Genomic DNA, 1,153,433 nt, shown 5'->3' on the forward strand with positions numbered 1-1,153,433 from the left:
AATGTAGGCCTCAAAAACAGCGTCGGCATTATGAAAGGAATTCACCTATCATAACAAAATAATAGATCAAAATCATCAAATCCAGTACGATTTTTTGCAAACGTGTAATTTAAGAAAAAATCTTCGAAAAAGAAACAAAAATGGCCCATTTTAAGTCGTAATTCTTATTTATTATTTATTCCTGCGAGTACTGGACCCTGAGTAATCTCAGTTCTGAACTCTAAGCGTGCACAAAAAGCAAGATCCAGGCTGTAGAATTGGGCTAATTAGGTAAAGCTGAAGGTAAAGGTACAGGATTTAGTTAACTATACGATACAGTTTAGCCTCGACATTAAGTGAGTAAAAGTATTTAGTAGAAATAGCAAAGGCTTAGGCGGTTCACGGATTTAACGCCAATGGAAAACACACTAATCTGGCAAAAAGGAGCTTCTGAGGTGGACGGAAAGAGAAGTACTCAGAGTTTGGGAGCAAGAAGTCTTTCTGCGAGGAATGAAGTAGAGGAAGAGAGCTGGTTCAGGACAGGAGGGTCAAGGCGCCTTACACAGCCAAGGCGGCATTTCATAATGATATTGCACCTTCTGAGGTGGCAGATATTTTCAGCAAGTTGTCTGCAGATTTTATTGTTTCTTAAAATTTCTCATACATAACTTTTCAGCTCCTGTGAAGCCTGCTGCAGGAACATTTCTGTGCAGCACCATAATTCCATTAACTTCATCATCGTTTTATTATTATATTAAATCTATTTTTGACAATTAATGACAAGAAATTGAGAAACATTTTTACAACCGTCTGTAACATTAATGGAAATTGACAGCTGATTGTCTTTGGCCAATTACTTGAATATAACCACAATACGACACTCACTCTATTACATTGATTAATCTCCCTACTCTCCTATCCTTCTGGTTGAAAAACAAACTACAAGAGAAAGTGGCGAATAAATTATACGACTACGGAAATTTGAATAATCTCCGTTTGTTTTAATGAATGAATGAATGAATGAGAAGCCAAGGTTTAATGGAAGGTAGGATGTACGGTTAGTCAATTGGTGACGTAATTTGTTCTATTACTCATCTTCTGGTAGTAGTAAAAATTGTGTTTTCTTTGAGTAATGTTTATATTCAGCGTGACTTGTTATAAGGCAATCTAATACCAGGACGAGTAGGCGATATGTCTGCCTACCTTCAACAGCCTGTCACCTACCAACAATAGGCGGCTTTAATTTAAATAAGAAAGAGGCTTTCATATTAAGGAGGCTTATTAAGCTAAACTGAGTAGCCGTTACATCGCTGACTGTATAATGAAATTTTATTCAACGAAATATAACTTATGTTATTAAATAATAATGTTTAATTTCACTTTTTTCTCATTTTCAGCTCCTATATTCTCGAAAGCCTCCTGCAGGAACATTTCTGTACAGCGTAGAGTTGTTCAGTTGAGGTTCGAGCTGAAGGCTCAACCTTTAGGGCTCGAGCCTTATAGCCCTCGAAGCTCTAGCCGTGAAGTTCAAGTTGGAGGCTCATAAACCTGGAATTGAAGGCTCATAAAGTGCAAGCCTTTTTAAATTCTTAAGGAATGACGAGTAATCAATGAGCAACAAACATTTTAAAAATTATTATACTCGTATTCATTTATACAAAAATATGTTGAAAAATTCATTAGCTACTTGCTATAAGTTGATTTTATTTTAAGAAATGAATTTTTTAATAGTACAAAGAAAATGCATCATATAAAAAAACAAAAAAACAAAAAGCTCGAGCCTTTTGAGCCGAGCTCTCTGTGCTTCAGCTCGAGCTCTGACTCGAGCCACCCACTGAACCCTGAGAGCTCGAGTGCTCAAGGCTCGAACCTTATAACCTTATAGCTCAGCTCTTGAACAACACTAGTACAGCGCCATATTAACTTCAACATCGTTTTATCAGTAAGTTATTAGGATTGAGCACATTTCGGACCATGAGCTTTCACCAGAAATTCCACTTATGGGATACCATGAATCCCAAAATTTGGTTGCATTTGAGAGTGACAATATCTTCATTCTAAACTAACCCTAAAACGATGAGAGAGCTTATATCAGCATGATGAATAAATTGGGTGAAATATATCCATTATCGACCACAAAAAATTGATTCAAATATCTAAAAGAAAAATAAAGTAATGCCTATTTTTTAAGACTGCCTTTACGTCCAACTACCAAATTAGGTATTGTGGACGAAGGTGACTAGCAAACATACTTCGCTGTAAATTCTGTATTAACCGTATTAACCACTAAATATAATCCAAGGCCTAACCCGGGAATCGAAACCAGTACAACATTATATCTTATCCTCGCTCGGCTACCGTAAATTCTAATTTAAGGCACGTCAACCACTGAGGCCATTGGAGCTTTTTTCAGTGCACTTGCAGGCTCTGACAATAAACTTTCGGGTAAGATCAACCAACCAAAATTACCACATTCTACTTTCGATTTTGGAGATTTAATGGAAAATGACTTCAAAGATTTTCTTTGACTTTCGAAAGCTCATTGTACAATTAATAGATCTAGAAACCTTTATTTGAAACATTTCTCTAGGAAATTTCTTTTTAAGGACGTACTTAAGAAATGGCGTCACAACTGGACACTTTAGAAGGATTCATTTCCCTTAGAATCACCTAAAAAAAAAAACCATGTTTCACTAAACATGATGTGTTTCTATTTCTTTACTTGATTAACAAAATTCAGAGCAAAATTTTGGAGGCAGGTACGTGAAAATTGCGAAAAACTGCAACAACCAAAGAATGAATTCCTAATGATGGATTTCAGCCTAAGCCTTAGGTCCGGAAGCGACGACAGTAACTAAGGAGAGTACCAATCCTGCGATTATTCTTCTTCTTCTCTTTCAAATGGTGAAATATATATCTGTGATCACATCTTTATGTTCATTGGGCAGAAATAAAGATTAACAGATGAACATGGTAGAACTGGTTTGAAATATGGCTTTACCTTGATTATTTTGAAGATACGGTAAGCCGGACAGTTTGTTCCATTTCAGTATAATATCACTTGCTCAGGGTGATACTGAATTAGGCAAACCAGCACATTAATAAGTGGAACAAAATTGAACGTTGACTCCATATGAATTCCAATTATTTTTTGTTTGTTTATCTCCAAAACGTAATAGCTTTTTTTTTTTTTTAATAAATTTAATAATGAGAAACGATATAATTGTGATACTCAGCTAATCTCTGATCAATATAAAATGATCTAGTTAAGTGACTTCGTAACCATATATATCTAAATAACTATACAACCTTATATATCTAAATTTAAAAAAATTCCTCGCACATACTATTAATCAATTATCACATACGAATGTCTGCCGTATTATTAGTTTTGCAACATTCCAAATAAAACATCCAAACTTGTTATTATCGAACTGTAGTATAGCCCACGCAGCACCTTATAGATAACTTTTTATATTGCATCAAAAATATAAATATATATTATATTGAATAAACATATTCCAATTTTCTTATCTAAAAGGGCATTAGTTTAATTATTTGATCTTTATTTAAGATTTAGTTTTGTATTTCGGTTTGATTACTTAGAATTCACATCATGAAAATATGTATGTCAAATTTAAGTTGTTTTTAATCGTACGTTTCTAACTATGAACGATATTTTATTGGAATCTGCGAGTTAACATTGACAGTTGTAGTTTTTGAGATCGTTTAATTGGATAAAGTTAAATAAAATTTGATCAAGGAACAAAATAAATAATTAAATTTACCTTCAACATATTTTTTGTATTATTATTGCATAATATAGAGATGCTAAGAGAAGCACTTAATTTTACCATGAACTTTATTTGTTTAAAAGATAACTGAGACATTAAAAGAAAGTACGAAGTTAATTAGTAGAACTTGCAGAAAGGCAGACCTAGCTCATCAAAAAAAAGTAGCCTTGCACTTACACAAACTGTACACTAGTACACTTTCTAACGCTAGTAACCTGTGATCTCATACTGATATTTCAGCACAATAGATCTTTTAATATCATAATTTTGGATTTACCATTTAAAAAAAAATCAATAAAATCTAATCAAAGAATTTATTGACATAAGATCACAAAAGGTAGTAGCGAAAAATCTTGAGATGGTGCACAGACGAGGAGATTTATTCAGAAAATTAAATATACGACTCACGTGGAACCCACACACTAGACTTAAAAGACAAGCAATGACAAAACGTGCGAAACTACTTTACAGACTACTTGGACTACACTCCAAATTACCCACTGAACTCAAACGAATAATATAATTCTCAAGCCTATGTGGACTTCAGCTGTGGGGTTCAGCCAAACGTACAAACATTTCAGTCAAAACTCCTCCGACAGATAGCTGACGCTCCTTTCTACGTGACTAACCTCACTCTTCGCAACGACCTCAACATTCCCTTCATAGACCAACTCGCCAAGACTAAATATCAAAAATTCCATACTGCCCTCTCTACTTGCTCAAATCCTCTTGTATAGTCTCTCGCCTCCTCTGACATCCCTAATACTCCTCGACGACTGAATCGCCAGTGGCCCCGCGACTTCCTTGCAGTCTGAAAACTAAATCTCTCCTCTCTCCCACTCATATTCTCCTCTTCACATTCCCCTATCTCATATAGAGAGTGCTACCACTGGGTAGCTTCTCTCCTCCTGTTCTTTCCGCACCAGTTCATCTCATTCACCTCCTAATATTACTCATTGTATATATATATATATATTTATACAGATTGTAAATTACAAACAAAATTATATATATATATAGTTTCAAAAGTGTATGTATTGGGGGAATCCACTTGGCAATGCACCCGCTTTGTGCAATGCAGATTAAGGGGCTTTGGAATGGAGGTAATTAATTGGACAAGAGTCTCTGATAGACTTGAAAGATTTAGTAACAAGAGTGGCAGATCAGAATGCAAACAGTGCGATGATTGAATGAAAGTACTGGATAAATTTTAGGGTAGTTCTCTATCAGGGTTAGGGGAGCGCAACGAACCGAATTACTGCCACTAAGACTTGGCAATCAACCAAGGAGTAGAGTATTCTTATCTTGTTATCAAAGATTGTTTGTTTAATTGTATAAACCAATCAATTTTTTTTTATCTAAAGATTGGATTAAAAAGAGACGATCTCAATTGAAAAATTCAATTATCATTGAACAGACAGAGGACTGAAATAGAGGATGATTTAACACTCTTCCATACTTAGGGGAGAGAACTATTTGAATTGATCAGATATAGAAGGACCATCCAGAATGTTGTGAGTACAGAACTTAATGGATGTATGATTTATGTTCTTGTGTTGGGAGGGAGACTTGATATAAACAAAAAGAAACATTGGTGTGTCTTGTTAAGAGGATGGAGGTAACAACAGACTGCCCTACAACCTGAGGCTGGTACTCACAATACTAGAAGAATGGTGTGGATGATGATGCTGTGACTGCGCGGGTGGGTAGAATCAGGACCGGTGGGCTAAAAATGAAAGTATTATAAAGCAGGTGTGTATAGTTTTACTCTCCCTTTCTAGAAGGGTCATTACGTGGGCGTTAAGGTAAGGTGTGCGCACCAGTGGTTAGTGTAATGTTGTTGTTGCAACTACCATACAAACACAAAACCTATAGTCTGGCCGAAGTGCTATCGTAAAAATCATCGTACCTTAAAACCTTCAATCACTGTTTAAACCTAATTCACACCTAGGCTACGTTAGTAATGGTTTGCCAAGGGCAGTAAACGACGTAAGTGCCGCACTAATGCAGACTATATACCAACTCCAAATATCTTTTGTTGTGCTCTAAAACTAATGCTTTACACATGTCCATATTTATATTGTTTTCTAGTAGTAACTAGTGGCTGTAGAAGGCTCAAGGCTGAGCATGCTCAAAAAAACCTGCTTTTTCTTTTACTTTTTCCACAAATAAGTTTAGCGTTTATTAGATAAATCGCTTTAAATTATGTACTCTAAGAATAAAATGAAGCCCAAATCATTACGAATACCACCAAGCTATCGTTTTCTGTTTTGTTTTTTTTAACAGTCTCTTGCGCAATGCGCTGTTCTCGAATCCTTTGCAATAATTTCAAGAGAGTTTTGAGAACACGAAGGAACACAATTGCTTGCTTTTCTTTACTTTTAGGAAAATTCGCCTGTCAATTACGAACAAGCGTATCTTTGTTTTCCTGATGTTTTAGCGTTTAAATTTAAAATTTACAGTGTCGTATGACAATAAAATTAGTCCTTATTGAGGTAATCCGGGAATGATAGTTTTATTGAAAACAAAGCAGTAATTTCACTTAATACCTGGGTTGAAGTCTGCAAAATAATACACAACACATACTAATTATACATGCGACATTCATTGCATTACCTACATTGAATACCGTAAGCTAGGTAGGAACTACGCTGGAGTAGCGTCTAACTTGGAACGAACTCTTACAGAACAAACGACTGGATTTGAAACTTCGATCTGGAAGGCTGAAAACATTCTTAAGACGGTGACCAGTACTTTTCCTTACTAAAAAAACAATTCGATTCGGAAGTAAGACATCGAGTTGTGGAGAGCTGCTAAACAATCAAGTAATACTCGACTTCTGGCGATCCATGCTAAGACATACGACTGATGCACCATTCTATGTATCAAACTTGACTTTATGTTTCAGACTTATGAATACAGTGTTTACAGTCAAATAACAGTCTGTCATCAGCGCTTCCATAACCATTTATTAGAACGGCAAAACACTCATCGGCACGCCCAATGTAACAACACTGACACAAGCAACAACTGTAGAACAACAAATAGCAATAATCCAGTTCGCATGCTGAGTAGGAACTGGTGCAACAAATCGAACACAAATGAATTCTCATATACAAATAGCAAGTAATTTACTGTAGTATAAATTCACAGTAGAACAAATAAATTACTAGAAACGAAAACTGAAATCATACTTTTTTTTATATTACTTCACAACTTCAGATCCAGTTGATCAAGTGGCTCTCCCAAGTGAGTCAATTATTGATCTCAAACACGAGTAAATCGCGTAGCCGACACACTCGACGCTGGGATTGGTAAAAGATTAGAGCTAGTAACTGAAAAGGTTAAGAAGACCTATCATTTGGTATAGTTTCAGCAAGAGATCCAGCATGAAGCTTAAAGATTGGTTGAACCGAGTGGAATTTTTGAGAATAGTGTTTGAAGACGGTAGATCTAGAAATTCTTGGCTGAACTCCCAAGTTTGAATCCTTTTATCTAAAAATCAGTTTCAGTAGAGCGTTTTTGTTTAAGCAAAGTTTTGGCTTTCAAGGAGCCTGGGAGCAACTTATGTTTTTCTTGAGATTATTAAGGTCGTTTCAGTCAAGTATGTGGGTACCATATTAAATAAAACCACATACTACAACAGCGTTTCCTTCTTCTTTCATTCACTTAGCTAAAATCTAAAAAAAGATGTTCACTAATAATTTTATGGAAGGATGCTTTAAAAAAAAATAAATCGTTAGATTTGTCCCCTAAATTAAAATTTTACAAAAGTATTTCGTCAGAGCGACATCACTCAACGCTTTCTTGATATTTATTTTATGAATAATGCATCATAAAAAAAGAAGCATTCTTTCTATTTGCTTGTTAATATCTGAATTAATTTAAAATATCAGAAGACTCACGACTTTTTCTTAAGACAGTAAAACGTTATTAATTTTCTTGAAACATTTACTTTGTAATAAAAAATAGATAACTAAAATATCATACATAAGTACGTACATGTACGCATTCTTCAAAGGTACCATTAAAAATATTAAAAACTGCTAGAAGACGGAAACAAGGGAAGGAACTAGTTGGCTTAGCTGGGATCCTCTATATCAGCCTGTGGTCCAGACCAACAGATGCCCAAAGGATACACTCTGAGAACGAGAAATCATAAAATAAGGAATCAAAGAATTGAAAAAGTCTGGAAAGTCCAAGAAGGATGTCTCCCGACTAAAAAGGCTAAATAATTTACATTACTTCGGCGGAGGAAGACGCCCAAGCAATGTCCTAAAACCTGAAAATAGAATAACAATCCAAATATCTGTAGATTTTATTTTAGATAAGAAAATATAAACCTATGTCTATCCACTAGTAAGGAAATATTTTCATCTTCCATTATCGTCTACATTAACAAAAAAATCAAAGTGGTATAGACAAAAGTAAAAATAGTCTACGAAGATATTCCAGACTTTGAGGCGTCAATGGAAATGAGAAACACCCAACCCAATGTTTTTGTAGAATCAAGGACAGACTTGGGAATTACCAGGCCTAAAAACAATGGGAGACACGGATTTTAGAATGAGCCACCGTAGTACACGTCCAATCGGATTTAAATTTTATATTAATATTGTATATGTATTATTATAACTCCCCCGTTTGTACGAGCTCTAAGGTGGTCTGAATTATTATACAACTCGATCAAATTACTATTCCTTTAAATAATATACACATATAAATACAATATTTCAAATTTATATATTAAAAATAGTTTTTTTTTTTTGTTTATTTTAAACAATGGCCAGACTTATAATTTAGGGAACCTTCACGCAGTTGGTAAAAGCAATCTTGGTAGGGCGTTTTTATGAATAGAGGGCCTGCAGCACCATAAACAGAAATACGAATTTAGAATTCTGTGAGTTTTGGATAAACCAAATTCCAATAGGTGATTGCTGGATAAAAGATTTCTTTATTTCTCTACCACTCTAATAAGGTTAAAACACTTAATTATTCATCTATTTTATTTTACGGATATAGAAGAATCTAATATTATGAAATTGAGTGTATTAATAAAGACAATCACGAGACGGAGTCTATCGTGCTACAAGACACCACTATCCGAAGGCCGGCAGTGAATATCGAATTATACCCGTCGCCGGTTATCACAGATTAAATAATTAGAGAAAACATTCACATTAAGACTGTTGAACTAACCCGTCGTAAATACGCATATTTTTCCAATTACCACCCACTTTCAGATTTTCATCTATTTATCAGTAACTAAAGTAGGGAGTTTAACCCTTACTTATTAAGCTGCATCTATTTCTGATGATGGCTGAAAATCCGAAGAAAATAAAGTCGGATTGGCAATGAGAAGACTCGGGACACAAATGTCCCCGCGGTAAATAAAGGTTGTTAGTTCTCCAATACGGTTTCATAGCAATTTAATAATTAATTCCTCTTTAACGGCAACGTTTCCTTCTTCAACAGCAACATCCCATTCCATTCCGTAATGTAAGATGGAACATCGCGGGGCCTCCATAAGGAAGTATGGTATGCTCTTAAGCTGTATATGGACTCACTGGGCCCGTCAGAAAATGGTTTACTTCAGGCCTTGTATTGGATCCAGATCAAAAACCAGGATAATGTGCAACGGAGTTTATTCTCTTATAACTCATAACTCGTTTCTACAAACAATAAATATTGATGCACATGTGAAACTAAATCTTACAAAATTAACAATTAATATGGCATTTACCACAGTTTGTCTCTCTCTCCGGATCCAAAACCCAAAACCAGATACCAAATTAACCACAAAACTTAACATACAATTCAGAATACAAATAATGTTCTTAACACACAAACCACATGATAGTTATTCCAATACTATGAAATAGGAACACATATGTTCTGCTCTAACGGGCCTCACCATCCAAAACGCCAGAGTAAATGCGAGCGAAGACATTTCCCAAGGAAACGGAAAAGGATTTCGTTCCCCTTGTCACATTTCCTAGACTGGAACTAGACCCAGCCTGTGTAGAAGCTTCCTAAAAAGGCAAAAGGTAACTAGACTAGCCTAACCCCTCACTAACCCAATGTTATCAAGTTTTCCTGTTGCTCTCCATAAATTGGCGAAAGACTTCATTGTTCCCATAAATGAATACACGATTTTTTTCTTTACAATGCCAGAATTGCTTACATCATCTCTTTACTGAATAAATTAGCATTTAAATAAATCAGTCGCCAATGGAAAATCTACGACAAGTTCTATTTGGATGTTCTTCAAGTACGAGTATTATTAAAGATGAATTAAGAGACGTGTATTTCAAACCGATTTATGAGATGTTGATGGCTGCAAGAGACAAATGTCATACGGATTTTTAATACCTAGTCATATATTTTGAATAAGTTGTGTATTTATTATGTTGTATTTTATATATGTGACATTTATAATTACATACAATTACTGCTTAAATAAAATCACACCCATATATTTCTTTTACGAACATTTAAAGTGACAAGGTCAACCTGGAAGCCATTTTGTATATTTAATTAATATTTGATTCATATGGAAATAAAAAAAAGAAATTCCCCGATGTATTCACCCACACAATTTAAAATCCGTTGAATTTCTATCCATTTTTAAGACGAGTTTTGGTACAGTTAATATGTAAATAATTGAAATCAATAATTCTTAGGAAGGTGAACTAAATTATTAAATTTGTTTAACTTTATCACTTAATGTTAGCTACATGAATGATTGTTTAACTCATTATTCATAATTCTTTTTGTAATCCTTTAGAACCTGTCCTCTCCTGAAATTGGTTTTAAAATAACGTCTAATTAGAGAAATATTTGGGGTATGTATTGGTCACAGGGTACAACCTAACAGCAGTCCTCTGTGTATCTACTAGCCTACTGGGCAAAACCTCCATTTCGAGAGAGTTTGGTCCTTCAGCTATGACATACAGCTTGGATAGAAGACCACTGTACGAACACTGCTTTCTATTTTCTACATGTACTCTCAGTTACTGGAGAACAACCTCTTACTTTACAAGATGGTATCCCATGCTGCTATATGAATGTACCAAATTGTTTTTCCGCATGGTCACTGATTTTCACGGCATTTCCGATATATCCTTGTAAAGTAGGGTAAAATGTTTTTTAAATAATTTTTGAGAGAAATTATCCCAAATAAAATTATTTGAAATAATTGCTTTCAATTTGGTTATTTTATAAATCATTATTGAAATAATTGCATCCTTCATCTTCAACTTTGGACCGCTCTCCCAAAACTCTTTTAACATTACACAGTTCCATTCCACCATCTTGGAACCCCACTCTAACTTTCTTGGCCCTCCAAAATTCAACATAACATTTAATAGTCCGGTACTGTCTAAAATCCAAGTAAAAGTGGAGCAAATCATTTTTAAAATCAGAACCCTAGGCCAGGGGTCGGCAACCTATTTCAAGTAGAGAGCCATTTCTCCTTAAATAATTTTAGTAAATCTTACCAAGAGCCGCAAGGATGATAGTGTAAACAACTCTATAGATCATTTGTATTCAAAAATTATAATTTGATATATTCAATTGTTTGATGATATTCAATAACATTTAAATGTTTTATGTATTTATTTTCACATATTGCAAAGTAAATAAACAAATAAATAATAACTAAACCTGTATTTGAATGAAAATGGCGGCAGTCCTATATATTACGTACTGTATTTTAATGTAATTCTATTCAATTTCAAACCTATCGCATTTAAAATCCTTTTTGAAAAAATATCTTTACTTTAATAAATGAAATATACAATTTATTTTGGACAGGCAGAAGAGCCACAAAATTTGGATAAAGGAGCCGCATGCGGCTCGCGAGCCGCTGGTTGCCGACCCCTGCCCTAGGCCGTACGTCTGGTAGAAAAAATCTGCCCTTCTAAAAACTACACTAATTTTGTCCTAGGCCACTGATTGCGAACCTTTTGAGATCGGCATGTCAATGTTTTGAAAAACCCTAACTTAACTATGGTGACGTGGCACATTAAGAAATATTCACTAGTTTTTTATATTTGCTACCATCGTAAGAAAATAGACTTATTAAATGGACCACACCATCTCAATAAACACCATAATTTCTTCAAAGCGCTTCACAAATCGCCCAAGTATTATTTAAAATTATTTAAGAATTTTTTTGTCTTTGTCGAAGAGTGACACCCAAAATGAGTTCGCGTTTCATAGGTTCGCCATCACGGTCCTACAGAATAGAAAGCACTTTGAACGTTGAATCCAGAAGATAAACCCCATTATAATTTTTAAAATTAAATTCATCTCCTTTCTAAAAACAGAGAACATAACCACGGCCGTCTTTCTAGTCTATCCAGCCCAGACTTTTTGCACCTTTTCTCACTCCAGATATGAAGCATTAAACTGTAAAAATTGTTTTGCAGTTTATCACTCAATATTTTAACACTTTGCCATCTCCGACTTTACATCCCAAATTTATAATACTTTTTTATGTTTAAAGTTTAAGCTGCAGTTATCTAGAAAGTCTGATTACGAGATACATGAACAATTTGTGTGTGTGGTGTGTTTTACTCTCACTTTTTAAAGAAGATTGAATAAAAAATATATATATAGATTTTACCCTGAGGAAATTGATCGGAAGCAATGTGAGGATGAAAGAACTGAAGGGAAGCGCCAATAAGGGTGGGCTATTATGGAAATAACAGGTTAGATGGCAGGATGTGCCGACCAAACGAGGTGTGAAGGTGTTGTTTTGACAGTGACGCTGCTAAAGACGGAGACGGTCATGTATCAAACCAAACTGATGACGAAGTGTCCAACTACCCCTTCATTACTATCACGGGGGCCACACACGGCCACCATCCCTCAGATTTACCTGCTTTCTAATAGATAAATCAGTCTACTAACTAGAATAAAAACAATCAACCCCTTTTTTTAGAATATGCGTAAAAAAAATATGTAACACATTATAGATAGACAAGGCACGAGCAGGGAATTATGCTAATTCGTTGAGATTAGGCATGTTTATTGTGACCGGTACATTACGTAGCTGCAACAATGGAACAGATGGTTCCAGTAATAGGTGCTGCCCTTGCAGCAGGCCGATATTCAGGGCTGAAGAATCTCCAGAAAACTAGTAACTGCAACTGAATCCCAATTTCATTCAATTAAAACCGTTATTTGATTAACTTAAAAAAATAAAGAAATAAATTTGTCTGTAACGGAACAAATAATATGGACATTAAGTTCTAAAAGATCATATTATTCAAGACTGCATTAAGTTAAATTCAATCTAAACTTCTATTTTTACAATTGTCGAAAGTATATTTACATAGGATTTATTTTCTTTAATTTCATTTACATATGGAAGTTCACTTATTGAAAAAATCCGACAAATATTGAAGGTGTAGCTAGAAATCCCACGCTAAGACTATCTGAACTAGCCTAATATCAGTAGTGTTGCAGTAAACTAGAGATTTGGTACCTCACAGAGCGATGGCGCCTGTATATATTAATATTAAACAAGTTCTTGGGCTAAATCCTAACTATATTCTATTCCTCATATTATACTTATATAATAAAAGATAGCTCTTATAATGGTAAATAGTATATTATTTAAATACAATACTTAAAATATTACTATGTTCTACCTGAGTAGAACTGTTTAGATTTTTTTTATGTTTATTTACATCGTATAGGAAGGTTCACCTGTCTTAAGTTTTTGACAACATAAAACCTTGACAAATTCATATATTCTATGTCTATCCATTTTTGTAGACATTGATTGAATACTCTCATATCGTCCATAATATCAATTTATTTAACAATAATTTCTGTATATTTATGATAATAAGATATATTGGTATTTGTTCTGAGAGATGTAATTTTTCGTTGTGACAATGAAACTGTCAAAACAAAACAAAAAATGCATTCATTCTAACTAAAATTTTAGGAATCCTTGGCCTGTATTGTTAATAAGGTTGAATATGAAACTTTTTATTATATTTAGCTGGCCGTGCTGAAATGCTGAACAACTCTGAAGCTATTCTAAAAAAATTTAGATAGAAAAGTCCACTGAAAACATACTTGCATGTTCACTTTTAGGACAAACGATGGGAGAAAAATGATGTTAAATCTATTTACAATCATGTCCAAAAATTATGATTATTTTAGTATGCAAATTCCCATTCATTACAGGTATGTACACTGTTTAATTTGAATTCAAAATAGCTTTCTTGGTGGTTAGCATTATGGCTACGAAAAAAGAAATAATCTAATAAAATAAAATATACTATCTTACCATTAATTTTTAACTTATAGTATTTTTTTATTTAAACTCTTTCTTTTTTATTTATCTTCAGACTTGGATACTTATGTTTGTTTAAAGAATTTGATTACCACTTACACAGTTACTGAGAAGAAATAAAACTGAAAGTTACCAATTTTATTGATTAACTCGAGGAATTTGATCCATAGTTGCAAAATTTTATATTGTGACCAAATTCAAAGACAAGTTGCAAAAAAGAGATTTTTCTAAATATGTATTCAGTTTTAGTAAATGAAGAGCCAACTTTTCATGAAAGTAATTTTAACTGTCACGCTAAGTTCATAATAATAATTCTTCGTAAGAACTCATATTTTAAAACAATTGACAAGCATTAATTATTTTGTTTAAAAAAAAAAGAAAAGATAAATCACCTCTGAATAAACAAGTGAAAATAATAATTCATTTTATCTTGGTCACAAATGACATAAAAAAATAAAGGAAAGAATGAAGATGAAGAATAATAAAGGAGATAAATAATGTTAATTTTTTACGCGTAACATTATAGTCAGAGTAAGAGGGGTATGTAGACTGGGTAATGTGGGCGAGTTGATGAATGTTAAAAAGAAAAAAAGGGCAACTTTGATGTTTAATTCATAGTGAACTTGAAGCTGCATCTGAAAATATTTCATCCAATAGGACTGTGGTAAAGTCACTGTAATTTAGGTGAAAAAAAAATTCACAAAATTAGGCAGATTGTAGTACGAGAAAAGAGTTTAGAATTATCTATATTTCCTCCGTTACACAGCTGTTTCTGTCGTTGGAACTATTTGTTGGTGTTGGTATAATAATGTGGCTTTGACCGTGTCATGTATCTTGTACAATTTCAGTGTAAATATAGCGCTCTGCGAAGAGAGTGCACAGATAAAGAGCAAAGAAACTCTATTTTACCGGTCAGAAAAAGTGTTGTAGACTCTCCGGAGACTTTCAACATAATAAAGGTAGAACTCTACAAGTGTTAAGAGTGGATCGATAGGTTTAAAAGCATGCCCTGCATCGTCAACAAAGTAGAGGTTCTTAACTTTCTATTAGAAAAATTATGGTTATTTTTTTTCTACTAATTAATTAATTGTTATTTAATTTTTAGGCTAATGAAAAATATCTTAAAACGAGTAATGCGAGCTATATAATATGCAAAGATTTGTTAACCTCTAAAGCCAGTTGAAACAATTGTTGAAGAAAGAGTTGCATGTCAAAATCACACTCTTGACTGCCCAAACCGGTGAGGATTAAAGGATTTCGAGATGCTAAAAGATTCTACCTATAAGCCAAGATTATCATCTCTTTGGAGTACTAAAAGATTCTGTATTAAGCCGTCATCAATAAGTGCGGGCGTTCCCAACTGAAAACCTTCTGCTCGGAGGGAATGCGTAAACTTGTGGACAGTGATTAAGAAAAGAAGATACTATGTAAAGAAATGGGATACTTTTTAAGCCAATATATATTGTTGGCAGTAAATTGGTAAAACAAGAGAGCAGATAATTTTTCACCTTCTCTTGTTATATTTGCCAAAGTGATAGTCAGTTCTACAAAACGCATAGAATGAAGGCAAAGTGTGTAACGAATAAGTGAATGGAATGCTGAGTTAAGAGTTTGTCTAAGGGTTCGCTAATCCACACATGATTACATACTATTCTTGGCAAAACCTTGGTGCATTGCGTAAGATTTAGAGTTGTAAGTATTGAGTTGTTTGAGAGTAGCCTAGTCTGGGGTAAGCCACATGGACACCAAATTCCATAAAGAAGTGGAGATCCACTTCCATCACTGGATCCTCAGGGGACTTAAACAGAAAATGAAATAAATAAGAAGTATATTCTTGTAAGTGTTGACCTTCTAAAACAGTACTAAATTTTTTTTGTAAGCCAATTACGTTACGAGATGTAAACAAAAAAAAAAATACAACGGCCAGGACCAGACGAAATTTGATTCCGTTGATCAACAAAATCTCGATTATTAATGGCCCGTCAATTTTAGATGATATTTAATGAATAAAACTGATCAACAAATTAAAAATCAAAGAGTGGTTATCATCACAAATCTGATATAAATTTTGTCTATACCATATACTATTGACCAATGGACTGTTTAATTAGGCAATGTTATTTTTTTACCCAATCATGACCTGTGGACCCGATTTCATTATAGATAGTGGACAGGCAGGTGAGTTGACTTAAGGAGAAGATTAAATTCAATTTCCCCCACTGAATCTAACTACAGTGGAGTATTTAAGAGGGCAAGGGTGCTGACAGCCTCACCACTCCGATTGACCACTAATAATTACGAAAACATACTTAGGTCTTTGTATAAACGCCAAGCCATGTTTCAATAAATGTTACGCTCAATTTATTTACACTTTGTCTCTCATATTTATTCTGTTGTGATTAGATTGCTTTCAGTTCAGTGCACATTAAACGAAATATTTTTAAATGTTTACTACATCCTATCTGAGAGTTTATCTTCAAAAATTCCACCTTCCATAATCTCAACTTATTTTTTTTTGTTAAAATCTTTACGTTTTGGTGACAGCCAGCCAAAATAAGAAAATTCATATCCAAGCAGAGAAACAATCTCCATTTAATATAAAATAATTGATAGTGTTCGAAAATGTGAATTTAGCTGATACAAAAAACTAGAAGTAAATTAGCAACGTTTTGGTAGACATGAGACCTTTAGCCTCTTACTGTAAACTCCTGCTACTCACAGGTACAATCTACTAGCTCTAAATCTAGCGATAATGTGAGAAAGCAAACCCATAGCCATCACAATAACTTCAAGTTGAAACCAAAAAGCGTAACTAAGGCTTGACGAACATCACAATTTCACACAATATAATGCACATGCAAACAAAAAGTACAATCTCACACTTAAATCATCATTAGCATTTAATGACAAACCCGAAGATACCGTTTCCTAAAAGGATGAGGGAGAGAATTAATCCGTCGGCTCTTGTCCGATTTCTTGAGATTCATAGGGATTTCACAAGAGCCTCTTGTCCATCGCTTGCAGAGCAGAATTATATAACACCATTCAGTGTCCCAATCCTTTAATAAATAACACTTTTAGATTTGTACAGATTTTTCGAGTAAACAATTGTTTAACGAAGAATCTCTCGCGATTAGGCATATTCATTTAATGAGTCCCGAGATTGTAAACCGATATTCAGCGCAGCACTGCTATTTTTATTTGATCGGGGACCGATTAATCAATCTAACGAATGTATGCTAATTAATGTTACAGTTTGTCCAGTATGTTAATTAAACAACTTTTTGAACATCACCATTTCGTCTTGATGAGTGAGAAGGTTTAAGGTTTGGCACTGCGGAATAATAGAAAACATCGTCGTTCCAAGTATTTTAGATTGTAAACACTAAGATTAGGTCTGTGACAGCAGTTTGTGTAATCAATGTTACGCGTCTAATGTTTAAAGTCAATACTTTGCAACTTGTTCTATTTAAAACTATAGTTTACAATTCCAAACCGACAACCTTTATTGGAACTCCAGCCGAAGATTAGGTTTTTAACAAAGATTTTATGAAAACCTGTAGCAATGGCCTCTCTTACTGTGATAATTTAGAGTGGCAACTCAGGTCAAAAAAGTTCAACTAATTAATTTTCATTTTTTAGAGACACAATAAAAGAAAATTCCAGATCAGTTTCAACTTAATTTATCAATTTAATTAACTAATCAAGTTTAGTAAGGCTAAGTAAGTTTAATCTAGATGGAACTAGAATGTAACAATGTAACAACGCTGACAGATACCAGTTACTAAGTCAACCTGCAAACTGCTCATCCTCAATGTAAGCCATGAACATTATTCATCCGACAGATTGTCAGACGGCCTTCTTTGTTTTAAAATTTTTCCTCTCAATCAGGTGAAATAAAAGTTATTTCAAGAAGAATAACTAACAGTAACTAACTGTCTGTTTGACAGTAATTGATACAATTCAGTTCTAATGGTTGGCGAGTATTAAAAAAATAACGAAGTTTCTGAAAAATATTAGACTCAATTCATTCATACGTAGTTTTGAACACTTTGGAAAAGAAAAGAACTAAAAGTGTATCGGTTAAAAATACAGTTTTTAAAAATTTGTTTTGTATTCGCCAACCAAGTTCAGTACGCTTGCTGAAGGATATTTAATTTTAAAAAAAAATATATTCAATTTATATTTTATAAATATTCAATATTCATATTAATATTCTATTCAACCTCATTCTCTTAAAAAACGAATAGTTTTATCAATGTACTTTTGAAATCTAATAAAAAAACTATTAATTTGAAAACAATATATTCTAGAAACATACTGGTTCATTCAAGTTTTTTAAGGAGTCAGTAGAAATAAATAATCTATGAATTACAATTAAGAAAACAAATCAATACAACATAAACGTCCTTAGATCAACCGCACAGACGCCTGAAAACAGATTTCTTAGTCCAATCGTTCGTGTATAAGTATTTCGTATTTCACGATGATCTAAGACTATTATTTTTCTTTTCTGAAATAGCGATGTATGTATCTTTTAGAAGGATTTTATACTGTGAAACATCAGGCACCACGGTTGCCGAGCTGTTAGAGGCGAGACCTGTAAAGCTAATATATACCACGGTACTGGGTTTGATTCCCTGTCTAGGTCTTGGATTTTATTGAATGATTAATATGAGGACTTTGTTGGAAAATAGGTTTGCTAATCGCCTCTGTCCACGTTACCTAATTGGTAATTGGAAGTAAAGCACGCCTTGAAAATAGGCATTACTTTTACTACTCTGAAAAATCTTCCACCTCACACTAGATTACTGATCATGGGGAGAAAGTAAATCCACTTGAAATAAATAAATAAATAAAATTAACAAAATAATAAAGATTTACTGTATGGAAATTAAGAAAGAATTATAAAGACAGATATTTTATAATGTGATGTGTAATCATCTAAAAGCCATAAACTCTGAATACAAAATAGATAAACAACACATTAAATATAAAAGAATATTTACAAGATTACTGTAGAAGATTACAAAAAATAATTAATCTCACAACAAAAGAAAATTAACATTTTTTTCAAAATTTGTACAAAGTATGGCACTGATTAATATGATTTTTTTTTTCACAAATTATTTATTATACCACAGTTACATTTTTTTACTTTCAGCATATACTAAATATATTCTATTTAGTAAATGGTAACAAACCTAGAGTACTAGAAATATACATATGTAACAGAGTACCAGTGAATGTGTAATAGGTAAATTTTATTTCAAATTAAGTCTTCCTACCCGCTAACGTGCAAACATTATCACAGTCAACATGTTAAGTTTGAGATATTTTCTTAGATATAAGTATGCCTAATATTTTAGGGAATGTAAATATTTAATAATTCAACTAAAACGATAAATTATTGGATATTTACAATTATCTGTTTGTTATTTTTATTTTCTTGACGTAAATAAACAAATCCATGAGGCACTATACAAAAATATCACAATTTTAAAATTAGAATTATTGACCCAAAACATCATTGCCTCTACTAAGAAAGTAATTGGTCGTTTCTGAACTGTACTGAGTGTGGGTAAATTTCTTTAAATAATGAACAATTTTTAAACACATAACAACAACTTTTGTCCGAATTTATAACAATTTGAGAGAATAGATGTCAAGTTTTTACGATTCTAAGTAAAAACACTAGTTCCTTCTAATAAGCCATTCAGGCGAAACCAAACAATGTTAATCGATAAGCAACGCAACAACTTCTATATACACTAATTCTCTAAAAAGATCCCCAAAAAGTACTGCCGTTTACAATAAGTTTTTGCGCCGATTTGAGGCTCTTTGTCGTCCGTTTTAACTAAACACCGGACTCACTTTTGTGGCTTTGGTAAGAAGACATCACAAGCTCTACTATTCGCGAACGCAATGGTGACAAACAAAAGATCGAACTTTATTGATGCTCTTGCTGCAATATTATGAACACATAAAATTTTACTGTATAATTTTTGTATCCCAGGTTGTTAATTGTACATTAATATGTAAATGAGAAGTAAAATTACTTCTTTGCTCATTTTAAAATAACTAAAATAGATTTTTAATAAATTAAACTTAACCAACTTAAATTGTTTGATGCCCCTTTAAGTGACAATATATAGATTTAAAAGGCAAAAGAGTGACTAAAGAACACTAACTACCCATTCCTTCCCAAGTGAGTTTGATTTAACAAAAAAAAGAATGGTTCAGACTGCAGCATAGTTTTCTAATAAAGCTTCACCAAAATGTGTGATAACATAATCATGGTAATACATCATAATACAGAGAGGCTGACCTAATATTAATGAAGCCCAAACTATAATATTACCCCAACGACTTCCATACCTTGCCTCAACCCATTTGCACATCATTGACAGCGGTATCTGGAAAATGCATTAATTAACACTTTAATCAATAAGAATGAAGAATTTAAAAAAATATAATATATTTAATTCTACAAAAATGTATAACATAATTTTTACCTGTCCCATCATACCCATGAAAGCCCAAATTTTAAACGTCCTAAGTGGCACACTGACAAGATATTCATGGAAGAAAGCACTAATGAAGAACACAGTAATACTTGCGAAATTCTTACTGAACCCCTGTTCAACCATAGGGATATACAGATGCCTGCACATAAGAAAGAAAAATAAAAAAACTGGATTAAAATTTCCACAAGATTCCAATTATCCAATTCAAATAAACATATTTTCTTCGAACTCTCCGTTTTGACTAAATCAGATCAGCGGTGGCCAAACCTCTTTGAAGAATTTTATGGCCAGCCAGATTCATCCTAATTTTACAAAATTTGTTTATTATCTCCAAGTGGAACTGATTGATTAAAAATATAATGATGAACTAAAACACATTTTAGAAACATCAGAATCAAAAATAGAGTTTTATAACATTTATGTCACAAAAAAAAAATCCAATTTGAGAAATCTGGCACAAAAAAGTTGTGATCACATTTGAATCAACTTACACCTGTTTTTTCGAAAATGAAATTTAATGCAAACTTTCTGAAAATATTACATTTATAGAACTCATCTGCCTCTTCAGTTGTGCATAATAGCAGCTTTCTAGCAGTATTTATGAAGGAGATAATGTTTGGGTGTTTTAAATTTCCTTCATATTTCGAATTGCTGTACTTTCATGTAATTCCTGCTTAAATATGTACATCACAGTACTTGTTTTCCTCTACAATTGTGTAGAATTGCAGTATTTCTTGATGTATTTATGAAGGAGATATAAGGTGATAATTTTGGGAGCTTTACATTTCCTTCATATTTCTAATTGCTGTATCTCCTATCCTATAGGTGTAATCTTTGCAAAAATATGGATAATAATAATACACATTTACTACTACAATTGTGCACAATTGTAGCATTCCAGCTCAATTTTTGAAGAAGATATAAGGTGATTAATTTTGAGAGCTTTACATTTTCTTCATATTTCGAATTACAGTATCTCCTTTCTTATTAGTGTAATCTCTGAGAAAATATGGAAAAATTGTAGTACTTATTTCCTACTTCAATTGTGCAGGATTCCCAATTGTGGATATTGGTCTGGTGGACATGAGCGTGGCTTTGTAATTGGGTTTTCCCCAGTATGAATCCCGCTTTGGATCCTTTTAATTTGTTAGAAAAATTCTTTATAATAAAGTATGAGCTTCCGCCCCCCGTTCGCGACATCTAATTGGTATTTGGATGTTAAGCCACGCCTGAAAAAAATTGGCGATTACTTTACTTTAATTACGTTTAAATTGTCCTATCAACAATCATTTCTAATTCTCTTCGAAAAAAAAGTAACAAATCTGAAATTGTTAAAATCTTTAAAAAAAAAACATGCCTAAAACAAATTGAACAGCAATTTAGGTTTTTAGTATTATCTGACAGGTTACAAGGAAACCATATTTCAGCGATATGATGTTATATAGCGATTTACTTGTCTCAAATGCTTTATAAGAAAATAAAGAACCTTATTATAGCTGTTATAATAAAAACGGAATTATTTTTCATCAATTACTATGTTTATTTTATTAAAATTTCTCACCTGACAGCCCATCGATGAACTGGTAAATTCCAAGAACGCCAAAATGTATCTATATTATTGGAATTCCACCAATCCGAATAGAAGTTACGATCAGCAAAATGCATTATTTCACCCAATAAATTAAAAAATGAATGAAAAAGTAAATAGAAAAACGTTAACCAGACTAAATGATTCGGTATCTAAAACAAGAGAGAAAGGAAATTTCTTAAATATTTATAAAAAAATGAAATATTACTTCAAATATAATTATGAAATTATACAAAACATCTACACTAATAAACAGAAATGTTTTCATTGATAAGAAACTACTGAAGCTAGAAATTCAGATGAAATTCCTGCGTCAGGTTTTTCCATAACGCAGATTCTAAAGATTTTGTGAAATTAGATCCATACAGAGCAAAAAGGGAGGGATCAACGTCTTAAAGAAAAAAGATAATTAATCTGAAACAAAAATTAATCGGAAAAAATAATTAAACCGATTGTGAAATTCATGAACCACTTAAGAAAGAGTAAGGGAGGTAAATGTTTGAAAACAAGAATTATAAGCATTAAAAGAGAGTTCAAACATTGGAAAAACAGTTCACAGATCTAACAAGAGGCTAAAAATGTACTTAAACAAAGGAGATTCATAAATTAAATGGGAATCAGAAAAGGATTAATTTTATACTGAACAGTCTTATGTCCAAGACCTGGAAACAAACTCTCACAGTTAATAAGTGGCAACGTTTGTCTGCTAGATGAACTCTTTGGCATATTGAGACCATCCCAAGATTATATCATCATGAACGAATGAGAAAGATTCTGTGGTCCAGCCGGCTTGAGCTGGATATTGACAAAAAAATAAATAAAATAACATCTAGTGAGACGGAGTTTCCCTCTAAATTTTGTGATCAAAGAAATGACACGATTGGAAGTACGAATTTCCTATAGGATATATATTTAATGTAACGCAATTTTTACTTTCTGCTAAGTAATGTTTTTTACTCTACTAAGTAGAGGTTTTAAATCGATTTTTTATTTTGGTTCTAGCCAAAATAGGTCGACCGGAAATATCACTTTATTGAACAGATTTTTCATTTTTTTTAGGAAGTTTTGGAAAACCTTATCGTGCTAATTAAACAAGCCTAGATCATAAATTTTATTTAAAACTTCTGGGAGGCGGAGGGTGGGCAGGATAAATAGTAACGAGAATTTAGCAAGTTGTAAAATTTTAGAGCTTGAGAAAGTTAATAATCTATTTGTGATTTTATTTATTATTTTTTCTTATTTATTTATAATTATATTATAAGTTTTTATTTGATATTCTATTCATGAAAATTGATTTTAAGAGGAATTCTGGGCAGTATCGTTTCATTATAATGAACACATGTAATGAAGCTAACTAACAATTATAAAAAATATACAATTGTACAATATAAATTATAATCTTGTCAATCGACAGACCAAGTATATATTATTACCCAAACATTTTTACTTAAAGGGACTTTGGAACTTAAGACTCCGGCGAGAACTCCATCTGAAAAATTATTCCCACTAATATCAATCATATTTCATTTAGCGCAACTGTATTTTTAAAAAAGTTTTTTAATAATCACACAGTTAACGGACACTTAAAATAGTAAGTTGATTATAGTAAGTAGTTTCCAATGAAACTTTCACATGTCATGAAAAAAGTGGCAAACCCTTATATGTTTCTTTAGGAGAATCCCTAAATATTTTCAGGAAGGTTTCCAAACCACCAGCTACGCCATTTCCTAAAACTACTACCAGAATATAGGTAATAGGAAAGCATAGACTGATCAGGCATTTCAGTCAGACTGCAAGATGGGATAAGAGAATTCATTCCTTTTTAAAAATACCTTAAATCTGGCGCCTCTTGGGACACATCTGGACTAAACTTCACAACAAAAATGTTGCGCTAAATTAAGGAGACTATGTTTACAGCAAGGCTTCAACATGAAGCCCTTAAGGGTACTGTCGGGGTTCTGATGTTCTCTAAGCACTTACGAATGGTATTCTGACTGAATGGAGCTAAAATTTCGAACGTTAAACTTAAAGAAGAAGAAGAAAAAAATCTGCTTAAGTTAAAGATCAACGAGGAGAGAATTGATTTCATGAAACATCCACCATCAAGTACATATTTCATATTTGTGCAAGCTATTCGTACAGTCCAGAGATCCGCAAAGTGTGAGCCATTTCTTAGTGAAAGGGGTTCGTGTTTTTTTGAAATAAAACATTTATTGATCAGAAAAATATAAATGAAATGATAAAAACACAACTTACCGATAGTTTTAATAAACGCTCGGTTGCTTTCACAACATCCATTTTCTACGAAAAAAAAAAAGGAAGACAATGCAGGTTAACTAGTTACTTAATGAATGTAACGGAGATAAATATTTCAAACAGATAAAATATGGAGTTACATCATAATTTTTCTTACCGAAAATGGAATAAGTGAGTTCTTAACAGACGGTATGATCCATTGTTGGAAAAGACACATTACTAGTTGCATCAAAATTACAACTTCCAACAGACGTTTTAATAAGAATCTAAAATAAATACCTTGTATTTATATGTTAAATTATATGTTAATAAAAATTAAAATAGAGTTTTTAATCAGGTAATTTTTTCGAAAATCTTATTCAATTACAATAATAATAATAACAATAATAATAATAATAATAAAAATAATAATAATAATAAAAATAATAATAATAATAATCAGCTATTTGCCGTTCAGCTAGGTCTCAAGGGCCCAAAATTATATTTCCAATCCAAATATTTGATAATATACTTTCCCAGCCAGCAGGGAGTCTGTCTAAAAGGTCAGCAAACGACCTGATAGGGCACACAACCAACCAACGTTTATGAAGCTTACACAGGCTGCGGCTATGGCAAAGGCGAGGGAAGTCTGAAGCACTTAATCCCAGTAACCTGCCAAGGACAGTCTGAGTGGCTGCTTTTCGACATTAATTGCCTTCAAGCTCACTTGAAACCCATTCGGATGTATGTCCTCGGTAAAATGACGACAGAATTGATGATGGTCTCTTCTGTATATGCAAAGTGCTTGCTGCTATGAGAGCAGCAAGACGAGAACAATAAATCATAAAATAAATCTAAGCTAGGACTCGCGGCGCCAAAACGCCAACATTCCAAGGGCAGACGTTGAATAATAAACTTTAAAAGGCTACGTGTTCTTTTAGGAAAACATTCTAACAGGTTTAACATGACCTTCTAACAAGAAGGATTAAGAAGATGGAACCTCTCTTCCAGGAAGCCAGCATTCTAGCTCTTTTATTTTACTAGAAGTCCTCTTAAATTTGTTCTTACCATTTACAAGTCCTCCTTTCAAATCCAAAATTATATTTTTTCATACATTAACTTACATAAAAAGAGCCAAAAGAGTTTAATAATAATACAATTATATTTTGGGCTTAATTGATCTTTGAGTGCGGAGGATTTGACTTAAAACATGCGTACCTTTTTCTAATCCGATCAGTTCGAGGAAAGTTCAATTCATAACACAGAGTTGGGGCAAATATAAAGAATAGCATGTCTTTAACGTTCAAATTATCTGGATAGCTTATTAAATTATTTTCATCTCCGTTAGCATTATTATTTACGGCTTTCCCATTATCTGAAAATAATAATCAAATACAAAAATCAGAGCGCTAAAAATGTATTGAGGGAGAAAAGGGATAATGGACTGGATGTTTAGTATTTAAAATATATATCCGATTATTTTGCTATGAATTATTATTATCGTCCTGAGACGAAAATTCCGTACATAAAATGTTAATAACAGCAGGCTATTTCATCCAAAAACTCTCAGAAAGGAATAGATTAGATTTAGTGTAGATGCTTAGAATCGCCAATCCTTTGACAGCTAATAAAGTCTTTTTTTCGGTCTATTTCCAAGTACTTCATCAGCTTAAGCAGCCATAAAATTGTTTCACTTTGAAACTGCTGATTTCTCCATTCATGAAGATTTATTTCCCGCAAGGGGTGATTGTCGCATGCAATCATCTTGGGTGCAGCGACCCCACGTACCTGAGCTCTGTACACCATGCGAATTCACCAGAACAGTAAGCATTACATTAACACTACATTCGCAGTGTATCAACATAAAGACATCACAGTGCACACCTTAGAGTTTCGGTCCCTAAGTTTAAACCCTTTTTTGGCAGCAGGTGAAAACTTCCAAAGTAGCGGGGGTTAGACGGAGGGTTAACGCCTCAAAACTTATAAAACAAATAAAATGTTAAGAAATCAAACAGTAAAAAGCAAACTGTCGAAACGGAACGATTTAGGCAAGGACATGAACATGATTTGTGGCTAGCTACATGGAATATGCAATGATTGGGGAAAACCTGGTGCATTGAAGAATTTAGCAGAACAATTAGGGAAACATCAGTTAAGTATTGCGGGATTCAGGAGATTAAATGGAAAAGTGGAGGTGATTTTCGGTCAGGAAGCCATAAAGTTTTTCACGGAGCAAGCACAAATGGAATTTTGGGTGCAGCTTTATCATAAATAATAAAATGGAATCCATGATTCATTTTTTCATTTCTGATAATCTTGTCACCAGAATCACACCGATTGCAATACAGACATCAAGGATTTCAAGTACATAGCTTCTCTTAGACCATAATCCATTCTTTTACTTTTCACACATTGTAACAGGACAAATAAAATAAAGTAAACATTCAAATTACCAAGATTACTCATAGATACACTTTGCCTCCTTAAATGTGGCTTTGTGTAGGAATTTCTAGCATTTCTACACCAAAGATTCACTTGTACATACGACCACATCTTCAGGAACAGTACTGAATAAATACAGCAAACTGATGAAGCTCCAACTGAAATTTTTTAAAAATAATTAATAGCAATAAAGAGAGTAATGAATATTATATACATAAATATATAAACCTAAATGAAAAATCAAAGCAAAGGAATAAAACCTCAAAATGTGTATTTTTTTGTCGCTTTAACATAAACATTACATAATGTTAAATATCTAACATCTTGACATTTTCCAAACAGTTTGTGGTTCAAATTTAAACACGCTCTTTATTTATCAGAGCTAAATTAATTTCCGTTTTGGTTTTTGTATTATTTTTTTAAGATGCGTTGACTATGACGCCATTGTAGTTTTTTTCAGTGCACTGACGGCCTCCGGACAGTGTTATCCCTTTACAGACGTTCAACATTGGCATCTGTGAAATTTCCCAAAGAAATAGGAAATATATGGGCCTGGCAACTAGACACGAACCCAGGATTTCCTCCAGGCTAATCACAGATAATTACCTAACTGTTTTTCCTTTTAAAATAACAAATAACATAACTTTGTATGAGGAAATCAAACTTAAGGTACTTAAACTTTTTCTCAAAATGGCATGTATTCAATCCCTTCAAAGTTTCTTTTTTCAAAAGGGCACATGTCTGAAGGAACGATGAGAAAACTTTCTCAATTAATATCAATTTCCTCTCAATAACCGTAAAAGTAATAACACTAATGAAGTTCGCTGAATGTCACTCTTTTATCTAAGTAAATATAGGACAGAGTTTTATTTTGTAATCCTGAAATTGGAACTCAAATTGGGAAAAATGCCAACTGCGGTGAAACTTTATATATACATATATATGAAGAGTATATCTTTTAACAAAGAGAATTTACCAGAAACCTTTCGGAATCAGTAAATATAAGGTGCACCTATGGTTTTGGTTCGAGAGGAACCTTACCCTAATTTACATGGATATTCCTCGAACGATAGATAGTCACTTTAACATTGTAAAATCGCTGAGAATATTCAGATAAATGAAGAATCATGACAATCATTTTTTTCTCATCATCAAGGCACTGATCTGTTTGTGTTGGCTCACATTCCATGATTAATGATTATAATCTGTGATGACTTGCTTTATATGAGATGCGTTTCTATCTAAGTACTCATTTTTAAACGTGTCACACATGTCTTTTAGATTGATCAGAAAGATGTGCACCTAGCAATTCATAATAGACTAAGCAGCCAAGTGGTTTGGTAACTACTAAGGCGTTAACATCAAAAAAGCGCAAGGAGATTTCCAACAATGTTCTTTCTTTAATTATTTGAAAATTAGCGATACTTATCAGCGTTTATGAAAAACTTTTAGATCGGAGAAGTATAAATGAATGTTTTCACTAATTTAAAGCAGTTCATTAACAAAAGCCGTAACCGTGTTATTATTTATAGACATTATTTTGACTGGTAATTTATTTATGAATTATTCGCAATCAGATCAAGTCCTGACAGTAATTATTAGTATTTTTTCCATTAAAAATACATTTCATTTGCAATACTTTTTAATGAATTTAAAAGAATTGCTGGCGTGTCAAATTAAAAATTAAAAACAAATATAATATAAATATATCACAGATTTAATTTTTTTATGAAGGCCTGTTTCATTTTTTGGATACTAAAAGATAATGGAATGAACTCCCTTGACATTATGTCTTTATATATAAATTTTGGTAATAGATGTACAATAAGAAGATGTAATGTACACTAAACAAATATAGACGAATTCTCACATTCACTTGATAATTCTTGTAGACATAAAGTAATTTAAATTGTAATACAACTGATTATGTTTTTGACCGCAGTTATTTATTTAAAATGTAAAAAAACAAATTAATAAATTACTTACTTAAACTAAATGCAGTTGATTTTACATAAATAATAATCATTGGTAACATGACCAATATACAGATATTGGCTATATGGGCGAACATTCCTAAGTGTGCTTCTATTATTTCCTAAAATACAAAAAAATATAATTAATAATTTATAATTTCAAAATTATATTTCAATAGAAATCATAAACCAACCTCTGCAAGTCCCTTTTCAATTAAGAGAGTTATTGCTACAGGTACAACCGAATCTGCAAGTAAACAAAATGGAACTTATATTTCAATAAGATAAATTATTTTAAGGAAATACTAGAAACCTTTAAGACAAAAAAAAAAAAGTAAAATTAATCTTAATTACTAATCATTTCTCTGCGCGCTATCTAGTTCATTATCTTAGTAACTAAAAGGGATTGCATTATTACTGATAGATGAAGGCCCTAATTTATTTTCATCTAATTAATAGTTAAAGAAGACTGAACATTATCATTTATATAATTGACCCGACGCTGACAATAAACTAATCTAAACCAACACTCTATTTCCTGTAGCCTCTGCAGCTAGGCCCTAAATAGCCAAGTTGGGTCTTGCGGTCAAGGTTACATTATTTTTAAATAATTTATGGCACATTGCCATCAAAGGTCATTGGCGTCCCGGGTAATTCCAGTACACTGTCGCTACCTCTTCTGCAATGTCTGCTCCTTCAATGTAGTAGAATGAAGCAATGACAAGTGAATACTATTAGCAATTTTTTTAATATCAAAAAATAATAAACTTCCTCTAAAGTGTCATTTCGGGAAAATGTACAGTTTTTAAACTAGATAATCTTAGGAAGACTTAATATGTTCTAAAATTTGGAGTTTGAGTAAAATGAATTTTGAAAAATGAAAAAAATTGAGTGAGTATTTGTACCAGTTTTGATTAATAATTATTCTAAAATAAGATTTATTATGTTATGCATGAAGAGTAAATAATGGTCAATTTATCAATCAAAAATAGTTTCACATTTCTATCTTTAGTTTAATGAATATAACCGAGTGGTTATAACGAATATAATCTAGCCTTCATCACTTTCATCAGTTCGCCCTTGAACTTCAGATGGCGGTGAATATCATTCTATGTTTTATACCATTTTCAATTAAATTATTAATATTAATATTATTTAAAGGAAGCAAAAAAATAATATATTAATAAATTATTCTCACATAACACAAGAACGAGAGAAGGATGTTCGGTGCCACCTTCCTGAGAGCCAGTCAACACTATCAGCCACTGTTCTGGGTCAACCAGAATACCATATCTGGAAAATGAATTCAAAAAAATTAGTAAATATGTTAATTTTTCTTATTATTTTTTATTTTCATGTTTTTTTTTTTAATTTAAGGCGTGTAAACAACATCTGAGATTATTTGCGCCCGGGCAACATTGTCTTTTTCTTCACAAGACAACACAGGACCTGTTTACTGGAAGAGCTCCTGAAAGAGAACATCTAAGGACCATTCGGAATCTCAGAGAGAAAATTCAGTACGCTAAGCACTTAGCAAATCTTTTCCTTTAATATTATTATTAATTTAGAGCCCGTCAAGATCTGAGACCATTCTAAGAAGCTCATAGAAATAGAAATGGGCTGGCAGCTGGATCCTAAGCCGGGATCTTTAAGTGTGAATTCAGTATGCTAACCACTGAACTAATCCCTTTCCTAATGTTTATGAAACCAAAATATGATTTGAAAGTGCCGAATTTGAAATAAGTAACCCCACTAAATAGTTTAAATATGTTTTGATACACACTTAGAATGATTCTTCCTTCACTGGGGTCACCTACATAAGATCTTTTTGAGCAGCTCTATTTCTCGTGCAAAAAGCATTACGAAGAAGACGAGGTCTCATTCTTCCATCGGTACTAAAGCTAGTTATTCATCCAAACATCTTGTCAGTCGTTCACAATATGGTTAAACATACCGCACATCGTACTTTTCTACTTTTTAAACTGGCAATGATCGGTTATTCGTTCTTGTTTTTGGCATTCTAAATGAGGTAAGCCTTGCAACAAATCAGATTCAAACTGCAATCTTTGTCCCGAATGAATCTCATAAGAGACCGCGCAGTGCGCGATTGAAGTTGAGTTGTATGAACATTCATTTATCTATTACAAATAATACAAGGTTTCAAGAAGGTAAATACAAGAAAAGATCGACCAAGAATTATTTAAAATAGTAAAAACCTGTGAGTTGGGCTCTTTTGCTGATAATTATTGAGGTCTGAAATAGAAACTCCCCAAAATGTGCAATGGCTCCAGAAATTTTTTGCAAGGTTTCACAAACTGTGACAAACTGCATGAGGGGGTTAAATTTCCTAATCAAAGTTTTAGACCGGAAGCTAAAATGGAACCATAACCTTAACAACTTTCCCATAAGGCCAGAGCCCTTCTTGGTAAACCAGAGCTTTGACTAAAAGGACTAGCTCCTGCCCACCTAACCAGGCACAGCAGTGCATAACAAACGCTGTGCGAATAGTTGGAGGCGAACTCGACATCTATTTCCTGACAGGACAGTTACTGGGTAAAGCATCGGCAACGTTTTGAAGTTCTTATTCCAGGCAGAAAGATATGGAATATAATAATACCAGTGTCCATGATTGGTATTGCATCCAGCGTGGTACACCGGCCGCTCCAATACAGAAGAAGGAGCTTGGTTGTACGCGTTGGACAGATCGATTAGTCGAAGTTGATTGGCTGCTTTTTGGCCAAACTAATCACTATAGTATATTGTGCTGCCAAAAGTATAAGGTAATGAATAATTACTAACATATTTTGGAAAAGTCATTAATTCCAATGAAGTCTATTCAAAGAACTTTTTAAGTATACTGAAATACTGAGTAAAATCTTTAGTCACCAGAATAAAACTTTTCTGTTCTAGGTGCCCATGCAATCGAGTTACAGGAGCGATAAGGCGGCGGATCGCTCAGCGAGCGGAGAAACCTAAGCAGTTCACATGAGACTTGAACCCTTATAAGAAATCGCAAAATGCTTTGTCTGTGCCGCCGTCTGAGTATGGCTCTTCTTCTTGAAGTGAAGAGGGACTTCCTTTTAAACTAAAGTGTCTTGATAACAAAATAAAATTGCAGAGTTACTTATATTGGCAGTGGCTTCCATTAAATTTGGCGCCCTAGTCCACTTCTTAAGTTATCCCTGTACTTATAATAGGGAAGATAATTTTATTTTCCAGATACTTTATCCTGATCAGAAAGTAGAAAGAAGCTGATAGACAACAGTGAAACAGCAGATGTTGAATTGATAGAAATAGTCATTTCAAACACTCTGCCGGTCTCATCGAATCATTAGGCAATCTACTGAAAAGAATAGCCCATTACAACGTGTAAGAAAATATTTTGAAAATGTGGTTCAGTCCTGGACACTTTGATTATATCCGTCGTCGCACGCACGTGTATTGAATCTCTGGCCGGTAACTGACTTTCGCCTATGTGAGTTTATCAGTTAACTGTAGCGATTTCGACTTCACTTTGTTTCAAACTGAACAGAAAAATATTTATAGAAAATATTTAGCGGGAGTGGCTGTACTAAATAGAATTGTGAGAATTATAGTAAAATCAATAAATTAAAGTAGCCATTTATTTCATTTAATTTTAGAATTGGAACGTAAGCAATCACTATCACAGATAACTGCATTATCACACATTACTAGAAGTTACTTCAGACAAAATTGTAATACTCAGTAAATACGTTGAGTCAGAAATTCTTCTACTCGACACCAAGCATTCAAGGCCATTATACTATTTTTGCTCTCTTTCTTCAAAAATCGTTCAATTACACAATGCTAAATTTTAACCTTCTACAATAACAATTTTTTTAATTTATTTTTTTAAAATAGTAATGAAACAGTAATTGACCTTTTTGCATAAAGGATTTTTTCCATAAACATTAGCTTAGAGAATTCAATAGTTTTGTTTTACACATAAACACTCACTTGATCAGATTCTCTAGTAGAAGTCTGACACCGCCCATTGTCAGCAATAAGAATGCCCAGTTGATAAGCCCAGTAAAGTTAGTGAATCCAGAAGACCAAGTAAACAATGAATCTCTCGGTCGATGGCAACTGTTTAATAAAAGAAAAAAATCAAAAGTTTTATTTTTGAAAGTAGAAAGTAGTTTTAGATTGTAATTTTGAAATAGAAACTGTCAATGGTAATTAAGGATAAATTTAGTTCATAGTTTTGAAATATGGAGAAATTAAATTAAATTTTGTTTTATAATGTCTAATTTTGTGATGTTGTTCTTAAGTGACCTTTATAAAAGGTGACATATACTAGATCCATAATTAACTTTATTGTTTGTTTAATATAAGTGGGGCAAAATTACAGTTGCAACTGGCAATAAATCAAATTATTGAAACATGGAATCAATTTAAAAAGAAGTGGAATTGATTTCAGTTAGTTATTTATATAGAAAATAAATCTTACGGTTTATCCGGTTGTGATTTTCTTATTTTTGCTTCTTGTTTTGTAATTTCTTCCGCTCTGGTAACACTTTTGGTCCTTCTTAATCTGATATTTTCAGCTTCATTGGTCATTTTTTATTGTTTCGGTTACTTTAGAAGTAGAAATTAATCCACAGAGCCTTGTTTTATTTTTTGATTATAATCTCACTAGCGCATGAACGTATAACGAACACAATATAACGAACATTTGATTATTAAATTAAGTAAACCGAATTTCGTAACGAAACCACTTTAAAAGATTTGGGTGCGGAGATGAGATAAAATATGATTGGAGGCATGGTGACTAAAGTCCACATTTGTCCCCATGTGCGTGGACCAGGGAGTGAGGGAAATTAAACCGATATTATCAAACTGTAATGTTTACAGCCACTGTAAGTCAGTGTCATAAGAATACAGAAATAAACTGTATTTAACTATAATATTCTCCACAGCACACTGACTTCCTCTCATCCAGTTCTATCTAGTCGTACACTGGCCTAAGTGGGGGAAGGGTCACATTATATGTGCTCCCACCATTCCACTGGCATCTTCTGATATGTGCTGCACTTTCTTATTTTCCTTATATTTAACGAAGTACTGTCTAGTCGATCATAAAACATAAATAGAGCGATGGAAAAAGCAAATTTCACTTTATTAGCTTTAATTTGAGTTTATGCTTACAAATATTAGTTCGATTAAAACGTTGTGAGTCACCTACCCATTAATACGGCCAGCATTTCCGGTCCTGGCTTGTCTAATTTAATTTCATTTGTTCATTTCTCAGCAGAATACACTAAGCTCAATCACTGTCATTTATTTAGTAATTATATATTTTTATTTTTTGAAATAAAACACTAAAATATTATACACATTTCAAGAAATGAAGTATTGAAATTCAAAAGAGATGTGCCAAAAAACCTATTCGAGTTTATGGTCAACAAACCATTACTAGACATTTACAAAACCATTTTGGTGTCACTTTTAATTTTATTAATTTTCAAAAATTACAAAATAATGTTTTAATTTCAAGAACACATGTTGCTTCCAAGATTTTAAAAGCCACTTTTATGCATCTTGACCTATGTTCCTGATTACCGCGATTCTGTTTTGAATATTCCCTATTTTATGTGTCTGTTATGTTTATTTTAAGTTTTCATTATGACAAATTTGAAGTTGGATTAAGAACTAAAAAAAAATCTATGAATTCGAAGGATGTTCTATCGAAGTATGTTTTATCGAAGGATGGTCTATTGAAGGAGGTTCTATTTAAGGACGTTCAATCGAAGGAGGTTCTATCAAAGGATGTTCTATTGAAAGGTGCCCCGTACATAGTATAACCTCAATCAGGTGTTCACAAGGCCATCAACACTTCAGCTTTTTATTTGAAACATTTTTTAAATTGTTATTTTTATAAATAGTTATTGTAAGATAAGAATAATACACCGAGAAACATCTGAGGCAAAGAGGATCGACGCTTTCAAGTGTTGGAGTGTGACCTTGATGGCAACAACTGCAATGTTTTGATAATGACCCACTATTTATTCATGAAATAAAACAATTATTGTACCAACCAATCTTATTCTTATTTGTGGGAGAGCTGAAGTTAGGAGTAAAATTGTCGGCGCTTCTATAATTGACTTAAAAAAACACTTCTGTACTTCTTGTCCTCTATTTTAATATTATCACAAATACTTGATAATTAAAGTTCACAAGATGAGAAGGAGCTGCCAGTCGAGAGATTTTCAACACAAAACACACTGGTTAAACAGAACCAAAATTAACCTTTAATAACTATGCACAAATAAAGCAATGTAAATGCAGCCTCCTTTATATTCTTTATTTATACTCTTTACTGCCAATACATGAATTTAAATCGGCTACAAGTCAAACCATTCTTCTTCACTTGTTTTTTGAGTAATGAACAAAAAATAAAATAACAAGTAATCTGGCAATTGAAAATTGACTTGTGACTTTCGCGGAAATATCCATCAAATTTCATTTTATTTTTCTTTTAATTCATTATAAGAAAAATGTTCTTTGAACAGAAATAAATAATTTGTATTTCTTCCAATTGTCTTTCTTCCAAATTTCTTCCGAATGTATTTAAATGTTTTGAGCTTTTTTTTTTTTTTAAAAAAAAAAAGTAACAACTAAAGTTATATCCAAAATGAAATTCTATATAACATATAATGAAAGAAGATTGATGATTATTTAGATTTTGCAAGGTCCTGGACAGTAAATATATTCCATTATTTTAGTTATTTTGTATACAATTGCATTTGCACATCTGTGAGAAGTTCTATATAGTGAGAAATTATCGTTCGAATCATTTTTAATTGTTACTTATTAAGTATTACAAGGTCAATCAATCAATAATAAGTAGTTGGGACTTGAGGCAATTAGTAGCACTGAATTCGAACAAGATGCCTATATCCTTGGAGTTTAAACTCTTATTGAAAGACTGGCCCTAATTGATAAATAGAAATAATAGGAGGAAGAAATATCGTTCGTTGTAAACGTAAGATTGCTGTTGCAAGTAAAGCTCTGAGCTGAGTTTTTTATTTTGAAGAACCGAATTTTGAGTTCATTACGAGCAGTAAGTCCAGTTGCTGAAGCTAAAATCTACAACGAACTTTCAAGAAGTTGTAACTGAAATATTTAACCCACACTTTTTCGAACAACTTCAATGTGTATCCCGGTTAGAAGTTAAGTGGTCATCTATAGGCGAGATTCTCTTAATAATTTTGCAAGACAAAAATATGAAAATTGAGTGTGTATCCTTGGGACACCAATATCAATTACCCAAAAAACTGGTTAACATTCTTAAGAAATACAAAATCTAAATTGAATTGTTCAGTTTTCTCACATATTGCGCCATCAAAACATTTTAAGGATCATGGAAAGCAAGTAATATTTGCAAATGGTGAAGGATTTCAAAGCATGAACAAGCACATACTGGAGGACCTACATGCACCGTGTATGCATGAAAAAGCAGATAGTCGCATGAATTTGCATGCACGCCGTGCAATGCAACATGTACTTAAAACATTCTTATTAGAACTGTTGTCACAGTGGTTGTGGTAGGATGTATATCATATCCTCAAGTATTGCCTGAAGGGAATGAGCTATGGTTGGCTTTTGGAACAGGTAAACGTTCGTTAAGTTGTTACTAAACAGTTTTGGCCCCTATTAAGTCAGTAAACAGTAAAAGTGAATTAAAAGAATAGGTGTAGAATGCAATTGCATTTTAAAATTTGTAAAGAGGTAAAGTAATTATATTTAATTGATAAAAGATGGCTGGATTTCAGGCAATGTATGTATTGACACACCTTTAGTAGACCTTGGGCTGATTGCAATTTGCCATTAAATCGTATTCATTTTATTTTAAATCGTTTTAAATATAATTCAGTCATGATCTGGTATCTATTATCTGTAATCAGTAAAAATTATTATTATTATTTTTTTGTTATAATACAAAGAGACTAGATCATCTCCAGGGCCTTTCGTATTTTTCTTCCACGTTCTTTTCTTCTGTTTTCTGCATGTTAGGGGCATTGTGCATCTTTTTTGATGTCTGATTCATTAATCCAAGGGGAAGATTGATTATTGCCAGTTTCACTCATGATTTTTTATTTGTTCCAAAGAACAAATTACGACTTTGCCTGGGAGTTTTTTTGCTTCGCTTATGAATGAATCTATTGCAACTAGTTTTGCTTAAAGGCTGTTGTTAGTTTTGATAGGTTTACTGAGATAAACTCGGATAAGCACTTCCTATCATACCTTCATTTTGGACACCTTCTTGGAGTGTAAATTACTTATAGTAATTACTTAATTATTAAGTCAATTATATTATAAGTAATGTTTATTGTATGTTTTTTATATTTTTATTTTAAATTGTAATTTTATTTTAAAGTTTAAAGAGATTACTTTTCTAAAATATTTGCTAAAAATATTCTTAGAATCAATCAATTGCTTTTCACACAATTTTGGAACATACTATTATTATTCTACTCCATATTATCTGTTGTAACTCTGTTACAACTCAGCATCAATTCTTACTTCTTATCTTACTTTGTAATAATCCTCATTAATGGTCAAATCATTTATTTTATTTTTTGAAATGCCAATCTTTTAAAGTTTTTTCTACAAAACAACTTTATCCAATGATTATAACTATAAGTCACAGTGAACGGCTCAATTACGCCTCTCTCATTTGTTTGCATTATTAGATATGGTTCGTCCGCGTAATAAATACCATTCCAGAATTTTTTAAAGAATTGTCAACCACCATCTGCTGCAAAAACGATATTATTGTCTATTCATTAAGTCACTCATGTGTGTATATGTAAATTTTTAATTAATATCTGTTGTTTTCTAATATTTCAACACCTGCGCTTGCACATATAAATGGACAGTAATTAAGTTGACAAACACTTAGTGTTTTTCCTACATTGAGGTGAGTATTGTGCAAGTTTATTAATTGAATAAATCAATCAACCCTTCATTCTGTATATACATATAATGGCAATTGCACGTGAGTATATCAGAACCATTAATTTATTGTGATGAAAACAGTAAAAAAGAAGTGTTTCATAACATTTCTTGTGTATTAGGAGTAAGGGAAAGGAAGAAATACTATCTTGTGAAACAAATATTTTGTCAAAGAAATAAATTTGCATTTAAAGTCCATTTAATACGTAGTAATTTTAGTTTGCCAGACATTTTAGTGAGGTCCTGAAATTTTTAAGCCAAATTTAGGCTGTTGTGCAGCTCAATGTTACAAATATGCTGATTTCAGTCATTCCAGAAAATAATTTCTATTTCCCGATTGGCATTAAGAGCATTTTCGTTCTCTTTATGATCAAGCAAAGCGAGCTATTTGTATGATGTGCTCCAAAGTTTCGTTTTATGTCGCCTATTCCATTTTAAGAGGAAATATTTTTTTAAAACATTATAATATAATACATATTATGTTTTACATTGATTTTGTTTGTTTTCTGATTTCAGGAATTTAACATTTATTTTCTATTAATCAACATAAAGTAAAACAAAATATATAGCTGATAATGAGAACAATATATAGCATAGCAATCGCTTTATTGCTTGGAAAAATTTGGGTAAATCCTCAAAGTTATGTTAACATAAAATCTGAAGAAATAGATTTAACTCAACAAGAACAAAAATATGGAGAAAAAGTAACAAATTGTTCTTGTGGCTGGACTAACAAGGTGCATTTAATTTATATGTACAAAAATAAACATGAAATAGTCTTCTAAAAAATCTTATATTATTCCCAACCAGAGTAGAACAATTTTCATTTTACTTATTTCCGTAATGTTTCTCTTTAATTTTGTTTAATACTATGTATATCTCTTTGGAAAAATGTCCAAGCATTTTTTATGGGATATGTTTGCGAAAAGATCACTAAGTACTTCCCATTCTTGGGGCCGTTTTATGATGAATAAAAACTACATATCAGATGGACACGTTTTAAAGATGGTTAGACTTTTGGTTTGGGGCATTTTTGCCATTTAAAAGAACAGAAAGAAGGAGAGGTAGTGAGAAATACTGACCAGTCTCTAAAAGAATATCGAAAAAAGGTTATGTTCAAATAACAAAGCAAGCGAATACTGTAATTTGAATATTTCTTTCAGTTGCTTTATTTATTCTTCCCTGGTAAAGGTAATTCACACAGTTTATGCTAACAGGCTAGAATTGTTGGTGGACGTGAAACCTTGAAAAATGAATTTCCATTAATGGCCGGAATTATAGATATGGAAAAGAAATTTTTATTCTGTGGTGCAACAATAGTAACCCAAAATCACGCAATAACAGCATCCCATTGTACCACACCAAATAAAAAAAAGAAATTAGGCCTAGTAGTTGGTGCTCATGATGTTACTAAACGTAAGTTACATTGATTCAGTTAAGCCCAATTTTGGGGGAAAAGATACTAGATAGAGACATTATTTTTAGAATTTAATCATTTTTATAATTACAGCTGATGAAAAGGCAGACGTTGTTGAAATTAAAGAAACAGTAGAACATGAAAATTATAGTTCTAAATCTTATCATAACGATGTTGCCTTGTTGGTTCTTTCAAGATCAATCAAGTTCACCCAAGAAGTTGGTCCAGCTTGTCTGCCTACTGGCAAAGCTGATTTGGTTAATGAATACATCAAAGTACTTGGTAAGAATGAAGACATTACGATATTTTCAAAATAGATGTGTTTATATTAATGAATTTCTTTGGAAGATACTCGTCAGTAATATTGAGTTCCATACAATACCAATCCAATTTTATTGATGGCAGAGCTGCTTCTAAGAATGAAATTTCTAGATTTTGCAGTAGTATTTACGTTTATTTAACTTAAACCGAATTTCAAATAGTATTTAGCTACACTTAATTTCCTAAAATGTTCACCTAGACTATCACAAGTGTGAGTTTACTAATTGGGAGTTAGATTTTTCAAAGTCTGATTTTGTAAATGCCTGACAGCTACTGAGGCTGTCTTTGACTTGGCAAGTATTTTCCACGCTATCTTTACTCAATAATGTTTTTACACTTTGGTCCAAGCACCGTAGTGGTTAGGTTTATGCAGCGTTTTTCTGGTTAAAAAAATAAAAGATAATAACATAAAGGTGGAAAAACAACTAAATTATTGAAATGCCAATTATAATCAAAATTTTAATTTGTTTTAATTGAACTGACTGAAAGTAAAACAAATATGCCTAGAATCTTTATCAAATACATGTCAAGAAATCGTGAATACATCACGCTGATCGACATCATGTTATGTTAACAAAACAAAATCCGTTCATTAATTTTATGGGTCTCATTATCTTTTATTTATTTACATACATCTTTTTAATATGAACGTTTCAGCATTCTCAGCGTCATCACTAGCTAATTTAAATGTAAAATAATTCTTAACTTCGTAAGTATCTATGCAACAAAGCACCATAAGACCTATTAGTTTCTTTTTTGCATTTTTAACATATGCCTTGTTGGCTAAACTTTACAGCTAGTAAATAACAAAAAAATAAAAAAAGAGACTAAAAATAAACAATACAATTAATTATTAAGGATTTTTTAAAAATAAGTTCTGATGTCCATAAACAAAAAATATGAAAAATTGGTCTATTTGACAAAAATTATTACAAGAACTTTATAATCTTTACAATGTTTATGTGCTTAAAACTAAATCTGATGTACAATCACAGTGAGCTTTAGCAGGCAAATAATATTAAGCTGAATAATTATTTATTTTTTTGATATCTTCAGGTTGGGGAAGATTGAAAACTAAAGGAAAAACATCTTCAGTTCTGATGAAAGTTAATTTAAGGGTAATTTCAATTAAAGAGTGTGCTAAAAATTATTTAAAGAAAATACCAACTGATTCTCCAAACCAACTTTGTACTTATGGACATGAAAAGGATTCTTGTCAGGTCAGTATAATAGTTTTCTAATATCTGTCATCTATTACAAAAATGGTTACGTTTCCTGTTAATTGTGCAGGTTTAATAACAATAAAAAAGTTAGGAAGTCTTTGAATTATTATAGTTAGCGGTCAACTCAAAAGATGAATATGGTCCGTCCGTTTCTTTTAACTAAATGATTTCTTTGGTCTATCTTTACTGAAAACGATTCTCGCAGGTACATAGTGCTTGTAGGTTTTATAAAAGAGTTTTGAAATATGATAAGATAATTTTAATGCTTTTCTTATCAAACTGACGTAGAATAAAGTCTCCGTTCTCTTGAAACCGAATCCTCGAGAATCTTATCATCTTCTATGTATGCCGAGCTGTTTGTTGGTTATTGTTTATTGCCCATTTGTTGACTAACAATAGAGCGTGAAATTTCCTTCAGCCGTTTTGAAGATCACTTACTACTTTGTTAATGAGCGCAATCAAAACACATTAAAACATTTAATGATGTGAACAAATTTTGTTGAAAAATGTTTCAGATAAATATTGCAGAATCTATGAGTTCATTGAGTTGATATCTAGTTTATTCAACTTCTATATTTCATAATCTTTTAATTTAGGACCAATTCTGGAAGATGGAAGACAGTTTTGCATGAAAAGTTGCAACTCAAAGGAGATTATACCTGCTTGTAGCCTATTCAGTTTCTAGAATTTCCCTTGGAGAGTTCTGGTTCCTTTTTAGATCTCTTGTAGCCCTTCTGAACATTGGAGGACGTTGACGACATGTCATGATGGCCATTGATGTTTGTGTTACTTTACCTTTTTATTGTATACAATCATGGAAACCAATTGATTCATTCATATAATTATGTTTTCTAAATAATAAACCTAGTATTTACTGTTTCAAAGGGAGACTCAGGGGGTCCATTGATCTGGCTAGATCCAGAAATAAATAGGTACACACTAGTTGGAGTAGTCTCGTATGGTAAAGTTTGCGGGAGCAAAACACCTGCTGTTAATTCGGATGTCTCATTTTTTCTAAGATGGATTCAAGAAAAGATTGGTTGTGAGTACATTTCTTTCTTTTTCTGTAGTTTATTTTCATGCTAATAACATTCAAAAGACTATAATTTTTAAAGTTTTCACTAAATATTGATATTTCTATTTGCAGCTTCTGGATTACCGGGACAGACCTGCGCTAAAATTGATTGAGTTATAATTAATTATACTTAAGTATAAACATATAGGTAAAATTTATTTTCATTTAGGTGAAGTTTAAGCTTATTTTGTTTGCTTTTGATCCCATAGTTTTTTATTATTTTCTGATCTAATGATGTAAAAATCACTCATCATGAAATAGTCGTACACCCATTTAAAGAAACTTTTTGATGAGTTTTGTTCTTTTAAGTGAATTTTATAAGTACACATTTGGGCAGACTTAAATAGTTGGTTTTGTTGGGTTGTTTGAGAATTCCTTATTTTTCTGTTGACGCCGGCCCTACTTTCCGTAGAGGAATGGAACCCTGCATTGATTATATCTCAAGGAAGAAGGCTTTGGACTAGTGCCTTGATTACGGAAAAAGGCCTTTTTTTTTGGAATGGAAAGACATTGCACCTAGCAAACGTGATTGGAATGCTACTTTGCTCAAGGGGTTCACTTTCTCATAAGCACAACATGTTTATAAAAAAATTTTGATAAGCGCAGAAGACCAAGATAAGAATAATTAAGTAATTCTTCTGATGAGTGAAGTGCTTTCTGAAGCCACTTTGAGTGAAGCAAACGTGGAGAAGCTGAGCCAGAATTTTCATTTTGTACTTTAGATACCCAGAAGTTGTGGTAGAATAGTGTCGAAGATGTATGGAGTGGTTAGCAATTAAAGGATCAAAACGTAGAAACCTAGGTGCTAAGAGGTATTTGAATGGTTTTCAAGAGGCCTTACGAGTGAATAGCACTGGTACTCTAACTTTTTCTAATCCAAAATAGGCAATCGCTTTATTGTTGCGGATAGAGGCGTATGCCTTAAAAATCGAGTCGCACCGACAGTATCCGAATCATTAATGGACAAACAACATGTTCAGCCGTTTCTATGGAGTTGCACACTGATTATAACAATGATAATTATCACTCATTGTTTAAACATTTAAGCATTCTCGCTCTTGTTAATTGGATTACTAATAAAGTAGAGTAAATAGTTGAGCATAGATGACAATACAAATAATATTCAATATGACTTAGTAAAAACATCAACAAAATATTATGTAGTGCAGCTGTTGGTCGTGCGATACCAGCACCTACTTACTAAGTCGAATAGTTAGTTCGAAAAAGCGCCATTAGGTTCCTGGGTTAATTCTAGTGTCAAGCCCTAATCAAACTCTCCATACTATGAATTTTATTAATTTGACAACAAATTTTTATTTATTCCAATATGGTTCGGATTTTGTATTAACTACAACAGCATTATAAAAGAAAATATCCCTTCCTGCATTGTTAATTATGTATTATATCTAATCATCAGTTTGTTTTTTAAAATGCATGTTGCACTAGATAGCAATTGTTTTATCAATAAACGAAAAATCATCTTATTTTGAACAGAAATAAAATTTCAAAACTTATTATTTATTTCGTTCAGATGTGTACGTAAATAGTTTAAAGAATAATATGAAGAAATTTAATGAAGAAAAAGAACTTTGTAAAATACCATTAGGAACTGCTCTGTTTTTGGGCAGCTCTGTTTTTTGCTCCTCTATTTCATTTAAGAATTACTCACATTACCTAATCAAAGAAATGGCAAACGCTCATTTACTAGAGCACTGAATATGAGCTCTGAGGCACTAAGAGCTCTAATGAATTAAACAAAATATAATAAATTGTAAAATTAATTTGTATTACATAAATAATTAAAATTAACAAGTGTCAAATGTTGGAGCAATAGAAAATCATTTGTGCAATTCCTCTGTTTAAAATACATCTGTGTTATTATATATGTTTTATTAGTTATATTTTACAACTGCAACAAAAGTTGTAACAAATGAGTGAATGTGAACATTATAACTTTTTTTAAAAACAATTATATAACACTTTAGAGTAATCACTTAGTTGTGAAGTTTATTTACAGTGAATTTTATAGGAGTGCGTAGCTGGTATTCTAAGGATTATTGGTGGAAACTGTTAGAAGAACCACAGGTTCCTAAAAAAAATATATCGTTCCAGATGGAAAGAAATGCTGAATAAGGGTATCTGACTTGGGATATGCAAAAATAGTACATAAAGTTATAGACTCTTTTGAGGGACAAAATTATTCTTCTCAGAATAGTTTAAACATTTGCTAGTTTTTCAGCAGGTGATATGAGAGTAACTAAGAAAAAGAAGGTAAATTGCAGGGTTCAACGAAATTAAAATCCAGTAAAAATGAAAATAGTACATTTATATCACACTATTGGAACAATAATTATACGGAAGCAAATAACGTTTCAAAAAATTTATTTTCTTTTTCAAAAATTCTCCAATTTTTGTTGTTTTCTTTTTTTGCTGCTTTCCCCTTGAACAGGTTCTTTATTTTCCATTGATCGATCTCTGAAAAAATTATTTCTTTCTTCAAAATATAATTTTTCCAGATCCTTCTCAAAGTGTGTGTTTTCTTTGGATTCCATAAAATTTTTATCTAAAGATAGAAGAAGGCTTTCAGCTATAAGTTTTGGGTCAATAAATAATTGTCTATAACTTCTTATATCATTCAATACCATTTCCACCTCGAGATCTTCTTCCTAAAACCAATCAGGATTAATGGAATAAATTATATTTATTCAACAATGTTTTCCTAAGCAGGAAATCTTACAATCAGCAATGGCGTCATCCATTTTCAACATTTTTTTTAATTACATAAAAAAATATTAGCTGTTTGATTCAAAAGTATCAGAAATATGTAACAATAATTTATTAAAATATTCAATTAAATAATAATTAAACGAGTGTAACGATCTCAAGAACCCTACAAAGCCAGTTCATTAGGAACAAGCAGATTTTCGGTTGGTAATTTGATTTTGTATTGAAGTTAAAGTTAGTTGTGCAACATATGGCTATTTTATGAATTTAGATATTGTAGATAGGATTTTAGATGTCCAGGAAGCTTTTGGGGTCGTACGCTTGATATTTGACCGATATTTTTCGATGTACATTCATATGGTGTGATGAAGGGGATAATGAATGAAATCAGTTCCCAATTAATGCAACGTTCTTCGGAAAATAAGTGCAATTTAGTCATAACGCATATATAAAATCAATGTTTAAGATTGGGAAGCGAACTTACCGTTGATCTTGTCAATGCAAGACTATTAATGGTTAAAATATTTTAATTATTAGTCATTACAAAAAAAAAAAGAAGCAGTAGGCAAAATTAATTTAGTAAATATTAGGTAAGCTATTAATTAAGTAAAAGCAGTTTGATTGTACAAGATAAAATGGTCAATTAGGAAGCATTGTTTGAGTAAGGCTCAAAAAATTGGAAGTGTCCTGAAATAATATAAATAATATTTTGCACATTATTAAGGCGCGCTTTATCTAACTACTAATCAGGTATCGTGGACTAAAGTATTTAAATTTCTTCCTTTTAATAATCCATTAAACTAAATCCTAGGAAATCGAAACCAGTTCCTCATTGCATTATACCTTTGCGGGCCTCTATCCCCTCGACTATCGTGACGCCTAAGTGAATAACCAAGATAAATTCAGCTAACACGATAATACATGAATATTTTAGGAGAAAAAAGTTTGATTTCGCGGTTCTTAGTCTAAAAAAAATGACTATAAAAACTCAGTAAAATGGGTTATAAATAAATTATTCACAAATAAAACTTGTACAATGAAAATTTATTTTACAACTGTAAATCAATTTTAGGCCTACTCTTAATGACACAAAAATTTACACCTTAGTTTCACTTTGTTGACTTCTTCATTTCTTAGCAGGACTCGAAGAAATATATTAGAACAAAATGAGTTTTTAATTTATTTTTATTGAAACGCTTCTACTCAATTTATATTAACAAATTTTACAGTGAAAGTTTAAGTGAGCACACTTTAATCTTTATTTTCTCATTTAAAAAAATATTTATAATTATTGTTAGATTGTTTTTTTAGGAAGTAACATCTATAGAAAACAGTACGAAGTTTTTTTTAATAAATGAGAAAATAAAATGGCCAAAAATAAAAAACATGAGTAGGAGGAAACGTTGTTTATTCAGGCAAAACTGATGTGGAAACAGGACAGGGATTAAATATCAATAAACCCCCTTAGATTTTTTCACGTCGGAACCTGATTATAAAAATACTGATGTTTAATTATTTTATTATTATTTTTTTTTAGTTTTTATATTGAGTTGTCTCTTATAAAGAGGTCCACCATTAATTTATTAATATTAAAAACCCTCTTGATATAATCCACTATTTATGGCACTATATTTTATACAATATTTTATATATATATTTATAATATTTATAATTTCTATATAAACACTTGCCCAACTTAGACATTTATTACGAAAATCAAAAAGGCGATAACAATCAGAATGTAGACTCAATTGACGTTATAGACGAACAAGAACTTTTAACACTGACTTTTATTCTTCCTGAAGAAAAGAGAAATAATCTGTTACCTCTTTATTAGGACTTTTTAAGTATATTTATTATATGCTTTTTTTTGATAAAAATAATTTACATTAGGTGGGGTGGGGTAGTGACTGCCAAAAATGAATACATTTGTTGAGCAAGTTGTGGCAACGTTTCGCTTTTGTTTTCTAATTTTTTTTTTTAAAACAAAACATTAAATACTGATGGATTTTTATAAATAAGTACTTTAGAATTAGAATTCAGTGCTGCCCAGCTTTGTTTATTGCGAACAACCATTTCATACAATTTTAATTTTTTTTTATATTTTAGCAATATTTCTATTTCTTGTTAGTTCAGGAAATAAAGTTGTGTTCCACAACGAAAAAACTAAATACATTTCACAGAATTAATTAGTTCTTTTAGATACTATATATAATTCCCATAATGAAATTCAGCTAAAATATCCAAAGTTAGCAAAAAGTGACTGGTAATTAATATAATATCTTGTAGCAAACAATTATATTATTTTAAAATGGCTTTCTATCAAAAGAAGTTAATATCTGAAAGATCAAATTAGTAAAAGAATATGATCACATGTCTACTTTAATAATTTTAATTGTTTAGAATTAAATTAGTATTTATTTTACTAAACAATTTCTACATAACCAGAGCAAATTGCAACCGCTGAGCAATATTCTCTCAATTTAACTCTAGTACTATCTAATAGAATCTGAAAGTGCTAAGATTAACTTGATGAGTTAAGCTCATTAACTGAACAGGAATTAACAGGAATGAGTAAGATGTTTCCTCTCAAAATTACATCAGCGTTTTAGAAATTTTACGTTCATGAGTTGAATTTAACTAAAAAAACTTGCACATTTATTATAGAAATTCTGTAAGAGAGAATTTTAGAGTCTATTTGACCAAGGGGCGATTCAAGGGCAAACAACGACTGCCAAAAATGAAATATTTTTAACCAGAATATTTTATCAATAAATAATTATTTTGTATTAACTTTACGATCTGCAGTAATTAAATTTATTTTGAAAAATCCGTAGGTTTGAATGTTTTGACTGGACTTTACTTCTGCAATTTACAATTACTCATTGTTATTGGCGATTTCACGTACAAATGCTGACTCTGCTCTCTTACGCAAAAAACAGTTTAAACTTAATTCCCTATGTAAACATCTAGCATTAACTATGATGTTTCTAACAAGTCTAACCTGCTAGAACATTTCATTATTTGTGCTAAACCCTACTAAAGCTCAGTTTATTTTATTGCTATAAACCTTTTTTTTATTTATTTTTATGTTTTAGTTTGCCCATTAATCTACGAGAGATCTGAAAACAAATGTATTAATTGATATCCTTCAGATTTTTGGTAGCAAGATAGTATTAAATACATAAATAATAAATAAATAATTTAACTTTCTTTAATATTTTATGAGAGTAAACTATAAGAGAAAACAGGGAGGACCTACTTCTTAGAGATTAACTCAAGCAATTGGATTAACCCTGGCAATGAGATAGATAACTGGATGACGGAAGCTACCTATTTACCATCACTCTAGCTGCTATCTGAAAGCCAACGTAATTCAGCAAATAAGGATGTACATGACATTTGAAATATTTGAACCAATACGTATAAGAAACAGCTACGTATGCAACTGTTTAGCGAGTTTAGCTGCAACTAATTTAAAATTGGATTGCTGTAACTGTTTTCTAGATGTACTGAACGATTACAACATAAGACTGTAAGTAATCTACATGAAAAGTAATGCCTATTTTTTTTTTTTCAGGCGGCCTTTAACGTCCCACTAACGATTAGGTATCATGGACGGAGGCGATTAGCAAACATACTTAACTATAAAGTTCTCATATTCAACATAAAATAAAAATTCCAAGGCCTAAACCGGGAATCGAATCCAGTACCACTATACCTACCAGCTTTGCAGATCTCGCCTCTAACTCCTTGGCTACCGTGGCGCCTAAATGACAATAGTTGATGTCATGCTAAAAATACTGTTCCAATGACATGCTCTAACAATTTGTAGGAATTGCTTAAAGCTATTGAAGGAAGAGGAAATAAGCTGAAGAAAACTAAGAAGAGGTTATTCAAACTAGAGGGTGGTGTTGAATGGAGGATCGCAGTTTAAAATATTAGAAATCTTGTATTTTAGTGAGAATTTCATAATGTGATGGGAGATTTAATTAATATGTAACTGCAAAAAATTTTTTTAAATTGAGTGATGTAAAAGTACAGGAGTAGAAATATTATTACACTGGCACTTTGGATCAAAGTTATTCGATGTTACTTGCTCTCTACTCTTAAAAAGGAATGAGGTCCCTAGGACCCTCGACTTCCATTCTCAATTGAGACGTTTGAAATTGGACATGCTAAGGTTATAACAGTTGTTATGAATGAAGAGAGTGAAAATCTATGAAAGGAATCGAGACTCCTTCATCATAATGATGTACACAAGTGTAGAAAAGAAAATTTCATTATTTCAGTACGCTGCCAACTATTCCTTGTTACAGAACAAGCTGCAAAGGGAATCGAAGGAATTACACAGTAAAAATGAGCGACAAAAAACGCGCCTTAGAGAAAAACCTGCATAAATTACTCACAGAGATATTACGTCGAAACTTAAAAAAGGCTACAAAACGCTAGATGCGAGTAGGACCAATAAATTAAAATAAAACACTCAACAGAAAATAAGATTAACACAAACAACGTTGTTACCAAAAAACAAAATTGCTGATGCAACATTTGAACAGAATTTTTTATTCAATTTCATTTTTACCAAAATATTGTCAAAGAAATTAAATGTTAAAAAATAAATTTTTGAATGAACACCTATTGGAAAAAATAGCTAGGTTAAAATAAAAATTAACTCGAACCATAACTTGCCACAAATAATTTAAAATGTTACGCACTTTTTTATAAAGTTTCATCTAATCAAGAATGTAATAAATATCAAATTATTCAAACAAACAAAACAAGGCTGAGCAGCATTGACACGAACCAAAACATGAAAATAAAACATTCATTGGTTTGGAGTAATTAGGCCTGACATTGATTTATTCATTAATTATTATTATTTTTTAAAAAAATACATTGAAAAATCTACTTGAAATTTCGACGTCAAAATTAAGTAAATACAATTATTCATACATTACTATATGACCATGGAAGGTGATAAATTTAAATCTGCTAATAAGAATATACACAAAGAATAGCAAATTATTATATTTGATCTTTTTTTTTTTTTTTTTGTTTAATTTATTCATTTTATGATACACTATAAACAATTTTTTTAAACTTATTTATTACATAACTTTTTTTTTCGTTTTTTAAATATTTTCAACTAATTCTTTATTTTCTTAAAATAAGAAATTATTTTTTTGAAATAACAGTTAAAATCACAGTTCCATATTAAGGAAGTATTTGAGGCAGGAATTTTATCATTGAATAGAAGCTAACAATCTCAATATTTTACTCATATGCCAGCAAGTTTTTTTTTTGTATATATATTACATTTTATAAATCCTGACTCCGAACTTAAAAAATAAACAAAAAACAAAAAGTCCATTTATAAATATTTACAATAACTTACAATATTTACACTAGTTACATTTTTTTTCTTTTTGTTTTTCTTATTATTCAACTTAATAAATAATTTTTGAAAGTGAATTGTATTTTATTTTTTACAAAAGCTTTTTCGAATACTGAAGATGATATAATTTGGACAGAAAAACACTTCTTTTTTTTATTCAAGTTATTAGAGGAATCTGTAGCTAAATTTTTACTTGATATGTTAAGAAAAAAGCCTAAAAAAAAAAAGAAGCCCTTTATTGATAATACAGTCTACTGTAACTGATTTTTAAACTTTTTATAAAATTGTACAAAACCAATAATCGAGTCCTATTTATTAATATAAGTAGATTCTTCTTACTTGGAAACTTGGAAAGAATTAAGTAAGATGTTTTATGGAGAATTATATTTTAGAACCACCCAGAACAAGTTCTTATACGTTTTCAAAATATGTACCAATTTTCAGAAGGTTAATACAAGAAATTAGAATACTAAATTTCCAAGAGAAAAAGTGAAGAAGCGATTCCTTTAGCTAGGGGAATTATTAAATATAAAATTATTCTAACTTTTCATAAGACTTTAGAACAAATATATGGTGAGGCAATCAAAGAAGTTACCAACTAAAACAGATATTCAGGAAACCTTGAAATTATTTTCCAATTATTACTGAGTTAAAACATTAAATAATCTTTATGAAACATAAAATGTGACTGAATAAGGTTTAAGTATCGGGGGAAAAATTTGAATCTTGTGGTTAAACAATTTTAACAATAATCATACAAAAGTTGAAAATATGATGGGAACCCTTAGTTTAAAAAGGCCAGACTCATAAATACTAATTTGGCAATTACTAGCTTCTACTTTTAAAAAAGCTTTTACATTAAAATGGACATTGGGTAGATATTTAATCCAACTTTGGATTACAAGGCAATATCACCATGTTTTTTTGTTTTTTTTAAGGAAAACAGATGAATTCTAAATATTTTTTTGGGGGCAAAATATTGATACAAAAAATGAGAATAGGTTAAAGAAATGTGATAATAATCCCTGGGATTCTCACATATTTTTTTACAGTAAACTGTATCATTTAAAAGAGTAGAATACATTTTAATGACTATTTTAAGGTTCGCTTTATTTTTTGTTTTAATTTTTTATTAAAGATCAAGTAAGTAGTAATTCATTTTTTTTTTTATTTTTATCTTTGGCTTGATCTAAGAGATCTTACAAACGTTTTCTCTTTTTATACAAAAATACACCTGTAATAATACATACAACTTAATTACATACATTTCTCTTTCTCATTTTTAATTTTTCAAGTTTATTCCCTTCCTATTTTTGTTTGCATTTTTTAAAATATATATATATATATCTTGTTTTTACTTTTAATTGAAAACATGTTTGTGCTTCAGCTTTCTTTATTTATTAAAAGATCTTAAAGAAAATGATCTTTTCTCTAAAGAAAATGCTATAAAAAAAGAAAACAAAACATAATAATCAAAATGCAAAGTTATTATCATTTAATATAGAAAATAATAAAAACTTCTAAATTAATTAATTCTGCAATGTATAACTTACAATACAAAACGAAACAAATCTACAAAACAAACCTAAGTTTTTCTTTTATATTTATAAACTTACAGTTTTCCTTTTACAAGGCTTTTTGTTTTAAGCTTAATGTTTACACTATTATTTAAAGTCCCATTCTATAAGAACTTTTTTTCTTTCAGTATTGATTCTTCCTTCTACTATTCATTATCAGTCTCATAATTTTAAACAAAATAAAATAGATAAACAAATAATGAATTAACACTTCTCTTTTTTGTCACTTTATTATAAATTAATTTTTCTGCGATGTGCATTCGGCGTTTTATGTGTTTTTATCTAAAAGGTATTTTAATGGAAAACAAAAGTAAAGTAAAAATATTCAATATCTCCTGAAATGTATTATAATTTTTTTAAAATAAATTGTCCCATTTTTTAAAGGCTAGAAAAAGTCACTGAGCATTGTTTTTCTTAGAAAAAAAAAATTGTCCTTATAAATTTGGCCGTAAAAACAATTTTCATTTAAATTTTAGGCAGAAAACAATTTTTTTTAATATTTTTTTTTTTTAATTATCTTTACAGCCTTTTATATCGCAATTCTGTTCATTAAATTCAAGTAATATTTCTTGTTAATAGTTACACATAGATAAACGAACTCACACACAACTATTGTGCGAACTATTTGAGTATTATACATGAGTTGCCAGGGATGCACGTTTTACTGTTGCCTGCTGGCTGGTGATGTAATGCGTTGTATTTGGTATGACACCGTTACGCGCTGAGTACGGGGGCGGGGCCGGGGCTAACGGCGGGGGTGGTGGAAGATTAGGTCCACTGCCACCCCTTAGATATGGATTACCATAAACAGCTGAGTATCTTGGATCGACTCCGACTCCGCCGCCTCCGCCCCCGCCGCCGCCACCACAGTTATTATTGGGGGCGGAGGTTACTGGTGGGGGCGGAGGATTGTAGTCACGAGAGTAGTCTACATAAGGCACGTAGCCGTTGTTGTTCTGCCCATCCTGGAAAAAGTATAGTTCCCACTTATTGTAATCACATACTTCCTAAACAATCTTTTTAACATGAACCCTCTTGATTCAATTTTATTTTATTTTTCAATTAATATATTACCAGTAAATGTCTTATTTCATTCAAACTTGTGAAAATAGATTTGTGAGCTAAACAATGCTGAAAGACTTATGATTCCTGAGCTCTTCTAGACACGTAACTATTTATCTTGCGACTAAAATGACTTTTTTTAAAGAACATGTTTAAGTAATTACATATTGCTGCTTCTATTAATCAAAATTGACGATCACAAACGGACGAAGCTAAAAATATTAAAGCAATATTAAAAATAAATGAATTAATATAAAATTTTGCAATTTTTCTTTACCGCATTGAGGCCTAGATGGATAACTTAGATAGACACCTTTACTCCTACATTCATTAGACAGTGTTAAACAGTAACAAACGGCATTTAATCATTACGAATTTAATGAAACGACGTTAAGTTACGTTTTTTGTTTTATTCGATGTAGTTTAAATAACTTTTAAATAAATTAAAACGGAGAAAAAATATGTAATAAAAGTGGGTGTACGTATTCACATAACAATCTTTGGGTTTGAAGCATTCCGATGGCTGCAATAACCTATGATTTTCGAAACGAATGGTTCAACCCGTCAAATTTATTGGCTTTGATAGTTTATTTATTCCAATCTGACCTAATCCTATGTCCGAAAATTTATGGGCGGTTTAAGGCTTCAAAATATGAATTACAGTGGAGTCTCGGTTATCCGTCACCCTTTTATCCGTCTATTCCAATTAACCGTCACTCTCCTCAGTATTTAAAAAAAACATTATACATGGCTAAGTTTGAATATTATCTTTTGAGATTTTTTCCTTTGTCTTTTAGGTACATAATCGTGTCCATCTTTCGACAGTTTGTGGGTTTTTTCCAAAAAAGATCAACCACAAACAAAACCGCCCACAAAACCGATTAGATGTCGCAGACATTGTATTCATTAATTTTAATACACAATAGAATGAATTGAATAATGAAAGGTAACTGACCTTTAAGGCTTAAGCGTATAAACGTATAAAATATGTATACCAGTTAATACAAAGTTTTATACAAGTTAAACAAAAGAATCTGTAAATTTTCCTGTTTTTTTCCATTATCCGTCTATTCGACTATCCGTCACGTGTCCGGTTCCGGTCATGACGGATAACCGAGACTCCACTGTTTTTATTTGATTCATCAAGTAAATAAGTCCACCACAGCATTGTTACACAAAATTTTATTTTCATTAATTGATTTTAATTATTTCATTTTAAAAAAATAATTATTGGAGTATATTTAATTGATACTGGCAATATAAAAAATAAAGGGTAAACAAAATTTGAATAAAACACTATAGCCCTGTGTGCCGCCATCACGTGACGCCATGCAGCAACCAGCCCTCTTCCGTGCAAGTTAAAAAAATTTGTTAAACGCCACACCATGCTCATATTAAATCAATTCAGAATTTAAAAGTTGAAGGGGATTATTGTCGGTGGTTGGGTGTTATGAGATTGTAAAAGGTTATTATTTTTTTTTTTATATATCTAGAATAATTTTAAAACAAGTTCAACAAAAAATTGGTTAAATCAGAAAACATCCAAAACATTTTGTGAGTGTAAATATTGTGAATTGTTATTGAGAAAGACTATCTATGTTTTTGGTGCTAGATGCCATGGAATTTTTGTGCAAGGTTACTTGGGTTACAAGGTAGAATAGTGTGTATCCTTAATAAATGAAATTAAAATAAAGTACGGAGTAGGATGCTAATAAATACATTTCTAGTTTGACAGTAATTTTGTCAATAAAAAAAATTAAAAAAGAATTCTATCCATGCTCCAAAGAAAACATTAAGTATGTAAATAAAGAAAGCGTGTTCATAGAAGCACAAAACATGCATTATAATGAAAATATTTTTCTCAGTGACGAATATTTTTCAAGTAATTTTGCTTACAATTGATTAACTTTGACATTAAAAGAATATAAATATTATAAATTATATAAATACAGTTAGCTCGTGCCAGGAAGCACAATGTTCTTTAAGAATATGGTTTGACATTTTGGACATCCACCACTAGTTTCCAGGAACATCAAAAAATATTTTTAAATTGAAAATAATTTCAATTTTAATTAACTAGAATTAATGAGTTCAATCAAATTTCAACTTCAATTTAACTTCCATCGAATCCCATAAAAAGTAAACTTGAAAAAAAAAATAAATAAATAGGTGCAGAAATGACTGTCACCAATAATCATATATTCTAGCAATGAAGGCAGATCCAGTGGTACACCAGGCAACAAAGACAAATTTTTGGCAAGGATTCTAATCAGGAATCAAGAGTTGCAAAATACCCAAAAGAGTGTAAGCAAGGGTCGGCCGCACGATAGAAGTCCTAGGTCCAAAGACCAGATATTTAAGGAACAAAATTCTTTAAGTATAAGTGGATAGACTCCACAGGAGTCGAAACGTCTTACCAATAATAATCTTCCTTAAAGAAAATTGAGATTTTCTTGACACCAGCTAACTATAATAACGTTCATTGTTACAGTAACCAAATAACCATTTAATTCATTACAATTTAAATCAGTTTTCAAATTATAGAGGGACCTGTAAAGATATTTTAATGGAGTTATCATATTTTGGAGGAAAGAAAGTTTGTAAACAGATAACCTTCAAAGTAAAGGCTACAAAAAATTGAAGTTCGCAGCTGGACGATAAACTCGATTGAAAACTATTAATTAATAGCTTACTTAAACTTTGTTTTATCGCTTAACTCTTGAATAAAAGATTTTTTTAAAAAAAATTAGTACTGCAAGTTGTTTCGACACGGCTAAGTGCGTTTTTTTTTAGTGGCTACATTGAGGTGAGGTGTTTTCAGCTCAAGGCTCTCATCCTTGCCGAAAAGTTTTATTACATGTACATAAAAATTATTCAAACACACGACTACAAAATAAATAGCTATTAAAATAAACAGAAAACAGAAAAAAGAAACGATAACTGTTAGCAATCTAAGTGGTCCTTTGTTTAAAAAATATTTTAGCCACTAAATAGAAAGGCAAATGAATCCTAATCGTAACAACGGCTTATAATTTATGTGAAAACCAAACAAAAGTTTAGCAGGCGATTTTTGATAATTGTTTTAAAAAGTTATGTCGATATCACATTAATGCTAATTTAAAAAAATAAATAAAAATAAGAAAATAAAACTTTTGCTTAATTTGACTTCATTTTAATTGACTAAAAACGTGGCAATTAAAAGAGAGTATATTTTAAAATCAAAGACAGAAAATAATTCGTTGCTTAATTGAGGAAAGCTAAAAAGAATTGAACTTCTCTAAAAAAAAAACTTAATCTAACACTTCAAGGGTAAAATTAAAGATGTATGTTTTCTCTCTCCAATTAAATTACAATACTGTTTTAATTAGTAAACTTGAAATCTATTCGTCACAACTCTCCACCAGTTATTCAAGACAATTTTTACTTGGGTTTTTTAGTTACTTTAAATTTTTCTTATAAAAATATTTTATTTATTTTTTAAAATCAATTTTGTATAAACAATCTCTATATAATGTCAACATTTCAGACTCAAAAATATTAATATCCTTATTGTGATCGACTTTGATTTGATCAAAGTGAATTATAATATTAATTTATAACAATTATACTAGATAAGCTTGGTAACTCACATTTTTTGGTGGGAAGACTGGATCAGGATATTCTCCAGATGAGAATCTATTATTTGAATACCGATGGTCCAATGGAACCGGTCCGGCCAGCGGTACACCGATCCGGGTAACTACACTTTCACTTCCAGTTTCTGAGCCGCCTCCACCGCCTCCGCTCCCTCCATAATCTAGTTCACAATGCACATTGCTCACTGAAGAACCTGTCCTTAATTCCAATTTAATATCGGATATATTGGACGATCTATCCGATTCTTTACACTGTTTTTCTACATCAGTTTGATCATTTGGCGCGAATCCTAAACAATATAATAACATGTATTAATTAAATATAACTTAGATCACAGAGATAAAGAATAATAATCAATTTGCACTATTTATAAATAAATTTCGCTATTTTTCTGCTGTACTACTCTTTCTTTATGAGCAAAAAACAATTTAACTCTTATCAATGCATTATAGTTAGATAGATAATTGACAATCTTTACTTTTAGACGATACAGAACAAGAAAGGCGAGCTGAATATCCAACTCAAAACCAGAACATAGACAGATATAATCACACTTCATTAAAACTTCTCTGATTATTTAAAATAAATTAAGCCACGATCGGGAAATCAGCACCTCAATATCTCTTACTTTCTGGTTTTTAAGTAAATCTCTAGCTAGAGGCTATGCAAAGCTGACATTGACATTTGAGGAAGGTTCGACATAGCTAAGGTTTACTTTTTCTAATTTTCATAACATAAATAAATCTAATATGGTAATATTTAATTCAATTCTGGGACACACTACATTAATAGGAAGCTTCTTTCCTTCCTAAAGTAGTGTGGGGTTTACGAGGGCTCTTCAAGCAAATACCATGAAATAAATAAATCACATCTTTTTTAAAACCCATCGATGAAAGGTTGGTAGAGGATAAAGCCTAAGCTACGACAGAAACCATGATAAAAGCCCAAAGTAGACTTTAAAAGAAGCAAGACATCCGAGAGGGTAAGTTTAACTGTCGTCAAGAAAGGAAGATTAACGCTTTACTTCCACATTCGGACGTCAAACAGCGACAATCGCTAAACGTAAAAATTACATGGAAGATGTAATTATTTCTGCTACGTTAATTAAATCTCTTTCATTTGTAAATTATTCAAATACAGTCACCGCTACTAAGTATAAGTAAAAATGTACAGAATCTGTAACCTATCCATCGTTAGATTGTTTTAAAGTTGTACTAAATTAATGAGCTTTTCTATTTTTATTTCGCCCTCTGTAAAAGTAATGTTAAGGACTTTTTTTAAAAACGTTCTCTTTTTCGTTTTAAATTTATTTACTTTAGCCTTATTAATTTTTCTTAACCGCATTGAACTCAAGTAGATGGTTGTTGACATGCCTAATATACTAATGTACTTATTAGTTTATATTCTACTTTTTTCCATGTATTTTTTAAAATAAATTATTTTTATTATTATTATTAACAATATTAATATACATAAATACTTTAGACAAGCTTAGAGACCAACCGAGAACCTGGAATTGTCTTTGATCACCTTAAAACGGAACAATATGTAAACAAAAATGGAAACATTAAGAGACGAAGCCGCTAATGTAAAAGGTATTTTGTTTCACGTTCTTTTGCCTTATCCAACCTTTTAACTTGTTGCTTTTGGTACAGAAGAAAGTGGTCTATTGGAAACCATTATAGGCTATTGAGTTCAAATATCTATATGCTTTTGCTTTAAAACGTACCTAAATACAGACTCAGGTGGTTCTGTACTTGTGAACAACTTGCATTGCGTTTTAAAGTCCTCTTAAAACGTTAAACTATCTTGATACTTCAAAGGAAAAAAATGAAATAAAACAAATGTAAGTAAAAGTAAATTTATATAGAAACTTTACCTGGGGGTTTCTTTACTTTTCTTTGACAAAGAATGATGAACATGGTGATCGCTATGATGACAACAATGCCGCCAAGGACACCCGTTAGAATCAGCAACAGAGGAAAATTTTCTGGAGAGAAAAAAAAAATTGGATGGTTAATGATGAATAATTACCATTAAAAAAAAAAACATTTTCTATGGCAAATACAAGTGCCTTTTCAAAAGTAAAACTGATTTAATAAACAACTAGGTAAAAAGTAGCATTTTTACTATCAATAGAAGTGAAAGTATAACGTAAGTTAGCCATTTGTCCTTTAAAACGATTGTAACCTTTAAGAAGGCAACAAATTGTTGCAACGCTATAATGTGTAAACATAAGAAGTTAGTTTCATCTGTTTCGGCAAATCATCACGAATCGATAAACTACATACACTGGGCCAAAAAAGTCTGTGAACACTAACCTAAATTTTATTACTTTTATTATTATCTTATTAGAAACTTCTTTTATTTTCAAATGAAATATACTATTCGATAGACAGAAACCAGAGTTTTTCATTTTATATTCAATCTTTTATTTTTGTTCAGCAGGAATATCACAATTAAATGTTTAACAAAACAACACCCCAAACGAATGCAAAAAAAGTCTGTGAACAGCTGTATAAATATGTAAAAACATTAAGATAACAAACAGAAAAACGATTGAATAAAGTTTCAAAGTTCTCTATTGTATTTTAGAAACCACTACAGTCAGTTTTGTGAATAAATAATCTAATTAGTACATATTTAACCACTAATATGGAAGTTCCCAGACCAATTCGAGAACTTATTGTGACGTTGCGAAATGAAAGAAAAAGTATTCGAGAAATAGGGAAGATAGTTCAAAAAAACCCTTGAACGGTGCATAATATAATTAAAAAGTACGGAAATGTGATTAGTAGGCCACGCAGTGGACGGCCACCAAAACTTAATTCCTTTCATAAACTGCAAATTCTGAAATCTGTTCGAGAAGAACCCAGGACAAGCGCTCAAAAATCAGTCAAGAATTATCAAGTGGTTATGTGTAAGCGTAACACCACAGACAATTAGAAATAAATTACATGAATACGATTATTGCGGTCGAGTCCCGAGGAAAAAACCTTTAATCAATAAAATAAATAGTAACCGCCGATTGGATTTCGCGAAAGAATATGTTTCTAAGCTTTCTAGTTTCTGGGAAACCGTAATCTTTTCAGATGAGTCGAAATTCAATGTATGTGGGTCTGATTGACGACAAAAAGTGTGGCGAAAAAGAAATGAAGCTATGAAAATGAAAAATATGAAGCCTACTTTTAAGCATGGGGGAGGCAACATTCTGGTGTGGGGTGCATGAGTGCTAAAGGAGTGGGCAAGTTAGATCTAATTAATGGTATGATGGACCAATATGTGTATGTGGATATATTAAGACGCAATTTAAAAGAAAATTCAAAAAAATTAGGGTTGGAGGGAACGTTTGTCTTCCAACAAGACAATGACCCGAAACATACCGCACTAAAAACTCGGGAATGGCTTTTAAATAATACACTCTGGCGCCTAAACACCCCTCCACAATTGCCAGACCTTAACCCAATAGAACATTTGTGGGATGAAATCAGCCGCGAAATAAATAAACGAGGAATAAGAAACCGTGAACAACTAAAAAACGCTATTTTAGAAGAGTGGGATAAAATTCCAACATTGACGACCACAAAATTATTAGGATCGATGAAAGCTCGCTTGTTGGAAGTGATTAGGAACATAGGAGGTCCTACAAGTTTTTAAAATTTATAATTCACGTAAAATGTGTAAGAATGATTTATTTCTGCAAAGTGTTCACAGACTTTTTTTGCATTCGTTTGGGGTGTTGTTTTGTTAAACATTTAATTGTGATATTCCTGTTGAACAAAAATAAAAGATTGAATATAAAATGAAAAATTCTGGTTTCTCTCTATCGAATAGTATATTTCATTTGAAAATAAAAGAAGTTTCTAATAAGATAATAATAAAAGTAATAAAATTTAGGTTAGTGTTCACAGACTTTTTTGGCCCAGTGTAGATGAAACTTAACAAAAAATGAATGATTAATGAAAGAAAAATACATTACTTACTTTGAGGTTTTACCGTTATCTCTAGTACATCTGACCCGTATGAATTTACTACAGTACAATTATAAACGCCAAAATGATCTTGTCTCGATTCGCGAATAATTAAAGTACTTTTTATCCCTTCGCTCAGCGGATCTTCGAGAACCTGTAAAAAAAAAAAAAGAAGATACTAATTTCTATATATGTAAGTTAAAAGACCAAACAATCTTTGTAACAATTAAATAAAAACATTTATTAAGAAGAAATGTTACAAAATTTCTGCGAGAACAAAATTGGACATTACCACAAACAACGTTTATTAACTAAATATTCGTTACGAAAGAGAAGATAAAGATGATAAACAGTTTTACCCTCATTTAAGGGTAAGAGATAAATTTAAAAACAAAAATGTCCATCAACACTTTATGAATAAGGTAAATAACTGTTTCAATGCTCTTATACATGCGACAAACTATTAAAAATGGTTCAAATCTATAATTATAATTAAGATTACTTATTGCAATATTGTTTAAGACTTTTAGACTGCAATTTCTTTAAAGTATTTTCTACTATTCAGCAGTGTCCTAACATTTTAAACAGAAACATTGTAAAATAACTGAAATATTATTATTATTTTTGAGATTCAGTTTCAAAACTTCTAAAAAATACATTGAACTGATACAACATTTCTAGATTATACACCTTAATTGCTAGGCAGTACTTCTTTAACCCCCGAAAAAGGTGGACGAATGTCTTGACTGAATTAGTAAAGGTTAGCGGGCCAATTTCGTCAAAACTTTCAGCAAAACCTGAAATCTGTGTGATTCAAATCTCCTTATTGTTTTTCTCCCGGTCGGAGCTATTCAACGTAGCAAATTAGTAAAACACGAGCTTACGGTACCTAGAATATACCATTTTTCAAAAGTTTTCTTTTCTAAGAAGTAAAAACTTTCAAGAAATAGGGAGCCAACAATAATAATTATAATTATAAATGTATTATTATTCGTAACGAGTGCTCTAAGGCATAAATGTATTTACAGCCAGTTTCTAATCTCACCAAGTAACCTGGGGCGGTTTTTATCTTCAACTACACTGATCAAAGATGGGTAAGGCTCATGTAGAAGCACCAGAAAGTAAATTACTCAATAGATATAGCTTCTCTGAGTCTAAAAGTTTACTCCCACACATCATTTTACTTTCAGTACATAAGTCAAACATGGCCTAAATAGAAAATTGCTTCCGAGCACAGACTTCTGGTAAAAACCTTAATTAAAACCCAGACCTACCAGTAGATATTGGATATGACAATTATCTCGTCTTTTTTAGCAACCACAGTATTATTACCCGTTAGTTTACGCAATTTCTTAGGCCTACTATTGTAATTTGCATTTTTCATAGTTGTTGTGTTTTTTTGGGTTAATATTCAGTAGTATGGAGAATAATACCATTCATAACCATTTAGAATAATTTTTATACGTACAAAAGAAATCTCAGAACTTTAAAACTTCAAAATTTGGAAATTTGGCGAAGTTGATAATTTAAAGAATTTCATGATTACTTGCCCTGTTATTTCCTCATTCAGACAAAAATACGAGGGGGTACCCAAAAATAACCGGAATAGCGTTGCCGCGCATAGAGCTTATGTAGTACGCATTTCTGCCGCTAGACGTGTATAGCGCAATTCCTTGCCAGTTCAGTCCTGCCTGTGTTATCTGCCTGGCTTGTTCTGTTCATCTGCGGTGATTGTTTTTACCAGCGCTGTTTTGTTCTTTTTTCGTTTTTTATGATAGCAAGTTTAAGTGAACAACGTGCAGCTCTGAAATTTTGTTTTCTACTCGGCAAAAATGCTGCTGAAAGTGTTTTAATGTTGAAAACAGCTTACAAAGATGACGCTATGGGAAAAACTCAAGTATACGAGTGGTTTACTCGGTTTAAAAATGGCGACATGTCGATTGATGACAAACCTCGTTCTGGACGTCCATCAACTGCCAGAATCGACGAAAATGTTGAAAAAATTCGAGAGCTGGTGTTCACAGACCGTCGACAGACAATTGATCAACTGTCAGAGAGTAGTGGGTTATCTTGGAGCTCGGTTCAGCGAATTTTAGCGGAAGATTTGGGGATGAAAAGGGTTGCTGCCAAGTTTGTTCCTCGAGTTCTGACTGACAATCAAAAAGAACATCGAGTTGAAACATGTCGTGCTTTGAAACAACAGCTTGAAACTGATCCAGACTTTCTGTCAAAGGTCATTACTGGTGATGAGTCATGGTGCTATGGTTATGACCCAGAAACAAAGCAACAGTCGAGCCAATGGAAGACGTCATCTTCACCCCGACCAAAAAAATGTCGTCAAGTCAAGTCAAACATCAAAACAATGCTGATTTGCTTTTTTGATGCCAAAGGCGTAGTCCATTCAGAGTTTGTCCCCCCAGGTCAGACCGTCAATCAAACCTTGTATTTGGAAGTTTTGAAAAGATTGCGCAATAGTGTTCGCCAAAAAAGACCCGATTTGTGGCAAACAGGAGACTGGTTCTTCCACCACGACAATGCACCTGCACACACAGCCATCTCTGTTACACAGTTTTTGGCTAAAAATGGCATGGTTCCGCTGCCCCACGCACCTTACTCGCCTGACCTGGCTCCGTGCGACTTTTTCTTATTTCCACGCATGAAAAAGGGCATGAAAGGTCACCGCTTTGACAACATTGAAGAGGTCAAGAAAAAAACGAAGAAGGAGCTGTCAGCCATTTCTAAAGATGACTACAAAAAATGTTTCGAACAGTGGAAGCACCGGTGGGACAAATGTATTAGTTGTAATGGAGAGTATTTTGAAGAGGATAAGGTTGTTCTGTAAAAAATTTGTAAATAAATAGCTTTTAAAAAATAATTCCGGTTTTTTTTTTGGGTACCCCCTCGTATATCGCTACATACTCGTACCTCACTCAAATATTTATTTTTGAAGGGAATATTTATATTTTTTTGATTAATTGTCCAAATTAGAGAAATTCTTAATCGAATAGGATTTGTTATTCAATTATTTTGGTAATTACAATACTTCTCAACTGTGCACAATAATTATGTACAACATAAGAACAAAATGATGATTTGCGAAGTTTATAAATTTAAAAAACTTTTTCAATTCTCCACAAAAGATTCTTTTATTTTTGTTTGATAAGAACTTTGTTAAATTTTATATTTTTTTGGACTGACTAAATTATGTGACATGCAATATTGCTTTGTCAAACTCTATAAGAGCTATACTACATTTATTGCCATAAGCAGTAAATACAATAAAATACACTTAAAAAAACACATAGCTTTGCTACACTATATTAATAATATAATCGGTACAAATAATTTTTTATCCAATTCTCATAGTTGACTATCATGTTATTTTCTCCTTCAGAAATGCCAGGCTGACATTAATTTTACCTAATATATTCAGAATAGTTACTTTTTAATGTATTTCCATCAAAATGACTTTTTTTATCAAAATATGTTTAGTCCAGTTTGAAGAAGGAGCAATCGCCTTTATGCCCCTTCTGAACAATGCGCTTTTAATACGAGGGGCACTATTTATATTTTGAGCCTAATAATAAAAAAACAGTAATTTGTCATTGAAAATGACTTTATTTTTTTTTTAAATATTCTCCTTTATGATTTATACACTTCAGCATGCGTTCGAACCACTTGTCAAAGCATGCCATTCCGCTTGAGACTCCTCCAAAACATGGTTTTTGAATGCATCAACGGCTTCTTCTGCCGACGAAAATCGTTGTCAACGTAATTTATTCTTGACGTTCGGTAAGTCTCAAAATACGAGTATAAGTAGTGCCCCTCGTAACTACTTGGAAGTTGCAACATGGAGAATAATGAGCAAATAGTAATTTATTAACTAGTAAATAGATTTCCAAACTTACAGAATAATCTGGATTAGTATTTGTGGTTATATCTTCCCCTTGGAAACTCCAAAGAACTTTGATGGCCGGTGGGACAGCGTACGCAGTGCATTCCACCCTAACATTATCACCAGGTATTCCAAATTGTGTCCTATGTGAAATAATGGATGGCGGTCCTTTCATATAAACTGTGGCTTCGGCGCCAATTTCAGGGAAGCCCATAACACTGGCCTTGCAATAATATCTACCAGATGTTTCTTGATTCACAACTAAACTTAGATTTGCAGAAGCACCAACAACCTAGACAAATAAATAATACAATTATTATCGGCTTCACTAGGGAAGTTGGTTAAACTTTGTTATCATTTAATTTTATAGACTAATATTAATTCTTTATTTTTTATTTTTGAAACCACATCACAATCCACTTGTACAACATCTATCTTCAAGTACATTTACGGACAACAGTTCTAGGCGTCTTAAAAGACAGTGGCCTCGTGATCTCCTCTCTGATGAAGAGAGTCAGTAGAATTTAGAATGTTTTTGGAGTGTTACCGCTGGGTAACTTCTCCATTCTGATATGTGTATGTTATTTATTGTTATCATTCTCCACTCTGATATGTGTGAATGTTATTTATTGTTATCATTGTTGCTTATAACGCAAAATGCGTTGATTGTAACTAAATAAATGATTAAACAATTTTTTTTGGAATCTCAAGAGTTAACAATCTTAATTAATATAATTTTAATAACCGATATTGTAAGTATAAAGAGAACTACTTAGCCAGTTTTAAGATATTCGCAATCGCTTAAAAGTAATCCATTTAGCTATCGCAAATTACTCTTGGCATTCGCAAAGAATGTTCTGGTCAGAACCTCCGAAGTGTAATAATTCATTGTTGTATCATTTATTCACACCAGCAAGACTACTTTTCTTAGTATTTACATAATTTCTTAATGTGTATAAATTTCTGCGTGGACTCAAATTTCAAAATTTGATCATAACAAGTTTCTCTTACAGATTTTGGTAAAGGAAATTATTGTTGCAAAAAAGTTGGCGTACTTGGAGTGTTATCTGTCCATTGCGGGGTGTTCATTATGGCTGCAAAAACCTTATTTGAATTCTGTATTATTTTTCAATTTCCAGAGTTCTTTAACCGATTGCCTAAAGCATTTGCACTTTTTTAATTATATTTACTGTTATTTTTCGAGTTTTTTTGTGTGTGATGATTATGGTTATAGAAAACGAAAAATGTAATAAATATTTTATTAGATTTTAAGTTAATGAACCTTCTCGATAACGCAAATGATCGAGTGCTTAAATGTCAATTAAATAAACTCCTCCATTTGATTCCGTTACTGAGACGGTTATATTCTTAAATGTACTTAATTATTTGTTAAAATAACATTGGTTTGCATTAATAATATCATTATTATTTTTAATCACTGTAATTTAAATAAATTAGAAACTTCTGCTTTTGAGGGCTTTTAAATTTTGTTTCTGTTTATCATTTAGAAAGTCAACTCGCCTACAACCTATCCTCCCGAAAAAGAAAAATTCCAATATAAGCAAGAAGGTCCTTAGAACTTTGCACAAGAAGGAATATTATAGGCCCTTGAATGATACCAGTGTAAATTCAAGAGAATTAAATAATGCAAATTATTTCCCATAATTCGCTTGGTAGTAAAATAACATTGAAAGAAGCTAACCCTGTCCGTAGCTTCATGAAGCCAAGCGATATCTGGTTGTGGATTGCCATCAACATCACAAGTTAGTGTGACAGTAGATCCTTGATCTGCTGGAATGCTTTCAGGTTTTTTCCTAAACCTTGGCCCATCTGAAATCGTTTTAAGTAATTAAAGCACAAATGATTAAAGATTTTTTTAAAAAAATTAATGTTAATTTCTGTCATTGTTAGAACAAAGCCTGCATAAGTCCAAGAAAGAAAAATATGTTCCCTTTGGTATACATTTATTAACTAGGAGATCAACTGGAAATTAAGAAAAATATTTTTCAGACGAAACCAAAGTCGGATAACTGAAATTAGTACGCCTTTTCTTGTAATAAGTTACCAAAAAACGGTAACAAATTTAATTTACTTTGAAATAACATTATTAAAAAGTTGAATTAACATTTCTTGTTATTGATTATAAACTGTAGCTGGTATAAAGTTTAACAATAAAGTATAATACTAACAACTAATGTCTAGGGTTTCAGACTCTTCACTTTTACCAACAGCATTTTGAACTTCGCACTTAACGATGGAATCATGTTGTGCTCTGGTAACGTTTACAAGATGCAGTTCTGTTGTAGCATCTGTATCAACTAGTTTATCATTTATGTACCATCTGTAAGTTACATTAGGAGGGTTTGCATCGGCTGTACACTGAAGTCTTACATCTACTCCTTCCATCAAGCGCGTACTTCCGCCCACTACACTAACGGTTACCTGCAAATTCAAGCGAATTACATCATTAGAAAAACTATTTGTAAATTGAAGAAGACATGTCAAAAGTGGTGAACCTTTTTTTTTAGTTACGAGGCATTAAGGAATCTAGGTTAATGATAACGTAGACGAGTTGGCTAAGATGGGCTCCTCTCAAATCTTTCGAAGGCCCAGAAACTATGTTGTCTTCAGGAAACTACTGGATACTGTAATGAGATTGTTAGGTTCCAGATAAACCAGTGAGCGGATTGAATGAGAGAGCAAATTTTGGAATTAAGGTTTTCTATAAGATATGTTAGGTGCCAATTCGTGGCCTAGGTCTTAGCACACCCACCTCGAACAATAATAACTTTTAAATTCTTTCGTAATAGAATAATTACACTGCCAAACTAGTACTACTTATTGGTATTATAAGTAGTAAATACTTATACTTCATACAAAGCAAGAATTTTCTTTTAAGAGTTCTTTTTTCCGCATAACTATTCGTATAAACAAACTTTGTTATCGTTTATTAAATTACTTACATTATTTGAAGGCAGATTAAAGACTTATAGTCCTTATTTTGATGAAGAATGACCCTATTATAGCTAAAAATTTATAGAAATATAACTTCATCGATGAAAATGTTAAAAGTAATGTCACCTATTGAGAAATTATGATCTCTCCTGAAGCATGTTATCCCATGAGGATTTTGAATTTGAGTAGGGAATAAAACATTGAAATATAACTGTTTTTATTTATTTTAAAAGTTAAAATAAATTTAATGTCTAGATATTTTAATGGAACACTGAAGTTTTAGTAATTTTTCAAAAATTTAAAATTTAACTAAATCCATGGAGGTGGTAACTTTTAACCTTTACGAGATTAACAAACTCATTTTAAATAAAAAGGTGACAGATTTTAGTTGAACAATTCACTCATTATCACCACGTTCTATCATTTTTATCATTGTCCCGGAGACTCTTATATATTATTTACTCATTTTCGTTTTCTTTTATTTTTTAATTAATTTCTTTATTTCTATTTAGCCCCTATGATTACATATTCATTTAGCAAGAACTTTGAATTCGTAAACTAACATGGCAGATTTTCTTTTTTGTCCTATTTTATTGTTTTTCTATTCACTTCTCTTTTTTAAAGGACTGCCTTATTTTCCTAGCCAGCGCTCTTCTTAATTCACAAGATACAACCGGATGTTTAGAGATCCAAAAATTTCCCTGAACTAGCGATCAGCTGGTTCTTATACGTTTACCATAAACAGTAAAATGTTTATAACCGTATAATAACTGATTACTGTTGAAATGTATTCATGTTTGTAGCCCTGAACATGGATGAATAAACAATCGCAACTCGGCAAAGTAAAAAAAGAGAGGACATTTTAGACATTCCTGATCAATTGCCCCATGGGAAAAATTTCCAGTTGGCCAAAAACAAAACTTCAAATAAAGAATTCATTTAATTAAAACAAAAAATTATTAAGGTTAGCACTTAAGGTAAATTACTTAATTTTTGTTTCGATTTCTTTTCTTCATTAATTTGCAATAAGTCTTCAAATGAACCTACATTGCTGACCGTATTCTCTACTTGTCAAGAAATTTGTAGTCATAAATAAAATTTGTTTTATAATAATGATAAATGTAAAAACAAATTACCTTGGGTGCATATTTGACTTCCAGCGTCAACTTCGCCGATCTATACGTTCTTTCTGCTTGATTCTGCGCTTGACATGTAAATGTAGTATTATGGTGTTCCTTTTTCGGTGTTAATTTTAAAATTGATCTCGCATTGAATCGTCGACCATCTGGTAATGATTCGGCCAGATATTCTATATTGTCGTTGATTACATTGCCAAAACCATCGATCCATGTGATTTCGGCAGCTGGTTTTCCAGCCAATGATACACATTCGAGTTCGATTTCTCGATCTTCGGTCGTTAGTAGTCGTTCTCCTTGTACAATCCGCGGTGGTTCTGGCGGTGTATAAACGGTTAATTGAGCAAACCTTGATCTAGCCGCTGGTTCGCCAGCCGGTCCTGGACCTACTTGGCATTGATATTGAGCATCATCTTCTAGGATTACTGGATATATTTCCAAGGAATAGTCGCCTGTAATAAAGCAGGATTTTAATTTACTGTTAAGCGTTGTTTGTTTGATTAGACTAAGTTCCCGAAGTTGAATTTCAGAAAATGAGTGAGCAGTTTTAACATTCAGCAGGTACAATTTTTTTTTTTTTCATTCTTTTCTTTTAATTTAAGGTGCATCAACATCTTTTACTGTTTATCATATATACTACTCTGACTGCTGCCTAGTGGATGCAGGAGAATTACAAGGAAATGAACTAGGTCCACTTCTACTCGTAAACGCTTTGTACACAGTCATTTCCCCATACCTCAGCACAGACACAGCAAACTTATCATCACAAACTGGCGCACACAAAGCTCACACAAACCATAACACCTAATATCACTAAACACCTGAGTTACGTACATTCTGAAAAGAAACAACGCTAACCAATCAGCACATTAGACACGTTACAAACTAAATTCATGTCCTAATGTGTACTTCAACAATCAACCATCACCTACATTAAATTTCTGATCGCTATGGACTGACGCTGGACCTAAGTCTAACGTGAAAAGAACATATCGTCGTTATGAAACCAATATCTGCTATGTGCAAAAAGTATAAATTTGAGATATTGAATAAAAACGTTTTCCTGTAAAATTTTATATGAAGCAGATTTTTGAAAACTAATTTAAATTAAAGTTTTATGTGTTATACGTTATTTTATTCGATTTTTAGGTATTCAAAAGTAATAATTTACTTATTATTACCAAATTAGAGTAATTTGTGCACATAGCAGATTATAAATGGTCAAATAGCAGGTATTAGTGAATAAACATGTCTAATTTACATTAGTATTTTATTATTGTTGAAAGAAAAAACAAAATAAATACTGGCATTAATCAGACTTATACTTTAACCAATCATAAAATGGATGGCTAGTCAGGGTCAATAAACGGTTTAAGTTCCTATAACTGATTGAACTTATCGAGTTATCTCCAATGGGACATCATACAATGTTGAAGGTTCAGGTTACTCTCGAGGAAGACTCCTTCGCTGAGTAAGTATTATATAATCATGTGGATGGGGAAGTTTGAAGCTCAATTCACTATTAGACCTGTATAACAATCCTCTGTTACCATTTACAGTGGGATCACCCTTTTTTTACCAGGTCTGATAGACTGAAAATTGGTGGTTAGATGCTCGTAATCTTATTTGATTACGTTAGTTTTCTTAGTTTTTATTTGACAATATTTTGGCTGGTGCACAGGGCATATTTAGCGAGATCTCAGTTCACCGCATAATGCTTAGGAGTCACATAGCAGTCTTTTTATACGAAAATTTGGTTAGTAAACTAGTCATAATAGTCAAAATGTCGAAATATCCAAAAAGTCACATAACAGATATTGGTTTGACAACGACGATATGCAGAATAGGAATTGAAACTTCAATTTGGAAGACTGAAAACTCTGACGAGACTTTGATCAATAATTACCGTCCCTAGAAACTAACAATCGTCAAGTCAATAATAGGACATATGAAATAAGCAACATCTAAGTACATGCAGACTGTTTAAGGTGAAAATAACAGTCCGTTTCGACACTCCCATAACCGCTTACTGAGTACGACGACTCACAAACCTTCTATCTATACGAGTCAAACTGCCAAGCAATCCACTTCGCAGACTGCTTATGCACTAATGGTAAATAATTGTAGCTGCAGTCTTATCAACCAAAACTAGCGTGAACTTTGAAAAGATCTCAAGTAATAAAAAGTAAGCAAAACAAATTAAGTAACGCTTCCTTTTTGAGGAGGGCTTAAAGTGCAATTGTGAAAGCAAGTTGTGGAAGGCGCGGATGCACTTGATTATAATTTTTTGGTAAGGTAGAGGGCACAAATTTGGGTACTTCTATTGTAAGTACCACGCACCTAACCATTCACCATACCTGACCCTACCCCTTAACAATTGTCTGCGGGTCTTTAAGATTGAATTTGAAGCAATAACCTTGAATTCTATGCAATTCTAGTTCACTTTGGGAAATATCTGTGGCTTATTGAAGCGATTGAATGAATTCAGGATTTCAAGCCAGCATATTAATTAGTAATGGTTATGATATGGCGACCAGAGTTTACAATAATCTACGATAAAATTGTACATAAAAAAGAGAGATATTTGTTTTTAATCTTGTTAGATTATTAGTAAATCTGCGACTTGAATTGGTGATAAACCCAAGAGACCATAAAGCAAGTGTGAAAGGTATCGACTAATCACCCAAAAATCAGTAACAATTATGAATCAATCAGATATACATTAATTAAAATCAATAACTTAAGTTAAATTCTGTATTGTTAAATTGTTTCAAAACGCAAAAGATAAAATAAACCTATAATAGATATAAAATGAAAATTGAAGTATATGAAGGATTAATTTTCTAGAAAGAAAAAAAATTAAATTTTATTACAAGAATTTACAACTTAAACTCTTAACTGAAGAAACAACTTAAACAATGCATTTCCTTTTGATCTGATTTCAAGGAAATTAATAAAGAAAGCTTAAAGAAAGGATGAATTACCTTCATCATCACTGCCAATCATCCTGTAACGATCATAACCTTGCAACTGTCTGTGCTCTCCAAGGCCGAAATCATCTTTAGTCCATTGCAATCTACCAACCTTGCCAACCACTCTACATGGCAAAGTTACTCGACTACCAACTATCGCCGTTTGATCCTGCGGTTCTATTGCAAACTTTTGCTCACAAAAGCTAAATCTTGTCAGCATTAAGAGGAATAAAACCAGCGGCCGTATTTCCATCCCACCTAAACAAACAATAAAACTTAAATTGATTAATTTGTCTAAGAATAATTCAATTTTTATTAAGACAAAATGAAAATTATTATTTTAGAATCATTTTAAATCGAAATATTGCCCATTTTTTCAGGTGGGCTTTTAAGCCCAACTACCTAATTATGTATCGTGTAAGGAGACAAAAAATACTTTACTATTAATTTCTCATGCTAATATTTTATGATTTAGGCGCCACGATAGCCGAGCGGTTAAGAGGCGAGACTTTTAAAGCTAATATGTATCACAATACCACAGTTCTGGGTTTTCTTAGGCCTTCGATTTTATTTAATGGTAAATAAAAGAAATTTACAGTAAAGTATGTTTGCTAGTCGCCTCCGTCCACGACACCTAATTGGTAGTTGGACGTAAAGCCCGTCTGACAAAATAGGCATTACTGTACCTTATTTTATTTCTCTAACGTTGTATTCTAAATACATTTTGTTTTCATTTACTACAAATCAAGTTAAAATCTATGTTCCTAAATTGAAAGGAACCCTGTCGAATGGTTGACTCTTAAGTTGTCCCACCTAGGTATAAATTGCTTGGACTAGATACTAAGCAGTGTAAAGTAATTAAGGAGTAAAGGCCAGTTATATGCTTATAAGTGGGATTTGAATTTTTAAAAACAATTCTTTATTCACAACTTACAAGTATATTTTATAAAGAGATTAAAACGTTACACAACACTTAGACTCAATTAAAAAACTGGGTTTCAGTAATAATCGTATAAGAGACAATGTCTAGGTAGCAACTAACTAACTAAGGTTCATCGTTTTTGGCCAGTGATTCATTAATCGAAAAGGAAGAAAGAATATTGGTGACATTTCTTTATGACTGAAATTGTCAATATTAATTTAACCACTTATTTAATTGTGCTAATAAATTACCGCTTAAAACTGAGAGATTTGCTTAAACAGAGTAGAATGTGCAGCAACTCGTCAGATATTTTAGGCTGGCGAAGATTAGCTAAAAAAAACTAGTTTTGAAGCGATTAGAAGTCCTGGGCTAACTACTCTTGTAAAAGAAAATGGTTCAAAGGAATGTACCGAAAGTTAATTCTTTAGGTTAGGTGTTAAGCAAACTTGTAATTTGCCAAACACGTTTAATTAAATAGTTGAAAAACTCACTGAAATTGCCCTTTAGAGGGGCACCCCCCCCACCTATGCAAGCGATCGCCTTTAGAATCACTTTTAGCCTAAAAGTTTTCCAAATAAAGTGAAGCACACAACTATTTGAGGTAGTTTATTCTGAAAGATAGCGCCAGTGCATTATGGGGTGATTAAATATTCAGTTTAAGTTCCGGTTTTTGGAAAGAAAAGTAATTTTCAAACAAAAGAATCCCAATAAGAAACAGTTTTCCGCGAACTTAAGGTTCTAATTATTATTTTCAATTTATTTTTTTTTGAATTTCATATTTTTCCTCACAAGCCAAAAATGGCAATTCTTTAATAATTATAATTAAACATTGCAAGAATTTTATTTATTGACTTATTGAAGAAATACCAAAACATTCTTGGCTGTTTCAATACTTTGGTTGCAGTATTGTTATTTGTTTAAATAACAGTAAGTTTTACTTCTTCATTGAAGTTTAGTAATAAATTTTTCCCATTGTCATGCAAAATATAGGTTTTTACCACATGATTACGTGTTTAAATAGTACTTCTTTGCTCATAAAGTTATTTTCCGCAATGATATCAATAAGCGTGCAGTCGTTACGAAGTTTTTTCTTAGTTGTGAGTTACAAAACTCTCCTTCGATTCCAGTCGCAATACACCAACACACAACGAAACTATCTCTTTCCGCAATAGTTACACAAATAACTATTAAAGAATTAATGGAAGGTTTTATACATAGAATTAAAACAATAATAATTATTATTATTTCCGTAATGATTGACTATTTTCAACTCTTTGTAGAAGAGGAAGATAATAAGGCTCCCGCGCGAGTAAGAAAATTCGCCTTAAATGATACGCCGCTCCAAATAATATTTGCTAATTCTAACTAGAAGATGTCCACAAATACGAGGGTCGTTTGAAAAGTCCGTGCAAAGTCAGAGAGATAGCACTACTGGCGCGTATTGAGGTTATGTTTAGTTAGTAGCATCTCTTGGAAGAACACACACCAAGTTTCAGCCAGATCGGTCTATTTCTTTGTGTTTGGCATTCGTTTGAATCGAGAAAGTCGAGTGATTTTCAAAAAATGGACGAAAAAGAATTTCGTGTGTTGATTAAACACTACTTTATGAAAGGCAAAACGCCTCAGGAGACTAAAGAGAAGCTTGATAAACATTATGGTGACTCTGCACCTTCGATTAGAACAGTTTATAAGTGGTTTCAAAATTTTCGGAGTGGCCATATGGGCACAAGTGACGCTGAACGTTCTGGACGCCCTGTTGAGGTTACTATTCCAGAAATCATTGATAAAATCCATGATATGGTGATGGATGACAGAAGAGTGAAGGTGCGTGAGATTGCTAGTGCTGTGGGCATCTCGAATGAACGGGTACATAATATTTTGCATCAACATTTGGACATGACAAAGCTATCCGCAAGATGGGTGCCGCGATTGCTCACGCTTGACCAAAAACGAAATCGTGTGAAGTGTTGCAAGGACGGTTTGCAGCTGTTCCAGAAGAATCCGCAGGACTTTAAGCGTCGTTTCGTCACTGTGGATGAAACATGGATACATCACTACACTTCTGAGACCAAAGAACAATCTAAACAATGGGTTACCAAGGGGGAATCTGCGCCAAAAAAGGCGAAGACCGTTCCTTCGGCCGGTAAGATTATGGCGACTGTCTTTTGGGATTTGCAAGGAATAATCCTCATCGACAATCTGGAAAAGGGTAAAACTATTACAGGTGCATATTATTCATCGTTATTGGACCGTTTGAAAACCGAGCTGCAAGAAAAACGCCCACGATTGGCCCACAAAAAAGTCCTTTTCCATCACGACAACGCACCAGCTCACACCTCAGCAGTTGTGGTCGCAAAATTAAGGGAAATAGGGTTCCAACTCGTTTCACATCCCCCCCTATTCTCCAGACTTGGCTCCCTCGGACTACTATTTGTTCCCCAATATGAAGAAATGGCTGGCGGGAAAAAGATTTTATTCAAACGAGGAGGTGATTGCAGAAACGAATGGCTATTTTTCAGTCTTGGACAAATCCTATTATTCGGAAGGGATCAACAAACTAGAGCAGCGTTGGACGAATTGTATAAGCCTAAAAGGAGACTATGTTGAAAAATAAAAAAGGTTTACCCCAAAAAATTAAGTAGTTTTTATTTTTGCACGGACTTTTCAAACGACCCTCGTATATTACTGAAATCCACAGAGTATGCTCGAAAGAAATCATCCAACACTAAGAACTGCAAAGAAAAAATTGCGCCCGTAGCAAAGACTAATTTTGGTGCCCCTCATAAAAGGTTTTTCTTTTCCTATTAATAAGAATTTATAATTAATGTAAAATAAATATTCACTTTGTGCGCTTTAAGTATAGAGAAATCATTAATAATTTCACTTAAAAACTTTTCAGCAAATGATTTTAGTACTCTCTGAAATTTGGCGCCGGTTGGCTTTGCACATCTTTCTTTAAAATTAATTACTGAAAAAATAGTAAGCCGCTTCGCTTCAATTCTCCAACCAGGCCTTGGAAATTACCCGCTTAGTATTTTATTAAAAAATTGGATAACAATGTAATTTTTTTAACTTACTTGATATCTAAGTTTCGAAAATTGAATGACGATCAAATTATGGACCAATTTCTAGTTTTTCACCTTAAACATGGAACAAACCCTACTAATCGAAATTCAAACACAAGCAATTTACAGAATTTTAAAAAAGAACAAAACCTGAAGAGAAGAAACTGCTGGACACACACAATTTCACCAGAAAACACGAACTACGAATGTTTAAAAATGCACAGTAGCAGACTCTTCCTTGACAACTAAGAGGGTATAGAGGGTGGTGTTTAGTGCGGTAGAGGCTCAGCAAGTAGAAGGGCGATAGTGGCCACGTCATATGTTCCAGGGTTACACGCACATAAAAAAACCCTTTGACTTGTCCAGTCTAAACAATGTTGTCAAGATATACAACCAACAAAACTAGAAAGAAAGAACAACGAAAATTATTGCATCCCTTAGGGGGTCATAGCCTCTGGTTTCATTTATCATCCAACAAGAATTTGACATTTTGTTCGGACATAATTAAAACAAAAAATCCGGAACAATAAATCGGTAATTTTATTTATTTCCAAAAGATTTACTGAAAAACCGTCATAAACTTTCAAAATAACCACCAAGTAAATAACGTTCACTTAATTTTATTGGTACTTCAAAATAGTCTGTTTAAGAAAAGATATAAATTTAAGCAATTTAAACTCTCGAAGTATCCTTACAAGAATGGCAGAAAAGGCTACAATAACGGCAACAAGAGTACATTTTTTTAAGTCCACGACGCCTTAACAATCAAGATTCAAAGGTCAGGCTTATGTGCAAATAAATACGAGTAGATTAAGAATCATTACATAATAAGTGGCTCCTATCTCTACAGAATCTATAAGAGATCTTCATTGCTTCACCGCTAATGTGCAGAGTGCAATGCAGAAGAAGATGTCCATCCAACACATAATAATGGTTTGGCCAAACTACACAAGTGAAAGAAAGGAAATGATCGTTGCTCTCTTCAAGGACTTAGAGGCACGCTTTCAGTTCGAGAGCATTATCTTCCCTAACAATGGTAAGCAACTGTAATCAGTGGTTTTACCAATAATTAAAGAGTGTAATAATGTTGGAGCAAAAGGAAGGAATATTTCATGAACCAGATGTCATAAGTGTTTGCTCCTATACTGGTCAAGTGCTAGTAAAAAGACAAGTAATCGCTTATTTTTTCAGGCTGGTCTTAACGTCCAACTACCAATTAGGTGCCGTGGTCGGGAAGCACTCGTACTTCTCAAGTTTAGGATGAGTAGATGTACGTAGTAGGCACTTAGATGCAAGTAGATTTGACAGAATTGAGATGAGAATTGAGTTCATATTAGTGAGTTCACATTCTACTTTTTCGGCTGAATTTAGCAAACTTTGTACACATACAATTCCATCAAGCACAGCAATTCATGAAATAATACTTTGAGATTGTAAATTCGTAAGCGAACATTTGATATGATAGCCCAATTCTTCTCATACCATATTGAAAAATGAATGAGAAAATGAGTTACTGCACAATCCACAATTTCCTAAACAATTTACAAAATAATTTGAATGAATAAAAAGTTTAACGCTTTTAACCCAAAGTAAATTCTATAGGAATTCACTAAAACTTGATTTAAGCCAAACGTTTTAATTTGATCATCCATTTTGTTTGTCAAACTAATGAACTGTAAATAAATGTTTTCAGTAAAGTTTTGCAAGTTATTTTAAATTTTATTTGGTTTTAATCCTCACAATACATTTAATAATTTAATAAATGAAAATAAAAGTTTTAGATTTATTTGCTGAGTTGAAATTTTATTTATTTAATTAATTTTAATTTTTGTTTTTTTAGCGATTTCTATGGATTGCCGTTCAAACCTTCTCTCCAAAACTCCAGAACCTGCATGTCTTCTGTCCATGCAGGTCCGTCCATCCTCTCGACATTTCCAGCGAGGAGCACCTTCCGAAGATGTTCCACCACTTCAACTTCCTCTTCCCAATACTCTATTCCATTGCTTCTGTTACTCCCATTTTCTGCTTGACATCTACACTCTTCATTCTATCCTTTCACGTTTTTTAAACGCATCTCCTCCAAGTCTTATCCTCACTTATCCTTACAACGTACCTATTTTAAAAAAACTGAAGCAACATTCAGACTGCCTTCAGACTTCTTTTCTTATTTGTCTTTTTTTTTTTTATTACCAAAATCTTAGGAATCTTTAGTTCCTCTGAAGATAATTTATCATATTTTGTTACGTTTTAAAAATATTAACTATGACATAATTACATTCAGTCATACAATGGATCTAAACAATTTTAATGGCAGGAACATTTAATTTATTCAAACAAATGTTGACGAGATCCGGTCCGAAATGTCTAGACTGCAGACTAATTGAGTTCTCTAAATAGATCCTTTACAGCTCACATACCTATTATATTGACGCGATGTTTTTTATTTATATGGTTTAGAGTGGTATTTTTAAATTTGTTATAACGTGTACATAATGATCAGTATAGTTAGAAAAATCAGGGATTTTTTTTGTTCAAAATTCTGTCCGTAACAAAATTATTATAATTGAACTTACGTATACGTTTCAAAGTCCTCTTTAAGTCTTTTATTCAGTTTGGGATGTTCATATTTCGGTCAACATTGAAAAGATCAAGCAAATTAAAAGTAATGTTACTGCAAGGGTGTTTACGGGAACACTTTTTGGGTAGAAAATAGATATTATGTAAAGCTATTGTTCGTCCGCTCCGGTGGTGCGTCTTTCCAAGCTGCTCTGACCATGAAGAATAGGAAAATAAGTAAGAAATATAAAATTACAATTAGGAATTATCGATTTTATTAGTCTATGGAGAGGGACCAATCCCTTTTAGTCTTTTCAGTTACTCCACGGTAAATGCTTGTCCATAGAAAGCAGTCCTCTCTAAGATATGTATTGAGGGGTAGGATTGTTTGACACTTGAAGATGTATGTTCGCTGTCAAAAGTTACTTTAAATTTAAACTTTCCAGGGAGAATTATTACGTACGCGGATCTAGACGAGTAAAAGTTGTTTTAAGCTGGAATTCATGAATTAAGACCAAGATTCTTGAAGGATACACTTACTATTAAAGCGATATAATTATACTGAATGAAATAATTGAATTGCGAAGTTGAAACATAATAATCGGTAGAACTTCACTTTGCTGAATGACTTATAATATTGTAAGGTTTTCTCAAGAACGATTCCCTGATTATAATTGTTAAGTATTTTCTTTTTTTTTAAGCACTACGTTACATTTGTAGGAACCTCTGCAATTGTAAAAAAAACTGAGCACAGGATTCTAGGAGGAGCTCTACATTAGAAGTACATCACAACTGATTATTGGGATACTTATTTGCGTTCCTACCTCTCTCAAGTTACGCATGTTAACACGAATTTATTAACATTCATTCCAATATTACAAAATATCACTTGTTTAAAAAAGTAAACCAAAATTTGTGAAAACTTCCATGGCTGTATAAATAATAGCTCAGTGCTATAACCGGAAGAAGGTGATGAGAGAGCTGGTGGCACTCTGTGGGACTCCAAAATAAATCAATCAATAAATAAATTACAAAAGAAATTTACGAACTTGTCAGAATGTCAGGAGCACCTGTTAGTATTGTAAAGTTCTGGGATGGAGGACAGAGTGACAAAAAAAATATTTTGGGTGGCCAGTAGATGGTCCTCACATTTGGACATGTGCTGTTTTGAAGGAAGTACCTCCATTACTGTTTCCCAGCAAGGAGTAGATCGTATATTCTCAAACTATTGTCAGCTCTAGATACTTTACTAACCAAGCGCTACCATATGTTTAACCAGATCTAATGAAATAGGATGCAAATGTCTGAATACAGTTCGACGCTGTCCAGGTTAGCGGATGTTATCTGCTTCGTAGAATATTATATAACAAGTTATGTCCTTTGTCTTTTCATTAATAAGTGAGAAAATTAGTGCTATGGTTTGAAATCAAGTTCTTCACTATAAATAATCATTTTGAGGGCTCCTGAAACAGTGAAAGTGGTTTTCATTGCGATCAAGATAGCTCAAAAACTTAGAACCTCAGGAGTCCAAACGCTAAATTTCATTTAGGTACGGGCACGGAGTAAGGTTCTCTCAAGAATGCTCTTTGATTGTTTAATATGCCCTATCTATCCATTCAAATAAAGAAGCCTAGTAATAAATGTATTATTCCCCTTGGGAATAGGACAGCAGACATAGTTCGTCAAGACGTTTCTATCCACAGTACACATTGAGCTCTTTAAGAAGGTCTGTGTTCCATCAACTAACTAAGAGGGTAAAAATGGTTTTGAAATAGATTGAGCTTTAGCCCTTTCCAAAGACTAATAAAAACAATTGTAATAATACATTTCTTAGTCCCTGTAGATGGGGATTTAGAATAAATCTTCAGTACTCTCTTCTTGTCGTAAGAGGGGACTAAAAGGGTACACCTACACCTGAACACAACACATTTACAGACCACATTTACATGACACCCTTACATAAACCATTAAGGCGTTCTCAGTATACATTCTAGGGCTACCTTCCCCAGGAAATAGCCCCTGATGGGGGAGTAAGTCTGCAGTTTCCTAGGAGGAGCAGCTCCCTCCACCAGATTCGGGCGCTGAAGGCTAATTACCCGCACACCTTAAATTTTTATGATTACGAGTTTTGGAAGGAAAAAAACCCGCAAGATTTAGAATCTTGACTATTATTCTAAGATCGTGTGGGTCTCCAAAACAGATTTATTCTTTTGATTTTAAGGTGTGTATTGGGGCGAATGTTGGTGTAATTGCCATAAAGGGTGGCTTTGTAAGTGGAAGATCTCCAGTTCGAATCCATAGTTTTTATTTGTTATAAAAGATAGTAGTAAAGTATGTGTTTCCGCCTTCGTCCGCGACCCTTAATTGGTAGTTGGATGTTAAGTCCTGTCCGAAAGAATTAGCGATTACTTTACTTTACTTATTAATTGTACTCATCTGTGGGCCATTGGCGCTTGAAGCTTCTAATAATTCTTGCTATTTTATTAAAGTTTAGGTAATTACCAATAAATGCAGTTCAGTTGATTATCTACTATTTATTTTTTAAAGTTATTATTAGAGGGAATAAGAACAGTCAACAGTTAAATAATTATAATGATGTTAATTAAAGATAATTAGTTTTTATTTATAAAAAGCAACTCGAATTTCTTTGTTGAACTCAAAGTTAAAAACGAATAACAAGCTTTCCTTTTTATTTTATTTTATTTTTTATTTTCAACTCTGTTATGTTTTACCTAATTTATAATTGGAACATAATTTTTTTTATTTATTTTTAGCATTATTATTTATAGCTAAAACAAAATGGACTAAGTTTCATTAATTGTTCGATTTAATTTTATGTACAGAGGCACGTTAAGCTCAAATTGTTTGAATTTCATTAAAACTATTAGAAAAAGTTAACATAAAACCATTTGATTCTTGCAATGACTGATCTGAAAAAACAGAAGATTTATTAGTTCAGACTCTTAATATTGTAACGAAGTTGACCTGAGCCAGAGAAGAAAGGCCTAGATTGTTTTGGGAGTTGGGTGACCGAAGTCTATAACGGTCCACCACAGTGTAAAAAAAAGGCCAGACTTAACCTGAGCCGGAGAAGTAAGGGCTAGATTGTTCTAGGAGTTTAGTGACCGAAGCCTATAACGGTCCACCACTGTGTAAAAGCTAAGGGAGCGGCCCCAGTGGGAGTGGGGGTAAGACAGTAGCAGGTGGGAGTTAGTGACAGTTGGAGAGACATTTCGAAAGGGACAGTTTGAGAGAGTCAGTGTTGCGGAGTGCTTCAGAGTTAGCCAGTTAGTGAGTAGAGCTTTGTTAGTGCAGCTGAGACTAGTGCAATTTAAGTGCAGTGCGGACCAGTAGTCAGTCGTGGAACAGTTTTTGTGGTGTTACTTAGTGAGTAAGTAACAGTAAACTGTTGTGACTGTTGTAAATGGTAAATGTAAGGAATAGCGTTAGTTGCTAGTAAATGTTAATGTTAGTAATGTTAATGTGTTAATAAAACAGGTTACTACTTATAAGTTTAGCGAGTTTTATTATTTATCGAACCCACACTTATTAAATTAACTAGTGGAAGTCACTAGTTGTAGTTAAGGTTTTTAGTAAAAGGACAAAAACTTTACAATATCTTAGTATTTCTTGGACAGCTAGTTGGCCCGATCATACCGTTATTTGGAAAAAATATTATACCCATTTTATTTTAAAAAAACAGCTTGGAAATTAGATAAATTCAAAATTAAAAAATGGTTATTTCAAATAAAATATTGGAAATAAACATACATTGCACCTTCATGCTATCTACTACTTGACAATAAGGAAGAGATTTTTCATTACGTAATTTGTGGTAACCAATCTCTCCCGCACCGGGAAAAAGAATCAAATTAAATTAAAAAATATAAATATATGAAAAAGAACGATGTCAATGTTCATTATTTGTGCGAAACCCGAGTAATCCAAGATCGCTTTCAAGAAACTTCCTTGGCGTAACTTGTGATCTTCTTTAAGAAATACCAGTCTATTTTTAAAGAAATCTGAAGAAAGTTGTTAAACAGTTTTAACTGCAGATTTCCTTCCCTACCATGGGGAATAATAAGTATTTTAGAATTCTCCAGGAAACGAATAACTGTCGGAGCTAGCGGGAGAGAAAGAGAATTATGAAACTTGGGCGGGCAAGTGTTCAAATGAAATAATAAGAGAATTTAAAATATTTTGCGTTCTGCTAGAAATTCATTTTACTATTGCGTTTATAAATGATACGAGATATTTCTGGAATGTTCTAAATATAAATACTCAACGATTTTATAGTCAAAAATATTTCTCTGCTAAATCCATATTTCAATTAGACTTTACACAACTTTACACGGGAAAGGTTTTAATTTAAAATAATCAAATTTCAAAATGCAATACTTGGTTCATTGGATTGAATTTATTTCGACAGAATGTACTAATTAAACTGAAATCAAATAAATACCATCAAAAAGGTTTAGGTATTTGGCTGTTTGATTAAAAACAATTCAATCAACTTGTAAAAATAAAAATTAAGCTAAAATTATAATTATCACATCAAAGCAAACGAAAATATAGAAATATGTCATCCGGAAAATATGGGTGTATTTACGAGTATAAGCAATTTGTGTTAATGCAAATATTTCTAAAAAAAACGGTTTATTTGGCCGATAAGGGAACTTTTGTACCGGCTATTGATTCTGCGGTAATTGGTTAAAAATTCTATTTTATTCGCTATGATGTATCCTGTGATGTTATCAAAAGATCTTCATCGAATGAGATTGTCCTTCAAAAATTTAAAAAGCTTGCCTTGAAGGTTAGATTTTTTTTTAGGATTACGTTCGCCACAGTGAAAAACTTTGATAATTCGGCAATTAAAAACTCCTGAATTTTCTCTTCCCTTGCTATATTAGATAAGATGAAGTAATAGGTTAGTGCCGAATTTACTAAGAAATCGACCAACAGTATCTGCCAACAAACTGAATCGATTCCAGTTGTTTCTTTTGTTTTTAATTTTTCAAAACAGGTTACTGGAGGATTTTTTAAAAGTAAGTCCACTGATTGGCAAGGGGGTTGTTGAATTTTTCTCTTAAGTCCCATTTCAGGGTAATTTACAGATTTACCACCTATTAAATATTAATAAGGAAAACGCATGTAACAAAAATTTCAAATTTTAAGAAATTTAAGATATTCTTGACAGTGCTATTTCACTGAAAAAGTTTGTAGCTTTAGCGTTTTTTATTTCGAAAATCATACCTTAATGGAACACAAATACTTTTTAGTAAAAATTATATACTCGTACATTACAAGAAAATTTAATAATACGAATTGAGGTATAATTATATAGTGTGAATGAAAAATACGAGTTTTTTTTTTTGGTGAAAGAGTCTTGAAATGATTGTAACTCTCATTTAAGGCAGGCCTAATATTTTTGAAGACCTGGAGAGATCAGTAATTTATTAGATTCTTGCCTTCATTAAACATTCTAGCTGTTGTTTTAAAGTTTAAAACCAAAAGCTTGCCCAAAGGCTTTGATTAAGGCTGGTAGACTAGAGTAGAACAATTTAACTTTATTTTTGAGGCACACAAATTCTCACAGACACTCATTTTACAATAATTCAATGTTTTAACTTAGTTTTCCAAACTGTTCACCGTGAACTGTACTAAAACTAAGTCTTCAAAAATAGATTAAAGTAAAAAAAAAAAATGTGTATTTAATGAATACAGGAGTTTACTCAAAATCTAAAGAGCCAAAATAGCAAAAAGTGGAAAAACTATTAAACCAAAACGGCTCTTAAGGGCGAATCTAATTATTCCTTCACAAGAAGTATCCGTAATTCACTTTTCCGGAAAAAAATTTCCAAATAAAAGATAGATTTCTATTTTCTTTTTAGAAAATGACAAATTATCATAAAATCTACCCCAAAGAATGGAAAATCCGTACATACGATTTTATTTAAATTTGGAAATTCAGTTCAAATTAAGTCCTTTTAAGGGGAAACAAGTCAGTAAATTAGTACTTTTGGTTGATCGCTTTCAACCGAAACCTTATTTTGCAGTGATACCAAAGCGAAATGTTAAACTTTTGTTGTTAACGATGGATACATGCCCACATCACAGCCAGACCAATGTGTAAAGAAAAAAGAAAAAAACATTTTTTCGAAATCTGGGGGCTCTCAAAAAAAGATATTTAGTTGGCAGTATGATTGCAACAATTTCTCTTAGTTAGTAAGAGTGAGAAAAAGCAAAAAATGAAAAAGATTATGCGAATGTACGTAGAAGCAGATTAAATAAAAGTCAAGAGCTGGTGTATCCACTTTAGGCGGAGACATCCCCTAAATACCTTTTTCTTTTTTTTGTAATTATTTTTAGAAGAGTTTATTTTAAGGTTGTCAGGGAGAGGGGGGTGTACAAGTGAATGTGCGCTCACTTATGTTTGTTCCAAGTATAGTAGACCTAACAAAAGGGCTTGGTTGGTAATTTTAGACTGCGGTAGACTTACTTATAAATAACGTTACATTACAAAGCGAAAGTTCTGGCGGGAGAGAAATGAGGAGCTACTCTCTTTTATGATTACAATTCTCTGACTACTGACAAGAGCGTCTATAAAGAGTCTACAAAAAAATTTGGATTTGGCTCTTTTTCTTTGACAGAATATTTTTATGATCTCCTAAGTCCTATGGAATGGTTTTCAGAAGTGGGCTTTCGCCTTTCTGTGAGTGTGGGCTGTATGTACTTTGTAGCTGTCCAGTGTCCAATGTGGGCGTAATGGACTTACCCTCATTTCCACCCTTCATTTTATCCATCGCGGACAAAATATTAACGCTAACAACCCTGACCACTGCACGCTTCTAGGAAGATTAACGATTTATTTTGCTTTTGCCTTTGGAGTTACTTTAAATAGAACTCTTTACACTACTCTATAGCTATGCTAAAGTGCAGAAATAATCGCGAAACTGTTAACCTATCCCCACTTCCTTTACATGGCTTCGAAATTTCATTTTAAACTTTCCCACATCGAACTGTATTTATTATTTTCGTATTAGTAGTTTGCTTAAAGCACCAGAAACGATTTCTGTTTATTCAAACTATGAGTTATCAGTTGAACTAGCACTGTCAGCTGAACTGTCTCTTACATGGAAGTTGGGCGGACAGACATCACTTGATTAGTTAATCTATTCTTGCTCATGATTGCTCTGATCACGCACTTCCGCGGACGTCTAGAAAAATGGAACAATTTAAAAAGGATAAGTTTTACAGAAGTGCTAAAAGAAAAATTGATACCTTTTTTGCTTTATAATATTTATCGTCCTGATTCAATAACAATCCAGAAAACTGTGATTAAATTATTAAGGAAAAATTACTCCTAATTTTTCTTAAATTTGTTTCCTTAAAGCTAAAAGTACTTTTTGTTTAAGCATTGCAATTTATCCAGCGGGGTTTATTTTAAATATTTAGGGGAGAGGAACCTTTGAACAGTTTCAATTTCTCGCCAAATATTTAAAACATTTATGATTGATAATTTTCTCCATATTTTGTGGTAGACCTGTTGTACAATGGACAGAGTTTCCCTTCGTTTTCATTGTTCGTAAAGTCAGAATTGAGGAATGTTATATTTTGTATGGTGGAAGTAAAATTTTTGGTGCAGCTTTGGAAGTGTATTGTGAAGATTGTAGTGGACAAGGTGTAAGTATTGATAGTCCCTATTAACATTTGGAATACGTATTTTTGAAACCTCGTATTTACAAAAGTCTATTTGCTTGCAAAAGGTGTTGGATATTATATTTTCTCTTATAGAAGGAGAGGGGATACATTTCAACATCACAGTTAAAATGTGCCCTACCGACCTGCAAGTTTGTGACTTTTTTTTTGTTTAATCGCAGAGAAGGGGAAAGTGGTCCGAACCTACATTAAGAAGCGCAACAAACCGAATATTTTGTTCAAACTTCCTAAACCCATCACACTTCGGGTACAACATCCCGAACTGAGTCATTCTTGATTTTTGAACTAGATTTCAGTGGTTAAAGGAGAAAGTAATGTAGTAGTGAGAGAAATAACTGATAGAAGGTAGATTCAGAGTAAAGTAATATCATTTCTTTCTAGATTATATTGTGTCCAAAGCTACCACACCAGTGGGGCAGATATTAACATTTGACACAAAATTTTTAAATTAAAAGAATATAGATATGTAGTATGTAAAGTACCAACTGTTTATTGATATAGATCTGTTCAGAATACTTGAAAGTTGTAGAAAACAAAATAAAAAGGTTCAATAATACGATTCTGTGCACTCTGTAACAGAAAATGTAAATTCTGTCAAAATGTGCCCCCCTCTCCACTACTTGAAATTATTATGACATAACGCAGAGCCAATTTGCTAAGATTAGCAGCAAAAATTTCCGTAGATACTTCATTGACAAATGATTACTTAAACTGAAATCTTTGTGGTTCATCTAATCCGTAACATGATGATTATTGGGGCATTGATTACGTTCTTAAGATAATACCACAAATATTATTAGAGCATATTAACTAGAAAGGATGAACTTTAAATCCTGGCTACTCAGTTGGCCCATACAAAATAACTAAGCTACGATACTGGTTATACCCTTTGTGGCGCTAATTATGCAAGGATGACCCTCTATAATGCATTTCATAGCGAAGCCAGTGTATTCAGCTGATGTAATATAAATGTTTACATAAATTGATAGACAACTTGAGAATATAATAAATATATAAGATTGCGTGGAAAGATCCAACTTTTAGCGACCGGGGTGCGTGTTAACGATAAAAAGTTTATTTTAAGTGTTAACGTCTTTCACGCCGTCTTCATTGTAAATAAACCTACGTCTATAGACTATTTATAAAAGTTACTTTATGGTAAGGGTTAAAGGGAAGACTTCTATTCCCTAGATGGTACAATGCCTCGATGCCAAGTACACAGAACAAGAACTTCAAACAAACTTTTAGTTTTTAAATTAACCTCAAACAAAAAATAATAATAATACAGAAATAAGAGCATTTCTTACATCCGTTTTTCTTTTAGTATTTTTTTTTACAGTGATAACGTTTGTTATAAATAAACTGAAACCGAAAAGAATTCCACATTCATTTCTGTTGAGGAGAAAGTTACTTTAATATTAATGAGAGGGAAGTGATTAGTTATGCGTTTAGTGATTAGATTGCTACGCGGTGATCCCGGGTTCGAATCAGCTACTGGCCACTTATATTTTCTCTTTCTTAGAGCTTCTCACAGCTCACTGTCCGGTGATGGGCAGTGTTAATCTATAACGAGAGAACGGTGTTTAAACTAGCAAATGCTTAAATATTCTGATAGTTTTTCATCTTACAAGTATCGGTGACAATTTCTATTTTTTTGGAAATGAGTTTTTGAAGGTAACTCAAATTTTAGGAATTTAGAGAAAATTTATGATTTACAATTTTGAGAATGAATCGTTTAGATTGAGTCGTGCCAGTGTTCTTACCAGCTTTTTTTTTTTTTTTTTTGCGATACGCTATTCTCATTACATTTCAGCCATAAAATTTATTAGATCACGTCCATTAATACGTCACGAAAATTAGATTTATTAACAATTTCACTAATTGTAATTAAACTGTTATTTTTACTCCTGCGTTAGCAACAAATTTTTGCATTGTAATTTTTCAAAACAAAAGAAGTGAATGGTTAAAATATTAATTACAGACGTGACATTTAAACTCAACTAGATGAGTGTAATCCTGAATACAGAATTTTACTGGTTTTGTAAGCAAGCATCTTGAATTAATTTATAAATAAGTATATGTGTAAATGCATAATGAGGTGTGCAAATGACGTGAGAAGTCAGTTTAAGTGTGGTGGCTGTCACTGACAAAGTGCGGCACACGATTATTTATAGAAATGTCAGGTTAAAACAAAATTTATCTTCATTCATTTATGTAAATAATATATATCATTAAATTAAAATTGTGTACATGAATTTCTTTATTTTTAAAATATAATTTTCGGTAAAATAAAATGACAATGAAAACAATATTAAGTCAATAATTATTATAATCGTACACAATAAGTCAAAATTATGACAAATATAATTTGTACACATAAATTTACTTACCACAAATATAATTTGTAACCTTGATTTGTGACATCTCATGACAGAATTTCCATTAAAATCTACCCAAATTAAACTAAACTCACAATACTATTTCTTGCTTTAGTTTCGTTTCTTTAAAGAAGTTCAAAATTTTATTATGAATAAAAAAACAATGAAATAATTTCTTAAAATTGATTCTATAAATTTAGAAGCTCATCAAATATTTCGTATCTAGGGATACTTTAGTTCTGTTTGATTTTTACCAGAAGTTAGTTGGCATTTACTTCCCTTGGTTACCAAATATCTTGATTTCCTTTATTGTTTTTGACTTTATTTACTTTCACAAGTATAATTTCTACAATAAATGAAGCTGATGCAACATGATACATAGTACACATAGTAGATACATGAGTAGCATGAAGGAAGAATTCATCCGTAGGTGAAACTCCCAAAGAAAAACAGTTCACTATCGTGCACTGGCTCTTCCTTCATTAAGAAGATTAAAAAGATCGCGTGGTCACCAGCTCTACAATCGACTTGGTGGATTTTCCTGGTAAGCTGAGAAACTAGAGGGTTTTGGATGTAAAAAAAAATTGAAACGTGGAAATTAACATAACGGGATCTTGCGGTAATTCCTTTTTCTACACTCAGTTTTTAAGGTTCACAAAACAAATGAAATTACCAAGGCAACCAAAAAGTAAATCTAGTAAGAATTATCACCAAATGAAAACTTACAGCTATTTTTTCCATAAACGTTATTTAAAGTTTCTTTTAGTGGCCTTACTGAGACCCAGACCCAGTCCCCAGCCAACTCAACCAGGTTATTAAAATTCTCTAAAAGTGATTTCAAAACTGGGAAAAGGTAATAGATTTATTCGTTCTGAAGAGGGACCAGGTTGTGAGGGAATCTAAGACAGGGAATTTACAAGAAATGGACAAGAAGGCACCAGCTTATCTCTTGCGCCCAATCGAAGATCTTTATATATGCAAAAAAATATAAAGAGTAAGGATTCTTTATAGCTGATCAAATGGAGCAACAAAGATCTCCAAGAATATTGTAGCGCTGATTATTGGAAATGCGCCAACAGTCGGCTACTGGATACAAAGTCGCTGGCGCACTACCTGTGGAAATGTCTACACTTTGCAAAATACAGATTGGAGTATTTGGAGTGGAGGTAATACAGAGGGACAAGTTTATTAACCTGACTCTGAAGGATTTAAGAAGGTAACTGTTAGGTTCAAGTTAAACTAATGTGAGGATTGAATGTGGTAGTTAGGGTTTTATATTTTATATATTTTTATACTTAATACTTATATGGGGTTTAATGTTGATAAAAGTTAATATTTATTTATCCGAATTTTAGGCACATCAATATTTTAAGGCGCCCGAAGCCTTCTGCCAGCTTCTGGACAGTAACAAGAGAATAAAAGTATTCGCTAGAAGTATCCACGCCTTGAATTAAAATTAATTAAGGATAATTTTAGCATTTTATCATAAAATAAAATATGATAAAAAGCGCTGGATTCGCCTCACTTCGTAGTAAAATTGAAATGCGCAAAATTTGTTCATCATATCTGCAATGAACTAAAAAGAAAGAAAATATCTTTATTGATTACAGTTTTAAATTTTAAAAACAACTTGGTAAGAAAACTTGTGTTCAAAGTTAATAGAGAGAAGAAATGTGAATTCAAATCAAATAACCGAGATAAAATAGAGCAGAATATTAAAGGAAACATTAAATAAATTGATTGTTTTTTTGCTTCTTGGGCGGAATACAATGATTTCTTTGTTAGGCCTATATAGGTTTATACAGCGTGAAAACCCAATTGAAACTGCATTATTCTGGAAGCTCAGCACCAGCTAAATTACATTGCTATCAATATAAATCTACTCTAAAAATAAGAATGGACCATCCCAAGGCAGGGGTTCTGAAGGATTGTTGGACAGTGTGTTAGGTTTAGAAGGAATAAGGAAGTCTAGCAACGAGGGGAGTGTGGTACAAATGGAGGAATCTTGCGTCTCGCGCCGTGATAACAGGTCGGCGATAAATTATTGCAAGTTTCATTTTCAGCCCATCCTCCTGGCTGGCAGGATAGGATCTCCTTTACTTGCTCCTTCTGCTGCAGTATAGAGCTACCACCAGCTTTGGAGAGCAGACATACTCCACCTCCAATCACAAACCACTACTAGCCCCGTCGAACAGCGGGCGAGCTCCAAAGAGTTTGTCTGGACGACGGATATGAATCAATAACCATTCAATGATGGGGGCCTATTGCTCCCTCTGCTGTTCCTCTACTTCGTCTTCTTCCAAAAACTCAACCCCACATATCCTACCCTCTTCCTCTTCACCAGCTATTTCCACTCCCTTTATATCCTGTTATCGCATGATTTACCATCTCCAATATATTCTCTCGGCATTTTTTAATTCCCCATCCTTCCTTATTTTACCTCCTTGTACCCAAAGCTTTGGCCTCTTTTTTTTTTTGCCCCTTCCACAGCTGATGGAACTCAAACAAAAACTTGATATTGGAAGAAATATTGTGAAAATGGCATTGGAAAGAATACACAAAAATCTCTTTTATGTTCAAATAGTTGACTGTGTATTGTACCTTTCAGGCAAAATACTGAAACTCAACTAACCAAGAAAAATTTAAGGACTTCCTCTGAGTTAGTCTGTTGCTGATCTTTTCTTTCTCCTCTTAAATATCACTATTGTTGTGTACGTTTTGGCAAGTTCGTGAACAGTTCACATAGATGACGTTCTGAAAGTCCGCAAATCTGTTCACAATCAATAGCTGTGAATCTGTGATGTGAACCAGGAAAATAGGCTTTTAGACTACTTAACTTGTTGATGATGATTGGATTTAATTATTTCTTGAAGGCTTGGTTCTATCAACAAAAAACATGAACGTCATCACATTATCACAAGATGATCCTCACCGCACAAAAACTCCGGATTAAACAATTCTCTGTCTTTATCCTATCCTCTTTTTTGGGATTTCTTCAACTACTGCATTTTTTTCCTTTCCTTATTTTCCGTAAATTTGTTTCAGTTTATCGTAAATTCAGTAAGTAACTTACCATAAACACTTCAACTCTCCTTTGCAGGTATGTATATCTGTTCAATTATTGTTCATTCATAATTTAGTTACATTTTTATAAACTTTATTTGCAAATCCTAAAAGTTGTACACCTTAAGGCGTTCCAAAACAGTTTTCTCTTTGAAGAAAACTGTGTTTTCCTTATTTTATTAATTGCTTTACCCCCCCAGACATCTTGTTACCGCAACGAATATGACAGCACCGCGCATCAACATTCAAATTAATTCATTAATAACCAAAAAATAAAAGAGGGGAATCATATGACGTATTAGTGTGACTCAATGGATGACTCAATAAAAAATGAATAATAAAAAAGCACGCAATATTACCTACAATATAAATGTGTATTCATGTACCAGTTTATCACCTACATAGGGTAAAATTTATCAATCAATCATTGATAGTGAGTAATCAGAAAATTGGGAATTTTTAGCGTGATGTTTACTCATATTGTTCCAGAAAATAAAACTACCTTATTAAAAATTATTTCGTTATATTTTAAGACTATTGAGCCTAAGATATAGATAGAATTTTGTATGTAGGGCTGTAGGGTGATTCTTAGATGTTGCGATGCCTTCAGCTAGAATAGGGTATGCAATGTCAGGCTCTGGTTAGCGAGGCCTCAAATGGATATAGCTATGATGTAACTATAAGGCGACCTCTTCTTGAATTTAGTCTCGCCGGATTCTATTTAGTTATGAATAGTGCTTTACTGTAATCTCCAGGTTTAAAGAGAAGTAGAGAAGCGAAAAACACTTATTTCTGAAACTATGTAGTCTCTCTCACCTTTATAAATGAATTGATTTCTGAATCTATGAACACTTCGACTAACAAAATGTATTGTTGAAGAGAATAAATTAAATTTTTATAAATATATATATATATATATTTATAAAGATCAAAATGAACAAAGTGCCAACTGAAAAGGAATGTCATAATGTCAAGTAAAAGGAATAAATAATGGGGAGAATATTCAAAGGGTGACACTGTCAATAATGTCATGACAACAGATGGTTCTAAAAGGAAATTCTGTCTTTAAATATAATAATATAGTACAAGGGGCTACTTTAACTGGTTTATCTACCGAAGGCGGATACAAGAATAGTTGGTTTTTAGTCCGAAGAGAAAAGATTTACCCTGAATAGACCTGCTGAATACCCTAACACGAATTTTTCTTACTTTTAAATCTCAAATCGTAGACATTTGATTAAATATTAGATGTCCTCAATGTTATGCAAGTAAAGTAATTGCAATCTTTTTCAGGAGTTGCAGAGTCTAAGTCCGTGCTGTACTATTAACTCTTTGTCCAACAAATAAAATTAGCTACCCACTGGGCTCGAACTGGGGATCTCTAACTAACAATCATTACACCATACTGGCCCCACTTCTCATTGTTACGTACCTTCAATTTAATGCATTTTTTTTAAGGGTTCTCTGATATTCCAGTTCCTCCAAAAACCTCTAAATACTCATATTTACTGGCTAGTGTTGAGATTTGAAAACGTAAATTTTGTTGGTGAATAGTATATCCTCGTACCGGAGCAATATTGGCTATTAATTCCTTCCTGTCCTCTTCATACTGTAGACGGGGGGGTATCAAACTGGCAGCCCCCGAGGTAATTTCTTGTGGCCCACGATGTACTAGAATAAAAAGAAAATAGAAAAAGTTTTCATGAAGGAAATAGCGCTTAGGGGAGATCCAGGCAATATCGTACTCACAAATCCCAGTTTCCGTTAACTACTGAATTGTATAAACGGGCTGACTTAGTTCCAGAGACGTTTGGAAGCCATATATGTCGGCCACTCTCAGTGGAATTCCAGAGTGATCTGGTTTTAAAAGACAAGGTAGGAATTCCCAAGATATATTCTTATTTTGGTGAGAAATATCCAAAAATGTTTGCTGTACAAATTTTATATTATTTTTGGAGTACGTCCTTGTGTGAGCAACTATTTTCGACTATGAAATTAAATAAAACGGCTCACAGATCAAGATTGACTGATAAACATCTCTCTACCTTAATGAAGATTGTCTGTTCTCAGTCTCTGTATCCAGCAATTAGAAAACTAGAACAAATTTGTAAATATGTTGTGGCCCGCGTGAATCTTTCCTTTTGCACCAAGTGGCCCGTGGTTTAATCAAGTTTGACACCCTTGCAATCATCATGATATGCTAGAAATCTTTCTCTTCATTACAGTATGTACAAAGAGCTGAAAAACTCTTTTTGATTCCAAGTAAATATGCTCTCCAACTTCGTGATCAGCATCCACAACCTACTTCTAGCTTTGACAAAGGTTTTGCTGGTAGAGATGCCCTCGTACCACATTCTCTTTGGTAATTCCTGTATTACTGTACAGTAAAAGTTACCTTCACCTAGTTTTGTAGGCAATACTACCAGTCTCTTCTGCACTGCAGTTTCCCTTTAAATCAGAATGATTCCAATTCTCGTATTATCAGTGTCCTTCTAGGCAAAAGCATTTCCATCCTAACTTTAACCTTACCTCTAACCCAGAGACTCTGTACCGAGAATCCTTGCTCTTTTAGCTCTGCTACCATTTTTAAGATTATTGTAGTAGTATGATTTATGTACGTAGGACGACAAATATATGTATGTATTTCTGCTATCGTACAATATCTAAAATAATAATGTATTTGTTTTTCTGCAATGTAGCTGAATGCAATATCTAAACCTAGCTATAACGCCCATAATTACGAACAGAGTACACTACAGTCACTACTTTATTAATTTTCAATCCGTCCGTGCACCTGAGTAATGGAAGGAAGTGCACTCCTCAAATATAGAATTCCTTAAATTTTCAGTGAGTTTAAAGAATGTTAAAATTTCAAGTTATGTAACAGTGGCACAATTATTTGAATTTTTTTTTTTTTTTTTTTTTTTTTTTTTTTTTTAATAAAGAAACTATTGAATAATTAAAAATGAAATGGCAAGAAGAATCAATTGATTCATCAATATTATAGCGCGCTATTTCGCCATTAAATTTAAATACAGAGCATAGAAGCGGATGTCTTGAACAAGTAGCAGTTATTTATGGTGCAGTTATGCTATTATAGCTCAATATATCATGGCTATAACTTGTACTGTCTATTCAAGGAATAAAATTTACTCTCTTACGGCTTAATATTCAATTTATTGAATTTATATTCCAAAATAGAGTACATTTTTTGCGTAGTCTTAAAAAAAAGAAGAAAGAATTGCATTTAATAAATGATGTTAATTTAATAAAGTATTTAATACAATGGTTAAAAAAAAACATATATATATAATATATACTTAAATGCTTTTCAGTTCTTTGTGTAGCAATCTCGAGGACTAGAATTCGATAATTAATACGAGCTTAAAATAATCCCTTGGTAACGCACTGGTCTCGGGTGGAAACCGAGTCTCCGCCCATTGTTCAGAACTTAGTGCTGACAAGGATGAACAATGGTCTGAAGAGCGATCACTTCCTGAAGAATGAACGTGCATTACAAAATGTTATGTCTTCAAATTGTTGACAGAAATGTTAACTAGAAGATGAAAAAGAAAGAACTATCTTAGTAAATAGTTGCATTTAAAAATGAGTACAAGTAAAATAAGGACTTAGTTGTCGAAAAGCAAAAAGAGTGTTAGTTTCAGTTTCTTTCGAAAATTAGTTAATTAAGAACAGTTTTAAAATGAACTGAGGAACACTCTTACATAGTCTGTCACATTTAAAACATGGTTGATTCTGCAATGGTGGATAATATCATTGGATTTACCTCTGATGATGGTTTTATGTCTAAAACCTGTCAATTACAGGACAAACATGCGTGCTTCACGGTTAAAATAAACAATATCTTTATTTATATTCAAAATGTGTTTAGTGCTAAATGATATTGTTCATTCTATTCGTCGTTAAGGTGCACATTTATTTTAGACCTGATTGCTTTCTAATTTTCTCGAATAAAACGACGTAAATTGATAAAATCTGAAAGTGAAAGAGAAGCGGCATGAAATAAAGAAACTAATAATAACAAAATCTGAATTATTTGTTTAAACTAATCGCTGAATAAGCCGCTCTTATCTCATATTAATATTTATAAGTTTGTGAGATAATTAGAATGCTCGATTGAGAGAATCAAACTTTCATTTAACTGGAGATAAAGTTTCTAATTTGAATCACTGTGAGATTTTATTTATAAATTGTTTATATAAGTTTGAAAAGAACCATTAAAATTTAAACAAGAAGATGGTTTACTTAAAATTTCTTTTATGGTTAATTACTTTGCCATAGAGCGCATTGATACAAAAAGTAAGCTTTATGTTACTGACATGTGTTTTTAAATCCGAAGATAAAAGAAATAATAATATTACTTAGTTGATAAAAAAAGGAAGAAGAATAAACCCTCTGCCCCCATGCTGTGCTTTCTCTTCCGCTGTCTATCGGCTTTGTAAGAACTGTGGTCTCGACAAGAATATGCCCTCCAAACGAGAGATCCAAAGCTATTGTTTCATTCCAACTGTTTCCCTCCTCGTCTAGCCATTACATTTATTCTTAACTTCTTACTCGTTCCATTAACCGGATATAGTCTCTTCATTGCTTCTTAGTTTCCCATTTCCGGAACTTATTTCAAGCCATGATCACTATAATCGTTTCTCATAACTTCTAAACGGATTCCTTCTGTTTTATCGAGTGTTCAGATTCTGATTTTTAACGTTTAACTTGGCGCCCTCCTTGTCCAGGAAATAGTTCCTAAATATTTTAATAATCACGACTGGAATGCATGGTGTAATGACTTAGTTAAAGAGTTTGTATATTAGGTACAAGAAATGGAAGGCTTCAGATGAATTATGGCCGATCAAGCCAGAACGGTACGCAGTTTCATCAACAATTGTACTTACAGAATCTATTTAAGAAGGTTTGGGGTGCAATTCTTTGGTTATAATAGTAAAATTGGACTTTACTTCTTGAAAAAATAGCAATAAATGTTTGAATAACCTTGGAACTTGTAACCATCTGATAGGTCGTGATATTTTCAGCTTTTTTCCAAAAGTGATGTAAACAGGTCACATTGATTTTTTTTTTTTTTTTTTTTTTTTTTTTTTTTTTTTTTTTTTTTTTTGGCGCATTAACAGCTGAGGTCATTAGCGCCCGGAGCTTTTTCCAGTGCACTGCCGGCCTCCGGACAGTGTTCTCTCGTTACAGACAACACTGTCCATCACCGAACAGTGAGCTGTAAGAAGCTCCTAGGAAGAGAAAATCTAAGGGTCAGCTGCTGGATTCGAACCCGGGACCTCCGCGTGACATTGATTTAAAAAGATTTACATTATTTACAAGAAAAAGCATATGAAAACATGTTTATTGTAAACTCCAAAATTGCGAAATAATTAGAGAACTTATTCTGGCTGTTTTGATCAGAAAAATTTCAGGTAGTACGTGAATAATTTGCACAGTTACTATCCAAATCATTGTAATAACTTCATTTTTTGTCAACTCAACAACAAATCAATGGCAGCTCTTCAGGAAAACCAGTTCTGTGCGAATTCCTTCGCGGATAAATCTGGGTTATAGATTTTTCTGGCCAATACGTCCTGAAAGAAGGTCTACTTTCGGAATAAACCCACTCCTGGACTCTTGGGTTATTTTTGACAGTTCATGAAACTTCTTCTTTTCCAGTACCGTAAAATATTGCTAGAACTGTTTAGTTCTGTAAAAATGGATTTCTTTTCGGATCTATCACGGGAAAAAGCTGTGGGAGCCAATGAACTTCGATGTTGAGATGCCTTAAATTTGAAATTAATAAATAAAACAATAATCTATTGTGTTGAAAACTAGGGTAATATTGAGGGCCATTTAGAGAGATCAAGTATCAAACAGACCAGCTTGAAAACTGAGAAATTACAAGTACATCAAATACGGATGGTGCAACCGCAGCATGGTGGCTACTCCAAGCGGAATCCCATAACCACTTTGCGGTTAGTTGCAACAGATAAAAGTTTCTTATTGGACAGTGCTACTGGCAGAATGTAGCTGGTACAAGTTTCAAGCTAAAAATATTCAAGTAATGGTAATTTTCAATAGTCACCATTTTTTTGTTTTATAATGCCACACTGTGCGGGGTATACAAGTGAAAAACTCCTAGGGGTTTGGAAAAGCGAAGTTTAATAGAGGAAATCAGACTAAAGTGAGTGGATGGTGATTGGAAGATAAGAAAAAACTAAGAATTGATACAGTCATTTGAAAAACCAGATATAATCGCCAAATAAAGAAAAAGGAAGATTGAGGTGATTGGATCACGTGGAAAGGATGGTAAGAGAACGTCCACCAGGGAAGCTCCAAAATGGAGACTCAGAATGGGCAAGAATTCAAAGATGCCCGCGACTTGGATGGCAGGATGTCGTAGAGGAGAACATCCGTCGATTGGTGAGAGATGGCCAAAGATCGTGCAGGATGTGGTACACTTCTTGAGGAGGTCCAAGCCCTACTTTAGAGAGAGTTCCGCAAACGGTTTGCCACAGCACTCTGCTGGAAAGTGTTTATTTACGTATTATTATTATTATTTACACACATTGCCTAATTTTTATTAAAATGTATAGTCTTGGTCATAGACCGTCAGGCGAGTTACCAAAGCTCAATTGATCTATTTTGGCTGTAGAGAAGTACACCTCGATATTTCAAAAACAAAGCGAAAGATCCTTGATAGAGCGAATTACGAAGCAAAGATGCCAAACTCTACTTTACTGAAATTTAATATTACTGAAAACTATGAAAACCATGGTTTAAGGGAACTGTCACTAATAAATGGGTTGTTACGACAATAAGCAGGCTGAGAGCAAACCACGCGGTGTGCGGACCGTATCTACACAGGATCAACAAAAGGTCCTCTCCTCTTTGCGTAGATTGCAAAGATCCTCCACAAGGAGGATTTCAAACATGTAATAATGATATGTCTACGTTATGTGGTAGAAAGGAAACGAATGTTTGACGACATATACACAGGTATTTAGATGTACCATTTCGCTACGAAGACATAATATTTTCCAACAGCATATATGTGCTTAAATCTATAGCAGAGCTAGCAATGAAATATGAATGTATTTAAAAGTTGTAGAATGAATGCAAGAAAATGATTAGAGAAGGATTACGTGATTTTAATTTCGGTAAAGCTATAAGGATGGCAGGAATATAGAGTACTGATCCATCCATTAGCTGTAGTTTATGTAAATAGTTGTATATAGCAGAGGGATGAATGTGTGAAGCAAATGTATTTATAAGTAAGAATGGAGAGTGAGTGATATTCTAGTGATAAGCACCTAGACGATGCTGGCTGTAGCTGAAGCGCGAAAGCCAATGCCAAAAAAAAAAAAAGCTGCAGTCGAGAAAATATCAGTTTATTTTTATTCTCATATTTCCGGATTTACTGATATCGAGATCAAAAGTTAAAATTCCATGGAAATCACAAAGCTGGATTTTCTAAAGTTTTCTGTAGATGCCTAGATGTGATGAAAGCCATTGCAGCAAAAATTTATATTCTAAAGATGATTAGTACTTAAAATGTAAGTAAAAAAATTATTCAATATTTTTCCAAGATTCGACCTCCTTTTTCGCTCATTTCCAAAACTGTAGTTTATTTGAAATTCGACAAGGTAAGATAATTTTGTTTTTTATGCGCCTTCTTGATGGCCAAACAGGAAGCGGATAGATGAGAAAGTTGTTCAGGTCTGTTTACTTCCAACTTTGTTTCCAGGGCCTAGAAGAGAAAAGAAAGAAAAAAAAGAATTAGGGCTACGAAGAAGAATAGCCCAGGATATTTTCCGCCTTCTTTTAGCATCACGAGGAACAACAGGGCGAACTGCCTACTACCACCCTTCACCAGTCCACAGCCGACAAAACTTGTATAAAGTATATAAATATAACATTCTATCGTCGCGTGTATATTCTTCACCCTCGCCTTGAATCTCGACCGTGTTCGCTCTTACTAACGCTACTACATTTCCTTCATATCCAGTCAAATTCTCGCGTGTAAGCCAACAGAAGTTAGATATATAAAATGTTTTAACGAGATCTTCTTTTTAAAAAACTTATTCGTAGACGCTTTTGTTTATTTTAATATTTACACCTTCCACCATTTCTCCTTCCAAGGAAAATTAAGTTAAACAACTTTTAGACGTAGTATTACTTTTCTAAGTTTTTTAATTGGGATGTTCAGGATTTACATTAGCATCTCATTATTTGGATTTCCTTTTCTTAAAAGTTCAAATTAATTGTCTCTAAAAACTGGTCAATTAATTAATTTATAAACTGGATTTTTGGGGCTACAGAAAAACCAATATTCAAAATGATAATATCAAAAATTACTGTAGCCATCTTTTCAGATACCCTCGCACTTTCGTGTACGAGGTGTGGTTACTAATTAACGAGACTATTGCTGTAAAACATTTTATTTTAAATTTATACATATTTAGTTATTATCACCTTCAATATACACCCCTCACCTATCCCTACAACACTTCATGCGAATTTACCAAATTCGAAACAGTGCTGGAAGTCTTTTTCTGTGAACTCCTGTATGACGCGTGCCGCTTTTGCTTTCACAGCTTCAACGGACTGAAATCGTGTTCCTTTTAATGCAGATTTGACTTTGGGGAACAGATAAAAGTCACATGAGGCCAGGTCAGGCGAATAAGGCGGTTTTGGCCTAAAACTGGGATGTTGTACTTGGCTAGAAACGTCTTGACAGACAATGCAGTGTAAGCCGGCGCGTTGTCTTGCTGGAGAACCCATGACTTATTCTTCCACAAATCGGGTCGTTTTTTCTTTATTCTTTCACGGAGTTGAGCTAGCACCTCATGGTAGTAATGTTGATTAATTATAATCGATATTTTCATCCGTTTTGGACTTGGAAGGGCGACCCGGGCGGTCATCATCTCCGACGTCTTCTCGGCCATCTTGGAAACGCTTGAACCACTCAAAAACTCGCGCACGTGATTAACATTTATCACCATAAACTTCTTTTAATAAAAGATAAGTTTCAGTAGCGGTTTTATCAAGTTTTGATGTGAAATTTCACGACAATTCGTTGCTCTACTACATGTGCAGTATCATGTTTTCGGCAAAACGAAACTAACACCTCTTACTCAAACGACGGTTCCAGGCAGACAGATTTCTCTACAAGCATGTGAGACGCTGCAATCGAAAGAGAAGGCTTTGCGCTGCACAGCTGTCGGTCATTAAGATTTGGCGCATGCGAAGTTCTTCTGTAGCAGCATCAGTCTCGTTATTTAGTAGCCACACCTCGTATAGTGCTACATTGTCACCATTCTCGTACAATATAATATAGCGAAGCAGGAGTAATGAAGTAATTAAAACTGTCCATTAGACCAGATGTATAAGAGTTGATCGTCAAAAAAGTGTACAAAAAAGAGTAACGTTGATTCAAACTGTTCTTTTTGTCGTACTAATCAACCCTCATACCTACAAATGTAACACTTAAAAATAAGACTGTAAGTTTTCGTTAAGGATATATCCTCTTTTCTTGAATTTTACCTTTATTTGAAATTGAAAACAGTAGAAATAAGTGAATGACAAAATAGAAATCGACCATTCGAAAACGACTGGACGAAATCGACTGATGAAAATTAACTGGCCGAAATCGACCGATTGAAATAGACTACTTATTTATAGACTTCTTACTTTTTTCTGCTGTTTTTACTTGTCAGTACACACGCTCACATTATTACCGATTAGTCTGTTTCGACCAGTTTATTTTCTCCAGTCGATTTCGATCAGTGATTTAAACGGCTGAAAGGAAATACTTTCCTTCTCTCCATATGCTTGTGAATTTATAAATATATTTATTCGTTTCAAAATACTGGAACTCTTTTGTTTAAAGAATTGCTCTAATGAGTCACCGAGGATTATTTACTTTTATTTTACCTAGACATTGTTCAAATATTTCAATAAATTACTGCTGATTTGGAAGTAGGAATTATTATAGCGTAACAGTATCAGCTGATGAGACGAAGTTGTATGACGCGATAATTAAGTATGGTGCTCTATTAGAGCTGCAAATTTCTTGATTAGCTGAAATTGAAATGGTGGATGTTGGTGGTATGAGTGCAATTGTCGTTGTTATTTGTGTCTCGCTAGAGAAGAATCACTTACTGAAACAATTGCAATGGTGGACCGAAAAGGATGTTAAAAAAAAAGAAGGGCAAAGTGAGAACAAAGAATAGCGGGTCAATTGGATGACGAGAAGATGTGGAATCCAGACTCACACTTTCGAGTCTGTAAAGGAGAGTCTCCTCATTTATGGCCAGCTAGTAACAATAACTGAAGCAGTAGAGAGTCTAGAACATCTTTAATTAAAGGAGTGTCACAGAATCGTCCAGTCCTTCATCTTCAGATTTCTGTTCTTCCCCCAACCAACTCCCACAAGCACTTCCTTTATTAATGTAATTATTTCATTTGCTTCCTTCTTCAGCAGGATGAAATAAAAACTAAGCAGAAAGGCAAGATGGGAATTGTAGTCAAAAAAAAAAAAATGATGGGTACATTGCTGGGAAAGTCATTATTGATGAAAATCTAAAATTCAAATCTCTTGTTATAGGATAATTAGATGGTCTATATTTTCATCAATTTATTAAAGAGTGGTTTATTTTCTACTTTGAAGCGATTTCAGATTATACTTCGTTCGGCTCCTAACCGATATTCTAATTGTAGTTAGATAAAGGGTTAATAATGTTAATAAGTGGAGACTGGAGACGAGTAATGGGATTATGAAATGGGGTGGAAATGGAAATAAAACTCGGGTAGATTCTCGTGGTTTTAATTTGTTTTTTTTAAAAAAAGGAGTTAAACGAGAAGGAAAGTAAATAAAGGCAAATAAGAAGTGGGAGAGAGATGGAAGAATCAAACTAACTTTTCAGTTTAGGCCTAATTATCGAGTTGGTGGTTGTGGTTTTAATATTGTGCGGCGGCCGCGCCCCAAACCACTCTCAAATTGAGCTGCTCTGTATTATGCATGCGGCTCTTCGGCCGGGGGTCCCTTGTTTTCAACACAAGTCTTTAGCCAAAGAGGGGCCGTTTACTTCTTCCCTCTACCGTTAGCCTTACGTCCTCAGCCTTTTAGTTAATAACAAAACTAATATAAAGACGATGTTCCCAGCTGGTTTTGGCCAGTTAGTATGTAAAGCTTTATTGGACTAAAGGCAAACCCTCTGCAATATTTGCAACAGCCAACTTCATATCCTTTCCTTGAATTAAATTTAAAAATTATTTTTGAATTATACATAAAGTTTTATTCAATTAAAACATATTGCACTTTAATTTAATCTTTTCACGCAGTTTGTAAAGAAGAAATTTTGCTGCCTTTTAGCATGGAACTTTTCTCGTTAAATCATTTTAAAGTCTGGCCAATTAATTTAGGATTTGTTAAATTAATCATTTCGAAAGAATAACTAAATGAAGTATTAACTTTGTACCATGACATATATCTCAAAGAGTAATAACTAGAAATGCAAAATAATTAAATTATTATTGTAGAATTAATAGACACAAACATGAAGTAAAAAGGCAAACTATAGTTACAGTTACCCACATAAATATGGGAGAAATGAAGCAAATGAATTACGACATAGCAACTGGTGTTGGAAATAGTGATGAAAAAGGCGAGAAGAATCTGTTAACGACTTCTACAGGAAAGTGGCATGACTTTTCAGTGGTGCAGAATCTATAAGGATATAAGTCTGATGAGAGTGAATATGGTGGACAAGTCAAGATGGTTTACACTGGAGGAGTTAAAGTGGAGAGTTAGATTTTTTTGAATTTATTAGTGCGCATTAGGAGGAACCCAAGAAAACATTAGCGACGAAATCCAGACAACAAAGTGTTACTGAGCACTAGCACCGACCATTCTACACAATGATACTGAAACCTGTCTGGACTTACGGAATGGAACTTTGGGACTCAGCCAAAGCTTCAAATATCTACAGGATCCAATTCTTCCAGTCAAAGACACTCCATCGAATAGCTAATGTTCCTTACTTTGTATCTAACTCAACCTCACCGAGATCTCCTCGTTCCAAAATTTTTAAAGCTGCCAGATCCTGTTAGGTTAAATTCCACGCTTCAATTTCATCATAACCTAATACTCTAGTTTCCCAGCTTACTGCATAACCAGGAAATCATCCAAGACGGTAGAAGCGCCGGTGGCCAATTGAACTTCTGAATGATGTAAGTCCAATGCACACTAGTGAAACGTTCTTCTTTTGGAGTTTCACCATTGGGTGAATTTTCCCTTCATGCTACTCACGAATTTTAATGCAGAAACTAATTGCAGTTGTGAAACAAATGAAGTTAAACTAATTAATAAGTAATTTATTTCCTCATTCAATAAATCAAACTCGAAACAAAAAGTTACTTATCCTGATCCATCGCTCAAAACATTTATTTGCGATAAAAGCAAAATTTGGAGAAGTTGGCTTTAAAAAAAATAAAATAAGTGAGCAATTAACAGCTATTTTTAAAGAAAGTCAGGAAGTTAGTACATTATCAGAAAAACAAGCTACAAAATTAATGGAAAATTGCAGCAATAATCTGCCCAAAAGAACTCTGTCATAAGCCAAGTCCTAATAATCCCCAACTCTGGAGTCAACAGCTCCTTCCTAGATTGATTTAATCCTTCTTCACTTCACTCTCCTTCTTATCTTTCAGTTCAGTGTAGACTGAGACACTTGGGATATGACGGCTCCCACACAATCCCCAGCTAGAGCGCGCCCATACGCGCACACAGAATGTAGAACCATATTTATTTGCAGGAGAATCTCCGACATTTACTTGTAAACCATCCCCTGCCTCTGATGGCACCCTAGTCTCTCACCTCTCCATCCTGACTAGTTGCTACAGTACTTCTACTATATTGGACATTCCTTTCAGAAGTTTGGCCCGTGTTCCCTTGGCCCTATAACAAACACAGTACTATCGCCCTATACAACCTTCCAAATAAAGGCTTTCCCTTAACTCACTCACTTCTTCCCTCACTCCTTTTTAACTCTTCTCCCTTCTTTTATTTTCCTTCCCAAATTCTTCTCTTTAGTAAACATTGTTTTTAGAACTCATTCATTTTTTTAGTAACGAATTAATTTAATTGAAATCGTCAGACTTTGTACAGCTTAAATAATGCAATTCTAACTTTGTAGGTATTTGTTTAATCGGGATCAAATAATGATTAGATATAAGGCGCCACGGTAGCCGAGCGGTTAGAGGCGAGACCTGCGGCGCTAATATGTATAGTGGAACTGGGTTCGATTCCCGGTCTTAGGCCTTGGATTTTATTTAATGGTTAATATGAGAAATTATAGTAAAGTATGTTTGCTAGTAGCCTCCTTTCACGACACCTAATTTGGTAGTTGGACGTAAAGCCCGCCTGAAAAAATAGGCATTACTTAACTTACTTTTTTTATGATTAGATATAACTCAAAGAAGGGTTAATTTGGTACAGTTTATTTTCGTAACCCAGTTTTTAAGAACGAAGTCCTGGAAGGTACGATTAACCTAAAAAGAACCGAAAGAAAGATTAAATACGTCTATATAGAAAAAAACAAAATAGATAAACTTATCACTAATAAAAATCTAGGTTAGTGGATTAATCTACCGAAGCGGAGACCACAGGTTCGAATCCAGCTGCCAACCCTTAAATTTTCTCTTTGCAGGAGCTTCATACAGGTTACTAAAGGTAATGGACAGTGTTATCTAGAGCAAGAAAATACTAACTGGAGGCCGCAATTTGCTGGAAAAGGCATTGGGCAACCATGACTTCAATTGTTGGCGCGTCTTAAATAAAAAAAATAAATAAATAAGTAAAGTAATACCTCTTAGTTGATTTACCATTTTATTTACTCAGTACCCCGGAGGTACACAACACTAAGTCCATTTTTTCAAAATTTCTTTTTTTAATCTTTACAATATTTCTTTTTGATTACCCAACCATCACTTATGGTGTATCTATGTTACCTATTATCGACCAAAGATTTAAGCAAAGTAACTCCCGTGGGCTTAGTATAAGTAAGAAAAAACTCTCATTTTCTCTCTTGTAAAAAATTTTAAATTGGACATAGTGTCGTGTACCTCCAGGGTACTGATACTATATTATGAAGTTGTTTATTAACAACAATTGTGTTTATGAATTAGGTGAGAAAATGATGTACTAAATAAATTAATTACACATATTTGAGGAATGCAGCGTTGTTGTTTACTTGAAGTGGTAAGCAATGAGGTGGTTGCTTTAGGAGCTGGCGCCTAACCGAAATGCGAAGAGTTTGTGATGGTAACTATCTAATGAGTATAACAAGATTTGAATGATCTTTATTATATTACCAGTTATATTATAATTATCAGTCAGTGGAGCTTCTGATCTTAAGTTGGTACCTCTTACTTCTCTAAGTTCCACTGCATTGAATGTTTCTTCTGGTAGAAAAAAGTCTAGCTTAAATAATGTTTGTCATTATTGTATAGAATTCAAATGTATTTCAAAATAATTTTTACCGAATCTTGAATTTCACTTTAGTTTTAGAAAACCAAACAAATTTTTCCAAAAATTAAATGCGTTTTGTTAAAACAAACAAAACCATGAACTTTCATTAAACATAAATTTTTTTCTCATTGATGTGCAATTTGTATTTAAATTCATGAATGTTGTTTAGAGCTTTTATAAATTATGTTTACATTGATAAGTAAATCTTGGATATTGTAACGAAGTTGACCTGGGCGGAGAAGAAAGGCCTAGATTGTTCTAGAGGTTGAACGACCAAAGTCAGTAACAGGCCGCCACTGCATAAACAAAAGGGGCGGTATCTACTTGTGGCAGAAAAGAAAGGCCTAGATTGTTCTAGGGGTTAAGCGACTAAAGCCGGTAACAGGCCACCACTGTGTAGACAAAAGGGCCGGTCTTTATTGAACTAGAAAGGAAAGGGCTAGATTGTTCAAGGAGTTAGTGACCTGTGTAAAAGCCAGCTAAGAGAAAGGCCTCAGTTGGGGTGGTGGCATATGTGTTTCCCAGCCTGTGATTGACAGGTGAGAGGGAGACAGACGGAGTTGGAGAGAGACGGAGAATGGGAGGAGGCGGCTCACAGCTGAGGTGGTGGCAGTATGTTTTCTCCAGCCAATGAACATCAGGAGGGCGTGGAAACTTATGCTCAGAGAGTTGGAGGAGGGCAGTCCCAGTTGGAGGGAGGCACGCAGTTAAAAGGAGGCAGACACAGCTGGAGTTTTCAGTTTTCAATTAAGTTTCAATTGAGTCAGTGTTAATCAAGTTTCAAGCAAGTTTTAAGGAGTTATTAGAGTTTATAGTTATTAGTCAAGTTTATGAGTTAGTCTTGGAGAGTCAGTGCTGCGGAGTGCTTCAGTGGTAGCTAGTTGGGCAATTAGTCAGTTGATGAGTAGAGCTGTGTTAGTGTAGCTGAGACTAGTGCAATTCGGTGCAGTGCGGACCAGTGGTCAGTCGGGGAACAGTTTTGTGGCGTTACGAAGTGAATAAGTAACAGTAAACTGTTGTGACTGTTGTAAATGGTGACTGTAATGAATAGCGTTAGTTGCTAGTAAATGTTAATGTTAGTTAATGTTAATGTGTGAATAAATCAGGTTATTACTTACAACTTTAGCGAGTTTTATTAGTTAATCAAACCCACATATTAAAATAACTAGTGGCAGGCACTAGTTGTGTAAGTAAAGTTATTTTTTTTGGGGGAAAAACTTTACAATATATTATTTTTTATCAGGACCAGTAGCGTGAAAAACAATTCTCGGATTGTTTTAGACAGTTTTAACTTCTCTTGGCTGAAATAAAAGGGCAGAGGATGCTTTCTCCTGGGACAAGGATAGACATACAAACAGAGCGAGATGGTGAACTATATGGACAACACTGGGGAAAACAAGCTCCTTGGCTGGTAGCTTCAGTCTGCCACATCCCAAGCATCGTGTATAATTCCAAAGCTAACGCCCCTAACAACAGTAGTAAAGGCAGGTTCGAGGATCGTTCCTACCCTGTACTGCCTGCAATAGAACGCTCTAGTAGTAGTAGATTGGGTCACCCAATAAACACGAAGCCCCTGGTAGTCCACCCTTGAAATATTAAACGCTACCACTACACCCTTCGTCGTATACATGGCACCAAAACCGCCTGAATATCTGTTGGAACTCCACATGCCATGTACAAGGCATTGTCGCAATTGCCGCCTTCCATTTTCCACATACAGTATGTGAATTCATTTTCTAGTCTCTAGTACCATACAACAACTGTAGATATCCGCATTGGCCATTCAATAAAATTCTAAAGAGTGTTTTTATAGATCAAAGTGTAACAATACATAATTCATTTGACATTTGTTCGGCATAGATTTTCCCTCTTTCTTTTTCGACCCTGTGATTTTTAGTTTGTAATTCTCCACTTTGCCATCTCATCCAAACCAGTTTCAAAACCATGTTTGAGCAAAACTCTGTTTCTAATAAATGAATAAACAAGAAAACTAATTATCTGAAAACGCTAATGGAAATATTAAGACCATAACGATGTAGGTGCAATCCGTTTTAAACGATGATATACTTTAGTTTCACGTTTGTTTAATATTGTCTGACTTATGCACATAAATCCTACAGTATGTTTAACACATGATTATGTCCATATTTTGGTAATTTCATATTATGAAATGAAATTCCATCTAGCTCCACTTTGATTATACTAATTTCAAAAGGTTTTACTTCTCACCTTTAGGGTACATGCTTTGTATCGATTAGTCGATGCGTTAAATTTTACTCTCTAAAGTTGCTTTTGCTTACCAGAATTGGGATGCTAAATTCTTGTAATTTTTTTTTTAGCAATTGCACATCACGATCCAAGCTATGCGATAGCATATTGAGCCTATAATCTCAAGGCTAAAGCCTGTTTCAACCTGTTTTTAGCCTACTGAAAATCTAGTTACTTTCTTTCAACCTCTGTTGTTTGCTTGCAGAGAGATTATGGATTATTAATGTAGCCTTTTGATAAGAATTTTTCTCAAACATAGTTCCATCATCTTCTAGAGCTGGGATCCCCAACCTTTTTTTCGCCTCGTACCTCTAAAGAAATACCTCTAAAGACTCGAACGTCACACCCTCTGGAATTTATATTTTGCTCAAGGATAAATATAACAAAAAAAAAATACAAATGGAGTATATAATTCAAGTTAGAAAGTGAATCGTAGTTTTTTTCATCACTGCAAATTTTTCAGTTTTTCTTTTAGTCGATCATACTCCGTGAGAAAACCCACAAGTTAGCGGAATTTATCATTATTCAGACCTGTGGCACACCTCAGATCACATCCTAAACAGATCTTCGCCTGTCTCAGACAAAGATTTTACCTCTTCAAATCTTTTCCTCCCACATTAAATTCCTCACGAAGAAAGCTGCAATAGTAGGCAATCTGTCCCAGAGTTCAGGCCCCATAAATGGGATTTTGGCACCTTGCCATACAGTTTAAATCTATTCCATGCCGACATATCTCGGGTACATCTCACTCAATTCTTCCTGCTCTTTTTACTTGATCATTGATATAGAAGATTGGAAAACGTAAAAGAGCCAAGGCAACAGCCTCTATAATAATAAAGGTTAACAAGCAGCTAGTTAAATCCTTTCCTGAACATGTCATGTTCGCAATAATAAGGAACCTTGAATAAATTTGAGAAAAAAGAGCTGTAGAAATATCTGTTGGCAAAGATTTTCAGTTGCGTTCCAAGCTGAACTTCTAAACTGAAGAAATACTACAGTTATGGGTACAATATTGTAACATCATTATTATAGCTAACGGATTCGAGAGCAATGGATAAGATCCAAAGTAAGTAACGTGGTGACGGGCTGTAATCCGACTGAAAGCATTCTCATATTAAGTAATACTCACCGGCCACACTCACCACATTATAAGATATGGCGACAATTTTCTTTTTCTTCTCTTGAGAGAGTTTTATTGCTTCTTATCTAATATTAAATTACGAAGGTAAGGCGCAAATAAAGTTTACCCGTTAATCACATACCATTAGACCGAGTTTGCTCCCTGTCCTCAACTAAATTTATTATATTATAGTTTCAGAGTAATGAATGTTTCTTTTTCACGATTATAATGAAGAAGCAAGTTTCCAATCATGGTTGACGCAAAAAATAAATAAATTACTATAAATAAAATATGTTGTTAGTGATACCGTTTAGGTATGAATGTCAATTTATTTGCTTATTGACCATTTAATTTATTTTAATGAAATTAAATTAAATTTAATTATTTTAATGTTTTAAATTAAAACAAAAAAAGTGTTAGAACAGTCCATGACTTGCTCTTACATCTGTTCTCAAAGTACCCATGACTTGTCCTACATCTGTCCTCAAAGTACCCATGCCTTGCTCAACATTTGTTCTCAAAGTCCCCTTGACTTGCTCTTACATCTGTTCTCAAAGCAACTATGACTTACACTTACATCTGTTCTCAAAGTACCCATGACTTGTCCTACATCTGTCCTCAAAGTACCCATGACTTGCTCTTACATCTGTTCTCAAAGCAACCATGACTTGTCTTACATCTGTTCTCAAAGTACCCATGACTTGTCTTACATCTGTCCTCAAAGTACCTATTTCTTGCTCAGCATCTGTTATCAAAGCAACCATGACTTGCTCTTACATCTGTTCTCAAATTACTACCTCACAAATTGAAACATTTGAGACATTTTTTTTTATATATTTTTAACACGCGTCAACATCTAAGGTTAGTGGCTCCCGGAACTTTTTGCAATGTACTGCAGAAAGTGTTCTCTCGTTACAGACAACACTGGTCCATCACCGTAAGCTGAAAGTAGCTAACAGGAAGAGAAAATCTAAGAGCCAGCAGCTAGATAAGAACCCGTGATCTACATTTGAGACATATTAAATTCTTACCAAAATTATGCTAATTTGTGAAAAGATTCCCCCAATTCCAGAGATTTAGCTCTCTTATATCTTCACGACACTATCCAGCCAATTCACATTCGGCATACGAACTTTTTTGCTCCCTTCTGGGCCACATAACAGCACTTCCCTTCACAAAATCTTTTAATCACTAAAAATCTAACTTACTAGGATAGTCTATCCAAATTCCTCTCCAAAACTGGTATTAAATCAATTTAAAAAAAACATATAATATAAATGAATATGTATGTGAAGTACACACTAAGTTTTCAGAAATCCTAGAGGCTCAAAACGTTTCAATTGAAAGAAGAAGATTTACCAAAAGATTCTAGATTATTTGAGTCGAATTTAGAATCACAGACATTGCTAACATCAGTTAAAGTTCCCTTTAATGAGACAGGCTAGATTTGGGAGAAAACCTCGTCAGGTGGAATGATGGTTGTCTCGGACTGCGAATGTCAAGTTAGTGCCTCTCCATTAGAGTTTTTTTTACGTTTTGTTCTCTAATATCACTTATTTTATTATTTTCTAAGATTACTCTCATTTTTCCTCTCTAACAAGCCAAGTTGTCATTGTCATTACTAAACTAGAGAGTGCAATTCGCCTTTGGAGATTGTTACGTTATTTCTATCTTCAGCATTATTTCAGAAGGTTTATCTTATTTAATTTTATTTTTTATGTGTTTACTCCGAAACTAGATATTTTCTTACTGATCCATGTGCCTAACGTTACCCTGGAAACGTTACCCAGAGCTACTTAGCACATTCTGCACGAAATATAGAATAATACTTGTCATGATGTTCCAAAAATCATACAAATACGATAAAAAATATCTACTAGAAAAAGAATTGTAGATTAATATTCTGACACAATCTTTAAAGAGCTAATATTTTTTTTCAAAAATAAGACACAAAGTGTAATCAAATTCATGAAAAAACTGCAAATATTATAGCAATTATGGCGGCATACATAAATGTTTCTTATCTAAAGATAAAGAAACTGATGCAAGTCTAGTTATAAATCTCAAGGATGAATCAATAAACAAATGAAAGGAATACAAATAAATTAAAAAACTGTGTCAAATAACAGAGAGCTGAATATAACTGAAAAACATATTTTATAAAAGAACCGAAGAAATAATTTAAAAAACTAAATAAATAAAACGTAAATACGTCCCACTGATTTACAAGCCTATTTAAAACTTATTATAAATAGAAAGTGGCAAGTTCAGTGGGACAACATTAATGAAAAACTAAAAGAGATAAGGCCACGTGTGCTAAATGCTAGAGTCGAGAATTACCCGCGGCATGAATCAGTGATTTTAACAAGGCTAAGGATTGGTCATACACGTCTGACACATGGGTACCTCCTCATTGCCGAAAGAAGGCCGAGATGCCCGCGATGCCGAGAAAGGCTGACAGTGTCACACGTGTAGGAAGGGTGTCAGGCACTGCGAACACAGAGAGAAACAGCAGGCCTGCCACATGACAAGCGCGTTATCCTTCAAGAGGGTTCTCCTTACATCAGGAGGCTATTTACGTATCTAAAACTTATCAATTTATATTATAAAATTTAGGTTAGCAATTAGGTTAATTTATAGGTTAGTCCTTTTAAAGGGGAAAGGAATATCGAGTACTTTCCCCTAGTGTGAATGCTTTGGATGAGTGTATTGTATATAGGTGAGAATGTATTTATTAGTATGAATGTATTTATTGGTACGAATGTATTTATTGGCGTGAATGTATTTAGTGGCATGAATGTATTTATTGGCGAGAAGGTCGTATGTCTGTTTAGGTTAGGTTTTTTATCTCGGGGTTGAAAGAAATTTTATACGAGTATTTCAACCCCATTAGGTTAATTATATTTAGCTCTAGTTTATTTTAGGATGTGCAGGAATATTAGTTCAAAGTACTGCACATCCAACTGCTAGTAGAGTAAATAGCCTCCTCGGATTTAGTATTCAGTAAAGCCCAAGCAAATAGTAAACCTAGAAACTATAATACTTTTGGTTTTGCCTACAATAAATATAATAGAAAACATTTAAAATTATTAATTCAGATTTAGATATGTAGTATAAACGTTAGTTTAATTAAGGGATGTCACAATTATATTCCACACTCCCCATCGTCGACAAGGTCGATGAAATAAGAGGGGATGTGTGGAGACAATTTTGCAGACCCAGGCTCCAACCTACCTTGTTAAGCAAGGTGTAGTGATTGGAAGCTAAGGGTCTGCACATGTGTCATCCCAACTCGTGTAGTATAAGGAAATAAGAAGAACTATGATAGTGGGCGCTAATGACCAAGATGTCGATGCGCCGAAAAAAAAAAAAAAATAAAACGTAAAACCAATAATTACAGAACCCTAATTAGTTTTCATCCCATTTTAAAATAATTTGTGCACAAGAACAAATGGTTTAATTCAACCAGGAAATTTTTTAGATTAATTAATGAATAATTATTAGTGAAGTAGTCCAAAACATCTGAAGCAAAATTAGAATTTTAACTTCAGTCGAGTCCTAAACGTTCAAAAGCAGTCATCAGTTTACTTCGAAGTTACAAAAATTGATATTATTCAACTCTAAGAAGCCCAATGACTAGAACAATAAGGAAACAATTCCAGATCCTGCACAACTAGTGACAGGATTTTTCAAAGCAAGGAATGAATTTAAAACGGAAAAAAAAGAAAAGGATTTTTTGACTGTACTTACAAAAAGTACAAGATTTTCGAACGAACAAAGTTACTTATTTGTTAACTACACAGTTAAAAGTTCTTAAAAGATTTAAATACAAAGTAAAAAATGAACAACCAAAACAAAATAATACTGAACTTTATACATACTTGACATTCTTTTCACATCACTTTAAAATAATTTTTGATTTCACAATCAGAGATAAACATATTTTCTTAGAAGTTAACTAATTACTCTTTAAATTACGTATACAAAGTCAACTATAAACGAAATGTTAATGTAATAAAATGAAAAGTAAATAATATCTTAAGTAATGTAAAATTGCAAATTAAAAGCAACTAAAGAAGGACTTAATAAACTTCTCTCTCTCTGTAAAGGCAAGAACTACTAAATCAAATAAATTAACAATTTTCTTCTAAAAATAAATATTTATTATATTTGGTAAGTAATTTAGTTTATAACTGGTTATAAATGTTTATATTTAAATAAAATTTTAAGTAGACAAACATAATAACTGAATAAATGTAAATTTGCAGGTGGTTCAGTGTGTCTGAGTAGTTTGTGAGGATGTGTGTGAGTGGTGTAAATGTTACATTCAAGTATTTAGTTTTAAAGGACGTAAGTCACAATTACAATAAGTAGCTACATTAAATACTTTAAAACTTTTCCAGTTTCTGTAAAACTTCTGATTCCAGGTGTTCATAATTTTCTAACTTCTAAAAGTTAAGTTCTTGCCTAACGAAATATGTGTTCACTGTGCATTCAGCTCCATGAAGTCGCGGATAAAACAAGTTATAGTTATTATTATTGAAAGATAGTAATAAAGAAATCGTATCATGAAAGAGTAAGCATTATGATAGGCGAAAACGAATGTTAATACGACAGGAAATTAGTATTATTGAAGGTCGATAATTACTAAAATGCAAATAGGTAATATGACATCCATTTCTATCTAAAAGTGGAGAAAAATACAAACTTTTGTATCAGAGGGACATAATGTAATAGGCGCTCGCCACATGCGCTTAGTGAATAGGTATTTTCATATTAGAAGAAACAGTGAGCCAATCAGAAGTAGTAGATCAGGCCTATATTTTGCCCAGTACGATTACTGTATCCCATTGGCTGAGTTGAAATTGGATAAAATGGAGATCAGTTTTTCAATACATGATTGGCTAGAACATATCACATAACCTTCCCATGGAGATTACACGACAAGCTCCTTACCACCATGTTCTACTGATACTAAAAGTGAATTTTACTAAAATTTTAGATTGGAATTTTGACAAATTACGCAATTTCTCTGGGGTTTTCCGCTTAATTAATGCCTAAATCTTTCAATTAGACCAAATCTAAATCAAATCTGAGTTATTATTTATTTCTAAAGTTATATTCAATAAAAATAATTAATTATACGTTGAATACGAGTAAAATATGCGAATATTTTACTTCCCAAACATTTTCACGCACTGTAGAACTAATGAACTGAATATGTTTATAATTTTTATGAGTTTCTTAAACTATATTTTGATAACAATCTATTGATTTGTTAAATAAAAACACTAATCCGTATCGAATGACACCTCATTCACGAAAATAGGTTAGCGCGTTTAGGTGCTTCATTGTTCAACCTTTACCCAACTGTACTAACGGACAGTTTTAGTTTTTATAAATACGTGTAAATTACTTTGGAGGTAATAAAATCTATGAATTTAGGGCAAACTAAACTTCCATCCATAAAAATTAGTCACTCCCTCTCTTCGTTCTGCTACACAGGCCTTACCCACTCATGGTACCTCTTCTCTAATAATTTTACTCTTACAGATTTCGTTGATATTATCCAACTTAATTGTTTTATTTGAAATATTATATAAAACTTTTTTAATTTTTGTTTTTCTTGTTATTATCTGTAATAAAAATGATTATTAATAATGCAATATCAAATTTATTACTAAAAATAAAATAATAACAGAAGGTACTAATCATTACGGCAGAATGTTTCTTCGCAAAACAGACGCCTAGTTTTAAAACTTTGAAAAAAAATGTAAAAAGAAAAGAGTTAACTTTATTTCTGGTGTAAAATTTATTGCTTGTTCTTATTGACGCGAAGGTTGTAAAAGTTTATTGTTATTAATTCTATTAACATTACTGGAACGTGTGAAGTTACAGGTTCATTACCAGATTTACTGTCAAACATTATTTAAGGTAACGCATTTAGCGTAATCAAAGGTTTAGAAATTAGAGACAAGCTTTTATTGTGGGAGTAATACAGGATTTTATTCAACATTTACTTGTACTTGTTACAAGTTACTTTGATCAATGTTCTACTTTAGGCGATCAAATTTCAGGTAACTCTAAGAAAACTTAATTTAAATTCTTATAAATTAATAAACTCATTTTTTTATTTTTTACTCTCTCTACTAGTTAGAGAAGGTAGTACAGTACTGTAATCGTGCAGTGTTTCAATTTCGAGTTTTCACAGTTTTGAGGCACTCTGAGTTCAAAAAAGTGGTTTTTACAAATTAACTGTGTCCGGTGTTTGGGTTTTGAGCAGCCCAGCTCAACTTGAACAAATTTAGATGGATAAACTTGCAACTAAACTTTTTTCTGGAGCTCTAGCTGGCTCACACAGGATTCATCTAGCAGGAATAAGTTTTTTTTACACTTTTCTAGCTTTATTATTTGTTAGGAGTTCCTTGTACTTATTGGAAGCCTTAATTGAGTAGCACAACTTAAATTTCCACTACAGAGCCAAAAACACATTATGTAAAAACAAGTAAATGATTGGAAGTACAAAAAAAGCTGCAGACTATTATCTGCCAAGTATTAAATAACAAGATAAATAAATGCCATTGTAAATCATTTTTTTAAACTAATCTTCATTCTGAAATTATGGTTGAATTGCTTTTAATTAACTGAGGCAATTTATAAGAGTTACAGAAGAATTATTAAAGTTATGCCAAATGAGAACCTTTAATTGAGGTTCTTTGTTTTATGAAATGGTACTAAGATTATCCTATCGTTTTGTTTTATGGTTAATAAAAGGAATCTTCATCTTGAAAATTCTGCTGGCATAATCTTATAATGCTCATTATATTTTATCCAAATTCATTTTTTTTTTAATTAAAAAGGAAATTATGTATATTTTAAAATGAATGGAAAATTAAGTGGCAATTATTTTTAGGGAAGTTAGTGGTTTTTTTTTGGTTACAGCCAATCATACAAAAGATCTGTATGTGCTTGTATGTATGGTAGGGTTACGACTGGATTTGGGACCTCTATGACCTAGGTAAGTGCACTGTTCTAAACCCAATAATACATGAATTTCAATACTGTGAATATAAATACATAAGGGAGCTATAGATTCAAATCTGTTTCATGAACTTGCCAAGCTTAAGGTTATCTTTTCTTTGGTTATCAAGACTGGTTAGAACATCTTTTTTTTTTTTAATAACTTTTTAATGAACACTAAGTTCGAAGGCAGACAGACTTTTAGAAGGGATTATGAAGAAGTTGAATCGCTAATAACTAATGAACTCGAAACTGTATAAAACTAAAATATTGCAAAAATAGGAGTTAGGATTCTCACTCGTGACCTTTTACTTTAGTAATACATTAATAAAATACCTTATATTAATATTATTTTATATTATAATTAAAACTGTCCGGTAGGACAGTTGTATAAGGGTTGACCATCAAAAACTGCACGAAAAAGCGTAACGTTGAAAAACACCCAACTTTGACAATTTTTTTCTCTTTTTCTATAAAAGATAAAATCCCCAAATTTTCTTTAAAATAAAGGGCAAACCCTCCTTTATACCTGTAATTTTTTTGCAACAACCCAGATTAAGTAGATTTTGAGAAAAAAGTTGCCGAAAATGACCAAAAACGGCTTTTTCAGAAAATGTTCTTGTTGTTGTTGTTGTTGTTGTTGTTGTTGTTGTTACCTTTTTTGAAAACAACGTAGCGCCTAAACGCGCCGACCGATTTTTGAGAATGAGGAGTCATACGATTCGGAATTTTATGTAGATGTGCCTTTTGGGGGTCTCGACGCTGTACATCGAATGGGGTAGGAGTTAGCCCCATATATGTGAGGCCCTTTCTCAAAATTATTATTACTAATAATCAAAATGGCTTCTGAAATAAATTATTTAATATTTAATGGCCAAAATTGTTTTTTGCTGCTTAATGGTGTTAATCTTTATTATTTGGGAATCTTTATTATTTATAATAATAAATATAAAAAACTATGACTGAACCAAGTGCTTTGACACTTTAAGATAATTCTTAATAAAGTTGATCGATTTGTGCAGTAAACGGCTCAATTATTACAGAATAAAATATATAGAAATAAGTAAAGTACATTGCATTATAAAATTTGAAATAGTTATTTGTATTGTGACAAGGGAAGCTAAATCGTTAAATAATGAACCCATTTTTATACTGTATTTAGCGAAAGAAGTTCAAATTTCCAACATAATAATGCAAAATTATGAACTTAATAAATTATTAAATTTAGTATTAATAAGAACATGGTAGCTACAGCTTTTATATAAAATTGAAAACACCTTTCTTCTGTAACCTAAAGGAAAGTTCATTGACTAAACATTACTAACGGTGTTGGGATAATTTCACGCGACAAAGATCAATAATTTTATCTGAAATATCCCTAAATCAAATGCAGAAAACTAACAGATAACTTATTTAAAATCTACCAGTATAATAGTAGCTACTAATCAAAAGCAAGCTTGCCAAAATATTATGGAAACAATTGTAAGCTCATATACATCAATATAAAAAAGTAACTTGTAAATAATTAATTTTGTTTCTTAATATTTGAGCTTTTAAAGCTCAAGTTAATCCAATATTATGTATCTCCTTAACAAAAACTTACAGTTTAAAATGTTAAGTATAAGGGTTGATTAAACGCCAAAAGCTACACAAATCAGCAAGTACCCAACATTTCATTCATGCTTAGTTGATATAATTTAAGTAATTTTGCTGCATTAACTTTTCCTTCACATTTTTTAGAATTTATTAGATGTCACAGACCCTTATGCTGGCCATTTTCATCTACAAAATATTTGTTCACGTAGCACTGTAGATTGACTTTAATCTATAATAATCAAACTATTAATTTCAGGTTAAAAAGAAAACGTTATTAAAAATAAAAAAAATTATGAGGCTAAAAAAATTCACTTTTTTAAAAAATGCTTACACCAACATACATCAATGATTTTGTTTATTTTATTTATTTATTTTATTTTTAAATAAAAATCGTCGGTTTAAGTTCATTCTTCGATTAAAGTAATTGTTATTTTATGAAGTAGTCAAACGTTTATAATAATAGGTAATAATTATCTGGCTTTATCGCAAATAATATAGTTTTCTTCAATTACATTCTCAATGTAGATGTTCTTCCCACAATGTATGTATGTAATATAAAATAAATAAGATATGCATATTTTTAGGACAGTAATTATTCCAGTATTTTACTATAAGTAAAATTAGGGGGACTAAATTAAATTACAATTGAGAAATGAATAATTGTTGTTGAATAATCTACTTGTTATTAATCCAATATTATGTATTCTATAACCTCTCTAATCTTCAGCTGATTGCCTTTACGTATAATTTTCGGGGTTATGTTCTAAATTATTGGAACGATTGTGGAAAAACAACATTATCTGCTTGAAAAAAGTATTTTCATTTCCTTCATCAATATACTTGAACTCAGCGAGGAAAACTAAACTTTCCATACAATAAATAGCTTATTTCGAGTCCTAAAATGAAACATCTTTAATTGTTTCTTTCCCTTACTATTCGTATGTATTTAAAAATTGCGTCCCACCGGAAGTCATGACTAGGCGTGCATGGTATGCGGAAATATCTAATTAATTTGTGTGCAATGAAACATCTTAAAACCGTTAATTTGTTATTCCAATTGAACCCTACTAGTAAATTCTTCACTCCCAATCTATGTATGTGTATGATTGGTTTGGCTTTGGATATTGGTACACCGCACTGGGAAATGATGTCTATACAGAGTGTATGTTTTGTAGCAGGTGCCTATGACAACGTCGATAAACCCCATAATTTAGCTCTTTGTACCAAAATGAAGAAGTTCTTAACGCTATAGACCTAACCGTGAATTCTCTTACGAAACACCTATCCAAATATTATTGATATATCGTTCACATTTATTGAATGAAAATTGGAGTATATATTAATTTTATGAAGAAAAGCAAGTTCAACATTCTCATGTTATCATTCAGCGCCTGCTACTGAATTTGAGTTGAATTATTGCAACGATTTACGTTAGAGCACGGAGTTAATCAAAATGGCTTCTAAAATAAATTATTTATTACTCAATAGCCCAAAATTGTTTTTTGCTGTTTGCAAAGAAAAAGTAAGTATAGCCAACGATAGATTTTCTATTTTCAGTTTACCACAGAAATAAAAGTTTTAAAAGAATGGTCAGAAATAGTTTTTTGACAAATTAGATGGTGTTTGTCGTCAGCATGTTTCAAAAAAATCGAAATTAGATGGTGTTTGTCGTCAGCATGTTTAAAAAAAAATCGAAATTAGATGGTGTTTGTCGTCAGCATGTTTCAAAAAAAATCGAAATTAGATGGTGTTTGTCGTCAGCATGTTTCAAAAAAAATCGAAATTAGATGGTGTTTGTCGTCAGCATGTTTAAAAAAAAATCGAAATTAGATGGTGTTTGTCGTCAGCATGTTTCAAAAAAAATCGAAATTAGATGGTGTTTGTCGTCAGCATGTTTAAAAAAAAATCGAAATTAGATGGTGTTTGTCGTCAGCATGTTTAAAAAAAAATCGAAATTAGATGGTGTTTGTCGTCAGCATGTTTAAAAAAAAATCGAAATTAGATGGTGTTTGTCGTCAGCATGTTTCAAAAAAATCGAAATTAGATGGTGTTTGTCGTCAGCATGTTTAAAAAAAAATCGAAATTAGATGGTGTTTGTCGTCAGCATGTTTAAAAAAAAATCGAAATTAGATGGTGTTTGTCGTCAGCATGTTTAAAAAAAAATCGAAATTAGATGGTGTTTGTCGTCAGCATGTTTAAAAAAAAATCGAAATTAGATGGTGTTTGTCGTCAGCATGTTTAAAAAAAAATCGAAATTAGATGGTGTTTGTCGTCAGCATGTTTCAAAAAAAATCGCGTAAAATCGAATTTGTAATTTAGTGAAGGTCTTACATTTGTAATTTAGGGGGAAATCACTCATTTTCGGTCAATCTAAGGCAAAATTTCGACTTGTTCCACTGTTTTTTGAACTTACATTATGAAGTAAGGTCCACACATTCTGTATAATCCAGCCCTACTCTAGAAAAATGGTTAGTTTAATTTAAAAATCACTTTTTTTAGACAATCTAGGCCGGAATTAGGACTTGATACACTGTTTTTTGAACTTATATTGTGTAATATGGACGAGTATGTATTAAACAACCAGCACTGCCTTGACAAGTAAGCAATAGGTCAAAATCGATCATACCGTAGTTTCATTTCTCTGACGTCGATTTTTCAGTGTTTTGAGTTAGTCTCTAAAATTGCGAGGGCGATTTTTTTTTTTTAAATAAATACAATATTTACATGGAACTCCATCAATTTTCTTAGCTATTTATTATTTATGAATGCTCTATGAAAGTTTATGCTATTTTTCGAACATTTTAGCTCCTTATTTCTAAAGAAATCGCTAATTTTACAGTTGGACTTATTAATAACTAAACTCCACTAACTAAATTAGGTATTACCTAGTGATAAGAGGAAAGTATATGCTTCACAAATAAAATTTTGCTCTTAAATATATAAGAAATGACCAGAAATTTCATTTTATTTGGCTTTTTACCTTGGTTATTGTAAAACACAAATGATTTTTTTCTTTTTTTTAATACTTTCTTAACAAGATTTTCAAGGAGCACTTTTTCATTTATTATTATCATTATTTTCACCCAGGGAGCATTAACTTTTTGACCATTAGGCGGCTTGAGAGGCTTTGAAAAATTATCTTTAAAAGGGGTTCCTTGCGAAAGATCTTGAGAACTGAAGTAAGCGAGGTCGCCAAACTTGGTTCTTTTTTTTACCTCTTTAATATTGGAGTTCTCAAATATATGTTTTAGCGTATGGTAACTATTTGTATTGGTAAGTGTCTTTGAGCCGAATATCTCAAAATAAAAAGTCACAGATTACTAAAAATTCAGTATACCATTTTAGACTTTAGCCGGAACCCGTCAAGCGGAAGTGTATCTTTACAGAAGCTTTTTATTTATTTTATAGTAACCCAAAGCTCTTCCCAGTAAAAGAGCTCTGTTTCCTTTAGTTGGGACTGACTTTAGTCAGTCATTCATCCATATATGACCATTCGAAATTTTTTTGTTTTTTACAGGTGCCTTCAGAGTAATCATTTCGGATGGCAGAACACAATTTTGATATTAATATTACAAACTCTTAAAAAAAAAAGTATAAAGACCGTACTAGAATCTAATCTTGGAAATCTGATCACGCCATGAATCGATATCAACAAGCGTAAACATAATTTATCTTCTCATAAATCCACTATGGGAAGAGCGAGTTCAGAGAAAGAGAAAAAAAAAGAGAGTTACCTTGGTAATTGCAATAAGATTGATACACGTGTCTTCTTTTATCGAGCGGTATCACCCTCTGAACACTGAACTGTCTCTCATTGCATTAAAAAAAAGGTAATTTTGTGAATAAAATATTAATAATAAAATAAAATCTATTGCTTTACTTAATATTTCTTATTAATTCTTCTCATTAAACTTTAATGAATACTCTCATGACTTTCTCTTACTATTATTCTCAAGGTCAGAACTTGTAACTCCTCATAAAATGTACATTGTACTTAGATGTAAACTAACAACTAAGCCTAAACCCAATGTTTTTTGCAGAGTATACAGAAAAGCTTGGAAGCCATTTTGAAGGAAGTGAACAATCTAGGAGAAGACGTACAACCCATTGAGATATTTTCCTCAAACTCGATTATATACCCACCCATTCATCGCAAGACAAAAGAGAGTACAATGTATTAGAGGAAAATTGCGCTTCAAGAGGAATCTCTTTCCCTTAAAAGTACTCTTCAATAGTTTAGAGAATTTTAGGAATCGTATTAGCAGCATTTATTAGGAAAAGTTTCTGTAATGTTGCACAAGAAATACCTCAAGACCGTAGTTTATAGATGGGTAAAAAGAATTTGATTGCTACACAGAGAATTAAGTGGGTAAGTGTTCTTGAATCAAATAAAAAGTATGTGGGATACAGTAAGAAAAAAGAAATAATATTAAAAATTACTGACAATCAGACAACCCTTACGCTCGCCACCATTTTAACAATTAGACATTCTTAACCAAGAACGAATGATAAATTTTCTTATACATTACAAATGAATTCAACAAATAATTTTTTAAAAAAATCTCAACAATAATTAGGTGTTAAAGAATCTTGCAGTTGATGACAGAAGAGTGAAGGTGCGTGAGATTGCTAGTGCTGTGGGCATCTCGAATGAACGGGTACATAATATTTTGCATCAACATTTGGACATGACAAAGCTATCCGCAAGATGGGTGCCGCGATTGCTCACGCTTGACCAAAAACGAAATCGTGTGAAGTGTTGCAAGGACGGTTTGCAGCTGTTCCAGAAGAATCCGCAGGACTTTAAGCGTCGTTTCGTCACTGTGGATGAAACATGGATACATCACTACACTCCTGAGACCAAAGAACAATCTAAACAATGGGGTTACCAAGGGGGAATCTGCGCCAAAAAAGGCGAAGACCGTTCCTTCGGCCGGAAAGATTATGGCGACTGTCTTTTGGGATTCGCAAGGAATAATCCTCATCGACTATCTGGAAAAGGGTAAAATTATTACAGGTGCATATTATTCATCGTTATTGGACCGTTTGAAAACCGAGCTGCAAGAAAAACGCCCACGATTGGCCCACAAAAAAGTCCTTTTCCATCACGACAACGCACCAGCTCACACCTCAGCAGTTGTGGTCGCAAAATTAATGGAAATAGGGCTCCAACTCGTTTCACATCCCCCCCTATTCTCCAGACTTGGCTCCCTCGGACTACTATTTGTTCCCCAATATGAAGAAATGGCTGGCGGGAAAAAGATTTTATTCAAACGAGGAGGTGATTGCAGAAACGAATGGCTATTTTTCAGACTTGGACAAATCCTATTATTCGGAAGGGATCAACAAACTAGAGCAGCGTTGGACGAAGTGTATAAGCCTAAAAGGAGACTATGTTGAAAAATAAAAAAGGTTTATCCCAAAAAATTAAGTAGTTTTTATTTTTGCACGGACTTTTCAAACTACCCTCGTATAGTAAAAAAGTTGATGGTCAAAGATTTGTTTAAAAATGATTGTAAAACATTACTTTAATTTGTTTTCTGCTTTTTTTTCTATAATTATTGTTTATTTGTCGGTGTGTAAGCGAAATACGTTAAACGCAGCTCTTGTTTGCCAGAGAACAACTCTTTATCGTTCACAATAGAAAAAAAAAGTAATCGCCTCCTTTTTTAGGCGGGGCTTAACGTCCAACTACCAATTAGGTGTCGTGGACGGAGGCGCCTAGCAAACATACTTTACTGTAAATTTCTTTTATTACACATTAAATAAAATCCAAGGCCTGAGACCGGGAATCGAACCCAGTACCGCAATACATATTAGCTTCGCAGGTCTCGCCTCTAACCGCTCGGCTACCGTGGCGCCCTCGTTCGTAATAATTACATATTTCAATTCTTTTCAAAAATTCTGATCGAGATTATTAATTAATCAAATTAGATTAGAAAGCAACAATTCTTGGATAGCGTTCTTGAAAGCAATAGTAAAGTAAAGTAAAGTAAAGTAATCGCCTACTTTTCAGGCGGGGCTTAACGTCCAACTACCATTTACTAGGTGTCGTGGACGGAGGCGAATAGCAAACGTACTTTACTATTTCACATTTAATCATTAAATAAAATCCAAGGCCAAGACCAGGAATCGAACCCAGTACCACAATGCATATTAGCTTTGCAGGTCTCGCCTCTTAACCCGCTCGGCTACCGTGGCGCCTACTTGAAAGCAATAGTTTCCGTTTGAAGATGTTTAAATGAAAATAGATTGTAAGGAGGAATTCTACAATAAGATAATTCCGTACTTCTATAAGAAGCGCTTATTGTATTGAAATTATAGTGAGGCCAAATAACTCTTATTATAGAGACAATTAATTATTAATCTGAAGATGGAAGAATATCTTTTTGGATTGCAATAAGAGGAAGTCTGTGAGCCTGCAGCAGATTTTACTTTATTTTACAAAAAAATAACGGTTACATTAATAAGAGAAAACACGTAATGCAAATAACAGACAAAGAATCGAAAGATAAATGTTTGTTTATACAGCACAAAGTGAAAAAATGAAATTAAAAAAAAAAAAATGAGATGCCTAACAGTTATACATCGCCGTATACTTATATTTTTTTTTCTTTGTCATAAAACACCTACGAAAACGACTAGAAGCGACCAGAAAGAAGTAAGAGATGAAATTTTCATCTTTATGCTGGCTATAAATTGGGTGAAGCCACAAGTTGTAGGAGTCATTAAGGGGTAGCCGCACGGGACCAGTTGCATTGCTATCCTCCTGCCCCCTTCGCTGAATAATATCCTAGGATGGGACTATCCTGTTTGCAACATTCATTCAATACCTTCCGCAAAGTTAGTTCTTCTAACCCTGACGTCACGTACTCTTTTATATGTTTATTCTTTACACCATCTGCACCCAATATTCTGTCCAAATTTAATCATAATGAAGTTACAGGAAAACATGTTTGACCTAAATAATTTCTTGTTTAAAAAAATACGAATTCTAATGATCTCATTTAGATCGTTAGTCCATTTAATTTATTTTACCAATCGATCGCAACAAAACGCATTTAGAAGACATTTTTGTCATTTTAAACTTAAGGCCGTTTTGTAAGGTAAGGTGATTGCCTTAAAAAATAGACATTACTCTATCTTTAGTCGTCGAGAATTTTTGTGAGTTTCCATGGGAACTTATTTTCAAAAGTAGACTACCTTCTCACTACAAATTGTTAGTTTACCGCTTTCTATTTAAGAAGGAAGACAGAATATTGCCAATTTCAATCATTATTTTTTAATTTTTGCCAATCTTTCTACTTTGGGACTATGTCAGCTGCAGGGTTTATTGACAATTCAATATTTATGCATTGTTATTCTAAAGTGATGTGTCTTCTGTCCTGTCTGCTTAAGAACTCTAAATTACTTAAATTTAATACTTCCACAATAAATACATTTTTCTTTCAACATAATAAATATTTATTTTACTTTTTTTAAAGTTCGGTTTATTTGTTTACAGCTCACTGTCTTGATATGGACAAGGAACGCTGGAACGCTTTCCAGAGGCCGGCAGTGCCCTTAAAAAAGCTCCGGGCGCCTCACGGTTGCTTACTTCTAGGTTTTAATACAGTGAAAATCACAGTGATAATCGAAAACTAGTGGTACAAGAATAATTTGGAACGTGGTAAATAGGAAATTGTAGACGGAAAATGAAAAACCAAAAAAAAAAAAATCTTGTAACAAACAGAAAATCATTTGACAGAAACTTTCAAACTATGCGTCAAACACGTACGGAACAAGAGCGCATGTACACGCAGACAGTTTGTACCGTATTAGATTAACGGAATCCTGGATCGATGTACTTCTAAGAAAGGCGATCAATTGTGTACTACATTGCTCTTTCATTAATATTTAGCTCTCATTTCCAAAAACTAGTAATCGAAGTCTATGTAATGAGAGCTGTGGGACATCAGTGGAAATACATTTCCAAGGAGTCGATTGTAAAAAGTGATAACTATCAATGTGATTTCTAACAATACTAATAATAACTAAATAACTTCTTTGTAATTCACAAATTTTTTTTATCAATTAATATTTTAGTTAACTTTAATCGAAACCATTTTAGCAACATCTAACAAATCAGCAAACTGTATTTAGCGATTCCATTAATATTGAAAAGTTAATACGATAAACAATCTAGGGTGAAAAGCAAACATTACTTCAAGTATTCTGTTTAAATATTTATAATTGACACTTTTTTTTATGATAAAGAATTAAACTGATACGAAATTACACCTAATTATAGATAGCGGTAGAAATGTAACTAAATATGCATCAGCCAAGAAAGGGATCATATTACCGACTAATAACGCAAATACCATAAATAAGATGTACGAGGGTAGTTTGAAAAGTCCGTGCAAAAATAAAAACTACTTAATTTTTTGGGATAAACCTTTTTTATTTTTCAACATAGTCTCCTTTTAGGCTTATACACTTCGTCCAACGCTGCTCTAGTTTGTTGATCCCTTCCGAATAATAGGATTTGTCCAAGTCTGAAAAATAGCCATTCGTTTCTGCAATCACCTCCTCGTTTGAATAAAATCTTTTTCCCGCCAGCCATTTCTTCATATTGGGGAACAAATAGTAGTCCGAGGGAGCCAAGTCTGGAGAATAGGGGGGGATGTGAAACGAGTTGGAGCCCTATTTCCATTAATTTTGCGACCACAACTGCTGAGGTGTGAGCTGGTGCGTTGTCGTGATGGAAAAGGACTTTTTTGTGGGCCAATCGTGGGCGTTTTTCTTGCAGCTCGGTTTTCAAACGGTCCAATAACGATGAATAATATGCACCTGTAATAATTTTACCCTTTTCCAGATAGTCGATGAGGATTATTCCTTGCGAATCCCAAAAGACAGTCGCCATAATCTTTCCGGCCGAAGGAACGGTCTTCGCCTTTTTTGGCGCAGATTCCCCCTTGGTAACCCATTGTTTAGATTGTTCTTTGGTCTCAGGAGTGTAGTGATGTATCCATGTTTCATCCACAGTGACGAAACGACGCTTAAAGTCCTGCGGATTCTTCTGGAACAGCTGCAAACCGTCCTTGCAACACTTCACACGATTTCGTTTTTGTTCAAGCGTGAGCAATCACGGCACCCATCTTGCGGATAGCTTTGTCATGTCCAAATGTTGATGCAAAATATTATGTACCCGTTCATTCGAGATGCCCACAGCACTAGCAATCTCACGCACCTTCACTCTTCTGTCATCCATCACCATATCATGGATTTTATCAATGATTTCTGGAGTAGTAACCTCAACAGGGCGTCCAGAACGTTCAGCGTCACTTGTGCCCATATGGCCACTCCGAAAATTTTGAAACCACTTATAAACTGTTCTAATCGAAGGTGCGGAGTCACCATAATGTTTATCAAGCTTCTCTTTAGTCTCCTGAGGCGTTTTGCCTTTCATAAAGTAGTGTTTAATCAACACACGAAATTCTTTTTCGTCCATTTTTTGAAAATCACTCAACTTCCTCGATTCAAACGAATGCCAAACACAAAGAAATAGACCGATCTGGCTGAAACTTGGTGTATGTTCTTCCAAGAGATGCTACTAACTAAACATAAACTCGATACGCGCCAGTGGTGCTATCTCTCTGACTTTGCACGGACTTTTCAAACGACCCTCGTATATTTGATTCCAAGCAGAGATCCCTGGTTCGAATCCACCGGCTAGTTCCTTAAATTTTCCCTTACTACGGGCTTCTTACGACACTGTCCGGTAATAGACTGTTGTTTGTAACGAGAGAACACTGTTCGGTGGCCAGCAGGAGCTCCGAGCGCCAATGATCTTAGATGTTGACGCACCTTAAATTTAGAAAAAACAAATATGTAATTATCCTTTCGATGGCTATTTATTATAATAATTGTAGAGCTAAATAAATGACATTTTACCAATTCTATCTCATATCGAATTATTAAAAATTTTAATAATTTTTGAACTTAGTGAATTTATTTAAATATAAGAAAGATAAACTTACTTTTAGAAATAAAATTTGTTGCGTTTAGAATTGTTTGGATCTGTTTAATATAAGAAAATTAACTTGTTTTAATAATGGTTTGGTCACTCAATGAAGTGGTTGTAATAGCTTTAAACACTACCCACGTGATGCTATTAAATGGAGCTTCGTCATCTAATTGTTCATTTGACACTGTGAGTATCGATTTTTATTAGATTATGGCCGCTAAATTCAGTCACCGATAAGTGTGTCTAGTTTTTGGCAATGGACGAACAAATTCTCAAAGGGGATGATTGTATTAACCAGTAGACTGAATAGGTGAAACAAACTAAGCTACATTGTAGTAGCCCGGAGTATTTGGAAAATTAGCAACAGTTACAAACATGACATGCCTAGAAATGTAATGTTGCATATATAACATCATTTGATCAATGTAATGCGCACAAATGGTAAAACTTTTGTTTTAAGCAGTTAGCCATTACAGACTGCATGTAAAATAAATATATACAAATCGAATATAATAATAGCGCAAAACAGCGTTTGTGAAGGCTGCAGCTTGTTACAGATGCAATTATGCATGCATGCTACAAACTACGTGTGTATTAGCTGTAACGTAGGAATAGTAAGTCAGCTCGTTCTGTCACTGTTATAACCCCTACATGGTGGGTGTATATAAGTGTGTATTTATGCATACAAACCTTTGTGTAGCTATTTAGTACATTATAGACGTGTTTTGAATATGCATTTACCTGTAAACGATATCTGATTGATATTTTAAGTATTATTGCAATGTGTTGCAGCAATTCATTGTTAAATGGCGGAAATTTATTGAAACATACCAATAAGCATTACCAAATGCTTTAATTTTGCAATCCAAATTGGTGATTTTTTTTGATAAAGTAGGGAGTATAGAGAGAGAGAGAGAGATAAGAAGGCGCCAAGGTAGCCGAGCGGTTAGAGGCGAGACCTGCAAAGCTAATATGTATTGTGGTACTGGGTTCGATTCCCGGTCTTAGGATTTGGATTTTGTTTAATGGTTAATAAAAGAAATTTACAGTAAAGTATATTTGCTAGTCGCCTATTTTTCAGGCGGGCTTTACGACCAACTACCAATTAGGTGTCGTGGATGGAGGCGACTAGTAAACATACTTTAAATTTCTTTTATTTACCATTAAGTAAAATTCAAGGCCTAAGACCAGGAATCGAACCCAGTACCACAATACATATTAACATAGCTTTACAGGTCTCGTCTCTAACCGCTCGGCTACCGTGGCGTCTTGTAAGATAATATATTTATAAATATTTAATAGAAAACCGCGTTAAACTAATCTGTGGCTTGTTTATTGGTATTCCAAATTTTACAAAATTGATGAAAGAATTATTTTTACCCATTTTCCAGGGCCAAACTTTGTAGCTAAAAAACTTTTTCATCGCAGCTTAGGAGATTTAAATTTAAGTGAAAAGAAAAAAAAAAATTACAAATTTTTTGCTAGCAAAAAATTTGTTTTTCTAATAAAAATTTACAAACTTCAGCCGTATAACTTCAGCATCAAAATTATCTTCCTAGGTGTACATTTGATGAAACCTAATCGAGTCAAATTCTGTGGCAGGCGTAGATAAAAACCTTCGCAAGATTCATTTGAATTTTACGTACTTTGGCAACGTAATAGGAAATATTTCATGCTACTTCTCCTATCCTCTACAATATTCTGCATTCAACGATAGTAAAAGACATGGAATACTTAATAAAATAAATAGTTAAAGAGAGCAAAATTTAACATTTCAGTACGACAACTTAAATGATAAACTATTCAATGTAGGACAGCAAAAATATTTTATTTTGAACTGTACATTTGTGATTTACAATGAACTGATGTTTAAATCAGTCGTTGAAAACTGCTAAAAAAATTCAATCCTTGCTAATAAACAAAAATACAAAACAAGACTTCAGCATTGAAAATCCTAAAAATGAAGATCTAATTTAGAAAGTGTGTTAATTGTTACAACAGTCAGAGAAATTACTAACTATTGTACAAAAATTTCGTTTGATGTATAAGTTACATAAAAATGTTTGAAGAAAGATCACACAAATTTAATGAAATTATTACGTAGAACATGTAGTACCATCTTTGGAGTGCATTCCAACATATAAGAGCCATTTTAAAACAGAGCATAAAAGTAATTCTTTGAAGTAGAGGCACTGTGTGTATATTACATACTACCCCAGCGGAGACACCATTACAGAAATGGAACCCTTGAATTTATTACAGCATATACCTACTGCTTCTAGTTGTGTAACTACGGTAATGTAATATGTTTTCAATGTTGTCCTCCACAAAATAAAAGTAAAATAATACATACATATATAAATGTATATATATATATATACAAAATATATATATATATATACTAAGCGGTAAAGAGGGGAGCCCCTTTAGCTAGCACGTCACCTTTAGTAAAGTTGTAAAACGTTTCGGTGGCTTCATGTATCAAACTAGAGCTCCATGTACGTTTATCACCCGTTATCAATGAGTAACTGCTTGCGATGGCAAGTGTTTCAGCGAGGCTGCACACGCAAGCCCATGTTGAATGAATCAATTCTCGTGAATCATAAAGAGAGGAAATGGCGTGCACGTGTCGGACGGTCGTTCACCGTGTTTATACAACGTGTATATAGAGACTGACCTCCTACTGTTGTACTACTAGCCATCCACCGGCCAACTTGTTTTATAGCATGAACAGGTCCTAAGGTCACTAAGTCAGGCCACTTGCAAATGAAATAATGATGAGTATAATATATAAATATATAACATCTCTTGAGGAAACGAAATAATCGCCATTAATGATTTATGGCTCCATTTTTTTCTCACTCTTTTTACTGTGAATATGATACATTATTTACATCACTTTTTGTTTATTCTAAATTTATTAATAAATCTTTAACGCTGAGCACGAAAAATGTTTTAAAGATTAGATGGAGCTTGCTCGTAGAGTATTCTTGCTTTAGTGGATGGAGAAGAGAAACAAAACAGGGTTACCAACACAACAGTAAGAGCGTATTTTCGAAAAAGAAAAAAATCTCAAAATTAACGAACACCACAAATTAAAACATTCTTATATTGAGAAAGTCCTAGCAAGGACTTTTATATTTGTTTTCCACGATGTATATCACACGCAATATATGATATACACATAATGCAAGCACAAACTATTTGAATAGTTACATGAAATGAAAAGATCCACAATTCAAAAAATTAAACAGAATTTAAGGTATAATTTAAATCAAATTTACTAAAACTAAAAAATCAATCGATAATAGAGTTCATGAAAAAAAGTAGTAAAGTAATTGCCTATTTTTTCAGGCGAGGCTTTACGTCCAACTACCAAAATTAGGTGTCGCGGACGGAGGCAACTAGCTAACAATACTTTACTGTAAATTTCTTTTATTAACCATTAAATAAAATCCAAGGCCTAAGACCGGGAATCGAATCTAGTACCACAATACATCTTAGCTTCGCAGGTCTCGCCTCTAACCGCTCGGCTATCGGGGCGCCAAATAGAGTTTATGAATTTTCCCAATTATTAATATTAAAAACAAAGGGTAAAATTAACCTCTGATGATGACTGGGAATCCAAAACAGGACAGAACCGTTCTCAGTCAGAAGTGAAAGGAAAAAACATACCTACATCAGCGACATTCCTTTCATCTTTAAATTGTCAGGTTAAATATATTTTCTAGTAAAATTCAAAAGTCTAGATTTTCTATTTTGAGTTATCACTCTAACAAGACGCCTTAAGAGACAGTGGCCTCGTGATCTCCTCTTTAGTGAAGATAGTGACTAACAGTCTAATGTTTTGGAGTGAACTACAGGGTAACTTCTCCACTAGTTTGCTTCATTTGTTACTCTGTTATCACTGTTACTTATAGCGCCAACGCGCTGATTGTAGCACAAATAAACGCAAAAAAAGAGAGTTATCACCGAAAATCGCAGGAACTTCTAATTTTGATCTTTCAAATCGGTGTCTGCCAATGGGTCTAACCCAATAGTTGCATACAGTAACTAACTACGCAGCCTACACGATATTGTGCGACGTCTGGGGAGCAGGATAAATATTATTCTTTTATTTTGTAGGCTGGGATACCGACAGATTTGCCAAGATCACTGAAGAATGTGGGTAACTCACTTCCCTCAATTTGAACGAGCCAGGTGCAGAGGTGCAATGAATTACGTACTGCACTAATTAAAATCTTCTAATAAAACGTGCATGTTTTAACTACTTCTGCAATGAAAAATTGTTTATCTTTCTATTTGGATTGGGATTCGCTTAGGTGTTTGTGCTTTTGCACCACCAAGTTTTGAAGCGAACTATAAAATTTAAAAAAAAAATACGAATAAAGTTTAGCGAAATCAAATTAACAAATAGAAAAATTAAATTGACGTAAATTGATTTTGTAAATTTAAACACCAACATTTATTGACCCTAAGTGAAAATCGTGGTTTAAACTTCACAGTGTTTGTTAGCAAACAATGTGGCAACAAGGTCGGGAAGGGAATGGATTGGTCAATATGTCCAGCACCAGGTAGACAGTGTCAGGACGTTCTATTCGGGCGCGAAAGGACAAGCCAATGCATAAATGAAAGATTAAATATTGACCCCAGGATGAGGAGTGCCACCAAACAATGGTCGCGCTTTGTAAGTTAGGCTAACACAGCTACATGCTACATACCCTTAAAATATTCACAATTTGGGTACTCTGATTAGTGTGCAAGGACAATGTGTGGGGGTGTAAGAGAGAGAGGTGACTGAGAAAACATGGTGATGGTCAATATTTTGATAGACTACTAAACTTTCTAAATCATTCTTTTAAAATAAATAACTTCACAGCGCATAAATTTAATATAAAATATTAAATACATAAACGCATGAGCGTAAATTACATGCAGCAGTTATCTATTTTAAATATGTTGACTCAGGCACCGGAAAGTAGAGACTGAGCTGTTTCATCTACTTATTATGACTAAGTTTTTCTATATAAACGATATTTTTTTGTTTAATGACTGAATTATACATCCTCTTTCCCACTCTAAATTTCAATTACTGTAATTGCTAGAATTACAGATGTACTTACATGAACTTCCAATTTTATTTTAAATCATCTTACTATACGACTAATAGAAGTTATTTTAATGGTACAGATTTTTGGTGTTGAGATTTGACCGTTTTGTGGTCTCCTGAAAGCGAAAAAGTGATTTATACAGATCGCTGTGGTATGTATTCATATATAAGTAACCACCAGAACTCAAAAAGAAATGTTCACAAAAAGTTGAAATTCAATATTTCGTTTTGAGTACCATTATTAAGGTTTTGGTGAAAATCGGCTAGAAGGATAAAATTTAGGGTTAGTATGCTTAAAATTTCTATTTTAAATTTTTAAAAGTCCAACAATGTCATCGTGTTGTGGATGTAATCTCAACCTCTCTTGAGAATGGACAGTATTGTCCGGGAGTTTTTCTCGACGTTGCTCAAGCTTTCGATCGCGTCTGGCACCGGGGATTGCTTGCCAAACTCAAGAGCATCCTACCAACTACATATTTTCTCATCCTTCAATCTTACCTTACTGGACGCTTATTTAGTGTCGTCTGTGGAAATTCCTACTCTCCTTGTTACCCAGTTCGAGCAGGTGTTCCCCAGGGAAGTGTCCTTGGGCCTGTACTCTACACCATATACACTGCTGATATTCCTACCAATCCTCGTACCTTCCTTTTTACTTATGCCGATGATACGGCCATCCTCTCTCCTCATAAAGACCCGGTCCTTGCCTACCGCTTCCTCCAATCCCATATAGAATCTCTTGAGCCTTGGCTAAAGAAATGGAGAATTAAAATTAATGAAAATAAATGTAATTACATTACATTCTCCCTAAGGCGAACTATCCTTCCACCCGTTTACCTAAACCTCACTCCTCTTCCCACAACAGATTGTGTTAAGTATCTAGGACTCTTCATGGACAAACGCCTAACCTGGAATCCACATACTAGACTCAAACGGAAAGAACTGAACAGACGATACAAACTTCTCTCTAGACTTCTTGACAAGCGATCTAAACTCTCTCTACAGAATAAACGACTTATCTATACTATGATACTAAAACCTGCCTGGACTTACGGAATGGAACTTTGGGGCTCAGCCAAAGCTTCCAATATCTACAGAATCCAATCCTTCCAGTCAAAAACTCTCCGTAGAATCGCTAATGCTCCTTACTTTGTTTCCAATCATACCTTGCACCGAGATTTCCTTGTTCCCTATGTTTCTGAAGCTGTAAGATCCCGATACTTTAAATTCCACACATCAATCACCTCACATCCCAATCCTCTAGTAGCTCAACTTACCACTCTACCAGGAAATCCTCCCAGGCGGTTGAAGCGCAGGTGGCCACGCGATCTTCTAAATGAAGTAAGAGCCAATGTACAATAGTGAAGTGTACCACTTTGGGAGTTTCACCAATGGGTGAATTCTCCCCTCATGTATTCATGTATGTATTCTATGTATCATGTTGTATCAGCTTCACTTGATGCAGAATTATTCTGCAGTTGTGAAAATAAATAAATTAAAAAAAAAAAAAAAAAAAAAATTTTTTTAAAAGAAACCCAAAAAGCTATTCTTTCTTTCCAAAAACCCTATCTTCAAGCAGATCCAATTGAAGGTTATCTGCACTTCCCTGCTCTTGCAAACTGCTGACCATTGCTCTCGCAGCAATCGTATTCCATTAACTGGATCCAGTTATTCCCATTCCATTCCTACAATTCCCATTTTCATAGCCTTAAACTCTTGCTTTCACAAATGGAAAAATAAAGATCTACTGAGTAAATCGCTTAATACGAAACATTCCTCTCAATTCGCTAGTACTTCCACCACTGAATCACTATCATATTGTAAAAGTTCGATATTTCGGATTACATATCAACAAACGCCTGAACTAATTTTCAAATATAGTTTCTCCAAAGAAATAATAAAGAAAAAATATTGTTTATGAGAACAATATGTTTTTAGTATCTGTAGGTAACCTTGGTGCCCTTCATTAGGCGCTTCTCTAGCTCTAAGGAAATGTGCACGTTAACAAAGGGGGTTTGAATTGTGTACGTTGTCACATCTACCACCTTTAAAGAAGCTCCTGAAGAATTTTACCTGTGGTAACCAAAACGTAGCGATATAATAAAGAAGTTTTCCAAAGAGAACATTACTTGACCATTATCTATAGAAACCTTATCATTTTCAACGTTGTTTCCATCGTGTATCGCTCATTTTATGATGAAGCTGTGAAAAGAAATCCTTTAAATAGAAAATAGAAAAATTAGGAAAATAGTTATCCTTCTTCTCGTTCTCTATCATTGAGTTTTCATACAATGAATTCTCAAAACCAGATTGTATTTTACCAGATATTTGATAGATATTTTCAAATCCAAAACCATTTACAGCCTAAAAAAAAATTTCAACTCTAAAGTGCTATTTCAAAAGTATTTTATAGTTGTATCATTCGCAAAAATCAACTAATATTGAATGATATTAAAAAGATGAAAAGAATTCAACGCAGCAGGAAGTTAGATTTTAATCGATAAGATTTTTCTATTTTTTGGAAGTTACTAACAAACATCATTTATATACAAAGATGGAATGCTAATTGCTGGGGAATAAATACTCATCACGTTTATTCGCAACTTTGTTAAAGAAAGATGATTTCAAGTAGTTTCTGGATCCGCAAGATAGATCTATGGCTCTGATTTGAAGTTAGTGAGACCGCTCTAATCCAGTATGTTCCTTTTATTGCTTTACTTCTTAGCAAGGCCTCTTTTACGCTCGATACAGAGAAGATATTGGGAAGTACGAGTACCTAAATAATTTATAGACGTGAAACTAAACGTTAGAAGAAATCAAGTTATTATAAGCCACTTGAATAATTTGCGGCAAATTAATAGGTTCTGAGCCTGTCAGTGCGCGGATGTTGTTAAGGACACGCCCCAGCTGGTTTCCTTCCCCATCAGAACTGAGATCTAAACCTAGGATTCCCTAATAACTGAAGCTCTCTACTTATGTTTTTAAATTCCATCGCACCAGGTCCAACAAGATACAAAGCATGTTAAGAGTTTCATTTTACTATTTTACTTTTCAAAAAATATTAATAACAAAGTTATGAAAATATTTACAACAAAGTAAAGTTTAGTAGATATCATTTGATTAGAATTCCTCTGATAAATTCCTTTCTTTTTTACCCTGATTAAGGATTAGAATTCAGGATTTTTTGACGGTGATTCTTTGACATTTTAAATATTGCTTCCTGGATTCTTTCTTTCTTAAGGGTCTCACATTCCAAAGATCAAAAATTCTGTTTTCTTCAATGATCCTTGTTAAAAATTAAGGTCTAATCCAAACTGAAACCTTCTCTTATCAGTTTGATGTGTTAATATCGCGATAAATGGATAGATTATTAAAAATTCCTTAGCCCTCCAACAAAAAAGAAAAAGTAAAATATTTAAATATCAATTATAATTACCAAAAAAAAAAAAGAGAAAAGTTTTCTCATAGTATAATTGGGAAAAGAGAAAGTGCGTCAGAAAAAGAACTGGGATAAAACCCTAATTCGCAAATCCCCCGAGACCAGCCTTGGCTAATGAGTTCTCCAAAGTAGAAGTGGGAACTTTTTTTTCCCGCCTTTTTTTTTGTTTTTCAGTCTCTTTTTCCCAACCGCCATCTAGCATCGTCTGCAAGTGCTGCTGAGCCAGAAGTACCCTGGCAGATATGCACATATTCACAAGTAGGCGAGTAAAAATAATGGCCACTCACCTAATGGCATACAGATGAGACTCACTCTTGACAGAATCTCCTAGCTCCCTTGCGGCAGATGTTCGAATTAAATGAGAATTATAGATTTCTAAATGTGTTCTATGTTGTATGTTTCTTTTTATTCATTTCTTTTTTAAATTCCAAGTTAATAATCTAAAGTAGAAATCCATTAACTTATTTTTTGTATTAATTTTGAGAGAAACATTTAAGAGAGTTTAGCAGAAAAGGCTCCAATTCCATGTAATTAGAGTTGTAATTGTTGAACAGAATCGGGAATAGATTTACAATGATTTACAGTACCTTTAATTTATTTTTGTTTTTTTATTTCTTTAATCCCAACGGGTTTCAAACCTTCAACCATCTTAAATTCCGTAATTAAGTTTGTTTATAAGATTTTCAATATAAACTTTTACCACCTAACTGGTATTTTTTCGGAAAAAAGTGTAAGTAAATATAAAACTTCAGAAATAAGTATCTATTCTATTCAACCAAATAAGTACCACACTGATTGGAAAGCAGGAGTGAAGTCTTGATGCTAAATTGGTGCTATATAAAACGGTATTTCTGCCTGTACTCCTCTATAGCTCTGAAAGCTGGACGGTGCTGGATAGGCTTGCCAGAGAGATGTCGGCTGCTGAAATGCGATTCCTGAGGCGCATCCTGGGTAAAACTAGGAGAGATTGCATCAGATATGCACGTATTAAAGAAGATTTAAAAGTACAGCCAACGCGGCAAATTTTGGAGGCCTGACAGTTGGGATGGTTTGGCCATGTTTTGAAGAATGGAGGATGGACAGAAGGCCAAGCAAATGCTGGATGCCAGACCTATTGGCTAGATAGCAAGAGGCAGACCTCGTACTATGTACGAGGAGTACATTGAGAATCTCGGCCGAGCTAGAGGAGAATCTCTTGCGGGGATGTGAAGGATGGCACGGGATAAGGATTGGGGCTGCTTCTTCACGTCTCACGGCACAAAGGAGATAGGTAAAGAAGAAGAAGAATAAATAAGTATCGAAATAAAGAAATTTCAATCTTTTTTTATCCAAAATTTGTAGACCATGAATGCCTGATTAATAATTTTATTATTTGCAACCATTAAAAGTATAAAATACTTCGAGTTACTCGTACTTTTATTTCAAAATGTCTTCGTCGATTCACAGTCCTTTCAATAGCCCTTTACATTTAGAAAAGTTTTTCTGTATAAAAGAAAAAAAAATCTGGTATAACCCTCTAAAAGACTTTTGCCCATTATCTCTCAAAATTACAATATACCAAGTTTTTTAAAACTAAGAATTTTTTCCAAATAATGTTACGAATTCAATGAGAAAGTTACTTGGTACGAGAGGGCGCTTAGCAAGCTAATTTTCTTTAACACTAAACCTACCACGACCGGTCAATAGACCGTTTTTTAAATTTGGTTTAAATTTTCTAATTACTGCGTTATCGTACCGCCATTAAACTTCACGAATTTTGCTAAAATATGAATACAATTGTTTTTTTAATATTCACTTCTTTTCCTAATATTTGATTTTTGAGAAAAATTTGTAGTCCGTCTTAACTAACGCGACCGGTCAAACCGGCTGAATATTTCCATTTTATTTACTTATTTTAATATTTTATTTTATTGTTATTATTATTATTTTTTTTTTTTACAGAATTCTCTCGAAAACTCAATTTGATAATGCATTTATCGGATTATTGTTTGCATGTGGTGCATATGAGGCGAAAAATGTACGATATTGCCCTCTTCACTGGAACATAAATAGGGACAAGCATTCTCTCTCAAACATGTGAGCAGGAATGTACAGACAGAAATTTTGAGGTTTATTCGAGTGGATCAAAGAAATAATCGTTTACAAACCGATAAATTTGCTTTGATTTCTAAATTTTGGAACAAATTATTCGTAGAGAACAGTCAAAACTGTTCTAACCAATGAGCATATATCTCTTCCAAGCACATTTGTTCCCAACAAAGTCAAGATGCAGATTTACTCAGAACATGCCAAATAAACCGGACAAATTTGGTATCAAATCTTGGCTAGCGTTTGATGCAATAAAAGGCTTTCACATTTTTGGAAAAACGTGAAAGCAGAGAACTTATAGTTCCGTTTGGGGAGTTGGTCATTCTGAAATTAGCAGAAATGTGTACAGCTCGTGGAAGAAATATAACCATTGAAAATCTCGGAGATGGCCTCAACAAATAGTTTTCAATATCATAGACTTAGCATGGATAAATGCATGGATTTTTTTTATCAAAAACTACTAGAAGTGAAATTTCAAGGCAAAATTTGTGTTACCATTGCAAAAGCATGACAAATACTAGTACAAGAACAAATGGTCGGAAAATAGCCAAATAAGATACTGCAAAGGCAATAAGACTAAAAAATGATGTCTAAACTGTAAAAAATATGTATGCGGGAAATTTGCGATTGAGAAGCCTATAATTATAAAAAATGATGCAAAAAAGAGTAAAATCTACGAGAATTATATTTAAACAAAAGAAACTTTGCTTTTTCATTGTTAAATAATTATTATCTTCATTCTAAAATAAGAAATTTAAGTGATTTTAAAGTGCAGTCATTTGACCGGTCATGGTAGGAATAGTTATGCATAAATGTCGGCAGGTTTAGTGTTAAATGAGACTCGGTACAAAAAAAAAAAGAAGCTCTACTGTGGCTGTGTCATGGACACGGCCGTGTGTTGTACGTGAATACGTTTACGTAACGGGTTATATTTTTTAAATAAAATATTTTTATTTATGTATTTAGGATGAAATCAAGGAAACAAATAATTACTGTGTTACAATATAACTTTATTAATTATAGGTCTGTGATACGAAAAGTACGACACAAATGGCATACAAGATATATCGAGATTTCTGGTAAACGTTAAATCAATATAGGTAATACCTAACGTTGTTGGAGAAGTTTCAATATAAGACAAATTGAACTCGCTGAGCATGAAGTCGGGCAATGAGCGGTTTTGTGAGACATCAACATTAAAGTCTCCAACTATCATAATTGGTGTAGTAAGATCAGGCTCGTAATCGGGTGTAATTTTAGCGATGTTTTTGGAATATTTTAACAACGATCGTAACATAAAGAGTTTAATTTCTGCTAACGCTGTGCCCGGATGGATATACACACACCCGAGTTCGAATTTGAAGATGCCATTGGCCTTTACGTTTACTAGACAGACATCACCAGCTTTTGCGTCTTTCATTTCCAAATAAATTTCCGAAATTTCAATGTTAACTCTATTACAATCAGTGAAGCTATTGATGTTGCGATATATGGCGACTCCACCGGCTTTGCGACTTTTACCATTCGATTGTTCTTGAGAAGCCCTTTCCAACCGGATACGATCACTGTATTTGGTTTTGGCTTTTCGACGCGTAAAGGCCGACATTATATATTTTTGATAATATTTTTTTATTCTAACACCTTTATTTTATTCACTGTCACTATTTTACACTAATGTTTTATATACAATCGATAGATTGTGACGACAACTGACGATTAAAACTTAAACAAACATCGTAGCTTTTCCGAGTCAAAAGTTATACTAATTGCAAATCTCGATACGCAGCAAAATTATCCCAAAATGGCGGCGCTTCCCCCTCCACCGCGCGCGATGTGTCACAGTCCTCGCTTATCGTAATGAATTCTTTGATCCTTTAACCAACCAGTGGTCTAATTTAATTTTGGATGTAGACGATAGATTCGAAACTATAATGCCAAACTGTATCCCCCGATTTTGTTATCATTAGATTTTTGGATTGCCTTCATATGATTCAAATTTAAAGACGTATTCACGTCAAAAATTATCAAAATCTCTTTTTCTTCTAAGGAAAGTAAAGAAAATATATTGAAATATTTTTGAATTCTGCCCGATAATGTTGTGTTTAATTGGTAAATATAAATCATTAAACTGTGTACAAAGTGTTTCACAAAATTTCCAGTATTATTTAGGTTGTGTTGGATTTCAGTAGGAAACAAAAGGGATAATGGATTGCCCATTAGGGAACTTTTCCCTGACATGGGTACAACGAGGCTGGAAGCAGAAAGAATGCTTTGGGTTATTTAGCCAGCACCACCCTCTAACCCATACAATTTGGATGTACGTTGGCCATTGCCAGCGTAATTGCAAACATACGTATAATGCTTATTTCTTCCCCACTGTAGCCCTTTATTTCAGGTAGAAATACGGAATTGTGTTCCCAAAATAAAAATAAAAAGACAAGGGTTTGAGGCAATCAAGTGAAATTTGCTGTTTCATTGTCATAAACAAAACAACTGCTATTATTTGATTTTAATAATTAATTGAATCTTTTCAATAGATATTTTATTAAAAATTAAATGTGGATAATGTATAAAAAACATCATCGAATTTGTTTGGAAACGATATTAATGATGGTATAAAGCAGTACATGAAGCTACCAGGAGGATTTGCCACAAACAAACCCCATAGACCACAAATGTTGGTCGGGCCAGCCAATTGTTGACTTACCTATGCAAATAAATCTCTCCTGTTCTGAATAAAAGTTACAAGAGACTTGTATCCTCCTTTCACTGCTGAAGACCATTTTTTTTTCGCAGTGGAAAATAAATAACAATGAACATCTACGACCTTTTTTCTTGTTGCTTATTTAACCCAAATAAATTTTAAGAGCTCCAACTTGCAATTTACAAATTATTTTTCTAGTTAGCCCGTTGAAGGGATTTTTTTTTTTACGAATCCTTGAATATAGAACTTAAAAGAATTTTTACAGAAAACGTGACATTAAATTTGGAATTTATATCACTTTTTATCCCGGGATCGGTGTTCCTATGAGCACTTCCGACACACATATTTAAATTTGCTTGTAATTCTATTATGTGTTATTTTTCTTTGAAGTTTTGTCTACCTGAACTTGCGACAGGTTGAGACTTGTTTTTTCATGTTCGGACCAGCCTCACGTAATTATTCTTGATTTAGTCAGTAACACAGCCAGGAATTCCTCGCAGCAACACTCTTTAAGTACCACATTTTTTTTGCTGCATATTCCTCACAGGGTCATCCACTTTGTTTCGATTATCTTTAAATGAGATCAATTGTATTCAGTTGGTATTCACAGAGGGAGAAAAGGAATCCCAGAGTCATTTTTTGAATGTGAACCAACAGTTTGGAGATCTATGTTTGGCTTTTCAAAAGATACACAAGAAATCCTTTCTTTCTTACAAAGCCAATAGGAACAAAAACGTTTTGTCACTATCAATATTCCACAATCACAACAAAATGTACGAGGAAATTGAAATGCCGGAAATGGGATATTTCGCATCAAATGTACGAGGAAGTGATGTTATTTCTTATTATATATTTATTTATTTAAATAAAATTTTGTAAGTTTTGAATTTGAATTAAAATAAGTATTTTTAATAAAAAATGAAACACTAAGATTAAAATATGAATCCTAAAAAGTAAAAATGAAGAGAAATCAGCAAGAGAGAGAATGTTCACGAGGCAAGATTTAAGGTACAAAATGTACGCAACATTTCTCCTTGGATTAAAGTAAAACCTTGCTCTTAAGTTTAAAAAAATAATCTCACAAACAATGTACAATTCACCAGTCATCTTTGGTTGTAAAAAAGTAAGATATAAAAAGTAGAGTCCTAAAGGTATAAAGCGAATAATTAAAATATTTCGCCTAAGTAATAAGCAATACTTTGAACGAGGGAAATAGTTAGAATTTTCTATTGATATAATTGCTATAATTAGAATGAATTTTATATTTTGCAGCTTTAAAGAGAGTGCGATTTTATCATTTTTATGCAAATCTGGACACGTATTGAGATAACACACTAAAAAATTTGATAAACTTTAAAAATATTATATTTAAGGCACCTACAATCATACGGACAGTACAAACATTTCAGTCAAAACTCCTCCGACAGATAGCTGGCGCTCCTTTCTACGTGACTAACTTCACTCTTCACTACGACCTGAACATCCCCTTCGTACACCAATTAGCCAAGACTAAATATCAAAAATGCCATACTGCTCTCTCTACTTGCTCAAATCCTCTTGTACAGTCTCTCGCCTCCTCTGGCATCCCTAATACTCCTCGACGACTGAATCGCCAGTGGCCCCGCGACTTCCTTACAGTCTGAAGAACTAAATCTCTCCTCCTCACATTCTCCTCTCTTCTACAGAGTGCTACCGCTGAGTAGCCTCTCTCCTCCTGCTCTCCTCCCGCACCAGTTCATCTCATTCACCTCCTATTTACTTATTGTACGAGGGTCGTTTGAAAAGTCCGTGCAAAGTCAGAGAGATAGCACTACTGGCGCGTATCGAGGTTATGTTTAGTTAGTAGCATCTCTTGGAAGAACACACACCAAGTTTCAGCCAGATCGGTCTATTTCTTTGTGTTTGACATTCGTTTGAATCGAGGAAGTCGAGTGATTTTCAAAAAATGGACGAAAAAGAATTTCGGGTGTTGATTAAACACTACTTTATGAAAGGCAAAACGCCTCAGGAGACGACTAAAGAGAAGCTTGATAAACATTATGGTGACTCTGCACCTTCGATTAGAACAGTTTATAAGTGGTTTCAAAATTTTCGGACTGGCCATATGGGCACAAGTGACGCTGAACGTTCTAGACGCCCTGTTGAGGTTACTACTCCAGAAATCATAGATAAAATCCATGATATGGTGATGGATGACAGAAGAGTGGAGGTGCGTGAGATTGCTAGAGCTGTGGGCATCTCGAATGAACGGGTACATAATATTTTGCATCAACATTTGGACATGACAAAGCTATCCGCAAGATGGGTGCCGCGATTGCTCACGCTTGACCAAAAACGAAATCGTGTGTTGCAAGGACGGTTTGCAGCTGTTCCAGAAGAATCCGCAGGCCTTTAAGCGTCGTTTCGTCACTGTGTATGAAACATGGATACATCACTACACTCCTGAGACCAAAGAACAATCTAAACAATGGGTTACCAAGGGGGAATCTGCGCCAAAAAAGGCGAAGACCGTTCCTTCGGCCGGAAAGATTATGGCGACTGTCTTTTGGGATTCGCAAGGAATAATCCTCATCGATTATCTGGAAAAGGGTAAAACTATTACAGGTACATATTATTCATCGTTATTGGACCGTTTGAAAACCGAGCTGCAAGAAAAACGCCCACGATTGGCCCACAAAAAAGTCCTTTTCCATCACGACAACGCACCAGCTCACACCTCAGCAGTTGTGGTCGCAAAATTAATGGAAATAGGGTTCCAACTCGTTTCACATCCCCCCTATTCTCCAGACTTGGCTCCCTCGGACTACTATTTGTTCCCCAATATGAAGAAATGGCTGGCGGGAAAAAGATTTTATTCAAACGAGGAGGTGATTGTAAAAACGAATGGTTATTTTTCAGACTTGGACAAATCCTATTATTCGGAAGGGATCAACAAACTAGAGCAGCGTTGGACGAAGTGATAAGCCTAAAAGGAGACTATGTTGAAAAATAAAAAAGGTTTACCCCAAAAAATTAAGTAGTTTTTATTTTTGCATGGACTTTTCAAACTACCCTCGTAAATAAAAAAAAAAAAATATTTAAAGCAGAGTGAAAGTATAATATAAAATATAAAGTAATGTTTTTTTTTTAAAAGAAATAATGTTGTAGCGAGTTGAGACAATACTACAATTACTAAGTAGCTGTTACTAAAGTCACAAGCTGGCTTAATGCGAGCTTTCTTTTTTAAAGTAAAAATAACAACAAAAATTATAAAAAACAAAAAAGAGGATAGTTAGCAGAGAGTTAGGGGAGGAAAAGTGTGATGGAGTCATTAAAACCCATAGCAATTAGCCTCTGGCTAGGCGAAATAATGTTTCAGGTTCAATGGATGGCGTGAGAAACAAAACTGTGCACAGCTAAAAGATATTCCATTAATTAGAAAGTTTGGAAAACTTCCTTAGCGCTGGGAAATTTATTTAATTAATTTTCATAATTATTATTTCCATTTCCAAAGTGATTATCCCTCAACACTTCACTGAAAACAAAAATATTAGAAAAAAAGAGGGGGATGCAAAAGTGATTCTTCGCAGTTCAAATGAATCGTCCAATTGTGAGAGTGTGAACGAAAGGAGTAAGAGACAGCGTTCAACTAAAACCTAAAAACTGGAGACGTAAAAAGAGACGATTTAATAATGCTACAGAAAATTAATATTAAATTTTCAGAAGAATAATTTCATTTATTGTACAAGTGTGGGAAGGTGAGTTTTCCACTCACTCCTGAGTCCAGAAGTTGCCCGCTACGAGCGTAACTGGACGAGGAAGTCCTTTAAGTATGAAATATTAAATTTTTTTTCCAGCAATCGATTCAATAATTTAGAAAATTAATAAAGTTAAGCGAAAAGGCTAACCACTGAAGGGAGATTATTGTGTTTAGTACTACGCAGTTTACAAAAAAAGTAACAAGAACAATTTTTGGAAATGTCGTTTTTGCACATTTTTGGCATCGTTTTTCTCGAAAACTAATTTATGTTATTAAGAAAAAAATTAAAGTTATAAACGAGGATTTGCCTTACATTATACAGAAAATTTGGGAATTTTATCTTCTATAGAAAAAAAGGAGAAAAAAATTGTCAAAGTTGGGTGTTTTTGAACGTTACGCTTTTTCGTGCACTTTTTGACGATCAACCCTTATACAACTGTCCTACCGGGGGTATTTTAATTTTGATCAAAATGAGCTTTAGAAGTGTAAAAATCATGTAACAAAAACTGCAAAGATATTCTTTAATATTTTACTAATTATTTTTTTAAGTTTTACTCGTTGCATTTATTTCTGTGAATTTTAAAAAGCTCAGTAAAGGTTAAAAAAGGAGCCAAAAAAATATACTTTTTTGTTACTTTATTTACGATTCCTAAACTGGCAGTAGTACGTAATCTTACTGTTCATTAATTACTAGTTAGTTTAATTAAATTATCTACAGATTTTCCGCAATTGATGTAATTTAGAAGGATATTTGGAAAAAATGTTCGTTATTATAACTAAAAATATGTCAGCCCATTTAAAAGTTAGACGATTATGTAAGAAAGTTTCTTTTAGGTTATTGAACTAGGGTAATTTTTCAGCTAATTTCATGTTTTATTCAAAAGGTAACTTTTAAATTTGCATTAATTAAAGTAGAAATTTATATTATTACATTTATTTTGTTGGTATGATTATTGTAAAATTCGAAATTTACTAACTAAGCAATGCACTAAACAATTATTGAAACTGTTTTTATCACTAGCGTTTAAAAAAAAAGTTCAGATACTACATTTAATCGATATTAATTGAAATTTGAATTAGGTTTTTGAAGTGAAGCTGGGGTGGACTTTCTTGTAGGTTTACTTTTTAGAGTAGTGTACAGATTTCTAAACTATAATATAGTGAAATTTTGATATTTTGAAGGAAATTCGTAAGTTATAATTTTGAAAATAGAGTAAGTGGAAGTCTTATGTGTGACCACCAAATCGGATTCTGTATCTCGTTTAGATGCTGGAAAGATACAATCAAATTGACTGAATCTTACAAAGAATTCTCTAACAGGATTTCCCTTCAGATGGACCAGAATAATCTGAATTCATCCATTCAGAACGAGGAAGGTTTCCGGTTCTTCAACAATCTTATTTTTCCATCTTATCAGTCTAATATTTCCAAATTTTAGTTCTTTTTTGCTTAGCAAAATCGGGATTAAGTAGGTTATTTGTGTTATCGCAAAGTAGATGATTGCCAGATTTTACAGAATTTTATATTTATCTTAAGATACATAAATAAAACCAAATGGAATAATAAATTTTACACTAAATCTACCAGATTAAAGCGATAAGACATCAAACATTGTTAACTAAACAGCTTGTTAAATGTCAGTCTTCAATGCAAAAAGCAACTGGTTTGTCTAGTTCAGGTCGCGGATATAATATTAAACTATGCGAAGAGTTAGTAGTTTGTCGACATGGTGGCTACATCGTTTATCCAACGCCCACATCCCCTTTTATATAACTTTATAGGATTCTATTATATCTATATATCGTCCATGATGGTAAAAGTAGGAGCGACAGTGAAAGCAAGAGCGAGAGAGAGAGAGAGAGAGAAGGCGATATTGGTTCAGTCGAGGGTGAATATCTGCGGAACAGGAAGAAGCCTAGGACGGAAGCTGGGTTGGTAGGATCTTTGATCCGACATGGTTGTAGCTTTCAAGTTACGATAGCTGCAGGGACCAGGGTTGTAAGGTTGCCTAGCTATAATGGTGGGATGAGGAAAGATTACTAGAGAACCGCTTACTAGAGCTTTGGTCGGCTATTGTTGTAGGCTAGGGTAGAGTAGGCAACATCAAAGTTATCATCCAACGGCCTCCACTCCGTCCTTGGCTAGCTGCTGAACGCCGTTTTCTTAGATATTCAACCTCTTTTGTCAACCTTCACAATAGATTTCTTGCACTTTCAATTGAATTATTATATTCATATTAATTTTTATCTTTTATATTACAGTTTGGTTTTGTTTAAAGGTGTATGAAATTTTATAGATTCATATTTTTTGAATTAGATAAATTAATTTAATTATTTATTGCATTCTGTCTAAAATATATCTCTAGCACTTCCAATGAACAGACTAATTGTAATTTTACTGAGTCGTGATGAGAAACGCTAGCCGTTGGTAGAACACTCCAGAATTAGGACTGGAATGATGACATTAGGAGATCACGCGGCCATCGCCGTTATAAGCGGGGTAGAAGGTAGTCAGGGTGTAAAATAGTAGAGACGGCTTTAGGCACAGAATCAGGTTGAAGGGTTAGTGGAAAGCAAGTTAAGGCAAGGCGGATTAGTTCGGAAATAGAAGATATGTTGAGGACTTTACAGATGAGTACGTATGATAGAGCATTGAAAGACAGACTTTAGATTAGGTTAACAGTGGAGTTCAGTCCAAAAAGTTGTCTCAGTTGATTGTACCTCAAGTTCAGTTCTTGTCTTTTTGTTCGGTATGAGAAATTCTCAAAATAGTCCATAATCGGAGGTGGAATCCTAGGTGGCAGACTTTGTTAGATACCTAACAAATGATGATGATGTCTTTGTTAACTAAAAAAAAAACAAAAAAATTTGTAGGAGGAATCAGATCATCATAATCATCATAAAAACCTACAGCTAGTTTACTACCGGCCGAAAAATGAACGAAATCTAATTCTACTTTCTAAATCATCCTCATTAATATTCGTTCCCTTAATTTCTGGAAATTAAGAGTTTTGCGCACGATGACTAACAACACGAACCACGAAAACATGATATAGCCTTTCAGGTAAGATATTTTGTAATTTTCAGAACAATCATCAAAGTAAAGCATCTAACTTTACGTACTAATTTTCAAAATGAGAAAAATAAAACAACATTAAATTTAGCCTTGCAAGCAAAGAAATCCTACAATCAATTAGATTCTGGGTTAATAAATCGTAAAATCAATTTGCTAGCAACAAATTCTATTTACTGGATGAGCAGTAAGTTGTTGTTTATTGTTGATGTAGTTAATTGCACACATTCCAAAAATTGAGTCTCTATCTTACATGTCCATCTCATCAAACTGGTGATTTCTTGAGTTTTGCTTTTCGTGTTGCACTAATATTTAAAAAAGCCTCAAGGCAAAATTAAATATAGAAATATGATAAAACTATAAATTCTTCCTTTTTTTTTAGATTAGTTAACGTTTTAATTCCTCACCATCAATTTGGCTTTCGTAGTTACCACTCTACCATCCTCCAGGCTCACAGAGTTGTTGACACCGTCGCAACCTCCCTTGAGCGGAGACAGTATTGCCCGGGAGCCTTCCTAGACATTTCTCAAGCATTTGATCGGATATGGCATCCGGGTCTTCTGTGGAAACTTAAGGGCATCCTTCCTTCAACTTACTACCTCATCTTAAAATCATACCTTGCTGATCGATATTTCATGGTTGTACAAGGCACTTCTTTTTCTCCTATATATCCTATTCTTGCCGGTGTCCCACAAGGGAGTATTCTCGCACCCCTCCTCTATACAATTTACACTGCTGACCTTCCACTGCATCCAAATACGGATGCACCCATCTTGCGGATAGCTTTGTCATGTCCAAATGTTGATGCAAAATATTATGTACCCGTTCATTCGAGATGCCCACAGCACTAGCAATCTCACGCACCTTCACTCTTCTGTCATCCATCACCATATCATGGATTTTATCAATGATTTCTGGAGTAGTAACCTTAACAGGGCGTCCAGAACGTTCAGCGTCACTTGTGCCCATATGGCTACTACGAAAATTTTGAAACCACTTATAAACTGTTCTAATCGAAGGTGCAGAGTCACCATAATGTTTATCAAGCTTCTCTTTAGTCTCCTGAGGTGTTTTGCCTTTCATAAAGTAGTGTTTAATCAACCCACGAAATTCTTTTTCGTCCATTTTTTGAAAATCACACGACTTCCTCGATTCAAACGAATGCCAAACACAAAGAAATAGACCGATCTGGCTGAAACTTGGTGTGTGTTCTTCCAAGAGATGCTACTAACTAAACATAACCTCGATACGCGCCAGTAGTGCTATCTCTCTGACTTTGCACGGACTTTTCAAACGACCCTCGTACTGCTACCTTTACCTTCGCTGACGACACGGCCATTTTATCGTCTGACAATGATCTTATCATGGCAACTCGCCATCTTCAATCCCATATTAATATCCTAGAACCCTGGCTACGAAAGTGGAGAATTAAGGTAAAGCAACAAAAATCCAAACATATAGTTTTCACACTAAGCCGGAAATCCCTCCCTTCTATATACTTCAACCATATTGCTCTTCCTACCGTTACCAAAGTACGTTACCTTGGACTTCACCTCGACAAGCGACTAACCTGGAATACTCATACTCGACTAAAACGAACTGAGTTAAATAACAGATATAAACTATTAAAAAAATTACTAGACAAACGTTCAAAACTGACGCTACGTAACCAAAGACAGCTGTACTACACATTACTAGCCCCTATATGGACATACGGAATAGAACTGTACGGGACAGTCAAACACTCGAACCTTCATCGTATCCAATCCCTTCAATCCAAAATCCTTCGTACTCTAGTCAATGCTCCTTTCTACGTCTCTAACCATACCATCCACAATGACCTTAAAATTCCCTTCGTCTCTGTCCTCGCCAAATCCCGTTACATAAAATTCCATTCCCAACTATCCTCTCACATGAATCCTTTAGTCCAAGCCCTCTCAACCTCCACCCTCCCAACTAATCCTCCACGACGGTTGAGGCGTCGGTGGCCTCGCGACCATCTGCGAATGTAGCGTCGGCTATCTAGTGAGACAGTCGTGATCCTCCTGCTATTATGGCATATTACGACTGCTATCGCTGGATGGCCGTCGTTCATGTCAGACATGTCAATGTGTGCTTGTTGGCCTGGCCTATCAGCACACTCTATTATCGACCATCTGTTTTGCTTGTTGCATTGATTTCTGTGCAGTTGTAAAAATCTAAATAAAGGTTAAAAAAAATAAAAAAGTTAACGTTTGTTCTCTTACAAAACTAACATTTTTGTCGAACAGAATTATTGGGAGAAAAAAAAATGCTTTGAACTCAGATCCCTAGATATCAACCTATGTAAAATTAAAATCCAATTTTTAAATTTCAACCATTTTTTTCCCCCCTACGTTGACAGAATGCAGGTCAGTGGTTAAAGTCGGTCGGATGTTTGTTCACGTCCTGCGCTGGAGAGTGCACTAGGATCGCTCTATATTACTTTTTAATTAAATCCCACTGATGTAGAAACGAAAAAAATCAAATAAAGTGCGATTCTATAGAGAGATTGGTTTTATCAATTTTTCTTATCGATTAAAAAGTATTACAAAAAATCAAATAAATTTAACAGAATTTATTAAATTCGATTTCTCATACTTATATTTGATCGCTTTTATTTTCAACATTTAATACAACTTATGGACACGAAGCACATCGTTATACGTACGTATTGTAATCAATGTATCGCTTAAAGTAATTAAGTATTACTTACTCGTCATGGCGTTCCAGTGGCAGTCAAACATACTTCATCTGAAACAACAAAATAATAAGTTAATTTGCTGGCCGGAAATCATTTTATTATTATTATTTCTTTAATTTAATTGGCGTCAACATCTGAGGTTATTTCAAGCTTTTTTTCCAGAGCACTTCCGGCTACCGAACCGTGTTCTGTCGTTACAGACTACACTGTTCATCGCCGGACAGAGAGTTACAAAAAAGTTCTAGAAAGAGTAAATCTAAGGGCCAAATGCTGCACTCTCTCCACGTGAGAATCCAGTACGCTAACTATTGAGCTATATTCTTCCCTGTTTTGAATTACTATTGTTTATTATTATTGACGGGGCGAAAAAATTGTTTTTTATGTTAATCAAACTTTAATATTTCTTCTAGAAATGAGGGAAACATTTGGCCGAAGCTTTAAACTGAGAGTATATGAAGCTATCTGTGAAAATTGAGCACAACTTGGGTAAATCATTATTACCGTATTTGGTTTCTAGGTCACTACATTTTCACTGTTTCCCACGTGAAAACATTTTACAGAAAGTAGTCTCACTTGTTATGTAAAGGCAAAGTGAACGTAGCAGAATTTTATGGGTTAGTTTGGAAATACCAAAGGTTTTTGCGCGATATTAGAGGCAGAATGTAGGTGAGTGTGATGTAATCAAGAGAAGAACGCCTGGAAAGAACTACATAGGGCATTACTTCTGGCAGTTGCAAAAACAATTTCAAGCCTTAGTGAACGGAGATTTCCCGAGAGAGACAGTCTGGCCGTCTCTAACTATATTTCTTGCCCACCCTGGCTGACTGTTGTTAGAAGTAAAGGAGGGAAGGGGTTGCTAGGTGGACTGGTAGGCAGTTGGAAGGTATAGTCGTAATTAGCGGAATGTCAGAGTTAAGGGGGTGTTGTAGTTTGCCTAGTGTTTAAGGAGTAGGGGAGGTTAGGCAAGGGTTATATAGTAAACGGCAAGGTGAGTTGAAAAGAGGCACAATGCTCTCTAGGGACCAGGAGATAACACCCCTAGGACACTGGCCCAACATCGAGCCCTACACCTCCAGCCCCTAGGATAACGTCCTCCCTCTTTAAACACCTGGCCATTATTTAAATACCACCTCCAGTTTACTAACACTCACCGTCCGCTGAGCTAGAAGTCGCCCGGAGACCCGCCTGCTACCGCAAGCAATAATGAAACTGCATGCTAACCAACTCATTTGATATCAAAATAGGCCTTGGTAAGTAGTTATAACAGTAACGTAAATTTTGCCCAATTTAATGGATTCCTGCAGAAGGCATACAACTACTTCTTGGGTTTTTTTAAATTTACTCAAATATTTTTATAAGGCAATACGAATTGGTGTTATGTGGTTAAATTGAACAATTTTTAATATTGAAGTCAATTACTTTTTAAAGCAATCCACTGTTAGCAATACTCTTATGGATTTACGCCGTTGGCGCTTCAGAAGTATTGGAGGCTGTCAAAGGAGGCGCGGGTCTGTGGTTTTATGAGTTGGTTAATTTTTGCTGCAGAATTTTCGAGTGGCGGAAGTTATTACTAATTGTGGGATTTATCGTTTAGGAAGAAACTCCCTTCAAAATGTTTGTTATTTCTTGCTTATTGTATATTACATATTTAAAGATGTGCCAATTTGATAAATCGATTTCCCATTTAAAAGTGTTTTTCTCGAAAAAAGTTGCTATGATTTCCTTAACATTTGGTATTCTTTTAGATAAAATTTTTTTTTTTTAAATACAATTAATGTCCTACATCCCTGTTCTTCTTTCTTGTCATTACTAACCATTAAAGGCTCTAACCTCCTTAATTTTCCAATTTAGGTTTCGAGAAGTATTTAAGGTTTTGCAGAGTAGGGTTCTTGGCTCTAGGCTCAGCCCTCAAAAACAATGAAGGGACCTTGGATTCAAAGGGGGTTTACTCCCTTTGCCAGTAGCTATCTCCAACGAAAGATGGCCCTTGGGCGTGTAGGGAATGTAGTGCAAGAGTATTGGGTCACTGTGACTATTGAGAGTACATGGAGTACTGTGCTAGGAACCCATGGGATTGCAACACCCAGGAAGCCGCATGCACCAGCGACCCCCTGCGGGACCTATATCGCTGGGCTAGATTAGATTCTTGTAGGGCTGCGTTAAAGCCTACGCCAACGCGACCCATATGTATCTATTATGGCTATATTGCTCTTATAAAAATGTTCATTTTGAAAATGGAAAATAGTTTTCGTCCCTTAATGAGTATAATTTACTTTTACAAGGATCTACAGCATTTATTCTCTTTTTCTATAAACAAGTAAAGAATTACCATTTCCATTGCACGAATACGAAATACAGTCATTGCTTCAGTTCATTTTGTGCTCAAGTACTTTCTCAAGGATTGTGAACCGCACAAGGTTAAATACATAGATACAGCCTTCGGAGAAGTTGTGTGGTTAGAGTATATTCAGGCTTTATTTTTACTCCTAGAGTGAAAGCGATTTAAATAACCAAAGCACTATGTTGAAAAATTGTTATAAGAAGAAAATAATAATAATAATAATAATAATAATAATAATAATAAGCAATGTTTTCTGTTTCGAATTTTTTTTTGGAGTAGTCTCGACCATGGAGCCTATGTGGAAGCTGCGCTTCTGCAGTAAATAAAGAATTATGCCGTACACTACAAATCAAAAATATTCTTTACAAAAAAAATTTACCAAATAAAAATATCCCAATTTACCAGTCGATAATTAATGGTAGATACTTCAGTGTGATAATACAAACCTATTATTTAAATAAGTAGTAAGATATTTAGATGATAATTAATAAATGTCTGCTGAATCAACAATTTTAAATTGGTGTAGATAATTTATTAGAAGTGGTGGAACATTAAAAGAAAGAAATTTGCCAATTCTGCAATTTCTTAATATTATTTCAAAGGCACCATTGACACCGACAGATATAAACATGCTGATTAAACTATTTAAATTGATACGAATGGCACTTTTTTTAAAAAATATATATATTTTATAATTTAGGCCTTGAATTTCCGCAATTATTTTATGTTTCGTAGCAACAGTATTTTTTGGTGATGGTCGGAGGGCTGGCCTGACTCCCTACCGGGAGGACCAGGATTTTCTGTTTAGGGTTTAGTCCCTAAGAAAGATTACCTTCACCTCTGCTATGAGACCCATCTTCCCAGAACGTAGCTTTTATCATTGCTCGGAATAAATATCAAGAATAAAGATTATGATTGGGATAAATATCTCAAGGCTTGAAAGTGTAAGAAACGAAGAAATAAGAAAGAAAATGAAATGAAAAAGATGTGCTGCAGAAGGTAGAGTAAAGAAAATAAGATGGTAAAGGCTATATCAAAAGAATGGCTAAAGGGAAACTAGACTGGGAAACCGAAGGAAGAAGAAGCGTTAGACCCAAGGAAAAGTGGATAAATGGCGTCCGTGAAAGCCTCCACGGTTGCGGACTGTAAGAAGGATAGATCCAGTTGGAAGCTGAAATTATAAGAAATATTTGGTTGAGGGAAACCTCAGCATTGAGGAACTTGAATATATCGAAACGTTGGCGTTTTACACATTTTATTACTTGCCGAATCTCAAAAATTATTTTATACTACCTAAAATTAGTGATGTAACCAATAATTTTAAATTTATTTCACGCTACCTTGGGCTCTACATAGACAAAAGACTCACGTGGAACCCTCACACTAGACTTAAAAGACAAGCAATGACGAAACGTGCGAAACTGCTTTACAGATTACTTGGACGACGCTCTAAATTGAACTCAAACGGTTACTATACAATACTATCCTCAAACCTATGTGGACTTACGGACTAGAGCTGTGGGGTTCAGCCAAAGCTACAAACCTACGGACGGTGCAGACATTTCAGTCAAAACTCCTCCGACAGATAGCTGACGCTCCTTTCTACAGTAGTCTAACCTCACTCTTCACACCGACCTCAACATTCCCTTCATAGACCAACTCGCCAAGCCTAAATATCAAAAATTCCATACTGCTCTCTCTACTTGCTCAAATCCTCTTGTACTGTCTCTCGCCTTCTCTGACATCCCTAACAATACTCCTCGACGACTGAATCGCCAGTGGCCCCGCGACTTCCTTACAGTCTGAAGAACTAAATCTCTCCTCTCTCCTCCTCATATTCTCCTCTTCACATTCCCCTATCTCATATAGAGAGTGCTACCGCTGGGTAGCTTCTCTCCTCCTGCTCTCCTCCCGCACCAGTTCATCATACTCTTCATATTTACTTATTGTATATACCTATACAGATTGTAAATTACAAAATAAATTTAAAAAAAATTATTTCAAAATTAAGCACGAAATATATACTGTTTAGTTACAATATTCGATTATTGTTATAAACATTGCACATATGAAAAATAATAAATGGCACCATTACAGTATTAGGCATCCTAATGGACCAAGAAACATCTGGCAACCAACTTAGTAGGCAACTGCTGTCTCACATGTTTTTATATTGTAGAGGGGTAAAAAACTAGAGGGATAAGGTTGTATAGGGACATGGCAAGACAGAAACACTAGATGCGATCTAACTCCGCTCAGCAGGGATTGGTACAGGTGGCTAGCGTACTACTGTCACTGTGTGAGTATCTGGAGGAGGAGGAGTGAAGCTGAAAAGATTGACTGCGCCTCCATCACTCTGTAAATAATATTATATATGCGGTATTAGATATACGTATATATATGAAGCCACAAAATATCTTTATCCACAACGTACATATCATTGTCACACTAAACACACGATTAAAATCAAAGTTCACTTTATGTATAAATCAAATTATTATTTATACTTTGTTAACGTTTTCAACATAATGAGATAGAAAGCACCAACCATGCTTTATGCTGACATCTGTAAAATGTGAACCAAAAAATAATATGTTCTACGAGTATTTATTCTGTAAACAGTGTTATTTTTGTTTACAAACCCGGCAGAATGTTTACTAAAATATCACTAGATTAGTTCCTATAATTTTGATAAAAAGAAAAAAAAAACGGTCCTCTCCATTTTATTGAAGTAGCATTAAAATACAACTAAATTTTAAAAGCATTAAACACTTAATGTATGTGGGAACTGTTGATAAAGAGTTTTTGGTTACTAAGTCTAAATGAATTTTTAAACTGAGCTCTTCATATGTACCAATGAAAATATAGAATTTTTGTTTACTTGGCGTTCTGTAGAGGGGTTTGTCCAGAATTTTTTCGAGGCGGGAGAAAGGTTGGGTTTAAGTTTACACCAATAGGGCAGAAACTACAACAGTTCGAAATATGAAGGAAATGTAAAGCTCTCAATTATTTGAAAGCTAGAAATCTGCACAATTGTAGCAGTAAGGTAGTACTATAATTTTCTATATTTTTGCAAATATTTCACTAATAGGACAGGAGGAGATACAGCTGTTCGAAATATGAAGGAAAGGTAAAGTTCCCAAAATTTTATCACCTTATTTCTCCTACAAAAATACAGGTAAAAGCTGCAATTGTGACCAATTGTAAAAGTAAACGAGTACTATGTTTGTACTTACTGTTGCAGAAATTGCTCAGCTCCAATATGATAGGAGTTACAGCAATTAGATATATGATTAAATCTATGGCTCCCAAACTTTATCACCTTCATAAATACAGCTAGAAAGTGGGTACTGTGCACGATTGAAGAGGTAAATGAGTACTACAATTGTACAAAATTTTCGCTGCCATAACACCAATAGGACAGGAGATATAGCAATTCGAAATATGAAGGAAATGTAAAGCTTCTAAACTTTATCAACTTACAACTCCTTCAAAAATACAGCTGGAAAGCTGGAATTTTCTGTGTAATTGAAGAGATAGATGAGTACAATAATTGCTCACATTCTTGCAGAAAATTCAAAGAGGCATAATCTTTTTTTATATTTGTTTTTAGTTAGAAGTAAAATAATTAACGTGAAATGTTAAACAACTACGGCAGCACAATTTTGAAAATATGTTTGGAATTCAAAAGAGGAGTTCACGTAATCTTGTTGAGTGCTGCTTTTGTGTTAAAATTACAACTATTATAGCTTCACTTTTAAAACTCTTCCTTTTCCTTCTTTAAAAATTAGATCTCCCGAAAAATTTGACGCAGGTTTCAACGTGGGCGATAAACGGCCATCCCACTCACTGAGCGTCGTGCGCGCGCGCGCGCGTGAACAAAGTACCTCGAAACCAAACTTCTCAGGCAGTTCAAACTTGTTTTAAATTATTTTTTATTTTATTGTATAATTTTTTAATTATTAAAAAAGACAATCTTATATTGTAACATGATATTAAGTAAATATCTATTAAAAAAAAAGACGAAGAAGATAAATCTACAATGAAACCCTTTACATAATAGATTGGTTAGTTGTTAATGCATCATAAACAGGTTTGAACACGATCTAAAAAACGGCAGCTGGCCACCACAGCTATTTGCTATAGAATACCTTGTGAGGATAACATTTCTACAAGTAGAATTTTTTGAAGATTATTTGGACTTTTTCAAAGAAATCAATATTTTTACTAAAATTTTCATTTGATTGCATTAATACGAGAGATGGGTTAAAATAGATTTTATTATTTTTTTTAACAGAAGACAATGTTAGCAGAAAAAATCAACAATTATTGTTTATGAAACACTACAAAAATTTGTTTTAAATATGATTAAAAGACATTCAATGAATTTAGACCACATTTTAATTAAAAAAAAAAAAAACAAAAAAACACTAGGAACAAAGTAACAGTGTATCAACAATATCAACAAAAGAGAATGAAATTGTTGATACACTTGCAAAGGAAGCCACCAATAGTGGGGAAATGGCTAATTATAAATTACCACACACCGATATCAAGGGTACAATTGCAAAAGCAGCACTACAAAAATGGCAGACAGATTACAATAATGGTGATAAAGGTAGATTCTATAAAACTATGGCAGATCAGTTACCTAGAAAACCATGGTTTAAGGGATCTGTCACTAATAAATGGGTTGTTACGACAATAAGCAGGCTGAGAGCGAACCACGCGGTGTGCGGATCGTATCTACACAGGATCAACAAAAGGTCCTCTCCTCTTTGCGTAGATTGCAATGAGGAGGAGGATTTCAAACATGTAATAATGATATGTCCACGTTATGTGGTAGAAAGGAAACGAATGTTTGACGATATATACAGGTATTTAGATGCACCATTTCGCTACGAAGACATTATATTCTCCACCAACATTTATGTGCTTAAGTCGATAGCAGAGCTAGCAATGAAATATGAATGTATTTAAAAGCTATAGCCGAATTAGAATGAATGGAAGAAAATGCTTAGAGAAGGATTACGTGATTTTAATTTTGGTTAAGTATAAGGATGGCAGGAGCACAGAGTGCTGCTCCATCCATTAGCAGTAGTTTATGTAAATAGCAGTATATAGTACGAGGGTCGTTTGAAAAGTCCGTGCAAAAATAAAAACTACTTAATTTTTTGGGGTAAACCTTTTTTATTTTTCAACATAGTCTCCTTTTAGGCTTATACACTTCGTCCAACGCTGCTCTAGTTTGTTGATCCCTTCCGAATAATAGGATTTGTCTAAGTCTGAAAAATAGCCATTCGTTTCGGCAATCACCTCCTCGTTTGAATAAAATCTTTTTCCCGCCAGCCATTTCTTCCTATTGGGAAACAAATAGTAGTCCGAGGGAGCCAAGTCTGGGGAATAGGGGGGATGTGTAAAACGAGTTGGAATCCTATTTCCATTAATTTTGCGACCACAACTGCTGAGGTGTGAGCTGGTGCGTTGTCGTGATGGAAAAGGACTTTTTTGTGGGCCAATCGTGGGCGTTTTTCTTGCAGCTCGGTTTTCAAACGGTCCAATAACGATGAATAATATGCACCTGTAATAGTTTTACCCTTTTCCAGATAGTAGATGAGGATTATTCCTTGCGAATCCCAAAAGACAGTCGCCATAATCTTTCCGGCCGAAGGAACGGTCTTCGCCATTTTTGGCGCAGATTCCCCCTTGGTAACCCATTGTGTAGATTGTTCTTTGGTCTCAGGAGTGTAGTGATGTATCCATGTTTCATCCACAGTGACGAAACGACGCTCAAAGTCCTGCGGATTCTTCTTGAACAGCTGCAAACCGTCCTTGCAACACTTCACACGATTTCGTTTTTGGTCAAGCGTGAGCAATCGCGGCACCCATCTTGCGGATAGCTTTGTCATGTCCAAATGTTGATGCAAAATATTATGTACCCGTTCATTCGAGATGCCCACAGCACTAGCAATCTCACGCACCTTCACTCTTCTGTCATCCACCACCATATCATGGATTTTATCAATGATTTCTGGAGTAGTAACCTCAACAGGGCGTCCAGAACGTTCAGCGTCACTTGTGCCCATATGGCCACTTCGAAAATTTTGAAACCACTTATAAACTGTTCTAATCGAAGGTGCAGAGTCACCATAATGTTTATCAAGCTTCTCTTTAGTCTCCTGAGGCGTTTTGCCTTTCATAAAGTAGTGTTTAATCAACACACGAAATTCTTTTTCGTCCATTTTTTGAAATTCACTCGACTTCTTCGATTCAAACGAATGCCAAACACAAAGAAATAGACCGATCTGGCTGAAACTTGGTGTGTGTTCTTCCAAGAGATGCTACTAACTAAACATAACCTCGATACGCGCCAGTAGTGCTATCTCTCTGACTTTGCACGGACTTTTCAAACGACCCTCGTAGAATGATGAATGTGTGAAGCGAATGTATTTGTAGGAAACATTAACAGCTGTTTATTGTAAAAGTGAGGGAGCCAAGTACAAGTAAAGTCCATCTTGAACTCGGATGGTGAAGCCACTGCCTCCAAGTACGCAATATTAACCTTTTTTCTTTAATCCTTTAAAATTCAGTTGAAAATGTCTACCGCTTTAAGATGAAAAAGGCTACTTATTGAAGGTTAGGTAGTTTATATCATTAACTTGAACTTAAGTAATGCGAAAATTAAAGAAAAAATTAAAATTGTTAAGATTTATTTTAATTTAAGGTTACAATCATTATTTTTGATTTTGATGTTAATATAATTAAAGCACATTGTTTCCAAGACTGGCTTGGAAGGAAATCTTGCTGTTGATTAGTTGCTACTATGCTATTAGTATACTCGTATAATGGCAATATAATGTAAATAACATCAATCCATTTTGGGAATGATGTGATTATAGCTCTCAAGTGAACTCAAAACTACAGCTATCTGCGTTTTCCTATTATTTCTTCTCGGTGATGGAAGTCACGGATGTTTTGATCATCTTGGTAGACATGGAGATGTCATTCCAGAACGACTTCAGTTATTCACTTCTTTTCCGCAATCACTACCAGATTTCTGAGTTAAACTGCAACGTTTCATTTTATGGTTAATTAAATAAGGCGCGTCAACACTCTAAGATTATTGGCGCCCGGAGCTTTTTTCAGTGCACTGCCGGCCTCCGGACAGTGTTCTCTCGTTACAGACAACATTGTCCATCACCGGACAGTGAACTGTAAGAAGCTCCTAGGAAGAGAAAATCTAAGGGTCAGCAGCTGGATTCGAACCCGGGACCTCCGCGTGAGAGTCCAGTATGTTAACCTCATAGCTAATCCCTTCCCTAAATTACTTTGATTTTTTTAATGTAACTGGAGCACTTAATAATAGTAAGCAGTTTGCAGCAATCTGATGAAAACATTTTACCAATGGAGGTTATAGTAATAAATAATATGATTTACTTAAAGACATAACACATATTTCTTACAATATGTAAATTACATTGTTATATTTTGTTATTTCCCAAGTTTATTACAAAAAGCTTTAGGCTTTGAATTAGTTGTACTTTGTCTGTGTCAAGCATTAGTATTATGTAAGGATAGAGAGATATTATCGGCTAGCCTACTCTGTTCGAGGCACAAATTACATTCTCGTTTCTCTTAAAACCGTCCACCGGATGTAGCTCGCACAAGATTGTACTCATTTAGTACGGGGATGTTTTTCCAGTTTCTTACGCAGCCAAGATAATGTATCAGATTATGTATTTAAACAGTAAGCCTTAAAAACTAACAATTACAGTTTGCTATCAGTTGTATTTATCGGAATACTGTTCTTCGTTGCATCAACAACAATTTGTCGAGATTTTGCTTTAGGAAGGTTACAATTTGCCGGATGTTTACAAAATGAACGCTTAAAGTTTTAAGTCCAGATATGCAAGAAATTGTTTTGGGAAGAAAACGTAATCCTTATAAGTATATATTACACCTGTACACCTATTCAGAAAAAATTACTGCCAGTTTCAGTCATTATAAACTTTATTATGCCGAGCTTTCGACCTAGGGACTAGGTCCTCTTCAGGGCTAATTTACAATATACTGTTTTACATCATTAGAGGGTTGGTGTGCCTTCTGTCTTGTCTGTTCATAGACTAATCATTTAAATTTACCGAAGTCCTACTTCTTAAAATTCCAAATATAATTGAAAGAAGAGCTTAGTAATACCCACAGAAAACTCTTCGTGGACAGCCATCTTGACAGTTGGTTTACTTAATCAATTAATTAACCTAATGTATGGGTTATAAGATTGTTGAAGAAATTATAAACGGCCATCTTCCGTTCTGCGTTATGTACAAAACGAATAATGATATTGCATTGTTCGAAGTGAATTTGCCAGCCAAGGGTAATCGTATGATCAACTGGTGATAGCGACTTTCAAATTGTAGCTGTCGAATCGTATTAGTTCACTTTAATGTTCTAGTATGTGCTATTCTTGTTGTTCTTAGACATTGTACCAGGACACTGTGGCCACTCTTTGATATTCTTCTTCATTGCCCTGATGTGAATGTTAAACTATTCCCTTAATTTGGCATTTATTTCCATTTTCGAAACAATTTACATTATATTATTTACTGCCAGCATGTGTAAAGCTCTAAATAAGCTGGACTGGACTGGATTTATTTGGAGTGTGCGTTTAGGAGTGGTGAACGAGAAATATCCACCCTCTAAATTTTCTTTTAAACAAGTAGATAACTGTCGATAAATATTTAAGAAGTTCTAGATGGAAGGGCTTTTCTACTTAGAGAAACGAGAAGATTTTTTAAAAAAAAATCGTTCTACTTCCAGTTTTAAAAAAATTATTCACCAAATGAATTTACTTTCAGCAGTTTTCTCTATGATGAGATCGAAAATCAAGAAAAGGGATCATCCAATCTGTACCTCCTCGTGGAGGCTCCAGGACAACTGCTCCCAAGAGTAGGCCAAATTAGACGCTATTTTTGGGTGTTATGTAGCCAAGATTAAGGTAATATCTAACCACATGTCTCTATCTTGCTGATAGTGGTAGATGACTAAGTCTTCCTCAAAACATCTCGTTAGGATTTTCGAGGGGGAAGAGAGCCTTAGAAATCCACGATGTCCCATACTTCCGCTTTCTTCCCAAGCTCACTCTAAGGCGTCGCACTGAGATCCGCACCGAAAGATGGATGGCGCAGCGGTGACTGTATCGAAAATGGAGCCTCCAACATTGCTGGCTTCAGAAACCTTTTAAGGAGATGATGGAGGTGTTAATATCCTCTTTTAGGTGGTAAGATTTTTTTAGGGAAGAGGGCATTCCATACAGCTGCCCCTTCCCCGATTCTGTGGATTTCCCTAAAAAGGCTGGAGTTTAGAAATGAAAGAGTATAGAGTATTTCAAATTTGAAAAGGGTTTTGCTGAGTGGGTTGCCTGAGAGATTATATATCTGGAGCCACGCAGTGAGCTTGGTTCTCTTTAAATATGAAGAATCTATCTGTAGAATATCTAGGGAGCATTGGAGCGTATCGTGGTTGGAGAGCCATCACTCATCCTGGAGATCTTGCGTAATTATAAGGTGCTAGAGGGGGAATGTTCATCCTACCTAGAATCCTTCTGAAGAGCTTCCTTTAGAATATTCAAGAAGGATCATGAAGATATTTAGCTGTGGGAAATGGTCATTCCTTGCTGACGCCTAACGTCTTTTCCTTCTCAAACTTCCATAGTGTTCTTATTTTAGTTGAGTTTCTTGACCGTGCATACTGTGGGGATCTGAACTAGCAATAGTGAGAGCACAATGGACACAATTAAATATAATAATTCTTTATTCAAAATAAATGAATAAAATTTTTAAAAAATCGTTAAAACCAAAACCTTTTCACAGATTGACTTCAGCAACAATATGCTGTGACTTCTGAATCCTTCCACTGGAGTGCCTCTAAAAAGGGTTCAAACCTTACGGTGCATCGCCAAGAACTTTATTGCCCCTACAGTAGAACTAGGTCTCCGCTCCAGAGTAAAACTAATAAATGGACAAAGAAGAAGTAATAAATACAAGGAAGGAGAGTTTAATTGAAAAAAACTCATTATTAAAAGCCTTTAATTAGAAGGTAAAGGAACGCATCGTCATAAACCAGTATTGATCGAATCTAATGCATTCTCTAGACATAAAACAGAATTAAGTGATAGAATTGTGAAGTAATACTTCAGCAGCTAGCTTTTAAGAGTGACTATTACTGGTATGTAATCAAATCATTTTCTAAAAATAACTTTTTCTGGCCTCAGAGGGAGGGAACCTCAATCTTTACACTTATATGGGCGTAAAAAAGTCAAATTTTACAATAAATTTATCAAACAGGCAAAATTAAAATTTCAGTTCATCAATAATACAGTTTTAAGTCGCCACAAATCTTTTTAACTTTGACTCCTAGAAGTTCGGAAAAAGTAGAAATCAATAAATAGCAAAGCTGATAAGGTTGTTTTTATTTGAAGTCCATATGGGTGGATTGGTTATACAGTTTTCGTTTTAAAGCAGAGAAATGATCTCTCTTTATATCGATACTTCTGCTCCAAGGTTTTAATTATTTATTTAAAAAAAAATATCAGCGTTGCCCTCAGGCAAGTACGTAAACCATATAAACTAAAAAAATAAAAAAAATATAAATATGAAAAAGACAGTTATTAGAAATATAAAGATCAAAGTATTCAATTTTTGAGAGAATATTTATTTTACCCTTGCATTGAGTTCAGTAAAAATTTTCTCTCTCTGTAAAAAGTTATTTTCTTTCTCTTTTGAGTAATATTATTTTTTATTGTCTGTGTTAATTGATTAATTATATTATTTTCATCTCTAATGGGCCCCCTTAATTTGTTTCATTTACATATAAATCGTTTATTTATCTCCACAATTAATTACTATAGTAATTTTAATGTGTTTTTCGTATTAAATTTGAACATTAATTAAACAGAGGTAGGGCATAATTTAATTCCTTTATTATCCCTTCTTATTTGCTCATTTCAATGAAATAACAATTGCAATTCTCATTGTGTGCCCACAAATTGCAAAAATAAAGACAGTGTTTTATTTTTTAATGGAATTTTTTTTTTTCATTTGAAAATAAACAAATGAATATTTACAAATGGAATTATTATAGTCCAGCTTATTTAGAGCTTTACACATGCTGGCAGTAAATAATATAATGTAAATTGTTTTGAAAATGGAAAATAAATGCCGAATCAAGGAATAAGTTTAACATTCACATCAGGGCAATGAAGTATATGAAAGAGTGGCCACAGTGTCCTGGTACAACGTCTAAGATCTACAAGAATAGCACATACTAGAACAGGGGACCCCCAAACTACGGCCCGCGGGCCACATGCGGCCCCCTGAGGCCATTTATCCGGCCCCTCTTTCACTGGTGGTCAGTGAGAGGAGCACATCTGCATTCCGCATCCTGGAGTACTGGGGTACAGTACTACTTCCGGTGACGTGGGACGCACGCGTCACAGCTCCAGAAGCAGTGTAAAATAACAGCAGAAGTAGGAAGAAAGACAAACTATAACTAAACCGGATAATGACCATCTCATTAGCCAAAAGCAGATCCATAATTTCTATTGCTTGTCAGTTTGTTATTTAAATTGACGCGTTCTTTATTTTAAAAATTGCATTTGTTTCCGTTTCGTTTTTTACTTTAAAATAAGATATGTGCAGTGTGCATAGGAAATAGTTCATTGTTTATTTTATAGTCTGGCCCTCCAACGGTCTGAGGGACAGAGAACTGTAAAAAGTTCTCTGTACTAGAATATTAAAGTGAACTAATACGATTTGACAGCTACAATTTGAAAGTCGCTATCAACAGTTGATCATACGATTATCCTTGGCTGGCAAATTCACTTCGAACAATGCAATATCATTATTCGTTTTGTACATAACGCAGAATGGAAGATGCGCGTTTATAATTTCTTCAACAATCTTATAACCCATACATTAGGTTGGTTAATTGATTAAGCAAACAAACTGACAAGATGGCTGTCCACGAAGAGTTTCCTGTGGGTATTAGCTCTTCTTTCAATTACATTTGGAGTTTTAAGAAGTAGTACTTCGGTAAATTTAAATGATTAGTCTATGAACAGACAAGACAGAAGGCACACCAACCCTCTAATGATGTAAAACAGTATATTGTAAATAGCCCTGAAGATGACCTAGTCCCTAGGTCGAAAGCTCGGCATAATAAAGTTTATAATGACTGAAACTGGCAGTAATTTTTTCTGAATAGGTGTGCAGGTGTAATATATATACAGCAAAAGCTCCTTATTCGCGCTTCCTTCATTCGCGTTTTCATTATTCGCGGATTAAAAAAATGCGACCCAATTCCTATATTCGCGGATATTCGCGGAAGTACACTATGATAATAAAAGGATTCCAATAGGTATCCAACCTAATATCCTTTGTAAATGTCGTCAAATGGACTAATAAAAAAAGTAAAATAGATCTTATTACAACTTTGCCTAAAGTATGTTGTTAAATGATATCGCCGAGGACTTTGACATAAGCCGCCTTCGCCGCGATCGGTGTTTTTGAGAATGTAAACGCACAGAATGAAAGCAACCTTATTACTCAATGAACAAAGTATATTTTTAAATGTTGCTCTTCCGTTCTATGGTAAAAGCCGCTTTGCGTGTTCTATTGTTTCGTCTTTCACATCCGTTACAAAAATTGTGATCGAGTAACACGTCTCTACCGCTCTTTTTCTAATTTATGTCAACTAAAAAAAATGAGAAACGAGTGTCGACACGAAAAAAATCTGTGTTACCGCTTAAAGTGAAAATAGAAATGCTTGATCGTTTACACCTTGGAGAGTCATTTGCGTCCATATCACGCTCATTCAATGTCAACGAATCAACTGTACGATCGATAAAAAGAATCCGAAGATAAAATAAGATCGTCTGTAGCTTCAACTTCACTGTCAGCGAAAATTGTTTGTGATCCAGCAATAGAAAAAATGGAAGTGGCGTTGTCCCATTAAAGAAGAGGCTTCAACAAGCACTAGAAACGTGACATTTAATTTGAAAAATCTTAGTGAAGGTTTAAGAATGGCAAGTGAGCTTTGCGATTTCTTTATGAACATTGATCCGTCTATGGAACGAAGTCTTATTTTTAAATGGCAAATTGCTAATGCGACTGCTGCGTATCAGTCTGAATTGAAGGAGCTTTTAAAAACTGCCAAGCAAGAGAAAATTACAAAATTCTTCAAACCATTGCCTAAGCCTTAAGATAATTAATCAAAATGTTCAAAAACTTCAATTAAATTGATTTTTTTATATACCTATTAGTTTTTTTTTATTTTGTCACCTAGGAACGTATCCCCTATAATCCCATATAAATTACCATTCCGTATTCACGGTTTCTGTAGTCGCGGCATATTTATGGAACATATACCCCGCGAATAAAGAGCTTTTACTGTATATATATATATATATACTTATGTAATAGGACAACTGCTCCCAAGAGTAGGCCAAATTAGACGCTATTTTTGGGTGTTATGTAGCCAAGATTAAGGTAATACCTAACCACATGTCTCTATCTTGCTGATAGTGGTAGATGACTAAGTCTTCCTCAAAACATCTGGAGTTTTAAGAAGTAGTACTTCGGTAAATTTAAATGAGGCATGAATTATTAAATTAGATAAATTGTTTTAGATATTTCTAAAATTAGTAATTAAAAATGATTTCTAACTATATGAAGGACATAAAAAAGAAATAAGAAGATCCATATTTACCTCAGAAAACCATGACCTTACGAAAAAAGTAAAATTGAAAGAAAACATCAATTTTTTTGAGGAAGTTAATGCTTTTATAAACAAGGATTGTGCTAGTTAGACTAGGGTTATGGGACGGTAGGGTCTTATTTCAACCATTATTTAGATTTTAGTCATTCTTTCAGAGAAAATCTAGCAACCAAATTTATTAATATTGCAAAATAATCGGATCTCTCGTTTGAAAACAGTGAAAAAATCTCCAACTAACAACGTTGTATTACAAATAAAGATTTTGCGACATATTTTTTGGTTTCCACATATTATGATTGCAAGTGGTGTTTCATTTTTCTAAAAAAAAAGTAACCTTGAAATTATTTGACGATGAAATGTACTGGACCTCTACGATTTTCATAAATAACAGTTTTTCTTTGTACTGAAATGGTTATTAGTAAGATTTGCTTTTCTCCCTTCAATCTTAAACATAAGGCTTGAAATCTCTGGCACAATTACTTCTAAAACCTCGCAAAAACCGCTTCACGGTAAACAAGACGCGGTAAAAGGCGAGCAACGTAAAAGCTAAGATGTATTGTGTTTTGCTTCCCAGTTTGGACCTAGGATTTTTTTTTTGTTTTTTTATGGAAGTTGAAGAGGAATTCCTGGCTTAAAACAATAGGCAATGGTTAACTATTATCTTGCTCATTGGTTACAACAATAAGAGTAAGGATAAGCCAAAGTATCCTTTTCCCCTCACCACGTCAGAGGTACTAGAACTGGCTGAAGAAATAATGGATACAAACTACTTCACCAAGCAAAGGGTGCGTCAGGGGAAGCGAGCAAGGTCTTACCCGTAGCTAGTAAAACAAATTTCAATTTGATCAATAAAGGTAATTGTAAACAAAGGCTTATTGGAAACACTGATTGAGAACTTACCAATATAGTTACGCCATTTCTGAGCTCGGAAACTGTAAGGACCAGTTTATGCCATCACCGACACAGCATTTAGCAGTAATTAATTGCAGCCCTTTAGTCATTTTATTAAAGTTTAGAAACAGACATCGTTTCAATTAACTCACAATACATAGAAAATCTTTTTGTATGGCGCCCTAGTTGTCTTTTTTTTTTCATTAATACTGCACAAATTAGCTAATTATCAGTAATTCTATAGATTTTATTTGTAATTAACAATAACCGAGTATTGGTGAGGCCAGGGGCGTTTGTAAACACCATCTATTTGTAAACAGGCGTATCCATTTACTCTTTGTAGGGAGGAAATTGTAAACACTGTTCAAGGCGATCACAAAAACAACAGTTTTTTTAAAATTATATTCTGCATATGGACGTTCTCTAGTTGAATTCGCATTGATTTTATCAATAATTTTTGACGTTTTTAGTGGAGATACCAAGATATAGTAAATAAAGAAAGGTGACTCTTCAAACTAGAACTTTAAGCGTTCATTTAGTTTTGACTATGTTGCTAGCAACTCAATAATAATTCATAATTTTTATCTAGCGTTGTTTAAATGTTTTTGAAAACAAATTGTTTTACTCAGTATAGACAAATGTTTACGATCTTCAAGATTCTGCACTCCTTCAAAATAGCCCTGGGTGTTTTTACTGAAATTCAAAAGCGCTATTAATCTTAAAACTTTTACATTAATTTAGTTCATAACATTATAAAGAGCGGCTCTACTTAGAAGTATTTTCAAATGCCCCAAATAACTGAAGGGGGCTATTGTGAACAGGCAATTCTTATACAGGGTACGGCCTGTATATCCTTCCTACAATAAATAACCTCCCTATTTTAAAATGTAAATAAAACACATGTGTCTAAAAATAACAAATTCAATTTTGGGTACGTAATAAATGACTCAAGAAGTTTTTACTACTTAGATTTAAAAAGGATATCAGACAAGTGGTGTGCGTGATTGTCAATGCATTGCTGCATGCAAACGCACTGTGATGCTCTCATAACTCTCAGCAATAGGGAAGGTTATTTTGCTGAACCCGTAAATAAATAATTTTTTTTTTTAATGCCCTTTTATTGAAATTTACACCTGTACAGGGTACAATAAGTAAATGTGATGAATGTATATATAGATAACGTGGCAGACTTGAATGACGGTCATCCAGTGATGGCCGCCATTAGTCACCCAATTGGTCACGGGGCCAACGGCGCCTCAGCCGTCTTCGAGAATTGGAGGGCAGCGTAGTTGAAGACAAGTTTGCAGCTAAAGGTTGGAATGAAATGAGAGTTTTTGATGAAAATTTTTATATCGAATTTTGGCAAGGTCGGAGATGAGTGGAATTTGGAGATCTGTATGTATTGTGTGGTTGCTAACATAGAATGGAGCGTCTACTATGCGACGGAGTATTTTGGATTGGAGTATATTGATGTTGGATGTTTTAGCTGTTCCGTAAAGTTCGAGTCCGTAAGTCCATATTGGTGTGAGAAGAGCTGTATAGAGTCGTCGTTTGTTCTGTAGTGAGAGATTGAATAATTAGTAGTCACAAAACGCGCTAGTATGGTCTAAATCACAATCTAAAGTAATTAAGGGATTTTAAAAACGAAACTTATTTTGGGGTATCAGTCAACACATACACAAAAAAGAAACAATGAACAATAGCGCTTACTAAAGAAAAGTGTTTACAATTAACAGATTGATCTTATGGCAGCCAAATTTCTTAAATTCTGATCATTAGACTTAAAAAAGAAGTTTCGACTCAAAGAGAATCATTTTGCAGGATTAATGTCCTCTTATCATTTATTGAAAATATAAAAACTTGTGTAAGTGTTCATTGTAATGGTTGGATGGGGCCAAGAAACATAATGAGAGGAAGCAAGAGGTCAGGAAGCGAACTGTTGGTCAACAGGATATACTCGTATCCTGTACTAAGGAGAAGCAGGTAGTACGCTCGGGATGGAGAGACTAGAGGTCGCTGGGCGGCAAGATTCATTAGGGAGGAGAGGCCGTACGTAGAGAGAGACAATCCGGTGAAGGAAGACTACTATCTGACCCAATTTCTTAGTGGACATGGGGGTATTTTAGATCGTACCTTCATTGGAAAAGTCAGAGTTGACGCATTGTCCACATTGCCCCCCGGACAACGGGCAAATGTAGGGAACAAGCTTCAGGGGCATTGAAATAATGTGACAAACAGTTCCAGGCCAGAGTCTTCCTGAAGATAAGAGGGTGTTTTGGTGGTTAGTCCCATTCGGGGATTCCTGCCCTGTAAAGCTTACAGACTTTTTTTTGTTAGTTTTTGTATTTAAGGCACGTCAACATCAAAGGGAATTCATCAGTGCTGATAGTGTTCTCTTGTCCATCAGCGGATAGTGAGCTGTGATAGCTCCTAGGAAGAGAAAATGTAAGGGCCAGCAGCTGGATTCGAACCCGTTATCTTCGCGTTGAAATACAGAACTCACTGATATTTCAGCTAAACCCTTCCCTATTTATTACTATTTTTTTGTTTAATTATTATTACTGTTATTATAATTATACGTAATTATTTATAGTAAAGTATGTTTGCTAGTCGCCTCTGACCACGACACCTAATTGGTAGTTGGACGTAAAGCCCGCCTGAAAAAATAGGCAATTACTTTACTTGCTTATTGTTCATTCTTTTTGGTGACTGATTCGTAGTTTCAATAGGATGAAAAAATAATTGCCATTTCAGTCGTGATAAATTTATTCTGCCGAGCTTTCGACCTAGGGTTTCTTGTCTATCCCTGAACAGACAAGACAGAAGACACACCAACCCTGTAATGTAAAAATATTACTTTGTAAACTAGCCCTGAAGATGACCTAGTCCCTAGGTCGAAAGCTCGGCAGAATAAATTTGTCACGACTGAAATGGCACTATTTACCTACTTACTTTACTAATTATACGAAATTATAACAATATTAATCCACTTTAAAATCAATCTCAACAATACATACTTAGTTTTATTCGCTAAAGATTTCGAAAGATCCCGTACTGAAGAAAAATCAACTAAAATTCCCTTTCAGCTGTTATAATTCAAAAGTCTACGTTTTTATCCACATTTATGCAATATTAAAATATATTTTTAATCAATATTTAGAAATTCAGCCCATTAACATGCATCCAAGTCAATATATTCAATAAGCATGCACGTTATCCCATGTTTTCCTTTGGTAATACATGAGAGAATATTTCTTTTTGAATAAACCATTTGAAAGAACTTTTCCGATTGTGCGGTAGAGTTTAGTAGCTGATACAAATATACAGCAGGAGTAACGTAGATCCAGAGAAATGTTGTAGCTAGATTCTCTCTTCCTGATACACAATACCTCGGCTGTTTCTTGTGTCCTCTCTGCTGGTATTCCATTTCTTGTGTTTAATAATGTATGGCATATTGTAAGTTCAGTCTCAAAGCTTGTGGGCCACCTCATACTTTCTCCCTAAGGACACAAATACCTTGCTAGGCCACCGCTGTAACATACTCTAGACTTGTTTACGTTTACCAAGATTTTTTTTTTCTTACTTTCTTCCTTAAATAACTAGAAAAAGTTTTTATTTTACAGCAGTTAATCAAAGGTTTAAAGTTTATTGGCTCGAAATAGGAGTTTACCTAAATGTGGCTTGTTAATGAAATAGGAAACACATTGTTTTGCAGTGATGGTTTTGGTTTATTTCGACCGTTGCTGATGGATGATTTTTGGAGAATATCGAGGTGCGGAGAAACAAAACATAAACTGTTGTTATGTTATGTTCAACAGTTATGATGATATGGCTCTACATTAAACTTCTCAAACTTTTTTATTATACCCTGAAGAAGGTAGTAAAAATTACCGAAACGTTCGTATAAAGCAAAAAAAAGTTGTATTTATTGATGACCGCACCTCGATATTCACCAAAAATTGTTTTGCAGGTTTCTATGACCGAAATATTTTAATCCAATTTTTAAAAGTTCAAAAAGAGTCTGCTTGGGCAAATTTTTTTTCTGCTACATTTACTTACGTGGACAAAGTAATAAATTGACATATTTTACTTTTTCTTTACCAAATTTAGTTTGAATTAGATGTTTCTTGTTGTGATTGCTAATTAGATATTAATACTCTCTGACGTATCTTTCCGCAGGATGAAAGATAATGTACTGTCTGGCTCTCCCCTCAAGTCGCTGTCATTTTTAACTAATTATGCAAGATTTTTATAAAGTTTACAATTTATAATGCTCAATAGAAACTCCATGCCAGCTATGTTTAAAAATAATTTACTTCTCAAGACAAAATAAATTTGCCCTTTGAATGAACATGAATGATTAAATTATATTTGAACTTTGTTATTGGATAACTGGTTGCCTGGGAGCGAAGAAGACGCCTAACTTTCATGGGAATCCGGGGTAAAATTGCAGTACGCTCCGATTCTATAAGCTCCTTACTATCGTTGTAACATATTTATTCCAAACGCCCAATAATCCAAGTTGTACACACATTACTTTTTAACTTGAGAGTGGAAGAGATAAAATGTGTGTTTTATATGGATTCCTGTACATTCAGGGAGACAAGGCAATGTTTACGCGGATTTAACTGCAAAAGAGGCCGCTAGCATGACAGTAAACACAGAAAGAAGCATACCAGTCAGCATATAAGTCTTGTAGCAAAAGAGCATATAAAGCGTAGCTGGCAGCGCGAGAGTACGTCAGTAACGGACAACAAATTAAGAGCAATTCAGGAACCTGTGCACGCCTGGTGCTCAGCATACTCAGTTCCATTAGAAGAGAGGAGGTAGTAGTGGCTCGGCTGCGAATTGGCCATACCAGGCTAACGCATGGCTACCTGATGTGTGGTGACCCTACCCCGTTGTGCAACGCCTGTAACAGCTGTCTGTCCGTACAGCATAGCATTGCTGAATGTTCGTCCTATGAACAGACTCGAAGGAATAACAGAATTCAAAACAACATTGCGGAGGCACTTGGAAATTATTCAGCCCAAATAAACAAGGTGATCAAGTTTTTTGAAGCAAATTAACCTATTTGATCAAATATAAGTTGGAAAGTGGATCTACACCCAGAATAGTCAGTGAAGTGATGAAGAGTGGAAGAGCATAATAATCGAAAGGTTCATTGCTCAAAAAATAAAAAAAATAATATAAATTTTTTTATAAATACAGTAACAGCTCCTTATTCGCGCTTCCTTCATTCGCGTTTTCACTATTCGCGGATTAAAAAAATGCGACCCAATTCCTATATTCGCGGAAGTACACTATGATAATAAAAGGATTCCAATAGGTATCCAACCCAATATCCTTTGTAAATGTCGTCAAATGGACTAATAAAAAAAGTAAAATAGATCTTAGTATTACAACTTTGCCTAAAGTATGTTGTTAAATGATATCGCCGAGGACTTTGACATAAGCCGCCTTCGCCGCGATCGGTGTTTTTGAGAATGTAAACGCCCAGAATGAAAGCAATTGTTCGTGATCCAGCAATAGAAAAAAATGGAAGTGGCGTTGTCATTATGGATCGAAGACCGCATCCAAAAAAAGGGTGCCCCTGAGTGGTCCAATGGTCCGGGAGAAGGCAAAGTATCTTTACGCTCATTTTAAAGAACCTGATGGTAGTTGTAGTGGCAAGTTCAAACTTTGACTGCAAACAAAAGCTTTTAAAAACTGCCAAGCAAGAGAAAATTACAAAATTCTTCAAACCATTGCCTAATCCTTAAGATAATTAATCAAAATGTTCAAAAACTTCAATTAAATTGATTTTTTTATATATTAGTTTTTTTTTATTTTGTCACCTAGGAACGTATCCCCTATAATCCCATATAAATTACCGTATTCACGGTTTCTGTATTCGCGGCATATTTATGGAACATATACCCCGCGAATAAAGAGCTTTTACTATAATAATATAATATATATTTAATATATATAATATAAATTCTGGGGCACAGTTTGTATTTAATTTTGAACTATTTCTATTTCAATTTATTTTAATTTTAAAGCCAACATCTTAGGAAAATTTATTCGAATTAAATTATTGCCAAACTGGTCGCTTTGTTTTGGAATTTCTAGAAAAAGATCTCTTAGATTATCAATAATTCAGTCAGGTGGTTAGAAAGAACGGTTTCTTTGGGACAGTAATATGACAACTGACGGTGACCTTCTAACAGACTTAAAGTGATTTCTTTTTTCTTTTTTTGTATTTATTAGATTAGAACTTTATTTTTATATAATCAATTTTCTTTTTTTGTAGAATAGTCCATTGCTGTAATAAATAAATATTTTCTACTTACATGCATTTTTAGACGTTTTAGAAATAGTTTTAGATTTAGCTGATCATGATTAAAGTCTTTATCCACAGACTTTCACAATCAACTTTTTTTTTATAACATAAATAGTTGATCTGTTATTTTAATATAAAATATTTTATCCATCATAGATTGGTATATCAATTTTGAATGAAATTCCACTTGTATTAAGTCCACCGCAAACTTTTAAGGATTGAACATCAAGTAACAGTTATGGCTTCTAAAAATCCGAAGCTATTTCATTGATGAGAAATCAAAACTCTCAGCCGCTGAGATTTTATTTATAAATAAGATGACTTAAGAACCAGGTAATCGTGGATTTTTCAATAATAAAACTACCCTAAGAGATCTATTATTTAGTCATGATTTCCCAAGTGCAGTTAGCAATTTTCCCTTAGAATTTTGATATTTTGTTAATGTTCATCAGAAAAATGATCTTTTCGAAGACAGAGCCTCGGCTGAACAAGAAAATACTTAGGTAATAATTTAAGATTGCTCATCCGCAAAAAAATGAAGATTTATTGATTTGCTATGATCATAAACTTAATATCAAGTGTTAAATTCTGTTTTCTATCAGCTTTTTTTCAGTAATTTGATTCAGGGGCGTAATTACGGTTTATTTATTTTGTAATAATAATAAAAATAATTATTATTATTTTACTATCACTTTTTTTTGTTAATTACTTTAGTAAATTTATTATTTAATAACTTATTACCAATATGAGCATCAACCAATGAGTGCCAGGGGCAGATTATACGACGACTAGACGGTACAAGTACGCTAAAAGTACAGTTCAGCACGATCGAAATGACATTCTGTTGCAATATAAGAACCCGGAGACGTTAATGACGGTCGGAATTGCTGTTCCGAGCACTTATTAGAGCTCTTCTTCATCTCTCAGGAGAGAAAAACTCTCAGGAAGTAGGGTACGAAATAAAGGGTCAATGGGGGAGTAGAGAATGTCCAGAGCTAGTGCCTATAGTTCTTTAGACCGAAGTATTTACATCCAAATATAAGAACGTGTACCGTATTGTCCACGAATTTTTAGGTGATCATTATCAAAGTATTTGGCTATAACACGTACCAGGATTTCTGAGGTTTGAAAAGAAATCGTATTAAAAAAATAAACATTAAAATAAAGTATTTCAATTATGTTCAAATTTGGAAACTAAAGGTTTACTTTTATATCAAGAATATATGTTACACAGTATGCTGTAGAGAGAAGATCTGGGACTAGTTCTACAAGAATGAGTGCAGCAATAGAACCAGTTTTGGGGGAACCTCTAAACGCTGTAGCTTAATGAAGAAAAAAACAGGAATTTCTTAGCAAGATGCCCGTGGACAGCATTTTGTTGAATATTTTCGAACAGGGCAGGTAAAAACAATGTGCAATTAGTAGCAAAACATGGCCATGGCAATAAAAAGTCGCATACAAAATAATTAGGTACATTTCTTTGAATTCTTTTTTTAAATCTAATTTTGAAGCAAATTTTGTATACTTACATTTTTTTTAATTCTGTTTGCAGCAAACTTTGATAAACTTTAATGTTTTTGCAGTTCTGAAATAGAATACTTTATTGGGCATCCCAAAACATATTCTTGGACAAATCTAATTATAATATAGCAAAAGTTGTGGAGATACCTAAAAGTACCTAAATTTAAATACAGCTCTTAATTATGGAAGATAATATGACAAAACTGATGAATTAATTAGATTTTAGGCCATTGTTAAAATACTTTAATAAAATAGTTGGTAGGGGCCAAGTAAAATGAAAAGCACAAATTTTCTTCGACTAATTTTCGACGTTTCGGACTGGTTACTTTTACAACGTGAATTTTAAAAAACAAAAAATTGATAAAATGATTTTTCAGCTTACTAAAAACTATTTCCAACAATGCTACGCAACAAAAAAAAAAAATAATTAAAGTTAATACAGTCAGAAATCTGTCCTAGAAAATAACATGCACTTCTAGATAATAATAGGAAATGCTAGAATTATGTTTGACTCCTCTCAAAATTAAACGAATCTATTGTAAAAACGCCACAATTCTCAAGCTGCAAGGGGCAAGTCTGAATTTTGAATTTTCCTTAAACTGTAGATGGTCGAGTCCTACTACAACTCTCAAGAAATAACACTTTAAGAGAGCATCAATTCTCCTGAAACTCTTTTAACCCAATTTTCCTGCAAAAAAAGAAAAAAGAAGTTTCAAGCAAACTTAAACTCCTTCTCATGAAAAGCAGTTTTACATGTTTTGAGAAATCCGTAATGGAAAAATAGTTTTCGAGAACATTGTGGAAATATTTAATAAATAGTTCAGGGATTTGTTGGCAAATCTGTTACACGTCATTTTCTTCAAATCATTTTTCCTATTTTATGTATTTTGTTGTGAATAATATAATACAGAATGAAAATCTGCAATTTTTTGCGCATAATATTAAGCTAATTATTGCAATTGGATGCAACATATTTAGTTCGTACTAAAATTGAGAAATAACACTTTTAAATGAACAATTAATAAAATAAGATTTCTACTTACAGCTAAAAACAAATAATAAACTGTTCATCGACTTCTTTTTAGCTGAATATTCAACAACAAAAAAGAAAATAAATAGAATAAAAAAGATGAAGATTATATAAATCAGATGGAGCGCGAATAGAAGTACTCTTATATCGCTGCTAGGCCACTTATCTTGGATGGGAATTATTATACAAATAAAATGCAACATTTACAACAAACGTTATGAAGTGGCAAAGTTGAAGTACCCGAGTATTTACAGAATGTTCAGTAGTCTGAATTACTGAGGAAGGGTTAAATTAAGTTAAAAAGTCACTTGAATGGTTAGAAAAAAAAAATTGAAATGAAATACAGGAAAACTTTTAAATTCTGTAATTCTTCAATTTTAATAGATTGATTCCTTTCAGTATAGAATTTATTATTAAATGACTGCACTTCACTTTTCGTAATCATTTTAAAGGTGCATTTCATAATAAGTACGGTTGAGTCTAATTAATGAACTGATATTCTGACGAAAAATCAATATTCTTCTGAAAATGTTTTCAAATAAAAGAAGAAGCAAACATTTTACGTTAGCAAGGAGCTAAATTTGTGAAGATTGCAAAAGACTGGAAACAATAATCATTTAACTCGACCATGTTAATGATCAAATTTTGTTAGTAATACTGAATATATTGGTGACCGTAAATTGTTAAACTTAGGATGTAAGATTTGCGAGGAATCGGTCAAATAAAACAACTCGTCTCTTGCTAACGTTTCGACAAATATATTTTTATTCGACAAATTTTCAATAATTATAAAAAAATTTATTGTATTTTACTGTTTATTTATTGTATTACTGATTTTTACTGTTTTTTCAATGTTACTGACTCTGTAAATTGTTCTGTATTTGTAATATCCAGACCCTAAAGAGGACAATATATTTGTCGAAACGTTGGCAAAAAGAGTTGTTTTATTTGACCGATTCCTCGCAAATCATCCATCCTAAGTTAGTAATACTGTCAGACAACATTTTATTCTATACGCACGCAGTTTACTAAAAAAACTACGTAATTATAATAACATGTAATCTTGTGTCCACATGACAATGTGTCCATGAGAACTCCATGCAGAAAACATGTCTCTTCGCGTACAACAGAAGAAAACAAAATTAAAAAAAAAATGATTATCAACCGAAATAATAATACTTTAAATAATAAAAAATAAGAGCTGTACTTCTCCACAGAAAATTTAAAAGATTGAAATAACCGGTTTTAAGAAAAATGTTTTTTCTTAGATTTAAATTAATTTATAAAATATAATTTCTAATGAGCTAAGAGATCTTTCCTTCGGGTTAGAAAAACCTGGTTATAAACTAATTTAAGCAACACTTAAACTCCACATAACAGATCACAAAGAATATACCTTATAGATAGAAAAAGTGCAATTAAAAGGGAACCTATCTCCGTCTTCCCAGGAAACTAAACATGATTTCTTCGAAAAAATCTCAAAATAATGAAAAATTTATTCAACCCATTATCTATGATCACACTGAGTGTTAAGTGATTGTAAATAATGGATTCACTGAGACTAAAAACATCAATATCAGGTGTAAATCAAACACTTAGCTTCTGGCCCTACATGAGTTTTGTGAATGTTGAGAGTGTAGATACAGTTAAGTGCTGATTTATCTGGAGGACTTAGAGAATCTTAAAGAGAATCTAGATCTTTGAAGAACGTTAAACAACTTCTTATAAAAGGAAGAAAATAGAAGTTAAAAACAAACTTACAAAATTAGCTTTAAGATTTAAAGTTAGGTTTATAAATTTATTGTTTTCTAAGATTTGTTAATCATAAGTAGATTGAATAGATGGTATTATTCAATTTCTTATTTTTTTTTTTGCAATTTCCAAAAATCTATCAATATAATTCCTAATATCTGCTGGCTACAATGCTATAAAAACAGAAACCATAAAACTAAAATGGTCTTCTATTAAAATTAAAATAAGACGAAAACCGAAGGAAGATGAACGATTGATTTTGATAAATTTTAATCTTAAAAAGTGCTCTGTGGAAGAAATGATTCATGGGTGGAAGTAGAGACAAAATAAAACTCTGCAAAGATATCGATATTTGTTCAACGGTATGGTAGATTAGTTAGAGAAAACAAAACAGACTCAGGCTGCAAAAACCTCCTTACAAATAAACTTGATGAACAGCCTCTCGAATAACTAAAAATTTCAATAAAAAAATATATATATATTTTTTTTATTGTAACCGTTTCCATCCATCTAGAAAAGCAAGAGTTATAAAATAATTGCAGAAAAGCGATAAAACAATGTTTATATTGTCTAGGATGCGAGGGCATGAAAATTATGTTATGTTTGAAGTAAACAATTGTATACCGGTTTATAGTTTAGAATAAAACATAGCTACAGGTATAACATAAAATTCAAGAAAATGTAACCGTTGTCTTTTACATATCAACCATACAAACATAAAAGTGGTGTTAGTACTGTAATACGAGTAGTAATACTCGAAATGGCGCTGGATGCTACGGTAGTAATCTTTATTATTTCTTATTAAATATGTAATAAATCAATATGTTAAAGATATAAAAACAGTAAACGTAAATGTGCAAGTATAGTGCCTCATTAAACTTAAATTGAGATAATATTCAAGGCTTTAATTAAAAATAGTCATCTGCAAATAGATAATGTCGCCAAAACTGATGCACAAGACTTCTTTAAGATAATTAACAATTTATAACAAGACTTGTCTTTAAAATCAGTAAATACTTAAAATCTAATCTCAGAGAGAGAGAGAGATGATGTTAACTGGATAGCTAATTAGAGTCACTTCACAGAAAGCCTAAACGCGTAAATGTTTTCAGTTCATGCTTAAATTATCTCGGGGGACAACAAATTATATATTAAATAAGCCTAAGTTAAAAAAAAAAGAGGCTTAATTTGGAGAAAATGAGAAACAAGAAAAATCCTTAAAATTTATTTAAATGATGTTGAACAACTTTTAGCTTTGACATTACCTGGTTTAAAAGCTACGACTTGTCAGACAACAAAAACAGTGTTTACAATAAATATTTTCTGTTACGTTTATCACACTAATTTCTTTATTCATTGTTTGATTCCTTCAATGACAAACTATTGAATCAAGCCTGTATGGAAGATACCATAAGAAGGGGGGTATACCGCAATAATCAGTCATTCAGTGCAGAAAATGGATGCTGAAAGAAGTTGAACCTCTCATTTAAGATTACTCCATACACTCTCTTCTTTAAATAATTCCTTTAAATAATCAAATAATTCCTCTTAGAACAGAGTCTTTTAATTCCTATTGAAATGATTCTTGTTTCCCACTTCCACAAATACGAAAAACTTCTAAACAATTATGGATTACGTCTGGAGTTTATGCGATCTCTGCCATTAGTCAGATGTTTTTTAAATTATTTTGAGAAAATAGAAAATGTGAACCACACATACACATATAAATGCAAAAAAGCATCAGGATAGAGATGGTTTATGAATGGCTAACGATACAGTTCTAAACGAAAGGTAGAAAGAAAAAAATCGCAGAAGTTTTATGAACTCAGTCTTTCACAGACCAATTCGGTGAAAAATGATTTCTCCTAGATTTAAACATTCTATCTAATTCCTGAATTCATACCATAAGAATTTTCTATTCATTCACATTTTCTATTTTCTCAAAATAATTTAAAAAACGTCTGACTAATGGCAGAGATCGCATAAACTCCAGACGTAATCCATAGTTGTTTAGAAGTTTTTCGTGTTTGTGGAAGTGGGAAACAAGAATTATTCCAATAGGAATGAAAAGACTCTGTTTTAAGAGGAATTAATTCCGATTCCATAAGACGTAAGATTTACTGATTACAAGCTTCATAACACTTTGATATGTTTTGTTTGCGTTTTGAGGAAGCCTCGATCATTTTACCTGTTGAGAAGCAAAAATATGTAGTAAGCAGTTCGCCGCAGGAAAAGAAAACACGATTATTTTATCCCTTACAGCAAAAATAATGCCCGAACTGGCCCTAAAATATTTTCTTTCCTCTAATCTCCAATTAAGAACATTTTTTTTAGTGAAAAAAATCTTAAAAAAGGTTATATTAGCAAGGTTAAGGTTACATTACTAAAATGAAATAATTATTTAAGTTTACATTGTGCTTGTTTCGAAAAAGGAAAATTAATTTAAAAAAAAAAAAAGATGAAAAAATAGAAATTAAACTCTCCACAGCTTCAGTTAATATTTGTTTAATAAGAACGACCTAATTTACGAGCAGTCAAATATTTACTTAGTCCAAAAGTGAATAATAAAAACAAAATTGTACTCTACAAATTTCTGTTTTGCTAGTTTCTTGAAAAAATATTTGAAGTGATATTAATTTTTTATTAATATTTGGAACAAAGTGGAAATTAATGGTGGCTTTTTTTTAAAAAAAGCTTTATTGTCAATATTTTATTTTATATTTAATGAAAAAAAAACATCTTTTAATTAAAATTCCTACCTTGGAAGATATCCAACAGTAACATAATCATGAGAAGCACTTCTGTAACAGTCACACGCGATTTTAAAAAAATGAAGAATAGAAATTATGTATAACACATGGATAAACTGCTCTGCCAACTAGATAGACCAAATCTACTTATACGACAAAAACAGAAATAACGCCGAGTATATACAAATTTACGTGAAGTATAAAACTGGTACGACATACTAGGGTGGTGGAAGGCGCGCACGGTAGTCGAAGCCTGTTTGACGGGCGCACTGCTGGGCGGTCGCCACTTCACTGAGCCTTTAAAGTATTTTTTGTAGCCCAGGTCACGCTCTAGGTCTGTGGCAGGAGACGCGCGATAGGCCCGCAGTATCTTACCAGACGTTTCTTTTTATAACGCATCCTGCCTCGTCTTCATCTAGTTCTTTCCTTTTCTTTCTCTGTCTTGTCGTCACTCCTCCTTCGATCTACTTACAAGTCGGCCAATCCCCGCTTAACCATTCTCTCCTTTATTTCCCCCCTACTTTTTATTTCTTCTCCAAAACTTCCACCGTGTGTACCAGTCGTCTATAATAGTATAGGATGGTAACCCTGGCTGAGGTAAAATAGACCGACAGCACTGTAGTTCCTTCCTCTAATGTCTACACGAGTGCTCCCCTTTTTTATTATTATATATTTTTTTTCAATTCAATGCCACGTCGGCCCCCTTCTATTACTTCGTGCCGCCTCCGTCCATGGTGCCGAACACTTCCAACTCAAGCACGTCCACCTAGATCAATATCATTGTTTCGTATCTCCGATATTTAATATTGTTTTTATCATACACCTGACAGATATCTGTTGGATTTGATTAAAGATTTATTTTTTATTAAATGCTCCAACTCAGGACAGAAAATATATCATACATTTTATCATTTTTGAATACCATATTTTAATTATAACTTTTTCAATTAAAAACACAAATAACGCAAATAAATTCGAAATTCTCTACTGCGTTAATTAGGTGCGCTAATCAATTTTATACTGACAATATATTTTGAGATCATGATATTTACAATGTTTTCAATAGTAAAAATTGCTCCGAACAAAAATGTTAGAAATAATTAGTTTTAAAGAGAATCAACGAAGCCGTTTTGGGGAAAATATCGAAAAACAGAAAAGTACATTCAGTAAAATGGTCCTTTATATTGGCTGATTTTGTCCAATATATCATTATCAGGCCCAAATTTGCACCTAATCAACATATCATATTGCCTGCGATTTCTCGTGTTTGAGTCATGCTTAAATATATTTATTATTAGATGTCACAGACCCTTATGCTGGCCACTTCATTTATAATATTTTTTTGTTATAATTATGATAAATCACATATTCATACATGCATGTTAAAGTAGAAAAAGACAAAGTTAGAGTCGGCTACTGTCTTGAATTCGTCTTACCGAAATATTCGTGAGCACAAATAACACACAGTTATAACAAATAGATTATTCAACAACAATTATGATTTCTCGATTGTAATTTAATTTAGACCCCCTAATTTTACTTATAGTAAAATACTAGAATAATCAGCTGTCCTAAAAATATGCATATCTTATTCATTTTATATTACATGTATACAACATTGAATACCTAGATTGAGAATGTAATTGAAGAAAACTATATTATTTGCGATAAAGCCAGATAATTATTACCTATTATTATAAACGTTTGACTACTACATAAAATAACAATTACTTTAATCGAAGAATGAACTTAAACCGACGATTTTTATTTAAAAATAAAAATAGATAAATAAAATAAACAAAATCATTGATGTTATGTTGGTGTAAGCATTTTTTAAAAAAGGTTTTGAATTTTTTAGCCTCATAATTTTTTTTATTTTTTATAACGTTTTTCTTTTTAACCTGTAATTAACAATTTGATTATTATAAATAACTAGATATTACAGTCAATCTACAGTGCTACTTGAAAATATATTTTGTAGACGAAAATGGCCAGCATAAGGGTCTGTGACATCTAATAAATTCTAAAAAATATTAATGAATATTAATGCAGTAAAATTACTTAAATATTAATGAAGAATTAATGAAATGTTGGGTATCCTGATTTGTGTACCTTTTGGCGTTTAATCAACCCTTATACTTAACATTTTAAACTGTAAGTTTTTGTTAAGGAGTATATTTATTTGAGTCTCGACACCTTGTACAGGGTGAACCAGTAAGTAATGTCCATAGGCCTACTCTGAAATATTTGGGAAACTGTTAGGAAATATTTTAAACAAGTAACTTAAACAAAAATTCTTATAGTTTGTATTTACTCCAAATTACACTTTCACACACAGCTACAATGTTGAACAAGATAAGAATGTGAATAAGCAAAATTTTCAAAAAAGTTTATTGTACCCTATTTGAAACTAAGCAAAATTAACCTTCGATTATAAAAATAGTACTTGTTTAAAATATTTATACTAACATTTACTCAAAAATTCAAGATAGATCAGAAGTAAATGTTTAAAGTGCAATTTGTAACCTTCGATTTCCTTATTTTAAGAAAGCCTACTTTAAAATTGACTACTGGTCCATCTAAAGGAGTTTTCAATGAATTAAACAAACTAACACTGTTGTGTGCTCGTGAACACGTTTTCTTGTAAAACAAACGTAAATTTCTCATACGAAGATAAAAGGAATCCTGGAAAATGATATACCGTTAGAAAGCCCATTAAACAAGGAAACTCTTATAAAAAGTGCCAGCACCTAGGTCTGATAATGATCACATAAGGGCCTAATGAGTTTTCTTAAAAAAATCGATTACTTTTATTTTTCCAGTATCCAGCAGGAAGATTGAGGCTGTTTGGAGAATAATGCTTCGAAATGGTATCAATTTTTAGAAAATTTATCTGTCTTTCTAATCGTGTCATCAGAATCGAATTCTGACTAAAACTTTTTGAGTAATAACATTTTTATTGCAAAAAAAAATTAATGTTTTTAGAAAAAAAAATAAGTGACGTCACTCAAGAAAAGTAGATGAAGATGGTAAAAACATCATTGAACTCCACTATAGATGTACTACACATATTAGGCCTATGGACATTACTTACTGGTTCACCCTGTATACAGTATAGATCAATTAGTGAAAATCACTTTGTAACAACCCAATGGTAAAAAGTGACAAGGAAAATCTGACACAACGTAATACTTACTTTTACGTAGTATAGTAAGAGAAGGTACCAACAAGAGCATTTTGAGAAGGAAGATCTCAGTTATTATGACTTTAACAAATTATACGAGGGTCATTCAATAAGTAACGAGACAAATTATTATTGCTCAAAAACGGTTTATTGAATCAGTACAAAACTTTGGTTACTTTTCAACATAGTCCCCATCTTTCTGCTAATTTGTAAATGCCCTTGGCATAAAATTCTTTGGGTTGATCTCGAAGCCACTTTTGCACCTGATTTTTTACCTCTTCATTGGATCAAAAATGTATCCCTCGTAGACCATCTTTAAGGGGTCCAAACAGATGGAAGTCTGATGGGGCGAGGTCTGAGCTGTAGGGGGGATGTGGAAGGATCTCCCATCCCAGTTTCTGAAGTTTTTCTTTCGTTAGCTGTGCCGTATGTGGACGGGCGTTGTCATGAAGCAAAATCATGCATTCAGTCAAGAGCCCACGGGCGTTTCGTTCGAATTGCAGGCCTTATCTTGTTTTCCAGCTTGTCACTGTAGTACTGGCTGTTGATTGTTCTTTGGCCTTCAAGAAAATCACAATAAATTGGCCCCTGAAAATCCCAGAATACTGTAAGCATGACTTTACCGGCTGATGGCTGGGTCCATGCTCCCACTCAAGGCTCTGTCGTTTTGACTCTGGCTCAATAGTGGTGGATCCATGTTTCATCACACGTTACAATTCTTTTGAAAAAACCTTCTCCATCAGTCGAATATCGATTTTTCAACTGTTGACTGATTTGAAGCCGGGTTTCTTTGTGAGCGTCCGTGAGTTGTCTGGGCACCCATCTCGCACAGGTTTTCTTGTACTGCAGCTTGTTGTGAATAATGTTATGGACAGTTCCAACACTCGCGTTTACTTTTTCACTTATCAGTTCAACGGTGATACGCCTATTGTCCCGAATCAATCCGAGATTCGAGAGAGGAAGTCCCAACTTCGATCGGTCGTCCACTGCGTTGCTCGTCAGAAACTTTTGTACGGCCACTTTGAAACTGTTCTACCCATTTGTAAACGTTCGAACGATTCAAACAATTGCCTCCGTACACTTTTAACATTCTTTTGTGGATTTTACTACCGGTGCAATTCTCGAGCGGACTCGCCATCGTTAACTGAGTAAATTTGAGGTTATGTTTACAAAATATAATTGAACAGCTGATCAGATGTCATCGCAAGGTTGCCAACTTTATGTCCTGGAAGTTTCATGCGGATCAATTTAGCTGTTTTTGAGAAGTAATAATTTGTCTCGTTACTTATTGAATGACCCTCGTAATAGCAATAGTAATTTATTATTTGGATATTTTTGCTAAGTTCAGCAGTAATATCGTAGGAATTGCATTTACAGATTTCCTGTTTCAGATTACGAAAATATTATTTAAATCACTATCCGGTCATCATTTATTATTTGGGTCAAATATTGTTATAAATAAAAAAAAAATTCAGTGAAATTTTATTTATAAAATTTATATGAAATGATAATAAAATTGAAATGAATCAATTAAAGAAGATGTTAAAAAATCCCATTCTTATTATTGTAAATTCACTTTCACGAACAAAAACTTCCCAGTTTAAAGCGAATGAAAACAGAATTTAAATATTTAAGTAATAAACTTGCTTTTACTCAAGTTTTTAATTTTGTTTTTATAAAAAAAAAAAAAAAAAACCCAGTCACTATTTTAAGAGCATTAATCAAATAAAATGAATAAATAACGGGGAGTGAATATGAATATTGATTAGCTAAATTTGACCTACATTTAGTTTGGGTAACAATTCAATATTTAAATTTTCAGTTAAATTTGATTTCAAATATAGAAAGATATAAAATTGTATTCTGTAAAAAAGTTCTGCATAACTGCTGAACAAATTAATTATCCATGAATATATTGTGTTTGTATGTGAATGTGAAGGAAGTAGGTACACGGTTTCGTCTGTGCATGTGTGTTTTGCCAATTCTAATCGATTCAACTCAGTTTTATGACAGAGAAGAGGAAGCAGAAGTGATGTGTACATCATCGCCAATTTCGACAAAATTTATATAATTCCGATTAGAAAATATTCATCTTTTTTTTTTTTTTTTTATTATCCTTTTAATGAAATTTACACCTGTACCTACAGGTACAATAGGTAAATGCGATGAAAGTATGTCAATAGCGTGGCATACGTGAATGACGGTCATCCATTGATGGCCGCCGTTAGTCACCCAGTTGGTCACGGGGCCAACGGCGCCTCAGCCGTCTTCGAGGATTGGAGGGTAGCGTAGTTGTAGACAGGTTTGCAGCTAAAGGGTTGGGATGCAGTGAGAGTTTTTGGTGAAAATTTTTGTATCGAATTTTGGCAAGTTCGGAGATAAGTGGAATTTGGAGATCTGTATGTATAGTGTGGTTGCTTACATAGAATGGAGCGTCTAGTATGCGGCGGAGAATTTTGGATTGCAGTGTTTGTAGTCTATTGAGGTTGGATTTTTTAGCTGTACCGTAAAGTTCGAGTCCGTAAGTCCATATTGGTGTGAGAAGGGCTGTATAGAGTCGTCGTTTGTTCTGTAGTGAGAGTTTTGAGCGTTTGTCGAGTAGCCTGGCTAGAAGTTTGTAGACTTACCTGGAACCCCCATACGAGACTTAAACGTACCGAACTAAACAAACGATATTCATCTTAAAATGGAAACATATACGACGAGAAAATGGTCCAGATTTTACCCAATTTAAAATTGCCGGCTTTCAAAATTATCCTAGTACGACACATACACACTCATGACTTTCTCAATTTGAGGTAGTAAAATTTTCTTAAAACTATTTTGTGCGGAGAAAATAGGTGAAAAGCACCAAATGTAACAACTATTATACAGGGTGATCCATAAAACAAAATTTATCCCTGATTCTCTCACAAACCATTATATTACCCTACATGTTTTAAAATCTTCAATTATTATTATTTTTGTTCTTTGCGTCACCAAAAACATTTTTTTGCAGTCAGAGGACCTCCCAAAACGTGTATTTCTGGTGGAAAATTAATATTGAAAACCGTTCAGGAATAGATAAAATTGTAACTTTGATCTTAAATATCTCAACTAATATTAGGGTTATCGAAACGGGGTTAACGTCATTTTTTCACAGTTTTGTATGTACTTTTCATAATGATTGTCAAAACCAGTGGTCTTTATGAAAACCTAATCAGGTTTTTTGGCCGTAACTCCGCCAAAAATGAAGATACATCATCGCGGGTGAAAAATTTGAAAACTAGACAAAAAAACAACATATGGTTTACTTCGTGGGTTTTTCCGAAATTCCGCTTTCCTAAAAACTTATTAGCGATTGGTGCGTTCTAAATGGATCACCCTGTAGATTGCAAGAATGTTTCATTTGGACATAATGCAGTCGCGAGAGAGAAGATTTAATTGAATAAAATCATTGAACGGAGAAAATTATTGATAATAATTTTTTTTTTTTTTCACATAGAAGAAAAATAGAAATATTGAAAAAGAACAAAAGAAAAATTACCTGAAATGGCCGAGTATTATTGTATCAATTTTGTTATTAATCTTGCAGCCACAGAATTTTCTATTTCCAATTTCCAATTCCACTTAAAGGTTATTAAATATCAACAAACGAACACAATCTCTCGCAGCACAATTTAAATTTTTGGCAGGCGTTTTTTTCTTGAAATGTAAAAAAAAAATATGTACTTCCCGGTTTGAAACGCGGCGAAGAATATCGGTGACAAAAAATAAACAAAACTTAGAACTCTCAGCGCACTAGTGAAAGAAGTGTCTCTAATCAGGCAAGCAAGTTACACTGGTTAGGTCCGTAGAACGTTAATTCATTAAGAACAAAGTCAGAAATTTCTTCAAACAGTTTGTTTACTTAATGTATACAAGCCTTTTTGTTTACGCTAGCATTTCCTTGGGCTCCATCAATCCCCCCACTTAACACTTTATAACCTGATCGTATTATAATAAACCTTCTTTAAACTTCTAAACTAAAAGTAAAAAAAAAAAAAAACGATCAGAACTGCAACCAAATTCAGTATGATACTGAACTATTACCTTTTTCTAAAATAACTATAAAGTGTGCTTGTTATACTTAACAGTGGCCTTAATAGTATACATAGAATTGTATTGATAAAAAGTTTCGCGGAACCTAGTAGACAAAAGGTCTGGGTACCGTCAATACAATTATTTCTGCCTTTCTAGAAGTCAATTAATATTAATGTTTTCTGAAAAATTGGATCGATTTTCTTTAACTGAACTACTGGGAAGTGAGAAATATTGATACTATAACCTAGAAAAAAGCAAAAAACAAAAAAAAAATTAAAAACATATAATCGCCTATTGCTAATAAAATTTTAAAGCTATTTTGGGAACGAGTATTTACTTGGAAAATATCACTTATCGATTCAAATCCGTTTCGCATGAATACGCCACATGTTCCAACATTATGGATACACTGAATATCACATTGTAATATTATTATTATTTTTTAATGACAAATTTATGCATTTATTTACCAAACACAACCTTTAATCCATTACTCTTTATAACCTTTACACTTATCTTACTTTTGAAAATGCAGTTAAAACTTACCACCATAATTTTTCAAAATTACTTGTAAAATAAAACAGCGAATGGATTTACACAAAATTAACACTCGAACAGATAACTGTAGAATATACGAGGGTCGTTTGAAAAGTCCGTGCAAAAATAAAAACTACTTAATTTTTTGGGGTAAACCTTTTTTATTTTTCAACATAGTCTCCTTTTAGGCTTATACACTTCGTCCAACGCTGCTCTAGTTTGTTGATCCCTTCCGAATAATAGGATTTGTCCAAGTCTGAAAAATAGCCATTCGTTTCTGCAATCACCTCCTCGTTTGAATAAAATCTTTTTCCCGCCAGCCATTTCTTCATATTGGGGAACAAATAGTAGTCCGAGGGAGCCAAGTCTGGAGAATAGGGGGGATGTGAAACGAGTTGGAACCCTATTTCCATTAATTTTGCGACCACAACTGCTAGGTGTGAGCTGGTGCGTTGTCGTGATGGAAAAGGACTTTTTTGTGGGCCAATCGCGGGCGTTTTTCTTGCAACTCGGTTTTCAAACGGTCCAATAACGATGAATAATATGCATCTGTAATAGTTTTACCCTTTTCCAGATAGTCGATGAGGATTATTCCTTGCGAATCCCAAAAGACAGTCGCCATAATCTTTCCGGCCGAAGGAACGGTCTTCGCCTTTTTTGGCGCAGATTCCCCCTTGGTAACCCATTGTTTAGATTGCTCTTTAGTCTCAGGAGTGTAGTGATGTATCCATGTTTCATCCACAGTGACGAAACGACGCTTAAAGTCCTGCGGATTCTTCTGGAACAGCTGCAAACCGTCCTTGCAACACTTCACACGATTTCGTTTTTGGTCAAGCGTGTGAAATCGCGGCACCCATCTTGCGGATAGCTTTGTCATGTCCAAATGTTGATGCAAAATATTATGTATCCGTTCATTCGAGATGCCCACAGCACTAGCAGTCTCACGCACCTTCACTCTTCTGTCATCCATCACCATATCATGGATTTTATCAATGATTTCTGGAGTAGTAACCTCAACAGGGAGTCCAGAACGTTCAGCGTCACTTGTGCCCATATGGCCACTCCGAAAATTTTGAAACCACTTATAAACTGTTCTAATCGAAGGTGCAGAGTCACCATAATGTTTATCAAGCTTCTCTTTAGTCTCCTGAGGCGTTTTGCCTTTCATAAAGTAGTGTTTAATCAACACACGAAATTCTTTTTCTTCCATTTTTTGAAAATCACTCGACTTCCTCGATTCAAACGAATGCCAAACACAAAGAAATAGACCGATGTGGCTGAAACTTGGTGTGTGTTCTTCCAAGAGATGCTACTAACTAAACATAACCTCGATACGCGCCAGTAGTGCTATCTCTCTGACTTTGCACGGACTTTTCAAACGACCCTCGTAAATTACTAACTTTAAACAGAAGTTGTTGGTGTTATGGAATCAATCTAAATGTTTCAATGATCAGAAATTTCTCACAATAACTGTTTATTGTTGCAGCCTTCTGAAATATGCTTCAAATGATTATCACTCTCTAAATATAGTAAAGCCCAGGTATGTTCACTTGAATTCCTATTTTTAACTCTTTTTTGTGTGCAGAACTCTGTGGTACCTTTCTAGCCTCTCTAATTTGACAGTTGAAATAGCATATTGTTATTATTTATTAAAAAAAAAAATAGTAATCCGACCCTCTTATCGCTACACGAACTCTTCAAACGCATATCAACCACTTACAGGACTGGCTTATCAAATGGCGAATCAAAACTAACGTTACGAAATCAAAATATATAGTATTTACTCTTAGACGGAAGATCCTACCTCCCATCATCTTGGACCAAACTCCTGTACCAACTGTGGACAAAGTAATCGTACACTACCTTGGACTGCACCTAGACAAACGGTTGACATGGAATCCCCATACTAGACTAAAAAGACAAGAAACTAACCAACGCTACAAACTTCTCGCCAGACTACTAAACTCAACCTACAAAACAAAAGACTCTTATACCTGTTGTTACTGCGACCTATTTGGACAAACGGCATCGAAGTATGGGGATCGACTAAACGTTCCAATTCTTTACGCATCCAGACTTTACAATCAAAAATACTACGAAAACTACTTAACGCTCTATCCTACATTTCTAACCGTTACCATTCATAATGACCTCAAAATCCCTTTCATTAACGACCCTACTAAAACTCGTTTCTTAAAATTTCATTCCTTTACAGCAGCTCATCCTAATAATTTAATTGAACACCTAACTTCTTCCACATTACCAGGTAATCCTCCAAGGAGATTGAAGAGAAGATGGCCCCGCGATCTACTCTCCTCATAACAGCATAGCGATCTGTTCATTTTAATGGAGTATCGCCTTCTCCAATCTACAATTCAAGACATTACATAACCATCACATTTGCTTGTTGCAACAACCGTTGCAGTCGCAGATTTATTAAAAATTAAAACAAAGAATAATAATAAAATGATGAGCTAAAGTTAGCTTGATGGTACACTAAATCCAAGGGTTTGCATGTACCAATGGCAATATAGCGCCAAAGTAATGTGCGCTTGTTGAAGGGTCAGCAATAGAAGCTGTTTCATTTTAGGGCTAAGAGGTACCTGAAGAAGTGGCTAGTGTACTTTCCGCTATAGGAAATCAAAACTAAGAAATTTGTAAATAAATATAAGGTATAGGTACCTAGTTCAAAGAATTTGGTTTGTTGGATTTTATTGCGAGTTACCATCTACGTACTTGGTATGAATTCTCTTTGAATTTTAGCGGGGATATTACGTACGTTTTGAAGGAGCATTTTGTATGTTTTTGTTTTGTTTTTTGGAAACTTCACTTACGGGCACCAAAGGAAAACCAATTTCCTAGATTCCAATAGATTTTGAGAAAAAAGAAAAATTTGCCGCCAGATTTATACATAATGAAAATACCTTTAACAGTACAGGAAAACATCTTGTTCAGCAATCCAGACTGATTCTCTCTTACGTACCACATAGTACGTAATTAATTAAGTTTTTGAAATTTTCAACTTGCACTAAAAGTTAACTACGCTACAGCCTGATCTCTAAGCCATCTCTGGACCGTAATAAAAAGTAAACAATATTGCTGAGCTACTCGCCACCTAGATATAATTATTTGCAACGCAACAACTTTTATAGTTTTTAATCAGAACATTATTAGACTAGTTTCACCTAAGTTGTTATTAAATAAAGTTCGATATTCATAATAAAATTGGCAACATAATCACGAACTAGCCCTCTGAAATGACCGTATATTATAAAAAAAACTTCACATTAAGCCGTATAAAGATTGAAAATAATCTCGGTCTCTGCAATTTTATGAAGGAATATTTTATTTTAAGAGTTAATAAGAAAGAGAATTTAAAGAAACAAGTTGACCCTGGGATATGTACAGGCAGGTGGTTTATATAATGAGTTAGAAAAAAGGGATAACGGACAGAGATTGTAGAAGCTTCCTCCATCTTGTAGTAATGTCAGGTGGCACACCTGCTAGGCGGTGATTGTTTTTCTCAGGAACAGCGCCTGGCTCCGGCTAGATCCTTTTCTACCTGGACCAGAAATTATTGCTTATATGGGTCATGATTGGGGGTCCCTTTTTCTAACCAATTTTTTTTTTTCTCTCTTTCTCTAATTCCATCCTCTTCCACACACGCTTCATCATCAAGATATTAGTGAAGTTGCCAAGACAACCAGATGTTGACCATGTAACTAAACAATTATTTATTTCCACGATTTATTCATTTATTTTTTTGCTTTGTAAACTTTATAATTTGGAGTAACAAGAAACTATCACCTGTTTACCTGAGGTTTTTGCAGATTTTTTTTCAAACACGCTAGTTTGTTCTATATTACCAAAAATATTTATCGACTATCTTTTATTATAAAGGTGTAAATTTTAGTTCAGAATTGAGGCAAGGATTTTAATTTGGCGGTAAACTGTATTAAGAATAGAAACGATTGCTTTCTACCATGGCGAACTTATGGGTGCAGAGTAGGTCTCAGGAGTGGTGGTCTGCCACCACTGGGCAGAGACAGGCGAAGGAGTTTATTAAAGGCTATTCGCCGAGGCTGACTGCAGAATTAATCCGCCAAGGCCGTGGGGCTATTAGGATGATTGTAGGTCTATTAACTGGCCACTGCAGACTCAGAAAACACATGCATCGCATGGGCCTGGCAGATGATAGCCTCTGTAGGTTCTGTCAGGAAGAGGAGGAAACAGCACTGCACGTATTGTGCCAGTGTGAGGGGCTTGTTTGGCTAAGGATGTTACTTCTCGGGGAGGAAAAACCAAGGCCTGTGAGCTTTACCCAAGAGTCGCTCTCCAGCATTAAGAGTCTAATTAAAAGGACAGGTCTGGAGGGTGAGCTTTAAAGTTAGGGGGGCCACAATAGACCCAAAGGGGTCGCAGTGGCGTAGGCCCTGAGGCCGCCCTAGTCCAATCTAATCTAATCTACCATGGCGAAGTGAATTCAGAAAGTGTACAAGCGGAAGGGACCATCTTCAATTCCAAGAGATTTTGGGGAAAAAAGAAAAACGCCGCCATATTTATACATATTGAAAACATCTTTAACAGAACAGGGAAATATCTTGTTCAGCAATCCACACTAATAATACTGATATTATTAGCATTAACCTGTATCTAAATTTATTTATTTTTAATTTTATGGAAATTAACTGTGAAAATCCACACGGACTGTACAGATAAACCAATCAAAACTACTGCCGACAGATATTTGACGCTCCTTTCTACGTGACTAACCTCACTCTTCACAACGACCTCAACATCCCATACATACAACAACTCGCCAAGGCGAAATATTTCAAGTTCTATACTGCTCTCTTTACTAGCTCTAATCCTTTCGTACAGTCTCTTGTTTCTCCTCTATCATTCCGGACAATCCACCACGCCGACAGAATCACCAGTGACCCCAGGACTTCTTTGAGTACTGAAGATCATCTTCATCATCGATATACTATAAAGAGTACTACCACTGATTCTTCTCCTTCTCTTAAAGCAACGTCTTTATCTTTACTATATATTTATTTATTGTACATATTTATATAAAATTACGAGGCTTGCAAAGCTAATATATGTATTATGGTACAGGGTTCGATTCCCGGTCTTAGGCCTTGGATTTTATTTAATGTTTAATATGAAAAATGTATAGTAAAGTATGTTAGCTAGTCGCCTCTATTCACGACACCTAATTTGGTAGTTGGATGTAAAACCCGCCTGAAATAATAATAGGCATTACTTTACTTTTTTACTTTTTATATATACTATACAATTATTTACATATTTTATTACAAATTATATACAAATTATTTTTGTAAATTACCAAAAAATACAACAAATAATTTAGAATAAAATAAATAAAGTAAGAAAAATACCGAACTAGACGAACTAGGATCATTCAGTACAGAAATGTTTAGTTTTGTCAGTGAGTCGTCATTTCTTGCATGATGTCCTAAAATTGGGCAGACATATTTCGAGCGAGATCAGAGAAGTGTTTTACAAATATATTTTCAGTAAAGCACATCAATTATTATTATTGTTTTCTCAAAATAGCCTCTTTTAATTTGACAGACCTATTTCTTTTTTTACACTCACTACAATGATTGTAGTGTAATGCAGTGAGAGATTTAAGTAGTTTTCTTTAGATAGAGATCTAAAGAGTTGATTTTGTTATAAAATAAAAATAAAGATATAAAACAGAAATTATAAAGAGGCTAGCACCAAATTGACAAATCAGAAATTCAGGCTTCAATCAAAGGCGTCCATTAAAAGTCGAAAAAACATATCCAGGAATTTAATCATCGCAGACGAAAGTGAATCATCAAAACCGTCGCATGTTGTCTACAATTAAATAAGAAAATTAAACCCAGTAATATTCTGTCTTGTTCTACACCAATATTAATACTATTTTACATATATTTTCTCCGAACGTAATTTACCTCAATCGGTTGTTTCAGTATTTAATTATTTATGATATAAAAAAAAGAAAAAGTAATAAAATGAGAGCAAAACGGGGACGTTTCTAATATCCAAACTATATAATTCCTGTAGCAATTTAAATACCAATCTCCCTCCATAATACAGTTTCCCGCCATTAAAACAAAGTCCTGCCAACTGTAATCATAGGAAATGCGAAGCAACAACAACACCTGGGGAGAAAAAAAACTCGTTAAGCCTACTCCGGAAGCCGCATTCACTCATGCAGGATGGCAGGTCTACCAACTCTATTTAAATTGTCATCCCAGGATTTGAACCATTTTATTGCGTAATTTTTTTTATTTTTTTTGTAGTCCTGCCGCCATTTCTAGTCTTCTACTGCTACTGCTGCAGACTAACCAGCTAAAAAATTTATTAGCTCGTTCTACAAACTTATTCCAATATTTCATTTTGATTAAAATAAATGAACATAGAAATAATTCAGTTTAGTTCCGCCATTTTTAAAAATATTTTTTATTTTTAGGTACCAAACTGAGAAATTTATGGTTATCTTTGTACTCACTTCATTGAGAACTTGGGGTAATATCTTGTTCAGTATAAAGTGGTCTAAAAAGAAATTACAATGTTTGTAAAATTCTTTGCTAGTTGTACAACCACATTAAGTTTCCTTGGTTCTCTCATTCATTTACTTTTACAGCTTCCTCAGCTATCCTTCCCAAGGCAACTGAGGTAACAATCTCTAGAGCAATGGTTTCGTAGACGGAGGGTAAAATACAATCTTCACACTGAGGCGTGTCTTCTACCCTCCAGGTTTTTATGATCTACCAAGCTTCAATAAAGTAAAGTATCTGGGACTGTACTTAGACAAATGCTGACCTGGTACCCACAAAAAAAGAACGAAACGAAGTGAAACAAACGCTAACTACCTCCTCATAACTGGTAGGCCAACGAAACTAACTCTAAACAAATAACAAAGTGCTACCTTTTCAATCTAATCTTAAAAACAATTTATACTTCCAGGTTCGAGTAATGTGGTCCATTTAAGAGATCCAACATCACCCAAAACTTCAATCAAACATACACTGTTCCATAACCATGGCTCTTTTTATGTATACAGCATGGCAGTCCATCCAATTCAACAATGATCTAATCTAAAGGCATTGACGCAAATCCCAATCCCTTTTAGCAAATCATTATAATCCTCTAGTCCATCCACTTAGCTAAATACCCATTCAAGATAATCCTTCTTGTCGCTGAGATGCGGGCCCTACGACCTCCACAGCATTTACACTGAAATATAAAGGTCAATCTGCTTCTAATCCTCTTCCATAGAAAAAATATATTTACTCTTTACAGTTTAAAGCCATGGATTGGAATTAAAAAGTAGGTAGTCTGTAGAACCAAGGACTAGGCATAAACTTAGTAACCTAGTAGCATAACCTAGAGAATGAATGGGAAAACTTTTCGCAGATCTAGGCTCCGCCCTGATTACTGGGCAAGAAGAGATACAGAGTGTGGAAGAAGGTTGCATGCGGTTACATCGCTAGTAAAAATCGCGAGTAGCCGCAGCAAGAAAAATGAAAAAAATGCTTTTGTTCTGAACCACCGATCCGCTGTTTAAAGAAAAAAAAAGAATTAAAATTTTGTAAAAAAAAGCAAAAATCTATTGGGCAATGTGGTATATTCGGTCGGACGACTTTATCTATTCAATAGAACCATATTGTATAAACTGCAAAGAAAATACCGGAGAAAACTAAATATAAATCTAATCAGAAAGGTAAAAGTTCCGACCAGGCGATTTCCCCCATTCTGGTTATTCTAAAAAAAAAATCTTATTAATAATGCTTAATGACAAATCTTGACATTGTAATGAGAATAGAGCAGGGATCACCTGATTTTGCAATTAAATTCCTTTACTAATATCGGCTATGTAGCCAACAAAGTCAGTTTTTTGTTTTAAATAGATGATTGGGAGCTAGAGGCCCAATAAGCAACAGAAAACTTAATTACAGCTCCTACCAGCAAACTGTACAATTTGCTACAACGGAATAAAACCTTTGCCGCCTTAAGAAAGAGATTACAGCATTGATTATATGTAATGTAGGGACATAAAAGTTGTTACATTAAATCAAGTTTTAATCCTAAAAGTAAATCGTTGTCTACTATTTTGCTGTACCCTTACATATATGTATATATATATATATATACATGATGGTAGACGAAGAAGTAGTAGAGGGATGTAAGTAACTGGGAGGAACAGCAGCCAAAGGAATAGTGTAAGTGACCGTGTAAATCAGAGTTGTGTTCAGTACGAGGCCATAGGGAATTGAGGGGGCAATTTAGTGAAGAAAGTTTAACGCGGGCAGCAAACGCACTAAGGGTGCGCGCCAGGCGTTGTGCGCAGTAATTAGAAAGACGAAGGACGCTGGGAGGCTACAAATCTGGTCAGGTCTGCTACAAATGTTCCCATTGCTCCGTTACTATCCTTTGATAACTATTATCCTTAGTTCTTCTAATACTGACGGTATTATAGATGGTTATTCTAAAGTATCATATATTTCACGATAAGATGGAAATTCCTCTTAACTATTTAGTAAAAAGTGACTTTTCTTTTAGATATAGGTTACAATGTATATTCTTTAAACCAAGAAAAGATAATCTGGAATATCTGAATGGATGGGAAACGCAAGTGCAATGGTTTTCCATTTGGGGACCATTAGAATCTTTATTCAACTGTCAACAACTCAGATTTGATCCATTTTTGTAGATTGTATTAGAAGGGCGGTTCCATCAGAAAGGGGAAGGAACGCAAGCAATCCATAATGCCCATTGTTCCCCGTCCACCTCTCATCTCATACCAGGAATTCAAGGTCAATAAATCCGTCAAAGAGTTTCCGGACAGCAGAACAATAAACTAATAAAGTAGTGACAGGACACTAGGGAGCATGGCGACTCAATTGCCCAGTGCACTGAATAAACCTAGAGAGTTCTGGTAAAGATTACCGGATGCTACAATCTCCGGTAGGGAGACATTTAACCTGCCGAAGACGAGAAATCTAGTTTTACTTTCCATTATTTCAACAGAGTGTGAAGATAATGTGTTCCAAATGTCTTTAGACGGCTTAAGGCCCAGCATCCATTCCGTATCAGGGTTCAAATACACTTTCAATAAATCTTTCTTATTAGATTAGATTAGAAAAGGGACCCAAGGCACTGCAGCAACAAGAGACTTATTTTGCCAGCCCCTTTTTTGGATCTAGTAGACGAAACCTCCCCTACTAAAGAGGTTGAGGACTTACCCTATTACTTCCTTTTTGCGCTGCTATCTCCTTGGGTCTCAAAGAGCCAAAGTTTTCATAGCGAACTCGGATTTTTACATTTTACATTTTTACTTTCGATTACTGCTAGAAAAAGGAGTAAAAAAGTGTTGCTTATGTCTTTAGACGGATTTAAGTCCAACATCCATTCGTACGAGGGTACAAATACACTTTCAATAAATCTCTTTTATAATCTCAATAAATAAGATCCAAGGCAAAGACTAGAAATCGAAACAAATACCAAAGTATATTTTTGCTTTGTGTTCCTACTTCTATGACCGCTCGGTCATCGCAGGCGCCTGTAAAAGAAAACCTGAGAGAGGTTTTCTCAATTTTGAAGTTTTCAGGTCAGAAAATTTACATAAATTGGTGACGTAATGTGGAGTTGACAAAATTATTTTTATTTACATTAAACACTTGCAGATACTGCAACGTGATAGCTACCTAAAAAAATTGTGAGTTAACCTCAACTATCGATCGCCTAAATGACAGTTTGGGCATTGAGTGATAAGCTTTAAATACCTTCAGAGGTCACGTCAGTATTCTAACATATGCTAACGTACTACAGAATCATCTTTGACAGGTGGCAATGCCGGCATGACTGAAACAAAAATATTTTAACCACAACTCCAAACAGTCACAATTTAAAAAAAAACACCAACAGTTAATATTTAAAGTTATCACACGTACTCTTCTACTAGCCAACTTGTTAAAAAAAATCTGCAATTACCTAATACTAAGTATTAGATGAAAAATAATTTTTTAAACTGTATTGTGAGCCACCAAACTTGTTTCAAAGCCCTAAAAGTGGCCTAGAACGGCCTCAACGAAAGTGTGGCAGATATATATACAGAAAAGACAAAATAGGATTGAAACTAACCATTTCTTTTCAATCTTTTTTTTTTATTATGATTTAAGGCGCGTCAACATCTGTGGTTACTGGCGCCCGGAGCTTCTTTTCAGTGCACTGCCAGCCTCCGGACAGCAGTTTTCTCTCGTTACAGACAACTCTGTCCCATCACCGGACAATGAGCTGTAAGAAGCTCCGAGGAAGAGAAAATCTAAGGGGCCAACAGCTGGATTCGAACCCGGAATCTCCGCCGCGTGGGATTCCAATACGCTAACCGCATAGCTAATCCCTTCCCTCTTTTCCATCTTGGAAAATAATTATGGTAACAATAAGCGTAAAATTATTACAATAAAAACAAAAAAAACAAAATCTGTCCAGCGTAATATAGTTGGTATTATTAAATATAGTCTTTTACTTTGTTTTTAGATAATTTAATAGGCGTTGGCAAGAGGAGAAAAAAAGCTGTAGCCGAATGCTGACAAGCCGTCTAGGGTAAGGAAGTCCTGCTATTCCCCTTACGCTCTTAAAGGAAACAGAGAAAAGCTGGTTGTTTTCTCTTATCATACAGAAGCGCCCGTCTTCCAAATATTTGTTTTATCCTGGTCCCAACTCATAGCTACCAACGTCACTTTCTTTCCTAAATTCGATTACGTTCAGGTCACCTCGTCTACGATATCTTCGCCTTGCACAACACTCACTTCAAATAAAAATAGAAAGGTAATTCTCTTTCTCTGTCTCACCTAGAAATCTAAAGAGTTCGGACTATCCACTATTTTTGTTTCCACTAAGACATAAATAACAGTTCTATAGTTTCAGCTAAGTACATCAAACAAAAATATTATTTCTAGAAGGTTAACTTTTAATCAAATAAATGTTTTCAACTTGTGTTAGCTTTTAGATTAAAAGCACAAAACTAATACTGGAAAAAAATCATAAAGAAAAACATGGTAAAAACTTGTTTGTTGATGTTAAGACCTTTCAATCCCCAACCAGTTAATCAATAAAATACGTCAATAAGCAGAAATTGTAAGAGTGAGAACTAAATAACTGCAGAAAAATGCATTTTAACCCTATAGTGCATCATGTTGCATATAAGATTTATGTCGATTCTAGAAGATAAATGAGCTGTTATGAAGCCTGAAAGGAAACAAAGTCAACACGACCGCAGACTGTTGTAAGACCGCAAAGAAATTACAGTTATTGTGCCTATTTTATTGAAAATTAACATTTTTAAAAATTTTACTGTGCTTGGGATGGTTAGTATTTATCTATTATTACTTTATAAATTTGATAACAATATTTGCTTAGACCAAAATTTTTTTTTTTTGCGTTTATTTTTGCTACAATCAGCGCGTTGGCGCTATAAGTAACAGTGATAACAGTAACAACAAATAACAGAAGAATACGAGTGGAGAAGTTACCCAGCGATAACACTCCAAAATAGGCTATTAAGGGGAGGGATTAGCTATGTGGTTAGCGTACTCGATTCCCACGCGGAGGTCCCGGGTTCGAATCCAGCTGCTAACCCTTAGATTTTCTCTTTCTAGGAGCTTCTTACAGCTCACAGTCCGGTGATGGACAGTGTTGTCTGTAACGAGAGTACACTGTCCGGAGGCCGGCAGTGCACTGAAAATATGTCGCTCTCTTCACTTGAGAGGAGATCACGAGGCCACTGTCTCTTAAGGCGTCTTGTCGGGTTGTCAGGAAGAGTTATAGAAGAAAGATTTTTGTGCTAGAGGATTTATATGAGATTGCAGGTTGAAGTGGAGTTTTCTGTATCTTGTTTTAGCAACTTGTGTGACAAAAGGAATGTTAAGGTCAGTGTGTATAGTCAAGTTGGAGACATAAAAAGGAGCGTGTACAATAGTTCGAAGAATTTTAGATTGTAGATATTGAATCTTTTGAAGATTGGAGCGTTTGGTTGAACCCCAAAGAGACCAAAAATTGAAAATAATTTGTGTTGCACATGAGATAATATGTCTTCTAACTTTATACACAGATGTCTGATGATATCAATTCAGTAATTTTTCTTGAAGTTAGTACTAAATTACTACATCTTCTGTCCAGTTTATGGCATATAACCGAAAGATAAAATGAGACGATTTGACAGGCAAAGCAAGGAAGTTGATTGCCCGAAAATTGTTAAAGCCTACAATAAACATATGGGAGGGGTGGATCTGGATAGCGCCAAATTGGCAGATATAAAATAAAAATGAATACTAGGAGACGGTGGTACATGCGTCTATTTTACCTCTTGTTAGATGTAACCATATTAAATAGCTGGATAATATATTGCACAGTTCAGCAATTGAACGGAACACAATGTATGTCGCAAAAAAGAGCACAAAAAGGAACTGGGTGAGATCTTTTGTAAAATAGACAGATCCATGGCGCCTAAAAGAGGAAGACCATCTCCTTCACAGGACGATACTTTGAGGAGAAAAAAATCTGCATCAGCGAGACCACCAGCTAGCGTCAGAAAAGATGTGGATTAGATCATTGGCACTTATGGGATGTGAAACGAAATACGATATATGTAAATTAATTGGTTGCACGGTTTATTCTTAAGTAAAGTGCAAGAAATACAATTTAAATTTTTGTTTCAACAATGACAAAAACTGTTTTTATAATTATCACAACCAATTAAGTTTTTGTTCCATAAATTGTACATTTGATAATTCCATCCTCATTTTACAACAAAATCAATTCTTTAACATGATGTTGCATAACATAAATTTCACTTTCCTGAAAATTACAAGCGACTAATATTTTTTCGTTGATTCGTATCAAAATAGAATATTAAAAAAAAATTGAAAGAAATAAAAAAATCATGCATTAGAGGGTTAAGACAGTTCTCAAGTAAGAGAAGTAAGAGATCACGTCAAAAAGGGTTGAGGTTATAAAACTCCGAGAAGAACAGCTGCTAGAGACACGGTCACTTACACTTCGATATTTTGTTTTTTATTTTAAAACTGTTTTATTCTAAAATTTTAATATTCTATTCTTTGAATATAATAATAAAAACTAACCAAATTTAGTCAAATAGCTCTAAATGTTCTAAATGGGAAAAATCATCGTCAATTCCGTATTGACGTAGGGGAGAGGGGGCACCTTTGAACAGTTTTAATTTCTCGCCAAATATTTGAAACATTTATGATTGATAATTTTTTCCATATTTTGTGGTAGACCTGTTGTATAATTGACAGAGTTTCCCTTCGTTTTCATTGTTTGCAAAATCAGAATTGAGGAATGTTATATTTTGTAAGGTGGAAGTAAAATTTTTGTTGCAGCTTTGGAAGTGTATTGTGCAGATTGTAGTGGACAAGGTGTAAGTATTGTTAGTCCATATTAACATTTGGAATTCGTATTTTTAAATCTAGTATTTACAAGAGTCTATTTACTTGCAAAAAGTGTTGGATATTATATTTTCTTTTATGGAAGGAGAGGGGCACATTTAAATATCACAGTTAAAATGTGCCCTACCGACCTCCCAGATTGTGACTTTTTTTGTTGAATCGCAGAGAAAGGGAAAGTGGTCCGAACCTACATTAAGAAGCGCAACAAACCGAATATTTTGTTCAAACTTCCTAAACCCACCACACTTCGGGTACAACATCCCCAACTGAGTCATTCTTGATTTCTGAACTAGATTTCAATGGTTTAAAAGAGAAAGTAATGTAGTAGTGAGAGAAATAACTGATAGAAGGTAGATTCAGAGTGAAGTAATATCATTTCTTTCTATTTTATATTGTGTTCAAAGCTACCCCACCAGTGGGGTACAAAATTTTTAAATTAAAAAAATGTATGTAGATATGTATGTAAAGTACCACAACTGTTTATTGATATAGATCTGTTCAGAAGACTTGAAAGTGGTAGAAAACAAAATAAAAAGGTTCAATAATACGATTCTGAGCACTCTGCAACAGAAAATGTAAATTCTGTTCAAATGTGCCCCCGTCTCCGCTTCACTGGTATTTTATTTTATACTTAGTAATTAAAGTTGTACAGATTTCGTGTTTGTATCTAATTTTCTTTCGCAGCATAATTAACAAACTGTTCGTACTATATACTTGTTGCATTGTTAATTTCTCTGATGCAGAAACTTGCAGCTAAAACTAATCTTAAACTGTATAACTCCACCGACGGTCTATGATCATGGTTGCTGTCTTTAGAGATGATTATTTTATTTTGATTTTTCTTTTTCTTTTTTTTTTTTTTGAGTGTGTGTAAAAATAAGCTGTATAGTGGAGAAAGAAAGTAAGTGAACTAAAGTCCCAAAAAGACCCACATGGCAAACTGGCAAATCAATTCGTTTAATACAAAAGCTAAAAATAGAACATCGTAGAATGAACTCCTGCTTTAACAGCTGGTTATGTTTGAACATTAAAACTTTATTTACAGGGACAAAAATCATTGTCATACTTAATTAAAAATAACCCTAATTAGCAGTTGAACATTCCCGGAATAACTTAAATAATTAACTCGAACTACAATGTTGAACATAAACTTTATTAATTATTAGAAAATAAAGAATTTTTTTTAGATCTAGAACGAATAAATAACATAATACTTTGTTCGCCATGTTTTAATAGGTAAAAATATTCAAAGCAAATATTATGGTGGCCTCGTTAGTAGTTTGAGTCAAATTAAGTTGCCAAGTATTACATTTATTTAAAGCTCACTTCTTTCCCTTAATAGATAAGGAAAGAAATGCGATCATGACACGTAATCGATTTCGAAGATCCACTGGAAATTTTAATGTTCCTCTCAGTTTGAAAAAATGGTTCTTAAAGGAATGGTATGGTGTGTGTTTCTTTGTGAACAAAATTAGTCCACAAAGAAACTCGAAGGAAACTGAACCATAATGTTCCGAAAGTGTCCACGAAGAGTACGCATTCTATGGTCTTGAACAACTCAAAGGAAGGTCGCTAAAATGTTGAAGATAATTTCTACAACCAACAACAAAGAAAAAGGAACTTCTAAAACCAAGATGTCCATTTCACTAAATGCAATTTTCCTTTTTCTTTTTTGAGATTTTCTTTTCAGTGATGTTTTAAAGCCTGTGTACGCACTCTTCTCCCAAACTCCTGATTTAGGGTGTTTTTTATGCCAGCAACCTAATAATATCTTCCCTATTATTTTAAACATATGCAAAATTTAGGCAAAGTAATAGAATAACAGCCTATAAGGGCCTTAGAAATACACATAATTGACTTTTATATAACTACTACGAGGTGTAGTTATTAAATACGTAATGAGACTGATGCTGCTACAGAAGAACTATGCATGCGCCAAATCCTAACGACCGACAGCTGTGCAGCGTAAAGCCTTCTCTTTCGATTGCAGCGTCTAACGTGCTTGTAGAGAAATCTGTCTGACCGGAACCGTCGTTTGTCTAAGAGATGTTAGTTTCATTTTGCCGAAAACATGATACTACACATGTAGGAGAGCAACGAATTATCGTAAAATTGCACATGAAACTGGATAAAACTGCTACTGAAACTTATCTTTTATTAAAAGAAGTTTATGGCGATGAATGTTAATCATGTGCGCGAGTTTTTGAGTAGTTCAAGCGTTTCCAAGATGGCCGAGAAGACGTCGGAGATGTTGACCGCCCAGTTCGCCCTTCCACGTCCAAAACCGATGAAAATATCGATTATAATTAATCAACATTACTACCGTGAGGTGCTAGCTCAACTCCGTGAAAGAGAAAAGGAAAAGACGACCCGATTTGTGGAAGAACAAGTCATGGGTTCTCCATCAAGACAACGCGCCGCCGGCTCACACTGCATTGTCTGTCAAGACGTTTCTAGCCAAGTACAACATCCCAGTTTTAGGCCATCCGCCTCATGCCCCTGACCTGGCCCCATGTGACTTTTATCAGTTCCCCAAAGTCAAATCTGTATTAAAAGGAACAGGATTCCAGTCCGTTGAAGCTGTGAAAGAAAAAGCGGCTCGCGTCATGCAGGAGCTCACAGAAAAAGACTTCCAGCACTGTTTCGAACAATGGTAAATTCGCATGGAGCGTTGTAGGGTTAGGGGAGGGGTGTATATTGAAGTTGATAATAACTAAATATGTATAAATTTACAATAAAATGTTTTACAGCAATAGTCTCGTTATTTAATAGCCACACCTCGTATAGTTTACGTAACTGTCCATTTGCATACGTGAAATAATAAGTTAATTTAGATTTAAGGTCGGATAACTTAACATGATAAGTTAACACCACAGAGATCAGACAATACTAATGCAAAGCTTAATGTTAAGAAACTTAATTTCATATTTACGGCAGTAATCCAGTTATAAAGGCAAGACTAACCATGGTTAAAGTTAGCGTCCAGATGACCTAGTAACAGTTTGGTAAACTGGTATAAAAGCGAGAAATCCTCAGAACATTGCCATCAGCCTATAACTTCACCTATAGCAACAAGGAAATGTGAGAGAGTTGTGCTAACCATAGCAACAGGTAGGTTAGAAGCATAATTCTAATGTTGGATTAACTGAGTATGACGTTAAGCCACTTAGAACATCCAAAATTAGATCGCAAAGCAAGTAACAGCATATATTACAAGTATTGCGAATAATTAATGTTGGTTATAGTTAATGATTTATGATAAGGATACAAGCAAGCAGAGTTTGAGGAACATATTAAACGAGACAGTTTTCAAATATGGGTTAAACAAAAGAGGTAAGCATTGTATATTATTGAATAAAAGTGGAAATGAAGGGAATAACGAAATTATTAAATCGAAAAATTCATCTTTTTAGAAGTCTTTCCTAATCTTAACAATTCTGTGTGGTTATCGACCAAACTGCAGTAGCTAATACACACCTGTCTCCTTTGTCGGTTGGATACTCGCCTAATGTTTATATCAAAACTAAAACTTGTTATAAAACTTGGGAATATAACATATTTTTATAAACAACACGCTACAACGTTAAATTATATTAATTCTCTCTTACATTCGCCTTAAGATAAAATATAATTTGGAACGTTCTAACTTAATATAGTTTTGCATTATATATATATTTTAACAACTTTAATCTAAGTTCAGTGCAGCAGGTATGTCAATTTTTGTACTTTTCTAACTTTACATTTTATATGTTAACTAATAAAAAGTTCAATTTAAACTCCATTTAATTAAACATGGAGTTTCCGTGTTCCACAGATATAATTCTTGTAAAAGATAAAAAGTTATATCCAGAGAAATTTAAATTAAAATTTATTCCGTAAAAAGCCATCATCATAGAACATAAAGCACCGAAAAATTCTCTAATTTTTAATTAGATAGTAAAAATTTTGATGAAAAAGTTACAGGATTTTCTCTTAGTACAGTTCTCTTTATACCTTCTCTTTTTAACTATTGTACAAATTTTGAAACATATTTCATTCTATCCCGATTGTAATAACTGTACATTTCATTGAAATGATACTTTTAAGAAAACCTCAAAAGTTATTGATATTATTAAAACAGAAATTTGATGAAAAAAGAAATCTCAGAGAGATGAAACAAAAATTGGGAAATCATCTTCAATCTATGTTCAGTTTTACGAGGGTCGTTTGAAAAGTCCGTGCAAAGTCAGAGAGATAGCACTACTGGCGCGTATCGAGGTTATGTTTAGTTAGTAGCATCTCTTGGAAGAACACACACCAAGTTTCAGCCAGATCGGTCTGTTTCTTTGTGTTTGGCATTCGTTTGAATCGAGGAAGTCGAGTGATTTTCAAAAAATGGACGAAAAAGAATTTCTTGTGTTGATTAAACACTACTTTATGAAAGGCAAAACGCCTCAGGAGACTAAAGAGAAGCTTGATAAACATTATGGTGACTCTGCACCTTCGATTAGAACAGTTTATAAGTGGTTTCAAAATTTTCGGAGTGGCCATATGGGCACAAGTGACGCTGAACGTTCTGGACGCCCTGTTGAGGTTACTACTCCAGAAATCATTGATAAAATCCATGATATGGTGATGGATGACAGAAGAGTGAAGGTGCGTGAGATTGCTAGTGCTGTGGGCATCTCGAATGAACGGGTACATAATATTTTGCATCAACATTTGGACATGACAAAGCTATCCGCAAGATGGGTGCCGCGATTGCTCACGCTTGACCAAAAACGAAATCGTGTGAAGTGTTGCAAGGACGGTTTGCAGCTGTTCCAGAAGAATCCGCAGGACTTTAAGCGTCGTTTCGTCACTGTGGATGAAACATGGATACATCACTACACTCCTGAGACCAAAGAACAATCTAAACAATGGGTTACCAAGGGGGAATCTGCGCCAAAAAAGTCGAAGACCGTTCCTTCGGCCGGAAAGATTATGGCGACTGTCTTTTGGGATTCGCAAGGAATAATCCTCATCGACTATCTGGAAAAGGGTAAAACTATTACAGGTGCATATTATTCATCGTTATTGGACCGTTTGAAAACCGAGCTGCAAGAAAAACGCCCACGATTGGCCCGCAAAAAAGTCCTTTTCCATCACGATAACGCACCAGCTCACACCTCAGCAGTTGTGGTCGCAAAATTAATGGAAATAGGGTTCCAACTCGTTTCACATCCCCCCTATTCTCCAGACTTGGCTCCCTCGGACTACTATTTGTTCCCCAATATGAAGAAATGGCTGGCGGCAAAAAGATTTTATTCAAACGAGGAGGTGATTGCAGAAACGAATGGCTATTTTTCAGACTTACTTTCAGACTCTCGGAAGGGATCAACAAACTAGAGCAGCGTTGGACGAAGTGTATAAGCCTAAAAGGAGACTATGTTGAAAAATAAAAAAGGTTTACCCCAAAAAATTAAGTAGTTTTTATTTTTGCACGGACTTTTCAAACGACCCTCATAGTACACATTTATCACACTAATATTGAAATGGCGCTGAGTACGGTCATAACATAACAATTTAAACATTACAGTCTCATAAATTGTATATTTAAATTATTTTAACATGCGAACGTTTAGAACTAACTACGACAACTTCATCATCAGTCACGAATGATTATGTAAAAAAAAAATAATAATAAAATAAATATAAGAAAAAATGAAATAAAAGGAATTTTACTTAACATTAGGTTGCCTTTAACAAATCATTCTCTTCAACAGGTAGAACCCGTCTAGCTAACGTTGACCGTAGATTATGATTTATTAGGTAAAACTTGTCCAGTAGCAATAGCGACAGAATAATAGAATAAATAACTAAATTTAAAAGATCTTTTATAATCAATCACAAGATAGAACCAGCTAAAGCTACCGTGGCCAAGTGACTGGGTGTTATCGGATAGACTTGCTGGAGTATATTACAATTTTTCGGTTTATGAGATATGATTAAATAGGCAGATAATCCCATGAGATCGGAGACAATGGCTTACAAGCATAGCAACACAAGCCCTACACGGAGTCCTAAGATACTGCATTAACATCAGCAGTCTACAAACTAACACCATTGACATGGTAATCTGAAGGTACTCATTCCACTTCCCAGATATGCCCTTAATCCAATTAACCTCGAAGAATGTTTTAAGTAAACGATGAAGACTGCAAAGAGACAAATGTATTCAGAGTTTATCAAAAAACGTTTTTCGATTAAATCTTAAAAAAGAAAAGTTGGAAATCCATTCTGTCAAGTGGTTTTTCCGGCTGAAAGACTTAGATTAAAGACTTGGATTAAAGACTTAGATAGAAAGATTGATAAAATCTTTGACTTTAAGAAGGTTCCTAAATTGCACACTTTTTTTTTTAAGAAGTTCTTTCAAGTGGACCTTACTAAGCCAACCTGCATTATGTACATATACGAATTTTGAAGTGGCTCTTGAGACCTGCAACAAGAAGGAGTCATTTGAGTTCCATTTTGTTTAGATCAGGATGAAGTTTATGTATTTAAGTTAAAAAAAAAACTAGAGTTAGGAGAAATAGCCATCTCAATATGCATGTATTATATATATAATATTATATAATAATATTTTTCAAGATATATATATACGAGTAGATAGATTTAAAATTTCTAAACATATATACAATGAACGAATGAAAATAAATTTATAATCCTGGAACTATTGTCCCCTTAGAATAAATAGATGTAAAATTGGAGGCCCTATTGGTTTGGCCTGTATTTTAGATATTTATAAACAAAAAAATAGGCAGGTATTTACAAAAATAAGGTTTAAAATTAAGGAAATAAATAAATTCAATTAATATTTCGGAGGAAACTGGGTAGAAAGGAGATAATAGAACAGAAGGGATTTAAAGATGGAAATGGTAGGAGCATGGACGACACATGAAGATAAGGAGTTCCACAAGAGGTAGCGCGAATTAAGAAAGATTTGTCAAAGGATGAAGTACGGTGTGAGGGGATATAGAGATCAGAGGAACGAGATCTAGTATAACGAGAATGGATCAAGGATTTAAAACTTGAAGAGTTGGAAAATATAAGATGGTCTTTGAGATTGGATAACTTGGAAAAAGAATGAAGCCAAAAAATACTGGCGGCGATAGACAGGAAAAAGCCACTTCAACTCATCGTAGTAGTGCGAAATGCGAGGAGTCTCTGGGAATGCTGAAAATAAATCTTATGAAGCAGTTCATGAGGTGCTTGAGCTTGGCTTCAATATCACCAGAAAGACCGGCCATACACTAAGCAACCATAGTCGAAATGGGGGAATATAAGAGAGGAAACTAGGAGTTGCCGGGTCTTAATTGGCGACGAGAACTTTTAAACTGCTTCAGGATGTGGATGGAACGGCGGGAGATTTAGGAAACATGGTTTTTCCAGGATAGGTTTTGGTCAAAAAGTGATAAAGAGGTTCTTAACAGAGGAAAAATATTTATATACAGGGTGTTCATTTTAAGACGGCTGAAATGCATTTCATGCTTAAACAGTTTATCTGAGCAAAAAATGGTAGAGGTAAAATTTGTTGCCCGTCACCTCTAGTTTCAGAATATGTGACTTGATTTTAAATTCCTGCCCGCATACGTGGCTGACGCGCGACCAAAAGTGAGGGTTCGCAGTTGACCCCCATTTTCATATACACACTTTTAAAGAGTATAAAAAGTTATGAAAGATACCGGAAACCACAATTCGATATCTTCAAAATTAAAGGTGCTAGGCCATTACAAAATCTGATGTTTTCAATCACATTTCAATTTTTTAACTTGTTATCAAGGAGAAAGAAGAGCACGCGATAGGTCATTTTTATGTATTTTTTCATCCCCTTTCTTCTGAAAATATTGCCAAGGCAGTAAGGTTAGTATTTTTCTTAATATCGGGAAATAAGTCATTTTCCGAGTGATTTTTCTAAGAAAAATCAAATGTTAAGAGCTTTAGATGTTCTCAAGCATGCACAATATGGCTAAAATTAATTTTACATATGTTACAAACAAGAAGATTTAATAATTATTTGGTAATTTTGGGAGAGTTGCGTTTAATTACCAAAAAAAATTGGAAAATTGGTCACATATTTAAGTGATCAATATCTTTCATGTAAAGGATCAAACTTATTCCTTAATTTATCATATAATGCACTTTACTCAACTTGTGAAGCATGTATTGTGCCTCCAAAGATGCCTCCTCAGATTCAGAGAGCAGCTGATAACCTCCTGGCTAACCTAGCTTGCGAGCCAGAGGAGTAAAATGTACACCCCGTATATATAGAATATCTGTAAATTACTTCAAAAATAATTAAGTACCAATGCACTTACATAACTACTTTCATAACATATTTTAGGGAAAGCTTAGGATAGGACAAGAACATCATTTGCATGATAAAAGAAGTGAAAAACCTTCAGCTAGATGAGAAAAGAGGGGGAAATTTTTAATTTGTTTGTGTCAGTAGGGGATGGCAGGATTGTAGGTGGCAATAAATGAAAATTAAAAAAATGGCAAGTGGTCCAAGAGGAAATAATCGAAAAAATATACACATTCACGAATTTCCAAGATCAATTAAATTGAGGATTCAATTTGTAGAATAAGTAAATTAGATGATGTATTTGTGAGAGGTACGCAAATGCGCCAGTGTTTTTATGGAAAATATAGGACCATTACAATTGCAGATAACTGTTATAATTATAAAATTTGACTACATTTATACTATACGAGTACTAAAAATTATATGAGTGCTGTTTCATATATTTCACGGTTTCTGGACACATAACTGATTCACTGAATTTAACCAAAAATGGAATTCCACCGTTTTTTTCTAATTATAAAGTGGGTGACTCAATAACGGGTCAAATCTCTAATAGTTTTTATAAAAAAAATTATCAGCCCAGTTTTGCTTGTTTTATTCAGCGTCTTTTCTTGTTAAGAGTTTGCAGTTTAGTTTAATAGTTTTGGGTTGCGAAAATTATTTATTTTTAAAGATTTAAGACAATTTGAGTAATAAATGTTGGGAGGCCGAGCACAAACCTAATGGAGTAAGTTTTTTTCTAGTTACTGAGTAAGGAGTCCCCAAATTTTTATAAAATCGTACGCACAATATTGTAGTAGTAATTGTTTAATATGACTTTTTCTTTTATATTATTAGTACAACTTCTGTACTATTACAATTGTTTAGTAGTTCGCGTGATTTAACTGTTGTATTGAGTATACAAAATCAGCAAAGGTCAGATCAGCTGGTTGCGTGGCAGTCATGTCAACTCCTCCTACAGCAGATACATTACACAGTACACTACTCGTAAATCGAATCCAGCCCTTTCTCCTAACAAAAAGAACAAAAGTGAGCTGTATTATGTTGCCTCTAACTCGACGATGAACTACTCCATTTGATAAAAACCTAAATGGCCTCCCTTTACATCAACTTTAGCCTCTGCCAGTTGTCTAAGCCTGGTGAATCATGCATGAGCCTGCCTCTCCCCGTTTAAAGTAAAGTTATATCACTAACACGTTTGCTTAGTAATTTTTGTAAAATTTTACTTAAAACCACTCGAGTTAATGAATGTGTCATCTAATATTACGATTACTCATATAGTATTCTATTCTCGTAGTTAATAAAGGTTGTGGGCTTACACAGTTGACATTAATCGAGATCAAAGAGAGCTGTGGAAGAAGCATTGCTCGCTCTAAAATCCAAACGGGAAGATTAAGCCTTAGGATTAATGCGGGTAAAGTTAATAACATAGTGTTAATCCATACGTAGTTCTATTGTAAATGTGTTAGTAGTTCGAAACCGAATAATAATTCTTTTATCTTGGCTTTCAAGTCATATAATGACTTATCTGCCAGAAGATTTTCGGCTGAATGCGAAGCGATTTCACAACTTGGCTCCTACTTGAACAGACGCCTCGTTCATAGATCAACTAAGACCCTGCTATATAAAGCATTGATCCAAACAGTCAAGATTTATATGTACGAGGCCTGGGGTCGTCTTGAAAGAAGGTGATTTTGAAAGTGAAATGTTACGACAAATAAACAGGCCAATTCGGGTTGGACAAGAGTGACAAAGAAGGTCTAACCAACAGATCTGAACAAATAGCCGAAAGGTGATCACAATTGTTAAACTAGAGAGGCTGAGCATAAGGCTAGAATGGTGTTTTGGAACAAGGCGAGTTGGACGTTAAAGATGGTTAGATAGTTTGATGGAAGAATAAATGTCCGTAATGGGATTGTTTGTTGCAGCTAGCAGCACTAAAGATAAGCGGATGTTGATGAACAAGGCCAGCACCCCGAGATGGATCCACTGTAGTGGCGTTAATATCGTATTAAGAAAAGATGTTTTATTTAAAAAATTCCAAAATTTGTTATTAACCCTCGAGTTATTATCAAATTTTTTGCTACCTAAAAACCACGGCAACACCTCATTGTTTTGCTCATCAATTGCGGCGGTCATTAGCGCCTCTATTTTATTGTATAGCGTTTTTCTTCTCTCTTCTATTTCATCTACGTTTCATCAGATTTTTTTTTCTTCAACTATCTTTGATAATATTCTTGTTTTCCTTTTTCCCATAATGTGCGCCAGAGTAGCTCAATGCCGTTCAAGCAGGGTCAAACGAAAGTTGCGGTTGGTTTGAGGAATTGGATCATTTTGCTTCCCAACAGTCTGAATCCCAACGCTAACCTTTTATTTTTATTTAAAACAAACAATGCAGAAAATAAGTCGGGGAAAAATATGTAATAATAATTTAGTTGGCGCTAATGATCATTGACGTTGATGCGTCTGAAAAAAATGATAATAATTTAGCAAGCCCTCAAAAGACTGAATTTAGATCATATTCAGTGATTCAGATCCAATTCTAAACCAATCTAAAGACTTTTTCAGATCTCCCGCTATGTTGGTACCAGTGATGATGATATCATCCCTTAACCACTCCACTCATCGACCATTACCCAGTGTTTTCCAAAACTTTTGACAGTACAGGATCCTCCTTGGAGAATCATGGCCCCGGTAAGATCATGGTATCGCTTTCTTTCGTTTAGTGTAGTACATAATTCCCATTATCATCCTCCGCTTGTTTGCTTTAGTTCCATCAAGTAAATATATCAACACATCAAGGAAAAACATCACATAATAAATTTTTGTAATACGATTAACTCTTAACTATATAAAATTGTATTATTCACACACTTACAGATACTAAATATTCGTTAATAAAGTTCCAAACAGAATAAACCTAGTTAATCTAGTTGGTGATAGTTGAGGCGGTCGTCGGATGTCATCAACCGACAAATAAAGTCTGAATTTGACCGCTGTTGCGCTGCAATTTTGTCCAGCATTTAATATAGTTAATCTTCAGTTCTTTGCTTCATATTTTCTAAGTTGCTAGTAAGTTTTATTTATTCTAGCCATTAAATTGATTATTTTACAGAGTTCTTGAATCCTAAATTAAAAAGGCATTGAATTTTTTTTAAAATAAATTAACCACTCAAGCCCAAGTATCTGTTCTAAACTACATTTATTCATACTGAGAACAATACACATTCCAGCAACACCTATAGAACACTTAAACTGTAGTTTCAATTAGTTGTAGCCTAAAAGAAAGACAATAATTAAAAATCAAATAATTTGAACATTATTATTATTTAATTTATTTGTTGGAGAAGCCAAAAAACATGTTTACTAATCAATAACAGCTCATCACAGTACATTTGTAGCCACATTTCGTAGTGAGGATAAAAATGGATATCTCGTCAAAAACAATATCTTTGGTTTCTTTATGGTTATTCTTTTCTTTTCTTGTTCTGTTCCATAACAAAACAAAACATACGTATATTTTCTTCTCTTCTCAACGCGCCCCGATGTTTATTCACAGAGTCATTTCACTGTAATTTATTAAATGAAAGGGCCCACTGACAACATATATTGGAAAGGATGGCCCAATTACGTGTAGAGCAAGAGGGATAAGAGGGTTGGCAGAGAGAGGAGGCTTGCGTGATATTCTATTGGATAGCACTGACTACTTTGTTATCAAAAAAAACGGCCCCAACACGAATCTCAGCTCTCAAAGGGAGAGAAAAAGATTGTTCTATAAATGTATTTTATCTTATTGAAGAACCATTTTTACACATTTTACGTTTTATTGAATTTTTTTTGCTGAAGTTACTGTGACTACGTAGGGGTTGTGTAACACTTATAGCCTCATTTCTTGGTTGTTCACTTGTTGGTCATCAAATTGATTATTTTTACACTGCTTGCTGGTTGCTGTTTACAGTAAAAGCTCTTTATTCGCGGGGTATATGTTCCATAAATATGCCGCGAATACAGAAACCGTGAATACGGAATGGTAATTTATATGGGATTATAGGGGATACGTTCCTAGGTGACAAAATAAAAAAAAACTAATATATAAAAAAATCAATTTAATTGAAGTTTTTGAACATTTTGATTAATTATCTTAAGGCTTAGGCAATGGTTTGAAGAATTTTGTAATTTCCTCTTGCTTGGCAGTTTTTAAAAGCTTTTGTTTGCAGTCAAAGTTTGAACTTGCCACTACAACTACCATCAGGTTCTTTAAAATGAGCGTAAAGATACTTTGCCTTCTCCCGGACCATTGGACCACTCAGGGGCACCCTTTTTTGATTGCGGTCTTCGATCTATAATGGCAACGCCACTTCCATTTTTTTCTATTGCTGGATCACGAACAATTGCTTTCATTCTCAAAAACACCGATCGCGGCGAAGGCGGCTTATGTCAAAGTCCTCGGCGATATCATTTAACAACATACTTTAGGCAAAGTTTGTAATAAGATCTATTTTACTTTTTTTATTAGTCCATTTGACGGCATTTACAAAGGATATTGGGTTGGATACCTATTGGAATCATTTTATTATCATAGTGTACTTCCGCGAATATAGGAATTGGGTCGCATTTTTTTAATCCGCGAATAGTGAAAACGCGAATGAAGGAAGCGCGAATAAGGAGCTTTTACTGTATATTAATAAAATTTTAAATTTTGACCACCGTTTAAAAGCAGGGATCTTGGACATCATCAGAGATCTTGACGAACCTTGAGTGACGTACCACTCTTGCACCAGCATCCCAAAGAACTCGCGTAATACAAAAAAAAGGTTTGGCGAGAACACTCACACGACTATTTTAAGACCTTAATTTACAAATTTTCTTCAAATTACAAACTTTTGAGTCTTAATAATTTTTTTTTTTCGCCGGCGCATCGACGTCTATGGCCATTAGCGCCCACCACACATTTTCTCTTTTCTTATTCAATGGCCACTAGAGCTGGGATGGTACCTATTGGCCTATCGGGTTACCACATACATATCTTGCATAGCAAGGCAAGGTGGAGCCTAGGCTATGGGATATCGGACCGCGCTCCCCTCTTACATCATCGAACTGGTCGACGAGGGGGAATGCGGTTTCGCCGATGGTACCATCCCTTTATTCTTAAACTCACATTTGGTCAAGAATCAATCAATTAAAGTAAATTATTTGGGTTTAGCTTCAACTAAACATATATACTATATAATCACGATGCCTTATCCGCTTCAAGTATATAGTCTATCGTAAGGAGGCTATTTCCGTAGAATCTAACTCGAGTGTGCAGTACTCTTAATAAATTGTTGAAAATATTCTATTTATATATTTATCCTATTTTTTATACTTAAACAATGATTAATAAAATAAAAAGATAGTATTCATTATTTTCGGTGACTGAATCATAGTTTCAATAGGATGAAAAATAACTGCCAGTTTCAGTCATTATAAACTTTATTATGCCGAGCTTTCGACCTAGGGACTAGGGTCATCTTCAGGGCTGTGGAACATATTTACAGTCTGTCAACAATTATATTACCAATTAATTATATTACAATGAATATGTATAATGTAACGGAATTTACAAAAATATTTACCTAATTTACCAATATACTGTTTTACATCATTAGAGAGATGGTGTGTCTTCTGTCTTGTCTGTTCATGGACTGAATGTGATCGGTCTGTGTGTGATTGTATTTGGTTGTGAGGAAGTCAGTGTTACCTATTGTCAAGTATTTTGCAGTAAGTTGGCGTATATGTTGTTTAAATTGTTGGTGTCAGTTTTCAAATTTAGACTGTTTTCTGTCTTAGATATGTATATCATTTCTAACACAATATGTTCCACAGCCCTGAAGATGACCTAGTCCCTAGGTCGAAAGCTCGGCATAATAAAAATATATCATGACTGAAACTGGCAGTAATTTTTTCAACCTATTAAAAAAAAAAAAAGATTATAAATGATTCTTTTCATTTGTCCGACTGTTACTGATCCACACTCAAAATCTTTAAAATGGCTAAATTAACAAAAACGTTTCTTACATCTATACACAACTTATTAATCAAAACCCATAGTAGTTTTCAAAGAATGAGTTTAAAATATATATAAGACTTAATGTACAATTATCTTGTCCAATTATGTTGAAACCATTCAGAAGTAGGTAATTTAGAAGTTTAAATTAAGTTCTAGGTGCATTATTTTCTGTAAAACTAACAAAATGTTAGAGAATGAGGTCAAAGAAATTAAATTAATTTTATAGTTATTTTATTTTCCATAGCATGATTCTATTTGCCCTAATTGTACTGCATCAGAAACATTCTATCCAATTTCAGAGGTTAGTCCACTAATTACGTTTAGTGAATTTGACTTCCGCTTTTAAAGCTAAATGCCACATTCACTAAACCGAGTCTTAGGTTTAATATAATTTTATTGGTTTTCCTAATTGGGTAAAGCAAGTATTGTGATCATGCTAAAAAAAATCCAAATTCAGCTTAATAATTGAGGTATTTCTATAAAATGCACGGTAATAAATGCGTCTTGCAATTTAATAAATATAGAAAATAACCTCGAGATTTAGGCCTTAAAAACTGACCAGAAAATAAAAATTAGGACTAAAAAAAAGTATTATATCCTTATTGAAAAATATTTGGTCCAAAGTCCAATAATAATAATAATATTTATTTACAAACTGTACATATGTACACAAATTTGAAATAATACAGAAATTGAGGTTTCAAGCTCAGCGCCTATATACACTCATCAATTTATATAACATATTTACATATTAAGGAAAAAAAATTAAAAAAAACCTTAGCTTGATATACAGGTGGGTGTTACAAAATATGCTTTAAGCGTTTATATTTATATTTTTTTATAACCAAGAGAGTTTATATTGTAATTAACAATGGCTACTATGTGTGGGTACGGATTATTGTAACAAGTGGAGACGAATTTTTCTAAGAGACAGTAAACAGTAGTGGAGATGCTAGGAACGTCAATTACTGCGTGCATGTAGTCTATGGGCGTCCATCTGGGAAATGAACCAATCAATCTCAGGCATTTATTTTGTACTCTTTGTATTTTTTTGTGATTGGTAATGCAAGTTTGAGACCAGAGAGGGGCTGCATACAGGAGTATAGGTCGAATATAGAGGTAGTATATTAATTTTTTATTTTGGAGTCCCAGGATGAGTGTCTATTAAGCAAGGAGAACAGACTGCACATAACGCCTAGCGCCTTATTACATACATTATTCACATGCTTTCTGTACGTTAGTTTTGAGTCTAAAGTTAATAATAAGTATTTAACTTCTTTTCGCCACGGTAGAGAGAGACTCCATTAACTGTAACAGTATGGTTGACGAGAGAATAGAATCAGCTCTGTTTTATTGTGGTTAGGTTTGATTCTCCACTTTTTAATGTATTTGAAACTTTTAGCAAGAGCTATTGATAAATGATTGGTTATAGTGTCAATTCTGAAGTAGGATATGAAAAAGGAAGTGTCATTGGCAAACAGCGCCTTTACTGGCTTTAAATATTCGTTAAATCGTTAAATAAAAATGTTAAAGAGAGTTGGTCGAAGAACCGAACCTTGTGGCACACCAATTTGGTCCAAATTAGAAGAAATAAAGTCAAATTTTTCGAAACAAATGAGAATAAAACAAGGCAGGAGCCCTAAAATAACTGCTGCAAACTTACATAACTTCTTCTAGATAACTAATAATAGATCTAGCAAATTCATAAGGAAGTTTTTAAATGGAAGAATTATTCATGCATCCATCATTGATATAGAGAAAATAACAGGTAAAGCATAAAATTTTCAAATACCTTAGACTAACAATAATTTAGTTTATACGAAAATGTTAACTAGTTCGGATAAACTGGTTATTCATGAAGTTCAATTTAGTTGGAAAGGTTATAGAGTTCCTAGAGGATGAACTTATTGCTTATTTATAAGGCCCTAGACACTTCGTATAAATTCCCATTCTAAATCTAAATATTCATACACAAACAGGTATAACTGAAATTACAAACACTTGATTTAAAATATGAATCAATAGAATTTTATAAAATTTGAACACAGGGGGGTCTTAGAATGAAGTTGAAGCTACGGCAGAAACCATTGTGTAGATGTTTTTATTGAAAGTAAAACAAAAAAAATAGATATACTTTCGAATCATAAATTGAAACTGCCCCGTAGGATAGTTGTATAAGGGTTGATCCTCAAAAATGCACGAAAAAGCGTACCTTAGAAAAACACCAAACTTTGACAATGTTTTTCACTTTTTCTATAAAAGATAAGATTCCCAAATTTTCTTTATAATTTTTTTTTAATATTTGTTTATTTATTTTGCAACTATATTAGATACAACAAGCAAAAGAGATGAGAGTAAGGAAATGGCGCAAATACACGGGCACGCACATATATGCACTTACGTACACGTGCGCGCACATGCATGTGCGTCAAGAGGCGTGAGAGGAGTGAACGACGACCAACCAGTGATGGAAGCCGTTAGTTCGTCAGATTGGCAAGCTTACACAGTAACCATCCTAGGAGGTCGGCGTTGTGTTGAGATGGTCGCGTGGCCACCGCCGCTTTAGTCTACGCTGTGGATTTAAAGGAAGTGTTGTTGTAAACATGTTGTGGATCAGAGGGTAGTAATGACTGTGTAGATTTGAGTGGAGTTTTGTGTACCGAGATTGTGCTATTTCAGAAACGAGAAGAATATTGAGATCAGTGTGTATTGTATGATTGGAGACGTAGAAGGGAGCGTTAACTATAGTTCTCAGGATTTTTGATTGTAAGGTCTGAAGTCGGTTGATGTTCGATTTTTTGGCACTTCCGTAGAGTTGTATTCTGTACGTCCATATTGGGGCAAGTATAGCGGTATATAGTGATCGTTTGTTCGTCAGGGTCAGTTTTGATCGTTTGTCGAGTAGCCTTTTCAACATTTTATATCGGAGATTGAGGTCAATTCGTTTGAGTCTCATGTGGGGGTTCCAAGTTAGTCGTTTGTCAAGATGAAGTCCGAGATATCGTACTTGGTATAGAAGTATTGTAGAAGGAGAGAGGAGGGAGAGTTTTCTTGTTTAGAGTGAATACTATGTATTTAGATTTTAATTCATTCACTTTGATTCTCCACTATTGCAGCCAGGGCTCGAGAAGATTTAGGTGACTTTGGAGTGCACGGGTTCTTTATAATAATGGTCACAACCTGATTTATAACTTTAATTTTTTGCAGCAACGCGTAACAAATAGATTTCGAGAAAAAAGTTGCCAAAAATTGGAAAAAATGGCATTTCCACAATTGAACACTTATTCCCTTGATACAATTTTTAAAAAAGGGCATCGCAAGGAACCGACTCATTAGAGGGGAGCCTATTCCCATTCCCTTCCTAGAACTGCCCTATAATGAATCCTCTAAAGGAAATTATCCAAAGGAAAGTTATAGATCGATAGAAAAGTAAAGTCTACTTTTCCAGGTGGGCTGTAACGTTCTACTTACCCAATTAGATGTCGTGGACGAAGGCTGCTAGCAGACATACTTTACTGTCAAGTTCTCATATAGTTAACCATTAATTAAAATCCAAGGCTTTGACCGGGATTCGAACCCTTACCACAATACATATTAGCTTTGTTTGTTTTCATTCGTGCATCAACAATGGTTCCCTAAACGAACAAAATCAGTTACTAAAGGCAATATAAAGTTAAAATCTTCTTTTTTTTTTAACGAAAAAATAAAAAAACACGCTTCATATATCACAGTTTAAAGTTAATCATAATATATGGTTGTTATACCTAATTTCAGTAACTACGCAGATTCTATGTCATCACACCACCTGGTTTTGGTAATCCAGTCGACAAAGTTTATATTGCATATTATATTCTCAGCATTAATTACTGGTGCTTTCTTGTTTCGCGTTCACTTCATTATAGAACTTGTTTGCACAGTATTAAGTTAAATTTATTTAGGAATAAACGAGACAAATCTGATTATATCTAATGACATGATGAAGAGAGAAAAATAAATAAAAAAAAATAAAAAAAACACCTCTGAAGTTTTACAATTTATCATCTAACTCTAACTGAATATTGTTTCTACTGTACAACAATTCATTCAACAGAATTTTTAAATTCTCTTAGTACAGGCAAAGAAAATGCACTGCGACTAATTTTGAAATTGAATTTTCAGTTTTGTTTCTGAGGACATTTCAGTTTAAAGTAAAGTAAATCTATATCTGGAAGTACAATTTTACAGAATGGATAACTGTTCAAGTAAGGAGGTAAAATATCCATGCCTTGTGTCAGGATATAATCAACCTGACAGGACTGGAATGAGCCTCGAACTCCACCTACCACGGCTCTGGACGGACAATCGCCGCATAGAACGTTTGGCGACCACTCTTAGCTCAACTTTCCTGATCTTCTCCCTCAGCTCCCAGGGTCTTTTTCCGCTTCTGGAATCGATTAGTACCACTCCAGCCACCTCAAACACAGCGAATCTCTCGAATCTGTTCTATTTGGGTGCCTGTTCATTGTATCGTAGCACTACTATTTGCAGTACTTTCACTTCTTTTTTTTCAGCTTAACAGCCTCGGTTATGGATGAAGGAATCCGACGCCTGCTAGCCCAGGGTAAGTAAAATATTATTTCCATTTGATACGCAATTTTATGTTCTACATAGGGTGCGTTCCTCTAAGCGCTCACGACGATCAAAATGTACCTTCAGCCGTTCCACTTGAAGACCGCAGTCGTTGTGGTCTTGGCGAAAACGTCACTAATGACGTCATTATCTTCGCTCACGCGAAGCTCACAACGCCTTAAGAGCTGGGTCGAAGTGGGCGTTCAGAATTTTCAAAAGCAATGATAGCGACCAGAAAAATTATATCAGGTAAATGAAAGTATTATTTCATGTAAATAATTGAATGTGTTTCTCGAAAATCTAAAAAAAATAATAAAATGAAAAATTACTTATCCCTTTACATACTAAATCACTGAGTAACGATCAATTACACTTTGATAGTAAATAACTCGTGGCCTAAGTTTTCGCTTTTCACTATTGCGATTTTGTAAAATTGCATTCCACTTTTCATCGGAACTAGATGAAGAACTTTCTAAAGCATTATTACGTTGCATTAATAAATATCATAATGTTGCCACAAAACACATTTTAATTTTATTTAAACGTAAATTTTATAAATATTCCTCGAAAATGTAATACGAGTATAAAAATTGAATTATTTATTTATATATCCCGCGGGGCTCCTGTCCACCTGTCCTCTTCAACAGCAATCCTCTTCCTTGTACTGATCTGTTGCGCTAGCTTGGGCTCTACATAGACAAACGACTCACGTGGAACCCACACACTAGACTTAAAAGACAAGCAATGACGAAACGTGCGAAACTGCTCTACAGATTACTTGGACGACGCTCCAAATTACCCATTGAACTCAAACGATTACTGTACAATACTATACCTATGTGGACTTACGGACTAGAGCTGTAGGGTCCAGCCAAACCAACAAACCTACGGAAAATACAAACATTTCAGTCAAAACTCCTCCGACAGATTGCTGACGCACCTTTCTAGGTGACTAACCTCAGTCTTCAAAACGACCTCAACATTCCCTTCATAGATCAACACTCTAAGACAAAATATCAAAAATTCCATACTACTCTCTCGACTAGCTCTAATCCTCTTGTACAGCCTCCTCTGACATCCCTAACAATACTCCTCGACGACTGAATCGCCAGTGGCCCCGCGACTTCCTTACTGTCTGAACGTCATTATTCTCCTATCTCTCCTCTCTCCCACTCATATCCTCCTCTTCACATTCCCCTATCTCACATAGAGAGTGCCACTGGGTAGCTTCTCTCCTCCTGCTCTTCCCGCTCCAGTTCAGCTCATCTTTTTTTTACTTCCTATTTACTTAATGTATATATTTATGCAGTTAGTAAATTACAAAATAAATTAAAAAAAAATAATATATATATTTATATATTTTTAATATAAGTCAACTTTACCAATAATTAATAAAGTTTATTATAACTGCTTATAAACGGGGTTAAAATTAGTAAAAAAAAAAAAAAAAAAAAAAAAAAAAAAAAAAAAAAAAAAAAAAAAACTTTAAGCTTCTGACTTATTTTCGAGGTCGCCATTTGTAATGTTTACATGAACGGTCAAAACGCCCAATAGTCCATTCCACTTGGGTTTTCGATTGTAAAGCTCGAAGCAAGTGGAACAGGCCAAACCGCGGTCGTGAGCGTGATCGTTGTGAGCGCTTAAAGGAACGCATCCATAACGTTATTAATAATTAGATATGTTTTAGAATTTAGAATTTTAAAAATGTATTAATTTCACCTGGACAATTGTGAGAGGAAGTCTCGAGAGTCTTCACATCACTTTTCAAATGTTTTTATCCATAAATTTTTTACTAAAAAATAAGGTTCGATTTATATTTTCTCTCCTTTTTTTGTACGAATAGAACCTATAAATAACACTAGACATTCATTTCCTGTTCGCGTAACTCATTCGCATCATAAATATTTATTTATTATTTATTTATTTATTTTTCGTTTTGTTTCTTAAAACGCTACAAATGATGTACAGCCAATTCTTTTTCAATGTTATAAATTAAAACTAGCACGTTTTAAAACAGAAAATAATAATTCAGATAAATACGAAAAGAATTAAAATCCGAAATCCATTTATCCAAATATGATGTATTCAAAAGGGTTGAACGAGGGGGTAAGGAGGGGATACAGAAACGAACAGTGGGACCGTTTTTGTATCAGAATATTAGATCTGTTCATTTCCTCTAGACCACAGTAGCTGGCTCGGATATTATGGAGTTCGCTATCAAGAGCGGGAGTTATATGCTCTTCCCTCAATTTATGAATTTATGGCGACATCCCTTAGTATTCATTTGCGCGCGTAAAAAAACAAAAAAAAAAAAAGCTGTACAATTTATTAAATATGGGATTGAAAATATTGGAAAAAAACAATCTTATCTGTTTATCTAGATTAAATAATTACTTAGTATTTGAACTTTTTATACGATTTAACCAAATGTTAATTATTAATTAAAAAACCACTTAGCAATTATCATATTTACTGCAAAAATAAGACAGTTTGTTTGACAGGAACAGGCTTCAAAGAATCATCATTTCCCTTCAACTCCACCAAATGGATAAAGTTTGGGTCACTACTCTTAGTGAAGTAAAACTGATTTAAAACAAACGTCAGAACATTATTATGAAAAAGGAATTTTGTAGTGACGCATTAGGGTATTTTATAACCAGACAGAAAGTGAATTAAAGCTGTGGTTGCCCAGCTGATCTAACCAAGGGCCGAGTAGATGGTGTTCTGTCTCATCATATGGCACCAAGAGAACGTCTTATTCAACTAGAAGATAGATTCTATGAGGGTTGTCCAGGATGTCTACGCCACTGCCATCCAGATGGTCTACTGTGCACCACTAATTATAGCCACTCCTCCAGTCGTGTCTGATTGACTAGACTTAAGGAGTCAGCTGGGAGGTTCCTCGGTAAAGTATGTGGCCGTAGATTTGTATTTAACTTGTATGAAGGTATTGTATTCCAGCAGATCTATCTATTTTGAGTTTTTAAAATAATCAACTAGTCAAAAACAAGCAAATGCTCCTTACTCAGTATCTAATGCTACCTTGCACCGATATTTCCCCTTGTTTCCTATGTTTTTGAAGCTGCAAGATGCCCGTTAAGTTAAATTCCAAGCTTCAATTTCCTCACATCCTAATCCACATAGTTTTCCAATTATGGGAATCAGGGAAATCCTTCGAGATGGTTGAAGCGCAACTGGGCACGCGATCTTCTGAAGTAAGTGCCAGTACAAGATAGTGAAACGTCCTTCTTTGGAAGTTTCACCAATGGGTGAATTTCTCCCCTCACACTGTATCACATGTTGTATCAGCTTCACTTATTGCAGAAATGTTACTGCAGTTGTGAAAATAAATAAATTAAAAAACAAAAAGAAAAAAAAGAATTAAATTGTTCTGTACGGTGGGTATAAACCATAGCAGAGAAGAGAACAATCGCCCAAAAAGTTCCACTTTGATATTTCGGTTAGTTTACCAACAGAGAGGATGTGCCCCAAAAAAGTTTCAGTCAAAATAGAACCACCGAAAGCAACTCTTTACTGAATCAGTTTTACAGTTCATGTGAGATTTTCTAAAAAGATATGATTCTCCCATGATTCTCTGCAAACTTGGTCTACTAGTTGCATTTCTCCGGATCCATAACTTTTATTTGAAAACATTCTAAGAAAATTCGATTTCGAGCATAAAAAAAGAGGATTGGTAAAAGTACCTTGTAACAGTTTACATCAACTGTTGATTGTTTTGCCACTAGGGTAAAATTTTTTAAGAATCAAATGTGGAACTGAAATTATAAATTTGAAGCAAAGATCCATTATTAGCTCATAGAAACCGTCAGTCTCACCTCACCTCCTTAGAAAAATGGTTCAAAAAATGGGCTATCAAACTGAACGAAACAAAATCTCAAAACATTACTTTCACTCTTCGACGCATCACTCTTCCTCCTGCCTTTTACAATTTAATTCCTTTACGTAGTCCGCTACCTTGGGCTTTACCTTGACAGAAGACTTACATGGAATCCGACAACTGAAAAGACTATTCGACAACAGATCAAAACTCACTCTGGACAACAAAAGACTTATATATGTAAGTATATTAAAGCCAGTCTGGGCTTATGGCATCGAACTGTGGGGTTCAACAAAACGCTCAAATCTGCAAAGGATCCAGTCCTTGCAATCTAAAATTCTTCGCTCTATAGTAAACGCACCTTTCTACGTCACCAATCAAACCATTCACACAGACTTGAACATTCCTTTCGTCACACAAGTTGCTGAAAACACGATACAGAAAATTCCATCTTAACATTTAAACACAACACAATCGACTTGTAAAACATCTATCTTCAAGAACATTTCCAGACAACAGTTCTAGGCGTCTTAAAAGACAGTGGCCTCGTGATCTCCTCTCTGATGAAGAGAGTCAGTAGAATTTAGAATGTTTTTGGAGTGTTACCGCTGGGTAACTTCTCCACTCTGATATGTGTGAATGTTATTTATTGTTATCATTCTCCACTCTGATATGTGTGAATGTTATTTATTGTTATCATTGTTGCTTATAACGCAAAATGTGTTGATTGTAACTAAATACTCGTAAATGTTGAAAAAAAATTGAAGGGAACCGCTGACTGAATGTGCAGCATACTGAACCAAGCTTTATCCGTTGTTTCAGATCTCCTACAAATTTATTAGTGAATAATCCACTCCCCAGATGGGGTAAGGGGTTAAGGCCGGAATTTTTCGTTTTCTATTATTTCTGCATACATTTATGATATTGTCAATTCTAACTCCATCCATACTGGAAATGAGAAAAGCTAGAAGAACATTTAAATAAAGATTTATTTTAAAGTAATGGTTAAACATAAAGATTATTTATATAAAAATATAATTTACAACATTGTATTAACGTTTCTTTTATTTTTATTATTACTTTTTAAGCTTCTATTCACGTTAGAAAGGATATTAAAACAGTAGAAAAATGTATTGAGGAAATTGAAAAAAATTTATAAAGAAGAGGAGAGAATAAACTATAGGCGGGTGAGATTATGATAGACTGCAGCCGGGTTGCCTTTAGGGGGTAAGTCTCAGCCAGGACAATTCCTTCACGGAGCCCAGCTTGAATTTAGTATGAAGTAGCCTTCGAAGCTCTAGGTACCTTATTTACACTTACTACCCTTTTATCGTGTACGGTCAAGTCGTATCCGGTAATCAGTGAACTGTTCTAAGACCCTGTTTGGTACTAACACTGCAGTCATTCCTCTCTTTTACACACTGTCAGCCGAGCACACCTTGCTTTCTTCTTTATATGCTCCTCCACATGACTTATGAACGTTTACAAGAGAAACAATCACTCATTCACTGTCTTCTCCTTTTAGCCATTTCATATCACAAAGAGAACCTTCCCCAAAGCTTCAAGACGTAACACTTACATTTTACTTCTAAATATATGGGCCTCTTCTATACATAAATTTATTTTACAATACTTACAAATTTATGAAAACAATAGATCAAATTTATGAAAATGTTATTAGCCCTCTTACCTCTTACCGTAAGAGATTAAAAAAGAAGAATATATTCAAACTTCAGATACATTAAAACCAAGCCAAACCAAAAACAATCTAAGACATTTTAAAAGATTAACCAAACATTTATTTGCAAAAAAAAACTTGTTCTAATGTTTTAATTTTATGTCTTTATTTTGAATGAAAAGCCCAAAGGATTTAAGTAGAATTAGGGCTTTAGCATAAAGTTTTTTTTTTTTTTATTCCTGCTACCCTTTTTTCCCTTAAATATTGAATAGGATTTTAAGAGATACAGTTTCCCATTCTGGTTTGCTTATTTGGGATTTATACAAAAGGTAGTGGTGAAGTTTAACTAACAATCCTGTACAGGAAATAGACGAGAATTAGTATTTCTATTTCTAATTCAGTATTTGGAAAGTTGTTTTCGGTTCAGATGAAGGTAATCTTTCAAAATCCTGTATTAAAGTTAGGAAATGTAGCTTGAAACATTGGTAATGTTATCATACAACTTACATATATTTTGGGCCGAACACTAATTAATGCAAAAATCCGACTTAAATGAGAACTAGTGCTTAATGAAAGTCTAATTATCTTAGAAGATGGGACACTCATGATTATCTTTATTTTGACTTTGGAATTTGGAATAATTTAAGTACAGTACTCTTTCAACTAATGTGCAGTATAGTAGGCTGCAATTTTGTGATAGTGAATACCACTTATCACTGGGGTAGTCACTGCCGACGGCAGAAAATGATCTGTCTACGAGGTCTGAAAATTAAGTAATGAGACTGATTTTTTTAAATTTTTTTATTCAAAAAGAATTTCAATTCTATATTGTTACCTTCAAAATAATTTCCTTCTGCAGCCACACAGCGCTGGAGACGTTTCTTCCACTCCTCATAGCAGTGCTCGAACTCCGATACTGGAATAGCCTTCAGCTGGTCGGTTATAGCCGTTTGAATGAGTTCCCTTGAGGTGATTTTTGGATTCAATTGAAAATGACCCCTATTTTCTGGAACGTGTCATTACTGGTGACGAGTCTTGGGTGTTTGAGTACGACCCAGAAACCAAGCGCCAGAGCATGTAGTGGCATACTTCAACCTCTCCAAGGCCCAAAAAAGCAAGGATGGCGAAGTCGAAGATCAAATGCATGCTGATTTGTTTTTTCGATATCCATGGAATCGTCCAAAAAGAGTTTTTACCTCAAGGTCAAACGATCAACACTTTTACCGAGAGGTTCTTGAAAAACTTCGAAAAAGGGTCATTCGTGTGAGACCAAACATCAAGAACAAGTGGGTGTTGCATCACGATAATGCTCCTTGTCACACAGCAATTTCAATAAACCAGAGTTTTTGGCCAGTAAAAACATTCCTGTGGCTCCTCAGCCTCCTTATTCACCTGACTTGAGTCCTTGTGGCTTTTTTCTCTTTCCGAAGTTGAATAATCACCTCAAGGGGACTCATTTTGGGACAGTCGAAAACATTCAAACGGCTGTAACCAACCAGCTGAAGGCTATTCCAGTATCGGAGTTCGAACACTGCTATGAGGAGTGGAAGAAACGTCTTCAGCGCTGTGTGGCTTCAGTAGGAAGTTATTTTGAAGGTGACAATATAGAATTGTAATTCTTTTTGAATAAAAAAAAATTAAAAAAATCAGTCTCATTACTTAATTTACAGACCTCGTACTAGAACCTTAAATGTATGTGACCAAATTTTAGCTAATAATAAATATTAAATATAATTTTTTTTTATCTCACCACTGCGTACAGCTAAACCACTTTGAGCTCTGTACGTAGCACTTTCACTCCCCTTCTTGAGAGATGAGAGGATAGAATGCAAATCGGCTACTTCTTCATTTTGACATTCTTCCAAATGATTTTGAAGAGCAGCGCCAATTTTAAGGTAATTGAAAGCAAAGTAATATTTTTACCGTTCACTGCCAACTCGATTAACTCCATAAAACAAAAAGTAGAGAAATGCGATGAAGTACGTTGTTTTTTAAAATTCCGTTTATAATATAAATTCAAATAAATTTACCGTTATCATTCAGCGGCTGCTACATGAATTTGAGGTGAATTATTGCAACGATTTACATTATAGCACGGAGGTTAATCAAAATGGCTTCTGAAATAAATTATTTATTATTCAATAGCCAAAAAATTGTCATTTATCGTTAAATGGTGTTAATCTTTATTATTTGGGAAATTTATTATAAATATAAAAAGCTATGACTGAACCTAGTGCTTTGACACTTAAATTTAAGCTATTTCAAAAAATGGAATTAATCGATTTATGCAGTGAACGGCTCATTTATTAGCTTGCTACACAATACAAGATTCAAAATAATCAATCAATAACAAATTTTGAATCAATCGCATCAATTTTAATAATTAGATTTTAATGAATTAATTATTCGTACGCTACTATAAAAAAATTAAAGAGTAAAGTAATCGCCTATTTTTTCAGGCGGGGTTTAACGTCCAACTACCAATTAGGTGTCGTGGACGGAGGCGACTAGCAAACATACTTGACTGTAAATTCCTTTTATTAAGCATTAAATAAAATCCAAGACCTAAGACCGGGAATCGAACCCAGTACCACAATACATATAAGCTTTACTGGTCTCGCCTCTAACCGCTCGGCTACCGTGGCGCCTTTCATACGCTACTATGATACTATAAAGAAAGATAAGAACGATTAGGTAGATTATCATAAAGTTGAAATAGAATATTTTTTTGAATTATAACATCTTTATCCTTATCTATTTTTTAAAATCTAATATCCTCAATATCTGAGGCCATTAACGTCCGGGTATTTTTATTGTATTGCCAGCCTGCCTCCAAACAGTACTCTCTCGTTACAGACAATCTGTCTATCATCGGACAGTGAGCAGTCAAATCGATACAAGCGTCAAGGGAGAAAACATCTAAGAGCAAGCTGCTGGATTCAAACCCGATATCTTCCCATAGGAACCCTTTCTCATTTTTTGATCTTAATATTTATTTTTGAAACATAAAATTCTTTTTTTACTGAAGTAAGAACTTAGTTGTGCATTTAAGAAATTAAGAGAGAATATGATGAGGGTATTAAGTAGGAATCAATTATAAAATTAGTTTCTACCTAGCAGTGATTGTGGTCGGGGCCACAGTTAACTTGATCGAGCCCTGAGATAAATATATATAATATGAACACCATGAGATAAGACCGATATCTATTGTCATTAAATAGATGACTGTCTTCCAGGAGATGGCGCTAATTTGATGGCAGTCTTCACCACCGGTAAGGCCCACTACTAAGACAAATATACAAGCTGACTTTACCAACACAAAGTGCAACTATATATATACATTATATATACAAATAGTAATAGGGCCAAGCTTATCTCATTTTCGTTACACACAGACAAAACCACTTTTCAAACCAACACACCGCTGACTATATCTGGTAGCCCAAAATAGGATACAGGATGCACACACAGAAATAATTTCATGGAAAGGGAGGGAAAGAAAATTTAATTAAGGAAAGTGCATGAATCTTCTTTACTAATCTTGGAAAATCCAGGGCATCGCTTTCCCGCCACTCTTTATAATAATTTTTGTTTGTTTTTCCTCTTTACACACTCTAGGTTTTAAAATCTTTATTTTACTATATTCATTTTTGTTTTTTGTTGTTTAAAACCTTATTTTTTATTTTATTTTTTTGTTTATTTATTGATGCATCGAAAGCTAAGGTCATCAGCAATCAAAATCATATCTTTACTACGATTAAATGCGGTGCCTTACATCCACCGCACTTTTCTTAGCACAGTTCTCAAAGAACTGCCTTACCGTTTACTTCATCTTAAAAATTTACAAAATAGTATTTAGCTTCGTGAGATCCGCTAAACAAGAGAGGTGGGGGGAAAGCGTGTAAGCCAAATCTTGACGATTTAAAGGGTCTACTGAGACGGCCCCAACTGACAGTCTATAATTCAATTGAGTTTGGTGAATAAGAGTATTATTTAAGCATGAAGTAAGTGGTGTATGATAAGCTAAAGTGTGTTTTTGAGTGAACTAATTTTTTTTTTTTTATTAAATTTAAGACATGTCAACTTCTGGGGGTCACTGGAACCTGGAGCTTTTTTCAGCGCAGGGTTCTCTTGTTAAAGACAATACTGTCCAGCATCGCAAAGTGAGCAAAAAGGACCTGCTAGAAAGATTTGGCGTGATTTTCTCAAAAATTACGCAAATGAATCTCGAATTATCTCAAAAAATACTAACTGATCACAAAATTATAATTTTATTATTTCAATTTTATTTAAGAATTTCTTTGAACGGAATTCTTCGAGTTCATAACTTGAGCTAAAACTGTGAACTGTAACTACAAGTTTTGCTGGAAAGTTATTGCATTATTTAATGGTCTAATTTATCATATCTACTATATTTTAGTAGACCGCCTAAAGTCAAAAGATGTTTAGTAATAAATTTTACGTTTGAAAAATACCAAAATAATAGAAATCGTTCATGATTAAAGAATTAAAATTAAAAAAAGCAACAAGAAATAACTTTGTTAGCATTATATATTTATTTTGATATAATTATTTTATTTGATTTTTTGGCAATCTCGGGTTTAGATCAGTTTATGTAAAGTTTGAAATATCGTACGAGGGTCGTTTGAAAAGTCCGTGCAAAGTCAGAGAGATAGCACCACTGGCGCGTATCGAGGTTATGTTTAGTTAGTAGCATCTCTTGGAAGAACACACACCAAGTTTCAGCCAGATCGGTCCATTTCTTTGTGTTTGGCATTCGTTTGAATCGAGGAAGCCGAGTGATTTTCAAAAAATGGACGAAAAAGAATTTCGTGTGTTGATTAAACACTACTCTATGGAAGGCAAAACGCCTCAGGAGACTAAAGAGAAACTTGATAAACATTATGGTGACTCTGCACCTTCGATTAGAACAGTTTATAAGTGGTTTCAAAATTTTCGGAGTGGCCATATGGGCACAAGTGACGCTGAACGTTCTGGACGCCCTGTTGAAGTTACTACTCCAGAAATCATTGATAAAATCCATGATATGGTGATGGATGACAGAAGAGTGAAGGTGCGTGAGATTGTTAGTGCTGTGGGCATCTCGAATAAACGGGTACATAATATATTGCATCAACATTTGGACATGACAAAGCTATCTGCAAGATGGGTGCCGCGATTGCTCACGCTTGACCAAAAACGAAATCGTGTGAAGTGTTGCAAGGACGGTTTGCAGCTGTTCCAGAAGAATCCGCAGGACTTTAAGCGTCGTTTCGTCACTGTGGATGAAACATGGATACATCACTACACTCCTGAGACCAAAGAACAATCTAAACAATGGGTTACCAAGGGGGAATCTGCGCCAAAAAAAGGCGAAGACCGTTCCTTCGGCCGGAAAGATTATGGCGACTGTCTTTTGGGATTCGCAAGGAATAATCCTCATCGACTATCTGGTAAAGGGTAAAACTATTACAGGTGCATATTATTCATCGTTATTGGACCGTTTGAAAACCGAGCTGCAAGAAAAACGCCCACGATTGGCCCACAAAAAAGTCCTTTTCCATCAGGACAACGCACCAGCTCACACCTCAGCAGTGGTGGTCGCAAAATTAATGGAAATAGGGTTCCAACTCGTTTCACATCCCCCCCTATTCTCCAGACTTGGCTCCCTCGGACTACTATTTGTTCCCCAATATGAAGAAATGGCTGGCGTGAAAAAGATTTTATTCGAACGAGGAGGTGAATGCAGAAACGAATGGTTATTTTTCAGACTTGGACAAATCCTATTATTCGGAAGGGATCAATAAACTAGAGCAGCGTTGGACGAAGTGTATAAGCCTAAAAGGAGACTATGTTGAAAAATAAAAAAGGTTTACCCCAAAAAATTAAGTAGTTTTTATTTTTGCACGGACTTTTCAAACGACCCTCGTATCTCTAGAAGTAGCAATTTTGGCGATTTCTAAACAGATTTTGAGGAATCCATTTAATTCTAAAGTTTAAGTGTGAGTGTACTTACAGACATCAGTGAGCTGCAACTTACCTGTAAACAGAAATAAATATTATTTAATTATAATTTGATCTACTTCTTCGTATTTACGAGTGATGTTCTGAACTTTAAAGAAAACAGCAATCAATTGGGAAACGGTTAAAATTAGCTGCCTATGTCTTTACAAAGATGTGAATTAATAAGTCGAGATAAGGAAAGAAGGTAAATGAGGCTGATACTACGAGTATAAAGCGTCTCTTCAGAACTATGAGTCAATGCTACCTCCTACTTAATAATAAGGGTCTATTTAAGAACAACATTTGAACTATTCTTCCTCAACCAAAATAGTTGGATTTATTATGCATGCAACACATCGAGTTTGGTGGAAAAGACAATGCAATAATTTTGCACCAAAAGATGAAGTCTATTTTAAGAGATTTATTGGCCATCAGATTTATTCATCAATTTTTATCCCACCCAAATTTGAAGTAATTTTAATTTCATGATCTCATCCCTGTTCTCATCACAGTTTCATCATTGCCTACGTCAGAGGAAGACGTACCGTTATTTTAGTAAATTAAAACCAAATCGGTGATTTTATGAATTATAATTTATGTAAATGGAACTGCATAGATGAATCACATCTAATGGCATTGAACTCTGATGAGCTTAGAAGTTTTATTTTTTCCATGTTTTTATGAGAAAATAAATGTGTAAAATTTTTTCCGTCAATTTAGAATTTAGAATTATTGAGAGAGTAGTTTTCGCTTCATTGACAAATAAATTTAGTTATTTCGTCAATGGCCAGTCATTTCCTTCTAATTGACACTAAGGTGATACAGTTTTTTTGAATGGGCAATACTTATACAGGGAGTCCCAAGCTATATGGATAACGACTTTTTCTCGGAAACTAAGATAGCTAGAAAAAAACTAAAAAATACGTGTTCCCTTAGTTTTTTGATAGAAATCCAAATTTACTTTGTAAATTTTTTTAGTGTTTCCAGAAGCGAGATACAGGCACCAACTTCATTTTTTCAAATGGGAAGGTGCGGTTTTTATTTCAGAAATAGATTCCTCTATTTTTTTAAAGAAAAATTTACTGGAACGGTTTTTTTCTGTGAGTGATATTTTAGAAGTTATGAATGAAAACATGATTCTTATAAGAAATGTCAAAATGATAATATTATAACGGTTTTTTGATAGAATAAGAAGAAAATTACTATTTTATTATAAATTTTACTCCTCATTAATATTACAAATCATGCTCGAAATGGCCTCCACCATTAGAGATGCATAGACATGCTCTTTCCTGCCAATTGCCCCTTACTGCCAAAGAAATAGATTCGGCTTTAACCGACTTACAGGTATCTATTATTCTCTGCTTTAGTTCATCTACAGATGCCATCCCGACTTGATTCTGATACACCTAGATTTAGAAATGCTTTTAGATAAGCAGAAATAAGGAAAGAAAGAAAAAAGTTATGAATAATCACCTTGTTTTTCAGGTATCCCTAAAGGAAATAGTCCCGGTAAGAGAGGTGGCTACTGAATCGCCATATAACACGCCCATCAAATTGCCTATCGAGATATCTCTTTACATGCCTGATGGTGTTATATCGACACGCGGGGCGATTCAGTGGCCACCTCGTTCACCGGATTGAAAAAATGAAGTTGGTGCCTGTATCTAGCTTCTGGAAGCACCGAAAAAATTTACAAAGTAAATTTGGATTTCTATCAAAAAACTAAGGGAACACGTATTTTTTAGTTTTTTTCTAGCTATCTTAGTTTCCGAGAAAAAGTCGTTATCCATATAGCTTGGGACACCCTGTATATTGCAGTATTATCTGAGTCTCCATTTCGGCTACATCCTCAAAGCTGGAAAGTCAGCTTCCCCGTCCAGGGTGGTCTCCTAGGAAAGGTAACCCTAGGGTATGTATTGTGCCTTAGTTTATGCGTGTAATGGTGTGATTGTGATATTTACTATTCTAGTGAGAGTGCATGGTGTACTGCGGCTGTGGTAACCCGTGGGGTCGCTACTCCCCAAGTGCCTGCTTACAACAGACACCCCTTGCGGGGAATTTTGAAGTGATTGTCTAAAATTTCAATGGTTTGGAAGTTTTCCCCTTTTTATAAGCTCTACTTATAGAGTATATGTGTATTTATGGTTTCACCAAGACCTGATGAAAAAGTTAGCCTATTTCTTCATTTTAATTATTATTATTATTTTTTTTTTTTTTTTTTTTTTTTTTTTTTTTTTTTTTTTTGGCGCATCAACAGCTGAGGTCATTAGCGCCCGGAGCTTTTTCCAGTGCACTGCCGGCCTCCGGACAGTGTTCTCTCGTTACAGACAACACTGTCCATCACCGGACAGTGAGCTGTAAGAAGCTCCTAGGAAGAGAAAATCTAAGGGTCAGCTGCTGGATTCGAACCCGGGACCTCCGCGTGGGAGTCCAGTATGCTAACCTCATAGCTAATCCCTTCCCTAAAAAATTACCTTTCATAACGTGGAGATAAAAAATTTCATAAATTTCATATTATTATTATTATTATTATTATTATTATTATTATTATTATTATTATTATTTGGAGTCTAATGACTGTTCAATGTTCAAAAATGAGCACAGCTATTTAGCCCACTTTATGGTCTAGCCTACTGCACATGATATGTCTTTCCCTCACAAACGCCACTAAAAACACATTTATCAGCAACTGCATTTAATGAACAAACAGTTACTGTAGAATGCCAAAATAGATCTTTTAACTCGCAGCTTTATATCTACTCCCTGTGAGTACATTTAATGTAGAATCGTCGATACTTGAAGCCTACTCAGCCTCCGTACAGTGTTCTCTCGTTACATACTCACCAACACACAGAAGAGAGGCTCCTAGCACGAGAAAATCTAAGGGGAGCCAGTCACGAAATCAAGTACCATGTAACAATTGTGTGCTGATTATAACAAACTAAATGTATTTTGAAAACTACATTTCCTAAATTTGAACTATTGCGATATTATCCCTTATATACTTCCATAAACGAAAAAAAAAGAAAAAAACAATACAACTTTTTACTTAATGTTTCCCCATTTTTATAATTAGAGTAGAAAGCTTTTGGCAAGGTTGTTTTGCCTTGAACAGCTTCTCTACTTTTGTAATTTTTAGTTGTTTGTTCACTGTAGGATTGTTACATGGTACTTTTTAGATTATAATGAAGCGCAAAGCAGAAACAAAAACCATATTACATAATGAGTTTTCCTCTGTTTTTCTTTTTAATTTTAATTTAAGAAAACTTTTATTTTAATAAATATATTTGTTAGGTTAGTGTTAAGCTTAGAATTACCTATTTTAGCGCGATATTAGATATTAAACTCATTTGTATTAAAAAGCAAAGTTTATATTTTCCATAGAAAGTCAGTTTGCCTCTCACAATTTCTACTTTTAGGTCAGTTTTTAAAAATTAATTTTTTAACAGGGAATAATAATAATTTAAAATTTCTATTGAGTATTTAGCTATTAAATATGTGAACTCACGCAGTACAAAGAAGAGATTTTGAGTCTACTAATCACCAAAATTAATTTTTGCAATTAATGTTTCGAATAAAAGAGCAGGCCTATGAATTTCTGGTTAAAGTTATAGATAAACACCTACATAGAAAACCCCAAGTGATGGATAAAAAAAACATTGAATAGAGCGATAGCAGTCAGGAAATTTCGTGTTGATTGTTAAGGATGATGTTAATACACAGCCAGATCGCCCAGCGATTGTTCATTTTCAAGTAAGGATGGCAATATTGACATTGGAGTCACTAGTTTCTAAAAACTGGCCGAGGGGTAGTTGAAAATTGTTTCTGCATGTTCTTGGATGTTAGAAATTCTAGCAACATGGTCGGACAAAGGCCTTTTTGTGGAAAGGCACAAAGAACTGCTCAACATGGAGCTTATAGCTGATCATAAGATCAACGAGTGTAAGGGATAAAAATCAGGAGTGGTCTAAACTCATTGCTGATCCTAATACTAACCTGTTCACATTAACATTTTAAAACCTTCCTTATTCAGGACCTAAACAGTCAGGAAAGAAGACACTCCGTCCTTTCATGTTGAAAATGTAAACATCAAGCATATTGTAAATAATTTTGGTTCTTTGTGTTTTATAACACCAAATTAATGTACATTATAAATTTGTTAATGCAAAATATGTTCCACAGCCCTGAAGGTGATCTAGTCCAAAAGTTAAAAGCTCAGCAGCAAATAATTAAAAAACTATTAATGAAATTGGCAATAATCTTTCTTTTAAATTAATAATTGAACCACCAGAAATTATGAACAATATTCTACGATTAAAGGAACATTTTTCTATTTTAGGGTACCTCAAAACACCTTCCGATAAAACCTTAATTTCCAAAATTTAATACAATATTAATAAATTCAACTATTCCGAGTAATCCGTTAATTTGTGCATGAATAGAAGAAAAAATAAATAAAATAAAATAAAAAAGAGAAATAATGGTTTTAATATTAAAAAGGAATTGAAAGCATACAATAGAGAAGCATCAAAGCACTTCACAATCCATATAAAGGAGCTTTCCTAAGTACCGGAAGTATGATTCTGGACCGGCCGGTAGTTCTTTCTATTGGCGATGCATTACGTATCCTACACAGCGCTCAGGACAGGGACAATGCTGAGTATTTTCAACACATGTATTGCATTAGAATTAAAATAAAAATTAAATTCCGACCATTCTATTATTATTATTTATTGAAATATAGGGCGCAAATACATCTGAAGTCATTAGCGCCTTTATTTACTATTATTATAACTTTTGGCGTATCAACTGCTTTAGTTTTTTGGCCATATAATGTAATATCAGTACTATTAAAGTACTATGCATCTTATCAAGATAATTCATCATAAATTTGAAACAAATAAACTAATATTTAACTTCTACCCTACTTCTCTTCCATTATTTCCCTGAAAGTGATGTTATAGACAAACCGCAGAAAACTAAACTTACGGTGAAATAACCCATCGAAACAAAATGTCATAAAGCTGCTTTGTAGAATTAGTAACAATTTTAAATGAAATCTGCAATCAGGAATTATTTTCAGTAAGTATTAAGCCCATATTATACATACAGGGTGTTCAGCATAAGACTACGGTAACTTCGGGAGGCGATTCTGGGCATCATTTGCAACGAAAAATTCCATATAAACTATGGCTCAATTCGGCTCCGTTTTATAGATATTTTTAATTTTATGTTTTTTCAAGGTGTTACTACTTTTTAGCAGAAAGTTGTCTATATTTCTCAAACTATTAAAGCTACAGCTATTTTAATAAGCTCATTAGAAAGAAGGTTAAATTTCCTTTTAAATATGCTAATTTATATTTCAAAATTTAATAATATTAAGTATTTCCCTTTGTGGCCCAAACATAAGAAATAGCAAGTTTCTAATATTTTCCAAAAACATTTTATATGAAAAAACCGTGCACAATTCAGGAAAAACATCTACATACGATCACCTTTCGAACGGTATGCAATAATTGGAGTTATGTTAAAGATTGGTGCAGAAATCTATGATTAATTGCAAAAAAGTAGGCCTCAAAACAACGTCGGCATTATGAAAGGAATTCACCTACCATAAGAATATAACTGATCAGAATCATCAAATCCAGTACGATTTTTTGCAAACGTGTAATTCAATAATTAATTAATTTAAGAACTATATTCAAAAATATAAAATTTTCATTACAAATAATAAAATAAAATAAAAAGAAGAAAAATGAATATGATGTTAAATGAGTGTTAGGTACCAATTTCAAAAGAAAGGATTTTCGTTTAACGAGTTTAGAACTGTTTAGAATTAACTATTCTTTAGTTAATTAAAGAAATATGCCTAATAATGTGAATAAATCATTTTGAACTACTCAATAAACTTTTGGAATTAACAGGTTGTAAAGAGCTAATGAATAAGCAGAGAACTTACTTCTCGCTCTAATCTCCAAGTTAAAAACTGTTTTAACCTAATTCGGCTTATAAAAACAAATAAATACATTATGAAGTATTTTAAAAATTTAAATAATTTATTCACATTATTTAATCAGTTATATTCTTATGGTGAATTCCTTTCTTAATGCCGACGCTGTTTTGAGGCCTACTTTTTTGCTATTAATCACAGATTTCTGCATCAATTTTTAACATAACCCCAATTATTGTTTACCGTTCGAAAGGTGATCGTATGTAGATGTTTTTCCTGAATAGTGCACGGTTTTTTCATATAAAATGTTTTTGAGAAAAATGAAGTCAAAGTTTTTGGAAAAAATTAGAAACTTGCTATTTCTTATGTTTGGGCCACAAAGTAAAATACTTAATATTATTATTTTGGAATGCAAATTAGCTTATTTAAAAGGAAATTTAACCTTCTTTCTAATGAGCTTATTAAAATAGCTGTAGCTTTAATAGTTTGAGAAATATAGACAACGTTTTGCTAAAAAGTAGAAACACCTTGAAAAAACATAAAATTAAAAATATCTATAAAACGGAGCCGAATCGAGCCATAGTTTATATGGAATTTTTTGTTGCAAATGTTGCCCAGAATCGCCTCCCGAAGTTACCGTAGTCTTATGCTGAACACCCTGCATAAACTAATGTTGATTAATATATTGATTTTAATTTCTGTAGGTTTTAAGTTTTAAGCTGATGGCACATTAAAGTGCTAAACGATACTGTCGCTAAAAATCCGTCGCACAATGCATGTTTCTTTGTATCTGAGACCAGTTTACTGGCTTTCAATCATTCTATCAGAAGTTAATTAATCATTTTGTTGATTTTTTAATGGATTATAGTACGAAACCGGTCAGAGATAAATAATAATAATAATCAGGGAAGGGATTAGCTATGCGGTTAGCGTACTGGACTCCCACGCGGAGGTCCCGGGTTCGAATCCAGCTGCTGACCCTTAGATTTTCTCTTCCTAGGAGCTTCTTACAGCTCATACTGTCCATCACCGGACAGTGTTGTCTGTAACGAGAAAATACTGTCCGGAGGCCGGCAGTGTACTGAAAAAAGCACCGGGCGCCAATAACCTTAGATGTTGACGCGCCTTAAATCATTAAAAATAAATAAAATAATAATAATAATACCTAACTACATTTTCCAAATTCAACAAAATTAGTCCTACGATTCTAATTTACAAACTAGTCTTTTTCTAGGATGAAATTTTGTAAAATATTGTTCTGAAACTGAATAATCCTATTCGATGTAATGTCCTGAATCAATCTCTCTTTCTTTCTCAATCCAAATTTTTATTTTAATATTTTTTGTTTGTATAAATAATTTCTTAAAAATGAAATAACCAAAAATAAGAAGGAATAATGTGAATTTAATGTATTTTATAAATTCAAATTTCGCCCAGACAGAATGGAAACTTCTAAATAGCAAACAAAGAGGGACAAGTGGTTGTAAGTGGCCGCATTTAACAAGCCCACAAAAGGTACAAACCCATGCGGATGGAATCTCCCTACTTTGAATTGAACAGATTTACAACTCATGTTTACTGGAATATATAGTCCAATTAGATATTGTACATAGACATTTTAAGCTGGTAACAATATTAGTGTTTAATTACTGCCAACACTGTAAAACGTGATATTGTGGTAGTAGTTAAAAATGAGATAGCTTTAGGTTTACACCAATAGGACAGGATATACATCAATTAGAAATATGAAGGAAATGTAAAGCTCCCAAACTTTAACACCTTGAATCTCCTTTAAATGTACAGCTAGAAACCAGGAATTGTGTACAATTGAAGAGGTAGATGAGTACTGTAATTGTCCATATTTTCACAGAGATTACACCAGTAGGACAGGAGATAAAGCAATTAGAAATATGAAGGAAGGAATTTTACAAGTTTTGTAAAGTTAGGGTGAATATCGTGGGACGCAGGTTGGCACCCCTGATCTAGACTTAATATCAAATAATTAATTAATATTTAAATTTTTCAATTTAAAATAGGAACAATCTGTTTTGGTACGTGCAAAAGAAAAACTAAACGTAAAATGTAATACAAGTATTAGGATCGCACTTGGCCAATTGGGACAATGAAATAACTTTTTACAATTTTCCAATCAAAAATGTATGGGAAACAGGTTTTTTTAAAGAAAGGATAGAAAATTTCCATCAACTTTTCTCTGAGAAAGATTATCTATTATCAGATAAATTAGCAAAATTGGAGCAAAGCACTCCAGCGAACAGAAAATATTCCCTCTAAATCGAGCTGCTACCTTTAAGATGGGCGAATGAAAACCAGAATAGAAGCTACAGGGAATAGAAGACACCAAACAGTTTGATCCTAAAAGAAGGAATGACTTTTTAATGGCACCATTTCGGCATCACATGTAATGTGGAAAAAGTACATTGATCCCTAACTTTAGGAAAGATGCTCTGCGATGTAGGATGTCAAGAGTAAATACACCTTTCGATAAACTGGGCTGCAAATGCTCGAATGTCCGAATTTACCATGAATGAGGCATAATTAACGTCATAAATTAAGAACACTGCAAAAATAAGAACAGAATTAGCGAATCAATCTCCATTCTTAAATAAATTAATAAAAAATATTTAGAATTTGTCTAGATAACCAACAATAAAAGCTATTAGGTAGTTTCACGGAGCTCAGAGCCAACAGTGCTTAGGGAAGATTATTCAAAACTTTGCTGACAACAATGGATAAAGAGGCTTAATAATTGTCTCTTGTAGGCGGAACCTACTCAGCATCAATAATGATCTTCTCAGGCAATAAATCACTTAGCAAGGACTATTAGCTGAACAGAATATGTTCTCTACTCAGACAGAACATCTAATACACCCACTCCGGAATGGCAAATTAAACTAGTAGCAGTCTTTTTCAGATTTTTAAGCTGATTGAATCTGCCTGATAAAATATAATATTATTAGATTGAATTAATAGTATGAATGCTCGCGGTTTCTATCCGTTATCTTTTATTTTCTAAGACAAATTTCATCTCTAAATCGAAAATGAATTTATTTACTTAGAATTCTGTCACTCTTCACATTCACCATTAATTACAAATTGTGAATACATAAATTTATAATTCCAGAGATATTTATTATGATATGTAAAACAGAGGTAATATTTCAAAAGAATAGCTAACTTTAAAACTGTGTTATATCATAATTCAGATCGTCACTTCAATTAAAATGCATTGTAACCACAAATTTCTGTAGATGTGAGAATAGATTTGAGCGAAACGTGGTGATTTAATGTTACAACTATTCGTTCTTTAAATCGTTCAGCGAAGAGAAATAAAATTTAAAAATTAAAAATAAAAATTGAGAGCAACTTTGTGGCGGAGCATTCCTGACAAATTTTTGTTTAAATCTTAAAAGCCATAATCTCTTTTTTCACTCTATTTTTCGTAATATTTTTGTTTAATCTTTCAAATAGCTTTCCATTGATGTAGGAAAAATAAACTAGATAACTTGGTACTCGTTAAACTCAGGTAAATTCCAGTTACCACATGGTCACATCAGTTCATCAGAGTACTAATGTACTGCAATACAAAAAAGTTGTTTATATGAAAGTGCCTTGATAAATGGATCTGGGAAATACTGTAAGAGAGCTAACATTATAGCATCCATAAACAGTAATAATACAACAGCGTCCATTAATTAAGAAACAGATTGGTTAAAAACATCATTCTTTCCTAAAAATACTAGAAGTTATTTAGAATCCTATAACACAACTTATCACATTCAATAGTTTCTAGATTAACTGTCTTGGCTATCCGGAATTGGTAATATTTGATTGAAAAAAATACAAAAATTCTAGTTTTGCCATGGTCACATTGGGTCTAAATGGGTTCAAAAAAACTGTGGCTGTGTCATGGTCGTGAATACGTTTACGTAACGAGTGATATGAAATATTTTTATTTATGTATTTAGGATGAAATGAAGGAAACAAATCGACGATCGAACACAATCTATGCCTATACAGTCCGTTGTCGATGTAGAAGCGATTTCATCATCCACTTGCATAATTTCAACCGCCCCATCTGCAGATGTACTGACACAGTCGTTGATTCGCTCGGACGTATTCATTCTTTTACGTTCCCGGCACAGCTTGACTCGGTCATATGGTGTTTTTCGATTGTTCTTGAGAAGCCCTTTCCAACCGTGTACGATCTCTGTATTTGGTTTTGGCTTTTCGACGCGTATAGGCCGACATTATATAATTTTGATTATATTTTGTTATTCTAACACCCTTATTATATTCACTGTCACAATTTTACACTAATGTTTTATATGCAATCGATAGATTGTGACGACAGCTGTCGATTAAAACTTAAACGAACATCATAGCTTCTCCGAGTCAAAAGTTATACTAATTGCAAATCTCGATACGCAGCAAAATGATCTCAAAATGGCGGCGCTTCCCCCTCCACCGCGCGCGATGCGTCACAGTCCTCGCTTATCGTAATGAATTCTTTGATCCTTTAGCTATCCAGTGGTCTAATTTAATTTTGGATGTAGACGATAGATTCGAAACTATAATGCCAAACTGTATCCCCCGATTTTGTTATCATTAGTTTTTTTGGATTGCCTCCATATGATAGCAAATTGAAAGACGTATTCACGTCAAAAGTTTAATAAAAAAAATATAAGTTGCAAACTATACACAACTGCTATAATCGATAATTTTGATCATGGAATTCAAAAAATCTCTTCACTATACCAGTGAATAATACCTTAATTTGCCAGTATACTGCATGAATTCTTCCTTTGATGACTGTAAATAAAGAGTAGGCCGTCCAATGAATCTTTATTTCAAGACGGAAAAGTGTAGACGGCTTACCATAAAGCATCATTCCAATCTAGAACTATGTATTGGGTAGAGAGTTAATAATTTGATAAATTCACAGACTCAATTTGCTTTTTTTTAGTGTTTCTACAAATCTTAAAGGTTATAATCAAGAAGGTTATTTTCACGAATTTGAGAAACTAGGAATCTTCATAAAAACTTAATAGACCTACTTAGAAAGCTTTTCCGCAGAAATTACTGAAGTTTTTAAACTATTATTATGAGTAGAGTTGTTGCTACGGAACTGACTAATGTTTGATAATAATCTAAAGAAGTACTTAAAACGTTAATGTGAATAAACGAGGAAAAGCAGAATGAAATTTTGCAGTTGGAAATGGGGCGGAGGTTATTCAACATTGCAACTAGTTCTTGGCGACCATGTTGACATTAGAGTTGTTTGCCGACCCACTCGCAACTAACTTCCGCCCGAACACGCAAACCTTCCCATTCTAATGAACTGGACCATTCTCTGGGGAATATTCCTGGGACAGCAACCCCAGAAAGCCGATTCACTTGATCCGCATTAAACCGTCCGGCCACTATGTCCTCTGGTCCGCTAATATCCCCTCTCTCCAGCATTTCAATCCATTTCCCTCCCGACCTCTACTTCCTTATTTACAATAATCTCTTCTATACCACAGCAAAACCGAATTCCTTTATCCTCTAAAATGATGCTTAACATTCTCATAGATTTGTTAAAGTAGTTGCACACAATAGCGTAGTCTTAAATCATTTCAAAATCTTCATAACCAACAACACCATCTGATACTTAAAGAAAATGACCATTTTTGAATTAGAATCTACAGGGTGATCTATTTAAAACGCACCAATCGCTAATAACTTTTTAGGAAAGCGGAATTTCGAAAAAAACCCACGAAGTAAACTATATGTTTTTTTTTTGGTCTAGTTTCCAAATTTTTTACCCCTGATGCTGTATCTTCATTTTTGGCGGAGTTACGGCTAAAAACCTGATTGGGGTTTCATTGGGACCACTGGTTTTGACAGTGATTATGAAAACTACATAAAAATGTAGTTACTGTGAAAAATGATGTTAATCCCGTTTCGATATCCCTAATATTGGTCGAGATATTTAAGATCAAAGTTACAATTTTATCTATTCGTGAACGGTTTAGATATTACTTTTCCACCAGAAACACGTTTTGAGAGGTCCTCTGACTGCAAAAAATGTTATTTGAGACTCAAGAACAAAAATAATAATAATTTAAGATTTTAAAAATGTAGTGTAATGTAATGGTTATGGGTGAGTCAGAATAAATTTGTTTTATCATTAAATGAAAACAACCATAACATCATGTTAATGTATCCCGAATGCAAGACTTCTTGTCCTATGATTATGGTGAGAATATCTTGCCAGGGAGGGGCGAGTGGTTGGTCTAGTGATCAAGAGCGTGGCTTTGTAAGTGGAAGGTCCCCAGTTCGAATCCCGCGTATGACTACACTTTATTGAAAAAAAATTATTATAATTTTTTAAGTAATAAGAATGACTGGATTCGAACTGGGGATCTCCCACTTACAAAGCCATGCTCATGACCACTAGACCAACACTCAAGCAAGATATTCTTACCGCAATCATAGGTCAAGAAGTCTTGCATACGGGGTACATGATGTGATGATTGCTTTTATTTGATGATAAAACAAATGTATCCCGATTCACCCACAACCATTACATTACACTACATGTTTTAAAATCTTAAATTATTATTATTATTTTTTCACTTTGCAGGAAACATTTTTTGCAGTCAGAGGACCTCCCAAAAGGTGTATTTCTGGTGGAAAATTAATATTGAAAACCGTTCACGAATAGATAAAATAGTAACTTTGATCTTAAATATCTCAACTAATATTAGGGATATCGAAACGGGGTCAACCTCATTTTTCACAGTTTTTTTTATGTAGCTTTCATAATCATTGTCAAATCCAGTGGTCCTTATGAAACCCCAATCGGTTTTTTTGGCCGTAACTCCGCCAAAAATAAAGATACAGCATCGGGGGTAAAAAATTTGTAAACTAGACCCAAAAAAACATTCCGCTGTCCTAAAAAGTTATTAGCGATTGGTGCGTTTTAAATGGATCACCCTGTATATTACATTATCCAATAAACAAAAGTTTGATATGTGGCTTCTTTTTAACCCCAGTCAACCACTGAAGTTTTTATTGTAGAAATGGCCAAATTATATGAGTTATACGTCAAAAGTTTATCGCCTTTTTACCATCAAAATAAAGCAGATTACAGTTGTTAAGTATCTATCTTCACCATTCCACCACAACTGAAATAATTAAAGAGGACCTGGAACGCCATAATTTCAAAGTTAGAAACGTAACCAATGTCAAGACATCCAAAATCAAAATTACCGCTTCCATTATTTTTCGTTGATCTTGAGCCCCAACTAAATAATAAAGATATTTTCAAATTAAAAACGATTGTACATACAAGAATTAACATCGAAGAACCCCACAAAACAATAGAAATTCTACAATGTTAAAGATGCCAACAATATGGCCATACAAGGTCATAATCCTAGATGCGTAAGATATGCATCCATCTTCAGAATGTAAAAAACCAATAGAAACTCCTCCAACATGTGCACTTTGTCTTGAAGCTCACTCAGCCAATTACAAAGGTTGCACTGTTCACAAAGAACTTCAGCGCCTCAGGAGAAGAAATATATATGCCAAAAATGGAATCTGGCCAGATCAACATCAAAATGGTTCATCACAGCAAACTGCTCTTCCTCCAAAAAGCTCCGAATTTCCTGTGCTTCCTGCTAAAGAATCTACTCGTGAACAACCTCTACCAACCACCCCAGCAACAGAGCTACATATGCAGAAGTTGCGGGGCCTTCAGCGATTCGTCCAGCTCTTATTCAATCATCCCCTATCTCTCACGATCTCACCTCTCTCCTTAACACATTCTTCTCCGAATTTAAATCTAAATGCTAAATCGAAAATTTTGTTTTGTAAGGAAAAACAAAAGGAAAGAAAAATTTTAAAGCCTCACTTTCCAGGAAGAAGGAATCTTTTCTTCTAGAAGAAAATAGTTCGAATTTACTTTTACTAACCACGATCGTTATATTAAATAAAAATTCAATTCATTCATTCAACGAAGATTCAAAAATTTATCAGTAACTTATATATTTATTTATGCAGTTTAAATCCGGTCTAAAATTCTACTAAAAACAAGTACCCTGTCGTACGAATTAAGTATTTTTAACCACATTTTTTCCAATTAAAATTTTCACCGTAATATTTATATTTGCGAAACATGATGCTACTACCTAGATATGCACAGTTATCAGTAAATATGTACATTTGTAGCTAGAATAACATAAACTCACGTTTCTCCAAATGCTTCGCGAAAACATACATCGGCGATGTTATTGACTCAATAAACTTACCATTTCCAGACAAGTAGGTAAAAGTATACTCTTACCAAGCAAATGTGAACTTCTCTGAATTTTGCACGTTTATTGTATTAATATATGCGCGTACACAAAGCATATTCTCTAATTATCAATTTTTTTAAGATTTGAAAAATAAATTTCAAAGACTAGTAAAATAAAATTATGAAGAGATTCTTCAGAAAATTTACATTATTTCCCTAATTTCTGTGAAATTTAAACCAAAACTTAATAAAACTGAAAATAAATTTACATTATTTCCCTAATTTCTGTGAAATTTAAACCAAAACTTAATAAAACTGAAAATAAATTTACATTATTTCCCTAATTTCTGTGAAATTTAAACCAAAACTTAATAAAACTGAAAATAAATTTACATTATTTCCCTAATTTCTGTGAAATTTAAACCAAAACTTAATAAAACTGAAAATAAATTTACATTATTTCCCTAATTTCTGTGAAATTTAAACCAAAACTTAATAAAACTGAAAATAAATTTACATTAAATAATTTTTTTTTTACTTTTTTACAAATAAAATACAAAAATATTACAGCATATAAAATATATAAGGCTGAAACCAGAGAACATACAATTCAATAAAGTTGAATGGAGTACGAGCTCCCAGATTAAAGGGGAAATGAATACAATTTTTTTCATTTCGTGTGACAAATCTGCAGATTACCTCATTCGTTCATGTAATATATGGGGGTTGTACCGCTAACTCATAACAAAACTGTGAGAACATTTCCCTTTAAGGTTTTTTTTTTTTTATTTTTAGGCAGAAATGTAGAGAACAAATTACATAGAACGATATTATTAAGGGTGTACAATTTTTCAATGCCTTATTATTGTAAAGGCCTTGTAGTTTGGTTTATGGGGACTGGTGTTCGGTCGATTCTGAGGTTATTAACATTTTATATAGTTTGCATGAATTTTAATTAAGTTAAAAATGGTTATTTATTGTACAAATGAAGGCATTGGTCACACAAGCATCTAGGCTAGGTATGACTTGAAGTGTTCATTTTTTTTTTTTTCTGAAGTCGTTTAAATAATTCTGAAAAGATTGCTCTAATCTTAGACAATGAAGCTGCCAGCTAAACGTTAGATTAGATCATAGAATTTTGGACTAACTCTCGAAGATCAGAAAATTGTATACATAAATAAATTGCGAAGATATATACTCGTATAAGATACATCACGGTTCGCCTAGAACGGTTTTAACTGAAAAGTTCACCAACATGAAAAATTTTCCTTTCTCCTTATTATTTGGGTCAAAACTAACCAAAATCCACTGAAAACCAAATCGGTTTACGTTGCGGATTTGTTTTTTTTTAATTTTTCAGGTCAAAAAACGGGAAAAACGGCTTTTTTTTTTGCATTGTTAAGCCTAATGAATGGAAAAACAAAACAGTTTTTTTGCAAAAACCAATGAACGCATTTTTTATCGCATTGCAGGGCTTAGTAATCCAAAAAGTTTCATTAAATGAATTTGACTTGGAAAATTTCCCTTTTCCCAGTGTATAAATATTGTATTTTGCAGGAATTTTTCTCATTTTTGAAAAGTCCCATTCCCTTCCACAAAAAAACGATGATTTATTTGTTAAGTAAGCTTTGAAATGCGAGAAACCCTTGTTTTTGCCTTATTTTGCTCCAAAATATCTTTTTTATTGATTTTGAATGTCAAAATTTCATTTTTATCATTTATAAAATAAATCAATCTGTCGGAAATTCCCTAAGCTTCAAAATGCATGCATTGGTTTTGCAAAAAAACTGTATTGTTTTTCCATTTATTAGGCTTAACAATGCAAAAAAAGCCGTTTTTCCTGTTTTTTTACCTGAAAAATTAAAAAAAAAATCCGCAACGTAAACCGATTTGGTTTTCAGTGGATTTTGGTTAGTTTTGACCCAAATAATAAGGAGAAAGAAAAATTTTTCATGTTGGTGAACTTTTCAATTAAAATCGTTCTAGGCGAACCGTGATATACGTATAAGATACATATTTTAAACCCTATATGTTTCCATAAACGGCAAAAGATTCGTCTTCTATCTGTTTAATGGTTTCCAACTATGACGTAGTAAGATTTAAGGGGCATATCTATATAATTTCAGGAAGAGTATTAGGTATACAAAAATATATTCATTACTGCCACGTAGATACAATCACTATATCGTAAAGTTAGATCTGAACATAAAAAGATCGTTGATTTTATCCATTGATTTGGAATCCCCAACCGGTTTCATACTTCTATCCAACATCAGATTAATCAGTTCGCTTCTACGATTAAAGATGGGCGCCACGACAGATAAAATCAGTGATATTATCCAGAGCACAGCTGGACCCTAACCACATTTTCAATATAAAGGTTTAACCATAGGCGAGCCGTAAAATTCTAGTAATATATTTTTAATTTTTTTTTATTTAACAATCTATACGATATATTCATACTACCTCTTTTTCTATAACGAAATAAGGTTATGGTGTCAATTTTGGCAGACCGGAAATTACTCAGACCCTAGAAAAGTTTTAACACTAATACAAGGTATTAGCCCGCCTTCGTAATTTCCTAACATTTCTGAAAATAAATGGAAATACACAAATGAGAGAAAAATCAGATGAACTAAAAAAAGAAAAGTAAAATTCTTAAAGCATTTTTCCCTCTCTCATCTTCCCTTCTTTCATTATCTTTCACTTTCAAAAGGAAGGCAGCTTTTAATTCTTTTCAATATTTCTTCATCATTTATTTAATGGAATCAAAAATGAGGTTACTTTATTAATCGACTTGATTGAATAGAATTTTTTTTTTATATTATTTATTAAATTTTCCTCTTCTTTTCTCTAACATAACAAAAGACCTTGTTCATTACTTTCTACATCTTCTCCTTATTATTATTTTTAATTATTCCGAGTTCATAATTATGTTTCATTGTTAAAATTTACCATAATGGAAAGTGTATTGTCGCGTGCAATAGTATTTAAAATTTTAGAGAGAGAATATTAAATAATAATAAAATTCAACCTTACTTCAATATGCTATCTTTTTAATATTATTTTAAACACAATGCAAATGGTATGTCACTAAAGAACGGTAACTACATGTGGTTCATCTGAATGTATCTGAAACAAGATAACAAATGCGTTTGACATATAACTAATCGCTTTTTGATACTCCATTAGGAATTAATCCGTTCGACTAGTTTGGCAAACATCGCTATGTCTCCATCTTGAATGCAAATAGCTTTTTAATTTCTTCCTTCCAAAAATCGATCTTTTCTAAAAAAAAAAAAATAAAATCAATGCAGGAATCCAAGAAGGGTTATTTAGAATATTTTGCAATTGATTGGCAGCGATCGTGTTCTGATTTCGAGGTACCAATGTATGATTAAAATCAAAATTTGTTGTAAAGACTCGCATGACTTTCCGTTAATACTCTACTTAACGTTGAATCTCATATTTATTTATTTTTTAATACTTTTTATATAAAAATGATATAAGAAAATATTATAAATTTTTCTCTCATTTGTCAAACGTGAACAGCGGTGGTAAATTTTTGAAATAGAGTATTCCTTCAAATAAATTGTTCAGATAGGCCTAAATGTGCGAACAAAGTATTGGACAGACGTTTCACAAAGCGAATTTGTGCGTATATTTGTTTTTAAAAGATAAAAATATCCCAAAAATGGAAACGATGAACAAAAAGTTGAAATCTGAAGCAAAATATTCGATGGCCGTTTTTCTATCAAGAGCAACCTGTATAATGTTCTTCAGCGTTTGTTCTCCACAAACTATAAACATTCATTTTTTATTTACTTATTTAATTATTTTAGCAGAAACATATTTTTACCTTCGTCGGTACGAAAATGCTCTTTATTCTATTTCCAACTTCAATAATGCTTGAAACAGGCGCCACGGTAGCCGAGCGGTTAGAGGCGAGACCTGTAAAGCTAATATGTATTGTGGTACTGGGTTCGATTTCCTGGTTTTAGGCCTTGGATTTTATTTAATGATTAATAAAAGAAATTTATAGTAAAGTATGTTTGCTAGTCGCCTCCGTCCACGACACCTAATTGGTAGTTGGACGTTAAGCCCCGCCTGAAAAAAATTGGCGATTACTTTACTTTACTAATGCTTGAACCAAGTTTATTTTATTAAGGAAGTCAAAACAAAAAAGAAGCTTACGGGCATGTTTTTAAGGAAGCAAATCAATCTGGACAGCTGATAAAAACCTTCTCCTGCACTTTGGAAGGACACATAGGACTGCTGAAACAGGAAAGACTTCGTCTACAGGAGGACAGACTGATCAAAGTGGCGGTTACGCACAGGTTCAACCGTCAAAAAAGTATTTTTCAGCAAAAACCTTTTTTTCCAATCCTCTTTTGACATATCCTAAACGGCTACTTTATTGAAGAACTTGCTATTAGCCTAACTAAATAAAGAGGACCCACCTTGCCACTTGCTACCATCATATCATACTTATAGCTTTAACACTCTGCTATTAAACGTATCTATTGGTTCGCAAAAAAATGTAAATTCAATGGAATATTCTAGGTGATTGGAACCTTACAACTGCTTATTACTTTATAATCGTAAGTTTTAAAGTTTGTGATAAAACTTCAATTATCTTGGGAACCCTGGTTTTCCTTGTTATATAAATTACAATTTACTTTAAATATATAAATTATGTTATTAAAAATATTCATTATTTACATGTACTAGGTATATTGCATAATTTAAGTGATACATTAGTTTACAACAAAGTATTTTATTAATTGAACTTCTTCTACAGTTTAATTTCTCATTGTAGCGCCAATTTGCATATTCTATCATTTTCAGTCCTTTGTAATGTCATTTATGCGGAGAATAAAGTTAGCTAAACACAAAGTTTTGTTCATTTGTTTGTTCGTTTTGTTTGTTTTTGTTTTAGTAGCTCACAAAAAATTCTACTGATGACTTTTTGATGGCACACTTTTTTTCCCCCATAACTGAGAGGTTGTACGAAGGGACAGCATGGGAATTGGTTGGGAGAAGTTGGGTTCGATGGAATGATGAAGTTGCAAGGGGGACGCTGAAGGAACGAACAGTTGGAAATCCTAATTAACAATAGTAAAGAAGCAGACAGACCACGCTCCGAATAAATATTGAGTTTAAAGGAACTATAAGCAATGATAAAAACATTTAATTATAATATTCATAATAAATTTATGAAATTTTTTATCCCCACGTTATGAAAGGTAATTTTTTAGGGAAGGGATTAGCTATGAGGTTAGCATACTGGACTCCCACGCGGAGGTCCCGGGTTCGAATCCAGCTGCTGACCCTTAGATTTTCTCTTCCTAGGAGCTTCTTACAGCTCACTGTCCGGTGATGGACAGTGTTGTCTGTAACGAGAGAACACTCCAGGCGCCAATAACCTCAGATGTTGTCGCTCCTTAAATCATAACAAAAAAAAGAAGGGTAATTTTTTCTAAAAGCTATAATTTATAAAAAATATAAGCTCAGATTTGAAAGTACAAATATAGAGAAGGAGAAAAGAGCCGGGTAAAAAGATTAAATGTGGAAGAATCCAAAATTCAAGTGTTTTAAACGGAAACATAAACTTTATTGAAGTACTTCATCAGCATCAACATCTTTTAGGAAGTAAGTCCGTCTTAGAGGTCTTATCAATAAGGCGTCAATAAATTATCTAGTTTTAAAAGTTAATTACGAAAAAAATCTAAAATTGGCATCACTATCTTGCCCTAGACCGGCCTATTTACCTTTGGTTGGGTACTGCACTTCAATAAATCCTTTCGAAATCTTTATTCTACGTTATTGTGGCCACTTCTTCTGGAACTCGCTTATCTTTTACGAAAACCTACTCAAATTCTAATTAATATCTGCATTTCCGCAGCAGAAAGTGGGTTATTCCACTATTTCATGAATCTTCGCGTTCCTTCGGGTACTTCAGTCAAACAACGCCAAGTCACAATAGTTGCCACTTCGATATTCAACATCTGCTCACAGTAATTCTGTTAAATTCTTGTGTTTAGCGTACCCACAGTCAAACTTCTAGCCATCATCCAAACACATTTATTTACACTCACACAGTGTATATCTTATAAACGCCCTATGTTTTATGTAAATTTCACTTCCACTTAAGGGGAGCCAAAATAGATGTTAATGATTACACAGGGATGATCTATTTTTGAGCCACTGTCTCGTCATACTACAATTTTCACCGTGCCTGCAGTCTAGGAGCGCTTAATATAGCTTCGAGCTTCCGAAGTAAGCATAAAAATGTCAGAAATTTAAGAGTGCCATAACTTTTATGAAATATAATTTTTTACTGTAATAATTAAGAAATTTCTCTTACAAATTTCTAATTATTCGAAAATTACAAACGGCTATAAAGACAAATTTTATAATATAAAAGGGAAAATAAGCATAGAAGGCTTTTTGTAAATATTCAAGGCTCCGGGAATGGGTAATTATTACTTCTCCGTTAGACGAACTTTGACCAAAGTATAATAAGTACTTCAAAAAGGAGCTTAGACAAACATTGAGACCAGCAGAGTGGATTAGTTTCAGTTGAAATGAGTGAGAAGCTTTTGAAATGAATGCATGACGATGACAGACGAAGTGGTCAGGTGAGGACAGTACGAGCCCGGTACCGATGAAAAGACCAGCCGCTTATTAACACCTGTATAACTGATAACCCCTCTCTTACATGCTTGAGAGAATTGGAGACACCAAAGAGAGAGATATCAGCACTCTCCATCCCCTTGCTACTCCGGGGCTTTGATCAGAGAACTCAATTCTCTCTCGTCCTCGAAGAGAAGCTTCCCAGTCCAGCTTTCACTACTGCCAAAGTAACCACCAAGCCTAATTCTGCGCAAATTTCCTTTATAGTTCCACAATATTAGTTTAATTATAATTCACAAAATCCTTCCTTAGTAGTTTCCTCTGCTATACTAAGATATAATCACTATGATATCAAGCTTTTCTTTGTTAATAGAACTTTGGTAGACGTACATTTGTTCCTATTTTTAGCTCGGCTATCAACAGCAGGGAGCAAGGTAAGTTATACTTGGAATTTCTAAAAGTTTAATTACCACCTCAATAAACTGATTGATTTTAATATTATCAGAATATAATCAATGAATATTGTTTATTTTATTTTATTAAAACTGTTCGGCAGGAAAGTTGAATACGAGCTGATCGTCAAAAACTGTACGAAAAAGCGTAACGTTCAAAAACACGCAACTTTGACAATTTTTTTCTCTTTTTCTGTAAAAGATAAAATTCCCAAATTTTCTTTATAATATAGGTCAAATTCTCCTAAATAATTGTAATTTTTTTGCAACTTTATTGTTCCGATTTTAATGAATTCTTTACTGAATTGAAGAGAATAGTCTTCGCTATGTCTGGTATAAATAGCAATGTTTTAGTGATATTAGATAATAGATATAGAAGGTTAAATTTGGAGGTTTTGCAAATCATTCAAATTTCAAACCGCTATATCTCTCTTGTTAATAATCAGATTTTAATGAATTCTTTACCGAATTGTAGAGAAACGTCTCCGCTATAACTGGTATGAATAGCAATGTTTCAACTTAATACTATATCAGGATATAATGAAAATATTCCTCATTCCAATCGTGTAGAAATTCTGTTAAGCAGATAGAATAGAACTTAGAATAGAAAAAAAAAAGAAGGAAAATCTATCCTAGAAGTACAAAAAATCTCTTTATTTAACAAAAATGTACAGTTTAATAAGTTAGGTATAATGGTTGATTAAACGTTGAAAGGTACCCACCATTTCATTAATACTTCATTGATATCATTATACCAAACATTCAATCCAAAATCCTACGTATATCCCACAAAATCAATGATTTCTTTTTCATTTCAATCCTCACGATCTATACTGACTTAAAAAGTCCATTTTGTTTCCACCAAAGCCAAACTCCGTCATCGAAATTTTTATTCCAAACTGTCCCCACGCTAAAAAAAAAATCCACCTCCAAGCTCTCTCAGCCTCAAATCTTCCCCCAAACCTTCCTAGACGTTTGAGGCACCGCTGGTTTCGCGATTATCTGAATGCCTAACACGTCAGCTATCCAGAGAGTAATAATCTCAAACGCCTTAAGAGAATATTACGGCTGTCAACAGTGTCATGGCTGCCGTTAAGTGTGTAAATTTCCCGTCAAGTATTCTTTAGATTCTGAGTAAATTTTTTAAGTTATATACATATATTTATTTATTTAGAGAGAGAGAGAGAAAAACACTTCTGACCACAAGTTGAATTAGAATTATTATTTGAAATATTTTGCAAAAAAATCTAATTCTAGGGAAATTTCGAAATTTGTTTAATTAATGCAAGAAATTTTGTGAAATATTTTCCAGGACGTAGAATAGAATTCATGTCTTTTTCTATTGCATATTTTATGATAATGAATATTTCAGTAATTATGAATAAAATTGTTTGGATGGTTTATAGTCACTTTTATTTTTATCCATTGTAAAGGAATATTCTCTATTATATTTATTATTATAGTTTACAGAACAGGATATCCGCCGAACTGGCATTCCTAACTGAATAGCACCCGCACTACTAGGATGTCACCGTGTAAATGCTCCCGTAGTTGAAACACACAATCCCCTTTCTATCTTTAATATCATACCTAACTTTTCTTTTTAAAGAAAGATATTTGATTGCACAAAATTCCTGTACAATGATTTCCAAAGAAAGACCATGACAATAACATTCCCCCAGATTTATAACATTTCTTTAATAATTCTTTTTACAAATAAAAAAATAAAGCGCTTATCATACCAGAAAGATGTACGTATGTAGATAGAAAAATTATGGAAAATAGATTGTATAAATGGAAAGACATGCCTTAAAGATTGATATCAAGATATAATTCCGTTTGGTTTAAAGCCAATAACTGGGAAAGCCGTTGCCTTTGGTGAGAGTTATGGGTCAATAAATTATAAGGTAGGACCGTTATCGCGTACGACAAAGAAGGAAAAAACCCAGGAGTGTTGATGGGTGAGGGGTATTAGTGACTAAGATGGAAGTGGAGGGGTAATTTACTTTAATGCTACAGCTGCTGGATTTCATCTCAAGTTTCAGCAGGAGAAGTTTGGTTTTAACAAAGCTAGCAACTTTGATTTAAGGAAATTACTGAAAACTGAGGAAAAAAAGTTTTTTCCCATCTTGGGGCAAAAATAATCCTTTTTTTTTTTCTTTTTAGTTTAGTTTTATGCCGCAGGAGGACGTAAGGCAATCATTTCATTATTTATACTATATTGATATTCAACGAACCTATTATTTAAGTTCTACTTAAAGGAACTGTCGTCAGTGTACCGGCATTTTTATGGGGCAAAATAATTCCAAAAAATAAGAATATGCATATACATAAGTTCCTGATTAAAAATCAAAGACCCCTCTATCTTTAGATTAAGATCTTTATATTTTAATGGATGATGTTTTGATGTGATAAAGGCTTGTTAATTTATATCTCATTTAGAAGAAGACTTTCTTTCATAAGCTGTGTTATCGCATCTATCTTGATTGATAATCTTGATAGGTAATCTTGAAAGACCTTTTTTGGGGGGCGAAAAATCCATTAAAAACGCTTAAACCAAGAGGAATTTCCCCGACAAATCAAAAACTTAGGTAACTAGTTCTTCTTTATATCTCCAATATCCTTCTAATCAAAAAACTCTTCGTCTAAAACATAAGTTGCAGTTAACTGTTCCTGGAAGTTTCGGTCAAATAAGTTGAATAAATTTACTTTTTTGTTTTTGAATTTTCTGCATTGACCTCCATGGTTATTGTCACCATTTATTTATTGGTGGGAAGAATTTAAACAGGAAACGTAACGATACTCGTTTATGTCATCTACCTGATATCGTTTTACACACAGTCATTTAAGTTTCATTCGATTTGATTATACATGTTATTTCTGTTATATACCTTTTGAATAAGCAATAATAATTCAAGATTTTCCATTCTACCTTTGAGCTAGCCTACTCAATAGAGAGGGAAGCGCTGGGAGTGTACAAGTTCAAGGGGCAATATAAGAAGGCTCCTCTTATCCAAATTTTAAGAGCCTTTTCCTGATTATAATCCTTTCTTGTTGAACAATAAGTTGATTTATTAATATGATAAAAGAATTTTGGTCATTCAATTCCAAAACACATTTTAACTCTATGGACAATCCAATGTTGCGCCTTATTTCGTTTTAATTAATTTCTTTGAAATGGATAACTGAATCTGTTAAGGTATGAGTTGGAAACTCCAACTTGGAATGCGTTGCTTCTACTAAAGTGAAAAGCCAAAAGAAAAATTAATGTATTTTAAGGATAAAATATCTCCAAGTTAAGCTAATCTTTTGTAAAGCTGTATAAAAGACACAAAGTCTGACATGTTCCACGTTGTTGAATGTAATGTCAATTGAAACAAAAGCGTTGGAACAAAAAGCCCAAAGGTTTCGAAATTCATTTTTGGGGAAACGTTTCATAAAACATTCTGCAGAATTAAATCCATTACCGTATATAAAGCCTTGTGAAAAATTAAAAATATCTCCATATCCCTGGATAGAACCTTTTGCTCAGTGTTTGCGTTATACAAACGGCTACGTTATGCAAGCTCTGATGCGCGTGTACGAGTAGATTGTAATCCTGAAGTATTCAGTTTGACCCTTGCCCGCTAGGCACCCTTAAAGGTTATATGCGATTTAATTTTTATTTTTTAATCCAATACGTTTCATTTTTACGTCCCACCAACGTAGTACATAATATGAAAAAGCTGGAGCCATTAAAATAAAATAAAAATGGAAAATTTGAAATTAATATTTCAATTGGGTCCTTACTCAATCTAAGTGAAAGAATAAAAGGTTTGATTCTCGAGAGGGTGTTACCAACAGCATGAGAAAGGTAGGAAGCTGCAGATGGTAGTGGACTAGACAGGATCCATAACGGTCTCAACTGAGGTGAGCTGATCAAATAAAACTGCAAATGATGCAGGAGCTTGCCCTTAAAGGAGTTGCTGCGCCAAGGGTGTACTTTTTGATGTCCTGGCAATTTAATGAATTTTTTCTTTGATTAGAAAGGAACAATAACAAGTTACTGAGAACGCCGGCAGGTAATTCTCAAGAACAAAGAGCGAGGAGTTGCTATACCTACCCTACAACGCTCGCCAGACGAGAACCTGGTGGAGGTAGTTATTTTCACTTTAAGCCTAACATAAGGTAGACCTGTAGAGCTATACCCAATGAAAACCTAAAAATGGATTTCGAAAGACTAAAATCTTCAGATGACCTTTGCGGTTTTATAAACCTGTCGAGTCCACTACTTTCAAGAGGTACAGAATGTTATATCATTAATCTGTAACAGTTGCGTTACATAATCACGGAAATTTTATCAAGTTGCCATACAAAATTGACATTACTGAATAAATTAATAAGATGATTTTAAGGAAAAGTTACAAAAGTAAGGAAAAGTTACAAAAGTAAGAGAAGATTACAGAAAGATAACCGTATTCTTATGCCTAATACGAGGCATAAGAACTCGTATTAATTATTCTTTAACTTCATATTCTCAGTCTCAGTTGATTTGTTTTAGCGGAAGATTTAGGGCCAAATATTTATAATTAATGATCAAAAAGGCATTTTTTTCCTGAAAAAAGAGAGTAATTAGGTAAATTGTAATTTGCATAGTTAATAGAATTGTATAAACAATTAATCTGTACATTACACAATATTTAAATTACACGCCAGCCATTTGTAATTTCACTTTCATAAAATAGCGAGCAGAAATATTTAAGAAGTATAATATCTTTTTTCTTTTTCTTCTCCTTTACAAAACAGGCTGTAAAGTTCATATTTTCTTAATAGAATTTGTCAGAAGCCAGGACAAAGTTATTCATTATGAAATGCCTTGTGTAATATAACTTCATCTTGTTCTAAGTTATTTGATTCTTGTACTTTCATGACAATCTTTACAAAGAGATATATACTCAAGCACTTAAATAAATTTTGACAAAATAATATCAGAGAAAATTTAATAAAACGCCATTTCATTAAAAATTAAAAATATTTTTTATACAAATATGTATATTTTTTTTTAGCTCTTTGACTTTGAAAGTTTGAATAATATAGAATTTTCAAGTAATGTAGCAGACTTTGCAAGATAAAATGTAAGCAAATGAGCATAATTCTTTCTCAGGAGTATGATATATCGCATATTGCCTCTGTTTCAGATTTGATACAGTATCATCGAAATGTATGCAGTTATAGGAGCTAATCTTTCACTGCGAAAACTAGTTTTTTTTTAAGAAAAAGTTATTAATGTTTGAAAGCAATAACTTAAACAAGATAAAATGTTTCTGTAACAGTTTGTAAGTACCAACAGATGGCTATTAGACACCTATACCTATTATTGTGCACCACTTAATACTGACTATTTATTTGTAATTACAGTATTACAGTAGAGTTACATGTACAAGATCTTCCTTCCTTTCGAGGCCACATTGAATGGGCAAAACAAAAGAAATCATAGCAATTTAATAATAATAATAATGGTGATAATAATAGCAGGTGCTAATGATACGAACATGTAGGAAAATAACTATAACAATAAAAGTTCTCATGTTTATTTAAGACAAAAAAATGTTAAAAAATATTAATGTGTTGCGACTCTGGCAAGTTGCGAGACTGGTATGAATTTTGTCTTAATTAGGACGTTTTTAGTACTTCTACAAACTGATGCAGATGACCGACATTTAGGACTATATTATCTATTAGTCTGATAAATCATACATTCACACAACTTTATGTGTCATTTGCACAAAAAATAATTATCTATAAAGTAGAAAATAAATACTTAAAGCAATTATAATTATAATATCGATTCCGCAAATGTCCTAGAAACTCGGTATCCACTTTGTGGGCAATTGGTGTATAGTAAGTATATTGATGTATCATTTTTTTTGGATAAGAATTGTTCCACCGCTAACCTGAATAAAAAATAGGTGCTTTTCGAAACACCGTCTTTTGCGCATGTACCTCCAAGATTCAGACATCATTATTTACTGAATTCTTTGACGCTGTCATATCTTTTTTTTAATTTTTTACTAAGTAAAAGTACTTACTAAGTGCTTAAAGTACTAAGTAAAAGTAACTACATACTGCTGGGAGAAAAGAAGATTGTTCTGGCAGTGACATGGACCAGAATAGTTGCTAATCTTCTTGGAGGTGGAATAATCAATCACCCATTCATTCTCTCTACAAATTACATAGCATCTTTTTGAATATGACGCGAAATTCGTATGAAGCAATACTTTAATTAAACTGTACTTTAAGCGATGTAAATTTCTACAGTTCCTAATACAGATTTACTGCAATACTTTAGCAAGATTTAACTGCAATAGATAACACTTTTGATGGAAATACTAAATTGTTTGGCAGTTTTGCAAAATGCTAGTGGCACAAAAATATTGTTCGAGTTATGAGCGCAGTAGAGTTATTTCTAGGCAAATTTACAGTGAAGTCTTGAAATATGCGAGCTAAGAAGGATGCACAAGTATTTGCATGAATTTCTTTGTTTCTAATTTTAGGCGCATTAACATCTGAGGTCATTGGAGCTTGTGGCTTTTTTCAGCGCTCTGATGTCTTTCGGACAGTGTTCTGTCCTTACAGAAAACATTGACCATCACCGGATAATGGGCTACCAGAAGCTCCTAAGAAAAGAAAATCTAAAGGCTAGCAGTTGGATTCGAACCCAGGATTTTGAGTGGGATCCCAGTACCCTAAGCTCTTTCCTTCTGCATATTGTTATTTCCACTTTTGAATCGAAAGGGTTCTGCTAGAAATAAACTGGGTGTTACATTCTTATTTAGGGATTGAAAAAATAATATTCCATCACAACAATTGTCGGGAATAAAATTTTAATGAGTTTATTTAGTAGTAAAAGGTTAACTGTACAGTATAAATATCTTTATTTGGGATTCGAGTAATTTATTGTCGTTTTAGAGATCTTAAATGCAAAACTAGGATCGTGTTTACATCACATGTGCTACCACAGCAAAATAACCGCAAGGTTTTAGACAAAGGAATATGGATGTATGTTTTGAACAAGATAATTTTATCGGTTAGAATCCTTGAACAGTTAAAAATCCTTTGGTGATCGCCACATCCTGAATATTCAGTTCGTCCAACAAGAAATAAAATTCATGTTTTATATGTTCCTGTAGCTGAATTATGAAACCATAAAACGTAGGAGCTTGATAATGTTAGTAAAAGTGATTGTAATAAAGGAGGTGCCATAATATCTGTCATGAAAATGAGGTAAAATTATTGTTGTTTTAATATGTAAAAGGAAAAAGGAGCAGGATAGTGGACTTCAGGCTGACTCTCTTTGTTTATCTTTTCCTTTGTCTGCAATTCTTCTTATCTGGGAAGAGAGTTAAGTATGAAGAGCTGTTCTTAGTTTCTTGTAATTAAGTGTCTTTTATAACACAGCTCTCCTATTCTCCATTTTTTTTTGTTTCTTCTTTTTTATGCTTTTTATACTCAAAAATTTTTTTCCTCTTGTTTCTTATTTCAATTTTTTCTTCCTCTCCTGGAGATCTTCCCAAAACGTAATCTTCATTCATTTCTTTTGCGCTTCAATTAAACGAATTACCCTTGGAGATTCTTATCAACAGGATACAAATTTAGTAACCTTTTACTGGCTGACTAAAACCTGAAAGATAAGATTATAATTTTGCAGCTGAAAATTTTATCAGTTTATGAAAGGCTCACTAAGCTGCTCTGTGAATTCATTTCGAGAATTTGGTGTGAACAGTCTCAGACTTTTTTTAATCACCATTTACCTAAGTAATGATTATTTTTTTATGATTGAAGGCGCATAAACATCTAAGGTTATTGGCACCCGGAGCTTTTTTAAGTGCACTGCCGGACAGTGCTCTCTTGTTACAGACAACACCGTCCATCAACGGACAGTGAACTGTAAGAAGCTCCTCGGAAATTCCTAGGAGAAAATCTAATGGGCATCAGCTGGATTCGAACCCGGGACCTCAGCGTCCTGCTAACCACATAGCTAATCCCTTCCTTATTCACGTAATTACTGTTGATGTATTTATTTCATTAAAATTGGAAATTTAATAAGATAATCGAGATTATAAGTTTTAATGTAAATAAAAAGGGGATTATTAAATAATAATTTATTACTTAATGAATAAAACAATAAAACTGAGAAGTGATAGAACATGAACATAAATTTTGAATTCCCAATCGGCTTTACGAATGGTTAAAATATTGAAACGCATATACTGTACTTACTTAAACTGTTTAGACGCATTTGCTAAAACATACCTGCAACAAAAATAAATAAAAAAAAACTTTAGTCGCTAGCAATTTTATAGAATCGTGAAAAATTAATCTTAAAACATGCTAAATCGCCATGATGTAAATTATTAATATATTTAATTGTCTGTATATACGTAAGATTGGAACAAACAGTTCAGCTGAATTATCTACTTTTATGCACATTACTGTCGGGTAAGCAAGAAGTGTACTTGTATCAGTTTTTTGAAGAAAAAAAAAAAAATTAATAATAATGAAACTGTTCGTTATTTAGTCATTCGTTTCATTCGTTCGTCATTCGTTTTGTAACAAAATTTGGTACACGGTGACATAACAGGAACGATCGGCCATTTGGCAGTCACACTTCTGCTTTGCATATCATTCTATTTTTCCTTACATGGTTATCGATTTGGGTTTTAATTTTCGTGGTATTCGTTATCAGTTTTATTTTAACTGTTTTTTTATATGTATTGATAGTAGACGCCGAAGAAAACTATAGACTGATTGAAATTTTGAAAAAGAATAGGAAATACTGTGGAATTCAAAATTGTCAGAAAATGTATTAGCTATATTATAAGATCGTTCACCTCTAGTGTAAAATTTTGACCTTTTTCTGTTTGTGTTTTAAGGGTATAATTAATTCCAATATAGAAGAATGCAGATGGCAAAACAGTGATACAATATGCTAATTTGCTATTAAGTTATACGTGGCCTAAATCACTTTGGCCATCTCAAGTAGAATGTACTAGCCATCTCTGAATTGAATTAAATAATGCAAAATTGATAAACAATGTTTATTTTATCTATGAAAATATGTTTAAGAAGTTTACAGTGTAACTTTTATATAACAGAGGATCATAAAGATTGCAATCAGAAAACTTTAAATTATTGGATGGAGAAAATGGTTTGTTCAAAGCAAATCGACTGTGGGAGGGAGAGATTGCTGTTGAGGGGGAAAAGTTTATCAGATGGTTACCTGTCCAAATATTCAATCGGTTACCAAATATATAGCCTTTATTTTATGTCGCCAGATAAAGTACTACCAACTACTGCGTAAAAACAAAAAATCAAAACAGGAGAAATTTATTGGTTTCACATAAATATGTTTTCTCCTTTTTTAATTTTTTTTTTTTTTTTTTTATAATTCTAACTACATTTTCTCTCCAGACACTGTAAGAAGGGAACACATTTAGAGCTGCAGCATGAGCTGATTCCTTATTTTGAGATTTTCTCGCAAACCATTATTTTATTAAAACTTTTAATATTGTACAGAAACATTAATTGAAACATTTTTTTCTCATAAAATTCGATTGAGAGAGGAAGGATAGATTTCTCGTGAGATTCTCGTAAGAATTAAATTTGTTTCAAACGTTTGGAATTTGAAGAAAATTTGGTCATAGGAATTTTGAGGTTTATTCAGCCAGGTCATCTGATGGAAAATGGAGTTGCGAACCAACCAAGATTGGCGGTAGACGCAGGGGCTGAAGATCTAATTGGAAGCCTTCTAACAGGTACATTGACCAAGAGGAATGGCAAAGGATAGCGGAAAGAGGCCTTAGTCCTTTTTTAGGATTTCCGCTAATAGAAGTATCAAATTGAAACTAATTTTCAGAAAAGAAGGTAGAATAGAATAGAATAAACTTTATTTAACAATTGAAGGTATATACATATGTACATAAGGAGTGCCAGTATAAATACTATAACCTCCAGCTAATTACATAAATTGTTATTATAGTATAAAAGTAAGTATGAGGGGAAAAACAGTGAAAAACCCTCAGCCTCCAAGGAAGGTTTTACTTCAGGGAGTCCTTAACTCTACTGTGCCTGTGCACCGTGTCCAAACTCTAGTCCCCCTAATAGTCTGCATAGGTGGTTGTGACTTGATTCACACTAAGGGTACGTTCACAACGGAGCTGTGAGCATAGATGATAGCGGAGATGATAGCAGTGATGCATCAGCGCTTATAGAATAACCTAGTACATTCTTATGTGAGCGTGCACAACGAAGCTTCGACTAGTGACTCATACTCGCTGCTATAAACGAGCATAGATGATAGAATTGAATTTTTCATTTTTCTGCTAGCTGAACTCCAGTATCGGAGCTTCAAAATGGACGTCGAAAAATTATTTAGTGCTGTCTTTACTCATTATTTTTGGTTAGTATTTTATTATTTACTTTTAAACAATATTTTGTTTTTTAAATCGTGCTTACATTTATTTTTATGTGTATTTATTTGTTTTTTCTCAATAAAATCATTACTTACCTAAGAGTAATCACTAGTTTTTCTCCTATGGTTTTTCTATAGGATTTCCATTACAATTTTTCCAAAGTTTTCTTAATTTTGACCTTATTTTTTCTAAAATATAGTCGAATGTGGGTGGACCCATCCTCACATATTCAAAAAAACGATCCGGATAATTTCTAAGTTCCTTATATAAATAGTGAAATTCACCCAAAGTACTTCGTTTTTTTATTTGTGGGATGTACATGATATTTTCTAAAGCGTTTTTTCTTTAAAATATACCTTTTTGTTGCTGCTGAACATAAAAACTCTTCTTCACTTCTCGGACATGTTGCATGTATCACAGCTCTGTTGTGCACACTAATCAGCGATTATATCTTACTCTATCAGTTATCATCTCTGCTATCATCTATACTCACAGCTCCGTTGTAAACGTACCCTTACTGAAGAAACTAGCAGCGAGATACTTGATGTAGTGTACTACATAGTCCATATAAGTGTTGGGTTGTTAGTCTGTAATACGGGTATAGCAGGGGGAAGTTGTGACAAGTTTGAGGAATTTATTCTGCATGTTCTGCGTCGAGGCGATATTGGTTCGACATGTCAAACTCCAGGAGGGACAAGCATAAAGCAGTATAGGCCTAACCACAACCTTGTACAAGGAGGAGTTTATTCTCTGGGGACAGTTTAGAGTCCCTGCAGAAAGAAAATAAGGTATAAATCTGTAGAATTTATAAATAAATGGTAATTACAAAAAAGGTTAATTTAAAAAAAAAGGCAGAATTGACCATATAGCGTTCTCTCTTCAATGTGTATAAAAGAAATCGACTAGGTTGCTCAAGGCATTCGAGTTCAAGAATTCTATTCGAGCAGTTAATCCGTTAACCGACAGTTATTTCATATCGCGTCAAGATGGTGCAAATATTTTGGGCATAACTCTTGTAGAATCTAATTTACAAGTAGTTTTCGTATTTACCGTTTACCCCGTATTTTAATACATTAATATTTTAAACAAAGTTTATAAAGATTTAAACTTAGGATGGATGATTTGCGAGGAATCGGTCAAATAAAACAACTCGTCTCTTTGCCAACGTTTCGACAAATATATTGTCCTCTTCAGGGCGTGGCTATGCGGATTAGTTGAGTTACAGAAAACAACAAACCAGTCTTTTTACATTATTCTTGCAACAATTAACGCAAAATTGTCTCCGTGCAACAAGCTGCATAACTACCAGTGAAGGACAACAATATCTTCTTCTTGAGGATCAAATGCTTAAGTGTGTAAAGCAATCCTTTAAAGAACGTTTTACTGAATTCATAATAATTTACTTAAAGTTGTAATAAAAATATTGAAACGTTAACAATGATGCTGGTCGTTGATGGAATATTACCCGAAGAAGCGCATAAAGTGAGAAGAATCAAGAAGATAAAGAGCCACTTTTGCAGCCAGCAAATAACCCCTTTTCCATTCTGCCATACACAAAAAAAAACCCTTCTGAAGTACTGGAGGGGTGGGGGTGTTTTAAAACCCATACATAATTCAACAGTTTACCCGATCAATTATGTTAAGGTACTTCCCTACTAAAGTTGAGCCCTTCGGCCTTATTTTTAATACTTGCGGAATATTATACAATATAAATAGCGGAGAGTTTTCTAGCTGGAGAAAAGGGCTGAAGGCAACTATGAAGATATTATGAAGAAAGAAGAGAAGCGGTAGGGAGGATATGGTTGCTTACAGGACAGGCATTCTTTTAAGGACGCTATGGGAAGAGTAGAAGTGGTTTACTCTTAAATCTTATATTTATTCTGATCCTAAAAAGTATCTGCCAAGAAAACCACTGATTCATAATTCACTAGCTTGGCTTTCTCTCATCTTACACGATTAAATTCCTTTATTCAAATAAGAAACGATTTCTTTAGAATTTACACCCTTTGATACAGAAACTGGTCCATCTTTTCAATATTATTCCCTCTATCTTATACACTTTGTAATACTTGTGGTAATAGTATTTATTTATTTTGTTCTTTTTGTTTAAAATCCAATATCCACCTTTGGCAAGTTAGATATTGGGCGCCGCAAGTCCTTGTAAAGGATAGCTGCTTTAGATTATCGTAGTCGTAGTGTTCTCTGCAGCCACCGATTACATGGGTAGAGCTAGTGAGCATCCATTGGGACGACGTGACACAGGGGGCAGATGCCTGGGTTAGCACCCTAGTTCAGCCTGTAGGCAGAATGGCCAGTTATTGAACGGAAAGAAGTAATTTCGACAGATCTGAGAAGATTTCCATGAATGGAGAACATCAGATAATCTCCCCAATGCATTTCCCCAATCAACAGGCCTAAATGAGCGCCTTAAGAGAGTATTCTTAAGCAAGCTATGCGCTGAGTTCAGGATGGAGTTACTACTGGCTGCAGGAATAACACAAACCAGCCTTTTTCTGCCAAACTGCTTTAAAATAACCTGAAATTCCGATATGGTTTAGAACCTATTGGAAAAGGGATTTCGTTGGGCTTGGGATTACTGCAAGCTGCTATTATAGCAGCATCCAGTCAACAAGAAAAACAACCCTCCGAGGATGAAGTACTGACAATCGTCCTCACACGTCAAAACTGCTGAATATTTCCTCAGTAATTTGAGGATATGAGCGCCCACGTGGAGCCAGTATTTCATAAATGAACTGGGAGGCTGCCATGTTCTCAGTTGAACATCCTAGCAAGATAATTTCTTCACCTGAAATCTCAGGGGTTCTAATGAGTAGCTCCGAAGGTTATTGAAGACCTTGGAGTTCTACGGCAAGAAGTATTTAAACGAAAGTTCAGTTCTTGGAAGCAGAAGATCTGCAGCACTTTGAACGAAATTAAGTTTCCACAAATAATTTTCTCTTGCATATGGAAAACCTCATTTCCAAACTTCATATTAAAGAGTAAAATATTATGTAAATTAAATTCTGTATTAAATAATTATTTCTATCTCCTTAACAAAAACTTACAGTTTAAAATGTTAAGTATAAGGGTTGATTAAACGCCAAAAGGTACACAAATCAGAAGTACCCAACATTTCATTAATACTTCATTGATATTATTTAAGTAATTTTACTGCATTAATTTTCATTAACATTTTTTAGAATTATTAGATGTCACAGACCCTTATGCTGGCCATTTTCATCTACAATATACATATTTGTTCAAGTAGCACACCATTTAACTTAAATTGATTGACTGTAATATCTTTTTATCTATATATATGCATTTTAATAAAATTTGCATACTTTTTAGGACAGCTAATTATTCCAGCATTTTACTATAAGTAAAATTAGGGGGACTAAATTAAAATTACAATTGAGAAATGAATAATTATTGTTGAATAATCTACTTGTTAGTAACTGTGTGTTATCTGTGCTCACGAATATTTCGGTGAGACGAATTCAAGACTGAAATATTGTTTTAGATCCTCCGTGATTCAAATTTTTTAAACAGTAGCCGACTCTAACTTTGTCTTTTTCTACTTTAACAAGCATGAATATGTGTCAGAATAAAGGGCACATTAAAGAGAAATCATAAGAATAATTTGGAATAGAGTTAAAATAAAGTACCTATTTAATAACGAAGATATAATATACATTTTATAACAATTATAACAAAAAAATATTATAAATGAAGTGGCCAGCATAAGGGTCTGTGACATCTAATAATTCTAAAAAATGTTAATGAAAATTAATGCAGTAAAATTACTTAAATAATATCAATGAAGTATTAATGAAATGTTGGGTACTTCTGATTTGTGTACCTTTTGGCGTTTAATCAACCCTTATACTTAACATTTTAAACTGTAAGTTTTTGTTAAGGAGATTTTTGTACTTTTTGGATAGATTTTCCTTTTTGTCTATTTTACAAAGTTACATATCTGCTTTACAGATTTTTTTAAAATTTGGAATAAGCAATACTATCATTATAACCTGATAAGGTGTTAAGTCGGAACCGTAACTACCACTGAAGAGATCTTTTTAAAGAATGATTATAGTTGCGGTCCACAAACCATCCTCAATAACAATTTTTTTGAAAAAGCGTTTTGAATAAAATAGGAAGGTATTTGTACGTAAATAGAAAAATTAAACTGCGATTTCAGTACTTCCTTTTAAGAGGAGTAAGAAAAATAAACTGCGAATACAGACAAAGATTTTGAATCGAACGGCAATTCATTGATGTAAATCGGTTCACTCATTGATTATTTTAACGATTGCAGTACTTCCTCTTGGTAGGAGTAAGAGCATGATGGCACTTCACAGCCACGTAGAGGAGCTTTAACCGCTTCTTCGTGCTAAATTTTATCAAAATCGGACTAAGGGTTATAGAAATATTGGTAATAGTTTTAGAAAGGGCCTTATTTGGGTGAGGCAAACTCCTCTCCTTATAAGGCACAGCATCGAGACTTTCAAAGTGCAAATCTGTACAAAATTTCGATTCGAATGACACTTCATTCATGAAAATCGGTTCACGTGTCGATAATTTGAAATGATTGCTATACTTCCCCTTAATAAGTGTAAGAGCAGATCGCCGCTTTAATATTACGTAGGGGAGCCCTAACCCTATCATCCTACCAAATTTTATCAAAATCGGGCCGAGATTTACAGAGTAATTAGTAATAATAATTTTGGAGGGGGCCTTACATAAAGGGGGCTAACTCCGCGCCCATTCGATGTACAGCGTCGAGACCCCCAAAAGGCACATCTACATAAAATTCCGAATCGAATGACACCTCATTCATGAAAATTGGTTCACGCGTTTAGGCGCTACGTTGTTTACAAAAAAGGTAACAACAAGAAGAACAACAACAAGAAGAACAAGAACAAGAACATTTTCTGAAAATGCCGTTTTTGCTCATTTTTGGCAACTTTTTTCTCGATACCTATTAGATGTGGGTTGTTGCAAAAAAATTACAGCTATAAAGGAGGGTTTGCCCCATATTTTAAAGAAAATTTGGGAATTTTATCTTTTGTAGAAAAAGAGAAAAAAATTGTCAAAGTTGGGTGTTTTTCAACGTTACGCTTTTTCGTGCAGTTTTTGACGATCAACCCTTATACAACTGTCCTACCGGACAGTTTTAATCTGTTATGTATCAGATTTCATTTAAACAATACTTCCGTTAACTTCCACATTTCAATGAAATCAAGGGTATAGTAACTGAAGGCGTAAGTAAGTAAGCTCAGAAATCAGTAAAGGTTGTAAACTTTTGAAGGAATGTAAGCAAATTAAGAAAGCAACCTCAAGGAGGCAGTGTTCTATCAATTCCACAGAGCATTCGACTACTTACGGGAATACCAGCTAACTAGTAACACTTACACTGTCTAATTTGTTTTATTTTTTCTATATCATTGTAAAATTAGCATAATAATTTCAAATCTAATATCAATTTCATTAATTAATTGTGGAGATAAAAAAATATTTTGAGGTCCAACAAAAATTGTGAAGTGGCTATAAGTAGGAATCTTTCCTGCTCGTTATTCTGTTCTATATTCTACCAAATGTTCGTTCCTTAATGATAAAGAGGAATCGATACAAAGTATTTCCAATTTATGATTAATTACAAATTTTGTTTATAAAGTTGATTATTTACTTGATACTCTACTTCAGGTTTCTTGCTTACCCTATCAGCAACTCTAAGTAATCTCTACTACAAACAACCTTCTCAAATAACGATGTTTTTAAGAGTGGTGAAGAAGCCCTTTCATTAAAAATATTACCGTACTGTAATTTAATAAATATCTAAAAATATTTTAGTGAAAACAGCATGATTTTATGCAAATGATTTAAGAGCTTGAATAACTGAGACATTAAAAATATTTTTATTACTTTATCTACGTGATTTTCAAAGTAATTTTCTCATTTAATTATGGCATTCCTAACAAACATCCTACCAGAAGAAATACTCTTGTCTAAACAATTCAAAAATACCGTTATCGTCACCATCCCGAAAGAGTGAGCGATGGGAGGGGAGAACAAGAGAGATGGTACGCCTAAACATTTTTGGGAGAATAACTCAGGTCACCGGGGACAACTGAACAGAATGCAAGGCGGATTCTGTTTAATTAATCTCGTAACTTTTCTACACAGTGATGGGCTAGGAGGAATTACTTAATTAAGCAGTCACCGGATTAACGTCGCAGATTAAAACGGGCCAATTAATTTTCAAATATACCGCTTGCCGCATATCAGGCACTGTATTAAAATTATACCTGTTTTATATTTTAAGAAGATGTGAAATATTTGCAGTACTAAATATCTTAAACAAACATTTCGATTTAAATTATTATATTTATAGGCCGCGGAATTTCCTATAAATAGGAAATTGGATGTTACCAGTGGGCACTACGTGGAAGCGATCTGATATCACCACCTAAATAATACCCTGAATAAAGTACAAAACAAGGCACTCAGGGTTATCACAGGTGCTACTAACATGACTGCAATATAAATTCATGTTGGGATCGAGCCACTAGCTATAAGAACTGAATTTAATGCTATAAAATTTGTAGTAAAGCTGAAGAGACTACCGACTTCCGTCATTGGGAAAGCTACCGATAAGCCGCACAAAGACTGAGCTCCCAAGAACAACCATTCTGCAGAATGCTGCGCTACTAAGAGACAAGAACGAGTTTGATTGGACGAAGAGCGAAAAGTTTCTTAAGTGCAGAATAACTGATTTACATTTATGTCGACCAAATAATTCCCTCCAAATAGGCTTGGAAAAACGAGCAAAGCATAAATTCCTGCGCACCAGCTGCAGAGTTGCAACGAACAAAGAATCAGAAGACAGGTGGAAGACAAATGGAACAAAGTGTATACGGATGGTTCAGCTAACAGGGTAAAAGGTACAGCAGATGCTGGGTACAAATGCCCGGATCATCTCGAAGACAATGTCTCAGTAAGCCGTGACTCCGAGATTAAGATTAGAGATTAGAGTAGAAGCATTAAAAAAGGTTGTTGATCATTGACATCATCATTAAATAAAATTGTTTTCTTTATTGATTCGCTAGTGGCTCTAGGTTCATCAAATACGGTTCCAACTAAGCAGCAAGTAGATGAGTTACTTAGGACAGGCTGGGAGATTGTGTACCAGTGGATACCCGACCTCTTTGGGATAGCTGGGAATGAATTGGTGGACAGACTGGCAAAGGCTATCACTACCAATGATCCAATAACTTACCAGCGTGGGTTTTAGCGAAAGTGCCAGGAAGTAGTTTTTCAAAGAGGAACGAGAGAAGCAGAGAGGAGAGAAAAATGGAAATCCCAACTAACTACGCGAGTTCCACCAGACGCCGCGAAAAGAGTTAATGGCAAATTTGCCTCTTTGTGAGAATGAAGATATAATGGACGGTGGACACCTTGAAGTATGTCCACAGCTTAACAAATAAGTTGACGCCACTTTCTCTAAGTGGAAAAGAAGCTCTACTTTTTATTGGACTGCCAGATAGGAAACGGCTAGTGTGTCTTCGCCGGCGTAAGCTTAAAATAAATAAATAAATTATGAATTGATAAAAAAGAATTTTGGTAGATTTTTAAAATTTGGTTAAGCCAAATTAATAGCCAAATTTTGATTGAAATCTTAAAAGTATTTTTCTATTTCTATGTTATATACTATACATATTTCTAAATGTTTCAATAATGACATAGGCATCTTAGCCTGCACAAGACGCAGACTAAATACTTTATGGTTAGATCAAAAAGTTAGATTAGATAAATTTTAGATCAGTAAAAATTACAAAAAAAAAAAAAAAATGCAGATTGTAGATATTGCGTATTTCTGAGCCTTCATTGTGCAACCCTTTCCCACACACAGCAAACCAAAGTAAAATACACCCAAATGTTTCAGGTTACGCGTTTTCAATAATTTATACTCACATTTCTGCACCCTGATGCAGCATTAGAGTAGGATTCCTACTCTCTTTTACTAATGCAGAGTTGTTGCATCCGTACAACGGAAATATACTCCATCAAAATTGTATTGTCTTCGTTTATTAACGGGTTTCATGTCCTACGACCAAAAATAGATCTATTGAGTTCTACTTTCATCAGGACACTTATGATCAGGCCCAGGTGATAAACCATTAACCCAGACTCTCCACGTAAATTCGATGCCGGCAGTTAAAAAAGTCATCATTCAATGGTTAAATCGATAAATTAAATATTCTGTGCGATAGGATCCTCTAAATTTTGCATAGCAACTCAGTACTGTAGACGTAGTAAATTATGTGGAATTAGTGTATCCACAGCTCTTTATCGCATAAATTGTAAAAGTGAATGAAATTTCGAAACATTTTAGATTGAAAAAGATAAAATCAACAATTTAACCCATCATTGTGTAACCAACCAACTCCAGTCATAAATAAAAAAGGTCTAATGTTTCAAGTTTAGGCGTTTACAACAAAAACGTAATGGTTAGAACCATTGTTTATACTTCTGTAGAGATCTAATCTAACTTTCTAATTGTAACGATAAAGCCCCCAAGTCTGATATAATGTTTAGTTGACCTACATCAATCAAACTTTATAATCCAAATGAACGGATGGATGGAGAAGTTTCAATAATATACAAACTATTGGTAATTGATTTATACTTGGCTTAGTTTAGTTTATGGGTGGGATCTATAAATGATTTCAAATAAACAGAGAACTGTTAGCGTTAGTTAAAATCTCAGAAAGTAGATGGTCTAATTATAGAAAGTGAGCCAGTTTCAATGGAAGCCGCAAAACTTAGGTACTAAATCGGTCAAAGAAATTCGGAAAGATTCAAAAATATAACCACATCACTTCATTAACTAATTTTAATATATTTTTTAATTTACAATCTGTATAAATGTATAAATAAGTAAATAGGAGGTGAATGAGATTAACTGATGCGGGAAGAGCAGGAGGAGAGAAGCTACCCAACGACAGCACTCTCTATATAGAGAGGGGAATGTGAAGAGGAGAATATGAGTAGGAGAGAGGAGAGATCGGAGAATAATTACGTTTAGTTCTTCAGACAGTAAGAAAGTCGCGGGGCCACTGGCGATTCAGTCGTCAAGGAGAATTGTTAGGGATGTCAGAGGAAGCGAGAGACTGTACAAGAGGATTTGAGCAAGTAGAGAGAGCAGTATGGAATTTTCGATATTTAGTCTTGGCGAGTTGGTCTATGAAGGGAATGTTGAAGTCGGTGTGAAGGGTGAGGTTAGTCACCGTAGAAAGGTGCGTCAGCTATCTGTCGGAGGAGTTTTGATTGAAATGTTTGTATTGTCCGTATGTTTGTAGGTTTGGCTGAACCCTACAGCTCTTGCCGTAAGTCCACATAGGTTTGAGGATAGTATTGTATAGTAATCGTTTGAGTTCTATGGGCAATTTAGAGCGTCGTCCAAATAGTCTGTAAAGCAGTTTCGCACGTTTCGTTATTGCTTGTCTTTTAAGTCTAGTGTGTTGGTTCCACGTGAGTCTGCTGTCTATGTAGAGCCCAAGGTAGCGCACCAGATCAGTACAAGGAAAAAATTCATATATAATTTTTAAATTAGGGCTAAGGCCTTGATCTCCTAATGTATTTCAAAAATTTCGCCAAGGCGACGAAACGTTTTAATGTAATGAAGTGGACGTCCAAAGAAGCACTTAAAATTGCAGTTCAACCCCAATTTTTTTTTTTTTTTTTTTTTAATTAAAACAAGAAAAGTTATGTTTTTCAGCCAGTGAACCCACAAAGGTTAAAGAAATTCATTTTGCTACCAACCACGAGAAATAAGAAGAAAACTGATGTATTAACATGTCACTTCCAGTTGATGCATTATCTCCCAAAGAGATGCTAATGGTGTTTGGGCAAAAACAGAAAAACCACTCATCTAAACAAGAGAAAGTTAGAGGCCCATGAACTCTGTTATATTATCAACAAAAAACGGCTAACGAAGAAAAGAGAACAACTTCATGGAGGATTCACCAACCAATTCTCTCTAAATTTGGAGTTGCTATTGTAACTAGTTCCGGATAAAATGTTAGTTTAACTGACTTTGTCGAAAGTGTAAGCTTTAAAATTCAAATGACATCTCTTTTTAAGTTGTGTCGTTCTAGCAGACATATCCTTGATTATCAGTTCAAGAAGTCGTTCATTCACAACTAACTCCACCATAAATCATAGTATGTACTTGGTTCCTCATCATTCTACTATCCCAATAATTTCAGTAAATCATGAGCTCAATTTATGCCTAATTATAAATACTTGACTGTAAAGTACGAGGGTATAATCGGGAACGTTTTTAAATGAACGTCGATGAATGTTATCAAGGACTGTCGACAGGAACTACTCAGTGGGTAGACTACTCACTACAACTGGGAGGTTACTCACCCAGGTTTGCTACAGAAGTGTATGAAAGAGTGGTTTCGGCCAGCACTTATCGATAACTATTTATTGATTCCAATTCAAGCTTCGCTTCCAATGCCTTTCTTGCACAGAGGATTCACAGAGGATCCTCTTTAACACCTGGTAACTATCCTAAGCTCTTCAGCAAAACTTCAGGTAAAGCTTGGAGTCGGTAATCAGGGATTATCACTTCCAGTTACAACTAACGGTGCCCCTAAAATGTTGTAAGGATAGCATTCCTAAGGGGACCAGCCACTCCAATGAAGTTCTAGGAAGTGTGAGGGGCTGCAGATTGGTGGTAATATCTCCTGGTTCCAACAGACATCTTTTCATAACTCTAGCCCCAGATATTTCTAAATGAAGAAATTGGGAAGATACTTGGATGGTTGTACTCGCTTCCCTACTGTGATAACCACTTGGCTCCCTAGGCGAGCATGGAGTTAGCCGTTCCCTGGTGATAAACCCTCTTGCACTTTAACTCTGGGTGTGAGTATAACCATCCAGCCATAAACCTAGTAAAAGTAAAGCTTTAGGAAGAGATCAAAGCCGGCAGATAACGTTTTTCTCATGCCTAAACACCCCTTTCATTCCAAAGCAGGGTATAGTTACGCAAGGTTCGCCGAAGCAGGTCACTCAGCCATCCCAAACAGAATATATCTAGACTAGAAGGTATTACTATCTACCTACTATATCCATTGGCACAAGTCGCAATACAACTTGAATACAGCTGGGTGTGGGCTTGTTTGAGGTTTCCCAAAACCCACATGGTTATACATTGACTAACTTGACAGGACCTACGCAGATCATCTGAGTTGATTGATCCCTGTGGATGTGGCGAATACAGCCTCTCCCTAGTAACAATTTTGTATATAAGCTCTTATAAGCTTACTAGTAAAAACAAAATCCGCTTTGAACACAATGGTTCAATAGCCTTTGTTTAAAACGAAAGCTCACTACAAAAATTAATTGTGAAGAAAAAGATTGTAAATTAGGTAAAACTGATGCGTACAAAAGATGTGATAATCTGCTAGATTACACTTTTGATGATAATATTAAATAAAATAGAAAGAAAGGTGTTTACAGGTGTTTATCTTCGTAGAGCACAAAGCAAATTTAATAAAAATAAACAAAAACAATACTATAATATTCATAATGTTTTACATGGCGTAGAATACAGTCAATGTTTGCTGATTCAAATCTAAAACGTGAGTTATCGTAAACTAACCCAATTATTTTTTGGCAGCACGCATGAAAGTTGCCAATGAATTTGTTTTCATTCATATAACGGTTCATAAGATGGAAACTACCCTTGTGAATCGATTCGTATTTAACTCAGCTCAGAGATAACTTTTTGAAAGCTTATACAAATTAATAAGAAAGATTTTTTAGTAACTGTTGGCGTTAAGTTTCATGATTCACTAAGCGCAAGCGCAGGACGTTCGCAGCAATTTAAAAAAAAAGGAATCTTCAACATTCAGCTGGCCACGACAAGAAGCAATTCATCAACTTATCGGTAAAGTGCTGTTAAGAGGGGGTTGACCGTTTTTCGCTATTTGGTTTACTAATACCTGGTTACTTAATGGTTAAAATGGTAACCAGGTTATTGCCGTCAGCGAACTTTTTATAAATATATATCTTAGCAGAACAATTACTCCATGGATGTACAAGTTGACACAAAAGGGAAAAGGGGACACAAGAACATCGTTGGAGCCCCCACTTTATAACTGGAGAAATAAGAAACAATTTTTACTTTTTTTTTACAGGGTGTTTCAGAGTTAAGTGTCCTAACTGAGAGTACGAATTTAGGACCTCAAAACAAGAAAAAATCTTCCTCTAAAGGTATGCCCGTTAACGCTTTGTTTATGAGATATTCACGTCTAAAGATTTTAGAACGAATGACAAATTGATTGTATAACTGCTAAAATCACCTTGTGTCTCTAACTGCACATACCAATATTGACATTTTACGGAATAATACCATCTGGAATTTGCACTGCGGACTTTCTAAATAATAACACTTTCTCAATAACATTTATCAGTTTCGACGCTTTTACAAAGTTCGCATCATTTATGTATCGCATTTATTGTAACAGTGAATATGCCGATGTGGTGTTTGTGTATGGTTTTTGCAATGCTGTCCGTCATGAATATTCCGTGCGATTTCCGAATAAAAGATTACCATAAAAGACTATCTTTAGGTCCACATTTTAACGTTAAGACGTTACTCTAAGGAGTAACTGGCATATTTGCTTTAATGTCACGTGCTGATGGAGCTCTTGCCCCTTAATGAAATGAAAGGAGTGCGACAATTATTACAATATTTTGATGATAATCCGTCCGCCAGTGTACGAAGACCTGCAGCAGCATTACGTATTACGGAGAACTCTCTTTGCAGATGGACGTCACCCATTGCATTATCAACGGTACGAGATTTATTACCTCAAGAATTTTGTCAAAGAAATTTTTCCGATTGGTATTTAAATCAAGCTGACCTAAAGCCACAATTTCGCGTCATATTTTTTGGATGGATGAAGCTACACTCACAAGAAATGTTCAACCAAAAAAATTATCAACTCAGGATGCTCGAAAATCTTCATGCAATTCGCCAGCATTTTCAGCGTGAGTTTCAGTGCAATGTTTGGTTAGCGATATTAGACAATATTTTAAGAGATCCGCATTTCTTACCACCTAGACTCAATGTGGGTACATTTTTGCAGTTTCTTAATAATGATTTTGATTGAAGTTGTGCCGCTGCAACTGAGAAGGAACTCATGGTTTCAATTAGATGGTTGTACAGCACATTGCGGCAGAGGTCCACGACAGTGGCTAAATCAACATTATCCCAATCGATGTATGGTCGTCCCAATGTGGCCGTCCATACTGGGGCAAGTAGAGCGGTATATAGTGAACGTTTGTTCGTCAGGGTCAGTTTTGATCGTTTGTCGAGTAGTCTTTTCAACATTTTATACCTCAGATTGAGGTCAATTCGTTTGAGTCTCGAGTGGGTGTTCCATGTTAGTCGATCGTCAAGATGTAGTCCGAAATATCGTACTTGGTTAGTGATTGGTATAGAAGTATTGTGGAAGGAGAGAGAAGGGAGAATTTTCTTGTTTAGAGTGAATACTATGTATTTAGATTTCAATTCATTCACTTTGATTCTCCACTTTTGCAGCCAAGGCTCGAGAAGATTTAGGTGTGATTGGAGTGCACGGCGTGCTATAACAGGATCTAGATGAGGAGAAAGGATTGCAGTGTCGGTGGCGAATCCAACATATATCTAAAAAGATTTCTGCGAAAGTTAGTTCCAATTCTGTACTACTCTCTTGAAATCTTGTTTTTCTCTCTCTCCCCACTATTTGCAAAATACACTGCCTTACAAATAAATAATGTGGAATTAAAAAGTTTCACCCGACTATCTGACTATAAAGGATAACTTCAGCTAGTTGTTTTTCTCTCTCTGCAGAATTCGATAGCAAAAACAAAGTAATTTTTATGAGTTATAGCCATTACTTTGTTGTGGTTAGGTAGTTTGTAATGTTTTGGATACAAACAACCTAAGTTATTTTATTTTAAGTCTTGTCTGGGTTTTTTATTAAATTTTTCTTCTTTGTCTTTAAAAAAAAAAAAAATTGTGTACTTATTATTGTTACTTTTATTTAAATACTTTGTAAAGTAATTGAAAGTAGATAATTAATGAACATCGCAAAGTTTCATGAACATGTTGCGTATTCAAAACAGTACATTTCATTTGTTGGTAACTCAAACTATGGTAACACGATCAACCGGGAATTAGCTAAAAACATTTTTTTGTTTAATTCACTTTTTGCACTAGTCACATAAATAACTATTCCAACAAAATTTGTTAGTTAATTTCAAAAGGTTACACTGTAAGGCGTCATTATCAGTTGAGTCAGGATAATATGTACTTTTAACATCAGTTTATGATTAGGAAAAGATCTTTTTTAAGGAAAGTATAATGTCTAGAACGCGAATAATGATGAAAACAGATTACCGACTCTAAAAAGTACATTGTTTCATTAAAGACTTTTCTTTGAGGTTAGAATAAAGTTCTCTAGTTCACAATTTAATTAATCTCCAAATAAACTTTATAGTTATAATAAAAACGTATTAAAAACTATTTTACTAGAAACTGTCTAGTAGTGGAGTAATGTTGTAGGTAACAGTAGGGTTATCAAGAGAGTGGAATGTAATGTAAGGTAGTCGTCTAGAAGAGGACGGCATCTTGAATTATGTGCAAACCAAGGAAAAGGGCAGAGTAGGACATTATGCAAGCACACGGCTCTTCACGACCTGTAATTACCCAATTAAGATCCCCTAAGGGTTTTCATTTGCCTTCCTGCCAACAATATGCTGTGTAGCTAGGAGCTACATATATTTTCTAACCTAGCTGCTTGTACATTAGATCTCTCTCTCTAGTTTTGGCCAGTGTGCGCAGGTTAAACAAGATGTTAGTGTACATAATATGTATAGTGTAACTACTCAGGATCAAAATTAATTTAGATTATACCTTTCTAATTTGTAACCACATCTCATTCTAACTTCCATCAACTAATTTAATCTTTATTTTATAATAACAATATTTCAGTCAAATACAAAATAATGTTTTGTTCCTTTGTTTTTAATTTTAATTTTATATTTCTAGAAAAAAGAATTAATACAACAGAAAACTATCGGAATCGAATTCTCAACGTAAATATGTTTTCAGGGCACCTTAGTCTAAAAAATAGTTTAAAACATTCTCATTTGGATTTGTGAGTGCACAAAGTAGGGGTGAAGGGGCACATTTGAACAGGGGGCCCCTTTGAACAGTTTTAATTTCTCGCCAAATATTTAAAACATTTATGATTGGTAATTTTCTCCATATAGTTGTGGTAGACCTGTTGTATAATTGGCAGAGTTTCCCTTCGTTTTCATTGTTTGTACAGTCAGAATTGGGAAATGTTATATTTTGTAAGGTGGAAGTAAAATTTTTGTTGCAGCTTTGGAAGTGTATTGTGAAGATTGTAGTGGACAAGGTGTAAGTATTGTTAGTCCATATTAACATTTGGAATTCGTATTTTTAATTCTAGTATTTACAAAAGTCTAAAAGCAGAGAAGGGGAAAGTGGTCCGAACCTACATTAAGAAGCGCAACAAACCGACTATTTTGTTCAAACTTCCTAAACCCATTACACTTCGGGTACAACATCCCGAACTGAGTCATTCTTGATTTTTGGTCTAGATTTCAGTGGTTTAAAAGAGAAAGTAATGTAGTAGTGAGAGAAATAACTGATAGAAGGTAGATTCAGAGTAAAGTAATATCATTTCTTTCTATTTTATATTGTGTTCAAAGCTACCCCACCAGTGGGGCAGATATTAACATTTGACACAAAATTTTTAAATTAAAAGAATATAGATATGTAGTATGTAAAGTACCAACTGTTTATTGATATAGATCTGTTAAGAAGACTTGAAAGTTGTAGAAAACAAAATAAAAAGGTTCAATAATACGAGTCTGTGCACTCGGTAACAGAAAATGTAAATTCTGTTCAAATGTGCCCCCTCTCCAATACCTCAAAATGACCTAACAAACATCGCGGGTAGTTCAAAACTTAATATTTCGACTTGATTTCGCAGTAACACTCGACCGCCCGTAGCTTAGGTGCGGTTGAAGTGTTTCAACCACAATCAGCTGTTCATATATATTAATATAAGATACAATCATTTATATAATATTATATAGGATTAAAATAAATAGCTAAATTACAGATTTTGTAGTTAATAATTTGGCCAAAAGATCGCATATTTTTTTTAATTTTTATTTAACCACGATTTGATTCCATATTTTGATTACTCTAAAATGAGGATATCGGATGAATAGAATATATTCCTTTCATTTTTCCATCACGTTATTTAAGTAAAGAGATGTTAGTACGGGCTCGAAATAAATGAGAAAAGCATGGATTTAAAGAACAATAATGAACTTAAATTTTAAGGCTTTAACTAGCTTATTGCTCATCAAGGAACAAAGATAGAGTGGCATTGAGTTATTTCAAATTTTGAAAATTAAAACATGGTTTTTAAGTTGTTAAATTTTCAACTATTAAATGAAACTCTTTCTAGTAATAATAAAATTTAACTTTCTTTTAATTTAACTTAATATACAAAAGCTCCCATTTGTTACCAATAATAAGAAATATGATGATGAAGCGTTAGAAGATTTACAAAATGTCCGCTTTTCCGAAATCGGTTTGAAAATCAAACCACGATATGTACTTTTACTTTTTCTTTTTTTTGTCGTTGGTGCGCTGCAGAAAGTGAGCGCATGTTTTTAGATGATCACCTCGTTAACATTCTGAACACTCCCAAGAATTAATTCTCTTCCAATTTAGGTCTTAAACCGTCCGACAAGACATAGCTCCCAGCTCAACTGTTTAATAAATCATGTTAATGCTAAATGGACGCAACATTAATTTTTTAACATTAAAAAGAAATGCTACGATAATCAGTCATAATTTCGCACGTTTTCGCCAGAAGTCACTAAAATCAAGTGAAAAAGAAGCTTAAGCTGAGATAAAAATAATAGGATTAAATGTAATCAAAACAAATGAAGCAGAAATGATTTCTATTTTTGTTACAAAATGCACTTGAATTCCTCCACATAATCATATTATTGGAATTAGAATGACATTACATTAATAAAATTGAATTAGGTACAATTTAGGTACGTTATACAATTAATTGTACCTAATGTCTGTTTTGTGCCCACAACTTCACAAATGGTAAACTGTAAACTCTGATGAAAGAGGCAGCGAAGCGTATTAACAATAAAGAGATACTAATGAGGGCTTAAACAATTCGGCAATGATGCTAAGTAGCGCACGAGTGTTCAGCACCATTTTCAAAGGCTGCACAGAAACTGGTGCATAATACCTTTTATTTTAGCCTAAATAATTGCTGAATATCGAATAATGAAATGCATTAAGTTTCCTGGTATTAAACCAAATTGGAATGCGACTGATGGTTCAAGGGTGGATTAATAAATCCCTTTGGATAAAATGTTAAATTTCCTGAGTGCAGTGGTGGCTGTGTGATTGCTGGTAGCATTGCTTAGAACTGCCATGTGTAGACTAGGCAAAAAGAAACTTAGATGAGGGTACAGACTTAAAGAAAACTGAAATGACTAATTCGGAGGAGGTGAAATCGTTGCCAATTTCAGTTTCAACACTTCCTCTTACTTATAGTTCGTAAGGATGTATTGTGTCGATAGATTTATCGATATTGATTTATTCATCGAAAATAACCGCTTTGTAATATCCAGGAGTGTAAAAAATGGATTCGACAGAATGGTATGGAAGTGTTATATAATTTAACCACCTGTCGATATAAGTCGTATGGTAAAACAATATGTAAAGTGTAGCTGGCAGCGCGAGTGGAGATCCATAAAAAACAACAAGCTCAGAGCTATTAAAGAAACCATAAATCTGGGACTCATCCAACAGATCTAAAGGGAAGGGATTAGCTATGCAGTTAGCGTACTGGATTTCCACGAGTTGCAGTGGAGGTCCCGGGTTTGAATATAGCTGCTTACCCTTAGATTTTCTCTTCCTAGCAGCTTCCTACAGCTCACTGCCCAGTGATGGACAGTGTTGTCTATAACGAGAGAACATTGCCCGGAGGTCCCTGTCGCCAATACCCTTAGATGTTGTCGCGCCTTAAATGATAATAATAATAATAATAATAATAATAAATAACAGATCTGTAAGGTGAGAGGAGTTAGTAATGGCTAGGCTACGAATTGGACATACTCGGCTAACACATGGATACCTGAAGTGTGGCGAACCCATTCCGTTGAGCAATATCAGCAACCACTGTCTGTCCGTGCCGCATGACATTACTAAATATCCCTCCGATGAACAAAGCCGACAGAACGAAAAAATTTCCAACAAAGTTGCAGAAGCCTTTAAAAATGATTGCACCAAATGAACCGCGGGTGATTCAGTTTTTAAAAGAAATAAATACGAGTATATTCGTATATTTGAGAGCATCTAAAACTTTAAAATAAATAATGATATAGTATTTCATTATATAGTTTTAAAAATTTTTGGAGACATTGGTCGAAATATGTGAGGTTGAATGGGATTGATACCTCGGCACTTAAATGAAAGTAATGAATTCAGAATATAGATAAAGCAAAATTAAGAGCAGAATTACCGAAAAGTAACTTTTTTATACACTTGGTTTTAAAAAACTGTAAAAAATAAAGAAAAGTAAAGTAATGCCTTTATTTTCAGGAGAACTTTAAGATCAACTAACAAATTTGGTATCGTGGACGGAGGCGACTAGCAAATATGCCTTACAATTAAATTATTATATGAACAATTAGATAAAATCCAAGGCCTATGTGGGGAATTGAACCCAGTACCGCAAAACACCACAGCTTTGCAGGCCTCCCAGCTAACTGGCCGGCTATCGTAGCGCCTGAGAACTATCAAAGGTTTGATTACAATCAAAGGTTAACAATCGATCGCTTTTACGACTTTAAACTGAAGCGGGAGTGGCATATTGATAGTTGAATCAAGAGCGTACTAAAATATCAATTCTGACTCCGTTATGTGTCGGTTTTCATGAGTAAAATGTATGAATGTTTAGAGTTTAGTTTTGTAAAAAATGGCCGATCTATTTCTCTGTACGGGTTGATCTTGGCTCTTCCAACTGGATAATGTCCGACCAATTATGACTAATTATTTGTTCAGGACGTGCATTGGAAGAGCCTGTTTTTTAATAATATGACAACAGTTTTCTATATCTATAGTAAAATCTATAGTATTAATTTTATTGCAATGATACAAGCAGATGATAGCTAATAATTCAGATAGAAAAATCAAATAACTACATTAGTTTAGTGGAATTTTGGACATTTTCCATGTAAAATAAGAGTATTTAGCGTGCAATTATTTTATGTGTTAACAAATTCCGAAACAAATAGCTAACTACCTTCAAGCATACTAGTTATAGTTATGCATTATAGTTATACTCATCAATATTTATGAATGTAAGTGAGTGTATGAAAGTCAGTAATGTGCTCGTGTGACTGAGAGTAGAGATCATTAGCGAAACTGTTCCGAGTGGTAGGGGCGAGGTGAGTAGCTAATGTATGTTGGCTACAATTAGTACATAGTACAGTGGCTAATGGGCACCACCGCACCACTCTGTCACATTCTGAGTCTGCGTCGGCTACCACACAATATCTGTACTAGTACATCCTACTTGGTTTCGCCAATATGTCTCTTAACATATCTACACTACATTATATTCATGAAACATTTGAAGAGATTAGATTCTGTCCATGTTTTTAGAAGTGTATGTTCATTTTGTTTATTGAAGTAATTACAATATTTATTGTTGATGAAACTAAGTAGATGATTTGGTCAAAATAATTATTGCCGAAAATCTACGCAACGGGAGCAATTTCACCTCGGTTTGCCCTAAGGTTATCAGCTGTATAAAAGTCAGTTTATTTTTTTGTGTTGATTGCAGATGAGATTGATACTGAAGACTTTAACCACGAAAACGAGATTTAAGTAGTTATTAATTTGGAGGCACGAGCGGAATATCAGTGATTTGATTAGGGTGACTGAAGGGCAAAATATAATTAAACATAATATTACTGACTAAGAGATTAATGACTAACATTAGCACTAACATAGGGAACGAGCGTAAATTACTGGAACCTAAATAATGTTAAACTAAACATAAACTATTGAAGCTAAAAGAAGTGGCTCAAGAATAGAGAACGTCGTGAAGAGGGTGTAAAAGAATGACTCCTTAGAGTGAGGTGAATGCAATGCCAGGATGCGATTGAGTGTCCTGAGCGGTGGTCTGACGTCCTTATATACTCTTGACGCTTGGGCAGCTTCTATTGTTCAAAGTTTTAACCTTTTAAACCTTTTTCACCCACTTTTTCCATATTTTGGAATTTCCTAATTTTGAGACTCCAGAGTCACTTTATGTTCAAAGGATTATGTCTAAAGAGTGTCTTTTGTTAACCCTTTTCTTGATAATGTATCTGTGGAGATACATCAGAATTTAAAAAATTGTTAGCTTAATGTATTTATTAATGCTCTTGGCAATGTATCCCACAAGATACATGAGATTTTTTTTCTAGACATCCTCGGGTCATAAGGGTTAAGTGGTATAAATATTATTTTGATATTCAAAAAAATAAAATTCTGCCAAGTTAAGGGTTAAGGAATTTAATATTCATCATCTATATACTCTTTTGGATAGCGTGCCTAGACAACCAGAAGAGAAATAACCTGCACTGCTTTCTTTAACTGTCCGAGTACGCACATATATATTCGTACATTGTGACGATGGGAACAAAGTCAGGTCTTGAAGGAAACTAAAGACTTGCGCTCTGGAGAATATGTTGAAAGATGTCTTATTAGACTTTTTCCAGCAGAACATGCAAATATTGTAACAAACAAACAAATCGTTATATTATAATTCCTCCAAACCAACTAACTGACTAAGGCAAGTATTGCTATAAAATGGATTAAATTTTTATTATTTAAAATATCCTTTTTGAGAAACTCTGATCTTAAAAGAATGGTCTTTGTCTGCGTTTACATAAAACATTGGACTATGTCCTACACTAGTAGAACCAACCAACTCAATCAAGGTTCTAACTTGAGTCAGTCTCCTCAAACTTGGACCTGGCAAACATTCTTAATGGTTTGACATAAAAAGTTTTTAGAGCTGGAAAACACTTTCAATTGAAGCATCTCTTCTCCTCAGAACTATTTGAAAATTAATTTTCTCAAAACTATTCAAATAAAGCAATTGACCCTAAGTGACATTCATGGAATGTATGATTTTTGTAGATAATTCTAGGAACCAGTGGATTGATTCGCAGTTAGCACTATTGTACCCAGTTATCGTGTTCAAGATAATCTTTTTAACTTTCATTATAAATGGGCTATCAAACTGAACGAAACTAAATCTCAAAATATTACCTTCACTCTTCGACGCATCACTCTTCCTCCTGTCTTTTACAATCTTATTTCTTTACCAGCCGTCAACGTAGTCCGCTTCACAACGACCTCAACATTCCCTTCATAGACCAACTCGCTAAGACTAAATATCAAAAATTCCATACTGCTCTCTCTACTCGCTCAAATCCTCTTGTACTGTCTCTCGCCTACTCTGACATCCCTAACAATCCTCCTCGCCGACTGAATCGCCAGGGGCCCCGCGACTTCCTTACAGTCTGAAGAACTAAATCTCTCCTCTCTCCTCCTCATACTCTCTTCTTCACATTCCCTTATCTCATATAGAGAGTGCTACCGCTGGGTAGCTTCTCTCCTCCTGATTTTTTTTTTTTTGGTGACTGATTCATTGTTTTGATAGGATGAAAAATTAATGCCAGTTTCAGTCATGATAAACTTTATTATGCCGAGCTTTCGACCTAGAGACTAGGTCATCTTCAGGGCTAATTTACAATACACTGTTTTACATCATTAGAGGGTTGGTGTGCCTTCTGTCTTGTCTGCTCATGTACTCAAATAGCCCTGAAGATGACCTAGAGACTAGGCTCAGCGTATAAAAAAAATATCATGACTGAAAATAGCAATTATTTTTTCATCCTATATGATTATTAGTAGGTACATTTATTTTATTTATTATTATTTCGCGTTGCACAACTTCCGTTGTTATTTCATAAAGTGTCCCTTTTATCATTTAGTCTTTCTTCAGCAGAGTTACTGCGAAACTACCAGGTGTTGTTGAAGGCTTGACTCGTACATAAGTCACAAACAATGCAACCCCAAGAAATTCACAGTTTTAGTGATCACTTCATCCTTGCAAAAATAACTTTAGTAACTTTAGAGCAGGGCCCCCATGATGTTTGGCGACACTTTGCATTAAACATTGAATCAAATCCAAGGCCTATACCGACAATAAAACCCTTGTGCCATAATATTTCTTAACTTTGCGGACCTCGCCTATAACCGCTTGGCTGCCATTGTGCCTTATGAGTTCCGAGTGGCCCTTGGGCGCTTGTCTAAGTACACTACACGGTTCATCACATTATGGTACATGCTGATTATTACGATAAAAAACATTTTGCGATGTTCATGATTATAAACTTATTGTGCCAATTTTTACTTTTATTCTATCAATTCTTTGATTAGCTAAATAATTTCAAGAAAATACATTAAAACTCAAAGCTCAGACAACTTGGCGTAAAATTAAATGTGCTTGATTAATAAATTCTTCGGCCAAAGTGATGTGAAGTGTGAATAATAGACATAAAGTTGATTGATTATGTTACAGTTAGTTGGCTAACAAAAAATGTTTTTGTTGATTCCAACTTCCTGAATTTTCAAAGTGAAACAAATTAAAACTTCTCCGATGATTCTCACACTTTAGTAGTTTGGTAGATTAGTAGTTTAGGTAATGCCCGCATTACACAAGTTACAACAGACAAATAAAATCAATTCAAGTATTATAACTCAGCATAGGTGTGGCCAACTCATCCATATTAACGTCTTTTGGTTTCCTGCACTAATATCTTGTTAAAACTCACCCTCCACTACCAGATATTTGAAAATATATTTAATAAAAAACTGCAAAATTAATATCTCTTTGACTTATTAATTTGTTACAGAGAACTAATCGTTTGTGAAATTAGATTATATCGCTTGGTTTATTCTACAAAATTTATTAAATATTAAAGTATTTCTAAAAGTAATAGTGATTTTTGAAATATACTGATGGACAAAATTAGCGCACCACTCAGTTTTTGTTTAGTTAAAATTAAATAAATTATTTTCCGCTTTTGTTTTGGACGTACATCACTTGTCTAAAGCGATTTATGGAGACAAGCGATCATTCAAGAAGAGATGTGCAGCAGCGAGAGACGATAGGTACATCCGGCACCTGGCTTTACGAAACAGGAGCATAACGAGAAATGAGATAAAAAGTCTCATAAGGCAAGTCCGAAATGTTTCTATCTCCAGCAGGACTGTTAGAAGAAGACTTAATGAAAGTAACCTTAGAGCCAGACCTCCTGCTCGTGGCCCTCTCCTTACCACAGTTCACAAAATGACCAGACTTCAGTTTGCACGTGAACATGTGAATTGGACTTTAGACAACTGGAAGAGAGTTCTCTTTTCAGATGAGGTGAGAATAGGCCTAAATTCTTCTGAAGGCCATAGTTACAAATGGCTAATTTTTTCAGCCAACAATATTTTGAAAGTCCAAATTTTGCACAAATTGGAAATCATAAAAAAAAATAAGGGTGGTGCGTTAATTTTGTCCATCAGTGTACGAGGTGTGTTCAAAAAGTAACGGGAATTTTCGTTTTTTGAAAAAAATATTTATTTATTCATCTACATTAATATTGTCGCCTTCAAAGTAGTCCCCTTCGCATACAATACACTTGTGCCAGCGCTTTTTCCAATCCTCGAAACACTTCTGAAACTCGATCTTTGTGATAGCTTTCAGCTCTTTCAGCGATTCGCTTTTAATGTCATCTATGCTTGTAAAACGACGGCCTTTTAATGTTCTCTTTATGTTTGGAAATAGAAAAAAGTCACATGGAGCCATGTCTGGCGAATATGGAGGCTGGGGCATCGTTAAAGTTTTGTTTTTGGCCAAAAATTCACGAACAAGCAATGAAGTGTGAGCAGGTGCATTATCGTGGTGCAAAATCCATGAATTGTTTTGCCACAAATCCGGGCGTTTTTTTTCGGATTGCTTCACGCAAACGGCGTTGAACTTGTAGGTAGTACTCCTTATTGATTGTTTGACCTTGTGGCAAGAATTCATGATGCACTATGCCATTAAAATCGAAGAACACAGTGAGCATAACCTTCACATTCGACCGCACTTGTCGAGCCTTTTTCGGTCTTGGCGATCCAGAATGCCTCCACTGGGACGATTGAGCCTTAGTTTCAACATCATATCCGTAAACCCATGTTTCGTCACCTGTTATAACACGTTTCAGTAGATCCGCATCGTTGTCGATTTCATTGAGTGACTCTTGAGCAACTTCCATTCTCCGCTGTTTTTGTTCGAAATTCAACAATTTTGGAACAAATTTTGCTGCCACACGTTTCATACCCAAAACATCCGAAAAAATTTCATGGCATGAGCCAATTGATATGGCAACATCATCAGCGACTTCTCTGATTGTGATTCGGCGATCGTTCATAACCATTTCTTTCACTTTTTTCACGTTTTCATCGGTTGTTGATGTGCTTGGACGTCCAGGTCGTTCGTCATCTTCAACGTTTTCGCGGCCATCTTGGAAACGCTTATACCACTCGTAAATCCTTGTTTTACTCATAGCAGACTCACCATATGCCTTTATTAACATTTCACACACTTTATTACACTTTATTTCATTTTTTATGCAAAATTTAATACAAATTCTTTGACCCATTTTTTTTAACAAACAAAAATCGCCAAGCTCGAAAAACACGTCTAACCTTAACGGCTGCCACTTAAGAAGTAAACAATGAATATTACTGAAAATTTTATCGTACTTCAGGGGCATGTGTACCAACATAATAAAAAAAAAAAATTTACAATCAGACTCTCCAAACCCGCGAAATTTAAAAATTCCCGTTACTTTTTGAACACACCTCGTATATTTATTCAAAAAAAAATGTTTTTTATTTTTATTTTAATTTTAACAATAAAGACAATAATTTATTACATATAAAATTTACAAAAAAGTCGTATCGGTACCAATATTTATCGTATCCACCACAACTTTGTCAACCAAGTAAACTAAACTTCTCTCTTAGAAACAGTTCCTTCCCACTTCACTTAATTGATTTAACCTCATTATGACATAACCGGCTGAATTCCTAGCAACTTTAATAATATTAAAGTTTCTCTAAAAATAAAACTTTATAAAAAGTTTCCTCATGGTATCTTCAGAATGCTGTCAAGTTCCATTCTGCTTCTAATTACTTTCTGCATTTGTATTTTTTTCTTGTTCATTTTTTCCTTTGCTAATTTTCTAGGTTTCAGCATAGAAATTCATTAAAGGAACCATAGTTTACTATTTTTCTACCTTTCATGTTGGTTTTCTTACTTTAATTACAAGTGATTGAAGTTATTGGCACCAAGTACTATCTTTGTGTAACTCCGACCTCCGGACAGTGTTCTCTCGCGACAAAACACCAAGCACAGTTGGTTGGTCATACAAAACAATACGGCGTACTTTTCGGTAAATAGTATAATTCCTTGCAAAATAGGGTTTACACAGTTTCTACCTGATCTAGATGTACAAAACTTCATTTTTTTCAATAATGAAAGTTTTTTTTTAAATCATTTATTTAGTTACAATCAACGCATTTTGCGTTATAAGCAACAATGATAACAATAAATAACATTCACACATATCAGAGTGGAGAATGATAACAATAAATAACATTCACACATATCAGAGTGGAGAAGTTACCCAGCGGTAACACTCCAAAAACATTTTACTTTCTACTGACTCTCTTCAACAGAGAGGAGATCGCGAGGTCACTGTCTTTTAAGACGTCTGGAAGTGTTGTCTGGAAATGTTCTTGAAGATAGATGTTGTACCAGTGGATTGTGATGTGTTTGAATGTTAAGATGGAAATTTCTGAATCGTGTTTTTGCAACTTGTGTGACGAAAGGAATGTTCAAGTCTGTGTGAATGGTTTGATTGGTGACGTAGAAAGGAGCGTTTACTATAGAGCGAAGAATTTTAGATTGTAAGGACTGGATCCTTTGCAGATTTGAGCGTTTCGTTGAACCCCACAGTTCTATGCCATAAGCCCAGACTGGCTTTTGTATACTTACATATATAAGTCTTTTGTTGTCCAGAGTGAGTTTTGATCTGTTGTCGAGTAGTCTTTTCAGTTGTCGGAAGCGTCTGTTGAGTTCTGTTCTCTTAAGTCGAGAATGAGGGTTCCATGTGAGTCTTCTGTCAAGGATAGGAGCGCGCCGGAGAGTAAACGTGGCATGCTGGCATTTCTGTGGGTTCCTTTTTAATCCGCCACTTCTTTGCCCAGGATTCTATATTATGTAAGTGTGTCTGTAACTTGTATGAAGCTGATGTAGGATGTGTACTTGTGGCTAATATGGCTGTGTCGTCTGCAGATGTACAGAGTAGTGTAAAGGGTTGTACAGGTATGTCTGATGTGTATACTGTGTAGAGAACAGGGCCAATTATACTCCCCTGCGGCACTCCCGCCCCAACTGTTGATCACCAAAAATAATTAATAGTAACTAATAATCATTTATAGTAATTCATGAAAAAAATTCCTGTTGCGATAACTGTGCTAGCCAACTTTCCCTTAACAAGTGCTACGTAGAAAGCATAGAAGTATAGTACTACAGTAGAATAGATGTGGATTTACTAGCGAAATACTAAGACAAATGACCGACGAATGGCTTGCGGTCAAACCTATTTCCAGCTGGGTCAAGAGGTCAAAGGAAGCTGTTGTGCGTTTCAAGCAATAATTCATTCAGTAAGTCTAAATTCGTCCTCGAAGGACTTCACATCTTTACAGTTAACAACTTAGATGCATCATATTCAAAACTGGTCACTCTATCCAGTTATAAGGGAGCGGTCATTCGTAATCCGTTTCATAAAAGCAAAATGTTTTGCCAGATATCCTTCAATCAAATAAATAAATAACTTAATGGTATTTACTGCCAGTCTTTGAGCTGATATTAGACTAATTTCTGTTTCGGTCCCTGATTCGCTTCCATTGATGCAGATAGTATGTAGAAGCCGTTTATTTCGGAAAGTTCTATTCTTTCTTCCAGATTTAAAGATTTCTCGTTTTTACTTTCATGCGGATTTAAATGATTTAAATTTAAAATATTGATGTTGAAGTGGTTACTACACTGAACTGGTACGTGGAAATTCCGAATTCGAGATTAGGATGCACTTCTTTCTGATTTTCTCTCCACGTACTTCAAAAGACTAGACGGTAATGACCAGGGTCTTTCTGACTTTGAACACTCTGACTAGGGCCAATCACTGAAATGTGAAAAATCACCCAGTAACTACCAACTTTATATGGAACTTTCTGAGATCTCAAAATATTAATGAAAAACATTAACCTCTTCATTTATATTATATAGCCAACACAGCCATAAATTATATTGATGTGTTTTTTTCTCTCCAATAAACTCTCAAATAAAAATGTCTTTAAAAGATTTGAAAACAATATTTTCTGGAATGCAGTATCTATTTTGAGAAATAAACGTTACTTATAATTAACTGAATATTTATTACTTATGGATGGGTGTGCACTAATCAAATGCGAGAGAACCAAACTCAGGCAATCTGAACGATCACAATACTTCCACTTGCTACAAAAAGAGAAAATGAGAATGATTAAACCAAGAAGTTCTGCGCTACTCGCCTCCATTTAAAAGACAAATCTCTTTAGAAATTAAAATGTTCTTAAATTTATTAAAAAAGCTAGTCATGTCTGTATAACGGATGTTTTAGAAAGGGGTCCGCTCTGTAAGGGAAATGAGATAATGTTTTTCAAACTAAAAGATGTTTATGTCAAAAAATGGGTTTTAGCTAGAAGTTTTGGACACATCCATAGTCCCTACTAAGTAGCTTGAAGTTATGGGACTTCCTTAAAAAATGCTGATAAAAATGCTAATAACTTTGTCCTTGTTTTTAGAGACTTAAACTATGTTAATTTATTCTTTAAATGATTTTTATAAGAATAACTTAAATAAAGAAAAAGATAAAAAAAAAGAAGAACTGCTTGAAAATTAGCGGATCTTAAAAAGTTGACTAAATCTAGAAATATTTTGAAATGTTGACGAAAAATTGACAAAAAATTAAGTTTTGCAGGATATATCCTGTTTTTTGAGGACTAGGTTTGGAGCAACTCCAAAGAAGTTGCTTACACTAAATTGGTGGTGTACTTTATGTCTGTCAGAGAAATAAATGGTCAGTTTACCTCCAAAACAAAAACAAAAATGCCAAAAGTTGGAATTTTATATCAGAACGTACATTTACACTTCAATCAAGCGTACAACACACACCGTCCTGGGTAAGACGTAAAAGTGTATTCTGGGGGAGAGGGGGCAGTCAGTCCGGGAAAAGGAAACTCCAAAATGCGGCAAGAGAATAAGAGTGACCAACCTAATTATTTTGTTTTTCCAATTAATTTGTTCGTATTTCTCATTCAGTATTTTGTATTTTTCATTCAAATTTACTTGTGAGCCTTGCTCATATGGTGAGGTGTTAATATGACCAAGAACCAATAATTGGTTCTCTCGTACCTAAAAAAGATCAAGACTGTAAATGTGTTACAGATCCAGAAGTCAGCATCTGGATTTATACTAATATATATTGTTTAAAAAGATTATTTTTTCTTATCCTTGTTTTTAAATACAGTAAAAGAAAATAATTAAGAAGTGAACCTTTCATTGGACTAAATGACAGTAGACAAGAAGAAGATACAAAAAATGGCAGATCCAGCAATGAAGTGAACAAGAGTTAATTAAATAACCATTGATTATGCTCAAACTAAATGAATGCCACTATATTCACTGGCGCTTTTGATTGCAGCGAAGGGCAGCCTGCAAATGATTTAGTATTAGGAAATGATTGGAACTGTCTAACTTCATACTTCATTAATTACATTTAATGCAACGTATTAGAATTTTTTCTCTGTGGGAAAAATTGGGATGAGATTTTAATTTTTAACTAACGCGATGCTTGTTTAGCTACTTAATATACCCGAATATAAGAACTTCAGATAATTGCGTTGGGTATTAACAAGTCTAAAATAAATATCGTAAAGGAGGAAAAACAAAACACGCATTTTTTTTTAAATACATTTTTACTTTCTCTTAATTCATTAATTAAGAGAAAAGTAAGAGCGTTTTATCAGATTGTGGATTTTGAGTTGTCACAAGAACCTTTAGACGTCTTCTGTGTCAGAAAAATTATTTTTTAGAAATTGGTTTGTGGATAAGGAGAGAATACCTCAAGAAATAGAATGATAAAAGAAGTTTAAATTTTCGATTTGGTCAAAATCAGCTAAGATTTATTATTATTTTTTACTGAAAAGCATTTTTAACGCTCTTTCTTTGCCCACTTGCGGTTAGAGGCAAGTGCCTCGAAACTAATATGTATCGTGGTACCTAGGTTCGATTCCCGGTCTATAGGCCTTGCATTTTATTTAATGGTTAATAAAAGAAATTTGATCGTAAAGTAAGTTTGCTAGTAGCCTCCATCCACGATACCTAAAATTTGGTAGTTGTTCGTGAAGCCTGGATGAAAAATAGCCATTACATTACTTCACAGGGGTGTCAAGCTGGCGGACCCCCGAGTTAATTTCTTGTGGTCCTCGATGTACTGAAATAAAAAAGAAAATAGAAAAAGGTTTTATGAAGGAAACAGCGCTTAGGGGAGATCCAGGCAATATCGTACTCACAATTCCCAGTTTCCGTTAACTACTGAATTGTATAAACGCACTGACTTAGTTGCAGAGATGATTGGAAGCCATATATGTCGGCCACTCTCAATGGAATTCCAGAGTGATCTGGTTTTAAAGACGAAGTAGGAATCCCCAAAATATATTCTCTTATTTAGGTGAGAAATATCCAAAAATGTTTGTTGTACAAATTTTGTGTTATTTTTGAAGTACGTCCTTGTTTGAGCAACTATTTCCATCAGTGAAATTAAAATAAAACGGCTCACATATCAAGATTGAGTGATACAACATCTATCTGCCTTAATGAAGATTGTCTGTTCTCAGGCTCTAAATCCAGATATTGGAAAACTAGGAAAAATTTATAAATACTCGTATGTTGTGACCCGCGTGAATCTTGACTGTTACACCAAGTGGCCCGTGGTTTAATTGAGTTTCACACCCCTGCGTTACTTAAATAACTTTTTTCTAAATTCCTGTTCAAGTGTACTGTACGAACTCATTATCTTTAAAATTCGAACCAAAATTTGATCCGTAAAAGTAAAATTAAATTCGCATTTTTGAAGAAAATCGGTTGAATGAAAGATACCATTTTACTAAATGCTTTTTTATGATTTTTAACAATTTCCCCCCATCAAATAGTTATTAAACTTATCTAGACAATGTAAAATAGTTCAGTTTTTCAGCTAATGTTAACTTTTTCAAACAGGGCCGCCAAAATAATTAACAATCAAAATGGGGCCATGGAGAGGAGAATGTTAAAAAACGACTTCTCCCTTAAACGAAGTTTAGCGTATTTTATTATGTAAATAAAATAATTACTGCTATTTTACACAGTTCACTAGAGAACTTATTTATTGCAGACGCGCATCTTTCCTGGACCTTTAAAGTGAAGAGAGAGAGGGGGGGGGGGTTAGAGGGAGAGGGATAGAGAGGGGAAAAAAGGGAAGAAAAGAAATGAAGTTCATTCAATTAACTTGTAAGGTAGTAAGTGGGCGAAGAGCTGGAGCTACTGGCGCATTATGGAAATCAACTGCTCCTCGTGACTTACATCCCGAAGTAGTTGATCCTATCCTGTTTCTTCTCCTTTTTCAGTAACCAGTATAAAGGCTGAAGCTTTCGATCCTTAAAGAAAAAAAAAAAAACCTTCTCTCTTCCTTCACCCTTATCCCTTCTACTTCGATGAAAATACTCTTCTACATCAGAAAGGGATGAAGAATAAGAAGAAGAAGAAGTAAAGAAAAGGTTAGAAAATTGTCTAGGTTAGCCAAAAAATCACCTTCTCTGCTCCAATTCCTTAAAATCCTTTTACACTGATCCTCTTTATTTAAAGATCTAAGTTTTTTAGAAGGAAAACGGCTCAGGATTGCTGCGTGCTAGTGCGCCTTGCCAGGAATATGGGCAGAACGCTTCAGGAATACAATCTTAGTTATGTACCTAACTGTGCATATGTATAAAGTACACGTTTTTTAAAAACTTTGAAGCGAATACTCATCACATGTTCTTTTATTCTACAGTAAAGTAAACATTACTTAATTTTTTCAGTTTGGGCTTAACATCCGTTTATCAAATAACTTATAAACAAAAAGTATACGCGATACTCAAAATGGTAAAAAGTATAAAACTTATTCTTCTGTCCATCTAATATTTGCTCAAATTTGGAATTTCGCTTACATTTTGAATCCCAATACTATAATAAAGATAATGACTTCGTCAAATAACACTTTTAATGAACATTGCCTTTGCCTTTATAGAAACATCTTCCTGGTAAAATGTTTTTAATATACGATTTAAATCCATTTATGAGCAATGAGATAGTGTTTAAGTAGAATCTTTGGATTCGTATTCGAAAAAATACTCAAAAATTAAATAAAAAAAAAAAAAAAATACTCAAAAATAGAGGGGCGGGTATCGGTTTAATGGTCAAGAACGTGGCTTTGTAAGTCGGAGATTCGAATCCCGCGTATGACTGTTCTTTTATTTGTTAGAAAAAGTAATTCATAGTGTAGTATAGCTTCCGTCCCCGTCCGTGACACCTAATTGGTGGTTGGACCCAAGTCCAATTAAGTTTTTTCAAGCTCCGCCTGAAAAAATCAGCCGATCACTTTACCTTTCCTCTGTACTCAAAAATCGATTCAGTAAAGTGAAAATTGCGCTGATCCGATTTTGTGTACAAAAATTAAACACTGTAACCTTAGTAAACTTAATGAAGTTTCTGTAATTTAGTTTTTCTTTGTTTCTTTCTTAGTAATATTTATCTCAGATAAATTAGCTGAAAACCACAATTTCAGTCAAAGGGGTTGTTTGATTTGTAGAGCCCGAGATAGAACCAGGATGCAACAATCTTAAGAAGTAATCAATCACTAAGAGAAGTTATTATTTTAAGTTGTATTCACTTCATGATTGTATGCACTTCTTCTATTGGACTTATCTCTTCTTAAAGTGCAAAGCGGAAGTGCACAATCTTGTCTCTCTTCAATTACAATTAAAATAACAGATTGAATTATTTAGTATTGAGAATTACTGGCGCGATTACTTAATTGACCATCGGGAATACATTTAGAAAGTTTAATGTAGAGGCAGTGCATTCCTAACTTTGAAATTACGGAGAGAGAGGATGAAATGTCAAATCCGCTGAAATTTACAAGAACCAGTAGCTTAATGGACTTCTTCGCTGTTGGTGTTTATAAAATACATTATTTGTAGACGCAAATCGCAATTATTGCTGCGACTATCAGCTTGGATGGTTGTCTAATTTGATGTCAATACTGAAGAAAAATCAACTTGAACATCTACTTTTCCTTGTTTCACTAGGGCAAGTGTCATGACATTTCGATTTGTTCAGTGTACAGAATGATAACGCTTCTGACCTAAAGGTAAATGTATGGCGATGGTTGTTGAAGATAACGGCTGAATAACTCTCTTCGAATTGTAATCCCTTTTTTTTTAGGCAGGTGAGGATGAGCTGTGAGCTCTCTCTGTAATGGGAGAGAGAGAGAGAGAGAGGGAGAACATTCTTCACTTCATGGTCTAATGCTCCGCCATGCCGTCTGAGATATGTCAAAGATATTTTAGATCTTTGGCGATTGAAAGACGTTGTTGTTTCAGTATCTTGGGGACAGTAAGTCGCTTTCGTTAGTGTAAATTATGCGCATCATGCATGGTTATAATTAAAAGAACTTTTCAATTTTTTTAAACAGTTATATTTTGTAAAATGTAATATAACTCTTGTATCACTATCGACTTTAGACAAATGGGTTTTTCATATTGTAAATGCCTTGTTTTATTGTTTATGTGCGTTTGTATTGCACTTAAAACCTGTGTTGTTACGAAAAAAAACAGTTATAAACGAGGATTTGTCCTATAATTTAAAGAAAGGTTGAGAATTTTATCTTTTACAGAAAAAGAGAAAAAAATTGTCAAAGTTGGGTGTTTTTCAGCGTTAATCTTTTTCGTGCACTTTCAGACGATCAACCCTTATACAACTGTCCTACCGGACAGTTTTAATAAAGTAATAAATTATTATAAATAATGTGTAGACGTCTATAAGTGCTTATTGTAAAATTGTGCAAGATGACTGGCGATTAGCTATGTTTTGCTTGTAGGGGATTCATATAATAAATAATTTAATAGGAGCCTAAAAGAGTGTGAAGGAGTAGTGTTAGTTATGGTAGATGACAGACTAATTCAGAGGACTAGGTAGGGATAACGATAGATTGATTATTATATGGTTTAATGGCAAGCATTACCCTAAATTAAAACAAGTGATTATTACTATTTATAAACTAGAAAACTGATACTAATTTTTAGGTTTAATAGAATATGGCTGAACTAGTGCACTGGACTTGTTATTGATGTTTGGTGCTCGGATTCAAAGAGTTCGTACTAAGTATGCTAGAGTAGAATGTCATGTCGAGAAACCCTTCTTTTAGAGTCATTAAAGAGTCATAACGTCTCCCATCATTATCGGTTCTTTTCCAAGCCTTGCCCATCTGATTTATGAATTCTACGAACTTATCGCCGCTTTTCTTGAAACAATAAGAGCTTAAAACTACAATCAAAGCTGTTCAAGAGTCTAAGTAGATAAGTCTCTTCAACGTAGGCTGCAAACTTAAATCAAGAATCTTAAACATGTTAACAAAAGATGTCGAGTAGTGAATATGAACTACTAAGTACTAATAAGATATGACAACTGTCTCTTGCGATTTCTCCACAAGTTTCAAAGTTGTTTCAGCCAAAGGCTCGCAATGGCTTCCTTAAATTATTAACTTCTTTTGCTAAATAAACATCAATACCCACAGTATATAGCAGGCGGAGTAATCAAGTTTCTTTTACCTAAAACCCACCTTCACTTCATTATTGTTACTAAATGTTTCTTAACGCCCACCATATTAATTAATTAGTAAGTTAATTTAGCTCAACTGCAAAGTGTTGGTTATTTTTGAGAGGAAGTTAGTAAAAATATGTTAAATTTATCTAATGATTTCTACTAAGTGTTTGTTAATAATAAAAAGAAATACGTAGGATTGAAGTAGCAAAGATTCGGTCAAAATAAAAATTGTTATTATTCTATTGTATCTGCCTCATCACTTACAAGTACTTGCTAGTCAATACAGAAATTCCCCGTGCACGAGGGTCGTTTGAAAAGTCCGTGCAAAGTCAGAGAGATAGCACCACTGGCGCGTATCGAGGTTATGTTTAGTTAGTAGCATCTCTTGGAAGAACACACACCAAGTTTCAGCCAGATCGGTCTATTTCTTTGTGTTTGGCATTCGTTTGAATCGAGGAAGTCGAGTGATTTTCAAAAAATGGACGAAAAAGAATTTCGTGTGTTGATTAAACACTACTTTATGAAAGGCAAAACGCCTCAGGAGACTAAAGAGAAGCTTGATAAACATTATGGTGACTCTGCACCTTCGATTAGAACAGTTTATAAGTGGTTTCAAAATTTTCGGAGTGGCCATATGGGCACAAGTGACGCTGAACTTTCTGGACGCCCTGTTGAGATTACTACTCCAGAAATCATTGATAAAATCCATGATATGGTGATGGATGACAGAAGAGTGAAGGTGCGTGAGATAGTTAGTGCTGTGGGCATCTCGAATGAACGGGTACATAATATTTTGCATCAACATTTGGACATGACAAAGCTATCCGCAAGATGGGTGCCGCGATTGCTCACGCTTGACCAAAAACGAAATCGTGTGAAGTGTTGCAAGGACGGTTTGCAGCTGTTCCAGAAGAATCCGCAGGACTTTAAGCGTCGTTTCGTCACTGTGGATGAAACATGGATACATCACTACACTCCTGAGACCAAAGAACAATCTAAACAATGGGTTACCAAGGGGGAATCTGCGCCAAAAAAGGCGAAGACCGTTCCTTCGGCCGGAAAGATTATGGCGACTGTCTTTTGGGATTCGCAAGGAATAATCCTCATCGACTACCGGGAAAAGGGTAAAATTATTACAGGTGCATATTATTCATCGTTATTGGACCGTTTGAAAACCGAGCTGCAAGAAAAACGCCCACGATTGGCCCACAAAAAAGTCCTTTTCCATCACGACAACGCACCAGCTCACACCTCAGCAGTTGTGGTCGCAAAATTAATGGAAATAGGGTTCCAACTCGTTTCACATCCCCCCTATTCTCCAGACTTGGCTCCCTCGGACTACTATTTCTTCCCCAATATGAAGAAATGGCTGGCGGGAAAAAGATTTTATTCAATCGAGGAGGTGATTGCAGAAACGAATGGCTATTTTTCAGACTTGGACAAATCCTATTATTCGGAAGGGATCAACAAACTAGAGCAGCGTTGGACGAAGTGTATAAGCCTAAAAGGAGACTATGTTGAAAAATAAAAAAGGTTTACCCCCAAAAATTAAGTAGTTTTTATTTTTGCACGGACTTTTCAAACGACCCTCGTAAGTCCCGTTATATTTGGACATATACCTCTGTTCTCCGTTCTATAGTTCTCAGTTTTTACTATAACTCAACCAACTCAGATTACCAGGTAAGTTCTTACGATTGTAATTGACACAATTTATTATAGTTTTTTAAGATATATTTTTATTCCTGTATTTCAATAGTCTAAGTAGTGTGCTTTGAAATTGTAATATCCAGGCCCTGAGGAAGACAATAAATTTGTCGAAACGATGGCGAAAAAAGAGTAGTTATAGTTTTTTTTATTTTGGCCGAATCCTCGTTAGTTTAATCCTAAATTTTAATAGTTTACGGTCATTAACCTGTTGAGCGTGGAATCTAGTTTTAAAAAAAACCCACAGTGTGCGGAATTAAAATCAGAAAATGACGTGTATACACGTCGAATGCAGGGTAAAAAACCAAAAGTTTGCAACGTCGTAATAGTCACTGCAAGCGACTTTTTCTGCAATTTCTAGGGCCTGAGATTACCAGAGCATTCTGTGCTCATTCAAAATCTTGCAACGCTTCACGTATGCATTGCCTAGCTTTTACAAGGAGGAAGAAAAGAGCTTTGAATTCTGTGCAAAATGAAATCATGCACGTACTGAGATCTGAACCTCTATCTAAGGTAAAAACAGGCATTGCACAAGGGTTGAGAGCTTCTATTTGTGTGCGTAATTCCCAATCTCTAATGCGGAGACCAAACATGTACCAACCACTTATAATTTGGCTGACTCCCACCTCAGTATAAAATACTTAGCAGTTCTATTGGTAAGATAAAGGAAACATCCCACCAAATACAGTGGAACCTCGCATAACGAGCACCTCGCTTAACGAGTAATTCGCATAACGAGTAAAACAAATTCTTATAGCGAGCGATGTTTCGCATAACGATAGTTTTCTAATGACATTTCGCTGACTGCGCAGTTTTCGCTGACTCATCGAAAACTGCGCATTCTTCGATTAGTCATTCCTGTTTACGCATATGCGTTTCATATTCTCCACGTATCTAATGCACTGATACAGTCGAAACCGAACTTCACCGAATGAGTGGTGTATAGGGAAAGTCCATATAGTGACATTTGTGTTTAAATATTGTAACGAAGTTGACCTGGGCAGAGAAGAAAGGCTTAGATTGCTTGTACTGGACAATGCTCCCGCTCATCCTCCAAGTCTACAAAATGATCTTGACGAATTTCAATTTATCAAAATTCAATATCTGCCTCCTAATACTACACCGTTACTTCAGCCTATGGATCAACAAGTAATTTCCAACTTTAAGAAACTGTACACTAAAGGTCTCTTCGAACATTGTTTTGAGGTGACTGAAGAGACAAACCTTACTTTGCGAGAATTTTGGAAATACCACTTCCATATTGTTACATCCCTCAAGATAATCGACAAGGCGTGGGACGGGGTTACCAAAAAAACTCTAATTTCTGCATGGAAGAAGCTCTGGCCTGAAATCCTCGTCAAATCTGGTTTTGAGGCGATTGAATCCGAACCTGTGGAATCTCTAGATAATGAAATTGTGTCTTTGGCCACGGATATGGGATTGACAGTTGATAAAGATGATATTGATGAGCTTGTAGCAGATCATAGTCAAGAGCTATCCACAGAGGAACTTGTTGAGTTGCAACACATTTCACAACAAGAATTGGTGGAAGAGAATTCATTAGACAAAGAGGAGAAAATATCAGAGGAACAACAATCTTCCAGCGCAATAAGAGAAATGTTGAAAGCATGGGAAACTGTTGCAACACACGTAGAAAACTATCACCCGAATAAGGCTGTGGCTATGCGATCTATAAATTTATTTAATGATAATGCTGTGTCACATTTTGAAGACATTTTGAAGCGACGGCAGAAACAAGGAACATTGGACAAATTTATAATTAAAAAAGATTAATTATGAATGTACATATTTATCTCAATTAATATATGTAATTTATATTATATTACATCATATGTACATATGTATATAATTTTTTCGAAATAAATGTTATAAAAAAAAATTTTATCAATATTTTTTTTTGCATGGAACCAATTATCCCCTTTTATTTTAATTTAAATGAAAAAAATTGTTTCGCTTAACGAGTATTTCGCTTAACGAGTAAGGTTCTGGAACGAATTATGCTCGTTAAGCGAGGTTCGACTGTAATATTCTAACTGTATTTTATTAAAATTTCGAGTTTTTATAGTTAATGGCAATTTTATATTTTTCACAACGTGTATACACGTCAAACACACTTAACAGGTTAAACGGTATTTCTGGGGAAAACTAAAAATAAAATTTAATTTTATACTGGATTTCTCATGAAAACAATTAAGAAAATTTGTTTTAATCCCTCTTCTTAGAAAGCAAATGCTTTTCTAAAATAGAACAAATTTATGGCCTTAAAAGATATAAAGTAGGCCGTATTTAGTTTTGTTGGCAGAACATTGTGTCTGGCTGACTTACAGTGAGTAATGGATTTCAGGTAAGAGTCCTGGAAATTGGGTCATAACTCCTAAAACAATGTCAGTAGAGGAAACCAAAACAGTGGTTGAGGAAATAGAATTCTACACTCTATCAACCTTTTCTCTAAGTCGGCCATGTCATGTTTAAATAATATAAACTCAATAGAAATTTGAAGTAGCGTTTACTTTAAAAAAACTAGGATTGACTAGGTTAGGCTGTGTAGTAAAGTGTCTATTCTACAGTATAGTTTAGGTGCAAAGGACCCTTGTTGTTGCGCACCTTACAAAACCCCAAACTAAACTTTAAAAAAAAAAAAAAAAAAAAAAAAAAAATAGAGGGAAATCCGGTATTAAGAAGATGAAATAAAGTAGAACTTAAAAGTTAGTTCAAACTTAGTGATGAAATAGTGGCAACTAATTAACCGCAGATTTACCTAACACTGATAGTTATTGGCACAATTGTAAGAACAGTATTCATTTATAAAGAGAAATAGAAATAATAATGTCTAAAAATTATTTAAGCAATTTTAAATTGGTACTTAGCTTTTAACCTCAATTTAGTCGAATATTCTGAACTCAATAACCTATCTGTCAGTGGATAGATAGCCTTTTCGTCTAAGATTGCAGTTTGCCTTCTGAAACGACCAAAATTAATAATATTGTAACGAAATTGACCTGGGCGGAGAAGAAAGGCCTAGATTGTTCTAGAGGTTGAACGACCAAAGTCAGTAACAGGCCGCCACTGCATAAACAAAAGGGGCGGTATCTACCTGTGGCAGAGAAGAAAGGCCTAGATTGTTCTAGGGGTTAAGCGACCAAAGTCGGTATCAGGCCACCACTGTGTAGACAAAAGGGCCGGCCTCTACCTGAACTAGAAAGGAAAGGGCTAGATTGTCTAAGGAGTTAGTGACCTGTGTAAAAGCCAGCTAAGAGAAAGGCCTCAGTTGGGGGTGGTGGCATATGTGTTTTCCCAGCCAGTGATTGACAGGTAGGAGCGAGACAGAGAGTAGGAGGAAGGCGGCCCCAGCTGAGGTGGTGGCAGTATGTTTTCTCCAGCCAATGAACGTAAGGAGGGCGTGGAAACTTATGCTCAGAGAGTTGGAGGAGGGCAGTCCCAGTTGGAGGAAGGCACGCAGTTAAAAGGAGGCCGACACAGCTGGAGAAGTCAGTTTTTAAGCAGTTTTAAGGAGTTCTTAACGAGTTGTCAATCAGTGTTTAATCGAGTTTTCAGTCTTGCAGTTTTAATCAGTTAGTTTTGAGTGAGTCTGGGAGAGACGTTGGTTTTGGAGAGACACTTTGGAAGTGATAGTTTTTTGAGAGAGTCAGTGTTGTGGAGTGCTTCAGTGGTAGCTAGTTGGGCAATTAGTCGTTAGTGAGTAGAGCTTTGTTTGTGTAGCAGAGACTAGTGCAATTCGGTGCAGTGCGGACCAGTGGTCAGTCGGGGAACAGTTTTGTGGCGTTACGTAGTGAGTAAGTAACAGTAAACTGTTGTGACTGTTGTAAATGGTGACTGTAATGAATAGCGTTAGTTGCTAGTAAATGTTAATGTTAGTTAATGTTAATGTGTTAATAAATCAGGTTATTACTTACAAATTTAGCGAGTTTTATTATTTATCAAACCCACATATTATTTAATAACTAGTGGCAGGCATTAGTTGTGTAAGTAAAGTTTTTTCTTAGTAAAAGGACAAGGAAAACTTTACAATATTAATAATGCTTTATTAAAGGAACTATTTGTTTCCAGATTTTGCCTTTCACTAAACTATTCTTACTTTCAGTTCTTATGTCTAAAATGTCAGAATTGGAACGACTACTTTATAAAGCGAAGATATTTACTTGATTGTGAGTCACTGTAAAAGTAGGGTAATAAAAAATATCTGGCTACACTTTTACGCGTCAATTACTATTTTAGTTCAAAAGTTTCCTTAATACGCTATAATATCACGTACTATAAAAGATATAAGTAAATGAAGAAAATTCCGTAGACATTAGGAGTAATTTGGTAGATATTTGCAGGTAACTTCTTGCAACCAATTAGATCCTGGGAAATATAAGGACATGGAACGGTTGTCTCTTTCTCAGTCAAATTTAAGGCGAAACCTTTAAGGACTTCCATCGAAGCAAGCTCAAGTGCCTACTAAGTCTACAATGCCTGGGCAACATTTCAACCAAGTCTTTTAAGAGCCCTCAGTCAAGACTTAGCAGATCTACCATCAACTTTAGCGACAATCCTCTCAAGTCCTTTTTTTGCCTGTTTCTAATCCGAAAAAAGATAATGCAAATCCACTGTGTGGTTTTGATACCACAAGAAGATCCGACCAAAAGGGGTTGATAAAAATTAGAAAAGCGGAAGAGCCACGTAACAAACAATTCTTCTTCTTCTTCTGCTTATTCTTCATTTAGTGTTTTTCTCAAAAACAAGTTTATTTAAAACTTTTGCCAGTAAAATTATTTTAGAAGGAGTTTTCATGTCACGTTACTCGGAAGTTAAATTTTATTGGATTAGAATTGAATAAGATACGGTCATGTGAGAAATCAACACCCGACATTTCTACTAAATAAACAGAATTTATCTTTTAATTTTATCCGTCACAGCACGCATATTTCTTGAATCCCTGGCCGGTTTCGGACATACATCTATCCAACTCAAGTGTCAGCAAGGAGTAGTGCGAAAGTGTAACGTAAGTGAAGTTGAAATCTATACGCCAAACTGATTAATCCATATTTGAGGATGAATTGAAGGTGAAACTGGTCAGAAATGCCAGAAATATGCGTGCTGCGACGGAGAGAATCAAAGATATTACTTTGTATTGCGGATCTAACTAAATTTTCATAGAGCTTACTTTAGTTTTTTTTTTTTTTTGGAACGCGAACTTACCTTAAAAAATGTTTCACTTAAATTAAAAACATAATTTTCTAGTAAATATTTAGAGGGTGTTTTGCTGTAAGTAATAAATAATTAATATGGAGTGCTTTGAAATGTACATATTATAGTACATATGTGATGACAAGAGCAATATATCTTCTTCATAGTTATTATAGAGTGTATGATAAACTATTTGAAGGAAGTGAGTGGCAAAAGGAACTGGTGATGTTGCTCGCAAAGACATTTCCGATTGTCACATTAATACTCTCTTCTCTAACATGCTGAATCCTCATTAAGAGTGTTGACGGATGATTAGTGAGTGAGAAGAGATGGCCTGACGAAGAAGCGTACAGAGAAATGTGTTGGTTTTACGAGTATATATACTCCATAGTTGGCGCACACCACTGTAGACGGGTGTACTGACTGACAGAGGAGTTACTATGCAGGGAGAAGAGAGCTTTTTGGGAGAGAGACGGGAACTTCCCCACACCCTCCTTTCAGTTTATGAATATAAGAGAAGAGAAGATATGGGAATATGAGAAACGCAAAAGAGAGTATTCATCGTGCCACAGATGACAAATGAAAACCGCTATGACTGTGATACATTAGTGCTGTGCTAGGAAAGCATGCAGAAACTGCTATGAGCATAAAAGCTAATGGGACTGGGTTGCGGTTGGACTGGCCCGCCCGTTCCTCTTTGTTTCTAGTTGTGAGTGCACGCCTAGGGATGCATTAGTGTAAACCGAGCTTTTCCAAGTATTCAAGCGTACTGATTTTATCGCACTGCTAATCTGGACAAAACACATTCCTCTTTTATATATGAATTATAATATTTTATGATTTATAATATAACGTTGGGAAACAGATTCAAACTTTGATCTACTTGAGTAACTATTTAATACAATTTAGCTTTACAACTATGCCACAAGAAATGGTATATACTCTAAGCTTGGAATCACTACGGGTATAACCAGGAACATTATACTGGCATTACACTCAGGGCTTTCAAGATACTTAATAAATGCACTCCAGAACATTCTCGCTTTTCGCACTGCAATTCTCTAAGGCTGGAAACATAATGGAGCGGCGACCAAAGCGAAGAGCAAAGCGGCGAAAACAAACACAAGTTAAGATATGGGACCGCGCATAGTGGGGAATAAAGCGAAGATAGAGCAACGCTACCAAGAGAGAGTAGAGCAACGCGTTGTGTAATGTTTGAGTTCTTCGCTCTCATCGCGCTCAGATGACAAGGTTAAGATGGATATTACTGCATTTATTGGTGTAATTTTTTTAAAGAAACCTCTGTGGGACCAAAAGGATCTTCTACATCACAACCAATTTGTGTTGGATAAGAAATGGGACAGCATTAATGGGGTTAACATTGAAATTCGTCCTATTCTTGATTAACATTGCTTCAACACTGGTTAGTGTGTAATTAAATGTTGAAATAGACATTCGAAAATACGAATGAAACTTGCCAGGATGCTCCCGAAGTTGTTGGTACAAGTGATGGAATTCACCATGTTCATGTTTAGTCATGTTTATATCATGAACACTATAGCTCCTGCTTCTAATCTGCTGTAAATACCTAATTTTCAAGGAAGAATTTTCATATAAAAATAATTCCTACATCATGTCTCCTACTTGCGACTCTTGGTCTCTCTGATTTGAAGCAACTATCATCGCCGCTTTGCTCGCCGCTCCACTATGTTTCCAGCCTTAGTTCACTAATGACACATGCAAATTTATAAGGTCTTCCTGGTTTGGGTACCTGGGCACTCGGGTTACAGAGGCAATGAGGCGGCGGACCGCCTGGCCCGGGAGGGTTCAATGAGAGCGCTTATCGGGCCGGAGCCGTTCTGCGGTGTCTCAAGATGCCTCAGGAGTGCATCCATTAAGCTATGGATGCAGGACCGATCAAGGGAATGGTGGGTCAAAACTCCAGGCCAGAGACAGGCGAAAAAGTTTATCCATAGCTACTCGCCCAAGCTAACTGCAGAATTACTCCAACTAGGCCGGGTGGCCATAAGGATAGCAGTTGGCATTCTCACTGGCCATTGTAGATTAAATAAGCACATGCATCGCATGGGCCTGGCAACGGATAGCCTGTGTAGGTTTTGTCAGGAAGAAGAGGAGACGGCACTGCATGTGGTATGTCAGTGCGAGGGGCTGGTCTGGCTAAGGTACCGCCTCTTTGGCAAAGAGAAGCTGGTGCCAACAAGCCTCAGCCAGGGCCCTCTCTCGGACCTATTAAGGCTTTTAAGGCAAGCAGGACTCGAGAGGGTGCTCTGATGGCAGGTGCTCTGATTGACCACCTGGGAGCCCCCCCCCAATTCCACAGTTCGGTTAAGGACAGGATAGGGGGAGGGTCTCCAACTAGGGGGGTGCCACAATAGATCCTTGGGGTGTCGCGGTGGCGTAGGCTGAATAGCCAATTGCCCCGGTAGAATCTATCTATCTAAATACCTAATTTTCAAGGAAGAATTTTCATATAAAAATAATTCCTACATCATGTCTCCTACTTGCGACTCTTGGTCTCTCTGATTTGAAGCAACTATCATCGCCGCTTTGCTCGCCGCTCTACTATGTTTCCAGCCTTAGTTCACTAATGACACATGCAAATAGAAGGTTATTTTTTAAAAAAGAGCTTGGTGCGCTAATCTCCACAGAATCTCACAGAATTGGGAAAAGTCTCAGATAACTTGATAATAGTTTGTATACAAAGAGAATGGTGTTGGTGTTTATAACATGAAAAGTTGAAGAAAAACAAATTCTGTTGAGAATACCATCTAAATGCCTATTCTACAACTATTATTCACAAGGTTCTAAATCTTCAAACACATTCTTCAAACACGGCATTTCAAAAAAATATGTAGTTGCTATTAAAACTAGACTAAAGTAGGTCTGATCTGTAATAAAACTCTAAAAATTAACTAACAAAGAAACAGAGCGACTAACAAATTAAGGAAATGGCGCAGTCCAACTAACCATCATCCCCTAGAAGTGCTCTAATTCGAGTTTCAAGGGAAATGTTCCAAACAGAGGTTTTAAAACAACATGAATGCAATTAAAAAGTCCAATCAGTAAAATGTTACTCCCTTAATTAGTACAAAGTAATTAGAACCTTACTTAACACTCAAGAGGGCACATTTAAAATAAAAAAAACCTTAGCCAATCCCTGTCCATGAAACGAATGTTTTCTTTAAAAAAATTTCAAATAAATTTGTTGAGTCTTCAAAGTGGACAGTTCTTTTAAAAGAAATCGTTTTTCCTATTTTTGAAAAAAAAAAACATTTAAAAGTTAAAAAAATAATCCCCTATTTAAAGTGCTACTTAGTTCAAGAGATCCTGGCCGCTAAATTACGGTCGGCTCACATTGTCGTTACATTAAATCATCTACAAATTACATTAAAAAAAAAAAGTTAAAATTTTTGTGGCCTCGATATTGAAATATCAATATCGCAATACTTCCCTTATCTACTTAAAGAAAGTAAAATTCAGTAATTTAACACTCTCATCAATCCGAGAATCTACAATGACACTCGTGAAAAACACAAAAATACTAATATTCAGTTAATTTAATAAAACAAAAATTTCTTACTGCCGAAAATGACATACTTAATCATATTAAATTTTAACATTTCTTCCTAGCTCTCATTACATGGACACTAGATTGGTTATCTGTAATAACTTGAATTTTATGGTATAAATTTGGTGCAAAAGATATAAATTTGAAAATTGACTCGACTTAAGACAGGACAAGGAGCGACAAACAGGACTGTGTACTTATTTAAGACGGTACAGACTAAATACTGCGAGTCACGTTAAAGGATACTTAGAACTTGCAATTATGCACAAAGACAAAAGCCATGAAATACCTCATATTTACGGAATACAGAACATTGACTGACATTTTGAAAACAAATGATAAGAACGTGAAGCTGTGCTGCCAATTTTTTAGCAGATACAGACTTCTAAATGTAAAAGAAATTTTTGATTATTTGTTATTTTTAGATTTCTATTTATTTATTTAACATTGTGTTGTGCATTTATTGTACTGCCTTATAATTTCAGTCATACGGCCAGTGGTAAGCTTACGAAACCTGGACGCTAAGTGAGAGCGATAATAAACAGCTCCGAATTTAGAAAAGGGGGTGTGTTGCGGTAGATTTTTGGCCCTAACTGGATAAATGGTACATGGAGGGTAAAAAGCAACGCGTAGCTTAAAAAGTTTTTGCAAATTGCCGAATTTGATCGCTGAAGTTAGAAGCAAGAAGGGTGGATTTGGCTAGGAAATGCCGAGAGAATGGAGAGCAGTTGAGGAGTCAAAAAGTTGTACAAGGAGCGACCGGACGGTAGATGGAAGTAGAAAGGCCTAGAATGAGGTTGACTGAGATACTGGAGGAGGATCTCAGAGAGCTGGGTATCAGGCAGTGGAGAAAATCAACTCAGGACTGAGAGCTTCGGAGAACAATTACTGCTAATTGATTAATTTTATATTTCAATGTCTTATAATTTTGTGATATTAATTTATTATAGGTTAAATCGTTTATATCAGTTAACCAGATTGTCCCCAGCTATTATGGGAATTTTAATATTTTACACCCGAGCCAAAAAAAAATCTTGATCGAATCAAGGTGCGTAAAAAGTACGTTCGCAGGATTCAATATGATATATTTTTAGTAACATTGCGTCTTCAGTCCAATCAGGTCATACACTGAAACCTCACACGACAAAAAACATGCAAAGATTTGAAAAATAAACAAATGATCATGCATAAAACAAGAGATTAAACCAATCTTACACTTGTTATGCACTCATTCAAACAAACATAACTTGGCATACATAAATATTGATAACTGATTTTAATAATAATATTTATTTATCAAGAAATGGTGGCCCGCATTGGCAGAGGAAAAACAGGAATGAAAAAAAAAGAGGGAGAAGTAAACTACAATAAATCAAAGAGTGAATGTAACATATGGTGAGGAGAATGTCAACCGAATGATTAACGGGATCAGAATTCACTGAAATAGCTCCAGAGGAAATGGTTTATGCTGAAAAACATTATTTTCGAATAAGTAAAAAATGAAGAGATTTCTATAAGCTCTCGCAACTGTTCTGCTAGTTAACTCGCACACTATATTTTATCTATGGAGAAATTGTTACGTCCATGAAAATAATGTACGTAAATAGGAAATGGGCAGACCAAGAACACGATGGCAGGATTGTGTGGCAAGGATGCTTTGGCAATGCTTGGGGTTCCGAAACTGGAGGGCGGTTGCGCAGGAAAGAGACGCCTGGCGGGCATGTCTTGAGGAGGCCAAGACTCTTCATGAGTTGTAGCGCCATTTAAGAAGAAGAAGAAGAAGAAGAAATAAGAAATGAAAAGGCGAGGAAATATTTAAGTTTGGAATTATTCTAAAATGCCAAAATTGTAAGTCAGGGCGCCATTACAGCTGAGACGCGAACCAAAAAGATACGATGTACTGCGATGCTAAGTTCGATACCCTTGAACTTTTTGGCTTTCATTTAATGGTTAAAAAAAGAAATTTATAGCAAAGTGTGTTAGCTATTCGCCTCTGTCCGCGATACCTGATCGGTATTAAAAGCTCAACTCATAATACAAGGCATTACTTTATTTACTTTTGAAATTCAAGTTCATTGAATGTGTTAAGAGGTCTTCAGGTCAAGACCCACATCAATATATCATCAAAGTGCCATCTCCTAACAACCCTATTTAGAGCGCTTAGATGCAAAAAAAAAAAAGCCTTCAACAATATGACCTGTATTTCTTCAGATTTCTTATATTCTAATTCAGTGTATTATTAGTAGGGAACGGATTCGTATGTATTTACATATTTTTTTCTAGGCAATTTACAGACATTTTTCAACTAGAAGTATTCATACTGACACTTTTTAAGCCGTTTGAGTCTACTTTTATTTCACATATTTCCACATATTTGGATGTTATCGCATATTTATACATATTTGATTAAAATAAATAAATATTTCTACATATTTAATCAAAATATGTACATATTTTTTCATATTTTTCATTTTGGGCATATTTTCATAATTGGGAGGTGGTTGACAGGAACTGTGAACCACAGACTGCAGGGCTGTGAATCACAGTGGGTACAATGATTATTTTAATTTTACACAGAATGCTGCTAAACAGTGACGGGCACTTGTTAGTTCTTTGAAGTTGTCTGACGTTGTCTGTTCTTTCAGCTCGTTCGTTGAAGTGTCCAATTCATTTCGTTCGGTCACTTAGTGTATTCTTTTTTGGGTGAAATGCCACGAACATCGGCCTCAAACAAACAACTGGTTGCTCAGCATTACAGTATTAACAGTAAACAGCTCAGTATTACTATGAAAACTACAATAAAATCAAAAATGTCCTTTCACATCTCGAAGACGAAGCAGTAGCGATAAATACAGCCAAGTCTTTATTCGAGAAACCTAATTTAAGGAACGACCTTCCATTCATTTCTGACAATTGCGTATTTCTTGCACAAGCCATTACCCAACTTGAGTCCCAAAATGTTCGACTGACAGAAAACGTGTCCAACGTTAAAAATGTCATCGAAAAGGTGGAAGGAATGTCCATTTTACTTAAATATTCCAGAAAATATTTTAAGAAAATCACATATTTTCCACATAATTGACGAAAATAAATGCATATTTTAATTAAATATTTGGCATTTTTAAATACATAAAAATCCGTTCCTTAATTATTAGTAACATACCGTAAGCTAGTTCACATTTTCACTGAGTTATATTTCTGACCCAGACTAATGTAGTTAATAATTTAATTAATTTAGACATAACCTTGTTTGAACTTTGAAGTTCAACATCATAAAAGTTTAATGAATCTTTGTCTAACAGACTCTTTCACCTGTACACTTGATAGTGCAAGTCTATTCACCTGCACATTTTATCTCTAGTTTTCACTCAGAGCCAAGATATTTTAACCCCTTGTGGCAATAATTGAAACCTTTTGTTACACCTGTAACAATATCCTGCCTGTTTAGTGACTGAGGTGATGTTGAGGATTGAGTAATTAACATGTTTATATACGCTATAATGCATTATAAATATTTTTATAGTTAGATATTTATAAAAGTAGAGTATTCAGAGGACCTTTTGAATACAAATCCTTCGCAATGTATATTGGATCAATAAAATCAAAATGCGTTTAATACTACCAGAAAAGGGAGTTCAGGGATGGTGTGCCTTGTAAAAGTGAAAGGTATGGATAAGACTACAAACTCGGCGTATTTATTTAACATTAATTTGGACCCAGCAGTCGCACATGATTTTACTTTAGCCACCCTTCCACTTCTCGCCGTTGTCACTTTAATTGAGTCAACTCATAATTAGGTACGTGTTGAGATAGTGGCAGTGGTGGAGAGCGTGCCTCTCATCCAGATGCGTGTGACAGTCTTGCAATACGTGAAGAAGAGATTGGGGGTCTCACACAGATGGGGCAGAGAGTTGGTAGGCCGGGACTTACACTGCAAGGAGAACTGTACCATAGTTTGCACCGTGACCGATGGATACGGTGGTGGAGGGAGGGCTATGCATAGAGAGTACAGGGTGTAGTGATGAAGAAGAGAGTGCTGCTGCTGGTAAATTGGATGTCCTTCCAGTCCAGTCACGCTCGGCCCGGTCATCACACCGACGGCGTTAGTCTCAGGTAAGTAAGGGCGGTAGGAAGTGGTGTTGGACATTGGAAGAGCATGCGCCACTTATTGTATTATGGAGATCTCTCATTCGCTGGCCCTTCCGGGCAACTCTTTGACGAGAAAGGGCTTTCTGTCTACGGTCATACTTCGTAGGGCGTAACTCGCACATGCCACCCTTCACCTGATTATCTTTTCCTACATCCTCCTTTCTACTGAGTTAGCAGTACGTGATGAATACTCACAGATAGCATTATCTTTCTGTGTACATAGCGTGTTTATCTAGATAAACATCGATGAGTAAGAACATTGCAATAGGAGTACAAATACCCGTCTTAAGAAATTGAAACATAACGATACATTTAACCATTGTCAGCTTTCACAGTTCCAAACATCATAAGTATGCCCTATATTTTACTTAATAGCTCCCAATTGAATTGGTTATTGAATGTGTCCAATTTGTTGAGTAAGCGCAGGCAATCTTCCTAGGAACAGTGCGGATTGATCTCCTACCCTTCTGAGAGGTATTTTCTGCCAACGAAGGAAAAGCCAAACCGTGTTCCACAAATTCTTAGAAAGATATTTGGACAAACTCTTTTGAATCTAGATTTGACAAATTTAGAGAAAAGAGTTATTTAGCAATCAAATAGATTGTTTGCAATTACCTATCACACAATTTCCTTCAAATTTGAAATTATACTATTAATTGGATTCCTATTAATATTTTAAAGATAGTATTAAGGTAAGTTATCCTTAAATGACAAAATGGAGGTTAATGCCACCTCTCTTCTTGGAAAACTTTCAAATAAAGTTATGGATCTACAAGTGTGCAATAAGTAAACGAAGTTGAAATAAAATTTTTGGAACTTTTTTAAGGGAGATATTATAATTTGAAATATTTTCAATAAAATAAACACACTAATAGATTAATTATACAGAATTGCAGCGACATAAATTTTAAAAGTAATTTTAATCAATGAAAGGTAAAGATGGAAGCAAAATAAGAGAACTTTTTGAATTTATGGTCATGTTTAACCCAGAATTGGACACAAAATAGAAGTTGGTACTTTGAGCAAGGAAGATGTGTAAAACCACTACATTACACCAAAACGCCGTCTTACACTTATATTGGTAAAAGATGTAGGTCTGTTGAAGCCTTTCTAACTGAATTAGGCATTAAATAAGCTGCGTCCTATTTTTCTACTCACTCTTCGCTTCAAAAAGCCTTCTAGATTAGATGTTATTTCTTTGTTACAAGGTTTAATCTTTGAATATCCCTAACGTTTGTAAAAATGTTATTTTTCTCTTCCCAACTCGGTATTTTTTTTTTAACAAAGTTGAAAGCTGAGATGTAAAAAAAGCGTGATTATATCGAGCCCAGTAAATGAAAGGGAAAAGAAAGAAAAACAGTACTTACAAAGTAAAACCCCATCAACACGCCCTTTTTGAAAGGGAAAATACAATCTGTCGTACAAACTGTCACAATTTCACTTAAAATCGTTGCAACAGTTGTAAGTGAATGTTTGGATTCGGTAAAACTTAGAAATTCTAGTCTACTTTCGTTTGTGAAACATTTACAACCATAGAAACAATCAACCAGTTTACCTTTTGAAGTAAACACTGTTGTTTCATTGGCTAATATAACCATGCACAAAATGAATATATGGTGCAATTTTAGCTAGTCAATGTGCAACGTCAATTAGTCCGCAAAAAAATAAATAAATTAGATGTTTTGCGTGAAACACTCAAGTGTTTAATCTCTTAGTGATTAATGTGTCATGAAATTTTCTTGAATTTTTCTTTGTTTGTGGAAAAATCATAAAAAATCACTGAATTTATAAAAAGTAAAGTGGTTATAAAGTTCGGTATACTGATTATGTTTAAAGTAATTAAATATATTAAAACGGTCATGAGCCTACTTTATTACAGTTAATTGACGGTATAATCACAGTTTTATACCTAATTTTCACTTCTCTATCTTTATTAATGGTCACCTTATACTCCTCTGATAGTCCTACCAATCCTCATACTTTTCTTTTTCACTTATGCTGATGATATGGCAATTCTCTCTCCTCAGACAGACCCGGTTCTTTAGCGTATCGCCCCCTTCAATCCCATATTAGAATCTCTTGAGACTTGGATAAAGAAATAGAGAATTAAAATAAATGAAAAAATAATTAATTACATTAAATTTTCCCTAATTCTCCTACAAGATTACCTAAACCACACTAATCTATCCACCTATGATTGGGTTAGGCACATAGGACTTCAAACATCTACTTGAAATCCATAAACTGGATTTAAACGGACGATTCAAATTTCTCTCTAGACTTCTCGACAAACGATCGATACTTTCATTAAACAACAAACGACTTATCTACAAAATGATACTCAAACCTGTCTGGACTTGAGGAATGTAACTTTGGGGTTCAGCCAAAGCTTCCAATGACTACAGAATCCAATACTATCAATCAAAAACAAACTGCAGTGTAATGCTCTCCTTTGGAAGATTCGCCAGTGGGTTAATTCTCCACTTATTGGCGCCCAGAGTTTTTTTTTTAGTGCACAACCGGCCTCCGGACACTGTTCTAGAAAGCTTCTAGAAAGAGAAAATCTAAAGGTCAGCAGATGGATTCGAACCCGGGATCTCCGCGTTGGAATTCAATACGCTAACCGCATAGCTTAATCTCTTCTCTCATGAGCTATTCATGTATTTATACTACGAGGGTCATTTGAAAAGTCCGTGCAAAAATAAAAACTACTTAATTTTTGGGGGTAAACCTTTTTTATTTTTCAACATAGTCTCCTTTTAGGCTTATACACTTCGTCCAACGCTGCTCTAGTTTGTTGATCCCTTCCGAATAATAGGATTTGTCCAAGTCTGAAAAATAGCCATTCGTTTCTGCAATCACCACCTCGTTAGAATAAAATCTTTTTCCCGCCAGCCATTTCTTCATATTGGGGAACAAATAGTAGTCCGAGGGAGCCAAGTCTGGAGAATAGGGGGGATGTGAAACGAGTTGGAACCCTATTTCCATTAATTTTGCGACCACAACTGCTGAGGTGTGAGCTGGTGCGTTGTCGTGATGGAAAAGGACTTTTTTGTGGGCCAATCGTGGGCGTTTTTCTTGCAGCTCGGTTTTCAAACGGTCCTATAACGATGAATAATATGCACCTGTAATAGTTTTACCCTTTTACAGATAGTCGATGAGGATTATTCCTTGCGAATCCCAAAAGACAGTCGCCATAATCTTTCCGGCCGAAGGAACGGTCTTCGCCTTTTTTGGCGCAGATTCCCCCTTGGTAACCCATTGTTTAGATTGTTCTTTGGTCTCAGGAGTGTAGTGATGTATCTATGTTTCATCCACAGTGACGAAACGACGCTTAAAGTCCTGCGGATTCTTCTGGAACAGCTGCAAACCGTCCTTGCAACACTTCACACGATTTCGTTTTTGGTCAAGCGTGAGCAATCGCGGCACCCATCTTGCGGATAGCTTTGTCATGTCCAAATGTTGATGCAAAATATTATGTACCCGTTCATTCGAGATGACCACAGCACTAGCAATCTCATGCACCTTCACTCTTCTGTCATCCATCACCATATCATGGATTTTATCATGGAGTAGTAACCTCAACAGGGCGTCCAGAACGTTCAGCGTCACTTGTGCCCATATGGCCACTCTGAAAATTTTGAAACCACTTATAAACTGTTCTAATCGAAGGTGCAGAGTCACCATAATGTTTATCAAGCTTCTCTTTAGTCTCCTGAGGCGTTTTGCCTTTCATAAAGTAGTGTTTAATCAACACACGAAATTCTTTTTCGTCCATTTTTTGAAAATCACTCGACTTCTTCGATTCAAACGAATGCCAAACACAAAGAAATAGACCGATCTGGCTGAAACTTGGTGTGTGTTCTTCCAAGAGATGCTACAACTAAACATAACCTCGATAAGCGCCAGTGGTGCTATCTCTCTGACTTTGCACGGACTTTTCAAACGACCCTCGTATGTATCATGTTGTATCAGCTTCACTTGTCGCAGAAATGTACAGCAGTTGTGAAGAAAAATAAATAAAATAATTAATGCTCAAACGATACCATATTTTGCACAGAAAATTCAATTTAAAGCTGCATTTCCTTTGATATAGCGCCTATTATTTGCTTACTTTTAAAAATAGAAAATGTAAAACAAAAATTACAGAATCTATAGTAAGTAATTTTAATAACTAAATGGTGAGAATATTGAGACTGATGCTGCAAAATGAAATATTTGACAACTAGTTCAAGTTTTCTTAAAGGAAAGACAAAGTTCTCCACTTTCGGAAATATTCTGACGATTTCTCTGTTTGATGAAAATATAATTGACAATAGTGAGGCCCCGATTCTAAAAGATACGAAATAAGAAATGTTTGCGATAAATTGAGTATCATTTTCCCTTATATTTGGATATATCGAAGGCGTTTTCTTCGGTCATAGGTTTTCATATTCACCACTGTCAATTTTTGGACAAAGCCCAGACCGCCCACTATAACATCTTGAACTGGTTGCTACTAGTGGGCGTTAGGAACCCATCTTCAGAGGGTCGATTCAGCACATCTGTCTTCTAGAAACTCTTTCTTCAGATCCACCAAACAAAATACCAAAATTGTATTCTCCAACTCCAGTAAACAAGAAATAAAAATAAAAAGGATAATATTCTGTCAACAAATACATCGGTGAAGTCATGCAAACTACCTATGTTACCTACACTTACATTAAATTTTAACCGAACTAACCTAATTTGTTCCTTGATTTCCAGTATAAGAAAATTATAGAAGGCTGCAGCTTTTTCAGAGGAACAGTTAATTTTTAGATCCAAATTAGGCGAGAAACTGCAATACCATTTTTTTCTGAAACCGTTTCTGAGAATGTGTGCGGAGAAGACCAAGGCGGAAAGATGAGTATGATTCAGCATCCACTGTAATGATGATTAACAGATGAATATTGAGAGTTTGATAAGCCACGTCTCAATTATCTCTTTTTATTCTGACTGGCGCCACAACTCAAATAATTCCAGCTTCAATTAATTTCATTACAATCCTTTAAAGTTGCTAGAATATTATCAAGCGTCTCATCAATCCCCATGTGACATCGATTCCAAGTAATCACTGAATATACCCTTATAATTCCCATCCTTTCATTTAAAATTTCATGGTTTTTGCAGTAAAAAAATAATTCTTATGACAGGGTCAGTATTCCTGCAATTTCCTGATATTGTTTTTAAAAGGCCATGGCCATTACTCTATAGTTATTAACCAACAAGAGCCGTGAAGGGAACTTTTTTTTCATCCTAAGAACTTTAAATTCTGGCGATAAGAACCATCACCGACCACACATTAAGTGATACTCCGCCTTTTCCGGGTTTTCTATTGTTAAACAATGACTTCAAGCAATCTGTGAAAAACCGTGTTTAGCTATACTCCGTAATGACACTATACTTTCTCACACAAAGGAGGTAACGTTTCTCAAGACAATGAAGTTCTCACATATCATACAGGACCCAATTTTATGACGTAATCAAGTTTTTAAAATTATAATCATTTTATTTTTTTTTTAACAAATTCTTTTAATTTAACATACTACCGGAAGTCACTGTAAAGCGAATTTAGAGAAAGGGCTAACGAATTTAGCGAATCTAGCGGAAAGAATAGCACAAAAATAATTTAGCTCTAAAAACGTTAATAAATAAAGACTATATTGAAAACAGTAATTTGTCGGTATAATTTCCTCTAAACGGTAGCCAGTATATTATAACTACACTAATATGTATGGATAATAAAGTCATTTAGCAAGACAATTCTAAAAAACCGTAGGTAATAATAACAATTTTAATAGTTTAATTGCTTTCAGGTCATTAATAACTTCTTTTTTTGACTGAAAACATACAGTCATTTCTTCTTCTAAACTGCAAAGCGGATACCAAGGGCTCTCAACCACCACAATACGGCGGAGATGGTACTGCACAGGTAATCATGACAAGTCTCGAGCCGTAAACAGATCACTGTCCTAGTTCTGGGCCAATCCAGGGTAGCTGGCGTTTAAGGGCCCAGAAACATTGTCCAGATTATCGCCTGGCTCAAGACCACCGTATGCTACAAACTTGTTCTTTTATTAGCGCAAATTAGAAGGCTATACTCTGTCATAGGTCGATGAGTGGCTTACTACAGCAATGGCGGCTTTAAAGGACTATCTTGTTTTTTCTGTTTCTTTTTTTTGGCAGCAACGTGGACTAGGTGATCCAATGCTAAGACTTTAGGCAGCTATTTCCACGTCATAATTGCAGGCCAGCTCGTCTCTACTTTACAGCCTGAAATAGGATGGTGTACACCTCTGAACTGCCAACCTTCTTTGCTTCAGTGACCGATCTATCGATGAATATCCAGGTGCATGGTTCAGGACTGGCAACTCAAAGGCATTCTGGGTTTGTTGACTGGTGAAATCAGTTCCTACTCTAATCTGGGGAGCTTAGGATTCTTAACAAAAAAAGATTAGAAAAGCCCCTAAACCTTGACGGATCTACTGGATGACAAAAATAAGCACTGTACCATACAGCTGTACAACGCTTCTTTGGAAGACAAGCAGAGAAAATTTAGATGTCAGTTCGCCCGTTCACAATGGAAGTAGTTAAAGAACTTAAAATTTACAATGCAACGAATACATCATCCCAGCTGAATGCCTGAGACATTCAAGTGTTCTTACTCCTTTTCACGAAACAGGAACGGAGTGGCAAGGCGTGGCCTCTAACCAGGTAGATACAAAGTATTTCCATCATTGCTAACCAGTTTGTTTGGCTCTGACTTGTTTAACAAGCACAAAATACAAAGTTCAAGCAAGTTTAGCGTTTCTTTTCAATATACTAACAAACATTATGCAATTCAGAAATCTAGCAAATTATAACTTAAAATGTAATCTTGATTTTCTATATATTTAAAGTGATATGAATTTGATAATGCACCTACAACACTTTACAAGGGTATTATTTTATATTATTATTATTATTATTTTTTTATTTAAGTTATTAAAATCATCAACCGCTTTTTTTAATTAAATGAAATGATATAGTCTCTCGTAAAACTAAAACTAATTTTCAAAATAGTTTAAACTTCGTTGAACGGAGCAAAATTATTATAATTTTTTTTATTTTATTATTATTATTAATTTATTTATTTGCAACTGTACAAAGTATACATCTAGCAAAAGTGTAGTACAAAGAAACATTTGATTGTGCCACAGAGCTGGCTCAGTGCCATAACCAGGGTGACGGGATGAGAGAAACCAGCCAGCGCTGGAACTCTCTTCAACTTATTGGGGTTTAGGAAGCAATGAGGTCACGTGGCCAACGCCGCTTTAGACGACGTGGAGGATTGTCAGGATGGGACGATTTGGATAGTGATTGAGCCAGAGGATTTGGGTGATCAGAGAGTTTGCTGTGAAAAATATAGAAATCGGGTGTGGATTAACTCATTTACGTAGGGAATATTGAGATCATGATGGAGGGTGCGGTTGGAGACATACAGAATGGTGCGTTTACGATTCGACGGAGGACTTTAGACTGGAAAGATTGGATTAGTTGGATGTTAGATGGTTTGGCGGAGCCCCACAATTCTGCTCCATAAGTCGTAATACGAGTGTTTTGTTAAGTTTTGTACGTTCATGGAAAATTTCGGTCCAAGGAGTCTCCTTAGTAGTCCGTAACGTCTGTTCAGTTCTTGTCTTTTAAGTCTTGTGTGAGGGTTCCAGGTTAGACGGCTGTCTAGGTAGAGCCCTAGATAACGAACCTGTGTGGAAGTTTACTATAGAAATAGAAATATTTATGGGACATATAATTGATAGAGATTCTATCATTTTAAACTAATCCGTGGATACAAAAAAATAAATAAATATACGACCATAAAACTATTTCAGATATTTAGGTTGTGTGCATTCAGATTCAATGAAATGAAACGAATCAACGTAAACATGGTAAAAAAATATTAAATATTCAATTCTAAGCCCACCTTTTAAGAAATATTTCTGAGAAACCTTTTAAGCGTAAGCTTAATGCGTCCGCTGCAGGTTTAGTAAAAGCTTCCGCTCTATTATTTAGAGATATGACTTTATTCTTTAAGTCTTGGATCCGGATGATGGTGCAAGTGTGGAATTACTGGTCTGTATTTGTGGGTAGGGACGTATTTCTCTACGAGTAAGCGAAGCACTTCAATAGAGTGCGTACATCAAATATTAAACTTTGGATTCATGTTTTTTTACACTTGTATGAAAGCATGGGCCTTTATGCTACAGCAATAATATTCACATGCTAAGGACAATATGTACCAGAATATCGATTAAAGAGCCAAGAAGTAGAAAATACTGCAATCGTATTTATAGATTTGCTTCAGACTGAAAGAAGTAACAAGTGGATTCGAGTTGACAAAATACGATAGACTTTTAGAAAAAACACTGTTTTACAAATAATTAAGCGAAAAGATTCACAATAGTTCTAACAGTTGGCTAATTTTCAATAAGAACTTTACATTATATTCGTGACCAGACTGAAACAATTGGGGATTTATTCAGGTTAATTTAGGGGTGGATAGTCCTTAAAATATGTAGGATAAGCAGGCTAGAAAAACAAATTAAATTTTTGCAATGTTATTTCTATCATCGAGGCAATATCATTAAAGTCGGGCTTCAAAGCTTAAATTTGACAACGCACCCTTGATTGAATTTTTTTTTAATATGACATCTCTTTGTTTAAAAAGCCTTGCTAAATCCTGGAAGTCCTTAACATTCAGTACAAATACAATTTGTAATCCAAATTTAATGCAGTATGAAGCCTGTTCAATAAACATGACTTTTTATTAATTAAAAATATCATTATTAGCTTTCAATGTAAAACAAAATTTATTTAAAAATATCATTGGTAAGTCAATCGCTTGCCCAATTTAACCCAAAGGCAACACCAAAAGAAATAACAGATTTTTAGAAATAAATGGAATAATTATCATCATTATCCACTTAATTAATGTATATCAAATCCAAATTTGAAATACATTCCCCGTCAGGTTAACAATTAAAAAAAAAAATGCAATACTTTCTTTAACTTGTAAGAGAAAGTAATAATTCTGACACAAGAGCATGAAACGCTTTTTTACTCAGGAAGTAATTTAGCAAAATTTCACGAAATCTAACGGAGTTTCTCGATGTGGCGATCACTAACTCTTCTAGCGCCACTTGCATTACCAAAGTATACCAAGAACTTGTTAGAAATAAAACTGGCATTTCAAAAATAGCTTCTTTTTTTTTTTTAGAATTTTAAGATGGCATCTCTTTCTGTAAAAAGCATTGCCAAAGCCTTTGACAATGGAATTCCTTAACATACAGTACAAATCCAATTTGTAATCCAAATTTAATGCAGTATAAAGCCTGTTCAATGAATATATTATGACATCTTATTACGATCGTAATATAAATATCATTATTAGCTTTCAATGTAAAACAAAATTTATTTAAAAATATCACTGGGAAGTCAATTTTTTTAGAATTGTCCTGAGAAAAGTGATAACAGCCAGAGAATTTTCAGTTATTACCTTCAGTGTGTAAATTAATGTTTCGTAGTTTCATATATGTATGTTTCTATTTCAGTAATTCCAGAACTAACGTTTAAGTAGTATTTTTCTTTTAACTAAAACAAACATCTCATGGCACAGACAGAAGTGGCAATTTTATACCAACAAACTACCACAGTTGGCTTCAGTTGGGATGAAAATGTTGTAGACAAATGGAATACATTCAAACAGCAGTATCAGATATAAGTAACTGCTAATGTGAAAGCAGCAATACATAAAAACCGAGGCAAATGTTTATGTGCGTTATTACTGCTTACATGAGGACCGCAGATTACCAATTTTTAATTCTATCAAATTGTGTTTAACAAAAGAAAACGTTTTAAAGAGAAGTAACAGATTTATAGATGAGAGAGATGTCAATAATTAAATGAGAAAAGTAATCATTAAATTGCATTTTTCAGTTTTTAAGATTATTTCTGATATTTATAGTATTCATTTAATACTGTATAATTAATAAGAAGAAAGCTGAGATCAGTGACAGCGTTCAGTTGCGCAAACTCATGTTTAGCTTATATCAATCATCAGAGTTTAATAAGTCAATTTGGAGGAGATTTGGTTTCAACTGAGTTTCTAAATTGGTGACTTAGATGTAGTGTAAAACCATGTTAGAGTGACCTAGATGAAAAATGCGAGACCCACTGAATATCTTTTACTGAAGCGAAAATTCTTAAAGCCAGTATGCACGCCCTGGTTCTATTAATCTTCTAAATTTCTTGTCTATTTACAATAAGTATAGGGTACAGTCAGGAGACAGGTACAATCTTTCTGATATACTGTACTTCATACCCGCAAAGCTCTTTCCAATTACACTACAAAAGTGGCCCCCTAATTAAAAAGGCTAGAGGTGTTTCAAGAAGGGTTTACTATTGACAATGGTAACTCCCCTAGGCTTTCTAAGAATATCCCAGGAATCAGGAAGCCGGCAGATTGGGGTTACACTTCCCTGGCACCAGACCACACACCACTTTTCCTAAAAAAGGACATACCCTGCTCCATGTCTAATAGCTAATTGTATCATTTTTTTGAACCGTGAAAAGTAAATTTTTGTCTAAATGTTCAATTAGTAATAATTAGTTTTTTTTTTTTGCGCCACAATAAACGATCGGTTAAAGGTGAGACCTGCAAAGCTACGATGTATTGTGGTACTGGAAGGCGCCACGGTAGCCGAGCGGTTAGAGGCGAGACCTGCGAAACTAATATGTATTGCGGTACTGGGTTCGATTCCCGATCTTAGGCCTTGGATTTTATTTAATGGTTAATAAAAGAAATTTACAGTAAAGTACGTTTGCTAGTCGCCTCCGTCCACGACTCCTAATTGGTAGTTGGACGTAAAGCTCGCCTGAAAAAATAGGCAATTACTGTACTGGATTCGACTTCCGGTAGATCTTGTAGGTCTTGGGTTTTATTTAATGCTTAATACGAGATATTCATAGTACGTATATTTGATAGCCGCCTGCGTCTACGATACCTAATTTGGTCATTGGATGTGGAAACAAAAATAGGCATTACACTTTTCACTTTACTTACGAGTATTAATTTTTCAATTTAAAGCACGACAACATCTGAGGTTATCGGCGTCCGGGGTTTTTTTTCAGTGCCTTCCGAACAGGGACCTGCAAAGAAGCTCCCTAAAAGAGAAAATCTAAGGGCTAGCAGCTGGATTCGAACCCATGATCTCCGCGTTGGAATCCAGAATTCGCTAACCTCTCCCTCTTTACTTATTATTTTTTTGGTTTGAATATTTTTATTCGACCAAACCTTAACAATAAATAGATAAATAAATAAATAAACCAATATCTTTATAATAAAAGCTTTGATATTTAAATAAATTTGCAAGGTCTAGATTTGGAATGCCCTTTAACAAATATAGTTTCTCTTTTAAAGTTTAAAGTACAAACTGTAAAGTTGATTAAATTTGCCCAAGAGAAATTAATATCACCTGCATATAGCCCCCTAACTCAGAACAGTGGACGCTAAAATTAAATAATGGACTCCACCAGCAACTATAAGAAGGGGTTTGAGGGCGTTTTATATATCTATCTATATACCAGCAATAAGGGTGGATGTACTTTATTAAATGACGTAAAGTGTTTGACCCGGGGGCGAAGGGGACGCGCCTCTTACGCTGGGCCACATTGAGCCCTGTCTGAAATCTCGAAGGGAACATTGATTGGTCAGTTAGAAGGATCCACCTAATTGGCTATCGCCTTGTTTTAGCCACCCCTTCTTTTCATCTCAGTTGGTCCGCTAACTCACGCACGCTTTATTTCTCTTCCTTCCAATTCCAATCCAACCCGAACTACAACCTATTCAACCTCAATCTAATTAAATTAGTGTAGGTTAATTCAATTCTACCAACTAGTGATTTCATTAGTCTACAATGTAATGAGTTATTATTATTGGCTATTAGTTTTTCTTATTGGCTACAATAATAATAAACTTTGTCAAATTTAATATCTCCGAGTATTTCGGGACAAATCAGAGTCATGGACAACCACAAAGCGATCTATTGTATTAGATATTAATAAATGTTATAGAATAAAAAGGGTGATTGTTCGTTCTCACTTGTCAGATGATCAACAAAATTCCATCAATATTGGAATGTATTTCATCTTCTACAAATGTAATTCAGCGTAAAGTAAGAATGATGAGGAATTCAGCAAAAATACTAATCAGGCGAAAGGCAATACAATGAGGAAAATTTGGGCTGTATAGATTTAATTAAATTGTGGTTTGCTTAACGCTCTCATCCAACCAGACTTATTGATTCTGTTTAAGCAACTGCTTCTTTGGAGATGCCTTACAATAATTCTGATTTGATAAGGGAAACTGAATAGTAAAGTAAAAAGTAAAGTAAAGTAATTGCCTATTTTTTCAGGCGGGGCTTAACGTCCAACTACCAATTAGGTGTAGTGGACGGAGGCGACTAGCAAACATACTTTACTGTAAATTTCTTTTATTAACCATTAAATAAAATCCGTGGCCTAGTACAGGGAATCGAACCTACTAAACCTGCAATACATCTTAGCTTTGCGGGTCTAGCTTCTAACCGCTCGGCTACCGTGGCGCCTACGTAACTGAATAGTTACTGCTTCACGATTTTTGTATCGTTTCTATTTTACCTTGAGTACAAGATTAGCAATATTTAGCACTTGTTTGGTTCATTCAGATTGTTCCTTTTCGAAAACTATCGATTCACTTCTGCCATGCACATTATGTTGCCATAAACCTAACATTGCTAAGATTATATCCTTAAATCGATTACATGTACGTATATTTCACGCTGACTAGCTATACTAACATTGAGCAGTGCATCATTGCTAAATCATTGCTAATTTATAATACTCCGACAGCTACTAATAACTTACTCCACGTTTTAATACGAATATTTAGGTATACCAAAAATTATCCCTTCTACAGTACAATCTTCTCTTGCAGTCCTGGAACAAAATAGAGCAAGCTGACCAAGCCGAATTTCGTTGCTATGTTTCGGAAGCCCGGCCACTTGAAGCCTTCCAATTCTTGTTACAGAGACCTCAACTTTAAGAAACTTATAACGGATTTGATAGCAAATGAAACGCTAAAAAAAAGACCGGAAAGTAGGAAAAATTCGCTCATGCAAAACAGCGTGGATGTTCAAAAAGCATCAAACATTCACCAGATGAGGCCTTTTTAGGGATTATGATGCCTTGAAATGATGCTCTTATTGACAGCAAAGAATTGACACCTGTTTTATGGTAAAAAAATGTATTCAAAAGCTGTTCCAGAATATGTGTTTAATTTAAAAAAATAAATAAATGCAAAATTTATTTTTGTAACTAATAGATTTTTCATTAACAAATTATATGCTGGCATTTGCAAGTCAGTAGATGAATTTAAATTCTATTCATCATTTATTGGTAATAGTCTACCTATCAATTATTTACATTAGACAATGGGTGTTGGTTACATATTTAATAATGGCCAGGCAAAACCACGTCTACGGCCAGCTGAGCGCCACAATCCGATTAATGTGTGGGTCTGAGCGCTTCTCTAACTCTCTCTCAGAATTAATTATAAGCATGATTAGGAAGTGATGAGATCAGCTGTTAGTGTCCGTTGTTTAAACAATGATGGGAGGGTATCTGATGGCAAAATTTCGCTTTTCACAAAAGAGTATTTCAGGAAAGAGAGAGGAGGATTGGCACATTGATAAAAGCAGATATTTATGATAAGTCCAGTTTGGGATAGAAGTTTACAGCGCACTGTCTGATTGGTACCGAGATTACAGTTTTGGTTAATTGTAATTTGTTTTGTAATTTTACAAATTATGCATGTTCGATACTAGTCCACCAGAAAATCACCACAAAAAAAAAAAACAAAGTAATCAGCTTGTCTGCTAGATAAAACTTTGTGAGTTTAAATCTGCTCAAATGCAGGAAACAAAAATAGAAATCAATACGCACTGCGGATGAAATGGTTCAAATATTTGAATTAGTTGATCCGTAAATTTTTTTTTTATCGATTTCTTTTGGACACTCCTATTTATTTTCACATTACTTTCAGCACGTTTCGGCTTTCTAACCAACTTCAGCTCAAAAAACGGAAAAATATATTTATTAAAGTGGTTCTTCCACAATTGACTGATTTTTTTGAGAAATTTTCTAGCAAAAAAACTGAGAACTTCCATGGAAATGCCGTTAGATTCTCTCTCTTACTCTCCAAATACTTGGACATTAGGGTGTTCCAAAAAATGTTGACTTTTAAATTTTAAAGAGCACCGGGCGGAAAGTCAAAGTTCATTTAAAAACAAAAAGTTTCGTCCGAAATAGAGCGAAATCGATTAATATTTAGAGAGGTCGCTACTATCGATCAAATAATTTTTGTTTTGCTTTTTTTTTTTTTATAAAAAATCCTTATTAAATGTTTTGTATCTTTTCAAATTATTAGCAAAACATGTAATCGTACAAAGTTTATTTAAACATAATTTGCTATAAAGACAATGCAGTTGGAATCATTTTGATGGCCTTTTTATGTATTTTCAAAGTTATGAATAATTAAAGAAGCTGTATTTAAAAAAAAAAAAAAATATTAAGAAAAATATACATTTTTGAAAAATTTCGATTAATTAACGTTAAAATCACTTCAATTTTTATGTGTTTCGTACAGAATTTAAAAAAACAAATAATTTTGGTTACTGAAACATGTAAGTTAGAGAATATTTGGCATTTATTGTTATAATTTGAAAGTGATTGATAGTAAATTAATTTTAAATTATAACAATAAATGCCAAATATTCTCTAACTTACATGTTTCAGTAACCAAAATTATTTGTTTTTTTAAATTCTGTACGAAACACATAAAAAATGTAGTGATTTTAACGTTAATTAATCAAAATTTTTCAAAAATGTATATTTTTCTTAATATTTTTTTTTTTTTTTTTAAATACAGCTTCTTTAATTATTCATAACTTTGAAAATACATAAAAAGGCCATCAAAATGATTCCAACTGCATTGTCTTTATAGCAAATTATATTTAAATAAACTTTGTACAATTACATGTTTTGCTAATAATTTGAAAAGATACAAAACATTTAATTAAGATTTTTTTATATATAAAAAAAAAGCAAAACAAAAATTATTTGATCAATGGTAGCGACCTCTAAATATTAATCGATTTCGCTGTAATACGGACGAAACTTTTTCTTTTTAAATGAAATTTGATTTTCCGCCCGGCGCTCTTTAAAATTTAAAAGTCCTCATTTTTTGAAACACCCTATTGGACATAATACACCTGTTCTCCACTCTTTGGTTCTCAGTTTTTCGGTAACTCACAACCAACTCACATAACCAGGTAAGTTCTAAAGATACCATTTCTAATCGTTTTTTCTATTAAGCCTTGTGTTTCAATAGTCTATGTTGTTTGCTATGAACTTGAAATATCCAGGCCCTGTGGAAGAAAATAAATTTATCGAAACTTTGGCGTAAAGACGGAGTTGCTTATTTTGACCGAATCCTCGCTATTTTAATCCTAAATATTAATAGTTTACGTCCACTAAAAGATAATACGAATTTATCCTTTACGAATTGAACTTGAATAATGTTTCTAATTAGTGAGTAAAACTTAACAGCCCAAAATCAGAGACTTTAAATCAGATCCTGAGAAATTTTGACTACTTTAATATATTAAGACCATTTAGTATGAAATACTTCATTTATATTAGTAAAATTCATTTTGGACTCTACAGAAGAGTTGCCGGAAATGTAACGAACGTATTTTAACAAATAACTGGTACCACAATCATTTTTAGCGAGTGTTTGTATAAATTTTCAAGTTCTTTGCTGTATAAAATGGTCTTTCTAGTTAATCCCTCGACATAATCCTTAAGCTCCGTTCAGGATTTAATAAAGTGGCAATTAAGTATTTAATAAGGAGAATAAACATCAATGAGAGAGAAGGAAGATTGGTTTGTTGGTGGGAGGAATTAGGATGGTGAGTTTGCTGGTAGGGTAGAACACCCCATTCCTCCAACATAATACTCTTAGACTCTTACCCTTCATTCCCTTCATCCAGTTTGGTTAAGGGGCTTTAGTTAGGATAGCACGGATTGGCGAGAGGCATGTCTGGCTGAGGCGAAATGGAGGAGTGATGTGTAGAGGGAAGGACACAGGAGACTCTCCAGCTAAAGTGGGGTTTAGTGGGGTAAAGTAGGGACTGGAAGGAACTTTTAGAGGTGAGCATGTTGGAATTGGTGGACAAGTGGAGGCGGCAGGGCTAGCATTGGTACAGGAGAGAGGATACTTCGCAGCACACGGCCACGTCACTTACAAAGACAACTTATTGTAACTGTACTTTGTAGTTGTTGGAGTGTCGCAGGGCGCTAAAGTCTTTTACAAGAACCTTCTGTCTTTATTCCTTCTTGTAGTAGCGGTACTTCAACTTCTTGCAAGCTAGACTCCCTGCTTGCAATACTAAAATCCTATATCATCCACTTCTACACCTAGTACGCGATTATTATTATTTATACGTTATTCTTTTCACTTATTCATTTGCAATCTATTCCAATACACAAATTATTCATTTCATACTTCAAAATAATAAAATAAATTGTTGCTTTATGGTATTTTAATTTTAGGCATTGAGTAAATGGCAAATGCCACTTATCTCCTCTGACTGAATACTTACAATTGCATAAGGGTTACAGAAACAAAAAGGTGGCCAAATTCCACTGACAAGAGCAACAAAATAGAATTCCAATAATTAGCCTTGGTGAGAGACGAAGGAACTAGCTCATTGGAATAAAGAAGGCAGTGCTCTAGTTACAGTGAGGAGGCTGAGGAGTAGAATCTAACATTAAATGAGATATGAAAATTTATTAGAAATAAAATATGTTTTGTCCCACTGGAACATATTTTTAATTTAGCCATATATACTTGTGAATATTATAATATACATATATACATATTGCCCTACCCTTTCTACAGGATAATTGTACATCGTAGTAAAAAGGATAATAACGTAAATGCGACAAACGGACTAGCTCAGCGGTACTTTACTGACGCAATTTTACTGGCACTAGGTAATGCCGGATGGGTGGGCATATATGGTAGAAGTGACTTTCAGTCGGGCATATCGCGTAGATTAGATAGTCGCAACGCTACCACTTGGGCCGCATATAACTGCAGTGGATTCATATAGGTCCCACTCCTGCCCCTATCTGTAGCTAGATTAAACCATTCCATAGAGCTTATTTAAAATATGCTTATGTTTAGAAATAGACTGTTTATATAAAAGAGGCTTATCGCGGACTTTTTTCATGGTTTGTATATTTTTTCTCTCTCACTTTTTCCTTCTTATTGCTGTAGCAGAAATTTTGCTTAAAAATGAAACACCATAAATTAAACAATTATCCAATTAAAGAAAATAATAATTCGAGCATTAAAATAAATTGTATTATTAAAATCGATGTGGACTTATGGAGCACTATTGTGGCGATTTAATCGAAACTTCTAGAAAATACAACCCGATCTTCTCAGTGAAAGTCAGACCATCTAATTTATGTATCTAAAACGTAGATACATAAATTGAAACATTCCATAAATACAAACAAAATGTGAATGGAGAAAATTCCATAACTTTATTCTATCTCCTTAACAAAAACTTACAGTTTAAAATGTTAAGTATAAGGGTTGATTAAACGCCAAAAGGTACACAAATCAGCAAGCACCCAACATTTTATTAATTCTTCATTAATATTTAAGTAATTTTACTGCATTAATTTTCATTAATATTTTTTAGAATTTATTAGATGTCACAGACCCTTATGCTGGCCATTTTCGTCTACAAAATATATGTTCAAGTAGCACTGTAGATTGATGTAATATCTAGTTATTTATAATAATCAAACTGTTAATTACAGGTTAAAAAGAAAAACGTTATAAAAAAAAAAAAAAATTACGAGGCTAAAAAATTCAAAACCTTTTTTTAAAAAATGCTTACACCAACATACATCAATGATTTTGTTTATTTTATTTATTTATTTTTAAATAAAAATCGTCGGTATAAGTTCATTCTTCGGTTAAAGTAATTGTTATTTTATGTAGTAGTCAAACGTTTATAATAATAGGTAATAATTATCTGGCTTTATTGCAAATAATATAGTTTTCTTCAATTACATTCTCAATCTAGGTATTCATCCTACAATGTTGTATATATGTAATATAAAATAAATAAGATATACATATTTTTAGGACAGTTAATTATTCTAGTATTTTACTATAAGTAAAATTAGGGGGATTGAATTAAATCCCAATTGAGAAATCAATAATTGTTGAATAATCTACTTGTTATAACTGTTTGTTATTTGTGCTCACGAATATTTCGGTAAGACGAATTCAAGACAGTAGCCGACTCTAACTTTGTCTTTTTCTATTTTAACTGCATGTACGTATATGTGATTTATCATAATTATAACAAAAAAATATTATAAATGAAGTGGCCAGCATAAGGGTCTGTGACATCTAATAAATTCTAAAAAATATTAATGAAAATTAATGCAGTAAAATTACTTAAATATTAATGAAGAATTAATAAAATGTTGGGTGCTTGCTGATTTGTGTACCTTTTGGCATTTAATCAACCCTTATACTTAACATTTTAAACTGTAAGTTTTTGTTAAGGAGATTTTTGTACTTTTTGGATAGATTTTCCTTTTTGCAAAGTAACATATCTGCTTTACAGATTTTTTTAAATTTAGAATAAGCAATTCTATCATTATAACCTGTTAAGGTGTTAAGTCGGAACCGTAACTACCACTGGAGAGATCTTTTTAAAGAATGATTATAGTTGCGGTCCCCCAAACCATACTTAATAACAATTTTTTTGAAAAAGCGTTTTGAATAACATAGGAAGGTATTTGTGCGTAAATAGCAAAATTAAACTGCGATTTCAGTACTTCCATTTAAGAGGAGTAAGAAAAATAAATGCAATTGCAGTACTTCTAGGCAAAGATTTTTTAATCGAACGACAATTCATTGATTTAAATCGGTTCACTCATTGATAATTTAAACGATTGCAGTACTTCCTCTTAGTAGATGCAAGAGCTTGATGGCACTTCACAGCCACGTAGAGGAGCTTTAACCACTTATTAGAGCTGAATTTTATCAAAATCGGACTAAGCGTTATGGAAATATTGGTAATAATAGTTTTAGATAGGGCCTTACTTGGATGGGGCAAACTCCTCTCCTTATGAGGCACAGCGTCGAGACTTTAAAAGAGCAAAACTGCACAAAATTTCGATTCGATTGACACTTCATTGATGAAAATCGGTTCACGTGTCGATAATTTGAAACGATTGCTACACTTCCCCTTAACAAGTGTAAGATCTGATCGCCGCTTTAATGTTACGTAGAGGAGCCCTAACCCTATCATCCTACCAAATTTTATCAAAATCGGGCCAAGACTTACAGAGTAATTAGTAATAATAATTTTGGAGGGGGCCTTACATAAAGGGGGCTAACTCCTCTCCCATTCGATGTACAGCGTCGGGACCCCCAAAAGGCACATCTACATAAAATATTGAATCGAATGACACCTCATTCATGAAAATCGGTTCACGCGTTTAGGCGCTACGTTGTTTACAAAAAAGGTAACAACAAGAACAAAAACAACAAGACCAAGAACATTTTTTGAAAAAGCCGTTTTTGCTCATTTTCGGCAACTTTGTTCTCGAAACCTATTAGATCTGGGTGGTTGCAAAAAAATTACAGTTATAAAGGAGGATTTGGAGTAAGATTTAAAGAAAATTTGGGAATTTTATCTTTTATAGAAAAATAGAAAAAAATTGTCAAAGTTGGGTGTTTTTCAACGTTACACTTTTTCGTGCAGTTTTTGATGGTCAACCCTTATACAACTGTCCTACCGGACAGTTTTAATTGGATTTCACTCGAGTTCTTTTAATTCAAAATCTCCCCTGTACTATTATTACAAAACTAAAAATTAATTTTAGTAGCAACTTTTTTTTGGACTTTAAAAATTTCACAGAATATATTTTCTATGAAATCTAAGTTTCCAAAATTCAAAAAGATTGCGGTACTTCCGTTTCACAATAAGGAATTTTTTTTTTTATTTAAGGCGCGTCAACATCTATGGTTATTGGCGCCCGGAGCTTTTTTCAGTGCACAGCTGGCCTGCGGACAGTGTTCTCTCGTTACAGACAATACTGTCCATCAACGGACAGTGAGCTGTAAGAAGCTCCTAGGAAGAGAAAATCTAAGGGTCCGCAGCTGGAGACACAATAGGGAAACTTTTTATTTTAACAAATAAGTGAATGTAGGACCATTTTTTTGTAAAGACTGTTCATGATCTCTAAAAAAAAAAACTCTATCTTCGATTGAAATAATTTTTTTGTTTTTTTAACTATATCATAAAAAAAGATTTCCCTAAAACATTGATTGCTTAGCCTTAGGATAGCCTTACTATTTCCACTTTTCTTCAGGAAGAAAGGAAATATAGGGGGGGTTGTAGATAAAGGGAAAATGTTGATGGAACGCTTTCCTTTTGCTAAGGATAAATAGGAGGTGCTTATATGGTGGAGTAATAAGGTGCGAGCGAAGGCGGAAGCTGGTGAATGGTTTAGAGCCAGTCTTGTACACTTTCACCTACTTCCGGTCTTCTCTTGTTATATATAAAAAGGAAAAGAAACTAGAGTTACCTAGGCACAAGGATATTTTAGTTATTTACCATATTTACCCTTTATTTACCATATAGCTAAATTATATTTTTAGATAGGAGTATGTTTACACCATAACTTAAACACATTCACATACAGATTGCTCTAGCCCCTGTTGCTCTAACATTGTATCTAGTTTTTTGCCTCACTATCCTAGCAAAATATTCTTCAATATAAGATAAAATATCCTATTTCTATGCAGGTCACATTCTATACCTAAAATAACATACTCTAGAGGAAAAAGTGCTAAAAAAGTAATTCAAGATTATTTCACTTCACGGAAAAAAAAATAATAAAACATAAAATTGATAACTCTATTAATTCTCTTTGTAAAAAACTTTCACCATTTACTTTTTCAAAAGCCTTCAATCTTCGAAATGAGAATGACTCTTTCTGCGCAGCTTTTCGACAATAAGTTTCACCAGATATCAACGAAAAAGGAATTTCAGAACTTAAAAAAAAAAGCGGGTTTTCGCACTGTGCGTAGTTCTGGTTTGCTAGTTACAGTTCTACAGTTCTACATCATAGTCATTTTGAAAGTCAGAACGATTCTCAAGTCCCTTTTGACTTACATCTTAGAACTAAAGCCTATTTTAAGATCAATACTCCTAATTTTTATCTTGGTACGAAGAAAAGAATTAATGTCCAATTCAGTCATAATTTTTTTATGTTCTTTTATTTTGCTGAGCGTTCAGCATCCACAAGGCTGCTGTCATATAGTTAATCATATAGTTTACAAAAATTATTTACCTTATGTACAACATAATATTTTTACATTAATATAAGGTTAGTATATCTACTGTCCTGTCTACTTATGAACAAAGTGTGATCGGTTTTATGTGTTCAGTTGTGAAGAGGTCAGAGTTGCCAACTGTCAAAGGATGTTTTTAAGTATTTTGTAGTAAGTTGGCATAAATGTTGTTTAGATTGTTCGAGTCAGTTTTGAAATTTAGACTGTTTTCAGTCTTTGATATGTATATTATTTCCAGTACTTTTCTTTTTTGAGTGTTGGTTTCTGATTTTAGGAAAGTGCTGTGGTGTTGTTCTCTAGTTTTGTCCACAGCCCTGAAGATGTCATAGTCCCTAGGCCGAAAGCTCAGCAAAATTAGAAATCATGACTGAAATTAGCATTATTCTGCTGGATTAATGAATCAGTTACCAATCCTTATCTTAGTTAAACACAATTTATGTTTTAGTATCTCGGTTTAAACCCGAAAAATCTTGAACTAGTATAATTTAAAATATTTAATCCAACAGCGTTGATATTAAATCGACCTTAACTGGATGTTATAAAAAAAAAGAGAAGAAAAACAAACGTTTGGACATTTACAAATATTAAACAAATTTGATGGAAAGCAGAACAAAGACAAATTGTAATTTAACTAAAGCGGATAAAGCAGAAAAGGATTGTATAAATTTTACACAGGCGCAAAGCTTTGTAATTCAGTATAAAATTATAGCGTAGATGAGACGGTAATTATTAAGTTTTGGCTAGGGATGATAGTCGCTAGGGTCTGATTTAAATTCAGTTAGACTGTAAGGTTGTAAGTTAAACAGTTTCATCGTAAAGGATATTAAGGGCTAATGACATCCCTTCTCACACTCAGAAGGTTTGTCCGCTCGTCCACATTCTAAAGGCACAAAACTTTATAATACTATTCTATAAGACGGGAAATCCTATCTCTAAAAGTCACTATAACTTATGTGCTACGAACTTAATTTTATGTTTAGTACATTGTCGACTAAATTTTCAAACTTATTTATTATTTAAGACTTGAGGAGTTCCATAAAATTATTTAATGAGCGAACAAAGCTGTACGAAGATCTATGAAATTATGAAAAATAAAATTACGGCAGCGCATCAGTTTTTACGTTGTAAATTTGAGCTTTTTTTTTGCTAAATGCGATTATATCACAACATAAAATTTATTTAGAAATCTAAAGGGCATTTCTTTCTTTTTATTTTAAACTTAATATTTTCAACGACCAATTTTCTTGAATATTCTCTCAAATACCAATAAATTTTGATGAGGGAAGGGATTAGCTATGAGGTTAGCATACTGGACTTCCACGCGGAGGTCCCGGGTTCGAATCCAGCAGCTGACCCTTAGATTTTCTCTTCCTAGGAGCTTCTTACAGCTCACTGTCCGGTGATGGACAGTGTTGGCTGTAACGAGAGAACACTGTCCGGAGGCCGGCAGTGCACTGGAAAAAGCTCCGGGCGCTAATGACCTCAGCTGTTGATGCGCCAAAAAAAAAAAAAAAAAATTGATGAAAACTTAAAGCTATGTTCAAATTAAAAATGCTCAATTTATATTTTCCAGGTGGTTTAGTTACAAATACCGATTGAGTCTAATCATGTTTAGTAACATATGATTTAGTTTCATTTTATGTGTTCCAACATCTAGCAACACTATAATGAAAATTTTAGGCTCATGTACTGATTTTCCACTAGCTATGTCACTAATTGAACTAGTCACAATGGTTTAGGAGCACCATTATTTATTTTCGCCTCTCAGCTCATCTCAACCTTCTTGATAACTATTCCAGACTGTCCTAACCGTTGCTAAGATGGCCACGAGATTTACTGGCGATGGAGATCGATCGATAGTAGTTTCATTAGCAAAACACCTTTTGCTGGTGACTCCTCTAATTTACGTATCATTCATTCGATTTACTTGTTGCAGGAGCAATTTCGCCTGCAGTTAAAGTTATTACAAAAATAATAATAAACTGTAATTAATTTTTTTAGTTCCTCTTCTATTCCATCTGCAAAGCTCATCATTTCATTTCATTCAAAGAAGTTAAAATTATATAACATACTCTCGTAGAAAACCTTATTAGCAGAAACTTGTCGAAGTGCTCTCCAAGATCCTATTAGGATGGATCAGCTGAACCTCTGGACTGTTGCTAAGTCAGTCTCTTTATGCATGTAAGAGTTTGTTGTGTTTGAAGTTGATTGTTGATCATAATGTCCGATAAGTGCATGATATTTTAAAACCTGATTGTTTTAGGTGTGAGTTTACTCACAAGAAATGCTTAATTCTAGTTTAAGATTTTGTTTGTTTAAACTGCAGCATTCATTCGCTCAGCAAGAAATATGTCTAGTAAGAAATCAATGATACATTTCGAAACATGAACTTGTTAATAGACGTTAATAGTCAAGACAAGGGGTACGGCCAGCCGATTAAAACTATACCTTTAGGCGAGTTAAAATATATTCATATATATAAACAAACTATATAAATAAGTTGCGGAAAGAAAATATCTATTTCTTACCTGTTAGGCTGGAAATGTTTTTGCCGAGGCCCAAAGGCCTATACTGTATAGAAGCCAGCAACCCTGTAACAAGATACCATTTTTGTAGTCAAGTATATTATACAAGTTCACCCATCACCATTAAAATTTGTCAGCTACATCAATACTAATATTAGTTTACTCATGGGTTTCCATTATATTCAAATATCTTTTAGGTGTACTAAGTTTTTTTTTGGGTTTAATAAATATGGATGAACTTTATAGTACCTTTATATGAATATGTACCTTCAAGTGAAAGGGAGAGACCAAATGAGCATCCATATGATCTGACACAATTTACGTAAAACAAATTTTTTGAATAATTTTATGGGAAAGAAAAAAAGAAAAACACTAAAAGCTACAGAATGTATTCAACAAAGTGCCACTTTGTTGAACAAAAATTTATTTTAAATAAAAACGGGCCGAATAAAGGCTTGTGTAACCTAATAAATTCTAAAAAATATTAATGAAAATTTAATGCATAGTACCTACTTAAATAAAATCAAAAAAATTTCCCAAAGTACAGCGGATTTTTAAGAATTCTTAAAACATTGTTCAATGGCTAAAGCTGAAGCAATTATTCTCAATAATAGTACCTACGAGGGTCGTTTGAAAAGTACGTGCAATGTCAGAGAGATAGCACTACTGGCGCGTATCGAGGTTATATTTAGTTAGTAGCATCTCTTGGAAGAATACACACCAAGTTTCAGCCAGATCGGTCTATTTCTTTGTGTTTGGCATTCGTTTGAATCGAGGAAGTCGAGTGATTTTCAAAAAATGGACGAAAAAGAATTTCGTGTGTTGATTAAACACTACTTTATGAAAGGCAAAACGCCTCAGGAGACTAAAGAGAAGCTTGATAAACATTATGGTGACTCTGCACCTTCGATTAGAACAGTTTATAAGTGGTTTCAAAATTTTCGGAGTGGCCATATGGGCACAAGTGACGCTGAACGTTCTGGACGCCCTGTTGAGGTTACTACTCCAGAAATCATTGATAAAATCCATGATATGGTGATGGATGACAGAAGAGTGAAGGTGCGTGAGATTGCTAGTGCTGTGGGCATCTCGAATGAACGGGTACATAATATTTTGCGTCAACATTTGGACATGACAAAGCTATCCGCAAGATAAGTGCCGCGATTGCTCACGCTTGACCAAAAACGAAATCGTGTGAAGTGTTGCAAGGACGGTTTGCAGCTGTTCCAGAAGAATCCGCAGGACTTTAAGCGTCGTTTCGTCACAGTGGATGAAACATGGATACATCACTACACTCCTGAGACCAAAGAACAATCTAAACAATGGGTTACCAAGGGGGAATCTGCGCCAAAAAAGGCGAAGACCGTTCCTTCGGCCGGAAAGATTATGGCCACTGTCTTTTGGGATTCGCAAGGAATAATCCTCATCGACTATCTGGAAAAGGGTAAAACTATTACAGGTGCATATTATTCATCGTTATTGGACCGTTTGAAAACCGAGCTGCAAGAAAAACGCCCACGATTGGCCCACAAAAAAGTCCTTTTCCATCACGACAACGCACCAGCTCACACCTCAGCAGTTGTGGTCGCAAAATTAATGGAAATAGGGTTCCAACTCGTTTCACATCCCCCCTATTCTCCAGACTTGGCTCCCTCGGACTACTATTTCTTCCCCAATATGAAGAAATGGCTGGCGGGAAAAAGATTTTATTCAAACGAGGAGGTGATTGCAGAAACGAATGGCTATTTTTCAGACTTGGACAAATCCTATTATTCGGAAGGGATCAACAAACTAGAGCAGCGTTGGACGAAGTGTATAAGCCTAAAAGGAGACTATGTTGAAAAATAAAAAAGGTTTACTCCAAAAAATTAAGTAGTTTTTATTTTTGCACGGACTTTTTAAACGACCCTCGTAAAAGAAATCAGTTCAGAGCGATGGACAAAAATTAGAGAAAAAAAATTAAATAAAATGCATAAACTTTTTTCGAAAGTTTCTATCTGAATGAAATTCCATAATAAATAATTAAAATGTGAGGTACTACCAGATTTGGGTACCTGTTGGCGTTTAATCAATTCTAATACTTAACTTTTGAAACTGATAATTTTTGGTTAAACATTCATTAATAATAATTTCAGAGTGTGCTAAATAAATATGGGGGCTCAGGTGCAGCACGTTGGATGCATGTAGTCTAAATTTTTACAAGCTTTTGCTTGGATTACCGCGTTGTACGCCCAACTTTGCCGTGCGTTTGGAATTTGGTGTGGTACACATTAGTTATCTTCTTCTCAAGTTTGCTGGTAACTAGATTTATAAATTAAAAGCTATATCGCCCGACAGATACCCGTTGCTGTGTTTTCTAAAGCTGTTGGAATTAAGTCGTAATGCAGTAAATACCAAGTATAATTGGATTTCACAATTAAATTTCTTGTTTCCTTCTTTAAAACTATCAGATATTTTATTCAATGACAATATTTCCTGTTTGAAGAAGTCTTTAGTTAGCTATAAAAAGTCGCTTAAAGAATCTGACCTTTGCAAATTGCCCAGCTCCAATTTCAGTTTAATCTATTCTGCGTTGGTTTTTAATGATCAGGAGCCACAGAATTATTTGAATTTTCCTATTTCTTTTAAATTTATACGATTGCTCTCTCAGTTGCGTTTGTCCTCTAAATATATATTGAAGATTAGTATTGGTAAAATTACATATACATTAAATCCAAATGAAAAGTGTACTTTGTGTAACACCGCCCAATTTGAAGATTTGTCCCATATTTTGTTAAATTGCCCAATATATTTACAATTTCGTTTAAAATATTTAGGTTTTTTACAAGAAGTTGATCAATTTAATTTTCCAATATTATTTCATAATATCAGCGCTGAAAATATAAAAAAATTATACTATTATGTGGAAAATGTGTTAAAACTGAGGGCATTTATTCTAAATGAATAATACAGTGTTTAACTACTAATATGAATTATTGATTTATATGAATAATAACTCATTTAATGTATATTTATATACATTATATATTCAGGGTGAACCAGTAAGTATTGTCAATAGGCCTACTGCGTGTAGTACATCTAAAGTGGAGTTCAATGACGTATTGGCCAAGTTCATATTTTCCTCTGTTCTTGAGTGACGTCACTTTTAAGTTTTTTTATCTAAAATCATTACTTTTTTCCAATAAAAATGTTATTACTCAGAAAGTTTTAGTCCGAATTCGATTCTGATGACACGATTAGAAAGACAGATAAATTTCCTAAAAATTGACACCATTTTGAAGCATAAATTATTCTCCAAACTGCCTTAATCTTCCACCGGAACCTAGGAAAATAAAAGTAATCGAAATTTTTAAGAAAACTCATTAGGCTCTTATGTGATCATTTTCAGACCTAGGTGCTGGTACTTTTTACAAAAGTTTCCTTGTCTAATGGGCTTTCAAACGGTATATCATTTTCCAGGATTCCTTTTATCTTCGTATGAGAAATTGCGTTTGTTTTGCAAGAAAACGTGTTCATGAGCATACATCAGTGATATTGTATTGTGTTGTTTAATTCATTAAACTCTTGGGGATGGAGCTGTAGTCAATTTTTAAAGTAGATTGTCTTCAAATAAGGTAGTCTAAGGTTACTTATTGCACATAAAAAAAAAAAAGAAAAAAAAAAACCTAAACTGAAATATTTGACAAAATGTTAGATTTTGAAACTAAGTAAATTAGCCTTCGATTATAAAAATAGCACTTGTTTAAAATATTTTCTGAAAATGATCACATAAGAGCCTAATGAGTTTTCTTAAAAATTTCGATTACTTTTATTTTCCTAGGTTCCGGTGGAAGATTAAGGCAGTTTGGAGAATAATTTATGCTTCAAAATGGTGTCAATTTTTAGGAAATTTATCTGTCTTTCTAACCATGTCATCAGAATCGAATTCGGACTAAAACTTTCTGAGTAATAACATTTTTATTGGAAATGTAGGGAAATTGGAATGTGAGTGGCCGCCCGGTTGAGGGTATCTGAGAAGGGATGACCGCTAGGGGTGGCAATAAAGTTGCAGGTAGCAAGGGACATTCCTTTTTCCATTCCATTACTGTGTGTGATGGCGTTAGAATCTTATGTCTTATGTGAATAAACTATACTTATGATAGAGTGGTGTTTATTTCTACCCTTAGATATTTAAAGTATTAATTTGTGTTTTGTTTTCTTTTGTTTTCCTTTAACTCCTTTTATATTCTACAGAAAAAAGTAATGATTTTTGAAAAAAACTTTAAAGTGATGTCACTCAAGAACAGAGGAAAATATGAAGTTGGCCAATACGTCATTGAACTCCACTTTAGATGCACTACACGCAGTAGGCCTATTGACAATACTTACTGGTTCACCCTGTATATTTAATGTAACTTAATGTATATGTACTGTTTTTTGTTTTTTGTAGCAACTCCTTTGTATAGGGCTATGTCCATGTAACAAATAAATAATAATAATAATAAATATAGGCCTAACTTTACTTCTAATGTGTGTACAGTGTCAAGATCACAAAAGGCATATTTACACAAAACATCGAATCGAATGACACTTTATTCATAAAAAATTAATTGACAAATTTAGACGCTAAATTATTTTTAAACACAAAAAGAATAAGAAAGCCAACGAAACCTTTTTGCCTTTTTTTTTTAAGCAAATTGGTTCCAAATCTTTTGTTTTGGAATTTGTGATAAATTACTTTTAAAAACCGGAATTTGCTATTTAAAGAAATTTTATATTTTATAGAAAAAGAGGTAAAACTTTTCAAAGTTAGATGTTTTTCAGAAATGTGATTTTTTGTCTGAGCTAAATTAATTGTCGGAGAAATACTTGATGTTTAAAAAAAGTAACGATTTATTCAACAATACCAATTTAACAAAGTAATTACCTTATTCTAATTATTTTAGTTTTAGCGAAACTATCCATTTAAATACCATTGCGGCAATAATTATTCTTTGGTAATTTTGAGTAGATTATTAACTTCTTGCCTTCATACGAGGGTCGTTTGAAAAGTCCGTGCAAAGTCAGAGAGATAGCACCACTGGCGCGTATCGAGGTTATGTTTAGTTAGTAGCATCTCTTGGAAGAACACACACCAAGTTTCAGCCAGATCGGTCTATTTCTTTGTGTTTGGCATTCGTTTGAATCGAGGAAGTCGAGTGATTTTCAAAAAATGGACGAAAAAGAATTTCGTGTGTTGATTAAACACTACTTTATGAAAGGCAAAACGCCTCAGGAGACTAAAGAGAAGCTTGATAAACATTATGGTGACTCTGCACCTTCGATTAGAACAGTTTATAAGTGGTTTCAAAATTTTCGGAGTGGCCATATGGGCACAAGTGACGCTGAACGTTCTGGACGCCCTGTTCGAGGTTACTACTCCAGAAATCATTGATAAAATCCATGATATGGTGATGGATGACAGAAGAGTGAAGGTACGTGAGATTGCTAGTGCTGTGGGCATCTCGAATGAACGGGTACATAATATTTTGCATCAACATTTGGACATGACAAAGCTATCCGCAAGATGGGTGCCGCGATTGCTCACGCTTGACCAAAAACGAAATCGTGTGAAGTGTTGCAAGGACGGTTTGCAGCTGTTCTAGAAGAATCCGCAGGACTTTAAGCGTTGTTTCGTCACTGTGGATGAAACATGGATACAATTAGACAATTAGACAATTGCCCTCGTACAATTATGGAAACAAGGTAGTCGTCTAATCAACTCAAAATTACCGATATTATTATCAGCGATCCACTGAAATTAGTCCTTAGTTTTAAAAGATGCGGAATACATTCAATTAGTTATGAGAAAGATATGAATATTAATAAAGTTCATTAATAATATAAGACAAAAACCAAAATAGTGACAAAGAAAGAAGTAAAAAAAAAAGTGGATAATTTCTGAGGCTGCTCCTGCCCCAGCTGACAAAATCAAAAACAATTAATCCATCCTAAAATGGTGACACACAAACCATGAATACAATAAACACAACTTACAGAGATTAATTAATTTTTTTCATTCTTGAGGATGGCACCTCACGTTACCTGGTATAATCTTTTTTACTTCTCATTTATTATCAACCATCATACATAATTTATCAGGGAACTTGTTTTTTTAAACTACTGTATTATTCAATTTTTAGTTTCCTTTTGTTCTACTAAGTTAAGTTTTACCAGTTTGAGGTAACCCGAGCTTCCGAAAATTTGGTTTTTGCACATTGGTTTCCTTCCCTGTGTCTGTGTGCATCTACCGTAACTTTTAGAAACTTTGTTCGTCCTAAATTTTTAGGTAATCCTAACAACTGCTAACAAAAAGCGAGGATAATAAGTTATAATGTTAAGTAAGCTAAATTATGGTAACCCTTAATAAACAGGGCCGTACACTATTTGTAAAGGATTTCTAGCTCTCCTCAACTCTGGGGAGGTACTTAACATCTTCCGGCAGCCGGTTTACTACAATTAGTTAGTCACAAACCACATTCGAATTCACTGATTACAGCGAAGTCGACAAAATGACTAAAAATCCATTAAGTAAAGCATTAAATTTGTAAGAACCTGCTAAGGAATCCAACGGATTTAGTTTGAGAGATAACTCCTTAACTTAATTGCTTCAACACTCTTGAGTTTGAATTCATCAAAAGGAGCGGAAACAGTCAATCTAGGTCCTTCATTTTTTGCATTTTAAAGAATCATTAGCCAAAATATACATCGCACTTACTCACCATTATGAAAACCCTTCATTCATTTTATTTTTCTTGAAGTAATTCTTATGTAAGTATAATTAAAATCATATTGATGACATTCTCAAGCCATGTGCAAATTTAGCAAAATAATTTTAATGGATCTCAACTTCCAAATCAGTGTAGAAGAGAAAGATTATCAACCGCAATACTACAAGTGCTGATAATTTTACTGGCAATTTTGAGTAGATAAAACGAGTGCCCGGTTTCTATTAAAAATGTGCTAGTATGATTGTCTATTGGAAACGAAGGCCAGAGTTGATAATATCTGTTCAAAAATATCATAGAAATATTATGGTATTTAATTGAATAATTTTACGAACACTGGAATAATAGGAGTAGAGTAATTATGTTATAAAATTCTGAATATTTTATAAATCGTTACTGTTTCAAATCATTAAGTATTTATTTTATGTATTACAATTAATTTTTTAAGTAATTAAATTATTTACAATTATGTTCAATTTGTACAATTGATGGTAGGTCTGAAATCGTAATACTAGCTGGTAAGGTCTGGACGATACCGAGCTATCGCGATAACACAGTGTTATGTGAGACGAAAAATGGATATGAAATAGTGCGCACTGATTGGAAGCTGTGCTTTGATTTGAAAGAAATTAACAATTAAAGTAATAACGTAGAAAATATTTTAGATTTTTTAACGAGGCAAACTGTCTGGGAACCTTATTTCAATTAAACCCAGAAAGAATTCAGTTAACTTCTATTTTATTCGACTTTTTTCAGCTTGAAAATAAGTAAAAAAATGTTCAAAATCTTCATCATTAAAGTGCAATAAAGAACTTATTAATGTTATTAATATTTAAAGTCTTACAGAAGATTTATTTAAAATGTACAGCATAAAACGAAAAAGTAGAATGGTATAGTTATAGTCGGAGAAGATGGAAGCTCCCATGGGAAGGTGTATCCTTGTTACTACTTCCATTTCGAAGACATTTGCCTAGAAGGTGATTTGTACAAGTCAGACAGCATGACTAAAAGCATAGTACCATCCCCTCTAAGTTAGCCAAACATATACCATGACTAGTAACAAACCTAGTGGTCCTCTCCTCACTTCTACAGCCGCTACAAGAACTAAGCTTCTACACTTCTTTCTAACATCTATAACAATTTATGCTGCAGAGATTTACATTTTCAACGGAGAGCAGAATGAATTGTTATGGCTGGACAGAACGTCTACAAAAAAAAATCTACTAAAAAGCTGATGGATGTGCTGAAGTGATTCAAGTGCTAAAAAGTAAAGGAAAACGTTTTTTGCTGTTTTGCAGAAATAAATTGAAACATTTACAAACTACAAAGATGACCGATTTTCGTAAGTTTAATTAATACAAAATTATGTTTCCTTTCATTTTCCGAGAGTCTGACAAATGTACGAGCTAGCAAGCTCACGCAGTCTTACATATTGCACACTATTTGTTCCCCAGTCTTTTCTAACTGACCATTTATTCTACATCCGTTGCGGCCCTTCCAGATTCTCATTATCATACAGTACTAAATTCTTCCTAGGCTCTTGATGAAAGCCGAAACTCTCAATTAAAAACAAAATGCATCTTTGGACATACGGATACGAGGTTTGGAGTTCAACCAAAGCATTCCAACTGCTACGGCAGTAATCATTACAATCAATAACAACTAAAAACCATTAACATTGCCCAGTTTCAAGTACCCAACTTAACCCTTTGTAATTTCTTTTGTAAATCTTATTCTACGCCTAACCTCCCACCTGCTCAGATCGCAGCCTTTCCTTCACACCCATTCCCAAACGATCCTCCCAGTAGACTAAATCGCCTGTTGCCTCGCGACCATCTTAGAATCACTTATAATACTTTTTGTATATTTAAACATTTGTAACTATTGTTACTAAATATATACGAGGGTCGTTTGAATAGTCCTTAATTTTTTGGAGTAAACCTTTTTTATTTTTCAACATAGTCTCCTTTTAGGCTTATACACTTCGTCCAACGCTGCTCTAGTTTGTTGATCCCTTCCGAATAATAGGATTTGTCCAAGTCTGAAAAATAGCCATTCGTTTCTGCAATCACGTCCTCGTTTGAATAAAATCTTTTTCCCGCCAGCCATTTCTTCATATTGGGGAACAAGTAGTAGTCCGAGGGAGCCAAGTCTGGAGAATAGGGGGTATGTGAAACGAGTTGGAACCCTATTTCCATTAATTTTGCGACCACAACTGCTGAGGTGTGAGCTGGTGCGTTGTCGTGATGGAAAAAGACTTTTTTGTGGGCCAATCGTGGGCGTTTTTCTTGCAGCTCGGTTTTCAAACGGTCCAATAACGATGAATAATATGCACCTGTAATAGTTTTACCCTTTTCCAGATAGTCGATGAGGATTATTCCTTGCGAATCCCAAAAGACAGTGGCCATAATCTTTCCGGCCGAAGTCTTCGCCTTTTTTGGCGCAGATTCCCCCTTGGTAACACATTGTTTAGATTGTTCTTTGGTCTCAGGAGTGTAGTGATGTATCCATTTTTCATCCACAGTGACGAAACGACGCTTAAAGTCCTGCGGATTCTTCTAGAACAGCACTTCACACGATTTCGTTTTTGGTCAAGCGTGAGCAATCGCGGCACCCATCTTGCGAATAGCTTTGTCATGTCCAAATGTTGATGCAAAATATTATGTACCCGTTCATTCGAGATGCCCACAGCACTAGCAATCTCACGCACCTTCACTCTTCTGTCATCCATCACCATATCATGGATTTTATCAATGATTTCTGGAGTAGTAACCTCAACAGGGCGTCCAGAACATTCAGCGTCACTTGTGCCCATATGGCCACTCCGAAAATTTTGAAACCACTTATAAACTGTTCTAATCGAAGGTGCAGAGTCACCATAATGTTTATCAAGCTTCTCTTTAGTCTCCTGAGGCGCTTTGCCTTTCATAAAGTAGTGTTTAATCAACACACGAAATTCTTTTTCGTCCATTTTTTGAAAATCACTCGACTTCCTCGATTCAAACGAATGCCAAACACAAAGAAATAGACCGATCTGGCTGATACTTGGTGTGTGTTCTTCCAAGAGATGCTACTAACTAAACATAACCTCGATACGCGCCAGTAGTGCTATCTCTCTGACTTTGCACGGACTTTTCAAACGACCCTCGTATATGAGAGATGAATAGACCTCTGCCATCTCCCATTGCATATAAATAAAAAGATCGGCGTTCATGTCCTAACAAAAGTCCACTTACAGAATATATACGAGTAATTCAATATTATAATAATACTTACTAGTTAGGGTAAATCTTAATATTTACAAATTTATTAGTTTTAGTTGAAACGTGAATTTAGGCGGATCTGAGTTAGTTAAGAATTTGAAATGGTTCACAAAAGAAAGGAAATTTCTGTGTCAGAACGCAAATTAATAGTTAAATTAAATAATAAAGGATTTTCATATCGGAGCACAGCAAACATTATTCAAAGGAGCCACGCGAGATATCCTTTCCGACCGAGATAAAAGACAAATTTTCAGGGTGTATGCAGACTTTTGTTCGGCACTGTAAATAAATGAATAAAAAATTCCCAGACCGAATCATTTAAAAGAATGTTAAAATTGAAAGACATTAGTGATTATCGATTTATAAAAATTATCCTACCAATAGGCCAACACAGAGCAATCCACAGATTGTTCAAGTATTCTGTGCTAGCTACGGTGTTTGGCCTGCTATAATTAGACTGCAAGTTTTATGACATTCTGGCAATCGTAAAGGGTGCATGTGAATGGGCTGTTTTACTAACTTTTTTTTGCTACTTTTTAAAAAGTTTAAAGTGCTAGTTATTGAAACAGTGAGTGAAATCGTTAAATTTATTTATAGAATATAGATCAGGGGTTCCCAACCTGGGGTGTTAGCACTCCTAGGGGGGTGCAAGACGATATTCCGGGGGGTGCGAGAAAAGTCCAGGTAAATAATAGGATATTATTATTATTGTTCAAATATTTTTCATATTTTTATTTCTTTAACATTGAGCTAGTTAGAAAACATCTCATTTGTGATGAGAGTGAAAGAAGGCAATTTTTCAAATTTTTCATCACTTGAAGAAATAGTTGATGATGATGAATCGTCAAGTTTGAATCCCAGTGTTTGCGAAGGAATTTAGAAGTGTTGTCGAAGTCATTTGATCGATTTTTCGACGTAGGGAAACTGGAAAAGTCTGATGAATGGTTTATGAATCCATACTTTTTCGATTTAGCTAAAATACCGGATGAGAAAGAGCTGAAAGAAGTTCTAAAGAACTGCGTTTTAATCGTACTCTAAAAAGCAATTTAAGACAAACACTTTTGAAGAGTATTGGGTGCTCGGTTTTAGACATTTTTCCTAGACTCTGCAAAACTGTTTTGGCTGTAATAATTCTATTTGCAACAAAATACTTATGTGAGTCAGGATTCCCAGCGAACTCTCTTGTCAATTAAGAATAAAATCTAGAAATCGCTTGATTGTCCAGGGAGTTTTGTGTGTTGCTATAAGTAAGGTGGACAAAAAAATTTAAGAAAAAAGTACGTACAACGTAAATAAGTTAAACATTTTATTAATTCAATAATTTACAAGGGAAGGGATTAGCTATGAGGTTAGCATACTGGACTCCCACGCGGAGGTCCCGGGTTCGAATCCAGCAGCTGACCCTTAGATTTTCTCTTCCTAGGAGCTTCTTACAGCTCACTGTCCGGTGATGGACAGTGTTGTCTGTAACGAGAGACCGGTAGTGCACTGGAAAAAGCTCCGGGCGCTAATGACCTCAGCTGTTGATGCGCCAAAAAAAAAAAAAAAAAATTTACAAATTATGCTTACCATAATTATTTAATTAAACGAGTATTTTTCCATTGAATGGATATTTTTTGTCAATATATCATTTTTTAACAGTATATTGGAAATTTACTTTACAGTAAGTGCTGCAGCTAGAGTATCAACATTCAATCTTGATCTCTCACTTAGCCAAAAATCATTACCCAATGAAAAAACTCTTTCAAAAGCTGCATTTGTTCCAGGGCAGCACAACGTAAATTCAACAGGAATTACTAAATTTTCATAGGGAATGTGTTCATTTTTGAAATGGTTAAATATTTCCACCCATCTTTTATCAATTTCAACATGTCGATTTTCCCATTGTTCTAATTTATCAGAATTTAAATATATATTCAGTCTTCTAATTTCTTCAAACAGACAATTGTCATCGATTTTAATATCAGGCATTTCTTTCGATAAAAACTCAACACAATTTCTGAATACAGAGATTAACATATCAAAAAGGAGGACAGGTAGGAGGACATTTTTCGAAGGAGGACAGAACCTACAAAAGGAGGTTGGTCACCTTACTATAAGTGACTTTGTTCCACGTTTTGAAAAACCGCGATTGACAGGAACAAAAAAGTCATTTAGTTGAAAGTTATTAGCAATCTTTTGGAAGTATGAATCTCGATATTATCATCTTGCACATATTTCAAGGAAATTATTATATTTATAAATGATTTCCAGCTTTAGTAAAGGAGAAGGAAGAATTTATCCTTTAAAATCTTTGGGGCAGAAATCATAAAGGCTGTTAGTGGTATTAATTGATTATTCATCGATTCAATACACAATTTCTTGCTGACGATCAATGAGAAACTAGGATCTTTACAATTAACATCGAGACAAATTTAAAAATAACCCAAATAAAACTAATCTTAACGCTACAGATCAAATCAGTATTTGTTCAGCTTTATTTCAAGTTAAATTGCACTATACGCATTTTAGAGAAGAAGAATGGGCAAAAAAAATTGCAGAATAATCCCTAAGATTTGGCTGCTATATCTGGACAATGGGAAATTTGCCAGAAATGTATAATTGATGAGTATTCTGCAGTGAAAATCCTTGAAATTGTAAACCTCCAGACTGCATTGGACCAGAGTTATGTAAACTGCAATTGCTGGTTTACGCAGAGAGTTAGGTTGAATTGAGAATGATAATAGATTCAGAATAAACTGAATGTTCAACCAAATTCTAGAATGTTTCCACACTATATCTGTCTAGAAATGTTCTTTACTGCCAAGGCAATAGTAGTTTGCAGAAATTTACGGAGATTCGTATTTATTTGTTTAATAGTTGGTACTCATTCTTCTGTGTTTAGTGGCTGGCGTTAATATTGTCAGCAAAATTCAAGAAATCACAACATGAAGTATTAGTTAAAAGCCTAGATATTTACATCTTATTGTTTCTTAAAAACTATTGTATCATTTACGTTATTGTTTCTTAACTACTGGTTGGATTTCCTATGTTTTTAGGCTTCAGCTTAAATGGAGATAAGAAAAGTTTAGGCTATTTTCCCAGACAGTAATATTACTGTGAGTACGCTATTGTATTGAATACCACTCGACTTTCTAGTCTAGAAAGATTTGTTCTTCTGCTTGCATTCTCCTAGAGCAAGTTCCTCACTAAAGTTAGATCACTTACACTTAAATCCATTTTTTTAATTTAGTGAAATAATTAATTTTTTACAGTACTTCTCGCGGAGGGATTGGGATGGTTTCCGCTTTAAGCAGACTTTTCAGAGTAATTCAGTTTAACAATTTAAATAATGAAAGTTGAAAGGAAATGAGATGGGAGTAACTGAAAATCGAGTGAGTTACCCACACCAAATTTTGTTTCTGCATCTTGTAAACATTGAAATCACAGTTGGCGACAGTTCCTGGGGATCACCAAGGATGCAGTTCGTGAGGCTCGCAGAGATTGGGTCTGGAGAGAACATGAAATGAACTGGGTGATGCTTCCTGGAGTAAAAAGCTACGGCAAGAGTGTCATGCCCCCTTGCTGTGTAAACAAAGAACCAAAGAGACTCTGGGCTTAGGCAGAAATCAGATTACTCTGGTTAAAGGCCTATTCACAGGGCACGGCAGGTTCAGAAAGCACCGTTGTGCAGACTGTGTCAGGAACAGGAGGTGACGGCCTCTCACCTGAAGTTTGATTGTGTAGCAATCGAGCGGCTGCGCTACGATATATTTGGAACTTTGAGGCCAAAGGAGATTATAGCGCAGAAAGAACTGGTAGAAAAAGTCCTCAACCTTTTTAGAAGGGGAGGTTTCATCTACTAGATTTAAAGGGAAAGGCACAATAAGCCTCTTGTGGCTGCGGTGCCGTGGGGCATGGGTCCCGTCCCGCTTTTTAAAATCTAAAATCTAGTGACAGTTAAAATGATAGATAATGATTGGAGCTGATCCTAATCGCCTAGCAATCAGAAGCCGTAGATTTTTAACACCAATAATTAAACACAGCGATTTCTTCTAGAAGTAAGCAACAATGTGCTCCCAAGAAGAACAATACCCTTACTATTTAGTTCAACACTATAACGAACTTCTCTTCTGAAACTATTAATAACTGTTTATAGTTCTTTCTCACCTAACAAATGAGCTGAGTACTATACTGGAACGAAAGACTTTCCACCATTTCTATAGTTACCAACAGTTTTCACAGCATTTCCGTTTTCCACCTTACACAGTGCATATATTCGCGCTTATGTATGTTTAGCATAGTTTCTTGACTGACATGTTCAAGTTGCAAGATATATATACATACAAACTCCCTTCCATGTCGTAAGTTTGTTTTCCTACTCATTTACCCACTCTTGGTGAAACCACAACCTCTAAGAGGTTTTAAAGTTCTCTACAAACTCCGGTATTTACTTTTGCCCCTCTATCCTTTATTATTCCTGTTCAACACCAGCTTTCTTAAGTAATTGTGTTAAATGTTGCTCTTATGACGGATTTGTAGTAAGATTTAAGTGCTACTTCCATTACATATAATTATATTTTCCTTTTACTAGACAATATTTGTCTGTTATTTCCGCTGTACATTAATATACACATTAATTTGACGATATATAAAAAAAAATAGTTAAATACATTGTGATTTGTTTTACATTGTAGGAGCTAACATTAAAGATTAGTATGTCTTCTGTACTGACAGCTTAGGGTTTCAAAATGTTTCAAAGTCAGAGCTAAATCAGTCAAAACGATGTCGTATTACGTGTTTTGCACTAAGTTTTATAAGTAAAATAATGCCTATTTTTTTTCAGCCGGGCTTTACATCCAACTACTACCAATTAGGTGTCGCGGACGGAGGCGACTAGTAAACATACTTTACCGTAAATTTCTTTTATTAACCATTAAATAAAATTCAAGGCTTAAGACCGGGAATCGAACCCAGTACCACAATACATTTCAGCTTTGCAGGTCTCGCGCCTCTAACCGCTCGGCTAACGTGGCGCCTCAGTAAGTTGATATGTTTGATTTGGAAGTGTGAAGATTTTCTACATCTACGCAATGAAATTGTTGCGGTATTCTTTTTTAAACACTGGAATGTTTCTTCTTTATATTTTATTGAGTATAAATATGTTTCATATCCCAGAAGATGACGTAGTACCAAGCTTGAAAACTTGGTATTAAAACCAATACAAAAAATTATGTCTTAAATTGGCAATAATCTTTCTACCTCTGGATCAGTGAACCATCACGAAAAGAGACGAACGTACTCTACAATATAGCGTGATAATATTTGCAATCGACAAACTATTTCGGCCAATGAGAATTATTATTGTCTTGCTTTTTTTATATATGTATATATACATTTATTTATTTATACAATTTTGAACAGTTCAATTTATAGCAAATAGTAATTAAGTTCTCAATATGTGTGAATCTAAATCAGTTGGCCTTTGTGGTAGGCGTAACCTCAGTTAATTTATAGCAAACATTACGTTTGAAAGTAGGCAGCTTGGAGTGTGTAAACTTCGTTTTGGTAAAATGTAGCCGCTGTGGAATTAGAGGAGCTCTATTCCTAATAATTTATGCAGTTCGCAAAACCAATCACGCTTTTGGTAACAAATGGAGGAAAAAGACTTCCTTTTAAGGAGTTTGTTTTTTTATTTATTTATTTTATTTATTCTTCTAAAAAGAAGGTCATTAGTGTAGATTAATAAGAAGCTAGTTTTTCTCTATTACGTAAACTAATTTGCCCCAAAACATTCCGAAAGGATTCCATGAAGCTACCAATTATTATAAAACTGGTTTCCATGTTGCTGTAATTATTAAAGAAAGATGGTTAGCCGTTTATTCTACGTTCTTGCTTGATTTCTCAACTGAGACTTCCAACATGTAGAATTATTCCTAATTCATTTTTTGATTTGTTCTTATAATCTAATATTATTATCAAAGGCCTAAATATTATTTTTTTGCCTGAGTAAAATAAAAGTTGTAAATGCCATTAAAAACTTTAAAATGTTTTTATATGACCTTGATTTGTCGAAATGGATATCCTGGTTTAAATCGAAATCCCACACAGTTTTCTTCTTTTTACAACTTTTGCAATTCTTTAACGTTACAAAAAAAAAAGTACAGGCCACAACAAAAAAATGTCTTTGTAAAGATAAGGGAGAGGCTAGAGGTGATGTCATTCGAGGAATGGTTCCAATCAAGCATCTAAAAAGAAACATAGAAAAATGATTTGAAAAGTAAGACTGTAAGGAAGGTGGTTAATGAGGAACAGCGTTGCCCCTCAGGACCGCATGTCTTCTTTCCATGATGTTCAAAACCGGTAGTACCAAGATCTGGCAGAGGAGTTGCGCAATGTGTGGAACATTCGAGGACTACAAGTTGAAAACAAGTGTGATCAAATCATTTAAGACAAGTTTGGTCATCAGGGTTTCTATATATTTAGTCCTCTCGGTCATTATCAGAGTTAGGTCATTTATAAGAAGATTAGTTTTTTTCGATAACTACAAGTTCGATAATCAGTTTTACTATAAGTTTTAGCAAGCTTCACAACTATCTCATGCAACCTGAGCTTGTCACTTCCGCGGAGTATACTCCCGCTTAGAGGTAAGTTGTTGAAGACGGCTTAGACGAAGTTTCCTTGATTTGTAAATGATCATCAGCATGAAACGACGACTCTTTTATGGCTAGTCAGACAATCGTTTCTTGTATAGCCAAGATGGCACCTGTTTTTCACCTCACAGTGGTTAAAAAAGTCTGTGATGATGGTAATACATAAACTGTTAATGCATAACACAAAATTAACTATTTTGGTTAGATAACCAAATATTTTATGGAAAGGGATTAACTTAGTGATTAGTTCTTTGCGATCCTATCCCCAGACACCGGATTCGAAACCAACTGCTGCACTTATACTTTCCTTTTCTATTGAAAATGGACAGTGTCTTTAACGAGCGTCTTCGCTATCCGCCGACTGAAAAAGCACTGAAAAAGCTCTGAGCGTCAATCACAACAGAAATTCACTCGTCTTAAATTATGGAAGAAACATACACAGTAATTTGTAGAAAACATGAAGAATAATTTGTATAGCATTGATTTTTACAAATAATTTACAATTAAATTTAGAATAAATTATAATCGGGACTAACGATGAGTAGAGATCCACGTCAAAGTGTAATTTTAAAAAAAGTTAATAAGCGGATCCCATCGAATAGTAGATTTATAGTTGAAGGCAAAAGGAATTCTCATTCGTAGCCACATTTTATGTAGGTCGTTTTACGGCCGAAGAACATGATATATTGAATGAAAAGTGACAACCAACTCTAAAAAGCGACAAGAAAATAGAAAGCTGTAAGCGAATTGGTAGGAAATGTGTTTAAAGAGGTACTCTTATTCTTAAGAAAGTTACTGGCGGGGGGTATTTCCCTGAAGAAATACCTTCGATATACAAATTCTCTCCCAACTTCCTTATGAGAGAAGTTTAGCGAGAGAGCGGAAGTATGCAAGTGAGGTGGAAAGTGTTAAGTTTGGGAGAGTAGGTAGAGTAAACTGGTAGAACCTCCTGAGGTGAAGTTCAGCTGAAGCTTGGCGGGTGACAAACGAGCACGCCTTCTCAAGTAAACAAAGATGGCGTTCATGATGGATTGAGTAAAAGCGACTGTAACCTCACCATTTAGGATAGGAACTAACCTAATGAAAATTGACGTTTTAGCAAAGTAGCAAGGACTGGTGTGATGTATTGATGGCGAAATGTATTGAAGGTTGAGCAGGTGCGCGGGGAACATGGCTTTGAGTTGTGGGTTTCTACAAGGAAGAGGGGGAAGAAGGTTATAGGAGAAGTCCAACTGTGAAATGCCGCTGATTGGTGGCAGGCCACTATATAGTGGTCCAATCAACAAGTGGCTTCCAACGCTGGACTTAAGCCCAAATCTATTGGTAACTAGAAAATTACAAAATCTAAAATGATGCTTGAAAAAAACGGAACTCTCGTTTCTTTTAATTTACACACCAATTATGCGATGCCAATCACTTAAGTGACTTCACTTCTGTTCACACCTTCAGCATTCCACAATGAGAGCCAGGCTAGAAAATAGATACAGTCGAGCCTCCCATAAAGGACACTCGCACTGACGACTACCTCTATTTAAGGACAGTTTTTGGATTTCCCCGTTTTACCCCTATATACACTTTCTATATAAAAGAACCTCCATCTAACGGACACTCTACATAGCGACCGCGGACAGTGATTTTGGGGAACGGATTAAATGTTTCACCTCCCACTAACGACCACTTTTTTATTAAAAGTTCGTTTGACGTGGTGATAAAAAGAATTATCCCCTCTCAAGTTTTTCTTTTTTCTGGTTTTTCCTAAAGTTTCCTACATAAGCTCATACATCTTGCACCATTTTAATCATGTTTTAATATAACTTTGGACGAACAATATAATTTTTTCCGATATGTCTCTCAAACGAAAGTGGTTAACTCTAGAAGAGAAAATAAATGTGTTGGAAGATTTTGCAAAAACCAAATCGAGCCATCGTCTACTTGCCGAAAGGTTTATTCTATTTTTCTAATAATAGATGATAGTGTGATGGTAATTTTACCACAAAATTATTATTGTCATGAATAAATGTGATGATTATTATAAAAATTATTAATTAAGTCAATAATTTGTAGTTTTTTGATAAATTTTTTGTATAATTAAGAAAAACGATGCATATCATATAGCTAAATAATTATGCAATTATGTACGTTTTTAAATCTATTAATAATCTAAACAATTTTTAAATAGATGTTTGGAAAAAAAAACCCACATTTTTTCATTATGAAACTTGTCTACCTCCTTCTAACGACCACCTCCAAACAGCGGCCACTTTGCTTTCCCCCGCCAGTGACCGTTCTTGAGAGGTTAGACTGTACCTCATCACCAAGAGTTCCTGACTACATCATATGACGTGTCCAAAACGTCAAACCAACTTCCTTAAAGAAACTTAAAAGAGGTAGCTAACCACTAAAACGAGTGCACTTGTAATTATTTTTTTATTTGTAGAATTAGGAGAACACATTGATTTTGAGAAATTTGGAAACGGGTAGTTCGTATAACAGTCTTATTCTCTCAAAATAAAGATCTGACAAAAATTTTTGAAATTAAAAATTCTATAAATTTACATGATTTGAAGACATAACCAGTTTAACAAAAAACTTCAAAAAATGGACTGGGGTGGAAGTAATCCCTTCTGTTAGGAACTTAGTCATAACAAGTATATTTTTAATAGCATTCCCATTCCAACAATGAATAACTATACGAGGGTCGTTTGAAAAGTCCGTGCAAAGTCAGAGAGAGATAGCACTACTGGCCCGTATCGAGGTTATGTTTAGTTAGTAGCATCTCTTGGAAGAACACACACCAAGTTTCAGCCAGATCGGTCTATTTATTTGTGTTTGGCATTCGTTTGAATCGAGGAAGTCGAGTGATTTTCAAAAAATGGACGAAAAAGAATTTCGTGTGTTGATTAAACACTACTTTATGAAAGGCAAAACGCCTCAGGAGACTAAAGAGAAGCTTGATAAACATTATGGTGTCTCTGCACCTTCGATTAGAACAGTATATAAGTGGTTTCAAAATTTTCGGAGTGGCCATATGGGCACAAGTGACGCTGAACGTTCTGGACGCCCTGTTGAGGTTACTACTCCAGAAATCATTGATAAAATCCATGATATGGTGATGGATGACAGAAGAGTGAAGGTGCCTGAGATTGCTAGTGCTGTGGGCATCTCGAATGAACGGGTACATAATATTTTGCATCAACATTTGGACATGACAAAGCTATCCGCAAGATGGGTGCCGCGATTGCTCACGCTTGACCAAAAACGAAATCGTGTGAAGTGTTGCAAGGACGGTTTGCAGCTGTTCCAGAAGAATCCGCAGGACTTTAAGCGTCGTTTCGTCACTGTGGATGAAACATGGTTACATCACTACACTCCTGAGACCAACGAACAATCTAAACAATGGGTTACCAAGGGAGAATCTGCGCCAAAAAAGGAGTAGACCGTTCCTTCGGCCGGAAAGATTATGGCGACTGTCTTTTGGGATTCGCAAGGAATAATTCTCATCGACTATCTGGAAAATGGTAAAACTATTACAGGTTCATATTATTCATCGTTATTGGACCGTTTGAAAACCGAGCTGCAAGAAAAACGCCCACTATTGGCCCACAAAAAAGTCCTTTTCCATCACGACAACGCACCAGCTCACACCTCAGCAGTTGTGGTCGCAAAATTAATGGAAATAGGGTTCCAACTCGTTTCACATTCTTCAGACTTGGCTCCCTCGGACTACTATTTGTTCCCCAATATGAAGAAATGGCCGGCGGGAAAAAGATTTTTTTCAAACGAGGAGGTGATTGCAGAAACGAATGGCTATTTTTCAGACTTAGACAAATCCTATTATTCGGAAGGGATCAACAAACTAGAGCAGCGCTAGACGAAGTGTATAAGCCTAAAAGGAGAATATGTTGAAAAATAAAAAAGGTTTACCCCAAAAAATTAAGTAGTTTTTATTTTTGCACGGACTTTTCAAACGACCCTCGTATTTATAAAAAAAGGTATCCAAGTAACAAAATTAAAAATATTACTAGGTATAATCTTCTAGATAGAGCAGATAAAATGCAAGCAGCATGGCGTACATGATAGGAAAGTAAGAAGTTGTGTGCTTTAAAGTATGCTATCAAGTTATAAACGAAGCGCGAAAGCCTACCAGGTGAAAAATGATGCGTAAACTTTTATCGTCTGTGATGCGATTATCGCTTCTTTCACTTCCTTATAGATCCTTCCGTTACCAGAGACAACGTCATCCACCAGCACCTTCTCAGACTGCTTCTCTCCTTACAGACTTGTATTCTGTTTAAGTTCATGTAATTTACCATTATATCAATTTTTTTTTTTTTTTTTTTTTTTTAATTTTATGTGACAATATGGGCGCCATTAGGGGCAGGTTGCCCTGGAAAACTTAATAATTCAAAAAAAAAAAAAAAAAAAATAGAAAACATGGAGAAATTATGAAAGGAAAATCTGGGATGAACACTAACACACTTTCACTTACAACAAAACTCTTAATCTCCCCTTTATAATACTAAACACGTAGAGTCGTACATTTTACTGAAAAAAACTTAAGAGTCTACTCATAACTTCACAACTATGATTATTTTACTCAAAAAGGAGGGCGCCACGATAGCCGAGCGGTTAGAGGCGAGACCTGCGAAGCTAATATGTATTGTGGTAATGGGTTCATTTACAGTAAAGTATGTTTGCTAGTCGCCTTCGTCCACGACACCTAATTTGGTAGTTGGACGTTAAGCCCCGCCTGAAAAAATAGGCGATTACTTTACTTTTTACTTTTTTACTCAAAAAGGAGATTGACTATTTGCTGAAAACCTAGGAACTTTTTTTTCTTTTAAATAACAACAATTATTTCCTTATCCACTCAAATATTTTACATTTGTTCTAACTGTTTCTCTTTAAGTTCTATAAAAGTTTAAGTTGCACGAATTCGGAAGCTGCATAAGATCAATTATAATAATATAAGCATACAACTTGAGGCTATTCTCAAAATGAACCATATCCAAACGACCAAAATTTGGAAAATAAAATAATTACTTTGTGTTTAATCTTTTCTTCTAAGATTTAAGATCACTTATTTAACATCTCATGAATATTTTAAAAAAAGTTTCAATTCTAAAATGGTAATCATTGTTTAAATTTAATGAAATAACAAGAAAATTCAGCTTTTTTACTTGGATATGGACCTTTTGGACTGCTTGACATGGAGATGGATTGTTCTGGAAAAGCACAGAGTTTTCTAGGATCAATAAGTTTGCGAAAGAGGATTTTTTTTTTTTTGTGACATCCAGAAAATGGATTTTCACAAATAAATAAGAGTTAGGATGTAGCTGGTGGTAGCAGTGACACGGCTCACAGAGATCAACGGTATTCTTAAAAAAGAACCGTATTATTGCACTTTTACTCAAAATTATGGCCAAAAATGTTACATTTATTTTCAATACTCGGTCAATCAAAATAATTTAGGTCTTGGGCATACAGAAAGCGATCTGTCGCGGCGGGCAGCGATCCAGTGGTCGTCGCAGCGGTCTGCGATATGGGGACGTCACACAGGACGCGATATCCTTGTTTGAACGGACTAGTTTGGTCGTTTTCTTATTGAGAAGTAGTAGTGCGTTTTCTTATTATTTGTTTTAATTTTTATATATTGAGTATGAGCTCGGACGAAGAGCAACTCCTTCTGCTATTAGCTTTGCAAAGTAAAAAGAAGAAAAGACGAAGTTGGGTGCATGAAATTAATAAGAAGAGAGAACAATTAGGGGAATACCACCGCTTATGTATTGAACTGGAGTCACATGAAGATAGTTTCTTCTAGTATTTTCGTATTTCGCGAAAATGGAATAAAAAATGAGTAATAAAGTTTCTTAACATTGGAATCTTTATTTCGTATTTACTAGGTGGCAAGGCGGTCACGTTGAAGTCTGTAATTTTGTACTAGCAGATCACTTGTCGTCGCGTCAAAGACTAGACCGCGGCGGTAGACCGCGTTCTGTTTGACAGAGATGATGCAACATTGTGTAATACCACTAGACCGCCAGACCGCCTCGATCGGAGATCGTTGCCCACCGCGACAGACCGCTTTCTGTGTGTCCAAAGCCTTAGATTAATTGAATATAAAAAAAATCACCCACTAATTTTAAATGCTTATGTAATTTTCTTTTTTTAAAAAAACAGTTCGTTCTTAATATTGTAACGATTCAAAAACTAAATCCAAGAAATGGTTATCCTGCTTAATTGATCTCAATCGATCAATTAAAGTAAAGAATTGCCTATTTTTTCAGGCTGGCTTAACGTTAAACTACCAATTAGGTGTGTGGTGGACGGGGGCGGAAGCTCATACTTTACTATAAACAATTTATTTCTAACAAATAAACGGTAGTCATACGCGGGATTCGAACTGCGGATCTCCTTCTTACAAAGCCACGCTCTTTACCACTAGACTAACACCCGCTTCCCAATCAACCAATTATTAATAAGGAGATTTCAGTCGCGGGTTGACTTCGACCTTTCTATTTTACCCTAATTGATCCAATGTTTTTTTTTTAAATTATTAATTAAAATTCATGAGATTACCGTGCACAATTGATATAAAGTTATTCCAAGTCCATCTGATATTGTGTAAATAATTCTGTGTGCTTGTTACCTGTATTAAATCCTAAGGTAGAAGACACCAACACCTCATCACCACATTGAGATGAAACGACTTTTCTAGGAGTAGCATACTGTCTTGATTATATGGGTTCATGTGTTCCTTTATATACGTTTGTGGGAAATGTTGTCCTGTTTGGGTCAATCCCTTAGAGAATGGGTTACTACTGGGCTTATACAGCCTTTCCCTTTAGATGGGTTAGTAGAAGTAGGAAAGAAAAAGGGCAAACTTTTTAACTTGTCCTCAGTTTCTTCTGATGCTCTTTACACCACCATCTCCGTCACTCAGTCCAACACCCAACACAATTCTAAGAACACCTAGGACGCTCTTCTTCTTCTTCTTTCAGCTTTTCTTCACCCAAACCCTCTCAATCCATTTACTCTTCATAACCCTTCCTCCTACTGTTTGAAAGCCCCCAAGGGCGATTTCGTCACAAACACGAAAGGCATCTTTGACATCTCTTTCACACCAACAAACCACCAAATTTACTTTGTTTCTTCATTTTCCATGTTGACGTTCTTTTGTTTTTACCACTTCTTTAAATTACATAATATTCTTTTGTAAATTCTGTTTATGTCATTTATTTTAGAAAATAACATTTGTACATTTCTGTTGTTATATAACTGAAGTTAAATTAAATAAAATGATAAAGAATATTTTGCTTTTATTTTCTTTTTAGGCGAAGACAGCTGCAATTGTTATTTTTTCTTTTTCATATTTTTTACAGTAAGTGAAATTATTTAATATTTAACAGCGTCCTTGCTAAATTTATAATATCAAAATTTTTGCAAGTATAGATTGAAAAAATACTAAAAATTGCAGCGGATAAAATGTAAGAGTGTTGGTTCAAGTGACTGTGTCCGGTGGCTAAAAACGTAGAAGTTAACAATAGGGTGAAAAAATAATTGCCATTTCAGTCGTAATACATTTATTCTGCCGAGCTTTCGACCTAGGGACTAGTTCATCTTCAGGGCTAGTTAGTTTACTAGTCCTTAGGTCGAAAGCTCGGCAGAATAAATGTATTACGACTGAAATGGCAACTATTTTTTCATCCTATTGAAAGTATGAACCAGTCACCAAAAAGAATGAACAACAAGTAGAAGTTAACCTTAAGCTAACTACAAAAATACCAATCAATTGTGGGCTATGTAATGCTCTGCTTAGAAGTATGCAAAGCAAATTTTATTTCGAATGACCTATAATGCTACCACTAGATTGAGGGATTAGGATAAATTAATAAGGCCAGGGGGATTAATAAGTAAAAAAAAAGGTGAAATCGTCTGAAGCGATTAAAAAAGCGATTTTAATTGGCTTTATTGCTTAAATTAGTAATCTTTCTTAAACTACCTAATTCGAATAAAAAAAAAAATATTATTTTGCTAGAATTGGAAAGTTACTGTATGCTTGTAGTACGAGGGTCGTTTGAAAAGTCCGTGCAAAGTCAGAGAGAAAGCACTACTGGCGCGTATCGAGGTTATGTTTAGTTAGTAGCATCTCTTGGAAGAACACACACCAAGTTTCAGCCAGATCGGTCTATTTCTTTGTGTTTGGCAATCGTTTGAATCGAGGAAGTCGAGTGATTTTCAAAAAATGGACGAAAAAGAATTTCGTGTGTTGATTAAACACTACTTTATGAAAGGCAAAGCGCCTCAGGAGACTAAAGAGAAGCTTGATAAACATTATGGTGACTCTGCACCTTCGATTAGAACAGTTTATAAGTGGTTTCAAAATTTTCGGAGTGGCCATATGGGCACAAGTGACGCTGAACGTTCTGGACGACCTGTTGAGGTTACTACTCCAGAAATCATTGATAAAATCCATGATATGGTGATGGATGACAGAAGAGTGAAGGTGCGTGAGATTGCTAGTGCTGTGGGCATCTCGAATGAACGGGTACATAATATTTTGCATCAACATTTGGACATGACAAAGCTATTCGCAAGATGGGTGCCGCGATTGCTCACGCTTGACCAAAAACGAAATCGTGTGAAGTGTTGCAAGGACGGTTTGCAGCTGTTCCAGAAGAATCCGCAGGACTTTAAGCGTCGTTTCGTCACTGTGGATGAAACATAGATACATCACTACACTCCTGAGACCAAAGAACAATCTAAACAATGGGTTACCAAGGGGGAATCTGCGCCAAAAAAGGCGAAGACCGTTCCTTCGGCCGGAAAGATTATGGCGACTGTCTTTTGGGATTCGCAAGGAATAATTCTCATCGACTATCTGGAAAAGGGTAAAACTATTACAGGTGCATATTATTCATCGTTATTGGACCGTTTGAAAACCGAGCTGCAAGAAAAACGCCCACGATTGGCCCACAAAAAAGTCCTTTTCCATCACGACAACGCACCAGCTCACACCTCAGCAGTTGTGGTCGCAAAATTAATGGAAATAGGGTTCCAACACGTTTCACATCCCCCCTATTCTCCAGACTTGGTTCCCTCGGACTACTATTTGTTCCCCAATATGAAGAAATGGCTGGCGGGAAAAAGATTTTATTCAAACGAGGAGGTGATTGCAGAAACGAATGGCTATTTTTCAGACTTGGACAAATCCTATTATTCGGAAGGGATCAACAAACTAGAGCAGCGTTGGACGAAGTGTATAAGCCTAAAAGGAGACTATGTTGAAAAATAAAAAAGGTTTACCCCCAAAAATTAAGTAGTTTTTATTTTTGCACGGACTTTTCAAACGACCCTCGACCCTCGTATAATTAGACTTAAATTAATTTAAGTCCGCAGATTATGGTTACTCAAGAACATTTTTTATTTTTATGGAAAATTTTAAGCTTTTAAATCGCCGAACAAAAGTGATATTATTAATGTTTACAAATTATTAGTGACGAGCAAGGTTACGTTCTGAACCATTGCTAGGTATAATTAATCCATTTAAATGTGCTGCAGACCACAATATTCTGCCAGGCTTTAGTTGTCTAATAATGTCAATTACTGGCAGTACACCATTCTAATCACCACCATTTACTAATTACAATCTTGCAAAACGAGACAGGAATAATTTTGAATATTTAGACTAGTTAGGAGATACTATTTTTCCATTTTCTCTTACTCCACTCAGTAAGAGAAGAAATTGTAACTGATTGTGAATTTTCACAAGAAGTATCCTTCTTTAGGGCTCTCTGAGTCAATAAAATGACTCAATTTAAAAAAAAAAAACATGAATATAACCAGCTTGTAGCATTTTCTCTACTATTAAAAGTATTCTCTTTAAAATTTTATTTCTTTACGCATTATTTGTTAAACGATTAGAATCACATATTCATCAATATTTAATTTAACAATTATTTTCCAATTGAAATGAGGTATGATTCAGTTTTTCCTGCCTACGTTCTCATAACTTCCATTTTGCAGTTCTAAAACATTGCCTACGCTAAAAAACTGCATATCCCTTAAATACGTATCAGGATTCTTTAATTTTATTTCAGCATTTGTTCAAAAAAAGACGTTCAGTAGAAGGATATGTACCAACTACTTCGCTCTTGTTCACATGAAATTTCCGTCATGAAATTATTTACTTCCGGCATATCGAAAATTTGCTCTATTGTATACTTCCGCGTAGAAAGAGTGAGACAAAGTAAAAAAAAAGAAAACTTGAAGACGTTAGAGTAATGTAACTAGTGTTGTTTTGTTCAGTTGAGGTTCGAGCTGAAGGCTCAACCGAGTTAAGCTTCGACTCGAGCCTTTACGGCTTGAGCCTTCAGAGCTCGAGCCGTGAAGCTCAAGTTGGAGGCTCACATACCTGGAGTTGAAGGCTCACAAAGTGCAAGCCTTTTTAAATTCTTAAGGAATGACGAATTATCAATGAGCAACGAACTTTTTAAAAATTATTGTATTCATTTATACAAAAATATGTTGAAAAATTCATTAGCTGCTTGATTTTATATTGATATTGATTGATTGTTGCTTGATTTTATATTGATATTGATTGATTGCTACTTGATTTTATATTGATATTGATTGATTGCTACTTGATTTTATATTGATATTGATTGATTGCTGCTTGATTTTATATTGATATTGATTGATTGCTACTTGATTTTATATTGATATTGATTGATTGCTGCTTGATTTTATATTGATATTGATTGATTGCTGCTTGATTTTATATTGATATTGATTGATTGCTACTTGATTTTATTTTAAGAAATGAATTTATTAATAGTACAAATAAAATGCTTCATATAAAAAAAAAGCTCAAGCCTTTTGAGCCGAGCCTTGGAGGCTCACCAAGCTCTCTGTGAGGCTTCAGCTCGAGCTCTGACTCGAGCCACCCACTGAGCACTGAGAACTCGAGCGCTCAAGGCTCGAACCTTATAGCTCACCTCCTCAACAGCACTAAATGTAACCGACACAAAGTGCTTCTTACGACAATCAATTGTAGCTCAAGCATTGGATATTTATGTAGCGAACAACTATTACATAACTTGACTGACTCACATAAAATACCATCTCACCATTTTGGGATCATGCCAAAATGCATGCATGATCCCAAAATAAAAGCATTTATCAATCTCCTTAACAAAAACTTACAGTTTAAAATGTTAAGTATAAGGGTTGATTAAACGCCAAAAGGTACACAAATCAGCGAGTACCCAACATTTCATTAATACTTCATTAATATTTAAGTAATTCTACTGCATTAATTTTCATTAATAAGTTATTTTTTAGAATTTATTAGATATCACAGACCCTTATGCTGGCCATTTTCGTCTACAAAATATATGTTCAAGTAGCACTGTAGATTGACTGTAATATCTAGTTATTTATAATAATCAAACTATTAATTACAGGTTAAAAAGAAAAACGTTATAAAAAATAAAATAAAAATATGAGGCTAAAAAATTCAAAACCTTGTTTAAAAAATGCTTACACCAACTTACATCAATGATTTTGTTTATTTTATTTATTTATTTTTATTTCTTAAATAAAAATCGCCGGTTTAAGTTCATTCTTCGATTAAAGTAATTGTTATTTTATGTAGATATCAAACGTTTATAATAATAAGTAATAATTATCTGGCTTTATCGCAAATAATATAGTTTTCTTCAATTACATTCTCCATCTAGGTGTTCTTCCCACAATGTTGTATATATGTAATATAAAGTAAATAAGATATGCATATATTTAGGACAGTTAATTATTCCAGTATTTTACTATAAGTAAAATTAGGGGGACTAAATTAAATTACAATAGAGAAATGAATAATTAAAACTGTCCGGTAGGACAGTTGTATAAGGGTTGACCATCAAAAACTGCACGAAAAAGCGTAACGTTGAAAAACACCCAACTTTGACAATTTTTTTCTCTTTTTCTATAAAAGATAAAATTCCCAAATTTTCTTTAAATTTTACTCCAAACCCTCCTTTATAACTGTAATTTTTTTGCAACCACCCAGATCTAATAGGTTTCGAGAAAAAAGTTGCCGAAAATGAGCAAAAACGGCTTTTTCAAAAAATGTTCTTGTTCTTGTTCTTGTTGTTACCTTTTTTGTAAACAACGTAGCGCCTAAACGCGTGAACCGATTTTCATGAATGAGGTGTCATTCGATTCAATATTTTATGTAGATGTGCCTTTTGGGGGTCCCGACGCTGTACATCGAATGGGAGAGGAGTTAGCCCCCTTTATGTAAGGCCCCCTCCAAAATTATTATCCTTAACAAAAACTTACAGTTTAAAAAGTTAAGTATAAGGGTTGATTAAACGCCAAAAGGTACACAAATCAGCAAGTACCCAACTTCATTATAACTATAAGTAAAATTAGGGGAACTAAATTAAATTACAATTGAGAAATGAATAAATAATTTTGAATAATCTACTTGTTATTAACTGTGTGTAATTGTGCTCACGAATATTTCGGTAAGACGAATTCAAGACTGAAATATTGTTTTAAATCCTCCGTGATTCAAATTTAAACAGTAGCCGACTCTAAATTTGTCTTTTTCTAATTTAACATGCATGTATATGTGACAACTTCAGAATAAAGGGCACATTAAAGAGAAATCAGAAGAATAATTTGGAATAGAGTTAAAATAAAGTACCTATTTATACGAAGATATAATATACATTTTATCACAATTATAACTATTATGAATGAACTGGCCAGCATAAGGGTATGTGACATCTAATAAATTCTTAAAAAATATTAATGAAAATTAATGCGGTAAAATTACTTAAATAATATCAATGAAGTTGGGTACTTGCTGATTTGTGTACCTTTTGGCGTTTAATCAACCCTTATACTTAACTTTTTAAACTGTAAGTTTTTGTTAAGGATAATAATTTTGGAGGGGGCCTTACATAAAGGGGGCTAACTCCTCTCCCATTCGATGTACAGCGTCGGGACCCCCAAAAGGCACATCTACATAAAATATTGAATCGAATGACACCTCATTCATGAAAATCGGTTCACGCGTTTAGGCGCTACGTTGTTTACAAAAAAGGTAACAACAAGAACAAGAACAAGAACATTTTTTGAAAAAGCCGTTTTTGCTCATTTTCGGCAACTTTTTTCTCGAAACCTATTAGATCTGGGTGGTTGCAAAAAAATTACATTTATAAAGGAGGGTTTGTCCTATAATTTAAAGAAAATTTGGGAATTTTATCTTTTATAGAAAAAGAGAAAAAAATTGTCAAAGTTGGGTGTTTTTCAACGTTACGCTTTTTCGTGCAGTTTTTGATGGTCAACCCTTATACAACTGTCCTACCGGACAGTTTTAATAACATCACCCAAGTTAAGAGAGTAACTGAACATATCGTGCACAAAGTAGAAAACGGAAAGTACACTGCAGCTGTATTTCTTGATTTAGCTGATGTATTTAACACTGGACTACTTTACGAAATTAGGTAGAAATTATTCTTATCATTAGATCCTTTTTTACGACACCTAACTTTCAAGGTAAGATTCAATAAGATCAATAAGTATTACATTCTTTAACTTCTACTCTAAGGGCGAAGCTAAACCTAGCTAACATCGTTACGACAAAATGTAATAAACAAAAGACGAGTACTCAGACGTTAAGAAAACCATCACCGACTTATAGACTTAAATCCCTACAAAGAATCAAGAAATCTCTTACCATCAGAAAGATGAAGGAGTGCGTTAGATCGACGTATGTTAACTCTGGACGTCCACACAATCATAACCCAACTGAGACAGTTATAGCCACTTATTAACATGAAAACCCTATCAATAACTTACAAGAATTGACTAAAACCTATTCTCTCATAACTAAGGAAGGGATTTTTATGTATTTAAAAATGCCAAATATTTAATTAAAATATGCATTTATTTTCGTCAATTATGTGGAAAATATGTGATTTTCTTAAAATATTTTCTGGAATATTTAAGTAAAATGGACATTTTTTTTAATGAAAATCGTGAAATGGTGGAATGATTGCATTTTTCGAGAACCTCACAGTTCAAAAGGAATGGCTTTGAATCCACATCAGCATCACTATCAAGTTTTCCAATAACTGCATTGGCAATATACCTGCCCTCAACGTCAGTGGTTTCATCAATTGACACCCAAATCGGTCCATCTTTGATAAGTTCTTGAATTTTGGTTAGTGTATCTTTATAGACATCTTCCAGGTAGTTTTTCCTCAGAGCGCTCTCGTCAGGCATTTTTTTCCCCAATATAGGTCTCTAAGAATCCTTTGAAATGAGGATTTTTTAAGTTTGTGGAAAGGGATATCTGCTCTAACCAAAGCCCGACACAGATCTGTACTCAGAATAGACTTACTTGATGGAGATGCAAGGAAGGCTTGATAGGACGTCCTCTCTTTCTTTCTGTTTTTATTCTCTATGTGCGATCCGGTGGCAATATGTTGGGTGACTTGGGAACGTTGAGAGCAAGAAACGCGCTTGTCACAAGCTATGCAGTACAAAATGTCTCCATCACTTCGAAAAAGTTCTGCTGGAAACTCGCGAAGATATTTAGCAACCAGTTGTTTGTTTGAGGCCGATGTTCGTGGCATTTCACCCAAAAAAGAATACACTAAGTGACCGAACGAAATGAATTGGACACTTCAACGAACGAGCTGAAAGAACAGACAACGTCAGACAACTTCAAAGAACTAACAAGTGCCCGTCACTGTTTAGCAGCATTCTGTATAAATTACAATAACCATTGTACCCACTGTGATTCACAGCCCTACAGTCTGTGGTTCACAGTTCCTGTCAACCACCTCCCAATTATGAAAATATGCCCAAAATGAAAAATATGTACATATTTTGATTAAATATGTGGAAATATGTGAAATAAAAGTAGACTCAAACGGCTTAAAAAGTGTCAGTATGAATACTTCTAGTTGAAAAACGTCTGTAAATTGCTTAGAAAAAAATATGTAAATACATACGAATCCGTAGTCATAACCCTGTATAACTTGGGTAAACGACTGACCAAACAACTTGAGACATTACGAAATAATAATCCACTGAACGTATCTTCGTTCACCAGAAACACACAATTCATGCTAACGATAATTTTCAACTTATAGCCGATTAAAAATTAAAGATTGAAGTATAAATTAAAAAAAAAAAAAAATTAAAAACATTATTATAAAAGATAACAAATCCTTTCTAAAAAACAATATGGAGGAAAAAATATACATATTACATTAAAAAATTCAGAAAATACTTTTGGGAAAGAAATTAATGCTTATTAATGCGATTAAAGAACACATTAAAAAGATTTAGATATCAATTCTAAAAAAAAAATAAGCATGAATACTATTTTTAAACTTATAGTATACTACAAAGAAAAGATGATTATGGAACACATCACAAAAGTTTATAAATTATTTCCAAAACTCAATTGTGGAGAGCAATGAATGCTAGTTTTGAACTTATAGTCGATTAGAAAGGAAATACTAAAGAATATATTAAAAAGAAATAGCAATTCATTAAAAAAAAAAAAAAAACCTTTGAAGAAACCGCTGGAAGCCAAATTTTGATTTTTCGGTCGATTAAAAAGGAAGGATTAAAGAAAAAATAAAAAAAGAATATAAATCCATTCCAGAAAAAAATTTGAAGAAACAAATACGAATTATTACCTCGTAAAGGTAATAATATTGAACTTTTGGTTGGCTAGAAAGAGATTATTAAAGAATACATCAAGACGGATTAGAAATCCATTCTGAAAAACCCATTTGAGGGATATCATGAATGCTAGTTTTGAACTTCTTCTTCTTCTTAACTGGCGCTACAACTCATGCAGAATCTTGTCCTCCTCAAGACGTGCCCGCCAGGCGTCTCTTTGCTGCGCAGCCGTCCTCCAGTTTCAAAATCCTAACATACGTGCAGCATCCTTTGCCATACTATCCTCCCAGCGCAGCTTTGGTCTGCCTACCCTCCTGGATCCTTGCATGTTTCCTTCCAGCATTTTTTTTTAGGAATCTCATCTTCACTCATTCTAGCTATGTGTCCTGCCCATCGCAGTCTACCAAGCTTTATTAATTTTACTATATCAGGATCCGTGAAGTTTTGAACTTATTGTCAATTAAAAAGAAAATATCAAAGAACACATTAAAAAAAAAAAAAAAAAAATAGAAATCCATTTCAAAAAAAGTATTTGCAGAAATATTTTTTTTATTTATTTACATTTACCTCTGTTCTAGTCAACAAGACATACAGAGGGGGTTGGCCTATTAATTAAACAATTCATAGAACAAAAAAAGACAAAACAAAAAATAAATCAATCAAAAAACAAACAAAAATGCAAATTCAATGCAGAAAAGATAAAAGAATGCTAACTAAATTTGAAATGTACAGAAAAGAACAAAGAGTCTATAACTAAGAATATTTACAAAATAACAAACTAAAAATACTTCCTGCAAATGAAAAAATATTGATGAATGAAAACTTCTTAATAATAGTAATAAAAATATTTATAGAAATAATAGTTAATTAACAAGAAAATAAATAAAATAGACTACTTGGAATATTCAAATTATAATGAACAATTGAACAATTACCGCTAAATAAACAATTTCCTTATTTTAAAAAGATAAACAAAAAATAGGAAAATATCAGTATTTGCAGAAATAAAGAAAGTAGCTTTGAACATTTAGTCCACTAAAAAGAAAATAAAGAATACAATAAATAGGAATAAGAACCATTCCAAAAAAACAATTTAGACAAACAAAGAAAGGTAATAATTTTGAACTTTTAGTTGATTAAGAAGGAAAGTTTACTGAATGCATTATTAGAAAGAATTGAAAATCTATTACAAATAACTATTTAGGGTAACAATGAATGCTAATTTCGATACTGTAAACGATTAAAAAGAAATGTTTAAGAAGTTTTTTTTTTGTCTTGTAGTAATCAAAATTAATGAATAACCAACATTGTGCATAGTCTAGACGTAGCACTAATTACAATTTGTAAGCAATAATTAAATGACAACATGCTATTTTTCATGCAATAATAAAAATATAAAATAAGTAATTGATAATAAAGTCTTACCTTGTTTAAAGAATATAAAAATTCATCAGCACAACAATAGAACACCAGTCCACTTGACACTAGTTAAAATAATTAACAACACTATTCGCACTAAAACTGTATATCACGCACTAAGTAAAACTTAACTTAAACACAATTTATAAAACCGAACTTCACTTTAACATTCACTAGTATCCACTTAACAAATAAGGTTTATAGAGAGACACCACTAACGAGTTAAAGATGGACGCCGGTAACTGGCCAAGCATATCAGCTGGTAAAGGAAGGTTATCTAAGCAGAGTGACCAACCTTTTTTTGGTTTATAAATGAAAGAAAACCCCTAATTCGCTAAATATATGTTCATAAATTACATTTTATTTTGATAGATTATGAAAGGAAATAAATGAAAAAAAGTAATAAAAATAAGAATAATCAATAATAAAATAATAATCATTAACATTTTTTTCTGAAAAATAATTAGTAATTTTACGAGGTTATACTTTGTACAGTGAATAATAAATATACCTATCTAAATCTAAAACTTCTACTTGAAATTATTTTTTTCGAAAAATTCAATTAACCCTCTAATGCATGATTTTTTTATTTCTTTCAAATTTATTTTTTTAATACTCTATTTTGATATAAAACAAAGAAAAAATATTAGTCAATTAGGTTTTGTGGTAAAATGAGAATGGGATTATCAAAAAATGTAAAATTTACGGGGAAAAAACTTAATTGGTTATGATAATTATAAAAACAGTTTTTGTCTTTGTTGAAACAAAGATTTTAATTGAACTTCTTGCACTTTACATAAGAATAACCCGTGCAACCAATTAATTTACATATATTTCGTTTCATATCCCATAAGGGCCAATGGTCTAATCCATCTTTTCTGACGCTAGCTGGTTGTCTCGCTGATCCAGATTTTTTTTTTTTCTCCTCAAAGTATCGTCCTGTGAAGGAGATGGCCTTCCTCTTTTAGGCGCCATGGATCTGCCTATTTTACACAAGGTCTCACCCAGTTCTTTTCTGTACTCTTCTCGCGACTTACATTGGCGTTCACGTTCAATTGCTGAACTCTGCAATATATTATCCAGCTGTCAATTATGGTTACATCTAACAAGTGGTAAAATAAACGCGTGTACCACCTTCTCCTAGTATTCCATTTTTATTTTATATCTGCCAATTTGGCGCTATCCAGATCCATCCCTCCCATATGTTTATTGTAGGCTTTCACAATTTTCGGACAATCAACTTCATTGCTTTGCCCGTCAAATCGTCAAATTTTATCTTACGGTTCTATGCTATAAATTGTGGACAGAAGATGTACTAATATAGTACTAACTTCAAGAAAAATTACGGAATTGATATCATCAGACATCTGTGTACAAAGTTAGAAGACATATTATCTCATAACATGATGTTGCATATGAGCAACACAAATTATTTTCAATTTTTGGTCTAAGCAAATATTGTTATCGAATTTAAAAAGTAATAATAGATAAATACCAACTCTCCCAAGCACAGTAAAATTTTTAAAAATGTTAATTTTAAATAAAATAGGCCCAAGAACGGTAATTTCTGCGCGGTCTTTACCACAATCTACGGTCGTGTTGACTTTTTTTTCACTTTCAGGCTTTATAACAGCTTATTACCTTCTAGAACCGACATAAACCTTATATAAACTGACACTAGACATGTTGTGGCCTATATTCATCATATTTTAATTCAAATGAAATCCAAGAGTGTTCTCCGGCACAAAGCTAAAGATTATGTAGCAGATATGCAACACGATGCACTATAGGGTTAAGGTACTTTTGGGATTTGGATGTGCTTTCAAAATTCTGAATCCAAATCGTAAATCTCAGAACCAGAGGTATCTCTTTGCTTAATGGATTGTTAAATTTTGAGATTTTTACATGGCTCTTATTTAAACTTTGTACATAGAAAATACAGATATGTTTTTGTAGTTAATTCATTTGTTTTAGGGCACTTTTGGGGAAGCTTCCCAGTGCTTTTGGACAATTCTATAATTATAGTAAAAATATGACAATATTTTGATGTTTTAAGAACATATTAGTTAGAACTTTAAGAATTGTAATAAGAAAAAAATCATGTAAGGGATCACATAAGGTTTTTCTCTGTAACTGTATAATCAATATTTCTTATTTATTGTTGTTCATTCTTTTTGGTGACTGATTCATAGTTTCAATGGACTGTTCAGTCCATGAACAGACAAGACAGAAGACACACCAACCCTGAAATGTAATAGTAATACTTTCTAAACTAGCCCTGAAGATGACCTAGTCCCTAGGTCGAAAGCTCGGCAAAATAAACCTTACTAGACTAAAATAGCAGTTATTTTTTCAATCCCATTTCTTATTTATTTATTTTTAAAGCATTAATTAAAATATCTTCTTTTCTTTTTTTTGGAATTTCTCTATTGAAACTTGTAAATTAAAGAGAAATGTACTACAGCAGAGGTACATGCACTTCCTTCCGTAACAGTTTTCGCACTGAGGAGTATTCACAAACAAAGCAGGAAGGGGTTATCAGGCTTTGGGGGCCGGTGGTCACGCCACTGTTTTCACACCATTACTTCTGCCCATTTCGTGTCTACTATTGCGTTTGCCCACACTTATTGCCTACCTGTTCGCTGTAGATACAAATTGGATGAAAACCTAGCCCTTGTACTCTTATATTGAAATTCAATTACCCCTCAACTCACTACTTTGGCCTTTTCTTCCTCCGATACAAAGGTAGGTTTTTAGGTTAAATAATAGAAAGAGGAGCAGCAGGAGAGAGAAAGAAATTAAAGAATAATTTACTGGCCACCATCAGAGCGGAAGTGTGTATTCGTGTTTCTCTTTTTTCTTTTTATTTTTGAAGAACTTAAAAAAGGGAACTTAAATTCAATCATATTACAACTAATATCTGAGGTAGCTTATAGTTTATGTAGTACCTCTGGAATGGGAGTAAAAATCCTGTTGGCTAAAGCCATTTGGATTTCCAAAATAAACATGCGCACTGCACAAACAGCCTATTTTAACTAATAGGTTCATTCAGCTGTAAGTGGTTTAAAATAGATAAACTGGTAGTAATTTAAGCTTTTTTTAAAAAAAGAAAATCTGAATGTTTGATGTATTATTAGTTATTACTCTTTCACATCATGTATTTGTGGTTATAATTTACTAAATGCCTTTTTCAGTTTTTTAAATTCTGTTAATTTTATTTAACAAGATAGTTTGTTAGTGACTGGCTGGTTCATCAGATCTAATCCTCTTATAATGACTACAGACTGTGGGATATCTGCTGCGGATAGGGCAGACGATATTAACAGCCAGTTAGAATTAGAATAAGGGTAGCTAGGTATTTAATAGGTACAAGAGAATAATTTATATTTGATTAGGGACGGCTAAAGGGCTAATTACAATAAAAGTTAGAATTACTGTTTAAGAGTTCAATGGCTATTAGTAACATGAATTTAACAAACGAGAGCTTTAATATAAAATAAAGTTAAAACTAGAATAAACTAAATTTCTAATAAGTATTTGAATCGGCTTAAATGTTAGCCATACGACAAACGTTCGTCTTGTCGTAATGAACTGATGTCCGGCAATAGAGGTCTGGTCATCATTGTCTTTTAGTCCTGACTTTTGCCTTATTAACACTCCTTGCACACTGATCTTAGACATTCTGCTCGAATTTCATATCTTTTCTGACACTATAACTGTGCGCAACTTTTCGATTACCTTCATAAATAGCTTTCTAGCTGACATTTCGCCTCAAATCCTACGTAGCAGAGACGATTAAAAGTTAAGCTATGTTCCCATTGAGGGGATGGTTTTCACTAATTTATTATGTGCGTACTTAGGACCATCACTTTTATTTGAATCAATCACCATAATTTATTTTGCAGTATATCGAGTTCTTATAAAATTGTTGGTTGTTTAGAAAAGAAATTATTTATCATTTTAAAATCTATCCAAATTTGTCTGATGATTAAATACAAATACCGCATTAATCTACAGATCCTTAGGAAATTTTCTGCACATATCAAGAGTCTCTTCAAATAATCAGGTCAACATGGCGCGACTTTATTTTACAATTAGAAATCTGTACCCGCAAGAAGAAGAGCTGGTAAAATCTAAAGATAAGATACTCTTGATCAGCGTACTTTGTTGTTAATTTACATTTAAAAAAAAAGTTAAAATGGTGAAGTGATTTTGGAAAGTGAGGCAATTGATTGTGAGGAAAGTTGTGAAGCCAAATTAAGTACTAAGGTTCCGCACAACTGGCAGTATCTAAAGATACAGTAGGCACCTGCAAACTTACTGGCTTCCCTAAAAGGTTAAATTACAGAATAATGTATGGTATTTGTGAAATAAGCCGAGTAAATGTCCACACTATATTCATCTCTATAATCTCCATTAACAGGAATCATTATTTAAATTTAAAGCTCTTTAATTTTGGAATTTACCAAAGTGGCAGATTTGAAACAAATATAAGTATTATTAAAGTTATGAGTATTATTTATTAAAGTAATGATGTACTGTGAAAAGTTAATGTTATAGCTAATTAAATTAGGGAATGTATAAAATGTGGCCGTAAGGATTTAAAGGAAAGATGGCTGTAGGCAAGGATTTTAGTGGTGAAGTCCAAGTAGCGCTGTGACACTAAGAATAGAATAGCGAAAATGTGCGACGGTCTAATATAAATGAGACGTAGGGTATGACGCCTTGCGGCGCTTCTAGACGACATTAAGCCACACTAACAGATACAATTGGCTTTTCTACCTTTTACCAGCTGGCCAATTAGCTAGGAAGGACTTGCTCCAAAATATAACTTAACTCTTGGAAGAACCCACGCTATCCCCATGATATATTATCATCTCTTACACATGTGCTTAAACTCGCTATCTTACCCTTTTTTTTTTGTGGTTCGTTTGTTTGGAGGTACAACAGCCATCCTCATTATCTTTGGGTTGGATCCAGAACTTGTCTGTAGAGTAGCTCACATTGGGGAATACTCTAATATTTATGCCGAAATAGAAGAATTTGTGCTGGCCATACCAGGGATCAGATTATAGGGACAAGAGCCAATAAATAAGCAGTGTGAATGAATCAGAAGTGGCAGACAACTGTCGCTTATGCAAGAAGATTATAAGTCTAGCCAGCACATCATGTTGGGCTACGATTTACCAACTGGTTCAGACTACCTGAATCGTCACAATGATGGGACCAAAATACTCCAATACCATTTAGGCATATGAATGGAGCTGCAGTCAGGTCATGTGCCTCCGATATATACTCGTATATTACTTATCAAGTGAAAATATATACCAATATAAACATTGGTGTGCCAGTAAAATAAATACTTTAACCTCCATAAATTTCAGAAATTGTACAAACAAATGAAAGTATATAATAAGGGGAGAAAACAAATGAAAAAACCCTCAGCTAATAAGAATAATTTCAATTCAGGGAGTCCTTAACACTCCTGTGCCTGGGCACCATGTCCATGCTATAGTCCCCTATTTGTCTGCATAGGTGGTTGTGACTTGATTCACATTTACTGAAGAAACCAGCAGCGAAATACTTGATGTAGTGTTCTACATAGTCCATATAAGTGTTGGTTTGTAAGTCTGTAATACGGGTATAGCAGGGGGAAGTTGTGAAAAGTCTGAGGAATTTATTTTGCATGATCTGCAGCGAGGCGATATTGGATCGACATGTCTAACTCCAGGAGGGACAAACATAAAGCAGCATAGGCCTAACCACTACCTTGTACAGCAGGAGTTTATTCTCTGGGGATAGTTTTAGAGTCCCTGCAGGACAGCGGGAATAACACCCGAATGGCTGCCTTGCCTTTAGTGACTCTATCCTCTATGTGAGGGGTTAAAAGTCAGCCCACGATCCAGTAATACCCCCATGATACCTGATAGTGGCAGCCCACGGCACAATCCGTCCCCCGAAGTGGACATGTCGATACAAGATCGGCCTGAGCTTAGTGAAAAGGATAGCCTCTGTCTTTAAGGGGTTAATTTTCCACTTGGTGAAAAATCTGTTCATACATGGCATGGCCTTAGTAAGCACTAAGATTACCATGTCTTAAATGATCTAACTATCGTGTCCCTATGCTTCCGTATTGTTGCTATTCATCCTAGAAATTACTTTAGAAGTGGACTATTAAAATATATTGGGACTAACCAATAATTGTGGATCACTAAATATTGCTACATCGGTTGGTTATTGCTATAATTGTTCGGCAGAGTTGGTCGATTACCAAGAAACGACCGAATAGTTCAGAAAATAATTAATAAGTCAAATATCTTTGACTTTTGTTCGGATAAGCCATTCGAATTAAATCAGCACCGACTGCCGACATTGCGATAGAGAGAAGATTATTATATAAACGGAAAAGATTAGCTATAAGGAGGCCGCAAGTGTATTATTATAATTATTGCTATTATGTAAAAACAGTTACTAGCAAATTTATCACCATTTTCAGAAGCATATCTTTTATACTTCCCTGTGAATACAATATACATCCAAAAAGTCTAGGCATTTACATACAATAATTAAGGCGCACAAAAACAGAAGAGTTGAACTGACGAAGAGCTGGAATGGGTAGATGCGTCAGTTTGGGGTTCCCAGAGTTTTTGTGCGCTGCGAGTTGCAGCACATCTGTACGAGTGCCATCCGGTATTAATGAAGGCATTAGAGACAGCCACATATGGTTCATTCATTTATTTTCTATATAGTATGTGTTTGATGTGGGTAAGTGGGCCCTCCATATTTTTAAAACATTTTTTTAGAACATCAACTTTTTACCAATAAAATTGAACAAAACACGTATTTTTATATTTTAACCATTTTATTTAGTTACAACACTTTTTTTTGGCTTACTCCCACAGCATTGACCGCTAGAGTCAAATTCATGTTTTCGATTTTGTACCGTAAATATTCTTCCCGAGGCCACCCCTGAGTTCGCAAAAGTAGTTTTTAGAAAAAAATCGTCCATTTGTGAGTGTGTGTGTGTGTATTCCGAGATCACTTTGGCTTGAAAATACAATTCGTATAAGAAGTGCATCTCGAGATACAGGGGTTTAAAAAAATGGGTCAGTAACTGAAAATAAACTAGACTAAAAATGATAAAATACGTGTTTTTTATTTTTTCGAAATTTCCCGCCGTTTTAAAAAAAAGTGGGTGGAGCATATAACTCTGGTCACCCTGTATATTTATAAATACACCGCCAATTGAGTCGAGCGGTCAGAGGCGAGACCTGCAAAGCTAAAATTTATTGTGGTACTTAGTTTGATTTTCGGTCTAGATCTTGGATTTTATTTAATGGTTAATAAAAGAATTAATCGTAAGAGTACGATTGCTAGTCGTCTACGACCTCTAGCCGACCGCGTCACCTAATTTGGTAGCTGGACGTAAAGCCTGCCTGAAAAAACAGGCATTACTTTACTTTTAATTCTTTACACCATCTAAAAGTGTTAAGGATATTCTAAGGACATCATGCTTCCTACAAAATTTATATTTGTTCTTTCAAAAATTTTATTTGATGACATCTTTCCAATATTAGGAAATCAAATTGGATAATATTAAACCAGTTAAATTGATTTAAAAAGTTTTAATGAGAATTTTTAATGTAGGTCGTCATCGAATTGCGACCAAAGAGAAATCAACTGCAATAGTTACAGAGACTTTTAGCAAATTATGGGATTAGTTATTGTCACGGCCATTTGTATCAAGTATTCTGTAGACAGATATCTAGTGGTCTGTAAAAGTGTAGGTGGATGTAGGTATTCTACTACCAAAGTTTGGAACTCGATTTAAAAAAAGAGTTACTTTTTTGTACGATTCAAAATGGATACATTTGATGTAAACTCCAAATAGAAAATGTAAACAACTCCGCGGAGTAAGAAAAATAGTTATTTATTTAACAAGTGTGGAAAGTAGTACTTTTCCTCACGCGAGGCAGGGTTTGCACGCACGAGCGAGCGAAGCGAGGCGAGTGCAAGTGCAAATTGCCGAGTGTGAGGAAAATACTTTACACTCGAGTTAAATATTATATTTTTTCTGCAGGCATTAGATTTATTAACTAAAAAAAATTAAAAATTTCATTTTTACAGTCTACAAAAAGTAATTTATTTATTATAAACATTTATTGTTATATTACAATTATTTACATTACTCACGTATTTACATTACTTATTACATTTTCTGCTGTTTCTTTTATTGATGGAGAAGTGTTTTCTAAACAGGAATCAACTTCCCACACTAGTGGGGGGAAATTCCCATTAGTGTTACTTTTCGCACAAGTGAGTGGAAAAACTTTATTGTGCTTCCTTGATATAAGAAGTTTTGTTATTAACATAAATATTTTCTGTAATACTTTAATAAGCTTACTTAAATTTATTTTATTTAAATAATTAAAAAACGAATATTAAAATAAAAATTGAAAGGAATATAGAAATAAAAATAATACTTTCATAAATAATTAGATATTTTTAATTATAACAGTTAAAAAGGTTATAGTGTTACCTTATAGAAATTTAAAATGGATTCTAGTGATGCCTGTTTAGAAAACACTCCTCCATCAATAAAAGAAACAGCAGAAAAGTAATGTAAATACGTAAGTAATGTAAATAATTGTAATATAACAATAAATGTTTATAATAAATAAATTACTTTTTGTAGACTGTAAAAATGAAATTTTTAATTTTATTAGTTAATAAATGGTTGCAGAAAAAATATAATATTTAACTCTAGTGTAAAGTATTTTTCTCACACTCGGCAATTTGCACTTGCACTCGCATCGCTTCGCTCGCTCGTGCGTGCAAACCCTGCCTCGCGTGAGGAAAAGTACTACTTTCCACACTTGTTAAATAAATAACTATTTTTAATTATTTGTTAAATAAATAACGAATTAAATAATAAATATTATCAAAATCAGGGCATCGTAAAATAGGTGTTTCTACTGAATACTGTTCGAATAAATTTGATATCGCACTAAGCTGGAAAAAGTAGATTACATTATACGTATAAATTTGACTATGCATAACAATTATTTATTTATATAATTCTATGTTGAACTAGCCGAAACTTTTTTAAAAATTAAACCTAGAAGAAAAATGAAAAGAAAAGTAATTCAAATAACTTTGCGTAAAGAAAGATTTTAAAGAAAGAGTTCATTTGCTCTCAGGTCAATAGAATTACAAATTAAAAATAATAATAGTTGAAAACTAGTATGATCAAGTTTTAGCGGAAATTACTTATACTTAAAGTCCGCTGGAGTGGAGGATGGACAGGAGATAGAGATCAACTTCAGCCATTGACCCGGGCTGGTGCTGCCATTTAAAATGAAATGATCATTCTTCTAGCATTTTTTTGTAAAAATAGTTTCTAAATTAGAATTTGTTTTTTCACATAATTAAGTTAAGGATAAATTTTGACCGAGAATTTTGTCTCCTATTATCTTTTATTAATTTCTAATATTGAGAAGCATTAATTGGGTAGAGATTATCTATGTGTTTAGTGTAATGGACACTCAAACGTCGATCCCGGCATTAAGTCCTGCCCTCTCTTAGAGTTCTAACTTTCTCTTCACTGAGTAAGAGAATCTATTATGGAGACCTAGTTGCCTAGCAACAAATACTCACAATAGCTTTTGAGTTAAAACTTCAACATATACACAACCTTTTGTACGAGTACGTTAAACATAAAGAAATGATGATTTATGGTCAAAGACATTCGATTTTCTCCGATAGTTGAAATGATCGACGAACAGTGTCGCTTCAAGAGTGTAATGAAGAGTGTACTTCAAGTGTGTTGTGGTTTCCCTAGTCCGAAAAAGTTACAATTTGTTCTGTGTCCGTTGTATGTAAACATAGTAAAAATCGAAAAAAGTTTTAATCTAAAATTTCGTTTAGGTGCCAACAGAGGATGCCCTAATAAGATTTTGGTCAGTTCAACCGTAAGCACCACTTTAACCAGTTAAGCGCGTTTGACGTGTATACACATCAAACCAAATCTCTGTTATGGGGCGTTCAACGTGTATACTCGTGAAAAATATAAAATTGCCACTAACTATAAAAACTCGAAATTTTAATAAAATACAATAAGAATATTATTTGGTGGAATGTTTCCTTTATCTTACTAATAGAACTGCCAAGTATTTTATACGGAGGGGTGTGGTGGGAGTCAGCCAGATGATAAGTGGTTGGTACATGTTTGGTCTCCGCATTAGAGATTGGGAATTAGGCACACAATTAAAAGCACTCAACCCTTGTGCAATGCCGTTTTTACCTTAGATAGAGGTTCAGACCTCAGTACGAGCATGATTTAATTTTGCACAGAATTCAAACTTCTACGTTGTAAAAGCTCTTGCGTCTCTAGGCAATGCATACGTGAAGCGGTGCAAGATTTTGAAAGAGCACAGAATGCTTTGTAATCTCAGGCCCCCAGAGATTGCAGAAAAAGTGCTAGTAGTGACTATTATGATGTAGTAAACTTTTGTTGTTTTGCCCTGCGTTCGACGTGTATACGACGTCATTGTCTGATTTTAATTCCGCATACTTGTTTTTTTTTTTTTAAAAACTAAATTCCACGCTTAACTGGTAAAATATACCAATTTCTAAGTTTTATAGGTTTTAAATTTATTGAGTATGAAGAAAAGACGAAGTAGTTTCTTCTTCTTCTTATTCGGCGCGACGGTCCTTCTAGCGAACCTTGGCCTCCGTCAAATGCTTCCGCCAGTTTTCCCTATTTTGGGCAGCCACTTTCCAGTTACGTACGCCCAACAACGCCAGGGCATCCTCCTTCACTCCGTCCAGCCAACGTAACTTTGGCCTGCCTCTCTTCCTACCGCCGTGTAGCACCATTTCCATAAGCCTCCTCGGCACGTCATCATCACCCATTCTAGCCACGTGTCCTGCCCATCTTAGTCTGCCTATCCTTATCATTTTACTTATGTTCGGTTCTTTGTAGAGTGAGTAGATTTTCGAATTAGTGCGTTTTCGCCAAGTCGGGCCATCCCGTATTGGTCCAAATATTCTTCTTAAAATCTTCCTCTCGAAAATCAGGAGGTCTTTTTCATCTGTTTTAGAAAAAGCCCACGTTTCCCAACCATAAGTTAAAACTGGGCGAATTAGTGACTTGTAGAGGATGATCTTAGTCTCCCTAGATATCAGCTTGCTTTTCATCTGCTTGGCGAGTCCAAAGTAGCATCGGTTCGCGCTTATTGTTCTACTTTGGACCTCTGCTGATATTTCATTACCTTGGGTAACTACGGATCCGAGGTACTTAATGTGGTCAACCCTCTCGAATTTATAGGTACCCACCGCTATATCGGTGCCACCACCGCCTGTACCATCTCCACCAGTACGCATATACTTGGTCTTGGCTTCGTTGACAACTAGGCCTAATTTCTTCGCAGCTTCATCTAAACACAGAAATACTTCTTTCGCCCTCTCGAGAGATCTCCCGATTATGTCAACGTCATCGGCGTATGCCAAGATCTGAATGGTTTTATCGAAGATCGTTCCTTTCAATTGGGTTCCAGAATCTCGTAGGGCCTTTTCTAGCGCCATATTGAACAGTAAGCACGACAGTCTTAATCCTCTCCCACATTCAAAGTCTCTGGAGAGGGTACCTTTTATTCGAACAGCACAGTTAGAGCCATCCATAGTCATCCGAATCAGTCGAACAAGTTTTGGGGGTACAGACATCTCTAATAAAGCCTCATAAAGCTCCTTCCGCAGAACGCTATCATAGGCCGACTTGTAATCGACAAAGATGTGGTGGGTGGTGATATTAAATTCCCTACTTTTTTCCAAGATCATACGCAAGGAGAATAGCTGATCTGACGTTGATTTGTTACTCCTGAAACCACACTGATAATTTCCTATCTCCCTTTCGACATGCGGGAGCAGTCTTTTATAAATAATATTCGATAGAACAGAAGTAGTTTACATGCATTTAACATTTTTCAAGAAAAGTTCGTTTTAAGGCAGAACCTGTGGATAGGCTGGAGTAGGCTTCCTGTAAGGTTACATTTCAGTATAATGTACGGTTTTACAAATTATACCATGTTGGTGATGATTAAGTGTACAACTCAAATACTTGGAATGCGAAGATAATGTTTAAGTTAAAATCTTGAAGACTAGAAGTTAGCGAATGTCGCGTCAGAGATCACACCTGTTTTTTCTTAAAAATATTACAGCCGAAATAATGACCATTGTAAATAACAGTCTGCTGGGGGTAACTAGTGCAGTGAAAAAGGCTTCAGGCGCCAATAAAACGCCATAAATTAAATAAAAAAATAGTTTAAATAAACAATACGTACGTAAATCGGAAACTAAATGCAAACTAATGGCAAGCGTAGGCAAATATTTTGTTTATTTCCCATTACGATACCACTTCTAAAGATGTCTTATATAATCTAGCCAGGAGAGATGCGGCCGCCACACTTTCTTGTGCGGTCCATTACGAGTTCCATAAAAAATTATGGTAAAATAAAAAAAATTAGTAAAATTACAGTAATTTGTAACTTTTTAACATATCTATCCATACTTTAACATATATCACCAAATATAGACGAATTAGTTGCTAAAAATCAATGCCAAACATCTCATTGAAAATATAATAACGTAATCTTTTTCTACATAAAAATAATTTTTATCTAAAAATCTAAAGAATAAATTTTGTCTAAAATTGAATTGAATTTCTGCAATGTCTCCCTTTATCAGTCAATGTTATTACTGTGTATTATATTTTATTCTGTTCTCACCAAATTGTGAAACATTTTTAAATTTGTATCTGGCCCGTTGTAAAAAAAAAAGTTGCCTGAGCTAGGGTGTAGACAGTGTATCATTCCCAGTGCATATAATGTGTACATCCACTTGAACTACACATAATCAGGGATTAACTCGAGTTACTTTGGTAGTAGAACACCTACATCCACCTACACTTTTACAGACCACTAGATATCTGTCTACAGAATACGTGATATAAATGGGCGTGGCAATAACTAATCCCATAATTTGCTAAAAGTCTCTTTAACTATTGCAACTTCTCTGCAGTTGACTTCTCTTTGGTCGCAATTCGATGACAACCTTCATTGAAAATGCTGATTAAAACTTTTTAAATAAATTTAACTGGTTTAATATTATCCAATTTTATTACCTAATATTGAAATGATGTCATCAAATAAAATTCTTGTAAGAACAAATCTAAATTTTGTAGGAAGCATGATGTGCTTAGAACACCCTAAAAAACCAAGTTCAGTTGAAAGGGGAAGAGCCTAACAGCATCTGCCTCTCGCAACCTCGTCTTGGAGTCGTTGGAAAAACTGCATAATCTTAAATTAATAAAATTATAATAACTAAAAAAGGGAAGCATACTGCCTTAAGGAGTAAGATATCCTGGACTGCGGCCCACTTTTCTTCAAAACAATTCTCATGCCAAATGCAAAGTGCAAAAGTGGATGGAAAGGTGACTTTGTAGGTAAAGGACCCTATCCTCGGGAAAAGTAGCCTTTCGTGATTGAGCGGGCTAGAGAGAGGTCCGCTTAAGATTTCGTAATGGCGATAGGTGGAAGAAGATATAACCACTGTTGGAAGAAGGCATTAGAGAGTGGCCATCCCCCAAAGAGGCTGGATGATCACCATTTGTTTTGGCGGGATAAGTCCTCCCTGGGCGCATTAAGGCAAGTGTCTGGCGCTTAGGAAATAGTTATCCCAATCGGACTGCTTTCTTCCCAGAGAGCCTGGAAGATTGCCAGGGATGCTGGGGTGTACAATATACTCTCCTTGGGTTACTTTTAATTTTAGACCGGTTCTGAAATATGTGAGGATTTGTGAGAAACGATGACATAGGGTCGAAAGGGGAGCATATTCTGTCCCAAGGCCTGGTGACTCTGACTGTAGCTCTCCTATTCCTAGGACTTCTCAGAAGAGCATGGTTTTCTTTTTTCTCATGCTTCTTGGAGAGCCTGGGTAGTTAGAAAATACATCCTGCCTATAATCATCTGAGGGGAGCTTTCTTCAGAGCATTTAAGGTCGGCAATAGAGAGAGGGTTAAGTTGGCTTCAGGAAGTAGTAGTCCCTTGTTGCGGCTCCCACTTCTGCTCCTCGAATTTCTCTGGATTGCCTAGGAGAGTTACTTCATTGCTGAGTACTATAAAGTCTCAGTTCAGGAAACCCCTCAAAAGAAAATATTCTTAACCAGAAATCCGCTTAGTTGTTGAATTACCTATAAAATCAAAGCTTCCTACGGAATACGTTCCTTCCTAAGAATACGTTCTTAAAACTTTTTAGCTAAAAGGCTTAGTAGTGAAAACTAAGATCTGAACTTGGCTTCATTTGACAGAATAGGCCTCTTTTGATGGCAGTGCCTCAGCGTTAAAATAACTGACCTAGCAATCTTGATTACGCTGCTCTAAGGATAGATTGAGCTGTCGACAGCTAGTCCAAGAAATCATTTTACCGTTTCTACCCAGTTTGATAAATCTAGCTAGTAATATAATGTTTTGACATAGGTCGTAGCAACTACAATTAACTTCAAGCACATCTCTTTACTGCCTACTTACTACTAACCAGTTACTAACAAATTGTTTTCCTATTTTTATAATAAATGAAATAAAACATAGTAAAGTACGGACACAATTGAAAATCAAGCCACTGCTACATAAGAGCTAACTAACTAATAACAAAGTTTCTGAAATATTGGCGAACATCCTTAAACAGAAGCCTATGAAAAGTAACAAATAAATTCCCTCAGGTGCTTTTCATATGTAAATTTAAATAAGGTACAAAGAGAAAGACAGCAGCCCGTTTTGTATGAGGGTGGGGTAAACTCGAAGGTATGAATTTGTAACGAGAACAACATTCAGTTGGGAACAAACGTTATTCAGCAAGGGGGTTGAGAGATTTTAAACGAAAGGAACGAGAGATGCCAAAAAGCCAGTTACTCAGTTATAAGTTCTGTTTAATTTCAATTTGCATTACAGAGGCTCGCGAGCTTAACTGGAACGATGGCTACCATACAGACTTTCCATATTTTCTGCCAGTGTTTTCCATTCATTTTAATTAATTTCACATTCATACGTCTGATTTAAGCTTAGATACATATTTTCCTTTTCTATAAAACATTTATGTATAGAATAAAACAGTTCATGAAAATAACTACGCCATAACTCGCTTTTTAAAGAACATAACATGGAGGGTAAAATTGTGAAATACGTAATTGTAATATGCATTTCTGAAAGGTTAAAAAAAACACAACATTTTGTTCATTAGCGTCAAATCGTTAACATTATGACAAATACAAATATTCATAAAGTGCCCATACAATTTAGTAAAATGAAATTAGTGAATATACCAAATTAGAATACAATTTCCCCCACGATACAGTGCGCTCATACGTCATGAATTACAGTCAAAATTTTTGCCAAATGGCTCAGATTTTAACATCATCTCTTCAATTTAGTACCTAAAAATCTTACAGCTAATTAAAACTGAAAAGATTTTAGAAATGAATTTGTAATAATATATAGCAGAATACTAATATAGATCCTAACCATGATGATGTAGATCGTAACAACGGAAGAATAAACCAAATATTAAGAGGAAATACTAAATAGAAGGCAAATTAGAAGATATTAGAACTTAAAAATGATCTTATCAATAAATATAAGGTAATATCACAGATGTTAAATCCATCGACTATAAACATCGCCAATACGGAACAAAATGAAACAGATATCTTCATGTGAGCATTCAAGGGTTTCCCTAAACCTTGATTGCATATTTTAATTTTCTTTAAAATTAGAAAAGTAGTTACAATTTGAGCAGCCCAGAATTTGATTGCAAAAATAGCAGTCTCCAATACTATCCCACCTTCGCAATACTTAAATGATACTGTTTTAGGATGCGCAATGTAACGTTTCTCCGAGAGAGTCATTGAAGTTTCTGTTCTCTGAAAGAAAGTTAAAATCAAAGTGATTGTTCATATTACCCAACATTAATTGTAATTAAAATAGAATATATTCAAAAGCTCGAAATATAGAAAAGGCAAATCAAATCTTTTTATGTTCCAGGATTAGACAATTATAGAAATTTGAACAGCCTTCTGGGACTACAATCATATTTCCGGAGGAGTTGCATTCTTCCAGCACGGATTTTCGCCAGTACATACAATTGAATATTGTACAGGCGATGGAATATCGTTATAAACGGAAAAAAGCACTAAAAGTGGTAGATGTACATCGACCTAATGTTGGATAAAAAGTTTGAACAAAATATTGGAACTATATTCGAAAGAAATTGCATAAAAAACATAATAATAACAAAAATAAGAAGAAATGAGCTATCTATTCTGAAGTGGCGCTTCATCGGCCAATTTTTAAAAATTTAAGCATTTTAGATACATATTTTTCTTATTTAAATGCATTGAAAGAAATGTCCTTAATTTTCAATTCGTACATTAAAGGGAATTTAAACAATTGATACTTCTTTTAAGCAATTGAAAAGTAAGCCCAATTCATTATAAACTTTAATAACATAAAGGACACCAGACCAATTATACTGAAATGGTACATTAGAGTAAAGACTACATTCCTTCCTTCCCCTAGAGGTACCTTTAATCCAATTTTTCCCGGTAAACGATTACTTAGACTTTCATGAGCAGTCGTTGCAATAAAAAGCAAGGATTGTTAGGTTGCAGGAGGAGAAGGGATATTCCAAAAGAGGTTCCTCATACTTCGCACTTGTTAGACTAGGTTCTATATTAAGAAGAAGATAAATAATCTGCGGCCATTTTCTGAATTATCAAATTAAAGACACAAAGCTCAGGTTTTAATGGCTTCTCACTTTCAGGGTAGTGTATATCCAACTATTCATGTCAAATTGCTGTAAGGAAACTTCTAAATTCGACCTGGAGATGCTGAAAAAACTGTCCAGGTTCGCTTAAGAAAGTATAATATATAATTTAAATAAAATAGAAATAAAGGGTTTTATGAAGGAAAGATAAAAACTTTATTGATGCGTAAGAATGTTCTTCATAGAAGAAATAATTTATGAAATACCTAAGCGAGTAAAACATTTTCCAAACATTTGGTCTGACCTCTGTTTTAGTGAAGCAAAACGGAAGAGAGAGGCGCTGGACCTAAAGCTTTAACCTTATTTAGAGGCAAAGGCTATTAAATTAGGTCTGGCCATGCTATAGGAAGGCGCTAGGGAGAGTTAACCTAATAAAGTGTCGCTTGACTTACACTACCCAACGGAGGATGTGCACACTAACTAGTTGATGCTGAGTAAAGGAACGAGATGGTGAAGTGGGCAGCAGTGTTTACAAACAGACTAGCTTGGTTCTGTTAGTAAGATAAGGTTGTACACTGAAGAATGTAAAGGGAGCGAAGAGGTAGTACGAGTGATAAGGGACCAAATAAGAGTAATAGAGAGGAGGAAGGGAAGGATAGAGGATAAAGGAGAAGATTTTCTCGCTGGTGGCAGAAAGGGATCACAGAGCCTCCTCTGATAAAGCAATACACCCTGCCGCGTCCACTCTTCACAGCAGCAAATAACAACCTAGCAAGCAGTGGGAGTAGCTTCGTGTAACACAGACCTACTGCCGCCTCCAAGCTCTCCACATATTGGCTGAGTGCGACCTGGCCGGCAACATTTACAGCCAACGGGCACTTTTTATGTGCTGCCAAGAAAGTAAAGCTAAAAATAGAAAATTAGAAAAAGCGAGAAATAGACAACTAAAAGTTTTTTTTTTTTACAATCAAAATGAGGCTTCCAATATTGAAGGATTTGTTCTTGTTTATGCTTACTTTGAAGATCTTTCACATTTACAAATATTACAGCAAAAATAGGAATAAATAAATGTAATTCAATAACACCTGTATACAAATTGTTCTCTTAGGGTCGTGTCGTAAGGTAGTTTTCTCAATGTTCTTAACTTAATTTCTGCACTGATATTAAAATCCAAGCGGAAAGTAGACAAAGTTTTTGCACACACATAGCTTGGAGTGCTACATTATATTTCACACAAATCTAGTCACTTCTATTCGTTTCATTTATTTCTTTACAAACACAAACAAAAATCGAGTTTTTATTAATATTAACAAAGAAATAAACTCTAAAGAAACCTAACCTGTAATATAGTGTAAATTAAGAACACTATATATAATTCAATGAATTTTTAAATGTTAATATAATATATATATATATATATTTAAATCTTTTATTGGAATTTACAACTGCAAAGACGTTGCAACAAGCAAATGTGGTACCTAATAAAAAAAAATACGTGAAAATCACGAGTGGAGAAGGCACCCAGTGGTGTCACTCCAGTAACGTGCTTGCTTTGCTATACTGCTCTCACGATAAGAGTAGATCACGAGGCCATCTTCTCTTCAATCTCCTTAGAGGATTACCTGGTAATGTGGAGGAAGATAGGTGTTCTATGAGAGGGTTAGGATGAGCTGCTGTAGAAGTATGAAATTTGAGAAAACGAGTGTTAGCAAGATCTGGTAATGAAAGAGATTTTGAGGTCATTATGAATAGTGAGGTTAGATACATAGAACGGAGCGTTAAGAAGTTTTCGAAGTACATATTTTTGACTGTATAATGTCTGAAGGCGTAGTGAGCTGGAACGCTTAGTTGATCCCCATACTTCGATGCAGTATGAACAAATAGATCGCAGTAACATTGCTAATATTTAGTAGTTTATTTACTTTATTTGAGACACTTCAATTTGAATTAATAAAAATTTAGCTACGTACCTTACTTACATATTTTAAATGAGGAACTAGTGCAATATTGTAAGTTTTTTTTTGAAAAAAAAAGTTCCGGTATTTTAACAAACATTTTCGTTCAGATGGCTTGGAAATATTTAATCTAGATATCAAGTAACAGAAGAAATCGAGGGGTCAGGGAGTATTGACTGAGTGAGAAGAGAGAAGGAAGTAAGTCTTTCTAGTGGTTCTTGTTAGAGCAGAACTGGCCAGAAATGTGGGCAAATAAATTGAATTTCCCGGACTGAAGCGTGGGTAAAACGAGCAATCAATTTTTAAAAAGATTATTAATCTGTAATGAGTAAGAAGTATGGTGAAATGGATGAAGAGATGTTTTAGTCATCGAAACTCAGAAAAATGGATGAAAATGGAATTAGATCCCAAGATAAATTCGCAGAATGGATATCTCAGACTAAGTTAAAGTTTGTTATTTCGTTATGGTTTATTTGAAAAGATTCGTACCGTCAGTATGGTCAAAAAACAGTCAGCTATAGTTACTGAACTGCCTTTTTAGTCTGCAATTAGTTGCGTAGAATTACTTTTTAGTTGAACACTCGTCAGATATAAAGATCTAAAAGTTTTACTTGAAACTATTCTCCAGAAACTTGAATTCATGGACGTTTTATTATTGGAAGAGCTTTCCGGCTTTATTATTGACGCTCGGGGACAGAAAGGCTTATAATACTGATCCTTAGATGGCCTACTAATAGATGAATATCCTCCTCCTTACAAGGACCAGGATTTCATTGCAAAATGATCCTTATCTGGCCGCAAAGAGCGCACAAATCAAGCAGGATATGAGAAGCCCCTTCTATCCTTCATCAGGTAAAGTCTACAGAACAGAGACATTCCGGGTTAAATAAAACCTAATCCTCTGAAGAGGTTTCCTGAACCTACCTGTTCTGGAATAATCTGTTCCTATGCTAACTTCAGGATCTCCATTTTCACATAGTTTGGGCATAAGCTTTTCACTGCTTTCCAGGACTTGAGCTCATATGAACTGAACTTAGCAATCATAGAGATTATTTCATAATTCAATGTTGCAAATTTAATTCCAATAAGTAAATGATTATTTGGAATTCTAAATGCTTTTAAGTTGAAATAAGAAATATATATACGTATATATTTTAAATACCTCTGTGCACAGTGTGTGATATTTATTAAGTAACGACGGGTTTTGAATACTCGTAATTTGGACCATAAAGTGAGAGATTTCCAGTTCGAGTCCAGCGTAGAACTACTTTTTACTTAATTAGTAGTGTTAATAGTGCAATTATCACTTCTGTGGGCAGCATTATAGTGACACTTCTATTGCACTTTTATAATCTCAAACATTGATGGTTTTGGTTTTCGACTGTTGTTGATTAATGATTTTGGGGAATATCGAGGTGCGGTCATAAATTAAAAAACAAATTTTGTTACATCATACCAACGTTTCGGTAAATATATTACCTTCTTCAGGGTATTGTAAAAAATTGGTGGAGTTAAATGTTTAGCTACATCACCATAACTGTTGAATGCATATCTAGCTAAACATTTAACTCCACCAATTTTTTACAATACCCTGAAGAAGGTAATATATTTACCGAAACGTTGGTATGATGTAACAAAATTTGTTTTTTAATTTATGACCGCACCTCGATATTCCCCAAAATCATTCCCAAACATTTTTAACATTCTATGAAAATTGGTAATTGAACTGTCCAATTTTAGCAAAAGTATTTCAGCTGAGCAAAACCAGAAAAATATCATTGCCGGTGTCAATAAAGCTGTATAACCTTTCTATTTATAACTCGCTAAAATCAATTGGGTTATAATAACAAAGTTTTGGGTTCAAGCCTCAAATCAAAACTTTAAAGTTTCATTGTTCGAAAACAATTAAAACCAAATAACTCATTGTAATGTTACAATCAATATGTTTGAAAAGCCATCATTATTATTTTTTTTTCTTTTAAAACAAGATATCTTTTTCAAGATATTATTATAAAATTTGTTAAAAAATTGAATAGAGTACAAGATATAGATGGCAAGGGAATAAAGTGGGGAAGCAACGTTCATTAGACGAGGAAATCTTTTTCTTTTTTCTCAGCGGAAGAAGTCTTAAGAGTTGGGGAAGGATAACAGACTTGATTAATCAAAGGAAATCAAATCACTAACTCTGGATTCATTGTCGGTAATCAGGAGTGGAACAGAAGCACTTGTGAGCAAGCAAGGGAAAGGGTAAATGAGAAAGGGAGGTGACAGGGACGGCTCAAGGTCCCTTTCTTAGGACAAAGGACAATCCTATTCATTTAGCGTGCCAGAGAGTACTCAATCAGAAACAAAGACAGATGTGAATGATTAACTCAGGAATTACTATTGCTCAATATTGCCACGTTTGTAACAATAACATTAACTCAGCTCAATTAATTAAATTTATATCTACATAATATTTAAATTAAGTCGTGGGTTGTTAAAAAATAATAATTCTAATGATAATATTAATAAATTAATAAAATAAAATTTAGAAATAAATAAATAAATATAAGTGGGTTAGTTCAAGTGTACCGGATTCCAAATCGGAGATCTCTGGATTCGTATCCAGCTGCTAGCCCTGAGATTTTCTCTTAGGAGCTTCTTACAGCTCATTGTCCGGTGATGGACAGTTGTCTGTAACAAAAGAACACTGTCCAGAGATAGGCAGTGCACTGAAAAAAGCTCCTGGTACTACTAACCTCAGATGTTGACTCGTCTTAAGTACAAAAAAAAAAGAAAAAGTAAATAATAATAATTCTCTTTAAGTTCGCAGTGAATAATTTGATTCATTTGTCTTCGAGGATGGAAGTAAAATTTAGTAGATTGAATGTTCTAATTTATAATGACACTTTGAAAGTGAATTACACAGTTTTAGTAGAGTCAACAATTTGAAACAACACACAGTAACAATTTGAAACACATACAATTCGTTGGATAGAAGTAGTAAGTTGTAAACGCGCCGTTACCGTTCGGAAATATTTATAGCGTTAAACAAAGTGTTCTGTAAGTTCCGTAAGTTAGTTTAAAGTTTGTTGAACGGCTGGCAATCACGAGGAGATACTGCCAGCACTGAAAATGGCGCCGTATAACTAAAAGTCCTTATCTTGGAGTAACATCGCAATGTTAATTCCAGATAATCAGCTGGTAAAACTTTTTAGAAACTTCACAAAAAAAAAAAACTAAAATGTTAAAAATAAGTAAACTTAGAGCTCACACGAAATGCCAATGGAAACTACGAACATGGTATTACTACCAAATTCACTTTACTTCACTGAATAAATAATTATTTTGTGAATATATCGAGAATGTGGAATTTATGTGAAGAAGTTAATTAAAAAATTCAAAATCCAATTCATTTTCAGGGATCGGATGGTCTATCGATGGAATTTGGAACTAGTTAGTAATAGAAATCACATGGCTCCTCGGATAGATAAAAATCAAAGATGTTAATCAGTTAGGTTGATAATAGATAACCAAGTTTGTTGTGGCGCTTTAAGTTTTTGTGTATTATCATGCAGTTTTACCAAGCGCGGCCGCTGCAGTCACCAAGATTATATAGAAGCCAGCCATTTTAATTTGGCTCGTTAGGCCTTTAAAGCTGTTCCTGTATTAATGGCTAACAAAATTATATTAATGGCTAACAAAATTAATTATTATATAAAAAATTTAATTAACTTATTAGACTTTACAGATAACAAGTTCATTATAAAATTTTTTGCAAAGCAACTCTAGATAAATACTAGTCAATGATTATTTTGATTTTTTTATATTTTTATAACAGACTGCCAATTTGTAAATTTGTTTGGATAAAATAAATTACACTTTGATACTGCATATTATATTTGCATCGTTTTGACTATTTTGAAGTATTATCAGGAATCCACTACTTGTAAAAGATGATCTCAACTGGTAACCTCAAATATAAATTTTAACCTACGTCAAAGGTAGTTTAAGGATAAGAAAATATATTTCCTAATCTTGCTAAACAGTTTATAAAGCGTAATGAATAAATTTTGAAGATATAGGAGCCATTGAAATAATTAATATTTAAGCGTATTACGAAAAAGGATAAGATTGATTGTAAGAGAGAAATGGTGAGTTGAATAGCACTCTTTGTTAATGAAACACTTTACCGATTATGTTAGTACTTAGAACAACTAAGACTGTTGCAGTAGACTCGAAGAGACTGTTTAAGGCAATCTCTAAACTATCTCCAGCTGCTTTGCCTGAAAGTTGACTTTGTCAAGAGCAATAGATTCTTTTGCGAGCAACCAACCTCGCCTATCCACTTCCTTCAATAGTGAAGCCAAGCTGGTGGAAGAAAATTTGATAAAAGAACACTTCCGGGAAGGAAAGGAAAAAAATATTCCAAGCATTGTGGAAAACGCAAAACGTAGTTTACAAATTCAAATGTTACCTGAGTACATGACTGAATATCCCCATTTGGAACGATATTTTCAAATTAGAAAAAAATCAGCAGTGAAAATTCGCTGAATAGATTTATTTTAATATTCTGAGGTTTACCCTGTGGACTGAACCAAGCAGATGCTTTGGTCTGCCTGTTGTTTAATATTGCTCTAGAGAAAATGATCCCTGATTCTAAATTACAAACGCAGTCATATACAGGGTGACCAAAGTTATATGCTCCACCCACTTATTTTTTAACGGCGGGAAATTTCGAAAAAATAAAAAAACACATATTTAATCATTTTTAGTCTAGTTTATTTTCAGTGATTGATCCATTTTTTTAAGCCCCTGTATCTCGAGATACAGCATCCAACTTTTGTTTTTCAAATGGAACGTTATATTTTTTGTTGCATATTTTTATAGTATTTGAGCTTCTAAAAAAAACAAAAAAACATTTTTTGAAATCGGTTAGGTTATTCAAAAGTTATGGTAATTGAAAATATGAAAAACAAATTTCAGTTTATTGTCAAAATTACTTATTTTTTTTAAAAAAAAAATCCGTTCAAAATGGGCACAATCAACGGATAGGCAAGCCAAAACTCTGGACTCCCACGCTTTGCTTGTAGCAGCAGTTATGGTGGCGAAGTCAAGATCTATGCAGGCTAGAGTTATTCGACGTTTCAGATCATCGATTGAAGCCACGGGATTAAGGATACTTTACACATTATTTTTTAGGTATCCTCACAAAAAATAGTCCATTTGGGTTAAGTCCAGAGATCGATGTAGCCATTGGATGGGACAATGAGTCCCTAAGCACTTTTCATGGAAATTTCGGTCCCAGTAACCTCGAACCACTCTCGCATTATGTGCCGGGCAACCATCTTGGTGAAAATACATATCTAGCCGACGTTGTAGATGAACATCTTCAAGCAGAACTGGCAAAATGTCTCTTAAAAAAAAAGTTGGATACCTTGCACCCGTTAAGTTCTCTCTGTAGAAGTATGGGCCAATTGGTTGATTTCCTAAAACTCCACACCAAACGTTTGTAGAAAAAACAACCAGAACGTCGAATAACTCTAGCCTTCCTAGATCTTGACTTCGCCACCATAAGTGTTGCTACAAGCAAAACGTGGGAGTCCAGAGTTTTGGCTTGCCTATCCGTTGATTGTGCCCAGTTTGAACAGATTCTTTAAACAAAATAACGTAATTTTGACAGTAAACTAAAATTAGTTTTTCATATTTTAAATTACCATAACTTTTGAAAAACCTAACCGATTTCAAAAATTTTGTTTTTGTTTTTTTTTTAGGAGCTCAAATACTATAAAAATGTGCAACAAAAAATATAACGTTCCATTTGAAAAACCAAAGTTGGATGCTGTATCTCGAGATACAGGGGTTTAAAAAAATGAGTCAATCACTGAAAATAAACTAAACTAAAAATTATTAAATACGTGTTTTTTATTTTTTCGAAATTTCCCGCCATTAAAAAAAAAAGTGGGTGGAGCATATAACTTTGGTTACCCTGTATTTAATACAGAGGAATAGCTTTTAGCTTATGCAGGCGATGTCGATATTTTTAGTAGATCAGAAGCAGGACTTAAGCACGCTTTACTCACTAAAGAACAATGGAAAATATGAAATTGGCCAATACTTCATTGAACTCCACTTTAGATGCACTACACACAGTAGGCCTGTTGACATTACTTACTGGTTCATCCAGTATAATGTAGTATTAAAACGTTTCAATCCAGTCAATTTTGATCAGATGAAAATTAACATCAATTGACTGCACATTCTTCCAGAACTATCACATATAATGCAATATTAGAATACTGCAATAGAACAGCTGCAAATGCAACTCATTAAATCTAATATATCATAACTAAATAACAAAATTAAACAAAACAGATCTGATTCACTCAGCAACTTGATTACATTGCTAACAGACTTTTATTTATTAGGAAAATAAAACTTCGTTTTCGGGTAATTATATTAAAAGTTTAATTAAATTTATAATTAACTTCAAAAAAAACAGCTAAATGCCTACGAATTTATAAAAGAAAACATGTTACATGTAAATACGTTTTTCTTTCGATAAAATTGTAAAATGCAGCTGTGATATTTCTATGCAGTTGTCTGTTATTTAGGATTCCACCTAAACAAACGGGTACCATTGAATCCTCATACTAGATTATAACGAACTGAATTGAATCACAGATACAGAATGCTAAAGAAACTACTAGACAAAAGCTCCAAACTCACAACAAACCACGACTATATAACACTCTACTAGCTCCAATATGGACTTACGGACTTGAAATATTATGGGACTGCCAAACGCACAAACCTCAATCGCATTCAATCCTTACAGTCCAAAATCCTACGTACCAAAGTGTCCATTCTACGTCACTACCTTCACCATCTGTATCGACTTAAAAATTCCCTTTCAATTCCGCCAAAGCCAAACTGCGTTACCAAACTAACTTTTCCCTTCTAACCCTTCAAATTCATTTATCCAAGCTCTTTCAACCTTAAACTCATCCCAAAAACCCTGCTAGACGTTTGAAGCGCCGTTGGCCGCACGACCATCTGAATGGCTGACGTCGGCTGCCCAGTAAATTACCTAATGTCTTAAGGAAACACAAAATCGAGCCAGTGTATTGTACGTATATTTCATCTACCTTACTGATCCTCGCTGCGTAGTTTTAAAAAAGCTGAAATAAAAAGAGAGAATAATAAAAAATAAACCAAATCAGGAGGTCACAATTGTGGTTACGTAGTAGAGAGGATTTGGGGGTTCTGGCGCACCTAAAATACAAAATGGCGGCCATCCCCTCCCCTCCCACCCCCCTACCCCCCCCTCCCCTTTTTGACCAATCATCGAACTCGACGACCACTTAGGCCACGCCCCCTACCCCCACCCCTCCCCTTTTTGACCAATCATCGAACTCGACGAGGGCTTTTGACCACGCCCCCTACCCCCACCCCTTCCCTTTTTGACCAATCATCGAGTTCGACGACACCACCTTTACCCCCACTCCTTCCCCCACCCTTATTAATTGACCAATCAGCGAATTCGACGACACCTCATTACCCCCACCCTAGCCCTACTCCTATCACATGACACCTACCTTTACCCCCACCTCTAGGTCGTCGTATTCGTTGGCCTCTTAAGCTCCTCCTACAAGATGGCGGCTCTCCTAACAGCTGTAGTACACAAGATGGCCGACCTCGTACCAGCTGATGACCACAAGATGGCGGACCTCATACCTCCACCCCCTCGCCCATTGATAGACGGGAGGGGGATTTTTTTTTTTTAATTATTTTTACTTACCTGGGATTCGATCCTACAACCTTCGTACTGGTAGACACGTCATCTGCACCAGTCGGCTACAGTGGTAGTCTCGCTTACTCTAGTTTTGAATGTTCTCTTATGTTTTAACTTGGAATTATTTTTTAAAAAATCTAACCCCCCTCACCAAGAATTTAAATTACCCCCACTATCACAAAAATATTCAACTTAAATAAAAATGGATAACCTCACTTTAGGTAATAGAAAAAACTATTTACTTACCCCCTCCACCTGGACTGCTTCCGCTGCTGATGACGCGACCTACACTCACTGAAAACTAAACCCGAACTGACACTTGGACTGCGATACTAGCATTAACCCCCCACCACAATTACGTCACACTCTAACTAGCCAATAGAATTGCATCTTTTTTTCCAACTGATTGCCTCTCTGGACAGGTCTCTACATGCTCCAACAAGTCTGGACATGTAGCCAGCTGCCTCTTTCGCTTTAACCGTTTTATTATTTCCGTTTACCAACTATACAAACCTGTATGAACATATCGTTATAGTCTCAATAGGATGACACGTATGATTACCTGAACATGCTCCAACAAGTCTGGACATGTAGCCAGCTGCCTCTTTCGCTTTAACCGTTTTTTAGTTAGCCAATAGAATTGCGTGCTTGTCTTCCCTCTCTCTCTCTTGCAAGTGTCTTTCTCTCTATAAGGTGAATCATACCTCCCACCTTTGATGCAGGACTCAACCTGTCCGTTAACTTCATATATGTTTCTTAGAAAAAACAATATTTTTAAAACTGAACTTTGCCCTTATTAGCTTTTATTGCTTTATAAATAATAAAACTTTGAATGTTTTGGAGACTTAAAAACTTACTTTTTAAAAAATGTTAACACGCTTGCACAACATGTTTGAACAGGCACTTAATAACTTACTTTTTAAAAAAATGTTAACACGCTTGCACAACATGTTTGAACAGGCAAGTAAAAATAATGATGACTCATACCATTGTCATATCCTCAACGAGCACAACCATGCTCCAACAAGTCTGGACATGTAGCCAGCTGCCTCTTTCGCTTTAACCGTTTTTTTTGTTATTATGAAGTTAAAAGTAAATTGAACTTTGAACTTATTAATAAAATATAAATAAGTTTTAATTTACTTTTCTTTATTTATAAGTGTATAAAGTAAAAATAAGAATGAACAAACATTAATTAAAACATTATAACCGAACTGAAACCGACGTGTTCTGGCAGGCACGTAATAAAACATTTGATGACGTCACTCCACTGCTAAACTTAATTCTATTATACTGAGCATGTTAAAGCCTGTCTATTTCATATTCTCGCCCAAACTTGGAAATATACTAGATTTGTACGTATTGCGTCATACCGTGCAACATGACATGTCTCAACATGTTCATTTTAATTTTTTTCTTACTCTTGCTAAAATATCGAAAAAATACTTGATTTGTACAAACGTGCAACAGGAAATGTCTCAACATATTCATTTTTATTTATTTCTTACTCTTGCTAAAACATCGAAAAAAATAAAATACTAGATTTGTACGTATTGCGTCATACCGGGCAACATGACATGTCTCAACATGTTCATTTGTATTTATTTCTTACTCTTGCTAAAACATCGAAAAAATACTCGATTTGTACAAACGTGCAACAGGAAATGTCTCAACATATTCATTTATTAAAGTGGACTTTAAATTTGTCCAGTATATATATATAACATTTGCCCATTCTACCGTGCGCAACAAAAAAAAAAAAATATATTTCACCGTATTGATTTATTAAACTGGACTTTGAGCTCGCCTAGTACGAATAACATTTTGCAAGTTCTACCGTGCGCGTTTCACTTAACACACAGGGTAGGGGACGTCATTCTCATCAGCCAATAGAATTGCGAGAAAGTGATGTCACCATACTCAACAGCCAATAGGATTGAAGCTTGAGCTTTTTCCGAGGGTATATAAGGCGAGTGCGAGTTCCAGCAGAATCATTCAGTTAAGTAAGTGCTTTAGTGTTAACATCAATAAGAACTTCTAAACTGTAAGTAATATTATTTTAAATCTGCTTTTTCTTTTGTGGTATACTAAATATATATATATATTTTCATTTCTTTAATTTTTTCGTTCTTTAATATTTTTTTCGTGTAATTATTTCATTAAGTTTTCATTTCGTGTATATATAATATTGTAAATAATTTTTTCTTAGGTTTAGTAATTAGTTTTTCTTAGGTAATTAGTTTTAATTTTTTTCGTGTAATTATTTCATTAAGTTTTCATTTCATGTATATATAATATTGTAAATAATTTTTTAGGTTTTTCTTAGGTAATTAGCTTTATTTCTATACATATATATATATATTTGTATACATTTAATTTCTGTGTTTGTGTGTGTGTGTGTGTGAATATGATGGAGTGCGAAATTTGCGGTAAAGTTTTCGACACGGTATATCTCAAGAATCGACATGAGCAAGCTTGCACAGTTCGCAATCAGCGTCATCTTTGTCAAAAGTGTGGAGAAGGTTATTCTTCCAAGAAGACGTTGATTGCGCACATGCGGCGCTGTGAAACATCGGTCATCATGAGGAAAAGAGCCCGAATTGATGTAGCACAAGGGCAACTTTATCAGATTGAAACAGCACACGGAGGAACCCTCAAAACGTTTTTTCTTCCTTGCACTGAGGCATCCGATGCAGTAGAATTTCTATGTTCACAGACGGAGACTCTGCATCGGTTGCTAAGAGAATGCTTGGAAGAAACTGATGCTCCCCTCAAGTATAATTTGGTCTTGGAGGCTACGTTCGAGAATCCTAAAGGTGAAACCTGTGATCGAGCCTTCAAGACCAAAAATAAAGTACTATATGAAGACTCCTCCATCTTGGATTGTTTAAGTGAAAGCTATACCAAGATAGCTACCGAGATGGAGGAGTCAGCTTTAAAGGGGAGCGGTTGGTCCGTTAAAAATCTTGATGGGGTTCTCCTTCGTGTCAACCGCTTTCAACCGCTAGGGGGTTGCAGCTTCATACCGTTGCCCCCACATATAGCAAACAAAAAAGCTGTCATCAATGTGCAGAACACTGACGACCGGTGCTTCAAGTATGCCATTCTCTCCCGCCTCGTTGAAAAGGACCCACAACGCGTTTCCAAATACAAGAACTTGGAACACAGTTATAACTTTGACTGTATTTCGTTCCCCACTCCTCTCCATGAAGTGAAGAAGTTTGAGAAATATAATAATATTTCGGTCAACGTCTTCGCCCTTGGAGAGAAAGGTAACGTGTACCCTTTAAAAGTGGTTAAACAAGAGAAGGAAGACCACAGGGACCTCCTTCTCCTAACACTTGAAAATGGAAGGAGCCACTACACTTATATAAGTGATTTTGATAGGTTAGTGGCCCGTCAGATCAACAGCCACAAGGGCGGGGTACACGTTTGCAAGCGATGCTTTCAGCATTTTAATTTGAATCGAGAAGGCATCGCTGAGCGGGTGAAGGAACACATGGAGTACTGCGGAATGAATAGACCTAGCCGGATTGTATTGCCAGAATGCAATGACGATGGGACCCCACCAACTGTATCTTTTACGAAGATACAGAATCAGTTGAGGATTCCCATCGTCATTTATGCTGATTTTGAAAGCATATTAAAGAAAATTAATAATAACAATCCGGGTACTTCGCAAACAACACCCTACCAGAGCCACCTGCCTATGAGCTTCTGCACCTATGTCAAGGTTGCAGAAGACATACCTCGTCACTGCATACCCGCTGACTTCCCTGCGGAGCCATACATCTATACAGGTGAGGACGCCGCTGAGAAGTTTATGGCATACATAAAGACAGTGGCGGAAAAGGTAGCCGAGGTGTTCTCCATGAAACGGCCTATGCTACCCCTGACACCATCCCAGCTGGAAGCCTTCCTGAAATCCCAGCAATGTTACCTCTGTTCCAAACCTTTCCTTTCCTCCAATAGAAAAGTGGCAGACCATGACCACATCACTGGTGTGTATCGTGGTCCTGCCCATTCCCAATGTAATATCCTTTATCGCACTCCTCGATTCCTTCCCGTTTTCCTCCACAATCTGAGCGGCTACGACGCCCACTTTATAGTTCGCGAGTTGGGGTATGACAATAGTCGTATTGACGTCATCCCCAACAGTGAAGAGAAATATATCTCTTTTAGTAAGCAAGTGGGCGCCCTAACCGTCAGATTTGTGGACACCTTCAGATTCATGGCTTCCAGCTTGGACAGGTTGTCGAAGAATTTGCCCCGCAATAAGTTCATCGATACAGGTAAATTTTTCCCCGCCGACAAGATGGACCTGGTCACACGGAAAGGAGTGTACCCCTATGATTACACGGACTCGTTTGAGAAACTTAGGGAGACGGTTCTACCCCCTAAGGAGGCATTCTATAGCATCCTCAATGAATGCCACATCTCAGACGAGGACTATCAGCATGCCCAGTCAGTATGGGAGGCGTTTGGAATTAGAACCCTGGGCGGGTACAGTGAACTCTACCTCAAGGTAGACGTAATGCTCCTGTGTGACATCTTTGAAAATTTCAGGGATGTTTGCATAGGAGCATATTCACTGGATCCCGCCTGGTATTTCACGGCTCCCGGGCTGGCATGGGATGCCATGTTGAAGTGTACAGGGGTACAATTAGATCTACTCACCGACTATGACCAGCTCCTAATGGTTGAGCGCGGGATAAGGGGTGGCATACGCCAATGCAGTCACCGTTATAGCAAAGCCGATAATGCTTATCTGTACCCAGATCGAGATCCCCATAAGGAATCTAGCTACATTGCCTACTTAGATGCAAATAATTTGTACGGGTGGGCAATGTCAAATCCGCTTCCTTACGGGGCTTTCGAATGGGTATCAGATCCGGATACTCTAGACTGGGGCAATATGCAGGAAGATGGTCCCTTCGGGTATATTGTCGAAGCCGATATTGAGTATCCGGCCGAGTTGCACGAACTGCACAACGATTTCCCCCTTCTCCCGGAGAATAGGGTGCCTCCGGGACAGGCTAATAAGAAATTGTTGGCTCCATTGACCAACAGGGAGAAATACGTTGTTCACTTCGTCAACTTGAGGCAGGCTATGGGTTTAGGTCTGCGGTTGGTACGCGTACATAGAGCGCTGCGATTCAGGCAGTCCCGTTGGCTAAGTTCTTACATCGACCTCAACACTCAAATGAGACAACAAGCGACGAACGATTTCGACAAAGACTTCTACAAACTTATGAACAATGCCGTCTTTGGAAAGTTCATGGAAGATGTCCGGAAAAGAATGAAGATAGAACTGGTTACCGACGAACGGAGATTACGGAAACTAATTGCCAAACCGACTTTCAAGGACAGGACGATTTATACTGAGACACTGGTTGCCGTACATCTGGACTATGAACAGATCACAATGAATAAACCTATTTATGTAGGAATGGCCATTTTAGATCTGTCAAAAGTCCGGATGTACGACTTCCATTACAACACAATGCTAGACAGATACGGACCTGACAAACTAAAACTTTTATACACAGACACTGACAGCCTCATGTACTTAGTAAAGACGAAAGACTTTTACGAGGACATAACTACAATGATGGACGAATTTGACACCAGCGACTACCCAGACGGACATCCATGTAAGAGCAACAGAAATAAGAAGGTGTTGGGGAAGTTCAAGGATGAAGCCAGTGGAGAGCCTGTCTCTGAATTCGTGGGCCTCCGCGCAAAGATGTACGCAGTACGCATCCGCGGCCTAGAGAAGAAGCGGGCGAAAGGGATAAAGAAGGCAGCCGTAGATAAAAAAATCACCTTTGATGATTATATGGCTGCCCTGTTCGAGGGAAAAGAGTTTACAACAACGTTTAGAACAATAATTTCTAAAGAACATAAACTCTTTTCCGTCGAACAGAGAAAAGTATCCCTTTCGCCCCACGACGACAAACGCCATCTAGTCGATCGTGTACATACTCTCGCCCATGGCCACTTTGCTATAGCGGACGTACCCACGTAATGGCGTTCTGGGTTTGTATATAAATATGTACATAGCTTTATTATAATAGGATTTCTTTAGGTGCTAAGTTAAGGTTTTCTGTAGGTTAGATATTGCACATAGTCTGCAAAAAAAAACTATATAAGGAGAGGTGAGAGAGCGATTCTTGTTAGATTCCATCATGCGCTTGGTGAAGCAACATACCACGCTCCGTAATCAAAACCTAGACGGTGGCGCCCCGATTAAGAAAGAATCAAGACACGGCCCACTTTTACCTGACTCAATTAGATGTCTAATATGTGGGCCTTCCAACTGCGGAAAAACTAATCTTATGTTAAGTCTAATTTATGATTCAAACGGGCTAAGATTTGAAAATATATATTTGTTTGCAAAATCCTTAAATCAGCCCAAGTACCGGAAGTTAGCTCAAATTTTAGAACCTTTAAAAGATATTGGGTACTTTGAATTTGAAGACAATTCTCAAGTTCCCCCACCTAAAGAGGCCCTGCCAAATTCAATAATTATTTTCGATGATATAGCATGTGACAAGCAAGATAATGTAAGAGCCTATTTTTGTATGGGGCGCCACAATGGAGTTGATATATTTTATCTAAGTCAAAGTTATACTAGAGTTCCTAAGCACTTAGTAAGAGAAAATGCAAATTTCCTAATACTCTTTCGGCAAGATGAATTAAATTTGAGAAGAATTTACGATGACCATATCAATTCCGACATGGAATTCAAAACTTTTAGAAAAATTTGCCACTGGTGTTGGAAAGAAAATAGATATGGTTTTCTAGTGTTGGACAAAGATAGACAGATTACTGAGGGAAGGTATCGAAAAGGTTTCGAAGCCTATATAATACCTTAACTATGTACTTGAAGATCATTGTTCATTGAGCCATGGAGGGGTCAACTAGTGACGTTGTTATGCGTGAAATAATCGAAACCAGAAAGGCGATTCAAGAAAAGTGTAATTTATTGAAGAGAAACAGAGAAGAGACCGATGAATATTTGAAAATGAAATATCAACCTTTATTGAGTCCATTGAAAGCATTGGTGGAAAAGCAGGAAAAGCCACCACTTGAATTAAAACAATCTCCTAAACCGGAAGTAGCTACTTGTGAAACACCCCTTCCACCTCCAAAGAGACTAAAATTTCTGAGGCTGGAATCGGCTACAACACCGCCGTCAAGATTTACAAAAACATGGCATGAAGAACTTACAACCCCAAAGCGACCGGAAGTTCTAAAGTTATCTTCTTCTGCTTCTGCTGAAGCAACCAGCCCGCTTCAAGAGGTACGAGAACAAGCACAAACGCCTGAAGGGAAGGAAATTTCAGCAAAATATTTGAAGGAAGTTGGAGAAATGTCCTCAAAATATATCAAAAAATTTATTAAAAATGAGACCAAGGACTTGGATATGATATATGGTGTAGTTTATGACGGCCGGAGATTTAGTATTGGTGACTCAGTGGTCTCCATCAGCAAAGATATTCTATCCGTTGGTGATAATACCTATTTCGGCACGCCAGGTCTTTTCGAGTTATTATTCTTGACAAATCCAAACTTGTCTATGGTGAAAAAGACGGATTATATCAATTATAAGAGCATACTGCAACAGACGAACGCTCATAGAGAAGGGCACAGCCCTTCCGGACCAATTAAAGTTCTGAACACAAACATGAAATACAAGAATGTGATTTCAAAATTGTTTTCAACAAAAAGAGGTGCCGGATATGTAGATCCTAACATGCTTGTAGATCGATTAAGAAGGTTACTTGGCACCAACAATGCCAGCGCGGAAATAAAAAGTATTGAAGCCCAGCTGAGAGATGGAGGTATAATAGCGTAGTGTGGTCATGAGCAAGCTTCATTTCATCATGGCCTCTGTTAAGGAACAGATTGTAAACGAGTTGCATAGACCAGCAAGAAGAGTGTTCAAGAGAAGAGCAGTTCTTCTAAAGGGCTTAGATGACCTATGGCAAGCCGACCTGGTGGAACTAATACCCTACGCTAGATTCAATAAAGGTCATAAATATCTGTTGACCGTGATTGATTGTTTCTCCAAATATGCATGGGCGATCCCTCTGAAGAATAAGTCAGCCCTGGAAGTGAGTCAAGCATTCGAGAAAGTATTAGCCGATCGGAAGCCAAACAATTTGCAAACGGATAATGGAAAAGAGTTTTACAACAAGATATTTGGCAAGCTGATGAACGTGAACGGTATAAATCACTACTCTACCTATAGTAACTTAAAAGCTTCAATAGTGGAGAGATTCAATCGTACTCTGAAAGCGGCAATGTGGAAAAAATTTAGTCTCCAAGGATCGTACGAATGGCTAACCGGCATTAAATCGCTAGTGAACAAATATAATAACACTAAACACAGAACTATCAAAATGACGCCGGCTTCAGTACGGGGAAAAGAAATAGAAGAACAGCTGTTACGTGAAGTATATGCGAAGAAAACTTTGAAAAATGCCAGCATTCCCAAGTTCAAAGCTGGTGATCATGTACGCATATCCAAATATAAAGCTCAATTTGCTAAAGGCTACTGCCCTTCATGGTCTACAGAAATATTTAAAGTTGCTGAAGTGAAAAATACCATACCGATCACCTATCATCTGAAAGATTATAAGGGGCAAATGATTGCTGGAGGTTTCTATCAAGAGGAACTGCAGCTGGCCAAACATCCCGACAGTTACCTAGTGGAGAAGGTTATTAAACGGAAAGGTGATAGAATTTTGGTGAAATGGTTGGGCTTAGATAATTCACACAACAGTTGGGAGAATGTTAAAAATGTTCATATATAAAGCCAGAAACAACTAACAACGTTTTAGTTTATCATGAGACGTGCTAAAGATAAGAAGAAAAAGAAGAGAATCATCCCCACTCCTAGACGAATGGGTGGCAAATCTTCAAAACTGAGTGGAAAAGCTAAACGAATGCTGGATACGCTACCTCGCCTGCGGTTAAGTAATTTTGATCTAATTAAGTTGGCGAAATCAAATAAAATTCCTCATTTCAGAGGAGTATTCATGATTGATGAATTTCCAAAGAAACCTTGGAAAAATGAACGAGCCATTTTTAATTTGGATAGCAGTGTTGGCAGTGGTACTCACTGGGTTTGTTACAAGAAGAGAGGAGAATATGTTCAATTCTTCGATAGCAGTGGTGCCAATCCCCCTGCTGAATTTGTCCGATATGTAAAGGGAAGTCGAATTTCATGGAACAGGAAGCAGTATCAGAAAGTTGGCACTAACAACTGCGGCCAGCTTTGTCTACTCTTCCTGCTGGATGTCTTATAAAAGAGAGGCTCACAACTGAAGTTGGCCATTTGATCACTAGACGGAGATGGGGTTAGACTTTAGAAGAGGCGATAAAAGGACAGTTGCGGAGAAAAAGAGCATCATTCCAGTGAGAACAGTTGCCGAGCGAACATCGCTGACCAACAGTAGTATTCGATTTCTTCAGTCTGCAGGTTACTACGTTCTATCGTCATCATGGAAGTCTTAGATTTGGAAGAGAAATGTCAGTTTGACAATTCAATCGAGTGCATAGAATTGCATTCCCATCACCCATATGCTTCTTCAAAACTACTGCCAGGCGATGAAATACGCATTAGTGTACAACATCAAGATCTATATACGCTACCCAGTCAAAGTTTGCTCTACTTGGAAGGCAAGTTTTTAAAGGAAGACGGCTCTGCAGTTCCTGTTTCATCCAAATTGACCAATAATGCTTTTGCATTTCTATTTGATGAAATAAGATACGAACTAAGTGGAGTTGAAATAGATCGAGTAAAAAACCCAGGAATAGCTTGTACACTTAAAGGGTTGGCTTCGCTTAAGGCAGGCTGTCAGTATATTACAAACTGGGGCTGGTGCTATCCTCAAAGCGATGCTCTCAACATCACTTCAGCAGAAGGATGTTTTAATTTATGCATTCCGCTATCATCGCTGCTGGGATTTTGTGAAGATTACCAGAAAATTGTGATTAATGTTAAACAAGAATTGATACTTGTTAGAAGCAGACAAGATGGAAATGCCTATAAATTCAACAGATTGAATGAAGAACAAGCGGTGGAGAGGTGTAAAATTGAAATGGTGAAGCTTTGCTGGATGCTGCCCTATGTAACAGTCAACGAACATCAGAGATTGGCTCTTATGCGTCATCTTAAATCTGCTAAGGTATTTGCTCTAAGTTTTAGAAGTTGGGAACTCTATGATTACCCTTTGTTGCCGGCCACTCAGAGGCAAATCTGGTCAGTAAAGACTTCTAGTCAAATGGAAAAGCCCCGATATATCATTCTAGCTTTTCAGACCGGACGTGCTAATAATGTGGAAAGCAACGCTAGTCACTTTGACCACTGTTCTATTTCAAATGTAAAACTTTATCTTAATTGTAAAGCTTTCCCATACGGCGATTTGAATGTAGATTTTTCCTCTAACCGTTTTGCCATTCTATATCATATGTATGCTTCCTTTCAAATGTCATATTATGGAGAACAAATGTATCCTCTAAGTTCTTTACAAAATTTTAAAGAGAAAACACCCTTAATTGTAATAGATTGTTCTAAACAGTGTGAATCTATCAAATGTGGCCCGGTAGATGTTAGATTGGAATTTGAATCAAAAGAAATGTTCCCGCCCAACACCACTGCTTATTGCCTTATTATTCACGACAGGGTGGTAGAATATAATCCTCTAACAGGTATTGTACGTCGTATGGTATAAGAAGGCTTGAAGAGCTAGTTCAGTGTTCAGTATGGCTCAGACAGGCGTGCTGATAGCTGACTTCCAGTGCTTTGTAGACAGTGTAGGAGGTTATATTGTTAAAGAGCTTTCTCTATTAGACTATAATTTTCAATCAGTCAGACACTGGATATTCAAGCCACCTGTCCAACATAAACAATGTGAAAAAAGTAGAAGAACCAATTATTGGTTAGAAAATTATTATCATAAAATTAAGTGGAATGACGGGGATATTGAATATGAAATGATTAGAGATATTTTCAAGTTTATTGATTGTAATTATAAATTTGTGTTTGTTAAGGGTTATGAAAAGAAAAGATTTCTTTTACAAAATCTGTACAGTTGTTGTGTAATTAATTTAGAAGATTATGACTGTCCAAAACTTGATTCATTAGAAACAGCAGGAAATCAGTGTATTATACACAATACTTGTAAAGAGAAATGTACGCAATATCGAATTAAAGCCATCAATTGCTGGCTCAACAGTAAATTTGGTTGGAATGAGACGGAAATATTTTTGCCTTGAAGAACGAATGTGGTCACTGGCGAATGCATTGAGTTGCACACAAACCTGAATGTTGGTCACTGGCGGGGTGTAAAATCCCCGTAAACCATGAATGGATTTGTGCAGATTCTGTACAATGTATGAATGCGATTGATGCAAGGCAGCTAAAATTCCAACAACCATTAAAATAAACTGATTCGATAGCAAAACATTTCTTATTTATTTCACTTTAATGTACTAATTAGAAATTAAATATTTTATTTGTATTTGAAGTTGATTTTTAAGTTTTTATATATTTTTCTGAGGTATATGTATCTTTTAAAGTTTTATTTGAATAAATGTATTAAATTAAATTATTGCTTTATTTTTCAAGTATTCCTTTTATTATTATAAAATTATTTAAAAAAAATAAAAAAAGTAAAAAAAAATAAAAACTTCCTCGATGACCTCCACCTTGACGTGGTGAGGAAGCTTAAGGCGGAAGCCGAACTAAGAGGGGCGCATATACAAAATTTATTTAGTTAAAAAAAAAGAAGAAAAAACTAAGCTGCAGCTTTTGCACGTTGAGGATATGACAATGGTATGAGTCATCATTATTTTTTACTTGGCTGTACAAACATGTTGTGCAAGCGTGTTTACATTTTTTAAAAAGTAAGTTTTTAAGTCTACAAACATTCAAAGTTTTATTATTTATAAAGCAATAAAAGCTAATAAGGGCAAAGTTCAGTTTCAAAAATATTGTTTTTTCTAAGAAACATATATGAAGTTAACGGACAGGTTGAGTCCTGCATCAAAGGTGGGAGGTATGATTCACCTTATAGAGAGAGAGACACTTGCAAGAGAGAGAGAGGGAAGACAAGCGCGCAATTCTATTGGCTAACTATAAGTGACGTCATAGAGTGGGGGGGGGACATCCGTAACGGTAGAGTAGTGAAGCTTGTAAGGTAATTCGTCATTCGTTGCCCACAGCTCGAGAGGTTAACTTCATACTTCAAAGGTAAGTAATAATACTTTTTTTGATTGAAACAATATATTGATAATGATGTGATACTTTCATATAATATTCTTCTTTTAGATGTCTAAGTTGGCAAGCTTTTTAAATGATGTGAATACAAGGTCTGTGGGCATTGGCAAATAATCAGATCTAAGAACCGGATACTCATACGAAGTGAAGCAATTCGAAAGAATCAACACTAAATTTGGAGATGCCATCGTTGCCCATTTACATTATATTGGCCCGACAATGGACTACCCAACGAGGATCTTCCTTCCACGCAGATTTGCGGCAGTGATAACTGATGAAATGGTGGAAGATTACCAACAATCAAAGAAAAAACTGTTAATAATGTACAAAGGCTTTAATAATGGAAGATATGACATAGAATTTAAATAAAATTTATACTGTGAAATAAATGTTATTATTTTACTTGTATACTTCCTTTAAATAAAAATAAAATGTTTTAATTAATGTTTGTTCATTCTTATTTTTACTTTATACACTTATAAATAAAGAAAAGTAAATTAAAACTTATTTATATTTTATTAATAAGTTCAAAGTTCAATTTACTTTTAACTTCATAATAACAAAAAACGGTTAAAGCGAATGAGGCAGCTGGCTACATGTCCAGACTTGTTGGAGCATGTTCAGGTAATCACACATATTGAGACTACACCGATGATATGTTCATACAGGTTTGTATAGTTGGTAAACGGAAATAATAAAACGGTTAAAGCGAATGAGGCAGCTGGCTACATGTCCGGACTTGTTGGAGCATGTTCAGGTAATCACACATATTGAGACTACACCGATGATATGTTCATACAGGTTTGTATAGTTGGTAAACGGAAATAATAATAAGATATATGAAAGTTCAAAGTTCATAATAAAACGGTTAAAGCGAATGAGGCAGCTGGCTACATGTCCGGACTTGTTGGAGCATGTTCAGGTAATCACACATATTGAGACTACACCGATGATATGTTCATACAGGTTTGTATAGTTGGTAAACTGAAATAAATTTATACTGTGAAATAAATGTTATTATTTTACTTGTATACTTCCGTTAAATAAAAATAATGTTTTAATTAATGTTTGCTCATTCGTATTTTTCCTTTTTACACTTAAAATTACAGGAAAGTTTTATGGGGTTAAGGTGCAAGTTGAGCAATATTAAGCCATATACAAATTATGTGATAAATAAAAAAAAAAGGAAATTAAAACTTATTTATATTTTATTAATAAGTTCAAAGTTCAATTTACTTTTAACTTCATAATAACAAAAAAAAAAAAAAAAAAAAAAAACGGTTAAAGCGAAAGAGGCAGCTAGCTACATGTCCAGACTTGTTGGAGCATGTTCAGGTAATCACACATAACAAAAAAAAAAACGGTTAAAGCGAATGAGGCAGCTGGCTACATGTCCGGACTTGTTGGAGCATGTTCAGGTAATCACACATATTGAGACTACACCGATGATATGTTCATACAGGTTTGTATAGTTGGTAAACGGAAATAATAATAAGATATATGAAAGTTCAAAGTTCAATTTACTTTTAACTTCATAATAACAAAAAAAAAAAAACGGTTAAAGCGAAAGAGGCAGCTGGCTACATGTCCAGACTTGTTGGAGCATGTTTGTGCTCGTTGAGGATATGACAATGGTATGTGTCATCATTATTTTTACTTGCCTGTTTAAACAGCTGGCTACATGTCCAGACTTGTTGGAGCATGTTCAGCTATGTTGGCATATATATAAATTAACAGGTATGATAAAAGATGTGGAAGGGAAAGGGGGGGGGGCTTGCTACAGAGACCTGTCCAGAGAGGTAATCATTTGGAAAAAAAAGATGCAATTCTATTGGCTAGTTAGAGTGTGACGTAATTGTGGTGGGGGGTTAATGCTAGTATCGCAGTCCAAGTGTCAGTTCGGGTTTAGTTTTCAGTGAGTGTAGGTCGCGTCATCAGCAGCGGAAGCAGTCCAGGTGGAGGGGGTAAGTAAATAGTTTTTTCTATTACCTAAAGTGAGGTTATCCATTTTAATTTTTCAATATTTTTGTGATAGTGGGGGTAATTTAAATAAAAAAAAAAATTCTTGGTGAGGGGGGTTAGATTTTTTAAAAAATAATTCCAAGTTAAAACATAAGAGAACATTCAAAACTAGAGTAAGCGAGACTACCACTGTGGCCGACTGGTGCAGATGACGTGTCTACCAGTACGAAGGTTGTAGGATCGAATCCCAGGTAAGTAAAAATAATTAAAAAAAAAAAATCCCCTCCTGTCTATCAATGGGCGAGGGGGGTGGAGGTATGAGGTCCACCATCTTGTGGTCATCAGATGGTACGAGGTCCGCCATCTTGTGTACTACAGCTGTTAGAAGAGACGCCATCTTGTAGGAGGAGCTTAGGAGGCCAACGAATACGACGACCTAGGGGTGGTGGGAGTGGAGGGGGTAAAGGTAGGTGTCATGTGATAGGAGTAGGGCTAGGGTGGGGGTAATGAGGTGTCGTCGAATTCGCTGATTGGTCAATTAATAAGGGTGGGGGAAGGAGTGGGGGTAAAAGGGGTGTCATCGAATTCGCTGATTGGTCGATTAAAATGGTGGAGTGGGGGAAGGGGCGTGGCCTAAAGCCCTCGTCGAGTTCGATGATTGGTCAATAAGGTGGGGTGGGGGTAGGGGGCGTGGCTTAAACCCTCGTCGAAATCGATGATTGGTAGGGTTAGGGGAGGGGGTGGGAGGGGAGGGGATGGCCGCCATTTTGTATTTTAGGTGCGCCAGAACCCCCAAATCCTCTCTACTGTTTTTCAATCCAAAATTCATCGTACAATAATTAAAGTTAATCCATTTTATGAAGGCAAATTCTCTAATTCTTCTCTTAACACTGCATTGCCAATCCGGAGTCAATTTGTCTCCAAAAAAAAAATAGGAATGGTCTCTGTTTCCCCAGATCTCATAGCTATCCCAAAATGCTCTTAGATATGCTATCCACACTCTTTCACCATTTGTTAGTCACGAGCTGAAGACTGTGGAATTCTTAGTTTCTTTTTTGCAGATTAGTTTACTTGAATCATAAGAGTTGTTTTGACTCCAGATTGGCGTTACACGTAAATATATCGGAATCCTTCGACTCCTGATTGGTAATAAAAGTAAATTATCTGTCTTAACTCCAGATGATTGCCTAAATGCTTATTTGATAAATTTACATAATTTTCATAGAAAGTATCAAGGAACAGAACAAAAAGCCTCTTTCTAGAATTGATTTTCTGTCCGAATTGCAGCAAAAACTTGTAGCAAATTGGGCAATTTCCGATCCGTGTCAACAGCGCACAGTAATTGAGAGAATAGTGAATGTAATTAAAAAAATGAAAAAGTCCCTGATCAGAAGGCAGCCAATCAGGGTTCTAGAAAATACTGAAATTACTGCGATCTTAAGTTGAAGTTAATACCTTCTACGTGAAATGTTAAAGCCGATTTGTGGACAAAATTCGTTTTTTCGTTCTTAATTCCTATTCTTTCTAATCCTTTAAAGCAAATTATCAAAATTGAAGTCAATATAAAAAAATATGACTCCACATTGGCAATAACTGAGTTATAAGTTCGAGCAATGGCAATGCAGTGTTAAGTAAGATCATAAAATTGCATGTATAACTCGAAACAGCACTAACTAAATATCAAAGATTTGTCTACTCCCTTCCTTTGATTTCTCTAATGCAAAATCTTGCGTTCGATTGAACCAAGCGCTCCAATTCCACAATAATCCAGTCTCAAGTCTAAAATTTCCCCCCCAAAAATTGCCCAAGCACTCTGGAATTTAGTAAATTTAACCCAGCACGCTGACCTGATTATTCCCTACATCAATGACCCAGTCGTTTCCGGTCACAAACATTTCAATTAATCATTATTATCCTATACAAATCCTCTTATCGTGCAGCTAAACTCCCCCTCACATCCCTCGAAATGGCCAGTTGAAACGCCATTGGCCTGCAGACAGGCCATCTTAACTGACAGTCCCAAACTTTACAAAACAAACGGAAACTATAGAAAACCCTACTAGCTCCAATATGGACTTTTGGACTTAAGTAAAGTGAAGCAGTATTATCAAATTTACTACTGCTTTATACAGTTAAATTTCGAAAAAAGAAATAAAAAAAATGGAAAAGAGAGACAAAAATATAGGGATAAAAGATGTTAAGAAAATATATTTTTAATAAACAAGATCTGAAGAGTAAATCGATAGGTCCTTGGTCCCGGATACGGTGCATGAATTGAATACAGATTACTGATCACTGGCAACACTCCAGCGTCAAAACTTCAGATTAGATTTGCTAAAAAGAAAAAAAAATATTCTAAAGATCAAATAGTTCACATAATTATCGCAATTAATACAAATTTAGTTAAGCTGTTAGTTGTCAAATTGTGTCCAGAATATTATGGAATTGCTACAGATTTTGGGTGTTATTTAATGTTAACAAGAAAATAAACGCCATAGTTATCTTCATAACTTCCCACACTCTAATTGCTAAATAACTGTTCAACAAAACTTTATACAGAAAATAATCTACTAATAACTTTTCTAGCTTCAAATTTTATTAAAGTTTATAAATAAATTAAATTTCTAATTTAAATATGAATACAGAATTCTAGATTGTTTTTATATTAAATGCAAATTTTATCACATTGATCTTTAAGCACAATCTCTGACTTTGAAAATCTATACTTTGGTTACACCGCTCATTATAATTAATGATGTATGTTATTAAAAAGTTAATAATTTTTAAGACTACTAATTTTTACTACTAATTACTGATAGTCTTAAAACTGAAAACAGTCACAATAACAATGTTTAACTATAGAGTTGAACTAAGAATGATGTCTCGTTAGGCAGGGAGTTACTTCTTATATAGTCACCAGAGAAACAGTGCTAATGGTGATATCAGTCCTCTTCTAAGCCTCACTGATACCACTATTTCAATTTATTAATTTTACGAAATCATCTTCTTTTCCTGACAGTATACTTCGTTCAATGTACCACGAATTCTGCACTGTTAGCGGAGAAAGAGAAACGTTCTTGTACTATTTTGAACCAAATACTACATAAAAACAATTTATTATAATTCATAATTTCATTAATATAAAGATTCATGTAAACTTCATATAGTGGCTGTCTTCCTTTGTTGCCCAAAAATAAGTCTGCTTATGAAATCTGGACACTTTCGTATCGGCACCTTTAACGAGAAGAATGGGAAAATAGATATCCAGATCTGTCTGTTAATTGTGTAAAGGTACATAATGGTTTGCGGTAATTTATTGTATCTAGTATGTTTGTGATTAGAATGGATTTACTTTAAGGAATTTAGGTTTAACCGGCTTTATTTGCTTTATTCTTTTGAGGTGTCAAAGTTTCCACTTTGGAGCATTACGTGGAACAATAATTTTATAATCAAATCATAGATAAATATTTTTAGATCCACTTAAGACGGTTTGGTAGTTCTAATCAAGAGCTAGGAATTATAAAACTCAACCACAAAAAGGTTGGAGAAGTCTCATCACTTAAATAACCTCAAAAAATTTTATTATTGTGTAAGGTTAGCCTATAGGCAGGAATGAACTCAGGCTTCGCAACTGTCCTTAAAAGACTTAAAACAAACTAGGAAAAATTGTAAGCCTTAGAAATTATTTATTTTTAAAACAAAGATTTTTTAATTATAGTAGATGGAGGCCAAAGTTTAGTTTGGCAAAGTCAGAGAATGTGCTTTTAAGATTAATTCGGTAAAACTTCTGTTTATACAGAAGATTTAGAGAATGTTTAGCAAACACATCTTGTTACTTTTTAAAATTTACAGCATTTTTTTTAGCAGTAAAAATTAAAAAATATTTTTGTTGTTTTGCAGTTACAAAATTATTACAAATAGAATAATGTATGTACGCAGATGAGATGAAATTAATTTAGACTGACGAAATTTAGTACAAGCTTATTGGACGCAGTTTTCGTTTATTAGGGTTGTAATGAAAAGCAACCAACATATCTGTTTGTAGTTCGGTAATGAGGATAACCGTTCGTTCCAATGAATTCCCCTTCATCGGCCACAATACTCCTCCCCGTTGCTGGGGTTGGTTATATGGCTGAATGCCACAACCAAACTGGTGAAGCTACCACAGTTGAACAGACTGGACGATTGGTGGCGAGAGAAACGCCTGATTTACAATAGTCTCCAGGACATTGACCGTGCGTACGAGGACACTGGGTTTGAATGAGATGGTGAACATTTCCCTCTCTTGCTCCATTCCTCAACATTATCCTCCATCCCTTTGCCCCTATCTACACATACCTGATTTGATTTGTTGTCTGTGTAACAGAAGGGAATTGTGGGTATAACGCAGACAATCTTTGCTAAAAGCTGTTACCAACCCAAACCCATTCTCTAAAGCGCCATCCCTACGCACAAAACTTAGTCCGTTAGGATATAACACCCTCCACTAACACGGCTAAAGCTTCTCTACTAGCCCTGTTCCCTCTGATTCAATGAAATATATGGCATGCCGGAATTCCACATAACTCTGGGGAAATGCAGCTCATTTCCAGATTCTCTTTAGAGGGTGCGTTGTGGAAACCATGATATAACTGAACGCTAAAACCATGTTATAACATACTCACAGCTTGACAAACATTCCCAGTGTAGAAAATAAATTCTAAAGAACTAAAAGAATTTAAAAATAATGGCAAATTATTTTAATTTAGAATCAAGCAAATTTCGTTGCTCTCTAACAAAAGAAAATTTTAAAGCATTCAAATCCGCACAAATAAAATAAATAAATAAATAATTCTTGAACCAGGGTGTTCCTAGTGTCTGGATAACTAGAAAGAGGATTCTTGAAATGAATCAATTAAAGATATTAAAGTTTTCAACATTAAAGAAATACTTACGGCGTAAGTATTAAAATATTCCCTTTTTGTGGTAAAAATAACTTCAAAATGAGTCTAATATTTAAAAAAAAATGAAGCCATCCTTCTCAGAAAGTTCACTATTCATGAAATCAGATAAGTAAGGTTGCATGCGCATGGGTTGCCGGCTAACGATACCATGTATTGTATGTAATTGGTACGTAGTTGATAAAAATAATTATATATTTCAAATAAAAAATATACTCTTTTTTACGTTAAAAGTGTTCCTGGTAAAAAGTTGTAAAAATAGCTGATTATTATTGTACTACATATGAAAATAATGAATATTAAACGCTCTCAAAATGGATTGTGATTAAAAACTTTAATAAATTTTTATCAATTGTCTCTCTAATTTAGGCTATCAGCTGATGACCTAAAATAAAGGCAATGTCTTCTAATTAACTGCCAATCGTCGGTGAACTAGTGAATGAAAGAAAAATAGTTGTGTAAGAGGATTTTCAAAAATCTAGGGCTCCACATTGATGCAGTGCACTATGAGATTTTAAATCAAAAATAGGTTTAACATGAGTCATTAACTGAAATCAAGAAGGTTTCGTGTGCGCTTAGGATCAGTTTTGTCTAGTCCTTATAGTTTAGAAAACGGGATTCCCCAGGGATCAGTCTTAAGTGTCACTTTGTTCCTAATTGCAATTAATTGTTTAGCAGAAATTGTTGAAGCACCCTTGCAAGTCTCTCTATATGTTGATGACCTTGTTATCTATCTATCTGGTGAGAACTTAGAAGACGTTGGGGCTACGCTCCAGCAAGCCATAAACAGCCTAGCCATAGAAGCGTCCAGAAACGGTTTTAAGTTCTCGAGACAAAAAACGGTATGTCTTCATTTCTGTCGTCTAAGGCATGAACACAGAATACCAACCTTATACCTGAACAGCATGCCGATAAATTACAAAGAAAGTGTTCGTTATTTGGGCGTCGTATTCGATTCCAAATTAAACTGGCAAGAACATCTCGAGTCTACCTATATCAAAGCCAAAAAAACGCTAGAAATTCTGAAATTTCTAGGAAACTATAAATGGGGAACTGAACGGGAAATTTTAAAGCGCTTGTTTGTTTGCCTCACCCGCTCCAAATTAGATTATGGGTCCCAAATTTATAGCTCCGCTCGCAAATCACGGCTTAAGATAGTGGACAAAGTTTACAACGAAGGCATTAGATTGTACACTGGTGCCTACCGAACTAGCCCCCTTCAAAGCCTTTAAGTAGAGGCGGGAGTTCTCCCACCTCAAATTAGGAGAGAGCAGCTGACATTGACGTATTATGCTGGAATATGGGGGAAACCAACCCATCCGTTGCATCCGACTTTATTTGAGAGCCCTTACGACCACCAATTTCAACAGCAGAGAACGCGGACGCGTCCTCTGGGCGTCAGAGCTAAAAGTGTACTAGAAGCGGAGAGGCTAGAAATTGGTCCAGTGGAGTCTTGGAGATATAGTTCTTTTCCTCCTTGGTTAATGAACTCTCCACGAATTAGGTTGGATCTGACAGCACATAAGAAAGAAGAAACTCCTCCCGTACTTTATAGGCAGAAACTCTTAGAAATTTTAAATTTCTATATGGATTACCGACCCATTTACACTGATGGCTCGAAGATATGCAACGGTGTAGGATGTGCCATCTACACTCAAGGAGTTACCGCCACGTGGACACTTCCCTCGCATGCTACAGTGTACACAGCCGAAATGTATGCCATCTGGCAAGCATTAAAAACGATATCTGAAAGAAATTACTCTAAAGTCCTGGTGCTGACAGACTCTCTCAGCGCAATAAAGGCCCTTCAGGATAGATTCTCAGACGACCCATTTATTATCCGTATCCATGAGACATTGCATAATCTGAATACATGTGATAAAAAGGTAATCTTTGTATGGGTACCAGGTCATATAGGGGTGGCTGGAAACGAGAGAGCTGATGCAGCGGCCAAACAGGCTGCCTGCTCAAATGCGGATCTAGCCATCCCTGTCAGACCGGACGACGTAAAAACATTTGCAAAGTACTCCATGTTTAAAAAGTGGCAGTCCGAATGGGATCTCTTAAATGAGAAGTTGAAGCAAATTAAGCCACAAGTGCTTAATCAAATAGTAGAGAATTTCCCGCGTAGAGAGTCGGTAGTGCTCACCAGACTCAGAATTGGGCATACAAGAGTCACCCACGGATACCTGCTAGTGAACGGAAGAAAGCCGAAATGCCCACTATGTAGAGAGAGTCTGACCGTGATCCACATGTTAGAAGAGTGTCAGGCCCTTAAAGGAAAGAGACAAAGAACAGGGCTACCATGTAACTTGCGGGCAATTTTAAAAGAGGGTTCCCCTTATATAGGAAAACTGTTTGACTTTTTGAAGAGTAGTAACTTGTATAGTAAAATTTAGATCAGTTAGGTTAGGCTAGGTTAGGATATCTTAAGCGAGGAGTGGAATATCGAGTACACTCCTCCAGAGTGAATGTAGAAAGCGTGTATGTAATTAGTAAGAATGTATTTATTGGTATGAATGTACTTGCTGGTATAAATGTATTTATTAGTAAGAATGTATTTATTGATATGAGTGTATTTTCTAGTATGAATGTATCTTCTGGTATGAATGTATTTATTTAGTTAGTGCTTAGGTAGTGATTTCGTTAGCAATCCCCTGATACTAGTTAGAGAATGGCGCGAAACGTTGGGCTGACTTCTCCCCGTCGTCGGATGCGATGGTAAAGAGAGTAAGTCAAGACCATAATACCATACTTCCTTAGCTCCCTCCGCCTTTGACCATTCAAAGGCGTTGTTTCGGATGCTGGGTATTTTGGGCAAGCGCCATTCTAGCTCGAGTGGAAAATGAAAGAGTGTGAGGCGCTAATAACCTCGCAGTTGATGCGCCGGACAAAAAAAAAAAAAAAAAAAAAAAAAAAAAAAAAAAAAAAAAAAAAAAAACATGAGTCATTAAAGATCGAGCGGAAACATGATGAAAAAACAAACGATGTGGGTCTTTAATGAGCACCACAAAAATGGCAAAATGTTTTTAAATGTTAAAAGAAAAAACGCTGACAACATTCAACAGAAAAACTATTATTATTAATACAAAAAAACTTGGACGTAGATTCCATATTTTAAAGCTGCATTGGGGATCCCACAATTAAGATTGAATCAGAGACTCCTTTAGCAATTTTATAATTTCCACTTTAAGCGTACTTTTCTCTGCAAGCGAAACTGATAAGTTTGGCGTAGGAGGAAGTGTAATTACCAGGAAACGTTCTTGGTATACTTTGTTTTATACCAGGGCTTAGACTATCCTGCTGAGATTTAAGAGATGTTCTGTAAAAATGTCTCACCTAATCCTCAATTTAAGAATTCAGAATAGAGTTAGCTGCGACTTTAGAGAAGAACATGTTTTTAAAAGTGGATATCAGTGCAGTTGACTATAAAGCCTAGAAATTTGGAAAAGGTTATCAATTCTAGTTGTACCCTCATGTCATAAACTGCTCATGGATACCTGAATCTAAGATGAAACTAATTGATGAATGTTTAGGCGAAAGTGTACATACTGTTCAGCATGTCTTTGGTTATTTATGTATTTACATGTGTATTACATTTATATGCGCAAGATGGAAAGGTTTCAATTAAAAAAATTTTGTTTTTGTTTTATTTACAAAACTTATCCAATAAAGACTTTTACTTGGTTTAAGAGAAATTATTTTCATTGTGGCCTCAAAGTGAGGAATTGGAATGATGGAAAACCAAGAATTTATGTACAGTAAAGCAGCTAACAATTTAAAGTACATTATCTTCATTTCTTGCTTTTGTTTCTTTCCTGGTAAGGTCAGCGCTTCGCATGATCGTCCTATTACTATTATCTATCAGTATCTTAAACAAATTTGTTATGAATACCCTCAATACTTTCAACTTAAACCATTCCTGAGCTTTTAAGTTACGATTTCGTTTAATATTCAAATTTTAAAACCAAATTCATTCTTACTGACATTATCCCGATTAAAGAATGCTCAATATTTCAAAATGAATGATTAACCTAAAGACCTTAAGTTGGGTATCCAACTTATTCCAAAAGCCATTCTCAAAAGGTCCCAAAGAAAAACTCATTCATTGCCGACTTAGAGAGACTTCAAAATGGGACTTTCAAAAAAATTAAAAATTGGTAAAGAAAATGATAGCTTAGTTGGTAGCATGGTAGATTAGCGAGCCGGAGATCATGGGTTCAATTCCAGGCTAACTAAATAGATGCTTATTTAGCTCCTGTTGTCCAAAGCGAGAAATCTCTGTCCGGTGGACAGAGCTACCTGAGCCAACGTCCAGCAGTAGATGTTTACATGCTTTTATAAAACGAAAAAACGAAGAGACCATTTTGCCGCCTTCTGACCGACATTACGCATAAAAAATTATATAACTACACTCACTGGTTGGTGGTACTAAGTATAAGAGTAAAGGAATATCCACTTTGCATTTATATGTAGACAATTGGGCAATAACACCAGCTGTTTATATTTGTTTTATTATAATAGATTCTTGTGTCTGCGTGACAACATCCGCAATAGAGCGTACGAAGTGTATTAAAAGTGCGATGAGCTGTTACTTCTTTAAAGGGATAGAATGGCAGGAAATAGAGGTGCTTGCATATACATAAAACAGAGTTGGGACCTCTTTCATTGGAGGTGGTTGATGGAAGGAGAGGTCCTTTTCTAAACCTTCAAAGGGCAAACGTCGGCCTTTGCCTGCCACCCGTACTACCGCCCCACGACACAGAAGGGTGCCTCGCCATCCCCTATCAACTAAACCCACCCCCAAGCACACTGGCACACAATAACGGCTAGGGTAATAAAAGCCGTACGCAGCCCCTCCTTTCACATAAGAAATAACCAACCAGCCAAACCTCTACGTCCTGAAGACCTCCTTCAAACCAGTACACCAATACCCTGTCTGGTCCTCTAGACCCTACAACAAGTCTAAACAATAACAACCTTGCTAACAATACGCTGATTATATATAATTTAAATTATTAAATACTGGCAGCATATTTCCTTTCATTATTTACCATGTTTTAGGACAAACTCCCCTCCCTCTCTTACCCTACTTATATAAGCATATAACCTCTATACTTACTAGTTTATACCGTCATTTTAAATTATATTACGTGGTAACAACGATGGGCGAGGATTGTAGACAAAGCGGTGCGCAGCAGCAGATATGTACTTTAAACATGCAATATCGTTGTTTCCATAATTAGCCGGGAGAACAAAATGATTCTAACATTTAAAGATAATATATTACTGAAATAAAACAAGAACTACGTTAAAACGAACCATCTCTCTGTCTCTCTCTTTTTTTTCTTTTTTTTTTTTGTACAAAGTGACAATGCTATTACACAAAATTAAATAGTTTCCTTCTACTATTAATTAAATTTAGCTCATTTTGTTCTAAACATTTTGCATAGAAAATAATAGCTTAAATTTAAATTAACGAGTAAGCTATTGCATCATAGCTCATTGCATTTATATCTCTTACAATCTCACGCCATTATCCAAGTAGAAATTTCTTAATGTTCAAGTACTGCAACTACTAAGTAAAATCACAAATATTTTTGTTTAAAGGATACCCGCTATTCCTGGATGACATGCAACTCTTAAGGCATATATAACGGTCGTCATCAGAACTAATGTACCTTCCCCTACTGAGATCCAAGGCCACATTGACGCTAATTTAGTGGTAAAAGAGACCACTACCATGTCAGCGACGATAGAAAGAACCGTGCCAGGCGATATAAGGTCGTGTGGTAAAAGAACATGTAAAGTGTAGCTGGCAGCGCGAATGGAGATCCACAAAAACCAACAAACTCAGAGCTATTAAAGAAACTGAACATACTTGAGTAGGCATCAGCAACAGTAGGTTGTAGTGGCTAGGCTACGAATTGGTTTCTGAAATATGATATCTGAAATATGAGGAACCCTTTCCGTTGTGCAATATCAGTCTGTCCGAAAAGCACATCATTTCTGAATGTCCTTCTTATGAACAAAGTCGACAGAACGACCAAATTTCCAACGTAGCAGAAGCAGTTAAAAATGATACAACAGAAATAAACCGGGTGTTTCAGATTTCAAAAGAAATAAATGTATTTGAACACATATAAGACTAAAAATAGTAAATTGTTCTACGTATCCTTGATTCTACAAGACTTGATATTTGTCGAAAATTTAGTCTGGGCTGGGATTGACACTCCGACACTTACGAGTAAATGAGGAAATGGTGAAAGAACGAAGAAAAAGAAAGATCAAGACCATAATAACCGAAACTTTTTCCTTGCTCAAATAATAATAATAATAATAATAATAATAATAATAATAATAATAATAATAATAATAATAATAATAGGCGCTAATGACCTCAGCAGTCAATGCGCCAAAAAAAAAAAAAAAAAAATAATAATAATTTTTTTTTTTTTTTGAAAGGAGGTGAAATGCTTTTACGCAGAGTGCCGGGCTCCCAACCAAATGGCCTACCGGCTAAAACACCCCCTTTCATCCCTGGACCTAGCCTGGATTCACTTATGCAGCATTACATCAGGCTAGGCCCCCCATCCTGACCCTAATTAGGGATTCGCTTCCTCCTCATCCAACTCCCTTTTTTTATTTATTAAAATCTCTCTTGCAAAAGTTGCGACCGCTCTCCAATTCGCTCTGCTTGTGAGCATTGCACTTTGGAATCGGTCAGGAGTCCACCGGCCGACGCTCCCCTCCAAATCCCTTCTGAGACGACCCCACCTTTCACACTCAAAAAAGGTGTGATGGGCATCGTCCCTCATCCCTATACAATGGGGGCAGTCCCCTCCCGGCCGCTTGCCCATTCTCCGCAGATAGTAATCTACCTCACCGAACGACCTCCCGGTCCAATTGTTCACGTCCGAGACTAACTTCGCAGTCCACCTTCCTCTGGTCTCCTCCAGCCATGCAGCCTGCCATTCCCACATAGTACGCAGCCGCTCCTCTCGGGTGACTGCTATCTTATCCACTTCCCTCCTTCTCCCGAAGATTCTCTTTCGTTCGGAGGCGAGAAATGAAATAGGAATGACACCCGCAATCACCATCACAGCCGGCTCCGAGACAGTCCGGTATGCAGAGGCTATCCGGAGAGCACCGAGCCTCTGAACCCGCGCCAATCGCTTTCTATACGTCTCTTTGCTGAGGGCGTCCGCCCAAACTTCAGCTCCATACAGCAGTACTGAGTGTGCAACACTCATCAGAACCTTACGGGTGCGGGCCCTAGGTCCCCCGACGTTGCTCATCAGCCTGCTTAACCTTCCCACAGTTGTAGAAATAATAATAATAAATTAATAAATAAATAACATAATTGTAATAAAATAAGGTGATTTTCTAGACCAATATTCACCGTCTTAAGAAGAAAATTTGCTTTATTCTGTGAGGACCAGAGCACTTACTGTAACACTTTTGGTGTTAGCTTATAACCGAAACCGAACCCACTCTTCAGTTGGAACAACTGCAAACCTGACGGTGACAATCAAATGTGAAGAAACAGTTTTCTGTCTACTCTCTATTTTTGTATCACTCTTCAAGTTCCAGAAACCTTGATTTTGCAATTTAATTGTGGAGTATTTCCTCCTCCGGGATAGATATTCCAATCTCTCTACTAGGTCTTTTGAATGGATAACCACACTCACAAACTGTCTCGGTTAGAATGAAGAACATTATTCCCAAACTACTTTAATTTATCTTAGTAAATGTTGCGGAATGTTCTGGTTATTAAAAGCGCATGCAGTTAGTAGTTTTGCCTGAGATCATTGCAGAGTTCTACCAATTTCTGCAACTTCTCTGACACAATACTTCAGACAGATTAACATTAGGGGTAATTGGCGGCCGGAGTTTTTTTTTTTTTTTTTTGTGTAAAATAAGATTCTAATAGGGCGGCCCTTAAGGCCTACGACATTGCGACCCCTTTTGATCTATTGTGGATCCCCTCACTCTAAAGCTCACCCTCCTGACCCTTCCTTTTGATCAGACTCTTAATTCTGGAGAGCGATTCTTGGGTAAAGCTCACAGGCCTTGGTTTTTCCTTCCCGAGAAGTAACATCAGAGCCCTTCACACTCATACAACACGTGCAGTGCCGTTTCCTCCTCTTCCTGACAGATCCTACAAAGGCTATCCATGCCCATGCGATGCATGTGTTTTCTGAGTCTGCAGTGGCCAGTAAATAGGCCTACATTTTTTTTTTTCAGTGTAAACACCATATCTGTCTCTGATCGGGTCAGGTTTAGTGGTTATGGGTGCTGACTAGTAAGTAAGAGACTCTTAGTTCATGTCCCACGCTTTATTTGTTTACTCAACTGGTAGAAGAGGCTTCAAGGAAGAGAAAATCTAAGAGCTGGATTAGAACTAGGGTTCCCGTTTCCAGAGTTAATACCTAAGCTTCATTTCGCCTCTAATAATTGTTAGGAATGTTTCTAGTCACAATATTATAGGAACTATCTAAAGAACAAATATTCGCTACTGTAAAAATCTCTTTTGTAATATGTCTGCTACTTGACACACGTGACGTATTCCATACATACGGGCGAATCATAGAACTAAAGGCCTAATGTCTGTAGATAGCAATAGCTCTCATAAATACGTGATACTATAATACACTTCCTGACAGTATATAATGAGAAGCCCTGACTACGGAGATTATTAAGAGCTTAGAAAAGGGGGAGCAATTAAAAGTTTGAAACGTTCACGTTGACAAAGCTATTCTTCCTTCTTGATGGAAAATGTGGTACTGCTATAATTTACACATTTATTTCATTATAAATAACATAATTTTGTTTAATTAAAACTTTATCTTTAAAAAAGAAGATTTAAAGTATTACATTTGTTTACTAAAGTTCTTTATTAATTAATAAATGAGAATTATTATTTCAAAAATAATAAAATGTCAATATTTTGTCTAGATTTTTATGAATTAAGCTGAACTTTCATTAATAATATTGTAAAGTTTTTCCCCCCAAAAAAAACTTTACTTACACAACTAATGCCTGCCACTAGTTATTAAATATGTGGGTTTGATTAAATAATAAAACTCGCTAAAGTTGTAAGTAATAACCTGATTTATTAACACGTTAACATTACTCACATTAACATTTACAAGCAACTAACGCTATTCATTACAGTCACCATTTACAACAGTCACAACAGTTTACTGTTACTTACTCACTTCGTAACGCCACAAAACTGTTCCCCGACTGACCACTGGTCCGCACTGCACCGAATTGCACTAGTCTCAGCTACACTAACACAGCTCTACTCATCAACTGACTAATTGCCCAACTAGCTACCACTGAAGCACTCCGCAACACTGACTCTCCAAGACTAACTCATAAACTTGACTAATAACTATAAACTCTAATAACTCCTTAAAACTTGCTTGAAACTCGATTAACACTGACTTCTCCAGCTGTGTCGGCCTCCTTTTAACTGCGTGCCTCCCTCCAACTGGAACTGCCCTCCTCCAACTCTCTGAGCATAAGTTTCCACGCCCTCCTGATGTTCATTGGCTGGAGAAAACATACTGCCACCACCTCAGCTGTGAGCCGCCTCCTCCCATTCTCCGTCTCTCTCCAACTCCGTCTGTCTCCCTCTCACCTGTCAATCACAGGCTGGGAAACACATATGCCACCACCCCAACTGAGGCCTTTCTCTTAGCTGGCTTTTACACAGGTCACTAACTCCTTGAACAATCTAGCCCCTTTCCTTTCTAGTTCATGTATAGACCGGCCCTTTTGTCTACACAGTGGTGGCCTGTTACCGGCTTTAGTCGCTTAACCCCTAGAACAATCTAGGCCTTTCTTTTCTGCCACAAGTAGATACCGCCCCTTTTGTTTATGCAGTGGCGGCCTGTTACTGACTTTGGTCGTTCAACCTCTAGAACAATCTAGGCCTTTCTTCTCCGCCCAGGTCAACTTCGTTACAATATGAAGTCCCGCTTTATAAATGGGCATTAATAAATTCTTAACAATCTCTTGAGGAATGCAAGGAGGTTGATTCTTAGATGATATACTAGTGAACGATGCATTATTATGTTCTTTGCACATAAACTCGCGATAGTAAGTTTTAGAATATTAAAATTTAATTATAATTTTAAAGCGTACAAGTAAATAAACAATGACAAGGAGTTTTTGGTAAGGAATAAGCAAAAACAAAAACGGTTGATACTTATTTCTTTTAGTGTATTCAACTTATTATCCTTCAAATATTCTACCAACAGAAATTGAAACATAGATGAGCAGTAGCATTAAACAGGTAAGATTATTTAAAAAAAAAATTGTTTGAGATTTGTTGCTAGTCTTAAGAATTTGATACTGGATTTGTGACAAAGATCTCAATTAATGTTCTCACAATGTTTGAAGCCAGTCAGAAATAAAGCAAGCTGTCCCGACCAAACTATTCTATGGAAACAATCAAGTCAGTGGTTATTCTTTAAACTTAAGGAGTAAATGTACGAAACCAATTTCCAAGCCTTGAAGTTGGTTACCCCCTCTTGATCGATAATAGATCGGATTCTATCAAAATAATTATTTTATTCGAAATCGGCACGGACCACGGACATTTTCCAAAAGATTCATTATTACAGCTTCCTGCATCTTTTAAAATATCTGCTTTTTTTTAGGATACTAATTAAATTTTATTGATTTATTTTATTTTTCATTTATTGCCTAATCCTACGCCTTGTGGAGTACCAGCCTCGAATAATAATTGGTAACAATACATACATAACTTTATTCAGTCAGAGCTTGGCTTTCGTGGCGTTGCTACCCTTTTGTTACAAAACAACTTATTAACAACCAAGTTGTAATTATAACAAAAGAGAAAACTAAGTTGGAAGCAGGATAATTAGGAAACATAGACAAAGAGAAGTGCTTAAACTCAGCTATGAAGGGAAATTTTCATTTTAAATTGAGATTCTTCGGTGATTTTGGCGAGAGAAAGTGAACAAAAAATAAAGTCTGAATAACTGCAAAGTTAGAACTTCGTTAATTTTTTTTTTTGTTTATTTTTACTTTTTGCGAAACAATCAACAGTAATTTGAGATATTATATTTATTGTAAATCGAATGACACCTCATTCATGAAAATCGGTTCATGCGCTTAGGCGCTACGTTGTTTACAAAAAAAAAGGTAACAACAAGAACAACAACAACAACAAGAACATTTTCTGAAAATGCCGTTTTTGCTCATTTTCAGCAACTTTTTTCTCGAAATCTATTTAATCTACGTTGTTGCAATAAATAATAATAAATCTTTATTTATAATTACATAAATTTGACAAAAATTACTTGTTGTGTTGCAATAAAATTACAGTTATAAAGAAGGATTTTCCCGATATTTTAAAGAAAATTTGGGAATTTTATCTTCTATAGAAAAAAAAGAGAAAAAAATTGTCAAAGTTGGGTGTTTTTCAACGTTACGCTTTTTCGTGCAGTTTTTGATGGTCAACCCTTATACAACTGTCCTACCGGGCAGTTTTAATCAACATACTCAGAAATCTTAGTTTTAGACATTTATCGCATCTTCGAGAGTTGGGCGGAAATAACAGTTTACGCACTGTTAACCTCAAAGTACAAATTGGTGTTTTAAAACCCACACGTGTAAATAAATATAAGCAAAAACATATACCTTGAATTATACTTTTAATTTACTCAAACGCTTTTTTTAATAATTCTTTTTTATCCCACTTTGGTTGAATTTAAAAATATAAGCAATGCAAATAAAAAATTCCTACAGTCTGAAAACGAGCACATATAACGCAGGGGGTGTTTACAATGTCGAACAATGGATTCCGCTAAAGTCCATTTTGTAATTAGAGTTGTATTGACAGTAGAAAAAAAGAAGAGAGAATGTAAATTGACAGAAAAAAAATACAGCAATGGAGAATGAGATTCGGTGTACAGAAATGGGAAATTTAAAGGCGGCAAAACGGGTAGAGTTAAGCGAAACATCGGAAGCAGAAAAAAAAGCAGTTAACTGCCGGATTAGAGAAAAAAAAAAAAAAAATTAAAAAAATAAAGTTCTCTACCAGGAGTAATTCCTGCCGAGCCGGATGGCCCCGTTAACACCTCGTGAAGTATGAAACGGTGGTAAACCGGTGAGGAAGTGATGAGACTGGAAACGGCCGGATAGAATAGGTCACAGAGGTATATACTAGGGAGCACTAGGGAGCTTTGAGAAGTGTGAGGAGCAATGAATACTGGATCAGGGGTAATCGTCGCCAGGTCATTTGCTATTTGAATTACCAATGTGCCTAGCTGAAAAGGTTTACTGCAATACTAGCAGGTCAGTGTGAATATTGGCTAGCCTGTATATTTGTATCTAAATAGAATGGTGTGTATACAAACGTGAGTGTATTTGTGTGCAAAACATATGCATAAGGAGAAATTCGTGAACCCCTTTCTATGCGCCATGCTTATAAAATGCACTATTTGGATACTAATAATGCTAAATTTGGAACAACATTAACGTAAACCGTCAAGCTTTTTATGCATGCAAATATGCAAATCACTCGTAAATTAATGGAAACAGGTGTACGCTATCTATTTATCTAATAATCACACCAGAAGTTAGAAATGATTTGTTAATTCCAAATACATTTTCTACCAAATTAATGTATCTGAGAGAAACTGGATAAAAATCATTAAAGATTTAATTTAGAGTTCCTGACTACAATGGCTACTAGACTTGATTAAGCATATATTTGATTTTGGCTGAAAAAGCCAAATTTGCGTTAAATGCGGTCAGCAAACTATTACTGAATAAAAATATCCCCTTCTCTTCCAAGATTCAAGTCTTTAACGCACTGTCTAGGTCAATGGTAACATACGGAGCACAAATTTGGGGCTACCAATTGCATTCTAACATTGAAATAATCTTTAGATATTTTGTTAAAAAGTGTTTCAGTCTGCCCAATAATACCCCAGATTTCATCATTTATTTAGAAAGCAATCTATCGCCGACTTTTGTATACACTCTGAAACATCACTTGAAGCATATAAAAAAGTGTATTAACATGCCCGCTTCTAGGTATCCCTTTGTACTGTCAAAAAGAATTATAGAGAATAAACTTTTTTGGTATAAGGAAGGGGGTAAATTGAACACTGAATACGAAATTAATCTATATGGCAAAACTAAACTAAATGTAATTCTCAATAAGGTGAAAACAAGCATTATTAACATTAAAATCGTTAACTAGTCAGCACCATACCATCTATAAACACTTAAATACTAATATCAATATTTTTTGGCAGTGATCTTGATGCGCGGTCTATAGGGTGGATAGTGAAGGCCAGAGGCGAGCTTATGTATTTAAATGGATATTCTTTTACTAAAGAAATAAAATTGTACTCTCTCTGCAATCTGAGAGACAAAGGAACTGTGTTCCACTTTATAGCAATCTGCCCTATTCTGATTGAGTTCCGCCTAAAATTTATTGAATATTTGGATGGGAAGGATTGGCTAAGTCTGATCAAATTTTGCAAAGAAGCTTGGCAATATAGATTCCTCCTAATATAGGAGTTTAACTATTAATTAATTTCTAAATTTGCAATAATTATTATTATATTTAAAATATTTAGTGTCGATTAAGTACAAACTTCATGGTTTTATATGTTTTTCATTTATCTACTATAGTTTAAGGGTGTCTTCTTATAAGTTTTTTTTTTATTTATTTATTTATGTTTATTTCTCACCTCTTTGTTATTATTGTTCTTCACATTATTGCATATGGAGTACATGCTTCATTGTAACTCTTTCTTTTGTGATCCTTTTGTAGTTTTTTTCTCCTTAGCAAGAAGTACGATGTTTTATTTATTTATATAAAGTGTTTCTTGAAGCCTGAGTTGCTAATTATACATTATTATTATTTTTTTTTGTGTTTGACGACTCTTCAGACGGTCTAAGGACCATGAATATGTCTGTCTATGCTTTTGTAATTGTATTTCAAAGTTTATAATTATCTAAAACCTTTTAATAAAGACATTATTATTATTATTATTATTATTATTATTATTATTATTATTATTATTATTATTATTATTATTATTATTTGATTTTAACCGTCGCAACATGCTTGTTTATTACATGCCGGACCAGATTTTGGACTTCAAAAGTAAATTAATCAGTTTTGTGTAGAAATTTCAACTTCACTCTTATGTTTTCGTTTCGCACTGCACTTGTTGACTAACCAAATTTCCAAATATCAACTTACAGGAAATAAAAGTTCATAATGATGGGTATCATTACAATAATTTTTTATATCTATGTTTAAAATGGACAAATTTTGACAGGGCAATAGGGTAAAGTAGGGTGAGATGGCCACCATTTTATTTGGAGGGTGACTGCAAATTTTTGGTAAGGGCCAGGCTTACTTTATTATTATTTTTGGAAACCTTATTATACGAGTAATTTCTGGTCTTGTTGTAGCTTTCCCCATATCCTATACATTCAGTTTCATCGATTTCTAAAATGGCATCACTTTCCTCTTCAAATTCGATTCCTGTTTCGTCCTCTTCATCGGAACTTGGGGAAGGTGAGCGTTTTCTTTTTCGGACAATCCTATCTTTCAGAATTGTCTCTTGGGGGATGGTATTTCTTGTTGGTTTGGATTTCTTTGCAACTCTGTTTTTCACAACAGCAAAGTGCTCGAGAGAAGTTAATAAAGTGACAACAGACTTGGCTCGTTCTATTACAGAGAAGACAGTTGGGGTGTGGGGTTAATACGATCTCAAATTTTCTTCAGGATAACATAATTTCCGCGGTTAGTGTTCTGTCTTTTATGCTGAGTTTGCATTTTTCTGCAGTGAATTGGAAACTGAGCCAAACTATAACAGAAAAAAAGTAAAATAGTTGGCCATCTATCCCTACTGTTTGATGGCCATTTGCCCCGAATGCTAGGAAGAGATGGCCATCATGATAATCATAACTCAACGCGTACTTTTTGACAGTTTTAGAAGTTAGGATTCATTAATATATACTGTACTTTCCTAATATGTAAAAAACCACACTAAAATTTCGACACATACATTCGCTGCATCACGCAATATGCAACTATCATAAAATTTTTTGTTGAGGCGATAATGTTTTTATTCTCTGAGTTAATTAATAACGCTTTGACGCAGACCAAAATGAACTCACTGTAGTCAGACATGAAGGTTCATCACTGGAGAGGTCACGCAGCACCGTCGGACGACATTTCGGTTAAATTTCGGCTGAGGGCCATCTCTCCTGATTGACCATCTCACCCGACATTACCCTATCGGAATACGGAAATGTAGGGATATACGAAGCTACTAAAAAATTCTGCAAAGAAAAGCGAAAAACTTTGATACACTTGGATTACACGACGGCTGTGGTTATCCTGACCTATCTATCCAGAATTTACTGCAATTTTAACTGCCATTATAGTCTGATCAGTAAGATATCCTGATGTATCATAATCCATGATGGAATGCTACTTCTACTTATTTTCTTTACCCAGTGATTTCACTCAACTTCTGTGATGCAACCAACCAACTTTTGCAGACAAGTTCTGCTTGAGCAGTAAACTATGATCTTCAAATTTTAATAGTTTCAGAGGCAAACCAAACTCCTCGGATTCTCTCATTCAGCATATATTAACCAATTAGAATTAGAAATTGGCACATTTGTTGCGAAAAAAGAAGCTAAAACTCTCATATCTACGAAATAAGCAAAACAATCACTTTCGTTTGTTATGACTCTCCAATTAAGTGTCGTGGACTGGGACGGAACCCAACAATATTATTTTTAACAAATAAAAACAAGCTACATTTAGGATGCTAACTTAAGATTACCCATTTACAAATCCACTCATTATAACCACTTGACCAATGCCCATAAGGTCAGCTACTGATATACGTAAATCAATTATAATCAATTTTTCCAAACCTTAGACATAATATATTTTCCTTGAGGACTTTCCTTAAGTCCCTACTTTAACTCAAATAGCTTCTTTAACACATTTTAATCAAAAGCTAATTATATCAGTACGTGGATTTCATTTTAGAAATCAATGCTGCTGCGATTAAATTGCTCTGTACTAATTTTCTTTGGGTAACAAGTCTTGTGAAGGTTCATGCAAGAAGTAACAAAATGGCTAACCCAGAACAAATAAAAAAGAAAAAAATATGTACAGAAAAGTGTCTATTCTTTTTTAAACCACTTTTGAGTTCAATTGAATTTTCCACTTTAATTAATTATGTATTAAGCAGGGTATCATTAAGAGGATTGTTGCTCAAAATAGACTTACATAAAAGTCTAGAAAAGTAAGCTAAATGTATTTGATTTCTTGCTTTAAACGTAATTACTCTTTGACGCAAACTTGTACCATCAGTAATCAAAGATTTCTGATTCTTTGCTAAAGACAAACTAAGAGAATCACAGCTTTTAATGCTCACTGAATAGAATATACTTATTTGCTGTTAGCGTTCTCTTACAAATTGAAGTATACTGCAAATTGAAAGGAGATGGTTGAGTATATAAGGTTTTGTTGACATCACACAACTTTTCAAATGGAAGTTGAGATATGCTTAAGAGAACCTCCAAGATTTAGTTCAGAATTTAAGTAAAACTGGACAATTTATTTTTTAAAAAGCAAAGCCTAAAACTGCTATTTGCTGTGGAAATTCGAAGTCAAACAAGATTACAAATGTCCTCTCTTACCAGTAAGGGTAAGTTAAAATTATTAAACCAGCATGTTTACGTAACCAGACTTACTTGTTTACGGACAACTCCAATGCGATGTATTCTCACCTGCAACAATAACAATATTGAATAATATTATTTAAAACATCATGGTAAAAGTGTATTTGAAGTTGCATTCATAAATAGTGAAGCAAGAAGTCCCAATATTATTGGTTGGTTAAAGTAGGATTAATCAATAACCTTATAACTGGGAAGGGTTCTATTCCATGTTGAAATATAATAAAAGCCCTTCCAGAAGTTGTTCTTTGGACTTTTTGTCTGAGTGTGCGTTTCCAGCTTGAGGAAAATCAGATAAAATTCAAGCTTTAATTGGTCTCTTGTTAGAATTTTATCTTAACTCTTAGCAAACTTTCTAAATAAGCTTATGTCGAGTTATTAAGTTTACATTCTGTAAAAAAAATATCTTAAATTCAGATTTATAAAAGCAATTTTTTACTAATTGCCTTGTAAAAACATAACGAATAATTATTGTATAAATGTAATGACAATGCTGCCATTTACATTTGAAAATGTGTACCACCTTAACAGGTTCATTTGGAAATTATGAATAATTAAATGAACAAAAATACGCCAGTAAAATAAACATCTACTTCTTATTATTATCTTAATTACAGCCCGGCGAAAAGTGAATACGCGGTTCAAACCATTCCACTGTGCAAAAAGATAAGCGTAGGTGCTGCTCACTGAACAAGCGCAAAAGTTAGGTTATGTTTGTATGGAAAACAGAGTATTTGATTTCGCATGGTCAAAGTATGAATAACCTGCTTTGTAACTTTTTTTTTTAATTTTAATTTATTTGTTAAGTTTCACCAGCGCTAGATACACTATTAGTAACAATACTGTTTAGCGAGTACCAACAATTTGACTTACAAACGCAATTTCTAAGTCTGTGTAAATGGTTACATTCGAAACGTAAAAATAAAGCGTTAACGATACTGCGGAGAATTTTAGACTGAAAAGATTGGAACGTTTTGTTGAACCCCACAGTTTAATGCCGTCCAGTTGGGTTTTAATATAGAATTGTAAATCAGTCGTTTGTTATTAAGTGAAAGATGTGATCGTTGGTCTGGTAGTCTTTTAAAAAGTCGATAACGCCTGTTAACTTCAGTTCGTTTAAGTCGTGTGTGCGGGTTCCAAGTCAGTCTTTTGTCCAAATAAAGCCCAAGATAATGGACAACATTGGCAGCAGGAATTGGAATCGAGTCATAGAAGATCTGATTTCTTTTTTTACCTTTTAACTTTAATATTCATATAAACCATTTTTGAAAATATACACTACTATTGTAAGTTTACAGCATATTTATGAGATAAAAACTTATCTCATTGGAATAGAATGACCTTGAGAAGCCAAATCATTTGGCAACTACTATAATAATTCTAATCGGTACTTTGCCAGCTTTGATTTTCTTCATTGGTAATTGTCTCACTTTGATAAAATTTGTAAATGGAGTAAAAACCAAATTCCAACTACGACCAAAAATCTGTTAATAGTTTCGGTTAGTTGTCACCGTCTAACATAGAATGTCATCATGTGAATAGTTAATATGAGGAGTAAGTGTGTGAAATGGTTGGCGTAGAGTTAGCCTAAACTAAACCCTAATAGTTTTCACCTCAATTTCACTCTGCAGACCTTCGTTACATTATGAATGTGTGTTTACAGAGTCAGGCCAAGATCTGTGCCCAAGTTGGCTTCTCTAAAACCTATAAGATTAGCTGTCCTGGTGAAAAACTTTATTACTGTTGGTGGAGGCAAACTGTAAATTATTCTTGTGTGTTTATACATATTTCAATAAGAGTATTCTATAAAAAAAAGTCTAAATCACATCTAAACATTCTAGCTAGAGATCAAAGTGATCAACTTTTATAACTTATTAAAACCAGGCGCCTAATCAACAGAGTGAAAGTTTTAGCGAACACTCCGAAAATAAAAACTTATTTCAAGTAAATTGATTGTTGTCGAAGACAAATTTTTCTAGAATGCCATTTCGCAGTTATGGATGAAACTTAAATTTCTGCTCAGTATTCTTATCCTCGTTTCACTTCTCTTGGTGAAAAAGACTTCGTCTTCACAATAATCCAGCTTCTTCCACCAGCCAAGACTTAGAAGGTTTGGTTCAACCCTACCTTAGCATCCGCGTCGAGCTGTGGCGGGAATACCTGACAAGAAGCCTGGAGACTGAAGATTTCGGATTAGATCTCTGGCTCCAAGCCACTACTAAAACCTTTCCTCTGACCTCCACTACAATCCTACGTTGCCATCTGTTATTTCAATCATATTTTTTTTTCCTCGTTACCGACAACACTATCTAACACCGGAAACATGAAGTGAAAGGAGCTGGTAAAGAGAGAAAAAATCACAAGTTGGATTCGAACCCGGGATGTTCGTGTTGGAATCCAACTCTGTGCTAATCCCTTCCATTCTTCGCTTGATAGCTCGCTATTGTTACTTATATTATAAATGTAAGTCAAGTGTTTTATGTATATTAGTTTCTTTAAGAATTTTAACATGGCTTTTACTTCTATTTACTGATTTCTCTAACTGTTCTGCCTTCTAGAATTTCATTGAATTAACTGTACAGCATTTCCTTATATTTCATAAAGCCATGTACTCTAATTGAGCATAATTATCTAACTACAGATACATTGAACATTGTCTAATTGCAGTGTAATAATATTACATTTACTCTATTGATACAGTGATTAGTGCTTTGGTATCATGTGGCTATTATCAAATAGCTCTATGAACTAATTTACTGTTTCTCACCACAAATATAGATATCTCTGCCATAACAGATCAAAAAATATCTAAATTAAAATATTGATCTTGCTACAGGCATCCCTTTTATTTGAAACATTGTAAGACAAAAATTATAATTTTTAGGCAGCTGACACGTTTGATTATAGAATGGTTACAGGCTAATAAAACTAAATACTGGGTGATTTTAAAAAAAAAGTCTATTGTGAATCCCCAATTCATTATTTTAATTTTGGAAGTTTGCGTGGTAAACATGTTTAGATGGGACTAAATGTTGCTGACAGTGAGCTGGATTTACCAAAACGTTTTATTCAAACGAATAAATACTTCTAGACAAAAATTTTTGCAACAATGACTCTATATTTTCAGATTAATTTATATCCTGGTATTGTTTCTTTTGATGCAATTCGGTTAAAAATGTAAACTTTTACTATACTCTCAAGCGTGTTTTCTTAGTGAAACATTTGAGGCCCTACCGTTTAACTGCTTTCCAAAGCTGATTTAAATAAAGAATATTATGCCTCCTATTTTAAAAGTTTCATAACAATACCTTTTCCTATTAATTAATAAATATCAGCAATAAAATATATTTAACGAAATAGGCAGACATTCAGACTGTGAGTTTATAAACGACGGACACAGTTAACGTTAGTTGACTACTCAACAATTTCATTAGAGGTAGATCAATAGAGGAATAGAGGATATTATTTTAGAAGACTAGAACAAGATAGTCCACATGCACAACAGCAGCAGTAGATGAAAGATACATAGACTGAAGGCTCTAAGAGGAAACAGCTAAAATTTGATTTCAGGATATCAAAATTTATGTATGTCCTCCCACAGGACAAAGATTACAGGTTGAAGAATATCACAGATTATTTGTTTTCAAGGAGAACTGCAATATGACTGCTGCTGTCTACAGTCAAAGCAGACTAATGTCAAAGACAGTACATAAAACTGGACTAGAAACGAATTATTTTCACAAATGAGTTAATTAAACTCATCAGAATCACGTAAAAGAAAACGCTGAAGAGTATGGAGAGAGGTAGACTCAAGGGAATATTGTAGAAGTAACGCCATTTGGAGTGGAATCATTAATGCTGCGGTAAGGTATTTGCTGGAAAGCTCGTAGGAACTTGGTAGAGTTGCAAGAAAACGCATTGAATGGGCCGTGTTATGTATCAAAAAGGGCATTTGAAGACCAGCTGAAGCCCTTTGCCACCTTCATTGGCCTAGATTGCTTGGCGGGGGGCATATTTAGTATAAATTCAACTATTAAGGAGATTGGTCAATCCAGTTGAACTAACTGGGAAAAATCTTAAGATTTCTACGGTTTTTAAAAATTTGTTGCCCCAAATTGGCCACGAATCCGTGTGTTTGGATTAATAATTATCTTGTACTCTTAATTACAACGTCACTGAAATCAACAATAGCCTTATTGCATTTAGGTAATTATTACTTCTTAGCAAACAACAGTTTAGTGGGTTGGTTTTGTAAGCAGAAACATGTTTGTTAACCGAACAAGTGGACAGACGATAAATTATAGCATGAATCAATCTATTATGTGCATTGGAGAAAACTTAATCACCTTAGCCAATCCGTACCAAGCTGGAACCTATTGTACCGTTTTACATAAACTTGTACTCCAGTATAGAAAGAGTATAATATAAATTACAGAAAGAGGTTAGAGAGAGAAAAAAAAATAATCTAGGCTTGGTAATAGATGAATCAATCTCATTATAATTAACTTTTCACTGGTGGATGTAATTCAATGAATAACGTACAAGTCACACACACAAAACATATTTGATGATTGAATAGTAGTTAGTAATAGTGGTAAAAACAGAGGTAATAATGGTGTGCGAATAAACAATGGCATTTAAAGGATTCTGGCAAAGTCAAATTGTACAATCATTATTTCCACCTGAGTCCCATCACAATGGACTTCTACATCTTTCTAATCAGATTAACTCAAGAAGCCCTGAGCCAACCTCCGTTGCATACAACCACTAGAAAATTTGGCAAAATATATTTTCTCCTTGATTTAAATAAGGTAAATTATAAAAATCTCACTTTTTTTTCATTTTCCCAAGAATATGACAACCCTGGAATTGATTATTTCTATTCTTACGGTACAGGCAGCACACAGCGTCTAGGTCCATCTAAAAGCCTACCTAGGCAACCGAAATATCAACCTCGGTTTAGCCTTTGCTAATTCTTAGAAGAATAGAATTGACCTAATAAAAGCTGAAACCACTGATGTCGCCGCCAATAAGTAAGTAAATAAGGGTTATTAACAACTAACATTATTAGAACTGTCCGGGTAGAGCAGCATGATTCAATTGACGAACCCAGGGGTCACCATTGCGCTAACATTCATTATATTTTTTGAGAAATTACAGTACCTGGCAACTCCTAGTTTCCTCTCTTATTTTCCCCCATTTCGACTATGGTTGCTTAGTGTATGGCCGGTCTTTCTGGTAATATTGAAGCTAAGCTCAAGCGCCTCATGAACTGCTTCATAAGATTCATTTTCAGCATTTCCAGAGACTCCTCGCATTTCGCACTACTACGATGAGTTGAAGTGGCTTTTTCCTGTATATCGCCGCCAATATCTTTTGGCTTCTTTCCTTTTTCAAGTCATCCAGTCTCAAAGGCCTTCCTATATTTTTCAACTCCTTAAGTTTAAATCCTTGCTCATCCGATCTCTATATTCCCTCTCACCGTACCTCATCTTTTGACAAATCCTTCCTTATACGTGCTACCTCTCTCTGGAACTCCTTGCCATCATCTGTCCGCCATGCTCCTACCATTTCTATCTTTAAATCCCGTCTATTCAGTTATCTCCTTTCTATTCAGCTTTCCTCCGAAATTTTAATTCTTTTAATTTATTTCCTTAATTTTTATAGTTATTTTGATTTTCACTTTTTGTAAATACTTATTTATTTATTTATTTTCTTTTAAACACAGGCCAAACTATTAAGGCCTCTATTTGTACCTGTGTTTATTCTTAGGAGACAATTGTCCCAGAATAATAAATTTCTTTTCTATTCTATTCTGTTCTACCTGATACCTGCAACGATCTCCACGATAATAACCCCAGGAAATTTATATAATCATTGTGATTGTGAAAAGGGTTGAAATTTTAATAAGGCGGAACATCTGGACGAAGTATACGCGGTAGTAAAGATCTTGAGCTAAGTGGTCAAATGTGTCAGCGAGAGTATTCTGTTATCCAGTAGTTCGGCTCGACATTTGACTTGTGTTAGAGGGGCTCAAAAGAATCAAGCAAGCTAACAAGGCTTCCTCCATTCAAGCTATCAGGAAACTTATATTGTTTTTGAGAAGATATTGACATATGAGGCTGAAACATCTGAATTATAAAGTGTAGAAATGCTTTTTCTGAGCTTATTTAAAATGCTTCATTTTTTGAACAGTAATTTTTACCATGAGGGTCAATTACAACTATTGTTAGCACCAAGAGCATCAATGAATTGTAGCAATGAAGAATTTTACAACCGACCAAATGGAATAAAATAAAAAGAAAGTTAAAAAGTAGGTAAATACAGGGCTCATAATTAAAAGAAAAATTTACAATTTGCCGCAGATGATGGTTCAACAAATGAAACTTATCTAAATATAAACTTTTTCTCTTATTTTTAATTTTCAGCGCAAACGATTTTCTTATTTAAAACTCGAGGCTCATTTAATCTCCATTTTTAAACCAATAATTTCACTTCCGTCCGATATATATAACATTAGATCATCTATTGAACTGTTGCGTCATTAGCACGAAATAGATACATGAGGTTTAATATTCAGCTGATTAATCTAAATGGAACATATCGCACCACAAGTCATTACGAACAGGAAATTATCACTGGATTTGATAATACAGACAAGCCTACTCTCAGAAATGCAACGTTTGGCTTCAGTAGAAATTTCTGTTTAATCCATATTTAATTTGTTTTTCGAATTTCTACTGTTTTAAAATAAATTTTATTGGAAACTGAACCTTCTCAGGAAAAAAAATTTAATTGGAGGTTGTAGAATTGAACTGTACAACAAAATTTATAGAAAATTGTAAGAGATGTTTTTGAGAGAATATTTCAAAAACTGAGGAACCCACTTAATGAAATGATTGTTACATAATTTGAACATAACCAGTGGAAATAGTCCGGTAGGACAGTTGTAAAAGGTTTGATAGTCAAAAACTGTACCAAAAGAAGTAATGTTGAAAAACACACAACTTTGACTATTTTTTAGTTTTTTATTCTATAATTAATTTTCTATAAATTGCTAATTATCCACAAATCCACTTTTATTCTAATCGTTTTACCAAGAATTTTTTTTTTCGGAGTTCTCTGGGGGCAGCAACTCTGAGCATCACTTTAAACTATCTCTCTAGTAGTAGATAAAGTTCAAAATTAATGAAAATTTAATGCAGTAAAATTACTTAAATGATATTATAGTTATGAAATTTGAATAAGCCTTATGGCACGTTTCTAAATGGATGAAATTACGAGCTGAAATACGAATGAAATGTTGGGTACTTGCTGATTTGTGTACCTTTTATCGTTTAATTAATCCTTATACTTAAATTTTTAAACTGTAACTTCTTGTTAAGGAGATAATGTTTAGACCTATCGCCAAAACGCGTTACCAATATTCCAATTTATTTAGTAAACTTCAATGGGAATGGATGTTTCACTGAAAAGACTGCATTTTTGCGATATATAGGGTGTCCCAAGGTATATGGATAACGACTTTTTCACGGGAACTAAGATAGCTAGAAAAAAACTAAAAAATACGTATACCTTTACTTTTTTGTTAGGAACCCAAATTTAATTTGTAAATTTTTTTCGGTGCTTCCAGAAGCGAGATACAGGCACCAACATCACTTTTTCAAACGGGAAGGCGTAGTTTTTATTTCAGAAATAGATAACTCTATTTTTTTTAAGAAAAATTTACTTGAACGGTTTTTTTCTGTGAGCGATATTTTACAACTTATGAATGAAGATATGATTCTTATAAGAAATTTCAAAATGATATAACGGTTTTCTGATTGAATAAGGAGAAAAGTACTACTTTATTATAAATTTTACTCCTCATTAATATTACAGATCATGCTCGAAATGGCCTCCACCATTAGAGATGCATAGACATGCTCTTTCCAGCCTAGGGGAAAAAATTGGTAAAAAAAAAATTAAATAGTATTTTTTCAAGAAATAAATAATATTTAATAAATAATTAATATTCCTATAAATAATTGCCAAAAACGATTGGCTAATCTCATTAGCGAACGGGATGTGTGAAGTAGGCGGGCTGTAGCTGATGACGTATAGCACGGTAAGCCACTCCCTCACCAATAAAAGAACAGTTATCTAGTACATAAAATGGTGCTTTTCCACTTTTATTCGATGATCTAGATTTTACTTTCATTTACTTTAGGAAAATATTTCATTAACTTTTTTGATTCTGCATTACATTAGAAGTGTGAAACCGGAAATATAATGTTCAAAACATTTTTATTTTGGATATTTTTACGATATCAATTTTTATTGCATTATTCGATAACTTATCAAATACCTATGGAGGAAAAATAAGAAAAAAAAAATTAAATAGTATTTTTCCTAGAAATTATTGCCAAAAACGATTGGCTAATCTCATTGGCGAACGGGATGTGTGAAGTAGGCGGGCTGTAGCTGATGACGTATAGCACGGTAAGCCACTCCCTCACCAATAAAAGAACAGTTATCTAGTACATAAAATGGTGCTTTTCCACTTTTATTCGATGATCTAGATTTTACTTTCATTTACTTTAGGAAAATATTTCATTAACTTTTTTGATTCTGCATTACATTAGAAGTGTGAAACCGGAAATATAATGTTCAAAACATTTTTATTTTGGATATTTTTACGATATCAATTTTTATTGCATTATTCGATAACTTATCAAATACCTATGGAGGAAAAATAAGAAAAAAAAAATTAAATAGTATTTTTCCTAGAAATTATTGCCAAAAACGATTGGCTAATCTCATTGGCGAACGGGATGTGTGAAGTAGGCGGGCTGTAGCTGATGACGTATAGCACGGTAAGCCACTCCCTCACCAATAAAAGAACAGTTATCTAGTACATAAAATGGTGCTTTTCCACTTTCATTCGATGGTCTAGATTTTACTTTCATTTACTTTAGGAAAATATTTCATTAACTTTTTTGATTCTGCATTACATTAGAAGTGTGAAACCAGAAATATAATGTTCAAAACATTTTTATTTTGGATATTTTTACGATATTAATTTTTATTGCATTATTCGATAACTTATCAAATACCTATGGAGGAAAAATAAGAAAAAAAAAAATTAAATAGTATTTTTCCTAGAAATTATTGCCAAAAACGATTGGCTAATCTCATTGGCGAACGGGATGTGTGAAGTAGGCGGGCTGTAGCTGATGACGTATAGCACGGTAAGCCACTTCCTCACCAATAAAAGAACAGTTATCTAGTACATAAAATGGTACTTTTCAACTTTCATTCGATGGTCTAGATTTTACTTTCATTTACTTTAGGAAAATATTTCATTAACTTTTTTGATTCTGCATTACATTAGAAGTGTGAAACCGGAAATATAATGTTCAAAACATTTTTATTTTGGATATTTTTACGATATCAATTTTTATTGCATTATTCGATAACTTATCAAATACCTATGGAGGAAAAATAAGAAAAAAAAAATTAAATAGTATTTTTCCTAGAAATTATTGCCAAAAACGATTGGCTAATCTCATTGGCGAACGGGATGTGTGAAGTAGGCGGGCTGTAGCTGATGACGTATAGCACGGTAAGCCACTCCCTCACCAATAAAAGAACAGTTATCTAGTACATAAAATGGTGCTTTTCCACTTTCATTCGATGGTCTAGATTTTACTTTCATTTACTTTAGGAAAATATTTCATTAACTTTTTTGATTCTGCATTACATTAGAAGTGTGAAACCAGAAATATAATGTTCAAAACATTTTTATTTTGGATATTTTTACGATATTAATTTTTATTGCATTATTCGATAACTTATCAAATACCTATGGAGGAAAAATAAGAAAAAAAAAAATTAAATAGTATTTTTCCTAGAAATTATTGCCAAAAACGATTGGCTAATCTCATTGGCGAACGGGATGTGTGAAGTAGGCGGGCTGTAGCTGATGACGTATAGCACGGTAAGCCACTTCCTCACCAATAAAAGAACAGTTATCTAGTACATAAAATGGTACTTTTCAACTTTCATTCGATGGTCTAGATTTTACTTTCATTTACTTTAGGAAAATATTTCATTAACTTTTTTGATTCTGCATTACATTAGAAGTGTGAAACCGGAAATATAATGTTCAAAACATTTTTATTTTGGATATTTTTACGATATCAATTTTTATTGCATTATTCGATAACTTATCAAATACCTATGGAGGAAAAATAAGAAAAAAAAAAATTAAATAGTATTTTTCCTAGAAATTATTGCCAAAAACGATTGGCTAATCTCATTGGCGAACGAGATGTGTGAAGTAGGCGGGCTGTAGCTGATGACGTATAGCACGGTAAGCCACTCCCTCACCAATAAAAGAACAGTTATCCAGTACATAAAATGGTGCTTTTCCACTTTCATTCGATGATCTAGATTTTACTTTCATTTACTTTAGGAAAATATTTCATTAACTTTTTTGATTCTGCATTACATTAGAAGTGTGAAACCGGAAATATAATTTTCAAAACATGTTTATTTTGGATATTTTTACGATATGAATTTTTTTTGCATTATTCGATCTTTTATCAAATACCTAGGGGGGGGGGGGAAATTAGTAAAAAAATAATTAAATAATATTTTTTAGTATTGCAGAATCACCTCCCCATTTGAAAAAATGAAGTTGGTGCCTGTATCTCGCTTCTGGTAGCATCGAAAAAAATTACAAATTAAATTTGAATTTCTAACAAAAAACTAAGGGAACATTTAATTTTTTTCTAGCTATCTCAGTTTCTGAGTAAAAGTCGTTATCCATATAGCTTGGGACACCCTGTATATTGTGTAGATTTAAGACGCGTCAATATCTATGAGCTGAAAAAAGTTTCTGTAAGAGAAAATATAAGAGTAAACAGGTGGTTTCCAATCCAGAATCACCGACTGGGAAACCAGAACACTGAAACTGGACTAATCTCATATCTTATAAAATTATTTTGATAATGAAACTTTTAAAATTAACAAGTGCAATTTAAGTCTGCTTCTTTTCAATAAAAAACTGTAAATTTAAGAATAAACTACACGAGCTCTACAAACACACATCAACCACTTACAGGACTGGCTTTTCAAATGGCGAATCAAAACTAATGTTACGAAATCAAAATTTGTTGTATTTACTCTTAGACAGAAAATCCTACCTCCCATCTTCATGAACCAAACTCCTATACCAACTGTGGACAAAGTACGCTACCTTGGACTGTACCTAGACAAACGGTTGACATGGAATCCCCATAACAGACTGAAAAGACAAGAACGCTACCAACGCTACAAACTTCTCGCCAGACTTCTTAACAAACGTTCGAAACTTAACCTACATAACAAAAGACTCTTAAATCTACTGTTACTGCGACCTATTTGGTCATACGGCTTCGAAGTATGGGAATCGACTAAGCGTTCCAACTCACTTCGCCTCCAGACATTACAGTCAAAAATACTTCGAAAACTTCTAAACGCTCCGTTCTATGTATCTAACCTCACAATCAAATCTCAAAATCCCCTTCATTGCAGATCTTGCTAACACTCGTTTTCTCAAATTTCATTCCTCTACAGTAGCTCATCCTAACCCTCTCATAGAACACCTATCTTCCTCCACATTACCAGGTATTCCACTAAGGAGATTGAAGAGAAGATGGCCTCTTGATCTTCTCTTATCGTGAGAGCAGTATAGCAAGAGCACGTTACTGGAGTGACACCACTGGGTGTCTTCGCCACTCATGATTTTCTTTCATTTTTTTTTATCAGATACCACAGTTGCTTGTTGCAACAACCGTTGCAGTTGTAAATTTCAATAAAAGATTAAATAAAATAAATAAATAAATACTTTTTGCATTACAAATACAGTACTTATTATAATATGTATTATAAAGAAATTCTCATCAGTTTACTAGTTTACAAATAAAAGTTTGGAAAAATATGGAAAAAGTTCCGAAACAAAAAAAAAATGTTCAGCAGTTTCATGATGAATGAAAAAGGAATGGATAGAATAGAGAGGAAAAACTGAGTTTTAGAATTATGGGCATCAGACATGGAAGGGTATGTCATGCCCCTCCACCGTGAATGCCTAAAGTTCAACCATTCGCTTTTCCGTACGCTTGTTTACCTGACCAAAAGTAGCGTGATCTTTTATTTGATTAAACATCTTCCACCCGCACCTTCATGTACCTACTGCAGCCCTATTGCTTTTCTTCTAAATCGATTTGTTACAATTATAACATTTTTTTTTTTTGGTCTATTTGTCGGTAATAAGTAATTAAATTGTTGAAATTTCAATATTTTTGAGAGGGGAAAAAATTATTATCAAAGTCCGCTGGTGAGGTTACCTGCGATGTTTAGATATTGAGATATTTCGTTCATACACAGAGCGTGCATGATCGTAATATTCCTTACGTAGAAAGAGAAATTAAAAATTAATGTTACATTAATATTTTAGCAAAATTATCCCAATGCAACATCCACTGGCTGGGCTGGTATTAACTGAGATAGTTATTTCTATTTCCATCGTAAATGTAATGGCTGTTTGGGTCTGCAGTTTTTTTCAGTTCAATATCATTTATTTTATCCGTAATACTTGCATGTTTTTGTTATTTTTGAACTATTTCATTAGAAGCTGATCAATAAGTTTGATATTTTCTAAACTGGTTTTATGAGACTGTAATTTTTAACTAAAATTTAAAACTGTAGTATCTGCCAAAAAACATCAGAAATGGAAGTCAAATCCTCTACATAAAACAGATGATTCAATTTTGAAGTTGATGAAAATCCTGAAGCGATCTGCGCTATTGCGGATGGAATTAACAATATTTATTCCTATCTTACGACCCCGGGTTCCTCAAATTTCATTTTTTTTTTTTTTTAATTTTTTACTTCTATCCTAACTTACAATCTCAACACAATCCTGTAGTGTAGTACATCACCTTCCTTCCAGGACACTTCCAAATAACACTAACAGACGCCTTAAAAGACCGAGGCCTCTCGATTCCCACTTTGACGACGAGAGTCCATAGTTGTTGGACTGTAACCATTGGGTAACTTCTTTACGTCGAATGTGTTACGGATTTTGTATTTTATCATTGTTCCTTATTACTTAATGTTGCGTCAATTGTAACAAAATGTACGATATAATAAAAAAAAAAGTACTAAAATATTTTTTATTTATTAATTTTTTGAGATCTCGAAAATAACTCATATTATTTTTTTTAAACATCATAGATATTATATACCTACTCTTTTAGTGATATAATTGTTTCAATATTGATTCGTTATTGGCATTCTGAATAAGAAGTGAAGTGACATTTTAGTGAGATGTATGAATTTGTAAACTGAACAATGTTAAGCAGAATTCAGTATGGTGAATGAATGAATGAATGAATGAATGATGTATATTTACAAAATATATGAAAATACATAAACAGAAAAGTATATACTTATTACAAAATGATAACTACAAATAAATTAAATTATAAACAATTCAAATAAAATAAAATTTCACATCATAGACAATGGCTCGTAGGCCGTCTGTCGAGTAGTTCCATTTAATTTTAAAAATACAATATAAGTTTGATAGTGAATGATAAATGTAATCTAAAAAAACAATAATGTGCACACAAGCGATGAGGGGCTAAAAAATGTAATAATTGTGTTATAATTGCCTAGTATTAATTTATTTTTATTTTTATTTATATATTAGTTATTATAATTAAATTCAGAGCATAACATTTTTCTGTAACTATATGCATCGCGGACATATTTATATAAATTATATAAGCTATTGACATCATTATTTCCATTTAATATATCAATATATACCTGCCACTCCAATCTCTTTTTCCCAAAAAACCGTAACCGGAACTCCTTAAGTACAGGGCATACTGATACAAAATGGTAGGTGTCCTCGTTCACATGAATTCAGTATGGTTAAGAGTTTAAACCTTGCAAATTGTACTAAGAGGGTGATCGTCATTTTATTCCTTCTTTTAAAGATCAGAGCACCAAGCAATGAAATAAATTAAAATTTATTGGGCTAAAATTGTATTTTTATTAACGGTAGAAGCACACTTATTCTTTTATATATATATTTTTTTATTTTAGTATCCTTTTGAATCCATTAAAATATTGAAAGCACCGGAGGCAATGAGTAAATGAAGGTAGGCATTCGAATACAGAAGCTTAGTCGGTTACCATGGCAGCCTAATACCTTGCCGTGGTTTACTAAGAGAGCAGCGAATATAAAGTGGATCATTACAGATCACCTTTGACCTAGGTACGACCCCGTTCAGGTAACCTCTCTTTGCTACAGCCTCTGCTGCTGTTGCTGCTACTAAGTCCCATTTTAGATCCTATTCATGCGCACTTTACCCATTCAATGTATTAAGGGATGCCGAGCGTAATGTTTTCTAGAAAACATCTATGTTCTAAATTTATGCTAAGTTTTTTTTTTTTTATATATATATAATTTAAGGCGCGTCAATATCTGAGGTTATTGGCACCTGGAGCTTTTTCTTTCGGTGCACTGTCCATCACTAGGGCAGTGAGCTGTAAGAAGCTCCTAGAAAGAGAAAATCTAAGGGCCTGCAGCTGGATTAGAACCCCGGGACCTCCGCGTGGGAGTCCAATACGCTAACCATACAGCTAATCCTTTCCATTTTATGCTAATGTTTAAACATTTGGTAATAATAAAAATTTAAGAATTCGTAGGAGCTGAAAAAAATCGTACATGATTGTCTTCTTTTAGAGGAGATTGCTTGTTTTCTCTTCAACTATCGATAAACAAAATTGAATTCCTATTTTTAAAAAATGATTTTCTTATAAAAAACAGAGGAACAGTAAACGGTAATGAATATATCCATTGCTTCAGCCCTTCCGTACACATGGGTCTAAAAACCAATATAGGACCGTTTATTTTGAAAGTGGTGTAAGTCCATTTTTGGAAAAAATGAGATATCACGTAATTCATGCTTAATTTTATGTTTTATTTTTTATGTATAACTAGTCCGTGTTTAATTTCTTAAAAAATTCCCATGTTTTGTAGAATTTACAATTGGTCGGGAAATGAAATTGCATAATCATCGATTATGAAAGTGGTGTAAGTCCAATTGTCAGAGGTAGGCGGCTTAGCAGATGGTTGCCGATCAGTAGCCTGTTATTTTACATTTGTTTTATATTAAATACTAGCAATATCTTGTAATTTTAACAATGTAATTAGCGTCTAAAATTAAAAATATTACTTCTATTTTATGTCGTGTCATTATTATTTGTGAACAAAATTGGATTAATATGAAGTATATTATTATTTATTAACATGAAATATTATTATATATTAGTATATTATTATTTGATTTTTCAAAATTGAAATTAAACGATTTTTACAGTTGTCTAATTTTGAAAGTGGTGTAAGTCCATTTGCAGCCCGTAAGTATACATCAGTTTAGTAAAACACGCCTAAAACAAATTTATATAACCAAATTACATATTGATAAAACAGTAGAAACATTGCCAGACTTCATATAATTTGTCTAAATTTTATAATTAACAGATATGTTAACCTTTAATTTTCTCGAAATAACAGAAAATGGACTTACACCACTTTCAAAATAAACGGTCCAATATAAGTATATAAAACGTCGGTTCCATTGAAATTACTTCCTTACGCATCTCAGAACCCTTCGAAGAATGGTTCGAAGGCTGCCACTTTGTGCCTCATGAAAGCGAGAGAAAATTAGAATGAAAATTACAATAATAATAACACAAATAGTACTACTTTGTCAAATAAATAAATAAAATAAACGTAACAAAGAACATTATTAAGATTTTACGATTCAATAAGGAATTAAGAAATTTAGAATTTCTTGTGCAAGCTAATTCAAAATAAGTTCGCAAAAGTTATTAAGAAGAAGCGAACAATCAATTCTTTTAGGCACTCACAAGTTTTGAAGTTTAGAAATAACAATGAGGTTATTTAGAGATGATTCCATACATGAATTCCACTAAATATACCTGAAAAGGATGGAATAACCAACAATTTAGTAAGCTCAAAGAACTTGTTTTCCGATGCTATTTCTATTTAGATCCTTTCAAACCATATTCCTCTTCCATTAAGATATTTAATATGAATATTTAAAATGTTTAAAATATCATAAATATTAAGTGACGATATTGCGCAGTTGGTTATTAGTTACGTACAAAAAAGAACTATTAAAAATTTTGGTGAAAAATTACCGTCGCATGTTCCAAGTTAACAATTTATGTATTTTATGGTAATTCATGGTAAAACCCTGTCCTAGATGGTTGTAACTCGCTAATTAGATAATGAAGAAGTGTTTGATCAGCGCAAGATCAGAGAACCAAAACACGGTAAATTCCTATGGGTATTAAGGGTGGGGGGCGAGTGAGTATGAGGAAGGAAATTAGAGGGAAATCCGAAGCTGGAACAACCCGGTCAGGATCAACAATACGCTTCTATAACATTAAATATTAGCAACATCTAGGCAATAGTTAGGCAAGCAGTAAGAGCTCCAAGTCTACTATGTGCATGTAGACTAGACATCCCCAGATATTACAGTACTGTTCCAACCACTGGCAGGAAGGACCAACTTCTAGTATACACACATCGGTCCTAAGGCAAGGTTTATGCTTTGAATTAATAAGTATTGAACAGCATAAACTTCATTTTCTCTAAATGAAGTTTACCATTCGATAATTTTATTTGCTCCTATAAAGTAGATGTAAAATGAAAGCTCCAAATTTGTGTAAGATTTTTCTAAATTAGCTTTCATCGAATATATTTTTCGAGCTCTTGTCAGGAAGTCAAAAGCTTTTTGGAAAACAGACAGTGTGTGGAATCTGTAACAATATGATTCTAAAACAGAATTCTATTGTATTGTATTAAATCCATTAATTTTAAGTAAACATTTTTGCCTTCTCTCTTATAAGAGAGAATTGCTATCTTTCCGAAGTTCCAATTGCGAAAGTTCTCAATTAAAATAGAATTTAGAAATTTATTGAAATTGTAAAATGAATAACCATCTTGCGTTTGGCAAGTTGTACCTTGCCGTTGTGATCGATTAAAGATCTACTGGGTCTCACAAGTAATAGACAGCTGTAGATTAAGTGGTACTGTGTTCCATCTGTACTATTGTCACAAGAGCAGCTGTTACAATATCATCAATTATGTGAAACCAATGTAAGTAGTGCCCAGTTCTTTTGTGTCCTGTCTGTCAATATCTACGTCGGTTTGTTGTTACTTTTAAAAAGCTCCAATATTTTTTCTGCTTTGTACTGTCGCTATGAACTTTAAAGTATCTCTGCCCGTTTTGAATTAGTCTAGTCAACTTCTCGATTCTTGATACCTTGCGTTTTTTTAGTCATCTTTTCGAAAATTTGGTGTTCGGAGTAGTAGGTCTGCAGTCTTTGTTGTGTTGTTGTAGCTAGTATTCCTAGAGTAACGATGAGCGATTTAGTCCAAAGTATTATTTTCTGAATATAAGCATTTTTATTATTATTATTAAACAAAGTATGTTTGCTAGTCGCCTCCGTCCACGATACCTAATTGGTATTTGGACGTAAAGCCCGACTGAAAAAATAGGCAATTACTTTACTTTATTATTATTATTATTATTATTATTATTATTATTATTATTATTCACAATCCAGGAGAATTTTGAAATCAGGAAAATACAGTGCTTAAATCAAAAGAGAATTGTATCTTTTACATTGGGATAGAAATATTTGGAGGAGGCTAGATCGATTATATTTCATCGATTTTGTTTCAGAGAAAAATAATAATAGCACTCTTCTAAAAATTGTAACTTTTGAGAGGTAACGAAATTCAAGAATAATGAATAATTTGGTCCATTAAATGCAAACAATAGACTATGCATTCTATCAATGCGCAACGTATATTTAGAAAAAAGGAGAACACAAAAAAAAAAAAAAGTTGCCCTAATAAAGACATTTCTGGTTGAACATGGTTTTATGAATGAGTGGCAAGAATCATGAAGGCAATTGTCACGTTATCACCTCGGTGTCTTCCTTCAGCAGGCTAATAACTTCCGCTAGCATCCTCTCTCTCTCTCTAGAGTACCTCGCCCACCGCACTCTGGCTCCCATCAAGCCATCTACTACTTCCGACAATATTCTACCCTCGCTGCTCCCAGTAGCTCCCGTTCTGCCAGTCTCCTTCCTTTTATTGCAAACACTTTCCCTGATTTATAAATGAAAACACAGTTATTTTCATGTTTCTCCTTTCTGCATCAAAATCTCTTCCGTGTCGTAATTTTATGGATATCTATATATATTTAAATAACCTAATAGAGCTTTTTTAATGACAAAAAATGACCCAATTGCAATAATTCCTCTTGCGTCGAGTAATAAGAAGTAAAACTTACGAACAAATGAATAGAGCGAATCGAATGAATAATGTTTAGTAAAATCAAAATGCATCAGAAAGCATTATTTAGGTGATACAATTTTTGTTAGAATGAATCTTTAAATTTTCCCTTGTAAAGACGAAAACAGCATTAACTGAGAAGGGCAAGCCTTTGATCAAGTCGAAAGTGTATTAAGTTCGAGAAATCAAATACGAGAAGTTTTGAAAATTAAAACATACGTCAAAAATCTAATTACATCGTCGCAAATTTATTACAAAACTCGTGATAACAGGTTAATGTTAAGTATTAATACTGACTTCACTATAACAGAAAGACTACTGTTACACGAAATAAACTGTAATGCAAATATTTGTAATTTTTTTCATTTTTATTTAGGTATTATTATTTTTTTTTACTTTATTTATTTTCACAACTGCAGTATATTTCTACAATAAGTGAAGCTGATACAACATGATACATAGAATAAATACATGAATAGCATAAGGGGAGAATCCACCCATTGGTGAAACTCCCAAAGTGGTACAGTTTACTATTGTGCACTGGCTCTTACTTCATTCAGAAGATCACGTGGCCACCTGCGCTTCAACCGCCTGGGAGGATTTCCTGATAGAGTAGTAAGTTGAGGATTAGGATGTGAGGTGATTGAAGTATGGAATTTTACGTAACGGAATCTTACAGCTTCAATAATTAGAAACAAAGTAAGGAGCATTAGCGATTGGATAAGGTGTTTTTGACTGGAAGGATTGGATTTTGTAGATATTGGTAGCTTTGGCTGAGCCCCAAAGTTCCATTCCGTAGTCCAGGCAGGTTTCAGTATCATTATGTATATAAGTCGGTTATTCTGTAGTGGTAGTTTAGATCGCTTGACGAGAAGTCTAGAGAGAAGTTTGAATCGTCTGGTTAGTTCTTTCCGTTTAAGTCTAGTAAGTGGATTCCAGGTTAGGCAAATATATGGGAAAAAAATAATATGCAGTGTGATATATAAACAAATATTGATGGTTCTTTCATGCCCTGAAAATAAGCAAAAAAGTTTCTTCAAAAATAGTATAAAATTAAATCGAACCTCTAAAATGAATTATCTATAAATCTTTATTGTTTTTATAACACTATCAATAATAACGTCAAGATATTAACAGCTATGATTTTTGTTATGATTAATAGACGCTAATTTCATCGAAGCGAATATCTGACAATGAAAGTGAATACGACAGGGATGCTTATGCACCCTGGAACTACAGAAAGGTAGGTGGTATCGGCAATCACGAGGCGGCCATAGTGTGTGACGTTGAAAAACGATAGGTGTTGGTGTCCAGATCACATGACAGCGATAATTCAAACCTCCATAAACTTAACGTCCATGCTTGGAGCGTAGTGCGATTATTAGTGTGAACAGGTTACAGAGAGAGAGAGACAGAGGCGGCACTGCTCAGAGTGGCGAGCTTGTGAACCTGACACACCCCTAACAGCTCCGACTCAGTATAATAATTTGGGCTTTGCCGCCTACAGCGACAAACTACATATCAAATCATTGACAAATAGCTAGCTGCACCATTGTAAACCTTCCCCAACCTTTTTCCGTTCTAACTTGCATTGATTTCCAACTTTTCTCGTTAAAGTAAACAAATAGAAAACCCAGTAAGAGAAGGTTATACTTACAAAGATTTATTTTTTTACGGATTTTACGAAATAATTACTTTCAAGTTAAAGGCTCCTACATTCTATGAATAAACCAATGATATTTTAGATATCATCAATAGATCTTTTAGGGCGCCATAAATACGGATTTGTACTCAAATCTAAATACAATCCTAACTTCCTATTTTTTATGGGCGTTAATAAAGGATTCCATTAGATATAAAAACAGACAACTTTAAAACATTAGATGTTAAAAAACGCCATATATGTATGGATGGATTTACTTGACGAATCAACGTAACCGTTGTAAAAAACAAGATAAATAAACCAAACTGCTTTAAAAATTCTTCGCTTTAGGATGGTATTTAAAAAAAAAATAACTATTTCAGTCTGTCTCCACAATCTCTTTGCCTTCCAGACAGAATTATTTGATAGAAATGTAACATGTGCAACCCATAAAATTTAAAGAAAAAAAACCTAACCGTAACTAGCTGACAGCTGTAGTGCATAGATCCAGTTACAAATGCATTCAACATTACTACCTAATTTACTGAATATTATGACGTTAAGATAAGCTGTAAAATACATTCTGATTTATCAATAAGTTGAATATTACACTCCATTTATAGCTGTCCTGTTTCGAGGGTCCTTTTTCTCGTCAGTATTGCAAAATGCTTTTTGTCCCGGTTATTTGATAAAATTGAACAGTTCCAAATATGTGTATGCTAAATTCTATAAACATTTGATAAAACATGCATTATAGAATATGTATTTTCAATCTGCATTCGTTGAAAGGTTATTTTCATTATTTTTGAATAAAATATAGTTGGGAGAATAAAAGGTATATTTGGTCGAAACAACAGTAGAAGCTTTAATGCGCTGCAAACTCAAATAAAACTAAATCTATACTGAAAATAACGATTACAGTAAAACCAAGTTAAAACTTTTAATACAATAACGCGACAGATATGAGTAACTTTTTTTTATAACAGAAGAAAAATACTTTTAATTTTCCAGGCCTAAGAAAAACAATAAAATGCAAACACAATTTGTACATTACAATTATATATTTCCAGCAATTGTTAGTCTCTTTAACGACCTAGTCGCCTAGCATTAGTATAGTAGGTAGGTTTACTAGAAATATTTGAATTTTCCTTTGATAAAATTTATAATGCAGGATAATTCCGGACCCAGTGAACGAATGTGCTCCTAAGGCGATATGCAACACTTTATATTGGAAAAATTGCATCTTATTCATGGCAGTTCTCCATGCATATGGCGCAAGCGTAATTCAGTAATGTCAGCAATGAATTGAGCTTAAATGTATTAAAGACGTCTAGAGTAATGAGGTGTCTGTCAGTTAATTAGAAGACAGAACTGTCTGAAAGTTCGATAGGTTTATCTTAAGTTTAACTAAAATTTACAACAAAAAAATTGCAGTTTTATGATTAACTTAACCAAGGCCTTTTCAATTATAGTTACGTACCGCAGGAGTCGGTACCTTCTGTTTGAACAAACCGTCATATTTGCTCCGGTTTGAGATAAAAATATTATGTTAAATCTATCTGTAGCATTATTCAATTTTCTTAATAATTCTACAGGTGAATGCAGTTTCAATTTTGTTTTATTATTATCATCTCTTTTTACTTCGCCAAGTAACCAGTAAAAGGATGCAACCATAAATCGCGGCTCTTAAATGCAGGATTCATTGCATTTCATGTATTGCCCATGGTGACCCGAATTATACTGAATGATGCAGGATCACAGCTGCCTGCACATCAGCGTGAGCGCTTCCTAGATCCCGACTTTGTTCAGCTCTACACTCAGTAATACCGGTATCAATCCTATGCAGAATCGCCCAATCAGGACAATTTACATATTTATTTACGCAGGGGCTGTCTCAACGGCCAGAGGTTTGTACTTCGCCAAATTCTCACTGACAATGTTAGTGACATCTGGGACTGTAATGTAGACAGAGAAAAATACTATATATTTTATTGTTAAAGAAAAATCTTGAACAATTTTTGAGTCTGGTACAAAAAAACAAGAACACAAAAGAACAAAATCCAAAATTCACATAAAAAACACAATATCCGAGACTGTAATGTAAATGACATAAACCCAGTCACGACCCTTACTGAACCATACTTTACCTGGCCTGGTAACTGGGTAGTTCTTGAGGACAACTCTGTCCCAGTATACGAGATAATGAGATGTCGCTTGTTGCGGAGGCAATGGATATGGAAGTTAGTCGTATGGATTAGTAATAAGAATCCGCAATCATCTCTAATCCTAACTTCTACGCAAGATTTCTGGGGAATATTTTCACCATACTGTTATGGCGCTGGAGGTACTCTGCATCAGAACCGAGCAGGCCGATAAGACATGGTGCACCGCCTTGTGGGCACCCTCAGCAGAGCCTGCATTTAATCTCTTTTGTCTCCGGCTCTTTCAGTTTGTAGTATTTTTATTAACTCGTGGCGATGTCTTGGTCCAGAATCGCGTGACCACCGGCACCTTTGTATCCATTGATTCACTATCAAACGGATGTTGGGTAATGATTTAAAAAATTTTAGGCCAAACTGCTAAAAAAGATAAGAATGGAGGAAAAAGTTGGGTGAAGAGCTGTGTTCACCTGTAGTATACGTTCTTCTCTAAGAGATCTAAATATGTAGACGAAACTTTTCTACCATTATGTCCTTGTGTCATATTCTGTAACATTGCCAGCTGGCAGAGTGTATAAGTTTCTGGTGTGATATAAGCAGAGAATGACATCATAGTGCTGGAATTAAATTTGTCTGGAAATTAATCTGGAAGCTAACAAGTACTACAAGCAAACTTTTCGTTAAGTTTAATAAGAATTTTTAAGTACACACAGAAGCAAATAGAAGATGTGATTTACAAACTTGTTAGTCAATGAAATATACTCGTACATATATTCAAAAAGTTCATGGAATCAGAAATGCTTTCATTATTTTGAAAAAGTACTTACTTTTCACCTTAAAAAAAAAATAAAATGGATCAAAATTTTAAGTTGAAATTGAAAAATAATTGAGAATACACTGTGGATATTTAATTAAACCACTGCAAATGTTCAACACAAACGTAATGAACGTCAGCAAAGAAGTTTTCTATTTTTTTAAATATTTTGAACCGCATGAAAAATGTTTATGTTTTAAAGACAAAATAGGGGACCTTCTTTAAAGGTATTGCCTCAAAGGATATATTTTCTAGTTTTGAAGCAACTCGAATTCATTAATGAAATATTCCTGGCAATACTGTGTAATGAGAAAACTGGTCATCTTCTGAACAACCTATCAGTTATAATTACGCTTCTACGCTCTCTATGATAATCATTATCTTATGTTTCTTCTTCTTCTCCTTGGTCGATCGCCTCATCGACCCTACTATTAGAGGCTTTCCAAAAGAACCTCTGGCCACTTTTAATCTTCTAATTTTCGGGTAGTGAAGGATTGACCCACAGTCTCCTAGTGCCTCTACACCTCTCTTTAAGGCTCTTCTAGAAGGATCGCTTCCTATGTTATGTCTTTATTTGTACCTTTGAATTGTTTCCTGTGTGTTGTTTATGCGCATGTACCATTCAGGTGAGTGTACATGGTGCACTGGAGCTGAGATAACCTGTGGGGTCGCTACTCCTCAAGTGCCTGCATGCAACAGACACCCCTTGCAGGGACTACGTTCGTAACAAATATTCAAGAATTATAATAAAAATTGTTCGCAATACAATTTGCTCATTCAGATTATTTAGAGAACATCAAACATGAATTTCATTTTATTATTGTTTTTGGAAATTTGAAAATTTTTATCCGTTCACCAAACACTTACTCAAACGCAATAGATGAGTGAAATCTGGCTAATTTACTAGAAAAGAACATGTAACATTTTTACAAGAGAAAAACGCAATTGTAATGAAAGGACAGAAAAATACAAAAATTGTTGCCAGTCTCTGGATTTTTCATTAAGAGAGTAATTGGATGCCAATTCTTAGTATTTACAATCATTTTTTTTCCTCTTGTTTTTCCAGACCATAATTGTCATTTCATTTCAGCTTTTCAATTTCGTTTTTGTTTTCCTTTACTGAATTTAATTTTCATTTTATCTCGTGTTTCTTAAAAAAATAAAATAAAATCACACTTTTGATCCTAAATGCTAGAAAGAAGTACAATTGAAAAAATGCCTGCAATAACTTGTAACAGTATTTGATTACTATTTTTTTTTATTCAACTCAATGAAATTTAAAACTGCAGGAAATGAAAACATCTGCATCAAGTAAAATTGCAACTAAATGTAGCTCTGTGATGATTTGTGATTATATATATAAAATAGACGATTACTTTACTTTTATTTGTTATTTGGCAGATTTCCTAGGAGATCAATAAATTATTTTATTTCTTATGAGATTACAGAATGAGAATAACAGATGAGGATTCGAATCAAGGAAGTTGAAAAATGGAAAAACAATTCCTAATAAATGTATCCAATGGAATTAGAGGACGTTCTGCTTTATCTTTTTTCGAGCAATTCTCAGTGATAATTTTGATTCTGAAGTTTGCAAAAACTGAAAATTCGATAATAATAAGCAACATACCCAGGGAAACCAGTTATGTTTACCAGGACTGTGGGTTTCAGCCTCATGATGACTATAACTAAGTTTCCCTGCTGAATACGCTGTTCAAAAATTACACACAATGGGTTGGCCACCTCTGGCGGCATTTAAGGTCTTTCGTTACTCCTTGAGAACGTAACTCATTCACAGAGGTTCCAAAGCTGAAGATATTGATCGTATGATCCATGCTTTCTTGTTGCGACATTAATCTTCTATATACGAGGTGTGGCTATTATTAAATAACGAGACTATTGCTGTAAAACGTTTTATTTAAATTTATACATATTTAGTTATTATCACCTTCAATATACACCACTCCCCTATCCCTACAACGCTCCATGCGAATTTACCATTGTTCGGAACAGTGCTGGAAGTCTTTTTCTGTGAGCTCCTGCATGACGCGTGCCGCTTTTTCTTTCACAGCTTCAACGAACTGGAATCGTGTTCCTCTTAATGCAGATTTGACTTTGGGGAACATGTTGATTAATTGTAATCGATAGTTTCATCTGTTTTAGACGTGGAAGGGCGACCCGGGCGGTCATCATCTCCGACGTCTTCTCGGCCATCTTGGAAACGCTTGAACCACTCAAAAACTCGCGCACGTGATTAACATTCTTCACCATAAACTTCTTTTAATAAAAGATAAGTTTAAGTAGTGGTTTTATCAAGTTTTGATGTGAAATTTCACGACAATTCGTTGCTCTACTACACATGTGTAGTATCATGTTTTCGGCAATACGAAACTAACGACGGTTCCGGTCAGACTGATTTCTCTACAAACACGTGAGACGCTACAATAGAAAGAGAAGGCTTTACGCTGCACAGCTGTCGGTCGTTAAGATTTGGCGCATGCATAGTTTTTCTGTAGCAGCATCAGTCTCGTTATTTAATAGCTACACCTCGTAATTTCCGGTCTGCCAACCTTATATTATTTCCATTCTTCCCCATTTTTAGGAAATAGACTTTTGGGTTGAGGAGACTTGGACCAGAGTTACAACAACTAAAGAGCCCTTAGGATAGTAATTTCAGTGGATCTTTAGAAGTAAAATATTTGAGAATAATTTTACGCCACATCGATCAGAAACAGGAATTCAATGGAAGGAATGGAAAAAATATTGTAGAGGAGATTGAAGCCGCTGTATTTCCGAACACATTAGACTGTCTATATTAGCCTCATGTTTTATACTTCGTATTTCATAAGAATAAAAAAAAAAAAAAAAAATATACATTTATCAGAATATACCAGAAGCTATAATTCCTGCCGACAAAAAAACAAAAAATAAATAAAAAAAGGAAAAAGTGAAATGGGTTGGACCATGTTTGGTCGCGATATTTCCAGAGCAGTAGAAGTTCCCGTGGGTAACGTCTCAGTAAATAACATCCAGAGGCATGTTATATCGTTCTGCATCCCTCTTGAAAACAACTATCTACCCTTGCACATCTACGCGCAAATACACCATTCGCACGCACACATAGGTATTCGGTTTAGAGAGTTGGTACACACAGACTCGTTCCTTTTTCCTACTCTCTGGACCCTTTCCAATCGGTAAATTTATAACCCACAGTTATAGTTTTGTGGACACAACTAATAGCTGGAACGTTAGCGGCGCAGCTCTTGTAAATGTATTGATCTCGTTCGCCATACATTCTCTCCTTTTCATAAGTTTAAATTCCACACTTAACAAATTTATTGAATATTGATAAAAATAATATTAATAAAATAAATAAGGAATGAGTTACACCAAACGCTAAAAATATATGGTATTCTTAACATTCATCTCAGGTTTACGTGGAATAACTTGGGTTTTCTCACAATAAAAATGTTATTCTGAAATTTTTTGTTATCAGTTAAGTATGTATTGTTATCAGAGTTCAAGTGTTAGTAAATGTCACGCAACTGTAACTGATCAATGGGATATTGGGTAATGAAATTATGTCGTCCTTGTGCCCTTTCCTCACCAATCCGATAACTGCTTTTTATTTACTACTCATTATTTATATACTTATTTTATACTTTAATACTTAATACCTTAAGTTTGTTGTAATTTCGTCAAAGCTAACACAAAGAATACAATTGTAAGTTCAACATATAAAAACTGACAGCGCATGAATTGAGCTGGCTTACGCTGCAATTACATTCACTCCTGATCAGAATTAATTGGTTTTTAAACTGATGTGTATTATACTTACACTGTAAAACCCACGATTAATGTATTTATCACACGTACAATTAAATATTATCTAATCAAAATAAATAAATAAAAAAGTTACTAGCCCAAATAGAACTGTCAAGTAAATATCAGGCAGAATTACCTTTACCGATTATACTACCTAAACCTAGCAAAATGTACACGATATGCAAATTTAAATCAACAAAGGATTTGTAGCATAATTTTGTGAAATGCTTAAGCATTTACATTGGATAGATTGGGCTAATGCCCAATCAGAAATCCCTTATAAATAAACGATATTAAAAACATTGATGACATTCAATAGAAAAACTTATCTATTATATTATAATATTACTTAATCTTACGAGTAATAAGAATTTTTAAGCCCTATGAATGCAAGTTGGGATCGATTTCTTAGTTTATTCCAATAATAGCAATCACCTCCTTTTTTGCAGAACCATAATCAACACAATTTACTAGAGTATGTATGCTAAAAGGGAAAATATAGATCACAGTTTATATCAACCGTATTAACTGGCCACTGCAGGCTCAGAAAACACATGCAATCGCATGGGCCTGGCAGATAATAGCCTTTGTAGGTTTTGCCAGGAAGAAGAGGAAACTGCACCGCACGTGTTGTGTCAGTGTGAGGGGCTCGTATGGCTAAGGATGTTATTTCTCGTGGAGGAAAAACCAAGGCCTGTAAGTTTTACGCAAGAGTCACTCTCCAGCATTAAGAGTCTGATTAAACGGACGGGTCTGGAGGGGCGAGCTCTAAAGTGAGGGGAGCCACAATAGATCCAAAGGGGTCGCAGTGGCGTAGGCTTTGAGGCCGCCCAAATTTAATCTAATCTAATCTTATATCAGCCGAGGCTACGCTACTTTTTTTTTGGAACGTCTGCTAAAAATGTTTATCTACATTAACCTATACATTCGGGATTGGACTGTTAAACATTCCTAACCGTAATTTCCGCGTGGGAATTCGATGCGCTGACCACTGAGCTAATCCATTCTCTCAGTGGACAATATTAATACTTTTCAATTAGTTGGTAGACATTCTTTCTTAATTCTTTTTTCATGATTGCCAAATGTCTTTTTAGATGAAATTTCAGAACAGCATATGCTAAAAAGTCTTCTACCCTTTCAATACAGTAGATTCCATTCAAGAATTATTCAACAAAGAAATACACACGAACGTTGCTAAAAAATTCTAACAATGCTGTAACCGATGGTTCAGTAATTAGTACTTCCATATAAAACAACCATTTCTCCCAAATTTTCAAAGTTTCTCTTTTGCCAAAGCTTATGTATTTACTTGGCCGCCATACACTCATATAGAAATCATACAAAGGGCCCTTCATAATCAGACTTACGAAGTACAAAACGAATGGCAAGGCAAGTAGTTTTCAATGTTAGACTGGGTAGAACAGAAAGTGTATACATACTGGTAGTTTTAGAATGCGAATACGAGTTGTTCAGTTTAAGATCTCTACTTAATGTTTAGGTGCGCCAGGATCGTTGTTAATTACTCTAGGCTTATAATAGAGAAGCTGGGTTTGGTGAGCACAGAGACAAACACTTCACAAACTCTTGTATAAAATACATGTACAAACTTGCAGATACCAACAAACTACCTTCACCCATTCGTACGTAATCCCAACCTTTTGGTCGTGTGACATCAAAGGAGTTGATTACATATATGATTTCGTGTGTTTTTTGTGTATGTTTGCATGTGGGTGTTACACATTTTGTAATGAACAAGTCTCAGTCTTTTACCCCCTTATAAATACACCTCATCTATTTCAGGTAGCGGTAAAATAACATTCCTTCTTTCTTCATTTTATTTTCTAAATAAAGAAATCAAAACGAAGTTTCCCATTAAAAGGCAACTAAACTTTTAGTACGGTGAATGTCTTTAATTTAGTTCACAAACATAACTGACTTTCAACTTAATAATGAGAAAATATTAAAGTTAAACACAAAACTTTGTAAATAGATCAAGTAAATTTAAACAAAAGTTTTAGATTTTCTTGAGGGAGAAATATAAATTAGGACATTAATATTTACAATTTGTTACAGCTGTAGGGAAACAAGAATGTGTGAGTTTTAATTTACACAATTTTCACTCTGCACCAACGTCATGAGAATCTCTTTGTTCTCGTCTTTTGTGACACGAAGTTTAAGACGGATTGATGGTCGGTCACATTAGATCTCTCTACAGCTCTTAAGAAATAGTTATAACTGTGAGGGACGTTCACAATCTAAAAATGGAGGAGAAGTATTGTAGTGGTGGAACAGAAGCTCTTACCACTGTTAGGAAATAGTTTACGGACAATAAGCGACACAAACTTGAGTGAAGTGAAGTCGTAGTAAAACATAAGCTGAATCAGTTAAGACTGTGAGCGAAAAGTTTACAGTCTAAAGCGAGAAAAGTAGAGGGCACATCATTTGCAGATGGAAGAACTCTATTACCAATTCAACGAAACAACCATCACTTCACCAGCATCTGTAGAATCCGCTTAAACAATTCAGCGGCCACGTCTAACGCTTCATCATTAACTCATATTGGATAATGCACTCATAATTAATTAAACTAGGTAATTTGTATTTATATATTAGAAAATTGTTTGGAGATTCAAATTTGTAAGGTTGTATGATTTAAACTAATATATTCATCAATAAATCTCATTTCTCGTAACATTACCGCTAACTATAATTCCCAAGCCACAATTATTAACATATCCTAAATAAGAACCCTGAGTGTTCGTAACAAAGAATATATTAACATTCATTTTAATTTTTTTTTTTTTTCAATTACCTTGTGAATTTTATGGCGGTAATAAAGTCTAAACAACTAATTAGTTATTCTTTCGAAAGCTTTAAACGAGACAAAAAGAGATTTAATCTAAAATCAGTTTATAAAAAGTATACCATAGATCCAGATAACACATTTACAATGTTAAGCTAATGTCCGAGGTTTATTCAATAAAATTTACTGCATATATTATAATTTGTTATTTTCTGTCAGACCCAAAAAATCAAATGAGAAAAAAATTGCAATTTTGCATATACAGAAACGTACGTATGCGCTACAGCCCTGATTGAACTTTAATAGTGGAGAAAAAAAGGTTGAAGAAATAATGGTCCCGATTTTTTGTTAGTCCTATAATATCCCAAGTGGTCACCCCCGTGGGATCCATTATGTAGAAGACACGCGAGAATGCGATAAGACAGCTTACTCCCTGAGGAAGGCGTCGGACCTTCGACTAAACCTTAATGTTTAATGTAAGTGGCTTTCTTGTATCGAATTTACTACATTGAGACCAACTTCTGATATTGTTATTTTAAAATCTATTCACTTCGTATGCGAATTATTACTGCATTGAGGAAGAACAAAAAAGAAAATTGCTCTAGTACAGCATCTGGGTAAAAACAACTGTTTTTGTTTGTTCACTTTGTTACTATAAATAAAAAACTAAAGGGACTGCCTATTTTTCGGGAGAGCTCTACGTCCAACGATTTAATTAGGTATCGTGAACGGAGGCGACTATACTTTACTATTTATTAAATAAAACCCAATTTCTAGACTGGGAATCGAATCCAGTTCCATAATATTTCTTAACTTTGCAGGCCTCGCCTCTAACCGCTCGGCTTTTGAGGTGCTTGAGATGTTTTAAAATATTTTAGTAATTATTATTATTTGTTTCATTATTGTTTTGCCCCTAGAGGGAACAGTGAGATCCGATCTCTACCTCTTCCTCACGGTGTCCCTCCCACCAGGCCAAAAGAGAGAGAGATGAGGGCATGTCCCTCAGTCCAAACTCATACATCTACACTTTGCTAAGTGGTGGGAAATCATCCTTATCTCATCTGGCCCTTCAAAAATGTTTTACAGCAATAGTCTCGTTATTTAATAGCCATACCTCGTAAAAGTCATCTTTATAAAGTAAAAGGTAACGTGGAAACTGCATATCAGGCAAGAAGGTGAACGGATTTATTTTTTAGAATAAGTTCTTAATTGTGGTTTGAAAGACTGTAGAACAAAGGATTCAAATTGAAATACCTCTGAGAAACACCATGCTTTCTTTACCTACACACTAATATTAGCAATTCCTTTCTTAACATTTTAGCTTTCACTTAAACTTCGAATGAAACCAACATTATACAATCTAACCTAATCTTCAAACAGTTAGCCTTTATGTATAAAAGCTCGTCTAGGAAACCCAAACTCAAGATTGAAATCTGAACTTCCATCAATCCTACAATAAATACTATATTTTTCCAGAAAGCTTTTAGTAATTACTTACTACCTTCAGTATTCAACAAAGGACCTTTGGCTTAGCTTTAAACAATGAACAAGGGAAGTTGTAAAAGGATTACAATCTCGGGATGAATAAATGTATAAAGTAATCCTGAACAAAACTGGCAAAATTCAGATTAACCAAGACAAGATTTGCTAAGAATAATCCATTGCTTTTCCTAATTTGGCAAGAATTTCACAAAATGGCGAACAAAATTCTAGAAAACTCATTAACCAATGAAAACTATATTATTCGTACAAGAATACGTAAATTACACGCAACTTGTCAATAACTTTTTATTACTAATGATTAAAAAAAGAGCTAGAACCGGAGACCATTGTGGATATTTAATATTAAAAGTTAAACTAGAGTAATGCGTGCTTTTAAACCATTTCCAGAACTTCATTAAACAATTCCATAATGGTTCATTATCCGTACATAATTTTCTAAAATGCCATCATTCGTGCAACACGCTTTTTCTATAAATCAAAAACTTATTATATTTTAATTTTTTCCATATTCTTTTTTCATCTTTTCCTGGCGGAAAATCTTTTATGATACACGATAATTGGATAATGCGACGAAATGAAAATTAATGATAGCTTGCACTTTTTTTTATTCTGCAGACGCACAACAAATGACCTTTTTCTATGTTTTTTTCCCAGACATTTTCTGAAATGTCTCAGTCAACACTTTGGCTTTATTTAAACTGAAAACTCAGTTCATTTATTTTCATGTGTAAATTTCAGCTAAAGTTGTTTTAATTTTGGTATAATAAGTCTGAATTTTAGCCCAATTTACTAGTTAAAACCTAATCCTAAGTAAAGTTAAATATGAACTCTTCAAAAACCAAACTCACCAATTTAGACTATCTTTATGGTTTTAAATATAAGTATATATATATATGCAAAATATGGCAGCAATTTGACGACTGTTAAAAGATAAAATTGATTAAAAAAGATCAACTTTAATACCCGTTTTTGACAGGTAAGATAGCAATATTGGAACAATAGCAATTTTATAAATATATTCGTTAACATGAAAAAAAACAAACTTGTAATATACTTTTAAAATTAACTGCCATGTTTTTTATAATCATAAATAGCCAGATATAGATCAGCTTTATTTGACAGAAAAAGTTCGTAGAAAACTATAGTGCCTTAATTTCAATTTAGAATGTGTAGGCTATAGGTAGATACTTCTTCTTTAACTGTTTTCATAATTTGAAAAATCAATGCAATATAAGCATCAACGTTATAAGATTTAGACACAATAATAATAATAATAATAATTAGGGAAGGGATTAGTTATGCGGTTAGCTTATTGGATTCCCTCGTGGAGATTACGGGTTCGAATCCAGTCGCTGGCCCTTAGATTTTCTCTTCCTAGGAGCTTCTTACAGCTCACTGTTCGATGATGGACAGTGTTGCCTGTAACGAGAGATATTGGCGCGCCTTAAATCATTTAAAAAGATAATCATAAATAAATAAAATAATAATTATACGAGTAATAATGTAATAAATAATAAAATATTCTAAAAATAACTTGTTTACTTACTCACAAGACATCTTTTTCTCCGAAAACAGAATATTATTAAATTCAACACAATCAATTAGTTGAACACAATGTGGGCTAAAGGCCAAAATTTTATTATGGGGTAACGGCCAGTCTATTAAAACAAACAAGAAAATTCCTCAAATATTTCCTTATTTTATAAAATAAATATATATATACAGTAAATTTGATGAAACTGGTTAAGTTTTCATGAATGTCATGTAAGAGCAACCACCCATTGATGGAACTCTTTCTCAGTGGATATTACACTCACATCAGTAGGTCCCTAGGCCACTTCCGCTTCAAGGTACGAGGAGGATTGTCTGGTAGGTGAGGAGAGTAGAGTTGTTGTACAAGAGGATTAGGATGGTGAGCTAGGAGGCTGTGAAAGTTGCGGTAGCGAATAAAAATATAAAAAATGTATGCTCTAACTCTAGATACCCAGGGACAGAATTGGATATGCTTTTTACATGATTATACAGTTTAAAATGTTAAGTATAAGGGTTGATTAAACGCCAAAAGGTACACAAATCAGCAAGCACCCAACATTTCATTAATTCTTCATTAATATTTAAGTAATTTTACTGCATTAATTTTCATTAATATTTTTTAGAATTTATTAGATGTCACAGACCCTTATGCTGGCCATTTTCGTCTACAAAATATTTGTTCAAGTAGCACTGTAGATTGACTGTAATATCTAGTTATTTATAATAATCAAACTATTAAATACAGGTTAAAAAGAAAAACGTTATAAAAAATAAAAAAAAATTATGAGGCTAAAAAATTCAAAACTTTTTTTTATAAAAAAAAATGTAATATGTAATATAAAGTAAATAAGATATGTATATTTTTAGGACAGCTAATTATTCCAGTATTTTACTATAAGTAAAATTAGGGGGACTAAATTAAATTACAATTGAGAAATCAATAATTGTTGTTGAATAATCTACTTGTTATTAACTGTGTGTTATTTGTGCTCACGAATATTTCGGTAAGACGAATTCAAGACAGTAGCCTACTCTAACTTTGTCTTTTTCTACTTTAACATGCATGTACATATGTGTGATTTATCATAATTATAACAAAAAAATATAAATGAAGTGGCCAGCATAAGGGTCTGTGACATCTAATAAATTCTAAAAAATATTAATGAAAATTAATGCAGTAAAATTACTTAAATATTAATGAAGAATTAATGAAATGTTGGGTGCTTGCTGATTTGTGTACCTTTTGGCGTTTAATCAACCCTTATACTTAACATTTTAAACTGTAAGTTTTTGTTAAAGAGATTTTTGTACCTTTTGGATAGATTTTCCTTTTTGTCTATTTTACAAAGTTACATATCTGCTTTACAGAATTTTTTAAATTTGGAATAAGCAATTCTATCATTATAACCTGATAAGATGGTAAGTCGGAACCGTAACTACCACTAGAGAGATCTTTTTAAAGAATGATTATCGTTAAGGTCCCCCAAACCATCCTCAGTAACAACTTTTTTTGAAAAAGCGTTTTGAATAAAATAGGAAGGTATTTGTGCGTAAATAGCAAAATTAAACTGCGATTTCATTACTTCCTTTTAAGAGGAGTAAGAAAAATAAACTGCGATTGCAGTACTTCTAGGCAAAGAGGCAAAGATTTTTTAATCGAACGACAATTCATTGATTTAAATCGGTTCACTCATTGATAATTTAAACGATTGCAGTACTTCCTCTTAGTAGGTGCAAGAGCATCAGCAATGTAGAGGAGCTTTAACCACTTATTCGAGCTGAATTTTATCAAAATCGGACTAAGCGTTATAGAAATATTGGTAATAATAGTTTTAGAAAGGGCCTTATTTGGGTGGGGCAAACTCCCCTCCTTATGAGGCACGGCGTCGAGACCTTTATAGTGCAAATCTGTACAAAATTTCGATTCGAATGACATTTCATTCATGAAAATCGGTTCACGTGTCGATAATTTGAAACGATTCCTATACTTCCCCTTAACAAGTGTAAGAGCTGATTGCCGCTTTAATGTTACGTAGGGGAGCCCTAACCCTATCATCCTACCAAATTTTATCAAAATCGGGCTAAGATTTACAGAGTAATTAGTAATAATAATTTTGGAGGGGGCCTTACATAAAGGGGGCTAACTCCTCTCCCATTCGATGTACAGGATCGAGACCCTCAAAAGGCACATCTACATAAAATTCCGAATCGAATGACACCTCATTCATGAAAATCGGTTCACGCGTTTAGGCGCTACGTTGTTTACAAAAAAGGTAACAAGAAGAAGAAGAACAACAACAACAACAACAACAAGAACAAGAACAAGAACATTTTTTGAAAAAGCCGTTTTTGCTCATTTTCAGCAACTTTTTTCTCGAAACCTATTAGATCTGGGTGGTTGCAAAAAAATTACAGCTATAAAGGAGGGTTTGCCCTATATTTTAAAGAAAATTTGGGAATTTTATCTTTTATAGAAAAAGAGAAAAAAATTGTCAAAGTTGGGTGTTTTTCAACGTTACGCTTTTTCGTGCAGTTTTTGACGATCAACCCTTATACAACTGTCCTACCGGACAGTTTTAATAAAACAAAATTAGCAACTCGAATTAGATGTTTGAACATAGTAATTAAGAAGTGCCCTACAACAACGGTAAAGTGCTGGGAAAAAGGAAAATGTGACGGCCAAGAGAGGAGCACAAAGGGTCTCGGAGATTCACAAGTAGAAATAGTAGTCATGAAGGCACACGGCCAAATCTGTGCCACTCACTTGGCACTGTGCACACTTTTACAAGAGAAACACAGAGAGATTGGCAAAAAGAAAGAGAGGGAAATATATTTGCTAGGATTACCCCAGTTTTTCATTTAAAGGAAATCAAATTAAATAACAGAACACAATTATTATACATTTAATTTGTATCCTGACTGAATTACAAAATAAATTATGGGCAACTTTTTATCCAAAAATAATTACTTTACACAGTAGCAAACTATTTAATTGGCACAACCTTTGTAATTTAGTTGAACACAATGTGGGCTAAAGGCCAAAATTTTATTATGGGGTAACGACCAGTTTAGTAGTACAAACAAGGAAATTCCTCAAATATGTATTTCCTCATTTTAGAAAATAGAAATATTAAAATAAACAAAAACATGTACGCTTTAAAATTGAAAAAAATAACAACTTCTTAAATACCAAAAATTAGAAGAACATGTAAATTTTACTTTCCTTTGACAATTTTAGAATGAATCAAACACCAAAAAAGGTGAACAGTTCTCTAATTTAGGTGCTTCTAGGCTTTCTTAGACACTGATCCTTTCTCATTACTTTGGGCACTCAATGTTTGTCTACACTGAGAAAGTACAGCAACCATACTTCTTTTTCTTCAACGGCTCAACGGTCCAATAAAGGACCAATGCCTTTACAGTTATTCTTTTCCAGGCCATCACTCTCCACCGATGTCGGAGCTTCCTTGAAGATCAGTCCGCCTTTGGTAGTTTTTTTTTTTTTAACAATAACGGTGTGGTTGTTAAACCCTACGTCCAACCACCTTGAAGGACATGTGATTTTAAGGGTTTATCACCCAAAAACTGGAGGACAGAAACCCTAGTTTAAGTACTGTAAGTGACCTTGTCTGTAGAGAATATGGTTTAAAGGTATGTTTTACTGTTCAGGCTAAGTGGGCAAGGCGTATTGAGATGTGGTGACCCGTAGGGTTGCTACTCCCAAAGCGACAGCAAAGCAACAGTCACCCTTTGCGGGAAACTATGACCAGTAAAGCAGCAAAATATTCATTAAGAACTCTATTTCATCAAAAACTATTTTAGATGAAAGAAATAAGAAGACTTTTCTATTAGTTTAGGAGAAATACTCTGTGCTTAGTTAATGTTAACATTAAACAAATTCCAAGTATAGAAGTCTAATAAAACAGTGTAGCAATGGCCACCAAAATTATTGGTTTCAAATATTGTTACACTTCTAGAAAATAACTTGAACCATTTAGGAATAAGAATTTTAATTGTAGCCAGCTAACACGATAGAATCAAGTAGCCAGAATTACCGCAGTCGACATAATCAATTCCCAAGAAGCTCACAAATACCTAATTAAATACAAATACATTACAATAGCAATCCATTAATTTATCCATATATTACCAACAAGAAATCTAATCATAGGACACAGGCAATAAATAATTCAAGTTAAATCTATTAAATACAGGCTAAAAAAAAATTAAACAACCACTTCTGCTTTTTTATTTTTAGAGAAAACATTATTTTTAACATCCGTTTTATTTAAAAGAACAAAGGTTTATTTCCTTTTTAACGATAAATTAGAATTAGTCAGCTAACCTTGAAAATAAGGTTCATTAACGTGGTGGTGCTGTAGATATGTAGCAATTATTATAAATGACACATCTGTGCTATTCACCGTATTAAAAAAAAAAAAATACGTCACTATAAAAATGTGTTTGAAAAAAATTCAGCGCAGACTGTGATAGCCCTTAAAATAGCTCAGTGTTGCCCATGAGTGTACAGAACTTGTGACGAAAATAGCATTTTCTTTTTCTTTTAAGTTATTTATTTTTTTTTTTATATATATATATTAAGCTATATTGCAAAGAATGTTTTGATCTTATTCTTTGCCCGTTTGAAAAATTAAATTATTTACTCTTTTGAGCAACTTATAATCGTTGTTGCTGTACATCGTAACTGTGACGTAATTTTCTTGAAAACGGCTCAAATATAACCATCGTAAGCATAATGCACACATGTTGATCTAAAACTTTTGATTTATAAACCGTTTCCACCAGCAAAATGCTTCTTTAGGCAGTTTTTGAGGGAGAGGTGAATTAAACATTACTCTAAAGTGTAATTTAAGAACAATGAACGGTCGCATCACCTATGTAGTGTCAACGGGAATACTATAGTTACGGAAAAAAATTAAATTTAAATTGCTACTTTTCTGAAATGGTATCATCTATTTGTTTGATTTAGCTTATGCTTTGATTTAAGCAATTGCTTAAATTTTGTTCGTATACAAAGCCGAGGTTGCGTTAACTTAACTAGTGTTGATTGCATTTCTACTACTGCATTTAAACTTAAAATAAATTTTCTTCATGAAATCAATTAGAATCTACAGTAATTGCTGTACAATCTTATTGCGCTAGTCTTGATTTTACAATGGCACAGAATAATTACAAATAATTCAACCGAAAATACAGTGAACAATGAACTACAGAAATGATGTTGAACAATTTTCTAGCTTTGCAAGAACAATTGGCTAGTTATTACTTTACAAGACAGAACTGAGATGTACAGGAAAGTTGCCTATTCAAACTAAGCTAGTGTTTTGCATCATTGCCACTAGTTGATGACAAATCAGCCTTACAGAGGGCTTTTCCCTTAACGAGCCAAGGCCTGCCTGCCAAGTTTCATGCCGAGCTCAGCAGTCTAACCCTCTTCTTGTAGGATCAGAGTTTCACTTGATTTCCATGTCACAGAGGTTTCCCTATGTCAAAATTACTGACGCAAGGATTACTGACGTTTTATTCTTGCTATAGAAATGAATGTTATAAAAGTTACATAAAATGTACCCAATTTTTTGCTAACCGTATATTTTATGAACATTGGTCGGATTATTAAATACTAAGCTTAGTAATTAATGTACTTAAATATTTTTAAGGTGGGTTTTACGCCTTTCTGGACTTACACTTGTTGCGAGATCGAAGGTATTTAGCTACCATATTTGTTCAATTAAAACTACACAAATACTTCTTACTGGAATAGCACTAAGCATTAAAATATTATCTCTTAAGATAAAAATACTATCGCGAAATAATTTGACCATTATAACACAAAATTTGGTGAAGAAAATTCAATTTTCAATCACTAGTGTTGCACATACGATGAGTTACTTGAAACTTAATAAAATATTAGTGGCAATTAATCAACAGCAAGATGGCCAAAATTCACTGGTATTTATGAAACTTATTGGTAAAAATTTGACATTTCTACAATAAACCCAAATTTAACGAAATAAGTAAAAAATAAAACAAATTAAAGCAATTAATTAGTAATTTTAAGATTCATAATTTTTACAGTTTCGAGGCTCAAGTAAAACATATATTTTTAAACACTGTAACCTAATTTAACCTTTAGTGGGTAGCATTTTCGTCTAAATTTAGAGTTTATCTTTAGAATTATTGAAATGATTGGAGAGAAAAATTAATATTGAACACTAAACTCGTCGAAGATTCCTGACCATCGAAGTGGGAAACGAGAGTGAAAAGTACACTTCCCAAATATAAGAAACTTTATCATTGGTCATAGGCGCCCGGTACTGGACTGCACTAGGGTCTCAACTTATCTTCTTTCGCACAACAGACAACACAGTTTACCGTTGTGACCGGAACCGTCGTTTGAGTAAGAGCAGTTAGTTTCGTTTTGCCGAAAACATGATACAGTAGAGCAACAAATTGTCGTGAAATTTCACATGAAACTTGGTAAAACCGCTACTGAAACTTATCTTTTATTTAAAGAAGTTTATGGCGATGAATGTTAATCACGTGCGCAAGTTTTTGAGTGGTTCAAGCGTTTCCAAAATGGCCGATAAGACGGCGGAGATGATGACCGCCCGGGTCGCCCTTCCACATCCAAAACGGATGAAAATATCGATTGTAATTAATCAATATTACTACCGTACATCATTAAAATATTATCTTTTAAGAAAATATATCTTATCTATAAATATAAATCTTCTCTCGCACAACAGACATCACAGTTCATCGTCGGGCATTGAGAGGTAGAGTCTCCAGCTATAGAAAATCTAAGGGTAACATACCTGGATTTGAACCCGAGACCTTCGACTCACTTATCCACCGCCCTACAACTAAGGTAATCCGTTCTCAAAGTAAGTGCAATTCTAGCCATTGTTTTCCATTGCTAAGAAGGATGAAATAATTGTATAGCACTGCGGATCCAACCATATATTAAAACTTCTAACGTTACTGTCGCTTCCTGTACATCATATTTATCAGTCGTGTAAGCATTGTTCCCTAGTTGGTTCCTTAAACACAACAATATCAAGAGTTCATCCATTCTAAAGAAGAATTCTGTTTTCTAAAAGGTTATGTGGACACCCGAACTTCGTGTGTGACTGCGAGTTAAAGGACTTATTATTCAAAAGTTCATTGTTGTGGAAACGTTAAGTTAGCAAAATGAAATTGCCAAATATAGTAATTACGTTGTGAAATAATAAGAATAAATCAATTAGATTCTTAAATTTAGCCAAACTATAAAGAAAATTTAAATAAAAAAAATATTTCAGAAGTTTTTCTACGATATAAAACTTTATCAATAGAAATAATTTGATGTGATTTCATGTGTACAGACCGGAAAACAGAAAAGACGTAACACTGTAAAGGAAGAAATAGAAGTAGCAGAAATGATGTAAGTCAAGATTTACGATTTGGACAAAAAGGATGGGCACGGTAGATTCGTGTGGGAATTAAGACAGGCCCAAATAAGAGAAAACTATATAGATAGAAAGAAATAGTTGAAAATATGGGGTGAACAGATGGAAGAGGAATCGTGCAACTTGATTGGTGTTCCACTAACTAATCCTTGCCGTCTACTGCGCTGTCCCCTCATCGCTGGCTGTACAACAGACCCTAATGACGCACATAAGTCACCCCGCCGGTAGTGGCTGAACTGCAACAAGGAAACTGTTTTCAAGGAATTCTCACCATTCCCTAGCCAACCTACCCTACACTACCATTAATCTAAAAATTTCCTACTTTATCTATGGAACGAAAATTAAAGTTATAATGAAAACTTTTTCTAGCCAAGAAAATTATCAAATTATCGGCTATTTGGAATAAGGAACATACAGAGATACATAGCTTATATTAGACTTAAATGTTAAATTGCTTACAGTATATTTATGAGTATAATTATACCATTTCGTGCAGTTTTTAGGCATTATGTGCCAATTTTACATCATTTTCTTGGCTACCAATATTTACTATTTTAATTCTTATTTCAAAAGCTTTTTGTTCGTTTAAATTGTTGACTTGAAATATCTTATTTTATGTTCTCATTGTTTCATTATTAATATTTCAATCTGTACTTTAGATTATTTTCTGGCTTCATTTATCTTATTAAATTTTTTACTACACTAATGTTAAGTGTATCACATTGCAAAGTAATTCGCAATAAATACATTATTAGTAAGATAAATTTATTAAATTGATTATTTCCCATCGCTTTTCTACATTAAAAAGGCAGCATATAGTAATGGAGAACATTTAAAATGCACCAATATTAATTATATTTACCTACCAATGTTCGAAAAGCAGAAAAAGATATATTATAACATATTAATTAATTTTTTAATTATCAAAACTCTCTCTGTACAACAAAAGACTGATTTATACTTCTATTTTGAAACCCGTCAGGGCGTATGGAATAGAGGTGTGGGGTTCAACCAAACGCACAAATCTCCGAAGGATTCAGTCCATTCAATCTAAAATACTTCGAATTATTGTAAACGTTCCATTTTATGTCTCCAACCTGACTATACACACTGACCTTAACATTACTTTTGTCACCGAAGTTGCTAAAACACGATACAGAAAAACTCCACTACAGCCTGCAATCTCATATAAATCCTCTAGCACAAAAATCTTTCTTCTATAACTCTTCCTGACAACCCGGACAAGACGTCTTAAAAGGCAGTGGCCTCGTGATCTCCTCTCAAGTGAAGAGAGTGGCTAACCATCTAATGTTTGAGAGTGTTACCACTGGGAAACTTCTCCACTCGTTACCTTATCATTTGTTACTCGGTTATCACTGTTACTTATAGCGTTAACGCGCTGATTGTAGCATAAATAAACGCAAAAAAACAAACAAATTTAATTGCAGATCTAATGAATATATTTTATCAATACTTCGTAAATATGGCTGATAACTATATTTAAAAAAAAGAAAGAGAAAAAGTAGATCAAACCAATAAAAAAAATCCGGTGCAATTTAATTCGTGATAGAATAATTTCTACATAAAAGTCTTGGTAAACGATAAGCAAGGCTGAAGAAATTTATACTTGTGAGAAGTACTTAATTTTTATACCTGCGAAGTGCACGGATTTCACAGCGAATAAACCTAATGTGGGTTCTGTCAGGAAGAAGAGGAAACGGCATTATCAGTGCGAAAGACTGATATATTCCAGGTTCTGCTATTTGGAGAAGAAAAATCCATGCCTTAAACCCCTTAGTCAAACAGACAGAACTGGAGGTGGTGCTCTAATTAAGCCAACCTTCCTGAAATCTAATTTAAGGCTAATCTCCTTAAGGATGGTTAAATTACAAGAGGCTAAGAAAATGGTGAAATTATGATATAGATATTGTTGAGCAAGTTTAAAAGGAATGACTATAGAACATGGAGCTCACTGATTCTTTCAACACATAAAGTAGAATATGCCTATTTTTGCAGGCAACCTTTACGTCTAACTGTATCGTGGGCGAAGGCGACTAGAAATATACTTTACAGTTAAAGTTCTCATATTATACATTAAATAAAATCCAAGGCCTAGACCGGGAATCGAACCCATTACTAACAATACATTTTAGCTTTGCAGGTCTCGCCTCAAACCGCTCAGCTACCGTGGCGCCTACTGTGCCTTTTAACTATCAATGATATGAACTAAAAACCGAATTGCAATGATTTTCGGAGAAGTCGGCCGCTTATTCCATGTTTAAGAAACTACCCCTCCTCTTCCAACAATTCTCTCTGATGGACTCACTATTTTTTTTTTTTTTTTGAGACAATTAAATGCTAATTTTCAGTAGCGACTTTGGTGTGAGCTATAAAATATGCTAGGCATACCCAAAAATAAACAGAACAAGAAAAAAAAAAAAAAAAAAAGATAATAATATGCAAATATATATGTAAAAGTATGCAGAATAATTTGTCTTGGATTTAATTTTAAAAGATGCATACTAATAAAACACCTACGTTACCTGATATTTACGGCTGTGTTTACCAAATTAACACCAAAACGCCTGCAATTATGTAAATAGATGATTGACAATAATTAAATGATACGCTAGTTAACACATTGTCTCAGTGGGTTTATTATCAAATGCAGTTACACCATGGGGGCTTAAGTAGACGCTGGTGAATGCAGTAAATACTCTGGAGTACAGGCTATTATTATACAAGGGACGTGCATCAACTGGTTGTCCAATTTCAGCAGACTTGTGGGGTAATGATGGATTCATTGCTATAACATGTGAGGAAATGGAATCTTCTGTTTTAATCATAGCCTTGGGAGTTTGGTCCCGGTGATCAGTGGATGTTACATAACAATAACAAGTGATACAATAAATACATTCGACAATAATTCCTTATAAGCTGTTAGTTATGTAATAAAATGATTCAAATGATTAAAATGATTCAATCAGTAGATTAGATGTTTGACAAACTATTTGGCACCACACTGAATTCGGCCTTCTTAAGCAGATGGGAATGATTGTACAACTCAACCATATTGCGAATATAACATTACCTAATTACTGAGAGAAACGCAATCTCTTTAGGAAGAAAACAGTCCCCAATTAAAAAAATAAAATTAAATAACACACTGAAAAGTAACATAGCACTAGATAATTTAAGTATAGGCAAAAAAATGGCCGCAGCATCCCAAAAATAAACAACTGAATCAAGTATTTTTTTTTTTTTAATTTTTAAATCTTAAAACACAGTTTATATGAATAATTAATCGAAAGACTGGTTGCGAGATCATCGTAACAATAATAATAATAATAAGGGAAGGGATTAGCTATGCGGTTAGCGTACAGGACTCCCACGCGGAGGTCCCGGGTTCGAATCCAGCTGCTGACCCTTAGATTTTCTCTTCCAAGGAGCTTCTAACAGTTCACTGTCCGGTGATGGATAGTGTTATCTCGTTTAAACCGCTGTTTGCCACGCAAACTCCTAAACTCCTAGCTAACTATTTATATCCAAAGAGTTGATTTTACTCCGCAAAGAAAACAATAATTTTTTAAATATAAATATCTGTACAATACTTTGATAGATATATTTCTAAGATATTATTCATTTATAAGAAATAAAATCGCCATTCAACGTTTTAGCAGTTATCGTCGTTGAACACCTCTGAGGATAAAAACGTTTGCTAGTAAGAATTGATTAATTTAACAGAAGAAGAAACATTTAATGAAGTAAGTGAATTAAAGAGAAGAAGCAAAACACTTCACAAACATGGCTCTTTAAAGGAGAGGAGTTCCAAAACAATAGTAACCCCACCACAGGGTCAAAGGAGAGTCCAGAATGTTTGCCGTGGAGAGCAATCAGAGATACTGAGAAGAGGCTGCATACCAGACAGCATCAGGTGCAGTCTATACACACACGCTATTTCGAAGGTAGCCGCGCTAAGCATAGACTATCAAACATTTCTAACCACTTCAAAAGGATGTCTGCATTTCATCTAACCATCAATCACGCAACTAAGTCTACGCATAAGTCATCAATCTATCATTACATATTATTGATAGAAAATCTTAGACTAGACGGACAAGGCAAAGAATTTTTGAAATCAGGGAGGAGAAAAGTAGAGGGGAAAAAGGAAGATGCACAGCACATATATTTAAAGAAAAAAGAAAGTGGAATTAAAGATGATAAAATTAGAGAAAGGCTGCTAGAACTAGTAGATGATAAAGACCTAGATGAATCTGTAAAGTAGCTCAGGCCATAGAGAAATATAAATAGCAATTAGAGACAACAGTAGGAAATGTTAAAAATTATAAAAACAGTAAAGTAAAAATGACCTAAGTACATATAGTAAGGCGGGGGTAACCCTTACAGTTAACAGTTCTTTTTTACTTCTCCCAACTTAATTCACTTTAACCTAAAAGAAATTCGCTCCTTTTAAAAATAGCCTAATCTCGCTACATAAAACTTGACTCAAATCTAACACTGAATCCTCTGATTCGCAAAATGACCACCAGAATAATTCCTTCCAATCCTTAACGCATGCTAAAGCGGTGATGGCCATACGACCTTTTCAACGCACCATTTCCTAGGTGGAAGCCTGAACTAGCTTACCATTATGGCGACCCAACGGGTGCTCATATGTGTTTGTATACTGGTACCCTTCATCTCTACTGCTTATTATACATTATGTATTTGTAAAATAAATAAGAAAAGAAAAACAAAAATGTTTTTTTGAGAACCACAAGATATAAAAATAATGAAAAAAAGAGAGAAAGTGTATTTAAAGTGAATGTTGTACACCTTCTAATAAAAAAGTTACAACAGGGAAAACTGGTGATTAAATTTTTGGTTAAGTAAAATAGTTAAAAAAGAGAAAAAAAAGGTAATGAAACCAGGGTAGTTAAAATTTTATTAGATTAGTGGCAGCTAGGTAGCAAACCGCAAAAAAGAACAGGAGGAGATGAAAGTCAGGGCTGATGAAGATAAAAAGGGTAAAGAAATCTGAAGGAAGAGAAAGTCCTTTTTACCTTCTATTTTCTCTCGCAGTTTGCATTACTTGTCAACAAAATGTAATTAATATAACGGTTTAGGTAATTAGCAAGGTCTTCTCATTCAAGATTCTTTTTTTATTTTTTTTAATTAGAAGAAGAAATATTGTTTAGCAAATACAATTGTGGTAATATTGAATGTTTAGAAGGAATCAGACATGCGCACAGTGGCTCCCTGCATGAAGTGCGTTGATCAAAATTAAACGCTAAATCAAACCTACAGAGCGACTCCAGCTTAAACTGAGGCAACCTGAGTGTGAACCTTTTCTTGTATTGACCAACCTTTCAACATTAAATTGATTATTTAGGAATCGGCCTTAATTCCAAATTCTGTTAATACGTAAGTGAGATTAGGTGCTACAGGCTAGTGCATGTATTAGTTCGTTTGATTTTATAAAATCAGTAGAAAAATCTTTATTTTGCCGGTTGTGAACGCTGCTCAATTAGATAAAATGGTGCCGAAAGACCGGCGGTATTTATACGTCAGTCTCCGGCGTGTGCCTTATGGTTCTGCGAGGTATAGATAATTAGGCGAGAGTGTCTAAATGTTTGGTAGCCCATAGATTGTAACAGTTATATTTTTCTTTTTTATTTTTTAATTTAAGGCAGGCGAATATTGACCATATTTGAGTTCAACAGCGCCCTTAATAGATGAACATTTTCCCATGCCCTGAACATAAAAATATGTTGTTTTTACAAAATTGGTCCAAGTATAATATATACCGTGTAAGTAGTATCAAGCGAGATTCTAAACTGAAAAATTGCGGAAAGATGAAAATTAATATTTCCAGGAAGGATCCATCGAAGTCTTTAGGTAAAGTAAAGTAAAGTAATCGCCTATTTTTTCAGCCGGGGCTTAACGTCCAACTACCAATTAGGTGTCGTGGACGGAGGCGACTAGCAAACATACTTTACTGTAAATTTCTTTTATTAACCATTAAATAAAATCCGAAGCCTAAGACCGGGAATCGAACCCAGTACCACAATACATTATAGCTTCGCCTGTCTCGCCTCTAACCGCTCGGTTACCGTGGCGCCTCAAAGACTTTAGCTCTTTTTAATTTTACTTTTGCTTTTCAAAGATTTTTCATGAAAATGGCTCCAATGATATTCTTTTAACCTGCTGTAAAAATTTATATAATTAAAACCATAATTATTTGAAAAAAACATTTATCCGGAAAGATTCGATTAGAGATTCCACTAAAGGGCAATTTGGGCATAATGTACTGTCTTACCAGCTGTATTATAAAAAATAAAATCAATTTTGGAAGTAAATTTGAAAGGAAATCGGCATATTAGAAGTCACGCCCTTCATGAACAGATTTTTCAACATTTTGTGATTCTTGAAAGTGACTCAAAATTTTTCTTAAACCTGGCGAAATAATTTAAAATTTAGAAGTTGGACGAGGAATTTTACGGTGATTTTCTCAGACAGCCAGGCGGCTCTGCGAGCTATTGGTTCTCACCAGGTAAATTCAAGGCTGGTATGGGACTGTCTGGGTGCCTTGAAGGAAATTACGTAGTGACCAAAATAAGTTCTTTCTAGTGTGGGTGCCTGGTCATTCAGGATATAAGGTAAACGAAGTGGTAGATTTATTGGCCAGGGAAGGCTCTGCGGGACCCTTCGTTGGCCCGGAGCCCTATTTTGGGGTCTACAAGTGCCTAAAGACTGTGGCTATTAAACTATAGGTGCAGGTTAGGCTTGACACCACAGGGCAGAGACAGGCGAAGGAGTTCATAACGGGCTATTCGCCAAGGCTGACTGCAGAATTAATCTGTCAAGTCCGTGGGGCTATAAGGATAATTGTAAGCCTATTGACCGGCCACTGCTGGCTCAGAAAACACATGCATGCTACAGGCCTTTGTAGGTTCTGTCAGGAAGAGGAGGAGGAAACGGCACTGCAAGTGTTGTGTCAGTGTGAGGGGCTTTTGTATGGCTAAGGATGTTACTGCTCGGAGAAGAAAAACCAAGGCCTGTGAGCTTTACCCAAGAGTCGCTCTCCAGCATTAAGAGTCTGATTAAACGGACGGGTCTAAAGTTGGGGAGCCACAATAGATCCAAAGGGGTCGCATTGGCGTAGCCCTTAACGGCCACCCTATTAGAATCTTATCTTGATATTTATCACTTTTATCTGGAAAATTCAAAAAAGAGTAATTTTTTGAAAGGATAAATTTACTCTACGGTTCCATTTTCTCTATAATGTCCAGTAGTCATTAGAAAATTATCGTGTGTGATCAAACATAATTATATTTTGAGAGCAAGAGCTATCCAAAGTAAACAATTTTTTAGAAGTTATTAATCATTCAAAAAGATACTGCGATAATTCGCGCAAACAATCACTGAACTTTAGTAGACCAACTCATAAATTTCATTTACAAACTAGATATCAACAAGGGAAATCTATAGATAGAGTCTCCAGAGAACGACATCTGATATCGAACCACCACTTTTTGCTACCCTTTTTGTTTTTTAAGGAAACAAAAAATAAATGACGTGATGTATATTATGTTGGATTTAAATCTGGATTGATTAATGGCAGTAAGCGTGGCTGCAATCCCTCAATGTGTACACACACTCCTGTACACTGTCACAAATTACAACACACACTAAGCCACTCTATGGAGATGTTTCAAAAGTTGGCTGATAAATAAGAACCAGTCTCAGATAATTAAAACAAAAAATCTCTGAGATGTTATCAACACTTTACAAAGAACCTTCCTACTTTAGAGTGCGCCAAAAAAATGAAATAAAAATGGCTACAAGGTACAAAACTCAAACCGTTTGTCGTAGATACATATATTTTATATCGCAGCAATGCTCATTTTATTTGTAATTTAAGTCTAGTGCCATTTGTTGGATCTCTGGTTAATTATCATGTCAATTCAGAAAATGATTATTATTTAAAAAGATTTGTTCTAATGAATAGCCCTAGTTGTCATGTAGTTAGTTAATACTTCAGTAGATTCTACTAATTGTAAGTCATAAATTTTTTTTAACTTCCCGTAATTTCACTTTTTGACGCATCAATCTTCCTCCTGTCTTTTACAGATTCATTTACCAGAAGTACAACGCTACCCTGGGCCATTACATCGACAGAAGTCTTATTTGGAATCCCTTTACACGACTTAAAAGAACAAAACCACATACGATTCTAACAACTTAAATGAATACTAGACAATAGATCAAAACTCTCTTTGGACAATAACAAAAAAATTATTTATGTAAATGACGGTTCAAAAAAACGAGCAAACATCCTGAGGAACAGTACCTTACAGTCTTCTTCAAGTTTTACGCTCCCTTCAATGTTACCAACCAAACCATTAACACAGACTTAAACATTCCTTTTCATTGTACCATTTGCTCAAAAATCTTAACCGAAAATTCCATCTTAGAATCTCATCAAAATCCATTGCTGCAAGACCTTTCTTCCAAATAACAGGAAAAACGTCTTAAACAGTAGTGACCTCTCTGACAACGATAGTTAATCGAAGTAGAGTATTGTGCCAATACTAAGTTCCAAGAAACTTTTATGGTTTAAATTGTGGTCGGATGATTTTTCGAATTTTTACTTTGTGCCAATCAACATATTAAAAAAATTTTGGTCACAAAGCTTACAAAGGCATGCAAAGATGGGCTTTGAAAATAATTATGTCTTGGTTGTACTCTAAATTTTGTCACCATTTCAAGGGCAGGTCTGGTAGTATCTTAGTATTTAGTAGTGGGACATCCGAGCACATTTGCTTTAATTCGCTTTACTCCTGATTCTAAGCATTAACTTCATCGGGTTGCATCCGTTCTTTCCATGAATGTCTCCCAATACCAATTGTAAGTAGCCAAATACAATACGAGTAGAATACAGACTCCCAGCCTGTCTTAATTAACTTATCAAACTTATAACTTTCCTTATGTGCCCAATACTTCGAATTAAATCACGTGAACAGGCAGTTAGGAACGCTGCTTGAGAAACAATTTTTCTCTGATGATTATAGCAACCTTCTAAGACAATAATTTGAAGAAGATTGCACGATTCAGTATTTAAAATGTTAGATACCCCAACATTCACGACTTTACAATCGCCCAAAGAAGATAGTAAAGAATATACCAAAAAAATAACCTCAACTCAAAAATCTAGTATACTCACTCACGTGACCAGTTTTCTTTAAATTATACTTTTTACTGAAAAAAAAAAAAGATAGTTGACGCAAATATTACGAGGGTCGTTTGAAAAGTCCGTGCAAAAATAAAAACTAGTTAATTTTTTGGGGTAAACCTTTTTTATTTTTCAACATGGTCTCCTTTTAGGCTTATACACTTCGTCCAACGCTGCTCTAGTTTGTTGATCCCTTCCGAATAATAGGATTTGTCCAAGTCTGAAAAATAGCCATTCGTTTCTGCAATCACCTCCTCGTTTGAATAAAATCTTTTTCCCGCCAGCCATTTCTTCTTATTGGGGAACAAATAGTAGTCCGAGGGAGCCAAATCTGGAGAGTAGGGGGGATGTGAAACGAGTTGGAACCCTATTTCCATTAATTTTGCGACCACAACTGCTGAGTTGTGAGCTGGTGCGTTGTCGTGATGGAAAAGGACTTTTTTGTGGGCCAATCGTGGGCGTTTTTCTTGCAGCTCAGTTTTCAAACGGTCCAATAACGATGAATAATATGCACCTGTAATAGTTTTACCCTTTTCCAGATAGTCGATGAGGATTATTCCTTGCGAATCCCAAAAGACAGTCGTCATAATCTTTCCGGCCGAAGGAACGTTCTTCGCCTTTTTTGGCGCAGATTCCCCCTTGGTAACCCATTGTTTAGATTGTTCTTTGGTCTCAGGAGTGTAGTGATGTATCCATGTTTCATGCACAGTGACGAAACGACGCTTAAAGTCCTGCGGATTCTTCTGGTACAGCTGCAAACCGTCCTTGCAACACTTCACACGATTTCGTTTTTGGTCAAGGGTGAGCAATCGCGGCACGCATCTTGCGGATAGCTTTGTCATGTCCAAATGTTGATGCAAAATATTATGTACCCGTTCATTCGAGATGCCCACAGCACTAGCTATCTCACGCACCTTCACTCTTCTGTCATCCATCACCATATCATGGATTTTATCAATGATTTCTGGAGTAGTAACCTCAACAGGGCGTCCAGAACGTTCAGCGTTCCTTGTCACTTGTGCCCATATGGCCACTCCGAAAATTTTGAAACCACTTATAAACTGCTCTAATCGAAGGTGCAGAGTCACCATAATGTTTATCAAGCTTCTCTTTAGTCTCCTGAGGCGTTTTGCCTTTTATAAAGTAGTGTTTAATCAACACACGAAATTCTTTGAAAATCACTCGACTTCCTCGATTCAAACACAAAGAAATAGACCGATCTGACTGAAACTTGGTGTGTGTTCTTCCAAGAGATGCTACTAACTAAACATAACCTCGATACGCGCCAGTGGTGCTATCTCTCTGACTTTGCACGGACTTGTCAAACGACCCTCGTATAGATTCAGTACGATAAAGTGATAACACTGAAGGAAGCATAGCGTCACAGATCCCTTAGAATCATTACAATAAAACAATATTTCTCTAAGAGAAAATTTTTTTTAAACTACTGTGACAGAGCGACCTATTCATAGAAGTTAGTTCACCTTCAAATGACACCCATGGAGATAGCCTACAATATAACAGAAAACTCATCAAATCTATACAATTCTACTAACTGTAAAAATTATAATATTAATTATTACTAATTAATATTATAAAAAAAGGCAAAGACATAGTGATAAGATCGTCTGTTCTTTCATTCAGTGAATTATTTCCTGGATCCATATTAGAGAATTGCTTAGCAAAAGAACAACTATTTCTAAGTGAATTTCTATATTTAATTGATATCTCCTTAACAAAAACTTACAGTTTTAAAAGTTAAGTATAAGGGTTGATTAAACGCCAAAAGGTACACAAATCAGCAGTTCCCAACATTTCATTAATACTTCATTGATATAATTTAAGTAATTTTACTGCATTAACTTTTCCTTCACATTTTTTAGAATTTATTAGATGTCACAGACCCTTATGCTGGCCATTTTCGTCTACAAAATATTTACTCAAGTAGCACACCATTTAACTTAGATTGACTGTAATATCTATTTATCTATAATAATCAAACTATTAATCACAGGTGAAAAAGAAAACGTTATAAAAAATATAAAAAAAATAAGAGGCTAAAAAATTCATAAACTTTTTTTACATCAATAATTTTATGCATTTATTTTTATTTTTAAATAAAAATCATTGGTTTAAGTTCATTCTTCGATTAAAGTAATTGTTATTTTATGTTGTAGTCAAACGTTTGTAATAATAAGTAATAAATAATCTGGCTTTATCGCAAATAATATAGTTTTCTTCAATTACATTCTCAATCTAGGTGTTCTTCCCACAATGTTATATATATGTAATATAAAATAAAGAAAATAAAGATATGCATATTTTTAGGACAGCTAATTATTCCAGTATTTTACCATAAGTAAAATTAGGGGGACTAAATTAAATTACAATTGAGAAATGAGTAAATATTGTTGAATAATCTACTTGTTATTAAATGTATGTTATTTGTGCTCACGAATATTTCGGTAAGACGAATTTAAGACTGAAATATTGTTTTGAATCCTCCGTGATTGAAATTTAAAAAGTGGCCGACTCTAACTTTGTTTTTTTCTACTTTAACATGCATGTATATGTGACTACTCAGAATAATTCATCACTCATTTTATCATAATTATAATAAAAAAATATTATGAATGAACTGGCCAGCATAAGGGTCTGTGACATCTAATAAATTCTAAAAAATGTGAAGGAAAAGTTAATGCAGTAAAATTACTTAAATTATATCAATGAAGTATTAATGAAATGTTGGGAACTGCTGATTTGTGTACCTTTTGGCGTTTAATCAACCCTTATACTTAACTTTTAAAACTGTAAGTTTTTGTTAAGGAGATTTTTGTACCTTTTGGATAGATTTTCCTTTTTGTCTATTTGCAAAGTTACGTCTGCTTTACAGATTTTTTAAAATTTGGAATAAGGTATTCTATCATTATAACCTGATAAGGTGTTAAATCGGAACCGTAACTACCACTGGAGAGATCTTTTTAAAGAATGATTATAGTTACGGTCCCCAAACCATCCTCAATAACCATTTTTTTGAGAAAGCGTTTTGAATAAAATAGGAAGGTATTTGTACGTAAATAGCAAAATTAAACTGCGATTTCAGTACTTCCTTTTAAGAGGAGCAAGAAAAATAAACTGCGATTACAGTACTTCTCCCTAAAAGGCAAAGATTTTGAATCGAACGACAATTCATTGATGTAAATCGGTTCACTCATTGATAATTTTAACGATTGCAGTACTTCCTCTTAGTAGGTGTAAGAGCATGATGGCACTTCACAGCCACATAGAGGAGCTTTAATCACTTCTTCGTGCTAAATTTTATCAAAATCGGACTAAGCTTTGTAGAAATATTGGTAATAATAGTTTCAGAAAGGGCCTTATTTGGGTGGGGCGAACTCCCCTCCTTATGAGGCATAGCGTCGAGACTTTTAAAGTACAAATCTGTACAAAATTTCGATTCGAATGACACTTCATTCATGAAAATCGGTTCACGTGTCGATAATTTGAAACGATTGCTATACTTCCCCTTAACAAGTGTAAGAGCAGATCGTCGCTTTATTGTTAGGTAGGGGAGCCCTAACCCTATCATCCTACCAAATTTTATCAAAATCGGGCCAAGATTTACAGAGTAATTAGTAATAATAATTTTGGAGGGGGCCTTACATAAAGGGGGCTAACTCCTCTCCCATTCAATGTACAGGGCCGAGACCCCCAAAAGGCACATCTACATAAAATTCCGAATCGAATGACACCTCATTCATGAAAATCGGTTCACGCGTTTAGGCGCTACGTTGTTTACAAAAAAGGTAACAACAACAAGAAGAAGAAGAAGAACAACAAGAACAAGAACAACAACAATTTTTGAAAAAGCCGTTTTTGCTCATTTTCAGCAACTTTTTTCTCAAAACCTATTAGATCTGGGTTGTTGCAAAAAATTACAGTCATAAAGGAGGATTTGCCCTTTATTTTAAAGAAAATTTGGGAATTTTATCTTTTATAGAAAAAGAGAAAAAAATTGTCAAAGTTGGGTGTTTTTCAACGTTACGCTTTTTCGTGCAGTTTTTGACCATCAACCCTTATACAACTGTCCTACCGGACAGTTTTAATTTTGTTTTATCTGTCAACACTAAACTGGTAACCAATCCTAAACAGGATTCAAAGAAAGAAGGAATTCATTTTTATCGTATTTCTTTTGCGACAAGTCTCCATTAATGGCTGAGAAAATAGATTAAGAGTTTCAATTTTGTTAACTCGCACGATCCTATATGGAACTAATAGTTTTACACAGAGAAATCAAAATAGTCATTAAGCCTCACATGTAATCACTTTTTTAAAATATTAAATCTTTTAAAACAGACAATAAAAGACATTAGAATGTAACCTGGTAAATGTATATTGACTTTTTGTTGGTTAGTGACTTGGATTGACAGTTGTGGTTCTTTTTTGTTTGCTTCCTATTCAGTATTTCCTACCTCAAAGTACAATGGAGGGGGGAATCAGGGTGATTTATACGATTCTGTGTGCAACTACATACTTCCAAGCGACTCCTCTACATCCAATCACCATCCAATTCGTATAAAAACAAATGGGTAGATTGTGTTTGACACTAACACTTTCACTCACTGTTTCTATTTTAACACAACAATATTCAACGACTAAAGAAAAAAATTAAATAAAATAGACTGGATTAAATTTAAAAAGATACAAACAAAAATGGAAAAAAAGTTAACATTGACGCAATGTATTCGTAGAAAAATTGCTGCATCACTTTATTTTGGTAGTACTCACTTTAGTTCCCAAAGCGATGCGACTGATACGACTGCTGTGCACCGACTGGGGCTAAATTTACTTGCGACAGCTCTACGTTCGGCTTGCTGTATTCCCCCTAGGAGGATATTACGTCAGGCATCCCTGAAAACAAATTAAATGTAAAAGTTAAAAAACATTTAAAAAATAATTTATTAGATTTTGTAAAATTATTATAAATAATAAATTACTTAATTGAAACTACTTTTTTTTTTTTGTTTTTTGCGTTTATTTATGTTACAAATCAGCACGTTAACGCTATAAGTAACAGTGATAACCGAGTAACAAATGATAAGGTAACGAGTGGAGAACACTCCCAAATATTAGATGGTTAGTCACTCTCTTCACTGGAGAGGAGATCACGAGGCCACTGTCTTTTAAGACGTCTTGTCGGGTTGTCAGGAAGATTTATAGAAGAAAGTTTTGAGCAAGAGGATTTAGATGGCAGGCTGAAGTGGAGTTTTCTGTATCGTGTTTTAGCAATTTCGGTTAAAACAATTTAGATTTAAAAGCTGAACAAAAAATACAAAAAAAATGAGCTCCTTTCGATGTTACGATTTGAATCCAGGTAATAAAATCGCGTAAAAATAAATTCAAAGGAAAAATGTTTCAAGAATTAAGAATCAAGACGACTTTTAACTCTATATCAGCGTCCTTAAATCTTTATCACTCGAAATATTTTTTTTTTCGATTTTGCAGATTGCACTCTTCTCTTTGGGAGCTTTAATTCTCTTTCTTGGTTAAACATTACTTGGGAGAAGTCATTTATTAAAACTAGATTTTACTTGTCAAAGATGTTTATCTCTTCCTTTTGGAACAAGACAATAACAGGCTTCCTGGATAAAACCTTTCTTTCTCTAATTTTTTGTGCTTGCAGCCTATATATATAGACAGCGTTCTCTCCTCCAGACATCATTGTGGAGAAGAAAGAAGAACACTGTTGAGAAGTGCAATGTGAATGAGCCGTAAAAAGCTGATAGGAAAAATAAATCTAAGGACTGGCAGCTGGATTCGTCCTTAGGATCGCCGCCTGGGAATCATTTATCTATAGAATCACCGGACTTCTTCGTAAGCATTTAGACAAATGTTTCTTCATCTGGCCAACCAACATCACCAACTTTCTGTACCTTATCGTCTTTTCTGAGCTTGGAAATGGAAAACGGAGGGTAACGTACTTTTAAATACATCTTTCACCTGGCTTAGTTAGTGGGAATTATAAGGGCCCGATTTCACAGCAAAACCATGACCCAAAAAAATTTCAACTCTCAATATCTTCTCAACTTATGGATCTGTACTCAAGAAAACTATAGCATACTACTCAGTAAAACAGAGTTTGTAAGAGCACAAAAGTTCATACGAATAATCTGTTGTTTACTGTGGGAGCTATAAGGGCCCCATTTCACAGCAAAACCATGACCCAAAAAAATTTCAACTCTCAATATCTTTTTGATTTGATGAACTAAATAATTTAGTTCTTATTAGCAGCTGAGTTGGCTGTCAATCTTTATATAATTTCCGGTCTGAATTTCCTATTGCCAATTTCCTTTTGTTCACAATCTGATCAGATAGAGGTGCCATAACAATTTAACTTCTCTCACTCTACGCAACTAAAAGAAGGTTCTGTTATTATGCCGATTTTCCATTTTTGGTTTTCACCGGCAATTAATCGATTATGAGGTTCCCTTAGTGATTATCTGTCTGTGCGAATCCACCGTAACTCTAACACGAAAACGCGCAAAAACTTGAAAATGATTTCTGCAAAATGGAGGAAAAGGGAAAGAGAATCTGTTTATGCAAACTTGAACTATTTGTTTTCAGCAAGGCTTTTCTTTAAAATCAGCCATCAGTAGCGACACTTCATTATATCTATGAAATATATACATTTTTTATTTTATTTGTTGATTTTTCTTTTTTACTGTAATCACTAACTTTTCTTTTTAGAGCAGGGTTGGTACTACTTCTTCAAAATGCTATTTAACCCACGTAAATTGCTTAGAGCAACGCTGCTGCTCTATTCTCTACAAAAGATATGCTAAACATCTAAGACTTCCAAAAACTTTAATATTACGTAAAAGCCAATACAATATAACAATGAATACAATGCACCATCTAGAAATGCAACAGTTTTCATCGTCGGATCGGTTACGAGTATGTGCAACAGAGAAATATAAGATGAAAAGCGGATTTAGTCTTTTAAAGAATTGTAGTCTCAGATGTTTTAACTAATAATGGTTGCTAGGACAATCTTACCTCATACTTATGTTGGTAATTATAGAGAACTGTCCAAATAGAACATAATCTATTCTGAAGTTGCAAATTAATTAATACATTTAATTTTAGAAAACCTTTAACCTGAAAAGTGTCCAGGAACTGTTAAGCTCGTCCAATTTCTTTTTTTTTATTAAATCTTTACGTTCCAAGCGAGTTTTTAGTCAAGTCTAAGATATTCCAAGATATGGTTTATTTGGTGGAACAGTCCTACATTGCAAGAATACGGTTGCAAGTGTTTGTAATTTCAGGGTAAATATAATATATTTAGATTGGTCAATGTTAATTTTTATGCTCCATATTTATTATTATTATTAATTGAATAATTATAATTATAATCAACAACCTTACTTAACAAAATTTTTCTCAATTATCACAAAGCCAATGATTGCAATAATTGACAGAAACATCAGTCGTACAGTTTGTTCGGAATATGTTCAGCATAGTAATAATATTGACGTAGAAGTGCGAAGGGTGTCCGACTATAATGTGAGGCGTCACATATGTGTTGTTTGAAGAGTCTCCATTGCTGAAGGCGTGTCTTAACTTAAAAATAACTTTGGCCCCCAGCAGAGAGAGAGAGAAAAAAAAATCAAGAGATGTTTGTTGGCGTAGGAAGAGGGTGCGTTGAACGTTTACATTTACTTCAACAAAATGTTGTTCCAAGTTAATATTTCTTTTTTAGATGTTCTAAAAACAATAGAATATTGGGTCCATTTTGTAATAATCATGTAAGTGCAGTTACCATCTGCTATAATTATTCTATCTGGAAACATTATATTTAATTTTAACATAATGCTTTGTACACTTCTATTTATATTTGTTTCGGGAACATAAATTGCTCTGAATTTATGGGGATAGAATATTTTTAATGAAGAACTGAAATATCACAATCTGCGTTTGATGTTCTACAGTGCAGTGCCATGTATCAAACTGGAACAATTCACCATTTCTGTAGAACATTCTTCAAGAGGGTTTCACATAACTATTTAAAAAAATGCACATATTTGAAGAATTCATTGAATACATTACTTAATTTTTGATTAATGCTGTAATTTTTCAGGTTGCGATTCGACTAGATTGTGTTCTGATCTGCAAGAGTTGCTGCTTTAGAACATTGACTTCAAGATAAATCTAGAAGTTGAAAAACCAAAATATGTTTTGAGTAAAACACTTTTATTTAATGTAGAGTAAAGCAAATGTTATCAAATATTATTTTCGAATTTGGCTATCTAAACATAACTTTTCATGATTATAGTCATCATAACTATAGTTTCATTCAGAGGGTTTATGCCCTAACTATCCAGAGTGTCACCATTCAGTTTTGTTTTGTACTTCATCAAAAACTGCACTTGGACGCCTATCCTAATTGAATCCTAATGTGATTCGCTCTGTTCAGATATTCATTCAACCGAAGCTGAACCAAGCCATGTTTTCTTCTTTTGAAGGCCTTGCACTTCTGATCAATGTAAGCTTTACTTACTAATAGTAATAGCTACTTACTGCCACTTTCGACACCGTTCCTTCATTACAACGCTGACAGAAGTCTTCTTTAAAATGTTTTTGCTTGAATTAATTTTAAAAAAAATATAAAATATTTATTTTTTACACCACCCCTCGTTCAAAAAGGAGTTAATTAACTAATTCAACAAACATTCATATTTCATCTGGAAATACGAATCACAAAGAAAAAAATGTTCATGCTTTGTGGTACACCAATTATTAAATTTTTTAAAATTTTTCATTAGAATTTTAGAAAATTTACTCACTTAAAATAATAGTGAATAAATAGAAAACTAAGAAATAAATAAAATAAAAATACCAAAAAGACGACTGATCACTCAACATGTAAGGAAATGGCTGACGACGCCCTAAAGTCTGAGTTGGTTCTGGAGTCTAGACGCTATCATCTGATATATTTATTTTTAGAAGTAAGATGCATTTAAAGCTACTTCCCCTCGCTTCTTTAGAAACAACATTTATTTTCTGTTTCGTGTGATGCTTAAATTTATAGTTTTATTGAGAAAATAAAAAAAATAAATAAAATTTTTATTGTATTTTCATTTTTTCCTCCCACAGGATGAGTAAAGCCGTATAAGATATTAAACGGGATCAAAGTGAAAACAATTTTTTGAATAAGTCAGAGCCACCAGCTGGAAAGTCCACGAGCTCGTCGGCCAATCCTAAACAAAACAAGGTGGCGGCATCATCTCTGGGTGGGCTACAAAGAGGGCCTCTTTTCGAGAAATGAACCTGGGCTTGCAGAAAGTCAAGGATCTGAAGCAGCTGTGTAGTTAGCCACCTCTTTCTTCGGATCCTATTGTCTTACCAGCCGTCGGCGTCGGCTCAATAAGAACTGATACTATCGAATACTTGTTTCTCTAAACAACTCTACAATAATACTTGAAAAATAAAAATAAATTCAAATCAAAAGTTTTGGAACTGACTTTATCTGACTGACAAATTTAAACATAAAACGACCAGCTGCTATCCTTTTTTACCGAAAATATAACGTCCAAGACTTGTTTTCTACAACTTCAAAGAGCTCAATAAACGGCATAAGTTGGAATGCAATTTTTCTTGTTAGAACAGTGCTCTAGACCTATAAAACAAGTTCAGCGAATTAGCAAAAACTTACGAAAGTGCTCTGACTTGTATTATCTCGAACAACATTTAAGTAAAAAGTTCATACTTCATTATTACAGATTCTCTCTTCAGAAGGAATGGGCTTCTTAGAGAATATTTATTTCAAGAACTCACTTTCAGCCATTAAGCAAAAAAAAACAAAAAACCTTTGATTCAAAAGCGAAATATTAATTAGTAAGCTCTCATAACAAATGGGGAAATAAAGCTGCTTTCTCAATCATTAAGGAATTTCAAAAGATAGCCCACATAAAGGAAATGTAAGATTTGTATATCTTAAGCAGCAGCATCTCAATCTGATGTTTTACCAACATTTCTTTAAATGAATCCTTTTTGATCCTCTTTTAAGGATCTATGTAGTTATGATGTGGGCGAAGTTACAGTAAAGTCGAATAGTTGATTAAAATTGAAGGATCTTAAATTCTTCTTAATTTGTTTTTCTGTTCCCAAAGGTCTTAGTGTTGCTATTGAAATTAGGATTGAAATCTTAGAAAATAGGCCTGAATGTAATTCTGATTATTCTTGCGGAAGTAAGTCAGTTCTTTAGTTTCGGTTTCTTTAACCAGATTTACAACCTGATTATTTGTCTAAATAAAATCCTTTTACTTCTCTTGCTCGAATTGAATTATAAATTTTTATTTCTTCTACAATATTTGTTTGGGCGTTTTAGCATCTCTGGCCATCTTCAGCATAAAAGATTATATATGTATATAAATATGAAAGAAGACGAAGGATTGGCGGAAGTCTTATTTTTCAGGAACTAGTGACCAGGTTAAATCAGGCTAGTTTTGGATGAGTGCGTGAATCGTTCCATGAAATTCGAGCGTTTCGTCCTTATCAGGACATCCTCAGTCGGGACAGTCAGATCTAAGGTGGTTATTTAAGAGGTTAACTGATGTATCAAAACTATGTACACGGATAGATAATGCTAGTCATAAAGAACATTGTGCCGTGGGCAATCTAATTAGTAGACAAGGCTTTTTATCATTTCCTGTCTCTGAGCTAGCTGAATATTTGCACAAGGATATCAGACATTACAGACTTAGCCTCACTAAAGAACTGATTGATTTGCGAATTATTACCATTTCATTTTCTTAAATTTCCTCTTTTTTAAAATTTAACTTCCTTTTTAATGTTATTTTAACAAAAGTTATTTAAGTTATGTTTCCACTACGTATTTTATTTTCATAAAATTTAAAAGAGATTTTTTATAATCTTTTGTTTCAATTACTTAACCAAACTCCGGCAAAAAAGCGTTTTGTGTAATACTCATAAGCCTTTTATAATAGAAAAAAGTATTTTGTAGGTTAAGTTTAATATGAACGCGTTATTATTGTACATGAAAGAAGTCTAAATTACATAGAAGGTCTGCACATAGAATATAAAATATGGAATAGAGTTTTCGTAAAACAATTTATACATAGAGTATGATAACAGCTCACCTAATTATTTTAATTTTTTATTCAAAGGATACCTTTCGGTCTTGATTTTAACAGCTGTTTTTGTTTTCTTAGATTATAACCTATGTATATAGATATACTAATACACAATTGAAGTAAAAGGAACGTTTGTTTTCCAAGAATACAACGACCCGAAACATACCGCACTAAAAACGCCTTCATAATCGCATTTTTGGAATGAAATCAGTCCAACACGAACAGAAACAAACGCAACATATTAGAAATGATACACATCAAAAAACAACAAAAATCTATCAACTTTAGGACAGACACGAACAATCTTTCAAATTTTTACAATAACATTTTTCAAACAGTAACTTAACAATTACTCACCACATTCCTTAGGTTTTTCCAGCCCTATTGTTTTCACCCCTCCCTTACCTCTATATAAACCCGCTTTTCCGTGGATTCCTCAACAGTTATGATGATATACTCTACATTGAACTTCACAAACGTTTTTTTTTATAATGAAAGTCTTTCCAAATTATTTTTATCTATCTTTTTAATTTTATGTTTCAGAAATAATTATTATTTATTTATTTTTTCAATTTTATCTATATTAGTGTAATATTCCTTTTGTACAGACCCTGAAGAAGGTAGTAAAAATTACCGAAACGTTGGTATAAAGCAAAAAAAGTTGTTTTTATTTAAGACCGCACCTCGATATTCACCAAAAATCATCCATCAACCACGGTCGAAAAAAACCATAACCATCACTTATAATACATTTACAATGTGTAAGAATAATTTGTTCATAGTGTTCACAAACTTTTTTTTGCAATATTGTGAAGTGTTGTTTAACATTTCACTACGGTATTCCTGTTAAAATTAAATATTTTTATATAAAATAAACAACTTCGGTTTCTCTCTATCAAATAGAAAAAAAAAAAATAAATAAATATAGTTATTTATTTAACAAGTGTGGAAAATACTTTACATTAGAGTTAAATATTATATTTTTTCTGCAACCATTTATTAACTAATAAAATTAAAAATTTCATTTTTACAGTCTACAAAAAGTAATTTATTTATTATAAACATTTATTGTTATATTACAATTATTTACATTACTTACGTATTTACATTACTTACGTATTTACATTACTTATTACATTTTCTGCTGTTTCTTTTATTGATGGAGGAGTGTTTTCTAAACAGGCATCACTAGAATCCATTTTAAATTTCTATAAGGTAACACTATAACCTTTTTAACTGTTATAATTAAAAATATTTAATTATTTATTAAAGTATTATTTTTATTTCTATATTCCTTTCAATTTTTATTTTATTTTTTAATATTCGTTTTTTAATTATTTAGTTACGTTAAATAAGCTTATTAAAGTTTTACAGAAAATATTTATGTTAATAACAAAACTTCTTGTATCAAGGAAGCACAATAAAGTTTTTCCACTCACTTGTGCGGAAAGTGACACTAATGGGAATTTCCCCCCACTAGTGTGGGAAGTTGGGCATTACACAGCTGATTTTAATTGAGTAATGAGAACTTCCCTACATGGTTGCAGAAAAAAAATAATTGTACTAAGATATTCACTGACTTTTTTGGCCCAGTGTATATTATCTAGGACTTCAATGGTTTTTCACTTGTTTACGACATTCAACATCAAATACATAATAATCAAGTAAAGACAATATTTAGCGCCAAGCTAAGTTCCTCGTCTTGAAACTGAAGAAATCTTCGAGGAAGATAATAATTACTGGAGAAGAATGAAGTAAAAGAATAGATTTTAAAGCAATTTGGCTGATACAATTATTAACCATTTTTGATAATTTCATTCGCCAACTCAAAACCCAATCAATTAGCTCCATTTTAATGATTTCAACCAATCAGCAAGCGTATTACAGCAATAATAAAAGTTTGTCTTAGTAATTGCATTAATCAGCTGATACTAATTGTAGCTGATTCCTGCTAATCCGGCTGATTTATGATGTAATTTACTGAATATTAAATAATAAATATTTTACTTATTAAAAAAAATAATATTAATAAAAATAATTTAATTTAATGGGTATTTTCCCTTACTCCAATCATTTTTGAGTTTTCGTGATATATCAACCATAACACTACATATCCCATTTTCTTCTGTAATTTTAAGGAGATTATTAACTCTTTCCTTGTCCTATTATAAATCGCCCTCTGCAATTATCATAGATTCAAGGTTGTTTTTAATCTACTCAAAATTACTGGAAAGATGATAAGTATTTGTGGTTTACTGTTAAAAAACCCCTGCAATAGTTAGTACCGATACAATTAAGCGGATGAAGCAATAGTGTTTAGTCTTTTTGCAATCTAAATAGTTGATAAAGGCACGCAAAGATAATACAAAAAACGAGAACGTTCTCCGGGATGCTGTAAAGAAATTTCGCAATTACAGAAAAAAAAAAAACGCGAGGAAACGTACTCGTAAGAGAGCTGTCTCTTGCAGAATAATGATGTTCTTAATATAATGATAATCTCAAATTCTTTAGTGCAAGAAACAGGATCAAATTAGAATAACTTGCAGTTCAATTTTATGAGGTTTGTGTGTGTAAGATTTCCTTTTAGAATTAAATATAAATTAAGCATGCATGAGCTTTATCTGGGCGTTAAATTGGATAAAGTGGGACATCAGGTTAAATGATGGAAATTAAGGGTCGGTACAAGGGTTTATTTAGTGGCCAGCTTAATGGATGACGGTCTAAAGGATGTGGGTGTGACCCATCAGCGGGAGACAACACCAAACAGTAGACAGAATGTACCAAATGAACAGGTGAGATGAGGTGTGCACGGTAGGAACTACATTTGAATAACAGCTCCATTTGTGATTAGACAGTTCAGCAGTAAGAAAACCATTGAGTTATGCAGTGGATTACATTTAAAGAGTGTCTATGTTTACATAGATTGATTATAACTTATCTACCTTGATGGAATATGTATGCACGTGGCCAATACAGCAAGTGGCACGTGGTATTTGTTTATATACAATTTAAATTGGAACCCCATCAAAAAGTTTAAACAAGAAGAAAACTAAAAACTAATATAAAATAATTATTATTTTTAATAACAAAACTTATCAAAATATAAGGCACGTTCAACAGTAAATTGCGCATGTTGCTACAGGATGATAGAAAGCATAAAAAGTATGAGGAATTGTCAAATATTAGCATACAAGAACATAAGGAATATAAGAGGAATGGAAGGTATCTTCCACGGAAAAGGTTTTCTAAACGCATCATTTCTTGTTAGGGATGGAGTTTTTGAGGTAATTGTGTAAATGGAAGTTAAGGAATTTTGGGTGAAATGATAAGGAACGTGGAAGTTAAGAAGACCAGGACAGCCAACTCAGTTTGTTCGTCGAGGAAACAATTTGGCGGAAACAGGTTAGAACGTCTGAAAAAGTGACGTAGGAATCAAATAACTCAGAGGCCGCCTTGGCTAAAAACACACTGGAGTTTCAGGGGTCAAGAAATTTTTCAGTTTTTGTTTTATGTAGAACGCAATTTTCAAAATGTTATAGCCTAAATGCCGATGTACCTTTCTTATTCAATGGACTATAAAACACCAGTAAATCATTTTTACAATAAACATCTTGTGCATAGTTTTTAAACCTCAACTGGTATCGTCGGGTCAAATTTGACCCGCGCGTTTTTCTTTTGCGTGGCATTTTGTAGGAATTAACTATAAACATCTCCCCTTCTCTGTATTCTCCTCTTTCATCCTCACTAACAATCGACCGAAACAAATCAGTCGTTCTTGAGCAGTGCAAGTAAATAAAATATAGGTTTTGGGTCAAATTGGACACGACAATACCACTTACGTTATAACTTTTTTCTTAATATTTTTTATTTTTATGTTTTGGAGTTTGTTTTCTGTTCTATTTTTTAATATTATTCTATAATATTAAATATTATATAGTAAATATTACATAATATTTAATATTATTGCTGATAACTGGTTCTGTTCAGTTAAGCTGGTCCATGAACTAGGAAAGCTAAATTTGTCGTACTCGGGGACATTACGAAAAAAATAAAAAGAAAACCCCTCTTATATAATTCCAAATAAAGAAAAACTACCGTCGGAACTTCATTGTTTGTTTTTACTGGCAACAAAACGGTGGTTTTTTGTACCAAAACAAAACAAGTATGTTATACTCGCATCATGATGATTCAGTACTTGCAGAATTATGGGGAAAAAAAATTGTTTTTTCTTTAGGCTTTTCTTTTATTGGATGAACCTCTATCATTAAGAAAAATAACGTTTTCCAGTAAATATTATTTTTTGTTCTTCTTTTTTTGTAACTTCAAAAAAACAAAAAGGTGAAAAATGCAACTGTTACTTTTTGTTTTTCTCACTCTTATGAAACAAATTTAACAAAATATTAATCATTTTCCTTTGCTAAATAAATTTTCTAAGAAAAACTAAATTGACTTTAATTATATCAATGACGCTTTAAAAGTAATGTGAATTTAAAGTTTCGGGTCGACCATACCAGTAGAAATTGAGATTTTGAGGCTACCAGTTAAGGTTTCATACAGGCAAAAAGGAATGTAAATATTTTGATAAAATTAAAACTTTTAAAGAAAAAATAAAATGAAAAATGTGAAAAATAAATGCAAACACAAATAATGTAGAAATATTTCTTAAACTTGTCGAAGGATGTCTAATAATATAGTTTTGCAAAATCAAATCATTTGATATCGTCAGAATTAAACATTAACGATTCTTTTCCAGTTATATTACTGATTTGTACGACTGGATTCGATATACACTTATTTGTGGATTAAATCTTACAAAGAATGAATTGGTAAAATTAACGTCATATATTTTGCTTAAATTCAAAGAAAATTTCTTAAGCTAAAACACAAATATGAACAAATGGATGTTTTAAAGACCACTGCATATTTATGCTAAAAATCTCAGATCTTGTTGCTTTTAAAGTAATTTACACATTCGAACAATAGAACGAATTGAAACAAAAATTTATATCTTCATCTATTATCTAGGATTTTTGAAGAAAACAATATGGTTGGGAAGAGAACAAAGGAGTTCATAGTGCAAGAAGTTTAATGGAATATAAGTAAGATGATTTGAATAGATGTGGATTTTCACTTAAGCATCTTGCTGACTTGGTACAGTGTTGGGAGCTGCTGGTACTCGCCCTACGACGTACTCGCCTTAAAGTGGAAGGAATAACTAGGAGAAGCAGGATGAACAGCGGTGGGCAAAAACAAGGCCATTTGTAACTGGGATGCCGTTTTAATGGAACCGAGAATATGGTAATAGTGGGGAGTTGGGGGGCTACCAAGGATCCCTTGTTAATAAAATATACAATTCCTACCCTCTATAGTCGTCTCTCTTGCACTCATATATAAGCGCATCTATCTGTCTCTCTCTATCCAAACACACACTAACAGCGCTGGTTGCCCTTGCATCACAAGATACCCTTCTTAACGGCCGCATGCAGCACTGTAACCGCCCTGTACCAACCATTTCACAAATGTATTCCACCTAAATTACAATCCTTTTTTTCTCTTTCCTTTCCTCCCCATCCTTATATCCTGCTTACTTTTTTCCTTTATCCATCCTTTAACGTTTCCTTCATCTAATACCACTTTCTATCTTTCCTTTCTCTTTCCAGTATCCCAGTACTATAAAACGTAACTTTGATGTTGCCTTGCCGCTGGTTAGGAGTACCTCCATAGAATACGTTTATCTAAGTAATTTCCTGATATTTCAGTTTTACAGTTTATTTCTTTTTTTGTTTTTGTTTTTGCTTTTTAATCTGTAACGAGAGCACCAGAGTTAGCTCTAGTAAAAAAAGGCATCCTTTTAATTTATCCGGAGAAATAAAAATAGAGTGAGCATTAGAAACTTAACTCATGAAAAGCAGAATAGTCAATTCAAATGAAGTAACGTGAACTTAGAAACAGTCTGGCATTGACAGGGTATCTTTAAGTTCACTAAATATGCTGGTGCATATTTTTAAATTGAATAATCAATTTTTGTTTCGTTTTGGACAGCCAGTGTTTAGATGCTCCGAAATGTAGGTTTCCTTAAAGTTGACGCTATTTCTAGAGGTCCCTTATCCGTATTGAACTGTGGGGTTCTACGAAACGCTCCAATCTTCAACGAATTCAATCGCTTCAGTCTAAAATTCTCCGCACTATCGTTAACGCTCCATTTTACGTTTCAAATCTAACCATCCACAAAGACCTGGAAATTCCGTTTGTAAGTCCAGGTTGCACGAACTCGTTATAAAATTTTTCATCAGAACTTGCACTCTCATTCCAATCCTCTTGTTCGCCATTTATCATCTCATCACCATCCAGATCATCCTCCCAGGTGATTAAAACGCCAGTGGTCTCGCGATTTCCTCTCTTCTGAGGAGAGTAGCTAATCCTGGAGACGACTTAGGGAGTGTTACTACTGGGTAACTTCTCCCCTCAATTAGTGAGTTTGTAGTGGTATCAGTTATTGTCATTGTTACTTATGGCGTATCTAGCGCTGGTGTAATCTAACAAATAAATTTAAAAAAATAATAACAATAGTCAATAATACATACAAAATAGTGTAGAAACAGCTGATAATCATTAAATTTTACATTTTTATACAATTGATTGCCATTAAATACCATTAAATTAGTAAACTATTTTTTATTTTCTATTACTAAAATTAGCAAGAGAAGACATTGCGATTGCTTTGATTCTCAATTTTGTGTTTTACCCGGGAATATCTGTGTTTAAGATCTCCCCGAGTAAGAAAAAGTGATTTTTACAAATCGGTCAGTTGCGTGTGTATCTATGTTTAAGCAATGAAATCCAAGACAGAAAAATTGCGGTCAGTTATAACCTGATATCCCAAATCAGTGCCACAGAGACTTGGTAAAAAGTGATGAACTTTTGGACAAATTAAGCCCATTATTTCACTGAATCGATTTCTGTACTTCATATGCTCTGAAAGGTTTCTTCTAGCTAGAGTAACTTTTCAAGGGTAATACATGGTCTTAATCCTTGAAAATAATATTAATAAGAATTAAATTTGTCTGTAAAATTGCAAATTTGATGAAACTCAGTTAAGCGGAGGTGCAACTTTACTGAATAAATTTGGCACTTAATTTTAGCATTGTTGAAAATTGCGAGAAAATTTTATCACTAAGATAAGAAAAATCGTTTTAACGCTCACACCAGACTCTTTTTGAGGGGGAGAACTTGAAGATAGCTTTTAACGTAAAGTTTTCATCAATCTGAATCAATCGCTGGAATCGATGTTTTGGTAAGGAATTTTGGTAATCACTCCTTTTCGAAACAGTTATCTTTAAGTTTATGAGTGACATAAACACTTGCAGATTATTTCATCTATTCCTCTTCAGCTTGCACTTAATTACATTTTTCTAGAAGTGCTAATTTTGTTGCTAGGAAAAATGACAAAAAACCCTAGCTCTAGTTTTATCAAATTACATTTTTGTATAGATTAAATGTTCAGTTCGTTTAAATTTTTGATGTTCATTAGTGCTATAATTAGCCATATTATTTATTAGCAGATTTATGTTCAGTGTTGCATTTTGAAAAAAAATTAGGACAAATTTTCTTCAGTAAATCTATACATATTGCACGCCTGTAATTTTCTGGATGTTAACATCTTGATGCATCAATGGCAAACCTTTAGAACTTGTTTTGCACTTTTTGTAATTTCATTAAGTTAGTTTCGTATGTTATGCACTCACATGCAACACTAGCTGACTGCACATTTAATCTGTCATGGCCGTGCGGCTATCAGGATAATTGTAAGCCTATTGACCGGCCACTGCAGGCTCAGAAAACACAAGCATTGCATGGGCCTGGCGGATGATAGCCTTTGTAGGTTCTGTCAGGAAGAGAAGGAGGAAACGGCACTGCACGTGTTGTGTCAGTGTTTGGGGCTTGTCCGGCTAAGGATGTTACTCCTCAGGGAGGAAAAACCAAGGCCTGTGAGCTTTACCCAGCAGTCGCTCTCCAGAATTAAGAGTCTGATTAAATGATTAAGCTCTAGAGAGGAGGAGCCACAATAGATCCAAAGGGAGTCGCTGTGGCGTAGGTCTTTAAGGCCGCCCTGATAGAATCTATCTACGATATCTCTCTACACTCAGCAACATGGAGCTACATAAGTTAATAAAAGTCTAACCAGGACCTTATATAACAATATTTTATTGGCAACAGTCAGTGAGGAGCAGTGCCTGAAAGACCTTTTGGCAAATCCTTACAATTAAAAAAAAAAAAATGGTTAGGACAGTTTTTGGAAAACACGAAAAACTTTTTTGCAAGACTAATTTAGGCCAGAGTACTTGAAATTAGGTCAAACAGAATGGAGCTTTTCCTTATTAGATTCCTGGTTTGTACATACGAAGTAGTAATGCAGCTAGCTTGCAATGTAAAATAACTTACTGCATCAGCAGTTAATAGATAATTTACATGACGATTAACGTTTCTAGACCAAAGTATGGTGGTTGAGCAGCATAGCTCAGCAGGAGTGGCCTTAGCAACCATGTGCGTCTTAGCGCAAGTAAATAAATTCAATATTACAGCCTCGACCGAATGAATGCTCAATGCCTTGAAGATAGAGACTTGAGGAAATAGCCAAGGCTACAAAAACTATAGTTTTCTGGGTATACGTAACTCCACTTCTTAATGCTCGACCTCAAATTGATAATAACAGCCAATTGCAAGCAGTGGAAATGCTGCTTTTTCTGAAGGATTGCGAGATAGAGTGACACTGCCTTCACTAGATTGAACTCAAATTCAACATGTCGTGCAGATCAACACTGCTATAAGGGGAAAATGCAGCCATTCGAACTGACCGCAGGCAGGATTGGCTGGAAAGCACGTTTGAAACCAACTCTAGACCAATAGTGTATGCGAGTAGATATTGTCGTTGACCTAGTTCATGAAGTGACACCTTCACTGACACTCTACCATCATCAAATAACGTTTAGCCATTTTTTCATTCGGTTTTGTAATAATTATTTTCCACTCTTTGACATTTAAATGGAAAACGTATTTTTCTTTGTATTATACTATCTTTATGTATTATAAAAGAAAATATTACAACTAGTACCCTTGTTTAGCATTGTAATTATCTCTTTCTGTAGTTAAGTTAGCGTTAATGCTAGCCATTAAACGCTTAAACTGTAATTCTATCTTTTATTGTATTTAGCCGTTTAGCCTTCTAAATTAAATCTAAATTATCCATGCGTGCCTATTAAATACTTAGCTACCTTTATTCTATTGCTAAGTGGTTGTTGTCAACATCTACTACATGCATACACAGCATATATCACAAATGGTATAAGTGGGAAGGATTAAGTAAGCAATTAAATAAATTTAGACTTTAGTCATGGTATCAAAACGGAATAACACATGTTTGGACCTTCTGTAATTGTTACGATTTTGAGATACTCCGCTCCAATATGGAAATCCGTATTTGCTGGCCAATTACAGCAACCTGAAATAAATTAATAAAAATCTAACACGATCGCAGTACATTCTTTTAATAAGAGTAAGAAAAAGTAATACTAAGCAAACAATTCGCTTTGAAGGGAGACCACAGTTTTTTTGGGGGGAAGGGATTAGCTATGCGGTTAGCGTATTTTCCCTCGCGGAGGTCCAGGGTTCGAATCCAGCTGCTGATTTTTTCTTTCTAGGAGCTCCTTACACTCCGGTGTCGGATAGTGTTGCCTGTAACTAGAGAACACTGTTTGGAGGCCGGCTGTGCTCTGTAAAAAGCTCCGGGTGCCAATAACCTCAGATGTTGAGGCGCCTTAAATCATAAAAAAAAAAAAAAAAAAAAAAAAAATACAAACAATTGTCTGTCTATTCTTTAACCAGCACTTAATATAAATAATACTAACTCAATAAATTATGCAAGAAATATTTTATTAGATTTTTGAGGATTGTAAAGAACAATGTAAACAGTTTATTGAACTGAAGAGGTGAAAAAGCATATATCTGAAATGTAAATAGTTGTTTAAAGAGAGACGGTGAGCTTTGAATACACAAGTACGGAGAAAGCAAAATAGAGAGAAAAAAAGAGGTTGATATTTGAAAGGGCTGATGCGAGCAGGTCGTCAGCCATGTGTAGGCAGTGAGGAACCGAAGTGGCTTCAGTGTGGACTATATGAGAGAGAGGGAGCCAGTGAATCGAGGCGTAAAGTGTAAGTCACCAGGGTGTCATCAGGAGCTTCTTCCTGGAGGCGGCACTCCTCTCAAAGAAGGCAGAGAGCATGGTCTATTTACTGGACTGGAGAGGCAGCGAGCAGCACTAGATGAACAGAGAGGATGGACTGGTATATCACTTTGCTCACTCCAAGCGCCAACCAATCAAACCCTTCAATCAGCTCAATACTCTCCCCACCGTTGCTCTTTCTAAAGCCTTCCTTTTCCCCACCTCCGTGCCCAACTGCTCCTCAATTGAATGTGTATTTTCTTCTTATTTCTCTTTCTTTTGGCAGCTTATCTTCCATCAGTGTCCGCCTCTTTCTCAACATTTCGCCAAGTCTATCATAAGCATTAACAACAAAATCTAATCAAATCACATTGCAAAAAGCAAAGAAAGCGGAAAATCTGAGAGAAGAAGACTTTCAGATAATCATGGATGTGAATACTCTCACAGATTGTGTTCAAGCTAAATCAATATTTCATTCAAAAGATTTATCAAACTGATGTAAAAGTAAATCGAAGCCCAAATTATAAAAAAAAAAAACAGAATCGGGCTTGAACAATTTTGGTATAAGTAACTCCATTTTAAAAACAGAGATGGAAAATAGAGTACTGGATTCCAAGTTGGAAAGCCCAGGGTTGATATCCAACTGCTTGCGCTTAGATTTTCTCTTCCTAGGAGCCTCTTACAGCTCAACGGGTTGCCAATGCCAACAAATTTAGGATTTGACAGAAAACTGAGTGAAAGACAGCTCTATTTGAGAACTGATGAATTAACCGCTGATAGAAGATGAACATCTGAAACTGGTTAATGATATTTTTCGGCACTGCGAGCCAAACCACATTTCAAAAACTATATTTCATTTATCGCACTTCCAGCATTACCCCTAACTGCAACTGCAGCCAAATAGGCGAATCAAAGCAACACCTTCGTAAGAGACCCTGATGTTAGCTAAACAGACAGTGATGCCCTTATAAGACTCGCCATCGTCTTCGACCCTTTCTGACGACTTCCAGAACCCTTCTGATCTATATATCTAACTCCACTACTTGAAACTCCTCCTTTGATAATCTGTCCATACCCATATCCACCCTATCGCCATTAATTTAAAAAAGACAAGGACATCATATCTTCATACAACAATATTTTACATTTACATGTAAAAACTCACGCTTTTATTAGCATTACTCCTTAATTTTTTCTAATTGTCAATTATATTTATATATTTTTATGTATAAAATAAAATGTTTAAACATAAACCACTGTCTATACCGTTACGTTCAACAATCTACCTCTGCACCAAGCGTATATTTGTTGTAGTGTGTACATATGTTAAATACAGAGTTAATCATTTTTTTATTTTGTAAATTACAAACAAAAAATCAGATAATGTTAATTAAATTTTTGTTAATAAATATTTAGTGTTTTTGAAGGTTGAACGAATAAAGAAACCGTTAGGTGGTGGTCAAATTCCCTAGTCTCTCGTCAGAGAAAAACAGTAAGTAACTCGTCTGTACTTAGGATATACAAAGGCTAATTTTCTCTCCAAAGAAGTGTAGCACGAGACCTCTTTGTAACCACATAAGAGACAACTACCCCTAAAATATTTCACTACACGTTATTTTTTATGATTTAAGGCGAGTCAAACATGTCAGGTTATTGTCGCCCGGAATTTTTTTTTCAGTGCACGACGGCCTCCGGAGAGTGTTCTCTCGTTACAGACAATACTGGACAGTGTGGTGTAAGAAGCTCCTAGGAAGGAGAAAATCTAAGGGCCAGCAGCTGGATTCAAAATCGAGATCCCCGCGAACCCATCATTTAACCACATAGCTAATCTCTTCCCTACAGGTTATTGTTAATTATTTTATTCGTGACGTAAATCGTTTTTTGAAAACTTTTTTTGCAATAATGAAAGGGCACCATAAGTCTCAGAGAAACGTCGAACCAATAAAGTTTTCTTTGATTTAAAACAGATTCCTTGCCTTTTTCGTTTTCTGATTATCTTTTCTTTTTTATTCGAATTTGTGAAAAATGCGATTGAAAATCTTCAGCAATGCAGTAAGAATATTTGTATTTGATTTTAAATATGTAGCAAGATGGCAATATTGTCTTATTCTGCGTCACGCAAAATTAAAAAGAAACAATGTGATATATATTCTGAATAATATTTATATATCGGAGATGAAACCGTAAGAATTTATATTAACTCCCGCCGGAGGGAGATAGCCGTGGTTGCTTGGAAACTGCCAAGTATGGAATTTAAAGCAGCAGGCTCCATCAGAAGAAAATAAAGCTACAATCTCTCTCATTCGCTCTCTACTTCTCTCTAACAGAAGAGAAAGAAGAAGACACGATCAAAGACAAGATTATTTTCTAGTCTTGAAAAAGATAAGGCAATATAATCTGAAAGGTCTATCTGCTGTGCACCTGCTGGCTGCTCACAGAACTTCTAAAGTAGAAAATATTTTACATATTTAAACTTAACTTCAACCTCAAGACATTGCAAAGAAGTGGTGATGTTATATTTAATTTCCTAGACTGTTTTAACCGAAATTATTACATATTTTAATGCAGATTTCCTAATTTTATTTTTCACCAGAATTACGTGTCTTGGAGGTCAACAGAACATAAAGGAGGTTCTTTACAGATTGGTGTGGTTTTACCTCAGAAATTCAGAAGCTACAATTACTAAATACGGGGTGTCAGTTTGAAGATCATTTTTATGTACTTTTTCATTCCCTTTGAAGGCTAAGTACATGCTACACAATCTGCGTAAAGTGCATTATTATTTAATTATTGTCTTAATTTGATAAATTAAGGAATAAGTTTGATCCTTTACATGAAATATATTGATCAGTTAAATATTGTGTTTTGTCTCTGTTACTGTGCACATCGTGTGCTGTTTTAGTTGATTTCTAAGTGGTTTCTAGGCTGATTTAATTCACGATTTTTGGCAGACGTATTTATTAAAGGATATTCTGTGCACTTGTGAAATTTAGTGAAATTCTGACGAACAGTTTTCAAGATATTAATTAAAATTAATTTTTATATTAATAAAATTATCAGTGGACTGTAGGAACTTGGTGGTGGGGAGACAGTGGCAGTGTTTATTTGAGAAGAAGTTCTCTTTGTCTGTCTCGCTCTATTCTAAAGTTCAAGTTAGTATCATCTTTTTAGACTCGCAACCACTTACGCACTGAAGGTATTTATAACATATATATTCACACATTATATTATCTCTTCTACTAAAATGGGCACCAACGATAGTAATGATAAATTTGAAATACTTCTTGGAGAAATTGGCCAGATAAATCAAATTTTAAATACCATTCAGCAAAGGTTTTCTGAGTTAAAAATAGAAAATCAAGGTCTCTCAACCAGTATTAGTAGCTTAAAGACTGAGATCAAATCTGATTTTAGTAGTCTGAAAAATGATTTGAAAATTTTAAATGTTAAAAGTGATAAATTAAGGAAAGAAAATGTGATGTTTGAAAAAAAATTAATCTATTTTAACTCTTTAATGGTTGATTATGAACAGTTTCGTTATGGTAATAGAGTCAGATTGACCAACATTCCTTACTCTGAAAATGAAAATCTCCTCTGTATTATTAAAGCTATTGGTGAATTTATTGGTTGCTCTATTGATGGAAATGATTCGGACTTTTTCTATCGTTTAAAAAGGAAGAGTTTTACGCCAAATCCGCCTATTATTTTAAAATTTGTAAGAAGAGATATGAAAAATAATTTTTTTAAATTATTTTGGGTGAAAAAAGAATTAATTAATATTGAAATTTTGTCTGGTATTAGTGAGGCGACTTTGAAGCGAATATATATTTCTGACGATATGGGTCCGGAAACTTACAGATTATTCAGTAAAGCAAAGGAGCTGCAGAAATCTGGTAAAGTAAAATACTGTTGGTCCAGAAATGGTAAAATATTGATTCGAAAAGAAGAAGGTCTAAAAGTTGTGTTAATCAAGAGCGAAAGTGATCTGATGAAATTTGGGTATGAAGTTCCTGTTGACTTAGAAGATGGATCTTCTTTAGCAACTGGAGAAGATACAGAAACTGAAGATGTTTTGACTTCTCAAGGGATCGACAGATCGGCAAAGAAAAGAAAACTCAATAAATCGCAATCTGGTCGAATTTTGGGGTTTCTGAAACCAAGGGTGCCTCCTTTAACGGCTACCAGTTGCGCTCAAGATTTATCTACTCCTCCTCCAAAAAAGTAGATTCTGTTAGTAAAAAATTGTCAAAAATTAATGTAATATTTTGGAACGTGCATGGTTTTGGAACTTTGTTTAATTTGTGCCCAAAAGATATTGATCAGTTACTAAATCATGAAATTATATGTTTCAGCGAAACTTGGATTCATAATACTACTAGCTTTAATATTCCATTTTTTCTGAATGATTATTACTGTCACTACAAGGAAGCCACTAAAGTACATAAACTGGGAAGAGCAAGTGGTGGTCTCGCTGTTTTTATTAAGAAAGGTCTCACATCTCAATGCAAAGTGTTAGTCTCAAATAGCTGGTTCATCTGTCTCCTGCTCGATGTTCAACATACTCAGCTAATTGTTGGTTTGGTGTACTGGCAACCAGGTAGTGATAACGATGTAATATGTGAGTGGTTTTATAATGAGTTATATAACGTGACTTCTATGTATAATGGTATTGATATAATGGTGGGTGGCGATTTTAATGCCAGAATTGCTAATTTGAATCAATTTGATAATTGTATTACTTTAGGTCAGGATCTATGGGGTCACAGAGTGTCTTTGGATCAAGTAGTTAACGGCAGAGGAGAAAAGTTAGTGGAAGTAATGGAGTCTCTGGGAATGTTTGTATGTAATGGCCGTTCTGACCTAGACTTTCCTGGAAGTTTTACATATATAGGTAATCAAGGATGTAGCACTGTTGACCTGGTCTGGCTAAGTTTTGGTTTCTCTTTTCCTGTAAGTAGTTTTCAAATTAAAAATATTTCTGATCTCTCAGATCATCTATCATGTTCTATTTCCATTTTGCTGGAGGATGAAGATGACAATGCTTCACAATTATCACATTCACAGCAAACTAACTCTCGGTGGATTTTCAATAGAAATGCTTTTAAAGCATTTTCATTTTGTAACCATATCAATTCAGTAGAAAACATTTACTTTTCAAGTGATTTTTCTACAGCTCTTAATGATAATCTCATTTCGGCAATTCAAGGTAGCTTATTTAACTTAAACTTATTAAAGCAACAAAATTTGGGTGTGAAGAAAAAAGTTCATAAACCTTGGTTCTCCAAGGATTGCATCACTGCTAAGAAGGAAGTACGCGCTTTATATAATCAATGTAAAAAAAATAATTTTGAGCAAGGTTTGTTAGCTACATATATAAATAAAAAGAAAGCATATAAATATTTAATTAAATTGAATAAAGAGGTTTATTATAACAATATAAAAGATTCTATAAGTAACATTAAAAATCCGACGCAGTTTTGGGAGTGTATAAGACGAATTCAATTTAAAAATCAGTATAAATGTCCTATTTCAATTGATGAATGGGAGAATTTTTATCGTAGCATTCTTCCACCCGCGTTAAATAATGACTTTGTTTTTATAAGTAATTTTGTTTATGAGCTAGATGGGGACATAACTCTCGAGGAGGTGTTGGCCAGTATAAATAATGCTAAGACAAAAAAAGCTTCAGGTCTGGATGCAATTCCTAACGAGTGTTACAAAGCCTTACCCCCGAATTGGACTGCTTATTTATTAAATTTGTTTAATAATATTTGGGCAACCGAAAATATCCCACTATCCTGGTGTAAAATAAAATTGCAATTACTTTTTAAAAAAGGGGATCGTTTAGACCCAAATAATTATCGTGGAATTGCCATATTTAATGCAATTACTAAGTTATTCACTTATATCATGTACAGTAGGCTTGTTAATTGGGCAGAATCTAGAGATCTCATACCAGAAGAGCAAATGGGGTTTCGTAAGGGCAGAGGTTGTGCAGACGCGGTCTTTAGTTTAATTTCGGCCGTTAATGTACAACTGAGACTGAAGAAGAGGAAGGTTTTTGGGATATTTATTGATTTAAAGAGGGCCTTTGATTCTGTTGACCATTCAAAATTGTGGTTTAAATTGGCTCAAATTGGTGTTAGCGCAAAAGTTATTAGGTTTCTCAGTAAGATGTATTCCATGGCTTCCTTTGTTATCTCTGGGGAGTCCTCCGTCTCTGATGAAGTTTTGGTTACTAGGGGCGTGTTGCAGGGGGAAATTTTAAGTCCTCTTTTATTTTCATTGTTCATTTCGGATATAGTTGAATACTTCACAGCCAAAGGGGCCAGAGGAATCAATATTAATAAAGATAAAGACCTAATTATGACTCTCTACGCGGATGATATGGCAATTTTAGCATCAACCTGGCATGAAGCTCAATCATATCTGCGTATTTTGGAAGAATATTGTGCTTTGAAATCACTGGTTGTCAATCCTAGAAAAACTGTTATACTTCCATTCCATAAAGGAGGCAGAATTTCTAAATTTCCAAATTTTATTTATAAAAGTGAGAGGATAGAAATAGTTAGTTCTGTTAATTATTTGGGGATTCCTCTGTTTGCGTCAGGAAGATTTAAACAGTCTGGTAAATACTTCTTAGCCAGAAGCGTCGCTGCAAATCGCACCGTATTTAGGTTGTTGGCTTCTTGCAGATCTGATGAATGGGCTACAAAGAGTTATCTTTATGATACATTGTCGGAAAGTGTTCTTTTGTATTTATCGGAGTTATGGGGCATTCAATGTCTGGAGGTATTGGAAAAAAGTCAAATTGGTTTTTTTAAATCTCTGTTAAAGCTTCCAATTACCACCCCAAGCGCATACGTTAGATTAGAAGTGGGGCGGGTTCAGCTTAAGTATAAAATATTTAAAAAAATGCTGAATTGGTGGGCCAAACTATTGTCAATGTCGATGGATAGGATCCCCAAGTTATGTTATTTGCGTTTATTAGATTTTGTAAATGACTGTAATATACCCTTTAACTGGGTTTCCGAGCTTAGAAACTGCTTTTATTTGTTGGGTGCTGACAATGTTTGGTCGGAACAGAATCCTGCTCTTTTTAAGAAATATAAAAGCGACATTTTGTCTAGAATGAGAAACCATTTGGTCAGTACAGACATTGAATTTGTGTTGAACTCCTCTTATAATCCATGGTACAGGAATCTTTCTTCCTTTGGTTTACCTGAGAGTTATTTGGCATTAAAATGTCACATAAATAAAATCAGACTAATTAGCCAGATCAGGTTAGCGTATAAGAGGCACTCTCGAGTTATTTGTGGTGAAATGTGGTACACATTTTCTGAAGAGAAACCTTGCGAACTCTGCCAGGCCGATCAGCCAGATACCTTACTCCACTTTCTTTTCCACTGTACGGGTCTATCTGCGCTCAGATCAAAATATATTTCTAAGAATATATTACATGTAACTGAGGCAGAAAATTTAGAAAATCTGATATCCTCTGTCACTCTGAATGAAATGAATAATATATATCTTTTTGTTATGAGCAGCCTGAAATGTAAATTATATAATAGTGTATGATTTTTATTTTTTGAAGTTTTGAAATGTATCTGTAAAATATTACTTACTTTATTATTAATATAAATCCATATTTATGTATATAACTTTCACTTAATTATTATTATTATTTTTTCTTTCTTTTGACGCGAATTTATAATTAGATAATTTTTTAGTTCTGTATGCTTTGTATTTTTGTTTTGTATTTTTTTTGTATTTTTTTTTGTTGTTTTGTATTTTATTTATTATTATTATTTTTCTGTGCGAACTGAAACACAACTCCTTGCTTATGAGTTGACTTGTAAAAGCAATAAAGATTATTAATATTAATTATTTAATTATTGTCTTAATTTGATAAATTAAGGAATAAGTTTGATCCTTTACATGAAATATATTGATCAGTTAAATATGTGGCAGGAGGTTTCCAATTATTTTTGGTAATTAAACGCAAATCTCCTAAAATTATCAAATAATTATTAAACCTTCTTGTTTGTAACAGATGTAAAATTAATTTTTAGCCATTTTGTGTATCCTTGAGGACATCTAAAGCTCTTAACATTTGTTTTTTCTTAGAAAATCACTCGGAAAACTACTTATTTCCCGATATTAAGAAAAATACTAGCTTTACTGCTTTGGCAATATTTTCAGAATAAAGGGGATGAAAAAATACATAAAAATGACCAATCGCGTGCTCTTCTTTCTCTTTGATAACAAGTTAAAAAATTGAAATATGATTAATAAATATCAGATTTTGAAATGGCCTAGCACCTTTAATTTTAAAATTATCGAATTGCGGTTTCCGGTTTCTTTCATAACTTTTTATACTCTTTAAAACCGTGTATACGAAAATGGGGGTCAACTGCGAACCCTTACTTTTGGACGCGCGTCTGCCGCGTACGTGATCAGGAATCTAAAATCAACTCACATATTCTGAAACTAGAGGTGGCGGACAACAAATTTTTCCTCTACCATTTTTTTGATCAGATCAAAAGTTTAAGCATGAAATGCATTTGAGCCTTCTTAAAATGAACACCCTGTATAATAAGCACAACAAAATCCTAGTTTATAATTCCAAAACGATACAAGCTCAAGAACGTAAAACACAATGAAAGAGGACATTACTAATTGTGACTTAAAACAATCAAGAAGAGTTACCGTGCTCTTAAAAGTCAATTTAAATCCTCCTCTCCCAATCCCACGTATGCTCTAAACATCTAATCTAAACGACAGGTTTAGACATTAGCGTTTCGATTTGCTCTTATCGCAACTCGCGTAATTAGGGTTACCGTATGTCCCGGTTTGGCCGGGAATGTCCCAATTTTAAGCACTTAAACTGGGGAACTGTCCCAGCAGGTTGCTATATATGTACCGGTTTTTAAAGGTTAAAAAAAAAAAATTAAATATTTGTTAAATATAAAGAAATCGTTTGCTTGAGTGTAACGTTGGTGACTTATTATTTTGTAAAACTAATCTAAATTAGAAATGTAGTAAATTTTATGACTTAATAGAAATGACGAAAACTTTCTAAAAAAAAAGTACAATCTTCTGAGAAATACTTTTGTACAAGTAAATACGAGGGTCGTTTGAAAAGTCCGTGCAAAGTAAGAGAGATAGCACCACTGGCGCGTATCGAGGTTATGTTTAGTTAGTAGCATCTCTTGGAAGAACACTCACCACCAAGTTTCAGCCAGATCGGTCTATTTCTTTGTGTTTGGCATTCGTTTGAATCGAGGAAGTCGAGTGATTTTCAAAAAATGGACGAAAAATAATTTGTGTGTTGATTAAACACTACTTTATGAAAGGCAAAACGCCTCAGGAGACTAAAGAGAAGCTTGATAAACATTATGGTGACTCTGCACCTTCGATTAGAACAGTTTATAAGTGGTTTCAAAATTTTCGGAGTGGCCATATGGGCACAAGTGACGCTGAACGTTCTGGACGCCCTGTTGAGGTTACTACTCCAGAAATCATTGATAAAATCCATGATATGGTGATGGATGACAGAAGAGTGAAGGTGCGTGAGATTGCTAGTGCTGTGGGCATCTCGAACGAACGGGTACATAATATTTTGCATCAACATTTGGACATGACAAAGCTATCCGCAAGATGGGTGCCGCGATTGCTCACGCTTGACCAAAAACGAAATCGTGTGAAGTGTTGCAAGGACGGTTAGCAGCTGTTCCAGAAGAATCCGCAGGACTTTAAGCGTCGTTTCGTCACTGTGGATGAAACATGGATACATCACTACACTCCTGAGACCAAAGAACAATCTAAACAATGGGTTACCAAGGGGAAATCCGCCAAAAAAGGCGAAGACCGTTCCTTCGGCCGGAAAGATTATGGCGACTGTCTTTTGGGATTCGCAAGGAATAATCCTCATCGACTATCTGGAATAGGGTAAAACTACTACAGATGCATATTATTCATCGTTATTGGACCGTTTGAAAACCGAGCTGCAAGAAAAACGCCCACGATTGGCCCACAAAAAAGTCCTTTGCCATCACGACAACGCAGCAGCTCACACCTCAGCAGTTGTGGTCGCAAAATTAATGGAAATAGGGTTCCAACTCGTTTCGCATCCCCCCTATTCTCCAGATTTGGCTCCCTCGGACTACTATTTCTTCCCCAATATGAAGAAATGGCTGGCGGGAAAAAGATTTTATTCAAACGAGGAGGTGATTGCAGAAACGAACGGCTATTTTTCAGACTTGGACAAATCTTATTATTCGGAAGGGATCAACAAACTAGAGCAGCGTTGGACGAAGTGTATAATCCTAAAAGGAGACTATGTTGAAAAATAAAAAAGGTTTACCCCAAAAAATTAAGTAGTTTTTATTTTTGCACGGACTTTTCAAACGACCCTCGTAATATACATATATGACTACTACTATTAATATGCAAGTGCATTTTATTATATTTTTATATTTAATACCTACATTTTTTGTGATTTTTTACGATATACGTTTAGTTTTGTGACACTCAATAATATTAATAATTTGTAATAGCAAAATATTCATAAAAGTGTAAGTTATACTTTATTAACAATAAAGAAAATCTAACAAATTACACTATTTATTTATTTCTACCTGACTGTCCCGGTTTGGCGTAAAAAATATATGGTAACCCTACGCAAAATTAAATCTCCATAAAAAATTGAAATTTGCTCAAATTTGACTTCAATGTTATTTAAATGAAATAATGAGGCCGTAAATTAAATTAAAGTGTCCCTTTACAGAGAAACCTTTCTCATCTCATCAAAAAGTAAATTTTCAAGGAAATTGTTTCACAGAGCTAAATGTGCGCAATTAGTACAGCGAAACAAATACTCGTAGCTTTATTTTTATTTTTAATTAATTTATTTTTTAAAAAAAGCTTTTTAAGTAACATGACCTCCCTCCCTGTTCATATAGTTAGCTCCAACTTAAACGAACAATGAAGCTTTCATAAGGGTAAAAACTTAATAATGTTTTATACGGTGGTGGGTGTAGATGCTCATTAGCAGAGCATGAAAGCTATTGTTTGTTTTACAGCATCACGCGGCATCTATCTCTTCGGGCAAGATTACTGACTGCCCTGATGAAAGAGATTTCCCTTTTTTTTTTCCTTCTCTCTTGTATAAACGAGCCAAGCATACAACTTTCCCTGTAAAAGAGGGCAAACAAAAAGAATAAACCCTGAACCATGTCAGTTTGGTTGTATACAAGAGTAAAGGATTCCATACGCGTATCTAAAGAGTGTGACATACTGCAGCAATGGTCGGCTTGCTTTCCCAGACTAGCGAACAGTAGCGTGACAAAAACATTCATCAACTCACCACTAACCCTAGCCTATTGCCCTATCATTAACAATGATGCCCTTCTACCTAAGGATCCTCTTATACCATAACAATTGTTGATGAACTGCAGTTCTTTCTTTTTATTTTAAATAAATAAGATGGACCATACCAACAATTATAATATACTTACCAGTGTAGTAAAATTACATCGTAATTTTGGATGCAATTTCTGTCAATTCTACTGTTACTATTACATATTTTCTTTTAATTGAATACATCTGATGAGTACACACCCACCTCTCATACTTAATTCTTGAAGTTCTAACCCGTAAATATTCTTCAAATTCGGAATATTTGAACTAATATTTAATTCTTGGCAATATCACAGTTAATAAAACCATACATTACACTGCAAATATAACCTTCCAATTTAATGTAACCTTAAATTTTCCTCCAACTCATTTTAGCCACACCTTCATCAATTCACAAGAGATAGGTGCTTACAAAAAAGGCAATCAAGACGGCATCAAACCAACGGTTAAATTTCCCGAGAAAAATACTGCAAATTAAAGTTGTAGATTTATATTTTGTAATTACTATTAAATAGTCTCAATATAAATTGTTGGAGCTATTTTTGAGAAAATTTCAGTTTACTGAAAAATCAATTCAGAAAAGTAAAACTTTGGTCAGCCAAATTTCTTCCAATTTGGAAATTTAGTTTTACTTAAGATCATTATTATTACTATTTTTTTTTTTTTTTTTTTTTTTTTTTTTTTTTTAATGATTTAAGGCGCGTTAATATCCAAGGTTATTAGCGCCCGGAGCTTTTTCCAGTGCACTGCCGGCCTCCGGACAATGTTCTCTCGTTACAGACAACACTGTCCATCACCGGACAGTGAGCTGTAAGAAGCTCCTAGGAAGAGAAAATCTAAGGGTCAGCTGCTGGATTCGAACCCGGGACCTCCACGTGGGAGTCCAGTATGCTAACCTCATAGCTAATCCCTTCCCTCTATTATTATTATTATTATTTATTATTTATTATTATTATTTTTTTTTTTATTATTATTATTACTATTATTATTATTTTTATTACTATTATTATTATGGGATTCTGTTTATGGAAATGCCTACGGATTCTTTCTTGGTTGGCTATGCGGACGATATTGCCGCCATTATTGTGGCGAGGGATGTGGAGGATGCGCAGATAAGATTGAATCAGGTCATGAGGCGCACCCACTTCTGGCTAGAAATTCATGGACTGGTGCTGGCCACAGAAAAAACTGAAGTTTTAATGATAACCAGAAGGCATATTTCCACAAATGTGCGTGTACAGGTGGGGGGGGGGGCCTTGGCCATGGAAACGAAGAGCGAAGTCAAGTATATCTTGGTGTACATTCAGACACAAAGCTCACGTTTGGCGCTCAGCTTAAACATGCAGCAATGAAAGCCGCTAAAGTCACTTCCGCGTTGAGCGGGTTGATGGCGAACATTGGAGGACCTATTGCTAGCAGATGACGCCTATTGATGTCTACTGCCAATGCCATCTTGCTGTACGGTAGCAAGATCTGGGCTGATGTACTCAGTAAAGAAAAGTACCGTAAGCGGTTGGCTATGGTACAAAAAAGGGGTGCACTTAGAATCGCTAGTGCATATAGACCGGTGTCTGAACCGGCGGTTTTAGCGGTGGCTGGAGTTACACCTATAGATCTGCTCGCTCAAGCCAGAAGGTTGATCTATTTTCAGAAGGATGTCCTGGGGAAAAGCGTGGCTAAGGTTTTATTAAATTTATTTATAATCTACTAGAACTATCAAGCGATTGTCTATCAAATTGAATAAATAGATTTGTTGATAAAAGAAAACAGAGACAGAATGCTGTTAAAAACTCAACGAATTAATTAAATAAAATAACGTGGATAGAAAAGCAATTGTAAGGAAAAGGCGATGTAGCACGGGATATTTGTGGCCAGTTTCGCTGATCTAAAAATGGAAAAATAGAGAAAGAACTTTTACACTACTTCGTTTTTTTTCTTCTTCTTCTTTTATTGTCCGCAGGATATTGTGAATCCTGCGGGAATTCAGTATAGCCAGCTATACGAACGACTGGTGGATTCTCCTTGCTGGCACTTACATTCCAAACAAAATTCCTCTATTTTTCTCATATATTTTTTTTTTAACTTTGATAAAACTTATTATATTATAGAAATGGAAATAAAAAAATTTCCCAATCATCAATAATAGTACAGGGGAGTTTTAACCTAGGTGAAGAAGTGGAAATTAGTAATCAAGAATCCACAAGAAGGAAATATTAAAGAATTAAATTTTCCTTGATTTTCTCCTCGATACTTTTCTTTTTTCCTTGATACTCTTCTCAAGATTTCCAACAAACTTTGGAGTTGCATTTGATACTGGTAGATCTGTACACTTTTTGGTAATTATTCCATGAGAATTCCTATTATGGCAGTTGTGGGAAGGGATGAAGGCAGTCTCTCTAACAGTAAAGTAATGCCTTATTTTTTTCAGGCAGGCTTTATGTCCAACTACCAAAATACGATTGGTTGTCGCGTACGGAAGTCATTAAAAAACATACTTTACTACAAAGTTCTCATATTAAACATTAAAATAAAATCCAAGGTTTAGACTGGGAATCGAACCCTGTATAACAATACATATTAGCATTGCAGCAGAATAATAGATTTTTTCTTCTATTATCCTTGCGGGTCAATGAGCTAACTTGCCATTTAATGAACTTTTAGGTACTTTTCTTCAGTACGACATCTTCGATCTATGAATCAATTAATAAGTAAAACGCATTTGTGCAGAATACAGCGAATCCAAACTATTACAGATTTAACAGCTGAACATTTACAAACATTTTTCCCCTCCCAAAATCTGATACGGATTTTACTATAGGGAAACCGCATTCTACTTTAAGTTAGACTTAAATTAAGCTTCCACACCTTTGATAAAAAAAGAGTATTGATAATTTTATGGGAGGAGTAGAGGGAAGCGATTTACAGACATCGTACCATTAAGCAGGAGACATGGGAGAGATATTTAGAAAATGAAAATCAAAAAAGGCCAGCAGCTGGATTCGAACACGGGATCTGCCCATGAGAATCCAGTGTGTTAACCACTTAGCTATTCCTTTCCCTAAGGAAGGAAGCCTCTACAGAAGCCACTTACATACTTCAGTAATACACAATCTATAGCCCACTCCAACTCTATACCACTGATTCATTTCTTATTAATATAAACATTTATTAGTAATTATTAGCCCATATATAGTTAGTTCTACAATTGTAAATTAATATAAGAATATAGACTAGTTGTACTAGGTTGTAGGTTTTCATTAAAACTGTCCGGTAGGCTATTAAATAACGAGACTGATGCTGCTACAGAAAAACGATGCATGCGCCAAATCTTAACGACCGACAGCTGTGCAGCGTAAAGCCTTCTCTTTCGACTGCAACGTGTTTGTAGAGAAATCTGTCTCACCGGATCCGTCGTTTGTGTAAGAGGTGTTAGTTTCGTTTTGCCGAAAACATTATACTACACATGTAGTAGAGCAACGAATTGTCGTGAAATTTCACATCAAAACTTGATAAAATCGCTACTGAAACTTATCTTTTAATAAAAGAAGTTTATGGTGACGAATGTTAATCACGTGCACGAGTTTTTGTGTGGTTCAAGCGTTTCCAAGATGGCCGAAAAGACATCAAAGATGATGACCGCCCGGGTCGCCCTTCCATGTCCAAAATGGATGAAAATATCGATTATAATTAATCAACATTACTACCGTGAGGTGCTAGCTCAACTCCGTGAAAGAGAAAGGAAAAAAACGACCCGATTTGTGGAAGAACAAGTCACGGGGTTCTCCATCAAGGCAACGCGCCGGCTCACACTGCATTGCCTGTCAAGACGTTTCTAGCCAAGTATAACATCCCAGTTTTAGGCCATCCACCTTATTTGCCTGACCTGGCCCCATGTGACTTTTATCTGTTCCCCAAAGTCAAATCTGCATTAAAAGGGACACGATTTCAGTCCGTTGAAGCTGTGAAAGAAAAAGCAGCACGCTTCATGCAGGAGCTCACAGAAAAAGACTGTTCCAGCACTGTTTCGAACAATGGTAAATTCGCATGGATCGTTGTAGGGATAAGGGAGGGGTGTATTTTGAAGGTGATAATAACTAAATATGTATAAATTTAAAATAAAATGTTTTACAGCAATAGTCTCGTTATTTAATAGCCACACCTCGTAGGGATACGAGGTGATCGACAAAAAGTGCAGGCAAAAAACACCCAATTTTGACAATTTTTTTTCTCTTTCACTAGGAAATATAAAACTCCTAAATTTTCTTTAAAATATAGGGCAAATCCTCCTTTATAACAGTAATTTTTTTACAACTACCCAGATCTAATAAATTTCGAGAAAAAAGTAGCCGAAAATGAAAATAAAAACGGCATTTTCAAAAATTGTTGACACCATTTTTGTAAACAACGTAGGGCCTAAACATGTAAACCGATTTGCGCGATTAATTTAATTAATGAATTTTCATAAATTGTGTTTCTCATATTTATCAACTCACCTCACTCAATCTCGGCCACAACAGCGTCACACCTAGGCATCGTGGTGGTAAACTTGAGAATCTGTACTATTAGCGAACTATGGTTACAAATCTTAGAAATGCTACAATGGGAACAAACATCGCAGAAATCTCCAAGTAACAAGAGAGAGACTGGCGTTTTAATTATGGATATATAAACTGACTGAAAAACAACTAAAAACAGCAGCGCTAACAAAGCTGAAAATAAGATTTCCCAGATAAAAAAAAGAAAAAGAATAATCATTTAATAGGAATTTCCTCACTTTCCAGCTCCACTATTTAGATACGTTCTTTCTCAGGTGATATTTATTTCAAAACTTGGGTATATTTAAGTTGGAAAGCTCTTATCTTTTCCACTTTATTTTTCTCACTGTAACACCCCCGCCTATCCGCTACTTGAAGTCCCGCTTACCTTCGCGAGAGATTTTCATTTTTATTAGCAAGAAAGCACGCTAAACTTTATAAAGAATTAGAAAGGGCAAAGGGAAAAAACAGCTCATTTAATTACGTATAGTTAAAAATTCATTTAAACTTTAATTATAAAAAATTTAATTTCATTACATCTAAATAAAATTTCTTCGCTCACTTTACATTTACAGTGGTATAAATGTTTAGGTTTTTCATAGACTTCAATTTTTAGTTTTTATGAAACAACCTGAACAATTGGATGTATAAAAAAAAATGGAAAAAAAGTAGCAATCACCAATCTTTTTCCAGACGGAGCCAGCAAATTAAAAACGTAGCTACACGCGAAATTCGAAATAGTGATCTCCCAATTACAAATCCAACATTTATAACCACTAGACCAACAACATCTGTCCTTAGTTGGTTATTAATTAATCGATATTTCAGCATATGATGAATATGAAATCCATTTAATTATGCGAAATGTGTGAGCAGTTTTTGTCTAGAAAAGGAGATACCACTATCATACTTGTACTAACGGCTCTGATTTATCCCTGGCATACTTAGGGAATTTTAACCTTTAAAGTCACTTCGAGCTTTCTAAGTAAAATGCCTTTTCTTATGAGTTGAAAGTGTTTCCTTATTTATTGTAATTGTTTTCTAAGACAAAGGGTGAATCTTTAAAGCGACAAATAAATTCTAACTTGATCTAAAACGAAAGTCGAAAATTGGGAGAGAAAATAGGGCACCTAACTTCTCGGCGAACAGACTTTACCGATGTACTTCTAACACTAAGCGTACCTGACGTATCTTATTGGTTTCATAAATTTAGAAAATACAAGCTGATTTCTGTTGACGTAATTGCTGTTCTTTCCGAACCAGATTTTTTTTTTTTTTTCTTAGCCAGAAATTAAATAAATCATATCTCGATTTTAGACTTAACACTGTACAATAATTTGACTTATCAAATGAATGATTGAAGACAATAATTTGTCTTGTATTTAATTTACTAAATACCTTTGATTAACGAGAATGCTTTTAAAGTTTTAATCAAGCCGGGCTAAACTTGCGATTGTTGTCAACATAGTGGTCCTAACCAAACTAATGGATGCTTCCAAATCAATATTAACAGCAAAGTTAACTGGAAATCTTAGACTACATTTCGTTAAATAAATTAACAACCTAACACATTAATGTAAATAAGACGCCACGGTAGCCGAGCGGTTAGAGGCGAGACCTGTAAAGCTAATATGTATTGTGGTGGTACTGAGTTCGAATCCCGGTCTAAGGCTTTGGATTTTATTTAATGGTTAATCAAAGAATTCATTTTTAAAGTATGTTTTCTCCGTCCATTTGGTAGTTGGACGTAAAGCACTCCTGATAAAATTCGCATTAATTTACTATTAAAATAAAGAACAACAAAAAAAAGGTTAAAATTTAAAAGAAAAATAATACGGAAATAAGGAATTGCAGGCAAATTTGTCTTGGATTGGTTCTTAGATAGGTATTTAACATGTAGTAGAGTCATGCTTTGGCGAGTCCAGGTGAATAGGCAGGAAGGATAGAAGAAGTTGAAGCCTATCTGGAGTCACTGAATAATTCATGAATCATCCATTGATTGATCTTGCGAAGCTACAATAGTTCCCTTTCTCCCTTCTTTCCAAAGCAAGCCTTAGTCCTCCTCAACTACCCTGCACATCCGACTCCTTTTCCGCAACCTACTCCAAACCTTCTCCGCCTACTTCCTAAGTCAGTTTATATCTCTCAGCCAGAGTTACTATTATAAAGATAAAAATTCTCATCTCAATCGCTAACAGCACCATAGAAAAGGAACACCCAAACTAACTTCTTGCACAGGAAACCTCTCCTTTATTGTGCGGCTGGAAGCAAATAAATGGCAAAAAATGATTTGAATAAATTTAATAAATTATCTCAGCTAGGACGATGGACAACCGGCTGAAGAGGTAAATGTGCTATTTATACCTTTTCTCATTTATTACATTAAAGTGGTGAAAATAACTAATGGTATTGCAGTAATGGTGGAGTAGGGCAAGGGCATTTAACTAAAAAAACTCCATTGTGCTCTATTAACCGGCTGGGCTGCCTAAAATAGAAATGCAATTTAAAGGATCAAGCAAAGGATGATGTTTGTGACGTAGGGGGTGACGCGTAGAAAGGACCTAACTACCCAGAAAGATAGAAGTTCGATGGCATCTCTTGAGTATTAGCTGTCGAAATTTATAAACTAGGATTCACTAACGAACTTTTGACTAGTTCTTTAAAGATAGAAACTTTTATACTGTCTCAGGCAAGTTCAATGCTCTTATTTCATGTAGAGTTCGCTAAACAGGATGTTACTCTTCTTAATTCTTTTTTGAACTGTCGTTTAGTTTCAAAACAGCCGGCTTCTATGTTTTTGTATTCTTGTGTTTTTCGACTTGATGTACTTTTTTTTAACATTCTTTACAACTATGTATTGATTTTTTTTTTTTTGTAAAATTTCTTTATTTAAGGCGCTATGGCCATGAGAGCCTGGAGCAGTGTACGAGTACTGTCAGCCTCCAGACATCTTCTCATGTCAACACTCTACATCTCCGGACAGTGAGCAGAAAATAAATCCAAGGGCCAGAGCATCCGGTTTCGAACCCTGAATCTTCGCATGGGTATTCAGTAACCCTGGAGCTATTCGCTAAGTAATGAAATTATTACTATATAGGTAACAATTAGAATATCAATAATCTTTTAGGAATATTTTAATTTTTTTAAGCAGAATCTATACATTAATAAATTTGACTGCAATATCATTCTCTAGTGGATGCGGTATCAATCTTTCTTTTCAGGAAAACTGTACACCTTTTTACGTGGATTTATCAGATCGTTATTGAACAGCGTAGAGTGTCTGATACAGTGTTCGGTCAGAGGGGAATGAACTAAATTGCCTTAAAATCTGTGATACTTTGGAAAGAAATATTTTAAATAGTATATCTAGAACAATTGCTTGTCGACTAAAAGAATTCTAGATCTTGCTTAACATTCATAACGAAACCAACGTTTAAGTTCTATATAAAACCGATATGGTCTTAAGGCATCGAACTGCGTGGTTTCACTAAAATTCAACCTCAATCATATTCAGTCCCTTTGCCCTCTTCCAATAAAGAGAATGCACATATAATCAATAATATCACCAACCTACAAGTTGAGCATCCATATTATATAAATCTTTTTAAAAAGAAGCTGACGATTATCATTAAGTTCTAAGCTGCTATAGCGCCGTTAGTGTCAAACAAGAATAAATAAAGGGATGGGAGAAGGTTTACTAATGGGTCCCTTAGTCATTGTATGACCATGGGCATGTTGTAGCCAGGAAGGAAACGAGAAAACGGATTCTTTAGGCTAAAAAAAAGGGCTAACTTCACAATATCGGAATAGTGGACTCTTTCCAACCACAAAAAAATGACGCAGGAGCTATCTTCTTACTCGTATTAATTTTTGGCGCAAGGAAGGGGGGAGAATTGCCCCCCAAATATCAATCTAATGTTGCAATATTTATGTATTTATTTATTTTTTTGCTTTATTCAATGTTTGAAAAGAATTTAGGAACTCCCGAGTTTTCATTTATTTGTATTTTTATTTACTGATTTATTTTTAGGCGAAAATGTTTTTTGCGGATTGAGGATGCTACAAGAACTTCAGGCCAATTGTGTGTTATAACAAAAAATATTGAAGAGTATTAAATGTATAATTAATTAGTATCTTGAATCAAAGAAATTATATCTATTATAACAGTAAATTAAAGTTAAAAAATAGATTTTGGAAACTCCAAACGAGGATTTAATTTTCTTTGATTTTTTTATCGCATTCGTTTTCATTTTCCGCCATTGATATTATTACGATTATTTTAAAGATACCATTTGTAAGAAAATATAATGTTTATAAAAAAACAACATTATTCTAGTTTTTTCTACATTCTAATTTTATTTTTTTAAATAAAAATTCATTTTTTACCAAATTGCCAGAAAACTTATTATTCTCAAAAATAAACAAAAAAAATTATTCGTTACAAAAGCAATATTTTCTCTAGTTTATTACAAATTTTAGTTTAAATGTATGGCATTATTTAAATTAAGGTTATTAAGTGAAAACGTTGGAAACAGATTTTGCAGTAATATTATTCATTTGTAAAATGTAAGGGACACTTGATGTTGTCAGTATTGATCATGGTCGCATATATGGGACTGAACTCTTGACCACACAGAACATTATGTAATGGACTTCTAACTCACATACTTATTAATATATACTTGAACCTAGATCCCAGTTTCACAATTATAATTAATTTACCGCATGACTGCTATTTAAATACATGCACCTAATTATAATTTAATACTCTGTAGATTCATGTATATAAATCATTCCTATGAATAATTTAAATATTTTTATTTTAAGGATAAAATTTTCATTTTAGATTATCATTCACGATTTTGAAAATAGTTTAAGTTACAAAAAATTGAGTTTGAGATTAATGTGTCTGTGGCTGTTAAAAGGATGGGGAATCAAATCAACAAATCAATTGCTTTTCAGTTACAATAAACCAAGTAAGTTCTTGGCCGAACAAATCCGAATATGCGTCTAAACTATATTCGTTACCACGAGAATTGAAGCACTGTTTCGCATGAATAAAAGGCACGGATGAGAACGCTGTAAATTTAAACGTTTTGGATGTATTCATCTTCATTTAAAGATTAATCAAGTACAGCTATATTCAAAAAAAAAAACTTATAAAATGTCTGATTTATAACAATACTTTTTCTTCAACTATTTTTTCTTGATAAAATAACAATATTTCTAACTTTTTGGCTTCAACCATCACATACTAAGATATATTGAACTTCCAAACCTGCATAAATAATTTTAGCACATAATTTCTAAACTTCCAAAAAAGTAATATGTGTTAAGGTTTTCAGAGATGTTCAACACGCTCCTCACGTCATACTTATCTTGTGACACTTGAGAAAAGTTTGTTTCCCAAGAGAGAACTCGATCAACATTTTTTTCTCCTTCAATCTGTCAACTATTTATTCTATTAGCACGCACCATATAAACTATTTTATTTACTTTTTTGTCAATAATTTTGTCAATTATTTAACGATAAATTTTTTATTTAAATTGTAATAACGGGACTGCTTTATAAACTCAAACGCCTACTGCCTTCTACCTTTTACCTCATTCTTAAATCTTATCTCTCCGACCGTTTCTTCCAAGTCAAACAAGGTTCTTCATCTTCTCTTATCCTTCCAATACTCGCTGGAGTTCCTCAAGGAAGCATTCTAGCCCCCTTACTTTATATTCTCTATACTGCTGACTTACCAACTTACCCGACTACAATTACTTTCACATTCGCCGACGACACTGCAATTCTTTCTCCTCATCTAGATCCTGTTATAGCATGCCGTGCACTCCAAACTCACCTCAATCTTCTCGAACCTTGGCTGCAAAAGTGGAGAATCAAAGTGAACGAATTGAAATCTAAATACATAGTATTCACTCTAAACAAGAAAACTCTCCCTCCTCTCTCCTTCCACAATACTTCTATACCAATCACTAACCAAGTACGATATCTCGGACTACATCTTGACAAACGACTAACGTGGAACCCCCACACGAGACTCAAACGAACTGACCTCAATCTGAGGTATAAAATGTTGAAAAGACTACTTGACAAACGATCAAAACTGACCCTGACGAACAAACGAACACTATATACCGCTCTACTTGCCCCAATATGGACGTACGGAATACAGCTCTACGGAAGCGCCAAAAAATCTAACATCAACCGACTCCAAACCTTACAGTCTAAAATCTTGAGAACAATAGTTAACGCTCCCTTCTACGTCTCCAATCATACTATACACTCTGATCTCAACATTCCTCTCGTTTCTGAAATAGCCCAAACTCGATACACAAAACTCCATTCAAATCTACAAGATCACTACAACCCTCTGATCCACAACATGTCTACCACAACACTTCCTTCTAATCCTAATCGCAGACTAAAGCGGCGGTGGCCACGCGACCATCTCAACACAACGTCGACCTCCTAGGATGGTTGCTGTGTAAGCTTGCCAATCTGGCGAACTAACGGCTTCCATCACTGGATGGTCGTCGTTCACTCCAATCACGCCCTTGGCGCACGTGGATGTGCGCGTATGTGTATGGATATGCATATGCGTGCATGTGTATTTGCGCCATCCTTATCACTCATCTCTTTTGCTTATTGTACTGCATACAGTTGCAAAATAAATAAACAAATAAAAAAAAAAAAAAAAATTGTAATAAATAGCAACATATTTTTAATGAACAAAATAAGAAAAAAACAAAATTATTATTATTTTGGACTGTAGCTTTTTCAAACTTAATTTTCCAAAAATCACATAACTTCTTACTTAGTTCTGTGTTGTATTTTAGTAGTTACAAAATTCATAGCATTTGATTTTTTTATTGTATTGCTCATGTACAAATTTTTTAAATTTTCTAGCAGATGGGATGCCCATTAACTCAAAATTTTAGTATCTGAAATTCAGAAATCCACACAGTATAATCTGCCCTAAACACCATTCTATTACGTTCTCCACATTCCAGTGTTGATTTGATTCAGCTTTAACATTTTTAAAATAAATTTCTGTTATTATTATTTGCCACTAGATTAAAGTAGAACAAAAATAAGAGATAGATAATAGAAATCGCCACACGACTTAACGCTCAATGTTTCTTTCTGAAAACAGAACATGCTGTGGCCATTTTCGTCTAGATTCAGTAGGCTCTAGCAAAATAATGTTCAGTTAACAAACCCAGCATGATTCTTTTTAAGTGACGGATACAATCTGTTTGTCATAAATTTATGATTTAGCTGTAACATTCCTTGCTTTGATGGAGCACAGCCAATTTCATTTCCTACCAAAGTCATATTAAGGAAACTAGTTATTAATTTTTGATCTCCAACCAAAAATTAAGGCTAAAGTAAATTTATTGCTTTGCAAATTAAAGGAATTGTTAATTTACCAAGTTGATTATTGAATCAGAAACAAATAGTTAAAGTATTTCACGCCAGATTCTTCTCTTTTTTTTAACTAACCAGACACGGAATCGTTAGCAAATTCCATTCGGGAAATTCAATATCTAAATATAATGCTTTCTGTAAAAATAATCCTTTCACTAGCACAATATATCATCCAACCTTTCTGCATCCACAAAAACGGAGGATTGCAGGGATTTTGGAATAGTAAGCGAGCAGCATTAGGCCACCAAATCCCCCTTAATAATTAAAAGCTTTTCGTTTCCCAATCCGATCTATGAAGGAATTATAAAATACGGAGTATTAACGAACAGAATTGCTTTCTAGATGAACAATAAAAATAATTTGTCCATTTTAGTTCTTTGTTACGTTAGATTTATTAGTGGTCAGTCGAGATTTACTATATTTTAAACTAAAAATGTCTTCACGAAATTTTTAATTACTCGTAAAAACAATCAGTCGGCATCATCAGTATCAGGTATTGAACATCGCGGAATATAACTTGATTAATTCTATTGTCACATTATCCTTCCATATTCGCCTTAAATTGGAGTTCACAATACAGTTCTTGGAAATTAATTGCATCTTCATAATCCTTGGGCGAAGCAAAATTCATGGGCAAGCAGTTACCACTTTGTTAGATGGCTCGTGCAGAGAAATTTTTTGTAAACTGTGCAACTTGAGAACGGTAACCTGAGTGTTTTTTTTTTTCGAGACCACAGGTGTCTCAGGTTGTTTCCTAATATTATGGAAAAAAATTAATGAAAAAATAAAAAATAAAAATGGAAAACCACAAGTTGAGTGTCACGTTACTACAGGTAGAGCAATTTACTACCAAAATGTCTCTTTATAATAAAAAACAAACTAACATACAAAAAACAAAAAACAAATTTAAAAACAAATCAAAGACTTGATCTTAAATTATTTTCAAGAGACTAGCTATAAAATTTACGAAGTTATATTACTATTATCTGTTATAATATACGAGGGTCGTTTGAAAAGTCCGTGCAAAGTCAGAGAGATAGCACTACTGGCGCGTATCGAGGTTATGTTTAGTTAGTAGCATCTCTTGGAAGAACACACACCAAGTTTCAGCCAGATCGGTCTATTTCTTTGTGTTTGGCATTCGTTTGAATCGAGGAAGTCGAGTGATTTTCAAAAAATGGACGAAAAAGAATTTCGTGTGTTGATTAAACACTACTTTATGAAAGGCAAAACGCCTCAGGATACTAAAGAGAAGCTTGATAAACATTATGGTGACTCTGCACCTTCGATTAGAACAGTTTATAAGTGGTTTCAAAATTTTCGGAGTGGCCATATGGGCACAAGTGACGCTGAACGTTCTGGACGCCCTGTTGAGGTTACTACTCCAGAAATAATTGATAAAATCCATGAAATGGTGATGGATGACAGAAGAGTGAAGGTGCGTGAGATTGTTAGTGCTGTGGGCATCTCGAATGAACGGGTACATAATATTTTGCATCAACATTTGGACATGACAATCTATCCGCAAGATGGGTGCCGCGATTGCTCACGCTTGAACAAAAACGAAATCGTGTGAAGTGTTGCAAGGACGGTTTGCAGCTGTTCCAGAAGAATCTGCAGGACTTTAAGCGTCGTTTCGTCACTGTGCATGAAACATGGATACATCACTACACTCCTGAGACCAAAGAACAATCTAAACAATGGGTTACCAAGGCGAAGACCGTTCCTTCGGCCGGAAAGATTATGGCGACTGTCTTTTGGGATTCGCAAGGAATAATCCTCATCGACTATCTGGAAAAGGGTAAAACTATTACAGGTGCATATTATTCATCGTTATTGGACCGTTTGAAAACCGAGCTGCAAGAAAAACGCCCACGATTGGCCCACAAAAAAGTCCTTTTCCATCACGACAACGCACCAGCTCACACCTCAGCAGTTGTGGTCGCAAAATTAATGGAAATAGGGTTCCAACTCGTTTCACATACCCCCTATTCTCCAGACTTGGCTCCCTCGGACTACTATTTGTTCCGCATATGAAGAAATGGCTGGCGGGAAAAAGATTTTATTCAAACGAGGAGGTGATTGCAGAAACGAATGGCTATTTTTCAGACTTGGACAAATCCTATTATTCGGAAGGGATCAACAAACTAGAGCAGCGTTGGACGAAGTGTAAAAGCCTAAAAGGAGACTATGTTGAAAAATAAAAAAGGTTTACCCCAAAAAATTAAGTAGTTTTTATTTTTGCACGGACTTTTCAAACGATCCTCGTAGATCTAGCTGGGAACAAACATGAATGTGATATATTTTTTATCAGAACTGTAAGGCAAGTAGTAAGTAACATGGCTTTTTTAAAACAAAACTATTCCAATTCGTGACCAACCTTGAATCATTCGTCGATAAATAACTATAATAAATAAATAAATAACTACCGTCAGTGCAGCCTAGTGTCCTTGTTCTCCACAACTCCTAGACTGCAGACTCCTGTATTAGAAACTCCACAATCAGTCTAGTAAACATCACTATAAAACAGGGCACACAAATATAAACAAACCACCGAAAGAACACAATACCATAAAGTAGCTACTGCACATGGAATGAGCAATAAAAAGTCGATCTGAACGATTTAAAGTGGAGGGGAGAGCAGTTTTTCTGTCTAGCAGCTACTTCCGCCACTGCCATGAATTTCCGGTGAATGACGTAACAGTAAGGCACATGTGTTGTCTGTTTAATAAGGGATAGAGAAGTTATGAAGGGGTGATATTCTGTTAGAGACACGTGGGTGACTCATAGCCGAGACGGCTTCGTGTGTCTGTTAGTTATTATCTTACGTTCTTTTTGTTATTTATTTTACATTTGGAAGATTAGGAAAGGTAACATAAGGTATACAATATAATATATATTCGTTAATAAAATTAAAGATATAAGTATAAAGGCTATTTAACAGAATTCTGCGTTAAAATAATGAATTCTCTGTGGACATTACGTTTATCCATCACTATTTCTTGCCTCATTAATAACAGTCAGCTTCAGGATGTTAGAAGGGATTTAGGCTTTTTTTAAATTAATGTAATCACTACTGCGTATCACAACGACGAAACAAGTAAATGATAACTGCACAAGAGCACATCAAAATCAAATTCAAAAACATTTGAAGGTCTTAAATGGGAGTAACTGAATGACGACCATCATAAATAAGGTAATGCAAGGTACCGAATAAATTGGATTCGAAGGAAGCTTTGTTTATTGTTTGACCAAGTTTTCAGGAAATAGCGAAGTCACCAGCGGAACCACCAGCCGAAGATTCGACGAGGTAGAGGGATGGGACCAGTTGCTGTTTAAGAAAGTACCAGTAATTTGTAGAGGAATCTGAAATAGCATGTCTGGGCCAGGTAAGGGATTTGCAGGATTTCGGTATGGATTTCTAACCTTAAAAGGTTCATCAGTGAGTGTAAGAAGGAGTTTTGACTGGAGGGTTTGGTTCTGGTTTAGGTTTGAACGCTTTGTAGATCAGTACAGTGTCGATCCTTACATCCAGATGGGAGCGCGAAGAGCAAAGTATAGAATTTTCTTGTTTGTAATAGTGAGGTAAAAACTGAGGTAGGTAATGGGTTCGAATCCAGTAGCAGGCTCTAGATTTTGCCTTCCTAGGTAGCTTCTTACAGCTCACTGTCCAGTGCAGTGTTGTCTGTAACGGGAGAATATTGTCCGCGAAGGGAAATGCACTGAAAAATGCTTCAGGCGCCAATGACCTGAGATGTTGATGCGCCTTCAATTAAAAAAAAAAGTTTTGAAGTAGTCTCTAAATTGGTAAAGCTAAAGTATTGGTATCTCTGGTTGAGTTCAAGTTATTCGAGTCTAGTGTGTAGATCCCACATGAGTCGATTGTCAATGTTAAGACTGAAATATTGAACGTGTCTGCTACGAGAATAAGAACGTGATTGATTCAGTTCTACCGCAGGGAATGATTTTCAATTAGAAAGTTCGCCTCCTATACTTCTCCCCTCTTTAGAGTGTGTACTGTCCCTCTTACACCCGTAACTATTGCTTACATTGATAATATAAAGGGGTCCTATTCTGCACCACTACAGAAAAATAAAAGTGCAAATTTTAGTCATTAAAATTAAGAGAAACGACTTCTTTCTGGGATATCGACAAAAGTCTATCGTGGCATTAACACAAATGAAAAGACCAACGCTGAATGACAACAGATTCATCTTCTTTTTACTAGACTATAATGATTATATTATAAATCACTAAAACAGCCTTCTGGACCAACGCAATAGAACTTTGGGGTTCAACTAAGCGTTCTAACCCCCCCACGAACAGTCAACCCTACACTAGGGTCCATTGTACAACTCTCTACATTTTGGCTCAAACCCTGCCGGGGGGTAAAAAAGTGTTCCAGTAACTTTTTTCAGGGATCTTAGCTACTCAGCGTGTAACCCAGCCCAGAAACACAAACACCCTTTACGCTAGAGCCCAACATTCAAACAATATTAATAGGATTGCATAGTTAGCGGCAAACTGTTGGGTTTAACGTGCCCACAAGGCCAAAACTAAACTCACAATCACATTTACAGAATAGGGACATTACAGATGTCTACAAACATTGAAACTTAAGACAGCCATAACTTACATTACAGAAATATTAATTCTATCAGTTAAATGTTATACTATTATTATTATAAATCCCAGATTTAGAATAATTTAAATCACTGAATGCAAATCACTGAAAAAGTTTTTAATTAGAAGAATGAATTGCAATGATATAATTTGCAATGGCGGTTTTTGCATTTATTATATAGTTACTTTACCGACAGTCTAAATATTACTAAGATTTTTAATTCCTGAAGAAGAAGAATTGAAATTATTCCCTTGTGAAATTAATTTTGTTTTACAAAATTCAAAAATATATCTATACAAAATTAAGAATAATATGTTATAAATAAAATTTTCTAAAACACTTACCAAAATTGAATTATGATCACGTTTAAACCAAATTCACCTACCTGGAACAAAAGAGGTGTAGAAAAAGGTTAATGGTCAAACAAATTCGCCAGTTAATTAAAAATGATAATATAATATTAATTAATTTATTAATTATGTTTAATATACTTTTTAAGTAATAAAGAATGCAAAAGAATACAAACTATTAATAATTTATTTTGAAAAACTTAATTGAGAAATATTTTTTCAATGAAAGTATAATACGTTGAAATAATAAGAAATTGTAAAAAAAAAGTCGAAAAAAGAGCTTTTTTTTGGATAAGAATATCCATATTGTGGTAAACCACAATGCGATAAATTGACCAATAGAAACCTGCTGTGAACCCTCAAACTACTGTCGCCAGTTTTTTTTTAAGATTTCTTCAAATTTTGAATTTTAAAACTTATTTAATACTTACTGATGCTACCCAGATTTTAGAATTACTCATTTCACTGAAATGATCCTTTTAACCAATCACCATTTTCTCGGAAACTAATTTCCTTCAATAGATTATTCGAAAAAATAAAATTACAGCTTTAAGTTGTAAGTATACACATGAATTTTATAGAAAAAGTAGTAGGAGCATTTTCAAAAAAAGTACCATAACTATCTATTAGCAAAATGGCACCTCTCTGTTTGTGAATTTTCTTTCAAATTCAAAATTTCAGCCACTCATTTAGCTCTCCTTTAAATAAAGAGTAAATCAAATCGTGTTTTATGCGGTGTAATTGTACATGAGCACTCAGAGTTATATTTGTGTCAAAACTTATAATTAGAAAAGAATAATACCAATTTCTGACATGATTTTTATTTCTTTGACGAGCTTCCGAGCTGAGGACTAGTTCATCTTCAGGGCTTATTGACAATTTAATATCTTTACATAATAAAGATGGTTTTGGTTTTCGTCCGTTGTTTAATAGATTATTTTTGGGGAATATTGAGGAGCGGTCAAAATTTAATCTGTGATGTTGAATATGGCATTGATAAAATAGAAGACAATTTACAAGGTACTGATGTTACACTTATCCATTTATTTATTTATTTTAATCTTATTTTATGTATTTAAATAAAATAGTCAACAAAATTATTATAAAACTTAAGTACGAATCGGTTTTGATAAATCTGCCAGCTGAATCCATACAATATGTGTATTAAGTATATTTAAGTAACTGAGTGTGTTGTGGAAGTGACCTAATTAATGGGCTAATTACCACAATCAATCTTTCCGCAATGTATTGTAGATTGTCACATTAGTACAACCGTTCTTCTAACAATGGACACAAGCTATGAATGTGTGAAACTAAGAAAAACAAAAAGTAGTGAATCCAGGATAACCCATGGAGAGAAGAAGCCAACGATGACTGAGCACAAACTGCTGACCACGACAGCTATTCAGAGCGAAAGAAATTATGATGGAGTACCCCTGGCTTTCAAGGCGGGACAGCCGCAGAATAATGTTAAGACCATCAGTTTTAGTCAGTAAAAATTTTTATATTACGCTTTTAGAATATGTAACATTTGATTCACCAACGTGATCTAAAAAACAAAAAGGGATATAAAAAAATAATTGAACTTGTGATTATTTACAAAATATTGTGGACACATGTCAGAAAACAGGACAGTCTACGAAAATTAGAGTATAAGGAAGGTCCCATTAACTAATAATTCCAGCGAGCATAAAATTGGTAGTGTAGAAATGTGAATTCTTTAAACCGAGGCTGAGCAAATAGAGTCATTTCAGTTTTATTTCTTTTAGAATATTCATATTAGATTAGAACCTTAGGCTTCTTATTGCATTCCAACTTCGCCATAAAAAATATTCAGCCCTAACAAATAAATAAAATAAAAAGTAAAATTATCTACACTGAGAGGCAAAGTGGCCACCCTTAAAAAAATGTATTTAACCATTCGTTATTGCAAAAATATAATATTTTTAGCATGCAATATTGATAAACGTGTGGTAGCTTAAAGAAATGATATGGAAATTCAAAATAGGGAAATAAAGAAATATGGAAAACCAAAATTGTAAATTTTGATCTCACATCCTTAAAATTCACTGTGATGTGGTTCGGACCAGGATTAATTTGAAGCTCAGACGGAATTAATTTTTATAGAGTGGTCCTCTATAACAGCTGCTGGCTACATAGAGGACATTCTTTCGGAGGCTGTTGTCCCATTCGTACCATAAGTTCGCGAGGAATTTTCGTTTATGCACGATAATACACGGCCCCATACAGCAAAGATTGTTTCCCGCTACCTGGAAAACGCTTCAATCTGATGTTTAGAGTGGCCAGCATGCAGTCCAGGTCTAAAACCTATAGAAAATCTAAGGGATGAGTTGAGTTGAGGGATGACGAATTAAGAGACGTCCAACACTAGCAGATTCGTTTCAGGAGATAAGGATTGCACTAGCGGAAGAATATGAAAATATCCCTCAGGAAATTCTTCAAAATCCTATTAGGTCAATGCCCCGACGAATGCAAGCCCTAATAAACGCAAGAGGGGGAAACATACCCTATTAATTGGAAAAATAACATTTTGTTAATTTCAAATTACTTAATAATTTTTCTTTTTTTTAAAAAAAAAACATTTGTTATAATTTACCTTTAATATTCCCAAGAATGTTACAAGTGGCCTGTGTTATTTATTCTAAAAGTATGTGGAGACGTTAATAAGAAATTGATGGGAAATAAGAACACATACTGAAGGGTGGCCACTTGTTTTGCCTCTCAGTGTAGATGGTAAAACTGAGCACCTGAATGACACTTTCAATCTTGCCAATCCCTCCTTAGAATTCACAAAAACAGAATTTTTCCGGCAGAATTATGCAAAGAATATGTTAATTATTGTAGTTACTATAGTTTACATTAATTAAGTATATTTACAAAGTTTAGAGGAAATTTTTAAAATCTTTTTTGTTAATAATGGAAGTTCCGGTTTTGACATTTTAAAGAAACTCTGAATTTTAATAACACTTTAACCCTCCTTGATTGCATGTAAGACTGATATTGCCTTCCTGTCCTAAAAGGCCCCCTATAATTGGATGTTAAATGGCTGGGATAATGTTTCAATAATGGTTGAAGACTTAACGTTGAATATTTGATGTTTAAAGAAAGTCATGATGTAGCCAATTTGAATCAAATCTCAAAATTGAGAGGACAGGACAAAGTAAACGCAGGCAAACTGGCTAAAAAACTATTTCCTCTTCTCTCACATGACTCCAAAATGACTGTGACCGACATACTCCTCCTCTACAAAGTGGTCATTAGGCTGATGTTTCTCTACGCCTGCTCCGCCTAGAGCCTGGACTTGTAGTAGCAACATCAAGAAACCCCAGGACAACGCAAAACAAATTTCTGAGACTTGCAACAGACTCTCCACAGAGACTGCGTCCATTATCCCCGTACACTCACACTCCTATATCCAAAATCGTCTGCTCCAACTCCTTTCCATCCTATACTGCCATCCCAATCCACTCTGCCGCGACATAGCCTCCTATGATCCTTCTACAACATACAGACACAGAAGACTAAAACAGATACTCCTCTAACTCTCCACACTAGCTGCAGGTTTTTTCTCTCCTTTTTTCCCTGCATTCCAATCCTACTCATTTAACCTTTCTCGTTCCTTACTTGGTAAGAAGGTTACAATGTATTATACATTATACTTCTGTATTTATTTTATGCACATATTTATAGAAATAAATATTTATTTATTTATTCATTCATTCAAAATTGGGGCACATTTTTGAACTCAGGGGAAACGGAAATTCCCAATGAAAACCCAAAATTTAAAATCTGCACGATTGCAATACCTTCACTTGGTGGACGACAGTAACGTTCTCTTAGATCCACTGTAGTTTTCTCTTAAATACATATGCTCCGTAAATGAATGCAACTTCTTACAGCCTATATACTACAAATCAAAGCGTTCTCAATTTAAGGTCTTTGTAATGCAAATGGCAATAACATACATTTTATTTACTGTAATTTAGTTCTAGCAGTTGGAATTCGAAAAGTAATAAGAGGGAATTAGTGAAGAGTCTAAAGCCGCCTTAGTTGTTCGCCAACCCTTGCCTTGATCCCATAAATTCTCTAATTGTTCTCTCTTCTCATTCTACCAAAATATCGTCCCATTACATTCACTAACACCGCTGCTTCTCGTGGTATTAGCAATTTAAATGTCATTAGAGCTGGTGTAACAACACTCATGTACACATATACACAGTATTAACCGATTTAGAAAACAATAAAGTTTTTATTTATTTATTTTTGATGAGGGCTTTAATAGATTGGCTGCAATAAAAGTTGCATTTTTGGGAAACGAAATATTTAATAACTCGTCCTTAACAGGCTAATCATCTAAGCCTCTAAAACGGTTATTGATACATGGTGTGCTCCTTCTTCTACGCTCCTTTTCCTGCGAAAGCAGTGGCTCGCCGTGTCAAACTATCCTGGCGTCGCATCTAAATCATCTAAAAATCCGATTCGTGGGCTTCCCGTAAATTTAATAAATCTTGCTGGGGAAATTTTTCAAGAAAATGTTAAAAGATCTAGACCATGAGCACAAATGTGTGTAAATAATTTAAAGAAAATATGAGCTATTTTTGGAAAAAAAATTAGAAAAAAGTGAAAACTCTCTTCAGTTATGATAAGATAAATAAATCTTTCATTATAAATGTGTACAATAAATACAGATATGAAGTGCCAATGTACAACACACTTTAACCTTCTTAACAGTATGCGGAGAGCTTAAGATTTTAAGGATAAGAATGCAGGGAAAAAGGAAGGAAAAACCTGCAGCTAGTATAGAGAGTTAGAGGAGTATGTGTTTGATTCTTTTGTGCCTTTAGGGGGATAGCAGGATCTGTAGTAGACTACGCCACGACAGAGTGGATGAGGATGACAGTCTAGGATGGAAAGGTTCCAAAACCTTTATCCAAATATAGGAGTGTACGGAGATAATGGACGCACTCTCGCGAAGTGAGTCAATCGTGGAGAGTCTGTTGCGAGTCTGAGAAATTTGTTCCCCAGATAGAACTTACCAAAATATAAATGAGGGAAGGGATTAGCTATGAGGTTAGCATACTGGACTCCCACGCGGAGGTCCCGGGTTCGAATCCAGCAGCTGACCCTTAGATTTTCTCTTCCTAGGAGCTTCTTACAGCTCACTGTCCGGTGATGGACAGTGTTGTCTGTAACGAGAGAACACTGTCCGGAGGCCGGCAGTGCACTGGAAAAAGCTCCGGGCGCTAATGACCTCAGCTGTTGATGCGCCAAAAAAAAAAAAAAAAAAAAAAAAAAAAAAAAAAAAAAAAAATATAAATGTTTCAACTTTCAAAAATCATTTTCTAAAAACAACTTTTTCAGTCACAGGAGACCTCCAAAGGAATATTTGACTTGATTGCAATCCTAGTAAAGAGAAAGTCTACCAAAGATCAATTCAACATTTCACAAGATAGAATATAAAACATAATTTGCACCTTAGACTTACGCTATAGATAACAACGCTGCAATAGTCAACATGGGTAGTAATGTCACGAGGAATTTTTCTTGTTGAACCAGTTAAATTAGAATCGAAAACTTTGGATCATATACTAGTCAGGTTAAAATCCTAATTACCCTAACTAAAATTTACCAAGAGACTCCACATTGAGGGTGGTATTTGGCCATGAAGTCACGGTGGCGTAAGCCTTCAAGACCGCCCTGCAAGAGGATGGTATTTTGGTACCCTCAAATAGAATCCTCTAAAAAAAAAAAAGCTTAACTTAAAACAAAAAGAAAACATTGTGGATACAACAATATTAGAGGTAAATGACAAAAGAGAAATGTAAAGTTTAATTAGTGAAATTAAAAATAACTTCATTGCTAATTGCGTCAGTTTAACCGAAAGGTCAAAATGTTTCGCCATTAGAGCAAACGCGCTCAATTCCCCTGGGGTTCGCAGTTTCCTAATTAAAATTGTTTTATTCGAGAGGTGTACTCCATTGTAGCTTTGTTAATGGACACAGCGACCTAAATAAATATCGCTATATGACGCGATTATAGAAGATGCGAACTGTTAGTTTATTGATTAAAATTTTTTCTATCAAGAGAAATAATAATAATAAAAGCTAGAACAACAAAGAGTTGCTTAATAATCACATACAGGTACGTTTCCTTACAAGAAATTTGCTAATCTTTTCTTTTTTTTTATACTTATACTTCATATACTTTTCATACTTATACTGAATTTAAGCAAAGTGAAATAAGGATAGTTTTATAGAACTATGTTTTGAAACGCAGTCCTAATCTGTTCCTTCAGAATCTGTTCATTAGATGCAGTTTAAGGCTAAGTCAATATGTAGCTACTACTCATTCGCATTAGGTCTAGAGTGGTATTATTTATCTTTGGATAGGACCATGTCCTACGCAGTTCAATACGCCTTTGGACCGACTTGGCTAACCCATAGTCTAACACTGTTTTGCTAACATTTACATAGGGGATGTTAAATCCAAATATTTGTCCAGATTAACTAGCACTAGCTTGTGCAGCGTTCTCTATTATGTGCGTTAGTGTCTTTTTTTATTTCATTTTTTAATTCAGGCGCTTCAACTTTAAAGATTTACTGGCGCCCAAGGCTTTTTTTTCAGTGTACAGCCGCTTTTCAAGCAGTTTTCTCTCATTGCAAACAACTCTGAGAACACAATGAGCTGTAAGAGAAGCTCTTAGAAAGAGAAAATCTAAGGGGTTAGCAATTGGGTACTAACCTAGGATGTTTATACGGAAAAACTGTAAGCTAATCTCTTCCCTATTGTAAGAGTAGCTTCAACAAATAATTCAGGATACCGCAGGGTTGTCATGATCCCAGAAGAGGCCAGTTTTCTTCACTCCCAAATTGCTCAGGAAGAGGTCTTCTGTTGTTCAGTCATTCACTAAGTTTGCTTCTCATCAGAGAAGAATATGAATATTTTCAACAAAGAGGAATACAAAACAAAGCTTGTTTAAACATAAAAAATTATTTCAAACAGATCATTAATATTTAATAACTAAAAGTATCAGCTTAGTTGTCAATCAGCTTTACGTCATTAGCTGAAGATCAGGTCGGAGGCTGATATCGAACACGCTAGCTGAAATTTCTAAAGAATCATCAAGTTTATTAGAAGTATCAAACATTTAAGTATCTAGCCCGATTTGACCTGACTCATTAAACAAATTATATACTTTTTTTTATATACTATTATATAATTTTACTATTTATAAATTCTTAAGACACCTTGAAAAATACTGAAAACTTACGACAGCGGCCAAAAAACTATTATATCTACTGCCAATTAGGACTCAAAGACGGAATTTTAGGGTACTACCAAGAGCCTCAAAGCAAATCAAAGTCATGGTGGAGACCAACAATCGAAAATTCTCAGGAAATGCTACCTGGTACGTCTTACTATTCACAAAATAACCTCAAACTCGCGTTCTAACGAAATCTCGTTTTGGTCTGGTTTATTCTTCAATATAAAACCAACCCTAGCCGTTAATATAACGTCTACATTCTAATATCATCTCAGGTAACCCACTAAGGCTACCGAAATGAAGTTGTTAGAGATCTTTAAGTTTTAAAAATAGATAAAAACGTAAATGGAGTGGTCAGCACTATTTGAATTCATCTTGTTAATTTTATTTTTTAACATATTACTTGTTAATCAACGTTTTAGTTGCCAACTAACAATGATATAATAGTAACAAATGAAGCAAACGATTGTAGAAGTTATCCAGTGGTAACACTCCAAAACATTAGACTGTTAGTCATTCTTTTCATTTGAGATCAGAGGCCACTGTCTTTTAAGACGTCTTGTTCGGTTTATCAGAGTTCTAGAAGAAAGATTTTGAGCTAGCAGAGGATTTATATGAGATTGCAGGCTGAAATGGAGTTTTCTGTATCTTGTTTTAGTAACTTGTGTGACAAAAGGAAGTTAAGGTCAGTGTGTATAGTCAGGTTGGAGACATAAAATGGAGCGTTTACTATAGTTCGAAGTATATTAGGTTGAAGGGACTTCAAAATTAAAGGAAAAAAAAATATTTAAATGAAAAAATTAATACAAAATAATGTTATTAATAGAAAATATATTAAATTTTATTCTCCAGGGAATGTTACTAATTTTTTTTACAGGAAATTTGTAATAAAACAGGCATCAGATTTTGTAGTTCCACCGTAAATTGATAGATCGGGTTGCCAACGTAAACAATCGATTCTGCCACCCCTCTTTGAGTTGTCAAAGGTAAACAGACATCCATCATCTATTCGTTTGTGTTTGTTAATGAAAACGTCAATGATTTATTAATTAAAATGAAAATACATAATACGCTATAACCAGACTAACTTCCAAACAGAGTGTTACCGTTGGTTGCAATAAAAATAGTTGGTAATATCAGTAAAGTAATCGCCTATGATAGCCTAATAGAATTCTTTAAAAGGCTTTCCGAGGACCGATATTGGACTAGCAATGTCCCAAAACTGGCTGCAACGAAAATTAGAAAGCTCCTATTTATAAAATAAGATAAAGCGCTGAGCAGGTCAAATTTTATTAAAAATAGTTCAATTTTATTTAAAATTTACGCTGTTTATTCAGCATTTTATACCAGGTTCTTTGCTCATTAGAAACCGTATAAAGTGTACTAGACATGTTAGGGAGCTCAGCTTTCCCTGACATCAGCTAAAACATGTACATTCGCAAATGCGATTATTTACTGCTGGCTTTATTTAAATCCTTATTTACATTGACGGGTCTTATATCCTTGTTATATGTTGGCCAGAGATTCTCTTTGCGACATAGGAAATTTGATAAAATTCAAATCTAAATCTAATAAAAGTTTTATATTTAGTATACTTTAAATTTTTTCAAATAATACTAGAGAAATGTTAGAATAGGAATTTGAATTTGTTAATGCGCTTCCAGCTAGACAGACCATTCACCTCAAAGCAGACCCTTCCTGGAAGTATTTATGAAAAATCACGGAAAATTTTAACAAAACGATTTGAACGCAGATTAGTTGATTAAATAAAATAAAAGGGGTATAATTCAATCATGAATCTGAATTGAGTCGCATCCGACCCCTTTCGTTCTAGTAGAGGGCCATGAATAATTCCAAAAATAAACGATACATCGACCTTTAATTGGGTATCCCACAGAATTTTTAAGGTAATTGTGCAGGTCAATACCCCAAAAAAGGGGTCTAAGCTTAAATGGTTTTGATTAACAGTATATATATTTTATAGAAAGCACTTTGAATATTTCAATAAGATTGTAGTAAGTAATAAACGCTAAAAAAAGGTGTAGCTTCGTGGTCCGACTGTGTTTACAGAACGAGCTCCTCAGGAGTTATCTGCACCAAATAGGAGCCGTTCATTGCACAACTCCATTGACTCCATAAAACCAAAAAGTGTAGAAAAGCGATGAAATAATGTTCTTTTTTTTTTTTTTTTTTTTTAAAAAATCCGTTTATATTTTAAATTCAAATAAATTTATCGTTACCATTCAGCGCCTGCTTCGGAATTTGAGGTGAATTATTGCAACGAGCAATAATTCACATTAGAGCACGCAGTTAATCAAAATGGCTTCTGAAATAAATTATTTATTAACTAGGTGGCCAATTAAACCTTATTAAAGTGTAATCTCAGTCGTTATTATTATTTCTTCTAAATTTTGCAAGTGCTAGACTATTATATTTTCTGTAAATTGGCTTTTTACAGAGATGCAATTTTTTTTGCAATGTGTAAGCTTTGTAACCAAACCCTTGCTACAGGACATTGTCCTTTATAAGCAATAAATAAAATAAAATAATACCAAAATAAATTATTTATTATTCAATAACCAAAAATGTTTACTGTTTAATAGTATTAATCTTCATTATTTGGGAAAAACATTATAAATACATATAAAAAGCTATGACTGAACCAAGTGCTTTGACAACTTAAATTTAAGATATTTCAAAAAGTAGAGTTAATCGATTTGTGCAGTGAACGGCTCATACTCGTATAAATCATATATCAATTGTCACCTTATTATGAACAGCAATTCCAACAGGAGAACTGTTTGTATTAATTCATAAATCCATATTAGCTGAGTCAGTTCCGAATGCTCCGTTTTCCTAAGAGTAGTTAGTACTTAGTTCTTATATCTCAGTTTCTATTCGAACATTTATTCTGGCCAAGCCTTGAAGCTCCTCCTAATTCCTTAATCCAATGCACTTTCTTTCTCATCTATCTTTGTTTCTACTTTACGTTAATTAAAAGTATTTATAGTGGAGAGCAGAGCGAGATCTAGAAAGTTCCGGTAGGAACGCCTCCAACAGGAAAGTAATTACAATATACAGTAATAACCCTGCCGCTTGGCGCTCTCCAGGGGTAATACCCAATTAGGACATATAAATTTTATATTCACCGAGTAAATCCTTCACCAGGTTAATGAAAACAGCTATTACATTATGTAACTTCTAAAACTTTGCCTTCCGTAAATTACCACATCTGCTTGGAAAATTTTATTGTAACTTCCATTTTTAAAGTAAAAATTTTACTGAATAACCAAAATAGAAAGTTCTTTTTTTTTTAACTTTTGAGCAACTTTTAAGGGAGAAATATAATTGTTCCTCTCTGTGTAATTAAATCACATTTTGTTTATACAACAAAAGCAATCAAAAGTGACCTATCTGATTCCATAAATCTGGAACTATTCAGATTCAGAGTTGGGATTATGGCACCCAATTTGGTAGTCGGACATAAAGCCTGCCTGAAAAAATACGATATAATTTACTCCTTTTTTTATTTTTTACTAATCAGACTTTTTCTGATCAAGATTTAATTAATTATTATTTTTTAAATTATTCATTGAAATTTACAACTGCGACAAGAAAATATGGGATTCGATAACACAATATCAGGATTATTTGAATGAAGAAGACACTCAGTGGTGTATCGTTAACACTTATTATACTGCTTTCACGATAAGAGTAGATCACGAGGGCCATCTTCTCTTCAATCTCCTTGGAGGATTATTTGGTATTGCGGAAGAAGATAGGTTTTCTATTTGAGGTTTTAGGATGAGTTGCTGTAGAGGAATGAAATTTGAGAAAAGGAACTTTAGCTAGATCTTTGACGAAAGGGATTTAGAGGTAACCATGGCTTTGTGAGGTTAGAGGTAACCATGGCTTTGTGAGGTTAGAGGTAACCATGGCTTTGTGAGGTTAGATACATAAAATGGGGAGCATTTGAGAAAAGGAACTTTAGCTAGATCTTTGACGAAAGGGATTTAGAGGTAACCATGGCTTTGTGAGGTTAGATACATAAAATGGGGAGCATTTGAGAAAAGGAACTTTAGCTAGATCTTTGACGAAAGGGATTTAGAGGTAACCATGGCTTTGTGAGGTTAGATACATAAAATGGGGAGCATTTGAGAAAAGGAACTTTAGCTAGATCTTTGACGAAAGGGATTTAGAGGTAACCATGGCTTTGTGAGGTTAGATACATAAAATGGGGAGCATTTGAGAAAAGGAACTTTAGCTAGATCTTTGACGAAAGGGATTTAGAGGTAACCATGGCTTTGTGAGGTTAGATACATAAAATGGGGAGCATTTGAGAAAAGGAACTTTAGCTAGATCTTTGACGAAAGGGATTTAGAGGTAACCATGGCTTTGTGAGGTTAGAGGTAACCATGGCTTTGTGAGGTTAGATACATAAAATGGGGAGCATTTGAGAAAAGGAACTTTAGCTAGATCTTTGACGAAAGGGATTTAGAGGTAACCATGGCTTTGTGAGGTTAGAGGTAACCATGGCTTTGTGAGGTTAGAGGTAACCATGGCTTTGTGAGGTTAGATACATAAAATGGGGAGCATTTGAGAAAAGGAACTTTAGCTAGATCTTTGACGAAAGGGATTTAGAGGTAACCATGGCTTTGTGAGGTTAGAGGTAACCATGGCTTTGTGAGGTTAGAGGTAACCATGGCTTTGTGAGGTTAGATACATAAAATGGGGAGCATTTGAGAAAAGGAACTTTAGCTAGATCTTTGACGAAAGGGATTTAGAGGTAACCATGGCTTTGTGAGGTTAGATACATAAAATGGGGAGCATTTGAGAAAAGGAACTTTAGCTAGATCTTTGACGAAAGGGATTTAGAGGTAACCATGGCTTTGTGAGGTTAGAGGTAACCATGGCTTTGTGAGGTTAGATACATAAAATGGGGAGCATTTGAGAAAAGGAACTTTAGCTAGATCTTTGACGAAAGGGATTTAGAGGTAACCATGGCTTTGTGAGGTTAGAGGTAACCATGGCTTTGTGAGGTTAGAGGTAACCATGGCTTTGTGAGGTTAGATACATAAAATGGGGAGCATTTGAGAAAAGGAACTTTAGCTAGATCTTTGACGAAAGGGATTTAGAGGTAACCATGGCTTTGTGAGGTTAGAGGTAACCATGGCTTTGTGAGGTTAGATACATAAAATGGGGAGCATTTGAGAAAAGGAACTTTAGCTAGATCTTTGACGAAAGGGATTTAGAGGTAACCATGGCTTTGTGAGGTTAGATACATAAAATGGGGAGCATTTGAGAAAAGGAACTTTAGCTAGATCTTTGACGAAAGGGATTTAGAGGTAACCATGGCTTTGTGAGGTTAGAGGTAACCATGGCTTTGTGAGGTTAGATACATAAAATGGGGAGCATTTGAGAAAAGGAACTTTAGCTAGATCTTTGACGAAAGGGATTTAGAGGTAACCATGGCTTTGTGAGGTTAGATACATAAAATGGGGAGCATTTGAGAAAAGGAACTTTAGCTAGATCTTTGACGAAAGGGATTTAGAGGTAACCATGGCTTTGTGAGGTTAGAGGTAACCATGGCTTTGTGAGGTTAGATACATAAAATGGGGAGCATTTGAGAAAAGGAACTTTAGCTAGATCTTTGACGAAAGGGATTTAGAGGTAACCATGGCTTTGTGAGGTTAGAGGTAACCATGGCTTTGTGAGGTTAGAGGTAACCATGGCTTTGTGAGGTTAGATACATAAAATGGGGAGCATTTGAGAAAAGGAACTTTAGCTAGATCTTTGACGAAAGGGATTTAGAGGTAACCATGGCTTTGTGAGGTTAGAGGTAACCATGGCTTTGTGAGGTTAGAGGTAACCACGGCTTTGTGAGGTTAGATACATAAAATGGGGAGCATTGAGAATTTTCCGAAATATTTTTTACTGCAATGACTGGATGCACTGAGAATTGGAACGGTTAGTCGGTCCTCATATTGCCAAATAGGTGGGAGTAACCATAGGGATATGAGTCTTTTGTTAATTAAGTGCAGTTGATTTATTTTTTTTCAACTTGAAATTTATGCTAGATAGTTCATATTAATGCCTTTAATGCTACACTTGTAAGAGCATTTACGAAAAAATGCGCCTAAAACTATAAAAATCTATTTCATGAACTTTTTCCAACCTACTATTTTTGTTGATATTAGTTGTTCAAAGAAGTCTACAGTTTATAAAATCAAGGGCCATAAAAATAAAGAAATAACATCTAAAGGATATTTGCTGAAATGACACAGGGAGTTCCATGATTCGAAACTGTACTCTACTGCTGCATCTATATTTATATTTTATCCTCTGACGGATTCTTTTTATTTAGAGCTTGCTCATGGGTCAATGTAATCGTATAATATTTATTTTGCTTACAACTTTAAAGAGATTGAAGCTCCCTATCAAATTTAGAAAGATTGTTAAACAGAATGAGCAAATGTAAGGTAAATTACTGAAATCTTCTCTTCAATAAAACGGACAGGAAATAAAAGAAGCCCCGATGAAACAGATATCCTCTTAATATAAATCCAAATACTTTATTTTATTTTTTACCTTGAAATCAGAATTGCATGTATTATACTCGTTATGTTGGAAATTTAACTTTTTCCATCTTTATAAGAAACTTATCACAAAATCTTACAGGTACTTTTTTGTAAAGGTGTGAGAAGTTTCAGGGGTGGCAGAAGCAGTGAATGGCTTATCACCGTACGAAGGATATGTAACAACATCCTTGTGTAAAGAGCATGAATACAACTGTTCGCCTGGAATCTCTTCAGGCGTTATTCTTTTTTTATTTATTTCCTTTACATGGAGAATATATATGTACATAGCAAACTACATGTATCAATCATACGTAACGATTCAAAAGTTTAGTAGTGTCAAAGCTATATGTTTAGCAGAAAAAGGTGGCATTCTTACAAAGAGTTTCAATGTAAAAGAAATATGAATTCTTTTTCGCTATTTATCTGCTAAATATTCAGTATTATTATTGCTGAAAAACTTGTTGTTGCAGAAGGTGGCGTCAATAAAAGATTTTTGATATTTAATCAAGTTTTATTATTTTTTTCTCTCTAGAGCAACATGAGAGCGATTGCCTTGGGCTGCCGGTTTCTAATTTCTAGCCCTTCATTTTGCCATTAAAATTAAATTCTGTAAAATCACATCATTTTTATAAATTAAAATTTAGTAAAGTCTAAATATATTATTTAAATAATAAGTAAGTAATTATTTAAATGCATAATTAGAAAAGCAATGTATTATTCATAAATAATTAAAACGTATGTAAAAATCCAGGCTCTTAAAAATATAAAAATTCGCCTTAGTTTATTGCGTCTTTTTACTTTGAACTCAATGTTTAACAAAAATAAATGTCACACTATTCAGTTATAAAAGTAACCTTATTTCTTTTAAGGCGATGCTTAAGTCTAACTACCAATTAAGTGCCATGGACAGAGGCGGAAGCACCATACTTAATACCATTTGTTTCTAACAAATGAAAATTAGCAACATTAGCTTTGAATTGGGGATCTACCACTGACAAACCCACACTCCTCTAACACCAACCATTCAGATTATTTAGTTTTTACTTGTTAGCTGACAAGTGGTTAGATGTAGATAGGTTTATGTCGATTATAGCCACAAAAAAAGGAGAAAAATAGCCTATTAATCTATAGGCTCGAGCGGATAATTAGATTTGATTAGGAAAACTGAAGGGCTGAAGAGAATAAAACTGAAATTAATCAGTTTAATGACCAGTATTAACACTAAGGAACGAGCGTAAATTACAACTAACTAGTGTAAATTATTTCTAAAAGTATTGGCTAGTAACCTCATGAAGTAAGGGTAAAAATGAATCCTCAGTGCAATGTCAGAATGCGATTGAGGGTCTTGCGTGGACATCTTGCTTGGATATCTCCTGTTCTGAGCCTACCTCGCTTAAAATTTTTAAACCTTTCACATCCACCTTTTTTCATATTTGAAACCTAATTCTGTGCCACTACTCTGAGTTAATTAATAATAGAAGACTTAAGTTTTGAATAGTTTCCCACTGTAATTAGCTCACAACATAGGCAGCGTTTATTTAAAAATAATTGTAACAGAATTTGTACCGACAAAGCGGTTTCTTCGCCTGCTTGCACTAGGGTTTTTTATTTCTTAGATTCCTCGATTGCTAGATCCGTCAATTAATTGTTAGATATATCGATTGATGGACAGTGTAGTCTTTAAAAAAAATTCATAGTTTGTTAGTTAACTTTTAATAATGTAAGTTACATGTTTAGAAGAATTATTCAACGATTGCTAGAGCAAACATTCTCATGAATTTATAATTTTTTCCTTTGAAAGGTTAACCAAATACAATTTTTTCTAAAAATTCAGAAATCATAATTTAATTATCTGTTTCGATTTTAAACATGAAATGTAAGTACTTTTGAGATAGAAAGCGCAGATTGGAAATAAACCACTAGGGTGAATCTCGCCATCATCATATACGAGTATGTTGGCAGGAATTCCTAGTAAATCCAATAATGGAAAAATGAAGAGATGTAGAGGAGGCGATAGTAACGGTTGCTCTAAATGTTCCAATATTATAATGCATCTACATATATTGGAAACATTTCTATCGTGGAATGTGCAATATTATTGTTCGAAGAATAACAATCAATTTAGTTACTATAGTGGATGCATTTCAATTGAAATTAATATAGTTCAAATATTCTATTTGTAATTAATAATGAATGAAAGGTATTTTATAAGTGAATATTTTTGATAAATTAGTTTAAATACATAAGTTTTAATTTATTAAATCCATTAAGTGTCATTATAATAAGAAATCTGCATTTCGATAATTAGAACACAACTGAAAGGTACGTTCGGCTTTAACCACAAAGCGCTGAACTCTGGTAATGTCGGCTCAAATTTAGTTTGAGAAGAATGCCTCAAAACGCTCAATGAAGAGGACAAAGATAACACAATTAGCTTAATTTGGGTGCTGGGAGCGTTTTGACAGGGCAGGAAATTGGATGGCCGATACCCTTAAGAGGCAAAGAGCTAAAATAGTATTTGTTAGGCTTGTCCCTTATTTTTGTGGGAGGAGTTGGTTTTATTTACTACTGAAGTAAGGTGGAAGAGGTCTTGCTGGTCTGAGGCTGGCGAAGATCTGTATGGGTAACTATGAAAGTACCAGATCTGAGAAGTACAGTAAACTGACAGATTTCCTAGGTTACCTCCTCACAACAGCATTGTCAACTCAGGGAGCACTCGAAGAAGTTGGGTTCGGCATGTGATAGATAGATAGATTAAACTAGGGCGGCCTCATGGCCTACGCCACTGCGACCCCTTTGGATCTATTGTGGCTTCCCGACTTTAGAGCTCACCCTCCAGACCCGTCCGTTTAATCAGACTCTTAATGCTGGAGAGTGACTCTTGGGTAAAGCTTACAGGCCTTGGTTTTTCCTCCCTGAGAAGTAACATCCTTAGCCATACGAGCCCCTCGCACTGACACAACACGTGCAGTGCCGTTTCCTCCACTTCCTGACAGAATCTGCAAAGGCTATCATCTGCCAGGCCCATGCGATGTATGTGTTTCCTGAGCCTGCAGTGGCCAGTTAATAGGACTACAATCATCCTTATAGCCCCACCGCCTTGACGGATTAATTCTGCAGTCAGCCTAGGCGAATAGCCTCTGATGAACTCCTTCGCCTGTCTCTGCCCAGTGGTGGCAAGCCACCACTCTTGAGACCTACTCTGTACCCATAAGTGAATGGCCGCAGTCTTCACACACTTCGGAACCTCAAAACAGGGCTCCGGGCCAACGAAGTGTCCCGTTTGGTAAGTGATAGCAACATGCAGATTTTGTGGAGTGTATTAGAGGGAATTCCAATACTCTTCCTAAATTACATTCTGTACCAAATTCATTTTCTGTGTTGCCAGGTGATGTGAAGAAGAGAGGCGTACTCTAACTGGAACCTTCTCAGATCCTGGGATATCTCGATATCTTAGACTGGAGGAAATGGAGCTGTAGTAACCCATCTGGCACCAGAGATCTGAAAGAGCGCCGAGCACTGTTATACCTCCCCAAAAACCTCAAGTTCCAAGGAGACTTCAGTTGTTTCTTTTAAACTATTTCTATTTAATCGGTTTACCTGAGTACCCACCCATATTTGTACATTAAATATAATTTTCTAAACGTCACTCAATGGTTATAGCTGTAATGCATTAGTTACGTTGACTTCTATAATGGATGAAGTTTCGTCAGCTTCTACTCGAGCATAATAATGGAAGTCCGATTAAAAATAGACAACAATTTTTCACCATCGCCTGGGAGTAAATAAACAAAGAGTAGCAGAGAGTATATTCTTTCTCACTAGACTGAAAAAAATTCATCTACTTTAAAGCACTTCACTTTTGAAGATGACAAGCTTTTGACACATGACAGGTTAGATGCCGAGATTTCTATGCAAAGACTATTGTAACCATTAAGCCATCCCCAAATATATCAGTATGTATCTAATGTATAAAAGTTTAAAATAGAATATTTACCCACTAAATAGTAAAGCAACTTAATTTAGCTCTGACCATTTGATGTAACAACTAATTTTGGATTTACATTGGTATTTTTATGAACTTTGGAGGTTAACTTAATCCTTTTAATATATGAAATTAGAGCTTATTTTCAAATTTTATAATTAAAAAATGGTGTTTTTGAGAAAGAATCCAATAGAATCAATCAAATATAATAAAGGGAGGAAACGAGCTCTGCACCCTGCAATTCATGGAGAATGCACCATTAATTGAATTATGATCAAAATTTCCAAATGATGAAAACAAATTTATTTCCTTTTTCTATAAACGTTTTGTTTTCTCGATTATTCACGCTCTGAGATTTCATTGGGTACTTAAATAAATAAAATGATATTGTTAGGAAGAAATATTTCAACAGTTCTCCTCTATATTTGTTTTACAATAGTGAAATGTAGTTTGGTAATGCAATAGATTCGTTCAATATTCTACCAACAGTACAAACACATGATGGAGCTACATTTGTACAACAAGTTTGTCCATTTAAACGCGCTGATTTACATCCAAAAAGTTTTTCATCTAAAGTGTACAATACTCCTATTTCATTCAATTTGTTTATACACGTATATAAAACGTCATATCAAACTGTTTTCGAATTTGGTGCCAGGCTCAGTTGTTTGCCCATTGACTGTAAATACATTACCAATCACTGGTAGTAAATTGTTAACTTTATAGTTTCGATTGTTGTTCGTTAAATATCTAAAAAATTGAAATAATGAACAAAACGTTTTGCGGTGACCCACTTTCTTTTACGGTTTAGGCCTACTTCAACGGATAACCTACTACTACTTTACAGATAATCTATTAAAACAGGCCCAACTATCAAAGAATTCTGATGCGGTAAAAAATTGAATTAAAAAATTGGATTTTTACCTCAAATGATGTAATCAGGAGGATGCTTAAACTATTTGGAAAATGTTCTCGATCAAATTTCTCAATTCTAAATATTTTGTAGAAAAACAGTACAGAGAATTTCCCCAATGAGATTGGAGAGATAATTTAGTACTGGCCTGAAGGCGATATTCTTTTAGTTGTTTTGTGACAGGTAAATGTCAAATTAAATGTCAATAAATTTTCTAAGCAGTATTTTAGCCTCTTTAGCACAAAATGATTGCAAGCAACGTTTAAAACTCTGAACTGCCGTTATCCGTGACCGTGGATGGTAGGGTGCCTTTTCGTAGTTCAAATTTCTTAACGGTGTGATTAGATTTTTTTAGATTTTACACGGCGGGACGGGACCCATGCCCCCCGGCACTGCAGCCACCAAGAGGCTTATTGTACCTTCCCTTAAGTCTAGTAGGTGAAACCTCCCCTTCTAAGAAGGTTGAGGGCTTTCCCTACCAGTTCCTTCTGCGCTATAATCTCCTCTGGTCTCAAGGTACCAAAGATTTCGTAGCGCAGTCTCTCGATTGCAAAGTAATCGAGTAACAGGTGAGAGGCCGTTTCTTCCTCTTCCTGGCACAGTCTGCACACATCGGTTCCGAGCTAATAAGCCCTACCTTGTGCAGGTGCTTCCTGAACCTTCCGTGCCCTGTGAATAGGCCTGTAATCAGAGAGATCTGATTCCTGCCCAAACCTAGAGTCACTTTAGTTCTTTGTTTGCACAACAAGGGCATAACCCTCTTGCTGTGTTTGACCCCAGGAAGCATCACCCAATACTTTTCATGTTCTCTACAGATCCATTCTCTGAGAGTCTCACGAACTGCACCCCTAGTGATCCCCAGGACTGGTTACGGGCCAATGAAGGGGGTACTAGCTCCATTTCTGGCCAACTGATCAGCTATTTCATTCCCCTCAATTCCCATATGGCCCGGCACCCACTCAAGTCGGACTTTATTGTGCCGAGCCAGTTGATCTAGAGCCTTTTTACACTCCCAGACCAGGGAAGAGGTAGTTCTGAAGGAAGAGAGAGCCTTCAGTGCCGCTTGAATGTCCGAAAAAATGCAAATCTCCCTATTTCTAAGATTCATTCGCAGATTTTCCCCAGCGCAAGCTTTAATGGCAAAAACCTCGGCCTGAAAGACGGTGGCATATCTCCCAAGAGCACTCTCAATGAGTACCTTTGGTTTAGCCCCATACACTCCAGCTCCGGTCCCGCAGGCCATCTTGGAGCCATCCGTAAACCACATGGCTCCCTTCTGGCACTGTTCTGTCCAGTTTACGCTCCACTCAGTCCTCGTCTTAACGGTGTAACTTCCAACCATTTCTGTCTCGAACTAATTACTGTTAGCCAGGTTTTTTTCTTCATATAATTCCACAAAATATCCTGAACTACAGTTTCGACGAACACGTCCGACGAATAAAACGGTACTTGCTGAGGCTTTAGCCAACCTGGTTGACAAGGTCGAACTGTATTTTTATTTTAACTGATGGCACCAAATATGGATTTGAGCCGGCAATTTCATTGCTGAAAAGTATGTTCTTGATGTAGCTTTTTCCGAAACCTTTTTCTTAATTGAAAATATGGTTCAGCCCGTAGTGCTGGATAGTATGTTTAATTACTTTAAATACTTCATAGCACGCAGGTAACCCTGCTTTAGGCTTAGTTTCTTAGATATTCCGATATTACTAGCCATCCATTCCTAATACTATTCGTTTTTCTTCAAAATTCTCATTTTTCTATCGACCTTTTTCTCAGGCCATCTCAGGCCTAATGAAAGTGGACATTAGTCGAAGTTTCTGATCGACCCTGTGTATTTAGATTTATTTAAAGAAAATGAATAATTAGAGCATAAATTTTAGCGAAAATATGAATAATAATTTATTAGAGAAGTGGAAGAGGATAACTTATCTTGAAGATAGCAGGCTTTAATAAATTATTGAAAATATTTCAGTTATCACAACCGTTAAAAAATAGACATCATAATTCAAGTACATAGTAAAGGGCCCAATATAAGGAAATAGGCTATTTCAATAGAGAAAGGATTGGAGGGTTTTTTTAGTTGAAAGGGTATTTTTTATGAGTTCGTTATTTTCGTAGCTTATACATATATACAAGTACATATGTACGAACATAAATAGAAGGGTCGCTCATGTGTTTACAGGCCCTAACAAGAGAAAAAGGAACTGTTCAAACACTGTTTTGAGCCACAATGCCTTTCATATTCTATGTTGCCTATAAAATATCCTATATATTGTTTGTCATTCTTACAATGTATGATATCGTAGCGCTACATTTTGCAAGGTATATTTATAATTTATTCAAACAATTAATGAATTATTTAGTGCTTCTGAAAGATAATGGCAAGTGTCAACAAACTGTCAAGGTATTGATTTGAAGCTGAAAGAGTGCATAGTCGGAACGTTAGTATGAGCTACTTTAAGGTAACGTAGATCTCTCTCTCTGTGGCTCCTTAATAATCTTCTCAATCACCTAGATAGCTGAAGTATGTCTGTTAATATGTGAAATACTGGGAAGTCATTATTGGTTTCCTAAAGGTCATCTCGAAGACGAATATGAACGTCTCGACTGGAGATCAAGCCTCATCAGTAACAGTAAAAAGTATCCTCTCCCATTCGTTGAAACCAAAACGGATTGTTCGCAGTTTGCATCAGTCATTTAGAGGACGATCAAAAAGAAGCGAGACGCTGGCGATGTGGAGGTAACAGGAGTATCTTTAAGTGTGGCAATGCTATAAGGAACACGATTCATTAAGGCACAGGTTCATCCCGATAACATTCCAACAAAAATCTTTTATACACAAAGCAGTTCTTTAATAAAGCCAGTCGATAATACTAATTTTTCTTTATTATCTTTTTCTTTTTTGCATAATAATTTACCTGGAGATTTTTAAAATTCCAAATCTCCACTGCAAATGAGCAGGGCCTTTTAGTCATTGCCATTATCTTAGTATTGCCTACACAACCTTGTTGATTCTGCATTAGCCGTTCAATTGTTTGCAGACTATGGCGGTTGATTCAAGCAATGACAGCGATGATTTCAAATATGATTTATCTTGTTCGAAGAAATCTTAGAAATTGTATCCAGGATGGCACGAACACCAGTCCATTCAAGGCTAAATTAAACAAGATAGGTGATTGCGTGTCACCTAGCGATGGAAAATCCATTTCCCCCTTAAATCTAAATGTTACCTTTACTTTCGTTCAGGATAATTTTCACATGTCTCAAAATATTTTTAGGGATCTCTACATGGACGATGATATTTATAGCATTTCTGCTTTGTCGACGCAATCATCGCTGTTCCGGAATCAATGAAGAGATGATTCATCGTATTCATATTTTTTTCTTTAGTATCTCTACCTTAACCTTTCGACCACCAAACTGTTAATAATCTTCCTTCACAATGGCGAGGTATTTCGACCCTTCTTAATATTTGACCTTTTCATTATTATTCCTAATTTTTCTCTTAATATCTGGTTAACATTTGTTAACCAAGAGAAATATTAATATTAAGGCGATTAACCAAAATATTCAAATCAATACTACGTTTGGACGGCCCATATATTTAGATACTGTACCGTTATTTCATAAAAACTAAATATAAGTAAATATGATGCGAAAATACGAAATTTAAAAACACGTTTAATGTAATAACAATTTCATTACAATAATACGGCAATATAAATGTTTCATGCAAAAGAAGGCTTCATGCAAAACTTGCTTCATTATTTAACTCTAATTTCTTTTTCTTCGTGAGCTTTGCAAGTGGTAAGCAACAAACTGAAGATTATCTTTGGTTCTTACCATATTTGCGCTACGAATTTAGCTTACACTTATTTCTAAATCGATAAGTCAATTAGCAAAAATTGATGTTTTAAGTTCTCAAATTTCTATACTTGAATTTCGATATATTTCCTCCACTTCAGTAAACTGTTCAGTTATATTAGCCACCATTAATAGACCAAGACATTCATTTCTCAAGAGAACCTAGTTTAAATGAAAATGTAATAACTCAAATTTTAATTTCACTTATTCAATTTTTGAACTTATGGAATATTTTGAAAAACAGTTTCATCTCTTTTCTCTAGGCATGACCATTTTTCTGGTCTTTTTTATTTTTTTGGTTGGAGGGAGAGATGTTCTAGACCGAAAAGTGTTGAATTTAAGTTTGATTGATCTTTAAAGCTTTGATTGAGTTTGATATTTAAAGCTGTAAAAAGTTAGAAGACCCTAGCTCCAATCATCTTCTTCAAGAACATTCCCTATTCAGCTTCCAATGTAGATTACACTTCTACGTTTGGTTTGATGTAAAATTGAATTGCCGCCATAGAAGCCTTGAGAGTGTTTCTCTTCAGATTAAAAGTAAAAAAAAGGAGGTAAATAGTATTACTTAGAAAGTTTAATGCTCTAAACAAACTAAGTACCAGATGTGTAACTTAAGGAACATGTGTAGATCGGTAACATATGTATGTTGTTACAAAGAAATTATGAACTTACTCCAAATAAACAAAAAAAAATATCGGTTTAAGGAGCACTCACACGACCTTGATACTTGATAACACCTCATGGTACTGAGCCTTTCAATTCTTATAAACCAAAAAATTTTTGAAACATATTAAACACTACTAAAACTAATCAGTTTACAAAACAATATTCAGTGTCCATCCTTCCCATAGAACTGCTCTAAAATATTTCTCCGATAAAAATTATTACCAAGTTACAGATCCGAACATATAAATGTAAAGTGTTTACGAAAATTAGAGATAAAGTCTACGATATATTACGAGAAGGAAATCGCAATAAAAATGAAAAAAACCGTTCAGAACTAGCGGTATTTCCGGTTGTAAAATTGCTTCAAAATTTGAAATTTTAGCACTAAATTTAATTATTTCTTAAATAAATGAAAGGACTGGACATTATTCTAAATTTAGACTTTAAAGCAGCAGTAATTCCGAAGTTGGGGTTTAACTTCTTATGCTCATTCTACGCACTGCAGATGGTTCTCTAGGTTTTATTTGAAATAATTTTGATGGAAAAACTTCGTCTAAAGTTAGTTCTGGGATGTGGAGACTAGGTTCATCTTCAGGGCTTATGCTTATTAACAATTACACAGTAATAAAAGTTACATTCTATTAATAAACGGACCAACACATTTAGTGAAGGCGATGCTTTGTAATGCAGATAATTGACTTTTGTAAATGTAACTTGGCAACAAGTGTGAAGAAAGTCAGTTAGCTGCTTGTTTAATATTTACGTAAACACAACGTTTAAGAACTTAGTAACGATGCCGTTCCGCATGACAAAAGTGCTTTTGAAGAACAGCTTTCTGTGATCCGATTTTGACTTTCAGAATTTTTTTTTTTTTTTTTTTTAATTTGTAAAGTTACAGCAGCGCTAGAAACGCTATAAGTAACAATGACAATAACTGACATCAAACTAACTAATTGAAGGTAGAAGTTATCCAGTGATAACACTCCCTAAGTCGTCTCCAGGATTAGCTACTCTCTTCAGAAGAGAGAAAATCGCGAGGCCACTGGCGTTTTAATCGCCTGGGAGGTTGATCTGGATGGTGATGAGATGATAAATGGCGGACGAGAGGATTGGAATGAGAGTGCAAGTTCTGATGAAAACTTTTATAGCGAGTTTTAGCAATCTGATCAACAAATGGAATTTCCAGGTCTGTGTGGATGGTTAGATTTGAAACGTAAAATGGATCCGTTAACGATAGTGCGGAGAATTTTAGACTGAAGCGATTGAATTCGTTGAAGATTGGAGCGTTTCGTTTGAACCCCACAAATATTTTCTTAGGTGAACAAAGTATTTAAGGCAAAAGCTTGACAAAAAATAAATAAAACATTATGACTGCCATTAGCGATATTGGATTTAATCTTCCTTTTGGATTTAATGAAGTAATCACCAAAAAACAAAGAACCATATTCTACAATTAATGAGAATTCAGCAAGTGGGTAAAATTCATGTGAGATAGAACTGTATAGGTTGATAATGACTCCAGATGACTAAAATATTCGCTTTAGTTTCAATAAAATAAAAATAAAACATAAAAATGCGAGTTATAATGCCCGTGAGTGTGCAAACTACATTTTGTGAGTTTATTTTAAATAAATGAAATTAATAATTTGAACAGATAGAACTGGGGAATCATAATGTTGCAATACTCAACCACAGCAGAAGAGGTATTACTACCATTTCTATTTGTATACCTAATATTAATTATAATATTCGATATACTTAGAGCTAAAGCAATGTGCACGAATCCGAAGAGAGAGTATAGAGAATCCTGAGTATACAGGTTTCATGTAAATACAGAAAGAGGCGATGAAAGACGACAAGGCCGGAACTAATGCCTCTTAAAGAGCTTCCGGTTAAAATGAGTTACAGCCCGGGAGGGTAGCAGGCTTATCCTCTGCGCAGAGTTTCTAAGGACATAGCCTTTTGTTTCTCACTAACCACAGTTACTACGAGCAAACGCTATAGATGAAGTTTTGTCTTAAGTCGTAAATTAATTTAACTAGTCCCTTTGATGTTTATGGCTTCTAAAATTATAATTTTAGGAATTCATAAATTCTCCAACTAACATTAGCAGTGAAATAAATTTCCTGATTACATTTCCATTGAATGATTGTAAATAGATAACAAATCAATGTACAAAGAAATATTATTTTACAACTCTACATGAAATTTTATGATCGCTATCCGTAAAAATTACAGAAATAAACTTTTCGTTCAGCTGTTTAGAAGAGCATCTATACTCTGGTTTAAGGCGTATCCAAATTCAAATCTGGCAGATTATAGGGGAATTTCTATAGCAGGGGTGGCCAACTGTAAATATAAGATCTACTTTTTATCTTAAAAGTGTGAATCGACTTGTTGTCATAGACGTAGTCTAAGGGGGAAGAAAGGGTGTGAAATGCATACTATGTTTATACACTGTGTTTCAGTATAAGGTGCATTCCAGCGAGGTATGGGTAGATAAGTAAAATATATTATTTTTTAAATCACTTATTAAGTTTTCAAGATATAGGCTCATAAAGAAAAGAAATTTCCAGACCCAACTTTTGATAGCAGCATTCCGTACATGCAGTACCTAAAAAATTAGATTTTCTGACACTTTTTCAAGATAGATATTTACTAACTTAAAACGCAATTTAATTTTTTTTTTATCAACTGCAATGTATAAGTTGTTGGACTATTTGTTCGAAAATATGAAAAAGTTGTTATAAAAATGTGCAGTATGGCTGATAATTTGATTTCAATATTTCACTTTTGCGTTTTTTTTTAGGGGGGCCAGGAAAATTTATCGTGAAAGAATTCCCAGAATGCATTAAACTATTGCTAGAAAGTTTTGTCTTCTACAGTCGCTTCAATGTCCATGGTACACGGAATTCCACCACCAGACATTGCGAGCGATCGACTGGTTGGCCACTCCTGTTCTACAGGGTAAGTCTAAACTCATATGACCACAACAAACCTGCTACCAAATTCTGGATAATTGAAGATTACAAGAATATTGCGGTTGTTTGCTTATTTCAATAATTTTTTTTTTTTTTAATTATTGTATTTAGTTTGGCACTAACGAACATTTTTTAAATACTGAAATCCAACTGGAAACTAAGCTTTAGGAATATACTCGTACACTTTATAAGAACACTTTGATGTGTATAATTTAGTGGCTATAATAAATATGTGCAACTTACTAAAGTAAAATATATAAGAAGATGACCTCTACAAACAGCTGGGAGCAAAATAGGTTGGATAACGGATGCGAAATATAGACTGCTATAAGTTGGATGGTTTTCAAGAACTAACTTGCGTTTTCTTAGAGTGATTCATCCTCTTGGAGAACCTGTTTATTCAATTAGACACCCACTGCAGACCAATTTTCAGTTTGAGTTTTAATCATTTTCAATTTATGAATTTTTTACTTCGAATTATCAGCTTTCCGTTGCCATGACACCAACAATGGATAAAGTGGAAGTTACTGGAAAAAAAAATCTGGGAATTCATTTGCTTTTCCAAATTTTGAAACTCGAAAGGTAACTAGGCATTGTAATTTTATGAAAGAACCACAATTTTGAAAACAATAAAAAAATAAAAGAGTGAAAAATATTATCAGACTGCCATAGAAATATGAATTAAAAACAATTATCAGAAAGAATTTTTTTCACTGACTGTGGGAGTATCATTTGATTGGAAGCTTGAGTAGCTTTTATATCAAGAACAAATATATTTCATGATTCACTTTATATGAATTTTCCAATAGATCAAAGAAAAACTAAAACCAACATACAAATACCGTTTTAAAGCTAGATTAAACGCAATAAATAGTATCTCTAAATCAATTTAATAAAGCTTTGGCATTTTATCAATAGAAAACTGTTTTTCTTTTTAACATTTTCTCTTATTGCTGTGCGAGTAACAGAAATTATTTTTAACATTTTCTCTTATTGCTGTGCGAGTAACAGAAATTATTTTTAACATTTTCTCTTATTGCTGTGCGAGTAACAGAAATTATTTTAACATTTTCTCTTATTGCTGTGCGAGTAACAGAAATTATTTTTAACATTTTCTCTTATTGCTGTGCGAGTAACAGAAATTATTTTTAACATTTTCTCTTATTGCTGTGCGAGTAACAGAAATTATTTTTAACATTTTCTCTTATTGCTGTGCGAGTAACAGAAATTATTTTTAACATTTTTTGTTTCTGTAACTTAGTTACGGTATCTTCTTTCCCCATTTTGCCAAGTTATATTATTAAATGGTATTAAGGGATAAAGGGAATCCCATTATAAGTTGAATTACGGCGTCCAGACATGAACTATATAGAACATATACATAGTCTAGACAAAAACTAATGAATGTAAATATTTGTGAGTAAATTCATTCAAGACATGCGACGTTATGTGATTTAAAAATTTTGCTTTTCAAATAATTGTTTTTTTTTTTTTTAATCTGAAAAAATCAAATAGTAGGGGAATAAAGTGCCCAAATTTCGTCCCCCTTAAGTATATTGAATTTTATTGTAAAATAAAAAATAATAATAGCTGTGACAAAATGTCTATTGTTACCTTGAAGATTCAGTTATTGATTTTTGCAATAATATTGTTTAATAAATTCATACAAGAAACGCAAAAAATATAATTAAAAAAGTACACTTTTAGTTTTTTCAAAAAAGTGATCTTAATTTCCTGACCTCAAGTAAAAAAATAAAATGAAATGTTGGATAATAAAGAATATTGTGTTTTCTTATAATACTATATATTGATACACAAATCTCAAATTAGATGAAAAGTCAAAACTCTGAACAAACTGGCATTTCTTTTGTTTGAGAAATAGCCGTACTCATTTTCGACCCGCTTTTTGATTTGTTCCAGAAAAAAGGTGAGGCAAATTGTTCTACTTAGCTAACTAAAACGCCGAGGCAAGTCTCCAACAGTTAACCCGTAGATTTTGTCCTGTGTCAGGCAGTATTCTGCAAGCATTTTCTCGATGTTTTTGGGCAGAACTGTTAGTCGGTCAATATTTTTAATAACTATATCCTCTGGTTCTAATGAGGATTTGACATAATCCTTCAGCGTAGCTCTTGGGAACTTGGAATGTCTTTGCTGCCGTTTTGTATCCCATTTCATTTTTTCTCATCGCCTTCGCTGCTTCTACCATTGCCCCTGGACGAAATTTAGACTACTTAAGGGAATGGCGTTAGAAACAAATATTTAAAGATGGCTACCACTATACAAACAACACATGAATGAACTGGACTCTCGCTGAAGAATTTCAAAGTAAAGCCAATATGGGGACATGCCCTAAGCAAAATCAATATTTTAACGAACCTTGAAAGATTGGAGTACGTATTGAAACGCTACCAAATATATTATGATTACAAGTATAACACTTCAAAACTCGGCTGGACATGAACCGTACCCCGAGTTGACGTTTCCAAACGATTACTGTTGCTTCAATGTAGCTTTCTTAAAATTGCCATTTGTGTGCAATACTTGGCGATTGTTTTAAATAGGGGGACGAAATTAGGCGCAGGGACGAAATTTGAGCACTTTACCCAATTGTCCGACATCGAAAAATACTTCAAAATATCGGCCACCAATTTTATCCAATCTTAATTCGTAAGTACCCTTATTAATAAACACCTTATTTGAAAATAAGATTAATTTGATTCAGTTAAACTTTTCACAATATACTGCTGACATGTCGAGAAATGTTTAGAAATTCTATAAATCTTATTTTAAGAAAAGTTTTCTTTTCTTTTACACTATCTATTTCGACTTTAACTAAAATACAGATGTAGGAGTTTTAATCAATCTTTAATTAGCCTATCATTATTAATACTGACTATACTTTTGCTAAGGTTTAGGGGTTAAGGACAACAAAACCTTGATGAATGATACCCAACGGGCGATATCACTTGATATCTTGGACTATAAGCCAGCTATAAAATTATGAGTATTACGTAGGAGTCTTATTAGATAATAAAATGAGCTAAGAGACCTTGAGAGAAAAGGGAAATACTCGTAGATATATTTCGGGATATTCGCAACTGCGATGAAACAGCATCATATTGCGCTTGAGTTTCGGTATGTAATCGCAAAATGTGGTTCTGTTTTATTGGTTACATGCACTTTATGTATTTATTTATTTACAACTGTTACAACCAATCGGCATACAGTGGGAGTTGCAAGACAATTACACTTGATTAATCTGTATAAACGACATAATAACTATACAAAATAAAAATAAAGAATAAAAATAAATCAATCTGTACTTTTTACTGGGTATCAAAAGCAAAACCATATATATTGAATTGAACAAACCAAAATCTCATTTTTTTTTTTCCCCCTTTAAAAAATTCCCCTTTCCTCTTAAAATTATTCGTTGAAAATAAAAGCTCTTAACTTAAGGGCAGCTGAACAATAACTGAAAATGTCGTTTACATGTTGAGCATTTTTAATTGTAAGTAGGTGTGTAAGTTTAACACTGTTATCGCCATTCTGCGTATATTTGTCAATATACAGGCTTCCTTAGGGCTCCATAAAGTGGACAATTAAATAGAAAGTGTCCTAAACTCTCTTCCTCTAGTGTATTACACATTGTACAAATATCGTCTGCGTCCCAACAGTATCTATTAAGTTTATAATATAAACTAATTCTTTTTTCATTAACCATCCTTAATTGACAAATTAGTGAAGTTTTTACAAATGGTACACCGTTAAAAAGCAAATAGTCACCGGGCCTATTAATGTTTAATTTAATATTTTTGAATGTTCCATTATAGGAGGAAGTTTAAACCCTATCCCGATCATCTTGCCTGATCGTTTCATTAAACTTTTTTATTAATTGCTGCCTGAATATTTTAACTGTTTGTGGACACTGTTCCGTCCACAACCATTCAAAAGTCCAAATCACAAAGAATCTGCTCAATTTGGCATTGCACTTTATGCTCCAGAGAGTTTTTTTTTAAAGATTATTTTAAATTTTTTTGCCAACTGAAACACTATATTTTGAATATTGATTAAAGACTTTTTTTTAACGTAAAGTATGTTAAATATATACATATATACAGGGTGTTCAGCATAAGACTACGGTAACTTCTGGAGGCGATTCTGGGCATCATTTGCAACGAAAAATTCCATATAAACTATGGCTCGATTCGGCTCCGTTTTGTAGATATTTTTAATTTTATGTTTTTTCAAGGTGTTACTACTTTTTAGCAAAAAGTTGCCTATATTTCTCAAACTATTAAAGCTACAGCTATTTTAATAAGCTCATTAGAAAGAAGGTTAAATTTCCTTTTAAATAAGCTAATTTGTATTCCCAAATAATAATATTAAGTATTTTAGTTTGTGGCCCAAACATAGGAAATAGCAAGTTTCTAATTTTTTCCAAAAACTTTGACTTCATTTTTCTCAAAAACTTTTTGTATGAAAAAACCGTGCACTATTCAGGAAAAACATCTACATACGATCACCTTTCGAACGGTATACAATAATTGGGATTAGGTTAAAAATTGATGCAGAAATCTGTGATTAATTGCAAAAAAGTAGGCCTCAAAACAACGTCGGCATTATGAAAGGAATTCACCTACCATAAGAATATAACTGATCAGAATCGTCAAATCCAGAACGATTTTTTGCAAACGTGTAATTTAATAAGCGTTCGGAACACCCTATCAGGAAAACATCTGGAATATTCCCGCCTAGCTTCTCCATTATTCCAATCTACGAAACCGTAGATGTATAACATATCGCGATATTCAATATTCGAATACGTTGGCATAATGATAGCAAAATGGCAACTAAATATCTAATGAAAATGTAGACTTTAAAATCTTTTCTTCTTGTTGTATCTATTTGTTTTTATAAGCCTTATTAGGACAAAACATGTCAGTTTTTAACTTGGAGATTAGAGCGATAAGTAAGTTCTCGGTTTATTCATTAGCTCTTCACAACCTGTTAATTCCAAAAGTTTATTGAGTAGTTCAAAATGATGATTTATTCACATTATTTGGCATATTTCTTTAATTAACTACAGAATAACACACAGATCTAAACTCGTTAAACAAAAATCCTTTTTTTCGAAATTGGTACCTAACACTCATTTAACATCATATTCATTTTTCTTCTTTTTATTTTATTTTATTATTTATAATGTAAATTTTATATTTTTGAATATAGTCCTTAAATTAATTAATTATTAAATTACACGTTTGCAAAAAATCGTACTGGATTTGATGATTCTGATCAGTTATATTCTTATGGTCGGTGAATTCCTTTCTTAATGCCGACGCTGTTTTGAGGCCTACTTTTTTGCAATTAATCACAGATTTCTGCATCAATTTTTAACATAACCCCAATTATTGTATACCGTTCGAAAGGTGATCGTATGTAGATGTTTTTCCTGAATAGTGCACGATTTTTTCATACAAAATGTTTTTGAGAAAAATGAAGTCAAAGTTTTTGGAAAAAAATAGAAACTTGCTATTTCCTATGTTTGGGCCACAAAGTAAAATACTTAATATTATTATTTTGAAATACAAATTAGCTTATTTAAAAGGAAATTTAACCTTCTTTCTAATGAGCTTTAATAATAGTTTGAGAAATATGGGCAACGTTTTGCTAAAAAGTAGTAACACCTTGAAAAAACATAAAATTAAAAATATCTATAAAACGGAGCCGAATCGAGCCATAGTTTGTATGGAATTTTTTGTTGCAAATGATGCCCAGAATCGCCTCCCGAAGTTACCGTAGTCTTATGCTGAACACCCTGTATATATATATATATATATATGTATATAAAACATTGTGTATTTAATTAGTTAATTTATGTCTTTACCGTTAGTGATTATATTCCTGTTAAAATTTTGAAATTCCACCAGAAGTAACAATTTACTTGTTCCACTTTTTTGAATCTATAAGAGTTTCTTTAACTGCACTGTATGCACTTTAATATACGTATAACGTTTATTTCAACAACTTTTCGGTAAAAATTCGTGCAATTTTGATGAAAGATGAGTGTAGCTTAAATTAACACTTTTATTACAGTAAAACAAACAGCATATTAATAAATGTTAAATATGTTTTGATTTGTAAAAGAAAAATTTAGAAGTCCAATTCTGAGAAATGCAGAAAGAAAAAGTCGTTTAACTGTTCAGGACCACATTTTCTCTGTAAAAGAAAGAATGTTCGCTGCATTTCATTACGCCCTGGAGAGCATAAATAACTGTTACGGGCCCACGATTTAAAAATTAAATATTTTCATACGAAAACAATAAATGTTACAATTAATTTATTTTTCTTTTTTCCATTTTAATGTAGGACGCGTAATCATCTAAGGTCACTGCACCAGGAGCTTTATTTTTGCGTCCAGCATTGCCTTCTCTCAATTCAGGTAACACAGACCTTCACCGGACAAAACCTGTCTTAGGAAGAGAAAATCTAAGGACTAGCTGCTGGATTTCAAAACTAGGGATGGCCAATTTCAGTGAATTGAAAGTAAAATAATATCCTATCGCTGCATAAATTGTAGGATGTTACGCAATTATAGTAGAGTTGATTTACTCTGAAGATTCTGTATATAATTTACAAAATTTTAATTTGCAGCATATTCTGTTACAAGGTACAACACTTAATCTGGTGGTAGTTGTATAAAATATACAACCTTTTAGTTACCTGTAGCTAAATTTATATTGGTGCTGCTCTAACCTAGGATCAAATAGCTAGGGGTAAAACGTTATTGTAATGTAAAGGCAAACCGCTAACGCTGACGTCGTAAGTGGATAAGTGCTGCCTAACATCGTCTCTGTTTACTAAAGCACAAGCAAATAGTGACACAGCTTGTAAATTACTTCGATGAACAAAAATTTTGTATCATATGACAAGTTTAGTGCCAGACTTTCATTTTGTTCTATCTCACTATTTGGTAAAAATTACCTTCTGAAGTTGGCCTTTGCGAAACAAAATTGCAATCATCAAAGTATTTCTATTAGTTTTTAATTTTCTCTCAGACACAGAAAGGGGGGTTCCTCCGAAAGTTTTCTCATCAAATCAGACTAAAGACCGTCATATTTATGCCCAATTTTCGGAGTTTTTATTATTTAAGTAAATTCACCATTTACCACCTGTATTTATTCTAAACTAGAGTCATTATTTTCATCAAACACAGCTTCTCTAATTGGCAGCCATTGACAATGAATTGACAATTTCGTTTATTAATTAAATGGAAGATAAATCAATTTAACAAATAAAAATAAATTTCAGTTAATTAAAAATATAATTTGTATAAATGAGCCGTACACTGCACAATTTGATTAACTCCATAAAACATAAAGTGGGAATCCGCATTGTTTTTTGTAATTCTGTTTATAATACAAATTCAAATAAATTTACCTTTATCATTCAACGCCTGCTACTGTATTTAAGTTGAATTACTGCAACGAATTACATTAGAGCACAGAGTTAATCAAAATGACTTCTGAAATTAATTATTTATTATTCAATAGCCAAAACATTTTTACCGTTTAATGGTCTTTATTATTTGGGAAATTTATTAAAAATATGAAAAGCTTTTAATGAACTCCTTTGACACTTAAATTTAAGATATTTCAAAAAGTGGATTTAATCGATTCTTGCAGAGAACAACTCGCATAAGTGTTTTTTATTTTTCAAATAAATAAACTTCTAATAAAGTAAGACTAAACGATTAGTTATAGTAATAATATAACTAAGTTTACACGAGCGACGTAGATACTTCAAACATGCGAGTAATATCTAATTAGAAACCGAACAATTAAATGGAAATACATACGAACAGATACATTGTAAACAGATACATTGTAGAGCGAAGGAAATATAAATATTAATTTATTGGATAAATGGTTTAATGCGGATAACTATAAAAAAATTTAACAAAGGAACCACCAGTAATTTTGTTACTTATCAAATTCATTAATTTCGGATAAAATTTCAGTTGCTCATTTAATACTAAATAAATATTTTATTTTATATATTTACTAAAGAATTTTTTGTGTCATTTGCAACTACAAATAGAAATGCAATAAGTTTAATTAATGAAGCCTAAGTCAAGATCTCGTTCAATGATGAGATTCCAAAAGTTTTGATTTGTTCTAGAGCTACAAAGCAAGCACATATGTTACAGTGAGGTGGATCATCTGGGATATAGAGGAACAAAGGTCACGGTCAGCAGATTGACATAAACTCAATGTTTGATACCGGAATTTTTTATTTATATTTGTATTTTTCCAATTTCGGCACTGTAGGGTACAAAGGCTTGGATAAGCTTTGAAGTTCCATACTAGAAATGTCAACACTAGCTTAGTACTGTTAGCTATATCTATACCTAAGATAGTACTTTAAATCGTTTTTACTAGTTAATTTATGACGCTTTGGTGAGTTCAACTTAAACGTTTATTGATAACAACCCTAAATAGTGCACCAAACAAACGTAGGAAAACGAAAGACTTTTATTCTCTGCAGATAAAAAAAATCGTTAGTTTTATTCGTCATAGCACTCAAGATTTTAACGTTTCTGACCAGTTTCCACTACGTTTCTGCTTAACTCTACACTTTCTGATTTAAACTAGTGCATGTCAAAAACGTGTAGAGATCACATTCTTTACCAAACTGATCAATCAACCTCTTTAGTCAGAAATATACTAAAAAAAGGTGTGCAAAACGGAAAAAATCAACTATACTATCCCAGTACTGTGGACATAAGCCATATTTTTAACGAAATACTACCAGCAATACTAATGGCAATGTAGTTCCTTTTAAAGAAAAAATTAAATCTATTTATCAGGAATTAATTTAATCTGACATGTTTTGAACTAGTTTTCTGCAGTTGGGAGCTTTATAGTTTTGATAGTTCTAAAACAATACTGAACGATATGTGGAGAAAGCATGCCGTCCCTCTTGAATTCAAGAGATCAATCGAAGCGAAGAAATGAGTACTAACAGATTATATTTTACTATATATTTTGTTTTTGTTTTTGACATCTGATTTAAGTGCAAGTTTAGCGCAGCAGAAGGAAGTAATAATAGTCGGTTTAAGTTCATTGTTCAATTAACTTATTAGTACTTTACTTAATTCAGTAGTTAAGTATTAATAATAATATGTAATTAATAATTAATCTAGTTTGTTAATATTAAATATTAATGTAGTTTTCTTCAATTACATTGTTTATCTAGGTTAATCTAGATATGTATTTTTTTAGTTTGTTATAAAACTTCTTTACAACAAGTACTCAATTAAAGGGCTACATTAAATTAAAGTTTGAAAATGAATTAATTATAATTACAGGTACTATTTATTATATTTGTTACTAACTATGTAATTTGTGCTCACGTAAGACGAATTCAAGACTGAAATTTCGTTTTAACTCCATAATTCAAATCGTACAACAGTAATAGACCAACTCTAACTTTCCCTTTTTCTTTTTAATATGCGAGTGAATGTGATAATTATTCAGAATAAAGATAAATCACAAGAATAATTTGGAATACAGTTAAAATGAAATGCCTAGTTAATACTAACTATGATGGTGAGATACAACTTTTATTATTCTAACAGAAAAATATTTATGGGTGATAAAAAGGCCAGCACAAGGGTCTGTAACATCTAATGCATTCTAAAAACTATGATTCTTGAAGTATGAATGAAAATGTTGGGTACTTGCTGATTTGTGTACCTTTTGGCGTTTAATCAACCCTTATACTTAACTTTTAAAACTGTAAGTTTTTGTTAAGAAGATATTTTACTATATAGAGAACCTAAAATGCTTACTCGCAGAAAAGCGGGAATTGAGCGAAGAGGATAAATGATCAACATGGCCGGATGGACTTCCGTAGAATGAAGGATACCCGAGCGATATCATTGCACCACAACACCTCCTTTAATTAAGTAGTTGATACAATAAAGAATTTCCAATGATTTTAAGAAACGATTTTGCATAAAAACTTCAGTAAATACTTAAAAACTTTAATAAATGCACCTTATAAATGTTGCATGAATATATTCGCTTTAAATAAGCTGGCTACATGCAAAAAAAAAGTTAAAAAAAGTTAACCAGAAAAGATTTTATAGTTAAAACTTTTCGGAAGGAAGAGCCGGCCCACGAAGTGTGACAGTCCGCCGGCTGTCATTCAATGTCCTACGTGTTTACTAAGTTTAATTTTCACGCCAGTTGAAAAACTAGCGTGTATATGAAACTATTTATATATTATTGGCTTCTCGGTTTGGGTTGCCGTCATTTTGTAGACACGCAAGCTGGAAAACTGAGAAAAAATAAATAAATACATTTAAAAAAGAAAAAGTTTTAATTGAAAATGAATATTTAACCACTCTTAAGGTTACGTTCCAGTGTAAAGTTACGGTTACAAAAACAGTTCAGTATTTGCAAGATATAAAGATGACTCTAATTTAGGAGGCTTGTGAAAAATTTGAGTTAGAAACGTGAAAAAGTCGTGTGAGTGACTTCAACAGAAGTTTTTCTCATTTCACGAAAGGTTGGGTCTCACTTACGTATTATTTCTGGTGCTAATTCCTAAGAAAATACTTCTATTTATAGGAGGCATTTATGAATGTAACAGATATTTAATTAATACCCATTTGGGGGTTAATAAATTGCAATTTTTTACATGCATTTGGGTGACACGCATAGAAAGACGTGTGTTAAGCTCGTTACATTCAATGAAACCAGATGCACATGAATAAGGTGTTGGCGTGTTACTTATAATTTGCATTATTAAAATGTAAATCACACCTTCATTTTATTTATTTTTTATTAATACGCTCAAATCAGGAAATTTATTTACTTATTTAGTTTTGCAGTAACCTTTCAAATAATGATAGACCGACATAATCAACTGAAGCAAATCAATAGAAACGATTCCACTGACAATTATCTGAAGTTAAAAAAAAACAATCAAAAATATCGCTAAGTAAAATCCAAATTTGTTTCACTTGTTCAATAAGTTGTTCCTCTGTCAAAACCTAACAATGCTAAACCAAATTATAGTATATAGGTGAAAGGTTTAGTGGGTCACTAGTCTATTTATTTTTAGTCGTATAAATGTAGGAACATTTTAGTGTGTTTATATTGTGGTGGTTTTATAACGTAATGTACATTGTGACGTGAAATCAACGATAGAGATCCATTACGGAGGGACAAGTCCATAAACCCATGCTGTTAAGAGATTATTTACATGTAGAGTGTTTGAAAATCCAATCATTCCACGCTAAATCTACACAATAGCACCTATTAGGTTGGAAAAGAAAACAATATAAATGCATAAATTCATTTCACTAAAATGGTCAATATTATATATTTTTAATATTAATAAATTAAATTAATTTATTCTATTTTATCTCCGTTTCATAATTTATTTATTATCATCGATTTTATCCGTCTCTAGCACGCGTTTTCAACACTTTATTTATTGTGAATTCTATCTCTTGATAACAAATAAACGTAAAAATTTAATTATTTCTCAAACTAATAAGAGAAATCCAAAATTTCCTTAAATTGTAATCATCTTAAATTTTACGAGGGTCGTTTGAAAAGTCCGTGCAAAGTCAGAGAGATAGCACTACTGGCGCGTATCGAGGTTATGTTTAGTTAGTAGCATCTCTTGGAAGAACACACACCAAGTTTCAGCCAGATCGGTCTATTTCTTTGTGTTTGGCATTCGTTTGAATCGAGGAAGTCGAGTGATTTACAAAAAATGGACGAAAAAGAATTTCGTGTGTTGATTAAACACTACTTTATGAAAGGCAAAACGCCTCAGGAGACTAAAGAGAAGCTTGATAAACATTATGGTGACTCTGCACCTTCGATTTGAACAGTTTATAAGTGGTTTCAAAATTTTCGGAGTGGCCATATGGGCACAAGTGACGCTGAACGTTCTGGACGCCCTGTTGAGGTTACTACTCCAGAAATCATTGATAAAATCCTTGATATGGTGATGGATGACAGAAGAGTGAAGGTGCGTGAGATTGCTAGTGCTGTGGGCATCTCGAATGAATGGGTACATAATATTTTGCATCAACATTTGGACATGACAAAGCTATCCGCAAGATGGGTGCCGCGATTGCTCACGCTAGACCAAAAACGAAATCGTGTGAAGTGTTGCAAGGACGGTTTGCAGCTGTTCCAGAAGAATCCGCAGGACTTTAAGCGTCGTTTCGTCACTGTGGATGAAACATGGATACATCACTACACTCCTGAGACCAAAGAACAATCTAAACAATGGGTTACCAAGGGGGAACCTGCGCCAAAAAAGGCGAAGACAGTTCCTTCGGCCGGAAAGATTATGGCGACTGTCTTTTGGGATTCGCAAGGAATAATCCTCATCGACTATCTGGAAAAGGGTAAAACTATTACAGGTGCATATTATTCATCGTTATTGGGCCGTTTGAAAACCGAGCTGCAAGAAAAACGCCCACGATTGGCCCACAAAAAAGTCCTTTTCCATCACGACAACGCACCAGCTCACACCTCAGCAGTTGTGGTGGAAATAGGGTTCCAACTCGTTTCACATCCCCCCTATTCTCCAGACTTGGCTCCCTCGGACTACTATTTGTTCCCCAATATGAAGAAATGGCTGGCGGGAAAAAGATTTTATTCAAACGAGGAGGTGATTGCAGAAACGAATGGCTATTTTTAGACTTGGACAAATCCTATTATTCGGAAGGGATCAACAAACTAGAGCAGCGTTGGACGAAGTGTATAAGCCTAAAAGGAGACTATGTTGAAAAATAAAAAAGGTTTACCCCAAAAAATTAATTTTTTGGAAATAGCTCTTTTTTTTAAAGAATACATAACATTTATATATATATATATATAAAAAAAAAAAAAAATTATATATAGCTCTATAACTAAAAGGAAAGTAATAGCCTATTTTTACCGGCAGAGCTTAGCGTCCAAATACCAATTATTGATCGCGAACAGGGGCGGAAACACTTACTTCACGGTAAACATTTTTTCTCTAACAAATAAAAAGTAGTCATACGCGGGATTCGAACTGGGGATCTCCCACTTACAAAGCCACGCTCTTGACCACTAGACCAACTCCCGCCCCCAAAAAATATGGTAAGCTTCACCACGATTTTGCGTATCATCCTTGCGCAGGGGTCATGTTGATCTTCTCTGTATTGTTCTAATTTTTAGCAGATGTATGCACCGCCGGAAACAAGTACTGATCTATAACTGTTAAATGAATATTTCTAGGAATAAAATGCGTTTATGAAATTCTCACGAGGTGGGCTAAAACTGTTATTAAGGTGTCTCGCGTAGTTTCGCGAAGTAAAAGTTTTACAAAAGGATCTTAAGAGTTTGAGTGTGGTTTGAGTACGTCACAGTTCTGATGTTGAGCTTTAAATGGAAACAAATTTGGGAGGGTTGAGAAGGAAACCAAAAGGATGACCAGAGTGTACAAAAAATGGTTTCTTCTACCTCAGTGTTAGTGAGTGATTAGTAAACCGCAGAAAACCAAAAAATGTGGAGCCAATAATTCACTGTCAAACAGACAGTGTTACCAAGTTGGTAACACTCCAATAACATTCTACTGACTCTCTTCGTCAGAGAGGAGATCGCGAGGCCACTGTCTTTTAAGACGTCTAGAAATGTTGTCTGGAAATGTTCTTGAAGATAGATAGATGTACAAGTGGATTGTGATGTGTATGAATGTTAAGATGAAATTTTCTGTATCGCGTTTCAGCAAATTGTGTGACGAAAGGAATGTTCAAGTCTGTGTGAATGGTTTGATTGGTGACGTAGAAAGGAGCGTTTACTATAGAGCGAAGAATTCGTAACTTCTCCACTCTGATATGTGTGATATGTTGCTTATTGTTACCCTTGTTGCTTATAACGCAATGCGTTTGTAATTAAATAAATGATTAAAACAAATTGTACACTAAATTTTTAGAAAATTGTAACACCACCTGTAAATTGCGATAATTTCCTTTTACTCATTAAAATCAAATCTTCCATTTTGTTCACATTTAGTGGCCTCCTGAACTACAATTCCATTTGCATTTACAGTGAATGCACCCTTTTTAAAATACGAAATTAACGTGAACCCCTTCTTTAAAAAGATTAATAGTTCTACAACTTTTGCGATAAAATGATTTATACCAATTGGCTAGATATGTGTTTAAGTTAATTTATGTAATCACACTCTGGCTGTCGCTAATAATGATGTATTTTTGTTCAGAACATGCGTGAATATTATTTCTGTACCCATGATGTTGCTACTAATTCAGCACTATCTGTGGAAGCGCTGTTATCTGATTTAGCTATCATAAATCATCGTTGCAAACATGATTATAACTCCTATCCCAATTTTGTTATTAAATTTTTGTTTCTTCCATTAATACATGATGTGTGCCTAGTTTGTGGGCGGAAACGTAATTCGCAACGCCTATTGTCTCACCAAAAAAGATTGGTCTATTGAAAGTGGGAAAAAAATAATTTTTTTAGGCCATCTAAAAATTAAATTCTTTAATTTCCCTTCCAAATTTGATTTCTTAGTTTGCTTAAGTTTTAAATCGCTCTTTCTCACGAAGACAGCCTAAATTTGGTGACATTAATAACTTGATCACTTAAGTTGTTTCTTCCATTTGGAGAGTGCAAGGGTTATATCAAAACTTGATAACGTGAACCACAAGTTTACTGGATCGAAAAGAGATGGAAGCAAATCCATTCTGTTCATCATTCTTCCTGCTTCATACTTTCACAGAATTACTGTGGTTGATAACGGTGGCCAAGTAAGAAGAGTTGTTTATTAAGTAATTCTTAATTAGAAATTAATCTGATGGCAACTAATGCTCTATTATATAATTACCCTCAGTAAAGCTACATTTAATTGATTGTTCGAAGTTGTATCTTACTTTGCCGGAGATTATCCAAGAATAATGAAGTCTTCTAAACCATCTGCATACCTCAATATTTATCTTAAAATTTATTAACACAAACCCTGGACTTATCTTTTCTATCATGTAGCGTAATCTCAAGGTGCTGCCCAATTTACGATTTCCTTTAGATTTTACTCGATTTTTGGGTGGTAGCATAATTTTCAGTTAATCAAAAAACGTTCTCTTTGAGTTTATCAAAAAAGTACTGCTGTTTTGCCATTAATTTGTGGGTGCAGAGTAGGTCTCAGGAGTGGTGGCTCGCCACCACTGGACAGAGACAGGCGAAGGAGTTTATAAAAGGCTATTCGCCGAGGCTGACTGCAGAATTAATCCGTCAAGGCCGTGGGGCTATCAGGATGATTGTAGGCCTATTAACTGGCCACTGCAGACTCAGAAAACACATGCATCGCATGGGCCTGGCAGATGACAGCCTTTGTAGGTTCTGCCAGGAAGAAGAGGAAACTGCACTGCACGTGTTGTGTCAGTGTGAGGGGCTTGTATGGCTAAGGATGTTACTTCTCGGGGAGGAAAAACCAAGGCCTGAGAGCTTTACCCAGGAGTCACTCTCCAGAATTAAGAGTCTAATTAAACGGACGGGTCTGGAGGGTGAGCTCTAAAAGTCGGGGAGCCACAATAGATCCAAAGGGGTCGCAGTGGCATAGGCCTTGTGGCCGCCCTTATTTAATCTTATCTTATCTTAGTTCCACGCGCTACCAAACTGAGCTAATCCTTACCAATAGTATTTTATAATTATTATTTCCTTTACAAGAACAAACAGACTGTCTTTACGATGACGTATTGAAAGGTAATAATTTATAACTTAAATTTTAAAACTAAAACATCTTTCTAACTAGTTGAACATAAACTGCAAAGTCAAATGCAAATTTAAACAACTGAGAAATGGAGAAATGATAGGGAATACATTATTTATAGAGATGTTATTTGTTTTGGAAATATTCCTTTAAAAAAAAAAAAAATGCGTGGGATGAACTGAAGTCAGTCCAATGTCTTTTTATTGTACCTCTTGTTGTAATAAAAATTCACAACGTGACTCTATTAGGGGATTTATCCGGTCTTATATAAATATCCAGATCCTTGGCTGTGGTTGGTTGCTGCAAGAAGTGGGGAGAACAGGGCTAAGCACGAAATCAAATCCCAGTACTGCCGCGTATGTCAAGCAGGATATCCTGACGGAGGTACGTGCGGCTTCCCAAGTTTCCACTACACTAACGGGCAGATTCTCTACCCCACTGGAAATGTAAAATATCCCGTGTTTTACACTTGGCAAAATCGGTTACGTATAGATGTTATTGAAATTGAAAACAAATTTGTGGTAACCAAAACTAATGTTCTTTATCTTTGCTAAAAATTATGTAACTTTCATTCAAACATTATTGTGACATTCCGAATACTTTTACTTAGCGGTTATTACATTGAACAAATTTATTTACAACACAGAATTTTGACTAAAACTAAGTAATCACTCGTAAGTAATTCGCTTAATGGGGCAGCTTTCTAACTACGCACGAAGCTTCATGATAATGCGCCAAAACCAAACTTAAAACAAACTAAATGTGAGTATTCATTTAATCCAGATATGACAAATAACGAAAAACTGCTTATAACAAAAAAATTACAAGGCTTTTTTTAAATACAAAATATATTTTCAGAATAAACTCCTAAAAAAAAATCATTAGGTGTATTAATAATTTTTTTTAGCTTTCTAAGAACGGATCTTCCTACTTATTTGAAATACTTTAATTACCAACTCACCTTGAGCAGTGAACTTGGCATTAAAGTGCAAATCTCGCTCCAGGCATTTTCTAAATCTTCCGCGGCTTTCTGGTGTCTAAAAGCCGTGTCAGACTTGTAGCAGCAAAAAGAAGAAGGCTAAAAATACAGTTGAAAAACGCTAACCAATAGAACTGATGGCTGACTAAAGCAAGCAAATAACAAAAAAAAAGGCTCGGTCAGTTCATAATACAGATATAGAACCTGGCCAAACGGTCTCTTCATCCCAGATGTAGGTCTGAGATCGTGACCAAATTCTTACTTCCATTTCAAGTGATGATACATGGCTTTCGGCCAATATAAACACCAGGACATTTCACTGCTTAAGAGAAGTCACTCTAGAAGTTTTTTTATAAAAGAAAGAAAACTTAAGAAGTAGCAGTATTTCCAACAGTGCTTATCAGATTGTACTTAATCATAAACAATTAATAGTCTCGCTTGAAATTGTCTTGAACAGGTGTAAGCACAGTACAAGCAAGTTTTGGGTTACTAAAAAGCTATAAGAAGATAATGTAGCAGCTTGGATAATATGTATAACATCACAAACTGCTAAAGTGCAGCTGAAAACGCTAAAAGTAAGCAATAGTGACAGCTGAAAAACACTATGCCTGAAAAAGCAGCTCTGCAATCAGACTCTTAGAAATCTCTTCGCCTAGCGAAAGAGTATGGAATGATTGACATCACTTTGGAAGCTGTCCTGAAGTAACCCCTGCTTTGAGAGCAATCTGGGAAAGAAAACTACATATTATTGTAGAGTACTGTACCTCTAAGGCGCCACGGTAGCCGAGCGGTTAGAGGCGAGACCTGTGAAGCTAATATGTATTATGGTACTGGGTTCGATTCCCGGTCTTTAGGCCTTGGATTTTATTTAATGGTTAATAAAAGCAATTTTTACAGTAAAGTATGATTGCTAGTCGCCTCCGTCCACGACATCTAATTGGTAGTTGGACGTTAAGCCGCCCGGAAAAAACAGGCGATTACTTTACTTTATTTTACTACTGTACCTCTATTCACTTACAAAGAAGGAGTAAAATTACAGCCAATTTCGGTAACATTTTGTATTTATTTTGACGAGCTGTCGACATAGAGAGTCATACTTATAGGATTAAACTGATTAATGCTGCACATTTTTTAAGATGAAAGTTTGTGTTAACCGAGTTTGAAGAATCCATAATCAATCACAACCAAAAAAACAAGGACAGCTAACCTTTAAGATCAATCATACTTCAATTCTAGTTTACCATGAAACAAAATAAAAAACGGAAAAAAACATTGTTCATCTGTATAAGCAGCCCGGAAGAGAAGTTGGTCCCTTAGTCGAATGCGAAGTAAATAAAAAATATGACTGAAATTGGCTATAATTTCTCTTCTCTATTAAAAATAATGTTGCTCGTGTCTAATATGTTACAAACCTCCAAGGGACTGTACTAAAGTTTCAAGAATTTATAGCCTTTTTTGCCCTGAGTCTCAATAACAAATAAAATTAATTTTTTTTTCCGAATATAGCTCCCATATCTCTCAGAGGAATTAAAAAAACAGTAAAATTACAAAATATTGAAGTATTATTACTCCAAAAACCAAAGTGACTAAGAAAGCAAGATGTACATATGAAAGCGAGTTTGATAATTAATCAAAACTAACCTCTAGATTAAGCTTGTACACTTGGAATATCCAATTATGAAATTAGCAAGATATATCAGGTGAAAAAAATATGTCGAAACTTGACAAACCCCAGTATTTCACCTAGCCTTAAGCGAAAGTAATAAATCGAAAAATGAAATCAAGTAATCGCAGACCATAAGTTGTAGGAGCATTCAGAAAGCAGCAAATAAAACACAATACCACTTAATGCACTTGACTATGACTTGATTATCGGCTTACAATAAATAACTTACATCAAACAGTTCTATGGGTTCCATTCGGAGTTACAATACACAGTAGTGCATTTATGCAAAGCCCTATACTGCAGCTCAATCCAGAAGTAAACCGCAAATGAACGATCCTAACCCTTGTGTCACAATCAGAATGTGCAGCTCTAATAGGCATTAACAACGATATTCCATCGGCCTATTTATACTAACTTCATTGCTAGCCTATTATTTTGACAGAATAGATTTAGAAGCTATTTCGTATAAAAGAATTTTATTTTAAATATTTGTGATTCCAGAAATCTGTCTAAATATTATGTCTTTCTTAATTTCTGCAAATGTTTGAACCATTTTGCTCAAACTTTGTGGGATTCCTATTCACAAAATTTAATTCTCACGAATATAAAATGCAGAGAGATTGAAAACTTATTTCTTAACATCATCATGAGCAAATGGAAAAGAGATTCCACTGAATTTAAGCGGTCAATACTCGATTACAATAACCTGAAGTGCAATAAAACAGATAGGGTAGGGATTAGCTTCTGTGGCTAGCGTATACACTGGTTCTTAAGCGGAGATTCTGAGTTCGAATCCAGCTGCTGGCCCTTAGATTTTTTTTCTTCATAGGAACTTCTTACAGTTCAATTTCCGGTGATGGACAGTGTTCTCTGAAACGAAAGAACACTGTCCAGAGGTGTATTGAAAACAGCAATGCGTCAGTGCATAGACAAAAAGCTGACTTCAAACGAAAAATAATATTGTAATTTAATCTAAAACTTATTTAATGAGAATCATTCTTGCTTTTTATTTTAAATCTGAAATACTATTGTGATTCTAATGTAACTTTAAGAAGAACCGTAACCTTCAAGAAGTGGCATTTCTTGAGTGAAGGTTAAAGATGCTAGCTCCCTCTACAGAGCTACTCCAAAATCCTAATTGGATTCAATTAGGATAACTAAACGAATTATGAAGTTTTGGATAATGCTTTGAGATTCTTTGCTTTCACACACAGGTAGCAAAATTACAAAAGCTATTCCACTTTATTGACAAAGCAATTCTTATAGATTTCTTCGATTTTGGATATAGCTAAAGAAAATTAATTAAATAGCAATTCTAAAAAAGCTGCAGATGGAATAATCCACATTTTTATTTTTCAATAATCGATTAATGATTTCAATGCAAGGAGACAATCGCCTACGAATAAAATGCACTAATTAAATTTTACATTTTAACCAACTTCTTGTAGACGTATCTACGCATATCTTCAATTTCTAATTAAGAATTTAAAAAAATAAAAATAAACTTAAAAAATGAACTAAATGTTAATGAAAATATCATGAAAAGAGATAAAAGAATAGAAAGAAAAATAATTCCGTTTTACCAATTCCAATAATAAGAATTCCACTTTACTAAAATCTAACATGACAGTTTGATTTACCTGTTTTAACGGCGTTTTCAACGAATCCTGAAACAAATAAAATTAAACCTCAAATAATAATAAAAAATAAATAAATCCAATCATGATATTGTATTAATTTTGTAAAATAAAATAAAATAGGCGTAACACCATAATATTATTGTAGGCAGGAATTCAAAATTCGGAAAAATTCTTATTTCAAGAGGCAAAAGAACTACAAGAAATTTTCATATCTGACGTCAGTATTTAATTCTCTCACCCAGATTCATACAAAACTCTATAGTTAATTGCATTGCAGCATCCTGATTATCTACACGGCTCATTCTTTAAAAATCATTATTGTAAAATCAAGGAAGATAATGGATAGCCTTCTCCAATTCCAGAAATCATACTACGATATATGCCAAGTAAACCAGGTTAAAGAATGTTACCCAATTTTTCTTAACTGCACAGGATTTCTGTAGAAGAAATATTCACCTGATACTTTAATATATAACAGTAAAATTTTAATATGTAAAGTAAAGTAATGCCTATTTTTTCAGGCGGGCTGTACGTCCCAGTATTAAATTAGGTATCGCTGACGGAGGCGACTAGTAAACATAATTTACCACTACATTCTTATATTAAACGTTAAATAAAATCCAAGGCCTAGACCGGGAATTGAAGACAGTACCACAATACATATTAGCTTTGCAAGTCTCAGCTATAATCACTAGGCTGCCGTGGCGCCTTAAAATTTTAATAATATAAAGTAATTAAGCGGAATCTTGCGAATACTTAAGTTCGGTGCTAAAAGTAATTTATCAATCCATTTTACGAGAAACGTTTTATGAACTAATAACATTTGAATGAAAAATTAAAGTTTTGATAAGAAATATCTTCACTTTTACTCGTATATCCTAATAGCCATAACTTGGTTGGTCTCTTTGTGACGTCATAAAAACTACCTACAGATCCGATAAGGTATAAGGTGGCTCCATCCTATGCTCTCTAAAGACTTATCTATACCAAAGTGTAATTACAAGAAAACGAACAATAACTTACCACCGACATACATCGGAGGAACAAGAACCAATTTAAAATATTGTTAATTTAAATTGGAATAATTTGAAAGAGGTTAGCGTACTGGATTCACACGCAGGAACCCATAGTTTGCATCAAAGCTGCTAGCCCTTAGATCTTCCTAAAAGCTTCTTATAACTCGCTCCGGTGATGGACTATACCGAGAGAGCACTGTCCAGAGGCCGGTAGTGCACTGACAAATCTTCGGGCGCCAATGATCTTGCATTGAAATGTGGACGCGTCTTAAATTAAAAAAAAAAAAAAAAAAAAAAAAAAAAAAAAAAAAAAAATAGAAATTTTACTGAAACTCGAGTGTATTCAGACCAGGTTGTTTTCTTCAGAAATAATATTTAGAAACAAGAAAAGTTGCGGATATTCTCCTTTCAATTTTGGGGATGCCCAAATATTCTTACTAAATTTCTGTATATTTTAATTCAAAAAATGGTCGACAAATAATTTAATTTAAGAATACTACCTTAATATGTTTTAACGATTTTGCAAAAAATTTTGTTCTTTGTCCAATGGTGGATGGTCAGGCTACTTGTACTATAATCCTTTGGGATTAAAAACCTTTTACACTCCTAGCATTAAAAGTACATCCTTGTTCACTCGTTTTAATTAATATAATAGAATTATACTACTTTATACTAAGTAAAAATTGATCTTGTTTTATTAATTTAATTATTAACAATTTTCATCATTATCATTAACTTTCATAAACAATAGAAAATGCTTTACTGTAATTACGCTACAAGAAAAATCCCTAAGATGTAGACATGTATTTATTGTTGGAGCTGCTAAATATGTAGATAAGACGAATGTAACGTTTGGATGTAAGACAGAGATTCTCTGGGAAACATTTGAGAGACTGTCTGAATGGTTGCTTTGAAACCCGTTTTATTAGTAAGGGTAACGTCATAACATATCTGCAAGCAAGGTAGAGCTTTGAAACGCAATAAGTTGGTAGAAATGAGATGAACATGTCGCACATACTTGGTAAGTGTCACATTTGTAAGTGTATTTATTTACAAATATCTTCCACTTGAATTTCGCTTTCATTCATAAAGTTAAATGCTATCTACTAACAATAATTATTCTAGTTATATTATTACTAATGTTACATAGATTTCCTAACTTAATATTAACCTCCTAAATAAAAACTTACAGTTTAAAACTGAAACTGACTGATATAAGTATAATTAAAATGTATAAGTATATAAGTAAACGACAAAAGGTGCACAAATGGCGGAGATTTACGGAGTTGTTAATATTTAATAGTTTTAGAGAGGGCCTTATTGCGTGGGACAAACTATCGACGAGACCTCTAAAGTGCAAATCTACAAGAAATTTGGAAAAAAAAAATGACATTATTCATGAAAATCGGTTCACGCTTCGATAATTTGAAACGGTTGTTTAATGATACGAAGTTGAGCTCTAACCCCATTATCCTGCCAAACTTTATCAAAATTGGGATAAAGTTATTAAAAATAATCTCCCATAGAATTTACATTGGCCAAATAATAGCTGTAGCCGAAACCGAAAATATCTTTAAAGAAAATTACTTTAGATTTAACAATAACTTTTGTAACTCTTAACTATTGACAAATTAGGAATGGGACACTCCCCATCGGCAAGATTGTGTGACTTAATTACGTAAAATGAACGAGTGTTCCGCAATTGAAGGGCAAATTCGGTGTAACATTTTAAACACGTTACATATACGACTTACTATTCCTAATCAAACATATTTTGGTTTTATAAGTAAATTATTGTCTTAACTAAACAGCCTTATCCCCAACAAAATGTACACCCTGATATAAAAAACGATACAACTCTTAACTCCGTGGATATCGCACTTACTATAAAGAGACAACGACTTCGAATTGGGAATATTTAGAAAGCCCACGTCCACTAACACTATTACGAGGGTCGTTTGAAAAGTCCGTGCAAAAATAAAAACTACTTAATTTTTTGGGGTAAACCTTTTTTATTTTTCAACATAGTCTCCTTTTAGGCTTATACACTTCGTCCAACGCTGCTCTAGTTTGTTGATCCCTTCCGAATAATAGGATTTGTCCAAGTCTGAAAAATAGCCATTCGTTTCTGCAATCACCTCCTCGTTTGAATAAAATCTTTTTCCCGCCAGCCATTTCTTCATATTGGGGAACAAATAGTAGTCCGAGGGAGCCAAGTCTGGAGAATAAGGGGGGGGGGATGTGAAACGAGTTGGAACCCTATTTCCATTAATTTTGCGACCACAACTGCTGAGGTGTCTGGTGCTTTGTCGTGATGGAAAAGGACTTTTTTGTGGGCCAATCGTGGGCGTTTTTCTTGCAGCTCGGTTTTCAAACGGTCCAATAACGATGAATAATATGCACCTGTAATAGTTTTACCCTTTTCCAGATAGTTGATGAGGATTATTCCTTGCGAATCCCAAAAGACAGTCGCCATAATCTTTCCGGCCGAAGGAACGGTCTTCGCCTTTTTTGGCGCTGATTCCCCCTTGGTAACCCATTGTTTAGATTGTTCTTTGGTCTCAGGAGTGTAGTGATGTATCCATGTTTCATCCACAGTGACGAAACGACGCTTAAAGTCCTGCGGATTCTTCTGGAACAGCTGCAAACCGTCCTTGCAACACTTCACACGATTTCGTTTTTGGTCAAGCGTGAGCAATCGCGTCACCATCTTGCGGATAGCTTTGTCATGTCCAAATGTTGATGCAAAATATTATGTACCCGTTCATTCGAGATGCCCACAGTACTAGCAATCTCACGCACCTTCACTCTTCTGTCATCCATCACCATATCATGGATTTTATCAATGATTTCTGGAGTAGTAACCTCAACAGGGCGTCCAGAACGTTCAGCGTCACTTGTGCCCATCTGGCCACTCCGAAAATTTTGAAACCACTTATAAACTGTTCTAATCGTAGGTGCAGAGTCACTATAATGTTTATCAAGCTTCTCTTTAGTCTCCTGAGGCGTTTTGCTTTTCATAAAGTAGTGTTTAATCAACACACGAAATTCTTTTTCGTCCATTTTTTGAAAATCACTCGACTTCCTCGATTCAAACGAATGCCAAACACAAAGATATAGACCGATCTGGCTGAAACTTGGTGTGTGTTCTTCCAAGAGATGCCACTAACTAAACATAACCTCGATACGCGCCAGTGGTGCTATCTCTCTGACTTTGCACGGACTTTTCAAACGACCCTCGTATATACAACAGTTCCTACCATTTTCTTCATATTTTCTTTTCTTTATAATCAACTATAAGTTCAAATTAGCATTCTTGGTTTCCTTAATTGTTTTTTAAAATTGATTTATAAACCTTCTTGATGTATTAAAGTTATGAGTAGCAAGTCGAGAAATTTTATCAAGTGCATCACTTTAAACTTAACATGAAGAAGTAACTACTAATCAGTCAATCAAGTCAATTACTGCTAACCAAGTTACCGAATTGTATCAGTTTCTTTCAACTGTAATGGCTGAAAAAATAACAGTATATTGTTAAAAGACTGTATATTAAAACTGTCCGGTAGGACAGTTGTATAAGGGTTGATCATCAAAAACTGCACGAAAAAGTGTAACGTTGAAAAACACCCAACTTTGACAATTTTTTTCTCTTTTTCTATAAAAGATAAAATTCCCAAATTTTCTTTAAATTATAGGGCAAGTCCTCCTTTATAACTGTAATTTTTTTGTCAAAACCCAGATTTAATATATTACGAGAAAAAAGTTACTGAAAATGAGCAAAAACGGCATTTTCAAAAATTGGTCTTGTTCTTGTTGTTGTTCTTCTTGTTGTTACCTTTTTTGTAAACAACGTAGCGCCTAAACGCGTGAACCGATTTTCATGAATGAGGTGTCATTCGTTTCGGAATTTTATGTAGATGTGCCTTTTGGGGGTCTCGACGCTGTACATCAAATGGGGGAGGAGTTAGCCCCATATATGTGAGGCCCCTTCTCAAAATTATTATTGCTAATAACTCTGAAAATGTTAACCCGATTTTAATAAAATTTGGCAGGATGAAAGGTTTAGGGCACTCCTACGTAACATTTAAACGACGTTCTGCTCTTACCCTTATTAGGGGGAAGTATGGTAATCGTTTCAAATTATCGAAACGTGAACCGATTTTCATGAATGAAGTGTCATTCGAATCGAAATTTTGTACAGATTTGCACTTTAAAAGTCTCGTCGCTATGACTCATAAGGAGGGGAGTTTGCCCCACCCAAGTAAGGCCTTTTCTAATACTATTATTACCAATATTTCTATTACGCTTAGTTCGATTTGGATAAAATTTACCACGAAGAAGTGGTTAAAGCTCCTCTACGTGGCTGTGAAGTGCCACCATGCTCTTACACCTACTAAGAGGAAGTACTGCAATCGTTAAAATTATCAATGAGTGAACCTATTTACATCAATGAATTCGATTCAAAATATTTGCCTTTTAGGGAGAAGTACTGTAATCGCAGTTTATTTTTCTTACTCCTCTTAAAAGGAAGTACTGAAATCGCTTTTTAATTTTGCTATTTACGTACAAATACCTTCCTATTTTATTCAAAACGCTTTCTCTAAAAAATTGTTATTGAGGATGGTTTGGGGGACCGCAACTATAATCATTCTTTAAAAAGATCGCTCCAGTGGTAGTTACGGTTCGGACTTAACACCTTTTTAGGTTATAATGGTAGAATTTATTATTCCAAATTTTAATAAAATCTGTAAAGCAGATATGTAACTTTGCAAAACAGACAAAAAGAAAAATCTATCCAAAAAGTCCAAAAATCTCCTTAACAAAAACTTACAGTTTAAAATGTTAAGTATAAGGGTTGATTAAACGCCAAAAGGTACACAAATCAGCAAGTACCCAACATTTCATTAATAATTCATTAATATTTAAGTAATTTTACTGCATTAAATTTCATTTATTTTTTTGAATTTATTAGAGGTCACAGACCCTTATGCTGGCCAGTTCATTCATAATTTTTTTTTTTATTGATTTAAATCGCGTCAACATCTGAGGTTATTGGCGCCCGGAGTTTTTTTCAGTGCACTGCCGGCCTCCGGACAGTGTTCTCTCGTTACAGACAACACTGTCCATCACCGGCCAGTGAGCTGTAAGAAGCTCTTAGGAAGAGAAAATCTAAGGGTCAGCAGCTGGATTCGAACCCGGAACCTCCACGTGGGAATCCAATACGCTAACCGCATAGCTAATCCCTTCCCTTAGTTCATTCATAATATTTTATTTTTTGTTATAATTATGATAAAATGTATATTATATCTTCGTAATTAAATAGGTACTTTATTATAGCTTTATTCCAAATTATTCTTCTGATTTATCTTTATTAGGCCCTTTATTCTGAGTAGTCACATATACGTGCATGTTAAAATAGAAAAAGACAAAGTTAGAGTCGGCTACTGTTTAAATTTGAATCACGGATTTAAAACAATATTTCAGTCTAGAATTCTTCTTACCGAAGTATTTGTGAGTACAAATAACGCATAGGTAATATCCAGTAAATTATTCAACAATAATTATTCATTTCTCAATTGTAATTTAATGTAGTCCCTCTAATTTTACTTATAGTAGGTAAAATACTGGTATAATTAGCTGTCATAAAAATATGCATATCTTATATTCCAAATATATAACACTGCGGTAAGAATACCTAGATTGAGAATTGAAGAAAACTATATTATTTGCGATAAAGCCAGATTAATTATTACCTATTATTAAAAACGCTTGACTACTAAATAAAGTAATAATTGCTTTAATCGAATTACGAACTTAAACCGAAGATTTTTATTTAAAAATAAAAATAAATAAATAAAATAAACAAAATCATTGATGAATGTTGGTGCAAGCATTTTTGAAAAAAGTTTTTGAATTTTTTAACCTCATATTTTTTTTTTATAGTTTTTTTTTTTAACCTGTGATTAATAGTTTGTTGATTAGATATTACAGTCAATCTAAGAAATAGTGTTCTATTTGAACAAATATTTTGTAGACGAAAATGGCCAGCATAAGGGTCTGTGACCTCTAATAAATTCAAAAAAATAAATGAAATTTAATGCAGTAAAATTACTTAAATATTAATGAATTATTAATGAAATGTTGGGTACTTGCTGATTTGTGTACCTTTTGGCGTTTAATCAACCCTTATACTTAACATTTTAAACTGTAAGTTTTTGTTAAGGATTTATTTAATACAACATGAAATCCATTGCCTGGATTTGTGTGTTTCTGGTGAACCAAGAGGCAGTCAGTGAATTATTTTTCTTTAATAAGTTGTTTTGTCAGTCGTTTGCCACTCAAATTAGACAGGGATATGTCAGTGCCGGTTTTTAGCTCATTTTTTGCAACTTTTTTGTTGAGACCTATTTCGAGAAGGGTAGTCGAAAAAAATTGCAGTTTTAAACGAGGATATGCCCTATTTTTTAAAGAAAATTTGGGAATTTTAACTTTAATAGTAAAAGAGAAAAAAAAATTGTCAAAGTTGGATGTTTTTCAACGTTACGATTTTTCGTGCAGTTTTTGTCCTACCGGACAGTTTTAATACAATAAAATTAAAATATAAATTGTATAACAATGATAGGTAGCTTTGCTAATCAATAAGGGACAAGTAACTAATATGAAGAGAAATGGGAGTTGAAATGTCTGTATTAGTGGCCACGCGCACACCCGTAACTTCATGATTTTTAAATATTAATGGTCGAATGAAGTCTACGATTTCCAGGAACCCATTGATTCCTGAATGGGACAGGTAAAATTACTTGGTAAAACTGGGACAATACCCTTAGGGCAAATAGATACCGCTTTAATAGAAACCACTCTTTTATGTTTTCAGTTATAGAAGAAAATGCTATTTTATAAATTAACACAAACACAAACCCAAAAACGGTTTTCTCTTTTAATGATTCTGAAAATTCTAGCCTAGACGTCTCCTTTGAGTTCGATTTTTTTTTTTTTTAATCCACTTAAACTTCTTCAATAAGAGGTAGAACCGAACATTCTACTGGAATATTTCAAATCATAGTTTTATAAACTTTGTTTAAAATATTTCCTAACATTTTCTCAAATATTTCGGAGAAATCAGAAGTAAATGTTTAAAGTGCAATTTGTAACCTTTGACTTCCTTATTTTAAGACAGCCTACTTTAAAATTGCCTACTGGTCCATCTAAAGGAGTTTTCAATGAATTAAAAAACCTGACAAACTAATACTGTTGAGTGCTCGTGAACACATTTTCTTGTAAAACAAACGTAATTTCTCATACGAAGATAAAAGGAATCCTGGAAAATGATATACCGTTTGAAAGCCCATTAGGCAAGGAAACTTTTATAAAAAGTGCCAGCACCTAAGTCTGATAATGATCACGTAAGGGCCTAATGAGTTTTCTTAAAAATGTCTATTACTTTTATTTTTCAAGTATTCGGAGGAAGATTGAGACTGTTTGGAGAATGACTTATGCTTCGAAATGGTGTCAACTTTTAGAAAATTTATCTGTTTTTCTAACCGTATCATTAGAATCGAATTCGGACTAAAACTTTCTGAGTAATAACATTTTTTTTTGCAAAAAGTAATGATTTCAGAATCACTTCAGATGTACTACACACAGTAGGCCTATGGAGATTACTTAGTGGTTCACCCTGTATATATTTATGTAAAAACAGGCAAAAGATTTATTCGTTATGAAGAGATACCAGAGTTTTTACTGTAAATAAGCTATATAATGGTCAACTCATTGCTATGAAAAGTGTACACGCCTAAAGCAACAAAAATTCATCCATTCATCATATATGTATATATGTATTTACACACATCCACCATTACTTAAAAGCTATTAAATAATTATGGGCCAGCTAATTAGGAGTTTTACATATTATATTGTTACACATTCCAAATGGATTTCTTTGTAGTTCTTGTTACAATCTTAGTTTCAGTCTTCCTGAAAGTGGTAGGCTCTCCAAGGAAATCTTCAATTTAGAGAGATAGTCGAATTAAAAGGAGAAATTTTAATAGCTGAGCCAATACAGAGAACGGAAAATATCCCTAAATGAACTACGGAGGAGAGAAGACATGAGATTGATTACGTGGCGACTTGGGCTGTGATTGTTGGACGAATCATGTACTACATAAATTATCAAAATTTGGAAAAACATGGAGATCAAAGAATTCGATAATTACCTTCCTTTTTTTATATAATGTAAGGGGAAATCTTTTAAAGTTATCAACTTAAAGGAATCGAGTTTTTATTAGAGAAGTATTTAGGTTTTGAGACTTCCAGAACATTGAACTCTTTTTGAAGTTGTTGATATTCACTTAACTACGTCTGCTTTGGTCAGATTGTGGAAATATCTTTCACAACTAAAAGTTTCTGTGTTGCAATACATTAAAATAAAAGCAAGGTAAGAGGAACTTCCCTTTTAGATTAAAAAAAAAACTGAGATAAGATTATTCATGCCCTAAATGAAATCAATGGTTAGATCAGTGAGGAAATGAGGTAAACCACTTTACCATTTACTTTAATTTAACTTTAAGAAATATAAAAATGTAACATCAATTTTATCACATTTAACGATCTAAATCAGGTGGCTGTGAGGTAAATTCTAGACCGATCTCCATTTCGTTAATTGCAACTCTATCACTTTAATCTGTTGTTCATCGTGATAAGAATGGGCGTTGATCTAATAAACAATGTAGTTAATTTTTTTAAGTTTGCCAAAGCAACCTTACTTCATAATCAAATTAAGAAGTTAATAATAATCTATTCAAAGAAAGTAACTTAATCAAGAGCATTTTATTTTAAAACACGCTAAATATTTCTTCTTCTCCTTCATCTATTACTTTTTCACTGAATTAACAAAATAAAATTGTTGATTATTTAATTTTCCCCTGTAAAAGAATTCTTTAAAGAACTTGAATTAAGTTAAGAAACAGTGTTTTTGCATTGTTCTAATCTAAGAAGGCAAACACACCGCTGAAAGTCATAGGACTGTGAACGTCTAATCAAGTGTTACAAACGGATAATGAGCTGTAAAAAGTTTTACAGGCTTTACCTATTGTAAGAAGGAAAGATGGCCTCGTCCTTCCAAACCTGCTACCATCTATTGGGTACATTCTAACAATCGTTGGTAAAACTCCAGCCTAAGTCCGTCGAACGATCAATGACAATTCTACTCTCCTCTGTAGTTTTCGTTCCCTTAAGAGATATTTTCGTTTCTTTCCAATAATTGAGCTGTTACATTTTCTCTTTTTCAATTCGAGTATCTTTTAATCGGTAATCCACCAGTCTGAAAAAGGTGTACGAAAGTTGAAAGCGGATTGGGGCAGGAGATCAAAACCAGAGAACTGTAAATAAAATTCTTGTTTTTAATTCAAAACTTCCTGGTTTTTAGGTTAATTCTTCCGGTAAAATTTTCAATTTTTCCATTTAACCTTCTTCAATTCTAGTCTTTTTTTTTTGTTTTACTTACGGTTCTATCATAAAATTGTTTCACTATTTGTAAATAAATGTCTAATTCTTACCAATCTGTGTTAAATCTTACGCGAAAAATTATTTTTCATATAATTTAAAAAATAAAATTACTTTTAAAAAGTAAACATTTCCTAAGCTACCTAAATACAAAAAAGCATAAATTTGAAAGTTGATTTACAATTTAAGAATTTATACAAATATATACAGGGTGATCCATTTAAAACGCACCAATCGCTAATAACTTTTTAGGAAAGCGGAATTTCGAAAAAACCCACGAAGTAAACTATATGTTTGTTTTGGTCTAGCTTTTAAATTCTCCACCCCCGATACTGTATCTTTATTTTTGGCGGAGTTACGGCTAAAAACCGGTTTGGGGTTTCTTAAGGACCACTGGTTTTGACAATAATTATGAAAACTACATAAAAAATTGTGAAAAATGACGTTAATCCTGTTTTGATATCCCTAATATTTGTTGAGATATTTAAGATCAAAGTTACAATTCTATCTATTCGTGATATTAATTTTCCACCAGAAATACACGTTTTGGGTGGTCCTCTGACTGCGAAAAATATCATTTGTGATGCAAAGAGCAAAAATAATAACAATTGAAGATTTTAAAACATGTAGTGCAATGTAATGGTTCTGGGTGAATCAGGATAAATTTGTTTTATCATCAAATAAAAGCAACCGTCACATCAGAATAATGTACCCCGTTCACGAGTTGATAAAATTGTAAATTTGATCTTAAATATCTCGACTAATATTAGGGATATCAAAACGGGATTAACGTCATTTTTCACAGATTTTTATGTAGTTTTCATAATCATTGTCAAAACCAGTGGTCCTTATGAAACCCCAAACCGGTTTTGGCCGTAACTCCGCCAAAAATGAAGATACAGCATCGGGGGTGGAAAATTTGAAAGCTAGACCAAAAAAAAAAAAAACATATAGTTTAATTCGTGGGTTTTTTCGAAATTCCGCTTTCTTAAAAAGTTATTTGCGATTGGTGCGTTTTAAATGAATCACCCTGTATATAATAGAAGGTTACAGGCTGCAGCGCCTATGTACTCTCCACAACAATTATTCCCACTTTGATAAGTACTCCAGACTTAATATAAGGCAAAAAAAAACATTTTTAAAAACCTTACAACAATATAACAATTATAACAGGATATGTTTTAGTCTTTTTTGCTTATATTTTTTATAATTCAGTCACCTAAACATTCTGAATACTAAAAAGCATAAATAAATATTAAATAACAAGACCCATTTTGCTGCGATAGACTAAAGGTATCTCTTTAAACAAAACGTTGTTCAAAAAAGTAAAATAAAGCCAAAAAGATCCTTCACTAGGATATGTGCGGTCAGTTCAACCCTTTTTAATATTAACTTTAATAAAAGGGTCGGATTTACTTTAATTTTTATAAACATTTACATGAAGTTAAAGTTATTGAAAAGTGATTTGCGTTCCAAATCGTCCACGCTGTGATAATTTACAAAAATAAGGATCCTTTATTTTTTACACTGTTTAAGTACTCTATTATTATTTAAATTTATTAAGTAACTTAAGTGCCTGGGGGATCCAAGGAAAGGAAATGTTTTCTCCTGATTTTGACCTATTTACATTTAGTTGCCATTACAAACATTAAAATATTGTTGAACTTGTGGTTTGAACCAAAGATATAGAATACATATACATTTATACATTTTAGATAGTGTTAGAATAATTAAATATTATCTTTTGCGGAGTTTAAAAAAAATAAAGATATTAAAGTATTAAATAAAGATATTAAAGTAAAAATAAAGTATTAAATTTAAAATAAAATAAAGAAAGAAAGTTAAGAGTTTAAAATAATTCTGTAAATTAGTTAAAATCTCAAGAATAGTAAAAAAAAAAAAATCATATTTTCTTACTTATTTCTGAATAAAACTACTCCAAGAACATGAACGTCTACATTGAATAAATCTCCGAGTTACTGTGACCAGCAAAATGATCTCAAGTATGTGCCGATAAAATGAGAAGTTAAGAGTGAACAACGAAACTAGATCAAAAGGTAATAGAAACTTTTAACACAGTGCTTTTACTCCACGGTGTCCACTAGTTTCGTTCTCTCCTTAGAGCAAGATGTTGCAATGAAGTTACGGTGCAGATAAAGCAAGAAGCGTCCAGGGGATCTGCTATAATGGAAAAGTTAAGTTTGAATAACTATAAAACAAACAAAAAACTGGCAGAAATTGCCTAATTTAATTAATAAGAAAAATAAATTTACTTCGCCTAAATCATCTATAAGTATTTGAATTTAAACATTACGAGTATTATACAGTTCAATCCTGATTTCCTAGCCGATGTCCCTGAAAATCATTACGAACAAGAAGGAAATTTAGGATTTAAAGTTTATCTGATAAAAGTGGTCTAAAGGAGTAATCCACAAACCAAAGATACCCTGCACAGATTCAAGAGTCAGTTAGGAAAAAACTGTCCATGAATTACTTTTACCACAAAACTTGTAAATGTATTCATAATGATTTATTCAGTTACTCCTGAGATCTAGATCATTTATCATTCAGGAAATCATTGTCCGTCATATAGCTCTTAGTCGACCCTCTTTCTTGATTCCCAATGGTAGCGACACTGAGTCAATGATTGACTCTTTATATCATTTTTTCTGTACAGTCACTTCCATTTGGGGATTTTGATTCTGTAGGCCATCACTGTATTCTTTGATACACCTTCACTCGACCATTCGACCGTTATTCTTTCTTCTCTCTAGCCAGCACATCCTAATTACGTTTAATTGCTCGAGGGGAAGGAATGCTCTTCTATTTAGACTAAATTATTTGGGTTCCTAATCGTCTACTAATCATCAATCAACAGATTCAATTTTCTTGAAGCATTTTTAAATTCCACTAACGCTCTCGTGCGTGCCATTATAGCGAGATACACGATAGCAGGCGCATCAGTAGGTGGGACGGTCATGGAAGATAAGGTACGTTAGTCGCAAAATAATCGGGTTGACTGGATCAGGTGGGATGAATCGCGAACCAGATGATGGATGCTATTTGGTGACTTACCTACCTCACAAGCTTAAGATGTAAATGAGCGCTACTTCGAGGAGATCCGAAGTTTCAGACGGAGGTGGAAACTAGCGGTGAGACTAAGTGTTAATAAATAACAGAGGTTCTACTACCGCAATGAAGATAGTTTCCTTACACCAGGGTACGAACTTTTCCCGGTTATGGATTTGGAGCAGGGCTAAGGATCCTGCACAGTAAAAAAAAACTGTGACTGTGTGATGGACACGGCCGTGTGTTGTACGTGAATACGTTTACGGAACAGGTTATACTTTTTATATAAAATATTTTTATTTATGTATTTAGGATGAAATCAAGGCAACAAAATCGACGATCGAACACAATCTATGCCTATACAGTCCGTTGTCGATGTAGAAGCGATTTCATCATCCACTTGCATAATTTCAACCTCCCCAGCTGCAGATGTACTGACACCGTCGTTGATCCGCTCGGCCGCATTCATTCTGTTACGTTCCCGGCACAGCTTGACTCGGTCATATGGTGTTTTATTATTACCATTCGATTGTTCTTGAGAAGCCCTTTCCAACCGTATACGATCTCTGTATTTGGTTTTGGCTTTTCGACGCTTATAGGCCGACATTATATATTTTTGATAATATTTTTTTATTCTAACACCTTATTACGAATATATTCACTGTCACTATTTTACACTAATGTTTTATATACAATCGATAGATTGTGACGACAGCTGACGAATAAAACTTACACGAACATCGTAGCTTCTCCGAGTCAAAAGTTATATAAATTGCAAATCTCGATACGCAGCAAAATGATCTCTGTATCCCCCGATTTTGTTATCATTAGGTTTTTCGGATTGCCTCCATATGATAGCAAATTTAAAGACGTATTCAAGTCAAAAAGAGCCATTGTTTTGAAGCCTAATTTTTGGTGTAGCTAATTCGTTTTCTCGAAACCTAATTTGTTCATGAGAATATTGTTGGATAAATATTATTCTCGTTCAAACAATGAATATGAGTTCAAGTTAAGAAATATAGCATCCGTATAAAAGTTTCTACTTTAATATATATTTCATTAACGTCAAACTGAAATTTATAACAAAACTGCTTTCGGTGTGAGTCGGAACTGGGATAGTAATGTCTGTTTGAGGTTCACATGCAAAAGTAACTCTAAATTTATTTGTTTTCGTAAATTAAAATTTCTCATGTATTCCATATTCAACATACAGTATATAAGAAGTTTTATCAATATTAAATTCAGTAACGGAAACTGTTGTTTTAAGGGCAAACATTACTCGTTCTACTTGTCAATCGCAATAACTCCTGTTTACTTTTCTAACTCCCAGATTATTACCCATTTAACAAAACTTTATGTTTAATAATTTACTCTCTCAAAGATAAACTACCATGTTCGTCCATTAATAAAGAATTTATTTATTTATTTATTTATTTTAATGGGCGGTCCCCGAGCGCTAGTTCATACCCGCCCCACGTACACACCTCTACCGCTCAACCAAACGTCCACAAAATGCCAACAGCCACAAACAATCTTAACAATAACAACAACAATAATAAAAGTATTAACAACAATCACATAATTACAAATAAATAAAACAAAATAAAATCACACACTCGCACACACCCAACACAAACTCGAAAAACCGCACAAACCAAACCCCAAACACACTCCAGCCAATCAACCAGTTCTACGACTTCATCTCCCAACCACCGAGGTCATCCGCACCTCAAAGGCCTCCTGTGCGAATTCGCGGAAAGCCACATACGCAGACGCGTTCTCCAGTAACAAGGGGAAAACGTCTCCAGCTACGCAGAACGGGAATCCCACCCTCCGCCACATAATACAGCGTAAATCATCATAAAGATCACATTGCATAATAATGTGCTCCGCTGTCTCTGGATCTCCACACGCGCAATATGGGTCCGTTGCTAAGCCCATCTCGAACATTTTGGCGCGCAAAATACCGTGTCCCGTGACCAATCGTGCAACTGCATGTGGCATCTCAGTGGAAACCAGCCGCCTACCTCTGGCAGCGTCGGGGACGAAACTAAATGTTGACATCAATAAAGAATATGAAACACATAGTAAACACATGAAAGAATAGGCAAACACATTCGCATCTTGTTTTAATTTATATTCTGATCCGTGAGTAGTTATTTCTACTTTTCAAATTGAGCTCTTACAGCGGATTTTAGACTATCCAAGCAACTGCTTTGTACATTGCTAGAGTTTCATAGCCGATTTCTTCGCAGCCCTCAACAAAAGCGATTTCACGAATGATTAATTAGTTTAAATAAAGTTAAAAGGCGCTCATAAACCTTCTAATTGTTGTGTCAAGAGGAGGAGATTTAGGCTCATGTAGACAAGGACAGATAGTCTAAAGCCACCTCTCTCTCTAATGGGTATATAAGAAAGTAACCATCTGTACAAATTCATCATTCTTGATCGTCAAGCCTGTCCGTAAACAATAATTTAGCCAGATAATCTTAAAATTGTAGCAGTTAGTCAGCTAATTTGTTACGAGGATTCTTTTTTAGCGTTAGTTAGGCTAATATAAATGCTGGGCATCAAACTGTATAATATTCAATTATGTCTAGTCTATTTCTTGTAAATTACCTCTCGGTCAAAAGCAACTACTTCGTGGGAATCAATCAAAGATTCAAACAAACTGTTGTTGTCAAGTAAGTGTGGTAAGTGTGCCCCATTCCTTCTGATTATTAGTGGGATTTATGCGCTTATTCTCTGATTTAACGATTCGAGTAGCGGTTAGAAGTTAGCCGGGAAAAGTGAGTTTTCACGATGATCTTTTCTTTGAATCACTGGACCACTCGGTTTTTAATGAGGAGAGAGCTTCTCTGTTTCCTTCTCATCATACCCAAAATATTTTAGAAAAAAAGAAACCATTGTTTTTATTCTTTCAGCTTACAACAGCAGCTTTGATAAAAAAAAAAAAATCTAAGATTGTCATGAATGACATTTGAAGAATAGACGTAGTGATTACCATTTGAAGGCGTTGGAATTAGTGAAGATGTTCACGAGGCCACTCACTAGTGCTTCAGTCGTCAAAAGGGAATATTGGGCAAAGTTCGGCTTGAAAGTGATTGACATTTTATAAGGAGTATTTTGCATCGTGATATCTCCTAACCTGTACTTTATTTCAACGTTACTGCTGATAAGTCCGATATTTAGAAAAATCGTGGGAAGAATTTTGACTGAGTTAAAATTTAGGATTGTATCCAGCTGCAGCCTTTTGAAATAAAATAATTACGCTCTGCTATTAAATGCCTGTAAATCACGTCTTGTTCTCACAAAACCGCTCGTCAGAGATTTAAGAGTTTATTTTCAATGAATATTTCACAAAAAAACAAATGCTATTTACGAAAATTAATACTTCATTTAAATTAAACACACGCGAAAGTTATTTTACTGTCAGTTAAGTTCAATGATTAGAATAATTTAAACCTATATTATAGTATAATCTGGGATAAACATGACATAGTATCCAGTTCTGACATTACTGGACCAATTTTAATTCTGATTTATATTCAACTCATCCTGGAAACCGTGTATTCAATTTACCAACTTATATTATACAATTACTGATCTGAGTATTTATATGATTAAATGTAACTAATAGGTATTTACTTGTCAAAATATTAAAACGATATGAAGCAGTAATGTTTTATCAGTATGCTATTTTAAAACTGATTAGTAATAATATAATAAATATATGTCGGTGCACAACCTTTTGAAATCTGTGGGCCAAAATTTGTAGGCAACTGTAGATAAAGCACTGCCCCGGTCTTTCGAGCCTAATTCTAATAAATTGTTTTACTACTATGATAAAACACTTTCACAAAATAATTTATATAATTTATTAGAAATTAATGAATGATTTATTTTTTCGGTCGCTTTCAATAAAAGTTAAAAAAAAATTTTGTAAAAATAATAAAAAAGTGTAAAGGACGGTACAGACTTTAGGCATAACTATATAGTTCACAAAACTAAATAACTTATATTCACACAACTGCCTTGTAAGTTCTAAACTTCAGTACACCTCAATTATTTAGAATCCGTAAACAGCAGGACAACCAAAGCAGTTACAAATAAGTTGCAAAAGAAATTCTTCCGCTTACGTAAAGGCAGTTCAATGAGGACGAGGCGAATTTGGATTTTCATGAAGATGGAAAATTGTGAGATATAATCAGTGTTTTGTTTTCAAGATTCTAAATGTTGCGGTTGATCGTTCTAAAATCTTATTTAGCATAAGTCAAAGCGTTGCATTGCTTATTTCTCCTGCACACATTTAGCGAATAGAAAAGTGGGAACTCCCCAAGAATTGTATAGAAAAAGTCTGATAGAAGTCCCATTATGTAGAGATGTGAAAACACAACGCCTAGACGGGAATTTGTGAGATACCCAATGAAACGTCGCAACTTTTTAAAATATCAAAAATTTCATTTCCAATAAAATCTTAATAACGGAAATACAAAACAACAGCAGGTGAGACCACCTTAGAAATAACAAAATTAACGTTTGTTTTTAGAGACGTAACACTTGCTTCATTATACATTCATGGGGCCCCACCTTATGCTGCACCAGATGCAAGTACCATGAAGATGAACTTTTATGTTGTCTATTAAAACAGAATGAAGGCAAGAAAGACACGCTCCCAAAAAGTCACACTTTGTATCGATTTCCCCTTATTATTTTTGCAAAAATGCTTTATTTTCTTAAAATGTTTAATACCACTTTAACTCATAACTTTACTTGTGCCATTAATTCTTTTAAAGAAACCTGAGCATGTCTGCATGGCATGCATTTCAATGTAATGAGGAAGAATCAAGCAGTAAAAAAAGATGGTGTTTCTTAAGGGATGTATTATTTATATTAACTATTAGGACTTCACCGCTCCTAGATTATCCAATAGAAGATGAATTTAAGTAGTTATAAAATATTAAAACAAAGATTTGATAAGATTTTTTAAATCAAACTTCAACACAACGCAGATCTTAGTCATGCAAAAATTAGTTTTTGTTTTATTTTAATCGATCTGGTGGCTAAACGTAAAGCCCGCCGGGAAAAAATATACATTATTTGACGTTTTAGTCGACGAATAAAGGGTATCGAATTAGATGAGAATGTTTGAACGTTCGATTTATGAAAGTGGAGCTTGCACGATTGGTAAAGCCGTTTAGGAAAGGAAACCTGGGCACAAGTAGCAGAGAATGGCATTTAATTAAAAATCACAGAGCCCATTCTGCTTTTAAAAAAACACAGAACGCATCCCTTGTCGAGCGAACAAACTGCATTTTTTTTTTCTTTTAGAAACTGCAATTAAACTACCCAATAGAATCTCATAAAGCTTAATTAATGGGTGCTTAGCACTCGAATATCAAAAGAAGCTACTTTTTTTAGGTATAAAATTATATGCTGAAATGTTTTTAACAATTTCAAAGTATAATAACGATAAATGATAATATTTAAAAGAAAAATAAGAGAAAACTGGATTTAAATTCGAAGAATTAAGTTGAAATTTAGTTAAATTATTTTCTCTAACGTTACCTTAATACGTAAGAGAATCGTGTAGATTTTCGAGTTTCAATTATCGCCGAGAATATCCGTTTTGAGGTACTCTTAGTGACATTTCTGATTAAAAAAAAAATGTTTTACTAACTGTATAATTTTTGTATGAATTTAAAATTTCTCAAATGTTAGGGAGTTTGGACAAAAATTTGAATAAACCTGGAGAAAAATTGAGAGATATTTCATGCGTGTGTTCACAGCACATATTTTTATTACAGAATATAATTTTCAATTCTTTTAACCCTCAAGTACGTAAGATATTTACAATCATTTACAGAACATGCGCTGCATATCAAGAGGGCAATAGAAGATTTATTGAAAGAATTGAGCTAGTTTACTACTAGAAGTAAAGCTGAGTCTAACTATGGATAGTAAATTAAATTATAGTGTGCTGCACGTTAAAGAAGTGTGCAAGAAGCTAATTGACCTGTGTTATTTGAGGAGGCGACTGTCTAACGCACTACAGTTGAGGAAATTGACTGATGCTCTGGGAAATTTATCTGACGATAAATGTCTTTAATCTTTGAGGGTAGAAAAAGTGGAGTGACGGAGAAGGAAAGGTATGTAGCCTCATCTTGTACAAGAAGACAGGAAAAAAAATCCGAAAATCACAAATTATGTTCCTTTATTTGACTACATTGTTAAGAACGTTTATTTAAGTGGGTGTCCTCAACGAAATTCTAAATCCTATCATAAGAGCTGGATCGGAACTTTGTACAAGAAATCGTTCTAACTTCGCACTCTTCAACTCAGCCAAAACCTTTCCGTGTTATCCTAGGGATGGATACGTAGCACCTGAACTAAATATCAAATTTGTAAAAATTCGCGCTCCCAAATAATTTGTTAAAACCAATTTTGACAGACTCAGGAAACTTCAAAACAATCCGATGAAAACTTAGAATCTACTCTACTCTATTCTCAAAATCTCAGAAAATCACAATCGAAAATCTACTCTCTTTCAAAACACCTATACTTTTGCAGTACTAGAAAGAAAAATTAAGAAAACAAATACGAACTGCATGTGAACTAATGTAACAGAATGACTGATGCTGTGCTAAATAAAATTAATTTATTCACAAATCTGTGCAGTCATGCTGCAAATATTTAATGGTACTAATCAAACAGGGGCGAGTGTTGGTCTAGTGGTCAAGATCGTGGCTTTGTAAATGGGAGATCCCCAGTTCGAATCCCGCGTAAGACTACTTTTTATTTGTTAGAAAAAAATAGTAAAGTATGAGCTTCCGCCCTCGTCCACGATACCTAATTGGTAGTTGGACGTTAAGCACCGCCTGGAAAAATAGGCGATTACTTTACTTTTTCTAATCAAACACAGTTTAATTTCAGGCAGTATTTGGGAAACGATTTTTCGTTTACTTCTTCTTGACAGTGAAGGTGTTTTAAAGCAAGCTAAGACAGATTATTAGTAATGGATAAATTATTACTCTGAATATAAAGTTATATTTACTAAATTTAATGACAAATTCTTTTAATTTAAAATAACGTCTACAAAAATAATAAAATATAATAGACAGTAGGCCAATAAATTGTAAAAGGCTCAGGTAATCTAGCTTTTTCTATTGTAAAAGCTAAAAGTTTGATGCACAGATAAACAAACTCAAATAAAGGGTATATATTCAGTACTATTCATTAAAAGGTTTCATAATTACAAATTAAAGTCCTATCTTAAGGATGGAAATAACAGACTGGCGAGCGAGTGAAAGAGACATTTAGATAAATCTAAAAGTAGAAAACGATCCAATGTAACGCCTTTGGCATTATTCCTGATTTTCTTCCCCATTCCCGACTAATAAAATATTAGAATAAACAACGGCTTTAAGTTTTTATCGCTGGGTAAAATATGGGACAGGAGGTGGATGGTAAGTGGGTTTCTTCTTGTTGTGGATAATGGCCCCGGGTATCTTGTTTTATTACAGTTTTCGTTAACGACTTTACCCATTTACAATAACCGACTGTGACAAAGGAACTTATTATACCACTGCTTAATATTAAAACTTTTATATTTATTTCTTGGTGAAATGAATAAAGAGATATAAGCAAAGTTAAATTGGTTAGTCCTGTATTTGGATATTTACTTCTGGCGTGTTTCTCTTAAAACTAAAAAGTCAAATATTCTGTTCACCTGAGCTTAACAAAGAAAATTCTATTCTATTTTGCAAGAAGTTTGGCACTTTGAGTGAATTAAAGTAAGCCACTAGAAGACAAAACATTTCAAATAACTGACTAACGGGTTTTAGTGAATTGCGTTAAGCTTGTGAAGTAAGATTAAATAATAAACTTGGTTTAAGTAAAGGATTACTTCTCAAGTCGCATATCAAATTAAAGCAAAACTAAAAATTACAAATTTCTCATTCATTGAATCTGTCCGGAGGCCGGCGCCAATAACCTCAGTTGTTGACATAACTCTAATAAATAAATAAAAAATAATAAGAACACAAGTTTATATTCCAACCACTGAATATTATTCAACCCTAAATTGGAATTTGGCTCGATCGCATGCATCGAAAAACCTGTAAGCTGTATGAGGGTTGATCGTCAAAAACTGCACGAAAAAGCGTAACGTTGAAAAACATCGAACTTTGACAATTTTTTTCTCTTTTTCTATAAAAAGATAAAATTCCCAAATTTTCTTTAAAATATAGGGCAAATCCTCGTTTATTAGAGTATTTTTTGTTTTAATTAGTAGCATTAAAGCAGAAATCAGGGTCATTAAAAAATTTACTAAAGGAAAGTTATTTGTGTTGTACGTCGTATACTAGGATAAGCAAAGTATTTTAAGTTTGAATTTTTACTTTATTTAATTGTAAAAAAAATGTAAAATTTACGTTGAATATCTAATTAAAGTAAATATATTTTTTTCTTTATATTTGAATTTATTATAATAATTTACAAATTTTTATTTACAAATAATTATTTACAAAATCTTTAGGAAATTCTTATATTATTTTTATAATAAATTTAATTTTTTCAGAAAACATGAAGATTACAAGTGACAAGCTGCTGACGACATCTTCTCCGGACGAAGAACGAAATGAGTTTTTCTAAGGAGAGCTTATTTTATTAGACGTTCTAGACAAAAATTTTTGTGATGGCTGGTGCCAAGTCAGAACTGATAAATGTTGAAATATTTTTAAAATAAAGTTATTATTTTTATTATTTTTTTAAATTTGCAATAAAGCCTTGTGTAAAGTCTCCTTTCGTGAAATCTGTGTCCAGAACTCAATATCAGCTCAACTAGTTAGCGGTGTGCGTGGTGAGAAGATTTTAATCCAACAGTTAATTACAATTGTTTTCACAAAGGGCATAGAGTAGTTGGCACTCTTTTTTTTAATCTATATTTATTGTCCAACAACATCCATTTGTGCCCAACGAAAATACACAGTAATAGACTTTCACCTCAACTTTTACCCAACAATCAATTCACAGCCTGAGCACTAAAATACAGATTCACACGGTAGATTGCTTCCTTGAAAATGTCGTGTAAATTAAAAACATGCAACACAAATCAACAATTCACATAAAAATAATAATTATAACCTAATGAATTAAACAACTAAATATGTAGTTTTATTTACAATAGGCAAAAAAAGTATTTGCACACCCTGTTATTTCAAGGTTTTATATAAAAAAAAAATCGTTTTTTTTCCCAAATTACGTTTATTTAACTTCTTAAATCAAGCACTATAAGATGATAAATAAAAATATGCAAAAGAGTCAAATAAATTAAGTATAAAGAACATAATGTTATTTTATACTGCAAAAAAAGTATTTGCACAGCTGTAATTTGGGATCTCTTGACATGTAAATAAAACAAATGCCCTAACAAAAGAGGATTAACGTCACCTTTGGTACTGTCTATACTCCCTTTATTAGATTCGTTAGTTTTAATTGTGTTTTCAACTAGTGCATTGAGATGGCTCCAAAATCTAGAAAAATTCCTGTGAGTGTGAAACAGGAAGTGCTTATATTACATCGTGCTGGAAACAGTAATAGAGAAATCGGAAATAAAGTAAATTTATCGTTTTTAACAGTGAGGTATATCATTAAAAGAGGAACAACAGAAAATAAACAGCGAACAGGTCGACCAAGAGCCTTAAATGAACGGGAGAGGAGGAAGGTCGTCAAAGACACGCTGAGGAAACCAACTCACAGCGCTCAAAAACTTGCGCATGACCTGGCGTCTTGTTCAGGAAAGACGGTTACACCTCAAACAATAAGAAACGTCCTTCACAATAAAGGCATACGAGGCAGGCGACCCTTAAAAAAGCCATTTACTAGTGAGGTTAATAGGAAAAAACGTCTTGAGTTCGCCAAAGAATTTGTTAAAAAACCTGTTGAATTTCGGGAAAAAATTATTTTTTTCTGATGGAAGCAAGATTGAGGTTTTTAAACCACAAAATATAATAACAATCTGGAGAAGAAATAATACTTGTTTGAATAAAAAAAATTATATTAAAAACTGTTAAGCATGGAGGAGGAATTATCTTGGTTTGGGGCAGTATGGCTTATTCTGGGGTGGGTAATTTAGAAGTTATTGAGGGCATAATGACAGCTCGGTCTTAGGTGGAGGTGTTGCGAGGCAACTTGAAGGCAAGTGCTGTAAAATTAGGTTTGGAGAACGATTTTCATTTCCAGCAGGATAACCATCCAGAACATACGGCCAACATTACAAAAGAATGGCTCCTTTATAATGCCCCAAGAAGATTACTGAACCCACCTCAATCACCAGACCTCAACCCAATTGAAAATCTGTGGCATATTTTGGACAGGAAAGTCCGCCAGACCTCTATTTCAAGTAAGGAGCACTTAAGACTAGTGTCAGTTAATTCCTGGAACAATTTATCAGATGAGGTGACAAGAAATTTAGTTGAATCAATGCCAAGGCGTTTCAAGCCGTAATTGAAGCTAAAGGGATGCACACTAAATATTAAGGACAATGTTATGATTGGTTATGGGTCAACCAAATTATTTTTTGAAATGTTTAACTAGCTGTGCAAATACTTTTTTTGCAGTATAAAATAACATTATGTTCTTTATACTTAATTTATTTGACTCTTTTGCATATTTTTATTTATCATCTTATAGTGCTTGATTTATTAAGTTAAATAAACGTAATTTGGGTAAAAAAGCGAATTTTTTTTTATATGAAACCTTAAAATAACAGGGTGTGCAAATACTTTTTTTGCCTATTGTATATTTCGTAAAATAAATGTATGTATGTACATACCATTCCACTATAAAAATAGATTAATTTTGAAGGATTCCTATTTATAAATTCTTATTTTATAAAAATTCATTACAACATACCTAAAATTGATTAGAACGGAAACAAAGCCAATTTTCAAACCTGCTGAACATTGATATTTTTCGTGCTTACACATTTAGGTTGTGCAATGTGAATTCATCTTCTTTCTTATTCTTTCTGCTACGATGTACCACGTAAAGTGAGGGGGTCCTTTCAGTGAATAAGATTTTCTTAAAAATTTTGAAAGTTATTCCAACATTTGGAATTTTCAATATTACACAGGTGACAAGGACAGCACCAAAAACCAATAACAGCTGCTTTTAAGAATGTCTAACCATTTTCCTCATTTTCTAAAAGTACCTAATTCAGATTTTCCTGAAAAATAGTTCCAAGTAAAAAGGTATTGCATTACATCAATTAGTTCATCACAGAGTAAAAATAAAGTCGTAAGCGCAGTTTTTAAGAGAATTCTCAAACCAAGAACAAAAAACACTAGGAAAGTTTATTTTGTCAAGTTGTACTTCCATTTCACCACTGAAATCTAATTTTGACGACCTCTGTTGGTGCCCTTAAAAAAAAAAATATCAAGTTTGAATTTTTGGGGGGGTTGTTTCGTTTCTAAGCAGCAGAGGAAAAACACTTATTTAGACTAACAGGAAAAACCAATATTTCCATCTTTTAGGAAACTTAAAACTGATATTTCTTTTGGTGGAAATTCCAAATAAAAAAATAAACAGCACGATTACCGCACTGTTCTTACTTAATTGAGTTGGATAAAAAGTATCATGTTAACTAAAAAAGCTCACTCACTCGGATCAGTTAATCTTAAAATTAAAGTACTAGTTCGTACACAGCATAAAAGATATTGTTCCAAACATTCATCTTAGTGACAGTTTTTATAAACAAAAAAAGAAGTATGGAGGTTAAAACTAAATCCACACCTTGAAGATTATTCAAATTAAACATTTTCTAGAAAGTTATATTGAATTTTTAAGTGCAATGAACTACGCTTTACAACCTATCGCTTTACCATAGTTATCAAAAGATTAAAGAGGAGAGAATAATGGAGTTGTCGTCAAGCAGGTTTTTTTAGTAAAATGTTATTCCAATTTTTTTACCTTTGATGCTAACGTTTAAAAAAAGCTGTCTTCTGCCCGCACCACAACAGTTGACAATCGCTCTCGTTATTTATTAGGAAAAGTTATTCTTGCGGCATTCTTGAGTTTAAAACATGCACACGATGAATACGTAATAGACCGAATCTTGGATAAAATTGAATTCCCAGAGTTACAGATGAAAAATGATCTTCCAGGTTGAATTTAAAAAAACTTTCCAGGATACCATGCTCCGGATTAGATGAGAATCATCATGCGGCAGTCAGACAATCGGAGTCCTAAGATTAAAGGAATTATTTATTTATTAAACTCACTTATTTTATTATACAGTCTATTTTCGTAATAGATCGTGTCATCTAAATTGTTTAGTAAATATAATATCAGAAACAATCCATTTACCGAAATGACCATATTTTATCCAAAATTCGTGCCAAAAAGAACAGGATAAGAACGCGCTTACTTTTCAAATTAAATATGAAAACAATCTAGGCCCCTGCATGGAGATGAACTACAGATTAAGAACGGTAAACCATTTACAGAGCAGCGAGACTACTTTTTATTTTTTTAAATATATGCAACATCAGAACAAGGTAGATGGTTGATTTGAAAAAATAATTCTGACAACAAATACGTTAATAATACGAAAATAATGTTCCCCCCCAAAAAAGGAAGTAATGTTTACTAAATCAGTCTCCAGAACAACTGAGACACATCCTGTACCATCAAGTCACTTAGCCGAGCATTAACTTAATCGCATTATTACCATTAACATAATTGCTGACTGCATTAAAGCATTATCATGCTTCCATTAATATATTAATTCACTCAAAGTATAATACAAAATGATGTAGTGGATATTCTTGGTTTAGGGTAATTGAGATATTCAATCCATTTCCTGCCTAACTTTACTAAATAGAGGCTGTGTCAGGTTAAGTAATACAAATTGAGGCAGTAAATGGATGCAATCATTAGCAAGTTAACTCCAAACCAAATGTATCGAAATGGGTTCATGTTTATTTGTTAGAATTAATAATTATTTTAAGGTAATTCATTAATTTTATAAATTCTAATATAAAAAAGAATATTATCAATTATGTTTTTAAAATGAATGTTAGTTCACGAATTTGGAATTTCCAGAAAGTAAAGTAAAGTAATTGCCTACTTTTTCAGACGGGCTTTACGTCCAACTTCCAATTAGGGGTCGTGGACGGAGGCGAGTAGCAAACATACTTTACTGTAAATTTCTTTTATTAACCATTAAATAAAACCCAAGGCCTAAGACCGAGAATCGAACCCCGTACCACAATGCATATTAGCTTTACAGGTCTCGCCTCTAACCGCTCAACCACCGTCAGTCACAATCAGATTCCCTGCACTTATTCCATTCCATTATTCAAATGATTATAAAACAAAAAGCTAAAAGTGGTAGATACAGTTCATGAACTATGAAGAGAAGTTGTGCTGCCCGAACAGAAATGGTGAAGCGTTTTCTTAACCTGTGATCGATGGACTAATTTCAGAGGTCGCGTGATAATAAATTTTGAAAAGGTGATTGATTAGTAAATATTAATTTAGAAATAAAGTGATTAGTAATATTAGTAACGTTATTAGTAATATTAATTGAGTATTGCGCGAAGAATAAGTCATAAAAAAAGTTAAAAGTTTTGCCATTATTAAAGTTAGTTTATTTTTTACTAAACTATTTTTTCCCAAATTAAAAAATGTATAATTCCGAATAAATTATATGAGCTGGTATTGTAGCATTGCAATATTTACGAAAATATGGAAACCTATAAAAACTTCTAAATTAATTTTATTACCTGAATGGATAAGAGTTGACCAATGAAGCTACAATGCTTTTGTCAGTGATAATATTCAATAGCTGACTTGTGGTAAAAGACATCGTAGTTGGGTTTCAATTCAACATTCTACGTTGAATTCTAGAGAAATCACAGCAAAAAGGCTGTCCACTTTTAGCCACAGGTTCTTTGAATAGATTTAGTTCCTATAAACTTTGCGAATCTAGTTTTGAAACGCAAGAAATAAGAAAAACCAGACATCGACCGAATGTCCTAATTTTCTAAAAATAATTTAAAGTGTTCTAGAAATTAAAAAACTGGTAGCAGATTGATTACTATTATTGAAAGGTTGAATTACTAAGGAGTCTTTAGTTGGCTTTTGCAGAAGAACAGAGACTTGGTATTGCGCCGCGATTGCATTCAGTAAGTAAGCAATATGTAGGTGGTAGTAACGCAACTGGTGTCAATCCCGCCGCCACATATAAGCTCACCAAAAAGGATTGGAGACTTGGTTGTTGTGCTTATTTGCTGCTGTAGTTTCCAGTAGAATGCAACAAATTGTACTCGTAGCTAGCCAGACTGTGCTGGGGATGCGGTGAGGGTTTCTCAAATCCTAGCTCTGCAGTCCATGAATAGAGTTGTGGTATTCGAGAGAGGAAACGACTCTCGGAAAATCGACAGGGAAAGTATTTTCCTTTTTTTCTTTATCTTGCGCTCAATTATCGCTCCAAAATCCCTAACTTTCTTATTCAACTAATTACTGAAATCAAATGCTTTTGAACTAATTGAATTCAGTTTACTTTCAAGTATTCTTTGCAGATAAAAACTGTATCTAACGAATATTCCGTTATAATCTTTGGTATAGTTGACGCTTAAAGTAATAATAACAAACCTGATGAGTAAATGAGATGTTATAATAAAAAAATAAAAGTTCCTTGTTAATGTTCGGTGCTATAAGTGTTTACGTCATTGTTTTATAACTTATGATGTAATGATGTCATTAAATAACAGTGCTGATCCCTTTCTTATCTCCCCAAAGGTCGTATTTATTTTATTTTTTGAATTAGGAAAAATATATATATATAAATAAAAGCAATCTAATGACGCCCTCGCTACTTTTCTGCCAGGAATCCATGATGTGAATAGCAACTCCATGAAACAAAAAGAATAAAGACAAAAACTCTTGTCTGAGGAAAATTCCTTAATCTGAAGTAAGTCTTAATTCAATTAATTATTCACTTTTTTGTTTTAGATTTACTCGAATTAAGCTTCTAAGAATATCTAGATACTTCACACTTCAAATATACATTTAACCATAAATACATACTTATAAGTGACTGAGTGGGGTAGATACCCTTATATTTTCACAAACTTAATAAATATTGCTGAAAATGTGGTTAAGTCCGCAATTTTTGGAAAATATCTTTGATTTCAACCGTCATATCTTTGGTTTTTTGTTTCTATTTTAACTCTGAAATTGACTTTAAATTCTGATACACTCTTTAAAGTAAAGATAAAGCTAAGTAAACTGTATATAAACTAGCATGTTGCAGTTTTTTGTACCATTTTAAAGTTTTCTTTTAAGACTTAATATATTTACGCAATTGTTAAATTGCTAGGATAACATGAATAATTAAGTGTTTTGTGCTTGAATTGGAGTCTCCCGCCACAATGTGAACTCCAACTAGAGAATTTTAAAATATCGCACAGGCACTAAGCGTACATAATCTTTAAACAATTACTAGATTTCATTATTTTTCCAAAAAATATTTTAAGATTCATTAAAATTTTGAATAACCATCATGTAACCTCCCACACTCAGTCAGCAAGTGTAGTGCTTCCCAAAACATGAATGAAGTCAAATTCTTTAGACTAAACTGATTAATATACATCTGTCGATGAACGATAGTGCGAAACCTGTCAGGGGTACAATAAATGAGCTTGCAAGGATGGATGAAATCAAAGATGAAAACTTGTTAATTAGAACCTTAAGAGAATAAGCGAAATTCCGGTGTTTACACCAATTTCTTAAAGGAGAAAAAAAAAGTGCAGCCATTGAATAGGGTGAGAAAAGCCGGAGAAAGTAAATCAAGAGAATTAGAGGAACAGTTGTTGAGGGGGGTCACAACCATCTTAAGAGATAATAGTTGTAAACGCTTTGGGATGCTGGTCTCTCATCTCCTTTTTAACAGATTTTCGTGGTACCCATTTCTTTACTTTTAATTTTCTTAAATACACGTATTTGTGTGCGCGTATTGAATCAGAGAGGCGGTGTAAATGTAGGAAAAAAAAAAAGGAAATGAGCGAGACTGGATAAGTTCAGCAGTAAAAGCGAGAGAAACTTCCGCAAGAGGGAAATACGAGTTTAATTACAACACAGTTTTATATTGTAGTCTGTGTCGCTGCTAAAGGAGGTCCTAACGGTGTGAGAACTGTGCTCCAGAGTGGCAGATACAGAGAAGATAAACAAGGATGAGGCGCGCCAGACGAGGAAGAAGAAAAATTTTTAATATACTACACTGGTACCGGAGTTAGAGGCAGCAAGATTACCAAAGTCTCCACGGAGCACGGGGGCGGCGGAGAGAGAGACAGAACTGTGCGGAAACAAGCTAGATACTTATTAAGTCTCCGGCCGACCGAATCCTTCCACTTCATCCTTAAGGCTTTCCCTCAAACTCTTCGCATGGCTTCTCCAACTCCATTGGCTTGCTCCTCCTAGAAGTGTACCATTTGGAAATGAGAGATTTATTAAATTAAACTCTGTGTGAGCAAGTCAGACTGAAAAGGACGAGCAACACTTTAAAATAAATTCTTACTAGAAACAGAGAATCCTTCCTTCTCAAATTCATTCCAATATTTTTCTATCTCTATTTTTTCCCCTTTATCAATAATATCCAAGAATTTCTTTTATATAATAACTAGATTTTCTTTTATAAAATTTTCTGTTAGTCTTTAAAGTTCACAGTGGGTTACAGTTTTAATCTCTTTTTGTTATCTTTTCAGAGTTGTTTTTTGTTAAACAACAAACACTTGTAAAAAAAGGCAACTCTTAGAAAAGTACATTTTATTTTATTCGTCGTAGGGAACAAGTTCACTGTATCCCTGACTGTCTTCGGGTTTTCATGCATAATCAGAGAATGAATCAACTTATCATCAGTTTGGTGGAGAGATTTCGACTTCCACTTATGTTTCCGTTTCGCACTACACTTGCTGACACCACTCTATGAAAGCCTCTGTCTACACCGGATGAAGATCTGAAAACCGTCAGAATCCCCATAAACTTGCTTGCTACGATAGATAAAATCAATGACATTATCCAGAACTGCGAAAAGTAATTTAGGCTATTGCCTTTTATCCACACAAAGTACAAGTACTCACAAAACCTTATTTTTTTTTTTTTTTATTTTATTTGTTCATTTAATTTTATTTTGCAACTGTATGCATTACAACAAGCAAAAGAGATGAATGATAAGGATAGCACAAATACCCATGCACGCATATATGTTATATGCATGGTGTGAGTGGCGTGAACGACGACCATCCAGAGATGGAAGCCGTTAGTTCGCCAGATTGGCAAGCTTACACAGCAACTATCCTAGGAGGTCGGCGTTATATGTTGAGATGGTCGCGTGGCCACCGCCGCTTTAGTCTGCGAAGTTGATTTTGTAGGAAGTGTTATGGTAGACATGTTGTGGATCAGAGGGTTGTAGTGACTGTGTAGATTTGAGTGGAGTTTTGTGTAGCGAGATTGTGCTATTTCAGAAACGACCTAATTTTATTATTTTTTTTCATTCAATATTTACTTCTTTTTTTAATCAAACTGTAGGTTAACAGAGATACTAAGAGCCCGGTGAGAAGTAAATGGTGTGATGTTTATGATGTGTAAAATTTAATGGAAAACTGAAAATGTAGGGAAAGCTCCAACATAAACCCAACCCAATAATCAGAAACATCTCATCCGGCCCGCCGCACAAATTAGAACACATCTTTATGTCCTTGCATTAATAATCAAAACCAAATTCAAGAATTACAGATAAAACTTAAAATGAGTTTAAAAAATAAAAATAAATAAATAACCTGCACGAATTTGCTGGATTTCCATTTATTCTAGAACAAATTGATTTTGTTTTATTTGTCTTTTTCTCTAGATCAGGGATGGGCAAAGTGCGGCACTTTTAACATTTTCCTGCGGCCCGCGACTCAAAATGGCAAATAAAGATTTAAAAAAATAAAATATTCCAAATTTGATGTTAATAAAATTTGGTAACTTAAGCTAGTGCAATTATTGTCTCAGTGTTCAAATCTTATATTTGTAATCCACGCTCTTTCTTTGTATGAACACTCGACTTTTAGTACGCCACTTTGACACCAGACAAAGCGTGTGCTCGCCGTCGAAGCTACAGATTTTCGCTTCTTCTCTAGTTATTTATTTTATGGTGCACCAGTTGATGCTATAAATGTGAATCGATCGCATTATTTTTATTTCGTCTGGCTTTTTAATTTTTAATAGAAAAAATTACGAAGGAAGATATGAAGCCATTTTTAAGTAAATTTGTTAATTAATTTCATTATAATAAATTATTAATCTGAATTATAAATAAATAAAAACAATTAATAAATAAGAACCCGAAATAAATATAAATTAATTCATTAAAAAAAGGAATATATATATATATTCCGCAGTATGCATATAGGCCCTCGGTAATAAACCAATAAATGACCTTTTGCGGCCCTCGGTAATAAACCAATTACCTTATGCGGCCCTTTACAAAGTTTGTCTACCCCTGCTCTAGATGCTCTTCTACTAAAAAGGACAAATATTCAATTAAAAAAAAAAAAAAATATTGTAGTATCATCAGAAAGAAATATTGGTTAAATAACAGAAATGGAAGGGATTAGCTGAGTGGTTAGCGAATACTGGATCCCAACACAGAGATTACAGGTTCGAATCCAGCTGCTGATCCTTAGATTTTTCTCTTCCTAGGAGCTTCTTACAGCTCACTGACTCAGCTACAAAACCAAGCTTCATAATCACTAGGCCAGTGATGGCGAACCTATGACCCGCGGGTCAGACACTAATCCACAATTGCTAGGCAACCCTTTGTTTTTTTTACGCGGGATGATTTAGATTTTCTAATAGTGTGGATAATTTATATTCTATCTGTATTTTTTTCAATCACGCATTGACACAAAAGCAATTTAAATGCTATCTACAACCTTTACTGTGATCATTACAGTTCTAAAACACAAATGCTTTTGTAGTATTTAAAATAAAGCAAAAGTGTTTACAAAATATCAAATAAAATGTATAATTTTACTCATATTTTGTTTGTTAAAAAAAATCGACAACCCAAAGCAAATAACCATATTTAGATTTTTCTTCAGATAAAACACACTTTTGTAAGGTTTTGTTCAGTTATGTTTGTAAAAAGAGACTTCCATAGCACTTGTTTCGTCCCGTTTTACCCGTTAAGCCAAATGAATTTTAAAGATGTTTAGTTTTGAAAATATTGAGTTTAAAATTTTTAAACTTAACTCTTGTGCAAATGGGCATTAGTGACCCAAGAGCTAGTACTAAAAAAAAAAAAAAAATGAACAAAATTTGATCTCAAAAAGGTTCGCCATCACTGCACTAGACCAATATCCGCTCCTGCGTGTAGTGATTAATTGAATTTAATAAGATTGGAAACCATTAATTAATGAAATTGTCTCTGATATCTGGAAGCTTCTAATATAACTGGATTTGTTCCATGTATCAGACACCAAAAGGAGAACTACAAATGGATGCACTTAGGGAAGGGTTTTCAAGAAAGGATATTTTGAAGGGTTTGTAAGGTTTAAAGGACTGTTTCTCCTTTCAGTTCCGACAAGAGAAATACAAACCAAGACCGGAGAAATAACATAAATAAGGAGAAGGGGCGGAAGAATAAAAGTAACATCCTATTTCACTTCTTTGATATTTAATCCCATTAAGTTTTCAAACCACCTACCACCTCTCAGACAATACCTCCATCACTAGCCTTCTTCATAGGGAAACCTTCCATCTTATTTTTCATTACATTTCACTTAAATTATATCTTTCAATTATAATTCCAATCTGTAGTAATTACTTTCTTGACGAATTTATTGTTACTTATTTTTACAAATCATTTTGGTAATTTTCGTCATTTTGATTTTCCTAAAAACAAGTTCGCTTTGTATCAACTCCTTATACCTAAAGAGAGAAATAGATGTCTCGCATAAGCATAGCTTTTAAATTTAAAAAACAAAAATAATAATAATCTGGTAAGAATTCTCCACATATGGATTTACTGGCATATTTAGCATACCTAACATTGTGCAAAACAAATTTTCTCAGATAATGATTAAAATTAAAACGAAAAAATTCACGAAAATTTAAGACAAATTTTCGAAAAAAAAATCAAGAAAACTAAAAAATTAATTCACGTAACACTTTCGGTATTTCGAAAGTACACGGAATATTCAGAAATTTAGCCTCATTTTTAAAATAAAACGTAGAGGCTTACTTTTTACTCAAATGGTACTTTATTTGGAAGAGTTCCCACCATATCCACATTTAGAAACTCTTAATTTCAAATTGTCCTCAAAAAATTTCTCAAATAACTATAGTAAATCAAATTTAGCAACTTACAAACTTACGCTGCACAATTTGCCCCTATTAAGTAGATACTCCGGCTATAACCAAAACTTTACTGTTGCATCCTTTGTTAGTTCGAGTACCTAAGTTAATTTAAAGGTTCTGCGTTTTTTAAACTACGATGATACTGATGTGGGACTAGGACTTAAAAGACAAAAACGACAAAACATGCGAAAGTTTCCTACAGACCTCATAGATGTGGCAAATAACTCAAATGAATGATATGTAATATATGTAATAAACCACAAACCTATGTGGACTAATGGAATAGAGCTTATGGGGTTCAGCCAAACCTACAAACGTACGGAAATGTACAAACATTTCAGTCAAAACAACTCCGACAGATAGTTGACGCTTCTTGCTACGTAACTAACCTCACTATTCATCATTTCCTTCATATACCAACTCGCCAAGACGAAATATCGCAACTTCCAATTTGCTCTCTCTACTTGCTCTAATACATTTCTACATTCTCTAGTCTCCTCTGGCAATCCACCAGGCCGACTGAATCATCAAAGGCGCCATGACTTCCATGAGGTCTGAAGATTATCGTCATCTTCGATCTCCTGTAGAGAATGCTACTGCTGGGCAGTTTCTCTCCTCCTGCTCTTCACGAACCATCTACATCATCACATATTTACTTACTGTATGTATTTACATACAGATTGTAAACTGCTAAATGAAGTTAAAATAAAAGTTACGTCTATCCGAATCTGTTTCGTACTTTCATTCGCCGCCTGATTATTAATATTATTTCGTCTATCAACCTTAAGATGCATGTAAGTCCGAAATCGAGAAGGGATACAATAAGCATGTCTTTTACGAAGGATAAAATCAATGATGTTATTCAACCCTGCGAATCTAACCACATTTTTTATGTAAAATCGAAAAAAATCTATATTAATGTACATATGTAAAATAAGTAATTATTTAATGAGTTTTATATACTACAATTTCACTTTCTAATAAAAAGAGCGAAATACCTAAAAATCACAAGATTGTATGCAAATGTGTTCGCATATATAAGCAGATAAACAAGTATATATTATGTAGAGACAACAAAAACTTTAAGAGCAAAATATAAGAAATAAATTAGGAAGTGAAACTAGAATAAAATAGGCAAAACTTTTCAACTTAATAGATTCAGGACGCCATTAAATTGTGGCAAAAACGGAATCAAGCTTGGCTGATTCTTCTCAGCTGAAGATTACCCCGACATTAAATCTTCTTTTCCCTGGAAGCTGATATTAAGTCGGTTTGAAGTGTTGATTTTGGCCGTACACAAGTGCGGCGCTTCCCTCACCACTAGCCACCAACCTTAAATATTAACGATTCCACTTCTCCACTCACCTCACGTTCGACGATTCGTTCAAATCCATTCTCTTGCACTCATCTAGCATCTCCATTCTGATATTGCAGTTTAAACGGTTTAGAATTACCAGATTAGCTATATGTAGGCAAATACCTGGCACTTTATCATGTTTCAGAGTGAATCAATTACTCATACTAATAATACTGAGATAATAGGTATGTTGCAACATGCAATTTGTGATTAGTTTTCAATTAGGTTGTGATTACTAAGCGAACATTGCTAGTTTGAATTCGATTAGAATTTGAGTTCTGTTTGAACGATTTTCATTTCTATGCGCATGCCCAAAACCTTCTAAGAAATTTTAGGTTTGTCTCATCAAGTAATTAGTGATCAGTTGCCAATTGGTTTGTAATTATTTACTGCGCAATTGCAATCCGCGTACTGATTTGAAATTGGATTGAATTTTGCTTCTTCATAGCATTCATTTTTAAGCATGCCCAAACATTTTTATAGAAATATTTTGAAACCTTTGTACAGAAAATAAAAATTGAATTGCCTGCTGCACATATTCCACAGCTGTTAGTACTTGGTTCAAACTTGGTACTTGGTACAATCACAAATCAATTTGAACTGGCGAGTTTTATTGGTATAGCCATCTAAAAACTAGAAATCGATTTGAGTTCAAGTGAATCAGCTATCTCTCGTTGCACATGCTCAGATATCTCATAACCCGTCAGAGGTTCTTTTTGCATAATTTGGTAAACGAAAATAGTAATACAAGAAGACCCGAGTTCAAATTCAGCTGCTAGCCCTAAGATTTTCTCTTTCTAGAAGCTTCGTACAGCTCTAGATGATGGACAGAGTTGTTAGTAACGAGAGAATACTGCCCGCAGGCCGGTAGTGCTCTTAAAAAAAGCTCGGGACGCCAATAACCTCATATTTTGGCGTGCCTTAAATTAAAATTAAAAAGTAAAATTAAAGTAATGCCCTATATTTTCAGGCAATGCTTAAAGTGTAATTACCAATTAGGTATCGTGGGCTGAGACGGAAACTTAATTAATTAATTATGCCCCCACAATGTTGTGTTACAATTAACGGTACTTTTCCGTTAGCCGGGCGCAAATGTCGCCAATTGTAAACCAAACGCGAGCCAAGTCAACGGAATAAAAGTAGAAAATGTTCAACTATAAACAAATATTAATTAATAGTAAGTAAAACAAGTTCAATTATAAACAAATATTAATGAATTGTGAAGAAAACAGTTTTACCCGAAACTGTTTTTCACTTGCGCCCGGCTAGCGGAAAAGTACCCCGTTAACATTTTCTCTAACAGATTAAACGTAGCAACACTCGGGATTCGAACTTAGCGATCCACAACTCACAGCCACCAAACCAACAACCTCTCAACTAAATAATGTAATTAATTTTAAACAATTCAATTGGTAAACAAATACAATTAGATTGGTTGAACCATTAAGCACTGAGTATTATAACAAACTTATCCCTCATCTAAAATAATGATAACTGTCAAGAGATATCCATGCTCTTGACCAAATTTCAGGACCTACATCCTCCAATATCTTCCTTTTATCGTGCCATTTAATATAAATATAATATAAACAAAAAAAAAGATTAATTCTCAATTAATTTTGCTTTAATTTCATACCATATGTGAGTCGTTTCGTGTTAAGAAAGTTACTGGATTGCAAGTTATTTTATTGTTGAGGTTGATCTGTTGACTGCAATGTTGTGTCATGTTACTAGGGCCCATTTTTGAGTTTTGATTACGAAATATGGTAGTTACTGTTCATTATTTTTGGTGATTGAATCATAGTTTCAATAGGATGAAAAATTATTGCCAGTTTCAGTAAATATAAACTTTATTCTGCCGAGCTTTCGACCTAGGGACTAGTTCATCTTCAGGGCTGTGGAACATATTTACAGTGTGTTAACAATTATATTACAATGAATATGTATAATGTAACGAAAATTTACAAAAATACATATTTACCTAATTTACAATATACTGTTTTACATCGTTAGAGGGTTTGTGTGTCTTCTGTCCATGAACAAACAAGACAGAAGACACACCAACCCTCTAATGAAGTAAAACAGTACATAATATGTTTACTAAGCAGACACTTTAGGTAAGTGTCAATTTTTCAATAGTTTGGACTTTTCCATTTCCAAATAGCTTAAATCTAATTATTTGTCAATTTCTTTGCGTTTAATTCTGCAACTACATTGCTACAAATAATTGCATAATTTTGATCATTTAATACTTCAAGGAAGAAATTCATAATATGTATTGTATATGAAAATATTTCAAAGATCTTCGCTATATTCATTAATTCAGTAGATAAACATTAACATATCATTAAAAGTCGGTGGGGTCAAAATTGAGGGATTATGTAGATGGCAGTGGAAGAAGAAGAAGAAGCTAGAGGGGCCGATTTAGGAAATTGTCTGCATGTTAATAACATGTCATTTAATCCGTCAGCGAAGTTAGTTTTCTTTATTATGCGCTCCACTTCGTCAGCACAAAAGAGAGCCATGTTGTTATTTTTTATTTTCTCCATTCAACTTCATCATCTCTCTCTAAGAGCATTATACTTATCTAGGGAATACTTTATAATTAATTTAGTATTTTTTAATGGCAAACAAAACTCGTGGCACTAAATTCCTCCAGGGATGACTAATTTTACGTTTTAAATATGAAAAAAGGTTTTTGTAAAATTTAATTTTCAAGGCTAAGGCAAGAGTAAGAGAGAGATAAATATGTTTAAAATAAGCAAGAATTTAAATTGTAAATTACTTAAGATTTCGTTTCGCTATTCTCTCAGATCTGTGCCCGAAAAAATCTAATTCAATGTTTATTTTTTTTTAATTTTTACCACATGATCGACTGTGTCCAAGAGTTATGCTGATAATTTTCAGCCTCATACTAACCAACAAACTATTAAATTAAAAAACAACTTTAATACCAATGTGGATTTACGGGATTGAAGTCAGCGCCTGACCCAAGCGAGAACCAATCAGTTGGCCTTTTTCTGGTAGTTCTATCCACCCACTGTAGCGCCAATATACAATGGGCAATCATTTTAAAATTTAAGGTTTGATTACAAATTTAAGTTTAAATTAAGACTAGCTTGGAACGCACACACGACTTAAACGAACTGAACTTAACAGGTGTTATCGACTACTTAAAAGACTACTAGACGAACGATCTATTCTTTTACTTAATAACAAACGACTGATTTACAATTCTATATTAAAACCCACCTGGACGTACGGTACTGAACTGTGGGGTTCAACGAAACGCTCTAATCTTCACAGAATTCAATCTCTTCAGTCTAAAATTCTCCGCACTATCGTTAACGCTCCAAGATTCAAATCTAACCATCCACACAGTCTTAGGAATTCCGTTTGTAAGTCCTGGTAGCTCGAACTCTCTATGGAAACGTTTTTTTTTTTTAGATATTATAGTCTCCTTCCAATCCTCTTGTCAGCAATCTAACAACTCGTCACTTTCCAGAACATTCTCCTAGGCGATTAAAACGCTAATGGCCTCGCGATTTTCTCTCTTTTGAGGAGTGTGGTTAATCCTGGAGATGACTTAAAAAGAGTGTTACCGCTTGGTAACTTCTAAGTTAGGGAGTCCCTAGTAGTAGTCAGCGTTGTCATTGTTAGTAATAACGCGTCTAGCACTAATGTTACTTAAATAAATTAGCAAAAAAAAAAAAATGCAGTAAGTGCATACTACGGTCTCTAGTGCAGTAAACAGAAGCTACACCACACCGCCTTCCACATTGGCCGCAAAATGTTTCTAAAATTATTATATTAGATATAAAAATTAATTCGAATTACCTGCTCACTGGAGTAGATACTTTTAGGCCACTCATAACTCCTGGAAAGAAAGTAAACTCAATTTAGTCAAAAAAATTTTGAAGTTCAAAAGAAAGGGAGGGAAGAAATATGGAGTCAAAGAGATGTACAACCAGTAATTATAGGATCTGTAATTAGTTTAGAATCTAAACTAGATTATACAGTCCTGATGGTAAAATTTTCATAAAAATGAACAATTTCACTTAATCAGATAATGGACACCTGCCTAAGTCTGTAAAACTCGTAGCTCCAGGGAAAGCTGAAAGAAAAATTCGGAAAACAGTATTAAAAATAGTTATTTATTTAACAAGTGTGGAAAGTAGTACTTTTCCTCACACGAGGCAGGGTTTGCACGCACGAGCGAGCGAAGCGAGGCGAGTGCAAGTGCGAATTGCCGAGTGTGAGGAAAATACTTTATACTCGAGTTAAATATTATATTTTTTCTGCAACCATTAGGGTTATTAACTAAAAAAAAAAAACTAAACAGGAATCACTAGAATCCATTTTAAATTTCTATAAGGTAACACTATAACCTTTTTAACTGTTATAATTAAAAATATCTAATTATTTATTAAAATATTATTTTTATTTCTATATTCCTTTCAATTTTTATTTTCTTTTTTATTATTCGTTTTTTAATTATTTAGATAAAATAAATTTAAATAAGCTTATTAAAGTCTTACAGAAAATATTTAATATAAGGGAAGGGATTAGCTATGAGGTTAGCATACTGGACTCCCACGCGGAGGTCCCGGGTTCGAATCCAGCTGCTGACCCTTAGATTTTCTCTTCCTAGGAGCTTTTACTGCTCACTGTCCGGTGATGGACAGTGTTGTCTGTAATGAGAGAACACTGTCCGGAGACCGGCAGTGCACTGAAAAAAGCTCCGGGCGCCAATAACCTTAGATGTTGACGCGCCTTAAAACATAAAAAAAAAAAAAAAAAAAAAAATTAATAACAAAACTTCTAATATCAAGGAAGCACAATAAAGTTTCTCCACTCACTAGTGAGGAAAGTGACACTAATGGGAATTTTCCCCACTAGTGAGGTAAAGTTGGGCATTACACAGCTGATTTTAATTGAGTGATGAGAACATTCCTACATGGTTGCAGAAAAAAATAATTTTTTTTTTCTTTCACTCACTAACCTAAGCTCCAATCATACTGCATTATTTCCAAAATTCCAACCAATCAGGTGCGTTTTACAGCGATAACTTCACTCTAATACTCAATCTTAAACTATTGGCACTATTTTAATTATTTCTACCAATTAGAAGCGTATTATAGGAATAATGCCACACCAATCAGCATTATTGTAATAATTAATGTTACACATAACTATATTATATTACACAATATAATTACAATAACAAAACTAATAATACGTCCAGTACTTCCACAAACCAGCTGACTCCAATGTTAGGTTACAGTACTACCAGCAGCCATATTTTTAGTGTAAAACAACTTAATATTGATTTGTAAATTCCATTATTTTATTTATTTCTCTTCTTCTGTTTGGTGACATTTGTGTGAAATAATTGTTCAGAAGTAGTAAAATAAAGAACACAAAAGAAATAAATAAGAAAATTAATTTTGAATCGAGTTAAAATGTCCATTGCTACCGACGCTGTAATATAACCTCAATATTACTTAAAAATGAAATATTTTCCAAATTATAATTATCCTTACAACTATAACATTTTAATGAATAATAAATTTCAATGGGTCCTAACCCACATACTATTGGGAAGGATTAAACGAGTCGATATACTTCTGAATTCGATGAAAGTCCATCGATCAAAAGAGAGGCTTTTCCACTTTTTTTTTTGGAATTTTCACAGATACAGCTTCGTCAATGAGTAACTCAAAATTTCATGCTTGAAGATCAATAAATTTTCTAGAAAATTATTTCAGGGCAGTTCTGCAGAGAGAGATTTATTTGGTAATATTTTCTCCATTTAGTGTAACTTCATTGTAATGTCCAGTTTTACAAATTGCATATAATTTGAATTAGAGACAATTATATTTTTGGAATTCCGTGTTTGAATATTAGTAAGAGAAAGTCTTGAGTTAACCTTCAAACGTTTATAAATCGTTAGAGATTCGAGAAAACCAGCTTTATCCTCGCCTATTTCCTCACATCCTATTATTATAAGAATAAAATCGTGAATCTATTCGGAATAAGAAAGCAATTTTAGTCATATGAAAAGTTTGTATCCAGTTAAAGCTGGCCGTCAATAAAGTTATATTTGGAGAAGAATTGGTATTGTATAAGTTTGTATAGAAGCATAACTTGTAGGCTGGCTGTATTTACTTTAATAGCTTGTTGTAGATGTAAGGGTGAGAACTAGTCCTGGCAATTTCACCTTCGTCCAATATTCTCTCTTTTAAGCGTACAAATTTTTAAATTTTACATTATGTGGTAACATTTTAATAAATTTACTATTTTGTGATTTCTTTGTTCAAATCTTTACAATTTTTTATTCTTAACATGTTTAAAACATAATAAAAACAGGTTTCTTTTTTTCTAAAATCTGGATTTTGATTTTATGGAGGTTCTGACATATTTTTGTTTAACATTTGGTGATTTGGTAAAAAAAAAAAAGCAAACGTAACGTAACGACTTGATATGTCGCTGGTGATGTAATTTTGAACTGGAAAGTTTTGAACCAGGCACAATTGATGAAAAGAGACCCATAAAACCGTCATCCCAAGATTCTAAGGGAGTTTATGGGGTCAAGAGGTTGAATGAAACCTTAAAAGTAGAATTACTTCTTTATTGTTACATGATTTAAAAAAATAAATTTATATTAATATTTTCGTGAAAATAGTTTTTCGTCTTTACATCGGTTTCACATTTTTTTTTAACTCAAAAACTGCTATTACTCGAAAGATACTTTAGAGTTATCGAAAAATAATTGTGCTGGAATATATATTCAATATATATATATTCTAATAAAAGTTATTAATTTATACGTAAGTGACAAAATTTAGAGACCCAATCATACATAGAAGCCATTTTAAAAAATCACAGAAATTTGGTAAATTCATTCAACAATGTGATACGAGGGTCGTTTGAAAAGTCCTTGCCAAAATAAAAACTACTTAATTTTTTGGGGTAAACATTTTTTATTTTTCAACATAGTCTCCTTTTAGGCTTATACACTTGGTCCAACACTGCTCTAGTTTGTTGATCCCTTCCGAATAATAGAATTTGTCCAAGTCTGAAAAATAGCCATTCGTTTCTACAATCACCTCCTCGTTTAAATAAAATCTTTTTCCCGCCAGCCATTTCTTCATATTGGGGAACAAATCGTAGTCCGAGGGAGCCAAGTCTGGAGAATAGGGGGGATGTGAAACGAGTTGGAACCCTATTTCCATTAATTTTGCGACCACAACTGCTGAGGTGTGAGCTGGTGCGTTGTCGTGATGGAAAAGGACTTTTTTGTGGGACAATCGTGGGCGTTTTTCTTGCAGCTCGGTTTTCAAACGGTCCAATAACGATGAATAATAAGCATCTGTAATAGTTTTACCCTTTTCCAGATAGTCGATGAGGATTATTCCTTGCGAATCCCAAAAGACAGTCGCCATAATCTTTCCGGCCGAAGGAACGGTCTTCGCCTTTTTTGGAGCAGATTCTCCCTTGGTAACCCATTGTTTAGATTGTTCTTTGGACTCAGGAGTGTAGTGATGTATCCATGTTTCATCCACAGTGACGAAACGACGCTTAAAGTCCTGCGGATTCTTCTGAAACAGCTGCAAACCGTCCTTGCAACACTTCACACGATTTCGTTTTTGGTCCCATCTTGCGGATAGCTTTGTCATGTCCAAATGTTGATGCAAAATATTATGTACCCGTTCATTCGAGATGCCCACAGCACTAGCAATCTCACGCACCTTCACTCTTCTGTCATCCATCACCATATCATGGATTTTATCAATGATTTCTGGAGTAGTAACCTCAACAGGGCGTCCAGAACGTTCAGCGTCACTTGTGCCCATATGGCCACTCCGAAAATTTTGAAACCACTTATAAACTGTTCTAATCGAAGGTGCAGAGTCACCATAATGTTTATCAAGCTTCTCTTTAGTCTCCTCAGGCGTTTTGCCTTTCATAAAGTAGTGTTTAATCAACACACGAAATTCTTTTTCGTCCATTTTTTTGAAAATCACTCGACTTCCTCGATTCAAACGAATGCCAAACACAAAGAAATAGACCGATCTGGTTGAAACTTGGTGTGTGTTCTTCCAAGAGATGCTACTAACTAAACATAACCTCGATACGCGCCAGTGGTGCTATCTCTCTGACTTTGCACGGACTTTTCAAACGACCCTTGTATTTCTCGGTTGAGAAATTTTTTTCTCATCAAATGAGAGAAAGTTTCAAGAGATTAGTTTTTTAACAACTTAAACTTAATAAGTAGAAAGGGAAAGCGAAGTTACAGCAATGACTTTGGGTTTCTGAGTCACCCTTAAAAAAAAATTAAACAAAATAACAGCATATTTTGCTCATTCTGGCGTTATGTCGTGATTATATCGAATGGTGAAGAACATCGCCCAATGCCAGCTTCAGGTAGGAGTGTGAAAACTAGGAGCTTTACCGAAACTTTCTTATCAAGAAGATTAGGTAAATATCTGAATTATTTTCAATCCAAGATTTTAGGTGCAATGAGGTGCAGTTTAGTAGGATGCAGAACGTTGCTAATGTTAATTTTTTACGTTTATTTCCCGAGAATATTTGGCCTGACTTTAATTAAGAAATAAATTAATTTTAATACCAAAAATAAAAGTCTAGAATTAAGGAAAATACAAATTCATCAATTAGAAGAAATTATTGAAGCTGTTAACATTCCTTCGAACCTTCTACACCACCTTCCCGTTGCACAGAGCTATCATTCATTTTTTATTTTATTTCTAAACAAGAATAGACAAGCTCTCCAGTCTCCTATTTGTCTGTCTAAATATCTACTGCAGTGCACTGCTCGTTCAGCATACAGCCAGTTAACTTCTCAGAGCTTTTCACCTTTCTAGTTTAAATGATATTACTGCCACTGTTTTGTACATTTTAATTACGCAATAATATCTTATTTGCATAATTGTCAAGAATTACTTTTAATGATAATTTCTACAAAAGGAGGAGAAAAATATCATAAGCGTCACAAAACGTAAACTGTGTTTAAACGAAATAGTTTTTTGACTTATGTCACATAAATTTAATTTTGGTAATAACTTAGAAAAAAGTATCTAGAGTACTTTCTTTAACCTTTTGCTTTATGGAGTTAAACGAGATGTGCAGTGAACGGTAAGATGTTTTGAGAAGGATTGGAGTCCGTGAGGTAGGCGTAGAATATTTCCAAAACGATCAGTCGAACGGAGCTAAAAATTTGCATTTATATATAAATATATACAGGGTGACCAAAGTTATATGCTCCACCCACTTTTTTTTTTAACGGCGGGAAATTTCGAAAAAATAAAAAAACACGTGTTTAATCATTTTTAGTCTAGTTTATTTTCAGTGATTGGCCCATTTTTTTAAACCCTTGTATCTCGAGATACAGCATCCAACTTTTGTTTTTCAAATGGAACGTTATATTTTTGTTGCATATTTTTGTAGTTTTTGAGCTCCTAAAAACAACAAAAAAAAATGTTTGAAATCGGTTAGGTTTTTCAAAAGTTATGGTAATTTAAAATATGAAAAACAAATTTCAGTTTAATGTCAAAATTACGTTATTTTTTTTAAAGAATCTATTAAAACTGGGCACCATCAACGGACAGGCAAGCCAAAACTCTAGACTCCCACGCTTTGTTTGTAGCAGTACTTATGGTGGCGAAGTCAAGATCTAGGCAGGCTAGAGTAATTCGACGTTTCAGACCATCGACTGAAGCCACGGGATTAAGGATACTTTACACTTTATTTTTTTAGGTATCCCTACAAAATATAGTCCATTTGGGTTAAGTCCGGAGATCGAGGTGGCCACTGGATGGGACAATGAGTCCCTAAGCACTTTTCATGGAAATTTCTGTCCAGGTAACCTCGAACCACTCTCGCCGGGCAACCATCTTGTTGAAAATACATATCTAGCCGACGTTGTAGATGAACATCTTCAAGCGGAACTGGCAAAATGTCTCTTAAAAAAAAGTTAGATACCTTGCACCAGTTAAGTTCTCTCTGTACAAGTATGGGCTGATTAGTTGATTTCCTATAACTCCACACCAAACGTTTGTAGAAAAAAACAACCTAAACGTCGAATAACTCTAGCCAGCCTAGATCTTGACTTCTCCACCATAAGTGCTGCTACAAGCAAAGCGTAGGAGTCCAGAGTTTTGGCTTGCCTATCCGATGATTGTGCCCAGTTTGAATAGATTCTTTAAAAAAATAACGTAATTTTGACAGTAAACTGAAATTTGTTTTTCATATTTTAAATTACCATAACTTTTGAAAAACCTAACCGATTTCAAAAAAAAAAGTTTTTGTTGTTTTTAGGAGCTCAAATACTACAAAAATATGCAACAAAAAATATAACGTTCCATTTGAAAAACAAAAGTTGGTTGCTGTATCTCGAGATACAGGGGATTAAAAAAATGGGTCAATCACTGAAAATAAACTAGACTAAAAATGATTAAATACGTGTTTTTTATTTTTTCGAAATTTCCCGCCGTTTAAAAAAAAAGTGGGTGGAGCATATAACTCTGATCACCCTGTATATACTTATGAAACAATTTCTTTTCAAACTTCGTCTTTATACCAGCTCTAAAACCCCTGAATGCCATTCGAAGAAACATCGTCTTCCTTTGAAATCTATTTTAATTAAGATCGAATGCCTGAGTTCAATTTACACAATAAATTTGTTACAACAAATTAATTATCTGCTAGGTGATAATTGAAAGAGTAAGTAATTATATTAAAGATTTTGAGGTTATAGGATCGAAATTGAAAATAAAATAGAAGATACCCAAAACCTTTTTTCGGAAATGCCAGCGGATAGTCTTATAAAGAAAATTTTTAATGGTAGCCTAGTGATATTAATCAAATTTTTGCATTTTGTAGCGTTGAAATAAATGAAATATTTACAATTTTTTTTTTGTAAAAAAAACAAATTCGAATACAAATACATATAGCATGTGGTTTTGTGTGCTGAACAGACCAAACACATTTTATTTCTTCTTTATTTGCATTTTCCTGATAGAACCTCTACACACATACAAACCAATCCTAACAACGAAATCATTTTAAGAGTAACCCGATTTGAACGTGGGTTGTGGTTTGGTTAACGCCTCACTATGGGTTTGTTGTTGTACTATGGTTTGGCGGGGGTAAAGGCGGAAAATAGTTTTTCACATAGTACCAAAAGAGAAAATATTTATTTTGTTAGAAAGAGCTTGGGCTAACGATATGGTCGGGAAATTGATGAACGAATGGAATTTATTCGATTATAAATATTCTATTCTGTAAACATGAACTGCAAGTAAGATTTATTTCATTTATTTATTTTTATTTTATGTAACAATGTGATGGAAATATATCTGCCATTAACCCTCAGATTTCAATTCCGCGACCCCTTTGGATCTATTGTGGCTCCCCCACTCTAAAGCTCACCCTCCAGACCTGACCTTTTAATCAGACTCTTAATCCTGGAGAGCGGCTCCTGAAAAGCTCACAGGCCTTGGTTTTTCCTCCCCGAGAAGTAACATCCTTAGCCAGGTCAAGCCCCTCACACTGACACAACACGTGCAGTGCCGTTTCCTCCTCTTCCTGACAGAACCTACAAAGGCTATCATCTGCCAGACGCCCATACGATGCATGTTTTCTGAGCCTGCAGTGGCCGGTTAATAGGCCTACAATTATGCTTATAGCCCCACGCCTTTGACGGATTAATTCTGCAGTCAGCCTTGGCGAATAGCCCGTTATGAACTCCTTCGCCTGTCTCTGACCTGTGGTGTCAAGCCACCACTCTTGAGACCTTGTCGGCATCCATAGTTTATCGGCCGCCGTCTTAAGACACTTGGAGATCCCAAAACAGGGCTCCAGGCCAACGAAGTGTCCCGCAGAGCCTTCCCTGGCCAATAAATCAGCCGCTTCGTTTACCATAAGTCCTGAATGACCAGGTACCCAAACCAGAAAGACCTTATTTTGGTCACTAATTTCCTTCAGAGCACCCAGACAGTCCCAAACCAGCCTTGAGTTGACCTGGTAGGAACTAATAGCTCGCAGAGCCGCCTGGCTGTCCGAGAAAATCAGACGTTAGAATTAATTATTCCTCGTCCAACGATCTCAGTAGCACAGAATCTAATTGCAGCTAGCTCAGCCTGAAAAACTGTAGCTAGTTTTCCTAGGCTAACCGAAAAGCTATATTTCGACTTCACCCCGTACACTCCTGCTCCCACACCTTCCTCTGTTCTGGAGCCATCCGTGTACCACATTGAGTCCCGCACCATTAATCCTCGCACATCATTAATCACACATCTTACTAATTATTTACAAGGTTTGAACCCAATGATTTTCTTCAAAATCTGAATGTTTGCGCTAAATTTGATCCTAAACTACACTATTATATTTTGTACGCGTACATTACTTTGAAATGGAACCTTACAGTTAGCCTTCCCTAAATTTACCCCGAGAATAATCTAATTTCCTAGAAAAATGATTGATGTAAATGTATGTACGAAGTTCGGAGGAAAGTCTAGAAGCCATTTTTGAGAAAGTGAACTATCAATTGAATAAAAAGTGACTTCCGGTAAGAGAGTATTCTTGAAAATCGATTTTAATAGCTCATTAAACTACTCGAAAACTGCACTTCAAAGGGATTCAATTCGCACTTATTCTAGGAAATACTTTTAATAAATTTTTTTTAGTAAAATATTTTAATAACTGTCCTAGATCTCCTCTATTTGGTGTAATTGGTACAAAGTTTAAAAACAATGGATGTAGCTCTTTTTTATGTAGCTATTTCTTTCCGGTCGGTTGCTAGTTCTGTATTTTCTATTTTTGAATAACCTCGTTCTATTTTTAAAGAAGTGAAGCCTTTTTAAGTAAAATAAATAAATCATAATATCTTTTTTTAGGTGAATAAAAATAATATTACATTTCTAAACATACCAAACGTTATCAGTTTGACATGTCACAAATGTACTGTACAGAAGAAATATCTTCTATTCATGTAAAGACACCAAAGAGAGATACCTTCAATGTCTTTGAATGGACAGTTGGTTTGGTCTACATTCCATTTACAAAATGTATTTTGGTTTGGAATAACCATTCCTCAAATGTTGTCAAACATCCCGCAGATAATTCTTCTTACTTTGACATAAATGCTGATGAAAAGGCAATGAAGAAAATATAGACTGCTCGTATGGAGTCAAAATAGATGCATTTCACTTTCTACTGAATTGTAAATGCATTCATTTCTGGTATGCCATTCTATGTTACTGTGAGGTCTAAAAATGAAATAAGCATCGATTAGTATCGTAATCATTGTGACAGTGTTATTTCCAAAATGGCGTTCACTTTTCAGGACCATTCTAACTTTTCCCATTTCTAGAAGTTTTCTCTCGAATAATTCTACATTACCACCGCACTATATTTCAAACTAGTTTTTTTAACAGATGTTTTTGGTACATTCTGAATTCTCTTTCTACAAAGCCAATCCATTTGAAACTGCAAAAGTAAATCTGGCAATTGGATTTACTGAAGACAAAAGGTAAAACAAAAAGAATTTGCATTGTTAAAGAGAATTTTTAGTTTATATTTTAGCGAGTTAGCTGGCATCAAAATTATTCGTATTATATATGGTAACCTCTTTTTGTTGCCTCTTCCATTTTAGGCCTTAAACGAAACGTAGAGAGACTAGAGTGTTAAAAACAGAAATAGAATGGAAGGCCGTGAGGTATGGTACAATGAAGAACTCATCCCTTGATCCCCTAGATTTGAGATGACAAGGATTATGAGGGAGCTAAAGAGGATTCTGTATTATTTTACCTTGCTTATGTGGCAAAACGGGGAGATTGCTTATAAACAGGTTCTTAAACATTTATTTCATTAAAAAGAACTGGTTAAAGCCTTAGTATGTGTCGTTTACAAACAAAACCCATTTATAAAAGTATACTCTTTCCACTAATAACATTAAAAATGTACCAAATGAATTAATTAATACACAGGAACACAATTCCTGGAGGCAATGTAATTAAATAGAACCTGTCAGACCATTTTTTTAAATTTTCTTATTAGATAAAGGTTTGTAATCATACCAACTTCTAGAAATTGTTTTTCACTGGATATAAACATTTTTTATGTCTTCTGAGCCTCCCCAAAGAAACAAGATTTTTGAAAATAGTTTGTGTGTGAGAGAAGAGGACTTGTTTGAAACTTAGCGAACAATATCTCTCCAGCGGAAGTGATTCATTAAAGATTTTTCACTTTTTCTATGTTTTTCGCGTACAAATTTTTATAAACTTTGTATTTATGTCAAAAGATTTATTTGAACAATTCAAGGAAAATTAGTTTGCGGGCATTTTGAGATATAAGTTGTAATAAGTAACTTAGTATCTCAAAAAATTTATTAAAGGAAGTTGAGCATGTTTTCAAACTAGTTTTTTATGGTTTTGTTTTGTGTTATTTCCTCGCCTGTTTAGTCTACTTAACCAGTTAAGCGTGTTTGACACGTATAGAAGTCAAAACAAATCTCTGTTATGGGGCGTTCGACGTGTATACTCGTGAAAAATATAAAATTGTCATTAACGATAAAAACTCGAAGTTTTAATAAAAGTACAATAAGAATATTATTTGGTGGGATATTTCCTTTATCTTACCAATAGAACTGCCAAGTATTTTATACGGAGGTGGGAGTCAGCCAAATGATAAGTGGTTGGTACATGTTTGGTCTCCGCATTAGTGATAGGGAATTACGCACACAAATAGAAGCTCTCAATCCTTGTGCAATGTCGTTTTTACCTTAGATAGAGGTTCAGACCTCAGTACGAGCATGATTTTTCATTTTATACAGAATTCAAAACTCTTTTCTTCCTTGCAAAAAACTCTTGCATTCCTAGTTAACTAGAGCAATGCATACGTGAAAAGGTGCAAGATTTTGAAAGAGCACAGAATGCACTATAATCTCCAAGCCCCAGAGATTGCAGAAAAAATGCACTGCAGTGACTATTATGACGTTATAAACATGTGGTTGTTTTTGCCCTGCGTTCGACGTGTATACACGTTATTGTCTGATTTTAATTCAGCACACTGTGGGTTTTTTTTAAAAAACTAAATTTCACGCTTAACTGGTTAAGTCATTTCAACAGTAAATTTTCTCTTAAAAGTAGTCAATCAAAAACTGATGAATCGAAAAAATGAAAATTTCCTTTAATAATAAGATTATGCATCAAATTACGAGGGTCGTTTGAAAAGTCCGTGCAAAAATAAAAACTACTTAATTTTTTGGGGTAAACCTTTTTTATTTTTCAACATAGTCTCCTTTTAGGCTTATACACTTCGTCCAACGCTGCTCTAGTTTGTTGATCCCTTCCGAATAATAGGATTTGTCCAAGTCTGAAAAATAGCCATTCGTTTCTGCAATCACCTCCTCGTTTGAATAAAATCTTTTTCCCGCCCGCCATTTCTTCATATTGGGGAACAAATAGTAGTCCGAAGGGGCCAAGTCTGGAGAATAGGGGGGATGTGAAACGAGTTGGAACCCTATTTCCATTAATTTTGCCACCACAACTGCTGAGGTGTGAGCTGGTGCGTTGACGTGATGGAAAAGGACTTTTTTGTGGGCCAATCGTGGGCGTTTTTCTTGCAGCTCGGTTTTCAAACGGTCCAATAACGATGAATAATATGCACCTGTAATAGTTTGACCCTTTTCCAGATAGTCGATGAGGATTATTCCTTGCGAATCCCAAAAGACAGTCGCCATAATCTTTCCGGCCGAAGGAACGGTCTTCGCCTTTTTTGGAGCAGATTCTCCCTTGGTAACCCATTGTTTAGATTGTTCTTTGGTCTCAGGAGTGTAGTGATGTATCCATGTTTCACCCACAGTGACGAAACGACGCTTAAAGTCCTGCGGATTCTTCTGGAACAGCTGTAAACCGTCGTTGAAACACTTCACACGATTTCGTTTTTGGTCAAGGGTGAGCAATCGCGGCACCCATCTTGCGGATAGCTTTGTCATGTCCAAATGTTGATGCAAAATATTATGTACCCGTTCATTCGAGTTGCCCACAGCACTAGCAATCTCACGCACCTTCACTCTTCTGTCATCCATCACCATATCATGGATTTTATCAATGATTTCTGGAGTAGTAACCTCAACAGGGCGTCCAGAACGTTCAGCGTCACTTGTGCCCATATGGCCACTCCGAAAATTTTGAAACCACTTATAAACTGTTCTAATCGAAGGTGCAGAGTCACCATAATGTTTATCAAGCTTCTCTTTAGCCTCCTCAGGCGTTTTGCCTTTCATAAAGTAGTGTTTAATCAACACACGAAATTCTTTTTCGTCCATTTTTTGGAAATCACTCGACTTCCTCGATTCAAACGAATGCCAAACACAAAGAAATAGACCGATCTGGCTGAAACTTGGTGTGTGTTCTTCCAAGAGATGCTACTAACTAAACATAACCTCGATACGCGCCAGTGGTGATATCTCTCTGACTTTGCACGGACTTTTCAAACGACCCTCGTATGTAATTATTTAAATAAGATATTTCTATAAATCAAGTTCAAAATTTTGAGTAAAAAGAGAAATCTGCTGTTACTACAATGTATCTAAGTAGCAATTGTTACTTTTGACCAAGTACCAAAAAATAATGTTTTTATTGTATATTTTCCTTTACATTAGCGCTAAAATTTTAACTTTTTGGAGGCAATTGTATATTTTCTAGCTGTTTGTGTTTGCAAATTAAGCAGAAAAATATTAATGAATTAAAGTTACAAGTTTCAAAGTCAAAAGTTAATTAAAATTATGGAAGAGAAAATGTTTTTTTTTTTTTCTAAAAGAGATAATATTTTATTCCAAAAAGAATTATTATGAAACATTTTGATTAAAAGTCAGGGAAAAATGTTTAAAAAAATAAAAGAAATTAATTAACCAATGAAATTCTGAAGTAGTGATTACATTAAAGTACAACCTAGGTTAGTAAACTGTAAAGTTTAGATTGCTTTTGACATAAGACATTATCATCAGGTTCACTGGCATGTAAAATTAACTAATAAATCCTTGTACATAATTAAGAAGTCTGATATGGCAGAAAATATTGTGTACATAGTTCAATGAATAACAATTGATGCATAAAGAATTACTTTCCTTTCAAACATTGGATAAATAATATATTGTATGTACTTTATTTATACAGTTAAGGGAAGTTTTAGAAAAAAAAAAAAGTAACTAAAAAGAGTTATTTTATTAGTTATATTAGTACGGTGAAATAAATACAAATATTCTTCTTTAATTGAAATTTTAATTAACGAAATGATCAACTTTAATCTCTTTATATTTTTAAGGCACAGTTAGTTTATCTATTTATTTTTTTGCATTTTCAAATGAAATATTTTACTAACCAATTATACGATCTAATTGCGTAAAACGTATACAAACAAACTAGCTCTGGTATCCCCAAATGGAAAATTCCACCCACTACAATGTTGGCGAGAGATACCCAATTTGACCAGGAATATCCTGTTTTCTAATCGATCTGTCAAAATTCAATGAATAAATAAGTAGAATTAAACAATTATATTCACTAAATGCATTTAGCTTTTACTAATGGGTAACAGTTCACTTTTGAAAGATATGTTACAGGAGACTAATGAGCTTGTCAGGTAATCCAGGCATCCCTTATAATTGGGTGGTTTTCATTAAAGATATGTTTTACTCTATAGAAGCAGAGGATGTCTGGGAGCTACAGAGTGCTGAATTTCTATTTAGTAACCTGAAAAATCTCAACTCTAAATTTTATAACAACTATTTATCTAAAGACATTAGTGATATACTCAATTCTACATAGCCAGTACTAAGTATCCTAGGATTTTTCACAAAGGAATAAACCATGTAAGTATTTGACTATGAAAGGGTTTGTTTTACTTGTGCTGAAAGAAAAAGAGAAAATATTATTCACTTTATGCTGGAATGTTCTTTCTATAATATGTTAAGAAAAAGATTGTTAAATAGGTAGGGTAAAGTCGGGTGAGACGGCCAATCGGTAGAGATGGCCAACAGCCGAAATTTAACTGAAATGTCGTCCGATGGCGCTGTGTGACCTCTCCAGTGATGAACATTCATGTCTGACTACAGTGAGTTCATTTTGGTCTGCGTCAAAGCGTTATTAATTAACTCAGAGAATAAAAACATTATCGCCTCAACAAAAAATTTTATGATAGTTGCATATTGCGTGCTGCAGCGAATGTATGTGTCGAAATTTTAGTGTTGTTTTTTACATATTAGGAAAGTACAGTATACATTAATGAATCCTAACTTCTAAAACTGTCAAAAAGTATGCGTTGAGTTATGTTTACGAGGGGGTACCCAAAAAAAACCGGAATTATTTTTTAAAAGCTATTTATTTACAAATTTTTTACAGAACAACCTTATCCCCTTCAAAATACTCTCCATTACAACTAATACATTTGTCCCACCGGTGCTTCCACTGTTCGAAGCATTTTTTGTAGTCATCTTTAGAAATGGCTGACAGCTCCTTCTTCGTTTTTTTCTTGACCTCTTCAATGTTGTCAAATCGGTGACCTTTCATGCCCTTTTTCATGCGTGGAAATAAGTAAAAGTCGCACGGAGCCAGATCAGGCGAGTAAGGTGCGTGGGGCAGCGGAACCATGCCATTTTTAGCCAAAAACTGTGTAACAGAGATGGCTGTGTGTGCAGGTGCATTGTCGTGGCGGAAGAACCAGTCTCCTGTTTGCCACAAATCGGGTCTTTTTTGGCGAACACTATTGCGCAATCTTTTCAAAACTTCCAAATACAAGGTTTGATTGACGGTCTGACCTGGGGGGACAAACTCTGAATGGACTACGCCTTTGGCATCAAAAAAGCAAATCAGCATTGTTTTGATGTTTGACTTGACTTGACGACATTTTTTTGGTCGGGGTGAAGAAGACGTCTTCCATTGGCTCGACTGTTGCTTTGTTTCTGGGTCATAACCATAGCACCATGACTCATCACCAGTAATGAATGACCTTTGACAGAAAGTCTGGATCAGTTTCAAGCTGTTGTTTCAAAGCACGACATGTTTCAACTCGATGTTCTTTTTGATTGTCAGTCAGAACTCGAGGAACAAACTTGGCAGCAACCCTTTTCATCCCCAAATCTTTCGTTAAAATTCGCTGAACCGAGCTCCAAGATAACCCACTACTCTCTGACAGTTGATCAATTGTCTGTCGACGGTCTGTGAACACCAGCTCTCGAATTTTTTCAACATTTTCGTCGATTCGGGCAGTTGATGGACGTCCAGAACGAGGTTTGTCATCAATCGACATGTCGCCATTTTTAAACCGAGTAAACCACTCGTATACTTCAGTTTTTCCCATAGCGTCATCTTTGAAAGCTGTTTTCAACATTAAAACACTTTCAGCAGCATTTTTGCCGAGTAGAAAACAAAATTTCAGAGCTGCACGTTGTTCACTTAAACTTGCCATCATAAAAAACGAAAAAAGAACAAAACAGCGCTGGTAAAAACAATCACTGCAGATGAACAGAACAAGCCAGGCAGACAACACAGGCAGGACTGAACTGGCAAGGAATTGCGCTATACACGTCTAGCGGCAGAAATGCGTACTACATAAGCTCCATGCGCGGCAACGCAATTCCGGTTATTTTTGGGTACCCCCTCGTATCATGTTGGTCATCTCTCTCTAGCATTCGGGACAGATGGCCATCAAACAGTAGGGATAGATGGCCAATTATTTTTACTTTTTTCTGTTATAGTTTGGCTCAGTTTCCAATTCACTGCAGAAAAATGTCAACTCAGCATAAAAGACAGAACACTAACCGCGGAAATTATACTGAAGAAAATTTGAGTTCGTATTAACTCCACACCCAAACTGTCGTCTCTGCAAGAAAACGAGCCTAGTCTGTTGTCACTTAATTAACTTCTCTCGAGCACATTGCTGTCGTGAAAAACAGAGTTGCAAAGAAATCCAAACCAACAAGAAATACCATCCCCAAAGAGACAATTCTGAATAAAAGGATTGTCCGAAAAGAAAACGCTCACCTTCCCCAAGTTCCGATGAAGAGGACGAAACAGGAATCGAATTTGAAGAGGAAAGTGATGCCATTTTAGAAATCGATGAAACTGAATGTACAGGATATGGGGAAAGTTACAACAAGACCAGAAAAAAAAGATTGATTGGAATGCATAATATGCCGGAAGTGGTTCCACGAAAATTGCTCTTCTTTTGCATACGCTTGCCAAAATTGTAGTAAAAGCGCATTTAAAAAGAAGAATAATAAGTAAATATTAAGTAACCATTCATTTTTTTCTGTTATTTTTACGTTTTACTAGTGCAATTTCATTTACAATATGTGACCATCTCTCCCAAGTTACACTGGCCAACTCACCCAGTGGGGATAGATGGCCAATTGCTATTTTTTTGTTTGTAAGAATAAAAAAATGTTTCCCTTAGCATTTTTGCTGAAATTTTTTCCTTATCTTATGTTTGTGAGCGTATGAGGTTTCCAAAAATAATAATAAAGTAAGCCTAGCCCCTTACCAAAAATTTGCAGGCACCCTCCAAATAAAATGGTGGCCATCTCACCCTACTTTACCCTACATAAGCTCCAATAACACTGAGATTTACACTAATTTACTTGATATTGACAGCAAAGACACATTAAACAGTTTATTTTATTTCATTTCTGGTGCTCTGGATGAGAGGTACAGATTTTAAGAGTTATATTCAACAGCTATAAAGAAATTCCACCGCCGAAAAATAATTAAACTCCTATCAGTATCAAATTTAAGTTATTTTTTATAAATATATCAGTTTTCATTATTTTTCCTTGTTTTTAAGAAATAATGGTAACGAGGGGTGATTTTGATTTTGTATATCATACTTTTATTTTATTTAGAATTTATCTTTCCCAAGTGGAAGTAATGGGTAGTGGCTATTTCTTTTTATAATTGTTATTACTAGCAGAGGCCAGACTCTTGCTATAGAAATGTATCATTTCTTATAAGCAATAAAACAAATTAAATAAATAAACACTAAATTCATTTGCCCAACTTAAATGCACATTTTTTAACACACGGCAAAAAGCAACAATTTAGCAGATATTGTGGTTTATAAAGCAAGCAGTTTTCTTAATATTCGCGAAGTATAATTATAAAATATTCCTTTACAAAATAACATGACTAGGAAAAAAAAACTTGATTTTTAAGCGCGTTCAAAGATTATAGCCAATAATATGTTGGCCAGTGTTTTTTCTTTTCATTTTATTAAAATAAAGATCTCCAGATATTTGAACGTTCTTCCGCTCATACACTCTCCTTAATATTCAAAAAAAGAGCTCGGAGGAAATCCCTTTGATAAAAAGTTAAGACAGTCGGTTATGGCTTTTCGCCGTAGTAGCAAACTACAAAGGTAAATATGAAAGTTAAGCTGTAGGAAGAAATAGGACCAGGGGCTTTAGTATCTTTACTACATGCAATGTAAGGTGATCATAACTGGGCCTCCAGACAAATATATAACTTTATAGGCACAAAATAACTTTCCTACAGTATTTTGTAATTTTCTACTAACTTCCATTTCTCCGTTATAATATTTTGTAAAGAAAAATTAAATAAGCACAACAATTTTTTTATATTTTCTAGGACATTTTATCTATTTATTTTAATTTCTGATTCTTCCCTTTATAAAAGAATGGGAATCGATCTGTTATTTTTCTCTGGAATTACCCAGTTAGAAATCCTCTGAATAAGCCTTTTATTTGTCCTATTTCTGTGCTTAAATTAATCTTCTTACATCGTACACCTATCCCACCAGCCGACCATGTGCGGTACCTTGGCAAGTTCGGAATGTACCTAGACAAGAGACTTACCTGGAACACCCATACGAGACTTAAACCTACCAAACTAAACAAACGATACAAACTTCTAGCCAGACTACTCGACAAACGCTCAAAACTCTCACTACAGAACAAACGACGACTCCATACAGCTCTTCTCACACTAATATGAACTTACGGACTCGAATTTTACGGAACAGCTAAAAAATCAAACATCAATAGACTGTAAACACTCCAATCCAAAATACTCCGCCGCATAGTAGACGCTTCATTTATATGTTAGCAACCACATAATACATACAGATCTCCAAATTCCACTCATCTCCGATCTTGCCAAATCTCTCATTTCATCCTAACCCTTTAGATGCAAACTTGTCTTCAACTGCGCTACCCTCCAATCCTCGAAGACGGCTGAGGCGCCGTTGGCCCCGTGACCAACTGGGTGACTAATGGCGGCCATCACTGGATGACCGTCATTCACGTCTGCCACGTTACTGTATACTTACATTTATCTCATTTACTTATTGTACCCTGTAGGTACAGGTGTAAATTACATTAAAAGGATAAATTAATAAAAAATTAATGACGCCAGTTTGCAGAGTTGTTTGTTCTGCAACTCTTTAACAAAAAGTTATCTTTTTTAGTTATTTTCACGTGAAAATGTGACCCGGCTATCGAAACTGACTCCAAGATTTGTGGGTATTGTAAGATCGCTCGTATAGATTTATTAGTTCTTAAAGTGTGATCTTGGTCAGCAATTCTCTTTTCTATGTATCCAGAGGTTTCAAAAATGTTGAAGATTTGGCTATTATTACAGGAAATGGTATTAAAAGAAATTAATTCTCAATTATCTTTGTTTTTGTTGAGTTGGTACGTGTCAAATTTTGGCGGTTTTTCTTGGCTAGTTTGAGTAGAGAAGAGCTTTTTTTTGTTGTTCTAGTAAATCTCTTATGACTATATGTTGATTTACAAAAAGCTGGATCTGTGGAAGGTGTATTGCGTTTTTTAGAATTAGTAATGTTTGTTGAAGATATGGTGATGGTGTCATGCAGGTGTCACTGAACAACCCAATTGCACCAAGAAAACGCACATTAACTCAAGCAAAATATACAAAAAAAAAAATCATTATTCATAATCAGTAAATTAACTACCCAGTTCTAAAAGTAGACAAACTAATCCTACCTCATCAAATATTATAACCAAGCTAATGTTATAACCTTCCTCCAACTGACAAGACAAACTCTAAACAAGCATCTATTCTCTCCATAATTATTTACCTACGTCACACCGCTGTTTTGCTAAAGTATATTTTTTTTGCAATCAAATTCTCGCCTCCCATTTTACTAATTACTCTATAAATGGAAATACATTTAATTTTGTATCTTTATTGTTTACTGCTGGAATATATTCGTGTTTGAACATGATGGACAAGATGACTGATGATAGAAACGTAGGCAACATAAATAATAATTTTTATTATTTATAGACGTACAACCAGAACAAAAAAACATCTAGAAGGTGAAGTTCAATTTTCAGTGACGGTTCCTATCTCTTAATCTTGTCTGAAGGTAATTCCTTGATTGGAAGGACCATTTCAATCAATGGATTGTTCACATTTTCAAAAATAACTCCTGGACTGTTCTGTAAGCATCGTATTAGTAGGTGTAGGCTTCTGAGTAAGATTACATTTCAGTATGATCTATGGTTCTACAAACTATATAATGTCGGTGAAAGTTAATATGAATCAAATATTTCGGAATATTAAAGAGTTGAAACACTTGAGAATATTAACAAGAGAATGACGACTGAGTTCAAACCCAAGATTTATTATTATCGAAATATTTCAAAAAAAAAGAAGAAAAAAAAGAATTATATAATAAATTAAGATAACCTGTATTCCAACTACTCGTAGCCAGACCACAGAGTGGTAGACTTTTTCTTTTTTATTGTTATTTTAACGCAATAAAAATACAAATATTCTTTTTCTGCAACCATGTAGGGAAGTTCTCATTACTCAATTAAAATCAGCTGTGTAATGCCCAACTTCCCACACTCTAGTGGGAAAATTCCCATTAGTGTCACTTTCCTCACTAGTGAGTGGAAAAACTTTATTGTGCTTCCTTGATATAAGAAGTTTTGTTATTAACACAAATATTTTCTGTAAAACTTTAATAAGCTTATTTAACGTAACTAAATAATTAAAAAACGAATATTAAAAAATAAAATAAAAATTGAAAGGAATATAGAAATAAAAATAATACTTTAATAAATAATTAGATATTTTTAATTATAACAGTTAAAAAGGTTATAGTGTTACCTTATAGAAATTTAAAATGGATTCTAGTGATTCCTGTTTAGAAAACACTCCTCCATCAATAAAAGAAACAGCAGAAAATGTAATAAGTAATGTAAATACGTAAGTAATGTAAATAATTGTAATATAACAATAAATGTTTATAATAAATAAATTTAGGGAAGGGATTAGCTATGAGGTTAGCATACTGGACTCCCACGCGGAGGTCCCGGGTTCGAATCCAGCAGCTGACCCTTAGATTTTCTCTTCCTAGGAGCTTCTTACAACTCACTGTCCGGTGATGGACAGTGTTGTCTGTAACGAGAGAACACTGTCCGGAGGCCGGCAGTGCACTGGAAAAAGCTCCGGGCGCTAATGACCTCAGCTGTTGATGCGCCAAAAAAAAAAAAAAAAAAAAAAATTACTTTTTATAGACTGTAAAAATGGAATTTTTAATTTTTTTAGTTAATAAATCTAATGGTTGCAGAAAAAATATAATATTTAACTCGAGTGTAAAGTATTTTCCTCACACTCGGCAATTTGCACTTGCACTCGCCTCGCTTCGCTCGCTCGTGCGTGCAAACTCTGCCTCGCGTGAGGAAAAGTACTACTTTCCATACTTGTTAAATAAATAACTATTAATTGAACTTAAAGCAATGTTTTCTGGGTCTCATATGCGAGTGTAATAACGCAATTTGATTGGAACCAACGACACTATCGCTGTATGTGTAAGGTTTTGCACATACAAGAAAACTTAATTTCAGCATTTTGAATAATTCTAAAATAAGTTCCGGTGTCAAATATATAGAAAGAGATATTGCCAATAAAGGTAACAATTTTCTTTATATCTTTATTTAAATAAGACAATGAGAACACGCAAATATAAGATAAAAGCTATACCTTGGTAGCAAGTTTCGTGATAGACACTGACAAAACTAGAATATAATAAATTCTACTTTGTGAAACAATTGTAAGATGGACTGGTAAAATTGCCCTTAAAATAAAAGTTAGTTGATTTATACAAATATACATTTATATCTGTATAGCCGTAGTTTATATAAGACGGAAGAAATAACAAAAGACATTTATAGTATTTCCTATACGACCATCTATTTTTAAATCATATTTAAGAATGATTTAACATTTGCATCATCAGTAGAAATCTCATTAATTCATTCAGAATTTAGCCGCGATAAATATTACGATTATCTTAGCATTTCATTGCCGCAACTAGTAGAATTAGAATTAGAAACGTGATGGGACCAACGCCCCACGGCACCATAGCCACAAGAGGCTTTCCCCTTTGGATCTAGTAGACGAAATCTCCCCTCTTTCGTTGAGCACTTTCCCAAATAGTTCTTTTTGCGCTACTATCTCCTTAAGTCTCGAAAGTTCCAAAGGTTTCATAACGTAACCGCTCGATTGCAATGCAATCAAACAACAGATGAGAGGCCGTCTCCTCCTTTTCCTGACACAATCTGCAGGTTCCAAGCTAATAAGCCCTACCTTACGCAGATGATTGCTGCAACTAAGATTTGGATCAAAGAAACAGTTTAAGATAGGATTCACGGATTCGATTAGTTTGTTGATTAGAAAGAATTGACAATATGTTGTTTTTAAAAAAAAAAAAAATGTTGCTATCAGAATATTCACAGTAAATATTTTGCATTTTGTGATTTGAACATCTATACTGGAAGTAATTGATCACTTAAACTCTCTCCATTGAAGCGTCCGTAACACCTACCACCTAATGAGACTCCTTTGGAGTAGCATTTAGTGACTCGAATGATTATTAGTAGAATATTAATTATTTTAATATTGTAAGGAACTAAACACACAGCCCCAGTATATTGTATTACATTATGGCATCCCCTGTGGGGCAGATGCCTCTAAGTGAAGCTGACCTGCAGAGTGTACATTGATTCTGAGGAGTCGTTTCTTAAAAAAAAATTCCAAGAATAAGGTAATTGATTTGATGTACTAAAAATGTCTGTAAATCTAGAAGGCTATGAACTATTGTCGGCCGCTACTTCTACCCATTCATTCTAAAGTGGAAAGCCTGGAGCGATTCCATGAGAAGTTTGAATTTTCTGAAGACGATGACCGACTGGAATGAGAAAATTCCCTTGACACCATTCCATCATCTAACCACTCTATTATTTCAAAAAATAAACTAGAAAAAGATGCTGTGCCCCTCTCCAAAATATTACATTACAATACATATAAAAAAATACTTGAAGGTCTAAAATGTAATAATGATATTACCAACAAGCAAAAAAAGGAAACGTTTTAAAATATCTCAAGCCTCTCTCTCAGTTCATTTATAAAATCAACTAAAATGCACATTTACGGTTCATGCAGTGTTTGCACCAGAACCCAGGTTCCTAGTTGTTCTTTTGAGTCGAAAACTGACACACATAATCTATTGTCTCTATACTGTGTTAGCACCAAATGAGCATGCAACATGATATATTACTGAAATGTGTAGCCGAAATTCCGTACTATTCCGTATGTTACTGGCAGACAGAACGGAATTTAAATTTCGTACGTACTACACCCGCTGGCTCCTTGAATTTGACAGAATCAAGAATGGAAGTCAAACTCTCTTCGCAAAACTGATGAGAAACCCCTGTTGATGGATGAAAAACCGAAACCAGTCAGAAATTAACACATATACCATTTCTTTTATAAATATTTAACCACCTAGACGTGTATTTATTAAATCACATTATATTTATTTTATAAAAAGTAATTATTTTGATTATTTGGGGTTTTAGAACGATACAGGGCGTATGTGAATTGATCTTGGGGTGTAAAACTTCTAGCATAGTGCATTCATCTCTTGCTAATCTTCATTTAAACATTTAGTTCAGCACTTGAGTGTATGTGCATATTTATGCACTCGTAAACCAAAAGATTGTATCCACTTTGCTATAAATAGATGTGGTCAAAGAAGAATAGTTTCAAATTTTTACCCAAGAATTAAATCGTGACAAAAGTCTTTCAGATGAAAAGCTCAGCTTTGTAATATTAAAATAAATCTGGGCGCTTAAATTTGTAATAAAATGATACAATCTATCCGCTTATTTTATAAATAAATATTATGTATGTAAGTACATAGAACTAAATTAAATAAAGTTCATCTGAACAAGCGATTCTCTCACCAATTTGAGAAAAAGATTAATGGGCTGTAATTAATGTCTGCTAACTACTGTGCAATTAAACAGTTTAGTTTGCTTTTATTAATTTTGTGTAATCTTACATAACATTGGATTTAACGGTGAAACTTGTTTGATTTAATTAACTGTTCTGAACAAGTTCAGTAATGATCATTCGGACAGAAGGTAAATTGCTGGGCATTCAACTGTTTTGATCGCTCGAAAGAGCCGTAGATCAACCTTTTTTAGAATGTGTTTAGGAGCCCAATGGCAAAACTAGAGCGAAACTTAACTCGGATAACCGAGTGTTTCCAAAATACTCGGGAACAATATATTTTCTTGCATCAAAAGAATTTTCAAGAGTATAATTACTAGGTTTATTAATTTTTTATTTCATTATTTGTAAAAAATGTTTTATAATTCGTATACAGGGTGTCCCAAGCTATATGGATAATGACTTTTTTTCGGAAACTAAGATAGCTAGAAAATAACTAAAAAATACGTGTCCCCTTAGTTTTTTGTTAATCCAAATTTAATTTGTAAATTTTTTTCGGTGCTTCCAGAAGCGAGATACAGGCACCAACTTCATTTTTTCAAATAAGGAGGTGTGGTTTTTATTTCAGAAATAGATTCCTCTATTTTTTTTAAGAAAAATTTACTTGAACGGTTTTTTTCTGAGAGCGATATTTTACAAGTTATGAATGAAAACATGATTCTTATAAGAAATTTCAAAATGATTATATTATAACGGTTTTTTGATTGAATAAGAAGAAAAGAACTATTTTATTATAAATTTTACTCCTCATTAATATTACAGATTATTTTATTTTATAAGGCTACCTATATAAAAATACATAAACATCAGGCAAAGTGTAAATGCAATAAGTACAATAAATGATGCGAAAGCTGCCCGGCATAGCCGACGCACACTGCGGACACAGGAAGAGAGAAATTAGACAGTGCTGACACTCTCGGGAATTTTAGTGGCTGGAAAGGTCTAGGCTAGGAGATCACGAGGCCAACGTCGTTTTAGACGTCGTGGAGGATTATCAGGATGGGGTGATGAGGAATGAGTTTGAGCTGTTGGGATAGCAGGATAGGCTTTTGTGGAAATTGAGGATTCGTGAATGGATTGTTTCAGTGACAAAAGGAATATTTAGGTCTTTGTGAAGGATGGAGGTTAGTGACATAATAGGGAGCATTTACAATACGGCGAAGGACTTTTGATAGGAAGGATTGGATGCGGGAGATATTGGAAGGTTTAGTTGAGCCCCACAGCTCTGATCCCTGAGTCCAGATAGGTTTGAAGTAACGTCTTGTAGAGGGTTAGTTTGTCAGGTGTGGTTAGTTTAGATTTAGGTCCAATCATGCGTCTTAGTTGTCTGTACCTTTTGTTCAGTTGTGGAATTTTTAGACCAAGTGAGTCTACTGTCCAAGTAGAAACCCAGGTAGCGTACTGCGTTCGAGGCAGGGATGGGATTGTTGAGTATGAAAATATTGGCTCACCTTCGATGCCCCTAAATGTAGTTACAATAACTAAAATGCGCACAAAAAACGAACACCTTGAAATACTGGGTTCTTATCCAAAAAGAAATGTGGCGTGTGTAACTCACACGACATTCTCTGACTACCATTCTCGTGTTTACTTATAGGCACATTTCAATTTAGAAATAGCAGAGTCGTACATGAATACTGATGTAATTCTGAGAGAAAAATACCCATCCACTCTCCAATGAATCATTTTCGCGTTTTGTCCTAGAAAAATTTCGCAAATAAATAGATCAACACTAGTATTATGAGGAGATTAAACAAAATCGTAGAGAAATGGATTAACTGCTGTGGTTAGCGTATACTGGTTCGAATCCAGCAGCTGACCCTTAGATTTTCTCTTCCTAGGAGCTTCTTACAGCTTAAACGAATATTTCCGGTATTCTTTTTTTTTTTTTATGATTTGAGGCGCGTCAACATCTAAGGTTATTGGTGCCCGGAGCTTTTTTCAGTGCTTTTATTTAGAATTTATCTTTCACAAGTGGAAGTAATGGGTAGTGGCTATTCACTACCGGACAGTGAGCTGTAAGAAGCTCCTAGGAAGAGAAAATCTAAGGGTCAGCAGCTGTACTCGAACCCGGGACCTACGCGTGGGAGTCCAGTATGCTAACCTCATAGCTAATCCCTTCCCTCTTATTCCCGGTATTATCACTGGAACTGGACAATTTGACGCGATCGCCATCCTTTTGTACGTTGTAAGAGAAGAGGGAAGTACAAAGAATAGATTTTGACTTAATTTCCTTTGAATGCACATATCACGCTAGTGACATATTCAATTTAAAGGCGGCAAAAGTATGTGTGAGGAATGTGTATTGTTTGTGTTTGTAAGTGTATTTCCTCGATGACTAGTTGATTAGAAGGAAATTACTGAAAGGAAGTGGAGGAGGAGCAGACAGCTACTTGTCCTAGCCCAAACGGAAGACAAATGTCGTTGGCTATTTCACAGTAACGACCTTCTATCCAGCACAAACCTCTCTCAGTCCTATATTCTTCCTTCCTTCCCTCTTATGGACTACACCCCTCCTTCTCTCTAGGGCATCGTTCCTCCACCGCCCCGACCATCGCATAACCGCTTTCGCACACAATTCTAGAAGCAAGAACTTCTCAGCAAGATAGATGCCTCTGGCACAAACCCCGTACTTGTCTTTCTAAAGCTGCAGTCTAACACCCCTCTCCACTCATACCATCTTCCTGTCATTTGGGTAATGGAAATTGAAACAGAGGCGACAGTGAAGTCGTTTGTCATAATTCTCCGGCTGGATGCCAAGTCTATCCTGAAGTTCCACTAAGAACTGGAACTTCTACGTGGCTAGTCTGTAACCCCATTCTTCTCCTACTTCTTCTTTAGCAAACTGAGGCCCAATCACGACCCTATACTAAAATTTCCTGCGTTACTTTAACCATTTATTTTACTTTACACTTGTGCCACTGTTAGAGTATAAATTCGTCCATTTGATGTCAAGCTGATCATATCTTAGATTCGCAATTTTAATAAATAACTCTTCACTTCTTAGAGATCAAAAAGGCACAGTGAATAGAGCCAACAATTTTTTACATACAGGGTGATCCATTTAAAACGCACCAATCGCTTACTTTTTAGGAAAGCGGAATTTAAAAAAAAAACAACGAAGTAATCTATATGTTCTTTGTTTTTGGTCTAGTTTTCAAATTTCCCACCCCCATGCTTTATCTTTATTTTTGGCGGAGTTACGGCCAAAAACCCGATTGGGGTTTCATAAGGACAATGGTTATCAAAACTACATGAAAAACTGTGAAAAATGACGTTAACCCCGTTTCGATATCCCTAATATTTGCCGAGATATTTAAGATCAAAGTTACAATTTTATCTATTCGTGAACGGTTTTCAGTATCAATTTTCCACCAAAAATACCCCTTTTTGGGAGGTCCTCTGACTGCAAAAAAAAATGTTATTTGTGACGCAAAGAAAGAAAATAATAATAATTGAAGATTTTAAAACATGTAGTGTAATGTAATGGTTGTGGGAGAATCAGGATAAATTTGTTTTATCATCAAATAAAAGGAATCATCACATCATGTTTATGTACCCCGTATGCAAGACTTCTTGACCTATGATTACGGTAAGAACATCTTGCCAGGGATGGGCGGATGTTGGTCTAGTGGTCAAGAGCGTGGCTTTGTAAGTGGGCGATCCCCAGTTCGAATCCCGCGTATGCAGTCATTCTTATTAATTAAAAAATAATAATACTTTTTTTAATAAAGTGTAGTAAATAAATGCAAACAGTTGGTTCTCCTTTTCTTGTTCTTTGCTTTCTAACAATTGCTAGCCAGTCTGGACCAATCATTCAAAATGCACACGCCTGACTTTCTGCACTTGCACTGAAGTCGAATTCTCGAAAAACTGCTTTATTAATCTCTAATGATAGGTGAGTCGAAAAAACCGGTTTAAGGGAGCACTAAACATGTGCGTGCTACGTCAGATAAAATTAGCGATATTATCCAGCACCCATTGCGAATCTAACCAATATTTTCAACAGCTTAGAAAGTAATATGTAATTATATAAATTAGCCATTAAGTATTAGCCTATATTTTAAAGAATACAATGAGAAATTGGTTCAAGTGAAATCGGAAAAAAAGAAACTAAATTCTAAAAAACGTTTTTTTCAAAAAAGTAAATCTTTTCAGCAACTTAAAACTTATTCTGTTCCAGAGAAGAAAATTTTTCTGTTAAAAATTTCCCACACCTGGAGTTATTTTGAAAAAGAAATTAGTTAACGCTTTAAATATTACTGAGACACTCTCTCCTAATGATTATCGCTTGATTTAAAGTTATATATAAGTTGAAAGAGCAGTTTTAATTGAAGAGTTAGGACTTAGTTTTGTCTTGTTTTGATCAAGTACTTCAATTATTCCTTCAACTTTTTTTTTAAGTGGCTTGTCTTTTAAAGATTTTTGTCCATAATTTTTTGGTAAAGAAGCGTTTTCAATTGTCTATTTTTTTTTTTTTTTTTTTTGAAAAAATCAGAAATTGTTTATAGAAGTGTTCATTTTAAGACGGCTCAAATGCATTTCATGCTTAAACGGCTGATCTGAGCAAAAAATGGTAGAGAAAATATTTGTTGCCCGTCACCTCTAGTTTCAGAATATGTGACTTGATTTTAGATTACTGCCCGCAAACGCGGCTGACGCGCGACCAAAAGTGAGAGTTCGCGGTTGACCCCCTTTTCATATACACAGTTTTAAAGAGTAAAAAAGGTTATAAAAGAAACCGGAAACTGCAATCCGATATCATCAAAATTAAAAGTGCTAGGCATTTCAAAATCTGGTATTTATTAATCATATTTCAATTTTTTAACTCGTTATCAAAGAGAATGAAGTGCACGCTATAGGTCATTTTTTCATCCACTTTCTACTGAAAATATTTCCAAGGCAGTAATGCTAGTATTTTTCTTAATATCGGGAAATAAGTAGTTTTCCGAGTGATTTTCTAAGCAATAATCAAATGTTAAGAGCTTTAATGTTCTCAAGCATACACAAAATGGCTAAAAAATAATTTTACATCTGTTACAAACAAGAAGGTTTAATAATTATTTGGTTATTTTGGAAGAGTTGCGTTTAATTACCAAAAAAAAAAAAAAATGGAAACCTCCAGCCACATATTTAAGTGATCAATTTCTTTCATGTAAAGGAACAAACTTATTCCTTAATTTATCAAATAATGCACTTTACTCAATTTGTGAAGCATGTACTGTGCCTTCAAAGGTGCCTCCTCAGATACAGAGAGCAGTTGATAAGCTCCTGACTAACCTGGCTTGCGAGGAGGCAGGAATCTAAAATCAAGTCCCATATTCTGAAACTAGAGGTGACGGACAACAAATGTTTCCTCTACCATTTTTTGCTCAGATTAACCGTTTAAGCATGAAATGCATTTGAGCCGTCTTAAAATGAACACCTTGTGTATTGTACATTTTGATAAAGAGAATTTTCGTTTAACAGAATTGATCTTCAAAAAATAAAGAATTCTCTAAATTCTGGACTAGGTTTCGGAAAATTATATTTCGGCCCTCCAGGGCTATAAATACTTTGTAAATTAGAGTAAAAATTGATGGGAAAATATACAAATACGAATTATTTAGAGCAAAGAAATAAGTCTATTGACTTTTTATAAAATAATTTTAAAAAACATCAAATAATTAAAATTAATACAATAAATTATATATCCTTAAAAAAGAGGTTACATTTAATGCAAAAAAGTTGATAAAAGATTAATAAAGTAAAGAAGAAACCCATTGCCAAACTAGGAAATCCATGAAGAATCTCTAAAAGATGAAAAGCATAACAAAAAAGAAACCAGGGCAACAGATGAAGATGCCCATTTCTATTGACTCAATCTGACACATTTACTAAGGACGGAAACTCCTGTCAGATATATAATCCTATTATTGAAAGAAAAGGAAAAATAAAGAAAAGTGTTTGTGATACGGCCGACCCCCAATATCTTAGAAATATAACATATCTTATTGATTGAAAATACAAGAGATAAATCTTACTTTATTATTTTATAGAAATTGTTTTCCGATTTTTCCCCATGATTTATTTAACAATTCAACTTTAATCAAATATTTTCTCTGCTCTACTTTTCAAAAAAATGTGTAGCAAGATGAATTTGATGAATGCTATTAATGCTCTAGTAACAATAAGAAATCTCTCCATTGTGAACTCTGAACTTGGTATTCAGGATAGCTCTCGAAGATGTTATGATTTCTGCCAACGATCCAACGATACCTTATAACCAATGCTTCTTTCTACGTAGGAATGTGAAGGATGTAAGATAGTTGAATGAATGAATTGCAAAATTCTCCAGCAATGAGAACAGGTATGTACTTCATGGAATTGAATTTACAATCGAGGTTTCGGCTGAAAGGATAATCAAGGAGAAAGCATAGAGAAAATAGACAAAAAGGAAGTTGTTTCCTCATGAGTTTATAAACTAGATTTACAATCATATTTGGGGGAAATGAATTAGTTACTAAAATTTAACAAAACTTTCCGAAGAGTAAAAACTGATTTTATAAAAATCTAATATATAAGTATTTCGAGTAGGTTGTGAGAATATTGCTAGAAATTTTATCAAATGGCGATTGTAATCAGCCATGCAATACTCTAAGTTTTAAGTTTTCAAAACGTTTGGAAGCATATTTTGGTTTTAATGTTCAATATTTGGATCCAATGAGACTAAATCCAATGCTTATCAAATGAATTCATCCAAAGGCTGGCACAAATGGCTGCAAGAAAGACACTGATGGAAAGATAAAGACGTCGAGAGACACAGAAGAATGTCTTGAGTATGGAGCCAGCAACAAACTTACATTGCACTTCTGGAAAACAGCACCATCCACAACCTCAAAATGCATCTGAGAATCTAATTTTTTTTATTGTCTCTAAGGATAATCTTCTTTTTCGCTGAAACAATATTCATTTCCTCTTCTCATTAAGGATGGTCAAAGCAACTAGGTTATCTAGTGAGAAGAGTTCACCGTCCTTCGTTCAGAATGAAACATGTGAGGTCATTGGTAAACAATCCAACTAAAACAGAAAACGGTCCAACCTAGAACGGACTCTAAAGGATCTTTACTACAATAGGACAAAGTTTGGCAATAAAGTGGCCCAATAAACAAAGAGACTTGCAACAAACTGTTAACATCTACAAATAGGCTAAACCCACCCTAAAATTAATAATTAAAACAACGCCAATAGTGAGTCGAACGTTAGAGAACTATAATGGCTATCGGTGAAATTTTAAACTTCTCGTTAGATACAATAGCTAAAACTTGGTATTATTATGTAGATAGTACTCTCAACATTATATTTACTCTTAAAATATGAAATATTTAATAGTAATGGCACGCGAATTAAAATCTTTAGTTATTAAATGGAACATAAACCAAAGATAAAAAATTCCTGAGTTAGTTCACTCAAAACTGAATTAATTTAAAAATAAACCTGTGTGAAAAACTTAGTTACAAATGAATTACATTAAACTAAAATAACAGGAACAAAATAAAACAAAAAGCAGAAGATTGAAACAATAAAAAATATAAATTATTTTAGATTTTAAACTTATTATTCAAAAAAAGGAGCACTTCATAAACGAATTAGTACTCAGTAAAAGTAGATGAACTTCTTTACAAAGATCTAAAAACAAATGATGATTACTCGTATAATTAGCGATTAGAGATGTAGTGTAGCAAAATAATTATGTGACTTGACAAAATGTTATTAAAATTGTAGCAGGCCATAGGCACTTTTGACTCTAATCGCCGTTAGTGATATAGCTCAGTACCGTAGTTCACAGGTTTTTGTTGTTATCTGTGAGTTATCCAGGGTGTTTACAGTTCCCAAAGGGTTGATTAAATTTATGTGAATTTGGACCTGGTAAACTTAAACTTAGTCCAAATCATTAGCTGATTTCTAATCATGCTTCTCTTTTATTACTTGACATGAATTCTTAGCACAATGTTTAGCGTATTTCGCCAAGTTATAAAAATAATCTCAGATGAAAGAACAAAAGTCTAACAAGAATTGCAGCATATTTTGGTAGGCAGTATTAAAACTGTCCGGTAGGACAGTTGTATAAGGGTTGATCATCAAAAACTGCAGGAAAAAGCGTAACGTTGAAAAACACCCAACTTTGACAATTTTTTTCTCTTTTTCTATAAAAGATAAAATTCCCAAATTTTCTTTAAATTATAGGGCAAATCCTCCTTTATAACTGTAATTTTTTTGCAACAACCTAGATCTGAAAGATTTTGAGAAAAAAGTTGCCGAAAATGTGCAAAAACGGCATTTTCAAAAATTGTTGTTGTTCTTGTTCTTCTTGTTGTTGTTGTTGTTGTTGTTGTTGTTGTTGTTGTTACCTTTTTTTGTAAACTGCGTAGCGCCTAAACGCGTGAACCGATTTTCATGAATGAGGTGTCATTCGATTCGGAATTTTATGTAGATGTGCCTTTTGGGGGTCTCGACTCTGTACATCGAATGGGAGAGGAGCTAGCCCCCTTTATGTAAGGCCCCCTCCAAAATTATTATTACTAATTACTCTGTAAATCTTGGCCCGATTTTGATAAAATTTGGTAGGATGATAGGGTTAGGGCTCCCCTACATAACATTAAAGCGACGATCTAATCTTACACTTGTTAAGGGGAAGTATAGCAATCGTTTCAAATTATCGACACGTGAACTGATTTTCATGAAAAAAGTGTCATTCAAATCGAAATTTTGTACAGATTTGCATTTTAAAAGTCTCGACGCTACGCCTCATAAGGAGGGGAGTTTGCCCCACCCAAGTAAAGCCCTTTCTAAAACTATTATTACCAATATTTCCATAACGCTTAGTCCGATTTTGATAAAATTTAGCACGAAGAAGTGATTAAAGGTCCTCTACGTGGCAGTGAAGTGCCATCATGCTCTTACACCTACTAAGAGGAAGTCTTGCAACTGTTAAAATTATCAATGGGTGAACCGATTTACATCAATGAATTGTCGTTCGATTCAAAATCTTTGCCTCTTTGCCTTTTTGGGAGAAGTACTGTATTCGCAGTTTGTTTTTCTTACTCCTCTTAAAAGGAAGTACTGAAATCGCAGTTTAATTTTGCTAGTTACGTACAAATACCTTCCTATTTTATTCAAAACGCTTTCTCAAAAAAATTGTTATTGAGGATGGCAACTATAATCATTCTTTATAAAGATCTCTCCAGTGGTAGTTACAGTTCCGACTTAACACCTTTTCAGGTTATAATGATAGAATTGCTTATTCCAAATTTTAAACAAATCTGTAAAGCAGATATGTAACTTTGCAAAATAGACAAAAATGAAAATCTATCCAAAAGGTACAAAAATCTCCTTAACAAAAACTTACAGTTTTAAAAGTTAAGTATAAGGGTTGATTAAACGCCAAAAGGTACACAAATCAGCTAGTACCCAACATTTCATTCATGCTTAGTTCATATAATTTAAGTAATTTTGCTGCATTAACTTTTCCTTCACATTTTTTAGAATTTATTAGATGTCACAGACCCTTATGCTGGCCAGTTCATTCATAATATTATTTTGTTATAATTATGATAAAATGTATATTATATCCGTTTTTAAATAGGTACTTTATTTTAACTCTATTCCGAATTATTCTTCGGATTTAGCTTTAATTTGCCCTTTATTCTGAGATGTCACATATATATATATGCAAAAGTAGAAAAAGACAAAGTTAGAGTCGGCTACTGTTTAAATTTGAATCACGGATTTGAAAGAATATTTCAGTGTTGAATTCGTTTTACCGAAATATTCGTGAGCACAAATAACACACAGTTAATAACAAGTAGATTATTCAACAATAATGATTCATTTCTCAATTGTAATTTAATTTAGACCCCCTAATTTTACTTATAGTAAAATACTGGAATAATTAGCTGTCCTAAAAAATATGTTTATTTTATTTATTTTATATTACATATATACAACATTGTGGGAAGAACACCTAGTTTGAGAATGTAATTGAAGAAAACCATATTATTTGCGATAAAGCCAGATTATTTATTACCTATTATTATAAACGTTTGACTACTACATAAAATAACAATTACTTTAATCGAAGAATGAACTTAAAAAGACGATCTAAAAAAATAAATAAAATAAAATAAATAAATAAAATAAATAAATAAAATAAACAAAATCATTGATGTATGTTGAAGTAAGCATTTTTTCAAAAAGTTTTTGAATTTTTTAACCTGTAATTAATAGATTGATTATTATAGATTAATAGATATTAAAGTCAATCTACAGTGCTACTTGAACAAATATTTTGTAGATAAATATGGCCAGCATAAGGGTCTGTGACATCTAATAAATTCTAAAAAATGTGAAGGAAAAGTTAATGCAGCAAAATTACTTAAATTATATGAACTAAGCATGAATGAAATGTTGGGTACTAGCTGATTTGTGTACCTTTTGGCGTTTAATCAACCCTTATACTTAACTTTTAAAACTGTAAGTTTTTGTTAAGGAGATACACACATAACCTTCCAAAGGAGCTGTTCGTTTTCAAAGAACCACTACGGTATTAAGACGAGAATTCTTTGATACTAATCACCTTTTAGAATATCTACAACTTATTATTTGCGGCAATATTAGCGTAATTTATATTATTAGTAAGTAGAAAACAAGTCAATAATGATATGAATACTTATTAAGTCTAGAGAAATCTAAAGCATTAAGGATTGATTGACAATAGACCTTAGACTAGCAGATATTAGGGAACAATAATTGTTTGAATAGCAATTGAAGTTAATTAAGCTGGCTTTAATTTCGGGAAGGCCTTAATCATATTGAGTTTTAAGCCTATTTTAGTATTAAACCTATTTTCCTTCATTGTGGATAATCGTTTTTAATCTAATAATAATACAGACGTTTAAAGATGTCAAAAGATTGGATCAAGAAAATGATTGGAAAACAAGTGTAGAGCAAATGAATTCTGGGATATCAAGCATTGAAATCAAAGAAATTTAGATTTACCTTCAGAAAGAATTAATGATTAAAACGTTTTATCAACCCAAACGTTCTTAAATGAGGTTCTGAAGCGAGATACCCACTACTTTTGTTAAGGAATAGAATTTTAATAAATTTATGAACGAGGAATATCTTAATAATGTAAATAATGCACTAAATGAAATGTATCTACTTCTTTCGTATAACGTGCTTGCTCCAATTTTGCTTAATATCTATAAATAATATAGAGGATGTGGTGCATTCGGTAATGCCCTGCCGGTATTTTAGATTACTAGATCTAATGAAGGTTTCTCAATTGGCAGCAAGCTCTCATAGAATAGCCGTTTGGATGTTAACCGTAAACTGATTAAAAGTTCTGTAACTCTTCAGAAAATCTCTGGACGGGGCAGTGCATATCATGATGAAGCTGCGATTTCCAGATATCCACAAGTTCGGCAGATAATGTTGATTAACAACGCAAAATCTCTTACCAGTGTTCTTTGTGACAGGCAGTATAGTTTGCACTCATACCATTGGAATCAACTTTGAAATTATTGCTCTAATGTACCCCAGCATTCTAAAAATAATTCCAAAAATGCTCCTGAAAGAGACCAGTTTTCACTTTATGCCGTTAGCGATAGACCAGATGCGTACAATCTAAAAAAAAAGGCGTTCCAGCTGCCCCTGAGAGAGGCAGAGCCGTTTAGAGAAGCGAAAGTAGCTCCCAAGCGGAGATAACGGTAAGATACATCAAAATGAGAGATTTTTAAAATATATTTACAATAAATAAAGGTCAGAGTTTTATGAACAAAAAGATCGCATTATAAGTAGATAGAGTGCGCAGATAAAGTGATTCTTTTTGCCAATTACATTTCCTCCTTGGCTAATTATTCATTTCTTAATGTTAATTTGAACATCTTTCCTACAAAGTTACGGTAAATAAAAAACAAATGTACACAGTATAATGTATGACGTTAACTCATACAATGTAAATAAATTATGTATCTCACACCAACAGAGACACCTTTATGATGTTAACTTCATCAGATACATTTATAGAATGTAGATATATAGTTCTAGCCAGCCATCAGAAGGACCTCCCTTCTCTGCAGTTATACTCGGGATGAATTTTAAAATGAAACAGAACGTTCCCCTATCTACGTATGTATATCCTATCAAAAACATGGTAACATTTATACCTCCTACTACGTGAGATTAGTACGCCAACTAGATTAGACTCCATAATATAACATATAGCACGGTTAACGGCCTATGAAACAAATTGAAAAACAGAGATAAAAATATTAATAAATCCACCACCACAGTGGGACGTGCTTCTTTTACTGCTTTCGTTAGCCTCTTTTTTACATAGCCACTATACAAACACAAATACACATACACATTTAGGAAAATTAAACATAAAAACTCTCTTAGGGCCTCTAATTGTTGAATATAAATCATTTCCGCTTTCTCGCCCTTTTGGTGATAAAAAAACAAAAAAAAAATTATAATTCTATTTTATTCTCAGGTTTATTATTCTCGAATTAATTCAACTCTTTCATTCCAAACTATAAAATAAACATTTGGCTCGAAGATCTTTTTTTAAAAGTAATTATTCTAAACTATTTGATGTGTTCAACTCAGAAACAGAAATAACTTGACCATCTATTGAGATTGTTCAAGATTTCAGCGCATGACTTATCAAGAACTTGCTTATTTACAAAGAAATATTGACTTTAATGAAGTAAATATCGCAAGCTGACTATGTTGAAAAGATATACAAATATTGATTGCAAATTTTACATTATTAAATGCAAAAATTTGAAATTATTATATAGATAAATATAAGGACTTGATGTTTTCTTAGATTAAATGTACAATTTACATAAATTCACTAAAATTTAAATGAATTAGTAAAGTAAAGAAACCGCCTAATTTTTCAGGTGAGGTTTAACGTCCAACTACCAAATATTTAAATTAAATAAGTACTTTAATTAAAAGAATTTTAAGAATATTATTAGAAATAAGGTCGGTAACAATTTAAGCATCATTTATAAAACTAAATGACGTTACCAGTATAATTACAATATTTACACGTAAAACCTAATTTTTTAAATTATAAAAGAACGTAACATAAAAACCAATAATTTAAGTATTTCTTTGTAAAAAAATAAAATAATTTGCAAAATGTAACAAGAAACCCGAGCCCCCAAAAAGGAAGAAAGAACTCCTTCACAGAATGCAGAAGTAATCTAAAGAAAGAATGTTGGAAAATATTTGCAATTTAAAAATAAATTGCAAATATACGAATACAACAGAACACATTTCAACCAGTAATGTAAAGTAATCGCCTATTTTTTCAGGCGGGGCTTAACGTCCAACTACCAATTAGGTGTCGTGGACGGAGGCGACTAGCAAACATACTTGACTGTAAATTTCTTTTATTAACCATTAAATAAAATCCAAGGCCTAAAGACCGGGAATCGAACCCAGTACCACAATATATATAAGCTTCGCAGGTCTCGCCTCTAACCGCTCGGCTACCGTGGCGCCTTATTTCAACCAGTAAAATTACATCATTTTTTTTTTTAAAGAACACTTTCCCAAAATTCCTGCCTGTCTTATATGAAATTTAACCCAAAACATTAGTCCCAAGTCATGAAATCATTTTTTAACTTCGGCATTTACAACATGAACGCAACTACATTATTATTTGCGGTCAATCAGCGAGTGATCTTAGCCTATTTTTTTATATGCTCAAATCAAATTAAAGATAAAGATTGAATTGTGGTGGCTACAGATATATAAAAGGAGGAATAATAGTAGTAGATGGTGATGAACAAATTAGAATAGTGAATCACTTTAAGTATCTGGGATCAATTTATTATAGATGACAGTGGCATCTGTGTTTAATGGCGAACTGTCGAGATTCGGATAAGCACATCATGATTCTAGTATTAAAATCTTTGGAGCACAACGTAAACCATGACGAAGCAGTACAGACAGAGAAATTGCTAGCAGCCGAAACGGATTTTTGGCAATAATCCAAAAATTCCAAAATAAGGAAGAATATGTTGACAATAAAGGAAACCTCCCTCCTTGTAACAAATGAGAAGCAGAGGCAGCAGTATTTTGACTAGTAAAATGACGGAGAACAGAAGAGTGTCGAAAGAGATCCTGTAGTGCCAGTAGAAGGTAAAAGGGTGCAGAAAAAGAGGAATATTAAGCAAATAACAGTTTGATGAGGTCAGCGGAGAAAGGATAGACATGGACACAAGAAGGAGATTTGCTCAATAAAAAGGAGTGGCACAAAGCTAGTGCTTGGTACGCGTCAGAAACTCCATTCAAGTTACTAAATGGTTAGGGTGTCCATATTTTAGTGAAAGAAAAAGAACCAAAACTTAATTGCTTCCAAAGTGGCACCAATTCGGAACTAAGTCACAGTGATTGCTATTGCATGTTCGCATATCGAAAAGTCGAAAGGAATCTCTACTAAACAGTCGTATGAGAGAATCTTCGGTCGGTTTTACCTTCTACTGTTGTCCAACGTTGAAGATGTGACCATCTCTCAACTATGAAAGATGAGCTTCAGACTGGAGAGGTGACATTCAAATCGAATAATCATAGTGCTCACTGCTATATTAGATGTCCGACTGAGGTTAAATGATTGACAAGCAGATAAACTATGTTCCATATTGCAGTTAGTGGACTGGCATTGGCAATAACTCACGTGTTAATCATTTTATTATTATATCCATCACCATCAGGAATAGGGGCTCCTCTGCATGGTAACAACTACACCTACCACTTCCATAAGACTAGTGCTAACTATTGATTCACACCCAATCACTGTGCATGTTTTCAAAGCTTAGGGTTCCAGAAAAACATACTGCGGCCAAACTAAGCTTAACTAAATATAAACTATCTCGATTTTATATGCAAATTATTGTCTTAACTAAACAGCCTTAACCTCAACATAAATGTCACACACTAATATGAAAAAGACAAAACTCTTAACTTCCTGGATATCACACTCAATAAAAGAGACAACTTAAAATTCGGAATATTCAGGAAGCCCAAGTCCACTGACACTATTATACACAACAGTTCCAACCTTTCTATTCAACATAAACTAGTCGCTCTCAGATACCTGACAGATTGAAAAACTAAACTATAAGTGAAAACTCAACATCATTCGCACAATAGCCACAAATAACAATTATACCACCAACATTATTAATAAATTACTGAGTATAAACAAACGTTCCCCAAACCAAGGACAAACAATAACCTACCCAATATATTCGCCAATTTTATTTACATCGGAAACGAGACCTACAAACTATGTAATCTTCCCTAATGTGTAACCTAACCTAACCTTCACTGAACGTAATCAAGAGTAGCATTGATGTTAATTTGTAAGTAACAATTAAATGATAACATGCTATTTTCACGCGGTAATAATAAATACATAATTGAAATCTAAAATTAAATAATTGATAAGAAAGACTTACTGTGTGATAAGAATATAAAGGTTCATCAGCAAATCAGTAGATCACCATTCCAATAGCACTTGACACTTTGCACTAGTTAGAAATAATTCACAACACTATTCGCACTAAAACTGAAAATATCGCACTAAGTATAACTTAAACCCAATTTATAAAACCGAACTTCACATTAACACGCATTAATATTCACTCAACAGAATCGGGTTAATAAAGAAATATCAACTAACGTTTTAAAGATGGCTGCATGTAACAAGGCCTGACTGATCAGCTAATAAATTATGGTTATCTAAGCTGAGGAACCAAGTTGACTTTTAAATAATCGATGAAATTAAATCCCTAATTTAAATTATGAATGAAAATAAATAAATTAATAGTAATAATAATAATAATAATAATAATAATTGTCCCTCTTCTTAAATGACCTTAATTTACCAGCTGATCAGTCTGGCTCGCCTGTTACATGCAGCCGCCATTTTTAACTCGTTAGTGATATTGTTGACACAACTGGGTTAAAATTTTTGCAGTTTTGTGTTGAAGTGTTAAAGTCCAGAGTTACGTCGAGCTAGTTGATCTTTTTGATTCTAAGAGATTTCTCGGTTGTTTGTTTTAACGATCTTAGATCTTAATTTAAGACGTGTTTACGTTTGCGATAGTTTTAAATTCAATTTTCTCTTTTCTTTGATAAATTTTGTCATAAGATTAGTTGATATCTGTCAGTCGGTGATGGTTTTGTTAATGACTGTGTTGGTCGTCTTGTGTTAATGACATTGTGTCGCAAGAACATCGTTGTACTTGGTTTAGGTCGGTTCACAGAGTATAAATTGATGAGTCAATATTGAAGAATAATTGATTATTGCTTACTGAGTCAGACTCGCGAGAATTCTCGTCGAATACTGCAATATTATTGAATCTTAACGAGTCTTAAAATCGTACGATTTATGTAATTAAGAAGAGCATTAGTCTACTAAACGTTTTAAAGCATTCCAGCGTGTCAAAATTGTCAAATAGATCAGCTAAATCAAGACATATAGCTGCTGTATACTTTCTGTTTTCATGCTTTACGCACGACTCGTTCAGTTTTACTCGTTTAACTTGATTATTGATAAATGCTTTTGACTTGGACCCAATTTGGTGAGATGGTATTTTGTGTGAGTCAGTCAAATTATAGTAGCTCTAACCACTTCCTGCTGCAAAACTTTATCAAAATCAGGCTATCGGTCTACAATATCGAGTTATTGGTATTAAATAGTTTTAAAGGAAGCCTTTACTTGCAAGGTACAAATTCCCCACTCAATGATGCACAGAGTCGAGACCTCTAAAATGTAAATCTACATAAAGCTTGAAATTAAATGACAATTCATTCTTAAAACTCGGTTCACGCGTCGATAAATTGCAACGATCGAACGATTGCAGTCTTACGAAAGTGTCATAATATTTCTCAACCGATTTCTCAGTTTGATAATTCTCATTAAAGTGAAAAAATAATCTTTTTTACAAATAATATTAGCAAAAGGTCATGAAAAAACTAAACTACTGTACCAATCGTACTTCGCAAAATTTAAAGGCAAACTTGCCTTTAAATCTTACTAAAGATTAAGTAATGGTAGTAAAATATGCAGAACAGTTTCCAGAATACTAATGCCAAAACTACATGAAAAGAGAATTGTTCTAAAAGCTGGTTGTTATATCTGAGAGTCTGCACGATTATGTGGGAGGATATATCCAAGTAAAGTTTGCCAATGAAAAGAGATACTAGGTGTGCTTTATCAACTTGCCAGTTTCAATTTTGAAGATGGTGTATAACATTTCGCCCAGGTGGAATAGCGCGGGCAGAATAGATACGTGACCCAGATCTACGTATACACGTATTTCTATCGTCAGCTACTGCTTTTTAAAGTTTACTTTGTAAACTCACCATCAAAGACTAAAAGTTTGCAAACGGATATTACGTTTCTTTGTTTTCTCCTTTTTTGAAACCATTTTGAGAGATGAATGTTATTTTTATATAGAATGTTATTGGGCCCTTCTCTAATTAAAATACTCGACTTTTACATTAGTTACGTTCATATTTTTGTGAAAGATAATTAAGTAGCCCGGAGGTTACTAATTTTATTAAAGTACACTCCTTAGACTCTGCTTCTGCTGTATCACTTAGGTGTAAAACATGCCTCTAATTCTGCTCTGTCGAGTGAAGCTAAAGAAAGGAAGATCTTTTGATTCGGTTTGAAAGTATTGAAATTATATTTTCTGATCGCACTAATTTAGTGTGGAAGTTAAATGAGGTGAATTCCAGCCTTAAAGAAGAGTATCTACGTTGTGTTTCGCAGACTGCACTCTTTGCAGGGCTTTTGACCAGAACAAAATACCCGAAAATCTGCAATTGGCAATGCAAAATAACAGAGTAATCTTTATCGAATTCGTTAAGTTATTAGACTAAGAAAAAAAAATTGAAATGCGAATAATAATCCTAAAGGGAAGCTAATCTGAGAAGAAAGAAAAAAAAAAATCAGAAAAGTGAGATACATACTGAACTAGCACACATACTGGTAATGGTATTTGATTCCTCGAGTTCTATGGAAAAGATACACAAGATGGACGGATGACTTCAGTTAAAGAATACTCAAAGTTTTAAATTACAGCTACAGTTTATGAAATAAAGACTCGATCAAACAGTTTTGAATCAAATTGAATACAATTAGTTTGCATAAATTATCCCCCACTCTTTTTGTACAGAACATAAACTACATTATCCCTTCGTGTCCCAAATTTACGAAAACAAATTATTGTTCCATTCTTAGAATTAAGAAAGACACAGAAATGAAATCAAATTACGCTGGAAGAACAAAGTCAAGGTGTGTCATTATGCTCATTATTCTAGTAAACGTTTAATTACGCTGCGTGAAAGTTAAAATGAAACAAGTTCAGAAAGGTATAAATAAAGTTAATACCATGAATATATAAACCTTAATGTAGGAAAATATAACTAGGTTTTAGTTAGATTTAGTGTGTTAGACCTGTTTATCGGAGAAGATTTTTCTAATTATCTTTTAAACCAAATTGGAAGTTAAAAAAATTAATTATTTAAACAGCGGTCGAGTGACTTTTTCACCATTATTAATTTAGAAATTCAATAAATTGTAAATTAATTAAAAAAGTGCGAGTGATTATTTCCGAATTCAAAGTTTTATCGGCTGTTCTATAACCCAAAGAAATAACTCCAAGCTTAAGCTTACTTTAACGTCGTATTTTTTTAAAATTATTTTTCTCATTAACTTGAAATATGCTTAACATTTAATTCAATACAAATTTTATTATTTGTGCTTAGTGTATATGTACAGGCAGATGACCTAAAATACTTCTCGATGCCGTATTGTATATATACAGGGTGAACCAGTAAGTATTGTCCATAGGCCTACTGTGTGTAGTACATCTAAAGTGGAGTTCAATGACGTATTGGCCAACTTCATATTTTCCACTGTTCTTGAGTGACGTCACTTTCAATTTTTTTTCTAAAATCATTACTTTTTTCCAATAAAAGTGTTATTACTCAGAAAGTTTTAGTCCGAATCCGATTCTGATGACACGATTAGAAAGGCAGATAAATTTTCTAAAAATTGATACCATTTCGAAGCATAAGTTATTCTCCAAACAGCCTCAATCTTCCACCGGACGCTGGAAAAATAAAAGTAATCGAAATTTTCATGAAAACTCATTAGGCCCTTATATGTGATCATTATCCAACCTAGGTGCTGGCACTTTTTATAAAAGTTTCCTTGTTTAATAGGCTTTCAAACGGTATATCATTTTCCAGGATTCCTTTTATCTTCGTATGAGAAATTACGTTTGTTTTGCAAGAAAACGTGTTCACGAGCACTCAACAGTGTTAGTTTGTCAAGTTGTTTAATTCATTGAAAACTCCTTTAAATGGACCGGTAGTCAATTTTAAAGTAGGCTGTCTTAAAATAAGGAAGTCAAAGGTTACAAATTGCACTTAAAAAAAAAAATCATCTAAACTCTCTGAAATATTTGAGAAAATGTTAGGAAATAAGTTAAACAAGTACCTACTATTTTTATAAAAAATAATGCCATTTTTTAATATTAACATATTAAAATAATGTTAACATAATGTTTTAGTATAACCATCAAAAATGCTAAATCGTAAGGTTTAATACATGTACATGGTGTAGATACATTCTATTTATGGGTAGAAATAACATTTAAACTTAGAAATTAAGGTTTACGAGATTTCGATTACAAAAATTTAAATCGCTCATAAAAAAAAGTAAGAGTGAAGAGTTTGAAGTTTGCAGATTGAAGGTTTATTCTCTTATTTTAATCTAATTGCAACTGCAGCAGATATGCAGCCTAGTTGCTTTTATTATTTATCAAATCAAAGTAACTGGTTCAACATTCTATTCGACAGGATGAAGGATCTTATCAGGACCGATACGTTCGCCCATTTAACTTTTTACGCTTCAAAGAATACGGGAATATCCATTAAGTTTAATTACCCATATTGTTTGGTGTTGATATATAAAGGATAGTCCTACGTGTTCTATATGTTCCGTCTTACATGCTATTCCTACAAAAAAGATATTTCATTCCCAGACTAATTTGGTGAGATTGGCTAGATTAAAAGTTTTAACTTAGTAAAAATAAGAGAATTCTCTTTAACCGTAAAATTTTTAAATAATAGGCCAATCAAACATTAATTAGGAGCTTATCTCTGCATTGATAAGTGACTTTACCATAATTATTAACAGATAAATTAATATTTTTCATAATTTTTTGTCGACATTTTTAGAAGTATAATATTTGGTTTAAAATTAAACAAAAAACGTTAATGCAAAGAATGTTGCAACGGTATTAACAATTTATGCATTTTAATTTTTATTCAACTATACAGCTAAATTACTAGCGGACTTCTGTGCCTAAGATGATTTGCAGGAATCGGTTCATAGTAAATAAGAAAAATAAGCGAAAAATCCACAGGTTAAAATAAAACTTAAAAATATTTTTAAAAATAAGACAGACTATTCTGAAGGATGTTGTTTTTTAAAGAAGTTGGAAATGATCTAGGACGTAGGCCTATAAAGAGCACCTAAAACTTACTACTTACTGGTTAAGAGTTCTAGCAGTGACTTTAACTTGGTTTACTACTTGATAATTAATGCCTGTCTCAAGTAACTTCGAGTAAAATACTTTTTATACCTCAGAATATAGCGCTAAAAAGATGCTATTACCAGATCTTATATACTTCGTAAACAGCTGATATTTCTTTAAAAATAAGCCATTACAATAAGGAACTTAGAATAAAATAAAATTTTGTAATTATTTTTAATTGCATTATGATATTTAGAGAAGTAAGAAAATTCTGTACATCGGTACTCTGGTTTTTGCACAATAATGCAGTTATTGCAGTGCACTGTTCTCTCTCATGCGAACTCGAGTTCAAGACCAGCTGCCTTCCCTTATATTTTCTCCTTCTACCAACTTCTAACCATATGTCCTAATAGTGTGAAGCGAATAAGATACTTATGGTTGTAGATTGTACACTTATTGTGCACTTAGATTGTACAAACCTTGAGGCAGAAATAACAGGGTACTAAGTGAATGGGCGGAACTGCATTATTGCACTACCGCCAACACTGTTGATGATTTAAAAACCCCTTGGATTTTTTCTCATTTAATTCCATTTCTATCATTTTCAAACGAAAAACTTTCTTTGAAGGAAAAATTTTCGTAATCTCTGCTTTATGGGAATTTCCGAAAATAGTTTAGTTTGAACAAAACCACTTCTTGTATTTCTACCAAAAGAATTTAAAATTTCATTAATATTTCTATCCTAATTTTAAATTTCACCAAGAATTTCTCTATAAAGAGGCATCTCTCAACAAGTTCTTATGATCTACATTTTATGACGTAGCAGAGATAAATCCTATATTCAAAGGTATTAAATAAAATACCCTTGCTACAACCTACCCAGTTGAAATAACTACGCTGCACAACCGCATAAAAGTTAAAAGGTGGTTTATTAAAAGGAGAGCATCTTGGTTATGGCCGATTGAATTATTGAGCGACTAGTTGGCTCCAATAAGTTGCGCAATCCGGACACAAGCGGAGAAGAGCAGTTGCCCGTTTATAATAGGCCGTGTGTGGACAAGCTTATATTAGTTTGGTGTGGGCGGTCCTTTGGGAGCGGATAAAGAGATTGGAGAAATCATTTTTGCTTCCATCAATAGAAATCTTTACTTCTATCGGGGAAAAAAATCTCAGAATATAGCGCTAAAAAGATGGTATTGTCAGATCTTGTACCCATTCTTACCTAACATCGAAAAACAGCCGATATTTCTTTGAAAATAAGCCATTACAATAAGGAATTTACTATAAAATACAATTTTGTAATCATTTATTCCTCTTATTAGTAATGCAAGTAGTGTGTTTATTTAAAATTTTAATTTTTCTGTTTAGACCTCAAAATTTTCGTATTTAAAAGTGACTTTTACAAAATGGCCTCTGCTTGATTGAACTCGAAATAAATCAAAAACAGGAACCTGCAACTTAGTATGATAGATTAAACCCCTTCAGTGGTTTCGAACTTAGCCATCAGAATTCCTGGACCGTATGAGGATTTTCCAATTTTCTGAGATTTTCTCGAAGATGCCTAGAACAGTATTCTTTAAACATTTCCCGTTCATCTGGTCTAGAACTATTATTTAAAATATTTTGCCATAGAAATTCCATTAAGGTTTCTTCTGAGTGAGACGGTAAGAGGGTTTTGCTCTAAAGTATCAGTTTAGTACAATGTACGTGTTCGGTCGTGGCCGAGGACCCTCGGCCAGTTCGGCTAACTTCCGACTCCCGCGGCTCAGTCTCGCGCCCGCGCGCGTACTAATGTACGCATCCGCCTTAATTTCCTGCTATCACTATCGCCAATTACTAAGTCTTATTTTTTATTCAATAATTTTCAGTACATTAAAATTTTAGTTTCCGTTTCTTATGCCAAATGCGTCACTACCTATCGCTTCTATTTCCTTTATTTGTTTTTTCTATTCTAAGCCCTTTGCCCCACTACTTCCTTTGAACCATGTGGTCACCTTTCCAGTCTGTGCAGTTCCCTGCTAGTCCTTGTTTAAGACGCTTTTCTGCTCACGCTTTTAGCAACTTAACGCCTCTCAATCCGCTACGCATCACTTCCGCTGACGCCTAGTAGTTTTCTGTGGGGCACTGCTTCACACGCTTCTGCTGCCTGCTTCTGGTGTTCTTCTCAACGCATATAGCCCGCATATTCCACCGCAACCATCGCATTTATTGCACTATTCCTCCTTTACTCCTCCGCTTACCTCATTTCCCCTTCCGATACGTTTCTCAGAGCTCAACACACGCACACACTTACATAAACATATATACGCTTCCGCACCACAGCTTCCTTTCCACTCATCGCTTCTCAGGCATCTAGTCAACATACCTCAAAGGGTAAGTACCTTCCCCTTTTTCTTCTATTTCCTTTTTATTTTTTTTATATTCTTCTTTGTTTACTCTTATTTCGTCCAACGCCCAATTGGGCACCTCAGCATTTCGGTGTTGGCGTTTCGCGCGCCTACAGTACGGTTCAGTGTCATATTTTTTAGAAGAGGACTGAAATGATTAAGAGGCTAAAATTCAGTGTTTCAAGGGAATCCTGAGGACAAAAGTACTACTGTATTGAATGGACTTACAAAATTTTTGGAAAATTTCTAAAAATTGGTTCCGAGATTGTCTCTAAACTTCTTTTTGTAGATTACCTACATATGGATCCATAAATTTTAAATTAATACTTTTTGGTAAAAGTTGTCAACTAGCCATCATGAATTTTTTATCATCTTTCTTATATCATAGAGTACATTATAACCAACTTTTTTTGTCTCACATTATTCAAAGCTCCTGATGAAGGCCATCATTGATATCCGGATCATAGAGATACAATAAAGAAAATGGTTTCCAAAAATGTACTATCACAGACCATTATTAGTAAAATCTAATTGCAACAAAATAAAATTTAGCTTTTCGCTTGTACTTTAAATAGTTTTATAGCTTTGTCTGACATTGGCATTTAACTTTGTTACCTCACCAATTCAGGTTAAACCTTATATTCTGCAAAGATTTCAGTCGAAAGGATTCGAGGAGGGACGAGATAAATTAATATATTTTATAATTTGAGAACGAGAATTGCAGTAAGTAAAAATCGTTGATATCCGATTAGTATTAACCTGATATCAAAAACTTTTACACCATGAATTTTTTTTGAGTGATGTTTTAAGCAAAAAATTTTGAACGGTATTCTATAAAAAGAACAGCTTTAAGAACGAGTTTGCGTGGGAACTGATACACTACTAATCAACGTTGGATGTTTGTTAGTTGTTATGACAACAGTTTAATTACAGTGGTCCTTTGCTTAAAATATACTGAGGATATCACAAAAAGTTTTACACAATTCTAAAAGTTTATTATTAAATGAATTAAAATAAATACCGATTATTTAATTTATTATTAAAGTTGTTTTTATATTTTTAAAATAAAATCCAAGATATTAAAAATAAAATTCTCTAAGAGACTGTTCTTATAAAGAGCTCGCTAACGGAAAGTGATTAGTTGATGGAGCTGTAAGATTTGTTTATATTTAGAGCCGGTTTAAGCAAGTTCAACGGCCAGTTTCTGGAGCGTCCCACCAAGGAGAATCAGAGTCGCAACCTCTCCTTCGTTCTGCAGCAGTTCACTTTTTAAAGTAGAAGGCTCACTTACCTTTTAGTCTAAGAAGATTTCCTTCTGCAGATAGGGTTTTTTTTTAGCTACTGTTATGTTTCCTTCATCAAATTTATTGCATGCCGAGGGCCATTTTTATTTATTTTTTTAACGAAGGAAACCATAGTAAAGCTCCAAAGTTTGGTCTATCTCTTCGATTAATCAGGTACAATATTAATTGAAATTCAACGAAGTATTCTACGATTTTTACTGTTTTTTTTTTAAATTAATTTCTCTTACTATACTAAGAAAGAAGTAATGCAATCATATAGACATTCGATTTTAAGTTCTCATAACCGTTAAGTGATCCCCTGAGTAGGACCAAGTTGGTTTGCAAAAAAAAAAAAAAAAAAAAAATGTTCTGTGTGTCAGTCTGCGTCCTAAACTCTAACCTCTAACCTTGATGTAAAAAACGGGAAATTTCAGAAAGTTTAAAACTGATATTTCGCTAGGAAAAGTACAATTAACTCCAGACAACTCTGAATAAATTCATCCGATCTGCGATTGACCCTGCACGTCTCATTAGAATACCCTAAACGAAATGCCGAATCAACTTTACGAAATCCCAGGTCATTATTTCATTCCTTCTCTCCACTCTAGATTGTCATCCTAAACTGCCACCAAGAATCTTCCAATTCTTTCCAACTTCCCAATATTAACCGTCCACATAGCCTTCGAGAGTTGAGAAAATGAAGAAAAATATAGCGAACTAAAAAGTAGAAATCATCTAATTAATGAATTAACTAGGTTGTAAACCAGGAATTAACCAAAGAAGGATAATGACAGACACTTCTCGAAGGCTATGCAAATATAGCGAGATAATTTATGATTAAGGCACTACTTCTTGTTGTTTAAAAAACAGTATTATTAAAACTGTTCAGTAGTAAGGGTTGATCGTCAAAAAATGTTCGAAGAAGCGTAACATTGAAAAACTCCCAACTTTGACAATTTTTTCCTCTCTTTCTATACAAGATACAATTTCCAAATTTTCTTTAAAATATAGAGAAAACAATACAATGGGATGAAAACACTTTTAGCCAATTCAGTACTAATTTTTTATTTGTATTAATGCCAAGCTTTTTCGACCTAGGGACTAGGACATCTTCAAGGCTTATACTTATTAACGATTGTAATACGTTTAACTTTATGCAAGTTTGACTTAACGGTTGGTGTGTCTCCTCTTCTGACTGTTGAGGTACTCGACTGATGATCCGAGTAGTCCCTAGGTCAAAGCTTTGCATTAATAGTGTTAAAAAGATAAGACTGAAATTGGCAATAATCTTTCTTCCCTAAGATTTAATAAATCTCTCAACAAAAATTTAAAAAAAATGAACAGTACTCTACAATTACAGCCAAATTAAAACTATAGCTAAATTAATTAATGAAAAAAAAAGAATATTTAAAGAATATAAAAGATATTTATTTATAATATGAAAAGAAACCCTAGAAAAATTCTTAAGAGTAGGGCAACCCATCGACAAGAAATAGGGAAGGAAAAAGTCTTTCAATTCCAACCTGTTACTTCAGAATGCATGACTGTCGAGACTGCATTTGTATTCCCCCAGGTATTATCTACTGAATAATTGCACAACAATACGTACACATCATCTCATTTTAATATGTTATTGTTCATTTAATTTACTGCAACGATTTTAAAATTAAAAATTGGTATATGAATAAGTACAAGAGTTTAATTGAATAAATATGTATTCAATTATTACGATAAAATTTAATAAATATCTATCGAAGTACAGAAACTTGAATAATACAAAAAAAAAACGTATTTATGTTTAATATGGTACCAACCTACATCTCTAGCTACGTTTAGATTTACAGCTGAATGAAGAAGTTACATACCTGAAACAAAAGCAAATAACTTAATTAGTAAAACAGTCGTCGAGAAGCAAAGAATTAATAATAAAATGGACCCATGTTCTCCAACCACTTCCCTTAAGGTTCAAAGATTCAAATTTTCAATTTTGGAAATAAATTCTTTCAAAATTCGTTGTTTTGTAAAATAACAATTTACAGAAAAGCCAATTCAGATAAATGCTTATCCAAAATATGTCCCAGAACTGCACTAAAAACCATATTTCTATTTTTTTGTTTTGTTTTTAATACAATAGAAGTTATGCACATTATTTGAATGTAAATGTGTCTTGAAGTTCAAGGAATGTCGTGGAACTCATTTATGGGAAATTTGAAAATAGAGAGAAACACATTCAATAAAATTGTACTACCTGGCAAGTAATTAAATCAGTTCATTCATTTAAAGGCTACACAGTAAAAGTGGAAGTATCACAGATAACTAGACTGAGATATATGGCAAATAAATTGTAATCCACGACCCCTTACTAAGTATAACAGCAGATTTAATCAACCTGACTTGACTCTTTGAATCTAGATTTAAAGTAGCGATTTCAGACGCTGAGTTTTTCTCACGCTGGAGTACGTCCGAACAGAAATAAGATCCACATGGCTCCAGGATGGAGTCGGAGCGAACGACTACATGGAGTATAAATTTTACCCTCCTTCATAATATACAGCACCAATCACCAATCACTAATAACTTTTTAGGAAAGCGGAATTTCGAAAAAACCCACGAAGTAAACTATATGTTTTTTTTGGTTTAGTTTTCAAATTGTCCACCCCCGATGCTGTATCTTCATTTTTGGCGGAGTTACAGCCAAAAACCCGATTGGGGTTCCATAAGGACCACTGGTTTTGACAATGATTATCAAAACTACATAAAAAAACTGTGAAAAATGACGTTAACCCCGTTTCAATACCCCAAATATTAGTAAAGATTTTTAAGATCAAAGTTACAATTTCGATATTAATTTTCCACCACAAATACACGTTTTGGGAGGTACTCTGACTGCAAAAAATGTTATTTGTGACGCAATAGACAAAAATAATAATAATTGAAGATTTTAAAGAATGTAGAGAATGTAATGGTAGTGAGTGAATCAGGATTTTGTTTTATCATTAAATAAAAGTAACCATCACGTCATGTTAATGTACCCCGGTATGCAAGACTTCTTGACCTATGATTACGGTAAGAATATCTTGCCAGGGAGGAGTGGGTGTTGGTCTAGTGGTCATGAGCGTGGCTTTGTAAGTGGGAGGTCCCCAGATCGAATCCCACGTTTGACTGACTACATTTTATTTAAAAAAGTGTTATGATGTATTAAGTATTGTGAATGACTGCACCCGCGGATACACCGGACCTTACTTTGTCTTTATTGAACTTTTTAAAAATGTTTAAAGTATTTCTTATGTTCTGTGTTAATCTTAATATTTTATTAAAATTTGCAAAGCTTAACGACTAACGGCATGTTGTTTCTGATATTTGTATTGGGCAAACAAAAACAGTCCATTTTTGACATTAAAGTAAAGGTCTTTGATGGCTATTCGTAGCAGCATTATCGCGATCAATTTCTGAAAGGGCCATCTAGTTTCTGATCTTCACAAATACACCCTGCATTTTTGGAGATTACTATTTAGGAGACATATTCACAATATGTTAGGTAAATGTACAGAGGTAGCTTTTGATCATCTCTCACCTCCAGAACTAAATTGGATTGATTCTGAACAATATACTATTAAAAATAACTTATTTATTGAGTTTTAAAAAGAAAATTAGGACAGAAAGTAATTTATTGAGCCTCATCTCATTTAGATGATCTATTCTGGGTATTTTGAAAGATTGACATAAACAAATCCTAGAATATCAGATTTATTGGCCTGACTGTACAAGTTGGACTGGATTTCCCAAGCCACCTGCCCGCCACCAGATCAAATCTACAGACGGCCCGCGTCCCACCCAAAAGCTCTTATAACGGAGGAATTCTCTCCTCTCTCATCGGTACTTTGGGCGTCCACAGCGAAAGATTCTTGTTTTTTCACGCAACATCTTGCCCCCACCACGGTAGCAGGGTGCCACGCGAACACTGGCCCCACTACCATTTTAAACCACTTATTGCTGTATGTTGTAAGTCAGCGGCACCACGCCAACAAACCGGTTTTTTAGTTGTAAACCTGTTACACGACTCACTTGACTTTTTATGACTGGTATTGAAATTCAGATCACCGTCGTCGCCCTTCCTCCTTGTTTGATCCTGTCAGTCTCTCCTTATCTAATAGTCCCCATCCTCTACTTCTTCTTTTAACCATTTTATAAACTCCCATCTTCTGCCTTCTACATTCTCAACTGCATTTACCCTGACACACGCACATTTAACATTCAATGCTACCGACCCACACTTATCTACACGATCCACTCCTAATTCATTCTTACATTGCACTCATACACCCTAACTCCTTCCTTCACAGGCACATCACGCCTACAAAGTAATAAAAGCAAAATTGACTTAAATTGACAATCTTACTCCTATAGAATAAACTTTATCTGAGGTACAGGAGAAAATAAAATCTTTATTTCGAAAGAGAATGGAAAATAACAGTAGAAAACTGTTATCATTCCCAGATATTAAATGTGAACATGCAGCGTTGTTCAAATCATAGTACTGGGTTCGATTCTCAATCTATTTAATGACTTCAGCAAACTAACCTGTGTAGGTGTAAATCACGTAGGCCTGGGAGCCAATAGGCTATGTAAGTTTCGTCAGGATGAAAAGAAAACCGCTTCGGTCCTTCAGAGAATTAAAATTCAGGACTTCATACTTGGCCCTAAAGCCACTGATTACCACTGCCAAATCTAATTTCACACATATCCTTTGTATCGAGGTGATATAGTCTTTCTGGCCTTCAACTAGGACATCTAATTAATCCATATAAGTTATATTAACTCATTATGTCAGTATGACTTATCCTGTTCAAAATTAATACTGATACAATATAGCAGGAACATGTTTCAGTGTTCTGGGCTTCCAGGCTAAAGTCTCAAGTTCAAATCCAGCTAGCTATACTTAGATTTCCTCTTCAGCTCATTGTAAACTTTGCTATGTAGTTTCGTCTGGTATTGACCTTAACTTAACTCACCAATTCACGTTAAACTTTGTATTTCTATATGTGTGTATGTACATTTCTATTTTGAGAAAACTTAAAAAGATATCCTCCAACATCTGAAGGTGTACGAGGAGGAAGCGGAAGTCCAAAAGGATCAGGATGGCTTAAAAAATTATTCGCTTCTCTCCTTCTTTTGCTGTTGCTTAATGAACCTTAGCTAGAGATTATTTACTAATATTACTAAATAATAAAAATTAACAAAGGCTTGTAAAGCTTCTTGGTGACGTAAAACCCGCCAGAAAAAATAAGTATTACACTTTTTTAAATTATTTGTAACAAAAATGAAAATAAATAAATAATAATGAAGTCTCTAAATAAATTTTTAATAATTTATGGAAAAACTTAGAAAATGTTAAGCTTTTAATAAGACGAAAAAAGATATAATATTTACATAATTTATATTGTTTAAAATTTAGCAGTAAATCATAATGGAGATAGGGGTGAAATAAAAGAGGTCTTATCATGGTCTTAATAAAGTTTTTCATAACGATGATGTTATTTTACCGCAAAGTATAACAATTCTACCTCATCCTTTTCTTTTTTTTTATCAAAGTTTAATTGGAAGGAAAAAAAAAAAAAATGGAGGTCTTGATATTAATTAGGATTACCTTCTAGAGTTGCTTTTGCTGAATAATTATGATCTTACATCAGTGAGGGGTATCAGTCGGTTGAAAACGTGGTTCCTCTAATGGCATGGGAAGTACAAGTATTTACATTCTTTCTTATCACTTACCAGCCCCGCCCACTCGGCCGCGTTTGGTGTGAGATTAAAGTAAACAACAATGTAATTAAGAAAGGCCACCGATACGATCCGTTAGATGTGTACTTACTGGCGGTGAGACGGAGGGGAGAAATGAATGAAAATACCGCCTCAGCAGAGTCAATTTAAGAAGGAAGAAACTATAAGGAATGAGAGACGCGGCGCACTGAAAGAGAAGTAATACTTTTAAGGAAGAATGAAGTTGTAAAGGGCACTGGGAAAAGAGGGATATATCTTTAGAAGATGATAAGAAGAAAGGCAGTTGTGTAAACAAGTGACTAATGAAAGAGCTATGAAGCAGACACTCTAATTAGTATTAAAGATGAGGGAAAAGATGAGATTGGAGCAAAGAGTTCACCCCGTACATAACTGCTGTAGAACAAGTATAACAAGAGAATGCTATAAGATCCAGGCAGAGCGAATTCGATTTACTTTACCATAGAAATAAAACTAGCTGAAATACTTCACGCTGAAAACATGTCGATTGCTGGAAGGAAGTAACTATACTTCATATAAACTGCTTTAAACAATTACACATTTGAGAGAAGAATTTGTACTTCGAATTTCAGTATATTTGTTTTCGACCTAGAGACCTTCAGCGCTGTAAAACATATTTAATAAATTACATCCAAGTTCAACATGTTTTAGGGCAGCGTTTAATACAGTAGTTAATAAACTTATACTGGATTAATGAATAATAATTAATATTAAATATTTCCAGGGAAAGGATTAGCTCAGAGTTTAGCGTGGTTAGTTTAGTGGGTTCTGATGCGGAGATCCCAGGTTCAAATCGAGCTTTTAGCACTTATTTATGTATATATACGGGTGATCCATTTAAAACGCACCAATCGCTAATAACTTTTTAGAAAAGCGGAATTTCGAAAAAACCCAGGAAGTAAACTATATGTTTTTTTTTGGTCTAGTTTTCAAATTTTCCACTCCCGACGCTATATCTTTACTTTTGGAGGAGTTACAACTTAAAACCCGATTGGAGTTTCATAAGGACCACTGGTTTTGTCTATGATTATGAAAACTACATAAAAAACTGTGAAAAAGACATTAACCCCGTTTCGATATCCCTAATATTTGTTTAGATATTTAAGATCAAAGTTACTATTTTATCTATTCGTGAACGGTTTTCAATATTAATTTTCCACCACAAATACACCTTTTGGGAGGTCTGATCAAAAAATGTTTGCAACGTGGCTCTGTAAGTGGGAGATCCCCAGTTCGAATTCCGCGGGAGCAATCATTCATAATAGTTAGTACATCATAATACTTTTGTAAGTAAAATATAGTCAAACGCGGGATTCGTCCTGGGCATCTTCCACTTACAAAACCACGCTCTTGACCAACACCCGCCCCTCATTGGCAAGATATCCTTACAGCAATCAAAGGCCAAGAAGTCTTGCATTCGGGATACATTAAAATGATGTGTTGGTTGCTTTTATTTGATGATAAAACAAGTTTATCCTGATACACCCACTACCAATACATTACACTACAATTGTTAAAATCTTCTATTATTATTATTTTTGTACTTTGCGTCACCAATAACATTTTTTGCAGCCAGAGGACCTCCCAAAAGGTGTATTTCTGGTGGAAAATTGATATTGAAAACCGGTCACGAATAGATAAAATTGTAACTTTGATCTTAAATATCTCAATAAATATTAGGGATATCGAAACGGGGTTAATGTCTTTTTCACAGTTTTTTATGTAGTTTTCATAATCATAGTCAAAATCAGTGGTCCTTATGAAACCCAATCGGGTTTTTAGCGGTAACTCCGCCAAAAATAAAGATATAGCGTCGGGAGGGGAAAATTTTAATACTAGACCAAAAAAAACGTATAGTTTAGTTCGTGGGTTTTTTCGAAATTCCGCTTTCCTAAAAAGTTATTAGCAATTGGTGCGTCTTAAATGGAACACCCTGTATATATATTTTTTTTTCTAGGAGATTTTTACAACATACTGTCCGGTGAAGAAGTGTTGTCTGCAACGAGAGAACCCTATCCAGAGGTAGGCAGTGCACTTAAAAAACTCCGGCCGCTAATGACCTCAGATGTTGACGCCCCTTAATAATTAAAAAAAAAAAATATATATATATATATATTTATGAATTCCACATTTACACTTAAAGCAATATTTTTAAATTTTTCCGTTTCTTGTACACTTATTCTTTCCCTTTTTGTGAATTTAAAAAAGTTTTTCCCTGACCACTGACCACAGAAGGTTATTATTTGTAACAATAGCATTGTATAGCACTTATTACAGTAGCATGATGACCCTACATGATGTATAGACATCACACATTAAATCATCCCCCTTTCCACGTACAAGGAATACAACCGGGCCAAAATCTTTGGCAATTCCTTACAAATATTACCTTTAAAAAATATTCGTCCAAAATCATGTAATTAAGAATCCTTTGAATTTCATTAATGTCTAATTTGGTTCAACTAACCGAAATTTTTGAATTCAAATTATGTTTTTTGACTCAAAAATAAAATAAAACAATCACGGAGTAATTAGAATTATTGTTCGTTTTAGTCTTTATGCATTAACTGCATTCTGGTAGCATCAAGTTGAAAGAAACTGCAATACACCATCAAGAAACATTTTTTGTTTGTATTCTGGTTTATTAATTATTATTTAAAGTTAGGGGTAAATTAATAGAAAACTGGAGGTGCGTAAAAAAGGCAGCTACATCCGGGATCCGATCTCCCTCTTACAAATCTAAGCTTTATAACCCCAAACAGCCGCCCCAAATTAATTCAAATATGAAAATAATTTTAATAATTAAACTGACCAATTTCCCTTAAAGAGGAATGTTTAGTAGAGTACCTACTTATTTATTAAGGTTGTGTAAATTGTATAACATTACTTCGTTCGCAGAGCATAAAAGATTTTACCTTTAAATCCTGTAAAGTCACTAAAAGTTGGAAATACCAACTAATCAAAACTGAAATGCAGTTTAAATTAATTATAATGTCTGAAAGTTATAAAAACTTTGATTTTGAGGAAACAAAACAGGTTTTATAAACATTTTAAAATATGCAATTAACACTCCCAAAAGTTCAACGGATATTGAAATCCACGAGGGAAAGCCGCATTTCCGCTCAGTAGAATTCTAACCCAATGTTCACGTCATAATAAAATTATAAAGGAAGATATCCAACTTTTTCCAACGTAAGAGAAACTTTTTTGTTTAAATTGTGAATAAAGCACACGATCAATATCCACAAGCACTGCGTGCTACACAATGTGTATACACGCATTATCTACTGATAAATGTATTTCGCGTTGAAATGCTATGAAATCCGCAGGATCACTCTAAAGAGACTGCAAGTTTACTTCCAATAAGAAGATTTTAAAAGAGATAGTTCTTTTTATAGAAGTAATGAAGTAATGGAGGGATTATTTGTTAAAGCGAATGGGATTGTCTGTCTTTGAACTATTTCGATAGAAGCAAAAATCTTTTAGTATCGTATCTTCTCCTAAATCCATTCTTACATCATCTTGATAAAATAATCAGTCCAATTAGGTAGAGTGGTTTTTAGTAAGATTTTCATTGATTGAAATGCGACAGCTTTGTTCATTATAGAATCCTTGTTCTTTGTAATAATTTCTTCTTGATCAAAAAGCATCAATCTTAAGAGAAAATTAAACGGACAAAATAAAGCTACTTGAAAAGTTGTTTTAATGATAAATATTTAATTGGATTTTTCAAGATTTCATGAAAAATATAATAATTTCAAGTAATTATGTAAATTCTTTTACTAATCCCAAAAAAATCTCCACGTCAACCGAGCAATTAGAAGCGAGGCCTGTAATATCTAAGATAATTTGTTGGTAATCGGTTCAATTCTCGGTCTAGGCTTAGCATTTTATTTGATAGTTTATATGAGAAATTAATAATAAGGTACGTTTGCTAATCAGCTCTGTCCACGACACTTAAGTTGGTGTCGTAACGCCCGCCAATAGAAATAATAGTCACTATTTTAAAGGAAGAAAGAATATTGCCAATTTCTGACAGTTATTTTGCCAAGCTTTCGACCTAGGATCTAGTTCATCTTCAGGGCTTATGCTATTGGTAATTTAAATATTATTTTTACATTGTTCTACCACCCTAGAAATAAATAAAAAATTTTTTTTATACATATAATGGCTACAAGCTTGATTTGAACCTGGGATCTCCGCATTAGAATCCACTAAACTAACCACACTAAACTCTGAGCTAATCATTTCCCTGGGAATATTTATTATTAATTAATCCAGTATAAGTTTATAAACACAACTGTATCAAACGCCGTCCTAAAACTTGTTGAACTTAGATATAATTTATTAAATACTAATATATATTTACATTGTTCTACCAAAGGGTGGTGTATCTTTTGTCCTGTCCTGTTTATGTACTCGCAGAAAAATTGACAGAAATAAAAATAACTGAAATTGGCAGAATTCTCTCGCCATTTTGGATTAATAAATCATAAACAAAAGACTATTAACAATATTCTTCAGTCATTATTTTACTTCAATTTTTTTTTTTTTTTCAAAATCCTATCTACAATCTACAAGTTTACTTGAAATATACTTTTATGATCTATTTAAAAAGTCCAATCGGATAGTTATGTAAGCAAATGTTATAATCTGATCGGAATATAATGATATAGGTACAGACTAGTTAAACAGTAAGCTAAAAAACAAAAATGATTAACAAATTCAATTTTAAATTAGGACATGTTTATTTGCGATACGAATTTATTCGGCGAAATTTCCAAAGCCCAAAATATAATCCAAACAATTAGAATAAATAACCATTGTCAATTATTATTGAATAAAAATAATAATAATAAAATCCAACCACAAAGTTAACTTTAAATCGATATTTAATTATTATAAAGTTAACGATTTTAAATAGATAAATAAATTTAAATGTTATTTAAACAAACCATTGGTCTAATTGATATTTACGATTATAGGTAAAGTTGTAACTGTTGATCCGTTTTATCCTTCTATAGATGATTCTCTCTTCAAATACTAGCTTACAAACTTCCATTGGAGAGTTTGAACAGCTTTCAAAGAGTTGTTTGAGTAGTGCTTAATTGAAGAGAAATTTTGTCCCCAGTATGTACATATATAGGTTAGGCAGAAGTTACAATTTTTATTTTGTCGTTTTATAATTAGAAGCCTCTTTATTTGTCTACATATTAATTAAAACTAGTTAATTGGCTCCACTGGTATACGATCTGCGCAGTCGTAGTTCTGCAATTTTTATTTTGAATATTATATGAAGGGATTTAGTATATAAAATGAACATCTAAACTTGGTGAAAATTGCCTGACCAGAATTGTCACTTTACCGAATAGTTTTCTATACATTTTCCAGCGTAGGACTATCTCTTCAGTTCTACCTCTAAGTTTTAAGGAAATTGAATTACGTAAACTGCGGTTATAGAAAAGCATGTTCAAATGAGATTTTTTTTTTGTTCTTTTATTGAAAATTAGAGATATTTTGGGTTGTTTAATCAAATTTTGAAAAATATAAAGACTTTTCAGGATCTCTAAAAATAAATTTCCATTTAATTGTTTTCGCTAGTCACCGATTACAGAGATATACATGGTGAATTCGTGCAGTTAGATCCATTTTTTAAAATTAAATCAGCATAATACTACGATTTTGCTAAAGTTAAGCACTAATATAGTCCTTAAAGTACTTATGGGATGTGGAGATTTGGAATAGAGAATTTGGGCAAAAATTGTAATCCTTTTGATTATCCTCATTATCCTAAAAGACCTAAAATACGTATATCAGGATTTTTTTTAATTATAAACAAATATTAATTAAGGACAGTTTTAGATTTTGTTCCTCAATCACAAATTAGTCCTTCATGTCCCTAGACACCCTGACTTCCACCTTAATTAAGTCATTTTGCTCGGTTCTTATTTTGTCCAATTGTCCAGTAAATTTTTGATGAGATAATGGACATACAGTAGTCAAAAAAAGTATTCATACACTAAGTTTTTTTACTTTATGTACTGAGCTTTTGTTTCTAGGATGACTACTTGTTCAGCACTGAAATCGAAGATAGTAACAATGAATTTAATGCTCTCATTTTCTTTTAAAGAATTGATTAAAAAGCAGAAAAAATAATTTATTGTGTGCAAAATAAGTATTCAAACACTCAGTCTGAATGTTATAATTAACGCAAAACTAAAGACCTAATATTTGGTAAGCAATCCCTTTGCATTTGTTATTGCCTGAAGCCTTCTTGGCATAGATTCCACCAGGTTTAGTGTCTCTTGAGATGTGATTTCTGACCATGATTTCTTTAAGTTGGTTATGAGCTGTTTTCTGGAAGAACATATCAATTTTCGAATTTTCCTCTCCAAACAAGACCATAAATTTTCAATAGGGTTTATACCCGGAGACTGTGGAGGGGTGAGAAGTTGTTTCCGGGCATTATAAAGCTGCCATTCCTTCGTTTTTTGGGCTGTATGTTTGGGATCGTTATCCTGTTGAAAGAAGTATGCGCTAACGATGAGCACGCCAACTCTCAGAAAACCTCGCGTTAACTTCAGGGACCCTTGTTACGCCACAGACCATCAGGAATCTATGCCAAGGAGGCTTCAGGCAATAACAAATGCAAAGGGATTGCTTACAAAATATTAGGTCTTTAGTTTGGCGTTAATTATAACATTCAGACTGAGTGTATGAATAATTATTTTGCATACAATAAATTATTTTTTCTGCTTTTTATTCAATTCTTTAAGTTTATAAAAGAAAATTAGAGCATTACATTCATTGTTACTATCTTCGATTTCAGTGCTGAAGAAATAGTCATCCTAGAAACAAAAGTTCAGTAGATAAAGTAAAAAAACTTAGTGTGTGAATACTTTTTTTGACCGATGTATATTGAAATTAAAAGAATATTTAATAAAGTGTTTTAATTTGGTAAATTAAATTCAAGATTTATGGGTAAGAAATGAGAATAGCAATATGGAAACCAAAATGACAATGCTAGCAAAATTAGAGACAAGTAATATATTTGGGTATTCTCATTTGGTCATTCTATTTAGGTAGAAATAGTACTAGAGCTGAAAACTTTCCTTGTAAAATGGAAAGAACCTGAAATTAAGGAAAGCGTTAAGAAACATTTTTTTGTTAATGAAATCAAAAGGGAGATTAGCAACAACTTTATGAACTGGCGTTGCTTTTGAAATATTGTACATTTTAAAAAAGGCAATACTACACATGACTTGGTCAGATTCCACAGCTTGACCAGCCTGTCTGAAAAAAAAAGTATGATGTCTGACAGGACAAAAGCAAAATGTCTGAGAAGGCCTGTGATGTAAAAGAGGAACTTCATGTGGATAAAAGCAAGAAGGATGCAACTAATTTAACTAAAACTCGACCTTAAATACTTTATTATGGCGATAAACAGTAAACTGGTTTTTTAACAAAATAAAAAAAATTAAGTGGCAAGTTGATCTAGCGCAGCAAAAATGGTCAGTATCTGGAGTCAGTAACCTGTTTCTTTTGTTTTTTTAGCTGTTTCGTCCGATTTCCAGTCGGACAAAATATTTGATTAGTAAATATCTATTTGAAAACCATTTATTTGAAGAGCGATCAAACGTTGTAGATTTAATAGTTGTATGTAGCGCTACAGCCCAGGGTGGGCCTTGGCTTCCTTAATAATGCCTTTCCATACATCCCTATCCATGGCCTTTTCTTTCCACCTGCGGACGGAAAGTATTCTTAGGTCATCCTCAACATCTTGAAGCCATCTTCTTCGTGGGCGCCCTTTTCTTCTCGTGCCATATACGTCCCCGTACAACATTTGCTTGGGCATTCTATCGTCCTGCATCCTCTCCACATGGCCCAGCCACTCAATACGTCGGATTTTGATAAATTGAACGACACTGACATCCTGGTATAGCTCGCACAGCTCACTATTTTTACGAATTCTCCAGTTGCCTGACTCACTGTCTAACACAGGTCCGTATATTCTTCTTAGCATTTTCCGTTCAAATATCCTGAGGCTGTTTTCCATTGCAGCAGTAAGGGTCTACGTCTCTGCCCCATAGGTTAGCACCGGCCTTATTAAAGTCTTATATATCCTAGCCTTAGTAGTCCGGGATAAGTCGGGCGTTTTAAAAAATTTTCGGTTGGCAAAAAATGCGCGGTTGGCCGTCATGATTCTTTTGCTTACTTCCATTGAAATTTTATTTTCCTCATTTATTTCAGACCCTAGATTTAATAGTAAAACTGTCTTTATTAAAATACGTAATTTATTCAATGTACTTTGCATTTGTCTGCTAACAAAATCACAAAATAACTAGAAAATGGTCCACAAAATTAGTAATAACTGTGTGTAAATATGCGATACAGTAATTCTGCATCCCCCCTTTATACGTCCCTCACTAATTAATTACTCTGGCGTATTTTTATTAATAATTTAATATATTCAATTATAAATACATATAATTTAAAATAATTATCAAAATTAACTCAGTGGAAGTAACTTTGTCTCATTTCAAATGTAATATAAAGCTTGTTTATTTTAGCATTCCATTTAAATATCTAGCTTTAATTATCATACCAAATTACAAAAATGATATTTTTATACTAGATTATTAATCCATTTTCATTTATTAATTTTTAAAAATTCATTTACAGTTTTAGGACACTAATACTTTGTCGAAAATTTTATTAATTAATTCATGGTTTTAATGTTATTAATTTATGTAGAAAACTAATACCTAATGAATTCCAAATAGTTAAATATTCTAATCAGTTCTATTCACCGAAAGAGAGGAAATAATCTGAAACTACTCTCATAGCAAAAAGAATAAAACAAAATAGAAAATGCCTCTCATCTAGGTGAATTCCACTTTAATGAATGTATCGGCAGAGGTGGTAATTGAAGGAGGCCAAAATATGGAAGGCAGTTGTCAATCATAATTGCGGTATTTTGGCCAAGTATTATTACTTTTTTATACAGGGTGTATACGGAGGAGAGGTCGAAACTTCGGGAGGTGATTCTGCAGCTCAAATGCAACAAAAAATATTCTCTTCACATTGGCTCGATTCTCAATAGTGTCCAAGATATTTGCATTTTTAACTTTTCCGTCGATATTCGCCATAAAACGGCCGTAACTTTTCTATCCTTTATCCTACAACAAATCTGCTTATTGCAAACGAAAGAAAATTAAATTTTATAAAAATCTGCTCAATAAAGAGCCTTAAAACGTTTCTTATAAAAATGAAAATTTTACTTTAAAAAATTCGTTCTCGATGATTTTTGCTAAAATTTTCAACTGCATTTATTCAATGATTAATGAATCAAGGAGTCACATAATTTCAGAAATAGTTGTGCATTGAACTTCAAGACCATATGGATGATTCTGGTTTTTAATAAAACCCTACCCCGAACAGAGGGGTGTAAATTCAGAAAACTGCGATTCTGCTTCACCGACTTTTCACTACTAATTTACTCAAATGTCAATTTTTGGAGAAGGAACAAAAAGAGAAGTAATCATTTTAGTTTTTAACTTAGTTAAAACTTAAACTTAGACTAAATAGTAGTCAAGAAACTAAAAAATTGCCACAATTCTTTCCCACTTCCTTGTTTGAATAGTTCGAACAATTTTTGTAGCAATTTTAGCTAGACACCTCCCTATTGTACTTTTTTACTAATGTGTTTTATTGCTACTTTATTTTTTACTTCCGTTTTATTAAATAATGATTGTTAAAATGGTTACTTTTTATTGAGCAAATTCATAGGAAATTTAATGCTCTTTCGTTTGGAATAAGCAGATTTGTTGTAGGATAAAGGATAGAAAAGTTACGGCCGTTTTTATGGTGGAAAACGCGAATATCGACGGAAAAGTTAAAAACGCAAATATCTTGGTCACTAATGAGAATCGGGCCAAAGTGAAGAGAATATGTTTTGTTGCATTTGAGCTGCTGAATCAGCTCCCGAAGTTTCGTCCACTCCTCCGTGTACACCCTGTATAAGTCATTAAAATGAAATTAGGATTTCTGTAAAGCGATATACTACAGCGAAATTAGGTTTCTGAAAAATTAGGCATTATTTAAATTGATTTTTCAAACAAACTAAATATTTTCAACAAAAGTATTTCTTTATCAAAAAACACTTAACCAAGTTTAATGATAATTGTTTGAGCCAACGAATTTTTTTTTATTTCTTTAAATAGAAATGAAGAAAAGTGAATGAGAAGCACTGAAGACAAGCTGATGGAGAATTCGAGTCAAGGGTGGGCTGTCATTATTACAACCTCGATATCCTTCTAGCGAAACAAGAAATGAAAGATAAACAAGGTGCAAAAGAAAAGAAAAAAATGAAGTTAACAATGAAGATGAAACTCGCACGAGACTTTCAATTTTTTTTCCCCGCGCTAAGTTTGGTGAAATGAGGGAAGCAACATTGTTATAAATAGCCGGCTAAATGGAGGAGCGAGCTGAGTTAATGAAGCAAAACTTCATCCTACCCACAAAAAGAAAAACAAGATATATAATATTAACAAAAACAAAAACTACATTCCATTTTCTCTTCACTTTCTTACTGTATTTTTTGTGAAGTTCCTTTCGAAAAACATATAGATATACTTCAGATTTCAACACAGAAGGTACTCAACTATAAGTTAAATAACCTAACTCTTAACTCTAAATACAAAACAAGGCACTGAAATCTAATTTTTTGAAGTGATTAGTATTGAAAATTTGCACAAAAAGAAATCATGGAACTGCAATTGAGTAATATTTTTCATAATTTTCTTACGGATAATATTTTAGGCCTCACAATAGGAAAGAAGGATTGTGTATTTAAACATGTGTTTCATTAGTTGTATGCAGAAATGACAAATCGTTGCGACTCCAAATTAGATATTCCATTCTCCATAATTACATGGAGCGTATACCATTATTTAGGTTAATTAAAACAGACAACTTCACCGACTAGTTTTGTTCCCATGATATTGTCTTTAATCACACCATATAGACTATAGGATCTGCTAAATACGTGGTGTGGCCATTAAATAACGAGACTAATGCTATAAAACATTTTATTTTAAATTTATACATATTTAGTTATTATCACCTTCAATATACACCTCTCCCCTATCCCTACAACGCTCCATGCGAATTTACCATTGTTAGAAACAGTGCTGGAAGTCTTTTTCTGTGAGCTCCTGCATGACGCGTGCCGCTTTTTCTTTCACAGCCACAACTGACTGAAATTGTGTTTCTTTTAAAGCAGATTTGACTTTGGGGAACAGATAAAAGTCACATGGGGCCAGGTCAGGCGAATAAGGTGGCGGATGGCCTAAAACTGGGATGTTGTACTTGGCTAGAAACGTCTTGACAGACAATGCAGTGTGAGCTGGCACGTTGTCTTGATGGAGAACCCATGACTTGACATGGGTCGTTTTTTCCTTACTCTTTCACAGAGTTGAGAAATCACCTTACGGTAGTAATGTTGATTAATTATAATCGATACTTTCATCCGTTTTGGATGTGGAAGGGCGACCTGGGCGGTCATTAACTCCGACGTCTTCTCGGCCATCTTGGAAACGCTTGTACCACTCAAAAACTCGCGCGCGTGATAAACATTCATCGCCATAAACTTCTTTTAATAAAAGATAAGTTCCAGTAGCGGTTTTACCCAGTTTTGATGCGAAATTTCACGACAATTCGTTGCTCTACTACATGTGTAGTATCATGTTTTCGGCAAAACGAAACTAACACCTCTTACACAAACGACGGTTCCGGTCAGACAGATTAATCTACAAGCACGCGAGATGCTGCAATCGGAAGAGAAGGCTTTACGCTGCACAGCTGTTGTCGTTAGGATTTGGCGCATGCATAGTTCTTCTGTAGCAGCAATAGTCTCGTTTTTTTAATAGCCACACTTCGTATGTTTAGTAGCTAACTTTTGACATTTCTTTCCTATAAAAGCTATAAGATAATCAATTTTTACCACTTTTCTTACTTTAAACCACGTAATACTGACGGCCAACAATATCTGACATAATCAAGTATGAAACTTAGATCAAATTCGCAATGAAAGAACTTAACTTTGGCTAATTTTAATTAGTGAAACATCCATAAGAAATAGGGGATTAAGAGGGATTCTTGGCATTTAAGAACATTAATGAGGAATGCTTTCACAGGATGTTTACTTACTTTCGAGAGAGATAACTAGCCAATGCAGTTTAAAAGAGGAAGCGAGTTTATTGCTGTAATAACTGGAAACATTCTTCAACTGCCTGATGATTAGAGTGCTATGTTCTTCTTTAAATAGGTAAATTTTGAATCAGAAAAAGCAATTTCATTTTCTAACAATAACGGAAATACCTGAATCCGGCATGGTTTTCCTTCCTTGCCCGATTTTTCACTACCAGGCCGTTTTTGGAAGATGATATTTCCTTTTTTGGGGCAATAAATGGAGGGTTTAAGTTGGGTTCAGAGAATGGGTTTTCCTCAATTGAAGGCTCTCAGCCTTTCAGCCCTTTCTTAGGGCTTCCTCAGATAGGAAACTGGTGGTGAAATAGCATCAATGCAGTTTATTTTCATTTGTGGGAGTCTTCTTCAAAATATCTTGGAAGGCAGAGGATTGACCAAGCGAATAAGGATCCCTTCTTCCAAAACATTCCTGATGAGCCATCCTCAGAACATCTGAGCGTGTTGATAGGAGATAGCTTCAGCAAGTAATCATCTTCAACTGCCGGCTGCTTCTAATGGTTTCTTTGGGCAGAATGGGTAATTACCAGGCGGAGGATTCTTATTAAGCAACCTTCCAGTTTCTTTTAATAAGAGTAAGTCTTCTTCAGAATATCTTAGAGGATATATGTATACTTCATTTATTTTGAAAGATAGAATGTGGAAGATCGCGGATGAAATGAGATGATGGAACCCGCCTTTAAAATTAACGCTTACTGTTTTAGCACTATGTTTTCTCTTGTTCCAACTAAATTGGATCGGTTATTGAAAATAAAGATTTAGTTTATAGTTATTTACTGAAATTTGCTAAAATAAAACAAAAAATAACTATAATAATGATTTGATTCATCATAGAACGCCTTTTTTTTCTTTTTCTTTTTTTTAAATCAAGACGGGTTTCGGATTTTCCGCCATTATCAGAGATTGATTCAACAGTTAAGATTTAAAAAAAAACATTGTTCCAGTTGTAATGTTTTTATTCTATTGTTCCCACACTCTTCTCCTTCTGTGTGAATGAGGCTAAATTGTGTTTATTATGATTCACAGTGTTCAAAATTTATTTAAATATATGTAGTAAAATAAGCCAAATAATGGATATTAAATTTCTCTGTAAATTTTGTGTATAATATTTGTTTGATAATCATAAATTTGGTTTTACTTTACACAATGGGGCACATGAATTTGACCAGGGTACACTAAATTACGTAGTTCACTTATTCTAGGATATAACCATTATGAAATTTAATATTTATTTCTAAACGTTTATTAATTTTTGAATAAGTGAACCAGTAAAATATAAACAGTTCACCTCTAATTAGTAGAGTACATGCAACAATTTCGTAATTATGTTCAGTTTGAGTTAATTAATTTACTAATTGTTTAAAGAATTAACATTGTGTAGTATCAATATCGTAACCAATAGAGGTCGAACAATTGTGCGATTATTGCTAGTTGAAAACTAGACCAGCAAAGCTAAGATGTAATATATAGTGGTACTGGGCTCGATTCCAACTTTAGGAACTGGATTTTGTTTTATGGTTAATATGAGAAATTTATAATAAAGTAATTTTGCTGGATCTCCTTCTTAATTTTGTAATTGAAAGTTAAGTTCACCTTAAAAAATAGGCATTGCTTTACTTTTACTTTACTTCGTTTAAAGAATTATACTGCCTAGATCTGAATTCAAGTGAAATGTAAAAGACATACTCGTAATGAGTAAATCAGAATTGAAATTAAGGATAGTGAATAAGAGCAGAGATACTGCCCAATGATGCAGTCCTCTCTATACTTGATTGAATTAGTGACACTGGTCAGTCCCGAAGGAAATCATCAGTCTGTATGGCGGGAAGTCATGGTAAGAGAGGCGAGAGAATCTACGAAAGGAATGGAGCTGTGGGAGAGAAATCAATATGGCATGAAGAGGATGTTATTTGAAAGGGTTGTTCAGTTCGTTATGAAGAGTATAGATTTGGACATAGAATGGTACGTTCGTCAGTCACTTTGGCTGAACACAGCTCTAATCCATAAGTCCACTTTGGATTGATTATCGTACTGAATACGACTTTACTCTAGTTTCTTCAGTTCCGTTAGATAGCCTACCAAGAAGTCGATAAAAAAGTTCGGCATGTATAAAGTTATGGCATGTCAAAGAATTACATTCGACGTATAAATTGAGACAAACAAATGATATTGGTAGTTTATCAGTTGTTCGTAGTGTGTGTAAGGTTAGTTCAGTTTAGTCATCTATTTGTTCTGGAGTACGCAATAACTTCGAAGAGTCCGTCAAACAGAATTTGAACATCAACGAAACGTCTGATGTCCTTTCCCAAACATGCAGAATACTTAAAAACATATTAGTCTTTTTATTAATTAAAATTATTTAAGAAATTAAAATATTTGACTGTTAATTAATATAAAGTTAGACACTTCTTCATTGGGTCACAAAGTGCAAAGTAAACGGAAACATTTTGAGTGGAAATCAAATGATGAAATAAAATTCTGCGAATGGATGAACAAATCTAAAATATGACGAATAAATAAGTCAAGATACTACAGAGCATTGCGGTTCCAATCACAAGGTGAAAATATATACAAGAGAACCTCTGAGCTTGTAATACTTTTAATTAAGAGCAATCCTATTGGAAAACTATTTCTTATTGGTATCACGAAATGGCATTTAACTGCGCAATTATTTAGCAAATCATGTCGAACGAAGATCCTAACAATAATCAATGATTTGTGGCAAAGAGATGGCTTTAACTTAAGGTAATATCTTCAAAACGTCAGCTATTTTCTTTCTTTCTTAATGATTTGATAATGAGTATTGCTTCCGAGTTCCACCGAAAATGCATGTTTTTAGAAAACTGAACTTGAATAAAGATTTCTATTGGTTTATATAATTTTTTATTTTTATTTATTATTAATTTTATGCCAAACTGAGGCAAAAGAAACATGGGTGTTCAACAAAAGAGATTTACACAAAACAGGATATTTAGAAAACTAAACAGTAACTACAAGTGTAAGCTCAAACTGATTCTGGGACTCTGTCAACAAGAGATAGAACTTTTCTGAATTTTTCGATTCTCTCGAAAATGGCTCTATGATTCTATTTCCTATCTACACACTTTACTTTATAACGATATCTTTGGCACTATTTATTAACTGTAACTATAATCACTTCTATTTGCAAGAGGAAGTCTCATCTATGTTAAATCTTCCTTCTACAATAAAATGTCCTTTCTAAACAGATTGTCCTGCGGCTTGCACAAAACCAATTCACACAAAGTGCATGGCTGAAATTCCAAATATGATCTCAATTGGTAAACCAGATATTAATTAATCAATCAATAATTACTAATCAATTTCCGCAAAGCTCGATACATTTTTTTTGTTTGTAACCTAATTTAAAAATTACTTGTTAGTGTATTAAAATTCAACTTGATCGTGTTAGTGGGCAACCACCATTATTCTATTAAATTAATTGGATGACTTTGCTTGTGGATTGGGAGACAATTGGAGTTAATTGGATAGCACTGAAGAAATGAAATCTGAAGTTATAATTGTTCCTATTACAATCCATGTACTGTTCATCCACGAAATTGCAAACGCATTTATTCTACTCCAATTTTCCTGGCACTTTTGTTGGACAGATATCTTCAATTTTATCTTTATCTATTTTCTCTTCATTAAACAATCGACCAGAATTTTCTAGACCCCCGGCTTTATTATATTCATCACCGAATTGTAATCAAAACGACGGAGAAACTTTGCAAGGTACAAAAAGAAACTTAATATAAAATTGTATTACTCATCTTTAAAAAAATCCAATTAATTGATAGAAAAACTAAATTGAATTCTTTGAAAGATTTTGAAAAATTTTTAGTGAATGTACCACAAGCCCTAGTGGTAATCTCCGAGAAAACAGGCACAATTGTTACAATAAAGCTTTTTGAATCGTAAAATTAAATCACCCAAAAAAATTTAGAAAACAATTCAACGATAAAAAACATAGAAAAATGTTCTAGGCGCCAATGAACTCATATCTGGACGCGCCTTAAATTAAAAAAAAAAAGAAAAGAAACCTAGATCTAAAAGTTAAAATGAAGATTTTACAATAAATAAAAATTAAATTTGAAATTACAACATACTGTGCCAAGATATACACCTCTCTTCATAAAGCATAAACCTGTCTGAAACGTTTAACAAGAAGGGGTCTTTTCACCTTCGGGCAGTGCAGTATTTACCAAATGGTTATGAGTGCGGAAAATGCTTTTTGAGAGATGAACTCACTTCCTCCACACGCATTTTAGAACAGTGTATTTCCTCAAATTACATTACTAAATTAAATTTTACTCATCTTTAAAAAAAAAAAATCAATTAATTCAAAACAAGAAGCTTTTAATTAATTTATGTCAGCAAAAGGCGCAAAGAAACTCAAGTTAGTAATATTTAGAGTGGAGTTTCCGCTGATGTAAGAGCGTGCCAGGAAATAATTGAAAAGATATTTATAGAAGGGAAGCAGCTGGCTTTCCAGTGGATTCCGGCACATTGTGGATTACCAGGGAACGAGCAGGCCGATTACCTTGCGAAACAGGGAAGTCAATGTGATCAGCACGACCACGCAGTGTGTTACGCATCGGCTAAAAGAGTTATAGGTAACCACATAATGGGGAAATTACACGAGGAATACAGGAGCACGGCCGCTGGAAAGCAGTGGGCAACACTGCTAGAAAAGAAGATACCTGCCGGTCTCCCAAGAAAAGAGTCTGTCGTGCTCTTCCGAGGAATTACAGGACACGACTATCTACAAGCACACCTCCACAAGATGGGTATTAGGGACTCGCCGATTTGCCCATTGTGCAATGACGGCGTAATGATTTTTAACCATTTGAACGAGTGCCCGGCACTACAGGGCATGAATACGCCATATGAAAGATATTGGGCTGCCAGACAGAAAATGGCTTAACGCCTTTGTCGCGTGATAAGAAAAAAAAAAAGTAATATTTAAATCTAAAATTGTGAGAAACTGTTAAAAATAAGTATAAATTTGACAGTTGTAGTAACTACTTCAGTTTTCAGTTAAAACCCCAAATAAAAACCAAAACACTATTTCAATTATTTATGTAGCGTAACTTTAGCTTCCAAAATGGTGGAAAATTTGTTTCCTCAGCTGGAGCGCAAGTTCTGTAGGTCACGAGGAACAGAAAAGTTTTTCAAAGTTCTGACGTGAATTTAAAGGAGACTGAATAGATTGCAATACCACAACTTTTTTAGTAAATACTTCGTATTAGTAATGTTACGACAATTAGTTTAAGAGCTAAATGAACAATTTATTTTTGCTAAATTCAGTCAACCGTGGGACTGCCAGTTTGATCGGTTTATTTCAACAGCTGAACTCAAAAGTATATGAAAACAATTTAGAGCAGTACATACACTAAAGATGTATGTTTAATTTGATTAAAATTCTGGAAACCTCTGGAATACTTCTTCCTGTACATAGCGTAAACTAGCAACATAATGGGATACCATGTACATACAATCAATTTCAAAAAAGTGATTATGTAAATAAATATACATTATGTAATCTCCCTCACTCAGTTAGAAAGTGTGACTCGTAAACATAATTAAAGTCGAAATCTCTATCAAACTTATTAATCTATCCCCTAATGATAGGTGAGAGTTTGAAACCGGACAGGAATAAACATGCCCATTACTATGGATAAAATCAACAAAAAAATCCTGTATTTATTTTATTCTAACAATCTATTTTTTATTTAATTAATTTAATGACTTGACCTGTATCAGCATCACTGGCATTCAGCTTCTAGACTTGCAGCATAGTGGGCCAGAGAATTGTAGATTAGTACATATTTAAAAAAATATAATTAAAAATGAATTGATGTTTTAATTAATAGAATATTTCCCGTTGAAATTCTCGTTGAATCGAATATTTCATTTGTGAGTAATAACATTTTTTTTTTTGTACTTAAGACGAGTCAACATCTGAGGTTATTGGCACCCGCAGCTTTTTTCAGTGCTCTTCCGGCCTCCGGACAGTGAGATGTAAGAAGCTCCCTAGGAAGAGAAAATCTAAGGGCCAGCAGCTGGATTCAAATCCGGGATCTCCGCATAGGGATCCAATACGGTAACCGCATAGGTAATCCATTCCCTATAACACTATTATTTGCTTGAGTCGTATATTGTCCATTTAATGTGAAACATTATAGCTGTTCATCGATCGCCACTTAAATATTTTTCTTAAAAAGAAATCATTATACGTGTTGCATAATACACGAGCTCCAGGAAAGCCGATGGCGGTAGATATGGAGATAAAAAAAAATGCAAGCAAAATACGTTCAATATTATTATAGATTAATTGATTTTCTTCAAAAATTTAATATCTCATCGTTTAATGTTAAGACAAAAGAAATTAAAGTTTACAAAATTACTTTTCATAGTTTCATAGTTTATAGGAAAACTTATTGAAAACGAAGCGGAGAGATTGTAAGATCAAAATATAGTTCTTAAGGTAGAAGGACAGGTCAGGTTACTAGACAGCTTGCCGCGAATTCTTAGTGAAACCAAAGACCGCCTGGAATTGCATCACCATCTGAGAGAATCAGAGCTACTTTTATGTTGGTAATAATTTGCACGATAGTACCAAACAGGCTCATAAATACCTTTTATAGTTCGTAATTTAAATACGATTTAAATCGTAGTAAAGAGATTTATAAAAGCATAGTTTTAGATATGTCGCGTTCTTTGGGGTTAATTGGAACACCCTTCCATTATTATAATTATCTATAGTATAATGTTAGATTACTATCTACAATAATTGCAACAAGAGTCCAATGTTTAAACCGAATAGCCGTTCATTACTTTTATTAAGCAATAATTATAATAAACGCTATTGTGCGATTAAAAGTCAGAAATTGAATAAATAGAAAAGGCTAAATTTGGATTGAAGATAGTGTGACTATTATCAAAAGTCCATTCGATGCATAGGAGAAAAGGAAGGATGGTGCCAGGACTCTCTTTCTTCCTTCCTAAGGCTAAGGAGCTGATGAGGGGCGATTGGCTTCAATATCCCTCGGCTCCATACCACTTCTCGGTGGAAGTCGTAAAGTAAGTCGCGAGGGAAGAGGAGGTGCCAAGCCCAAAGGTGTGCACCATTCGAAAACTAAACTATTCCAGTCAAGCAGGCTATAACTAAAAAACTTCGCCATCGCCTGTCGACTGTAGTGAACTGGATTAAGCAGTTTTTAACTATCTTCAGCTACCATCTGTGTCTATGTAGTTGAGTTATGCTAATCATTTGGTATAATAAACTGAACCAAGACGGAACAAAAAAAGCATCATAATAGGGCAATGGAGAGCGTGGTTCGCCCGCGAAAGCAAAGTGACGGAGACTTATACATTGCTGTACAGCATGTCGGCTTAGTACAGAGGTGTCAAACTGGCGGACCCCAGACTTTTTGTGGCCCTCTTTGTTCTGAAATAAAATGAATATAGAGAAACTTGTTATGAAGAAAATAGCGTTTAGGGGAATCCGGGGCACTATCGTACACACCAATTCCCACCTTAACCCTTTAACTACGAAGAAGAGTATACACGACGCCCAGTAACACGCTGACACGGTTCCGGCGACGTTTGGAAGCAATATTTCTGCCGCTCTAAATGGAATTCCAGAATGATTCGGTTTTAAAAGATAAAAAGAAGTAGGAATCCCAAAATATATTCTTACGTTCTCAGGTCTTTGAATCCAGATATAGCAAAACTTGTACGAGGAAATCGCTGGCCAAGTTTCGGGTAAAAAAGAATAATTTTAGTTTTATAAATACAATTATTTAGTGTTTTAATTATCCTATCCATATTCTTGAAGCCTCACTTCAGAATATAAATCTAATAAGATTTGTTAATACAATGTGGACCGCGTGAATCTTGCCTGTAGCACCAATTAGCCCGTGCTTAAATTGAGTTTGACACACCCCTAGCCTAGCAGATAGAATGACGACATACTTTCAGACGAAACAGCTCTAATAAGGGTCAGCAACTAATAATGGCTAAAATTCGAGTTACAAAATACAAAACCTTTAATGGCAATAACTGGAAATGATAAACATTGTTGAGCCTGAAACAGGGGCGGTGTTCGCATGGCGAACCAATTTACTTTAGAGACAATATCCGGTACCTCTGGGCGGAGAATCCTTAGAAAAGGAGATGTCTTTTGGTGAGAGAGTACCTGTTTCCAGTGACCTCATCACGATTAAGGACCGAGTGGTGCTTTAGCATAAAACTGTCCTCGATGTGAAGTGCGAAATTTTTCATGCAACACCGCAAACAGACAATCATTTAGCGCTTACCAGAAATCTCGGCTCGCATAAAAAACCCTCTATAGGTCCTTGATGATTCTAGTAGTCTTCTTTACTGGGATCGGTGCAGTCTTGACGTGACACCTCGTCAACAATAACCAACCCGTGATTGTCTGGCATGACGAAAAAGCAGACCAGAGTATTTTTGAATTGATATCTATGCCCTAGGTGCTGTGCTGGGTTGAATAACTTCTAAATATACGAGAGCGTTAGCAAAGGAAATAAGACCATCAAGAAGGGGTGCCTTCAATTTTCAATTTGAAGAAAAACCCTCTTTATCCTGTCTGCTATCAGTACCACTCACATAACTGGAAAAGCTCAGAAAGTTGTAAACTAAAGCATCACTTTCATCTAAGATGCAGTAAGTAGAGGTAAGTATAAGCAGAGCAAGGTTTTACCAGAGTCAAATAGCCCCGTCCAAAGTACATTCGAACGCAAGGTTCTCCTTGATGGTCTTATTTCTGCTGCGAAAGCTCTATATTTAGCAGAGATAACAATAACAATAACATCAAGAAATAAAGAAAAAAAAATACCTCTCCAAAAATGAAATTATGATCGCAGAAACATTACAGTGTTGATTAATATTGACTGAATATAATAGTTTTCTTAATCTACTTTTTTGCCTCTTGATCTACTGTATCTAACGTTCTGTAACACATTAATAACTTTTTTTTTGTCCAGATTCTTGGTTACCCTCCTGCTCTGTCCAAAATCAACAAATTTATTCTTGGTGGCACACGAAAACAAAAATAGGAGGTAAAAGAAAGAAGAACATTGTAATGAGCTCCCATACATTTTGCTGTTATAACTTCAACCATTAATTATTGTTGCCAAGAAAATAGAATTAATTGACACACTTTACTACTACCAAGAGCTGCAAGATGGAATTACAAACGGACCACACTAATGTAACAACGTTCATGGTTTCTTAGTAAACAAATTAATACAACTAGGGTACTCGTTAATTGAATCAAACAACTTGGATAGAGTTGTTCGCTAAACATTGTAGCTGATAATGTTCTTAATGTTGTTTAGGATGAATTCAATTATCTACCAGATAACATATTCACTTGTTGAACATCTTTTAACTGAAATAACAGAAGTAAATTAAAAATTATGGTTAAATAACTAATTTTTTAAGTCACAAATTTTTGAAAATCATAATTAATGGACGATTAAATATCGCATTTCCAAATTTCTTTTTCTCATCTTTCTATAAAAGAAAGTTCGGAGTCAAATTCCAGTTTTCCCTGGATTAATCCTTTTAGAGACTCTCTGAATTAAAAAAACAATGTTTTTCTGCAACCATGTAGGGAAGTTCTCATTACTCAATTAAAATCAGCTGTGTAATGCCCAACTTCCCACACTAGTGGGGAAAAATTCCCATTAGTGTCACTTTCCGCACTAGTGAGTGGAAAAACTTTATTGTGCTTCCTTGATATAAGAAGTTTTGTTATTAACATAAATATTTTCTGTAAAACTTTAATAAGCTTATTTAACGTAACTAAATAATTAAAAAACGAATATTAAAAAATAAAATAAAAATTGAAAGGAATATAGAAATAAAAATAATACTTTAATAAATAATTAGATATTTTTAATTATAACAGTTAAAAAGGTTATAGTGTTACCTTATAGAAATTTAAAATGGATTCTAGTGATTCCTGTTTAGAAAACACTCCTCCATCAATAAAAGAAACAGCAGAAAATGTAATAAGTAATGTAAATACGTAAGTAATGTAAATAATTGTAATATAACAATCAATGTTTATAATAAATAAATTACTTTTTGTAAACTGTAAAAATGCAATTTTTAATTTTTTTAGTTAATAAATCTAATGGTTGCAGAAAAAATATAATATTTAACTCGAGTGTAAAGTATTTTCCTCACACACGGCAATTTGCACTTGCACTCGCCTCGCTTCGCCCGCTCGTGCGCGCAAACCCTGCCTCGCGTGAGGAAAAGTACTACTTTCCACACTTGTTAAATAAATAACTATTTTTAGTAATTGATTCATCTGAATGTCTTTTAATTTTTAGTTTCGCTCAGGATGGTAACCCTGACCAAGAGGCCGTCCATTTACATCTCTCTTCCTATCTCGTCTGACATTTACCTCATTAAATAACTCAGAAACTTCAAATCCGATAATTTTAGGTTAATAGTGAATTAAAGTAAAGTAATTGTCTATTTTTTCAGGCGGGGCTTAACGTCCAACTACCAATTAGGTGTCGCGGACGGAGGCGAATAGCAAACATACTTTACTGTAAATTTCTTTTATCAACCATTAAATAAAATCCAACGCCTAAGACCGGGAATCGAACCCAGTACCACAATACACATTAGCTTCGCAGGTCTCGCCTCTAACCGCTCGGTTACCCTTTTTTTTGTTTTTTGAAAGAGACCCATGTAATGATAGAAATAATGAAAACCTCAAAGGCGGGTTATTTTATCTTTGACAGAAGACGGACCTTCTACTAAAACATGACCTTGTTGATACCCTGGAATGTCATTATTTTACATTTACAGCTAGACATCCCAAGCCAAAACACTTCTAATTGGTTTACAAGAAGTTGCATTATCTTTTGTGCATCTTATTTTAAACCTGGTTATTACAAATAGAAGAACATCTAACTGCGGAAAGTTGCAAAGAAAGTCTGATCTTAATGTCGTCCAAATATACATATATTCAAATCTAATTAAAAGAACAAATTTTTAATAATATTGAATTAAAACAATCTAGCCTTTTTTAAAAACAATAATAGAAGTGCATAATCTAATTGATACGAATTTGAATGAAAGTAAAATTATACATAATAAAATGTTTAAAACAATATTGCACAATTATAATAAAACATAATAACTGCATTTAATAATTATAAATAACAAACTGATTAATATGAATACAAATGTTTGGAATTATAAATTCTGTTGTTGACAGGACCCTCGGTGATTTAGTGTAATGTATCACATTGAATTTAATTATCATATTAAGTCTGTAATATCAGATTTCATTGACATTTGATTGGAATTTAAATTAAATCTAATTTAGTAATATAATACTTAGCCAAATGTTATCATTTGATTGAATACAAGAAACTTATTTGAATTCAAAGCGCTAATTAAAATGTAAAGAAATACTTTTAACTTTCTTAAAATAAGTAATGAGTAAGGAAAGTATTCGAGTTAGTTCGTATATAGTTGTGAATTCTCTGCGCCATAAAAAGAAGATATTTTATTTCTTTATTAATGACGTGTATTACAATTAGGCAAAAACAGATGCAGCGAATCCTAAACTCTAAAGAACTCTTAGCACTGTAGTTCTGGAACTATAAAGATTCTCAGGCTGTGATAACATACGCTTCCGCTCCAATGCTATCCAAAATATCCAAGAGAAGATTCTCTCTGATTGAAAGAAACTCCGAAACAGCGGGAAGATCTCGGCAATAGGGGAAAAAAACCACTCTCTGATTCCAACAAATAAGTGTCTGGGAATGTAAATCTACAAGTAAACCGCTTGTAAAAACTTCCCTATTAAACCAGGCTCTCCTCAGATCATCAGGAGCCGATGGGAGCAGAGGTCATTGGTAGGAATCACACAATTTCCAACTCACGTCTGTAGAGCCTTCTTTAGGTAGAGCCTTAGGATTTCCTTATAATTGTGATGTTAAGATACCTTATCTTTTACTTCACAAAAGTATTTTTCAGAATATAGTCCCTGACTGTCGGCTCCGTAATGGCGGAACACTATTTTAAATTACTATTTCGAATTCCGTATTTAAGTTCTAATAATTTTGTTTTAATATTAAATTGGTTCAAAGCAATTTCTGTATGTACCATATTTTTTTTCTTAATTAAAATTTATGACGACCAATTATCTCTTCCTTGTAGAACATTTAGCAATCAGAAATTATAATAAACTAATTTTAAAAGCTAAATATATCGCAGGCAATGAACCATAAGTAGATCATTCAGTCCAGATAGAAACAGATTAGCTTACTAGGCAAATTAGGTCAAACATAGGATACAGGCCACTTAAAAATTCATAACCCAATATTACTCCCTTACAGAATAAATATGTAATTGGAAAAGTATTTACGTAATAATTATCTCTTACCATCCGAAGGGGAAATTAAAATAATACCCGTAAATTCATGGAAACTATTACATCAAAGTTACTTCATTCTCCTAAATCCATCCAATTCTTGCCGCCGTATGCCAAGGCACTCCACTCAGATAGCCTGACAAACCGAATCATCTTTTCTTATTCACTAACCAAATACATCTTTCAAATAATCTCTTTCAGGCCCGCTAACTATGTACACATAGGTCTAACTACACATATGTAGGTCTCACGACGTAAAAATAAGTACTACACTATTATTTTATAGTACTTAACTGCAATCAACGCATTATTGCGTTAGCAAGGATAATACAATGACAGCACACTCGGAGTGGAGAACTTACCCAGCTCTAGACGCTCCAACAATACTTTACTTTCTACTGTCTCTCGTCACCAGAGAGGAGATCGCGAGGCTACTGTCTTTTAAAGCGTCTAGAAGTGACCTGGCAGAAAGGTGTTGTATCAGTAGGTTGTGAAGTAATTGTAAATCAAGGTGAAAGAAACTGTAAAGTGTTTGATGAGCAACTGGTGTCACAAAAAGAAAAAAAAGAATGTTCAAGTCTGAGCATGAATGTAGATAGGAGCATCAAAGCGAAGAATTTTAGATTGCAAGGACTGACTCCTTTGGCGTTTGGTTAGACTCCACACAGTTCGACATTCGACAAGTTAAAACATTTTTCAATACAAACTTCACTCAAACGAAGTTCTTAGTGAGGAATCAATTTAATCTCTCATGTTAGCTACTGTTTCCATATATTGTACGATTCCAACACCTGCATAATACTTGATTTAGAAAATTACTAAGTTTATTGAATTAATTGAGCTTACCTTCAGAACGTTGAACGTTTTGTGCAAGTCTGTGTGTTTTAATATTTACTTTCTGGACATTTGCAATCAGACTGCGTAATTTTGAATGAAACTTTTGTTCATCCAACTTTGATTTTTTGAGTGGCGTCACACTACAACAATATCACGTAAACTGGTACACATTCTAACTTTAAAGTTCATTTATGGTAATTAAGCGTACTGCCGTAAGTAAAAGTTATAGGAATATTTACATTCGATTTTCGGATGTTAAATCATCGAAACCTTATTTACTGCAGAAAAAAGATTTAGAGTGATTTGCATAAGGAAAGTACACTAGAAAAGGCAACGCTGAAAAGTGCGTTGAATACAGATGAGTTGATGTGTACATTGCAGGTCAATAAACTTTGGGGGGGGGGTAAAAAACCTTATTTTGAAATCATTAATTTAAAAGTACTATTTTTGGGGATGAAATCGACCCAAGTATTTTATATAAATATACACGGTGTTCGTTTTAAGACGGCTGAAATGCATATCATGCTTAAACGGTTGATCTGAGCAAAAAATAGTAGAGGAAAAATTTGTTGCCCGTCACCTCTAGTTTCAGAATATGTGACATGATTTTAGATTCCTGCCCGCAAAGGCGGCTGACGCGCGACCAAAAGTGAGGGTTCGCTGTTGACCCCCATTTTCATAGGCAGTTTTAAAGAGTACAAAAAGTTTTGAAAGAAACCGGAAACCGCAATTCGATATCTTTAAAATTAAAAGTGCTAGGCCATTTCAAAATCTGCTATTTATTAATCATATTTCAACTTTTTTAACTTGTTATCAAAGAGAAAGAAGAGCACGCGATAGATCATTTTTATGTACATTTTCATCTCCTTTCTACTGAAAATATTGCTAAGGCAGTAAGGCTAGTATTTTTCTTAATATCGGGAAATAAGTAGTTTTCCGAGTGATTTTCTAAGAAAAATCAAATGTAGAGAGATTTAGATGTTCTCAAGCATACACAAAAGGGTTAAAAATTAATTTTACATCTGTTATAAACAAGAATGTTTAATATTTTTTTGGTAATTCTGGAAGAGTTGCGTTTAATTACTAAAAAAATTGGAAACCTTCTGCCTCATATTTAAGTGATCAATTTCTTTCATTTAAAGGGTCAAAACTTATTCCTTAATTTATCAAATAATGCACTTTACGCAGTTTATGCATAAATTTTTCCCCTACCATTTTTTGTTCATGATATGCATTTCAGCCGTCTTAAAATGAACACCCTATATACAAATATTCAAGAATTTTAAAGCAATTCCTTACTGTAATTGAAATTCTGACCTCAGATTTTGACGAAACATAAATACCAAAAAAATAAAATCATAGTAAATAATAATACTAAGTTTTACGTAAAACAAACACTAAGTGATTTGTAAAAAAAAAAACTATTTTTAATGACTCAGGGTATTTAAAAACGGACATTTCAGGTAAAAATTTGACTTGTATTGGATAAATTTGATCGTAATACTCTCTTTACTATTAAAATGTAAATAATAAAAATTAAGAGTGGCAGGGAAGGAATTAGCTATGCGGTTAGCGTACTGGACTCTCACGCGGAGGTCCCGGGTTCGAATCCAGCTGCTGACCCATAGATTTTCTCTTCCTAGGAGCTTCCTACAGCTCACTGTCCACTGTTACAGTGTTGTCTGTAACGAGAGAACACTGTCCGGAGGCCGGCAGTGCGCTGAAAAAAGCTCCGGGCGCCAATAACCTAAGATGTTGACGCGCCTTAAATCATTAAAGAAAAAAATTAAGAGTGGCAAAAGTAAATAAGAAAAAATAAAATATTAAATATGTATGGGTTTGTGGAACGACAAATTGGACAGTTCTCGATTTACTCGGATATTTGCTGGATGGAAGAAATGAAATAAACATGGGAAAACTGGAACAGAAGGTTTTATAAAAGAATAAAAAGAGATAGAAGGGGCTAGAGGAGAAGAGAGTAGAGTGTGTTTCGATCCATGACATGTAGTGGATGCTGTTCACCCTGCACTGGGACCCGGCTAGAATAATAATAACTGTAGTATAAGGGATGAAGGTTAGCCAGGGAATAGCTGCGTACACAGAAGCTACAATGCGACTGTTACAGTTACAGTATAGTGTGCACCCAGTCTAGTTCTGGATGTGAGAATGGTCGAGTGATTGCGCAACAGAAAGAGAGGGATTACCTGGGAGAGACAGAGACGGAGAGAGGGACAATCCTCTAGCCTGTAGTCAGGTGGTCCGTCTGTCTCTAGGCCATTTGTTACGGTTAATAGTTAATACGGGCGAGCGAATGCTGTATTAGCTTGATTTATAAGTCAGTATATCAGCGCGAGAATGGCCACAACTGTGTCGGCAGTTAGAACTAACTCCCTGATCTAACAACTCTGCACACCGACTTAACACTACCAAATCTGACTGGAACAACCTAAAGTCACTTTCTGTGACTGTGTGACTAGCATCCAACATTAATTGCATATTCACCAAGCTGATGGTGATAAACCAGCCACACCTTCTCTAATTACGGGGGGCTATTTTTGTACAAATGGTTACAGTATTCTCTAGTCACAGATTATAGGACAAATTTCATGCATTGTGTCAGCAGACTAACAGTAGTGACATCACTGACTTTTACCCGTCCCACCTCACTTGTTCACTTACCCATTTCTGACTTTGTTCCACCATCAAACATTGAATAATCCGTTTTTTTTGTAAAGAATTCCCCTACCGCTGTGTTTCCTCACCATCCACTTGCTAGCTGAATAAGGGATGATAACGTAGTATGTAAGGAGGCGCCACGGTAGCCGAGCGGTTAGAGGCGAGACCAGTGAAGCTAATGTGTATTGTGGTAATGGGTTTCGATTCCCCGGTTTTAGATCTTGGATTTTATTTAATGGTTAATAAAAGAAATTTACATACTAGTAAAGTATGTTTGCTAGTCGCCTCCGTCCACGACACCTAATTGGTAGTTGGACGTAAAGCCCGCCTGGAAAATAGGCCAATTACTTTACTACTTTTACGTAGTATGTAAGGATGTTAATTAAAATGTTGTTGAACAGGATAACATTTTTGTAAAAAAATATCAAAATAAAACTAATGATATCTACATTAACTACTTAACGGTTCTATATGTTTTGTGCATAGTTGTTGTTTTATATATAATTGTAAAGTTTAAACAAAAAACACTAATAATATCTAGCTCATTTTAAAAATAATTATTCCTCAGTTCAAATGAACTATAGGTACACTTTCTAAGTTTTCTGTTTCAATTCGTCCGCCCCCATGTATATAAAAAAAAATTAGAACTGCTTAATTCTGGAACATTAACTATGCACAAAACATATAGAACCCTTAATAGTTTTTGTAAATTTCATTGAAGTCTAAATTCTCTAACCAAATTGACTAATTGATGAAAGTCTGAAACAATCAGGAATACAAAAAAATATGCCTACTACGAGAGATAAAATCAGCGATCCCTATCCAGAAATGCGGACCCCGGCCACCATTTTAACTAATCAAGTTACGTAAATCAGGTAATTATTATTTTAGATTATGGTGCAGCAACATCTGAGATCATTGAACTGAATTCTCTTATTACAAGCAAATATAAATATAAATGCAGTTCAAAAATTCTGTACAGCTTTAAAAGTATTTAGAACTGAATTGGCTAAATTAGAGTGTGCCGTTTAGAAAAGAAGTTATTGTACTCATAAGTGGTAAAACTGGTCTGCTCATATAAATTATTGTAAATACAGTTGGTATTATATGTTGGAAATTTGGTAGTAGGGCGTTGGGTGCCGCCTTATAAAAGTGATTACTTATATTATAGGTCGGAACTTGTAGAATAATTTAATTTCATTTAAGTATCTTTGTTTTTTTGTTTTTAGTTCTTTCTTTAGGCTTTGTTTTGATATGGACGGTAAAAATCGATTAGACTGTAAAGATTTGGCATTATTAAGGCACTTCTTCTTCAATGTATAATCTGGAGTAGAGGTTATCAACCTGGTCCCTAAATCACACTGGTGGGCGATTCAAGCTTTCATGGAGAACTGGTGAAAATCTATGGCTAAATAGTTGCCTGTAATATGAGATAGAATCAGACTTTGGTAGTGTAAATCGTATTATCACAAAACAGGCACTGTTTCCGAAAGTGAAAGACTTCCGTTTGTTCCTTACGAATTTCAGATGCGTCATATTTTCACATGAAATAAGTCCTCCCATATTAAAGATATTAATTATTCATTAGCTAACATGATCAACCTTAGTAATAATTATTTAAAATTATGAGATTATTTGTGCTTAATAAGGCTTTAATGAGCCTGATTAACCCATATCTTGAGTTGTTGTAGGTACTGCTAGAGGGCAGTCAGCGCTTCAGATTCACTGCACACTAAAAAGAATTGTCTCCTCATTCTTAACCAAAATTGAAGGTCTCCATTGTGGCCATCAACTGCACAATCTTCCAATCATTTGCATTCTATTTTGCATAATTGCACAAAAGCTCCTTCTATAATAAATCAACTGCTACTGCCAGCTTTTTATACTCAATTCAAATTTCAACTATATTTTTTATATTTCCGTTCAAAACCTGCTTACTTCCGTTAAATAAATACGAGGGTCGTTTAAAAAGTCCGTGCAAAGTCAGAGAGATAGCACCACTGGCGCGTATCGAGGTTATGTTTAGTTAGTAGCATCTCTTGGAAGAACACACACCAAGTTTCAGCCAGATCGGTCTATTCCTTTGTGTTTGGCATTCGTTTGAATCGAGGAAGTCGAGTGATTTTCAAAAAATGGACGAAAAAGAATTTCTTGTGTTGATTAAACACTACTTTATGAATGGCAAAACGCCTCAGGAGACTAAAGAGAAGCTTGATAAACATTATGGTGACTCTGCACCTTCGATTAGAACAGTTTATAAGTGGTTTCAAAATTTTCGGAGTGGCCATATGGGCACAAGTGACGCTGAACGTTCTGGACGCCCTGTTGAGGTTACTACTCCAGAAATCATTGATAAACTCCATGATATGGTGATGGATGACAGAAGAGTGAAGGTGCGTGAGATTGCTGGTGCTGTGGGCATCTCGAATGAACGGGAACATAATATTTTGCATCAACATTTGGACATGACAAAGCTATCCGCAAGATGGGTGCCGCGATTGCTCACGCTTGACCAAAAACGAAATCGTGCGAAGTGTTGCAAGGACGGTTTGCAGCAGTTGCAGAAGAATCCGCAGGACTTTAAGCGTCGTTTCGTCACTGTGGATGAAACACGGATATATCACTACACTCCTGAGACCAAAGAACAATCTAAACAATGGGTTGCCAAGGGGGAATCTGCGCCAAAAAAGGCGAAGACCGTTCCTTCGGCCGGAAAGATTATGGCGACTGTCTTTTGGGATTCGCAAGGAATAATCCTCATCGACTATCTGGAAAAGGGTAAAACTATTACAGCTGCATATTATTCATCGTTATTGGACCGTTTGAAAACCGAGCTGCAAGAAAAACGCCCACGATTGGCCCACAAAAAAGTCCTTTTCCATCACGACAACGCACCAGCTCACACCTCAGCAGTTGTGGTCGCAAAATTAATGGAAATAGGGTTCCAACTCGTTTCACATCCCCCCTATTCTCCAGACTTGGCTCCCTCGGACTACTATTTGTTCCCCAATATGAAGAAATGGCTGGCGGGAAAAAGATTTTATTCAAACGAGGAGGTGATTGCAGAAACGAATGGCTATTTTTCAGACTTGGACAAATCCTAATTATTCGGAAGGGATCAACAAACTAGAGCAGCGTTGGACGAAGTGTATAATCCTAAAAGGAGACTATGTTGAAAAATAAAAAAGGTTTACCCCAAAAAATTAAGTAGTTTTTATTTTTGCACGGACTTTTCAAACGACCCTCGTAGTTAGAAGTTTCTGTACATTATTGGCTCCGGCCAGAGTGAAATGTACAATTTATGTGAAAATGTTTAATATAGATTTCTACGCTTGTTGCAATATTTTCCTTAATTTTTATAAAATATTATTTACAGATTGGCCACAACTCTTAAGAAATACTTAATGGAAATAGACTAGCCATTTGAACAGGAATTTTACCTGGCAACACCTTCACATAGATTGCAAAAATTGCTTTACAAACATAAGTCCTACCATAGTTTTTATGTTCCACAATTTTCGCAACTATTTTAGTAAATCGTAATAACAAACTATTATAAGTTCATCACCGCTATTACTCAGATCCTCACACAGAACTGGAGAATCAAAACGCGCCCGTAGGAGCACTATTAACTTTAAAAATGCTACAGCTACATTTACTGTAGTTGTTAGATAACTGGGATAACCTCGAAAGAAAAAGAATTCTTTTGAAGACTTTTGCATAAGACACTGGCAGAAAAAGGGAATATTTCAAGATAAAAATATTGCGATTTTTTATTTTTATTTAATTTTTTTACTTTGTGAAAATTCAATTTCAAAAGTTTAATCTCTCTCCTAAAATGCCTCAAAAGGAAACATAGCAAAAAACTTACACAAAATCCTAATCAATAAATATTTTATATTGCTAAATCTAAACCATTAATTGGAAAATCACCTTTACAGAAGAAAAATTTGAAAGAATAACTAATTTATGGGGCATCATGATTTACGACACTGCGTTGGAAAAGATGTATTCAAAAACCTGTTGGTCGTAAAACTATGAGAATAGAAATTGACGTTTTATAAACACGTTGATGTGTGAATGAAATTAAATCGATCAGTTGTGTTGATGACCCTATCCTATTTTATTAAATATTCAAACCTTAGACCGAATTATTTAGACAGTATCTTTTAAAAGATCTGATGTATTAAAAAATAAATTAAATTAAATACAATATTCTAAAATGGAATTTAAAATTAAATTTTTATATAAAATTTGTAAAGAAGGAGCAATGTATTTTAGTTGTCTGTCAAATTTAAGTAATACAGTACATCAAACAGAGTAAAACCAAACTGGAATTAAGTAAATAAATTTATGTTTGTAAAACCACTGGCGGGTTTGTAAAATCACCTGTGAGCTACCATATTGGTTTCGAATTTGATAAATAATTAAATAAATCAAATTTACGAACATATTTCCTTCTTAGTTTCGTAATAATAAATTTTTCCAATGACTTTGTTCGGAACAGTTAATTCAGTTGGACTTGATTCGAACACGGTTGTCCCGGAATCCCAGTCCAACTGACAGCCTCTAGATTTTCTCATCCTTAGGAGCTTCTTACAAGTTCATTGTCTGGCGCAAACAATGCGCGCTGGTTCAATGAACAATTTTAACAAAGTTGTCTTTTTGAACAAATAATTAAAATGAAAAATAACTGCCAAAGTATTCGTACCATTAACATATTTTAACTGATACATTTGATAATGTTCTGCGTATAGTAATGATAAAACTTGTTGCAAGTGGTTTTCTTTATTTACCCTCAGTATCAAGAGTGGGGAACTAGTTTTACTGCAATTCGAAAATTTCTTAGAGTGTAACAAATCAAGGCCAGGGAAAGTAAAGGAATGATCTTTAACCTTAAATTTTCTATGATTTACTTCTCTTTTGCTATTTTAAGAATTAAAACAAAAATAAAATGTAGAAAACAAATATTTAAAAACCTACTTAAATTGAGTTACACAGAAGCACTTTTAAAATTTCTGTTTGAGGTTAAACTAAGAAACCCGCCTAGAACTCGCGTGCTTCAGGCAGGTTCCCTTACCTCACTTCTTTCCTAACTGTGTGATTACATTAATTACGAAACAAACTAAACGTTGAACTAAGGCGAAGAAGAAGAAGAAGAAGAAGATGAAGAACAAGATGAAAAAAGATGGTAGAAGAGTGAGCTGGAATGAGAGGCAGTGATAGAGCGAAAAGTGGGACGGTAGAAGTAAGCAGGAAGGCAGGTTAGGCTCCAGATATAATGACTATAGAACGTAATTGGGGGTGTCCACCTAGAGGGAAACCGGTTCAATCCATTCCGGGCCCCGGCCTACCACTTAATAACCAGTTCAACAGATAATTTGACTCGGCGGTCGCATGCGATCCACTCAGGTGAAGTTTCTTATATATTTATATATATATAACACGCGGGCCGACGTAACATGAACGGAAATAAAGAAAAACGGGGAGATGATTGTAATGATAATTGTAGAAAGTGCATAAAAAATATCGTAGATAAAATAATATTATAATCACAAAGGTATTTTAATAAATACAAAATATTCAATTAAAAAATGTTATTTAAAAATTGTTAAGGTTAAAAATGAAATCTGATGTGAACACAACCTCGACGTTCTTCTCCACTGCCTCCTTTATATTTTATTATTTACCAACTTATTATAGTTAGCATAATACCGAGCATTATACTAAAACATAACAATAAAGCCTGCCCCATTTCTACTTGTTTTACCATTAAAAAGTGATAAATGTTCGCATATTTAGGAAGAGTAAAGATACTCCTAGAAGCCCTGCTTATGGACTCTAATAGACAAACAGGACAGTAGACTCATCCATCCTTAGACATAACAATGTAAAAAAATAGTATAATAGCATAAACCCTAAAGATGGTTTAGATCCTAGAATGAAAGCTTCCCAAAAAATAAAAATAATGACTAAAACAGGCAATATTCTTTCTTTATTTTGGTATAATGAAACATTCACCAAAAACTATGAACAATACTCTACGATAATAGATTAAAAATGACCAGTTTAACCCAGCTTTGCCAGCAATTCAATGTTATTTCAGAGAAGTTTTTGCAAGACAATTGATAATACTTCTTTGCAGGATGCCCCACTGCACCATCTCTTCGATTTTTTTTTCTAATTTGCCTTTCTCGGTAAACGAGTTTCTCGGGCTTTCTTATGGGATTGCCGAACTACCACAATGTCTTTTCTTCTAGAATTGTCTAAAATTGGTTAATAATAATCTAATAGGTTAGTCAAAGGTTGTGAAAGTCAAGTTAGAACATCGGAAATGGTGATAAGAGAAATAAGTGTGGGTTTACACTAGATATTTTACAAAGCACTCGCAAGTGTGGTACAGTAAACCAAGAAGTCACAACCATCGAAATAAGCAACAGTTTACCTTACATTTTAACATAGTTTTTAAACAATCTACCATGTTTAACAACAAAACAAAAAAATACGTAGAAGTTTTTAGATATAGTTTATAGTAAAAAACTTAATAATTGATTGTGAAATACTATTTTAGGTTCCTCTCCATGCTAACACCATTAGGTGACGTGATTTTGCATAGAATGTGGCAATCTTTGCCTGTGTTATGATGCCAATAATTGACAACGTACAACATCAAAACACTTGTTATTTAATATGCAAGTGAACACTTAAAAAACTTACTTTAAGTGGCCGATATTATTTATTTTTTATTTTTACTATTATTATTTATTTATTTTTGTAATCCTTTTCCTAATTCAGAAAACTTACCCAAAATTTAAAGGAAAATATCAATATTGGTTGAAGGTTAAGAAAGTGATTGAATTTAGAATTACATTTTTTAAATTTTGCAGCACCCACTCCACAAACATACAGCATTCACTCAGAGATCTCTCTGTGTTTTCCCAAAAAAAATAAAATTTTCTGGTTTTTGGGACGACTATTTCCGGCGAGAACTCAACTCCAAACATTCACACGATCACACATTTTCTTTTAATCATAGTAAGAACTGGTTAAAATCGTCAACAAATGAAAAATGCCATTTTTTTTTAATAACTAATAATTGTAAAATCCCTAGCTTAAGTAAGCTATAAACTGTAATTTATTTTCAAGATTCAGGATGTCCCTGAAGATGGGTGCAGTATATCTCCAAAAGCCCGGAGATTACTATAAACGAAAACTGAAAATGGACTGTATAAACATTTTAAACTTAATAAATTAGAACTTAAGTCAGGAACTACAGTAGTCGAAGAATTCCATGCCAAGTAAGAGTAAAGTACGTAGAAGTAGCTTAAACTAATTAGCTGCGCAGAATGTCTCCGAGTAGAAGAATAAACTTCTAAAAAAGGAATCTCTAAGAGAAATACTTATTCAGGTCGCCTTGGGAGGACAAAAAAGTAAAAGTAGAAAGAAGAAAAATGGGCGGAGCTTTGACTGCTGTATATTTGGAGCAGACCCAATAGGAATTCAATTTAGTGAGGAAATAAAGTAAAAAAAAAGGCACAATGTTGTAGGAAAGGTGGTGATAAAATTTAAATCGAACCGTACCGCTCCGAAAGTTACCAGCCAAATGAATCGTGCAAATGGGCTGGTTGTTCTCCAAGTGTGCTAACGGTTATATCCCTCTAACTTTCATCGGCGGTTTTATGATGGATGCAGAAAACTGTGCTATAACCTCTCTTTTAATCTTTTTTGGTACAAAAAATTATTAAAGGGAAAAGATCTGGAATATTTTCTGAATATAAAACTAGGTCATGCAACGGAATTATGATTTTTTTTTACATATATATATAATTATAGGATTTTTCATTTTATAAAATGGAAAACCAATTATAACTAAAGACATAGTAATAGAAGCAATTTAACTTCAAAAATAATTCTAAGGGTAATTCTTTTCTAGTTATAGCTAAATGCAATTTTTATAATTATGTTCATCTTGAACAAACCAGTAATTGTAACTAAATACTTGTAAGTTACACCAGCCCAGTACATAGTCGATAGCACAGCAGAGGAAACCATTGCGTAACAGCTTCCACACACTGCTTCTTGTTCTTTTTATCAAAGTTTGGGAGTTCTATAAGGAAAAAATTATCTCTTATTAATTTTAAGTATCAGTGATTATTGCTTAGGGCATGAAGACATTCACAGCATCAGCTAAAGCAGGATATCTCAGTTTATGAGCTTAGGATATCTCCTTTAAGGTAACTACAGCAAATGAAATAGTGCGGGTGTCTTAATAAATAAAGATAGAATGGAAACAGAATCAAATGATTAGCTGACAATTGGAAATCGAAAATAATTTTAAAATGTCAAAACAAAACAAAAAATTAAGCTTGGACAGAGTTTTGTGCAGTAAGCAAGTTAATTAAAGTGAAAAGACGATATTTAATTAATTACCCAAGAAACTTAAAGATTTTCTTAAAGGGTCAATGCCATAAAGAAGACAAATAAACCAGCGAGACAATTATATGAGGAACTTCTTCAGCAGACAGAAGAGTCTACATTAAGTCGATAATCGTTACGCTATTTCGCTGTCAATTTGTTAAACCGTTTCTAATTATTATCCAGATCTATATTTCATGTTTGTAAATTGCCTGTGTTATTCTAGTCGTTAAATTAATTACTTCAAAGTGCTCTTCAAGTTGATATTCTTAAGCCGTTGATTAATAATTATATTTCTTTAAAAAAAATTCCTCTCGTCCTACCTAAGTAGCTGTTCTAAAATACATATAGCGATAACTCAGCTGCACTGTATAGAGTTCATGCTTTTAAAAATGCGTTAGAATCAAATTGCAATTATATTCAATCAATCAATCAATCAATCATTTTATTTGCACAAAAGAATACATCTTTATGGCATGGAGTTGAGGTCACAATATTTACAAAAAATAAAACAGAAATCAATATCCATCTATGTATAGGTTAACTCAAAAAATAAAAACCAAAAAAGGGTTTAAATTAAAATTACAACATAAATAAATAAATAAAAAATTGAAATTATATAACCTTAAATTAAACTTAAAATTTCTACTATAAAAAATTCAAAATCTAAGAAACAGAAAAAAAAAACATTCATCTTTTAATTAGGCCGAATAGTTTAAATATAATTTTCTTTCTTTTAAACATATGATGCTATACAAAAAAATATGTTCAAGTTTAATTACATTATCAATGTTTAACAGATTTTCGAAACATTCAACTGGGGCATTTAACCTTAAAACATATTGAACCAAATATTTGTCTCTTTGAGCGGAGAATTTTGGGCATTCAAAAAGAAAATGAAACAAATCATCAGCAACTTTTAGCAAACACAGCAAGCAAATATTTGTAGGGTTAAATTCGTATCTTTCTTTATTAAATAAAATTCTACCTAATTTTTTACCCATTAGACGCATTTGTGCGATTAATCTTATTTTTTCTATATTTGAATTCAATAAGAGGTAATTTTCTGTAGAGCCAAACGAACAAATATTTCTAAAAAATACACTGAAGGAAGAATTGTTTACAAAATCAATATCTTTACTAAAAAAGTGGTTATCGAATGCTTGAATTATGTCGTTTACATGGTGAAAAAAGTACGAGACATTGCTATTTAATAATAAATGGTCAAAACTGATCGTGGAAAGGGCAGACTTCAAGACTGAGAACCAATTAAATGGCAGGACGAAATTTTTTTCAATTTGCATTAATCTCAGTAAACATTTTGCTGGTAGCCTATCATCCGCCATATTCAGAAGGGTGCCATACCAACTTAGCATACGTTTGACGACTTTAAGCTTTATATGTCTCCGACCTATTTCCAGTCTGATGAACGCACTTGGGGTTTGTGGAGGTAGTCTCAAAACTGCTTTAAAAAAAGCCATCTGCGCACGCTCCAAATCGTCGGAGTATGGGAAGCCCCAAATTTCCGAACAATTTAGCAACACACTCTCTGCCATTGACTCGTAAAGAAGGCATTTAGCCTCCCAGCTTTCAGAATGCGTTTTCTTCAGGAGATCCAAAACAGAAGAATTGGCGGCCTTAAATTTAGTGAGGTGATAATTGGCAGCAGTGTTAAATTTGCCCGAAGAAGAGAAAGGGACACCCAAATACGTGTAATTGCCTTTTACTTCGACTTTACTATTGTTGAATAGGAAATCTTTCATCTTTGGAAGACGGCCTCCTTTATGGAACATAACAATCACTGTTTTACTGGTGTTCACTACCAATGAATTAATTTCACAATACTCCTTAAGAATATTTAAATTTTGTTGGGTTTCCCTCCAGGTAGTAGACAGAAGAACGGTATCGTCAGCATACAGGATACACTGGAGATCTGTAGTGGGATTAACGTTGATACCTTTAGCCCCACGGGAAATAAAAAAATCAACAAAATCAGAAGTAAATAGCGAGAAAAGTAACGGACTCAGAATCTCCCCTTGTAGAACCCCTTCCCTAATCGGAATTTCACAGGACTGTTCATTTCCTTGACAGACCACCATTGATGATAAGTCATACATCTTGATAATAAGTCGCAACATTTTACCGCAAATACCGAGCGAATACAATTTGTGCCATAACTTCTCGTGTACAACCGAGTCAAAAGCTCTCTTCAAATCCACAAAGCAAGCGAAACACTTACTCTTTTTTTTCCGCAGTTGCAAATTAATTACCGAAGAAAGTATAAATATCGCATCTCGACAGCCGCGTCCTCTACGAAAACCCAATTGTTCTTCGGGAATTAGATTCCTTTCCTCAACCCACACCATCAGCCTATTGTACATAATGGAAGTGAAAATTTTTGAGATAGTGTTAAAAATAGCTATTGATCTGTAATTTTCTGGGTGTGCTGGGTCACCTTTTTTAAAAAGTAATCTAGAACGAACTTTATGCCAGCTCGGGGGGTATTTCTCTTCCTGCCAAATCTTATTAAACAAATTCAACAAGTAGTGGGTCCAGGTATTGCAATTATATTTGCACGTGCATGAAATTTCATTTCATTTTTCCACGTTTATTTGTTTTACTAAAGAAAAAAAAAATGTCAAGGGAATTACACTAGTAAAAGTATTATTAAAAAAAAATTACTTTTATATACAATTTCTCTCTAAAGTAAAATGAAAAAAAGTAAAATAAAAAAATAAATGAAAAAAGAAGAGAAAACAATGCATAAAAGAACCCCAAATCGTCCATGTTTCTTGGAGCGTAAAATACTGGGCTACGAAAATAAATTTAAACCAGAATGTATACCGTAAGAAGTAGAGCGCGGTCAATGTTGTTAGATTTGTTATTATTCATCCTAGGTATCTTCAGAGTATACTAACGAGACCAGAAAGTGTTCTGACACAGAGATGAGTTTACAATTGTGTTATCCCGGCTATCATCTTTTTATAACGAAAAAAAAACGCGGTAAAAAGAGGGATGTGGGTTGTTGTTTCATAAAGAAGCGGGAAAGGCTGGGAGGTCGTTAAGTTCTTACTCTTCCACAATATTGGAGTGAGAAAAAGGAACTTGTTAGTCTAATGCAAAATGAAATTTAAATTTTGTATTATAATAACATTCTTATAATAATGGTTATTTTTAGAATGGAAATGTTGTTAGAGAAAGCAGAAGAATATCGTTATTTTTTTAAACGTAAAATATTTATTTTTCTCTTTTTATAAACGGCTCTGATTAATTGCATAAGAATGAAGTTTGCATGATCAAAAGATGTTAACTTGGTAACGTTTATTTGCTTATATTTTTAAAAAAAATTATACATTAAACTATCGCAGCATATCACTGGCCCTCAGAGTCCTTGACAGTCTGAGGAATGGAATCACTGGCTCCCAGAGTACGTGACAGTCTGAGGAATGGAATCACTGGCTCTCAAAGTACCTGCCAGTCTGAGGAATAGAATCACTGGCTCTCAGAGTACCTGCCAGTCTGAGGAATGGAATCACTGACTCCCAGAGTAACTGCCAGTCTGAGGAATGGAATCACTGGCTCTCAGAGTACCTGCCAGTCTGAGGAATGGAATCACTGGCTCTCAGAGTACCTGCCAGTCTGAGGAATGGAATCACTGGCTCTCAGAGTACCTGCCAGTCTGAGGAATGGAATCACTGGCTCTCAGAGTACCTGCCAGTCTGAGGAATGGAATCACTGACTCCCAGAGTACCTGCCAGTCTGAGGAATGGAATTACTGGCTCTCAGAGTACCTGCCAGTCTGAGGAATGGAATCACTGACTCCCAGAGTAACTGCCAGTCTGAGGAATGCAATCACTGGCTCTCAGAGTACCTGCCAGTCTGAGGAATGGAATTACTGGCTCTCAGAGTACCTGCCAGTCTGAGGAATGGAATCACTGGCTCTCAGAGTACCTGCCAGTCTGAGGAATGGAATCACTGGCTCTCAGAATACCTGCCAGTCTGAGGAATGGAATCACTGACTCTCAGAGTACCTGCCAGTCTGAGGAATGGAATCACTGGCTCTCAGAGTACCTGCCAGTCTGAGGAATGGAATCACTGACTCTGAGAGTACCTGACAGTCTCCAGGAAATCCTTTCTCCGCGAAAGCACTCAGCAATCACTTAACCTCCTCTAATGTTTTCAGTTAGTTAGTTCCATTAAAATTGCTTATCATTTTCATTTCATCTTGCTAAATTAATGGGAAAAATCGCTGCCCTTTACCAAATTTCACGAATGCGGGGAATGCAACGAATTTCAGGTTACATAAACGGCTTGGCAGAATAACATTAGCATCTGCAGGAAGTAGTAATGTTTTAAAGAAAGAAACATGAATTAAAAAAATTAATTTAATTAGAATAAAAATACTTTTTTAACGAGCTTTTTATTAATACTAATAATGGGATATTTTTAATTTTGTGCATGATTTTTTTTTAAATGTTTTTTGACTCGTTAGCTTTGTGCTCTCAATTAAAATGTAAATCCAATTAATTTTCCTTTAAACAGATAAAACCAGGGCTAATCATTTATATTGATGGAACGATTATTTCATATTTCTACGATAAGCATTCATTTGAGGTTAAGCGGTATTAATGTCGTTTTCATGGAAGCGATAATTATTATTATTGTGATGATGCTAATTAAAATATTTTTCCATATCGATTGCACAGAAGTTCCTTTTTACCCAGTCTATTTTTTTTCCTAAATAAAGCGTAAAAGTAAATTATTTCCTGTTCAAATTTTAGGCCATTAGTAGAGAATCATTCCTTTGATTAGATGTTTATTCAGAACTTGCTAAAAATGAAAAGATAACTTCAGCAACGATCCTTGTCAAAACAACAACGCCCAACTTAAAAGCAAATAGCTACGTGATAAATAATTGAACTGAATTGAAATACGTCGTTATAAGGAGAAACTATGTAATCGCTTAGATTTTGTTGAGTTTTTAACTGAAAATATCAGCTCTTTAGGTACCCTGAGAGGCTGAGAAAAAATGTTCTTTTTTTTTTGGTCTTTTTTCCAAAATGGTGCTCATTTCCGTAAGATCGTATTCTGTGGAATATGGTGTCAGCTTAACTCCAACACGGAAAATCGCATTGTTTAAATTTGATATTTGTTTTTTTTTAGGTGTGACTACATGAACAGATGGTTAGTTTTTAGACCAAACCAGGCTGCCGGAGTGCAACTTTTCTGAAAAGATTTTTCAGTCTTATGAAATTTTCTCGAAAATTGGGGAAACTAATTGCGTAATGTATAACGTATGTATGGAACACTTCCACAGGAAAATTCATTCATGTGAGCTTTTGGGAGAGAGGAGACAGGCTCCCTTTAAATTCAGAAAAAAAAAACATTTGAGGGCAATTGCAAATTTTAAAAATAGTTTTTGCAGTTTCTTTTTATCAAAAATGGTACCTATGGTTTTTTTTTTTTTAACCTCTAGACCAGTGGTCTCCAACCTTTTGGTACCGAAGAGTACGAGGGGGTACCCAAAAAAAACCGGAATTATTTTTTAAAAGCTATTTATTTACAAATTTTTTACAGAACAACCTTATCCCCTTCAAAATACTCTCCATTACAACTAATACATTTGTCCCACCGGTGCTTCCACTGTTCGAAACATTTTTTATAGTCATCTTTAGAAATGGCTGTCAGCTCCTTCTTCGTTTTTTTCTTGACCTCTTCAATGTTGTCAAATCGGTGACCTTTCATGCCCTTTTTCATGCGTGGAAATAAGAAAAAGTCGCACGGAGCCAGGTCAGGCGAGTAAGGTGCGTGGGGCAGCGGAACCATGCCATTTTTAGCCAAAAACTGTGTAACAGAGATGGCTGTGTGTGCAGGTGCATTGTCGTGGTGGAAGAACCAGTCTCCTGTTTGCCACAAATCGGGTCTTTTTTGGCGAACACTATTGCGCAATCTTTTCAAAACTTCCAAATACAAGGTTTGATTGACGGCCTGACCTGGGGGGACAAACTCTGAATGGACTACGCCTTTGGCATCAAAAAAGCAAATCAGCATTGTTTTGATGTTTGACTTGACTTGACGACATTTTTTTGGTCGGGGTGAAGATGACGTCTTCCATTGGCTCGACTGTTGCTTTGTTTCTGGGTCATAACCATAGCACCATGACTCATCACCAGTAATGACCTTTGACAGAAAGTCTGGATCAGTTTCAAGCTGTTGTTTCAAAGCACGACATGTTTCAACTCGATGTTCTTTTTGATTGTCAGTCAGAACTCGAGGAACAAACTTGGCAGCAACCCTTTTCATCCCCAAATCTTCCGTTAAAATTCGCTGAACCGAGCTCCAAGATAACCCACTACTCTCTGACAGTTGATCAATTGTCTGTCGACGTTCTGTGAACACCAGCTCTCGTATTTTTTCAACATTTTCGTCGATTCGGGCAGTTGATGGACGTCCAGAACGAGGTTTGCCATCAATCGACATGTCGCCATTTTTAAACCGAGTAAACCACTCGTATAATTGAGTTTTTCTCATAGCATCATCTTTGTAAGCTGTTTTCAACATTAAAACACTTTCAGCAGCATTTTTGCCGAGTAGAAAACAAAATTTCAGAGCTGCACGTTGTTCACTTAAACTTGCCATCATAAAAAACGAAAAAAGAACAAAACAGCGCTGGTAAAAACAATCACTGCAGATGAACAGAACAAGCCAGGCAGACAACACAGGCAGGACTGAACTGGCAAGGAATTGCGCTATACACGTCTAGCGGCAGAAATGCGTACTACATAAGCTCCATAAGCGGCAACGCAATTCCGGTTATTTTTGGGTACCCCCTCGTATATTCCAAATTGCCGATGATATGACGGGCACCAATTATTTTTTAAAGTTAAATTTATATTTACTTTCAAATTAATAACACAAATAATGTACAAAACAATATAATATATTGTTATTAAATTAAAATTATTTAATTTAACATTTACTTTAATATGACAAACTAAAAATACAATACCAATTACGTTTGATTAAAAGTTTAACTAAAAGTTATGTGATCATTGACAATGAAGATCAGTGGCCAGTGCCTCATAATCAGGGTTACAGGCTGATATTCCTGTCAGCAGACAATCATCAAGTCGGTAATTCGAGATCTGTAGTTTGCTTTTTTTACGATCATGGTTGGAACCGAAGAACGATTTTATCTTATACGAGGGTCGTTTGAAAAGTCCGTGCAAAGTCAGAGAGATAGCACTACTGGCGCGTATCGAGGTTATGTTTAGTTAGTAGCATCTCTTGGAAGAACACACACCAAGTTTCAGCCAGTTCGGTCTATTTCTTTGTGTCTGGCATTCGTTTGAATCGAGGAAGTCGAGTGATTTTCAAAAAATGGACGAAAAAGAATTTCGTGTGTTGATTAAACACTACTTTATGTAAGGCAAAACGCCTCAGGAGACTAAAGAGAAGCTTGATAAACATTATGGTGACTCTGCACCTTCGATTAGAACAGTTTATGTTTCAAAATTTTCGGAGTGGCCATATGGGCACAAGTGACGCTGAACGTTCTGGACGCCCTTTTGAGGTTACTACTCCAGAAATCATTGATAAAATCCATGATATGGTGATGGATGACAGAAGAGTGAAGGTGTGTGAGATTGCTAGTGCTGTGGGCATCTCGAATGAACGGGTACATAATATTTTGCATCAACATTTGGACATGACAAAGCTGTCCGCAAGATGGGTGCCGCGATTGCTCACGCTTGACCAAAAACGAAATCGTGTGAAGTGTTGCAAGGACGGTTTGCAGCTGTTCCAGAAGAATCCGCAGGGCTTTAAGCGTCGTTTCGTAACTGTGGATGAAACATGGATACATCACTACACTCCTGAGACCAAAGAACAATCTAAACAATGGGTTACCAAGGGGGAATCTACGCCAAAAAAGGCGAAGACCGTTCCTTCGGCCGGAAAGATTATGGCGACTGTCTTTTGGGATTCGCAAGGAATAATCCTCATCGACTATCTGGAAAAGGGTAAAACTATTACAGGTGCATATTATTCATCGTTATTGGACCGTTTGAAAACCGAGCTGCAAGAAAAAACGCCCACGATTGGCCCACAAAAAAGTCTTTTTCCATCACGACAACGCACCAGCTCACACCTCAGCAGTTGTGGTCGCAAAATTAATGGAAATAGGGTTCCAACTCGTTTCACATCCCCCCCTATTCTCCAGACTTGGCTCCCTCGGACTACTATTTGTTCCCCAATATGAAGAAATGGCTGGCGGGAAAAAGATTTTATTCAAACGAGGAGGTGATTGCAGAAACGAATGGCTATTTTTCAGACTTGGACAAATCCTATTATTCGGAAGGGATCAACAAACTAGAGCAGCGTTGGAAGAAGTGTATAAGCCTAAAAGGAGACTATGTTGAAAAATAAAAAAGGTTTACCCCAAAAAATTAAGTAGTTTTCATTTTTGCACGGACTTTTCAAACGACCCGCGTACAAAAATATGGTTTGAAAGATTTGAATGAGGACCATCCACTATACCACCAAAATGTTAATCTCAAATAGTTTTTCCGTCAAATAAATAGAGCAAGACGATGTCAAAGGGCTATTTGAGAAAATCATTATTTTAGGTAAATTTGCATACACTGAGTTAAGTATTGAGCTTGAGTTCTGAAAGCTAAACTGTTCTGAGATAATTGTCCACAGCTCCTGTAACTTTATTTACATTTCAAAAAGGAAAGAAAGAAAATAGAAATATGGCTCATCACGCATCTATTCACTGCACATTCAACTATTTGCTCGCACAATATAAAGAACTTATAGCAACTTGCTGTAATGGTTTCAAAACTTGACTAGAAAAATAAATTACTATGTAATAGTTCCATTTAGAAAGTAATAACTTTCCAAAGAAGACGCCATTTGATTTTATCCTTTGGATGTTTCCATCTAAAAGTTAATAAAGATTTCATACAAAATATGGCCATTCAAACGAAAAATTTTCATTTTTATTTTTTACTAAAAGCTAAAAATAATTTATTTACTTGAAAAATACACTAGATTTCCTTTTATTTCGCTCAAATCGCCCTCCAGTTTCATCTATACATGCAAATTACTGAAAGTAAATGTACAAAGCAAATGTAAGTGTGCAGCAACAAAGAATATATGTATTTACAAAAAAAAACTGTTTGTTTTTTGATGCTTTTAACGAGAAGAAAACAAAAACCGTCCTGGCTTGTTGAACAAGGCTGAATTAAACAGCTACGAGATTTTTTCTCCCTCGACATACACAGGCATCATCCCATCCCATTAAGGGTTGGACTAAAAAAAAAAGTCACAGATTGGTCCAGCCAAACAGCATATGTTACCATCGGCGTAATGGGTGGCAATTATTTGTACACACTGGTCACAGATCGTGATCAAGGCCTGTATTTTAACATGGAATCTAAAAGCGGCTACTCACCATTTAATTTATGATTTAAAAACTGAACGAAACTTCGTTGATCAATGAACTGACTCACCTGAAACAACAATTGATAATTTAGTTTTAAAAACTTATGCTTTATAAATAATCTATTAGGTATATATTTATTTTTTAAAAGAAGTAAATGTAGAAGTATTAATATAATTGGATGGGGTGTTCGTGTAATGGTTACGAAGGGTGGATTTGTAAATGGAGAACCTTAGTTCGTATCCTGTGGTAGCTTCTTTTGTTGATAGAAAAAAGTTAATAGTAAAGTATGTGCTTACACCACTAAATTGTAGTTACGAGGGTCGTTTGAAAAGTCCGTGCAAAAATGAAAACTACTTAATTTTTTGGGGTAAACCTTTTTTATTTTTCAACATAGTCTCCTTTTAGGCTTATACACTTCGTCCAACGCTGCTCTAGTTTGTTGATCCCTTCCGAATAATAGGATTTGTCCAAGTCTGAAAAATAGCCATTCGTTTCTGCAATCACCTCCTCGTTTGAATAAAATCTTTTTCCCGTCAGCCATTTCTTCATATTGGGGAACAAATAGTAGTCCGAGGGAGCCAAGTCTGGAGAATAGGGGGGATGTGAAACGAGTTGGAACCCTATTTCCATTAATTTTGCGACCACAACTGCTGAGGTGTGAGCTGGTGCGTTGTCGTGATGGAAAAGGACTTTTTTGTGGGCCAATCGTGGGCGTTTTTCTTGCAGCTCGGTTTTCAAACGGTCCAATAACGATGAATAATATGCACCTGTAATAGTTTTACTCTTTTCCAGATAGTCGATGAGGATTATTCCTTGCGAATCCCAAAAGACAGTCGCCATAATCTTTCCAGCCGAAGGAACGGTCTTCGCCTTTTTTGGCGCAGATTCCCCCTTGGTAACCCATTGTTTAGATTGTTCTTTGGTCTCAGGAGTGTAGTGATGTATCCATGTTTCATCCACAGTGACGAAACGACGCTTAAAGTCCTGCGGATTCTTCTGGAACAGCTGCAAACCGTCCCTGCAACACTTCACACGATTTCGTTTTTGGTCAAGCGTGAGCAATCGCGGCACCCATCTTGCGGATAGCTTTGTCATGTCCAAATGTTGATGCAAAATATTATGTACCCGTTCATTTGAGATGCCCACAGCACTAGCAATCTCACGCACCTTCACTCTTCTGTCATCCATCACCATATCATGGATTTTATCAATGATTTCTGGAGTAGTAACCACAACAGGGCATCCAGAACGTTCAGCGTCACTTGTGCCCATATGGCCACTCCGAAAATTTTGAAACCACTTATAAACTGTTCTAATCGAAGGTGCAGAGTCACCATAATGTTTATCAAGCTTCTCTTTAGTCTCCTGAGGCGTTTTGCCTTTCATAAAGTAGTGTTTAATCAACACACGAAATTCTTTTTCGTCCATTTTTTGAAAATCACTCGACTTCCTCGATTCAAACGAATGCCAAACACAAAGAAACAGACCGATCTGGCTGAAACTTGGTGTGTGTTCTTCCAAGAGATGCTACTAACTAAACATAACCTCGATACGCGCCAGTGGTGCTATCTCTCTGACTTTGCACGGACTTTTCAAACGACCCTCGTAAATTCAACTCCGTCTGTAAAGTAGGCTATCTCAATTTACTTTATTATTTATCAATTACAAATAAAACACAAAGCTGATGTTTCATTTAGATGTTCTTATCATTTCTGAACTAAGAATGAAATCCACTGACCAAATTTGGTACACTTTAGTGTTGCTGCGTAAAAATAGAGGAGAAGGGTTACAGAAATAGAAAAAAAACCCTAACGGAACTGGTTAAAAACATGATCGCACGGAAACAATTTTGAGATTTTTGGGGCATGAAGAGGGTCAGCATTCTTAAGACACTCTTAATTTTCAAGTTAGGGAAGTCAACTTAAATCATCCAACTGTTGGACTCCAAGGATTTAGAATATGTCGAAAAATTAAATATTGCCTAAATTTAAAGCTTGGTATTCTATGTTGGTATTATCATTTGTAATACAAGATTTTAGGAAAATTCGCTAACCGGATTTGCGAATTACTGAAGTAAAATGCAGCTTTTCCTAATTTCCGCAAAAATGGCTCTAAGAAAAATACTCTAATGTAATCCCACCTCCTCGAAACCTTTTTTATACATACAAAAATAACAACTTAAACAAGAGAATTTGTAACTTACACTGAAAGCATCAATAGCTACTACCGACTAGAATAACTATTGTGTTTTTCTGGGACGAAAATAATGAATGGGAGAATCGTCTTCTAAACCATTATCGCCTCTAAAACATTTTTACATAATTCTTGACCAAATGTGGTGGTATTAAATTGCTCTGTGTCGTCCGCAATATCTTGGTCCATCATGGTAGGAGAAGGATTAATTTTAAATTTCTTGTTATCTAAAGTATAGTAACCAACTAATGACGATTGTTTTCTTTGTCCAAAAATAACAGCACAAAATATCTAAAAAGGAAGCTTTCAAAATTCTGGTTAAATCTTCTTTCCTTACAAACTTTTATCCAAAGACTAATAACTTTCTGGTATAATTACAAAAGTTACGTAATTTCAAAGTATACATTCTTTAGCTCCAGCAAATAACCTTCAAATAAACAAGTTTGATTTATAAAAGTAAAAATATTTAATAATGAGCTTTTATTTTTATAGAATCAGGAGGAGAGGTGACCCGCATGAACATCGCCTTAGTGTTTAAGGATGGCCATTTATCCACTAACCAGTTCTGATTATGTTAATCAAAATCACTTCTAGTTGCTGTACTTCTTCAGTAGAATGAATGTGCATCTGTAAGTATTGAAACTTTCATTATATTTTTAGATTTTTAGGTCACCTATTGGTTCAACAAAAAGGATTTAACGTCAAAACGAACTATGATGTTCCTAACTAATAATCAAACACATTCAAACTATCTAGACTCATTTATAGGCTAAAATTTACTTAGTTCCGCTGAAATTTCAAAGAAAACTTAATAGAACAACTTTGGCAACCTTGCTGGGTCAATACTGACCCGTCAAACAAACTCTTCGTTGCCTCTGGTATGGTTCCTCACGCTTCAAACCAAAGTCATAAACTGAAAACTGTCTGTTCTATATTGCTCCCTCAATTTAGATGGCTTTTTTCACATCTAACTTTATACCAGTTCGCGACCAAATCCAACGGAAACATCAGAACTAAAATTCCCAGTCATTAAAAAGACTCATCAGCACCGGATAAGGGATTGTAAACCTTATCGCGTTTTAAAAGTTGGAGGTTACACGTAACTGTTTTGGAGTACATAGAATTAAGTAACGTTCTGTCCCTAAATTAATAAATCCCTTACGAATAATCTGTAAGATCCTTAAAAATTCTTTTTTTTTTGTTCGAGGCGCGTGAATGCGTAGTCATTGGCGCTCGCAGACTTTTTTAATAAGAAGATAATTCTTGAAGAACGTGCCATCACCAGTTGGTATTTAAGGTGCGTGTTAACTCCGTGTTAATCTCACTGGATTATGGATTCAAATCCAGATGTCGACACTTATATTTTAATTTTCTAGAAGCTTCTTACAGCTCACAGGCTGCAGACATCGATGACCTCTGATGTTCATACGCCTTAAATTAAAGAAAGAACCCAATCTCTTCATCACATTCATACACCACAATTTTAACAAAGGTGAAGATTTTGTTACAAGAGAAGACCTCCATAAATAACTTTTAGGTAACCAGAAAGTGAATATTCTTGAAATTAAAGTCCTTCTCTGCAGTTACAGCCGGGCACCTGTTGAATTACAAAAGGACTTAGTGGATTATTACCTAATGTATTTATGTCTTCGAATCTATAATTCAGGAAAATTAATAACTTATTACTGAGATCAGATCAGTCTAGGGAATTCATCCAGATTGGATCACTTTCGCTCAATTATTGAGAAAATTATCATTAATCAAACTAAACTGTACAGATTTTTTGTTTCGAGATCAAAAAAAAAGTAGCTAAATTGCTTTTGAAATTAAAAAAGAGAAAAGAAAGAAAAGGAGATTGTCTATATTCATGAAAGGATCATTTACTAAATATGGAATGTGCTCACGGTCGCAGGAATATTAAAATATATAACATCTAATTATAGAGTAAATTTCTGCTAGAAATATTTTAAAATTTTTCTTTAGTACTTATAATTTGCTAACTGCATTTATTTAGAGCTTAATGTTGACTATAAGTTGAACTTAAATAAATGAAGTAATAGTTCAAACTGGTACTGAAGGTTTTAACCAAGATGGTTTAGCGTGCGCTGCTTATTTCATAAATATGTTGAAATACTTACGAGAGAACTAATCACATAATGCGTTCATAATAATAGTATTGAGGGAATATGTTAAAAATAGTTACCCACTTAACTTGCTAACTGCCTTCGGATGATCTGTTCACTACTTTAATGGCTCTTTATCTTCTTCAAGTAAAAAAATTAGGCCTTCATAAACTTTTCCGATTAACTGCCCGGAGGGTATGTTTTAAAGAAGAGAAGCTACTACAATAGATAAATCTTTTTTAACTCTCCAAGAAAAGAGCATTCAACCGGACGACAATAAATAAAGTCTTCAATAGAGTAATAGATTCCGCTTCCAGCACTAACAAACAACATGAACTACTTTAAAAAATAATGTTTATAACCATTTGAATTTTGTAACATTCCGCTAAAAATGCAAGGAGCTAGAGGAATAGTATTTGCAGATGTTAAAGGTGTGGGAATGGACTTCTGTCTAGGCCTAGGAGAGAGTCAAGAGCGGAACACTTTGAAAATAAAAACTAGGCAATCCCTTAAAGTTGAGGAACCGAATAAAAAGGAATATGATGAAGATATTACGGTGATTTGGAATTCTAGGTCTTATTGAAATCGCCAGTGTGTACGACTTGGAACTCTCTTGGTGAAGATTAAACGAAGAAAAACCTGCGGGGTAAGATCCAGTGCATACGGCCGGCTTTTAACTGCGCTTGTTACGTTACGGCGCCAAAATTTACGGTTTCAGTTATTCTAGCCCTGATGGAATAATTCTTACGAAGCCTCCGTTAACGAAGTCCATCTTAGTTTTTCAGTTTGCGATTTCTTACGGCGCCGAAGCGACACCGGATACTGGCAAAGAAGGCATTTTTCTAATGATTTATAATAAAAATATTCACGAGTGTGAATTTTTTTGGCATTTATTTTTGCTACAATCAGCGCGTTGGGGCGCTATAAGTGACAGTGATAACTGTAACAATAAATAACAGAAGTATACGAGTGGAAAAGTTAACCAAGTGATAACACTCCAAAACATTAGACTGTTAGTCACTCTCTTCACTCGAGAGGAGATCACGAGGCCACTGTCTCTTAAGGCGTCTTGTCGGGACTTCTTGAAGAAAGATTTTTGTGCTAGAGAATTTATATGAGATTGCAGGTTGAAGTGGAGTTTGCTGTATCTTGTATTAGCAACTTGTGTGACAAAAGGAATGTTAAGGTCAGTGTGTATAGTCAGGTTGGAGACATAAAATGGATCGTTTATAATAGTTCGAAGTATTTTAGATTGTAGGGACTGGAATCCTTTGGAGATTTGTGCGTTTGGTTGAACCCCACAGCTCTATTCCATACGCCCAGATGGGTTTCAAAATAGAAGTATAAACCAGTCTTTTATTGTCCAGAGAGAATTTTGATCTTTCGTCTAAAAGTCTTTTAAGTAGTCGATAGCGTCTGTTTAGTTCGGTTCTTTTTAGCCTAGTGTGAGGGATGAGTGTGATTAACAGAGAAATAATAGTATTCCATTAAGAAAATAAAAATATGTTTAAAACTTTAATTTTAAAGAGGAAATATACCTATATATTTTTTTATTTAAAAAAATAATCATTTCATTTGCCAAAATTTCGACAAAAATGTTGCCTTTATCAAGCAGTAAACAAACTAACAACCTTTGTGATACACCCTAACGACATTCTCTCAAACCAATAATCAAGACTATGACATCATACAATATTATGACGTCAACACTTTATGACGTCTCTACAGCGTTTTTAACGTCAAAATAATATGTTACTTTCTTTCCAGACAGTACCATCATACACAAGAGCCGGTATATCTTCAGATAGTTATTTATAAATTGTTATTAGGGTTTAAGAGAAAACCATTCTTATTTTATGAAATAACATTTGTTTTATTTATATAATTTTAAACTTCATTTTAATAACCTTCACCGAAGTGAAGCATGTTTTGATTCTGTAATTGCGATAACAAAGTAATGTACTCTAATGGGGAATAATTCAGACTTGCCACAGACTCCCCTTAAAGTACTTGAAATCGACTCACACCATGAGATTGCTTCCTTAATCTTCGTACACTCTTTTATCCAAAAAAACCGTCTGCTGAAACTTCTTTCCATTTTAGATTGTCATTCTACACCACTCGGCCGCGAATTAGCCACCAAAGAACCTTTTATTCCCTACAAACATAAATGAATTAAACATATCCTTCTCTAACTTTCTACTCTAGCTACAGGTATTTCCATCCTTTTTCCCTGCATATTTTATCCTTCTCATCTTTAGCTGTTCCCTAAACTGTTATGAAGGTCAAAATGTAAATTTACAATGGAACTTCACCTTTGTAATTATGTGATTATATATAATAATAATAATAATAATAATAATAATAATACTGTATTTATGCATATTACATATTACAGGGAGTCAGCTTCGTACATCATTACAAATAAAAGAAATAAATAAAATAGAGAATAATTAGTTAAATAATAAACTCCTTTTGAAAACAAAATATTTAAAAATAAGAGAGTAAATAAATAAGTAGCTCCATAAAAATTAAACTAAACATTTTAAGGAAACATAAATAAAGTTAAACAAAATAACTTAAAATAAATTCAACGCAAAATCCCTTCTTTTAATAACAGCCAGCATAAAGAACGCTATAGATTTCAGTTTGTTCAAATCATTAATCATTAATAAATTTACTGAATTTTCTTCCTCGCTGATATTTTTATCAATGTATGTTTGTAGGAATTGGTCTCTAGATAATTTATAATACGGGCATCTAAAAAGTACATGTGAAAGGGACTCATATTCATTACAATTACACATTTCACATGTTTCCTCCGCATTAATTATGTGAGACTTCCCATCAATATACAATCTTATTAGGGTTTTATTTGACAATCTCAATTGGGCGACAATTCTAATATATTTGAGATTGCAATTGTATTTAAGGTATTGTTCGCCACCAATAAATGAAGCCATCAATCTGTAACTGTTATTATATCTCGAATTAAGGATCCTTTCTATGTCTTTACTTTGTAAGTGATTAGCCCATTTGCTTAGAATGTCATCACAGTTATCGGCAATAGATTTACAATCGTAAGTCGTATCTAAAATTGAGGGACATCCCACACGCGTTAAGATTTCATTTAAATACGACAACCAATTTTTTGTTTTACAATTAAACTGTGATTTTTTCAGATAATTAAACAAAGCGTCATAACATTGTCTGGGCAAATCGTCTGACGTCATGTTAAGGACTTTGGCCCACCATTTTAATACCCTTTCAAGCGCCACAATTCTGAGATGTTTGTAACCTATTTCAGATCTTATGAAGTGGTTAGGAGTATTCACAGGCAAGTGGTACAGTTGTTTGAAAAAATTAGTTTGTACTCTTTCAAGATCTTCGAGATGACCAAGGGCCCAGATTTCGGAGGAATACAGTACGGTTGAAACACCGATAGATTCAAATAATCTAATTTTGGTTTCCCAGGTGTTAGACCGCCCTCTAATTAAGATATCTTTAACCTTTCCTAACGCTTTTGAGCCTTTATTTGCCATTTGATCTGAGCATAGTCTGAAATTACCCGAAGAACTGAAAGGGATTCCAAGGTAGATATAATTAGACACGTATTGTATATCTCTTTCACCAAATTTCAATATGGGGAACTTTTTTAACTTTTTCGGGGGACGAAATACCACCACCTTGGTCTTCTCTGTATTAACTTGGAGAAAATTTGCTGAACAGTACTCAGACAGAATATTCAATTTTGACTGCGCATCCGTTCTGGAATCAGCGAAGATGACAATGTCATCGGCATAAAGTAAACATAAAATATCTTTATTATTACCTATATTGACTCCAAATGCTCCTTTACCTTTAAAAAAATAAATAAAGTCAAATAAGAAGAGTGAGAAGAGGAGGGGTGACAGAGATTCGCCTTGGAGAACACCTTTATTCACCTTAAAACTATTGGAGCTAATTATATTGTTCACTTTAATAGTGCCACTTGCCTCTTCATACAGATTTTTAATGATCCTTATAATTTTGCCACTAACACCAATTAAATTTAACTTTTTCCATAAAATATTGTGGTCAATAGTGTCAAAAGCTTTGCTGAAATCTATGAAAATGGCATAAAGAGATTTTTTCTTAATATTGTGGATACTAATTAGGGTATATAATGTAAAGAGATTGTACGAGGTGGAACGACCCTTTCTGAAACCAGATTGTTCAATAGGTAAGATATTATTCATTTCGGTCCAAGTATTTAGTCTCTCTCTCAGAATAGAAGTGAAAATTTTTGTACACGTATTAAAGAGTGCAATACTTCTATAATTTTCGGGGTTATTTTTATCTCCTTTCTTAAAGAGAGGAGAAAATATGATGTGAGACCATTGTAGGGGAATTCTTTCGCTTGTAAAGATTACATTTAGAAGATTCAGCAGGTAATGTTCCCATTCAGGAGTAAAATTTTTGAACACCTCATATGGTATACCATCACTGCCTGGACTTTTTTTGTTCTTTAAGATTAATAAGGTCTGTTGGAGTTCCTCTAACGTAATGTCTGAATCGAGAATGAATTGTCCCACGTTAAAATATAATTCTAAGGAACCTGGTTGGGGAGGAAAAACTGAGTTATAGTATTTCAGCCATCTTTCCATTTCGATCGGGTTTACACTCATTTTGTTAGGACATATTTTTTTAACTGCCAACCAAAATTGTTTAGAATCTTTCACATTTGAAAGTTCCAAACATATTTGTGAATAATAGCTTCGCTTTTTAATTTTAATGAATTGAAAATATTTTCTTTTATTTTCCAAATAATTAATGAAAACTGAATTAGCGTATTTAGATTTTTTAAGTAGCTTATATAAATATTTTAGATTAGACCTTAAATTCTTACAGTCCAAATCAAACCATGGTTTATCAAAAGTGTAATCAATAACCCCAGAACATTTATTTTCAAAATACATATCACTTGAGGAAGCTGTTTGTTTCAATGTATACTTCAGATTTTCATAAAGTTTTTCTGGATCGTTACTATGAAAATAAATATTTGGAGTAGAAGATAGATTTTGCACAAAATGATCCAATTTACTATTATTCCACTTTATACGGTCAAAAGTAGTACATTTATTTGCTGATATATCAGAGTAGAATGGACTTAGACCAGGCAAACACAATTGAAATAGTAAAGCTTTATGTTCTGTAAGAGCACACGGGTCAACAACTTCTAAATCATCAATGAATTTCAATGCAGACACATTCACCCAAACTAAGTCGATTATACTTTTACCAACAGACGATAACAAAGTATAGTTCGCAGGCCGGTCAGATTTGGTTCGACCATTACATACTTCAAAATTACATTGATTCATTAATTCAATCAATAAGCGACCTTTTTTATTTAATGTTTCATCATACGTTAATCTCGGATATTCCAAACTAGTATTGTAAAATACTTCTTCATCAGAAAAATCCAAATTACCTATTCTACAATTGAAATCTCCTAAAATTATAAAGATCGTTTCTTCAGGGAATTTTTCTTTTAAAGTATCAATTTTATTCTTAAAATTTTCTATATATGTTTGTAAATCTATTGACGGAGCCCAATAAACCGCTATAATAACAATAGTTTTATTATTTATAGAAATACTGGATACAATACATAAGTTACTTTTTTCAATAAAGCGTACGTATTTAGAATATTTACTTTTATAAAAAATCATAATTCCTCCACTTGGCCTACCAAAATGAGAATCTTTAACAGCTTCCAAAATAAAATAATTACATTCTTTTAGAAAATTGGGAACATTATTTTGGATTTCAGTTAACCAGGTTTCGGCAAATATAAATAAATCTACCTTAGCAAACATTTCACGGTAATAATTACTAAGATTTAAATTAAATAAATTATTATAACCACTTACATTCCAAAACAATATTTTTAATTCACCTTCTTGAGCATTGTTGGAATTATTTTGAACTGGTATTATTTCATGTGCTTCTGTAAAAAAGGATCCAGTACACTCTGTTGTGATGAAGTTCTCGAAGTTGTTGGTTTCACCTTCCTCTTTTTTATAAGAAGTTCCCTTTTACTCGCCTCAGAATTGTCAGTCTCAGTTCCGCGTTCGTCTCCCGAATATTCCGGCTCAGAAGTAAGATTAGTATATTTTCCACACAATTGTTTCAAATCATTTGAAGAGCGAATAACAACTGAACGAGTGTGCGCTTCTTCTTTTACCATAATCCTGTTGTTCCTTGTCCAAACATATTTGAAGTTATATTTAGATTGGAGAGCTTTTAGTTGTTTAAATAGCCAGGCATTGTATGGCGATAATAATTCTGTTATAAATATGGACTTGGAGGGGGCTGACGGAAATAAAAGATCCGTAGTAAGAATATCTTTCTTGCTTTTTTCATTTTTAAAAACTCTAGCTTATCTAAATTTCGAATAAATTTAATAATGATGGGGCCGCCTAAATTTTTTGTTTGAATACGGTAGCAAGAGTCCACCATTCTTTCTTCAAACTGGAATCCTATAGAATTACTAATTTCTTTAATGATATTCATAACATTTTCGTCTTCTTTTTCTGGAATATTTATTAACTTAATACCATTGTAACGGCCGTATTGACAGTTTTCATTACATAATTGTTCCAGAGATGTGACCTTTCTCTTAAGTTTAATGTTTTCTTTTTTCAAATGATCAATATCGACATCATGCTTTTTAAAATTATCATTTATCTTTTTATCCATATTATTGAAATCTTTTCTTAATTGTAATATTTCATTTGTAAGAAGTTCTAATTTATTAATAAGAATATTCATACCAGAAATATCTATTCCCCCACCAAGGGTACCTGACTGCACAACTGTAGGAGATACTAAGCTCCCCACTCCAACTTGTTGTTTATCACTCATAATGTACTTTGAAAAAATCTACTAGATTAAATAGAAATTAAAACGATAATTTTAACAAGAAATAAAGCACAATACTCAAAATTTATACACTAATTGTAAGTATAAAACAAAACACAGTGAATAGTACAAAATTGATGTCAAAAAACTAGTTACAAGTTCTCTTTTTTAATTGAAAAGCAGAGACAGAAACTAACGTGTCCGTACACTACGACTGCACAAAGCCAACTCCAATAAAAGAGTCAATATATATATATTTAATAATAAAGTTTGTTTATCTGTCTAATGGAAATAAATTTGTTTAAAATTGACCGAAAACAAATCTTAACCTAACCAATTGACTGTCAGCTGCTAAAATGTTTAATTTCACTGAGATGTGTACAACAGCTGAGGTGCCACAGCGTTCATGTACTGTTGAAAACTAGACGTTTGCACCGGGGCATAAATGAAAGAACAGGTAACCAAAGAACTTCACCTAAAACGAAGCATCTCTTAAAAGAGTAATGCCAGTTAGCATAAGCTTAGCTTCAATGTAATATATAAATTTCTCCTTCTAAAGTTCTAGCTAAATGCTGATGGAAGAACAATACAGTTCCGGTGTCCAATATAGATAGCTTAGCAACCACTTTCTCTTAAAACTGAAGCACGTATTTCTCTGTCTAATTAAGCACAAGAGAAACTCAGTGGTTCTAGAAAGATCAAAATTTGCTCAGGCAACAATAGAATCATTTTCATTTCCAAAACTAATTAGTGAACTCTTTACAAGTAGTTAAACTTGGGAAAATTCAGAATATACTGATGTGAATAATATACAAACTATAAGATGATCTCTTAACCGTGTACAGAAGTGTAACTGATGCACACTAATGATGTAGTGGCCACCCTGCAGAGTTGAGGACAATATGATGATATGCATAACAAAAGGTAAGTAGCCACTAAGGTAATGTAAAAAGAGGATCCTAGCTAGGCTATATTGTAGCAACATTACTAGATAGCAACCTGCGTGTCCAATGTTAGTCGGAATAAGTATGGGGTAGTACAACATCACAGACCACTGGATTCGTCACGTCTGGTTAGTTCACATTGGTCAAGGTGCACATCTGGAGGTAGCTGTGAGATCATTTGAATATATTCTTTGTTACATTGCTCATGTTACGCTTAAAATAATGAAAAAAAATAAATAAGAGAATTCAGTTTCCAAAACTTTTAAGAAATCGTCAGAGGTATAATAGCGTAGAACAATATCATTCAAAGTGGGAGAATGGTTTATTGCAGTTTTCGATTTTGATTTTTCACATTTTGAGAACTTCTTAGTGTGATGAAGTGGTGAAGCTGCAGTTACCCATCAGAGCTTTGTATAAAGCGAGGGGTTTCCTCCGTACCAAATAATTTATTATTACAAAGTAGCCTATCTTTTGCAGTACATCCAATTAGGGGTACCCAGCAAGTTATTCAACAACCCGACCAGTCGGTTTCGGCCGGCTAGCTTTCATCGTCCTTAATACATGCACTGAATATGGGTCTTACAATCTATGTGGCCCAGACCAAGTATATGTTCACTGGTGAAGGAGGAGATCAGCAGGGCCAAAACGTCTCTATAGGCTCTAACACATTTGAAAAGGTGAATGAATTCACTTATCTTGGATCTCAGGTAAACTCGTTGAATGAGACATCCGCAGAAATTAAAAGAAGAATCGCGGCGGCTAACAGGTGTTATTTTGGTTTTCTGAAGTACATGAAAAGTACGCTCCTTTCTAGGCAATTGAAATGCACGAAACCCTTATCTGCCCGGTACTTATATATGCTTCCCAGACTTTGGACCTTGAGTAAGACAGATGAGAAAGGTATGCTCATTTTCGAGAGGAAGATCCTTCGGAGAATTTTTGGGCCAGTAAAGAGGGAGAAGTCTGGAGAATAAGAAAGAATAGGGAGTTGAACAACCTGTACGCCGAAGCAGATATTGTAATAGTTATTAAGACAGGAAGGCTGAGCTGGGCAGGCCAACTAGCTAGAATGGAGGAATCTGAGATCCTAAGGAAAGTGTTAGAAGAGAGTGTTCACCGAACAAGAAGGGCTGGAAGGCCGAGGCTGAGGTGGCTAGTTGGAGTGGCGGCTGACGCAAAAGGATTTTTGGGAATTTCCAACTGGAAAGCAGCCGCCCAAGAAAGAGCAGGATGGCGGATTCTCATTAGGGAGGCCAGGACTCGTCGCGATTTGTTGCGCTTTAAGTAAGTAACTTTCCGACAGATACCCATTGTCAGGTTCTAAGATATAAGAGGCTCCAAGGAAGCGAGAATCCAAGAAGCCTGCTGAAACACAACCTCCAATCTCCGCCTCCAATATACTTCTATCTCCTTTCCAATATTCCGTACTATAAATCTTTAAACAAATATTAATATAGCCAAATAAGGAGGAGCAATTAGCAACAGAGCTCTCTGCTTATCCATCAAGAAACCTTCTAAGAATCAAGTAACTGTTGGTTCTATTTGAATCAATTTATAAATGGTACCTTACATTTTTTCGTTTGGAGCATGTTATTTAGAAGTATTTTAAATTTTACACGCATTTTAATTCACATTTATTTTAACATTTTCAAATATGAATTAAAAATTTGATCAACAACAAATACATATACGTGAACAGCAAATATTTAAGAAAGTATTCAAGAATTTGGTATTAGTGTAAGCAATCCGTTATACTATGAATAAGTACTGGTATCTGAACAGAATTAGCAGAGTGTATGAATACGAATGAACAGCTGACAGCCAGATAATCAATTAAAGCTCACTAATATGTAACACAGTACAGAAATACAATGTGAGTTTGTGTACTTCATAATAAATGGCAGATACCTAATTGCTGCACATAGTAATCACTGAATAAACACTATGAATAGACATTTTATCTATGTCAACAGACACAGACACAGTTTTGTGGAAACTGTGGTTCACATACTCCATTATTATGTTTAACTAATTTGTAAAGCGAAGTACACACTGTATTGTTATTGATGTTTACCTTAAATAGGTAATCATACATTTATCCTTATTTCTTTCTGTTGATTCAATGTTTAGTTCTTAAAGGAAGTCGGCGTCGAGAGTATGTGCAAAGCACAGTTCGTTAGAGTACGTGGATTTCAATTTTCTAGTAAAACCACTGAAATAAACGTTAAACTGGAGATACTTAGTCACTTAAATGACCTACAAGAAGTGACCCTATTAATTAATTTCTGTAAACTTAGCTGAAAATTTTAATTAAGTAAACATGGTAAATTATTTTAAAATTTAAAATTAATGGGGGTTACTTCGTTTGTTCTAGTATAAGTTATTCAAAAAACATGTCAAAATGATTTTGATAAACTTGCTTATTTGGTCTATAAATCTTCAAAGTATCTAACTGTACGCTGATGATGTTCTGAAGGCAGCGGATTTTGTAAAGTACCTCTCCAGTTTAACTTAAACTTACTCAATGAAAAGAAAGACGACGAAAAAGTAGAAATACGTAAATGCTAGAGCATGTGAAGAGTTAAAATATCAGGATACACCTGAATACCTGAATAAATCACCTGAAGAATGGTGAAATGAAAGAAAAGAATGGGTGACAAGAGTTTTTCAAACCTCCCAAGAACATTTTCTGGGAAAGAAATCGTTTTCTTCGAAGACAAAGGATTTCCTCTGCTTCTATTCCTCTTGTTTCCTCATTCTAATGTATTCAAGTACGCATTGAACTCAAACAAAGAAGGTAAAGAGCCATCTCCAGGCAATGGTATCTGAGGATAGTATTGTAGAGAAGAGGTTCAGGAACAACGCAAAGAGGAGAGCCTATAAGAGATGGAAGCACCAGCCATTAGTAAAAAAAAAAAAAATCAACTTTGGTGGAAAGGACATGTGGTCAGAATGGGAGATGATCGATTTGACCACGAGAGGGCTGAAGAAGAAATCGGGTTGGCCCTTGAGGAACTAGGGAGGAGGAAGCAAGAAAGGGATTTCAGAATGGAGGAACAGGCCATGAATAGGGTTGATTGAAGGAAAATACGCAAGTCCTCTACCCTATCTAATCTATCCTAGCCGCTTGTTGTGATGATCCAGATTCCTTTTCTTCGAGGAGGTAAAAGTTTCTCTACCTCAAATCTTCTGCTGAATTAAGCGCACTATCTTTGATTCCTCGCCTCTAGGTTCCCTATTAGGCGGTACATTATAATCATACAGCTTCCCTTGGTTGGATGGACTCCTATTTAACGCTCTAGTAACCCTTTCGAAGTGCGGAATTGAGAAGGAACAATAGGTAGTACATGCCTGCGTTCCTTCTGTTTCGGGTGCCGTCCATCTGTACAATCATCATTATACTCGACAGAAGAGGAGAGGATAACATATGAATAAATTTAATAATTACTGATTGATGCTTTACATGTAACAAAAACAAATTTTTAATATTTAGAATCTACAACAATCAATTTCCACGGCATAAAATAAACTAACATGGCAGTGATGAGGATCAGAGAATGAGAAGCTTGAATGGGCTAGGGAGAAATGGACCAGATGTTGATCAGCGGCTCACTAAGTTTTGCGCTGTTCATAAAACCATCCCTAGCCTCATTTCAGATAAAGAAATGATCCCCAAGACTTCTTGTTGGACCCTGAGTGTGATTAGAAGGAAATATGAAAGTAAACTATTTGGGTGATCCAAATAATTGCACAACACGAATTAAATACCTACATAAAAACTAAAGTAATAATGTATAATATTAAATGAATTAAGCTGAGAGAGTTGTCATTTGCTTAAAGAAGTACTCGAAGGTAGACTACGCCTTCAAATGATATGGGGCTGATGAAGGTGATGAACTTCTATGGAAGTTCTTGTGGTCTAGGCACAGCTTACTCAACCTGAAAGTTGGAGTCTAGTTTAGTAGAGATCGGAATATGGGTCCCTATGTCCCTGACATCGTAGCGCCCTGATCTTATTTGGTGTTCTCTTATCATCAAAGATGGAGATAATAGGAATTAAAGTTTCCTTCTTTACTTTGAATTGAGAATTAAACAAAAATAAGGATATTTACAAAAATAAATAGATCCATTAAAATATAATGAATACTAAATATTTACGTAATATATTTTAGTTTATGTATCAGTAATATATTTTAACATAAAATAGTAAAGTTTTAAAAATTAATCTTCTTATTTTGCTGTATTTCAGTTATTTTACGCTTGAGTAACTCAACAAATGGTAGATAATAATAAATGCTGCTATTAATAAATAGGAGAATTAACTGCCTTTAGATCTTTTTAATGTAATAAATATAAAATAAGTAATTTTATAGCGTTGTTGTAGCTAGAGTTTATCCCCTCTTAAAAGAAAAAGATGTAACGGCGGGTAAAAGTCGTAAATTTTAACATCCAGCGTAGGATCTGGAAGAAAAAAGGAAGGTCTTCTTCCAAAGATTGAATCCACATGATTCAATACTAGCAGCAGAACATGAATGGTATTCTAGTAGCACCAACTGGCCATTACTGAATAAATAAGTTACCGTCTGAACAGGTTATCCTCCCTGGCCTCCGTTTTATAACGGAACTTAATCTTATTGAGACTGTAACCCATTCTTCTAATCTTACATTATATATTATTTTCTAAGTTATATTCAGAAAATAAAGTACACTATAATATCGTTATTTTTTGTTTAACGTACTCATATAACGTTAAAGGAAATTTGTAGTAAGCTTGATGAAGATACCATGGAAGAAAAAAACGTTTTGTCGCTATCAACATGCCACAATGGCAATAAAATGTTTTCGGTATGTGGGAAACCGGAAATAGTATACTTTAACAATTTCCAAGGGCTCGAAGTTTTTTATTTTTACGAAATGCGATAAAAGCGTTTAAATTTAAATGAAATGTTATTCATTTTTATAAAAAATCATATAGTAAAACTTGACAATGAATCTTATAGTGTTAATACTGAATATAAATAGAAACAACTTAGTGAAGGGAAAGTAATGTGGGCAATACTCATGGAACCCCGGTTGGGCGAGTAAAGAAAAGTAAGCGACACCTATCTTGGGTAAAGAATTGACGGAAAAGAATACAAATCAAACCCAAATACGTGCCTACTTCAGTAATTAAAATAAACCCTCTCGTTATACTACAACAGTTTGGCTAAAATCCAATTCCAGATGGAATTGTATTGCATTTAATAGTAAGAGTCAACGTTGAAAGTGGTATGTGTGAAAGCCCATTGAAAGCAGCAGAGGAAGTTGGTAGCCACTAAAGCACCAAAAGGTTTTCCAAAAGGGAGCCCTATCATATTGGCTGGATGATATTTATGACTTGGAGAAGTGGCGGAGACAGGGATGATCTCTTTTATAGTTTTGATGGTGGGGGTTGTAGAAAGGGTGCGCGCACAAAGAGACCGACCAAACTGTGGTGGGTGGACTTCAAGACAACCTGAGGCGAAAAGGACGGTAGTGGAGATTCTGTACGGCAGTAAGGGTTCTGTAGCGGCTATCACTTTCTATAACTTCTCCTGCCTAGGCTTGTTTCCAGCACCCGCTTACTCTCTGTGCGCCACGCTGCTGCAATAAAGGCAGCCTAGGCTTACCAACTGCTTACCTTGCATGATACTGCTTTATTATTAGCTAAATTTATATCAATAACAAGGGTTAGTATTAAGCCTAACTATTGGTTTCCAAAACGATAAGGTAATTTTTATTCCAGTGTAATTTCTTTCTTGAATAACTTGTATTTTATTTTATTTTATTTCACTTTTCTTTTTTTTTTTTTGTATTTAAGGCGCTTCAACATCTGAGGTTATTGGCTCAAGGAGCTCTTTCAGTGCACAGCCGGCCTCCGGACAGTGTTCTCTCGTTACACTGACCGTTTCTGGGTACTGAATTGAAATAAACTCCAAGGAAAAGACAGTCTAAAGGGCCAGCAGCTGGATTCAAACCCTGCTAATCTGTTTCCTTTATTATTTGTAAATCAATTTTCCCACAAATAAGAAACAAAAATCTCGTCTTTCTTCTTAAAAAATATCTTTTTAATCCGTAAAAGAATCAAACTAAGATTTAGCATGAAAAAACTCAGAATTAAAGTGTTCAAGAGAAAGCAGTGCGGAATATTGAAATATAAGTAAAATATAAATGAAATACTTCATAATTTTTAATCATTCAGAAGCTTCAAAGTAAAGCTTATCTACTAATTTAAATTTCGAAAATTCTTGGTTTGAACTCAGAAATTCTGAGCATAAAGAACCTTATTGGATAGGAAGGGGGGTAAGAAACCCCTAGTACATTAAATTTAATTAAAATCCTTGGTGCGTTTTTTGAGAAAATCAAACAGCTCCTCAAAAAAATAAATAATAAATACAATAACTTTTTGTTTTCCGTAGAAACAGAACACTTTTGGGAAAGATGAGAAGAGGTTATTTCGGTTTTCCCTAAATTAATATTTTAGTACAGTGTACGGTTCTCTGTCTCTCTCTTTTATTATTAAGAAAGTAAAAGAAGTTGCTGGAATTTCGAATAAGAAAATAAAAAAAATTTCTCAACTGATATTACTACGTATTAATGCTTAAATTCAGAGGTTCAAGACGTTGAATAAGTTGAACCATTTATTATCCCAGTACAAATGGCATTAGGAATGAGAAAAGAAAGCTAATTGTCGGCGCTAATGGCCGCAGCAGTGGATGCGCCTGAAAGAAAAAGAAGTACCTTAAGATCCATTCTAAGAGAAGGTCGTGCGAGTTTCAGGTCAAAACTTTTTATTTTAAAAATGATTGAGAATGTATTGCTTTTTAACTAGAGCAATTACAAATTGAAGTGTTATTGCTTGATTACATTGTTTTTAATTATATACACAAATAACAAAATGAATAATTCCTCCATATTAAAGTCATGGCAACTAAACATTCACCGGCTCTAGCCTTCTTGTTAATTGCAAATGTAATCAAGAAATACTATCAAGTAAATGAAGAAAGAAGGTTAAGTGTAGTATTGCCTGCAGGAGTACAATAATTATACAGGAATTAAAGAAGGAAATTGTCAATTAGAAAACCTGCAAAGAGTTATTGCAGGGAATTTAAATTTTTTGTTCCATTCTATTTAATCTACTAAAAAATCCTTCCGTCTTGTTAGCAGCCATTTTACAAGGGTGTAAAATTAAATGGCAAATACTGAATGTCCAAAAGTAGTAATTAGATGGTTTAATCTTTATTTATAAATACATTAGATTTTATCAGAAAAAAGAAATTGCTTTTTGGTGTAAAAGAATGCACGTACAGTTAGTTACAATTGTTGGTGGTACAACCGTTACAGAAAAGGAGTAATTACAATTTAATCAAATTGAGCCATGTCCACTTTTTGGTGAGGAGGAAAAATGTGCATCGACCTTTAGGGTCCATCCCGTCCCTTTGACTTATTTTTTATCTCAAGCGGGGGTCCTTAGGAGCTAGGATATGTTCCAATCTGTGACGTCCAACTAAAAATAAAGTAATCTCCTATTTTTTCAGGCGTGGCTTACGTCTAACTACTAAATTAGGTGCCCAGAACAAGGCGGAAGCACTTAATATTATCATTTTTTTCTTAACTGATCATGCGGGTTTCGAACTGGGGGATTTCCCACTTGAAAAAAACACATTTTATCACCACTATACCAACATCGCTTTAGACAATGTATTGTCTATCAAGAGATGTTAATTTCCTTGCTCAATAAAATTATGTAAATCATAGCCGGTTTTTGATTAAAGTAAAAATTAGCTTTAATATTATATGAATGAAATGAGAATCTATTGAGGGAAATGTGACGTCACATCTTCTTTAGAACTACACTCCTATAATCATTGCTTTAAAGCGAAATTGTTATGTCTGATTTTAAATGAAACCTTTTGTCGATTCTCTGTAGAAAGTATTATAGAGTTATCAAATCAGCCGTCCCGGAAAGTCGCTCTTTTAGTGACCTGACATACCTCTAACTCAGACCTTTGGCTACAATGACAACGCGCAATATAGGCAAAGGTTACTTCAAACGCTCTCAATAAAAAGCTACTCTAGGTGTTCTAGGTAACCAGTGCGGTAGATTTAAAGAAAATTGATGGAGCCTATTTCTAGCAGAACTCACTAAAATCCAAAATTTTGTAGCATTTTTTGGTCAATTGATTTTCTACAAAAAATATGGTTCTTAATTGATTCTTTTTTATTTACGCTAACAATAAGGCGGGTGCCCTAAGCATAGAATCTAGGCTAAGACTCTATAACCTATCCAATTAAAAACGCTAACTCATTAAATGCTCACACTGGTTACTCCTAAACCAAATCAGTCTCATTCTAGTACCATTTCTTTAGTGCACAACCATCTCTTTTACCATTGAATACCAAACTGTTGGCGATGTGTCTGCCGAACAATCTTCATGTCAATTAAGCGGCAATCCTCTGGCACATGCCCGGCAATCAGCAACACTTGGTTTCTTTCATCCCTTCTTGCTCCATGTAATAATCTTAAGAGATTCATTCAGCTATACATTCTGTATTAATCAGTTCGACTTGGCGCGTTTAAGTTAGGGCCATCTCAAATAGTTCAGTAGTTTTAGTTCCTATTCTTTGATTCTGGCGGCCTGTAGCTGCCATTGATTAGCATCATCGGCTTTGAGTATTCATAAGGTTGACATTTAATAAGATTTTTTCAATATTCAGAAATGATTCTATGAAAAAAAGCCTACTCTACTTCAGAGTAGTTCTTAATTTTTATAGCAAAAGTATTGCAATTAAACTGAATAGCACGAAACGTTTTCTTATAAAACAAAGAAGGATAAAAATTCGAATCTGGTTCAGAAAAAAAAAAGAAGACGATTTTTACACCGAAGATGCAATGAAATATTCAATATTTCAATCACATTTATGAACACTCAAAAATAAAAAATCTTGCAGTTAGTTGTATTAGAAATTCGAAAATTAAGTTTAAATCCAGAATTTACCATTGTTCCCGTTCCCAAATTCCATCTAAAACCAATAGAGGCTAAGTAGCCTAAGAAGGCTTTTAAATAGGTTATTCACTGTGTAAGGAGATTATAGGGTTTCAGGAGTATTATCACTCCATTATTAACTAGATCCCTTAACAACCCAAAAGATCCCTAACTACCACAATTACTCTACTTTCCGATCGGGTTCAAACCGGCTATACTCTGGATCACAGTTCTCATTGACACAGCTTCTGTTTAATAAAGGTATTTAGATATTTTCGAAGATTTTTTTATTTATTAAAATAAATATTTTATAAACATTTCAGAAGCATATTAATTCATTTATCAATTAGGGATTTTGTTGAGGAGGTCATTTAAAGTAAAATAGTAAAATGTTAAATGTACATACAAACGTCCTACTTTTATCAATTACATAACTACAACAGATCAAAATGTTAGCACTTTTAACCAAATAAAGTAATCTCCAATTATTTCTTGCGGGCTTAATGTACAACTACCAAATTAGGCAGCATTTATATGTATCTGACAATGAAAAGAAAAATCAATCATTATTTAAAAAAAAGAGTTATTAATGAGACTAGGGCGCTAAATGATTCTTTTCTTAGAGGGTAGGATATTACAACACGAGTCAAAAGGTGTTGCAACCAAACGAATAAGAACACATTTCTGCACTAGACACGCCTAATATTTATACTTAGGTCAAAAAAATTAAAAAAAGAAAAATAATTAAAAAATATACGTATACTTAAAATACAAACAAAACTTACAATATATTCAAAAATAATGATGATGTAGTAAAATTAAATTGTCATAACTTGACGATATTTACAAATTCAAATATATAATTAAAATAAAACAAAACGTCAAAATTAGACTAAGTCAGGAAACAAATCAGTATCAAGTATTAACGAGAAAAAACTGCTGCAGTGGTATTATTAATTTACAAAAGACGGAATGTGTTAAGTTAACTAGAGTTACTTTATTTTCATTGTTGAAATAAATTAATTTTTAAAAAAAGTTTGCGCACATTTCAGTCTAAATGTAACAATAAATGTTAGATATAACTCTTAAACTAATGTTAAACATGGTATCAACAAGTGAGCGTAGACTAGTCACTCTGATATCATAGAGCAAATGGACATTACAGCGAAAAGATCGTGTTGAAAAGAAGTACTTTTCGCACTAGTAAGTTTGTCGCGTGCTCCAAATTTCTGCACGGCCATAGGACAACAAATGCTGTACTTAAAAACAATAATCTAATATTATCGGAGAATTTAAAGGATAATGAAACGCTTCAGGGCAGTTTAGTATACGATACCGCCTTTATAATGGTTTCGACGAGGTTTTCAAAAAATTGCCACTAAAATTTCCAGATAGATGTATAACTTGCTGCTAAAAGATATTTTCGCCATATTTTAAAAAACGGTTTTAAGAGACAATTGAATCACAAACTGACAATTTACAAGACTCAGTTAAGACCCATATGGACATACGGAGCAGAAGTGTGGGGCTCAACCAAACCCTCTAACTCCAAACGCCTGCAGACACTACAGTCTAAAATCCTACGGAAAATCCTGAATGCTCCATTCTACATTTCTAACCTTACAATACATACTGACCTTCACATCCCTTTCGTCACTGACCTAATAAAGTCTCGCTACCGCAACTTTCACAGCCTCCTAGCTCTCCATCCTAATCCTCTTGTGCAACCACTCTCCTCTCCTCACTTTCCTGACAATCCTCCTCGTCGCTTGAAGCGAAAATGGCCTAGAGATCTGTTGTGATTAAATCATTGCGAAAGAGTTTCACCAGTGGGTGATTGCTCTAACCATGACTTTACAAGTGAACTGAACCAATAAGATCAAATTTACTTGATGCAACAATTGTTGCAGTTGTAAATCTACAAATAAAGTGGAAAAGAGAGACAAGAACCATATTTCTAACATTGGGAACGAACGGCCGAAATACCCCTTAAGGAAATACGTCTAATCCGAAATCTCTGTTAGCATTCTCTTAATGAAGAGCAATACCATCGTGAAAACTATAAATAAACAATACCAACTATTCAGTCACAATACCAACATTCAGACGATTTTGTTTTAAGAAATACTTAATGCATTTTGTTATAAAGAAACAGTTGTTTTTTGTAAGGGTAGTGAAACCCCACCACTCATCCACTCTAGCGTAGGGGTAGTGAAACCCCACCACTCACCCACTCTAGCCAGAGAGAAAGAGACAGCCCCCTCGGCACACAGAGAAGGGAGGCTCGGCGAATGTATATAAGAACGAGAGGAAAGTCAAAAGGAGATTCGGTGATTCGGAGATTCGGAGATTCTGTAATTCGGTTCAAAGTCTTACACTTGAGTTGTACACATCGTTTAGCCACGTCAGTCAGTCTGTTCTGTTCTTGTAGTGTAAAGTATACAGTCCTTGGCAGTCAGTCATATAAATATACAAAGTCTTATACCAATACAAGGTGTTATTTATCCATCAACGTCTACAACCAACATCTCTCTCCTCAATCATTACATTTTTGGAGACAATTGTGGTCGACTTTACTTTCTTTTAGTACCACTGTTCGTATAACAATTAGTTTGAAAATGACTTCCAAACAAGAGCCTAAAATTTATACAATTGTTATATATCATAAGATATAGATATATTTATCACCTATATCTGGGGATGTATGCACGTGTAAGAGATAGAAGAAGAATAAAAAGTGTGCGAGAATTTTATGCAATGTTAAATTCTTTGCCCATTGTACACATAACAAAGATATGAGCTATAGAATGAGAAGGAGATTTTCAAGTTAGTGATGTAGAAATCTATATGAGAGAGATGGAAAAAGGACTTGCTTTTATTTTTTTGCTCCTTAGAAAGGCAGGATGTGGTGAAAGAGAAGATTCTGCATGTAGGCGGGCGTATTTTACAAAACTAAGCCATTTTCAAAGGGAGTAAGATATTATTGATGGCAAAGGGAGAAAACCGCAAGTGGCCTAATATTTCAAAGCGCGTTATCGGCCCCATGGTTTTGTCGTTAAAAACCAAACCCCTGTGGACAACAGCCGTGGTAGGAAAAGCAATTTATCAAGAGTTGAGCGGAGTGAAAAACAAAAAAAAAAAAATTTCTAGATTTCATTGTTGTGTGCTGAAGTAGTATCGGTCAGAGTTGGACATGCCCTACAGGGCCACGTAAACACCCTTACGCACACGCACAGAGTACACATTCCTAAAACATTTGCTTCCCTTTCTTTGTTCCTTTTTCTCTCAATTTCCGACTGACTATATTGGAAGTCGACTCGCAACAATTACAAATGACCTAGTTCCAACAAAATACAAATACATCATTCTATTGTCAAATCTAACTTTCTGATTTGCCTTCATTTTTTTGTATTAGTTCAGTTACTTATTTAACACCTCATTTTTAATGTATTCCCCCCTGTATTAGTTCATAGTTTTTTGCATATGACTTATTGAATAAATTTAGATACTTCTGATAAAGAAAACCATTAATTCAAGTTACTTAACCGTTTATACATACATATTTTTTGTTTTTAATGGACAAAGACATAACAAGAAAGTAATGTAATAGATGCAAATTGTTCACCAATCACAGCGAATCCAAACAAATCTTTTATTGAAAATGGATACGCATTATTATTATTATTAACAAATTATTAAGTCACAACAAAACGTAAGATAATTAGTACAAAAATATTTAAAGTATATCACAATTTATTTATATCATTAAATATATATTTTTTAAAATACTTTTATTGAGATTTACACCTGTACCTACAGGGTACAATAAGTAAATGAGATAAGTGTATAAATAAATAACGTGTCAGACGTGAATGACGGTCATCCAACAATTGGCCGCCATTAGTCACCCAGTTGGTCACAGGGCCAACGGCGCCTCAGCCGTCTTCGAGGGTTGGAGGGTAGCGTAGTTGAAGATAAGTTTGCAACTAAAGGTTTGGGATGAAGTGAGAGTTTTTGTTGAAAATTTTTTATATCGGATTTCGGCAAGTTTGGAGATGAGTGGAATTTGGAGATCTGTATGGATTGTGTGGTTGCTAACATAGAATGGAGCGTTTACTATGCGGCGGAGTATTTTGGATTGTAGTGTTTGCAGTCTATTGATGTCGGAGAAACTCTCACTACAGAACAAACAACGACTCTATACAGCTCTTCTCACACCAATATGGACTACAAGTGAGACTCTTCTCACTTCTAAACTTACGGACTCGAACTTTACGGAACAGCTAAAAAAATTTAATTAAAGTCACTATTTTACTCGCAAACTCATTAACCAATAATTTTGCACTATTTTAGTGATTCCAACCAATCAGGTGCGTAATATAACGATAATAGACCATTGTCTATAACATGCTAATATTAGCTGCACTGCCTAATCAATCAATCTTTAATTGTCCCCCATAATTAATAAAAAATAATAAACAAGTAAAAGCCCTGAAAAACACTATCTGTAAGCCGAAAGCTTGAAAAAACAAATATTTGACTGAAATAGCCAATGATCTTTCTTCTTTTTGGCTTAATTAATCAACACTGAAAATCCAAAAATATGCTAGACGAGTTCAGTATTTAATATCGGCTAAGTTTTATGAATGGGCTCACCTTGGAGTAGTTAGACAGTCGCACACACCGGAAATCCCTTCCATGGTTTTCATTACGCTTTTTAAACTGCTAATAGAAACTAAATCTTCTATTTTCGGAAACTCCTAAGTGAGGAAGTCCTAGAGATGGAAGGCAAAGCTTTCCTTCATCTTATTCGCGTCGTGTGTTGTTATATAGAACGTTAAAAATATATAAATTAATACATAACATATGTAAGCGTTATTTATTCGCGTCAAAATTAAATAATCGTTTGACAGTTTAAATTAAGTTTAATAATGCAAACATAATTCTAGAATTATTAGAATTGAATGTAGTTTAAGTTTGGGAAATGTTTTTCTAATGTAATGTCATGTATCAAGGATAGAAGATCGCATGTTGGCGGCTAATAAACTACTCAGGCTTTCCTACTATGTGATCACACTAAATTAGCAACATGAATACCTGCAGAAACCAACCCTATTGTTGCAAATTGAAAATATAGTTTATTTAGAGATGGCGTTGATCCTTTTGTAAATATATAGTAGAAAAGTAGAATTTTTAATTTCGCCTATAATCTAATTAGTTAATTCAACTTTTGATAAGCCATGTTTTATTCTAATTTATCAGTTCTTGCCTCGTTCCTTTATGTCTAAACTCAATTCCTCTTTACCTTGGGATGTACATAGAAAGAAAAATATCGTGGGACTCGCACAATAGACTCAAAGTCATTAACTAATAAGCCGTCGAAAATAACCATTAGAACTTAAAACCGATCTGGACTTACGCATTTGAACTGTGAAGTTCGACCAAACAAATCCAGCAAAAATTCCTGCAAACTTTCAATCAAAAATACTTCATCGGATTCTCCATTTTATGAGCCTAACGCTACCCTTCACTTACTATTTGGATTTGATTTAATTTTCATAATTAAATTAAAAATCTAAAACGCCAATCTTTTAAATGATTCTAACCAATCTCGTTACAGTGATAATACTAAATCAAATTACAGTAAAAGCTCCTTATTCGCGCTTCCTTCATTCGCGTTTTCACTATTCGCGGATTAAAAAATGCGACCCAATTCCTATATTCGCGGAAGTACACTATGATAATAAAAGGATTCCAATAGGTATCCAACCCAATATCCTTTGTAAATGCCGTCAAATGGACTAATAAAAAAGGTAAAATAGATCTTAGTATTACAACTTTGCCTAAAGTATGTTGTTAAATGATATCGCCGAGGACTTTGACATAAGCCGCCTTCGCCGCGATCGGTGTTTTTGAGAATGTAAACGCACAGAATGAAAGCAATTGTTCGTGATCCAGCAATAGAAAAAATGGAAGTGGCGTTGTCATGGATCGAAGACCGCATCCAAAAATAGGGTGCCCCTAAGTGGTCCAATGGTCCGGGAGAAGGCAAAGTATCTTTAGGCTCATTTTAAAGAACCTGATGGTAGTTGTAGTGGTAAGTTCAAACTTTGACTGCAAACAAAAGCTTTTAAAAACTGCCAAGCAAGAGAAAATTACAAAATTCTTCAAACCATTGCCTAAGCCTTAAGATAATTAATCAAAATGTTCAAAAACTTCAATTAAATTGATTTTTTTATATATTAGTTTTTTTTTATTTTGTCACCTAGGAACGTATCCCCTATAATCCCATATAAATTACCATTCCGTATTCACGGTTTCTGTATTCGCGGCATATTTATGGAACATATACCCCGCGAATAAAGAGCTTTTACTGTATTAGATAACATAAAAAAAATATTAAATAAAATATGTCAGCTACACCAGTATTATTACTTTAATAATTATTTTTTTTCCTGAAGACGAGTTAACATCAGCGGTCCCCTGGAGCTTTTGTACAATGCCAAGTTTCACAAAGTATTCTCTCGTTACAGACTGCACTGTTCATCACCGGACGGAAAGATTTAAGAAGCTCCTAGACAGAGAATATCTAAGGGCCAGCAGTTGGATTCTAATCCAAGATCTTCGAGAGGAAATCCAGTACGTTTATCACAGAACTAATCCCTTCCCCCCTAATTTATTGTATTACGCTAAGTGGGGAAAAAAAAATTAGAAAAGGATATAAAGTGGAGCGTAAACCAATTGGTGCTTCGAGATGAAATTTAGACGAGTCGACAGAATTGACTATCGCTTACTGTCCTTAAAGAGTGAATAATAGTATAGAATAAATAAAACAGCAGAAATATTATTACGGAATAATGGAATAGAGAAAGATTAAGGATTAACTTCTAAGTATGACATAGCGTGGCTTGAAGCTTTTCAAACTTAGCAGAAGCTTTCGCTTGGTCCAAGTGAGATCTAAACTGTGACAGAACGGACTAGAGACTGACTGCTCTACACGAGCACAACCGTCCTGCAAAGAGGCCCCATGCCTGCGCAACAGATGGTAGACAAAGAGGTACTACTGCCATAATCCTATGGCTCTGCCAACCCCTGTGCCTTCTATCCTTTTTTTATTTCTTTACTTAATAAAATTACTTTTTATTTCTGCGTAATAATGTTTGAAAAAAATAAAACTGTTTTGACAAATTAAAAGCCTTTTGCGAGTTCGCTCTACATAAAGGAAATAAATATTAAAAAACTCGAATTAGGTTATATTTAAATTATTATTAATACTGAAAAATGATTTAATTTAAAGAATAAATATTAACAATTCACTTATGTAACAAATTTGAGTTTAAGCTATCATATTATGCTTGTTTTTTTGTCTGTTATGATGCAAATTTTCCCCTAATAACAAAGAGAGAAAAGTCACTAATAATGGTGAAAATATGGAAAGTTAAAACGTTATTGTTCACCAATTTCCGTATGCTCTGTTGAATTATTGTGGGCCTAATAATGAGTAAAATACACCATAAATTAGTCAGAATACAATGTGAGCGGCCTTTTCTAAGCATGATTTAACAAATAAACTTTAATTAGTTAACCCTGTAAATATAAACGAAGTTTACGCTAGGAGAGTAAGTAAAAAGTGGATTATATTTTAACAAAACCGAAGTTACCTTTGAAATAAACGATGCACACTAGTTTATCGAAGAAATAATATTTTAGATTTAGGTTACTTCGCTATAATGAAAGTGATCAATAAAATATCTACTTGCACAATGTAGGGAGGGGTTCTTTTAAAGTTGCAGTGTATGGGGTTTCACTGCAACTTAGAGTGCCCACAATTTAAGTGCTGACTGACACACATCTTAGAACTTCGCCAAGAGAGACTTTTGATTCATTATCCAAGAATGCCTGACCTTTTTCAGTCGGAATGATATGTAAGGATCGTTATGTCTACTCTTTTTGTCCAAATCCATAGCACCTAGCTTACGAGGTGTGGCTATTAAATAACGAGAATGTTGCTGTAAAACATTTTATTTTAAATTTATACACAATTAGTTATTATCACCTTCAATATACACCCCACCCCTATCCCTACAACGCTCCATGCGAATTTACCATTGTTCGAAACCGTGCTGGAAGTCTTCTTCTGTGAGCTCCTGCATGACGCGTGCCGTTTTTTCTTTCACAGCTTCAACGGACTGAAATCATGTTCCTTTTTAATGCAGATTTGATTTTGGGGGAACAGATAAAAGTCACATGGGAATAAGGCGGTTGACCTAAAACTGGGATGTTGTACTTGGCTAGAAACATCTTGACAGAAAATGCAGTGTGAGCCGGCGTGTTGTCTTGATGGAAAACCCATGACTTGTTCTTCCACAAATCGAGTCGTTTTTTCTTTACTCTTTTACGGAGTTGAGCTAGCACCTCAAGGTAGTAATGTTGATTAATTATAATCGATATTTTTAACTGTTTTGGACGTGGAAGGGCGACCCGGGCGGTCATCATCTCCGACGTCTTCTCGGCCATCTTGGAAACGTTTGAACCACTCAAAAACTCGCGCACGTGATTAACATTCATCACCATAAACTTCTTTTAATAAAAGATAAGTTTCAGTAGCGGTTTTGATGTGAAATTTCATGACAATTCGTTGCTCTAGTATATGTGTAGTATCATGTTTTCGCGCAAAACGAAACTAACACCTCTTACACAAACGATGGTTCCGGTCAGACAGATTTCTCTACAAACACGTAAGACGCTGCAATCGAAAGTGAAGGTATTACGCTGCACAGCTGTCGGTCGTTAGGATTTGGCGCATGCATAGTTTTTCTGTAGCAGCAGCAGTCTCGTTATTTAATAGCCACACCTCGTATTGCGTAATATTCGGGTAATACCTGAGAATAATTTTACTAAAACCATTTAAATTTAGAAAATGTAACGCTCATTTCATTTCAAATTAACAGCAAAAAATAACCTGTTCCTCTGATGGGTTCAAAAATTAACTATGGATCAAGTCTCACATCACCGGTGAAAATTTCTAATTTCGGAATTGTAGTAAACCTTGGCTCCTGCTTGTACTGAAATTTAAAAAAAAAGGTTAACGCAAAAATAATATTAAAAAATTGTTCAAATACTAATGAGAAAGTAAATTACATATTTCATAACTAGATTTCCCAATCAGCAGTAAAAGCCGATTGTTCTAAAATAATAAATCAAAATTTGACCATCGACTGGCAAAATTAAATAGGACAAAGCCGTTTTTATTTTTATTTAAATTTATTAGGATATTACACATTATAAGAAAGATTGAGATTTTTTTTTTCGTTTTAACTGTAATACAGAATATTTTTCCATAATTGGAAATATGAGAGATACGTAAAATATTTTGTAACAGCGCTATTGGTGCTGAGGCAAACTTATTTTTCTCTCAGTAACGCCTAAAATCATATTTCCAGAAAAAGAAATATCTCAGTAAATTTAATAATCAATTAAATAGCAAAGTTATTTCCGTTCGACGAAGAATTTTTAAAGTAATCTTCAAATCTGCTAACATTCCTAAACTGCCTATAAAATGCTCCAACAATTATTAGGTATTTTTACTTGATTTACACAAACATGTAATAAATATAAAGGGAAGAAGAAAAGACTGAGCTGTTAGAGCGCGAGCAAAGGCTCCCATTTATTTTTACTAATCCAAACTATATGAAGCCCTGAGTGTCCGGGTAAGATAATCATTTTCAAAAATTTATCAAGTTAAAAGCGCCAATCCTACTAACAGAACACTTCGTGAACTAAGAATCTGTCTCAATTATACGAAAAATAAGTCTCAATAAAAGACTACTTGTTTTCACGCCCTTCTAATGTAATTAAATGAAATCATTAACATAATTAGGAAACTGCAAGCAGCGCTGAAGACACGAACAAGAAAGTAGTAGGATAAAGAGATGGCAGAACTATTATTCATTTACGAGGGTCGTTTGAAAAGTCCGTGCAAAGTCAGAGCACTACTGGCGCGTATCGAGGTTATGTTTAGTTAGTAGCATCTCTTGGAAGAACACACACCAAGTTTCAGCCAGATCGGTCTATTTCTATGTGTTTGGCATTCGTTTGAATCGAGGAAGTCACACGACTTTATGAAAAGCAAAACGCCTCAGGAGACTAAAGAGAAGCTTGATAAACATTATGGTGACTCTGCACCTTCGATTAGAACAGTTTATAAGTGGTTTCAAAATTTTCGGAGTGGCCATATGGGCATAAGTGACGCTGAACGTTCTGGACGCCCTGTTGAGGTTACTACTCCAGAAATCATTGATAAAATCCATGATATGGTGATGGATGACAGAAGAGTGAAGGTGCGTGAGATTGCTAGTGCTGTGGGCATCTCGAATGAACGGGTACATAATATTTTGCATCAACATTTGGACATGACAAAGCTATCCGCAAGATGGGTGCCACGATTGCTCACGCTTGACCAAAAACGAAATCGTGTGAAGTGTTGCAAGGACGGTTTGCAGCTGTTCCAGAAGAATCCGCAGGACTTTAGGCGTCGTTTCGTCACTGTGGATGAAACATGGATACATCACTACACTCCTGAGACCAATGAACAATCTAAACAAAGGGTTACCAAGGGGGAATCTGCGCCAAAAAAGGCGAAGACCGTTACTTCGGCCGGAAAGATTATGGCGACTGTCTTTTGGGATTCGCAAGGAATAATCCTCATCGACTATCTGGAAAAGGGTAAAACTATTACAGGTGCATATTATTCATCGTTATTGGACCGTTTGAAAACCGAGCTGCAAGAAAAACGCCCACGATTGGCCCACAAAAAAGTCCTTTTCCATCACGACAACGCACCAGCTCACACCTCAGCAGTTGTGGTCGCAAAATTAATGGAAATAGGGTTCCAACTCGTTTCACATCCCCCCTATTCTCCAGACTTGGTTCCCTCGGACTATTATTTGTTCTCCAATATGAAGAAATGGCTGGCGGGAAAAAGATTTTATTCAAACAAGGAGGTGATTGCAGAAACGAATGGCTATTTTTCAGACTTGGACAAATCCTATTATTCGGAAGGGATCAACAAACTAGAGCAGCGTTGGACGAAGTGTATAAGCCTAAAAGGAGACTATGTTGAAAAATAAAAAAGGTTTACCCCAAAAAATTAAGTAGTTTTTATTTTTGCACGGACTTTTCAAACGACCCTCGTAAATGGCAAAATCACTGAGAACGATGTGGTCGGTTTTTCCAACCCAGTGGTGAATTGAAGGCTACAGTGGCCATTATAATGCCAATATGTTGTTTGTTTCTAACTCTAGAAAAGACTCTAAAGAACAATAAATAAATTAATAAATAAAATAATTAATTATTACTTTATTTAAAAAACTATATCGACAGAATGCAAAAGCAAAATATCTTATTCATATATATATAAACAGACATAACGGTAGAAACTGGTTTAACATGTGCATAAAAAATGCAGTTATTTTTGCATCCATTCCGTTTCCCCCTTTGTAAGAACTTTATTTATCTACATAGCAACATTTCTTTATATTTATTTTTATTAGTTAATATTATCCATTTAATGCATTAGCGATTTATCATTAGTCTTGATACTTTTAATTGCAAAAATTTTCAAAAATAATGTGAATATAAATTTTCAAATGGGGTAGCCAATTTAGTAAATGTAAAATTTGCATAATGAAAGGTTGTTTTGTTTTTACATGGTGTGTACAGACAGACAAAGTGACGGTAGCCAGAGAAGGTATGAGATAGTTTATGCTAGTTTTATGCTAGTGTTGTGCGAATTACTAGCGAAGTAGAGGCAGACTGCATCTACATTAAAGTCCACACTTACAAATGAACTCACACAAAAGTTCTAGATATCCATAGAAACATTCCCATTTAAGTTAGTTGGTAAAAAGTATGCACAAATGAAATGCAAAAACTCTAAAAGCAAATAAACTAGCTTTAAATAATCGCCTGTAATCCAGATAAATACACAAGCAGAGTAACGCAATAATATGGGTTTTTTTTTGGAAATTATTGATTTGATAATGCCTCAGTTTTCTAATAAGCTCCAAGACTGTGCATACTAATCAGATAACAGAGTAAATTGTCATTATATTAGCATAACCCACAAATGCAGTTTTATTTATAAAGAAACCAATTGTCTGCTCTACATACGTTTATACTCGTTTAAACTAAACCTGAACGATCAAGAATTTTTTTTTAAAAAAAGCTAGCGATTCTCCTACTTGTCTTCACTACTGTACTGCGCTTCACTTAGAGGGGTCTTCTTAAGATTAGCTTTTCGGCTACCTCTGAAACTCCGGCTTCCACCGAGTTTTATAACATTAGCCGTGAGAGTTAATAAAATTATTTATTATTTACGACGGAGATTAATAAACTTCATTGAAAACAAAAGTTTAAGAAAACTATCCGAAAATTTATTGCTTCATTGAAACTCTTGTCTTCCATCACTCACTGAAACAACATCAAAACTGCAAAATCTACAATTCTCCCACCCCCTCTCTCAAAAGAATCTAGATAAGAAATTTACACGCAATTTCCAAAAAAACAGTTGCCGAATGTTTTGCTTATAGAAAATTAAAATATGTTGCTTAGATTTCTCAGCAGCATTAAAAATTTTAGGTGTGCCACATACCGATGTGTTCTCATTAGTTTCATATGTCTTAAAATTATGATGAAGGAAACTCAAAATTTGGAATTGTTTGTTAGAAGTTTTATTGACATAAAATTGAAAAATCTATCGGGCACATCTCATCCTGCTATAATAACCATGCTAAAGCTACTATCGGCGAGAGAATCATAAAGTTTTTTTGCTATATATAAAAAAATGATTCAGCGATTACTTTAGATCTCTTGCGAATTCCTGCAATAATATGACGCTATGAACAACAATGGCCCTCAAGTATCTGTATATAGAATATTATATACAGTTATAGAAGGACCTGGTGCAGTAGCTGAACTGCATATAACTGATTGGGCCCAGCGATATCACAAACAACTTTAGTCTAAACAGTTCTAAAATTCTAGGTAGAAACTGTGTAGCATCTCGATCTTTATCTTTATTATCAAATCTTGAGGTAATACGAACTATTTCATTATAATTCCCACTCTCAGACTTACTATTTCTGACTATCGTCAAATATTACTGCAAATATAAAAATCTATAGAGATATGAATTTTTGAATTTGAATTTGAAAATGTTTATTTACAATTTAAAATTTTTTATACAAATATATTTAGAAGGAGGTTTCAGGCTGCATGCCTATATCCTCTCCACAACATATCAACATTTACATTGGGTACAAGTCGAACTTTATGCTAAGGCAAAAAATTTAAAAAAAAACCTTACTACATAAGATTAATTAAAGCAAGATATGCTTTAGCCTTTTGTGTTTGTATTTTCTATAATTAAGAGAACTTAAGTTATAGTCCATAATACTTTTTATATGCGGGTAGGGACTATGTGTACAGGAAGTTACAAAGTTTTCCGTAGCGTTGTAAATAAATGTGGACACGCTGGCAACATCAAGTGCTGCATGCATGTAATCTATGGGTGTCCACCGGGGATATGACCCAACTAACCTTAAGCATTTGTTAGTTCCTCTGTAACTTCCCGTAATTGGTGCAACAAGTATTGGACCACACAGGGGCTGCATATAGTAGTACGGAGCGGATATAGAGATAGTAGATAAGTTTTTTATTAAGAAAATCTAAGTTAGAGTTGCGGTTCAAAAGAGGAAAGAGACTGCACATAATTCCTACCGCTTTATCGCACACTGAGTTTATGTGTTTGGTGAAAGTTAATTTGGAGTCTAACACCAACCCGAGGTATTTAACTTCCTTGCTCCATGGAAATATTGGACAAATCTATTCACAACCGGTCTGCGGCGTGTAAACAAAATAATTTGTGTCTTGGCATGGTTTGGCCTTATTTTCCATTTTGCAAAGTATTTGAAACATTTTTCAAGGGCTATCGATAATTGTCTGGCTATTATGTCAACTCTGAAGGAAGAAATAAAAAAGGCAGTATCATCAGCAAACAGGGAGCAACTGGATTTGAGTTTCAGCTTGGTGACGTCATTAATAAAAATGTTGAAAAGTGTAGGCCCCAGGACTGAGCCTTGGGGAACACCAGCTTTAATTAACCTCACACCTGAAACTGTGGTACCGAGTGCAACGCTGAATTTTCTTTTAGTTAAATAGCTTTGAACAAAGTAAATTAAATATCTCGGAAAGCCATTCTCAATTAATTTATAGATAAGGCCATTGTGCCAAACACAATCAAAGGCTTTTTCCACATCAATCAAAGCCATCCCCGTATGCTTGTTCAGATTAAAGTTGTGCTCTACCAAGTCTGTTACTCTGGCTAACTGGGCAGTAGTCGAATGTCTTGGACGGAAACCAAACTGGCAGGATGATAATAGGCTATTACTGTCAATGAATGAAGTGAGTCTTCTTAAGATAATTTTCTCAGTCAGCTTACTAAGACAAGGAAGTAAGGAGATTGGCCGATAACTGCTTGTTAAAGAGGGGTCTTTACCAGGTTTAGCAATGACAATAATTTTTGCCATTTTCCATATATCAGGAAAGTAGCCGAACATAATAATGTGATTAATTATTTTAGTAAGGTGGATTAGACACTTTTTGGAAATGTTTTTCATAATTTTTGAATTTATTCCGTCCATGCCGGGGGCTTTGTTATTTTTTAATCTTCTTATTTCTCTTCCTAATTCTTTTGGTGTTGTTAAGATACATTCATCAGGTTTTAGATGTGGAGTGAAATAATTTTTAGCGACTGAGATTACTTTACGGGTAAAGGTAGGAACACCTAAGCTAGAATTCATAATGTGCACTTTCTCAAAGAAATCTGCTAGTGTGTCGGCCTTGTGTTGAGAACTGTATGCATAATTATTAGGACCAATGTTATATTAAGGTGACCAATTTTTTTACAATGAAAAGGAGGACAAAAAAATTTAAGAAAAAAGTACAACGTAAATAAGTGAAACATTTTATTAATTCAATAATTTACAAATTATGCTTACCATAATTATTTAATTAAACGAGTATTTTTCCATTGAATGGATATTTTTTGTCAATATATCATTTTTTAACAGTATATTGGAAATTTCGGAGCAAGAAATACCCTTCATATTGAACTTTACAGTAAGTGCTGCAGCTAGAGTATCAACATTCAATCTTGATTTCTCACTTAGCCAAAAATCATTACCCATTGAACAAACTCTTTCACTGCTGCATTTGTTCCAGGGCAGCACAACGTAAATTAACAGGAATTACTAAATTTTCGTAGGGAATGTGTTCATTTTTGAAATGGTTAAATATTTCCACCCATCTTTTATCAATTTCAACATGTTGATTTTCCCATTGTTCTAATTTATCAGAATTTAAATATATATTCAGTCTTCTAATTTCTTCAAACAGACAATTGTCATCGATTTTAATATCAGGCATTTCTTTCGATAAAAACTCAACACAATTTCCAATATCTGCCCATTTCGTAAACACGAAGTATAAAATTAATACAGAAATAAAATAAACATTAAACAAAGTAAAGTGCGCGATAGTGCGGGACACGTTAAGTTCTCCAGCGCATGCGTTTCATAATCGCCTCTTTCCGTACTTTACCGTCACATGACGCGTAACAGTTCGGCGCGGCATTTCTGAATACAGAAATAAACATATCAAAAAGGAGGACAAATATCGAAAAGGAGGACAGGTAGGAGGACATTTTTCGAGGGAGGACAGAACCTACAAAAGGAGGACTGTCCTCCCTAAAGGAGGACGATTGGTCACCTTAGTTATATTAAAGATTAAAATTTCAGTCTGAACCTTTTTTTATTTTTTCTTAAAGAGAAAAAGGGTTACGGACCACCCAGGGTTCAGCTTTAGCTTTTTATTGGTTTAGTTTTATTTACAGTATATTTTTTAGTTCATTTTTTTAATCTACTAGTTGTCAATTTTTCTTATATGACACGTTTTAATGTTTAAAGACACGATGTGGTCTCCAGAACTTTAGTGATTTGTTCGCTTTTAATACCTTTTTTAGTTATTTAAAAGTTTTCTTTATAAAAACAAACCAAAACCTGAGTCCATGAGGAGGTGAGAGCCCTACTTTACGAAGACTAAGCTTTTTTAAGCACCTAATTACCATTAGTATCACATGTTTCCTAATTTCACGTGAATTTTACCAATTCACGCTCACAGTAAATTTGGTTTACAGTTTTTAATAATTTGATATGATAGTACTTGACACTCAATCATTTTAAGAACCTTAACCCCTCACCCATTCTATTGTAGCAACTCTTTTCACGATTTGGGCTTCTTTGTTACGATATTTGGTCACTTTAATAGTAATTTTAAATTAATTATCAAACGAAAAATTATTTATTGATATTTACGAAATAAATTTACTAAGTGCTTTAAAAACATATTGACACAAATTCCAAATGGAGTTCAGTTCATCAAAGACAATGTTATTGAAGCTGTAGGCTCGCCAAGGTGGTAATGAGATCTGGGAGACAGTGTGTGGAAGGGAGAGCAAGAAGTTGTCTGTTAGTTTTTGGTCATGTGAATGTAAATGGCCTTGAATGTCCAGGTCTCTGTGTATTTGTGCGTTCCCATTGAGGCATAAAACGTTCCTGTGAAGTTCGTGAAAAATCTTTCGTCAGTGAGTTACTTGCTGCAATCCAGACTGGACAGGCGGATGTTAAAAGAGGTCTAAGGAGCCGTCTAGTGGAACAGTACAGTGCCAGGAGTGTTTAAGTGATGTGATTCTGTCAATTAATGGGTGTAACTGTTAATGTTAATAAAGGGTAAATATTAATATTAAAGCGAATAACACAATTTCTCACACCTGACGGGGTATCCTCGGCATCCCACATTTAGAATAGCGTACTGTAATTCCATAGAAATTTCAAGCAACAAATTAAGCAAGTTTTATAACAGTAAAATGTGGTTGAACCTATGTAGCTAGATAAATTTGCTTAGGTATTTACCTTCAATTCGTTTTTCTTTCGATAATTTGTCACATATAATTACGGCGTAATCGGCCATTATAAGTCACAACCACTCGGCATCCTTCTTCTCGATAGGATTTGACAGTTAATTAATTTATAACGTGTTGTTCTGAGATTTAAGTAAAGTAAGAACTCCAATCCAGTAGTGCTTTACTGCTGTGCTGGGGGTACTGCTGGTGCTGGCAAGAGTACAGACTAGCGAGAAATGGACAATGGAGGTGCATTAGTTCTTCCTTTGGCCATATGAGCATAACAGATAAGATAGTCCCTGGGCCGGTTATCAGCTTGGCTGGGGACTGGTATTTGTCCTGGGTCCAGTTCTCTTTACAGGTGGTCATTAGATTAGATTAATGGAGGGTAAACTGGATAGAACAGTGCCGGAAGGGAGGCATGTGGTTTACGGATGGCTCCAAGATGGCCTGTGGGACTGGGGTTGGAGGGAACGGGGTTAAACCTGAGGTACTCATTGAGAGATCTCTTGGGAGATACTCCACCGCCTAGCAGACCGAGGTTTTTGCAATCAATACTTTTGCTGAGGAAAACTGCGAATGGCCTGCCTTACAAATAGGGACATTTGCATTTTTTTCTTACAGTCAAGCTGCACTGAAGGCCTTTGACTTCCTTCAGAACTACCTCTTCCCCGGTTTGGGAATGTAAAAAGGCCCAAGAACAACTGGCTTGGCACAATAAATTTCGCCTGGAATGGGCGCCGGGTCATGTGGGGATCAAGGGAAATGAAACAGCCGATCAGCTGGCCAGGAATGGAGCTAACACTCCTTTCATTTGCCCGGAACCGGTCCTGGGATCACCAAGATACTGTACTGGGGTGTACTGGGGTCAAATACAGTAAGAGTATGATGCCTTGGCTGCGTAAACAAAGAACTCTGTGTCTGGGCAGTAATCAGATTACTCTGATTGCAGGCCTATTCTTGGGGTTCAAGGTGTGACGTTGTGCTGATTGTGCCAGAAAGAGGAGGAAACAGCCTCTCACTTGCTGTTCGATTGCGTTGCAATCTAGCGGTAGCGCTATGAAACCTTTGGATCTTGAGACCAAAGGAGATAGCAGGGCAAAAAGAACTAGTAGGAAAAGTCCTCCACCTCTTTAGTAGGGGAGGTTTCATATCTACAAGATCCAAAGGGTGGCACAATAAGTTTCTTGAGGCTGCGATGCCGTGGGGCATAGGTCCTGTCCCTTTTTCTAATTCTAATTCTATTTCTAAGAAGTCCAATCTAGTAATGGCAACCATTCCGGAAATATAGGGCTATAAAACTTGTATGATATTGTGCCCTGCCTTGGAATTCTTATACATCCTAAAGAAAATAAAAGTTAAATTCTATCTATAAAAAAAAAATGTGAACAAAAAAGTAAGATGTTGCATTTCACCTTCGTTGAAACCTCACAAGATTGTGGTACTTCTAAAGACATATTTTATGTACATATTTCATATTCTTAATTACTATAAACTTCATATTTTTGGAAACAAATAGAAGTTCATCAATAAATGTAAAAGTCAAAGCGGAAGTCGAAACTAAAACGGAAGCGGAAGAAGGAAGCTTGCGAGATTGTTGAGGGCACCCCCTGGTGGACCAAGGATTAAACATGGATATTATGATGCAAAAAGGCAAAAATGAGCACTCGAAGTACTGAAATAAACCAAAATTTGGTGCAATAACTCACTCGACTGGCTCTTACCTCTTCAAATATTTACAATTTTTTTTTTTTTTTGAACTTGAGGAAGCAACATGAGAAACACAGATTACCCAGATACATGTGTTCGTCGTGTTGCTCTGTGTGAGAGATGAGTAATTAGTTATAATCACATAGGGAAGAAGGGCGGTAATACTAAACTGGTCAATATAACAATGAAGGAATATGTCAATATTATTGATGGCCCATTGTAACACCCTCTAGAACACCTCGTTAGCAGTTCTGCACAAATTAATTACCTACAACAAATTAACCTGTAAATTAATTGTCCTATTACAGAGTTTATAAGTCACAGTACTCCAGCTCTTCTTAATAAATAAAGAGACTTCACTGTACAAGCGATTTAATTAATAATATACATGACAAAGTAAGAAAACATTTTGTTGAAATCTAATGTTTCTTTATAACGTTATTGTTAATATAGTTTTCATATATTTTGAAGAAAATTTTAAGCTACACTTCAGATCATGACCATAAATTTGAACATCCTAAATGATGCTTGTTCCCATCCACATCACAATGTATCAATTTTAAAGACGTAAACATAGAGAAAGAAAGCAAATTTTGCCAAACGGATATTTCAATCGTGTTTTCGTAGTGAATGCCGGACCCAGTAATACTGTAATACACGGGTGCATACCCACTTTTAGTATCGTTCTCTTTCCAAGTTATATATGCAGAGAAAACTACCACTGGTGTTGTCGATCAATCGTCTGAATTTATAGCTTTATTTATTTTATTTTTTGCAAGTTTTATTACATATTTTATTTATACATAAGAAAAGGTATTTATTTATTACCATCTTCCGATCTTTCAGTACACTGACGACTTTCGGACACGGACAAACACTGTCTATCACCAGAAGCTCCAATGTATGAGGCGAGCAAAGCGGCGATAATAGCGAAGAGCAAAGCGGCGAAAACAAACTCAAGTTAATATATGGGACCGCACATAGTGGAAAGCAAAGCGAAGATAGAGCAACGCTACCAAGAGAGAGAGAGAGTAGAGCAACGCGTTGTGACATGTTTGAGTTCTTCGCTCTCATCGCGCTCAATTTCCAAAGGTTAAAATGGAAATTGCTGCATTTATTGGTGTAATTTTTTTTAAAGAAACCTCTGTGGGACCAAAAGGATCTTCTACATCACAACCAATTTGTGTTGGATAAGAAATGGGACCGGATTAATGGGGTTAACCTTGAAATTCGTCTTTTTCTTGATTAACATGCCTTCAACACTGGCTAGTATGTAATCAAATGTTGAAACAGACTTCGGAAATACGAATGAAACTTGCCAGGATGCTCCCGAAGTTGTTGGTACAAGTGATGGAATTCACCATGTTCATGTCTAGTCCTGATTATATCATGAACACTGCAGCTCCTGCTACTAAGCTGATGTAAATACCAAATTTTCAAGGAAGAATTTTCGTGTAGAAATTATTCCTCCATCATGTCTCGTCGAAAGGAGAAACGCAACTAAACTTGTCACTATGTGCATGCGACTCTTTGTTCGCTGCTTGTCGGCCTCTTTGATTTGAAGCAACTATCATCGCCGCATTGCTCGCCGCTCCACTATGTTTCCAGCCTAAGTGGAAAAATTCCTAGGGCTGGCAACTCCAGAATCTAGATCTGAGAATCAAGTAACAACTGAACTTATCCAATTCTTTTAGGAAATTCTATTTTACTACAATTATATAGCAGGCAACACCGAACCCAAGTAATGTAAATAATTATATTGCGAACAGCTAAACACTGCTTTAAATAAACACTTGGAATTAGTTAGAAAATTGAATAGAATTACAGGAAATTAGCACTTAGTAGTATAGTATTGTTTGTTTAACTAAGGTGTTTGCCTAACAACAACGGATGGTTCAATATTACTGCGCATTTACCTGGATTATTCAAATTTTTTTTTTTTTTTTTTTTAAGCCAAGCTAAGCAGTGTATTATACTTGGATTATTATTATATTATACTTGGATTTATGTACATAAAAGTAAAGTAATCGCCTATTTTTTCAGGCGGGGCTTAACGTCCAACTACCAATTAGGTGTCGAGGACGGGGGCGGAAGCTCATACTTTACTATAAACAATTTTTTCTAACAAATAAAAAGTAGCTACAAGCTGGATTCGAACTGGGGATCTCCCACTTCCAAAAGCCCACGCTCTTGACCATTAGACCAACACCCGCCCCTATATACGAGGGTCGTTTGAAAAGTCCGTGCAAAGTCAGAGAGATAGCACCACTGGCGCGTATCGAGGTTATGTTTAGTTAGTAGCATCTCTTGGAAGAACACACACCAAGTTTCAGCCAGATCGGTCTATTTCTTTGTGTTTGGCATTCGTTTGAATCGAGGAAGTCGAGTGATTTTCAAAAAATGGACGAAAAAGAATTTCGTGTGTTGATTAAACACTACTTTATGAGAGGCAAAACGCCTCAGGAGACTAAAGAGAAGCTTGATAAACATTATGGTGACTCTGCACCTTCCATTAGAACAGTTTATAAGTGGTTTCAAAATTTTCGGAGTGGCCATATGGGCACAAGTGACGCTGAACGTTCTTGACGCCCTGTTGAGGTTACTACTCCAGAAATCATTGATAAAATCCATGATGACAGAAGAGTGAAGGTGCGTGAGATTGCTAGTGCTGTATTTTGCATCAACATTTGGACATGACAGAGCTATCCGCAAGATGGGTGCCGCGATTGCTCACGCTTGACCAAAAACGAAATCGTGTGAAGTGTTGCAAGGACGGTTTGCAGCTGTTCCAGAAGAATCCGCAGGACTTTAAGCGTCGTTTCGTCACTGTGGATGAAACATGGATACATCACTACACTCCTGAGACCAAAGAACAATCTAATCAATGGGTTACCAAGGGGGAATCTGCGCCAAAAATGGCGAAGACCGTTCCTTCGGCCGGAAAGATTATGGCGACTGTCTTTTGGGATTCGCAAGGAATAATCCTCATCGACTATCTGGAAAAGGGTAAAACTATTACAGGTGCATATTATTCATCGTTATTGGACCGTTTGAAAACCGAGCTGCAAGAAAAACGCCCACGATTGGCCCACAAGAAAGTGCTTTTCCATCACGACAACGCACCAGCTCACACCTCAGCAGTTGTGGTCGCAAAATTAATGGAAATAGGGTTCCAACTCGTTTCACATCCCCCTATTCTCCAGACTTGGCTCCCTCGGACTACTATTTGTTCCCCAATATGAAGAAATGGCTGGCGGGAAAAATATTTTATTCAAACGAGGAGGTGATTGCAGAAACGAATGGCTATTTTTCAGACTTGGACAAATCCTATTATTCGGAAGGGATCAACAAACTAGAGCAGCGTTGGACGAAGTGTATAAGCCTAAAAGGAGACTATGTTGAAAAATAAAAAAATTTTACCCCAAAAAATTAAGTAGTTTTTATTTTTGCACGGACTTTTCAAACGACCCTCGTATGTATATTAATATAAATATCAATTAAATCATGCCACTACTATATTATACGTAGAAGCAAAAGGGGCGGTTTAGTTGTTATGAAGCGTAGCTTTGTAAGTGAGAGAACCCACCGCTTGTAGCTACTTTTTATTTGTTAGGAAAAATAAATGTTAATAATGAAGTATGAAGTTTCCACCCCCGTACACGACACCTAATTGGTTGTTAACGTTAAGCAGTTAAGCTCCACCAACAAAAAAGTAGACGATTACTTTACTTTTACTATTACACAAGCTAAAGCTGATGATTTGCGACAAAAAAGAAAGTTAAACCACTTCAAATTTAAAATTTTATGCTGCAAATTATTTTGCACTCGAGTGTGTAAAAACCATTTTCCTAACTCAATTTCAATACGGGATATTCCCTGTGTAAAGCACGATTACAATACTTCTCTTACCTAGTGAAAGAAAGGAATATTATTTCTAAAATAGTTAACTTTCCGCTCCAATTACCGCAATGAAGTAAGAAAATAATGTCTCGTTTTCCGACAGTAATAATTTATTAGCGAAATATTAGTACAGTATGAGAAAACAAACAACGTGTTGGAACATTTCGAATAGCAACCATCAATAAAGCTAGAATGTTTGTTTTGGGTAAATGTATATACAAACATCCTCCATCTGGGATTACGAAAAGAAAACTTACTCACTGAAAAAATGATAAATTTTTCTATAAAGGCTCAATTCATTGGTTTTTCTAGAGAAAAAGGTTATGAAATATAGATGAAGACGTTCCAATCGCGTTCGTTCAGCCGTTATACACACAAACTTAGGTACATAATGTTTGTCCAGAATCCTTAGAGCATGCAGCATGGGGAAATGGTTAAGAAATCCCTTATACAAAGCCGCCTTACCAAATGTACTAGTTTTCCCCTTCATCATTCTTTTAGCCATCACCAGAGCTCTCATTTTCGTTGACTCTCACCCTGGCTAGGATGGAGAGAGGTACATACCCCCTTACTGTTACATACAATAACATATGTATATGTATCATTCGCTCTCTTATCTTCCCGCCATCATTTCCACTAGACACCCTAACCATATCCTAAACATAAATAAACCTTTAGGAGGTGGTTTAACATCGACAAGAAGAACCCTCATCGAGTTCAAGGGATTTCTCGAGTGTTGTATGTGAAGAATGGTATACGTAGGGAATTGGGTAGAAGAGGGTTTTTCAGGAAGAGATAGCGTTGCTATAGTGGCGCTCCTATCTGCCCTGTCGGGAAGCTGTAAACAACCATGCTAAACCAAAGTATTGCTGCTCGCCAAGCTTCCAAAAACTTGTTAATCCCTTGGAGATCATACATTATCTTTAGGTTTCTCTTGCTTCAAGTTCTTCTTTTTAAACGCCTAACCAGCTTATGATAAAAAAGAAAAAGAAGAATAGCTGTATAGATTTTGATACAGTGTAAACCAAGAATCCTGCTTTCAAACATGTAACTATTACTTTATTTAACATAAATAGCTTCTTTACACTACAAATAGCTGTACAAAAAATTGAATTTCTTGTCCATACAAAATATCACAAGAACAATGTTAGTGATGTATTAAAAATTTCATCTATGTATTGTTCTTATTCTTACAAGAAAAGAAACCTTAAACTGGGAATATCCCCTGAGTCTGTGGTACAAATTGCAAAATTAATAAATTCATATGATGTGGGGTAATGGATTTCAGAATATGGTTGTGCATGTAATTAAAAAAACTAGAATCTGAGGGAGTTCAAACTATATGTGGAATTTCCGAAGTGATGTTTCAGCGTGCTGCATGGTCTCAAATCGTATAAAGTTAGAGCGAATAAAATATGTTTCCAAAATTAGTTAAAAAAAAAGGATATTTAAAACATGAGAATTTAGTTACAGATTGTCGATAGAGACCCCACATCATAAATTGTTTACAAAAAAGGGAACAAGAAGAGGGAAGGGATTAGCTATGAGGTTAGCATACTGGACTCCCACGCGGAGGTCCCGGGTTCGAATCCAGCAGCTGACCCTTAGATTTTTTCTTCCTAGGAGCTTCTTACAGCTCACTGTCCGGTGATGGACAGTGTTGTCTGTAACGAGAGAACACTGTCCGGAGGCCGGCAGTGCACTGGAAAAAGCTCCGGGCGCTAATGACCTCAGCTGTTGATGCGCCAAAAAAAAAAAAAAAAAAAAAAAAAAAAAAAAAAAAAAAAAAAAAAAAAAAAAAAAAAAAAAAAAAGAACATTTTCTGAAAATGCCGTTTTTGCCCATTTTCAGCAACGTATTTCACGAAATCTTATTTAATTTATGTTGTTGCAAAAAAATTACAGTCATAAAGGAAGATTTGCCCTATACTTTAAAGAAAATTTGGAAATTTAATCTTTTATAGAAGAAGAGAAAAAAAATTATCAAAGTTGGGTGTTTTTCAACGTTACGCCTTTTCGTGTAGTTTTTAACGAACAACCCTTATACAACTGTCCTACCGGACAGTTTTAATACTTGCAGTAAACATCAGTTTTTTAATAAATAAAATTTCCCAAATTAAAACTTCTTACAGGCAATTTGGAAATTATGAATTATTATTATTATGTTTCGGGTAAATCAGTATATATTTGGATATAAAGGAACTGGATTATGGTGATTGAGTAAAGATACATCCCCACTACAAACGACGTTTATTGAAGTATAAAGAGAGAGGCGCCACGGTAGCCGAACGGTTAGAGGCGAGACCTGTAAAGCTAATATGCATTGTGGTACTGGGTTCGATTCCCCGGTCTTAGGTCTTGGATTTTTATTTAACGGTTAATAAAATAAATTTACAGTAAAGAATGTTTGCTAGTCGCCTCCGTCCACGACACCTAATTGGTATTTACGTAAAGCCCGCCTGAAAAAAATAGGCGATTACTTTACTTTAAAGTATAAAAAGATTATTAATAGGGTTCCATCAGAGCGCAGCTCAAACTCCGCAGTTTTATGGGAATTACGATGCAGAGGAATGAGAATGGAAATTATTCGTAAAATGTTTAACCCATTATTGGCTAATTAAAGAATCTAGAGAAAGTGACAAGATGTTTTAAGAGTCAGAAAATGGAGTCGAGAAGTAAAATGATGGGTTTCAAGAGTTGGAAGCTGAAATTGAAAACAAAAAATCAGACTAGGTTAGATAATAACATAAGAGAGAGATTACAGTACAGAATATACTACAAAAGCAAGGATTGCGGGATATAGGTAGACAGGAGCTCTTTGCACCAATGGCGGATAAAACATCGTTGGAAGGCTTTAAGGAAACAAAGAAATTATTTCGTGAACCTTTTAAGTAGAAATGAGAAAAGTAATATGGGGTTTAGACTTGGTATATAAGGGAGCTGCCTGGCTGCAGGAAGGGCTGCCCTAAGCGTCTATGCATGCTATGTAGGTGGCGAGAAGAGTAATGGGCATATAATGTTCTATTGTGAGCTCAATGACAAGAAAAGGGACCAGATAAAAGGAAATATTGAAAATCAGAAAACGTTAAAAAAAAAAATGCTAGATTTTTACCTTCTGCAAAGAAAATTATGAACATTGTAACTATTGTAACTGGTGTATATATTACAATAATTTGTATTTGTAGAATAAATATAGAATAATATAGTTCGATATAGAATAACAGAGAGAATAATTTGATATATAATTAATATGAAAGTAGTTATTGCAATAGGGCTTCACCACTGACGGTGATTACTCCAGCGTGACATTACAATTGAACTGAGCCAATAAGATCAAATTTACTTGTCACATTTGTTGTAATTGTAAATATTACTAATAAAATGAAAATATATATATACAGGGTGACCAGAGTTATATGCTACACCCACTTTTTTTTAAAACGGCGGGAAATTTCGAAAAAATAAAAAACACGTATTTAATCATTTTTAGTCTAGTTTATTTTCAGTGATTGCCCCATTTTTTAAAACCCTTGTATCTCGAAATATAACATCCAACTTTTGTTTTTCAAAAGGAACGTTATATTTTTTGTTGCATATTTTTGTAGTATTTGAGCTTCTAAAAACAACAGAAAAATTTTTTTTGAAATCGATTAGGTTTTTCAAAAGTTATGGTGGTTTAAAATATGAGAAACAAATTTCAGTTTACTGTCAAAATTACGTTATTTTTTTTTTTAAAGAATCTATTCAAACTGGGCACAATCAACAGATAGGCAAGCCAAAACTCTGGACTCCCACGCTTTGCTTTTAGCAGCACTTGTGGTGGCGAAGTGAAGATCTTGGCAGGCTAAAGTTATTCGACGTTCAGGTTGTATTTTCTACAAACGTTTGGTGTGGAGTTTTAGGAAATCAACTAATCGGCCCATACTTCTACAGAGAGAACTTAACTGGTGCAAGGTATCTAACTTTTTTTTTAAGAGACATTTTGCCAGTTCTGCTTGAAGATATTTATCTACAACGTCGGCTAGATATGTATTTTCAACAAGATGGTTGCGCGGCACATAATGCGAGAGTTGTTCGAGGTTACCTGGACAGAAATTTCCATGAAAAGTGCTTAGGGGCTCATTGTCCCATCCAATGGCCACCTCGATCTCCGGACTTAACCCAAATGGACCATTTTTTGTGGGGTTACCTAAAACAATAAAGTGTAAAGTATCCTTAATCCCGTGGCTTCAGTCGATGATCTGAAACGTCAATTAACTCTAGCCTACCTAGATCTTGACTTCGCCACCATAAGTGCTGCTACAAGCAAAGTGTGGGAGTCCAGAGTTTTGGCTTGCCTATCCGTTGATTGTGCCCAGTCTGAACAGATTCTTTAAACAAAATAACGTAATTTTGACAGTAAACTGAAAGTTTTTCATATTTCAAATTACCATAACTTTTGAAAAACCTAACCGATTTCAAAAAAAAAAAAATTTTGTTGTTTTTAGAAGCTCAAATACTACAAAAATATGCAACAAAAAATATAACATTCCATTTGAAAAACAAAAGTTGGATGTTGTATCTCGAGATACAAGGGTTTTAAAAAATGGGGCAATCACTGAAAATAAACTAGACTAAAAATGATTAAATACGTGTTTTTTATTTTTTCGAAATTTCCCGCCGTTTAAAAAAAAAGTGGGTGGAGCATATAACTCTGGTCACCCTGAACATATATATTACATTTTTTAATGTCTTTGTGAAGGGTTGAAGAGCTGATGTAAAGCTCTATTAGGTCATCGCTATGTATACATAAAACAAAATCCAACACAAATAAAGTAAACATCTTAAACGAATTTTTACAAACCAAAAATTACGTATGTGAATAAAAACGAAGAAGAAAAAGTAGTTAAAAGAATGTGAAAAGTAATATCTTCATGGTTAGAGTATTTTAACGTTTAAAAGTAGGATTGTTAGCGTAAAGTCAAGAATTGCGACACGACACCTCAATTACATGTGATATGTGACGTAGTTGGTACGCCTGTTTTTAAGGGTACATCCTCCTCGTTTCAATCCTCCGTCTTCTCCCCAAAGTCTATCTTATTTCTATCTCCATTAACTTTAATCATACACTTTCTTCTCTTGTGTCTTTTACATTTCTTCTCTTTAAAGGTTTTTATTTATTTATTTTAACATGACGCTGAGCTAGAATACATAGGTATATGTACAAAATAATTGAACAAATGTTTTACTTTGTTTTTAAGAAATTAAATTAAATATTTAAATAATAAGTAACTAGTATTTCTCCTTGAATACTAGTTAAAGTACATTGTAAATTAGCTCTCAAAATGACCTAGTCCCTAGGTCGAAAGCTCAGCATAATAAAAGTATACCATGACTGAAACTGACAGTTATTTTTTTCATCCTATTGCAATTAATCTAAACTACTCAAAAGTTGCTAAGGAATTTATAAATAACATCAAATATAATTAACTTGCACAATGTTTTGATGTTTATCTCGTTATTTTGGCATTCAATATTTGTTTATATTAAGGAATTAATGCACTTGTTAGTCGTACAAAAGTTAATTCATTTTGATAAACCACAAAAACAAACATTGCTAATTTTGTCCTTTAAAATGATTCAGTATTCTAATGCATTTGAAAGTGAATGAACCTTTTTTTCTCTTCTCAATTCTAATTTTTTATCATGGAAAGAAGACCTCTAAGTGATGAAAGGGCAGATTTAATTGTCCAGTTTTATTTACAGGGCCTTTCTCAGCTTGAAATTGCTAATGCTTTGAACATTGCGCCAAGTGTTGTTTGCCAAGCATTGCAAAGATACCGCGAGTTTGGAACTGCACAAAGGTGGTGGGAATTTTCGAAGAACCACTGAAAGAGAAGACCGCCTAGTGAGGATGAATGCCCGCAGAAACCCTTTTTTGACCGCCCGACAGTTACAAAATCGTCTTTTTGAATCCTCTGGGACTCAAGTATCTGATCAAACGATTAGAAATCGATTGAGAGAGGTTGGTTTGCGTTCGTATCGCCCAGTTAGAAGGCCCTCTTTGGATACTCGGCACAGAAGAGCAAGATTTAAATGGGTAAACTCTAGGTTAAGGGAGAACTAAAACTGTGAATTTGTATTGTTTAGTGACGAGTCAAGATTCTGTGATAGCAGACGTTTGCGAGTGTGGAGAAGGCCAAACACTCGTTTTGAGCCACAATTCATCCAACCGGTAACAGCACACCGCGGTGGCGGTGTCATGGTGTGGGGTGGAATTACTCTCAACAATCGTACAGAACTACACATCATTCAGGGCACTTTAAATGGGATCAGTTACAGAGATGACATTATTCGGGGGTTTGTCTCAGACTTCCAAGACAATATTGGGCCACAATTTGTTTTTCTCGACGACAATGCCCGCCCTCACCGCGCCAGATGTGTTCTTGAAGAAATTCGTCGTCTCGGCATTACCCACTTACCACTGCCAGCATTATCACCAGACCTAAATAGAGCACATTTGGGACAATTTACAGAGACGACTAAATAACCATCAGCCCCAATCCAGGAACACCGGAGAGCTTGCTAACGTTTTAACGTTACTATGGGAAGAAATTCCGCAAGAAGAAATAGCTGCCGTTATTTTGAGTATGGCAAACCGTTGTTCAGCTGTTCAGAGAGTAAGAGGAGGCTACACCAGGTACTGAAAAACTATTAATTGGATTAACAAAATTAAAATTGTGGAAAAACCAGTGGAGATGTTTTCCACAATTTGTTAGGCGACACTCACGGCTTTTGTTAAATCCTGTTTTATCTTTGTTTTTAAAAATTTTATTTCTGAAAGATAATGTGATATTAAAAGACAAATGAAGCAACTTTTATTTAAAAGAAAATATAACTCTTTCTGTCTTTTTTTGATCTTTTTATTGCAATTCCTTAGCAACTTTTGAGTAGTTTATTTGAAATGTCAATTTATTAATACGATTACGGTTCATTGATGGCAAATTGTATGGTTTCATAATTTTAGAATTATAGTAATAATATTTGAAACTACACTCACGGTACCCTAAAATATTAATTTCCATTCGTGAAATTGCTTGAAATGGAATATGTACAATGTTGTTATTCCAGGTCATATGTTTAAATTTACTTTACGATTCCATTAAATTTGGCAGCATTAAATGCAAAAGCAAACATAAACAAAATTAATTATTTCAACGTTATTAACTGAAATTTAATGATACAATAGCAAATCTTGCTTTAGCAATATTGAAACTATTATATACCAGAAATTTCAAATAATAAGTTAAATTTTAATTACTTACAAATCAATTTGGATGTTGTTTGAATTCCATAATCTTACCTGAAACATTAAAAAAGTTTTTTAATTTTTGTTAAATGCTTATAAAAAACATTTTAACATGGGATATCCTTATTGCAAAACGAAACAAAACTACAAACTACAAAAAATCAAATTTAATATTAGAAATTGTATAAAGAAGTGGATAAATGTAGATATTCAAAACTTAATATTTATAAGAATCGAAAATAAACTATATCTTCCGACATATCGTAGTAAGATATTGTCATTACAATTATTAATAAGTTATTGAACATCAATTATAATGAAAGGGACAATAAGTTCGAGTATGAACAGCGACATCTAATAATAGCAGATCTCTAAGAATAATCAGTCTTTAACAAAATCAATAATTAATAAACAGTAACTGTCTAGCTAAATTATTAAAATAGAAGTAAAGTTTTGTGTGCATAAAACGATAATAACATAATAACGCGTTTTAGATTAGAAAGATTATCAATTAATAATATATTCTCGACTGTAGATAAATATTCCCGCAGAGGGTAGCTGTTGTGCGCGGCTACTGGGGCGTTACGAACCCTCGGGTTCCTGAGTACTCTACGGTGTACACACCCACCAGAACATTACAATGTACACTTAAACCGAAACAAGCACATCAACAGTGCTCACTCTAGGGGCTAGCCTTCCCTAGAGTCCTCGAAAGGGGTAGCAGGGGCAGCAACGCCTTCACTAGACGCGGGAGCTGCGGGCCGATAAGCCGCTCTCCTTATCGCGAAACCAAGTAGATGATGATGTTGGTAAATATGATTTAGTAGGGTAGTTGTTCAAAATATATTTTGTCCTAAAAAGATCGAAAACAGAAAAGTAGAGTAAATATTACGAAAATAATCTTTTTCTAAGTTGCACAAGGAACAGATCTTATTTGGGTTGAATTTAGGCATTTTACACATAAATAAATAATTGAAGGTTCTTATCAAATATTAGCCTAAATTGAGCAGCGACTGATCATTGCAACGCTACAGATTAAAATTAAAACAGAATTCTCCTTTTCCAAAAAATATTGCATTTTGTTAAATGAATGGACCAGCGTTCAGGATTTCCACATTTAGACTAGTAAATTCATTGATTTATTAATAATGAATATTTAGTATTGTCTTAATATCTTTTAAATGTATATTTTTCAATTCATGCAATCAATTGATGCTTAGCACCAATCAACAATAATATGCGAAAATGCGACGTCCAGTTGAAGTGAATATTAATATAGATAATACTATCTATATATGTTGAAGCAATTCATTGTAACAGAGAGGTAGCCTTTCCTGAGGCAACAGGCCCTTCCAAAATTCTACCCAATTCTAGATATTCTATTGGACGAGAAAATTACCAAAAACCAGTTTGAATTTAAGAACAACTTTGGGAGAACTGCTAATTAAACATTTCAAAGAGTCAAATGCTAAAATAAAATTGGGAATTATTGGCGCAAATTGAAGAACGCCATTTCTCTATTTGGAAATGTATGACAAATCTATGAATAGCCAATAGACTAATTTAAGTAAGTCTAGAACTCTAGATGGGCAAAAGTGTTCTATATGCCCAAAATGAAAGCTAATTATTAAGAGGTCAACAAAGCAACTGCAGGACTTCCATTCGTTTATGAGTTAGCCTCAGGGCATCTAAGATTATCCTCAAGGAAACACAGTGAGGTTCCCATTCTAAGAGTTAAGATATCATAAACACTCAGTCTTGTAGGCTAATTTTTAATTTCTGCTCAATTCTATCGACAGCAGTTTTCAAAGAGTCAAAACACTTTGTCCATAAAAATACCAATTGTCCTACAGCAATTCTAATATTGTCGGCAACTGGGCGTTGAAACACCCACGACGTTGAGCTCTGCGGAGGCGTCTCTCAGGCGGCTTTGGAGGCTGCTTGCGACCGCTGGTCTTGCGCATGTGCTAAGTGCCATCGTTTAACTAACTGGGAGATGTTACAATAGATCGCTATGGGTAGCAGTGATTGTGGGTCGATTGGTTCCCACACCCCTTTTAATAATTGTATTTGAACATCGTCGATGAACTCCAGGAAAAAGGTAGTTTCCAAATATTGTTCTTAAGAAACAACCTTTAAAATTCCCAATTGTATCCTGTAGGAGACTTGACACGTAGAATGTTTCCTTAGAAATGTAACCACGGCAATATCCTAAGAATTTTTCACTCTTCTGTGGTTATACAATAAGTACTTAGCTGGAACTTCCAGAATCATCTAAAAAGTATTTCTGCCACGCCAATTTCTCTAAAGGTGGTGACTGCTAAGTATGAAGCACCTATTGTCTTTCAGACAGTTCTGAATACAAGATGCCATAGATAGGTTAGATTAGAAGAAGCGGGACGGGACCCACGCCCCACGGCACCGTAGCCACAAGAGGCTTTGTTGTGCCCCTTAGATGGGTTAAGTCGCCTTAATTGAAAAATTACTTTGATTATTTCACTAATTTTACCCTTATTACCCAGATTTCGGATTTTTATCTACCATCAGATACTTATTGATCAGTTTGTTGTACAGCATTTGGCATTAACTATAACTCGGACATGCTTTTTAAAGTCATTCCATACCAAACACTCAGACACAGTCGAGTAGATCTCACCAAACAGAACAGTTTATTTTATAAAAAAAAAAAGGTATTAATTGTCGAGCATATGTTGCATGTTCTCCACAATATGAAGTGCTCTTTTTAAGATCATTAAGTGATTAGAATTTATTTAAGCAATAATTACTTTCCTGTTCAAATGAACATGGTAATTCGGTTTAATTCACGCCCTCCCTATAAAGTACAACTCTAACCTTACAATTCTAAAACATTACCTAAGCCCAAACCATGCAGAACCATTGGATACATATTAAATTCATTAATTTTATTTCTAAGTTTTTTTCAAAAATGTTTTACTATTCATTATCATTTTAAAGAAACATTACACACTATGTTACCTCACTTTTGTTGTAGTCAGTGTATAGCAAACATAGTTACAGTCAAATTCTCTAGACAAAACTGATTAAACAATAAAATCAATAACACTATAATCAGGGATATCAAAAACAGTCGCTAAAACCAGCGGTATTAACCAGCATTGAGGACCCAACCACATTTACAACATTTGATTACTGATTAAAGCTTACTTCTATTGGACATTTCAAGGGAACATTTGGGATAAACAGTGAATTTGCAAATAGAATTTTGTTGAAAGGTGTGGTCAATCTGGGAATCATGAATAATTATGTGCCAAAAAAGAAGGACAACCCATGAATAAAGAACTTAAGAAAAGATACAAATCCACATTAATGAAAACAAAGAAATAAACAAAAAAAATCTTTAAAAAAGTATGGAGTTGTTTTGTTCTATTACCCAAAAAAAACTTTAGCTTTCAACAGCTAGGTATCACTAAAGAGTGTGAAGAGGGAAAACAAAATGAGGATTGGACAGTGATTTGAAAGGAAAGCGATCCAAGTTTCGTGTCGCCTAAAGGGACATGCTTCAAGGTCCCCTACCAACGGGTATTTATGTAATGTGTTTCTCACGGAGTAGAGAAGATGATGCCATGACAAACTAAATGCTGCGCTCTTATGGACATGCAAATCGCCAAGGTTTAACTAAAGAGTGTACCGCTCCGGCTATCTTCTTCAACTTTATCCTATTAATCCATTAAACTGACAGTTTCTAAAGTATTAGGTTTTTCATTTTTTAAACCCTTTAATTTTTTTTTTTTTTTATGTAGATTTAGACACGTTTTTATTCACTGCCCTATTCTATAACTTTCTCCAATAAAACCTGAAAGTTAGAGGCGATCACCAGGGGTTCGGTTCGCGCGGCTCTCAGAGATTGGATCTGGAGGGAGCACGAAAAGAACTGGGTGATGTGTCCTGGGGTTAAACACAGCAAGACTTTGATGCCTTGGCTGTGTAAGCAAAGATCCAAAGAGACCCTGTGTTTGGGCAGAAATCAGATTACTCTGATTACAGGCCTATTCACGGGGCACGGTAGGTTCAAGAAGCATCTGCGCAAGGTGGGGCTTATCAGCTCGGAGCCGTTGTGCAGATTATGTCAGGAAGAGGAGGAAACGGCCTCTCACCTGTTGTTCGATTGCGTTGCAATCGAAAGTTTGCGCTATGAAACCTTTGGAACGTTGAGGCCGAAGGAGATAGTAGCGCAAAAACAACTAGTAGGGAAAGTCCTTGACCTCTTTAGAAGGGGAGGGTTCGCCTACTAGAACTAAGAAGGGACTGTCACAATAAGTCTTCTGTGGCTGCGGTGCCTTGGGGTATAGGTCCCGTCCCATCTACCATCCATCTATCTATCTAGAGGCGATATCTAGGTGCTAACAATAAATTTATTCGAAGAATGAACATAAACCGACAATGTTCAGCTATTTACTACAATGTACTGAACTTTCACTTCAATCTGGTGTCAAAATAATAATAATGCTATTCTATGGAGAGACCTAGTATTACAATATCAGCTACTTACGACATAATGTCATATATAAAAGAAGATTTAATTAAATCTAGGTAAATAAAGAAAATTCTGATGTGACGAGACATTTCGGTAGATTAGGAATAGCAAATAGAGATAAAAAAACAAACTAACAAACCAAAGTTGGTCATACTGCTTAGATAACCTTAATTTACCAGCTGACTGGCCTGGTCAGTTACCGGCGACCATCATTAACTGGTTAGTGATGTCTCTTTAATAACGTGATTTTTTAAGTAAATTTAGTGAGTGTTAAAGTGAACTTCGATTTTATAAATTGTGTTTAAGTTATACTTAGCGTGTGATATACAGTTTTAGTGCGAATAGTGTTGTGAATTATTGTAAACAGTGTCAAGTGTTATTGGACTGGTGATCTGCTGAGATGCAAGTAGACTTCTAAAATATTTAAACAAGGTAAGACTTTTTTATCAATTACTTAATTTAAATACAATTATATATTTATTGTTCTTGTATGAAAATAGCATGTTAACATTTAATTATTATTTACGAATTAATATTAATTGACTACGTTCAGTGATGGTTAATACTTCAACTTTGAATACTACAAAAAGTATTTAAATTTATTATAAGCTTTTTAGATGTATTCTTTGACATTTTCTTTGTAATGGGCAATAAGTCCTACATTGCTGTTTTTGTTTTCTAAGCCTTTATAATGTGTTCTTTGATCATTTCTTTTTAATGACTATAAGTTATACACTAGGGTTTTTGTTTCCCCAATATGTATTCAAGCCTTTATAATGTATTCTTTAATCTTTATAAGTTATACATTAGCGTTTTTGTTTCCTTAAATTGTTTTCTAAGCCTTTATAATGTATTCTTTGATCTTTTCTTTTTAATCGACTATAAGTTCTACATAAATGTTCTTGTTTCCCCAATTTGTTTTCTAAGCCTTTATAATGTATTCTTTGATCTTTTCTTTTTAACCGACTATAAGTTCTACATAAATGTTCTTGTATCCCCAATTTGTTTTCTAAGCCTTTATAATGTATTCTTTGATCTTTTCTTTTTAACCGACTATAAGTTCTACATAAATGTTCTTGTATCCCCAATTTGTTTTCTAAGCCTTTATAATGTATTCTTTGATCTTTTCTTTTTAACCGACTATAAGTTCTACATAAATGTTCTTGTATCCCCAATTTGTTTTCTAAGCCTTTATAATGTATTCTTTGATCTTTTCTTTTTAATCGACTATAAGTTCTACATAAATGTTCTTGTATCCCCAATTTGTTTTCTAAGCCTTTATAATGTATTCTTTGATCTTTTCTTTTTAACCGACTATAAGTTCTACATAAATGTTCTTGTATCCCCAATTTGTTTTCTAAGCCTTTATAATGTATTCTTTGATCTTTTCTTTTTAATCGACTATAAGTTCTACATAAATGTTCTTGTATCCCCAATTTGTTTTCTAAGCCTTTATAATGTATTCTTTGATCTTTTCTTTTTAACCGACTATAAGTTCTACATAAATGTTCTTGTATCCCCAATTTGTTTTCTAAGCCTTTATAATGTATTCTTTGATCTTTTCTTTTTAACCGACTATAAGTTCTACATAAATGTTCTTGTATCCCCAATTTGTTTTCTAAGCCTTTATAATGTATTCTTTGATCTTTTCTTTTTACCCGACTATAAGTTCTACATAAATGTTCTTGTATCCCCAATTTGTTTTCTAAGCCTTTATAATGTATTCTTTGATCTTTTCTTTTTAATCGACTATAAGTTCTACATAAATGTTCTTGTATCCCCAATTTGTTTTCTAAGCCTTTATAATGTATTCTTTGATCTTTTCTTTTTAACCGACTATAAGTTCTACATAAATGTTCTTGTATCCCCAATTTGTTTTCTAAGCCTTTATAATGTATTCTTTGATCTTTTCTTTTTAACCGACTATAAGTTCTACATAAATGTTCTTGTATCCCCAATTTGTTTTCTAAGCCTTTATAATGTATTCTTTGATCTTTTCTTTTTAATCGACTATAAGTTCTACATAAATGTTCTTGTATCCCCAATTTGTTTTCTAAGCCTTTTAAATGTATCTTTTGATTTTTTTTTTTTCAACTATAAGTTCAAAAGTTAAAAATTAACTTATTTTTTTATCCCATTTTTTTTAAAATTAATTTCCAAAAGCTTTTTATATAATCTTGATTTTTTTCTAGTCGACTCAAAGTACAAAATTACCTTATTTTTGTCACCCCAAACTAATTTTTGTAATTGATTGCTAAACCTTTTCAATGTGTTTCTTTTATATTAATCGACAATAAGTTCTAACTAAGGTCGACGGTGTCTATAGTTCTTTCTAGTTGTACTACGAAGAGCTTAATATAAAACGATAAAGTTTAGGAGCTTTAAATTTCCATCAACTTTCTAATTGCTGTATCTCCTGTCCCTTATGGTGTAACCACAGCGAAAATATTAGCAATTGTAGTACTCATCCTACCTTTTAAATCGTGTTCCATTCCCGCTTTCTAGCTGTATTTTTATGAAGGAGATAAAAAGATTGGGAGCTTTACATTTCCATCATATTTCTAACTGCAGTATTTCCTATCCTATTGGTGTTATCTCTACGAAAATATGGACAAGTATAGTACTCATCTACTTCATCAACTTTGTATCATTGGGGGGAGGGAGTTGAAGTTGGGTCATCATGCGTGCGTTCATTTTGGGTGCGCTGTTAATCGATAATCGATGGAGCTTTTTTTGAGAAAATTTAATGTTGGTAAAAATCGTATTCAGTAACATGGCAGTTCCGTTAGAAGGATTTAGTTTTCTTGGCTACAATCAGTTCTCCACAACCAATAGACGAGATACGAGGGTCGTTTGAAAAGTCCGTGAAAAGTCAGAGAGATAGCACTACTGGCGCGTATCGAGGTTATGTTTAGTTAGTAGCATCTCTTGGAAGAACACACACCAAGTTTCAGCCAGATCGGTCTATTTCTTTGTGTTTGGCATTCGTTTGAATCGAGGAAGTCGAGTGATTTTCAAAAAATGGACGAAAAAGAATTTCGTGTGTTGATTAAACACTACTTTATGAAAGGCAAAACGCCTCAGGAGACTAAAGAGAAGCTTGATAAACATTATAGTGACTCTGCACCTTCGATTAGAACAATTTATAAGTGGTTTCAAAATTTTCGGAGTAGCCATATGGGCACAAGTGACGCTGAACGTTCTGGACGCCCTGTTGAGGTTACTACTCCAGAAATCATTTATAAAATCCATGATATGGTGATGGATGACAGAAGAGTGAAGGTGCGTGAGATTGCTAGTGCTGTGGGCATCTCGAATGAACGGGTACATAATATTTTGCATCAACATTTGGACATGACAAAGCTATCCGCAAGATGGGTGCCGCGATTGCTCACGCTTGACCAAAAACGAAATCGTGTGAAGTGTTGCAAAGACGGTTTGCAGCTGTTCCAGAAAAATCCGTAGGACTTTAAGCGTCGTTTCGTCACTGTGGATGAAACATGGATACATCACTACACTCCTGAGACCAAAGAACAATCTAAACAATGGGTTACCAAGGGGGAATCTGCGCCAAAAAAGGCGAAGACCGTTCCTTCGGCCGGAAAGATTATGGCGACTGTCTTTTGGGATTCGCAAGGAATAATCCTCATCGACTATCTGGAAAAGGGTAAAACTATTACAGGTGCATATTATTCATCGTTATTGGACCGTAGATATGTACCAAGTCCAGCTTCTTCTGATTATTATTGTTTGAAATATCATGTAAAGACAAAGTGCCCATATTTTTAAAAATCATTTTCTCTGACTTACTGACCTCAAAACCAATGTATCCGGCGGAAATTTAAAATAAAATACATTGACTAAATTTACTACATTTTTTTTAAATGTTAACAGAAAGTAAAAATGTCAAATTCTGGACTAAATTATTTAATCAATTTGTGCTGGTTTTTTGTGATTTCCAAAATTTTAAAGTTATTATTTTTTCTTTTTTTAAGAAAATAATTTAAAAATGATGACAAACATTGCATTTGACAAAACAAATTGAATGTACATCACTATTTGACACATCAATCTCACTTATGACAAGCTATAAACGATATCAAATCGTTTTGTTTGATTTTTAACCGCAATTTGTCTTCTATCCGTCCAGTAGTACATGTTCAACACCGTTTGAAGGTACGATCTGAAATAGTGACAGAAGAGATATTGTATAGGGAGGATATTTTTTTGGCATTGACAACAAATGATGAAACTATCTTTGAAAGGTATCGAATTAATCATAAGCAAGTGCATAAAGCAGAATTTCAATAATTTCGATGTCGTAACAAGATTCTTGCTTTTATTGTTATTATTTTTTTTATAAAGAATAACTAGGTAAATTTAAATTTCGCAGTTAAATAATATTAGGCGACTCCTGTCATTGAAAAAAGTAAGTTATCTAGATGTTTTTTAGCATCTCCTTTGAAAAAAGAGGAAAAACCTCTTGTTCTGGCTAACCTACAGAATATTCTTGCCAATCTGCTCCACATGTACATCCTCAACATAACGCAACACAATATAGCAAATCGATGCTAATATCTAACTACTATTACTGCGTTTATCTAACTCTTAACACTTAAACAATCCTCATACTTCTTGTCTGTCTCACTTTGTGAAGTCACAACATTTGGTCGCACTAGATTAAATTTGATTGCACAAAATTAAGAAATAAAAATATTGGTAAAAGTGCCTTTGAAACCAGTAAGAGTTGAGCCAGGTAGTCTCAAAACAATAGCCGCTCGCCAGCCATCACAATATCTGACATTCTCCGAGACTCTACATAGCAATCAAGTCCGTTTCAGCCAATTCATATTTGTATTTCCTAGTTTAATATCTTATCTCTCGTAATTTATGACAGTGATAATGCTAGCCAATTAACTCTTAAACAGTAATTTCATCTTTTATTCCAGCCTTCATAAATAAATCCATATTAAATACTCGTGCTTAGATATCGTAATTAATTTCCTCGTGATTTACTCATCAAAATCTACTAATTTTTTTTGACAGTCAGTCGTGAGTCTTGCTTTGGAATAAAACATTTACTACGGAGAGGACAGCATGGAGCCTATTCAATTTGGACAACATGGAGCCTATTCAATTGTGCTGAATAGAGTTCAAATGTGATAGAATTGGAGAATCTTGAAACGCACCATTCCTTCAGATTGGAAAAGTAAATTGAAGGAAAAACGCGAAGCCATTAGATAAACAAAAATAAAATAAAAAATGGTACCAAACTTAATAAAAGAGTTAAACTAATAAGTACAATTTGAAGTGGTTATGAATTTCTTAAATTAAGGATTCTATGAAGGTGATGAAGTTGATAGAAATAATTGATACTATTTGATCAAGTTCTTACAAATATATTCTTTTAATTATCGATTGTCCTTTTAATGGTGATTTAGCTGTTTTTTATGGATTGCCTTGGCAGTGGAGAGGAACGTGTCTTCTCCCTCGATCCCAATCCTCTTTCTGTTACAGAGGTGACAATATCCATGTTCTCCATGAATCGATGCCATGATATCCATGAATTCGACGCTAAAAGAAGTCATTATCTAATAAAACAAACATTGCTTCAGTTACCATATAAATCTCAAACTTACAGATGCATTTACTAAATGTAGGGGTAACAAAACAAGTATGACTTCTATTGGATTTTGAAGGACTCTCTCCTCAAGAGGAATTTTAAATAACGGTCACTGTTTGTTTCAGGCACAAATGTTGATTTTGAAATTAAGAAAAAAAAAATTGTAATTCCAATTTACTATTTTCAACTCTTTAATTATAAACTGATGGACTGGCTGGCCATCAACATTCTTCAGACCAAGAATTCCGAGCGCATTAAGTCATTAAAATAAAGACTTAAAGTGCCAATATGTATTAAACAGTTTATTATAATTATATTTAATTACGAAAGAAATCATTCTCTTTGGTATTTAATGCAATCAAAATGATTATTGCAATTACTTTCATTACATTTTTAAAATCCAATTAAAATTTTTATTTGAAATCATACCCAAATATTCTTTTTTTTTATTTATTTTCATGCCCACAGGCATTGTGAGAAACCGGCTATTATTAATAAAATATCATTTAAAGGAAACAAATAAACCCATTTTCAATGTCAAAACCATTTAACTAAAGAAGAAATACAATTATAATACGGTAAATAATTTTTTAAAATAAAAATTACACGAAATATTATGTTTTTTGCTTTTTAACTTTGCGAACTTTAATACAAGAACGTCTTAGATGTGTCATTCAGACCGCTGGGATTATAATAAAATTCTGCTTTTTCTTTGCTGCTGAAGTTATGAATTTAGTTATGATTTGGTAACTTTTTTTATAAAATGTTGTTTTAAGTGTACAAATTTTTACAATAAAAAGATTTTTTTCCCTCAAATTTCATCCAAAATAATACATTTGATTCATGAAATTAGAATAGTCATTTTTTGTTCTTTTGACTCTTTAGATAGAGAAGAAAAGAAAGTATTTTTGAAAAATTGCCAGAAACAATTAACTAATGCATTAACAAAAATATTGTGTGCACAATCCTTAAATATAATAATTGTAAATTCCAATAATAAAATGTGGTGGGAAACTCAAACGAATTGTTACCATTGTTTAATAAATTAAATCTACTGCATCAACTACCACGAACTTATTGGCCATTTTTATTTTCAAAGAAAAAAATCTGACTATAGTTTAAATTAACTTTTTCTTTTCTTTTTCTTGTCACAAATAAGGTGTAGAGCCACCTCCATGCAGATCTCTTCAATTTGGTAGCCTCCTGTATAATGATATACAATTAAAATAATAATATCTTATTAAATATTATAATATCAGTGGAAAGAGATGAAGAATGGAGAAAAATTTCCTTGTGTCGAAATGACACATCATGGTCGTACTAGGTAGCTAGAAATTCTGGCCGTTCTAATGTTAATAATAATAATAAAAAAAGACACTATTCTTGTAAATTGTAGCGTAATATTAGGGTAGGACTACTGAAATGTTAAATACATCTTTTATCAGCAAAGGCGCTTCAGAGCAATCCTTAAAGAAAAAAAAAGGGAATTTAGTTATGATTACAGAACAAGTAGTAAAGTTGAGAATTCTAAAAGAAATTCTAAAATTGAAAATAATCTCAAAAAACAGACGAAATTTTGTGTGAACATTGAGGTCAAGAGATAAAAGAGATTAATCCAATAACTTTTTTTTTAAGGAGTTCGCCAAATTATAACTGCTGTTATCCATTTAGTTAAGCCTTTAAAATAGTCAATTTAGCTCTATATTTCGTAATTGTGAATTTCTCAAGTTTTTTTTTATTCTTGCCATTACTGCAGTTATTTCGAGGCTTAATAAATTCTAATCATGAAATAATTTAAATAAAATAATTAATTAATTAAGTAAAATAAATTACCCAAGCACTAAATTTATCAAGCAATCAAGTAGTCATGGTCAGACTTCAAGTACTTCTATGATATAGTTGAGGTAAAATACTTTAAATGACAGCTGTGCCTAAACGGTTAGCATAACGGTAAGCTTAGTTTAATAAAAATAATAAAATATTTTTTTAGCTTTGCAATGTTTAATATCGTTAGTAATTTGATTAGTAACTGTAGGATCATTTTGATCGAAATCTTGGAATAGTGGCACTAAACGACTGACAAGTTTCCTGGCGTTTTTCATTCTTTAGATATGTTTGTTCTCTCTCGCACGCTCCTTCTCACTCATTTTCTCTCCCCTCTCTCACCGTTTCTCACTCACACTCCCTCTCTGAACATAATGGATGGCATTCACTAAACAGGAATACTGGACACCAACAATACGAGGTGGTGGCTATTAAATAACTAGACTAATGCTGCTACAGAAAAACTATGCATGCGACAAATCTTAACGACCGACAACTGTGGAGCGTAAAGCCTTCTCTTTCGATTGCAGCGTCTCACGTGTTTGTAGAGAAATCTGTCTGACCGGAACCGTCGTTTGTGTAAGCGGTGTTAGTTTCGTTTTGCCGAAAACATGATACTACACATGTAGTAGAGCAACGAATTGTCGTGAAATTTGGTAAAACCCCTACTGAAACTTATCTTTTATTAAAAGAAGTTTATGGCGATGAATGTTAATCACGTGCGCGAGTTTTTGAGTGGTTCAAGCGTTTCCAAGATGGCCGAGAAGATGTCGGAGATGATGACCGCCCGGGTCGCCCTTCCACGTCCAAAACGGATGAAAATATCGATTATAATTAATCAACATTACTACCGTGAGATGCTTGCTCAACTCCGTGAAAGAGTAAGGAAAAAACGACCCGATTTATGGAAGAACAAGTCATGGGCTCTCCATCAAGACAACGCGCCGGCTCACACTGCATTGTCACAGAAGCTCACAGAAAAAGACTTCCAGCACGGTTTCGAACAATGGTAAATTCGCATGGAGCGTTGTAGGGATAGGGAAGGGGTGTATATTGAAGGTGGTAATAACTAAATATGTATAAATTTAAAATAAAATGTTTTACAGCAATAGTCTCGTTATTTAATAGCCACACCTCGTATTTCTGCTTTTGCTTTTAAATCTAATAATAGATCCTGTGCTACAAAGTTAGACTAAAGCTGCATTTGAGACTTGGCCAAATTGCATTCAAACCATTCCCTTGAAGCCACCGCTCAGTTCGTAGAGAAAGCTAAGATCATTAGTTTTCTTTTTTCACAAAGCATCTTTGAAAACTGCACATTCCACAAAAAAAATAATTCCAGAAATTTGACAATAACTTCTCTTACAAGAAGTGAATAGATATTTAATGACTCACCGGAAACAGAGGATTACAAAGAAAGATGGCGGAAAATGGTAAAGCATAATTATTCGGAGGATGATTTACCTTAAATGTAGACAAGTAATGTGAATCTTGCTAGCAAGGCGGATCATTTCGGCTGGTTAGCCTTGAATTTTTTGCGCCCTCTTGATAATTTGTCTCTTCTTTTTTTTGGATCAAATGATGCGGGTATTTGATTGTTGTTTTGGATGGAAAATTACCTGAATATATTATTAGCCTCGCTGCGATCAGATTAAACATTAGTAATGAAATATATTGACAAATATCGATTATAATAAAAGATTAGGTTGAAGCGTGAACTTGCTAGTTTTCTAATAACATTCCATTAGTTATAAAGGAATCCAACAAAAATAAAACGCCAAAACGTTACAAAAATCTGAACGAAGAAATTCAACTAGATCTAGGTGGGAACTCGAACAATTTTTGGAAATTGGAACTCGTGGACGGCTTCTCGAAAAGTTCTACTCGTTTTTATTGATCAGCATTGATCCATAAGTTTTTCACATTAGTACATATAAAGCTGATCAAAGAATTCTTAACGATGAGCCATTGACCAGTTATGTTTCCCCTGCTTGATGTGATCCTAGGCCATCTGGATTTCCATTCATTGTTGGGAAGACTGGGACAACTTGTTACCTGTTGTTGAGGGGGAAGAAACTATTCATTGTGAGCTGTTTGCGCATCTATTTACCATAATTTACAGAATAAATTCTGGAATCTTAACATATATTGGATGTCCAGTTGACTCTGGTTTATTTTCAGTCTCAAATAATCTCCAATTTTTGTCACTGCTAAGTTTTAATTTTTTTTAATTAAATTAAATGGGTGTTAGCGAGTGGTTAGAGACGCGGCCTAACAAGCCCAAGTGCACTGAGATACTGGGTTGAATAGCGGACAGGCTTTCGATTTTATTTACATAAAGTATGACGTATTTTAGGATTTCTAGCTTATCATCATTCATAGCACACAATGAACATTTTACAGACGCCTTCAAAGGGAGATACAATAGACCTTTAGCTTTAAACAAGGCTTTTGTCTTCACAGCTACAAGAACTAAATTGAAATAGTATGATTTAGGATTCAAATTTAATGAATATGCAGGAGGAATTATTAGTTCCTCAGGCCAAAGAAAAAGTCGTTGTTGGTGGCTAACTCACTTATACAGAAGGTTCAAATTTTTTATGAACCTAAAGTATTGGACAACATTACCTACCAGCACCCGGTGCTGCAGTCCTTCAAGGACTCGAGCCTCCTTCACTATTATTTGACATACCTCTGTCTCCTACATGGTCATGTCTTCTACATCTCCTCACGCCGAGTTTTCGGAGGACTTTCTCTAAATCGTCCAGCCATCTTTTACATGAGCGTCCTCCAGGCTTCTAGACCCTTCAGGCTTACCTTCTAATAACGATTTACGCTGTACAACGTAACTCTTGAGTTCAGTATTCCTTCTAATCCTCCAGTGTCCATACATACTTATAAGTACTTTTCTTCCTCATATATTCAAAATCTTTTTATTTTCTTGGGAAAGATCTTGGATTCATAGCCAAAGGTTAGAATAGGTCTAATTACGGTTTTTGTATATTATAAGGACCTTCCCTCTGTATGTTAAGCCCTTAACTTTAATGGCTTCTGGAATGCAAAACAACATTTCGTTACCGGCATTACTCTTGCTTTAATTTCTTTCAGCACTGCATTTTTCTCAGAAATGAGAGCTCCCCAGTATTTAAATTGACTTACAGCCCGAAAGACACGCTCTCTAAAAGTAAGATCTTCGTTGGTTCTCCTGGAATTTCTAGAGGTTCTCATTTACATCGCTTTATCGTCACTGACCTGCACACTCAACTTAGTTGCAGCACCTTCAAATTCCTTAAAAAGCCCGGGTAGCACTGATCTTGTTTTATCCATTACCATAACATCATCGTCGCCTACGTTAGATGTTGCGTCATTCTATTGTGTACAGTAGCGTTCGGGTAAATCCGAATGACCCGTATTGCATTTCAAAGCTAAGTGAAAGTGGTAGAGAATCACTTTGTCTCTTAAGGCGCTTCTAATTGACTACGTATCTAACAGCATACTTTGTATATTGACTTTACAACTACTTGCAGAGTGTCTCAACCGAGTTAACCTTACCAGCTTACTATGAAGCCCTAGTTCCATCATAACTTAATTAATTCTCTACTATTTATGCTGCCATAGAGCTGCTTAAAATCTATGTAAAGATAGTGCAGATCAATTATACTCATAAGATTATTGAACAATTTTAGTTGCTTTTAACTACTATGAATAAGACCCCGTTGCAGTCAATATATTATGAACTACAAACTACATCAGTAATCAAGGTGGAAATCAGTGTGGAAGTAAGTCGATAACAGAGGAAATTAACAGTCGGGTGATGTATAGCAATTTAAGGAGCAAACAGGTGAAGGCAGTGAATGGAGAGAGCAGAAACTCAAATCTGTTAGATTGAGGAAGCGCGCATACATCACCTCTAGTTAGTGGCCGACATACCGGGGAGTGCACTAACGCACTCTATTAGCGGCACAAACTCCATTACAGCTTAAGCTTCATTGTTACGGAGGAAATATGTAATATGGAATTACGGAGGATTACTTGCTATTATTTAACTGGGCAAAATGATTTTTTAATTGGCGTCCTTAATTGGAATAAAGAAGAATCGAAAATGATAATTATTAAGTTCGCTTATTTGTTTCACACATTTAGAGATGAATTCGTTTCTTTTCTAAAAAAATTTGTTTGGAATATACAAAATGTAGTTGTTTTTACAAACTAAAATGGCTATCTATAACTAAAAAGAAATAACATTTTTAAATATTCGACGTTTCTAACGTTTCCAGGTTAACCAGGAACTGGTTTGTGGAGGTACGGAAGATGGAAGACTCCATCCAGCCAAACCATTGCAGTTCTTATTACAACCACGGCCAAATATCTTTTTTACTCGTATTTTATTTTAAATGTTTATTGAATATTTACAACAGTGGTAACGTGCACAATTAAATAATAATGATCGATTGGAAATGAAATATCGTGAATGATGATTCAGTGATGGTCAGCGATTGCTTTGGTATTAGCCGTTTTCGAGGATTAGAGTAAACGAGGGTGGTAGATGGATTAATTCCAAAAGGACTGAGGTTTGAGACCATGTTTTGATAAAATTTGTATTAATGAAATGAGGTTTTTAAAGAGTATATGAGTAGTTAGGATACAAAGATAAAAAAGAGCCGGTCGCTGGATTGATTTTCATTTATTAAGTTTAAATTCTGTTTATATCGGATCTTTTAGCCGTACCGTACAGTTCTGAGTCCGTCAGTCTATATCGATTAAAGAAGGGTGAAATACAATAGACGCTGTATACTTTTTGCAATTGTCACTTTTATATAATTGTATTTATTCAAATAAAGGTTATAATAACAATTCTTATATAATATGAGGGTCGTTTGAAAAGTCCGTGCAAAAATAAAAACTACTTAATTTTTTGGAGTAAACCTTTTTTATTTTTCAACATAGTCTCCTTTTAGGCTTATACACTTCGTCCAACGCTGCTCTAGTTTGTTGATCCCTTCCGAATAATAGGATTTGTCCAAGTCTGAAAAATAGCCATTCGTTTATGCAATCACCTCCTCGTTTGAATAAAATCTTTTTCCCGCCAGCCATTTCTTCATATTGGGGAACAAATAGTAGTCCGAGGGAGCCAAGTCTGGAGAATAGGGGGGGATGTGAAACGAGTTGGAACCCTATTTCCATTAATTTTGCGACCACAACTGCTGAGGTGTGAGCTGGTGCGTTGCCGTGATGGAAAAGAACTTTTTTGTGGGCCAATCGTGGGCGTTTTTCTTGCAGCTCGGTTTTCAAACGGTCCAATAACGATGAATAATATGCACATGTAATAGTTTTACCCTTTTCCAGATAGTCGATGAGGATTATTCCTTGCGAATCCCAAAAGACAGTCGCCATAATCTTTCCGGCCGAAGGAACGGTCTTCGCTTTTTTTGGCGCAGATTCCCCCTTGGTAACCCATTGTTTAGATTGTTCTTTGGTCTCAGGAGTGTAGTGATGAATCCATGTTTCATCCACAGTGACGAAACGACGCTTAAAGTCCTGCGGATTCTTCTGGAACAGCTGCAAACCGTCCTTGCAACACTTCACACGATTTCGTTTTTGGTCAAGCGTGAGCAATCGCGGCACCCATCTAGCGGATAGCTTTGTCATGTCCAAATGTTGATGCAAAATATTATGTACCCGTTCATTCGAGATGCCCATAGCACTAGCAATCTCACGCACCTTCACTCTTCTGTCATCCATCACCATATCATGGATTTTATCAATGATTTCTGGAGTAGTAACCTCAACAGAGCGTCCAAAACGTTCAGCGTCACTTGTGCCCATATGGCCACTCCGAAAATTTTGAAACCACTTATAAACTGTTCTAATCGAAGGTGCAGAGTCACCATAATGTTTATCAAGCTTCTCTTTAGTCTCCTGAGGCGTTTTGCCTCTCATAAAGTAGTGTTTAATCAACACACGAAATTCTTTTTCGTCCATTTTTTGAAAATCACTCGACTTCCTCGATTCAAACGAATGCCAAACACAAAGAAATAGACCGATCTGGCTGAAACTTGGTGTGTGTTCTTCCAAGAGATGCTACTAACTAAACATAACCTCGATACGCGCCAGTGGTGCTATCTCTCTGACTTTGCACGGACTTTTCAAACGACCCTTGTATATTACTGATATGTAGGATAATTATTTATTTTAGTTTAAAATTGTACATATTATATAAATATATATCTTTTTTGTGTATCCTTTGTATAAATAAAGGCTTTATTATTATATAATAACAATAATAATAATAATAATGTTTTAGAGTGTTTGTCGAGTAATCTAGTCAGGTAAATCTTGTTTAGGTCAATGCTTTTATATCTCATATGACGGAGTGTCTTTTTTTAAAGTAACAATCATAAATTTAAATAGCAATATAGAAAATAGTATAAAGCTGAATATCGTATAATTAACAAATATTATTTAAGGCGCGTCAATAGCTTAATTCACTGGCGCCCAGAGCTTTTTTCCAGCGCACTTACGGTCACAAACCACACATTTCCGGACAATGAGCTATAAGGAGCTCCAAAGCTAAGAGCAACTAAAGACCGGCAGCTAAAATCATTATCAATCAAGATAATTGTATCCTGAAGTAAAATTAGGAGTAACAGTTTATTACAGCGATTTTTACAAGTAAAGTTAACTGAAAAATTAAATTAAATTTTCCTACAAAAAGAGAAAAACAAATTCTAATATATTTGATAAATTTAAAATATTTACGATAAAGAAAATTAATATGATTTCCCCTTAGTTGTACATGCCAATCAGCAGAGTCATTTAATTTTCACTTATCTTCAGTTTTTTATCTTAATTTCTGCATATAATCTTTTATTTCTCTAATCATTAGGCCTATGGTACAGAGAATTTTCTTATCAATTTCGTTATAAATAATTTTTTAGTTCTACCAGAAAAATATTGTGCCGTGTTTACGTACATTAATTTTTTTTTTTTTATAACAAACTTGTAGATTACAAGACCCGCAGTATGTTAACGATCCATCTCGTTGATGAATATTGAAATTTTATATAAAATTACTTCGACGGAAATATAAACAATTCATCCAACCAGCAAAAAAATCTGTGGATACTTTTCTAATTAAATGGAAATAGTGATATTAAAAAAATTAAAAAAACAAAAGCAGAAAACTACAGTAGAAACATCTAACTGACGCCATTCTGTCGGAATCAATATTATAGATGTCTTTCAAAATAAATGCTATTTCTCGGAATACTACTGTTGATACTGGAAAACGAATCGATTCGAACAAAATAACATTATCTGGAATGATTTGGTAAATCATTGTTCTGATTAGCTAACATAGAACAGATTAAAAAAACCAACTAACGTTTGCATTGAATATCTTTGATTTTATCCGCAGGAGTATGTTCATTATAATCCTGATCGGTTTTTGGACTTTTACCCATTGTCAGAGGGTAGATTGCTCAGTTTAGTGAAGAGATTTCGATTTCACTCATGTTTCCTTCTCAAACTACACTGGATGGATGATATATTAATGTCCGAAACCGGTCAGAGACAAAAACATGCAAGCTTCGAAAGATAAATTCAAAGAAAGTATCCAGTGCAGTACTGAGCTAGTTTGTATTGAGCTCTCAGTTCGACTTTAGGTACATCTGATTTCGCTTATAGATAAACAATATGACGCCTTGGTCATATTGAACGTTAAAACAGTAATGAGCTTAGAGCAGAGGTCGCCAAAGTGGTCTATATAGACCCCCAGGGGTCCATTTAACGGTAGTAGGGGTCGAAGGAAAAACCAATTTCAAACCCAATATAGCGAACCTTGCAAAGAAACACCAGGCACACCCATCTCATTAATTAAGAAGCAATACTGTAGTTACTTAAATTATTATTTTTCCTTATTTATAATTACTTATTATTTATTTAATAATAAGGTATTTAAATTTTAACATTAAGATATTTTTCAGACTGGAACTCAACAAACGGAATAAACTGTTACTAAGACTAATTGGCAGACGGTCGAAACTTCCAATAGAACATAAACGACTATTATACAACACCATACTTAAACCAATGTGGACTTATGGACTCGAACTGTGGGGTTCAACCAAACGCTCAAACTCACAAAAAATCCAGGCCTTTCAATCAAAAATTCTCCGTCAAATTACAGATGCTCCATTCTACGTTTCAAACTCTTCTCTTCCTAAAGATCTCAACATACCCTACGTGACTGAAACAGCTAAAACTAAATACCGAAAATTCCATAACTCTCTTTCTCTATGCTCTAATCCTCTAATCCAAAATCTCGCCTCCATAGCTATTCCGGACAACCCCCCACGGCGGCTGAGGCGTTGCTGGCCCCGCGACCATCTCATGGATTGATAACCAACTCAAGCGGGAGTGTTGCCAGTGGGCAGCTTCTCTCCTCCAGCCAATCACGTCCATAGCATCATTCATCGGATTTGCTGATTGCATTGTTTGTTTTGTAGATAGTAAATGGCAAATAAAATTAAAAAAAAAAAAAAAAAAAAAGATATTTTTCATAAAACTATTGTTACACAATGTAAAATTACTTTAATAAATGTTTAAAATCATAAAATAAATGTACAAACAAAATACCTAATAGATAGTTTTATTTTAATTAACTGAAAATTACTTTTTATGGGGGGTCGATGGAGATTTCGAAAAATTATATAGGGGTCCATGATGAAAAAAGTTTGGCGACCCCAGACTTAGAGTATAATATCTCTACACCAACATCCTTGTTTTTATTTAAAGGTTCTTTTTTGGTGGGAAGATGTTAGTGTTTATGTAAATTTATATTATTTCTTTAATTTTGAGATATTTTTCGACTAAAAGGCTTTAAAACGAAAATTCCTGAAGAAAACACGACATCGAAGGCTCTAGGCAATCGAAGCACTTTTTACCAGTAATATTAAGAGAAAGTAAAAACCAAATTGCGTTCACAGTTAATAAACAAATTTAATTGCAAATAATAATTCAAGAAATAAGAAATATGTTTAATTAATGGATTACATTTGTTTATGTAATTAAATTTAGACTGTGGATGGGCATTTGAGGTCGGAAAGATCTCTTAAAATGATAAAAATGGGTTCACCGAAACCATCAATTTGGAGGTTTTTCCTTTCTAAAGAAGGAACTAAGAAGGCTTTTCTTCGTAGGAAAAGTTGCAAAGGTTTTTCTCTTCTAACATTAATGTAATCACAAGAAAATTTTATGTAAACAGAAAAATTACGGATGAAGTAAATGAATTGGAACATAATTTAGGATTAAACAAAAAAATTATGAGCTACCATTCATAGTTTTTGTAAATAAAAGTAAATAGTGAACCATAAAACAATCATAAAGTCGTATGTTCCAAGGAAAAAATCAAATATAATCTAAAAAAAACTATTCTAGTTGAATTATTCAGTAGTAATCATGATTACAGTGATCAGAGGCATTACGTGTAGCACAACAAAACGTTTCGGAAGCTGGATATAAGAAGATTTAGAGTGAAAGTCGTGACGGAAATAAGTACGAGATTAACTTCGTGCTTCCTGGCGTCCTTGGGCAGAACTCATCTAAACTTCATAAAGACCGCCATTAATCCACTAATATTACTAGGAGTATTTTGTTTTTACTGCATACAAAATCTAATTAGAATATTTTTCCTTTTTTCTAGTTATTAATTTTTTTTTCAATTTTCATTTCACTATAAAAGAAGAAATGGATTTTGGGTAATATGATTGCATTGTAGGCGTGCATACCGTCACGGAATAAGGCTGACCATGGCTATAGTTTCAAGGACTACACTAAGATAGTGCTAACGTGTGGCGAGTGGCCGAGGAAAGTTAACAATGCCTGGACAAGTGAATGGCTTATCTATAGTGGACGGGCTGGTCATTTCGAACGTGATCTTACAATTACTATCATATCAAAATAAAACATATGTGCCTAAAGTAAGAGAAAAAAAAAGGGATTTCAACTAGTGTGGCCCTTATAAAGAGATTATGATCGCTTGTCAGCTAGTAATTACTAAAAAATGACTGGTATATTTTTTTTGGTTAGTATTTCTGCTTTTATTTATTAAAAAACAGTTTTGAAAAACTGGTTTTCCTGCCTCAAGGATTCAACAGTTTTTAAGGTACAACATGCCCAAGAATTCATTTTTTGTTCTGCCAGGCAATGCCTACATAATAACGTAAATTATTTCGATAAATTGCAGTTTTAATTCACAATTGGCCGCCACTATCTTATAGCCAACATTGTTAATTGCATGGTTAATTTGATTTAAACATGTTTTTTTTAAAAATCTTTTATTGAAATTTGCAACTGCAACGGTTGTTGCAACAAGCAAATGTGATGTAATACCCGTATAATGTCGTGAATGAAGATAGGAGAAGGCACCCAGTGGCGACACTCCATTAACTTGAACAGATGCACTACACTGCTCTTATGAGGAGAGTAGATCGCGGAGCCAGCTTCTCTTCAATCTTCTTGGAGGATCACCTGGTAATGTGGAAGAAGATAAGTGTTCAATTAAAGGATTAGGATGAGCTGCTGTAAAGGAATGAAATTTTAAGAAACGAGTTTTAGTAAGGTTTGTTAATGAAAGGGATTTTGAGGTCATTATGAATGGTGAGGTTAGAAATGTAGAATGGAGCGTTAAGTAGTTTTCGTAGTACTTTCGATTGTAAAGTCTGAATGCGTAAAGAAATGGAACGTTTAGTCGAATCCCATACTTCGATGTTAATTTAAATGATTTAAAAAAATTGATTTTTGAAGTTTTTGAAGGATTTTAGAGAAAGCTGTCAAACAATGGAAGGCCGTTCAGGTCAATTCTGATATTAAAAATTGCCCAAATTCAATGTTCTAATATTATCCAATAAATACTATTACTTCTTTTCCCATTTCAGATATCCTGGAATGAAATAATAATCTACAAGTTATCCAACCAAGCGCAGTCAACAAAAAATACGTGGACAGTAAGACATGGGTTCACAATCATCGCTTGGATATAAATATTTAGGCCCAATTCGAGGGCTGCTAACCTTGGTTTTTAGTTCCAATGGAACTCTGCCAGAAGCCAAATGTACTGTAGGCATTACCATAGGCTTTTTATACGAGAGGTTACAATACTCGTGCCGAAACGTACCGGAATCGTGGGAAAAAAATAATACTTTTCACACCATTCAAAGAAATAATTATTATTTTCATCCTTAACTGTGGTTTCAAGGGACCGTAATTGCTTTCCAAGGAGACGAGGCTTTTAAAATGAATCCGACGAACTGTCGGTCTTGTAAGACAATTTTATTTTTCTTTCATAATACAGTGTGCTAGTAAATGAACATTTAATTAATACTATATTCTGATACTAGAGCAGCAAATCAGCTCTTAAAGGGGAGGGGGTCTAGCGGAAGAGGCACAGTAGGAAGATATTACAATTAACCTGTTTGTTGACACTGCAGGGGGTCTTCATATAAGCTAAGAAAGTTTACAAAGTAAGCAGGAAGGCACACATTCCGCCTGCTTCTATGCTTTCCTTGAGCAAACAATCTCTTACATATAGCACACTCCAGTATACTATATTTACAACAAATATAGTAAAGAATATCCTGCTACATATTATACAGTGTACCTCTTACTAATTTAATATTATTTCTAGTTTTTTTTTTTTAACCTTTCTCTTAATAAGTAAAGATAACATCGCGATCATGCTCCACTTTAAAATAGAGTTTTAATCGTGAATATCACTCCGAGATCACCTGAATCCAAAAAGATGTTCTCAGAAATTGGTCTACTGTATGATACCAAATATATAAAAAAAACGAAAATTTCATGATGAAACATTACTTTTCGACTTGGATCACACCATAAATCCCGGCTGTACCTTATTGATCAATATTCCTTAAACGCCAGAACACTTTACTGTATGGATTTTTACTTTCTTAAGATGAAACATTCCTTTTCAATTTCGATCACACCATAAATCCCGGCTGTATCTGATTGATCAATATTCCTTAAACGCCAGAACACTTTACTGTATGGATTTTTACTTTCTTAAGGTGAAACATTCCTTTTCAATTCCGATCACACCATAAATCCCGGCTGTACCTTATTGATCAATATTCCTTAAACGCCAGAACACTTTACTGTATGGATTTTTACTTTCTTAAGATGAAACATTACTTTTCAATTTTGATCACACCATAAATCCCGGCTGTATCTTATTGATCAATATTCCTTAAACGCCAGAACACTTTACTGTATGGATTTTTACTTTCTTAAGATGAAACATTACTTTTCAATTTTGATCCCACCATAAATCCCGGCTGTATCTTATTGATCAATATTCCTTAAACGCCAGAACACTTTACTGTATGGATTTTTTTTTTCTTAAGATGAAACATTACTTTTCAATTTCGATCACACCATAAATCCCGACTGTAACTTAGCGATCAACATTTCTTAAACGCAAGTACACTTGACTGCATGGATTTTTTACTTTTTGCTGTGATTTTTTCAGAAAATACCTCCTACAACTGTCCTTAAACTTCGTGTATATATATATTATATAATAAGTAGATCTTAACTTTTCTTTCAATTATATTATTAGAGAAATTCTTTTCATGCACTTAGAAAACAAACTAGTTGCACTCAAAAGTTTCATTTTGATGTAGTGAGTTGCTTGATAATTAAACCTGAGCTACAAATAGTACGAGTTTGAAAATTCGTAGTTTGGAAAATGCATAAAATAGAAACCTTGAGAACTGCAATAGATGGAAGTCTTGTGAGTGTATACCAGCCATTAAATTGTAACAAAAACAAAAACATTTTTTCCTTCTTTTATTGAAAACAAAAGCAGAATAATGAGAAAACAAAACCATTATTTCATAAAGAATTTTTCAGCAGAACAATCAATGTGAACATGAATATGGAAGTTGGCATGTTGAAACGTGCACACTCTGCTATATGCTGGATGAAAGTCTACTATAGACATGTCCGTATGAAAGAACTAAACAATAGAGAGACCACCACATATTTCCATAAATGATATGAATCCACTTGATTGCATATTCAATAATGTGGCTCACAACACGTATCTGTACCTCTCTGCCAGATTTATTTTTATTTATTATTAATTATCATATTAATTCTATTTGAATGAAGGATTAATTTCTGATTTCCACTTTAAGGTTTTAATTCAGCTTATTTTTAAATTAAAGTTGAATCCATATTGACGTTATTCAAAGTGCTCAGTTGCTTATTTTATTTCAATTTAGGGATTAACTTAACCTGTGCCTCGCTGGGTTGCCTTCGACTTAAATTGCCCTTTCTAAATTCTCTGTCCCACCAGTTCCCTTCTTGTCCAGCCAACTGCTCCTCTTTCTGCTTCTCTCATCTTCGACCTGGTCTTTCTCATCTTCTGTTCTATGAAGCATCTACTGTCTCACCATTTCTAGAGCATTTTTCTGTGATGTCCATACCGTTTCACTTCTTTTTTACGATTTTCTTCCTCTTGGTCTCTTTAAACTTTATTTCTCTCCTTACATCATCATTTTTTACTCTCACTTCACTCCTTTTCTTCAAACGCTTTCTCCGAGAATCTAATCCTAGGGTACCTATCTTAGGACCTTGTAGTAGCCCAGATTTCCAAGTGCGAAGATGCCTTCTTTCACTAATTAATAAGGTTTGCTATTTATTACTTGTAGATAAAGATTGAATCCACATAACTGTAAAAATCACGGAAAAATGTAGGGGAGCCTACCCCAACTCCTTCGCAACAATTGCCTTAAAACGAAGAAACGAAATGTATGCAATGTACGACAATTGCAGGCAATCCTAGAAGCCATTTTCGAGAAAATACAAAAAAAAAAAAATCCATTTTGTGTAAAAAAAATCCTTCCAGCTGAATAATTTTCTTAAAAAACAGAATTTATCCAATATAATTGAACTGTTCTGATAGCTAATATGTTTGGTCAGTAATGAATTATTAAGAAAGACCCGTGAGAAAAATTAAAAAGGAAATAGTCTATCAAAAAATAAAACAGAATTTGAAGAGGGACTCGGTGTTGAACTTAACACGTCGTAGGCCTTGCTTCAGTGTTCCATCATGGTAGTTCGTCTTTATTGAATCTTACATCTTATTTAAGTTTGTTTACTGATCAATAATATTTTCCTTACTTCAATAACTTCGAAGATTTAACTGCCCTTCGACTACCTCATAAAGTTAGAGTTCAAACCAAATAATAATCATTAATTCTAGACAAGTACTAGGATATAAAACAATAATTAAGTAGTTAAAAATTGTAGGAGTAATATTTTACAAAAATTACTCTCAATCAAAAGTCTCTGTGGGAAAAGAAGAATCAGAAATCCCTAGAGAAGTAAAATAAATAATAAAAGATTACATTTTAATCATACTATGGGAAATAATACTTCGAAAGATTACAGGAAAATAATTAAACTTCCATAAAGGAAAAATATGAGAACAGATACTGGAAAAATGAATTCTCTTCCTGTTCAAAAATATAATATATAATTATATAGATAATTTTAGAAACTGTACTAGATAGTTTTGAAGTAATATTTTCCTGAAGAAACGTTTCAATACACCACCAGCATCAATATCTGCATTAAATCATTTTTTTAAATGTATATTCTAAGTTATCAACACTTATATTAGTAGCTAACCGACACGTAAGACCATTCCTGATGGCTATGCAATTATGCTACAGATTATAAAGTAAACCATCTAAATAAAGTTCTACCATCTAATAAGAAATCCACACTTGCATGACTGAAGAAATCTGCAAACCTTGAGAGAATGTTCACTCGATTTTCTTATACAACAGTTCCAAATATTTTAATTTGGCCGGAATATATTTCATTCTTACTAACTTTTTTCTCTTTGTAAACCCTAATTTCTTATTTATATGGACCGTTTATTTTGAAAGTGGTGTAAGTCCATTTTCTGTTATTTCCAGAAAATTAAAGGTTAACACATCTGTTAATTATAAAATTTAAACAAATTATATGAAGTCTGGCAATGTTTCTACTGTTTTATCAATATGTAATTTGGTTATATAAATTTGTTTTAGGCGCATTTTACCAAACTGATGTATACTTACGGGCTGCAAATGGACTTACACCACTTTCAAAATTAGACAATTGTAAAAATCGTTTAATTTCACTTTTGAAAAATCAAATAATATATATTTTCAAATAATAATATAATAATATTTCATGTTAATAAATAATAATATACTTCATATTAATCCAATTTTGTTTACAAATAATAATGACACGACATAAAATAGAAGTAATATTTTTAATTTTAGACGCTAATTACATTGTTAAAATTACAAGATATTGATAGTATTTAATATAAAACAAATGTAAAATAACAGGCTACTGATCGGCAACCATCTGCTAAGCCGCCTACCTCTGTCAATTGGACTTACACCACTTTCATAATCGATGATTATGCAATTTCATTTACCGACCAATTTTAAATTCTACAAAACATGGGAATTTTTTAAGAAATTAAACACGGACTAGTTATACATAAAAAATAAAACATAAAATTAAGCATGAATTACGTGATATCTCTTTTTTTAAAAAAAATGGACTTACACCACTTTCAAAATAAACCGTCCATATATTATTATCATTATTATGATTATTATTATTTGTAATTTAAGGCATTACAACATGTGAAGTCATAAACACCCGAAGCTTTATTTCAGTGCACTCTCTAGTGTTCTCTTGTTACAGAAAAAACTGTCCATCAAGAAGCTCCGAAGAGGAAAAAAACTAAGGTTTAGCAGCTGGATTCGAGCCCTGGATCCAGTACAAGCTTACCACTGAGCAAATCCTATCCCTTGTAATTTTTTTTGAATTAGTTCCTAGTTATTGCATTCTCTCTTTTTTTTAAACATCTTACTTGGACACATCTGATATATAATAAATTCATTTATGTTTAGAAGTGCATTAGTAAACAAAAATAAGAGAATTCATAAAAGATGAGAACTCAAGTCATAAGTGCATTAGCCCAGATCCATTATTAAAGAACAATGAACATTACCTGAAAGAAGAAGTAAGAGTTGGCTCTGTTGTATTTATTTTTATATAAATATTACAGTACATAACTAAAAAGAGAATTATCTAGCTGAATGAGATGAGAGACATATTGTATGAATACGTAAAATGTGAGGGGAATGTTGGGCAAGTTGCTAAAACGTGGTAGAACAACGGGGAGTTAAAGGAATTGCGGAGAACAATGTTGGTGGGTTATATGTGCGAATATGGGATGCAGTGTAAAACATAAACTAGCAACCCGTATGTTGTATGTTATGTTAGTGTTGATATAAAAGGTGAAGGTAGCAGGTGAAGGCAAGGATTGTTCACTGAACAAATTGTTAGCCTGGGATACTTGGTAGCCGTACAGAAGAGTGGTATGTGTGGCAAGCCGTTGGCAGTGAACGTGTGTAGTAATGTAAGAAGGACTTCCAAGTATGGGCAAAGGCTTCAGGTACTAAAATGCTCTCAGCATAGGTTCTTATCGAGCAAATACGAGCTGGGATTTCCAGGCTACTAAGAACAATTTCCCGACCAGTTATATGTGGCATGTAGCTTCAATTATTTTCTAAACACCTGCTCTGGCCTCTGCTACGATTGACTCAAGAAGAAAACCAACCTCCAATGGTGACTACTAAGGAAAAGCTAGAAGATCACAGGTATAAATTAAATTAAATCTTTATCATTGTTTTGAAATGGAAATTGAAGAAACTTCAACAATAATGAGTTTGCGCCACTTACTTCAAATTATCTGGCAATATAAAGAAGTCAATCAGTGGATGTAGGATAAATACAAATCCGTTTGAAATTGCTTTCAGAATAGTGGAAAAGGGAAAATTTTGAAGTATCTTTAGGCAGCAGGTTAACGAGAAAACATTCCCTTAAGTTTGATAATTCTGATGGTCAAACTGTCACTCAGGTGGTCGCTAGCCAGCAGCTCAAGTTTATCAAAAGGATTGACCAATATAAACTGAAGGGAGAGAAGATAAATCTATGATCTATCTAAACCAAATCTGGTCATCATCCCAAAATCCAAAGAATGATCCTTCTTAGGGTGAAAATGAAATGTTCCACTGACTGTACATTAAAGGGAACATTGAGTAAATTACAGCTTTGAAGATAATAAGCTGGACTTAAGAAGGCAGGAACAAAAAAAAAAAAAGCTTGGGTTAGCATGAAGACAATATTTTCGAAAGAATTTCGAAATAATAAATTAAAGGAGACAATTTCCAGTCGTACGATTGTTGTTTACTTCCGTCTAGCAACTGGACGCAAACACAGCAGGAATATTTATAAACCTGCTTGAAAGCTGATATAAGCCGCAGGTATTAAGAAATATTCCGGTTTCCTTCTGCGACTTTAAACCACAGATAAAATATCTTATACATACGATTTCATTATAATGAAGGTACGATATATATCGACACAAATGAGAAGAAAAAGCCTGATAATCTATTTTGGAAAAGCTAGCTACATACTGGAGTTGCCTGTATCTGTAATAGACGTTAAGACACAAATTGAATTAAATTACAAGAAACCCAAATTAAATAAAATGTTTATTTTCATTTTTTCTGTTTATTTTAAAAATTACAGCAGTGCTAGATCCAATATTCAGGATTAGGGAGAAGATCGCGAGGCCTTTGATCGCCTTGGAGGATGATCTGGAAGGTGATGAGACGGTAAATGGTGGACAAGAGGATTGGAATGTGATTGTAAGTTCTGAATGAAAGTTTTTATAGCGAGTTCGTGCAACTTGTCTCACAAACGGAATTTCTGTTTTGATAGATTTGAAACATAAAACTGAGCTTTAAGGATAGTGCGGAGAATTTTAGACTGAAAAGATTGAATTTGTTGAAGATTGGTGCGTTTCGTGGAATCCTACAGTTCAATACCGAACGTCTAAATAATCAAATCTTCGGGTTTTTTTTTTCATGGAATCAAAATTAAATAAAAATTGATATTAACAATGAATATTTGGCGAAATTAAATTTTAAACGCATACTAAAACAAAAAACTTTTTCCCTTCTTTAATGCAGAAAGACAACGTTCATCACATATAATGGAAGTCTATGAGAGCGGAAGTCCTTACTTACGAGTAGGACTTACTTTCCGCAATGATATCAACTAGTGTGCAACCGCCTCTCCTCTTCTCTTTGTTTATTGACGACCTCCCTCCCGTGTTCGAGGGTGGTGTTTTAGTTGGTAACATGAAGATCAACTCCCTGTTATATGCCGATGATTTGGTAATTATCGCTGATAACCCAACTAGTCTGCAGAGGAACATAAATATTCTTGGTAAATATTGCCAACAATGGAGTTTAAATGTAAATTTGGCCAAAACCAAAATAGTAGTTTTTAGAAAGGGAGGCAGATTGAGTTCTGTGGAAAAATGGAAGTTCAATGGGGTCCCAATTGATATAACGAACACTTATAAATATCTTGGTGTTTCATTGTCGTCACGCCATTCCTATATTCACCATTTCAAAGATAGGGTTTCAGCTGCTAAACTTGGCCTCAACAGAATGTGGAACAATTTTTTTTCTTTGAATGACGTACCTTTAAATTCTAATTATCGCGTGTACTTCAGTGTCTTACGCTCAGTAACTTGTTACGCTGCTCAAGTATGGGGCTACCAGCGGTTCGAGTTACTGGAAAGATTTCAAAGATATTTTATTAAAAAATTGTTCGCACTCCCTTCAACAGCACCGGCTTTTATTTTAAACATAGAAACTGAAATAGATCCAGTTTATATTTACACTCTGCGTCTGCATTTTAAATTTTGTCTCAAAATCTTGTCAACAAATGATAACCGCCTCTCAAAAATTGTTGCTGATGTAATAGTAAATAATAACTTATTTTGGTTCAGAGATTGGTCCAACCTCGCCCAAAAGTACTCACTCCGGTTTGATTTTTCGCGAGATAACATGTCGGGTTGGGAAGCTAATTTTTCTGAACTGTTGTGTAGGATGAAAGAGGCTTGTCTGGACGAATCTGTGGGCCGCGCTATGAAATCCGAGCGTTTTGTCCTTTATAGGACACTGCTTGAGACTAGAGGACGGCTTGGGATCTTTAAAGTTGGCTCTACCAACCAGTTGGGCATGTCAAGTCTGAGGTGGTGGTTTAAAATTAGAGGTGAAATGCTTTATCTGAACTATGTGCCATGGATTGATAAAGCTGCCCAAAAAGAGAAGTGTGCATTATGCAATTTGAATAGCAGGGAGGACTTGCATCACTTCCTCTGCGAGTGCCCAATTCTTTCGGAATTTCGACTGAGGAGCCTCGGTGTGAAATTCTTAGATGCTCAATATGTCATTGATGCTTTGGGGAATCAGCGTATTTGCAGTGATTTGATTAGTTTTGCCAGGCAGGCCTGGAACTATAGATACAGTCTCATTAGAGAATTCAATTATTAATTTTTTGATTTTGAAAATATTACTTTTTTAATTACAATTAATTTGATTTAAAAAAATTACTTTTAATTTTCACTCACAGTGTTCTATTTTATTTTATTATTTTTGTATTATTTTTTTTTTTGTGCCATCAAGTTTATTTCCATATAATTTATTAAGTTTTTTCTTTCTTTTATCTTGTAACCAAACTCTGGCAGACGGCGTTAGCCATGCCTTTTGTACAATGTTAAAAAATATTATGTACTATATCTTCTCAAATAAATGTATATTATTATTATTATTATTATTATTATTAGTGTGCAACCGTGTGATCGCTTTTAGCACATGAATAATTATTTTAATTAGCAATTGCAAAGATTTTCCGACAAAACTGCACTCACATTAAAAGTGATTCATGGCTAAAAATAATATTACAGCTTTTGTAAGTTTCAAGAATAAAATGTATTATATGAACAAGATAAAAAAAAATAAAGTGTAGAATTGAGGGGATAAAAAAAATGATTACTATGTGGTAACATTAATTCTACAATGTCTGTACAGGGAGCCATGAGGAAACCTAACAAAGTACAGGAAACCTCCTCCTGGTCAGCAAGACATGTCCGTACCACTGAAGGACACACAGTAGAGTGATGTAAAAAAAAGAAGCAAAAAAAGAAGTCGAGTTGGTTGAATGGTTGGAACACAATGGTCATCTTCATTAGAGTGTCTTCATTCAGGACGACGGCATTCCTTCTAAGGACCAAAATACAAGATATAAACCTGCAGTCTTACAGTAAGGTTTTTTTTATTATTATCTACTTTCATTTTCTAGGCAAGAAAAGGATCATGGCAAATTTTCTACTTTTCCACGGAAATCTCCGTTTCAGGTCTGTGTGTCTGGGTGTCTGAGTGAATGAAATTTTTCCAATTAATCCATTTATTTGTTAAAAATTGAGGCCAAAAACTCGCAGTGAAGGTAATTGAATTTTGTTAGAACATAGAATTTATTTGTACATACAAACATTGTTCGTCTCAATTTTTAACAATTTTAATAAAATAACAAAGCTTTCTTTTAAGAAGGGTAAGCGAAAAAAATACTGCTCATTGAAGCGTGCAGAGAAGCGTGACGCCACTGCTCCCCCAGAACGTCAATAAAATGTTCTCAAAAAATAAAGAATAAAAAATAAATAATAGAACGAAATAAAGTAATAAATATTTTTGTCCATTTATTTGTGCTGCAATCAGCGTATTGGCGCTATAAGTAGCAATGATAACAGTGGACAGTAAGAAGTAAACGAGTGTAGAAGTTACCCAGTAGTAACACTCCAAAACAGGGGTCTCTAAACTTTTTACACAGGGGGCCAGTTCACAGTCCCTCAGACCGTTGGAGGGCCAGACTATAAAAAAAAAAAATAACTATGATCTAATCTCTATGCCCATTGCACACATCTTATTTTAAAGTAAAAATCGGAACGGGAACAAATACAATATTTAAAATAAAGAACAAGTAAATTTAAATCACCAAACTGCCCAGTATTTCTGTGGGAATTATGGACCTGCTTTTGGCCAATGAGATCGTCAATATCCGGTTTATTTATAGAGCTTTGTCTTTCTTCCTACTTCTGCTGTTATTTCACACTGCTTCCGGAGCCGTGACGTGTGCGTACTGTACTGTGGATACTGATGTGCTCCTCTCACTTAGCACCAATAAAAGAGGTGCCCCTTCCGGAACTGCGGCGGGGGCAGGATAAATGGCCTCAGGGGGCCGCATGTAGCCCGCGGGCCGTAGTTTGGGGACCCCTGCTCCAAAATATTAGACTGTTAGTCCACTCTCTTCACTAGAGAGGAAGATCACGAGGACACAGTTTTTTTTAAGACGTTTTGCTGGGTTGTCAGCATAAGTTTTAAAAGAAAGCTACAAAAAATTAAAAAAAAAAATCATTTAATCCAAATTGATGGGCCCATAAGTCTTGTAATTCTAATGAAATCCATTGCTGAATGTCTACTAATCCAGTAAGAACATTTACCAAGACCTTCTTTTGTTAAAGTTCTCGAGTTGCTGTCTTATAGGAACATTTTCATTTACACTTCAAAATGGCCAAAAAGAATAATTTTACAAAATCAAATAGCAATATATTATTTTCAAACAAGCTTTCAATTACACTATCAACAACTTGCATGTAAACGCAACATATTTACCCAATATATATTATACGTACATGTATCCAATATGGATTACAAACATATAAATTTGCCGTTGGTAAGCAATTTTCTCTCCACACTGGAGAACAACACTGGAATCTGGTACATAGAAATTACTATCTCGCATGTACGTTCCCACTTCCTAGAACTGAAGATGTAAATTTGCTTTTTGGCCTCACACTCTCTTTACCCTTACCTCCCTCCAGTCATAGTCTATTCTCCTTTAGGCTCTAAGTCAGCAAGAGTGTTATGCATTTAGAAATGTTTGAAATGTTCATTAAGGAAGTTATGCATTTGCATGAACTATTTACACATTAAGGATAATGCAAATATAGTTACAAATCATCTATTCCTTTATGAATTTATGTATTGTTACACATTGAACAGGATCTCAATGTGGCTAATTATAAATAACCTTCACACAAACAGTAATTATAAACATTTTACAAATAAATGTTTGTAATATTCAGAATAAAAGGTTCTTGAAAAATATTCCATTTAAAAACCAACAAAATATGTTTATAAGAATTATTTGCTAACGTATCTAAACTTATTGGCGAATGCGGAAGCCACTTAGTACTTCGCTGTAGCCAAGTACCTCCGGAATACTACAACTTTTCTTAGAATTTTTTTTTTTTCATGCAGTATCATCTACCCTAACATTCTGATCTATCTTCAGACAGATATCCTTCCGCAGAAATTATAAATAAGTGAGAGCAGAGCAAGTAGTCAAATTGTTGACTTAATAATGGAGGATTTAACGAACGCTTAATGGTTATACCACGGGAAATCTAATGTTGATTTCTTGGAGCAATAGAAAAGAAAAACGGTAACAATGTAAAGCCGCCGTCTTGCATAGACTAACGTCTGCACCAAAGAAACAACCCAGTTGTGGCAGTTAATTTGATGTCAGCCGAAAAACAATGAAAATCAAGGTAATTATGGTGAGCTTAAGGCAGCAATGATTGCATTTTAGCCTTTCCATTCACAATTCCAATGCAATTTTTACATTATACTTATTGGTACAAATTCTTCCAGTTATTTTGTACAAGTCTGGATTCCTCAGAAAAGAGAACTAATGGGTCGATACTGTTCATCAAATACATTGCCAACATGGCCCATTCATCCTCAAAATACATCTGATCCACCAACTTCACTTACGCTAACGACCCAGCCAATCCACTTCACCACACACATATTGATCCTGAGGAGCCTATTCTGCTCTTGCAACAATAATTAATCTTCTTTGAGCAATGGTCCGTCAAATGGAAAATAAAATTTAAAATTCAAAACACTGGCAACGTTCACTCTTAGAGGATCTATTAACCGAAACATATACTTATGTCAAGTACCTACGATATATTGAAATCTATGCTGACGCTCGCCTAACAAGGAATTATCATACAAGATTCAGAATACAAGAACTTAAAGTACTGTACCAGTTATTAAAACAAGATACAGATTTACAATGCACTCCTGAAGCCTATCTGGACTTTCGGCTAGCCATGAATTCCAACATATAACCGCCAACGATCTTGTAGTCCAAAATTCCTCCGCGACATAATATAATCGTCAATGAAACCATTCTTAATGACCTAAACATACCGTTCAATAAATACTTCATCTCAGTTTGTTGCCAAAAGTTCAGGCTGTCCTTCTTGATCATACCAAATCATCTAATTCGATTCTCTGCTTTGTCGCTTCCCAAAAATCCTACTCGTCGAAACCGCGCGATTAACTCGGCAACGGTGGCCAGTAGAAGTACAAATGAATACCAGAGTTTCAGTTTCCGTCCACTGGGACATAACAAGGGTGTACGTGAACATATCGGAGCCTCTAATGGTGGCCAGTAAATAATGAAGTGTCACTACTGGGTGATGTTTCCTCTAATGTCCCGCACTATTTACTTGCATCTGCTCTTGCCGTCGTAATTCTATATAAATGTAAATAAAATTACTGAAGACACAATTACTGATAGGATTTCCTTTCCACCTCGCAAAAACTGTCACAGTTAAATGTATTCAATCCGTACTAAGAATCAATTTATGTAATTATGTAAATTAGTGTCGGCTAGCTGCGACTATCTGGGATCATGGTCAGTAATAATATTGATGTAACCGTTGCAATAACACAGACGTACAGCCAACATTGCTTTTGGTGAGAACAAGTTTGAACAGATTTTCAACAATCTATGAATTTTAACTTTGAATTTAATTACTGTTCAAATTAACACTAACAAGCGCATATATTAATTGACTTTGATACTTGAAACGAGGTAAATCACAAACTGTGACATTCACTCGGAATTCCAAATTTAACTTGTACTATATGATAATAAGTATCAAAAACGTATTTTGGAGAAATACCCATTTTGATTATCTTATTTTTTCATATTCTCTTTTAAATTTGGAACTATTTGGTTCGAAATATACATTAAGATACTATAGATACAACCGTTCTTCTACCAGACTATAACCTCACAAAACCATAACCTACACAATCTCTTTTTGTAATGCAATAGTTATTTATTATTATTACTATTATTTAAGGCGCGTCAACATCTGAGGTTATTAGCGCCTGTAGCTTTTTTCAGTGTACTGCCCAACAGAGTTCTCTCGTTACAGACAACACTTTCCATTACCGGACAGTGAGCTGTAAGAAGCTCCTAGGAAGGGAAAAGGGCCAGCAGCTGGATTCGAACCCGGGATCTCCGCATGGGAATCCAATAAGTTAATCCCTACCCTAATAGTTAATATTATGTGCAATAATTCTAGCATGATAAGTACATTTAGGTATTAATCTAAACCTTGAAGATGAACTAAACAGTTTGAAACGTTGGTGTAATGACTTTTTATTTACCAAAACTTAAGATTCCTCTGGATTAAGCCAATATGGTCTTCAGAGCGATTCTTGCAAACTAATTTGCCTACAAAATTTACTAAAATATTCTTCTACATTACAGGTTGGTGATTATATAAAACCTTAGATATAAACCTTTTTTTTAATATAAATAAGTTTCTTATTTTGCTTGACAATGTAAGGAGGAGCTTTACCCAATCTTCACCGTTCGAATCTCTCTTTCTCTGACATCTCTGCTTCTTTTCTGGAGTAAAATCTTATCCAAACCAGTTTAATTTATTCTCTTTCAGAGTTAACTTTTTTGTCGAAGTCTTTTATGGTAATTACCTTCACATTTCGTTTTCAAAATAAATCTGGCTGTTTTATTCTATTCCTATTTTGAGTACATGCTTATAACGTATCACAACCGCATCCAAAAACGGTTCAAATAAGGATTTTGTCACTCTCCAACATATTTTTTAATTTTTTTACCCGTAAATTTATATCAATGATGTCAAACAAATATTATGCTAGATTATATTAGAGTACACATGCAAAAGCAATTATCATAAGTCAACATTTGTCGACGAAGGTAATTTCAGAGTTTGGAACAGGTAGTTTGCAAATTTCTGTTGTTTTGATCTGTATGGCTGCAGGTTATTTTACTTTCCCAATATTTGGAATATAGGATATATATATATATAGAGATAGATACTGGGATGGAGTGAAGAATCTGTTTACCCTTTCATATTTTATTATTAACAAAATTGAAAAGTAACATTTTTTAAAAAGTTGCCAAAGGGAAGTTAAGAATAATATATTTAAAATCTTTTCAGTTCTTTGCTCGGACTGTATATATACAATACTTTTATAGCAATGAATTTAACTTGACAATGAAAAGGACTTGTCGAGCAATTAAGTGAATTAAAAAAATCAGACACGTAACAATAATCCGAGAAGCCGAATAATACCAAAAAACTCAATTCTTAATTTTTCAGTTAAATATTAATAGGTAAGTAAATAAAAGAATACCTGAATTGTGCTGCCTTTGGTAATTGAAGATTGCTCTCGACTTAATTCTACTTTGTTAATGGCGAAAAAAATTAATCTCCAAATGAAATTCATTAAATTGAATACGTTTGTGGCAAATTGGCTTCGTGCAGACACCTAATTTGAACTTAAAGCCCGCTTATAATAAAAATGGGCATTATTTTATTGTTTACTTCCCTAGCATTGTAGCGTACGTAAATTTTTCAAATTGAATAAATGGTCAGTGGCTGGAATACGAACCACCAGTCAACATGTCAAAAGCACATAGACACAAAGTCATTGTAAATAGTGGTATCCAAGAAGTTGGCTTAAAAGCCGATTAAATACTAATCGTAAATATATTTTCGACAATAGTTGTGTTGCAATGCTAGAGTTTTAAGGTAGCCACAGCGTACTGGCTCTCTCATCCAGTATGATACAGCGCAGGAGAATTTAGTATAAGGGTTATATAATGATGTCCGCGGCTGATTCACGTCCTCAGAGATGATACGCAGTCGGTCAACATCATCTGCTGAATACTAATGTAAATATAATATTGTACCTGTATCTGTATTCAGCTAAGATAAACTAGACATATCTCCAGTCCTCCAATTTAATTAAATAAATCCAAATGTTGCCGATAATATAAGTGCTCTAGCAAATACTGATGAATAAAAAAAAATGCATAATTCAATTTATGTGAACATACATATAACATTTAATTTTTAAGTTTAAAAAAAGAAAAAAAGATACACACTAGTCCGAAAAGAATCAGATGACGTACTGAAATTGGTCCATTCAGGTAGCAACGATGGTGCAGTTAAAAGAGCAAAGTGAGAAAATAGGGGCTTTAAAAAATTAGAGAAAATAAGGAAGTTATGGGAAAAGGAACATTTCGAAATGTCGAGATAAAAGGTATTTGATTTGATTTTATTACCGAAATTTATAAAACACGTGTTTGCGAAAATTAGCCAAGATTGCGACAATTCACAACGAAGTGAAAGAAATATATTCACTTTAAATACGAGGGTCGTTTGAAAAGTCCGTGCCAAAATAAAAACTACTTAATTTTTGGGGGTAAACCTTTTTTATTTTTCAACATAGTCTCCTTTTAGGCTTATACACTCCGTCCAACGCTGCTCTTGTTTGTTGATCCCTTCCGAGTAATAGGATTTGTCCAAGTCTGAAAAATAGCCATTCGTTTCTGCAATCACCTCCTCGTTTGAATAAAATCTTTTTCCCGCCAGCCATTTCTTCATATTGGGGAACAAATAGTAGTCCGAGGGAGCCAAGTCTGGAGAATAGGGGGGATGTGAAACGAGTAGGAACCCTATTTCCAATAATTTTGCGACCACAACTGCTGAGGTGTGAGCTGGTGCGTTGTCGTGATGGAAAAGGACTTTTTTGTGGGCCAATCGTGGGCGTTTCTCTTGCAGCTCGGTTTTCAAACGGTCCAATAACGATGAATAATATGCACCTGTAATAGTTTTACCCTTTTCCAGAGAGTCGATGAGGATTATTCCTTGCGAATCCCAAAAGACAGTCGCCATAATCTTTCCGGCCGAAGGAACGGTCTTCGCCTTTTTTGGCGCAGATTCCCCCTTGGTAACCCATTGTTTAGATTGTTCTTTGGTCTCAGGAGTGTAGTGATGTATCCATGTTTCATCCGCAGTGACGAAACGACGCTTAAAGCCATGCGGATTCTTCTGGAACAGCTGCAAACCGTCCTTGCAACACTTCACACGATTTCGTTTTTGGTCAAGCGTGAGAAAATCACTCGACTTCCTCGATTCAAACGAATGCCAAACACAAAAAAATAGACCGATCTGGCTGAAACTCGGTGTGTGTTCTTCCAAGAGATGCTACTAACTAAACATAACCTCGATACGCGCCAGTAGTGCTATCTCTCTGACTTTGCACGGACTTTTCAAACGACCCTCGTATTATAATATTTGCATTATTAGTAAAAGTGGAATTATATTTCCTAATTTGAAATAATAGATTACAATTAAACCTTAATAAGTTAGACAATGTTGTGTCTTTTGAAAGGTTGCTTACTTGCAAAAAGAAATTGGAACAAAATTAATCTTAACAGTGAGGGCGCTGGCACAATTAAGTTTTTCAAAACTTCCCTCACCAGCCCAATAACTTCTTTATTTAAAAATTGTTTTGAAGGATAGAATAAACAATAATAAAAATTAGTTATAATGTCGGAGAAAATGGTCTGTTAGAAACATTCGAGTCACGGACTAACGTTAACATTGTTTCTGCTTTGTAAGTATGAGTTGCTGGTTGTATAAAGTTAGAACGTTTAAGTGCTTTACAGAGAATGTTGAAAGAAGGGTTTCTTCAAAATTCTTGATGAACAACAAGTATAATTCAAGAAGAAGGGAGTTTAGCAAGAGGAATGTGGGGGGACGGGGGCTAGGTTTGGTCGTTGAGTGCCTTGAAGCAAGTTGAAGACAAGTCTTCTTGGGTCTGGCCATCTGGCTCTGTTGTGTAACTGGGCCATCAAGACCCACCCATCAATCTCATAGCTAGTTGAAACATTCCCTCGGCTGGACGCTCTGGGAATATCAACTAATCTTCGTGATGTTGCTAGCAGACCCTGTACCGCCTCCTAACTCCAACCCATCCACTTTCTGGGCTACTAGTATTAGTTCTCCAACCGTACCTAGTCATTCAATTACCGTACTGCCCTTCAGTCATTCTACAGAGTTCGTCTGGATGGAAAGGTGAAGGGAAGGTATAACTTAAAAGCTCAGACCTTAAACCATTCAACCATACATTTTACCCTGCAGATCACTAGCGATAACTTTTAATACCAGGTATGTTCTAAATAAAATTAATCTATGGCAAATATATTAACAATGTAATTCGAATGAAATCTGCATTTTTAGGAGTTTATTATTACGAAACTTTACAAAGTGCTCGAGTTACAAATTACGAGTAAAATTCTCGGTTGATTTTACCACCGCGATTATGTAATATATCTTCACCTCACTGTTATCCGCCCCGCAGGTGAGGTGCGTATCCGTGTACCATCACAAATCACTGTAAATGACCTATTAATCGGACCTCACTTTTGTGGCAGGCGGTATACTGCAGACTTCAATTGTCTCTTCAACACTTTTGACATCCATCAATGTTCCTTCTACATCTTACCGCCTTTTCAATCATTTCATAAACCTACTTTTGCGCCAAGTTATTTTTATCATTTCTCTACTAACAGATTAAACACTTACCAAAATTTTTTTGTTTATATGTTGCAGAGTTTTCCTCACAGGGACAAAACTCTGTGTTTCGATTTGCTTCAATTAAGAATAATTATATTTTTTACTCGCAGAAAAAATATAAAAGAGATGCCAGTAATGTTTTGAATTTACAAGAGCGAACAGTTTAGAAAATGCAATTTTGGTATTTCAAAAGATATTACCCTTCTTTCGTACAAACCAGTGTGAAAAATGAAAACCAATTGAGGACAAGAGAAGACTTCTGTCTTCCCCGTAGACTTAAAACGTAGATAACATTAGACGTTTGTCAGCTGGCAACAGTATTTGCTGGTTATCTTTGAGTGAGGCCAAACAATTAATGTAATCTGCGAACGTGCGCTACCCACACAAACAGTACTGCATGCAAATTATTGCTCTACAAGCTAACCACTTAAATAAAGATCTATAGGATTATATTTTTCAAGGAATAAGTATTTTTTGGAGGGGGCATTTTGAAATAACTTCTAAGATATGAAAAAATTGGTTCTCACCAAATTGGACTTATACATAAATAAGAAGTTACCAAAACTCCTCTTTTTTTCTTTTTTTGAAAAAAAAAATTGTTTAAACAAACAACAATCTAGTTTTCATGTATTTCTAATCAGATAATTTATATTTGAACTATTTAAAAAATATTTGTAATAATAAAGCAAAAAGCAAAATGAACCGGTTTCCGAATGAATGAAAGCTAAAAATGACTTTATTACCTCCAATTTTTTTTTTAAATGTGATCTCCACCAATCAACCAAACGAGTTTTATAAGAAAAGAACAGTTTTTTGTCTACTGCATGGTGGTATCCACTTTAAAGCCTTTATTATTATTATCGTTCTTATTTGACATTCTCAATTTATGTATCGTAACTTTAAAGAAATAAATATATGCAAATCATTTGACCAAATTGGTCAAATAGGTTAGACTGTTTAATAAAACAACAAAAATTTAAAAATAAATAATCCACTAAGGAGTGCAGTAGAAAATGAAACCTTTTCACCGACGTTTCGGCAAATGTATTGTCTCTTTCAGGCTAGAATTGTCTATAATAATAGTTAAGATGTCATTTTATCATCACCAGAAGTTGCAATTTAATTAAACAGCGTGCGGCAAAATAACCTCCCTATTTTAAAAAGTAAATAAGAGCACAAGTTTTCTGGATACAACTAATTAAATTTGCACAAAAATGCGCTTATGGACTTCTTTTTAAATTTAAATTATTATTATTATTACAATTATTATAGATCATTCAGCGTGAAATTACGGAAATAGTGTCTCATAAATCACAATTTAAGATACAACTTAATTTTTTAAATGTGAGTAATAACTTACAAAATGTACATTTCACTGGAACTCATCTTATACACAATGTACGTACATTGCTGTCTTTAACACTAAGCACAACCTTAGCAGATGATACCTCCACTTTATCTTCCCATTTTAATCTTATTTGTCTCCAACAGTGTTTTAGGACACCTTGAGCTCATTGAAGCTTGGTGCCAAAAATGGAGAAGTCAACCCAACACTGCTAAATGGATACCAGTAACTTTCACTTTACAAAGACAAACCTGCAAACCTCTACACAACGATAACACTGAATCCCCACTTAAATTCGGTAATGAAGGCTCTACTTAGACAGTCGTCAGGAACTTAACAGATTTTACGGACTACTCAGGAAGCTACTTGGGCCTAAATCCACTCTGATGATACAAGCTCCTACTTTGCAAAAAATTACTTCGTCAATATGAACTTATGGAGCAGAATTGTGAGGCTTTGCCAAATCTTCCAATATCAACTCAATAAATTTTGCTGTTCAAAGTTCAACGCAGAATCGTAAACACACCTTACTAATTCAACAATCAAATCCTCCAATATTAATTTGAAATTCCAAATGTCAATGAAGTAATCCATACCCGATTCCTAAATTTCTATCTCAGTCTAACAGATCAACTGAATCCTCTCGTACAATTTTTTTCCCTGGTAATCCTCCACGACGTTGGACCCGCAATCTGTTCCTTCAACCTGAAGATTGCCAGTGCTGGCTGGATTCTTTCATCACGTCCTCCCGGTTGAGGTGCTGAGTTAGTTCGGTGACACTTAATAAATTATATATCCTGAATACAACATTTGCTGATATAAATATAATTTATAGTAGCAAACCAACAAAATAATAAAATGTTTTTAAGTTGTGATATATTTATTACATTTTATCCATGTTTCAGCAATAAACTATATGTATAATTTGCAACGTTTCGATTTATTTTAATTTTTTTTCAGGGCTTAAAAAAACTGAGTTTAATGTAACAACTTGAAAAATATATAGAGTGAAGTGTCCGGTAATCGACTTGGCACCAGTAATTGACATTCCAGCAATAAAAAGGAATTATTAAAAAGAATTAACAATTAAAAGTAAACAATCGAATTGACAATTAAAATTTGTGTTACAAATTAATTATTTGATTTGTTATTAAACAAATAAAAGGGATCTGAGCTGTTTGTAGTGGTGATTCTTTCAATTTAGTTACTGAGAAGCCTTGAGGAGCAGTTTCAGAAAGATACTGAGTATTGGAAGGTTCCTTGGTATCAGTGGAAGGTTATTTGTGTTAGCAGTTCAAGAACAAGGAAGAAGCAAGCAGTTCCTAAGCTGGGTTGACTAGAAGGTAAGAACACTGTTTATTTTTAGTTTATTTGTTCATATGTTCGTGTGTTAATCAATATACTGTTATATATTTCATTTATGTAGTTATTTTTTTAATTATAAGAAGTATTAAGAATTAAAATGATGTTGTCAATCACTGGTCCTTGAAACGGCAATTTGCCCAGTAACTGATTGAAGACTGATTTTTGTTATAAATCCAAAAAGTGATTTAGATATTTTGAATACGTGCCTAAAGTCGTTTCATGAAAATACTTGTTTATTATTCACTTGTCCCATCCCATGTCAAACACTGGGCATCTCCGAAAATTTGATGTCAATCACCTAATTGACGTAATTAAAAATCATTTTAGGTTGACATAATGATCGAATTTCTGCTATTTAAATATTAATAATACATAATACATCCTAATGGAGAGGTACATTGTACAACCTACAACTGGAGCCAAAATAACGGAAAATATTCCATCTTAAACTAGAATTTTTTTCTTAAGCTGTCAATTGGTCCCCCTTCACCCTAAATTTTATTTTTTAAGAAAAATATAAAATAAAAAAAAATATATACAAAATTTAAAAATAAAACTTACAGAACTTATAACTTAATGTGCCGTAGAACATATATTGATTTTAGGGCATGAAGCGTAATTATGGCCACGTAAAATGGTTTTCGGTTCTTTAGTAAAAGCGGTAAAGGAGACCTCGATAAAGAAATACCTCGATAAAAAAGGTAATAAAGTAACGAAACTTTGGCATTTATAGACTTTGTTTATTTCCAAACCTCGCAAATAATTAGTCTTAAATTTATTTCTGACCAAAGAAAATTACATCCTCTGTCTAAATTATTCATAGCCAACTGAAGGATATTCTCTGCTGCAAGAAGTTCCGGACATTCCTTTTGTTAGCACATCGGATTGAGCTAAAAAGTAATCAAGATTTTGGCAGGTGTAAAACAGGTCTTCAGAAATCAAATAAAAATTTTATTGTCCAACACTTTCTGTTCTTCTACAACATTGAATGAAGTCTGTTTAGTAAAGCTGTTGAATTGACAGAGACAAATTATTAGCACTAAAGTTACAAGACTATTTCAAAACATATATTTCATTCTTCTCTCTAAAATAGCCCTAAATTGCACTGCTATCACAATCCAACAGAAATAAATAATATTCAAAATTTCAAAAATAAAACACCTGAAAATATATTTAACTAGTAGAGCAATTTTATTAAAAGAATTATATTTTTTAATTCTTTTTTTGGAACATTCTGTAGAAATCTGGCGATAGATTAAAAGTATCTATTCACTGTGACGGTAGTTTTGTAATCTATTAAAATAATAATTATTAATCATTAAAATTAAAAAATACCACTTACAGAATAGATTTAAACAGTAACTGCCTTTTATGTGGCAATGTCCTAAAAGAGGATTTGTTCCATATATTCATGGTTTGCCCTGCATATTTTAGTATCCGAGAAAAATATAAGGACAGAGCTTCTTTCAGTTAACCTTTTGCGTTAACTCAGTGCAGTAGAGCTGTTATGAAAACTGTATTCTGTTATCTGTGTGAATGTTTCTCTTTAAGGCTGGAAACATAGTGGAGCGGCGAGCAAAGCGGCGATGATGGCGAAGAGCAAAGCGGCGATGATAGCGAAGAGCAAAGCGGCGAAATCAAACACAAGTAAACAAATGGGACCGCGCATAGTGGCGAGCAAAGCGAAGATAGAGCAACGCTATCTATAAAGAGTGGAGCAAAGCGTTATGACATGTTTGATTTCTTCGCTCTCATCGCGCTCAATTTGTAAAGGTTATTTTTCAAAGGTTATGGATATTGATACATTATTGGTTGTTTGTTTAAAGAAACCTCTGTGGGGCCATAGTATTTGTGAATCTACAATAGTTTTTAATAATTAATAGTTTAAATTAATTAACAATTAGTAGTTAATGGAGAATTCAGGCAATTTTTGCTACATTTAATTTGGTTCTCAATCCCTTAATGCTAACTTTCATCTAGATACTAGGCAAAATTAAATTAAATTTTCACGTCCCACTACTTCTGATCAGAACGAGTTCTCCAATCCTTCTTCTGTAGCGTCGTACTACTCCAGTTTTTCAGATGAACAACATTAATTTATGACTGATTTAATAATTATTAGTAATAATAAAGTGATTTAATAAAATTATTGCTTTTTTTAATTGACTAATTTCTTTTTATCTGCGTATATTTCTATTTTGTTTTTATTTATTCTTTTCTAACCTTAAAGTAACTGCTAAATAACTTAATGGGGTTACACAGATTTGTATTTAGTTAATTTTTCTATATTGTGCCTAACTTTTGTTGTGAGTTGTATTATTCAAAAACAATAAAATTTGATTTTGATTAATGGGGTTACACTGGGCTAGTATGTAATCAAATGTTGATAAAGACATTCGAAAATACGCATGAAACTTGCCAGGATGCTCCCGAAGTTGATGGTACAAGTGATGAAATTCACCAAGTTCATTTCTAGACTTATTTATGTCATGTACACTGCAGCTCCAACTACTAAGCTGCTGCAAATACCAAAGTTTCAACGAAGAATTTTCATATAAAAATAGTTCCTCCATCTTGTTTTGTCAAAAAGAGAACGCGACTAAACTCGTCACTATGTGCATGCGACTCTTTGCTCGCTGCACGTTGCTCTCTTTGATTTGAAGCAGCTATCATCGCCGCCTTGCTCGCCGCTCCACTATGTTTCCAGCCTAAGAGAGGAGTTAATAAGTTAAAAAATTAATTATGTTGTATTTTATTTCTTTTTTATATTATGTCGGCCTTATTTATCTTTATACTTACTTTCAAAAACTTAAAAATATTATGAACTATTCTTTTGAACCTATTTCAATGACATAATACAAAGTGTTTCTCTCAGTTATTTGTGCTTATACTTGTATTTATTTGTATTAATTTATGCTTTACCCAACTGTATTTGAGAAAGGACGTGAGTCCTATAAATCAAATAAATAAATTATGATTAAATAATATTTATTATTCATTTATTTTTTAAATCTATTTAATTTGCAGAGCTATTGACAAGGAGTAAATATGATTGTGTGTTATATGTAAGCAATAGATAAAAAAAATAAGTTGAAAGAATTGAATGAGGGCCATCCAACGTTGACCCTCAAAAGTCAGCTACCGTTGAAGTGAATTCTAAGAATGAACTTCTCTATCATTCGAACAGGTGATCGCAAGGCCACCGGCGCTTTTCAGCCTTCGGACAGGATTCGAGGCTAAAGTAGTTTGGCACAGATTGAAGTGTTGGGAAAGTTTGAAATGAAATTTGGTGTAATGGGACTATTTAGGTCAAGAACTAAGGGGATTTTTAGGTCATTCTGGATGAATAGCCTTGATTTTTTAACGTAGAACTGTGCGATAATGGTTAGTGCGGATTGATTTTTCGATTGAAAAGGATTGGATGCGGTTAAGCTTGGAGCGCTTAGCTGTAACGTATAGCTTAAGTCTGTATATCCATAATTAAATTAAGAAATTAAACTTTACAATTAAAATTTGGAAAAAATCTTAAAACAAGATATTTTATAGTTGGATAAACTAATCTATATCTTTAAACCATTAGAAGTGAATCAAATAGAAATATATACAAAAACATAATTTTGCTTTATGTAATTGAAAAAACTAACTACAAATTTTATTTATAAATTCAGATTTATACATATGTCTAATTATAAACTAGACTTAACAGTAGGACTTTAATAAGAAGTATAATTCAAGAACATACTTAGCAAAGTTGAAAAAAGTTGCTCATATTGCAGGAAAAGTATGAAATGAATAAATTAATGAGTATTATTAATGTTTAACACGCGCTTTACTTAGTAATTAATTTGAAAGCATCATAGAAATGCATTTTGCAAAGTATTAAACAGGAATTCCAACTCACCCGAAAGATATTCAATGCAACCAAAATGTGAACTAATCTGAAGTAAAAAATACTTGAGATAAAAGCTTAAGATATCTAATTAATTTATCAAAATAGTAGAAAAGTAAGGTGTCATCATTACATTAATAGGAACCTTACTTGGTGACTCAAAGGTTATAACAAGCGGACAAGGCCTTCAGTAGGTTTGTAAAAGATTTATCCCTTGACTATTTTATATAAATTTTAGTTAGGGAATTCCAAATAATGTTATGTAATAGATGGAGAGACATTTTATTAGATTTTAATGAAATGAAACTAAGAAAGCTGTTCAATGACATACAAAACTCAAGATATTAATCTACAAAAAAATTTAACGAATACAAAACGTTAATTAGAAAGAAATAGAACTTGGAAGATTGTTGATCGATAAAACAATACTTCTCTCAACACATATCTGAAATGTAAATTATTAAAATATTACCTTTATAGTTTTATTATCCCTGAGTAGTTGTTGGAAACACAATCTCCTGTTGCAACCTGGAAAACAATAAAATATTAATATATATGTTTTATTACCTAACACACAGTAGCCATTTAAACAGGATTAAACGTTAAATTTATAGTTGTAGTTTAGGCTAGTTATAGGTCTAGGGTTTATAAACTATCTCTAACGCATAGAGAGTTATTTCGACCTTAAATTTTAACATACTTTTCTAACAAAATTTACGACAGTTTAATAATTAAATAGTTTTTTTAAATAAAGCGATATATTATGCTATAAACTGGACTTCATCATAATGGCGACATTTTGAAACTGAGTTTTCTATAGAAATCCATGTTTTGACGTCATCTAATTAAATGCAATCTCCCGCTCCCCCAATTAGGTAGTTTGGATAGAAAACATCACAAATGAAATGGTTTAAGGCTGAAACTAGGTACTTAATTTAAGTAAAAAGATTATGGATGTTGAAGTGGTTCAAGGATGAAAAATAATCAGTAAATTATTCGGCCCAAAAAGAGTAGATAGGCAGAAAGGAAGGTACAAAAAGAGTAGATAGGCAGAAAGGAAGGTACAAAAAGAGTAGATAGGCAGAAAGGAAGGTACAAAAAGAGTAGATAGGCAGAAAGGAAGGTACAAAAAGAGTAGATAGGCAGAAAGGAAGGTACAAAAAGAGTAGATAGGCAGAAAGGAAGGTTCAAAAATAAAATAAAATAGAAAAATAATAATATTGAAGCATATTCGAACTGCCTGAAATCGTTGACCCACATAAAGAATAGCAGTTTAGAGATGGTACGGTTTAGATGGCAAAAAAACTACTAGCGCGAAAAAAAATTGGCGAATTTATGGGACAGATCGAGACGAATGCGAAAAAGTTCTACTTTAAACTATCCAACCGTTCAATAAGTAAAGTTCGGATAATGGCGAAAGTTTTGAAGTTTTAGCCGATATTCGAAATTGTTTAAAAAGTAATTTAACCACTTAAGCGCGTTTGACGTGGATACACAAACCAAATCTTTATTACGGTGCGTTCAACGTGAATACTGGTTGCGAAGAATATAAAATTGCCATTAACTATAAAAACTCGAAATTTTGATCAAATACAATAAGAATATTATTTGGTGGGATGTTTCCTATATCTTAACCAATATAACTGCCCAGTATTTTATACGGAGGGAGGTGGTGGGAGTCAGCCAAATGATAAGTGGTTGGCACATGTTTGGTCTCCACATTAGAGATTGGGAATTACGCAGCTCTCAACCCTTGTGCAATGCCGTTTTTACCTTAGATAGAGATAGAGATATCATTTTGCACAGAATTCAAAGCTCTTTTCTACCTTGTAAAAGCTCTTGCATCCTTAGTTAATTAGAACAATACATACGTGAAGCCGTGCAAGATTTTGAAAGAGCACAGAATGCTCTGTAATCTCAAGCCCCAGAGATTGCAAAAAAAGTCGCTTGCAGTGACTATTACGGACGTTGTAAACTTTTGGTTGTTTTGCCCTACGTTCGACGTGTATACACGTCATTGTCTGATTTTAATTCCGCACACTGTGGGGGGTTTTTTAAAACTAAATTCCACCGCTTAACTGGTTAAGTAACTTATTTTATTGAACAATAAAGGTAAAAAAAATGAATTACAAAAATTATAGTCAATCGGTTATCAGGTAGTGTGATTTTTCAGAGTAAACTTGCATGTTCTTTGGAAAAGGAGCACAACAATATGCGCATGTTCTTTGGACAAGGAGCAAAACTGATGCGCTAACAGCATTTTGTACAATAAATCACATAATTAAAAACATGTTCATCATTATTGTTATTTGCGAAAATGAAAAGTAAAAAATCTGTGAGAACAAGAACAAAAACAACATTATAATAAATAACAAAAATAATTGTAATAATATTTTCAAGGGCTCCATGATCTCAAGAGCCAATAATAAATTAATAAATAATTGTAATAATATTTTCAAGGGCTCTATGATCTCAAGAGCAAATAATAAATTAATAAATAATTGTAATAATATTTTCAAGGGCTCCATGATCTCAAGAGCAAATAATAAATTAATAAATAATTGTAATAATATTTTCAAGGGCTCCATGATCTCAAGAGTAAATAATAAATTAATAAATAAAGCTACAAAATAAATAAATTCTAAAATGAAAGGAAGAGAAATGGCAATAAAACTGCCGGTAAGTCTGGAAGCCAATAAAACTGGAACACAGGCCAATGTTACCGGTGAAAGGTAGAATTAAAAACAAAGTCAATATAATTTGCAGGGAGCACTGGTGACCAAATAATTCCATTTTTTCTTTTTTTTAGCTGAAACTGCGGCTTTGCGGTATTAATAAAACCAGAGAGATATCATTCATTTTTAAAATTACATTTAAAAAAAAAATCCTAATTGAATTTGATCAATAGATTGATTTTCGTTATTTCCAATTTTTATTACATCGCGTTGTGATTTTATATTTATTTTTATGTTCTAATTTAGATAGTAAAGCGTTCAACTTCAATATAATATTTCAAATGAGTTAGTGTTCCTTACAACATTACGTGTAATTACTTTAATTAGAGATTTCTATAAAAGGGTTTTTGTCCTTACACTAATTGAAAAGAGGTGAAATAAATGAAAATAACATGTTCAAGAACATACACAATCATAACACATGTTATATAAGGATATAATATATATAAAACATATGTTACTAACATATGAGCCGTTCAAATCACAAATCGAATAACTCCATAAGACAAAAAGTGGAGAAATGCGATGAAATAATGCACATTGTTTGTTTAAAATTTCGTTTATAATACAAATTCAAATAAATTTATCGTTATCATTCAGCGCCTGCTACTTGAATTTGAGGTGAATTATTGCAAAGATTTATATTACAGCCTGGAAATAATGAAAATGCCTTCTGAAATAAATTATTTATTATTTAATTGCCAAAAAATGTTGGTCATTTAATAGGTGTTAATATTAAAGTAATCACCTATTTTTTCAGGCGGGGCTAAACGTCCAACTACCAATTATGTGTCGTGGACGGAGGCGACTAGCAAACATACTTTACTGTAAATTTCTTTTATTAACCATTAAATAAAATACAAGGCCTAAAACCGGGAATCGAACCCAGTACCACAATACATATTAGCTTCGCAGGTCTCGCCTCTAACCGCTCGGCTACCGTGGTGCCCTGGTGTTAATATTTATTATTCGGGAAATTTATTATAAATATAAAAAGCTATGTGACTAAGTGCTTTGACTCGTAAATTTAAGATATTTCAAAAAGTGGAGTTAATCGATTTTTGTAGTGAACTGCACATACGAGGTGTGTTCAAAAAGTAACGGGAATTTTTAAATTTCGCGGGTTTGGAGAGTCTGATTGTAAAATTTTTTTTTTTATTATGTTGGTACACATGCCCCTGAAGTACGATAAAATTTTCAGTAATATTCATTGTTTACTTCTTAAGTGGCAGCCGTTAAGGTTAGACGTGTTTTTCGAGCTTGGCGATTTTTGTTTGTTAAAAAAAATGGATCAAAGAATTTGTATTAAATTTTGCGTAAAAAATGAAATAAAGTGTAATAAAGTGTGTGAAATGTTAATAAAGGCATATGGTGAGTCTGCTATGAGTAAAACAAGGATTTACGAGTGGTATAAGCGTTTCCAAGATGGCCGCGAAAACGTTGAAGATGACGAACGACCTGGACGTCCAAGCACATCAACAACCGATGAAAACGTGAAAAAAGTGAAAGAAATGGTTATGAACGATCGCCGAATCACAATCAGAGAAGTCGCTGATGATGTTGCCATATCAATTGGCTCATGCCATGAAATTTTTTCGGATGTTTTGGGTATGAAACGTGTGGCAGCAAAATTGTTGAATTTCGAACAAAAACAGCGGAGAATGGAAGTTGCTCAAGAGTCACTCAATGAAGTCAACAACGATGCGGATCTACTGAAACGTGTTATAACAGGTGACGAAACATGGGTTTACGGATATGATGTCGAAACTAAGGCTCAATCGTCCCAGTGGAGGCATTCTGGATCGCCAAGACCGAAAAAGGCTCGACAAGTGCGGTCGAATGTGAAGGTTATGCTCACTGTGTTCTTCGATTTTAATGGCATAGTGCATCATGAATTCTTGCCACAAGAATTCAAACAATCAATAAGGAGTACTACCTACAAGTTCAACGCCGTTTGCGTGAAGCAATCCGAAAAAAACGCCCGGATTTGTGGCAAAACAATTCATGGATTTTGCACCACGATAATGCACCTGCTCACACTTCATTGCTTGTTCGTGAATTTTTGGCCAAAAACAAAACTTTAACGATGCCCCAGCCTCCATATTCGCCAGACATGGCTCCATGTGACTTTTTTCTATTTCCAAACATAAAGAGAACATTAAAAGGCCGTCGTTTTACAAGCATAGATGACATTAAAAGCGAATCGCTGAAAGAGCTGAAAGCTATCACAAAGATCGAGTTTCAGAAGTGTTTCGAGGATTGGAAAAAAACGCTGGCACAAGTGTATTGTATGCGAAGGGGACTACTTTGAAGGCGACAATATTAATGTAGATGAATAAATAAATATTTTTTTCAAAAAACGAAAATTCCCGTTACTTTTTGAACACACCTCGTATGTATATTGAAAATATAAATTATTTTACATGTTAAATGTCCTATATGTCCTTATTATAAGTTATTTAAAAGAATTATTAATTTTTATAAATTAAAACGTAACAAAATATTTAAGATTATGTTTTTTAAATTAATGATCATAAAAAATTTCTGAAGAATTTCTCAAGGTTGGTACAGAATAATTTATTAATAATAATTAGGTAATGGATCGATTCCTGGACATCCCATTAGTTAGAAACAAAAGAAAAGCTTAATTTATAAGGGCTAATTTTTCTAAGGAGAAGAAGAACAGGTAATCACTGCAAGAGGACTGTGCACCCCAAAATGTGGTGTAAGGTTACTTTACTGTAGAGGGAGCTGAAATACCAGAATTGGAATCAAATCTAAGCAATGCTGCTAGCGATTTAAGTGCTGTAAATGCTGAATCTAACTCATCGAATCGACCAAGAGCCATTTAAATTGAAGTAATCCTTTTCACTAGACCTACCAATAAACAATGGCGAAGTTCTGAGTTATTTGGAGTTCGGTTTGATTGATTGTAGTGCAAGTTCAAAGAATGGAACAGGGCAGAAACGCTCATTACCTTCCTGGTAGTAGACCCAATCACCAATCATGTCAAGGAAATGGTACTTGTAACTCCTCACAATCTAGTAATCAAGTTTGGCGTTAAAGAAGATTTATAATTATTTTAATAGTGGCATAAAGACTGTCACAAAAAAACTGTTTTTCACATCAGATTTGTAGTTAGGGAGTAGATATAAACGAAAAAAGATTTTTTTTTCCCAACATTATTTGTAGGATTTTGAAAAGATGAATGGTTTAAGCATTTGTATTAGTTATGTGGTGCTTGAGGGTCTCCTGAAAGCAGAAGAAAGGCCACGTAGTCATGAGAGTGTTATGCTGAAGAGCAGTAGAACCGACTTGCTGCGTCATTCTCAGCAACAAAACAAATTTATTCTCTTTACTTATGTAGCGCTATCGCCCTCACTTCCGGAGCTGTCGTACTCTACAGCCAACAGCAGTAAATTCATCCCTCGCAGTACTCGGGTTAGGCTATGTACTCTCCTATGAAGGCAGTATATAATATGAATTGAGCTCATATATATATTCATTCGTCTTTTATCTTATATTTTTACATGAACAATATTTTTTGTTGTCAATCGTTACGTAGCTGGTGGGTGAATCTATATTTTTTGTTTTATAAATGCTGAAAGATTCTTTTTCTATGGCATCCTCTCTCGTACTGAAATGGAGCACTCCCTTGGAAAAACCATTTTTAGAAGCACTAGGTTATTCCCGCCCAACTCAATCTGATTCCACAAAATTATAAGAAGTTTTTTTCTAAAAATACATTAGCTAAAACTAAAGCCTCATTTACCCGATGCAAGTTTCTTGCCTGTTGCGTTCAGTAATATTGCAGCAATAAATGACTTCATTGTCTGAACAATATGTCACATTTTTGCTACACTGGGCAACTTTTCATTCAAAATTGTTCTGCACGTATACACTACACATGCAATACAATACACACATACACGAAATCTCTGAATAAATAAATAAATAAACTTCAAAAATAATCACTTAAAAAGATTCTCTTTACTTTCTCTCATTTTAGTCATTTCTCGTTTCCCTTTTTGAATTTTCTCTGTGAATGTCAGTTTTAAAGTTCTTGGTATTTCAAAAAAGTGTTTTTGTTTGTTTGTTTGTTTCTTTTTAAGTGGTCTTTTGTCTGTAGGTGTGTGAAAAAAAATATCTCAAGAAACTAAGCATCTTTAGTTTCAGCATCACAGAGGACGAACGGTAAAGTGACGATCATTATTACTCAAAAACCTTTTGCAGGAAAATAAGATTATGTGGGCGTTGGGATGAAGAGAGGATGGTAATTCTTCCCCCTGAATTACTTTACAGAAAGATATTGGGTTCTTGGGTGTTTTGCATTAAAAGGGGTGGGGTTTAACATTCTTGCTAAAATTCTAAGATCATTTTTTTTGCGTTTATTGCGCTACGTTAGCGCTATGTTATGTAACAATGATAACAGTGAACAGTAGAAGTAAATGAGTGGAGAAGTTACCCAGTGGTAAAACTCCAAAACATTATATGGTTAGTCACTCTTTTCACTTGAGAGGAGATCACGAGGCCACTGTCTCTTAAGGCGTCTTATCGGGTTGTCAGGAAGAAATCTAGAAGAAAGATTTTAAGCTAGAGGATTTATCAGGCTGAAGTGGAGTTTTCTGTATCGTGTTTTAGCAACTTGGGTGACAAAAGTAATGTTAAGGTCAGTGTGTATAGTCAGGTTGGAGACATAAAATGGAGCGTTTACTATAGTTCGAAGTATTTTATATTGTAGCGATTGAATCCTTTGGAGATTGGAGCGTTTGGTTGAACCCCACAGCTCTATTCCATACGCCTAGATGGGTTTCAAAATAGAAGTATAAATCAGTCTTTTGTTGTCCAGAGAGAGTTTTGATCTATTGTCTAAGAGTCTTTTAAGTGGTCGATAGCGTCTGTTTAGTTCTGCTCTTTCAAGTCTAGTGTGGGATTTCCAAGAAAGCTAAGATCATTTAAAACCCAAAATCAGTACCACTCCACTGAACGGATTTTTTACAGTTCTGAATTTTTTTTTAATTTCGGAAATGCCTCTACGATTTTCTATAAACTTGGTGCATAGATTATACATATATATATATAATGAGTATTCACAGAGTAGATTTTGAGCTATAAGTTAAAATGTTTGCATAAGTGTGCACTTCGAGAATTGAAGAAAGTGTCGTTCACAGAAGATTTTTCTTATTAATCTCCTTGTGCTTATTTATTTGTTAGTTATAAATTTAAATAGTAGGTATAAAAAGAAACATATAATATAAGTGTATTTTTACAAACAATAAATGTTACCAGTATCTGCAGCAAAAACCAGGAAATAAGTGAAAGTATAAAAAAGACAAGCTGTGCTTGTTATAAAAACTAGGGCACACCGCAAAGGCCAAGCTAAGAGAAAAGGTTCTACCATTGCCTTAATCTCTGGGGGTCTAGTTAGCAAACTGGAACCAACCCTTTTTCACAAATGCTTAGAGATGTTTGTTTCTACCAAGGGTTCTTAGCTAGCAGAAGGGACTAACGAAAAGGTTAGTCTGTCCCTTGATACAGGTAAGTAGAATACGCATTAGTGTCTTAGGGCTACATACAAGTCTTTGGTAACCTTTAGGAAAGGTACATAAGGAGGAGAAATTACTTCAAATTACAACTAAATACTATTTCTCTTTCTATATTTTTGTGTGTGCATGATCATGTTTGGAGAAACATGAACCGCCACCTGAGTAAGGGGATTTTGTTAATGATAAAACAAAAATTGTAAAATTAAGGAAAGGCGTTTAGCGTATTGGATTCCAACTCGGAGAGGCCCAGGTTCGAATGTAGCTCCTGGCCCTTAGATTTTCTCTTCCTAGGAGTTCCTTATAGCTCACTGTCCAGAGACAGTGTTTGTTTGTTATAACCGACAGTGCACTGAAAAAAGCTCTGGGCGCCAATAACCTCAGATGTTGAAGCGCCTTAAATAAAAAACTATATTGCAACCTTTAATGGCTGCCGCGGTCGATAAGACGAACATAATAACAAGCTAAATTAGCCATGTTTATATTATTTTTACAATAATAAGTAAGGTTTTAGTAGTTAATACTTTGTTACAGTATAATATACATACTTATACATAATTTACGTTTAATACATTTAACTTAAATGCCACTTCAACGAAGAGCTATAATCACCATCTTTATTCTAGAACCATCTTAAGAACTAACAACTTTCCAGCGAAAATATTGCAAACAAAACGTTATAGATTTAGGCGGATGCAATTTGAAGTTAAAAGAAAACTCACCGGAAAATCCTGCCATCCTGGTGAGTTGTAAGGGGATTTTAGGAAGAGAAAATCTAAAGACAGGCTACTAGACTGAAACCTGGGATGACCGCTTTGGGAATTCAATGCAAACAAAACGTTATAGATTTAGGCGGATGCAATTTGAAGTTAAAAGAAAACTCACCGGAAAATCCTGCCATCCTGGTGAGTTGTAAGGGGATTTTAGGAAGAGAAAATAAACCTCTAAAATAATCTATTCCTTCACTAATTTGGTACTTATGGATATATTACTTACTCTAACTAAGTAGGTTCCCTTAGACCAAAAAAAAACTGTCCTTCTTAGAAAATGATCTGCGTGCGCAGGATGCTGTAAACTAATGTTTAGATTGGACTCAAACTGAGCGCCTAGCGATCAAAATTAACCTGGCTCCAGGTTGCTCCAGTCTACGGATAGGAATTTTGCCTTTAAAACAAAAAAAAATTCTCAAAAGTTTGTCTTTAAATTGAACAGACACATTTTACACATGGTGGATCTATAATTTTAAATATTCCTGTACGTCAGCAACTCGAGAATGGTAATAAGTCTTGTGACTGTTCATTCCTGCTTCTTTTTTTTTTTTATAAATAAATAACTTATTTATGAACATCTCTCGCCAAATAAAGCGGCCCACTTTTGGAGAAGTCTCCGGTTCTCCTAAATATTTAATTAGTTAATCTAAATGTATTGCGAACTCTCTCCCGAACACTTTAAAATTATTAATAATAGAATATGAAGCCCGAAAATCGCATATTCCGTCACTTAACATGACATAATGATAAACTAAATTAAAAATGTACGAGAATTAAAATATATTGTAAATTAAATTTGCAGAAAAATTATAAATGAAGGGAGGAATTGAATTTCATATTTTAATTCCATCCTCAGTAAGAAGACCAAATTATTCAAAACGAGTTTAAATATTAATAAGTTATTAGCAGAGCTAAAACTGAAAATAACGACTGAAAAAGCAAACAAAGTTTGCGACATTAGTGTTACTGGAGATTGTAATTTCTATTCGATAAAAGAATAATGTAAAGATGTAAAATTTACATAAATATTAATAATTAATTTTTATAATATTTTGGCTTGAGTTGACTCAAATTATACAAGTGATAATGATGTTGGAGATATAAGACCCGGAGACAAGTGGATATGTAAATCTTGGACTTTTGTGGAAAAAAATATAGAAATATGAAATTCATTACTTCTCTATCGAATGTTTCTGCCAACTCCCTAGAGCGATAATTACTTTTCAGTTTTGAAATAATTACGATTTTAAGAGGTAGTGTGATATTTAATTTGTTTCATTATTATTATAATCTCCAAATTTCTCTATGCGTGCCAATAGGGCAGCCGCTGGCCCAAAAATAGAAATAGAGGCAAGAAAACGCAGTCTAGAATAGGGAAAAGATGAGAAACCTAGCTGTCATCTCCTCCTTCAAGAAACTAGATTTAAAAGACGCAAGAACACCCACATCAAGAGCATTATGAATTACCAATGCCAGGCGACAGTCTGCTGACCAACTCAGCGTTTTCGCATGGCGAGTACCCACAGCTTCCCACTCGAACAATCATTCCATGACTACCACCTCCATTACAACCAACAATTCACATTTAAACATTCATACATAATGAAATCATAAATTAGGTTAACGCGGTAAACGTATTTATATAAATAGAATTTCGTCTGAAATCTTTAATATTATCAGTGTCTAAAATTTAAATTTAGCTGAACTAAATTCATCCGAACATCAATTTTCTCAAACATTATTCATCTCTCTCTAATTTTTGTTCACTAAAACTCTCTCGTTAATGGAAAGAGTTGTCCGTGTAGTAGAGTGGACTGCATTAAAGGCACGTTTACATGAACATTAATTTAGATATCCAGGCATTGGTTTGATTTACTGCAAAAAGAAAAAGATAACAGAGGAAAAAGGAAAAGAAGTTGGACAACTGACATAAAAAAAGGACACCTAGAATGGTAGACTAAAAGAAACAATTCTAGTTAAATGATGTGACAAGTGTCCAGTAAGAAGAGTTGGAGAAGGAAGAAAACGGTCCATGTTGTAGGATGCAATGGGTTAGTAAAGGAGTCGTAGGAGAAGGAGTGTAAGGACTTGTCGCAGTTTTAAAGAGAGAGCCACCCGGCACTTCGGTCCATGCCTATTGTCCGCTTTGCCGAGTTTATTGCCAGCCTCTGAATATAAACTAGCCACCTCACAGCGCCACTTCTTTCATCCTTTTTTAGCCCTTCCACAGTTTTACCTTCTTCTTCAGCTTGTTCTAACTCAGCTGCACTCTCCTCTCGCATAACCAGATAACTACTTTTTGATACAAATTTCACTATATTTATCAAATAAGAAACTATATACAAATGTCGTTTTTGGTGTGAGGGAGGAGTAACAAAGACTGTTTCTGAAAGAAGAAAAACGCCCATTTCTGCCATTATTTGTTTGTATATTTACCTAGCTTTCGAGCTAGGAGCTAGATCATCTTTAGGGCTGATGCTATTGACTGTTTAAATTTATACATATTTAGTTATTATCACCTTCAATATTAACCATTGCTCCTTGCGAGCTTCAACGGACTGAAATCGTGATCCTTTTAATGCAGATTTGACTTTGGGGAACAGATAAAAGTCACATGGGGCCAGGTCAGACGAATAAGGCGGATGGCTTAAAACTGGGATGATGGCTAGAAGCGTCTTGACAGACAATGCAGTGTGGGCCGGCGCGGTGTATTGATGGAGAACCCCGTGACTTGTTCTTCCACAAATCGGGTCGTTTTTTCCTTACTCTTTCACGGAGTTGAGCTAGCACCTCACGGTAGTAATGATGATTAATTATAATCGATATTTTCATCCGTTTTGGACGTGGAAGGGCGACCCGGGCGGTCATCATCTCCGACGTCTTCTCGGCCATCTTGGAAACGCTTGAACCACTCAAAAACTTGAGCACGTAATAAACGTTCATCGCCATAAACTTCTTTTAATAAAAGATAAGTTTCAGTAGCGGTTTTACCCAGTTTCGTGTGAAATTTCATGTTTTCGGCAAAACGAAACTAACACCTCTTACACAAACGACGGTTCCGGTCAGACAGATTTCTCTACAAACACGTGAGACGCAGCAATCAAAAGCGAAGGCTTTACACTGCACAGCTGTCGGACGTTAGGATTTGGCGCATGCATAGTTCTTCTGTAGTAGCATCAGTCTCGTTATTTAATAGCCACACCTCATAAACTTTCCGCAAGGTTAGTTTTGTCAAATTCATAATATTGGATTAATAATTTTTTATTAATGGAATACAGAATATTGTAGCTTTAAAACTGTTCAAAACTAGGAAACATACGAGTATTTTTAATTATATTCTTTTACAAATTACTTTTTGTGTATAGTACTTACAATTATTTCCATAAATGGCAGAGGTACCTAATCTTATTGTTGATTACTTGCTACTATAATTTTATCTATCAGTTGTTTGATTGATTTTAGGCTAAATATTTTTAGAGAAATATGCATCACTATTGCGAGAAGTCAGTCCCATCACCGCGATGTAAGTAGATGTTAAGTAACAGAACAGGAGTACCTAAAACTTCATATAATATTTAAAAAGTATTGTTAGCTCATAATACAAAATTTAATTTATTAATACTGGATTTAACAATCTATTATTACATTCTAAGACTATATTATTTTGTTGCTACCTACTTTATTTAGTATGAATTATTAATGTGAAAATGAAAATTTCGAATTAACGTTACAAAAGTGCCCAAAACTTGGAATTTGAATTTTAAGTTTACTAAATTTAGAATAATAATAATGAGCCCATTATTTAATGATCCCAGAAGAATAAATATTTTAAAAGTTAAATCTTTTTAACAAATTTTTAGCAAAAAATAAATAAATAAAAATAAAGAGATAAGGTAAACAAGGAAGTAAATAAGGAATGTATAGATTTATAGGTAAAAAATAAATGAATATTTTAAATAGATAATATCAGAAATATGTGCCCTGTCCCAAGATAGAAACCATTTATCAGCATTTATGCAATCAGCCCAACCAAACACTCTGCAGTTCCCTCAAAGCTCCCCACAATGTACATAATACATTCATATCCCAGATATATATATATATAAAAATATATATAAAACATTGTGTACAAAGATGTTTCCATTCTAGATCACGCGTGTAATTCATGTCGGAGATATATATTTATTGTTAATCTTCTACGTGACCCAAGTGGAAGATGTTATTTGGAGAGCATTTTATTAAAGAACTGGCCTATCGAGATAGATTTGACCATGAGAGAGTGGAAAGATCATACAGAGCAATTTTATACAATAGTTACGTGCAGGAAAGCAGGACTGGAATTTAGGCACAATTTCTTTAGTTTATTTTTATTCTTAAAAAAAACACTTCATTTTTTAACGAATAATACTTTTATTGATTAATATTGGTAAACACATTTGAAGAATTGCTAATATTTTTATTACATAATTGCAGTACTTTTCTACTTGCAATATATGTCGTGGGAAGCAAATGTAATTCAATTATTAGCTTTGCCCCGACAGTTACAGATTAGTTGCCAGTTGATGACGACTCAATCGTCCATGACCGAATCGTGATTAACTTTAATTCCAGTTCTAATTATTGATCTTTTTTATTTAGTTAGAATTTCTAATCAATGAATGTACATATCCGTTCAGCTAGTAAGTGCATACAATGAGTTTTCTATCTCTCTGATCCATCCAAATGCAGTTCAAAATTCCATGGATTATCTTCGTATATCAGATATTTCAGCAGAAATTGGCCTTGATAAATGATACTAAGCATAACACTAACTGAGTCTCCGAATAATATTTATAAGAATGTTGTCAATAATTGTTACCATTAAAAAAAAGAAAAATGTACAATTAGTGCTGCACGAGACCGAGACGAGGCGAGACTTTATGCAGTCTCGATCTCGGTCTCGGTCTCGGCCGCTCAAATCTCGGTCTCGTCGAGATGTCTCGGTCTCAGTTTTTTTGAATTTTTGTTTAAGTATTAAAAGTGGTTTGCTATTAATAATCTTTTCAAAAAATGTTATTATTTTCTAATAATTATTTTAATTTATATATTGGTAAAGAAAATGTGTGTAAAAGAAGACAACTACTTACACTTCAATGCATCATATGTTACTATTACTGTTATATATTTTTATATAATTTCAAAAAGATGTTAAAAACGCGCCAAATGAAAGACCCAAATAACATATCTGCCTCCTATAACAAGTTGATTCGTGAAATAAAAAATACACCTCCCAACAAACTTCCCGCTCCATTAGTTATGGCTGTTGGTGAAGATAAAGAATCAGATGATTCACCTTTTGACGACGACAACGACTGCATCAATATTTTTGCACCATTTGTTCAAAAACCAGCAAATATCACCGAAGCATGGAAGGCAGAAATAATTAATTATACCAAATTAGACCAAGCACCAGTAGACGTTGACATTTTAGAATGGTGGAAAACACTTGAGAATTCCTTCAAAAATTTATCTAGAATGGCGAAAGATATTTTTAGTATCTGTGCAACTTCAGTGCCATCGGAAAGATTACTTTCGCAAGCTGCGATGATAATGACCAATAGAAGATCTTCTTTAACTTCTGACTCAGTAAAAGCTCTTTTATGTATCAATACTTGGGCAAAGAGTATCTTAAAAACGAAAATAGTGCGAGACCTGCGAAGCTAATGAGTATTGTGGTACTGGGTTCGATTCTCGGTCTTAGGCCTTGGATTTTATTTAATGGTTAATAAAAGAAATTTACAGTAAAGTATGTTTGCTAGTCGCCTCCGTCCGCGACACCTAATTGGTAGTTGGACGTAAAGCCCCGCCTGAAAAAATAGGCGATTACTTTACTTTGCTTACTTTACTTTTGTAATTCGAAGTCAAATAGAGGTAGTAATATTGAACATATATAATAAAATCGTATCTTTTAATAATTAATTCAATACCCGTAATGATTATTTATTAATAAAGAACACAATTTTATAATTTTGTAGCTAAAAATTAATATTTGAAAAACCGAGACGAGACCGAGATTTCTCGACGAGATATATATCATGTCTCGATCTTGGTCTCGGTCTCGGTTGCTCAAGTCTCGTCTCGGTCTCGTTTCTCGTGCAGCACTATGTACAATTTTTTGTGTCAAATAATTTTAATTAATTTGGCAACTGCTTTTATAATAAAATAATAATTATTATCAAATCAAATTTATTGCTTCCAATAATAATACATTTTATAACAAATGAATTTCAATTATCATGTATATCATTAATACACGATAAAACAAATAATAATAAAAGAAGTAATTATTAAGTATTTGCTTTGTCCTCCACTATAATATTTATCATTTTGAAATTTAATTACAATTAGAAAATTCATTTACAGTAAAGCATTTTCCCTGGTTAATTTATTGCTAAGGAAAAACTCAATTATTCAAGATTTTTCCTTCAAATTTGCATTTAAATGAAGGAACAAATTATTTATACATGGATTTTATAAAACAACGCGGGCATTTTGGAAATCAGTTCTATTCTATTTTTTAAAATCTTGTAACTTTATTTAAAACAATCCTTACTTTTTATCAAAATAGAAGTGGAGACAAGAAAAAGGACATTCTGTTTATTATAATTATTTTGGCAACAATTTGCTAGCAAAAACGCATTCTAATGATTTCATGTAAGATTTAAGTTTCTCTTAACTGGCGAGAGAAAGTACCGCTGAAGAGAAAACTACCGAGTTTGATTTTTCACAGAAAATGTTCGTTTTGAGGTCCCTTGAACACAAAATAGTGATTTTATAAATATACTTCCGTTTGTATGTGAATTCGTGTAAGTTTTCGTCTCAAATTCTCAAAAACCAAAAAAAAAAAAATCACAGTAAAATCAAATTGGGTATTTTGTTTACAAGCCCCCCCCAAAAAAAAATTTAAAAAATAAAGATGTTAGTCTTGGTTATAAACCATCAGAGGGAGCTGGCATTAATAAAAACTAAATTAATTTGTGCATACTTATAGCCCAGGGGTCGGCAACCTATTTCAAGTAGAGAGCCATTTCTCCTTAAATAATGTTAATAATCTTACAAAGAGCCGCAAGGATGATAATGTAAAAAACCTCTGGTAGATCATTTGTATTCACAAATTATTATTTTATGATATTCAATAACAATTAAATGTTTTATTATATTTATTTTCACAAATTGCAAAGTAAATAAACAAATAAATAACTAATAACTAAACTTGTATTTGAATGAAAATGGCGGCAGTCCTGTATAATTAAGTACTGCATTTTAATATAATTCTATTCAATTTCAAACCTATCACATTAAAAATTCTTTTTTTGAAAAAATATCTTTATTTTAATAAATGAAATTTTCATTTGTTTCAATAAAAAATTGAAATATACAATTTATTTTGGACAGGCTGAAGAGCCACAAAATTTGGATAAAAAGAGCCGTATGCGGCTCGCGAGCCGCGGGTTGCCGACCCCTGATATAGCCTATTAACTATTAGTATTAATAAAGTTTAAATAGGTAACTCAAATTCCAAATTTGGGGGAAAAAAATTGACTGATCGGGAATGCAGTCGCGTCATCTAACTTATCTTCTCGTCAAGCTAATCAGGCACACTATGATGAGACAATCACCACCTTAAGATTTTGAAAATGTTGCGCTATGCTTCTTATACGAAGGTCATTTAGATTGACTAAACTGTAACCACATTACCTTTACCGCCTATTAGGATCTTCTGCAACTACAGAACCAAGTGTAACTGTATTTAGTAACCACTATATTTTAGCCATTTTAAGATTACGAGAATAATTTTGAGAAATATGTTGATTTATAGACTGAAGCGAAAAGTTTCTCAGGAACTTCCAGAACCTTCTCATTAGAGGGTCGTTTGAAAAGTTCGTGCAAAGTCGGAGAGATAGCACTACTGCCGCGTATCGAGGTTATGTTTAGTTAGTAGCATCTCTTGGAAGAACACACACCAAGTTTCAGCCAGATCGGTCTATTTCTTTGTGTTTGGCATTCGTTTGAATCGAGGAAGTCGAGTGATTTTCAAAAAATGGACGAAAAAGAATTTCGTGTGTTGATTAAACACTACTTTATGAAAGGCAAAACGCCTGAGGAGACTAAAGAGAAGCTTGATAAACATTATGGTGACTCTGCACCTTCGATTAGAACAGTTTATAAGTGGTTTCAAAATTTTCGGAGTGGCCACATAGGCACAAGTGACACTGAACGTTCTGGACGCCCTGTTGAGGTTACTACTCCAGAAATCATTGATAAAATCCATGATATGGTGATGGATGACAGAAGAGTGAAGGTGCGTGAGATTGCTAGTGCTGTGGGCATCTCGAATGAACGGGTACATAATATTTTGCATCAACATTTGGACATGACAAAGCTATCCGCAAGATGGGTGCCGCGATTGCTCACGCTTGACTAAAAGAGAAATCGTGTGAAGTGTTGCAAGGACGGTTTGCAGCTGTTCCAGAAGAATCCGCAGGTCTTTAAGCGTCGTTTCGTCACTGTGGATGAAACATGGATACATCACTACACTCCTGAGACCAAAGAACAATCTAAACAATGGGTTACCAAGGGGGAATCTACGCCAAAAAAGGCCGGAAAGATTATGGCGACTGTCTTTTGGGATTCGCAAGGAATAATCCTCATCGACTATCTGGAAAAGGGTAAAACTATTACAGGTGCATATTATTCATCGTTATTGGACCGTTTGAAAACCGAGCTGCAAGAAAAACGCCCACGATTGGCCCACAAAAAAGTCCTTTTCCATCACGACAACGCACCAGCTCACACCTCAGCAGTTGTGGTCGCAAAATTAATGGAAATAGGGTTCCAACTCGTTTCACATCCCCCCCTATTCTCCAGACTTGGCTCCCTCGGACTACTATTTGTTCCCCAATATGAAGAAATGGCTGGCGGGAAAAAGATTTTATTCAAACGAGGAGGTGATTGCAGAAACGAATGGCTATTTTTCAGACTTGGACAAATCCTATTATTCGGAAGGGATCAACAAACTAGAGCAGCGTTGGACGAAGTGTATAAGCCTAAAAGGAGACTATGTTGAAAAATAAAAAAGGTTTACCCCAAAAAATTAAGTAGTTTTTATTTTTGCACGGACTTTTCAAACGACCCTCGTAATTCTTATTAGGATGTAACATGGACTTTGCCAATGAACGATACAAAAGAAATGCAAACATATTCAACAATTTTTAAATAAACCATTCTCTCTGTTGTTATATTTATTTAAACGCTAAAAAGTCACTTCGTTACAGACGGCCGAGCTAGCTTACCTTGTACTTTACTTGACTCTACATAGAGGACTGTTCGCTATTTTACACATGGGAAATTCCAGTCATTGAAAACAAGCACAAGTTACAATGAACCTTAATAAATAATCTAACCACTAATTACAAACATTATTCTCCAATAATACTTACAGTAATATTACATAGTTCACAACTTTAATTTAAATTAAACACATGAGGAAAGCACCTTAATTAAAGATTGACACCAGTTAATTTTCTTAAACAAAACAAAATGTTTGATAAGTACACTCACACTTTATCTTACCGCAGTTTACGTCATTAAATTTCATTAAAACATACGATGGGTACTAAAAAGTAGTTGATTTCAAAATAATAGACCTTAACTTAAAAATTATTATTTTCAAAAAAATAATCTCTAAAAACTAAACCAAATCTGGGATTGAAACCACTTCCTAAAAACCATTTCTCCAATTTTCTTTGTTTAGTTCTGTACGCAAGCGAAAAATTAAAATTTTAAATTTTTGCCATGTAATGTACGAGGTGTGTTCAAAAAGTAACGGGAATTTTCGTTTTTTGAAAAAAATATTTATTTATTCATCTACATTAATATTGTCGCCTTCAAAGTAGTCCCCTTCGCATACAATACACTTGTGCCAGCGCTTTTTCCAATCCTCGAAACACTTCTGAAACTCGATCTTTGTGATAGCTTTCAGCTCTTTCAGCGATTCGCTTTTAATGTCATCTATGCTTGTAAAACGACGGCCTTTTAATGTTCTCTTTATGTTTGGAAATAGAAAAAAGTCACATGGAGCCATGTCTGGCGAATATGGAGGCTGGGGCATCGTTAAAGTTTTGTTTTTGGCCAAAAATTCACGAACAAGCAATGAAGTGTGAGCAGGTGCATTATCGTGGTGCAAAATCCATGAATTGTTTTGCCACGAATCCGGGCGTTTTTTTCGGATTGCTTCACGCAAACGGCGTTGAACTTGTAGGTAGTACTCCTTATTGATAGTTTGACCTTGTGGCAAGAATTCATGATGCACTATGCCATTAAAATCGAAGAACACAGTGAGCATAACCTTCACATTCGACCGCACTTGTCGAGCCTTTTTCGGTCTTGGCGATCCAGAATGCCTCCACTGGGACGATTGAGCCTTAGTTTCGACATCATATCCGTAAACCCATGTTTCGTCACCTGTTATAACACGTTTCAGTAGATCCGCATCGTTGTTGACTTCATTGAGTGACTCTTGAGCAACTTCCATTCTCCGCTGTTTTTGTTCGAAATTCAACAATTTTGGAACAAATTTTGCTGCCACACGTTTCATACCCAAAACATCCGAATAAATTTCATGGCATGAGCCAATTGATATGGCAACATCATCAGCGACTTCTCTGATTGTGATTCGGCGATCGTTCATAACCATTTCTTTCACTTTTTTCACGTTTTCATCGGTTGTTGATGTGCTTGGACGTCCAGGTCGTTCGTCATCTTCAACGTTTTCGCGGCCATCTTGGAAACGCTTATACCACTCGTAAATCCTTGTTTTACTCATAGCAGACTCACCATATGCCTTTATTAACATTTCACACACTTTATTACACTTTATTTCATTTTTTACGCAAAATTTAATACAAATTCTTTGATCCATTTTTTTTAACAAACAAAAATCGCCAATCTCGAAAAACACGTCTAACCTTAACGGCTGCCACTTAAGAAGTAAACAATGAATATTACTGAAAATTTTATCGTACTTCAGGGGCATGTGTACCAACATAATAAAAAAAAAATTTACAATCAGACTCTCCAAACCCGCGAAATTTAAAAATTCCCGTTACTTTTTGAACACACCTCGTATGTCCTATGTTCGTAGTGTTAACGGTGGTTGAATAATGTGTAGCTAAAATAATGTTTCAAAAATATTTCTCCACAAAATCGTTTCATCGCAAATCTGTTCCATGAGAAAATTTGTTATGGATAATATGCACAATTTCGCAAACAAGAATATTGTTAAAAAAATAAAAAATAAGTAAATAAAATGGTTTACTTTCAGGTAATCCTTTAAAACGTAATAAAATGTTTTTATTGAACTTGTTTAAGATGTATAGTTGTAAAAAGAAAACTTTACACCACTTTGGCTAGAGGTAGTGTTTATCGAGAGTATATAGAGTATAATAGAGGAATAACGTCATGATTTTTATAGAAGCAATAAAATGACAATCATTGGATGGTTTGAAGATAGAGCCCACGACGTTTTTTGCAAAAATCTACTCTTGTTAATTTTCTTTTTTATATCAATTTATGGATTTTAGTTATTACTCTGCCAGCTTCCAACTCTTAGTTGTACACTGGCTGCGGAATGTTGACGAACATGTTACATTTTCTATTCCAACTCAATTTATCAGTGTATAATATCAGTAACTTTATTATATTATCCATTAAACTTTTTCTAGGATTCATAAAATGTCAGTTGATGTTAGCAAACATTTATGATGATCTTCTAATTAAATAAATATTAAGAAAGAACCTGGATTTTTGTTCAAACTTTTAGGATCTTTCTTCAACTTGAAATTTTGGTTAAAAATAAAAAAATTAATTAACCCTCCTTTATAAAAAAATAAGTCAGTGTACAGGGAACAGAAATGGCACTTCAAGCCTACAACACCTACTCGATCAGACCGATTTTGTCTGAAACAATTTTATTAAAATAAAAAATTGTTAAACATCATGAAACACACTAATTTAAAGAATTAAGTGTTAAGTGTTGGTTGTGCGCAATAATAATAATAATAATATTCGTAAATAATAAATATGTAGAGGAGGTAGAGTACAAAGTGCAGTAAGGTAAGAGCCCTGGTGAGTGGTGGGGAGGAGTGACGGAGGCAGAAGGTGTAAAGCGAATGCCGAGTTAAGTCCACAAGTTGCTGAGAATTATATCTTTACCCGATTGGCGTGAGGTGAGCCTGACTCCAGACTAACTCTGTGTACCCTTAACCACTCACCAGGGTTCGGCCATTAACTCGTATCATTTAATAATTAACGTATCTATTTTTTTAGTTAGAAAAAATTAAGTTTATTGGACTTTTAGTTATTTTGCGTTATCGTTGTTGGTTATTATTTAAAGTTATTTCAGGGTTTTTATGTTGTGGACATTCAGTTATAGTAAGAGAATTTGTAAATATTGAGTGTATGTAGAATAATAAGTCAGTTGGTAATAAAGAGCTAACAAATTAACTGTAACTTATTCCTACCCCCTACCTGTGTGAATGGTCGTGTGAGTGTGAGTGTGAGTGAGTGCAGAAGCTGAAGGAGAGCGCGCGCGTCTGAAGGACCGCGCGCTGTGCCGTAGGTTGGCACTCACCATATTATATAAATTATAATAATTTATTATCAGGGAAGGGATTAGCTATGCGGTTAGCGAACTGGACTCCCACGCGGAGGTCCCGGGTTCGAATCCAGCTGCAGACACTTAGATTTTCTCTTCCTAGGAGCTTCTTACAGCTCACTGTCCGGTGATGGACAGTGTTGTCTGTAACGAGAGAACACTGTCACTGGCAGTGCACTGAAAAAAGCTCCGGGCGCCAATAACCTTAGATGTAGACGTGCCTTAAATCATTAAAAAAAATAATAATAATTTATTATCATTGTTATTATTATTATTAGATGAAAAACCATTCAGAGAAGTATTTCTGTTCGCTAAATTAAAGTCAGTTCGTCTAGTGCGATTAAATCGGAATATAAGGTTCAACTTTCCGACTGGTTTGTTTAAGAGACTTTTCCGGACTCAGCGGACCTCCATTCGGCAGGAACGCAATTAATTCCCAAACTAGAATAAATGAAATAAAAAACAAGTTAGCAGATGTTACTTTTCTAATAATGTGAGTCCTTCAAAAGGAATATCTCAGATTCCAATCATATAGCTCAAGTTGTGCCCACAAACTTCATAAATTATAATTTAAGTTTAAGATTTATTCACAAAAGTAGTTCAGTTTGTCTTCATTGAATTTTATTAGGAACTAGTTTGGGTAATAGATAATGTTTATATATAAAAAAATTAGGTTTTATCTTTTATTTGTAGATCATCGATATTTCAGAAAAAAAAGTTATATACTTCAAAAAATATCTTAAATTGTAGACATTACTCCTTCAGAACTGAAGAGAAGGCTCTACTCTAAACAATAAGTGCTGAATGCGCCGAAATAAATGAATGGAGAAGATAAATAAAATGGCCCTACGTTCCAGTATTCCAGATATTATTAAGTTAGACAAATTAAGTTAAAAAATTGTAAATTTAAAAAAAATGAATGAATTGAGACTTTGGATTGAGAGCAATCACAATAAATCGAAAAGGTAAAGGAGAATAGAATTGTTGGTGAAGTCTTGGAATCTAAAAATAAACTTTGCTAGACCAATGCTATTGTGTCAGATATATTTATATATTTAAGAGTTCTCTCAAATTCTGAAAGGTCAGATATTGTGTGCACCACACTGAATGGCAGAGAAAGGAAAAGAAAAAGTAAATGCCAGTTCTGAAATATATACCACCACTGCAGTCTTAGTCTTTCATTCAAGAAGTAACGGGCAAAATAAATATTGCAAACCTAATTCACAAACCCATATGAAGAAGGTAACAAACGGAAGAAAGCACTAGGATGGAACAAGAGATTCTGAGTGGACAGAGAGTGGGTGAGACAGTATGAGACAAAACTATGGAAACTGAAGAGGACAGGAGACCTCAGAATTCCAGCCAGATTGTACAGCCGACGGTAATAGACGTGTTTTATGAAATTCCAGCTACTGCCTTATCTAATCATCTTGCAATACCTCTAACGTTCTTAACATTCATTAAAGAAAGTGGCTTTATTCGTCTATGAAAACCTGTTTGTATAACTCTGTCTGACGGAAGTAATAATATGGTAATCAAAAGCCATCATTCCAAATAAACCAAAAGACTATAAACAGATACAATTTACTTTTACTTTTTTACTAATCGTGCTGAAAAGTCAAGTTTATTTCATGGTTACGAGTGCGGAAAGAACATCTTTACGTAATGAACTTACTTTGTGCACCGCTATCTATATGCATGCATAAAATTAGATTTACACAAATACATTTAATTTGGCTGATTTATTTCTACAAAATAACTCAGAAAGAGGGTTTTAATTTATTTAAACAAAACTAGCAAAGTTAACCTAACTTAACCTTCTTCACTGTTGTATCGGGCGAGGTTAAATATCTGGGCGTTGTCTTAGTCTCTAGGCTCTCTTGGAAAGCACATCTAGATAAAGTCACACTAAAGGCAAAACAGTCACATTGTGGTACTTCTAGAAACTGTGGAAAGACATAGAATTCACGCCCACTGGCTCTACACACGAACAGTCATTCCTATTATCAACCTATGATAGTGTATTGGAAGAAGACTAAACAACAGACGGCCATCAAGGCACTGCCAGGGTGCGGAGACTGGTCTTCCTGGGTGCACCAATGGTGAAGTTCGTGCGGTTCTTAGAGAATCGATCTGGAGAGAGCATGAAAAGAACTTGGTGAAGTGTCCTGGGGGTCAAACGCGGCAAGACTATGATACCTTGGCTGTGAAGAAAAAAGAGCCAAAGAGACTCTGCGATTGGATAGAAATCAGATTACTCTGATCACAGGCTTATTCACGAGGCACGGTAGGTTCAGGAAGCCCCTGTTCAAGGTGGGGCTTATTAGCTAGAAACCGTTGTACAGATTATGTCAGGAAAAGGAGGAAACGACCTCTCACTTGTTCGATTGCGTTGCCCTTTGGATCTTTGGGAACCTAAAAGCTAAAGTGCTAAAGAATTAGTAGGGAAAGTCTTCAACCTCTTTAGTACGGGAGGTTTCGTCAACTAGATTGAAAGTGGAAGGCATAATAAGGCTCTTTTGGCTGCGGTGCCGTGGGAGATAGGTCCCGCCCTACCAAGTTAATCTTAATCTTAATTAATTAAAAAATAGCTCGCAAACTGTTTCATGATATTCAAACAAAAGAAAAATATATGTATAAATTGGGGCAAAAAAAATCAGTGCTGAGATTTCGCCTGTTACCAAATATCAGAAAGTCAAGTCCTTTAATTATATTTAAAAATATAAATACAAGGGCGAGGCCTCTTCTTATTCGTGTTCTCATTTCTCCTTCAGGACACTTTTTCTTTTGTACTTTCGCATCGATAGGCGTCAGCTTGGACAATTCCCTTTTGTCCAACGTACAGTCCAAAGAGAAGAAGTGAAAGTTTGGAGTTGATGGAGGTCGGTGGAGATGTGAGAGATTACAAAGGATGTTAATTGAAACGCAAAGTTACCTTCTTCTATTTTTTTAAAAAAAAACGTTTCTTTGAAGATGGAAGGTGTTTGATCTAAATGCTTAACTCTTTGTAAAAAACGAAATGCGAAGTAGCCCGCACTCGCTCCATAAAAAAATCCACCCGCTAGCTGTTTCTTTTTTATCTCAATTAACAATTTAGAAAAACACATCTACTAAGAACAAAACTGCATAGTGAAAATCACAAGAAAACCTCTCAACTAACGAATTCCAATGATGAAAAGAGTGCGGGAAACGATTGATGAATTCATTAGCACAACTGGAGGAAGTCCATGTTATAAGAGATGCATGTTTCTCAAGATACAGTTGAAAAATAACTGCAATGTGAAAATCAATAGTACTTTTGCTGAAGTCTCAAAGTAAAGCATAATCAATAGTACTTTTGCTGAAGTCTCAAGGTGAACCATAAAATTGAGATTTTCCTCGTGGGATTGCGGCCAGCTTTGATGGATCTCCATTGGGAAAATCATAGTCGCGAATCAACTTCCTTTATTACTCCGGTGCCTTTAATATGAACTCGTTCAAATTTATGTTTTTTTGCCCATTCTAAAACAGATGAATTCTAATTTAAAATTAACCTCTACATCTTCCGGCAAATACGAAAGCGTGCTATTGTTTTCCCCAACCTAAATATACTCTTCAGTATTTAGAACCATATTTTTCCCAATTCAATGGAAATTCTTTAAAATAATAATGATTTTAAACCTTAAAGTCAAAAAACAGCTTTTAATCTAATCCTTCCACTCTTAGGGAAACTCCTTGAGGAATTGCTCCTTAAATGAATATATCTCCTCCTAACAAAACTTCCTTTCATCAATTTGGTTTCCGCGCTCATCACTCCACAGTCCAGCAATGTCATCGCGTTGTGGAAGTTATCTCAACCTCTCTTGAGAATGGACAGTATTGTCCGGGAGTTTTTTTCGATGTTGCTCAAGCTTACGGTCGCATCTGGCACCGGGGATTGTTCTCTCTAAACTCAAGAGCATCCTACCGACTACATATTTTCTCATCCTCCAATCTTATCTTTCAGGAGGCTTTTTTAGCGTCGTCTAAGGAAATTCCTACTCTTCTTCTTTCCCAATTCGTGCTGGTGTTCCCAAGGGGAGTATCCTTGGCTCTGTACCCTATACACTGCTGGTACTCCCTACCTACCCTCAAACTTTTCCCTCTACTTATGTCGTTGACGCTGCAAACCTTTTTCATCACAAATGCTCAGTACTTGCAAATTGCTCCTTAACGTCTAATTTAGAATCCCTTGAGTCATGGATATCGAGAATCAAAATAAATGAAAACAAATGTAATTAAATACATTCTCCCTAAGGGTACTATCTTTATTAACTATACCACAATCCTATTCCCACAAAAGTATGTGTTAAGTTCCTAAGAACTTTCATGGACAAACGTCTAACCTGGAATCCACATACTGGATTTAAACGGAAAGAACTAAACAGACGATTCAAACTTTTGACTAGACTTCTCAACAAACGATCTAAACTTTCATTAAACAACAAACAAGTTATCTACACAATGATACTCAGACCTGCCTGGACTTACAGAATGGAACATTGGGGCTCAGCCAAAGCTTCCAATATCTATAGAATCCTACGCTTTCAATTAAAAACGCTCTGTCGAATCGCTAATGCTCATTGAGCTCCTTATACCCTATATTTCTTTAGGGCAAGCCCTACCTACGCATCAGTTTCCACAAATCCTAACCTTTTATTTTGCCAACGTACTACGTAAGGAAATGCTCCTAGATGGATGAAGCGCTGGTGGCCACGTGATTTTCTTAATGAAGTAAATCAAGAGCTAAGTAAGGTAAAGTATTTCTTTAGAAGTTTCACCACTGGGTGAATTATGCCCTCATACAGCGCCTGTATTTATGTGTATCATGTTGCATCAGTTTCACGTGCTGTAGAAATGCACTGCAGTTTTGAAAGTAAACAAAGTTAAAAAAATAAACTAATGCATTGTACATCGCTTGCGGACAAAAGCCTTTAAAGACTAGGTCTGCATTATCGATTCCATATCCATCTCAAAATGTTGTCATGGGCATGAACTAATTCTTCTTTTCTGAGCAGATAAATATTAATCTAATAAAAATAAAAGGGAAAAAAAGTCAACTAACTAAAGGTGAAGCACCGCACAGCGCTTGTACTGCAAAGGACAATATTAATAAATCATATTATTAAAATTATTGGGGCATAAACGCAATGGTAATAAAGAGGTCGTTATAAATTGTGAAAAGAAAATTTAAGCAAAGAGGGAAATAGAGAACATTTATCATTTATGTAACTATGTGCGTCTAGACTAGACATTTAAATTTATCAAGCAGTAAAAATGTATTCTTGGTGTACCTGCAATGCAGGCAAGTACTTCTACTTGCTTACCAAAGAGCATGCTAAGTATTATCAATTGGCCGCAACAGTTATTTGTGAATCCATGCAATAATTAATGCATCTGATTTCTTCAATAAAACATTATGGCATCTATTAAATAGCAACGTAAGTAATCAAGTAATAATTTTAATGAATTTGATTCTGTAATGGATGATTTCAAAATCAAAATTTTTCTGACAAATCTTAAATTCTAGAATTAAAGAGAATTACAACAATACATGTTAGCTTTGCAGGTTTCACTAAGAAACCTGCAATTAATGCAGTTTAATTGGCTAAATAATATCAGCGCTGTAGATTAGCAGAGCTTTTCCATACTAGTCTGCCAGACTTTGTGGTCGGACGTTCCTCCAAATAAGACACCACTAACTTGCGCAGAGAAAAAATTAGTATATCAACGGTGAGATCCGTTAGACGGAGCCTACTTTGAGTATTTAATAGAAGAATACAAGGCGATGGAGGTTGATACAGTAATATTTAATGTATTTGCCCCGGCAATGGTTCTTACCTTGCTATTTGGTCCATCATTAGTTTCCCATTTTGGTTTCAATGCATGCTGATGAACAGTAGTCTTCTCGGTTATTGAAGGAGGCGTGGGTTACAGCTACTTCAAAATAAATGTATAAATTATTCCGCAAGATATATATTGTTTTTTATATACCACTGGCAGCCACTTTCAAGACATCACAATTTCAAAGACAGATTGCAAGACTTCAATTTTGATTTCTCTCATTGTTAAAAAGAGGAAAAGAAAAATTACTGAATTTAATTTTCACAGCAAACTTACGCATTTCATTGGTCGGTGATGAGTAAAGTTTAGTGGTGCGAAAGAAGTTTTCAACGAATGTAAAAAAAAGATTGTGAATACATAAAATAACTTATTGGAACTCAGAAACGAAAAACTGCAGAAGGTAACTACTGACTTTAAACTAGATTCAATTCTAGCAAACCAACAGAAAATGGTTCTTTAAGAGAATTTAGTTCATCATCTAGCAAGATAATGACGCTCCTCAATCTCCGTATGACCTCAACAATTATCTGAAAGCACACCAGTACCCTAACCACTGAGTTAATCCTTTCCCAACTTACCCTTCTTTTTGATATTAATACACTACTGAAGAAGAATGTAAATTTGATAAGATTATGTACAGAAAATATCAGTTACAATATAATTAAGCAACGGAGAACATTAAGAGACTAATTCTCACTAAGATGGAATTTGGAAACCAAAGCGAAGAAAAGTTAGCGAGACTTAACCAAAAGCTTCTCCCATCTATAATGGAGTGAAACCGCTTGTTGTTAAGTACTAAGCAAAGATATTGGTGAGTTAATTTAGGAGGGATATATTTGATTACTCAATTGGGAACAAAAGTTTTGAGTTTAATTTAGGGCTTTTACAAAAACAATTTATAGAACAAAAACCAAAAACTTAAGATTAACTTTTATTTTATATTCTTTTTAAAATAATAAAATATGTTAAAACGGTAAAATTAACAAAGACGTGCAAAGAAAAAAAAGTTCACATAAATGGGTTTCACTTTGAGCTTGTAATCGCCGGGAGCGGTGACTTCCTTAATTTACCGGTGACCTCAATAATTATGGTTGCCAGCAATTACAAGGGTCTGAGCAAAGAAAGAGCGTTGTCAACCGGTCTACCTTCTTAAGGCTAGATTCTGCTTTTATTAATTAGCCACTCAGAGAGGCGTGGTCTATTTTTTTGTGATTTCTTTTTTGTTTAAATTCCTTAAAGTTGCATAACAAGAAATCTGGTATGAACCCGCTTGCCGAACTCCTTGCACCACATTTTCTTAAAATCTAAATTTCGAACTATCCTTAGTTGACTGAAATATTGTACATTTTCTGACTAATAATAAAATGGGTGAAGTGGGTTGTAGAAAATTTGACATCACAGTGCTGCATTAGAATCAATATTTCCAGAGAAACAGTTTCGAAACAAAATGATAGGCCTAACGTGACGAACCTCGTAAGGGGAAGTGGATTAGCCACTTCTTCAGGGTACTTGGCGTCCATGCGGGTATCCCAGTCTAACAACATGAACATGAGTAACATACTCTGTAACACCCCAATACATTTACACAGTACACATAGGGTGTAGTGGTGGTAATCCTTGCTTCTATCCCTCCTTTGATCCTGTCTATCACTTTCCTGACCCACCCCGGACTCCTACCCAAGCTGAAATGGGAACTCGTGTCGAGGATGAATGCGTACAGGGTAGCAAAACATATGTGCGGGAACGATCACCTTGGGGCACCGGGCGAAACCCCATTGTCATGTAGCCTTCCTGAGGCAGTGGGGGTCTGTCACAGGTGACCGTTGATCCCCCTACCTCTCGCTGGAATTAACGTCAGCCAGGGGTGCCCTCAAGTAGGGTGTTAACTCCGCTCCTGTGGTGCATGGTCGCAGACAACTCACTTGAGATGCTAGATCTTCGCGGGTTCTCGGTCCTGATATTTCTGTGGTGTCCAGGACAAAGCACGAGATAATCGTTGCTTAGCTTATGCAGGAAGCACTCAAGATCATAGAGAATTGATATAGAAAAATAGATCTTACTGAGAACCTTTCTAAGACTATTCTGGTCCCTTTACTAGGACTAGGAGAAGGGACATGGATAGCTACAAAAATCTTAGAATTTTTGACTAAACTCTGTGTCGGGTGAGGTTAAGTATCTGGACTCCTAGACTCCAGGACTCACTTGGAAAGCACATCTAGATAAAGTTACACTGAAGGCGAAACAGGATCTTTGTGGTACTACTAGAACATGAGGGAAGGCATGGGGTTTTCGACCCAAAATGACCCACTGGCTCAATACACGAACAGTCATTCTTATTATCACCTACGCTGAGGTAGTGTAGCATCAAGACATTGTCAGGGTGCAGAGACTGGCCTGTCTTTGATTACAAGGGCTCTTAGCAGTGGGAATCTCCTAGGGTGGAGTTCATGTGGCTCTTAGAGACTGGATCTGAAGAGAACATGAAAAGAACTGGATGATGTGTCCTGGGGTCAAACACAACATGATTATGATGCCTATGCTGTGTAAACAAAGAGCCAAAGTGATTGTGTTTGGGTAGAAATCAGATTACTGTAATCACAGGCCTATTCACAGGGCATGGTAGGTTCATGGAGCATCCGTTCAAGGTTGGTCTTATTAGCTCGGAACCGTTGTGCGAGGAAACGCCCTCTCATGCGTTGCAATCGAGTGATTGCGCTATGAAACCTTTGGAACCTTTAGACCAAAGGAGGTAGCAGCGCAAAAAGAACTAGTAGGCCCTTAACCTCCTTAGTAGGAGAGGTTCCGTCTGCTAGGTCCAAAAGGAAAGGCACAATAAGCCTCTTTTGCCTGCAGAGCTTTGGGGCATAGGTCCCGCCCTGCTTTTTTAATCTTATCGTGACGAAGTTTAAATAAAAACCCTTTTTTTGGCGATGGGAGACGAGCTTAAATATTAGTGAACCATTCGGAAACGATCGGAATTATCAAACTTTTATAATTGTAAATTATAGAGACTATACTTAAACGGAAGGAACTAAACAGACGGTTCATACTTCTCTCTAGACTTCTCAGCAAACGATCGAAATTTCCACTAAACTACAAACGACTTATCTACACCATAATACTGAAACCAGCCAGGACTTACGGAATGGAACTTTGGGATTCAGCCAAAGCTTCCAATATCTAAAAAATCCAATCTTTTTAAATAAATTGAAAAAGAACACAATGTCGAAACGCTAATGCACCTTACTTTATTTCTAATTCTACCTTGCACCGAGATCTTCTTGTTCCTTATGTTTCTGAAGCAGCAAGATCCCGCTATGCCAAGTTCCACGCTTCAATTTCCTCACATTCTAATCCGCTAGTTTCCCCAACTTACTGCATTACCAGGAAATCAAGATGATTGAAGCGCCGGTGGTCAAGTGATCTTCTTATTTAAGTAATTGTCAGGGCATAATACTGTAATGCTCTTCTTTAGGATTTTCACCATTGGGTGAATTCTCCGCTCAAGCTACTCATGTATTTATACTTTGCAGCATGTTGTATCAGCTTCACTTGTTGCAGATAGGTACTGCTGTAGTGGAAAATAGAAAGAAAAATTGTACTGGATTCACACACAAATACTCTCAAGCCGATTTGTATAGACCACTATTACGTACTCAGACCTCAAAACGGATATTTTTGTGACAAATCTAATTCGAAAATTAGTTCTATTATGAGAAAAAAAAGTCGTTAATTATTTGAAGAATTCTGACCGATCGCTGTACAAGAAGCACAATGAACATCTAAACATTTATAAAAGCTGTTGTTCATAATCCGCAAAATTCAAATTCGAAATTATCTAATCACATAATCCTTCAAATTACATAAATATATAAATAAAAATGATTATTTGATTTCTATTATTAATCCATTAATTATTACACAGCGGAATATCCTTTTGTTTAAATGGTTAATGTGAATAACTGTCGCTACATTCAGATTTCCTCGCTAGGTTAACATACTTGTGTGAGTGGGTTTGAACGTGTTACCCAGTACAAACATTAGAGTACGAGTTTGTGGTAGTAATGTTGTGCCACATTAGTGGCGCAAACAGTGCCACACCACTGTCATGCGCATTCTCTTTGGTAGGCCTTCTTGTGTTGTTGGCGGTACTACCAGGATGTGGGTATCCCCATCCTCGGAAGGCTGGGTTAGTCTGTCGTACGTAAATAACTACTGCCACCCTCTCACCGCATCCACTGCAATAGAGTGTTTGCCGTTTACTTACAAACGCGCACTTTAGACTTCCTCTAACAGTGCCAGAACCTCTCTCTCACTCTCGTTTCGAGCTTTACAGTTTCAACCAGATTTGGGAAACCAAATCACTTTCTATGTTTGAGTTGTTGTAACCACCCGACACTTTGTATTTGTTTATCAATGAAACTACTCTCTAGTAGTTCGGGCGAAGGTATTCACTGAAAACGAGACAGAGAGAGACGAGAGAGTAATATTAATAATTCGTCGAGAGAACACTGTCCGGGGGCAGGCAGTGCACTGCAAAAAGCTACGGGTATCAATAACCTCCTTGACACCCCTTAAATCACTTAAAAAAATAATAATAATTCGCCTTTATTCAAATACTCTTACAAATCAAATGAAAAACACAACAAATCTTTATTTTAGACATACTTCACTGGTCCATGACCGCAGGAGGGAGTTGTCTCCTTTCAGTATTACACTTTAATTTTACCATAACTTTTTTCAAAAAAACAAACATAAAGAAAAGCAAAATAATAATAATTACATTTATAATCTGATATTCAATAATTAAATTCCTGCTCCAGAGAATATCTATACTTCCATGCTGTCTTAGGAAATTTCACCAGTCCTGTCCCAATCTTTACCATTTAATAATAAAAAATACAATACAAAGTAAAAAATTTATAACAGTAGGAAACTGCATGGCTATAGCCGTCTGCAGGAGTTAGCATTTAGTTAAAGAAAGAAAAATACATAAAAATAGAAATAAAAAAGGACATGAATCAGAAGATGAGGGTTGAAGTATAATAGAGAGTCAAAGAAGAGCAACAAACCAAACTCTAAAGCTTTTACAAAAGAACAAATTAAATCATTAAACTTTTTGAGAGTAAAAGTATAAAATTTAAATTTTAGGCTCTTTATAATTTTATATCTTACATCCCAGGCTCTTTTGGCAAAAGTAATCAGTGGAAGATAATCCGAGGTATACAGCAAATTAACAATATAATGGCCAGAAAGACTAGATCAACCCATTATTCGGTGTCGGAGCTCACCTATTATCGGACATATAGCTAGGAAATGAAAGAGATCCTCGTGAACCCCATCCTTACCATTAAATAAGTCCTTAAATTCACTGCATGTCAGTATGCCTTTTTTAAAAATAGTTTAACCAAAATTCTTTTAAAATAGGGCATATGGCTGTAAAATGGAATATATCCTCTTCCTCGTTTCTATTACACAATGAACGTAACTTAACCTGGTGTAACAACTCGGCTCTTATTTTAAATAACCAGCTAATATAATTACCACCTAAATTTGAATTACAGAGATAAGAGTTGCCCACCTCTAACTCCTTATAAGTTGGTACCTTGTACTATTTACAGATTTCAGCCTGTACTCGTCCATAATATTTTGCTTCAATGCATTTATTACTTGTCTTATTATTATTATTATTTATTTTTATTTATTTTTTCAATGATTTAAGGCGCGTCAAGGAGGTTATTGGTACCCGGAGCTTTTTTCAGTGCACTGCCAGCCCCCGAACAATGTTCTCTCAACGAATTATTATTATTACTCTCTCGCCTCTCTCTGTCCTTATTTTCTCACTGAACACTTCTTTTACATTAATATTGCATCTATTACAAACATCTTGCACTTCCTTATACCAAACTATTTGTTTCTTTATTGTTATTGGTAAAGATTGCAGGATATCTGGAAGAGAACTGACTTAAACATCCTATAATAAAACCTAAGTGTAATTTAAATGTATAAATATAAGTTGGGGCAAGATTTGTCTCTAAATATACATTGAAATCCGGCGTGTTTTTAGGTAAATTAAAACATTTCACAATAAAAAAAACTGTCATACTTATGGTAGCCCCATATTTGTGCACCGTAGCACAAATTCAATTTAGAGGAGGGAATATTTTCGTTGCTAATTGTGGAAGGAGTGTATAGCAAATTTAGAACGTTCTATTTCATTCCCTTTAAGGAAACTTTAGAACGTCCTACAAAGTAATTCCCAGATATTTATATGAATTTGCAGTTTCTATTTTACTGTTTCTATAATAACAGTACTCGAGAAAAGAGAAAATGAGAAAAATAGAAAGTGAAAATGAGCAAAGTGGCAAGAAGTGAAGGAAGGACTAACCCTAGAGTCCCTTTAGACAAGCAAAAGGACCAAAACCGGGGTTAAATGGTGCTTAAATTTGTCCCTTTAAGAGTGAGGGAGAGGTTTCACCCTATCAAAATATTATACAGTCTCTGCAGTTTTTCGTATCCCCCTCCGACCCTGACAAATGCCATATTTCATAGGGTAATATTCCCTGACACAAGGGATGAGTCACCCTCTTCTAATTGTGAATACCCACCGAGAGAAAGGGTGAAAACCAACCCATCGCCTCCCAACTGGCTTTGTTCCCCGTAACAAGATGCTCAATTTCCATATTGGGACCTGTTTACAATGGATACGCCAAAGGGTACTTTGTTTATTTTATAATCTTTATTTTGTAAAAACAAAACATTACCATGAACGTGATGAAATTCTTTTCAACACAAGATGAACGAGTCTTACATAAATAGTTATACACGAAAGTTTACAAGTAACACCTACTGTTCACGATTGTCTTCTTCTGTAATTCGGGTGACTTTATTACCATCTATGTCCCAAGGTTCCATCCTAGGTCCTATTTGGTTCATCACCTGCATAAATCCTCTCCCCAAACCTCCTCATGACGTGGCCTTTTCACGTCATCTTGGAGAATGGACACCATCACCAACAGACTTACTCTTGCTATCGGACAGACTAACAAAATTCTGCAGTAAGTGGAAAATTAAAATTAACCACGACAAGACTAAGCTATACTCTTTACCAAACATAGACCCTCCTTTAACCGACATATCAGACATGATAATACTCTCATCCCGTGGTCTACCCACGATACTTAGGGCTATCTTTGGACAACAAATTGACTTTCACTATGCACGTACAGGACAAAGTAAACGCAGGCAAACTGACTACGTTTCCTCCGTAGGACTAAGGTGACTCCAAAATGACTGTGACCAACAAACTCCTCCTCTACAAAGTGGTCATTAGGCCGATGTTGCTCTACGCCTGCTCCGCCTGGAGCCTGGACTTGTAGTAGCAACATCAAGAAACTTCAGACAACGCAAAACGCATTTCTGAGACTCGCAACAGACTCTCCACGGTGCCCTAGAATTGACTCACTCCACGAGACTGCATCCATTATCCCCGTACACTCCTTTACCCAAAATCGTCTGCTCAAACTCCTTTCTATCCTAGACTGCCACCCTAATCCACTCTTCCACGAAATAGCCTCCTACAGATCCTTCTATAACATACAGACACAGAAGACTAAAACAGATACTCCTCTAACTCTCTACACTAGCTTCAGGTTTTTCCTCTCCTTTTTTCCTTGCATTCCTATCCTACTCACTTAACCTTTCTCGTTCCTCACTTGGGAAGAAGGTTAAAATGTATTATACATTATACTTCTTTATTTATTCCATATATGTACGTACTTTTACCATAAATCAAATATCATGACCTGGAAACAACGTGTCAATGACGTAATATCTGCTTAAAAATATCTTCACAGTAATGCCGGAAAAAACAATAGTTCTAATTTTAAATTAAATAAAAACAAAATAGCAATTTGTTGAGAATTAAGAAAAAGTTTGAAAGATCAGTTATGTTCTAGTGACAGTTTACAAGTGAAAAGAGACCCAGTTTAAGCTTTGTAAAAGCTGTCCAATACAACAATGCTTTAGTTCACTTTTAATCTTCTAAGTTTGTTTTTTAACTGTTAAAAACCTCCTCTCTCCTCTCTTACAGAAGTTTCTCAGAAGGTAGTTTACACAATCTCTTTTAAACTTCACAATGTTCAACTTGTTTATTTAATTCGAGTTAAAGATTGTGTTATGTCGATATGAAAACAATTGCAAATAAGCTAACGTAAAAGTTACATTTAATAAACTGCTCTGAGTTACTCAGAAGTAAGCTGAGAAAAGGTGAATTGCACTTTTAATATTATACTCGTAAGTACAATTATCAGGCGCCACGGTTAGAGACGAGACTTGCAAAGCTAAAACGTATTGTGGTACTGGGTTCGATTCCCGGTCTAGGCCTTGGATTTTATTTAATGGTTTAATAAAAGAAATTTACAGTAAAGTATGTTTGCTAATCGCCTCCGTCCACGACACCTACTTTGGTAGTTGGACGTAAAGCCGGCCTGAAATAAATAATAATAAATAAGTACAACTAATAAAATTTTATTTATATTTATTTATTGTTTTCCCCCCGAGTACTTTACAACCTATGCGGTCATATCCCCGATACCCAATAGCCAGCGCTCTCTATCCTAACAGTCCTCCTCTCTTAATCCCCACGCTGCCATCGCTCGATCCTCCATCCACCGCTTCCTGGGTCTACCCCGTTTTCTGCTTTCCCGTGAAGTAAAACTGTGGATTCTCTTGGGCCAGCGATCTTCATCCATCCACATTAGGAGACCATACCTTTTCAGTCTTTTCAGTCTCTATTGCATAGAGAATGGTCTTCCCGTCTTTGGTTTTCTTCCTAATTTCGGAGTTGGGAATTCGCTGGAGCCTGGATATTCCACAAGTTCTCCTTCAAAAGTTCATTTCCAGGGCCAACAGGCTACTTCTGGACAACATCCAGTTTTCTGCTGGGTATGTGGCTACACTTTTCACGAATCAGTGGTAAATCTTCTTTTTTGTTCTCATTCCTATTTCCTTGCTCCAGATGGTCGCGTTTATTGCATTTATAATCTTCTTCCCATTACTTAATTGTGTTCAATGTCTGTCTCACTTGTTCCTGCAGATGACAGCCAGAACTCAAGATATTTAAAATTCCTTGCTTGGATATAGACTGCCAAACAAATATTCAAACAGGTGGATCTATATTAACAAATTACTTTTTTACAACACTTAAACCGACCAATCATGAGTAAAGACTTGCACTGTAGGGCCCACTAAGCATTCCAAATCCCTTCAATCTGTTACCCTAACTGCTCGCAATGATCCTTTTGCTAACCTCTTCTACTGACTAATTGGTTTCCTCGTTGCGAACTTATTTCCTTATAAGACTCGCTTTATGATTGGTGCAATATCCCCAATTTGCAAGAATTGAATCAATTTCCCGCACTAGTTGCACAAATAACTGTTAGAACTGCATCCAAATCCATGAACACAAACTATTTCTACTGACCCTAACTTTTTGGCGTGAGCGTGGAGATGTAGTTGTTTAATTGATTGATTGATGTAGTTGATTAATGTTTGTTAGGATGGTATATCGTAATGGCAACAAAATCTCTGAAAAAGTGTATATACCTATTCCTTCTGTGCCCCGTAAAATTTGTTCTGTACTGAAGGTACAAGTTTTAGACATGGTTATGTTTAAAGTATTCCATTTTGATCACTTCTGAGGCTAACATTTCCAGCAAAATAAAAACCATCATACTCACGGATTAGATTTAAATTAGATTTTACACGGCGGGACGGGACCATGCCCCACGGCTCTGCAGCCACCAAGAGGCTTATTGTGCCTTCCCTTAAGTCTAGTAGGTGAAACCCTCCCCTTCTAAGAAGGTTGAGAGCTTTCCCTACCAGTTCCTTATGTGCTACAATCTCCTCTGGTCTCAAGGTACCAAAGATTTCGTAGCGCAGTCTCTCGATTGCAAAGTAATCGAATAACAGGTGAGAGGCCGTTTCTTCCTCTTCCTGGCACAATCGGCACATCGGTTCCGAGCTAATAAGCCCTACCTTGTGCAGGTGCTTCCTGAACCTTCAGTGCCCTGTGAATAGGCCTGTAATCAGAGCGATCTGATTCCTGCCCGAACCTAGTGTCACTTTGGTTCTTTGTTTGCACAACAAGAGCATAACCCTCTTGCTGTGTTTGACCCCAGGAAGCATCACCCAGTACTTTTCATGTTCTCTCCAGATCCAATCTCTGAGAGCCTCACGAACTGCACCCCTAGTGATCCCCAGGGCTGGTTCCGGGCCAATGAAGGGAGTACTAGCTCCATTCCTGGCCAACTGATCAGCTATCATTCCCCTCAATCCCCACATGGCCCGGCACCCACTCAAGTCGGACATTGTTGTGCCGAGCCAGTTGATTTAGAACCTTTTTACACTCCCAGACCAGGGAAGAGATAGTTCTGAAGAAAGAGAAGGCCTTCAGTGCCGCTTGACTGTCCGAAAAAATGCAAATCTCCCTATTACTAAGATTCATTCGCAGATTTTCCCCAGCGCAAGCTTTAATGGCAAAAACCTCGGCCTGAAAGACGGTGGCATATCTCCCAAGAGCACTATCAATGAGTACCTTACTCGTAGGTTTAGCCCCATACATTCCAGCTCCGGTCTCGCAGACCATCTAGGAGCCATCCATAAACTACATGGCTCCCTTCTCGTACTGTTCTGTCCAGTTTACTCTCCACTCACTCCTCGATCTGAGGTTCACCTGAAACGGAGTCTCGAAACTGTAATACTCACGGATTACGCCGGGTACTTTGGCTAGTTTATTGATATTTCAAAAATTACATAATTGAGACTGATATTAAATTAAAAACTCCAACCGGAGTACAAACCTGGAGATGAACATTATACTAGAAATCACAAAAATGCAGTTTAATGCAGTTGAGAGTCAAGGTAAAGAAATTAATTGTTCAAAGACAATAAGTTAGTAATCGAAAAATAAATTAATTATTTCTTCAAGAGTTTATAATGGGCACAAAAAAAAATGAATATGAATGAATTCAAAAGTACTTCAGACCATTCATAAAAAACAAGAAGAAATTAACCCTCGACTAAAAGAAGTTTTCACGCCTAATCAATGATTCAAACAACTCATTTTATTCCCTCTTCTCAACCCCCTTGAAACCCACAACAAGATGTAAACAGTAGATAAGGAGAATCGTTTAAGACAAATATCGATAATTCAGAGAGGTCACGTCACAGACAGGAAGCTGGGAGTTATGTTTGAATTGAATTAAACGCTCTAACGCTAACATGTTCACTAAAGTTAAATGTCAGTGAATTAAAAGCCTTATGAATTATTGATCCCTTTTTCAAATATCTAATAAATTTCATTTCAAAAAATATAATTTTTAAATAGGAAAATTTATCGTTTTTTTGGCATTAAATTGGAAGCAGCGAAATTTTGTGGATTTCTATTGAAACATAGTTTATCTAAGAACAGATGCACTTTTGTAAATAACCAATAACGTTTTAGCGAATTCTAAGATTTATTAATGACCAAATTTGCATGGAAATTAATTATCTGGAAAAACTGAAAAAAAAATTATTTCCCGCACAAATATTTGCACTTCGGTCTCTTATCACAGGGAAATCTAATAACAAAAAGTATTTTTCGGCTTTCATCTGATTTCCATGCTACTAAATACCATCTGCAAGAAAACAGGTTAAACTGAAGCCAAATTATTAAAAATTAACAAACCAAAGACCCAGATACTGATCGGAAATGGGTCATTTAAGGTCTTATTTTCAAAGTTTCAAAATATTGTCTTAAATTTCTCTGAAAGATTTATTGTAAACAATTTATATCTGTATATGTACTCAACTTGATTACTTTTTATGTAGATATTTCGTAAATTTTAGGCGCCACGGTAGCCGAGCGGTTAGAGGCGAGACCTGCGAAGCTAATATGTATTGTAGTACTGGGTTCGATTCCCGGTCTTAGGCCTTGGATTTTATTTAATGGTTAATAAAAGAAATTTACAGTAAAGTATGTATGCTAGTCGCCTCCGTCCGCGACACCTAATTGGTAGTTGGACGTTAAGCTCCGCCTGAAAAAATAGGCAATTACTTTACTTTTTATTTCTTAAATTTTAAGAACATAATTCTGATTTTATAAGTTACACTTGCAGTGTGTTTATAGTACAAATGAAAAGAAATTAAGTATCTTCATCCTGAAAATAAATTAAAATAGAAATCCTCTACAAGCAATGTCAGATTTTGGATTGAAGTTTCTTTTATTCCTACCTTCGATTAGGTTACACCGCTCCCGTCAAACTAAATAGAAAATTTTTATAATTATCATTAGAGCCACCAACAGCCATGATGGTATCAAACAACTGATTATCTTGGGACGGGATAGTTTAATGATGGTAATTACTGTTCAAAAAAACCTTTTTCTCAAAAATGAGGACATTTATTGAATTTTTTAAATATTAACTTCTTTTTTTTTTATTTAATACATCGTGACTGTGGTTAAGTTAAATGTTTATAAGAAGACGTACTTAAATATAATTTTATAGAGATAACAATATAAGCTCTAAATTTCGTAATAGATTATAAGAAATGGCCAGAACTCACTAGGAAAAGGGATCAAATTACAAACGGCTTCCTACCTACAGGAATATAAACAATTTAGCGAGCAGGATAGCGGAGCGGCAAGTGGCCAAGGTATGCAGGTAATGGGCTCTACTTTAGACAAGAGAAGTGTACAGATATCAACATTAGTACAACTGGATGATGATTAGGTGTCATTAGTTTTTTATCTCTGTGGCGATTGAATCAATTTCTCGGCCAGATAGAAGAACGCTAAAGTAAATTATCCAAAAAAACAAAAACATAAATAATTCCCCTTCTCTAGCGTCAATCTGGTTAATTTCGTAGAGCTGCTGATTATTGAAAAATAATAAAAATCAATATTTTGTATAGAAGTATCCTTCTGTCAAGACATCCTTCAAGTTTAAAATATCACTTCTTGCAGCTAAATACCACAAAAATCCTTTCTATCAACTTAGTCTTATATTAGTTAAAGATTAATTAATTAATTTTTTTATAATTCACCTCCTCAATCAACTATTCTCAATTAAAGAAAAAAAACTTGCGAATCTACAAAACATTTAATCATATTTTTAAATATTCTTAGCGCTTGTACAAATATTAATCCAAATGTTGGCGAAAAATGAACTTGATTTTATTTGGCTAAATTTATAATTGAAGAAAATATCTAAAGAGGAACTTAAATATATATAGAGGTTGACCAGAGTTATATGCTCCACCTTAGGGACTCATTGTCCCATCCAATGGCCACCTCGTTCTCTGGACCCCAATGGACTATTTTTTTGTGGGGATATCCAAAAAATAAAGTGTACAGTAACCTTAATCCCGTGGTTTCAGTCGATGATCTGGAACGTCGAATAACTCTAGCCTGCCTACATAGATCATGACTTCGCCACTATAAGTGCTGCTACAAGCAAAGCGTGGGAGTACAGAGTTTTGGCTTCCCTATCCGTTGATTGTGCCCAGTTTAAACAGATTCAAAAAAAAAAATTATGTAATTTTGACAATAAACTGAAATTTGTTTTTCATATTTTAAATTACCAAAACTTTTGAAAAACCTAACCGATTTCAAAAAATTTTTTTTGGTATTTTTTAGGAGCTCAAATACTATAAAAATATGCAAAAAAAATATAACGTTCCATTTGAAAAAACAAAGTTGGATACTGTATCTCGAGATACAGGGGTTTAAAAAAATGGGTCAATCACTGAAAATAAACTAGACTAAAAATGATTAAATACGAGTTTTTTATTTTTTCGAAATTTCCCGCCGTTTAAAAAAAAGTGTGTGGAGCATATAACTCTAATCACCCTGTATACAACGTAATACATATATTTGCTCACATATCTGATATATTAAATAGGTCCATAACACAATATTAATTTCACTTCTAAATTCTTTTAAATATTTTAATAATTTGTCTAAAATTCTGCCGAAAACCAAAATGTAATAGATCAAAGTATTGTTACAAGATATTACTCATTTTTAATAATAAAAAACATTTATATTGTAACTTCTTTTTTAGTACGTGACATTTATCTAACTAAACATTTATATGGGTGTGGTTTTAACAATTTATTTAATAAATGCAATAATGAACTAGTAAATAAAATCCCCTTAACAAAAACGTAAAGTTTAAAAAGTTAAGTACGAGGGTCGTTTGAAAAGTCCGTGCAAAGTCAGAGAGATAGCACTACTAGCGCGTATCAAGGTTATGTTTAGTTAGTAGCATCTCTTGGAAGAACACACGCCAGATATGTCTATTTCTTTGTGTTTGGCATTCGTTTGAATCGAGGAAGTCGAGTGATTTACAAAAAAGGGACGAAAAAGAATTTCGTGTGTTGATTAAACACTACTTTATGAAAGGCAAAACGCCTCAGGACACTAAAGAGAAGCTTGATAAACATCTGCACCTTCGATTAGAACAGTTTATAAGTGGTTTCAAAATTTTCGGAGTGGCCATATGGGCACAAGTGACGCTGAACGTTCTGGACGCCCTGTTGAGGTTACTACTCCACAAATCATTGATAAAATCCATGATATGGTGATGGATGACAGAAGAGTGAAGGTGCGTGAGATTGCTAGTGCTGTGGGCATCTCGAATGAACGGGTACATAATATTTTGCATCAACATTTGGACATGACAAAGCTATCCGCAAGATGGGTGCCGCGATTGCTCACGCATGACCAAAAACGAAATCGTGTGAAGTGTTGCAAGGACGGTTTGCAGCTGTTCCAGAAGAATCCGCAGTACTTTAAGCGTCGTTTCGTCACTGTGGATGAAACATGGATACATCACTACACTCCTGAGACCAAAGAACAATCTAAACAATGGGTTACCAAGGGGGAATCTGCGCCAAAAAAGGCGAAGACCGTTCCTTCGGCCGGAAAGATTATGGCGACTGTCTTTTGGGATTCGCAAGGAATAATCCTCATCGACTATCTGGAAAAGGGTAAAACTATTACAGGTGCATATTATTCATCGTTATTGGACCGTTTGAAAACCGAGCTGCAAGAAAAACGCCCACGATTGGCCCACAAAAAAGTCCTTTTCCATCACGACAACGCACCAGCTCACACCTCAGTAGTTGTGGTCGCAAAATTAATGGAAATAGGGTTCCAACTCGTTTCACATCCCTCCTATTCTCCAGACTTGGCTCCCTCGGACTACTATTTGTTTCCCAATATGAAGAAATGGCTGGCGGGAAAAAGATTTTATTCAAACGAGGAGGTGATTGCAGAAACGAATGGCTATTTTTCAGACTTGGACAAATCCTATTATTCGGAAGGGATCAACAAACTAGAGCAGCGTTGGACGAAGTGTATAAGCCTAAAAGGAGACTATGTTGAAAAATAAAAAAGGTTTACCCCAAAAAATTAAGTAGTTTTTATTTTTGCACGGACTTTTCAAACGACCCTCGTATAAGGGTTGAAACGCCAAAAGGTACACAAATCAGAAAGTACTCATCATTTCATTTACATTTCAGATCGTAATTTCAGCCATTTACAAACGTTGGAAAAAGCTTACTGTGTTTTATTTAAATTTGTTTCTAATTTCCTTCTGAACTCATTTTTCTTACTTTTTTTTAGGGCTTTTAAGTACTTCAACATTCGATATTGATCAATGTTTTAATGAATCCTAACAGAAGAAACTGAACTAAATATATATCTATACATAAATGTAAAAACAATTGATATTTACCGCAATTCATTTTTCCAAAATCATAATTATGTTCGCTGTTTGTACATTTTTATCTAGCGAACTTCTAGACATAGAATGATGTCATAAACTAATGCGTTCATTACGGTGTGCCGATATAACATTAATCATTATTAATGTGCGAATTACGAGAACGCATACATCAAGCTAATTATGTACAGGAACAATTAATCAAGGATAAATCAATTAAAATTCGCGATTAAATATCCATGTAATACATTACAGATTAAAAGATTATATCCTTCAAATGCAGAATACTACAGTACCAATTCGATTTAATAATTTCTTTTTTACTTAATCATTTATTTATTTATTTTTAGTGTTGAGGCGGGTAGTCGTTATGAAGCGTAGCTTTGAAAATTTAAAGTTCCCCAGTTCGAATCCCGCGTGTTGATACCTTTTATTTGTTAGGAAAAACTAAATAGTGAAGTATGTTCTTCAACATCCGACCACATCTAATTGGCAACTGGACGTAAAACTCCGCCTAAAAAGTAGGCGATAGCTTTACTTATTTTAAAAATCAAAATTAAAATTGGTTTGATATGAATAATGTTGTTCTTTTCGATTAAATTTTATAATTCGACTAATTTATTAGACCACAGGCTTTTCAGATGAAAGATAAAAAAGTAGAAAAATAGGTGAAACGGTTAGTTTTCTTTGTTTTGCTTGGAACAATTTATTGTAAGTACAATTTGCATTTGAGCAATACCTTATTTACTTGGCAATATTCTATATCCACCGTTACTATAAAACGGAAAATTGCAGGGTGATGATATCGAATAATACTCTTAGTTACTAATATATGGTAACAAAATGAGGTTTTCGTTAAAATAGTACAAATAACCAAATGCACTGTTTAACAGTACTATAATTTATTTTATTTTTCTCAGTTTTAACCAAATTTTCTCAAGAAAAGCTCCAAAAATTTCATTTAAACTTCATATTAATTTCAAACATATAAATCTATAACTAATATTTGAAACATGTTTCCGGAAAATTCGATTAAAGTTTGGTGGAAATTTTTTAAGCGGAATTAACAGTTTATTTAATGGATAGTTCACTTTTTCATAATGACTCGTAAGTTTTTCTTTTACGAGGATCGTTTGAAAAGTCCGTGCAAAAATAAAAACTACTTAATTTTTTGGGGTAAACCTTTTTTATTTTTCAACATAGTCTCCTTTTAGGCTTATACACTTCGTCCAACGCTGCTCTAGTTTGTTGATCCCTTCCGAATAATAGGATTTGTCCAAGTCTGAAAAATAGCCATTCGTTTCTGCAATCACCTCCTCGTTTGAATAAAATCTTTTTCCCGCCAGCCATTTCTTCATATTGGGGAACAAATAATAGTCCGAGGGAGCCAAGTCTGGAGAATGGGGGGATGTGAAACGAGTTGGAACCCTATTTCCATTAATTTTGCGACCACAACTACTGAGGTGTGAGCTCGTGCGTTGTCGTGATGGAAAAGGACTTTTTTGTGGGCCAATCGTGGGCGTTTTTCTTGCAGCTCGGTTTTCAAACGGTCCAATAACGATGAATAATATGCACCTGTAATAGTTTTACCCTTTTCCAGATAGTCGATGAGGATTATTCCTTGCGAATCCCAAAAGACAGTCGCCATAATCTTTCCGGCCGAAGGAACGGTCTTCGCCTTTTTTGGCGCAGATTCCCCCTTGGTAACCCATTGTTTAGATTGTTCTTTGGTCTCAGGAGTGTAGTGATTTATCCATGTTTCATCCACAGTGACGAAACGACGCTTAAAGTCCTGCGAATTCTTCTGGAACAGCTGCAAACCGTCCTTGCAACACTTCACACGATTTCGTTTTTGGTCAAGCGTGAGCAATCGCGGCACCCATCTTGCGGATAGCTTTGTCATGTCCAAATGTTGATGCAAAATATTATGTACCCGTTCATTCGAGATGCCCACAGCACTAGCAATCTCACGCACCTTCACTCTTCTGTCATCAATCACCATATCATGGATTTTATCAATGATTTCTGGAGTAGTAACCTCAACAGGGCGTCCAGAACGTTCAGCGTCACTTGTGCCCATATGGCCACTCCGAAAATTTTGAAACCACTTATAAACTGTTCTAATCGATGGTGCAGATGTTTATCAAGCTTCTCTTTAGTCTCCTGAGGCGTTTTGCCTTTCATAAAGTAGTGTTTAATCAACACACGAAATTCTTTTTCGTCCATTTTTTGAAAATCACTCGACTTCCTCGATTCAAACGAATGCCAAACACAAAGAAATAGATCGATCTGGCGTGTGTTCTTCCAAGAGATGCTACTAACTAAACATAACCTCGATACGCGCCAGTAGTGCTATCTCTCTGTCTTTGCACGGACTTTTCAAACGACCCTCGTATTTTGTAATTATCGTATTGGTTTGGGTAGACTTTCGTGTAAGGTAATACTTCAGCGTAATGTACGGTTTTATAAACAATAATGTTGGTGAGAATAAATATAGGTCAAATCTTCAGAGTCTGAAAAGTATTAATGAGTCCGAACTTTGGGAATAATAAAGTGAGTGTTCACAACGGATTTGTTTTTATAAATAAAAAGATTATTTATTTAAATATATTATTTAGAAGTGCAATAGTTGTTAATAAGTTCTTAATTATTTGGTAAAATGGGCCGCGAGTTGCACAGGCTTGTTACAAGCAATCGCACTTTGGATAATCTAAACTAATGGTCACTATGAATATTTCGTAACCTTGTCTAATACTGATTGCCTAAATTTAGTTAATATTAGATCAGCGCAAATAACTCAAAGCCACTGCTAAATCTACTCAAACTCAATGTACTAGTAAACAGACATTAATCATTATTCTGTCACCCATTACAGACGCATCTAATAAAGAAAACCTGCTTCGGAATTCAACAGGTAGGATTCACACAGGAAGTGTGCCTTACAATAATCCGCAACGCTCGATACCTTCTGGAGTGTTATAAAGCATGTTTATAGTATACTTATCTAGGTTAAGATTATTCTTAAGGAGCGACAAATTATTCTACAGAGCCGTGGTAGGCTTGGAGCTGTGGAATGATACATAGTAGTTCCTGAAGGCTCAGCCCTTAAAACGAAGGAAAGTAGCTTTTCCAAGATTTACTTTTCTTTTCTTTTTTTATTTTTTTTTTTTGTCTACAGTGTGCAATATGAGAAGGAAATCCCATTCTCCCACATGACATACTGCTTGTTATGGAGGAGGGAAGATTAGGTTTAAGATCTGTGGTCGGGACGTGATCTTTGTAGGAGAGATTAGACAGTTTCTCCCAAAGATTACTGTCCGCATTGTTCCAAGATTCATGAATCTCAGCTGAATTCTGAAGTAGGGTGATCTTCTATGACCTTTTTTTGCAGTAGCTTTTAGAGTACAAAGGGATTAGAAAAAGCAAGCTATTATACCTGTGTGCTAGTCTGTAAAAACTGACCTCTTACCCCAAACAAAAATCGCAATACAGTAGGGAGCTAACTATAGTTAATTATCATTTGATTACTGATTTGAAATTGAATTTATATTCACTATGATTACTTACAGATATAAATTTTTAGACACTAGAAACAAGATGACTTTATACGATAAAAGCTAATTTTTAGCACACAAGAGATTATTCTAAAGGAAATATACGTACACGGAAAAGAGGTCGAAACTTCAGAAGGTGAATCAGCAGTTCAAATGCAACAAAAAATACTCTATTCACTATGGCCCAATTCTCAATAGTGTCCAAGATATTAGCATTTTTAACTTTTCCGTCGATATTCGCGTTTTTCGCCAAAAACGGCCGTAACTTTTCTATCCTTTATCCTACAACAAATCTGCTTATTCCAAACGAAAGAGCATTAAATTTCCTATAAATATGCTTAACCCAGAACGTCAAAACGTTTCTTATAAACAATAAACTTTTTACTTTAATGTCTAAAAAAATTCGTTCTCGATTAGTTTTGTTAAAATTTTCAACTGCATTCTTTCAATGATTAATGAATCAAGGAGTCATCCAATTACAGAAAAAGTTGTGCATTTATTGAGCTTCAAGACCATAAAGATTTTTTTTTTTTTTTTTAATAAAACCCTACCCCGAATAGAGAGGTGTACATGCAGAAAACTGGGAAGTTTCGAAACCGACTTTTCACTGACATCAAATTATTAATTTATTCGAATGTCAATTTTTGGAGAAAAAGAAAAATAACATTTTAGTTTTAAACAATAATTATTTAATAAAACGGAAGTAAACTATTCGAATTGTTCCCGAATTCACGATGCCTAATTTATGATAAATCTACACGTCTAAAATTATTGACAAGTTACGGCCATTTTTATGGTGAAAGTTTAATAATAATTCCTGTAAAAAGGTACCATATCGTGTTGTTATTAATAAGGCGGTTTTCCTTCTAATGAAAACTGGTTTTCTGAGCCTCATTGGTTGGGTAGTTTAATGATGGATGATATCCAATCCAAGCAGGAATGAACGGTGTGGATATTAACCTTACTTGAAAACGCCCTGTAAATTGTTTAATGCAGGTATCTTGACCAGAGATTTTGTACTTGATTTTCTTATTGTCTGAAGCCGACTTAGATAATCGGGGTAGTCTCTTCCTCGCTACAACAACACAAAAGTCTGGTATGCGTAGTAATCCATTTTCAAACTAGTCTAGCCAGGAATCAAGTTAGGAACTTGAGAGGGGCCCGTGAAAGACTTTGCCACTAATAAGATGTTATATAGAGGCTAAATTCGGTTTCACTTGCCAATATCTGTTTAGATTTTCAAGAAAATTTGAATCATAACTATAATATTTAGTTCTGCAGGCCTGCGGTTTCATACAATGGGGTTGAATGTCCGTTTAGTGGAAGTGGAAAGGTCACCATTCCCGTTATCAGCAAGTTGGAGATAAATTCCCCCTCGAAATGCCGAAACAGCCAGCCTTCCATATGCTACCTCGAGATACGCCTCCAACCCAATGTTGATCTCCCTCCTCCCTCTCTTCATACCATTCAGCTTGACTCATACTCCGGCTCCTCCCTTGCGAACAGAGCTGTTGGAATAATCAGCCGCGCGCTAACTACTAATTAAGAGGGAGCTACTATTTCACTGGCCCTCTTTCTTATCGGCTGATTCTCTAACCATACCCCCACTACAACGCTTCTTATTGTGTGATAATAAGGCTGTACCAAGAGTCTTTGGCATTGTACTTTCGTTTAATTTAATAATCTCTTTGTATTAATTACCATATTAAATATCCTCCTTGGTCACTTAATACAGATTATTAGGATTCAATTTTTAGGATCTAAGAGTTTTTTAATCAAGCCTTAGCCGCATGAAATGATTTTAAAATTAATAGTACGAGTAAATTAAATTTTGGAATTCGGGTGATATTTCACTTTATTTTAAATAACGGCATTACAGCGGTTAGCTGTACTTCAAGAAATTTCTAAAGTGTTGAAGATCAATGCTTATTCAATACATGCAGCTTGGTGTTGGCTTAGAAATTTTGGTGAAGAAGGTACGGAGCAATGAAAGCAAGACAAATTACAGTAATGGTAATGAAAGGAGATTCTATAAAACTATGGTAGATCAGTTACCTTAACAACCATGGTTTAAGAGAACTGTCACTAATAAATGAGAGCGAACCACGCGGTGTGCGGATCGTATCTTCACAGGATCAACAAAAGGTCCTCTCCTCTTTGCGTAGATTGCAATGAGGAGGAGGATTTCAAACATATAATAATGATATGTCCGCGTTATTTAGTAGAAAGGAAACGAATGTTTGACGACATGTACAGGTATTTAGTTGCACCATTTCGCTACGAAGACATAATATTCTCCACCAACATCTATGTGCTTAAATCTGTAGCAGAGCTAGCAAAGAAGTATGAATGTATTTAAAAGTTATAGCCGATTAGAATGAATGGAAGAAAATTATTAGAGAAGGATTACGTGATTTCAATTTCGGTAAAGCTATAAGGATGGCAGGAATATAGAGTACTGATCCAACTATTAGTTGTAAGGTTTATGTAAATGGTTGTATATAGTGGAGGGATGAATGTGTGAAGCGAATGTATTTATAAGTAAGAATGGAGAGTGAGTGATATTCTAGTGATAAGTACTACCTAGACGATGCTGGTTGTATGGCGAAAGCCTATGCCAAAAAAAAAAAAAAGCAAGACAAGACTAGAGCGCCCACATTCCTTGAGAAACGGAAAAGGAGCAAAGGATAAGCTCTAAAGAACTTGCAGGATATCTAGTGGTGCCTCAATCTACCCATAAATAGTCTTGGCGTGCTTAAAACTTCATTTTACTAAGTAAGCAGAGTATTGTGAAAATGTCAAGTTTTCCATTCCGGAAATATCCTCTTTGAGGAGCCCCAAGTATGATAAAGTGATTTTAAAAAATTATTTTTGTCGGAGTAAGGAGTCCGAACTCCACATTCCCTAGATCGAACTCATGGCATTAAAAAAATTTAAAAAATTATGACTGAAATAGGCCAAAATGTTTCTTACATTTTTTGGAGTAATGAAGCAGTCACAAACAAAAAGAACAGAACTCTACAAAAATATTAACTCTTAGAATTTATTCTGAAACTAAATTATAATGAAAGTATCACTCGTACGTTCTAAAAAGAAGTTCATTAATACCAAAGAATGAAGAAAGCACTCAGTGAAACTTTGAGAAGTTAAAAAAAAAGCCTTCATTGCAATAAAAGTAAAATTAAGCTACAAAAAGTAATAACTAAAATGGACTGGCAAATAATCATGAACAGAAAGAAAGAAATGAAATAAAAAGAAAACAAATCAGTAGAAAGTGTATGTTGTAAGGGGCCAGCAAATAATGACAAAACTTATTGCAATGATAAGGTGCTATATTTCAGCGAGCTTCACTCGGAGAAGTGGGTTTCATTAAGAAATGAATGTGTTGCTGGCACGAACATAAGACAACAAACAAACAAACCAGATTATTTATTGTCTTCATGCTTGGGAAAAAAAGGAGAGAAATGTAGGTTACAAGAGTATGTATGTGGGCCGTAATTATTATATGAAAGATGGATTCCATAGCAGATAAATTGTAGTTTGGTTGCATTAAATTCACCACTAACATATCGTAGAGCGATAATAATTTGTCCCAATGCAGATAACGAAGTTAAAGACAATAAATAATTGTACAAAAAATCAATTTATGAGATGATAATCTATTAATTAAACTCTGTACACTCGAACTTAACTCTGAGGTTATGAAAGCTAACTAAAGGATGTTAAAATTATACTATAAGTTTTTTCTGCAGTTAAAATACGTCTGTTATATCATAAGTAATTTTACTTTCTTGATTAGGTATTATCCTTGAGAGAGAAATTTGTTGCTGAAATGCCAAATTTAAAGAAAATTCAACAATCAAAAATACCTCGTCATCAGTGTTCCCTCTAATTTTTTGTGACCTGTGTGCACACTTTTTTAAGTGTGTGCAGTTTTTCCCAAAATAAACAAATTTTGTGCTGCAATTTAAAAAAGTGCATATAATAAAAAAAAAGAAGACAATACAAGAATAGTGTGAATATTCAGCCAAATTTTGTTCCTAATTAAACGCATTGACTCGATCTTACAGCATACCACTTGTATATACGAGGGTCGTTTGAAAAGTCCGTGCAAAGTCAGAGAGATAGCACTACTGGCGCGTATCGAGGTTATGTTTACTAAGTAGCACCTTTTGGAAGAACACACACCAAGTTTCAGCAAGATCGGTCTATTTCTTTGTGTTTGGCATTCGTTTGAATCGAGGAAGTCGAGTGATTTTCAAAAAATGGACGAAAAAGAATTTCGTGTGTTGATTAAACACTACTTTATGAAAGGCAAAACGCCTCAGGAGATTAAAGAGAAGCTTGATAAACATTATGGTGACTCTGCACCTTCGATTAGAACAGTTTATAAGTGGTTTCAAAATTTTCGGAGTGGCCATATGGGCACAAGTGACGCTGAACGTTTCAACATTTGGACATGACAAAGCTATCCGCAAGATGGGTGCCGCGATTGCTCACGCTTGACCAAAAACGAAATCGTGTGAAGTGTTGCAAGGACGGTTTGCAGCTGTTCCAGAAGAATCCGCAGGACTTTAAGCGTCGTTTCGTCACTGTGGATGAAACATGGATACATCACTACACTCCTGGGACCAAAGAACAATCTAAACAATGGGTTACCAAGGGGGAATCTGCGCCAAAAAAGGCAAAGACCGTTCCTTTGGCCGGAAAGATTATGGCGACTGTCTTTTGGGATTTGCAAGGAATAATCCTCATCGACTATCTGGAAAAGGGTAAAACTATTACAGGTGCATATTATTCATCGTTATTGGACCGTTTGAAAACCGAGCTGCAAGAAAAACGCCCACGATTGGCCCACAAAAAAGTCCTTTTCCATCACGACAACGCACCAGCTCACACCTCAGCAGTTGTGGTCGCAAAATTAATGGAAATAGGGTTCCAACTCGTTTCACATCCCCCCTATTCTCCAGACTTGGCTCCCTCGGACTACTATTTGTTCCCCAATATGAAGAAATGGCTGGCGGGAAAAAGATTTTATTCAAACGAGGAGGTGATTGCAGAAACGAATGGCTATTTTTCAGACTTGGACAAATCCTATTATTCGGAAGGGATCAACAAACTAGAGCAGCGTTGGACGAAGTGTATAAGCCTAAAAGGAGACTATGTTGAAAAATAAAAAAGGTTTACCCCAAAAAATTAAGTAGTTTTTATTTTTGCACGGACTTTTCAAACGACCCTCGTACATACAATACAACGGAACACAATGAAAAATTACCTTAAAATCAAGTCAAATCATTAGATCGTGAAGACAGAATTTAGCTGATTACTGTGGTTTCCCTTTTCCATTCAAATGGAAAATAAGAAAATTTAAATAGGATGAAAAAATAGTTGCCAGTTTCAGTCATGATATATTTATTATGCCGAGCTTTCGACCTAGGGTCTAGGTCTCATCTTCAGGGCTAGTTTACAAAGTAATATTTTTACATTGTAGGGTTGGTGTGTCTTCTGTCTTGTCTGTTCATGGAATCTCATCAGCATATCCATATGTTCCTGCAACCGGTTTCTTTGTTTCGTTTTAATCAAAAAATATTTGGGCGCGCAAATATTTTTCATGTGCGCTATGTTTAAAATTTATGTGCGCGCGCACACGCGCACGGCTTAGAGGGAACACTGCTCGTCGTAGATAAATTTTTAAAGTATATTCTTCAAAAATGCTTCTAATGATTTTTTGTCTAAATTTTGTACATCCTTTTATTAAATACAAATAGATCGATAACCTATTCCTTTATTGCTTAGGAAAATTTGTTTCAGGTCCTTTTGTGGAGGCATAAGTGTAGGTAAAATGTAAAGTTTCACTATCTGGAAAATTTTAGAGAAAATTCAGTAGGAAAAATACGCATTAATTAAGTAATTCAGAATTATGACGTACTAGTTGAAATTAAGAAGTAATTTATTAGTCATTAAACGGAAGACATGATTTCATCAACAAGATGAAAGGTCTAATCAATTCTCCAGAAAAAGAATTGAAGAAACGTTGTAAATCTTCCCCAAATTAGGTTATAACAACAGCCATTCCCAAATACTTATATGAGCCCAAGTAATTATGGTGAAATAAAAGCAATATTTTGAGTATATGCAGCGTTGAAAAATGATCCAATGAATATATTTAAATTAAAAAAGAACTAAATGGGAGCTAGGAAATAAATGATCACTTAGGATAGCTGTTATAAAAATCACAAAAATAACGACCATTTTCCTCATTTAAATACATAGAAGTGTATATATACATAATAAATGTGTACATGTATGTGCTAAAATTTATTTTAATAAAATGTAGTCTAAAAGCGGAGAATAGTGTCACGCAACTGTATTGTAAATGATACGCCATGTATATGTGGCTTTTCCAACAGGTCGAAAATTGCATGCTGTACCGAAATAACATAGTATTCAACTTCAAGTGTTTATTGTTTAATAATTAGGATTATGATAGCATTCTTCTTTAGGTATATTAGCGTACAAAAAATATATTTACTTGCATTAGTATTTATGTTTATGGCGTTCTGCAGTGAAATAAATTTATGATAGAAATATGTGACAATTTAGGGGAATGCTAATCTAACATCTGAAAGTTATTATACCGTTGTAAGCGGTACAAAGTACAAACAAATCGATAGAAATACATTTTCTGTCCTTGCGATTGAATAGACAGAATAGAGTATTAAACAAATCCCAAAATAAGAAAATCCATCCGATATTTATAAAAGAACATGAGGGAAATCACAAAAGATATCAATTATGGCAAAGACAGATCACATATAAAAAAAAAAAACATAATATAACCGACTGACGAAACCTGTAATTGGGCAAAACGTACATCCACAAACCCAACCAATTTATCAGCAGAAACCTTTGGATAGCCGTCAGAGAATCACTAAGCATTATTCTGCACCAATGGGACTTCTTCATGTTACAAATCTGATGGTGACCAATCTTGCACCATCACTTAGCGAAGCAAACTGAACAGCAAGTTAACAATTTCGCTCATTAAATAAAGGGGAAAAAAGAAGAAGTTTATGACCCTGAATGAGGTAATAAAAATCTATCACCTTAATTCAAAATTTAGTAATAAAAAACCTCGTTTTTAGAGAAATAACTTAAGGATTTTTATAGATTTTCTCTTCCTAGGAACTTCTTACAGCTCACTGTGAGCACTGAAATAAGCTCCGAGCGCCATTGATCTCAGATGCGTCTTAACTTAAATAGATTAATATAAAATTATTTTTCGCATACAAATATTCATCCACGTTAAAATCCGGATAGGACATTTTCAACATAACAACCAATTCCTTAAGATAAAAAGAACTTGTAAAACATCAAGCATTTTTGAATGGGAATAATAATTAGTGTAATATCACTTTCTTATTTTCACCTGTTTATAATAAATATACTTCCTTCCACTAATAATTATACTATCCATTGTTAAATAATATAATTCCGGGATTTCATTAACACCAAAAAGTTTCTATACTATCACCATTATCCTGATTAAGATTATAAGGAAACAAATTATGGAAACGAAAGATAAAAGACAATAATAGAAAAAAGAAGGAACTCTAGGAAAATGTACTTTAAAATAAACTATTTTTTATTTATTTACTTTTTACTTTTTAATATTTATTGTTATTACGGTTGAACTTTAGGTAATAACTTGTTCTTTATTAAAACTATCCGGCAGGACAGTTGTATAAAGGGTGACCGTCAAAAAGTGCAGGAAAAAGCGTAACGTTGAAAAACATCCAACTTTGACAATTTTTTTCTCTTTTTCTATAAAAGATAAAATTCCCAAATTTTGTTTAAAATAAAGAGCAAATCCTTCTTTGTGACTGCCATTTTTTGCAACAACCCAAATCTAATAGATTTCGAGAAAAGCGTTGCCGAAAATAGCAAAAAATGGCATTATCAGAAAATGTTTTTGTTCTTGCTCTTCTTCTTCTTGTTACCTTTTTTATTGTAAAAAAAACGTAGCGCCTGAACGCTTGAACCAATTTTCATGGATGAGGTGCCATTCCATTCGGAATTTCATGTCGATCTGGCTTTTGGGGGGATCTCGATGTTCTACATTTCATGGGAGAGGAGTTAGGCCTCCTCTGTACCTCTTTTTGTCGTTTAATCAACTCATATACATAATAATTGACTTTTAAAAATGTCAGAATTTGTCAAGAAAATGAAGTCAAGAAATTAATTTAAAATAGCCAAGTTATTTGACTTGATTAGTTAACATTTAATATTAATTTAAATAATTACCAATGCAGCTACTATTACAGCATTAGTTTTTCCTTTCTAGTTAAATAAAATAATAGTTATTTATTTAACAAGTGTGGAAAGTAGTACTTTTCCTCACGCGAGGCAGGGTTTGCACGCACGAGCGAGCGAAGCGAGGCGAGTGCAAGTGCAAATCGCCGAGTGTGAGCAAAATACTTTACACTAGAGTTAAATATTATATTTTTTCTGCAACCATTTATTAACTCAAAAAATTAAAAATTTCATTTTTATAGTCTACAAAAAGTAATTTATTTATTATAAACATTTATTGTTATATTACAATTATTTACATTACTTACGTATTTACATTACTTATTACATTTTCTGCTGTTTCTTTTATTGATGGAGGAGTGTTTTCTAAACAGGAATCACTAGAATCCATTTTAAATTTCTATAAGGTAACACTATAACCTTTTTAACTGTTATAATTAAAAATATCTAATTATTTATTAAAGTATTATTTTTATTTCTATATTCCTTTCAATTTTGATTTTATTTTTTTAATATTCGTTTTTTAATTATTTAGTTACGTTAAATAAGCTTATTAAAGTTTTACAGAAAATATTTAATAACAAAACTTCTTATATCAAGGAAGCACAATAAAGTTTTTCCACTCACTAGTGAGGAAAGTGACACTAATGGGAATTTTTCCCCACTAGTGTGGGAAGTTGGGCATTACACAGCTGATTTTAATTGAGTAATGAGAACTTCCCTACATGGTTGCAGAAAAAAGATATTTTTTTTATTTTCATTACTGATCAGGTGTTTTGAACGGAGGCGAACAGCTAACAAACATTATTTAAATTCCTCATATTAACACATTAAATCCAAGTTCAAGATCGGGAATCAATTCCTGTATCGCAATAGATCTAAGGTTTGCTATTTTGTTCATAAGTTCGGTTAAATTTTACGAATTCCTGAGTGAATTTTTTTAAGATATCTACTGATTTGAACAGTTTTCTCGGTAGAATGTCAGCCTGTGGAAAATGTCCCCTTTTTTACAGGAAATCCATTTCCATTCCAGGAAAGACTGTATCCGCGACTTCCTAATAAAATTTCTACTGCCTTTGTTCCAACCTTTTCAGAAATATATTGACTTTATTATAATTTTATTGAAGTATAACTCCCTCATTTTACTAAGAAATCAAAGTAACATAATACATACCACTAGTCTTTGTTTTAATTATAGGAAAGTCAACATATTTGACTTTTCCAGAAGTTGTGGTTCAACCGCTGACCACAGACCAGAGTGGTAAAAGCGCTAGAGGAGTCATTGCCCTTAAGGGAGAGATTTTGCTGACACGCACAGTAGCATAAGACAAACGAATCACGAGTTCAGCCCAGCATAAGACCACTAAATTAAATAACAGCAAGTGGTTATGGTTATAACCTTCTCGGGGCTATACTGCCTATGTATCACTATTCAAATTAACCATATATTCATTGTTTGCTTTTACTTTGGTTAGTTTTGTTTGCAATTAATTTTACAATATTCTAGTGCCCAAACCGTTTTAATTGTTAACTGTTGATCCTTTCAAATTCATCATCGTATTCACTCCAGCTCACTATTAATGGTATCCGGAAAGAATTTTGTTACAGACACTTCTGTCCATCACTGGAAACACTGAGCTGTTCCTAGAAAGAGAAAATCTCAGAGCAGCCCGCAGAACTCGAACTGAGTGAGAATCCCTAGGACACTAACCCCAGAGCTAACCCTTTATTACTTAAATATCTTTAATAACCAACATGTCAATAAAAAAATGTATAACTAAAAACGGACACTGGCAAATTAGATAAAATTATGTTTTACTCAATAATTTTAATAAACTAAATATACAATTATTATTGCATTTTGTTACTTACATACCTAATGGTTACAACTTCTAGCAAAACTAATTTAGTACTTTTTTAAAAGAACTGTTAATGTAACAGTTTCCAAACCGGTTCATATTCTCTGGATCATTAAGGTTTTATTACATTTTTATTGTGAAGGAATGGCGCAGACTTGATTAGCTATTTAACGTTGGCCGATTCAACGAAGTATCTTTTCGTAACCGTGCTTTTTAGATTAATAAGGAAAAGGCCAAAAAGAGTGAGTAGAAATAAAGATAGATCTGAGTATTATATAGTTTTAAGATCAGACTAACTTAAGACCGAGACATAATTACAAACTAAACTAGGAAGGCAACTAAAATACAATTTAAGATTAAGAGAATTTGGCTGGACGGTGAATAACGGTAGAGCGTGCGGAAGGAATTTCCCAACTATAATGATTCTCTGCTATAGCTGGTCAGTTTACTTATTCAAACATTAGAGAGAAATAGCTGGTCTTTCCGTGTCCTTTATCATCCTGAGCCTCATCCTTTTTTTACACCCGCTTCTCTACTTCTCATATATTTTGTAGGATTTATCTCTATTTTTCCTGATCCTATGTTATTTTACAAGATATTTATAATTGTTACTTTAACCATAGATACCTTAAACTTTTAACAAAGAGACTTTCTTTTTAAATAAATTGAAATTTACAGGTGGGATATCTACTGCAAGAAGTGAATGTGGTAATTGATACAGTATGTGAAGAGTTACCACCCATCGACAGTTAGTGGTTGCCAGGTAGAGTTAAAGATGAAAGCTGTGGAAAGGAGTAAGTGAAATTTGTTTTGTCTGGCTGAGAATACTCGTAGATCTTGAATGATATTCTGAGATTGGAGTAAATGGTTCAATTAGAGACATAGTAAGCAGCATAAGGCGCAGAATTTTCGATTGTAGTGTTGGTGGTGTACCAGATTTAAAGAATATCATTGGAGCCGTTAGCGAGAAAACCGATTTTGACTTTAGACTTTATTCCACTGGCAGAAGGTAATGGAAATATCAAATTTGAACTTCTACGACTTTTTTTTATTTCGATTTATGGCGGAGGAACCCACCGAATGATGGCGGGAGACAGGATTAATGTTTATTAACCATCCTTTTCGCCCTCAGGAGACTCCAAAACGGTTATTTTTGGGAGAAATTTCAAAACCGAAAATCTGAGCGACTACAACAACACTTCTTTTTTAAAGGTGAAAAGAGCTGAATGAATCACGAAAAATTATCCGAGTTTAATGCCTATTAAATTATGTAAAAATATACGATAATAGTTAATTGAATAACAATAACTTTATAAAATAATACATGATAAGTTTTTAATAAACCAAAAAAGTAGGGTTTGTTACAATGTGTTTCTGAACACTTCATCGAACCAGAGCAGAAGAAAACTAATGAATTCATTTCAATAAACAAAAGCAATAGAAGACACCTGTTCAAACAATAAAATACTCTATTAATTATTCATCTATGAGGAAACAGTGAAGTATATTCATAAAAAGACCAACTATCTGTTTGCTATTGTTAATGAACATTTATTATTTACTGGGCGAACAATGACTCTAAATTTATTATTAAAATAATTTTTTTGAAAAAAAATCATTCGGGTTACTGTAGTAAATTATTCTTGTGGCAGTATTCTCCTATAGTTTAACTAACTATTGTTAAACGCAATCAAATTAACATTCAAAGGCGTACTATTACTAAACAATAAACTGGTATCCTTTATTATTTTTAAACATTAACCTGAATGCAAATTAGATTTTCATTTTTTGACCAAATAAGTGATTTATACTATTTTTTCAAGTGCCCCTGGATACGTTTGTACATTTTGGAATAAGGAAGCCAAAAAGGAAATCTAGAGAAGAGGTTCCTTAAATGAATGCCGCTACTAGGTATCGAACTCTCCCAGATGAACTTTAAGCCCCTTTAAGATGTTGAGTACTGCAGGCTCAGAAAACACATGCATCGCATGTGCCTGGCAGATGATAGCCTATGTAGGTTCTGTCAGGAAGAGGAGGAAACGGCACTGCACGTGTTGTGTGGCTCAGGATGTTACTTCTCGGGGAGTAAAAACCAAGGCCTGTGAGCTTAACCCAAGAGTTGCTCTCCAGTATTAAGAGTCTGATTAAAAGGACAGGTCTGGAGGGTGAGCTTTAAAGTGAGGGGAGCCACAAAAGATCCAAAGGGGTCGCAGTGGCGTAGGCCTTGAGGCCGCCCTAGTCTAATCTAAGATGTTGGGTAGAGTATCTATGATCAGGAGTAAAAACTAAGTAAGTAATCACACCATCCACACTCACCTAAAAATCCCTTTTGTCCTTGACTTAGGCACAGCCTGTTACATCAAATTTCATTCCAAACTTTCCCAACACTTTAATCCGCTCATAAACAATCTGTCCCAAAATACTCATTCGTCGAACCCTCGCCGAAGACTGAAGCGACAATGGCCTTGCGATCGCCTAATCGCATGATAAAAAAGGGCATCCTTCGAATTCACTTCAACCGCATCCTGTGTTAGTCGACTCATGATGGTTATCGTTGGATGGCCCTCATTCATATCTTTCCAGCTATTTTTATTTTATTTATGTGTTTTATCCGATTTCCTTGTTGCCAATAGGCAGTTGTAAATTAAATAAAGAGAGATGAAAAAGGAGTATTAAGGAAATTTCAATTTCTGTTTCGAATATCGAAGGTTCTGGAAAAATCTTTGGAACAGGTTCCCCAAAAAAGTCAAGCTAACTCTAAAACAGGGCAAGCATTCGTCCATTACAATCCAATGATTGTTTAAAAATTCCATTTTTAAGGAATGGATTTTCTCTTTTTGGAAATGTTCATTTTCCGGAAAAATTCTTTTTTGTAATTTTGACGCTTAAGTCATCACCTCGAGAACTGAGTTTAATTAATTTTTATTTATTTATGTTGAGAGTGTTTAAACCACATTTTCACCAAGTTAATTTGTAAGGCTGCTAAATACCTAACGCTGTACAAATATAAATTCCGAAAACTTGTACGAAACAAAAAGAATGAATTATTTCTATGAATGAGTAGTTGTTAAAGGCATAACTTCTGGAAAATATTTTACAGACAATACTGAAGTGAATATGGAGGTAGAAACAGGGCAAATTTCAAGAGAACAAAGCCGTAGTACAATAGCCAAATAATGCCCACTGGCAATAGCCATAATTGTGACTCGGTGGCGACGTCACTGGAGCGTATCCTACAGATTACCTCTCTACTGGCCAGTCAGGGTCTGAATGTCGCCTACCCCAAACACAGAACCAGTAAGCTGACTCGACACTCTCCTCTTCCGTCCCTCAACATCCTCATTCAACTTCCCCCCACCACTTATTTCTCTTTCACTCTAGTTCACTCTCCTCAACTTGTTTTGGAGCTCCAATGAAATTTATCTTTATACACCACCTCCAGGACGCAAGGTTCTTATCTTTATTGATACATATTTCATCCCATCTACTGTCCGATTTACTTCCCTCTGGCCCCATTTTCTGCAACTCGTTTCCCTGAACAACGTCACGGCCACTATTTCTCTCACTCTCGAAACTTTTAGCTTTTACGAAAGGAAATGACCACTCCCAAAAGGGATTTGTACGTACGGCCATCTATAATAATGTCAATGTCACTTTCTTGTCTACGTTTGTTATGTTCTCGTTTTGTTGTTATGGGGAATTGCTTCGGCATCTCTACATGGTCTTAACTTTAATGAAATATATTTTTTCTAATTAAGGTGAGATAATTGACTGATTCAGATTACATTTGTAGTTTTGAATTGTAATTACAGTACAGTTCTTGCTACAGTAAATGCCTGCTTTCTCTTTAAATTATAAAGAAATTTACGAAAATACATATAAATTCTTGCTTCTAGTTTTTCTAGCTTTACTTAAAGAGATCCATTTTTTGTTAGATGAAATAAGCAATCTTATAGCAGTAAGAAATGAGTAGAACTTACCTAAGTAAGAGATAAAAAGAGTCAGCAAACAAATGTGAGTATAAAGCAAACCTACAAATTCTGCACACCCTACTTTTATATCGCTAAAATGGTTTTAATTTTTGCTTATTAATCTAATATGATAATTAATTGTCAATTATTAGCACTAAATGTATACAATTGTTACATGGAAGTAGCATAAAGCGATCAAAGGACCCACTTTTCAACTATTTGTCTCATCTCATTTTTTTTAACAGATTTATTGGTTAAAATTGTGTAAAAACATATCTTTGCATGAACACTTTATGTTAATGCATGTTCCACCGAATTAAACCTAAGCTCCCCTCTAAATACTTAAAAATTACGTACATTGTGTAGGGTTCATTTTGGTAGGGTTTAGGGTTACAATGTTTAAAATGTTGAATTTTTGAGTAAATTTCTTTGTTCTTTGATGACAGTGAATAATTATGAAATGTTTTGGCCCACCTAACCAAAATAAAAATCTGGACCTTCAAGTAATGTAATAAAATCAGATATCCTTTTTTCTTTTTTTTTTAATACTTGACTAGATTAGGAAAGAATTCACCCACTGGTGAAACTCCCAAAGAAGTATAGTTCACTATCGTGCACTGGCACTTACTCCATTAAGAAGATTAAAAAGATCGCGTGGTCACCAGCTCTACAATCGACTTGGTGGATTTCCCTGGTAAGCTGAGAAACTAGAGGGTTAGGATATGAGGAAATTGAAGCGTTGAACAGGATCTTGCAGCTTCAAAAAACATACGAGAACAAGGTGATCTTGGTGCAAGATAGTTTGATATAAAGTAAGGAGCTATTCGACGGAGTGTTTTTGACTGGAAGGATTGGATCCTGTAGATATTGGAAGTTTTGGCTGAGCCACAAAGTTGCATTCCGTAAGTCCAGGCAGGTTTCAGTGATAAGACGTTTATTGTTTAGTGAAAATTTAGATCGTTTGTCCAGAAGTCTAGAGAGAAGTTTGAAATAATAACCCAAAATTAAATAAAAGTAAGGTTACAATGGTAACCGCAATAAAATCCAATACTTAAAAATAAATATGCTCCACGGGACTGATTAGTACAATTTAACTTGGTAAACTAATTACAAACATGATATCGTTATGCAAGAGTAAAGAAAGTAACTAAATGATGTTAAGGAATTAATTTAGCGAGGAATCGGTCCAGAATAAAACACAATTCCGTTTTATTCCAACGTTTTGACCAAATTCAGGGCCTTCTTCAGGGCCTGGACCGATTCCTCCCTAAATTGAATCCTTAATATAAATATTTTACAGTCACTAAAAGCTAATAAAAATTCCTAACTAAATGATGTTAAGAAATAATGATTTTATATACATAGCGTTTTTAGCAGCACTTCCGCAATACCGACAAATCATCAATGCAAAAATCGAATTCAAGTCCCCCGTGTAGTAAGATGTCAGTATTTTATTGTAGAGATTATTAAATCGATTTATCAAAGATTTTGCACTTAATTAAGTCACGACATATCTAAAATCTAGGGATTTTACTAAGTTCACTGCTAATTAACGACAGCACTTTCTTGATGTGCTCTTTAGATGCAAATCTGTAAGTATAGTGTGCAGGAGTCAAACTGTTCTTTTGGTTTTTGTGTATCAATGAAAGTTCATCAAAATCTAAGATCATTGGCGTCCAGAGATTTTCAGTTATCTGTCGTTCCCTCGTGACTCTATCCATTATCCAGGAAGTGGGCAATAAGTGGCTGCTAGAAAGCAAAGAAAGTGGTACGTAATAAGTGGTTGCTAGAAAGAAAAAATTTTAGGCCTGGACTTGAACCACGGTTCCCCACGAGGTAGTCTAAACTAAAGCAATCCTTTAGCTATTAACGCTATTAAAGAATGTTCCTTTTGATCTTTCTAATCTCACGTGAGCCAATTATTATCTTAAGAGCGTGATCTAATTGTTGGTGATGAAATTAGTATACGGTCCCCTATTAGTGTATTTGAAGCTTTCGTATCATTAACCTCCTCGACTTTTGACATGACCACTAGTAAAAGACGGCTTTAAAACTCTTCTATTGTTATTATTTTTAACCGAACTAAGGTAAAAAAGAAACAGAAATACGATTCCAAAAATAGATGCAATATTAAAACAGCGTGGGTGTACGAATGGAAACAGAACGGCCCAGCGTCAAGATCACCATGGTCTGGCCTAGTTCATTATGAACTTCTTGTATTCATGAAGTTCATTGTATAACACTGTCAAAAGAGGTTCTCCCTCATCCACCCCCCCCCCTAAAACCCCTTAAAACCCTGTACTTGTTACCAGCCTTCTTCACCGTCATCCTTACCTCCAGTTCTCTTCGGAGACTTGCCTTTTGTATAACTTTATTCATCACTTGAGGGCATTTTCTTAATTAGATGGAAATTAAAAATTCACGTATTTCTCTGAGAACCTCTTCTTTTTTTTTAACGCTAATATCAACAAACAGTAAAGGGAAATATAGGGTTTCTTGATTATCCAAGAAAAGAAAAACCGGCACATTAAGGTGAATTAAGGGAAGTCTGTTTATCAAGAAGTACTTTTCAATTTTTTATTTTTTTTGAATACAGGCTTCTGGGAGCGGTTGCCCAAGAGGATACCTTCACTCAGAGGTAAATTTGCAGGTAATTCTATCATAACTTGATTTTTATGAGGGTTCTTTTACTAGCTGAACATGAGACTTTGGACTTTTGAAGGACGAATTCAGCTGTACTCGCTTCGGCCACACATATTCTAAAATACTGTTTACAGAAAGAAGACCTAATATACGCCACAAAATAATCTTTAGAAACAAAACTGTCCTCACCATCAAAATACCTGGGACTCATGCTGGACAGCTTTCTTACATTCATTACCGCAATCACCTTAAACGTGTAAAGGCCTAATAGATCAACTATTTCCTCTCCTAAATAGAATTTTGCCAATAAAATATTGTTATATAAGGTACTGGTTAGACTTGTATTGATTTATGCAGTTCCATGTTACTGAGTATAGCATGCAAGACTAACTTTAAAGAAATTACAAAAAGTGCAGAACAAGTTCTTGGGGTTTGCAATTGATGTTCCAAGATGTATACCTATTACTAAATTGCATTAAATTACAGGCGTGAGAGACTTATTGAAGGAAATTTGTTTCAATTGCTTTTAAAATGCCACACTTTGCATTCATCCGCGAATTAGTAATGAGCTAATTTTGATGCAAACGAGCCCCAAAAACATAAACATTTTTTCTGATCACCACTAATAATAATAATAATAATAATATTTCATTTACAAGATTGAATATATAAATAAGTATTTTACGGCATGGATTGAAAACCGTCCGCCGGAAGTAGACATGCAATCATACCATAAAAATGTAAACAGTTACAAAAAGCATAGAAAAAATAAATAAAAAAGTACAGACAAACTGGGGCGAAAAATGAAATACGTTCCTTTGATTTTAAATTGCCTAAATAAACAAAAGAAAAATTTAAATACACTATTAAGCGAAAAGAAAAAGAAAACAGGAAAAAGTTAGAGCTGAAAGCAAAATGAAAGAAATGAATTTAAAAATGATTGAAGAGTTGTAAAAATTGTTCACCAATGTAATTTGGTACAACTAGAACTGGGTTTTTTGCCATTTTTCTCAGCAGTATAACTAGAACCGCAAGAGAAATGTAATTAAGAACATACTGAAGAGGTATTTGGAAGTGGAATTATCTGGTACTCTTACAACCAGCTGATGTACGAGGGTCGTTTGAAAAGTCCGTGCAAAGTCAGAGAGATAGCACCACTGGCGCGTATCGAGGTTATGTTTAGTTAGTAGCATCTCTTGGAAGAACACACACCAAGTTTCAGCCAGATCGGTCTATTTCATTGTGTTTGGCATTCGTTTGAATCGAGGAAGTCGAGTGATTTTCAAAAAATGGACGAAAAAGAATTTCGTGTGTTGATTAAACACTACTTTATGAAAGGCAAAACGCCTCAGGAGACTAAAGAGAAGCTTGATAAACATTATGGTGACTCTGCACCTTCGATTAGAACAGTTTATAAGTGGTTTCAAAATTTTCGGAGTGGCCATATGGGCTCAAGTGACGCTGAACGTTCTGCACGCCCTGTTGAGTTACTACTCCAGAAATCATTGATAAAATCCATGATATGGTGATGGATGACAGAAGAGTGAAGGTGCGTGAGATTGCTAGTGCTGTGGGCATCTCGAATGAACGGGTACATAATATTTTGCATCAACATTTGGACATGACAAAGCTATCCGCAAGATGGGTGCCGCGATTGCTCACGCTTGGCCAAAAACGAAATCGTGTGATTTGTTGCAGGGACGGTTTGCAGCTGTTCCAGAAGAATCCGCAGGACTTTAAGCGTCGTTTCGTCACTGTGGATGAAACATGGATACATCACTACACTCCTGAGACCAAAGAACAATCTAAACAATGGGTTACCAAGAGGGAATCTGCGCCAAAAAAGGCGAAGACCGTTCCTTCGGCCGGAAAGATTATGGCGACTGTCTTTTGGGATTCGCAAGGAATAATCCTCATCGACTATCTGGAAAAGGGTAAAACTATTACAGGTGTATATTATTCATCGTTATTGGACCGTTTGAAAACCGAGCTGCAAGAAAAACGCCCACGATTGGCCCACAAAAAAGTCCTTTTCCATCACGTCAACACACCAGCTCACACCTCAGCAGTTGTGGTCGCAAAATTAATGGAAATAGGGTTCCAACTCGTTTCACATCCCTCCTATTCTCCAGACTTGGCTCCCTCGGACTACTATTTGTTCCCCAATATGAAGAAATGGCTGGCGGGAAAAAGATTTTATTCAAACGAGGAGGTGATTGCAGAAACGAATGGCTATTTTTCAGACTTGGACAAATCCTATTATTCGGAAGGGATCAACAAACTAGAGCAGCGTCGGACGAAGTGTATAAGCCTAAAAGGAGACTATGTTGAAAAATAAAAAAAGGTTTACCCCAAAAAATTAAGTAGTTTTTATTTTTGCACGGACTTTTCAAACGACCCTCGTATATATATGTATGTAAATTTGACGTTAAATAAAATTTATTATTATTATAACAGAATGAAAAATTTGGCATAATTGCAATTTTCCATTTACAAAGTGTATAAAGAGAAAATGAAAAACTCAATGAATTGATAGTTCTGTAAGTTTGTAAGTCTTTTAAAAAATAAATGACTCTTCAATCAATTTTATTTAAATTCTACTATATTTAACTTAGGTTTCTAAATTTCGAGAAATCTGCATGGCATTTGGTTAGATCTTTTTTTTCTATTCAGACTTTTATTCTACGAAATACAATCGTATAGTGCTCTCTTAAATGAAAATATGATTCAATTATAACCAATTATCGTAAGGATAAACATCTCTTCACGCAGTTGAACATTATATAGATTCGCAGTGTTGGGTAATATCTTTGATTTGATTCCATCGTAGCAAGCATATTTCTTGAATCTCTGACCGGTTTCGGGGCTTTCCTTCATATTTAGTGGTGAGATTAATCAGTTTAATGTAGAGATTTTGGACTTCACTCACTTCACAGTCTCGCACTGCACTTGCTGACTGTGTGAGGAGGGAGGTCTGGATGGGAGCTATTCAAAATGTTAATAAGCAGTAAACCATTTTTTGGAAAAATAATGAAATAAAAATTAATGAAACCTAGCTTAAACTTAGTTTAAAAGTTCTATACCTTTAATGTATGTGTAGAACGTTTTACAACAAACTGTAAAGTTGGAATTGTAATTTATACGAGGTAGGAGATGCCAATTCAAGCAGAAAACATGGAATCATACTTATTACATTTGTATTTGGAAATGAAAGAAGTGAACTTGTAAATATATTGATGAATATGTGATTCTAATCATTCAATAGATTCGTAAATGGTTAAAAATCTAAAAAAAGAAAAGTTTAAAACAGTTTAAAAAAAAAAAAGCATGCAACTTGCTATTTACACATGCACTTTGTTTGCTCTGTGTTTGATAGAGGTTTGTTCAGCTGTGCCTCGAGTGTTTGGTACGAAATTAACTTCAAAGAGTGTATCAGAATTAAAGTTAATTTGGTCGTTTATAATGTTTTGGCGAATAACTTTCTGTATTGTATAATTCCACTCTTTCTAAGATGTCCACACGAAAGGAAAAACCGGAAAACGTATGGTTTTGTCTTAGAAAGGGTAGAAATGTAAATACTGAAAGCCATTTAGAAAGCTTAGTGGGGATCTCTAGCACGAAACTTGGTCACAGAGGATTGAAGAAAAAAAAAGCTCCTTTTAGCAGGCAGACTGGTTGAAGCCACTTTTAACCTACTTCACACCTATTGCTCTAATCGCTCCGTCAACCTTCATTACTAAAATTTATTATTCATCACTCATTTTTAGCTCGGTAATAATATTTAGTGTAAATACATGTACTTTTCTTTCTTATCCACCTTATATTTACAAAGTTTTCTACTTACTCATAGTTAAACTGTATCAAGGAAGGCTTGCAGTGGAATAAAAAGACGGAAACTACAAATAAATATGAAAATTTAGACACTTTACTAACAAATATCTCGAATAATTTTAACGTTATTATTAGAAAATTTGATTTATTTAGTAAACCATTTTTACGAAGTATGGCCCCGAGAAAAGAAAAACTGATTAATATTAGAGTTAGTTTAGAATGTAGGACTGAGTTGGAATGACGGTGAATGCAGTGTGTAAAACATTGGAAAAGAAGTCTGCATTTATTTACCATCTTTACTTCAATCAACCTTTCAGAGAGAGGCGCACGAAGAAGTAAAAGAGGGAAAGATGTTGGAATATTCACAGCTTATAAATAGTTAAGGAGCTGTGGGAGCTACTTCAGCATCTTACCGCTTTTCCCCAAGTATATCTCTAAACTAACATAGTTTTTCTTTCTCCTCGCTTGTATTTTTCATTTCAGTTTCCTTCTGCAGGTGCTTTCTAAGCTCTCAGAGAGCTTCCAAGCCCGTCATTCGTTCGTGTCTCACTTTAGCCTGTGCAACGAGTAGCTTCCCTGCCGAACCTTCTACACCCATTTCCTTACGATATTCCCCCCCCCCCCAAGTATTCCAACTTCCTGTCAGTTGTTTTATCCCTGAATACAAAATAGAAACCAATCAATTATTCCAGAAAGACAATCTAAAAGTCGGTATAAACACATTACATAATTTTTACACAGTATTAAGTTCACGTTTCTCAAAGCACCAGAAAGTAGCAAATATGACCGCAAAGTGTTAAGTTAAAGGAACCTCATGAGAAAGTCCCAAGTCCAGATGGTTTCTCTTAGATTTTTCTTATTCTAAGAGACTCTGCGAACATTTTTCTGCGATGATGGAAGTGTGCGTTTGCTCCGAGAGAACTCAGTATAAATATTTAAGGTTCCTCGGATGTTGAGGTGCATTTACAGGTTAGAGTAGATTACTCGGTCCCATAATCATATACTTCTCCCAACCACTCTCATCCGATAACTGTGGTAATAAAAGTATCGATACATCGAATTATACCTTACTAATAAACAAATGATTTTTTTAAAAATTTCTTTTTTCTGCAACCATGTAGGAATGTTCTCATTACTCAATTAAAATCAGCTGTGTAATGCCCAACTTCCCACTAGTGGGGGGAAATTCCCATTAGTGTCACTTTCCGCACAAGTGAGTGGAAAAACTTTATTGTGCTTCCTTGATATAAGAAGTTTTGTTATTAACATAAATATTAACGTAAAACTTTAATAAGCTTATTTAACGTAACTAAATAATTAAAAAACGAATATTAAAAAATAAAATAAAAATTGAAAGGAATATAGAAATAAAAATAATACTTTAATAAATAATTAGATATTTTTAATTATAACAGTTAAAAAGGTTATAGTGTTACCTTATAGAAATTTAAAATGGATTCTAGTGATTCCTGTTTAGAAAACACTCCTCCATCAATAAAAGAAACAGCAGAAAATGTAATAAGTAATGTAAATACGTAAGTAATGTAAATAATTGTAATATAACAATAAATGTTTATAATAAATAAATTACTTTTTGTAGACTGTAAAAATGAAATTTTTAATTTTTTTAGTTAATAAATGGTTGCAGAAAAAATATAATATTTAACTCTAGTGTAAAGTATTTTGCTCACACTCGGCAATTTGCACTTGCACTCGCATCGCTTCGCTCGCTCGTGCGTGCAAACCCTGCCTCGCGTGAGGAAAAGTACTACTTTCCACACTTGTTAAATAAATAACTATTTATTTTAATTAAACATTTTCTTTCTATTGCTTCCAAAGCACTATTATCGGACTACAATTATGAATTTATTTATTTTTACTAAATTTAATAACCTTGCTAATCCATTAGACAATTACATTTTTTTGTACTTTAACTTTTTCTATTTTTGGTTGCATTGCGTATAGTTACATCAAATTTAATATTGCCCTAAAGCTTGGGTTTCTAAAATAGTTTAACATACTACAAAATAAGAGAAATTTTGGCCAATTTCAGTCTTGTTTTTATTAACCTTTGCCTTATTTTGGACCTAAGGTTCTTTGATGGCAATATCAAATTTGAAATTTTAGAGATTTTTCTGTTTTGTCTTATAAAAAAACTTATTTAGGAAGCTTAATTGGCATCAAAAAGGTGGTTTGTTATCCTTAAAAAGTAAGAAAAAATTAAAATATAAAATTAATAAATGAAAAAATAGCTGTATTATCAATTCTTGTGAATATTGCATTACTTAACAATGCATTGAAGTTTATTGCTTGAATCTTAAGATAACTACAAACCGTTTTTCATTTTAATCAGGATATGAAGTCTAGCAAGGGGAAAAGAAGTATGGAGACAACAGATGGCCAGCCTGGGACACACCCCCCTGGCTGATAGAGTTATCAATGTGGCTTCGCTCTGCACTCTCCCTAGGGACTGAGGAGAGTGACTCATCCCCGTGCTGTACTCACTGAATTGGACTCAGCGTTCAACTTTACTACAACATCTTTTAATATTTGATGAGGCGTGAAACGAGGTTTTGTCTTTTATTCGCGCTGCACACTGTCGTGGTTGTTAAAAAATAAAAAAACAAAAGGAGAGTTTTTTTTGTGGTTATCCTGTAGACAACAAGAGGTCCTTTATTCCTTAATAATTTAGTGTAGTAGAAAATTAAAATAAGAAAAGATTGTAATGGAGTACAATACACCTAATGGGATAACTGAATATATACTCCGTTGTTGCCTAATAGTCGATAAATTTTAATTAACCCTTAACTAGGCGAGCTATAATCTATTATACTGACCGTCCTGTATGGTAAATGGAGAGCTCAATTTAAAAATAAAAATAAAATAAATAAAATTTACAAGGCGCCACGGTAGCCGAGCGGGTTAAGAGGCGAGACCTGCAAAGCTAATATGCATTGTGGTACTGGGTTCGATTCCCGGTCTTGGCCTTGGATTTTATTTAATGGTTTAATGAGAAATAGTAAAGTACGTTTGCTAGTCGCCTCCGTCCACGACACCTAGTAAATGGTAGTTGGACGTTAAGCCCCGCCTGAAAAAATAGGCGATTACTTTACTTTACTTAAATAAAATTTACATGATAGAAATAAGATGTTAAAATATAAATAATACTTTTGAAATATAAATAGTCTAGGTCTTCAAGGCACTACTCACTCTTCCATCTATCCTGTCCTTGCTGGTGTGCCACAGGGAAGTGTCTTAGCTCCTCTACTTTACACAATCTACACTGCCGACTTACCTTCTAACCTTAATACCTCTATTTCCACCTTCGCTGACGAGACACTGCCATTCTCTCCACACACTCTAACCCTATCCTCGCAGTACGCTCACTACAGTCCCACCTTCACTCAATAGAACCTTGGATCAGAAAACTAGCGCATAAAAATTAACCCAACTAAGTCTAAATACATAGTCTTCACACTCAAAACGTCAAACTCCACCACCTGTCTTCTTACATCATTCACCTATCCCACCAACCGACCATGTGCGGTACCTTGAAATGTACCTAGACAAGAGACTTACCTGGAACACCCATACGAGACTTAAACGTACCGAACTAAACAAACGATACAAACTTCTAGCCAGACTACTTGACAAACGCTCAAAACTCTCACTACAGAACAAACGACGATTCTATACAGCTCTTCTCACACCAACTTACGGACTTACGGACTCGAACTTTACGGAACAGCTAAAAAATCTAACATTAATAGACTGCAAACACTCCAATCCAAAATACTCCGCCGCATAGTAGACGTTCCATTCTATGTTAGCAACCACACAATACATACAGATCTCCAAATTCCACTCATCTCCAAACTTGCCAAAATCCGATATAAAAATTTCCATCAAATACTCTCACTTCATCTCAAACCTCTAGCTGCAAACTTATCTTCAACTACGCTACCCTCCAATCCCCGAAGACGGCTGAGGCGCCGTTGGCCCCGTGACCAACTGGGTGACTAATGGCGGCCATCACTGGATGACTGTCATTCACGTCTGCCACGCTATTTATTTATACACTTCTCACATTTACTTATTGTACCCTGCAGGTACAATAAGTAAATTTCATTAAAAGGATAAATAAAAAAAAATTAAAAAATAGTCTAGTCATAATACAAATTATATGGTTTAAAATCACATAAATTGACCTAAAAATAAGTTAACAATTAATCATTATGCTATGAGTAAATTAAAAGAGAATTTATTATTATTCACATTCTACACTGCACTGACAACTCTGCACGAAGTGAAACCATATATAATTTACATATTTACCACAAAATCTACTCAGTTACTTTGTTTTAAACCCTATTTTCCAGAATACAGTCCTTCCTTCTGATTCGTCTATTACATCAGTAGCTTACAAATCACCTTCATCTTTCCTTGTATGATGCCTTTATTAAGTTATGTCAGTTGCTGACCAAGTTGCAGAAGAAATTGCCTTCTTTTTGCAGTTTCAACTCTACCGCAATTAAAAATTGCAAGGTTATTGATCACACATATTTATAAAATGAAGAGATATATTTTCTTCAAAGAAGAAACTAAATAAAACGGTCGTATGTAATATTCTATAATTTGAATAGTTAATCATTTACGAGGCCCTTTGAGGCTCTAAATTTTGTTAATTGAAAAAAAATTAATCGTAAGCTAAATATTTTACGAATTCTTAAATTATATTAATAATTGAGTATAAAATTTATTTCATTAAATGTACATAACTTTATGCATTAATTTTATTTGCGACGCTACAAAATAAACTTGTTTAATGTACGCATGTTGCATTGTTTTCATAACTTACGTCCGCAAAAACCTGCAGCTACTTATTAAATATATATTAAGCTGGACAGAGCAGTCACAAAGTACGATATTGCCCACAAATCCTATATTTAAACATAATTGGGCTCGGCCAATTGATAACTATTCGATTAATAACCAGTTTAATCTCGGAAATAATTAAAAATGAAAACATCATTCTCAACTAACTAATGCAATATTACAAATTAACTAATTCACATAGTTTTAATATTACTAAAATAATGTCAGTGTCACAAAATTTAAATGGTCTTGCGTACATCAAATTACTTTATAAATTTGGTATTTAAGTTATACAGGGTATTCATTTTAAGACGGCTCAAATGCATTTCATGCTTAAACGGTTGATCTGAGCAAAAAGTGGTAGAGGAAAAATTTGTTGCACGCCACCTCTAGTTTCAAAACATGTGACTTGATTTTAGATTCCTGCCCGCATACGCGGCAGATGCGTGTCCATAAGTGAGGGTTTGCAGTTGATCCTCATTTTCATAATCACAGTTTTTACAACATCTAAAGCTCTTAACATTTGATTCTTCTTATAAAATCGCTCGGAAAAGTATTTATTTCCCGATATTAAGAAAAATACTAGCTTTACTGCCTTGGCAATATTTTCAGAAGAAAGGGGATGAAAAAATACATAAAAATGACCTGTCGCGTGTTCTTCTTTATCTTTGATAACAAGTTAAAAAAATGGAAATATGATTAATAAATATCAGATTTTGAAATGGCCTAGCAACTTTAATTTTGAAGATATCGAATTGTGGTTTCCGGTTTCTTTCATAACATTTTATACTCTTTAAAACTTTGTATACGAAAATAGAGGTCAACTGCAAACTCTTACTTTTGGACGCGCATCAGCCGCGTATGCGGGCAGGAATCTAAAATCAAGTCACATATACTGAAACTAGAGGTGACGGGCAACAAATTTTTCCTCTACCATGTTTTGCTCAGATTAACCGTTTAAGCATGAAATGCATTTGAGCCGTCTTAAAATGAACACCCTGTATAAATTATTGATGAATCTATCCACCTTTATCCCAACATTTCCCGAACATTTTAAATCCCTCATTTTCTTTAATCTCTTCTATAAAATAACATTTTTCATTCATTAACAATTAGTAATACTCCTACAATAAAATAAGCTATTCGCATTGTGGAAAGGATTAAGAGCTAACAAAAGGAGGATGGGAAGTTGTACGTAGTGACGCAAAATGAGACTAAAATATGAAGTTATTAATTCTACTTTACCAAACAATAAAGTAATAATGCGCTTTAATGTAAAGAGTCTGTGGTTAAGTTTTACTGGAAATCCTAAAATCCCTTTATTTTAACTACTAAGGTTTCACTCATTTTGTAACTAACATGCGACATTGTAATGGGTTATGTAGAAGGATTACTGCAAATTTTAATTCGCAAAATCATCCTATTAATAGAATTTTATTAATAGAAATTGAAGAATTAAGTTGAGTTTAGGCTGAGTAGTGAGGATCGTCTGTACTTCTAACATTTGGACTAAAATAAATGACTTTTTATCCCCTAGGGATAAGGATAATTATATGAGCTCAGGTTATTCTAAAAGAGCTTAGATTAAATTCTTTTTTTAAAAAAAAAAAAATAAATCTGGCCTAAAGATGGCTTCCCCTTGTAACAATTTCTAAGGCGATTTCTCTGATTCTTCTCTTCTTTTTTTAAAACATATTTACTTTAATATAAGATAAGATGGACTAAATTGCATAAGAAACTAAATAAATAATGAAGACTAGTATGGGACACTCATTATGACTGTCTTTTACGCAAAATTATTTCCGAGCAATTTTAAAGGAAATTCGAATCCTGGAATGTGTGTTTTTCCGAATGATAGATTTGGTACAAAAGCTTATTGTCAGACCACATTGTCAGACATCCAATCGAAATAGCCAATTTATGACCACACATACAAAAAATTGTATAGAGCGATTAAATTGTAGAAACCACTTTATCGGATTGTGAGGTCTACAAAGAGATATTTCTTATGGAATTCAAAACACAAATCTGACATAATTGCAATATTATTTGTTACATGGACATTAGGGTGTTTCAAAAAATGATGACTTTTAAATTTTAAAGAGCGCCGGGCGGAAAGTCAAAGTTCATTTAAAAACAAAAAGTTTCGTCCGCAGTAGAGCAAAATCGATTAATATTTAGAGATCGCTACCATTGATCAAAAGATTTTTGTTTTGCTTTTTTTTTTTTTTAATAAAAAATCCTTATTAAATGTTTTGTATCTTTTCAAATTATTAGCAAAACATGTAATTGTACAAAGTTTATTTAAATATAATTTGCTATAAAGACAATGCAGTTGGAATCATTTTGATGGCCTTTTTATTTTCAAAGTTATGAATAATTAAAGAAGCTGTATTTTTAATTAATTATGAAATTAATTTACTATCAATCACTTCCAAATTATAACAATAAATGCAAAATATTCCCTAATTTAGACGTTTCAGTAACCAAAATTATTTGTTTTTTGAATTCTGTACGAAACACATAAAAAATGAAGTGATTTTAACGTTAATTAATCGAAATTTTTCAAAAAAGTACATTTTTCTTAATATTTTTTTTTTAAAATACAGCTACTTTAATTATTCATAACTTTGAAAATAAAAAGGCTATCAAAATGATTCCAACTGCATTGTCTTTATAGCAAATTATATTTAAATAAACTTTGTACAATTACATGTTTTGCTAATAATTTTAAAAGATACAAATCATTTAGTAAGGATTTTGTATATATATATATATAAAAAAAAGCAAAACAAAAATTTTTTGATCGATGGTAGCGACCTCTAAATATTAATCGATTTTGCTCTACTGCGGACGAAACTTTTTGTTTTTAAATGAACTTTGATTTTCCGCCCGGCGTTCTTTAAAATTTAAAAGTCATCATTTTTTGAAACACCCTAATGGACATGCTTATAATTAAATTATAAATTATCATTATCATTATTAATTATAACAACGACTGAAAGCTTCAAGTGAGGGAATGATAAGCATCTCAATAAAATTCTGAAATAGATGAAATGTAGTAGTATGACTGTGGCAGTCAGCTGTACGATGTGGTTAATGAGATGAGTAACCGCTACCTCCTGCTATACGAGATTTTAGAGCTATTAATTTATAGGCACGAGCTGAATATCAGTGATTTGATTAGGGTGACTGAAGGGCAAAATATAATTCAACATAATACAACTGACTAAGAGATTAATGACTAACATTAGCACTAACTTAGAGAACGAGCGTAAATTGCAGGTACTCACTTGGGTAAACTATTTCTAAAAGAATTGGCTAAACTAAATGACGAGTATCTTTCTTCTAGTAAAATTATATATTGAACGTGAAACGCAACAAATTAGTTATGAGGAATCGGAGCAGAGTTAAGTCACTTAATCCTCCTCAGCCAGCAGAGTTGAGAATGGATATCCAACAATACGTCAAAATGTGGCATAGCAAAATTGGCAACAGTCTTACTAAAACAACCCGCGAGTAAAACGGGTATTCTTCATTGAAGAATAGCTATACCATTTTAAAACTCCCATCAATGGCAATATGGACAAAGGATTAATAACGATATAAATTAAGGAAAAAATAACTTACGTAAATTTACGAGCTGCTCACTGTAGCACAAAACCTAATAATCCTTGCACGGTAGATGCTGAAAAATAAAACAAATTATATAAAAATTGCTAAGTTTAAAGAGAATTAAGTTTTTTTTCTTAAATAATTATTCATTTAGTTTTACAACTAAAATGGACTTAACATCTCAAACATGACCCTGTAGGCCTCTCATCAACTTAAAAAACTATAAGTAATTTTTTTGCAGCATTATTAAAGCAAAAATAAAGAAAACGCAATATAGTGTTTTAGGTTATACTTCCGACATTTCACAAACAATAGTTCGTAATTCAGGTAAATTATGTTGAATGGAACCATGGATAGTTGCGACGTCGAAGGCTCCTGCAATGAAGAAGAGGTAGATGCTTTGTGAAAAAGAAAAAATAAGAGGAATGTACCCTGTTATAAATAGGAGGAGCAAGGCTAACGATAGTGGCCGTTATAAAGCATTTCTATAAGTGAAAAAGAAGCACTAAAAGAAATTATTATTAAAGTAGGATAACTATAATGAGATATAATTTCGAAGAACTGATCATTGTGATTCTGGTTGTTAGAAGAAATATAATTTTTATAACTCTGCTTTCACCCTAACAACTATAATTCTCACCGTAACAATAATAAAGCTGAAAAAAGTGGAAGATCAACCAAAGTATAACTGTAATAACTTCAAAAAAAACACTTGTTCAAATAAAATTCTTGTACAGTAATTCCATTGTAGAAATATGCAATGTTTTTAAAAGATTTAAAGAATATTTCAAATTCTTGTAAAATTTTTCTCAAAAAATTCCTTGAAACAGTGGAAGCGAAGAATGCAGCAAGAAATTAATTCAAAGATAACTGTTCACAAATGTCAGTTTCTATAGACTTACCCACAAAAGTGGGGTTTTAATTAATTTTTATTTACAATAAAAGCAAAAAGTTAGTCTAAACATGGCTGTTGGTGTTATTTAATATTGTTATAATACGAGTCCTCCCTTAGGCTGGAAACATAGTGGAGCGGCGAGCAAAGCGGCGATGATAGCGAAGAGCAAAGCGGCGAAATCAAACACAAGTAAACATATGGGACCGCGCATAGTGGCGAGCAAAGCGAAGATAGAGCAACGCTATCTATAGGCTGGAAACATAGTGGAGCGGCGAGCAAAGCGGCAATGATAGCGAAGAGCAAAGCGGCGAAATCAAACACAAGTAAACATATGGGACCGCGCATAGTGGCGAGCAAAGCGAAGATAGAGCAACGCTATCTATAGGCTGGAAACATAGTGGAGCGGCGAGCAAAGCGGCGATGATAGCGAAGAGCAAAGCGGCGAAATCAAACACAAGTAAACATATGGGACCGCGCATAGTGGCGAGCAAAGCGAAGATAGAGCAACGCTATCTATAGAGAGTGGAGCAAAGCGTTATGACATGTTTGATTTCTTCGCTCTCATCGCGCTCAATTTATAAAGGTTATTTTTCAAAGGTTATGGATATTGTTACATTTATTGGTTTAGTTTGTTTAAAGAAACCTCTGTGGGGCCATAGTATTTGTGAAGCTACAATAGTTTTTAATAATTAATAGTTAAAATTAATTAACAATTAGTAGTTAATGGAGAATTCAGGTAATTTTTGCTACATTTAATTTGGTGCTCAATCCCTTAATGCTAACTTTCATCTAAATACTAGGCAAAATTAAATTACATTTTCACGTCCTACTACTTCTGATCAGGACGAATTCTCCAATCCTACTGCTGTAGCGTCCTACTACTCCAGTTTTTCAGATGAACAACATTAATTTACAGTGATTTAATAATTTTTTTTTTTTAATTGACTAATTTCTTTAATTCTGCATATATTTCTATTTTTTTATTTATTTTTTCTAACCTTAAAGTAACTGCTAGGATTAATGGGGTTACACACATTTGTATTTAGTTAATAATTTAGTTGATTTCTCTATATTGTGCCTAACTTTTGTTGTGAGTTGTATTATTCAAAAACAATAAAATTTGATTTTGATTAATGGGGTTACACTGGGCTAGTATGTAATCAAATGTTGATATAGACATTCGAAAATACGCATGAAACTTGCCAGGATGCTCCCGAAGTTGTTGGTACAAGTAATGAAATTCACCAAGTTCATTTCTAGACTTATTTATGTCATGTACACTGCAGCTCCTACTACTAAGCTGCTGCAAATACCAAAGTTTCAACGAAGAATTTTCATATAAAAATAGTTCCTCCATCTTGTTTTGACAAAAGGAGAACGCGACTAAACTCGTCACTATGTGCATGCGAATCTTTGCTCGCTGCTCGTCGCTCTCTTTGATTTGAAGCAGCTATCATCGCCGCTTTGCTCGCCGCTCCACTATGTTTCCAGCCTTATGAAGTCTAATTGTGATATGTTCTTTAACAGATGGGATATTTCCAATTTGAAAGAATTAGTTAACTTGTTAACCAGTGCTACCTTAATGCATATTGTTACTGTTTTTTAGGATACGTTTATATTTTGAATTATTATTATATTTCATAGTTATACGATTATAAGATTATTAAGTTCTTTTTCTATCAGAAACGTTTCGAATTCATCTTGAACTCATTCTCAGTTTAAAATTCAAGGAGTACACGAACTCAAAGTTAATTTGATAATAAATATTCAGATACGAGAAAAAGATTTAAATAAATCACAAAACATTATTTATTAATTTACCTGTTACAGCAAGAATGAAAAATAGTGAACAAGATTTTTTTTTTTTTTGTTTAAGATACGAACTAAAACATAAGAATAGGTTGTCGTTAACAAATCATTCTTTTCAACAGGTAGAACACGTCTACCTAACATTGACCGTAGATTATAATTTATTAGGTAAAACTTGTCCACTAGCATGTAGTTACTAAATAAAAGTGAGATTAACTCCTTTTCTACTTTCTTGGTTGACGATTACCGTCTGGATTATGAAATAATTCCGTTTCAAACCTCATAAAACAATGATTGATTTTAATTATTAATAGAAAAGAGTGTAGTACATTCTATTATTTGGAAATTATGAATATTCAATGAATATAATAAAGATTCAACGAATATTTTAAATTTATGTTCTTTAAAAGAGTAGAAGTGAAGGTTACTGAAAGAAAAGTAATGTGAAAAGCGAATTTACCTGATTGGAACAGAAATATGCAAAATTTTATTCAAGTTGTTAACACTGAACATGGAAATCATTTCCTATAAACTCAAGCGACTTTAATTTTTTAAAATATTTTTTCGTATGTAAATTTTCAGATGAAATATTTTCTTATAGAACGATATATTTACTTTTTGCAATAAAAAGAAAATAAAATGGCCAGTTGTTGGAGGTAAAAAGTGGAATTTGGGATAACGTCTGAGAGTTTAAAAACAGAGTCAACGTAGTGGAGCGACAAAAAATAAGTCCTGCGAGAATGAAACGGCGGTAACAGTATGTACTAAAAAAAGAACACGGAGTTAGATATAAAAATGTAGGGACAAAGTTAAAATGATAAAATAGAACTGGGAAGAGTAATAACGAGGCAGGAGGCGGTACTGAATATCGCTCAAGTCAAGAGATAACATTATGCTCGTCAGGAAAAGCGACACTAAAAAATATATTTATATGTAGAAGGAAAATGTGTTGCGAAACTGCGAATATAGTTACAAAAACATTCTTACAATTTCCTAGTTCTATTTCATCTCCAAAAAAATAAAGGTCTAGTCACTGTTTACAAGTATAGCGCAACATTTCTGTGGAACTTACGTTGAGGAGTTAGAGTTTATTTATATAGCAACGTAATGATGGCGCATGAAGGGAGAGAACATGTGGGCTATCTTCTGCTTCTTCTGGGTAGAATTCAGCAAAAAAGGAATGCTCGTGTGGTAAGTAAAGTGCAAATTGTAACCGAGTTATTCGTTTTTAGAGGAACTCAAAATATCGGACATTCAGAGAAAAACGAATGTTGAGAGAGGGCCGAATAATTTAGCTCGTTTAGAGCAAAAATTTTAAATCAAAGTTTAGCAACTGAAGGATCCTTCGGCTACTAGCTTGTAAAGATGGGTCAATAAGAGCGCTTGAAATCTGCCAGCAAGATGTGTGGAATAACCAAGCTGAAGCCATTCTCCAACATAGCAATTACGTTCAAGTTAACTTTTGCAACTTCATCGCTGCACTCGTGTGGTGTGAAGATTCCATTTCCTAACTTGAACAATGAATCAGAAATGTTTTACTTTCATCATCATAATGTTTATTTTTGCTTAATTTCTTAAGAGAAGTATCATTTTACTAAAATACGAATCTTGGATTTCCTGCCTTGGGAAAAGTAACATTACTGCCAACTGTGTGCAGCTATGGCATAAATATCTCGATTTTTTTTTTTTAATGTAGGTAATTTGAGCTTAAAACGGAAAAATACATTCTACTTGACTGACTGCATAGAAGGCACACGTGACTTTGTTGCATTGATTTTGCTTCTGACAATTTAAATACCCATTTCTGGGTGATAAAAACGAGTAAAAGTAAAATAAAGTAATCGTCTATTTTTTCAGGCGGGGCTTTACATCCAACTACCAATTAGGTGTCGTGGACAGAGGTGACTATCAAACATACTTTACTGTAAATTTCTTTTTATTAACCATTAAATAAAATCCAAGGCCTAAGACCGTGAAACGAACCCAGTACCACACAATACATGTTACCTTTACAGGCCTAGTATCTAACCGCTCGGCTACCGTGGCGCCTGATAAAAAAGATTAAGTGAAATTAGTGGATATCATAATTTGATTTAGATTTTGCATAAATCAAAAATATTAAATTGATGCGGCTCTTATCGGAGTAGTTTATTATTCCAGAGCACTGTCGGCCTCTGGAAAGTGTACTCTAGTAACAGACGAAACAGACAACACTGACCATCGCCGGACACAGAGCTGTGAGTAGCTCTAAGGCAGAGAAAATCTAAGGGCCAGCAGACTGGATTCCATCCTGAGATTACCACTTAGGAATTCAGTGCGCTAACCAATTAGCTAATACATTCCCAAATTATTATTATATTATCATTATCACAAGAAGAGGAGCCATTACATTAAATGATGCCACACTTTAGTTTTCCCGACGATTTTATAAAACAAATGAAAAGTATACATTTTTTTTATTTCCTTTCTTATAAAGGGCACATTAACGGAAAAGTAGTGCAGAGAAAAGGAACACGTACAAGAAACGCTACTTAGAGCCCTTAAAGGTTATTGGCTTATGTCCATTACCATAGTAACTATTGCGGCTTTTGCGAGAATTGCCCATTTAGTGGCGTAGTACTGATTCAACTAGAATCTAACCATGCTCTCTTTGTCTCTAGCTAACATTACCTTTTTTTTAACTTTTTTCTGATTCGACACCATTACGCAGGTTTACCAACTATCGTAAAAAAATATACCAATAATAATTTATAATCCATTATCTACTTCTATCTTTTCTGATTCTACAAGTATGAGAAGGTAATGCGAGCCTGACGATCGTGCTGTTTGAGTTTTTAACAAAAAAAAACTTCCATTTTGAGGTGCTCTAGATGCATTCCTAAACATTGACCCTACTAATAACATGTCTATCAGGCGCCACGGTAGCCTAGCGGTTAGAGGCGAGACCTGTGAAGCTAATATGTATTGTGGTACTGGGTTCGATTCCCGGTCTTAGGCCTTGGATTTTATTTAATGGTTAATCAAAGAAATTTTAAGTAAAAAATGTTTACTAGTCGCCTCCGTCCACGACACCTAATTGGTAGTTCCCGTCTGAAAAAAAAAAGGCAATTACTTTACTTACTTTACCTGTTTATCAATAACCTTCATTAGTGCAATTTCCGCATGAGAATTAGTTTTACTGTATACAGGATTTTAAAGTGCATGATGATGTAAAATTGCATAATTTAGAACCTCAAAAACAATCGCAAGAGAAAATTTTGTGACTATTATTTAAATAACAAACTATACTTTTTCCACATTTCGAATCTCAAATAGCGTGAACCATATGCACACCCAAAAGCTATTTTATAAATATTTAAATTTTTGTACTAAAGAGACAAGAATCTACTATGTTTGTACTAGATTCATTTCATCATAGAGGATTCCTTGATCTGTGACTGCTGATAAGAATAGAAGGATCAGCCAATGAATAGCGTAATAGTAACAAGGTTGGATAGACAGAGCCCTTTCATAATATCATCCGCCCTTATAGTACCTCTGCACTTGGAAATAGCTACACAATTTTTTCCCCTTATCAAACATATTATCTCATTTCAGTTAGCTTCTACAAAAGAGAAAAAATTCTACAAAAAGAATTTAATTTTTTTTTTTTGCATATATTTATTATACAAAACAGAAACCAGATTTAAAAATTTTTCAAGTATGCAATTTTACTGCGCATATTTTCCCCTTTACGGCTAATTTAGTTGGCCCAGAGGGAATATAAAGGTGAGATAACAATTTAAATTAAAATACAACCTTAAATATTTCGTTTTTGACCCCCTTTTTGACAGGTCAAATTTTAATACAATGCATCGAATCTATTTAAAACATACCATTTATTCGAAAAAATTCTAAAATACAAATCCCAAATTTTCTATCCAAAAAATAACTCATTTATGTCACTTCAGTGTCGGACTATAGTCCAATCTTATAGTGGACTGATGCGAAATGGTGGAAGTCGGTTTGCCAGGGAAAAGACCTCGACATTGGCTTCTCTATCGATGGGCTAAACTATGGACTCTTAAGGTTGAAGTGGATGTATCTTTTTTCTACTCAAGAGTGTGCTGCCTGTTAACGTTTCTTCTTCTTCATCTTATTTGACACTTCAGTCCATGGCCGCCTCAATAATCTTGCGCCATTCGTCTCTCTCTCTCTTGGGCCGTCCATCTCCATCTTCTCAAACCCAGATCTCTCAAATCCTGCTCAACACTGTCGAGCCATCTCATCCGGGGCCTACCTCTTCTTCTAGCCCCTACAGGACGTTTCTTGGCAATTCTTTCCTCATCCATTCGTTCCAAATGACCTAACCATTTAATTCTTCCTTGTTTGATAAGACCAACTAAGTCCTGATCAGCATAAAGATCTCTAACTTCCCTGTTGGTCCTTATTTTATTAACGGGGCTATATATTCTTCTTAAAATTTTCCTCTCCCAGATATTAAGAAAACGTTCATCCTCCTTAGTGCTGCACGAGATATCTCGGTCTCGGTCTCAGTTTTTTTGAATTTTTGTTTAAGTATTAAAAGTGGTTTGCTATTTTTTTTTTTTTTTTTTTTTTTTGGGCGCATCAACAGCTGAGGTTATTAGCGCCTCTAATATCTGTTCTTTCTCGAACATATTACTCCACTACTTGGGATGGCGGTTGTTCTTGTAACCCATGCGCATCCGACGCTGAACCTTGACCAGCAAGGTTAGTGGAGCTCCAGGTAACGAACAATGCCTCCATACATCCCCTCTTACATCATCGACTCAGTCGACGAGGGGGAGGATGGATACATAGTTGCCATCCCTTACATTTTCCTCATTTCAGGGTTATCTAAACCCTTAGGTATGCCTCTTATCAGTAAGATAAATTAAAATAATTGTAAGTAAATTATCGATGTGCTTCCCTATAGTATATCATGTAGACTCAACTCGTTTATTTCTTGGCCAAAAGGTTATTTGCTCTTGAAGGGAAGTACTTTTATAAATATTCCTTCCCCTGTTAATAGTCCTTAATTCTAACTGGGTGTAGTACTCATAAATATTCCTACACCCGCTACAATAGCTATACCTACAACTAAATACTATACAGTTATACAATCATTCACGCCAATAAATACATTCACGCCAATAAATACATTCACGCCAATAAATACATTCACGCTAATAAAAACAAACATGCTAATAAATACATTTATACCAATAAAATTCTTTAAGTGGTTTGCTATTAATAATCTTTTCAAAAAATGTTATTATTTTCTAATAATTATTTTAATTTATATATTGGTAATGAAAATGTGTGTAAAAGAAGACAACTACTTATACTTCAATGCATCATATGTTACTATTACTGTTATATATCTTTATATAATTTCAAAAAGATGTTAAAAACGCGCCAAATGAAAGACCCAAATAACATATCTGCCTCCTATAATAAGTCGATTCGTGAAATAAAAAATACACCTCAGAATGGTGGAAAACACTTGAGAATTCCTTCAAAAATTTGTCTAGAATGGCAAAAGATATTTTTAGTATCTGTGCAACTTCAGTGCCATCGGAAAGATTATTTTCGCAAGCTGCGATGATAATGACCATATTCTTTAACTTCTGATTCAGTAAAAGCTCTTTTATGTATCAATGCTTAGGCAAAGAGTATCTTAAAAACGAAAATAGTGCGATACCTGCGAAGCTAATGAGTATTGTGGTACTGGGTTCGATTCCCGGTCTTAGGCCTTGGATTTTATTTAATGGTTAGTAGAAGAAATTTACAGTAAAGTAAGTTTGCTAGTCGCCTCCGTCCGCGACACCTAATTGGTAGTTGGACGTAAAGCCCCGCCTGAAAAATAGGCGATTACTTTACTTTGCTTACTTTACTTATGTAATTCGAAGTCAAATAGATGTAGTAATATTGAACATATATAATTACTTTTAATAATTAATTCAATACCCGTAATGATTATTTATTAATAAAGAACACAATTTTATAATTTTGTAGCTAAAAATTAATATTTGAAAAACCGAGACGAGACCGAGATTTCTCGACGAGACATATATCATGTCTCGATCTCGGTCTCGGTCTCGGTTGCTCAAGTCTCGTCTCGGAGATTTGTCTTGTTTCTCGTGCAGCACTAATCCTCCTTAGTAAGAGCCCACGTTTCGGTCCCGTACATCACAATAAGTCTTAAAATTGTCTTATAAGCATGCAATTTGGCTTCTCTTGCCAAAATCGTAATATCCTTCTTCCACTTAGGAGGAGAGTTCTGACTGTTTACTCTTGAGAAGCACCACCGAGAAGGTTAGATTATTGAAACCTCCTTGGTCGATAGGTAGACGTTTTTCAGGTTTAAACATTTCTCAAATGTTTTCTCAGTCAATCTTTTGATGAGACTTTTAATTTAAGAAAAGTTTCTGAACGATTATAAATTTAATAGCTGACTTTAAAACCAACAAAAAAAATATTAGCCGATAAAGGAGACGTGAATCCCTCAAATTCAAGAAACTTCACATAATAGAAAATGATAAAATTGATAATACTGCGATAAACTTCCCAAAACATTCACACCTGAATAATAATATAAGCAATTAAAGAGGTTCTAGTACTAATAAATATTATTTCGGCACTCTTTCTTTGCCCTAGATAATAACCTGGAGACAGGGATGTGCTTTAATGATTTGCAGTAAACAATAACACTAAACGCATCAAATGATCTCTTATATCCGTTATGGCGTCAATGTCTGTCAGATTCTTCATCACGTATTCGCTGTAGATGATGTTTAAGTGGTGTTTGATGGAGCAGAGTTTGCAAAGGAATGTACTCATTAACAAAGAGATGCTCCTAACGAGGAATACCAAAAAAAAAAACCGGCCCATCTTGCAGCATACCGGATGCAAGCAGTACCAGCGAATTTCTGACTAGTCCACCTTTTGCTCTCCATTAAAATACTTCAGATTGTTTCCGTTTACATAACCGGTGTGATTTGATTGTTATGTTCTTGTTTTTATTATTATTATTAAAGTCTTTATTTATAAATGTTACATGCTTAATAAAGAAAAATACAATTCAAAATAAAACAATCAAAAGACATTACCATGGTCATAGACCGTCGGTGGAGTCGAAAAAACAAAGAAAAAATTCCATTGAAATGAAGAAAATATGCTTCAAGATAATTAAATAAACTATGAACAATATTAATCCAAATGAGCAGCAGAAATATAAAATAAAAGTATTAATGTTAATTATTACAGAATTAAGAGAGAGTGAGCTAATCAAGTAAAAATACTACTGTATAATTCTAAATTCTTACATAAATTGATACGTAATCAAATCATACAATAAATAAGAGTCTATGAGTAATTTAGAACATGCACATACGCAGCTTTGATGTAACTAACAGTTGGGACCCAGTTACGACCGTTCATGTATGCCAATGCTTCCTCTCCAGATAGTTGCAGCTGGCCAAAATATCCGAGCCTAATGTCGGATAGTCTCGGGCAGCTTGCTATAAAGTGATACACACCGTCAGCTACAATATCATTGCACAATTGGCAAGTATCATTTTCAGCTCTTTGGTAAGGGGCCGTACTTAAATTACGTAACGAACGCAAGGGGGAGGGGGTAAGGCTCGATTGTTACCATTCGTTATGGTTCGGGGGAGGGGTTTTTTTAATGCTTGTACGTAATTTTTCCAATTGAATCTATAATTTTTTGGTCATTAATGGAAAAATACTAACGATATTTTTCGCGCCAAATTCTACTATAGCCAACCTTCATACATCTTGAAACTAGCGCTATACGGTAGTTATTGGTATTATATCATTTAACTTATGGTACAAGTTTATAAGGTCGGTAAAAAAGTTAAAAGTCGGTAACAAAAAATTACGTACATTTGGCTAGGGGGGGAGGGGAGGTTGACATTTTGTTACGATCTGTTACATCGGGGGGGGGGGAGGGATTAAAAAGCTCTTTAAATTGCGTTACGTAATTTAAGTACGGCCCCTAAGGAGCAGAGCTGCCTAACTTCAATATACCCGCTCGGGCCTTCATTAGCCAACGCGTGTGTTCCAGGGGCAAATTACAACGCAAGTAATGATTGTTCCCAAGATCAAACTTAAGCGCTCTATATAAGGGATAAGAATCATGTTCAATAACTTTGTTCGCAATTTGCGCTACTACTGAACATAGATCGCTAGTCTAATTTGTTCTTGTTTTTAATTAATTTTTAAGAGAAATTAAATTTGTTTTTATTCTAATAAGGGGTTTTATTATATACCTTAACAAAATTTATTATCAAATAAAACAAAATCTCACGGGACACAAATTTATGCGACAATTTATTGCATAATTTCTAATACTTCTTCTAAATAATTGAAAACCTAGGACATTAAAATTAGCATTGTAAATTTAGGCTACTGTTTCCCTAATTGGCAAACAACCGGCTAAAGTTTTCAAGTTGTTTGCTTCTTATCATTTTATTTTTCCCGAGCTAATTTAGATTCCCGTTTCCTTATTAATGCCCTACGACTCTTATTATAAAATCCATAACCTTATTCATTATTCTCTAATAATTTTTCAATGAAACGCAACAGTTTTAAAACACAAGTTTAAAAAAAAAGAAGAAGTGTATATAGATCCTAATTAAAATTAAATCATGTTTGAGTAATTAAGCAATAGCTTAGTAGAAGACATGGAAGTTCATGCAAAATATTGAACTGAAAAAAGAAGCAATTACCTTTATAGAGTCGCGGAGATCAAAGAAATTCTACGCTGAAATTCATTCATACACTAAATTTACTGTGGGTCCCAATTTATCAACAGAAAATAGCCAAAAAAAACAAACATTGTTTTATTTCACTCTATTTGTCACAGCAAGCCTCTTTTTTATTGTTTCTGGCCGATTTAAGATTTTTATCCATCATCAGAGAATGATTTATCAGTTTATTGGAGAGAATTTGACTTCAACTAAATGTGTTTTTGCCACACACTAATTAAACAATCTGTCCCAATGTTTTATCTCTTTTAATTAAACAATTAGTCGATATTTTTTTTACCCATATTAGTTTACATTGATAATATTTTTAACACAAATATGGGTTTTTAAATATCGATGTATTTATAACAGTACTTGATTGATACGTACGTATAATAAGGTATTTTTCATTGTTGTTGGTGACTGATTCGTTAATCCCGAAGGAACTAAGATTGTTACCAATTGCAGACATAGAATAGAATAGATTAAATTAGGGCGGCCTCATGGCCTACGCCACTGCGACCTCTTTGGATCTATTGTGGCTCCCTGACTCTTAATTCTGGAGAATGACTCCCTGGGTAAAGCTCCTCAGGCCTTGGTTTTTCCTCCCCGCATTGCAGACATAACGCCAAGCTTTCGACTAAGGACAAGGTAATCTTCAGTGCTTATTGAGAAGAGTTAATAACAGTCACGACAGAAGACAAACAAACTTTATTATAATAATTTAAAAATATTATATTGTCAGTAAGCCCTGAAGATGACCTAGTCCCTAGGTCGAAAGCTCAGGCAAAAATTAAAAAAAAAATTAATAATATATGAAATTGGCATTAACAAATAAACTTAATAAATTACGAATTTTAAATTACATCCGCTTTATTGCGTGAAAAAGCTGAACATACTTTCAAGTTGAAGAAGAATAGAAAATATTACCATCTATCTGCTTACAGGAAGTTTAAATTTAATATTAAGTTCATCAATGGATAAAACTTGCCTAACCGGTTTCTTACAAAATGCCTCCATCATTGCATCTAATCCAACCACAAACAGTAGAAATTAAGCTAATATTTAATATTTCGTTAAAACCTTTTTGGCAAAATTAGCTAAAACTGAATTATTTGCTGGAAATATACATCAAACTTGAAACTTGAAGAATATTCGAAATAAATATTAATTACAGTCGAACTTGGCCATATAAATCTACGCTAAAATTTTATTGTAATCTTTAAAAGAAATGCACCATTTTTTTAAGGAGCTTTTCAATAAATTCAATAATGCGATCATGATCGTCTGTCCAAAAAAGCTTTTGCTAATGAAAGATCTAGAAAGTGGTGTAGTTATGCACCCAATTCAATTTTTCAAGGTATATCTTGCAATCAATAGGGTTTGCTTATACTTCGAAGGTATGTGATCAAATTAATAAATAAAAACGTCTAATTATTTTTCCTTAATTAAATTGAAAATATGGGAGAAAACATAAAAATTACCTGAAAAGGATGCAAATTTTAAGATCCAGTTTGCCTTTAGCTGGTTGAAAAATATGCGTATAATACATACTCGTATACAGGGTGTCCCAAGCTATATGGATAACGACTTTTTCTCGGAAACTAAGATAGCTAGAAAAAAAACTAAAAAATACCTGTTCCCTTAGTTTTTTGTTAGAAATCCAAATTTACTTTGTAAAATTTTTTTCGGAGCTTCCAGAAACGAGATACAGGCACCAACTTCATTTTTTCAAATAGGGAGGTGTGATTTTTATTTAAGAAATAGATTCCTCTATTTTTTTAAAGAAAAATTTATTTGAACGGTTTTTTTCTGTGAGCGATATTTTAGAAGTTATGAATGAAAACATGATTCTTATAATAAACGTCAAAATGATAATATTATAACGGTTTTTTGATTGAATAAGAAGAAAAGTACTATTTTATTATAAATTTTACTCCTCATTATAATATTACAGATCATGCTCGAAATGGCCTACACCATTAGAGATACATAAACATGCTCTTTCCTGCCAATTGTCCCTTACTGCCAAAGAAATAGATTCGGCTTTAACCGAGTTACAGGTACACTATTATTCTCTGCTTTAGTTCATCTACAGATGCAATACCGGCTTGATTCTGATACACCTAGATTTAGAAATGCTTTTAGATAAGCAGAAATAAGGAAAGAAAGAAAAAAGTTATGAATAATCACCTTGTTTTTCAGGTATCCCCCAAAGGAAATAGTCCGTAGGTATCAAATCCGGTGAACGAGGTGGCCACTGAATCGCCCCCCGTGTCGATATAACACCATCAGGCATGTAAAGAGATATCTCGATAGGAAATTTGATGAGCATGTTATATCGACTTTCATTTCCTCAGCAAAGTACATTGAAACTATTTACCAAAGCCAATTTACTCAAATTTAAATAGTTGTACCGAACAATGGATAGAATCGCTACCAGTACAAGGCTACTATTGTTTTAGTTAATAGCATATAGGTTCCCAAAAGTGGCAGTGAAAGTGATGCCCATGCGCATTAGAAAGATTTATCAGGTGTCTTTGCTATTGTAATAATTCAAATTCTGTTTTTATTTTTTGAGAAATTTAAACGAAAGAATTTCGATTCATCCTGGGTGAATAGCTTTGATTAAGAAGCGAGTCAGCGCCGGGTTGTTATGCAGTGAGATTTGAATTTTATAGTGTACCTAGTATCTAAAGCAAACATCTAACAGATCAATTAGTAATAGCGCTGCATTTCTTGGGTGTTTATATAGTATATAGAAATATAAATGATACAGTAAACCGGCTTCCTCTGTTTAGATCTGAAGCTGCAAAACTTCTTTTTTTAATAAGGCTTAAAGATGCTTTTATCCGAAGAATGTCCGAAAATATTCTAATGCATTTACAATACCTTTTAAAACCACAATTAAGTCTCTTAATTAAAGCAATAAAGAATAGTCTTTAAAAAATAAATATTAATTTGTTTTTTAAAGGCATATTTCATAAATGTTTTAAGGAATAAATTGACACAGCTTTTTAGAAGTGGTGCAAGTGATGAAATTAGGTTTTATAATAATTAAACTTAATTAAATTCTACTGGACAACTTTGATACTGACAAATTTTGTGCGCACCCTTTGAAACTTCAACTACCCTTCATCATTCTGCCCTTTTTTCCTTTTCATTTCCTTTGGTGACTATAGAATGCGTTTGGAAATCGGCTGTTAGCAGGGATGACGTTAACCCTGCTAAAGTAGGGAGAGCAGAATGAGTGTGGGAGGTAGGATGTTAAGTGGAAATTTGTCACATTGCTAATCCAAACTGACAGATATCGAAGCTCCCCAGGTCGAGAGGGGGTGTTTAATGAAACTTTTGCTTATCACGTTACCGGCTACAAAACTGTCTGAACAAGGATTTCTATGTGAATGTGGATTTGGTGTGTTTTTTTGATTGAATGTTTTGTACAATGTTAAATGCCATTCTGAGGAAATAAACATGTAGGCTACAAAAAAGAGGATTGGTGTTTACTAGTATGTTTGAGCGCGTATATATATATATAGTGTGAGTGAATGTGAGTCATCAAAGTGAAGGCTGTAACCTCCCTCGCAGTAATTAGGACCACCTTCGGGCCTCTCTCTAGAGGGTAATGAAAAAAACCTCAAGCAGGGTACGGCTAACGAGAAGTACCCTGAGCTCTCTACAAGCTGGCAGTGTCTGAGTGCTCTCTTAGTACTGTACGCCTTCTTCAAAACAATTGGATATACCTGACTAACATTCTACACCGAATGAAGGTGGTAGTAATATGGTGCAAAGAGCGGCTGGACGTGAAGTAACATTAACGAGAACAATGAGTCTTTATAGGTCATTAGAGCTTACAATTTTCTGTAGAATTATAAGTTCAACTTTAGCTGGGGAAAATAATTGTTAAAAATATAATCTCGTAGGGAAGGGATTAGCTGAGTGGTTAACGAATACTGGATTCCAACGCGGAGATCACGGGTTCGATTCCAGCTCTTGGCTCTTAGATTTTTCTCTTCCTAGGAGCTTCTTACAGCTCACTAATCGGTGATGGACAGTGTTGTATGTAACTGGAGAACGCTGACCGGAGACCGGCAGTGCACTGAAAAAAGCTCCAGTTGCCAATAACCTCAGATGTTGTAGCGCCTTAAATACAAAAGATAAATAAAAAAAATGAAAATCTACATAAAATTTGAATAAAATGACGCTCCTTTCACGAAAATCGGTTGACGCAGCGATAATTTGAAATGATTGCAACACTTCCCCTTAGTAGGTGTAAGAGCAAAACATTGCTTGTAATGCTACTTATGGAAGCCCTAACCCTTTCCTCCTAGCAACTTTCATCACAATCGGGCTAAGATTTACAGAGTAATAAGCAATAATAATTTTGGAGGGGGTTTCACATACATGAGGCTAACTCCTCTCCTATTTGATATACAACGTCGAGACCCCCAAAAGGCACATCTACATGAAATTCCGAATCGAATGACACCTTATTCAAGAAAATCGGTTCATGCGTTTAGGCGCTACGTGTTCACAAAAAAGGTAACAAGAACTATAAGAACAACAACAAGAACAAGAACATTTTCTGAAATTGCAGTTTTGCTCATTTTTGGCAACTTTTTTCTCAAAATCTGTTTTATCTACTTAGTTGCGAAAAAATTACTCCTGTAAACGAAGATTTGTTCTATATTTTAAAGAAAATATAACAATTTTATCTTTTATAGAAAAAGAGAAAAAAATTGTCAAAGTCGGGTGTTTTTCAACGTTACGCTTTTTCGTGCAGTTTTTGACGATCAACCCTTATACAGCTGTCCTACCGGACAGTTTTAATAAAATATAATAAAGTTTGTTTTTGCCATAGAAACTGTATTAGTTCGATATAGAAGCAAGAAGCAACCAAATTATTGTAAGAAACGCTACCTACAGCTAAGATACAAGTATTTGTCGTTTGTGTAAATTCGGTACGCAGTATTACAACGTCCCCAAAAGAAAGGACACCTCGTGCTCAATGGCAGCGCGTTTAAAGAAGTAGTGTGATGAAACGGACGAATAGGAATAAGAGGATGTAACACGCCAAATTAGGATGAAACCTCCAAGAGTCAGGTTATTGGTTCGCTGGAATCATCGCGTCTTTCCGAAGACTATAGTCTTTTCAAAATTAAGAACTACGAATTGAAGTGGCATGGATAGTAATCTGGAACCTACAAGGAAGGAACAAACGAATACCCAGAGAACTGGACATTTAAGCCATTCACACTCACTTGACCAAACTAACAGACAACTTCTTCCTCAACCCTTCACAAACTGCCATCTCACTACCTCCTTAGAGAGCCTACAGCTCCTACAAGACTGAAACCAAGACTTATGAAGAACTTAACTCCATTTGGATATGAACAATATTGTGTAATGTTCTTAGAGAGCAGGCCCATACTTAATTTGTAACTGTTATATCAATAAAAACGGACCCAACATTCAAAAACTTATTTTAGAAAAATTATCAGCTCAAATAAAACAAATTCAATAATTACACTACGTCACTGAAACATTCAATAACACCAAAATTTAAATCATTTCCGCAGTGGAATGGAATTTACACAATGTAATAATCAATGTTATTCAAAAGATGATGAAATTAGAGAGATGTGAAAAGCCCTTCATCCCAGAATGTGTAATAAATGTACTGTTTATGGTGATTACTCTGTGTGTGTAAGGGCACGTATGTGCCACACGAATGACTCAGCTGCTGAACTTCTAGGGCGCAAATACAGGGCGAACATGCAATGGTATAAAACACATTTTCTCGCCCTTCATGTCAATAGTTTACCATCCTCTACTTCAATATTACTATCACAGAGTTGAATGTACTTAGTGCCGCATTCATCTGTTTCTATATTTATTTTTACTTTAGCACAAAGGTTAACAACTAAGCTTTGTAACAGATTCATTCTATTTCATTAGACACGATCTGGCTTAATTATTTTTTTTATTCTCGCTGATTAAAAAAAACAAACAAATCTTTAAGCGATTACAATTAATTGTTTAAATAAAAAACGGCAGCCAGATAGCAGATAGCGTGGTTATCCTTTCTTGTTCAATCGATTTCCAGCAAGATTAAGAGATTCACATAGGATGGCCCTTAAGGACTACGCCACTTTGACCCCTTTGGATCTATTGTGGCTCCCCAAATTTAGAGCTTGCTCTCCAGACCCGTCCGTTTAATCAGAATCTTAATTCAGGAGAGCGACTCTTGGGTAAAGCTCACAGGCCTTGGTTTTTCCTCCCCGAGAAGTAACATCCTTAGCCAGACAAGCCACTCACACTGACACAACAAATGCAGTGATGTTTCCTCCTCTTCCGGACAAAACCTGCAGAGGCTATCATCAGCCAGGCCCAAGTGATGCATGTGTTTACTGAGCCTGCAGTGGCCGGTTAATAGGCCTACAATTATCCTCATAGTCCCACGGCCTTGACGGATTAATTCTGCAGTTAGCCTTGGCAAATAACCCGTTATAAACTCCTTCGCCTGTCTCTGCCCTGTGGTGGCAAGCCACCACTCCTGAGACCTAGTCTGCAACCATAGTTTAATGGCTGCAGTCTTATGACACTTGGAGACCCCAAAATAGGGCTCCGGGCCAACGAAGTGTCCCGCAGAACCTTCCCTGGCCAATAAATCTGCCACTTCGTTTCCCTTGTGTCCTGAATGAACAGGTACCCAGACTAGAAAGACCTTATTTTGGTCACTAATTTCCTTCAAGGCACCCAGACAGTTCTATACCAGCCTTGAATTGACGTGGTATGAACTGATAGCTCGCAGAGCCGCCTGGTTGTCCGAGAAAATCACGACCTTAGAATTAGTTATTCCTCGTCCAAAAATCTCGGCAGCACAGAACCTAATTGCAACTAGCTCAGCCTGAAAAACCGTAGCTAGTTTTCCTAGGCTAACGAAAAGCTACATTTCGGCTTTGCCCCGTACACTCCCGCACCCACTCCTTCCACTGTTCTGGAGTCGTCCGTGTACCACATTGAGTCCGCCACAACTGGGGGACCGCGTCACCAAGCCTCCCGGTTTCAAATACAGATTTTGAAAGGCTTGTCGAAGCTATAAATGGGGGTCATAACATCCGAAGGCAGGCCCAAAACAACAAAAAAGTTGGAATTTTAAAAAGGGGTTTAAAAAAATTGGTCAATTACTGAAAATAAACTAGACTAAAAATGATTAAATATGTGTTTTTTTCTTTTTTTGAAATTTCCCGCCGTTTAAAAAAGAAAAGTGGGTGGAGCATATAACTCTGGTCACCCTGTATACGACAATAAAAGTTTTCAAAAAGAGACAAAAATGGGAGGTTAATGAGAAGGGGGGGATACAGGGAGACGAGAATTCTTTTTTTTTTTTGCGCAGTGATTGTCTCAAACAAATGAAATAGAACCGATTTTACGTGTGATTTTGAACTTCTTGGCAATGACCATTTGTTCAAAAGCTTGGATAAATGTACCACAGTTTTTAAGTCCGTGATTCTAAATAGGATGTAAAATTCAAAGAATTAATATTGGAACTATGTGATGATGTGAGGAGGGAGAGAATCAATCAAGAAATCACAAACAGGAAGTTGAGACACGTCAGGGTTCTGATGAGTTTTTTACAGCGGAAGTTGTATATTAACTTACCGTTATTTGAATTTCATCCAGCAATTTGTAGACTTAAAATACATAACTTTCGGCCATTGCCTGTATGTGAAAGATCGTCGTACATGTTAAGTTTTTTTTTTTTACCAATATTTCAGCCATTGGGTTTCCATTTAAGGAACAATTTCTTTTTAGAATCCCAATATTTTATTGCGACATTGAAATGTCAATAAAAGTTCAATAAATAAATTAGTGATTTAAAATTTATAAAATGGCCACAGATTGAATGTCTTTAAACATTGTGTGACGCAGAGTAAAAGTTGATCGAGTGCAAGCAAAGAATCGAATCTTCCGAAATTAATGTAACACTTAATACTTTATCAAACTAAGACAAGTAAAATTAGATTCATTAAAATGCTCTTAAAAAAGCGAATAGATAACATTAATTTATAATTGAATTTTGTAACAGTATGAGTGGTTATTTGACACTATAAAATAGACAATTGAACAAATGAATTGTTAGCGAATGAAACCAAATTATTATAATCAAAATATCTAAAAAGCATTCTGAGTGGAACCTGTCAAACAGTTGAATCACCTTAATAACTGAGAAGCTTTTAGAAGTCCAGGAGTTTTAGAAAGCTGACGCCCTTGGAAATATAAGCAAGATTTGTCAGCCACGCGCCTGCTATATACCCTACCAGTGTTACTTTTACCAATCTTGAAAAGAGGGGCACGAGCTGTCTGGTAAGTCTAGTCTAAGTAATATCGATTCACACTCTTTGGACATGTAAACAAACAACTTCAACAACTTTTATTCAGATTGGAAAACTGTCACAAAGCAAATAGATCGTAAGACACTCACAAATATTATAATTGTGCTAAAAATGTCAAAAAAAACAAAAACTAGATTTAATAACCCAAATTTTCTTTTATTTATTTTTGCTTAGGTTCACACCTCCGGGAATGCTGGCATGTTTGTTCCTAGGCAAAGCCCCAGTCCTCAAGTTTTCTTCAACAGCAATCCTGTACCTTGCACAGATCTGGTGCGCTTCCTTGGGCTCTCATACACAAGACTTAAATAAAACCACAAGCAATTCCTAATGTCCGAAACTTCTTTACTTGCTACCAGGACGGCATTCCAAATTGCTTCTAGAACTCAATCATTGTTACGTAATACTTTTTTTTTCACTTTATTAGCCATATTTACAACTACAACAAATGTTGCATCAAGTAAATTTGATGATACTGGTTAAGTTCACTTGTAATGTCTGTAAGAGCAATCACCCATTGGTGGAACTCTTTCTCAGTGGATATTAAACAGTAATAGATCTCACAGCAATAGATGTCTAGGCCACTTCCGCTTCAAGCAACCAGAAGGAAGGTTGTCTGGAAGGTGAGGAGAGGAAAGTTGTTGGACAAGAAGATTAGGTTGGAGAGCTAGGAGGCTGTGAAATTTGCGGTAGCCGAGCGGTTAGAGGCGAGACCTGCAAAGCTAATATGCATTGCGGTACTAGGTTCGATTCCCGGTCTTTTAGGCCTTGGATTTTATTTAGAGGTTAATAAAAGAAATTTACAGTAAAATGTTTGCTAGTCGCCTCCGTCCACGGCACCTAATTGGTAGTTGGACGTAAAGCCCGCCTGAAAAAAAATAGACGATTACTTTACTTTACTTTTATTTATTCCACCACTTTTGTTATCACAATTTAATACAGGAAACGAACAAAGATAGTGAAGCATTAGTTAGATATAATTTTCTTAATAAACTTGAGTAAAATGTAGAGAAATTAGAGGACCAACAAGAATTTTCAATAGATAAACTTGAAGAGGTTTCTAAACTAGGCTGGGATATTTGGAAGGGAACTGTTCAGCAGCCAGTAATACAAGTCTTCTCTCATAGACATCATCCCCATCTCCGTCTAGGCTATATTCAGCCTAGTACATTAAGGTACTTAGAAAGTTAAATGCGCTAGCGATGTACTCGTACTAACTACACTCAGGCTTCTGCATGAGCGGGCAGGGGAAGGTAAAGCTGGGATAACCTATCTTAGGTTACTAACAAGCGTGTATAAGACGCTTGAGAGGGTTGGAAAGCTCAACCTTTACTTCTTAATGATTGTAGCTTTCAGCAGATATTAAGTTGCTAACTTACATACAAGGACCAAGAAACTTGCTTTGACCTGTACCCGTTCTATATTAAAGAAAGTAAATAGTCATTTTCTCATTAAATATGATTATTATTTATTTATGTTTTTGGGTGCATCGACTTGCAAATAATTAGTACTATCATTATTTACATTTATCAAGGTTTTACATAAATATGGACATTTTAAAACATGATCAATGTGTAAAGCATTGAAAACCTAAACCTGTATAATCTATAAACTCAGCGTTTATTCAATATTTTAATAAACAATTTAATTAAATTTTATACGAGATCCTGTGAGCTAAATTCATTTATACTTTCAGTTTTGTATTATTGAAATGTTTTCAAGCAGAATAACAACTTGAGACCTTTTTAACGGTAGCCGAGCGGTTAGAGGCGAGACCTGCGAAGCTAATATGTATTGTGGTACTGGGTTCGATTCAAGGCCCGGTCTTAGGCCATGGATTTTATTTAATGATTAATAAAAGTTTACAGTAAAGTATGTTTGCTAGTCGCCTCCGTCCACGACACCTAATTGGTAGTTGGACGTTAAGCCCTGCCTGAAAAAATAGGCGAATACTTTACTTTACTCTAAATGATAACATTTATGATAAGACAAGTGACCATACATCTAATATTTCATCGCCCTTGGCTGAAAACCATCTGAGATTGAATCTACTTGAGACAGAATGCACTGACCAAACCAAACTGGCCATTGTCCAAACCTTACACTGTTTACAAATATATCTCTTGAGTAAACTGCAATCAAATAACAGCTTTGTTTTGATAATAATTACAACCATTTGGAAGTATCTATAACCACTTTTTGCTCTTCTAACTAGAAACACAATATTCGAAAACTGGATATTTTCATTTATTTTAATAACAGACAAGAGGTATTTTTTTATTTTTAATAACAGAAATAAAACAAGTTGTCTTATTCTTTCTCGTTGACTGGATTTAGGAGAGTTGAAACATTTTACGAAGCAACAAGCAGTGTATGAAAGCCAAAAGATACATCTGCCATCCCAGCTCGAGAGGAGATGGATATAGAATAGGTAGAAGTTCAGAGGTACCAATGACCGCAGCAAACGTACCAATGACCGCAGCAAACGATACGACAAAAAATATAATAATTTATAATATTAACAATAAATAATAGTTTGAACAAACTTTTTAAGTTACCTTGAGATTTACATGAGTGGGTTTACAATTCTTTTTTACTGTATTAAAAAAGGTGTTTGCAACTGATGAATAAAATTAGGATGCATTAAAGATACAGACCAGCCACCTAATATCATCGGGCAGCACAAGGTGCTTTTGAGGCTCCTTGATATCAAGAGCTAGATTCCAAAACAGTTTCTTCGCCTTCTTAGTTTTTAGACCAGCAAAATTGAGCTAATCTCGGCCTTAACAGAATTCTTGAAGAAAAAAGAAGCAATATTTGCCGAACTGTTCAACATAAAAGTAAAACGAGGGAACAAAATTAACCATTATGTACATTCGTTTTTAGAAGTGATACTTCTAAACTTTGGTAACTGCATTTATGAATTTAATAGAAATGATATCTCTTTTTTGGACTATCACAAAACTATAGTTAACAAATTAATTAAGAAGCAATATGTCTACAGGTGGAGAAATAACAGTGAAGGGAAATTCTGTGGAGCATAAGGTTTAGTTGAATAAACGAGAAGAGAAATCGGTAGTAAACAATGTATGCTCAAGATGGGCGCAAGCTTTCAAAAGCGTTGGAAGAGAGAGAATTTAGGAGAGGTAGATTATGGTAGAAAACTGAGAGAACCGCTAGCGAAATGAGGAAGAAGACCGTGGACATTTCAATTACATCGTTATCCCCTCTAACCAAAGGCTAGCTCTACACAAACTAGTAGTACACCGGAATGGTTTGTTCGCGAGAGGGCAACCCGCTTTACACAGCAAGGCCGGGGTGGTAAATATGTAAACGCTACCGGAATATATAATGAAGGGCATAACTTGAGCGTCCGGTTACTTCCTCTTCAGCCAGCACTCCGCCATAATACGCACAAAACCTCTTACACTCACCTCTCGTATTTACTGGAATTACGGGCACACTAATACCCATTTCCACACAACGATCGTGGCTTTTCAGTTCAGGTTTTCGGTTGTGGTAAAGGTGGGCCACTACTGGAATTAGAGGAAAGCCTTAACCACGCCATGAGAGTACTCCATTAGAAGTAGACTTCATTCTTAGTAATGGCTTAAAACCTTAGAGTAGACAGCAGGAGAAACATTTGATGTGCAAAATAACCTCCTCTTACAGCAATTCTCAATGGTTTCTTCAAATTACCAATCATCTCAATCCGCAGGTGGAGCTTAAAGGGATGTCCAGTGGGTTGTAAATGACTTGCTCTTCCTCCACATCAATAGGTTCTGACAGCACTGTCAAATGTTAATAGAGTTGGAAAGGTCTTTATTTCGCCCTAATCTAATACCATTACCAGCAAAATTTAAATTCTCCAATGCGATCAGTGCGATCTACCTGGTATTATGAAAGAATCAAAAGAAGGCCTGGGGTCATCGGAGATTCAAAACAATAGGAAGAAAACAAATATTTTGATCTTAATAAACTATTTAACTTCTTGCTGGCACTCCTAAATCCAAATTACATGGTGCTCCTCGACGTTTCACTTTGAATGTATAAGAAAAATTCAATTTTACTCCCAAATATTCTAACTGCAATTGTAGCCCTTGAGATTATCAATCACAATGAAAGATGGTGTAATCAGAGGAATGATTCTACTCGGGAACATTCCAGTCCTTTTCAGTTTACACTACTCGGGAACATTCCGGTCTCTTTCAGTTTACAAACGACAACATTGAGATTTCTCCTTGTACTTCTCCACTTTGCGGTCAACCATGAGGAATAACCAAGAGGATTTTTTTGGAATAAATAAGACTTTGAAATTTCACGTTTTATCTTGCCAAGAGTCTTCCAACTGGATCAATGTTCAGTGTGACAACGCATGGTAAAAAAAAATAAATGAATTGCAATTGTGATTTAAAATTACGGATGAGTTACTTTTTATAACTGATTGATCCTTTGTTTGTCGATGAGGTTGAACTGTATTCTATCTAAAAATCTTGGGTGCGAGAGAGCATTTTTCATTTCTTGGTCCAATGCTTCATACTGTAAGAGATTAGCTCACATAAGCTACCCGTATTTTCATTTGACTTAAGAGACAAAAAACTTTTTTTTTTTAAAGTTAAACTCTAAAGATATTGACTCCCCGAACATCAGTGTGCTGCATCAGTGTTCTCTCTTTAAGAGGAATTTGTCTACTTCCAGAGTGTGAGCTCTAGAGGCTTCAGGGACTCGTATCTTACCAGGCCTTCTGAGTTCAGAACGCATTGGCTGAGTCTGAGACCCGGGTTATTATTTTTTGAGTTGTATCAATAAATGATTATTTTTATTTTATATAAAGTTTTATGATAGTTACAAGTTTTTAATGGCGTTGATTTGTAACCTAAACTTTCATTTTAGTTGTTGTAGGCTGAACAGATTAAAAACCGTAATGTACAGATAGCTAACGAGAAAAGTTAAAGTACAAAGTTACATTTAAGTCAAGACCACTAATGTTACAGCAGATTTGTTCAGAACACTTGCACGTTTTCGAGGAGACCCAGAGCTTCGATCAGCCTTAATGAAGAGTTTCTTTAAAAAATACATAAAAAACAGTCTACTATAAGTTCACCATTTTGGTGTCTCCAAAATGTTATCTGGGGCCAAATAGTGGTGCCTAGACGCTCCCGTAAATTTAATTTGTTTAGTTCTTCTCAGTAAACGAGTAAATTTAAATTCGAGAGAAACAATTAAGTGGGCAAGTCTATATAAATTCCAATCATCAACCGGGCACTATCCTGGAAGCGCTATAAGAAAGTGGAAGGATAGAAAACAAAGAGGACTAGCATTTGCATAAAAAGGTGGAGTGGGTTATTGGTTGGATCATGCAATCTAGATAGGTCATCTGCCTAACGTCTGCTGAAGTATAGAACTCGACCAACAGGCAGGTGATCAATCAGTTTGATTGATCCATCTCTTGAAGAAAAACAAAAAGGTAAAAATCAATCGCATTTTTTTTTAAATCCCTTTCTCACCGTTTCTTTGCAATAATTATTTTTAAATATAAAAAAATATTTATCAAAATTTGCCTGAAAATGCTAGCAATTTATGTTTTATAATAGCCACTGAACTGAATAGAATTAAAAATTTTGCACCCCCTCACTACGTTTCGACCTTCACTGTTACCCTGAGCTTTTCCTTACTATCCTGGACCTTTAGCCTTCACTTTCTCACTCACATCATCCTGAGATCCTCCACCTCCGAGCGCCCACTAGGGCTGCAATCTTGATCTGCGCCTGCTATCAATCCTTATCAGGTGGCCAGCTCTTTCCCACTGTTCTTATTCAATTCTAGTTCCAATTTCCGCCTCATCATTTAAGACTCACTGCTCATGGTGGCGCGAACACGACCCTAATCTTTTATAATATCTGTTTGGTTGTCCCAGCTAATTGTAGGTTGAAGACCTTGATATCAACTTGCTGATTTCCTTAGAATCTTGCATGTTCCCTAGAAGTTTACAGAATTTAGGTATTCTGTTCGATTACCTGGAGCCTCATTCTTTGCTGCGGTAATAAGTTATAAGAAGAACGTCGTCCGCCTAGGCCAAGATCTGGCATCTGGTATCTATAAATGTTACTACCAGGGTTAGTAGTGAAGCTACCAAAAGTCCAGCAGCTACCAAAAGTCTCACAACACTTCATGCTGAGATCATTACTGTCAGGTTAATCAGTTTCTTGGGGATCTGAACGGCTTTACTATCCTGCATTGTTTCTCTTAGAGTAACTTCTGCAGAGCGATGAAGAGGCTACATAAATTAATATTGAACTCGCGGCATATTTTCCAAATTCATTCTAATGTGTGAATAAGTGGTAAATTGTGGAACTTCCACTTCTGAACCCATTCTGACAATCCCCTAGTACTTTTTCAGCCCAGCGAGTTCGCCTCGTATTGATTATCGCAGCCAGCACCCTACATACTACGCTTAAGAGTATGATTCACCAGTAGTTTTTACACTCTAGTTTATCGCCTTTCTTACAAGATCGGGTAGATCGCAGCTGTTCACCTCGCTTCTAGTTTATACCTTATTTTAAACAAAAAAGAATTCAGTGTATACGTAAGCTTTTTAAAATACATTTTAAACAAATCTTGCACTCAATCTTACACCGTACTTAACTGAAATAATTTAACAACATTATAAACTATAACATTTTAAAAAACAAATTATATAACACATATTTTATACTGTTGAAGTCATATGTCATTTATCAAGAAATCAAATATCCTTTGAGAATCAGGAATCACAGACATATTTTGGCAATAATCCTTAAAGCTTGCAGAACGGTAAGCTAGGAGGGCAAAGAAAGAAAGCCGTTGTTGCTTACATTGGATGATACTGAAGACGACATCAACAAGCTCCGAATAAGAAAGAAATCGTGGCGAGATTGAGGTAGCTCAAGGAGAAAGTACTAGTACCTTCTAAAAGCAACAACATCCCAGTTGTTTAGGTGAAATTCTGAAAAGTGTAATTCAAAAAATTAGCCTGGCATGTAACCTTCCGGCAATCAAAACATTTGACTAATAATCCGAAACAAACAGCCGACTCTGAGAATGTGAAATGCGGCTGAACATGACACATTGTCTGAAAAATTTTACAGTTTTTTTCAAGACAACATGAAATTCAATAGAAAGACAATATGAAACTAGACGAAAATTACGCAGTCTACGAAACTAACCAACAAGAATATCGAACAAGTTTGAGAGGCTAAACTTTTTTTGTATCATGAATTACTCAAATTAACATATCTACTTTGAAATAGGTAGCAGCATGGGAGTTGTACAAGCTTTAGGCCCTTTCAGCCAATGGGAAAAAGGAATAATTAGATCTGAAGCCCAGAAAGGCCCTTTGCGGTCAAGAAAGGGAGGTGCAGGCTTGAAGAGCGAATAGAAAATAACACTTCATTAGAGTGGCTGTACACATCGGCTCGATAAATTACAAATTAATGAATCAAATTCAAAAATGCAAACCCGATAATTAAGGTATTTTCGTTAAATGATTAAAACGATATACACAATTCAAGTCCAATTCCTTGCTTTCAGAAAGGAGACCAACAAAAATAAGAAAATGTAAATGTAATCTATGTACGAAATATATAAGATGAATTAATGAAAATTTAAAGGCGAGACCTGTGAAGCTAATATGTATTGTGGTACTGGGTTCGATTCCCGGTCTTAGGCCTTGGATTTTATTTAAAAGTTAATAAAAGAAATTTCCAGTAAAGTATGTTTGCTAGTCGCCTCCGTCCACATCTAATTTAGGTAGTTCGACGTAAAGCCCGCCTGAAAAACTAGGCAATTACTTTACTTTAATGAAACTTGAAATTCATGTAATTTACAACAAGGGCACATGTGACACTACTAGTTAGAAGTAATTAAAAAATATAAAGGCGGCACATTGCTAGGTGACTTTCTGATTCAGAAACTAAACCTAAATTAAGAAACCTTCGTCAAACGTAGTTTTATCTACGAGAAAAGTAAAAAGTAAAGTAAAGTAATCTACCAATTAGGTGTCGTGGACGGAGATGACTAGCAAAAACATACTTTATTTTATTATTTTATTTTATTTTACATCTATAAAAATACACATTTGTACATATAGATGGTGAGTGGTAATGTGATTTACATTTCTGCTTAAACTACATTCAAAAGTAATAATATTAATATTTACAAATTTAATATTTGATAATAATAGAACAGAAAAAAATCTAAACATCACTGTAAAGTTCAAAAAATAAAAATACTTCAAACTAAAAAACATACTAAAACAAATTATTCTTTTTAAAAAATGAAAATAAAACAGAACTACACGTCTAACAAAGATTTCCTAAAATCTAGACAACCAATAATAAATTTATAGACATTTATACTATGAGATTTGTTTTTAAAAATTAGTACATTTTCGGCAGTTAATGGAAAATATTTGGAAAGGTATTTTTGCCTCATTACAATGTAGCCCGGACAGTTGATAAAAATATGAGCCAAGTTCTCTTTTTCGTAGTTACACACTGGACAAAGTTCAAGGCTGTTAATTTCATAACGATTCCCTTTAGTGTAGATAACACACAAGTTGTCTGAAGCCATTCTAACTTGACTGATTGCCCTTGTAATTTCAAATGAAACATTGAACCTCAAATATAAATTAAAATTTTGATTTTGATCAGCTATCAAACTGTAAACTGAACTATAAGTAGAATTATTAATTCTAACCAAATCGTCAGTAATTAATTGTTGCCTCAGGTCGCACAGTATTTTTTCTTTAAATTTTTCTATTAAACTGGCATCCTGTTCGTACCACAACCATTCATAACCGAGGTTAAAAAAATAATTCTTGACCTGGGATACCCAGTTATATTTTACAATGTTAGCATTTGAACAGTCCAATTGTAATAATTTATTATAACAAAGTTTCGGTAGCCTGTCTCTACACATACCTAACAGCTTGATCAACCAGTTCAGCGCACGTTTAAAAACAAAATACTTTAATTTGACTCTTTCAGTCTCTATTCTGACCATGTAACCTGGAGTATTACGCTGCCAAAAAAACAATGACTTGATGAGCTTTGTCTGCACCACCTCAATCTGATCAGTATACCTAAGCGCCCAGATTTCACTACCATAGAGTAGTACAGAACAAATGCAGCTATCAAAAACCTTTTGTTTGCAAGCCCAAGAGGCTAATTTAGAACTAGAAAAAATACTTTTAACAGCCGATATTGCTCCTGTCGCTCTTGTGACCATATCTTTACAAGTTAGACTAAAGCATCCCGACTTAGGAAACAAAATACCTAGGTATTTAAAGGTATCCACAACCTCAATTTTTTCACCAGAAAAATAAAAAGTTTCCTTAGTAGCTTTATCACGGCCTTTCTTGAAAATAATAATTTTCGATTTACTTGTATTTACTTTCAATTTATTCTCAGCACAGTATCTTTCTAGGACTGATAATTTTCTTCTGAGTTCTACTGGCGAATTAGATAGTAATACCACATCATCAGCGTATAAAAGAGAAAGTAAACCGTTAGAGTGGTCAATTTGAACAGCGCTACAATGGTTAAGATGCATGAAGCTGTCTATATCATTGACGAAAATGGCAAAGAGTAAAGGTGAGATACTATCTCCCTGCAAAACACCTTTCGATACCCGAACCTCGTCAGTACATACCTGTCCCATTTTTATCCTGGTATTGGTAACACTATAGAGGTTTGCTAAAATCCTAATCCACTTACAACTAATGCCAAAATCATACAACTTATACCAAAGCAAACTGTGATCGACAGTATCAAAAGCCTTTGCGAAATCTACAAAACAAGCATATACTTTCCTTTTGTCTCTCACAATCTGACTTTGAACTAAAGCAGTTAGAGAAAAAATACTGTCAATACAGCCTCTAGACTTTCGGAAGCCGTTCTGGTTTTCGCTTAAAGGATTACCGTATTCAATCCATTCAGCCAATCGATTACTGAGAGCTTGAGTGAACAGTTTGGCAATAGTATTCATGAGAGAAATACCTCTATAATTTCCAGGTTCCGAAGGGTCACCTTTTTTAAACAACATAAACATTTCCGAGTTACCCCAAAGTTTGGGAATACATTCATGTTCCAAAACTCTGTTAAATAAATTTAATATAAAATTGACTCCCTGAACTGAAAGATTTTTATAAAATTCATTTGGTACACCGTCGGGGCCCGGCATTTTATTATTTTTACAGCGTTTAAGTACAAGTGAAATTTCATCAAAAGAAAACAGAGCGTCAAAGAAAGGATGAGTGACACCAATAAACCGAGGTATTGATGCCAGATTGGAAGAGGGATACAACTGATGTAAATAAGTGTTCCACGAATCTATGCTAATAACATTATTTACTTTTTTTTTGGTTTTCCTAAATGTATTCAGAGTTTTCCAAAATGAGCCGGCGTCTCTAACATTATTTAATGAATTTCGCAGTTCCTCGAAATAAACCGTTTTAGACCGTTTTATTATCTGCTTAAAACACTTTCTCTTTTTATGAAATTCTGATAATGCTCTTGGATCTGAATTTGATTTTTTATACAATTTAAAGGCATGCTTCATGTCCCCTTTGGCAATTTTGCATTCTTCTGTAAACCAGGGTTGGTTAAAACAAGAGAATCTAAATTTAGAAGAATTATTTTTATAATGAACCATACCCAGGTTTTCTGAGGAAGCTTTAATAATATTTTGAAAGCATTCGAATTGATCTTGAGAAGGTAAAGTGTCGGGTATGACAGTATTTTCAGTAATCTGTTTGTAATCAACCCTATTCTTCTCATCCCATACTAACAACTTTTTCTTAGGAACATTCTTATTAATATTTTGGGAATTCTTCCTCACATTACTAATTACATAATCAAATATCAATAAACAGGGCAAATGGTCAGACAACAACAGGTTATCACAAATCAAGAAATCCCTAGTAAATTGAAGGCCACTGAAATTAGTCCATATCATATCAATAACACTTTGTCCAGAGGGACCAACATAAGTAAAGTTACCTTCCTTATCACCAATTGACCTTCCATTTAATACGTACATACCATGAGATTCCATGAAATCTAACAAACTTAACCCTCTACTATTAGTTGTATTATCTCTAGATTGTCTACATTCCTGAAAATATGTTTCAATAAATATGTCTGACTCCCCAGACTTTAACGAGCCTATACGACAATTTGTATCACCTCCTATAAAGATTCTAACATTCTCATAAATGTTCAATATTTTTAATAATAACGAGTCTAAATTCTCTAATATAATATCCATAGGATCGTTAGGACGGAAGTAGACACTACCAATTATGATTTTCAAATTACGTGAATTAATAAATAAAAATATCCAGTAAGGGCAAATATCTATTATTTCAAAGTTATATTTTTTACTAATAAAAGCCAATAGGCCTCCAGAGGCACGACCCTTGGATTTTTCTTTTACAGCCTTATTATTGATAATATGAAAATTTTGAATTATTAAACAATTAAGTGAGGGATCTGAGACTAGCCATGTTTCGCATAAAAAAATAAAATCTATTGACAAAATAAATTCAAGTTGTTTAATATCCAACAAAGAAATATTTGAAAAGCCGTGTATATTCCAAAATAGAGCCCTCAAATTACCTTCCGTATCAAGTGGTACTTGTTGAGCCAGATCGCGGTCGAAAAAACTCCTGAATAGAGTTGCCCGGTGATTGTTGTAGAGCTTTCCTCTTCTTCTTCAGGGTTTTCTGAGAGGCCGAAGGAGTGGCTATAACATCTTCATAGACGTCTTCTGCCTGAGGAGGGTCATTTAGTTTAGGCGAGAGACCAACAAGAGCGTCACTCTCGATTTTTTTTAAGTCTCTTGATGAACTTATGGTAATGGCTGGCGAAGAGGGGTTTTTCCTTGTTAAAATTTTCCCATTACGGAACCAAAGATATTGGATTAAGCCTTTTTGTTTTAGTTGCTTAGCTTCAGCATATAACTTCAAGTTCCAAGGAGATAGATACTCCGAAATGTAAACAGTAGCTTTCGCTAAAGAAGAATCCAAATCAGTAGTTGTAATTTCCCCTTTCATTTTCTTAAGTCTCAAAAAGTTAGATTTATCCATATTTCTTAGAAAACTGACAACGATCATAGAGTTCGATCTAGCAAATCGACTTTTTCTTCTAAAAATTGCGTCAACCGCAAAATGATTCAATTCAAAATTTATTAATACAGAAAGTTTGTTTAGAATATCAAATAAATTTTCATTTTCCTTAAATGGTACATTTGAGATTTTAATAGTATTTTTGTAAAATAATTGATTATTGGATGCAACTTGAGCACGTAATTGTTCTACTTCCTTTTGAAGAAGTTTATTATCTTGAATTAAATTGCTCAATTCTTTATTATATTTATTTAAGTTTTCCTTTAAGTTATTAACTGATGATTTAATTTCTAAACTAGTTGTGGCAACAACTTTGGCGAGCCCTTTATTATCAGCACTAAGTTGGTTGACATCGCTTTGTACTTTATTAAAGCCTTTACCTAATGCGTCCATACGAGCTAGCAGTACATTGAAAAGATGTTCACTCCCACCACTGGGAGGCGTTACGTCACAGCGGCAAAAACATACTTAACTACAAAGTTCTCATAATAACCATTAAATAAAATCCAAAGCCAAAACCTTAAATCGAACTCAGTACCACAATGCATATTAGCTTTGCATGTCTTGCCTTTAACCACTCGCCTATTGTGGCGCCTCGACGAAATACGAGCAGTTATGACGATTGGAATATACTCAGTCGTGCAAAGCTACAGGTGTTTCCAACTTGATATTAAAAAAAAAAGTAAGAAGTAATTAACTAATTGTGTTCTGGCTAATTTAATTATTGATCACGTTACTCCATTACTGCGGTAATTGACCACATACGGGCTCTTCTTTGTTTTTTCTCTCAAAAAAAAATAGAATAAAATGAATTTTAGACTGTTAATGTAATATCTGGAATTTTAATTTAGCTGTGGTTGCCAGTTAATAAAGTTAAAAGGACAAGTCTAACTGAATTCACTTTATTAAAGTTCAATAAACTTGCCTTTGAAGGAAGATTATTCCTTTAGCGACACCATTTTTTGGTAATATAAGTTGTATCAGTCAATTTAGTTAGCTTTTTGAAGAATTAAAAGAAAATTAAGAACACAAAAAGTAAAAAAAAGTCCCTTTTAACTGCTCTTAAATTTCTAGAGAGATTACTACAACCAAGTCTTAATTCCAAAACTAAGTAATCATTATTTAAGGACACCAAAGAAGGTAAATATGATTTATTTTACTTCTGTTATTAACCCGTTGCCGCAAATGACGGCTATAGCCGTCCGATCTTTGTTGATATGTAGGCAAACGACGTCTATAGCCGTCGTGCACATTTTAATTAATAAAAAAAAGTACAGCGTTAGTACGAAGTGTACTAACGCATACACTTGTTAATTATTGAATTAGTAAAGCAAATGCTGTATAGTCGTCACGACGGTCATAGCCGTCATTTGCTCTGGAAAAAGAAAAAATGACATGATGAGCAAATGACGGTTATAGCCGTCGAGAGGTTTTTTGGAAAAACCGTGGCCAAATGTGATAATTTTTACTTCCAAACATACAACTTACACTTGATTCCATCTGGCAGTCATAAACAATTGAGAAAAAAAAAGTGTGTTTCTGAGCACGATCATCAAATTAAAAGTGTGCGGCAACGGGTTAATTCTGTCTCAAGTATCTCAAAATGGAAACATCCGCGAGCTCAAAATGTTGTTCTTATTTTATACCATCTTCAAAGAAAGGTTTTTTGTAAAATGTACAGCCGAAAGGTTTTTATAATTTGTCATTTATAATTTGACGTTTATCTCAAAAATACTTCGGAATTTTTCAATTTTCATTGGGATCCATACATAAATTTAAATCTACAACATTAACAACCTCTTAGGAAAAATTAAATAAATAATTTTTAGCCGATCTTATTATTTTTATACATCTTATTTACTGTAATATTTTAGTGAAATTTGCTTAGAATGGTTTTTCACAAAGTTTAAACGAAGAAGCACGCAGCCCTTCCTCGAATTAATATTTTATTAGAACAGTTAACTTGATTGCAGATCAACGCCTTTAAAAACACTTAGTGGTTGGTTAGCTAATTAATTTTAATCAGTTTAAGCAGCTAAATTAATTACAGAATAAAGATTTCTTTCGATTAAAAGGTAATGCCTTACCTTGGACAGGCTTTACGTCCAACAACCAAATTAAGTGTTGTGGACGGTGGCGACTAGCAAACATACTTTACAATGAATTCTTTTATTAACCATTAACCAAGGCCTAGACCGGGAATCGAACTCAATACCTCAATACATGTTAATCGGTTATCGATGCGCCTTTACTTTAAATTGAAACGTTAGGCAATAAAAATTGCTTTAAAAAAAGTTTAGTACAATTTTAATCATTAAATTGAATAAATAAATGTATTTAATCATATAAAAAGTTACATTTATATAAATATAATATACATAATTTACTGCCAGTAATTAGTTTGTATATTATAAGCAATTTATTAAATTTCTTATTCTCAAAAAACATTATAATTAATTGTTTTCTTTTAAAGTAAAATAAAAAAGTATACAAATTAATTTAAAGACTGTTTGCTAAGTAAATACTGCGCATGCCAGAAACTCGTATATTTCATTGCCTCGACGTGCTGAACTCTATAAATGAATTATAAAACGAAATGAAGCAGTTAGATATTCCAAGCTCTGATATATAGGCCACTTAGCTACCTACAAAATTATTGATACATCCGATTCTGATACACAATAATATATTCTCTGCAAATGAAATTTGTTTTCATTTTATTTTCCGTCACTTGAATAAATATAAATAATTATATAAATATGCATAGCTAGATCCGCGAAGTAACTCGCTTAAAGCATTATAATGAATATAATATAAATTAGGTATTGGCAAATAAGTATTAGCAGTATATCTAACATAAGCAGCATTAAACTGACTCACTAATATCCTCGCAACTCACAAACTTACTCAGTGAACATATATTTAGAATTGTTCAAGATTAAGGAGGGGAGAAGACAGGTTCACCATCAGATAATGAAAGCTAACTACAATCAATTTATTCTTGCAACATTGCTGTAGAACTCTCATTTATTGGGCAAAAATAGTGCCACTATTTTGGGCACAACTCACCTCTCTCTACTATCTCCCTTGTTTATATGGCCGTGGAAACTGTTTTGGAGAAGTGGGTTACTCCTTAACAAGGCTATACATGTCTAGTTTAGTGATTTTTTTTTCGGGCCATCACTAAAGTAAAGATCACTTTATTGAAATTAATTAAGTGAAGGAAGTTACCATTTTTTTTAAAATTTATTTCGTTATATACAATAAGTAAATAGGAAGAATAAAAGATAAATGGAGGCGTGAAAGGCAGGAGGAGAGAAACCTCTACTGGATATAATGATCTTTAGGTCTTCAGACTGTATGGATGTCGCGGGGCCACTAAGTCGGCGAGGAGTATTAGGGATGTTAGAGGAAGCGAGGAGACAGTACAAGAAAATTAGAGCTGGTCGAGAGAGCAGATTGGAAGTTGCGATATTTAGTCTTGGCGAGTTGCTGGACGAATGGGATGTTGAGGTCATTATGAAGAGTGAGGTTAGTCACCGTAGAAAGGAGCGTCAGCTATCTGTCGCGAGTAGTTACAATTTGAATCATGAAATCTTGATTCAAACACCACTTTTTGTTGCACTGTTGCTGTGTGTGTGAAAACTTTTTTGTTTATCCTTCATTTATTTATTTGCAACTGTAAAAATTAAAACAAGCGAATGTGAATTTAGAATAAAATGAGGTGAATGACCTTTGAAGAAAAAATACAATGGTTTCATCGATTGGTGTTGGAATAAGCGAAGATGATCACGAGGCTATTGGCGCTTCGGTCGTCTAATGAGAGTATTCGGTAAGATTACGGTTCAACGCTGCTGTACCAGAGGATTGTGATGATAGGATAAGGGGTAATGGAACCTTTGAGAGCCATAATTGCAATATTAATTCGTACAACTAGTAAGAGATAGTAAAAAGGTTCTTGTAAGTAATAAACTAATAATTAATAATAGTATTTTTATTAATTACCACATTAAAGAGATTTAATGTTAATTAGTTTATGAGAGCAAAGCAGGTATAAGCTATAATCTCTGCACAATGTGTCCTTGAAATAAGCCAGGTGTTGCATATGATAATAGCTTTTTATTTCGCTTTTAATGGGATATTTTCAATATTTACAGGTTTAGACCACAGCATGATGATGTATAAATTTTTTTTTAAACACATGTGTGGAAATATTTACTACTACTAAATTAAGCGCTACATTTGGAATATTGAAATCCTAATTTTTGAAAAATTATTTCTATTAATAAGTAATAAAATTTTGTTTTCCAGCGCCATTGATGTCTGGTTTTATTGGATACAAAAATTATGAAGCAATTATTTGTGGTAATAATCTCATAAAGTTTAGCAAATATCGTCAAAAGTGAAATGGCTGAAATAGAAGGCAACTCCTCATCTTGTACTTAGTGTTATTTTTTCTAATTGATTATATTTTTTTATAAAAATCGGGTACCACAGTAGCCGAGCGGTTAGGGACGAGGCCCGCAAAGCTGAGATGTATCGTAATGTAGTGGGTTCGATTCCCGGTCTAAATCTTGGATTTTATTTAATGGTTAATATGTGTACTTTATAGTTAAGTATCTTTGGTAGTCTCTCCTCCGTCCACGATAACTTAATTTGGGAGATGGGCTTGAAGCACGCCCAGAAAAATAGGCATTACTTTACTTAGCTTAGAGCAGATCACTGTATTAATAAACCTGACAGAGAAAAACAAAAAAGGTCCAACCTGGTTAAGTGGAAAGTGCACGAGATAAATTTTCTTTTTCTTTTTTTTTTCTTGCGAACAAAGATTTCCTTTATTTGTCTTATTCTGCATTGTTTTTAACTTAAACAAGAACCTGAAAATAAACTAACTTTCTGAAGCAATGTATATACAGTCAAGCCTCCCATAAAGGACACTCTCACTAGCGACCACCTCCATTTAAGGAGAGTTTTTGGATTTCCCGTTTTACCCCTATACACTTTCTGTATAAAAGAACTTTCGCCTAACGGACACTCTACATAGCGGCCGCGGACATTGATTTTGGGGAACGGATTAAATGTTTCACGTCCCACCAACGACCACCTTATTCTTAAAAGTTCGTTTGACGCGGTGATAAAAAGAATTATCCCCTCTCAAGTTTTTCTTTCTTTCGGGTTTTTCCTAAAGTTTCCTATATAAGCTCATACATCTTGTACCGTTTTAATCATTTTTCAATATTACTTTGGACGAACAATATTATTTTTTCCGATATGTCTCTGAAACGAAAGTGGTTAACTCTAGAAGAGAAAATAAATGTGTTGGAAGATTTTGCAAAAACCAAATCGAGCTATCGTCAACTTGCCGAAAGGTTTGTTCTATTTTTCTAATAATAGATGATAGTATGATAATGATAATTTTACCATAAACTATTGTTATGAATAAATGTGATTATTATTATAAAAATTGTTATAAAAATTATTAATTAAGTCAATAATATGTAGTTTTTTGATAAATTTTTTGGATAATTAAGAAAAATTTGATGCATATCATATAGCTAAATAATTATGCAATTATGCACGTTTTTAAATCTATTAATAATAAACAATTTTTAAATAGATTCATTATAAAACTTGTCTACCTCCTTCTAACGACCACCTCCAAATAGCGGCCACTTTGCTTTTCCCCGCCAGTTCAGAGAGGTTCGACTGTAGTTCTCTAGCCACTTTTTTTGACTTTGATAACAAATATGTACTCGGCTCATGTAAAATAAAATTTATTATTTTAACTAATTCACAAAAGTTATTTTTGAAGGGACGAGTTACGTAATTATTAGAGCGGAAAAAAATTGCATTCAAATGAAAAACAATAGGGGAAGTTATATCGTAAATATTCTAGGAGGAGGAAGTATGTGGGAAAATAAAGCATTTTATATATTTCAATTGTTTTTAGTTGGTTCTGTTGCAAGGAACTAAAAGTCTGAGAGTGTCGCGTGTTTTTTTAAAAAAAAGGTATTGTACTCGGAGAGCCATGCTTATTAAAACAGCTGTTGTAAAGTGGTTTTGGTTTAATTGATAGCAAGTGTGGTAAAGTTGCAAATGTAACAGAGGTTGCAGTAGTGTTATAATACACCATAGTGTTCAGTGTGAATAGGACACGTGCGGAATTAGAACAATGATGTCCGAGAATAACTACTTTACACTTTCAGTTCGTACAAGTGTTTTGTTCAGTTGTGTTTAACAATTCAGTACTTTTGGTATCATAGAATTTCTGTCCTCTGATAACTCATTTCAGGTGCGTAATTCTAATAATTATTTTAAGATATATAAGTGTGTAAATTGTATAAGTGATTTATATAAAAACTTTTATATAATATAAATTCAGAGCAACATTTTTTTAAGGTTGAAACGATGCGCACAGTCCTGAGAAAAAATGAAGCGAAAACTTTGACAAGATAACTAATGGTTTTTAAAATATTTACGACAATACCACAATAAACACAGTATTAGACAATAAATTCACATAGAACTCTTTATATTGGCACAATAGCAGCCTACAATCTACAGCGCGAGGTGTTAGGAATTCCTCACTTTTACGAAGGAGACTTGGAAGTGACTTGGATACCAGCGACCCAAAACTTACCAGCAACACCCTAGTGGCCAGTATTTGCCAATGAGACATTTGGTGAATAAACCAACACCATGTGTGCTCGATGCCACATTATCACTTCTTATTCCTCTATTTATTACCAATTCATACTTAAGCTTCATTTTGGTTAGCTCGAGATACGTATATTAGAATCTCTATTATCTTATTAGTCTAATTTCTTCATTTTCAGGGAGCAATATGAATCCTACACCAATCAACCACTACTGCTCGGACATATCTGAATCTAATACAGCAACAATAGCTACATATACGGACATTAAATGTTCGTAAGTTCAATAGTAAAACTAATTGTATGTAAAAATATTTAAAAGCTGAGTTTTATATAAAAAAATGGAGATTTTTTCTAAACAGATTCCCTAATTTATATAACACATCTGAACTAATGACATCGTGTGATAATTTAAAAAAATTAATAAATAAATACTCCATATCGTGATAATAAAAGATCTAAAAGAAATTGATTCAATCTCCAAAAGAATCTAATAGAGAACATGATTAGAATGGATTCATAAAAGTGTACATATTCTTGGCCAAGTATTGGAAAAAAATTAGAAAGGTATTATTTAATTTGAAACAAACCCATATATTATACAGAGTAATGAATTATAAATAAAGGTTTGAAGATTTTTTTTAAAAAAAATATATACCTAAACTATTTCTATATCAGGTTGAAGTGGAAGAAAAAATAAAATGAAAGAAGGCTAATTTAACAGGTGGACCTGATCCAAGACAAGTGAAAACCGGTCTTTTTACGGCGAAGAGAAGCAAGAAGGAGTTCACTCTGTTTCCTTTTATTCTAGTTTTATTTCTGTAATCTTTAAAAGATAATTAGCCTTCTTGGTAGAGTCTATCTGTACTAATGTTCACTCCTCCGCAGTAGTGAGCAATGTGATTATTGTGAAGAAATTAAACAATTACAAATTAAATAATATTGTAAATAATTTTTTGTTCTTTAATTAATTTATTTTTTTACAGTTATTTCGAAAAGACTACTCGACAACAGATCAAAACTCACTATGGACAACAAAAGACTTATATATGTAAGTATATTAAAGCCAGTCTGGGCTTATGGCATCGAACTGTGGGGTTCAACCAAACGCTCAAATCTGCAAAGGATCCAGTCCTTGCAATCTAAAATTCTTCGCTCTATAGTAAACGCACCTTTCTACGTCACCAATCAAACCATTCACACAGACTTGAACATTCCTTTCGTCACACAAGTTGCAGAAAATTCCATCTTAACATTCAATCTCATCACAATCCATTTGTACAACATCTATCTTCAAGAACATTTCCAGACAACACTTTCAGACGTCTTAAAAGACAGTGGCCTCGCGATCTCCTCTCTGATGTCGAGAGCCAGTAGAAAGTAAAATGTTTTTGGAGTGTTACCGCTGGGTAACTTCTCCACTCTTTTATTCTGTTATTTATAGTTATCATTGTTGCTTATAACGCAAAATGCGTTGATTGTAACTAAATAAATGATTGAAAAAAAAACATTTATTTCTTTAAATATTTGTTGCTTCTTAAAAATAAAAATGTATTACTTTAATTCTTAATACAAAATTTTAATTTTCAATCAGCGGTTACTAAAATGACAGTCTTCCTGGAGCATCGTATCAAATTACATCCTGCAGGTAGCTCAAGGAAGCAGAAAAGACAAGTCTTAGCCATCTATTATCCTACAAATTCTTGTAATGCTAACTCAATCTCTTCAAAAAGTTTTTACTTTCTTCCAACCCTTGGTCAGTTCTAAAGCTCCTTTTTTAACAAAAATTCATTTTTCGATTAGTTTAGTGTTATGATTTATTTCCATTCCTCAAATAATAGATTTTTCCTTTCTGTTTTCCTTTTTTACTTTATTTATTTTCACAACTGCAGTATATAAAACAATAGATTTAAGTAGGAATTTTTAGTTTGTAGCGATTGTTTTGACAATATTTTAACAATGCATTTTAATACACAAATGTTTTGAAGGAAACAACATAGAAAAGAAAATGTTTGTTACTTTTGAGGATTTCTAGAATTTACCTGTCCAGCTGTCTATTAAAGAAGGTGTACGAAGAGGGAAATTCGCCAGACTGAAAGAAAAGTCGAGTCTATCTTGGCAGAGATGCGGTTATATTTATACCTTTAATGAATAGTTTTTTTTTTTTGTTTTTCTGTACAAAGCAAAGTATAGGCACACTAAGTGAATGCAAATGAAGGAATTTTTGTAAAGTTAAGCTTATTGTGGTGCTTTCATCTGTTGAATGAGAAGAGAAGGAATTGAAGAAGATTTGATTCCACCGCATTCGCATTTGGTTGGTCTAAACTATCGCAAATATAGTTCTATCGCATTTGCTCGCAGTAATTGATTTACATTCACCAGTTCTGCATGATTAAACTTGTACGTAATTAAGTGATTATTTTAGTTTTTGTTTTAAATTAATTATTATTTAAATACTAGCTGTACCCGTTCACACGTTGCTGAGTTTGAGCAAAAAGGCAGTTTTGATACCGCAAACATAATTTATTAATGATCAAATGTATACAAAATGAAAATTAACAATAAAATTGGCTAATCTTTACAATAGCTACCCAGAGGCGTGGCCTGTTTTTTTTAGGGTGTGGGTAGTGCAGAGCACCTACCGGGGAAAATAAAAACTACTTCCCGTCAATGTGCGGATGGTGCGAATTTCGTAGCGCTTATGTTTAGCGCGCATGCGCAGTACAATACTGCATAGCAACTGCTTCCTGATTAATGTATTAATAGTTCCCGCGAGTGTTCTGTATGTGACCGGAGGTGCCGTTTTTTTGTAACTTTATGAGTATGAGCGTTTTAAATTTGCGGGTTTTTTTAAATTAAAGCATGATTGTAGTGTGAGTAAGAATGGAGTTCGACAAGTATACCCTCCTCAGGAAAAGGACTCCACAGAATAAGGTAGTTTCTTTTGTGTTGTTCTGTGTAATTATTGTAATGAATGTTGTAACAAAAATTAAAAAATTGAGGGTGATTAGGTAGGTTAGGAGGGGGTATGGGGGGAAGAAAAAATCAGGGGGTGTGGGGGGCGAAGCCCCCCATTAAGAAATAAATAAAGAATTCGAAGTTATTCTGATTCGGTGCTACCATATAACCCGCTAGATTTAAGTGTGAATATAAAATAAATAGTTTTATATTTATATTTGAATATGGCGGGTTCTATAGTAACAGCGAATCAGAATCACTTCGAATTAGGGCACGCCTCTGGGGAGCTATTGTAAATCTTTAGAATAGCACCCCAGAGGCGTGGCCTAATTCGAAGTGATTCTGATTCGCTGTTACTATAGAACCCGCCATATTCAAATATAAATATAAAACTATTTCTTTATTTTATATTTACACTTAAATCTAGCGGGTTATATGGTAACAGCGAATCAGAATCACTTCGAATTATTTATTTATTTCTTAATGAGGGGCTTCGCCCCCCACACCCCCTAATTTTTTCTTAATGGGGGCTTCGCCCCCATACCCCCCTCCTAACCTACCTAATCACCCTCAATTTTTTTATTTGTGTCACAAGATTCATTACAATAATTACACAGAACAACACAAAAGAAACTTACCTTATTCTGTGGAGTCCTTTTCCTGAGGAGGGTATACCTGTCGAACTCCAACCTCATTCACACTACACTCATGCTTTAATTTAAAAAAAAAACTGCAAATTTAAAACGCTCATACTCATAAAGTTACATTGTTGAGTACTTTTAGTTTAATGGATTTTCCACCCTCTTCGGTATAATTTATTCTCGTATTAATAATTGCAAAAAAACTGTTTTTCATGGTTTTCATGGTAACACTTTTAACAAATATTACTAATTAAATGTTATTTTGATATTTTTGGGATATTTGTTCGGGAGCACCTAGAGCCCCAACTCTGATTTTAAAAAAAAATTGCAAAAACCTTCCCGGGGATATACCTAATAATTTCCCAAATTTTCACGGCGATTGGATGTATGGTTTTTGAATCTATCGAGTACAAACAGACAGACACACATTCATTTTTATATACATATATATAGATAAGTATCAATTTTTTTATGCACAGAACTTTACTACAATAGTTTTAACTATTGTTAACCTTTAACTATTAGGCCACCTTTCACCACTGATTACCGATCTAAATTTTTGGGCGGAGATGGATAGCTAATACACTTAACTAATAATTTCTCTCACTATTCCATCAAATAAAATACAAGGACTAGGTCGAAAATCAAACATATACTACTGTGCACCTTATTTTTTAGTACAAGCATTTCATGCAATTTCTTAGTGCATTTAAGTGCATTTTTCAATATAAAATCAATAGAAGAACTAAACTATTTTTCTATGTAATTAATATGTTGAAGTTTAGTAGTTTTTCAATAGAGGAGTAGCTGAATTTTTTCAGGAATTATGTGATTTGTTAATGTCTTCTGTACATTAAATTAGCTGTGTAAAACGAGTAGTAACTCTCTTATTTCTATTAATCTAATTGTGTGATTGCTCATTCAATTAAGAAATCAGGGCTACTTTGATTCCAAATTGGAAAGATTTTATTGTTTTGTTTTATATAAGAGAAATGTTTCTTTATTATATTTTATTTTGTACTTCTGTAAATGAGAATTCTTTGTTACTGCTGTAATGCTAAATCAACAAATATCACTGTCTATCTTAATGCATTTGGTGCTTAACAAGTCGTACATGTAAAGAAACATATTTGTAGACAATTATTTAATTTTAAACAGACCCGAAATGAACAAATATATGTTCAAATAATGAATGAACAAATAATAATGAAATGAATAATGTCTACCCCTGGTGGTTATATTTATAGCTGGTCTAATTTATATCTGTTGCTTTTTCAACCAAAAACCCTTTTTATTCTAAACTATCCGATAGTTCGTAGTACTTTCTTTGATTTTCTTAATGACTCAAAGAAATTACTTATACCACAGCCGTAAAATCAAAATCTGATTTAAATAGCTGTTATTGTTCCTAAAAAACCTTCTTGTCCACTCAAATCAGATCCTAGTTTGCAATTTATCTACACTTTTGAGAATGACAAATATTAATGCTCATCCTCTGTTATATTTAGAGCGCGCATAAAGAGCTGTTGCCTTCGTCAAAAAACATTAGTTCCTATTTATATTAAGGTATATGTTTATTGTTGACGCGCTGCCTTATGCAGCAGACAAAGCCTACCCAAAAGAGTAGTAAGGCACCAAAAACTAACAGATAGCACTACGGGTTTCACAAAGACAGGGGTGTGTGCCCCTGTCGTTACATGTTAAGCCTTGCCTTAATAACTGTTTTCTTTATCACTAAGCACTCTTTTTTAGTTTAAACTTGCTGATACTTTAAATTTATTTATTTTTTACGGAATGTGTGAAATGAATAATTTCTGCCCCTGTTATTATATTTCGAGATGGTCTAAATAGTTGTCGTCTTTTTTAGCTAAATACTAGTTTTATCTGTTAACTGGCCAATAGTTCCCTAGTTTCCTTTCATTTTCCGCAATGTGTGAAATGGGCAAAACCTTCTTTTGGGTTAGTAATTAGAGCTGGCTTATACGAGGGGGTACCCAAAAATAACCGGAATTGCGTTGCCGCGCATGGAGCTTATGTAGTACGCATTTCTGCCGCTAGACGTGTATAGCGCAATTCCTTGCCAGTTCAGTCCTGCCTGTGTTGTCTGCCTGGCTTGTTCTGTTCATCTGCAGTGATTGTTTTTACCAGCGCTGTTTTGTTCTTTTTTCGTTTTTTATGATGGCAAGTTTAAGTGAACAACGTGCAGCTCTGAAATTTTGTTTTCTACTTGGCAAAAATGCTGCTGAAAGTGTTTTAATGTTGAAAACAGCTTACAAAGATGACGCTATGGGAAAAACTCAAGTATACGAGTGGTTTACTCGGTTTAAAAATGGCGACATGTCGATTGATGACAAACCTCGTTCTGGACGTCCATCAACTGCCCGAATCGACGAAAATGGTGAAAAAATTCGAGAGCTGGTGTTCACAGACCGTCGACAGACAATTGATCAACTGTTCAGCGAATTTTAACGGAAGATTTGGGGATGAAAAGGGTTGCTGCCAAGTTTGTTCCTCGAGTTCTGACTGACAATCAAAAAGAACATCGAGTTGAAACATGTCGTGCTTTGAAACAACAGCTTGAAACTGATCCAGACTTTCTGTCAAAGGTCATTACTGGTGATGAGTCATGGTGCTATGGTTATGACCCAGAAACAAAGCAACAGTCGAGCCAATGGAAGACGTCATCTTCACCCCGACCAAAAAAATGTCGTCAAGTCAAGTCAAACATCAAAACAATGCTGATTTGCTTTTTTGATGCCAAAGGCGTAGTCCATTCAGAGTTTGTCCCCCCAGGTCAGACCGTCAATCAAACCTTGTATTTGGAAGTTTTGAAAAGATTGCGCAATAGTGTTCGCCAAAAAAGACCCGATTTGTGGCAAACAGGAGACTGGTTCTTCCACCACGACAATGCACCTGCACACACAGCCATCTCTGTTACACAGTTTTTGGCTAAAAAATGGCATGGTTCCGCTGCCCCACGCACCTTACTCGCCTGACCTGGCTCCGTGCGACTTTTTCTTATTTCCACGCATGAAAAAGGGCATGAAAGGTCACCGATTTGACAACATTGAAGAGGTCAAGAAAAAAACGAAGAAGGAGCTGTCAGCCATTTCTAAAGATGACTACAAAAAATGTTTCGAACAGTGGAAGCACCGGTGGGACAAATGTATTAGTTGTAATGGAGAGTATTTTGAAGGGGATAAGGTTGTTCTGTAAAAAATTTGTAAATAAATAGCTTTTAAAAAATAATTCCGGTTTTTTTTGGGTACCCCCTCGTATAGCCGTTATCCACAACCGCAAAGCACCCAATTTCCCTTTAAACCAACTGATTGTTTCTAATATTTCCTCAGTTATTTTTGATGAGCGATATTAGTTTGGTCTAAAACTGTTGTGAAATTTAATATCGGCCAAAATTGAGGTTTCTTTATCGCCTAAAACACTATTTCAATTTATATTTGATGATAGTTCTTTAAATTCTGTTCTATTTCCTCAGTGTTCCTCATTGAGGCACGTAAACGTTTGTTCTAATTGGAGGTGGTTTATAAAGTTTTTGTCCTTATCTAAAAACACTTTTTCCTTGTTTTAACTAGTTTCTTAATTTGTCCTTAGTATTTCTTAATTAATAAAGTGGAAAAAACATCCCTTTTTGTAAAATTTAATATTGGCCTCAAAAGCAGAGGTCTTTATTGCATAACACTCTTATTTTAATGAAACGAAGTAATACGTTTTGGAATATAACATTTGTATCAGTGCTGGCGTTTAGTATTAAGTAAAATAGATTAGTGTTCAATTAGGGGTGGGTATTGGTCTAGTGGTCAAGAGCGTGGCTTTGTAAGTTGGAGATCCCCAGTTCGAATCCCGCGTGTGACTACTTTCTATTTGGTAGAAATTTTTTTTTACAGTAAAGTATGAGCTTTCGCCCAGTCCACGACATCTAATTGGTAGTTGGAAGTTAAGCCCTATCTGAAGAAAATAGGCGGTTACTTAACTTATCTTTCAATAATATTTAAATTCTATTTTTTAAGGATTTTTTTTTTTTTACAAATTGTGGTAAGAAAAAATCCTGTGAGCGTTTACAAGATTTTTGAACTCAGTTTCAAAGATTTCCGTTTATATTTTTTCCACAAAAAATTTGTAAACTTTTTCTTCTATCATCTGGGCAATATTTGCAAAGTAATATATAAAAAATATAAATATTAAATTAAAGTTAGGTCAGCAGAATCGATAGCTGAACTTAATATATAGATTTAAATACTATAAATAAAACTTATATAAGATATAATAACTTTATATACAAAGAAAAGTTTATTAATTAAATTCTCTTCACAACTTTTAAATTGAATAATGTTTGTTATATAAAATATTGTATTTAATTCACAAACGAATCGATTATTGATAATAATTTAATGACAAAATATATATATACATATACAAAATGGCCTGAGCAGTGGTAACTGCAAAACGGAAGGTTATTATTTATTCAACAAATTCCACCTCATGCTATTGTCCCACTTTTACTCCCTAGCGTTTTTGATCCAGAGCTGATTGAAAAAGTTACATTACACCATGGGACCGAGCTGCCGAGCAAAAAAATAAAATTAGTAACGATGAACGTAATTGAATTCCACCGTTGGTACATGAATTATTAAACAACTAAAGAAAAAGTGGTAACACGAGTCCTTAATTTAGCCGCTAGCCTAGGTTAGTTCACTGAAAAATACATAGAATGCGTAATTTTTTAAAGTTAACTAGAGTACAGTATGACTGGGTCCCGCTATGCGGGCCAATATTGCTGACTGTCCGTTGTAGCAAACATGCTCTTTTTTTTTTTTGTATCCCTTACATTTTCAAGGTTTCAATCATTTTCAAAAGTATGATTGAGAAAGGAGTTAGTTTTTAGAGATTAGATCCACGCGGAGATCTCGGGTTCGAAACTTTCTACCGTACGTAATGATTGAAAGTAAATTGAATTGAAAGTAAGTAAAGAACGGTTCTTTGGAATGATTCTCTGCTCTACAGTTAGATCTGTGAGCCACTGGTGTCCTAAATTCGTGCAGGATTGTGTATAAATGATCTATTGCCTGCCTGCCGATTCATTCAACAGAATCATTATGAAATCCTTTTAAATTTTTTCGTTTGGGTTGCTAAAGTGGGGATTTTATAAGGTGGTTTATTTATGGCGTGTTTAGGAAATAAAAGAAGTAATACAATAAAGTTTGTGGTAAAATGGGTAAGAAGTTTATAAGTACAATTTTATCGTGGTAAAAAAACAGAAGTACATTGAGCGAAAAATATTAAATGAAACATGACTAGCATATTTTAGTTGAGCTCGAGAAATTGACATTTACAAAAGAAAAATCTAAACGTGTAAGAACTAGAAATATATGTTGAATCAATATTTTCTGCTTTTTCACCTGTAACTTTGAAAAGTGCAGCTACAAAAGTTTTTTAATATGAACTCTAGAGATTTCCCAAAGTAAAAAAGTAACATAATATCGATTACTCTGTCCGTACAGTATCCTGTAATAAATCATCTTATTAAAGAATCATTGAAAGTAAGGAAGAAAATGTTGCTTTTGTAGATCTTCCTATAGAACTAGAGTCAATGGAAAATAATTTGATTTGAACTGCAAGTTATAAGAAATCAATAAATACAAATTCATGGTTTCGAATACAAATATAAATACATTTTTGAAACACTTCAATAACCATGATAAAGAAAAATAATCATGCATTAATAACATGTTTCTCTTCAAATTTACTTTTCTAAATCTTTAATTGTTTCGCCGCAGACATGCTCACTAAATGAGAAGGAGAACAATAACAATTTATTGCTTCAAAGTTTATTATCTTTTATCAATGAGTTATGGCCTTAGCTGTAATGAAACATACGAAGAGAAATCCAAGATAAAAATTGCTTAAAACAGAGCAACAAGACGACAAACAAAGGAAACATTACAGTAAATAATAAATCAATTGTAATTACTCTGATCAGAAAAGAATGAAATAAAACCAAAAATAACAATCACTGTCAGGGAAGAGATTAGCTATGCGGAATGAAATGAACCCACAGAAATGCCAGCATGCCACGATTACTCTCCGGCGGGACTCCTGTCCACCTGTTCTCTTCAACAGCAATCCTCTTCCTTGTACAGATCTGGTGCGCTACCTTGGGCTCTACACAGACAAACGACTCATCTGGAACCCACACTCTAAACTTAAAAGACAAGCAAGTACGAAACGTGCGAAACTGCTTTACAGACTTCTCGGACGACGCTCCAAATTACCCATTGAACTCAAACGCTTAATATACGAGGGGGTACCCAAAAATAACCGGAATTGCGTTGCCGCGCATGGAGCTTATGTAGTACGCATTTCTGCCGCTAGACGTGTATAGCGCAATTCCTTGCCAGTTCAGTCCTGCCTGTGTTGTCTGCCTGGCTTGTTCTGTTCATCTGCAGTGATTGTTTTTACCAGCGCTGTTTTGTTCTTTTTTCGTTTTTTATGATGACAAGTTTAAGTGAACAACGTGCAGCTCTGAAATTTTGTTTTCTACTCGGCAAAAATGCTGCTGAAAGTGTTTTAATGTTGAAAACAGCTTACAAAGATGACGCTATGGGAGAAACTCAAGTATACGAGTGGTTTACTCGGTTTAAAAATGGCGACATGTCGATTGATGACAAACCTCGTTCTGGACGTCCATCAACTGCCCGCATCGACGAAAATGTTGAAAAAATTTGAGAGCTGGTGTTCACAGACCGTCGACAGACAATTGATCAACTGTCAGAGAGTAGTGGGTTATCTTGGAGCTCGGTTCAGCGAATTTTAACGGAAGATTTGGGGATGAAAAGGGTTGCTGCCAAGTTTGTTTCTCGAGTTCTGACTGACAATCAAAAAGAACATCGAGTTGAAACATGTCGTGCTTTGAAACAACAGCTTGAAACTGATCCAGACTTTCTGTCAAAGGTCATTACTGGTGATGAGTCGTGGTGCTATGGTTATGACCCAGAAACAAAGCAACAGTCGAGCCAATGGAAGACGTCATCTTCACCCCGACCAAAAAAATGTCGTCAAGTCAAGTCAAACATCAAAACAATGCTGATTTGCTTTTTTGATGGCAAAGGCGTAGTCCATTCAGAGTTTGTCCCCCCAGGTCAGACCGTCAATCAAACCTTGTATTTGGAAGTTTTGAAAAGATTGCGCAATAGTGTTCGCCAAAAAAGACCCGATTTGTGGCAAACAGGAGACTGGTTCTTCCACCACGACAATGCACCTGCACACACAGCCATCTCTGTTACACAGTTTTTGGCTAAAAATGGCATGGTTCCGCTGCCCCACGCACCTTACTCGCCTGACCTGGCTCCGTGCGACTTTTTCTTATTTCCACGCATGAAAAAGAGCATGAAAGGTCACCGATTTGACAACATTGAAGAGGTCAAGAAAAAAAACGAAGAAGGAGCTGTCAGCCATTTCTAAAGATGACTACAAAAAATGTTTCGAACAGTGGAAGCACCGGTGGGACAAATGTATTAGTTGTAATGGAGAGTATTTTGAAGGGGATAAGGTTGTTCTGTAAAAAATTTGTAAATAAATAGCTTTTAAAAAATAATTCCGGTTTTTTTTGGGTACCCCCTCGTACAGTACTATTCTCAAACCTATGTGGACTTACGGACTAGAGCTGTAGGGTTCAGCCAAATCTACAAACATACGGACTGTACAGACATTTCAATCAAAACTACTTCGATAGATAGCTGACGCTTCTTTCTAAGTGACTATCCTCACACTTCAGAACGACCTCAACATCCCCTTTGTACAAGACGAAATACCAAAAATTCCATACTGCTCTCTCCGCTTGCCCCAATCTTCTAGTACGGTCTCTCGCCTTCTCTGACATCCCTAACAATCCTCCTCGTCGACTGAATCGCCAGTGGCCCCGCGACTTCCTCGCCAGTCTGAAGGCCTAAAAATCATATCCTGTAGAGAGTGCTACCGCTGGGCAGTTTCTTTCCTCCTGCCTTTCACGATCCATTTCTACTTCATTCTCCCTATTTACTTATTATATATTATATTATATAGATTGTAAATAACGAAATAAAAAAATTTAAAAAAAAGGTTATTTTCCTTTTCCTAAGTAACTACTACTGAGAATAAATCACAGTTATATTTCTAAAAGAGGAGTTAACTTATTAAAGATTCTGTTTGTAAATAAGTAGGTATATACGTTAAATTAGGCGCCACGGTAGCCGAGCGGTTAAGAGGCGAGACCTGCAAAGCTAATACGAGGGTCGTTTGAAAAGTCCGTGCAAAGTCAGAGTGATAGCACCACTGGCGCGTATCGAGGTTATGTTTGGTTAGTAGCATCTCTTGGAAGAACACACACCAAGTTTCAGCCAGATCGGTCTATTTCTTTGTGTTTGGCATTCGTTTGAATCGAGGAAGACGAGTGATTTTCACTACTTTATGAAAGGCAAAACGCCTCAGGAGACTAAAGAGAAGCTTGATAAACATTATGGTGACTCTGCACCTTCGATTAGATCAGTGGTTTCAAAATTTTCGGAGTGGCCATATGGGCACAAATGACGCTGAACGTTCTGGACGGCCTGTTGAGGTTACTACTCCAGAAATCATTGATAAAGTCCATGATATGGTGATGGATGACAGAAGAGTGAAGGTGCGTGAGATTGCTAGTGCTGTGGGCATCTCGAATGAACGGACATTCTCAACATTTGGACATGACAAAGCTATCCGCAAGATGGGTGCCGCGATTGCTCACGCTTGACCAAAAACGAAATCGTGTGAAGTGTTGCAAGGACGGTTTGCAGCTGTTCCAGAAGAATCCGCAGGACTTTAAGCGTCGTTTCGTCACTGTGGATGAAACATGGATACATCACTACACTCCTGAGACCAAAGAACAATCTAAACAATGGGTTACCAAGGGGGAATCTGCGCCAAAAAAGGCGAAGACCGTTCTTTCGGCCGGAAAGATTATGGCGACTGTCTTTTGGGATTTGCAAGGAATAATCCTCATCGACTATCTGGAAAAGGGTAAAACTATTACAGGTGCATATTATTCATCGTTATTGGACCGTTTGAAAACCGAGCTGCAAGAAAAACGCCCACGATTGGCCCACAAAAAAGTCATTTTCCATCACGACAACGCACCAGCTCACACCTCAGCAGTTGTGGTCGCAAAATTAATGGAAATAGGGTTCCAACTCGTTTCGCATCCCCCCTATTCTCCAGATTTGGCTCCCTCGGACTACTATTTGTTCCCCAATATGAAGAAATGGCTGGCGGGAAAAAGATTTTATTCAAACGAGGAGGTGATTGCAGAAACGAATGGCTATTTTTCAGACTTGGACAAATCCTATTATTCGGAAGGGATCAACAAACTAGAGCAGTGTTGGACGAAGTGTATAAGCTTAAAAGGAGACTATGTTGAAAAATAAAAAAGGTTTACCACAAAAAATTAAGTAGTTTTTATTTTTGCACGGACTTTTCAAACGACCCTCGTATGTATTGTGGTACTGGGTTCGATTCCCGATGTTAGGCATTGGATTTTATTTAAAGGTTAACTAAAGAAATTTACAGTAAAGTATGACTGATAGTCGCCTCCGTCCACGACACCTAATTAGGTAGTTGGACGTAAAGCCTGCCTGAAAAAATAGGCAATTATTTTGCTTTACTTTTATACGTTAATTTTTTGCAAGTTCAAATTAGTACTAACAGAAACTATTGCTTAAATAAACACTATCATTTAAGTATTTATTAGTCAATATATTTAATTCCGATTGTGTTTAACTTTTTACACGATAAAAAAGACAGAGATAATCTATCTTATTGCTGTGAATCAGAGATTACAAATTTTCAAATATTGAGACCAAATTTCGATGTCGTGTTCAAAAAATCAACATTTGGATTGCAATACTTCTTTTCAACTGTTGCAGGAAGTGAAATGTAATGTTAAAACTAGAGACTAGAATATTTTAATTTTAACCCTGGGTGAAAGTAAATGAAACTTTTGAATCTTTCATTTTATTTAATTTTAACTAGCCCGACAATCTTACTTTTAAAAATATATCTACACTATATCTACAATATTATCTAAATATCTATCCTCATGATTTTTAATTATAACATAATAATGATAATAATTAAAAAAATACTTGTAATTATCATCAGGGAACCCTTTAGTTTTAATAAAATAGTTTTCTACACCTTCTTCAAATAGATAAAATTTGAGCCTACAATTAGTCTCAAAGAACTAAAATAGAACTTGGAACGGAAATAAATTACTCTTAAGAAGCAGCTTTAGAAAGTACGATAATTAGATTGTTGCTCCTTAAAATCGATGGTATATTACTACTTCTTTGAGTGATTTGATTAATTTTAATGAAAATTAATTGAATAGTTTGTAAGTATAATATTAAAAATAAAGGAATTCTGTGTTAAAAAAAAAAAAAGCAAAAAAATTTAAAATCTAATCTTAAGAAGATTTCCTGCAATATTTGATCAATTTACTGTAAAAGAGACGTAATTGAGTCATATTTAGCGCTCCACCCCGCAGAGAATCTTCGTGATTAGATTGGTCTGACATTTAAAGGGAGTCACAGGACCTTTCAACTGATTTCTATCTTCTGCTTTCACACTCTCTCGGCCCCGTTAAATGCTAACAAACATTTCTCCTTCTCTTCTCTCCCTCTCTCTTGATATTCAAAACTCAAAATCAGTCTGACTAATCACTCTTAACAAGATGGAACTAAAATACTTTATCGAATTACACAAAAGTCTTTCAATTATGCCCCAGATTTTCTCGAATTTTTTTTTTTTTTTTTTTTTTTTTGGCGCATCAACAGCTGAGGTCATTAGCGCCCGGAGCTTTTTCCCGAATTATTATTATTATTATTTTTAAGCTAAGATACGCTTTAAGATGTTCGAATAAACATTTAACTTTAATTAGCATTTTTATTAACTACATTTTCTGGAATATGGATAGAATGGAAGCGCTAGTTGTTAAAGTAATATACTCGTACAGGGTGAACCAGTAAGTATTGTTAATAGGCCTACTGCGTGTAGTACATCTAAAGTGGAGTTCAATGACGTATTGGCCAACTTCATATTTCCCTCTGTTCTTGAGTGACGTCACTTTTAAGTTTTTTTTCTAAAATTATTACTTTTTTGCAATAAAAATGTTATTACTCAGAAAGTTTTAGTCCGAATTCGATTCTGATGACACGAATAGAAAGACAGATAAATTTCCTAAAAATTGACACCATTTTGAAGCATAAATTTTTCTCCAAACTGCCTTAATCTTCCACCGGAACCTAGGAAAATAAAAGTAATCGAAATTTTTGAAGAAAACTCATTAGGCTCTTATGTGATCATTTGTCTAATGGGCTTTCAAACGGTATATCATTTTCCAGGATTCCTTTTATCTTCGTATGAGAAATTGCGTTTGTTTTGCAAGAAAACGTGATCACGAGCATACAGCAGTGATATTGTATTGTGTTGTTTAATTCATTAAACTCTTGTGGATGGAGTTGTAGTCAATTTTTAAAGTAGATTGTCTTAAAATAAGATAGCCTAAGGTTACTTACTGCACATAAAAAAAAAAAAAAAAAAAAAAATCTAAACTGAAATATTTGACAAAATGTTAGAAAATATTTTAAACAAGTGCTATTTTTATAATCGAAGGCTAATTTGCTTAGTTTCAAAATCTAACAGTAGTCCTATTGACAATACTTACTGGTTCACCCTGTATAGTGCTTATTACACTGCATTCTAAAGAAAAGGTCTGAAAAAATCGGAAAATTCGATAAAATAATGATACTTTGGTCCAAAAAAAAAAAGCTATTTCTGAAATTTCAAATTTTCTATCTAGATTAATAGCAATTTGTTTGCAGTTACATCAAATTACTGCTGAATAGCCTTGTTTTTACTGATAAATCATATAAAACAGCTGATAAGGTCGGAAGATTCTACAAAAAAAAAAATCGTCCCCGTTAAAAAATATATTTTAAAGAAAAGCATTAAACAACAACAATTGCAGATGATGCACTTTCTGTATTGCACTATAGTAACCTGATATGAAGTTACAAGGTTGATAAGTAGAATCCTGCAAATAGATAATTTCAAAACTTCACTAGGGTTCACAGGGATACCAGTATCCTGTTTAGCATTAATGAAATAGCTCCCTCATTTGATATTGTTTTACGATGGAGAATGTTACGCCAACTGGATGAACGTTCCGATATCCAAAGCTGGAAACCAATTAGAATGCATAAACGTCCATCTATACGTTACTTCTACATCGTAAACGAAGAATTATAAAAATTAATTAAAAATGAAAACGCTCTCTTTAAAAAAAAAATAAAACGAATATTTTCCCGAAACTGACACCAAAGGGATAAATCTAATTTTGTAAACTGCCTGCATTAGAGCACACTCTATCGGTAAAAAGTTAAAATAACAAACTAGATCAAAACGTACGGTGGGGATCAAGACCGGTTAATCTCGTTTTTTTAATTTTTCTTTATTTTTTGCTCCTTCACTCTACTACACAGACAGAACTAGCTTGTCGTCTTTACCACTACTTCCCCCCCTCTCACCTGTATGCCTTCCCCTCTAAATTAAAGTTTATTGCTGCAGCCAGTCAGCAAAGCCCGGGGCTTAATGAAGGCGCGCGAGTTAATATTCTACATACGCACACGGCGACTTTGACAACCATACGCGTGCGCACCACAAATTACAACCGGACCAGTATTACTTTTGATTCTCGTGGGAACTAACTTGTCACAGACAAAAAAGTCAAAAATAAATAAAATTCTCTATAATATAAATTTGTGATTCCTGGTAGAGGTTCTAATGTGTTTATCAATCCGGTCATTTCATAACATTTTTTATTTAATGCGATCTATTCTTCGATAAGGAATAGACAAATTTAAAAGAAACCGCTAACTGAAGTAGTAAGAAACTTCCTCTTATTCCTCGAAATAGATAGTGTTCCGGTCGTATAAATTTCAAAATTATGTTTTCTCAAAAAAATAGATGTTTTTAGAACTCCTTTATAGAGGGGAAAAAAAGACTGTTAGTGAGTATGATTGGACAGAATATTTCAAAACTGAAAGACACAAACTTGTCCTACCGTATTGGTACCACTAACCCATTGAAAACTTCTGACCTGAGGTTGTCAGTTGAAAATTTGACTTAACTGAGTCACTTTTTTTACTTTTATTTACAAATTAAATATAATCCAGCTCATGTAAGTCAGCTTTACACATATTGATAGATATTCAAAATGGAGTTCAATCCTCCAAAGATCACGATGCAGTCTTGGTTTCAGTCTGTATGCTGTATGCGCACCAAGGTATGGCAGTATATGAAGGGTGAGCAAGAAGTTGCCTGATAGTTTGGTCATGTTAGAGTGATTGGCTTGAATGTCCAGTTCTCTGGGTATTTGTGTGTTCCTGGTAGACTATAAGACGTTCAGTGTTATTCGTAGTACTTTACTTTGAAAAGTCTTTTCATCAGTGTGTTTGCTGTAACCCAGACTGGGTAGGCGGCTGTTAAAAGAGGTCTAAGGAGCGCCTAATGGAACAGTACAGTGCCAGGAGTGTTGGAACTGTTAATTAATGGGTAAAACTATTTCAGTAGAGAGTACGCTTGTTGAAGTTTTGTGTTGATTTGTAGATCTCCAGGTTAGTTTTGTATCAAGGATTACGCCAAAGGTACCGCACTCCTTGATCCTTTTGTTTACCAGAGAATTTCCAGGTTGTTGAGATTTAATAGACGTTGGTCATCATTTTGGAATCTAAGAAGGGCGAAAAAAATTCCTTCTGTTTTAGAAGGATTCAGCTTTAGCTTCAATCTTTGTAAAGAGTTTGATACAACATATCCAGATGTTTGTAAGACAGTAATGTCTTTGTTGGAAAAGCTAACATTCTACCTTCTGCTAAAACCGTAAAGGTAGGTTCTGGAATGTCTAAGTAGAATACAGGAACTCATTTCAATACATATATTTTTTTTTAAATTATGAGCGATGTATGCCATGATATTCGCGAGAGTTAAATTAAACAAAAGAAACTTTAAAGCCGTTTAGGCAAAATTGAGAAAAATATGTATATTGTTTTCATTTAAATATAAATCGGGGTTTAGCCAAACCTACAAACATACGGACAATACAAACATTTTAGTCAAAACTACTTCGACAGATAGCTGACGCTCCTTTCAACCTCACTCTTCACAACGATCTCAACATTCCATTCGTAGAACTATTCGACAAAATATCACAAGTTCCATACTGCTTTCTCTAATTGTTCTAATCCTCTTGTACTGTCTCTCGTCTCCTCCGACATCTCTAACAATCCTCCTCGCCGCCTGAATCACCAATGGCCCCGTGACTTCCTTTAAGACCAAAAGATCATTATATCCTGTAGAAAGTGCTACCTCTGGGTAGTTTCTCTCCTCCTGCCTTTCACGCAATCTTTATCCTATATATTCCTATTTACTTATTGTATGTATGTATACACAGATAGTAAATAACGAAATAAATAAAAAAAAATCACTTTCTACAAGCATCAGTTTCCGGCACTGAGATCTTAGAAGATATTTCCGGTAAAAGTTAATTTTGAAAATCCGGTAGGGGAAGGCTATAACAGTATCCCAGAAGGAAGATAACCTAGTTTTTTATTTTTATTTTTGTGCACAACAATCAAACATCTACAATTAGTACTCCTAACACGATTACTCTTGCCTTTCCCTCAGTCTGTGTTGCGGTCATTTCAAGGGTTCATAAATTGTAATTATTATTCAAACGTTTATTCAAAAAATCAATTACAAATGTAAATAAACCTTGGTCAACCGATCGTCAAATGAGTGAAATTTTAAATCAGTTAAAAATGGAATTAATTTTGCTCCATTTTCCATAATCCACCAATGATTATTCTATTTAGAAAACCAATTTATAATTGGGCTAAAACGCATAAATAATACGCCTGAATTTCGGCTAAAGCCTGAAGTTCAATCCAAATCTGATAAGGCACATTATTTTTTTATTATTATAATTTCTTTAATCACCGGACAGTGAGCTGTAAGAAGCTCCTAGGAAGAGAAAATCTAAGGACCAGCAGCTGCATTTGGTAGTCAATTTAGACTACTTAGTAGTAAGTTTTTTTTATTTAAGGAATGAAAAAATAATTGTAGAAATGGCTTTTTTTTATACTGAAATAGAAGCTCTATCTTGAGATTATTTATTATTATTATTTAATCATAATTTATTTATTTGATTTATAGGACTCACGTCCTGTCTCAAATACAGTTGGGTACAGCATAAATTAATACAAACATATTCAAACATGAGCACAAAAAAAAAAAACTAAAAAAAAACACTTAGAATTATGTCATTGAAATAAGCTCAAAGGAATAGCTTCTTTGTGATATTTCATGGTATTTTTTAAGTCCTTGAAAATAAGTAAAAAGTTAAATAAAGCCAAAATAATTAAAAAAGAAATGAAATACAACATAATTAATTTTTTAACTTATTAACTCCTCTCGTAAAGAGAAACATTCACACAGATCACAGAATGCAGTTTTCATTACAGCTCTACTGCACTGAGTTAACGCAAAAGGTTAACTGAAAGAAGCTCTGTCCTTATATTTTTCTCGGATGCTAAAATATGCAGGGCAAACCATGAATATATGGTACAAATCCTCTTTTAGAACATTACCACATAAAAGGCAATTACTGTTTAAATCTATTCTGTACGTGGTATTTTTTTAATTTTAATGAAAATGTGTGTTTATTAATAGTCCTAAGTTGAGCAAATAAACGTGTCTATGATATGGGTAATTAAGTAAGAAGATATTGTTGTGGGATCGAGCTATTGTTGTACGAGGGTCGTTTGAAAAGTCCGTGCAAAAATAAAAACTACTTAACTTTTTGGGGTAAACCTTTTTTATTTTTCAACATAGTCTCCTTTTAGGCTTATACACTCCGTCCAACGCTGCTCTAGTTTGTTGATCCCTTCCAAATAATAAGATTTGTCCAAGTCTGAAAAATAGCCATTCGTTTCCGCAATCACCTCCTCGTTTGAATAAAATCTTTTTCCCCGCCAACCATTTCTTCATATTGGGGAACAAATAGTAGTCCGAGGGAGCCAAGTCTGGAGAATAGGGAGGATGTGAAACGAGTTGGAACCCTATTTCTATTAATTTTGCGACCACAACTGCTGAGGTGTGAGCTGGTGCGTTGTCGTGATGGAAAAGGACTTTTTTGTGGGCCAATCGTGGGCGTTTTTCTTGCAGCTCGGTTTTCAAACGGTCCAATAACGATGAATAATATGCACCTGTAATAGTTTTACCCTTTTCCAGATAGTCGATGAGGATTATTCCTTGCGAATCCCAAAAGACAGTCGCCTTAATCTTTCCGGCCGAAGGAGCGGTCTTCGCCTATTTTGGCGCAGATTCCCCCTTGGTAACCCATTGTTTAGATTGTTCTTTGGTCTCAGGAGTGTAGTGATGTAACCATGTTTCATCCACAGTGACGAAACGACGCTTAAAGTCCTGCGGATTCTTCTGGAACAGCTGCAAACCGTCCTTGCAACACTTCACACGATTTCGTTTTTGGTCAAGCGTGAGCAATCGCGGCATCCATCTTGCGGATAGCTTTGTCATGCCCAAATGTTGATGCAAAATATTATGTACCCGTTCATTCGAGATGCCCACAGCACTAGCAATCTCACGCACCTCCACTCTCCTGTCATCCATCACCACATCATGGATTTTATCAATGATTTCTGGAGTAGTAACCTCAACAGGGCGTCCAGAACGTTCAGCGTCACTTGTGCCCATATGGCCACTCCGAAAATTTTGAAACCACTTATAAACTGTTCTAATCGAAGGTGCAGAGTCACCATAATGTTTATCAAGCTTCTCTTTAGTCTCCTGAGGCGTTTTGCCTTTCATAAATTAGTGTTTAATCAACACACGAAATTCTTTTTCGTCCATTTTTTGAAAATCACTCGACTTCCTCGATTCAAACGAATGCCAAACACAAAGAAATAGACCGATCTGGCTGAAACTTGGTGTGTGCTCTTCCAAGAGATGTTACTAACTAAACATAACCTCGATACGCGCCAGTAGTGCTATCTCTCTGACTTTGCACGAACTTTTCAAACGACCCTCGTATAGCTGAGGGTAAAAGAATACTACAAGTGGAGTTATGTAGTCTATCCAAATCTTGATTTACAAGAAAGTGTCTATATTTTTCTAAAGTTGGAGAAATCATTGCTGAAAAAACTTCAGGGTCAGATATTACCAGCAGGCTAGAACTCATCAAACTGATCTAGTAAAGCCTTCAATTGTACAACCCAATTGTACTTAGCAGACTTTCGGGAGCACACGAGATTATTTATTATCTCCAAGAGCTTTCAGTTAAACAAAACTAACCATCTAGACGTGGATTTAACACTGACGTAAAGGCTGTCATTTCCTAAATCCTAACTTAAACTTTATATACCTATAAATTGTTGGCTGGAATGTAAAAGAATTCCATCTTCCTTAGCATCACAAATCAGTACGTAAACAAGGGTATCAAAGAATGGAATAAAACGTTGAACATTTAAGATAAATTCTTAATAGCGGCCCTAGCCCAAACTTCGAGGTTTTATTATTTGTATAATTTTACAATCAGAAAATATTTACTGTGTTCGTTATAATTTATAAAGTAATTAGTCCACTGGCAAAAATTTGTTTTCGAATTATATTTAATTATAATCAAAACCTCTCAGCTTATAAAGGCTTTTTGGAAAAATGGCATATTTTCAGCGAGAAGCTGTTGTTATTTCTACCATTAGCAATCCTTTCAGGTAATTAAAAAAAGCACTCATTTGTTTAATTAAAAAACCTAATTATGAAATTTCATTATAACTTCAATTTACTTTCTGTTTAGGTATACCTAAGAAAAAAATTGAGGAATTATTGAAATTGAGGAAAAAAAAGAAAAGAAAATTGAATAATACCACGTTTTCCTTTTAAGGCTCTATTCCTCATATTTCATTTAAACACGGTATTTTAAAACTTATTTTACTTTTACTTCCATTATTGCAATTTCTCTTACAATGAAGTTACATCAAAGGAAAGCTGTCTCTTTTCCGACCTCACAAATGCCTTCCCTCGAAAAAAAAAAATCCTAAAAAAATAATTAAAATTATAGTTATAGACCTATATAATTATGAAGTTTAGAAAAAATAGAGAACTCAAAAGATTTTGGAAAAAAAAATCTTAAAAACTGAAAAATACTTTGAGTAAATTACACTTTCGACTCAGGGATTCTTCAACATTGGAATTTCAATTAAATAATTAATTCCTAATAATATTTTCTGGGTGTTGAGAACGTAAAATGCCCCCCCTTCTCTCCTAAAAGTACCCTTCACATGAGTTTCCCAGAGAAAATGTTTAAAAAAAAAAAAGTTATTTATTATTAAAATTTGGTACTTTTGGTTGAACTTTTATCTAAAAGCTTCTTTTCGAGTCTTATAGTGGTACCTACACTAAATATCAAAATGAAGTTCCTTAGAGTTTTCGTTTTTGAGTTATGGTAGCCCTACACTCAGCAATCAATATGTATTGTGGTACTGGGTTCGATTCCCGACCTTAGGCCTTGGATTTTATTTAATGGTTAATAAGAGAAATTTACAGTAAAGTATGTTTGCTAGTCGCCTCCGTCCACGACACCTAATTGGTAGTTGGACGAAAGCCCGCCTGAAAAAAAATAGGCGATTACTTTACTTTTACTTTGCTCAGCAGTCAGTCAAACAGAAGACTAATTAGTAAAAACTTCTTTTTTTCTTTTTTTATTGGACTAACTGTTATTTCAGGTAAAAATCCATTTTTAAAATGACCATCGCTATCATTTCTTTGGCTAATATAGTAAAATGTAAAAAAAGCGTAAGTGAGTTTTGAATATTCTGTAACGCACTTTATAGAAACGCATCAATGAAAATTATAAATTAAACAATTATAAATCCAGACATAAATCGCTCCAAAACCATCGTGCATTTATTATAGTGAAGTCTATGAAGTTAGGTGGTACATACGTAAAATTTAGGTAAAAAGGGCTTAATAAAGACAAAACCACTCCGTTCTATAAGATCTGTCGTGGTTTCCTTAATGGATGTGGTAAAATGCATAAGTGTGTGTATGATGTACTTAAGTTTACCTGTTATTACGCTAATCCAAAGTACTTAGTCCAAAGATTAGGATTGATGTTAAGTTGCGCCACATTAATTGCGTTTTCATCAAAGAAAGTTCCGTTTTGTGAAATCGTAGATTCAATCAATTAATTAACATTTACTTGGAAACGAATGCTATTAATATTTTTTGATGTTTTGTTTTGATAAGATTCTCAGGGTGATCTTTCGTTATAAATTTCTCTATTATGTAGGACATTTTAACCAGTTAAGCGTGGAATTTAGTATTAAAAACCCCACTCACAGTGTGCGGAATTAAAATCAGACAATGACGTGTATACACGTCAAACGCAGGGCAAAACAACCAAAAGTTTACAACGTCACAATAGTCACTGCAAGCGACTTTTTCTGCAATCTCTGGGGCTTGAGATTACAGAGCATTCTGCGCTCTTTCAAAATCTTGCACCGCTTCACATATGCATTGCCTAGTTAACTAGAGACGCAAGAGCTTTTACAAGGAAAAAAAGAGCTCTGAATTCTGTGCAAAATGAAATCATGCTCGTACTGAGGTCTGAACCTCTATCTAAGGTAAAAACGGCATTGCACAAGGGTTGAGAGCTTCTATTTGTGTGCGTAATTCCCAATCTCTAATGCGGAGACCAAACATGTACCAACCACTTATCATTTGGCTGACTCCCACCTCAGTATAAAATACTTAGCAGTTCTATTGGTAAGATAAAGGAAACATCCCACCAAATAATATTCTTATTGTATTTGATTAAAATTTCGAGTTTTTATAGTTAATGGCAATTTTATATTTTTCACAACGAGTAAACACTTCGAACGCACCGTAATAGAGATTTGGTTTTACGTCAATCGCGTTTAACAGGTTAATTTAATTCCCCTAACATCTATCTATAATGTAGAGTATCACAGATTTGTATAACCGCCATACCGCCATCCGTCATTTTGATAGAAACGTCGAGTCATAAAATACACTCGTAAAATCGTACGTTCACTCATATGGACGCAACGTATCTTAAAGCAAGTGGATGCTGATTGCAGCCTTATATTAACCTTCTCGGTAGGCCTTATGGGTGACGGAAGAGGAAACATGGGTTTCCATGAGAACGCCAAGTTGCCTAAAAGAAGTAGCAGAACCAGTTCTTCTAAATGGTGAGTCCCCCCAAATCTAAAGAAATATTAAGGTGTAACATGATTCTAACTCGAATCATATAACTAAGGCTACAATTGCTACCCGTTAACAAGAATTTAAAATATAAGAAAACAAAATTTGCCAAGTGGAATTTGAGAGTTAGCCTTACAGCGAGTTATTTGATTGCCTTACAACACCTTCCTTTTATATACTTTCAATTGGTACTTCAGTTTTACGGCTTAATTATTTACTTCTCTTTAAAGAACATGAAGGCTACAAAACAAGAGGTAATAACACTAAAAATAATTAGCACGGAATTTAAATGTGTTCGCTTTACTTTTCTTTTTGACTCACAAATTTTCTTGATCGCAGTTGCATCGTTTCTTCTCTCTTTTTTCATCGTTCATACTTTCTTTTATTCTTTGTTTGTTTGCTTGTTTTTAATCTCTACGAAGTAATATGTCAGAAAGTTTTTGACATTTATCTTAATTACAGTTTCGTTCTTTAATATTGTTTTTATTATTATTTTTTAAGTTTAGTGGGTTATATGAGGGGTTAGAATTACCTAATTCTGGAAAAATAGCCTAATTATTTATTTCCTCCTCTTTAACTCAACATTTCATTGCCCATTGCGAATCAGGCAAAATATCTTGGTTTTATCTTGACAAACTTTACAAAATATCTTGGTTGCATGGAAACTTTATACTCGAATAAAGCGAATAGACTGCTAATATAGATACAAAATGCTGAAGAGACTGCTTGAAAAACGCTCTAAATTGACTCTAACGAACAAAAGAAAAATATACAATATCTTACTCGCTCCTACATGGACATTCGGATTGGAACTTTACGGGACAAGCTAAACGAACTATCCTCAACCAAATACAAACCCTCCAATCCCGAATCTTAAGAACCCTAGTAAATGCCTCAATTTATGTCTTCAAATTCACCAACCACAAAGACCTAGAAATATTCTCCCTGTCGCAGAATTAGCCCAATCTTGCTACTTAAAATTCAAGACCAAATTAGCTTCACAATACAATTCTCGGGCCTCGGACACCGCTATAGTAGTAAAAGAGGAATCAAGACTAAGAAGAAAGGGAAGAAGAATACAATCCTCCAATCAGCTCTCTTTCATCCAGGCTAACATTCCCGACTAACCCTCCTCGAAGACTCATAGTCTGATAGTCTCGTGACCATTTTAACTACATAACGTCGATCGTCCTATTAATGAGCTCTGAAATCTTTTTCCCCGCTGACAAAGCAGTCTACGGACTGAATGTCTCAGAATAAGTCTGCATCTGACTTTCAGCCAGCTAGACTTTGTAACGCTTAAAATTAATTTAAAAAAACAACGTAGGAGAGAAAGGGGCACGTTTGAACAGAATTTACATTTTCTGTTACAGAGTGCTCAGAATCGTATTATTGAACCTTTTTATTTTGTTTTCTACAACTTTCAAGTCTTCTTAACAGATCTATATCAATAAACAGTTGGTACTTTACATACATCTCTATATTTTTTTAATTTTAAAATTTTTGTGTTTAATGTTAATATCTGCCCCACTGGTGGGGTAGCTGTGAACACAATATAAAATAGAAAGAAATGATATTACTTTACTCTGAATCTACCTTCTATCAGTTATTTCACTTACTACTACATTACTTTCTCTTTTAAACCACTGAAATCTAGTTCAAAAATGAAGAATGACTCAGTTCAGGATGTTGTTCCCCAAGTGTGATGGGTTTAGGAAGTTTGAACGAAATATTGGTTTGTTGCACTTCTTAATGTAGGTTCGAACCACTTTCCCCCTTCTCTGTGATTAAACAAAAAAAAAAAGTCCCAAACTTGCAGTTTGGTAGGGGCACATTTTAACTGTGATGTTGAAATGTGCCTCCTCTCCTTCCATAATTGAAAATATAATATCCAACACTTTTTGCAAGTAAATAGACTTTTGTAAATAAAAGGTTTGAAAATAAGTATTCCAAATGTTAATAAGGACTAACAGCACTTACAGCTTGTCCACTACCATCTTTACAATACACTTCCAAAAACTTTACTTCCACCTTACAAAATATAACATTCCTCAATTCTGACTTTACCAAACAATGAAAACGAAGGGAAACTCTGCCCAATTATACAACAGGTCTACCACAAAATATGGAGAAAATTACTAATCATAAATGTTTTAAATATTTGGCGAGAAATTAAAACTGTTCAAAGGTGATCCCTCTCCGCTACACCATAATCCCGAAACCTTTTAAGCTTTGTTTTTGCAGATTCCCAAATTAAAGTGACCACAGCCTTCCACACATACTCCGAGGAGTAACAATATGCTCAACATTTTTCAAAATTCTTAACTGTTCCTGGCACATTTTATATTTCGTGCTTATATAAATAAAATATGTTTTTATTAATCAGCGACTAATTGGCCGATTCATTTAACAGAATTTAGAGAGAAATAAGCTGTTTGATTAGTCACTAATTGGAGAACACGAATACGCTCCTTACCAAGTTTCTTGATAGCGGTTCGATAGCGTTTTCCGGTTAGAAACAAAAATTTATAATTTTTTAAAAAATTGAGTACCTAGATAGTAATTTAAATAATTGATTCTATATAATCAGGACGTTCAATCTTGATGTATGACATATGCGGACTTAATGTCTGCCATAAATCACAGATATACTGGAGCACTAAGTAGATAGAGCAAGGGTGACGGGGAAGTAGTGCTGTCGACACTGAAGACAATAATCGCCCGCAGGCGGCACCACTTATCGCCCCTTACGTGTCAGACAGCCCAGGGATTACTAGCACTAATATTGGTCACAGGTGGGCCAACACACATTGTCTTCACCATGTCTTCAACGCTCTCGTATACGTCAGTCAGTTCATCCATTTCAGTAATTCCATTTAAACATTTCCTGTATCAGTTGATAAATTACAACTGCGGAATAGATATTTCTTTGTTTATAGATATTTCGAGAAAATTAAAGGTTAATATATCTGTTAATTATAAAATTTAGACAAATTATATGAAGTCTGGCAATGATTCTACTGTTTTATCAATATGTAATTTGGTTATATAAATTTGTTTTAGGCGCATTTTACCAAACTGATGTATACTTCCGGGCTGCAAATGGACTTAAACCACTTTCAAAATTAGCCAATTGTAAAAATCGTTTAGTTTCAATTTTGAAAAATCCAATAATATATATTTTCAAATAATAATATACTAATATATAATAATATTTCATGTTAATAAATAATAATATACTTCATATTAATCCAATTTTGTTTACAAATAATAATGACACGACATAAAATAGAAGTAATATTTTTAATTTTAGACGCTAATTACATTGTTAAAATTACAAGATATTGATAGTATTTAATATAAAACAAATGTAAAATAACAGGCTACTGATCGGCAACCATCTGCTAAGCCGCCTACCTCTGTCAATTGGACTTACACCACTTTCATAATCAGTGATTATGCAATTTCATTTACCGACCAATTGTAAATTCTAAAAAACATGGGATTTTTTAAAGAAATTAAACACGGACTAGTTATACATAAAAAATAAAACATAAAATTAAGCATAAATTACGTGATATCTCATTTTTTTCAAAAATGGACTTACACCACTTTCAAAATAAACGGTCCAAATATAATTTCCCTACTTATGAGCATATTTTAACATAAATTATAAATAGTTTTCTTATTGTAAATAGTAAAAGTTTATTAGCAGATAAAATTTCATATCCAATTTGGTAAAACCAAAAAACTCGCTTTTATAGAGCAACTTCTAACAAATATGGAAGGTTATATTTTTAATGTTAAGTTACAGCAAGTATGGAATCTTGGCGCAAGGTTTAATAACACTTCCTTCAAAAGTTAAAAATTAATTTTTTTCTGAAATAAAACTCTACAACAAATCTGAAATATAGAGTTAACTCAGATGACTTAGAATATAACTAATAACTAACTACGTCGTATAAACCGTAATCTGGTCACTTCTGCCAGTATAATGATTGGATCTTCACCAAGTTCGGTGATCTGTTTTAATCTTAGAATGATCCATATAAATTTATTTTTCTCCTGGCTTAAATACGAGTACCTTGCCTTTACGAATTACTGCATCCAATTGTAGAGTCAATTGTTTGTTATCTTATTTGCCAAAGATATATTCATATTTAAAAAATGGCATCAGCTGTCTTGACTGCAGTAATTAAGAACCCAATGTCAGAATTGAATTCTCCAAATGAAAACTTATTTTTTTTTTTTTTTACATTCGTAACTAAGGAAACATGACTTAGGAAGAAATATTGGTTGCGGATTCCATAATTATATTGCAGATTTAATTATGTGTCATGCCTTTGGACTTCATTTACGCACTCACTATCTGAAGATAATGGATTCCGAAGGAGATGTTGCTTGGGGGGGGGGGATACCTCAGTGGTAGGGCGATGTACTCTTGCGCGGAAATCACGGGAATAAATCCGATTCTCAGTCCTTAGAAGCCACTAGGCATTGTCTGAAATGAAAGAACCCAGTTCGGAGACTAGTGGTACAAAAAATTCAGCCTAATAATTTATTAAATTACCTTATCACCTGTAATAATAATAATAATAATAATAAGGGAAGGGATTAGCTATGAGGTTAGCATACTGGACTCCCACGCGGAGGTCCCGGGTTCGAATCCAGCAGCTGACCCTAGATTTTCTCTTCCTAGGAGCTTCTTACAGCTCACTGTCCGGTGATGGACAGTGTTGTCTGTAACGAGAGAACACTGTCCGGAGGCCGGCAGTGCACTGGAAAAAGCTCCGGGCGCTAATGACCTTAGCTGTTGATGCGCTAAAAAAAAAAAAAAATAAAAATAATAATAATAATAACAATAATAATATAATAATAATAATATATAAGGGAAGGGATTAGCTATGAGGTTAGCATACTGGACTCCCACGCGGAGGTCCCGGGTTCGAATCCAGCAGCTAATCCTTAGATTTTCTCTTCCTAGGAGCTTCTTACAGCTCACTGTCCGGTGATGGACAGTGTTGTCTATAACGAGAGAACACTGTCCGGAGGACGGCAGTGCACTGAAAAAAGCTCCGGGCGCCAATAACCTTAAATCATTAAATAATAATAATAATAATAATAATAAATAATCAAGCTTCACTTTTATTATTTTTTCTTAATTAATTTCAGTAAATTTTAAAAATTTTATTAGCGAAAAAAAATTATCTCAAACAAAAAATTAATTAATTTTTTAAAATATTTTACTAATATTAAAAAAATAAGAATATCCAAACCGAGAATATTTCCAACATAACGGCTGGAAAATTAGGAAAACTTTTCTTATAAAATACTGAATTAAATTTTAATTTAGTTCAAGCGGATTTTTTTTTTTATTCGGATAACGGTTATTTTATTATCCAGTATTGGATTTATAGAAATTCAGTTGTTAATTCAGTAACTTCAGTTTGGCATAAATTTTTGATTAATTATTCTAATCAAATAGAAAATAAATATTTAATTACCTTAATAGAAGTTAGGGTAGATGATATAAATTAGGCAAAACTATATTATAATAATTCGATGTTTCTATAATTAAAGTCTTTTGGTTGAAAGGCGACACTTAATTAGACTACCACCACTTCTTCTCTTTTTTGCAACAGTTAATTTGGAGTGAATAATAAATTTAATTGTGGCATCAGACTTCATCAAGAAAATGCAACTGCGGTAAAAGGCAAATTATTGTTCTGATGTAAACGAAACTTTTGGAATTTACTACAAAATGAATACGGTTAAAATATCGATTAAAATAGTCAATGGAATTTACCGCCTTAAGGATGGATTTTCACTAAACATCAAATACTGTATTCTGGGTGATCTATAATTTTTATGGATTTTTTTTTGGTTTTTTAAATGAGTCCCTTTCTCAAACTTTCTCCATGTTTACTTATTAATGTCACAAAAATATTATTTATTTTAAGAAAAGCAATTAAACTTTCGCTAATGTTGTAATTCTTTGTTTTCTTTCCACAACTTTTCCTGAATAACGTTTTTTAAAAGGCAACCTTTTTAGTAACGATCCACGTTATTTCCGGAGTTCACTTGTATATCCACCTGGAGTGGGGCTACTTCAGTGTGGCTAATTAATTGAGTGTAAGCTGGAAGATTATCTACTGGGCCGGCGATGGCCGGATTGTACGCGAGGAAGGGAGAACATTTCTAATTCGTGTATAGTGTAGGAGGAGATAAGGAAGCAACGGTATAGCGTGGCGTGCCGACATCCATCAGCAGCCCTTCAACTCTGTAAGGCTACAGAAGGGTAGAGTTTATAGCCAAAATGCCGAGCAGACGCCACCAACCCTTCTAGATGAATCCGGCCAACATAAACAGTCCTATTTCTTCTATATTCACTTTTTGCCTTTAAAATAAAGCACAATTCTATTCCAAACAGTTATTAAAAAAAAAAAAAATTACAAAAAAAAACCTTTAGCGAGGTCCCCTCCTTTGAACCCACAGCAGAGTTGTGTGCTAAACCCAGTTGGGTGGGTGTTTAGGCGACTAGCCCTGGGTTATTATAAACTCCCACGCGACGTTTCGCCCTGCCATGTGTATGCGGCAACCCTTTACACTTCTTTTCCGGCCCTTCACACTCATTCTCCTTAAGGGAAACAATAACATTCTCTCGTATAACCCCTTATTGCAATCATAGACAAATGGCAGAAATAATATTGCATCCAGCTTCATACTTCTACAGCAAGTACTTTTGCACTTCTCAAACTCTGCATTAATCTCTTATTCTTTCTTTAAAATTTTCTACACTAAACATTAAATAAATTTTAATAATAATAAAAAAAAATTAATAGACATAAAAGTAAGATAATTTTAAAGCTTAGGATTAGACAAATATATTTGTCGAAACGTTGGCAAGAAGACGAGTTTGCTTTTTTTTTGACCGATTCCTCGCCAATCTTGAATCCTATGTTTAACAATTTACGGTCACGAAACCTATATATTCAGAATTTTAAATGTTTGAAGCAGAAAAAAAATTCTTAGACATCTCATAACTCGCATCCAATTTTGTTTTATTAACGCGATAATTTTTATTAAGGTTAATCATTTAATTTATTAGAATCAATCTTTTCAGCTCCCAAAAAGGGTAATATTATATTATGACAATAGGTATTACCTATTTTTATTCAGACAAAAAATTTTGCTTTATCAAAGTTACTAGCCCTTATAAGTGCATATATAATATTAAATATTAATGCAAAATACGAATGACTGGATTTTAATCATTCTTATTATTATAAGAATAGGAACTTAATGAATTACTAAATAATCATGACAATATTTGAAATAATGTAATATTCAATGTTTAAATACATCATGTAAATAAATTATGGAAGTGGGAAAATTCTGTGGCAGCCTATCTAGTTAATGGAAAAATGGGTGAAGATAAATCTGTAATAGAATGGTTTCAAAACGAAGCAACTAAGGACTAACTAAAATAAATTTCAAATAATTTCTTTATTAAATTATTTTTTAGCACAGTTTATGTTAGGAAAATTTCATTTTTCTGCAACCATGTAGGGAAGTTCTCATTACTCAATTAAAATCAGCTGTGTAATGCCCAACTTCCCACACTAGTGGGGGGAAATTCCCATTAGTGTCACTTTCCGCACAAGTGAGTGGAAAAACTTTATTGTGCTTCCTTGATACAAGAAGTTTTGTTATTAACATAAATATTTTCTGTAAAACTCTAATAAGCTTATTTAAATTTATTTTATTTAAATAATTAAAAAACGAATATTAAAAAATAAAATAAAAATTGAAAGGAATATAGAAATAAAAATAATACTTTAATAAATAATTAGATATTTTTAATTATAACAGTTAAAAAGGTTATAGTGTTACCTTATAGAAATTTAAAATGGATTCTAGTGATGCCTGTTTAGAAAACACTGCTCCATCAATAAAAGAAACAGCAGAAAATGTAATAAGTAATGTAAATACGTAAGTAATGTAAATAATTGTAATATAACAATAAATGTTTATAATAAATAAATTACTTTTTGTAGACTGTAAAAATGAAATTTTTAATTTTATTAGTTAATAAATGGTTGCAGAAAAAATATAATATTTAACTCTAGTGTAATGCATTTTCCTCACACTCGGCAATTTGCACTTGCACTCGCATCGCTTCGCTCGCTCGTGCGTGCAAACCCTGCCTCGCGTGAGGAAAAGTACTACTTTCCACACTTGTTAAATAAATAACTATTTAAGCTGATTTCTATTTCAGAACTATTTATTTATTTTTTTTAAACGATGCAATTTCCGTGAAAACCTAGAGATTAGAGTGTAAATCAATTGATCCTAAATGTTTTTCGCACCTTAATTCCCGAATAGCAGCGGCTCGCATCGGTGAGGAAATCATTTCCACATCTGCATATTGAAAATTAATAGATTGAACATATTATTACCTAAACCATCATTATTGTTGGAATTTTGAGCTAAGAGTGCGTGCATAGTAACAAAAGTAAATAAATAAAAATATAAAATAATGATAAAAAGAATATTTTAATTCGGTTACATCACGAACGGCACGATATAATTCAGTTTTCCTTTAAGTTCCCTTTAGTTTCTTACCAGTCTTATCTGAATTTTATTTATTTAATGTTAGTTTTAAATACTAATAAAACTTTTTTTAAGTTTTTTTTTACCCAAATAAATGATTTGTTTGAAAATATATTTGATCTTGAATGTTAGATACATAAATATTTTATAGCCAAAATGCGATTTTTTTTTTTTTTTATCTGGACTCAAGACAGAAAGTTTAGTGTGTTAGACACTTTGTAAATGGAAATGGAAATAGTCTAATGATGGATGAAAATGCGAATCTAGTCAGAAATAAGGGGAAAAAAACCTGCTTCCATTTGACGTCAAAAAATTAACCATGATTTCATGTTTGAATAGTATAGAAAATACAAAAAAAATAAATAAGAGAGGGAATTTACTTCCGTACCATTGGACTACATATCTCAAGGGAGCATTCGAAAAGGCATTTTAAAAGGGAATTTCGCAATTTATTGGCGTCCGTAAACTCTCCAGGTATTTCTACGTTTATTTTTCTCTCAATTATTTTTTGTAGCCTCTTTACTTTTACCAGCTTTACGTAATTAAGTTTTTAATTTTCCGTTTGCTAGAAATATTAATTATTGTAAACATTTTAAGCTCTAATTTTTATCTCAATAACCGACCCTGGATTTTTAAATTCAATCTTGCCAAATTTATATTTAGATTATTTTTCTAATCCTATTTTATCAATCTAAAAACATTTAAAATCGTCATTTATTTATGGAACTGTTTTTTACTTTCTTAAAAAAATGAATAAATAAAATAAATTTGCACGTAAATATAAGAGTAAAATTTAATGATAAGAACTATGTGACGGCTAGACAAGAATGAGTGTAAGCAGCCGGCGCTGTGTACACCGTTAATGAGCTGACTAGGGTCCGCCCCTCTGACTAACCCCCATAAGGCACGTGAATAGAATACTTTAAAGCAACAAATTTTTATAGTAAAAATAAAAAAAAAAAATTATTATAGAAAATTTAAAGTTTGCTTTTCTAGTTGAAGGATGAGCATATTCACTTTGATAACAGATTAAAGGTTTTATTTAAATTGGCGGTAGACTAGTTTTGGATAACATTCATTTAGAAAACATAGTTTCATTTTATTAGGAACGATTTCCAGTCAGGCGATATCGATGCTAGAATTGAATGTTAAAATATTCTAACAGAAATTTTATTAATTTTAATAGTGTATATGTTTTTTTGTACATCTGATAAGGTTTGCTTTATCTGCTTATCAGATAGGGTGATAATTTGGGAAGAATGCTTATAAAGGTTTCCATTAAGAAGTACCAGAAATTAATTTTTACAGGTGATACTAAATGATACACAGTACTGAAATATTAATCTTTATCTCCCTCTAGCTTCTTTTCATGCTTATCATCTACTTTCAACTCCAATAAAATGTAGTTTATTGTTTATTAATTAGAAAACAAGGTGGTATTCATTAAGGAACTACAATTAGGAAAACTAACACTGACCTGGATGTCTGCAGGAAACTAAATAATCCTACACAGGTGGCGATGTTAAAACACTTCACGGACACTAAATCAGTTCATTTATCGCACGCGTATTATATACAATTAGATTTACTAAAAGCCCTAATCGAAGAAATAACCTACTTTACTAAAATAATAATGGAATCACACTAAACACAACACAAAGTCAAATTTACTTTAATAGAGATCAGTTTAATTTTATAGTACATAGGATATTATTGTTGCAACACCGTTGCGGCCAGTATATCGCTGTATCAATCGTTGTTCAAAACACAAACGTGAGAGCCGGAATTGAAATTAGGTTATACTGTGACGAACACACTGCGGCGTCTTGCTGGAGACTGCTGGTATAAGGTCCGCAGAGAGCCACAGTGGCGCTATGCAACGGTCGGTTTTTCAAACGTTGAGTGCGCCTTCGCTCTTGTTCCCCGGGCAGTATTTCTAAGTTTGCTGTTGTGCCGTTGCTTCGCTTTCCTTCATTCATTTATTTTCCCTATTTTATTTTAATTTTTATATTATGTAAATATACTTTAGCAATTATGATTTTTTCTAGAAATTAATAGTCTTTAACAAATGCTGTCTAATATTTTTACAATTATCCATCGGAAGTAGTAATGAATTTCAAACGCACGAAAATTCTGCAAAGCTAATGGGATTAACGATAAACATGGACAAGACTAAGTATAGGGCAGTTGATGTATACCAAAATTACCTATATTTGCAAGAAGGTGATTATGATTTTGAAAATGTCACAGAATTAGGGAATCTGCGATCGAATTGTAGTCTTCAATAATAACTCCTTCAAAGAAATTGAAGACGAATTCAGCTGACAATTAGGAACTTTTGGAAAACACATATCACAGACAGACCGATAACACTCAGTCCACGAACAGACAACAAGACAGAAGACACACCAACTCCTTTAATGATGTAAAATATTTCATTGTAAATTAGCCCTGTAGATGATCTAGTCCCTAGGTCGAAAGCTCGGCATAATAAAGTTTATCATGACTGAAACTGGCAGTTATTTTTTTTGTCCTATTGAAACTATGAATCAGTCACCAAAAATAATGAACAGTAATATGAGTCAAATTAATTCAGGGGTTTAAAAAAAACTCAATAAAACACTAAATTTAAGTTTAGCTTTTCTAGTTGAAGAATGAGCATATTCACTTTGATAACAGATTAAAGCAGGTTTTATTTAAATTGGCGATTTCCAGTCAGACGATATCGATGCTAGAATTGAATGTTAAAAATCGACACAGGCCATTTGGTGCTACAGGCAAGATTCACACGGGCCACATCACATTTACAAATCTTGAAAAATTTATATTCTTAAGTTAGGATTCAGCAAAAATGGATGGGATAATTAAAACATGCTTTTATTCAAAGTATTTATAAAACTAAAATGATAAAACTTTTTTACCTCGAAACTTGCCAGCGCTTTTCTCGTACTAGTTTTCCAATATTTGGATTCAAAAACCGAGAACAAACAATCTTCATTAAGGCAAATAGATGTTCATCAATCTTGATCTGACGTTTTATATAATATCGTGGAAGAAAATAGTCGCTGACACTATCCAAAATATAAAACATAAAATTTGTGCAGAAAACTATTTAATTGTCTATGTGGATAAAAAATTAGCGAGGAGTACGGCATTGCCTCGATCTCCCTAAAGTACTATTTTCTTCATAAACAAGTTTTTCTATTTTCATTTTATTTCAGAACATCGTGGGCCACAAAAAAAAATTACCTCAGGGCCCGCATGCGGCCCGCGGGCCGGCAGTTTGTGATCACCAGTAATTAAATACTAAAGAGTCTATACAGTTGGAAAGCGTACATTACACTGAACGTTCTTTTTAAATTTATGTCAGAAAAAAAAAATTGAAATTGGTTAAGTTTTAGTAGAAAAATGAAACCGCAAGGTGGTGGTCAACTTTCCTGGATTCCCTTAGGAGTTCATTGTTCCTTAGCATAGAGAAGTTTTTTTTAAAAAAAAGATCAAGTTAGTTACGTACAAGAAAGTGACGCTACCAAAATGAGACAAAGTTCAAGTACTGTAAAGAAAGTTTTGCAGCCAGAGATGAGTCGAAGTTAGTTATGGTAAAGAGGGTGACACAGCTAATCTCTTAGCTCCCGATTCCTTTCTAGAGAGAACAGACTCTGGCTCCTCATGCTTCTTTTCACTGAGTCTTTAAAAAAAATCAGCGCCCTATTTTGACATACATATCACTCGTTGACTTTTGTAGAGCTTTTTATTTTTTTTAAATCTTTTATTGGAATTTACAACGGCAACGATGTTGCAACAAGCTAATGTGGTACCTGATAAAAAAAAATACGTGGAAATCACGAGTGGAGAAGGCACCCAGTGGTTCACTCCAGTAACGTGCTTTGCAATACTGCTCTCACGATAAGAGTGGATCACGACGCCATCTTCTTTTCAATCTCCTTAGAGCAGTGTCGGGCAACCGGTGCGCCGCGGCGCACTGGGGCGCCACGAAAAATTCTGGGGGCGCCGCGAACATTTTTGTAAAATATTAAAATCGTTAGAGTTATTGAACTTTTGGTCGAATTAAAAGATAATGTTTAAAAAAAATATTTTATGTGTGTACAGATAGTCCACATTATGGCCGCGAATTAGCAGCGTGAATTCACGCCGTGAATGGCGCGAAAAAACATGACATCGCCATTCACGGTGAGTACCGGCACGTGAATTCACGCCGCGAGCAACCTTATCGTGCAGAAACCTTTAAAAAATAAAAAGGCGAATGTGGATGGGTTCGCGGCAATATTAGTCGTATTTTTGCACCGTTGTAAAACACACATTATTTCTTTTGAGAAATATTTTCCCAACTTGGACGTTTTGAAAATGGAATGGGTAGTCAACCCATTCATGCACTGTGAAATTAAACATCTGGAAGAAGAAATGCAAGAAAACTTAATTGATTTAAGAAACGATTTAGTTTTCAAAAGACTCTTCGCTGAAAAGGAGCTATCTGAGTTTTGGTTGTGTTTAAACACCAAATTTCCTAAACTTAGTAACAAGGCCGTCGAATCACTGTTACCATTTGGAAGCTCCTACCTCTGTGAGCAAGGTTTTTCAACACTTACGGAAATGAAGTCTAAGAAGCGTGAAAGACTTCAAATGATCGATGAGGAAACGCGCGTCTGCCTTTCAAAACTGGATCCCCGTATTGACTTTATATGTTCTCAAAAACAATCGCAATGTTCGCATTAATTATGTAAATTTAATATTTAAAAATAATAAAATGTGTTACATGTTTAAATTTTTTAATAGTATTTATTTATGTATTGTAATTACCTACGAGTAAATTTATAGTGAGTCCCACAGGTGCGCCGCGAAAAAAAAGTTTTAAGCTTAGTGCGCCGCAACTCGAAAAAGGTTGCCCGACACTGCCTTAGAGGATTACCTGGTAATGTGGAGGAAGATAGGTGTTCTATGAGAGGGTTAGGATGAGCTGCTGTAGTGGAATGAAATTTGAGAAAACAAGTGTTAGCAAGATCTGTAATGAAAGGAATTTTAAGGTCAATATGGAAAGTGAGGTTAGATACATAGAACGGAGCGTTAAGAAGTTTTCGAAGTATTTTTGACTGTAATGCCTGGAGACGTAGTGAGTTGGAACGCTTAGTCGATCCCCATACTTCGCTGCCATATGACCAAATAGGTCGCAGTAACAGTAGATATAAGAGTCTTTTGTTATGTAGGTTTGTCAAGAAGTCTGGCCAGAAGTTGGTAGCGTTGGTTAGTTTCTTGTCTTTTCAGTCTAGTATGGGGATTCCATGTCAACCGTTTGTCTAGGTGCAGTCCAAGGTAGCGCACTTTGTCCACAGTTGGTACAGGAGTTTGGTTCAAGATGATGGGAGGTAGGATTTTCCGTCTGAGAGTAAATACTATAAATTTTTATTTCGTAACGTTAGTTTTGATTCGCCATTTGAAAAGCCAGTCCTGTAAGTGGTTGATGTGTGTTTGTAGAGTTCGTGTAGCGATAAGAGGATCGGAATGAGGAGATAAGATTGCAGTATCGTCAGTAAAGGTGGAAAGAATTGTGTTTGGATGTTGAGGTATATCTGCTGTATATAAGGAGTAAAGAAGAGGACCTAGGACACTGCCCTGTGGAACACCAGCTCGAGCTAGATGGATATCAAGAATCTGCCGCTCCACAGTTGACTCTGAAATATCCATCTTTTAGGTAGGATTTGAGGATGAGGTAGTAAGTATGGAGGAAGAATCTCCCTCAGCTTAAACAGCAGAGCTTGTAAATACGAAAGATATACTAAAGCAGCTTACTTTCGTCCTTTGACGTTTTTGCCTCCAAATGCTTCTTTAAAAAGCGATTTTCCTGCTGAATCTACTGAAACTTGTAAAAAGAAATATATGACAATAAACAGACTCCAACGTAGAGTAGAATTCTGGAAGGTGGAAACCAATTTTCTATAATTATTCATTCTCAAAATTTCGCCAATCCGTTTTTTGATCAAATATGTAGCAAAAGTATTTAAAGAATAGTAAGTTTAAGTGAAATCGGACATTGATGAAAGAATTAGAGAAATAGAAAACGAAGTGAAATAAAGGATTGATTTGAGTTGTCTACAAGTTGCTTGGAATACTTCCAACTTGTGTGTCCAAGGGCAAGAAGCACGAATAGAGTTTGTAAAGAGTGCTAGATTCGCAAGTATACCAACTCAAACACATAACGCCCTGAAGAGAAAATAGAAAGAGGATATGAATAAATAAATGAAACAAATATAATAGAACATAAGGAAATACTAGTTTTTGATCTGGGTATCAAGTTGACATCTTTGCATTATGTGTACGGACACGTTTCTTTGAGAGGTTTGTTTACACATCACTCACCGTGCTTACAGCAAATAAATAATTGTACATTTTATTAAAAAAAGAAAATGGAGAAAGTCCTCTTACATCCTGTTTAGTTATTAATAGACCTTAGTAACGGAAATAGTCATAATTCGAAAGTTAATTTTTTTTTTTTTTAATTCATTTTTAACTTCTTGGAGGAAGTATTGCATTCGTGCAAATTTTGGATATTCAGCTTTCACCGGACATAAATGATTTAATGTCTCGTAATAAACTAAAAGTGGATTTTACAAATTGTTCATTATGTCAGTAAGTATAGTAATGCCTATTTTTTCAGGCCGGCTTTACGTCCAATTACCAAATTAGGTGATATGGATGGAGGAGACTAGCTAACGTACTTTACTGTAAATTTGTTTTATTAACCAGTAAATAAAATCCTAGGCCTAGACCGGGAATCGAACCCAGTACCTCTCACCTCTAACCGCTCGGCTACTGTAGCGCCTTGTTCATTGAGTCAGTCTGCGTTTGTTTTTTTATCGACCAGTACTTAAAATCTAAAGAAAATTCGATTGAGAGCACTTCTGGAGAGAAGGTTGTGTTTAATTCAATAGGATCAACACCTATATTCAATGGACGAAGAAACTGATGAAAACAAATAAAAAATGCATTAAAGATGATTCTTTCAGTTAAAGATCTAATTCAAATAAATGAAACCAAATTATGTAAACATATATAAATTCCAAAAGAAAACCAAGTACATTATTTAGTAATTCCAGCTAGTTTTTCTAGCTTTCCGTGATACCAAAACTACCAACATCCCGGCTCCCTCTTCTTCTATCCAGGAACCGACCTAGAGCTGCACAAACTAGATACTAAATCATTCATTTGTAGCTAAAAGAGATCTTGTAGCCAAATTTATTTATATGTACATTTTTTCAGAAACAAATGCCCTATTTATATGTTGCCGAGAAATTGGGTATATTTTGAAGTACTCTTTAACACAACTTACAGTTTAAAAAGCTAAGTATAAGCGTAGATTGAACGCCAAAAGGTGCACCAATCAGCCAGTACCCACCATTTCATTAATACTTCATTGATAACATTTCAGTAATTTAACTGTTTTAACTTTTCATTAATATTTTTTAGAATGTATTAGATGTTACATACCCTTATGCTGGCCATTTTCATCTACAAAATATATCTGTTCTAGTGGCACACCATTTAACTTACATTGACTGTAATATTAATCTATTACAATCAAACTACATATTACAGATTAAAAATAAAAACGTTATAAGAAATAAAAGTAATTATGAGGCTAAAGGTTTAAAAAACTTCTTTAAAAAAATGCTTACACCAACATAATTCAATGATTTTGTTTATTTATTTTTAAATAAAAATCGTCGATTTAAGTTCATTCTTCGATATAAGTGATGTTACTTATGTAGTAGTCAAGCGTTAATAATAATAAGTAATAACTAATCTGGATTAATATTAAATAATCTGGTTCTCTTCAGCTACATTCATTATCCAGGTACTCTTCCCTGAATGTTGTACATATGTAATATAAAGTAGATGAAGATATGCATATTGTTAGGACTACCAATAAATTATTTAAGTATTTTACTACAAGTACTCAATTAAAGTGACAGTAAATTATAATAAAGAAATCAATAATAATTGTTGAATGATTTACTTGCTGTTAACTTTGTGTTATTTGTGCTCTCGAACACTTCTGTTAAACGAATTGAAGATTCAAATTTTGTTTTAACTCCGTGATTCAAATTTAAACAGTGACCAACTTAGTCCTTTTCTACATTAATGGGCATGTTATGTGATTACTAAGAATAAAGGGCATAATAGAGATCAATCAGAAAAATAATTTAGAATAGAATTAAAATATAGTGCCAATATATTTATCTAGATGTAACGTACATTTTATCATTATTCTTACAAAAAAATAATATAAAAGAAATGGCCAGCATAAGAATCTGCGACGTCTAATAAATCCTAAAAAATAAAAATGAAAAGTTAATACACTAAAATTGCTCAAATGATATGAACGAAGTATTAATGAAATGATGGGTAACTTGTTGATTTGTGTACTTTTTAATTTTAATCAACCCTTATACTTAACTATTAAACTGTAAGTTTTTCTTAAAGAGCATTAGTGTTGTAGGCATTATCAAAAGATATAATGTGCTGTCAACTTGCGTCACTCCTAGGGACCGCTAGTGTGCCTCCCGTAAGGTCAGATTTCAGAACTCTTCAGGTATATAGCTAATGTGAAGTAACGTTGGTTTCCGTGGTCCTAAAGCTGATGGTATCTTTAAATGAAACTTGACCAGCATTGCAACTAGCACGCCACTAGTACCATTGTTGGCTTACACCCCTGACCGTATATTTTGCGTTCTGTAAATCTTAGGCGTCATAATTTGTACATCTTCTTCAATTGGCAGTTAATCTACTTACTGGATAGCCAACTTGAGACTGATTTCGTTTTATCACGAGAGACAATCTTCATTATCATTTTCAGTGACTTTATGAAATGGCCAATCTGTATTAATCAGCTGTAACCCCGTAATTAATAGTTTAATTATTATAGATTATTAGATATTACAATCAATGTAAGTTAAATGTGCTAGTTGAACAAATATTCTGTATATGAAAATGACCTACATGAGGGTCTGTGACATCTAATAAATTTTAAAAAATATTAATGAAAATTAATGCAGTAATATTACTTAAATAATATCAATGAAGTATTAATGAAATGTTGGGTATTTGCTGATTTGTGTACCTTTTGGCGTTTAATCAACTTTTTAAACTGTAAGTTCTTGTTAAGGAGATTTTAGTACCTTTTGCATATATAGTACCCTTTTTGTCTATTCGGCAAAGTTACATATCTGTTACACAGATTTTCTTAACATTTGGAATAAGCAATACTTTCACTATAACCTGATATTGTGTTATGTCGGATCCGTAATTACCACTGGAGAGATCTTTTAAAAGAATGCTTAGAGTTGTAGTCCCAAAGAATCCACAAAAACCATTTTCTTGGAAAAACGTTTCGAATGAAATAGGAAGGCATGATTAAACTGCGATTTCAGTACTTCCTTTTAATAGGAGTAAGAAAAATAGAAGTGCATTTACAGAACTTCTCCCTGAATGAGAAAGAGAAATTAAACGTCAAATACGCACGATTGCAATACTTTCCTTTAGTAGCTGTAAGAGTACAATGTTACTTTAATGACGCGCAGTAAAGTTTGAACAACTTCTTCCTGCCAAATCTTATCAAAATTGGTCGTAGTTATTGATTATTAAGACGGGCCTTACTTTATGTAACTCCGTACACGCGTCGATAATTTGAACGAATGCAGAACTTCCTCTTAGTAGGTGTAAGAACATGATGGTACTTTAGAGTCAATTAGGGAAGTTTTAACCACTTCTTCGAGCTACTATTTTTTCAAAATCGTGCTAAGCGTTATAGAAATATTAGTAATAATAGTTTTAGAGAGGGCCTTACTTGCGATGTTGCGAACTTCCCGCCTCGTGATCTCTACATAAAATTTGAATCTAATGACGTTTCATTCACGAAAATCGGTAGACGTGACGATAATTTGAAATGAATGCAAAACTTCCCCTTAGTAGTTGTAAGAGCTTTAATGCTACCTAGGGGTAGGGGAGTCCTAACCCTTTCATCCTACCAAATTTCATCAAAATCGGGCTAAGATTTACAGACTTATTAGTAATAATAATTTTGGAGGGGGCCTCACACGTATGGGGCTAACTCCTCTCCCATTCGATTTACAGCTTCAAGACCCCTAAAAGACCCATCTACAGGAAGTTCCGAATCAAATGACACCTCATTCATGAAAATCGATTCGCGCGTTTAGGGGCTACGTTGTTTACAAAAAAAAGGTAACAAGCAGAAGAAGAACATTTTTTGAAAACGCCGTTTTTGCTCATTTTTGGCAACGATTTTCTTTAAATCTATCAGATCTAGGTTGTTGCGAAAAAATTAATTTTATAAAAGAAGATTTGCCCTACATTTTAAAGAAAATTTGGGAATTTTATATTTTATAGAAAAAGAGAAAAAAATTGTCAAAGTTGGGTGTTACAATGTTACTCTTTTTCGTGCAGTTTTTGACGATCAACCCTTATACGAGGGGGTACCCAAAAAAAACCGGAATTATTTTTTAAAAGCTATTTATTTACAAATTTTTTACAGAACAACCTTATCCCCTTCAAAATACTCTCCATTACAACTAATACATTTGTCCCACCGGTGCTTCCACTGTTCGAAACATTTTTTGTAGTCATCTTTAGAAATGGCTGACAGCTCCTTCTTCGTTTTTTTCTTGACCTCTTCAATGTTGTCAAATCGGTGACCTTTCATGCCCTTTTTCATGCGTGGAAATAAGAAAAAGTCGCACGGAGCCAGGTCAGGCGAGTAAGGTGCGTGGGGCAGCGGAACCATGCCATTTTTAGCCAAAAACTGTGTAACAGAGATGGCTGTGTGTGCAGGTGCATTGTCGTGGTGGAAGAACCAGTCTCCTGTTTGCCACAAATCGGGTCTTTTTTGGCGAACACTATTGCGCAATCTTTTCAAAACTTCCAAATACAAGGTTTGATTGACGGTCTGACCTGGGGGGACAAACTCTGAATGGACTACGCCTTTGGCATCAAAAAAGCAAATCAGCATTGTTTTGATGTTTGACTTGACTTGACGACATTTTTTTGGTCGGGGTGAAGATGACGTCTTCCATTGGCTCAACTGTTGCTTTGTTTCTGGGTCATAACCATAGCACCATGACTCATCACCAGTAATGACCTTTGACAGAAAGTCTGGATCAGTTTCAAGCTGTTGTTTCAAAGCACGACATGTTTCAACTCGATGTTCTTTTTGATTGTCAGTCAGAACTCGAGGAACAAACTTGGCAGCAACCCTTTTCATCCCCAAATCTTCCGTTAAAATTCGCTGAACCGAGCTCCAAGATAACCCACTACTCTCTGACAGTTGATCAATTGTCTGTCGACGGTCTGTGAACACCAGCTCTCGAATTTTTTCAACATTTTCGTCGATTCGGGCAGTTGATGGACGTCCAGAACGAGGTTTGTCATCAATCGACATGTCGCCATTTTTAAACCGAGTAAACCACTCGTATACTTGAGTTTTTCCCATAGCGTCATCTTTGTAAGCTGTTTTCAACATTAAAACACTTTCAGCAGCATTTTTGCCGAGTAGAAAACAAAATTTCAGAGCTGCACGTTGTTCACTTAAACTTGCCATCATAAAAAACGAAAAAAGAACAAAACAGTGCTGGTAAAAACAATCACTGCAGATGAACAAAACAAGCCAGGCAGACAACACAGGCAGGACTGAACTGGCAAGGAATTGCGCTATACACGTCTAGCGGCAGAAATGCGTACTACATAAGCTCCATGCGCGGCAACGCAATTCCGGTTATTTTTGGGTACCCCCTCGTACAACTGTCCTACCGGACAGTTTTAATATCTTACTTCGACAGTACAACGCTGCGACATTCCAGTCGTTCTATGCAACTCTATCCGTTATTAATTCGCTAGTCATATTAATCATTGATTACTTATTATTAGTCCATCATTTAGTTAGCTCAGTAATTCTAATGTAAGATATTTTAAAATATAGTCTAGATTCGTTGCCATATAAATTTTTATTACTAATGCTTTTAATATTCATTTACTCATCTCGTTCATTCTCGCTCACTGCAATTTGATTAACTTTTGTTGGGAAATTAGAGTGATTACTGTGCAAGTTATTAGCCCTTTTTAGGATGATATGCTAGATGAAAAGAAAAGTAAAGTAATGCCTATTTTTTCAGGCAAGCTTTATGTCCAATTACCAATTAGGTATCTGTCGACTAGCACTTCTCATAAACGAAATCCAAGGCCTAGTCCAGGGAATCGAACCTACTAAACTAATATGTATTAGTTTTGCAGGTCTAGCATCTAACCGCTTGGCAACCGTGGCGCATAGTGCTGGGTAATATAGAATTATTTAGTCTCTCATAACTTCGTAATTCTGGCCTATACGAGTAATTGCCAGATAAATTTATCATCTACAAAACTTCCGTTTTTTGTCACCAATTGAATTGAAAATGGAGACTATTTGATATGAAATCCTTTGAGCCAGAAATTAGTTTGCTTTTTGCATTTCTTAAAACAACGTTAGGAAATAAGAAGAAATACAAGTGGAATGAGGAAGTTTTTCATTTTGGTCTGTCACCAATAACAATGTTTCTATTCGGGAAAACTCATAATGTTCGGTTAAGTTAAAGGGATAAGAGAAGGAGATAAAGAATGTTGGAAAGAGTTGCTCGGTGTGGAGGAGAAACTGTTAAAAGTTTTCAATTAGCCTGGTTTTCCGTTGAAGTTTCGCCTTCGGCACCGTATTTCCAGCCATACAATATAGATCACCAAGCCTTCACGAGTTGCTGCTAGTGGATGAAGGAGTTAAGTTGTGCCGAGCAAAGCAGGCAGCCAACCCTTATTACCCCAGGACTCGAGTAAAGTCTGCTTTCTTGCTCAATGTCCTCCCACCTCTGCTGCAGCTTACCTTCATTCTTCCATCTCTGTCTCACAGCTACTCCTCCATCGCCACCTACATCTCTCTCTCTGTGCTCCTATAAACTTTTCAAATGGGTTCCTTTACCTGCCGGCATCAATCAAGTATTTACAGGCTATTCAAATCTTTTACCCTCTTTTACTAGATCCTTCCTGCGTACAGTACAGTACCTTCTATATTTACTTTAGGTGTACTTCTGTCTAACATTTTATGGAGGTAGCTCGGCAACATACACATACAGTGAGGTGTAAATTTTGTGAACCCACCATATTGTATGAGTTTTCTACCTTCAATAAAAGTAAAAACTCTCGCATGAACTTCGGAAAATCACATTAATTGCTCCAGCTGTCATTTCCAAAGTTGAAAGCTGAGCAAAACACATTTAAATCTTTGTTACATTATGCAGTTTGTAAAAAAGAAAGGCAGAGTCTACTTCATTACTCTCTAGAATTGCTCTCAAACAAATTCTCATAGAATAAAATATTCACATTTAAATTACAGCTCTACGGGCATGAAACATGAAGAGAGAGACTGGGATAAGTGATTTTATAGAAATCCATCCATACATGAGTTGCAAGTATAAACAAGAATCATCATTCGTTTTATACTTGGTACAATTGATTCCGACACTGAGGTGAATATTGGTTGTTCATTGTCATTGGTTTGTTGTTGTTCAAAAATCCACATCTCCTTGTAACATTCTTAAAGGTAATAATATCTGCATACCTCTTTGGTGGACACAGGCCCACCTAGTACACCTTCTAGAAACATTTATAACCTTTCTCCGTCAGGAGATCAACAATTACATGTTTTAATCGATAATCGCGCGATTGATCGAGTATATTATATTGTAACTACAAGTAGCAGAACTTAGACTGGTGTTATATGTTTTTGCCACATCTACGACAGAGGGGCCCAAGAACTGATAGTGACGGAATAGTTGGTTCTTCGTAAGTGAAATATTTTTGCTCTGTCGTTAGTTGCCGTGCAGTCTTTTTGCTTGATACAAGAGGTCACTACATGTTTCTTTATTGATTCTAATTTACTGCATAATATAAGATCTCTTTATGTCTTCTCGAAAATGAGTAAAAATTACCTGAGGTGAAAAATATTAAAAATTATAATTATTGTCTCGTATGAATTGAGGACAACAGTTCAGTTCGGTCGAATGAACAATTCCCATCAGAAAGTGAGTACATAACAAAGAATGGTAGAAGTGTGCTTCAAATCTGATGGACGGGGTCAGAAGAGGGTACACACTTCAACCTTACAAAGCCCTCGAGTTTAGGAGGCAAGACACCCTCCACTCGCCTCTCATTGTATTGCTTACAATAACTATAGCATCCTTTTTTAATTCAAAATAGAGAGCAGGGTAACACGAGATCTTCATTGAGAACCTACTAGTTTTTTGAACAAATTTTTAAAACAAAAATCAATATAATAATTTTTTTCCACTTTATTAGTATATTTATTGTACAACTGCAACAAATATTGCATCAAGTAAATTTGATGAAACTGGTTAAGTTCTCAAGAATGTCATGTAAGAGCAACCACCCATTGATGGAACTCTTTCTCAGTGGATATTACACTCAGTAGGTCCCTAGGGCACTTCCGCTTCAAGCGACGAGTAGGATTGTCTGGAAGGTGAGGAGAGAAGAGTTGTACAATAATAATTTAAAATCTCAACATTTTGAAGTTAATGCAAGGAACCCTCGTAATTTTATTTGCGATTAAATCCAGGCTCTTCTATTGGAACTTAATTGCTTTTTTTCTAAATCTCGGTACAGGCAGTGATCTTAGAATTTATTGCCGAGATTATGGATATTATTTTTAACATATTTATATATAAGGTAACTGGGGGGAAGATGCCAGTTGGGGGAAGATGCAAGTATCGTCAGATTTTGCTTATCTACGACTGGATGACAGCAATTCCTACGTTAAAGTGTGTAGTAAACAACTGTGAATACCGTGCTTGTGAGTATTTCTATTTATATCTAGTTTAATCGTCGTTAAACTGAAAATTCAACTCTTTGAACTTGGTGAGTACCCATGTTATAATATTTGGTTGTCGATACTTAAGGTTTGGTGATGGATTGACTAGATTAAACGTAATAATTCCGTGATATTTGTGTCGTGTACATCTTGGTGAGTACGTGTTAGCTTGAAACAACATGACTGAAGCCTTAGTACAAAAATAAACCTATGTGGCGTGTCTTCCTCCAGTGCTTGGGGTAAGACGCCACCTATTGAAGTGTTTCAATTTCATAATGATTCTCATTCATTATTACATTATAATGATATATTTTATAAAATAAAATCAATATAAAACAATTACTGACACACGAAATATAGTTTTTGTATATTACATTAATATTATTAATCCTTGAGCCGTAACCTTATGTGAAGTGCCATAAGCCGTCACCTCGGGTCATATTGACCCAGCATTAAAAACTATTAAATAAAAAGGAAAACTAACTAATATCATGTTATAGGGAATAGAAATCAAAGACAAAACTTTTGGCAGCAGGCCCTTAACAACTGGATCCATGCTAACCTGGGACGCAAAATCACCAGACTTCAATTTGGTTCTTTGCTGAGCGCCGCGTGGAATAGGGCAGTCACTGTTGGAAATGGCAGCGTGGGATTTTCTGCATGCGGATTTTATCCATACGATCCGCAAAAAATTCCAGAACATGGTTATACCATTTCTGACAATATGAAAGAAAATTTGAATGCCACACAAGAAGTTAACGCACCTCTGTCAATAGCTTCAACAAGCAGCAGCGGTGCCATCACTTCTTTTGAAGAAATTAGTCCTATCCCCAGATTTCAGAAACCCAAGCAAACTCGAAGAAAGAAACAAACTGCTGAAGTCCTTGCGACGGTGGAGAAACGGGAGGCATTGAAAAGAAAGGCTACTCTGCCGACGAAAGAAGGAGGAAAAGTACAGCAGAAAAAGAAAAGGAAGGACAGTTCATTTTCAGCATCCTCCGCTCCCGATAATTTGGTAATGACCAGTGGCGAGAGTGACATTGAAGAGGAGGACGATGATTTTTGTATTGAGTGTAAAGGATATTTTTGTGATAGGAAGGGCCCAAAATGCGATTGGCTTCAATGCATAACATGCAAGAGATGGCTACATGAAATTTGCAGCAAAGACAATTTGCATTGCAAAAAATGTTAAAAATTAGACAAAAAATGTCTTTTGTTCGGTGTTCCTTCCCCTCAGTGTTTAATGAGAATATTTTGCTGTTTACCTAACATTAAATTTGTAATTTTTTCTTTCTCAATTTATATCTTAAGATATTGTTGCATCTTCCCCCGCATCAACTGGCATCTTCCCCATATGGTGGGGGAAGATGCCAGTTTTGCCAAATTTCATTCAAATGCGTTTTTATCGGTTTTGCATTTAATTAAATATACTAATATATAAATGTAATTAAAGAATAAAAAACAACCAGGACGTTGATACATTTGGTGTTTTTTTTCGATAACCCAGTTTCCTACAAAACGGAAATAAGTGTTAAGTGTGGCATCTTCCCCCCACTTACCTTACTCACTGTCTCAATGCCTCAAATATTATTAAATTTAACAAGCTTGCTGGCCACTCAAAAGGAATCTATAAATTAGCCAAATTTTGCATTCGAATATAATATAAATTCAGCACCACTACTTCTGAATCCCTACAGAAAACTCGTACATTTTAATTGTGACTCCTGACTCTAGAGACTAACCAAACTGCTAGGTGTATTACGTGAGAGGTGCAGTGAATATTTAAAAAACTGCACTTTCTCTAAATCATCGCAGTAATTAAGAGCCCACATTTACAACCTGTAAAGAGCTAGACTGGAAACCAGTAAATTAAATAGTAACGTCATAGTTATTTGACTTAAATCTTCAAGACGTTCATTACCAGTTGTTTTTCGGGGATTTTAGGTGAGTCCCGATTTTTAATTGTTTAAAATAATAATTATTATTATAAGAAGAAACTAACAAACACAAACCTGGGAACTAGAGCAGAAGAAAGTGTTAACAGCATTTTTTTTGTAATTTATTTCTATTTATTTCTGTTGGTTTCGCTAGACACAAATGGATACAAAGTTAATGGATAGTCTAATTAATGAGAAATCCTCTTTATCTGTGAAACGTTTGGATAATATTTTTACATTGACGTTTTAATTTATAATGCGAACTTTTTACTCTTTAACATTAAAAAATAAATAAAATAACATAAAATATAATAAATTGTTTATCTATTTGATACAACAGTCGGTGCAGAAATATCTGTCTGCTGGGAAATATTTATAAAATAAAATTACCCTCATTAGCGCTTTGAAATGAGTCTGTAGCCTTAGGTTATTCTCTGTGACACAAAGATACTGCGTGTTTGTCAACTATAACCGCCATTGCTTTAGTATATATTACTTATTTAGTGTAGAACATTACTTTTAGTATTTTGTAATTAGCATTTAATAAAAGTTAATATTCCCTGAATATTAAAGGTTAAAGGTTTATATTTTTGTCTTTCATGTTTCAATTAAAATTTGCTTGATAGCTCCCTCTATAATGTCCCTAACATTAGTCCCTGGCATCCAAAATTAGAGACCCAGCTCTTGATATCACAGTAATAAAACGGGAGTGTTTTTGGGTCATTCCTATTGCTGACCCAGAAGCTAAGTTCCGGCAGCTGTTTCGGAGTATTCAATTATAATCCAGGGCCTCATAGCTTTTAAGCTGGAGGATTAGCATGTGACGTACCAAGCCTGCGTTTTGGGGAGGGGGTACGACTATGTTCATATCGGCTCAAAGGGACCACTTCACAGGCGGTAAGCTCAGAAAATATCTCCACGCGGGAATGATTTTTTTTTTTATTATTTCGATTCTCCGGAACAGATGGTGGTTTCAAAGCACGGAACAAAATGCAAGATAGGCGTCAGTTCAACTTCTTTTTCTTGTAATGATTCTTTCACTCTATCCCTAAAGCCTAAAGGGCACGTATACACGTGGTCCCATCCAAGTACATATACATGTAAAAAAAGGATATCTGAAAGAGCGCAGGATACATAAAAAAGGGAGAAGATTCCTTCAGTCCCATTTTCCAACAGCATAAGTCAATGTGAAAGGCCACCCCTCTTCTTAATTCTCGAGGCTTTTACTGTTTTTGTAACAGCATTTCAACCCCATTAGGCTAATGCACTCTAGGCTTAGTTTATTGTAAGATGTGTTGGAACATTATTTAGAGGTACTGCGAATTGTACTTAGCATTTAGAGTAAATAGCCTCTTTAGATTACATCATACAATGAAGTTCTTTGATAAAATAAATAAGCACATAAATACTTTTGTCTTTAAACATAGGATTCAAGATTGGCGAAGAATCGGTCAAATAAAACAACTCGTCTTTTTGTCAACGAAACAGAAACTGTAACTCAACCAACCCGCATAGCCACGCCCTGAAGAAGACAATATATTTGTCGAAACGTTGCAGAAAGACGAGTTGTTTTTTATTTGACCGATTCCTCGCCAATCTTGAATCTTAAGTTTAAAAATTTACGGTCACGAAACGTATGGAGTGGAACTAAAATATTCTACGCTCCCTCTCTCGTTAGCTAGTTTGATAAGATAATAGAAGATTCCAATAGCTGTTCATTATTTTTGGTGACTGATTCATAGTTTCAATAGGATGAAAATATAACTGCCAGTTTTTAGTCGTGATACATTTATTCAGCCGAGCTTTGACCTAGGGACTAGGCCATCTTCAGGGCTAGTTTTCAAAGTAATATTTTACATTACAGGGTTGGTGTGTCTTCTGTCTTGTCTGTTCATGGACTGAAGTGTGATCGGTCTGTGTGTGATATGTGTTAGGTTGTGTGAAAGTCAGTGCTGCCAATTGACTAGGTCGAAAGCTCGGCAGAATAATTGTATAACGACAGAAGATTGCAAGCTCCTTGCTGAGCAAAGCAAAACAAAGCAAAAATATATAAAAAATTTTAAACCGGATTTATTATTGATATCCAAATATCAAGCAATTAATGCCAATCATTTGAAGTTCAATCAAAAATTAAAATGGGGTTTAAAGTCAATAATTTTTAACAATATTAGAGTTCCATTAGTGTTTTAATGCGACAGGTTTAACCAGATGGTGAACTTGGTGCGTGGGGAAATATACAAAGTTAATGGATTATAATTAGTAAATAAATTATGTTAGCTTATCTTCCCGCTTTTCGAGAACTTATTGGCAGAGATAAGAGTAGTAAACAGAAAATGCTATAAAAAATGACCTTTCATCAATAATCTCAAATTTTTATTTTATCTTATTAAGTTTGGAAATAATTGAGATCACGTTAAATTTTCAATTTAGAAGTTTCACCAAGCAAAAATATCCGTCATGAGGTTCCCTGAATCTGATAAAATGTCTTCTTTTTATTTTGGAGAAGATCGTCCATTTTGTTTGGACAAAATCTTTTAAAAATTAAAGATTACAAAAAGCTAGAAATTTGAAAATCCCTGCCAGGGGAGCCAACTTTGATGCCAACAACTTTTACAATTTTATACACCAATTGTACACATCATGATCAATAATTGGCGAGTACGATTCGTAGCCAGCGATCTGCCCAAAGAAAGTGAATCAAAACCTATAAGAATCAAATAAATTGGATCATTCTCTTTTTATGAAAATAATTCCTTAATAAAAATTAATTGGTTGCAATAGCTCCTGGTTTGTCAGTAATCTTGGTACTGACCTCCCTTTAACGGGTTCTTTTCCTGTATTATACTGGGTGACCAAAGTTATATGCTCCACCCACTTTTTTTTTAACGGCGGGAAATTTCGAAAAAATAAAAAACAAGTATTTAATCATTTTTAGTCTAGTTTATTTTCAGTGATTGACCCATTTTTTTAAACCCTTGTATCTCGAGATACAGCATCCAACTTTTGTTTTTCAAATGGAATGTTATATTTTTTGTTGCATATTTTTATACCATTTGAGAAAAATTTTTTTGAAATCGGTTAAGTTTTTCAATAGTTATGGTAATTTAAAATATGAAAAACAAATTTCAGTTTATTGTCAAAATTACGTTTTTTTTTTTTAAAGAATCTGTTCAAACTGGGCACAATCAACGGATAGGCAAGCCAAAACTCTGGACTCACACGCTTTACTTGTAGCAGCACTTATGGTGGCGAAGTCAAGATCAAGGCAGGCTTGCTCCAGCTTCAGCACTTCTTTAATGGTGGCTACAGGTCCTACAACTATACAAAATGATTTGTCTTGCTTTAGCTGGAAAGGGGAAAATAACAGTTGTTTTCTTTTAAATATTTAATGATTTTCCTGTAGTTTGCTGGATATACATTGCTAGTTAAGTAATCGCTTAGTTTTTCTGGCGAGGGTTTACGTCTGACTATCAATTAGATGTCGTGGACGGGGGCGGAAGCTCATACTTTACTGCACTGAGAGGCAAAACAGTGGCCACCCTTAAAAATATGTATTTAACCATTCGTTATTGCAAAAATAAAATATTTTTAGCATGCATTGTTGATAAACGTGTGGTAGCTTAAAGAAATGATAAGGAAATTCAAAATAAGGAAATAAAGAAATATGGAAAACCAAAAACAAAAATAACACAAACAAATCACTAGTGCACCGTTTGTTTTTGTAAACTTTGATCTCTAATCCTTAAAATTCATTGTGGTTTGGGCCAGGATTAATTTGAAGCTCGGACTGAATTAATTTTTATAGAGTGGTCCTCTATGACAGCTCCTGGCTACATGGACGACATTCTTTCGGAGGCTGTTGTCCCTTTCGTACCATACTATGGTGATAAATTTTCGTTTATGCACGATAATACACGGCCTCATACAGCAAAGATTGTTTCCTGCTACCTGGAAAACACTTCAATCCGATGTTTAGAGTGGCCAGCATGCAGTCCAGATCTAAAGCCTATTGAAAATCTATGGGATGAGTTGTCAAGACGAATTAAGAGACGTCCAACATTAGCAGATTCGCTTCAGGAGTTAAGGGTTGCACTAGCGGAAGAATATGAAAATATCTCTCAGGAAATTATTCAAAATCCTATTAGGTCAATGCCCCGTCGAATGCAAGCCGTAATAAACGCAAGAGGAGGAAACACACTCTGATAAATGGAAAATTTTGGTCATTTCAAATTACTTAATAATTTTTCTTTTTAAAAGTATGTGGAGACGTTAGTGAGAAATTGATTGGATATCAGTAAACATACTGAAGGGTGGCCACTTCCACACAACCTTTTTATTTTCTAACTGTGGATCTCCTACTTACAAAGCCATGCTCTTGACCACTAGACCAACACCAGCCCCAGCTGGGAATTGTATTTGTAAAGTTTTTTTTGAGAAATACAAAATACTGTTTTTTAATTTTAATAAGTTAATTTTTAGAAAGACTAAATTAATTTAGTAAAGTGAGAGAGAGATTGGATATGGAGAACAAGTGACCCCAGGAGGCAGCTAAGTAATGAGCCTGACTTCCAGGAGAACTCTCAAAAGCACTTTTTTTTAAAGGGAAAAAATGAATCACAAAAAAAGGAAAAAAAGACAAACATCTTAAATCAGAAGAGAAGTGGAGGAGTAGCGGGACGGGATTGTCATCCTGCAGGCCATGCTTGGCATCCCTGTATAAGCAAGACCTTCCGCAGCCCCCTTGGTTCGGTTTTGTTCGTTACGCCACTACTACACTTCTGTTTCTCTAACCCTCTGCCCACCCCCCGGTTTTATAAAGGGGGCATTTAAAGAGGCTTGCCAGCCCCGTCTTTCCAAAACCCCTTACTCTGCACACCCTAACATCACTGCTCTGGCCGTGTTCTTGTGATCCTCCACTTCGACTCTTGCTCATACTACACGACTACTACCATAGCACTACCAACCCCTTCTCAGTCCATTTCTAACCGTTTGAAAAGCCTCTACCCAATACTAAAAACAACTGCACAGCCGCAGCACACAGATTTGGAACAAATGGTCTGTAAAGCTTTTCCCTTATTGCTATCCCATAAGCACTCCACCACGATTGCTATTTGCATGTTTTCTATTCTCTACTAAAGAACAGTCCCCATTTTTTATTTATTTTAATGTATTTCCTTAAGGTTTATACAGCCAACGTTTCTACATGTAGCTAGTACTATTTCAGACAGCTAAGTTGTTATTTTTGCACAGAAAACTCCTTTACCTTACCACGTTTTTATTATTACCATTTAAACGTTCCTTTTTTACTTTATCGTTTATGTTAATTCAAGTAGATTAGGCTATATTTTATTACAAGCTCTACTATTCATAGGCGCGAATAGGGTGATAGGTGTCTCACCACCAAAACTTTTATATACATATATCCTCTTAAATTTTGCACGCACGCTGGTCAAGAGAACATTCTACGCTTAGTGCCATTAAAACAAATATAAGTGGCTTGAATGGGCGTGAGTAAAGTCTTTACGTTTTTCATATCTTCATTTTTAACCACTGAAGACACGTTTAACTGCTAAAGACACACTTATGTTATGTGTGCCCATTACTAGCAGATCTAACCGCTCCAACAACTACCTTTCTCGCTATGACTTCTTAAAAGAGCTCCTTGTGCGCCACTGTGCAGGTAATAGTAAAACGACGTTAGCATATTCTGTGTAATGGTAACGGCACTTGTGCATGGTTTTACTGTCAGAACTTTAATGTTTCTTTCGAGCTACACTTCGAAAACAAAAACAAAATGCAGACTCTTCATACATTAACAACTATCAGAGTCACCAAACTAATTCGAGCTGGATGTTGGTTAAAATTAAATTTTATTTATTTACAACTTTAGATCATTGTAAAAAAAAAAATCCAGCATCGAGTAAATATGCTGATTATAGAAGTGTAAAAGGAGTTGCCTCGTGGTAAGAAGAAGAATTTACAAAAAGAAATTACAGACTCTAATGGCCGTTTCAAACGTTAAATGGAATTGTCGAGTAGAGTAGAGTCAACTGCGAACCCTCACTTTTGGTCGCGCGTCAGGGCAGGAATCTAAAATCAAGTCACTTATTCTGAAACTAGAGGTGACGGGCAACAAATTTTTCTTCTACCATTTTTCGCTCAGATTAACCGTTTAAGCATGAAATGCATTTAAGACATCTTAAAATGAACACCCAGTATTATATATTATTCCCTTTTTAGGATGGACCAGGTTTTGTAGCTAGCTAATATTGAGTTCTTGGTGATGAGTTCTTAGAAAAATCACTCGGAGAACGACTTATTTTCCGATATTAAGAAAAATACTAGCTTTACTGCCTTGGCAATAATTTTAGTAGAAAGGGGATGAAAAAATACAAAAAAAATGACCTATCGCGTGCTTTTCTTACTCTTTGATAACAAGTTAAAAAAATTGAAATATGATTTATAAATACCAGATTTTGAAATAGCCTAGCACCTTTAATTTTGAAGATATCGAATTGCGGTTTCCGGTTTCTTTCATAATTCAGTGAGGGGGTCAACTGCGAACCCTCACTTTTGGTCGCGCGTCAGCCGCGTATGCGGGCAGGAATCTAAAATCAAGTCACTTATTCTGAAACTAGAGGTGACGGGCAACAAATTTTTCCTCTACCATTTTTCGCTCAGATTAACCGTTTAAGCATGAAATGCATTTAAGACATCTTAAAATGAACACCCAGTATTATATATTATTCCCTTTTTAGGATGGGCCAGGTTTTGTAGCTAGCTAATATTGAGTTCTTGGTGTTGAGGGCATTATGATTTGTTTTATTAGAGCCTTTATATTAATAAAAAAAATTTGGACGAAAATGATTCTTTGACGATAAATACTGGAGGTGCTCGGCTAATCCTTATATTTCAAGTCTACGAATCCAAATCGGTAACAGTAGTAAGTTGTAAATCCGTACTTTGTTGCTAGTGATAGTTTTGAAGATCTATCAAGCAGTCGCGCTATAGCGTAATAACCTTTTATTGAGTTCCTGATGATTGAGTTCTGAGTACAGATTTCCAGTTGGCCATTGAGTTTATAGCTAGCAATGTTTTTGCTTTAAAAGTTTTATAACAGTTTTACACTAGCTATCATAAGGAAGACAGAATAATACCAATTTCAGTCATTTTTTTTTTATTTATTTATGCTGAGCTTTTGACCTTAGGACTAGGTCATCTTCAGGGCTTATTGTTGGTGTATCTTCTGTCCTGTCTGCTTATGAACTCTTGAGTTAAGTACTCTCAATAAGCTCTGAAGATGACCTAGTCCTAAGGTCAAAAGCTAGGCAAAAATAAAAACAAAATGATTATTGCAATTAAAATATTCTTTCTACATTCTGGATTAAGGCACCAAAATGCGATTAACAATTCTAGCTATGTTTAAAGAGAAATGAAATAATAATCAGTATAAGGTAAAACAAAATTGCCATAACCATATTGTATGCCATCAAATTATGAAAATACCCAGAACGATAAATTTACAAAAATAAGTTGAAAATATGAAAAAAATATGAAAATAGGAAGTCTAGTATGATAAAACTGTGAAGCATGTACTGTGCCTTCAAAGGTGGCTCCTCAGATACAGAGATCAGTTGATAACCTCCTGGCTAACTTGGCTTGCGAGCCAGAGGAGGCATCTTTGAAGGCACAGTACATGCTTCACAAGTTGATTAAAGTGCATTATTTGATAAATTAAGGAATAAGTTTGATCCTTTACATGAAAGATATTGATCACTTAAATATGTGGCAGGAGGTTTCCACTTTTTTTGGCGATTAAACGCAACTCTCCCAAAATTACCAAATAATTATTAAACCTTCTTGTTTGTAACAGATGTAAAATTAATTTTTAGCCATTTTGTGCATGCTTGAGAACATTTAAAGCTCTTAACATTTGATTTTTCTTAGAAAAATCACTCGGAAAACGACTTATTTCCCGATATTAAGAAAAATACTAGCTTTACTGCCTTGGCAATAATTTTAGTAGAAAGGGGAAGAAAAAATACAAAAAAAATGACCTATCGCGTGCTTTTCTTACTCTTTGATAACAAGTTAAAAAAATTGAAATATGATTTATAAATACCAGATTTTGAAATAGCCTAGCACCTTTAATTTTGAAGATATCGAATTGCAGTTTCCGGTTTCTTTCATAATTCAGTGAGGGGGTCAACTGCGAACCCTCACTTTTGGTCGCATGTCAGCCGCGTATGCGGGCAGGAATCTAAAATCAAGTCACTTATTCTGAAACTAGAGGTGACGGGCAACAAATTTTTCCTCTACCATTTTTCGCTCAGATTAACCGTTTAAGCATGAAATGCATTTAAGACATCTTAAAATGAACACCCTGTATTATATATTATTCCCTTTTTATAAATTTTATTTTGTTTTCTATTTTGTAAACTAGAATTTATTTGTTTAACAATTCATTAAATACTATGTTAAAATTTATAGCTACCCAAAGTAAAAGAAAATACAACAGTGTGCTTAGCGAAGTCATAAAAATATAATTTAATGCTAGTTGTTATGCAATGTTGGGAAGTGGTGTAATTATTAAATTGATATTAATCTCAAAAGTACAAATTACACTAAGCCTTGCAATATTCTCTGACTGAATGTGCAGTCGCTATATAAATACTTGGGTAATTATTATTATTGATAAATCATAATAATTTATACTTTGAGGTGTAATAATTGCTGCAAAATATTGTTTTGGGTTTATAAGTATAAAGCTAATAACACAATATCCGTTATGAAAGGTTCGCTAGATATTGTAACAGAGCACTTATCTCTTCATTTATAATTATTTTCGTTAAGGATTACAATCTAATTGCCCTCGAATTTTATAACTTTTACAGTTAGTTTGCACAATTAAATAAATAATTGAACTAACAAATTTGTTTCCTTTAAAGCTTTATGTCAAACTCATTTGTTTGTTTTTAATTAACCATTGATGAGGTTCTATTTGTTAGTTGATTGACGTGGTGGCGCCTGACACCAAATTACATTCAAAAATAATTCCTTTCACAACTAGCCCCCGTGAGCGTCGCCTACCCCAATTTGATATAAATATAGAAAAACAACAAAACTATAGTGTTTTACTATAAACACACCCACCTATCTACGAAAAAACTTTTCCTCAATTCTTCAAAACTTTACTATTACTAATTACTATTTTTGCACATTCAAAGTCTCTTTGTCTACTCAAGAATATCTTTCACAAAGCTTCATTGCAAACAAACATATGAAACTTCATCCGTTAAGACCTGTTGTAAGTCGTTTAGTAAATTGTCTTCATTAATGAGGAGAAAAAAGAGTGGCTAATTGCACAAAATTTGCAACTGCCGAGCCAATAGTGGACAGAAATTTGTTAACCAATAAACGAGGGTTAAAACGATGTCCAGAACGTACATTTACACGTTACATATTTCACGTTACATCATCACTCATATCTCGTTTCATCAACAAATTCTAATCACTAATCGCACCCCTCATCTATCACACTTCATCTCCCAATCATCAACCTCCTTCCTAATCTTAGCCGATGATTCCTCCCATTCAGAATTCTCTTACCATCCTCTTACGGACCTTCTGAACTCCCATAGGGATGAATTGAAGGCATTTTTACATTCAGATGTATTGATATTGCCTAATTACTGAGACACATTCACAAGCAGACTTCGCTTCTTCATAATAGACTCTACTAGATACAGAACTGGTCACCCGAACCACACAGCTCATGGTGGACTGTTGTAATCATTCAAAATTCTTTTCACATCATCTTTTTTGTTGGTACCCCAACTAATGATTTCCTGACTAATACCTTTAGACTCTTTAGAATATTCTCTTCCAATTTCGCTGCAGTCCACTGTCATCATAATCTATCTCTAATCATCACTACCCTTCGTCCTTTGTATCAATAGATTCGAAATTCATTGCTGGTGGTGAGTATGATGGCAAACAGCCTTGCTAGAATGGCGTGTGGCAAACCCACTAGGGCGAACACTCCTCGGCGCGATCTCTCTACCACTTCAAGTAAATATCTCTCTCCTCCAAAACCCACCTACAGGCCCAACATTTCCTTCAAAACAACCTGAAATACTCGACTTCTCATGCCACATCTATCCATCAGATATTTATTCACTAAATGATTTAGTCTTCTAATCACATTCCAGTTCTTTTAATTCTTGATGCAAAACCTACTCACACTGCCTCTGGATCTTCCATTACTTTGTAAAGAGTACAGAATTTTTAATTTTCAGATTTGTTTGTTTTGTTTTAAACATCTCTTAGGATATTCCTTGATCAGTACGATATATATTTACAGGCAAGTAGATCAATGGCCTTTTGTATGAATAATTTGGTAAGGAAAATTTCAGTATAAAAAGTGCCATTTCAATTAGTTTGCAGTTTTTTAATATGTGGATTTTGTTCGTAAAAAAATACGCTTCAAAGTAAAATTCGGACTTAGAAATAATGTGAAAGTTATACTCCTTTTGGTCGTTCGTTAAGCTATAGATCCTCTAAGATTTTAGTGAAAGATGAATAATTTCCGTCCTCCCATCATATTTTTTTGTTATTTTTTAATAATAAGGAAGTCATTGAAGAAAAACTGCATTATTTAAACAGTTAATATACTAAATTACGCGCAAGTCGGTAGCCGAGCGGTTAGAGGCGAGACCTGTAAAGCTAATATGTATTGTGGTACTGGGTTCGATTCCCGGTCTTTAGCCTTGGATTTTATTTAATGGTTAATAAAAGAAATTTGCAGTAAGGTATGTTTGCAAGTCGCCTCCGTCCACGACACCTTCCTGCCTAAAAAGTGTCATTGCAATTAATAAACTTTCATATTATTAATCAAAAAATAATAAATAACTTCATGAAATCATGACAAAGATGGAACAATTTATTATTCTTTCAGAATTTAAAAAAAAAGTACAGAATTTGATTCCTGACGAGTGATACATACCTTCATACTTACCTTCATCTTTCATTTTAAAAATAGAATGCGATACATTGCCAGATAAGCTTAGGTCAAAGTTTGCAAAAGCTATGTGAACCAAATACAGCTTGGTTCATGTAAAGCATGGTACAGTTAGCTTCTTATCCAAATAAGTTTGTCAGTACGGAAGAGTTACTACACCCGGGGGGTTGTCTACCAACACAGAAAGTGGAACAAAAAAAGGAAGACAACCAACTACAGACACAACACACACACACATGTACATATCCTTCCTCAGTGAAGTATATCTTATCGTAGTCTTTGTGCAAAGTCTAGCGCAGTCACTCTTATAAACAGATTTGCCGCTGTCGATCTCATTGTTCGTCTCTCCATTACTTCGCCAACAACTCTTGCCTACTACACCATCTTTCTTGTTTATATTATAATATACAGTCGAGCCTCCTATAAGGACAGTTTTTGGATTTCCCTGTTTTACCCCTATGCACTTTCTATATAAAAGAACCTCCGTCTAACGGTCACTCTGCATAGCGACCGTGGACATAGATTTTGGGGAACGGATTAAATGTTTCACTTCCCACCAACGACCACCTTATTCTTAAAAGTTCGTTTGACGCTGTAATCAAAAAGAATTATCCTCTCTCAAGTTTTTGTTTTTTTCTGGTTTTTCCTAAAGTTTCCTATATACAAGCTCATACATCTTGTACCATTTTAATCATTTTTCAATATAACTTTGGACGAACAATATTATTTTTTTCGATATGTCTCTTAAACGAAAGTGGTTAACCCTAGAAGAGGAAATAAGTGTGTTGGAAGATTTTGCAAAAACCAAATCGAGCCATCGTCAACTTGCCGAAAGGTTTCTTCTATTTTTCTAATAATAGATGATAGTATAATGATGATTTTACCATAAATTATTATTATTAAGAATAAATGCGATGATTATTACAAAAATTGTTATAAAAATTATTAAAACCCCGTAGGGGGGAGTGGACTAGCCACTTCTTCAGGGAGCTTGGCGTCCCTGCGGGTATCCCAGTCTAACAACACTTCAACACACACACACTGACACCCCTTAACACTTGCACACTACACTTACGACCTGCAGAGGTAGTTGCTGTGTGCAGCTACTTGGGTTTAGCGAACCCACAGGTAAACTCGAGCTCCCCACCACACACACTCATTTACACCTTAACATTCACACTATACAGACGCCTACACACACTGCACGAACAAGGACACGCACTCGTCGAGAGCCAGAGTATAAATATCTCTCCCTCGCGTGCCGTGGCGAGGCTTTGGGGCTAGGGTGGAAAAGAGGATCCTGGGCATTGAGGGAGACGTTGACCTGCGGGCAGCTTATCCCAACACATGTCTTTGGCCTCGGCTTCACCCGAGAGCTCCACCTGGAGGATACCCCTACTTCAGAAAATCGGTTAGGGAACACTGTCTCAGACAGGTTCCTAGGGGTAGGAAGGGGGTCGCGGGGGCACGGGTCGGTACCTGGTACCGGAACGTTGTCTTCCGCGGCACCGGTCTATGTCGAAGTGCGATGGTCTACCCGGATAGTAACCGGGTCCACTTGAGCGTCCGAGGAGGCGGGACCACGTACTTCGATGAATTTATATGATATCAGTATGGATATTCATATTGATTCAGGGCCTAGCCCACCAATCCTCCTCTCCCAAAATCCTAACCCTTCTCCAAATAACCTTCCCACCCAATCAAACCCTAATCCAACCCAAAACCCATCCACTAATCCTCTGACCAATCCCCCACCCCAACCAATTGTCTTTACAGGTTTACGACACGGCATGGAACAGGACAACTCAATGGAACATTCAACATCTGGGATGCAGGTTACACTGCAACCCTTCAGCCCTTCTTCCCCGCCAAGGAAGAAAGCCAAGGGCGGCCACCAGAAAGGTAAGGAGATTTTTAAATTTGTAGATTTTGAATCTGATAATTGGGGAAGATTTTTTGTTATCAAGAGGAAAGAAGGCTCATTCTCAAACGAATGCTCCTTCAAATTACATAAGTTTTTGAAAAGTGTACTGGGCAAAACCAAAAGTATTAGAAAGCTTGGCGATGGCTCCATTTGTGTTGAAGCGGATAACCGCTCCCAAATAGGGGCCATTCTTAACTTGCAAAAATATATGGATGCTGAAATAGAAGCGGGCCCACACAAGCGCCTAAACACCTCTCAGGGTGTGATCACTTGTCGGGATTTTTTGAACAGTGAGTTAGAAGATATTAAAGAGGGTCTGGCTGATCAGGGCGTGATAGAAGTGAGGCGGATCAAGCGGAGACTGGATGGTTCCTTAGTGGATACCGCCTCCCTTGTCCTCACATTCGACCGCCCGAGACCGCCACAAACGGTAGAAGCTGCTTTCTACAAGTTGAAAGTACGCCCTTACGTCCCATCTCCTATGAGATGTTTTCAATGTCAGAGGTTTGGACATACCTCCATGAAATGCAAGGCTACCGAAGCGGTGTGCGTGTGTGGGAAACCAAAACATGAGGGCGAATGCACACCGCCGATAAAATGTGTAAACTGTGGCGGAGATCATAATGCCAGATCCTCGGGGTGTCCGATCTTAATAAAAGAAAAAGAAATTCAGAAGGTGAAAACAATACAACAATTGCCCTATCATGAGGCAAGGGCTATTGTTGAAAGCAGTTCGTATGTTACGAAAGAACTTTCATATGCAGAGAAACTGAGGACACCCCAGACAGTGGCACACAGACTTCCAACCCCTGCAAACCCACAGGGGCATTTAAAAAATGGCCCTTCCCCGGCCTCAAGGGGAGCTTTTACTGATTTGGGAGAAATCCCACCATTTACTTCCTCCCCTACTTTAAAGGGGACCATTATAACGGTGGGAGAAATCTCACCACCAAAACAAAACGCCCCTCATGGGGCATCGGTAGCCGAAAGGCTACCATCTATCACTCCCACTACCAGTGGAAGTGACTCAAAGGTGGTGTTACCACCTAAAACAACGCCTTCCTCCGAAGGGGAGTGGAAGGTGGTAAGTCCACCTAAATACTCTACCAGGAGGAAGCGTGTTGGCTTGAAGATGCCTCCTCCTTATCCAGTAGGTATAAGGGGGAAGAGCAGTAAACCTAAAGGACAAACTTCTTCTGGCCAAAATGTCCATTCCCCCAAGCAGCAATGGCAGCTAATGGGGACGGATATTGAGGCCTCTGAATCGGAGGGTGGTAACATTTCCGACCACCCCCCAAGAAGAAGAAAAAGGGGCTGGCCTAAAGGCAAGCCTCGAGATAAGTGTGCCACTGATTGACAAGTGATCATGAGTCTCTCTTCAGCATCCATGTATTTTGTTACTAAAATCTCAGTAAGCATAACGAATTCATTCGGAATTATCCTGCCACGTGTGGTCACATCGAACTATCAAAATGTGTGAGTCTATCATGCAATGGAACATGCGGGGCTACATGAGTAATGTGGAAGGGTTACGCCGAATGGTGGCGGAACACCGACCATTTGGGTTGTGCCTCCAGGAAACTAAGATTAGACCGGGGCAATCCATTCGAATCCCTGGATACAAAGTATACAGCAAAGAAGTGCAACCTGCCCCAGGTGGGAGGGCGCGCGGCGGAGTGGCCGTCTGTGTACGGGATAATATACCCAGCCAGCGGCTATCTCTCCAGACTAATTTGCAAGCAGTTGCCGTGCGCCTTACTACACCACTGCAGATCACATTAGCCAGTATTTACTTGCCAGATATATTCTGGCGAAGAAGTGATCTGGAGAATCTACTCTCGCAGCTGCCTGCCCCAGTGTTGCTGATGGGAGACTTTAACTCTCACAACACTTTATGGGGTTCAGCTAGAACTGATGCACGAGGTAGGGCTCTTGAGGAGATTATAGACAATTCTAACCTGATATTCCTCAACAGTGGTGAAGCTACACATTTTAACGCACACTCGGGAGGCTTTAGCGCAATTGACCTGAGTGTTGCTACTCCCACCATTGCTGTTCGCTTAAGATGGACCACACTAGATGAACTATACCACAGTGACCACTTCCCTATCTTACTATCAAGCTCCATCTCCAGGACGCCCTTTGTGATACCCTGGAGATACGACATCCAATATGCAAATTGGCCTGCTTATGCACAAAATGTGGTGACTCCACCCCTAACCGGGGATGCCACCCTTGATGCAAAAAGGTTGACAAGATCGCTGGTGCAAGCAGCCGAAGGTACCATTCCTAGGATTGGCGGGAAAGTCGCAAGACTCCCCGTTCCCTGGTGGACTCCGGAATGTAAGGCTGCCAACGCAGCAAAAAAGCAGGCCTTTAATAGATTTAAAAGGTATCCGACAGAACAAAATTTAATTAGTTTTAAAAGATTAAGAGCCAGGGAGAGGCGTTTAATAAGGCATTTAAAAAAGGAAACTCTCACCTCATACGTGTCGACGATTTCCACATCGTCGACTCTGAAGGAGGTGTGGGATAAAATAAGAGCTCTCTCTGGTGGTTGCAAATATCCGTCGATACCAGTTCTAAAACGAAATGATGTCGTCGTCACCGAGCCCAAAGAAGTAGCAGAAGTATTGGCTGGGCACTTTGCACAAGTGTCCAGTTCACAAAATTACCCTGCGGAATTTCTAAGGCGAAAAGGTGACGTGGAGCAGCAGTCACTCGACTTTGAAATCGCCATTGATGAATCCTACAACGCTCCGCTGACCATGCAAGAACTAGAAAACGCTTTAAAGAAATGCAAGAATACAACTCCAGGAGTGGATGGAATCCCATATGCTATGTTAAAATACTTAAACATAACCGGAAAGGTAAACCTGCTAAAATTATATAACAGCATATGGGAGACCGGACAATACCCTGATGGTTGGCGGGAAGCGATAATTATACCGATCCCTAAAGAAGGAAAAGACCCTAGCGACCCCTCTAGTTATAGGCCCATATCATTGACCACCTGCTTGAGTAAGGTTCTCGAATCTATGGTCAACTATAGATTAGTATATGTGTTAGAAACAAGAGGACTTTACAGCCAGCATCAAGCGGGATTTCGCAGGTATCGTTCCACGTTGGATCAGATGAGCCACCTTGAGGTCTACGTACAAAACGCATTTATGCGTAGGGAGCACGTTCTGGCCGTGTTCTTCGACCTCGAGAAGGCTTATGATACCACGTGGAGACATGCGATCCTGCGGAAGTGTCACGATTGGGGTTTGAGAGGGAACATGCCGAGGTTCCTTCGTGGCTTTTTAGATTCGCGAAGATTCGCCTGGGGTCGGTCCTTTCGGACCCACACGTTTTAGAACATGGAATACCTCAGGGATCGGTATTAAGTGTTACATTGTTCACAATGGCGATAAACAGTCTAGCTGATGTTGTAGCAGATCCGCTTCAAATTTCATTATATGTTGATGATTTGGCAATGTATTTATCAGGAAGGGATCTTTGCGAAGTTGGAGAATCGCTACAACAGGCAGTAGACAGAGTGGCTGCAGAGGCTTCCAGGAACGGATTTAAATTTTCGAAACTTAAGACGGTGTGCCTACATTTTTGTCGCTTAAGGCATGATCATGTCCCTCCAACACTGTTCTTGGATGGCACACCAATTCATTATAAAGATAGCGTTCGTTTCCTGGGCCTCATTTTTGATAGTAAGCTATCCTGGCAGGAACATATTGAACACACTTCTACAAAAGCAAGGAGAACCCTCGATATCTTGAAATTTCTTGGAAGTTATAAATGGGGGACCGAGCGGGAGATCTTGAAACGAATCTTTATATGTCTTACCCGCTCAAAACTTGAATATGGAGCCCCTGTTTACAGTTCAGCGCGCAAGTCACGCCTGGCGCTATTAGACAGAGTTTATAATGAAGGTATTAGATTATTTACAGGCGCCTTCCGGACCAGTCCTCTACAGAGTCTTTATGTGGAGTCGGGGATGTTGCCTCCTCAGTTAAGAGGAGAGCAGATTACCCTGACTTACACCGCCGGAATATGGGGGAAGCGGTTTCTTACCTTATTCCCTACCATATTCGAGAGCCTACACGATGAAGAGTTTCGTAACCAACGCTCGCGGACGCGACCCCTTAGTATCCGAGCTAAGGAAATCTTAGCTGCAGAGGGTATAGAATTAGGAGAAGTTATGGGTTGGGGCTTTGCACCCCACCCTCCATGGTTACTGCCCTCTGCGCGCGTCCGCATGGACCTGGCAATATTCAAAAAAGATGATACACCGCCCGTTGTCTATAGACAAAGACTATTAGAATTAATGAATGCTTATTATGATTCTAGACCTGTCTTTACGGACGGGTCCAAAACAGACAACGGTGTTGGTAGCGCTGTGTACACCGATGGAGTTTCCCTTAGTTGGACACTCCCTCATTACGCGTCGGTGTACACGGCAGAGACGTATGCACTTTGCCAGGCTCTAAAGTTAATAAAAGATAATCATTATAATAAATCGTTGGTATTGACAGATTCGTTAAGTGCGATAATGGCTCTCCGGGATCAATTCTCGACGGACCCAATGGTCATCACCATCTTTAAACTACTTTTTGAACTTCGTGCACGTGGCCAAGGGGTGACATTCGTCTGGGTGCCAGGGCACATAGGTGTGTCCGGCAATGAAAGAGCAGACCAGGCCGCTAAAGAAGCTGCCTCTACTACCTCTGAAAATGTCATCCCTGTACGTCCCACTGATTTACAAGCCTATTTGAAACTTATTATAAATAGAAAGTGGCAAGTTCAGTGGGACAACATTAATGAAAAACTAAAAGATATAAGGCCACGTGTGCTAAATGCTAGAGTCGAGAATTACCCGCGGCATGAATCAGTGATTCTAACAAGGCTAAGGATTGGTCATACACGTCTGACACATGGGTACCTCCTCATTGCCGAAAGAAGGCCGAGGTGCCCGAGATGCCGAGAAAGGCTGACAGTGTCGCACGTGTTGGAAGGGTGTCAGGCACTGCGAACACAGAGAGAAACAGCAGGCCTGCCACATGACAAGCGCGTTATACTTCAAGAGGGTTCTCCTTACATCAGGAGGCTATTTACGTATCTAAAACATATCAATTTATATTTTAAAATTTAGGTTAGTAATTAGTTAATCTATAGTTTAGTTCTTTTAAAGGGGAAAGGAATATCGAGTACTTTCCCCTAGTGTGAATGCTTAGGATGAGTGTATTATATTAAGGTGAGAATGTATTTATTGGCATGAATGTATTTATTGGCGTGAATGTATTTATTGGCACGAATGTATTTATTGGCGTGAATGTATTTATTGGCGAGAAAGTCGTATGTATGTTTAGGTTAGGTTTTTTATCTCGGGGTTGAAAGAAATTTTATACGAGTATTTCAACCCCATTAGGTTAATTATATTTAGTTCTAGTTTATTTTGGGATGTGCAGGAATATTAGTTCAAAGTACTGCACATCCAACTGCTAGTAGAGTAAATAGCCTCCTCGGACTTAGTATTAGCAAAGCCCAAGCAAATAGTAAACATAGAAATTATAATACTTTTGGTTTTGCCTACAATAAATATAATAGATAAGATTTAAAATTATTAATTCAGATTTAGTTATGTATTGTAAAATTTAGTTTATTTAAGGGATGGCACAATGATGTTCCACACTCCCCCTCGTCGACAATGTCGATGAAATAAGAGGGGATGTGTGGAGACAATCTTGCAGACCCAGGCTCCACCCTACCTTGCTAAGCAAGGTGTAGTGTTTGGAAGCTATGGATCTGCACACGTGTCATCCCAGCTCGAGTAGTATTTGGAAAGTGAAAAGAACATTATTAGTGGGCGCTAATGGCCAAGGCAGTCGATGCGCCAAAAAAAAAAAAAAAAAAAAAAAAAAAAAAAAAAAAAAATTATTAAATAAGACAATAATATGTAGTTTTTTGATAAATTTTTTGGATAATTGAGAAAAACTTGATGCATATCATATAGCTAAATAATTATGCAATTATGTACGTTTTTAAATCTATTAATAATAAAAAAATTTAAATAGATGTTTGAAAAAAAAACATATTTTTTCATTATGCAACTTGTATACCTCCTTCTAACGACCACCTCCAAACAGCGGCCACTAAGCTTTTCCCCGCCAGTGCCCTTTATTGAGAGGTTCGACTGTATATATTTTACTGATGGACTGAGTCAACCCAGGTCAACCATCAGAACAGCAAACAATGGACCATTGTAAGCTGTCTTATAAATATGTTTTACTTATTTATTATCTTATCAATGACGTCATTATTTAAAATTGGAGCTACCGCAAGTCTTCTGATAAGGATGGTTTATACAGATTCCATTAAAATTTGTTGGTTTAAACCGTTGTTAGTTAAGCTAAGTTTTGTTCTGGGAGATGGTTTTAAAACTGTGTTCGGCGCATCTACGTGAAAGATAGGTTTAATAATTAGCCTCGTGACTGTTGGGCACATTGGAAGTCACGTAAGTAAGTCATGTAAGTCATGAAGGAACAGTTGCTTATAGTAAAGCTTTGGAATGACTCATGTCCCCTAGTTTTCTTTTTCAAAATGTAACCTTTCACATAAGTTCAATAATTTTCTGTAGAAATAGTTAATTCAAGATATGGTACAGAGAACTATTACAAAATAAAAGTCACAAAGTTAATTAGGAGATACAAAAGTCCCCACTGAGTAATTATATAACTCTTTTTGAAACCTTCCATTTTCCAATATGTACTTTTTTCTTTGTGGTTATCTTTCAAACAGCTTATTCTTTCTTTATGGTTTTAACTGTTTTCCGTGATCATTAAAAATATTGAATATTGCCGTTGGCGTAAATTCGGTAGCAAAATAATTACATACAATTTTTAGGGCGCCACGGTAGCCCTAGAAGGTTAGAAGCTAATATGAATTTTGGTACTGGGCTCGATTCACGGTCTAGGCCTTGGATTTTATTTAATGTTTAATATGAGAACTGTTTAGTGAAGTATGTTTGATAGTCGCCTCTGTTCAGTTGGACGTAAAGCCCCGCCTGAAAAAATAGGCATTACTTTACTTCCTACTTTACTAATAATTACAATTTTTGGTCTTTTCGAAAAATTTACTTTTTTTTACAGACAGAAAAGTTTATTATTGAGTGTTTTTTGCCTTTTTTGTGCGTTGGCTTTCGCCATACAGCCAGCATTGTCTAGGTGCTTATCACTAGAATATCACTCACTCTCCATTCTTACTATTTCTTTGCTAGTTCTGCTACAGATTTAAGCACATAGATGTTGGTGAAGAATATTAGCGAAATGGTGCATCTAAATAAGTCGTCAAACATTCGTTTCCTTTCTACTACATAACGTGGACATATCATTATCATATATTTGAAATCCTCCTCCTCATTGCAATCTACGCAAAGAGCTACAATACTGTTAAGTTACTGTATTGTTTGTAAGTCGTACAAAATTGTGTTTGAAACAGAATATTTGAAAGAACACTGGGCCAAATGTTAAGTAGATGATTTGAACTAAATAAGTTCGTATTTTATATAAAATTTATTCATTAACATGTTCTAGAAATGAGTATATATTTTTTTTCTTTTTTTTTTATAATGATACTGTTTTTTTTAGTAATTATTGAATTTATTAACTTCAATTACATTCTTTAAAAAAAGTTTAGAAAGTGGGTGCCAGTTTATGCGAGAAATTGTTACGCTAATTGGGGAATCGCTATTTTTCTATGATTAATAGAAAGTTACATGATTTATTATAGTACCTTCAGGAACACCTACTCCTTACACTTTTACCCAGGTATTGGTACTCTCGGATGAGTCTCACCAGAATGATATCATCGAGCTAGAAGCCTGTTAAATAAGAAGTTTCAAAGTTCGCTCTGTGTTATAGCGAAGTTTATGAAACAATTTAGTAAAAGTATTAATTCAAATTAATGATAAGTTTCTTTCAATATTATTGGGTATATTTTAAAAATGAAATTAACAGTAATAATAAAAATAATAATACAATAATGAAAAGAGAAGTAAAACGGAAGGAAACTCAAGAGGTCACAGGAGAGCAATAAATTTGCAGGCTAGTCGTAAAACTGATTTGGACTGGGCCTTGCGAATCAACATGCAGGCGGCTATCTCAAACAGCGGTACCTACAATCCCTGTGGTGCACTAAATCCAACACAGCATAATGCTGCTGCACCCCCACTTCCTGACAGCACCCTATATTTTTAACAGGTATGGTTTAGCAAAACATTAAAATTTCATTTTATTGTTGCGAATTCTCTTAACATTACTCAAAATAAAATATATAGTTGGCCAAAGAGATGAGAATAACAAAGTATATAAGCATGAAAATGCTAGTGAAAGTTTATTTAGATGGAAGGGAGCATCACGTATTCATCACAGGGTATTCACGTATTAATATTGCATAAGTGTTTTGTGATTTCAATAAAAGAGGTAACAGATCTTTACAAATAACTTTTCACTGACTTTTTTATTAATTTATCCTTTTAATGAAATTTACACCTGTACCTACAGGGTACAATAAGTAAATGAGATAAGTGTATAAATAAATAACGCGAGTTATATACAGGAAACCTCGAGACTCAGCATAAATATATTACCTCTGATAACAGCAGTCTTCAATCATATAAATACTTCACCCAGGCCAGGCCAGCCAGTTCTGCCCAACCGCTGCCCGAGTTAAGTTCTACCTGAAGTTCTGCCCAACCGCTGCCCGAGTTAAGTTCTACCTGTAGTTCTGTCCAACCGCTGCCCGAGCTAAGTTCTGCCCAGACTCTGTCCGTTCAACCTATCAGTAGTGAAGTTCCCTTCCCTTGATATCTTTGTAACCGTTATATTATATATCAGTTAATATTGTAATAAAGAACTTGTGTTTTAAATAAAAATTATTCTTTTTAAAAAAGCCCCTAACGGTACAAGGTATATAACTCGCGTCGGACGTGAATGACGGTCATCCAGTGATGGCCGCCATTAGTCACCCAGTTGGTCACGGAGCCAACGGCGCCTCAGCCGTCTTCGAGGATTGGAGGGTAGCGTAGCTGTGGACAAATTTGCAGCTAAGGGGTTGGGATGAAGTGAGAGTTTTAGATGAAAATTTTTATATCGAATTTTGGCAAGTTCGGAGTTGAGTGGAATTTGGAGATCTGTATGTATAGTGTGGTTGCTAACATAGAATGGAGCGTCTACTATGCGGCGGAGTATTTTGGATTGGAGTGTTTGCAGTCTATTGATGTTGGATTTTTTAGCTGTTCCGTAAAGTTCGAGTCCGTAAGTCCATATTGGTGTGAGAAGAGCTGTATAGAGTCGTCGTTTGTTCTGTAGTGAGAGTTTTGAGCGTTTGTCGAGTAGTCTGGCTAGAAGTTTGTATCGTTTGTTTAGTTCGGTACGTTTAAGTCTCGTATGGGGGTTCCAGGTAAGTCTCTTGTCTAAGTACATTCCAAGGTACCGCACATGGTCGGCTGGTGGGATAGGTGTATGATGTAAGAAGACAGGTGGTGGAGTTTGTCGTTCACTTACTTAAATTCATAAATGTTAATTATATGAATTTCGACAGTAAAAAATCACAGAAGTAGAAAGCAATCACAATAAACTTCAACTTCCAGGATGCAAAGGCGACCACTTCCGGTCTGGGAAATCAAGAATCTCATTAAATTCTCGTCTAAATGAAAGAAGTAATGCAATGCGCTTCTCTAAAATTACAGCTTTAAGGGGAATATAATCTAAAAGTTGCGGTAGCGAGACTTTATTAGGTTAGTGACAAAAGGGATGTGTAGGTCAGTGTGTATGGTAAGGTTAGAAATGTAATATGGAGCATTCAGGATTTTCCTTAGGATTTTGGATTGTAATGTCTGTAGGCGTTTGGAGTTAGAGGGTTTGGTTGAGCCCCACACTTCTGCTCCGTATGTCCATATGGGTCTTAACAGGGTCTTGTAAATAGTCAGTTTGTGATTCACGTCGAGTTTGGATCTGCGGTCAAGTAGTCTACTAAGTAGCTTGTAGCGTCTGTTCACGTCTTGTCGTTTCAGTCGAGTATGTGGGTTCCAGGTGAGTCTCTTGTCAATGTACAACAAGTATCTTAGAAATACAATTTCAAATAAAAGTACGGAATTTAGCTTCGAAAGGAATTTATACTGCTCGATTAGTCAGAGGCTGCGCTGAAAGTATTAAATTTTGTCTTTTCACTTCGAAATTAGCGCTGGATATGTTCCTATAGTCTGGAAGAAGGGGTCTGGGTGCCAGACCTTTGAGATGTTAAGAGGATAAATTGGTCACATTAGGCGCCTCTCTTTCTCGAGCAAGCTGCTAATAAAGTCTCTGGACACTTCTCTCTCTAGCATCCAAGAATGGATAACTTCAGTAGCAAAATCCCTAACAGAATAGCTCTTTAGGTTGTTGCCTACTTAAAATACTGATTGTAGGTCCAACCAAGAATGACAAGTAAGTTGATTTATGCCAGCCAAGGACATCTCATACTAGAGTTTGGTTTCCTTACTGGGAATTTGGGAATTAAAGGTGCAAGTTGAAACATTCATTAATGACAGATTGTCTTGTGAGGAGGTTAGGTTTAAGATTTTAGGGCGGCACAAGTGGAAGAATTTATTAGATAGTAGTCTCTTAAGGTTATCTTTCGATTTATTTGGGCGGGAGTTGTGAATGTTAGATGGCTCAAGTTTGGGTCTGGATATTTGTCTCGTACTCAAAGAGCAATTCTTAAGATAAGCAGAGAAAAAAAAACCAAAAAATAGACCTGGTTTTATCTGCTAAGCCCTCTAAATATTGGGAACAATCGCTGTAAGGGTAATTTCTATTGCCATGCAATTTCTAGTGTGACACTATCTCACCTAAACTACTGGAAAAAAGTGATATCATATACATACGTGTATAAACCTTACGAGGCGTTAAGTGGGCAAATTGGTCAAATTAGGCGCCTCTATTTCCTTTAAGTCGGAAACATAGTGGAGCGGCGAGCAAAGCGACGATGATAGCTGCTTCAAATCAGAGAGATCGACGAGCAGCGAGCAAAGAGTCGCATGCACATTGTGACAAGTTTAGTCGCGTTCTCCTTTCGACAAGTCATGATGGAGGAATAGTTTCTATACAAAAATTCTTCCTTGAAAATTTTGTATTTACAGCAGCTTATTAAGCAGGAGCTGCAGTGTCCATGATATAAACAGGACTAGATATGAACATGGTGAATTCCATCACTAGTACAAACAACTTCGGGAGCATCCTAGCAAGTTTCATTCGTATTTTCAAATGTCTATTTCAACATTTAATTACATACTAGCCAGTGTTGAAGGCATGTTAATCAAGAAAAAGACGAATTTCAAGGTTAACCCCATTAATCCTGTCCCATTTCTTATCCAACACAAATCGGTTGTGATGTAGAACATCCTTTTGGTCTCACAGAGGTTTCTTTACAAAAAAACTACTCCAATAAATGCAGCAATATCCATTTTAACCTAGAAAATTGAGCGCGATGAGAGCGAAGAAATCGAACATGTCACAACACGTTGCTCTACTCTCTCTCTTGGTAGCGTTGCTCTATCTTCTCTTTGCTCCCCACTATGCGCGGTCCCATATGTTAACTTGTGTTTGTTTTCGCCGCTTTGCTCGCCGCTCCAGCCTTACCAGCCATACTGGTCTCGAGCAAAGGTTGGCAAATGCAGTTGGTTTTCTTCGGGCATTTCTTGCATTAGCCGAGAGAAACTTTGAATAAAGCTAGGGCTTATCCTTTTACAGGCAAATAATAATAATATATTCGTAGAATTCGTTCTTTTTTGTTTTTTAATTTACAACCTTTGCTTTGCTTACAGAACCATCAACAAGCAGATAATCTGACTTACAATGACTAAGAAGGAGAAATCATCCCTTACTACAATAACAACAGCCGAACACAGCACTACTTAACTATACGCACTTTTTATAAGAGATTGCGAGGCTTCTGTCGCCTCAATCGTCGAGGAATATTAACTGGATCATTATTATTAATTCGAGGACCAAAGGCACGTCTCAGCGTGAAGATCATGTTTTTATTTTCTTGGGTTAGCGACCCAACTTCTCTTATTTTACATTTTTTTTTTTCTTGGAACCTGTTTCGACGATTTTTTCAAAATTGGTTTGACGACATCACACATCTAGTTGTATACTAGTTGTATTTTACATCTAACACTTTTCAAAAAAAGAAAAACTTCTTTGGGCTGTTTTGTTGAAATAACTTAAAATTGCTCTTCAAGATTTGGAATTTTTATTTCTTCTCTGTAAAATCATGTTATATTTCAGCTAATTCATTTAAGACACAAATTTTATTAGCCAATAACTTTACTAAATTTTGTTCAAAAAGAAAATATCACTTTCTTAAATCTTATATCTTAAACCTCTCAAGTTTAAGACTGCGCTATTGTAAATGGTTTAATGATAGTAATTACTTTATCTAAACTCATAAAAAATTTTCGTGCCAAATTGCTTTATTAATTTAAATTTAGCGCTATAAAATTTCAGAAAGATGGTCAGCTCATTATAGTGACTACTGCTTGTTGTAAAAGCTCGGCCTGCTGAAATAAACTAGGCTGCAGTCTCCTTTAATTATTGCTCCATAATGTGCGTCTGGTTATAAAGTTAATTGTATTTTATTTATTGTTTTTAAATAATAGATCTAATCGTTTAAAAAAAGGTAACCTTCGAAATTATTTCCGTTTATATTTTAATTTATATTCGGTTTTGGCTCTCAGCATATTTTTTGTGAATAAACGACAACGCTTTTTTATTATTATTTGGTTGGGTTTTACGATCATAGAGCGAGCCGCGCCACAACAGTCATCTTTATTATCTCAATTTCACGGCATACTTCTGTCACAAATTGGTACTCTCAGTTCACGCTGACTTTCCGCCATTTTATCCTGGGTTAAAGCTTCTTTTTTTTTTTAATTTTTAGTAAAACGTACTAATGGTTTGTGTTTAATAAGTGAAACTAACTCGCTAACTAAGTTTAACCCTAGACTTGCAAATAAAACTGAAGTGCTAATGCAGTTTAAGTGCAAAACATTTATCCTTAAAATAAGACCATAGCCTCAATGCGGCTTTCCTCTTTTCTGGCATTTTCGCGTAGTGCTTCATTAAACGCTTTTCTCGGGACATGCTTGAAGGTTCGGGCCAGCATAAGGGTCATCTAAAAATATTAGTGAAAATTGAATGCAGCAAAATAACTTCATTGGTATTAGTAGCAATTTTTTTTTTTTTTTTTTTTATGATTTAAGACGCGTCAACATCTAAGGTTATTGGCGCCCGGAGCTTTTTTCAGTGCACTGCCGACCTTCGGACAGTGTTCTCTCGTTACAGAGAACACTGTCCATCACCGGACAGTGAGCTGTAAGAAGCTCTTAGGAAGAGAAAATCTAAGGGCCAGCAGCTGGATTCGAAACCGGGTCCTCCGCGTGAGAGTCCAGTACGCTAACCGCTTTATTAGTTGCTATTTTTATTTTTTTTGTTAATTCAAATATATAGTTTTGAATGTTTTTAATATATTTTTTTAAGGATCATGAAAAATTTGTTTAAATTTAGTCCTCAAAAAGGTCCTCTACTAAAGAGAAAAATAAATCATTACAGAAGAACAGGGAAGAGGCGTTGAACAAAATTTAATAAAATACATAAGCTTTTTTGGAATGTTTCTATCTGGCAGAAATTACTAGCTTAAAAGAAATCATGAACATTAGCTCCATGCTGAATAGAGATCCTTTTACACCTTATTGAACCATAATGTGTATGAACGTCTTCAACCATTAGCCAGTATTTTGGGTGAGCATGGTTTAACCCTACCACCGTGCCCGCTCACTAGGTGATTGGGATTAAAAAGGTTAGTCTGAAATAGAGTATGGAAAAAGAAATGACATTTCAGCAGATCAACCACATCGAAGCCGCTCGAAGCCACGTCGTAGACTTTAACCTGTTCATATATACTACTCTAAATGCTGCTGTCAATCCCAAATTACTATTATTAATTTATTGATAATTTATTTAGTAGATTTGTGTTTCTATAGTGCAACTTGCGTTAGCATAGTTTTCTATCTATTCATAGATTTCAGTTTACCATTTCACTTGTACGTATTCCTGCCTTTTGTAGTGGTATCCAGTACATGTCTAAATGAATCTCTGGAAGCCGCTCATGACAGATCCTTTACAAACCTTTTTTTAACCTCTTCAATTTAAAATTCAATACAAAATTTCGCTTGGCCATAGACACCAAATCAAGTTACGCAAGGAAACTGAGGCACAAGGATATGATAAAAAGAAGGCTGCGAATTTCGAGTCATTAAAGTAATTTTACTCAATCATTTTTTCGCATATTCAAATAATATTCAGTTCTCACATTAATTAGTAACATAAATAAATCGATCGATTAAAATTTAGCTAAGACTGAAACCGTTGAACTTGAAACATATTTAATTGAATAAGTTTAAATACTATAAATACTGTATTAAGATACAGTTTCAATATTTATCTGAAATTAACAATTATTTATTCTGGGTAAAATGAATTCATCACTCAAAGGTAATTTGTACCTATTAATGGATTTAGACTTTATATTAAAAGTTAGATTAGTTAATCTTGAAGGAAGAGTGGCGGGTGGAAAAGATATTTACTGGGATGAAATCCCTTACGGATTATTACTTTCATAAAAGCTGTCTTAGTTTGAAGGATTAATGAAGGATTTGACGAAGCTATTTCCATTTATTGTATACTTAAGTAGATTAAATTCTGCTTTTATTATGTTAAATATCTCTTTGTTTAAGTAATTAAATAATAATCCCCACTTAGTATTATTTAAAATTCATTTTATTGAAAATTTGGTAAGGGAAAATAGATTATATTTTACTGGAAATTTGGCAAATATTTGGATTTCTTCACCAGCACGCGCTGGCTGTGGTAAGGGGTGGTCCGGCTTTGAGTTTGGATGGTGATCGCAGGGGTCCTCTCCCCTTCCTGCCCGCTTTTTCTCACTTGATTATTTATTTTGCAACTGTTTGCAAAGTATAACGTGCGAGAGAGATGGGAGACAAGAAATATTGCAAATTTACACAACATATATACATACATACCTATATACATATATACAGCAACCATCCTAGGAAGTCAGCGTTATGTTTTGAGATGGTCGCTTGGCCACCGCCACTTTGGTCCACGTTGAGGATTTGAAGGAAGAATTCTGGAGGACATGTTGTGGTTCAGAGAGTTGCAATGACTGTCAAGACTTGAGTAGAGTTTTCTTAAACAAGATTAGGCTATTTCAAAAATTAGAAAAATATTTAGGTCTTTTATATTATCCTTTAAATATCATTTTTAGTAAACTAATCAAGGTAATAATCTAGCCAGGTCAAGCTAGGGCTGAGCAGAAAATTATTCGTGCGACAAAAAGGTATAAATATAAATTTTAAATTGAATTTGACCATTAACCTAATTAAACAGGAACCAATTTGCAAATTATAACTTAAATAAGGGAATAATTTAATTTGTAGTTAATTACGATAGTTACCAGATTGGATTTCCCATCCGGTAACCAATGATGAGAATATCCAATATGTACGAGGTGTGGCTATTAAATAACGAGACTATTACTGTAAAACATTTTATTTTAAATTTATACATATTTAGTTATTATCACCTTCAATATACACCACTCCACTATCCCTACAACCCTCCATGCGAATTTACCATTGTTCGAAACCGTGCTTGAAGTCTTTTTCTGTGAGCTCCTGCATGACGCTTGCCGCTTTTTCTTTCATCAGCTTCAACGGACTGAAATCGTGTTCCTTTTAATGCAGATTTGACTTTGGGGAAAAGATGAAAGTCACATGGGGCCAGGTCAGGCGAATAAGGCGGATGGCCTAAAACTGGGATGTTGTACTTGGCTTGAAACGTCTTGACAGACAATGCAGTGTGAGCCGGCGCGTTGTCTAGATGGAGAACCCCGTGACTTGTTCTTCCACAGATCGGGTCGTTTTTCCTTACTCTTTCACGGAGTTCAGCAAGCACCTCACGGTAGTATTGTTGATTAATTATAATAGATATTTTCATCCGTTTTGGTCGTGGAAGGGCGACCCGGGCAGTCATCATCTCCGACGTCTTCTCGGCCATCTTGGAAACGCTTGAACCACTCAAAAACGTGCGCACGTGATAAACATTCATCGCCATAAACTTCTTTTAATAAAAGATAAGTTTCAGTAGCGGTTTTATCAAGTTTTGATGTGAAATTTAACGACAATTCGTTGCTCTACTACATGTTTTCGGCAAAACGAAACTAACACCTCTTACACAAACGAAGGTTCCGGAAAGACAGATTTCTCTACAAACACATGAGACGCTGCAATCGAAAGAGAAGGCTTTACGCTGCACAGCTGTCGGTCGTTAAGATTTGGTGCATGCATAGTTTTTCTGTAGCAGCATCAGTCTCGTTATTTAATAGCCACACCACTGTATTGTCTGTTAGTGACCGTAAACTATTAATATTTAGGATTGAAATAGCGAGGATTCGATCAAAATTAAGAAACTCCGTCTTTACGCCATCATTTCGATAAATTATTATACTTTCAGTAAATTAGTTCTTTCGATTTAGTAATTGTCTCCAAAATCGGAATTTCGGAAATTCATCTAAATCCTCCTTAACATTCGTATAAGTGGTTCTCTATTCGATTTTCCAGCACAAATGCCATAAAAGTGGTGGATGTACCGATGACTGTGCAAAAAATAAAAATGCTATCTGCTATATTTGTTTGATGGTGAGCTGGAGTTCATTTATGTTCCATTTTCTAAAAACTACTTTTTTGTAACCAACATATTAAAATCAAATTGAGCAATTTTGTATAAACCAACCGTTAATTAATAATTATATTTTATTAATTATTAACCATCTTAATTAGATGTCAAATGTTCTTATAGTGTATCTAACAATTTGTCGCGCTAATATATTTTGACAAAATTGAAAAACGTGCGACACAAAGGGCTTAGATGTACTTTATAGCTTTGCGTCTTGTTCCTTCAGATAATTATCCGTATTTACAATAAAGAGATGTGAAAGCATTCACTAAACTAATAAGTTATTACAATGAAATAGGCAAGTGAAGCCTTGCTCTTACAAAGGGCGAATTGGTGAATTATAATTTATAATTATAATTGGTTAGCTCGTAGATTGAATTAGTGTTCTTATAAGTAGAGTAACTTTCAACATTTTGTCCGATAAAACTTCGTCTTTGTTTGCATTGGCTGTCAAAACTTCTGAAGAAGAAGTAGAAGTCCACGCGGAAATGGTAATCTTTTGTCAAATATTTCACTTGAGGAACCAAAAATTTAATTTGGATTAAAGACAACAGTTCTAACCATATTTTGTCGCCAAAGTCACTTTTAAGATGGAATCAATTCAGTTCAAATCAGTCAATGGAAAAGATCTGCATGGTACTTTCACTCAATCTTCTCTTGATGCAGTTTTCGTAGATGGATGGCACAGGTAACTGCATTGGAAATGGAAGAGACTAACTTTTACATATAGAATAAACATAGATCTTAAGATATTTTCCAAACCATAATTAATAATAATTGCGAAAACTGAGAAGCAGATTCAATTTTTTTGAAGCAGGGATGAATAGAAAACACAATAGTGCCGCTTAGATTGCCAGTTTGAAGGAAACAAAATATTCAGCGATGCAGAAGAAATTTTGATAAGGAATTACAAATTGTTTAGTGTGATTATCTTGACATGCTCTGATGATCAGACGAAAAGGCAGACTTATTTTATCTGACATAGAATTATAGCATTGTAGGTGTACGTATAGGATTGGTTATGTAACTAACGAACTTTAGAGAATTCTCGGCAAACCTATAGACAACTTACATTTAACATTTTTTAATTAAACCGAAAAACTACCACTGGGTTAATGGAAAGATGGAAAAATAGATAGATAGATACATCAGTAGAATGGATTGTTAGATGGTTAGGTAGACCAATATAGTTAGAAGTATATGTGGTGAATGGATTGATGAAAGGAGAGATAAGGGAATGGATTTTATTTATTTTTGGATGGATTCCATGACACCAGCAAATGTTCTGCAATACAGAAGCATAGGTGAACTCGAAATCTCTGCACCAAACCGATTACCTTTGAACCTTTGTATTCTATTTAAAGTAATAACATCGCAACAGCAAAATTTTTTATCAAATATGCGACAGTTCTAGAATGGTTTCCCTCAATTTTTAAGAAAACAGTCGCAACGTTATTGTTTTTTAATGAATCGCGCCGATTTTATAGTAGTAAGTGAACGGATCAACCAAATAATCAGCGCAAAAACAATTTTAAGTACCTAGTTCCCTATTAAATCGTACACAAATAGCCATTTGAGTAGGCAGCATTTTGCTACACACTATTTTCTGACATACGAAGTTTATGTCACTAGATGCAAATTTAATCATAGTCAAATAAATTCCTTAGACTATGCATAATTGAAAACTATCCTTCATGTTTATATATTCTTTTTGAATTCTATAATGTGATTGTGTGGGAGGTGGCCGACCATCTTGATAGAACCTTATTTTGTTTGGTTTCTAAGTTCAGTTTATTTATGTGACTTGCCATTTTAGATGTTTTACTGGTTCACCTCTCTCTCAAAAAAAAGGACAAATGTGCATTGAAATATTTTATAATTATTTTACTTTATATAAATTTATAAAATTTACTATCTCTATCATATTATTCAAATAATATTTTAACTTATTATGCAACGTTTAATCGAGATAAAACGCCATTTAGTTGAGAAGTTAGCCGTAGTTGCTCGGCTTGGCCATAGAAATAATTTTCATAGGCCGTCGCCAAGTATCTTGCATTATTCCCTCTATAAATGGAATGAATAGCAAAAGCTGGCTTTGTTTGTCTAAAAGTTTATTTGACAAAGGTACACTTTCAAATTTCTACCAGTTTATGTAATATCATTCACATAGCCCTGTTTCACAGTCCTATTGAATTTAAAATTCATTCATTTCTACTGTAGAATATAGTTTCGTTACTTTTTCCTATTCTTTTAATTGATGAGAAATGAAAATTTTGAAAATATTTGTAATGAAATTTTTATTTAAAAATAGTTCACTTGAAATCAACCAACCAATTTCAAAATTTATTTCATTCATTAAACTAAAAGCTCTATCTCAAGCCAAATTATGGCTATAAGAGCTCACAGAAAGTTGTTCCTCGTTGAGAATATTCAGTAGAAGTGAATACTCTTCAACCTGATCTCAGGAGTGTGCAGCATCTTGCTGAGAGTTACTGAGTGTGTGTCTGAAAGAGTATTTAGCTCAGAACATTGAGTTTAAGCAACTGTATTACTGTGTGGGGAGTACCTCATTCTTCTTGGTGAATGGGGTAGAAAGGGCCTCAATGTCTTCTGCTGGGCGTGAAAGGCACACCCTTCGTGAACCTTATCACCCTGTTCACTTGTTACCTTTTACTTATCCTCCACTTTCTTCCATTTCCTACCTTTCTTGCCATTATCCGTTTCTATGTCAGTATCCCCATAACTTGGTCTGAGAATCATAGAGAGCTTAAGGCATTCGAACTGAAGAGAAAGTTTCTGGCGGAAAAGTCTGTACTCCTGAACATTGTAAGAATCATCAGGGAAGTTCTGCAGTACCTCTTAATAACGATGTTGGATGATCGGTTTTGAATATCTAAGAGTTCTAAGTTATTATAGCTAGCAGAAGAAACAGAATGATACATTTTTGCTTCGATAATTAAGCAGGAAAGTGCTAGAAGAACGTACGCGTTAATTGCTGACCTAAAACAAGTGAGAAAACGAATAACCCTATGAGTTTGGAGCATTTTAAAAGGAAACTTATTGATTTTGTGCGCCGATTTGTTACAGAGTATGTTCGTCATTATTAAACGCTAGAATCGGAGCACCAATCAAAGAATAGGTAAATCAAAAAAAGGGTGGTCAATCTCCACTGCTGCAAAGGTCTGAGGCCTCAGAAAATACTTTTCCTGATAAGCAAAAAGGAGTCTTTTCAAATGATTACTTTCCTAAGAGTAAAAAAAACTGTGACTCAAACCAAAAATCTTCCTTTAACTGGAAAAAGCACTTTCCCTTGGTCAATGTGAAAACTAAGTCAATTTGAAAATTGTTTGGAGAATCCCTATTCATCAGTTTGGCATTCTCTGACTTCTCTCTATTTCTAAATCTAAGCAAATTTTTGGTTGTCAAAATTTTGGAATCAAAGTAAGAGATGAAGGGCTTTTTGCACGACCTTTCAGAATTAAACTTCTGCAATTGAATCTATTCATTGGTAAAATGGACTAAATGCGTTGAACTAAAACTAAGTCTCCTTTACTTCGAGGTCGAGAAATTTCCACTTTGCTTTCGGGTCATGTAACTGCGTATTAAAAAATATCTTTCTTCGGTTTCAAGTTCGCTGGCAGTAGAAGCTAACTTATTCACCAACATTCCCGAGAAATGTTGTATAAGAAAGTCTGTTAGGATCCAAAAAAGATTTTCTTTCTTGCCTAAATTTTCATCACCAAAAAACCAAACCTTTGATCTAATTTATTTCAAGTCTTCTTTCATATTCCACATCCATAAATTTTCAAGTTGAAGTTGACAATATAATAAACATAATAGCATAAATATTAATTAATTATTCGTTTCCTTCAATAAATTAGAGAAACTAATCTTTATTAGCGAGCCGTATGGTCCAACTAAGATCAAATGCATAGAGCGCAGGGGGTTAATAGGTAATATATTTGTAATTAAATCATTCGATTTGACCGATCAAAGTAATTCTACTTAATTGATTCAAATCATCTAAATTGGTAGACACCTCTAATTTGAAAGCAAGATATCTTTTGTTGCCTCAGATGTTTTCACTTCTAAAAATTATTACATTTTATTAATTTGTTAAACTTTTACTGCATAAACGCTTTTGTTTCAAAAACATTTATGTGCAAACTCTCTCATGTCTACATCACTGTAAAAATATTAAACGAAATCTATCGATAATTTTATTTTTTTAAAAATATTTTTCGTTATCTAGTTGTTTCGATACAACTTGTCAACTTGTTTCATTATTGTGCCATATCCAACTACTGCTGTAGTTGCCTATCTGTACCATGCATTCGGCCTCTAAAGCAGGAAGTGTCAAACTGGCGGTTTGCGGGTCGCATGCGGCCCCCGAGATAATTTTTTGTGGCCCACGATGTTCTGAAAGCAAGTTTAAACAATAAATTATTCATTACACTAGGCACTAGATACCCATTAATTTTATATGACCCGAGCTGGGGCCGCCAAACTTGGGATCGTGTTCGCGATCAAGATCATCCGAACGAAAATGCTTATCTACTAAATAAGCTTTTCAATTTTTTTTGCGATCTTTTATAAGAAGGTCCCAAAGACTATCTCTTCATTTAGATATTACTGTCTTGTAGATGTATACATTTTATTTCTAACGTTTCAAACAGGGTAAAGCAGGCGTTAAGATAATTGTTTCGAAATTAAATATGACCAGTAAAAAATAAATTTACCACAAAATTCCATATTTTCGGGATAAACTGGACGAAGAATTGCTTAATTTTTTGGTTCACGGAGGCGGAGGATGTGACCCAATCCTTCACAAATAGGTTGATGTAATTGATATGGGTTCACGAATTGGTCAGGAGCATGATTCTGGATCCAAGGCGGTATGCGCAGAACTGAGGTGATTCGCTGAAGTGTGTGCCAGAAGGAGAGTAATAAAATGCTGCTGAACGAATAGAAATTAACAAAGCTAAGCTACGGAACAGCCTCCCAGGACTAGTCCAGGCGTAAATCTTTCTGAGCAATTAAAAAGAATCAGATTGAGACATGCCTCAGTGAGAGCAAAAACACGCCTGCGCCTGCTGTCGGAGCACCCCTCACGTCAACTGGGTAAGGCATTTAAAAGCTGTTGATCCAATGGATCTTCTCATAAAGTCATCCGCGCTAATTAGGGAACTTGGAGGTTACACTTTTGGAGTATCGTATTGGAGTCCCACGCGGAGATCCAGGATTCGAATCCAGCTGCTGAACCTTAGGTTTTCTCTTCCTAGGGAGCTTCTTACAGCACACAATGTCCGGTGGTGGACAGAGTTGTTTGTGATGAGATAACATTGTCCGGAAGGCAGCAGTGCACTGAAATAAACCACCGGGCACCTTTAATCATAAAAAAATAAAATAAATAAATGAATACAAATAAAAGAACCTATGGTTTGAAACATTCAAATGCCTTTTATATCGCAATTTTCGTAATAAAATTTTCTTTAAACTCACGAACTTTATTCAATGGCGGCACTTCCGCTCAACTGATTTCCGGTAAAGTTGTAATTTTAATTAAATATCTAATTCCTATTAATGTTACAGTGGCAATTAGGCCGCTCATTCCACTTGAATGATCCTGTAGAGGGAAGCGTAACCCACCGTCTTTCACCCAGAACTGTCTTAAGAAGCATTTTCATTGGGAAATATTTGAAATAACAGTTATTGATCTTCTTTTTTTTTTCTGGAACAATCCTGGCAAGTAATAACACGCAAATGGTAACCATTTAATTCACCACTGTGTGCTTGGTTGGACAAATTTTTAAGCAACAGAGAGAAAGAGATTTATTGAGGGAGAAACATCACGGTCAACTAACAAAGCAATTTTACACCGTGGTTACCAGCTTTAACAAGCTCTGTCATTCTACAATTCGAACTGTCACAAACAATTCTCCATATGTGTGTTTAGTACACCTGTTGAATAAAAAAGATCAATTTCCTTTTGGTGCGTTTTCTCTTAAAAGTCGGCTGTTAAAACAATGAATACATATTTTTATTGAAAATTTGGAATAAAATTTTTTAGACAGTAAATATTTTGAAGAAGCTCAAAAACTGAAACTAAAACAAAACAGAAAAAAAAAATTGTTTATGAATTACTTCTTAAAACAATTCCCAATCTTTGATTTTTTGGAATTTTTTTTTATTTTTTTAAATTTATTTGTTAAGTTACACCAGCGCTAGATGCACTATTAGTAACAATGTCAATAGCTGATACCACTACAAACTCCACTAATTGAGGGGAGAAGTTACCCAGTGATAACACTCCCTAAGTCATCTCTAGCTACTCTCCTCAGAAGAGAGAAAATCTCGAGGCCACTGGCGTTTTAATCGTCTGGGAGGATGATCTGGATGGTGATGAGATGATAAGTGGCGGATAAGAGGATTGGAATGAGAGTGCATGTTCTGATGAAAACTTTTATAGCGAGTTCGTGCAACCTGACCAACAAACGGATTTTTGGAATTAAAATCTTTTTTTTGCTTCTATGGTTTTGTGTTTCAAAATTCATAAAGTTTACAATAATGAGAAATATGAAAAAATTGTATTTCATTATTTCTTTAAATGTCCCAAAAACTTGTTTGGGGTTGTGCTAATATCCAGTCCTTTGTGCTAATATCCAGCCCTTTGATCAGAAAAGTTCAACTAACAAAAGTAAGCGAGATTCTCAATCGGCGGAGGCATTTTAAATACTCACAAACGAACTTAAACACGGTCGTATGTTTCGGTAACAGCGTCTGGTTTCTTCCAGACACAGTGCGCAAGCGCCAAATATGGACCACAGCACTGCAGCGGTTAAATTTCAAAATGGTACTTAAAAACCAAAGCAACCAAAATTAATTAAAAACCAACATTACCGCAAGTTTGTTTAATCTAATTTAAATGCTATTTTATTTAAGATATGTAAGAAAAGTTCTTAAAATATCCGTAGGAACCATTTTTTCTGAGAAAAATCTTAAAGAACGGTAGGATTTATTCAGTAAAGAGGCTTTTAGGTTTGGCTGATTTTGTTCAAAAAAGGCTATTTTTTGGTCCCTTAGTTGCACTTAAACAAAAATATCAAATTTTAGGTGGCTGCCATTTTTAGTTTTGAGTTGTGCTGCGTAAACACACGCGCAACACTCTTTCTTGTGACAGAGGAGCTCAAATAGATATTTCTGGTGAAACCTTGAAACAGAAAAACTGACATGATCCTGTTTTCAGCTATGAAATAGATAAAAAGTGAATAAGTTTTTGGGTTATATATCAAAAAATCTTGGGAAAAGAAACTTAGTTCGTAACATAAAAACGAAGAAAGAGCAGAATCGTCGAACATTCGAAGTACTAGCAGTTTCGATAAAGAAAATAATAGAAGTAGTATACAGTTTCTTAAAAAACTAAAAATTGATTTCTAGTATTAATAATCTAACAGACATAACGAATAGCTTCTTCCTGTATAATTGGTAGGCCTAGTGCCTCTTCAGTTGAATGAAAGAAAAGAAATAAAAGAACAAAAGAATTTAAAAAAAAAAGAGGAGGGAAACTTAACGATAGATTGATAAAATGGAACTGAAGAAGAGTATTCAGATTCGGCTTGGAATAGTGTGAGAAGATGTTTGTAGAAGTACACAGTGATGATGAAGATGAGGGAGAAGAGTGAGATTTGTGTACGCTCTGGTTTAAAAAGGGGCTAATTGGAGATGACTTCTTTTTGCCCGGAGGTTCAGGATAGACCGGTTTGAGTGTTGGTTGAACGCGCGCGCGCGCGCGCCACTTTACCACTGGCTTTCATGGGTGGGGTGCAATGATTTGAGTTGTTCGTGTGTCCAGTATCGTGACTTCCGACAGCGCCCGTCGCTTCTTCACGTTCCCAGCACTCAGATCTGTGTTTTTAAATAGTAGAACTCAATTTCTTACTATAGCTGCCACAAAGTATATACGTACTTTACATATTTATTTACTTCTCTCCAAATGAGCAATATTAATTAAATAAGATAGTTTTAAATATAATTAGAAAACCAATCACTATTTATTTATCTTCAAGTTATAATCAGTTTTGATTATAGTTAGTTGGATGACCCAGGAGAGAAAGAAAGAGCCTTCTGAAGCTGAAGCAACACAAAAAAATCTAAGGCAAAGCTCGATTTTGTCTTTTGATAGAGAAGTGGGCTGTTTATCTTAGAACCAATAGAACGGCTAAAACTATGGAGAAGAATTTAATATGCCAACGTCAACATAATGTTTGCAACGTATCTTCATTCTTCTTACTAATATAATAGAAATACACAGCCCATAGGGAATCTTTGCATCCCAGCAGACAGCCCCAATCTGAAACAGACTAATAGCCCTAAAGGCTCACACCTTGTGTATAGCCCTGCAGATATGGTTAGATATAGGCAAACCGTAACTTCACCTTTACACCGTTACTTACGCGTATACCTTCTTGCTGAGTAAGCTAAATGGGCCCTTTTGGTACTTTCAATAGCTTACGGCGTTGACCCTCCCCAATACTCATTAATAATAATGGAAGGGTCTCATTAATGTAATATTAATTAATTAATAATTTGATTACATTATTAATATAGTCTGTGAAACTGTAGAATTCACTAAAATGACAATTACACCAATTTGTCTCGAGAGGTCAATTTCGAAATAACCCTCGTATTTTATTTTTATAATTATTCATTATATTTTATAATTATGTAATTTTATTTGCTTCCTGTACTAAAATGAATCTTGTAAACGTAACAAGAGCAGTTTATTAGCAGAACACAGACTGTCACGGAATACAATAAAACCAAAAAAAACTTTTATTTAAAAGACTTTTCTTTTTCTTGAGAATGTCATTAAGCTTTCATAAGTTTGAAATTTTTTTTCTTTTTTGATAAATAAAACCTAAGTAACATTAAAATAAAGGCGAACAATTCAATGGTTGGCTTGAGTTGTTTAGTTACTGTCTAGCTGTAAATTATTATTATTGAACTTAAGTGATTTGAATATTAAATATGGTGACTGGCCAAGTCTTACAATTTGCTGAGCGGCTCCAACAGCCGAAGGAGTCAAACATGTTGCCACTTGTTGCTGGCCTTGATGGTTGCAACAAAGGAGCAGCATTATCACTTCCTGGCTACAAGTCCTTCAATCTTTATTATTCACTCTTTACTGCATTCCATGTTCCAAGGAATATAATAAACAATTCTCAGAAATTGTCCAAAGAAGTATTTGTAGATTCATTTTTTGTTTTTCTTTTTTAAAAAATGCAAAAGAAAATAGTTTCCTTATCTAGTTGAATCAATAAAATAAAAAGATATTGAGCTTTAAAAGGACGTTTTAGTTGTCCTGAAGAGAAACCCTGGCTACATCCTTTTTTAGCACGTCCTATCGATATTCCACAATGAATTAGCCTTACCTTACTACCTTACTTTCCTTATCCTTAATACCTTACTTCCTACGTATCCTCTTTTCTTTTTTAAATGCAGAGCATCACTCATTCTTTTTTCTTCCTTTTCAGTAAAAAATGAAATTTGGTTACCAATTAATTTTATGTAAAAATCTACGTATAAGTACATCTATACCTAACAATAGCTATCGACCCAGCTCGAGTGGATAAAAGATGAGAGAAGATTAAAATGATTAGGGGCGCTAATGACCTCAGCAGTCGATGCGCCCAAAAAAAAAAAAAAAAAAAAAAAAAAAAAAAAATAGCTATCGATTCAATAGGCTAACTTTCAGCCTATGGGAGAACTAAAAAATTATATGGTACTTAAAGGTAGCAAACGGAATAAAGAAGTACCATTTGGATTGTTAAGGAAATAATTGATAATAATAAGCGAACAAAATACTTCTTTCCCAATGGTACTTTCAGTAAGTACGTTTGGGTTGGAGAGTATCAGAAAATTATAAATGGCAGATCGATTTTTTTTAAGTATCTCTCCTAAACATAAGTAATAACATAGTAAAAATTAGAGATAAACATATAGCATACAAGCAATGGTGATACATGAAATGTACCAATATCAAACTAATACCGAAAAAAATACTTATTTTGAATGATTTTGGGGAAAACTGAGGTGCGGTCAATAAATTCAAACACAAATTTTGTTACTTCATAACAACGTTTCAGTAAATATATTACCTTCTTCAGGGTATTGTAAAATTTGTGGAGTTTAAATGTTAAGCTACATCATCATAACTGTTATGATGTGATTATGTCAACAGTTATGTTGTTAAAATTTTGTGTTTGAATTTATTGATTGACCGCACCACCAGTATTCCCCAAAATCATCAATTAACAACGGTCGAATACCAAAACTATCTTATTTTAATAAAAGTAATGGACGTTAATTTCATCCAAAATCATGGAGCCTGTATTTGATGTGGCGCTAATGATCATTGCAGCCACGGAAGAAATTATGTACAGGAAAATTTTCAAGCATAAAGTGAATCTCAGTTGTCAAACTCTACTTTGCTATGTTTACACGTAACAGCAGTTAAGTTTAATCGGCCTTCTACCCATAGCGGTTCGTATTATGGCCGGGATTCTATTCAGACTGCCAAAAGTGCGTTCTACTTTGCTGGCTGAACCGTAGAGCCTTTTTATTATCGCCTCGCACAGAAAGCAACACGCTCCTTTACGACTTGGGAAACGACTATGTCTTTTAGTTCTTCATTACTACTTTCTTCCTCTTTCTTATTTGTACAAAAGTTCTTAACTCTGCCTCTAAAAAACTCTTAATGGTAAAAAATTGTACACCCCCCGAAGTAAGAAGTAAAAATTATTGCAGTGAAGGTGATAATAATTAATACTTTCAGAGACATGACTGTCCTTGAAATAAATACTCAGATTTTATACGTTTTCTGTACAATGAATTTTTTTCCAAACGCGAAATTTTAGTTTCGCAATTAACTCTTATTAATCCTGCATAAGGGGTAGGACCGTAAATTATTCTGGGTACTGTAAATGGAGACCTACCCACTCACCTTTTATGACGCAGTTTTGACACGTGTTCACAAGAGATTGAAATGGACGTAAAGTGAACTAAATTTTACTAAAATAAAATTAATTTAAGTGTAAATGCACTAAAAGGATTTAGGAGTGTTGTTCTGGGGTGTTCCTTGATGTGAAGCAGGCTTTCGATCGGGTGTGGTACACTGGACTTCTCTGGAAGCTCAAGACCTGACTGACAGACATTTTAGAGTGAAGTTAGGAACTATTCATTCTCCATTCAGCCATGCTGACGCTGGAGTTCCGCAAGGCAGCATACTAGGCCCCATTCTGTACACAATCTACTCCTCAGACATATCAACTCATCCTCAAACTACTCTTCTCACCTATGCTGGACGATACTGCCATCTTATCTGCTGTCAAAGACCCAATAATAACTCATAGAAACCTTCAAGTCTCACCTCACCTCCTTAGAAAATGGTTCAAAACATGGGCTATCAAACCGAACGAAACAAAATCTCAAAACATTACCTTCCTCCTGTCTTTTACAATCTAATTCCTTTACCACCAGTCAACGTAGACCGCTACCTTGGGCTTTACCTCGACAAAACACTTACATAGAATCCTCATACACGACTTAAGAGAACAGGACTCAACAGATGCTTCCGACAAATGAAAAGACTACTCGACAACAGATCAAAACTTACTCTGGACAACAAAAGACTTATAAATGCAAGTATATTAAAGCCAGTATGGGCTTATGGCATCGAACTGTGGCGTTCAACTAAACGCTCAAATCTGCAAAGGATCCAGTCCTTGCAGTCTAAAATTCTTTGCTCTATAGTAAACGCTCCTTTCTACGTCACCAATCAAACCATTCACACAGACTTGAACATTCCTTTCGTCACACAAGTTGCAAAAACACGTTACAGAAAATTCCATCTTAACATTCAAACACATCACAATCCACTTGTACAACATCTATCTTCCAGAACATTTCCAGACAACATTTCCAGACGTCTTAAAAGTCAGTGGCCCTCTCTGTTCATCTCCTCTCTGATGAAGAGAGTCAGTAGAAAGTAGAATGTTATTGGAGTGTTACCTCTGGGTAACTTCTCTACTCTGACAGTTATATGTTGTTTATTGTTATCATTGTTGCTTATAACGCAATAAAATGCGTTGTTTTTTAACTAAATAAACGATTAAAAAAAAAAAGTGTAAATCAAAAATTTACTAATAAAGTTTCACTTCTACTAAACAGATTTTTCTCAAACATGTCTAGCATTGCTTTTAATGCTTTTTGACATTTCGTAAATGGTTTTACTCGTTTTGAAGGAGCACTTAACAGGTAAACTTGATATTGCAGTTTCAAGAGACAGTTTGAATCATCAATTTCATCGTCATAATCAATTTACCTGGAACAAATGGATCAAATTATTTACAGAAAGTCATCGGAGCCATTTAATAAAATGTCGCTACTTCCCAATGTATTTCAACGCATACTACCAAAAAGAAAAAAAGTAATATATTAACTAACCTGATTGTTATGAAACATCGCAGGTAAATTTATAAAGAATTCTTTTTTAAATAGATTTTCCGTCACTGAATCCAACCTGTCCGTGCAGAAATAATAATTAACATTCTACCAACAGAACGAACACTGTTATTAAAAAAACTAAAATTCAAATACTATCGCTTTATTATTTTCATATTCAAGCCCCACAAAAAAATTTGCATGCATTATTTATTCAAAGATTTGTTATACAGTTTGTGATAACTACTGAAATTGATTTTTACAAAGTACTATTAGTTCAGTGTGCTTTGTTTCTAACAAATTATTGTGGTATCTCTTTATGCTGTTAATGATGGATAATTTATGTACCACCTTCTCATTTATCAAGTAAACCCTCTAGTTAAGAAGGACAAAATAAAAGTAACAGAACGTCCTTTGTTATAGCGGTTCATAATTATAGGGCTTTACAGACATCCTATAACTAGTTTTGTATTAATTTAGGTTTCTTTAAATGCAACTTTTATTTACTACATGAAATGTAATAGTTTGAACCTTTTCAAGTTCTTGTTGCAGGCCTTTTTTTGTCATGATTTTATCATTAAAACTCAATCATAATATTAAGTTTAGAAAAAGTTGGCAATTAGAACGGAAGAGAATTGAGCTCAGTTGCTAGCGGCGACGGATGATCACCATCCAAGTCCAGGCAGAATTCTTTTTATTTCTTCTTACTTATTGTTAGCCCTCTTACCCATTGTAGTAGCACTCTTACCCATTGTAGTAGCACAGATTTCCTATTTTCCTGTTTTCATCGGTGATAACCGTCTTGATTAAGTAAACACAACTTGTGTTACTTTTTGTTTTGTTTTTATTGGAATTTTTCCTTAAATAGTTATTTATTTAACAAGTGTGGAAAGTAGTACTTTTCCTCACGCGAGGCAGGGTTTGAACGCACGAGTGCAATTGCAAATTGCCGAGTGTGAGGAAAATACTTTACATTCGAGTTAAATATTATATTTTTCCTGCAACCATTTATTAACTAATAAAATTAAAAATTTCATTTTTACAGTCTACAAAAAGTAATTTATTTATTATAAACATTTATTGTTATATTACAATTATTTACATTACTTACGTATTTACATTACTTATTACATTTTCTGCTGTTTCTTTTATTGATGGAGGAGTGTTTTCTAAACAGGAATCACTAGAATCCATTTTAAATTTCTATAAGGTAACACTATAACCTTTTTAACTGTTATAATTAAAAATATCTAATTATTTATTAAAGTATTATTTTTATTTCTATATTCCTTTCAATTTTTATTTTATTTTTTAATATTCGTTTTTTAATTATTTAGTTACGTTAAATAAGCTTATTAAAGTTTTACAGAAAATATTTATGTTAATAACAAAACTTCTTATATCAAGGAAGCACAATAAAGTTTTTCCACACACTAGTGCGGAAAGTGACACTAATGGGAATTTTTCCCCACTAGTGTGGGAAGTTGGGCATTACACAGCTGATTTTAATTGAGTAATGAGAACTTCCCTACATGGTTGCAGAAAAAAGTAATTTTAATAAGTTTCTGGATCCTAAACAAAACTATAGTTGATAAATCAATCATTTAGAATATGAAACAGTGTGGCCTGACTTGACTTGTGTGGGCGATCACACTAGATATCTTTATTAAACCCAAAATGAACGCGGTGTCGTTCCACTTGCTCACAACTCGTAAGAAATGTTTTTGTAGCTCATTTCTTGATGTCCTTCGCTTTTTTGTAGAAGCTGAATACTTTTTCCTATCGCTTGTTCATACTTTACAATGAATTTCTTAATTCAAAGGAACTTTTTTGAAAACAGGTCTCTCATTTTTTATTTTACGTCATAGCTGTGTTTCACTTAACATTAACATTTTAGTTTCTTATTATTTTTTTTAATTGTTTATTTATTTAATTTTTAGAAAAAGAGATATTTAGCGAATTAAGGTATTCATTGTCACCGTCCATTCCCTTACATTTTTTTTTTATTCGGCGGCCGGCCCTCCAGGAGTCTCTAGACGCTCTCTATCAAGTACCTGCAACATATCGCCATTTAACCATCGTAATTTGGGTTCAATGTTAAGGACAGAATTTATCGAAGAAGCTATTATGCTGTGTCTTGCTACTCAGTTCGACAACTTACCCCAAACTCGAGCTAACATCCCTTTTTCTACATAAACTGTACTTGTAGCGCTCGATTTTGGCTGTTCTTTTTTCTTCAAGAAAACCCGCTAATCTTAAAAGAAGCTTTTTGATAGCAAAGAAGTACTTCAAGACGATGAGTATAGCACGTAATCTGTTTCCTTTGCTCTGGTCTGTTCGGAGTCTTGATCAGAGGAACTCTATTCTGGGATTGGTTATTAAGGATTGGCCAAGTTAAATGAGTCCTCAGGATATATGCTAAGTGACGCCATCTTGAAAAGCGTCAATCTGTTATCAATGATAGAAAATTTTCAACCTGTCTTCAGTAATTCGCCATTAAATTAAATAAATAAAAATTATTAAAGTCCCTATCTAAACAAAAAGGGCAAAATTGACCTTTACGTTGTAAATTTTTGATTGGCAGAATTGATCAATTGGAAGTTATTTAATTTTAGCGGATTTTCATGTAGGCTTTTAGAGGCGATAAGTATATTGGGTTCATCTCCAATAAATCAAAGTTGTATGATGAACAATTAAGATAGCGCCACTGCCTAGGTTTGTATTTTGATTAATCGAGCACACAGTAATCATGGTCTACCCAATGCTAGCTACCATTCGGTATCAGTTTACAATACTAATAAGGCGAACATCAGGGTGCTGGTCTCATCTTCTCTCTTGTACAGGATAATTTAAGCCCCGAGGGTAATTATGCACAAATCGAACATTGCTTGTAATTTCTGTTTGTAACACTGCTCCAAAGGCTGCCAACTTTCGCATTAATAAGCACTTGCGGAAATTAAACTAATTGATATAGCCCACAATAATAATGGTAAATGAATTAATGTAATGAAAATAACGTTAATAAAAAACCGTTTTTTAATTATCATGTTTAAAAAATAGAATTTCCAATTTGAGTAATATAAATATTCAAAGCGCTGCAATAATTGTTGCTAAAAATTAATATTCATTCTTTAAAATATGGTCAACAACTTATTTTTTCCGCCAGCTGCCAAAAAATAACTGAGCGACAGTGTTCTCATTAATGAGTCGTGTTCAAGTAGTTATAAAAACCAAACCAGATTTTGTGTCTTTACCTATTTCACCTTTTTCTTTACTTAATACAAGCAGCTGACATTTCAATTCACCCAAATACCTCAGCTTACAACTTCGCCGATGATAGCGGCATTTTCTCAACCAATCCCGGTCCTGTTTCAACTTCCCGTTAATAATTTTATTTGCAAAGCCGCAAATAAATCTACGGTAGCCGGTAGACCGTAGATTTCCTTCCTCATGGTAGCTTCTTACAGTTCACTATCTAGTTGAGTAAGGCGCCACGGTAGCCGAGCGGGTTAAGAGGCGAGACCTGCAAAGCTAATATGCATTGTGGTACTGGGTTCGATTCCCGGTCTTGGCCTTGGATTTTATTTAATGGTTAAATGAGAAATAGTAAAGTACGTTTGCTAGTTGCCTCCGTCCACGACACCTAGTAAATGGTAGTTGGACGTTAAGCCCCGCCCGAAAAAATAGGCGATTACTTTACTTTACTTTACTTTACTTTAATTTTATTTGCAAATAGCTTCTAATCCAGTCATCGTTTATTATTCCCCAAATCTTTATCAAATACGTGTTAATCAATTTTAGAGGAAATTTATAGTTTTCGAAAAAGTTACAATATTCAATGGTAACGTTTTATTGGGTTGTCCGGAAAATAATGCAGAATTATGGTTTTAAAAGAAATAAATAAAAATTAATGATTTATAACTAAAATGTGTCTAAAAAAATTGGTAATCAGTAGGCGAGTAGTCCGGTGAGTAGGGCGGGTGTGGCAGAGTCTCATAGCCAAGCTCAAAGAATTTTCGGGAAGTCAAAAGTTTGGGATATGTGGCCGAGCGTTAACATGCAACAGAATGGGCCCCTTTCGATTGACTAAAGATGGCTTCATTATTGCCAATTTCATTATTGAAACGGAGATGGGAATCAACTTTATTACAAAATCATCTTTCTTAATTCATGTAAAGTACAATCCAAGGCCAAAAGCTGGAATTCAATTCTGCGCAAATTCAGCTCGGCTGCCCACGCCTTACAAATCTCACAACAGCCTTGTCATTGACAGATTGTAGAAATAGAAGACGTGATTCTTTTTGACAAATGCCAAGATGTTGAATCGCAAAAATATATACGGTATATACTCGTATGGAAATACATTAGATTTTAGTCTACATCAGTAACACTGAGTTACGGCTAATCAAAAGTGTCCCTTTTTATTTGTTGATAACTCTTAATTATTTAAAAACAAATTCAAAATGTTTGGCTCATTTAATGTAGGTCATGATTTAAAAGGCAGTTTTTATCAAAGTATGATAACGTAAAAACGAATATATACTCATCAAAAATTGACTAAATAATGAGTAGTTTATTAATTATTAATTTGAACTATATTAAGTGACGTAATCGTGGTAGCATATGAAGTAGAAAGAGATGCGCATAAAAAAGGCAAGTGTTCCTAGGCGAGTACCCCGCCCAGTAGTGATCGTTTATGAAACTTAATAGTGGAGCCGAGTTTACGAGCCCCTTTGAGCTGAAATGACCGGTCCTGTAATATAACTCTATATTATAGTTTGCCTGTACGGGCTTCCAACAGGGCTGGCTTCTTTCCTAACCGATCTATAGGGTCTCTACTCGTCCCCGCTGTCACCTTTATGTTTATAACTATACAAGCATGGACACTTTTCAAAAATAACAACATCATTAAATTGTACTCTCTATCAGTTCATGGTAAAATCAATTTTAACTATTATTTTATGTAGTTCTATCAAATTGCAAGGTGAGTTGGTTGGTTGGTTTTAAGATTGCTGCGAAATCGTTTTAAAGACGAGTGTAATGATGTTTATCCAAATATTTGACTGATTTTTTTTGTAAAAAAAATTATTTTTATTTTGTAACTTACAACTAACTTACGTAACAACGCCTTGAGGAAGTCAATAAATTTGTTGGAAACGTTGGCGTAAAGATGGAGTTATTGTTTTTTAATTTTGACCGAATCCTCGCTATTTTAATCCTAAATGTTAATAGTTCACGTCCACTAAAATATAATACAAATTCAAATATTCGTACTTAGATATGTAGATTGTACAACTATTCTGAATGCAACTCATCCTCAATGCAAAACATCGTATACGAATATAGCTACGCCCAACCCACATCTCAAGAAAGCTTGCCATTCTTTAGCCCTAGAACTTCTGTGGATTTATTGCTTTTGAACAAGATTGAAATGATTCTGCAGTTCAGCAGAATTACCCGCAGCAACCTTGCTGAGATGCAGATTTATCTATCTTAATAATTTCCAAGATGAGGGGCGAGTTACGAAACTTTGTTGTCAGTAGATTAGTACACAACTCAAGCATATTTTATACGTCATTCCTTTAGTGGTGCACACAAGAGCCTCCAGAAATAGTTACCAGCTTTTCCCCAAAACCTCATCTTAACCCTCGTCATCTGATCATAGGTATTACACCTTCACCACTAAGGTCATGTTTTTCATATTAGGTGCTCCGTAGTAACTCGTCGGTATTTTTGGACAAAAATTATTTGAAAAATTAAATATATTTTTGAGTCTTTCCACTCTCCACGGAGCCTCACATATTCGATCGCTGCGAAGCAGCCCCAGAGATAACACCCAAGCTCTAAAATACTCCGGTAGCTTACCCTACACGCTATATTTTACGCTAGCCGACTCACCACAATTATAATTATTTTAAGGAAATCCTATTTATCGAAATCTAGTGCCAAAGAAGCAAACGTGTCCAGCAGCGAGCCACAATGAGAAGGAACCTGCATCTAACGTGACCTCAGTCACCGGGATTCCCATCTCACATGACACAGTTTTGCACTTACCTCTAGCCTATAAAAAGGAGGTACATGTATGTATGCTTTTTAGGTTTATGTGATGAAACTGAACTCCATCGCAGATGCCAGAGGAAGGAAGAAATATGCAGAACACTCGGGTTAGAACTTAGGCGGAACTGACGCTTGACTTCTTGATGTATTTTTGAACTACCAATTAGCAAGTAAAGATGAGCGAATTTGTTTCAAGAAATAGAATTATAAATTCAGATTTTAGGAAATTATAAAGAGATAACAAATTCAATAATTGAAATAATACCAAACACTTACAAATATGAAAATGCAGAACTAGATTTACAGTGAAAACAGCGGGACCAACTGCATTGTGATGCAGCGTGAATACAAAAGTTAAATATGCTCTTTTCTTCTTCTACAAAATATTGAATTTTGAAAAGGTGATTTTCAATTTCTGAATTTATAATTTTAATATCAGTTTGATTCTGCATTTTGAAGCATAGTGATGTTTTACCCTAATTGAGTTAAATCTCTCTGAAACCATTTTTTGTTTTCCTAAGTTCTTTTTTTTTTTTTTCACACACCGGATGGGCCGTTCCCGAGCTCTCGCTCATAACAGCCCAATGATTACACTTCATCCCCAATGATCCCGAAACAAGAATAGTTCCCAAGCAAGAATATATGAGGGAAGGGCACAACAAAGAACCCTTCCTAAATTATAAAGAATTTATGCTGCCTTTGCAGAACAAGCCAACAACCTAACAAACTGCATCGCATTCATACTCATTCAAACAATAAATACATTCATACTTCACGCATGCAGACAAAATTCCTATCCTAATTGACCTCTCAGTACTCGATATTCCTGAGAGGCCCGCTAAAAACTCGACAACTACCCAATCTATGTCATTCAATCCACAGTCATCCAATAAATTACTACTAATATTCCCACTTTCACTCCGCCTACCCTCGAAAATCACCCCACAGTGTACCGCGTCTTAGAGCCTCTTCTGCAAACTGTTTAAAGGCATCATATGCACTAATATTTTCCAGCAACAGGGTTAGTGTATCATTATCAATGCAAACATGATAGCCTATTGCACTCCATAATTTTGCCCTGAGATCCTCATAACAGATGCACTCAAAAATAATATGTTCGGCGGTCTCTAATTCACCGCAACGACAGCAACCATCACTTACCAAACCCATCTGATACCACTTTCCCTTAATTTGCCCATGGCCTGTCACTAGCCTGGAGACCGCGTAAGAAAAATCAGTGGGGACTATTCTTCTACCCATTGTCGCGTCCGGCAAAAACCTGTAGGTGGTCCTCCCTAAGTTCTTATCATTTAAAGTTTAAATAAACGTTCATACTCGATTACAAATGTGTTTTTTAAGTTTAATTTGTTTAGTAAACAAATGAGCTTCCGCCGTTGTCCACTATACCTAATTGGTAAGTAAAAAGTATAAGTAAATTAAAGTAATTGCCTGTTTTTTTCAGGAGGGGCTTTACGTCCAACTACCAATTAGGTGTCGTTGGCGGAGGCGACTAGCAAACATACTTTACTGTAAATTTTTTTTGCTAACCATTAAATAAAATCCAAGGCCTAAGACAGGGAATCGAACCCAGTACCAACAATACATATTAGCTTTACAGGTCTCGCCTCTAACCGCTCGGCTACCGTGGCGCCTCTGTCAGAATTAAATAAGTTAATTCAAGACAAATATTTCCAATACCTAATTGGTAGTTAGACATTAAGCCCGCCTGAAAAAAATAGGCAATTACTTTACTTTTTATCTACTTTAAATAGAAATGTATATTGACAATGAATTGAACAATAGTTCACCCAATAACAATAATATTTTGAACTCATGCAGACTACATGCAGCCTAGTCTTGTAATCAAAAGCTTTCATTATTCAAACAGAACGGAGAACTGTTGGATTAGTCAGCAGTAGACAATGAATGTCTCTCGCTAACCATCTGGTCCTACAAAAAGTACTAACTCGCACCCATACACTGCACTCCTGGCAGCTACAGAAGGCAGCAGTTTGAAGAGAGCAATCCTGCTGAACAAGTCCTTTAATTATCGACTGGAATCAAGTGTCACTACTTCCCCCGCGTCCTCCGATCTGACCCTATGTACGCAATTATTTTAATAAATGTTGATGATGCTGAGTCAATAATCATTTCATTATATATATATATATCTTCTGTACAATATAGTTATCCATTATAATTGCTTCGTCTACACACGTTATTCAGTTTTGCATGCTTAGTAATTATTTCCACGGAATGAGAATCTGTCCTCGCAAAGCAGTTTTCCTTAAATTTTTTATTTATTTTTGCATTACTTATTTAGCCAATCACCAATTAAAAACGCATTATATCACAAAACAAAATAATAGACTAATAATTACAGAATATTATCTACATTACAATAATAATTTTGTTAAATACTCATTGTTTTTTAGTACGAATCCAACCTAATAAAAAAATATTCCCTTTAATATGAGTTGTGTTCTTAGAAAAGTGAATTTTTTTTGCTAAATTTGTTGCAATTTATTAATATTGTTAGCGTGTTAGAAAATTACATGAAATTATTTATATGTTCCTAAATTTGCATTAACTCCGGAATGCATGATCTGGATTTTTTATCTTTAATTTTTGTATTTTTATGTTTTATGTGATTTCTCGTTCCAATGATTTGCATATTATTTTGTACATTAATTATTACCATAATTATATAAATAACATAAATTGGGTAATTTAACCCATCAAAGCCTAAAGTGACCATATGATCACAGTTGAATTTTGCCACATTTAATAGAATTCTGTTCATTCTAGGCAATCAATTTAGATTTTCTCTTTACTATTGTGTACGTTAGTGTATGTTATTCGTAATAAGGGACGGAAAATCATAATAACTAGTGTTTTCAGTTAGTTACGCTTTTTTGAAAAAAACCTGTTTCAATCAGCTTGGACACTAGTTTATTGTTAGCAATTTTTTAGTTTATTAATTATGTCATAATTTTTGTTTTTTATATGAAACACAATAACCAATAGTTGTTATAAATTATGTATCAATAACAAAGTTCAAGACTTAAAATTATACTTATAAAATCACATTCAAAAGCTGTGTTACCATTTGGTCACATCAGGTCTTTGGACTACTATTTCATTTTTATTTTTTTTTTCCCAATAATGCTCATTTTAAAGTCAAAGATGGGCTGATATTCGAGGAGAACTTAAACTTATTGCAATAACAACGAATCCGATGATGAATTTGTTGGTGAGCCGGAATTTTTTATCGTTCCACCTGAAGCGGCTGTATTTACAGCGATGACGAAATGGGGATGGGGAAGCACATTAGATTGGAAAAACGGAATTGAGGTGGTACGTTGGAATGACCATTCCACAGATACTTCAGCAAGGATATTTCCACTTGGAACAGTCAATAGGTATTGCCATGTGAAACAAAAAAGATATGCATTTCTTGCCCGAATGTAACTGTAACATGGGCGGAACTGATGGATGAAGATATAATGGCTTACCGAATAAATATACGTGGTAAGAAATGGTGGTGGCCCACATTGACGTGATGAGCGGGTGCAGTGCTTCACAATGCTTGGGTGTTTTATAAAAATCACGTAGTGTAATGTACCAAATTATCGATGTATTGTAATGTACTAATAGAATTCCGAGGACGATTGTGTTGAGTTACCTAACAAATTATAAAACGGCTTCAAAAAAACAGGACATCCTTCAATATACAAATTAGATGAAGATCTGAGATATGATCTGATGATCTGGGACACTTTGTGATTCTGGTGCCAAATAATAAAAGAAGGAGATGAATAAATGAAGGATGTTCATCTGTGGGCACAATGCAGAAAAAACGAAGTAGGCTTGTGAATACCTTGTTTTGAAACACACCTTTCGAAACAGATGCAATTTTTATGTTAAACATTTTTTAAAATAAGGAAAGTTTTTTCCGTATTTAAAATCGAGTAAATAAGGCATTTTTGTTGAAAAAAGATGGCGTTGTATACTAGTACCCTATTGACCTGATGTGACCATATGGTCACAGGCCATTAACAGAGATTGGCGAATAATATCTTAATTAATTTATGTTTTCTATATTATTAGCAACCTATTTGATAGATAAAATAAAAGAGTTTTGGAAAATAAAAAATAAAAAAACAACCGGCTTTGAAGGGTTAAACCGAAATTATTTATTGAAATAATCAGAAAAATATTTTACTTTAGGCCATCTCATATTATATTTTTTTGTTTTTTATTTTAATGATTTAAGGCGCCATCATCTCAACATCTAAGGTTATTGTCGCCATTATGTATCATGGGTAGTTTTTCGTGTGGCTAAGGATGTTACTTCTCGGGGAGGAAAAACCAAGGCCTATGAGCTTTACCCAAGAGTCACTCTCCAGCATTAAGAGTCTGATTAAAAGGACAGGTCTGGAGGGTGAGCTTTAAAGTTAGGGGAGCCACAATAAACCCAAAGGGGTCGCAATGGCGTAGGCCTTGAGGCCGCCCTAGTCTAATCTAATGAGTAGTTTTCACATAGCTTTCACTTTCTTCTAACTTGAACTATCTCGTGATTTTAGTACATTTACTGAAAATATGCAGTGAATATTTCTTTACTTTTCAAAGTGTCATGATATATTTTTATTATGCCGAGCTTTCGACCTAGGGACTAGGTCATCTTCAGGGCTGTGGTGTTAACAATAATTGTATTAAAATGAATGTACATATCGTAACACTTTCGGTTTCCCAAACACAAAGATTCTTAAATCAGAAACCAACACACAAAAAAGGAAAGTGCTAGAAATTGCTAGAAAGTGCAACAACACAACAACTTACTGCAAAATACTTTTCAATTGGCAACACTGACTTCCTCACAACCAAACACAATCACACACAGACCGATCACATTCAGTCCATGAAAAGACAAGACTGAAGACATACCAACCCTCTAATGATGTAAAACATATATTGTAAATTAAGTAAATATTTTTGTAAATTTCGTTACATTATACATATTCATTGTAACATAATTATTATTAACGCACTGTAAATATGTTCCACAGCCTTGAAGATGACCTAGTCTCTAGGTCGAAAGCTCGGCAGAATAAAGTTTGTCATGACTGAAACTGGCATTTATTTTTCATCCTATTGAAACTATGAATCAGTCACCAAAAATAATGAACAGTAAAAAAACTATCATTGGCTGAGTGAAGATGGACAAACAGGTAAAGAATAAAGCTAAAAGGAAAGGTAAAGAAGAAATTATTCTTTGAGTTTTGTGAGGTGAGACAAACGACTTAATAAAAAAACCAAAAATCTAATGGAAAAAGCACAAGCTACAGATGAATCGCTTCAAAACAACAATTATCTTAACTGTTTTAAAATTATCCGTTAAGAAACGGAGAATAACTTTTTAAAAAATCAATACCTGACGACTATACGAGGGTCGTTTGAAAAGTCCGTGCAAAAATAAAAACTACTTAATTTTTTGGGGTAACCTTTTTTATTTTTCAACATAGTCTCCTTTTAGGCTTACACACTTCGTCCATCGCTGCTCTAGTTTGTTGATCCCTTCCGAATAATAGGATTGTCCAAGTCTGAAAAATAGCCATTCGTTTCTGCAATCACCTCTTCGTTTGAATAAAATCTTTTTCCCGCCAGCCATTTCTTCATATTGGGGAACAAATAGTAGTCCGAGGGAGCCAAGTCTGGAGAATAGGGGGGATGTGAAACGAGTTGGAACCCTATTTCCATTAATTTTGCGACCACAACTGCTGAGGTGTGAGCTGGTGTGTTGTCGTGATGGAAAAGGACTTTTTTGTGGGCCAATCGTGGGCGTTTTTCTTGCAGCTCGGTTTTCAAACGGTCCAATAACGATGAATAATATGCACCTGTAATAGTTTTACCCTTTTCCATTAAGTCGATGAGGATTATTCCTTGCGAATCCCAAAAGACAGTCGCCATAATCTTTCCGGCCGAAGGAACGGTCTTCGCCTTTTTTGGCGCAGATTCCCCCTTGGTAACCAATTGTTTAGATTGTTCTTTGGTCTCAGGAGTGTAGTGATGTATCCATGTTTCATCCACAGTGTCGAAACGACGCTTAAAGTCCTGCGGATTCTTCTGGAACAGCTGCAAACCGTCCTTGCAACACTTCACACGATTTCGTTTTCGGTCAAGCGTGAGCAATCGCGGCACCCATCTTGCGGATAGCTTTGTCATGTCCAAATGATGATGCAAAATATTATGTACCCGTTCATTCGAGATGCCCACAGCACTAGCAATCTCACGCACCTTCACTCTTCTGTCATCCATCACCATATCATGGATTTTATCAATGATTTCTGGAGTAGTAACCTCAACAGGGCGTCCAGAACGTTCAGCGTCACTTGTGCCCATATGGCCACTCCGAAAATTTTGAAACCACTTATAAACTGTTCTAATCGAAGGTGCAGAGTCACCATAATGTTTATCAAGCTTCTCTTTAGTCTCCTGAGGCGTTTTGCCTTTCATAAAGTAGTGTTTAATCAACACACGAAATTCTTTTTCGTCCATTTTTTGAAAATCACTCGACTTCCTCGATTCAAACGAATGCCAAACACAAAGAAATAGACCGATCTGGCTGAAACTTAGTGTGCGTTCTTCCAAGAGATGCTACTAACTAAACATAACCTCGATACGCGCCAGTGGTGCTATCACTCTGACTTTGCACGAACTTTTCAAACGACCCTCGTACGTACATCAACTACAGAAAAACTACACTCAAGTTCACTTATAGGTCCAAAGAAAATTGGTTGGAACAAGAATTACAGGAAGCGATACCAAGACCAAATCACTGCAGGGTCTGGGCATAGACAAATAAGTATGATATTAATTGTATATTATTTAATTCACATTGAGGAAAATTTATCTGTTAAATTAAAACTTTCCGGTAGGACAGTTTGTATAAAGGGTTGATCGACAAAAACTGCACGAAAAAGCGTAACGTTGAAAAACACCCAAATTTTGACAATTTATTTTCTCTTTATCTGTAACAGTTAAATTCCCAAAATTTCTACATAATGTAGGGCTAATCCTCCTTTATAACTATTTTTTATTTTTTTGCCTTAAAAGTTAATTGAATTCATACATTAGCATTAAATTTTACCAATAAAATAATGTGTGAACGTGAATCAGAGATATTTAATTTGAGATTTTTACGATCTACAAAAGCAAAAGTGCTAATGATAAAAACAAAGAAAAGGATATTATCAAACTAGAAAATACAAAAAAATTGCCAAACAACACTGGAGACTTGTTTATCGCAGAAAATAAAGGAGTAAGTAAGATGGCGGAAAGGAGTGCAGACCGTTAAATAAGAGTACTGAAGGAGAAGGGTTCTTTGAACAAACTTTTAACGAGGAGCCACCGCTCCTGCTCCTGCTCTTCTAATTCACTGAAAATTCTACACTTCTTTGATTGTGACCACTTTGCTTCCAGCCTATTCGCTATCTACTTCTTTCTAACATCCTCAAACGTTCCTGTAACGATTGAATTGCTCGCTTTCAAAAGAGGTAATTAAGAGAAATAGTTAAGTGACAGCCACAATCTTAAATTTAATCAATACAACTAAAACAATTTATAAGATTTAAAATGAGGAGATTAATAATTAAATAAATAATTATTTATGCTATAAATAGGGATGCCAACTCTATAAAGTTCCAAAAAAGGACACCCTAAAAAAATTAGGTACATTCAGGGCCGTCGACAGGATTTTGGGGCCCGAGAATATACAGGGTGTTCAGCTTAAGACTACGGTAACTTCTGGAGGCGATTCTGGGCATCATTTGCAACAAAAAAATTCCATATAAACTATGGCTCGATTCGGCTCCGTTTTACAGATATTTTTAATTTTATGTTTTTTCAAGGTGTTACTACTTTTTAGCAAACAGTTGTCTGTATTTCTCAAACTATTAAAGCTACAGCAATTTCAATAAGCTCATTAGAAAGAAGGTTAAATTTCCTTTTAAATAAGCTAATTTATATTCCAAAATTATAATATCAAGTATTTCACTTTGTGGCCCAAACATAAGAAATAGCAAGTTTCTATTTTTTTTCCAAAAACTTTGACTTCATTTTTCTCAAAAATATTATATAAGTTTAAAACGTGCACTGTTCATGAAAAACATCTACGAAAGGTATACAATGCATTGGGGTTATTTTAAAAATTGATGCAGAAATCTGTGATTAATTGCAAAAAAGTAGGCCTCTAAACAGCGTCGGCATTAAGAAAGGAATTCACCTACCATAAGAACATAATTAATCAGAAACACCTAATCCAGTACCAATTTTTGCATTTTGTTGATCGTTAAATCAATAACCTGTTGACCTATTCAGTTCAGTTAGAACAGAAAAACAACACGCCAAATGAAGAAGTCTCGGAAGTCAGAAATCAAAAATACAATAAAATAAATTAGATTTGTGTGAAAAAAAGGACAAAAGGCGTCCTTTCCGAATTTAAGAAAGGACAAGGACAACCAGGTGTTAAAAAAGGACTGTCCTTTCCAAAAAAGGGCAGTTGGCAACCCTAGCTATAAAAAATAGTTATTGACAAACATAATTTTGGCTAACTTCAAGTTCTTTGCCCTGATTACGATTTCTTACTTTTTGTTTGGATTTCAGTGGACACTATAAAAATGTACAGATTTTAGATTAACGTAAATCAGTGGCACCGCTCATGTTTACAATGAAGAAGGTTACATAATATCAGGACCGTATTTGTACTCTGATCGGCTGCCTGGTTCGCCAATCAGATCTTTCAGCAAATGTCGTAGTATGAACGTTCTGACGTTACGTTAAATCCATCGTAAACCAAGCATGGTTGTCAATTTCAATGTTTGTAATTTTGTCTACTAGAACTTCGGGGCACGCTAATCTGATACCTGAAGAGATAGTGGTAACAAAGTTGATTGCATTGTACGAATGATTACGACAAGCCGAAGGTAACAAAGAAACTTTTAACAAAATTTTAGAGAATAAATGGTAAATACTCGCAGAAGGTGGGAATTACGTTTACTTTTGTTCACCCTGGGATTCAACAGCTGGGACATTTACTTCCGCTTAGTGTACAATTAACAAATAAGACAAGACTTAAGAAACTTTGGCAGTTGGTGTCCGGTATTTATACAATAAATTCTTTGTTTTTAATGAACAATATAGAAGAATATTCCCCAACAAGGAGTTATACAGAAATCGTTTTGGGAAGAAATCTGTGCTAGTCTGCCATTTTTCTCTTGAAGTTAAGACGACAAATCTCTACTTTAAATTTCTACACCATAACCATTAATGGTTAGACACAATCCTCTCACGACTGGATCTCCACAATCAACAGCAAAATCCATCATGTTGGTATCACGCATAATTTTTTATTCATTTTACTGAATTCAACAAAAATGTATTCATTTTTATAAGTTCAACGAAACATGCTGTATATTAATTAAAAATTATAGGTAATTGTTTTGAGACAATACTTTTTGATCAAAAAAAATACAGTAATTTAGTGTAGTAGCGTAGTAGTATTTAGTGTATAATCAAATTGTTTCAAAAATAAAATAAATTGACCGTAAAGGTGTATTTAGAGTGAAGTGTCATTCACCCTGTGACCCAAGTCACAGCCTACACAAATATGCAGATTTTTATAAATGTTAAGTTAAACAACAGTTATAGCAAACTACTATCAAAATAGCAAAAGTCTATTTTGTTTGATTTTTAGTGACACCAATAGTTCTTTGTTATTGATTGGTGTTGCCGTACACCAATAAAAATATTTTTGCTTTTTTGCTTTTCCAGCTGTAGCCCATATTATTATTTTGCTCTGCGACCTCATTAAAGTAAGGGAAATAAGAACTAGACTTTTGAAATTGGTAAGTAATCATTTGACGGGAAGGGATTATCTTTCTGGTTGGCGCCCTGAATTTGTCTTCTATTCCTTAAAGCTTACACAATATCAATAGCATGTGGTTACTTTAGCACTAGTCCAGTAAACAGAATAGTTTATAGCAGCGTTTCCCAAACTTTTTTGACCGCGGCCCGGTACTAGATTTTAAATTTTTTCGCCACCCACCTTATAAAAAAAAAACATTTATTTACAAAACAAATTTTATTTTTTAATAAAAATCAAAATGCAAGTTATTTGTTTGTTCATTTCATACACAAAAATTGCAAAATAATTATATATCAAGAACATAAGTAATTAAAGACAATCCATTATCTTCATTTAAAACTTAAAGTAAATAAAGTAAATTTTGTTTTACATATTTTGACCTTAGTGCGAAGGATGATGTTGTTTTTCATCACATAGTAATTTCAAATTAGGACTTAATGATGTTAATTTTATTCTCAAATTAGGTTCGACATCCAATCTGTTTCGATACTTATTTTTTAAGTACACCAAGGCTGAGAACGCAGTTTCACACGTATAAGTGGTGACAAAAGGCATTAAAAATTGTATCGCTTTCCGCTTACGCTTGGATATTGCTTTTGACAGCGCAACCAAAAATTAATTAGTGATACAGTTTCAAACACTTTTTTAAGATCGGTGTCGCATGAAATTTCAATTAAATTATCAACTTCTTGTTCACTAAGATTAAGCATTTCTTCCTTTTCAATATCGACAGAAGGCACTGAATGACGAATCGAAATCAGCCAATCAGAGCATCCGAATTTAAACGGTCCGGTAGGAAACGGTGGTAAAGAGTTGCCACCTGCAGTACTTGAAAAAGTTTCGAAAAATATTAAATTTAGAGCAAAATGTTATAGATATTTTGTTTTTGTTTTTTACAATTTTTGCCACGACCCAGCTGAATTTTTCTGCGACCCGGTGCTGGGTCGCGACCCACACTTTGGGAAACGCTGGTTTATAGCTCCAAGTCAGCTACAGGATGTATTTTACACTTATTAAATGTACTTTCTACTTCAATAAATATAGGAGTTGCATTCAAAGAATAGTTAGTTGTACAACACTCTCAAAAACTAAACACAATTTTAAAGTTCATCTCAATGACCGCGTTATAAAGTGAAGTCTATGTTGGGTTTCAATGTTTTAGAAGTTAACAAAGAGCGAATAATAATTTAAAATTTAAAAAAGTTAAAATCGAAAATAAACTGTAGCAAACTAAGTCGCAATTAACATTGATATTTTAATTAAGCAATTAACTGTGAGCAGAAGCATCAGAATAGAAGCTTGTTTCAAATAATTTCGCCGTAGTTCGACTTTATTATAAAAAAAAGTCTAGGCATAAATATTAAGGACTTCGGGCAAATAATTAACATATATTATATTCAAGAAACTTGCCAAGATTTTACGGAGTCTCTTAAAACATACTTTGACATCATCAACTTGTTGAACAAGTGGTTTAAATTCTGGCTATTAATTTCAAACTGTAATTGAAGCTCAAAAATGAATTAAAAAAATGAGAAAAAAGTATTTTATGTTCATTTTATATTTTGATATTCTCAATTTATGTTTTTCCTTCTAGACCTGCGCACAAAGGATTACTTTAAAGGCTTAATACTATATAATACACAATTGGATTTAGATTAAACAATTGGATCTAGGTACTAATTTGGTTGTCTAAAGTCAGAGCAAGGTTAGCCCTTTTATGCTTCTGGAACAAGAAAACCATTCAACATGATTTAATAATAAACAAATTTTATGACCATTGTAAATACATTACTCGTGAAGAGTTCTTCTTAAAAGAATAACTAGGGAAGTAGAGCAAAGGCAACATTCAAGTTAGAAGTGAAATGAGCTGAATATTGTAACAAACAGCAAGTATGGAGAAGGAAGTAGTTGCAAGTAACAGTGGAAGTCTTTTGCTTTTACGAGCTTATTTCCTTTTTAGCTTTACTAGACAAGACTAACGTAGTCCAGCCTCCGCAAGACCCGGAACTTGCCAACAACACAATACAGTGTTACACAATTTCATGGAGCATTAAAGAGCCACACTAGAGTAATTCTCGAAATATCTCCAGCAGGCATTGCTATTTAAATTGCAATAAGTTTAAAGCACATTTTAAGTCTTTTTGCAGACTCAAATACTAATCATTTTTAACCTTTCTTTTAACAAATTTTAATAATGTAGCTCCTTTAGTAGCTCGGTTTTTATTAATTTTTTCCATGTACATTAATTAGGTCTTCATTGTTCACCGATTCCGCAATAATTAATTATATAAAAAAAAATCTAATTTCATCTCAAAGCAATATTTAACAATCTAATGTTCAAAAATTCTTCAAAAATAGTCAATTTAGTGCTATCGGGAAGTTTAATTAGAACTGTTTAATTACCTGTCAAATACTATCAGGTAAAAAGTAGGAGGGTTACTTCACTAGATTTCACCATTTAATTACTGTCATTACGGCGAATGCTGCTCTCTCCAAGTGTCCTAGCTACAGAGTGACAATCAATATTACTTCCTTTTTCGATCAAAAAGGAAGTGCACCTAACATGATACTTTATTATAATTTTTGTTTCTCTTCGGTTTTAGACTATCCCCATTTCAGTTACTTTATTTTAACCTTTCCATTCTTAAAAATGTTTCGTGGTAAGTGCACAATTTATTATGGGTATTTAAAATTAAAACATCATTCGGTACTTAAAATTTATTAATATCTCCTTAACAAAAACTTCCAGTTTAAAAAGTAAAGTATAAGGGTTGATTAAACGCCAAAAAGTACACAAATCAAAATCGGGCCAAGATTTACAGAGTAATTAGTAATCATAATTTTGGAGGGGGCCTTACATAAAGAGGGCTAACTCCTCTCCAATTCAATCTACAGCGTCGAGACCCCCAAAAGGCACATCTACATAAAATTCCAAATCGAATGACAATTCATTCATGAAAATCGGTTCGCGCGTTTAGGCGCTACGCAGTTTACAAAAAAGGTAACAAGAAAAAGAAGAACAAGAACAAGATCAAGACCAATTTTTGAAAAAGCCGTTTTTGCTCATTTTCAGCAACTTTTTTCTCGAAATCTATTAGATCTGGGTTGCTGCAAAAAAATTACAATTATAAAGGAGGATTTGCCCTATATTTTAAAGAAAATTTGGGAATTTTATCTTTTATAGAAAAAGAGAAAAAAATTGTCAAAGTTTGGTGTTTTTCAACGTTACGCTTTTTCGTGCAGTTTTTGACGATCACCTCTTATACAACTGTCCTAACGGACAGTTTTAATTAAAAAAAAAAAAAAATCTCTTTGTATACTACACTGTCCATCATCGGACACAGTGCTGAAGAGGCTGGTAGAAAGCGAAAACGAAAGGAAAGCCAGACTGAAATTCACTTACACGAGGACTTCCGGTGCTCTACGAATCCTTTCCGACAGATTGAGTTTTGTTGGTCGACTCGACTATAAAATATTTGAATTTGACTCTTTTAAATTCACTATTCTGACAACTTATTGTTTGTTAACTGAATGTAAACTCTTGATAAAAACTCGTTCGTAAGCTAAGAATAAACCCGTTTATTTCACGAGGGGGTACTTTACGGTAAGCTGTCGCAAAGGGCTTAAGTTTGATGTCACCTAAGTTGGGCCTCATCAAGGTCAGCTGAAGAGAAGAGAACCAATAACTGGCACAAATCAAAACTCACCCTTCTACAGTCAGTCACATTTTGAGGAGCGACTACAGCACTTAATCATCAATAGGTTCAAAGTGATTGAAGATCGCCGCGACCATTTTAAGCCAAGCATCAAATTATGATGTAAGACCATTCGGGTGAAGCTCTGGAAGAGCTAAAGAACAAGATTGTCAGCAACCTTTTTCAGGCGGGGCTTAACATCCTGTTTCCAAATTAGTTTCGTGAACGGGGGCGGTGGTGCACATTACTATGATCATTTTTCCTAACAAATACTCGTAAAAAGTAGCTAAAAGCGGGATTCGAACTGGGCATTTTCCAAATGCGCTTCATAACCTTTAAGGGAACACCCGCCCTTTATACATAAGTATGAAAACAGATCTGATGTGAATATCTTAAAGTGTTTGTACAATTTCAAGAATAAATTAATTATGTTATAAATTTTTATATTAATAAAAAAATATTAATAAAATAGCTGTATTTATTTTGTACATAAAATATATTAACTAATGATGGCACGTAGTAGAAACCGAAACGGCTCTAGTAAAGAGGCATAAAGAAATAAAATCATTATCTGAGGACTAATTTATTCGTAAAAAAAAAGGGACATTAAAAACTGTATATGGTAATTAGTCTACAAAATTAAGTAAATAAAATTTAATTATATTCTGCTACAATCCTTACAACATGGAATTAAATTTACTGTGAGATGCCCTAATAAAATGCGGACAGCTAATAGAAATCAAATATTAGAGTAGAAATCATTTTCTCTGCGATTATTAACACAGCTTGCATGTTAAATCAATTACTAAGTTTACGACTGCACATTTTACACAAAATTTTAATAGGTTTGATCACTTCATCTAAATTCAATAACTTAATAACTATCTGGCTCCTTAGATCTTCATTCTATTGGATTTAATTACATAGAAGAAATAACAGCTTCCGTTTTGTATTATGAGAATATCGTTTTGAAGAGTTTACCGCTACTTGTCTTAAAGCATTTTTGGTATATTGTAAAAATAAAGGTTGCCAAAACTAAAGCACATTGTTGTACTCCTCGTCGTTTAAAATGCACATTGAACGATTAATCTCTTCGATTTACTGTAGCTGAAGATTCGCCTTCATTGATATTGAAAATATGAAATGAATACCTTAGCTTGAATGTGGGCATATAACTTGAATAGATAGATAACTTGGAATAAAAGGGTGGTATATTATGCATTTGTTAGGGGCTTGCATTCTCTTAAGTTAAAGCTTCAATATTAAATATATTTAAAAAATAATTATGCCTTATTTAATATGTAGCTAAGCTTGATGAATCTAGTTACCTCTTAGTACATCCATATCCACTAATTCATCATCTCTCTTCTCTATTTGTTCCAGACACTCGACGTCTCCTCCACGTGATTTCCTAGGCGATGGAGGTCAGTGAAAATATACTAAATTTGGGGTTACCACAGTGTGGTCTCATCTTATGCCATTCTTGTCGCAGGAGTTCTGCTCTTGCTGTTGTCAATTTCAAGTGTCACGTTGTCAAGATGGTTGTTTTTACAATTTGACACAATTCTTAACTCTTTTATCGCCACTATTCTATTTAATTCTATTTATTAATATTCAACATGATAAAGTAAGCTGTACTTCAAGATTTTAATGTGTTCGTTGAAATTGGCTTGTACAAACATTATCCAATTTTTATTTTTTTATTATTGAAGAGTAAAAAGAATAATACAAATAACCGCTATTTGACCATAGCAGAGTTAATCGTGCTAACAACCAATAATCGATTTAATAGTAAATAACCGTAGTTAAGTCGACCCAATATCTCAACCTATTTCCCACAGATCTGTGCTATAAGAAACCTACTCGTACAATACAATTGGAGCAATTGTAGCGCTTTATTTAGTAAAAAAAGTAAATAAGAAAACCTATGAAAATGTAACAACCATTTAGTTACTTTTTTGTTGTTTGAATGAACAAGAAGGTCGTTTTTTCATATCAATGAATAAACCAACGTATGAGAAATCTCAAATATATATTACCATAAAATAAAATATACTTAAATCTCTAATTGTAATAAATGTATTTTCTCTGCCGACGCTAAATAATCGGCACATTGTTATGCCAAATTTAGTAAATGAAATTTAAATTTCAGTTATTGTTTTGTGTCCTTCTGCTACAAATGCTTAGGTAATATCATTTTTACACTAATCATGCAAACAAAATAATGTATGGGATGGAATTAGCTAAGAGGTTAGAGATTTCGCGGTACGAATCCAACTACATTTTCTCTTCCTAGGAGATTCTTACAGCTCACCGTACAGTATTGGACAGTGTTGTCGTAAAATGAGGATACTGTTCGAAGACCGGCAGTGCACTGAAAAAAGCTTCGGCAACCAACAAACTCAGATGTTGAGACACTTACAAAAAAAAAAAAATGTTAATAATCTAATATAAATTTAATAAGTTATTAAATTCAGTATTAATAAATACAGTTAAATACTGCACCTCAACGATGAGAGTAACCATCTTTTACATATTTGTCAATTATCAAGATGCTGCGACTAATTTCACGCAATAGTTATTAATATTGTTCTGAAAATATTACTTTTAAAATTAAACCAATTACAGAAAACCAATAGACAACTTAGTTAAACTTCATTCGACTTAGTTAAACTTAGTTAATCGACATCAAAATTCAGTGCAGCTCCAGTGTAGTTTTGTAAACTGTAATTACTATAAATTGTGGATGTAATAGTATTTAAAAATGTAAAAAAAATAATATTTTTATAAATTTTTGGTCAATTTAATGCAATCTACTAAATTAAGTAACCTACCTAACCTTCAGCGAGTAGACTTTTAGGGATTGTGTTCTTAAATTATTAAGCGATTGCAGAAAAAATATAATATTTGTACAATAAATAACTACCTAAATCTAAACAAGTCGTTCTGTGTTGTTTACTTGTTCAGGCGAATGTGTTTCAATGTAACATATATTTTTCCATTCTGTCCTCTAATAATTTCTAAACTTCGGTTTTATACCGATAACTATTACTTCAGGGACAAATAAGAGTAAGAATACCTTCTTTTCATATTCTGTCAGAATGAAAGATAAAGTTATACACATTTTAAAGCGAAGTGGTAATTACTTGCGAAAATAACTAATAAAATTACTCGTAAATATCAAGTAATTTTATAAAACTATTGTGACGAAAATTCATTATACCTGTTGACTAATTTTCTCGAATTATTTTTACATATTAATGTTTATTACAATATTTTACTTGAGAAATCAATTTGAAGTTATTTATTAAATCGGAAATTTTTTTGTTTTTTCACAAGTGAGCAGCGAAACTTTGATGTATGGGCTTATTAAAAATACATTCCTCCGATGAAAAAGTTTTATTGGATTCCGATGAAAGACTGCGCAAAGCAAACCGATGTGGAATTTTAGGAAGTCGTTATTTTATTATATACAATATATTATAACAAATAATTAAAAACATTTTGATTCAGATAGAATCACTCTTTAATTATTTTCAAAATAAGATTTTTTTTTTAATTTGTTGAGCCGCATAAATTTAAATTAGCTTTAAATTCCAATAAAAATTGTTTTAAAATTCTGTTATTTTCTAAAACTAAAAAGGAGTTTTATAATCTCTTTAATTTTGTAAACTAGTTCTCAAATTGACTGAAAATTTTAGAAACTTTGTCCTTTCGTAAGGATTACTCCAAATTATAGGATACTGTTATTAATTTTATTTTATTGATTCCTTTATTCATCCAATTATTACCAATTTTTTGCTTGTATTAATGCCAAGCTTTCGACCTAGGAACAAGGTCATCTTCAAGGCTGTAAAACATATTTCTCACAAAAGATTTAGATTTTAGTAAAACATAGTTTATGATGACATACGATATATATATCGTATAATACTTTTTTCTGCAACCATTTAGGGAAGTTCTCATTACTCAATTAAAATCAGCTGTGTAATGCCCAACTTCCCTCACTAGTGGGGAAAATTCCCATTAGTGTCACTTTCCTTACTAGTGAGTGGAAAAACTTTATTGTGCTTCCTTGATATAAGAAGTTTTGTTATTAACATAAATATTTTATGTAAAACTTTAATAAGCTTATTTAACGTAACTAAATAATTAAAAAACGAATATTAAAAAATAAAATAAAAATTGAAAGGAATATAGAAATAAAAATAATACTTTAATAAATAATTAGATATTTTTAATTATAACAGTTAAAAAGGTTATAGTGTTACCTTATAGAAATTTAAAATGGATTCTAGTGATTCCTGTTTAGAAAACACTCCTCCATCAATAAAAGAAACAGCAGAAAATGTAATAAGTAATGTAAATACGTAAGTAATGTAAATAATTGTAATATAACAATCAATGTTTATAATAAATAAATTACTTTTTGTAGACTGTAAAAATGAAATTTTTAATTTTTTTAGTTAAATAAATAAATAAATAACTTTATTGCTTATAAGTTTACAACTTTTTGCAATGAGTTGGTTAAACATAAATAAACTTCAGTGTACTACATTAAATGAGCATAATGTAAAAAAATAATAATAATATAAACATAAACAAAAATAAATGATACATTTCACTAAAAATTATTGTTATTTCAATTTTTTTTTTCCTTAAATTAATATACTCAACTGTGAATTTTACTTGAGCCCTAATATTACACCTGCTTTTTGCCGCTTTTCCAAAGCTTGAGTTACAAAATGGTATAAATTCTGTAACTCTAATTTAGAGTGGAAAGTCAAAAGGGAAACTATTTCCAATGTATATTTATTCAAATGCTGATACCTTAAGGGACTGTAGTAAGGGCACTCTATTAAGAAATGTTCTAACGTGTCAGATTTAAACAATGAACAGGTAAAACAGAGGTTTTCTGGCTTAAATTTAAATTTCCTCCCCATTATGAAAAAACTTGGAGATTTATTGCTAACAAGCCTTAACTGCACAAATAATCTTAAAACTGCAATGCTCATGTTAACATTAAGAAAGTGCTCCTCGATGCCTAAAGCACTTACTAACCTGTAGTGAAAGTTAAACCTGGAGTTCAGAACATTATTTACATCCTTACACAAAAGGTTATTCTGAAATGAAATTTTTAAATTGGTGAGGTTGTTCTTTAGAAGGACTGGATTTTGACTGTTCCAAATATCTATGGCACCGATGCTGTACAACATATTTTTTAAACGTGAACACCAATTGTAAGGAATATTTGTATTATTATTTTCCTGAACTAATTTTAAATAACAGATTTTCTGAATTTGATTATTAGGTAATGATAACAGTTTGTGCCAGAATTTAATCATTCTATTGAATATATAACATTTTAGGTGATAACTATTTACTTCTAAGCGGATGTAACTATTTGGGGTATTGGAAGATAAATGTAGCAAGTATTTGAAAAATTTTAATTGTACTCTTTCTAATATATCCGAATAATCAGCAGCCCAATTTTCGGAGGAATACAGTAGGGTCGGCAATATTAGTGACTTAAAGAGTTGAACTTTAGAGTTCCAACCATCAGATTTATAGCGAGATAATATGTTCATTACTCTAGGAATAACCACCTCGCTTTTATTCACAAAATAATCGCAAGCTTTTCTAAATTTTCCCGATGAAGACAGTGGCACACCTAAATAATTAAAAGACTTTACTAAATTTAGCGGCTGCTCATTGTACATAAATCTATTATTTATTTTAAAATGTCCAGCTTTTGTGAACGGCATTACAACTGTTTTTGTAATATTTACTTGTAAATCATTTTCAATGCAGTAATCGTTCAATAACTTTAATTTCAGTTGTACATCATGCCATGAGTAGGCTGTAATTGCAATATCATCTGCGTACAATAACATTAACAGGTCTTGTTTACTGTTTATATTAATGCCACATGCTCCTTTTTTCCTAAAGTATTCCACAATATCACTAATGTATAAAGAGAACAGCAGAGGACTCAGGCTTTCACCTTGCAAAACTCCACGGGTAACATCTATTATCTCAGATTGAGTATTATTCTTTTCAATGATAATATTTGCAAGTTTATATATTCCCTTAATGACACGTATATATTTCGGACTTACTCCAATACTAAATAATTTCTGCCATAACTTATCGTGCGGCACTGTATCGAAGGCCTTTCGAAAATCAACGAAAATTACGTACACCTTCCTCTTTTTCACTGTCAGCTGTAGATTGATAGCCGATGAGAGAACAAATATTGCATCAGAACAGCCTCTATTAGCGCGGAAGCCTAACTGTTCATCGGGAATGACATTGTTGTTTTCTGCCCATATTGTCAGACGAGTTCTTAACATTTGGGTAAAAATTTTAACGACGCAGTTTACAAGTGCAATGCCTCTGTAATTGGCCGGATCATGAGGATCGCCCTTTTTATGTAATAAAATTAGTTTTATTAAGCCCCACTTTTCCGGTATGACTTCTTGACTCCATATCTCATTATACATATTCAGTAGGTAATGAGTCCAGGCAGGTGTGAGAGACTTGAAGCACTCATTAGGAACCAGGTCTAACCCAGGTGATTTGTTTGCTTTAGAACTATTAATACTTTTAAGAAGTTCATTCATTGAGAATAGGTCATCTAATTCTGGACAATAAACACCAAAATAATCAATGTCAGCGCAGTTAGGCGTGTTTACTTTATACAATTCCTTATAAACCGTTTCCCATGTTTTTAAATCAATGGGGTTAGAAAAACTTTTAGCCTGCAACCTTTTAACCAGACTCCAAAACTGTTTTTGGTCCTTGGTGTTCCTAAACTGTGCTTTGATATATTCACTATACTGTTTCTTTGCCGTAACTAATTTTCTGTTGTAACATTTTTTAGCAGAGGTATATAATTTCAGATATTCTTCAGAGAATCCACTCCTGTAATCTCTTAAACACCTATTAACCAAACTTTTGGCCTCTTTACAGTCTCTGTTGAACCACCTGTTAACTGTTTTAACTGTATTCCCATTAATAGTTATATTTCTAATAATACCTACATCATGCGCGGCAGTTTGAAGAGAATAGATAAAATTTTCACTTAAATCGTTTATTGACCTACTATTAACATAAATATTGGGGGAGCTCTCTAAAACCTCACCAAAGAAAGTCAACGATGTTTCAGTTGGTTTAACTATTGTTTTATTTATTATCTGTGTTTCACAAAAAAGTTCTGTACTAACCGTAATTTCACACAATAAGTGATCTGAAAGATGAGCAAAGTTAGTATTTATTTTAAAATCTACACATTCCTCTAGCATTAAATAATTTACCCAGAGCAAATCAATCACACTGTTGCCATTGTGCCCCAAAAATGTATAATGAGCAGGAGTATCACTCGGAGAGCGACCGTTACACAGAATTAATCCCAAATCTTGCTTAATATCAACTAAATTCTGTCCCCTGCTGTTCACTTTTCCATCCATAGACAAACGATCACAAGAAAAAACAGATTCATAAAAAAGTTCCTGATCGAGATTATTTAAATTACCAACCCTACAATTGTAATCTCCACCAACCAACAATTTTACATTATTATATCTCAAAATAATATCCGCTAAAACATTACCAAATGAACTCATAATTAATTTATCATTGGCACCGGGTTTTAAATAAATTAATCCAATGATCAAGATTTCACTAAAGTACTCAGTTTTTAAGAACAACCATTTATCACTACTCTCCACTTCTTCAGTATTTTGAAAAATATCTTTCCTAAGGAAAATAATCAAGCCACCACTGCTTCTACCTTTCGAACTCACTCGCTCGGCTTTACTGTAATAGAAATTATAATTATTCAAACAACTAGGAACCCGAACTATATCTTTATCCAGCCAAGTTTCACATAAACATATACCATGGTAGCTCGATAGATTTTCAATATCATCATTATTCAAATTATACAAAACATTAAATCCACTCACATTCCAATAAGCTAATTTCAACTCACCAACAGACTCCTTACTAACATTTTTTGGATGACATATCGAAGATAACTCCTGACCATTCCTAGAATTATTACTGAAGTTTCGAAAGGGCTCTTTTCTTCTTTTCTTCACAGCTACTATTTTGCACTCTCCTGGGACGACTTCCGTATTAAAAAAGACTTCATATTACCAAGACCAGCTCGTTTCAACTTTCTTTTCTTGTTTACGCAAGATTTTCCAACCTTTACAGATGAACTGTCAGTTCCTTGCCCATCAGTTTCGCCTTCATCGTCTGAAAACATGCCAACTAGCGTTTCTTGTTGCTCCAATCCAATGTAGGTAATTAAATCCTCTTGTGTAGAAATAACCTGGGGTGACGAATTTTCCAATAACCTGACATATATTTTTCCATTCCTAGTCCATACAGAATGTAAATGGCCCTCTTTTTTGTAAAATTTAGCTTTCTTCAATACATTGTACTTCAAGGAGGAGAGATATTCATTTACGTAAATTAATTCACTTGAATTTGGTTCAAATAATTGTGCTCTTAACTTGCTTTTAGATTGCTTAGAGTGAATTAAAAAATTTGTTTTCACTGAATTCATAACAAACTTTACAATTATAGATGGGCAATCAATCACTCTTTTAGATCTCTGTCTGTAAACAAAATCAATGGAATTCTCGTTCAGTTCTACATTTATTGCGTTGGAAATTGTTTTTAATAAATCTATTAAATTTTCTTTTTCCTTAAAGGGAATATTATCCATTCTAATAAAATTCTGGTAGGGAACTTGTGAAAATTCGACAATTTGCTGTTTAGCGTAACTCATCTGCTGATTTAATATTTTCGTCTGTTTCCTATTTTCAACAACCTCTTTCTTAGTAATCAGAATATCTTTATTTACCTGTTGAAGCGAATTATTCATATCCATTTTAAAAGAATTTAGCTCGGTTTTAATAGTAGCCAATTCTGATGTAATATTATCAAGCTTAGATAATATCAACGTAATAGGGTCTCCAGCCCCACCACCGCACACTTCACTATTTACAACGGCCGACTGTGCCATACTGCCGTTCCAAACTCCAACAAAAATAAAATAAATTCTTAAAGAAAGTCAACTAATATTTAACTTATTTAATAAATAACTATTAATCATTCAAAAGTTAATAAAAATAAATTTGATCACAATGTAAAGCACTTGAAACTGAAAATTCTGGTATAAAATTCAAACAGAAAAAACGAAAGTAAACCAACGAAAAAATACTTTAAACACAGAGCACCAAATTAAGATGTGTACTGAACGCCTACCTTAGGCCAACTCTAATTTTTTTAGTTAATAAATCTAATGGTTGCAGAAAAAATATAATATTTAACTCGAGTGTCAAGTATTTTCCTCACACTCGGCAATTTGCACTTGCACTCGCCTCGCTTTGCTCGCTCGTGCGTGCAAACCCTGCCTCGCGTGAGGAAAAGTACTACTTTCCACACTTGTTAAATAAATAACTATTTATAAATAATTTAAATATGTAGTAAAACTCTAAAAAGTATTATTTCATGTGAAAAAATCAATATGGAAAAGTGGCACGATTCCAATTCTTCTCATTTGTCCATATTTAGAGCAAAAAAGCTCTAAATATAATATACATATATTGTTATATAGCTTATTAACGCTGCATTACTCATTTTAATGTATTAATTAAAATTAGTGTTACCACCCAAACATTGGAATGGATTATATATTCATATTATAGTTTCCCATTAGGTACAAATCCAAATACTGCGATGGAAAATTTTAACTAAATCAAATTAAAAAATTCCAGAGAAATGGTTTGAGTACGTATATACGTTTGGAATACATACAAACTACATAGTTAGTTAACAGAGAACACGAAGTGCTATCTTTGCAAGGCAAAATGGACCTTTTTCAACACTCAAAGCTAATTCTTTTTCCACTAGTTATTATCATAAATTGCGACTTTATTACAGAGGTGTGTGACTTAATTATAGAAATGGTACTAGACAGCATCACTTCTCGCTACAATTTCTGCAACATCATTTTCACCTCACTGAACCATATTCATACAAATTACCCCTATCAAGAATCTCAAATCTCGCTTCTTCTTTTTTTAACTGTTGTTTTTTCTGTCAAGTATGGTTTATTAGTTGGATAAATGGGGTGGATTTATTTAGCACTGGCATTATTACTAAAACTGGAGGTTGGTTTTATTAAGTTAAGGCTAGTTGTAACAATATTCTGGATGGCTTACATGAGAATACACTTACGATCTCGTCATATCATCACTCATGCTGTTCCACATCACAGTTACTCGACACATATATTGATTTCTAGAGAAAGATTACAGCAATAATAATTATAATTTTTTCTTTTATCTAATTAACAGGATAATGTTTTTTACTCAGAGTTTTTACGAATTTATCAATAAATTTTATAAATGACTTGTTTAATGAATCATATACAACAAAAAATTAGTTTATGCTTCATGTACCATGCGAGAATCCCAACCTTTTCAAAGGCAGTCAATTATGGTATGGGGTGTAATCAACACCCAAGCCCGTACAGAACTAATTACTATACAGAATGGATCTTTGACTGCTCGACGGTACATTGAAGAGATTCTTCAGGAAGCTGTGGTCCCATTTGCTCCATTTATTGGGGATAACTTCGTGTTAATGCAGGATAATGCTCGACCGCATGTTGCTCGAATTGTTACCCAGTTACTGGGTAACAACTCATTTATCTCTGTAAAGCGGAAATCATAATTCTCCATCATCCAGCCATCTCAAACGTGACTAAGTTTGACTACTCCAATCTCATACAATACCTTTATCTCAAAGACATAAATGGCACATGGCAAATGCCATGTTTCATATGGCAAAATCTAATCCAATCTATCTTTCTTTATTTCTTTCTTCTTAAAAAATTGGAGGGAATTTACCACTCTACGTTCGTAAATCGACTCTACGACGGGACAATCGATCTTCCATGACACCTTTCTCTCCCAGATATCGAATATTTTTCTCATTTTTTTCTGGACAACGCTAGCTTATTATAGAAAATGAATTTTTCTGAATGATCTATTTTTTACTGAAATAATTGCTAGGGGAATTAGTTTATGAGGGCACGGGATCCGACTGATCAGTTAGTTCCTAACATTCCTCTCTATTGGCTGCTTTTGCAACTCATTTATCTCTGTACGGCGGAAATCATAATTCTCCTTCATCCAGCCATCTTAAACGCGACTAAGTCTGACTCCTCCGCTCTCATACAATACCTTTATCTCAAAGACATTCGTATCATATGGCCAAATCTAATCCAATCTATCTTTCTTTATTTCTTTCTTCTTAAAAGAGACTATATCAGGTTCCCTGTGTAGTCTCTTTAATTCTTGATTGGAGGGAATTTATCACTCTACGTTCGTAAATACGGGACAATCGATTTTCCATGACACCTTTCACTCCCAGATATCGAATATTTTTCTCATTTTTTCTAGACAATGCTAGCTTACCTTGTAACCGGCCTGACTACCATCTTTTTGTTAATAAGTTTCGCAGCTTGTGACGAATTCTTGAAGAGGAGATTGTTGTTCTGCAGAGCATGCAGACATCGATTTCATGCTGCTATGCGAGTCTTTGTATATTCGTTTAGCTTAAGTTTGTTGCTGTTTCCCCTGCCAGTGAACCAGTCAGCATTTCTACATAAACTCTTAGTTGCATCTCGCTCAGAGTAAAGATATTACATTTCCTTCTCTATAAATCATTAGACTGGAGATTAATTCCGGTATCCTTCCAGTGCCGAGTATAATCAACCGCTGAGATCATTGTCGAGAACTTATTGCCCAAATAGCGCGAGTATCATGAAAATTCTCTTCCTAAATTTACAATTTAACAATTTCACAAAACATTTAGATAAATATGTTAAGATTTATTTATTTTTTTAATTGAAATTCAATTAAAAGCAAATGCAATTGAAAATTACCAGGAATACACAACTGCAATTGGGTTACAGTTTTACACATCTCATCTCTGTAATATTAGAGAAGCTGTGTTTAGATTTCAGCATGTGTCACACTGATGGTGAAAGTGTGTGGGATGGCTGAAGTTACTGCTACAAACTGTGTATATACAGCAAATTGCTGCCCTGTGGCTCCCAGTTAGATGGCAATTTTAAATGTGTTTGTATTCAGCTTAGTATTTGTTAATATTTGTTTAGTGGTATTCAGAGAAGTACCATCAATGTTGAACATGAATTGTTGACTTTTTCTGCGATTGCTGCACAGGGAATGGTTCTCTTATTATATTAAATACACTCATAGCAAAATTAGGTACATACCTATTAATACGGGAAATTTCTCATTTGCTGCAGAAAATAATACTCTCCTGACGAATTTTTTTTTAAACTTACGAATCAAACTAAGAGTGTAGCAGTCTTCAACATTAAAATATATTTTCATTTTAAAGTGATAAATTTTCATAAAATTGCTAAAAATTAAAACTGGAACTTACATTTTTAATTAATTTTTGATTTTCTTTAACTTTTGAATTTTGATTCGTATTTAATCTTTACACGATTTCAACTGAAACAAATCGCTACTATCATCGAAATTCCAACGCCCCTAAATTACCCAAAAAAGCTAAAAAATGGTGTGATATAACAGTTTCCGAATTAAAAATTTGCTCAGGTTTTGTTATTATAATGGGACTAGTGAAGAAAAGTAAATTGAAAAGTAAATATTGGTCTACTAATCCTTTTATGGAGACGCCAATATTTTCGAAGACAATGCCTCGCAACCGTTTTTTTTTTTCAAATTTTGAAATTTTTACGGTCACAGGTCACAGGTTCATAGCAAAACCCCCGGTCGATAAAGTGTTAATATTAAGTAGTGGTAAGTTTATTTTAATAATGTAATGGAGGAAGATAGGTGTTCTATGAGAGGGTTAGGATGAGCTGCTGTAGAGGAATGAAATTTGAGAAAACGAGTCTTAGCAAGAACCTGTAATGAAAGGAATTTTGAGGTCATTATGGATAGTGAGGTTAGATACATAGAACGGAGTTAAGAAGTTTTCGAAGTATTTTTGACTGTAATGCCTGGAGGCGTAGTGAGTTGGAACGCTTAGTCGATCCCCTTACTTCGATGCCGCATGACCAAATGGGTCACAGTAACATTAGATATAAGAGTCTTTTGTTATCTAGGTTAAGTTTCGATCGTTTGTCAAGCAGTCTGGCGAGAAGTTGGTAGCGTTGGTTAGTTTCTTGTCTTTTCAGTCTAGTATGGGGATTCCATGTCAACCGTTTGTCTAGGTGCAGTCCAAGGTAGCGTACTTTGTCCACAGTTGGTGTAGGAGTTTGGTTCAAGATGATGGGAGGTAGGATTTTCCGTCTGAGAGTAAATACTATAAACTTTGACTTCGTAACGTTGGTTTTGATTCTCCATTTGAAAAGCCAGTCCTGTAAGTGGTTGATGTGAACCTACAAATAAAATACTTAATAAAGTTCTCTACTCAATAAAATATTGCTAATCAAGTGTAACTTCTCTGCAATGAGGTGCACATTACAATATAAAGTTTAACCAATCTTTGGGTTCAAAATATTTTGTTTTCAGAATAGAATAAGTTCCACTATGCTTAATTCTATGAATTATTACAATTCTCTGGCTCTAGAGTTGATAAATCATTTAACACGTGGACTGCTTACTCTTGGTACGTAGAGAGAATGGTTATGAAGAGATTTTATTGTAATGGGTTTTCTTTCATAAAATAATATTCCAGGATGGAATAAAATGATTTACAGCCAACCAACTGGACTTTATTTTTCAGAGGATTTTTTTTTTTTTATGTGTTCTGATGGGCCCGTGTGTATGAGATATAGTTTGGTGGCACGTGTGAGCTACATAAAAATCCATAGCCATTACTTCTGGTAGTAAATTTATACGTGTTGTATATATAAGGTGATTGACAATAAAGAGAGTTGACGTTGCTAGCAGGATAAGTACTAAAATGAGAGAGTAAATGACAGCATTGGGACGGAACTAAACTGCAGACGATCTGGCAGGAATGGCCGAGTGATAAACCGCGGGATACCCTACTGATTGAAAACCGGCGAATTAATAACATTCCACGTCCAAGCGACGTAATAAATCATAACTCTCAGACAGATCAGTTGCGGGGAATTTATTAGACCTTCCGTGCACAAACTGAGAATCTCTCCACAGTTAGGCTATCCGAAGCAGAGTGTTTTAGGTAGTGGTATGAGTTTAGCAGGGGATGGAGTAGTTAGGTGAATGGATGAGAGCGGCGAAGAAGCGGTGAGAATCCTCATAAATCTAGAATCCATCACGATGGGTTTTATGGCTGCCGGTGGCTGCTGCACACTTGGTAAAATATTTTGAAGAGAAGGATGGTGATTAGAGGGTTTGAACTGCCGTTGGAGGAGGATATGGATTGGTATGGTGTGGAAGAAGGATCAGTGTGGTTACGTTTCTAAAACGGTGCCAATTCAACGAAAACTACCCACGCCACTATGTCACCATCGTCTCCAACTTTCTGTAATTCCAGCACACCGCTCGTACGTCAAATGACAAATAGAATTTATTGGAAAAGCGGTAATGGAAGGAATGTGGTAACCCAGGCGATGTAATGGGGGAAGGTTGTGAATGCCACGCTAGGGATTGAATCGGTTGGAGTCAATTTGGCAGATATCAAAAGTAGATAAACAAGAAGCGGCGGTGAGAGCTCCAGTTTTGGCTACTTACCAACATTCTGAAATGGAGTTTCCATTATTTATGTCTTTATGATATTTCGCTTTCCTGTTTTTTTTTTAATTAAATAAATTTTTGATACAACGGTAACCATCAGTCAAAATGTTAGTATCATACTCTACCTAGTTAATAACGAGAGTTAAAGTAAAATCTCCCAGTTGGATACGTAAAATATGGAGAGGGTGGCTTTTATTAAAAAACGTAAATAAATTAATAAAAGAAATGATCTTGAATGCTAATTAAATAAAAGAGATAAAGAAATCAGTAGATGTAATTGTAAGGAGGGAAGAGATCTCAAATTTCCTCATTCTAGGAGCCCCTGGAAGGAGTTTGTATGCGTTACAAAAAGTTTTGCGGTTTAAGAATTTGTCACGTCCGGCGAAAATTATTATTTATAAAACAATAATAAGGCCGGTAGTGGTGTACGGTAGCGAGACTTGGGCAATGACACAAGAATGTGAGAATATGCTGAGGATTTGGGAGCGAAAAGTGTTGCGGAAAATCTACGGCCCGGTGTACATTGACGGTTAATGGAAGCTCCGAAAGAACGAAGAACTCAAGAAACTATACGGAGAACCCGACATAGTATCTTGTATCAAAAAAGGCAGGCTGAGGTGGCTCGGCCACGTTGAACGGATACCCCATCTACGAGTTCCGAGAAAAGTATTATATGGACACCCGGGGGTGGCAAGACGTAGAGGTCGTCCCAGGATAAGATGGTTGGATGACGTAGAAAGAGATCTGCGAAAGTTAGGTGTTAGAAGATGGCGCCTAAAAGCCGAGGATAGGAAAGAGTGGCACTCTCTCTTAAATGAGGTCCAGGTCCTACTATAAGGACTGTAGCACCATGGGAATAAGAAGAAGAAGAAGGAGCCCCCGATGATTTCGGAATTGAAACGAGAAAAACTGTCCGGAAATTAGTAATACATTGAATAAGCCTCCGAGCCCCCCAAATCTCAAATATCGAAGCGTCCTAAATTCATAATGCCACTCTAAGAAAGAAGGGGAAAGCTCAGAGATTCAGCGTGCTGGATTCTCTTGCGGAGTTTCTGGGATGAAATCTACCTGGTAGACCGTAGATTTCTTTCCTCATGGTAGCTTCTTACAGTTCACTATCTAGTTGGGTAAGGCGCCACGGTAGCCGAGCGGTTAGAGGCGAGACCTGCAAAGCTAATATGTATTGTGGTACTGGGTTCGATTCCCGGACTTAGGCCTTGGATTTTATTTAATGGTCAATAAAGGGAATTTACAGTAAAGTATGTTGCTAGTCGCCTCCGTCCACGACACCTAATTGGTAGTTGGACATAAAGCCCACCTGAAAAATAGGCGATTACTTTACTTTACTTTACTTACCGGTTAGGTACAATGTTGTTTGTGATTAGGGCACACACTGCCTAAGTTCCAAGCCCCAGTTTTTCCACTTGTTAAAAAATATGTATATAGTAAAGTAAAGTAATCGCCTATTTTTTCAGACGGGGCTTAACGTCCAACTACCATTTACTAGGTGTCGTGGACGGAGGCTACTAGCAAACGTGCTTTACTATTTCTCATTTAACCATTAAATAAAATCCAAGGCCAAGACCGGGAATCGAACCCAGCACCACAACGCATATCAGCCTTGCAGGTCTCGCCTCTTAACCCGCTCAGCTACCGTGTCGCCTAATATGTATATAGAATTTATTATAATACTTTTTTTACTTTCTCATACTCAGCTAGAAAGAGAAGGGATGTAATCGTGCAGATTTTCGATTTTCAGGTAATACCGGAAATATCCAATTTGAGGTACCCAAAGACCCAAAAAAGTTTGTATTTACAAATTACTCTGCGGATGGATTTTGTATTTTTAAACCTTGTGCTAATTATTCATTTATAGATCTATCAATTTTATTGGCAAAATTTTTCTAGATAAATTCAAATAAGGGATCTTGTGGGGGGGGGGAAAGGAGATTGGTTAAGCTGTCCTCTAATGTGCTATTTTGGTAACTTGTTCCATCTTAACATCAACAATATAGTAAAGTAAAGTAATCGCCTATTTTTTCAGGCGGGGCTTAACGTCCAACTACCAATTAAGTGTCGTGGACGAAGGCGACTAGCAAACATACTTTACTGTAAATTTCTTTTATTAACCATTAAATAAAATCCAAGGACTAAGACCGGGAATCGAACCCAATACCACAATGCATATTAGCTTCGCAGGTCTCGCCTCTAACCGCTCGGCTACCGTGGCGCTCAACAATATATATAATAATTAGAATCAAATAAGGAACAAAATTTCCAATAAGAAGAGGAGAAAAAGCTGGCTAGCGCCATTTGATGATCAGATTTTTCTGATATCTTTGATTTTCTCCATCATAGCCATGCATGTTTATCGAATCCCTGACCTGCTTTGGAGTTTCATCCACCATCAGAATTACATTAATCAGTTTAGAAGAGAGAGATTTCGACTTCACTCATTTTACTGTCTTGGACTACAATAGGTAACACTCACATCTATTTCTAGATCTATTTCTTGAAACTGTTGCCTAAAATTGGGCTACACTGAATTTCAGAATGTTGTAATAAATCGTGAAAAGTATCTTTTCAAATTTGGCGTACTAACTAAAAAAAAGGGAAGTAAAAAAATAAAAATAAATAAATAAAAATTCATTTCTAACATTGAAGTTAAAATATTAACTCTTCTACTATAACCTTCTCGCTATTTATAAAGAAAGGGCTTTCACAAATTAAATTTTCTTTTCTTACGCTTCATTCTTTTTCCTTTTATACTTTCTTTTTTTCATAAACATAATTTCAAAAAGATGATATTACAAAAGCTGGTGTATATATATATATATTATACACTAACCTCCTTTTGTTGAAATTCACAAGAACTTACTGAGTGTTATTCAAATAAATTTTCCCTTACATATTTAATATATTCTGAGAAAATTAAACTGTTTTCTATATTTACATTTACTTAAGGAATTTGTATCTGCTTTGTAGTAATAAAAAAAATTTCATCTCGGAATTGTTATTAAAATATTTATTTCCATAAAAATGTGTAACTGCCTCTAATCTCATACAACAACGGATTTTTTATCAGAAACTTCTTTGACATATTTAATGATATCTCTGATGTAGCTTAGGGCGTACAAAATAAAAAACTATTGGTATTAAAAGCGCTAAATCAGTTTTCATTGAAGTTAGTTACACGGAAAAGTGATTGGATTTAGGTAATTATAACTCAAGCATAACTTTATTAAACTCAATGGTCTAGTTTTCAGAAAATCGTGGAAGAAAAGGCGAAAACTCAGAAAATTTGCACTTCTGGCTGTGCCATTTTTTTAAAATCATGACTTTAGATGCATATACGAGGGTCGTTTAAAAAGTCCGTGCAAAAATAAAAACTACTTAATTTTTTATTTTTCAACATAGTCTCCTTTTAGGCTTATACACTTCGTCCAACGCTGCTCTAGTTTGTTGATCCCTTCCGAATAATAGGATTTGTCCAAGTCTGAAAAATAGCCATTCGTTTCTGCAATCACCTCCTCGTTTGAATAAAATCTTTTTCCCGCCAGCCATTTCTTCATATTGGGGAACAAATAGTAGTCCGAGGGAGCCAAGTCTGGAGAATAGGGGGGATGTGAAACGAGTTGGAACCCTATTTCCATTAATTTTGCGACCACAACTGCTGAGGTGTGAGCTGGTGCGTTGTCGTGATAAAAAAAACTTTTTTGTGGGCCAATCGTGGGCGTTTTTCTTGCAGCTCGATTTTCAAACGGTCCAATAACGATGAATAATATGCACCTGTAATAGTTTTACCCTTTTCCAGATAGTCGATGAGGATTATTCCTTGCGAATCCCAAAAGACAGTCGCCATAACCTTTCCGGCCGAAGGAACGGTCTTCGCCTTTTTTGGTGCAGATTCCCCCTTAGTAACCCATTGTTTAGATTGTTCTTTGGTCTCAGGAGTGTAGTGATGTATCCATGTTTCATCCACAGTGTCGAAACGACGCTTAAAGTCCTGCGGATTCTTCTGGAACAGCTGCAAACCGTCCTTGCAACACTTCACACGATTTCGTTTTCGGTCAAGCGTGAGCAATCGCTTTGTCATGTCCAAATGTTGATGCAAAATATTATGTACCCGTTCATTCGAGATGCCCACAGCACTAGCAATCTCACGCACCTTCACTCTTCTGTCATCCATCACCATATCATGGATTTTTATCAATGATTTCTGGAGTAGTAACCTCAACAGGGCGTCCAGAACGTTCAGCGTCACTTGTGTCCATATGGCCACTCCGAAAATTTTGAAACCACTTATAAACTGTTCTAATCGAAGGTGCAGAGTCACCATAATGTTTATCAAGCTTCTCTTTAGTCTCCTCAGGCGTTTTGCCTTTCATAAAGTAGTGTTTAATCAACACACGAAATTCTTTTTCGTCCATTTTTTGAAAATCACTCGACTTCCTCGATTCAAACGAATGCCAAACACAAAGAAATAGACCGATCTGGCTGAAACTTGGTGTGTGTTCTTCCAAGAGATGCTACTAACTAAACATAACCTCGGTACGCGCCAGTAGTGCTATCTCTCTGACTTTGCACGGACTTTTCACGGACTCGTATTCTCGTTAATCATTGCATTACTCATCGGAATAGCTTTACATTCTTCCCTCCACCAGAGCTGCAGCCCTGCAATGAATTTTCTGGAATTTGAGAAAGTGTAATTATATGTATGGTTAATTAAAAAAAATCATTTAAAAGAAAAATAAAGAAAAACCAAAATTTTGTTTAGATGTTGATTAGGAGAAGTATGTCTTCTATGTTTTCATATTATTACGGCGAATTGGCTTTCATGAAACCCGATTTCCAAATCTTTAATGAATAAAAATAATATAGTTCATTGGTGGATGATTTGCAATACGCGAAATAATGAAACCATTCAGGGTGAAACACTCTGCATTCTACAGTACAGATACCTGACCGAGTCCTTTACATCCCAAGCTGAAAGATATCAGTGGGAGCTACCAAATACTCGTCACGAATCTACAGTAAAATCCTGATAGAAGTCCCATTATGTAGAGATGTTTTTGTGAAACCACAATCCCAGCCAGATGTAAGAAATAGTCATCTATCTGAGTATCTAACCAGACCTTTTTTTTAAAATTAAATACACTACCTATAATTTAGCCCACATTTAATGCTGAACTGCAATATTAACATCATTGTTAAGGACATAGATTTATGTCAAAATTATGCAAGCTTTAAAACAAGATACAGGGCTGAAATCAAGTTAAACAAGAAAGAAAAGGCTGGCGAGCAGTTCACAATCTTAACAGTGAGTATTTTTATGCTTTTTGCGCGTCTCTTTACCTTCGTAATGAGCTCATCATATTATGCTGACGAGGCGTATCTTGTCATAATTGCAACCCAGTTAAAATCTCTACTGGCATTCATTTTGGTAACTTTATACATGTATAGAACTTATTTAAAACATAACTTTCAACCTAATATTGTATTCTTTTATTTTAACCTGTAGTGTCACTCTTACTTAAAGTTTTGGAAGTTCTTAAATAAGAAACGATTTCACACTGTAGATTTCATATTTCTGCCTTTTGTAATTAACTTGTCTAGTTGAATTCACGTTTTTTCACGCCTGTAGACTACAACTTATCGAATAAAATTTCGTGTAATTGTAGACAGTCTGATCGCCCGATCCCCTTACCCTAACAGAATTGCATTCTTCGTTTTTCTCATTGTAGTGCTTCTAATGCAACAAGCTACTGATGGCACATGTCCCTACAGAGGTGTTATTAACTGCTTGTTCTCTAGTGAGGAAAAAAAGGCTTTCTATGGAGGTATCAGACAAGATACGGTCGCAAAAATATGTTATCTTTGGTATATTGCTCCATTACATTAATCCTCCTGATGAACAATAGACGTTGAGCAGTTAAGCTTAAAATATGGCGCCTAATAGTTCCAAAATTACTAATTTTTGTTCGAATACTCTCTATTATTGTAGTTCTTTAGGGTCTTTTGTATTCTGCAGAATAGCGAAAATATAACATCCACCCATGTGACCTAATTGGTAGAAAATCTTGCCCAAAGAGATGAACTTGGACCACACTCCTCTCCAAGAAAGTACTAACTGCTTCTTTTTAGGTAGGTCCTCTTTCTGTACTTCATTGTTCGCCATTATCCCCCTAGAAAGTGAAGAACTTTAACAGTGTCCCTATTACGACAGAAACTTGACCCTTAACTTCAGGTTTGCCATGCGCTACTTTATTTATTTAAGTGTGTATCGTTGCAAGAAAATTTAATGTACTTTTGAATTTTAACAATAACATAAATAAACTTCATTTTTATTTAGGTCAAAATAAACAATCACATTTGTATAAATTAAAATGCGCAGTTGATTTTATCTTGAAATCTCTTTCAATGTCACTTTTAATGAATCACTATTTTATTTGCATGGGAACCATTTTAAATAGAGCTTAGAATACAATATATCCATTTTGTAAGTGTCACTTAACTTCTTACACATAAATAAGTTTCAATACAATAGCAACTAAATTCTTTAGATGGGGTTGGAGGGAGTCTAAATGTATTAGGTTGTCAGGAAAGTTTTGCGGGTTTAAGAGGGTATACTTTAAAATTATATAACTCAACCATAACTTATTCACCTTAATCAAAATAAGTACCATTAGGAAGCATTACTGTTAAGAGCGTTTAATCGATTAGCGAATAAATTAATTAGGAAATTAGCAGAAATAGTGATTATAACGAAGTGCATTTAACAATTCTAATTTTCTAAATATGATGAAAAAGTATTTTAAGACAGATGTAAAGGATCTGAAAACAACAGCTGCGATCGAGGTGGTCAAATTTTCGCACAGCGGCCAAAAGATTTAAAATTTAGGTTTTACCTAGTGAAGTGTAAAATTCTTCGACGCCATACAATTCTTTAAGACTCCCATCCGTTTTATTTGTTTGTACAGATAAATTTATTAAAAAGATTTGATAAATATCAGAGATAGAACATTTATTGATTAAGTAACATCGAAGGCCTGCAAATAATCACAATAAATTTATAATTAACCTTAAATTAATAACAAAAAGAAAGTTTCTATTGTAAATAATGTCAAGTTCTTTTCTTTTTTTTTTAAAGATTTTGTCGTCTCATTTACTTGATTACTGAACAAATCAATCTCCATATTTTCGGACTAAGTAATTACCAGTCAAAAGAGGCGTAGCACCATCCATCATTTGGTATGTCTCCTGTTCGTGCCAACTTTTACCTTCTTTAAATCATTAGATTCAGTTTGTTCTTAACTGAATTATAATCTGTATAAATTAGTATATTGATCTTTGCTTTTGGAGACTCCTTAATCATTAGAGGTTTTCTTAAATTATATATATACATATATATTTTTTGTAATGTATGAAACTGGTAAGCACTTAATTAGTGCTATATTCGTAAACGCTTATATTCTCTTGTATAATCAGTATTTCTCCATTTAACCAGGAGACCATGCTAACCGATGATATGACAATAGATAATTCTTTAAATCAGTTTGAATAATTCTAACATTTTTATAATTTTTTTGACGGTTAGAATTCAACGGATGAAAGAGTTTTAATCTTCTCTGACAGTCAGGATGCTGTCGAAGAATTTTGTACAGCTTGTAAGAGAAAAAGACACGAGGAAGTACGTCGGAAAAATGAAGAAACTCTTTTAGATTCCTGGGCATAAGCGATTACTGGGTAGTAAAAGAAGTGGATGAGCTGTAGAAAAAGGTGGGTCCATTCCAACCAATCATTCATTGGTACTGGAGCACCGGCTCTAGTCTTATACAGAGATGTTGGGAAACCAAAATTAAGGTATGTGAAGTGAAGAAACTTGTTAAGGCTGATTGCTGGACTAGCCCACACTTGTGGCTCGCCTGTTAAACTTAGACAGTTGCAGTATCAGCAATACGCGAGTTAAGGAGTAAAATAAACAATGACACTCTACTTAGGTGACTCCCTGAGGTTTATAAAAGCCAGGTACATTGAAGGTAAACAGAGTTCCTTATTGATTTGAGTACGTAAAAGGGACTAGAAGGTTTCGATGTAAAAGTTTGGGTCTTGCTTGAATTGAGATGAGAATCAAATTTGGCCCAGGTACTGCACCACACGGCCTCATCCTTGATCGGAAAAGCGAACTTTTTGGAAGTTTCTAGTTTTCTAATTTTGTTGATAATCACCTCAGCTTTTCTATTTTAGATGGTTTAATAACCATTAAAACGTTGTAAATTTTGCGTATTTTAAAAAAAAAATTATACAAGTGGGTTCCGGATAAGGCAAAAAACTTCCCTAAAAAAGTCTTTTTTACAGGAAATTGTAAAAGTTAATAATAAAAGCTAAAATTTTTATTTTAAAAATATAGATCGATTATTACGGAAATTGTAGTACAGATTTCTAAAGATTTTTCAATTATCTCTAAAAATATGGGAAAGATTTATATTTATTTTGACAGTGGCAGGCATCAAAGAAGAAAGAGGGGCACAAGGATATCTTTATTCAGATCAAAAGTCTGGACCTCTTAATAGGCTTAGTAGAGCTGAAGGCAGAACGCGGCTTCTTTTAAATAAACCAAATTAATGATTATAATAATGGCCAATTTTTTATATGGCATCTGTATTGAGAATAAATGTTTGTTAAGTAAAATATTCAAATTGATTAACATTTCTATAACAAGGGCCATTTTACAAATACTACAGTTCGCTTTTCATAACAAAGTTTCGTGATTTATCTAGGTTAACCGAAATAACAGCAATTTAACCATCCTAAACTCAAAACAAATAATATATGTTCGAATGGTAGTAATTGATCAGTTACTTGTTGAAGCGGTAAAGTTAGCTTATTTGTTAAAAACAGTAGACTTCTACTGCTGGAAAGAAAGTTCTTTTATCAATTCTCTAACATTGTTCCAGCCACCATTGTTGTACAGTTACTAACAAGGTTACCAACAATTAACATAATTCGATTTGTTATTTAATTTTTGCTTGCTAGCAGGGTCAAAAATTTGCCAGATTTGTTACTTTTTTAAAGAAGTGTTGTCACCCTAAATATTTATATATACAGGGTGTTCATTTTAAGACGTCTCAAATGCATTTCATGCTTAAACGGTTAATCTGAGCGAAAAATGGTAGAGGAAAAATTTGTTGCCCGTCACCTCTAGTTTCAGAATATGTGACTTGATTTTAGATTCCTGCCCGCATACGCGGCTGACACGTGACCAAAATAGAGGAGCTCGCGATAGGTCATTTTTATGTATTTTTTTTTATCCCCTTTCTACTAAAAATATTGCCAAGGCAGTAAAGCTAGTATTTTTCTTAATATCGGGAAATAAGTCGTTTTCCGATTGAAAAATCAACGGTTAAGAGCTTTAGATGTTCTCAAGCATACACAAAAAATAATTTTACATCTGTTACAAACAAGAAAGTTTAATAATTATTTGGTAATTCTGGGAGAGTTGCGTTTAATTACCAAAAACATTGGAAACCTCCTGCCACATATTTAAGTGATCAATATCTTTCATGTAAATGATCAAACTTATTCCTTAATTTATCAAATAATGCACTTTACTCAACTTGTGCAGCATGTACTGTGCCTTCAAAGGTGCCTCCTCAGATGCAGAGAGCAGTTGATAACCTCCTGGCTAACCTGGCTTGCGAGCCAGAGGAGGTACCTTTAAAGGCACAGTACAAGCTGCGTAAAGTGCATTATTTGATAAATTAAGGAATAAGTTTGATCCTTTACATGAAAGATATTGATCACTTAAATATGTGACAGGAGGTTTTTCCAATGTTTTTGGTATTTAAACGCAACTCTTCCAAAATTACCCAATAATTATTAAACCTTCTTGTTTGTAACCCATATATATATTTTAAGGGTAACTCAGTTTTTTATCGATTGGTCAGAATTTTGTGGGTGAGGCGTTTGTTTAGTCGGAATTAAATTCATTTGAAACGTAAAATCGGACAGTTCAAACTAATTTAGTTCATTTTGATTCAGTAACACGAAGGTTTTGGTGAAAATAAGTTTAAAACTAAAAGTGATGACATATTGAAAATGCTTTTTTGGAATTATCTTTTAAAATTATTGATTCTGTGACAAAATCTGGCTTTTTCTCTGATTACTATCCTCAAGGGTCTATCAAACATTGTTTTGTTTGTTTGTTTAAACTCCGAACATTTCATCCTTATTTCTGATTCCTTACCAACAGCTTTTAACCTTATATTACCTAAAGTGTAACCTCCTAACAAGGTAGTTTGCCCCCAATCCCTGCCCAGAAAACCCTTATGAAATCTATTTTCTTAGAAAACTTGTAAGATGAAAGTTACAAATCTGTCTGTAAGTATTGTACGTGCGAGGTTTACAGAAAAGCCTAGGAACCAGTTTTGAGAAAATGAACAATCTCATGTATAACGGAAGAATGAATAATCAAGAAGAGGAAGAGTCCCGGTTGAGGAATATTGCACAAACTTGATTCAACCAAAACCTCCTTTAATTGAATTTGGTTGGGAATTTCCTCCGCCATCTATTCGCTATTTACAATCTACTAATAAAATAAAATGTAACCAGTGTAAGTAAGAAAACTTTATGACTGGCTCAGCTGGAGGATATCTCTCTGAAATTTCTTCGTCAGAGTTGACTGTAAATTCTATAAAATTTGTCCATTAACTTATTAAAATGATGGTTTTGGTTTTCAACCCTTGATACTAGAGTATCTCAGGGAATCTTGAGGTGAGGTCAATAAAATTTAAAGACAATTTTATTTTTTTCCCAACGACGTTTCGGTAAATTTATTACCTACTTCAGGGTCTATAAAGGAATAATATATTAACTTATTTACGAGGGTCGTTTGAAAAGTCCGTGCAAAGTCAGAGAGATAGCACTACTGGCGCGTACAGAGGTTATGTTTAGTTAGTAGCATCTCTTGGAAGAACACACACTAAGTTTCAGCCAGATCGGTCTATTTCTTTGTGTTTGGCATTCATTTGAATCGAGGAAGTCGAGTGATTTTCAAAAAATGGACGAAAAAGAATTTCGTGTGTTGATTAAACACTACTTTATGAAAGGCAAAACGCCTTAGGAGACTAAAGAGAAGCTTGATAAACATTATGGTGACTCTGCACCTTCGATTAGAACAGTATATAAGTGGTTTCAAAATTTTCGGAGTGGCCATATGGGCACAAGTGACGCTGAACGTTCTGGACGCCCTGTTGAGGTTACTACTCCAGAAATCATTGATAAAATCCATGATATGGTGATGGATGACAGAAGAGTGAAGGTGCGTGAGATTGCTAGTGCTGTGGGCATCTCGAATGAACGGGTACATAATATTTTGCATCAACATTTGGACATGACAAAGCTATACGCAAGATGGGTGCCGCGATTGCTCACGCTTGACCAAAAACGAAATCGTGTGAAGTGTTTCAAGGACGGTTTGCAGCTGTTCCAGAAGAATCCGCAGGACTTTAAGCGTCGTTTCGTCACTGTGGATGAAACATGGATACATCACTACACTCCAGAGACCAAAGAACAATCTAAACAATGGGTTACCAAGGGGGAATCTACGCCAAAAAAGGCGAAGACCGTTCCTTCGGCCGGAAAGATTATGGCGACTGTCTTTTGGGATTCGCAAGGAATAATCCTCATCGACTATCTGGAAAAGGGTAAATCTATTACAGGTGCATATTATTCATCGTTATTGGACCGTTTGAAAACTGAGCTGCAAGAAAAACGCCCACGATTGGCCCACAAAAAAGTCCTTTTCCATCACGACAACGCACCAGCTCACACCTCAGCAGTTGTGGTCGCAAAATTAATGGAAATAGGGTTCCAACTCGTTTCACATCCCCCCTATTCTCCAGACTTGGCTCCCTCGGACTACTATTTGTTCCCCAATATGAAGAAATAGCTGGCGGGAAAAAGATTTTATTCAAACGAGGAGGTGATTGCAGAAACGAATGGCTATTTTTCAGACTTGGACAAATCCTATTATTCGGAAGGGATCAACAAACTAGAGCAGCGTTGGACGAAGTGTATAAGCCTACGAGGAGACTAAGTTGAAAAATAAAAAAGGTTTACCCCAAAAAATTAAGTAGTTTTTATTTTTGCACGGACTTTTCAAACGACCCTCGTACATTCATGTAAAAACAGACATGTTAAATTTTAAACCTTTATTTTAATTTTTTAATATTAATTTTTATACTATTTATTTATTTTGTAAGGCGCTTCAACATCTGAGGTTATTGGCCTGAAGTTTTTTTTTCAGTCTCTGCCGGCTTCCGGACAACAATGTCCATCACCGTTCAGTAAGCTGTAAGAAGCTCCTAGGAAGAGAAAATCTAAGGGCCAGCAGCTGGATTCGAACCCTGGATCTCCGCGTTGGAATCCAATATGATAACCACATAGCTAATCTCTTCTCTAATAATACATTAATATTATAATTATTGTATTTTTTTTTTTACTTTTTTTAAAAAATGTTTAAAATAAAAGATATAAATCTTCATGAAGATGTGATACACCAAGAAGTCCAAACCCTTGTTGGGAACCCTTCTGATATTGTCTAAGCTAATTGTCTAATTTTAGTTTTCTGCAATTTTTGGGGTTTTTGATTATGTTAGATAATTGAATATTCTTCTTTATATTTTAGTTGGGCGTACATTATTTTCTTCAATATTCTAACAGCAAGTTTTATTTTTATTTAGTGCAATTAAATGTTATCGTATCTACATGAATGCCAGAATTTAAATATTTTATTAAATATTTCTTTAGCTTTCACTTTTAAAAGAAGATTGTATTGTATATATATAAATTTGCAGGCAATATTAAAAGCAGAATGTGTACGTAATTATAATTAATTATGAATCGTAAATGAAGAGGGACGAAGCCTTTGCTATCCAAATCTTCACCGAGCCCTACAGCTTTCCCGAGACGAGTGCATTATGTGCGTAGGCTGAGAGAATGTATATGCTCGTTGTATGTAGTAGTATGTGATGGAGTGTTCCAGCTTGCCTGGGCCACAATTATTATTAATGCACACAGAGATTTCTGTATATACTAACTTAGAACCAAAACCTCAACGTACAAATATGTTGAATAAATTAGGCTGCAGAAAAATAAAAAAACAAAAAAATAAAAAGAAAAAAGATTGTGTAAAAAATTTTTTTATTTACTTTGTTTTCTATCGAATGTACATTCCGTGTTTTGACTATCGAATGTACATTCCATGTTTTGACTATCGAATGTACATTCCGTGTTTTGACTATCGAATGTACATTCCATGTTTTGACTATCGAATGTACATTCCATGTTTTGACTATCGAATGTACATTCCATGTTTTGACTATCGAATGTACATTCCGTGTTTTGACTATCGAATGTACATTTCATGTTTTGACTATCGAATGTACATTCCGTGTTTTGACTATCGAATGTACATTCCATGTTTTGACTATCGAATGTACATTCCATGATTTGACTATCGAATGTACATTCCATGTTTTGACTATCGAATGTACATTCCGTGTTTTGACTATCGAATGTACATTCCATGTTTTGACTATCGAATGTACATTCCATGATTTGACTATCGAATGTACATTCCATGATTTGACTATCGAATGTACATTCCGTGTTTTGACTATCGAATGTACATTCCATGTTTTGACTATCGAATGTACATTCCGTGTTTTGACTATCGAATGTACATTCCGTGTTTTGACTATCGAATGTACATTCCATGTTTTGACTATCGAATGTACATTCCGTGTTTTGACTATCGAATGTACATTCCATGTTTTGACTATCGAATGTACATTCCATGTTTTGACTATCGAATGTACATTCCATGTTTTGACTATCGAATGTACATTCCGTGTTTTGACTATCGAATGTACATTCCATGTTTTGACTATCGAATGTACATTCCATGTTTTGCCTATCGAATGTACATTCCGTGTTTTGACTATCGAATGTACATTCCATGTTTTGACTATCGAATGTACATTCCATGTTTTGACTATCGAATGTACATTCCATGTTTTGACTATCGAATGTACATTCCATGTTTTGACTATCGAATGTACATTCCATGTTTTGACTATCGAAATTATGTTAACAAAAGCACTTCTGATATCTAAAAATCTTTTACAGAGAGTTTAAATTTCTTTTAAAATATACAATGAAGGATAAACTGTACATTAAACAAATATTTGTCCAATTTTTAATTACTATTTGTTTATGTTGATCACAATAGCCCTGGCGCTAGGTTAGTTTACACTGCCACACTGAGCATAATTATGGGTTCTAATCCAAAATCAATCAAAAGTCCTTCACCAATAGCAAATGCGCTCTATTATATTTTCCCACCACAATGATCACTTTGCTACTTAAATATTGTTTCCAAAATACCTTTCGGCACGAACCTCCAACCCTACAATCTATCGCGATGTTCAAAATGTTGCTGTTACACGATTTCAGCAATTCTATCCAGAAAGTTCTTGTATCACCCATCATGTATCCCAGTTGTGGCTCTGATCCAGGTCAGTTTAATATTGCCAGTTTAACTATAGTGGCCATACCATAATTTGACCCGGTGAGAATGAAAGTGGCGTAAGTCCATTTTGAGCAGTTTTGTGATAAAATGAGTTTTATGTTTTGCTCTTTAAAAAAAATGCAGATAATAAAAATAGCTTTATTAGTATGTATTACATAGAATCAAATTTTTTGTTGCATATTAGAATCTAATAGGATTTTAAATTATTTTAGAAAATACAAAAATGTGACTTACTTCATTGTCATTCTCAACATATCTGGCGTAAGGTTAAACACAACGGCATTTTAAAACCAATGATAAGGGTTTTATTCCATAAACCAATGCTTCAAAATGCAGAAGACCCATCACAGAGGCTCAGTTTACTAGCGGATCTTATTTCAACATAACCGACTACACTATCCACAGAACTGATCACCCTGATGATACTGCCCATAGAGGGCACTGCAATAGTAATAAAAAACTGTCTTCAACACAATCTTATCCCAACTAATCCTACCAATTCTCTTCAATCAACAGTCATCTCCCTCCCAAGAAACTGAACAGACGATTCAAACTTCTCTCTAGACTTCTCGACAAGCGATCTAAACTCTCACTACAGAACAAGTGACTTATCTACACCATGATTCTGAAACCTGCCTGGACTTACGGAATGGAACTTTGGGGCTCAGCCAAAGCTTCCAATATCTACAGGATCAAATCCTTCCAGTCAAAAACCCTCCGTAGAATAGCTAATGCTCCTTATTATATCCCTAACTCTACCTTTCACCGAGATTTCCTTGTTCCTTATGTTTCAGAAGCTGTAAGATCCCGTTACATTAAATTCCACACATCAATCACCTCACATCCTAATCCACTAGTATCTCAACTTACTGCATTGCTTTGGAATAGCCCAAGACGGCTGAAGCGCAGGTGGCCACGCGATCTTCTAAATGAAATAAGTACCCGTCGACAATAGTGAACTGTACCACTCTGGGAGTTTCACCAATGGGTGAATTCTCCCCTCATGCTATTCATGTACTTATCTATTATCATGTTGTACTCGTATGTATCAGCTTCACTTATTGCAGAAATATACTGCAGTTGTGAAATTAAATAAAGTAAAAAAACATCCCAATTAAAATTTAACTAATAACACTAACACTAAGGCTTATATTTAATTTTTAGTTAACTAAAACCATATAACATTTTCACTAATTAACACCACATGACAATAAACTTCACCAAGAAAACAGTCATAAAGAAACAAACAATCTGGTGGACTTACGCCACTGTCATTCTCAACAGTTTGAGCTTTTGATTAAGTACTAAAACTTTGTGCTCCTCCTGATGGCCAATAAGTGCACTAAGAACTTACTGCATTAACTGTTAACAAAACAGTTGTAGAATACAAAGCTGTCGTTACCTTGATTTCAATAAAAAATGGACTTACGCCACTTTCATTCTCTTACGCTCATTTGTACAGATTAAAAAAAGGAACTAAAAATTATATTTAAAAAAAATAAAAATAAGTTTCTAATCAAAAATTTATTGTACAATGTTTACAATAATAATAATAATAATAAAAATGAAACCAAAAACTCTTATGATATTCTTAATACCTCATAATTTAAGATTTACAAGATGCTGTTCTCTGTTAGAGATCTGTTTGTAAATACGTTCTCGTTTAATCCCACGATATTTATACTTAACGCTGGGTAGATGCGGGCTAGCTAGTTATCAGAGGAAATTCTCTATCGGCTGAGCTTATGACACCGACCACTAAGTACAAACAAGGGTTTAAACATAGTACCTTTTGTAGTTTACCTCTTCTCAGCTTTAATTAAGCTTTAGCTTGAAGCTTTGGAACTTCATTAAATGGGCAAAGTATTCTAGTGGAAGAGCGTTGAACATGCTCGGGTGGTTGATTTAATTCTGCGGTTTCTATAACTAGTCTTTGATTGCCTTCTATTTAGTACAGCCAGTAATTGTAATAAACTTTTATAGCAATGCATGTGAGCAATGCTTGAATTTACTATATTATCTGAGTTTACAATGTTATAAACTATAATTCTCTAAAACGATAAAATGCAGAAAGCACCAATTGGTATTCCATTTCGGTTTTACTTCCACTTTTGATTATAAGTTTTGGTTGAAATATTAAACTTTACTAATGCATTGTTCATATTGTTTTTCAACAATCAACAGAGATCAGCTTTGCGAACTTTTGTTGTAAACAATAAAGCTAACCTCACAAAATTTATCACTCTGCAAATTCATTTAACGAATCTGTCTAATTATTGGAAACTCTCAAATAAGCTACAGATAATTCACTAGTTTGAATAGAAAAGTGGAATAATTTAGCTTCAAAAATAAACATAAAAATTATAAAATAATATAAATCATTAACAACCCATTAACTGGATGAATTGTAGGAATATTAGTACAAAGGAGACTTTATAAGAAGAAATAGGTAAATAATGGCGGAAAGCTGCACATTCATGACAAATATTAAGGACTTCATATATACCACACTGCGCAAGAACAACAATGGCTGATTATTCAAGACATTAATAATACTTAACATCCAAGTAAGCGGCTTGGATATACAGCTTGGTGTACCAAGAACATAGTCAAGTTATTTCAAGAAAGACTTACACCAAGTAAATAGCTCTGCATTATTTGAAGACATTTGAAAAGTTAGAACAAAATAATGTGCTTTAAAATGGGTAGAACATATTCTCGATAAATGTAAAACTTTCAATATGGTTATTTAAAATCCTAATTATTCTCTATTCAGCAGTATTAGACCCAAACAGAAGAGGAGGTACGAAATCCTAGTTTCCTGGACATGGTTCATACTTGGTGGATGCCAAAGCGTAGATATAAAGTAAGCGGAGAAAACTGTGAAGCTGGCCCAGTAACTTTTGAATCCATAATCCAAATTTTGATATCGCTTTTGGGTGCCACATTGCTGCTGGCCATCCTAGCTAGTATTTCCCATTTTTCTTTTGTTCATAAAGTTCTATTATCTACTCACATATAATTCACGCCTTGATTATTAATATAAAAATATCTGAAGGAAAATAAGGAGAATAGTATTATAGGAACCTGCTGCGTTATAAAATCTTTTTACTATCCACCCAGTAGTTTGAAAACTTAAAGTTGCTCTTCCCCGTTTTATAATTAAATACGTAATTCACTTTAACTATAAACAGTAGAAAGTTCCTAAACTAGACAGTGAATTGAATTAAAAATTATCCAATAATTATACAAAAGTTTTTAGTTAAGTCGATTTCACAGTGTTGCAGAAGCCTAGATGAAAGTGTGCACTTCAAAGGGAAATTCTATTGTTTACAAAGGAAATTTATTCATTTTCTAGTAAATTTTATTTTATCCGTAGATATTTTGTTTTTGGGTCCAGTAGAATTGAGTTAGGATAACAAAAAATAGTAGAGATTTTCCTATTTTATAATATAAAAATAGGCTTCTTTCAAAGGATATCGAATACATAATTGAACACAATGGATGTCCGAGCAGTTTGAGACGTTATAAAGAAGTTTTAAGTACCTTCATATTTTCTAATGTCTATTTCATATTTTCTAGGTTAAGAGTAAATTTAATGCTTAAAGTTTTCTGATATTTAATTATTCGGAAAAGTAATTGATTTAAGTTCTATATATTCGAGAAATTATTTTTTTCAAACGCCATATTTTTAATAGAGAATTATCTTTTGATTCTTGTTTTGTAATTTGTTAATAATTTTTCTAAATCTGATTTGTTTCTCAGTTTTATTAGAATATTCTTATTCTCAGAGGATACGCGAGTTAAATTTCTCGAATAATGCAGGTCTTGTATAACATACATTATTAGGTAATGCATATACAATACATAACTAATTATGCAACACTTTTTTAAAACATTCTACCTCATACACAAACATTATATAAAATGCACTGGGTTAAACTTTAGAATTACGTTTATTATTATTTTTTTTTTTTTTTTGTTTTTTTTGTTTTGCGCATCAACAGCTGAGGTCATTAGCGCCCGGAGCTTTTTCCAGTGCACTGCCGGCCTCCGGACAGTGTTCTCTCGTTACAGACAACATTGTCCATCACCGGACAGTGAGCTGTAAGAAGCTCCTAGGAAGAGAAAATCTAAGGGTCAGCTGCTGGATTCGAACCCGGGACCTCCGCGTGGGAGTCCAGTATGCTAACCTCATAGCTAATCCCTTCCCGAATTACGTTTATTATTATCCTTTGTTTAATAATTCATCCACACATAATAAAAATAATTCCATTTTAGTTCGTAGAATTTTGCCAAATGGTGTATCTCTAACGGAAATCAAGGATAGTCTAGAATCAATAATCCCCACTTTCCCTCAGATATTCAGGGATTAATTTTTAGTGAAATGGAAATTTTAGAAAATCCAATTTAATTCTGAATTGCCAATTTTGTATTTGGAGAAATATTTTTTTGAATTTACTGGAGTACCAGAGAATAACAAAACTAGTTGCAGTAAGTAAAAATAATACATACTTATAATAAGATAAAGAAAACAGAAAACACGTAAATCCTCTTTGTACGGCACATAAAGGCAAACGCTATTATAAATCCCGGTTACACAAAGCTTTCGTGCCAAAGTTCCCATGCCGCAAACTAGCCACTGCGATGTTGGAATTCGGGGAGGACATCTCCATCTCTTCCTGACAAAAACTGCTGCGTAGGAACTTTTGAATAATCATCCTTAACTTATTAAGAATATAGATTTTTTTTTTTTTGCGTTGACCTCATATAATTCTAGATAGAAAAATCTGACTTCTTTTTTATTATTATTACCTTGGTTTCTTACAAGCCGTTTTTGCCGATAGGTTCCTCTGGTCTTCTGAGGCTTTAATTTGCCAAGAAACGGTACTATCAGCTGAGATTTAAGAGACGTTTTCTTTTCTTCTGTCAAAGTCTTCCAAGAGCCTGAACCAACTCTACAGTGGAGGTGTTTTCTGCCCTATCGGGTCATGCTTTATAAGAAGTGATAAGGTCACAGTTTAAGTCAGCTTGGGCATTTCGAGAATTTGATTAAAATCTTGATTTTAATTTTTTAATAAAACAGCTCCTCTTTGTTGTGATTAATTACTCTCTGAAATAAAGGACGAGCATTTATTCTTACAGAAATTGCAGAAAGTTTTATCTGTTACCAAGCAAAATCAAAGTTGGTTATTTTTCTACAGTACACTTTTTCGCGCAATTATGGACGATCGAGCCCCTTATACAATTATCTTCCTTGATACTTAATTGATATGGTACCTAATTTAAAAAATAGATTATATAATTATGTAAATAATAAATCCAACGAACATGCAGATCAATAATCAGCTATTTTACTCAGGAGTCTTCAAAATCTGTATCAAAATAAAAAATACAAAAAAATGTTCTCAGTACACCTAATACACCTAATTTCTTACGAACGATAAAAGAGAATCATTTTCGTATCAATGAGAATTCCATAATTAATTAGAATTTTGTTATTTCAGAAACCCAAAATAAATTAACTACTTTTTAAATTAATATTTTTAACCGAAAAAATCCTTTAAGTTTACATCATGATAATTATGTTCATTTGATAATGAACTATTTTATTTGATGAAAAACAAAAAATCTGGAGATAGGTTAAAACAATCAAGAAACATAACAGGTCCTTCCTACCTGATTAATCAAACCTAGAACACACGATGTAAACTTTTGGAAATGTTATATTTTTATTTTAAAAAAACAAAAAAATAAAGCCAGAATTTTTATTGGTTGTTGTGGGATTATTAACAAGTCCATTCTAAGAAATATACGAGCAAGATAAGTGTGGCTTGCGAGCAGTCACCCATCAGTCTAAAAATAAATTAACATTGCAGGTTCTAGGTTATATCTGTTTTATATATATATAATATATAAATCTGCTTTAAGTTATATAGTAGAACTTACTGGAATATCCACTTTTTTTTTAGACTGGATGAATGAAAAGCAGTTGATGTGCCTCAAAGGAACTAGTGGCTCCTCCCGGCGCACGTGACCGCTCAGAGCGTCGGATATTTCATTTTCTACAGTTTGGGCATCACGACCTTCTCGCACCAAGAAATATCGTAATTATTTCTGGCTACGCATATATTTCTCTCCTAAGACAGATCCCCTACGGGTTTTCTTTATCTAACATTTTCATTTATTGATATGTAACGCTCGAACGAACTTAACGTTATTGATGAACTTGGCGTACAGGAAATGTTTACTCTACTAGATCAAATTTTGGGGGACTTATATGCGTATAGCCAATATAATTTTGGTGCAGTTGTTTCATTCATGGCTGGTATTGAAAGAGATGAAAAGGTATCCGGTTTTTCACTTCCTAAGTTTGGAAGGTTACTTTGCTTTGCAATGCTTTTCGAATCGCCAGTTTGGGGTTTGAAACATCTGGCATCTGAAGACCAGAGAAAATACTTCCTTCTACTGGTATTTTTCACCTATCACTCTTTGCCCTAAGGCATCACGGTAGCCGAAGGTTTGGTGACGAGGACTGCAACGCTAAAATGTTCTAATATGAGATCTTTATAATAAAGTATATTTGCTAGTCGCCTCCGTCCAAGACATCATCAAGGTACTTGGACGTAAAACCCACCTGAATAAATAGGCATTTCTTCGCTTTTACTTTACTCCGTTTCTCTAATTTCAAAACTCCTGAGACCATTGCCACCCATGTCCAACCTCTTCCATAGACATCGCAGCCTCTCTGTCTAAGTGGATTCTTAACCCACTCCGAACATATTAGCGACCTTCTTGATCTCTTTATTCTTTATTCAGTCGACTCTTCTTTTCTTCTTCAGCACTCTATCCATTTTTACTGTACTCACGTTAGCGCCCAGTGCCTATTTTTGGTAGCTCACCTTCCTGCTCTATAAGACAAATACTATCGACTAGTTTACAATATTGATATCATCGATTTATGTCTGAGAACCGTGGTATTCTCACATTTCTTTGCTCCTGTTCACATCAGCTTCGAATCTCTAGCGCACTCTTTTCCTAAGCAAACAGTAAGTACTTAAACTTATCGAACATTCTGCAAGTCTCCATCCACACTTCGTGGAGGCGGTTACAAACTTAAAGACTTCTTATCACCATTGAGGTTCTACTTCTAATTAACTCGTTCGAACGTTTTAAAAGCTTCATCTACCTGAACTAAACTAGGAAAATAGAATGATAAGCGAAGTGAATGGGAGAATAATGTCTGCAAACCGAGCATATTTAGGTAACATGAGATTGTTTAAGACCTTCTGTCTGTCCAGATCCTCGAAGACAGGGCTTTATAGAACCTTAATCAGGCCGGTTCTTACATACGGTGTTGAAACATGGACGTTTACATCTGCCATGATAAATAGTCTCAATGTTTTCGAACGAAAAATCTTAAGGAGGATTTAAGGTCCAGTTTTCGACACTACTTCTCGCACATGGCGACTCAGAAAGAACTGTGAGCTTTATCCTCTATAGGGGGATGAGAATGTGGTCCGTTTCATCAAGGCTCGACGATTGGAATGGTTAGGCCACATTGCAAGAATGCCGAGCAGATTGCTGCGTGGTACCGTCATAGGCATGAAGAAGAGAGTCGGCCGACCGCGAAGACGTTGGCTTGACGATGTCGAGGAAGACTTGAGAATCCTTGGAATATCGGGATGGAAAGCAAAAACAGCCAATAGAGATGTCTGGAGTCGAATTGTTAAAGAAGCCAAGGCCCACCCCGGGCTGTAGAGCTACGTAGTAAGTAGTAATTTACTTCTAATAGTAACTAATAAACGCTCAGTATAATTCAATATTAAAATAAAACCAAAGAATTGCAGGAAAAGAAGTTTGTGCAAGTGTATCACACCTTTATTTTAGATCAGGTCGTTTTAAAGAAAAAATCGCATTTAATTTTCTAACATTTCCTTCTCATTTAGGTATATTTTATTACTTTCCATTTTCCACCATCTTCTCAATCTTCTCCATTATCTTTCTGAAAGCATTTTGATCACGATCATTTGATTAAGACTTGCGTGTTCATGGTATTGTCTCCTTTTCTCGTCGATGCCTTGATACTACCTCCTTTGTACGATAACACTTGCGTGTTCTTTCTTAAATATTCAATGTTTAACTCATTTCATCACTGTCTTGGCCAAGTTAATGATCTAGAAAGCGATAGGGTCCTTCTATTTTTATTTCTTTTCTTTGCTATATTTATCACTTTCTCCTGAGAGGATTTTATTCCCCCATAATCGTGACAAATTTCAGTTTGCCCCGGAAAATAATTTTACCAATTGCACAAACACACGTGTATATATATGAATTTTAACGTCAGATCAATAAAGTTACGATTGTTTTAAGTGAAGGACACTATTTTCTGCACTTGAATAATTTCATCTCTTCCCGCTTTTTAAATTCTTTATGTTTTAATCAAATTTCAGTTTATTTTTCAATCTTATTTCATTTATTTTCTTATTATTATTTTGTTCATTCTGCTTGTCTATCCTTTATAATCACATAAAGTGCAACTTTAACAAAGTTAAGACTAACAAACAAAATGTAACCTTAAAATCCCACTTTTTTTTTTTTTTAATGATTTAAGGCGCGTCAACATCTAAGGTTATTGGCGCCCAGAGCTTTTTTCAGTGCACTGCCGGCCTCCGGACAGTGTTCTCACGTTACAGACAACATTGTGCATCACCAGACAGTGAGCTGTAAGAAGCTCCTAGGAAGAGAAAATCTAAGGGTAAGCAGCTGAATTCGAACCCGGGACCTCCGCGTGAGAGTCCAGTACGCTAACCGCATAGCTAATCCCTTCCCTCACAAGTATTATTTAGGTTTATTTTATTTATTTAAATTTGAAACTTTTTAACTTCGGAAATTGTTGCGCCTGGAGCCTTTTTCATGCAATGCCGGCCTGCGGACATTAACTCTCTCGTAGTTAGTTAACTCTCGTTATAACATAGTAACGTAAGAAGCTGTAAAAAGCTTCTGAAAAGAGGAAATCTAAAGGCTGTGTTTGAACTAGGATTTCCTTTGGGATTCCCAGTGCACTAATATTTTGTTTTATCCCTATTTTTCGTGGATCTTCTCTAGCTGTATTCCATTATAAAACAAGTCTTTCCAAATTTATGTGGATACATTCGAAGTTGTAGGAGAGTGGGGCTCTTCTTTATCCATATTAAAAAGACAAAACAACAATTATATTGCCAAAATAAAATAAAAAGTTGTTACTCGTTTATTTCAAAAGAATTTTATTGAATCCAAAAATTGAGAAAGCATGAGTAAGTCAAATTTAATGGTTATTAATTACTTAGAGACGAAATAGTTATTTAATGTGCCATATGGCGGTTTTGTTGAATAGCAGATGAGATGGGTTGGCCATGCAAATGTTAAGAAAAGATAAATGATAGCCTAACCGACTTGGCGGCTGCTGCCACCCACACACTGAGTAAATAGATGGAGCGAGTACTTCCAGTGCTCTGAGTTGGCTGAAAGAGACTTCAGGTAGTGTCTTTGTGTACGCTAGTCGGTTGCGAGTTTAGTCGCGACAGGTGAGCAATGTTGCATTCACTCATATCGCTCACACGAACAACCTGTGCACGCTCTTTAGCACAAGCGCACTCACTCAGCTAGCTAGTGACAAACATTTAAACATAATATTTACTACGTACAAAGACCAAAGCAGACAATGATATAGTGATTTTAATGACCCGGCTAGCGCCTTGTTTTCTGCTCCAGATAATTTAGGGCACAATTCTGCTTTCTTCTTCTGCAGCTATATCTCTCTTTCTTTCTTATAGCTTTCAAGAGTTCACAAAATGTCTACTCATTAAGTAAAATATCTTGCTTGCAAAAATAAGTATGAAATTCGTATAAATATTTATTAATCTACTTAATTTTCTTATATTATTTCATCAAACAAACTTGAACAAGGCCAACTATTATTACACTCTTGTAATTTGTTCAGAACATTAAAGCAAATCCATTATTTTCAAATCTATACAGATCAAAAGACCCATAATTATCGTTATAAGGGATTCTAAATCTCTCGGTTCTATGTGGAATTTAGTTATTAAAGAGTCTGATATTGAACAACAAGAATATTCAACTCAAATTTATTTCTTAAATTGTATAATTAAATTAAGAATGGAAAAATTGCACTTAACTAAAAATTAAATAAGGAATTATGAATGAAATAATGGATGAAATCAGAATAAAAGAATTGTGGCTTAATAAGAATAAAGATTAGTATCTCGAAAGTTTGACTAAATTTGCCTTCTAATAGGGCTTTTCCTGGATAAATTCAGGAATCGATTGTAGCCCGGAGATAGGCTAGGTAGTCAGAAGACGATAATAGCCTTAGATGGTGATGCGCCTTAAATTAAAACTAAACGAAACTCCAGACTTATTTAACCAAACTTGGTCATCGTTTTAGCGAACACACTAGCAAATCTCAAGCTTACCACCACATATTAACTGTTTATTCTTATTTATTTGCATTTTTACAATACTTTACCAAGAGTTAAGTTATTAGTACTAACACTGAAGCAGCTAGTCATTCAAGGAGAATTTTAGCCTTAACGCAAAACTTTAGGTAACGTGGTAAACGCCACGGATATACTTAATATTAATTCTTTTATATTTGTTCTCTCTTATATTAACAAGTGTATAACTTTACTGCACCTATGTTCTGTGCTCTATCACAGATACTTGAAGGAGCCACAATAGTTCTTCAAAGAGAAGTGGATTTGGCTTTGGCTAAGCCACCAGAAAAAAAAATCTCAAGCTCATTGCTCCAATCATTCTCTCATGCACTTGCACTTTAAAGAGCTTTACTGACACCTAAGTTCTCTCTACATTAATCCCAGCCACTTCAGGGAGCAGGTTCTTACCGTTGGCAGATTCTTCTGAACGTTCCGGTACCCCCTATGTAGTGAAAAAAAGGACGGGTTACAATTGGCTTCCATTGCCAGTGTTCCTTCCCAAACAGAATCGGTCCTAAGTGAAATCTAATCTAACTAAATTTGTTTCTGCTTCCATTTTTTTTTTAAAAAAAAACTCTTCACGGCTACGGATGGATTAGTTTAACACTTGCAGAATTTATTGTATTTTACATTCCTCTGATTAAGAAGAAAGAAATCGTTTCAGTGAATTAGTCGTGTTAATATTCCTGTTTGTAAATGAAATCTTTGAAAATGAAATATTAGCTTAATTCAATTTCTCTTCGATAGGAAAATATTTTAATTAAAAGTTATAGATTCACGTGTGCAGCAAGCATAACAAATTTGAAGTCTCGGAAAAGCCATTTTCAAAGAATACTAAAAGAAAAAGAAAAGTTGTTTCAATAGAGTTGCCCTTTCGGTTGTTTGATTTTGTTCTAAATTTTATTCAAAGCTTATTACTGGTTTGCGCTGTTTCGAAACATCAAATATCTATATCTATTTTTCTTTATCCGTAAATTATGGTAAGAGAAAGACTTTTTTCTGATATTTATTACATCATCACTAATAAAATGGTAAAAAGTCGCTTTATATTACTTTATATTCTTATCTCAAATGAAGATAGTTACCAAAATTGTAGTAACTATTATGATTTGATTATATGTATAATAACTATTTAAAAGTCCTTACAATTATTGATAATGTGTGAAAGACAGTATGATATCATTTTACTCCCCGGGGAGCAATCAAAAGCGATAAATAAAATAACTGGAATTAGAATTTAGAAAGACTTTTATAAATAAAAAGAGCGATGAAATTAGATAAGGGAGTCTGCGGATGATAACAAAAGACTGGATGATAATCAGCTGTCTGGGGTGCTAACGCATCCCCAGAGAGGCGTTCTTTGCTCTATTCGGCACCTCCTAGTTATAGCTTTAATCTATAGCTTTATTTCTTACTATTGTTATTACAGACATAAATATTGTCAACGCTTAAATGACAATTGAAATGAATCACCAACTTAAAATTGCAGTTTTTATGCGCTCACACACAAGTACGAAAGAACACACTCCTGTTGTCTGCCATTTAATCCGATCTTATGCAATTTTAACCGCTATTGTCACGATATTTATGTTTCATATTTCGCCGTAGTAAATAATAGTGTTTAATTTGATGGAATTATAATTCATTGTAATGAAGTCGTGTGCCCTTCAAAAAAAATTCATTCAGAAAAACTAATTTAACACCGTGGGAACTTATTCATCCTTATTTTGTTAAACATAAAAATTGGGTAGCTACTAACATATATTTTACTATAATATAGTTTTTATTAAGTTCAGTTTATCATTAAATTTGGTATTTTTATTCGTTTAAGTACAGTTTTATTTGTATCTCTGGCAAATAAAGTTGAACCGGAAATCAAACTAGTCGAGAAATCTGAGTAGAAAAAATTTAAAAATACAGCCAATATGAAAATAATATTAAATTAAAAAAGTAATGATGTATTTTAAAATAAACAGCGCTTGGTACTTTATGATTATCATTTTTAATTTAAAATCATAATATATTTTTTTTTTTTTTTTTTTTTTTTAATTTGTTTATTTATTTTGCAACTATAATAGATATAACAAGCAAAAGGGATGAGAGTAAGGAAATGGCGCAAATACACGGGCACGCACATATATGCACTTATATACACGCGCGCGCATATGCATGTGCGCCAAGAGGCGTGAGTGGAGTGAACGACGACCATCCAGTGATGGAAGCCGTTAGTTCGCCTGATTGGCAAGCTTACACAGCAACCATCCTAGGAGGTCGGCGTTGTGTTGAGATGGTCGCGTGGCCACCGCCGCTTTAGTCTGCGATGAGGATTAGAAGGAAGTGTTGTGGTAGAGATGTTGTGGATAAGAGGGTTGTAATGACTGTGTAGATTTGAGTGGAGTTTTGTGTAGCGAGATTGTGCTATTTCAGAAACGAGAGGAATATTGAGATCAGTGTGTATTGTATGATTGGAGACGTAGAAAGGAGCGTTAACTATTGTTCTCAGGATTTTTGATTGTAAGGTCTGAAGTCGGTTGATGTTCGATTTTTTGGCACTTCCGTAGAGTTGTATTCCGTACGTCCATATTGGGGCAAGTAGAGCGGTATATAAAGATCGTTTGTTCGTCAGGGTCAGTTTTGATCGTTTGTCGAGTAGCCTTTTCAACATTTTATATCGGAGATTGAGGTCAATTCGTTTGAGTCTCGTGTGTGGGTTCCACGTCAGTCGTTTGTCAAGATGTAGTCCGAGATATCGTACTTGGTTAGTCGTTGGTATAGAAGTATTGTGGAAGGAGAGAGGAGGGAGAGTTTTCTTGTTTAGAGTGAATACTATGTATTTAGATTTTGATTCATTCACTTTGATTCTCCACTTTTGCAGCCAAGGCTCGAGAAGATTTAGGTGAGTTTGGAGAGCACGGCATGCTATTACAGGATCTAGATGAGGAGAAAGGATTGCAGTGTCGTCGGCGAATGTGAAAGTAATTGTAGTCGGGTGAGTTGGTAAGTCGGCAGTATAGAGAATATAAAGTAAGGGGGCTAGAATGCTTCCTTGAGGAACTCCAGCAAGTATTGGAAGGATAAGAGAAGAAGAAGAACCTTGTTTAACTTGGAAGAAACGGTCGGAGAGATAAGACTTAAGAATGAGATAAAAGGTAGAAGACAGTAGGCGTTTGAGTTTATAAAGCAGCCCTGCGTGCCATACCCGGTCGAATGCCTGAGATATGTCAAGGAAGACACCCGGGCAATACTGCTTTAATTCAAGGGAAGTAGCGATTACATCAACTACTCGATGTGATAATATATTTAAATCCATTTTTTGTTTCGAAAAAACACGAAAATATTATAAATTATTTTATTATTAAATTCGAAATATCTGTACGTGTAAAGTAATTCTATGAAATTGTAAAAATAATTTTTCAGATAGTGTATTACCCTTCTCGGATTCCGTTTTATTTGCATACATTGCATTAAAAATTTACTTCTTCGAGCTAAAAACACATTTAGTACTAATTACTGTACAATATGTAATAAAACTTGTTATTTTACTGAAATGTCGCTTTAGGGGGGTCAATTATAAAATCCTCACCTTTGCCCATGATCAAATTTTTCTTGGATATTCTTAAAATAAAAATTATAGAACATTTTGTGCACCAAAATTAGGTCACTTAACCTTTTTTTTAACATAAAATTTTGACAATACATTTTTTTTAATGATTTAAGGCGCATCAACAGCTGAGGTTATTAGCGCCCGGAGCTTTTTCCAGTGAACTGCCGGCCTCCGGACAGTGTTCTCTCGTTGCAGACAACACTGTCCATCACCGGACAGTGAGCTGTAAGAAGCTCCTAGGAAGAGAAAATCTAAGGGTCAGCTGCTGGATTCGAACCCGGGACCTCCGCGTGGGAGTCCAGTATGCTAACCTCATAGCTAATCCCTTCCCTATATTATTATTATTATTATTATTATTATTATTAACTTTTTAAATTGAGGATTGTGGGGTGAAGATCGTCTTATACTTTATACTAAACGCTTGGGCACAGCTGAACACTTATCAGTTGCTGATATGGTTCGGGATGTGTTCATATAGAACGTTCATATAGAACGGGATGTGTTCTTATAGAACGTGCTCTCATGTAGCGCAGTTCTGTATCGTACCAACCATTGAAGACACATTATCTGTCCCGAAAAGGTTGGCAGTAAAGAAATGTGCTGAATCCAACAGAACAGAGTTCAAAACATAAATAACATTGACCGTTATGTACTTTATACTTATCTCAAAAGGAAATGGCTACAACTTAAGTCTGGAGGTTAAGTTCATCTCGTAAATTATATGAATTTCTGCTTAAAGTTCTATTTAGATTTCTAGGAATATATGAATAGGCACCTTTGAATTCAATACTGCGTAAGGTATCTCGATTAAAATACATTTTCAACAATACATAGTAAATGCAACTACGAGGGTCATTCAATAAGTAACGAGACAAATTATTATTGCTCAAGCACGGTTTATTGAATCAGTACAAAACTTTGGTTACTTTTCAACATAGTCCCCAGCAACACTTATACACTTGTCCCATCTTTCTGCTAATTTGTAAATGCCCTTGGCATAAAATTCTTTGGGTTGATCTCGAAGCCACTTTTGCACCTGATTTTTTACCTCTTCATTGGATCGAAAATGTATCCCTCGTAGACCATCTTTAAAGGGTCCAAACAGATGGAAGTCTAATGGTGCGAGGTCGGGGCTGTAGGGGGGATGTGGAAGGATCTCCCATCCCAGTTTCTGAAGTTTTTCTTTCGTCAGCTGTGCCGTATGTGGACGGGCGTTGTCATGAAGCAAAATTATGCATTCAGTCAAGAGCCCACGGGCGTTTCGTTCGAATTGCAGGTTTTATCTTGTTTTCCAGCATGTCACTGTAGTACTGGCTGTTGATTGTTCTTTGGCCTTCAAGAAAATCACAATAAATTGGCCCCTGAAAATCCCAGAATACTGTAAGCATGACTTTACCGGCAGATGGCTGGGTCCTGATTTTTTTCCGAATGGGAGAAGTCGTATGCTTCCACTCAAGGCTCTGTCGTTTTGACTCTGGCTCGTAGTGGTGGATCCATGTTTCATCACACGTTACAATTCTTTTGAAAAAACCTTCTCCTTCAGTCGAATATCGATTTTTCAACTGTTGACTGATTTGAAGCCGGGTTTCTTTGTGAGCGTCCGTGAGTTGTCTGGGCACCCATCTCGCACAGGTTTTCTTGTACTGCAGCTTGTTGTGAATAATATTATGGACAGTTCCAACACTCGCGTTTACTTTTTCACTTATCAGTTCAACGGTGATACGCCTATTGTCCTGAATTAACGCGTCAATCCGAGATTCGAGAGAGGAAGTCCCAACTTCGATCGGTCGTCCATTGCGTTGCTCGTCAGATTTTTTTGTACGGCCACTTTGAAACTGTTCTACCCATTTGTAAATGTTCGAACGATTCAAACAATTGTCTCCATACACTTTTTACATTCTTTTGTGGATTTTACTATCTTTCTCACCTTCCGCGACTAAAAATCTGATCACGGCACGTTGTTCTTCCACGGTGCAATTCTCGAGCGGACTCGCCATCGTTAACTGAGTAAATTTGACTGACCCTCGTATATGTATAACTCCCTGATACATTACAGTATAACTGACTTTCTTAAAGTAAAGCATAGATATATATAATTATAAAATGATGAATATAATATTTTGAAAAAGGTTATGTTTGTTCAATCGGCTTATAACAATATATTATTGAAATCAAGACATAAAGCTACAAAAAAATTTTTCTTGACATCAACTAGTAGAACACATATCTACATATACATTAATAAAAGCAACTGTCTTCAGCGTTTTAATGATGTTGGTTAGGAATATTGATAGCTAGCTAGGCAAGAACGGCGAGTATTACAGATGAGACGTTGTCGTAGGATACTCCAACAGAGAGAGAGTGATAGAAGGGTCCTGGGTAAAAGACTTATGCCGACAAAAGGTAGTTGAGTACACAAACTGAGGCCACAGTTCGCTATCTATTTCATTTATAATACCCACCTACTCCTCTAATACAGTAGATTAACTACCTACTCTGACAGCCAGTTTAGGCTGTGCCTTGGCTACTCTTCTATTTAATAGTAAACAAAATCGGAGTAGATAAATGTTAACGGTAAAATAAACAAACTATGACTTATGTCTTGACAGGTTTAACAATAATGTACTCTATTTTTACATTTTAGGGTTACTTTTTTACTTTAACTTTTTTTATGCATTTCCCTGATAAAAAAGACAATTTCAATTTTGTTTGATGTAATAAAAGGAGGAATAATTTTCTATTTTGCAAAAGTTTATTACAGCTGCATTTAAGATACGGTGAGCAAAATAGCTTCTAATGCATATTTGAGTGCATCATTATCATTATCTAGCCTTAAATTTTAAAATTTGAATTTGTTTGTCTTACTGCAATAGTAGGTCTTTTGTCGGCGAGGAAGTCCGCCAGGGATGAAGACTTAGTAAAAAGTATGGGAGATTTAACAAAATATTTTGCATTTTAAGGACCAGTTGTGAACGTCGCCTTGCTACCTTGGGCTTTACTTATACCGAAAACTTTTTTAGAACCCCCACATTAGACTTAAAAGAATAGAACTAAGCAGACGTTATCGACAATTTTTAAGACTCTTAGACGATATAGATCAAAACTCTCTCTAGACCAATTTATACTACTATTTTAAAACCTATCTAGGCATATGGAATAGAACTGTGGGGTCCTACCGAATGCCCAATCTTCAAAGGATTCAATCTCTACAATCTAAAATTCTTCTATCCAAAGTTCACGCTCCTTTTTACGTCTCTTGCAAAGCTTACACACTGACCTTAACATTCAGGTTTATCAACCAAATCGCCAAAACACGATACAAGAAATTCCATTTCAATCTGCAATCACTCGCAAATCCTCTAGCTCAAAATCTTACTTCAAGACAACCCGACAAGACGCCTTAAGAGAAAGTGGCCTCGTGATCTGCTATCTAGTGAATAGAGTGACTAACCATATAATGTTTGGGGGTGTTACCACTGGGTAACTTCTCCACTCGTTAACTTCTACTGTTCACTGGTTATTCATGTACTTATGAGGGCGAAATGCGCTGATTGTAGCACATATAAACGAGAGAAACGGATTTTAAGGATTGGATTATTTTGTAGTTGATTCGCTTGATTGAGTTCCAAATATAACCTGATCATTACAAAAAGCAGTTGTTTGGAATGTCAGATTGTAAAGCAGAGGATCTAAAATATTTCCTCCGGCTCTCAGATGGTTTGTACAGCAGAATTTGGTGGTTGGAATGAGCTAAAAGCATTGTTCGGTAAGAGATGATTTGAAGATCAGTTAGTATGTTGAAGGAAAGATTGCCATGAGCTTAATACTGTCAGAAAATAAAATAAAATTCTAAGTTAATGTACCACTTAAAACATACAATACGAAATTTACAACTGCAACAAGTAAATGTGGTTCTTGATAACACAATGTCAGGATTATTTGGAAGTAAAAGGCACCCATTATCGTGGACATATACCATCTTCTCTTTAATCTTCTATTGCGGAAGAAGCTAGGCGTACGATTAAAGGATTAGGATGAGCCGCTGCAGAGATATGAAATTTGAGAAAACGAGCTTTAGCTAGATGATTGACCAAAGGGACTTTGAGGTCATTATGGCTAAGAAAGTATAGTGTCATTGAGCAAGTATATTGTGAGGCGGGAACATAAGTGAAATCCTCAGAATCTATACACAAAACTGATTATTCTGACCTATCCTCCTAAGATGGCCAAGTAAGCCGAAACTTAAGCCTATGTAGATGAGGTTACTGAAAGTATATGCAAAGAAATTGATTCAGATCTAAAACAAATTTAAGAGCAGGTTGTCAAACTCGGTCAATTGCCGAAATCACAAAAGTAAAAAATTTAATTGTTTGATGAATTTTATTGATTTTAACTTTATTGGTATCTTTTTGGACTAACTAAGGGAGCCTAAAACAAAGTAAAGTAATTCAACAATCTATAATAAGGCATTCACAAAATCTGAGTTTTAGTCGTGAAGATTTCTCTGTGAATTACTATAAACTGTAATTTCTGGGCCTTAAAAATTATACAGAGGCAAATCATGGAAACTAAGCCCACTAAGGGAAGAAGCTGTCAGTCAACATATCGTACCTGTGTGAGCAGCCGATACCTGTTTAAATTACCTGTGGCAATACAATTAATTTTATTAAAGATACTTACCTTGTAACATGGGCATTTATAGCTAAGGTAACTATTCAATGTAAATGTAATTTACGCTTTTTATGGCCATCTTAAACTGTAATACAAATCCATTGTCCAAAGTGACTTTATGGCTCATTCTCCTAGTTTTATTATCTATTTTATTGTAATACAAATAAAATTACACTGACAGTTATTGCCATGAAATATCAATATCAATTCCCTACTAGAAAGAATTAGTATTTATGAAATGATAAGTAATTCATGTAGGCCGTGCCACGTTCTCTTACAGCAAAAAGGGATTATATTGTTTTCTATTATTTTTTTTAAGTCTCTGCCTTCAACATAGAATCTACTCACTGTTCTCCCGGACTTAGTAAAGTCTCTCGCCACACTGAACGTACATGTTCCTATACAGAAAAGTTCTATAAGAAGAAAGGAGGCGTTTGCTTTCAGGGAACCTCCATCCTAAGGAAGCGATGCCCTCTTGTTAATCCTGGTAACTATCTTCTAGAGGGAATTCCTATAAAACGCAGGGGAGCCGACAGTGAAGAATAACCACTCCTAGAAACAGGACAAGTTCTCCTTTAGCTTTAATCATCCTCGGTTTCTAGGAGAGTTTCAGGATAAATGGTAGCCAGCAAGATGTGTTAACAGCTCTCTGTACCCATCCTTACCTTTGTTTTTCCAAAATGTTCAAAAAATGGCTCCCTTAAATGAATAAGTCCTTAAATCTGATAACTTCTTGATGAAATTCTGAGAGGTGCACTGTTTACATACCTATACTTCTTTGACGTGAGTAAGTTAAGAAGGGAATTGCTCTGTCTAGTGCTTGCGTACGGATTCGGAGGCCATTCTAACCAAAATCTGTCATGCTCAGTTACTCTTGTTTCAATAGAAAAGTTCTTTCTAAAAGAATCTTTAGTGTTATCAAACTTCGAGTTATAAAAAAAAAAGTAAAGAACTAATGTTGAACTGAGGGAAAATAAGAATGGAGAATTGCAAACTTTCGAAGACTAGGCAGATTTCGTTGGGCCGGTGCCGTTGCGGAAATAACTTCCTGGTTTTAGCAATTCAAAAGTCTCCTGCAGAAAATGGGGGAAATTGGTGGTGACTGCTGGAGACGGTCGGGACATGGAAAAGTGGGACAGCCAATTGTTGGTTAAATACAACTACTTTGGTTAGCCAAGTTTCATCACCTTGTAGAATTGATGGTCAGACTGTTTTCATCCTTGAATTGACCGTAAAATATCACTGTAGTTTCGGTTAAGTGGAAGCTACATACGCAGCGCCACCTTGGAGTTGTGCAATTAACTCCAGTTCGACAAATTTAACATTAATATCTAAGGAGAGCATTGATGCTCCTCGTTACTTATAATAATAAATATTACAAAACCACAGATAATGTAAATAGGTTATTCGCTTGTAGTGGAAGCTTTACTGCTAAAGAAAAAAAAATGTAAAAGTTATTAGTATCTACTTCTGCATTTTCTTGGGTTTTTTCAATTTTAAGGTTTTATTAACAGGTTTCTTTCTGAGGGCGATAAAATTACTCAGGGAGGCGGTAGTGGACTCAGATTCAATCTGTGGCAGATCAAATAAATAAAGGGGCGGTGAAAGCGTGGCAAAGCTTTAAAATGAAGTAGAAACCTTCCCAGCTTTAAATATGAACGCCGAAAAGAATAATAAAAGTACGCCATCACAGCGATCAAGAAAATCAAGAGCATTTTTCTTTAAATGAACGGATCCATTAGTTTCTTGCTTCTTACTTAAGTATATTGTTTGCGAAAAAACAAAAAATAAAATACCAGCATAATAATAGATTTTATTTTTATGAATACTTTTTATTTCCTTTAATTCGGAGCTAGAGTTAAAAAACTAGTACAGCCCTATACAAGCTTACAGAGCTTAAAAAACTATTCAACTTATTTAATAGACATAAATAATAAAGATTAATAATAATAAATCTGTTGCTTCAACTTTAAATCGACCAAATAAAGAATGTTATTTCTGATTTCTTTACAAAACTTCTACAGAATAAACAAACTTTAAGATGAAGAAAATTCATTCAATTTCCACAAATATTTTACAAGTAAAGATCATCATTATTACGTTGTTACCAATTTGGATGCTCATCAGTCAAACTGCATTCAGACATAAGAGTATATTATTTAAAAAAAACATTTCTAGTTACATTTTGATACCCTTTTTTTTTAAAAAAATAGAAAAATCTTTATAAGTGCAATAGAAATTGATAGACTACAAGTTCATTCTTCTTACTAAACTATTTTTAATGGTGTTGAGTGCAGCAATGAACATTTTAATTTGTTTTCCTTTTATAGTTCTTCGTTGATCTTTTAAAAAATATTTATATAAAGTTATTTAGTTTCAGGGAGTCTTGTTTGTAATTAAATCTTTTAGGTTATTCTTGTTAAATGTCTACAAAAGTATTTTAATCTTTTTGTTTGCTCGTCATACTTTCATACTTTTTTGCAGGGGACAGCAAGTGTATTTGTTATTTTTCTAAAGGAGGAATAAGCAGAAAAGGTAGGTAACCTATGTTTTAATTTATTAAAACTGTCCGGTAGGACAGTTGTATAAGGGTTGATCGTCAAAAACTGCACGAAAAAGTGTAACGTTGAAAAACACCCAACTTTGACAATTTTTTTCTCTTTTTCTATAAAAGATAAAATTCCCGAATTTTCTTTAAAATAAAGGGCAAACCCTCCTTTATAACTGTAATTTTTTTGCAACAACCCAGATCTAATAGGTTTTGAGAAAAAAGTTGCTGAAAATGAGCAAAAACGGCTTTTTCAGAAATTGTTGTTGTTCTTGTTCTTGTTCTTGCTCTTCTTGTTGTTGTTACCTTTTTTGTAAACTGCGTAGCGCCTAAACGCGCGAACCGATTTTCATGAATGAGGTGTCATTCGATTCAGGAATTTATGTAGATGTGCCTTTTGGGGGTCTCGACGCTGTACATCGAATGGGAGAGGAGTTAGCCCCCTTTATGTAAGGCCTCCTCCAAAATTATTATTACTAATTACTCTGTAAATCTTGGCCCGATTTTGATAAAATTTGGTAGGATGCTAGGGTTATGGCTTCCCTACGTAACATTAAAGCGACGATCTGCTCTTACACTTGTTAAGGGGAAGTATAGAAATCGTTTCAAGTTACCGACACGTGAACCGATTTTCATGAATGAAGTGTCATTCGAATCAAAATTTTGTACAGATTTGCACTGTAAAAGTCTCGATGCTATGCCTCTTAAGGAGGGGAGTTTGCCCCACCAAGTAAGGCCCTTTCTAAAACTATTATTACCAATATTTCTATAACGGTTAGTCCGATTTCGATAAAATTTAGCACGAAGAAGTGATTAAAGCTCCTCTACGTGGCTGTGAAGTGCCATCGTGCTCTTACACCTACTAAGAGGAAGTGCTGCAATCGTTAAAATTATCAATGAGTGAACCGATTTACATCAATGAATTGTCGTTCGATTCAAAATATTTCACTCTTTGCCTTTGATGGAAAAGTATTGTAATCGCAGTTTATTTTTCTTACTCCTCATAAAGGAAGTTCTGAAATCGCAGTTTAATTTTGCTATTTACGTACAAATACCTTGCTATTTTGTTCAAGACGCTTTCTAAAAAAGAATTGTTATTGAGGATGGTTTAGGGACCGCAACTATAATCATTCTTTACAAAGATCTCTCCGGTGGTAATTACGGTCACCTTATCAGGTTATAATGATAGAATTGCTTATTCCAAACTTTAAAAAAATCTGTAAAGCAGATATGTAACTTCGCAAAATAGACAAAAATGAAAATCTATCCAAAAGGTACAAAAATCTCCTTAACAAAAACTTACAGTTTAAAATGTTAAGTATAAGGGTTGATTAAACGCCAAAAGGTACACAAATCAGCAAGTACCCAACATTTCATTCATGCTTAGTTGATATAATTTAAATAATTTTGCTGCATTAACTTTTCCTTCACATTTTTTAGAATTTATTAGATGTCACAGACCCTTATGCTGGCCAGTTGGTTTATAATATTTTTTTGTTATAATTATGATAAAATGTTTATTATATCTTCGTTATTAAATAGGTACTTTATTCTAACTCTATTCCAAATTATTCTTCTGATTTATCTTTAATATGCCCTTTATTCTGACACATATTCATGCTTGTTAAAAGTAAAAAAAGACAAAGTTAGAGTCGGCTACTGTTTAAATTTGAATCACGGAGGATCTGAAACAATATTTCAGTCTTGAATTCGTCTTACCGAAATATTCGTGAGCACAAATGACTTACAGTTAATAACAAGTAGATTATTAAACATTCATCTCTCCATTGTAATTTAATTTAGTCCCCCTAATTTTACTTATAGTAAAATACTGGAATAATTACTGTCCTAAAAATATGCATATTTTATTTATTTTATATTACATACATACAACATTGTGGGAAGAACATCTAGATTGAGAATGTAATTGAAGAAAACTATATTATTTGCGTTTAAGCCAGATAATTATTACCTATTGTAATAAACGTTTGACTACTACATAAAATAACAATTACTTTAATCGAAGAATGAACTTAAACCGACGATTTTTATTTAAAAATAAAATAAATAAATAAAATAAACAAAATCATTGATGTATGTTGGTGTAAGCATTTTTTAAAAAAGTGTGAATTTTTTTAGCCTCATAATTTTTTTTATTTTTAATAACATTTTCTTTTTAACATGTAATTAATAGTTTGATTATTATAGATTAAAGTCAATCTACAGTGCTACTTGAACAAATATTTTGTAGATGAAAATGGCCAGCATAAGGGTCTGTGACATCTAATAAATTCTAAAAAATGTGAAGGAAAAGTTAATGCAGCAAAATTATTTAAATTATATCAACTAAGCATGAATGAAATGTTGGGTACTTGCTGATTTGTGTACCTTTTGGCGTTTAATCAACCCTTATACTTAACATTTTAAACTGTAAGTTTTTGTTAAGGAGATTAGTAATAATGAATTAGAAGTGCAAGGAAGGGATTAGCTAACTGATGAGTGCATCATTTTTGTAGGAGATCCAGGCTTTAGAATTTCTCTTCCTATGAGCTCCCTACTGTTCGGTGGTGGTCAGTATTATCTGTAACGAGAGAAGTCTGCCCAGAGACCGGCAAAGCACTGAAAATAGCACCAAAAAACTAGAACTAGAAGTATCCGAGATGAAGATAAATCAGGCCCAGCTGATTTTTTTTATATTGCAATTGTTACAAAACCAGGCCTAAAATAAAAACAAATTTGTAATTTGCTACCGAATCAAGGCAGTAGAATAAAAATTAAAACATTTAAATAATAATTTATGATTGCAAAGATATAATATAATTGATTAGTTTGATCAATCGCTAATTTAAAAGAATCGTACAGATTAGCAATTTTCTTATCTACAAAAATGTTGCAGGTTTTACATAAAGTAATTAGGTGGAATTTCAGAATCTTATAGTGGTACGGTATCTTGAACAGGCAAGCTATCGGTAGTAGTCAGGGCGAAGACAGGTTAAAGATAAAATGTTTCCAGCGTAGGTTGGGTGATGCCTCTATAGCGTGAGCGCTTTAGTTTCCGGCTACGTCATTCTTAACGAATAATTGATGTTTTTTGTTTTTGTTTTTTTTTGGTAACTACTTACTGAAGAAACTCCCAAAATGATGGCCACCATCAACTACTTCTGAGAGATTAACATGACAGTATCATTAACCAGTTTATGGCACAAAAAAAACTGTTCAAAAAGAATAGATAAAACTGGAGTTACTTGTGTACTGCTGTGTATATAAGTATAGAATCATTAAAGCCTTTATACAGACATTCCTCGAACGGTGAATGCCAGGAGTTCAGTTAATTTAATTGGCCAGTTAATCTTTCCTAATGACATAGAAAAAATAAAAAGTAACAGAAGTGTGAAACAGGCACTTCTCATGTTGAGATTACTTGCTAATTGTCGGCATTATGTAGATGGTTCTCATCCGCCTATATCCTTCCTTTTTCCAAAAGGTTTTGATGTTCACCAAAAGAGTTCTCTTAGCTGTGGTGATGGCGGACCTCATGCCAGCTGATGACCTGAAACATACCTCTCACCCCCTCGCCCATTGATGGAGAGGAGGGTGAATTTTTTTTTATTTCTTACCTTGGATTCGATCCTACAACCTTCGTGCTGGTAGCCACGTCATCTTCACCACTCGGCCACAGTGATAGTCTCGCTCACTGTAGTTTTTAATGTACTCTTATGTTTTACCTTGGAATTATTTTTTAAAAAAAAAAAAAAAATCTAGCCCCCTCTCCTAAGATTTTTTTCTTTTAATAACCAATTTAAATTAACTCCCCCCCCCCTTCACTGTTACACACACAGGCACATATATATACACACACACAATATTGAACTTAAATATTAATGGCTGACTCACTTTAAATAATGAAGAAACTTACCCCCTCCACCTGGGCTGCATTCGCTGTTGATGACGTGACCTTCACTCACTAAAAACTAAACACGAACTAACACTTAGTCCTACCAGCTACTACTAGCATTCCCTCCCCCCCCCTCTCCACCACAATTACGTCACATTGTAACTAGCCAATAGAATTGCATCTTTTTTTTTCCAAACGGTTACCTCTCAGGACAGGTTTCTATAGCAAGCACCTGTAGCCCCCCACCCCTTCCTTAACTTTTGTATTTTCTATTTTAAATAAGAAATATTATTTAAACTGCTAACTTGTATCATTTACGCATGCGCAAACTCCAGTCTCCAGTGTGTGATAGATCTTTAAAAAAAAAAAAAAAAAAAAAAATACAGGAGGCAGTTGCAATATCGATTACTTCTATCGGCTATAATATCGGTTGTATATGTATTGATTAATATCGATTTTATTTCTTAGTATAAGTAATATATATAACAACAGCTGGTTAAATAAGAAATATTATTTAAACTGCTAACTTGTATCATTTACGCATGCGCAAACTCCAGTCTCCAGTGTGTGATAGATCTTTAAAAAAAAAAAAAAAAAAAAATACAGGAGGCAGTTGCAATATCGATTACTTCTATCGGCTATAATATCGGTTGTATATGTATTGATTAATATCGATTTTATTTCTTAGTATAAGTAATATATATAACAACAGCTGGTTAAATAAGAAATATTATTTAAACTGCTAACTTCTATCAACTAGGCATGCGCAAACTCCAGTGAATTGTGTGTGTGAGAGTAAGAGAGAGAGAGAGATCTTAAATATACAGAAGGCAGTTGCAATTTCAATTACTTCCTTCAATTACCATATTTTGAAAAATAAAAAATAAAATAAGAAATTATTATAACACAACTTGTTATAACCTTAACTTTAAAATAATGTCTATAGATTGGTTTCCTTTGAATAAAGACTTCTATTTTTCTCTATATGTTTAATTCGAAAGACAAAATATTTATATTATTCTTATATCTCTTAGTATTTCGCTTTACCAACTATACAAACCTGAATATGTCGTTGTAGCCTCAATAGGCTAACTCATATTATTTCTGTGTTATATTTTAATAATTTACTTTACCTCAAGTCTGAATCATCATACTTAACCCATTTAAACTTTCTTGTAATATGGGAATAATTCAAATGTACAAAGGAAAAAATAAGAATAAAGCAAAATTAATTAAAAAAAAAAAACATTTTTTATTGATTTAAAAAAAAATAAACTTATTAAAAAAAAAAAAAAAAAGATGACATCAATAAAGATGTCATAAGAAAGGAATTTTTTTAAACATTTCTTTTATTGTTTAAGAAAAGAAATGTTTAAAAAAATCCCTTTCCCCCTGCAGGCAGGCCTCCACTAAATCTTCATCTTTCACTTTTTCTCCCTGCAGGTATTGTTGCATGATTTTATTTTCCTTTTCTGCCTGCAGGCAGGCTTCATTCTCCTTTTCTGCCTGCAGGCAGGCTTGAATTAACTGATCTTCCTCCTCTTTCGAGGAGGAAGATAGCAATTTTTCCTTTTCTGCAATTTGCAGCGCCTGAAAGAAATAATAAATATTTTGTTTAATTATATATATATCAAGATCAATATAAAACAATAATGCATTTTTTTTTTTTTTTTTTTTTTTTATTATATTGTTATTTAATTACTTTATCGAAAATATCTTCTTCTTCGCTGTCGTAATAATGGGGCCTAAGGGCCCCTGAACGGTTGGGGGTGGAATCTCCCACCGCCCAATCGATGTTCAAATCCCAAACCTGGGCATTTGAAGTCTGAAAAAAATATTAATAATAATTAGTATTTTTATTACTATAATAGTATGCAATTAAAATTAGCATTTAAGAGAAAGTAATAATTATCACTTACTTCTTGAGAGTAGTTGCTGCTTGCCGACATTCTTGTGATAATGAACAGCGCTCTGTTGTTTAAACTGCCCCCTTCTATCATATCAGCTAACGGACAAGTTCCAACTTGATTTGAACTGACTTATTGTCTAATTTCATTTAACTTTGTGTGTGTGTGTATTTGGATACTTATCACTAACACTATGATCATTTTTTATGTTTTATTATTATTTATATGTGGCTTAGTATTATTTAACTTGCACGTCCGATCATGCCGTGTTTGCATTGGTCAGTAACTAACTTTGATACCCCCTACCCTTAGCATAACAATCACAAGAGTCTATAGCATTTCCTGTTTTTTACTTATAATCGATATAAAAGAAGTCTCCGAATTCTGTTGCGCTCATACAGCGTTCAGAGTTTTTGGTGACAACATCTATTCCAACATCCTGCCTGTTTTTTCTAAAGCAAGTACTTTTTTTAATTAATTGTTATTTTACAAATATATATATTCGTTTTTTTCTTTATTTTTTTTATTGCTCTTTTATTATTTTGCTATATTTCATATTTCCATTCAGTATTTTACATAGTTAATTTTTATTAGTTTTATTAGTTTTATTAGTTGTATATATATATATAATTATTTAGTAATTTTGTGTTATTCTAGTTTTTATTCTTTTTTTATTTTTAAAATAATTTTTTTATTCTTTTTTCATTTTAAAATAATTTTTTAATTTGTATTAAATAACTGCGTTAAATTATTTTGTATTGCTCTTTTATTATTATTTTTATTATATTTCATATTTTCCATTCAGTATTTTACATAGTTAATTTTTATTAGCGTTAAATTATTTTTTATTGCTCTTTTTTTTTTTTATTATTTTTATTATATTTCATATTTTCCATTCAGTATTTTTACATAGTTAATTTTTATTAGTTTTTTATTAGTTGTATATATATATATAATTATTTATTTAGTAATTTAGTGTTATTCTAGTTTGTGTATGTATTAAATAACCGCGTTAAAATATATATATATTTGTATTATTAATATTTTTCATTACATTACTTATTATTTTATATTACTTATTATTATTTTATATTACGTGTTATTTTATTAATTATGGAGTGTCTACATTGCCATAAAATATTTAAAAGGGAAGATAACAAGAATCGTCACGAAGTTACATGTATATCGCGCAGTCAACGCCATCTTTGCAATATTTGCGGCGAGGGATTTTCTTCTAAGAAGACGTTGACTGCGCACATGCGTCGTTGTGGCAATGAAACACTGACCATCATGACTAAAAGAGCTCGAATAGATGCCGCCAACGGAAGTTTGTATGAAGTGGAAACGGCGCACGGAGGGACTCTTCGGACTTTCTTTCTTCCATGCATTGAAGTAGCTGATGCAATGGAATTCTTAAATGCCCAGTTAGGCACATTGCGTCAGTTACTTGCAGAATGCGTGGAAGAGGCTCCCCTCAAGTACAACTTGGTCTTGGAGGCGACATTTGAAAACATCAAAGGTGAAACATGTGATCGCGCCTTCAAGACTAAGAATAAAGTAATTTATGAAGACTCCTCCATCGAAGAATGCTTAAAGGAAAGTTTTAAGAAATTAGTGACTGAGATGGAGGAGTCCACATTAAAGGGGAGCGGGTGGTTTTTGAAAGGGTTTGATGGGGTCCTTCTAAGGGTGAACCGTTTCCAACCCATGGGAGGTAACAGCTACATCCCTTTACCTCCCCACATTGCGAATCGAAAAGCGGTTATAAATGTCCAAAACAATGATGATCAGTGTTTCAAGTATGCCATTCTCTCCCGTCTCGTAACTATTCATCCAGAACGCGAAAGTAAATATAAAAATTTAGAACACAGGTACAATTTTGACTGCATTTCCTTCCCCACTCCTCTCCATGAGGTGAAAAAATTTGAGAAATTTAATAACATAAGCATCAATGTTTTCGCCCTTGGAGAGAAAGGAAACGTGTACCCTTTAAAGGTGGTGAAGCAGGAGAAGGAAGACCATCGCGACCTCCTTCTCCTAATGATGGAAAATGGACGGAGCCACTATACCTATATTAAAGATTTTAATAAATTAGTGGCCCGTCAGATTACTGAGCACGAACAAAGGGTACACGTTTGTAAGCGATGCTTCACGCACTTTAACATCGACAGCGTGAACATCGTTGAGCGGGTGAAGGAGCATATGGAGTACTGTGGAGAGAACAGAGCGACTCGAATTGTCCTGCCCACATGCAATGACGATGGGTCTCCTCCAACTGTATCTTTTACTAAAGTGCAAAATCAGATGAGGATTCCCATCGTCATCTACGCAGATTTTGAATCGGTTTTAAAAAAAATTCCCAGCGATGGCAATTCGAGTCGCACCTACACGACTCCCTATCAGAGTCACCTTCCAATGAGCTTCTGTGTTTATATTAAAGTTGCAGAAGACATACGCCACTGTCTTCCTGCCGATTTCCCTGCAGAACCCTACATTTATACAGGTGAAGATTCTGCAGAGAAATTCATGGCATACATAAAGGCAGTGGCCGAGAAGGTGGCTCTGGTATACTCCATAAAGAGGCCAATGCTACCCCTGACACCATCTCAGCTGGAAGACTTCCAACAGTCCCAAACCTGCTACCTTTGTCACAAATCCTTCTCTAGATCCAATCCTAAGGTGGCGGATCACGATCACATCAGTGGTATGTATCGTGGTCCTGCTCACAATTCCTGTAATATCCTATACCGCACTCCTCGTTTCCTTCCCGTCTTCCTCCACAATCTGAGCGGATATGACGCCCACTTTATTGTACGCCAGTTGGGGTATGACACAAGTCGCATTGACGTCATCCCCAACAGCGAAGAGAAATATATCTCTTTTAGCAAACAAGTGGGCGCTCTAACCGTCAGATTTGTGGACACCTTCCGCTTCTTGTCTTCCAGCTTAGATAGGTTGTCCAAGAATTTGCCCAAGAACAAATTTATAGATATGGGTAAATTCTTCCCCGCAGACAAGATGGATCTGGTCATAAGAAAAGGAGTGTATCCCTACGATTACACAGACTCGTTCGAGAAACTTAGGGAGACGGTTCTACCCCCTAAGGAGGCATTCTATAGCACCCTTAATGAATGCCATATCTCGGACGAAGACTATCAGCATGCTCAGTCAGTTTGGGAGGCCTTCGATATTAGAACCCTAGGGGGGTACAGCGAGCTCTACCTTAAGGTAGACGTAATGCTCTTATGTGACATCTTTGAAAATTTCAGAGATGTTTGCATAAGAGCATATTCGCTGGACCCTGCCTGGTATTTCACGGCCCCAGGACTGGCTTGGGATGCCATGCTGAAGTGTACAGGGATACAATTAGAACTCCTTACAGATTATGACCAGCTCCTAATGATTGAGCCGTGCATAAGGGGCGGCATTTGCCAATGCAGTCATCGCTATAGCAAAGCCGATAATAAATACCTCAACCCAGATCGCGACCCCCTTAAGGAATCGAAATACATTGCCTACCTAGATGCAAATAATTTGTACGGGTGGGCAATGTTAAATCCGCTTCCTTCTGGAGGTTTCGAGTGGGTAGAACATCCGGATACTCTAGACTGGGGCAATATGCAAGAAGATGGCCCCTTCGGGTATATTGTTGAAGCCGACATAGAGTATCCGAGCAAATTGCACGAACTGCACAACGATTTCCCCCTTCTCCCGGAGAATAGGGTGCCTCCGGGACAAGTTACCAAGAAACTGTTGGCTCCATTGTCCAACAGGGAGAAATACGTTGTCCACTTCGTCAATTTGCAGCAAGCCATGGGCCTAGGTCTCCGGTTAGTACGCGTACATAGGGCGCTGCGATTCAGACAGTCCCGTTGGCTTCGTTCCTACATCGACCTCAACACTCACATGAGACAACAGGCGACGAACGACTTTGACAAAGACTTTTACAAACTTATGAACAACGCCGTTTTTGGAAAATTTATGGAAGACGTACGCAAACGGACGAAAATAGAACTGGTGACTGACCAAAGACGACTGAGAAAACTTATAGCAAAACCCACTTTTAAGGACCGGACAGTATATACAGAAACTTTAGTGGCAGTGCATCTGGACTTTGAGCAGATCACGATGAACAAACCGATTTATGTTGGAATGTCCATACTTGATCTGTCCAAAGTCCGGATGTACGAGTTCCACTACAAAACTATGCTCAAAAGGTACGATACAGACAAACTTAAGTTAATGTATACCGATACAGATAGTTTAATTTATGAAGTTAAGACGGAAGACTTTTACAGTGACTTAACAACAATAATAAACGAACTGGACACTTCAGACTACCCTAACGGACATATACTTTACAGCACAAAAAATAAAAAAGTGTTGGGGAAGTTCAAGGACGAGGCCAGCGGAGAGCCTGTAACTGAATTCGTGGGCCTCCGCGCCAAAATGTACGCTTTACGTATCCGGGGACAAGAGTTAAAACGGGCGAAAGGGATAAAAAAGGCAGCTGTGGAAAAGAAAATAACTTTTGATGATTATGTGGCTGCCCTGTTCGACGGAAAAGAGTTTACCACCTCTTTTAGAACAATCATTTCAAAAGAGCACAAACTCTTTTCCGTTGAACAGAAAAAAGTATCTCTTTCGCCCCACGACGACAAACGACATCTAGTCGATCGTGTTCATACTCTTGCCCATGGCCACTTTGCTATAGCGAATGTACCTGTGTAGCCTCGTTTCTAGGGGTTGTATATAGTGTACATATTAGTCAAGTAGTTAGGTTAGTTTAAGGTGGTGGTCATTTTATTTATTTATTTATTTATTTAAATTATTTAAATTTCTTAATAAAACATTATTTTTATTTATTCATTTTATTATGTTTTTTTTTTTTTTTTTTTTTTTTTTTTTTTTTTTCTATTCATTCAAATTTTTTTTTAAATTCATTTATTTCACTTTTTTTCTTTTTTTCATTTAAATTTACTCTAAATTTAGAAAAAAAAAAAATAAAAAAAAAATAAATAAATAAATAAATAAAAATACAAAAAAAAGGTGGCGGGAAATTCTATTTTATATACTTTTTTTTTAATTTATAGTTAGTATGCATGCTTTGTAAATATTTGATCTTAATTTTAATATATTATTTATTTATTTTTTACTTTTTTTATTGTTATTGTTATTGTTATTTTATTTATTATATTTACTTATTATTATTTTTTTTTTGTATAATGAGCATGAGTTATGTATATATATATATATATATATATATATATATATATATATATATATATATATATATATATATAAAAGAGACGGGAGAGCGATTCTTGTTATTCTTCATCATGCGCTTGATAAAGCAACATCACACCCTCTCAGTGCAAAACCTTGACGACAGGGCCTCTTCCAAAAAATGTTCCAAACACGGTCCGCTTTTCCCAGATTCCATTAGATGTTTAATATGCGGACCGTCTAATTGTGGGAAAACTAACCTGATGTTGAGTTTAATATACGATCCAAAGGGGTTGAGATATGAAAATATATATTTGTTTGCAAAGTCATTACAACAGCCCAAGTACCGGAAGCTAGCTCAAATTTTAGATCCTTTAAAAGATATTGGCTATTTTGAATTTGAAGACAATTCTCAAGTTCCCCCACCTAAAGAGGCCCTGCCAAATTCAATAATTATTTTCGATGATATAGCATGTGACAAGCAAGATAATGTAAGAGCCTATTTTTGTATGGGGCGCCACAGTGGAGTTGATATATTTTATCTAAGTCAAAGTTATACTAGAGTTCCTAAGCACTTAGTAAGAGAAAATGCAAATTTCCTAATACTCTTTCGGCAAGATGAATTAAATTTGAGAAGAATTTACGATGACCATATCAATTCCGACATGGAATTCAAAACTTTTAGAAAAATTTGCCACAGGTGCTGGAAAGAAAATAGATTTGGCTTTCTAGTGTTGGACAAAGATAGACAGATTACTGAGGGAAGGTATCGAAAAGGTTTCGAAGCCTATATAATACCTTAACCTCGTTCTTGAACATCACTGTTCATTGAGCCATGGAGGGGTCAACTAGTGACGTTGTAATGCGTGAAATAATCGAAACCAGAAAGGCGATTCAAGAAAAGTGTAATTTATTGAAGAGAAACAGAGAAGAGACCGAAGAATATTTGAAAATGAAATATCAACCTTTATTGAGTCCATTGAAAGCATTGGTGGAAAAGCAGGAAAAGCCACCACTTGAATTAAAACAATCTCCTAAACCGGAAGTAGCTACTTGTGAAACACCCCTTCCACCTCCAAAGAGGCTAAAATTTTTGAGGCTGGAATCGGCTACTACACCACCGTCAAGATTATCAAAAATATGGCATGAAGAACTTTCAACCACAAAGCGACCGGAAGTACTAAAGTTAACTTCTTCTACTTCTGCTGAAGCAACTAGCCCGCTTCAAGAGGTACGAGAACAAGCACAAACGCCTGAAGGGAAGGAAATTTCAGCAAAATATTTGAAGGAAGTTGGAGAAATGTCCTCAAAATATATCAAAAAATTTATTAAAAATGAGACCAAGGACTTGGATATGATATATGGTGTAGTTTATGACGGCCGGAGATTTAGTATTGGTGACTCAGTGGTCTCCATCAGCAAAGACATTCTATCTGTTGGTGATAATACCTATTTCGGCACACCAGGTCTTTTCGAGTTATTATTCATGACAAATCCAAACTTGTCTCTGGTGAAAAAGACGGATTATATCAATTATAAGAGCATACTGCAACAGACGAACGCTCATAGAGAAGGGCACAGCCCTTCCGGACCAATTAAAGTTCTGAACACAAACATGAAATACAAGAATGTGATTTCAAAATTGTTTTCAGCAAAAAGGGGTGCTGGATTTGTAGATCCTAACAAGCTTGTAGATCGATTAAGAAGCTTACTTGGTACCAACAATGCCAGCGCAGAAATAAAAAGTATTGAAGCTCAGCTGAGAGATGGAGGTATAATAGCGTAGTGTGGGCATAAACAAGCTTCATTTCATCATGGCCTCTGTTAAGGAACAGATTGTAAACGAGTTGCATAGACCAGCAAGAAGAGTGTTCAAGAGAAGAGCAGTCCTTCTGAAGGGCTTAGATGATCTGTGGCAAGCCGACCTGGTGGAACTAATACCCTATTCTAGATTCAATAAAGGTCACAAATATCTGTTGACTGTGATTGATTGTTTCTCCAAATATGCATGGGCGATCCCTCTGAAGAATAAGACAGCCCTGGAAGTGAGTCAAGCATTCGAGAAAGTATTAGCCGATCGGAAGCCAAACAATTTGCAAACGGATAATGGAAAAGAGTTTTACAACAAGATATTTGGCAAGCTGATGAACGTGAACGGTATAAATCACTATTCTACCTATAGTAACTTAAAAGCTTCAATAGTGGAGAGATTCAATCGTACTCTGAAAGCGGCAATGTGGAAAAAATTTAGTCTCCAAGGATCGTACGACTGGTTAACCGACATTAAATCGCTATTGAACAAATATAATAACACTAAACACAGAACGATTAAAGTGGCACCGGCTTCAGTACGGGGAAAAGAAATAGAAGAACAGCTATTACGTGAAGTATATGGGAAGAAAACTTTGAAAAACGGCAGCATTCCCAAGTTCAAAGCTGGTGATCATGTACGCATATCCAAATATAAAGCGCAATTTGCTAAAGGCTATTGCCCTTCGTGGTCTACAGAAATATTTAAAGTTGCTGAAGTGAAAAATACCATACCGTTCACATATCATCTGAAAGATTATAAGGGGCAAATGATTGCTGGAGGTTTCTATCAAGAGGAACTGCAGCTGGCCAAACATCCCGACAGTTACCTAGTGGAGAAGGTTATTAAACGGAAAGGTGATAGAATTTTGGTGAAATGGTTGGGCTTAGATAATTCACACAACAGTTGGGAGAATGTTAAAAATATTCATATATAAAGCCAGAAACAACTAACATTGATTCAGTTTATCATGAGACGTGCTAAAGATAAGAAGAAAAAGAAGAGAATCATCCCCACTCCTAGACGGATGGGTGGCAAATCTTCAAAATTGAGCGGAAAAGCTAAACGAATGCTGGATACGCTACCTCGCCTGCGACTAAGTAATTTTGATCTAATTAAGTTGGCAAAATCAAATAAAATTCCTCATTTCAGAGGAGTGTTCATGATTGATGAATTTCCAAAGAAACCTTGGAAAAATGAACGAGCCATTTTTAATTTGGATAGCAGTGTTGGCAGTGGTACTCACTGGGTTTGTTACAAGAAGAGAGGAGAATATGTTCAATTCTTCGATAGCAGTGGTGCCAATCCCCCTGCTGAATTTGTCCGATATGTAAAGGGAAGTCGAATTTCATGGAACAGGAAGCAGTATCAGAAAGTTGGCACTAACAACTGCGGTCAGCTTTGTCTACTCTTCCTGCTGGATGTCTTATAAAAGAGAGGCTCACAACTGAAGTTGGCCATTTGATCACTAGACGGAGATGGGGTTAGACTTTAGAAGAGGCGATAAAAGGACAGTTGCGGAGAAAAAGAGCATCATTCCAGTGAGAACAGTTGCCGAGCGAACATCGCTGACCAACAGCAGTATTCGATTTCTTCAGGCTGCAGGTTACTACGTTCTATCATCATCATGGAAGTGTTAGATTTGGAAGAGAAATGTCAGTTTGACAATTCAATCGAGTGCATAGAATTGCATTCCCATCACCCATATGCTTCTTCAAAACTACTGCCAGGCGATGAAATACGCATTAGTGTACAACATCAAGATCTATATACGCTACCCAGTCAAAGTTTGCTCTACTTGGAAGGCAAGTTTTTAAAGGAAGACGGCTCTGCAGTTCCTGTTTCATCCAAATTGACCAATAATGCTTTTGCATTTCTATTTGATGAAATAAGATACGAACTAAGTGGAGTTGAAATAGATCGAGTAAAAAACCCAGGAATAGCTTGTACACTTAAAGGGCTGGTTTCGCTTAAGGCAGGCTGTCAGTATATTACAAACTGGGGCTGGTGCTATCCTCAAAGCGATGCTCTCAACATCACTTCAGCAGAAGGATGTTTTAATTTATGCATTCCGCTGTCATCGCTGCTGGGATTTTGTGAAGATTACCAGAAAATTGTGATTAATGTTAAACAAGAATTGATACTTGTTAGAAGCAGACAAGATGGAAATGCCTATAAATTCAACAGATTGAATGAAGAACAAGCGGTGGAGAGGTGTAAAATTGAAATGGTGAAGCTTTGCTGGATGCTGCCCTATGTAACAGTCAACGAACATCAGAGATTGGCTCTTATGCGTCATCTTAAATCTGCTAAGGTATTTGCTCTAAGTTTTAGAAGTTGGGAACTCTATGATTACCCTTTGTTGCCGGCCACTCAGAGGCAAATCTGGTCAGTAAAGACATCTAGTCAAATGGAAAAGCCCCGATATATCATTCTAGCTTTTCAAACCGGACGTGCTAATAATGTGGAAAGCAACGCTAGTCACTTTGACCACTGTTCAATTTCAAATGTAAAACTTTATCTTAATTGTAAAGCTTTCCCATACGGCGATTTGAATGTAGATTTTTCCTCTAACCGTTTTGCCATTCTATATCATATGTATGCTTCCTTTCAAATGTCATATTATGGAGAACAAATGTATCCTCTAAGTTCTTTACAAAATTTTAAAGAGAAAACACCCTTAATTGTAATAGATTGTTCTAAACAGTGTGAATCTATCAAATGTGGCCCGGTAGATGTTAGATTGGAATTTGAATCAAAAGAAATGTTCCCGCCCAACACCACTGCCTATTGTCTTATTATTCACGACAGGGTGGTAGAATATAATCCTCTAACAGGTATTGTACGTCGTATGGTATAAGAAGGCTTGAAGAGCTAGTTCAGTGTTCAGTATGGCTCAGATAGGCGTGCTGATAGCTGACTTCCAGTGCTTTGTAGACAGTGTAGGAGGTTATATTGTTAAAGAGCTTTCTCTATTAGACTATAATTTTCAATCAGTCAGACACTGGATATTCAAGCCACCTGTCCAACATAAACAATGTGGAAAAAGTAGAAGAACCAATTATTGGTTAGAAAATTATTATCATAAAATTAAGTGGAATGACGGGGATATTGAATATGAAATGATTAGAGATATTTTCAAGTTTATTGATTGTAATTATAAATTTGTATTTGTTAAGGGTTATGAAAAGAAAAGATTTCTTTTGCAAAATCTGTACAGTTGTTGTGTAATTAATTTAGAAGATTATGACTGTCCAAAACTTGATTCACTAGAAACAGCAGGAAATCAGTGTATTATACACAATACTTGTAAAGAGAAATGTACGCAATATCGAATTAAAGCCATCAATTGCTGGCTCAATAGTAAGTTTGGTTGGAATGAGACGGAAATATTTTTGCCTTGAAGAACGAATGTGGTCACTGGCGAATGCATTGAGTTGCACACAAACCTGAATGTTGGTCACTGGCGGGGTGTAAAATCCCCGTAAACCATGAATGGATTTGTGCAGATTCTGTACAATGTATGAATGCGATTGATGCAAGGCAAGCTAAATTCCAACAACCATTAAAATAAACTGATTCGATAGCAAAACATTTCTTATTTATTTCACTTTAATGTACTAATTAGAAATTAAATATTTTATTTGTATTTGAAGTTGATTTTTAAGTTTTTATATTTTTCTGTAGATATGTATCTTTTTAAGTTTTATTTCAATAAATGTATTAAGTTAAATTATTGCTTTATTTTTCAATTATTCCTTTTATTATTATAAAATTATTTAAAAAAAAAAAAAATAAATAAATAAAAAAATAAAACAAAAAAAAAACAATCTTCCTCGATGACCTCCACCTTGACGTGGTGAGGAAGCTTAAGGCGGAAGCCGAACTAAGAGGGGCGCATATACAAAATTTATTTAGTTAAAAAAAAAAGAAAGAAAAAACTAAGCTGCAGCTTTTGCACGTTGAGGATATGACAATAGTATGAGTCATCATTATTTTTACTTGCCTGTTCAAACATGTTGTGCAAGCGTGTTAACATTTTTTAAAAAGTAAGTTTTTAAGTCTACAAACATTCAAAGTTTTATTATTTATAAAGCAATAAAAGCTAATAAGGGCAAAGTTCAGTTTTAAAAATATTGTTTTTTCTAAGAAACATATATGAAGTTAACGGACAGGTTGAGTCCTGCATCAAAGGTGGGAGGTATGATTCACCTTAGAGAGAGAGACACTTGCAAGAGAGAGAGGGAAGACAAGCACGCAATTCTATTGGCTAACTATAAGTGACGTCATAGAGTGGGGGGGGGACATCCGTAACGGTAAAGTAGTGAAGCTTGTAAGGTAATTCGTCATTCGTTGCCCACAGCTCGAGAGGTTAACTTCATACTTCAAAGGTAAGTAATAATACTTTTTTATTGAAACAATATATTGATAATGATGTGATACTTTCATATAATATTTTTCTTTTAGATGTCTAAGTTGGCAAGCTTTTTGAATGATGTGAATACAAGGTCTGCGGGCATTGGCAAATTATCAGACCTAAGAACCGGATACTCATACGAAGTGAAGCAATTCGAAAGAATCAACACTAAATTTGGAGATGCCATCGTTGCCCATTTACATTATATTGGCCCGACAATGGACTACCCAACGAGGATCTTCCTTCCACGCAGATTTGCGGCAGTGATAACTGATGAAATGGTGGAAGATTACCAACAATCAAAGAAAAAACTTTTAATAATGTACAAAGGCTTTAATAATGGAAGATATGACATAGAATTTAAATAAAATTTATACTGTGAAATAAATGTTACTATTTTACTTGTATACTTCCTTTAAATAAAAATAAAATGTTTTAATTAATGTTTGTTCATTCTTATTTTTACTATATACACTTAAAAATTACAGGAAAGTTTTATGGGGTTAAGGTAAATAAATTATTAAATATAACCGGAAATAATATGAATCATTCTATTACAAAAAAAAAAAAAAATGATTAAAGCGAAAGAGGCAGCTGGCTACATGTCCAGACTTGTTGGAGCATGTTCAGGTAATCATACGTGTCATCCTATTGAGACCATAACGATATGTTCATACAGGTTTGTATAGTTGGTAAACGGAAATAATAAGATATATGCTAATTAGTTACGGTTGTAACAAGTTGTGTCATAATGTTTTAATTTTTTCTATATTTATTCAAAAATATAAATAAAACGGAAATAATATATGAGTCATCATATTGAGACTACAACGATATGATCATACAGGTTTGTATGTAAACGGAAGATATGGTAATTAGTTAAGGTTGCAACAAGTTGCGTCATAATAAGTTCAAATTTTATTTAATTTTTCAAAAAAATTAATAAATGCAGCGCATATGTATTTGGGTGCAATTGCCTTCTGTATTAAGATCTCACACAATTTACTGGAGTTTGCGCATGCGCAGATGATTAAGTTAGCAGTGTAAAACATATTCTTATTTAAATAGCAGTGGTTATATATATTACTTGAATTAAGAAATAAATCGATATTAATCAATACATATAGTCAATGTGATAATCGATAGGAATAATCGATATTGCAACTGCCTGCTGTATTAAGGTATCACACAATTGACTGTAGTTTACGCATGCGCAGTTGATTAAGTTAGCAGTGTAAATTATTTTCTTATTTAAAACAGCTGGTACAATTGACCAAGGTTTACGCATGCGCAGTTGATTAGGTTAGCAGTGTAAAACATATTGCTATTTAAACAGCAGTGGTTATATGCATGCGCAGATGATTATGTTAGCAGTGTAAATTATTTTTCTTAGTTAAAAAACAGCTGTTGGCATATATATATAAACTAACAGGTACGATAAAAGCTGTGGAAGGGAAAGGGGGGCTTGCTACAGAGACCTGTCCAGTGAGGTAATCATTTGGAAAAAAAGATGCAATTCTATTGGCTAGTTAGAGTGTGACGTAATTGTGGTGGGGGTTAATGCTAGTAATAGCTAGTATCGCAGTCCAAATGTCAGTTCGGGTTTAGTTTTCAGTGAGTGTAGGTCGCGTCATCAGCAGCAGAAGCAGTCCAGGTGGAGGGGGGTAAGTAAATAATTTTTCTATTACCTAATGTGAGGTTATCCATTTTTATTTAAGTTGAATATTTTTGTGATAGTGGGGGTAATTTAAATTTAAAAAAAAAAATTCTTGGTGAGGGGGGTTAGATTTTTTAAAAAATAATTCCAAGTTAAAACATAAGAGAACATTCAAAACTAGAGAAAGCGAGACTACCACTGTGGCCGACTGGTGCAGATGACGTGTCTACCAGCACGAAGGTTGTAGGATCGAATCCCAGGTAAGTAAAAATAATTAAAATAAAAAAAATTCACCCTCCTGTCTATCAATGGGCGAGGGGGGTGGAGGTATGTTTCATTGACTGGTACGAGGTCCGCCATCTTGTGGTCTACAGCTGGTACGAGGTCCGCCATCTTGTGTACTACAGCTGTTGGAAGAGACGCCATCTTGTAGGAGGAGCTTAGGAGGCCAACGAATACGACGACCTAGGGGTGGTGGGAGTGGAGGGGGTAAAGGTAGGTGTCATGTGATAGGAGTAGGGCTAGGGTGGGGGTAAAGGGATGTCGTCGAGTACACTGATTGGTCGATTAAGAAGGGTGGGGGTAGGAGTGGGGGTAAAGGTGGTGTCATCGAATTCGCTGATTGGTCGATTAAAAAGGGTGGGGTGGGGGAAGGGGCGTGGCCTAAAGCCCTCGTCGAGTTCGATGATTGGTCAATAAGGTGGGGTGGGGGTAGGGGGCGTGGCTTAAACCCTCGTCGAAATCGATGATTGGTCAATAAGGAAGGGTGGGGGTAGGGTTAGGGGAGGGGGTGGGAGGGGAGGGGATGGCCGCCATTTTGTATTTTAGGTGTGCCAGAACCCCCAAATCCTATCTACTTGGATCGACATGTATAAAGAAGAGACAAGCATAAAGTAGCATGGGCCTAACCACTACCTTCTACAGGAAGAGTTTATTCTCTGGAGAAAGTTTGGAGTCCCTGCAGAACAGCGGGAATTGCCCTCGAATGGCTGCCTTACCTTTATTGACTCTGTCCTTTATGTGGGGGGTAAAAGTCAGCTCACGATCCAGTAATACTCCAAGATACCTGATAGTAGAAGCCCATGGCACAATTCGTCCCCCGAAGTGGACATGTCGATACAAGATCAACCTGCGCTTAGTGAAAAGGATAGCCTCTGTTTTTAAGGGATTAATTTTTATTTTCCACATGGTAAAAAAACGGTCCATACATGACATGGCCTTAGTAACCCTGTTGACTATCGTATCCAATCTCCCCATCCTGACTATGCGGGTTCTGCTGCCGTCAATTTTTGAGGCATGGCCTGGTACTACAACGTACATGTGGCAGTTACGTTCGGAATGCGTGAGCAAAAGAGTTGCTCGCTGATTGCTTTCAGTGAACCTTGCCTTATGCGGTTTTCTTCGGTAATTTCCTTTTTGTTAGACTCCAGCGGCGGTTTTTTTAGTTTCTGTTCCATCTATGTGGGATTTGAGGGCTTGCTGGAACGCCTGGGATGGGTACCTGTTTTCTAGACCATCTCTGTCCGGCCTGGTTTGCTTTTTGGATGTTGCAGGCTAGTCAATGACAATGACATTGGTCACGGCCACTGATCTAACTTCTGTCTTCAGTACTGTAGTTAAAACTGGAGGAGTTGTGCTGGGCTTCATTAAAAGAAAGAAGCCATCCTAACTAACCAGATAAGAATGACTGCCAAACGCAATAAGCGCAGATCCAGACACTCGGCGAGGATGATCATGATTACTTAGTAAGTATATTTGATGCTGCAATTCGAAAGACGGATAGATCGGAATTCCCAAGTTTGGATCTTAATTAGACATTTTGGGCGCGGCCTTAAGCCACGCGGTGCCCAAATTGAATAAAAAAAAAGAAAAATCTCTACCATCTACACGTTATTGCACATTTTCCTGACTTTTTATACACACATTCAACAACGGATTGCAAGTGCATCCTCGTCTATCATTACATTATGTGCAGATGTCACAACAACATTATATCGTACATTGACAAAGTCTCAACAAACATATTCCAGCTACAAAAAGAACAAATTGACTATTGAGTTACACGGAACAGAACTACACTTCCTTTTTCCCATCTCCTATGATCAGTTCCTAATCTGCCCACTGGAATATCGTCCACTTTTGACGGCTCAGACTGAAACGGAGTCCACAGTCTTGATTTGAACGAAATGAAGTTCCTCAAAAGGTCTGACCCTTGTTTTTCGTTGGAAAAAATCTTGGAATATCAAGGTGAGAACTCCAAAAAGAAAACCCACTGCACTAGCCACTAGCCTAGTGTGACAAAAAAAAAAAAAAAAAATCATTAAAAATTTATAAATCTGTAGTAATTTAAATAAAAAGAAGAAGTTGAATTTAGAATGACTGTAAATATTTTTTGCTCTCCCAAACAGTGTAACTGCTATCATTTATTTACGGTAATACAAGAGACTCGATAAATCAGAAAGCACTCCAGAAATAAAGTGGATACTAGCCTTTAGCAAGAGGCTGTTTTACCTTCCAAATTGCTTGACTTTCTTCATGGGACGTAAGCTAATTTATTTTGGCTAGTTAATGATACGATAAACACTATAAAATCGTTCTACATTCATTATAAACATTCATTCTAAACAGAAACTAGGTGACTTTTTAGACCAAATTTTCCTAAATAGTCTCTAATTAATCTAGAAATATATTTTAGCCGCTAGAATTAACTTTAAATTCCTTTATTTAGTTTAATGTTTAATTTATTTACTTCTACTTTGATAAATTTTAGCAAAAAAGTAATAAATTTGAAATTTTCTGAAAGCAATCTTGTATCATTAAATTCGTTTCATTCTATAATTTAATGATTTCTTGCCACTTAAAAATATCCACTTACTTCTATCATATTGTAAAGTTTTTCTACCTTTTTACTACTAAAAACTTCACAACTATAACTAATGCCTGCCACTAGTTACTTTAAATAATATGTGGGTTTGATAAATAATAAAACTCGCTAAATTTGTAAGTAATAACCTGATTTATTCACACATTAACATTACTAACATTAACATTTACTAGCAACTAACGCTATTCATTACAGTTACCATTTACAACAGTCACAACAGTTTACTGTTACTTACTCACTACGTAACGCCACAAAACTGTTCCACGACTGACCACTGGTCCGCACTGCACCGAATTGCGCCAGACTCAACCACACTAACGAAGCTCTACTCACTAACTGACTAACCGCCTAACTGGCTAACTCCGAAGCACTCCGCAACACTGACTCTCTCAAAAGCTATCACTTCCAAAGTGTCTCTCCAAAACTAACTCCAAGACTAACTTCTCAAAACTAACTCAGAACTTGACTAAAACTGACTAAAAACTCTAATAACTAACTTCTCCAGCTGTGTCTGCCTCCTTTTAACAGCGACTGCCCCACTCCGTCTGTGTCACGCCCACCGGCTGGACACTGGCTGAGGAAAACACACACTGCCACCACCCCAACTGGAGCCGCCCTCCTCCAACCTTCTGTCACACTCCAACTCCGCCTGTCTTGCTCCCACCTGCCGCTCATTGGCTGGAAAACACATACTGCCACCACCTTCAACTGGAGCCTTTCTCTTAGCTGGCTTTTACACAGCGGTGGACCGTTACAGGCTACGGTCACTAAACTCCTTGAACAATCTAGCCCTTTCCTTTCCAGTTCAGGTAGAGACCGGCCCCTTTTGTCTACACAGTGGTGGCCTGTTACCGACTTTGGTCGCTTAACCCCTAGAACAATCTAGGCCTTTCTTTTCTCCTCAGGTAGAGACCGGCCCTTTTGTTCACACAGTGGTGGCCTGTTACCGACTTTGGTCGCTCAACCCCTAGAACAATCTAGGCCTTTCTTCTCTGCCCAGGTCAACTTCGTTACAATATTTTATTTTGTCTTTCTTCAGCATGATTTGTATTTGTATTTCAACCCATTAGATTTCAAAGTCTAAATGTTCATAATTAGTAATTATTATAAGAAGCTGTGCCTAAAGACAAGTCATTACTTAATTTTATTCAGTAAGAAATAAAAAATGTTATTCGTTAAAGTTGGGAGTTTTTCAACGTTACGCTATTTCGTGCTGTTTTTGACGATCAACCATTTATAAGACAGTCCTACCGGACAGTTTTAATACAGTAATAAATTTAAAAAAAGAAGAAGATTTTATCACATGAATTATACCTAAATTTGATTTAAAAACAACAAATTTAAATAATTCTGATTATTACATTTGGAATGTCCATCAAATTTAAGTCTACTCGTATTTCAGAAATTTGTTTTACTTTTTTTATCAAATATTTTTTAATTGGTAGTTTTCTGCACAGTTGAGTTCGGCTAATTTCTACCAACTGTCGAATAAGAGCAGACCTTTGTGATCCCCCGCATCATCAGGCTTTTTTTGAGCCAAAAAAGAAGATTATTCCGCGCCCAGTTATAAAAATATTACTTTGCGTTCAATCGATCAATGACGCTTGCAACATGCACGAGATAACTTTGAACTAGTCTTCTCTCGTCTAGTCTACAATAAGTATTAATGTAGGCAAGTATCTACATCAGATTTTACATTCTTTTTGTTTAATAAGCTTATAATACGCCCCTAGACCAGTGATATTTGATGCTCGTCACACAAAGTCAAAACGTATGGTTGCGTTCTTATTGTAGAATTTTGTATAATCTGATAGCTGTAGAACCACTTAGTGGAAAAAAATGTTGGATCCCAATTCGCAAAATTTTAGTTGGCAGTTCAGCGCACTGCTTACTTAATCTTACTTAATTATCTGCCAACATCTTGCCAAAAAAAAAGGCAAAGTTGATTTCTCTACAGGAATGATTATGAATTTGGTTTCTCATGCAGTTCATTTGGCTACCAATTTTAATGTTATTCTTGTCCAAATATAAGCATAATTAAATACTTCTAAGCAGAACGACAAAAGAATATCAATGATAACAAACCCCAAACATCTTTACGGCCTTATCAGATCAAAAATTGCCTCAAAAACACCTCAGTTATTTGGTATTCCTACATATCAGGCCAAATAAGGGAATTAGAAAATCTGAAAAAGAAATTCATCCGCTTCCTCAGATATTTCAAGGCAGTACAATGAAGACGTAGTGAGTTATTATGGATATTCGTTTTGTTTTCAAGATTCGAAATTATAAAGTAGCTTAGGACAAAAACTTAACTAACTTGAGATTCCATCTTCCGTCAGTTAGGCAGAGACACGCGCACTGTTTGACATTCTTTATTTCTGCAGTAAACAGAAAAGTGGGTAGACAGGTGCTGTTGAAACTGGAATAATTCAATGAGCTGGGAGCATATTTGCTTCAGATTAGATAAAAAAATGAAAAGTAAAAATACAAATCTTGCAAGTTGCAATCACTAGTTGATTATAGTGCATCTTCAGTTGTGTACTTATTGTTTATGTTTTGTATGACCCTAACTATTTTAATTTCTTAGCTGTTTCTTAATGAAAATAAATGCATCTTCAGTAGTTAGCTCAGTATAGCGTACAATAATATTTTATTTTATAACAATAAATTATTTTTTTTAATGATTTAAGGCGCGTCAACATCTAAGGTTATTGGCGCCCGGAGCTTTTTCCAGTGCACTGCCGGCCTCCGGACAGTGTTCTCTCGTTACAGACAACACTGTCCATCACCGGACAGTGAGCTGTAAGAAGCTCCTAGGAAGAGAAAATCTAAGGATCAGCAACTGGATTCGAACCCGGGACAATAAATTATTTAAATATTTTTTGAAGAGAGTAGAAATAAGTGAACAAAATATGAATGCCTCTACAAGTATGAAAATAATCTTGTACACTTGATAGTCAGGCGAGGAAATGCCAATGTAAGCTAGAGGGAAAATAAGGTCAACTATGAAAAGCGGTTAAATTAAATCGGTTTATGAAGGCATAGGAAAGTAGAGAGTCCAGACAAAGCGAAATAAATTGTTAATTTACCGGTCTCACTTTAATAGAGCTTGTTCAAACAAAGTATCAGGGAGCTATTAAAAAGTCAAAAGGCAAGAAACAGGCTCACTTCCTCCACGCCGCCTCTTGGTGCCGCCTCCAGGTGGCTGGCTGCCGAAACAAGAAGAAGAAGAAGAAGGTTGAGGTTTACTTATTTCCCAGAGTCTTCCTTAATATCTCCCAACACTAATATAGCTTGGAGTTAAGCAGGATTCCATTTCCCATCCTTCGTCATCATCTGCCCACTTGCAATCTAACCTACTATTCTCATTAAGTCAATTAAATCAGATAATTACGGTAAAGGCATTCCCTTCTACTTTTGGCACTGTAGCCAACTTAACAAATTATGGATTTTACTTAACACTCGATGTTTTGCTTTTAATTATTTATTTTTATCCACTGTTTGGCCTAAATTTTGGATTAATATATTTTTATGGTGTATGTCTAACTGTCACACTTTGCATTAGAGCCTAATTACACAGATGTTCAACTGCTGGTCTCACTAGGTAATTACGAAGTAAGCTACATACACTTTGTTTTAAGTTGGTAGCGTGTCCTCTTACAGGTGTTTTGATTCTAATTCTATTAAAACTTAATATTTATCTTTGAGTTTTTATCAAGTTAACAATTCCTTTCGAAACTCGAGTTGTTTCGACAAATATAAGCATTCGGCTTTAATTTATCAAGCAAATTGTATCCACTCAAATAGAAATTCACTCATAAAATATAATTACACTTTGAATTTAAAAAGTTTCAAGAAGCATTTATCTTTTTTATTCATTTTTCTTGCAAAATAACCTGCAACAACTTGAATAATTCTCTATACATACTCGTATAAAGTGCCATGAAGTCATCATAACGTAACTATTGGACTTTTGAAGCAGTTCAGGATGTTAGTGGGCGTAGTTTATACAGGGTTGGTTAAGATGGTCTACGCGGTAGACAGGTGGCTTGAATGTCGCCTTCTAGTTTAGTGAAGGCCAGCTTTAGCCGCCGGAATTCATTATAGATTATAGCATAAGCCGCTGTGAGCAAATTTAAACGCTTTATTCTGAATAAAACTTTATTATATTGTATATAAAATTAATGCAAATAAAGTTCTGATTAGTTTAAAACTTACTTTATTCTAAAAGATATTGAATAAAAAATTAATACTTTCAATTTTATTATACTAATTAGATAATAAATTTTAATTTAATTGATATTGCGTACTTAATTAAACGACACTTCTAAGGAAAAAAAATCTCTAAAAATGATTGTGCGTTTAGCAAATTTGCCACGCAAAAACATGAAATCCAAATTCAAATTTATGGTTCTCACTTTAAAATCTAATGTACGAGGTTTACTATTGGCTGGGGGCTTTTCAGTGCTCTGCCTAACTCCAAAGACTGTTCTCTCATTTATAGGGAGCGTTGTCTTTTATTCTAAGTTTATTTACTCCCCAAGAATTTTCTCTATTCCTTCCTTCCTCTTCGGCGCTACAGTCCTAAAAGTACCAGGACCTCCTCAATCAAGGCTCTCCACTGAGCTCTATCAAGGGCCTTCAGTCTCCACCTTCGTACACCCATTTTCCTCAAATCCCCCTCGAAGTCATCATCAAGCCATCTCATTCTTGGCCTACCTCTTATTCTGACGCCTCCGGTCCTTTCATATAAAAGGCGTTTAGGGATTCGATTATCTACCATCCTCTTCACATTTCCTAACCAACTTAATCTTCCTTTTTTTTTAATACATTGAACGAGGTCTGCTTCTCCATAAAGAGTTTGCAGTTCCAAGTTGGTGCGGATTCTCCGTCCTTCTCCCTCCTTTACAGGGTCATATCTTTTCCTCAATACTTTCCTTTCCCACACTCTCAAGGCTGTCTGGCTCTCTTGGGTCAGAACCCAGCATTCGCTTCATTAGAACCCAACTTAGTGGTTTATGAAAGAATAGGTGCGATGGAATTATCTGAGATGATCAAAAAGATTTTTAAAAAGACCACAAAAATAAGCGAGCTTATTTTTAATAGTATTAATAATACTAGAAATTTAAGTTTTTACAGCTAACTGTCTAGAGGCTGGCAGAGCACTAAAAAAAAGCTTTTGAAGCCAACGACGTGAGATTTGGTCAATCGGAACGAAGAGGTACAGCACTATAAAATATTCCTGATTCTGAACTTTTAAATCCTCAGAGAAATTTTTGAACAATATTTAACAACGTTAATAACTCTCCGACACACCTAATGCTAACTCGCATGAAATTACAGGTTAGAATTACTTTCAAAATGCCACATCGCACAAATAGGCTAATTGTGATTTAAATGAAATTAAGAGCAAACTGAAGAGGAATAGATGAAACAATCTGGTCCTCTTGCAACCAATATCTGGGTATATCCGTAAATTCGGCAATAAATATATTTCAATGCTATTGACATTACTCCTAAACCTCCTTTTTTGCGAACTTATCCTGAAGCAAGATTTTTAGCAAACTGAAGCTACATCCAAATCTGTTTCTTAGGTCTTCCACTTTCACTCTAAACTGTTTCAATTAATCCATTTACTAATTGAACAGTTATTATTTAAATACTTCGTACAAAAGATAACATAAAAGATGAAATGATCATATAAATAAGATGGAAGTTAAATCTGTATTACAAACAGATGCCTACAAACAGTTTTGATCAAAATAATTATTTGTTTGGAAAATAACATTGTTACCTCAGTAAATTGATTAATAACAGTAGAAACTACTGCATTGAAATGATTTAATGTTGGTTGGCTAATCTCCTTACTAAACTTGTGGTTTTCGAAATTAGTGCAGGTTAACTGAAATACCAAACAACTATTTCATTCATTTCTGTCTGACTGATGAATTTATATTGAACTGAAACTGAGCTGGATTAATGGAAAATTATCAATTTGAGGTTTCATCATTGTATTTGCGGCCTACTGTTATAGCAGAACATTTTAGTGCAAATGATAGCGAATTTTGAAATACCCTTACTAAATAAGTATTCATATTTTTATTATTTTTTAATTTATTATTTGAATATTCAATTAGTTCTTGATAATTTAGGAATTATTATTTTCAACAATGGTTGTCGGTGTTGTAATTTTCCATTTCTACATCTTATTTTGTCTTAATTTCAGTTCTAATCTTTCTTATAGTCCTCTAAAAAAAGTAATAATTGATATATTTACAACAGGAAAAAGAACATCAAATGTTTTCCTCCATTATGCTAGATGAAAATGGCCAGCATAAGGGTCTGTGACATCTAATAAATTCTAAAAAATATTAATGAAAGTTTAATGCAGTAACATTACTTGAATGATATCAATGAAGTATTAATGAAATGTTGGTTACCTGCTGATTTGTGTACTTACGAGGGTCTTTTGAAAAGTCCGTGCAAAAATAAAAACTACTTAATTTTTTGGGGTAAACCTTTTTTATTTTTCAACATAGTCTCCTTTTAGGCTTATACACTTCGTCCAACGCTGCTCTAGTTTGTTGATCCCTTCCGAATAATAGGATTTGTCCAAGTCTGAAAAATAGCCATTCGTTTCTGCAATCACCACCTCGTTTGAATAAAATCTTTTTCCCGCCAGCCATTTCTTCATATTGGGGAACAAATAGTAGTCCGAGGGAGCCAAGTCTGGAGAATAGGGGGGATGTGAAACGAGTTGGAACCCTATTTCCATTAATTTTGCGACCACAACTGCTGAGGTGTGAGCTGGTGCGTTGTCGTGATGGAAAAGGACTTTTTTGTGGGCCAATCGTGGGCGTTTTTCTTGCAGCTCGGTTTTCAAACGGTCCAATAACGATGAATAATATGCACCTGTAATAGTTTTACCCTTTTCCAGATAGTCGATGAGGATTATTCCTTGCGAATCCCAAAAGACAGTCGCCATAATCTTTCCGGCCGAAGGAACGGTCTTCGCCTTTTTTGGCGCAGATTCCCCTTTGGTGACCCATTGTTTAGATTGTTCTTTGGTCTCAGGAGTGTAGTGATGTATCCATGTTTCATCCACAGTGACGAAACGACGCTTAAAGTCCTGCGGATTCTTCTGGAACAGCTGCAAACCGTCCTTGCAACACTTCACACGATTTCGTTTTTGGTCAAGCGTGAGCAATCGCGGCACCCATCTTGCGGATAGCTTTGTCATGTCCAAATGTTGATGCAAAATATTATGTACCCGTTCATTCGAGATGCCCACAGCACTAGCAATCTCACGCACCTTCACTCTTCTGTCATCCATCACCATATCATGGATTTTATCAATGATTTCTGGAGTAGTAACCTCAACAGGGCGTCCAGAACGTTCAGCGTCACTTGTGCCCATATGGCCACTCCGAAAATTTGGAAACCACTTATAAACTGTTCTAATCGAAGGTGCAGAGTCACCATAATGTTTATCAAGCTTCTCTTTAGTCTCCTGAGGCGTTTTGCCTTTCATAAAGTAGTGTTTAATCAACACACGAAATTCTTTTTCGTCCATTTTTTGAAAATCACTCGACTTCCTCGATTCAAACGAATGCCAAACACAAAGAAATAGACCGATCTGGCTGAAACTTTGTGTGTGTTCTTCCAAGAGATGCCACTAACTAAACATAACCTTGATACGCGCCAGTGGTGCTATCTCTCTGACTTTGCACGGACTTTTCAAACGATCCTCGTATAGTGTTATTCAACCCTTATCCTTAACTTTTTAAACTGTAAGTTTTTGTCAGGGAGATTTTTGTACCTTTTGAATAGATTTCTCTTTTTTGTCTATTCTGCAAAGTTACATATCAGTTTCACAGATTTTCTTAACTTTTGAAATAATAAATAATTTAATTATAACCTGATATGGTGTTAATTCGGATCCTTAACTACCACTGGAGAGCTTCTAAAAGAATTTTTTTAGTTGTGGACCCAAAGAATCCACAAAAACAATTTTCTTGGGAAAACATTTCTTTAAAAAAAAAAAATGGACGGCATTTGTACACAAATAGAAAAATTGGACCGCGATTACAACACTCTCTTGATGTAGAGCATGATACCTGATTAATAAAAAACAGATTATGCGTTTACTTTTAGCCGCTACGTTGACCACAAAAAAGTAAACACTAGAAAATTTTTTTTATCATGCTGTTAATTACCAGTTTAGGCATAGTTTTCCTCGAAAAATAATTAATCTTTAGCAAAAAGACATACATATATATACAAAAAAGGATTTGGATTAGAGTATACACTTTTAAATATGTTTAATAAGACCAGAAATTAGTATTATTGAAGGTCATAATTCCTAAAATACACAAAGGAAAAGGTAATATGTCATCAATTCCTACCAAAAAAAAAGGAGAAAAATGCTAATTTTGTATCAGAGGAACATAATGTAGTAGGAGCTCGCCATTTGCTCTTGGTGTAAAGGTATTTTCCCATTGGAAAAAACAGTCAGCAAATCAGAAGTAGTAGAACAAGCCTTTATTTTTTGCCCAGTACCATTTCTGTATCCCATTGGTTGTAAATGGGCAAAATGGAGAAGATCAGTTTTCTGATGTTTCATTGGCTGGTATTTACCCCCACTCCTCCATAACCTTCCCTTGTTGATCCCACGACGAGCTCCTTTACCATCACGTATGAACAGATCCTAACAGTTAATTTTACCACAATTTTAGATAGGAATTTTGATAAATTACGCATATTCATAGATTTTCCTGGGTATTTAAGTTTGCTTCATGCCTAAACCAATTCATTAAACCAAACATAAATTAACTCGGAGTTTTTATTTATTTCTAAAGTTAATTCAATAAATAGTTATTTATTTAACAAGTGTGGAAAGTGGTACTGTTTGATCTTTGCAAACAAACGCGGTAAGTGGACTGTATAGAATAGGGTGTAGTTCGTTAAGCGGGCAATCAAATGAAATTATACAAATAGAATGAAATAATAAGGCTTACCTTGCAAGATGTGGACACTGGCGTGACACAGCTCTAAGGAAATGGAAACCCCAAAGGAAAAAGAGAGTCGACTCCCCCACCCCCCGGCCCCAGATACCTTTGTGAGCGTAGATTATGTCCTCTTGACTAAAGGCGAGCTGATTGAAGGCCAAATAGGCATTAATATTCTTTATAGCGGTGAACATGCGGTGTAGCGAGAATAGCGGTGAACATGCGGTGTAGCGAGAATAGCGGAAAACTGCGTACCCGTGAACATGCGGTGTAACGAATAGAAGTGAACACGGGATAACACTTGAAATTGCGGTGTAAGGAAGAGTAGTAAACTTAGCACTCGTACAGTTTCGGTGAACGTGCGGTGTAACGAGAATAGCGGAAAACGGAAAACACTTCCGTACGAGCGCCAGAGAACCAACGTTACGAACAGACTGCGGTGAACGACGAAGAGAGACTCACTCACATACTGGGAGGTGACTGCACAGAGCAATGAGCAGCCGAGAACAGTCGTAAGCACAACTGCCGAGGTCGATGCGTGCGATGCGGTTAGCAAACATTGGAGGACAGAAAGGAGTAGGAATGAGCTTGAACAGGTACTTTTCGTTGAAATCACATATTTTACTTTAAAACAATCTTCATGCATTGTATAATAATATAAAGTATACGTTCCTTAAACTGAATTTTGATTCCAATCTATCGATTTTTAAACAAAAATATTGCAATTAAAAATAATACTGTACAGTGTTTAACGTTTGCTTAATTATCACATATTCTTTAATGAACTATTTATTTGTTTTATTGATCAGCTATTCAGCGCAATACACCGACTAGCTTAAGTTCCACTGTGTTTCATTTCTTAGCCGATATCTATATAAGCAATAAGAGAATAATTTTATGAATAATAACGTCGCTAATTACGGTATTAAACAAGTGGAAGTTAATATGTGTGTGTGACAACAAGTAAAGGAATTCAGCTATGAGATACGGTGTGACAGAAACAGAGTTATTTTAAACCCACTTCTCATGAACTTGACTCATTTCGGATTAATGTTTCAGACTAAAGGGATTATAGAGGAATACATCTCTTTAGCTCATACAACAAAATTGCTCCTTTATTATAATACGTACACAAGGGGTATATAAACCTGTCGTGCAGCTTGTTCCGCTAAATATAATATCTTTACCAACATCCTGAGGGATATACTGCGGAAATTAATACTCTATTAACATGTAGAGTTAGACTGTTGTATAGTTAGTTTCTAACGTTGAAGGTTGGTTAAATATGGTCTTGTAATAAACTATTGGGATAATAGTAAGATATTACATTTTCGGTACTTGGTTGACTTGAACAGTTAAATATGATGCGTTGCTTAACAAGATGTTGTTGCGATTTTCAGATAATTAACAATAAGTTTTTCTTTACTATTATTATTATTTATTATTATTATTAGTATTAGTACTATTATTGTACTCGCTTCGGCGGTACATATACTATAATTATTATTACTATTATTGTTTATATTATTAATATTATTTTTCTGCAACCATGTAGGGAAGTTCTCATTACTCAATTAAAATCAGCTGTGAAATGCCCAACTTCCCACACAAGTGGGGAAAAATTCCCATTAGTGTCACTTTCCGCACAAGTGAGTGGAAAAACTTTATTGTGCTTCCTTGATATAAGAAGTTTTGTTATTAACATAAATATTTTCTGTAAAACTTTAATAAGCTTATTTAACGTAACTAAATAATTAAAAAACGAATATTAAAAAATAAAATAAAAATTGAAAGGAATATAGAAATAAAAATAATACTTTAATAAATAATTAGATATTTTTAATTATAACAGTTAAAAAGGTTATAGTGTTACCTTATAGAAATTTAAAATGGATTCTAGTGATTCCTGTTTAGAAAACACTTCTCCATCAATAAAAGAAACAGCAGAAAATGTAATAAGTAATGTAAATACGTAAGTAATGTAAATAATTGTAATATAACAATAAATGTTTATAATAAATAAATTACTTTTTGTAGGCTGTAAAAATGAAATTTATAATAAATTTTTAATTTTTTTTAGTTAATAAATCTAATGGTTGCAGAAAAAATATAATATTTAACTCGAGTGTAAAGTATTTTCCTCACACTCGGCAATTTGCACTTGCACTCGCCTCGCTTCGCTCGCTCGTGCGTGCAAACCCTGCCTCGCGTGAGGAAAAGTACTACTTTCCACACTTGTTAAATAACTACAACTTGTTAAATAACTTTAATAAATAACTATTTAGTATAAGGCTCATCATCCTATAACAGTTTATTGCAGGCTTGGCACGGCCGGCCTCGGGACTGTGTTCTCTCATTACAGACAACACTATCCATCACTTTCGACCATCCAAATCATCCCAACAATCTCATTCTCCCTGTCTTTAATTTGGGCCACTACATCCGGCTTTCCAAACATTATCATCAATGATTCAATTTTTTGGTATTTATTTTTAATTTTATTTTTCCAATCGCTGTTCACTTATTTCGGGCAAAATAATCTTCTGAGTACTATTCACTTCCAAATTCCCTTATTTTTTATTTTTTAATATTTTTTTTAATTTTTACTATTGAGCATCGATGTTTTGTAGGGAATTATTTTATACTTGCAGAACAAAAATTTTTGATCTGCAAAACCTTTTGAACTGCAAACAAGCATCTATTTCTCGCCTTGATTTCTGCGATAATATAGTTATTGTTTGTAGCGAGTGGCCCTAGATATTTCTAGAACAATAGTTCTTGATAACATTTATTGATTGACTGATGTAGTCAACAAAGAGCAAGTTTCAGAATTTTGGTTTCACTATCATTTCTCGCCTTCACAATCTAAATTCAGACTGGGCAGTAACCACCACCATCCTGAAGTAACCGCTAGAGAGAGAGAGAGAGAGGGAAGAAGATTTACCTTTGGATTATGTTTTAGTCCGACTATATTATGCAGTATTTTAATCGATTTGTTTTTAATTCTACCACTTGAAAGTTCGCAGAACTGAGTTTTTTACCAATATGTTAGCTCTTATTAAATTTTTCATTGGTTTCATTTAACAAAGAATACTGCTGGCTGAAGAACATTCAAGGCTTTCCAGTATAAATGAAGGTCAACTGACATTTAATAAAGATATATAATTTTGCAATATACTTGTCAAAAATGTGAAATCCGTAATTATTATTTTCCTCTAGTTTTTAATGTATGATTTTATTTTAATTCCCAAACCAGACAATGATTATAATATCAAGTGTGAAAATAATTAATAAATTAGCCTGGGAATGTTGGAGTAACATACATATAAGCTGATGAATAGAAGAGAACGCATCAAAGGGTGCTTCTGAAGTTAGAAATGAAAACTTGAAGGAGCAACATGCTGAGTAGATTAGAGCAGAGAATGCAAGAAATTAACCATCAACAACTTTTGATTCAAGAATCATCGTGAGCTGCAGTTAGAAGAAGAAGATAAATAAAACCTAAAAGTCTAAAAAAGTGGAAAATGAGAGCATAAAAGAACTCATTTGGAGAGTAACTTTAGAAATTTTGAGGAGTTGACAAGACGTGCTCAAATATCAAAGTTTTTAAAGAATAATTATCATAGTATTAATTTTTTAAGCCAACAATGACCATATATCTTATTCAATTGTTTAATGTTTGCTAATTTATGTGCGTGGATTATGTTATGTGCAGTATTGGGTAGAGTATGAGATTGTAATTGTACATGTAATTGCTTACATGTTTAACCTGTGTGTCGTTTGATAAGTAAATTAATTACTTCGCAAATGTTAAGGAGCACTTTAATTGAATTCATTAGAGATAAAGAGAGAAGGTTGGCTCAGTTGTACAGCATCTAAAGTCCAAATGCAGATATTAACAAGATTTCTCTTTCAAGAATAGCATTAAATGCCTAGAGTTCCTCAAAAAAACATAAAACTTAGATCTCAAATTGGACAGTTTCATCTGAAACGAGATAGTACTAAGTAAAGTAAAGTATAGTAAATTTATCGCCTGTTTTTCTAGGCAAGACATAAAGTATGGTCTACCTAGATAGTGGATGGGGATGAGAGTATATACATTACTATTAAATAAATAAAATATTGTAACTCGCGGTATTCGAACTAGAGATCTTCTTTTTACTAACCCAAACTTTTAACCACTACATCAACGTGGGTGGTGTACACCTTCCCCTATTAGTGTTGCTTTGTTGTTAGGTTATGCGGCGTAGGTATGTGGTGACATCATTGCCCATCCTCTAGGAGATCCAATCAGCCATGTTTCTGCATGTTGGGGGATTCATCCTTCTCTTTCCCATTCGATTGTTATCACCTTGCAGGGCTGCCTGCAAGAATACTAGATTACTGAGCCTCCGTCCTTCAGGCAATGGACGCGAATGACTAGTACATTAGGCGTGCGTTCAGTCATATCACACTTTTGGTATGAAATACTACGTAAAATACGGGCGTTAACTTAATTCCAGGCCTGGTTGCTTGCAATTTGTGGTGCAAAATGTAGTGGTCGGTGGTATTAAAAATACGTAGCACCAATAACTATGGTTATGACCAGAGCGGAAGGAATACCGCTATATAAATTAATCCCCAGTGCCAGCCTGTGGTAGTACACTTCCTAGTTGCGCGCGGTCTACCAGAGCCAGTTAGGGTTTGTCTTCCCTAACTCGGGTAGTGTTAACTTAGTGGTTTGGCAACTTCGCGCGTTGGTTGTACGTATTCATGCTGCCTTAAATCTGGCCAAGCGGGAGTTGTATCTATGGGTGCTTATGTTTCCATAGGGTCTTGCACATCAAGTCAGATGAGCCAGTGACATCTTCTTGTGAAATGATCCGTATGCTTGTGTGGGGTGACCGGTATACCATTCAGAGAGTGAGAATGGTCCTTAAAGATCCCAGCTTGAAATTGGAAAAGAATTAAGGTGAAAGAAATAATGTACAAATTATGAGAACTTTATTTAAATAGGATGAAAAAACAACTGCCAGTTTCAGTCTTGATATATTTTTAATATGCCGAGCTTTCGACCTGAGGAACTAGGTCTCATCTTCAGGGCTGTGGAACATATTTACAGTGTGTTAATAATAATTATATTAAAAAGAATATACATAGCACAGAAAATCATCACACTTTCGATTTCACAAACACAAAGATATATAAGTCAGAAACCAACACACAAAAAAGTGTGCTAAAAAAGTCCTAGAAATGATATACTATCAAAGACAGAAAACGGTCTAAATTTCAAAACTGACACGAACAATTTAAACAACATATACGCCAACTTACTATAAAATATTTGACAATTGGCAACACTAACTTCCTCACAACCACACACATATCACACACAGACCTATCACACTCAGTCCATGAACAGACAAGACAGAAGACACACTAACTCTTTAATGATGTAAAATAGTAAATTAGGTAAATATTTTTTTAAATTTCGTTACATTATACATATTCATTGTAATATAATTATTGTTAACACACTAAATATGTTCCACAGCCCTGAAGATGACGTAGTCCCTAGGTCGAAAGCTCGGCATAATAAAAATATATCATGACTGAAACTGACAGTTATTTTTTCATCCTATTGAAACTATGAATCAGTCACCAAAAATTATGAACAGTAATTTATTTAAATATGTGTTTCTGCACCTACGTCAACGATAACTAATTTGTTAATTGGCTGATAAGCGCGAATGACTTTACTCCTAATAGAATAAATGAAAATAAAAGTAAAAATGCACATCATCAGGTTTTATTCAAATAATTTTGGTAGAGCACTCAATAAATATTGTTTGATAGAATCTCTATTAGCTGCCTTTGTTTTATATTTTCAAAAAATTAAAACTTCAAGAATCATTAGGTATTTAAAAATTTAAGAGAAGTAAGCAACCTATCTCATAAAAGAGGACTATAACACTCTCAGAACAGCAACTAGTAGCTTCAGACCGCTTAACATCCAACTATCTACATAGAGCCGATCTTCACCATTAAAGTCATGCATGATTTGCTACACAATACCCGTAGACAATATCTGTTCCAGTTCTTCTTTGATTTTTGATACCTTTCCCACGCATTATTCCAACAATAAACTTTTGGATCCTAAAGATCCTTATAATCAAAATATAAACGTATGTAGCGAAAAACAGCTTATGAAAAACTTCATGAAAACAGCTTAGCTCAAAATGAAATATCAAACGAAGTATTATTTTTTATTTAAGGAGAGTCAACAGCCGAGGTAAAATTGTTTTAGAGCCAAAGTAAGATGGGTAGTCGCTCAAATAAAGTATTTTATCTCTTAGAGCTCGCATGAAAGTGATGTAAATGTTAATGTACTGTTCAAGGTACGGTTTTTATGATATTCACCTGCGATAACATGCGATAGTGAAATTATGTTTAACAATTCCGTTAAGATGGAATGTTACTTTTAAAGAAAAACAATAAAAAGTTTCCTTAATTTTAAAATTTGGTGTTTCAGATGTCTGATCTGATTTTAGAATTTTTTTTCGCTCTTCCTCAGAAAAGGACATTAAAAATTTTACATTGAGTTTCTCACTCAAAATTTTGGATGCTGTATAAAAATCCAAATGTATCCAAAGGTATAATTTTTTTTGTATTCCGGAAAGTCAAACTGTTAATAAACTGGATTCCATATCGCAAAAATATGATACGCATTTATTTTTAAACAAGTGGGACATAAAAATTTAAAATCTGATTCGGAAATACACAATGTTCACGTTTACCGCGATTTTCTAAATGATTTTTTTTTTTTTTTAATTTGTGCGAAAATGAGTCGCTAAACGCCAAAAATATTTTAATTTTTATTAATAACCAATTATTATAAAATATGAATCTTGAATTTCTTCATATTCAGTCTTCATTTTTGGCACATTTAATTCCTATTTCTGTAGCACAGTTTATGGAAGAGATTTTAATGAATTAATGCATTAACATTTTCTCTTTAGAGGGAGGGATACATACAAATCCAGTTTCAAAAAGATAATAAATATAAATAAATCCGTATGAGTTATTTTTATGAAACTTTTTTTTTTTTTGCGCATCAACAGCTGAGGTTATTAGCGCCCGGAACTTTTTCCAGTGCACTGCCGGCCTCCGGACAGTGTTCTCTCGTTACAGACAACACTGTCCATCACCGGACAATGAGCTGTAAGAAGCTCCTAGAATAACATATTTTACCGCAACAGGATTGCTGTAAAGGTTCTTTTATTAAATTTATTTCGTTATTTACAATCTGTATATACATATATACAAAAAGTAAATAGGAAGATTGAAAGATAAATGGATGCGGGAAAGGCAGGAGAAAAGAAACTGCCCAGTGATAGCACTCTCTATAGTAGAAGAATGACGTTTAGGTCTTTAAACTGCGAGGGATTCGCGGGGCCACTGGCGATTCTGTCGGCGAGAAGAAGCGAGAGACAGTACAAGAACTAGTCGAAAGAGTAGTATGGAATTTTTGGTATTTAGTCTGGCTGTAAAGGTAATTTCCTTTTCAAACCTAATAAGGTTCATATTATTATTATTATTTAAGATGCGTCAACATCTAAGGTTGTTGGCGCCCAGAGCTCTTTTCAGTACACTGCCGGCCTCCGTTCTTCCGTTAAAGACAACACTGCCCATCACCGGGCAGCGAGCTGTAAAAAGCTCCTAGAAAGAGAAAATCTAAGGGCTAGCAGCTGGATTCGAACCCGTGATCTTCACGTTGGAATCCAATACGCTAACCGCATAGCTAATCCCTTCTCTTTCATACTGTTAACAAACAATTGTTAGAACAAATCCATTTATTTTCTAATAATTCGCCAAATATATTGTAAATTAGGTAAAGTAAAATATATGCTTAGAGCTCTTTTTTTGAAGTCATCTAATTTTTAGTATAAATTATAAGTTTTAAGGAAGATTCAGTTTCTATAAAAAGTGAAATGAAGTAGTGCGCGTGTTTAACCCAGTTAGTTTACCATTTTTCACCGATAAATGAATTAATTGAATTTTTTAAAATTAGTTAAAATACTGGCTGCAGCCAAGTAACTCATTTCCTTTAAATATAAGTGATATTGGTCCGCGTTTCGACACTATTGGTAACCTTCATCCTAAACTAGGGGAATGAGAGTTGTGGTGTTTTAGAAAGTTGCCCTTCAGTAAGATTCTTTTTTTATAATTCAACACTTTAATGCGGTTAAAGTACAATTATCTGATGATGCTCAAAGTAGAATTACTGGCCATTTAATCGATTAAATCGATCTATTTTCATTGGTAACAAAATATACAATATTCTATCGACCTTCACCAAGGAAACAATTATATTCACCATTAATGCTGATATTATTGTGAAATATACGATTATTTTTAAATTTATTGATAAGAAATTATATTTCCGGTTTAACATTTCCTGAACGAATAAAAAATATTTGCAAGGTTTGTCATCGGTACATCATTAAAATTTTGTTCGATTTATTTATCAGAAATCATTTCATATTGACTGAATTATTTAGTAATGTGAATTGAATTTTCTTTAATATAAATAACGGCGCGAATGCCCGCCATGATTAATTTATATTCATTCTGAATATTCTGTTAATGAAGACGGCAGCAAATTCTTGCTTTATATTTGGCGTGGGACGTACGAAGCACTTTACGAAGCGTGTTGAAATAACATGGCATCCATAGCTACGTGAGCTCTTAGTTCCTTTTAGCTGCATTTTCTACATGGAATATTCAGGTTAAATGCTAGTGAATAGACGTTAACAACCAATTGTTAGCCCACCTGTTGATTTATAAAGAGTTTTTTTTATAACAAGTCTTGATTATTTTCTATTTTCTGCGCAGTTTCTTCTGACAGTAGGTGAATGTAAATATGGTACGAAATATTTAATGAAACAATTCCGATTTACCAAAAAAATGCAGAAACTGTGTTGTTGAAATTTATATCCAATAATCAAATAAATTCTGCTCTTGGAGGAAGCAAAACAATACCTTCCCTAAATGATCCCCTAAATTGAACACAAACCAAACTATACGAGGGTCGTTTGAAAAGTCCGTGCAAAAATAAAAACTACTTAATTTTTTGGGGTAAACCTTTTTTATTTTTCAACATAGTCTCCTTTTAGGCTTATACACTTCGTCCAACGCTGCTCTAGTTTGTTGATCCCTTCCGAATAATAGGATTTGTCCAAGTCTGAAAAATAGCCATTCGTTTCTGCAATCACCTCCTCGTTTGAATAAAATCTTTTTCCCGCCAGCCATTTCTTCATATTGGGGAACAAATAGTAGTCCGAGAGAGCCAAGTCTGGAGAATAGGGGGGGATGTGAAACGAGTTGGAACCCTATTTCCATTAATTTTGCGACCACAACTGCTGAGGTGTGAGCTGGTGCGTTGTCGTGATGGAAAAGGACTTTTTTGTGGGCCAATCCTGGGCGTTTTTCTTGCAGCTCGGTTTTCAAACGGTCCAATAACGATGAATAATATGCACCTGTAATAGTTTTACCCTTTTCCAGATAGTCGATGAGGATTATTCCTTGCGAATCCCAAAAGACAGTCGCCATAATCTTTCCGGCCGAAGGAACGGTCTTCGCCTTTTTTGGCGCATCGTATTATGCAGGATCAACCCTTCTAAGCATACATCAGCAAATAAACAGCAGTGTTCGTACATTGCAATGGTTCTCATAAATTACTAATTGTTAATAATTAGTTGGTTAATACATTCATTAAGTGCATTTTTAAGACTCCATTATGTTTTAAAAGATGAAATTATTTTACAGATAAATTATTCTGAATATGAGATAAATGGATTTATTGGTCGATTCCAAATGTATGTAATATATATATGTTGATAATTTACATTCTAATCAGCGCCAATTCCAGGTGCGGAGGATTAATTGATCATATACTCGATTCATCATCAATCCTGTTTGACATTAGAACTGACTACACTCAATGCATGTCACTTATTAGCTTAATACTCAGTTGATATTTGTTCGACTTTATTAAGCTTTAAGTGTACACACACTTTTTTTGTGGGCCAATCGTGGGCGTTTTTCTTGCAGCTCGGTTTTCAAACGGTCCAATAACGATGAATAATATGCACCTGTAATAGTTTTACCCTTTTCCAGATAGTCGATGAGGATTATTCCTTGCGAATCTCAAAAGACAGTCGCCATAATCTTTCCGGCCGAAGGAACGGTCTTCGCCTTTTTTGGCGCAGATTCCCCCTTGGTGACCCATTGTTTAGATTGTTCTTTGGTCTCAGGAGTGTAGTGATGTATCCATGTTTCATCCACAGTGACGAAACGACGCTTAAAGTCCTGCGGATTCTTCTGGAACAGCTGCAAACCGTCCTTGCAACACTTCACACGATTTCGTTTTTGGTCAAGCGTGAGCAATCGCGGCACCCATCTTGCGGATAGCTTTGTCATGTCCAAATGTTGATGCAAAATATTTTGTACCCGTTCATTCGAGATGCCCACAGCTCTAGCAATCTCACGCACCTTCACTCTTCTGTCATCCATCACCATATCATGGATTTTATCAATGATTTTTGGAGTAGTAACCTCAACAAAGCGTCCAGAACGTTCAGCGTCACTTGTGCCCATATGGCCACTCCGAAAATTTTGAAACCACTTATAAACTGTTCTAATCGAAGGTGCAGAGTCACCATAATGTTTGTCAAGCTTCTCTTTAGTCTCCTCCGGCGTTTAGCCTTTCATAAAGTAGTGTTTAATCAACACACGAAATTCTTTTTCGTCCATTTTTTGAAAATCACTCGACTTCCTCGATTCAAACGAATGCCAAACACAAAGAAATAGACCGATCTGGCTGAAACTTGGTGTGTGTTCTTCCAAGAGATGCTACTAACTAAACATAACCTCGATACGCGCCAGTAGTGCTATCTCTCTGAGTTTGCACGGACTTTTCAAACGACCCTCGTATATTCATAAAAGTTGATAAGTCCAAAAAACTGGTGTCCTTTCAGGTCAATATTCTGAAATCAATGAATGGTATAACTCTTCCTTATTTACAACGCTATGTTCTTCCTGTCAAATTTTAGTACATTAATCTAAAATTTTATTTATTTATTTATTTGGTAGTTTATAGAAATTTAAAAAAATTCATAGCTAAGAGCCTCGTACGGTTACATACATATATAAGATTTTTAAACTGAATTTTTAAATCTGAATAAGAGCTTGAATAAACTTAGGATGGAAGATTTGTGAGGAATCGGTCAAATAAAGTCTTTTTGCCAACGTTTCGACAAATATATTGTCCTCTTCAGGGCCTGGATATTACAAATACAAAACAATTTACAGAGTCAGTAACATAGAAAAAACAGTAAAAATCAGTAATACAAAAATAAACAGTAAAATACAATAAATTCTTTATAATTATTGAAACTTACGTGGCTATGCCAGTTGGTTCAAATTACCTGTTTGTCTGTTCAATTGTAATTACCAAAATTCCCGTGTAAGTCCCGCTATATCTGTATAGCTGCTTCTCCATTTCTGGCTCTTAGTTTCTGTAACTCAACCAACCCGCATAGCCACGTAAGTTTCAATAATTATATAGAATTGATTGTATTTTACTGTTTATTTTTGTATTACTGATTCTTACTGTTTTTTCTATGTTACTGATTCTGTAAATTGTTTTGTATTTGTAATATCCAGGGGCCCTGAAGAGGACAATATATTTGTCGAAACGTTGGCAAAAAGCCGAGTTGTTTTATTTGACCGATTCCTCGCAAATCTTCCATCCTAAGTTTAACAATTTGCGGCCACGAAAACTATATATTCAGCTTGAATAAAATTAGAATTTTGGCCCAGGTTAGAATGGCGTCTGAAAAACAAACCAGAATATTGTTAGGATCAAATTCTTACAAATTCAAAAGTGTTGATAATTGTAAACTATGTTCGAATGGTAAAGATATGTTCATTCATTTCTTATTGAGATGTAATTTGTTGGTTCCATTAAGATTGGTATATTTGAATAAATATATATTTCTGATAATGATGATTCAATAATTTTAGAAAATTTGTTGACTTTAGGCAGGAATGTTCAAAAAATCTCAGATATTTATTTGTATTTGGTAAAAGCATTAAAGCTTAGAGAGATTATTATCGTGAATTGTGTTTAGCAATATTTTTATTATACAGGGTGAACCAGTAAGTACTGTCCATAGGCCCACTATGTGAAGTACATCTAAAGTGGAGTTCAATGACGTATTGGCCAACTTCATATTTTCCACTGTTCTTGAGTGACGTCACTTTAATTTTTTTTTCTAAAAAAACATTACTTTTTTCCAATAAAAATGTTATTACTCAGAAAGTTTTAGTCCGAATTCGATTCTGATGACACGGTTAGAAAGACAGATAAATTTTCTAAAAATTGATACCATTTTGAAGCATAATTTATTCTCCAAACAGCCTCATTCTTCCTCCGGATGCTGGAAAAATAAAAGTAATCGAAATTTTTAAGAAAACTCATTAGGCCCTTACGTGATCGTAATCAGACCTAGGTGCTGGCACTTTTTATAAAAGTTTTCTTGTTTAATGGGCTTTCAAACGGTATATCATTTTCCAGGATTCCTTTTATCTTCGTATGAGAAATTACGTCTGTTTTGCAAGAAAACGTGTTCACGAGCACTCAACAGTGTTAGTTATCAAGTTGTTTAATTCATTGAAAACTCTTTTAGATGGACCAGTAGGCAATTTTAAAGTAGGCTGTCTTAAAATAAAGAAGTCAAAGATTGCAAATTGCACTTCAAAAAAAAGAAAAAGGTTGTTAAGGTTTATTCACATTCTTTTCTTTTTCAACGGTGTAGTTGTGTGTGATATTGTAATTTGGAGTAAATGCAAACTATATGAATTTTTATTTTTATAAAAATAGCACTTGTTTCAAATATTTCCAAACATTTTCTCAAATATTTTTTTATATATATATTTTTTTTAAGGGCAATTTGTAACCTTTGACTTCCTTATTTTAACTTTAAAATTGCCTACTGGTCCATCTAAAAGAGTTTTCAATGAATTAAACAACTTGACAAACTAACACTGTTGAGTGCTTGTGAACACGTTTTCTTGCAAAACAAACGTAATTTCTCATACGAAGATAAAAGGAATCCTGGAAAATGATATACCGTTTGAAAGCCCATTAAACAAGGAAACTATTATAAAAAGTGCCAGCACCTAGGTCTGATAATGATCACGTAAGGGCTGAATGAGTTTTCTTAAAAATTTCGATTACTATTATTTTTCCAGCATCCGGAGGAAGATTGAGGCTGTTTGGAGAATAACTTATGCTTCAAAATGGTGTCAATTTTTAGAAAATTTATCTGTCTTTCTAACCGTGTCATCAGAATCGAATTCGGACTAAAACTTTCTGAGTAATAACATTTTTATTGGAAAAAAGTAATGATTTTAGAAAAAAAAATTTAAAGTGATGTCACTCAAGAACAGTGGAAAATATGAAGTTGGCGAATACGTCATTGAACTCCACTTTAGATGTACTACACACAGTAGGCCTATGGACAATACTTACTGGTTCACCCTGTATATTGTTACTTATATAAATTTAACAATAATTAAGTTAATAATGCATTTTATTACTATAAATGATAATAATAATGGATAATACTAGCGAGAGAAGTGAAGTAAGAAAGGATGTTCTGTTTATGTTCTGAAGTTTATTTTGTTCAGAGTTCATTTTGTTTGTGTTCTGGTTAGAATATTTTGTTTCTTACTTTTTCTTTACTTAGATTTTTATGTACTGCTATTTAAGTATTGCGTATTTTTGGTACTCGTCCTCCCAAAGTTCTATTTAATTTATGTTTTATAAGAAATCCACGTATCATCCTCCTTAACAAATTTAGGCCATGAAAGTCCAACATTATTTAAACTTAACATTGTAAAAATGATAATACTCATCAGAATATTCTTTCCGCTGAATTAAAATAACCTTTTAATTGTAAACGAAATGCCAACAATAGAATAACTAAATTACCTTAGTAATGGGACATGCGTAGTCATTACCATCCGTTTCAAAAGCTTTAATTAACAAATTATCAGTTATTTCCATAAAATCATTGCATCCAACTATAGTCATTTCGTAAAATTTATCTTCATAGGCGCCATCTTCATATTTAGCAAAATTTATGTGAAACTGAAAGCATGAATAAATAAAAAACTAAAACATTCTTTTGGAAAACTATTTTTTTTTTTTACAAAAAATATAAATTTGTTTTTTTCTGCAACTTTAAAATAATGAGCCAACTATAATACCAAGATACTAGTGGAGGAAGTTCTGTCGCGAGTCACTGAAAAATTTAACTTCTCCCCCCCTTGCCTTTTACCATTCAGCCATGTTGCAGCAATATTGTGTAATTAATTGCGTTAATCATCTATCAAAATGCCACTCTTGTCTTCAAAATCAGAGCTTTAGTTGTTTAAGGCTGGGCATTTACTTTATCCGAATTTATAGACAAGATTTCTATTATGGGATGGATGATATGGCCAATATTAATTTAAGACCTTCTTGAACTTAAAAATAGGTTTGTAAATCACTCAGAGAGGTGATTTAATTCCCTCTAAAATTGAGTAAACACGCTAAAATTCTGAGCAATCTTTTAAGATAAACAAAAGGAATTCTGTCAAATCAAAATTTCAGTAACTTAAGTGTATTGAGATTCTTGGTGTTCAGTGGATTAGGTTTACTTCATGAAACACCGTCCAACTGACTACAGTTGTTTTTTTTTTTTTTTTAAAGAAAATTTAGACAGTTTTTAACAAAATTTAAGTGATACTGAGTTGGTCTGTCAAAATTGCTCTTTCTGTGCAGTTTTACCGTCTTAATGCTGTGCTATGATTTTGTATTTTATTAAAATTTTTAAACTATAGCAAAAACCCCTTGAAAAGTTATTATAAATAAAGTATTTCACATCCAAATTTTTAACTCTAGATAAAGATTTGGGTTAGATTTTTGAATATACCTCAAGTCCGTTAAAAAAAATTACGGTCCCTAGTATCCCGAGTTGCGAATGGATTGAAGGTGGTCCCGATAAGCAAAATGGCTAAACAATATGTTACATAACCAAACCAATTTTTTAAAATATCATTACCATTACTCCACAAATAGAGCTCAGCAAAGAGTTAATTTCAATGAAATGGTAACCAATAATTAACCAACTTTTCGTGTGTTTATACCTTAACTTCTTCGTCCAGATCAATTGGAACAGTTATATTGCCTGAGAACTGTGGTGCGTTTTGATCAGCTTCACTTCTCTCTAAATAGAACTGGAGTTTGTCCAGCCCTCTGTCTGGACAGTGCTGCACTTCGCTTACATCCACCTTCAGCGAAATCTTTAAAAAAAAAGTATTACAATTTATAATTCGTGAAATTAATTTGAAGAACCCTTTTATTGGTTAATGCAAGTTGGCATTCTTACGTTAAATTTTTAACATCTTTGCTTTAATTTAGTTTTTACCTTATTGGTGTTATTTATTAGTTACCTTATTAGATATATAAAGTAATCGCCTATTTTTTTCAGTTTGTGGTCGAGAGCAGAAACACATACTTTTTTTTAACAAATAAAAATTATCAAAGCGCGCAATTCGAACTGGGGATCTCCGACTAACAAAGCCATGCTTCATAACCACTACATCAAAACTCGCCCCGAAAAGATGCTACATATTATTGAGAAGAGCCATTACAGTTTTCTGGTTGCTCAACAACCAAGAAACATTCCGATTCATACCAGTTCGGCTAATACGTTCTAGACTCTTAAGCAGCGACTTATGTTACTTATTGGTAGGCTTACCATACGTTCCGGTTTGACCGTGATGGTCCCGGTTTGAGATCCCTGTCCCGGCGTCCCGGTCAAACTTGAACAACACCGACACCCCGGCCGATCGTTCCCCCGCGCCCATTTATTAATATGTTTTCAGTTCTTAATAATTTTGATTGCATTTCAAACATGGAAAACACAAATTAAGCGAAAAGCAAAACGAAAATGAGCCTCTCCCTCCTCTGCGTCCCGGTTTGGCTCTTCGAAGCCTACAGTTATTGGTAACGTAGTTTTGAAATATACAGATCAAGAAAACATATGGGGATATGTCTCACTCTGGAGGAACTCCCTACAAAATTTTAATTTAGCAGAGAAAAGAGAGTTAAATTATAATAATTTTGCCCATGATAGTATATTTTTTAATTTTAATTTTTGATGTAAATGAGACTAATATCTTAAAAAGAAATTTGCACAGATAATGAAGCTTCAAGGTCATGAATTACAAAAATTCGAAGATTATATTAGCATAAATGTATGTCACTAGTTCTGAATACCTTCTAAAATAATACTAAAAACAAGAGCACCGATTCCTTCCGTGAAAGCGAACATTCAAACAAGTATTTCGTCCCATAAGTTAGCAGACAATAAATTTCGTCCCATAAAACAAAAGCAATTAGAGTCAAGGAACGATTCCTAGGAAGGCACAACCATTTTAAAGGGAAAACTCGTTTATGTCAATTATAAAATTGATAATTTCAAAAATGTAAATATATATTGGTAGTACACACCTCATTAGAAATTCCAGCGTAGCAAAAATTAGAATAAATACCTATTATATAAAGCGCAAACCATTTCATATTGACTAAAACGGAACAGAAGTAGTTTTCCCAGCTACTAGTTGGCATTACTTCCGATGTTGTACAGAATATCTGGTTTTATCTATTTTTATGTTATCTGATGACATGGTCGAGTGCTGGCGAGTTACATACAATAACAATTTTACATTAAATCTTTTAGAATTATATATTTTTAGTACATTCTTTAAAAGTATATCAACTAAATAGTACACGTCAATCAATATTACGATATGAGCATGTACGAGGGTCGTTTGAAAAGTCCGTGCAAAAATAAAAACTACTTAATTTTTTGGGGTAAACCTTTTTTATTTTTCAACATAGTCTCCTTTTAGGCTTATACACTTCGTCCAACGCTGCTCTAGTTTGTTGATCCCTTCCGAATAATAGGATTTGTCCAAGTCTGAAAAATAGCCATTCGTTTCTGCAATCACCTCCTCGTTTGAATAAAATCTTTTTCCCGCCAGCCATTTCTTCATATTGGGGAACAAATAGTAGTCCGAGAGAGCCAAGTCTGGAGAATAGGGGGGGATGTGAAACGAGTTGGAACCCTATTTCCATTAATTTTGCGACCACAACTGCTGAGGTGTGAGCTGGTGCGTTGTCGTGATGGAAAAGGACTTTTTTGTGGGCCAATCCTGGGCGTTTTTCTTGCAGCTCGGTTTTCAAACGGTCCAATAACGATGAATAATATGCACCTGTAATAGTTTTACCCTTTTCCAGATAGTCGATGAGGATTATTCCTTGCGAATCCCAAAAGACAGTCGCCATAATCTTTCCGGCCGAAGGAACGGTCTTCGCCTTTTTTGGCGCATCGTATTATGCAGGATCAACCCTTCTAAGCATACATCAGAAAATAAACAGCAGTGTTCGTATATTGCAATGGTTCTCATAAATTACTAATTGTTAATAATTAGTTGGTTAATACATTCATTAAGTGCATTTTTAAGACTCCATTATGTTTTAATCCATAACAAATATATAGTTAAAATTATTTTACAGATAAATTATTCTGAATATGAGATAAATGGATTTATTGGTCGATTCCAAATGTATGTAATATACATATGTTGATAATTTACATTCTAATCAGCGCCAATTCCAGGTGCAGAGGATTAATTGATCATATACTCGATTCATCATCAATCCTGTTTGACATTAGAATTGACTACACTCAATGCATGTCACTTATTAGCTTAATACTCAGTTGATATTTATTCGACTTTATTAAGCTTTAAGTGTACACACACTGCATATAATGGATTATTTAACCAGTGAATTTACAATTATCGATAACTTCAATAATAATCGGTAAGCTACCAAAAAAATCGTGGAATGAATAGTCTGCCCTTTCTGGCACAAGAAATGTGAACGTTCTGTCCGGAAAGTGTCGAAGGGCTACTTTTAGCGAACATTTTCTAATGTTCTGAATATCAGGGCATTTCTGTTGTGTGCCCTACCAACCCTTTGACTAGAAGAGACTGGAAGAGTGGTCCTTGATGCGAGAAAACAGAAAATGGGGAGTTACATTATTCTTGCTGCTAAGATGGTCGTCACAATTATCAATTCTCTATCTTTTCTATCAAATTGTTAGCACAATAAACAATTGGTAATTTCCTGCTGCTGCGAAAGTTTTTGCGACTTGAAAAAAGAATTTCGCGTCAATAATAAGATCAGAGGTATCTGCTGCAAAGATTAATTTTGCATTGTGTGGTGTAACTATATAATGCAACAACTTTGCATTGTTTAATTGCCACATTTTTGCCGAGATCTCTCATTTGTCGAAGATGTTGTGTCACTATTGTCAATAGTCTCCAAGTTCAGCTTTACTCAATAACCTCTAAAGATTCTTCAATCCTTTTGTCTACAAATGGCATAGTTAATAGGTTTGTGACTGCTACCATCGTATCGCATTGTGTGTAGTAAAGTAATTGCCTATTTTTTTAGGCGGGTTTTACGTCCAACTACCAATTAGGTGCCGTGGACGAGGGCGGAAGCTCATACTTTCTTTTATTAATCATTAAATAAAATCTAAGGCCTAAGACGGGAATCGAACCCAGTACCACAATACGTATTAGCTTTGCAGGTCTTGCCTCTTAACCGCTTGGCTACCGTGGCGCCTCATTAAGTACGAGTATGTATACCAGGTATTGGTACTTTGTACTTTCTCGAATAAAGCCACTTAAGCAAAAGTCTATTCTATCTCGATGAACCACAACTGAGCTTTGCTTCTTCAAAAAATATCAAGAAATTTGGCCATCACCATTGGCACCAACTTTTGTCGACGGACTCACCAGTTGTGATAGACTACAAACCAAGTAACGCAACATTCAGTTATTAAATGCAATTAAATACTTAACATGCAAAAAATAAGACAACATTTTGTATAATTTAGTCACCACTTCTCTATTTTAAATCGATTAGATTATATCGATCACATCAAACTAAAGTAAAACAATATATTTCTTCTGGTCCTAAGAAAAGTATAACATCAATGAAGTTGTTACCCCATAACGTAACAAAATAAATTATTAGATATTGCAGAAGGTAGAAAAGTAATCCTGGAGGTAGGGTGAACATCCAAAGGAAATGCGGAGAAGTTGGCTTAGCAGTTGTTGGATAAAGACCCGAGGGAAGAGTTGTTCAGGGAATTTAGAGGCAAACTAAACTAGTTATTCAATTCCCAATACAACTTCTATTTATTTACTGTATTTAAAAACCATAAAAGTTTTAATATTATCATGGATACTTCTTGTTCTACATTATTCGATTAACACAGCGACTCTAACTTAATTTTCCTTTAATTTATGCAAGAACTTTTTATTTTTAGTGTATAAAAATATTTTATTTTTTTATTTTACACTGTTCAAGTATGATGGCAACTTCCTAGATTCTGTTTAGGGAACACTCTAGGGATGAAACAATATAAGGTGCCTCTGGTTCGGTTCGACAGGAACTACGAGGGTCGTTTGAAAAGTCCGTGCAAAGTCAGAGAGATAGCACTACTGGCGCGTATGGAGGTTATGTTTAGTTAGTAGCATCTCTTGGAAGAACACACACCAAGTTTCAGCCAGATCGGTCTATTTCTTTGTGTTTGGCATTCGTTTGAATAGAGGAAGTCGAGTGATTTTCAAAAAATGGACGAAAAAGAATTTCGTGTGTTGATTAAACGCTACTTTATGAAAGGCAAAACGCCTCAGGAGACTAAAGAGAAGCTTGATAAACATTATGGTGACTCTGCACCTTCGATTAGAACAGTTTATAAGTGGTTTCAAAATTTTCGGAGTGGCCATATGGGCACAAGTGACGCTGAACGTTCTGGACGCCCTGTTGAGGTTACTACTCCAGAAATCATTGATAAAATCCATGATATGGTGAAGGTGCGTGAGATTGCTAGTGCTGTGGGCATCTCGAATGAACGGGTACATAATATTTTGCATCAACATTTGGATATGACAAAGCTATCCGCAAGATGGGTGCCGCGATTGCTCACGCTTGACCAAAAACGAAATCGTGTGAAGTGTTGCAAGGACGGTTTGCAGCTATTCCAGAAGAATCCGCAGGACTTTAAGCGTCGTTTCGTCACTGTGGATGAAACATGGATACATCACTACACTCCTGAGACCAAAGAACAATCTAAACAATGGGTTACCAAGGGGGAATCTGCGCCAAAAAAGGCGAAGACCGTTCCTTCGGCCGGAAAGATTATGGCGACTGTCTTTTGGGATTCGGAAGGAATAATCCTCATCGACTATCTGGAAAAGGGTAAAACTATTACAGGTGCATATTATTCATCGTTATTGGACCGTTTGAAAACCGAGCTGCAAGAAAAACGCCCACGATTGGCCCACAAAAAAGTCCTTTTCCATCACGACAACGCACCAGCTCACACCTCAGCAGTTGTGGTCGCAAAATTAATGGAAGTAGGGTTCCAACTCGTTTCACTTCCCCCCTATTCTCCAGACTTGGCTCCCTCGGATTACTATTTGTTCCCCAATATGAAGAAATGGCTGGCGGGAAAAAGATTTTATTCAAACGAGGAGGTGATTGCAGAAACGAATGGCTATTTTTCAGACTTGGACAAATCCTATTATTCGGAAGGGATCAACAAACTAGAGCAGCGTTGGACGAAGTGTATAAGCCTAAAAGGAGACTATGTTGAAAAATAAAAAAGGTTTACCCCCAAAAATTAAGTAGTTTTTATTTTTGCGCGGACTTTTCAAGCGACCCTCGTATATGCTATATACTTTTGGCGTAATCAGTTATAGTTGACAAGAATAATAATAATATACTTGCAATATTAAAACTATCCGCTTGGATAGTTTTTGACTGTCAAATACTGCACGAAAAAGCCAAATATAGAAAGTCGCATACATTTTTTCCCCCTGATTTCATAAAAAAATTAAAATTTCCATTCTGCTTTCCTTTTTAAATAAAGTACATACTTTGGTTTATAACTGTAATTTCTGGCAACACAAATCAAATAGTTCTTGTTTTCATTTTTTATTCAACTAATCCTTGACCTTTAATCACCTTTGTTGTGATTGTGATTGTAAACATTACAGGTTTAGAACACATAAGGCATGTACTGGATAATCTGCGTTTTAACCTCCACACTCATTTTCAGTAACACATGTCCTTCAGAAAGTTCATTAAAGTACTCAATACAAAAAAAAAAAAAAATCAGTACCAAAATCGCATCGATTGAAAGTGTTGAATACTCAGGCGTCTTCCGTCTAGTCAGAGAGTGTAGTCTGCTGAGCATGCCCATTACGCTAGTAACTAGCTCACTTATTTATAGTTATAGTTTATAGTTTTTTCAGGCAGGCTTTACGTCCAACTATCAAATTGGGTGTCGTGGACGGAAGCGACTAGCAAACTTACTTAACTCTAAATTTCTTTTATTAACCACTAAATAAAATCCAAGGTCAAGACCGGAAATCGAACCCAGTACTACAATACTTCATAGCTTTGCAGGTCTCGACTTTAACCTTTCGGCTACCGTGGCACCTGATTTATTTATAGTTACATCTACTAGTATTTTTCTAATAAGTAAGAGCATCCATAAAATACGATAAGCACAGCGAAAACGCCACTGGTACAATAATGAGGATGTAAACATGAATGGTCTGATTGGAAATGCAACCATTGATTGACCCTCTATACGGGGTGATCGTTTTCGCTTCCGCGAGGTGTTCTGTGACAGTGGAGTCATACAAGTTTGGGGTAAGATATTTCTTCTGCATCCCACGTAAAAGAAATTAAAAAAAAAAAAAAATTCAGACCTATTTATATTTTTTTGTATTTCAGTTTTTCTTTCTTAGCCATTAGGCTGTAGTGGCGTCTATTTGTTTTCATTAAATTCGAGTTACTGAACGTGACTAAAATGATTGCCACTGAAATTGACGGTTCAAGGCCATGGCAGGCTCTCCGTTGATCCTGTACGGTATTCCAACTAAACTTAATTTCGCATTGACGACAGAAATTTCACAGTGGTGCACATAGTGGTCAAGGAAGTGGTTAATTAATGTAAACCTTCAATGGATGATCACATGTAGTTTACATTTTCATATCGCGAAGTGAGGTGGTTCAGAAAAGGCAAGTAATTTTATGGCAGTAATGCAGAAAGAAATCGTAATTACCGCCCGAGAGCTACTGGCTAAATCGAATTGAATTAATATTTCTTATTTTCGATGAGGGCCATCAAATTTACGTTTAGCGGATAGTTAAGATTTAAACTTTGAGAAGTGGTGAAATTGGTGAAGTGATTAAGATGACGTTCTTCAGAAAACTTTTAGCAATAGTTAACAAAGAAGCCGTTTAGGCGAATGGTTTGTAGACTTGTTATGGAAGATAAATAGACAAGCTGTAGACGGTTAAAAGCGATTTTATAGATTATTGCTCAAAGAAAAGCGATTTATCAACTGTCGGTGTAGTCTGTTATAGGTAGTCTCTTATAGAACTTTGTCGGAACCACACAAAGACTCTTATTGACTGAAGAGCTTTAGACTGATTATTCTCCTGCTGTTCCGTATAATGGACTGACGACCTTCCCATCATAAGGTCATCTGTGGACGCATCAATCGGACTATAGCTACGCTTTTTTTACATCTTAATTGATAATGGATAGCAGAGAAAACAACTTGTACGATTTTTTTTTAAACTTATACTGATTGCATAGACGCAAATATATAACTTTTATTTTAAAATCTTTTCCGAAGAAAAATTGGCGAGTCTTCTCTCTAAAAGTAAAGTAAAGTAATCGCCTATTTTTTCAGGCGGGGCTCAACGTCCAATTACCAATTAGGTATCGTGGACGGAGGCGACTAGCTAACATACTTTACTATAAATTTCTTTTATTAAACATTAAATAAAATCCAAGGCCTAAGAACGGGAATCGAACCCAGTACCACAATACATATTAGCTTTACTGGTCTCGCCTCTAACCGCTCAGCTACCGTGGCACCTCAAAGAGAGTCTTCTCTCTAAAGCGTCCTTTTAATGTTTAAAATGTGGCGTTAACTCTAGAAAAAGAGAAGTTATAATAATTTTGCATGAAAAATATGGTTGGGCCCGCAGTGTAATATCTTTCCATCGTAGCACGCTTGTACATTGTGTCCCTGGCTGGTTTCAAACTTTTAATTCATCATTAGAGATAGATAAATCAATCATTTGGTGCGGAAATTGCTGACTCGAGTCATTTGCAAGTCTCTCAGTACTTGCGAATCAGTAATGTAAGTGAAGTCGAAATGTTAATCAAAAACTACTGCATCAAATTAAAAAAAAGAAATTATATGGCTTCTGAAGAATTTCCATTTTTCAACTCTAACACATGTTAATATTGAAAATTTGAAGAGCCAAAGTGAACAGTCCAAGTAGAACATACCAACTCTGATAATAATTAAGGTACTGTATTGATTAAGCGCAGAGTTCTGGAGTGGTATTAGCTTGAAATCGGATCATCGTAGTTATATAGATCATTATTCTGAAATATAATACGTATTAGCAGAGTAATTCGAACCTTATTAACCAATAAGGTATATTCGCCAAAAATCTTTCTCTAAGGAGCAATATACGCTCTGAAATTTAGAGGAAATACTTCGCTAATTTCCAATAAAAGTTGAAAATACTTTTCATTTTGTGAGACAGAGCTGTTATTAGCTCTAATAGAAACATTTTTCCCTTTATTTAATTGCTGTTAAATTGTTTAGCTTCTTTCCAGAAGTTGGTCTAACGTATTATTTACGTAAAACTATAGTAGCAACAATTTACAATAAAATTATAATTAAATAAGAAAATAATTCATTAATTAGAGAATGTCAATTTGTCGAGAATTACTATCAAATTTAAAACATTTAACTTGATTTAAAGTAAAATATTGAACGAAGTTGACCTGAGCAGAGAAGAAAGGCCTAGATTGTTCTGGGAGTTGGGTGACCGAAGTCTATAACGGTCCACCACGGTGTAAAAGCTAAGGGAGCGGCCCCAGTGGGAGTGGGGGTAAGACAGTAGCAGGTGGGAGTGAGACAGTCGTAGTTGGAGTGGGGCAGTCGCAGTTGGAGTGAGGCAGAAAGAGGTGCAGTCAGAGACAGTTGGAGGCACTTACAGTTTGAGATAGTCAGTCAGTGTTGCGGAGGGCTTCAGAGTTAGCCAGTTAGGCGGTTAGTCAGTTAGTGAGTAGAGCTTTGTTAGTGCAGCTGAGACTAGTGCAATTCGGTGTAGTGCGGACCAGTGGTCAATCGTGGAACAGTTTTGTAGCGTTACGTAGTGAGTAAGTAACAGTAAAAATGGTGTGACTGTTGTAAATGGTAAATGTAATGAATAGCGGTAGTTGCTAGTAAATGTTAATGTTAGTAAAGTTAATGTGTTAATAAATCAGATTACTTATAAGTTTAGCGAGTTTTATTATTTATCAAACCCACACTTATTAAGTTAACTAGTGGCAGTCACTAGTTATAGTTAAAGTTTTTAGTAAAAGGACATAAACTTTACAATATGATAAATTCCAAAATAAAATGTAGATGATAAAATTGGGGATAAATTGTTGCTGATATTATAATTCGATCTTCCTCAGTTAACCAAATAAACAGTTGGATCAATAGAACAACACCTAAATTAAATATTGCACATTATAACCACGTTTGACGTTAGTAAAGGATTTTATTTAGGAAAAGACTATTTCTCAAGAAACAATACGGTCTATAGAAATCGCTCCTATACTGGAACCCAGAACAGAATGAAATGTAAATACTTCGTTGGAAGAGTTATATCGTACGTCTGAGAGAAACTTATTTCCGTAGCTCTCATAAGTAGGGCTGAATAACAGCGCGTGGTATATTTCTTGATTGACGAATAGAACAAATACAGATTTTCTTTGTATCAAAAGATTACTAATCACAAACTTTACGAGTACTTGTATTTGCAGCTGTTCTAACTGATTTACTGATCTAAAAGTAGGGATCACGATTTGCACGTTTAAATATGTTTGGCACCATATTATTTTCCACTATTTTTTTTTTAGGCGCATAAACATTTGAGGTCATTGGCGCCCTGAGCTTTTTTTTTAGCACACAAACGGCCTCATCTCCCATTGCGTACAAATATCAGAGTCTAAGACCGGACAGTGAGCTATAAGAAGCTCCTAGGAAGAGAAAATCTAAGGGCCAGCTGCTGGATTTGAACCAGAGATCTCTGCATTGGAATCCAGCATCCACCGAGCTAATTTCTTCCCTTAGTACTATTATCGAATCAAAGGGGAGGGTCCTGTTCACGAAGGCACCAAAGTGGCTAATAGTACCATCCTCTCCTCATTACAAGGCCCAGAATGTTTCCGTCATAGAGAGGTATGATATCCTCTGGGCTTAGAGTCAAATATCAAATAACAACCTTCATCAATGCAATAAAACTGGACGTGAGAATTCGTTTACTTCTACTCCTGGCAAAGCCTGCATAATAGATACTGGTTAAATAATCCCATCCTGAACCTACTGTATCCTTTAAGGAGAACAGTCCCAATTATAATCTCGTTCCTATCTAATCTCAGGTTATTCCCTGTTCTGATTTAACACCTGATCGGGCAAACTATGATTCCTAAAATATCAAAATTTTTCGCCCTTTCTTCAAATCATTGCTTAAGAGTCGTCCGCTCAGTGGCTTTCGCAACCACAAGAACTAAAACCTGAGTCCAATGAGCTGAACTGGCACAAAATTTGACTCAACGATGGCTTTTTCTTTTTGCCAAGAAAGACGTTACAGGGGCACTCTACATTTCCAAACATGAGGTTGTCTTACAAACTGTTGGCACTTTTAGCGCAGCTTTGTTGTCAGAGAATTTCCTTATTTTAAGAGGACTTTTCCACAAGTTATTGCCTGCAAAGATTTTAATAACCTGAAAGCTCCTTCTGCGAAGAAGCACTTTAAAAAAAAAAATTCGCTGACTTCATCCCAATGATTCTGCTCCGAAATCACAAGCGTTCTTGGAACTATCTGTGAAACAAATGGATCTTATTGGTATCTGAGATCCAGTCTGTGAACCTTGGATTCAAGATCGCTTGAAAAGGGCGTTCTAAGTTTTATCTTGGAATAATTTGGTCCCTAGACATGCTTAATGCAAGACGAGAGACGACCTGAGGATTATTTGGAACAATTTGAGCCAAATGCTTCCATCTGTTAATTGTCATGGATTGCTTATATACACACAACCAATTTTTATTTTTGTCTAGTTAATTGCTGTATGAGCTGGATGACCCAGTTGTACCTTGCAGTGTTAGTGAGTGGAACATAACATTTCTATTACATTGTTTAATACTACTTTTACCATTTTTCGTTACAGAAAATTAAGAAAAGCCTTGAACTAATTCTTCAACCCCTTTCCTAAGCGACAATCCGAGAAATTCACAAATCCAAACATAGCTTTCGTAAGATATAAAAAACTTTTTTCACTTAATAAAGAAACTTTTATAATGTATTCTATAATAGTAACTCACGCAACACAAAGAGAAAGATAAAACAAGATAATATGGATGGGAACTAAATTCCATTTAGAGTGGGAAGAGAAGTAATAGCGGAAATTGGAGTTTTAGAGCTTCCTTGCTTCCATAATGACAACTCATTTCCGTTTGAGTTTGAGCAAAGCGTGAAGAGGGTCTTGTACAATGTGCGTGCTTGTCAATTACTTAAAGAACAGTATATAAATTTATCCATACCTTATTTCTCTTTTATTTATAAAATGTGTTTTTTTAAAGGTAATAAAAATATTCTCTAGATTTTTTACTAGTTCTAGCAGTGTAAGTTACATTTAAGGGGCTTTGAAAATTGAAGACCTTTATTAAACTTGAATTAGCCCGTCTGAATATCAGTTCCTGGTTAATGTTATTTTTTTTTTTTTTGCGCATCAACAGCTGTTATTAGCGCCCGGAGCTTTTTTCAGTGCACTGCCGGCCTCCGGACAGTGTTCTCTCGTTACAGACAACACTGTCCATCACCGGACAGTGAGCTGTAAGAAGCTCCTAGGAAGAGAAAATCTAAGGGTCAGCTGCTGGATTAGAACTCGTGACCTCCGCGTGGGAGTCCAGTATGCTAACCTCATAGCTAATCCCTTCCCTCTGTTATGTTATTCTATTGAAAATTTGTTAAGTGGAATTGATTTTGACACAGGAATACTGTTAATGGTTTCTGTGCTAATTACATTTTTAGTTCATTAACAGTTATTTTTTCCCCCCGGCGCATTGACAGCTTGGTCATTAGCGCCGTCTCATCACTTAAAATCACCTCGTGCTCGGATGGCACCTCCTCCTCCCTCGATACATCCTATACTGGAGCACATCTTCCCACTCCAACCATTTGACCATCGACTACAGTCGACGGAGGGGAGAGAGTTATTAACAGTTATTATTTACTAATTAAGCATGGACCATTACAAACAGTGAGCTATTATTTAGAAGAACTTCAGCCTTCATAGAAGTCAGAAATAGAAGTAGAGACGGGACGGGACCTACGCCCCACGGCACCGTGCAATAAGCCACTAGAGGTTTATTGTGCCATCTTCTTTGGATCTAGTAGACGAAACCCCCCGTACTAAAGAGGTTGAGGACTTTCGATACTAGTTCTTTTTGCGCTACTAACCCCTCTGGTATCAAGGTTTCATAGCGCAAACGCTCGAACAGCAAGCGAGAGGCCGTCTACTCCTCTTCCTGACACAATCTGCACAACGGTTCCAAGCTTGGGCAGATGCTTCCTGAACCTTCCATGCCCTGTAAATGGGCCTGTAATCAGAGTAATCTTATTTCTACCCAAACACAGGGTCTCTTTGGCTCTTTGACACAACCAAGGCATAATAGTCATAATAATAGTCTCGTAGAAGTCAATAATGTTTCGATTTAAATCTTCTAGCTTCGTGCTATTGGGAATAGAAATGAAAAAAGAGCCTCCGTTAGATTGCTCATGTGAGTATGATTGTCTGAAATATTGAGTTCACAGCTTGTTATTTGTTATCTTCTTTGTATTATGCACTTTTCAGCAATTCGCATAAAGATTTTCACAGTTATTTGAAAGATTGTCGTTGCTAGGTTTAATCCAGACTGGGCAGGTGTACATTAAAAGAGGTCCTAAGAAGCGTAGAGCAGTACAGTACAGATGTATTTGAGCTCTGTATTTCTGTGGCTATAATTTTAGCGTAGTTAGTTTAAAGTTGTAAAGGAGGATTCAAGAGTTATGTCGGAGCAGCAGAAGTTTAAGAGTATGGGACTCATGATACCCCACGAGGTACTCCCAGGAGAATGTGTCGTCTTGTAACTGTATTGTTAGTCTTACCAGGCTACGTTCCTTCTTGAATGAAGTATCCTTTTTACTAGCAGTAATATAATCAGGTGTGTTTCTGTTTCCAAGTTTGTTAAATAGTCCAAGGTGCCAAACAGTGACAAAGACAGAAGTTACTTCTGCCGTGTACTTTCTGTCCTCGAAGTTATGTACGATTTGCACAGAGACTTCATTAATTTGATGAACTGTGGTATTGTGATTGATTCAGCCAAGTGATTTATATATTTTTTGGCCACAGATATTTAAGAGACTAACTAACCGTCAGCTGGAATCACTTTTTGACCTTCTTACTTTATGAAATATTAAAAAATTTCCAAATTAGGCGTTAATATCCATTTATTAGTGACAATGAATATAATTTTGTTTAAGGCTGTCATAAATACTGCATTAGTAGCACAATATTATATCACCATGGCATCTATTGTCTATCTTTATAAAAAATTAAATTAAATTAAACGCTGCAGTTTGACGCCATTGATGTTTATCCGAACGAAAGATCGATTGAAGCAGAAAATAATATTTCATGCGTTACTTCTAAATACTGTGCAAGGCGCTGCGAAACACTTTTTCTTTCGCGCCCACCACCCACTAACACGATCATTCCCTAAAACATCTAACCATCAATCAATTGGCATTAACATGATTCTTTCTCCTTACTCGTGGCGGCTGTTATGTGGTAATTTTTCACAAATAATATTTAGTTAACGATCTCAAAAACGATTGCATATGACAGGATTTATATAATAAATTACTTGAAAGTCTAAAACTATATAACGTATGGAGAGAGAGAGCTAATTTTTTTTATCATTAATAACTTTTTTTTATTTTTTTTAATACTTAGTTAATGTATTTCATGAATGGATTTAAGTACATTATCTAAGCTATAAAAATTTCGTGTGAACACTCTA

At 34.3% G+C, this 1,153,433-nt stretch overlaps 6 protein-coding genes, 1 long non-coding RNA gene and 1 other non-coding gene across 18 annotated transcripts; 3 read left to right on the top strand and 5 right to left on the bottom strand.

Annotated features, from left to right (window-relative positions):
- Positions 1 to 19,550: 19,550 nt before the first annotated feature.
- On the bottom strand, positions 19,551 to 33,817 carry mdy (diacylglycerol O-acyltransferase). Its single transcript, XM_074132695.1, has 12 exons — positions 33,325 to 33,817; positions 32,832 to 32,960; positions 30,052 to 30,146; positions 29,048 to 29,100; positions 28,867 to 28,975; positions 26,892 to 27,038; positions 25,657 to 25,813; positions 24,617 to 24,725; positions 24,460 to 24,504; positions 22,177 to 22,355; positions 20,604 to 20,754; positions 19,551 to 20,504 (listed from the first exon to the last, which is right to left on the bottom strand). The coding sequence occupies exons 1-12, from the start codon at positions 33,432 to 33,434 to the stop codon at positions 20,328 to 20,330; spliced, it is 1,461 nt and encodes a 486-aa protein (XP_073988796.1). The 5' UTR covers positions 33,435 to 33,817; the 3' UTR covers positions 19,551 to 20,327.
- Positions 33,818 to 37,767: 3,950 nt separating this feature from the next.
- On the top strand, positions 37,768 to 43,273 carry LOC141456071 (venom serine protease-like). Its single transcript, XM_074131687.1, has 7 exons — positions 37,768 to 37,875; positions 38,349 to 38,569; positions 39,050 to 39,248; positions 39,343 to 39,531; positions 40,627 to 40,790; positions 41,679 to 41,835; positions 41,941 to 43,273. Exons 2-7 carry the CDS (start codon positions 38,408 to 38,410, stop codon positions 41,979 to 41,981), a joined length of 912 nt encoding a protein of 303 aa, XP_073987788.1. The 5' UTR covers positions 37,768 to 37,875; positions 38,349 to 38,407; the 3' UTR covers positions 41,982 to 43,273.
- A 960-nt stretch (positions 43,274 to 44,233) lies between these two features.
- Positions 44,234 to 965,575, bottom strand: LOC141456070 (irregular chiasm C-roughest protein-like). 11 transcript variants are annotated; one of them, XM_074131676.1, is made up of 18 exons: positions 965,201 to 965,575; positions 892,458 to 892,515; positions 816,877 to 816,932; positions 618,245 to 618,284; positions 579,056 to 579,082; positions 487,749 to 487,871; positions 433,557 to 433,592; positions 337,257 to 337,319; positions 150,336 to 150,373; positions 71,207 to 71,452; positions 68,223 to 68,674; positions 66,321 to 66,573; positions 65,834 to 65,961; positions 64,145 to 64,423; positions 60,249 to 60,390; positions 58,145 to 58,255; positions 56,259 to 56,554; positions 45,616 to 52,532 (listed from the first exon to the last, which is right to left on the bottom strand). In XM_074131676.1, exons 9-18 carry the CDS (start codon positions 150,364 to 150,366, stop codon positions 52,200 to 52,202), a joined length of 2,271 nt encoding a protein of 756 aa, XP_073987777.1. In that variant the 5' UTR covers positions 150,367 to 150,373; positions 337,257 to 337,319; positions 433,557 to 433,592; positions 487,749 to 487,871; positions 579,056 to 579,082; positions 618,245 to 618,284; positions 816,877 to 816,932; positions 892,458 to 892,515; positions 965,201 to 965,575; the 3' UTR covers positions 45,616 to 52,199. The 11 variants fall into 11 exon arrangements, with proteins under 11 accessions (XP_073987785.1, XP_073987777.1, XP_073987778.1 ...); XM_074131677.1 differs by lacking the exon at positions 579,056 to 579,082; XM_074131678.1 differs by lacking the exon at positions 433,557 to 433,592.
- Positions 507,267 to 508,824, top strand: LOC141455906 (uncharacterized). The gene is made up of 2 exons (XM_074131392.1): positions 507,267 to 508,562; positions 508,685 to 508,824. Exon 1 carries the CDS (start codon positions 507,577 to 507,579, stop codon positions 508,555 to 508,557), a length of 981 nt encoding a protein of 326 aa, XP_073987493.1. The 5' UTR covers positions 507,267 to 507,576; the 3' UTR covers positions 508,558 to 508,562; positions 508,685 to 508,824.
- Positions 572,127 to 572,236, bottom strand: LOC141456609 (U6 spliceosomal RNA). The gene has a single exon (XR_012459891.1). It is a non-coding gene; the product is annotated as a U6 spliceosomal RNA (small nuclear RNA).
- Positions 965,576 to 996,942: 31,367 nt separating the features above from the next.
- LOC141455548 (uncharacterized) lies at positions 996,943 to 1,001,419 on the top strand. The gene is made up of 2 exons (XM_074130663.1): positions 996,943 to 998,458; positions 1,001,322 to 1,001,419. Exons 1-2 carry the CDS (start codon positions 996,943 to 996,945, stop codon positions 1,001,417 to 1,001,419), a joined length of 1,614 nt encoding a protein of 537 aa, XP_073986764.1.
- Positions 1,001,420 to 1,098,193: 96,774 nt separating this feature from the next.
- LOC141455538 (uncharacterized) lies at positions 1,098,194 to 1,102,426 on the bottom strand. Its single transcript, XR_012459331.1, has 2 exons — positions 1,098,827 to 1,102,426; positions 1,098,194 to 1,098,714 (listed from the first exon to the last, which is right to left on the bottom strand). It is a non-coding gene; the product is annotated as an uncharacterized lncRNA (long non-coding RNA).
- Positions 1,102,427 to 1,138,065: 35,639 nt separating this feature from the next.
- LOC141455549 (uncharacterized) lies at positions 1,138,066 to 1,140,772 on the bottom strand. Its single transcript, XM_074130664.1, has 3 exons — positions 1,140,643 to 1,140,772; positions 1,139,274 to 1,139,429; positions 1,138,066 to 1,138,233 (listed from the first exon to the last, which is right to left on the bottom strand). Exons 1-3 carry the CDS (start codon positions 1,140,757 to 1,140,759, stop codon positions 1,138,066 to 1,138,068), a joined length of 441 nt encoding a protein of 146 aa, XP_073986765.1. The 5' UTR covers positions 1,140,760 to 1,140,772.
- Positions 1,140,773 to 1,153,433: the final 12,661 nt, after the last annotated feature.

Source organism: Rhodnius prolixus, unplaced genomic scaffold (genome assembly GCF_049639745.1).
Source record: "Rhodnius prolixus isolate KJV_2025 unplaced genomic scaffold, Rpr scaffold_4, whole genome shotgun sequence".
In the NCBI taxonomy this organism is placed as follows: Eukaryota; Metazoa; Arthropoda; class Insecta; order Hemiptera; family Reduviidae; genus Rhodnius; species Rhodnius prolixus.

Excerpts from the sequence above, each read along its gene's own strand:
- mdy (XM_074132695.1), bottom strand. The coding sequence starts at position 33,434 with ATGACCAATGAAGCTGAAAATATCAGATTAAGAAGGACCAAAAGTGTT. Across the intron at positions 25,814-26,891 it reads TGTATCTATGAGTAATCTTG|ATAATGGGAAAGCCGTAAAT; the intron begins GTAATTTGAATG and ends TATTATTTTCAG. Across the intron at positions 24,505-24,616 it reads ACTCACTTATTCCATTTTCG|AAAATGGATGTTGTGAAAGC; the intron begins GTAAGAAAAATT and ends TTTTTTTCGTAG.
- LOC141456071 (XM_074131687.1), top strand. The coding sequence starts at position 38,408 with ATGAGAACAATATATAGCATAGCAATCGCTTTATTGCTTGGAAAAATT. Across the intron at positions 38,570-39,049 it reads CTTGTGGCTGGACTAACAAG|GCTAGAATTGTTGGTGGACG; the intron begins GTGCATTTAATT and ends TTATGCTAACAG. Across the intron at positions 39,532-40,626 it reads TGAATACATCAAAGTACTTG|GTTGGGGAAGATTGAAAACT; the intron begins GTAAGAATGAAG and ends TGATATCTTCAG.
- LOC141456070 (XM_074131675.1), bottom strand. The coding sequence starts at position 87,880 with ATGTCACAAATCAAGGTTACAAATTATATTTGTG. Across the intron at positions 60,391-64,144 it reads ATACTAATCCAGATTATTCT|GTTCTCGAAGATCCGCTGAG; the intron begins GTAAGTTTGGAA and ends TTTTTTTTACAG. Across the intron at positions 56,555-58,144 it reads AAAAGTAAAGAAACCCCCAG|GATTCGCGCCAAATGATCAA; the intron begins GTAAAGTTTCTA and ends TATATTGTTTAG.
- LOC141455906 (XM_074131392.1), top strand. The coding sequence starts at position 507,577 with ATGGGCACCAACGATAGTAATGATAAATTTGAAATACTTCTTGGAGAA.
- LOC141455548 (XM_074130663.1), top strand. The coding sequence starts at position 996,943 with ATGGCGATAAACAGTCTAGCTGATGTTGTAGCAGATCCGCTTCAAATT. Across the intron at positions 998,459-1,001,321 it reads GCTAAGGATTGGTCATACAC|TACCTTCAGGAACACCTACT; the intron begins GTCTGACACATG and ends GATTTATTATAG.
- LOC141455549 (XM_074130664.1), bottom strand. The coding sequence starts at position 1,140,759 with ATGCCAACTAGTAGCTGGGAAAACTACTTCTGTTCCGTTTTAGTCAAT. Across the intron at positions 1,139,430-1,140,642 it reads ACGCTGGAATTTCTAATGAG|ATTTCGCTGAAGGTGGATGT; the intron begins GTGTGTACTACC and ends TTTTTTTTAAAG. Across the intron at positions 1,138,234-1,139,273 it reads ATCTGGACGAAGAAGTTAAG|TTTCACATAAATTTTGCTAA; the intron begins GTATAAACACAC and ends TCATGCTTTCAG.